General features: G+C 42.4%; 2 protein-coding genes, 1 non-coding gene and 1 pseudogene across 3 annotated transcripts; 3 read left to right on the top strand and 1 right to left on the bottom strand.

Annotated features, from left to right (window-relative positions):
- Window positions 1–19,475: 19,475 nt before the first annotated feature.
- Window positions 19,476–83,491, bottom strand: LOC124545356 (polymerase delta-interacting protein 2). Its single transcript, XM_047124259.1, has 7 exons — window positions 83,242–83,491; window positions 80,175–80,336; window positions 68,536–68,632; window positions 40,720–40,897; window positions 32,434–32,597; window positions 27,311–27,516; window positions 19,476–19,734 (listed from the first exon to the last, which is right to left on the bottom strand). The coding sequence occupies exons 1-7, from the start codon at window positions 83,334–83,336 to the stop codon at window positions 19,611–19,613; spliced, it is 1,026 nt and encodes a 341-aa protein (XP_046980215.1). The 5' UTR covers window positions 83,337–83,491; the 3' UTR covers window positions 19,476–19,610.
- Window positions 83,492–228,532: 145,041 nt separating this feature from the next.
- On the top strand, window positions 228,533–228,607 carry Trnas-cga. Its single transcript has one exon. It is a non-coding gene; the product is annotated as a tRNA-Ser (tRNA).
- Window positions 228,608–257,711: 29,104 nt separating this feature from the next.
- Window positions 257,712–842,868, top strand: LOC124545878 (solute carrier family 35 member G1). The gene is made up of 8 exons (XM_047124838.1): window positions 257,712–258,071; window positions 433,230–433,305; window positions 751,058–751,151; window positions 751,209–751,486; window positions 775,889–776,088; window positions 789,555–789,744; window positions 803,607–803,783; window positions 839,744–842,868. The coding sequence occupies exons 3-8, from the start codon at window positions 751,089–751,091 to the stop codon at window positions 839,865–839,867; spliced, it is 1,032 nt and encodes a 343-aa protein (XP_046980794.1). The 5' UTR covers window positions 257,712–258,071; window positions 433,230–433,305; window positions 751,058–751,088; the 3' UTR covers window positions 839,868–842,868.
- LOC124546277 lies at window positions 715,884–715,943 on the top strand (annotated as a pseudogene).
- Window positions 842,869–974,181: the final 131,313 nt, after the last annotated feature.

Genomic DNA, 974,181 nt, shown 5'->3' with positions numbered 1-974,181 from the left:
TTACATACGATCCCTTAAAACTCAAAGTCAAGAACAAGGCTGGAACAGTGGTATATGAGAACATTGAAAACAGCCCAACCAAGTCCAATTGCTTTCAAGAGCTCCTAAATTGTGAAGAACCAAATAAAACACTCAATATGATTAGAAAGAAGCAATCCAGCAGAAACTGTAGAAAAGGTTAGGACCATTACAGTATAAATATTTTGTAGACCAATAAAGCTCCTGGAAAAGCTGGAAACCTTGCAGAACTCTTGAAATACATTATTGAGAAAGCAGATGTTGAACTAACATTATTATGTAAAGTTTGGGGAAGAAGAACAGATACCAGGAAGATGGATATCAGTAACAATCCATCCTGTACATAAAGAAGTACAGTACATAAGTTGTAGTCTCAGAGATGAAGAGGAATATCATTAATACCAGTAACCTGTAAGATATTCTCAAGAACAATGCTGGACAGAATGGAAAAGCAATGAAGACCATAAACTGATGAGTACCAGGCAGACTTCAGAAATGGCAGCTCATGTGTGAAACAAAATATTCAATCTGAAACTGGTAATGACACATCAAAAAGGAAAAAGCAAGAATTTCATTGATTTCAATAAAGCCTATGGCTCAGTATATAGACACTGTTCCAAATTTTGGAGGACATGAATTTATATAAAAGATTACAGTGAACTGATTAAATAAGCCTAAGAAACCTTCCAAGGTCAAGTTCAGAGGAACATTTTTATAGTCCTTCAAGATCAAAACTGGAGCTAGATAGGGAGACAAACTCACCCTTTGTTCTTTAACTTTGTTCCTGATGAGCTCATCAGGGAGCGGCTATAGGAAAAGAAAGGACTAAGTGGAATAAAGAAAAAAGGACTGCAGGCAGAAGTTTGGCATTTACAGATGATTTATAACATTGTCAGAATCATTAGATGAGGTAACTAGTCAAATTACCCAGTTCCAGAGAATATTGTCTAAACTAGGTTTGCAGATCACTACTGAGAAGACACAGAATATGACAAACACCAGGAGAGATTTGATAGGTATGACTTTAGGAAGGTGGTTGTTGTAGTTTTTGTTGCTGTTGTTGTTTTTGTTGTTGTAGTGGTCTTCAGCCCAGAGACTGGTTTGCTACTCTATTCAGTGCAAGCTTCCTCATCTCCAAGTAACTACTGCAATCTACGTCTTTCTGTATCTGCTTAGGGTATTCATCTCTTGGCCACCCTCTACGATTTTTATCCTCCAGCTTCCCTCTAAAACTAAATTGGTGATCTCTTGATGCCTCAGAATGTGTCGTACCAACCGATCCCTTCCTCTAGTCAAGTTGTCCCACAAATTCCTCTTCATCCCAGTTCCATTCAGTACCTCCCAATTAGTTACATGATCTACCCATCTAATCTTCAGCATTCTTCTGTAGCACCACCTTTCAAAAGCTTCTATTCTCTTCTTGTCTAAACTATTTATCATTAAGGTTTCACTTCTATACATGGCTACATTCCATACAAATACTTTCAGAAAAGACTTCCTGACACTTAAATCTATACTTGATGTTAACAAATTTCTCTTCTTCAGAAACGCTTTCCTTGCCATTGCCAGTCTACATTTTATATCCTCTCTACTTCAACCATCAACAATTATTTTGTTCCCTAAATAGCAAAACTCATCTACTACTTTAAGTGTCTTATTTCCTAATATAATTCTCTCAGCATCACCTGATTTAATTCGACTACATGCCATTATCCTCATTTTGCTTTCATTGATTTTCATCTTATATCCTCCTTTCAAGACACTGTCCATTCCGTTCAACTCTTCTTCCAATTCCTTTGCAGTCTCTGACAGAATTACAATGTCATTGGCAAACCTCAAGGTTTTTATTTCTTCTCCATGGATTTTAATACCTACTCCAATTTTTTCTTTACTGCTTGCTCAATATACAAATTGAATAACAGCAGGGATAGGCTACAACGCTGTCTCACTCCCTACTCAACCACTGCCACCGTTCTTATAACTGCCATCTGGTTTCTGTACAAATTGTAAATAGCCCTTCACTCCCTGTATTTTACACCTGCCACCTTCAGAATTTGAAAGAGAGCATTCTAGTCAACATTGTCAAAAGCTTTCTCTTAAGTCTACAAATGCTAGAAACATAGGTTTGCCTTTCCTTAATCTATCTTCTAAAATAAATCGTCGGGTCAGTATTGGCTCAAGTGTTCCAACATTTCTACAGAATCCAAACTGATCTTCCCTAAGGTCAGCTTCTACCAGTTTTTCCATTCGTCTTCAGAGAATTCGTCTCAGTATTTTGCAGCCATGACTTATTAAACTGATAGTTCGGTAATTTTCACATCTGTCAACACTTGCTTTCTGTGGGACTGCAATTATTATATTCTTCTTGAAGTCTGAGGGTATTTCGCCTGTCTCATACATCTTGCTCACCAGATGGTAGAGTTTTGTCAGGACTGGCTCTCCCAAGGCTATCAGTAGCTCTAATGGAATGTTGTCTACTCACAAGGCCTTGTTTCGTCTCAGGTCTTTTCAGTGCACTGTCAAATTCTTCATGCAGTATTGTATCTCCCATTTCATCTTTATCTTCATCCTCTTCCATTTCTATAATATTGCCCTCAGATACATAACCCATATATTGACCCTGTTTATTCTCTTCCACCTTTCTGCTTTTCCTCCTTTGCTTTGAACTGGTATTCCATCTGAGCTTTTGATATTCATACAATTGGTTCTCTTTTTCTCCAAAGATCTCTCTAATTTTCCTGTAGGCAGTATCTGTCTTACCCCTAGTGATATATGCCTCCACATCCTTACACTTGTCCTCTAGCATCCTTGCTTAGCCATTTTGCACTTCCTGCCGATATCATTTTTAAGAAGTTGCATGCATTTTCGCCTGTTTAATTTACTGAATTTTTATGTTTTCTCCGTTCATCAGTTAAATTCAGTATCTGCTCTGTTATGTGAGGATTTCTACTCACCCTTGTCTTTTTACCTACTTGATCCTCTGCTGCCTTCACTATTTCATCTCTCAAAGCTAACCATTCTTCTTCAACTGTTTTTCTTTCCCCCATTCTTGTCAGTTGTTCCCTAATGCTTTTTTTGAAACCTTCTACACCCTTTTTTTAATCCAGGTCCCATCTCCTTAAATCCCCACCTTTTTGCAGTTTCTTCAGTCTTAATCTACAGTCCATAACCAGTAAATTGTGGTCAGAGTCCACATCTGACCCTGGAAAAAATCTTACAATTTAAAACCTGGTTCCTAAATTTCTGCCTTACCATTACATAATCTATCTAAAACCTTCCAGTGTCTCCAGGCCTCTTAAACATATACAACCTTCTTTCATGATTCTTAAACCAAGTGTTAGCTATGATTAAGTTATGCTCTGTGCAAAATTCTGCTAGGCAGCTAACTGTTTCATTCCTTACCCCCCATTCCATATTCACCTACTACTTTTCTGTCTCTTCCTTGTCTTACTATCGAATTCCAGTGCCCCATGATTATTAAATTTTCATCTCCCTTCACTAGCTGAATAATTTCTTTTATCACATCATATATTTCTCCAATCTCTTCATCGGCAAGGTTCAGAGGGTAGAAAGACTTAAATACCTAAGGGAGTGGATAGAAACTGGCCAGACAGAAAAAGAACCTACAAGATCACAAACAAACAAGATGGCTTTAACACAGACTCACTATTAACATATACAATAATAAGAATGTTTCGGTCAATGAAAAACTGAGACATTACTAGGTCAACAGCCCATAAGTCTTATATGCAGCAGGAAGTCTGGAACTAATAAGAATATAGTAGGTTTGCTATTGAGACTAGAACTTATAGACTGAAGAAAGCTCAGAATGATATTAGGAACACAAACAGGAGACGATCACTATAGAAGGCAAGTAAACCAACAACTTTGAAACTTGAGTTTCTCCCAGCGTATAAAATGTTCAAACAACTTACAGGAATGCAACTGGGTGAAAACTTAGACAGCTGCTGATATTTCAAAAGGTGATCACACTCACACTTTCAAGGAACAAATGCAATGAGATAGCACTGTATAAGTAAATTTAAACTCGAGAGAGTGATACAACCAGTGTCCCACTCAACCAAAGATGACCTGTAAATTAATTACCAGGTGGAAAAGTAGCATCAATGCTGCCCCTCTGTTATTTGACCATAGACACAGCAGGACTACAAGCACAATTTAAGCCAAAGCTTATCCCTCTACTAATAAGGTAACTTGCTAATGTAATCTCAGCTGCTTCCTTAATAAACGATCCCAATAGCTGGAAATACACCCCAGAATCTCTGTGTTGCTATACTCCATAAGATGAACAGCACCAGCAAAGTGTTCTGCATTAGCAGATTTGCTTGGTTGTGGTAAGCATGTATAATGCTTATGCTCTATACACCAGCCCTCCATAGTCTGACAAATTATATGCCATAACTACAAGAGATACAGCAGATGTGGGCTTTACACGAACCGAGATCATCCTTTACAGATCCTGATCTTAGATGATGATCAAAAAATGCACTTCACAACGCATTTCCACAAAATTTGACCAAGCTTGCTGGAAATTCTAACTGTGTAAGACTAAAAGGCCATGGGCTTAGATGTCACTTCATTATTTTCATCATTCGCCTGTTGCATGGAAGGTTGCTACTGCAACACGCAAGTAATCTATCTTTCACTGTAACTATTCTGTGGAAATGTTTCTTTGAGGTGGGCTACCTCAGCTGTCAAACTTTTGAAATCAGAGATGATGTGAGCCCTATGAACCAAGGTAGAAAGTACTCCTTCACACTGAGCTCAATGATGACAACTATCAGCTTGAAGTTACATATCAGTGTGAGTTGGCTCCCTTTAAATGGCATGTCCCGACATACCATCAAGCTTCCACCTGACCAATATGTTATGGAAGGGAAGGCAGCCACTCTTTTTCCATCCCCACAGAAGAGCGAGTATTTGGATGGACTGAATTCAAATGTTCTAAAAAGCTGTTTAAAATCTCACTTCCATGCAGGCAAACAACACAAGTATCATCCCCATATGAAAAAAAAAAAAAAAAAAAAAAAAAAAAAAAAAAAAAACAACAATGCAGGCTTCAATGCTGTAGACCGCAGAGCACATTCCTCAAAATCTTCAATAAACAGATTGGTAATAATACGTGACAAAGGGCTCCCTGACATAGAGCCATCTTTGTCTTCATAGAATTGTTCATTGAATAAAAAGTGCAAGTCAACACTTGTTGAAATAGGATAATTAGTTCAACCCCAATCCTATCCTCAATTAATTATAATGAATCAGACAGGAATGCAAGTGAAGAAACAGACCACAGAAAACTTACTAAAATGTACGATGTATTCACATGCAACTCATCTAACTGAGGTAAGAAGTTCTTAATGTGATGTACACACTGACCTACTAGTGAGATGAACTGAGTAGTGAGATATTTTGCTGCATAGTATATCAGAGCAACAATGTTACTTGCGATAGATGAAAGAGGAACCTGTTCATGTGGATCTTTGGGAGGCAATATAATCTAGAAAAGACAGCATAATAAGAGTTACGACTCTTGATAGTCTCTTGTGTCAAGAACACTTTCTTCTTTCATTTGTTAGTCTTCCTCTAAACCCCACTTTTGTCAGCACTGAGTTTGTGATATGCTGGATCATATAGTAAACATACTGGGATACACCCCAAGTGAATGCAATGTACTTCTATCAGCTGCTGTTCAACAAATCTTACTAAATCAACAACTGGAAAATGCCTGCTTGTTAGTGCGAAGTTCAATCTTTTCCTTAGCATAGACAAAATTGTATCATCACAGATTTCTCCAAGATGTAATATCCTCCAAGCAAAGGAAATGTTCAAACTTAGCCAAATGCTGGGCAGTGACAGAACAAATTTCTCAGTCACATTGCAACAAAGAAGCACCATATAGCCAACCCCAAGAAAATACTGAAATTTTCAAAGCACTCATGAAACGAAGCTGAAATAATTCCTCGGAAACAAAATGCAACTTTCAGTGTGCATAACAGACCCTTCCACAAAAAAGTGTCAAACTAGTCCATTGCTCAATGTGATTGGTGGCAGCAGAATTAATATGATATGCAACTTTGGTAAACATTGGAACAACATTATGGTCTCAACACCACAACAAAAATGATAGTGTACATAGCAGTTGCACTCATCTACTGCACAGTTTATCTAACTTACACATGCAATGTCCATTTCCTCCCTGTAAAGGTAAACAATGTGCAATGTGTGTTTCTCCTGAAATGTAAAATGTTCAATCAATGTGAAGGAATGCAACTAGGTGATTTCTTCATCAACTGCCAATACTTCAACAGGTGAACACCTTGTCATTTTCAAGGAACAATACATAAGGAAGGCGGTCTTCTTAGACCTATTGTCAGTAACATTGGTGCTCTGACATATCATGGAATAAGACACCTCACTAATCTGTTGAGCCCACTAGTAGGTTGGTGTGTTCATCCAGTAAGAACTCGGTGGGTTTCTTACACTGATTTAAGGGACTGCACTTGAATGAGTCTAATATTATAGTGAGTTTTGATGAGGTCTCTCTCTTCATTTACTTTCCTCTGTCTGATTCATTATAGTTAACTGAGGTTTGATTTGATATTTATGTAATTAGTGGCGAAGCTTTTGAGATTTAACCTAAGCAAAAATTTGAAGAAAACTTACAATTAGAGATTATAACAATGCACTGGATACAGTGTAAGTTTGTTTTGTAAGTTACTACAGTTCCATTCGATCCATCAATGAGTTGAGAGTTCACTGCATCATGTGTGCTGTTCAGTTTAACATTTCATTTTCTAGAAATAGTCTCATTTCCATGCAGCAGCCAGGAGGGCAGCAATCAGTCAAGTGTCTCATAGGAGTGTGGCACTGAGGCTTGCCACAGCTGTGGAATTGTGTGTTATTTCACGTACTGTCCAGTCCTGATTTAACAAAACATCATGAATGCGCGTGATTAACTGATTATATTATGGCTTGTGCAGAGGGAACACTTGTGTCTTCATTTTGTGAATTAGATGACAAACTATTTTTAAGCTGCACATATGAACAAAGCAGTCTTATAAAGATAAGTTATTCACACCACATTTCAACATTAAAATAGCTGATTGGAAACAAAACAGAAAAATTCAGTTTCCTTAGTATAAAAAGTATCTTTGGCTTACAGGTTGTTCTGAGAAACTAATAAATTTTATTGTTGCCCTTGTATTTTGTTTGGTGAGTCTGGGATTGAAAAAGAATGGACATCAGCTTCTTTTGGAATAGTCTTAACAAAAAATTTGGACAGAATAGCTGAGAAACACCAGAATTCAAGAAGGCACTTTCATAATCAAGAGAGTTTTCAGTTGTTGGGTCATGGATGACTTGAATATTCAATTTCTGAATGAACCAAACTTCTAAGTGTAAAACATAATGCAGCTGCAAAACAGAATAGACTTGTAATCAAGATACTAAAGTTTTTTTCTTGGGCAAGCAAGAGCTTGCATTCAGAGGACACTTTAAAGATGAAGGTTCTGACAACAAAGGGAATTACCTTGAATTATTGGAACTTTTGTCTAGACAGGAACAGTTTATTTGTTATCACTTTCAGAGCACTTCTGGGTTCAACGGAACATCAAACACAATTAATAATGAATTAATTGAATCAGTAACCAATTTCATTAATGATCTTATTAAAGAAGAGTTACAGTCATGTGAGTTCATTGGAGTACATTCATATGAAACCCTGGATGTTTCTTGTAAGTCACAGATGAGGATTTTGCTCAGATTTTGTACACAAGATGGTCCTACAGAAAGATTTATTGGTTTTTATAATGTTTCTAGTGAAAAAGTTGCTCAGAAATTGTACTTGATGTTTGGGGAGTTGCCAACAAAACACTGAGGCAAACAGATTATGGAGCCTCAGTTATAGCAGGTAAACACCGAGTGTCCAAAACTTTGTTAAACAAAAATGTCCGTGAGCTGTATTTTTGCATTTTTGTGCTCATAAACTTAATCTACTGCTGTTACATTGTCCTAAAAAATCAAAGCAGTTGTGGTTTTATTTACAATCTTGTAGTACTCCAAGCATTTTCCAGCAAGTCAAAAATGGCTCTGAGCACTATGGGACTCAACTTCTGAGGTCATCAGTCCCCTAGAACTTAGAACTACTTAAAACTAACTAACCTAAGGACATCACACACATCCATGCCCGAGGCAGGATTCGAACCTGCGACCGTAGCGGCCTCGCGGTTCCAGACTGCAGCGCCTATAACCGCACGGCCACTTCGGCCGGCTCCAGCAAGTCCTCAAAGAGAACACAAGTCATAGCAAATAAAGGATTCAGATTGCCTCAAACATGTACTAGATGCTAAATTTCAATTCAAAGCTGTTCAGACAGTATAAGAGGGGCGTTCAATAAGTAATGCAACCCTTTTTTCTGAAAGCAGGTTGGTTTTTTTCAGGATTCTAATACACCTTATTATTCCCCACTCTTTTGTGTACAAAACCCTATTTTTCAACATAATCACCATTCAATGTGACAGCCTTATGTCACCTTGCTAGGAGGGCATGTATGCTCGCTTGGTACCATTCTACTGGTTGACATTGGAGCCTATGTCTTGCTGTATCAATAGTCTCCCCATCATCCACGTATTGCTTCCCACAGCGTGCATCCTTCATTAGACCAAACAGATAGGGATCAGAAGGTGCTAGATCCAGGCAATAGGGTGGATGAGAATGAACAGTCCAATGAAGTTTTGTAAGCTCCTCTTGGGTGCACAGATGCGAGTGAGGCTTTGCATTGTCACGGAGAAGGAGAAGTTCATTCACATTTTTGTGGCGATGAATATGCTAAAGTTGTTTCTTGAATTTCCTGAGGGCAGTACAACACACTTCAAAGTTGATCGTTGCACCATGAGGGATGATATCAAAGAGAATAACCCCTTCAGAGTCCAAGAAGACATCAATATGATGTTACCAGCCGAGGGAGTGGCTTTGAACTTTTGCTTCAAACGAGAAGTGATGTGGTGCCGCTCCAAGCACTGCCATTTTGTTTCCAGTTGGATGGAATGAACCCACGTTTCATTGCCTGTGACGATGTTCACCAAAAAAATTGTCACAATCAGCCTCATAACATGCAAGAAATTCTGCACATATAGTCCTTTGCTGCTCTTTATGATCTTCTGTTAGTTGGTGAGGAACCCAGCATGCTCACACTGGTGGACGAATGTGTCAGCAGTACCGACAGAGATATCCAGTTGTGCACTGAGGTGTTTGATTGCGATCCATCAATCACTACAAATGAGACTGTCCACATACTCCAACATTGCAGGAGCCACAGCTGTGTGCACCCCGCCAGCACACAGGAGATGAGAAAGGTTTGCATGTTTGCTGCAATGATGACAGAGGCCTTGCCCAAAGACTCGTTGTGCTTTTGCTCACTGCCAGGTCTCCAGACACATTTTGCAGGTGCTTATGAACATCTGCAATGCTCTTTTCTCTTCCAAAAGAAACTATGTGCTTGGGACACACCTCCGTTACAGATGCCATTTTGAGGGCTACTTATAGTGCTGCCACCTATTGAAACTTCACGAAACTGAAGTGGCTGAAGCAGGAATATTCCACGATGTTCCCAATAAGATCTACCTTTTTTCAACCAAAACTGGCTGCATTACTTATTGAACACTTTTTGTTTCTTAAATACTATAAGTTTAAAGACATTTTCCAAAATATCACCACAGATGATGAAAACTGAGATGTAGAGTCATTCAGCAGTGCTTCTTGCTTGCTTGGCATTTTTAATAAAACTCAGTTCCTTTTCCTGCTTTGCCTTTAAAAAGAAATATTTGTGTATGGTCACCATCTCTAAGCACTTCAACACAAAATGACATACGATATTAGTATGTGCTATACTGGAATCCCCCCCCCCATGAACCATGGACCTTGCTGTTGGTGGGGAGGCTTGCGTGCCTCAGCGATACAGATAGCCGTACCGTAGGTGCAACCACAACGGAGGGGTATCTGTTGAGAGGCCAGACAAACGTGTGGTTCCTGAAGAGGGGCAGCAGCCTTTTCAGTAGTTGCAAGGGCAACAGTCTGGATGATTGACTGATCTGGCCTTGTAACAATAACCAAAACGGCCTTGCTGTGCTGGTACTGCGAACGGCTGAAAGCAAGGGGAAACTACAGCCGTAATTTTTCCCGAGGGCATGCAGCTTTACTGTAGGATCGGTTGGTAGGACATGTTCTGAGGCATCAAGGGATCACCAATTTAGTATTGGAGGGCAGCGTGGAGGGTAAAAATCGTAGAGGGAGACCAAGGGATGAATACACTAAGCAGATTCAGAAGGATGTAGGTTGCAGTAGGTACTGGGAGATGAAGAAGCTTGCACAGGATAGAGTAGCATGGAGAGCTGCATCAAACCAGTCTCAGGACTGAAGACCACAACAACAACAACAACATACTGGAATCAAGAGGACCATCAGTTTGTTACAGGATATGAGATCAGCAAAAATTGTGATCTCACATGTTGAAAGCTGTAACAAGAAATTTCTCAGTGAAATAAGTTTTAGTGACTATGACCGTCAATCCCTTAAGATATTATCTTATGAGATTTTAGATAACATTATAGTGCAAATAGAAATGTTCAGACTATTTAGTTTGTAGAACTGCTTGATAAGAATCAGTTTGGAAATTACAATTCAAATTTCCCAACAACGAAACTGAACAGCCTTCTTACAGCTTATCCATTCTCCAACAAAGAACAAATGGAAAATGAGTTAGGAAACATTTGTATTGATAAACACAAATATCTACAGCCTGCAGATCATCTTAAATTTGTAATGAAAAATGTTCTTCAAAATATTCATAAAGAGGTAACAAAGCTCACCAAATTGATTCTTACATTTCCTATCATTACAGCTTCTTCTGAAAGAAGTACAAGCATCCTTAAAAGAACTAAAAATTGCCTTCACAATTGAATCACAAATGACAGGTTACATTCTCTCTGCACAATTACCATAAAAGCCTGTTCAAACAACTTACAAATGGGTTTTGGTGTTGCTGAGTAACAGTCATACAATAATTTTTAAATGAACAAACCACCATTTGACAACATTGTTGTCTATTTAATTATAACCCAGGTTTTGTCCTTTTATGCCACCTTTAAGTGGTTGAGTTAATGTCATTAACATGAGCTCGATGTCCTGCAATATATGTTAATGACATAAACCCAATCTCTTGAAAATAACATGAAAAGGGCTGAAACCTGGGTCATAATTAAATGAACAACAATACAGTCAAATGGCGACGTGCTCATTTGAAAACTTACAAATGATTAATTTAAAGATAATGTCATTGACAACTCTGCTACCAAGAAGAATTGATGCATAGATCTCCTTATAAAAAGAAATAAGGTAAGCCTACCCACAATTACTTCATTAGCTTCATCACTTGATTTAACTAACATATTTTGACATGTGTTGACTTCCACTTACTTTTTCTTCAATGACCAATTCTACGAACACAACATTGGATTTGTGATGAGGAGCTCTTTGTCACCTATTATTGCCAATATGTTTATGGAAGATTTTGAGGACTGTGTCCTGGAGTATGCACCATTGAAACTTGCATTTTTTTTAGATATGCAGATGATACTTTTATTGTTTGGCTTTATTGTAGTGAGAACTGAAGCAGTTTTTTGGAACATCTGAATTCAATCTACATGAATATTTATTTTACTGTAAAGGCGGTAAGGATGTGTTGATCAGAAGGAAGCTTGATGATATGCTGGAATATCCTGCTTGTAGGAAACCATCTCCCATTGGTTTGAATTTTCAGTCTGATAATTTTCACTGTCAGACTTACAAGGGGTACTTCTTACCTTGGTTCACATGGCCCACATCAACAACAAGCTACCTTTTGGTAGAAAATTGTAGTGAAAGACAGATTAGATGCACATTGTGCTATCAACAGCCTGTGAACCTCGTGAGTAATGAAAATTAATGAGGTGACACCTAAGTCTACAAGTCTACATAATTTCTAACAGGATGGGTTGTGTTCTGTGAAAACATGGTGTAACGCATGTTTTTCAGCCACAATTTAAGATTAGGCTCTTTCAGGTCTGTAAAGGATGAACTTTGTTTGGGTAAGGCATCTGTCTACCACATCTCTTGCAGTTGTGGGATGTCATACATAGGCCAGACCATCAAGACAGTGGAAGAACAGTGTAGAGAACATACATGCAAAAGTCAAGGAAATCTGCTATTGCAGAAAACTACTTTGGTACCAATCATTCTACAGAATATAAAAACTCAGAGCTTCTGGCATGCACTTCCAGTCATTGGGATAGTTTTATTAAGGAAATGGTCAAAATTAAAGTAGCAAGTTACCTTCTTACTTACGCCTGAAATCCTACTCTCCCTGTGGTTGTACAACAGTGTTTATGCTACTTCCTCACTCGGTAATTAATATTCACTATCAACAACTTCTCACTTTGTCACCCTTCAGTCAGTGTGAGTGGTTCTTTTTTTAATATTTCATGGTTGGCATAGCACTATCCAACAAGTGTTTAAATTAATTACAAGAAGAAGAGGAAGAAGAAGAAGAAGAAGAAGAAGAAGAAGACCAAGGCTGGCATAACTTTGGAGGACAGAATTACATTCAAAGCAATAACATCACTGACAAAAAGAGTTCGAGGAGAAAATAACACTGCATAAGAATAAAGACCACGAGAAAAGAAGCTGATCCAAATAAATGTGGGCCTAAAGTGGCTAAAACAAAACTAAGAGGAAGAAATAAAATATTGACACACCTCAACGCCCATTGAAAATTAGTGGTACACTAAGCAAAAGTGTAGTTGTACAAAAAAGTATAGTGAGATAACAGATGAAATGAATTTTATCTAATCCTGTGGTATTACATGGTGGGCAATAACTGTACATGTAATATAGGCCATGTGAAAAATAGAAAACATTCATTATTATGGATTTTCTAACCTCTTCAACATTCTAAAATTCCTTTTCCACCTCATAGTCTGAAGTTTGTAGGAAAGTTAGTGTCACGTTCACTGTCATGCAGGTTTTTATTTAGACTTGCTAGTGATCTGATACCTGATGTCCATTTTTTCAAGCATTGTCAGTCAGTGGGGTTTCATTCGTACTTTCTCCGGTGTTGTGGGTACGTACACTTGCGTTTGTAATCCACTCTGTACTATATTTTGTGATGTGTATTATTGTTTTATATTTGTACAAAGATGTAGGAGTTAAGATGCCTAGATTTTTTTTCTGCGTGGTTCCAAAATCATTCTTCTTAAAATTATCCTAATTACTTTTTTTCTATAATGTGAATACCATTTTTGTTTCTTGACTGTTTGAGTTTCCCCACAATGTCACTCCATAGTGCAGCAAGATTCATAGGGCCCAAGGCATACCGTGCACAGAACCAATTTGTCTGCAAACTGCAAAGGTGCTTCATTATTAATATGACAGAGCTGAGTTTCTTACAGACAGAATTAATATGCTGTTTCCAAACAGCTTGTTATGTCACTGTAATATCTAAGAATCTAGTGGATTCTACTTTTTCCAGCTTTGTTTCATCCACCTCCAAACCCTTGTGCACAGCCTTCTCTCTATTTCTAAACACTGCATAAATAGTGTTTTTTAGGTTAATAACCAGTCCGTTTTCCAAGCATCACTGATCTGTGATATTTGTACTTCAGTTTCTGTACAGATTTTCTTAGTTTGTTTTCTGTGACAGGTTTCAGAAACATTGATTTTTTTGGTATGTTAGTAACCTTTTTGGACTATTTATTTCCAATTTTAAGTTCTCTACCACATTTGTATAGTTATCATTGAATGTGTGAGCTGTTTCTCTGCCCTCTTTAACCACTATGTTGTCTTTTTTTATTGACCTGATCTGTTTTGTATTTGATCCATTCTTTTCTTTTCTTTTCTTTCAGCATAGATTATATTCCACGTTGCATTAATTCGTTTTTGAGTTCATTATGGTGTTAGTAGTTCTTGCGTTTGCCCCCTCTATGATTTTTCTGTACCTCTCTTGTAATGTGTTACAGTTTTCAGCTTTGTCCATCTGTCTGTGCCTGCAGCTTCCTATGCAGATCTATTATTTCACTGGTAATCCACTGTGTGTAATCAACAGTGTTTCTCACCTCTTTACTTTGGGGAATGCTACATTAAAATTATACTTAATTGTTGTAAGAAATGCCTCATATTTTCCATTTATGTTCTATACTTGTAGCAATTCAGTCCAGGTTTCTCTACTTAATATTGTTCTAAATATGTTACTATTTTGCTTACTGATGATCCTGATTTCTTTGTATGTTCATTTTGATTCTGATACAATGTCACTATGTCTGCAGAAGCAGATCATGTGTCCATGATGATCAGATATTTCTGTTTGAACTACATTTGAGTCATAGTTCTAAGAATGTTGGTAGAAATACAGAGTTTGTATGAGAGAAAAATGAACAAGAGGTGGGACATGATTAGCTACATGAATGCAGAAACTGCATAAAATCACAGGTATTAACATGACTTTCTCACAACTTAACAAGTCAAAGTGTTTACAGTCTTAGAAAGGTAAGAAATGTATACGATAATGAGTAGAACTACAGATTGTCCACAGCTGGAAGTGTAATTTCAAGCTATTTATAATGCTTTCTGGAAGCACAAGTTACACTCCTGTCATGTAAACTGACTGCTTATTTCACTTCATACCACATGTGCAGAGAAGCCAGGTGAATAAGCTGGGACACTATAGAAGACTATATGTTCAGATTATAGTAAAATGATGATGTAATTTGAGTACTTGAATCATGAAGAAACAAACAGATTAGAATATCAAAGTATTTGGGAATACAGTGTACAATTATATGTAGAGATAAGATGTTTACTGACAGAAGCATCTGTTGCTTACATTCTCACTGATCACTCCAGAACATTTCCTTCAAGAAGTATTGCATGTTACAAATTCTGTTTACACTGCCTGCTGAAGAGCAGACAGACAGATGCGAGAGAGAGAGAGAGAGAGAGAGAGAGAGAGAGAGAGAGAGAGAGAGATGTATGAAAAACTATAAAACTAAAAGAAAAAGCAATAGGAGAATCCGTCGGAGTTATATCATAATTTAAAGTGGAGAGGAGTGCAGTTAACAGAAAATTACCTTTGGAATTTTTTTTGCTTCATCTTGTCTTCTAACTGGTCTGATGTAGCCCAACATGAATTCCTCTCCTGTGCCACCCTTATCATCTCAGAGTAGCACTTGCAACTCATGTCCTCAATTATTTGCTGGATATATCCCAATCTCTGTCTTCCCCTACAGTTTTTAACCTCTACGGCTCCCTCTAATACGATGAAAGTTATTCCTCGATGTCTTAGCAGATGTCCCTGTCATCCCGACTCTTCTTCTTGTCAGTGTTTACCATATATTCCTTCCATCACCAACTCTGTGGGGAACCACCTCATTCCTTACAAGTACTGCAACACAAGGTGTTTGATGTTTTTGTGGTAACAGTCATCACACCAAAGACCAGTTTGTTACCAATCTCCATTGTAGTCTATCTTGTACAAGTCTCTTCACATTGTGTAACTACTGCCTACTGCATCTATTTGAACCACTGTGCTATATTCCAGACTTGTTCTCCCTCTTCAATCCCCCCCTCCCTCAGTGCCTCTGGATGTGTCCTGCCCACCTATCCCTTTGTTTAGTCAAGCTGTGTTATAAAGCTCTTTTTCTCCCCAGTTTGATTTGGTACATCTATTCATTAGTCTACCTGTCTAATTTCCAGCATTATTGTGACACCACAATTTGAAAGCTACTAGTCTCTTCTTGTCTGTGCTGTTTACTGTAAATGTTGTACTTCCATATAATGCTTCGCTCATTCTGTGCACACCTATGAATATCAGTGGTGCTCCGGTTTTCTGACAAAAGAAACTCTATGACACCTTAGTGCTTGGAATGCACCTCTGTTATAGATGCCATTTTGAAGGCTACGTGTACTGCCACCATGTATTGGAACTTCATTAAACTATAGAGGCTGAATGTTCCACCATGCCCTACAGCAAATCCACTTTTTTCCCAACCAAAATTGGCAGCAAGAGGAAAAAATGTGTTGCTTTACTTATTGAAGGCCCGTTAAACACCACTGATGGTCCTTTTTTTCCATAATTCAAACTGATCTTCACAGCAGTGGCTTCTACAAGTCCTTCTGTTCTTGTATAAATAGTTCATGTTAGCGTTTTGCAACCATGACCTGTTAAACAGATGGGGCAGTTAATATTAATTCCGTCAGCACCTGCCTTCTTTGGCGTTAGGATGACAACATCAGTCTTCAATTTCAAGGGTATTTCATCTCCAGGCATTCCTTACTTTTCCCCTAAGTGCCTTCTGGATACCTATAGTCATCCATGCTTTTGCAGTTTTGCATTTATCTTCGAAGCCATTCCTATCCCTTCCTATCAGTTTCATTTTACAGGCATCTACACTCCTTTGTCAGTTAATTTACTGCATTTTCTCCTGCCATCAACTAAATGTAATCTATCATATATTACTAAAGAATTTCTGGAGGGCCTTGTCTTGCCTAGTTTTTTTCCTCTACTGCCTTCACAATTTCATCTCTCAAAGCTACCAATTTGTCTTCTGTTTTATTCCATTCATGTTTCAGCCCAATGTTCCCTCAAACTCTCAACCTCTAGTTCATTTAGCTTATCCAGGTCCAATCTAATAATTTACTATCTTTCTGTAATTACTTCAGTCTTAGTCTGACCTTATCATTAGATTGCAGTGTCTACATATCCTCCTAGAATGTTTTACAATTTAAAATCTGGTTTCTAAAGCTGTCTTTCCATTATGAAATCAACCTCAGATGCTCTGTTGTCATCCACACATATAAATCACTTTCATGGTTCTTAGACCACGTGATTACAATGGTTAAACAGTGTTTTGTGTGAAATTCTCGGAGGCAGGGGGGTTACCCTCTTTTGTTACAGCCCTATGTTCCATGTTCTATTTTTTCTTCTCTTCCTTTTCCCACTATCATATTCCAGCTTCCCATTACAAAGTTTTGTATCCCTTGACATAGTGAATAATTTCTTTTATCTCATCATACTTTTTTGTCTCTTCCTGATTTGTGGAGTTAGTAGGGATTTATACTTTTACTACTGTGTAGGACTGTATCTTCACATCTAAATGTTTGTTATCTCTTGCAAAATGGCACTACCTGGAGACTGGGGCAAGGAATGATCTGATCTGGGGCAGCTGAGAGGGAGAAGCATTTGATGGGGACGAGAATCGGGGCATGAAGTGGTTAGGAAAGATTGTGTAAATGAGGAACACCTGAGTTTGCCCTGTTCTTTTCTTAAATACAGTTGGAAAATCTTCCTGCAACACACCCCTCATTCCTGCAGCATCCCTGGCCATGGTCTATGCTAAGCCCTGTTTAAAGAATAAGATTTAATATTACTTCTCAGTATATTTATCCCTTATTGAAATTTGTTTTAAACAATACATCCCTTTTTCCAAGCAACAGCTCAGTTAAACCCATTTACATTAAAACTTAAAGGCACTAACTTGGGTCCAAAAATGTGGACTTAATTTAGGAATACACAATACCTCAAGTTGGCAGAGTCAGTAAATAGTACAATAAAAATACAGTACAGTTAAGGAAAATCTGAAATACTTACTAGTGACAAACTCTCTCTTCATCCATTGATGACTTTATTAGTGGGAAAAAAAGTGTATTATGTCACCACCACCACCACCACCACCACCACAAAATGTTACTGCAGTAGCCCGGGAATTATTTTACATACTTTAGTATGTATATGCTTACTTGTCAATTACAATTTACTATTGTTATTCTGTAACTCAAAATTGAGTTTTTGTACTTGTTCCATATACTTGAGGATGATGTCAGTTTGATTTGTGGAACAAACATCAAGTTTAACCGCTTAAGTTCCTGTGTAAAATATACATTCTCAAAATTTTAACAACCATCTAAACGATTCCTGCAAGATGTGGCCAGTCTTCCTCAAGCAGCAAATACATTTTTCTTGAGGCACTGAGTTGCTCTTTGTACTGGAAAAAAAAAAAAAAAAAAAAAAAAAAAAAAAACCAGCACCACACAACTGATCATCCCCTCTCCTTTCTTCCATTGTGACAACCCATGACATAGCTAATCAACATCTGCAGCAAAACCAACTGAAAGGAGTTGCGTGCATGTGTGCGCATGTCCTCTGTAAATATGCAACCTTCGTTAATAGGGTACAAACATTCGTTGAGCCTGAGACACACACTCTCTCTCTCTCTCTCTCTCTCTCTCTCTCTCTCTCTCTCTCTGTGTGTGTGTGTGTGTGTGTGTGTGTGTGTGTGTGCCATAAGCTCACTTTCTCACAATCTCTTTTTTGTCCCTATTTGCAACTCCACATCTCTGCTGTATGGTGAGTAGCAACTACCCTTTTCATAATACTGTTACATTGATATGAGCAGTAATATTTAAAAAACTGATGGTAAATACATTAAATATACTGGCTACAGAGTATCAATAATACTCTATTTCATCACCTTGACAAAAATAATAAATGATAAATGAATGTTTCCACCTTCAATGAAAGTTGAACTGGATATAAGATTAAGCAATGCCGACAGCATAATTAGTTCATGATATAACACCTGTCACAAATGTTATGTGATAACTGAACGCAATGTGTGTCAGGTTTCAAAGGATAAAACTGTACTCCTCAAAACAAGGCATGTATGAGTAAGTGAATGCTGAGGTCATTAAAATTCAGTACAATTTTATTTACAAGAAAAAGTACAAAACATTACCATGATATGAACTTACATAAAATGTCACACTGCTTTTCTCATACCGTAATTACATTCGATGAGCAATTTATTCCAACTATGCTGGAAATATTAAAAATGTTACCTATCAGGAACTGTGTACACTTTCATACTAATTATTAGTTGTAAATGTCTATAGCAGTCTCCACATTTATTTCTTAAAACAGAATAACAGTCACAAGAATTTCTGTAAAACTTAGGACATAAGCCTCTAGTTTCAGAAAAGCAGTTGTTTAAATGAATAAATTGGTGCAATCAAATTTTGCAGTTTTGAGAAACTGTAAAACATTTGACTCATCATTACCACTGGCATAAGAATTGTCACATTTTGAGAAATGGGTCAAAGCCATTGAGGATATCCACCATCAGTCCTCCAATATCCTTCTATATATCCTATCCATTCAGCTCTTCATTTCTCCAGTTTCTTTTCTGATCTTTACTCCGTGATTTGAATCTCTCTCTCTCTCTAGTACCTTCTTCATTCTTCTTGCATCTCCAGAAGAATAAAATTACTTCCCCTTATTCTCCGGTAGAAAATGTTTCTTTTTCAGATTTCAGACGATAAGGTTTTGTATTGTAGAATCAATAAAAGAGACCAACTTTCACAGGCTATCCACAGTTTCAATTCTTTAATTCACTTGCATCAGCAAGGACAGTTGAGAAATTACAACTTGCACAATTGTTTTTTCAAATAAATTACTGAAATCTGTACAATAAATACAATTAGTCTCTAATTCATTCTGCTCCCTGTGTAGGTGATGAGGCTGGTGGCTGCTCTTCTATTTTGCTCTCAAGTGGGAAGGGCGGGATGCGACAGTCGAATGAAAATCCATCTTCACGCTCCATACGGAAGGTGCCCCTAATAAAGAAAATTGCAGTATTCAATGCTTACACAGGTATTCAACTTTCTTTTAAAAATTAACAGTATATAAGCCAAGCTCATGAATTTAATAACAAAGTCCCACAAAAGAGACAGTAAATTTCATTGCGCTTTAATGCAAGTGGATTTTTTTTTGCCTAGTTATGCACACAAATTGCTTGGTAGGCGACCTGTTTAGCAATGCAATTAGTAATCCAAACATCTGGCATTTCATTCCAACTTTGTACGAAAAGACACTCCTTCCCCTCATCGGGTACTAAATGTGGTTTTCCGGCAGAATTCTCTGCATGCACACTGATATGTACATACATGTGTAATTCACCACATAGGGTCTTCATAAATCAACAGGCTGCGACTGTCCAGAGGTCGGTAGAAGAATGTATGGGCACACAAACTCATCCCCAAGTACCTCCCTGCCCATTAAATCAATGTGATGCTGAAACCTTTCTTCATATTGATTATTTCCTTACTTTATTTTATTCACAAGAAATTAGCATATTCTACATAATAAATGTCAGAAGTAATCAGATGATAAAGGAAACAGTGCGACGGAAATAGTGAACAACGGGGACAGGCAACTACACACGCACGCACGCACGCACGCACACACACACACACACACACAAAGACGCACACAACCACCAACTCCAGCATATTGGGCCGGTATGCAACATCGCATGTGAAGCAAGCAGAAATCTGGTGGTGGTGGGGAAGGGCAATGGGAAGGGGTATTAGTGTACAGGTGGGGAGAGAGAAGAATGCTGCCTGGTGAATTGTTCAGGGACTAGGAGTCAAACAGGGACAGTGTCCGGAGGTTGTGGGGCAGGGAAGTGTGGGGAAAAAATAAACAAAATATCAGAGGAGTGGGGAAATACGGCTGGATGTGTTGGCAGAGGGCTGCAAATAAACTGTCATCTCACCATTCTCATCTCCCGAGTTGGCGGCGTGTGTGTGTGTGTGTGTGTGTGTGTGTGTGTGTGTGTGTGTGTGTGTGTGTGTGTGTGTGTGTGTCTCCGATGGAGTCTGTGGCCAAAAGCTACATATGAGTGAGTTCTCCTCCATCCAGTAAGTATAGAAGGATGGCAACACAGAATCTTGATACAATTTATTATATCAAGTATAAGTGGAAGAGTCTAAAATATATATCAGAATAAGGAAGATACGAGTGTAATTTTTCTATTTTTCTGCATTGGATACAAACTCTCCCATCCCCTTGTTCCATGATCTTTACCGAGTAGTGCCACTTCTGCCCGACATGGTTGAATAAGTAAACTCTGCTTGTGTGAGTGGTGAATATATGGAAGGGGGTGTGTGGAGTGGGATGAGGCAGGAATAACTAGCAGCCTCCAGGGTAATAGAGGACTGCTACAGGTATAAGCTCATTGAGAAAATACAGTAGGAGTATGAAGGAAGGTGGAAGTAACAAGAAGACAAAGAGGTAAGAGAATATTCCACTTATGGAACTGAGAGTAGTACAGAAGTGTACTAAAACTCTTGTTGTTATTCTCTTACTGCTCTTATTTCTACCAAACCTGGCCTTGCTGACCTACAACACTTGCCACATAGCCAGATACATCATGCAACATTCAAAGGAACACAAAATTATATAAAAGATCTGTAAAAAATATGTCAACCTGTTCGCTAAAACCATAGGTCCTGCAGAAATTTCAGTTACCTCCAAGTATATCACCACTGATCACAGGTGTGGAAGGCAAAGTTCAGAAAAACAGAAAGAATTTCTGTGTAACATGTATGTAGAATAAGACATGATTGGAAACTGTATAAGCAGTCACTAGCAAATGTTCAGCACCAGAAATATCTTGCACAAATCCTGAAGTATTGCAGTCCATATAAAGCCCATATTCTAAACTGTAGTATGGAGATACAAAGTATTTCTTTTTTGTGTGGGATATTGGGATAGCAGTGCAAAACAGTCTTCTGATAAAGCATTTAGTACAGCTTTGCAAGAATGTTTGCCCTTACCACTAATAAAAAAATGCACAGTTTTCACAGACAATAAAAGGTTAATAAAAGTCACCCCCTGACACTATCACGCGACTGGGTATCTCTGCACCGTCTCATTTAGGTGACACTATTATGAGAGTGTTACATGAATATCTGAATACTGACTGAAGTCCACCACAGCTGCTTATTCTCTTACCTACATATCATTTACATTCTGCAAGCAGCCTTCAGAGTGTGGTTGATTGTACTTTTGGTACCACCACGATATACTTTCTTCCCAATTGCAATCACTAAAGATTTAGGGATCAAATGACTGTTTATGAGCCTCTGCAAAAGCTTAAATCTCTCCGATTTTCCCACAATACTCACTCAAAAGAGATGTACAAATTTGCAGTTAAAATTCATTTTGGGGCTCACTAGACCTAATGTTTCCATTCAATGCTATAAAGACACCATCTTTTAGGAAATATAAACTCTTTTTCCAATGTCCATTCTACTCATGAACATTTTATAACTTTCCACTTAATGTTTCAATCAACTCTCAATTCCTAATATAGTATGGAGTGATTGCTTTCTAGCAGACACCTGAGACCGAGGACTATGTCGCAAACATTATGACAGTTTAAACTTCCTGGCAGATTAAAACTGTGTGGCAGACCAAGACTCGAACTCAGGACCTTTGCTTTTCGCGGGTAAGTGCTCTACCAACTGAGCTACCCAAGCACGACTCACGCCCCGTCCTCACAGCTTTACTTCTGCCAGTACCTCGTCTCCTACCTTCCAAACTTTACAGAAGCTCTCCTGCGAGTTCTGCAAGGTTCACAGGAGAGGTCCTGTAAAGTTTGGAAGGTAGGAGACGAGATACTGGCAGAAGTAAAGCTGTGAGGACGGGGCGTGAGTTGTGCTTGGGTAGCTCGGTTAGAGTACTTGCCCGCGAAAGGCAAAGGTCCCAAGTTTGAGTCTCGGTCCGGCACACAGTTTTAATCTGCCAGGAAGTTTCATATCAGCGCACACTCCACTGCAGAGTGAAATTCTCATTCTGGATTATGACAGTTGACAAGCAGTATTTTAATTTACTCTATAAACTGAGAGACTATTTCTGGCATATACTGAATATGTGACTTGTCAGGAGAGACTGTTACAAGTCTTCACAATGCACTGCAGATCAAGATATATCTATTGTCAAGACCATTGCAGAACTTATGAAGTGTCTGATTTAAACCCTCCATTCCAACTGTGCTGAGATTCCCATGAATGAAGCTAGCTATCCTTACCACTTCTAGCGATTTCCAAAATGAACTAATAATTGTCTCACACCCCAGGAAGCAGACAACACTGTCACTGTCATAAGCAATAATTTCCAGACGACTATAACCCACTTGCAACTCTGTCAAACAGTGATCCTCCCTACTCCAACCTAAGGGTATCCTGACAACCTTCAAAGAACTTCTATTCTCCAATCTCACCCCACCTTTCTTCCTCGAATCCCTGGCTTGATATTATGAACTCCACAACCACATAGAGAAGTGCCATCCCTTACCACAAAAACTGATCCTTACTTGATCATCATCTCTATAGACTACAACTTGACCACTGCTACAGTGCTTGAGTTGCAGATTAAATTTGCCAACAGCGACACATATCTGTCCTTAAAGTCTGCTGCAGTGTCCGCATCACAGCAGTATGTCATCTCATCTCATATCACTGTCTTTTCCAAAATTGTCCTCTACAACTTCTCTCCTCATTCCTCGAGTATTCAGTATATGGGCATCTCAAGATCTGTACGCCGGAACATATGGGATTCAACACTGTGGCTGGTTAATGGGTCCACTGAAAGTGGCTACACTTCAGAAGACCAACATCTTCAACCTAATGCCTGCAGCCTACCCTTGTATATTGAAGGCACTAACCACTTCCCCTCCACAGTTCCTATCCATTTCTAACCAGTGCTTTGTTTCTCACTGTCTGTGGCAGCTCTCCTTAGATCAACATCCCAATCATTCTTAGTCTGACCACCTTAGAACACATCTCTCCCAACATCTTGCCGATTGCAAATGCACAGCACCATTCCTGTTAACCATGGTTAATTACATCCTCATCCACAATTATTTCTCTTTTGAAAACAATGCCATAGACACTGAGATGAATGCATCATGTAACAACCTGTTGATAAACTACTTGGTAAAATCATTTCAAGCCACTTACAATTCTAAATCTCTTACTGTTTAAGATTCACTGAGGACATACACTGAAGGAAAAAACCAAAACACCAAAATATAATTAATGCACAGTAATGAAAATTCATGAATACATTTGTCTAGGCAATATATTTAAATTATTAACACTGCATGATCACAAGTTACACATGTTAATGTGTGGTTTCAGCTCTGAGACTGCAGACGTGTATGCAAGTTGCATTTACATGAAGAGAGAGTGAGTGTGTGTGTGTGTGTGTGTGTGTGTGTGTGTGTGTGTGTGTGTGTGTCCTAAAAAATACATGGCCATCACGGGCACTGAGGCAGAACCAGCTTTTACCAGGAAACAAAACAGACTTCCACCCCAACATCCAACGAGCTCTCACTCGACACCACTGATGGCAGCGGTTTGGAATCAGTTGAATGTGTGCTACAGGGCATCTGGTGCAGAGTTGTCCTTGAAGTAACCTGATTTTTTAATAATTCTTTGTGTCACTGCGGTGCTAATTGCTGCTGCAAATGCGGTACAATGTGCAAGAGCCACACAACAAACATGATGGGCGTGATCTCAGCAATGCCACATGGCCCTCTGGAGTCCTCTTTCAACCACACATTCTTATGACCACTGTTGCCGCCAACCATGTATTGTGGCTACATTCCTGCCACGTCTTTCTGCAATATCACACAAGCAACATCCAGCTTTTCGTAGCCCTATTACACGACCTTGTTCAACCTAAGAGAGGTGTTAATAGTTACATCTCTGTCACCTTATGAAGGCATTTTTGACTATCAACAACTCACTAAATCCAATCACAACTAACACAACTATTACAGCATGTATTTAAACCAAACCTGATTGCATCCTCATAGTGTCACTATTAGCACAATTCTTATGAGACTGGTGTGAAATTTGAATAGACATCATCTTTCAGATGTAGAAAGATGCCTAGCAACTTTTGTACATGTTGCATAGCTGCTTCTTGGTGCTGCCATTTTTTTGTGTCAGTGTATTAATGATCTGAACACATGAGTACTTCCTATTTCTTTCTTCTAGAATCTCAGCGTCTTTGACCCCAAACAATTGAAAATCCAGGATAGAATAGTGACAATATTATGACTGCTACTCACCATATAATGGAAATGTTGAGTGGAAGACAGGCCCAACAAACACACTGCTATTTCAGTCAAAAAGTCTTCTTCTGAATTAGAAAAACACAAACATAAAACACATTCATGCAAATGTAACCCTCACACACATGACCACTGTCGAGAGACTGGCCTCAGCAGCCAGAGACAGCTTTGCCTAGGCAACGGTCCAAGAGTTCGAGACTCAGTCTGGCACACAGTTTTAATCTGCCAGAATATTTTTTGGTCGAGAGCTTACTTATTCGGCAGTCTTTTTGTTGTGCCTGTCTGCAACTCAACATTTCCACTATACAGTGAGTAGCAATCTATCCTTTCTGTAATGTTGTCATCTTTGACCTCATTCATTTCAAATGAGCTTGTTCGTTACGTTCTGTGCTGAGGCTTCTTTTGTTGTGGCTGTATTGCTCTTCAAATGTTGGTGCCTGTGCTGAGAGAGAGCATTCCAGCCGATATTAAATACTGTGCATACAATTTTCTGAAAACTATTTGGTGAAAAAAAAAAAATTGATTTTGCACATCTTACAGCCCAATATTTTCACTCGAAGAAGAACTGAATTTCTTTTCATTATCCACCATACTTACTGTGCTGCATCAAATTAAATAAATGACTGCACTAAATTTTAAAGAGGTGAAAATGCATTGGCCAAACTTTGGGCTTGGTTGATTTTAGTTCATACATTGCAGTAAATGAGATGCAGGTAAGATTTCAAAATTTTACTTAAAATTGAAAGCAGAATAATATTTGATTTCATTCTTGAGTTATTGGGTTTTATATCTGAAGGGTGTTCGTGCACGATATGCCCATTCATGCCCTTGAACATCATGGATCAAGTGGTCATAAAAACTGTCATATCTCAAATGATTCAAGATGTCAAAACAAGGTTTTCTGCAAATGACAGCACATGATGAGACAACATGTTCTATGATAAATACTCCAAACTTTTTTTATTCACTGAGATATGCAAGTTATTCAACTGCAGCAGTGAGAGGTCTGAAGCTCAGGATGCATTTCGACATCTATAGCACTGTCAGAAAATCCAAGCAGTCATGCATATACACATCCACAACACCTGGGGAACAGTGGGGCAAGATGTATAAACATGCCCACAGCATTCAAAGGGTTAAACTAGTCACCTCAGTTCAGTAAGCCACTTCTCTGGGTGTTCACTTTCTCTTTGCTACTGGATCCCTATGAATCTCTGTTCACATCAAACCTTCCAATTACCAATATCATCTCAACATTGACATCTGCAACCCACTGCATATCAGGAAGTTCCTACCATAAAACTGAGGCACCTACAGATGCCTCATTTGTAGCAGCTAAAGGTTTTGCCAAAATCTTTCCAAACCAGAATTCTTCTCTCAACCTTGTCTTGTGCCCTAAGGGCAAGGTCCTTATGGAAGATCATGGCGCGCGCGCACACACTTTGTTCGAGTGACACACCTGTAATCTCCCCCCCCCCCCCCCCCCCCCACTTTTTCCCCAATCCCAGACGCCATTAGATCCCGTCTTACACTTATTTCTTCTTACCCTTCTGTCCTCTCCCCCCCCCCTCCTCCTCCCACATTTCACAACCCATGCCAGATTCTCCCCCATCAGTTTAATGTTTTCTCCACTTGAGATGCCACAAGTGAAACCATCGTACTCCCTCTCCCACTTTGAATATTTCACCTTCTCCCTCATGCTCTTTCTTTTTCTTCCAATGTTCCTCTGGACAAACACCTGATCTGCCTCCACACAAAACAACTTTTGCATGGTAGCATAATTTTCTTCAACATCCTCTTAACTTTCACTTCATCACCCATTTTACATTCCTTCCATTTCTCTACCTACCACCCCGGCCATGACTGTATGTATTAGACATGTTTTAGTGTCATGGGGCAACAGAGACTGGTTTAAGAATATTTTTGGGGAGCAGAAGCCAAATAATTTTCAGCCTTTTCTAGGTGCATGTCTACTGCTTAGTGTCTGTCTGGTATGTAGTGACCTAGTGTAATATATACTGTATTTAATCCTCGATTTTCTGTTAATGGAAAGTTACCAACCCTGTCCATATTTATCATTTTCTTCAGAGGATGGATATTGCGTTTTCTGAACTATGAAAGTAAAAGAAATAAAATTTTAAATTTTGTAAGTTATCCTATGTTAACACTTCAAAATGGAGTACTTCCATCCCAAGCTTTAACTTATTGGAACTGGGTCTATGAAGCATTTCTTTAAAATGTTATGTTTTACTGCATAAACCTACCACATGTGGCCTGATGGTGCCTGCAAACTGACATGGCTGCTGTACTGGAAAGCTGGCGAAGTCCGAGAGAGGACAGGTTCCTGGCCAACCACTCCACGTCCACGCACTGTCTCCAGTGTACCGGACAGGCTGAAGATTCGCCAGTGCCGCTCCCGCAGCTGAACTGATAATTTTCCAAGATTCTCAAGACGTATGCAGTATCGCCACTGTGACAAGTAAGTAAAATAATCAGTTGACTCTTAACTCATATACTAGAGGAAGATATTTCCACCTTAAAAATCCTTAGAAGCCTAGATACAATTTGCCACTAGAAAATGGTTATTATTTTACATTCAAATCAGGTTTTCAATGTACTAAGAATTTCCCAGTGTCAAATTCTGGCTCTTACTTATAATTTATATAAAATTCAAGATATGAATATTCATGCTACATATCACAAAACCAACCAATCTGAATCAACGTTTAAAGCTATACATGTAATTCCTGTACTCCCCCAATATATCACTTCAGAGCAACACTCTGAAGGATCTTTGAAATCTGAAACTAGCTCCTCCATCAGTGTCCTCACTTATTGCAGTTTTGCCTTCAAACAGTACACCTCCAAAACAGACACTGGTATTTATGGGTCAGCTGTAGATGTCCTTACTTTTGTACCTATCAAACCTCACCCACTTTCTGGATAATGTGAACACTTACCAAGCTGTTTCTTCTGTTCTATGAGACATTCATTCCTGCCTACCTGCTGGAAGATTTATCATGCCATATCCTGAAAATATTGGGGGGGGGGGGGGGGGGGGGCACAGTATAAATATCACTTTGCCATGCAAACTCTTACAGGTACCCCACCCTATTTGTTTTTGTACCACTCCTGTCAGTAACATAATTTGTTTTCCTTTATTTTATCTCATCTAGTGAAGAGCATATGCGCGACCGTAGTACAAAACAGCTTATTTTTATTCGTCCCCTATTTCAATTGATTTTATTATAATAGTACATTTGATTTTCCTGGAAATATTTTATCTACAAGAATGTTCTTAACAAATGAAGAGTAAACACATTGATGTGAATTTTGCAGTTAGCAAATAGATGTCTGTCTTTAAATGAGGTTTTTCTTTTATTATTTGAAAGTTCTAATGCTCCTTCTCAACAAACACATTTTTCTCAAAACTTTTTAAATAATAAAGTTACTCATATTCAGATTTTTTTCCTGATTCCAAGTATGTCCACTTTCACTGGAATAAGTTGTTGGTTTGTTAATTATTCAATTCGTAAAATTTTGGCAAGCTTTGGGATTCCCCACAGAGGTCATTTTGATGAAATAGTGCTTATAATTTTACATTTTTCTGGGCATTCAACTCTCAGTTCAATACATTTGGCCTTTTGCCAATTTTAATTTTATGGCCTCTAAATTGGCTGTCTTGTGTTAATATTACGAAGTAATAATAAAACAATGAAAACAATCAATTTTTGACAGAATAATTTAATTGGATAGATAAAAGATCTACCGTATTTACTCAAATCTAAGCTGCACTCGAATCTAAGCCGCACCTGAAATTTGAGACTCGAAATTCAAGGGGAGAGAAAAGTTTTAGGCCGCACCTCCAAATTGAAACAAATTTGGTCCATTCTAATATGAGACACAATTTAGGTCGAATGAATAACGATACAGTACAGTAGTTTGGTTCGAGTCTTAAGCTTAGCAGTTAAGCTTTATCAGGTAGCCATTGCTATGCGCCAGGCACTCCGTCCGTATTTATTCGGGTACCCTTCCTTTTTCACGTGCTTTGTCTGGTTTGAATAGATTGCTTATTTTTCTTTGATCTGACAAGTGGTGTTTTCTTTGTTATAGGTGTTTACGTCACTCTAAGCTGAAAATGCATTATTGTACTGTGTTATGCATTGTTTGTCGCATTCTGATACTGTGTGTTTACGAACTGTCGCCGCTCGCGGCATGGCTTGCTTCTGTGCGTGCTACCGCCACTTACAATAAAAAAAAAGAGAGGAATTGTCTCATTAACGAAACAATGGCAAGAGACTGCTATTTGTTGTTACTTACACTGCTGCTTTCTTTAATAATAATCAACAAGAACCAAATAATAGACTGCGTATGATAGAAGATGTTCTGAACCAGAGTTTAGCTAAAATTTTTCTCTGTTTGAAAATCTTTGTGCACAGAAATAAGTCATCTTAGATTTAAAAATTTTAGTCATTTGCCGTGCTTCATTTCTGACTGTATCACTATTAGGCATAAGAATAATACGAATATAAACATGACATGATATGTACATTCTTCCACGTTTGCAGTTGTCTCACACTATTTTCGTAGTTTATTAGGCAGACAGGATTTAAATGAAATAGCAGCAAACGCGAAAGAATACATGGCAAAATGTTTATATTCATATTATTCTTATGGTGAAGAGAATACTGCATGTAATTTACAGTTCATAAAAGTTCCTATTAGCAACCATCTCTTCTCACAGGTAGGAAAAAATTCAGAACGTAGAGTTGGTCATATTGACAAACATCCCAAACAGTCTTTCCAGTCGGATTTTCGTAGTACATTGAAATGCTGCTACATTCGAAGATGAACAATACGGAATTTGTATTTACTTCGTTGGATAATTTATGAAAATGCAGTGGTCGTAACTCGAGGTGGGGAAAAAAAAGCTTGTCTTCCACCTTTTTTTTAATTTATTTACTGACACACAGGTTTTGGCACCAGTATTTATCTTTGTGCCTGCAAAGCATGCCTGTGTAGCGCTACATATATTCGACGGCAGAAGTTAGTTGTGGCGGCACCTACCAACATTTTTCAGAACTTCTGCTTACTTTGCACTCGATCCTAAGCCGCAGGCGGTTTTTTGGATTACAAAAACTGGAAAAAAAGTGTGGCTTAGATTCGAGTAAATACGGTACTCATCAAGCGGTGGCAGTACACACACATAAAAGAAGGTTATAATTAGACAAACTTTCGGAGCTAGTGGCTCCTCCTTCAGGCAGAAGGGTTGAAGGGGAAGGAAGAAGGGTGAAGGCAAAGGGCTGGAGAGGTCTAGGAAAATGCGTAAATTTAGGGAAAATCACCCAGAAACATGGGTCAGGGGAGACATACTGCAGGCTGAGAAGGAAAGACTGATTGTTGTGGACTGCATCAGATGAGATTTAAAAATCTGAGATCTTAAAGGTGGAAGACAGGGTAATATGCAGGACAGAGATTACTGCTTAATCATCATGCACAAATTAATAAGAGTGACAAAGTGACAAGCTAAATGCATTGTATGTAACAGATATGGGAGAGAGAGAGAGAGAGAGAGAAGAGAGAGAGAGAGAGAGGAGAGAGAGAGAGAGAGAGAGGAGAGGGGGGGGGGGGGGAGGGGGGGGAGGGGGGTTGAAAAATAGATGGGAAAGACACTGAAAGATGTAAAGAATTAAAACAGAGTGAAGAGAAGAGTACTTATTGTGAAGAAATGCTGAGATGGAAGAAATTAACATAACAGAATGTATTAATCAGCTACTTCGACAGGTCCGTGACTTCCTAAAATCATGCCCTAAAACAAGATCCATCCTGTCTGAAACTTTGCCCACCACACCTAGAATAGTTTTTCATCGCCCTCCCAATCTCCGCAGTATTTTTGTCAGATCCTATGCTGCTTCTGCACCCATCTCCCAACCCTATGGGTCCTACCCCTGAAACCGTCCTCACTGCAAGACTTGCCCTATGCACCCTCCTACCACCACCTATAGCAGTCCTGTAGCTGGCCTGTGAAATGACACGTCATACACCAACTGTTATGTAAACACTGTTTGGCCTTTTAGATTGGCATGACTACCACCAAATTATCAATTAGGACGAATGGGCATAGGTAGAGGGTGTATACAAGCAACACGCAATATTCTGTAGCAGAGCATGCTCTACAACATGACAATTGTGACCTTAGTGCCTGTTCCACCACACACACCACCTGGATCCTTCCCCCAGACACCAGTTTCTCAGAACTACACAGGTGGGAACTAGCGTTACAACATTTCCTTGGTTCTTGCTACCCACCTGGCCTTAATTTACATTAATTTCTTCGATATCAGCATTTCTGCTCTTCACTCCATTTTAGTTTTCTACGTCTTTCATTGTTTTACCCGTCTATTTTTCACCCCCCCCCCCCCCCCCCCCCTTCCACCTCTGTCATGTACAATGCACTCAGCTTGTCACTCTTATTACCTCATGCAAGATGTTTAAGCAGTAATCTCTGTTCTGCATATTACCCTGTCTTTCATGTTTAAGCTCTCAGGTTTTCAAATTTTGTCCGATGCAGTTTCCAACACTCAGTCTTTCCTTCTCATCCCGTGTGGTAAGTCTTCCCTGACCTGAGGTTCTGGGCGACTTTTCCAAAATCTACCCCTTTTCCTAAACCTCTCCAGTCCTTTTCCTTCACCCTCTTCCTCCCCCTTCGACCCCTCTGCCTGAAGGAGGAGCCACTGGCTCCTAAAGCTTGCCTAGTTACAATCTTCTTTTATGCTTGTGTTCTGCCACTGCCTGGTGAGTAGATTTTATATCTGTCCAATTGAAGGTAATAATAAAATTGATTTTTAATCTTACAGGGATCTATAAGCAGGTGTGAAGGACAATGATTGAGCCCGTTGGAGGCTAGCATTCATTTAGCCACCATCATGTATACAGTATTTAAGATAGCCCATGTTAAGTGGCTTCTCTCCATTGCTGTTTGTTAGTTCTCACTTAACTATCAAAATGTGCATTATTCACTTTGTGTAAGTCAGTCAATTCATTAACATCTTGTAATCACACCATCTATTGATGTGCCCCAACCAGCCAGTCAAATCTTACTACACTACCACTAGTAAACTCTGTCATACTGTAACAGCCCACTTGTTTTATGTGCTAAAATTAATGCTTGTAACAAAACTGATTATCATACAATGGGATTTATTATAAATAAACAAGTAGAAATCTAAAGTTAATTACTGCAGTGTGGCATACATTATTTGGTAAACGTCTAAATTGTTTTCACTGTGAGTGTCAGTGCAGCTACCAAATGCAGTCTACCAGGTGGAGCATTGCTATGGCGTCTTATTGAACTTTGTTATCAACAATGTCATTTACAGTTACTTACCCAATAAACAGAAGCAGTCTGAAATTCTCTAGAACCCATATAGAAAGGTATGACTGTCACACGAACATTTTCTGTTGTTTCCTTGTGAACATCCGACAATTCAAGCCATGGATGATTTTTTCTTTGCCATGCATCTAAAGTTTCTAGTCCTACAAATGGAGGATCTGAAACATGACCAGCAATAACCCTGTAACATCATTCATCAATATACTATTATAAAAATTTCATTACAGAAAGTGCACACTGTCCCTGAATTATCATTCACCTTTGAATTAATCAAAGCAAAGAACACAAACTACTGTTGTTAGCTACATAAACTGCAAAATAAATAATCCTTTTTATTGAAACCCAACCTACAGCCTCTAATTTTTAATATGAAAACAGGATAACAGGGTAAGTAATATGCAAGTTCATAAAGTATTGTTAGAATAATGTCTCAATAATAATGACCCAAACAACAAAAATTATTGAATTTTACTCCTTAGTTGTATTTGTTGCTAAAGATAAATTTACCAGGACATGAGTACAGAAATTCCATCTTTCAAGTGGCTTCAACCAAATGTATAGTTATCTACTTTATACAAGTATTTTCACACTGATCTAGAAGATAATTCTACTTCTATAAAGCAACGAGTATTGAAAGTATAAAATGCACTACAGTAGGGAATGGTGAAAGTGATGGCTGAATGGGCAAGTAATGAAGGTTACACACACAATTTCCTGACTGTTCATAGGAACACAAGTGAACAGAGTGACTGCACAGTAACATACTAATACCATAGATTAGGACTGCTACTGCAATCCAGTACTCATGACGTAGAGGCATCCCCTAGTCATGGCATATATCTAGAGACAATATCTGGGTTGGGTTGTTTCGGGAAGGAGACCAGACAGCGAGGTCATCAGTCTCATCGGATTAGGGAAGGACGGAGAAGGAAGTCGGCCGTGCCCTTTCAAAGGAACCATCCTGGCATTTGTCTGGAGCGATTTAGGGAAATCATAGAAAACTGAAATCAGGATGGTCGGATGCATGATTGAACCGTCGTCCTCCCGAATGAGAGTCCAGTGTGCTAGCCACTGCGCCACCTCGCACAGTGAACAATATCTGACTGATGTTTACACAATTCACTTATTCTGTACACTTATCGCAATGGAAAATTCTATATATTTATAAAACTGCAGATAAAAGGTGGAAAAAATAACAAAAATTCTTAGAATGTAGCAACATTAACCCAAAACAACAAAAAAGCACATAATATGTACATATGCACAAAAAACTAAATATCTATATTTTTAAAAAGATAACAATTGAAAATGGTCACTGCAGAAAAGGCAAATAGGTTACACGAGTGGCAAAAAAGTGCAGTTAGCAGCTTTGTGAATCAAATACATAATGGTACATACACCAAGGCATTTTATATGAATCTATGTGCCAGCTGCTTCCTTCAAATACTACCTGGGCAGCAGCCACAGTAGAAATGACACTGTGGCAGCTGTTTCACGGATGAGCTACAGAGTTCTGATTCGCAATTCCAAGAGAAGGGAATATGAGAGGTAGGTGGACCAATCTTCTTCTGGGCACCTCTTCTGCTGCTTCCAAATAATGAACATGTCTCCTCATGACGACACAATGTGTAATACAAATCCATCTGTGAAAACTGTCTGATTACACTGTTTAAACAATGGAAAATCAGTGATTAGAATTTTATGGCCCGCCTATTCAAAGGCATTGCTGAAGTCATAAATTATATGAACAGGGTGAATTTTGCAGCTTAGTTCCACTACTAACCTTTATCAAAATAATATATGTCGACTTTCTCTGTAAAGTATACTTAATGAAAATCGAAATAAGGGGCAGCTAACTCTTTATGCTGTCAAAAATGAATAACATTTTGCACACCATCACCTTCCCAAAATGTAAGATCTGAAGTAGTGAAAATTATCTATGATTAGATATGTATACACTGAAAATATCACAAATTCAGTGAAGAATTGTCAGAAGACAATGCCTAATGTGATTAACAATTTATGGGAACTGAAAAATGTTCACGTAGGCAATTTACAATGCAAGTCTAATGGTGACATTTCACGAACAATGCAGGCCTGTGGGCATGATGTCCCTCAGACAAGCATTGTTAAAGTTTTGAAAAGTACCTATTTCTGAGCATACTAGTAACTTCACCAAACTGACAAATTGCAAAAGTTGGTAGATTTAATTCATCTGAAGTGCATGTACAATCCATTTGGGGAAAATTATGAATCAAATAAACAGTTATTTCATTACATCTAATGTTCATTATCTAGTGTGAAAAGAACATGAGCGTTGATCAGACATGCACAGGACACTATATGGATGTCACATTAAATAGCAATGAAGAGGTATGAATTATGATTATCTATAAATGGTGAATCACAGCTCATCGAAAAGAGACTGTGAGGAGCAGTATACAGGCATGAAGAACTTGCCAAGTAACAACCTATACAGGTATCTGCAGTCTTACAGGTACTTATGACACCTCACCTCAGATGAAGGCTGAATGAGCCTACAAGTGGTTCACAGCTAAAGTTTATGCAGTTACAAACAAGGAATAATGACCCGGCATCAGAAGTAGATATAGTCATATATTGAATGACACACAGTTTCTGTAATTCCTCTGGGTCCAGCTGGATAACAAGTTTAAATCATGGCAAAACATGGGAAAACTAATCAAAATGTTCAGCTTTGCCTGTTGTCCCCTAAGAGGCCTCTGTCATTGTGTCAATCTGAAGACAACAATGGTGGCTAATTTCGTATATTTTCACTCCCTGTGTGGGAGTGAATTCTGTGGAATTATCTTTCAGGACACTGCACCTGAAGTAAAAGTGCTTAGTCAGCACAAGTGAACAGTAAGAATATTGTGTAAAGCAGATAACCATACATCTTGCTGAAGCCTTTTAAAGGATCTTCGATTTCTTACATTTACTTCTCAATAAATTTACTCCTTAATGGGTTTTGTAACTGACAAAAAAACCTTTTCAGCTGAACTTATATGTACACAATCACAATAAAAGACACAAAAAAGTCTTCATATAGACTTTGCCTCCTTGTCTACAGTTCACTTAAGAACTGAATTATATGATCGGGTGCAACTGTGTTCAAAATTCTCCCTCCAACCTATATAACAGAATTAATGACCTCACTAGTCACTCCTCCTACAAAGTAACTGAATATTTAGATATAAGTCATTCTGAAGATGCCTGCAAAGGATAGACTAGCATGGGGAGTTATCTCAAACTAGTCTTTGGTCTGAAGATCAGCAGCACATTAAAAAAAAATTGGATACTTTCTGTTGTTGTTTAAAGTAGTACAACTAGATAATTCTGCCCACAAGTCTAATAAGTAAAACTGTGGATTTCCATTAAACATGCCAGATATTTTTTTCATAACTTCTATATAACTCATCTCTGTCATTTGATGTTCTGTGTAAGGAAGACGATAGATACCAGTTCTTTTACAAAAACTATACACATCATCTTGAAACAGAAGGACACAAATATTGCTATAATGTGTGTTGATTACAATGAAAGGGCAGTACATTCTAAGATAGCAGACATCAGCATCAAATGAGATGCAAGCCACTGTCATTAGCATCATTAGTGTCAACAGGACAGCGTGGAACTACATTATAGTTACCTGTGATAACACGGACATTCTTTTTATGCAGCAGAGAATCATTTTTCAAACAATGGAAAATCCAGGATGAAGTAATGATGATCTTATGGAAAGAATAGATTACTATTCACCATACAGAGAAGACGTTTAATTGCACACCAGCAAAACAAAAAGACTGCTACACATTTGAGCTTTGGACCACAAGGCCTTCTTCTAAGGTAGAAGAGGCGCGCACACGCATGCGCGCGCGCACACACAACCAATGTGTCCAGTGGCTGACGCGACAGTGTATAGAGCAACTGCACCTGATGCGAAAGTAATCTGTGGTGGTGGGGGTATGGAGGAGGCTGGGGTGGGGAGGGGGAGGGATAACAGGATAGGAATGGAGAAGGTGTAGAGCTGCTTGTGGGAGCATGCCGGCACATGATGGGGGCAGGGTAGGGCCCCTAAGTGCAGTCGGGAACTTTGAGGGAAGGAGAGAAGTGAGGGTGGAGGCTAGTGGGTGTGTTGGTGGTGTAGAAGGCTGTGATGTTGGAATGGGAGCAGGGAGGGAACAGCACTTGAGGGACACAGACTAGTGAACGTCCAGGCCGGGGGTGTTACAAGAGCATAGAATATACTGCAGGGAAAGTTCCCACCTGCACAATTCAGAAAAGATTGTGTCAGTAGGAAGGATTCATATAACACATGCTGTGAAGCAGTCACTGATGTGAAGACTTCTGTGTTAGGCAGCATGCTCAGCAACTCGGTGGTGCAGCTGTCTCTTAGCCACAGTTTGGCAGTGGCCACTCATGTGGACGGACAGATTGTCTGTTGTCATGCCTACACAGAAAGCAGCACAATGGTTGCAGCTTTTGTAGATCACCTGATTGCTTTCAAAGGTGGCCCTGCGTTTGATGGGATACGAGGTGCCTGTGACAAGACTGGAATAGCTAGTGAGGGGAGGTTGTATGGCACAGCTGGTACATCTATATCTATTGCAGGGATATGAGCCATGAGGCAAGGAGTTGGAAGCAGGGGTGAAATAAGGGTTGACGAGGATCAAGAATATTGCACAGGTTCAGTGGACAGCGGAATACCACTGTGGGAGGGATGGGTGGATGTTTTTGTTGTGGTCTTCAGTCCTGAGACTGGTTTGATGCAGCTCTCCATGCTAGTCTATCTTGTGCAAGCTGCTTCATCTCCCAGTACCTACTGCAACCTACATCCTTCTGAATCTGCTTGGTGTATTCATCTCTTGGTCTCCCTCTACGATTTTTACACTCCACACTGACCTCCAATACTAAACTGGTGATCCCTTGATACCTCAGAACATGTCCTACCAATCGATCCCTTCTTCTAGTCAAGTTGTGCCACAAACTTCTCTTCTCCCCAATCCTATTCAATACATCCTCATTAGTTATGTGATCTACCCACCTAATCCTCAACATTCTTCTGTAGCACCACATTTCGAAAGCTCCTATTCTGTTCTTGTCCAAACTATTTATTGTCCATGTTTCACTTCCATACATGGCTACACTCCATACAAATAGTTTCAGAAACGACTTCCTGTCACTTAAATCTATACTCGATGTTAACAAATTTCTCTTCTTCAGAAACGCTTTCCTTGCCATTGCCAGTCTACATTTTATACCCTCTCTACTTCGACCATCATCAGTTATTTTGCTCCCCAAATAACAAAACTCTTTTACTACTTTAAGCGTCTCATTTCCTAATCTAACTCCCTCAGCACCACCTGACTTAATTCGACTACATTCCATTATCCTTGATTTGCTTTTGTTGATGTTCATCTTATGTCCTCCTTTCAAGACACTGTCCATTCTGTTCAACTGCTCTTCCAAGTACTTTGCTGTCTCTGACAGAATTACAATGTCATCGGCGAACCTCAAAGTTTTTATTTCGTCTCACTGGATTTTAATACCTACTCCGAATTTTTCTTTTGTTTCCTTTACTGCTTGCTCAATATACAGATTGAATAACATCGGGGATAGGCTACAACCCTGCCTCAGTCCCTTCCCAACCACTGCTACCCTTTCATGTCCCTCGACTTTTATAACTGCCATCTGGTTTCTGTACAAATTGTAAATAGCCTTTCGCCCCCTGTATTTTACCCCTGCCACCTTCAGAATTTGAAAGAGAGTATCCAAGTCAACATTGTCAATAGCTTTCTCTAAGTCTACAAATGCTAGAAACATAGGTTTGCCTTTCCTTAATCTATTTTCTAAGATAAGTCATAGGGTCAGTGTTGCCTCACGTGTTCCAATATTTCTACAGAATCCAAACTGATCTTCCCCGAGGTCGGCTTCTACCAGTCTTTCCATTCGTCTGTAAAGAATTTGCGTTAGTATTTTGCAGCTGTGACTTATTAAACTGATAGTTTGGTAATTTTCACATCTGTCAACACCTGCTTTCTTTGGGATTGGAATTATTATATTCTTCTTGAAATCTGAGGGTATTTCGCCTATCTCTTACATCTTGCTCACCAGATGGTAGAGTTTTGTCAGGACTGGCTCTCCCAAGGCTGTCAGTAGTTCTAATGGAATGTTGTCTACTCCCGGGGCCTTGTTTCGACTCAGGTCTTTCAGTACTCCGTCAAACTCTTCACGCAGTATCGTATCTCCCATTTCATCTTCATCTACATCCTCTTCCATTTCCATAATATCGTCCTCAAGAACATCACCCCTGTATAGACCCTCTATATACTCCTTCCACCTTTCTGCTTTCCCTTCTTTGCTTAGAACTGGGTTTCCATCTGAGCTCTTGATATTCATACAAGTCGTTCTCTTCTCTCCAAAGGTCTCTTTAATTTTCCTGTAGGCAGTATCTACCTTACCCCTTGTGAGATGAGCCTCTACATCTTTTCATTTGTCCTCTAGCCATCCCTGCATAGCCATTTTGCACTTCCTGTCGATCTCATTTTTGAGACGTTTGTATTCCTTTTTGCCTGCTTCATTTACTACATTTTTAAATTTTCTCCTTTCATCAATTAAATTCAATATTTCTTCTTTTACCCAAGGATTTCTACTAGCCCTTGTCTTTTTACCTACTTGATCCTCTGCTGCCTTCACTACTTCATCTCTCAAAGCTACCCATTCTTCTTCTACTGCATTTCTTTCCACCATTCTTGTCAATTGTTCCCTAATGCTCTCCCTGGCAGTTTCTTCAACTTTAATCTACAGTTCATAACCAACAGATTGTGGTCAGAGTCCATGTGCCCTTGGAAATGTCTTACAATTTAAAACCTGGCTCCTAAATCTATCTCTAACCATTATATAATCTATCTGATACCTTCTAGTATCTCCAGGCTGCTTCGATGTATACAACCTTCTTTCATGATTCTTGAACCAAGTTGAGTGGATAGTAGCCCTTATTTCGGGACATGACAAGATGTAGTTGAAACCCTGACAGACAATGTGATTCAGTTGTTCCAGTCCTGGTCAGTGCTGAGTTATGAGGTGAGTGCTCCTTTGTGGCTGAACACTGAGTATGTGGGAGGTGGCAAATGAGTAGAGTGACAAGGCACAGAAGATCTGTTTTTGTACAAAGCTGGGAGGGTAATTTCAGTCTGTGAAGGTCTCAGTGAAACCCTTGGTATATTTGGCTAGGCTGTATGGAAGGGGCTTCTTGGTGTGAAATGGGACGCAGCCGAAAAAGTGGAGGTACTGCTGATAGTTTGTAGGTTTGATATGGATGGAGGTACTAATGTAGCCATCCTTAAGGTGGAGGTCAACGTTGAGGAGGTGGCTTGTTGGGCTGAGGAGGACCACATGAAGGGAATGGGGGAGAAGGTTTAGAGGTTCTGGAGGCATGTAGATAGCGTTCCCTTACCTTAAGTCAAGAACACAAAGTGTTATCAATGAATCTGAATCAGGAGAGGAGTTTGGCATTCTGAGTGGTTAAGAAGAATTCCTCCAGATGGCATTATTTCCATTTATCTCCAGTGTCAGTAACCTAAAAACTGAAAATAAAAATAAATGATTTCCACATAGGAACTCACGTTACCGTTCGGTACTCTTTCCATTGCCTGGAAGCTATGCTAACCTAAACGGCTCAAGCTTCAACCGAGCTGTCAAAAATGCTATTTTTTTCTAAACTCTGTGCCCTCTGGAGCTCCCACTTCTGTCATTTTCATTTCTGGTCAACCCCTGTTTCGAAATCTGTGAAGAGTAGATATGGTCCCCTTGTAAGTTAAAAAAAAGAAACAACAGATTAATGTTCTCTAGCACGTTCTCAATGAAATTTGATTTATATATAAAACTGGAATGATCTAAGTGTTCATGTAGTCTGATGGTATCAGCTTAACCAGAACACAGTAACTCACAACTCAAACAACAAATAAAATAATAATATATAGTGTGTCACATGTCACTTTTGTAAAAACAGCAAGCTTACACGAGTTTAATCATTGGTTGCAAAATTTAACACGATCTTAATTTATAATAAAGGCAAGTTGCAGTTGCTTTTAAGAGTCAAGAAAGGTATTATTTTAAACCATTATTGTTTACCATAATGGAACAGTGCATTTAAAAAACTAGCATTCCATCTCAATGCCAGAACCTGTACAAGTGCAACCAGAAACAATGTAATACTTCAAACAGACCTTCAAACTTATTCACATAATTAATATAATTTACCTCTGTCTGGCACATGAGACAAGAATTTGTCCACCAGTTCATGATGCAGTGGCTGCTTTTCAGTAGTTGTATATGGCAGTACATCCTCATGGGCTACATAGTCCAAGCCTGGTATAGCATACAAGCTACGACTGCTGTCTTGGTTACCAAGAAACGTAACTGCCTCTGTTTGTGCTCGCTGAAACAAACCAGTGACATATTATTAAACTGAAAATAAACCATGTCTGTGAACTCAAATGACAATCTGTTACCAATTCACAATCATAACCAACTAAACAGTGAGCCAACTGTATCTGCAAACATTGCTCCACTATAATGACAATAAAGCCTTAATAAAAACACATTAACTGACACCTGTGGGCTAGATCATAAAGTACTGGGGCTTTCTTGACCTTGGAATTTCTTCCTTTGGGACTAGTAAGCCTTACAGAGAAAAGCAAGCACAGGGAAGTAATGCATAATGGAAAGTTTCAGATGTGTGACAGCAGTTAATGGGACCATTTGGTGCACCATGTGTCACCCTGTTTACAATAACCAAAACTGATTAAGTCTATCAAAAATCTGTTGTTATAACCAAAATGCTGAAATACAGAAGCATTGAAAAAAGTAGAGGCATTAGACCTGCAGCTGTCAAAAGATAGTAATATAGCTTAAGTATAAAGAAGCAAATTATGTCATTTTTGTGATTTTACAAAGCTCAACAAATTGGAAACCTTGTAGATGATCAGACTGTGTGATTATTATTTGTATCATGGTCAGACTGTGTGATTATTATTTGTATTTATCATGTGAAACAGCCATAAACATCAATTTACTTGACAGGCTAAATGTACACAGCAAATTTCCTATACCAATCTGCAAGAATTATTTTTAAATTAACACATTTTAAAAAATCCTTACTTTTAGTGAATTAGTATGTCTTCTTATCTAACTTCTGAGAAGATACTAAATACTGCATCATCACTAATTGTTATATGGCATAGGTTACAAGCAAATTTTAAGGATGGGGAAATTGCACTCATTCACATAATAATTGAGATCAATGAGACCCAAAACAAATATCAAAATGGTGAACAAATTTGCAATTTGAAGTTAAATTATATACACCCAAGTTTTACATGTGCAAGTTCAGTTTTGAGAGCCATGTGACTCCAAATTGGGGATGCCTGTACACATCGTCACATACATTTTACAGCTGTGGATTTTGTGTGGTCAGGGAGCTATTTCTTAAATGTTTGCCTCTATAGATGCTGCATGCTGCTATGCTTAGAAGTACAGAATGACACTTGGAAAAACACAGGCACTGGGAACCTGCTAGAGATTATTCAGTGAGAAAAATAATCACATGCAAGAGGTTTTGTTGTCTGTTGTTCAACATAATCCTCAATGATCCCAATACATGGGAATTTGCATAGGAGAGCAAAAGCTGTCACATTGCTTTATGAATGCTGAATTTTAACAGAAAACAGAATTATATTAACACCAATCACCCTCAATAATCAAGTCACTGGTCTCCACAACATACAGTTTTAGACTATAATGAATCTTCCTTGGATACGTCAGATGGATTTAAGAGAAAGTATGGTATAAATGCTCCGTGTGGCACTTCATCAGTTCCAGTTGCTTTCACAGGCTCTTGCACACACTTGTAGCATACATTCCTACCATAGCTGGAAACTGTGTCACTGCAGAATGTGACTACAACATGACAGAGCCTATCGCATTTGGCAGTGGCAATTTGCAGTAATCCGCATGCTGCATTTTCTGGCAAATGGATAAAGAGAGAAAATTTTCTCTGGATCTTGTTGGAGGTGCCAGATGTTGCATACTTTTAATCATCTGTGTTGCGTTCCACATCACTACCCCACCCAGGTAGCCTGCCGCTCTGGTATGGGGGTGTATCAGTGTAGCCTAAATCTAGGTGAAGCCAAGAGTGGTGAGCATTACAGCAGGGATCCACAGATATCACCAGTGCCAGTCCCACTGTTTTTCCATGCCTTCTCATGGGCACCAATCGGGCAATGTACCCCCTGGAGCGACCAACAAGCAAGTCGTAGGTTATCAACATCGGTCTCAGCCATCGAGCAGATTAGTTGTAACAATCCATGTGGCTTTGTAACTGATGGCCCAGCAAGTCAGCTGCAGCAACAGTGTTCATCAAGGATGTATCAACTAAGCAGTCCAGAGTCAGCACTTAGCAGCAGTCTGAAGCAAGAAATCACCATTCTAGAAGCAGCGGTCTATAGTAAACATCTCACAAGGATAGGAAATGCCACCGCTCTTAGTGGTAATTGGTAATGGACATAGTCTCTGGACAGGTTTTTATTTCTGGAAGTGATTGTAATGTTCTGCCAGTTATCAGCATGGACAGATTCATGTACATGTCTAACCTGGAACATATGTTTTGGTTTACATGTGTGTTGCAATGAATAAGCATTCAATTACACTATATTAATTATGTACTGGTGTTCCAGAATCCAGTCACAACTGAGGTTATCACTGACATAAGTGATGGGATGCCGTTTACCATGCCCCTTAATTGCATATCGTAGTATTTGTGGCCTACTGTCCCAGCTCCACAACATATGACATGACAAAAATGACCCTTCTCAGGGCCAAATAAACAAATCAGCCTTTGGAAATGAATATGCAACCTAACCTCAGGCTAGGTAACGTGCAATGATGACGATTAATGATGTCAGAAAGCCTATAACCCCAGTCCCTTTTTTGTCAGCTACTTTGTTTCTTATTATCCTTCACTCTGCCCCCCCCCCCCCCCCCCCCCCACACACACACACACACAAAAAGCGTGTAATAAAATCATCCTTCAATTACTGTCAGTTTTACTGAGAGAAAGAGGGGATATTACATTCAATGGAAACATCAGCTGATACCAAAACAACATTTACTGTTAACTGAGTGTTTCTATAAGAATTACAAAATTTGAAAACAGTTACCTGCCAATCATTTCAAAGCACGATATTTACAATGTACACCCACAATGCCCAAGATATAATAGAAGCTGTGTGATTTATCATTACAAATCCTATTCATTCAGTTCTGCATTATCCTACTATGTTGGAAGGAATGCCGGTGACTCATTTATTCCATTAACACATGTATCCTTTCAAAGCATTAGAATTTAAGTTCTGTGATAATAAATGGAGTCTTGTTTGGCCAAATTATGTACTGTCATTCAACAAAAGAAAAAAACAGAAAACAAGGAAACAATTTGAGATAGCTAAATTCTTTATGGATGTCACTTTGTTAAAATAGCATGAGTTTTCAATTTTAACAGACACTTTTAATACACACTACCAGAGACAGATCATTACCATAAAATAATATAAGCAGACTGCGTTTTTCAGATAACGCTGACTGACACTCTATTAAAACATTAGTTTAGTGTTCTAACAATGGAAAATCTGGGATGGAATAACAACATACAAAAGATTGTCGAACAGTCCACCGGTGTACTGCTGGCACGCAGTGTCCATGGGCACCATATGTCAGCGATTACAACATGTCACTGTCATCAGGTGTGCTGATGAACTGAGCTCCTGAGGACGTGCAGCCAACTAATATCCCCTGCCCTCAGGAACCTTTTACTCCACAGTCCACACCCACAGCCACGGTGACTTTAGCATTCTATGTCTAAATCTACATACATACTCCGCAATCCACCATACGGTGCGTGGCGGAGGGTACCTCGTACCACAACTAGCATCTTCTCTCCCTGTTCCACTCCCAAACAGAACGAGGGAAAAATGACTGCCTATACGCCTCTGTACGAGCCCTAATCTCTCTTATCTTATCTTATCTTTGTGGTCTTTCCGCGAAATGTAAGTTGGTGGCAGTAAAATTGTACTGCAGTCAGCCTCAAATGCTGGTTCTCTAAATTTCCTCAGTAGCAATTCAAGTAAAGAACACCTCCTTTCCTCTAGAGACTCCCACGCGAGTTCCTGAAGCATTTGCCATAACATTCGCGTGGTGATCAAACCTACCAGTAACAAATCTAGCAGCCTGCCTCTGAATTGCTTCTATGTCCTCCCTTCATCCGACCTGATAGGGATCCCAAACGCTCGAGCAGTACTCAAGAATAGGTCATATTAGAGTTTTATAAGCGGTCTCCTCTACAGATGAACCACATCTTCCCAAAATTCTACCAATGAACTGAAGACGACTATCCACTTTCCACACAACTACCATTACATGCTTGTCCCACTTCATATTGCTCTGCAATGTTACGCCCAAATATTTAATCGACGGGACTGTGTCAAGCACTACACTACTAATGGAGTATTCAAACATTACAGGATTCTTTTTCCTATTCATCTGCATTAATTTACATTTATCTATATTTAGAGTTAGCTGCCATTCTTTACACCAATCACAAATCCTGTACAAGTCATCTTGTATCCTCCTACAGTCACTCAACGACGACACCTTCCCGTATACCACAGCATTATCAGCAAACATCTGCACATTGCTATCCACCCTATCCAAAACATAATTTATGTAGATAGAAAACAACAGCGGACCTACCACACTTCCCTGGGGCACTCCAGATGATACCCTCACCTCCGATGAACACTCACCATCAAGGACAACGTACTGGATTCTATTACTTAAGAAGTCTTCGAGCCATTCACATACTTGGGAACCAATCCCATATGCCCGTACCTTAGTTAGGAGTCTGCAGTGGGGCACCGAGTCAAACGCTTTCCGAAAGTCAAGGAATATGGCACCCGTCTGATACCCTTCATCCACGGTTCGCAAGATATAATGTGAAAAAGGACGAGTTGCGTTTCACAGGAGCGATGCTTTCTAAAGCCGTGCTGATGATCGGACAGCAACTTCTCTGTCTCAAGGAAATTCATTTCATTCAAACTGAGAATATGTTCGAGAATCCTGCAACAAACCGATGTTAAGGATATTTATCTGTAATTTTGAGGATCCGTACTTCTACCCTTCTTATATACAGGCGTCCCCTGCGCTTTTTTCCAGTCGTTCGGGACTTTAAGTTGGGCAAGAGATTCACGATAAATGCAAGCTAAGCCAATGCAGTAAATTAGTCTCTGTAAAACCGAGTTGGAATCCCATCAGGGCCTGGTGATTTATTTATTTTCAACCCATTCAGCTGCTTCACAACCCCAGGGATGTCTATCACTAAGTCCTCCATACGGGAATCTGTACGAGACTCAAACGGCGGTATGTTTGCACGATCCTCCTGCGTGAAAGATTTCTCAAATGCTAAATTTAAAATTTCAGCTTTCATTTTGCTGTCTTCCGTTGCCAGGCCAGATTGATCAGTGAGTGACTGGATGGAAGCCTTCGACCCGCTTACCGATTTTACGTAAGACCAGAATTTCCTTGGGTTTTCAGCAAGATCTTTTGCTAAGGTATGACGGTGGTAGTGGTTGAATGCTTTATGCATCGCTCCTTTTACAGCAGCACGAATCTCTACTAACTTTTGCCTGTCCTCATTCTCCCAATCTTTCTTGTACCGCGAATGCAACTGCCTTTGCTTCCTAAGAATTCTCCAAATTGCGCTGTTAAATCACGGTAGGTCTTTTCCGTCCGTAACCCATTTTTTCGGCACATTTTTGTCCAATGCGTAATTTACAATGTGTTTAAAATTTGCCCATAATTCTTCCACGACCATTGTACCAGAAGTAAATGAAGTCGATTCATTTACTAAGTGGGATGCTAAAAACTGCTTATCTGCTCTTTCTAGTAAGAATACTCTCCTAGCCTTCTTGACTGACTTTTTAACTTTCGCAACCATAGTCATAATGACAACATCATGATCACTAATCCCTGTCTCAATACTGACACCGTCGATGAGGTCTGGTCTGTTCGTGGCTACCAGATCTAAAATATTTCCATTACGCGTTGGCTGTCGATTTAGCTGCTCAAGACAGTTTTCGGATAATGTGTTCAAAAGTAATTCACACGATAGTTTGTCTGTACCACCTGTAATGAATCCATAGACATCCCAGTCTATACTAGGTAGGTTGAAGTCGCCTCCGACTAATATAGCATGATCCGGGTACTTCTGCGATACAGAGTGTAGACTGCCTTTGAATGATTCTAGAACTGTCACGGTGGAACCTGGTGGCTGGTAATAACACCCCACAATTAACTTAATTTCTCCTAGTCCTCTTAAACGTGTCCAGATAACTTCACAATCACACACTACTTCGACCTCAGTAGACACAATATTTTTGTCAACTGCAATGAAGACACCACCTCCTACAGTGTCTAATCTGTCTTTCCGATACATATTCCAACCCTCACTAAATATTTCAGAACTTCCGATCTCAGGGTTCAGCCAGGCCTCAGTCCCGAGAATAATTTGTGCGCCACTCGCTTCCTGGAGGGCAGTAAATTCAGGAACTTTATTCCGAACACTCTGAGAATTTACTGCTAATATCTTGATAGCTGAAGAGCCTTTACACTGAGCGCATCCTGATTCCCTGCCTGCACGTCGACTGGTGAGTGTTCATCAGGACACCTCGCACTACTGCCTAGCCTAAAAAAAAAAACCATGTGCAGGCCACAAGTACTCTGCTACCCGAGTAGCCGCTTCCTTTGTGTAGTGTACCCATGACCTGTCTAGGGGCGTCCTACAATTCCCCACCCAATAGTGTAAGTCTAGAAATCTGCAGCCAAGACCGTCACAGAGTCGACGAAGCCTCTGGTTGAGACCCTCCACTCGGCTCCACACCAAAGGACCCCGATCCACGCTGGGAACAATGCTGCAAATAGAGAGCTCTGCTTGCACCCCGCGTGCGAGGCCAGCAGTCTTCACCAAATCTGCGAGCTGCCTGTACGAACTGAGGATCGCCTCAGAACCCAAGCGACAGGCATCACTGGTGCTGACATGAGCAACTACTTGCAGACGACTGCACCCCGTACGCTCAATAGCCGCAGGCAAGGCCGCCTCCACATCTAAGATGAGGCCCCCCTGGCAAACAAACCGAGTGCATGTTTGATTTCTTTCCAGCCTGAACGCTATTTCCCTAAGGGGCTCCATCACCCGCCTAACGTTGGAGCTCCCAATAACCAGCAAGCCTTTGCCCCCGTGTGCCTGCTCGGGCCCTGCTGAAGGAGCGGTCACCTGCCCACTGACAGGGCGAACGGGCGAGGCCAGCCGGACAGCCTCCACATTGACCCTCCGCCTCGAGTGACGCGAACGCGTTGCAGTCCGCCACTCACCCTGAGGTGAGGGCGGCCCCAACGCGCCGGGTACATTAGAAGGTGCCTCGGCAGCTGAGTCAGCGGACGCAGCAAGTGACACCTGGGGTGTTGCTAGCGACGCGCCAGACCCTCCGCCGTCGCTGCACCTCGAGGAAGCAGCCTGAAGGTGGCCAACCGCACGCTGAGCTGCTTGCGAACCGCGGCCAGCTCCTCCTGCGCCCGCACACAGCATGCACACACCCTATCCATCCTACTGCTAATATCTAACGACTCCGCGAATTTATACTCTACAGCTATCAATAAGCAATATTACTCCTCTGAAATACGAGAATACGCAAGGATTTTATGTAGTTAAATATGCAAGCGCACAAACACTCGGAAAGAATTTAAGAATCAAACTACAAAACAAATATGAAAGCTAAATACGCAACTCGCTACTGCACTGATATTTCACCAGCAGCTGCTCAAGGCTCACTCATTGGTGTCGGTGGTAGCATTGATGAAGGTGCTCTGTTTGCCCTGTTCACCAGATCATTTTGTTTACTGAGAGTCTTCTTAATTAAACTCAGTGCTGGTTCCCAAACCTTACTAACATTATAGCTGGAATCTCCGTTGATGAGATAGTCTCTGGTACGAGTTCCTATGGCCTCTCTAATGACACTGTTAAAGTACATGGAAGTCTGTGCTAAGAGCCTGGCCCATTCATACTTCATCACATAATTCTCGAATAAACAGTGCTCTGCAACTGCTGACTTGTTGGGATACATCAGTCGAGTGTGACTCTTGTGTTCTCAGCAACGATCTTCATTGGTGTGCACTGTCTGCCCTCTATGTCTTTCCACACTGACATGCAATATGGTATATGCCAGCCTTCTGCAAACCAAGATCATCTTTGAAGCTTCCTATTAACGCTCATGTTTTATTGGGCAGGCAAAACACTTTTACTTGGTGGTTTTTCAATAGGTGTCCAATTTTTCAAGATGGTGCACCACTGTATGGTATAAAGGCTGTGTCTGCATTTTTCTTCATGACTTCTATTGTTTGCACAGGTAGTACTGTTGTGGTTGGGTGGAGAGCGTGCGAATGTGCCATTCTGGGTACCCACTGTGTTTTTATTTTATTTTATTTTATTTATTTATTTATTTATGTTTTTTATTTTTTTACTACAATTCCAAGGCGTTCCCGCTCCTGGGGCAGGCTCTTTGCATCTGAAATGGTGCGCACCCTGTGTACTAATGTTTTTGGTACCCCATTCCTCTCCAATGTTGGACTTCATAGGCTTGGTTCTTGTCAGAACACAGCAGGTTTCACAACATATTTCTTCATCTGCCTCAGGAGGTAGTCATGCCACAACCCGGTCAGAGCAAACTTAAGTCCCTTCTCCAGAATTGAAACTGCATCATGAACCAGTTCTATGTCAGTCAGATTAATACCATATTGTGTGGTGCCTCCAGCGATGGTTTGTCAAAGAGACGTGAGAATTTTGATATCTGATGTCCTGTGGCCTTCCTAAGGGCAGAATTGGCTGCATGCAGGTACCACCATCAATCTGGTTCCAGTTCCAGGAATTAAAATGATTGGCCAGTTGTGAAGGTAGTCTAAAAGTAGTTCCTGGGAGTTTTTCTTGAGCCTTGTATTGGTATGTGAGAGTGTGCGCTTTATGGGCTGGAGCGTTGAGTACAACTCCTAGGAACTACTGAGACTACACTTTTACACTTGGGCCCCAGGGAAGTGTATGAGATCTCTTATATTCTTAACGTACATAAATTAATTATCAAATAATATCAAGTATACTGATCGTTGGGAACTGAGGAAGAGAACTACATATTTACACTGACAGCCCAAGTATGTACAAAAGGGAAGAGTGGAAAATATTTGAATAATGGAATCCAGCATTAACTAGCCAATCATTTTAATTCCTGCCGTGCTCTGACGAGAACTAAGCCCACAAAGTCAACCATTACAAGCAGAGAGTGCCCCAGGCGTCTTTCCTGCTGACAAAGCCAATGCTACAGTTATTCTTTCCCACAAGGACTACGATGAAGATGCAGAGCATGTCAGATAATGAATCCTATAGGAAGATCAAAGCTGATAACCACAAAGAAGGTGGAGAGAAAGACTAGGGCTCTTCTCAAGGATGCAGATTTACCAGAGGGGGTTGCCAAGAAACTGTATCCTCAAGGATCTGTACTACCAAAACTTTATTGACTTCCTAGAGTGCAACAAAGATGGGATGCTGTTACACCCCATTGTCAGCAACATTAGGGCACATATGTATTTGCTGGCATAATATCTGATGGATATACTAAGCCCTCATGCAGGTAAATACATTCATCACATCCGTAATTCTGTGGATTTGTAAAATGCCTCGACAACTTGAAGGTGAAAGACTCAGATATCTTGGTGAGCTTTAATGTTGTCTTGTTACTCATCAGTGTACTTCTGAAATAATTACTAGAGGTTATGGGTCAGAAATTTGTCGAGAAGACCACCGATTTTTTCATGCATGTCCTGAGCTCCATCTACATTCTGTTCAATGGAGAATACTATGAACAAACAGACGGAATCACAAATGGCAGCCCACTCTTGCTTGTGGTCATGAATTTGTATATGAGTACTTTGAAGAGGAAGCCCTGTTACCAGAATGGAAACCTAACTTTTCCATTATATGGATTACCCATTCATCATCTGGCCCTATGAAAGGGACAAATTCCTTGCCTCCCTTACCCATTTGAACTCCATAAATTCCAAAATCAAATTCACTATGGAGACTGGAGCAGAAGGAAGATTACCATTCCTGGATGTCACGATGAAGAGAAGAGCTAATGGCGCCCTGGGCCACAATGTGAACTGGAAGAAAACTCACACTTACCTGTACTTGCCTGCAGAAGAAAGGGTTACTAAAAACACTAGTACCCAGGGTGCACTCCATTTCAGACACACAAACTGCTCCAGGAGTTGGAACAACTAAGAACTGTATTCCAAAAAAAAAAAAATTGGTACCCAGAATGGCAGATTAGGCATGTGTTATGCCCCATCACAACAATACAACCTGTGGAGACCAAAGAAGTCACGGACATAGTATTAGCCACTGTCTTTATACTGTACATTGGCGCAACATCAGGAAAAATTGGACAAATAATTGAAGAAGCACCGAGTAAAAACTGTCTTTTTCCTGTCCAATAAAACATGGGCGTTATTGGGAAGCATCAAAGATGATCTCGGTTTGTGGAAGGTAGGTATATACCAGGTTCCATGTCAATGTGGAAAAAAATACTGGACAGACAGCGCACACCGTCTAAGATCATTGCTGAAGACACCAGAGGCACACACTCGACTGATGTATCCCAACAATTCAGCGGTTACTGAGCACTGTTTATCTGAGAATTATGGGGTGGAGAATGAATGGACCAGGGTCTTGGCACAGACTTCCATATACTGGGGCAGTGTCATTAGAGAAGCTGTAGAAATTCATACCAGGGATGGTCTCAAGCTGCGATTGCAGCTATAATCTTAGCAAGACTTGGGAACCAGCACTGAGTTCAATTACGAAAACTCTCAGCAAACAAAACAATCTGGTGACCAAGTCAAACAGAGCTCCTATATCAACACTGTCACAGCCTCTTCGCCCGGAATTTTTAATTAATGAAGACACCAGCCCTGAAAGCCGACACGTTATGACTACTATAGAAGCCAACACTAGCAACTCCTCAAACACCTATATGCAGCCACGAATGTGGACTGTGGATGGAACAGCTTGTGGGATCGCGGGATAATAGATGGCTGCGCGGCCTCTGAAGCTCAGTTTGTCAGCTCACGTTCGATCAAAAAATACGCCAAGAGAAATTGAAGAATAACATCATACAAAAGATTGACACGGAGGATGCATTCAGTGGCAGACAGGCATACAGTGATACATGCATACACACATGTACACTGGAGACAACAAGTGTGTGTGTGTGTGTGTGTGTGTGTGTGTGTGTGTGTGTGTGTGTGTGTGTGCACAGGGTCTGATGAAGGGCTTAGACTCTTTGTCTGACAGATTATAATACCTAGCAATTCTTTTTTTATGTGCCTGTCTGCCACTCAACACCTGAACTATGTGGTGAGTTGCAATCTATCATTTTTCTTCAGCTGAACGTTGGGAATACAATTTTTTTTTATTTTTATTTATTTATTTATTTTTGCTTTGTTGTGATGAAGCCATGAAAAACCTTATGGTCTAATAATCACACACACTAAGCTCGGCCCTCCTTATGGAAATATCCACTTGGCTGACAGCTATGACAGTTTGTTGCGAGGCATTTGTTTGTTGTTACTTTAGGGCACTAAACAGCTGAGCTCATAAGTGCCCGTGTAATAATTTAAAACGGTCAATTTTTTTTTTTTTTGTCATTAGTCTTCTGACTGGTTTGATGCGGTCCACCACGATTTCCTCTCCACCTGCAACCTACGTTCTCAATTATATGCTGGATGTATTCCAATCCCTGTCTTGCTCTACAGGTTTTGCCCTCTACAGCTCCCTCTAGTACCATGGGAGTCATTGCCTCATGTCTTAACAGATGTCCTATCCTCCTGTCCCTTCTGCTTATCAGTGTTTTCCCCATGTTCCTTTCCTCTCTGATTCTGCACAAAACCCCCTCATTCCTTGTTATCAGTCCATCTAATTTTCAACATTTGTCTGTAGCGCCACATCTCAAATGCTTCGATTCTCTTTTGGTCAATTATCGAATGAATTTGAAGTCAATAATACTCAGAGCCTAACTGAGTGAAGTAGAGGGCTAGCTAAAGTTGATTACTTCCCCTTTGAGAAGGTTCCTCAAACAGTTGAGAATTAAATTTCCTTCATCATATCACTACAATGAATAAAAAGTAAAACTTGATCTACAACCTGTGCTGTATCTGCTAAAATATCTTATAACTCAGATGGGAAACATATTAAAATGTAAACAGTTATAAAATCGGCATTGGGTCAGAAAATGGCACACTGTCAATAGTTGTTTGCAGTAAGCAGAGTGGCATGGAGTCTCCACACAGAGGCTCTGGAGGGCATTAAGTGAACTGGATCATAACACACAACTGAGAAGCCTATATTGTCAGATGTACTGGGTGGTCTGATAGAAGATGTAAAGTTCTGCAGTAAAGATCAAGCACTGTTCTAGAAGCCAATATTGAAAATGCTTATTGCCAATGACAAAGGCACATCCGACATCGTGGTTGGACTCAGATGTATCAGTAGATGAAGGAAATGTATCCAAGTTGCATGCAAAGCTCAAGAAACTTACAATGATAGGTTGAACCTACAGTTGCGTCTTTGGGAAGTGAACTAAATCCAAGACGAATGTCAATCTCTACACAAAGCCCAGGTGCTGAAGCGCTTTCATCCATCGGGAACGTTGCAGGCAACTTAAAGTTAAGCTTCTGTAGCAGTATACAAAAGCGAACTCTGGGAGGCAACAAAGAAGTTGCACTTATCCCAAATTGGTGGTCAAGGGAGTCATCAAAAGGACCCATAGGATGAATAGTTGGGCATAGAGGACAGATGGCACACATATCTGCTGAGGAGAACAAACATCACGTTGATCTGACAGTGGTAGTTCCACAGAGTCTGCACAGAGACAGAGTCATAACTGGGCTAGTGTAGAAAGCTCCAGTGGCCAAACTTATGCCTCAGAAGTGGATTGTGTTGTGATGGCATAAAAGAGACTGTCAAACAGATGAGTAAACGAGACACCCATAGTCCATTTTTGATCTGACAAGGGAGAGGTATAAGCAGAGGATGATTTTCTGATCTGCTCCCCATGAATAACCATTTAAAATACATTGGATATTTAGAGATCAAGTACAGTGTACTACCAAGTAAAAGATGTGGGAGAACCAACAGAGCTTCCTATTGAGCTTAAGCCCCAAAGATTTTGTGGTTTCAATGAAGAGCAACAGGACTGAGATGTAAGAATGATGGAAGAAACTCCTTGTGCCACCAGAAGTTCAGACAGACAGTTTTCTCAGTGGAAAAGTGGCAGCCATTGTCAATGCTCCACAAATAAAGACAACCGAGACATCACTGAATTTGTCGTTCAAGTAAACAGGTTCACTGAGAGCTGCTAGATCACAAAGTCATCTATTTCTTTATTTATTTATTATGCCATCCATAGACATTTTAAAATGTGTGGATGTTGTCAGTTTGTGTACATTTACATACTTACACAATTTTTCATTACATGTAGTTAATCATTGTGAGATAAGTTATTTACAATCATTTTAGTAAGGAATTCAAGTATAGTGTGAAAACAGTGTTCCAGCAAATAAAATTTAAGATTTTTCCTAAAGCAGTACATGTTATCTGTTTCTTTTATTTTCTGCAGCAGTTTATTATGCAGTTTTACATCTCCATACAAGAAACTATTTTGAGTCTTTATGTTTATCTTTCCTGTCTAGGTGAAGACCGACTTTTACTATCGTTATGAAAACTGCTATTTGTACTATAATTTTCTATATTCCTCTTGATATACACTATGGTTTGGCATATAAATCACAAGACACAGCTACAAATTCTAACATTTTGAAAATTTCTCTGCAATGGGCCCACTTACTGATTTCCACTATAATTCTTACTGCTCTCTTTTGCATTTTAAATACTGTTCGTAAATTCCGAGCACTGTTTCCCCAGAACATTATACCACAACTGAATACTGAACGAACAACTAAAGTATACGGTTCTCAGACATTCATCACTGCATGCTGATGCAAGGACTCTTAAGTGCATAACATGTTGTTGATATCTTTTTTGAGAGTTTCACAACATGTTCATTCCACTTCATTTGGCTGTCAATGTGCAACCCTAACAATTTTGTTGTAGGTACATCATCTGCGAATATGTTATCTAGGTTTATATTTAAGAGACTGTTTCCTATTCATCCTAAAGCATACTGTATTTGTTTCTTTATGTTGAGGGTTACTTTGTTTTCCTGTGACCATTTGTAGACATCCCTCAGCACTTCAGTAGAACTTTCCAGCATTTGTGCTGGTGTCTTACTGGTGATTAATATGCTGCTGTCATCAGCAAACAATATCTTCTCTCCATGGCTGATACATCGTGGGAAATCTTTTATATATACCAGAAACAATACTGCGGCTGGCACTGTTCCTTGAGGGGCCCAATATATTTTTCTTAATGTACTTTGATCCACTAAAGACACGTGTGATATCTACTGACTGTACTTTTCTAAATATGAATGAAACCATTTGTTAACCAATCCCCTTATTCCTTGAGCCTCTAACTTGCGCAACAGTTTCTGGTGACTGACTGTCAAACACCTTCAACAGGTCTAGGAAAAGGTCAGTTACATAGCTGTTCACATCTAATGCTTCTCAAACTGTTTCTGTGAATTGTGCTATTGCAGATTCTGTGCCTCTGCCAGGCCTGAAACCATACTGGTCTTTGCAGAGGAGGTTGAATTAGCTTAGATAGCTATAAGTCTGCTTTTCATTATTGTCTCTATCACTTTGGAAAAGGACGACAATAGGACTATTGGTATGTAGTTTTCAATGTTTTCTGCATTATCTTTCTTGTGAACTGGTAAAATTTTTGCATGCTTCAGATAGTCAGGAAAGCAACCAGTTTTGAAGTATTCATTTATGATTTCTGTTAGTGGAACTTTGATACCATTTATGCATTTTTTCAGCACACACACTGGGATTTCATCTAAACCTGTTGAGTTTTAGGTCTTTAATTGCCTTAAAACATTCCTTACTTCCTCCTCAGTGGTTGGAAGCAATACCATTGAGTTAGCTTTATGCTTCTTTGTTGGTTGATTAACACTTTTTGGAAAATTTTTCTGTAACTTTGTTGCAATGCTGCTGTCTGAATTAAGACTGAACCGCTTCCCATACTTCCTCATACTTATCCTCAACATGTTCAACAACAAACTGATGCTTCGTAGGTAGAAAGGAATCCCCGTCCATTCTGCTACAGACTAAATACCGAGGCGAATATGGCTCTCTTCTTTCTGTAGCCCTACATTCCTCTCATAGCGTAGCAGGGGAGGGAAACAATTTAGGGTCATATCTGTCAGCATTGTACTCGATCTTGCCCTTTTTAGAGGCTGCTGGCACAGTATGGTCACCAGCAAGACATGACCTAGTCCACTTCAATGGGGATCATCCACCCTGATGCCACCCACTCCGATCAGGGGCTGTTCACACATGTGCCACCCAGCCACACCAAAAGCCACCTGGCATGATGGCCGTTGCCTGGAGTCCTGATGCCCCAGGAAGACAGGCATCTACTCCTTGGCATCAGCAGTGTGATTGCTGTGTTGTCAGAGGTCTACCACCAAACAGGTACACGACAGCCCCACCACAATGGACTGGCTGCCGTACTGGATATTGGGCACAGAGAAATCCAATATTGAAATGGGGGTGAAAGAGGACAGGGGACGATGGAAGAAGACGACATACCCTGGAAAGTGTCCTTGCCCAAATACTTGAATTGCAGGTGGAGATGCATAGCCATGACAAGAGGCTCAGGAAATCAAATATAAGGGCACTATGGATAACTCGTGTACCTCGATGGATAACTCGTGTGCCTCTTACGACAGGCAGGGATACCTCGGACCTATCCTAACCCCCGGAACCGCAGATGGAGGGGTGGGAAGGGGGTAGGAAGGAACAAGAGTGGCCCCAACACTGATCCCTGGGGCACTTCCATTTGACCGTACGCCACTCAAACCCCACATCACAGCCATTCTCAACACTGTGAATAATGACCTTCTGCTGTCTGTTGCTAAAGTGAGCTACTCCCCATACTCCGTAATGGTCCAACTTCTTGAGTAATATTTTGTGGTTAACACAATCAAACACCTTAGTGTGATCAAAAAAATGTATCTAGCATTCGAAACTTTTTATTTAACCCATACAGTACCTCACAGAAAAAAGAGAATATAGTATTTTCAGATTTTAAACGACTTCTAAAACCGAAGCATACATTTGATAGCAAATTATGTGATATAAAATGATCAATTATCCTTACATACACAGCCTTTTCAATAACTTTAGTGAATGCTGATGGTATAGAAATACATCTAAAATTGTCTACATTATCCTTCTCTTCCTTTTTATAAAGCAGCTTTACTATTGACTACTTTAATCGTTCAGATGGGGTTGTCAGGTTCGGTAGATGCTGCTATGGATTACCTTAGACCAGACATTTCAAGTAACTTCCATAATATGAATTTGACCCTCACTACCCCAACAGAAATAATGTCCATCATAAAATCTTTAAAATCAAAAACATCTAGTGGGTATGATGAAATATCAACAAAGTTAAGGGGATACGGAATCGGATTTTGGGTTAAAAAATCGAATTTTTTTTTATTGGCGTATTATATTCTGCCATGTTTCCTCTTTAAAATGACGTATCGTACATAACTCTACTACAATTATAACTATTTTATTTTTATATATTTGTGAGATCGGGTATTGCGCTTTAGTTATACACGTCTCTCGTGGCTGACCATGAACTTTTTGGCAGTACCTTTAAAGTGACATGAATTCAAATATCCCGGTTTCCAGCGACTATTTATACACTAGTTGCCCGAAAATGTTTCTCTCTGGTTTCCTCAAGTTACTCTTTGACTTTGTGGCGGGACTGTTTTGTAAACAGTGTGATATAAGAAAGTAGTTGTTGTTGAGTTATTTCGTATTTAGTGCTTCATTTTTCGCAGTGAAAATGCCTAGAGCTAAAGCAAAAGTATTTAAAAAGCGTGTGAACTGGCAAAAGAAAAGAAATAATGATTCATTAGCAAAGCAAAGCAGTTCATCATCATCACTGTTGGAAAATGTGAATCCACTTATTACTGATTTGCCGAACGAACTTACACCAAATGAAAACAGTGCTTCTCATAAAAAACTAAGAGATTTGGAAGAGAAATATAATTTACTTGATAGAGGGAATGAAGTTTTTGAACTCATTGATACGAATATATTGTGTGAAGCTCTTGAAAACAGTTTGTGCTGCAAAAAATGTCATGGAAACGTTTCTCTGAAAGTAGAATCCCATGTTGGCCTAGCTGCCCAGTTTAATTTAATATGCAGTGTTTGTAAATACAGCTGTAAGTTTCCAAGTTCGGTTTCAGTAACTGTAAATAATGGATACAAGAAAACTGAACTTTATAGTGTAAATATTAGGTTAGTTTATGGATTGCGAGCAATTGGTAAGGGCAAAGCAGCTGGTGATATGCTATGTGGTGTTCTAAATCTTCCAAGTGCACCTTCAAAGTTTGAAGCTTACAATTATGTACTAGGATCTGCAGTTGAAGATGTAGCACAGAAGTCAATGCAGGTTGCTGTGGAAGAAGCAGTGGAAGAAAATGACGGCAGTCGTGACCTCACAGTGGCGTTTGATAGCACGTGGCAGAAAAGGGGCCACACCTCCAACAATGGTGTTGTAACAGCAACTAGTGTTGATACTGGCAAGGTTATTGATGTTGCAATAATGTCTAAATACTGTAGGTGCACAGGCAGGCTGAAAAATGAACACAGTGATGACTGTATTGCTAATTATTATGGTAGTAGTGGTGGCATGGAGGTTGCTGGGGTGAAGAAAATTTTTCATCGCTCTTCACAGTGGTATAATGTTCGCTATGTCAAATATCTGGGAGATGGTGACTCTAAAGCATTCAAAGAAGTTTTGGAAAGCAAACCATATGGGAACAGTGTAAATATAAGCAAACTTGAATGTATAGGACATGTGCAGAAGAGAATGGGTGCCAGGCTGAGAAGGTTAAAATCAGTTATGAAAGGGAAAAAACTAGATGATGGGAAAACCTTGGATGGCAGAGGAAGATTGACTGATTCCATAATAGACCACATTCAGAACTGCTATGGCCTTGCAATCAGGCAAAATATAGGCAATCTTGAAGAAATGAGGAGAGCTATATGGGCTTTATATTTCCACACCGCATCCACTTATGAGCATCCACAACATGGTTTGTGCCCCAAAGGTGAAAACAGCTGGTGTAAATACAATAGGGGACTAACAACAGGAGAGAAATACATTCACCACCACAGTCTACCATCAGCCATCATGGCAGAAATAAAGCCCATTTTCAGAGATCTGGCTGACAGAAGTCTTCTGATGAAATGTCTTCACGGAAAAACGCAGAACCCCAACGAGTGCTTGAATAGTGTGATATGGCATCGTCTCCCAAAAACAGTGTTTGTCGGAATTAATACACTACATTTTGGTGTGTATGATGCTGTGGCAACCTACAATCTTGGAAATATAACTAAATGCCAGGTCCTTCAAAAGTTGGGTATGTGTGTTGGTTCCCGTACGGTACGTGCTATGTTCTTTTTAGATCAGCACAGACTAAGGCATGCTGATAATATAATCAAGACATTAGTGAAAAAAGCAAGACAGGTGCAGAGGGGTGCCAAAAGAAGACTTGAAGATGATTATGAAGACTGTGAAGGGGGTATTAGCTACGGATCAGGAATGTTTTAATCTTCTTTCTCCGTTTCCCGTAAGTTTACTTTTTACTTCATCTAGGAACATTATCTCAGGTACTGGTCAACCTAGAAGTCTGAAATTTTTATGACGTAGTGACATAGGTCCCTATTACATACTGAAACAACGATTTTTTAATTACTTGATTTACAAAAGACTTAGGGGTGATAGTCTAGTAAAAAGCGATGGAAAAAATTTACTTAAAAATAAATGTACAATATCTCTGTAAGAAAATACTTTGACAATAAACTGTTGTTTCAGTATTGTTGTAACATATGAATGCACATACAGTAAAATTTTTACCTCTCTGTCTCCAGTAGTTTGTGAGAAAATGTTCCCTATAGTAGGCATATATTAACATTGCGGGGATAGGTGATTCCGTATCCCCTTAATTAAAGAATGTGATTCTGAGCTAAGTAACATATTAAGCTATCTGTGTAACCAGTCGTTTATCAGTGGAATATTTCCCGAATGGCTGAAATATGCTGAAGTTAAGCCACTGTTTAAGAAGGGAGATAAAGAAATAGCATCAAATTTCCGTCCAATTTCACTGTTGCCAGCATTCTCAAAAATTTTCGAAAAAGTAATGTACAGTCGTCTTTATAACCATCTTATCTCAAATAACATACTGTCAAAGTCACAGTTTGGATTTCTAAAAGGTTCTGATATTGAGAAGGCTATCTACACTTACAGTGAAAATGTACTTAATTCATTAGACAAAAAATTGCAGGCAACTGGTATATTTTGTGATCTGTCAAAGGCATTTGACTGTGTAAATCACAATATCCTTTTAAGTAAACTAGAATATTATAGTGTAACAGGAAATGCTGCAAAATGGTTCAAATCTTATATCACTGGCAGGAAACAAAGGGTGTTATTAGGAAAGAGACATGTATCAAGCTATCAGGCATCATCCAACTGGGAACTAATTACATGTGGGGTCCCACAAGGTTCCATTTTGGGGCCCTTACTTTTTCTTGTGTATATCAATGACCTTTCATCAGTAACATTACCAGATGCCAAGTTTGTTTTGTTTGCTGATGATACAAACATTGCAATAAATAGCAAATCAAGTGTAGTCTTAGAAAGATCAGCCAATAAAATATTCGTAGACATTAATCACTGGTTCCTAGCCAATTCTTTGTCACTAAACTTTGAAAAAACACACTACATGCAGTTCAGAACTTGTAAGGGGTGTCCCAAGAGTATATGTCTAACATATGATGACAAGAAGATAGAAGAAGTGGACGGTGTTAAATTCTTGGGATTACAGCTTGATAATAAATTCAACTGGGAGGAGCACACCACAGAACTGCTGAAGCGTCTTAACAAATCTCTGTTTGCAATGCGAATTTTGTCAGACATAGGGGATATAAAAATGAAAAAGCTGGCATACTATGCTTACTTTCATTCCATAATGTCATATGGGATTATTTTCTGGGGTAATTCATCAAGCCAAGCTAAAGTTTTCCAGGCACAAAAACGTGCAGTAAGAATTATATGTGGTGTGAACTCAAGAACATCCTGCAGAAGCCTGTTTAGGGAACTAGGGATACTAACTACAGCTTCCCAATATATTTATTCCTTAATGAAATTTGTCATTAAAAATATATCACTTTTTCAAACCAACAGCTCAATTCATGGAATCAATACTAGAAATAAGAATAATCTTCACAAGGATTTAAAGTCACTTAGTCTCGTACAAAAAGGTGTGCATTATTCAGGAACACACATTTTCAATAACTTGCCAGCAGCCATAAAAAGCTTAACAACCAATGAAATTCAGTTTAAGAGAAGCCTAAAGGATTTATTGGTGGCCAACTCCTTCTACTCCATTGATGAATTTCTGAGGAAAACCAACTGATTTGTATATAAGTACAACATAACTTCTGCACAATTTCAGTGCAGTAATGTGTTCACTGAAAATTTGTTTGTGTGTGTGTGTGTGTGTGTGTGTGTGTGTAAGTATAATCTAACTTCTGCACCATTTCAGTGCAGTAATGTGTTCATTGTAAATAAGTATTACAGTAGTTGTATTACATGTTTCTTACCTTATAAATAAATATAAAACTTTTTTATTTTAAATTCAGTGCAATAGTATTTGTAAAATGACTCTTAGTGTTCATTAAAAAATGACGATCATTCCACTTGGGACCTGTGGAATGGTACATTAGCTTATTTGTTTTAGTTTAAATATTTGTCATGTATTGTTGTTTTTCTGACATGTTCCACATCCTGGAGAACCTCCTCACTACGGATCAATTGGAATGAAAGTAAATCTAATCTAATCTAATCTAAGGAAACTGACCATTCCTAAAGGAAAAATTACAAATATGGCTAAGTGCAGGGTTAAGACATGCAGCACACTACTTTAATATTCTGCTAGGCAATCCATTATATCAATTAGTCGTTATCCTTCAGTGATTTAATTACTGACCCACTCTCCCCCTTGTCTGTATCACAGAGGAGTATATCAGATATCAATCTCAGAAATGGATTTGGCAAGACAGTTATATGATTCCCTGTAGAAACTAAATTTATATTTAATTCACCAGCAATGCTCAGAAAATAATTGTTAAATACTGTACATGTATCTGATTTATCAGTGACATAAATATTTTTACTATGAACTGACTTTATATCGTCGACCTTGTGCTGCTGACTAGACACTTCCTTCACAACTGACCATATGGTTTTAATTTTATCCTGTGAATAAGCTATTTTATTTGCATACCACATACTCTTTGCCTTCCTAATAACATTTTTAAGCACCTTACAATACTGTTTGTAATGGGCTACAGTAGCTTGATTGTGACTACTTCTAACATCCTGATCTAATTCCTGCTCCGTTCTACATGATACTCCTATCCCACTTGCAGCCACCTAGGCTGCCTATTACTGCTAGTATCCCGTTCAGGATGTTCTAATGGAAAGCAATTCTCAAAGAGCATGAGAAATGTGTTAAGGAAAGTATTATATTTATCATCTATGTTGTTGCACTATAAACATCCTGACATTCTTGTTCCTTGACGAGGTTTAAAAAACTATAGTGCTGTTGGATTAACTTTACTAATTAGTTTGTAATTATATGTTACATTTGTTTGAGTCCAAAACCTTTTAGTGTCAAAATTTGTGCATCATGGTCTGAAAGGCCATTCACCCTTGTACTAACAGAATGCCCATCTAGTAATGAAGAATGAATAAAAATATTATCTGCAGCTGTGCTACTGTTCCCCTGCACCCTAGTTGGAAAAAATGCATCAGATCATATGAATTTAGGAGATCCACCAACATCCTTTTTCTTGCACCATCATGCACAAAATTTATATTGAAGTCACCACATATAACTAATTTCTGGTACTTCCTACAAAGTGAATTAAGAACCCTGTCTAGCTTGAGCAGAAATATGCTGAAGTTAGAGATGGGGGACCTATAAACAACAATAATTAAAAGTTTAGTTTCACTAAATTCGACTGCTCCTGCACAACATTCAAATATCTGTTCAGTGCAGTGCCACGATACGTCTATGGACTCTAAAGGAATACTGCTTTTTATGCACATTGCCATTCCCCCACTCCGCAAGGAACTCCTTGAAAAACAGCATGCGATGAATCAAAATGCCACCATCATTTTCGAACAAACAGAAGCTGGATTCACCTGAAAACACTATCTGATGCCATTCCTGTCCCCAGTGACATTGTTCCATACACTACTGCCGTCTAGCACATTTCTGCACATTTGTCAAAGGTAGACGGAGAAGTGGATGACGCGCATGTAACCCATGCCGTAGTAAATGGCTACGGAATGTCACCTGTGATAGTGTATGATATGTTCCACTGTTCTACTATTGCACTAGAGCCAAGGAGGACACACATCTGTCCTGCAATGCCATTTGGATGTGGTGTCTATCTTTTTTGGGGGAGGGAGGAGGGGGGGGGGGACTGGTGTCGTGGCCTGATTGATCTCGTCTTTTTTCTATGGCCTTCCGTGAACCATTCTGCACACATCCATTGCACTGCTGCAACACTTCACCACACATGAGCAGCAATGTCCCAGAAGGATGCATCACATTCTCTCATGCCAGTAACATGTTCTCTTTCAAACACACTGATCTGACAGTACAGTTCGCAAATACATCTGCAAAGCACCCAGCACATCTGCTCAAGTCACAATGATCCATTACCTTTGGTTTATAGTGACAACAAGAGCCGCAGACACATTTTAACAGTAGGTTGTGTTGCACTGTGATATTAATGTCGATCTTGAACCTGCCAGTTGACGGTTCAAATGCTAATCATTTCTGCAGAACATATTAATGTACACGTTCTGCGAATATGAACGTCTGGTTGTTCAAGATATTCTTGTTTCTTCTGAACATGTGTGTATTATCCACACACAAAGTGTGTCCTTTACTTAGTCCTGACTTCGATAACTCCATCTCAACAGCTTCAGACACATTGCAATCAAAATCTGTTTTGTTGTTTTGTGAATGTATTTCAAAGTTATAGCAACACTCCAATGCTAACTCGTATATTTTATAGAAGTTTAGGTCTGTATCAAATCTCCCCTTAAATTTCATCAAAGACTCATAAATCACAGTGCTCTCTTTCATTACATACACTACTTTGAATCATCTGTCTTGTCAGACATATCGTTATTTGTAGAACATAAAAACCTAGTCATTTGCAAATATTTTCAGTGGCATAGCTTTCCTAAATATTGGTGATGCTATGATGGCTGTTGCATATCAGTAAATTTGAATTTTTTGTGTTTTTACTGAGCCATTATTATGCATAACGCAAAAGTACATTTTAATTTCATTACAATTTACAGGGATCCATGTTTTATCTGTTTTCTTTTGGGCCTTTTTCACTGATTATTGTTCTGTGCACCAATTCATTTTCAAGACAATATTCCAAAACACACTGCCTAACAGTATGTAAAAAATCTAACTGTCTTGTACTTCTGCCTAACAACTCTAAAACCGGTGCTCTTGTGCCAGGAGTCTGCGTATACGCTCATATTTTTGGCTAGTTATTTTCTTCTTTCAAAACAAACTGCTTCAGTGACTGATAATGTCTTCATCATTGGTGTCATTTTCAATGATTTAATCTTCTGGAATGTTTTCATACAGGAAACACAATACTGCTCCCATTATTATCGACAGGAGCTACTGAACAATTGTCTACAATAACGACATACTTTTCACCATCATCAATGTTCTTTTTAACTGATATGACAGGTGTATGGGTTGTTTAATTCTTTTGAGGAATTTCAACCAATACATGTGAATACAATGAAGGAGCACACATTACTGGAGTGAGAGAATACTGAGAACTGTTTAACCACGAGTTCAATTCATGTTGCTGTCGTTTGTCTCTCTTGTTTATGTGTGGTCCACACAAAATATCACAAGGCATATTCATGCTCCTTAGTTATGGCCCAAGTCCCTTCCCATAAGTCTCACACATTGTTGTAGGCCAAGGGGTTAACCCTTAACAGTTTACAGCTTTTTGCGTTTTTCTTTCTTTCTTCTTTTTTTTTATTTATTTATACACTTAATTAGACCTCAAGACCAGGAAAGAAACTTTCAGCAAACCTGTTCTACCTAGCCATACCTTAGGTGCAACCACAACGGAAGAGTATTGTTGTGAGGCCAGACAAACATACGGTTCCTAAAGGGGGCAGCAGCCTTTTCAGTAGTTGTAGGGCCTACAGTCTGGACAGTAGACTGATCTGGCCTTTTAGTATCAATGAAACAGCCTTGCTGTGCTGGTATTGTGAACGGCTGAAAGCAAGGGGAAACTGTAGCCGTAATTTTTCCTGAGGGCATGCAGCTCAACTATATGGTTAAATGACAATGGGATCCTATTGGGTAAAATATTCTGGAGGTAAAATAGTACCCCATTCAGGTCTCCAGGCAGGGACTACTCAGGAGGGTGTGTTCAGGAGAAAAAACTGGTGTTCTACTCATCAGAGTGTGGAACGTTAGCTCCCTTAATCGGGCAGAAGGTTAGAAAATTTAAAAAGGGAAATGGGCAGGTTCCTGTTAGATATTCTGGGAGTTAGTAAAGTTCAGTGGCAGGTGGAACAGAACTTCTGGTCAGTGGAATACAGGGTTATAAACGCAAAATCAAATAAGGGTAATGCAGGAGTAGGGTTAATAATGAATAAGAAAATAGGAATGCAGGTAAGTTGTTATGAACAGCATAGTAAACGCATTATTGTGGCCAAGATAGACATGAAGCCCCACACCCACCACAACAGTACGAGTTTCTAAGCCAATAAGCCCTTCCAATGATTGAAAGATGGAAGAAATGTATGATGAGATAAAAGAAATTATTCAGATAGTTACAAAAGATGAAAACTTAATAGTGATGGGAATTCGACAGCATGAAAAGGAAGATAAGGGAAAATAGTAGATGAATATGGACTGGGAGAAATGAATGAAAGAGGAAGCCACCTGGTAGAGTTTTGCACAGAGCAGAGTTTGATTATTGCTAACACCTGGTTTAAGAATAAAGACAGACATGTGGAAGAGACCCAGAGACACCGGAAGGTTTCAGATTGATTTATATAATGCTAGGACAGAAATTTAGGAACCAGATTTTAAATTTTAAAACATTTCCAAGGGCAGATGTGGACTGACTTATTTGTTATGAACTCTACATTACAACTGCAGAAATTTCAAAAAGCTAGGATATATTGACAGAAATAGTTGTTGGTGAGAATTTCAGAGGGACCATTAGGCAACGTTTGACAAGAACGGGGGAAGCAATGCAGTAGAAGATGAATTGGTAGCTTTAAGAGATGAAGTAGAAAGGGCCACTGAGGATCAAATAGGTAAAAAGACAAGGCCAAGTAGAAATCCTTGAATAACACATAAGATACATAAGATGTTGAATTTAACTGACAAAAGGAGAAAATATAAACACGCAGTAAAGGAATCAAGCAAAAGGGAATACAAATGTCTAAAAAAGGGTGTGACAGGAAGTGCAAAATGGCTAAACAGGAGTAGCTAGAGGACAAATTTAAGGATTTAGAAGCATATTTCACTATGGGAAAGATAGATACTGCTTACAGGAAAATTAAACAGGCCTTTGGAGAAAAGAAGAAGCTATATGAACAACAAGAACTCAAACGAAAAACTAGTCATGAGAAAAGACAAGAAAGATGGAAGGTGGAAGGAATACATAGAGGTCTATATATGGGAGCTGAACTTGCATGCAACATTATAGGAACAGGAAAGGACATAGATGAAGATAAGATGGGAGACACAATACTGCAAGTAGAATTTGACAACACACTGCAACACCCAAGTCTAAACAAGGCCCAGGAGTAGCCGACGTTCCGTCAGAAATACTGTTCAGTTTGTGTTCCAGAGAAATGTAGGAACACATGAGGCAATATTGGCCCTATGACTTCTCTTAGAAGATAGGTTATAGTATTTATAGCCTTTGAGAAAGCTTTTGGCAATGACGACTGGAAAACTCTTTGAAACTCTGAAGGAAGCAGAGATAAAATACAGGGAGCAAAGGTTATTTACAACTTGTACAGAAATCCGACAGTAGTAGCAAGGCTCAAGAGGCATGAAAGGGAAGCAGTATTTGAGATGGAGTGACACGGGGTTGTAGCTTATCCCCTATGTTATTCAATATGTACACTGAACAAGCAGAAAAGGAAACCAAAGAAAAATCTGAAATAGGAATTAAAGTCCAGGGAGGAGAAACACATACTTTGAGGTTTGCTGATGACATAATTCTGTCACAGACAGCAAAGAACTTAGAATAGTTTAACGGAATGGGCTTTGTCTTGAAAGGAGTATATAAGATGAACATCAACAAAAGAAAAACCAGGATAATGGTTGAATTAAATAAGGTGATGCTGTATAAATTAGATTAGGAATGAGACACTGAAAGTAGTAGACAAGTTTTGTTATTTCGGCAGCAAAATAACTAGTGATGGCTGTTGTAGACAGGATATAAAATATAGACTGGCAATGGCAAGAGCAGCATTTCTGAATAAGAAAAATTTATTAAAACTGAATATAGATTTAAGTGTCAGGAATTTTTTCCTGAAAGTATTTGTAAGGGCTGTAGCTATGTATGGAAGTGAAACAGGGACGATAAATAGTTTAGACAAGAAGAGAATAGAAGCTTTTGAAGTGTTGTGCTACAGAAGTATGCTGAAGATTAGATAGGTAGCTCATGTAACTAACAAGGAGGTACTGAGGAGAAAAGAAATTTGTGGAACAACATAATTAGGAGAAAGGATAGGACACATTCTGAGACACCTTAGGATAACCAATTTAGCACTGGATGGGAGTGTGGGGAGTAAAAATCAGAGGGAGAGGGGGGGTTGGGTTGTTTTGGGGAAGGAGACCAGACAGCGTGGTCATCGGTCTCATCGGATTAGGGAAGGACGGGGAAGGAAGTCGGCCGTGCCCTTTGGAAGGAACCATCCCGGCATTTGCCTGGAGCGATTTAGGGAAATCACGGAAAACCTAAATAAGGATGGCCGGACGCGGGATTGAACCGTCGTCCTCCCGAATGCGAGTCCAGTGTCTAACCACTGCGCCATCTCGCTCGGTCAGAGGGAGACCAGGAGATGCATACAGTATGTGAATTCAGAAGGATATAGGTTTTAGTAGTCATTCGGAGATGAAGATGCTTGTACAGAGTAGAGTAGCATGGACAATTGCATCAAACCAACCCTAGAACTGAAAATCACAACTAGCAGTTACAGAATCAAAAGCTACATTAAACAAGTGATTGTATGCAAACCGTAGCGTTAAAGATGACATCCTAAACTGAATTTTAACAAAAAATGAAGAATGGAAAGGTTGAAACTGAAATGGCCAAAGTTTTATTTTGTCAAGATATGGATTCACACACATTAAACTGTGAATAAATGCTAGAAAAAATGACAGTGTGAAAGTGTTGTTGAACAAATACACTGATCAGTGGCACCTGTTGCTAAGTGTTTAATGCATATCCATGTTCCATTTCTACAAGTGAATCTTCTATTTTTTTAAATAGTTATACTGAAAAATCAAAAAAGCCAAACAATAGTTATCTTTCACGTACTATCTGTTATGTACTCACAATGAATGGGCAATCCCTGGAGTCAATTAGAACTTGATAGAAGGTCTGTGTCTGACCTTTTACATCTGAAGATGGCGATCCAGGAGATGGCACACTCCTGTATAGACAAAAAATTACTTTATTACATAAGCGCCCATGAAATTATTTCTTGAACTATATTAACCCACTAAAGAAGAGTGTAATGGATACATCACAGCAAACATGTGCTGGCTTACTGCTGCATGTGGATATTTCACTGATTTCTATTGTTGCCTTTAGTGGAAGGTTCTGCTTGTTCAGTTCAGCAATATTTGATCCACAAAAGATAGACTTACAATTTTATGCATGCTTCTAAAAGCAAATAATACTGTCAATGAAACCTTAATATGAAACAGATCTAAAAGCCATTGAAGTATTTTAAATAATGATATAGTTGATTTTTCCTACAGGCTGCACATCATACTTTAAGATGGCCTAGCGGTAGGGGAAATAGTCCACTTATTTAAGGAGGGCATTGAGTGGTACTAGTCATTAATGACACTTTCTGCATGTTGTGGTAAGTAGTGCCTGGCAGGCTTGTAAGATGATGGATAGGAAAATGAAAAAAACTTGACTACAGGAGAGAAATAGTTCTGAAATACCTCACTATGTACAATACTTGTGTAAAATCTGTGAGACCGATGATGATGATGATGAAATGATGCAGACAACACACACATCCAGTCCCCGAGCGGAGAAAATACCCGACCCGGCCGGGAATCGAACCCGAGACCCCATGATCCAGAGGCAGCAACACTAGCCACTAGACCATGAGCTACGGACAGTGAAACCAATGGTGCTGTGACAAATAGATCAAAGACTCAGGATGGCATGCACTGTGATCAAAGTGGTAAGCTCCTCACAGAGGTTAAAAATAAGAAGAGAAGGGGATTGCAAATGAAGGTTGTGAAAGCACTGATGTATGCTCCTGATGGAGACTTGTGTATGAAAAGTAATATTCCTTCAAAAACAATAATTATTTATTATCATGTAACTACAATTGTCATGTTTCAACTTTCATATCTACTGTGCTGTAAAAGTGTGTTGTTGTTGTTGTTGAAGTGTGTTATTGAATACTTATATTCACATACTAGCCATAAATTTACACTTGATCATACAAAAGTGTTTATGGTTGAAATTTAAGTTGTGATTCTTGAGTTTCTCCCGGCGTATTTGATAATCAAAATATCCACGGGTGCACTGCCGGTCTACAGTGTCCAACGGGCACAATATTTCGACAATCATACATGTCGCCATCATCAGGTGAACTGACGGATTCTTGAGTTTCTCCCAGCGTATTTGATAATCAAAATATCCACGGGTGTACTGCCGGTCTACAGTGTCCAACGGGCACAATATTTCGGCGATCATACATGTCGCCATCATCGGTTCACCTGATGATGATGGCAACATGTATGATCGCCGAAATATTGTGCCCGTTGGACACTGTAGACCGGCAGTACACCCATGGATATTTTGATTATGAAATTTAAGTTGTCCACCATGTTACACTGGAGTCAATCGTATTACTGCTCACAAAAATAAAGGACACTTTCAGTGTGAGTGTAACTGAGCAACGTACATCTTACTAACACTCAGTACATGCCTAAAACCACACAAGAAAATGTGCTCTATGTTATTCCTAGGATTTCAGATGTGGAAGAGGCACTCTAAGCTATGATGTGGAGTTAAGGGCAGACCACCAGTAAGAAATACCTAAATATTGCAGTTCTTTGTATAGTGACTTCATAGTATAGTGGCTCAAGCAACTGCATGATGGCTTTTTTGTTTTAGTATTTTTATTTGCTTAATCTATCCATTTAATATCTGCCTATGTATCTGCAAAGGAGCTGAGGTCTCATACAGAATGAGGTCAGCTGAAAAGAGAAATCTCACTCTGTTCTGTATACCACTCGTGCATCATAAATGATGTGTACTGGAAACTGATCCTGCTAGAAACATTGATCCCTCAGGACGTGAATGCTGCACTGATGGGATCATAATGTTACCCAGGATATAAGTATGCAGGGCAGCATCAAGTCATCCATCTATCCTGTGAAGCAACCTGAGTCCCCAGGAACACACGCAGCCCAAACTGACAGACACATGGCCAATACATGGCCAATGTGAGATGACTTGCAGAAAAATTTGGGTTTGAAATGGACACTGTGCAGCCTATACACTCCTACTGGACAATTATTCACTAAGGAAAAATGTTTATTTGTTAACAAATATTACATTACACTAGTCATGATAGTTATTTTCTTCAGAAAATGCTGATCAGTAGAGTCTATAATCATCATCACTGTGGAGTTTCCTCTATGATGGCCACATGTTTTCTTTGTAGTCTAGTCTCCTGACGCAGACGCTAAACATTGTCAACTGACCCGTTAACTGGAGCAGGCTTTCAAGTGCGCCACATTTAAAAAAGGTTCTGCTGCAAAGCGTTTACAAATTCGTTAGACTGGACTAGTGGCTTTACATGGCCAAATCCAGTTTACTCATGTCCATTGTATTCACTAGGCTCACAGTGCACTTGGTAAAACTATACTGTGCCTCTGTCTCTAACACTACCACATTTCCTTACTTCACTAGAGCAAAGACACACTCACAAAAAGCCTGCTGGCAAGGCACAGCTCGTGAATAAAGCAGCTGTGTTCAAAGCGAGACAGTTTAGGCATCTAATCTGGAACTGAGTACTATCAATGGCTATTGCAGAACAAATGATGTGATGACAGACATAATTCACTACATCTGACTGTTATTCAGTGCAGTCATGTGATAAATTACTCCATAATGACACCACCCTACAGGTAATTTAATCCTATGAAGCAGTTACGCAGTCTAGTCTCTAAATGTGTCCCTATATAGGGAACATATAACTGGGCACTGGTGTTTTTAAAATTTGAGCACTATTACCTTCAACTGGTGAATTGGCACAGCAACTAGAACAATAACTTATTTACTAGGATGTCAAGGGTTCGACTGCCTCCACTCTTGTTTTTTATTTGGATAATTACAATTATTTATTAAAACTGAAGATTGACTTTACCATGTGTAATAATTACAGGATTGGTTGGTTGGATTAAAAGAGGGGGAAAGGGACCAAATTACGAGGTCATCAGTTCCTTGTTCCAAATAAAACAATGACAAGTGTGAGAATAAAACAATGACAAGTGTGACAATAAAACAAACGAGACTGACAACTCGAAACGGAACGAAAAGAACGACGAAGGACAACAAACATGTAAATGGACAAAAGGAGACAAGAAAACCACAGAAACAGGATGAAGAGATTAAAACAACAAAGCAGATTATCATGGTTGGGTGACCGTGAGAATAAAAAAAGGAGAAGACTGTCACTCTACAACACATTAAAACCTCCACCCTAGAAGCACTGGGGTAGAGGACACAGAGGGACAAAGGACATGGGCTAAAACTTAGATCAAATCATAAAACTCACCCTCACGAATAAAACGTAAAACTAAATAAGCGACGAGGTGGTGTCAGATAAAATTAGCGGCAACGAGTACAGTAACCCAAGATTTCGTCGCTGGGCAGTCTAAGTGGGACAGTGCACTAGAATATGGGCCACTGTCAACCGTGCTGCACTGACACTCAGGCGGGTCTTCATGGCGCAGGAGGTAACCGTAGGTCGCCCAAGCGCGACCAATGTGGAGCTGGCAGAGGACAACTGATTCCCTACATGAAGCCCGCATGGAAGTCCTCCACACATTCATTGTCTCCTTAATAACAAGCAGTTTGTTGTGTGTACTATTATGCCATTCCATTTCCCAAAGCAGAAAAACCCTACAGCATAAGTCACTACGCAGGTGATGTTCAGAGATTCCCATCTCCAGAAGCGGTTTCAACGTAGCCTGCTTGGCCATCCTGTCAGCAAGTTCGTTGCCTGTGATGCTGACGTGCCTGAGTTCCACGCAAACACCACCAAATGACGGGACTGGTCCAGGGCAGAGATGGACTCCTGGATGGGTGCCAACAAAAGGTGGCGAGTGTAGTGCTAGTCAATAGCTTGTAGGCTGCTCAAGGAGTCAGTACACAGAAGAAATGATTTCCCAGGGCATGAACTGATAAATTGAAGTGCACGAGAGATGGCCACCAGCTCTGCAGTTAATAGACTGCAGCCATCGGGCAAGGAATGCTGTTCAAGACAGCCTCTGTGGACGTGGGCGAAGCCAACATGACCATCAGCCACCGAGCCGTCGGTATAAACCACTTCAGAGCCCCAGAACACGTCAGGAATCGAGAGGAAGTGACAGCAGAGAGCAGCATGAGTAACTGAGTCCTTTGGGTCATGTGGAAGGTCCAGACGAATCTGCGGCCTAGGTGAACACCAAGGAGGTGTATGTGGACAGACCTGGATGAGAGGTGATAAAGGGAAGGACTCCAGCTCAGACAGAAGGGATCACACGCAAATTGCAATTGTTAGACTCGATCTGAGCCACCGATGCAGGAGATTAACTGCCACGGGTAGAAAAAGGAGACGGTAATTCGGATCCTCAGAAGAACTACGAATGTGTGCAACATAACTGGCCAGCAGTTGTGCACGTCTGATCTGCAATGGAGGGACTCTGGCCTCCACCGGGACACTGGTCACTGGATTCATTCTAAAAGCTCCCATCACTAGGCAAACGCCACAGTGGTGCACTGGGTTGAGTACACGCACTGCTGAGGGCACTGCCGAAGCATAAACCAGACTCCCATAGTCAAGGCGGGATTGAACAAGGGTTTTGTAGAGCTGCAGCAGAGCAGAGCGATCTGCACGCCAGTTGGTGTTGCTCAGGCAGCGGAGGGCATTGAGGTGCTGCCAGCACTTCTGCTTAAGCTGACGAAGGTGAGGAAGCCTAAGCAATCGGGCATCGGAAACCAGTCCTAAGAATCGATATGTCTCCACTACAGTGAGTGGATCATCATTAAGGACTTAGCGGCCGAAAACTGGAAGCCATGGGAGAGAGCCCATGAATGCATGTTGTGGATGGCTCCCTGTAGGTGCCGCTCAGTAACACCAATACTGGTGGGGCAGTACGAAATGCAGAAGTCGTCTGCATACAGTGAGGGGAGACGTATGACCCTACAGCTGCTGCTAGACTGTTAACGGCCACTAAAAATAGTGATACACTCAATACAGAGCCCTGTGGGACCCCATTCTCCTGGATATGGCGGGAACTGCAGGTGGTCGCTCATGTCGGCACCAATGATGTGTGTCGCTATGGATCGGAGGAAATCCTCTCTGGCTTCCGGCGGCTATCTGATTTGGTGAAGACTGCCAGTCTCGCTAGCGGGATGAAAGCAGAGCTCACCATCTGCAGCATCGTCGACAGGACTGACTGCGGACCTTTGGTACAGAGCCGAGTTGAGGGTCTGAATCAGAGGCTGAGACGGTTCTGCGACCGTGTGGGCTGCAGATTCCTCGACTTGCGCCATAGGGTGGTGGGGTTTCGGGTTCCGCTGGATAGATCAGGAGTCCACTACACGCAACAAGCGGCTACACGGGTAGCAGGGGTTGTGTGGCGTGGGCTGGGCGGTTTTTTAGGTTAGATGGCCTTGGGCAAGTACAGAAAGGGCAACAGCCTCAACGGGAGCGGGGCAAAGTCAGGACATGCGGGGACCAAGCAGCAATCGGTATTGTAATTGTCAACTGTCGAAGCTGCGTTGGTAAAGTACCGGAACTTCAAGCGCTGATAGAAAGCACCGAAGCTGAAATCGTTATAGGTACAGAAAGCTGGCTTAAGCCAGAGATAAATTCTGCCGAAATTTTTACAAAGGTACAGACGGTGTTTAGAAAGGATAGATTGCATGCAACCGGTGGTGGAGTGTTCGTCGCTGTTAGTAGTAGTTTATCCTGTAGTGAAGTAGAAGTGGATAGTTCCTGTGAATTATTATGGGTGGAGGTTACACTAAACAACCGAACTAGGTTAATAATTGGCTCCTTTTACCGACCTCCCGACTCAGCAGCATTAGTGGCAGAACAACTGAGAGAAAATTTGGAATACATTTCACATAAATTTTCCCAGCATGTTATAGTCTTAGGTGGAGATTTCAATTTACCAGATATAGACTGGGACACTCAGATGTTTAGGACGGGTGGTAGGGACAGAGCATCGAGTGACATTATACTGAGTGCACTATCCGAAAATTACCTCGAGCAATTAAACAGAGAACCGACTCGTGGAGATAACATCTTGGACCTACTGATAACAAACAGACCTGAACTTTTCGACTCTGTATGTACAGAACAGGGAATCAGTGATCATAAGGCCGTTGCAGCATCCCTGAATATGGAAGTTAATAGGAATATAAAAAACGGGAGGAAGGTTTATCTGTTTAGCAAGAGTAATAGAAGGCAGATTTCAGACTACCTAACAGATCAAAACGAAAATTTCTGTTCCGACACTGACAATGTTGAGTGTTTATGGAAAAAGTTCAAGGCAATCGTAAAATGCGTTTTAGACAGGTACGTGCCGAGTAAAACTGTGAGGGACGGGAAAAACCCACCGTGGTACAACAACAATGTTAGGAAACTACTGCGAAAGCAAAGAGAGCTCCACTCCAAGTTTAAACGCAGCCAAAACCTCTCAGACAAACAGAAGCTAAACGATGTCAAAGTTAGCGTAAGGAGGGCTATGCGTGAAGCGTTCATTGAATTCGAAAGTAAAATTCTATGTACCGACTTGACAGAAAATACTAGGAAGTTCTGGTCTTACGTTAAATCAGTAAGTGGCTCGAAACAGCATATCCAGACACTACGGGATGATGATGGCATTGAAACAGAGGATGACACGCGTAAAGCTGAAATACTAAACACCTTTTTCCAAAGCTGTTTCACAGAGGAAGACCGCACTGCAGTTCCTTCTCTAAATCCTCGCACAAACGAAAAAATGGCTGACATCGAAATAAGTGTCCAAGGAATAGAAAAGCAACTGGAATCACTCAATAGAGGAAAGTCCACTGGACCTGACGGGATACCAATTCGATTCTACACAGAGTACGCGAAAGAACTTGCCCCCCTTCTAACAGCCGTGTACCGCAAGTCTCTAGAGGAACGGAGAGTTCCAAATGATTGGAAAAGAGCACAGATAGTCCCAGTCTCCAAGAAGGGTCGTCGAGCAGATGCGCAAAACTATAGACCTATATCTCTTACGTCGATCTCTTGTAGAATTTTAGAACATGTTTTTAGCTCGCGTATCATGTCATTTCTGGAAACCCAGAATCTACTATGTAGGAATCAACATGGATTCCGGAAACAGCGATCGTGTGAGACCCAACTCGCCTTATTTGCTCATGAGACCCAGAAAATATTAGATACAGGCTCCCAGGTAGATGCTATTTTTCTTGACTTCCGGAAGGCGTTCGATACAGTTCCGCACTGTCGCCTGATAAACAAAGTAAGAGCCTACGGAATATCAGACCAGCTGTGTGGCTGGATTGAAGAGTTTTTAGCAAACAGAACACAGCATGTTGTTATCAATGGAGAGACGTCTACAGACGTTAAAGTAACCTCTGGCGTGCCACAGGGGAGTGTTATGGGACCATTGCTTTTCACAATATATATAAATGACCTAGTAGATAGTGTCGGAAGTTCCATGCGGCTTTTCGCGGATGATGCTGTAGTATACAGAGAAGTTACAGCATTAGAAAATTGTAGCGAAATGCAGGAAGATCTGCAGCGGATAGGCACTTGGTGCAGGGAGTGGCAACTGACCCTTAACATAGACAAATGTAATGTATTGCGAATACATAGAAAGAAGGATCCTTTATTGTATGATTATATGATAGCGGAACAAACACTGGTAGCAGTTACTTCTGTAAAATATCTGGGAGTATGCGTGCGGAACGATTTGAAGTGGAATGATCATATAAAATTAATTGTTGGTAAGGCGGGTACCAGGTTGAGATTCATTGGGAGAGTGCTTAGAAAATGTAGTCCATCAACAAAGGAGGTGGCTTACAAAACACTCGTTCGACCTATACTTGAGTATTGCTCATCAGTGTGGGATCCATACCAGATCGGTCTGACGGAGGAGATAGAGAAGATCCAAAGAAGAGCGGCGCGTTTCGTCACAGGGTTATTTGGTAACCGTGATAGCGTTACGGAGATGTTTAATAAACTCAAGTGGCAGACTCTGCAAGAGAGGCGCTCTGCATCGCGGTGTAGCTTGCTCGCCAGGTTTCGAGAGGGTGCGTTTCTGGATGAGGTATCGAATATATTGCTTCCCCCTACTTATACCTCCCGAGCAGATCACGAATGTAAAATTAGAGAGATTAGAGCGCACACGGAGGCTTTCAGACAGTCGTTCTTCCCGCGAACCATACGCGACTGGAACAGGAAAGGGAGGTAATGACAGTGGCACCTAAAGTGCCCTCCGCCACACACCGTTGGGTGGCTTGCGGAGTATCGATGTAGATGTAGAACTATGGGAGGCACCAACTTGGACACGGAAAGTACGGAGCAACAGGAAATTCTGGATAAAAATCTGGAGCGGGCCACAGAGACCCCATCCGCATAATGTGGCATGGATATGATGTTGCCAGGTGGTGTTACACGCTTTGCGGGGATTTTTTTTAAAAAAAAAAAAAAAAAAAAAAAAAATGGACAGCAACAAGGTGATGGCATCTGGAAAAGGCTGTTCGGATGGCAGACTCAAGGGACACAACATTATCAGTGGTAGAGCGCCCCTGGCAGAAGCCGCCCTGACATGGAGCCAGTAGGCCACGTGACTCCAGGACCCAATCCAACCGCCGACACACCATACGTTCCAGCAGCTTACAAACACCGTTGGCGAGGCTGATGGGCTGATAGCTATCCACATCAAGTGGGTTTTTACCAGGTTTGAGCACCGGAATGATGGTGCTCTCCTGCCATTGCGATGGAAAGAAGCCATTGCACCAGATCTGGTGGATGATGACGAGGAGATGGTGCTTGTAGTCAGACAAGAGATGTTTAATCATCTGACTGTGGATCCGTTTCGGCCCATGAGATGTGTCGGGTCAATGTGCAAGTGCCCTGAGGAGCTCCCACCTCGTAAATGGGGCGTTATAGGATTCACTGTCGTATGTAGTGAACAAGAGAACCTTCCTTTCCATCTGCCGTTGAGGGTACGAAAGGCTGGAGGGTAGTTCTCCGACGCAGAGGCTCAAGCATAGTGCTCAGCAATCGCTTTTGTATCAGTACATAGCACACCATTGATGGTAACGCCAGGGACACATGTTGGTGTCTGGTACCCAAAAAGACGTCTGATCTTTGTCCAGACTTGGGAAGGTGACGTATGGCACCCAATGGCTGACACGTACCTCTCCCAACACTCCTGTTTCCATCATTTTATAAAGCTGGCATCATGGGCACGGAGCCACTTCAAGGCTATCAGATGGTCTAGGGAAGGGTGCCACTTATGTCCTGTAGAGCTCGCAGACGATCTGTAATTACCTCAGTGCTTTCTGGCGACCACCAAGGGACTGTCTTTTGCCAGGGGCACCCTAAAGAGTGAGAGATCGTGTTTTATGCTGCAGAAACGATTGTGGTAGTCACCTGCTCAACCATTACATCAATGTTACCATGTGGGGGACAGTGAGCGGTGACATCACAGGTGAAAGTTTCCCAGTCTGCCTTGTTTAAAGGCCATCTGGGCAGGCGTCTTTGGGCCTGATGCTGCGGCAGTGACAGAAAGATGGGGAAGTGGTCACTATCATACAGATCATCATGTGCTCTTCAGTGGATAGATGGGAGAAGTCCTGGGCTGCAAATTGATAAATCAAGGCCGAGTAACTACCTCGAGCCACAATGAAATGTGTGGCGACCCCAGTATTTAAGAGGCAGACGTCGAACCGAGACAGTAGAGTTTCGACATTTCTGCCAGTAAGCACAGTGTCAACCCACAAGGGGGGTTATGGACGTTAAAATCTCCCAAAAGTAGGAAAGGTTTAGGGAGTTCATCAATCAGTGCAGCTAATACATTCAGTGGTACTGCACTATCTGGAGGAAGATATACATTGCAGACAGTTATTTCCTATGTCATCCATATTCTGACAACCACAGCTTCAAGATGGGTTTGAAGGGGCACAGTTTCACTACAGACAGTTTAGGGCATAAAAGCAAACTCCACCTGACAGTAGTATAGTTGCTACGGTTCCTGTGATATCCCTTATAGCCATGGAGGACAGAGGTCTGCATTGATGGGAACCAGGTTTCCTGGAGGGCAATGCAGAAAGCAGGTGTAAAGCTTAACAGTTGCCGTAGCTCAGCCAGGTGGTGGAAAGAACCGCCACAATTCCACTGGAAGACATCATCATGAGACTGGGAAGGTATGGAACATTCACTGAGGCAGTTTACACCATAGGGTCACCTGCTGCTGACCTTTTGCCTGAGCAATCTATATCCATTGAATCTGAGGGTCCCACGAGATCCAGGTCCTCAGCGGACGCCAGAATCTCCACCCCATCCTCAGACGCAGAGCTTGTAGGTAACAGTGGTGTGGGTGCCACCGCAAGTTCGTTTTTAGGGAGTCTTCTTTTTCAATTTCTCACACTGTTCCTTGGGTTTCCCTGACTGGGAGGCCTTCACTGAATCAGTCTCCGGGACTGAGAATGAGCATGAAGCCCTACGACCAGTTGCTTTTGGGCTCTTCAGCCACTGGCAGGTGTCATTTTTCCCACTAGTAGAAACCTGGGAAGGGAGTGACTCAAGAGACCCCTTCCTAGTGAGAGGAGCTGAAGAATACTTACGCTTCTCTGGTTCAGAAGTGGGGACTTTTCATTTATTATTTAAGTTAAAAGTATCATCAAAGATAAAAGTGTCATCATCAGTATTAACAAATCCTAACGTCGTCTGATAATCTGAGAATTTCTCATTCTAATTATTTGGAATTTAAGCCAAACAAACCCTTCTTCAACTAACAAAGTATCTGCGCCATCGTTGAATTCATCAAGATGACTGACTTAGATCTCCTCCTGTAGATTACTGTATGGAAATGCTAGTTTTACATCACAGGTAGTTGTTTGCATATTTGTAGGGCAAGAATAAGAATCAGTCCAATTGATTTATAACATGCTACAGAACTAAAAGTTTCTGAATAGTCTTGTCATTCTTCTTGTTCAAATCCTGTTGCAACTGGTCTGGCTTTTAAAAAGCCAGACTAGTTGCCTGGTGACAAGTTACAAAGGTTTTACATTCTTTGGAAGTTCTACAAGACTCTTGAGTGTTCAATTTTACTAGCAATTTGTATTTCTCTACAGTTATTGTCTTTCAAGGCATCTCAAAGAAAAACGTCTTATCACCACCTACTATGCCAAAGTTTGCATCATTACTATGTTTCACAGGATCCATGTCTTTGTAAATCCGACAGGCTGCCTAAGGTTTCATTATCACATAGTTTTGGAGGCATTTTTTTGTACTCTTATGAGGCAAACGGATGTTGTATGACCAAAGATAGTCGACTGTATGGTATCTCATCGTGTGTATTGTAGACTCCCTAAACCAAAAGATATGAGAAAACGGGGGCATGTGAAGTTTAAAATCACTGGGAATTGTGCAACACTGCAATTATACCACACATTGCCAATATTACATCTACATACTTTTTATTGACAAAACCACATGAACAAACCTGTTTCCTCTCTTCCTGACAGACTCATCTCTATCATATACTCTGGCAAGCCATGGAAAAAGAACGACGCCACGGTAGCCAAATACTCTGTGAAGAAACAGTTGTCCTGTGTCATATTTTCCATCAGACTTTGGTTCTTCTAAGCGGCCAACCTCAGCTAGCCTGCAAAATTAATTAAATGATTATTACACCTCAACTCTCTGGTTTAAGATAAATAGGCATGTCACTACAACAAAAAAACCAACCAAGGTAGCAAATTTAACTGTTTTTATTTTCTCAACCACTAGTTCAAGCCGGCACCCATTTTACAAACATTATAATAGATAGTCGAAAAAGTCTATACAAAACTGTAAAAACTCCGTCAAAAATATTTACATATTATGAATTGCAAATGAACAGTTACAGTGCATACATACATACATACATTTGCATTTTTGGATCATTTTGACTACCTGCTACGATGATTTGAAAATGGATCCCAGTATGAAACTGGTCATTGAGTAAATAAAACAGTGAGGTTTGCAACGTGTGTGTGTGTGTGTGTGTGTGTGTGTGTGTGTGTGTGTGCGCGCGCGCGCGCGCCTATAACTTCAGAATTTTTAAATTTCTTACTGAAGAATTTCTAAACTCGATGTACACATGACGTGTCCAATACCACTGTACAGAGTAGGTCCATGGAGAAATAAAAATATTACTATTCCTACCTGAATGGTCCCACTGTTGTTTATCATAGAAAGTTACAGTATTTATAACACCACTGGCCTGTTAACAGTTAACATTTCTCGTATCCTGTAGCTTACTGAATGCTACTATGACACTTGAATTTAGATAACACAATAATTTACAGACGTACTGGTTAACTGAGTATGTTTCCAAATTTCTTTTCAGCTTATAGAATTGCCAATGTCTTTAGGTCTGCAGGGAGTCACTGAATATTTTTACAACAGATTACTGGACCCCATCTGAACCCTGGCAAGACACCTGAATTTTTTGTGTTTTATAGTGGTTGGGAAAAGAAAGAAAATTCAACTGGAACATTTTTCCCCCCATCACACACACCATCAACAAATAAATGCAATGAGCACATAAGTACTGTAAATATTTTGAAAATGCTTCAGCAAGATACACAGTTATTTACTTTGCAAAATATTCTCACTATTCCCTTTCACTACATGAATACTTTTCAGTTAAGGAGACTGTTTTCTAAACACTTGTATGAATCATCCCATAGGTTTTTGGGACTCATACCAAATATGACCGATATGGAATAATGAACACATAAATGAAGAACAGCAAAAATGGCCTCAGGTTTATCTGCTCACAACAGAGCCTCAATGAAATGCTCAACAACCAAAACTGGCAGATGCTTGAAGACATATATCAACTATCCTGCAAAAAAACGATGTGCTAAGTTGGCTGATTGATTTGTATCTTTATTCATCCGTAGAATGATACAAATTGTTTGGATGTCATCAACTGCTGTTTATCATCACATAAATGTACATAGATTCTTACAGTTTTTGCAGTTATTATAATTAGCCTTACAACATTTACAATTGTGCCATACAGTGTTAGTTAATACATGAAGTATTCATGAACATTAAGTAGCTATCTATAATTATATTAAATATTCATTTACAGTGCAACAGCTTTTACTTAACAGATATGTTTTTAGCTTTCGGATAAAGATATGAAGTGCATTTACACCATTAATTGCCTACAGCAGCCTGTTATACAGTTTTAGGCCATTGTCTACCATACTACTCGGGATTTTTTATTTTTTCTTGTTTATGTATAAGTCTTAACAATATCTAGTTCCATGGTCATGTAGTGAACTGTATGTTGTATACTTATGTAAATTTGCTAAAGCTTCAGGATCAATATTACAAGAAGAATCTAGAAACACACTACAGCCGTCTTCTTATAACACCCACAGCGACCGCAAAAACCAGATCAGATTAATCGCAATGTGCATTTAAGCAGCCACTTATTCCATGTTCTATGAATGAAGCAGGAAGAAACCCTAATACAAGGTATCATGGGAAGCACTACCTGCCATGCACTTTCTAGTTGTTTGCAGAGTATCACTGTATGCATAGAGTAATATTTAAGACAACACAGAATGAAAGTACGCCTATACTAATAACACACGTCTCGAAGACAAAATAAGAGAGAGGTAAACCTCAATGAAAAATATGGCAAACTGATCTTACTGATTGGTTTATCTATGCGTTTCTGCTTCTTATACCTCTAAATCTCAAGAAACTTCGACATACTATGTTTCACTTAGTGTATGACCATTTAAATATGTTTGTGGTTCCAGATCGTTAGTTTTATTTGATTCAACCTGTATCTGTGAGTGATTCCAGTCTAGGCAGCAGAATTACTGGCAGAATGCAGTAAAGTGGTCAGAAACATTAATATTAAAATTTAACAAAATGAGCCTTCAAAATAAGCGCCAGATCATGTGGAGCTCTTGTGTTATTAATTACATAGCAGTCACCATAATCGAAATAGGAAAGTATGAATACTCTTTGAGCTCTAGAAGAAGCAAAAGTTATTTGTGTATGGCTACGTATTGGAATCTGAAATTCTCTGGGAACTGGGGGCCATTTCGTACTCTATGAGCAATAAAAATTCACGGCGTTTTACACGTATTGTTTTTCAGACCTAAGATATTTCTGTGCCGTATAAACGCGAAAAAATAAGGGTTCGCATAGGTTATAAGTGTCCTCCAGTTAATCACTCACATGAAATGTATTTTATTACATAAAAGAGTATGTTTTCTTCAGTCTTCGGTATCTCATGGTAAAAGGTCTTACCATCCAAATTTATATATAACACGAAGTTATTTTACTGCTGATTTACGTAAAAGCTTTTAACCAAAATAATAATATCAACAGAAAGCGAAGAAGCCGATAATCTTTTGAGGTTATTTTAAACCGCCTTTACGTCGCTCGCATTTTTTTAGTCATAAAGCAACAGCAACACTACTGCGCAATTGTGGCAAAGTCGAATCTCTATAATTACCAGCAAAAATATAAATTAAACAATTGCGTTCACGTACCTTGTGTAGTTCACGCAATGTAAAGTTACAACACGTACAGGAACTTCTAAAACCTTTCGCCGCAAATACCTTGACAGCCCTACCATTACTTCCATTATGCTCTTTAGTGTTTGCGCTGCCAACTACACGTACTAAATCACATTTTTTGCAGTTAATTTACTTGGAAAAGTCATATTTTCACTGGAATTTTGATGAAGGTTGATCAAAACATTACATTAAAAATTTACTCTTTGGGCTTCATGCCAATTTTGTCAGCTTTCCGAAATTGCCCTCACACGTCATTAATTTACCTGTTACATGTACAGTGTTGGTTAAAAATTGCAGAACTTTTCTGTAATAAATTGCTGCTAATTTCAGTTACTCATTAACGATATTTTCACTCAATGAGCGTACCATTTATTTTGGTGTAATACAGCACCCTTTCACATAGATTCTAGAGTTTCCGTGCACTCTTATAAATTAATTACGAAGTAATGAAGACATTTCTAATTTCTCCGTACTGAAGGCTTCAGAGTCTCATGATTAAATCATTGTAGTGGTAATATTTAAGGGTTCTCAACATTAGCATGAGAAATAGATTTTTTAATCCCGCATTTTGGTGGGCTCCCACATCGTGAATCAGAATGTGGTAAAACTGCAGAAGGTTTCGGGTAGGGTTAACCGTAATGGTTCAAGACATTGCGCATGCTGCAGAAACTCTGCGTGAAACAAATACTCCAGAAATCAATTTCCAGCAGTCAAAATTGTACACAAGTATCGTATGTTATTGAAATGTTTGTGGGGGTGCAAGGAAGCACAAAGTTGTTCATGTGATGTCCAAATTGGCTATGAATTAACAGATGGGATGAGAGAAACCAGATCAAGAGAATGATTTATTGCAGGAATACCAATAGTAGTACAAAAAAAGATCAATGTATATTAAATACGGTGTGGTTCATTATATTTCCATGGCATTGTACCTTGTCTGTACAGTACGTTTAATTGCCAGATTTTGGTCTAAATCGTGTTGACAATACGCCATCATGCACAGGTATTTCTGTTTGATATTTTTATTTGTCTCACAATAGCCGTTGACATGACTGATTACAGCATTTTGCTGCAAGTGATTTATTCCCATGGAATAAGAGTACTGCTCATGGCTGGTTTAAAATTTATCTCAAAGACCGAGAACAATATGTTCAAACAAATGAGATCAAGCCTTCAGGAAGTGCCAGTACTAAACATTCTTCCATAAATATCATTTAAAAAATATGAATGTCTCAAGCCTTAGTCTTGATTTCCATATTGTTCTTATTTCACACAAATGAAATTGTTTTAAGCCTATTCAACAACAAAACCTTCCTTTTCGCTGATGACGCCACAATTCTAATATATGACACACAAAAACAGTCTTGACAACGGTGGCCTAAAAATCAAATAGACAGTTCGTTAACGCAAATAAAACAGTCGGGTAGACTTCTTGCATTCGCAGAATAAAACTCCACTGGTCACCACTGTATCACTGAGTAATGCTAATGGCGATGCTGAATCTGTTAATGAAACCATGTTCCTGGGGTTTTCAGCACTCACGCAGTTGCGTGGAAATGTCATATTGACATAATAAACGCTAAACAGGATAAAGCACATGAACACACGCGTTCAATATTTGTAGAAGAGGAATCAAGCATGCAACTTCTAAAACTATCAGTTGACTGCGAGACACAATAAATAATATACACATCTGAGCAAAAGTATCCAGACAGCTATTATTCAGAAATTTTGAAGACATATATAATTGACTGAATATATATGGAGTATATAGAGGGTCTGTACAAGGGCGATGTTCTTGAGGATAATATTATAGAAATGGAAGAAAATGTAGATGAAGATGAAATAAGAGATATGATAGTGAAGAATTTAACAGAGCACTGAAAGACCAAAGTCGAAACTAGACCCTGGGAGTAGGCAACATTCCATTAGAACTACTGACAGCCTTGGTAGAGCCAGGCCTAACAAAACTCTACCATCTTGTGAGCAAAATGTATGAACAGGCGAAAAACCCTCCGACTTCAAGAAGAATATAAAAATTCCAATCCCAAAGAAAGCAGGTGTTGACAGATGTGAAAATTACCGAACTATCAGTTTAAGAAGCCACGGCTGCAAAATACTAACACGAATTCTTAACAGACGAAAGGAAAAACTGGTAGAAGCCGACCTCGGGGAAGATCAGTTTGAATTCCGTAGAAATGTTGGAACACGTGAGGCAATACTGACCCTATGACTTATCTTAGAAAATAGATTATGAAAAGGCAACCCCACGTTTCTAGCGTTTGTAGACAGAGAAAGCGTTTGACAATGTTCACTGGAATACTCTCTTTCAAATTCTGAAGGTAGCAGGGGTAAAATACAGGGAGCGACAGGCTACTTACAATTTGTACAGAAACCAGATGGCAGTTACAAGAATCGAGGGACATGAAAGAGAAGCAGTGGTTGGGAAGGCAGTGAGACAAGGTTGTAGTCTATCTCCGATGTTATTCAATCTGCATATTGAGCAAGCAGTAAAGGCAACAAAAGAAACACGTGGAGTAGGAATTAAAATCCAAGGAGAAGAAATAAAAACTTTGAGGTTCGCCGATGACATTGTAATTGCGTCAGAGACAGCAAAGGACTTGGAAGAGCAACTGAACGGAATGGACAGTGTCTTGAAAGGAGGATATAAGATGAATATCAACAAAAGCAAAACGAGGATAATGGAATGTAGTCGAATTAAATCGGATGATGCTGAGGGAATTAGATTAGGAAATAAGGCACTTAAAGTAGTAAAGGAGGTTTGCTATTTGGGGAGCAAAATAACTGATGATGGTCGAAGTAGAGAGGATATCAAATGTAGACTGGCAATGGCAAGGAAGGCGTTTCTGAAGATGAGAAATTTGTTAACATCGAGTATAGATTTAAGTGTCAGGAAGTCGTTTCAAAAGTATTTGTATGGAGTGTAGCCATGTATGGAAGTGAAACGATAAATAGTTTAGACAAGAAGAGAATAGAAGCCGTCGAAATGTTGTGCTACTGAAGAATGCTGAAGATTAGATGGTTAGATCACATAATTAATGAGGAGGTATTGAATAGAATTGGAGAGACGAGAAGTTTGCGGCAGAACTTCACTAGAAGACCGGATCGGTTGGTAGGGCATATTCTGAGGCTTCAAGGGATCACCAATTTAGTATTGGAGGGCAGCGTGGAGGGTAAACATCGTAGAGGAAGACCAGGAGATGGATACACTAAACAGATTCAGAATGATGTAGGTTGCAGTAGGTACTGGGAGATGAAGTAGCTTGCACAGGATAGAGTAGCATGGAGAGCTGCATCAAACCAGTCTCAGGACTGAAGACCACAACACATATATTGAAAGCTTTTTTTTTTTTTAGACATCAGTCTTCTGGCCGAATTGATGCCGCCTGTCATGAATTACTCTCCTGGGCCAACTTCTTGATTTCTTGATCTCGGACAAGCACTTGCACTGCACCCTATATCCTCTGTTATTTGTTGGATGTATCCCAATCTTTGAATCTTTGACTTCCCCTTTAGCTTTTACCTCTGTAGCTCCCTTTAGTACTATGGTGGTTATTCCATTTTCTATCATCCTGTCCCTTGTTCTTGTTAGTGTTTTCCACGAATTCCTTTCTTCGTCGATTCTGCAGAGAATCCTCATATTGCTTATCAGTCCACCTAATTCTCAATACTGCTAAGTAGCACGACTTTCAAACACTTTAATTCCCTTCTGTTCCAATTTTCCACTGTCGGTGAATCACTACCATACAGTGCTGTGTTCCAAATGTACATTACCAGAAATGTCTTCCTCCAATTAATTCCTAAATTTGATACCATTACACTTCTCTTGGCCAGGAATGCCCCCTTTGCCTATGCTATTTTGCTTTTTATGTCCTCCTTGCTTCGTCTGCCATAGATTATTTTGCTTCCAAGGTAACAGAATTCCTCAGCTTTGTCTAAATTCATGATCACCAATTACAATGTTAGGTTTCTCGCTGTTATCATTTCTGTTACTTCTCAATCCTTTTGTCATTTTCGTTGCAGGATGTGCAAAATGACAGCGATAGCGGCATATGATTTACCCTGTATGTGTTTAAGGTTTCTTGTGGTACATTTCTTTTAGCCATCTTTTCTTTGCACCATTCTGCTTTTCGACACTGACTTTTGCGTACCATACCAGTACCGAAAATACAAGACTTCTACAAGTATGAGAAAAAGTTCAAGCAGTTGACAAATTCGATAAGTATTTACAACCAGATGCCAGAAGCTGCTTCCATTAACTTGTAGAAGGTACTTCTGCAAGCTGACAAAACTTGCACACGACGACTTGCCGAGGGTGCTTCCATATGAAACAACTCGCAGAAATTTACTTTCTAGTGGGCATTCGCCTTAATGTCCAATTGAGGAATATTGAAATTCGTATGTCAATTTTTTTAGATTTGTTTTTGGAACTAAAGAAAAATATCAAAGTCCACGCTCCAGTTGTTTACCCGAATATTCTATCCGAATTTTCTAAACACATGCACACATTCTTCAACAGCAGACGCTCCTTCACTAACAAGTATCTCTACATGCTGAGTGTCATGCTGCAGTAGGTCTACGATGTTTACACAATTTTCTGCATCTTCAAAGAATGAGATGTAAAGAAAAACGTAGCGAATTTAAATTAATTTTCCTCTCTTAATTTCAGTTCCAACCTCCTACAAAGTTGTTTATTACCCTAGTTGATTTTCTGACTCACTTTACATATGTTTTATACCATTTTTACGTTGTTTTATCGTTGTTTTCAGGTAGTTCTAGTGATAATTTCTTAGTTATGTTGTTTTATAAAAATCCAGACCTTGTGGTTAAATGTTCTGTTTCGTTCTCGTAAACTAAAATACGAGTAATTCTCACTAGGGACAACTGATCTCACAAGACATGTCCGAAAGAACAGACACCACTCATATCTATAATTCTATGTTGCGACGGCTTTTGATGAAAAAGTTTCAGTGTGGTTGCACAATCAACATCCGGAGTCCTCCGGGAATCAGAAATCTGTGAGAAGGGGGTTAATAGGCGGAGGTCATTACGGTGCGGCGAGTGGGGAGCTGGGAATTTGGGACTGATGAAAGTGTGTTCAGATGGCCTAGGCGGTTAAGGAAAATGTTAGAGAGAAGCAAACCATCTTGGTTCGATTCTTGATCTGGCACAAATTTTCAACTCTCTCTGTCGGATTGTTGCAATGCTGTGTGCGGCTGGAAGTCATTATTTCCTTCGTATAATTTTCCCATCCCATTTACTTTCCGTCCCTTTCACCTGAGTTATTCATTTCAGGCACACTATGTGATCAAAAGTATCCGGACACCCCCCAAAACAAACGTTTTGCCAGGCACTCGATATCAGCGACTTCAATAGTTGTTAGACATCGTGACAGAGCAGAATGGGGCGCTCTTCGAACACACGGACGTCGAACATGGTCAGGTGCTTGGGTGTCACTTGTGTCATCATACGTCTGTGCGGAGATTTCCACACTCCTAAACGTCCCTAGGTCCACTGTTTCCGATGTGATAGTGAAGTGGAAACGTGAGGGACACGTACAGAACAAAAGCGTACAGGCCGACCTCGTCTGTTGACTAACAGAGACCGCCGACAGTTGAAGAGGGTCGTAATGTGTAATAGGCAGACGCCTATCCGGACCATCACACAGGAATTCCAAACTACATCAGGATCCACTGCAAATACTATGAAACTTATGTGGGAGATGAGAAAACTTGACTTTCATGGTCGAACTGCTGCTCATAAGCCACACATCACGCCGGTAAATGCCAAACGACGCATCGCTTGGTGTAATAAGCGTAAACACTGGACGATTAAACAGTGGAAAAACGTTGTGTGGGGTGACGAATCACGGTACACAATTAGCGATCCGATGGCAGGGTGTGGGTATGACGAATGCCCGGTAAAAGTCATCTGCCAGCGTGTATACTGCCAACAGTAAAATTCGGAGGCGGTGTAGTTATGGTGTGGTCGTGTTTTCCATGGAGGGGACTTGCACCCCTTGTTGTTTAGCGTGGCACTATCACAGCACAGGTCTACATTGATGTTTTAAGCACCTTGTTGCTTCCCACTGCTGAAGAGGAATTCGAGGATGGTGACTGGATCTTTCAATATGATCGATCACCTGTTCATAATGCACGGCCTGTGGCGGAGTGGTTACACGACAATAACATCCCCGTAATGAATTGGCTCGCACATAATAAGAGGGCTAGACCCTAACAGCAAAAAAAAAAAAAAAAAAAAAAAAAAAAAAAAAAAAAAAAAAAAAAAAATCCATACACCTCCTCCTCCGTAACTACAGTTGTCAGTCGCTACCGTAATATATTGATTATTCCTTGCTACTGTAGTGTTATCTTGAAGCTGTGAGAAAGGAGGATAGGCGTTACAAAGCGCGGATGCACAGACGATGCTGAGGGCAGACGAAACTAGGAGAGATATTGTTACTTGAAGTAAACAGTAAGGGGAGAGCCTTGCGAAAATGCAGACGCCCCCAGACGCGTTCCCAGGCCGTTAGTTACTCTTCGAGGAATTAACGTGTAACTTCATATGTCGTCTAGACGCTGTAGTAGGTTGTCACCGTAGAACTTTGTAACCAACAGGCACGTACTTGTGTATAAAGCCAGCTTGATACCAGCCCTGAGAACAGCAACGTTAGTAGACTTACAAGGGTTAGAAAGAGAGCAGTCCCTACTCCGGAGAGCCCGAGGGGCGGGGCTAAATGACGTATAACCATAATGTTGCAAGCCTTATTTGACAGAGCAGTTACGTTCAGCTTTAGCTGAACAAAGCTGATACCAAATACGGCCTTTGTGCAACTGCACCAACATCCCCACCTTAGGAGCAGTAGAGGGGACCTAAGTAAACCATGATTGGCAGGCACCTGCAAGAGACCTACGGGATTGACTGGGTGGCTTTAAGTGAGAAATACAGTTCCCCCACTCGACTCTTTAAAACCCCTAGATTCCGCATTTTGGCAGAGTTCTCAGTCAGACGATCAGGACGTCGAATCCGCGTCCGTCGACTCCAGCCTCGGTCCAGCTCCGCGCAAGTCTGCTCTCCCTCTTGGAGCGCCTCAGTGAACAGTGTCACATTCATTATGTTTTGTTTTGCAACTAAGTTGTTGCCTTACGAAGCTGCTAGTGTTTGCTACTGTGGTTAGGATCCACTCCTGGGACTTCTGCACTGGCTTCTGTTGTAACAGCGTTATTCATGCTTTTTCTAACCCCAGAACTAGCCTGCAGTGTATTAGTCAGTCCTGTCTGGAATAAACAACTATTTCAAAACCCTGCTTATCCAAGAGTCTCCACAACGAGTTCCCTGCCGAGTCTCACCACCTGCATTTTTAGTAAATGCCTGTACCAGTGTTGGCTCAGAAAGAAGAAAACAATGAAATGCCTTCACTGTGAATAGGCCTACTGCCATCTGCTCTGAACAGTAAGCCCTTTTTCCCTCTCCCACCTATGTCAGGACACGACACTACATATTACGGCAGGTAACATTCTCCATGCATCCAACAAACCCAAATCCTTCCATCTGGTTGACACAGGGTATAGCTTGATCATCACTCCAAATCGTTCGTTACTGGTCGTCTACTGTACCTTTAGCGTCCCTTAATACTGACTACAGAGATATGTGGCTTATGAGGAGCTGCTTGACTATTGTACCCCATTATTTTTAACTTCCTACGCACAGGAAGTCTGCCGCTCGTGGTCTCGCGGTAGCGTTCTCGCTTCCCGAGCATGAACTCCCGGGCTCGATTCCCGGCAGGGTCAGGGATTTTCATATGCCCTGAGATGACTGACTGTTGTTGTGTCGTCTTCATCATGATCATTCATCCCATTACGGTCGGAGGAAGGCAACGGCAAACCATCTCCATTAGGACCTTGCCTAATACTGCGGTGCGGGTCTCCTGCATCGTTCCCTTATGCTCTGTCAAGAAGCATACTTCATTTCCATTCACAGTAACTGTGCAAGCTTGACTGCTGGTAGCATTTGGGAACTTACAAGTGATTGCTCCAGCTTATGTCATGGAATTTATTATAGCCACCCTCAGCAATACTGGATGGTCCCTGTGTAGCAATAAATGATGTCTGTCTGGTCTTGGTTTAGCTTTGATTGTTCCTTTGAATTTCCAATTCCTAATCACATCACTAACAGTTGATTTCTGCAGCTCTCTACCATTCTGGTAGAAATGTTCTTGAGAGATGTGTTAATCGGGTGGCAGCCAATGACTGGCCCACGTTCGAAGTTACTGAGTCCTCCTTGACGGACCTATTCTGTTGCTACTGCTCTGTAACTGATAACACAGCTCCCTCCACCTCCTTTTTTACTGGTGAGTCTATTTCTTGTGACATCTGCTGCTCAATTCCTCATTACATAGGGGTGTCTATATACTTTTGATCAAACAGTGTACCTTTACTTGAAACTAATGTAAAAATGTACTGGTTTCCACTTAACACCCATCTCGTACAATGGGAGAACTTTTACTGGTAGTAAATAAAACCTTTTATATGATGCTCTCTTGTAATCCACTTAATTGAAAATTCCTGTTAATTATGGTCCATTATATATCTATTTTAATGTTAAGTAACATATAAAAAATACTGAAGAACACACAAATGTTCATTAACTTTTTTCACCACTGTTGCATTGTTATTATCATTGCATTCTTTGTCCATATTTATATTTATATGCCATTCATTACGTTGTGTGGATTGATATTGATAATTCATGCATTGATTCGTTTCACATCAAAGTGACTTACTCACATGTATGAAGCTATAGAACAAGTGTAGCACAAATAAAATAATTACAGAATAAAAATATGTTTTATGATTAAATCAATAGGAAATCTAGTAAATATCAATACCGAGACATCAATGGCGTTTGATCTCTTTCATTCAATACTTTGAGCCCAAAATTGAGTACATTTACGCTCATATGCCAGTATTTACTGGAATTACTGTTTTACAAAGAAAAAGTCATCAAACAGATTGTGACCACTATGACAAAAACAGCAAACCATTACAGCTGTTTTAAATATAATGGAATAAAATTGTACAATGATCTCCCAACACAAATAAAGAACACAGCACTTCAGAATAAATCTGTCACTTCTAAAAGGTTACTGTATTTACAGTATACAAAAATTCCTGTACCCTGACCTGTCAAGTCTGAACAACATGAGTCATATGTCCAAGCTGTGGATTTTGTGGATAGTGGTAGTGTTTTTACGACAAAAAACTGTTTCATTCTGTTTTTCTGTCTACCGTAAGGGTGTGTTGTTCTCCCCAATAGTAGGTCCTGTTGTCACTATCATTTCAGTCATAGGACAGTTTCGTTGTTTCACCAGTGATGCAGGATTTCAGGTACATTTATTGATGCAGGATTGCAGGTACATTTATAGATGCAGGCTTTTGTGATCTGTTCAGCTGTCAACGACTGCGTGCCAGCAAGTCTTTTGTTAAGCTAGCTTAAATTCTGAGGTGAATGATTTCATGAAAGTAGGTGGCTTTGTGGGGTTACTCATGCCTCATCTCAGAGTTTGAGATATGTGGTGTAGCTTTTACCTCTTGTATTTCCTTCTCTTTCTGAAATATTGCACATTCGTTACCAGTACTTGTAGATGGATAGTTTTTGGAGCAATTGAAACACATGAGTGAGGCAGTGCATTGAGTACTAGCTTCATAGGAAGATGTGCTATTTCTTCCCCACGTAGCCTGACCTCTGCAAACAATTTTGGTGAAACCGAAGCATTCAAGGGAGCACATTGATATACGTGTATAGAGTCTAACTTTAAGTCGGATAAAGCCTGCTGCAATTTGTTCAGGTTTAATTATTAACTTACAACACGTCTCTCTGGTGGACAGGCATGTTGGTAGCTCTAACCAACTTCTGCCTCTCCGAATCTCTAAGACACAGAACCATCACTTCAGTGACATTACTGTGAAAATTATACGCAATAAACTGCTCCTATTATTTCTCACTAAAGTAAGTGATACAATTAAAGGTGAACAAGATCTGTTGTCTACTTGAATAACAGATAGAAACCAATATCACGACAGATTTATTCATAAAAAACCCGAGTTAAATGGAATATACGCTAACTTTACAAAATGATTATATTTCCCCTTGTGCTCGTAAAGTAAGCTGTTCTAATAGAGAGATGCCAGAGTTGAGCCACAGGTAGTGGCTCGACTTTAATTGTGACTATAATAAATTGATAACATGACCTGACGGTAGTTAATAAGTATGGCAGTGATTGTGAACTGAACTGTGAAACAAACTACCACAATGCGCTTCAATTGGACATGAACTCCTGCTGCAGGGGGCACTCAGTAAAGTAAGAGAAATTCACTCAAAAACGGTGGTTGTCAACCTGGTCTCACTTTTCATGGTGATCGGTAGGCAGTAAAGTTTTTAAAAAAATTCCATTATGTTTTCATAAGACTTTGACACAAAATATTTGGTACGCAGTTATCATTGTATGTTTTAATCTGGTACAACTCTGCTTTAGAAATTTTATAAATTAAAATTACTTCCCTACTTTGTAAATAACCAGTACTATGGAGCCGGTGAAGAGTTAGAAAATTTTGTATTAACAACATTCAAAAATGGGCGATAAATAAAAAAGACTGACGACACCTTGTCTAAAAATACGTAGTGCCAGTGCTGTGAAATTCTCAGCATAAGCATGTAGAAAATTCGAGATGCAGTGCCCATTGCGCCTCGGCTTCATTCACAGTTCATTGAATTGAGTATTCAATGAACTGTGGATGAAACCCGACCAACAGACATTACATGCACTGGGCATAAATAATAGTGCATTGAGAACGGCTAGCTTCTAGCTGAAATCTAGACCTGCCAATGAAATTTAAAAAGGACGACTGATTGCTGAAATTTATAATTTACAAGTCAATATAACAGTCGATGAGTGCAACAGCTTTCCCATTGGAAGGTAACCTGATGAGTTCAGTGTTGTCTCATCCAGGAAAATAACTTAGGAAGAACACTTCCAACGATCATTATGTTCTCCAATTCAGATATCAATCTGTCTACAAAGTCAAAATGGCTCTGAGCACTATGGGACTCAACTGCTGTGGTCATCAGTCCCCTAGAACTTAGAACTACTTAAACCTAACTAACCTAAGGACACAAAATTGTTAAGGCTTTTGTGGCCACTGTTGACAAACTGCCTATTGGCTTCTGTCTCGGGTTCTTCGGCCGACGTTCATCTAATGATTTTTCTGATGTTTCGCCAGCACGAGTGGCTGGCATTGCCATGCTTCACCCTCCATTGCCGGTGGTGAACTGGAGCCGAGCTCGCGGCCGCAGACTATATGTACCTGGCGCGCCAACGTCCGAGGGCTTCTCCGCGGTCATTTCCGGTGCGGTTCTCCTCTTGCTACCTGCGACGGTCGTTCACTGCAGTACGGGAAGCCAGGATCCGTTTACCTTAAGGCTTTCCTCTTTCTTGTTGAAACTGTTCGCGTGTTTTTGTATTTCTACAGCTTCTCTAAACAAGTGCGTGTGATAGTGCTTCTCTACAGCCATAACTTCCGTGTCGGCGAATTTTATTACGTGGTCGGTCTCATTCAGTGCGTGCTCTGCCACGGCCGGTTTCTCCACCTGCCCCAACCTGCAATGTCGCTTATGCTCTTTGATCCTGGTGTTAATGGATAGTCCAGTCATTCCGACACAAACTTTACCGCATGTGCATGGTATACGTTATATTCCCGACATTGCAAGTGGGTCTCTTTTCTCCTTCGCCGATCTAAGACACTCTTTGATCTTCCTTGTCGGTTTGAAAATCGTCTTTACGCCATGTTTGCGCAATATACGGCCAATTCTGTCCGTCACTCTGGGAATGTATGGCAGAAAGCCCGTACCCGACATTTCTTCTTCTGGTTCCTTACTTCGCCGAGTGTTTGGCTCTGTTACACTTGTGGAGTACCCATTGCTCCTCAGAACAGTTTCCAGGTGTTGCATTTCTCGTTTCAGGTGTTGCGGCTCACATATTCGTCCTGCTCTCGTTACGAGCGTACTAATCATGCCTCTTTTCTGGCTCGGGTGGTGGTTTGACAGTTTGTGCAGGTATCGGTCCGTATGTGTCGGTTTTCGATACACGCTGAAGGGTAGAGCCACGGGTCGTAACACATCTGAAATGTAACGTCCACTGTTCAAAGCGCCGTCAATGCGAACAAGAGGTGACCGAGACGTGTAACCAATGGCACCCCATACCATCACGCCGGGATATACGCCAGTATGGCAATGACGAATACACGTTTCCAATGTGCATTCACTGCGATGTTGCCAAACACGGATGCGACCATCATGATGCTGTAAACAGAACCTGGATTCATCCGAAAAAGTGACCTTTTGCCATTCGTGCACGCAGGTTCGTCGTTGAGTTCATCATCGCAGGCGCTCCTGTCTGTGATGCAGCGTCAAGGGTAACCGCAGCCATTGTCTCCGAGCTGATAGTCCATGCTGCTGCAAACGTCGTCGAACTGTTCGTGCAGATTGTTGTTGTCTTGCAAACGTGTCCCCATCTGTTGACTCATGGATCGAGACGTGGTTGCACGATCCGTTACAGCCATGCGGATAAGATGCCTGTCATCTCGACTGTAAGTGATACGAGGCCCTTGGGATCCAGCACGGCGTTCCGTATTACCCTCCTGAACCCACCGATTCCATATTCTGCAGTCATTGAGTCATTGGATCTCGACCAACGTGAGCAGCAATGTCGCGATACGATAAACCGCAATCGCGATAGGCTATAATCCGACCTTTATCAAAGTCGGAAACGTGATGGTACGCATTTCTACTCTTTACACGAGGCATCATCACAACGTTTCACCAGGCAACGCCGGTCAATGTATGTATGTTGTATGTGTATGAGAAATCGGTTGGAAACTTTCCTCATGTCAGCACGTTGTAGGTGTCGCCTCCGGCGCCAGCCTTGTGTGAATGCTCTGAAAAACTAATCATTTGCATATCACAGCATCTTCTTCCTGTCGGTTAAATTTCACGTCTGTAGCACGCCATCTTCGTGATGTAGCAATTTTAATGGCCAGTAGTGTAAATGGTGGGAAATTAGTAGCTATTCCATGTGGGCCAGAGTCAACAACTAAAAGGGACCTTAGCAAGGAGTTACGACAGACAAAATGTCAGTGAGGACATTTGGCGTAGGTGGAAGGCCGAATACCTCTTGCTGCTAAGACAATACCATGAGGTGAAGGGATACCCTTCGCAAAGGAAACCGAGAATTGGAGAGGTTGTTCTGCTCCAAGCAGCCAGCAAACCACGGCACTTGTGGAAGAGGGCTGTAGTGGAAGAAGTGCGACATGGCAGTGACAATAAAATACGGTGCGTTGTCCTCCGTCAGCCAGATGGTATGAAGATATGTCGACTGGTCCAGATGGTTATTCCCTTCGAGATGACACAGCGGATGGTCGACGTCGCGTGGTTTTATAGAGTTTAGTTTTCAGACGTCATTTTCAAGATTTTACTTCATTTTTAATACGTTTGTTTTTGACATCCATTTAGGGCACAGCAGTTCATTCACTTAATTTTGGCAAAAAAGAGCGGTGTACCCACCACTAGGGAAAACGGAACACTGTTTCTCAAGAATGTATTTCTACGTGTTGAAAACAAAGTGATGGTCCATATGCTTGCAGTAATTGTCGCTTTGCTTACTGTAGCTGGCTTGTACCAGGTTTGGATGTTGAGAGAGAAATATAGATACTGTGCGAAATGTAGTGTTCATTCGTTTTTGAAACTAAAGGAAAATATTGTAGCGTACGCGCTAGTCGTTTGAACATACGTTGAAGAAGATTTTGTAGCTGTAAGCACAAATTGTGGAATAACAGATGTTCCCTCACTTTGGAGAGACTATGCATGCTGTCATTCGCTAGAATAGCTCTAAAATGGTTGTAAAACATTTTTAGTATATCTTCAAAGAGTGAGATTCCTTAAAGTGAAACAATGCAATTTTAAGGTAATTAATCTTTCTGCAGTTTCAGTTCCTATAAAGATTTTCATTATTTTAATTCATTTTATAACTCACTTTCATGCGTTTTATATGACTTTTACGTAGTATTATCGATATCTTCAGGTCATTTAAGTGAAAATTTTTCCAGGTTTTTAGCTCATAAAAATCTAGGCCCTGACCTTACAGACGCATTTTCATATTCGTTATTCGTAAACTAAATGCATTCCCACTGGAGGCAGTTGCCCCCACCGGCCACCCTCTTTGGGCACTCCTGTTTCCACCACAACAAACACAGCACTCACGTCTCGATACGCCTTTAGCAAGCTTAGAAGTTTTTAAACTGTCGCAGTTTGTTCAGAATTGGGGAATTCAGTGACCCATCTGAGTGAGATGACGTTTCGGAACGCTCCTCTGGTGCCGCTGTCTATCACATGGCGATGAAACCAACAGTATGTTCGCGAGAGGATACACAAATTAATACTACACCAACATGATCCGGCTCGGACACTCAGTGTAGACACAAAAAAATAGGAGGCACTCTAGTTTCGAAGTGATCCTCTCTTTGTGGAGGAGCGTTCGGAAAGAGGGATCAGTACTTTACATTTTCCTTACAGTCAGGCTAACGGAAGCCTCAACATCCCAAACGTCTCATATTCTATTCTCGCCAGCTAAAAAAAGCCATCTTTAGCGTCCAGTGTTTTCCTCAGGGACTCACACCTAGTGAGTACATGGCTGGCGACCACAGGTCCCTGAGCTCAGTCCTGGCATTGCTTCCACTTACTTATGCCAGGCTCCTCACTTTTATCTTTCCTATCTGGCCACCCTCGGCCAACTCTTGTTCTTTTCCGACCCTGACGCTATTAGGTTTCGAGGGCTAGAGGTCTTTCTTTTTCCAACCTCTACTTCTCATGTGGCGTCTGAACCGAAGCGGACAGCTGCGAAAGGCGTCTGTATCCCACGTTAGGGCGGCCTGTAGAACTGCGGAAGGCAACGGAATATCACCGCATATTATCTTCCCTGCACAATGCAGTCTCCATTTTATGCACAAAATGGAGACTGGACGCCATTGTGGGAAAGGGAAAGAGGGAAACACAGTAGGCAGTCATGGTCTTGGAACGAGAAATGATAGAAGTGAATGGCTAATTGACTTCTGCAGGGAAAGGCAGCTGATAGTGGCAAATACATGGTTCAAGAACCACACGAGGTGGCTCTACACTTGGAAATCACCAGAGGATAAATACAGAAACCAAATCGATTTTATACTAGTAGAAGAAAGATATAGGAATCGAATCAAGAAGGTTCACACATTACCAAGTGCAGATATTAATAGCGCCCACAACTTACTTATGGCAGAAATAGAAACAAGAATGAAAAAACTGAAGACGACGACCATGGTGAAGAAGTGGCATCTGGAGAAGATAAGATCCAACAAAGAACAAATTACAGATATGCTGTCACGTGAGTTTCTAAACACATTACGAGACAAAGAACCATCTGATAATGCCAACGAGTACTGGAATATGCTGAACGAGGGAATCATTAAAGCAGGATATGCAAAAGGGAAAAGGGCAAAAAAACCATGGGTCACACAAGAAATGATTTCCAAGGTGGAGGAGAGAAGAAAATTTAAAAACAAGAACACTCAAGATGCAAGAAAGATGTACCAAAGGTTAAATAATGAACTGCGAAGAGAAACAAAGCAGGCTAGGAAAAAATGGCTAAAAGAGGAATGTGACGCAATTGAGGAACTGGACACGAAGGGGAGATAAGACTTACTTTACAAAAGATTAAAGACAATGACATGGGATCAAAACAGAGCAGGAAGTGCTACTGTGGAAATTTTGAATAAAGACGAAGAGATAGTGTATAAAGATCGTGACGATGTCCTCCAGAGACGGGAAGAACATCTAAAAGAGCAATGTGACACAGATCGCAAACCAGAAACTCTGGAACTTGAATCACTCAACAGTGTAAGTGATGAAGAGAAAGGACCGACCATCATAATGGAGGAAGTAAAGTCTGCCATAGCTGCAATGAAAAATGGCAAAGCGGTAGGTACAGTGCAATACCGGGAGAAATATTAAAATGCTTGAACCAAGATGGAATAAGAGAAATACTGAGGTTATGTAACAAAATATCGGACAGTGGTGAATGGCCTGAGGACTTTCCGACAACAGGAATGATTCCATTATCGAAAAAACAAGGAACCAAGAAATGCAGTGAGCACAGGACCATCAGCCTCATTTTACATGCAGCCAAAGTGATGTTAAGAATAATTAATAAGAGACTTGAAAAAGTAATGGAGGAGAAGCTTGGCGAGGAGCAGTTTGGCTTTAGACGGAATACGGGCACCAGAGATGCAATAGGGCTCCTACGAATCTTGGGAGAAAGGTTTACTGAAAAGGGAAGATACCTCTATATGTGCTTCATCGATCTAGAAAAGGCATTCGACAATGTGGCTTGGGGCAAGCTGGCGACTATAATGAGGGAAAAGAGGGTGGACTGGAAAAGCAGAAGACTTGTAAACCCACTATATCTTAATCAAAAAGCCTCAGTTAAAGTGAGAGGAGAAAGTACGAACTGGATCGGACTAGGAAAAAGAGTATGACAGGGATGCTGTCTATCACCTACACTTTTCAACCTCTACTTGGGTAATATGATTGACCAATCAACGTTCATTAGATGACAAAGGAGTAGAAATTGGAGGAAGAAGAGTAGGGTGTTTGAGGTTTGCTGATGACATGGTCCTTCTCGCCACAGGATAAAAAGAATTACAGGATTTAGTGAACACCATTGAAGCTAACGGAAAAGAATATGGAATGAAAATTAACACAAAGGGAAACGTCCCCTTAGAAAAATTATACATGACTGTGTTTAAACTGACACACAATATTTTTAGCGCAACGCAGGCTGACTTTCAAAAATCCCTACAAAAGAATGGCCCTGACTAACATTAACCTATACCTTTCACAAATCACTTACCTCACAAAAATCTTCGTTACTCGAACTACTGCAATACAGCGAGCGCCACTACTGCCAGCTAAATAAAAGATTCAAACTACTGAAGGCACTAACTACTGATAGGCATAGTTAGCAAATGAAAGATTTTGTTAGAGAACAAACAATGTATTTACCTTAATAGTGTTCAAAAGTCATAATATATATAGCAGTTCATGACATCCAGTCATACAAATTTCAAAACTCCGCCATTTCTCTCCCCACATCCACCACTGCTGGCGGCTCACCTCCAACTGCGCAACGCTACGCGCTGTTAACATCCAGTTGCCCAACACTACAATGGCAGACAACAATGCAAACTAGCCACAGACTGCACACAGCACAGCTAGTGATTTTCATACAGAGCGCTACGTGTCGTTACCAATATAAGAACCTAAACAGCCTACTTACATAGCCGCCGTGCTCCCCACAAAAATTTTTACAAATTGTTTTGGGCAGTGGCCAATAATGATTTGATAAAATTTTTCGTAATTACAATAACAAAGAAATCAAATGCACACACTTATTGATACAATGTTGGTCAAAAGCTAAAATTTTCTCACAGTCCATAAAGACAGTCCTGATCGTTCATCACAGTAAAATAGCAGTGTTTTCCTCAAAGTCTGAGCAGTAGAAGAAAATGCACACGGAAGTGGTGGATTTCCATGCAGTCTTGAAGAAGTAGTGTTGTCCTTCCAACAGAAAGACAGTGCTGACTCTTGACATGCAGACAGGTAATGGGCCACAACAGAGCAAACCCACCGCAGAGTCAGTCGCAGTTTTGAAGAATATTGTTAGGTAGCTCATCGCAGAGTAGACCCACTGTAGTCGTGGTAGAGATTACGGTATTGGGGGGCCACCAGAGGTGCAGACCCACTGCAGTCCTTGTAGAGATAATGATACTGGTGAGTCAGCAAAGGTGTAGACCCACTGTAGTCCTTGTAGAAATAATGGTATTGGTGGGTCATCAAAGATGCAGACCCACTGTAGGCCTTGTAGAGATGGCCAGCAGCCATCTGTTATGACTGTGCTGGTGCACAATCACCATTGAAGAGTCTTGCGGATAATGTAGCAAGGCCATAACCACCACTTGTGCACTCACAAAGTTTTTGGAATTGTCCTTAGAACCAGCAATGCTGTTATCCAGTCCCTTGATGAATTATTAACACATGTGCAAACACTAACAGTCCCTACTTCTCACATATTGTCCATATATTATGACCAACAGAAATGTGTGCAGTGAAATGTAACTTACAAGTTACTAAATTTGATGAACTGGTGTCAATTACAATTTTATAACATGATAATACAATAACAAAGGTACAAAATACATCATTAAAGAACATAACAATGTAGATAACATTTGTAATAGTACAGGCTTTACAAAAGAATAGAAATAAACATTTACATCAGTGTTACAAGAATTATGACATAAGTGCATACATAAAAGAACAGAATAACTTTTGAACCATCAACTTCACAAATGAACATTAAAACAAAACAGAATAATTAATGTCTAAACATCTTTAAAAAGTAAATAACATATTATCAGAAAAATTATACAGCACAACTCTCATCAGATAAACACATAAAGACAGGAAGAACACAAATACCCAAGGGTACACAAACACATAGTGTGATAATAGAAAAGGAAAGGGCAGGGTTTGTTTTCAGTGTAACATTTGGTACTGCAGTCCAACCCAAAACTTCATTCCATAGATCTTTCGTCTTATTTCAACATTTGTTTCCCTAAAAAAAAATCCTATCCAAGCATGCTTTCTGTATTTATATGTTCACATATTTCTTACCTCATTATTTATTTTCCATTATCTTACCTCATCATTTATTTCAAAGAAATTTCCTACCTAAACCTGTTGTCTCTAAACCCTACTTTTTTGTTCACATCCTCTTTCAAAATACTTTTTTTTGGCCAAACCATTTTCTTATAGCTTCTCAATGCATTTCTTCCAATTCATCACAACTCGTTCTCTCATATAGCCTACCCCATCTTAAGCTAACTTAAATCTATTGAGCTCAGATGCTAAACTAAGGGACGAGGCAATGCAGCAGCACAAAACAATTAACACAAACAGCAATGACAAAAAATGCAGATTTGTAAAGCAAGCAGCATTATAGAAATTAGCAAAGCAATTGCAATATTACAACTAATATAAAGCAATGTGCAGCAAACAAGAAAAATAAATCAGTAGTAAACTGGCTTAGGAGAGTAAGACAAATTAAAATTCAGTAGCACTATGCCTGGCAAACAGCAGCAGCAAATGCAATAACTTATATCTAAACATGACAAAGCTCAAGCAGAAAAAATATTACAGTAAAAATGGCCATGTTTAATACCTATTTCACATCTCAACACTAGAGTGATGCATCACAACAACTTAATCTAGCAGACAAGTTACCAAACCGTTAAAAAAATTATTTTTGCAATTCCTGTGAAGGGAAATGTCTATATTTGTGCTCTCTTTTCTACGAAAGTACATCAGAAAATTATTCTTTACTGGGTCTGTAGACAGAAAATAGTGATATTAGTATATCTATTAAATTTTATTATAACCAATGCTGCAGTGCAACTAGAAACTAGATATTAAACGAAATGAGCATATATATATATATATATATATATATATATATATATATATATATATATAGCAACATATGAAACGTCATTCACTAGGCAATTGGCGTCTCCAAAGGCAAAAAAATTCTCTCAACTAGGAAGACAATAGATGTAAAATGTTTCTCATCATTTCATTAGGCATTTTAGTAAATATCATAAATTAAGCGCTCCACAGTGTAATCATATGTTTTAAAGTTTGAGCGTGTCGTATTTGGGATGCCTTCTACAAAGGATGTCAATAGCGAGGATAATGGCCTCTTTTTTTTTTGCTTCACCTGTGCCTCTGAAAGGCACACACTAATGGCTTTTTCCAGGTGTCTGTCGCGCAGCTGGGTGCTCATGACACATTACGTGAAGGTGGTCACTTAACTTTCTTACCAAAATATCTACGACACCAGTTTGTACTACAGTGACAGTATCATAAAAAAATTTCACAGGTCGAGAATTTGCGTTGCAAATGTGTAGAAACAAAATCCTATGAATATGACAGTGTCCAAAAAATTTTCGGCGGCATTGTGATACATTCACGCTTATACACACATTTCAAAACTCTTAAAGTATGGTTCTTGGTTTCCAACATCCTTTTCATAAATCAGAGTCCCTAACTACTATTCCTTATTCCTTACCTTATTACACATGTACGGTCGTGGACAAAACGAGCGAGACCCCTCGCCTTTTCGTTATGCTGATCCGCACGGCTTTAAAGTCTGCTACACTGCATAACAGGCAAGGCGACGAAGTGCTACCAACATATTATGCACAGGCGTGAAATTGACAAACTATCCGAACTTTTTTAGACTGTTTTCAATAATTTGTAAGACTATATTAATGATGATTAGTGTGTTAAATACAACACGTAAATATAAGACAGAACTGAAAGAAGAAACGCTAATTGGTATGAACTGTATCAATAAAAATGAATTTCAACTTATCAAGATAACATAACTGTTTTAGTAAGACAACGAACCCCAGATTGTTACGAATTAGCAAAATATTATCCGCATTCGGCCGCGAAACGGTCTGTGTCAACGTTCAGACCAGTCATACTGGATTACCGTTGCTGACCTACCATGAAAGTGTGCAAATTTAGCAATGTGTGAAGATTCGTAAGGAAATTCAGTTAAAAATCATTCAATGCCACACTTAAGTCAATTCCGTTATTGACAGAAGCGGAAAAAGTAGACAGTAACATGTATGAAATTCTACAAGAGTGTCATATTGACATCCACAGGGCGCCAGTACAGAATAAAGGCAGCGATAAAACGAATTGGGGGCGCGAGAATTTCTTAAAATTGCTTTGCTGATATTCTACCTGCCTCCATCGAGATTAGAACCGAAAACAAACCAGACCTTCCTTTCACTACACTAGCAGACAACCCAGGCAAACAGCTCTCTATTATTACCCCAGACATGAATAAGCCGGCAATTTCGCAATAAAAATGCAAAATGATCTGCAGTTTCTGTTGCATAGTTTTCTGGACTCAAAAACATGAATTTTCTTCCTTTATGTCACCGCTTATGTGACAATCATTCGGGATGTTTATCGAAATAACAAAATACTGTTATTAGTGAGTAAATTTACTAGGATAATTCTCCACCACCCCAGGAAATAAACGGCTACATAGCTGCCAAACGTATTCTACACTGTTTCGAATTCTTCACTAGACTCGCCACAGCCAGAAAACGTTCATTAGCCGAAGTGTTTCTTAAGCTAGCTAGAAATGGGAATGTTCGCACTTCTAAAACGCGGTAGCATTAATACTGGGATGTGAATTACCATGTGTATAGGCAAATGGATTCTATTTGCATTCCTGTAAACGTGATTTAGATCGAAAGCGACTGCAACTAGAACATTTCGAATAAAGAGTAGGGGGTGTTATTTATGCGGCCCTCATCTTCAGTAGCTGTCGTAGCTGCTTTCGTTGTTAGGATTTCGACACCTAAACCGGTAAAAGCGGGACCCTACTAGTCTCACTTTCTTGACCGTCTATCGGTCTACCCAACCCTTAAAACCTGTTTACCTCCAGAACGGGTAGACATAATAAGCGGAAATGTATCGCACTTCTTGCGGTAACCCGTCCCATGGCAGTGTAAAAAAGTGAGCTTCTATGTCAACGCAATCTAAAGATACGGCCGTTTATGTCAAGAAAATTTACGCGAAAGGTCAAAAATGGCTTCAAGAACTGTGCGACCAAACTGCTTAGGTCATCAGCCCCTAGACTTAGAAGTACTTAAACCAACCTAACCTAACACACATCGATGCCCGGGGAAGAATTCGAACCGACGGCGCAAGCAGCCGTGCGATACGCGATATGACGCACGGCTAACCCGCGCCGGCAAGCTGTTAATATCATCTGATGTTGCTAACAAGTTATTTACTTCTGGTGAATGATTTTCTCCGCAGTTCATTTAAGATAGAATAACTAAAATATATTAGATATTACGGAAGACGAAGGACACCTAATTCATTTCCCTCTCTTTATTTATGATGTTAGATTCGCAATCTGAGCACACCTATTATCCATAACCACACTTTAGCGCTACACATATATGTGAATGAAACACATTGGCGTACAGTTTTAGACATAAAAACTGGCCGCCGGTCGGCCGCCACAAAGTCCGAGTCGTTCACTTAACGTGGCCAATAAAACACAATCTGGCAACAGTGTTAGATGCGGAAGTGTTAGGAGGAAGTGTTGTCTACTTCCGAGATGTTCTCGAATTGTGTGACCTCGTGGTCTAGTGGAGCCGGCACGGTAGCTCAGTGTGTTCGGTCAGAGGGCTAGCTGCCCTCTGTAATAAAGAAAAAAAAAACTGAGTTAATGGATCAACAACGAACTGAAACGGGTGTCTTTCGACGTCCGCACCGAGCAGATACAATGAACGAAAACGAACAAAGTAATATAAACTTCGTGCATTCTAAACTTATGGTCGCCTGTTCGCGTCCAACTGTTTTTTTTTTTTTTTTTTTTTTTTTTTTTTTACCACATTTCGGTCTAAAGTTATGTGTCTGATCGAGCATCGAAGATAATTCACTTAACATTCTACCTACCAGAAATAACAAGTATTCCAGAAACAACTCCGCAGGACAGCTCGTGGCTGCGTCGCGATCATAACAGCTTACGCTCGAGCGTTTCCTCGCGCTGCAGCGGCTACCGGCCACCGGCCAGACGCCACCCGCCACCTGAAATCCGGCGCCGCCCATGTGAACGCGGCGCCACGCTCTCAGTGTATATATCAACTGTCATTTTCGAATTTGAAGTTCTAGTTATCATCTTGCAGCTAAGCATTGGATTTTGCATACTTGAAAATCATGAACTACAGTTAAGCATTGTAAAATTGAGTCGCAAGTGGAAAAAGGTGTAACATCTGCAACACAACGTTTACTTTTGGTATAGCAGAGGGGTGAATGCAGAGGAGGCAGCTAGAAAGATTTGAACTGTGTTTGGAGCGAGTGCTTTTGGGAAAAATATTCGTGTTTCAAAAAAGATCGTTCTGGCATGAATGATTTTCCACATTAAGGAAGTCTCGACTACTGATATATGTGATAGAATACCATTTTACCATCATGCGACATTTGCATTCAACAGGCAAAGTTCAGAAGTCTGGTGTAGCAGTACTGCATGCTCTAATTCTAAATAACAGAAATCAACGGAGTGACTATTATTGAACGTCATCAGGTCTCTCAACGAGCATTCTTATGCAGTACTGTTAGTGGTGACGTGTTGTGATGCCTTTATCGTTAACTTCCTAAAAAGAAAGGAAAGGCTGAGCCCCACCAAAATACGTAAACTCGCGGAAAGAGTAGTGTGAACATAATATTTTACATCTGATAAATCCAAAAGTGTGTTTTGGGCTACGCATTCTACTCCCAGGGTGTGTGCAACACAGCTGGAATTTGTTGCCAACATCTGAGACACCTTTCGGACGCAGTGTAGGAAAATCGAGCAACAAAACTACATCACCTGTGCTACTGCATGATAACGCACTATGTTGATTTGAGAAACAAAACTATCCAGGAGATTGATAGGAAAGTCGTCTCTCAGGCACTTGTATTGATAGGGAAGTCCTATCTCAAGCACTTGTCCCTCTCGTCATATATTTGTAAAATTTTACCTTTGCCGCTCTTGATCGATCAATCGTCAAGGCAACTCATTTCTAGACGAAAATACTCTTAAAACTACTCTGGTTTAATGACATCGTTAGAACCAGTAGGTTTCTACAGGCGTAGAATTTGTAAACAACTTTAGCATTGTCAGATCGTTTTAGATATCGTGAAAGAAAATTCTGCTGCTGATTAATTTCTCTTTGATAATTACTGTTGCGTGTAGTAAACTAATGGAAAATGCAATTAAAATATTCACTGTACTAATACAAATTAAATTCAGCTTACTACAGAAACATCACGAAGGCAGTCTATCTTAATAAAGCATTAAGTGTCTGTGAGACGATTGAGCCTATTTTAACGCGAATTAGTAGGATATTACCGACTTTTGACTTCGAAAAGATCTGTATTTATTTCATTTCCTGTACCATTCGTAAGTATTATGAAAATGTGACATTTCATGGATAAAATTATGTATTCACAACAACAAAAAATATGGCGGCAGAAAACAAAAGTGGCATTATGAATTTGGCAGTACCGTAAGGTTTTCGCTCTGACACTAAGGGTTACTGAAAGTAGCAAGACCAATTTTGCTCGAGCGTTGTCTTACGATTCCCTTATTGAGTTTTTATCTGCCTGCTTGTAGCTGTGCTACAAAAGAATTAAAAATCTGGCTTTCAGCGAGTCTCGAAAGGCGAGCGAAAGCAGCTTGCACCTGGTAGCTAAGCATGTTACCTGGGAACTGGTTTTTTCCTAAAGTGGGAAGACATCCTTTTGTGGTTGAATTGTTGGCAAATCGTCAGTCAGACGTGTGTCGTTGGTCTAAGCCTTTCGGTGTGTTGATTTTGTACCAATGATTTTTCTACAGGTTTTTTCTGTCCCAAATAGAGAGTTGAAGTCTCCCATTAGTATTTTCACGTCATCTTGGTGAATTTTGCTCATAGTATTTTCGAGTGTGTTCCAGAATGTTTCGACATTTTCGGTGTTTTTCTTATTTTAGATGTTGGTGGGGACACGTGCATTGATGAGTGTATATTTTTTACCGGGGCTCTGAATGAGCATAGTCATAAGTCGCTTGTTGATGGGCCGGCCGCGGTGGCCGAGCGGTTCTAGGCGCTTCAGTCCGGAACCGCGCGACTGCTACGGTCGCCGGTCCGAATCCAGCCTCGGGCATTGATGTGTGTGATGTCCTTAGGTTAGTTAGGTTTAAGTAGATCTAAGTTCTAGGGGACTAATGACCTCCGCTAATAATCCCATAGTGCTCAGAGCCATTTGAACCTTTTGATTGTTGATGGGTGTGATTTCTTTGACAGAGTTGATGATAGATCTGTGTTCGAGAAATGCAATGCCGAAGATTGGTACGCCTTTCGTTACCTTTTGTTGTATTTTGCTCTTGAGGATGCAATGGTTTCCCTAATGCAAGGTTTCATTGTCAGTTAGTCGTGGTTGTTGAAGAGCAAGGATGAGAATTTCTTGTCGGTCGATTTCTTTTGTGAGATTATTTAGTTTTCGTGTTTGGATCAATGTATCGATGTTTACTTTTAAATGCATGTTTTTTGCTTGTAGGGAAATTTACCAGAGATCTTTGATATTCTCTGCCGTGCTAACCTGGACTCCCCAGAATCCGAAAAACAACTGCCGCCTGTCGACAGCCGGGTTGTGTACCACCTGGGGTAAAGTTGACTTTGCTTGCATAGGTCATGTTTGCTTGTGTTTCATTGGTTTGGCTTGGGCGATTACAGGACCAGACAGGACCAGAGGGTGTTGAAGCCTTTGAAAGCAAATATTTTCAGCCAAGCTCATTGAGCTAACAGACGGTGACCAGAGTAGCGGTGATTTTCACTTAGACGTGTCTGGATTTTGGGTTCAACGGATTGAGTAGCCGTTCAGGATTGTGTTAGTATTTGGTTGACCCCTTGTATTTGATTTCCTCGGTACCACCCATTTGGGGGAAGGGTTCACTTATCCGCCACACGCGATTATTATTATTATTATTGTCATTATGTCATCTGCAAATCCGATATAGTGTATCCTCCCACCACTGAAATAGATGTGCATTCTTCGATTCAGTATTTCCATCACATAAATGTGGGTTATAATTACGTTACATTGCTGCTAGTAGACATATTTCTCACTTTTTCTTAGACAGTTTCTACCTGTTACTCCATCATAGGAATTTATGTGCGCAGCATTGTTGCAATGCAGACGTTCAAATTATCCGATTTCTGTAATTTCATTTCGATACCAGATCGTTCTAATCGGATTCAGCCAGGCAGTCTTAATGTGGATATCCGACTACGACTCCCATCATATGATAGACTGGGTAAACCAGATTCTTAATCGGACTGTTGAATATAGATCACTTATCTATGACAGGGCCTGAATTCTTAAACACTGTAGAAAATAATAATCCAATGTGCTTATTACAAATACGTTATTTAAATATAAATATATGAACTAACTAGATAACAGTTTATTTACAGGAGTAGAGCCCCATCCATCATAGCAGAGCAGTGCGAGATTGGTTTCAGGGCCAAGAGAGGATAAAGTTGTTGCCGTTTGTTCCACGATCACCAAACATCAACCAGATAGAGAATATGTGGGCAGAGGTAACAAGGCCATTGCCACGTGGATCTACAAAAGCAAGCGACCTTTGGACAAATATAGAAAACATATGTTGGGAAGTAAATCATCACGCTACGCTGTCGACGACTTAATGAAATCAGTGCCCCTACGCCTTCGAGAAATCTTACGTAATGATCGTGGGTGGGTTGGTTACTGAAAGTATAAAAAAAATGTTCAAATGTGTGTGAAATCTTATGGGTCTTAACTGCTAAGGTAATCAGTACCTAAGCTTACACACTACTTAACCTAAATTATCGTAAGGACAAACACACACACCCATGCCCGAGGAAGACTCGAACCTCCGCCTGGATCAGCCACGCAGCACATGACTGCAGCACCCGAGACCGCTCGGCTAATCCCGCGCGGCTACTAAAAGTATACTCGTCCACAAAACCCATGTGGACAATTATCTGATAATCGGTCAAGCTTTGCTTTTTCGCAGCTCTTTAGCATACAAGTCCATTTACTTTCAGGCTCCTCCTTACAATTTTTGCAATGCAAGGTAATTGAAAAAACTCATCCACTCAACGCCAACTGAGGAACTGAATGGTGCATGTGTTGTTGAAGACACAGTAGTTGTCACCCTCACTGGAATCAATGACTGTGTGTGTGTGTGTGTGTGTGTGTGTGTGTGTGCTTTCGTGTTCATGCACAATCTGAATCAATACTATTAACATTAGAGAGACAACCAACAATAAATACTGCATCAAATATGACTCTAAAGTATATTAGTGCGATGGGAAGCTACAAACTGAATTTTCACCCAACCCACATCCTGCATATTACGTTAAGTAAGATGTATTAACTCCATAGTATCGTTAGCAGAGACAGTGCGCTCTTGTTGTCGAGGCTCGCGACAAGCGCAGCGATCAGCAGTGCCCAATGCCGCCGCGATTTGTTTATGTTGGCTGAGCGTGGACACTGCTGCAGCTGCTTCGCCATAAACAGAAAGAAATCACCTTGGCTCTGACTGCAGTGCGTGTTCTTATAGTACCCAACGTGAAACTCTATTCACAGGTGCCATGGAGCAATTGCAACGGGCCTTCAGCAAGGTTCCGATGACATTAAGTTTCCGCTCCCAATTGTTCGTGGCCACGCGCTTGAGATTCGCCCTTAATCACAATCCGAGTTGGAGTCTCTCTTCAGTTACATCTAAGCAGTGCTCACCTATTGCACTATTGTAAGAACCGAGATGCAGTATTATGGATTTAAAATTTTGTAAATTTGTGTTAAGAAATGAGACCAAGACCCCCGGCCATTATTCCACTCGCTCGCCCCCACACTGTATTCCCGCGTGGGTTCGGACGATATCGTGCGTATATCACTGAAAACTTTAGATGAGCCCCCGAGACCCAAATAATTATACAGGATGTTTCAGGAGGAATAGCAAATATTGTAGTAGGTGGTAGTATAGACAAATTGCAGAAGAAATGCCATATAACACGTGTCCAATTTTTATTTCGTACATACAGCTGGGTTCAATGCATTTCCGTTTCATATGTTGGTCCTTACAGGACCCAGTTGTCTACACTTCCTTGAAAATGACCTACAACGTTATTGGAAGAGGTTCATTTGGCTACAGGAATGCCTATGTTCCTCCAGCATGACTGGGCTCCTGCAAATTCTAGTCGTCAGGTGACACATTTTCTGGAAGATGGATCATTAGATATGGGCACTTTCCTTGGCCTTCATTGTCCCTGGACGTTCTCTCTTTGGATTTTTGCCTGCGGGGATGGTTAAAGGCGAAGTCTACAAAGAAAAAGTAAACCCAAGAGCCGATTTGATCGTTCGGATTGTGAATAGCGCAGCCCTCATTAAAGAACGCAAAGTCGACCTCAGAAGAGCTACACGTGGTGTTATCAAGAGAAGTCAAATGTGCATTGAAGTTGGTGGGGGAATTTTTGAAAATAAACTTTGAACGTCCTCATTTGCCTTTGATTTGAGTTTGTTAGGGTTATGTACTAACAGATGTATCTCCGTCCTCAATAAAATGTGTACGCATTTATATGGAATTTTTTAATACAATTCGTCTGTACTACCACCTGCTAAAATATCTACTATTCCACCTGAAACACCCTGTATATGGATATATGTGTGGTGTCTGTTCTTTCGGACATGTCCGAAAGAAAATGCTTCATGGCATTCTGCAACGACCTTCGATCTAGTTGTATGGGCTGATAGAGATTTCAGAGCTGCTTGGCTGTCTGAATAAAAGTAGATGCTACGATTTTTGTAGGGTCTACTCAAATTCTCCTCCGTGCACATGCTGATAGAAGATGTCATGTAATACTGTGGCCATCTTCCCTAAAGAGATTCTAGGCAGTACACCAGATCCGGTACTTTCATCTGTTTTCGACCTGTCAGTAAACCACTATATTATGTCTCCTGCACGGTGCGGTGGTTCGTTCTTCCACTGCTCCACGCCTCCAACTGTTACATGGCACCAACTGTTACATGGCAAGGTTTATTGAAACAGCTAGAAGTTATTGTATAGTTAGTCGGCATTTCCCGAGCCATCGCCATACTGATTTGGGATTCCGTATATTCTAACTATATCCAGCTATTTCCAATTTTTAGCCTTTATGTCCCTGCCGCTGCCTCCATTTTAAGCCACAGGTGTAAGGCGGGCATGTCTAGCGTAATATCAATCCCAAGAGTAAATGTCCTGCTAATTCCATCTGTTTGTGAAAGCGCAGATCAGTCTCTGCACTTTGCCAGACTCCCTAGCAACCACCTTCTGTTCGACTTTGTTCATATTATAGGCCTATAAATTATCAATGGTCTTTTTGCAGAGGTGTATATCCAGTAAGTACTGGGTTTAGACCCCAGTTTACCCTACATCAGCTTCTACTGCTTATAAGATTGTCTTTCGCAGTGTAACACATTCTTTATGTGAGCTGTTCATAATATTTTTCCATCCAGGGCTACCTCTAGATACACTACAACCCAGCTATATGTATGTTCAATAAAAATTGGACACATGTTATATGTCATTGATTCTGCAATTTCTCTATACTACCATCTCCTACAATATTAACTATTTCTCCTGAAACATTCTGTATAATTATTTGGGTCTCGGCGGCTCATCTGAAGTTTTCAGCGCTAGACGCACGACGTCGTCCGAACCCACGCAGGAATACAGTGTGGGGGCGAGCGGGTGGAATAATGGCCGGGGGGGAGGGGGGGGGGGGGAGTGGGGGTACCGCCTACGTGGTATGCGGCAAAGATGGGAATTCGCGTCTGATGAGGAGCGTGTGTAGATAGGTGCTGCAGAGAGGTTGGTTGCTGTGTCCCGACAGTGCCCACCGTCCGGGCTTCGAGTCCTCCCTCCGGCATGGGTGTGTGTGTTGTCCGTAGTTTAAGTTAGATTAAGTAGTGTGTAAGCTTAGGGACCGATGACCTAAGCAACTTGGTCCCATAAGTTCTTACCACAAATTTACAAAATTTTAAATCCAAAATACTGCATCTCGGTTCCTACAATAGTGCAATAGGTGCGCACTGGTTAGATGTAACTGAAGAGAGTCTCCATCTCGGATTGTGGTTAAGGGCGAATCCCAAGCGCATGGCCACCAACAATTGGGAGCAGAAACTTAATGTCATCGGAACCTTGTTGAAGGACCATGACTTGCGATCGCTAGACTGACTTCAGAAAGTTCAGTTTATAAATACATACTTAGCAAAACTTATCATGTCGCAGCAGTCGACCGATACTGAGGTCACTGCACATAAAATATTAGCTGTAGCCTCTTGGTATGCGTGGAAACAAAATATCTTCAAAGTGTCCTTCCACACGGCGACTTTGCAGAGGCAAAACAGAGGACTTGGAATTAAAGACGTGCTTTTAAACTAATACACGCCACTAAGACAGGCATCACAAAACTTCTGTTCCTCTCGTTAGATCCTGGGGATAGGAACGCTGCTGTTAATGTAGCACGCCAGCCTAGATTACGTCCGAAAGTACTATGGTGATTGGAGCTGTATAAGACTTCCACCAGCACAAACCAACACTAGAACCGTCTATGATTATACTACCAGACATCGTCTACACAAACCAATTCCGGTAAATTAACCTACAAAAAAGTGGAGGAACGTCTGGAAAAATATCAACAATAAAATTATACCAACTAGAGTCAGTGCCGTATGGTGCGACGTTGTAAACGAAACCATACCCTCAGCGGAACGATTATGAAAAATCAAATTGAGACCATCTCCATACTGCGACAAAAGTGGGCTTGTAGAAACTGTAGCGCACACATTCTTATGTGAAAATAGAATTTGGAACTAGACTAGGAAGAAATTAGCACTATCAACAGAACCGCAGAAAGTCATATACCGATAACTGAAGCTTTACAACCCGACTGGGAATGTTACCCGTCCGCAAAGAATAACAGTTATTCGTGGCTTCTGGGACAGTTTGTGTTTTACGTCGTAATAAACAAAACTTAGAACTTAGAAGAGTGCATGTTTTATATTGCAGAAGAACATTCTAAGCTGAAGAAGAATAACAAATATAAGGAATGGTTTAAATTTATTTTTCTATTGCTTTATGTGGGCTACAAAGTGGTGGACAGTTTTATTGATTAGAAGCAGAATACTATTCTTTCATTTTTTTAATCGTGGAATATTCTTTTACGTTGGTTCTAAAATCAGAACTGTTCTAATTTGGCAAAACCCCTCCGGCTCCGAAACTTCTTCCATTTGTTGAAAAATATATGGCTTCCTTACAGACCTCATATGCATCCAGTGCATAATAACTTAAATTGTGAATATATTTCTGAATGAATGTTTGTGATTTATTTTTCCGTCACCCTGTTCACTGTTATAAGTTATGTTCCACAAGGAACGCACGCCATTGGAGGCGACAATCTGTAATTTATTTTACCTTAATTACTACTTCAATTTTGTTCAACAATTTAAAGGAATATATGAGTGCAAACATGGAATACATGTGAATAATGCAGCTGCTCAGTGACAGGTATGGGGGAGGCATTGAGGCCAGGCCTCGGATTTTCGACCCCTGCCCTCTTTGCCTCCGCCTACCTGGTGCTGAAAGTCTTCTCAAACTTTTTAAAAAAATGATAGTGCAGTGGTCAGCACGTCTGTCTAGTAAGCAGGAGGTCTAGGTTCGAAGCTCAGTCGGTCACAAATTTTCATCTGCCGTCGTTACTGTATTTCAATGCGCTGTGACAGTGTGGACGTTGGTCCTTCGATATTTACGATGCAATTGTTTTTTGAGGCAATAGAGGTGATTTGCGAACATTTGTCTTGCCATCAAAATAACGGGACTCCAATGGCATCCAATCCTTAGTCATACCTTCGTGCCGGAGCTAACCCATGTCATATACATGCAAATTAGATTGTAGTTCATATTTAGTCAAATAACTAATGGTCAGTATACAAGTATGCCGGCCCGGGTGGACGAGCGGTTCTAGGCGCTACAGTCTGGAACTGCGCGACAGCTACGGTCTCAGGTTCGACTCCAGTCTCGGGCATGGATGTGTCTGATGTCCTTAGGTTAGTTAGGTTTAAGTAGTTCTAAGTTCTAGCCGACTGATGACCTCAGACGTTAAGTCCCATAGCGCTCAGAGCCATTTGAACCATTTTTGAAGTATACAAGTATTTACAAACAGTAGAAGCAGGATTGCAGCGAACTTATCACTTAACCAAGTGCAAAAAATGGTTCAAATGGCTCTGAGCACTATGGGACTGAACTTCTGTGGTCATCAGTCCCCTAGAACTTAGAACTACTTAAACCTAACTAACTTAAGGACATCACACACATCCATGCCCGAGGCAGGATTCGAACCTGTGACCGTAGCAGTCCCGCGGTTCCGGACTGCGCGCCTAGAACCACTAGACCACCGCGGCCGGCTAACCAAGTGCAACATAGAGTGCCTGTGTAATGAGTCATTCCAGCTGCATAGCTGAGGGTAATATTTTTTAAGCAATTCATTGCAGAATTAATGTAATACCCGCACGATGATCTCTGTAGTCATACTGTATCATTAGCAGCCCGCGAATGTAGTACTATGTTCGTTAAATCGAATTACTCAAGCTGAGGCCAAATAAAGACAAGCGACGACGCCACAACACTATCTTTACTTAAGTAGGTAGTCAGCGCTAAATTATGTGCGCCACCATTAACGTTGCTGTAAGCAATTTGACAGCATAGCACCACCACAACTACTGGCAACCTGAACCATTATCATCACGCAGTTGTAACTCGCAGTGATTACAAGTTTCTCATGTTTGTCAAGAATAGCGGAAAGCGACTCTGAAGTTCCATTTCCATTACGCCTAGGACGGAGAGAATCCTAAATATCAGTAATAGGTCACCTAGCGAAGAGAAGAGTCGACGTATTGTCTCAAGTTCTTGCAATTTGATGTTAATGCAGTTCCAGATGGTTTCACATCAACGGGTTCTTTTGGCTATCGGAATACTCATATGGGAATTATAGAAGTGTAATTGCTAGAACGTTCAACTACCTTAATAACACCTCATTATGGATTGACTCGGAAAGCAACGTTAATTTGACGTTTCCATCCATCTCCTGACGTATTACTGAATGAAGTCTGAAGTGCACGCACAGTTGTGTTGCCTGCCGCAAGGATTCTGTGAAGTGTTGTGGCAGCTGGCAGTCATTGCTGAATACAGACATGTGCAAATATCCTCACTGCTCTAGGGGAACTCGTGTTTGTTACATTTTTTCCATACCGTAATTAGCACAATAACATAAGGCTTGTTCTGTTGAAGAACTTGATGCCCACAAGTCCTTAAATAAGAATCTCGTAGCGTGAGTAATGCATGAAAGGAAACAGACTTTTGGACAAAAGAATGGACAGCTCCCTGCTTTTTTGCGTTTCCGATAGCGCCTACGAAAAGAATCTGGTGTCATATTATGTTTCAGAACCCTAAACTGTTTACCTTTTTACCTCATACTAAAACAAAAGTTATGATATGAGAAGAGGAAATGACTTATATGCATCTCTGGAACTTAAGTTTTTCGTGTTTATTTTCTCACTTCATTCTAAAACAAGGGCGTTAATGTGAGAAGAGGAAATGAAATATACGCTTCCAAGACATAATATTTTCTTGTGTGCTACTACTGCATACATGAAAACCCTTCAGTTAATTTTTGTATGTTGGATAAATTTTGATATCACCTCACATTCCTTTGTGAGAAGGTTCCTATCTTCTTGGGTCTCAAATAGATTGGACATTTCATCACTGGTTAATATTCTGATGACTAATGACATGATACCCGTTGCAATTGCTCCATGGCACCTGTGAATAGAGTCTCACGTTGGGTACTATAAGAACACGCAGGCAGTGATATCCGCTCACTGCAGTCAGAGCCAAGGTGATTTCTTTCTCTTCATGGCGAAGCGTCTGCTGCAGTGTCCACGCTCAAACAACATAAACAAATCGCGGCGGCATTGGGCACTGCTAATCGCTGCGCTTGTCGCGAGCCTCGACAACAAGAGCGCACTGTCTCTGCTAACGATATTATGGAGTTAATACATCTTACTTAACGTAATATGCAGGATGTTTGTTGGGTGAAAATTCAGTTTGTAACTTCCCATCCCATTAAAATACTTTAGAGTCATATTTGATGCTGTATTTATTGTTGGTTGTCTCTCTAATGTTAATAGTATTGATTCAGATTGTGCATGAACACGAAAGCACGCACACACACAGACATAAACACACACACACACACACACACACACACACACACACACACAGAGTCATTGATTTCAGTGAGGGTGATAACTACTGTGTCTTGAACAACACATGCACCATTCAGTTCCTCAGTTGGCGTTGAGTGGATGAGTTTTTTCAATTACCTTGCATTGCAAGAATTGTAAGGAGAAGCCTGAAAGTAAATGGACTTGTATACTAAAGAGCTGCGACAAAGCAAAGCTTGACCGATTATCAGATAATTGTCCACATGGGTTTTGTGGACGAGTATACTTTTAGTAGCCGCGCGGGATTAGCCGAGTGGTCTCGGGTGCTGCAGTCATGGGCTGCGTGGCTGATCCCGGCGGAGGTTCGAGTCCCCCTCGGGCATGGGTGTGTGTGTTTGTCCTTGGGATAATTTAGGTTAAGCAGTGTGTCAGCTTTGGTACTGATGACCTTAGCAGTTAAGTCCCATAAGATTTCACACACATTTGAACATTTTTTAATACTTTCAGTAACCAACCCACCCACGATCATTACGTAAGATTTCTCGAAGGCGTAGGGGCACTGATTTCATTAAGTCGTCGACAGCGTAGCGTGATGATTTACTTCCCAACATATTTCTATATTTGTCCAAAGGTCGCTCGCTTTTGTAGATCCACGTGGCAATGGCCTTGTTACCTCTGCCCACATATTCTCTATCTGGTTGATGTTTGGTGATCGTGGAACAAACGGCAACAACTTTATCCTCTCTTGGCCCTGAAACCAATCTCGCACTGCTCTGCTATGATGGATGCGGCTCTGCTCCTGTAAATAAACTGTTATCTAGTTAGTTCATATATTTATATTTAAATAACATACACTCCTGGAAATTGAAATAAGAACACCGTGAATTCATTGTCCCAGGAAGGGGAAACTTTATTGACACATTCCTGGGGTCAGATACATCACATGATCACACTGACAGAACCACAGGCACATAGACACAGGCAACAGAGCATGCACAATGTCGGCACTAGTACAGTGTATATCCACCTTTCGCAGCAATGCAGGCTGCTATTCTCCCATGGAGACGATTGTAGAGATGCTGGATGTAGTCCTGTGGAACGGCTTGCCATGCCATTTCCACCTGGCGCCTCAGTTGGACCAGCGTTCGTGCTGGACGTGCAGACCGCGTGAGACGACGCTTCATCCAGTCCCAAACATGTTCAATGGGGGACAGATCCGGAGATCTTGCTGGCCAGGGTAGTTGACTTACACCTTCTAGAGCACGTTGGGTGGCACGGGATACATGCGGACGTGCATTGTCCTGTTGGAACAGCAAGTTCCCTTGCCGGTCTAGGAAGGTAGAACGATGTGTTCGATGACGGTTTGGATGTACCGTGCACTATTCAGTGTCCCCTCGATGATCACCAGTGGTGTACGGCCAGTGTAGGAGATCGCTCCCCACACCATGATGCCGGGTGTTGGCCCTGTGTGCCTCGGTCGTATGCAGTCCTGATTGTGGCGCTCACCTGCACTGCGCCAAACACGCATACGACCATCATTGGCACCAAGGCAGAAGCGATTCTCATCGCTGAAGACGACACGTCTCTATTCGTCCCTCCATTCACGCCTGTCGCGACACCACTGGAGGCGGGCTGCACGATGTTGGAGCGTGATCGGAAGACGGCCTAACGGTGTGCGGGACCGTAGCCCAGCTTCATGGAGACGGTTGCGAATGGTCCTCGCCGATACCCCAGGAGCAACAGTGTCCCTAATTTGCTGGGAAGTGGCGGTGCGGTCCCCTACGGCACTGCGTAGGATCCTACGGTCTTGGCGTGCATCCGTGCGTCGCTGCGGTCCGGTCCCAGGCCGACGGGCACGTGCACCTTCCGCCGACCACTGGCGACAACATCGATGTACTGTGGAGACCTCACGCCCCACGTGTTGAGCAATTCGGCGGTACGTCCACCCGGCCTCCCGAATGCCCACTATACGCCCTCGCTCAAAGTCCGTCAACTGCACATACGGTTCACGTCCACGCTGTCGCGGCACGCTACCAGTGTTAAAGACTGCGATGGAGCTCCGTATGCCACGGCAAACTGGCTGACACTGACGGCGGCGGTGCACAAATGCTGCGCAGCTAGCGCCATTCGACGGCCAACACCGCGGTTCCTGGTGTGTCCGCTGTGCCGTGCGTGTGATCATTGATTGTACAGCCCTCTCGCAGTGTCCGGAGCAAGTATGGTGGGTCTGACACACCGGTGTCAATGTGTTCTTTTTTCCATTTGCAGGAGTGTATTTGTAATAATCACACTGGATTATTATTTTCTACAGTGTTTAAGAATTCAGGCCCTGTCATAGATAAGTGATCTATATTCAACAGTCCGATTAAGAATCTGGTTTACCCAGTCTATCATATAATGAGAGTCGTAGTCGGATATCCACATTAAGACTGCCTGGCTGAATCCGATTAGAACGATCTGGTATCGAAATGAAATTACAGAAATCAGATAATTTGAACGTCTGTATTGCAACAATGCTGCGCACATAAATTCCTATGATGGAGTAACAGGAAGAAACTGTCTAAGAAAAAGTGAGAAATATGTCTACTAGCAGCAATGTAACGTATTTATAACCCACATTTATGTGATGGAAATACTGAATCGAACAATACACATCTTCTATTTCAGTGGTGGGAGGATACACCATATCGGATTTGCAGATGACATAATGACAATAATAATAATAATAATAATCGCGTGTGGCGGATAAGTGAACCCCTCCCCCATATGGATGGTACCGAGGAAATCAAATACTAGGGGTGAACCAAATACTAACACAATCCTGAACGGCTACTCAATCCGTTGAACCCAAAATCCAGACACGTCTGAGTGAAAATCACCGCTACTCTGGTCACCGTCTGTTAGCTCAATGAGCTTGGCTGAAAATATTTGCTTTCAAAGGCTTCAACATCCTCTGGTCCTGTCTGGTCCTGTAATTACCCAAGCCAAACCAATGAAACACAAGCAAACATTACCTATGCAAGCAAAATTAGCTTTACCCCAGGTGGTACACAACCCAGTTGACGACAAGCGGCAGTTGGATTTTCGGATTCTGGGGAGTCCAGGTTAGCACGGCAGAGAATATCAAAGATCTCTGGTAAATTTCCCTACAAGCAAAAAACATGCATTCAAAAGTAAACATCGATACATTGATCCAAACACGAAAACTAAATAATCTCACAAAAGAAATCGACCGACAAAAAATTCTCATCCTTGCTCTTCAACAACCACGACTAACTGACAATGAAACCTTGCATTAGGGAAACCATTGCATCCTCAAGAGCAAAATACAACAAAAGGCAGCGAAAGGCGTACCAATTTTCGGCATTGCATTTCTCGAACACAGATCTATCATCAACTCTGTCAAAGAAATCACACCCATCAACAATCAAAAGGTTCAAATGGCTCTGAGCACTATGGGACTTAACAGCGCAGGTCATCAGTCCCCTAGAACTTAGAACTACTTAAACCTAACTAACCTAAGGACATCACACACATCCATGCCCGAGGCTGGATTCGGACCTGCGACCGTAGCAGTCGCGCGGTTCCGGACTGAAGCGCCTAGAACCGCTCGGCCACCGCGGCCGGCCCATCAACAAGCGACTTATGACTATGCTCATTCAGAGCCCCGGTAAAAAATATACACTCATCAATGCACGTGTCCCCACCAACATCTAAAATAAGAAAAACACCGAAAATGTCGAAACATTCTGGAACACACTCGAAAATACTATGAGCAAAATTCACCAAGATGACGTGAAAATACTAATGGGAGACTTCAACTTTCTATTTGGGACAGAAAAAACCTGTAGAAAAATCATTGGTACAAATTCAACACACCGAAAGGCTTAGACCAACGATACACGTCTGACTGACAATTTGCCAACAATTCAACCACAAAAGGATGTCTTCCCACTTTAGGAAAAAACCAGTTCCCAGGTAACATGCTTAGCTACCAGGTGCAAGGTGCTTTCGCTCGCCTTTCGAGACTCGCTGAAAGCCAGATTTTTAATTCTTTTGTAGCACAGCTACAAGCAGGCAGATAAAAACTCAATAAGGGAATCGTAAGACAACGCTCGAGCAAAATTCGTCTTGCTACTTTCAGTAACCTTTGGTGTCAGAGCGAAAACCTTACGATACTGCCAAATTCATAATGCCACTTTTGTTTTCTGCCGACATATTTTTTGTTGTTGTGAATACATAATTTTATCTATGAAATGTCACATTTTCATAATACTTACGAATGGTACAGGAAATGAAATAAATACAGATCTTTTCGAAGTCAAAAGTCGGTAATATCCTACTAATTCGCGTTAAAATAGGCTCAATCGTCTCACAGACACTTATTGTATTAGTAAAGTGAATATTTTAATTGCATTTTCTATTAGTTTACTAAACGCAACAGTAATTATCAAAGAGAAATTAATCAGCAGCAGAATTTTCTTTCATGATATCTAAAACGATCTGACAGTGCTAAATTTGTTTACAAGTTCTACGCCTGTAGAAACCTACTGGTTCTAACGATGTCATTAAACCAGAGTAGTTTTAAGAGTATTTTCGTCTAGAAATGAGTTGCCTTGACGATTGATCGATCAAGAGCGGCAAAGGTAAAATTTTACAAATATATGACGAGAGGGACAAGTGCTTGAGATAGGACTTCCCTATCAATACAAGTGCCTGAGAGACGACTTTCCTATCAATCTCCTGGATAGTTTTGTTTCTCAAATCAACATAGTGCGTTATCATGCAGTAGCACAGGTGATGTAGTTTTGTTGCTCGATTTTCCTACACTGCGTCCGAAAGGTGTCTCAGATGTTGGCAACAAATTCCAGCTGTGTTGCACACACCCTGGGAGTAGAATGCGTAGTCCAAAACACACTTTTGGATTTATCAGATGTAAAATATTATGTTCACACTACTCTTTCCGCGAGTTTACGTCTTTTGGTGGGGCTCAGCCTTTCCTTTCTTCTTAGGAAGTTAACGATAAAGGCATCACAACACGTCACCACTAACAGTACTGCGTAGGAAAGCTCGTTGAGAGACCTGATGACGTTCAATAATAGTCACTCCGTTGATTTCTGTTATTTAGAATTAGAGCATGCAGTACTGCTACACCAGACTTCTGAACTTTGCCTGTTGAATGCAAATGTCGCATGATGGTAAAATGGTATTCTATCACATATATCAGTAGTCGAGACTTCCTTAATGTGGAAAATCATTCATGCCAGAACGATCTTTTTTGAAACACGAATATTTTTCCCAAAAGCACTCGCTCCAAACACAGTTCAAATCTTTCTAGCTGCCTCCTCTGCATTCACCCCTCTGCTATACCAAAAGTAAACGTTGTGTTGCAGATGTTACACCTTTTTCCACTTGCGACTCAATTTTACAATGCTTAACTGTAGTTCATGATTTTCAAGTATGCAAAATCCAATGCTTAGCTGCAAGATGATAACTAGAACTTCAAATTCGAAAATGACAGTTGATATATACACTGAGAGCGTGGCGCCGCGTTCACATGGGCGGCGCCGGATTTCAGGTGGCGGGTGGCGTCTGGCCGGTGGCCGGTAGCCGCTGCAGCGCGAGGAAACGCTCGAGCGTAAGCTGTTATGATCGCGACGCAGCCACGAGCTGTCCTGCGGAGTTGTTTCTGGAATACTTGTTATTGCTGGTAGGTAGAATGTTAAGTGAATTATCTTCGATGCTCCATCAGACTCATAACTTTAGACCGAAATGTGGTAAAAAAAAAAAAAAAAAAAAAAAACATTTGGACGCGAACAGGCGACCATAAGTTTAGAATGCACGAAGTTTATATTACTTTGTTCGTTTTCGTTCGTTGTATCTACTCGGTGCGGACATCGAAAGACACCCGTTTCAGTTCGTTTGTGATCCATTAACTCAGTGTTTTTTTCTTTATTACAGATGGCAGCTAGCCCTCTGACCGAACACGCTGAGCTACCGTGCCGGCTCCACTAGACCACGAGCTCACACAATCCGAGAACATCTCGGAAGTAGACAACACTTCCTCCTAACACTTCCGCATCTAACAGTGTTGCCAGATTGTGTTTTATTGGCCACGTTAAGTGAACGACTCGGACTTAGTGTCTGTGGCGGCCGGCCGGCGGTCAGTTTTTATGTCTAAGACTGTATACTTGAGATATTTCGTTTCCCATGAAATGGTGGCAGACGATGCTGTGGCGTCTTCGAAGCTCGAGCTTCGTCAGTGCAAGATATCTCAGCATAGCTGAGCGAACGTTTTCTTCCTGCTGCTAGTCTAATGGACAATGGTAATACTGTAGAATACTTTTGACAACTATGTAACCATCGATTTATGTTCGTGAGTGGTTCATAATTATGTTAATAAATTCACTCGAAATTTTTGTGTCCTTCAAATTACATTTGCTACATGATTCGCATTGAAGGCGTAGGAAATGTATGTTATTTGGTCCAGTAAGCACGTTCCAACAGAAATTGATGCTTACATTGACATTTATGTTGAGAATTAGTCGTCTTATCCATCACATGGATAACGAAGATGCTCCGTTTTGCTACTGTTGGTTCATAGCTAACAAGGGAACCTCCCCATCGCACCCTCCTCAGATTTAGTTATAAGTTGGCACAATGGATAGGCCTTGAAAAACTGAACAAAGATCAATCGAGAAAACAGGAAGAAGTTGTGTGGAACTACGAAAAAAAAAAATAAGCAAAATATACAAACTGAGTAGTCCATGTGCAAGATAATCAACATCAAGGAGAGTGTGAGTTCGGTAGCGCCGTTGTCGCGTGGTTAGCGTGAGCAGCTGCGGAACGAGGGGTCCTTGGTTCAAGTCTTCCCTCGAGTGAAGAGTTTAATTTTTTATTTTCAAACAATCATCACCACACGTACTGTTTATCAACAAATGTAGGAAGTAATCATACAAATGTTCGACAATCGTTCGATCCCTTAAGGAACACTCCGATGCCTTACATTTCGGAAAATATTCAATGACATTGTTATTGAAGTCGCGAGCTATATTTGCTGGATTCATATTGCCCACGGAATGCATCTCACGTATTTAATGCACTCTCGTCCAAAGTAGCGAACAGTCAACTGCCAGCCAGGGAGCCTCGTTAGCAGGAATACTCTCTCTTCCGCGCGCTGTAGTCGACTGACGTCATGTGTTTCGATGTTTGTTTATGTGTAGCGTCATCATACTACGGCGCAGTTACCTCGCATCGGACGGACAGATAATAGTTGTCTGAAAATAAAAAATTAAACTTTTCACTCGAGGGAAGACTTGAACCAAGGACCTTTCGTTCCGCAGCTGCCCACGCTAACCACGGGATCAGGGCGCTGCTGAGCTCACCCTATCCTTGTTGTTGCCTATCTTGCGCATTGACTACTCAGTTTGTATAATTTGCTTATTTTTATCATAGTTCCACACAACTTCTTCCTGTTTTCTCGATTGATCTGTGTTCAGTTTTTCAAGGCCTATCCACTGTGCCAACTTATAACTAAATCTGAGGGGGGTGCGATGGGGATGTTCCCTTGTTAGTGGTATTGTGTGTTGGTGGCGTTGCCAGTTTACATACTGTGCATGTAACTCACAATAAATGCGTTGGATGCCTCCTGTTATCAGTTTACTTGAAAAACGTTTGTTGTCATCGTAATTTATGTAACTGGCTCTCCGACTTCCAATTTGGGAATTTGTGGAAAAATTGTTTACCTTGCTAGTCCTAGTTTAAAACATTGTCTGGCAGAAAACGCAGGCATGAAGGAGTCAGTAAAAGCAATTATTCGCTAATACAGCAAACTTATGAATGCACTGGACACTTGAATTCTCTATATTGATTCTGAGAGTTTTGTTATTTCTCTTTATTTACTGTCTCAATGTCATCCGTGAGAATAAAATTAAATGCAGTTGAATTAGGTTCCTGATCTATAAACTATGATTTAATATTCTGCGTTGCTAAATAAATTTTGAAGGTTATATTCTTTACGTAAAACAGAGTATCGGTTTCAGTCCTAGGATTGACGATAAACTTCAGAAATACAATTACAGAGTAGTGGCATATCGATTATGGCTCCTCACCATTAACAATATTTGTTACCCATAGTTTCGTATTTGCTATTTTACCGTCGTTACCCTTTAGAGACCAACCTGATCTTTCCACAATGCCATTTTTGACTTGCTTCTTAATATGTCCTGTAACTACAGATTTGTTGAAAATATTAACTGTTAAATACGCTATTCCACAAATTAAAAACTTCCAGTTATTCTTCATATCTTGAAACTTACTACCGTTGACTTTCACTGAAGAAAAGATACATAATAGTAAAATGAAATCAAAGATTAGACTGTCAAAGCATAGTGTGAATGGTTAAAATGAAATGAACTAAAAATCATCTTCTTGTCTAAAACACGTTACTCTTCCAGAGAACTTCGCAACCTCTCAAAATTTTTTACACCTCTGATGGTTAGCCACATGTGGACAAATTGTGGGTCTCATGATGCAGCACTGTTTAGCCGTCACAAAATAAAGCCTCAAAAATCAGTAAATAAAACTATTCTTCTACTGTTGCTCCGAACTGCATATACCAACCGCCCTCTGCTGCGACAACGACTCAAAGTCTATTGGGTATTTGATTTTTCTCTGCTTTCTCGGGCCTCCTTACCTCTCCTTCTAGCCTAACCTTTGTTCTCCAATTACGCCTTCATCGGCGAGCTTCTCCTCAATATTTTTCATTTGTGCTGAATTGTTTTGTACCCTTCTTGCATATACACGTGTGTCATGTATTTTTTAGAGAGTGCATGAATACATAAGGTGAGTATTTCTTCTCTTATCAAATTAAATATTACATATCTTGTAATTTGTTTGTCCACATTCCACTTACTGCGTAAAAAAAAAAAAAGTTGAAACAGCTGTTGCAGCTGATTGGTTGGTTCAAAATGGTTCAAATGGCTCTGAGCACTATTGGACTCAACATCTTAGGTCATAAGTCCCCTAGAACTTAGAACTACTTAAACCTAACTAACCTAAGGACATCAGACACACCCATGCCCGAGGCAGGATTCGAACCTGCGACCGTAGCAGTCCCGCGGTTCCGGACTGCAGCGCCAGAACCGCTAGACCACCGCGGCCGGCAGCTGATTGGTGAAGGGCTGAAAAAAAAAAAAAAAAAAAAAAAAAAACACCTCTGCTGATGCTGCTTAGTATCGCGTATAGCCTCCTTCGGCTTCCACAACAGCTCGAAGTCTGTTGGGAATTGAACCCATAACTCGAGCCACATAACTAGGAATTCAAGTAACTCATTCCAAGCGTCGTGTATCACATCAGAAAGCTGTCGGCGAGTCGACGGTGACTGCCCCTTTTCTCGTATTACTCTGACCATTTCTGCCCAAATATTCTCAATGGGATTCATGTCAGCTCCTTTAGGTGGCCATTCCATTACACTAATATTACTATGATCGTCGAACCACCTCTTAACCACACGTGCCATATGAATAGGCGAGCGATCTTGTTGGAACATGATCTGATCATCGCCAAATCTTGCTGTCACAGAAGGCAACATCAAGTTCTCCAGAATTGAGATGTAATTGCGCGCATCGAATCTTCCTTCCACTTCTCACAGGAGCCCACACCCTTCGGCCGATATCCATGCCCATACCGTTACCGACTACCTGCCTCTCCTTCGGCAACTGTAAATATATTTTCGATTATACCTAGCACCTTTAGGCCGGTAAACAAGTACTTTTCCGGTTGATGCCATAGAGAAAACTTTTTCGTCCGTGAAACTCACTCGCCTCCAAAACTGGAGAGGTTTGTCGACATTTTCAGCAGCAAAAGCAAGGCAAGCTTCTCTGTGGGAAACAGTTAATGTCTCTTCCACAGCAGCGCTTCTTGCTCTCAGTCCACCTTCCCTTAGACGACGAGTGACGGTCTTACTGCTAACATTGAGACCCGAAGTTTGCTGAAATTGTCGTGCGTTGACATATGGGTGGTTTTCAATGAAACGGCGTATCTGCTGATCCTGAGCTGCTGTTGTTTTGCGGCGACGGCCATGAGGCCTCCCATTCAGGTTACCACTCTCTTCCTTTCGTCTGTTCCACCTGGCTACCGTCAACTTGTGAAGACCCATAGTTCTTGCTATATAGCCATTTGAAGATCCCTCTGCATGGAGTGGTATTATAGCGCCCTTGTCTGCCTCAGCTAGATGGACCATTTAGTGTTGACTGAATGATTCGTCGCGGTTAATATCTGCTGCGGAAACAGCGCTAGCAGGAAATAGACTGCCTCCTCCACGATGGCAGCCACAACGCAGTGGCCAAGTATGTGTAACACGGAAATCAATGGCATAAGCGAGATATCGCAAGCCCGTACGCGTGTCATTACATAGTGGAGCAACTTAAAGTCTGTAATTTTTCTGAGAAGGGACTGGTCCATTCTTGTCATGTCTTATACTGATAAATATTAGGTGAAATGAAATGTTTACGTTTTGCATATGCGGCAGGCCTAACGCAAGAAACATTCCTGAAATATCTGAGGCAACCTGAAGAACACTTCGTGAATTTTAGCTGTAGAAGGTTGCCTTATAAGAAGGAAAACGTGTTTATCCTCGCTCGCCGTGTTTCTAAGTGGCGCAGTTTACTCTGAGGCATACATAGTTCTCGCCGGGCGTAAGAAGCGACTCGACTAACGAGGGGAACTCGCCAGGTGTCATAGGCTGATTGTCCGGAAACTTTGCTCAGTGGAGGAGAGGACAAAATAAGCCAACGTGTGTTTCGGCTAATCTGCAGACACTCGACCGTTTCCGAGAAAACGACTGTCAAAGTTATCAACGCGCTGTTGCTCTAGTGTAGATACCTTCTGCAGCCGAGAACGCAATTGAAGCAGTGGCTCAGTGGCTACCGTCGTTCCTTCTTAACTGTGATTCCCGTGTTCGAGTCCATATTGGTTTTTTTATTATTATTATTTTCCTGCCTCTCTATCAGAATTATCTACGAATGTTTTTTTTTCTAATTTATGTTGAAATAATGTTGTCATTATTCGCCAATTAACTTATGTGTAATTGATGAATTTAAAAAATAATAAACGAATGAGACAAGCTGATCTAAAATCATCTGGTCTGCCTCATGTATCGTTATATCCAAAAGGTTTATAAATGTTAATCTAGATTCAGATCCGATGATGGCACCTTTAGTGTGTTGAAACCGGTTATCTAGTAAACAATATTTGAGCGATCTTGGCTTCTGAATTATTTCTACAACAGAGTGATCGCCCCGCTACGCACTGTGTGTTCCCTTTTTAACTTATTTCTTTACTCAGTAAATTAACTGACGAATAACGACAACAGTGTTTCAACATCAATTGGAATAAACATTCGTAGATAATTCAGAGAGTGAGGGGGAAAAAAAGGAAAAACCGGGTTTCGAACTCGCAGCGCAAAGTTCCGAAGTCGCTATGGTAGCCGCAGAGCCACCGCTTGAGTTGAATCCTTACCCCTCTAAGAGGCATCTACACTATAGCAACAGCGCATTGAAAACTGTGACCGTCGTTTTCTCAGAAGCGGTAGAGTGTAAGCACATAAGCCGAGACACGTGTTCGCTTATTTTGTCCCCTCTTTCACTGAGCGAAGTTTCAGCAAGATCGGAGTATGACATTTGGCGTGTCCCCTCGTAAGTGGCGTGCGTTGGAATTCAGTAGACAGAATGCGTCCACTTTCCTCGACTACTCATTGACATGTTTGGAAATTTTCTTTCTTGTAGTGGCACTTTGCATTATGAGGGCTGGTTTTCCTGATAACGATCTACTAATGGACTTTGCTCCTAATTTACGTTACTGTGTAGTAGACCTACTGCAACTACTTAAACCGGAAATGTTTGTTTATTGGGATACTCCGCTTCTTAGTTGCTACATTTCGCTATAATATTTTCCTTTGTTTCAAAACGGCAAGTTAAGATGACTACTGCAACTTGGTAACATCAGTAACAATTTAATACTGTGAAACAGTTATGTGTGGTGTACGAGGAGTGTACTCTGTTGAATGAGGAATACATTAAACACGAAAGCTACGTCCAATAACAATAATTAACTTTCGGTTACATGACAAAACACAAGTCGAAGCACTGTCAGTTCATCTCAGTACCCAGTAAAACTTAACTGGAACGATCGAAAACACACTTTTGTGGGGAAGGCAAACGAATGACTGCGTTTTATTGGCCGCACACTAACAATACGCAACAGGCCAACTGAAAACACTGCCTACACTACGTTTGTCCGTCCACTGCTATAATCCCTGACAGACGTGATTGACTGTGCACGCAAAAACGTCCAAGGAACGGTAGCACGATTTGTAATGTCACGAAATAGGGGAGAGAGGGTCCCAGAGTTGATAATCGAGTTGAGGTAACATTCATGAAAACAAAAGCGTTTTTCGTTGCCGCGAGATCTTTTCACGAAATTTCAATCACCAACATCTGTTCTGAATGCCAAAACATTATTTCCTAGGGATCTTACACAGGAAGAAACCATAGTAATAATGTAATTCAAGGCTCGCAAGAAAAGATTTAAGTGGTCCTTTTTCCCGCACACTGTTAATGAGTGGGACGGTAGAGAAATAGTCCGAACCTTCAGCCAGGCACGTAAGTCTGGATTGCAAAGAAATCCTGTTGATGTAGTCATGTAGATGTAACAACGAAATTATGTTGTAATTGCGACATGTGACTTTCATTTGATTTGAACATCGAAGTTGCTTGCTGTTTATTTACTATTTGTTCATTAGCTTCAGCCAAATACGAACACCTAGGCGCGTTAAATTGATACTGAAATAAAGTGTCATGCATGGACCAATAACAATAAATTCTTACCTACTTGTTATGGTACTGCAGTATCTGCCAGCGTCTTCAGAAGTGGATATCGCATACGACGTTCCTAGGGTGTTTATAAATGGATATTGCAGACGACTTCGAACAAAGTTTGAATGTAGCTTGGTACAAGTTCCGTGATCAAACGATCTGAGTTGCTGGCGAATACAGTTTATCCTCACTAGACAGTATATATTATCATTATACATGAGGTGAATAGGGTTTCGCCGGGTGCGGTGGCCGAGCGGTTCCAGGCGCTTCAGTCACGAACCGCACGGCTGCTTCAGTCGCAGGTTGGAATCCTACCTCGGGCATAGATGTCTGTGATGTCCTTAGGCTAGCTAGGTTTAAGTAGTTCTAGGTCTAGGGGCTGATGACCTAAGCAGTTTGGTCGCACAGTTCTTGAAGCCATTTTTTGACCTTTCGCGTTAATTTTCCTTACATAAACGGCCGTATCTTTAGATTGCGTTGACATAGAAGCTCACTTTTTTACACCACCAAGGAACCGGTTACCGCAAGAAGTGCGATACATTTCCGCTTATTATGTTCACCCGTTCTGGAGGTAAACGGGTTTTAAGGGTTGGGTTGACCGATAGACGGTCAAGAAAGTGAGACTAGTAGGATTCCGTTTTTACCGGTTTAGGTGACGAAATCATAACAACGAAAGCTGCTACGACAGCTACTGAAGATGAGGGCCGCATAAATAACACCCCCTACTCTTTATTCGAAATGTTCTAGTTGCAGTCGCTTTCGATCTAAATCACGTTTACAGGAATGCAAATAGAATCTATTTGCCTATACACATGGTAATTCACATCCCAGTATTAATGCCACCGCGTTTTAGAAGTGCGAACATTCCCATTGCTAGCTAGCTTAAGAAACACTTCGGCTAATGAACGTTTTCTGGCTGTGGCGAGTCTAGTGGAGAATTCGAAACAGTGTAGAATACGTTTGGCAGCTATGTAGCCGTTTATTTCCTGGGGTGGTGCAGAATTATCCTACTAAATTTACTCACTAATAACAGTATTTTGTTATTTCGATAAACGTCCCGAATGATTGTCACATAAGCGATGACATAAAGGAAGAAAATTCATGTTTTTGAGTCCAGAAAACTATGCAACAGAAACTGCAGATCATTTTGCCATTTCCATTGCGAAATTGCCGGCTTATTCATGTCTGGGGTAATAATACAGGGCTGTTTGCCTGGGTTGTCTGCTAGCGTAGTGAAAGGAAGGTCTGGTTTATTTTCGGTTCTTATCTCGATGGAGGCAGGTAGAATATCAGCAAAGCAATTTTAAGAAATTCTCGCGCCCCCAATTCGTTTTATCGCTACCTTTATTCTGTACTGGCGCCCTGTGGATGTCAATATGACACTCTTGTAGAATTTCATACATGTTACTGCCTACTTTTTCCGCTTCTGTCAATAATGGAATTGACTTAAGTGTGGCACTGAATGATTTTTAACTGAATTTCGTTATGAATCTTCACGCATTGCTAAATTTGCACACTTTCATGGTAGGTCAGCAACGGTAATCCAGTATGACTGGTCTGAACGTTGACACAGACCGTTTCGCGGCCGAATGCGGATAATATTTTGCTAATTCGCAACAATCTGGTTCTTTGTCTTACTACAACAGGTATGTTATCTCGATAAGTTGAAATTCATTATTTTTGGTACAGGTCATACCAATTAGCGTTTCTTCTCTCAGTTCTGTCTTATATTTACGTGTTGTATTGAACGCACTAATCATCATTAATATAGTCTTACAAATTATTGAAAACAGCCTAAAAAAGTTCAGATAGTTTGTCAATTTCACGCCTGTGCATAGTATGTTGGTAGACTTCGTCGCCTAGCCTGTTATGCTGTGTAGCAGACTTTAAAGCCGTGCGGGTCAGCATAACGAAAAGGCGAGGGGTCTCGCTGGTTTTGTCCACGACTGTACATATTCGTCGACACGTAAATCTTGCGGCGACACTTCAATATTTCATCATAATAAATACATAGCATAATCAAATTCCTCATATAGCATCAGCTTATTGATCATAAACATACCTCAAAAGCATAATACACATTGTCGTCGTAATAATAGCAACATAACAGATCAATCACATCTCAAAATCGTCGTAGCTTCCTCCAGTAATTTCAAAACCTAAAAAAATTCTCTGCTCATTTAAATAGTGTCATCTACCTCAAACGTACTATAAAAATCATGATCCCATCTCAAATATACACTCCTGGAAATTGAAATAAGAACACCGTGAATTCATTGTCCCAGGAAGGGGAAACTTTATTGACACATTCCTGGGGTCAGATACATCACATGATCACACTGACAGAACCACAGGCACATAGACACAGGCAACAGAGCATGCACAATGTCGGCACTAGTACAGTGTATATCCACCTTTTGCAGCAATGCAGGCTGCTATTCTCCCATGGAGACGATCGTAGAGATGCTGGATGTAGTCCTGTGGAACGGCTTGCCATGCCATTTCCACCTGGCGCCTCAGTTGGACCAGCGTTCGTGCTGGACGTGCAGACCGCGTGAGACGACGCTTCATCCAGTCCCAAACATGCTCAATTGGGGACAGATCCGGAGATCTTGCCGGCCAGGGTAGTTGACTTACACCTTCTAGAGCACGTTGGGTGGCACGGGATACATGCGGACGTGCATTGTCCTGTTGGAACAGCAAGTTCCCTTGCCGGTCTAGGAATGGTAGAACGATGGGTTCGATGACGGTTTGGATGTACCGTGCACTATTCAGTGTCCCCTCGACGATCACCAATGGTGTACGGCCAGTGTAGGAGATCGCTCCCCACACCATGATGCCGGGTGTTGGCCCTGTGTGCCTCGGTCGTATGCAGTCCTGATTGTGGCGCTCACCTGCACGGCGCCAAACACGCATACGACCATCATTGGCACCAAGGCAGAAGCGACTCTCATCGCTGAAGACGACACGTCTCCATTCGTCCCTCCATTCACGCCTGTCGCGACACCACTGGAGGCGGGCTGCACGATGTTGGGGCGTGAGCGGAAGACGGCCTAACGGTGTTCGGGACCGTAGCCCAGCTTCATGGAGACGGTTGCGAATGGTCCTCGCCGATATCCCAGGAGCAACAGTGTCCCTAATTTGCTGGGAAGTGGCGGTGCGGTCCCCTACGGCACTGCGTAGGATCCTACGGTCTTGGCGTGCATCCGTGCGTCGCTGCGGTCTGGTCCCAGGTCGACGGGCACGTGCACCTTCCGCCGATCACTGGCGACAACATCGATGTACTGTGGAGACCTCACGCCCCACGTGTTGAGCAATTCGGCGGTACGTCCACCCGGCCTCCCGCATGCCCACTATACGCCCTCGCTCAAAGTCCGTCAACTGCACATACGGTTCACGTCCACGCTGTCGCGGCATGCTACCAGTGTTAAAGACTGCGATGGAGCTCCGTATGGCACGGCAAACTGGCTGACACTGACGGCGGCGGTGCACAAATGCTGCGCAGCTAGCGCCATTCGACGGCCAACACCGCGGTTCCTGGTGTGTCCGCTGTGCCGTGCGTGTGATCATTGCTTGTACAGCCCTCTCGCAGTGTCCGGAGCAAGTATGGTGGGTCTGACACACCGGTGTCAATGTGTTCTTTTTTCCATTTCCAGGAGTGTATGATTCAAAGCTCTCATAGTATCACAATGGTTCCGAAAAAATATGAACAGTTCACAAAGTACAGACAAAATACAATTTAATAAGTGTGAAGTTATCCAACTGTGTAATTGGGTAAACATGTGTCACTGATGTAGTAAAAAAAAGTTTATCTCTCAGTTAAATGATCAGATAGCTGTGTAATTTGTGTGTTAGAGAAATATGGTACCGATGTGTAAAGTTGTATAAGCAAATACCATATTAGCTAGGGCTCCTTGTGCTTGCCAAACACATGGTACACAAAGTAAGCGTGTACCCCCCTGAGGATTAATGTAATTATACCCTCAGGTGTTACAGATTACAGCAATGGAATGAAATGTATCACGGAAAACCTTTGTATCATTGTACTTCAAATATCTTGAAAAATAAATGATTTAAGTGCAAAATTAGTCACTCAAATACGTGTCCTGCAGCGCTAAATGTGCGTCTTGTTGTAAGATAATCTCTGTGGAAATGTTGTAGTTATTGTCCTCCGAAAGCTAAGTTCTGCAGAAGCCAATGTACTTACCTCATGATAAACAAAAGTGAAATGCTTTGCTTATAGATATCTTAGTTACTACGCTTATTGCCGTGATGAAGAAAGTACTGTGCTGTAACGTATTGTTGTGCTACGGAAAAGGTAGTCTCATTGTAGCTATACCACAAAAGTTACTACTAAAACATGTTTTACTTTCCAGAATAATGCAGAAAAACTGTGCAGATATAAAACAGAAACACCGCAAAAGCAACATTGTAAATTGTCACTCATTAGTAGCGTCGTGATAAAACCGTGTAGTTGTCACATAAACTAACCACTTTGTCATCTGGTATCTCACAGAAAGTACTTTAAATCCAGAATGTATTTTCAAGTAAACCAAAATGTTGCATTAAAATTTCATTAGCAGTACCGGTATATGTTCTAAGTATGTAAGCCTTATAGTCGTTACGTAATCGTGCAACTAACAAGCAAGAATTTACACACACAATAACACTGTGTCGTCTGTTCACAATAACAATGCATTCGTAATTTCTGTTTAAAAATGTTCCCTAGGTTCTAGGGTGGATAGTTAACTTCAAAACATTGTTGCACGTTAACAGTTTTTCAGTGTGACAAATTGTACTAGTTTTATGGCAAAGACTAAGTTAGAAAGCAGATTATCTTTCAATAAACGGTTTTACATGTGAAATGTGGTGTAAGCCTTTACTCTTCCCAGTACGCAGAGTTTCAACTACAACGCAATTATCATGTGGTATACGTCGGATTCTGTGAGGTCCATTGTAAACTAGAAAGATATTGGTACTCAAGTGTTTCTTCTTATGTGACAATGAATGAGCTTTAATGAGAACTTTCTGACCAATATATAATTTCTTTGCATTTGCTTTACCGTGTAGTTTTCTCCTTTTGCCTGCTGCAGATTTTGTATTTTTAATAGCCAAATCAATTATGTCTTTGTGTCGAAGTTTACGTGTATTCGGGAAAGGTACAAGCTCTCTGATTCTGTTCGGTGGTTCTTCATTCTTCAGTACAAGAGTAGGTGGTAAAGCAGTGGGGTCATGAGGCATTTCATTCAGCACGTTTTGAAATAAGTGTAAATATCTGTCCCAATGCTGATGCTTTCTGTGACAATAAAGTCTGCAAAGCTTATTGATTTCTTTCATAATCCGTTTGGAGGGGTTACAATGTGGTGAGTACAATGAAATAAAATCAGGTTTGATTTTATGGTTCCGAAGTATGCGTGACCAAACACCAGATCTGAATTGAGGTCCGTTATCTGAAATGACTTCACTAACGTGTCCAACATCACGTAAAATATTTTTAACAAAGGCGTTGGATACAGACCGTCCAGTGGCTTTAAGTAACGGTGTGAAAGAAACAAATTTTGAAGTAAGTTCAACAGCGACTAGAACGTACGAAAATCCATTAGATGTTCTGACAAGCGGTCCCAAGAGATCAACAGCAGCAAATTATGAAAGAAATCAATAAGCTTTGCAGACTTTATTGTCACAGAAAGCATCAGCATTGGGACAGATATTTACACTTATTAAAAGGAATGATAGGAAACAACGGAGCACGATGTGAGATAGTAGATGGTTTCGCCTTTTGACAAAGTTTATAAACAGACAAGACTCTTCGAATTCTCTTTTCCATATTGTTAAAATAACAAGTCGTCCGAAGAATATGATAACATTTTCGTGGACCAAAATGTGCATAGCTGAAATGAATGTACCACATGAGCTTATTAACAAAATCGTCAGGAATGCAAAGTACCCATAGTATGTCATCAACAGTGCAGCGTTTGAAGAGTATGTTGTTTCTAACCAGATAATAATGCCGAATCTGAGTGTGCGGCTTTTCATGCCATTTACTTTTGATGTCTTTCCAAATCGGATCTTTATCTTGTTCATGAGCAATGCCCTTTAAAGATGTGGTGATGAAGTTTTCAAAGGCGACTTTCTGAATGTAAAGAATACTGAAATTTTTTTCGAGGTTGCCTTCTGTGTTACTTTTCTCAAGCCCAGCCGGTACGCGTGACAGTGCGTCCGCAACAATGTTCTCCTTGCCGGGAATGTAGACTATTGTGAAGTGGAATTCTTGCAGAAACAATGCACAACGTTTTAACCTGTCATGATTTAATTTTGAAGACATAAGAAATCGTAATGAACGATGATCACTGTATACTTTTACGTGCTTACCAGAAAGAAAGAAACGGAATTTGTTAAATGCCCAAACGATAGCTGAAGCTTCTAATTCAGTAACGGAATAATTTTTTTCAGATTTTGTTAGCACTCGGCTAGCAAAAGCAATGGTTTTCTGAACAATAGTGTCATTTTCTGTGGCTTCTTGAAATAAATGGACACCAAGACCGACTTCAGAAGAATCCGTGCTAAGGCAGAAATCTTGTGACAGATCTGGATGAGCTAGTATTGGTGCGTTAAGTAGCGATTCTTTCAAAGAATTGAATTCCAACTGTGCTTGTTCGTCCCAGTTCCAAATAGTATTTTTTTCCAGTGAGAGAACAAAGTTTTGGTGTAACTAGAATTTGCATATTCAGAAAACGACGGTAAAAATTTACGAGACCTAGAAAACTGCGGACTTGTCTTTTTGTGGATGGAACTGGAATGGCTCTGATTGCTTCTAACTTTTCAGGATCCGGCTGAATGCCTTCAGAACAAATAATATGTCCCAAAAACCTCACCTTTGACCTACCGAATTCAGACTTTTCCAAGTTAACTGCAACTCCAGATTCTGCAAAAATACGTAACAAACTGTTGAGGATGCGATTATGTTGTTTCCATGAAGCTTCTTCTATTAGAATATCATCTACATATAAGGTGATGTGACGTTTTAAGAACTCAGGTAATATGAAATTTAGCCCGCGAATGAATGCTGCCGAAGAAATGTTCAAACCAAAAGGAAGTTTCCGAAATTGATAACAAATGCCGAAACAAAGAAAAGCTGTGTATTTTCTACATTCTGGATGAAGTTCGATCTGATAAAAGCTGGATCTGAGATCAATAGAAGACAACACGTTTACAGCATTAAAATTTTGAAGAAGTTCTTCCAACGTTTGCGGCCTGTCTGTTTCAGCAATAATGATATTATTGATTTGTCTCGAATCTAAGACAAGCCTGATCGATCCATTTTTCTTCTCAACAACATGTAATGGATTGTTGTATGAGCTTACTGCAGGCTCAATAATGCCCTCGTGAAGCATAGATTGTATTTCTGTTCTAACACGGTCCCTATAATGCGCCGGAATTACGCATGGTCTAACACAAAATTTAGTATGCTCACGAACACGAAATTGGTATTGAAATCCCTTGATTGTTCGTGTTTTGTGAGTAAGAACTGTGGAATGTGCTTGTAAAATCTCAAAAAGGTCCTGCCTATCAGTGTCATTACAATTCTCAATTGTTTGAATTTTACTCTGAATTAACTCATCTGTATCAAATATGCCGTCGATATCATCCCTGTCAGTACTTGCAGAGTGATTGTTAGTGTCAAGTTTCGTCGAAAATTCCGAACTGTTGTCTAGCAGAAGGTAAAGCCGATTAATTTCCTCGTCATGGTTTGAGAGCCAATCTTCAAATTTCAAACCTTCTTTCTCTATAATTATTTTCAGCGTCGTGAAAGTTTAAGATTGGTTTTTATTTATTCAAAAAGTCTACTCCCAATATAATTTCCGTCGACAATAATGGAACAATAAGAAAGTTCATGGAGAAGCTTTGGCTTTGACAAAAGAATTCTAAGTTGGTTTGTTGGCGTACATCTGCACTTTTTCGAAAGATTGCACCTTGTAATTTAATCTTATGTAACGGAAGTGTGGGACAATCGTTCGATTTGTTGCATTTGCTAAAGGCTGTTTCACTAATTACTGAAATGGGACTGCCAGAGTCAAGTACTGCCGTAAATTTTACGTCATTTACTGTAATGTGAATCACAGGATATGCAATGTTGTTATGTTTTATGTCGTGTTCCTGGAGTAAGATGTCCCTAATGTCTTCCATTTTTACGTAGTTACTAGCTACGGCAGCTGCGTCGTTAGTTTCATAAGTACGTTTTGTGACTGCCACCGGTATGAGTCATTGCCTATTGTCTCTTTGTTGGCGCGCGTCGTTATTGGGGTTTGAAGACCTAACTTCTACAAATTCACCTTGTCGAGAGGGCCCTGCTCTGTTTGAATCCCGCCAGTTCTGATGCAATTCAGGTCTGTCGTTACGATCATATCGTCTGTCGTCATGTCGGTAGATTCCATAGTTACTTTCTTGTCGGTCACGTGGTGGAGAACTTCTCCCTGAATCGTAACTGCGCGCTGGACCGTTGCGTCTAAAGTTATTCTGTCTCCCTTGATAATATTTATTTTGGTTCCCATATTGTCTGTTTCTCTGATTGTCTCTGTGATAGTCATTACCACGGAGAGGTGATCTTTCCCTGTAATTATTACTACTCTGCCAACGGTTGTCATGTGGGTGGTGTCTGTTTTGGTCACGATTTGTGTTGTGAGAATAGCCTTGTCGTGTCCAGTTATTATTTCTTTCATCGCGGAATTGCGACGGATATGATCTGTAATTGTTGTGTTCCTGTTTTCGCATTCCGCGATTGTCAGTGTCAATTTCCAATTCTTGTAACAGTCCCTGAAAAGCTTCAATGGTATCTTTGCAACGTTCTGCCAAAATAATATGTCGTAAATGTTCAGGTAGTTTGATTAAGCAAATGCGGATGAGTTCTGAGGGGCTGTATGGGTTTGACAGGTACTGATTCTTGTGCAACATATCTTCAAAATATTTCACAAGACTGGAAAATTCAGATTGTTCGAAATGTTTCATCATTATGATGCTACGTTTTACTCGGTCTCGTGTAGCTTGAGACCAATATGCTGAGAGGAAGGCATGATAAAATTCTCCTTCACTGTGACAATCGTGAATGACCGATCGCATTCTTTCAGCTGGTTCATTCTCTAAGTAGCCACACATAAATTCTAATCTGTGCTCTAATGACCAGTTGGGAGGAAAACAATGAGAGAATTGATGGAGCCACGCTTGTGGATGAATGTCGTTGCCAGAATTCTTAAATGTCTTAAATTTACGTGTGGTAATGAACAGCTTATAGTCAAAATCATCATGTCGGCGAGTCGCATATCGGTCATTGTTACGTCGTTTCGGCAGTTCCATTTCAAAATTCGTTGCACCTTGCCAATTTCTTTCATAATTTCCGAAATGCGCTGTGTTATTATTTTGTGGCAGTTGCGTATTTCTACGTCCCTCTTCCCGTACTGGAGCACGAGTGTCCTCTGAAATATGTAATTCTTGTATTACTTGTGCCAACTGATCTTGTACTTCCCGGATTTCTCTTTTGTACAGTGTATTGATTTGATTTTGATTTTGTTTGAATTTTCTAATTTGTTCATACTCTTCAGTGTCAGTGAAGGTTACAGGTCGTGTGTCATTCAGATCATCATCTACCTTTGTAGATAAGTTAGTGAACTGATCTGAAAGTTCGGCTACTTTATCCGATAGTGAAATTATTTCCTCTCTGTGTTTTTCTGAACCAAGTTTCAGAGTGTCCATTTGTGTTGAAATCGTATCTACTGTGTCCTTTAAGTTTTCCTGAGTTTTTGCAAGTTGCGTAACTGTATCGGTACATGCAACTGAGTCAATTTTAGCTTGCATGGTCTCATGATTTTCATGAACAATAATTTGCAGTTCTTTTATGGCTGCTTCGTGATTCTGTTATGCATTTTCATGCCGCGAAAAAATAGGTTGAAAATGCTCACAAATTTGTGTTTTTACGTCATTACAGGCTTTTTGACATTTCGATTCAATGTTATGTAACTCAGTAGTTAAATCTTCACGTGTTTGTTCAAGAGTATGTTCCAAAGAGTCTAACTTTTGAAGCTGTTGCTGTGTTCGTCTCTGATTTTGTTCCATCGTGTCTAACTGTTGCTGTGTTTGTCTCTGGTTTTGTTTCATTTGCTGCATTAATTGCAATAATAATGTATTAGTGTCTGGACTCTGTTCCTCTATGCTTTTCGGCAGTGCATTTTCACCGGCAACATTTACATTTTGACGAGCAGAAAATGTGTGTTGACCTATTTGAGAAAACGGTGAGGACCCAAAACCTGAGTCTACAGTATTTGCAATATTGTATTCTGTCATTTCGGATTCCTGAGGCGAGCTGTTGCCGACCGATCGATCGATAATGCTTCCCTGTTCACTACTTGTTTCACTGTCTACACCATTATTTACCACCCGCTCCATTTCCCTATGCACTATTACCAAATTACTACTTTGAATGTCTGTTACTTCATTACACAGTGGTGCTGATAAGCTACGCTCGTTGTCACTATTATTTCTCAGTTTACTTTGGAGCCTAGTGTTACGTTTTTCACACGCCATTATTGTCACAATATTTCACACGATAACACAGAAAAGCACAATCTGAAGAGCAAAAATAAGAGAACACATTAACATAGCACTGAAAATAATATCTAGTAATTGCAAGCGTAGCTGCGAAATACTTGGTGCAAATCTTCATGCATGCCACAACTACAATGAAAGACTGCAACTACAAAGGAAATTCTCTCTACAATTGTGCACTAGCAATAAACAATAGCTACACTAATTACACAAACTACAAGAAAAAATTCAGAAGATTCCAGTGAGGTATCCTCGGCTAAGGGTCGACATATGAAATGTCCCCCCTGTGTTTAAACTGACACACAATATTTTTAGCGCAACGCAATCTGACTTTCAAAAATCCCTACAAAAGAATGGCCCTGACTAACATTAACCTATAGCTTTCACAAATCACTTACCTCACAAAAATCTTCGTTACTCGAACTACTGTAATACAGCGAGCGCCACTACTGCCAGCTAAATAAAAGATTCAAACTACTGAAGGCACTAACTACTGATAGGCATAGTTAGCAAATGAAAGATTTTGATAGAGAACAAACAATGTATTTACCTTAATAGTGTTCAAAAGTCATAATATATATAGCAGTTCATGACATCCAGTCTTACAAATTTCAAAACTCCGCCATTTCTCTCCCCACATTCACCACTGCTGGAGGCTCACCTCCAACTGCGCAACGCTACGCGCTGTTAACATCCAGTTGCCCAACACTACAATGGCAGACAACAATGCAAACTAGCCACAGACTGCACACAGCACAGGCAGTGATTTTCATACAGAGCGCTACGTGGCGTTACCAATATAAGAACCTAAACAGCCTACTTACAAAAGAAAACAAAAGTATTGGCACTAGGAGGAAATAAAGAAATAAAAATTATGCTGAATGGAGAAATATTAGAACAGGTGCAAAATTTAAGTATCTTGGAAGCAGGATAGACACCTACTGGAAGTGCAGCATAGAAATTAAAACAAGGAAAGCAATGGCAAAAGAGGCATTTTATAAGAAAAGGAGAATTTTCTGCAGCAGTCTGGACAGAGAACTCAGGAAAAGACTCATAAAATGTCTTGTCAGGAGGGTATGGCGCTGAAACATGGACTTTGAGGAAGAAAGACAGATAAATACTGAGGGCTTTTGAGATGTGGACATGGCAGAGGCTGGAAAGAATAAGTTGGATGGACAGAGTAAAAAATGAAGAGATACTGAGAAGAGTGGGAGAGAAAATACAGTTACTAGATTAATAAAAAGAAGAAAAAGAAATTGAATTGGGCATATATTAAGAGAGAATGACGGACTGATAAAAACAGAAGGTTATGTAGAAGGGAAGGAAGCGAGGAAAGAAGAGATTTCAGATACTGGATGACGTGATGGACGGTACAACATACAGCAGCCTTAAGAAGGAAGCAATCGATCGCAGAAAATGGAAAGGCAAAGGACCTGCTAGTGTAGCAGAAAACTGATGATGATGATGATGCCCTGATGACCTAGCTTTTATTACAAGTTCGTAGGGGAGAGTTTTGCATCTGGGGGATAGTGTGCTGAGGAACACATGCCATCCTGGTCGGTGTTTCAATCTAGCGACCGATTTTAGAATCACGTGAAGGAACAGGCACAAGACACCGCCATAAGCAGTCTCCGCCATTTTGTACTGTTTCTGTTGTTGTGAGACACTAGATTGTGTTTTGTGCAGCGTTTGTAAATGTTATGACTTCTACATATTTGAGTGCTGTAAAGTATATTAAACCTATATGGAGAATATTGTTAATTTTTCAGTTGCAGAGTTTTATGGTGAGTAAAATGTATATTTTTAAAATTAGTTATATAAAGTTTGAACAGTTACGCCACACTTCCACAGTCGTACACCATCTTGTATCTTGAAACGAAAGGTTTTTAACAATGTAGAGTATATTAAATCTGTTTGGAGAATATTGTTAATTTTTCAGTTGCAGAGTTTTATGGTGAGTAAAATGTAAATTTTTAAGACTAGTTATATAACATTTGAACAGCTAAGCCACACTTCCACAGTCGTACACCATCTTGTATCTTGAAACGAAAGGTTTTTAACCATGTAAAACGTGATATTCCCAAATGAATTGAGGTCCTTAATGTCTTAATGATTTCCCTGTCTTGAAAACGGAATTTGTGCTAGTTGCCAATAGCTTTTAAACTTGTAAACTTGTAACTAGTTTTTAGAAATAATTCTTCTTAATTTTATTTCATTTACTGTCTGTTTGTGTGTGTGTGTGTGTGTGTGTGTGTGTGTGTGTGTGTGTGTGTAGCAGAGTAATAATGTAGCGCATAGACTATTAAATATAGTGTTGATAAGCTTTCCTCTACTGCAACACATTTTAATCTGAACAGAATTCTCTCTAAGACAAGAAAAACAACACACCTCGAAGGAACTATCCGAGTGGGACGTAAATCGGCAGATATGATGTACGAGGGCAGTTCAATAAGTAATGCAACACATTTTTTTTCTGAAACGGGGGTTGTTTTATTCAGCATTGAAATACACCAGGTTATTCCCCAATCTTTTAGCTACACAACACTATTTTTCAACGTAATCTCCATTCAATGCTACGGCCTTACGCCACCTTGAAATGAGGGCCTGTATGCCTGCACGGTACCATTCCGCTGGTCGATGTCGGAGCCAACGTCGTACTGCATCAATAACTTCTTCATCATCCGCGTAGTGCCTCCCACGGATTGCGTCCTTCATTGGGCCAAACATATGGAAATCCGACGGTGCGAGATCGGGGCTGTAGGGTGCATGAGGAAGAACAGTCCACTGAAGTTTTGTGAGCTCCTCTTGGGTGCGAAGACTTGTGTGAGGTCTTGCGTTGTCATGAAGAAGGAGAAGTTCGTTCAGATTTTTGTGCCTACGAACACGCTGAAGTCGTTTCTTCAGTTTCTGAAGAGTAGCACAATACACTTCAGAGTTGATCGTTTGACCATGGGGAAGGACATCGAACAGAATAACCCCTTCAGCGTCCCAGAAGACTGTAACCATGACTTTACCGGCTGAGGGTATGGCTTTAAACTTGTTCTTGGTAGGGGAATGGGTGTGGCGCCACTCCATTGATTGCCGTTTTGTTTCAGGTTCGAAGTGATGAACCCATGTTTCATCGCCTGTAACAATCTTTGACAAGAAATTCTCACCCTCAGCCACATGACGAGCAAGCAATTCCGCACAGATGGTTCTCCTTTGCTCTTTATGGTGTTCGGTTAGACAATGAGGGACCCAGCGGGAACAAACCTTTGAATATCCCAACTGGTGAACAATTGTGACAGCACTACCAACAGAGATGTCAAGTTGAGCACTGAGTTGTTTGATGGTGATCCGTCGATCATCTCGAACGAATGTGTTCGCACGCTCCGCCATTGCAGGAGTCACAGCTGTGCACGGCCGGCCCGCACGCGGGAGATCAGACAGTCTTGCTTGACCTTGCGGCGATGATGACACACGCTTTGCCCAACGACTCACAGTGCTTTTGTCCACTGCCAGATCACCGTAGACATTCTGCAAGCGCCTATGAATATCTGAGATGCCCTGGTTTTCCGCCAAAAGAAACTCGATCACTGCCCGTTGTTTGCAACGCACATCCGTTACAGACGCCGTTTTAACAGCTCCGTACAGCGCTGCCACCTGTCGGAAGTCAATGAAACTATACGAGACGAAGCGGGAATGTTTGAAAATATTCCACAAGAAATTTCCAGTTTTTTCAACCAAAATTGGCCGAGAAAAAAAATGTGTTACATTACTTATTGAACTGCCCTCGTACATACAAAGATAAGCAAATGATTACAGTTTCAGAAACATTGGACGATGATTTATTCAAGTGAAAGAGCTTCACAGTTTGAGCAAGTCAGTAACGCGTTGGTCCACCTCTGGTCCTTATGCAAGCAGTTATTCGTGTTGGACTTGACTGATGGAGTTGTTGGATACTCCCCTGAGGAATATCATGCCTAATTCTGCCCAATTGGCACGTCAGATCGTCAAAATCTCGAGATGATTGGAGGGCCCTGCTCTTAATGCTCCAAATGTTCTTAGTTGTGGAGAGGTCCGGCGACCTTCGTGGCCATCGTAGAGTTTGACAAACATGACAACAAGCAGTAGAAACTCTCACCGTGTGCGGGTGTGCATTATCTTGCTGAAGTGTAAGCCCAAGGTGGCTTGCCATGAACGGCAACAAAACAGGCCACTGTGCTATAACGGTGCCGCGGGTGGCAACCAGAGGGATCGGCGATGAAAATAAATGGCATCTCAGATTATTACTCCTGGTTGGCGGGCTATAAGACGAGCGACAATCAGGTTGGTATCCTCCTCTAACGCGCCAATTGGACAGAGGGTTAGCTTGGGTTGTTTTGGGGGAAGAGACCAAACAGCGAGGTCACCGGTCTCATCTGATTGGCGAAGGATGGGGAAGGAAGTCGGCCGTGCCCTTTCAAAGGAACCATCCCGGCGTTTGCCTAGAGCGATTTAGGGAAATCACGGTAAACCTAAATTAGGATGGCCGGACGCGGGATCGAACCGTCGTCCTCCCGAATGCGAGTCCAGTGTGCTAAAATTGGACAGAATTCGTTACGATATCCTCAGGAGGATATACAACAACTCTGCCAATCAATGCCAAGCCGGGGCGTATCCAGACATATATTTTGCCTAGAGTCTCACTGCCTGGAGTAGAACTGTCCTTAGTGACGAATCCTGCTTCGAGCTTAGCCTCGTTGACCAGCGAAGACGTATCTGGAGACACCCCGCACAGCGGAGTGGGATACAAAGCTGACTGCACACGGCCAGAGAACCTGGAGTGATGGGTTGGGGTGCCTATCTTGACCAGCAAGGTCGTCGAATCTTTCCCCAGTTGAGAACGTTTAAAGCATTATTGGCAGGGTCCTCCAACCATTTCGGTATTTTTACAATCTAACGCACCAATTGGACAGAATTCGTTACGATATCCCAAGGAGGATATCCAACAACTCTGCCCGTCAATGCCAAGCCGAATAACTGCTACCATAAGGGCCCTACGTGAACCAACGCTTTATTGACTTGCTCGATTTGTGAAGCTCTCTCTCGAAAAAAGAATCCAGTTTTCCCGAAATTTTAATCATTTATTTATCTGCACATGCACATCTGTCGATTTCCGTCTCATTCAGATAATTGCTTTTTTTTTGTCTTAGTGTGTATACGACCGTGCTATACCTCGGAACAATTTTCCACGTACTTTTCCGGGGTAATTTTTGCAATTTCAGAAGACGAGTGAATGATTTTATTTCACAATGGGATGTGAAAATATGTTAAATTCTAAGTACAGGAAGGGGTAGAGGCGGAAATCTGAAAGGGGTTCCCAGGCACAATACCCTGATCAAAATGTCAGGCGTTCAGGTTTTCTTATGGAGTGGACACAATTTTTCAGGCACCCACGTATGGATCGAAATTCAGTGTGCACTGAAGATCCTTTATGACCATAGCCTCTGCCGATACTTAAATAAACGATATTTCGATTCCTAAAGTGACATTTGTGCATCAATACCGTTTCAGTGTGAAGTTTCATAAAAACAACACAAGACGGGCAGAAACTGACATCAACGGATATCTGTAGAATAAGTGAGACAGTATCCAAGTTTTAAAATTTAACTTATATTGTGGAAAAGAAATGCAGCATAAACGTTTCAGTTTGTGATTCAGCATACAAAAAGCTGTTTGAGAGTCCCTGCCTGATAGGCAAAGACACTCACTAATTCTCAAAAACACGTAAATCGTTAAATTATCAGTAAAATAACAAAAATGAAGAAAATAATGTGACGATGTATAAACAGAAGGTAACAACAAACTAAAGAACTGCACAGATAAGTAATGTATCAAAAACATTGAAGATATCGTATGATAAATATGTTTCAAAAGATCTGCCTAGAGCAAAACAGAATTTCTTTGTCCTCAAGGCAGAATCTTACAGATCATTTTTATTGTTAAAGCTAGCACGGACACAAAAAGTGAGATTTCATAAAAAAATACAACTGAAGATGAAAAGTTCGTACGTTCTCAAATCAGTCTGAAAACTTAAGGAGGGAAACAGAACAATCTGGAACCAGCATATTGCAATCTATCAAACTAAATTTGCTAATCAGTCCCTTCTGTTCATACAATACGCCACGAGACATTTTAATATTTCGTCGTTGTTTTGCTGAATTTTGCGTAAAATTTAAGTAATCTAATGGAAATGAACACTTTTCTATGTTTTGATTGAGGACAATTATCGATAAAATGACTGTCAGTAAAAGAACATCTCGTTTCGAGGGACAGGACACAATATACATTGTTATATAATCATGGAGGTAAAAGTAGAAGGGAGATGGCACTATAGACTTCGCTGCGGGTTATTTTGAAGTCCAGAGTGAATGGGGCCTGCCGCAATCTTAAATAGCCCAAAACATTGGGAGACTAAGATTTACAACTGCAACTTGTTCATTTCTGCCCTACGCTAAATACTACAAATTACTGTGCTTACATGAATAACGTAGTGTCAGGAAGGTAAATTTGAAAGTTTTTCTGTTCTTAAATGCGTGTACGTTTAAGTAATACGACAAATTTGGCCTCATTGACGTAACTTTGTTTTTGTTGATATGTTTCGAATAACCAAGTAGAGAAGGAAGTGACGTGAAAACATGATTTCCTAATCCACTTAATTCCACTTTTACTATATTTGTATCGATAGCAAATGGAGCTGGAACTCCGAAACCGGCGCATGTTTGCGTACTGGCACTGCTTCTTGTTCGTTACATTTTCAGCTTTCAGCTCGTACGCACAACAGTTTTAATGTTCATTTTTGCAGAAAATTTAGCTACTTGCTCTTTGCTAGCCCATAAACGTGTGCAATTAGGAAAAACTGAAGGCAACAAAGTGAACAATTACTGAAATGTCAAAGAAAGAGAACAGGTGTACCTCCACGCAGAACAGAGTTCTTGTTTTATTAGATTTTTCGGTGCTACAGTTCCACTGTAGTTTACACATCTGCTTACTTTTAAATCTTACCTATGACGCATCATTCTGACCAATAACAGTATTTTACAGGGTAAAAAATGATGTAATCTTTTTAAAGATGTTGCAGTATTGTGCGATACTATAAATACGTATAGACCCCGTAAAATGGATATATTGCTTTAACATGTATGTAAGGCATTTTTTTAGTTGAGATTGCCTAATTTGTGTAACATATAGGCTTACCTTCCCAATAGCAGCCTATTTGCTTCTTTTCCCAGAATATTTCTCGTCAGTAACTGTCAGTTTTTCATGAATAAACAAACATATAACAATAGGAATATACGTCTATTTTGATCATCTACTTCGTTTTGCTTTTGAATTTCGTTTTGAGGTTTTCAAAATGTAGAAGTCTGTACCAAGCTTTGTGATATACCAGTAGTTAGTTAATATCATCTTCCACATATCATTTGTACGATAAATCTTAATGATGTGGAACGAGTTATTTTACGTATGCACAAATTTTTCATATGTGTCTCCATGCATATCATTTACTAGTTTTTCGTTTTCTAACTAAGGACAGAGAGAGATGCTAGTTAGTAATTCCTAGTCATCACCATTTACACATTAAAATAATAGATAATCTTCTGTGGAATAAGAGGAGTTGTCAAAGAGAAACGTTTCCATAATTTCAAATTTTACATTGCTGTCTGTCAAGCATTTTATATTACTGGGTAAGTGAAAAAACTTTTGTTGCAGAATTGTGCTACAGACAACCTTAATGTGGCGCAATGAATGTCCTTTTTCTCTTCATCATTGATCCTGTTGAAGTCAATGGATTATTTACAACAAACTTCACTAGAGAATAACTATAATGTGATGCGGTTAGATTGCTACGCACACGCACACACACACACACACACACACACACACACACACACACACACATACACACTCCGAACAGTAGGCAGGCATGGCGAAAAGTGTGTTCACAGCCAAAGCCGTCTTCAGAAGCAAACAACGCACACACGCGCACACACACACACGCACACACACACACATTCCTATGTCAGAATCACAAGTGTCACTAATATATCCAATGTATAATTCTTACGGCTTAGATACCTGAAAATGGCCTAATACCGAAATTGTATAACCGTACATGAAATAAATATAATGGCAGCTGTAGGCATCACGAGGTTATTCAAAAAATCAGTCATACACGCAAAGTCACACACACATGGACGCTATCTCCGGCCGTTCAGACAGAATCTTTTTTAAAGTGGAAGGAAACGTGAACAATGAATAATTATCGGCGGGAAGAATTTAAGGCGTGAGATACTGCACTAACAATCAGCTCGGTCACTTACCTGTGTTTTGCGCAGGGACGAGGCCGCTAATAGGAGTGTGACTCAGATGTCTGGGCGTTTGCAGTTTGGAAGACAATGAAGAGCACAGCTAAGAATAAAAATAAACAGTGCAACCATAATTCATGTATACAAAAGAAAATATTGCTTGAACGGCTCCACTTATGAATGAAATGTGGTTCCTTTTAACATTAGATTACGATCGGATTAATTAGTACACCAGTAAGCGATGCAAGCTGGCATTTTTGATGAAACAACTACGTCTCCACACAATCAAAGTGCCGGATGCTTTTTGGGATACGACCGCGAAAGTCAACAGACACAGGAAAGTATCATCACGGTGAACCATCGAGGTACCAATGAGGTGAACCTAAGGTTTTGGGCTATGTAAGATGGTGGACTTCGGCTTCAAGTTTGTGACGTAATGACAACTCCCTTCTTTTTTTACCTCCATGTATATAATCTGTGAAAGATAGGCTTTGAATACTCTGTTTACAGAATCGTAGGTGACAAAACAACTGACATGTGTTCGGTAAAGTTCTGCGTTACTCAGTAGAATATGATTAAATGATGTTTTACTTACAATATTTTCATGTTTTCGGGATATTGGCTGTTTGATAACAGTGCAATCGTATTTCCGTTTCTACGTTTTCATGTTAATCTTCCCCTTGCGTTAAAGTGGTATTAGTTTTTTTTACCATGCTGTTGTTATGGAGGAAGCACTGTTCTTTCTTCCTGTTTATTCTCGTGAAACATTTTTTTCCTGTGACAGCAAGTAAAGTATCTTTTACTATTTATTTGTTTCTGTTTTCTTAGTTGTTTATCGTAAGTTTTACTAATAATGACTTACCAAATTAATGTAAAACTATTGTTTTAGCAAGCTATTGCTACAATGGAACAGATTACTTCAGATGCGAGTTTTACCAAAGGTGTTGTGTCAACAACACCAGTTGCTGTGTGAAGTGAGTATTTAGACAGTACATACTTAGAATGATTTCGAGTTTTTCGCTGTTGTTAGTTGAATTTAAGCAGTAGTTGCTGATAAAAGAGCCTTCCCTTCGCTAGCTACTGTTGATAACGGTTCCCGTGGTTCACCACGGGAAGTGCACACGACGAATCATTAATCGGAAGTGGATAGCCAGTCACATTGTTCTTCGTAATTTTCTGTGCTTCGTAAGCATGATAGATTGTGTTTTAGTTCATTCGCAGCAATTTAAGCTATGCTTTACGTCCCATACTAACCACAACCTCGAAAATCGCTACGCATTCGGAAAAAAATTCGGTTAGATTGAGCGACTCTCATTGGATACCGTATACTACCCCCTATTGGCTACGACGAACGACAACGAGTTGTTAACAGCAACATGTAAAAGATGAGGTGCTGACACCTTTAAATGCACTTTAGGTTTAACTTTCGTTTCAGAAGTTCATGTTATTACTTTCAGCTATATGTACATTGTGTACTTAGATTACGTTAGATTTCGTGAGTTAATTTTCAGACCTTATTAACATGAATTACTTAAAATAAGCCTCATTCAAGTCTTGATATTTTGTTTAGTGTACAGCGTGCGCGAGCCATTGTTGCTATCTATAACTGCACCTACTTCAACTAAATGGTGTCTAAAAGATAACTATTCCAAAGTTACTGACGTAGACGTAGTAACAGATTTGAAAATGTGTGCAGACTAATATAAAAAAATGTTCTTGAAATTAATTAGGGTTTGTACTAAGAACCACTACACGTTTTTAAGCTTACATGTGTAATTTAAACTGTTAAATAAAATTTGGAACAAAGATGAGTAGACAGCGGAAGTAGTCATTACGTGAAAACCAATATCCCGATCAGCTTACGGATAATTTCAGCAGCAAACTGCGTATGGAAAACAATAATTTTCCTTGTTAGTGGTGTTTCCAGTCAAGATATTTTTGATCAAATTGTGAATTCGAGTGCAGTTTTTGTTTACAAAGAAAAATATGCGAAATTTTGTGTTAAAAATACTAGAATTTGCCTAACACGTGCCTATCCAACGTACGATAGCATCACTAAGTAGATGCGAATGGTCTCTGTTTAAGATTTCGATTTTATTTGTGTTAAATTTGTATTTATAAAAATCGTTTCATGTTTCTCTCATAAATACACGCCCAGAAATTTATGAAATATTAATTACATTACCTCGCCTTCTACTGTTCATGATACGAACTTCGGAAGTTCTTCTTACGTTATCATTCATACCGATGACAGTTTTTTCTCTGATGAAGTGCCAAGGAATCTTAAAATCTATGCCTTGAAAAGGAAGAATTTTTAGATGACGTCGACAGAAAACTAAATAGCCAACATTTTTTGACACTGGGGCCTTTGGTGTAGGAAGGAAAGTAAAGGTAGATGTCAGAGAAATACGCAGGACTTGTTCCCTGCAGGAGAAATGAGATAAAAAATTAGTTTTATCCGTGCTGTTATCGATGATTTCAGCTTCTATTGCGACCGTACACGAATGGTTTGTCTCAGTTTGTCAACAGCTCCTCATGAGGCTAAAAGTTATTTCTTGTGAGACGAATTAAGGGTTATAGTTTGCATGGCAGCGAAAAAGCGCTATTCACTTCCCACCACACTCTAGCTTAAAAAGCCCCGGGTTCTTCCTTGAGAAAAATACTGAACTGCAGACGCTCTTCGAGCACCCAATCTTCATCGAGCCAAGTTTTTTGGAGAAGTAACTTTTAAGAATTCTAGGGCTGAGCACTGTTTCTTTGTGAATGAAAATGGTTTGATAGCTTGGTACACGTTTTCTTCAAACTGAAAACGGTAGTCAAATAGCACGTTGCCGAGTGACAGGTCGCTTCTCGTCTGAATGACTTAACATAGTCACGTGATCATCATTTACTAATCTCAAGGCGACCGGGGGTGCCACAGAACTATAAAAATGGGTTGTACAGTTCCAGACCGTTGAGTGCACATTTCTCAACTTAGCTCTCATCTGAATAAAAGCTGATTTCTAACTTCAGTTACGTTCACTCGACTGCCTCTTAAAACTCATGTAATGAGCAGACTGTATTATCTGAAATATTAGTTGTTTTAGAGTTTATTGAACTTTTACTTATCCCAATATGGGTTAATCGTGAGTCGGATATTCAATAGGAAAATCCTGCTAAAATAAGGATACGCGGCGACCCTGAAAAATAATTATAAACATAATATTTCATAATTTGATTATTACGCTTCTACCCGAGCGAATATTGAAAACGATAACATCTACATCTATCTACGTTTATAGTCAACAAACCAGCCTGAGGTGAAAGGCAGAGGTTACATCTCGTTGTACCAATTATTAGGGTTTCTTCCTGTTCAGTTCACGTATGGAGTGCGGGAAGAATGATTGTTCGAATGCTTCTTGCGTGCACTAAGTATTCTACTCTTATTCTCACGATCCCTATGTGAGCGATACCTAGGCGATTGTAGTATATTCTTAGAGTCGCCATTTAAAGCCTTTTCTTGAAACTTTGTTAATAGACTTTCTCAGGACAGTTTACGTCTATCTTCAAGAGTTTTCCAGTTCGGTTCCTTCAGTACCTCTGTGACACTACCCCACAGAATAAACAATCCTGTGACCATTCGTGCTGTCTTTCTCTGTATACGTTCAATATCCCCTGTTAGTCCTATTTGGTACGGCTTCCATGCATTTGAGCAATACTCTAGAATGGGCTGCAAAGAAATCTTATTTTTAGACTGATTGTACTTCCCCAATATACTACCAACAAACCGAAGTCTACCACCTTACAAACCATGACTGAGCCTACGTGATCATTCCATTTCATATCACTACAGAGTGCTATACACAGTTATTTGTATGAGTTGGCCGGTTGCAGCAGTGACTCATTGATATTATAGTCATAGGATAGTATGGTTTTCGTTTTGTGAAGCGCACAGTGTTACATTTCTGATCATTTAAAGCAAGTTGCCAATCTTTGCATCACTTTGAAATCTTATCAAGAGCTGATTGAATATTTATGCAGCTTGTTTCAGATAGTACTTCATTATGCACAACTGCATCATCTGCAAAAAGCCTGATGTTAATATTAATACTGTCTGCAAGGTCATTTATCCCATCACACTTCCCTGGAGTACACCCGAAGCTGCTACTACATCTGGCAAAGAATCTCCATCCAAAATAACGTGCTATGTCCTCCCTATCCATTCACAAATTTCACTTGATACGCCATATGATGGAACTTTTGACAATAAGCGTAGATGAGGTACTGAGCCAAATGCTTTTCGGAAATCAAGAAATAATGCATCTACCTGATTGCCTTCATTCCAAGCTTTCAGTATGTCATGGGAGAAAAGTGCAAGTTGGGTTTCATATGATCGATGTTTCTGGAATTCATTCTGGTTGGCATTGGGGAGGTCGATCTGTTCAAAATACCTCATTACGTTCAAGTTTAGAATATGTTCTAAGATTCCGCAACAAATCGATGTCAAGGATATTGGACGGTAGTTCTGCGAATCGCTTCTACTATCCATCTTATAGACAGGTATGACCTGAACTTTTTTCCAGGGACTGCGTACGGTTTTTTGTTCAAGGGATGTAAGATAGACTATCCATCACGTTACTATCGTTGTGAATTTCCAAAAATTCTGTCAGTTTTAATGCTATACAAATATTTTACCGATTCTTTAAAGATTCGAACTCCCATGCGTAAAACAGCTTCCAACTACTGATTACTTTAGAAACGAGTTAATTTGTTAATTATGTAAGTAAGATAAAGTTTAGGAAAGGTTTGAAATTATACTTAAAGATTGCTGGAAGTTGCTAAGTGGTCATATTATGAAACACTGGATGGGTAATTTGCTCTCAGTTTTAACCAAAACCAAGTCTTCCATGCATCTCAATGTTTATGACGTTATCTCAGCTCAGCTGTGTATCGTACAATGATATAATTTTGCAAGTACATTTTGCGATGTATGCAGATACTGTCTGCAAAGTGTGTTGCTAACAAAGTTAGTAGTAAATAAGTAAAAAATTAAAATGTCGTGCCTGATGTAGAAGTTCAGCTACGCGCCATTTTAAACAGAAGGTAGTTTTTCACGTATCTAAATATCTATGACGTCATAATTCCTGAACTACAGCTCGCAAAATGGTATAATTTTGCAGGTACATTCAGTGGTATATGTAGATATTGTCTGCAGACTATGTTCCGAACAGTAAAGAAGTAATAAATGAAAAAGTTATGTCTGATGCTGAAGTTTTACTGCATGAACAGCGAAAATGTAGTAAGCGATATTCTTTTTTTCTTTCATCGTTTTTTGGAGGTGTCAGCGAGAAAAAGTTCTGTAGAGATTTGAAATTGTATATAAGGTTTGCTAGAAGTAAGAACGTAGGCTTCCGCGACCGGTGTCATAGTGATTAAAATTCTTCTGGCTATTATGCCGCGTCATTGCAAAAAAGTAACAACAATAATAAACTAAAACCTATGTTTCGGCCGAATTGCAATGGCTTTCCTCAGGGCACGACTGGTTTTGCATGGGGATGGGTGCTTCTATTTATTACAGACTATCGATGTCTGACGTCACTGTTGTAAAACTTTTAATTGGCCCTCTAATATGATTGGCTAGTCATGACGTAAGGGAAGATGGGAGGAGAGAGGCTATTCGTGGATATCCATGTCGTCAACGATTGGTAGCTGCCCGCCAATCAGCGTTCGGCTCCTGGTCGGCAAGTTTTCCTCCTGGTATGCGCGGAAGTGGACTGACAGTTGCTCTACAGCTACACAACAAGTAGAAGCACCCATCTCCATGTTAAACCAGTCGTGTCCTGAGGAAGGCCGTTGCAATTCGGCCGAAACGTCGGGTTTAGTTTATTATTGTTGTTAGTTTTTAGCAATGACGCGGCATAATACCCAGAAGAATTTTAATCACTTTGCTAGAAGTCTTCAAGAGCTCTCATTCTCAAATACTAGATGAATGAAGCCAGGTTATTTGTGTGCCGTCAGTTACACAGCGTCACCGAGCGAGGTGGCGCAGTGGTTAGACACTGGACTCGCATTCGGGAGGACGACGGTTCAATCCCGCGTCCGGCCATCCTGATTTAGGTTTTCCGTGATTTCCCTAAATCACTGCAGGCAAATGCCGGGATGGTTCCTCTGAAAGGGCACGGCCGACTTCCTTCCCCATCATTCCCTAATCCGATGAGACCGATGACCACGCTGTCTGGTCTCCTTCCCCAAAAACAACCAACAACCAACAACACAGCGTCAAGACAAACACACAGTTTCTAAATATTATACCTGTCTTTTGTGTATCTTTTAACATAAGATAAGTATATTATTACATTTTAAATTCAGCCAATAATTACTCAAAATACTGAAAATCCAATTTTTGTTGACTCTGGAAGCGCTTATGAAGGCAAGCTGCAGCTCGCCTCGAGCTCCAGGGCAGTCGCTTAATAATGTAGTTATGTTTAGAGATATGCCATAATAATAGAAGAGACCGCTTCGTTGTTAAAATGAATGCTTGATTTCGGCTATGAATAATACAGCGGTTGTCATCAGCAGGTGCGGGTCCTGGGAGAGGGGGGAGGGTAGGGAGGTCGCATTTATATTTTTGCCAGGTCGGTATTACTGTGGATTGTATGGTACAACAACAATGAAAATTACGTCAAATGTAGTTGGGAGCTTGAGGAAGAAGCATGTGTTTTTGTTTTTTCGCTATATGCTCTAACATAAAGTTCCAAAGAGGAGAAATGGACTCTGCAGGGGTGTCGTGTACTGTGACTGTTTAAGACCAGAAATCGTACATCAAGATCGAAACTTAACGCGGCAAAAACCCGACAGAAAGCCACAGTGCATTAAGTGAAGTTTGTAGTGAGTTTACAGTGGACCGTACTATAATTTCACGTTGGGGTTATCGTTTTCGTGGTGATCGTATGAGCATGGACGATAATCCAAGACCCGGAAGGCCAGAACGTCCACAGATGAACGAAGTGTGAAACTTGTGGCACATTCCCTTCAAGAATATCGCTGTGTGACTCGTGGGGAACTCTCTGAAGCGAAGGGAATTGCCCCAACATCAGTTCAAATGGTTCAAATGGCTCTGAGCACTATGTGACTTAACTTCTGAGGTCATCAGTCGCCTAGAACTTAGAACTAATTAAACCTAACTAACCTAAGGACATCACACACATCCATGGCCGAGGCAGGATTCGAACCTGCGACCGTAGCGGTCACGCGGTTCCAGACTGAAGCGCCTTTAACCGCATGGCCACACCGGCCGGCCGCAACATCAGTATTCCCTATTCTGACAAATGGTATGTAAAAGAGAAAAAATCTGTGAGATGGGTCCCACACTGTTTGACTGCTGAAGAGAAACAGAAGCGCCTGGACATGGCAACCATACTCAGATAACGATTCGACCGTGAAGGTCAGGGATTCTTGTGTCGGATTGTCGCTATTGGTGAAACGTGAATTAGAGACTCTGGACCCGAGTTAAAATCACAGTCCCGTGAGTGGAGAGCTTCAGATTCTCCAGGTCAAAAAAACGCCCTCACTCAAAGTGCAATCAAATGATGATTTTCGCTTATGAGCACCAAGGAATCATCATGAGAAATAGAGTAACATGTGTCAAAACAATGTATATCGTAACTTCGTGCAAAAGCTGCGAAGTAAAATGCACGAAACCCGACCTGTTGCTCGATGCAGGGCCACTTATTCTCTCCGGCAATGCTCACTCTCATATTGGCAATGCTGTAGCCCACAAACTGCGCGAATGAGGATGGGTGGATGGGAAGGGGTTGCCGCATCCTACCTACAGCTCGGACGTGAGTCTACCAGTCTTCGACTTGTTCCAGAAGTTAAAAAAAAAACATGCTTGTACGTCGTTATCTTCCTCTGGAAGAGGTTTCTACCACAGTTGGCCGAGCCATTCGACAGATAAACGCAAGTGGTGTCATGGATGGAATAATAGGGCTTCCAAGACGTTGGGATTCAGCCATAGAGAAGCAGGGAGACTATACTGAAGGACTGTAAGAGATACGGAAAAAAAGTGTAAGAAAAAATTTGTGTGCATTATTTATGAGATGTCCCTCGTACATATTTAAATCTCCAAATTTCACGACTAACTTTCGGAATAAAGTAGCGTAAAAGCTAAGAGTTTTAGAAATAACAAGGAATTCTAGAACTTAAAGCTACTTTTAGCACAGGTTTCTTTTCAATTCCATGTATGAAGGCCTGTTCACATGGATGGGCTCGTGGCCTGACCGGTAACATTCCAGCCACGTAATGGTGCGTTTGTGTAGGCTCACCTACATACCGTCAACAGCAACACCATACCTTGTTGAGCACGGAAAGACAGGAAGCCAAAGCCCCTCCACCTTCTTTTTTAAAAATTTGTGCCTTCAAAACCTTATTAATGATCACTTCGATTTTATACTGTTTAAATCATGACGTTATCAGGGTTGTGAAAGATTTTTGCTATAAAGGGTGACCAAAAAGTTTCCGTTCAACGGCCGTATAGCCCGAATCGGTATGCCAATCAGGCAAAACTGCCATGAGCTTTTAGGCAATCATCCCACCGACGCACCCAGGTTGAAGATAATGCTTTCATAAAACACCGTATCGTGCTGTGTCAAAAGTCCGTAACTGCCTGCTGCATATCGTCGTCCGACAGGAATCGTCGACACCTCAGAGCCTTTTTTTAAGGGACCGAACGCTTGATAATCGCATGGGGAGAAATCAGGAGATAGGATGGGTGCTCGAATGTCTCCCACTTAAGTTGGCGTAACTTCTGCGTCACATTATTTGTGATATGGGGGCGTGCGTTATCATGAACTGAGCAGCACCCCTTGTCGCAGTTTTCCAGGACGTCTTAATTGCACTCCGTAATTTCTCCAGCGTTCCGCAGTACCATTCCCCAGTGACTGTGGCACCATGTTCCTTGAAATCAATAAGCAATGGGCTCCGGTAATCAAAGAACAGGATCAGCGTCACCTTTCCAGCACATGGCTGGCTCTTGATCTTCTTGGGGCGAGGGGACGATGGATGACTCTACTGGTGGTACCAGCTTTAGTCGCTAGCGACAATGCGCTCAAGAAACGTGTTGCTTTTAACATTAAAACGCGTCATGTGCTTCTGGAGAACAGCCATACGGTTGCTTTTTGTTCAGAATTCAACATCTTAGGGTTTCCCCTGGCTGTAGACCTTATGGTAGCCTGACTCCTGCCAGATACTAAGCTGCACGCTACCAAAGCTGATGTCGAGATTCTTTGCTAGCCCACGAATGGTTGTGCGCTGGTCCACGCTAATCACATCATTACCTGCGCGCTTATTGTTATCCATAATGGGTGGAGCCGGCCTCCCAGATCGACCGGCATCTTGTGTCGAATTGCGATCAGCACGGGACTTGACGCACCATTCCACAACGGTGCTTTTCGACAGACATGCTGCCACATACACATTTTTCATTCTCCAACAGATGACTTCCAGTGTTTTTGGTCTTTGGCTGCCACGAACAGCACGTTGGTCCTGTTTGGACAAATTTGGTAATAATGTCGCCATAGTTCACGTTTCCACACTTAGGTCAGAAAGACATGAGTGCCACAGTATTCCCTTGCGTACATGTACTGGCATCGCAGTCGCGCTGTGTTACATATACGTTCAGCAACACCCTCAAACAGAAACTTTTTGATCGGTTCTTATATTCTAGTTCTCAAATTTTCGGATGTTTGCTTCCAAAAGACTATTTTTTCTGAAATTCATTTTCATGGGGCCTATGCTGAAGCAGTGCTAAGCCGCCAAGTTAGCCGAGAGCGCTAATGCACTGCTTCCTGGACTCGGGTAGGCGCACCGGCCCCGGATCGAATCTGCCCGGCGGATTACCGTCGTCGGTCGCTGTGCCGGCCAGCCTGGATGTGGTATTTAGGCGGTTTTCCACATCCCGTTAGGTGAACACCGGGCTGGTCCCCACGTTCCGTCTCAGTTACACGACTCGCAGACATCTGAACACGCTCGCACTATTCCATTAATTACACTCGACACAAACAGCAGGGGTGTACTAATTCCGTCCCGGGGGGTACGGGGTGGCGGCAGGAAGGGCATCCGGCCACCCTTTTCCACTAACCTTGCCAAATCCGTTCCTAACAATGCCGACCCTGTGTCAGCGCGGGACATGGCAACAGTGAAAGAAACAAAGAAAGAAAGAAATGCTAAGCAGTGCTAGTCAACCTGGTCCCTACCGCCCACTAATGGGCTTTCCAGCTTTCATGGTGGGCAGTAGGAGATAGGGGTTTCAAAAACATTTTCATTAGGTTTTCATAAAATTTTGACAACATTTGAAAATATTTGGTTTGTAATTATTATTATCTGTATTAACTTGCTATAATTCTGCTTTATAAATATCATAAACTTACTTCCCTACTTTATGAATCACCTTTGCTGTGGAACTGATGGGCGATTTCAGAATTTTACTACAACAGAGATACATAAAGCGGGTGGTAGGTAAAAAGGGTTGACTACACCTGTGCTAAAGCAATGTCCTATACACTGATGTAAATAAATTACTATTGTTACATTCGTATAATTTATAAGTCCACTGACTCCGCTGACAATTAAAGGTGTGGCTTAGTGGCAAGGTGCAAGGCTTCAAATCCCCAAATCTTGGGTTCGATCCCCGGTCAATTCTGTTACTTATCACTTCTTTCATCTAAGGCAATGGTTCTCGTTGTGAAAATTGCCCAGTCGCACCGTGGTTTGGAATCGACGTTAAACTGTTGGTCCACCTATAACAGGCTGAGTAATTCAGTTCAGTGGTTGGAGGACGGCAATGGCATACCACTTCCAACAAGGATCGTGCCTAAAGCACGTTCAAAACAATCTTCTGACTGATTACTGTTTTTACTTAAACATTTAACTATTAATATATTACAACATATTACATATTTTATTCTTATTATAATTAAAATAGTACACATCTCTGGCATGTTAAAAGAGGGACCCCCGCCCCCCCCCAGCACCGAACCCTGGATCTGCCCCTGACATAATCTTTCCCACGTCATGAGATTTTGAGAGAACATTCTTTCAGAGATCAGTACAGCAGAAATAGGGACATAAACGATCTGTATGCATCTGTGGTTATAATTAAACTTATGCTACTTGCGCCAGTATAGACGGAAAAATAGTTACCATGTGGTTAGACACTTTGCAAGAATGACGTTCATACTGTGCGTTGCAGGATTTACGTTGTCAGTAGTGTTAGTGTTATGACTTAATGTTAGGCACCGATACTGGCACGGTGATGTAGGGTAGAAACACAAGCACCACTATGCGTTACAGTTGCAGACAGTCAACATGGATCTGGACAAGGTCAGCAGGGCTTTACTCATAAAGCTGTCTTATTAAAACAACAACAATAGCGATGCTGCCATTCGTGAGTATTGGCGCATTGAAGGAATACGAAGAGGTCCTCTTTCCACACCAGTGTTGGTTGGTTTTGGGGAAGGAGACCAGACAGCGTGGTCATCGGTCTCATCGGATTAGGGAAGGATGGGGAAGGAAGTCGGCCGTGCCCTTTCAGAGGAACCATCCCGGCATTTGCCTGGAGTGATTTAGGGAAATCACGGAAAACCTAAATCAGGATGGCCGCACGCGGGATTGAACCGTCGTCCTTCCGAATGCGAGTCCAGTGTCTAACCACTGCGCCACCTCGCTCGGTCACCAGTGTTGAAGAACATGATTTGGATATTCGCATTAACTGGCGGTTTGGGATTTGCTTCTGGGGGGAGACTGACGGCCAATTGCGCTACGAATTGTTCAAGAAGTTATTGTTTGCCCTGGCCTAATATACTGGACGCAGTGTAAGACCTTCAAGCAATGCTCGAGCTGTGACGCGACAATTGAACTTCCATTGTCCACCGTTCGGAAAGTACTGCGAGCTGTTGTGAAATTATATCTCTAGTGCTGTTACACGCTGACTTTGAAGCAGATTGACTCATTTTTTCTTGTGAGTACCATATTTTTCATGTTATGCTTGTCATATGAAGTTCATAACGGCTGAAAGTAAGGGGAAACTACAGCCGTAATTTTTCTCGAGAACATGCAGCTTTACTGTATGGTTTAATGATGATTGCGTCCTCTTGGGTAAAATATTTCGGATGTAAAATAGTCCCCCATTCGTATCTCCGGGCAGGGACTACTCAAAAGGACGTTGTTATCTGGAGAAAGAAAACTGGCGTTCTACGGATCGGAGCATGGAATATCAGATACCTTAATCGGGCAGGTAGGCTAGAAAATTTAAAAAGGGAAATGGGTAGGTTAAAGTTAGATATAGCGGGAATCAGTGAAGTTCGGTGGCAGGAGGAACAAGATTTCTGGTCAGGTGAATACAGGGTTATAAATACAAAATCAAATAGGGGTAATGCAGGACTAGGTTTAATAATGAGATAAAAAATAGGAATGCGGCTAAGCTACTACAAACAGCATAGTGAACGCATTATTGTGGCCAAGATAGATACGAAGCCCACGCCTACCACAGCAGTACAAGTTTATATGCCGACTAGCTCCGCAGATGACGAAGAGATTGATGAAATGTATGATGAGATCAAAGAAATTATTCAGATAGTGAAGGGAGCCGAAAATCTAATAGTCATGGGTGACTGGAATTCGATAGTAGGAAAAGGAAGAGAAGGAAACGTAGTAGGTGAATACGGAATGGGGGCAGAGAATGAAAGAGGAAGCCGCCTGGTAGATTTTTGCACAGAGCATAACTTAATCATAGCTAATACTTGGTTCAAGAATCATAAAAGAAGGTTGTATACATGGAAGAAGCCTGGAGATACTGACAGGTTTCAGATATATTATATAATGGTAAGAAAGATATTTAGGAAACAAGTTTTAAATTGTAATACATTTCCAGGGGCATATGTGGATTCTGATCACAATCTATTGGTTATGAACTGTAGATTAAAACTAAAGAAACTGCAAAAAGGTGGGAATGTAAGGAGGTGGGACCTGGATAAACTGAAAGAACCAGAGGTTGTAGAGAGTTTCAGAGAGAGCATTAGGGAACGATTGACAGGAATGGGGGAAATAAATACAGTAGAAGAAGAATGCGCAGCTGTAAGAGATGAAATAGTGAAGGCAGCAGAGGATCAAGTAGGTAAAAAGACGAGGGTTATAGAAATCCTTGGGTAACAGCAGAGATACTGAATTTAATTGATGAAAGGAGAAAATACAAAAATGCAGTAAATGAAGCAGGCTAAAAAGAATAAAAACGTCTCAAAAATGAGATCGACAGGAAGTGCAAAATAGCTAAGCAGGGATGGCTAGAGGACAAATGTAAGGATGTAGAGGCGCATATTACTAGGGGTAAGATAGATACTGCCTACAGGAAAATTAAAGAGACCTTTGGAGAAAAGAGAACCACTTGCATGAATATCAAGAGCTCAGATGGAAACCTAGTTCTAAGCAAAGAAGGGAAAGTGGAAAGGTGGAAGGAGTAAATAGAGGGTCTATACAAGGGCGATGTACTTGAGGACAATATTATGGAAATGGAAGAGGATGTAGATGAAGATGAAATGGGAGATATGATACTGCGTGAAGAGTTTCACAGAGCACTGAAAGACGTAAGTCGAAACAAGGCCCCAGGAGTAGAGAACATTCCACTAGAACCGTGACAGCCTTGGAAGAGCGAGCCCTGATAAAACTCTACCATCTGGTGAGCAAGATGAATGAGACAGGCGAAATACCCTCAGACTTAAAGAAGAATATAATAATCCCAATCACAAAGAAAGCAGGTGTTGACAGATATGAAAATTACCGAACTATCAGTTTAAAAACCACGGCTGCAAAATTCTAACACGAATTCTTTACAGACGAATGGAAAAACTGGTAGAAGCCGACCTCAGGGAAGATCAGTTTGGATTCCGTAGAAATGCTGGAACACGTGAGGCAATGCTGACCTTACGACTTATCTTAGAAAATACATTAAGAAAAGGTAAACCTACGTTTCTAGCATTTGTAGACTTAGAGAAAACTTTTGACAATGTTGACTGGAATACTCTCTTTCAAATTCTAAATGTGGCAGGGGTAAAATACAGGGAGCGAAAGGCTATTTACAATATGTACAGAAACCAGATGGCAGTTATAAGAGTCGAGGGGCATGAAAGGGAAGCAGTGGTTGGGAAGGGAGTGAGACAGAGTTGTAGTCTATCCCCGATGTTATTCAATCTGTATATTGAGCAAGCAGTAAAGGAAACAAAAGAAAAATTTGGAGTAGGTATTAAACTCCATGGAGAAGAAACAAAAACTTTGAGGTTCACCGATGACATTGTAATTCTGTCAGAGACAGCAAAGGACTTGGAAAAGGGTGAAGTCGCCATTGGAGCCATAAGCCAGTAATTACGACATGCGAATCACTCGCACACCACGCAGCTGTTCGATAATGCTCGTACGTGGGCCCGCTTAGCTCAGTTGGTAGATCGTTAGGTTTTCAACCAAAGGGTCCTGGGTTCAAGTCCCTCTCTGGGGGAAAATTAATACACTTTCGTGTGGACAGGGTAGTGAAAAGAGGATATAAGATGAACATCAACAAAAGCAAAACTAGAAAAATGGAATGTAGTCGAATTAAGTTGGGTGATGCTGCGGAAATGAGATTAGGAAATGAGACGCTTAAAGTAGTAAATAAGTTTTGCTACTTGAGGAGCAAAATAACTGATGATGGTCGAAGTAGAGAGGATATAAAATGTAAATTGGCAATGGCAAGGAAAGCGTCTCTGAAGAAGAGAAATTTGTTAACATCGAGTATAGATTTTAGTGTCAGGAAGTCATTTCTGAAAGTGTTTGTATGGAGTGTGGCCATGTATGGAAGTGAAACATGGACGATAAATAGTTTGGACAAGAAGAGAACAGAAGCTTTCGAAATGTGGAGCTACAGAAGGATGCTGAAGATTAGATGGGTAGATCACATAACTAATGAGGAGGTATTGAATAGAATTGGGGAGAAGAGAAATTTGTGGCACAACTTGACTAGAAGAAGGGATAGGTTGGTAGGACATGTTCTGAGGCATCAAGGGATAACCAATTTAGTATTGGAGGGGAGCACGGAGGGTAAAAATCGTAGAGGGAGACCAAGAGATGAATACACTAAACAGATTCAGAAGGATGTAGGTTGCAGTAGGCACTGGTAGGTGAAGAAGCTTGCACAGGATAGAGTAGCATGGAGAGCTGCATCAAACCAATCTCTGGACTGAAGACCACAACAACAACAACAACAACAACAACAATGAAGTCAACAATTCCCTCTTGGGAACGATGAGTAAAGTTTATTGATTTAGGTTCGATGGTGACTAATTCTTCAGTCAACCCGTTGGACTTTATCATATGGCTAAGCATATTTCAGCTGGTATTTTTTATTCCTTTCTGCGCTACCAGATCCGTAAACTTAGTTGCGTAGGGTTGCTGAATTCTACAGGGTGTTTCCGTAAAAGCGTGCAAAAATGTAACGGGACAGGGAGAATACTCCGCTGACCAATTTGAGGTAGAGAACCTGGGGCTGGAGAAGCCAGCTTAAGGAGATATGGAAATAAAAAATGGTGCAAATGGCTCTGAGCACTATGGGACTCAACTGCTGAGGTCATTAGTCCCCTAGAACTTAGAACTAGTTAAACCTAACTAACCTAAGAACATCACAAACATCCATGCCCGAGGCAGGATTCGAACCTGCGACCGTAGCGGTCTTGCGGTTCCAGACTGCAACGCCTTTAACCGCACGGCCACTTCGGCCGGCTATGGAAGTAAACTTATCGACCACTTTGTCTAGCATTACTGTTTTCCTGCTTATTTACAACTAACATCCGCACAAGTTTAACCTACTCTTCTGTTTATTTACATATTTACATCTAAATTCTTAATTTCCTGCAGGGAAACAAAGACGACTAGCCTGATTACTAGGAAGTCATGATGCAGGTTTTTTTTTTTTTTTTTTTTTTTTTTTATTACTGCCCGCATCTCGTGGTCGTGCGGTAGCGTTCTCGCTTCCCACGCCCGGGTTCCCGGGTTCGATTCCCGGCGGGGTCAGGGATTTTCTCTGCCTCGTGATGGCTGGGTGTTGTGTGCTGTCCTTAGGTTAGTTAGATTTAAGTAGTTCTAAGTTCTAGGGGACTGATGACCATAGATGTTAAGTCCCATAGTGCTCAGAGCCATTTGAACCATTTTTTTTTTTACTTCTCTTGTCCATAAGGTGAGTTGGTTGGCTGTAAGCACTATGGGACTTAACATCTGAGGCCATCAGTCCCTCAGACTTAGAACTACTTAAGCCTAACTAACCTAAGGACATCACACACATCCATGCCCGAGGCTGGATTCGAACCCGCGACCGTAGCAGCAGCGCGGTTCCGGACTGAAGCGCCTAGAACCGCTCGGCCACAACGGCCGGCCATAAGGTGAGTATCGTTGTATCATGTTTACATTGTCCTATGACAGAACATGATGTGAGTCAACGGCAGATCCATTCATTACTCAGTGCTATTCAGAGACTTACAGTACAATGCAATGGAGCAGTACCTGTACAGTGTCGCCGAACTCACTGACATGCACCTTGTGTACGGGAAAGTACGTTGCAATGCTCTCGCTGTTGAAAGGCTGTACAGGGAACGATTTCCTAACAGGCATTATCCGTCACGACGAGTGTTTATTTCTCTCGATCGACGAGGCCGGCAGACTGGTTCATTGGAGAGAACAAACGGGGGACCTGGCAACATGAGGACCACTCGCGCACCCGATTTTGAAGAGGATGTGATGGAACGTGTTGCAGCGGACTCCACTACTAGTACTCGTCGTATTGCACTGCAATGGGCGCTACACATGCTAGCGTGTGGCGACTACTCCACAAACAATTACGCCTATATCACTCACAATGAGTCCATGCAGAGCTTGTGACTTGACCAAGGGTCGCACTGTGTCAGTGGTTGCTCCAACAATGGACTGATCGACCAGATTTCTTCCAAATCGTGCTGTTTACTGACGAGGCCTCATTTGATCGTGATGGTATTTTGAACAGCAGGAATTGCCATGTGTGGGATGAGGAAAACCCTCACGCTTTAGTAGAGTCACACCGCAAGTATTTTTCGCTGTGAATATCTGGGCCCAGGCCGTCTGGATGACCACCTATACTGGAGGTTTGTGCGAAGAGTTCTACCTGATTTGGAGAACGCACCCTTGGCTGTTCGTGAGTAGATGTGGATACATCATGACGGTGCACCGCCTCACTTCAGTGTGGATGTCCGCAACCATCTCAGTGCCGAATCTTCTGGTCGTTGGATTGCAACGGGAGGTCCTATTCCATGGCCTACGAGTTCACCTGACCTGCATCCTCTTGATTATTTCCTGTGGGGATATCTAAAGTCACTTGTGTATGTGACCTCAGTGGATACGGAGATAGAATTAGTTGCCAGAATTGTAGCTGCTCGTGATGTGATTCGGAAAACACCAGAGATATTTGTCAGGGTGCGTCAGTATCTTGTACGCCGATGTCATGCCTGCATTGAGATTGATGGCAGTCAGTTTCAGCACACTTTGTAAGATACAGTACAAATGGTACGTTCATTGTGTGAATGATGGTATTTGAAGTTAACTAACTAATGTAAATAAAGAAGTATACAGTAATATGATGTTATTTCTCTTGCCGGTCGGAGTGGCCGAGCGGTTCTAGGCGCTTCAGTCTGGAACCGCGCGACCGCTACGGTCGCAGGTTCGAATCCTGCCTCGGGCATGGATGTGTGTGATGTCCTTATGTTAGTTAGGTTTAAGTAGTTCTAAGTTCTAGGGGACTAATGACCTCAGAAGTTAAGTCCCATAGTGCTCAGAGCCATTTTTTTGTTATTTCTCTTATCTCCGTAAGCTGGCTTCTCCAATCCCAGGTTCTCTACCTCAAATTGTTTAGTGGAGCGTCCTCTATGTCCTGTTAAATTTTTGCACGCTCTTACAGAAACGTCGTGTATAACACTAGTCCACGAACTTAATACTTGATTAAATGTGCTTTAGATTATATTTTTCCCCCGTTAAAATGCTCAGATTTGCCGTGGCTGTCTGGTTAACTGAAGTGGTTGACTAAATACATCACTGTTTATTTTATTTTTGTGCTTTTTTCCATGTGTAATTATGTTCTTATAAAAAACGCCATCATTCGGGCACTTGAACAGCGTAAATGACGCACCTTTTGCGTTGTGCGCCAAGTCCGATTCTTGAGTGAGGTGACAAAACTATATCATGTGTATGATGTCATCTTTTTATGTTCTAAAATTTCGCTGGCGTCTTTGGCCAGCGTAGAATCTCCGCTCCTTATAAATCGCCACACTTATTTGTCTCTTTCTCTGTTTGCTTTTCTCGGATTTGTCAAAAAAGACACACATATAGTTTAATTTTATCAACATTTTGGAGCAGCTCCTTCATAGTGTTGTTTCTTGTACCACGCCCTAAAGTATTTCGACGTAAATGTAAATGGCTACTAGAGCTGAAAGAGCATTGCTTGCATTACCTGTGGCACTGTTTGTAAAGGCGAGTGTCTTCTAGCAAGTAAACTTCCGCAAGTCGCTTCGTAAAGCTACTTCTGCAAGTTCTTTCACGAATAAGGGCCAGCAGCAAATCAGCTCCCGCAAGTTTCGTCAAGTTGCAGAAGTAGTGGAAACAGTTTCTTCCAGCGTTCTGCAAGTAGTAGCCCAGTTTGCCAGTTGTTGGAACTTTTTTCAAACTTGCAGAAATTTTGCTTGTTTATTACCAGTACGAAAATAAAGGTGGTGAAAAATAGAATGGCGCAAAGGCAAATGGGCCGAAACAAATATACAACCTGAACCCTCAAACATATACGAGGGTCACTCCAAAAGAAATGCACACTATTTTTTTTAAAAATCCATCTTTTATTCTACAAGTTTGAAAGTTTAACAGTGTGTAGACACATCCTTTAGGAACAATATTTTCATTTCTCCACATAATTAAAATCCCTCTCAACTGCCTTACGCCATCTTGGAACCAGCGCCTGTATACCCACACGGTAAAATTCTGGACCAACCTGTTGGAGCCACTGTTTGGCAGCGTGCACAAGGGAGTCATCATCTTCAAAGCTTGTTCTACGAAGAGAGTCTTTCAGTTTCCCAAAGAGATGATAGTCACATGGAGTCAGGTCAGGACTGTAAGGCGGGTGTTTCAGTGTTGTCCATCCGAGTTTTGTGATCGCTTCCATGGTTTTTTGACTGACATGTGGCCGTGCATTGTCGCGCAACAGCCAAACATCCTACTTTTGCCGATGAGGTCGAACACGACTTAGTCGAGCTTGAAGTTTCTTCAGTGTCGTTACATATGCATCAGAATTTCTGGTGGTTCCACTTGGCATGATGTCCACAAGCAAGAGTCCTTTGGAATCGAAAAACACCGTAGTCATAACTTTTCCAGTAGAAGGTGTGGTTTTGATTTTTTTTTATTGGGTGAATTTGCATGATGCCATTCCATTGATTGCCTCTTCGTCTCTGGTGAAAAATGATGGAGCCGTGTTTCATCACCTGTCACAATTCTTCCAAGAAATTCATCTCCACCATTCTCGTACTGTTCTAAAAGTTCGCTGCATACCGTTTTTCTTGTTTCTTTGTGAGTCACTTTCAACATCCTGGGAACACTCCTGGCACAAACCGTTTTTTAACGCCAACTCTTTCAGTATTCTGCTAACACTTTCTTCCCCTATCCCAACGTAGAGTGACAATTCGTTCACTGTGATGCGTCTGTCAGCAGTCACCAATTCGTTAACTCTCTGCACATTGTCTGGAGTGTGAGCAGTACGAGGTCTGCCGCTGCGAGGAAAATCCTCAATACTGCCGTGCTCGCTTTCATCACGTGACCTGCTTGCCCACCTACTAACTGTACTGCGATCGACAGCAGCATCTCCATACACCTTTTTCAATTTCTTGTGGATGTTTCCCACTGTTTCGTTTTCACAGCACAGGAATTCTATGACAGCACGTTGCTTCTGACGAACGTCAAGTGTAGCAGCCATCTTGAAGACATGCTATGATGGCGCCATTCACAGGAACAGGTTGAACTAAGTTTGGAAACAAGCGGGAAGGATGTATCTACACACCGTAAAACTTTCACACATGCAAAATGGAAAACTGTGTTTTTACAAAAATAGTGTGCATTTCTTTTGGAGTGATCCTCGTATAATCGGCCACCAAAGCCAAGAAAAAGCGAAATGAATTTATCGATTACTTTATTTCAGCAGAACAGCAAGTAGGACGGCAGTGTAGACGTGATTGTAGCCGATTTTTTAATGTTAGCATAAGCATAAATGCATTGCACTTGTATTAAAATTAGTAAATATCTTTGCAAAACCAAAGAGTAATTAAAAGGGTCATCTCTCGGTGAAAAAGCTTGCACATTTTTGTATCTTCTTTCCCAATATTTTAGTCTACAACAGATAAAGACATGTTTGAGACTAGCATACGACATCCTCAGAAGGCTGATAAGTTTATCAAAGTCTTCTTATTTCACGAGGGCATGCTGAAAAGAAATGGCTCCGAATTTTTCACGTGTTGACTCTTAAACCTTTTAAAATAAAACAAGCGTTTTTAACATTCTACATCTTTATTCTTGATGTCTACATACTCTACTGCCGATTAAAACTGCTACATCAAGAAGAAATGCAGATGATAAACGGGTATTCATTGGACAAATATATTATACTAGAACTGACATGCGATTACATTTTCACGCAATTTGGATTCATAAATCCTGAGAAGTCAGTACCCAGAACAACCACCTATAGCCGTAATAACGGCCTTGATACTCATGGGCCTTGAGTCAGACAGAGCTTGGATGGCGTGTACAGGTACAGCTGCCCATGCAGCTTCAACCCAATACCACAGTTCATCAAGAGTAGTGACTGGTGCATTGTGACGAGCCAGTTGCTCGGCCACCATTGATCAGATGTTTTCAATTGGTGAGAAATCTGGAGAATGTGCTGGCCAGGGCAGCAGTCGAACATTTTCTGTATCCAGAAAAGCCCGTACAGGACCTGCAATATGCGGTCGTGCATTATCCTACTGAAATGTAGGGTTTCGCAGGGATCGAATGAAGGGTAGGGCCACGGGTCGTAACACATCTGAAATGTAACGTCCACTGTTCAAAGTGCCGTCGTGCGAACAAGAGGTCACCGAGACGTGTAACCAATGGCACCCCATACCATCACGCCGGGTGATACGCCAGTATGGCGATGACGAACACACGCTTCCAATGTGCGTTCACCGCGATGTCGTCAAACACGGACCGCGATGTCGCCAAACACGGATGCGACCATCATGATGCTGTAAACAGAACCTGGATTCATCCTAAAAAAAGACGTTTTGCCATTCGTGCACCCAGGTTCGTCGTTGAGTACACCATTGCAGGCGCTACTGTCTGTGATGCAGTGTCAAAGGTAACCGCAGAGATGGACTCCGAGCTGATAGTCCATGCTGCAAACGTCGTCGAACTGTCCGTGCAGATGGTTGTTGTCTTGCAAACGTCCCCATCTGCTGACTCAGGGATCGAGAGGGGGCTGCACGATCTGTTACAGCCTTGCGGATAAGATGCCTGTCATCTCGACTGCTAGTGATACGAGGCCGTTGGGATCCAGCACGACGTTCCGTATTACCCTCCTGAACCCACCGATTCCATAGTCTGCTAACAGTCATTGGATCTCGACCAACGCGAGCAGCAATGTCGCGATACGATAAACCGCAATCGCGACAGGCTACAATCCGACCTTTATCAAAGTCGGAAACGTGATGGTACACATTTCTCCTCCTTACACGCGGCGTCACAACAACGTTTCACCAGGCAACGCCGGTCAACTGCTGTTTGTGTATGAGAAATCGGTTGGAAACATTGTAACCTCCCCACAATAATTTAAAATAAATATTATTTGGTTAATGATTCTAATTTAGTGTAACCTCAAAACAAAATTCGTTCACAGTGTAACCTTCCCACAAAATTCGTTCTGATTTAATCCAAGCTCAAAATTCATTCACATTTAGCGCAACCTCACAACAGAAAAATTCCTAAGCCTGTCAACAGTAAAAATTATAATTATGTCGTTCACTTATGACTTTTCAATAATTCACTGTGAATTTAACCTGGTAAATTTTGGACGACAGCAGTGCTGCGTCATGGACCTGAAAGATGATTCTGAATAAAAAAAGGAAAAATTCTTACCTCAATGAAGTCGCCGGATATATCTGCTCCTACAATAAATTTTTCCGGCACAGCTCTGTGCAATGCTGGCCGACCTATCTGTCTTTTATGAAAGAAAGCAACTGATTTTTCTATTGCAATAATCGGGATGATCATGGATGGGAGAAATTAGTAAATTCTTTAAATTGAAATGAATGGTTGTTAAAAGTTACTTTTTGTGAGCAAGATTATTATTACGAGATTTTTAAAACATTTACATGGGACTTGAGATAACATTACTACATATGCGCGAGGCTGCTTTTTACCTTATACAATAATACTCAGGCTCCGGCATCGCTGCACCGCGACCGGGCCAGCCAACACGATACACCAGACCAGACCAGAGCAGACTCCAGACCAGACTAGTAACAACTTACTGCTACAGCTACACAGTTCCTACTGCAGTCAACACTGCTCTCTGGGCAGAGATTCTCTTATACCTTGCCTATTGCAGGCAGCGCATGAGCAATACATCGAAATTCCATCTGCTTGGACCTCTTACATAACCCTCCCCTGGGGGGGAGGGGGGGCAAAAATTTGGCAGCGATGGTGAGTCAATTGGACTTGCCATGAGCAACAAATTTTTGTAAAATCTACTTAATTAACTAAGTTTACAGTCACAGAGTATATATATATATATATATATATATATATATATATATATATATATATATAAGTGCAGAACATGAAATGACATAGAGTGCACATGCACTGAGTACAGAACATATCAAGCAATGACAAAATGTATATGCAATGAGTACAAAACACTTTAACAAGTGACATAAAGTGCACATGCACTGTATATATATTACCATTTTACAAGAACTCAGATACGCAATGAGTACAAAACATATTAATAAATGACATAAAGTGCACACGCACTGTATATGTCTCTACTATTTTACAAGAACTAGGAAAGGAAAGGGAAGGATTGCATCATGGTTGTAGCACAGTAGGTTGTAAGTAGCTGCACTGAAAGTCCATATCTTTCTACAGAAGCACAACACCAAGTGAGACAATCTGAAATTCTCTTCCCTGAAGTATTAATCAGTGTAGCCAAGACACTGAAATGTCGTATTAATGTTCAATGTTATCATTTTGGTAGTATATTACGTACACCAAACAGTAGGACCATAATAACATCTCTATCGTTAAAGGTGGTGGACAGCATGATGTGTCAACACCACACTCCTGCAGAATTGATACTTTTTCACCAACGTAGAATTAGTGCAAAATCCAAATATAGTGCTCCAAGATCATGAGGATGGACAGGACAAACGGATATTGCAACAATTTCTGGTAATTAGGTCAGAAGGTGAAGGACATTAAGTTCTATCCTAGTCATCATAGAGAATTACACTAGTCTATCAACCGATTTGAGTAATTGTTGGCACTCATTGCCTAGTTACTAAACATTTCTGTACTATGTATGGAGTATTACAGAACATTATTCATAAGTCATCTGATTACACTAAATATTAGCACTCATTGGCCAGTTACAAACCATATTTATGCATTGTTCAGAAGTCATCATTCAAAACAAGAGTTAATTAATGGCATAGCATTAACATAATTCATCTAGTTGTAGTAATCATTGGCACTCATTGGCCAGTTACAAACCATTTTTATGCATTATTCAGAAGTCATCATTCAAAACAGGAGCTAATGAGTGTAGCATCAAGCTACTGGTATTCATATATAATAGGATGTAAGTGACATAACACAAATTTAAAATATAAGAAACAGTGGCATTCATTGGCCAGTTACAAACCATTTTTATGCATTATTCAGAAGTCATCATTCAAAACAAGAGTTAATGAGTGTAGCATTAAGCTACTGGTATTCATATATGATATCATGTAAGTGATATAAGACAAATTTAAAATATAAAAAACAGTGGCATTTATTGGCCAGTTACAAAGTATTCATATACTTTTATAAAACATTATTCAGTATTATCCAGAAGTCATCATTCAAAATGAGAGTTAATTATTGGCATAGCCTATTATAGAGTATAACAAAAATATTATTTACAGAAATTATTGGCATAGCATTTATGTATTATTACAAAACATCATTCAGTGTTACTCAGAACTCATCATTCAAGTGACATAAGACATATTTAAAATGTAACACACTGTAACTATTACTCAAGGTCTGTGGTCCAATGATACATAGATATAATACGTCTGAGAAATTTGCATTATATTTAGTACTATAAATAGCTCTTAAACTAGTAGCATTATTTGGGGCTGGTAATACATTTTTTTTGTGTGTGCTAGCAATGCATTGCATTGGGATCGATAATTAATTGCTGGGGCATGAAAATATTTGCTTTTGACTTATTGCTGCAAATAAGGATTAGTAATGTCATTCGTCATGAGTCAGCTGTAGCAAGGGTATGAAACAAGCAGAGTATATGTGATCACATTCATGAATGACACACACAAATGGGTAAAAAAAATGCAAGTACCAGAACAGGTTTAATAACTAACTGCTTATAGCACATTAATTTCATGAATAGCTTCTCCTGGAAAAAATACAAAATGGATTATTAAGCTGAAAGAAGAAATGCATAATATGCTGAAAAGTAGTGAACTTCGAATTAACATGTAATGAAACGTGTACTCAATATGTATGTACTCTAGCTGTCCTTTCCAAAACATTCAGTCATTATACCATGCGACATAAGACATACTGTCAAAACGAACTGCAACAAATACTTAAATAACTACATAGCATTTCTTAACTACCAGTAAATATATAAACTTCATCATTATTCTCATCTGCAAAGAAAAACTTAAAAGTGTTGCGTTAAGTGGCCATATAAAATTCATCACTATCATCACCTGGAAAGAAAAACTTCATTATTCATATTAGCATATTCTTCATATAACTATTCATCATCATTCATTATCATCTGCAAAAAAGACACTTCATTATTCATTATTCATATTACCATTTACTTCATACAACTATTCATAGTATAGAGTTTCTTATTTCTAGCATATTTCATCACTAAAACTAAGATGTGTAGTTCTTTCTGACAGCCTGCATCAATTGCCTCGTATTCTGAAAGGAAAAATTAGTTAAGAGTGCTATCATACGATGTGTATAGTATATTCTTGTTAATGCTTATTAATTCTGATCCATTTACTCTTCATGACGAGGTATTCCATTTTCTTTCGTTCATTCCGAAGGTGAAATTCCCATTTCATAGTAATCCACTGTGGTTTGTTTAATTTATTTCTTTTACACGTTATTGATTTCTGAAAATGATGAATAAGGATTAATATCTTGCATTTAAATCACATACCCATTAAATAAAAACTGGTTTCTAGTGATATAATTAAGCATACAGCATAGCATGACAGAAAACGTATTATGTCAAAAACATAGAGAGTGTTTAAGTGCAAAAAATGTACACACAGTCCAAAAGTGTAGAATAGTCAAGATATTGAGATATCATAAGGAAAAATGTCAAACTCAACTGGTGTTTGTTATATCTTAAAGATTTCGAAGTGCATACAAACAAAACAGGAAAACAATCATACATACACGGAAAATGGAAAATGTGCACGGTCTGATATATAACGACAAGGAAAGCGACCTGCTAACCTTACCTTGCCGGGTACTTGCCAAGAAAAAATATGATAATCATCAGTACGTAATCACATACATAGAATTGCATACGTGGTCATAAAATATGTAAGTTTATCTGGAAAAAATGTGCACTGTCTGATGTGTAACGACAAGAAAAGCGACCTGCTAAGCTTACCTTGCCGGGCACTTGCCAAGAAAAAATATGATAATCATCAGTAAGTGTTCATATAAATATCTGCAAATGGCATTACAGTGTGATAAATCATAAAGTATGTCCATTCAATAAAGGGTTTAATATTGGAGACGTGGTGATTGCCTTTATTGCCTTTACTTTTTCTGGTTCTCAGGGTTTCGACGTGTACTACATTGGGGTGAGGAATGCTGCGAATTTTGTATGGACCTGCGTATAGAAGCTCAAATTTACTGCATCTACTCTTTCCTCTGTTGGATAAATAATGTGTGCGTACTAATATCTTCTGTCCAATGTGAAAGTCACCGCGTGTACAAACCTGTATTTGCTGTCTTCTCCGGCGCTCTGCGGCATGTTTGATGTTGTTCAGCGCAATGTCAATTATTTCATGGTGTCGCAGTCGACGAGATGTAGGAAAGGATACTAATTCTTTAATTTTGTTAGGTGGTTCAACATTTTTCAGTATAACAGTCGGAGATAGCATAGTAGATTCATTTGGTATCGAGTTAATTACATCCTGGAATGACAGTGTGTGTATCCCAATCGATATGTTTTTTTATGGGAGTATATTGTACATAGTTTACTAATTTCTTTCATTAGACGTTCACAAGGGTTCGAAGAAGCGTGATACTTGGATATATAAATCGGAGAAATGTTTCTTGCTCGTAACATACGTGTCTATATAGCAGATCGAAATTGTAGTCCATTGTCGGAAATTACTTACAATACATGCCCTACATGAAATAAAAAATATTTTACAAATGCATTCGAAATCGATTTAGCAGTAGCTTTGCGTAACGGAGTGAAGGTAACAAATTTCGAAGTGAGTTCAACAGCGACAAAGATGTAACAAAAACCTCTATTAGTTCTAGGAATCGGACCAAAAATGTCTACAGCGGCCATGTGTCTCAATTTAACAGGTACAATGGGATGTAACGGAGGAATATGTGAAGTCGTATCTGACTTAGCTTTCTGGCAGATTTTACATGACGCTAAAACTCGTCGAATACGCTTCTCCATGTTGGCAAAATAACAGTTTTGTCTCAGTATAAGAAAACATTTTCTGGCTCCGTAATGTGCGTAACTTAAATGAGTATACCAAATTAATTTGTTAACAAGCTCGTCAGGAATTGATAGTAACCAATTGTTGCTGTCAGGGAGAGAGCGGCGAAACAGAATATTATTGCGTACAGTGTAATGATTTCTGATGGTAACATTATTCCTATCTTGCCAAAGGTGTTTAATTTCTTTCCATACGTTGTCTTTACTCTGCTCTTGTGCTATGTCTCGTAATGACGACGAAATGAAACTTTCGAATGCAACTTGTTGAATATACATGACGCTGAAATTTGCTTGGCAGAAGTTGGTTGCGATGTCTTGCTGATTGTTGCTGAGAGAACGGGATAGTGCGTCTGCTACAATATTTTGCGTACCGGGAATGTGAACAATTGTAAAATTAAATTTCTGTAAATAAAGTTTCCATCTGCTTAACCTGTCGTGTGTAAATTTTGCTGAAAGTAAAAACTGTATCGCTCTATGATCTGTGTAAACGGTCGTATGTCTTCCATAAAGAAAATGCCGAAATCTCGTAAATGCCCATACAACACATAATGTTTCAAGTTCTGTGACAGAATAATTGCGTTCAGCAGGTGACAGGATGCGACTCGCAAAGGCGATGTAGTGCCGTCTTCTTCAATTTCCTGAAAAATGTGTACGCCTAAAGCGGTGTTAGAACTGTCGGTGGCAATGGAAAAATTTCTAGTAAGATCTGGATGTGATAAAAGTAGTGCATTCAACAAAGCTTGTTTCAGATTGACAAATTCAGACTGCGCTTGGCTATCCTAGGACCAAATAGTGTTTTTATCCGTCAATTTACATAATCTATGGGTGTCTAAAGCAGTGTAATGAATAAATTTACGAAAAAAGTTAATTAAACCCAAAAAGCTGCGTACTTGTTTCTTCGTCGTAGGTACATTAATGTCACGTAAAGCTTGACGTTTTTCCGGGTCAGGCGCAATGCCTTCTGCTGAAATTACATGTCCAAGAAATTTTATAGAAGTTTTGCCAAAGTGCGATTTACTGAGATTAACTGTGAGTCCTTGTGCACGGAAAGTTCGTAACAGTTGTTCAAGAATCAAATTGTGTTCAGACCAGTTAGCTTCTGCAATAAGAATGTCGTCTACATACGTTGTGATTCTGTCTTTTAATTCTGTCGGAAGTATAGTATTCAAACCGCGAATAAATGGTGCTGAAGAAATAGTTAAGCCGAACGGTAATTTACAAAATTGATAACAGTCACCAAAACAGAGAAAATCTGTGTACTTTCTGCAGTTCGGATGGAGCTGAATTTGCCAAAATCCCGATTTCAAATCTGATGTGGAATAAATAGCAGTACCATGAAATTTCTGTAGAAGTTCTTCTAGTGTCTGTGGGCGATCTGTTTCATTAATAATAATGTCATTGATGTGACGCGAATCAAGTACGAGGCGAAGTGAACCATCCTTTTTCTTAACAATATGGAGCGGGTTTATGTACGGACTAACTGCCGGTTCAATAATTCCTTGGTCAAGCATAGCTTGCAATTCTTTCTTAACTTGATCTCTGTGAATATAAGGAATGGGATAATGTTTGGCTTTAAATGTGTCGTGCTGTTTAACTTGAAATTCATACATAAAATTGGACATAGTACCAGGGACGTTGTCAAAAACTGGAGCTTGCTGTAAAAGAATTTTGTGTAGTTGAGTACGTTCGTCGTCTGTATTTACAGTACTCTGTTTAACTTTATCAGAAATCATTTGTATAACGTCATAGTCGGCTTCGTCTGGAGTATTATAGTTGTGTACGTACGTATCTGTGAACAATGTGGAATGACAGTCTATGTTACGTGATGCAGAAATGACCTCTGTACGATTAATTGTTTGTTCTTCTGCAGATAAAGAGTGCTGAAATTCTAATGCCAGTTGTACATTTTCATCCTTTAACATTAAATAGGAATTTTGAAAGTCAATAATTGCGTCGTCTTGTACCAGAAAATTCGTACCTAAAATAACGTCTGTTGTCAATAAGGGAACAATCCAAAAATTTGAGTGAAACGTATGACCTGCAAAACAAAATAATAAGTGTGTCTGTAATTTTACATCCACTTCTTGACCAGGTACTGCTCCTTTTACTGTAGTTCTGCCTAATGGTAACGTGGGATAGGTATTCTTTTTGTTACATTCGTTGAAAGTTTCCTCATTTATAACTGACATAGGTGATCCAGAATCGGTTGCTGCTGAAAATTTGGATGATCTAATCTTTACTTCAATGACAGGGTGTGAAATGGTTTTTTGAATAACTGGTTTTTCCTGCAAAAGAGTGTCTCGGATATCGTCAAAAGTAATAATACTCGTATTTTCGTGAACAAGATTCTGTGTGTCAAAGTATTGCTTGCGTTGCTGGAAGATGCAACCTGTACTGTATCTAGTCAAATTCTATCTGACGTGCTGTTATTTGCGGGAGGATGCTGTGGCATTTCGACTATTTGTACTGTTCTGTTATTTCGTCCTGGCGCATTAGGTTCGGGATGATACCGACTGTCTGGTTCATTCATGATAATCTGTTGTTGCGGATGATTTTGCTGCTGGTAAGACCGACTGTTATTAAACGTACGCTGAAAATTGTGCTCATTACTTTTATGTCTGTCATGATAGTCATTTCTATACGGTGCATTGCGATAAGAGTTGAAATGGTGTGTTTTCTGTACGTACTGATTTCCTTGTTGCTGTGCGTTACTATTTGGTGGAGCCGACGCTATACGTGTAGGCGGCGAAACATTAAAGCTTACTTGACCTTGCAGACTACATTGTTGGTTAGGTATGCTAATCGACTGGTTTTGTTGCTGTTGTAAGGAAAAGCCTGTATTGTTACCAAAATGTGGTTGCTGATAATTTTGACGATACTGATAATTAAACTTTTGTCTGGTATCAAAGTTCTTGTGGTTGTCATTTCTGGAGCGTATAATAGCTGTCACTTTCAGGTAAAACTTGTCGTATCAGGTTTTCTTTACTCATTTCTAATCCTAGATAGATCGATAATTGAAGAGCTGTTTTGATAGATATAAAGGATAGTAGAAGAGAAGGCAGCAGTGCAGAAAACTAAAGATGAAATAGCACTACTACAGCTCGAGGCCCTGTGCACGCTACGGCACATATTCATCGAAGTGTAATGAATCCCCTGAGGTCAATTACGCGCTACAAATAAATTTTAGTTTCTGCATTACAGGCAATGCCGGTGAAAATTCAAAAACAAGTTGTTGTATCCAATCCAATTCTAGTTTCTGCGTTACAGGCCAAGCTGATAAAAATACAAAAGCAAATTGTCGTATCCAGTCCAAAGCGTGTACCTGTGCTCTGTCATTTTTAAATACCTTAAATTTTCTCACGGATAGAAAGTGTTTGTAACAAAAATTATCGTCTCTGTATGTCTTAGCAGGTTCAGGATTGCATGAGAATCTGTCTGTCTGTGTCTCTTCGGATTCTAAGTCGCGTAGTCTCTGTAAATTACCTAAATTATACTGGCTGTGTGAGTGTGAGAAATATTCAGAATTTGGCGTATGCTTCGACGTGTTAGTGACTGAAACATTTTTCATTTCTGTCACATTAAAACGTTCGTCAATTTGGCTGATCTGTTGTTCAAATTTCTCATCGACTTCCGTATCCAGAGTGCGTGAAACTTCTGCTGACATTAATTTAAACTCGTCGCGTATCTGTGTTGCGTTTTCTGAACATTGTTCAGTGACTGCACTAATTTCATCTCTAAGTAATTTCGTTGTGGCTACACGTGTACTACTTAATTCTTGTGCAACAGATCTAATTTCTTCACTACTGTCCCTAGCACAAGTCTTAGTATCCTCACGTAATTGTTCTTCAGTATCATGACGTTGCACGGTAACGGCTGTAATCTGTTCACTAAGTTGTTTGTTCTGTTCGTTAAGGTTGTCGTGTTTTTCATTCGACTGTTTGAAACTCTCATTAAGTTGTTTGCGTGATTCAGTAAGTTGTTTGAAATGGTTGTCGAAATTTTCATTAAATTGTTTGAAATGGTTGTCTAGTTTTTCATTAAGTTGTTGTTTGAGATTTTCATTATTTTCATTAATTTGTAGCAATAATGCCATAACTTGTTCCCAGCCAAAATTAGCGACTCTTTTCTCTGAGCTGTGTGGTGGTGTATCTGCATGTGTCACGTTTTGTGTAAACATTTGACCATTATTTGATTCACGAAAAGGTTTGCTACTCGGATGAGCACTGTTGGTCACTACATCGGAATCAAATAAATCTGACGTACTTTGAGTACATTGTTCACCTTCATTAGAAACAATTATCTGTTCGTTACGTAAATTTTGCAAGTCGGGTGTGTCAAGCTGAGCAGCGTTCATTGTAACGGAACGTGCCGCGTCATCAATTGTTACATTTACTCTGGACATAATTGAGTTTGTTTGCTCATCATTAGGATCAAAATCAATACTAGTGACCGGCAGGCACTGATTATCTGTAATTGGGGGATTACCACTATTACACTGAGTGTCGCTAGTATTATCGGTCAAATTATTCGAGTTGTCTATTTCACTCATCGCACATCGAGATGTACTGTTAACAGTTTTTCGCGGCATTTTTCACAAATCAAAATTAAGCGCAAAATGAAACAAAGACAAAGCGAAATGGAACAAACACAATTACAACAAAGAGCAATAAATTGCCGATGATCTGTGAAAGAAAATGTGACAAATTAGTAAATACGTTGCGCCAGATTCAAACTACATTTAAGTAAATAAGAGCAGATATATGACTGCTTCTCAGAGATTCACAAAGAAATACGATCCTGGCCGGTTTTCGCCAAGTGTAACCTCCCCACAATAATTTAAAATAAATATTACTTGGTTAATGATTCTAATTTAGTGTAACCTCAAAACAAAATTCTTTCACAGTGTAACCTTCCCACAAAATTCGTTCTGATTTAGTCCAAGCTCAAAATTCATTCACATTTAGCGTAACCTCACAACAGAAAAATTCCTAAGCCTCTCAACAGTAAAAATTATAATTATGTCGTTCACTTATGACTTTTCAATAATTCACTGTGAATTTAACCTGGTAAATTTTGGACGACAGCAGTGCTGCGTCATGGACCTGAAAGATGATTCTGAATAAAAAAAGGAAAAATTCTTACCTCAATGAAGTCGCTGGATATATCTGCTCTTACAATAAATTTTTCCGGCACAGCTCTGTGCAATGCTGGCCGACCTATCTGTCATTTATGAAAGAAAGCAACTGATTTTTCTATTGCAATAATCGGGATGATCATGGATGGGAGAAATTAGTAAATTCTTTAAATTGAAATGAATGGTTGTTAAAAGTTACTTTTTGTGAGCAAGATTATTATTACGAGATTTTTAAAACATTTACATGGGACTTGAGATAACATTACTACATATGCGCGAGGCTGCTTTTTACCTTATACAATAATACTCAGGCTCCGGCATCGCTGCACCGCGACCGGGCCAGCCAACACGATACACCAGACCAGACCAGAGCAGACTCCAGACCAGACTAGTAACAACTTACTGCTACAGCTACACAGTTCCTACTGTAGTCAACACTGCTCTCTGGGCAGAGATTCTCTTATACCTTGCCTATTGCAGGCAGCGCATGAGCAATACATCGAAATTACATCTGCTCGGACCTATTACAACTTTCCTCATGTCAGCACGTTGTACGTGTCGCTAACCTTGTGTGAATGCTCTGAAAAGCTAATCATTTGCATATCACCGCAACTTCTTCCTGTCAGATAAATTTCGCTGCGTCTGTAGCCCGTCACTTTCTTGGTGTAGCAATTTTAATGGCCAGTAGTGTATTAAGTTTAGTAAATATTTTTGCAAAACCGAAGAGCAATTAAAAGGGTCATCTCTCGGTAACATAGCTTGCACATTTTTGTATCTTGTTTTCTAATGTTTTAGTCTACAACATATAAAGAGATATTCGAGACTAGCATACGACATCCTCAGAAGGTTGATAATGTTAGCGATATCTTTTTATTTTGCGAGAGCATGCAGAAAAGTAATGGCTCCGAATTCTTTATGTAATGACTCTTAAACCTTTTAAAATAAAACGACCGTTGTTAACATTCTACATCTTTATTCTTGATGTGTACATATTTATCTCTCAACGTAGTCATCCTGGCGACTAATACATTTCTGCTAACGTTCAGTTTGTTTGTATTATCATTGTGAAATGTTTGTCTTTGTTGACCAAGCCACAGCCTCACCTCTGACTGCACTTCATCGCTTCAAAGTGTATTCCTCGAAGGTATTGTTTAAGTTTTGGAGACAGGTGGAAATCGGATCAGGCAAAGTTGGGACATATGAAGAATGATGGGTAATATTGAACCCAAGGCGTCGAATTCTTACAGATGTCGCAGAGCTCGCTTGTGATTTGGCACTGTCATGCTGAAAGATAAGTGCTCTCTGTATGGACAAAGTCTTCGAATTGGAAATTCGATTAGAACACGCTGTTTGTCAAGCACCGACATGTTGCACGCTACAATTCGGTGTCCTCCATTGGCAGAGGGCTGCCAGTGTCTAGACAATGAGACTAAAGATGTAGAATGTTAATAATGTTTGTTTTATTTCAAAAGCTTCAGGAGTTTTGACATAAAAAATTCGGAAGCATTACTTTTCGACACGCCCTCGTGTTTCAATTAATAGTGTTTCTTGATAACTTACTCATTTCTTCACCAAAACATTTCTTTCTTTTCTTAACTTTGTTCCTCGTAACGATTATTCTCTAGTATTAATGATAATACTGGAAAAATGGTGGCGGCTGCTCTGTTTTTAACCACGACACTGTAAACTTCCGATGGCCCATCTCACGACGCATTCTAGTGGCATCAATTCCGCTAGTACTTACAGGCGAGATCGTGAAATTAACTTGCAGAACTAAACTTGTGCAAAAGGATGTTGATGCTTCTCTTGGAAATATCATACCGCAGGGACATAGACATTATTCGTCGAGAAATCAGTACCCTTATTCGTATTATGTTGTCTCTCTCATGCTTATTCGTCATGAGTAGAACATCAGTTTTTTCGTAATATCTTTCTCGGTATACTTAGATGAGAGAGTTCTTACAAACGTATATACTGAAGGCTTGTTTCAGCATCAGACCTAGGGCGAAGCACTAACAGTTAACACTAAAATCCAAATCATACAGAGAAACCTATAGAATAAAAAAATAGTCTTTCCTAAATAAAATTGTGACTATTAACTCCAGTAAAGCGCGATTGTTACTTATAATGCAGATCAAAGCAACATTTAATTCATTCCGAACCTGAAATCTATGATAAAGCGTGCTTCGAGGATCACGAATACTCACGCCGGTTCCCCGGGAAGAGAGTGACCAATAAACTACATTACTGGCCATTAAAATTGCTACACCACGAAGATGACGTGCTACAGACGCGAAATTTAACCCACAGGAAGAAGATGCTATGTTACGCAAATGATTAGTTTTTCAGACCATTCACACAAGGTTGGCGCCGGTAGCGACACCTACAACGTGCTGACATGAGGAAAGTTTCCAACCGAATTCTGATACACAAACAGCAGTTGACCGGCGTTGCCTGGTGAAACGTTGTTGTGATGCCTCGTGTAAGGAGGAGAAATGTGTACCATCAAATGGTTCAAATGTCTCACTATGGGACTTAACATCTGAGGTCATCAGTCCCCTAGAACTAACCCAAGGACATGACACACAGCCATGCCCGAGGCAGGATTCGAACCTGCGACCGTAGCGGTCGCGCGGTTCCAGACTGAAGCGCCTAAAACCGCTCGGCCACACCGGCCGGCCGCACCATTACGTTTCCGACTTTGATAAAGGTCGGATTGTAGCCTGTCGCGAATGCGGTTTATTGTATGGCGACATTGTTGCTCGCATTGGTCGAGATCCAATAACTGTTAGCAGAATATGGAATCGGTGGGTTCAGGAGGGTGATACGGAACGCCGTGCTGGATCTCAACGGCCTCGCATCACTAGCAGTCGAGATGACAGGCATCTCATCCGTAACGGATCGTACAGCCACGTCTCAATCCCTGAGTCGACAGATGGGGACGTTTGCAAGACAACAACCATCTCCACGAACAGTTCGACGACGTTTGTAGCATGGACTATCAGCTCGGACACCATGGCTGAAGTTAACCTTGACGCTGCATCACACAAAGGAGCGCCTGCGATGGTGTACTCAACGACGAACCTGGGTGCACGAATGGCAAAACGTAATTTTTTCGGATGAATCCAGGTTCTGTTTACAGCATCATGAGGGTCGCATCCGTGTTTGGCGACATCGTGGTGAACGCACATTGGAAGCGTGTATTCGTCATCGCCATACTGGCGTATCACCCGGCGTGATGGTATGAGGTGCCATTGGTTACACGTCTCGGTCACCTCTTGGTCGCATTGACGGCACCTTGAACAGTGGACCTTACATTTCACATGTGTTACGACCCGTGCCTCTACCCTTCATCCGATCCCTACTAAACCCTACAATTCAGCAGGATTATGCACGACCGCATGTTGCAGGTCCTTTTCGGGCCTTTCTGCATACAGAAAATGTTCGACTGCTGCCCTGACCAGCGCATTCTCTAGATCTCTCACCAATTGAAAACGTCTGGTCAATGGTGGCCGAGCAACTGGCTCGTCACAATACGCCAGTCACTAGTCTTGATGAATTGTCGTATCGTGTTGAAGCTGCATGGGCAGCTGTACCTGTACACGTCATCCAAGCTCTGTTTAACTCAATACCCAGGCGTATCAAGGCCGCTATTACGGCCATAGGTGGTTGTTCTGGGTACTGATTTCTCAGGATATATGCACCCAAATTGCGTGAAAATGTAATCACATGTCAGTTCTAGTATAATATATTTGTCTAACGAATACCGGTTTATCATCTGCATTTCTTCTTAGTGTAGCAATTTTAATGGCCGGTAGTGTAACTAACCTCCGGCCGTCGGTGTCGCGGTTTAGCAGGTAGGAGAGTGGTAGGTCAATCGAAAACGCTAGAAAGAGCGGGAGCGTCCTTAAACAATCTAAAAACGCCAAAAGGGACGGGAGTCCCGCGGCTCTACTACACGCAGTTACAGGACACGTTTGGACAAGACTCAGGGAAAATTTTCTGGACTGTACACAGAAAAAGGAAATTACTCTGAAATTCTGCAGGTAATTATGAACATTCAGCCACTTACACATTCACACAGTACAGAGATTAATCACGACGTGGATTAAGAAAAGGAAGAGGTTGCTGATGTGAGACACAAATAAAACAAATTTGTCTCTATGAATTTTCTTCCTAAGCACAATATAATAGCACAATAAAAGATGCTAGGATGATTTCAAAGCAAAACAAGTATAATAAATGATATTTATATGAAAAGAAATTTAAACAGTGTAACCTCCCCACCGTATTTTTAAAGATAATGGATGACAATATTTAATACAAATGGGAGCCGAGTATAACCTTGCCACCGAAATTTTAAAGTAAAGACAATATTATTTAGGAATGCTAATGCACACTGCTCTAAGCGTAACCTGCCCACAATGAAATGTACTGACAATGGCAACAAAAAAGTGAAATACGCAATCTGACTCAAATGTAAATCCTTCAAAAAAAATTAAAGTCCATTCAGTGATAAGGAAATTCAATTAAACCGAAACATCGGTCTTTGGCCCTGTGTAAAACAATCAGAGTTAAAGTCTTACCTCAGAATAAATGGATGTCACATTTCTGCTCTTGTTGTTGCGCACCGCTTGGAGGAACTGCATTGCAAATAATAATATTCTCTTTTTTTGTGATTTTACTAAAAATTTTCTTTTAAAGAAGTGGAGTGAAATGGGAAGTGCAACGAAATCTTTAGTTCAATAAAAATTAAATTTTTGAAAAAAAATGCTTTTGAAATAAAAATTATTATTGGGGACTTGTTGGAGAATAGTTACAATAAATAAAATTTTTCATTATCTAATGATTATATTAATTAACAGTATACCTTATTCACCATCTTGACCAGTGTTGCCTACCGCTCTCCATGACGACTATTGGCGTACTGCACTGCACGACTACTACTAGAGTACTGCTCTCAACTAGACAGAGCTACAGACTCGCAACGACTACTGACAGACTGAGAACCGCTCGCAACACTCGCGCGGTCAAGTGCATACTCTCTGGTCACAGATGCTACAATGCCTCGCCATCGCTGCTGCGTTACATACGTGTTTCATAACCCTCCACTGGGGGGGCAAAAATTTGGCAGCGATGGTGAGTCATTTGGACTTGCCAATCGCGGCAAAATTTTTAATTAACTAATAAACTTCTACAATTTACAGAATAATTAGATGTAGTACATAAAGTAAATGTTGTGCACACGCATTAAGTACAAGATATATCAGACAAAGACAAAATGTGAGTACAAAACATAGTAACAAATCAGAAAAATGTATATACAAATTATTTGACAGATAACAAAGTGCACAGGCACTGAAAAAATTCATTGGCATATTTAGAACAAATAAACAGACTGGCAAAAAATATTATGTTGACAAGTGACATGAGTGCACATGCACTGCAGTTGAGAACATATCAGTAATTGATGAAATGTATGTACAATTAGTAACAAATGACATAAGTGCATACGCATTGAAGTATTGAATATACAGAATAGTAGAAAACATATTGAAAAATGAGAAAAGTGCACAGGCACTGAAGTTCAGTAGAAAACATATTAACGCCTAACATAAGTGCACATGTACTGTAGTTCAGAACATATCATTAAAATAAAAATGTATATACAATATAAAAGACAAGAGTGTACATATACTGTACTTCAGAACAAATCGAAAAATGTCTTTAGCATTTTCGCAAAAAAAAAAAAAATCATGTCCAAAGTGCACACGCACTGAAAAAATGTCTTTAGCATTTTCACAACAAATAAACATAATGGCAAAACATCATGTCGACCAGTGCCATAAGTGTACTCGCACTGGAATTCAACCCTTTTTTTTTATGTGACAAGAATCAGGATAGGAAAAGGAAGGATTGCATCATGGTTGTAGCACTTTAGATTGCACACAGCTGCTCTGAAAGTCCATATCTTTCCACAGAAGTACAACACCAAGTGACACAACTTGAAGTTCTTTTCCCATCAGAATTTATCAGCGTAGCCAAGACACTGAATTGTCGTAGTAATGTTCCATGTTTTCATTTTGGCAGTACATTAGGTACACCAAACAGTGGGACCATAATAACGTCTTCATCGCTCACGGTGGTGGACAGCATGTCGTGTCAACACCACGCTCTTACAAGGCACACCAACGTAGAATTAGTGCAAAACCAAAGATAGTGCTCCATGATCACTAGGATAAACAGGACAAATGGACATTGCAGTAATTCAGGGTAGTCAGCTTATGAGGTGAAGGACATCAAGTCACATAATATTGACAATTACAGTCTTCATGAGTAGTTTGTGGCATTCATAGCCTAGTTATTGAACATTTCTGTACCAAGTATGTAGTATTACAGAAAAATGTTCATTAATTGTTTTACATAGAATCAGTAGCCTTCTTTTCCTGGTTACAAAGCATTATGAAATAATCGCATTCTTTTCAGTTACAGAGTGTAATTAAGAATCATTAACCTTCTCCTAATTACAGTTAATTAATCATTTGTCATTCCAATAGTAAGAATTATTAGTCTTCTCCTAATTACAAAGCATTATTAAACAGTACCATAGTTAATTAATTATGTGTCATTCCAATCTATTAAGGATCACTAGCTGGCATCATGGGTAATCGTATTACAATAAACAGTGGCGGTCCTTGGCCAGTTACAAAGTATATTTAGTATGACAGAATAATGTTCATCAGAAGTCTTAGTTGAAAAGGAGAGTCAATTATTGGCCTAGCATTAACATAATACATTGAGTGATACAAATTATTGGCACTCATTGGCCATTAACCAAAACATGAAAACTCAACATGGGAAAAAAAGGGCTAATTAATGGCATAATTAATAACAATTCTTCAAGTGACATTAATTATTGGCACTCAGTGGCCAGCAAGTATTGAATAGAATCATCATTCAGTATTATTCAGATTATTACGAAGTCATTATTAAAAATCAGTTAATTGCAGTCATAGCATTAATAATCATAGGCATTATAAGTAGTCTCATTACAATAAACAGTGTTTCTCCTTCAGTAGTATTCAGATCATTACAAAGTCATTATTAAAATCAGTTAATTACAGTCAAAGCATTAATAATCACAGGCATTATAAGTAGTCTCATTACAATAAACAGTGTTTCTCCTTCAGTAGTATTCAGATCATTACAAAGTCATTATTAAAATCAGTTAATTAGTCATAGCATTAGTAATCGTGTGCATTATAAGTAGTCTCATTACAATAAACAGTGGCAGTTATTAACTAGTGACAAAGCATTATTTTAAATATATACTTTTTTTTTGTCTCATTAAGAAGTCATTACTCAAGTGACATACTATTCAGAGCTAATCAGTATTATTCAGAATTTTCTCAAACTGGTATCACTATTTGGGACTGGTGTTAGCAATGCATTGCGTTGGGATCGATAATTAATTGCTCAGACATAACACTATTTGCTTTTGACCTGTTGCTGCAAATGAAGATAGGTAACGTCATTCGTCATGAGTCAGCTGTAGCAAGATTATGTAACAAGGCAGTATATGTGATCACACAAATAAAAATGCAAGTACTAGAACAGGTATAATAAGTAACTGGTTTAGTAAGTGTCATGAAAAGCCTCTCCTGGAAAAAATACAAAATGGATTATTGACCTCAAAGAAGAAACGCACACTATGCTGAAAAGTAGTGAACTTCGAATTAACAGGTAGTGAAATGTGTATAAAATGTGTTCCATAGCTGTCCTTTCCAAAACTTTCCGTCATCCTACTATGCAATGTAACACCTGCTGTCAAAGCAAACTGCAACAATACTTAAATAACTACGTAGCATAAATACATAACTTCAACATTATCCTCATCTGTAAAGAAAACTTCATTATCCATATCATCATAACTTCATTATCATCATCACCTGTAAAGAAAAACTTCATTATTCATAATACCATATCCCTCATCATCATTCATCAGTATTCATTATCATCTGCAAAAAAATCACTTCATTCCTCATTATACAACTATTCCTTATCTCTAGCATATTTCATCACTAAAACTAAGATGTGTAGTTCAGTCTGACAGCCTGCATCAATCACCTTGTATTCTGAAAGAAAAAAATTAGTTAAGACTGCTATTCTGTGATGAGTATTGTATATTCTTGTTAATGCCTGCCAATCCTGATCCATTTACTCTTCCTCATAAAGTTATTGCATCTTCTATCGTTTATTCCGTAGGTGAAATTCCCATTTATATTAAATTTATTTCTTAGAATCATCATTCCTTTCTGAAATTCATGAACAAAGATTAATGTCTTGCATTTAAATCATATACCCACTAAATAATGACTGGTTTATGGTAACATACTTAAGCATACAGCATAACATGACAGAAAACGTAATATGTCAAAGACATTGACAGTGTTCAGATGCGAAAATGTACAGAGAATATCACAAAGCAGCAGCAAAAAAAATGTAAAACAGTCACAATGTTGAGATGTCATAAGGCAAAAAAAATGTCAAAGTCAACTGGTGTGTGTTATATCCTAACTATTTCACAGTGCATACTAACAAAACTGGAATACAATCGTACATAAAAAGACAAATTTGACGTTCGTTGTGTTCAGCTTGTATGTAGTGTAGTTAATAGAGGCGAGAATTAAAGACTTTAATGGAGAGAGAATTTGATAAAATTAATACGTCATTACATACAATTGCATAATTATTCATAAAATACGTAAGTTCGTCTGGAAAAATATGCACGGTCTGATGTGTAACGACAAGAAAAGCGACCTGCTAACCTTACCTTGCCGGGCACTTGCCAAGAAAAAATACGATAATCATCAGTAATTAGTCAGGTGAAATAATTGCATTAGTAAATGACATCATAGTGTGTTGAATCATACAGTGGTTTCACTCAATAAACGGTTTAATGTTTGAGATATGGTGATTGCCTTTCGATTTTCTGGTTCTCAAAGTTTCGACGTGTACAACATTGGGGTGAGGGATGCTGCGAATCCGATATGGACCTGCGTATAGAAGTTCAAATTTACTGCACTTACCTTTTAATTTGCTGGATAAATAGTGTGTACGTACTAGTATCTTCTGTCCAACGTGAAAGACGCGGCGTGTACAAACCTGTTTTTGCTGTCTTCTCCGGCGCTCTGCGGCACGTTTGATGTTGTTCAGCGCAATGTTAATTATTTCATGGTGTCGTAATCGATGAGATGTAGGAAATGTTATTAATTCTTTAATTTTGTTAGGTGGTTCAGCATTTTTCAGTATAACAGACGGAGATAGCATACTGGATTCATTTGGAATGGAATTAATTACATCTTGGAATGAGAATATGTGTGTGTCCCAATCAATATGTCTTTTGTGGCAGTATATTCTACACAATTTACCAATTTCTTTCATCAATCTTTCACAAGGGTTCGAAGAAGCGTGGTACTTGGATATATAGATCGGAGAAATGTTTCTGGCTCGTAACATGCGTGTCCATACGGTACTACGAAATTGAGATCCATTGTCAGAAATTACTCTCATCACATGCCCTACATGAGATAGAAAATGTTTTACAAAAGCTTTTGAAACAGTTTTAGCAGTAGCTTTGCGTAACGGAGTGAAAGTAACAAATTTTGAAGTGAGCTCAACAGCGACAAAGATGTAGCAAAAACCTCTGTTAGTTCTCGGAATCGGACCAAAAATATCTACTGCGGCCATGTGTCTTAATTTAACAGGTATAATGGGATATAAAGGAGGAATATGTGAAGTGGTGTCAGATTTAGCTTTCTGGCAAATTTTACAAGACGCTAAAACTCGTCGTATACGTTTCTCCATGTTGGTAAAATAACAGTTCTGTCTCAGTATAAGAAAACATTTTCTTGCTCCGTAATGTGCGTAACTTAAATGAGTGTACCAAATTAGTTTGTTAACCAGTTCGTCAGGAATGCATAATAACCAATTGTTGCTGTCAGGATGAGAGCGGCGAAACAGAATGTCATTGCGTACAGTGTAGTGGTTTCTAATCGTAACATTATTCCTATCTTGCCATAGGTGTTTAATTTCTTTCCACACATTGTCTTTATTTTGCTCCTGTGCTATGTCCTGTAATGACGATGAAATAAAATTTTCAAATGCAACTTGCTGAATGTACATGACACTGAAATTTGTTTTGCAGAAGTTGGTTGCTACGTCTTGCTGATTGTTGCTCAGAGAACGCGATAGTGCGTCTGCTATAACATTTTGTGTGCCGGGAATGTGGACAATCGTAAAATTAAATTCTTGTAAATAAAGTTTCCATCTGCTTAATCTATCGTGCGTGAATTTGGCCGAAAGTAAAAATTGTATTGCTCTGTGGTCTGTGTAAACTGTGGTATGTCTGCCATAAAGAAAATGCCTAAATCTCGTAAAAGCCCATACAACACATAATGTTTCAAGTTCTGTAACGGAGTAATTTCGCTCAGCAGGTGACAAAATGCGGCTTGCAAATGCGATGTTTTTAATTACTATTGAACCATCTTCTTCAATTTCCTGGAAAATATGTACGCCTAAAGCGGTGTTGGAACTGTTGGTGGCAATGGAAAAATTTCTGGTAAGATCTGGGTGCGATAAAAGTGGAGCATTCAACAAAGCATGTTTCAAATAACATTCTCGTGAACAAATTTCTGCGTGTCAAAATTATTGCTTACGTTACTGGAATATGAAACCTGTGCTGTATCTGGTTAAAATCTATCGTATGTGTTATTATTTACGGGAGAATGTTGTGGCATATCCACTATATGAACTGTTCTGTTATTTCTTACTGACGTGTTACGCTATGGATGACACTTATTGTTTATTCCATTCATGATTATTTGTTGTTGCTGATGTTGTTGTTGCTCATAAGATCGACTGTTATTAAATGTACGCTGAAAATTGTGCTCATTATTTTTACGTCTGTCATGATAGTAATTTCTATACGGTGCATTGCGATGCGAGTTGAAATAGTGTGTTGTCTGTACGTAGTTATTTCTTTGCTGCCATGCGTTACTATTTGTTGGAGCTGGGACTATACGTGCACGCGGCGAAACATTAAAGTTTGGTTGACCTTGTAGACTGCATTGTTGGTTAGGTATGCTAAGCGGCTGACTTTCATGCTGTTGCGGTGAAAAACATCTATTGTTACAAAAATGTGGTTCCGATTGCTCAAAATTTTATACATACTGATGATTACGATTTTATCTGTAATTAAAATTACGGCGGTAGTTGTCATTACGGGAGTGCCTACTGAATATTGTCACATTCGGTAAAAGATTTGTCATATCCGGTTTTCTTTGTCATTTTTCTTAATTCTAGGTAGAGCAATAGTTAAAGAGCAGTTTTGATAGATATAAAGGATAGTAGAAGAAAAGGCAGCAGTGCAGAAAATTAAAGATGAAACAGCACTACTACAGCTCGGGGCCCTATGCTCGCTACGGCACATATTCATTAAAGCGTAATGAATCCCCTGAGGTCTATTACGCACTGTAAATAAATTTAAACTTTTGCGTTGCAGGCAATAGCGGTAAAATTCCAAAAGCAAATAGTTGTATCCAAGTTAATTCTGGTTTCTTCATTATAGGCAATGCTGTTGTAAATACAAAAATAAATTGTCGCATCTGGTTCAAAGCTAGCTTCTGCATTACAGATAATAGCGGTGAAGGTACAAAAATAAATTGACGTATACAATGCAAAGCGTGTACCTGTGTTCTGTCATTATTAAATTCTTTACATTTTCTGGCTGATAAAAATTGCTCGTAATCTACGTTCTCGTCATTGAATTTGAAAACACGTTCGGGTTTGTGTGTGAATCTGTTTGTCTGTGTCGTTTCGTACTTCAAGTTGCGTAGCTTTTCAGATTTTAAGTCGCGTGGCTTTTCGGATTTTACGTCTCGTAGTCTCTGTAAATTGCTCACATTATACGCGCTGCGTAAGTCTGACAAATATTCGCAAAGTGGCGTCTGCTGTGATGTGTTATTAACTGAAATGTTTTTCATCTCTGTTACTTCTTGTTGTAAATTTGACAACTTCCTACGTAACGTGTTGTTAGACGAATCGATCTCATTAATTGCCTGCTGTAAATTTTGAAATTCAGGTGTTTGGTTAAATGAAACCGGTGCAGTATCGTCTGATTTATTGTCATTAGTATTTTCGATAACTTCAATACGACTGGCCAATTCATCACATTTTTCAGTCAGTATTTTAACCTGATCGTCGGTTTTAGAATCAGACGCATTAATCTGTTTTTGCAACTTACGCGTAGTTTCGCTCAGTTTTTTAACATCAGCTTTGATACCATCACAATCCTGTGTTAGATCTAATTGTTCGAATCTATCTGTCACTGTTTGAATATTTACTGTGTGTGTATCTGTTTTTGATTTAAGATCAGAAATTTCATCCCTTAATTCCGCGTTCAATTGTTCTATGGTATTAATTTTGTCGGACACTGTAGTAATATTATTATCTACATACGTCTTCGCTTTCGCAAACATTTTACGTTTGTCCTCTTGTCTTTGTGCAGTGATTGTTTCCATGACTTGTCGTTTTACTTTGTTTTGATCTTGAATAAATCTGCGGAAACGCGTATCACTGTTCTGTATGTGCTGATTAAAGCGCTCGTTAATCTGAGTGTTTTGCTGTTCGAATTTCGCATCTATCTTTGCGTCCACTGTGCGCGAAAGTTCTACCGTCATTGCTTTAAACTCGTCCCGTAATTGTGCAGCTTTTTCAGAGCATTATTTAGCGACTCCGCTAATTTCGTCTCTGAGTGTTTCTGTTGCGGCTGTTTGCATTTCCCTTAATTCTTGCGCAACAGACTTAATTTCTTCGCTATTTTTTTGAGAACAAGCCTCAATTTCCACGCGCAACTGTTCCTTAGTGTCATGGCACTGCGCGGCAACGTCTCTAATTTGTTCACTAAGCTGTCTGTTCTGTTCCCTAAGTTGTTTGAAATTTTCACTCTGTTGTCGGACCTGTTCACTAAGTTTGTCTTGTTTTTTGTCATTATTGTCAAGTTTTTCATTTAAGCGTTTGTTATCTTCCCTAAGTTGTTTGAAATTTTCATCATTTTTATCAAATTTTTCATTAAACTGTTTGAAATTTTGCCGCAAAAATGCCATAATTGGATCCGATTCAAAATTAGCATTTCTATTCTCTGTGCTGTTCAATAGTGGATCTGGAGCTTTCTCGCTTACTGTAACCATTTGGTTATTCTGAGATTTAGAAAAAAGTTTGTCAGTCGAATGTACACTGTCAGACATTATTTCGGAATTAAATAAATCCGTCGTACTTTCAGTATCCTGTTCATTTTCATTAGACAAATTTGTCTGTACGTTACTTGAGTTTTCCAAATCGGGTGTGTTAAGCTGGGTAGCGCTCATTACAATGGAGCGTCCCACGTCATCAACTGTCGTCAAATTAACAGAAGAGACAATTGAGTTCGTTTGTTCATCATTAAGATAAAAGTCATCATTAATGGTTGTAATGCACTGATTGTTAGTGGACGCAGGATTGTCATCATTACACTGCGTGTCACATGTCCTATCGGTAAAGTCGTTTGAGCCGGTAATTTCGCTCGTAATACCTCGCGATACACTATTCACAGTCTTTCGCGGCATTTTTTTTACAGTAGTCACAATTATTCACAAAACAAATAAGCACTATGCAAAAGCAACACACAAATACAACAGAGCAAACGAATTGTCGTTGATCTGTGGAAAGAGAGTCACAAAATTAGTAAAAGCGTAGCGCCAAATCCTAATTATAGTTAAGCAAACAAGAGCAGATATCTGACTGTTGTTCAAAAGACTCTCAACGAAATACGATCCTGGACTGGGTGTCGCCAAGTGTACCCTCCCCACCGTAATTTTAAAGATAATGGATGACAATATTTAATACAAATGGGAGCCGAGTATAACCTTGCCACCGAAATTTTAAAGTAAAGACAATATTATTTAGGAATGCTAATGCACACTGCTCTAAGCGTAACCTGCCCACAATGAAATGTACTGACAATGGCAACAAAAATGTGAAATACGCAATCTGACTCGAATGTAAATCCTTCAAAAAAAATTAAAGTCCATTCAGTGATAAGGAAATTCAATTAAACCGAAACATCGGTCTTTGGCCCTGTGTAAAACAATCAGAGTTAAAGTCTTACCTCAGAATAAATGGATGTCACATTTCTGCTCTTGTTGTTGCGCACCGCTTGGAGGAACTGCATTGCAAATAATAATATTCTCTTTTTTTGTGATTTTACTAAAAATTTTCTTTTAAAGAAGTGGAGTGAAATGGGAAGTGCAACGAAATCTTTAGTTCAATAAAAATTAAATTTTTGAAAAAAAATGCTTTTGAAATAAAAATTATTATTGGGGACTTGTTGGAGAATAGTTACAATAAATAAAATTTTTCATTATCTAATGATTATATTAATTAACAGTATACCTTATTCACCATCTTGACCAGTGTTGCCTACCGCTCTCCATGACGACTATTGGCGTACTGCACTGCACGACTACTACTAGAGTACTGCTCTCAACTAGACAGAGCTACAGACTCGCAACGACTACTGACAGACTGAGAACCGCTCGCAACACTCGCGCGGTCAAGCGCATACTCTCTGGTCACAGATGCTACAATGCCTCGCCATCGCTGCTGCGTTACATAGTGTTTCAACAGGACCCATTAAACATGCCCCGAAGTTTTACGTGTAGCTTTCTCTTCCAGTTTCGAATCCCGTTTATACTGCATATTGAATAACTTATTTGCATGGAATAATTGCTTCATATACGGTAATTTAACTAATTTTATATGTGACTGCTTCCTGTGCCAGGACCGTTTCCATATTTGTCACGTAAAGGTAATGTTTGAAAACATCTCACTTTCGTCTCCGATCGTATTCTATTTATTATGACACTTGTTATTTCATAATCTAGCTTGATTAGTTATACAGTTTAGAATTTTCTTCAGGTTCGTGTGTCTAATATCCTGTTTTCACTGGTGCGTCTCTGTTCATGTTTCCATTAATTCTGGATCTTACCTTTCATTTCCATTTCTTCGTCCCTGTTGGACATTCCCGATTTTTTTCACTCGTGAAGAGTTGTTCCATGTTCTTCATTGCTCAGTAGTTTCTTGGTTCCGTTTAACTGAACGTACAAGTCGTGTATTCTCCCTTGTCTGTCAGACTCCTTGCTTTCTTCTTGAAAATTGCTGGTTTGAGTTGTGGTTGTGAAGAAATCATTATCGGTGACCACTGGATGTCCCGTGATCTGTATTCGGTCATTCTTTGCGTATTATTCAGGGCTCCTTTTAGCTGTTTGTGCTCGTGTAGTCTTTCAGGTTCGGAGTATTTTTAGTTTGCGTCGTTTCTCCCCGTCAGTCAGCTCCAGTAATAAATTGTTGTTCCGTGTTGTTCTCTCCGTGGTTGGTTCCTCTGTTTACTTAATTGGGAATACCCTGATCTTGGTCATCAGTCGTGATATGGTTCGGCTCCGTATCATTGTCCGTTTCCTGACGGTTAGTTCATCTTGATTATTAGATTTTCCCTCAGTTTTGATGCATTTGTTGTATGTCCAACGAATCATGTCGCTATGTCCATCTTCTGCAACCCCACTCCTGAGCTGAATGGCGCTACATCGCCGAACTACCCCGTGCTGGCACCATGTATACGAAATCAAAGGGATGTCGAAAGGGATGTATGTCACGCCGGCGCGCAGAAATCGATAGCGGTCTTTCTGTAAAGGAAAATTTTTAAAGTGACCAACAAAGAGGCGCGGGTGGCACCAAAATTGTTGCCGAAATGGGGGACTTGGAGGAAACCTTCGTCATTTTATTGACGCTTGTTTCCATGTCGCCCTCTCCCTCCCACCCGTGCTCACGCAACAGGAAGACGCGAAACAGGAGGGATGAAAAGCCATAAGCACCCTTTGCCACTTCGTATCACGTTCAAATTTCGTCGATAGGTTTTGAACGGCCCTTAGTGGTTTCACCCTGTAAACCACTGCAAAAATTGCTGTTGTGCTACGTTCAAAAGGGTTTCGATCACATTCAGTGGGGTTACAGATGCACGATGCCCTTTGAGAAGGGATGAGTCATCCGGAGGCGTCAGTAGTGTCAAAGTTTGTCAAGAACGTTGTTCTGTCTCTCACTGTACAGAGAAATATTGGTTTCGATCGGAAAATCTGTAGGAATCAACGCCACAGGGGAGGAATGGTTTCAGTGACACCCTTCTGGTATTCAGAAGGCTATCAACATTTCCAGTGAAAATGTACTTAATTCATTAGATAAAAAACTGCAGCCAACTGGTATATTTTGTGATCTGTCATAGGCATTTGACTGTGTAAATCCTTTTAAGTAAATTAGAATATTATAGTGTAACAGGAAATGCTGCAAAATGGTTCAAATCTTATATCTCTGGCAGGAAACAAAGGGTGTTATTAGGAAAGAGACATGTATCGAGCTATCAGGCATCATCCAACTGGGAACTAATTACATGTGGGGTCGTACAAGGTTCCATTTTAGCGCCCTTACTTTTTCTTGTGTATATCAATGACCTTACATCAGTAACATTACCAGATGCCAAGTTCATTTTGTTTGCCGATGATACAAACATGGCAATAAATAGCAAATCAAGTGTAGTCTTAGAAAGATCAGCTAATAAAATATTTGTGGATATTAATTAGTGGTTCCTAGCCCATTCCTTGTCACTAAACTTTGAAAAAATACAATACATTGCATGGGGGCTTAATTAAATAAATTTGAAAATACTTTTAATTTTAGTAGCTGTAGCTGTATGTCCGATTACGCAGTGTCTCGTAATCGGTTGGCCCTGACTAGTATATTTACGCTATCTGACTGCAAAGAACAATGTAAGAAAATTTCCGTAAACACAGTTAATTAATTAAGACCCCAGCAACTATAAAAATCTACGAAACCAATGAGCACAAGAGTAACTGTTCTGTATGTGGGAGTGTGACTCAACGCCCACATCTGGCACGGTTCTTTTCCAACAAGACAAGAATTTTGATACCAATTATACTGACGTGACAAAAGAAATTTAGAAAAACTATAATTACGCAAGAAAACCAAAATTCACTCTAATACAAGAACACGAGCCAGATGCTTTGTTGACTGAACCTGTAGTGACACATTATTTCAGATACACAACTAATAAAGGAACATTATAAATTTTACCTTCATATATATTGACGAAATGCACTCATTACAATAACATCTGCTATCTCTCCCATCAAATAACTGCATAAAACATGGAACACTCTTTACTACAACATCTTACTCCAACTTCACGACAACCACGAGCTCTTAACACACACTGTCCTCTACGAGCTCTCTGCTAGCACTGACTGCTATGAACTCTCGACAACCACTGACTGCCACAATCTCTTAACACGCACTGTGGAGGCGGCTTAATAGTACTCTTTGGCGCAATCTCTGGCGCAGTGGCACAGTGTAGCCACCTTTCATATGCCCCTCCTCCACAGGCCAGAATTTGATGGTATTTTTGCCAGCATTGGTGGTGAAAATACCACCAAATTCGTCCAGAAAAATACAGACAAAAATAAAAGATAATATTAATACCTAAACATCACATAATTAGTTAAAAATTTTGGCTTTGCACTGACCTTTTACTAACCTAATATATAAAATACAGTAAGCAATACAACTTCTTTTCATACATGTGACTTTACATAATAGTTTACACAATATACAAAAAATCAGTTTATACAAATGTTCACATAAAATGCTTTGAATGATTAGTTTATACAAACAAAAGAAAGACACTAACAGGTGACATCTTTTCAGTAGAAGCAGTCCATCAGTTGCACCCAGTAAAGTTTAGCAGGTACACCCAGCAACAAGTCACATTAGTTCAGTAGAACCAGTCCATCAGAGGTGCCCAGCAATGTTGAGTAGGTGCAGACAGCAACAAGTGATATCATTTCAGTAGAAGCAGTCCATTAGTTGCACCCAGCAATGTTGAGAGCAGGTGCAGACAGCAACAAGTGACTTCATTTCAGTAGGAGTAGTCCATCAGTTGCACCCAGTAAAGTTTAGTAGGTGCAGACAGCAAAAAGTAACATCATTTCAGTAGAAACAGTTCTAACAGTGGCACTCAGTAAAGTTCAAGAGGTACACACAGCAACAAGTCACATTAGTTCAGTAGAAGCAGTCCATCAGTGGCACCCAGTAAAGTTGAGTAGGTGCAGACACCAACAAGTGACATCATTTCAGTAGAAGCAGTCCATCAGAGGCACCCAGCAATGTTGAGTAGGTGCAGACAGCAACAAGTGACTTCATTTCAGTAAAAACAGTTCAGTTCATCAGTTGCACCCAGCAATGTTGAGCAGGTGCAAACAGCAACAAGTGACTTCATTTCAGTAGAAACAGTTCATCAGTTGCACCCAGCAATGTTGAGTGCAGGTGCAGACACCAACAAGTGACACCATTTCAGTAGGAGTAGTCCATCAGTTGCACCCAGCAATGTTGAGCAGGTGCAGACAGCAACAAGTGACACCATTTCAGTAGAAGCAGTCCATCAGAGGCACCCAGCAATGTTGAGTAGGTGCAGACAGCAACCAGTGACTTCATTTCAGTAAAAACAGTTCATCAGTTGCATCCAGCAATGTTGAGTAGGTGCAAACACCAACAAGTGACATCATTTCAGTAGAAGCAGTCCATCAGTGGCATCAGCAATGTTGATCAGGTGCACACAGCAACAGGGGACATCTTTTCAGTAGAAGCAGTCCATCAGAGGCACCCAGCAATGTTGAGCAGGTGCAGACAGCAACAAGTGACATTATTTCAGTAAAAACAGTTCATCAGTTGCACCCAGCAATGTTGATCAGGTGCACACAGCAACAGGGGACATCTCTTCAGTAGACGCAGTCTATCAGTGGCACCCAGCAATATTGAGTAGGTGCAGACAGCAAAAAGTCACATCTCTCAGCAGAAGCAGTTCCATCAAACTCACTAGCACTGATCACACAGTTCATCAGCAGAAATTAAACACGACCAAATGTCACACATCATGTTGAAAAGTGCAGGTAACAGTTCAGAATATTTATCTTCACTAATCAGACAGTTCAGGCATGAACAATAGTTTGAATGCACATACAGATGCTTTTACAGTAACATACAAATCATAACAAACACACAAATGATATCAGATAATTGTCCTATTAACTATTACAATACACAAATACCAGTAAACCTATAATATTCATGGGTGTCAGTGCAAGCCACTACCAACAAATAAAATAATATTTAGGAGATAGGTGGGTAGGATTAGTAAAGGAAAACACACAGAACACACTCACTCATCCTTCATCCACATTAAGTACTACTGTGTAATTGAATAGTGTTAATTGTGTGAATGTAATTCTGTCAAAATCTGATGTTCATCATGTGTATCAAGTAGTACTGGCAGCAATGTGTAATAGTCAATAATAGTTAGTCAACGTCATAGTCATCATGTCAAGACCAATGTTTGCCAAGCCAGATCAAAATGTACTGTTGTTGAACAACTGTCAGTGAGCCAAGATATGCAATTACCTCCTTTCTCCAAAAAAAAGTATATACTGCTTAGTTATTTAACAAAGTGTGTGTATAGACTGTCTTCCTTCTATTTTAGTGTTCTAGTCTGCTCTCTTCATCCTCTTGTTCCATAAGACCAACAAAAAAAATATGCTCCTCACTTACTTTACCTCTTATCCACCAAAACTCCAATAATTATCAGCATCACATAATCTCAATAATACCTCAATAATACGTCGATAAATGTAAACCTCAGCACCAATATCACCTTACCTCTTGTCCACAAACAACTTCATATACTCTCAATACCTATAATAATACATCGATAAATATAAACCTCAGCACCAATAGCATTTCACTTCCATAACAACTCTTTCCTCTCGTCAGTCTCCTCGAACAAGTACAGATAAAATCCTAATGCAACTTCAATTCAGCATCCCATACAATCCGAAGACACATTGCCAACACACAACCTCTGTGTAATCCATCTGACCCAAATTTTCTACTCATTATAAATTATAAGATACATTTTGGTTCCTTGTCCATTATTAAATAAAAGAAATGCATACCTGACCTCTAACAGACTTAGTTTGAATAACTCTCAGTAACTAAGTACGATTACGGAGTGTGAATGATCATAATATTTCACAGTGTGTACACCACTTCAAGAATCATAGCAGAAGCAAACATGTGGAGTATTTTTTTGTGTCAAGTGTCACTTCCTATTTCAATTGCTCACGAAAAATGCAGTCTAATAATTGTTAATGGTCTAAACCTAGTTTCGGTCTGTCATGTCGTTAGCCTCCTTCCTATTTGCATAAATTTATACAGCTTCCATAAAACCTCAGCTCATGTGACTTCAATGACTTTCTTGTACTAATGTCGTTCGTCGAATTATAGCAGTGAATTTTCTTATCTTAAAAATATAAGGCACTGAGCGTAAGCAAAACAAGCAATAGCGAGTAAACAGACCAGTAAAGAACAGAATGTCAACAAGTGGATGCAGCACAATTCCTACAACGAGGCTCTGCCAAGCGAACAATCTATAATTAATACCACAGTGTAACCTAAACTCTATGTTTATACACAGTATATCAGCATTTCTATACACCAAATTAAAGAGCAGTTATGGCAACAAAACAGAAATGTGTAAATATGTAATCCATACGCATAGCAGTAAACATATATCTTACGTAATAAACAGGTCATTAGCATCATATCAGCATAAGCAAATAAATATTCATATGTCATCTTAATAAGCAAACATGAAGGCACAAGCAGATAAATCACAAAGTATAACTTACATAACTAAACTCATCAGCACAATAAATCAGGTTACAATTATAATTCAAATAAATAAGCACAGCAGGCACATAATAAAAAAATATGACATCAGTGAAAAAGCATAGCACCCAAGCGATGCATAATCTATACAAGTCACAACCCAGTTCATTAATCAATAATTGTCAAAATCAGTCAGTGAAAAAGCATAGCAGCCAAGCGATGCATAATATACACAAGGTACAACCCAGTTCATTAATCAATAATTGTCAAAATCAGTAAATGTACACAAGCACGTCGCTTCACAAGTAAATCTATAGAACATAAAATTAGCACAAAGTATGAATCACGTAATCGCGAGCAGCAAATTACGTCTAAAGTACGTACCTAAGTGAAATATGTTACCTGAAAAATAAACTCAATTACTAGTTACCCTTTTTTAGTTAATTAGTTTCTTCTTGGAAATTACATTCTTCCTGAAAATTTCTCGATAGCAGGTCGTCTTAACGTCGGAGACACACAGAGTTTACCTGAAGTTCTTAAATATTTTATAGAACCGTATCCTGCAAAATACTGAATGTTAATAACAGAATTCATCAAGTCACTATAGCTTTATACTGAATTTAGTCGGAGAAATTAAACTGTGTGTTTGTTTACGGCTGTCAGTGCATTCGCACTGAGCGCTCGATCAGCTGTGGGCGCGTGACGTAGGAAGCTATTGTTCGCGGTCAACGACTGCCTTGTGCGGCGCGCAGACTTGACTGTTGCTTTGAGTATGTGCCGCCGCCAAAACACAGCGCGGTATCCTTGTACTCTCTGCGTGTTTACATGTAGCTGTTGGTTCCTCAAAAGTTGTCATTCCACAAAAATTTTTACGTTAGATATGTGATGTATTCCCTTAGAGCGTCGAGATTTAAGAGTTTCTACTTCGATAGTGTTATCATGAATAATTTTGCGAACCCTATATGGACCGTTATAAAGCAGAAAAAATTTGCGACACAAGCCTTTTCCTTTATGAGACAAACGGTGGGACTTAATTAATACCTTTTGACCAACTGAAAAAGTTTTTAAACGACCAGGACGTTTCGCTGATTTCTCTCTTCTCGCAGCCGCAGATGCAATATTTCGTAGAGCCATGTTCACAACTTCAGAATGCCGTAGTTTCCGTGAAGGCGGAAAAGGAACGATTTCAGATATGCGATTTGTCGGTGCTTTATTTTTTAATGTCAATAGAGGCGGTAAAGAAGTTGAGTCATTAGGAAGTTCATTCAGAATGTTTTGAAAAATATGAAGATACTGATCCCAAGTTCTGTGATTCTGATGACAATAAAGACGGCACAATTTATTGATTTCCTTCATCCATCTCTCTGAAGCGTTAGATTGAGGGTGAAAAAGTGAGATGAAGATTGGTTTAATTTTACGACGCTGTAGAGTACGAAGCCAAATTTTAGAACGAAACTGTGATCCATTATCTGATATAACCTTATCAACGTGACCGACTTCTTTAAGAAAATGTTTGATGAAAGCATTAGATACTGAATGAGCTGTTGCTTTGCGTAACGGTGTAAAACACACATATTTTGATGTCAGTTCCACTGCTACGAAAATGTACGCAAAACCATTAGTAGAACGAACCACTGGACCAAACAAATCGACTGCAGCCATCTCCTTTAATTTCGCTGGAATGATGGGAAACAACGGTGCTCTGTGAGAAATCGTTGGAGGCTTAGCCATTTGACATAATTTGCATTTGGCAAGAACAGATCGAATACGTTTTTCCATATTACTGAAGTAACAATTTTCTCGTAATTTATGAAAGCATTTTCGGGGACCAAAGTGTGCATAACTGAGATGCGTATACCAAATCAATTTATTGACCCACTCATCAGGAATACAAACTAGCCAAACAGAGCTGTCGACCGATTTTCGTTTAAAAAGAATGTCATTGCGAACTAAATAATGCTGTCTAATCGCTACGCTTTCCTTTCTCCTCCACTTCTCCTTAATGTCCTTCCAGATTGGATCCTTATTTTGCTCCTTAGCGATGTCCTGGAGCGAAGACGAAATAAAGTTCTCAAAAGCAACACCTTGAATATACATCAAACAATAATTGTTTTCCTTGCAGTCCTCTTCAGCACTTTGTTTCAAACCCATAGGTGCACGTGATAAAGCATCGGCAACAATATTTGCAGAACCCTGTATGTAAACAATACTAAAGTCAAATTCCTGTAGGTACAACGCCCATCGTGACAATCTGCCATGAGTTAATTTTGTTGACATAAGAAATTCCAGAGCTCGATGATCGGTGTAAACCTTAGTATGTCTGCCAAACAAAAATGTCCGAAATTTTGTAAAAGCCCAAACAACAGCCAAAGCTTCAAGTTCCGTAATCGAATAGTTCTTTTCTGATTTAGAGAGAACACGACTTCCAAATGCAATAGTCTTCTGTACTACAACGCCGTTTTCTTCTATCTCTTGAAATAAGTGTGCCCCTAGGCCCTTGTATGATGAGTCCGTCGCCAAACAAAATTCTTTAGATAAATCCGGATGTGAAAGAAGTGGAGCAGCAACTAAAGCATCACGAAGCTGTTCAAATTCTGACTGAGCTTCCTCATCCCAACACCAATTAGATTTCTTTCCGGATAGTTCACATAAACGAGGTGTGGCCAAATCGTCCAATTTAACAAAGCGTCGAAGAAAATTACAGACACCAAGGAAACTACGAACATCACGTTTTGTAGTAGGAACAGCATAATTACGAATAGCATCTAATTTCTCTGGATCAGGGAGAATACCTTCTGTAGAAATAATGTGGCCGAGAAATTTCACCTGAGAACGACCAAATTCAGATTTTTCCAAGTTCACTGTCATGCCAACTTTTGCAAAGATACGTAATAATGAGTCCAAAATTTTGTTATGCTCACTCCAAGAACGTTTAGCAATAAGAATGTCGTCAACATAAGAAGTAATATTGTCACGAAGATAAACAGGTAAAATTTCATTTAAGCTACGAATGAATGCTGCTGAAGATACAGTAAGTCCAAACGGTAATTTCCGAAATTGGTAACAGTTACCAAAAGCTAAAAAGGCAGTATATTTTCTACAATCAGGGTGGAGTTCTATTTGCCAAAAACTTGCGCGCATGTCAATCGTGGACAAAACTTTAATTCCATGGAAATGTTGAAGAAGTTCATCTAAATTTTGTGGGCGGTCAGTTTCAGGAATAATGATATTGTTTATCTGTCTGGAATCCAGAACCAGACGAATTGATCCATCCTTTTTAAGAACAACGTGTAATGGGCTAGTATAAGGACTGACTGCAGGCTCAATAATGCCCTGATCTAACATGTACTGAAGTTCATTCTTAACCTTGTCTCTGTAAGCCAAAGGAATAGCGTACGTTTTCCCGCGAAATGGTGTGTGTTCTTTCACTTTAAATAAATATTGTGGGCCTTGTATAGTTCCTGTGTGATGACTAAACACTGTGGCATGTGAAGTCAAAATGTGGTGCAGCTCTTCTCTTGCAACGTCATCTGGCACTTCAGCTTTCTTAACCTTCTCTTTAATTAACTCTTCGCTATTAATTATCTCATCCATTGCGTCTCTGTATCTATTGTCATTATCATGAATAAACACATTGTCGTCATAATGCTCAACGAAAACATCAGAAGTAAGAAACCTTAAACATTTTGTATCTGACTCAGATCTTGTTAAACACTCGAAGAATTTTAGACATTTCGGCATTCCAGCAACAGTCAAATTTACACTTCCTTCTTTAAAGTTCAAAATTGCCTTATGTGCGTTAAGAAACTCCATACCTAAAATAATTTGTGTACTGAGTAATGGAACAATAATAAAATTAGCAGAAAATTCGTATCCTTGACAAATGAAATTTAAATTGGTCTGTTGTCTGACCTCCACACTTTTTCCAGAAATCGCACCTCGAATTGTAGTTTTAGAAATAGGTAACACAGTACAGGCAACAGTTCTTTCACATATACGAAAAACTGATTCACTAATGACATTCAGTGGGCTCCCAGAATCTAATACTGCAGTGAACTTATTCTTACCCACACATACTTCAATAACAGGGTGTAAAAATGCGTCTACATTATTTTCCTTTTCGTCTAATAAAATGTCTCTCATGTCTTCCAGGCGTACGTAGTGTAAAGTCGTAGTGTCATTACTTTCTGAACCGTCTATATTGCTGCCAGAAGCCGAAGCTGCAAGTCATTGTCGATTGTTTGCGTCACGTCTTTGATTATTCGCGTCATTTCGCGGATCAATTTCAACGATTTGTACTTGTCTCTCAGACGTTCTGTCACGTGGAGGATGCCAATTAGGTCCCTCCTGTCTGCTAGATGCAAATTCTGGGTTGTGTCTGTTATTAAAATTTCTATTTTCCTGTCTGTCTGCATAACTACTTCTTGTATAATTTCGACTGTCACTTCTGAAATTATTATTGTACCTACTACCCTGGTTATTTCTGTAGTAAGAATTTCTATTACTGTATGAATGATTTCTGTCCTGATGATACCGATTGCTGTTTCCGTATGATTGATCATTCCGATACGAATTACCGTTGTTATAGTTGTCTGTGTAATTTCTGTTAGAACGTCTGTTATTGTCATAGGGCTGGTATCTATTGTCGTGTCTGTTACGTCTGTCATTCTCAAAATTACCCATATAACGCCCGTTCCGACCACTATCACTTTTCTCTGAAAGTCTATTGTAATTACTGTTACTGAAAAAGTGACAAGAGGTCCCGTCGTCGTTGTCATACTCCAGTTCTTGCAACAAAGTCTTAAAAGTCTCAAAGTCATCTTTACATCTTCCGGCCAAAGCAATTTGTCTTATGGATTGTGGCAACTTAGTTAAACAAATGCGAATTAATTCAGTCGGGCTATAAGGGCTGGACAGGAACTGATTCTTTCGAATCATGTCTTCAAAGTACCCTGCCGGCGTGCGGAACTCAGACTGTTTGAAATTACGCTGCATAATAAGACTGTGTTTGACTCTGTCTTGCGTGTTTTCGGACCAATATGCCGATAGAAATGCATGATAAAAATCATTTAGATTATTACAATCTCTAATGAGTGCGCGCATCCGCGTCGCTGGTTCGTTTTCTAAATATCCACACATAAATTCCAGTTTGTGACTTAGTGGCCAATTTGGTGGAAGTGCGTACATAAATTGATCTAACCATGCACATGGATGTATGTCATTCTTAGAATTGCGGAAGATCTTAAATTTCCGGACAGTCAAAAAGTGTTTATAATCAAAGTTTTCGCCTCGTGGCGACAAAGACCTACCGCGTCTGTCCCGGTCCGAATGTCGATTATTGTAAAGTTCGCGCGCCTGGCGCTCTCTTGTTGCATCCCGTAAATGAAACAAATTATTTTCTTCAAACCCCTCTGCTACCTGTGATTCCAAATTTCTTCTGCTATCTTTTCCTACAATTTCCCCTTCGATCTGCTTGACTTGCTTTCGTAATGCCTCAAATTCCCTTTTCACGCGTTCATTAAATTTTCCCTGATTCTCAACATGCTTATTTATGTTCTGATACTCTTCGGTTTCTGCAAATGGTAATGGGGCTGTATCATCCGAATCTCTGTCCCCATGTAAACTAAGATTTGTCAGTTTATCTGAAATTTCCTCAACTCTTTCCGATAAGTCACCTAATTGTTCTTTCTGTTTATTTACGTCTTCCGTAAGTGTCGCGACTCGGGTTTCAGTATTGTCACATTTGGTAGCTAGCTGTTCATATTGTTGTGTTAGGTTATTTAATCTGTCATTTGGTACGGATTCCTCGATTCTTTCAAATATTTCTTTCTTATCGTTTGCACGTTGTAAATTTAACTCTGAAAATTTTTGTACTATCACGCGATCTCTTTCTTCCTGTTCTCTATCCTGTTCCCTTTGTCTGATTTCTACTGCAATTAATCTATTATTGTGAGAATTCAGAATCGGTTGTACTTCTTCCCTGATTTCTTTCTTTAATTCATCTTTCATATTTTTGAAACATGTCCCTATTCGTGAATCTATCCGTGTTTCCAAAGTTCCCATCTCTGTTTTAAATTCAGATCCTAACCGAGTTTCCATTGTTCCTATCTCTGTTTTAAATTCAGATCGAAACTGCTCCATTATTCCCCTATCTGTTTTTATTTCAGATCCCAAAGTTTCCATTCGTGTTTCCATTGTCCCTATTCTTGATCCCACTGTTTTCAATTCAGATCCAAACCGTGTTTCCATTTTTAATATAGCACTCATCAACTGCCCCATGGTAACTGATTCGAAACTCCTTTCGCCCCTAACATTTTCCGCAAAACCAGTTTCCCTCGTCATAGCTGTAAAGCTATCTGTGTTCGATACTATTTCAGAATCTTCAATTGTTAATCTCGTATCCTGTGAATTTTCTGATTGAGAAAAATTTTGAAATGGTTCCGGACTATTTTCCCGACTTATTACATTGTTTTCAACTCCATTATTCATCATACTGTTTTCCTGTGTTGGCGAGTTCGCCATGTCAACAATTTCGTTATTCTCACTATTCATCATTTTTGCCTTTTTCATTGATCGCGTAATCATTTACAAAATACACAAAAAATTCGTCACTGTTCGAAAATCACACACAATGACTCCTTATCTCCAACAGTACTATTCACACGAGATGTTTCCCTCAAGCACGATTAACGAACAATTGAAATAATTGCACAAAATTGTCAAACGCGTATACAAGGCAATAAAAATTAAATTTTCAAAAATACCATTAGAAGAATGCCAATTACCAAATCTACACACTCAATACAGACTACAATCACTAAACTCAAAATTACTACAACAATACTACAGTCTACAATTTTCACAATCAGAAAAATTCCAAGGGACGATCCGAAGCAGCGGTCGCCACGTGCATGGGGGCTTATTTAAATTTATTGATTGAAAATAATTTTTTTGTTTTAGTATGTCTGTCCGATTACGCAGTGTCTCGTAATCGGTTGGCCCTGACTAGTATATTTACGCTATCTGACTGCAAAGAACAATGTAAGAAAATTTCCGTAAACACAGTTAATTAATTAAGACCCCAGCAACTATAAAAATCTACGAAACCAATGAGCACAAGAGTAACTGTTCTGTATGTGGGAGTGTGACTCAACGCCCACATCTGGCACGGTTCTTTTCCAACAAGACAAGAATTTTGATACCAATTATACTGACGTGACAAAAGAAATTTAGAAAAACTATAATTACGCAAGAAAACCAAAATTCACTCTAATACAAGAACACGAGCCAGATGCTTTGTTGACTGAACCTGTAGTGACACATTATTTCAGATACACAACTAATAAAGGAACATTATAAATTTTACCTTCATATATATTGACGAAATGCACTCATTACAATAACATCTGCTATCTCTCCCATCAAATAACTGCATAAAACATGGAACACTCTTTACTACAACATCTTACTCCAACTTCACGACAACCACGAGCTCTTAACACACACTGTCCTCTACGAGCTCTCTGCTAGCACTGACTGCTATGAACTCTCGACAACCACTGACTGCCACAATCTCTTAACACGCACTGTGGAGGCGGCTTAATAGTACTCTTTGGCGCAATCTCTGGCGCAGTGGCACAGTGTAGCCACCTTTCAACATGCAGTTCAGAACTTGTAAGGGGTGTCCCACGAGTATATGCCTAACATATGATGACAAGCAGATAGAAGAAGTGGACAGTGTTAAATTCTTGGGATTACAGCTTGATAATAAATTCAACTGGGAAAAGCACACCACAGAACTGCTGAAGCGTCTTAACAAATCTCTATTTGCAATGCAAATTGTGTCAGACATAGGGGATATAAAAATGAAAAAACTGGCATACCATGCTTACTTTCATTCCATAATGTCATATGGGATTATTTTTTGGAGTAATTCATCAAGCCAAGCAAAAGTTTTCCGGGCGCAAAAACGTGCAGTAAGAGTTATATGTAATATGAACTCAAGAACATCCTGCAGAAGCCTGTTTAGGGAACTAGGGATACTAACTACTGCTTCCCAATAGATTTTATCTTTAATGAAATTTGTCATTAAAAATATATCACTTTTTCAAACCAACAGCTCAATTCATGGAATTAATACTAGAAATAAGAATAATCTTCACAAGGATTTAAAGTCACTTAGTCTTGTACAAAAAGGTGTGCATTATTCAGGAACACACATTTTCAATAACTTGCCAGCAGCCATAAAAAGCTTAACAACCAATGAAATTCAGTTTAACCGAAGCCTAAAGGATTTATTGGTGGCCAACTCCTTGTACTCCATTGATGAATTTCTCAGTAGAACCAACTGATTTGTGTGTGTGTATATATATATATATATATAAGTACAATGTAACTTCTGCACAATTTCAATGCAGTAATGTGTTCATTGTAAATAAGTGTGTGTGTGTGTGTGTGTGTGTGTGTGTGTTTAAGTACAATCTAACTTCTGCACCATTTCAGTGCAGTAATGTGTTCATTGTAAATAAGTATTATAGTAGTTGTATTCACGGTTATTACCTTCTAAATAAATAAAAAACTTTTTTATTTTTAAATTCAGTGCATTAGTATTTGTAAAATGATTCTTTCATATAGTGTTCATTAAAAAATGACGATCATTCCATTTGGGACCTGTGGAATGGTACATTAGCTTATTTGTTTGACTTGTAAATATTTGTCGTGCATTGTTGTGTTTCTGACATGTTCTACATCCTGGAGGACCTCCTCACTACGGATCAATTGGAATGAAAGTAAATGTAATGTAATCTAATCTAATCTTTATGCTACCAACTGCTGCCTTTCAGGGTCGATTCTGAGCGGCGGTGTGTCTGAAATGTTTCCTCGGCAACACATAAGAAAACCGCGTGATTTAAACGCTGGGGGTCGCTGTTCTGTCCTCCACCGCAGAGGCGTCGAAAGAAGAGGTGAAATGTGGATAAGAAGGGGCGTGCCTACCTTCCAATCTCCCGGTGACGTTGGGCAGAATTGTGGTGAAATTTGGTCTCAATGTGACATCATTAACACCCCTTATATCTCACAATAACTTCTGACCTCTTGAATTTATTTCTGCCTGTGTCGACACTTTGCTATTTGAAGCGTCGCCTAGCCCGACGGTGACGTCACACGGTGCCGCGCTTTTGCATCATTACAGAGGGAAGTTTTAGGCGTCTTTGATCCAAATTTTAAACTTCTGCGTCCATTGGGAGACAATCATGGTGTTTCGAGAAAGCGGCTCTTTAATTGTGTGCGCAGTGTACACTGATAAGACAAAACATTATGACTCCTGACCTACGCGAGAGGCGTTCAATGAATTCGAAAGTAAAGTTCTATGTACTGACTTGGCAGAAAACCCTAAGAAATTTTGGTCTTATGTCAAAGCGGTAGGTGGATCAAAACAAAATGTCAAGACACTCTGTGACCAAAATGGTACTGAAACAGAGGATGACAGACTAAAGGCCGAAATGCTAAATGTCTTTTTCCAAAGCTGTTCCACAGAGGAAGACTGCACTGTAGTTCCTTCTCTAGATTGTCGCGCAGATGACAAAATGGTAGATATCGAAATAGACGACTAAGGGATAGAGAAACAATTAAAATCGCTCAAAAGAGGAAAGGTCGCTGGACTGATGGGATACCAGTTCGATTTTACACAGAGTACGCGAGGAACTTGCCCCCCTTCTTGCAGCGGTGTACCGTGGGTCTCTAGAAGAGGGTAGCGTTCCAAAGGATTGGAAAAGGGAACAGGTCATCCCCGTTTTCAAGAAGGGACGTCGAACAGATGTGCAGAACTATAGACCTGTATCTCTAACGTCGATCAGTTGTAGAATTTTGGAACACGTATTATGTTCGAGTATAATGACTTTTCTGGAGACTAGAAATCTACTCTGTAGGAATCAGCATGGGTTTCGAAAAAGACGATCGTGTGAAACACAGCTCGCGCTATTCGTCCACGAGACTCAGAGGGCCATAGACACGGGTCCCTAGGTAGATGCCGTGTTTCTTGACTTCCGCAAGGCGTTCGTTACAGTTCTCCACAGTCGTTTAATGAACAAAGTAAGAGCATATCGACTATCAGACCAATTGTGTGATTGCATTGAAGAGTTCCTAGATAACAGCACGCAGCATGTCATTCTCAATGGAGAGAAGTCTTCCGAAGTAAGAGTGATTTCAGGTGTGCCGCAGGGGAGTGTCGTAGGACCGTTGCTATTCACAATATACATAAATGTCCTTGTGGATGACATCGGAAGTTCACTGAGGCTTTTTGCGGATGATGCTGTGGTATATCGAGAGGTTGTAACAATGGAAAATTGTACTGAAATGCAGGAGTATCTGCAACGAATTGACGCATGGTGCAGGGAATGGCAATTGAATCTCAATGTAGACAAGTGTAATGTTCTGCGAATACGTAGAAAGAAAGAGCTACAATATAGCAGGTCAGCAACTGGAAGCAGTTAATTCTATAAATTATCTGGGAGTACGCATTAGGAGTGATTTAAAATGGAATGATCATATAAAGTTGATCGTCGGTAAAGCAGATGCCAGACTGAGATTCATTGGAAGAATCCTAAGGAAAAGCAATCCGAAAACAATGGAAGTAGGTTACAGTACGCTTGTACTCCCACTGCTTGAATACTGCTCAGCAGTGTGGGATCCGTACCAGATAGGGTTGATAGAAGAGATAGAGAAGATCCAATGGAGAGCAGCGCGCTTCGTTACAGGATCATTTAGTAATCGCGAAAGCGTTACGGAGATGATAGATAAACTCCAGTGGAAGACTGCAGGAGAGACGCTCAGTAGCTCGGTACGGGCTTTTGTTAAAGTTTCGAGAACATACCTTCACCGAGGAGTCAAGCAGTATACAGGGTGTTACAAAAAGGTACGGCCAAACTTTCAGGAAACATTCCTCACACACCAATAAAGAAAACGTGTTATGTGGACATGTGTCCGGAAACGCTTAATTTCCATGTTAGAGCTCATTTTAGTTTCGTCAGTATGTACTGTACTTCCTCGATTCACCGCCATGATTTCATACGGGATACTCTACCTGTGTTGCTAGAAGATGTGCCTTTACAAGTACGACACAATATGTGGTTCATGCACGATGGAGCTCCTGCACATTTCAGTCGAAGTGTTCGTACGCTTCTCAACAACAGATTCGGTGACCGATGGATTGGTGGAGGCGGACCAATTCCATGGCCTCCACGCTCTCCTGACCTCAAACCTCATGACTTTCATTTATGGGGGCATTTGAAAGCTCTTGTCTACGCAACCCCGGTACCAAATGTAGTGACTCTTCGTGCTCGTATTGTGGCCGGCTGTGATACAATACGCCATTCTCCAGGGCTGCATCAGCACATCAGGGATTCCATGCGACGGAGGATGGATGCATGTATCCTCGCTAACGGAGGACATTTTGAACATTTCCTGTAACAAAGTGTTTGAAGTCACGCTGGTACGTTCTGTTGCTGTGTGTTTCCATTCCATGATTAATGTGATTTGAAGAGAAGTAATAAAATGAGCTCTAACATGGAAAGTAAGCGTTTCCGGACACATGTCCACGTAACATATTTTCTTTCTTTGTGTGTGAGGAATGTTTCCTGAAAGTTTGGCCGTACCTTTTTGTAACACCCTGTATTGCTCCCTCCTACGTATATCTCGCGAAGAGGCCATGAGGATAAAATCAGAGAGATTAGAGCCCACACAGAGGCATACGGACAATCCTTCTTTCCACGAACAATACAAGACTGGAATAGAAGGGAGAACCGATAGAGGTACTTAAGGTACCGTCCGCCACACACCGTCAGGTGGCTTGCGGAGTATGGATGTAGATGTAGTAGATGTAGACCTACTATCGGTACAAACCCGTCCAGGTGATAACTGCGCCAGCTGGCGAGGAATGACTGCTAGTGAGACACACGCAAGGTCCATGTGATATCAGTGAGAGTGCAGTCCGTGTGTAGAAAGGGGGAAAGCGCGCGATATATCTGAGTTCGACTGAGGGCAGATTGTGATGGCCCAGAGGCTCGGTACGAGCTTTTCGGAAACTGCGCGATTTGTCGGGTGTTCGAGGAATTCTGTGGTGAGTGTCTTCAACACGTGGCGAAACCAAGGTGAAACCACGTCCAGACGTCGTGGGACTGGGCGGCCATCCCTCATTACAGATGTCGGAAGTTGTAGAGAGGGCAGGCTGGTAAAATAGGACAGGTGGAGAACTGTGGCGGAACTAACATCAGACTTTAATGCTGGACAGAATACAAGCGTGTCCGAACACACAATGCACCGAATTCTCCTAACGATGGGCCTCCGCAGCCGGCGACCCATGCATGTACCAATGTTACCACCATGGCATCGGCAACTACGACTGAAATGGGCACGTGGCCATAGGCACTGGACATTGGCGCTGTGGCAGAGCTTTGCATGATCTGATGAACCCCTTACCTTCTTCATCATGCTGATGGTAGGGCGCGAATCCGTCGTCTTCCAGGGGAACAGCTCCTTGACACCTGTACAGTGGAACGGAGATAAGCTGTTGGCCGCTCCATTATGCTCTGGGGAACATTCACGTAGGCATCCAAGGGTCCAGGGAGCTCGTACAAGGCACCGTCACGGCCAAGGAATATCGTCACTGGTTGCGGACTACGTATATCCCTTCATGACGATCATGTTTACCGGCGGCAGTGGCATTTTTCAGCAAGATAACGCGCCATGTCACAAGGCCAGGAGTGTGATGGAGTGGTTCGAGGAACACAGTGGCGGGTTCCAGTTGATGTGCTGGCCCTCAGCTTGCCAGATCCGAGCCCGATCGAACAGGACTGGGATGGGATTCGACGTGGCGTCAGAGCTCACCTTCCATGCCACGACGCGTCGCCACTGCTACTCGTGCCAAAACTGGACATGCCGGGTATTAGGTAGGTGGTCGTAATGTTCTGGCTCATCAGTGTATATTGCTTTAGCATCACTTGCAAAGAAACTGCAAGTTCGGAGACGTACAGCTTGGGGAAAGCGTTCGTCCAAACATTTTAGAAGCACATGTTCCTTGCAGTTATTTTGAGAGAATTACGACAGCAATATTTTGACAGTATTAAATTTTGCACGATATAAAAGCGATGTGCGCATTCACGGTTATCAGTATTTCACTTAGCACTTCGCTTTTGAACAGTGGTGTGCTGACTATAGCTGTACGAGCGTGTAAGTGAGGGGGAATTCTGTTTCATTCGTTCCTTCCTGCGTGCGCCCGGGGGAGCCAGTCTTTCTGTGTTTTTTTGTGGATGATTTTTTCCGTTGTTTTCTTGGATTACTCAACTTCTTGTGGTTTGTTGATACTACTCTCGAATCGTGTCAGATTTGTTGTTGACGCCTCTGCATGGGGCATCGTTTTCTGGATGGAATGTTCTCCACAGGCGGTAAGGACACAAGCTAATAGACGTAGACAAGAAACTGAAAAGTACTCTGTCTTAGAAATACCTAGTAACTTCTTTGAATGGAAAACAGTTATCATTGTTTGCACCAAAGCTGATAATTATTTATCGGCTGACTAGTTTCGGGTGCTGCCCATTTTCACAAGCCCCTGTTACATGAGTGGATGCGTTGCATGTGGATCATGTAATAACACGAATTTTTTATTTGGGATATACTTGGTGTCAAAGTTATATTTAAATCATCATACTTTAGATGTAGCTCAGATCTGCGTAAAATATGTCGCAACTGTAGTTACACCTTACTGTAGTTATGACAAATTTGTTTTTATTATCCATCATAATCCGATCCATGTAACAACGATATATTCTATATGCAGGGTGGTCGGAAACAGTGTGAAAAGCTTGTGAGGGTGTTGCAAGATGGATGTGCTGAGAAACAGTCGTTAAGAAAAAATTCGATAACTTGCGCCGTTTCCGACTTATTTTGCTTTGAAGTTAGCCAATCAGGATGTCGCGTGCACAAATTATGCAGCTTGGCAGATGCAGTGTCACCGATAAAGTGTTTCTCGCTTGTTTCAAAAAATGTTCTAATGTGTGTGAAATCTTATGGGACTTAACTGCTAAGGTCATCAGTCCCTAAGCTTACACACTACTTAACCTAAATTATCCTAAGGACAAACACACACACCCATGCCCAAGGGAGGACTCGAACCTCCGCCGGGAACAGCCGCACAGTCCTCGCTTGTTTCACTCTAACCGAAAGCACGTAGCTTTTGCTCACCTAGCTTAAATGTGTCACTTCGGAAAAAGTGGTAATGAAGATTGGAACAAGTGGTTACTAATGGGCCGACAAATAACTGAGCATATCGCATTTTAGCGCGGGGAGTTGCTTGAATTTGCGCGTGCAGCCACCTAATTGTCTAACTTTTATGCTAATTAACTCGGAGACGATGCAACGTATCGAATTTTTTTCTCAACAATTATTTTTGAGCACAACCTCTTCAGAAATATCCTTACAAGCTTTTCAGACTGTCTCTGACTACCCCGTAAATGGAGAGTTTATTCTCGTTCGAGTTCACTGTGAGCATGCTGACTGATTTTTGTAGGTGTTACCGCAATTTTAACAGATCGATGTACATAAAAATGTAAACAGTTTTGATATAACAATCCACAGAACACCTCCACCCCCTCCCCCCCACCCCTTAACCCTGTCTTGGAAGCGCATCTGATAATAATGTAAAGCAGGGTTAGCCACAGTGTGCAAAACTGCCCGCACGCACAACGTGCTGTTCGATGTTCGGCCTCTTTTAGTTTTGCTTTGCTTTCTTGGAAGTACGCGGAACAGTGTGACCTTTCATTTGGCAGTGCGGTGCAGCATTTTTCAGTCGGTACGACATTCATCACTTAGGCGGAATCGCGTTGTCGGTGTTGCTTGTCGTTCGCTGTTTGTTTGTGATCTAAGGGACATTCACAGGTTCAGTGGCTGTTTGCACAAAAATTGACAATCTAGTGATCTATGGTTGCAAACCATAAAAATGAATGGGAATGGAAAAATAAGGATGAGACTTATCAGTATCTATTACGCAGTCGCATGTCGACGGCCGACCGGAGTGGCCGAGCGGTTCTAGCCGCTACAGTCTGGAACAGCGCGACCTCTACGGTCGCAGGTTCGAATTCTGTCTCGTGCATGGATGTGTGTGATGCCCTTAGGTTAGTTAGGTTTAAGTAGTTCTAAGTTCTAGGGGACTGATGACCTCAGCAGTTAAGTCCCATAGTGCTCAGAGCCATTTGAACCATTTAAACCATGTTGACGGGTATCCCAAATTTGCCGTGGAATGACATTACAACACAACGAAGAAAGAATTTAAGGATTTAGTTGACAATGACAGGGCAAAAAATTATAATGATCGATAGACAGGAGTCATCCGGAAGGACCCGTTCCACGTCTGGAATGACTCCACCCGGTATACCCACGGAGTGCACATTGGCTTTCTTCCCCTTCTGGCCATCCATGTCCCTAAGGGGTCCCATAGCACGCTTTACATTGGAGCTCCCAACTACCAACAATCCCACCCTCTGTGATTGCCCGGATCTTGCAGGCTGAGAGGTTTCCTCTGAAACAGGACATGCGACTGCATCTGGCTGAGCGACAGTGTCAGCCACAGACAGCAACTGGAACCTGTTTGTCAGACTAATCGGGGAGGCCTTACGTGCGGCCCCTGGGAAGCCATTCGCTGCCTGCCACGCCCCGAAGCGACCTCCCACTCGACCACAGGTGAGGGGTCAACCTCAGTGCGAGCAGTAACTGGGCTGGCCACCGGCGAGGACCGATCGGAGGACTCGGACGTGCTGTACGTCCGTTGGATCCCCACGGTGATGTCCGTTGGATCCCCACGGTGATGCCCATCCACTGCAGCTTCAAGCTGTGTAACCTGGAACTGAGAGCGAAATGTCACCAACTCGGCTCACAATTATAGTCCCTATCCATACTAAAGATCGTCGAAAACTAATCTACTCAGACGAACGGACTATCGACACATGCTGCGAAACTCTATGTAGACCCTGAAGAAAACGCAAGAACTGCGTCTAATAAATTAAATTAATATGCAGAGATTAAAAAACTAAAGTACTGAAGGACTCAGGTGAGACTAAATAATTCGCTCTTGATTTGGAACTTACAATATGTCACAAAACCGGTTTACTTTCCGACGTAAACGACCAGTTCAAATACTTTTGATATTGATTTACTAGCAACAACAACATAGAAATGGGCGTCAAGAAAAGAATAGCAATGGGAATGAAATGCATGTATATCCTTAGGGAGACGCTTAGCTCAGATACCCGTATCAGCAAACACTAAGATGAGAATACATGATGCAGTGACACGCCCAGCAATCAACTACGGTTCAGAAAACTGGAGCATTAAAAAACACAAAGTAGCAAAACTATTAATAATTGGAAGTAAAGTAATGAAGAAGATATGAGGACAAATCTTAGATAAAGGAGAATGGAGGAGGGGCAATGAGGAGATCTACCTTTTGACGCAGCACCCAACATTACTACAGATGAAGGACAAAAGCAACCAGTAGGGAGGAAGTGCAGCCCGTATGCCAGAAGAAAGAAAGGCGAAGTAAGCATCTGAGGGGAAACGTAACATCGGGCGCCCCCTAGGACGATCAAGGCAGCTCTGAATGGGCGACCTGGCGAACGAACTGGCAGCCCTGGAGATTGAAGACACCTGGAGGAACCCTGCACAAGACTAGCAGCGCATAGTCAGCAGGGCCTTTGACCAGTGGATGTAACATTATACCCTACTGACCATTAAAATTGCCACACCAAGAAGAAATGCAGATGATAAACGGGTATTCATTGGACAAATATATTTTACTAGAACTGATAAGTGATTACATTTTCACGCAATTTGGGAGCATAGATCCTGAGAAATCAGTACCCAGAACAACCACCTATGGCCGTAATAACGGCCTTGATACGCCTGGACATTGAGTCAAACAGAGCTTGGATGGCGTGTACAGGTACAGCTGCCCATGCAGCTTCAACACGATACCACAGCTCATCAAGAGTAGTGACTGGCGTATTGTGACGAACCAGTTGCTCGGCCACCATTGACCAGACGTTTTCAATTGGGGAGAGATCTGGAGAATGCGCAGTCCAGGGCAGCAGTCGAACATTTTCTGTATCCAGAAAGACCCGCACAGGATCTGCAACATGTGGTCGTGCATTATCGTGCTGAAATGTAGGGTTTCGCAGGGATCGAATGAAGGGTAGAGCCGCGGGTAGTAACACATCTGAAATGTAAGGTCCACTATTCAAAGTGTCGTCAATGCGAACAAGAGGTGAACGAGATGTTCAACCAATGGCACCCCCATACCATCTCGCCTGGTGATACGCCAGTATGGCGATGACGAATACACGTTTCCAATGTGCGTCCACCGCGATGTCGCCAAACACGGATGCGACCATCATGATGCTGTAAACAGAACCTGGATTCATCCGAAAAAATGATGTTTTGCTATTCCTGCACCCTGGTTCGTCGTTGAGTACACCATCGCAGGCGCTCCTGTCTGTGATGCAGCGTCAAAGATAACCGCAGCCATGGTCTCTGAGCTGATAGTCCTTGCTACTGCAAACGTCGTCGAACTTTTCGTGCAGATGGTTGTTGTCTTGCAAATGTCCCCATCTGCTGACTCAGGGATTGAGACGTGGCTGCAAGATCCGTTACAGCCATGCGGATAAGATGCCTGTCACCTCGACTGCTAGTGATACGAGGCCGTTGGGGTCCTGCTCGGCGTTCCGTATTACCCTGCTGAACCCACCGATTCCATATTCTGCTAACAGTCATTGGATCTCGCCCAACGCGAGCAGTAATGTTGCGACACGATAATCCGCAATCTCGATAGGCTATAATCTGACCTTCATCAAAGTCGGAAACGTGATGGTATGCATTTCTCCTCCTTACACGAGGCATCACAACAACGTTTCACCAGGCAACGCCGGTCAACTGCTGTTTGTGTATGAGAAATCGGTTGGAAACTTTCCTCATGTCAGCACGTTGCAGGTGTCGCCACCGGCGCCAACCTTGTGTGAATGCTCTGAAAAGCTAATCATTTGCATATCACAGCTTATTCTTCCTGTCGGTTAAATTTCGCGTCTGTAGCACGTCATCTTCGTGGTGTAGCAATTTTTATGGCCAGTAGTGTGTAAATCGAAAATATGTAGCTGTTGTCTTATTTATTTGTTTCACATTTTCTGTCTGTTTGCAGCCTTTGACTGCTCCGAGAAATTTCATCTCAGCTGACCTAATTCTCCTTCTGTCTTTTCACTAGAATACCCACGACTGCCTTTCATATAATACTACAAGAACCGAAATTGTTTTACAAAGCTTCAGTTTAGTTTCTTTTCATGTTTTATATTTCATAAATCTATGAACTGTTCCAGTTTGAAAATTATTATTTCCTTGTGCTATTTTACAACGTTCACTGCACAAATCACATTTGGGTTCTCTGTTTTCCCGCAACGCATCGACGTATTCCCACACTACTTCACTCCACGAAAGCATGAATTGAATGAACAATGCAAGACATGTCTCCACGCTTGCTACAACAATAGTCAATATTCCTGCCCAATGTGTTCAAAAAACATAAATGTGTTGCACTCGTGTCATTATGAGACATATTCAGAAAAAAATTCGTTTAAATGATGAAGGAAATATTAACAGTGGTAAGAACTGACAAACCAATATCTTTAACACTAGTTTGCTGCAGAATTCTTCAGCATATTGTAAGATCGAATGTACTTGAGACAGAAAAGATTCTCTCCACAAATCAGCACCGAATTTGAAAAGATAGCTCGCGTGGAAGTCAGCTTGCTCTTTTCTCGCACGATACTCTGCGAACCATGGATGAAGTCCAACAGGCAGATTCGATGTTTCTAGATTTCCAGAAAGCGTTTGACACAGTGCCACGCTGCAGACTGTTAACGAAGGTGCGAGCTTATGAGACAGGTTCCCTGAAATGTGAGTGGCTCGAAGACTTCTTAAGTGATATGTATGTTGTCCTGGGCGGCAAGAGCCGTTAAGAGGCACTGTATCATTAGGAGTGTCCCAGCGAAATGTTTTTTTTTTTACTTCTACATCTACGTGATTACTCTGCTATTCACATTAAAGTACCTGGCAGAGGGTTCAAAGAACAACCTTCAAGCTGTCTCTCTACCATTCCACTCTCGAATGGCGCGCGGGAAAACGAGCACTTCAATTATTCCGTTCGAGCCTTGATTTCTCTTATTTTATCGTGATAATCATTTCTCCCTGTGTAGGTGGGTGCCAACAGAATGTTTTCGCAATCGGAGGAGAAAACTGATGATTGTAATTTCACGAGAAGATCCCGTCGCAACGATAAACGCCTTTGTTTTAATGGTTGCCACTCCAATTGACGTATCTTGTCTGCGGCATTATTTACCCTACTTTGCGATAATACAAAACGAGCTGCCCTTCTTTGTACGTTTTCGATGTCATCCGTCAGTCCCATCTGATGCGGATCCACACCGCATAGCAGTACTCCAGAATAGGGCGGACAAGCGTGGTGTAAGCAGTCTCTTTAGTAGACCTGTTGCACCTTCTAAGTGTTCTACCAGTGAATCGCAGTCTTTGGTTGGCTCTACCCACAACATTTATCTATGTGATAGTTCCAGTTTAGGGTATTTGTAATTGTAATCGCTAAGTATTTAGTTGAATTTACAGCCTTCAGCTTTGTCTGAGTTATCGCGCAATCGAAATTTAGCTGATTTCTTTTAGTACGCATGTGAATAACTTCACACTTTTCTTTATTCTCGTGACACATCCCCTGGTCACGACAGGATCCATTACAGTATTCTATGGCACCTCACAATGCGCAACAGAGAACTCCTCCTCGCACTTTTTAATGACATTTGGGCGTCGGGTCGCTTTCCTGACGCGTGGCGTGAGGCAGTTTTAATCCCTTTTTTAAAACCTGGGAAAGACCGCACGAGCCCAAGTAGCTACCGTAGTATTGCCCTCACTAGTCGCATAGGGAAGACCTTGGAGCGGACGGTCAACCGCCGCCTTGTCTGGATGTTAGAATCCCGGCAACTCCTTAGTCGCTTTCAGTGTGGGTTCAGGAGGTTTCGTTCCACCTTCGATAACCTTGCCCTCCTGGAGGCGGCTATACAACAAGCTTTCCTCCGCCGTCATCACCTTCTAGGTGTATTTTTCGACATCGAGAAGGCCTACGATACCACTTGGAGGCGTCTCATCCTGGAGCAGCTTCACGAATGGGGTTTTCGTGGTTGTCTTCCTCTTTTTATTCAGTCTTTCCTCTCGCCACGATATTTTAGATACCGAATTGGTGACGTCCTGTCTGATCGCTTTGAGCAGGAGAATGTTGTCCCTCAGGGTAGCGTTTTAAGTGTGACTCTCTTTGTCATCGCTATTAATAGCATTACGTCCATAGTGAAAAGTCCTGTCCAGTGTTCTTTGTTTGTGGATGATTTCTCTTTGTTCTGCTCTTCTTCAAGCCTTGCAACGACAACTAGTCAGTTGCAACTTACGATTAGGCGTTTGGGTGACTGGGCGCAGAAGTGTGGTTTTAAGTTTTCCACCGAGAAGTCTGTATGTGTTCTTTTTAACCGTTCTCGTTCGATTTTAACCTTTACTGAGTTGCGGTTGAGGGACACTATTCTTACTTTTAAAGACACGGTAAGATTTCTGGGGCTCATTTTTGACTCGAGGCTCAGGTGGTTACCTCATCTTAAAGACCTGAAACGGCGGTCACTTCAGGCTTTAAGTATTTTAAAATGTCTTAGCCACAGTACATGGGGAGCTGACAGGACGTGTCTGCTCCAGTTTTACAGGGCGTTTGTGCGATCTCGGCTCGATTATGGGTGCACGGTGTATGGGTCTGCGAGGCCTTCTTATTTAGAGCTTTTGGACGTTGTCCACCATGAAGGGCTTCGGTTGGCTACTGGGGCATTCCGAACTAGTCCCATACCAAGCCTCTGTGCAGAGGCAGGTGAACCGCCACTTCATATGCGGCGACGGCTACTTACGGTACGCCAGGCGTATAAAACTTTGTCCACGCCATACACACCTGCGTACCATAAAGTTGCTCAGCCTCCTCTGGCACGGTTATTTCATAACCGGCAACGTGCGACGCAGCCCTATGGGATTCGCGCAATTGCCGCGCTGCGATGTCTATGACTGGTCTTCGTGTTTTACGTCGCGGTTGGAGCAGATCTCCACCTTGGCTCCTCCGGAGACCCAAACTTATTTTAGATTTGACTCATTTTAAGAAGGATGGCACGCCAGATTTTACATTCCAGTCACTGTTTTTTAACATTTTAGATGTGCATCACGGTTTCACTGTCGTTTACACTGATGGCTCCAAACAGGAGAATTTCCTTGGCTGTTCTGTGGTGTTCCCTGACAATGTTACCCGGATTCGCCTCCCTGCTGAATATACCGTTTTCGCAGCGGAGCTCCACGCGATCCTGAAGGCACTGGAGCTGATGCATCGCGTTCCGGGCGATCGATTTCTTCTCTGCTCCGATTCTCTTAGTGCCTTACAATCACTGCAGAACCTATACCCGACTGAAGAGATGGGGCCGGCCGAAGTGGCCGTGCGGTTAAAGGCGCTGCAGTCTGGAACCGCAAGACCGCTACGGTCGCAGGTTCGAATCCTGCCTCGGGCATGGATGTTTGTGATGTCCTTAGGTTAGTTAGGTTTCACTAGTTCTAAGTTCTAGGGGACTAATGACCTCAGCAGTTGAGTCCCATAGTGCTCAGAGCCATTTGAACCATTTGAAGAGATGGTCCAGCTAATTATGGCGAACTGTACTTGCTCCAACGGCGGGGTAAAGAGGTATCCTTCTGATGGGTGCCTGGTCATGTCGGCATATGGGGCAATGAACAGGCCGATCGGGCTGCCAAGGAGGCCTGCAGAGAGCAGGATGTGGTCCAGTGTCCTATCCCCTTGCAGTCGGTCATTGCTGCACTCCACAGGAAGTGCATGGAGTTGTGGGAGGACGAATGGCTGGCGGTGACGGCCAATAAACTGCGGTTGGTAAAGTCAACCACTCGGCCGTGGCGTTCCTCCGGCCGGTTGCTCAGGCGGGAAGAGGTGGCCCTCACACGTCTTCGGATCGGGCACTGTCCTCTCACACATAGCTTTTTATTACGGCGGGAGGATCCTCCGTTTTGTGATGCTTGTGGTGTGCACATCTCTGTCCGGCACATTTTAAAAGACTGCATTTTATACCGTGATGCACGGGCAGAAGCACAAGTTGATGGGGATCTGCCTTCTGTTTTAGCTAATGATGAGACGTGTGTGTCTAGGGTTTTTAAGTTTTGTGACGTGTCTGGACTCTGGCCTAAACCTTTAGGCTGGAGGTTTTAGTGTATTGCAGAGTGGCTGACTCCTCCCCTTTTTTCCTTGTGGTCACCCAGCCACTTCCATCTGCTACATTGTTTTAGCTCCCTCTATCATTTTCTTCCTGTGTTGTCCATGTTTTACTGTTGACACCCTGCTTCATCCCACACTTCGGTGTGGATGAGCACATATTTTTCAACGATTGTTACCTGTGTTTTATGTTCCGTTTTATATTCCTGTTCTGGGATTTTTCTTGACACCCGTCTCCCTATGTTACTGAACGGACGCTGAAGACCTTGCTGTCGTGCGCACAAAAACCCCTCTACTACTACTACTACTTTATTCAGGGTCAATTGCCACTTTTCGCACCATACAGATATCTTATCTAAATCATTTTGCAAGTCATTTTGGTCATGTGATGACTTTACAAGACGGTAAATGACAGCATCATCTGCAACAATCTAAGACGACTACTCAAATTGTCTCCCATGTCTTTAATATGTATCAGGGACAATCTAGGGCCTATAACGCTTCCTTGGGGAACGCTGGATATTATTTCTATTTCACTCGATGACTTTCCGTCTATTACTACCAACTGTGACCTTTCTGGCAGGAAATCACGAATCGCCAGCCAGGGTGGCCGAATGGTTCTAGGCGCTACAGACTGGAACCGCGCGACCGAACGATCGCAGGTTCGAATCCTGCCTCGGGCATGGATGTGTGTGATGTCCTTAGGTTAGTTAGGTTTAAGTAGTTTTAAGTTCTAGGGGACTGATGACCACAGATGTTAAGCCCCATAGTGCTCAGAGCCGTTTGAACCATTTTTGATACCTATTTCAGTTTCTCTTCTTGGCTGTTGTTCTTGATTGGAATTCAGGAATATTTACGTCGTCTTCTTTGGTGAAGGAGTTTCGGAAAATCTTGTTGAATAACTCTGCTTTAGTGGCTCTGTCATTAGTGACTTCACCGTAATTAAATTTGTGGTAAGTTTTTATGGGACGAAACTGCTGAGGTCATCGGGCACTAGGCTTACACACTACTATATCTAAATTAAACTAACCTACACTAAGGACAACACACACACCCATGCCCAAGAGAGGACTCGAATCTCCGATGGGGGCAGCTGCGCGAACCGTGGCAAGGGCCTTACACCACGCGGCTACCCCGCGTGGCCAGCGAAATGTGATAGGACCGTTGCAGTTGAGCAGGAAAAACAGCCCCGTATTGTTCGAATTCAGAATTAGTAGTCTGTTGCTTGACCAGGCACGTCGATTAAACATCTATACGTAACGTTGCAAAGCGACATGGAAAGGATCGAGCACATAAGGACAATAGTAGGAAAGGCGGATGGTCGGATTCGGTTTATTGGTAGAATTTTAGAAAAGATCTAGAAGGGAGACCGCTAGTAGAACACTAGTGCGGGCAGCTCTTGAATACCGCTTTAGTGTTTTGGACTCCCAACAAGTCGGATTAAAGCAAGAAATGGTGTTATCCGGAGGTTCGATCAACACGTGAGTATTACGTTAATGCTTCGTGAACTCGACTCCCTGGAGGGAAGACTGCGGTCCTTTCACGAAAGCTATATTGAGATAATTTAGAGAACCGGCATTTGTAGATGACTGTAGAAAGATTTTATTGTGGTCAACGTACATTCCATGCAAATACCTCGAAGTCAAGATAAGAGAAATTAACAGTCGTTTCTCACTTGGTCCATTTGCGAGGGGTTCAAATTGTTCAAATGGGTCTGAGCACTATGGGACTTACCATCTGGAGTCATCAGTCCCCTAGACTTAGAACTACTTAAACCTAATTAACCTAAGGACATCACACTCATCCATGCCCGAGGCAGGATTTGAACCTGCGACCGCAGCGGTCGCGTGGTTCCAGACTGAAGCGCCTAGAACCGCTTGGCCACACCGGCCGGCTTTGCGAGGGGAGTGACTGATAGTGAATAAGGTACCCCCTCCGTGTGAACCCTCTGGTGGCTTGCGGAGTATGTATGACGGTAATTCAATAAATATCTGCAATTTTGCTCTGATTGTCTTTAGTTAGTCTCTTCGGCTTTGTGTGCCCACCAGCCGGTAAACTGCATCGTTGTCTTTTGTCTGTGGTGGGCTGCAACGTTATCACATCAGTGCGCCTTCCACTGTTGCGACGTTAAGTTGGCCGCGCCACTCACTGATTGAGCCATAAAAGAACAGCGTTCTGTAAATTGTTTTTTTGTGGCCTGAGAGTATACCAGGAATTGTCAATTCATAGAAGACTTTAAGCACAATACGGAGACAACGTTTGGTCACAGGGAAGTGTTTACCAGTGTACTGAACAGTTCAAAAGTGGCCCAACGATCGTGTAGGATGAGGAAAGAGAGATGCGGCCAACTACAGCCACAACTGATCCCAATATTGAACAAGTCCGGCAAACTATATGCAGATTAGGCGCAGTTCTGCATATGAAAACTTGCGTAACAGGCTCAACTTTCACAAACTCTGTGCGAGATGTATTCCAAAAAATGGTTCAAATGGCTCTAAGCACTATGGGACTTAATATCTGAAGTCATCAGTCCCCCATACTTAGAACTACTTAAACCTAACTAACCTAAGGACATCACACACATCCATGCCCGAGGCAATATTCGATCCTCCGATCGTAGCAGCAGCGCGGTTCCGGACTGAGGCGCCTAGAACTGCTCAGCCACAGCGGCCGTTGAGATGGATTCCAAAACAACTCATCGAAGAGCACGAGAGCAAATATCAGGGACTGGAATGGAAACCTCGAAATCTCCAGTCAAACAGCAATGCAAAAGTCAGGAAATGTGATGTTAACTTTTTTTTGGAACATTACCTAGAAATGGGGCCAACAGTAACCAGTGAATGTTGCTGTGAAATGCTGTTGAATCCTGCATTGCCAATAAATTCAGAGGTCGATTGTCGGAAGGCGTTCTTTCTTTGCATGACAGCGCGCGTTCACGTACCGCCGCTCACACTCTTCAGACGCTGTTCTTCGAGGTGTTGAAGCATCGCGCATACAGTCCAGATCTCTCCCGTCGGGTTACCATCTATTTCGCCCGCTTAAAGATGCTTTAAGAGACTGTCGACTCAACTCCGATCTACAAGTGAAGGAAGGGGTGCTTACGTGGCTTACTACGCGACCAATAACCTTTTTATCCAGACTGTATTGGAAAGCTTGTGCAACGCTAGACTAAATGCATTGAAAAGTAGGGTGACCACGTTCATATATGGTATCAATAAAAATTTTGTACTCTTGTTACGACCAATACACTTTATGGAAGTGAATGTAAGTATGTGCGAGGGCGTGCTGAATAGTAATCCGTCCGAATTTATTACAGGAAAACTCTTAAAACTTTTTAAACAATACATTCTACAAACCCTCATATGTACGTATATATCTATGTATGTTCCACATCTCCTCCTAAACAACTCTACGGATTCCAACCAAACTTATTACACATAACACTTGCTTTCTGGAAAGAACCACTGTGGGGGTAATAACCACATACCTCTCAAGGGGGTGTGGGGATGGGGGGGGGGGGGGGGGCGTGCAAAAGTAGTGTAGCTCACGACATTCGAATTGCCAGACTTTATCCATCCAGTTTTTTAGAATGAGAGCACATAATGACTTACAACCAACTTTACACAAAATTTCAAACGTTTACGAGATTTTCTCTTGCTGACATCTCCCACCACCCCACGCCTCCACAACACACACACACACAGAATAACGAAAAAAAGTTTGTAACTTACTACAGTTTTGAAACTTTCTGGCAGATTAAAACTGTGTGCCCGACCGAGACTCGAACTCGGGACCTTTGCCTTTCGCGGGCAAGTGCTCTACCATCCGAGCTACCGAAGCACGACTCACACCCGGTCTCACAGTGAGACCGGGCGTGAGTCGTGCTTCGGTAGCTCAGATGGTAGAGCACTTGCCCTCGAAAGGCAAAGGTCCCGAGTTCGAGTCTCGGTCGGGCACACAGTTTTAATCTGCCAGGAAGTTTCATACCAGCGCACACTCCGCTGCAGAGTGAAAATATCATTCTACTACAGTTTTACTGTTCACGTAGTAAAATTGCTACATCAGGAAGAATTTTTAGTTTATTACTTCTTTGCTACTAATTCAATTCGCAACGAATTTTGCAGATAATATCCATATGTCCTGGATCCATATATCCGGGATGTAACTGCAACATTATATCACTATACGACACACATTTCTGGAGATATGACGTCATAAATATTGAGCCGCGTGAAAACGAAACTGCAGGGCAAAATTCGTTAGAGTTGCGGCTCAAATACGTATAGAAATACGTGTTAAATATAATAAATAGCTGTGACATGTACATATGCGGCCATAGTGATGTGCAAAAAGCTCTTCCTAAATCTTTTGGATCGATTTCAACCAAACCTAGTACACTTGTTGCTTACTGTCTGGAATGAAATACTGTGGGATAAGAATCAGCAGCCTTTTGCTGGAGAGGAGATCATACCATGAAGAGAGAAGCAGATGGAGGAGATGTACATAGAGGGGCTGGAGGAGATAGACACAGATAAGGTGGAGGTGGACAAATGGAGGGTAAGAGGGGAATGGACAGAAAGGTAAGAGGAGGGGATAGACAGAGAGAGGAGGAGAGAAGAGATTGACAGAAAGAAGGGGAGGAGATGGAGAGAGGGGGGAGGAGGGAGTGGACAGAAGAAAGGTAGGGGAGGTGATGGAGAGAGATTGTGAGGAGGAGATGGACAGAAAGTGACGAACAGTGAGAGGGGGAGGAGGAGATGGATACAGATAGGAGGGCAGAAGAGATGGCAGAGAGAAGGGGAGGAGAAGATGGAGAGAAAGGGAAGAGGAGAAGATGGACAGAGAGAGGGGAGCAAGAGAGGAGAGGAAAGAGGGAAAGGAAGAGATGGACAGAGAGAGAGTGTGGTAACTGCGACCAGGACGGTCGCGGGGTAGCAATGACGGAAGGCGCGGGGGGACCCGCGGAGAGGCCCGAGAACAACACAACGGAGGAGGATGGACACGACCAACGTAGGACGGGACGAATACAACAAGACCGAACAACAGAGTCACAAGGAAACAAACGCATACACGAACCAGGAAGTAAGCAGTCTAGCGCAGAGCGATGTGTAAACCGACGTAAGCGAGGTTAGACTGACTGGCTGAGCGTTTTTTTTTTCTTTATTGTGATTTAAAACCCGTAGAACAAAATGGCTCTGAGCACTATGGGACTTAACATCTGTGGTCATCAGTCCCCTAGAACTTAGACCTACTTAAACCTAACTAACCTAAGGACATCACACACATCCATGCCCGAGGCAGGATTCGAACCTGCGACCGTAGCAGTCCAGCGGTTCCGGACTGAGCGCCTGAACCGCTAGACCACCGCGGCCGGCTCCCGTAGAACAGGTAGACTGGCAGCAGCATAATACGCCGCTCTTCAGCCAAAGATAGTACAATGATAAAAACAGAGAAGATACATGACTTGGAACAAAACGGCGGAAAAAAACAGTAGACACATGAACATAAAAAAACATGAAGCCGTTCACACTCGATGACAATCCACACTACAAACTGTTGACACGAAGCACAAACACTGAAGATGACGATGGCACTGGTGAACGATGGAGTGTGACGGTGTACACTGAACACTAAACACGACGGCACACACGAGACACTGATGGCGATGATCTCTGGCGCGCGAATGTCCACTTAGCGTGTGCGAGTCCGGCGACCTGCCAAGAGGGGAATAAGGGTGAGGTGGGGGAGAGAGGAGAACAAGGATGCCAATGGGTGAGGAGATGGGGGGAGGAGGAGAGGAACAGGGGAGGGGAAGCCCGGGGGAGGAGTGGAGAGAAATGGAGGAGGGAGGGAAGAGGGAGAGATGGGAGGGAGGGTGCCCAGAGGAGCAAACACAGGAGGAGGGTGGGAGGATCAAAGTTGGTAGGAGGGGTAGATGGAGGGGAGGAGGGCATCATCAGGGAGAGGGAACTGGCGGAAGCCACCTTGGGAGAGGGTAAGGAGGGTGGAGAGATGGAGACCGGGTGGGACGTGGGAATACAGGCGCGGCAGTGGGTGGAGGTGGGAGAGGATGGGGGAGACCAACGGGTGAGGAGGATCGAGTTTGCAGGAGGTGTACAGGATCCGTATCCTTTCAAGGAAAAGGAGGAGGTGGGGGAAGGGGATGAGATCGTACAGGATCTGCGTGGGGGAGGGGAGATGGATGCGATATGCGAGACGGAGAGCATGGCGTTCAAGGATTTGGAGGGATTTATAAAAGGTAAGGGGGGGGGGGCGGAGATCCAAGCCAGATGGGCGTAACAAAGGATAGGGCGGATGAGGGATTTATAGGTGTGGAGGATGGTGGAGGGGGCCAGACCCCACCTACGGCCGGAAAGGAGCTTGAGGAGACAGAGTCGGGAGCGTGCCTTGGCTTGGATTGTCCGGAGATGGGGAGTCCAGGAGAGGCGACGGTCGAGGGTGACGCCAAGGTACTTAAGGGTGGGAGTGAGGGCGATAGGATGGCCATAGATGGTGAGATAGAAATCAAGGAGGCGGAAGGAAGGGGTGGTTTTGCCTACAATGATCGCCTGCTGGCTGAGCGAGTGGCTGGCGTTTAAGTACGCTCTCGGGGGCGCTTCTATTGGCCGCTGGGACCATGTGTTCCACTGTGGCGCCCCCACACTAAAAGCAGGCCAGGAGGCGCGCGTCGCCACAGCTTAAGGTGCGCTGGTGCAGAGACCTCTATGGGTCTTCGACGTCCATGACGTCTGGCGCGGATTCAAATCCCGCGCCACGAGGTACCAGAGAGAGGGAGAGGAGTAGATGGGTAGAGAGATGAGGGAGGACAAGATAGTCTTATAGGGAGTGAGGAGGAGATAGAGGGAAAGAAGGAGATAAAGGAGAAGATGGGCAGAGGGTGAAGGAGCAGATGGACAGAGTGCAGAGAATCAGATGGACAGAGAAAGGGACAGAAGCAGATGAACAGAGAGTGGAGAAGCTGTGCAGAGAGAGGAGGGAGGAGGAGATTGACGGAGAGAGGGGGAAGGAGGATATGGCTTAACAGAAAATAGGAATGAATACATAAGCAGGCAACGCCGGGTTCTCTGGTAGTAGCTTGCAAATACTTATTCTCTTACCCTCGTTTGTAGACTTAGATGTAGAAGTACCTTGTTCTTTTGCCAACAATGAATGTGACGATTTATCTTTAATATCGATGTTGCAATGTGTGGTGTGCGTACTGTAAGACCTTCAGTACACACACCATCACATTATTTGACCTGTCGCTCTAACGAAGTAGGCGAGTGTCAGCAATATGTCTTGGGGTCTTATCGTGGCGTGTTTATCTTCTGCCGTTAGGTCAGACGATTGAAATGCCACTTGCACGCTTAGAGTAGCAGATTGACGATGACCAACTTTAAACAGAAATTGATTAATTTTCACACACATTTATTAAAATAATAACAAGCATATAAATTACTTAATTGGGTTCTGGATGCTATTTACAATTGACAATCTGAAGTTCCTTTGGTATTGGTACGTTAATCTTATTGTCACATATATCTCTGATACTTGACGAAAGTGTCTATACATTTATCTTCATGGCTATGTACAGGAATATGGTAATCTTATCAGGCACAGACTGAAACTTGACTATAGACTGGTATAGACAAATGTAGAACTCGTACAGACTGGTACAGACTAATGCAGACTGGTACAGACAAATGCAGACTGACTAATCGGAGGTTTGTACACTCGTTATAATACCTCGCGCGTTCATGTATCACTACGTGAGTGTGATTCGCGAGGAGAAAAGGTTCTACGTTAGTAGCAATCTCATTGGCTGCGTTACATATTAATACGCAGATCGGCAGAAGCAGAATTTGGTCCGTCTCTTTGGCAGCGCCATCTCGTAGTGCGGAGACGGACGAGTGCTGCGCCTGCGTTGTTGTGCTTAGTGGGGCGCGCTTTAGTGGGAAAGTTGTGTACGCGCTGACTACACGGAACTATGTACACAGTACAATGTTTCAAAGCTATCAGCATAGATGTAGCAACTTCGATAATTAAATTCGCAACATCTACGTTTTGTAAATAACTGCGGTCAACAAACACCCGTAACCAGAAGCACCTCTGTAGACCAAAGAGTAGCGCGAGAGCTGTCACTTTCCGGGCTGGCATGTGCGCAGGGTCGGGACGGTGGCGTGGTGCGTGGGCGGCATGACGGCGCTGCTGGTGGTGCTGACGGTGTGGTGCCGGCGGCAGCACCAGGCGGCGCTGCAGGGGCAGCTGAAGCGCGCCCAGCCCGCCATCCAGCGCCACGAGCGCTGCTGCCCGCTGCGCGCCAAGGACCCCTCCATAGACGCCGAATGCTGTTGCCGCCGGCGGAGGGAGGCACAGGCGTGGCTGGCCGCCCGACGGCCCACCGCCGTGCTCCCTTGAAGCTCCACGCAATAAAGCTGTACACCTTTTCATCGTCTATTCATTTCTGTCCCGCTGGACCTCTACATCTGTGTCAACTGATCACAGAACACGACATTACTCAGCGACACCTTTTTCTAAAGGAAATACACTGCCGGGAAAAAATTAGTACACCTGCAAAGACGTCGTATGGCATAGCTACCAGAGCGTCAGATGTGTCTACCCTTTAATAGGGACTGCTTACAGCTAGATGGCTCAGTGCGGTGCAAACGTGTGAAGCAAGCAGTCATCCAGGCCACAGAGATGTACTCGTGCTTCCTACAACCAACTGAGTGAGTTTGAAAGTGGTAGAACTGTTGTTGTTATCAATGGAGAGACGTCTACAGACGTTAAAGTAACCTCTGGCGTGCCACAGGGGAGTGTTATGGGACCATTGCTTTTCACAATATATATAAATGACCTAGTAGATAGTGTCGGAAGTTCCATGCAGCTTTTCGCGGATGATGCTGTAGTATACAGAGAAGTTGCAGCATTAGAAAATTGTAGCGAAATGCAGGAAGGTCTGCAGCGGATAGGCACTTGGTGCAGGGAGTGCCAACTGACCCTTAACATAGACAAATGTAATGTATTGCGAATACATAGAAAGAAGGATCCTTTATTGTATGATTATATGATAGCGGAACAAACACTGGTAGCAGTTACTTTAGTAAAATATCTGGGAGTATGCGTGCGGAACGATTTGAAGTGGAATGATCATATAAAATTAATTGTTGGTAAGGCGGGTACCAGGTTGAGATTCATTGGGAGAGTCCTTAGAAATTGTAGTCCATCAACAAAGGAGGTGGCTTACAAAACACTCGTTCGACCTATACTTGAGTATTCCTCAACAGTGTGGGATCCGTACCAGATCGGGTTGACGGAGGAGATAGAGAAGATCCAAAGAAGAGCGGCGCGTTTCGTCACAGGGTTATTTGGTAACCGTGATAGCGTTACGGAGATGTTTAGCAAACTCAAGTGGCAGACTCTGCAAGAGAGGCGCTCTGCATCGCGGTGTAGCTTGCTCGCCAGGTTTCGAGAGGGTGCGTTTCTGGATGAGATATCGAATATATTGCTTCCCCCTACTTATACCTCCCGAGGAGATCACGAATGTAAAATTCGAGAGATTCGATCGCGCACGGAGGCTTTCAGACTGTCGTTCTTCACGCGAACCATACGCGACTGGAACAGAAAAGGGAGGTAATGACAGTGGCACGTAAAGTGCCTCCCGCCACACACCGTTGGGTGGCTTGCGGAGTATAAATGTAGATGTAGATGTAGAACTGTGGCCCTCCGACTGGTGAGATGGTCCTTTTTGAGAATTGCCTCACAAGTTAAACATGCTGTGTCAGTTGTGCAACGATGGTGGTGTCAGTGGCCGCGTGGACATTCTCACACCCGTAGACGAGGTTCTGGACATCCACGCACCACAGACACCTGTCATGATCGTCGTACGGTAAGGCCAGCAACGACAGATCATATGGCCACCACAACACAGATATGAGGGCTTGTGAACCCGGACATGTCAACACTAACTGTTGCGATCGGTTATTATCAGTGGGACTACGATGAATGCAGATACCTCCTGCATCCTGTTGATGGTCGTTTGCGCATACGACGTGGACTTGGTGAACATGTCTCGTACAGTGCATTTGTCCAAGGCCTACTGGCCCCTCCTCGGGCCTTACGAACGGAGTGCGATAAGCTACAACTCTCATTTACTTTTGGTGTTTCTGGAGGGGACTCTAACCGGTGCTCAGTATATGCAGAATGTTGTTAGAGTCGTTCACAAGGGACACACACTGCCTGTGAAACTCGACGCGCTCTGCAAGATGGATAGGAATTTTCCTGACCAGCACAGTTTCCAGACTGTCTCCATTCAAGCACGTGTGGGATATGATGAGACACACAAAGTATCCCAGGACAGTACCACCATCTGTATGATCGACTGGATGCTGGAGTCAGCGCCTGCATTGCAGCCGGTGGTGGCTACACCATGTACTAGCATGGGAATTACACTATAGGTCGATATTTGGAACCTCAGAGCCGCTTGTGTTATTGATCTGTAAATGTAATCATTTCATGCACTCCGCATGCACAGTTGCAACAATAAAACTTCAGTGAACTGGAAACCCCAGTGTAAAGGCGCGTACTAATTTTTCCGGCAGTGTAATTCAAAATATCAGACTATAGAACAATAAAACGTCAAAACGAAAATGAAAGTGACGATAACAATAGTACACTCGTGCCCACAAGCATGCGGTCGCAGTCGCACTGGCATTGGGAGATTCCTCTTACTGCCGAACTTTTCAAATCAGTACACCAGTATGTACTGCAGATCCCAGTGCAATCGATACCAACACCTAAACACACAGACTTTAGGCGACAATCGATGGACTTCAAATCAATACTTGTTTTGTAAATAAAACTGCTTTTTCCTGCTGCTGCCAGTTACTTTATTTATCCCAAGTCAAGTCAAGTAACTAGCAGCAGGAAAAAGGAGTTTTATTTACAAAACAAGTATTTATATGGCCACACAAAAAAACTTGACTTCAAATCAGTTCGTTTTAATCAGTCGAATTGGTCGACGTCCCCACACGCAAAAGGTGGATTGTGAGAAATATGTAAGTTTAGTACAAGAAGGAGGAGCTAGTGGCGCCCTGAGGGTGAGAAAGATAATAACAGGAATATGCCTCGGAATCTATGGTCTGAAATAGCTGATTTATTGGAAACCACAAATTTAGAACAACCTAAAAATATAATAATAAATTGTCTAAATGATGGAACCATTTTAAATATCACAGGCTGTTACTTTTATTCCTGAATACATCAAGCATATAAATTACATTACTGGTAGGTTTCGGCGTTAGGCCATTTTCAAATGTATGATTTTGGTGATGTTCTTGTCACAGTTGTGCTTTAAGCTGATTAGTATGTGCAAGACTGTAATTGTAACATTCGACATAAACATGTCGAATATTACAATTATAGTCTTGTATGTAGCAATCAGCTTAAAGCACAACTTCCAGAACACTTCATGTAGGCAAAAAGCTTACCACAAGATAGCTTACTAATCGTTGGACATTTGTTTGACAACATACCATCTACTTTTCCGCACTCATACATAAACGTAACTGTTACAAACCGCAGGAAGAGAGATACGTGTTTCCCGCAATATGATACATCTACTACCTTCTGTGCGGATGCACATTCACGTTCGACCTCTAGCGGCAACCTAAAATTAGCGAGTATGGAGGACACGGACGTGGAATGCCGATAGGTGGCGGTAGGTGGGAATGTGTCGGCCGGTGAGTGTGCCGTGATAGATCGGGAATTTCAGATTGACATCGTATCCCGCTGGCGCAGTGGTTAACGCAGCTGCATAGTAAGTAACAGGTCACAGGTTCGAGTCCTTGTCAGGCACACGTTTTCACTCGTCGCTGCTGATTCCTCACAAACTCCTTTTGCCGCTGATATCATTAGTTCCATCCCTTTCCTTTACTTTTCCCCCTCCCCTTAAATTTACATAGTATTTAAGGGGCTCCGGAAAGGCTCAAAATCATGAAAAGTTCAATTTTTACTTTTTTGCGTTTTCTGAATCTGCAGACTATTACCTTTTAATAGATATATAATTTATTCAATTCCGAAGACTACAACTATTTTTAAATTTTTTTTGAAATGTGTTCTACATGGGCGTGACCCACTGTGGCGCTGTTAAACTGCTGTCAAACGGTGTTATTATTAACGTCCGTGTTCATCAGGTACATTTTAGTGATGTGAGATAAAGTATGTGTTGTGTCTAACCTGTGATGGTTCAATATATATCGCTGGTGTGATTGTCGATTGTTTCTTGTTTATTTACTCTGTCGTTATCTCGAAAATATTCGTAATTAATTCTGTTTCTTGAGTCTCTGTTTTGTTGAAGTATAATAATGAGTAAAAGTAAAGTTATTAGAAATCCTCTGAAGGCTTTTAAGAAAAGGAGAAATGTTGGAAAGCCAAAGGTATGTGTTATTACTGTAAACAATAAAGACGATAACCAAGTGATTGAACCTAACCTCTCAAGTACACCTGCCCATAGCAGTCAAAGTGGGAAAGAAAATACTTCACAGAAGAAGCTTGGTTCAATGAGTGAAAACTATGAATGTTTTATGGGCGAATCGGATGTGAATGAAAGATTTGATATGTCGGTTCTCAAAGGAATTTTTTCAAACTGCGTAAGATGTATTCATTGTAGTGAAGTTGGTCTGGAACTCTCCATAATAAAGCACGTAGGACTTGCTAGTGAAATACAACTGAAACGTGATAAGTGTTCATACATGACCACCTTTTGGAACAGTGTTGCAGTAACTGCAACTGAAGAAAATGGTAGCAAAATCTGCGAACACAACAACGAGCGATGCTTGCTTTAGACAAGGAACGCCTTCGGGCTGCAGACAGGGCTGTAAAGAGTCTAGAAATACAAGCAAGAGTAAACAGGAGGAGGAACAAGAGGAAGCTGGAGGAGGAGTTTGCAGAGGATGAAGATAATCCATCCTATGGACCTGGAATGCACTAAAAAGTTAATCCAATCTTTGTCGCTCGATTCCCAAAACTTTTATTTTCTCATACTAATTACGTGTTAGGATCTTCCAAACATATTTGTTTCAAACTTTCAGTAAATGTTACACAGTACCTTCTGCATAATTTAACACAGCCTTTTTCCAAAAAACTGTATATTTTTGAATATATAAATAAAAAATTGCAAAAAAATGTTGTGAATTTTTATTACAATTGAAAAAAAATCATCTTTAATAACTGAACTAAAATTTTGTAAAATCCCTGTGTTAAGTTGTAGCCCATATTCCAATAAATAATCTGTAAAAAGTTCAACATCCTACCTCAAATACTTTGTGAGGAAAGATGTAATTTATAAGCGTTATTTTAACATTGCAAGTATAGGGCGTTCCGGAGCCCCTTAATAACAGACGCATTACACTTTTCAAGACGGCGACCACAATATAGACCATTCAAATGTAAAAACAGGGCTTGTTTTTCAGCCAGCAAATGAAATGAATTTAATGGGACAACTGCGGGAATGAGAGGGTTTTGGGTGGAGAAAACTTAAAAAAAAACAAAAAACATTAGTGAACGTAAGATCATTCTAGAGCAATCAAAAAACCGAAAAAATTGGACACCCGAATTCAACTAGGAAGAACAATACGAAACTATGTGGAAAAAACATAATTGGAAACGAATAATTTGCTTGACATTAAGAAGTAAGTTTGGGTTAAGGTGTTATGAGATGTGTTGAGAAAAAAATTGATTCAAAGATCTTTTCCACCGTCACGCTGATGAAGGAGTGGGAAAAGGTCTCCCTACTTCATTTGTTGAATTCAAGGGAGGGTAGAAATCAGGTTTTTCACAGCTGCAGAAGAATCCTACTGATGTTCAAGATATAAAGAAAAGTACATTTTAAGTGTCCGGTATTGTTGTAGGCACTCTCGACGTCTATGTACGTACGTAGCAGTTCAGGTGATAGAGAATGTCGTCTCGCCCCCTCCCAGAAAATAGTGGTTCATGGATTGGACATTCAGTAGAGAACATGTAACACCCACCGTAAGAATGCGCTTCCATCATAGAAATATAAACCCAATATCTCTAAAGATAGGCATCAGAGACACCACAACTTATTTCTATTGCTAAACATCAGAAGGTTATATAAATATACTACGAGTAATTCACAAAACGAGAAGAAACACTATTTCCTACTGCTGTCAGCACTATCAGAACGCCAGAAAATACAATAACTTACAAATTCAACATAAACTTTTTAAAGGCCGATTGTATAAAACAGGGGTGGCCAACTGGTCGATCGCGATTGACTGGTCGATAACTGCTGTTAGTCCAGTCGATCGTTGCAAGGCCAAGAACATGGAAGTTTAATGTATCTAATGAAAAACTGAAATGATCGTATGGCAATGCGGTTTAGCCGTAGTATTGCAAGTCTGTTTAGTTGATTTGCGTGTCAATGATGATGAAGGACACACAACACCCACTCCACTTCACGGGAATCGAACTCGCATCCCCTTGCGTGAGGAGCAGTAACGCTACCGCTGCGATACGGAGGCGTGTTACGTATAACAACCTGCGCTACGTAATTAGCAACTGCTTTGCGCATAATCTTGTATCATTTTTCAATCGCCGTTCCGTCACGTGATTTATGCTCTCTTCTACGCAGTAGCTCTCTTTCGTTCTCGGCACAGGGTGGAAATACGCTAGAAGCGTGTGGGAGGCGGAGGTGGGGCTTGTTTCAATCCGTCAGTTGACAACAGGGACTAACGGAGTTACGTCATCTAAGGTTAGATAGTATTTTTAATATTATCTGACCCGGTGGATCAAGTGAAGTGCCTACCTACTAAGTCAAAAATGGTGATTTCGTACGGTTTTGAGATTATTTTCACCATAACTTTCGCATTTATTGTTGGACTGCATTGTTTGTTACAGAAGTAATAGCGCATAATGAAATCACCCCACACGGTACACAATTTTGTAAATGTTGTTGTTGTGGTCTTCAGTCCTGAGACTGGTTTGATGCAGCTCTCCATGCTACTCTATCCTGTGGAAGCTTCTTCATCTCCCAGTACCTATTGCAACCTACATCCTTCTGAATCTGCTTAGTGTATTGATCTCTTGGTCTCCCTCTACGATTTTTACCCCCCACGCTGCCCTCCAATGCTAAATTTGTGATCCCTTGATGCCTCAAAACATGTCCTACCAACCGATCCCTCCTTCTAGTCAAGTTGTGCCACAAACTTCTCTTCTCCCCAATCCTATTCAATACCTCCTCATTAGTTACGTGATCTACCCACCTTATCTTCAGCATTCTTCTGTAGCACCACATTTCGAAAGCTTCTATTCTCTTCTTGTCCAAACTGGTTATCGTCCATGTTTCACTTCCATACATGGCTACACCCCATACAAATACTTTCAGAAACGACTTCCTGACACTTAAATCTATACTCGATGTTAACAAATTTCTCTTCTTCAGAAACGATTTCCTTGCCATTGCCAGTCTACATTTTATATCCTCTCTACTTCGACCATCATCAGTTATTTTACTCCCTAAATAGCAAAACTCTTTTACTACTTTAAGTGTCTCATTTCCTAATCTAATCCCCTCAGCGTCACCCGATTTAATTTGACTACATTCCATTATCCTCGTTTTGCTTTTGTTGACGTTCATCTTATATCCTCCTTTCAAGACACTGTCCATTCCGTTCAACTGCTCTTCCAAGTCCTTTGCTGTCTCTGACAGAATTACAATGTCATCGGCGAACCTCAAAGTTTTTACTTCTTCTCCATGACTTTTAATACCTACTCCAAATTTTGACTGAATTTTGATTGAATAACATCGGGGGGAGGCTACAACCCTGTCTCACTCCTTTCCCAACCACTGCTTCCCTTTCATGCCCCTCGACTCTTATAACTGCCATCTGGTTTCTGTACAAATTGTAAATAGCCTTTCGCTCCCTGTATTTTACCCCTGCCACCTTCAGAATTTGAAAGAGAGTATTCCAGTTAACGTTGTCAAAAGCTTTCTCTAAGTCTACAAATGCTAGAAACGTAGGTTTGCCTTTTCTTAATCTTTCTTCTAAGATAAGTCGTAACGTTAGTATTGCCTCACGTGTTCCAACATTTCTACGGAATCCAAACTGATCTTCCCCGAGGTCGGCTTCTACCAGTTTTTCCATTCGTCTGTAAAGAATTCGCGTTAGTATTTTGCAGCTGTGACTTATTAAACTGATAGTTCGGTAATTTTCACATCTGTCAACACCTGCTTTCTTTGGGATTGGAATTATTATATTCTTCTTGAAGTCTGTGGGTATTTCGCCTGTCTCATACATCTTGCTCACCAGATGGTAGAGTTTTGTCATGACTGGCTCTCCCAAGGCCATCAGTAGTTCTAATGTAATGTTGTCTACTCCCGGGGCCTTGTTTCGACTCAGGTCTTTCAGTGCTCTGTCAAACTCTTCACGCAGTATCTTATCTCCCATTTCATCTTCATCTACATCCTCTTCCATTTCCATAATATTGTCCTCAAGTACATCGCCCTTGTATAAACCCTCTATATACTCCTTCCACCTTTCTGCCTTTCCTTCTTTGCTTAGAACTGGGTTGCCATCTGAGCTCTTGATATTCATACAAGTGGTTCTCTTCTCTCCAAAGGTCTCTTTAATTTTCCTGTCGGCAGTATCTATCTTACCCCTAGTGAGACAAGCCTCTACATCCTTACATTTGTCCTCTAGCCATCCCTGCTTAGCCATTTTGCACTTCCTGTCGATCTCATTTTTGAGACGTTTGTATTCCTTTTTGCCTGCTTCATTTAAAGCATTTTTATATTTTCTCCTTTCATCAATTAAATTCAATACTTCTTCTGTTACCCAAGGATTTCTATTAGCCCTCGTCTTTTTACCTACCTGATCCTCTGATGCGTTCACTACTTCATCCCTCAGAACTACCCATTCTTCTTCTACTGTATTTCTTTCCCCCATTCCTGTCAATTGTTCCCTTATGCTCTCCCTGAAACTCTGTACATTTTGTAAATACCTTAGTTATTTTATAACTTTACATGAAAATCTTGAAAAACTTGTACAGCAGTTGTCACAATGTCGCTGGCTACTGACCTAGTTGACAACTGCAGCTACTCTTCCACCGGCTGAACTATAGAAAGCTTCAGCTTCATAATACTGCGTGAACTCTCAACAGTCAGACTGTTCGTCAGATAAATACGAAGTGCCGGCCGGGGTGGCCGAGCGGTTAAAGGCGCTACAGTCTGGAACCGCACGACCGCTACGGTCGCAGGTTCGAATCCTGCCCTGGGCATGGATGTGTGTGATGTCCTTAGGTTAGTTAGGTTTAAGTAGTTCTAAGTTCTAGGGGACTTATGACCACAGCAGTTGAGTCCCATAGTGCTCAGAGCCATAAATACGAAGTAAACAATCGAGCCAACATACAACACGCTTCAAATAAGTAGCGCGCGGAGGCGACAGAGCGACAATTCGCTGCTATACAGCGGGAGAGAGGAGACAAACCATACTGTCCGAAATTCTCCCCCCCCCCCCCCCCACCCCTCTCCCGCCGGTGTCCGAAATTATCCCGGTTGACCAAAAGTCTAAATAAATGAAAACTTAGAAATAATGTTCACCTCCGAATTTTTTGTCATCATTAATAAAATAAATTTAATGCATATTTAGTGGTAGGATATCTCTACTTTTATTATTGAAAGAATTATGTTCCTGACATTTTGATTTTAATTTTGTAGATCCTCGAAAACAGTGCTCCAAAGAAACCAAAAACTTATCACTTTCATCAAGAATGGGAACGTGACTACTTCTTTACTGCGGTGAAAGAGAACTGTTGCTGCTTAATATGCAATACATCCGTGGTAATACAGAAAAAAGGAAAATCAGGGCGACGTTTTAACACAATTCATAGTACATATCAGACAGACTTTCCACCAACAGTGAAATAAGAAAGAGTAAACTGCAGGCATTGAAATCGCAACTAACAGTCCAAGAAAAACTCGTATAGGTCTATTGAGAAAAGTAAGGCTGCAACAGAAGCTTCTTTCCCAGTAAGTTACAAAATTGCACTAAAGTGCAAACCATTTTACCATGGAGAATAAATCAAGGAAATTTTCGAAGAAGTGTCAGATTCGCTGTTGGTCAATTTAAAAAATAAAAATGTAATCAAAAAAGCTATTCATGGTTTACAGCTGTCTCGAAATACGTGATACGCCGCATCGAAACGATGAGTGAAAACATAAGCGAACAACTACAAAGGATATCGTCCGCTGTATTGCTTGTTAGCTACAGCTTGACGAGTCAACAGGTATCACAATTATTTATTTTTATTCGGATGGTCTTTGAAGGTTTGATGACGAAAGAAGAGCTGCTAAGTATGATTTCCTTAAAAGAAAAAACTTGTGGCTCTGATCTATTCACGGAATTCAAAGCATATGTTAGCAAAATTGAGGTATCTTTTACAAACTCATATCAGTGACAACTGATGGAGCTGCTGCAATGACAGATATTCATAATGGTGTTATTGTTCTTTGTCACAAATCGTTATAGGTACAGAAAGCTGGCTTAAGCCAGAGATAAATTCTGCCGAAATTTTTACAAAGGTACAGACGGTGTTTAGAAAGGATAGATTGCATGCAACCGGTGGTGGAGTGTTCGTCGCTGTTAGTAGTAGTTTATCCTGTAGTGAAGTAGAAGTGGATAGTTCCTGTGAATTATTATGGGTGGAGGTTACACTAAACAACCGAACTAGGTTAATAATTGGCTCCTTTTACCGACCTCCCGACTCAGCAGCATTAGTGGCAGAACAACTGAGAGAAAATTTGGAATACATTTCACATAAATTTTCTCAGCATGTTATAGTCTTAGGTGGAGATTTCAATTTACCAGATATAGACTGGGACACTCAGATGTTTAGGACGGGTGGTAGGGACAGAGCATCGAGTGACATTATACTGAGTGCACTATCCGAAAATTACCTCGAGCAATTAAACAGAGAACCGACTCGTGGAGATAACATATTGGACCTACTGATAACAAACAAACCCGAACTTTTCGAATCTGTATGTACAGAACAGGGAATCAGTGATCATAAGGCCGTTGCAGCATCCCTGAATATGAAAGTTAATAGGAATATAAAAAAAGGGAGGAAGGTTTATCTGTTAGCAAGAGTAATAGAAGGCAGATTTCAGACTAACTAACAGATCAAAACGAAAATTTCTGTTCCGACACTGACAATGTTGAGTGTTTATGGAAAAAGTTCAAGGCAATCGTAAAATGCGTTTTAATCAGGTACGTGCCGAGTAAAACTGTGAGGGACGGGAAAAACCCACCGTGCTACAACAACAAAGTTAGGAAACTACTGCGAAAGCAAAGAGAGCTCCACTCCAAGTTTAAACGCAGCCAAAACCTCTCAGACAAACAGAAGCTAAACGATGTCAAAGTTAGCGTAAGGAGGGCTATGCGTGAAGCGTTCATTGAATTCGAAAGTGAAATTCTATGTACCTAGGAAGTTCTGGTCTTACGTTAAATCAGTAAGTGGCTCGAAACAGCATATCCAGACACTACGGGATGATGATGGCATTGAAACAGAGGATGACACGCGTAAAGCTGAAATACTAAACACCTTTTTCCAAAGCTGTTTCACAGAGGAAGACCGCACTGCAGTTCCTTCTCTAAATCCTCACACAAACGAAAAAATGCCTGACATCGAAATAAGTGTCCAAGGAATAGAAAAGCAACTGGAATCACTCAATAGAGGAAAGTCCACTGGACCTGACGGGATACCAATTCGATTCTACACAGAGTACGCGAAAGAACTTGCCCCCCTTCTAACAGCCGTGTACCGCAAGTCTCTAGAGGAACGGTAGGTTCCAAAAGATTGGAATAGAGCACAGATAGTCCCAGTCTTCAAGAAGGGTCGTCGAGCAGATGCGCAAAACTATAGACCTATATCTCTTACGTCGATCTCTTTTAGAATTTTAGAACATGTTTTTTGCTCGCGTATCATGTCATTTCTGGAAACCCAGAATCTACTCTGTAGGAATCAACATGGATTCCGGAAACAGCGATCGTGTGAGACCCAACTCGCCTTATTTGTTCATGAGACCCAGAAAATATTAGATACAGGCTCCCAGGTAGATGCTATTTTTCTTGACTTCCGGAAGGCGTTCGATACAGTTCCGCACTGTCGCCTGATAAACAAAGTAAGAGCCTACGGAATATCAGACCAGCTGTGTGGGTGGATTGAAGAGTTTTTAGCAAACAGAACACAGCATGTTGTTATCAATGGAGAGACGTCTACAGACGTTAAAGTAACCTCTGGCGTGCCACAGGGGAGTGTTATGGGACCATTGCTTTTCACAATATATATAAATGACTTAGTAGATAGTGTCGGAAGTTCCATGCGGCTTTTCGCGGATGATGCTGCAGTATACAGAGAAGTTGCAGGATTAGAAAATTGTAGCGAAATGCAGGAAGATCTGCAGCGGATAGGCACTTGGTGCAGGGAGTGGCAACTGACCCTTAACATAGACAAATGTAATGTATTGCGAATACATAGAAAGAAGGATCCTTTATTGTATGATTATATGATAGCGGAACAAACACTGGTAGCAGTTACTTCTGTAAAATATCTGGGAGTATGCGTGCGGAACGATTTGAAGTGGAATGATCATATAAAATTAATTGTTGGTAAGGCGGGTACCAGGTTGAGATTCATTGGGAGAGTCCTTAGAAAATGTAGTCCATCAACAAAGGAGGTGGCTTACAAAACACTCATTCGACCTATACTTGAGTATTGCTCATCAGTGTGGGATCCGTACCAGACCGGTCTGACGGAGGAGATAGAGAAGATCCAAAGAAGAGCGGCGCGTTTCGTCACAGGGTTATTTGGTAACCGTGATAGCGTTACGGAGATGTTTAATAAACTCAAGTGGCAGACTCTGCAAGAGAGGCGCTCTGCATCGCGGTGTAGCTTGCTCGCCAGGTTTCGAGAGGGTGCGTTTCTGGATGAGGTATCGAATATATTGCTTCCCCCTACTTATACCTCCCGAGGAGATCACGAATGTAAAATTAGAGAGATTAGAGCGCGCACGGAGGCTTTCAGACAGTCGTTCTTCACGCGAACCATGCGCGACTGGAACAGGAAAGGGAGGTAATGACAGTGGCACGTAAAGTGCCCTCCGCCACACACCGTTGGGTGGCTTGCGGAGTATCAATGTAGATGTAGATGTAGACTTTCCAGACTTCATTAGCTATCACTGCATAATTAATCAATAATTAGTGGCTAGTAAGAGACTAAACACAAAACATGTAATCGACATTTGTTTCAAGACTGTAAATTACATAAAAGGAAAATCTCTCCAAAGGCGGCTCTTTAAGCAGAAATGAGATGAGAAGGAACCAGATTTGGCATTGCGCACTGCCGTGACGTGGGTTGAGTGGAAGCAAGTTTTGCAAAGATTTCGAGATATACTGGACAAAATAATAAAATTTCTTGAAGAGAGAAGTGATGATTATCAGCAACTGTGTGATCTAGACTGGTGATGTGATTTAGCATTTTTTGCAGATTTTACCGGAAAACTGAGTACATTAAATCTGACGTTACAGGGCAAGAATAAAACAGTAACAGAAGTGATGAGTTCTATTGCAGCATTACAAAGTCAAACAGCGCCTATGATACTTGAGATTGAAAAGAAAAAACTTCAGAAATTTGTGAACATCAAGGATCGTATGGAAAACCTTCCTATCTACAATTTCATTCCCGCCAAGTACATGGCAGAAATTAAGGCAGTTGTATCAGACTTCTAAATGCGCTTTAGTGATTTGAAAAACAAATTGAGAAGTTGGTGGAAGTCATCATTTATCCGTTTAGTAGTTCCATTAATAATGTGTCATCTGTGAAAGGTCTGAAAAATTTGCAAATACATTTCTAATGGACCACGTGACACTGCAAAACGAAATCATTACTCTGCGCTGCGATATATTTCTAAGGGCAAGGACATCTTTTGGTCTAGATTTCTGAGCATTAGTTTCCAACGAGGAATATCCAAATTTGAAGAAATCTGTTGAACAACTGCATTCAAGTTTTGGTTCAACTTACTTATATGAATCGGCATTTTCCTACTCAAAATAAACAAAAAGTAAACACCGTTCTCAACTGACTAACTCTCATACATTGGATTCTCTAAGGCTGGCAATTTCCAACTACTAACCTGACTTTGCTAATCTAGCAAAAGGTGCTCAAAAATGGTTCAATGGCTCTGAGCACTATGCGACTTAACTTCTGAGGTCATCAGTCGCCTAGAACTTAAAACTAATTAAACCTAACTAACCTAAGGACATTACACACACCCATGCCAGAGGCAGGATTCGAACCTGCGACCGTAGCGATCACGCGGTTCCAGACTGTAGCGCCTAGAACCGCACGGCCACTCCGGCCGGCAAAAGGTGCTCAGACACAGAAAGTTTCTACTTCCTCTTCGTCATTGGTCGTAAAGATAATCATAACAGCATTACCATGCCATTCTATACCACTGAAACCACACCATACCCTCCATTTTCCGAGCGTTCTGTACCACTATTGGGCAAAATTCTGTGTGCAGTAACCCTACACGATGTGAATGACATGCATTCAGATGTATCCACAGAGGAAGACAATGACGAGATCCAACGAGCTCCCCACTCATTCTGTGAAAGGGTGAATTCACCCTTAGAGTTAAATAACACGTCATATAACTTGAATTTCGTTTGGAGAATACTGGAGAGCAGTTGGGACTGAGGCTCAGAATCGGTCTGATGAAACCAATCAAAAGAAACCAACCACTATCTGCAATGTGCATGTTGCTATTAAGCTTAAGATTTTAGGCCACAGGGACCTTCCAAATAGTGGTTGGTGATCTGTTTAAAGCAGACATAAGAACAGCTTGTGACGTCACATGTTATTACAGGATAACATTTATTGCAATAAGATACCTATTTGTGGAGCTCGGTGAACGTACAAGAGGTTGCAAACTTGTGTTTTAGCCATGACTCATAGAATATCTGTGGCTACTAGCCAGCGTGAGAACGGGCTTCTGTGTCACTTACAAGGGAACCTCCCCATCGCACCCCCCTCAGATTTAGTTATAAGTTGGCACAGTAGATAGGCCTTGATAAACTGAACACAGATCAATTGAGAAAACAGGAAGAAGTTGTGTGGAACTGTGAAAAAATAAGCATAATATACAAACTGAGTAGTCCATGGGCCATCATGGACGAAGTGTGCTTAGAAGCGCCGTGGTCCCGTGGTAGCGTGAGCAGCTGCTGAACGAAAGATCCTTGGTTCAAGTCTTCTCTCGACTGAAAATTTTACTTTCTTTATTTTTGCATAGTTATTATCTGTCCGTTCGTTCATTGGCATCTCTGTTCACTGTAATAAGTTTAGTGTCTGTGTTTTGCGACCACACTGCAAAACCGTACGATTAGTAGGCGAAAGGACGTGCCTCTCCAATGGGAACAGAAAACATTTGATCGTGAAGTCATAGGTCAACCGATTCCTCCACAGGAAAACACATCTGATATATTCTATACGACACTGGTGACGGTATGTGCGTCACATGACAGGAATATGTTGTCGACCCACCTAACTTGTACACTTGGCGAATGGGTAAAAAGATTCTTCTACCTTGCCCGATTTAGGTTTTCTTGTGGATGTGATAATCACTCCCAAAAAAGTGATGAAAACATAAGAGTTTGTCACATAAACTGAAAATAAAAAATTCAAATTTGCACTTGTTGGAAAATTTGAACCTAGGACCTTTCGTTCCGCAGCTGCTCACGTTACCACGAGCCCACGGCACTCATGCGTTCCTATTGTTTTTATTGTTGCTTATCTTCCATTGAACTACTCAGTTTGTATATTTTGTTTATTTTTTCACAGTTCTACACAACTTCTTCCTGTTTTCTCAATTGATCTGTGTTCAGTTTTTCAAGGCCTATCCACTGTGCCAACTTATAACTAAATCTGAGGGGGATGCGATGGGGAGGTTCCCCTGTTAGAATGACCATATATTCATACCCCATATGAATCTAAATAAAAAAATAAATATTAACCGATTATTTTCCAACTTGGTATACTATTTTTTTTGTTATTCAGAAGAAGATCTCCTCCAAATTTCAAAGCTGTACATATTCAGAAAATTACCTAAAACCCACCAAACCAACCTCGGGTGAAAAATTCAGTTAGGAGCGATTACAGTTTGTCTTTTGTTACCATTTGAAATCATTCACAGAGGTCTCAATATATCAAATCAATTAGTTTGGATTTTTATTTTTAAAACTTTAATTATTCTTCATTTTGTAGTACAAAAATTCAGAAAAAAATAGTATCTGTTTATTATGTTGTTGTGTGAATAAACGAGAATGAGTGAGTGTGTGTGTGTGTGGGACACACGAAAAAGTTCAATATTGTATTATGTACAACATTACGTAATTGAAATGTGGGAAAGATGTAATTTACCTACATTGCTGATAACGTATGTCTAGGGGTGATTACTTTTGTAAAAAGGCACCCAGAATATTAGTTTAAAATGCAATTTGCATTTTGGGATGATGTAAATTACTTTCTGAACAGTGATTGGCTTAGGCGAATTTTGCCGCGAGAATGATCTTGAAGGATTATTGTGATTGGTCCGTCAGACTGATCAGTCAATAAGAATTAAGTAGTTCCTGCACAGCTAGTTAGACATGCTGTGAGTGAGGCAGTATCGGGAGAGTCGCTCCCCAGCTTCGGACGCGTATGGACATGTTAAATGTGATGATTCTCATTATGTTTAAAATGAAGGAATATTGAGTTCTTCGCGTTTAATACGTGTCGTGACTAACTCTGATGTAGTTACGAACAGTTTGATGAAAGTTTGAAGTTTCGGGAGGGTTTTGTTGGAAAGTTGATCGCCTGTGAACTTTCGGCCTTTATGAAAATTCCACGTGGCTTATTCTGTATTCAGTTATGGAATATTTGGCGGGCAGTTTCTTTCAAAGAAACCCACTGAAAAGGACCGAATGTGAAACTCATTTATAGTAGCGGATCTGTGAGTGTGAGATCGCGTCATCAATCGGATCGGACTTGGCTGAAATTGGTTGTATGAACTGTGAACAGAGAATATAGACACATTAGTTAGGTAAATGCGGACATGATAGCCGATTTTCATATGAGCTAGAAGCAATAAAAAGTCTTATCTACAAATTTTTTGAACATTTACTGTGAGAAAAAAATGCACCGTATCACTCCCCTAAATCTTGAGATATGTCAGATTGCAGGAAGTGAAATACTACTAGAGTTTAGGCGGACTTTGCAGGTCAGATATTGGGCGGCATGTTCTTCAACACTGCGTTTTTCGCAGCCTGGTAAGTAGCCAGGCTTGCAGAGTGAAGGGACGTCGAGCAGAAAACCCTACTGAGGTAGGTGGACGTTTATTTTGAACAGTACGACGAACGATATTTTTTTTAACCTGCCCCTCCTCAAGTTTGCAGAGCTGCCCATAAGGTATTGGCCTTCCGAGAGAATTAAAGTCAACAGCAACTTCTCTCCATGCCTTTACCGTGTTGGTCACAGTTACTTTATCTGTTTCCTTTTTTTTTTTTCAAAATGGCTCTGAGCACTATGGGACTTAACATCAGTCCCCTAGAACTTAGAACTACTTAAACCTAACTAACCTAAGGACACCACACACATCCATGCCCGAGGCACGATTCGAACCTGCGACGTAGCGGTTGCACGATTCCAGACTGAAGCGCCTAGAACCGCTCGGTCACAAGGCCGGCTTTTTTTTCACCCAATTATATCTTTATATTAGTCCTACACAGTTTCAAGCACCAAACCTTTCTCGTATTGAAAAAAGTTTGGCGATACTTCCTTTTCCTGCTTACTTGCTCCCATGGTTCGATAGTAAATACCGCGTATCCACTATGTACGATAAATATCTGTGGTGGAAAGCGCAATAATCGTGTCGATAGCCGTTTTTAGCCTTGATGACAAGCATGAACCTGCTTCGGAGGATCCAAGTTTAGCGTTATACAATGGAGCTCAGTTCTGAACTTGCCCGCGAAAGGCAAAGGTCCCGAGTTCGAGTCTCGGTCCAGTACACAGTTTTAATCTGTCAGGAAGTTTCATATCAGCGCACACTCCACTGCAGAGTGCAAATCTCGTTCTGGAAACATCCCCCAGGCTGTGGCCAAGCCATCTCTCCACAATATCCTTTCTTCCAGGAGAGCTAGTTCTGCAAGTTTCACAGAAGAGCTTCTGTGAAGTTTGGGAGGTAGGAGACGAGGTACTGGCAGAATTGAAGCTGTGGGGACGGGTCGTGAGTCGTGCGTGGGTAGATCAGTTGGTAGAGCACTTGCCCGCAAAAGGAAAAGGTCCCGAGTTCGAGTGTTGGTCCGGCACACAGTTTTAATGTGTCAGGAAGTTTCATATCAGCGCACACTCCGCTGCAGAGTGAAAACCTCATTCTGGAAACATACCCCAGGCTGTGGCTAAGCCATGTCTCCATAATATCCTTTCTTCCAGGAGAGTTAGTTCTGCAAGTTTCGCAGAAGACTTCTTTGACGTTTGAAAGGTAAGAGACGAGGTACTGGCAGAATTGAAACTGTGGGGACGGGTCGTGAGTCGTGCTTGGGTAGCTCAGTTGGGAGAGCACTTGCTCGCGAAAGGCAAAGGTCCCGAGTTCGAGCCTCGGTCCGTCACACAGTTTTAATGTCAGGAAATTTCATAGTTCACGTTTCTGATCTAATGTCAAATTTGAACTCCAGTCAGCGATGTTTATACAATTGGCCCTAAGATTTAAAATTGCTCAAGTAACTGAGTGTATTTCTTCGGATAGCTTCTGTATCAGTCCTAGTATTGCCAGGCGGTATTGCTGTGTCTACGTACTGCATGATCTTTACCTTACGGAAGCCATCATATTACCTGGGTTTCAGTATTACAACATACACACTAGCTGCTGTGAAAATTGCTACCTTCTGACAGTGGGAACGATGCTAGCGCCCCTAGTGACGAGGAAGCCGGCTACAAGATTAATGTTGGTTTTCAATTACTTTTCTAGTTAATCAATGAAATAGTTATTACATTTTTGGTTCCAAGCATTAGTAAATTATCATGAGACGTGAATGATCGTGAAATAAATGAAAAAAAAATGCTGTATCTCAGTGATTCAGTGACGTAAATTATGACATACTCATGAAGTAATACATCAGAATATGTGAATAACTGCAATTTAACCCGCTGAAAGCAAGAGTATATAAACACAAATTTTATCAAGGAATCGTATACTACTATTGTCTGTTCTCATTATGATAACCACTTCCCTTGACAAGTAACAATTTTCTGTGAAGTCTAATGATTCGCACACACTAACACTTCACTCAACTTTATAATGTAATTACATTTGCATCAGAAGCGAATATGCTGGAAGATTCTTGCAGTTGGTGGGTCTGATGTAGCATTTTGCTTTTAACGTTTAATGTTACGTCTGTGTGGTTTTCCTTTCGGCTATAGTTGTGGTGGATTGTTTGATACATTATATAATGTAGATATTGCATTCCACACAAGTTTTCTAGGTTCCAGATTTACAGATTTGACTGGAAGTGTGCTGAAGGAAACTTCACTTTGTTGAGTAGGTAGACTACACCTTTCTGCAAAAGGTCAGGTCTTCTGCTGTTTACTACAAATTTTTGTCTGAAAAGAAAACAACTTTCTTCAGTAAATAACGATAAATTACAAGAAAACCGTAGATAAGCCGTCCTATAATGTACGGTTTCATGCCTCCCTCCCCCCCCCCCCCCCCCCAGTATCCTTCGGAAATTAACGACAGACAAACATGGTGTCATTTTTTGGTTAGTGAAAATGTTTGTGACGATACGTACGGTCCCTATTGTAAAAACTGTGTTACAAACCAACGTAAACGATCCTAATCGCAGCTATCCGGTTTTGTATTCACAAGTGTACCTTTCTGTCCGCTCACAGCGTTGCTGTCTCAGTGTATGACTTACATGAGGAAAAAGAGAGAGAGAGAGAGAGAGAGAGAGAGAGAGAGAGGGAGGGAGAGAGAGGTGATACGGTGATACATGTGTTAGGGTGTGGTATTACTTTGGAACAAATTAGTGCTTTTGTTTTGTTCTCTACCTTTTTCCCACTATGTAATCTAAAATAATTGTAGATATTTCTTGCCAGTTATCACGATCTGATATGATTGTTATCAACTAGAATAAATGTCCTCTGTCAGTCGTTATACAATTATTTTTGGTCAAGAAGAATTTTCGATACTAGCTCTCAGCTTAGGGCAGTGATGTAATGATGATGGTTGTTATGATGTAACTTCTTGGTGCATATTTTGAGTTTATTTTATGTACAGCGTTATTAGTCGCCATTTATTGGGAATGTTTTTTTTTTACTCTCGACTGTGTATGAGAGAAAATGTTAATTCTTCTTTGGTTTCAAGGAAAGTTATTTTGTACTCTCTACAGTGTAAGAAAGAAAAAAAAAATTGGTCACGAATTTCAATATTCATCAACTAATCAGTCTTTTTTTCTTTACGATAATTATATTCTTTCATTCGTGCTGTATATTTGGTCTACAGCTGGAGAGCTTGTGTTAATGATACTTGATCCCTTTTATTTTTGATAAATAAGTACCCAATGTACACCTCTTCTGATAACCAAATCGATGTACTCCTGATACATACATAATTCATAACTGCTTATTCCTGTTTCCAGTTGAGCTTTAACTTTTTGCGATACTAGCTTCGAATTCATGACAATAAATGTGTTTTTTATTTTTCTACGGTGTGTCGTGATATCTATTACAACTGTCCGGCTTTAATGATAGTCGATTTGTTTTTTTTTTTTCAATAAAAGCTTTCTTTATTAATCTATGGCTGAACATTTTAGTTGTCACTCGAAATATTTCTTTCCTCGCTGCAGCAAATACTTCTGACCAAACTGGTTTTTATTTACGTTCTAAAAATGTCCAAAGATATGGCACTGAGGCCACCGAATACGAACAAACTTGTTTGTCATATTCGCTCTTTCCTGTGCACGTACGAGAAATGTTTGTCAATTGAACCTCAAATTTTCTAGAAGACACTGCATCAAGAGGTATTCTGACACAATTGGGAATGTCTACCAATGCAGACAAAGCATTTCATGCATTCATGCATTCAGGACTGTGTATGAAGAAATATGGAAAACAGGACACTGGTCCAGGGAATGGTTGTAATCGAGAAAGAAATACGAGGGAATTCTGAAAAGTAACGCTTCCGAATTGTTTATGTGTAAACTCTTCATGATTTTTAAATAAAACAAACGTTACTAGCATTATACATTGTATTCTTCATGTCAATATACACTACTGGCCATTAAAATTGCTACACCAAGAAGAAATGCAGATGATAAACGGGTATTCATTGGATAAATATATTATACTAGAACTCACATGTGATTACATTTTCACGCAATTTGGGTGCATAGATCCTGAGAAATCAGTACCCAGAACAACCACCTCTGGCCGTAATAACGGCCTGGATACGCCTGGGCATTGAGTCAAAGAGAGCTTGGATGGCGTGTACAGGTACAGCTGCCCACAGAGCTTCAACACGATACCACAATTCATCAAGAGTAGTGATTGGCGTATTGTGACGAGCCAGTTGCTCGCCCACCATTGACCAGACGTTTTCAATTGGGGGGAGATCTGGAGAACGTGCTGGCCAGGGAAGCAGTCGAACATTTTCTGTATCCAGAAAGGCACGTGCAGGACCTGGAACATGCATTCGTGCATTATCCTGCTGAAATGTAGGGTTTCGCAGGGATCGAATGAAGGGTAGAGCCAAGGGTCGTAACACATCTGAAACGTAACGTCCACTGTTCAAAGTACCGTCAATGCGAACAAGAGGTGACCGAGACGTGTAACCAGTGGCACCCCATACCATCACGCCAGATGATACGCCAGTATGGCGATGACGAATACACGCTTCCAAAGTGCGTTCACCGCGATGTCGCCAAACACGGATGCTGTAAACAGAACCTGGATTCATCCGAAAAAATGACGTTTTGCCATTCGTGCACCCAGGTTCGTCATTGAGTACACCACCGTTGGCGCTCCTGTCTGTGATGCAGCGTTAAGGGTAACCGTAGCCATGATCTCCGAGCTGATAGTCCATGCTGCTGCAAACGTCGTCGAACTGTTCGTGCAGATGGTTGTTATCTTGCAAACGTCCCCATCTGTTGACTCAGGGATCGAGACGTGGCTGCACGATCCGTTACAGCCATGCGGATAAGATGCCTGTCATCTGGACTGCTAGTGATACGAGGCCGTTGGGATCCAGCACGGCGTTCCGTATTACCCTCCTGAACCCACTGATTCCATATTCTGCTAACAGTCATTGGATCTCGAAGAACGCGAGCAGCAATGTCGCGATACGATAAACCGCAATCGCGATGGGCTGCAATCTGACCTATATCAAAGTCGGAAACGTGATGGTACGCATTTCTCCTCCTTACACGAGGCATCACAACAACGTTTCACCAGGCAACGCCGGTCAGCTGCTGTTTGAGTATGAGAAATCGGTTGGAGACTTTCGTCATGTCAGTACGTTGTAGGTGTCGCCACCGGCGCCAACCTTGTGTGAATGATCTGAAAAGCTAACCGTTTGCATATCACAGCATCTTCTTCCTGTCGGTTAGATTTCGCGTCTGTAGCACGTCATCTTCGTGGTGCAGCAATTTTAATGGCCAGTAGTGTATTTACAGCCCTCTGCCGCTAAAGGGCTCCGAAGCGTGTAACATGGCAGTGTGTAACGTAACTATGTCGGCGCGTGAGAAACAGTGCTGTAGTCGAATTCTGATTTTGAAAAGTTCGGCCACGCAATGTGGAATCTCTTCTTCAACTTGTCAATGCCAGAGCACGCTCACGAGCCCAGCGACATGTGCGACAATCCAACGTCTTTGGTTCGCTGTCATCAATAATCCTCCATACAGTCCCGACTTGATCTCATTCGATTTTCATCTGTTCCCAAAACTTAAAGAACACTTTTTAGCGCTTAACTTTGATAGAGATGACACGGTGGAAGCAAATGTGAGGTTGTGGCTCCGTCAAGACGTCAAACATTCTACGGTGATGGTATCAAGAATCTGTCCTCTAATTGGGAGCAATGTGTTCATCTCCAAGTTGACTGTGTTCAGTAATAAAAGTTAGACACGAAGAATAAAGTTGTTGAATCTTAACGAGGATTGTTTTACTGAAGGGGGTTAGGACGGCAACCGGGCCGACTTGGAGCAGGAGAGCCACCACAGGCCATTTAAGTTTCACTGTCTATACTTTTACAAATAAATTCATAAAAGTCGTCAGCATGGCCAGGAAGGATTCAGGATTCACACTAACAACAGTGGAAGTTCAAAAACATAACAAAATAATTTTTTTGCATGTGTAATTTCATCATTTTTACGCGTACTATTGTCTGCATTTGTTGCTATAGATACACTTTTCTTCATAAGTAAGAGAGATTCTTTGATGAATTTTGCACAGCATGCGAACCGTACTTACAGGTGTATGAACTTTAGTATTTTCCATATCTATTAAGAACTGTGGTAATAATTGAGATAATTAACTATAAAATTTGAGTTTTTTCTAAACATGAAGTTTAAAATGTAACAGCTCATCCATTTTTTCATAAATTAAATAAATTCTACAGTTTCATACACCCATAAGTGTGGTTTGTATGACGTGCAAAATTCATCGAAGAATCTCTCTTACTTATGAAGAAAAGTGTACCTACAGCTAACAAATGCAGCCAATAGTAAGTGAAAAAATGATGAAATTTCACGTGTAAAAAAAATTAATTTTGTTATGTTTTCGAACTTCCACTGCAATGAGTGTGAATCCTGAGGCCTTCCTGGTCATGCTCAGAAAGTTTTATGAATTTATTTGTTAAGGTATAGACAGTTGTAATTAAAATGTCCTGTGGTGCCTCTCGTGCTCCAAGTCAGCTCGTTTGACGTCCTACCCCACTTAAAAAGCTTTAAGAGTTTTCAGATAAAAAATACTTTTCAGCACGCCCTTAGCCAAGATAATCTGCTAAAGGAAATATTAAACCCAGAACCTGATGATTATATCAACTTTCTCAGAATGCACAGTCAGACTTTTAATAGCAGTTACTTCGCACTCACATTGAAAAAGAAGATATTAGTACAGGAAAATTTATTCTCTTCTGCTTGGTCCCATAATAGCAGTTAAATAAAATTTCAGAACGTGGGAATACATTCGTGGTCTAAGGAAGAACCGGAGAGCTTCGTGTTTTTTAATTTTATTGCACTCCTGCTTGTACATTGTGCGCAGAACACCGATTTTCTTCTTGACGTCTTCCTTCCTATTGGTAATATACAGCTGGGAATTGTGGCATACCTCTACCGTTTTCAGTGCTATTTTGTTTTAATCCTTGATCGTAGTTGCGTAGTTGTGCAAACTCACGATACAATGAGATAAATTGTAATGAAACTTTTTTTTTTACTAAATATGTGCAGAGAAAAATCAAAGCAAACAATGTCCATCAGTTTGCCAAATTTCTCTCAAAAATGCTCTAAATTTGATTTAACAATGAGTCAAACAGCGCCATACGTGGTTTAATATTTGACAAACATTGTAAAGTTTGCCAAATTGCTTGTTCGTGTACAACGGCCTATATAGTCGCTATGTAGTTTACGTCCTCTGATACATTTCTGTCACTGGTCAAAGCCGATAGCCAGTATCGCTATTTGTACCTTACAAAACAGTTGCACAACAAAATACTGGCTATATAGTGCGACACTGGACACCAATAAAAAGAATCAGAACAAACGTCGCTGTGGTCTATGGATGCTAAAAAGCTTTTGATTGCTAATAGTGGGCGCTTATCTTTTGTTTGAAAATAAGTCTCGCTGTAGAGGCGGCGGTGAATCGCAGAGGGCTCACTGGCGCTGCCGCCTGCTGGGCATTCAGCGAACTACGGTCATAGAGATGCGGCAGTCACTGCTTCGTCTGCGGTGATCGATACAGCCCGCAGCTGGCCATGTGACGGCCGACAAAAGCAGGCGAGCCGCAGTCTCCGGTTTTCAGCGTCCGCGGGGAGGCGGCGGTAAACACACGACTGACAACCTGATCGAAATAACGCTTGATTCCGTAATACACGTGAGTAGGGCGCTAGCGCGTCTGTCGTGACGAAGGTAACGGTCTTTTGAAGTATTCGATCGTACGAGGTGGGCAGAGATATGAGGAGCTGTTTTTAACCTACAAAAGTAGTGTCGTGAAGTTTCATTTACCGACCGACGTCTGCTATATGTGATTAGGAACAAACAAACACTGGGCTCTGACAGCTCCAATTTTTTATTGGCTCCCTGCAGTTGTCTGTCCTGAGGTAAGTAACGTAGCTGCGGGAAGGAGCCTGTTTCTGTAGTTAACTGCGTGCGGCAATGTTGCTGTTAGAGCAATGCAGACTTGCACAGAAACTTAGATCAATGTTTGGGTGGTGCTTCACAAAATTCGCAGTAAACACCGAGCTCAGACATAGTCGGAGCTGAAAAAGTGATAGTCAGAGCTGAAAAAGTGCTGTGCGTTGTCAATGCTGTGAATGTATTATTGGTAAGGTATGCTGATGCCCGTGTTTCACGCCATACATAGCTGGAGCGCAGTTGACTTCTGATATTCTGTTTTATTAACTCGTGTTCTAGACAAAAAATTTCGCCATTGCCTTACAAAGGGAATTGCCGTACCATTCTGTCACTGAGGTGGGGACAAATAACAGAACACGTTAAGGTCTGGTCTTGGATTTGAACTCACTTCCCCCGCCTTCAGCTGTGTATCAAGTTCGATACGTATACGTCGACGTCAGTATTGAAAGACCGTATTGCAGGACACATGTAATTATCCTTATCCTGGTGAGAAATGAGTGTGTACGCGTGTCATTCACCGCACTATTTAGTATCAAAATAGTGAACATTTATGGTATTTAGACGACTAAATGTATACTAATACGCTACAAGCTGTTGTCGGAGGATGACTGCTACAGCGTTATTTGCTTTCCTTGCATTCCACTCGCATGTGCCCCGATGGAAGGATCGAATTCACAAGCTCGTGGCATCTTCTGTTAGCTAATTGTCTCGTTGTTTGCCACGTAAGGTTGCTAAAGAGACAACGTGACACGTGAGTAAAAATAAATGTTACTTTATTTTAGTTTACTAATGTAATACAAACTTCGTTTCATATAGTGAAGTGCCCAAGAATGTTGACTGCAACCTGTCAACAATATAGTAAATTACAGAAAACCACATTACCGGTTACCGCATTTAAAAAGTAGGAAACAGTAATATTTGATTCAGTGCGAAACTTCTTGAAAGAATGTTTACCCGAATTAACGCAAACAGAACACGCCTTACGTTGGGAACGCAAATGTAAGGCTCCAGCAAGCCAGTCCTCTGCACCTCGACCTGATCTTATTTTAGCACAAGCCGTTTCTGGCACTTGGGAAGCGCGTACACGGCGGCTGTTTATATTCCGCTAGACTTTCCCCTTGCGGTTGATATAGACGACACTCAGCAACTATTTTGACTTGTATGATTCTTGCCAAGTTTCGATAGAGGAATCATTATTGTCGCGTTTCGAGTGTTAGGATACTGTCTGTGAGTCCAGAATTTAAACAGTCTAAGGCTACAAAACTCAGTTATATATTTTGACCAGTGGGGTTTTAGTTGATTTAGTTTTGCTTTTCTGTTGTTCTTTTCTTTCATCCTATTCCTCTACTTCACTTTCCGAATTTACTGTGATGGTGATTCTTTTTCCAGAATGAAACAAAATATTATTGGAAATATAGGTTTGGCCTAAACTGGCTGTCCGTTGTTTATACACGGTTACAATTGTTGAACTATACGAAAAAAACGTAAATTAGTTACAAACTACGGCGTGCATTCAACATGTAAATGTTACTTCGGATATTCGGATTTAGGTTATGACATGTTCGATATGCCTGCTATCATTGGCGACGATGTGGCGCGCAGACGAATAGCGAAATTCTGCATGACTCACCGAAGTGTCGGGATATCGATGTTGTCGATGACCTTCTGAATGGCTGTTTTCAGCTCAGCAATGGTTTTGAGTTTACTGTTGTACACGTTGTCTTTATTATAGCCCCACAAAAAAGGGGTCGCACGAGTTCAGAGCCGGAGAATACGGCGGCCAATCCAGGCCTATGCCAGTGGCCTCTGGGTACCCAAGAGTCTGAATGCGGTCCCCAAAGTTCTCCTCCAGGGCATCTAACACTTTCCTGCTTCGAAGGGGTCGAGCTCCGTCTTGCATGAGCCACATCTTGTCGAAATGAGGGTCACTTTGGATAATGGAGATGAAGTTATCTTCCAAAACCTTCACGTACCGTTCGGTAGTCACCGTGCCATCAAGGAAAATCGCATCGATTATTCCGTGACTGTCCGCCCCCGGTAGCTGAGTGGTCAGCGCGACAAAATGTCAATCCTAAGGACTCGGGTTCGATTTCCGGCTGGGTCGGAGGTATTCTCCGCTCAGGGACTGGGTGTTGTGTTGTCCTAATCATCATCATTTCATCCCCATTGACGCGCAAGTCGCCAACGTGGCGTCAAATCGAAAGACTTGCAACCGGCGAACGGTCTACCCGACGGGAGGCCCTAGTCACACGACATTTACATTTTATTCGGTGACTGTACACTGCACACCACACAGTCACCCGTAGAGGGTGAAGAGATTTCTTGATCGCGAAATGCGGATTCTCAGTCCCCCAAATTCGCCAGTTTTGCTTATTGACGAACCCATCCAAATGAAAGTAGGCTTCGTCGCTAAACCAGACCATGTATGCGTATACTAATTCTCATCACGCCCCTCCACCAACAGTTCAGTTTGAACGTTCAGTTGTTACGATGATTTTATTTCATACAGTTCAATAATTGTCGCCCTGTAGGTCTGTGAAATGTGGTAGCTGAGATCCAATGCGTCAAACATTATACATACATGAAACTTCCTGGCAGATAAAACTGTGTGACGGACCGAAACTCGAACTCGGGACCTTTGCCTTTCGCGGGCAAGTGCTCTACCAGAGTGAAAATCTCATTCTCCATTATACAACCAGTAATACGGAGTGCTGAGGGAGTAATATAAAAATTCACTTGATTTACTTTGGTGGAATTGGGCTCAAGGAAGAGTTAACATTTTAGAATTCTTTCAGAAGAAAACCTTTACTGCACAGCTCAGAAACCGATTGTTACTAGTTGCTCCTGAGAACTGTCGGTTGTTCTGAGAATGAAAACAACTGCGATGGTCGTTCTTCGTCGTGTAGTCGGCATTCATATGATGTACGGCCCATGGATAAAAATCGACTATAAATGAGAGAAACTGCGCAAGAGACGGGCAAACCTATTTCCGTGCACAGTTCCTTACACTTCGGATTGGCTGAAAACTTGCCAGTTGTGAATGTTACCGTCTACATCACTGCCAATAAATTTTAAATGAATAGCTAACAGTTTTGAGCAATACTCGCCCAGTTTAATTTTCAGTGTTAAAGTGTTGACAGAGATTGTTTAAGAAAATGTTCCCTATTCCTACAGAAGACAATACATGTCAAAATGAAATAAAATCTCTGAATAATAAATTTCCGCTTATTTCCAATGTGTTGTGTCCGCACTTTGTCTTTTTACAATGATACTGTTCTCAAACGTACAACAGTATGCTCAAGCTTCCATTCATTGCGCATTCACAAATCTCTATTTTTGTGGATAATGAACGAAACTCTCTGCTTTTCCGCGATTCGAAACGTAAAATGAATTAGCACGAGGACAAGCGATAATATATCACAGCTGTATGTGTGTTTATGAGTCTATCTAATTACATGTCACTCATGAATGTAAACAAATACTGATAGCTCGTGCAATGTCAGTCCAAAGTTCGGAATAATAGGAGAGAGGAAATAAATATCAATGCAGTGCCGGAGGCGTTTAGCCTCAACAAGCAAGACTACCACGTATCGTCCACAGCAGGCAAAATTGTAAATAAGTGAAGCTTCAAATGGTTCAAATGGCTCTGAGCACTATGCGACTTAACTTCTGAGGTCATCAGTCGCCTAGAACTTAGAACTAATTAAACCTAACTAACCTAAGGACATCACACACATCCATGCCCGAGGCAGGATTCGAACCTGCGACCGCAGCGGTCGCTCGGCTCCAGACTGCAGCGCCTAGAACCGCTCGGCCACTCCGGCCGGCTATGTGAAACTAATGTGCAGATCTCGATGTCTGATCGCACTTTGCTAGTGTACGTAATGATGCCCCATTCACGTTGCTAATTGATTGGTAAAAAATGGTTCAAATGGCTCAGCACTATGGGATTTAACATCTGAGGTCATCAGTCCCCTAGAACTTAGAACTAGGTAAACCTAAATAACGTAAGGATATCACACACATCCATGCCCGAGGCAGGATTCGAACCTGCGACCGTAGCGGTCGCGCGGTTCCAGACTGAAGCGCCTGGAACCGCTCGGCCACATCGGCCGGCGATTGGTACATTCATTGTAAATTTAAATATTCAGTATGATGTGAATGTCTTCGCAATTCGTCTTAACTGTCGAAGTTTTGCTTTAGGGCTACAGTCGGCATAAATGACTGAACATTGTCCACAAAAGACAATGTTTTTATTAATAATAAAATTATAAAATTTCAGAAGCGTATTCCTACAGCAATGATAGTATTTCAACGGCAGTGAGTTAATTTCTTTACGACTTGCACCTTGTGTAACGAATCGAGACTGCGTGTTAACAGCGCCATGGACTTTGTATTAATGAATAAACTTTACGAAAGCACAGTCGAGTATCGATCTGAAATTCTGACAGGGAGTAGTGATGGAGTTTTTCGTCTTACAATTTAAGTTTTCAGTCGAAATTTGTTGTTCGTCTTACTAACTACTTCAATTTATGAACGATCTTTTGAATAATTCTAATGGGTGGGCTTTCATATATGCCAGTGTTTTTCGGCTTCGAACATTAAATAAATACTTTTCCTTTATTGTGAAGACACGTTATACAAAAATGGAAATGAACGGCTTGAAACAGTGATGTTGCATGAATGAAATTTTATTCGCTGGCATGCAGGTACAATTGCGCATTTTCACATAGCCAGTTAATGAAGAAGATATCGAGAATGTCAGGAATTAACTCAGCTCCAATTTGTGAAATATACAATCGCATGTAGTTAATAATAAGTAATCAAGTATGTCTGAATTAATGGAATTTACCTGGAATACAATACAAGAAATTCATGTACAGAGATTAAAAACTGGCGATGCAGGAAATGGAGATTTTAACAGAAAACAGAGTTAAATTTACGGAAAAGTGCAGTGCTTCCTGAAGTGTTGGCAGAAGAGCCAACACTGTGTTGCTAGAGGAGGCCGAAATGCACGCGTTTAATTACACGCTGACTGGCGCGAGGTCTGGAACAGTTAAGGGAATTAATAGTAGCAAATAAAGTACGTAGTTGATATAATACTTAACTTTAATCCACAATTGGTGTACATCGCTCTTGACGGTACATGTTATAATCTCAATATCAAATGCTATGGCGCCTTGCTAGGTCGTAGCAAATGACGTAGCTGAAGGCTATGCTAACTATCGTCTCGGCAAATGAGACCGTAGTTGTCAGTGATCCATCTCTGGCTAAGTCGGCTGTACAACTGGGGCGAGTGCTAGTAAGTCTCTTTAGACCTGCCGTGTGGTGGCGCTCGGTCTGCAATCACTGACAGTGGCGACACGCGGGTCCGGCGTATACTAATGGACCGCGGGCGATTTAAAGGCTACCACCTAGCAAGTGTAGTGTCTGGCGGTGACACTACACTTCCTTTACGTTTTAGTTTTTATTTGTGTCACAGAATCTGGCAGAGAAGGATAAGAACTACATTCACAATGTACGTATCGTTGCATATATGGCTGCTTTATGAGCTCATGACCAAGTAATAATTACTGATAATGTGCAATAATCACAAAGCCGCTGATGGGCCCCAGGACACATCCCTAGTATTGGTTGGACATAAGCAAATAGAGTAAATTCGTTCACCTTCCTAGGATGCGCCTTAGGATTCCGAGAAGAAAATGACTCTGTAAGTAATGTAGAAAGATTTACTTACATTAATGTTTCACTTTGCAGAAATTATAAAAAAGAAGAAGTATGGAGGGAGACCACGAAATTTTACAATAATATATAGCTATCTCAACATAACTGTAAAAAAGCGTATCGATTTTAACATAAGAGAGAGAAGATTATAGGCAACAGAAATGAACTTTATTGAGACGGGCAGGGAGTTATACAGGAAGAAAATAGTGCAGCCCAACTGTCAGCGCAGCGAGAATCAAACTTTGTAACAAGGGTTCAACACAAAACATATGCAGCATCCACACCCCCACCCCTCCTCTTCATGGGACTCAAAATTGTTTTGTGGTTACGTGCCTGGAGGGCAAGGGACCACTGTAGAATTTCTCCCCTTTCCGTTGTTGCAATTTAACACTCTGACTATATGTTTTCTCAGATTTATTCTCCAGGACAGATTCCCTGTTGATAGGACGTCGAGTATGGATTTTCCTACTTCGTTGCCTTTATTTTATGAAACCATATTTCGGTTAATTATGTTCTGTGCCACGTGTGGGTTTGACTTCCACCATTTCAAAATTTGTTTACAGAATTTGCGTACGATGCGGGGAATGTCGCCCAATAACTAGCACGGTAGCCAGTCCATGTAGGTGGACGTCAGATACCCGTCCGTTTGTAGCCCTCTGACCACTCAGGGATCACATTATTGTTGTCCGAGATGTCACCGCCCCACGTGTGCCGGGGAGTTGGTACCTGCCTCTTTGGGGGCGCCCGAAACTCAGGGCACTGGCCAAGACGCCAGGTGGCCTTCACTCTGGCTGCGTGTCCCCTCTCGGGAGAAGCCTCGTTCGGAGCAGGGGTACCGTGGCGGATATCTGGCACCATGAAACGACATCAAGCTCTTCAGAAGGATCACAATTCAGTGCAGATCGTTACGACCCAAGGAACTTCCCTCCATTGGTCGCACCATAGGAAGAAAACAACAGCATGAGACTTCCAGACACTTATCCCCTCAATTTCTGATTTGTGCCCGAAAAGATAGAGGATCCTTTCTCTCTTCTAAGTCAAAGTTCTTTGTAGTCTCTACAAAGAAACTTTGGCGAACTCTCTTCCCTTAGTAAATGAAGAATTGGTTCCATCTTAATTAAGACAGCAAATCCTACCCAGTCCAGGTGCTACTCTCTCATACACAACTTGTTGATGTACTTGTAACTGTAACACCCTATAAGATCTTCCACATGGTTCAGCAATTAATTTTTGACCGAGGCCTAAGGTTGCAGATGGATGAAGAACCACGCGAACACACAGAGAGGACGGGTCCTCTTCACACATTGTGTACATCGCGACCAACCAGACAACAAGGTTGACGCTGGCGCATTCATCCTTGCTTTTGAGGGGCATTCGCTTCTAGAGCATAGTTTATCACTACGAGCTGCAACTACTACTTTGCCTATTGTTCTGGGATCTGTGTTGCTCTCCAAGAAACTCACGTCACTGATAACCATTTTCCAACTCTTTGAGGTTACCGTGCATTCCTTCAGAATCATGCTGACTCCAAGGGAGTGTCTGGAGGGATGTGTGCATTTTAGCACAGTTGTCGTCACTGAGCGGACATACTTGGAAGCAATAGCAGTGCGAGTGCAAACGACCCCGCCAATAACCATTTTTAATATTTATTTACTTCCAGGCAGTGCATTTACTTATCTTGAGGTAACCACTTTAATCCAAACATCTTCTCCACCCCCATCTTCCTTACTTGGGAATTTCATTGTGCGCTAAGCCCTGTGGGTATGTACCATTTCATGTGGTATGGGTCTTCTGACTGCCCAGCTTGTTTCTGATCTTGATCTGTGTCTCCTCAGTTACATCGATGCTACAGACTTTTGTGCCGCCCTGGCACCTTTTCGGTTATCAGCCATGTGATCTTTTCCCCCAGTCTCGTGGCTTTATTACTCGTACAATGGCCACTGCACGACAATATTTGTGACAGTGTCCTCTTTCTGGTGACCCTACCATTTCCTTGTCACCATCCAGCAGACCATTTACTACGATGGGCTCTTCGAAGAGCTGACATGCAGTTGTATACCTCTGCCATCACCGCCATCCCCTGTCTGTCAGACGCCATCGACAACGTAATGGGAGACGTTTCCAACGCAATCATCCACGCTGTTGGAACTGCTATCCCTCTTTCTATGGGACCACTCTGTTTCTGGCCAGTGCCATGGTGGACCAAAGACATTGTAACAGTTATTTAGGATCGACGAAGTGCCCTGCAAAGTCTCAAGCGATACCTTTTAGAGACCACACTCATCATTTTTAAGCGATCCGAGCAAAGGCTCACTTTTAACTGAACGCGGTAAGGAGTGCTGGGAGCACTACGTCTACCTCTTCGGTATGTGTGCTTCTTGATCCCGGGTGGGGGCTAAGCTCCATAGTCTACTGAACTGGCAAAGATCAACAACTGCCTCAGGTCTCCACCTTCATGGTGGTGCATCTACCAATGTGTACATTCTTGCTAAACAACGCGTATGTCACTACGTGACAGCATCAGTAGCCTCCTCTTACCTGGCTACCTTAAAGACTACGTATATGCAATGGCGGGAAGAAATCGCAACACCAAGAAGGAGTTGTGCGACATAAAAAGAAAGTTGGTGTGATTGTTTTTACATCTGAAACATGGTGTCAATTCCAGTTTAGCGCCAGTCGCACAAGTGTGCGGCTACTAGCATCACAAGAGGATGTAGATCAAGTTTGCTTTAAATACACGATGTAACAGTCAAAAGCGGTAATTACCTTTGATACTGGACGTGGTGAGTTGGTGTTAATCAGGAATGCCCTTAAAGTGACAAAGACGCCATTATCACTACATCACTGAATTTGAACGAGGTCGTGTCACTGGCTACGAGAAGCTGGATGTTCCTTCTGCAGTACTGCAGAGAGACTTGGCAGGAATGTAACCACTATACATGACTGGTGGCAGCGGTGGTCACGAGAATGTGTGGTCTCAAGAAGACCGGGCTTTAGACGACCATGTGGCACTACCGAGAGGGAAGACCACCGTGTTCGATATATGACTCAGGCGCATAGTACTGCATCCGCAGCAGGAATTTGAGCAGCAGTTGGCATCACAGTGACAAAAACTGTTAAAACTCGGTTACTTCAAGGACAGCTCTGAGCCAGACGCCCTGTAAAGTGTATTCCATTGACCCAAACCACCGCCGTGCCAAGGGAGAGCTCTCTGTAGCGCAGGGTGAAGGTCTGTTGCGTTTTCTGATGAAAACTGGTTCTGTCTTGGCACCAATGATGGCCGTGTGTTGGTTAGAAGGAGGCCAATTGAGGGCACCCAAAAAACCTCTCTGCATACTAGATACACTATATCTACACCTTGAGAAATGGTCTGGGGTGCGATATGGTGTGATAGGAGGAGTACTCGCGTGCTAATCCCACGTACTCTGACTGCAAATTTCTACTTCAGTCTGGTATTCGACCTGTTGTGCTACCATTCAGGAAGAGCATTCCAGGGGATGTTTTCCAACAGGATAATATTCTCTATATACCGCTTCTGTATCCCAGCAAGATCAGTCACCAGATTTGTCTCCAATTAAGCACATGTGGGACATCATCGGGCGACAACTCCAGCATCATCCACAAACAGCATAACCATCCCTGTATCAACGGATAAATTGCAACAGGCATGAAACTCCATCCCACAAAATGACATCCGATACCTGTACAACGCAATGAATGCACGTTTGCATGCTTGCATGCACATGTGGGACATCATTGGGCGACAATCCAGCATCATCCACAAACAGCATAACCATCCCTGTATCAACGGATAAATTGCAACAGGCATGAAACTCCATCCCACAAAATGACATCCAATACCTGTACAACGCAATGAATGCACGTTTGCATGCTTGCATGCACATGTGGGACATCATTGGGCGACAATCCAGCATCATCCACAAACAGCATAACCATCCCTGTATCAACGGATCAATTGCAACAGGCATGGAACTCCATCCCACAAAATGACATCCGATACCTGTACAACGCAATGAATGCACGTTTGCATGCTTGCATGCACATGTGGGACATCATCGGGCGACAACTCCAGCATCATCCACAAACAGCATAACCATCCGTGTATCAACGGATAAATTGCAACAGGCATGAAACTCCATCCCACAAAATGACATCCGATACCTGTACAACGCAATGAATGCACGTTTGCATGCTTGCATGCACATGTGGGACATCATTGGGCGACAATCCAGCATCATCCACAAACAGCATAACCATCCCTGTATCAACGGATCAATTGCAACAGGCATGGAACTCCATCCCACAAAATGACATCCGATACCTGTACAACGCAATGAATGCACGTTTGCATGCTTGCATGCATGTGTAGGACATCATCAGGTGACAACTCCAGCATCATCCACAAACAGCATAACCATCCCTGTATCAACAGATCAGTTGCAACAGGCATGAAACTCCATCCCACAAAATGACATCCGATACCTGTACAACGCAATGAATGCACGTTTGCATGCTTGCATGCACATGTGGGACATCTTCGGGCGACAACTCCAGCATCATCCACAAACAGCATAACCATCCCTGTATTGACGGATCAGTTGCAACAGGCAAGGAACTCCATCCCACAAAATGACATCCGATACCTGTACAACACAATGAATGCACGTTTGCATGCTTGCACGCATATGTGGGACATCATTGGGCGACAATCCAGCATCATCCACAAACAGCATAACCATCCCTGTATCAACGGATCAATTGCAACAGGCATGGAACTCCATCCCACAAAATGACATCCGATACCTGTACAACGCAATGAATGCACGTTTGCATGCTTGCATGCACATGTGGGACATCATCGGGCGACAACTCCAGCATCATCCACAAACAGCATAACCATCCGTGTATCAACGGATAAATTGCAACAGGCATGAAACTCCATCCCACAAAATGACATCCGATACCTGTACAACGCAATGAATGCACGTTTGCATGCTTGCATGCACATGTGGGACATCATTGGGCGACAATCCAGCATCATCCACAAACAGCATAACCATCCCTGTATCAACGGATAAATTGCAACAGGCATGAAACTCCATCCCACAAAATGACATCCGATACCTGTACAACGCAATGAATGCACGTTTGCATGCTTGCATGCACATGTGGGACATCTTCGGGCGACAACTCCAGCATCATCCACAAACAGCATAACCATCCCTGTATTGACGGATCAGTTGCAACAGGCAAGGAACTCCATCCCACAAAATGACATCCGATACCTGTACAACACAATGAATGCACGTTTGCATGCTTGCACGCATATGTGGGACATCATTGGGCGACAATCCAGCATCATCCACAAACAGCATAACCATCCCTGTATCAACGGATCAATTGCAACAGGCATGGAACTCCATCCCACAAAATGACATCCGATACCTGTACAACGCAATGAATGCACGTTTGCATGCTTGCATGCACATGTGGGACATCATCGGGCGACAACTCCAGCATCATCCACAAACAGCATAACCATCCGTGTATCAACGGATAAATTGCAACAGGCATGAAACTCCATCCCACAAAATGACATCCGATACCTGTACAACGCAATGAATGCACGTTTGCATGCTTGCATGCACATGTGGGACATCATTGGGCGACAATCCAGCATCATCCACAAACAGCATAACCATCCCTGTATCAACGGATAAATTGCAACAGGCATGAAACTCCATCCCACAAAATGACATCCGATACCTGTACAACGCAATGAATGCACGTTTGCATGCTTGCATGCACATGTGGGACATCATTAGGCGACAATCCAGCATCATCCACAAACAGCATAACCATCCCTGTATCAACGGATCAATTGCAACAGGCATGGAACTCCATCCCACAAAATGACATCCGATACCTGTACAACGCAATGAATGCACGTTTGCATGCTTGCATGCACATGTGGGACATCATCGGGCGACAACTCCAGCATCATCCACAAACAGCATAACCATCCGTGTATCAACGGATAAATTGCAACAGGCATGAAACTCCATCCCACAAAATGACATCCGATACCTGTACAACGCAATGAATGCACGTTTGCATGCTTGCATGCACATGTGGGACATCATTGGGCGACAATCCAGCATCATCCACAAACAGCATAACCATCCCTGTATCAACGGATCAATTGCAACAGGCATGGAACTCCATCCCACAAAATGACATCCGATACCTGTACAACGCAATGAATGCACGTTTGCATGCTTGCATGCACGTGTAGGACATCATCAGGTGACAACTCCAGCATCATCCACAAACAGCATAACCATCCCTGTATCAACAGATCAGTTGCAACAGGCATGAAACTCCATCCCACAAAATGACATCCGATACCTGTACAACGCAATGAATGCACGTTTGCATGCTTGCATGCACATGTGGGACATCTTCGGGCGACAACTCCAGCATCATCCACAAACAGCATAACCATCCCTGTATTGACGGATCAGTTGCAACAGGCAAGGAACTCCATCCCACAAAATGACATCCGATACCTGTACAACACAATGAATGCACGTTTGCATGCTTGCACGCATATGTGGGACATCATTGGGCGACAATCCAGCATCATCCACAAACAGCATAACCATCCCTGTATCAACGGATCAATTGCAACAGGCATGGAACTCCATCCCACAAAATGACATCCGATACCTGTACAACGCAATGAATGCACGTTTGCATGCTTGCATGCACGTGTAGGACATCATCAGGTGACAACTCCAGCATCATCCACAAACAGCATAACCATCCCTGTATCAACAGATCAGTTGCAACAGGCATGAAACTCCATCCCACAAAATGACATCCGATACCTGTACAACGCAATGAATGCACGTTTGCATGCTTGCATGCACATGTGGGACATCTTCGGGCGACAACTCCAGCATCATCCACAAACAGCATAACCATCCCTGTATTGACGGATCAGTTGCAACAGGCAAGGAACTCCATCCCACAAAATGACATCCGATACCTGTACAACACAATGAATGCACGTTTGCATGCTTGCACGCATATGTGGGACATCATTGGGCGACAATCCAGCATCATCCACAAACAGCATAACCATCCCTGTATCAACGGATCAATTGCAACAGGCATGGAACTCCATCCCACAAAATGACATCCGATACCTGTACAACGCAATGAATGCACGTTTGCATGCTTGCATGCACATGTGGGACATCATTGGGCGACAATCCAGCATCATCCACAAACAGCATAACCATCCCTGTATCAACGGATAAATTGCAACAGGCATGAAACTCCATCCCACAAAATGACATCCGATACCTGTACAACGCAATGAATGCACGTTTGCATGCTTGCATGCACATGTGGGACATCATTAGGCGACAATCCAGCATCATCCACAAACAGCATAACCATCCCTGTATCAACGGATCAATTGCAACAGGCATGGAACTCCATCCCACAAAATGACATCCGATACCTGTACAACGCAATGAATGCACGTTTGCATGCTTGCATGCACATGTGGGACATCATCGGGCGACAACTCCAGCATCATCCACAAACAGCATAACCATCCCTGTATCAACAGATCAGTTGCAACAGGCATGAAACTCCATCCCACAAAATGACATCCGATACCTGTACAACGCAATGAATGCACGTTTGCATGCTTGCATGCACATGTGGGACATCATTGGGCGACAATCCAGCATCATCCACAAACAGCATAACCATCCCTGTATCAACGGATCAATTGCAACAGGCATGGAACTCCATCCCACAAAATGACATCCGATACCTGTACAACGCAATGAATGCACGTTTGCATGCTTGCATGCACGTGTAGGACATCATCAGGTGACAACTCCAGCATCATCCACAAACAGCATAACCATCCCTGTATCAACAGATCAGTTGCAACAGGCATGAAACTCCATCCCACAAAATGACATCCGATACCTGTACAACGCAATGAATGCACGTTTGCATGCTTGCATGCACATGTGGGACATCTTCGGGCGACAACTCCAGCATCATCCACAAACAGCATAACCATCCCTGTATTGACGGATCAGTTGCAACAGGCAAGGAACTCCATCCCACAAAATGACATCCGATACCTGTACAACACAATGAATGCACGTTTGCATGCTTGCACGCATATGTGGGACATCATTGGGCGACAATCCAGCATCATCCACAAACAGCATAACCATCCCTGTATCAACGGATCAATTGCAACAGGCATGGAACTCCATCCCACAAAATGACATCCGATACCTGTACAACGCAATGAATGCACGTTTGCATGCTTGCATGCACGTGTAGGACATCATCAGGTGACAACTCCAGCATCATCCACAAACAGCATAACCATCCCTGTATCAACAGATCAGTTGCAACAGGCATGAAACTCCATCCCACAAAATGACATCCGATACCTGTACAACGCAATGAATGCACGTTTGCATGCTTGCATGCACATGTGGGACATCATCGGGCGACAACTCCAGCATCATCCACAAACAGCGTAACCATCCGTGTATCAACGGATAAATTGCAACAGGCATGAAACTCCATCCCACAAAATGACATCCGATACCTGTACAACGCAATGAATGCACGTTTGCATGCTTGCATGCACATGTGGGACATCATTGGGCGACAATCCAGCATCATCCACAAACAGCATAACCATCCCTGTATCAACGGATCAATTGCAACAGGCATGGAACTCCATCCCACAAAATGACATCCGATACCTGTACAACGCAATGAATGCACGTTTGCATGCTTGCATGCACGTGTAGGACATCATCAGGTGACAACTCCAGCATCATCCACAAACAGCATAACCATCCCTGTATCAACAGATCAGTTGCAACAGGCATGAAACTCCATCCCACAAAATGACATCCGATACCTGTACAACGCAATGAATGCACGTTTGCATGCTTGCATGCACATGTGGGACATCATTGGGCGACAATCCAGCATCATCCACAAACAGCATAACCATCCCTGTATCAACGGATCAATTGCAACAGGCATGGAACTCCATCCCACAAAATGACATCCGATACCTGTACAACGCAATGAATGCACGTTTGCATGCTTGCATGCACGTGTAGGACATCATCAGGTGACAACTCCAGCATCATCCACAAACAGCATAACCATCCCTGTATCAACAGATCAGTTGCAACAGGCATGAAACTCCATCCCACAAAATGACATCCGATACCTGTACAACGCAATGAATGCACGTTTGCATGCTTGCATGCACATGTGGGACATCTTCGGGCGACAACTCCAGCATCATCCACAAACAGCATAACCATCCCTGTATTGACGGATCAGTTGCAACAGGCAAGGAACTCCATCCCACAAAATGACATCCGATACCTGTACAACACAATGAATGCACGTTTGCATGCTTGCACGCATATGTGGGACATCATTGGGCGACAATCCAGCATCATCCACAAACAGCATAAACATCCATGTATCAACGGATCAATTGCAACAGGCATGGAACTCCATCCCACAACATGACATCCGATACCTGTACAACGCAATGAATGCACGTTTGCATGCTTGCATGCACATGTGGGACATCTTCGGGCGACAACTCCAGCATCATCCACAAACAGCATAACCATCCCTGTATTGACGGATCAGTTGCAACAGGCAAGGAACTCCATCCCACAAAATGACATCCCATACCTGTACAACGCAATGAATGCACGTTTGCATGCTTGCTTTCAACATTCTCGCAGTTACATCTGTTTTTATTGTACCACCATTTTACATTTGCAATTGGTTGTCTCGCGCTTATATTACCCTGTGTGTTTGCAATGTTAATCGCTTAAATATGTTACCAAGACATTTGTACTCCTGAAATTTCATTAGTTTACATCTTTACGTTAATTATTTATTGCATTTTTTCCGTCAGTGTATTTGAGTGGTGTCTGACACGTACGACGTGTTCGACAGAAGACATCACCCAAATATACAGCTATACATCTAGCTACTTGACGTTTGTTTCAGTGCGGATGCACCAATATCCGAACACCTACAGGAATCAATTATTTGAGAGTAGGGGGTCAATGGACAAGGGGCGCTGCATTGCACTGGGGGATAAGTTGGAAATTTGAGACGGATCATGTCCGGACGGCCGAAGCAGTTGATGCAACCTCTCATGAGCAGCAGTAAATCTGGTTTCGGGTCCGGGTCCAGCACAAATTTTCAACTTTCGCCATTGTATTAGCACAATGGCCTGTGTGCTGGAGGTCACAAATTTCCACCCATCCCTTCCATTTCTTTCTTCATTCTCTGTTGCTTATAAAGATAAGAGACAAGTCGAAGACGTCCCCCTATCCTTTAAACCCCTTCACACCGAATTTTATAATGACTGTTAACTGTTTCAGGCTCTTGACTCGTCACACGGTTCTGCCTCAGGCCCTGACTCGATTCATGATCGGATTATCCAGTGTCTAGTCAAAGACTCCGTCTACTCAGGGTATTCAACTGTAGTTGACTAGAAGGTGTTTTTCCTTCGCAGAGGCAGAAAGTATCATAGACGCAGTCCTTAAACCAGACAAGACGCAACGTCCATCGACAGCTACCGATCAATTAGCCTCACCACCGTGCTCGTCAAGGAAAAAGTATGCACTGCACAAAAGCGAGTAATTAGAACTGTGTGCGTTTACACTCACAAATCTTGCAGATGTGAGATTTAAAACTTTCCCGGCGTACAGTTCGTTCCATAAAACTCCGGGCGAACTGCCAGATGTCTGCAACTTATTGCCGTGATATTTCGGCGCAGAGGCTTCTGGCCATCTTCAGGTGAATACTGACAGGAAAGGCGCCAAATCCACGTATTTAAGACCCCGCCGGCACATGCGTGGTGTAGAGTTGGCGTTGCGCATGCACTGTTTGTCTGCAAGTGTGTGCGCTGCGCCGCGCGCCATCCGTGGTGAAAGCTGGCTTCATCGATATCAGATCGATTGCCTTCGCATGGCAAACGGCGTCGGCTACGCAGGGCACGAAGTTTTTCTATGACGGAATTCTGTGCAGAATTTAACTGGAAACCGCCGACTCGATTAATAAAGGACTCAGACATTCGTATTTCCACTGATTCATTGACGATGGAGCTCCAAAGGTTTGACGTATGGGCCACAATTTTCGTTTGGTCGTGTTTCATCAAGTGACCAGTGATAATACAATGTTCGGCGATAGCTTCCTTCTTGGGTTGGAGGAGGCGAGTATGCCGCTGATGTTCTATGATGCATTTTTGCTCTGTACATAACGTTGTCCTATGCAGGATTTGCCGTATTCGCAGGGAATTCTGTAAACATCTGCCTTGAGCAACTCTAAGTCGTCTGTAACAGATCCCAATAGCGCCGAGATTTTAAAAGAAGAATAAGCAGTCGTTTTGAAGGCCTCATCCTCTTGTTTGTCCTTTCGTTCGTACGTCTGTAGCGCTCTCTGTGCTTGCTGGGAGAAATATCCATTGTTCTGGAACAGCTTGCAGGTGGTCCAGTTCCGTTTGCAGAGTTTCGGCATCCGAAATGCTATGAGCTCGTTAGGTTAAGGTCACAAACGCCCATCATTTTTAGCGGATGGTGACAACTAGTAGCTTGCAGATACAATTTTGTTTGAGTGGACTTTCGAAACACCGAATACCCAGGTGTGCCAACGCTCTTCCGTCGCACCAAGACGTCTAAAAATGGAAGAAACCATCTTTCTCCATCTCCATAGTAAATCTTATGTTTTCATGTAAGGAACTCAAATGTTGCAGAAACTCTCAGAGACTGTTCAAACCATGTCTGACAGATAACAGAAGTGTTTTCTTATGCACTTCCTTAGCAACTCTTTCTATTCCTTAGAGGAACTCTTGATCAGAGAAAATTAGTCATAATGAACCTGTAAATGACCGGCATGGAGCAACAGACACTGAGGTGACAGAAGTCACGAGATATCTCCTAATATCGTGTCGGATACCCTTTTTTCCGGCATAGTGCAGCAACTCAACCTAGTATGGACTCAGGGAGTTGTCGGAAGACCATTGGAGAAATATTGGGCCGTGCTGCCTCTATAATTGCGAAAGTGTTGACGGTGCAAGATTTTGTGCACGAATTGACCTCTTGATTATGTCTCATAAATGTTCGATGGGATTGACATCGGGCGATTTGGGTGGTCAAATCATTTGCTCGAATGGCCCAGAATGTTCTTCAAACCTATCGCGAACAATTGTAGCTCGGTGACATGGCGCATTGTCACCGATAAAAATTCCGTGGTTGTATAGGAACATGAAGCCCATGAATGGCTGCAGAGCGTCTCTAACAAGGGAACCTCCCCATCGCACCCCCCTCAGATTTAGTTATAAGTTGGCACAGTGGATAGGCCTTGAAAAACTGAACACAGATCAATTGAGAAAACGGGAAGAAGTTGTGTGGAACTGTGAAAAAATAAGCAAAATATACAAACTGAGTAGTTCATGGTAAGATATGCAACATTAAGGACACTGGGACTGCAGCAGCGCCGTGGTCTCGTGGTAACGTGAGCAGATGCGGAACGAAAGGTCCTTGGTTCAAATCTTCCATCGAGTAAAAACTTTAATTTTTTATTTTCAGTTTATGTGACATACTCTTATGTTTTCATCACTTTTTTGGGAATGATTATCACATCCACAAGAAAACCTAAATCGGGCAAGGTAGAAGAATCTTTTTACCCATTCGCCAAGTGTACAAGTTAGGTGGGTCGACAACATATTCCTGTCATATGACGCACATGCCGTCACCAGTGACGTATAGAATATATCAGATGTGTTTTCCTGTGGAGGAATCGGTTAACCTATGACCTTGCGATCAAATGTTTTCGGTTCCGATTGGAGAGGCACGTCCTTTCGTCTACTAATCGCACGGTTTTGCGATGCGGTCGCAAAACACAGACACTAAACTTATTACAGTGAACAGAGACGTCAATGAACGAACGGACAGATAATAACTATGCAAAAACAAAGAAAGTAAAATTTTCGCTCGTGGGAAGACTTGAACCAAGGACCTCTCTTTCTGCAGCTGCTCACTCTACCACGGGACCACGGCGCTCCTTAGCTCATGTTCTCCTTCGTGTTGCTTATGTGGCCAAGACTGATGACCAGTTTGTATATTTTGCTTATTTTTTCACAGTTCCACACAACTTCTTCCTGTTTTCTCAATTGGTCTGTGTTCAGTTTATCAAGGCCTATCCACTGTGCCAAGTTATAACTAAATCTGAGGGGGGTGCGATGGGGAGGTTCCCTTGTAAGTAGCCAAACATAACCATTTCCAATCTGTGATGACCAGAGGACCTAGTCCATTTCATGTAAACGCAGCCCACGCCATTACAGAGGCACCACCAGCTGGCACACAACTCGCGTCCATGACTTCTTGGGATCTGCGCCACACTCTAACCCCACCATCAGCTCTTACCAACAGAAATCGGGACTCATCTGACCAGGCCACGGTTTCCCAGTCGTTTAGGGTCCAGCCGATATCGTCACGAGCTCAGAATAGTGGCTAGAGGCGAGGTGTGCTGTTAGCAAAGACACTCGCGTCGGTCGTCAGCTGCCACAGCCAACTGACGCCAAATTTCACCGCAGTTTCCGAACGGATACGTTCGTCGTACGTCCTACATTGATTTCTGCAGTTATTTCACTCAGTGTTGCTTGTCTGTTAGCGCTGACTACTCTATGCAAACGCCGCTCCTCTCGGCCGCTAAGTGAAGGCCGTCGGCCACAGCTTTGTGTGTGGTGAGAGGTAATGCCTGAGATTCGGTATTCTCGGCACATTCTTGACACTGTGGATCTCTGAATATTGAATTCCCTAACGATTTCCGAAATGGAATGTCCCATGCGTCTAGCTCCTACTGCAATTCCGCACTGCCTGTCAATTCCCGTGGTGCGGCCTTAAGAATATCGGAAACCTTCTCACATGGATCATCAGAGTACAAAATGACAGCTCGGCCATTGCACTGCCCTTTTCTACCTTCTGTGGACGATACTACCACCATCTGTGTATGTGCATATCGTTATGCCCTAACTGTTGGCTCCTTAGTATAACAGATACTAAAACAGTCTAAAAGAGGATTGGGCAAGGCAGCTGGCAGAGTTAGGGGCGGAGGTCCCCCAGACTCAGCATGCGGCAGGAGATGCCCCACTCCTGTCCTCTCCCCGAAACTAGTTTAAAACGTTATATCTGAGAACAAAGGAGAAGGAGAGGTCAATCTACAAGAATATGAGCTATTGTGTGTAAGGCGTCACAACTACAACGTACCGAGCGAGATTGGCCAGTGGTTAGCACACTAGACTCGCATTCGGGAGGACGACGGTTCAAACCCACGTCCAGCCATCCTGATTTAAGTTTTCTGTAATTTTGCTAAATCGCTTCACGCAAACGTCGGGATGGTTCCTTTGAAATGGAATGGCCGACTTGCTTCACCATCCATCCCTAAATCGATGGGATTCATAACCTCGCTGTTTGTTCCCCTCCCCCAAATCAACCTACCAACTACAACATGGGGATAGCTCATTACTTAAGATAAAACTATTGGATAATCTGGTATGACTGTAGCGGAGGCGACACGGGACATTGGCTTCATTCTGAGAGAAATTGGAGCAGCACTATGCAAAATAGTCTCCTTGATAGCGTGGAGTTTATTAGACGGGACAGTGGCCTATCAAATGCTGTTCCAAATAAGGAGAGTATTGTAATCGGGATCTGACACGACAGGGAGTTGCTGGCCGTCCGGGCGAGGGCGTCGGTGGTGAGTCGCTAAGAAACACCAAAGACAACAGCGATGAACGAACAGCAAGACAACACGGCAGAAAGACAAGTCCAGAGCGTAAACCAAATCGAGAGCCTAGACTTAGGAATACGTGAAACCGAGCAATGCTGCATACGAGGAACGATACGAGAGTGCAGTTGGAACACGACTGAGGTCCAGACCACTGCCCTGCTAGCTTTCTAGCGCGGCCGCGTGCGCCAATAGGCTGATGCTTCGGACGTGGCTGAGGCGGCGACAGCTGCGATGTCAATTCTTAGGAGCGCCCCTTGGCGGCTCTCATCTAGGTCTATGCTTTCTGATGGACATTCGAACTCGTCTGGCTCGGATACCAGAGACAGGTCTTATTTGTGTCCGCAAACCTGCATCTGGGTTCATGAAAACGAAGGTCGTGGGACGTACAACGAACGTATCCTTCAGGCCAGTGCAGCGAAATCTGGTGTCAGTTGGCTATGGCAGCAGGGATCAATGCGAATGCCTATGGTAACAGCACGACATCGCCTGCAGCGCCTTTCATGAGCTCGTGACCGTATCGGTTGGACCGTAGACGACTAGAAAGCAGTGGCCTGTTCAAACGGGGCCCGATTTCAGTTGGTAAAAGCTGATGGTAGGGTTCGAGTGTGGCGCAGACCCACGAAGGCATGAATTCAGGTTGTCAACAAGGCACTGTGCAAGCTGGTGTTGGCTCCATTGTGGAGTGAACTGGGTTCTCTCGTCCAACTGAACCGATCATTTACTGGAAATGATTATGTTCGGTTACTTGGAGACCATTTGCAGCCATTCGCAGACTTCATGTTTCCAAACGACGATGGAATTTTCGTAGATGACAATGCGCCATGTTACTGGGCCATAATCCTGCGCCATAGAATTGAAGAACATTCTGGACAATTCGAACGAATGATTTTGCCACCCACCAAAAATTTATGCGACATTATCGAGAGGTCAGCTCGGGCACAAAATCCTGCGCCGTCAACACTTTCGTAATTGTGGACGGCTATACAGGTACATGGCTCAAATGTTTCTGCAGGGGACCTCCAACGACTTGTTGAGTTCATGTAAGGTCGAGTTGCTGCACTACGCCGGGCAAAGGAGGTCCGACAGATATTTGGAGGTATCCCGTCACTTTCGCCACATCAGTACAGATGCAGGTAGCCTCTTTTACGGCCACATTCTATTTTACCTTTCAGAAGTAGCAGTCTAATAAAGCCAAGTGCTTAAGGATTCATTATCCTTGATAGTAGTTGATGACGAAAGGACAGTTGAACAGGTTTTTATACTTCATCTTAGGTAGTGGATGCTGTTCCCATCGTTAACACTTTGACTGTAATGGATTGGGAACGGGATCGTTTGGGGGTAGGGCTGAGCCTTCAACACACCGCTATGGCTGTCAGAATGACCAATATCAGTTGGACTGACAGACAGTTAGATCGCTCGCCGTGGGCTCACATGCGTTTAATAAAAAGGGTGTTGCACAGCGGATAAGTTACGGGACAGGGGTAGCCCTAGCGAGCACGAGACATGGATACTGTACCTCACAAAAGATTAGAAACAGAGTGTTCATCTAACTATGAGATGAAACAGTTGTTTCTGTTTGTTATAAAGTTCTCTGATGACATACATGAATAACAGTTTATTACAGAATCATTTCGATCACAAGCTGTGCACGGAATAACAAAACAATTCTTAAATGAGTGAATATAAATGTAACGCAGGAATACCTAGGTAAAGTCTGTATAATTTAGGTGGATGGGAAAAGAGTATAATACATGATCTATGGAGATGTAAGTCTGTGGTGATCACGCAATGATTGCCTGTGTTCCACCAGAATAATGAAAAACTCTACATGGAACTAACATTTCCAATCGATTCGTAATAGTCTGCAGACACTCGCTGAATTATGGGATTCCGAAATGTGACTAGCCTAACAGCGTGCTGATAACTGCAGTTGAATTCTTATACCATGCTCGTCAATGTTGTAGTCTCTCATCATACTTAGTTCTCAGATGCGAGAACCGAGCCGGCCATTGTGGCCGAGCGGTTCTAGGAGCTTCAGTCCGGAACCGCGCTGCTGCTACGGCCGCAGGTTCGAATCCTGCCTCGGGCATGGATGTGTGTCATGTCCTTAGGTTAGTTAGGTTTAAGTAGTTCTAAGTCTAGGGGACTGATGACCTCAAATGATAAGTCCCATAGTGCTCAGAATATCGTACAAAAAGTCCTCTCTCCCATGCCTCCAACAGAAGTGCGGAAGTTTTCTCTCTATGGAGAAATGAGTTCTTTCTACACTCTGGCTGTCTGTGCAATTCTCGTTCACCAATGGTTTCCCAACATTAACCAGTCTTTACATAGACTCAGGCTCGCAGCTCTTAATCAGTTCTCAGGTACCGTTTTACTCTTCGACCAGTTTGAATGTTTGATCCAATAAGGTCACCTATACGCACGCACTTCTTGCAAGTTGGCGTCTTGACTTCCCCTTGTTTGCTATTAGTTTAGGTTAGCCAATAGGAAGGCGTCTTACAGCTTTTTAGGTCACCCACCTCGCGTAAAATGACGACAGAGAATGGGCTCTGTGCTCTACAAAAGAAAAGTAATTTCTGTTCACAAACCAGGCCAGCTGCTTCTCACAGCACACTAAGGTCTTCACACGAGGGACGTACAAGTAATGCAACACATTTTTTTTCTGAAAGCTGGCTGATTTTATTCAGAATTCCAATACACCATATTATGCCCCACCCTTTTTGGTACAACAATATATTTTTCAACGCAAACTCCGTTCAATGAGACGGCCTTACGCCACCTTACTAGAAGGTTCTGTGTTCCCGCTTGGTATCACTCTACTGGTCGCTTTCGGAGCCAGCGTCCTGCTGCATCGATAACCTTCCTATCATCCGCACACTGCTTCCCACGATGTGCGTTCTTCATGGGCCAAAGAGATGAAAGTAGGGAAGTGCAGGATCCGGGCTGTGAGGTGGATGAGTTACACTACTGGCCATTAAAACTGCTACACCACGAAGATGGCGTGCTACAGACGCGAAATTTAACCGACAGGAAGAAGATGCTCTGATGTGCAAATGATTAGCTTTTCAGATCATTCACACAAGGTTGGGGCTGGTGGCGATACCTACGACCTGACATGAGGAAAGTTTCCAACCGATTTCTCATACACAAACAGCAGTTGACCGGCGTTGCCTGGTGAAGCGTTGTTGTGATGCCTCGTGTAAGGAGGAGTAATGTGTACCATCACTTTTTCCGACTTTGATAATGGTCGGATTGTAGCCTATCGCGATTGCGGTTTATGAGATCGCGACATTGCTGTTCGCGTTGGTCGAGATCCAATGACTGTTAGGATAATATGAAATCGGTGGGTTCAGGAGGGTACTACGGAACGCCATGCTGGATCGCAACGACGTCGTATCACTAGCAGTCGAGATGACAGGCATCTTATCCACATGGCTGCAACGGATCGTGCAGCCACGTCTCGATCTCTGAGTCAACAGATGGGGACGTTTGCAAGACAACAATCATCTGCACGAACAGTTCGACAGCGTTTGCAGCAGCATGGACTGTCAGCTGGGAGACCATGGCTGCGGTTACCCTTGACGCTGCATCACAGACAGGAGCGCCTGCGATGGTGTACTCAACGACGAACGTGGGTGCACGAATGGCAAAATGTCATTTTTTCGGATGAATCCAAGTTCTGTTTACAGCATCGTGATGGTCGCATCCGTGTTTGGCGACATCGCGGTGAACGCACATTGGAAGCGTGTATTCGTCATCGCCATACTGGCGTATCACCCGAGTGAAGGTATGGGGTGCCATTGGTTACACGTCTGGGTCACCTCTTGTTCGCATTGACGGCACTTTGAACAGTGGACGTTACATTTCAGATGTGTTACGACCCGTAGCTCTACCCTTCATTCGTGCCCTGCGAAACCCTACATTTCAGCAGGATAATGCACGACCGCATGTTGCAGGTCCTGTATGGACCTTTCTGGATACAGAAAATGTGCGACTGCTTCCCTGGCCAGCACATTCTCCAGATATCTCACAATTGAAAACGTCTGGTCAATGGTGGCCGAGCAACTGGCTTGTCAGAATACGCCAGTCAATACTCTTGATGAACTGTGGTATCGTGTTGAAGCTACATGGGCAGCTGTACCTGAACACGCCATCTAAGCCCTGACTCAATGCCCAGGCGCATCAAGGCCGTTATTACCGCCAGAGGTGGTTGTTCTGGGTACTGATTTCTCAGGATCTGTGCACCCAAATTGCTTGCAAATGTAATCACATGTGAGTTCTAGTATAATACATTTGTCCAATGAATACCCTTTTATCATCTGCATTTCTTATTGGTGTAGTAGTTTTAATGGCCAGTAGTGTAGAATCGTCCAGAGAAGTTTTATGAGCTCCTCTCTCGTGCGCAGACTTGTGTGAAGCCTTATTGTCTTGGAGAAGGAGAAGTTCGTTTGCATTATCGTGCGACGAACACGCTGAAATCATTTTTTTCCTATTTCCTCGGGGTAGAAGCGTCGTGGAGAGGCCGCGCGGTTTAAGGCGTCATGTCACGGACTGCGCGGCCCCTCCCGCCGGAGCTTCGAGTCCTCCCTCGGGCATGGGTGTGTGTGTTGTTCTGAGCATAGGTTAGTTTAAGGAGTGTGTAAGTCTAGGGACCGATGACCTAAGTAGTTTGGTCCCTTAGGAACTCACACACTTTTGAACGTTTTTTGAGGGTTGCACAATGCACCTCGGACTGGATAGTTTCACCATGAGAAAGGGCATCAAATAGAATAACGCCTTCAGAGTCCCAGGTGACCGTCGCCATGCATTTACCAGCTGAGGACGCGTCTCTGAACAGGAGAGGTGTGTGTGGCGCCACTCCATGGACTGCCATTCTGTTTCTGGTTCGATGTCATGGGCCAGTGTTTCATCACCTGCGACGACGTTCGACAAAAAATTGATACATGTACATCTACATCTACGGATACTCTGCAAATCACATTTAAGTGCCTGGTTCATCGAACCATCTTCACACTTCTCTGTTATTCCAATCTCGTATAGCGCGCGGAAAGAATGAACACCTCTATCTTTCCGTATGAGCTCTGATTTCCCTTATTTTATCGTGGTGATCGTTCCTCCCTATGTAGGTCTGTGTCAACAAAATATTTTTGCATTTGGGGGAGAAATTTGGTGATTTTAATTTCGTGAGAAGATTCCGTCGCAACTAAAAACGCCTTTCTTTTAATCATGTCCAGCTCAAATCCTGTATCATTTCTGTGACACTCTCCCCAATATTTCGCGATAATACAAAACGTGCTGCCCTTCTTTGAACTTTTTCGATGTACTCCGTCAGTCCCATCTGGTAAGGATCCCACACCGCGCAGCAATATCCTAAAAGAGGACGGACAAGCGTAGTGTAGGCAGTCTCCTTACTAGGTCTGTTACATTTTCTAAGTGTCCTGCCAATAAACCGCAGCCTTTGTTTAGCCTTCCCCACAACATTTTCTGTGTGTTTCTTCCAATTTAAGTTGTTCGTAAATGTAATACCTAGGTATTTAATTGAATTTACGGATTTTAGATTAGACCCATTTATCGTGTAACCAAAGTTTAACGAGTTCCTTTCACGACTCATGTGGATGACCTCACACTTTTCGGTTTTTAGGGTCAACTGCCACTTTTCTCACCATTCAGATATCTTTTCTAAATCGTTTTGCAGCTTGTTTTGGTCTTCTGATGACTTTATTAGTCGATAAAAGACAGCGTCATCTGCAAACAACCGAAGACGGCTGCTCAGATTGTCTCCCAAATCGTTTATATACATAAGGAACAGCAAAGGGCCTATAACACTACCCTGGGGAACGCCAGAAATCACTTCTGTTTTACTCGATGACTTTCGGTCAGTTACTACGAGCTGTGACCTCTCTGACAGGAAATCACAAATCCAGTCACATAACTGAGACGATATTCCATAAGCACGCAATTTCACTACGAGCCGCTTGTGTCGTACGGTGTCAAAAGCCTTCCGGAAATCCAGAAATACGGAATCGATCTGAAGTCCCTTGTCAATAGCACAACACTTCATGCGAATAGAGAGCTAGTTGTGTTCCACAGGAACGATGTTTTCTAAACCAATGTTGACTGTGTGTCAATAGACCGTTTCCTTCGAGGTAATACATAATGTTCGAACACAATATATGTTCTAAAATCCTGCTGCATATCGACGTTAACGATATGGGCCTGTAATTTAGTGGATGACTCCTACTACCTTTCTTGAATATTGGTGTGACCTGTGCAACTTTCCAGTCTTTGGATACGGATCTTTCGTCGAGCGAACGGTTGTATATGATTGTTAAGTATGCAGCTAATGCATCAGCATACTCCGAAAGGAACCTAATTGGTAAACAGTCTGGACCAGAAGGCTTCCTTTTATTAAGTGATTTAAGTTGCTTCACCACTCCTAGGATATCTACTTCTACGTTACTCATACGATCAGCCTCGTAAAGCGCAAGGAATTTCTCAGTGATTTCGTTGCTCTTTATGGTTTACTGTTATGCGGTGAGCAACCCAGCGGGGACACACCTCTGAGTACCTCAACTGATGGACTAATTTGTCAGCACTATCAACAGAGACGACCAGTTGAGCAGCGAGACGTTTGAGTGTGATCTGTCGAGCACCTCGAATGACAGTGTTCGCTCGTTTAAATAGTTGCAGGAGTCACAGCTGTGTGCGGCCGTCTGCCACGCGGGAGATCAGACAAGTTTGTGCGAACTTGTTGTGATTATGACAGACGCCCCGCCCAACGACTCACCGTGCTTTTGTTCACTACCAGGTCTCCATAGTCATTCTTGCAAGCGCCTGTGTATATCTGCGATGCTCTCAGCTCAATGACAGTTCTGTGCTTGACACGCACCTCCGTTATAGACGCCATTTTGAAGAGTACGTATAGCCATCTTGGGGTTGAAGCTCTTTTCTTCTGTGTTTGCTTTAACAATACGTATGTTTTTACACCATCAACTGTTCTACTGTCCGCATGTTTGTTTTACAGCTGGTAAACAGTGAAACAGTGACTGACAGTGACAGTGGCAACTCTTTCTCTCTTTCTCTCTCTCTCTCTCTCTCTCTCACACACACACACACACACACACACACACATATATATATATATATATATATTTTAGGCATAGAAATAACAAGTTTTCAAATCGTAATTTTGGCTTAAAAAATTTATCTACTTTGAGGTATAAGTGGTTGCAGATGACAAAAAATGGCTCAAATGGCTCTGAACACTATGTGACTTAAATTCTGAGGTCATTAGTCCCCTAGAACTTAGAACTACTTAAACCTAACTTACCTAAGGACATCACACACATCCATGCCCGAGGCAGGATTTGAACCTGCGACCGTAGCGGTCGCGCGGTTCCAGACTGTAGCGCCTAGAACCGCTCGGCCACATCGGCCGGCTTGAAGATGACAAACTGTGGAACAAAACGTTCACTGTAGAAACACAACACATCAGAAAAACCACACCATTTGGTAAAAAGGTATGAATTCATAATTTATGTGTTTTTTCAAATATCTGTAATTGCGATTTAAAAATTAATAGCTACATGTATACAAACAGCAAAGAACACTCTTTATCTTTAACAGATGAAAAATAAAAGCCCACTGAAGATGCTGCAACTGCAATGAAACATGTTTGGGTTAAAAAACAAAATTGTGTTTTGCTAAAGGCGGACCCTATCCAAAAACAAGTACATATAGCGCCGCCAGCCATCGGAACTTTATAAAACTATAGGAGCTGAAGTGGGAATATTCCACGATGTCTCACAACAAATTCCGCAGTTTTTCAATCGAAACTTCCCGAGAAAATAGAAGTGTTGCCTTACTTACTGAACGCCCGTCGCATATCACTGATTGTTCCTCGCACAACATTCCCAGAAAGCGAGTTTGTCGTGCGAAACAAAGTTCTTTCGAAGTGTGTTTGGCTCGGATGTCCCTGCTTGTAAAAATTGCAACTCTCTCCTGAGTGAAGAAGTTCATCACGTCGCGTTAACTATTTCTGTAAACACAGCCCTAGACCCATATCACATAGTGCAAAGCGTTATGCAAATCTGGGAGGAAGGCGACTGTCTGTGGCCAGCACTGACAATAGCATGTCAGCAGCCAGTACCAGCATGTTGCAGTCGCTGCGGCTTGGGCTGTCCACTGAAAAGGCAGCTGGCAGCCCCCAAAAGAGGTCGTTCCTGACACTGGGTCACTGGCCTCACCTGCCTAGTTTGGCTCATCACAAACCCAACTGAGCTACAGAACAGAGAACTACATGTAAAACCCCCACCTGGAAAATAAGGAATTGGTGTAGAGGTGTCCGCCCCGATAGCTGAGTGGGCAGCATGACGGATTGGCGTCCTTCGGGCCCGGGTTCGATTCCCGGCTGGGTCGGAGGTTTTCTCCACTCAGGGACTGGGTGTTGTGTTGTCTTCATCATCATTTCATCCCCATCCGGTGCGCAGGTCTCCCAATGTGGCGTCGAATGTAATAAGACCTGCACCAAGGCGGCCGGACCTGCCCCGCAAGGAGCCTCCCGGCCAATGACGCCAAACGTTCATTTCCATTCAGTGCAGAGGTAGAAACGGCTTCTTGTGACCACTATTGGCGTTGATCACAACAACCGTTAATTCCTTTCTTAACTGACTGGAACTGAATTCAGATATTAATGATTATAAATCAGGTTATGATTAGCACGTGACACAGTCGAGCAATAGACTGCTGCGTGTCACTGGCTGTGGGCTGGTCAGCCACGGACATATGCTGAGTCCTGGTAGACATGTGCCTGGCCCACCCCACCTGCTAACATTTCTCTCACCTCATTTTATTGTTGTCTATCCAACTGATGTTACATGCTTTAGTCCATAACTGTCTTAGCTCTTGATCGGTTTGGTGGGAGACAAATGCAGGTGAGATTTCTCACACCACATATGAGACCTGGGGCAACCCTAATGAGTCTGTGCCCTGCATTGTATACTTCTCCTTCACGTAATTATTTATCATCTCTGGCTTCAATATTTCTTTCAATGCCCCGATTCGACCACTCCTACATACAGTACTGGCCATTAAAATAACTACACCAAGAAGAAATGCAGATGATAAACGGGTATTCATTGGACAAATATATTATAATAGAACTCACATGTGATTACCTTTACACGCAATTTGCGTCCATAGATCCTGAGAAATCAGTATCCGGAACAAACCACCTCTGCCCGTAATAACGGCCTTGATACGCATGGGCATTGAGTCAAACAGAGCTTGGATGGCGTGTACAGGTACAGCTACCCATGCAGCTTCAACACGATACCACAGTTCATCAAGAGTAGTGACTGACGTATTGTGACGAGCCAGTTGCTCGACCACCATTGACCAGACGTTTTCAATTGGTGAGAGATCTGGAGAATATGCTGGCCAGGGCAGCAGTCGAACATTTTCTTTGTCCAGAAAGGCCCGTAAAGGACCTGCAACATGCGGTCGTTCATTATCCTGCTGAAAAGTAGGATTTCGCTGGGATCGAATGAAGGGTAGAGCCACGGGTCGTAACACATCGGAAATGTAACGTCGACTGTTCAAAGTGCTGTCAATGAGAACAAGAGGTGACCGAGACGTGTAGCCAATGGCACCCCATACCATCACGCTGGGTGATACGCCAGTATGGCGATGACGAATACACGCTTCCAATGTGCGTTCACCGCGATGTCGCCAAACATGGATGCGACCATCATGATGCGGTAAACAGAACACGGATTCATCATAAAAAGTCATTGTAGCAAGTCATCTTCGTGATGTAGCAATTTTAATGGGCAGTAGTGTACATTTCGCACAAGGACTACGAAGGTAAGAGGATTATGGCTCGTACAGAGGCATATAGGCAGTCTTCTTTTCCCCCACTCTGTGAGTTGCACAAGATACCCACCACCACGCAACACACGATAACCTGCGGAGTATATACCTAGAAGTGTTCTAAAAATTTAAGAGAGATTATCAGAGGAGATGTGCGGGATTAGCAAGCATCTGTCTCCTTCACGATTCAGTCCGATAGTTGTTCGGACATACATAGGTCAGTCAGAACATTATGACCACCTGCATAATAGCCGGCATGTCCACCTCTCGCTCGTACAACAGCGGCGGAGCGTCGTGGCATGGAAGCAGTGAGGTGTCGGTAGGTCGCTGTAGGGAGCTGCCACGAAATTTGCACACGCAGTTCATCTTATACCCGTAATTTCTGGCAAGGGGGCGATAAGCTCTGACGCTTAATTCCATCGCATCCCAGATGTGTTCCATCGGATTCAGATCTGACGAGTTGGGGGAGCAGCAAATCAACTGTAACTCGCCACTGTGTTCCTCGAATCACTCCATCACATTCCTGCCCTTGTGACTTGGCACATTATTTTTTTGAAAAATGCCACTGCCATTGGGGAACATGATCGTCACTAAGGGGTATACATCGTCTGCAACCAGTGTACCATACACCTTGGCCGTCAGTGTGTCTCGTACGTGCTGCATTGGACCCACGGATGTCTACGTGAATGTTCCCAAGAGCATAATGGAGCCGCCGCCAGCTTATCTCCGTTCCGCAGTACAGGCGTCAAAGAGCTGCTCCCCTGGAAGACGACGGCGTCGCGTCCTCCCATTAACCTGATGAAGAAGGTATAGGGATTCATCAGACCGTGCGACGCTCTGCACGTGCACTAACGTCCTGTGTCGATGATCGCGTGCCCATTTCAGTCGTAGTTGCCAATGTCGTGGTGTTAACATTGCTACATGCATGGATCGTCGGCTGCTATCATTAGGAGTCTTCGTCCGCCCCGATAGCTGAGTGGTCAGCGTGACGGATTGCCATCCTACGGGCCCGGGTTCCATTCCCGGCTGGGTCGGAGACTCTCTCCGCTCAGGTACTGGGTGTTGTGTTGTCTTCTTCATCATTTCATCCCCATCCGGCGCGCAGGTCGCCGAATGTGGCTTCGAATGTAGTAAGACCGGCACCAAGGCGGCCGGACCTGCCCCACAAGGGGCCTCACGACCAGTGACCCCAAACGCTCATTTCCACTTTTCATTAGGAGTCTTCGGTTCACTGTGTGCTGGCCGAGCGGTTAAAGGCGCTACAGTCTGGAACCGCACGACCGCTACGGTCGCAGGTTCGAATCCTGCCTCGGGCATGGCTGTGTGTGATGTCCTTAGGTTAGTTAGGTTTAAGTAGTTCTAAGTTCTAGGGGACTTATGACCACAGCAGTTGAGTCCCATAGTGCTCAGAGCCATTTGAACCATTTCACTGTGTGCTGAGGTACACTTTTACTCTGCCTGGCATTAAAATCTGATGTCAGTTCCGCCACAGTTCGTTGCCCGTCCTGTTTTACCAGTCTGCCCAGTCTACAACGTCCGACATCTGTAATGGAGGGTGATCACCCAACCCCACAACGTCTGTACGTGGTTTCACCTTGGTTTCGCCACTTGTTGAAGACATTCATCACGGCACTCCTCGTATACACGACAAATTGTGCAGTTTCCGAAATGCTCCCTCCGAGCCTCCGGGCCGTCACAATCTGCCCTCGGCCAAACTCAGAGAGATCGCGGGCCTTCCCCATTCTTGACACAGGCAACACGCTCACTGATACTACATTACTGGCCATTAAAGCTGCTACACCACGAAGATTTAGTTTCCAAAGTGCAGATTGTAGACGGACGCCAGAGTGACCTTAGCAACCATAAATTAACATAAACATCAGAAAGTTTATTATTGTCAACGAGGGTAAACGAAATAAAAACAAGAAAATAAGGGTTTCCAGCCTCCTGGATGACATCATTTTCATGGCTCTTCTAGACCTAGAAAGATAAAGAACAAAGAATGTTTAATACAGCTTTAATTTTACTATGCTACAGCATTCTTCGGTTGGAGGTGTACAGGCGTCCTTGTCAAGTCTCTGCTTCCGATGATCAAAGGTGTTGGTGGTGTTTGGGCGTTCTTTGCCATCTTAACAAAAGTACAATGCCTTGTGGAAACCTCAAAGATTTTATTTATTCTATTTCAACTATAATTCCCTTTCGAAAATTCTCCTTGATCTCCTCTACCGGCCGGCCGGGGAGGCCGAGCGGTTCTAGGCGCTTCAGTCTGGAACCGTCGACCGCTACGGTCGCAGGTTCGAACCCTGCCTCGGGCATGGATGTGTGTGTTGTCTTTAGGTTAATTAGGTTTAAGTAGTTCTAAGTTCTAGGGGACTGATGACCACAGGTGTTAAGTCCCATAGTGTTCAGAGCCATTTTACTCCCTTACCGCTTGCTCAATGTACAGATTGAAAAGCCTCGGAGATATGCTAACCTAGTTTCACTTCCTTCTCAACTACTGCTTCCGTTTCACGTTCTTTGACTTTCATAACTGCAGTCTGTTTTCTGTGCAAGTTAAAGATAACCTTCGCTCCTCATATTTTATCCTTGCTAGCTTCAGAATTTCGAAGAGAATATTCCACTCAAAACATTTCTCTAAATCTAGAAATACTATAAACTGAGGTTTGTTTTCTCTAATTACCTTCTAAGATTAGTCGTAGGGTCAGTATTGCCTCGCATTTTCCTCAGTTCTCCCAGGTATCAAGCAGGTCTTCCAGGAGGTCGCCTCCTACCACTTCTTCTATTCTCTTGAAAATAATTTGTGTCAGTATTTTGCAACCAAGAAGTATTAACGAATGGTTCTGTAATATCATCATTTGTCATCACCTGTGGTGCATCCTCCCTCCCCCCCCCCCCCACTCACACAATATTCGTAATTTAATTGGACCGAGGAACGACGTGAATTACAGGGCTATCAGAAGCAACTTTCGTTACAACGAACAACAATGTTTCGTGATGTTTTTCTGAGACATGTGATAATTTTACAGATGCACTGCAGTGCTGGTTATTTACATGTGGATGTGAGGGACTCTGCTGCACCCTCTGGCTGCTTGGCCGTGACCTTGTAGCGCCGGCGCATTTCACCCCCTCTCCCTGCCCCCTTGCTCTCCCAGCCTGGCACGCCCTGCAGACTGCTCCGCCACCCCCACCTCCCGTCTGTATTGATTCACCGGCTCCACCCCCGCCACCTGTGTGCCCGTACACCAGCCCCTGTGCAGCGTGAGTCCAGCTTCCACGTCTGCCGCTGCAGGCTATGGACGGGAAAAACCGACCAGTTAAAACCGATACCGGTATTTTAGTTCGGAATAATCCGTATTTTTCGGTATTTGTTTGGTCTCGGTTATAACAGATTTTTTTCTTTCTACTAATTTTTACTAATAACCGGGAAAAAAATATGTATCAGCCATAGCAGCAGCGCTAAAATTTTTCCTTTTTAAATAAACAATTTTTAAAGAACGAATAAATTTTAATCGTAAAATTTGCATTGCTTTGAAATGTTGCGTTATTACAGAAAACGGGTGAAGCGATCACTACTGTTTTAATAACAATGCCGACAGAAACGAGCAACAAACACATAAGAACTTGTAACCTTCCCGTATAAATAAGAAATATATAAATAATGATGTGTAATCTCCCCCCCCCCCCCTCCCCCCGTCCGCAGCTCGTGGTCGTGCGGTAGCGTTCTCGCTTCCCACGCCCGGGTTCCCGGGTTCGATTCCCGGCGGGGTCAGGGATTTAGGAATTTTCTCTGCCTCGTGATGACTGGGTGTTGTGTGATGTCCTTAGGTTGGTTAGGTTTAAGTAGTTCTAAGTTCTAGGGGGATGATGACCATAGATGTTAAGTCCCATAGTGCTCAGAGCCATTTGAACCATTTTTTGTAATCTTCCCCATATAAATAAAAAATATAAAATAATGAAATTTGGATAATTAAGTTCTGACATATGAAAAATTATAAATCTTAATTCATGAAAAACTGATAAATTTTGACTTAAACAGCGCTGTGCCATGGCCCTGTGAAATCAATCCGAAACTGTCCGTGAGAATGGAACTGAAAAATTCTTACCTCGTGATGGTATCGCCGGGTAACGCTGTCTATATACCTGCTCGTAAATGGCACAGCTTAGTGCAATGCTGGCCTATCTACTAATACTGGACAACATTTGTCTGAGATGTGAATTACTAGAAAAACTGACATTTACTTAGTGACACAGCTACACAGCTGGTCGTCGGATTACTAAAGAGCACATGACTATGATCTGACAAAAATTCTGGAATATTTTAACTTAAATAAATGACTGGATCGGGACCGGCAATGACTTAAGGAGAAATTATACTGTTATAGTTGACTGGTGAGAACAATTATATTCTGAAATTTTTTTACGTTATTGATAAAGATCTACAATCCGTTGTTGTTGTTGTTGTGGTCTTCAGTCCTGAGACTGGTCTGATGCAGCTCTCCATGCTACTCTATCCTGTGCAAGCTTTTTCATCTCCCAGTACCTACTGCAACCTACATCCTTCTGAATCATCTCTTGGTCTCCCTCTACGATTTTTACCCTCCACGCTGCCCTCCAATACTAAATTGGTGATAATCCGTTACATAGGAAAATTTAATACATTACGAACCTGTGTCAACTAGTGTTGACGAATCACAAAAGAAAAGATTGAAACAAATTCATATTAACATCTCAGACAAGGGACTTAACTACGCGCATGACAATAAAAATAATAAAATTTACCTTACAATAGATGGTTGACTTAATCACACTGCTGATTTTTCATTATATTAACAATTATTCATTTGTTCATCATCATCTCATTCCATGGTATCATTTAGCTCTGCGGCTGATCGCAATTATTATTCAGTTCAATATTAAAAAAATTTATAATTTGTTCTGCACTGTGACTTTAACAACTACTAACTATAAACTGCGCTGTACGAGCGACAGACTACAACTAAACCGTAGCAGCGAGCGACTGCAACTACGGTGATGATTAGTGTTTTAGGGCGCACAACAACAAGGTTATCAGCGACCTTTCCCAAAAGATCAATTCAGAGCCGATCTTTGCAAGAATTGGTAATGTTCAAATTGCAAGATTGGACACAGCACATCAAAACAGGTAGATAAAACTAAAAATAAAATAGCAGTACAAAACAGGTAAAAATAAGTAACGGCGGCTGAGTGACCACTTACAAATTATTGGTGACCAAACCACTGTACAGCACATTAAGACCTCAATCCCAATATTTTGGGAAGAAGTCCAGACAGCACACAAAAGCGTAAAACTCTAGCGACACTCGCCTCATTATTAGTTAAAAGAGAGGGCAGGTCTGGTGGAAAACTGAAATCTTCCCTCAAACCCGCATATAAAACACACTCAGTTAAAATATGTCGTATCGACAGCTGTGTCCCACATGTCTGACACGTTGGTGGCTCCTCACGACGCAACAGAAAACCATGTGTCAAAGGACAATGTCCTATTCTAAGCCGTATAAGGGCTACTTCCTCAGCTCGTCGTTGACGGAAGGAGGTGAGCCACGGTCGGACAGAATCCTTCACCGCTCGCAACTTATTATCCCTCACGTCCAGCCACTGAGCCTCCCACCAACGCATGACCTATCGAGTCACGAAAGATGTTAGTGCCTGAAGGGGGACGGAACAGCGAGCAGGAGGTGGGATGGAGCAAGCCTCCTTGGCAGCCGCGTCTGCTAGTTCATTTCCAGGAATCCCTATGTGCCCTGGAACCCAGCAGAAAATTACATCCTTACCCTGCTGTTGCAAGAGAAGGAGTGCGTCCTGCACTTCTTGCACCATCCGATCTGCTGGGTACATCTGTTCAAGAGCGTGTAGAGCACTTTGGGAATCGGAGCAGATGATGAATTTCGTGCCATAATGACGGCGCATATGCTCTAATGCTTGCAGAATGGCAAACAGTTCTGCATAGTAAACTGAGAACTGCTCTGGGAGCCCTATCCTACGGAGAGTATCGGGAAACACAGCAGAGCAGCCCATAAAATCCCCCTGTTTAGACCCATCCGTGTAAACAGTAATAAAATCTGAATGGCGTTCTAAAATCTCAGTAAGTTTAATTTTAAAAAGGTGGTCCGGGGTACAATACTTCTTGTAAGCAGCCAGATCAAGAAATAATCTTGGCCTTTGTAGTAGCCAGGGAGATCCCCTGCTCCATCCCTGGTGGAGAACCTTAATGCCCTACAGGTGTACTGACTCGAGACTCTCCTTTGCACGGATGCCAAACGGCTTTGTTGCCTTCGGACGGTGGCGGAAGAGACGTTCCAGTGCCGGCTGGGAAAAAGTGCTGGACGCCAATGAAAGAGGAGTGGGCTTGGCCCTGTACGCGTGCCGTACCATGACGAGAAGACGCCGAATGGACAGGGGAGGCTCTCCCGCCTCGACACACAGACTAGCAACTGGACTCGTGCGATAAGCCCCCGTTGAAAGCCTAATACCCTCGTGGTGAATCACATCCAACATTTTGAGGTAGGAAGGTCTTGCAGAGCCATAAGCTAGACATCCGTATTCCAGTCGAGGTCGCACAAAGGCCTTATAAAGTTGGAGCAGACGTGCCCTGTCAGCGCCCCAGGATCTATGACTGACGCATTTAAGGACGTTTAAAGCCTTGAAACAGCGGACTTTTAGATCCTTTAAGTGTGGCAATCATGTGAGCTTCTCATCAAAAATAAGCCCGAGATATTTCACTTTTTCCATAAAGGGGAGAACAGTGTCTCCTAGTTTTAAAACAGGGAGATTAAAAAGAGAATGGGAACGGTTAAAATCTACGCAAACAGTCCTCTCCAAAGAGAATTTAAAGCCTGTGGTCTTAGACCATTCCTCCAATCGCACGAGTGTCAGCTGTAATTGGCGGGTAGCAGCTGTGAGGGAGGAAGACGCACAGAAAATGGAGAAATCGTCCACAAACAAGGAGCACTGCACGGGCCGTCGTATTGTGGACGCAATACTATTGATGGCAATTGCGAATGCTCTCACACTGAGGACACTTCCTTGAGGGACACCGTTCTCCTGCTTAAAACGGTCAGACAGGACATTCCCAACCTTATACTTAAAATACATGTCCGACAGAAAGGATCTGATGATTGTGGGTAAACGCCCACGGAAACCCCACTCATAAACCTGCCGCAAAATGTTATGCCTCCAGGTAGTATCGTACGCCTTCTCCAGGTCGAAGAAAACCCCGATAAAGTGCTGCTTACGTAGGAAAGCATCTTGTATCGCTGTTTCGAGTAGGATCAGGTTATCTAGGGTCGAATGATACCTCCTGAGCCCACACTGGCAGCGGGTAAATAAGGATCTGGATTCGAGAACCCACACCAGGCGCCTATTGACCATACGCTCAAATGTCTTTCCTACGCAGCTCGTGAGACTAATGCTACGATAGCTACTGGGTTCGGTCCGATCGCACAGGCGAACAAATAGAGAGGTCTATGGCAGAAGACGAACCTGAAGCGGTGCTAAAATGCGTGGCCTGACCTGTGTTCAGCAGTATGATGTCGGAAGTCCTGATCAACTGCTCAATCATCTGGCCTCTGGGGCAGGTTTTGTTTGAACCCCATAATGCATTATGAGCATTAAAATCTCCTAAAATGAGAAAGGGACGGGGTAGCTGATCAATGAGCTGTGCGAGGGCTTCACTGTCAATGAGCTCAGCGGGTGGTAAATAGAAGGAGCACACTGTGACATTAACCTGGGCCAGGATCCGAGCTGCAACCGCTTGTAGCGTTGTGGTTAAGGGCACAGGTGAGGAGTGGAATGTGTCCTTAATGAACACTGCCACACTACCCTGAGCCCTATTACCAGTTAGGTCGTCTTTCCTGTACATGTGATATCCTGTAAGTACACTTTAAAATGTGTCTCTTGCAAAGAGATGCAAAAGGGGTTTTCCTGTACTAACAGCCGCAATTCTTCAAAGCGAGGTCTGACTCCATTCAGATTCCACTGAAGTATGGGAGCCATATCAGCGTTTCGGTTTAGATTTCCCCCTGTCTTTGCGCCGCGCTGGTGAGGCACTTGTGGAGCGAGTGGCAGCAGAGGGGCTGCCAGGTTCTGGGGAAGAGGTATCAAAATCCATGACGATTTCCTCCTCATCAGTCAGGAATGCCATGACGACATCCGATGGTGCCTTTGGTAGGTTTGACGTCAAACGCCGTTCCCCTTTCCCTGGTCCCGTTTTCTTTGTGGAAGTCGGGGATGGGGGAAGTGGAGAGACACACTGTTTCTGGAGGGCCTTCGAAGGCTTCACTGTAGCTTTCTCTACAATAGCGTTTGGTGCAGTCGGAGCAGCCTGAATAGCTATATCATTATTGGTAGTGCTCTGGCAGGTACAAACGCAGGTACAGGTATTGGTGGAGGATACTGCTACGCTGGACATGGTCTGCGTCGAAGCGTCTACTTTTGACGCACGGTTGTGCACCAAGGAGGCATAGGGTGCGGCAAAGACAGGGGATTTTGTCGCCCTATACTCTTTTTTGGCTTCCACATAAGGTAGCCTCTTTGTCACCTTGATCTCTTGAATTTTTCTTTCCTCTGAAAAGACGGGGCAGTCTCTGCTCCAGACGGGATGGCTCCCAGAGCAGTTGATACACAGCGCTGGAGATGTGCAGTTGGTCCCAGCTTCATGAGCTGCCTTGCCACATATACCGCAGGTCGGTTAACCCCCCAACTCATTGTCGTATGGCCAAATCGCTGACATTTGAAACATCGCATAGGGTTAGGTATATAAGGCCTCACCCTAAGTCGGAGGAAACCAGCCAGAACGTATTCAGGTAAGACAGGCGAATTGAAAGTCATAATGAAGGTGGCAGATTTCTCAATAACTCCATTATTCCTACGTGTCCGTTGTTCCACGTCTACAATCCCCTGTGTTGCCCATTCTTGCTTCAGCTCTTCTACCTCGATATCCATTAAATCACGGCAGGTGACAACGCCTTTTCTGGAGTTGAGGGAATTGTGCAACTCGACAGTAATATCATACTCGCCTAACTTGGTTGACTTTCGAAGCAGTTCCACTTGCTTTGCCCAAGTAGTCTCAACTAACAGGGTACCATTCCTCAGGCGTTTGATAGATTTCAGTGTACCTGCGAGTCCTTCTAAACCTTTATTTATGTAGAAAGAAGACACTTCTTCAAATGAGCCCTCCTTCCTCTTAATCACGATGAAAACATTGTCATTTATGACTCCATGAGCCCTGTTACTCTTTTCTATCTGCATATCTGGAGGACTAGCCTCCCTCATGCGCTTGACTGATTGCGAAGGTGGTGAAGGGAAATACGTGGTTGCCATGTGCGTCCCACGAGCAGCTAGGGAACTAAACGTCAGCCCAGACAGAGCCCCGCATGCCTGGGTAAGCCTTATACAACTGAGGTGCGGCAGGTTCCTCAGAGGTCGCCCGCTAGCGACTGGTCCACCTCAACAGCCATGCATCTTATCGGCGCGCAGCACACCTTAAGATTGAAGGTTTTTTTTTATAGAGGTATGTACCATCCTCGCGATCCAGGCAATCAAGCCAAGATCCCCGGTCCCTGCGACACACAACGTTCCACCGTTGCGCCCCACGGTGGTCGCTGAAGCATGCCTAGAGCTTACGGTGTCAGAGGACTGGTGGCGCACACCAGTCCACAGCTCGGGAACCCCGGGTTCGCCAAGCCCGTACCCAGCAAATAAATGCTGAGTCCCCTGAGGGGTGCAACTACGGAAGAGACTGCTCTCGCCGGTCACTGTGGCCGAGCGGTTCTAGGCGCGGCAGCTACGGTCGCAGGTTCGAATCCTGCCTCGGGCATGGGTGTGTGTCATTTCCTTAGGTTAGTTAGGTTTACGTAGTTCTAAGTCTAAGGGACTGATGACCTCAGATGTTAAGTCCCATAGTGCTTAGAGCCATTTGAACCATTTGAAGACTGCTCTCACCTGCGACACAATTGCAGCTCTCTTTTAACAGGGGCAAAGATATTTTATGTCTTAGGCAGCGCCTGTGAATTGTCGTTCTAGCAAGTGAGCAATACATTGAGATTACGTTTGCTCCAGCAGGGTGGTGAACCCCTTACAAACTGGTACAGCAATGCTGAGACAATATTTTACCTGTTACCACGTGGCGTGGCCTATTAGATGGCACGCGTATACATGCAGGGTACAAGACTTGCCCCTTCTGCTGTATACTGATGAGCCAAAACATTATGACCCGTGCTCATCGCGAGGCCTCTTAGTGGTGTTGCGGGCAGCTGAAGGAGCAAGCAAAGAATGTGAGACGAATGAGTAGTCATTATAGCGACGATACGGGCCGCAAATGAGGAAATCCACTGATATAAGCGGTTTTGACAAAGGGCACATTGTTGTGGCGCTGCGGCTGGAAACGAGAATCTGTGGAATGGAGAAGTTGGTCGCCTGTTGGCGTACTACTGCGGTGAGAATGTAAGAAAAGTGGTTGAGGGATGGTGAAATAACAAATAGGCCGTATGGTATTGGACGAAGACGTCTCGTCACAAAACGTAGAGGTTGGAGGATCCCCCACTGTGTCATCCAGGATAGAAAACAATCCTGGTGCAGGCACAAGTGTTTCGAGGCACACAATTCAAAGGAATTTGTTGAACAGGGAGCTCCCCATCACACGACCCCTACGTGTTTCTGTGTTGACCCACCGACATCGTGAGATATGATTGCACTGAGTTTGAAACCTTCCCGCCTCCTCTACATCTCTTTTGCTACGCAACCTTCCCTTCTACAATAACCTATGAAATCTTCCCTTAGGATTTCTATCTCTTGTTTAATCATAACAAATGAAATCTTCCCTTTGAAATTAATTCTCTTTCTGAATCTTCGCATACAAATTTAAATGCTGCTTATTAAAAGTGATTTTCTGATTATTTCGACGAAACATAGAATGTGTCGTCGTCGTGGCCCTCAGTCATTACCTGCAATAACGCAAAACTGTTCCTTACCTTTTTTAGTTACTGGATCGCCATCTGACTGCTACATCGAACTGCGACATGAATATACTTACTCTGTTCTACTATACTCTATTAGCTGCTGGTGGGCTGTCATAATAAGTGGCTGTATTTATTACCAAATCTGACGTTAATCTTTAATAGCAAAGCTGACGTTATTCTTTAATTAATTTGACTGATTTTACGTACTTTATAGTTAAACTTTTTCTTGACAACAATAAAGGTTTGCAAAGTTTTACGTTGATGGTTTTTGGAATGGATTATAATCAGTAATGCAATATTGCTGGTAAAAATTAATTATATTCTGAATGAAATGATTTTACAAACTTTCAAATGGGACTTACTTTTTACAATAATCTTACAACTAGCATTGCGCAAACATACCTTCAGTAGCCTTGAGTTTCCCAAAAAAAAAAGAAAAATCTATAATATTAGCTCCTCTTATGATAATAGTTAGCTGATGTCTCTGTGCATCCGCTTATAATCTCTTGTAAATCATAGCTAGTGGCTGGCAGGCACACCGCTCCTCTCAGCCTCTCGCTTCAGACCTGCTACCGACTCGCTTCAGTTCTCTTATACTACTGACTTCCTACGAACGCTAAAGTGCTGTCTCTCCAGTCAATAATGCTTTCTGGTGCAGACAATCCCTGCTACCATTACAAAATGTATCAATGTGCGGTCTTTCCTGCTCTTTTCTTAAAATGTATCCATACGCGGTCTCTCCCGCCCTTTTTAAAATTATGTCAATGTGTAGTCTCTCCTGCCAAGAATACTTTGGTGCAGACATTCCCTGCTACCACAATTATTTCCAACATGACAAATATTAATTATTCCTATTTAATCCTATCAATAAAATATTAACATCTTTCATAAATTGTGGTTTGACAATAGACGTCTTACAAGTTTTCACCGTGGATTAATAGAAACTTGTCGCCTGTGGGACGAATCGGATTTCTTGTCAGACCAGGTCGATGAGTCGGTCCTTAAAAAGCCGTCATCCAGGGGAATGGCTGCACGAAACAGGCATCGCGCCACAGATTCATGTCAATGAGTGCAGAGCTATGATGTGGGGTACACTGGGTGGGGCTTTCGTGGGATCTGTCGTCGTAATTGAGGGCATCATGACAGCAATGAACCACGTGAACATCATTGCAGACCACCTGCATTGCTTCATCTTGAAGTCTCCTCATATTTCGCCGCTCGGAGTGACCGCGCGGTTTGAAGTGTTATGTCACGGACTGCGCGACCCCTCCCGTCGGAGATTCGAGTCCTCCCTCGGGCATGGGTGTGTGTGTTTTCTTAGCATAGGTTTAGTTTAAGTAGTGTGTAAGTCTAGGGACCGCTGACCTAAGCAGTTTGGTCCCTTAGGAATTCACATACATTTGAACATTCTCCTCCTATTTCGAAGACATCTTCCAGCAGGATAACTGTCCGTGTTGCAAGACCAGAATCGTGCTATAGTGGTTTGAGGGGCATTATAGTGACCTCACATTGATGTGTTGGTCAGAAAATGTGCCCGATCTGTACCCGTTGGCCGGCCGGGGTGGCCGAGCGGTTCTAGGCGCTTCAGTCTGGAACCGCGTGACTGTTACGGTCGCAGGTTCGAATCCTGCCTCGGGCATGGATGTATGTAATGTCCTAAGGTTGGTTAGGTTTAGGTAGTTCTAAGTTCTAAGGGACTGATGACCTCAGAAGTCAAGTCCCATAGTGCTCAGAGCCATTTGAACCAATCAGCACGTTGTGTGAATGCTCTGAAAAGCTATCATTTGCATATCAGAGCATCTTCTTCCTGTCGGTTAAATTTCACGTGTCTAGCACATCATCTTCGTGGTGTAGCAATTTTAATGGCCAGTAGTGTATATTACACTGATGTAGCAAATGTCATGGGATAGTGACATGCAGTTATAGAGATAACAGGTGTATCACTTACATAAGATATAAAACGGCAGTGCGTTCATGGAGCTGTCATTCATACACAGGTGATATATGTGAAAAGGCTTCCGACGTGTTTATGGCCGCACGACGATAATTAACACACATTGAAGTGGGAGGGTAGTTGCAGACATTCCATTTTGGGAATCGTTAAGGGAATTCTGTATTCCGAGACTCACAGTGTCAAGAGTGTGCCGAGAATACCAAATTTCAGGCATTACCTCTCACCACGGACAACGCAGTGGCCGACGGCATTCACTTAACGACCGAGAGCAGCAGCGTAAGCCTAGAGTTGTCAGTGCTAATAGGCGGGCAACACTGCATGAAATAGCCGCAGAAATCAGTATAAAACGTGCGATGAACGTATCTGTTAGGTCAGTGCGGCGAAGTTTGTCGTTAATGGGCTATGGCAGCAGACAACCGACGCGAGTGCCTTTACTAACAGAATCACATCACCAGCAGCGCCTCTCCTGGGGTCGTGACCGTATCAGTTTGGTCCTAGACACCTGGAAAACCGTGGCCTGGTCAGATGAGCCCTGATTTCAGTTGGTATGAGCTGATGGAAAGGTTCGAGTGTGCAGCAGACCTTACGAAGCCATTGACCCAAGTTACCACCAAGGCCCCATAATGATGTGGACTATGTTTACATGGAATGGATTGGGTTCTCTGGTCCAACTGAATCAGTTATTGACTCGAAATGGTTATGTTCGGCTACTCGGAGACCATTTTCAGCAATTGATGGACTTCGTGAGCTCAAACAACATATCGATGGACCACATCTGTTCGCAGTTGGTTTGAATAAAGTTCTGGAGAGTTCGCGCGAATTATCTGGCCACCCAGATGGCCCGACATGAATTCCATCGAACATTTATGGGACATAATTGAGAGGTCAGATCGTGCACAAAATCCTTTACCGGCAAAACTTTTGCTATTACGGACGGCTATAGAGGCAGCATGGCTCAATATTTCAGCAGGAGACTTTCAACGAGTTGTTGAGTCTATGACTTTTGTCACTTCATTGTAAAACTTCATCCATGATGGGGCATTTTTTTACGCATCTCGGTGTCTAAGACATTTACCTCTACATATATACTCCGCTAGCCACCAAGCGGTGTGTGGCGGAGGGCACAATTCGCGCCAAAGTCATATTTCCCCCCCTCTGTTCCACTCGCGGATCGCGCGAGGGAAAAACGACTGTCTGAACGCTTCAGTACGAGCTCTAATTTCCCTTATCTTTGAATGGTGATCATTGCGCGATTTGAAAGTTGGTGGTAATAATATATGCTCTACATCCTCGGCGAAGATCGGATTTCGGAATTTAGTGAGCAGCCCCTTACGTTTAGCGCACAGTCTGTGCACGTGTGTCCCACTTCAAACATTCTATGAGATTTGTAACGCTTTCGCCATGGCTAAATGTACCAGTCACGAATCTTGCCGCTCTTCTTTGGACCTTCTCAATCTCTTGAATCAGACCCAAGTGGTAAGGGTCCCATACAGACGAACAGTACTCTCAGACTGGACGAACTATTGTAAGCAATTAACTTTCTTGAAGGACTGCATCGCTTCGGGACTCTGCCAATAAACCGCAATCTAGAGTTCGCATTGCCCGTTACTTGTGTAATCTGATCATTCCATTTGAGATCATTTCGAATAGTCACACCCTTCCAAAGACTGGGCATCTATTTTGTACTCTTTGTTATACGCAGTAGGTTACACTTACTAATATTGAGAGATAACTGCCAGTCATTACACCACGAATTTATTTTCTGCAAATCCTCATTGACTTGTTCACAACTTTCGTGTGATACTACTTTCCTGTAGACAACAGCATCATCGGAAAACAGTCTAATGCCGCCGTCGATACCATCAACCAGATGTTTTATGTAAATCGTAAAAAGCAGCGGACCTATTACACTGTCCTGGGGCACACCTGAAGCTACGCTTTTTTCTGTTGAAGTCACCCCATTCAGGACGACATACTGCTCTCCGTCTGTTAGAAAATTTCTATCCAACCGCATATGTCATCGGATAGACCGTAAGCGCGCACTTTTAGGAGCAAGCGACAGTGCGGAACTGATTTGAACACCTTTCGAAAGTCGAGAAATATGGCATCAACCTGGGAGCCGGAATCTAGAGCCTGTTGCATATCATGTACAAAGAGGGCCAGCTGTGTCTGGCACGATCGCTGTTTCCTAAAACCGTGCTGGTTTCTGCGAGTGAGTTTTCTCTGTTAAGATTATAATGGAATTCATGAGTAGGTGAGAGCCAGTGTAATGGGATATTCGTAGCCATCAAGATAGTTAGCCAATGTTCCACTTCGATCTCCATGCTTCCTCCGAATTAAAGGGACTGACACTTCAACAGATCATAATCTCTCGTGGGTTGTGACACTTCTGGTCAGACTGCACACGGTACTGTTCTTTGACATGAGGTATAAATGAAAGTGGGAAAGGCTAATCGTGACCCAGAAGGCTATGGGTAAGATGTCTCGATGGACAGAGCATTTGCCACTTAAGACAAGGGATCGACAGGCCTGCCCGTTCCCCCGACTTAAATCCCATCTAGGACGTGTGGGGTGCGTTGTGGAGACCCATTGCAGCAAGCCCACATGCACCCACGACCATCTAGCTGTAGCTTACCAGCACAACAACTGCTCATCAACCTTGTGGTCGGCATGGGAGCACATTGCAGAACATATATTGCCTCCTGTGGTGAGCACACACTACATTAAGAACCGAGTCCCGACTTTTGTAATGTCCTGAATCGCGGTGACTACAGTTTAATTATTGAATTTAAATAAAATTGTCATTTAGGTTCGTCTCATTGCGTATTTCTCTCAATTACTTTCTGTACTATACTGTAGCTGTTCTTTCTATGTATGGTGGAACTTCATCGAGATATGTTACTTGGCAGTAACACATCGTGCGGAAGTTACTTCGTCCTTAAGTTTTTCACACACTGAATATTGAGAATATTAGAGGCCCTATTACTATTTCTTGAGGAACCTCCGATGTTACTTTCGTTTCTGTTGCACATTCGCCGTCCAGAATAACAAAATTGGTTGTGTAAGTCACATACCTTCTGGGTTCTCCGTTCTATGGTATCACGGTTAGCAGTGCACGACGTGGTACGGCATTAAACGTTCTCGGAGATCTAGCTGTAAACTGTTCAGCGGCTGGCCGGTGGGGTGGCTACAGTCTGGAACCGCGCGACCGCTACGGTCGCAGGTTCGAATCCTGCCTCGGGCAGGGCGTGATACTCGTCTCTGATTAGAATCATTTTACGATGACCGTTCTTTCCCTGCGCGTGATACACAATTCCTCGTAGATGCGTTGAACAGCCCACGTGGATTGTTGTTGTTGTGGTCTTCGGTCCAGAGACTGGTTTGATGCAGCTCTTCATGCTACTCCATCCTGTGCAAGCTTCTTCATCTCCCAGTACCTACTGGAACCTACATCCTTCTGAATCTGCTTAGTGTATTCATCTCTTGGTCTCCCTCCACGATTTTTACCCTCCATTCTGTCCTAAATTGGTGATCCCTTGATGCCTCAGAACATTTCCTACCAACCCTCTCCCTTCTTCTAGTCAAGTTGTGCCACAAATTACTCTTCTCCCCAATTCTGTTCAGTACATATTCATTAGTTATGTGATCTACCCATCTAATCTTCAGCACTATTCTGTAGCACCACATTTCGAAAACTTCTATTCTCTTCTTGTCCAAACTATTTATCGTCCATGTTTCACTTCCATATAAGGCTACTCTCCATACAAATACTTTCAGAAATGACTTCCTGCCACTTAAATCTATACTCGATGTTATCAAATTTCTCTTCTTCAGAAGAGGTCTGAAAATTAGTGAATGCCTAAGATCAAGAAAAGACGCTCGTCACCCCATAGCCACCCCAGGGGTATATAAAATTCCGTGTAGTTGTGGCAGGGTTTACAAAGGAACTACAAAAAGAAGCATCAATACACGGTTGACGGAGCACAAAAGAAACTGTCGCTTGGGACATATCGACAAATCGGCAGTAGCGGAACATGTTTTTAAGGATGGAGATCACGAAATAAAATTTGGTGAGACAAGCGTGCTAGCGAGGACGTCGCATTATTATACACGTATGTATAGAGAGGCAATTGAAATCCACAAACATCAAAACAATTTTAATCGTAAAGAAGAAGGATTAAAATTGGACAAGATATGGCGGTCGACGTTGCATCAATCACGTGACAATAGCTTGCCTGCAATCGAGAGAACAGACGATAGCCAGAGATAGCTACACATCGACGCCACGTGACGTGCGGTGGCGCCCTCTACGATCTCCATATAAGCGGCGGCGCCAGCTCCTAGCAAAAAATGGTTCAAATGGCTCTGAGCACTATGGGACTTAACAGCTGTGGTCATCAGTCCCCTAGAAGTTAGAACTACTTAAACCTAACGACATCACACACATCCATGCCCGAGGCAGGATTCGAACCTGCGACCGTAGCAGTCACACGGTTCCGGACTGCGCGCCTAGAACCCCGAGACCAACGCCCAGCTCCTAGCAGCCAGTCGTCGACTCACCTCGGAAGATGTTCTCCGTAGTTGAGAACGAAACGTCAGGGAGAAGAAGTTCTACAGATCGACCATGGCAACTTAGCCCGGAAGTGTTTACTGATGAAGACGCCGGCCGTGAAAGCCTACACGGGATGACTCAAAGTTTTTATTTCTTCTCCATGGATTTTAATTCCTACTCCGAATTTTTCTTTTGTTTCCTGTATTGCTTGCTCAGTATACAGATTGAATAACATTGGTGAGAGGCTACAACCCTGTCTCACTCCCTTCTTAACCACTGCTTCCCTTTCATGTCCCTCGACTCTTATAACTGCCATCTGGTTTCTGTACAAATTGTAAATAGCCTTTCGCTCCCTGTATTTTACCCCAGCCACTTTCAGAATTTGAAAGGGAGTATTCCAGTCAACATTGTCAAAAGATTTCTCTAAGCCTACAAATGCTAGAAACGTAGGTTTGCCTTTCATTAATCTATCTTCTAAGATAAGTCGTAGGGTCAGTACTGTCTCACGTGTTCTAATATTTCTACAGAATCCAAACTGATCTTCCCCGAGGTCGGCTTCCCACGTTGATACGCAATCAAATAGGGTAAATTCACTCACGGCGTGGTTATAGTCAGTCCAAAAACCGTAGCGTCTTTCCGACATTCTGCCGGGTCTCCACGTCGTTCCATATTACTGAACTGGCTCCGTACAACCGACTGCCACATACATACTACTTCACTGCCATAAGCGGAGGGTCCACGTGACAGCGTAGTACCGGCTCTATAGAGCTCCGTAGCAGCCAGTTTGGTCTCTTAAGAGGATGACTAGTAAAATCTCACAATCGTGCCCGATGCCTTGTATCTGCGTATGGTTCTAAGTCTCATTTTTTTTCTTTTTTTCTATGTGCTTATCGGCCTCCGCTTGCCCCCATACAGCCAGTCCTAACATATAACATCTTAGCGCAATACTGAAATAAATGCATCTGACCTATGGTGTATCGTCTCAGTCGCGCAGCTGGATCCGTGAGTCCATGTCAGAATGGTCAAAGTTCGTAATAACTGATGAAAAGTCATCGAGTAAAACTCTCAACCGCACAACTGGATTCGTGAGTTCCTGTCAGAAAGATCAAAGTTCGAAATAACTCACGGAAAGTAGTCTAGTAAAACTGAAGAAATTTCTGCCGTTCCCCGAGGAAATGTTATAGGCTCTCTGCTGTTGCTGATCGACATAAACGATTTAGGAATCCATCTGAGTAGCACTCTTAGACTGATTGTAGATGATGCTGTCGTTTACCGTCTTACAAAATCATCAGATGACAAAATCAACTGCAAAACTTATAGATATCTGCATGATGCGAAAAGTGCCAACTGACTGATTTATCACGAATGGTGTGTAGTCATCCACATGAGCTCTAGAAAGAATTTGTTAAATTTCTGTTACACGATAAATCGTACAGATCTGAAGTCTGTCAGTTCAGTTAAATACTTAGGGATTAGAGCTACGGATAACTTAAACTGGAACTATCACATAGATAATGTGGAGAAAGCAAACCGAAGACTCTGACTTATAGGTAGACCACTCAGAAAATGCAACAGATCTTCTAAAGAGACTGCTTAGACTACGCTTGTCTGCCCTCTTATGGAGGGAGTATTGCTATGCGGTGTGGGATGCCCATCAGATGGAATTCGCTAAGGATATCGAAAAAGTTCAAAGAAAGCTCGTTTTCTAGTCTCTCGAAACAGGGGAGTGAGTGACACGGATATGATACGACAATTCGTGTGGCAACCAATAAAACAAAGGCGTTTTCCGGTGCAGCAGGATCTTATCATGAAATCACCAATTTCATCCTCAGAGAGTGAAAATATTTTATTGGCGCCAACCTACATAGCGAGGAATGATCATCATAATAAAACAAGAGAAATCAGAGCTCACACGTAAATACTGAAGTGTTCGTTTTTTCCCGCTCGCTGTTCGACAGTGGAACGATAGAAAAATACACTACTGGTCATTAAAATTGCTACACCAAGAAGAAATGCAGATGACAAACAGGTATTCATTGGACAAATGTATTATACTAGAACTGACATGTGATTACATTTTCACGTAATTTGGATGCATAGATCCTGAGAAATCAGTACCCAGAACAACCACCTTTGGCCGTAATAACGGCCTTGATACGCCTGGGCATTGAGTCAAACACAGCTTGGATGGCGTGTACACATAGAATTGCCCATGCAGCTTCAACACGATACCACAGTTCATCAAGAGTAGTGATTGACGTATTGTGACGAGCCAGTTGCTCGGCCATCATTGGCCAGACGTTTTCAATTGGTGAGAGATCTGGAGAATGTGCTGGCCAGGGCAGCAGTCGAACATTTTCTGTATCCATAAAGGCACATACAGGACCTGCAACATGCGGTCGTGCATTATACTGCAGAAATGTAGGGTTTCGCAGGTATCGAATGAAGGGTAGAGCCACGGGTCGTAACACATCTGAAATGTAACGTCCATTGTTCAAACTGCCGTCAACGCGAACAAGAGGTGATCTAGACGTGTAACCAATGGCGCCCCATACCATCACGCCGGGTGATACGCCAGTATGGCGATGACGAATACACGCTTCCAATGTGCGTTCACCGCGATGTCGCCAAACACGGATGCGACCATCATGAAGCTGTAAACAGAACCTGGGTTCATCCAAAAAATTACGTTCTGCCATTTGTGCACCCAGGTTCGTCGTTGAGTACACCATCGCAGGCGCTCCTGTCTCTGATGCAGCGTCAAGAGTAACCGCAGCCATGGTCTCCGAGCTGATAGTCCATACTGCTGCAAACGTCGTCGAACTGCTCATGCAGATGGTTGTTGTCTTGCGAACGACCCCATCTGTTGACTCAGGGATCGACACGTGGCTGCACGATCCGTTGCAGCCATGCGGATAAGACGCCTGTCATTTCGACTGCTAGTGATACGAGGCCGTTGGTATCCAGCACGGCGTTCCGTATTACCCTCCTGAACCCACCGATTTCATATTCTGGAAATAGTCATTGGATCTCGACCAACGCGAGCAGCAATGTCGCGATACGGTAAACCGCAATCGCGATAGGCTACAATCCGACCTTTATCACAGTCGGCTACTCCTTACACGAGGCATCACAACAACTTTTCAACAGGCAAAGGCGGTCAACTGCTGTTTGTGTATGAGAAATCGGTTGGTAACTTTCCTCATGTCAGCACGTTGTAGGTGTCGCCACCGGCGCCAACCTTGTGTGAATGCTCTGAAAAGCTAATCAGTTGCATATCACAGCAGCTTCTTCCTGTCGGTTAAATTTCGGATCTGTAGCACGTCATCTTCGTGGTGTAGCAAATTTAATGGCCAGTAGTGTAGCTTGAAGGTCATTCGATGCACCATTTACCATGTTCTTAATTGTGAAATACAGAGAAATCATGTAGATGTACAATTAAGTGAACAATCAGATTTCAAATGGGGCGAAAGAACGCCTTTATCGGCGCACACACACACACACACACACACACACACACACACACACACACACACACGCGCGCGACACAAGCCAAAACTCAACGGTTATAATTTGATTCCAACTTTGAAAGCAGATTCCACTAATAATTTGTATATATCTTAAGTCTTCTGGAGGAGAAGATTAACACACGGGAAGGAAGTGGTCGACGCATGCGAATCAGCTCTGTAATGCGCCAGGCGGATTCCCTTCTGCATTGAGGGCAGCCGGAGAAGATGTGATTAATGTCCTGGAGCTCCGCACAGCCGCCATATGGTGAACACTATAGAGATGTTGGCGGTGGCGGCCGCGGTTAAATTTAATGCTGGCAGTGGACCTCACAAACTGTATCGCTATATCTCCACCCCCATGAACCATGGACCTTGCCGTGGGTGGGGAGGCTTGGGTGCCTCAGTGATACAGATAGCCGTACCGTAGGTGCAACCACAACGGAGGGGTATCTGTTGAGAGGCCAGACAAACGTGTGGCTCCTGAAGAGGGGCAGCAGCCTTTTCAGTAGTTGCAAGGGCAACACTCTGGATGGTTGACTGATCTGGCCTTGTAACAATAACCAAAACGGCCTTGCTGTGCTGGTACTGCGAAGGGCTGAAAGAAAGGGGAAACTACGGTCGTAATTTTTCCCGAGGGCATGCAGCTTTACTGTATGATTAAATGATGATGGCGTCCTCTTGGGTAAAATACTCCGGAGGTAAAATAGTCCCCCATTCGGATCTCCGGGCGGGGACTACTCAAGAGGATGTCGTTATCAGGAGAAAGAAAACTGGCGTTCTACGGATCGGAGCGTGGAATGTCAGATCACTTGATCGGGCAGGTAGGTTAGAAAATTTAAAAAGGGAAATGGATAGGTTAAAATCAGATATAGTGGGAATTAGTGAAGTTCGGTGGCAGGAGGAACAAGACTTCTGGTCAGGTGACTACAGGGTTGTAAACACAAAATCAAATAGGGGTAATGCAGGAGTAGGTTTAATAATGAATAGGTAAATAGGAATGCGGGTAAGCTACTACAAACAGTATAGTGAACGCATTATTGTGGCCAAGATAGATACGAAGCCCTCACCTACTACATTAGTACAAGTTTATATGCCAACTAGCTCTGCAGATGACGAAGAAATTGAAGAAATGTATGATGAAATAAAAGAAATTATTCAGATAGTGAAGGGTGACGAAAATTTAATAGTCATGGGTGACTGGAATTCGGTAGTAGGAAAAGGGAGAGAAGGAAACGTAGTAGGTGAATATGGATTGGGGGTAAGAAATGAAAGAGGAAACCGTCTAGTAGAATTTTGCGCAGAGCATAACTTAATCATAGCTAACACATGGTTTAAGAATCATGAAAGAAGGTTGTATACATGGAAGAACCCTGGAGATACTAAAAGGTATCAGATAGATTATATAATGGTAAGACAAGAGATTTAGGAACCAGGTTTTAAATTGGAAGACATATCCAGGGGCAGATGTGGACTCTGAACACAATTTATTGGTTATGACCTGTAGATTAAAACTGAAGAAACTGCAAAAAGGTGGGAATTTAAGGAGATGGGACCTGGATAAACTGAAAGAACCAGAGGTTGTACAGAGTTTCAGGGAGAGCGTAAGGAAACAATTGACAGGAATGGGGGAAAGAAATACAGTAGAAGAAGAATGGGTCGCTTTGAGGGATGAAGTAGTGAAGGCAGCAGAGGATCTAGTAGGTAAAAAGACGAGGGCTGGTAGAAATCCTTGGGTAACAGAAGAAATATTGAATTTAATTGATGAAAGGAGAAAATATAAAAATGCAGTAAATGAAGCCGGTAAAAAGGAATACAAATGTCTCAAAAATGAGATCGACAGGAAGTGCAAAAAGGCTAAGCAGGGATGGCTAGAGGACAAATGTAAGGATGTAGAGGGTAATCTCACTAGGGGTAAGATAGATACTGCCTACAGGTAAATTAAAGAGACCTTTGGAGAAAGGAGAACCACACGTACGAACATCAAGAGCTCAGATGGAAACCCAGTTCTAAACAAGGAAGGGAAAGCACAAAGGTGGAAGGAGTATATAGAGGGTCTATACAAGGGCGATGTACTTGAGGACAATATTATGGAAATAGAAGAGGATGTAGATGAAGATGAAATGGGAGATACAATACTGCGTGAAGAGTTTGACAGAGCACTGAAAGACCAGAGTCGAAACATGGCCCCTGGAGTAGACAATATTCAATTGGAACTACTGACGGCATTTGGAGAGCCAGTCCTGACAAAACTCTAGCATTTGGTGAGCGAGATGTATGAAACAGCCGAAATACCCTCAGACTTAAACAAGAATATAATAATTCCAATCCCAAAGAAAGCAGGTGTTGACAGATGTGAAAATTACCGAACAATCAGTTTAATAAGCCACAGCTGCAAAATACTAACGCGAATTCTTTACAGACGAATGGAAGAACTAGTAGAAGCCGACCTCGGGGAAGATCAGTTTGGATTCCGTAGAAATACTGGAACACGTGAGGCAATACTGACCTTACGACTTATCTTAGAAGAAAGATTAAGGAAAGGCAAACCTACGTTTCTAGCATTTGTAAACTTAGAGAAAGCTTTTGACAATGTTGACTGCAATACTCTCTTTCAAATTCTAAAGGTGGCAGGGGTAAAATACATGGAGCGAAAGGCTATTTACAATTTGCACAGAAACCAGATGGCAATTATAAGACTCGAGGGGCATGAAAGGGAAGCAGTGGTTGGGAAGGGAGTAAGACAGGGCTGTAGCCTCTCCCCGATCTTATTCAATCTGTATATTGAGCAAGCAGTAAAGGAAACAAAAGAAAAATTCGGAGTAGGTATTAAAATCCATGGAGAAGAAATAAAAACTTTGAGGTTCGCCGATGACATTGTAATTCAGAGACAGCAATGGACTTGGAAGAGCAGTTGAATGGAATGGACAGTGTCTTGAAAGGAGGATATAAGATGAACATCAACAAAAGCAAAACGAGGATAATGGAATGCAGTCGAATTAAGTCGGGTGATGCTGAGGGAATTAGATTAGGAAATGAGACACTTAAAGTAGTAAAGGGGTTTTGCTATTTGGGGAGCAAAATAACTGATGATGGTCGAAGTAGAGAGGATATAAAATGTAGACTGGCAATGGCAAGGAAAGCGTTTCTGAAGAAGAGAAATTTGTTAATATCGAATATAGATTTAAGTGTCAGGAAGTCATTTCTGAAAGTATTTGTATGGAGTGTAGGCATGTATGGAAGTGAAACATGGACGATAAATAGTTTGGACAAGAAGAGAATAGAAACTTCCGAAATGTGGTGCTACAGAAGAATGCTGAAGATTAGATGGGTAGATCACATAACTATTGAGGAAGTATTGAAGAGGATTGGGGAGATGAGAAGTTTGTGGCACAACTTGACCAGAAGAAGGGATCGGTTGGTAGGACATGTTGTGAGGCATCAAGGGATCACCAATTTAGTATTGGAGGGCAACGTGGAGGGTAAAAATCGTAGAGGGAGACCAAGAGATGAATACGCTAAGCAGATTCAGAAGGATGTAGGTTGCAGTAGGTACTGGGAGATGAAGAAGCTAGCACAGGATAGAGTAGCATGGAGAGCTGCATCAAACCAGTCTCAGGACTGAAGACCACAACAACAACAACATATCTAGTCCAGGTTAAGATGCAGTTCAGGCCCATCTTTGCAGCATACCATTGGGCTTTCGATAAATGCGGAAGGAATCGCTTGCCCCAGGTGCCTTTGGGTAGATGTTCAGTCTCCTATGCCTCGTTCCAGTCACTGTTAGTCGAGCCTCTAACCGCAGCAATGAGGCTTCTACGGAAATACTTAGATCTTGTACGCCAGTCGTCTTCGGGTCCTTAGCCAATTGGTCGTCATTTCGTTCCCCACAATCCCGGCATGGCCTTTCATTCACACAAATGAAATCCCGTTACCGGTTCGGTACAACTGCGATACAGCAGCAGTTTTTCGATACGTAAAACCCGACTTGGTCGCTACAAGGTCATCTCACCGTGGAGAAAGCGAGTCCGTTAGATAAAATATAGACAGCTGCTACCGTCATACCATAACTTAGTGTTCTGTCAACTGCTGGGAGCTCTGATGAGTAAATTGACGCCTCTTTCGGAAGACGAAATAGTTCACTATTGTTATTTTTAATTTCAAAATGGGCAAAGCCGATGAAGTCCTTGTATTTAGACCCGTCGGTATATACACCCATGGCAACTGGCTATTTCTCGAGAAGGCTTTTTAAATTTCTGTTAATGATTAATGGTTTCTCAGAGTAGTCTAGATTACAGTGTACGTCGAGTATTTGGTTGGTAAGTTTGTAGTCTAGTTCGAAATAGCGTAGCAGTTGCGTTCTCTGAATGTAATGTTCGTATTTGTTTAGCGATGAAATGCCTCCACAAGTGGTTGTGTTGATTTATGCATTCAATAACGATCTGTGTAGCATCTTACTGTAAGGCCGCAGATTTTTTTGTTAACAAGCTTATTTTTGCCAATTTCCTTGCCTCGTTGTTCGTGATATTTAGTTTTGAACATCTGGCACTAAGTAACAACTACACAAACTGTGTGCTGTACGCGCGGTCTGAAGGCGTATAAATTTGGAGCCAAGCCTCGTATTTTGAGGCAGCGGTTCTCAGCCGTGCTGTTAATGAGGCGGGGTCACGGCGAGTAGGCGGGGCTTAGCACTGTGGCAGCTGGTAGGGCCCTGTTGCTCCTGGATGAGGGTTGAGGGAAGAGGGCTGAGAACTGAGGGCTGAGGGCTACCACAGAACCCAGAGCGCCCCGGGCCCGCTCATAACGAGCCACTTTGCAGCAGTCAGCCTTTGCAAGAGGACACGCCATTTTGTGAGATACTAGGGGCGTGCCTCCTGGACGTGTGATGTTAGAGAGCGTGCACTGTAAAGCATTAAACACTCTCACAGTGAAAGAGCAGGGCAGACTATTACGAGATATACCATATGCTTACTTTCACAATGACGCAAACTGTAGAGGATGCTGTTGTAAGCTCTCGACTACCTGTTTATTACATCTGTATTACTAAACGGCTAAAACGTCACCTGGTCTCAGTTGCAGGTTGCCTCTCTAACGGCGTCTGGATGCAACAAAAACTTGATTTTCAATATTTCGTATAATTATTGACTGAATTTAAAAATTCAAACTTCTGTCGTAATCTGGTCATTAAGAGGTGTCATTGAGCCGTGGCTGGATCATACTATTCGTTGGATTAAACCTTGGTTGCTATTGTGTGTTTAGTCTCTCACGGTTATCGCGATTTTGCTGTTATCCTCTTTCTCCGCGGGTGGCAGCAGCGGTGTGTATCGATATTCGCACCTTGGACTATCTTTTCCCTGGCTCTTACAGTTTCCGGCTGGGCTGTGTGCGGGCAGTTGGTCGGTTGGCGTGGAGCAGCGAGGAAACCTCTGCAGTGCGTATTTTGGCCAGGCCCGCTGGCAGTCTCTATGCGGTGTCGGAGTGTGTGGTGCTGTTCCCATTGGTACGAGGTTCACGGCTCACCGATCCTGGACATGAAAGTTGAGTTTTGACTTAATCTACCAGCAAGTCACGAATGTTCACATTGTGTCGTTTGGAGTTTGTTGTCGGCTGTTGAGATATTCCCGCGAGCAACAACATGTGTTTTCAAGTTGGCAAATTTTAGCCACCCTCCAGTGGAGTTTAACTGTACTTGGTTATTTGAGTTGAAGTGCACCAGCGGAATCTTCTGCCTTGTGGCCGTTAAAGTTCGGGTTACCTGCCCTGGCCGTTGACGTAAATTCAGGTAGTGTAATTTTCTCATCTTGTTGTCGCTGTCCAGCACAGTGTGTAATTTGACAGCTCAATGTATAATTGTTTGTGGGCGCCAATACCTTCTACATTGTTCGATTGAACTCCCTGTTGTGTGCTGGTCGGGTGAAACGGAGGTTATCTTATCTTGTCGGTGGGTCCGTTGACAGTCTGCCGGTTGGGTTGTCGTCGGATCGACAATGGTTGGGCCGACTGCCTGTCTCACCTAAGCGAGCGTTAGTGTTTGAATTCCAGGCCGACCCTCGGAACTTCTGTTCGCCCTTTGGTGTATTGCCTTTTCTTGTTTATTCTTGTTGTTTGTACTTGTATGTCTTCTAGCCGATTTTTAGATTAAGGTTGTTTTGCGCTTAAGGCGTCAGATGGTTTGGGCCTTCAGCCTAATTTAAGAACTGTAGTACGTAAAGCCTCTGGCATTTTTAAAATTAATGTTATTGAGTCTTAAGTGTTTGGCGTTCAGCCGATTTTGAATTTAAGTTGTTTTGCTCTTCAGCCGGTTCTGAATTAAAGCTGTTCTGCTCTTAAGGTGTTAGATGGTTTGGGCCTTCAGCCTAATTTAAGAATGGTTTTATGTAAAGCCTTTGGCGTTTTTTTTAAAAAGAAATAATGTTATTGAGTCTTAAGTGTTGGGCGTTCAGCGGATTTTGAATTTAAGTTGTTTGCTCTTAAAGTGTCAGATTCTTTGGGCCTTCAACCTAATGAAGGAACTGTTTTAAGATAAAGCTGTGCCTTTTAAATTTCTGATTTTGGTTGAGCTTTAAGTTATTGGCTTTCAGCCATTTTCAAATTAAAGTGGTCTTGGCCTTAAGGCATGAGATTGTAAGGCGCGTTCAGCCGCTAATTAAGTTTCAAAACTAAAGCTGTGTTTTTTTTAATTTCTTGGCTCTTGTAATGTTTGATCAAATAAAAGGTTGTATGTTCGAGTGTAATTGACAGCCGCTTATTTTGGCCCCTTTCCACAACTTGAGAGGTGGCATGAGCCCCCTCTCATATTTCTATCTTACGATTCTCCTCTCTAATTGCATGCGGTGGAAAGTTGCTATTCCTTCACACGCGGACTTCCCACGCAGCGTCTCTCGTCACCCGGGTGGTCCGGTGACAGGCGGGCTCTGCTGATCTGGAAAGCTTTAAGCCGACGGGTGTGAGGAAGTCGAGTGAACGCTTTGCAGACACCGACATTGTCAAGAGGCACGCCCGCAGAGCTTGAAGTAGCAGCTGGGCTAGAGGTTCCGTTACTTCGCAGAAACTTAGCGAAAACACTTTCTGGCGGGCTACCAGCGAGGCGTGGGAATGACTTGTGTACCCAGGCAGCTGTGGCGGGAAAATTCCCGCACTTTCTGCAAAATAGTAACTGTGATTGGCTTGCTCAGGGCATAGCTCCGTGACGTAGAAAGATCGGCGCAGAAATTGGCGCCAAGGATCTCCATTGGTGGAATGGTAGCGTTCCGGCAATGGAGTGGAATTTTCCGCCGGTTTTCGAGTTGCTGATTGGAACGTTTAACCACGGCCACTGTCGTGGGGGCGGGAATGTTCTGTGTTCGGTTTTTGGTACGGGTGCTCTTGTGAGTAGTTGGCTCTCGCCTTTTCGGTCGAGGACGTCGAAGCAACCAGCCAACGGCTCCGGTACGGCAGATCGTGTCCTGGGAGTCAAGAAGTCGGTTTGGTAATGTATGTCCGCAGCACCGGCAGATAGGGATTTTCCTAGGTGACAATCAGAGCTCATCAGAGCGCGCCTGTTCGTCTTTTTTCTAACTTTGTTCTGTCTTGGGTAGCAGCAATTAATGTTGGGTTGGCTATGTGTTTTCTCTAAGAATTGAGTTGCTAGGAATTGGCTGCACATACCACTTCGTCATAATCCTCACAATCTAGTTTAGGGACAACTTCACATTCACAGCGTTTGTTTAAGTATCCAATTAGAGCCAATTTGATGTATTGTTAATGTTTCATGTGTTGTTGTTTATTATTTTGTGATTAGTCTTAATAAATCATATTGTTATTTTGGACAGAACTTTCATTCTGTTAATAGGTAGAGCAACCCCATCATTTCTCACTATGTTAATGAAACCTTCGTTTAATTAACTTATTTATCAAATTAAATTATTGCAGGTGCCAAACTCTCTTCTACTCCACTGGCAGGATTGATTAGAGTCAGTTCGCGTATTTTTTTTTATCCTTGTGCAACAGGAAAAGATGGAGTTAGAATAGGGGGGGGGGGGCTTAGAGCATCATGTACATATGTAATTTCTCTAAGAATTGAGTGTTAAAAAACACTGCTAGCCCCGGCACCTCGCAAACTTAAACTAACTGTCCTGTCCTGTGGATTTAGCAGGGCATCTCAATAATCTTGCGTAAGAGATTGAACACAATAAACCAGTGTTGAAGTTAGAAGTCTGTATTCATCCAGTGTGTTGGAAGGCAGTTTTCATGTGACTGTCACATTGGTCTACGATTACTTAATTTTAAAAAATTAACATTAGATACTATTGATACATTTATCAACGTTATAGTACTGCCTTGACAAAGCCTAAAATAAATTATTTGACGCTAGGCACTATTTTCCAAAAAGTTCTTACATGAACATGTATTGTCCAGTCACATCCACGTGGCCACCTGTCAAGCGCCTGAATAACCACCTTTCGCAGTGCGAGAAGTGCATGTAAAGAGTCAGTGAAGTTGTGGAAGGTACTCACAGGGATGTGGAGCCATGCCGATTCCAGTCCCGTGACCAGCTGTGCGACGTTCCTCGGTTGAGGATCCATGGTGCGAACGGCTCGATCGAGATCGTCCCACGGATTCTCAATTACGTTTGGTCGTTTGGGGTCTGTGGAGTACGGTAAAGTGATTGTGGTGCTCTTCGAACTACGCACGTACAGGGCGACCTGCTAGATGCCAATTTGCCAACGAAAGACAAACTGCTTGTAGGGGTGGACATGGGCCCCAAGGATAGATGCACACTTGTGTTGATTCTTTGTGCCTTCCAGAATGACGCCATCACGCAGGGAATGACACGAAAGCATTCCTCAGACCATAACACTCCCATCTCCCGCCTTGGCCCTTCCGACGACTGTTGCAGGGCCTTACACGCCAAGGACCATCTGTCTGATGGAACATAGAACGTGATTCATTTGAGAAGTCCTCCTGTCGCCACTAGTGGACGTCCAGTTGTGTCATTGGTACGCAAATTCCAGTCTTCGTCGCCAATGAACAGTAGTTAGCATGGGCGCATGAACCACACGCCATATGCGAAGACCCAAATGTTCGCTGAACGGTCGTTGAGGAGACGCTGTTGGTAGCCGCTTGGTTCATCTGGGCGGTCAGCTGCTCAACAGTTGCACATCTGTTCGCCCGTACGCCGGCCGGGATGGGCGAGCGGTTCTAGGCGCTACAGTCTGGAACCGCGCGAGCGCTGCGGTCGCAGGTTTGAATCCTGCCTCGGGCACGGATGTGTGTGATATCCTTAGGTTAGTTGGGTTTAAGTACTTCTAATTTCTAGGGGACTGATGACCTCAGATGTTAAGTCCCATAGTGCTTAGAGCCATTTTTTGAAACATTCAGATCCTCGTAACCCTATTACACGATCTCGTTCAAACTCAGTGAGGTGCTGGTAATGGCGTCTATGTCGCCGTACGCTGAACGCTATGGTCTTCTCTCTCGGTAGTATCACGCGGCCACTCGGAGCCAGGTCTTCTTTCTTCCGAACATCCCGTGAGCACTGCTGCAAGCTATCACGTACAGCGGCTACAATCCTGCCAAGTCTCTCAGCAATATCACAGAAGAAACATCCAGCTTCTCGTAACCCTACTACACAACTTCGTTCAAAATCAGTGAGGTGTTAATAACGGCATCTTTGTTGCCTCATAAACATTCCTGACTAACAATCAACTCACCAAGTCCAGTCTCAAAAGTAACTAACGCTCACGACCGTATTGGCGTCACTCTCATGTGAATGAATAGGCTTCATCTTTCAGGTGTAGAAACACCCCTACCAGCTTTCGTTTATGTCGCACAACTCCTTCTTCCTGTTGCAATTTTTTTTTTGTCTGTCAATGTATTATCGGATCGATTTTTATCTACCATCGGTTTTTAGACGTCGATGATGACATCAAAATTAGTGATTTCAGTGATGATGATCCGCAGATCCCATGGAATCAAAGGTGAATGTCTCCCACAGTAAAATACTGCCCCCACCGGCCTGCGTCCGTGGCGGGTCCATCCGACCTGGAGACACGTTTCCATTGATCCACGGACCATTCCCGACCATCAAGTGGCCCCTGCAATCGTAACTGACGACATCTTTAGGTTAACATGAGACCACATAGGGGTTGCCTCTTATGGAGTCCCATGTCCTCCCAACAGTGCTCTCCGAAACACTTGTACCTACAACCGTAGACTTCCGGAAGGGGTGCAGGAGGGGACACTTGCTCGCTCCTGGAACCTGGGTGCAGCTTGTTAGCCGGCAGTATGACCGAGCGGCTCTCGGCGCTTCAGTCTGGAACCGCGCGACCGCTATGGTCGCAGGTTCGAATCCTGCCTCGAGCATGGATGTGTGTGATGTCCTTAGGTTAGTTAGGTTTAAGTAGTTCTAAGTTCTAGGGGACTGATGACCTGAGCAGTTAAGTCCCATAGTGCTCAGAGCCATTTGAACCATTTTGTTCGCCCGTACGCATCCCCGCAGCTGTCGTTCCCCCTTGTCACCTACGACTCGTGGTGGACCACAGTTGCTTCGTCACTGATTTTAGATAGCTTCATTTTCTCACGCACGGAATATTTTAACCTCGGCGGCATGCGAATAGTGTACAAACTTATGCGTTTTTGAAATTTTTCCACTTTTGGTCCGAAAATCAATGATCGTGCCCTTTTGGACACCAGATAAATCGCTCCATTTCCGCTTTTCGAAAAGGAGTGCTGTATTTTCCACGTCCCCCTGACTATGTACGCTCCACTGCTAATGACGTCACTTGCCGTCTGCAAATGGTTATTGCACGTTGACGTCTAACATAGGCGGTGGTCACATTAGTGCCACTGGATCTTGTACAAAGAACTTAGCACTTCCCTGGTATAGCAGTTATGATTTTCACTTCTTCATTATTCTATGGGTTAATAATACGAAGGTAATAAAACCAACATAATTACGATTTTGCATCTTCAACTTTAAAGGTTTTAAATGCTTAATGTAAGATATTAAACACATTAACTCGTTTGTAGAGTAATCAGACGTTTGAAGTTCATGCATGGGAGTTCAGTTCTTTAAAGAATCTAGTTTATTTAAGTTCGCCCAGGTCCCACCAGACTAAAAATGGTTCAAATGGCTCTGAGCACTATGGGACTTAGCATATGAGGTCATCAGTCCCCTAGAACTTGGAACTACTTAAACCTAAATAACCTAAGAACATCACGCACATCCATGCCCGAGGCAGGATTCGAACCTGCAACCGTAGCGGTCACGCGGTTCCAACTGAAGCGCCTAGAACCGCAAGGCCACACCGGCCGGCCCACCAGACTAAATCTGGAGTATGGAGGCTTACCATAGTTTATGTGCAGCACTAATCAATACACGAGGTTTGCTTCTATTGCACACCCCTGTACCGTTGCTTTGCTTCAGTGTAGATACAGGACTAAGATAGTGAAAGAAACTTGATAAATGAAACTGCGTCATTTAAAACATTTGTAGTGGTAGCATGCCTAAAAACACTATTCATAATTGAACATTAATTTAAATATCAGTTTCTATTTTACATCAAACCACAAAGACAGTAGTCACTGCACTGAAACGATGTAACACCGTTACGAGATTACAGATTAAGAAATATTCGTTCTTTTTTCCTAACCTCTATCCTGTACACCTCTATCCTGTATACCCTCAGACTTCAAGAAGAATATAATAATTCCATTCCCAAAGAAAGCAGGTGTTGACAGATGTGAAAATTACTGAACTGTCAGTTTAATAAGTCACAGCTGCAAAATACTAACGCGAATTCTTTACAGACGAATGGAAAAACTGGTAGAAGCCTCATGCTCGGGGAAGATCAGTTTGGATTCCGTAGAAATATTGGAACATATGAGGCAATACTGACCTTACGACTTATCTTACAAGGGGAGGCCGCCAATTGTGAAATTCAGATTCGATTCATACTGCGCATAATAAAAGCTCATGGCCAGAGGTGTAATGTGGCAAAGCACCAAGATGCACTTCTCAGCCGTTGTCGAGAAAATCGACAGTTAAAAGAAACCGTTGCGGTGAAATACTCTCCACGATTAATAATTTTCCACATCGTCGTGGCGCAGAGGTAAGCGCTCGGTTTCATAATCCAAAGGTTGCCGGATCGAATCTCGCGCCATGCAATTTTTTTATTATTAGTTTTTGTAATTCAAATATATATATATATATATATATATATATATATATATATATATATATATAAAACTATTAATAAATTGCTTATGCATGTTGGTGAAGGCTGATCGCTCTCCAATTGTACCGCCTCCATTTTTCCGTTTTTTTAACAGGGTGTACCAAAGCTCTCCCGTCCGCACTGATTTTCGACGATGTTATAAGTTGCGCTAAGGACCGCATCTACCTTCTTTCGAAGTTAGCAGGCAACTACGCTGTTATGCGGTGGCTCGTTTCGGCCCATTCAACATCTGTCCTTCAAGTGTAACGATCGAGTAACGGAGTTTATATTTCATACCTGCCACAGCAAATTTGTGTTCGTGGGGTCTCTATTCTAATTCGAACGTTTGACTTACGCTATACGTATTCGTTTCGGAATATCGTTTCTACGTCTTCCGTAAACTATACGTGGTTAACATTATGAAGACAATTAATAACATTTGTGAAATACAGCTTTGTTTGCGGAAAACATAATGATGTTCGAAGTCGTCAGTTTTTCCACTACAAACGACTTTCAACAACTTATTATATGCATAATTGTTGCAACTGATTGCCGGGAATTATATATATATTTGAATTACAAAAAACAAATACTAAAAAAAAAAAAATTCGCATGGCGCGAGAGTCGATCCGGCGACCTTCGGATTACGAACCCGAGCGCTTACCGCTGCACCACGACGGTGTAGAAAATTAGTAATCGTAGAGAGTATTTCACCGCAACGGTTTCTTTCAACTGTCGATTTTCTCGACAACGGCTGAGAAGTGCATCTTGGTGCTTTGCCACATTACACCTCTGGCCATGAGCTTTTATTATGCGCAGTATGAATCTAATCTGAATTTCACAATTGGCGGCCTCCCCTTGTTAGAAGAAAGATTAAGGAAAGGCAAACCTACATTTCTAGTATTTGTAGACTTAGAGAAAGCTTTTGACAATGTTGACTGCAATACTCTCTTTCAAATTCTTAAGGTGGCAGGGGTAAAATACAGGGAGCGAAAGGCTATTTACAATTTGTACAGAAACCAGATGGCCGTTATAAGAGTCGAGGGGCATGAAAGGGAAGCAGTGGTTGGGAAGGGAGTGAGACAGGGTTGTAGCCTATCCCCGATGTTATTCAATCTGTATATTGAGCAAGCAGTAAGGGAAACAAAAGAAAAATTCGGAGTAGATATTAAAATCCATGGAGAGGAAAAAAAATCTTTGAGGTTCGCCGATGACATTGTAATTCTATCAGAGACACCAAAGGACTTGGAAGAGCAGTTGAACGGAATGGACAGTGCTTGAAAGGAGGCTATAAGATGAACATCAACAAAAGCAAAACGAGGATAATGGAATGTAGTCGAATTAAGTCGGGTGATGCTGAGGGAATTAGATTAGGAAATGAGACACTTAAAGTAGTAAAGGAGTTTTGCTATTTGGGGAGCAAAATAACTGATGATGGTCGAAGTAGAGAAGATATAAAATGTAGACTGGCAATGGCAAGGAAAGCGTTTCTGTAGAAGAGAAGTTTGTTAACATAGAGTATAGATTTAAGTGTCAGGAAGTCGTTTTTGAAAGTATTTGTATGGAGTGTAGCCATGTATGGAAGTGAAACATGGACAATAAATAGTTTGGACAAGAAGAGAATAGAAGCTTTCGAAATGTGGTGCTACAGAAGAACGCTGAAGATTAGATGGGTAGATCACATAACTAATGATGAAGTATTGAATAGAATTGGGGAGAAGAGGAGTATGTGGCACAACTTGACAAAAATAAGGGACCGGTTAGTAGGACATGTTCTGAGGCATCAAGGGATCACAAATTTAGCATTGGAGGGCAGCGTGGAGGGTAAAAATCGTAGAGGGAGACCAAGAGATGAATACACTAAGCAGATTCAGAAGGATATGGGTTGCAGTAAGTACTGGGAGATGAAGAAGCTTGCACAGGATAGGGTAGCATGGAGAGCTGCATCAAACCAGTCTCAGGACTGAAGACCACAACAACAACAACATCCTGTATATTCACTACGTCAGCAATTTAATTTTTGGATTTGGCAATGTAAGTACTAGAGGGTGACGAGATTCAAACTCGGAGATGAGAGTTTATTCAGTGGCGTAGTTAGGCAGCCTATTACCTGGTGCGGAGACTTTTAACCTGTGTCCCCTACCCTCCAACCGTCTCTTCTCCACCACCATGACGAAGACCAGTAACGCATAAAGATATCGAACTATTTTTTTCAGAGACACATTTTCTTATATAAGCAGTTAAATAAGCAATTTATATTGTTATAATAGTATATGCAAAGATCTTGATGGGAATTACGAATTATTTAAGAATAAAGGAGATGTCTAACAAAAAGACATAAGCACTGCATTATCGATAGGCACACAAAAAAACGGTATAGATCTTGGCTAGCTTTCGGAATGCACTTCCTTCTTCAATCTTGTAGGGATAACATTGCTCACAAACACACACACACACATACACACACACACACACACACACACACACACACACACACACACACATTTACACTCACTTGCGCGCACACACACACACACACACACACACACACACTCTCTCTCACTCACTCACATGCACACACCTGTCTCCCTACGTTGTGCTCAGGTCTGGCTGGCTCTGAGCACTATGCGACTGAACTTCTGAGGTCATCAGTCGCCTAGAACTGAGAACTAATTAAACCTAACTAACCTAAGGACATCACACACATCCATGCCCGAGGCAGGATTCGAACCTGCGACCATAGCGGTCATGCGGTTCCAGACTGAAGCGCCTTTAACCGCACAGCCACACCGGCCGGCTGCTCAGCTCTTTCATAACCCACGGTGAGTGTACTGGGGTAAGGTGGGAGTGTGTGGTGGGGTGCACGGGGGGGGGGGGGAGGTGAGAGGCAGGGAAGGGTTGGGGGAAGCTTCTAGCGGCTCTTGGGAGAGTGGGGAGCCGTATGTAGGCTAGTTAGGGGTGCAGTTAGAGGGGCAGGTGGCAGATGGCCGAGCACGCGATTTCATAGACTACAATGTGAGATAACAGCAGACAGATGGCTGATGTGGAGAAAAAAATTGGGTGGGTGCATGTGATTGTGTGTGTGTGTGTGTGTGTGTGTGTGTGTGTGTGTGTGTGTGTGTGTGTGTGTGTATACACTATCCCCTGCCCACACAAGGGTAGGGGGGAGGGTCAGCGAGTTACCTTAGGTTTAGGGCAGGTTGGTTATGGGAGCCCAATATATGCTCTAAATACAGCTCCCATCTGTTCAGCTCAGAAAAGCTGGTGGTGATGGGCAGAACGCAGATGGCACAGGTTGTGAAGCAGCCATTGAAATCTTAAATGCTGTGCTCTGTTGCATGTTGTGCCACTGGGTGGTCCACCTTGCTTTTGGCAACATTTTGGTGGTGACTATTCATTCCAGTTGACAGTCGGTTGGTCGTCATACCAATGTAAAACACTGTGCGGTGGTTGCAGCAGAGCTGGTATATAACATGGTTGCTTTCACGGGTGTCATAGTCTCTGATGGAGTAGGATAAGTCTGTGATGGGACTGGAGTAGGTTGTGCTCAGTGGGTGAATTGGGCTGGTCTTGCATCTGGGTCTTCCACAGGGGTATGATCCCTGTGGCAGGGGACTGGGTATGGGAGTGGCGTAGGGGATGGGCTAGGATGTTGTGGAGGTTGGGTGGGTGGCAGAATACCACTCTGAGAGGGATTGAAAGTATCTTGGCGTGTGAGTGTGAACGAGTTTAATGAAGCAGTGCAATTAACAAAAGATCTTCTTAGTGGTAGGTGATTTTAACTTGCAGCTTAGAATTTCTTCGTTCTAGTTTCTGCTGCAACTGTTGAAATTTCATCACGAAAATAGATACCCTTAACTACACTATTTTCGACTGACAAAAGTGCCAAACTTGAGCCTCGTGAAGAGATGTAAGATAATTATGAATTAGTCTGAGTTTTGGAAAATAACTCTCATGTGATGCTTCCAAAACGTCCAAAAAGAAGATAAATCTTAAAGTCAAAAAGAAGTTTGGAACAGATTCAGTAAATTCTAGTATCTTAATCATGTTCAAGCACTAGACTCTTCATTTGGACTTTGCCTGCTTGCAGAAATCTTGTTAGGCTTCTGCAAGGACATTATCATCAGAAACCTCATCACAATTGTCAAATAAAATTTCGGTCGTGAGAAGTTCCGTTACTGAGATTTTAACTAGATTGCTGGGCTCTAAAACAACAAATTGGTCTCATATAAATTCCATGTTTTTACTGTGTGTATCGATTTTTGTAGAAACAACTCAATGCACTTCTACATTGACCTTCTCAGTTCCTGGTGTAAGGTCAGCGTCTCGTCTGTAGCCTTCTCTCCAGACTCATTTTGTCGCTCCCGATGACTCTAGTTTTCCCACAGCAATGCCCACCTCGTGAGTTGTACCATCGGAAATCGAAGTGCTTCGTCTACAAGGTAATTTTGCTTTTCTTTAAGAAAAAGTTTTAGACTTCCCATCTCAGTAACACACAGTCCAAAGTTGACTCCAACAATCTGTAAATACTTTTGATCGTGGCTGACTTCTTCTAAGATGATAAAAACAAAAACGAGAAATCGCACTCTAGGCAACAGAATTTGAACGTCTTCCCTCATTCCTGTATTTTCTGAAGAATCAGCAGTTCCCCAGTGGCATCGATAACCGTTTTTAAAACACTGAAACACGGGCTTAATAGCTTCGTAGTGAGCGCTTCATCGTGTATCTGAAACCCTCTTAACTGTAACTAACTTTTTTCAGAAGGTTCGTCTATCTGTGAGTAAAAGCTGAGTAAAACTACACTCATACTCATAAATTAACGATAATTGCAGACTGTGGTGCCACACAACGTGGCACTACAAAATACTGGAGCTAATAGCATAGGGACATAGGGAACACACACGACACAGATCTGTAAGTCCACAGTTTTGGTGATAAGTTGAGAAAACCGTCCCGAAACACATGCGCTACAAAACGCCACTGTTTCCTGCGCATCTACCCTGACATCAGTATGGGATATGATCACCATGCACACGCACACAGGCCACACAACGGGTTGGCATACTCTGGATCAGGTGGTCGATCAGCTGCTGGGGTATAGCCTCCCATTCTTGCCTAGTGCCTGTCGGAGCTCCTGAAGTGTCGTAGTGGTTTGAAGACGTTCAGCGATACGTCGACCGAGAGCATTCCAGACGTGCTCGATAGGGTATAGGTCTGGAGAACAGGCAGGCTCCACGATGGCAGCTCGGTGGGACCGTGCGTTATCAGCCATCAGGAGGAAGGTGGGACCCACTGCACCCCTGAAAAGGCGGACATACTGTTGCAAAATGATGTCCCAATACACCTGACCTCTTATAGTTCCTCTGTCAAAGACATGCAGGGGTGTACGTGCACCAATCTTAATCCCAAGCCACGACCTTTATACAGGTCCCTTTCAAAAACATTAAGTGGTTGGTATCTGGCTCCTCGTTCAAGCCACATGAAAACACGGTGAGAATCACTGTTCAGACTATAACTGGATTCGTCCGTGAACATAACCTGCGACCACTGTTCAAATGACCATGTACTGTGTTCTTGACACCGGGCTTTATGGGCTCTCCTGTGACCAGGGGTCAATAGAAAGCACCTTGCAGGTTTCCGGGGAATAAACCATATCTGTTCAGTCGTCTGTAGACTGTGTGTCTGGAGACAACTGTTCCAGTGGCTGCGGTAAGGTCCCGATAAAGGCTACCTGCAGTACTCCGAGGCAGTCTGCGGGCACTTATGGTGAGATATCGGTCTTATTGTGGTGTTGAACACTATGGACGTCCCGTATTGTAGCGCCTAGACACGTTTCCTGTCTGCTGGAATCGTTGCCATAATCTTGAGATCACACTTTGTGGCACACGGAGGGCCTGTGCTACGACCTGCTGCGTTTGACAAGCTTCCAGTCGCCCTAATATTCTACCCCTCATAACGTCATCAATATGTGTTATCTGAGCCACTTGCAACACACAGTCACCATTAGCAGGTCTGAAAACGCCTGCACACTTACTCGCTGCACCTTACTCTGACATGCACCAGCACACCTCTGCGTATGTGGCCTGCTGCCAGCGCCACCGTGCGTCGACCGTAGGTCAAATGCACTGCATGGTCATACCTCGAGGTGATTTAAACCCGCAAACCGCCCACAAGAGCGTTGTTTCACCATGTAAAAGCATATCCTTAATTTATGAACATGGGTGTATATCTTAAAGTCCGAAAAAGTCACACATAAAGGAACTGTGGCAGATGCAAAGATTGAGAGAGAGTTTTTCATAGGAAAGATTGAGAGAGTGGTATAACAATGCCTTACGATTAATTCAAAAATTCTATCTTGAACTCCTGATGCACTCCAGCCATTGTAGAAGCATTGCCTTATCCGTATCCTCGTTATATTTTTACGTCCAGACTATAGGGTATTAAAAATACATTCAAAGAGAAAAAAAGTGCACCACTAACGAATTATGTGAATGGGGTGGAAATCGGTAGATGTAATGTACATCTACAGACAAATGATTACAGTTTCAGAAGAACTGGATGATTTACTAAAAAATAAAAATAAAAAAGAGTTCACAAAATGAGCAAGTCAATAACGCGTTGGTCCAACTCTGGACCCTACGCAAGCAGTGCTGAATTCTGTCCAGATGGTACGGTAGACCGTCAATATCCAGAGCTGGTTGCAGAGCCGTGGCCGTAATGCTCCAAGTCTTCTCAGTTGGGGAGGGATCCGGCGAACTTGCTGTCCATGGCAGGTTTCGACAACCAAGAAGACAAGCAGAACACACTCTCCTCGTGTGAGTCGGTGTTATCTTGCCCAGGATGGCTTACCATGAAATGTAACAAAATGGGTCGTCGAATATCGTCGACGCAATGGTGTGCTGTAAGGGTGCTACGGGCAACAACTGAAGGGTTCCTGCTATGAAATTAAGTGGCACCCCAGACAATCACTCCTGGTTGTTGGTCTGTATGGCGAGCGACATTCGGGTTGGTTGCCCATCACAGTCCACTGAGCTGGCCGGAATGGCCGAGCGGTTCTCGGCGCTACAGTCTGGAACCGCGCGACCGCTACGTTCGCAGGTTCGAATCCTGCCTCGGGAATGGATGTGTGTGATGTCCTTAGGTTAGTTAGGTTTAAGTAGTTCTAAGTTCTAGGGGACTGATGACCTCAGACGTTAAGTCCCATAGTGCTCAGAGCCATTTGAACCATTTTTTGTAATCATTTGTTTGTCTATACATGTACATCACATGTACCGATTTCAGCCCCATTCCTATTATTCCTTCGTGGTGCATCGTACTTTTTTTTTGTCTTACAGTGTATTTTTACAACTCGTGCCGTGGAACTAGCAACCGTTGTCAGCTCCCGGAGATGGAGTCCGGTGTGGACTGCACCCCTGTAGCTAAGCCACTGGGTTTAATTTATGAAAAATTGAAGACTGTGGCCTAACGTGCTGTCGACGACGAGGTCATCGGCGACAGACCACGAGCTCGGATTGACAAGAATATGGAAGGAATTGATCTGGCCCGTTTTCAAAGGAATCGTCCTCTCATTTGCTTAAACGGTATAGGAAAACCACAGAATACTTAAATCTGGATGGATCGACCGAGATTTGAACCGCCGGCCTCTCGAATATAACGGCTGTATGTCGCGATATACCGAACACATACGGTACATAATTTAGGCGTTATATGTACCACAAGGCGGACGTGATACCATCCTTACCTAGAGACCTGAGAAAAGTGATACTTCGTGGTATCGAGGGAGTACTTTCATTTTGATAGGTTATTTTTGTACTCGAAAATTTTCAAGTGACACTTTAACTCACGTCTGTACTTTATAGAATTTTTCGTGTCGAGTGTTTCTACTGTGGATTTATTACATTTTTGTAAGTTATCAAGGAAGTGATTTTCATTTAATGGTCAACAAGGTAAGACTGTCACACATTTCAAGTCAAGTGTCGTTCATAGTGAGTGCTGTGACATAATTTTGTTCTTAGACGCAGATACTCGTTTGAATTCCGTTAATGCATGCTTGAGAGGTACACTGAACTGTCTTTCGTCGTACACCATCTTTGATGCTACATACAAAGTCACAACCTACCCTCTCACTTTTAGAAATACAGAATATTAAACTGTTGGTTGATATTTTGAAGCCATTAGAACGTGTCACCAAAGGGATATAAGGTATGTAGAAATCTCACCAACGGAACTACAGGCTACTAAAGTGGTTCATCGTGTATAACGACGTGGCTCATAGACTCGACTTACGCGGGACAAATGTGCTTGCCATTTTAACCTATAATGAATGGAAAGATCTACTGGTCTGTAAGTTGCTATGGTAGAGGAATTGATATTCGGCGATGCTGTTTCTGCAACTATATGAGTGATAGAGCTGGACGGTCACGAAACACAAACATAATGCTAGTATGGCGTCGGGATCCCATGGTTGTGGAATCCAAGCATCAAGACGAACGTTTTGTAGAGTAAAAATGCAAACTTGGTGAGTTTACGGTCTTATTCATGCGTCAATCGTATTTGTACACGTCATAATTTGGAAATTATAGAGCTCTCAAAACGTGCTGTAATCACTGAAGCGGAGAAAATGGGGAACTTCCTTTGATGGCTCGCTGAAAAACCCTACAAGCTGAGGAACACGATTGAAAAACTGTGAATGAGAATCGCACACGACCGAGTGCCGTTTGAAGACGGTGCCTGGCGCTGGTACCAGAGAGAACTATCGTTTTACAAGAAGTCAATTCCAGTAGCTCCAATATAATCTTTATTTGCTTGTATTTCCAAATTTCTGCATAAAAACGCATTTTTTGGTTTACAGTGCCATTTTCAAGTGGAGATCTAGGTGTTGTGAACAATGAATCTTATTTACGTCTTACTTATGATCAATAACGTTATTTTGGTAATTTACATTTTTATCTACGTCCAGACCGAGTTGACGATCATACGGCATCCAGGGGCCAGCTGTGAGTTGCCCGCTATCAGATAATATTATTATAATCCCTCAGTTTTTCGTGATAATTGATAGACAGCTATTTGACAGTTCGGATATTTCGATGTTGTTATGTTTACAGATTTTTCATATTTGGGAGTCAGTGATGGGGTGTTTGTAGCACAGATATTACTTGATTAAAATTGTTTTGTACGTGTTAGCTGTTGTTTCATATGTTCATCCTTTCTCGTGATCGAAAATTTCAGTAAAATTTTCTAAATAGGGCTTGTGCTTCAAGTTTGTTTATTAAGTCGTTCGGGAAATACCTCGTAAGTGTGTAAATCTCTAATTCTTCCAAAATATTCATAGCACTTCCTTTATATAATTTGTGTACCATTTATACAGTATTTTCATTGTGTTCTGCTTTTTGGTTTTCATTTTTAAGATGTAGGTAGAAAGGTGACTGCTTTCACGTGCTCGCGTACCTTCTTTGACTCTAATGTTGATATTTCTTGCCGTTTGTCTAATGTAAAATTTCGTACAATTTTTGAAACAAATTTTGCGGACTCCTGGGTTCGAATATTTTGAGTTTTTCGCTTTTCCTATCGAATTCGTGTTCTCAGGTTGCACTACTCAAAAACCACTTTGCATGTGGGATGTGATATACACACATAAAAAAAGTTTCGCATCACCTCGGTTTCGAGAGTTCCGGAACCTGTACAGAAAATTGGAATAGAGATCAACATAAACATCATTTCCACCCTTTTTATTCCTCATGAAAACCACACATTTCTTGCTTGTACCACCATACAGCGAGACCTTCAGAGGTGGTGGTCCAGTTTGCTGTACACACCGGTACCTCTAATACCCAGTAGCACGTTCTCTTGCACTGATGCAAGCCTGTTTTCGTGGTGGAATACTATCGACAAGTTCATCAAGGCACTGTTGGTCCAGATTGTCCCACTCCTCAACGGCGATTCGGCGTAGATCCCTCAGAGTGTTTGGTGGGTCACGTCGTCCATAAACAGCCCTTTTCTATCTATTTCAGACATGTTCGATAGGGTTCAAGTTTGGAGAATATGCTGACCACTCTAGTCAAGCGATGTCGTTATCCTGAAGGAAGTCATTCACAAGATGTGCACGATAGGGGCGCGAATTGTCCGCCATGAAGACTAATGCCTCGCCAATATGCTGCCAATATGGCTGCACTATCCGTCGGAGGATGGCATTCACAGCGCCTTCCATGACCACCAGCGGCTTACGTCGGCACTACATAATGCAACCCCAAAACAGCAGGGAACCTCCACCTGAGACTCGAACTCGGGACCTTTGCCTTCCGCGGGCTAGTGCTCCACCAACTGAGCTACCCAAGCACGACTCACACACCGTCCTCACAGCTTTACTTCTGCCAGTACCTCGTCTCCTACCTTCCAGACTTTACAGAAGCTCTCCTGCGAACCTTGCAGAACTAGCACTCCTGAAAGAAAGGCTATTGCGGAGACATGGCTTAGCCACAGCCTGGAGGATGTTTCTAGAATGAGATTTTCACTCTGCAGCGGAGTGTGCGCTGATATGAAACTTCCTTTAGTGAAAATCTCATTCTGGGAACATCCCCCAGGCTGTGGCTAAACCATGTCTCCGCAATAGCCTTTCTTTCAGGAGTGTTAGTTCTGCAAGGTTCGCAGGAGGGCTTCTGTAAAGTTTGGAAGGTAGGAGACGAGGTACTGGCAGAAGTAAAGCTATGAGGACGGGGTGTGAGTCGTGCTTGGGTAGCTCAGTTGGTAGAGCACTTGCCCGCGAAAGGCAAAGGTCCCGAGCTCGAGTCTCGGTCCGGCACACAGTTTTAATCTGCCAGGAAGTTTCAACCTCCACCTCGCTGTACTCGCTGGACAGTGTGTGTAAGGCGTTCACCCTGGCCGGGTTGCCTGCAAACACGTCTCCGACGATTGTCTGGTTGAAGGCATATGCGACACTCATCGGTGAAGAGAACGTGATGCCAATTCTGCGCGGTTCATTCGGCATATTGTTGGGCCCATCCGTACCGCGATGCATGGTGTCGTGGTTGCAATGATGGATCTCGCCATGGACGTCGGGACTGAAGTTGCGCATTATTCAGACTATTGCGCACAGTTTGAGTCGTAACACGACGTCCTGTGGATGCACGAAAATGATTATTCAACATGGTGGCGTTTCTATCAAGGTTCCTCCGAGCCATTATCCGTAGGTAGCGGTCATCGACTACAGTAGTAGCCCTTGGGCGGCCTGAGGGAGGGCATGTCATCGACAGTTCCTGTATCTCTGAATCTCCTCCGTGTCCGAACAACATCGCTTTGGTTCGCTCCGAGACGCCCTTCCTGACACAAAGCAACTATGCGGACGCGTTCGAACCGCGGTATTGACCGTCTAGGCATGGTTAAAGTACAGACAACATGAGCCGTGTATCTCATTCCACAGTCAACGTCTATCTTCAGGAGTTCCGGGAACCAGGGTGATGCAAAACTTGTTTTGGTGTCTGTATTGATTAGTACGTATTCTGGTCCATAGAGTCCGAATATATCTTTCAAAATGTTCTATCACGTAAGATTTTTGAATTTTTAAGGTATTGTATTGTTTATTTTCCGTATTTAGATGTTTACCGTTGTTTTGTTTAGATTGTCTGATTTTTTATTTATATTTATTTATTTATACAGGAGTGCTAGTAGATCTACTGGTCGTCACTATATGGCAAACACACTTTTTGAATACCAAAGAGGAATTGAGTGGAAAATATGTTCTGAGCTAATTTAGACGTTCTAATGGCGTCATTTCCTCATACATGAAATAGTGTTGATTTCTAAAGTTGTGAATGTGTATTTGTTGTTTGTTTTAATACCGTCAAAGTTCGCCAGTACTGTTTTTGATTGCCGGCCGTTGTGGCCGAGCGGTTCTAGGCGCTTCAGTCCGGAAGCGCACTGCTGCTACTGTCGCAGGTTCGAATCCTACCTCGGACATGGATGTGTGTGCTGCCCTTAGGTTAGTTAGGTTTAAGTAGTTCTAAGTCTAGAGGACTGATGACCTTAGATGTTACCTCCCATAGTGCTCAGAGCCATCTGAACCATTTTGTTTTTGATTCTGATGTGTATTTAGGAAATATGGCGTGATAGAGAAAATCTGATTTTACCAATGAATTCAGCACCACAAATTACGCAAATCCACCCATTTACAAACTGCACACAGAAAAAAAGTTTAAACATGTTTGCTAGTGTTATTAGTAGTCCGAAATGCTAATTTTAGATTTGTCGTATATGTAAACTTCGGTTCATTTTATTCGTTATGCGGCCCACACAATTTCTTGCTGTATATGTTGTTGTTTTAGTTGTCGGTTCTTTTTTCAGTGTTAAATCCTCATGTGTGGTCTCTATTTTAGGTTCAGTTTGATGGTTGTACATACTGAGCACTATACAGGGTGTTACAAAAAGGTACGGCCAAACTTTCAGGAAACATTCCTAACACAGAAATAAAGAAAAGATGTCATGTGGAGATGTGTCCGGAAACGCTTAATTTTCATGTTAGAGCTCATTTTAGTTTCGTCAGTATGTACTGTACTTCCTCGATTCACCACCAGTTGGCCCAATTGAAGGAAGGTAATGTTGACTTCGGTGCTTGTGTTGACATGCGACTCATTGCTCTACAGTACTAGCATCAAGCACATCAGTAGGTAGCATCAACAGGTTAGTGTTCATCACGAACGTGGTTTTGCTGTCAGTACAATGTTTACAAATGCGGAGTTGGCAGATGCCCATTTGATGTATGGATTAGCACGGGGCAATAGCCGTGGCGCGGTACGTCTGTATCGAGACAGATTTCCAGAACGAAGGTGTCCCGACAGGAAGACGCTCGAAGCAATTGATCGGCGTCTTAGGGAGCACGGAACATTCCAGCCTATGACTCGCGACTGGGGAAGACCTAGAACGATTAGGACACCTGCAATGGACGAGGCAATTCTTCGTGCAGTTGACGATAACCCTAATGTCAGCGTCAGAGAAGTTGCTGCTGTACAAGGTAACGTTGACCACGTCACTGTATGGAGAGTGCTACGGGAGAACCAGTTGTTTCCGTACCACGTACAGCGTGTGCAGGCACTATCAGCAGCTGATTGGCCTCCACGGGTACACTTCTGCCAATGGTTCATCCAACAATGTGCCAATCCTCATTTCAGTGCAAATGTTCTCTTTACGGATGAGCCTTCATTCCAACGTGATCAAATTGTAAATTTTTACAATTAACACGCGTGGGCTGACGAGAATCCGCACGCAATTGTGCAATCACGTCATCAACACAGATTTTCTGTGAGCGTTTGGCAGGCATTGTTGGTGATGTCTTGATTAGGCCCCATGTTCTTCCACCTGCGCTCAATGGAGCACGTTATCATGATTTCATACAGGATACTCTACCTGTGCTGCGAGAACATGTGCCTTTACAAGTACGACACAACATGTGGTTCATGCACGATAGAGCTCCTGCACATTTCAGTCGAAGTGTTCGTACGCTTCTCAACAACAGATTCGGTGACCGATGGATTGGTAGAGGCGGACCAATTCCATGGCCTCCACGCTCTCCTGACCTCAACGCTCTCGACTTTCATTTATGGGGGCATTTGAAAGCTCTTGTCTACGGAACCCCGGTACCAAATGTAGAGACTCTTCGTGCTCGTATTGTGGACGGCTGTGATATAATACGCCATTCTCCAGGGCTGCATCAGCGCATCAGGGATTCCGTGCGACGGAGGGTGGATGAATGTATCCTCGCTAACGGAGGACAGGTTGAACATTTCCTGTAACAAAGTGTTTGAAGTCACGCTGGTAGGTTCTGTTGCTGTGTGTTTCCATTCCATGATTAATGTGATTTGAAGAGAAGCAATAAAATGAGCTCTAACATGGAAAGTAAGCGTTTCCGGACACATGTCCACATAACATATTTTCTTTCTTTGTGTGTGAGGAATGTTTCCTGAAATTTTGGCCGTACCTTTTTGTAACATCCTGTATACGAGCGGAAATTATTTTTCTGTGCTATGTATTGTAGTGGTTTTTTTCGTATTGGATGCTGCTCTATGAGCAGATTTACAATTCTGTTGATTACTGTTGCGCATTCGCTTGTGTTCACGTCGGTGCAAAAGGGGCTTAATATGAATGAAACAAAGGCTGCGGGAGAAAAGACGTGTTTCAAGACAAGGTATTGATAATTCTCTTTCGGTGGTTTGAGTACCGTACTTTTTTTACAATACTATTCACGAGAAAAAGTATCGACACTTTTCGTTTGATACTGTGCCGTACACCCACGGCCAGCTACTTTCTACAAGTGTGTAGATGTAGGACGGAGCCGGCGCGGTGCGACCGCTGGCACGGAGCGGTGGTCGACCGCGCTGTCCTATCGACGCTGCGGACCTGACCTAGGCAGCAGGCCGGGCCGCGCGCTGTCTGGCGCAGCGTCGCGCCGGCGCGCCACCGCGACGCCGGCGGGCGTCCTGTTGCGTGGCCGCCCTGGAACTGCCCCCTGGCGTGACCGCTTAGCCGCAGGGCACCGTCCACTCCGACAGGCACTCGCAGGGCTTCCATCACCTCCAAAAGAGGGCATCTGTTCTGCGTTACCAAAACTCTCCACACACCGGACGGAACATGTGCTGTGACTTCAAGCAGGCCACGATGTACGGGACGAAGAGTCTATAACGCCTTCACCTCAGATAACATCAATTTTATGACCGTGTTACACAATTCTGCTATGATGTTCTCGACAGCAGAACGCGGCGTTTTGGCTAACATACACTACTGGCCATTAAAATAGCTACACCACGACGATGACGTGCTACAGACGCGAAATTTAACCGACAGGAAGAAGATGCATGCAAATTTCAGAGCATTCACACGAGGTTGGCGCCGGTGCGCGACACCTATAACGTGCTGACACGAGAAAAGTTTCCAACCGATTTCTCATATACAAACAGCAGTTGACCGGCGTTGCCTGGTGAAACGTTGTTGTGATGCCTCGTGTAAGGAGGAGAAATGCGTACCATCACGTTTCCGACTTAAAGGTCGGATTGTAGCCTATCGCGATTGCGGTTTATCGTATCGCGACATTGCTGCTCGCGTTGGTCGACATCCAATGACTGTTAACAGAATGTGGAATCAGTGGGTTCAGGAGGGTAATACGGAACGCCGTGCTGGATCCCAACGGCCTCGTATCACTAGCAGTCGAGATGACAGGTATCTTATCCGCATGGCTGTAACGGATCGTGCAGCCGCGTCTCGATCCCTGTGTCAATAGACGGGGACGTTCGCAAGACAACAACCATCTGCACGAACAATTCGACGAAGTTTGCAGCAGCATGGTCTATCAGCTCGGAGACCATGGCTGCGGTTACCCTTGACGCTGCATCACAGACGGGAGAGCCTGCGATGGTGTATTCAACGACGAACCTGGGTGCACGAATGGCGAAGCGTCATTTTTTCGGATGAACCCAGGTTCTGTTTGCAGCATCACGATGGTCGCATACGTGATTGGCGACATCTCACCTCTTCTTCGCATTGAAGGCACTTTGAACAGTGGACGTTACATTTCAGATGTGTTACGACCCGTGGCTCTACCCTTCATTCGATCCCTGCGATACCCTACATTTCAGCAGGATAATGCACGACCGCATGTTGCAGGTCCTGTACGGGCCTTTCTGGTTACAGAAAATGTTCGACATCTGCCCTGGCTAGCACATTCTCCAGATCTCTCACCAATTGAAAACGTCTGGTCAATGGTGGCCGAGCAACTGGCTCGTCACAATACCCCAGTCACTAGTCTTGATGAACTGTGGTATCGTGTTGAAGCTGCACGGACAAATGTACCTGTACACGCCAACTAAGCTCTGTTTGACTCTATGCCCAGGCGTATCAAGGCCGTTATTACGGCCAGAGGCGGTTGTTGTGGGTACCGATTTCTCAGGATCTATGCACCCAAACTGCGTGAAAATGTAATCACATGTCAGTTCTAGTATAATATATTTATCCAATGAATACCCGTTTATCATCTGCATTTCTTCTTGATGTAGCAATTTTAATGCCCAGTACTGTATCTTGTAAACCAGATCATTAGAGGAAGTCGAGAGCCAATACATTTTCAGCGCTAGATGACTTCACATGAAAGACAAGAAAACGGTGTGTGGAATATGGCACACGTACCGCTGTGCCGTAAGAATGTCTCGGATGACAACCAAAGGGTTCCTGCTATGAAAGGAATTGACACCCCTGAACCATCACAACCGTCTGTCGGGCCGCAGGGCTGGCGACAGTCAGGTTGGTATACCACCACAGTCTGGGGTGTCTCCAGACAAGTCTTCTTCCTGGAATCTCATTGCCTGGAGTAGAATTGTCTTCAGTGATGAGTTCCGCTTTGAAATGAGCCCCGATGTCCAGCGAAGTCGCATCTGGAGTCAACCCTGTCAGTGGTGGTGTAACTATGCTTAGATCTTGCACAGAGTCTGCACTATCAACTTGACCTAGGGCCCGTGAATCGGTATGCTGCTTTTAGTACATTGGGGCATTCAGATTTACAATTACGAGTAACATGATAGAATTTCAGGGTCGCCACCAACCTAAGCCGACACTTAAGACAAGAGAGTCGACCGAGCTGGAAATTGTTTATAAAAAAGGGATCTACAATTGTTTACCCCTTTTTCCTTGATCATTTAATTAAATTGTTCTGATGATTTTCACCTTCACTTTTATTACTGCCCTTATGCAATGACTCGTCGAAAGATATAAAAATGAACAGAGCACTCATATTGATTTTACAATTGCTGCCTGGTGTCAACCTAACGATCGTGAAATAATACGCTGGATTGATGGTGTACGGCTTATCACTGGTTTATTCAATTAATAGTGCTCAATAATGGAGGGAATCAATTACATTTTAAGAGAAAAACGGTTGCCTGACCTTGGAACAAAATAACCTTCTTCTCTTTAATGGGAAGATCGTAGCACTTGTAAAATTCAACGGAAGGACAAGGACATGTAGAAATAAGGAAATGGCCACACACTCAGTGACTCAGTTCAGACTCAGAAGATGGACTCAAGCAAGAAACCACCACCAGCACTCGCATGCAAAGGAGGAAAAGTGGACAGAGAGAGTGCATTTCCACCACAGAATAGCAGGCGTATAAATGAAATGGATAAGGAATGATCTGGTCCGGCTGAAGGCCTCCACCTATTCCACACCCACGACGTTCTCACCCAATAGATTTGTTCCGCCAGATTTCCGCACTTGCATGAAAACTCCGAGAATTCACAAATAATATCATAAACTTAATTACTTAAAGTCACACCGAAATAAATTTATTGTACATGAAAGGTTGAGCAGGTGACTCTTCAAATAACGACAGCCATTACAATTGGAATAAAAGGTACGACGATCAGTTTAAAAATCAAAGGTGTAAAGAAATTGAAAAACGCATACGCATGAAGAAATAATCACCCTTACTTTTCACACGAAGCACGGGCAAGTTATCCTGACTTAAGCACGCTGGAAAGTTCTGCGGTGTGTGAATTGCCCCACGTTGTTCTACTGGAACAAAGCCAAGTCCGATGAGTGCAAAAACTGCTCATAATCGTCAGATATTACTGCTACCTCATAGCACAAAGGCACTGGGAGATCCATATTCACATGAAGCGAACTTAAATATTTAAGGCTATTTACAACGGATAAAACGCAAACTTCGTAAGTTCCTAGCAGAGCAACATAGGACTACGTCTGTAATCATCAGTAACCAGTAGCAGATTGCCTTCCTCTCCACAAAGGTTTCCCCAGCTACCACGTAAGAACGGAAATCAGAGAGAGCGTCTGTCACCAACCTGACAAACCAACAATACCACCTCCAGAAAGAATAGACCTCTATGCCCAGGTACTGGGATCCTTAGTTGGTCACCCTGCTCTCCCCTCCAAGCAGCGAGCACCCAGCCATCGCTCTAGCAGACGACGACCAACTTCCACCACAAATTGATAGAAAAGACATTCAAATGCTCATTTGTTCACATTCACACACACAAGACGAAACAGGGAAAGGAATAGGGTGGTCCTTTGATAGCGACTGGGCCAAATATCTCACGAAATAAGCATAAAAAGAAAAAAATACAAAGAACGAAACTCGTCTAGCTTGAAGGGAGAAACCAGATGGTGCTATGGTTGGCCCGCTAGATGGCGCTGCCATAGGTCAAACGGATATCAACTGCGTTTTTTTAAAGTAGGAACCCCCATTTTTTATTACATAGTCGTATAGTACGTAAAGAAATATGAATGTTTTAGTTGGACCACTTTTTTCGCTTTGTGACAGATGGCACTGTAATAGTCACAAACGTATAAGTACGTGGTACCACGTAACATTCCGCAGGTGCGGACGGTATTTGCTTCGTGATACATTACCCGTGTTAAAGTGGACAGTTTACCAATCGCGGAAAAGATCGATATCGTGTTAATGTGGCTACCGTGATCAAAATGCCCAACGGGTGTGTGCTATGTATGCTGCTCGGTATCATCGACGACATCATCCAAGTTTCCGGACCGTTCGCCGGATAGTTACGTTATTTAAGGAAACAGGAAGTGTTCAGCCACATGTGAAACGTCAACCACGACCTGTAACAAATGATGATGCCCAAGTAGGTGTTTTAGCTGCTGTCGCGGCAAATCCGCACATCAGTAGTAGACAAATTGCGCGAGAATCGGGAATCTCAAAAACGTCGGTGTTGAGAATGCTACATCAACATCGATTGCACCCGTACCATATTTCTTTGCACCAAGGATTGCATGGCGACGACTTTGAACGTCGTGTACAGTTCTGCCACTGGGCACAAGAGAAATTACGGGACGATGACAGACTTTCTGCACGCGTTCTATTTAGCGACGAAGCGTCATTCACCAACAGAGGTGCCGGCCGAAGTGGCCGTGCGGTTAAAGGCGCTGCAGTCTGGAACCGCAAGACCGCTACGGTCGCAGGTTCGAATTCTGCCTCGGGCATGGATGTTTGTGATGTCCTTAGGTTAGTTTGGTTTAACTAGTTCTAAGTTCTAGGGGACTAATGACCTCAGCAGTTGAGTACCATAGTGCTCAGAGCCATTTGAACCATTTGAACCAACAGAGGTAACGTAAACCGGCATAATATGCACTATTTGGCAACGAAAAATCGACGATGACTTCGACAAGTGGAACATCAGTGACCTTGGCGGGTTAATGTATGGTGCGGCATTATGGGAGGAAGGATAATTGGCCCCCATTTTATCGATGGCAATCTAAATGGTGCAATTTATGCTGATTTCCTACGTAATGTTCTACCGATGTTACTACAAGATGTTTCATTGCATGACAGAATGGCGGTGTACATCCAACATGATGGATGACCGGCACATAGCTCGCGTGCGGTTGAAGCGGTATTGAATAGCACATTTCATGACAGATGGATTGGTCGTCGAAGCACCATACCATGGCCCGCACGTTCACCTCATCTGACGTCCCCGGATTTCTTTCTGTAGGGAAAGTTGAAGGATATTTCCTATCGTGATCCACCGACAACGCCTGACAACATGCGTCAGCGCATTGTCAATGCATGTGCGAACATTACGCAAGGCGAACTACTCGCTGTTGAGAGGAATGTCGTTACACGTATTGCCAAATGGATTGAGGTTGACGGACATCATTTTGAGCATTTATTGCATTAATGTGGTATTTACAAGTGATTGCCGGCCGAAGTGGCCGTGCGGTTCTAGGCGCTGCAGTCTGGAACAGTGAGACCGCTACGGTCGCAGGTTCGAATCCTGCCTCGGGCATGGATGTGTGTGACGTCCTTAGGTTAGTTAGGTTTAACTAGTTCTAAGTTCTAGGGGACTAATGACCTCAGAAGTTGAGTCCCATAGTGCTCAGAGCCATTTGAATCATTTGAACAAGTGATCACGCTGTAACAGCATGCGTTCTCAGAAATGATAAATTCACAGAGGTACATGTATCGCATTGGAACAATCGAAATAAAATGTTCAAACATACCTACGTTCTACATTTTGATTTAAAAAACCTACCTGTTACTAAATGTTCGTCTAAAATTGTGCGACATATGTTTGTGAGACTATTACAGGGCCATCTATCACAAAGCGAAAAAAGTGATCCAACTAAATCATTCATATTTCTTTACGTAGTACACGAATATGTAATAAAAATGGGGGTTCCTATTTAAAGAAACGCAGTTGATATCCGTTTGACCTATGGCAGCGCCATCTAGCGGGCCAACCATAGCGCCATCTAGTTTCCCCCTTCAAGCTAGACAAATTTCTTGAGATATTTGGCCCGGTCACGATCAATGGACCACCCTGTATATGTGGAAACCTGGAACATAATAAATTACATAATATAATCAAACACTGATGACCTTTTGCAAAATACTTGCTTTTGTGGCAAGAAAAACCACTTTTCTGCCGTCAGTCCACCTACTCAGACCTTCTGGGGCGGTTCATAAGCTCAATCACAGTTACACGGTGGGCCACATAATACATAATCGGAAGTTCTTATGGAACGGCTCTGTTGAAACGTTTCAGTGGGTTGCCAACCTAACTGCCGCCCGCCATACGGTCCTGCAACCAGGGGTGCCACTCCATTTCATAGCAAGATCCGTTTGGTTGTCCCCCTTGACACCCTTGCAGCACAGCGGTACGTCGACGATATTCTACGCCCTGCTTTGTTGTCCTGCATGGTAAACCATCCTGGGCTTATATTTCAGTAAGATAACGCCCGCCCGCGAGAGTTTCTACAGCCTGCCTTTGTGCTCGCCAAACCCTACCTTGGACAGCAACGTCGCCGGATCTCTCCTCAATGGAGAACGTTTGGAGCATTATGGGTAGGCCCGTCTGACCATCTCGAGGCTTGGACGATGTAACTCACCAGTTGGACAGAATTTGACACGATATCCCGCAAGAGGACCTCCAACAACTGTATCAATCAGTGCCCAAGCTGAATAACTGCTTGCTTAAGGGATAGAGGTGGACCAAGAAATTCAGCACTAACTCTGAAATCTGTCGCTATTCAGTTCTTTCTGTTATAGGCATTATTTTGTATTTATCTACCTTTAAAAGTACCTACCATTCATTATAACAAATGGAAGTGTCCAAGTCTATCTGAAATTCCTTACGAAAGTTGAATGACGATACTTTCTTGTAGACAACAGCATCCAGAGAGAACCTTTATACATTATTGTTGAATTTATTTGATAAACCGTGTACATATATTGAAAATGTTAGGTATACTGTTATGCCTGTTTGAGGCACAGCCGATGTTACCTTTCATTCCGTACAATATTCGCTGTCCAGTACAACGTACTGGGTTCTATTAACCAAGTGCTAATCCATCCAATTAAATGACTATGATCCTGTACACTAATAAGTAGTTCGTGCTTCACACGAGTGGTATTTCCTGAAACCGTTCTGGTTCTTTAAGAGAAGTTTGTTTTCCTTCGAAAACATCAAAATATTGCTCTTAGAATGCGCCCTTGGATCTTGCAACAGACGTATGTCAGCAGTTTTGGTGTGTAATTTTACGCATCCTGTATCTTACCTTTTTTTTTTGTGACATCAGTGACTATCTATTTTGCCGTCACGTGGGACTATTCATTGCGCCAGACATTCTCGATAAATACGAGCAACTACATGTAACAGGTCATAACCACGAGAAAGTGATTTAATGAGTCGGAAGATCCCAGTTTTATACTAGATTCAAACGAGATACACGATTCACGAAGCTATTTTCAAAATTACGTAAATTTCAGGTTTGTTTATGAATTCCGACAACAGTACATAAATTGAAAAGCCATCCTAATAATTATGTTTATTTCCAAAGAAACTCAGCAATATTTTATAATTCATTAGTTAACATTTGATTACTTAATTGTAAAACTGTACGTAACTTCACTGAAAATTTAGTCACATGCATAAAAATTACAATTTGGTAAAACATAAACAACGTTTCCGAATCAAATATTTTGTCTATAAATGTCATAAGAATTCTAATTTGTTTTTTTACTGTTATGATGTGACAGTATGCTTTATTTCTAATTATCATCGACAAGTACCATTGCTTTTAATGCCATCAAACGACCGCATCGTGTTATTTAAGGCAGGCTGCCTGACTGAACACGTGTAACTGACGAGGTACAGTGTATCGAGTTTTTAAACAACGTGTTGTTGTAAATTGATCTAGAAATATTACTTTCCAATCGTTCTGTTTATCTGACAGATTCTGATGATGGTTCTGGTCGAAAGGCAACAAGGTGTAATTCTTTAAACAAATAAACATATAATAGCGATCAAGGCGAACAATTATTTGGCTCAAATATTTTACAACTATTTATTCTTGTTATGGTATTATTTAAACTTTTTACCATCACAAGCATGATTTGTAGACTTTTTAAGAAGCAGTAGTGCCTTGGTTCATGTATTTTCACAGTTTGGAAGTACTGGATATTAAATATGTAAATTAGTTTGATAGGGCCGGCCGCGGTGGTCTCGCTGTTCTAGGCGCTCAGTCCGGAACCGCGCGACTGCTACGGTCGCAGGTTCGAATCCTGCCTCGGGCATGGATGTGTGTGATGTCCTTAGGTTAGTTAGGTTTAAGTAGTTCTAAGTTCTAGGGGACTGATGACCACAGATGTTAAGTCCCATAGTGCTCAGAGCCATTTGAACCAATTAATTTGATAGGGCTACTGCAGAATGTTCTGAAGCAATGCAAATTATTATAAATACTAACGCTTGGCGCCAAAGGTATCTTTGTCGTATTCCTCGTTTCTCCGAGTGACAAAATATGCGCTATACTGTGTTGTTATTGACTTTTTGTTATGCAATTGTTTTCGAGAGTGAAAAGCTTTCAAATTGCAACGGAAAGAGGTTCTGTAAAATGGTGGACGAAGAAATGCTGTTTAACTATGTTTTCATCTGCGTACCTCAATAAATTCTGAAAAAGATCAATTACCAGTTTTCTTATTCTCTATAAAAACAATCCAGGACCCCAAGAATCACCCTGAAGGCGACGAGTGCCACAAACGGATTCGAAAGGTGAGTATTTCATTTCCTACATTGATATGATGCTCTTCTCCGTATCAAAAAATGGTTCAAATGGCTCTAAGCGCTATGGGACTTAACATCTGAGGTCATCACTCCCCTAGACTTAGAACTACTTAAACCTGACTAACTTAAGGACATCACACACATTCATGCCGGAGGCAGGATTCGAACCTGCGACCGTAGTAGCAGCTCGGTTCCAGACTGAAGCGCCTAGAACCACTCGGTCATAGCTGCCGGCTGTTCTCCGTGTCCATAAGTGTGTGTGTGTGTGTGTGTGTGTGTGTGTGTGTGTGTGTGTGTGTGTGTGTGTGTGTGTGTCTGTGTGAGGAAGGACTCGAACCTACGCCGGGATCAGCGGCAAAATGTCCATAAGTGTACACAATCTTACATGATATACTGAGGGAGTGTATAAGAGTCAGCGATTTAACTGACTTAATTTAAACTACTGGTTAAGGGCCCATTTCACACATGAGATACAGGTGGCAGACGACCAGAATGCTTGGCTCTTCAGTACCGTTCCGCATTTAAGGAACATGGAAACCAATCTGAACTGAAAACCGTTTCATACGCTCCGTGCCATCTTCGTATAATATATCTTTTCATGAACAAGTCACGCTATGGATATTGCCATTTTTGTAAATGACAGTGGCGGATCACAAGATTCTCCGCATGTATCACTGATATCATTATCGAGTGAAGGTTACACAAATTTGCATATAGGTATTTAATATCTAGAGGAATAACATTCTATTTGAAAATCACTCCAAGCAGTGTTACTCTCATTTCCATAACTCCACAATTTTTTTCCAAAAGATTACAGTATGTTTTATACGCCACTTGCATATAGACCCGCTATCTCTCTGGAATATCCTTTCACAGTTGTCTATCGAAGCACACGTGGTTTACACTCTACATTAATTTTGGGGATATGAGATGTTGAATAATTAGCGTCTATCCACCCAGTCACGGTGTCAGGCCCAGTGCTACAGAATAGCATTGCTAAGTCCTGCAAGAGTTTGATGTATTAAAACAACGAGTCTATTCCATGAAATGCGTGCATGTCCAGCCTAGACGACCATGAGACACGCCAAGTACTCAAAATATTCTCTCCTCGCGTGCAGTGAAATGCACCGACAATTTCCTGACGAACTGATACCGTCTGGCGATATGTGGGAATACCCAGCTTACGTCATTCAGTAATCAGACAAGTCACGGACAGCTACCAGATGTTTGCAAGGGAAGCAAGAGTTAATCATGATACCCTTCAGGGTCGCGTTTTTTGTCGACTTACCAATTCGTAAAAACATTGCAGTCCCTTTTTGCTGGAGCTCTCATCTTCACTCTCGTTTGATAAGTCGTAATCGTTGCAACAAAGCTTGTTTTTGTTGACCACTGCTAAATTAAAACATAAATTTCCGTCAGTAGGCCTATATAGATATTTATGCTTTGCTTATGTACTGATTCGTGTTAATTTTTTTGGCTCTTAAAAAAGTTGTTATAAGTAACTTTCCGATTTGCATCATTAGCATAAATCTACGTATATAATTTCCAGACCACTGCAAAATGCGCGGCAGAGTGTACGTCGAACCAATATTATCAGTTTTCTAGCCTAAACCGCTTACCGAGCGGGGGAGTAATGACAGGGTGAACTAGAGCTCCACCGACAAACTTTCGGAGGTTGTTCAAGGATACCACCTGATTATTTTGTTGTATATTATAAATGATTGAAGAGATTTCACAACTTTGCTGTGGCTATATTATTTGACATATTTTCACAGGACTTTTCACAAACTCCAAAAGGTTATGTAAGCATATTACAAGTAATGTATTCATAACGTGAGGTTCAGCAGCCGTAAAATAATTTATAAAATGCATTTTAACTGTCACCTGTTTCTTTGTCCCATTAATCATCCGCTACCGGTATCGATTATTAACTATCATCCAGGGCGTACGGTACAACGGACTAGTTAAAAGCATCTCATGTTCCTTTGAATTTCGATATTGCTCAGCTTCAAAGGAATATGATATGCTTTTAACTAATCTGTTGTACCCTACATCCTGGATGATGGTTAATAACCGAAACCATTAAATGACTAATAGAACGAATAAACAGCTAATGGTTAAGATGCATTTTATAAAACACATTGCAAGTGTTCCATTCGACCAGCCGGAGTGGCCGAACGGTTCTAGGCGCTACAGTCTGGAACTGCGCGACCGCTATGGTCGCAGGTTCGAATCCTGCCTCCGGCATGGATGTGTGTGATGTCTTTAGGTTATTTAGGTTAAAGTAGTTCTAAGTTTTAGGGGACTGATGACCAAAGAAGTTAAGTCCCATAGTGCTCAGAACCATTTGAATTTGTTCTGTTCGTGCCCGCTGCTCATTCTGCAGATATCAAGTCGATAACCAAGTTCTTCCCACGTTCGGCGCAGCAGGTTCCTATCAGGATATTCAAAAGCACTGTTGATGCGAGCCCGCAGTTCTGGTCCGCCTATTAGTGGAGGAGGCATAAACACTGAATCTTTCACATAACTCCGCACAAAAAAACTCGCATGGTGTTAGTTCGGGAGAGCGTGAAGACTGTGAGATGAATTGCTGATCATCAACCTCGCTACGACCGGTTCATCGTTTTCTTAGTTTCCTGTTTAAGAATTTACGAACATCATGATGGAAGTGGGGATGGAGAACTATCTTACTGGTAGACGAAGTCCACGGTGTCGGTCTCTAGTTGAGGTCTTCTCGTAGAAGAAAACTGGACCGTAAACTTTAAATCGTCGGACTGCACAGAGCACATAAGCTTTTGGTGTTCTGGATTGTGCTGTATGATAATGTGGGGACACTCTGTCCCCCAAAATTCCTACACTGTGCCTGTTCACTGTGCCATTTACAAAAAGATGTTGCTTCATCCCTGAAGATGAGTTTCTCACAAACCCATCCCCTTCCATAAGCTGTTACAACGGTGGCGAAAATTCAAAGCGGCCGACTTCGTCATTGGCAGTCAAGGCTTATAGCGACAACAAGCGGAAAGGCTTTTGTTTCAGTCGTTTCCTTAACCTCTTCAGTCCCACGTAATGTATTTGGTACATCGAAATTATATTTTTTCTAGCTCAGGGAATAAAACAAACTTTCTGTGCCTAATTGTAACACATACTTTACACCACGTAATTTCACTACGTCACCTGTTTTCGGTCTCTACATGTTCACAGTAGGTTGCATCATATGCCTGACAAAGCTGTTCATAGCAGTGTCTGCACGGTTTCGAAAAGCAAAGGTAACCTCCGTTCGTTTTTAGTAATTTTGCAGTAGAATGCATTTAGACCCTGCTGGTAATATGCTAACAGACTCTATAGTACCGAATAAGCGATGGTTTGTTTCGTCACAACAATATAGCAACCGAGCGCGGTGGCGCAGAGGTTTGCACACCGGACTCGAATTCAGGAAGACGACGTTTAAACACGCGTCCGGACATCCTGATTTAGGTTTTCCGTGATTTCCATAAATCGCTTCAGGCGAACGCCGGAATGGTTATTTTGAAACGGGACGGCCGATTTCCTTCCCCATCCTTCCCTCATCCGATAGGACCGATGACCTCGCTGTTTGGTCCCTCTCCCAAATCAGTCAACCAACCAACAATGTAGCGAGATATTGTTTCCGTTGTATCTCTGGGACTACAATGGGCAACTACTTATATTTTCGTATTCCAGTGACGCTGTTTTCGTAACTTTCAGTCGTTTATTATAGAATTTTCCGGATACTGCACAGGTTTTAATTATTTTCTGACATATTTGTGAAGCAGACTAATTTTTTAGTTTGAATATTTCAATCTTATTTTTAAGTGTCAGGAAGTCGTTTCTGAGAGTATTTGTATGGAGTGTAGCCATGTATGGAAGTGAAATATGGACGATAAATAGTTTGGACAAGAAGAGAATAGAAGCTTTCGAAATGTGGTGCTACAGAAGAATGCTGAAGATTAGATGGGTAGATCACATAACTAATGAGGAGGTATTGAACAGAATTGGGGAGAAGAGGAGTTTGTGGCACTGCTTGACAAGAAGAAGGGACCGGTTGGTAGGACATGTTCTGAGGCATCAGGGGATCACAAATTTAGCATTGGAGGGCAGTGTGGAGGGTAAAAATCGTAGAGGGAGACCAAGAGATGAATACACTAAGCATATTCAGAAGGATGTAGGTTGCAGTAAGTACTGGGAGATGAGGAAGCTTGCACAGGATAGAGTAGCATGGAGAGCTGCATCAAACCAGTCTCAGGACTGAAGACCACAACAACAACATTTTGTCCAAGAACGATGGAGTGAACAACAATATAAACTTTTGTTCACAAAGTCTAAGCTCAGGACTGAAGAGGTTAAGATCTTCCGAGCGGTCGATTGTCGTAGTTCACCTCTCTGCTTTCTCTGTTCGTCGACTTCTGTGGGCTACGGGAGAAACCAGCCCCCACGCGGTCAACCGTGTCTTCATTCACTGCAGCCGATCCGTTGATTTTCTGTTGCGGAAACATCATGAAGCTTTAAACTACACAGACCATCACTGAATGGATTTTGTATTTGGTGGATCTTTGTTGAACTTGGTTCTGAAGTGTCGTTGCGCTGAAGAAATGAAATGATCGCATGACACTGATGGCCGGGAATCCGTACCTGGGGAAGTTCGGCAGCCGAGTTTCACGTCTTTTCAGGTGACGCCACACTGTGGCTTACGTGTCGATGATGATGATATAATAATCAGGACAACACAACACCCAGTCACCGAGCGGAAAAGATCTCTACGTCGGCCGGGAATCGACCCCAGGCCCAGTGCACGGCAGTCAGACGCCCTAACCACTTTTTTGTGTGTGTTTGGTCGTAGCGGACGTTACATGACATCCGTTGAAGTTCGTTGTTCATCCCTTCACTCAGTTTTTTTACTACAGAGAGCAGCCAGCAATGTGTCAGTTATTGTAACTACAGTAGGTTTATGAAATCGCTTCAATCGTTTATAATGAGCTTGTAACGTTCACACAGTCCTCCACTGGTTCGTTACACAGTTATTGCACTTCGTTTGGCTTCTCGCCCCAGTTAGCTTTGTATCTGTATTGTACTGAAAATAGTGCGCAGCAATGCAAATGTCGACGGTTTGCGTTGTGGGTCTTGTTTCCATTCGCTCATGGTTTCTGTTGTTGACAACCTCATTGTCCTCACATTTGCATTTATTATTGCTCGGTTCAGCTTAGGGTTTCGTTTTCTGGCAGTGTTAGTTGTGGGTTTACGGTGATACACAGGAGAACTATGGATAAGTTTATTGATGAATAGTTGATCGATATGCACCTTGTGCACAAATAGTCCTACCAACAATTGATTGAGAGGAGGTCAGTAATAGGGTAGAATGCTCCAAATTTGTGAATGTCCATATTGGTGAAAACTTGAACCGGATGGATCATGTTACTGATCTTCTTAAACATTTAAGTTCAGATATTTTTGCTCTTCGTATAAGTGCTAATCTTGGAAACAAGGAATCAACCTCCTGACATATTTTGCATATTTCCACTCAATAACGTCGTGTGGAATAATTTTCTAGGGTAACTCATCACTCAGAAACAAAATACTGTACTGATAGCATAAAAGAGAACAGTAAGAATAATATGTAGTGTTCAGCCATGGACGTCAGGTAGGCATGCGCCGCCGCAATACATATATTCGCAAACGAAATTCGTCGTAAACAATCCATCATGACTGGAGAAGAACAGTGAAAAAAAATGGTTCAGATGGCTCTGAGCACTATGGGACTTAACTGCTCAGGTCATCAGTCCCATATAACTTAGAACTACTTAAACCTAACTAACCTAAGGACATCACACACATCCATGCCCGAGGCAGGATTCGAACCTGCGACCGTAGCGGCCGCGCGGTTCCAGACTGAAGCGCCTAGAACCGCGTGGCCACCCCGGCCGGCGCTAATTAAGGGGTAATACGTAGAGTACTCTCTTGAACCGAATTGGGATTTCATCCGAACCTAGCGACCTATTCGTTTTCAGTTCTTTCAGCTGCTTCTCTGCGCCAGGGATGTCTATTACTATGTCCTACGTGAGGGAACTTATGCGATGATCAAATGACGTTATCTTTGTACAGCCGTCTTGCGTGAATGATTTCTAAATGCGAATTTTAAAAATTCAGCATTCCTTTTGTTGCCTTCTATTGCCACACTGGGCTGGTGAACGAGTAACTGCACAGAAGCCTTCGACCAGCTTAGCGATTTTACGTAGGACCAGAATTTTCTAACGTTTTCGGCAATAGCTTTTGCTAAGGTACGACGGCAGATAGCGAAAAGTAATTTACTGGATTGGAGTTCCGTTCCAGCACACAGTTTTAAACTGCCAGGAAGCGTCCAAAAATTGTGTGTCTGTTCCCATTTCATGTAAGAATGCAGAGTGCCTGTATCGTAGCGCTGGACATACTGTCAGTGTCCGTGTGTTATCGGGTAAGACACGGATGACTCGGAGCATTTGCCGGTACCACGCGTAATTCGCAGCGGACTGGAGTTTCTGCGACTGTTCGAAGCCAAGGGCGTCGCGACGCGGCAATCGATGTCAATAAATAGTTAACGAGCCGGCGGTGGCGGCGGCGGGTGTCGCTCGATACGGAGGCTGCGGCTGCGGTGTGCCCTGCGGCTGCGTGGGCGGCTGCCAGTCTGTGGGGCGGCTCTGCGAGACAATCTGGGCACGGGGACAAGTGGCTCTCGCCTGGGCACGTCCCATGCTGGATCATCATCACTGAAATCGCTGATTTTTCCTCTTTCTGAGCTGAATTATGGAGGGATTCCATAATGATATATAATAAGAGGTTCTCAAGGTACCCTCCGCCACCCACCGTCAGGTGGCTTGCTTAGTATGGATGTAGATGTAGATAGGGATGCTGACTCAGCTTTTCAGGATAGCAGATGGGAAGTTGCGGTACAGAAAATGGCCCAGAGATCACCTGTGTGTGTGTGTGTGTGTGTGTGTGTGTGTGTGTGTGTGTGTAATGAGTGAAGAGTTATGAAACAATGTCTGTATAGTGTGTGCAGTGACTGATAGTGAGAGATGAGTGAACAGTGTGGCATTACATTATTTAATAAGTTATTTTTAAAAATAAGTATTGTATACCACGAGTTAATCTAATGATCGTCTCTAACCAGAAGTCTGTAAATATATGTGTAAACGACAAAGCTTATTTGAAATTGATCTGAACTTGTAAATACTTTGACATGTCCTATATCCTTGTAAAAAGAGATCTACGGATTAATAAAGCTACTACTATTACTACTACTGCTGTCGTCGACGTCGAAAAACCGATGGTAATTAAAAATTAATCCGAAAATACACTGACATGCAAAAAATTGCAACACGAAGAAGTAGCTGTGCGGCATAAAGCGAAAGTCGGTAGGGGAGTTTCTACACCTGAAAGATGACGCCTATTCCTTCGCATGAGAGTGACGGCAATACCGCCACTACGAGAATGCAAATCAGGTCTGCTTTAAATCCGGTCGTGAGCGTTAGTTACTCTTGAGATTGGACGTGGTGAGTTGATTGTTAGACAGGAATGCTTATAAGGCAACAAAGATGCCGTTATCAACACCTCACTGATTTTGAATGAGGTCGTGTAGTAGGATTACGAGAATCTGGATGTTTCAAAAAATGGTTCAAATGGCTCTAAGCACTATGGGACTTAACATCTGAGGTCATCAGTCCCCTAGACTTAGAACTACTTAAACCTAACTAAGCTAAGGACATTACACACATCCATGCCCGAGGCAGGATTCCAACCTGCGACCGTAGCAGCAGCGCGGTTCCAGACTGAAGCGCCTAGAACCGCTCGGCCAAAGCGACCGGTTCTGGATGTTTCTTCTGCAATATTGTTGAAAGACATTGCAGGAATGTAACCGCTGTGCATGACTGCTCGCAGCGGTGGTCACGGGCATGCTCGGCCGAAAGAATACCTGGCTCCGAATGGCCACGTCATACTGCCGAGAGAAGACCATAGTCTACATCTACATCTACATCTACATTTATACTCCGCAAGCCACCCAACGGTGTGTGGCGGAGGGCACTTTACGTGCCACTGTCATTACCTCCCTTTCCTGTTCCAGTCGCGTATGGTTCGCGGGAAGAACGACTGTCTGAAAGCCTCCGTGCGCGCTCTAATCTCTCTGATTTTACATTCGTGATATCCTCGGGAGGTATAAGTAGGGGGAAGCAATATATTCGATACCTCATCCACAAACGCACCCTCTCGAAACCTGGCGAGCAAGCTACACCGCGATGCAGAGCGCCTCTCTTGCAGAGTCTGCCACTTGAGTTTGTTAAACATCTCCGTAACGCTATCACGGTTACCAAATAACCCTGTGACGAAACGCGCCGCTCTTCTTTGGATCTTCTCTATATCCTCCGTCAACCCGATCTGGTACGGATCCCACACTGATGAGCAATACTCAAGTATAGGTCGAACGAGTGTTTTGTAAGCCACCTCCTTTGTTGATGGACTACAATTTCTAAGGACTCTCCCAATGAATCTCAACCTGGTACCCGCCTTACCAACAATTAATTTTATATGATCATTCCACTTCAAATCGTTCCGCACGCATACTCCCAGATATTTTACAGAAGTAACTGCTACCAGTGTTTGTTCCGCTATCATATAATCATACAATAAAGGAGCCTTCTTTCTATGTATACGCAATACATTACATTTGTCTATGTTAAGGGTCAGTTGCCACTCCCTGCGCCAAGTGCCTATCCGCTGCAGATCTTCCTGCATTTCGCTACAATTTTCCAATGCTGCAACTTCTCTGTATAGTACAGCATCATCCGCGAAAAGCCGCATGGAACTTCCGACACTATCTACTAGGTCATTTATATATATTGTGAAAAGCAATGGTCCCATAACACTCCCCTGTGGCACGCCAGAGGTTACTTTAACGTCTGTAGACGTCTCTCCATTGATAACAACATGCTGTGTTATGTTTGCTAAAAACTCTTCAATCCAGCCACTCAGCTGGTCTGATATTCCGTAGGCTCTTATTTTGTTTATCAGGCGACAGTGCGGAACTGTATCGAACGCCTTCCGGAAGTCAAGAAATATAGCATCTACCTGGGAGCCTGTATCTAATATTTTCTGGGTCTCATGAACAAATAAGGCGAGTTGGGTCTCACACGATCGCTGTTTCCGGAATCCATGTTGATTCCTACATAGTAGATTGTGGGTTTCCAAAAACGACATGATACTCGAGCAAAAAACATGTTCTAAAATTCTACAACAGATCGACGTCAGAGATATATGTCTATAGTTTTGCGCATCTGCTCGACGACCCTTCTTGAAGACTGGGACTACCTGTGCTCTTTTCCAATCATTTGGAACCTTCCGTCCTCTAGAGACTTGCGGTACACGGCTGTTAGAAGGGGGGCAAGTTCTTTCGCGTACTCTGTGTAGAATCGAAATGGTATCCCGTCAGGTCCAGTGGACTTTCCTCTGTTGAGTGATTCCAGTTGCTTTTCTATTCCTTGGACACTTATTTCGATGTCAGCCATTTTTTCGTTTGTGCGAGGATTTAGAGAAGGAACTGCAGTGCGGTCTTCCTCTGTGAAACAGCTTTGGAAAAAGGTGTTTAGTATTTCAGCTTTACGCGTGTCATCCTCTGTTTCAATGCCATCATCACCCCGGAGTGTCTGGATATGCTGTTTCGAGCCACTTACTGATTTAACGTAAGACCAGAACTTCCGAGGATTTTCTGTCAAGTCGGTACATAGAATTTTACTTTCGAATTCACTGAACGCTTCACGCATAGCCCTCCTTACGCTAACTTTAACATCGTTTAGCTTCTGTTTGTCTGAGAGGTTTTGGCTGCGTTTAAACTTGCAGTGAAGCTCTCTTTGCTTTCGCAGTAGTTTCCTAACTTTGTTGTTGTACCACGGTGGATTTTTCCCGTCCCTCACAGTTTTACTCGGCACATACCTGTCTAAAACGCATTTTACGATTGCCTTGAACTTTTTCCATAGTGTTCGGCGTATCGATCTAGAGCATCGTCCTAACATCTTCCGAAGTAATTTGAGCCGCAGTTGCCACCACAGTGACACAACGAACTGTTACAAATCGATTACTTCAAGGACAGCTCCGACCCAGATCCCTGTAGGGCGGATTCTACTGACCCCAAACCAACGCCATTTGCTACTTCGGTGGTGTCAAGAAGGGTGAAGGACTGTTGTGTTTTCTGATGAAAGCTGGTTCTGCCACTGTGCCAGTAATGGCCGTGTGTTGATTAGAAGGTGGACAGTTGAGGGTCTGCAATCAACCTGCCTCTGTGCTAGACATACTGGACCTACACGTCGAGTCACGGTCTGGGATACAGTGTCGTATGACAGTAGCACTCTCGCGGTTATCCCACTCACCCTGACTCCAAAATTCTACGTCAATTTGCTATTCGACCTGTTGTGCTGCCATTCAAAAATTGCATTCCAGGGGATATTTTCCAATAGACTAACGGCCGTCCACATACCGCTGTTGTAACACAACGCGCTCTACGGAGTGTCGACATGTTGCCTTGGCCTGCTCGATCACCAGATCTGTCTCCAATCGAGCACATATGGGACTTCATCGGACGGCAACTCCGGCGTCATCCAGAAAGAGCATTAACCATCCCTCTACTGACAGACCAATTGCAACAGGCATAGAGCTCCATCCACAAAGTGGCATCCATCACCTGTACAACACAATTAATACACGTTTACATGCTTGCATTCAATATGCTGGCTGTTACACTGGTTATTAATGTACCAGCATTCCACATTTGCAATGAATTGTATCACGCTTAAATTAACCTGTTACCTTGCAATGTTATTCACTTAAATATGTTACCTAGACAACTGCGTGAAGAGTTTGACAGAGCACGGAAAGACCTGAGTCGAAACAAGGCCCCCGGAGTAGACAACATTCCATTGGAACTACTGACGGCCTTGGGAGAGCCAGTCCTGACAAAACTCTACCATCTGGTGAGCAAGATGTATGAAACAGGCGAAATACCCTCCGACTTCAAGAAGAATATAATAATTCCAATCCCAAAGAAAGCAGGTGTTGACAGATGCGAGAATTACCGAACAATCAGTTTAATAAGCCACAGCTGCAAAATACTAACACGAATTCTTTACAGACGAATGAAAAAACTAGTAGAAGCCGACCTCGGGTAAGATCAGTTTGGATTCCGTAGAAATTCTGGAACACGTGAGGCAATACTGACCTTACGACTTATCTTAGAAGAAAGATTAAGGAAAGGCAAATCTACGTTTCTAGCATTTGTAGACTTAGAGAAATGGTTCAAATGGCTCTGAGCACTATGGGACTTAACATCTTAGGTCATCAGTCCCCTAGAACTTAGAACTACTTAAACCTAACTAACCTAAGGACATCACACAACACCCAGCCATCACGAGGCAGAGAAAATCCCTGACCCCGCCGGGAATCGAACCCGGGAACCCGGGCGTGGGAAGCGAGAACGCTACCGCACGACCACGAGATGCGAGCACTTAGAGAAAGCTTTTGACAATGTTGACTGGAATACTCTCTTTCAAATTCTAAAGGTGGCAGGGGTAAAATACAGGGAGCGAAAGGCTATTTACAATTTGTACAGAAACCAGATGGCAGTTATAAGAGTCGAGGGACATGAAAGGGAAGCATTGGTTGGGAAGGGAGTAAGACAGGGTTGTAGCCTCTCCCCGATGTTGTTCAATCTGTATATTGAGCAAGCAGTAAAGGAAACAAAAGAAAAATTCAGAGTAGGTATTAAAATCCATGGAGAAGAAATAAAAACTTTGAGGTTCGCCGATGACATTGTAATTCTGTCAGAGACAGCAAAGGACTTGGAAGAGCAGTTGAACGGAATGGATGGTGTCTTGAAGGGAGGATATAAGATGAACATCAACAAAAGCAAAACGAGGATAATGGAATGTAGTCGCATGAAGTCGGGTGATGTTGAGGGTATTAGATTAGGAAATGAGACACTTACAGTAGTAAAGGAGTTTTGCTATTTGGGGAGCAAAATAACTGATGATGGTCGAAGTAGAGAGGATATAAAATGTAGACTGGCAATGGCAAGGAAAGCGTTTCTGAAGAAGAGATATTTGTTAACATCGAGTATAGATTTAAGTGTCAGGAAGTGATTTCTGAAAGTATTTGTATGGAGTGTAGCCATGTATGGAAGTGAAACATGGACGGTAAATAGTTTGGACAAGAAGAGAATAGAAGCTTTCGAAATGTGGTGCTACAGAAGAATGCTGAAGATTAGATGGGTAGATCACATAACTAATGAGGAGGTACTGAATACGATTGGGGAGGAGTTTGTGGCACAACTTGAGCAGAAGAAGGGATCGGTTGGTAGGACATGTTCTGAGGCATCAAGGGATCACCAATTTAGTATTGGAGGGCAGCGTGGAGGGTAAAAATCGTAGGGGGAGACCAAGAGATGAATACACTAAGCAGATTCAGAAGGATGCAGGTTGCAGTAGGTACTGGGAGATGAAGAAGCTTGCACAGGATAGAGTAGCATGGAGAGCTGCATCAAACCAGTCTCAGGACTGAAGACCACATCAACAACAGACAAATGTACTCCCGAAATGATTGATCTACACTAATTACTTTTTGGTGTTGGGTTTTTTGCTTCAGTGTATAAAATATCTGCTCAAAAGTATTCGAACACCCTATTTAATGCGTATTTGACCACTAACGCCACTATCGGGCATTAGTAGCGCCACTCGTGGAGTCACAAAGCGCTTATGCAACAGTTTGCCAGCTTAGCTGGATGGTAACGTCCCATGCAAGTGGGTCCGGGTTCGATTTTCTCCGTTCGGGGACTGGGTGTTGTGTTGTCTTCATCATCATTTCATCCGCATCACCGGCGCACAAGTCGCCCAATGTGGCGTCGAATGAAATAAGACTTGCACTTGGCGGCCAAACTTCCCCGAAACGGGGCCTACCGGCCGACAATACCATACGCTCATTTCCATTTTTTTCTTATGAAACTTGCAACTTGTGGCGCCACTTTTTAATTGCAGCTCAATTCTCATCGGGAAATAATCAGATGAGAGAATGACGTCGTAAACAGAACTACTCCTCACTATTCTATCAGAAAGGAAAAGCCGAGAGGGTAGGAAAATGAGAAAATATTCAATGTATGTTGGTTGCTCGATTGACCAGAGTATTGTATTACACATTTGAGATTTAAGTGCGGAAGACACGAAATTTTTCAGCTGTCTTCGAACGTCTAAATAGTCGTTTAACTAGTTGTTTGGCTATATAAAAGATGATATAACTGGAATCGATACAGAAATAAACACGTGTTTTCCAGCAGATGGGGAATTGGACCTCACAGTGAGGAAAGTAATGCTGTAGTCTTTACTTTGTTTCTCATGATATACCATCAGAAATTTTCTGTAATTCTAAAAAACAATTTCTGTCACCAGTAACAGTAGTAAACTTGTGGTAAATAAGGAAGGCAGAAGCAAACAACTAAATAAATCTTTGAGCATGTGAATTTATTTATAAATCAAGAAACAGTTAACATTTATGTGGTAACAGTATCACTGAAACTGAACATAGTTACTTGTCACAGAAGTCAAAACTTTTGAGAAACAAAAGTCAATACTGAAAGATTTTTCCTTAAATTTAATATTCTTATTCTCTTGTAAAAATTTAAAAAGATATAAGAAATGGTTTTCATGGTCTACAATTCAAATAATTAAAACATTACTGCTGTATTTCTGTACTCGCATTGTTAGAAATAAAACATAGTGCCTCAGTGTTAATGGCACATGAAACAAACAGTTTCTTATTGGCGCTTAGAAGTAATCAGTTTCCTGATATGGCACTTATAACGTTCTTCATAAATAATCTATTTCGAAATTTGCCTTTCTTGCGGTTATGAAGAGAACAGCATAATTCTGTGATATCAGGATACTTTTCAATTTCTAGATACAAATAAGTCAGGTACTTTACTTTACTTTACTTTTCCGTGTCCAGATCAAATTTTATTTTTCCAATAGTTAGCCACCACAACGGCTTTGTCGTTGGTTTTTAGCAGGTCACTAAAACTGCAGGGCTCCGGCAGTAGTCGGCACATGAGCAGATGTGCCTCGTCTTGTACCTCTCCGCATCCGCAAAGAACGTCGTCATCGTTAGTGAGCAGTCCCCACTTACACAGATTAGTTTTGCATCTGGGTACACCAGCCCTCAGCCTATTTAGTGTTCTCCACACTGTATAAGGAAGTTTGTTTCCAGGTGCCATTTGCTCTTTTGGTATTATCTGCAGTGCGGTTTGTTCATTCTCCCATTTACGGACTCTATTATCTTTCTGTGAACCGCCAAGGATCTTGGTTCTTGCAATAAAGCTATTTCTAGACTTAAGCCTCCGAGCCTGAGTGACGTGCCCATTGAGTGGGTGTCGAGAATCTGTTTCTTTCTTTGTTCTCTCAGCGTCTGCTGCCACCTGCCTTCTGATCTTGGATGGGGCAATTCCAGGAAGTAGGTACAAATTACCCGTTGGTGTGGGTCTGATACAGCCTGTAACAGGTACTAAAAGAGATACATCGTTTTTGATTCTCGTGGCCAACGTAATTTTTGGCATTTAGAACTTTTGACACTTCCACTCTTCAGTCATCCTCATTGCCGATAAGTAAAAGGATACGGAAAACGTCGTCAGAACACTTCAAAACATCAACATTCATTTGCTCGAGAAGAAATATATCAGTACAAAGACATGAAACGATATTCAGAAGGCAATGCGTAGGGCGTTGCTAATGATTAATTATTTAAACCAGTATATACAGGCACACAGATATATGCCGTGTTCCTTGACTTCCTTAAGGTGTTCCATACAGTTTTGCACTGGCACCTGATGAACAAAATACGAGCGTACGAAAGACAGACCAACTGCATAATTGGACTGAAGAGTCGCTAACAAAAAGAATCCAGCATGCCATTCTCAACGGGGAGAAGTCTTCAGACGTAAAAGTGACTTCGGGCGAACCTCAAGAGAGTGTTAAAGGGCCTTTGCTTTTCACAATATGTACAAAATGCCTTGTAGGTATGTTGAAAGTCCCGTGAGGCTTTTCGCGGATGAATTTGTTATACTACAAGTTGATTCCAAAAGAAGGAACAGATTTTAATTGTTTATTACAGACAAACTATGAAAGATAGAAGCACATTGCGCATGTTACTGGATAGAGAAAGGGTCAAAGTCTTATGTTCGGACAGACACTGTACCATACGCTAAACATGAGCACCATGCTTTGCTCGAGAAATATGGAAACGGTAGTCCATTTCATTCCACACACGAGTCAACAGGTCCCTGTTTAGTGAATAGACAGCTTCAACGATTTCTCAACTCTTGAAGAGTAGCTGCCATAGGTGGGGCAAAGACTCTGTCTTTTATGTATCTTCACATAAAAAAAATTGTAAGGTGTGACGTCTGATGACCTGTGAAGCCAAAAGCAGTGAACAAGATCCTTTTTTCCACCTCTTGCAGTCCAGCGCTTTTGGATGGTGTTGTTAAGATGTCGCATCTCCAGGTGAAAATCAGGCGGGGCGCCGTCGTGAATAAAAATGAAATTATTGGAATCTTCGTGAAGTTGAGGAGACAAGCAATTTTTCAGCATGTCCATGTATGACAGTCATGTCATGTCACAGTTTCCTCTGCAAAAAACGGCAGAAAACACATTCAGCTTCAGCGAGTCTCTTTCATGTTCGTAGACAACGCAACGAGTTTGTGACCCTCCAATTTTTGTATTACGGCGGTTTACTTTACACGTTGGATGAAACGTCGATTCCTCCGAAAAGATAAGTCGTTCGGAAAAAGTGTCCTCTGCCATATCCTGGAGAATTGACATGAAAAATTCGTATCTTCTTTTCTGGTTCCCAGGATGAAATTGCTGCAACGACTGCAATTTGTAAGGCATCATATGCAGGCGTCGTTTCAGAACACGCCACGCCGTTGTTTGAGGAAGTTGAAGTTCCTGGCCTGTCCACCTTGACCAGTGCTCTTCCCTTTGCATGTGCAACCAATTTCGAGGAATTTTGTATGCCAGTCATAAATCTTCTTTTGCAGAAGCGGCTTCTTGCTGAATCGACGGCGGAATGGATCGCTTGAACAATGGGCTGACTTCGCACGGATTCCAACAAACAGAACGCTCTCTCTTGTGATGTAGTCGTCATGTTGCTACAAACATGCTGTCTTTTCTAGTTTATCTGTAATAAACAACTGAAAAGATGTTCTTCCATATTGTGTCAGCCGGTGCAGAGAAGTCGCAGTGATGGAGGACTGTAGCGAAATGCGGGAGGACCTGCAGAGGATCGACGTAATGTGCAGCAGGTGGCAACTGTCCCTCAATATAAATAAATGTATTGCGTATACATAGACGTTAAGACCCATTACCGTATGATTACTCAACTGCAGACCAATCGTAGGAAGCAGATACTTCCATAAAATATGTAGCAGCATGCGCACGGAGCAGCAAACATACGCTAATGATGCACAACCCCGTGCAACAGTGTTTAGGTGGTTGAAGGACTTCAAAAAAGGTCGACTTGTCTGTGTGAAGCAAGGTGGGCTTGGTGTTTCTGATTCTGCTGAGAATGAAGTCAGCTGCTCTGATTGTCCGTGAGGATCGTCGGATAACATTACGTAACCTCATTGAAGTGTTGAGAATTTCACGTGCCAGCGTCTTTACGGTTATGTGTGATCACCTCCACATGACCAGTGTTTGCACCAGTTGAGTACCATGTGCGAATGGAGACAAGCCGTGGGCTCCTGCGTGTCTTTGCTAATGAAGGGGATGCGTCTCTGGAATAGATTATCACCGGTGACGAGTTATGGGTGCTCCATTACATCTTGAAGGAAAACGAGGCAGTACAGTGTGGAAATCGCCATGTTGTACAGCATAAAAAAAAAGACGAAAGTTGTACCATCTGCAAGGAAATTGGTGGTGATCACGTTTTTCAACTCTCATGCAATGATTTACCAGCACATAGTTCCCCCTCACACCAATGTTACAGCAGCATACTGCACCTCGGTATTGGCTCAGCACATTATAAGGAAACGACCAGAACTTCATCGGACTGTGTGGCAACTTCATCATGACAATGCGCGGCCTCTCGTCGCAAATCAAATCATGTAGTTTCTGGCTCAGTTCAACATTACCTGTTCACCGCATCTGCTCTATAGACCCGATCTTGCACCCTGTGAGTTTTTTATTCCCATAACTAAAGCAAAGATAGGGGGCGTTCGATTTGAGAACTCTGAAGCAGTGCTCAGGAAAAGTGGGAGCATTCTCAAGGACCTGACGAAGAACGGCCTGCGCCATGTGTTCTTGGGCTGACAAAGACGATATAAAAATTGCTTTGAACTAGGAGGGGCGTACTCCGATAAAGATTGTGTAAAGACTGAAATAGAGTAATAAACATCTTTGTTGACCAGCCCCCGAAGTAAGTGCGGAAGGGTCACCGAGATGATCTATCAACTCCAATGGTAGGCCGTTCAAGAAACGCGTTCTGCTTCGCGTCGTGGTTTACTGTTAAAGTTCCGAGAGCGAACATTCGTAGAATAATCAAACAAGATATTCTGGCGAAAACACTATCAAGATAAAATCTGAAAGATTCGAGTCCATAGGGAAGCTTGCGAGCAAACGCCCTTCCCGCGAACCGTTGCATCTGGAATAGGAAAAGGGGGAAGAGGCATTGGCAGGTACACAAAGTAGCCTCCATCACACACAGTGAGGTGGCTTTCGAAGTACAGATGTAGATGCAGATGTTTTGATTTCTTTCTCGGAACTAAATAACGTCCAAACCAATCGCATTTTCCTTCTTCAGTAGGCGCATTCGGCAGGACTTCGAATAAAATCCCCGTCGAGCCATCCAGATTTAGGTTTTATGTGATTACCCTAAATCGCTTAAAGCAAATGCTGGGACGGTTCCTTTGAAAGGGCTCGGCCGCTTTCCCTCGCTATCCTGCCGTAGCCCGAGCCTGTGCTCCGTCTCTAATGACTTCGTCGTCGACAGGACGTTAAACTCTAATCTTCCTTCCTTCTTTCCTTCGTTTCTTCCTTCCCTCCTTCTTTCCTTCAATCGAAATGACGTTTACCTTGTTTAAAAAAAGTTATTTTATTGAAAACTGTTTCGTTTAGTGGTCCTTACCTCTATCATTGTTTCTAGCTGCGTGATCGGGCCCTGTGCAGCACAGAGCTGCAAGTATTGTGTTTAAGTTGGCTCAATGGAGGAGAAAATAAAGAACAGCTGGTCGATTCGTCACGGATTTGTTTAGTGGGCGCGAGAGCGCCGCATAAATACTCGGCAAATTGCAGGAAGAAATGTTGCTACAAAGGCGCTGTGCATCGCGCAGAACCTGACAAAGTTCTGAGAGCCATCCCGCATTATGAAAAATACTACTACCTCCAGATTACGTCTCTCTATAAGACCACACGGGTAAAATTACAAAAATACTGGTTTATAGAGAGGAGCAACGATAGTCTGCCTGCTCACCGTCCTCGAATGAAGCAGGAAGGAGAGAAAATAATTCTGATCTAAAGTGAACCCTCCGCTACACATCGTACTTGTAGGTTAGCCTGCAGGAATGCAGATCCAGAGCAACACTTAAAACATTAATATCATAGCCATAGTTCATAACAAATGCTAGCAACAATACGTTATTGTCTTCTGTGGTTTTCATTCCGAAGACCAGTTTGATACAGCTCTCCATGCTAGTCTGCATGTCTCTTCACCTCTGAATAACTGCTGCAACCAACATCCACATTAACCTGCATACTATATTCATTCCCTTGGTCTCCCTCCACAGCTTTATCTCCCCCACCCTACCCAACCCACACTTCTTCCATTGCCAAACTGACGATTCCTTGATACCACAGGATGTGTCCTGTCAAGCTATCTCTTCTATTACACAAATTACGCCACAAAGTTTTTTTCAATCCCAGTTTGATTCAATACCTCCTCATTAATTACTCGCTCTACTCATCCAATCTTCAGCGTTCTTCTGTAATGTCAGCATTATCCAAGACTTTAGAGTGGGTAATTCACGAACAGCTTACTAATTATTTAACATCAAATAACCTTTTAGAAGAATACCAATCCGGTTTCCGGCAAGATCGCAGCACGACGACTGCTCTTATAAAAATGTCTGACGTCCTTAAACAAGCAAAGGATCAACAACAGGCGACTATTATGTCCTTCCCGTATTTCAGCGAAGCTTTCGGCTTCGACATTCTACTTGCAAAATTCTCAAGTAAAATTTGTTTTTCATGCGCTGTGCTGTGGTTCCACTCATACCTTACATCTCGCCAACAGAGTGTAATTATTGGAATAAAAAGTTCATAATGAGGGGATGTAATTTCAGGGGTCCCACAAGGATCAGCGTTGGGCCCATTAATCGCATTGTATGTAAAGGCGTGTCAAATATTTTATCCCACTGCAAATATCACATATACACTGGCGACAATCAGTTACATCTAAGTGCAAGTCTAATAAACGTGTACACAGTCATCCTGCATGTAAATGCCGATTTACTTGCCCCATCAGTGTGAGCTTGGAACGTAGGTTTGAAACTTAACCATCTAAAACGCAAGCAATCGTAGTCGCTCACATAATACTTATTACTTCTCAATCCAAAGAATTTCTTCCACCTTTTAGGCACAGAAATAACCTTTTCTTGTTCCGCAAATAACTGGGGATATTTCTAGACCATCATTTAGACTGGAATAAACACACCACTGCAATCTGTAAGAAAGTGTCACCCACTACAGAAATATGAAAAAAGTATTTCCTTTCGAGACTAAAAAGAAGCTCCCCATACTAGACTATGGTAATGCTACTCTCCAAGGAATTTCGTATGAGAGCTCACGTCTGCTGGAACTGGCGATGAATGCCTGTGTACGATACATTTGTTAGTTCGCTTTTTCGACCACATCACACTAACCCACGGACAATTATCATGGCTACGTACCAATAATCGTAGAGATTGTCATACTGATTGTACTCCTTAGTATTCGTCTTCAATTCTTACTATAGTATCTGAACAGCACTGCAGCAATGCTCTTTCTCAAGAAAATAAAATTCTCTCTGTACAATAACGTAGGACTGGCATGTTCTCTAAATCATTTTCCGAATAAGGAATCCGAATTTGGAACAATCTTCCTTAAAATATTAGAGAAATTAAATTCCTTCGAAACTTCAAAATACAGCTAATGGTCCATCTTCTATCACAACAGCCGCTTTAAGACCCTAATCTGGTCAGGCTAAATAAGCAATAAGTAAATACTTTCTAAAGCTTCTTTTCTCTTCTTGTATGAATTGCTTACAGTCCACGCTTCGCTTCCGTACACGGCTGCACTGCATTAAAGTACCTTCGAAGAAGGCTTTCTAACAATTAAATTTATATTCTATGATAAAAACTTTTTTTCACGAATACCTATCTTGCTATGCCCAATATATCCTCATCATAACATATCCTCTCTTTTTCGGCCATCGTCAATTATTTTCTGCCCAAATACCTAGACACATTTACCACTTCTATCGTACCATTTCCTAATCTAATCCTCTTAGTATAGCCTGATTTAATTTGACTGCATTCCACTATCCTTATTTTCTTTTTATTAATCTTCATCATATAAGCTTTTTTCTCAAGACGCCATCCTTTAGTTTCCTCTCTCTGAACTTTATTTCCCTTTCCAAATTTACCCTTTGTTTCCTTTCCTGCTTGCTCAATGTACAACATGAATAACATCGGGTTTAGGCTACAAAGCTAACTCCCTTCTCAACCACTGCTTCTTCTCCACTGCTCTTCGACTACAATTACTACAGCAAGGATTCTTTGTTTTATCCATGTTACCTTCAGAATTAAAAGAGTGTATTCCAGTCAGCATTGTGAAAGAAGCTATAGACGTAGGTTTGCTTTTCTTTTAACACTTTTTAAAATGCGTATTTAGTAGTTCTGCGCAGATAGCGAACAAATAACTGTATTATGTCACTTTTATATAATGACACCTGTGTTTGACAGATGATTCTTGAACCTCAGTGATCTATGCCGGGTGACAGCCAAATGTTTTCGATGTCGATCGTGCGACAGTAGTTTGTTTTCGAACTAAATACTGAGTTCTTTGTTGGGTAAGTTATCGTTGAAGAGAAATATAGAGACCTCAGTCTTTGTGGTGCTTAGAACTTGCAACAATATCTGGCTGTAGATTGCTGGCATTTCATGGGGATCTTCAGGCCTCATGCAACGGACTTAGCTTTAGATCTGGCGTATCCGGTAGCGGAATACTGTGCTCTAATTTGGGCCAACAGCACTCACACACTAGTCGCGTCGATATACAACTATATCACACTCAACACATTACGATAAGAACACTAAAGGTGACTCGAATCTACTGACTACACACACTAAGCAATATCGATCTTCCTGTCTGCGACGTCACTCGTTAGAGAACTCAAAAAGACCGAGAACAACGCTCTTCTACAAATCCATCAGATATTATCGACAGTGGGGGGACCAGATTGCGCTCTAGAGATCCACCCTAAGTAGAGCAAGAATTTTGGATGAAAATGGATTCAGCCTAGTGGATCGCTGGAAACAGGTACCTCCTGCCTTTCATAATATGCTTTGCCTCACAACCACATCACCTAACTTCATCAAGCCTCGTAACATCATGTCTACCCCAAATAGAACACGAACAAAGTGTGATAGAAATGCTGATTCGTTGTCAAATGGGGAAAACAGCTTCTCGCAGATTGCGATTATGGAGCTGCTAGGCGAACTGTTAAACGTGTAGTTGAAGATCGCCCATTGATAGCCTTCACTGGTGGCCACCCAGCATTTTTGCAATCTACCGCAAAGGCGGCAGAATACATCAGCATTATGGGCATTCGGCTGTAGTTGTGTTCCCGTAAACAAGAGGTGGACGAAAATATGGAAACGTCAAAAAATGCAACACTGTACCCTGACTACTGAGTTGTAGGATAACCGTTGTCTTCAAAGAGAGCTTCCATTCGTCTCGGAATGGGTAAATACAGGTCCTGTATAGTTTTCATGGGAATCCTATACCATTCTTCCTGCGAAATAGTGGCAAGTTCAGGTAACGGTGATGGAAGTGAATAGTGATCACCACCCTTCTCTCCAAAGTAGACTTCATCGGTTCAATAATATTGAGTTCTGTTGACTCTGGTGACCAGGGTAGATGCGACAATTCACCCTGGTGCTCACAAAACAGGTCCTGGGCGATGCGAACTGTGTGAAGAGGGAGCTCTATCGTCTTGGAACACAGCATCGCCTTTGAGGAACAAACATTGTGCCATGATATGGACCTGATCAGTCAAAATGGTCACGCAATCCTTGGCAGTAATGCGACCTTGTACAGTTAACATGAGTCCTATGGAATACCACTGTATGACTGTCCAAATCAACACCGAACTTGCAACGTACTGAGTACATTGCACAGGTGCTGCCCGTGGTCAAATACAAAAGCGCACCTGCGGGCTTGACTAGCATCTACGGACATTTTCCGCGGCGTTTCCATATTTTTCCCAATCCCTGTGTTCTGTGGTTTTATATATATTTATACAGGTGAGTCATGCAAGACGTAACACCCCTTTTATTTTGTGAACGGTTACACATAACGAAACGCCGTTTTCGGAGAATACTAGAGCGTCGAGGAGCACCTTTCGTTTCTTTTTTTTTTCTTTTTGCTTGGTTACTTTCTTAGCACTGGAATCAACGAATATATTGAAGAAAGTACGTTTTTTTTAAAATCGAAACGTATAATTTTTATAACTACATTCAATCGCACTTGAAAAGACGATTACAGTGATACAGCGTTCGTTTAGTATGGACGTTGAAACCTGTGGTAAAAAAAAAATTCGAGAAATGTCGTAGGATGTGAGAGCACAGTGGCTGGTAACGGTTTCTGCGGTGCAGACACTGCCATGCAGGCGTCAAGGACCAGGCTGCGTAGTTGTATACCGGTAAGGTAGGCCTCCGCTGCGAGAATAAAGCTTTATTACCCCTTGAACCAACTTACGACCTAGACGCAGGTTCACCTACGAGTGTTGTATATGGAAACACGACACAGGCTAGAATCTAGCGTATCACAAAGGGCTTAGGAAAACTACTTCACGTTTGTTTATCCTCCCAGATTTACGTGAGCTGAGACAGAGAAACCAGCTGTTCATTCTTCAAAAATAAAGAAGTCTTATACGCAGCAAAAAGCGAGTACTGTATTAAATATCTAAATGTTAGAAGGAAGATTAGACCTATCTTTTCCTGTACGTGGTTGTGTGTGCTTCATAGAGGTCAAATACATGCTGTTGGACAACTGTCTCTATCTACATTCCTCTAAATTATATTACATTAGATACATTCGTTGAACTAAACATTCTATTATAGATACTTCGGTGACCACCTGTACAACGCAAAGTAAATATTCTTCTTAACGAAACGTTGTTTCCTGCTGAACGTCAGCGCGTAATGGCAGTGTACCAGCATCGTGCAATACACGATGTCGACTTATTTGAGATTGGAATTCAATTCTGTACACACGTATAGGAAATAAACAATTTACTAACAATGATTTGGTAACAACCTAAATCATATAGCATACAATATGTCTTTCAAAAAATAACTTCATCCTTTATTGAAGCATGTGTTCCAACTGTTGACCGTGGACTGACAGGCATATTTGGCTCAAATGGTTCAAATGGCTCTGAGCACTATGGGACTTAACTTCTGAGGTCATCAGTACCCTACACTTAGAACTACATAAGCCTAACTAACCTAAGAACATCACACACATCCATGCCCGAGGCAGGATTCAAACCTGCGACCGTAGTGGTCGCGCGGTTTCAGAACGTAGCGCCTACAACCGCTCGGCCACCCCGGCCGGCCAGCATATTTGCAATTGCCGTTCGAAAGAACGATGAACAGATCTAATTACTGTGGATGATATGGTACAACATGCACTGGCGATTCGACGAGGCATATCGTCTGGCGTATTTGGGGCTTCGTCAAATACTATGTGATCAAAAGTATCCGGACACCCTCAAAAACATACGTCTTTCATATTAGGTGCATTGTGCTGCCACCTACTGACAGGTACTCCATATCAGCGACCTCAGTAGTCATTAGACATCGTGAGAGGGCAGAATGGGGCTCTCCGCGGAACTCACGGACTTCGAACGTGGTCAGGTGATTGGGTGTCACTTGTGTCATACGTCTGTTCGTGAGATTTCCACATTCCTAAACATCCCTAGGTCCACTGTTTCCGATGTGATAGTGAAGTGGAAACGTGAAGCGACACGTACAGCACAAAAGCGTACAGGCCGACCTCGCCTGTTGACTGACAGAGACCGCCGACAGTTGAAGAGGGTCGTAATATGTAATAGGCAGACATCTATCCACACAATCACACAAGATTTCCAAACTGCATCAGCATCCACTGCAAGTACTATGACTCTTAGGCAGGAGGTGAGAAAACTTGGATTTCATGGTCGAGTGGCTATTCATAAGTCACACATCACGCCGGTAAATGCCAAACGACGCTTCGCTTGGTGTAGGGAGCGTAATCATTGGACGTTTGAACACTGAAAAACGTTGTGTGGAGTGACGAGTCACGGTACACAATATGTCGATCAGATGGCAGTGTGTGGGAATGGCGTATGCACACTGGACGTCATCTGCCAGCGTGTGTAATGCCAACAGTAAAATTCGGAGGCGGTGGTGTTATGGTGTGGTCGTGTTTTTCATGGAGGGGGCTTGTACCTCTTGTTGTTTTGTGTGGCACTATCACAGCACAAGCCTACGTTGATGTTTTAAGCACTTTCTTGTTTCACACTGTTAAAGATCAATTCGGGGGTGGCGTTTGCATCTTTCAACACGGTCGAGCACCTGTTCATAATGCACTACCTGTGGCGGAGTGGTTACACGTCGATAACATCCCCGTAATGGACAAGCTTGCATTGAGTCCTGACCTGAATCCTACAGAACGCTTTTGGGATTTTTTGGAACACAGACTTCGAGGCAGGCCTCACCGACCGACATCGATACCTCTCCTCAGTGCAACACTCCGTGAAGAATGGGCTGCCATTCCCCAAGAAACCTTCCAGCATCTGACTGAACGGATGCCTGCGAGAGTGGAAGCTGTCATCAAGGCTAAGGGTGGGCCAACACCGTATTGAATTCCAGCATTACCGGTAGAGGGCACCACGAACTTGTAAGTCATTTTCAGCCAGGTGTCCGGATACTTTTGATCACATAGTGTAAACTGCATCTTTGAGTGCTATCCAAAGAAAGGAATCATGAGGTGTCAAATCGAGGGATTCGCAAGCTAGGCCATTTGACAACAGAATTTCTTCCTATCCATCGTCCATGAAAGTTCTCATTCAGTATTTGCTTGGAACACGGGACGAGTGAGCTGGTCAACCGTCTTGTTGCAGCCACATACACTGTCGAATATCCTCTAGGCGCTCAGTCCGGAACCGCGCGACTGCTACGGTCGCAGGTTCGAATCCTGCCTTGGGCATGGATGTGTGTGATGTCCTTAGGTTAGTTAGGTTTAAGTAGTTCTAAGTTCTAGGGGACTGATGACCGCAGATGTTAAGTCCCATAGTGCTCAGAGCCATTTGAACCATTTGTCGAATATCCAGTGGTACGTCTTCTAGAAGAACCGGTAGAAAGTTCGTCAGAAAGTGTGCGTACGAATTTCCATTTAGGACACTTGAGATGAAGTAAGGCCCAACAGTGTAATTTCCTATGATGCCGCACCATAAGATTACGCTTGAGGGCCATTGATATTCCACCTGACGAAGCCAGTGTGGACTTTTGGCTGCCCGGTAGTGCATGTTATGCAAATTTACATTATCGTGGTTAGTAAATGCTGCTTTATCGGTAAAGAGCACACGCTGGTAAAACGTAGGGTCGTCACTCAGTTGCTGAAGGACAAACGAACAATACTCTGTGCGGCGTTCGAAATCGATGTCGTCGAGTGCCTGATGTAGTGACAAATGATAGGGGTGGAAATTCTGTCGACGTGGGATGCGAATGACACTCGTCTGGTTGATTCCGTATTTCTTGGCAACATGTTTAAAAAACTGGCTCTAAGCACTATGGGACTTAACATCTGAGGTCGTCAGTTCAGTAGTTCTAAGTCAGACTAACCTAAGGACATCACACACATCCATGCCCGAGGCAGGATTCGAACCTGCGACCGTAGCAGCAGCGCGGTTCCGGACTGAAGTGCCTAGAACCGCTCGGCCACAGGGGCCGTCCGATATGTTTCCTACCACTGTGTGGATTCATTATCGTCCTAGCCAGAACAGCTTTTTCGTGATCTCTGCCAGCTGCAGTCTTCTTTCCCGCCCTCTTTTTGACGTTCAAGCAGCCTGTACGCACTAGCGCCTTAGTAATTCGTGCATTTGCCTGGCGCGTCGAACACTGGCGATCCGGATAGGTAACTGTACTATTTTTGTGACATTTCTTTCACATTCTCCATACAAAAACTAGTATATCCAACTTCTCCTCATTTGTGTACATGTCTGGACGCAACGAATGTTGAAGCAGAAACGTGTGGCCTGCAGAGCAAATAAGTAAACACGCAAATGTGTTGACATTCTGACACAGCGCAGCACTAGAGCTCTGTTTGGCGGTGTTTACACCACTAATGACGATTCCGGGAAAAAATGCTCTCAAATTCTAGGACATTTCTCGAATTTCGTACGACAGGTTTCAACGTAAACATTAACTTACGCTATATCACTGTAATTGTCTTCAAAAGAGCAATCGAATGCAGTTATAAAAAGTACACAGTTCCATTAAAAAAACGTACTTGCTTCAATGTCTCCGTTGACACTAGCGCAAAAATCATTAAACAAACAGAAAAATACGTGCCCCTCGACGGTCTAACATTGCTCGAAAACTGCATTTCCATAAGTGTATTCGTTCACGAGATAAAAGCGGTGTCACATCTTGCATGTCTCACTCTGTATATTTTTGTACGTATTCTTTTCTCTCTTTAAATGACCTATACGTTTCATATGCATATTTAATGTTTGTATTGTAGACTATTTATATGTTATTAATTCATGTGATGTACTGCACCATACGCTAAATAAATGAGTATAGACGGTGTTCAGAAACAGACAGAAGAGCTGATAAGGGGATCGGAGGGTAGGTTGTGCTGTGAAATAGTCGTTAAAAATTGGGTTCCTTACACTATTTCCGAGTTAATTAGCATTGAAGTTGGCCCGGCAGAGACAGTGTCGCCAAACGTGTTCTTCGTTTGGTTCCCAAATCAAAAACAAGATATCGATATCAAAATTGGTCTTGGGACGGTAGTAAGAATCGAATCCGAGACAAAGGCTGAGCAATCTCTTGCTCTGTTGTGTACGCTATGAGAACAACTGACACTTAATGTATCTGGTGGGTCGCTTGAATTAGCACACTCAGCTGCCAGATTGTCTAACTTCAATGCTAATTAACTTGGAAACGGCGCAACGTATGGAATTTTTTTCTTGAAAGTTGCTTCTCAGCACAAACTACCGTTACAAGCTTTTCAGACTGTTTCTGACCACCCTGTATAATGACCTAATAAAAAATCTGTGATTACATTTTGTAATAGTCTCCAGTGTCAACAGGGGGACTTACTACCATGTTGACGAGTAGACTTGGGGAGCCTCATTCGAAGCCGTTTGAGACTGTGTGTGCAGGAATGTTTTGGCAGCTGCTGTTGGTGGAACCGGGTCAGCACATACAGTAGTAACCAAGTACACTAATTAGAGTGCTGCAGACGCCATTCGAAATGTACGTAGGACTGACAGAGATCTGCTGTCAGTATACATGCAAGCAGTGTTGAAATCCGCTTTGTAAGCACGCGCCTCCGTCCCTGTAGTTATTGCCTTATATTTACCTGGATGATATGTGTGTGCTCTGAGTACTCATTTGTAACGTGTAAACCACCGTGCGCTGTTTGGCGACTGGTGCCCGACAGGAGAACAGACTGATTCTGTGCATGTTCCACTTCTGAACTGGAACGCACGCTTCACTGATGAAGCAAAGCACTATGACCTCTGTGTAGTGCGAGACTGGATACCGCCTCATGCCTTTTACGGTCGCGTAACGCGATAAGGAAAGTATGTAAACGGAGCAGAAGCGAATCGTGAATCATTACAACGACGAAACGAGCCGTAAATCGGGAACTCCAGTGGCATAAGGGCAGAGAGCTACGGGCCGTCGCGGCTGTTTGCGCGCTGCTGTCGTCAGTATCTTTGGAAAGTGGTTGGAGGACGGCGAAACTACGAGAAGCCACGACTCATCACAAAACTTCAATGTCGGAGACTTTCCCGCTCTGTAAAGCAGGATAAGCGGCGATCTATTTCAGATTTGAAGACAGAGTACGAACCTGTTATAGCCACAGGGGTCCACAGTAATTTTTCCAAGAAAGGACAATATTCCGAAACCGCCATTTATTATGTAACTAATGCGGAGAGTTCGAAAACGTGTCGTGTCCTTGAAACTAAATTTGGCAAGGGCTACAAAAAGTTACGAGGACCTGCTGAAATATAATGCCTCAGAATCCTTTATGTGAAAACTCTTACAGCTTTTTAAATAAAACAAACTGTATTAACGTTTTACAGCTTTATTCTTCCTGTTTACATATTTATTTCTCAATATCATCACCCTGGCGACGAATACATTTCTCCCAACGACAGACCAGTTTGTTGATACCGTCGCTATTGAATGTTTGAGTTTGTTGACGGATCCACAACCACACTTCCGTTAACACCGCTTGATCGCTATCGAAACGATCGCAGAAGCTGTTCTTTAAGTTTTGTAAACAGATAAAAATCGGATGGGGACCAAGTCGGGACTGCATGGAGGACGATCGACGACAGTGAACCCAAGGCGTCGGTTTCTTGCAGATACCGCTGCACTCGTGTGTGTTCTGGCATCGTGATGCTGAAGGACGTGCTCCGGGTGTGGACGAACTGTTCGAATTTTTCTAATGGTCTCGCAATAACCTAAAGCGTTTATGGAGGTGCGTTTAAGCATGAATTCCAAATGCACCACACTTTGGACACCCCAGAACACTGTGAATATGACTTTGCCTGCTGTTGGCGTGGTCTGTAACTTTTTTACATACATACTTACATACAGTAACCCTTGTTCCACAGATCATGAATTCGACATTTCGTAATGATGTGGAACGTGTCACTTTAACATAAGTTTTCTTTACACAGAATAATTAATTTATTAATTAATTTTTTTACAGTTACTACTTCATATCTAAGAATTCATCTATTGAGTACAAGGTGTTATCATTCAGAACTTCTTTTAATTTGCTTTTAAATATCTGTCAGACTTTTAATACTATTTGGCAAATGACCAAATATTTTTGTGGCAGCATAATTCACTCCTTTCTGTGCCAAAGTGAGATTTAATCCAGAATAGTGAATATCATCCTTTCTTCTACTGTTGTAGCTATGCACTTCGCTGTTGTTTTTGAATTGGGATGGGTTATTAATAACAAATTTCATAAGTGAATGTATGTGTTGCGAAGGTACTGTGAATATCCCAAGTTCCTCAAATACGTGTCTGCAAGGTGATCTTAGGTGGGCTCCAGCTATTATTCTGATTACACGCTTTTGTGCAATGAATACTTTCTCTCTTAATGATGAATTGCCCCAAAATATGATGCCATATTAAAGCAGTGAATGAAACAAGGCAGAGTAGGCTAATTTACTGATATGTTTATCACCAAAATTTGCAATAACCCAAATAGCATAAGTAGCTGAACCTAACCGTTTCAGCAGATCATCGATGTGTTTCTTCCAATTCAATTTCTCATCAATGCACACACCCAGAAATTTTGAGTATTCCGCCTTAGCAACACACTTCCATTCATAGTCGATATTTATCAATGGTGTTATGCCATTTACTATACAGAATTGTAAAAGCTACGTTTTTTCGAAATTTAGTGAGAGTCCATTTGCAGAGAACCACTTAAGAATTTTCTGAAAGACATTATTTGCAATTTTCTCAGCTGATTCTTGATTCTTGGATGTGACTGCTATCCTTGTATCATCAGCAAAAAGGACTAGCTTTGCATCTTCATGAATATAGAGTGGTAAGTCGTTAATATATATTAAGAACAATAAGGGGCCCAAGACTGAACCCTGTGGGACACCATTCTATATACCTCCCCAGTTAGAGGACTCTGCTGGTTTTTGCAGACTATCTGTACTGTTAATTCCAACCTTCTGAATTCTTCCAGTTAAGTTATTTTGGCGTCAGTGTTCCTTTGTGGTGGAACTCCATTGATGATCACTTGTTTTCTGGGTCAAGATGGTGAAACGAGTTTTCACCACCTGTTACAATGTTGTTAAGAAACCCATCACCCTCACGCCGAAAACGCAAAAGGAATTGTTGACAGATCTCCCCCGTTTCAAGTCAGGATTGGGCATTCGAGACACCCCACCTCAAGCACCGACATAGTTGCGTTACACGCCGCCATGTTGCATGGCGCACATCGGAGTCCTCCAGTGGCAGAGGGCTGCATCTTGCCTTAGCGAAACGGGGAAAAAATGGTTCAAATGGCTCTGAGCACTATGGGACTTAACGTCTGAGGTCGTCTGTCCCCAAGACTTAGAACTACTGAAACTTAACTAACCTAAGGTCATCACACACATCCATGCTCAAGGCAAGGTTTCAACCTGAGACCGTTGCAGCAGTGCGGTTCCGGACTGAAGCGCCTAGGACCACTCGGCCACAGCGGCCGGTTGAAACGGGAAAGTCGACTGAGTAATATGCGTGACATGTAATACATCAACTGATGATGAAAACAGAATAAAAAATTCGGTGGCAATACTTTTCAGCATACCCTCAAACGATTGATGGCTACCCTCTCAATATTTTTGAGATTATTATTGTAATACCTATATGGTAAGCATATTCACTTTTATCTGCAAAGCATGTCTTTTTATGTCATTAATATAAATGCGAAAGCCATCTTTTCGGATCCAGTGATCTAAAATTTCATCCTCATATGAGTAAATCGAGCGTTTGCACCGAGCTACGAAATAAAGCTAGAAATTATTTATAAAAAATTATGTATAGCCTCATTTACATGATATGAAATTAAAATTAAAAATCTCGAACAGAAAAAAAGTCAGAAACGTTTAGAAAATTCTGTTGCATATCAAAAAAGGTAATCAACATTAATAACAGGATTTAAAACTTGAAAAATGTTAGATTTTAAGCCATCTACAATACTTCCTTTGCTTACAAGATACATCTGACCGTGTTAATGGATTTTTTTTTTAATTTCGTTGTTAGCTGAATGGTAAGCGCGACGGAATGTCATACTTAACGGCCCGGGTTCGATTCTCGTCTGGGTCGGAGATTTTCTCCGCTCAGGGACTGGGTGTTGTGTTGTCCCTATCATCATCATTTCATCCCCATCGACACGCAAGTCGCGGAAGTGTCGTCAACTCGAAAGACTTGCACCAGGCGTCTACGTGACGGGAAGCCCTAGCCACACGGCATTTCCATCACTTTCGTTCCTTTTATTATTTTTTGTTCACGAGCGTAATTAAAATTATTGCGTATAATCCAAACGAGTAGATAAATGTACGAAATCTCAAATTTTCCGGTAGAACAGACTTTTGACAGCCTAAGACTGAACCAGGTCAATCCTTGTCTCTGCAGTTTGTCACATTATTGTTGAGCCATACTAACGCGACTGCTGAATTCGTAGCCCTATGACTGCATGTGGTGGTGTTTACACCGCATGAAGTTGAGAAGGTTCCAATCCCTGGCGCGGACATCTTTCGGACCTTGAAAATTTCACACACAGTCTTGCTTTATTCTAGAGCTATAATGAGACTTTTCTGTTTCGACTGAAGCTTCTGGACTCATAGGTTAAGTACAGACGGCTGTGTTATTGAGAATCTAATGCTTAAAGCTCTGCCATGTAAATCTCGATGCGGAATTTGCAGGCCGTCGTGGATCTTCTTTGTCCACATATAAACGGTAAATTACTATTGAGATTGCGTCAGGTTAGTTTAAATAGTGTGTAAGTCTAGGGACCGGTGACCTCAGCAGTTTGGTCCCTTAGGGATTCACACACATTTGAACATTTTTTGAGACTGCGTTGTGCAGCAAGGGGACGGGGCCTTCTTGAAGAAATTGGGAACGGTCGAAGGGCACCTGAATACTGCTGCCACGTTGATGTGCCAGGAATCCGCGCGCCAGGCTGTTGGACCGGTCCCTTTCTGCAGCCTTGTAAAGGCTGTACGAGGAAGACATAGAGAAAAGATTGAGTACACTATACCAGCACTATTCTGTAAATGTTCACGTCCATCTTGACTGCAAAATAGCACTGAAAGTGTCACAGCGCCACGGATCAGTATAATTTCTCGTGAATGGCACGAAAACCAAAAAAATCCCGAGACAGGCAATCATCGCTAAGGTCTTAGTATTACCCGTCGCACAAGCCAATGTTTATCTGTAGTTTAGTAGCGTCAGAGGAAATCATTGCTAGAAATTCGAGAGAATTCTGTAATGAATAACAAGCTACACCCAGGTTCCAGGAGCAGGCAAGTGTCCCCTCCTGCACCCATTCCGGACGTCTGCTGTTGTAGGTACAAGTGTTTCGGAGACCACTGAAGAGAGGACATGGGACTCCGTAAAAGACAACCCGTATGTGGTCTCATGTTAACCTAAAAATGTCGTCAGTTACGTTGCTGGGACTGGTCCGTGGATCAATGAAAACATGTCTCCAGGTCGAATGGATCCGCCACGGACGCAGGCCGGTGGGGGCAGTATTTTGCTGTGGGAGACATTCACCTTTCATTCCATGACATCTGCGGCAGTAGTCAATGGCACCATGACAGCCGAGGAGTTTGTGAACATTATTATGGACCACATTGTAACACTAAACGGCCCTGCTCACTGCGAAAATCTCGTCGATGTATGCAGTTGTTAGCTTTCTAGGGGTTATCACTTAGTTCCTTGACAGTTAAAAGCGGTGGCTCGTTTTATTTTACGGGTTACTGTCCCTTGCGGTAGGGGCTGTAATTTTGATACTTTTTCTAAACAAGTAAGGTAAAACAAAGGCCACTACTTCCACAACGCCGGCCGGTGTGGCCGAGCGGATCTAGGCGCTTCAGTCTGGAACCGCGCGACTATACGGTCGCAGGTTCGAATCCTGCCCCGGGCATGGATGTGTGTGATGTCCTTAGGTTAGTTAGATTTAAGTAGTTCTAAGTTCTAGGGGACTGATGACCTCAGATGTTAAGTCCCATAGTGCTCAGAGCCATTTTTCTTTTTAACTTCCACCACATGAAGTGGATTTAGTGCTCACGTACTCACACTGAGCCGTGAACACTCCCCAGTTTATCAATGGGGGATGATTCAAAATTATTATTACTATTATCGGTATCATGCATGCAATGGTCGTGCCAGGCTTGCGATATTGACTCTTTATCCTATCATTCAAGGCGCGAGACCTGCACGACCTTATAGCAACCGTTGTAGTTCTGCATTATTCTACTGTGACACTAAGGGTGATTTCACGTAATGAAAGGGAGAATGTAAAGATTAAAGCACTCATTTATTTAACAATTGAAAATTGAATAATAATACAATCAAATGGGGGTAGGGGAAGAAAGAAATGAGTTCAGCAGCCTGCCCCAACGTACGTTCATAATAAGTCACGATGGCAGGAGAAAAGGAAGGAACGATGGCCGTATTATCAAATGGAGTTCAATTTACTAAAGGAAGGAGTTGCAGGTATGCAACGAACACCACCATGAATCACCCTAAGACTAAGAAAGATGCTACTGGGGATGAATCGCTAGGTAGCCTCCTGTACTAAAGGAATAAAACCAGCAAGACGCGAAACTATTCATACAGGCGATACTATATAGCTTTGGCTCGCGGTCCGACTACGTTAACGAACATGAAGGGGCGCCAGACACCACTTAGCGTAGGACAAAGGGCACAAGTTTTCAAGTTAGGAAGACCTAAATTCTGAGTCAAATTTTGCACGGGAGAACTGAAAGAGCTACGGCCAGACATTGAGGAGAAGTGAACATGAAAGTATACACTTTAATGCCGAACTGCAAGCTACTGTGACTAACCAACACATCGCGCACATTATGCCCAACTGTGCAAGAAAAACCTACAGTCTTATAACCCGGAAAAATTGCGTAAACCGTAATTTAAGGAACGCACATCAGTAAAATGACCTATAAGGGTCCCTCTGGGCCGCGGAGCTCGAAACTACAGCGCACATCGGCGTTCATGCTTACCGAAACTTCATCTCCTGGAAGCAGCACCTCCGGTCTCCGGCACGGTCACACTAGAACTGACTTACTGCCCCTTTGTCCAGTATCCACCCGCGGAGGGCGGTTGCCGCCCACCCGCGAAAAACGGGCGCGCACCTGAACTGGCCAATCAGAGGGCCGGAATCTCACCGGGAGGCGACCTCGCGACATTAAAATCGAGCAGAAACAGAAGTTACAAGGTTGGTAAGGCAGGTTGGGGAACTGAGAACAGGAGAAACTTTGGCCAGTACCGAACGTTCAAACGACACCACATGCTACCCTGGCGATCGGAAAAAGGATGGGAAACAGGAAGCCATCATGGCTGCTAGGAAGACTGCTGCCCTCGCCCATAAATAAAGAAAATTCCTAGCGCCAAGCACTTCTCACAGATCAGTATGAGACAAACTGTAAACGTAGTCAAATAAATTAGGCAACCCATAGAAATTATTAACAGGGCCTGAATTATTATATTACCGAATACCGGAATGCTGGGATTAGACATATGAAATACGAGCGCTGAATGGTGAATGAAGTGCACGTCTTTCACAGTATTAGCGTTATTTAACTATTTTTTTAATGACTGCAGCTGGTTGAGCCGAATAAAATCACAGTTTAAGGACACATATTTCTTTATTCCAGTCAGGGTTCACATCCACGCTACAGCACTGTCGCAACGGGAAAGACCCCTACCCACTTTCGTTGCTTCCTCCACGTTGCCGTTGTACAAAGTAGTCTCTCCAAAGTAACAACAGTAACCACAACTTTCGCACATTCTGGCATTCTGAGATTATTGTTTTATGCTAAATTTCACTGTTCTTAAGAAAATATCCTTACTTTGTCTTACTTCTATTCAAAATCTCTTCAAGGCATGTGGCGCATAGTTACAGCATCTGAGAGTACAGATTGCCGCCGAATACAACCGACTTGTGGAAATAATATTTCTGAATTATTTACAAAAACTTTCGAGGATGTCGTCTGCCACTAACCATCGATGTTATTGTAATGTTATACCGTCTACATCTACGTCTACATGACATGCAATTCACACTTAAGGGGAGGTTCTAGTCAAGAGACACCACAACGGATCGGGCTCAGAACTTTTGTCATAAAATGATTGTTTTTGTTAAAATAGAGATCATCACTTCATTATACACTGAAGCGACAAAGAAACTGGTATCAGCATGCGTTTTGAAATACAGAGATATGTAAAAAGGCAGAATACGGCGCTGCTGTCGGCAACGCTTATATGAGACAAGTCTATGGCGCACTTGTTAGATCGGTTACCGCTGCTACAATGGCAGGTTATCAAGATTTAAGTAAGTTTGAACGTGATGTTACAGTCGGCGCACGAGCGATGGGACACAGCATCTCCGAGGTAGCGATGAAGTCCGGATTTTCCCGTACGGACATTTCACGGGTGTACCGTGAATATCAGGAATCCAATAAAACATCAAATCTCCGACATCGCTGCTGCCGGAAAAAGATCCAGCAAGAACAGTACCAACGACGACTGAAGAGAATCATTCAACGTGACAGAAGTGCAACCCTTCCGCAAATCGCTGCAGATTTCAAACTGGGCCATCAACAAGTGTCAGCGAGCGAACCATTCAACGAAATATCGTCGATATGGACTTTCGGAGCCGAAGTCCCACTCATGTACTCTTTGATGACTGCATGACACAAAGCTTTACGCCTCGCCTGGGCGCGTCATCATCGACATTGTACTGTTGATGACTGGAAACATGTTGCCTGGTCGGACGAGTCTCGTTTAAAATTGTATCAAGTGGATGGATGTGTACGGGTATGGAAACAACCTCATGAATCCATGGACCCTGCATATCAGCAGAGGACTATTGAAGCTGGTGAAGGCTCTGTAATGGTGTGGGGCGTACGCAGTTGGAGTGCTATGGGACACCTGACAAGTCTAGCTACGACTCTGACAGGTGACACGTACGTAAGCATCCTGTATGGTCGCCTTCATCCGTTAATGTCCATTGTCCATTCCGACGGACTTGGGGAAGTCCAGCAGCACAATGCGACACACCACACGACCTGAATAGCTACAGAGTGGCTCCAGGAACAGTGTTCTGAGTTTAAAAACTTCCGCTGGCCACCAAAGTCTCCAGACATGAACATCATTGAGCATATCAGAGATGCCCTGCAATGTGCTTTTCAGAAGAGATCTCTGTCTGCTCGTACTCTTACGGATTTATGGACAGTCCAGCAGGATTCATTGTGTTAATTTCCTCTAGCCCTTTTTCAAACATTAGTCGAGTCCGTGTCACGTCGAGCTGCGGCACTATTGCGTGCTCGCGGAGGCCCTGCCAATATTAGGCAGATGTACCAGTTTCTTTGGCTCTTCGGTGTACACGCATCCGTGCATGAAAAAAATCGTCTCATAACAAAAACAGTGGCTGCATGCCTTCTCAAAGTAGGCATGGAGCGGCACGTACTGGTTCGCCGAAGCGTTGTTCTGAAACCCATAAAAATAGGAAATTCTTAAATTGGAACGAATTTTGGGGGCCATCACGATGGGGTTTTGAAAAATACTTCCAAGAAAAACGGGAGCTGCTTGAAAGATACGTCATTTCTTGGCATGTTTTTCTAAGTTCAGATGTTTAAAAAATATTTAAAATTCGAATTAAAAAAAAAGCTTTCGCTAAGGCCCCCTATGTTTAACTGTCTTTCATTTAAAAGAACGCAAACAAATCGATGCGATGTCGAGGCTCTAGTGCGCTTCGCGCGCTGAAAAATTTTGTTTCGAGAAAAATGCGTTTAAAGTTTCGAGTCACAGAAAAAACATTGTTTCAAAACTTACGGTTAATCTGCGATCCAAGAACCATAGAGGCATCCTTCTTCTTCCTCAGATATACTCTGGTTCTGAATTAGGTACCCTATTTTTTCAATCCTGGCCCTTTTAAGGTAATGAGACATTCGTTGCTCCGCGGTAGCCATACGAAGTTTTCGCTGTTCGTCCCTATGACGATCCCTAACACGTTCAGAGTAGATAAATAACCTTCGTTACGTATACCTGCAGCTACATATACTTCTATTTTACCAGTTTTTGTATCACAATGAAGATGTTCCCGTATCAGTGTACAAATTCACTCGTTGAAGCTCTGATTGTCATTTTGCGTGTTTCCACCGGTACATCTTTTAAGCAATCCTTCATTGGACATAAATTCGTATACTGGTAGAATCGTTTATTGAAATAATTCGTTGAGCGCGTACAGCCTTATATTTCTGTCGGCGCACGGTCCCATTTAACACACTGTAGCTCCTAAAAATACTTTCACAACCGAAAAATCCTTTACGGGCATAATCTATATATTTCAGGAATGCTAATTATGTAAAAAAATCTATTCGTTGGTCTGGACCAGGACCTCCCATTAAGCGCTTGGCAGACGGTTCATCAAGCCACCTTCAGACTGAAACTTCCTGCCAGATTAAAACTCGAACTCGAACTCGGGACCATTGCCTTTCGCGGGCAACTGGTCTACCATCTGAGTTACCCAAGCACGACTCGCACCCCGTCGTCACAGCTTCTATTCTGCCAGTACCTGGTCTCCTACTAGCCAAACTTCACAGACGCTCTCATGCGAAACTGTGAAGTTTGAAAAGCAGGAGACCAGGTACTGGCAGAATAGAAGCTGTGAGGACGGGGTGCGAGTCCTGCTTGGGTAGCTCAGATGGTAGAGAGAGCACATGCCCGCGAAAGGCAAAGGTCCCGAGTTCGAGTCTCGGTCCGGCACACAGTTTCAATCTGCCAGGAAGTTTCATAAGAGCGCACACTCCGCTGCATAGTGAAAATCTCATTCTGGCACGTTCAGACTCTTTCTCTACTGTTCCATCCTCGAACAGCACGCGGGAAAAACAAAGTCAAAATTTCCGTGCGAGTTCTGTTTCTCTTATGTTATTACGATGATCATTTCTCTCCATGAGTCTCTTCAAGACGGCGATGACATCTTTAAGCAGGACGGTTGTTGGTGTCTCAAGACTAGAATCGTGCCACAGTGGTTTGAGGGACACCATAGTGAACTCACATTAATTTTTTGGCCGTCAAATTCGACTGATCTGAACTCGATGGTCAGGTCTGGGACGCAGTCTGGAAGCTGCTGTACGTCCGCGAACCTCCGACTCGTAATTTACGGGTATTGTGTGGCCTGTGCGTTGATAGTTGGCGCTACATACCTGCGGAAACTAGCTAAGGACTTGATGAATACATGCCGCGCAGAGCTGCAGTGTACTGCGTTTCAAAGGGGACCCACGTGGCATTTAGCGGGTGCTGATAACGTTTTGGCTCATCCAGCAGGGTAGCCGCGCCTGCTAACGTGATACCTTCCGAGACGGTGGGGTAAACCGGCTCCCCGTCTAATTTGCCCGGCAGGTTAACGACAAAGGCTCCCAGTGCCGGAGGACGTCGGTTCAATCCCGCCTCCGGCCATCCTGATTTAGCTTATCCGTGATTTCCCTAAATCGCTCCAGGCAAATGCCGGGATGGATCCTTTGAAAGGGCACTGCCGACTTCCTTCCCTGTCCTTCCCTAATCCGATGAGACCGGTGACCTCGCTGTCTCTCCTCCCTCAACCCAATCCAATCCGAGTGCCGGCCGGACTGGACGCGGGTTTTAGGCGGTTTAGATGAATACCGGGCTGGTTCCCATGTTCCAGCTCAAGCACAGGCTACGCAATCATTTAGTACACTTTCTCACATTTCCACGCAGAATTTGCTCCGCACACACATATGTTGAGGTTTACTGTTTTTGTCCAGGGGGTGAATAGGAGACTGTTGACCTTCGTTGTTTGGTCTCCTCAAATACTTACTCAGAATCCGCTTGTTCGGCTCATCACTCTAGCTGACGCCTGTAATATTCGCATAACATATGAGCAAGAGACGGACATGGTCGACACGACAATTTTGTAGAGGTGGACGAATTTCACTATTTCGAAAACAAACTTATAAAAAAGGCTACATGCCAAACATAATAACAGTTATTGTGATGGTATAATACAGTTACCTGCTAACATTCAAAAATATAAACCGACAAGAAACAAATTCATAAAACGGAGCCTTATGCAGTACAGGTCAGCAGGGTGTCAAAGGAGGATAAACTGATCCAAGAATGGACCCCATAATATTTGGACAAGCCATTTTGATGTCGTAGTTCTTCGTACCGACATAGATTACAAAGAAAGTTGTGCCGTATAGATCAGTGTGAAGTTATTTAGATATGCATTTCCGACTGGAGTTTATGAAATGTTTATCGAACAGTTTCGTGATAACTAATAAGCTAATTACTGATCCCTCAGCTTTCTGGACAGGAATTCTGAAAAGAGGTTTCTTCCTCTGGAAGCTGAAACTTCTCCTTCAAAAATTAAGAATGACTGTGCTGGTAAACTTCTACGTTATTTGATTTTCAAACAGCTGAGCAAAACTGAACGTACCCAGACAGTTCTCTCTCTACTTATTCTGATCATGAGTAAACTGACAGACAATATTTTTTAGCGCAACGCTATCTGACTTTCAATAATCTCTACAAATAATGGTCCTCACTAACAATAATCTATACCTTTCATGAATCGCTTACCTCACAGAAATCTTCGTTACTCGAACTACTGCAGTACAGCGAGCGCCAATACTGCCAGCTAAATAAAAGATTCCAATTACTAAAGGCACTAACTACTGGTAGACAGAGAACAAACAATGTATTTAACTTAATAGCGGTCAAAATTCATCATATATATATATATCAGTTCATGACATCCATCTTTATAAAATTCCTTTTTCTGACGGACACACGTCCAGGTCGTCCGCTATAGATACTCTGGCATCTCTCTCCCCACATCCACCACTGCTGGCGGCTCAACTCCAACTGCCCAACGCTACGCGCTGTTCACCTCCAACTGCCCAACACTAAACAAGCGAATATTTCAGTGCAGTCTGTGATTTTCATACAGAGCACTACGTGGCATTAACAACGTAGAAACCTAAACAGTCTGCTTACAAATTCTCAGGATAAATCGCATCCCATTACAGTATTCATGTGTTTGCCACGTGTCACATATAAAATGGTTCAAATGGCTCTGAGCACTATGGGACTTAACTACTGTGGTCATCAGTCCCCTAGAACTTAGAACTACTTAAACCTAACCAACCTAAGGACATCACACACATCCATGCCCGAGGCAGGATTCGAACCTGCGACCGTAGCGGTCACGCGGTTCCAGACTGTAGCGCCTATAACCGCACGGCCACTCCGGCCGGCTGTCACATATAAAACTCGTCTCTAGATTAATAGTGGTTTGACTAACCCTATCAAACTTATAGGCAATGGTGTACTCGGACGACATTGTCATTTCTTGAATAATTATACTTGTTATGGAATCAGTGCAAACGTTAGTTGGGGATAACAGACAATAATCAGAGAGAATGGAAATTTGCATTATTGCAGGAAATGGGAAGGATAATAACCTGTAGAGCCTGCTTTAAAGGACTTCTGCTGAAACTACTGTAGCAAGACATCAAATAGCATTTTACTATAGTCATGTTTTACTATATGTCACAAGCATTTGATTTAAGCATATCAGCCGGCTGGTGTGGCCGATTGGTTCTAGGCGCTTCAGTCTGGAACCGCACGACCGCTACGGTCGCAGGTTCTAATCCTGCCTCGGGCATGGATGTGTGTGATGTCCTAAGGTTAGTTAGGTTTAAGTAGTCCTAAGTTCTAGGGGACTGATGACCTCAGATGTTAAGTCCCATACTGCTCAGAGCCATTTGAACCATTTGATTAAGCATATCATGATATTTCCTCAGAAAAGTCTTTAACTTTTATGTAAGTATTGGCTCCTAAAAAATTCATTAATAGTTCATAAAAAGACTCTAAAAAGTGGCGACAACTCGTGTAAACAATGCAGGAAGGAGAAAAAATTTTGTGATTAGTGAGCAGCCGTCACTCGAGTAGCACCTCGTGTTTCTTTGTTTCTTCAGTCAGTGGTTTCGATAAACTAAGTCGAAACGCTTATGACAAAACATGGGTGCATTTATTCAGATGCTCACACAAATAGTTGGTGTATTTACTAGCAATTGAGGACAGGCTGTTTCTTTCGTAGATGATACAAGTGTCACAATGAATGCTGTTGAAGGGGCAGTAACAGAACAAACTGTCAATAATGTTTCCAAAGAATAATTAAAGGATTCTCTGCGAATGGATCCTGCCTTATCTGTGTCTAAGAAAACGTAGCACATGATGAGCAGAGGTCGGTGAATAGGGTACTACATTATTAGGCGTACTAATTCTTGAAAATTGGAAGAAAACTGTTATTAAAGTTCTCGAACAGCTCAGTTTCGAAACATTTGCTCTTTTTATTCCTGGAACTCTCGGATACAAACAAATCGATATCCTGATGTATTTTGCATATTTGGCTCATTAATGCTTTAAATACAATCTTTGGGGGCATCGCAACACTGTTAGAAGAAAAATATTTCTCGGACAAAGGAGATCAATGAAATCAATATGCACTTTTCGCTCACCGTCGTCGTATAGACATCTCTTCACTGACTCAAACGCTGTCTTCATACAGAATAAATCAATTGAAACGTGTTGTAATTCTCACAGTACAATATTACAAGAGTAAGATCTGCGTTTCATGTAACATGCAGCTACAAAAATATTTGGCCATTTACCTAATAAACTACACGACAAATAGTAAAGCAAATAGAAAATACTAGTAAACACTTGATTCCTTAAAGAATCGAACACCCATGTAAAAAAAAAAAAAAAAAAAAAAAAAAAAAAAAAAAAAAAAAAAAAAGAGCTTCAAAAATTTGTTGCTTTACGGGTGAGTGAGTTAATGTAATTTATGCAAACGATTTAGGAGACAATCTGAGCATCTCTCTGAGATTATGATGCTGTCATTTACAGTCTAGTAAACTCGTCGGAAGATGAAAACCAATTGCAAAATTACTCAGACACGAAATAGGTATGGTGTGAAAAGTGACAATTGACTCTACAGAAAGAAAAGTGTGAAATCGTCCACATGGGTACTAAAAGAAATCCGCAAAATTTTGCTTACACGATAAATCACGCAAATGTAATGGCTGTAAATTACAGTTACGAATATCTTAAATTGTTACGGTTACGTAGATAATGAGGAAGGCAAACAAAAGACCGTTTTATTCGCGAACATTTAGAGGATGCAACAGGTCTACGAAAAACGCTGTTTTAGTTATTGCCACCCCGATTCGATTATCACATCCGTGGCACTGTATCTTAATAAAATAAGAGAAATCAGAGCTAGGCCGAGGCTAGAACTTTTCGCGAAATTTCAATCACCAACTTTCTCCTCCGAATGCGACTATATTTCACAGTCGCCAACCAACATAGGAAGAAACGTTAATCGTAATAAAATAAGAGAAAATAAGAGAAATCAGAGCTCTGATATAAACATTCAAGTATTCATTTTTCCCACACGCTGTTGAAGAGTGGAACGGTAGAGAAATAGTCTGAACGTCTGCCAGGCATTTAAATGTGAATTACAGAGTAGTCATATAGATGTGTTAAATACTTGCCTTTAAGCATCTAAGATTGAAAAAGTTTAAAAAAGATTTGAAACTGCGCTTCAACGTTGTTGGAAGTCGCGAAGTGTTGTCATTATGAAACTCTGAATGAATGTAGTCTGGGAAGTCGTGTTCCATTTTTAGCTTTTCACCCATCATAGTGTTTATGAAAACATATCTCCAGAATTATGTATCGTACAATGACATAACTTTGCTGGTACATTCAGTGATATATATGCAGGTACTGTCTCAAAATGCGTTCCGAACAGTTAGTTGTAAAGAAGTAATAAATAAAAACGTCGTGCCTGATGTAGAAGATTTACTGTGTACCATTTTAAGTGAAAGCTAGTTTTTCACGCATCTAAAAGTTTACAACGATATATAATTGACTGAACAGTATGGTTAGGCACAGATTTGCGAATCAAATACTGTACGGCACACAAATAGGCGCGGTGGTGTATTCAAATATTAAGATTGGCAGGTACTGGCAGAATTGAAACTGTGAGGACGTGTGGTGAGTCGCGCTCCGATGATGCCGGCACGGTAGCTCAGCGTGTTCGGTCAGAGGGTTAACGGCCGTCTCTAATAAGAAAACTGATTGAACGGATCAACTACAAACTTGAACAGGTGTCATGGAACGTCCCCTCCCCCCCCCCCCTCCCACCGAACAAATGCAACGAACAATAACGAACAAAACGAAATCAGCACAAAAAAGATGGTAGAGCATTTAACCCGCGAAAGGCAAAGGTTCCGAGTTCGAGACTCGATCCGGCACACAGTTTTAATCTGTCAGGAAGTTTCAGGTAATTCATGTTTCACGGATATCTTTCACGTTTTCTATTTTAATGATGAGAGCTAGTCATTTTAAAGACTACGCGTGCGTGTCTTGGTAGTGCTTTCGGCTACCCTCTGACCATTTACATGTTATCGACTACCAAAATGGCTTATATTTAATAACACAAATGACTACACTATTTATCGTCATTACACAGACTATTAATGAAACATGCGTAAGAACAAATATAAATTTATTGCTTTGTTACATTACATAAATTAGTAGATTTTACATCGTGTGTAGGAAAGGAGCATTTGACCAGAAGATATGACTTTAGTTAATGATTTCCTTTGTTACGAAATGATATAGTTTGTTTTGGTTTGTTACTTGTCGGACGGTTTATATTGCAAATGAGCGAAGTTTTCTTGTTGGCGCAGTTTTGCTCCCATTACTGAGCCATAGCCAGCTTTAGTGATACGTAATTGAGGAATTCTCTCTTGCAATGTTATAGCCATATACAGTACAGCTTTTTCGAGTACAGAATGGTTGTTTATTATAGCCTAACTTTTTGAAGACGCATTCTCGAGGTATCTGTGAGTGAACAATAGTTATCGTTTTGACTGTTTACGTAGAAACGGTCTTTGCAGCTTTTCTAGAGGGACACGACCTGTTACAGCCGTTTCCCATTCTTTTTATTCGCTTTTCTTTGGAAGCTACCTGGATGACTATAATTCGTCAACATCTAGTCAGTATTGGAATTTGTCTAGCTTGACAGACGCTCTTCAAGAAATATCTGTGGCTTGAAATCTCCATGTGACGGGATGGTTGGCAAGTTCCTCAGTGGAGCATCTGCTTCTGCTCTCGGCCGTGCTCTCTTCTGTCCTGGGGTCAGCTACTTGGCAACACGCCGTCCCCTCCCCTCCCTCCCCACCCCCATCCATCCTCACGAACCTCTCCTCCCCCACACCACGCAGTATTTCTGAGAGATGCTCTATTTTGGGACAGGCTTTCTAACGGCCAGCCAATATTTACAGGTTGTCTCTCTTGCTACAAGTGAACAAATTTTACTGAGCCTGCCACTGCGTGCAGCGTAATCGGTACACGTTATTCCGGCATCTAGAAGCAGCTACAAGGCACTCTCAAAACTTCCGTTCCGGTCAAAAAGACAATTTAGTCCTGACGTTTCAGTCGGTCTCAAGACCTTTCAGTGCTTGTTCCTTTCAGTACTTTGTTCCTTTCAGTTGGTGTTATAGTCATCTATATTGACGGCTCTAAAACCATGGCTAAGTCGAGATATCGTTTTCTCTTTCCTGCGGGTCACGTGTGGTGTTTTCATGCCGGGAACGCCAGGGAAACGCCACATGTCACATGTAACCGGTTGTGTTTTCACGGAGAACCTGACAGCGATTAACGAAGCCCTAAATTTTATCTAACAGACCTCCTACGAACAATTCGTAGTGACTCAGTGGGCAGTCTCCACGCCATTGATCGATGTTACTCTTGTCCCCTGTGACATCTGCTGATCATAATTTCTCTTACCTTATACGCTGCCAAGCAACATTGTCAAAAACAGGCGGACCGCTGCGAGAAGAGAATCAGTGAGGTTCTGGAAGGCACCGACAGGAATGTGAATCCAGCCGACTCCAGCGCCGTGGCCAACAGCACTAGGTTTCTCCGGTGAGGATCCATGGCGATAAATGCCCGATAGAGGTGGTCTCACAGATTCTCGATTGGGTTAAAATCCGTGTACTTTGGTGGCCGCAGGAGTGTGGTAAACTCAACCCGGTACTCTTCGAACTACGCACATAGACTGAGGGCTATACGACATGTTTCATCGTCCTTCTGGTACATGAAATCGTGTTGAGGAAAAAGAAACTGCATGTAGTGGGTGGTGACGCTGACGGTGCCCAAGGACAAATGCCTACTTGTGTTGATCTACTGTACCTTCCAGAATGACGAAATCATCAATGCAATGCCACGAAAACACTCCCCAGGCCATAACATTCCCTCCTTCGGCTTTCGTGTTTACATCTACATGGATACTCTGCAAATCACATTCAAGTACCTGGCAGAGGGTTCATCGAACCACCTTCACAATTCTCTATTATTCCAATCTCGTATAGTGCGCGGAAAGAACGAACACGTATATCTTTCCGTTCAAGCTCTGATTTTCCTTATTTTATCGTGGTGATCGTTCCTCCCTATGTAGGTTGGTGTCAATAAAATATTTCGAATTCGGAGGAGAAAGTTGGTGATTGGAATTCCGTGATAAGATTCCGTGGCAACGAAAAACGCCTTTCTTTTAATGATGTCCAGCCCAAACCCTGTATCATTTCTGTGACGCTCTCTCCCATATTTAGCGATAATACAAAACGTGCTGCCTTTCTGTGAACTTTTTCGATGTATTCCTATCTGGTAAGGATCCCACACTGCGCAGCAGTATTCTAAAAGGGACGGACAAGCGTAGTGTAGACAGTCTCCTTAGTAGGCATGTTACACTTTTCTAAGTGTCCTGCCAATAAAACGCAGTCTTTGGTTAGCCGTCCCCTCAACATTTTCCATGTGTTCCTTCCAATTTAAGTTGTTCTAATTCTAGTACCTAGGTATTTAGTTGAATTTACGGCTTTTAGATTAGACTGATTCATCGTGTAACCGAAGTTTAACGAGTTCCTTTTAGCAGTCATGTGGATGACCTCACACTTTTCGTTATTTAGGGTCAACTGCCAGTTTTCACACCATTCAGGTATCTTTTCTAAATTATTTTGCAGTTTGTTTTGATCTTCTGATGGCTTTCCTAGACGATAAACGACAGCGTCATCTGCAAACAACCGAAGACGGCTGCTCAGATTGTCTCCCAAATCGTTGATATAGATAAGGAACAGCAAAGGGCCAGTAACACTACCTTGGGGAACGCCAGAAATCAGTTTCGTTTTACTCTATGACTTTCCGTCAATTACTACGAACAGTGACCTCTGACAGGAAGTCGCAAATCCGGTCACATAACTGAGACGATATTCCATAATCACGCAATTTCACTACGAGCCGCTTGTGTGGCACGTGTCAAAAGCCTTCCGGAAATCCAGAAATGCGGAATCGATCTGAAATCCCTTGTCAATAGCACTCAGCACTTCATGTGAATAAAGAGCTAGTTGTGTTTCACAGGACGATGTTTTCTAAACCCCTGTTGACTGTGTGTCAGTAGACAGTTATCTTTGAGGTAATTAATAATGTTTGAACACAATATATGTTCTAGAATCCTGCTGCATATCGACGTTAACGATATGGGCCTGTAATTTAGTGGATTACTCCTACTACCTTTCTAGAATATTGGTGTGACCTGTGCAACTTTCCAGTCTTTGGGTACGGATCTTTCGTCGAGCGAACGGTTGCATATGATTGTTAAGTATCGGGCTACTGCATCAGCATACTCCATAGAAGTAAATATCCTCGGAGTAGTGAAGCAACTTAATTCACTTAACAAAAGCCAGTCTTCTGGTCCAGACTGTATACCAATTAGGTTCCTTTCGGAGTATGGTTCAAATGACTCTGAGCACTGTGGGACTTAACTTCTAAGGTCATCAGTCCCCTAGAACTTAGAACTACTTAAACCTAACTAACCTAAGGACATCACACACATCTGTGACCGAGGCAGGATTCGAACCTGCGACCGTAGCAGCAGCGCGGTTCCAGACTGAAGCGCCTAGAGAAGAGATTGCTCGCACAGCATTCATTTTGACGACCCGAGGTGCGGAACTGCAGGGCACAATAAGACCTCTCTTCACTCGGAGATGTAACAACGTTTGGTGGGCTGCTGCGCCCTCTAATAAACTCCACACTGTCGAGAAGACTACGGCTGCACGTCTCTCCTTCCGTTCTTTCCGGAAGGAATCCACCGAGTTTTGTCGCCTCCCCATCGTCATACTAGACTACTACTACTACTACGTGATCAGGCCCAGTGGACCGCACGCATCTACAAGTTTCGTCCTCCACTGTTTTCTGTCCATTGCTGCTATCCGCCATCCGATCACATCTATTGACACTTGGTTTAAATCTTCATGGAGTCCACCCGTCCAACGCTCCTTGGGTCTCCCTGGTGGTCTCTTTCCTGTAGGTGTGAAATCCAGGAGTTTCCGAGACCATCTGTGAACCTCCATCCGGCCACATGGGCGGCCCACTGCATTCGTTTGCCTTTGACAGTTCCTGCTATGTTGGGCTGCTGGTATAGTTCCTCCAGCTCTTGGTTGTATCTGATCCTCCATTCCCCTGTATCTGCATCCAGAACCGGACCGGAAATCTTCCGAAGCACTTTTCTCTCAAAAACAGGGGGCTTATGGAAGTCGTGTTTCCGGATACTCCATGTCTCACAGCTATATAGAACAACAGGCTGGATCAGGGTTTTGTACAGTCGAATGTTGAACTGTCTGGAGAGATATCTGGACGGAAGCAGTTGTGCTAGGCTGTGCGGTTTCCTGCTTGTATTCTGGCATTGATCTCTGCTTCTAGACTAACCTTTATTTTTATTTTATGTAACGAGTCATCCCCACATTATCGTTGCGAAACCTTACAGACAATGTCTACTATCCTGGTGCAATACCTACATATAACTACATACTCCGCAAGCCACTGTGCGGCGTGCAGCGGAGGGTACCATCCTTCTGGTTCCCCGCAGTAAGCAAGGTCTTTTGTTTGCTCCGTGAAAGTGGTTTTTACTCTCAGCTATAACATTTTAAACCACCTTCGGGACGGGGGTGGGGTAGTTGGGTTTGGGGCGACTTCCTTCTCATACTGGGTCTGGGAAACCCTCGACCCTACCTCTTTCACCAGTTGCTTCTGTCTTCCCTCGTTTGCTCTGTTTTAATCGCTTTTCGATGTAATAGGACCCTTTTTCTTCCGCGTCCTGTTTTCTGTCTTAGGAGTAACATTTTGTTGAAAAGTGGTTGCTGTTCCCCTCTTCAACGTTTTCATTATAACAGAACGAGTCTGACACGGCTGTGGGATGGGCAGCCCTCGTCGCATGCGGAGCCACTGGGGACAAAATTGTTCAAATGGTTCTGAGCACTATGGGACTTAACATCAGAGGTTATCAGTGCCCTACAACTTAGAACTACTTAAACCTAACTAAGGACATCACACACATCCATGCCCGAATCAGGATTCGAACCTGCTACCGTAGCGGTCGCGGACTAAAGCGTCTAGAACCGCTCGGCCACAACGGCCGACACTGGGGACACTGGAAAAGATGCAAGGCTGGTTCTTTATTTAAATGGTTTTTAATTTTTTAAGATACTTATATGCTTTTTAACATTATTGCTTTTCTGCTTTAGAGTTCTAAAACTTACTGATTTTTATTCCATCTGTGTAAAAATGATCGGAGCAGCCTGTTGGGACCGATGTCAAATGTAAAAAACAGTTTCTGGAGAAAGGCTGTCAGGTCGAGGCCTTTCTGTTTATCAGTTACTCCCAGAGGATTTTGGAATAAATCAAACGTTCTAATTTAACTTGTCAGTGGAAGCCTCTTGGAATTAAGTTCTTCCTTGAGCCTTTTGAGATTTCAATGTTAAACTATTCTGAATTATCATTGACACCTTTAAATTTTTTTTAATGCACCAAGGTATCTTTGAACTATGTAGATACTTAATTTAACTACTGGTATTTTTAAAGTTGTGATGTTCAGTGTCTTTTAATTTAATGCTTGGCACCTTTCAATTATTTTTCAATCATTTTTGGAAGTGCATTGTCTCTGACTTACTTTTGATGGCGCTTTTATATGCCTTTTGATGTGACTTTGTTTAATTAAATCCTTAACGCTCTTAATCTATTTTGGAAATTCATGACTTTCATTTATCTCCGTAGCGCTTTCGATTAATATTTTGTGACCTTATGTAATTGTAGTATGAGTTTTTGACTTGGAGATTAAATGTGTTCAAATTATCAGCGTGTGCCTTGTGTAAACTGTTTTGTGAGGCAATAAAGTTCTCAGTGCTGAGTATGGGTTCGCTTGTTTACAACTCCCAGATCCCCGCATCCTGTACCATTACAGTGACTGATTTTTCAGAATATCTTAGTGTGAGGGGTTGTATAATGAGAGGTGGGCAATCAGAGTTGTTGTGCGTCAAGTTACGTAGCCAGATCATAAACTGCTACATATGCTGCAGTTGACAAGACAATTGAGCAAACGTCGGTGGAAGACGTGAGATGTGTGGAGAGGGGGAGGGTGCTTATTAGAGGTGGGAATACGTAACATTGACGAATGCGGTACACTCACCGACTGATTTTATTTCCTCCTCATGTCCGTCTTTTGAGGAGTGCATTCTGTCCTGACTTCATTTCTATGGAATTTTCGTGGATTGCGCGACCACATTGATCACCACAGGCGGAGGAGATGTTGGAACGAAAGAATATTCGACCAATGGGCTGGTCTGCCCGTTCTCCCGATTTACGTCCCACCGAACACGTGTGGGAGGCGTTGAGAAGAGGTACTGCTGCGTGGCATCCAGCAGTGGTCATCCGCACTGCCGGAGGAATGGAAAGCCCTACCACTTGAACTCCTCACCATCCTCGTTGGAGCACGTTACAGAGCATTCACTGGCGTCCGTAGTGATCACACATCCTATTAAGAAATATACTCTTCTTTTATGATGTCCAGAGGACCACCAAACAGCGCGGTGCCTGCAAGTTAGTTACGTGTTTGGCTAAAAGTGTCATTTATCTTCGTCTCATTGCGTATTTCTTTCAGTTACCTTCAGTACTGTATTCTGCTGTAGCAGTTCACTCCATGTACGGTGCAGGTTTCATCGAGTTATTTTACTTGGCAGTGACACATCATGCAAATGTATTAATCTACATTGGTCAGTAAATATATGCTCACGGAAAAGACGAATTCGCAGGTGTAACGAAACAATTGAGCATTAACGAACAATAACATCAATACCACTGATCCTCCTAGAGTGCAGAACGAGCTGGATATGGGAACGGACGGGCGGGGTGGCCGAGCGGTTCTAGGCGCTACAGTCTGGAACCGCGCGACCGCTACGGTCGCAGTTTCGAATCCTGCCTCGGCCATGGATGTGTGTGATGTCCTTAGGTTATTTAGGTTTAAGTAGTTCTAAGTTCTAGGGGACTGATGACCTCAGAAGTTAAGTCCCATCGTGCTCAGAGCCATTTTTGTGGGAAGGAAATATTCCTAAACGGTGCTAAAGATAGTGCGCTAAAGACGTCTATTATTGTTTGTACATGTCGCTATAACGCTTCACGGATACAAATTAAATGACATATCTAAGTTGGTAAGTAAATTTCTTGTTGTTTTGCTCTCTAGTCTGGTCTGATTCCGTTCTCTACGCTAATCTCTCCTATCCAGACTTCTTCAACTTTGCACAAATACCGCAAACGATATCCATTTGAATGTGCTTCCGGTAGTCAAGCCTAGGTTTTCCCCCCGACCCCTCTCCCCTCCCACCCCCTCCCGCCTCAAACAATACTTCGCGCAGTTGCCAAACTGACGATTACGTGAAGCACTCTGTTAATTGACTCGTTCTTTATTTTCTATTCTCCCTAATTATTTTTAGCACATCTTTATTAACTACTCGATCTAGCTACAAAATCCTCAATAGTCTTTTTTTCTTGTCTGCACTGTTTATCGTCCACATACCACTTCCGTACATAGCCTTTCACAAAATACATGAAAATGCTTAAATTTTCCTTTATATTAGATTTGCGAGGATATAAGCACTAAGTGTTAATACCTACGGTCGGACGATACGTCTGGCAGTAATGAATTACATACACAAACCTTCCTCCTGAATCAGTCGAACTATTGATGAAAACCATATCAAAATCCCTACAGTAGTTCCCGATATTAGCCTTCTCATGCAGACAAAGAAACGCGGCGGGGAATTTTATAATATACGTGTACAGACATTGCAGGATGTATAAGACAGGCGAAATACCATTAGACTTCAAGAAGAATGTAATAATTCCCATTCCAAAGAAGATAGATGCTGAAATTACGTATCAGTTGAAAGTCATGGCTATTAAACAACGACACGAATTCCATACAGAAGGATGGAAAAACTGGTAGAAGCCGATCTCGGGCAAGATCAGTTTGGATTCCAGGGAATTGTGGAAAACGCTAAGCAATAATGACCCTACGATTTCTCTTAGAAGATGTCTAATCTACGTTTATACAATCTTATAGACTTAGAAAAAACTTTCGACAATGTAACTGGAATACTGTCTTTGACGTTCTCAAGGTATCAGGGGTAAAATACAGGGAGCGAAGGCTATTTAAAACAGAAGCCAGGCGGCAGTGATAAGAGTCGAGGAGCACGGAAGGGAAGCAGTGGTTCAGAAGTGAGTGAGACAGAATTATAGCCTATCCCCGATTTTACTCAATCTGCACATTGAGCAAGCAGTAAAGGAAACGAAAGAAAAATTTGAAGTAGGAATTAGAATTGTGAGAGAAGAAATAAAAACTTTGAGGTTTGCCGACGACATTGTAATTCTGTTAGAGATACCAAAGGACGTGAAAGAGCAGTTGAACGGGATGGACAATGTCTTGAAATGAGTTTATGAGATGAACATCAACAACAGCAAAAGAAAGATACTGGAATGTAATCGAATTATATAAGATGATGCTGATGGAACTACATTGGAAAACGATACACTAAAAGTAGTAGACGAGTTTTGCTACTTGGGCAGCAAAACAACTGATGATGGCCGAAACAGAGAAGATATAAAATGTAGGCTGGCATTGGCAAGAAAAGCGTTTCTGGAAAAGAGAAATTTATTAATTGGATTATAAATGTAAGTTTTAGGGAGTCTTCGCTGAAGAGATTTGTTTGGTTTGTAGCCTTCTGCCGACGTGAATCGTGGACGGTAAGCAGTTCAGACAAGAAGAGAATAAATGTTTTTGAAATATGGTGCTTCAGAAGAAATCTGAAGATTAGATTGGTAGATCACGTAACTAATGAGGAGGTACTGAATAGAATTGGGGAGACAAGAAATTTGTAACACAACTTGACTAAAAGAATGTAACGGTTGATGGGACACGTTCTGAGAAACAGATCACCAATTTAGTACTGGAGCGAGGTGTGAGAGCTAAAAGTTGTAGAGGGAGACCAAGAGATGTATACAGTAAACGGATGCAGGAGGATGTAAATTATTCGAAGATGAAGAGGCTGGCACAGGATAGAGTAGCATGGAGAGCTACTTTGGGCAACGTTTGCTAATTTTTCTGCCTAGATGGCAAAACTCATCTACTACTTTTGATTCGTATTTGACTAAAAAAAGTAATTCCCTCAGCGTCGACTGAATAATTTCGCCTACACCCCATCACTGTTGTTTTACTTCAATGATTTATGTCATCTTATGTTAGGGGCGATCAAAAATATCCGTTTGAGGGCGTTGCTGTAGTGTATATGCAACGTAGTGCGAATGCAGGTTATAAGCACTAACATGTAGGCAAGGAATTAGCGTGGCATTCGTGTCTCTCTGATGGGCGTGTGGTAAATGCGGAAGCGTAAACTATGGGGCTGTTATTACCAAATGCATCCAAACAGGACTGACGTGCTGTTATTCTTTTCTTGGCTGCCGAAGCACACGCACCTGTAGACATCATTTGGAGAATGAAGAATGTTTGTAGGTTGCATGTCTGTCGAAATCGCCGTTGTGGAATGGTGCGCCAAGTTCCGTGCTGGTCGAGAATCGACATAAGACGCCAGTCGATATGGTACGCCAGCCAACTCAAGTGAGATACTACACTCGAGCACCCACCCTTAAGTGCTGATCTCTCCCCATGCGATTATCACGCCTTCGGTCCCTTGAAAAAGGCCTTGAAGGGCCGAAAAATCCTGTTGGACGAGTAAGTGCAGCAGACAGTTCTGATCTATATCACACAGCAGGACACGGTGTTCTATCAAATGGGTATGTTCAACCTGGTGCATCGGTGGGATGTTTGCCTCAGTGTTCAAGGCGATTCTGCCTCATTGGCATACCGATTCTGGACTGCACGGCCTTCGAACGGAAGCTTTTTGATCGCCCTTTATAAATTGTTTTCAAGAGGCATTGATTCCTTTTCTTCAAGTCGTTTCCCATCTCTGACACTATTGCAGTGTCGCCAACAAACCTTAAACTTTTATTTCTTCTTCCTGAAATTTAATTCCATTTCAAAATTCTCCGTGGTTTCCTTTACTGCTTGCTCGATACACAGAATGAATAATTTATGGGGTAGGGTCCAACACTGTCACTTCGTTCTCAATTACCGCTTCCCTTTCAGGTCGTTCGACTCTTATAAACGCAGTCTATTTTCTTTACTAGTTGTAGATAATCCTTCACTTCCTGAATTTTACCTCTGCTACTTTCCCCAAACTCTAGTCTAGTTAACATTGTCAAAAGCCTTCTCCAAATCTACAAATACAAACATTACCGTTACCATGTCGATGTTGTTATTATTTACAGGATAACAACAGCAGATGCTATCGACCCTCGAACAAGTTTTTGCTACAAGAAATACCGTATCATAACAAATAATTAATATTATTACGCCCTCTTTCTTAGATGGGCAAGCATGTTCAAGGCGAGGATGAAGTTGTCAATTTGCCTGCTCTAGCTTGTGCGTAACTTAATGTTCGAATCAATTGCAAACGTGCTGGATCCCTTGATACATGGGCTCCCACGAACTTCAGCACTTACTAAAAGTCTGTGCGCATTAGGGAAACGATAGTAAGAGGTTAATTGGAATTTTATCGGGAATTAATAATGGCCCTAATTCTAAGTAGTTGCTACAGGCTCATACTTGAAGACAATAAATATAATGACTTTGGGAAGTATTAAACGAGACATGTCATCCAGTGAGTAACATTTTATTGATTAAGAAACAAACACAAAATTTGGCTAGCCACAAGCTGCTTACAAGCGTGAAAAGGATTCTGCCTCGGACGATCTGCAATGCAAAACGGAATAAGAGTACAGGGTTATTCTAAATGATGGACCCATTTTCAAAACTTCATACTTGTTCAAATACAAATCCAAAATGAATAAACTTTATACCACTGAAAAGAGGAAGTTTCAAAGTATGTTTTTCATAATGTTTGATGGCAATTTAATAAATTTCATAATTTGTGATTAATTAGTTTGACACTGGGGTTGAGAGTCTGCACGAGTTGTAATCGGTAGGGCCTGTATAGCAAATGCCGCATCAGAGCTTTCTATGCAGTTGGTTGGGGTATCCCAAGTTCTCAACTGACTCTGCTGATAGACTTGCTGGGACTGTGCACAAAACTTTCTCGAATCCATCGGACATCATCCTCTGACACACGTGGTCGACCTGTGCCTTTTCCTTTGCACACACTCCCAGTCTGTATAAATTGCTGTAACCAACGGCTAATGCTTTTGTGAGTTGATGGTTGAACACCGAATTTGGTACAAAATGTCCGCTGCACTGCAATTTGGGACTCACTTTTCGTGAACTCGAGAATGCAGAAAACCTTGTGCTCCACAGTTACCATCTCACTCGCAACTGACAATGAAATGGAGTGTCTGCCCTATTTCCACGTGAACTCTACCTGTCGCTCCTGAAACCATCACTCCCCATCTGCCAAAAACTTAGAACCTTCCTCTTTTCATTGGTATAAAACTTGTTCATTTTGGATTTGTACTTGAATACATACAAAGTTTCGAAAATGGGTGCATCATTTAGAATAACCCTGTACATTAAAAAAAAGGTAAATCTGAGAAAAACTCTAAGACATAATATATAATTGAAAATGGAGAGACAAGACCGGTAGATTTTAAGCAGAGGGAATAAGTGCTATAACTTTTCGTGTCATATGTTAACGAAAATTACATTAATTCTAACTGAGAAATGAGCGACCATTTGACTCGAAACAGCTTAAGTCAAGAATAAGTTTATCACGAAAGGATCGAGTACTGTTTTGCATTAGAGACATCTTACTGCTTACTGAACCCGGTGTTAACTATTCTGAAATTCACCTGTCTCTCCCAAACCCACACTCGATGCTTCGCACAGCACAGCGTTGTTACCGCGGCTGTACCTGCGGCTGATGCAGCGGACGGTGTACTGAAACTGCAAACTGCACCCACGGATGGTCAACGAGCAACATACGGAAATCGCTCGCTAGTGTGTCTATCTCCAGGTGTCCTCGGTGCTGCAATGTGGAGTCGGTAGCTCTTCCCAACGAAAACGACAAACTATGGCTCTAAACATGACAAGTTACGGTTCACTCAAAACTCCTATCAAGCAAAGAAATGCTCGAACATGAAGTGTTCGAGACAAGTGTTAACTTGCAGAAGCCCAACTGGAGAGATCTCTCTGCAAACTGAGGCAAAAGTGACCTTTAAAAAGTTCGAAAGCAAAGGGATCTACAATGAAACATTGCCTATCCTCGTAATCTCGGGGCACAGCCTTAAGCCTCAAGTGGTGTCCTATTTCCGCGAGGCTGGGAATGCATTTATTTCGGCCGAGAGTTCTACACTACTGGTCATTAAAATTGCTACACCAAGAAGAATTGCAGATGACAAACGGGTTTCCTTGGACAAATGTATTATACTAGAACTGACATGTGATTACATTTTCACGCAATTTGGGTGCATATATCTTGAGAAATCAGTGCCCAGAACAACTACCTCTGGCCGTAATAACGGCCTTGATACGCCTGGGCATTGAGTCAAACAGAGCTTGGATGGCGTGTACAGATACAGCTTGACTGTGCAGCTTCAACACGATACCACAGTTCTTCAAGAGTAGTGGTTGGCGTATTGTGACGAGCCAGTTGTTCGGCCACCATTGACCAGACGTTTTCAGTTGGTGAGAGATCTGGAGAATGCGCTGGCCAGGGCAACAGTCGAACACTTTCTGTATCCAGAAAGGCCCGTACAGGACCTGCAACATGCGGTCGTGCATTATCCTGTTGAAATGTAGGGTTTCGCAGGGATCGAATGAAGGGTAGAGCCACGGGTCGTAGCACATCTTAAATGTAACGTCCACTGTTCAAAGTGCCATCAGTGGGAACAAGAGGTGACCGAGACGTGTAACCAATGGCACCCCATACCATCACGCCGGCTGACGAATAAACGATTCCGATGTGCGTTCACCGTGATGTCGCCAAACACGGACGCGACCATCATGATGCTGTAAATAGAACCTGGATTCATCCGAAAAAATGACGTTTTGCCATTCGTGCACTCAGGTTCGTCGTTGAGTACACCATCGCAGGCGCTCCTGTCTGTGATGCAACGTCATGGTTAACCGCAGCCACTGTCTCCGAGCTGTTGTCTTGCAAACGTCCGCATCTGTTGACTCAGGGATCGAGACGTGGCTGCACGATCCGTTACAGCCATGCGGATAAGATGCCTGTCACCTCGACTGCTAGTGATACGAGGCCGTTGGGATCCAGCACGGCGTTCCGTGTTTCCGTCCTGAACCCACCGATTCCATATTGTCCTAACAGTCATTGGATCTCGACCAACTGGAGCAGCAATGTCGCGATACGATAAACTGCAATCGCGATAGGCTACAATCCGACCTTTATCAGAGTCGGAAACGTGATGGTACGCATTTCAACGTTTCACCAGGCAACACGGTCAACTGCTATTTGTGTAAGAGAAATCGGTTGGAAACTTTCCTCATGTCAGTACGTTGCAGGTGTCGCCACCGGCGCCAACTTTGTGTGAATGCTCTGAAAAGTTATTCATTTGCATATCACAGCATCTTCTTCCTGTCGGTTAAATTTCGCGTCTGTAGCACGCTATCTTCGTGGTGTAGCAATTTTAATGGCCAGTAGTGTATTTTCTGATTCTTTTGCGAGACGGCACCCACTGGCGCCAGGGTGCCGAAAGTCCCAAGTGACGAACCCAGTCTGATTACATGCTGGCCAGCATAGCACTGTCCTCCGCTATCTCCCGAACACAGGAGCGCAAGCAAAGCGACTGGACCAGTCAGATAAGGTCCTATCGCAGAGAGAGAAAATTGTCTTCGCCTCCTTCGTTCTACCAAAGCTACCTGCCTGTCCTACGTCCTTTCCTCGCCGGACAGCCCACCCACAAGGGGCTTCGTCACGTTCTCCATTTACTCCAGCCCAAGAGAGGAACTGAACTTCTACCCAGAATACCAGGAACTCATACTACGCAGTAAATTCCAAACATCTAGGGAAATAAGAAATGAAAAATCACCCTAACGATTCACTACCTGAGAATCTTTGACACTCATTGTGGGATAAGTAAGCAATTTTATATCAAAAATTAGCATGAAGATAACGCATAAATCGAATACAATTTATGCAGCACTTGATATAAAACTGGGAGGAGGAAGTCTCAAATGGATCGATACCTCACAAAGTCACGATAAAGATGATATGTATCTGACTACGTTACCTTACCATTTCTCAAAGAGACGGGTACCAACCGTGTTTGGGAAGGAAAACAGAGTGCATCTGATGCTCTGAGTAACCACCGACAAATTAGGAACAAACTGCGATTGGCGAAGAACACATCTAACAATATACCTTGTCTTGCTCGTGAGGGAGTGGTTGAGTTCCGACACATCGATACTCCAGAGTTCATCCGCAGCTGTTGACTGCATGTTTGTAAAATATAATGTTGTAATTGCTCATTATTTTCGTTTAATTCACCTGAAGGTTTCGAATCATTTCCAAGTGTGTGGTATATCCATTTAACACAGATTACTGGCAGCTGTAGCGCTTTATTTTAAGAAAAGTGTTAGGAATTGCTGATTCGATAATTACACCCAGTGGAACAGCACTACTTATTAACGGCAGCTGTACGTGTCTGCTGACTGTTTTGATGCAGCCTGCCACGAATTTCTCTCCCGCGCCAACGACTTCATCTCAGAATAGCACTTGCACCTGACGTCCTCAGTTATTTGCTGGATGTATTCCGGTCTCTGCCTCCCCCTGCACTTTCTGTCCTCTTCAGCTCTCTATAGTACCGTGGAGATCATTACCTGATGTCTCAACACATATCCCATCAACTTGCCCCTTCTACCTGTCAGTGTTTTCTATATGTTTCCTTGTTCGCCTATTCTACTGAGAACCTCCTCATTCCATATCTTATCAGTCCAACTAATTTTCAACATTCATCTGTAGCACCATATCTCAAACGCTTCGATCCTCTTCTGTTCCGGTTTTTCTACTTTCCTTGATTCACTGCCACACTATACTGTACTCCAACGTACAGAAGTATCTTCCTCAGACGGCCGGAGTGGCGCTTCAGTCTGGAACGGCGCGACCGCTACGGTCGCAGGTTCGAATCCTGCCTCGGGCACGGATGTGTGTGATGTCCTTAGGTTAGTTAGGTTTAAGTAGTTCTAAGTTCTAGGGGACTGATGACCTCCGATGCTAAGTCCCATAGTGCTCAGAGCCATTTGAACCATTTTTTTTTCTTCCTCAAATTAGCGTCTATATTTGACATTAGTACATTGACGGCTGCTGTGGAAGAGTACAAATGTAAGTGAACACCCTAACTTTTGACATCTTGCGGATTTTCTGGTTGTTTTTCTTTGAATGCTGTTAAACATAACGTAGCTGCAGTAGCCTGAAATACACGGCACTTAATCTACTATGCTACCCTACATTGCTACTCAGTTCGTCATCATTAGTCGTTTTACTCATTGCTCAGTCTCGTGACCTCATTTCATCATTCATTCTTACGTAGTTGAAACTTCAGACAGATGCTCCATCCACAGCGATCTTCGGCCTTTCTTAATATGACGTGAACCGGCAGGCTGGTAATCTTCTTCGCTTGATCCAACCATCTGTTTGCTACTCTCCCACGTGGTCCTCTGCCCTCAATTTTTCCCTGCATAGTGGTCTTCTCTAAATTATCCCCTTTCCTTCTCAAGATGTGCCCAAGGAACTGAAGGTATCTTTGGCTGACACGAGAAGATAACCTTCTTGTGATTTTAAGTTCTTCTATTATTGAAACATTTGTTCCTATTTGTGTCCACGGTACACGTAGCATCCTCCGCCAACACCACATCTCGAAGGCATCAATGCGGCTCTTATCATTTCCTTTCACAGTGCAGGTCTCGCATCCGTATAAGAATACAGGAAACACCAATGCTTCAACCAAGAGCATTTTCGTTGCCTTGGATATTGCCCGATTCTGCCATATCTTTGTGAGTTTGACCATTGCGGCTCGGCCAAGAATGATTCGTCGTCTTATCTCTTTATCACACTTCCCTTTGCAATTTTATCAGAGAGTCTAGATATACATAATCACTCACTATCTCCAGATTCCTTAAGCATCCTGTAAGTTGGTTTTGATCGATGCCTTGGCAATTTATAACCATTAGTTTTTTTTCATGTTTATCTCTAAAAAAAATGGTTCAAATGGCTCTGAGCACTATGGGACTTAACATCTGTGGTCATCAGTCCCCTAGAACTTAGAACTACTTAAACCTAACTAACCTAAGGACATCACACACATCCATACCCGAGGCAGGATTCGAACCTGCGACCGTAGCAGTCGCGCGGTTCCGGACTGAGCGCCTAGAACCGCGAGACCACCGCGGCCGGCGTTTATCTCTAGGCCAATGTTTAGACTAATATCTTTCAGTGTTGAGAACAGATTACCAAGTTCTTCCTCACTTCCTGCTATGAGTGTAGTATCATCTGCGAAGCGTAAATTGTTGATTTTCCTGCCGCCAATTGAAATCCCACCGTCCCAGCCATCCAGCGCTTTCCTGGTTACACACTCTGCCTAGATATTATAGAGCTGACGTGACAGTATGCAACCTTGTCTGACGCCATTTGTCACATCGAAAAATTCCGAGTATTCACCATCTACTTTCATGGTTGCAGTATGGCTATTATAAAGACCTTTTAGTAAGGACACCAGGTGTTTTGGAAACCCAGACTCGTTGAGCGCATGCCACAACTTGTCCCACATGACACAATCAAAGGCCTTTTTATAATTTAGGAATCAGATGTAGGCGGGGACACAGTTCTCATAACATTATCTGCCTTAAGTACAAGACTGCCTCTCGAGTGCCTTTACCTGACACGAAACCCGCTTATTCTGCGGAAATATGAGACTTAGTGAAATTTGGCATCAGGGTCGTGACCACAACTACAGTTGTGCACGTTTTAAGCAGCTTTTGCGCATGCGCGACTGGCGATACGTAATAGCCTTATGGGCCAAATACCTAAGAGCTTTAATAAACAACGTGCATGGTTCACGGCGTTCACAGCTAGCCCTTACCACTCAACTACAATTTACGTCAATGCCACCAGGTGGTAACACAGTATAGCAGGCTTGTATCATGGTTCACTTGGCATAAACTCCGCTAGACGGTAGCACACTTCTCAGATACGCCAATTTACTCACTATGTGGTAAAAATTAGTTCGGACAGAAAAACCTGTTTTGTGGGTTTCTGAATGAGTTATAGAATATTAAGTTTCGACTTTTATCATACAGTAATTAAGTTGAGGCGCTGAGAACTATAAAGCATATCGTCGATTGTGAGATTGTAGCATTTATTCGTGGTTCTGAAATCTCTTTTATCTTATGGCGAGTTAGGTTTATCTGTGCTGTGGGCCCACACTGTATATATAAACATTCACGAAAAGCAGTCTCACTCGTTCGTCAGATATTCACTTAAATGTTTGATCGACGACGGGTCCATTTGATCCTTACGGTTTTCAGCGCCTCATTTTTATATTAGTAAAGAGACCAGGGTGTTAGACATTACATTTAATCATTTCCACAAATGCAAGTTTGTTTGAAATTGGTTGTTTACTGTGCTGGAATCAGCTTTCGTGTGCAGTGTCAACGTGAACTCCGCTGAATCTGTTTTAAAGAAAGGAGAAAATTGCGAGGATAAATTAGTTGCAAAGGAACTAAGGTCTTCCAGACCAGATACATTGACTCACAAAGTGGCGAAATCAAATAAGCGTGCCGATAAGCGAACATTTAACAAAGAAGTGTACAATAAGTATTAGTTGTTGTGTAGGTGCAACGGAAGAATGTTCCAGAGGTTAATGCGTGGACTAATACGCGTGTGAAGGATCTTGTACATTTGTCCGAAAAAATAAAAAAGCAAAAAATCTTTCTTTACACAAAAATGCGAAATGGGGAGTACGGGGAGCTTCGACAATATTTCTTTCTTGCCCTAAACTGTATTTATTTATGTACAACACATCAAAGTTCCACAAAAACAGCCGGCCGCTGTGGCCAAACGGCTCTAGGCACTTCAGTCCGGAACCACGCGGCTGCTACGGTCGTAGGTTCGAATCCTGCCCCGAGCATGGATTTGTGTGATGTCCTTAGGTTAGTTAGGTTTAAGTAGTTCTAAGTCTAGACGACTGATGACGTCAGATGTTATGTCCCATAGTGCTTAGAGCCATTTGAACCACTTTTGAACCACAAAAACAATTTTTTCTTTTTCAGGAAAGTTATGCACATAAAAATTATTATTATTATTTTTTTTCCTTTCTCAGACGTTATGACTGGTTCAAAATGGAAAGTGACGCGGACCTTGATCAAGCGTGACTTCCTTTTAACTGTACGGTATATGTTACACTGCATTTAGGAACTTTCGGGTAATTGAACATGTATCAATAATTACAGATTTCTGTAGTTGTATATACAAGTTTGGATGTAGCTGTATTGCGTTGATGTACTGGTGGATATTGTGTGGTATGACTCCTGTAGTTGATAGTGTAATTGGTATAAAGTCAACTTTATCCTGATGTCACATGTCCTTGACGTCCTCCGCCAGTTGGATGTATTTTTCAATTTTTTCTCCTGTTTTTTTCTGTATATTTGTTGTATCGGGTATGGATATTTATATCAGTTGTGTTAATTTCTTCTTTTTATTGGTGAGTATGATGTCAGGTTTGTTATGTGGTGTTGTTTTATCTGTTATAACGGTTCTGTTCCAGTATAATTTGTATTCATCATTCTCCAGTACATTTTGTGGTGCATACTTGTATGTGGGAACGTGTTGTTTTATTAGTTTATGTTGTATGGCAAGTTGTTGATGTATTATTTTTGCTACATTGTCATGTCTTCTGATGTATTCTGTATTTGCTAGTATTGTACATCCGCTTATGATGTGATCTACTGTTTCTATTTGTAGTTTGCAAAGTCTGCATTTATCTGTTGTGGTATTGGGATCTTTAATAATATGCTTGCTGTAATATTGTGCTGTTTGATCCTGTATTGCAATCATGAATTCTTCTCTCTCACTGTATATATTGCCTTTTCTTAGCTATGTGTTGGATGCGTCGTGATCGATGTGTGGCTGTGTTAGATGATACGGGTGCTTGCCATGTACAAAATGTACTAGAGAATGATGAATACAAATTATACTGGAACAGAACCGTTATAACAGATAAAACAACACCACATAACAAACCTGACATCATACTCACCAATAAAAAGAAGAAATTAACACACCTAATATAAATATCCATACCCAATACAACAAATATACAGAAGAAAACAGGAGAAAAAATTCTTTTTCCAATTTACTTTCTTCGTATCTGTTGATGTTATGTGATCTAAAGGGTTGTAGAAGTGATTATGAAATTGCAGTGGTGTAGCCGATGCATTTATATGAGTGATTGCTTTGTGTATTTTGCTAGTTTCTGCTCGTTTTAGAAAGAATTTTCTTAAATTGTCTACCTGTCCATAATGTAGGTTTTTTATCTCGATAAATCCGCTTCCTCCTTCCTTTCTGCTTAATGTGAATCTTTCTGTTGCTGAATGTATGTGATGTATTCTATATTTGTGGCATTATGATTGTGTAAGTGTATTGAGTGTTTCTATGTCTGTGTTACTCCATTTCACTACTCCAAATGGGTAGGTCAATATTGGTATAGCATAAGTATTTATAGCTTTTGTCTTGTTTCTTGTTGTCAATTCTGTTTTCAGTATTTTCGTTAGTCTTTGTCTATATTTTTCTTTTAGTTCTTCTTTAATATTTGTATTATCTATTCCCATTTTTTGTTTGTATCCTAGATATTTATAGGCATCTGCTTTTTCCATCGCTTCTATGCAGTCGCTGTGGTTATGCAATATGTAATCTTCTTGTTAAGTGTGTTCTCCCTTGACTATGCTATTTTTCTTACATTTGTCTGTTCCAAAAGCCATGTTTATATCATTATTGCTGAATACTTCTGTTATCTTCAGTAACTGGTTGAGTTGTTGATTTGTTGCTGCCAGTAGTTTTAGATCATCCATGTATAGCAAATGTGTGATTTTGTGTTGGTATGTTCCAGTAATATTATATCCATAATTTGTATTATTTCGCATGTTGGATAGTGGGTTCAGAGCAAGGCACAACCAGAAAGGACTTAATGAGTCTCCTTGGTATATTCCACGCTTAATCTGTAATGGCTGTGACGTGATATTATTTGAATTTGTTTGGATATTAAGTGTGGTTTTCCAATTTTTCATTACTATATTTAGGAACTGTATCAATTTAGGGTCTACTTTGTATATTTCCAATATTTGTAGTAACTGTGAGTGGGGTACACTATCAAAAGCTTTTTGGTAATCAATGTATGTGTAGTGTAGCGACCTTTGTTTAGTTTTAGCTTGATATGTCACCTCTGCATCTATTATCAGTTGCTCTTTACATCCTCGTGCTCTTTTGCAGCAGCCTTTTTGATCTTCATTTACAATTTTGTTCTGTGTTGTATGTGTCATTAATTTCTGTGTAATGACTGAAGTTAGTATTTTGCATATTGTTGGTGGGCATGTTATGGAGCGATATTTTGCTGGGTTTGCCGTGTCTGCTTGATCTTTAGGTTTCAGGTAAGTTATTCCTTGTGTAAGTGTATCATGGACTGTGTATAGGTCTGCAATGTAACTGTTAAATAATGTAGTTAGATGTGAATGTGTTGAGGTGAACTTCTTTAGCCAGAAATTTGCTATTTTATCTTTTCCAGGGGGTTTCCAATTGTGCATAGAATTAATTGCTCATGTGACTTCATGTTGAAAAATTATCACTTCAGGTATTTGTGGTATCATCTTGTATGTGTCTGTTTCTGCTTGTATCCACCGTGCATGTCTGTTATGTTGTACCGGGTTTGACCATATGTTGCTCCAGAAGTGTTCCATCACTGTTATGTTTGGTGGATTGTCTATTTTAATGTGTGTGTTATCTATTGTCTCGTAAAATTTATTTTGGTTAGTGTTGAATGTTTGGTTTTGTTTCCTTCTATTTTCACTTTTTTTTGTATCTTCTAAGTCGTTTGGCCAATGCTTGTAATTTCTGCTTCTTTTCATCTAAGTGCTCTCTCGCTTCTTGTTGTGAGATTTTACCTAACCTTTTTCGTTTTTTGTCTGATATTTCATTTCTTATAAATTGTGTTAGCTGTCTGATGTCTTTTCTCAGTTTTTTCTATTCTGATCTGTAGCCTGTGTTGCCATGCTGGTTTTATGGGTTTCTTCTGTGTGTTGGTTGGTTCTGATGTCTGCCTAGTGTGTATATTTAGTGTAGTGAGTGCTCCTATATAAATCAGTAGTTGTAACTCTTCCATAGTTGTATGTTCATTTATTTTGTTGTGTATGATTGTGTTGATAGTTGTTATTGTTGTTTCGACTTGTGGGTTATTTGGTGGTCTATGCAAGAAAGGTCTAATGTCTGTATTTGTGTCTTTGTATTCTTTAGATGTCAGCTGAAATTTTTCCTCTATATCTAACATGGGTGTCACTTCGTGTTCTATTTGTGCTTGTTCTGGTGGCTGTCTTAAGATTTCGTTTTCCTCTTATTGTTTAATTGGTGCGTGTTGTTCTTTGTTTGTTTGCTCTGGGATGTTTGACTCCATTACTGTATTTTCTTCTTCTTCTGATTGCACATTATTTTTTTCCAGTGTTTGTTGTACTTGTTGTTTGATGTTTTCTAATTCTGACTGGGGTATCCTGTTATTTTTGATTATTACACGGATCTGATCAGCTAGTCGTTGTTCTGTTAAAAATTTTAATTCTGGGTATCTGGCAATAAATGTTGTGTATACTTGTGATCTGTATCCAGTTGTGCTGGTTCCTAAGTTTGTTGCTTGGTAATAACAGAAAATGAGGTGTCGGTTAACTTCATCTGACCATCTCATCCTCTGTCTTTGTTCTCCTTCTAGAGTGGTTGCAGGAAGTATATCCTGCAAAACACCTCTATTTGGTTTTAAATCATTTTCCGTGTGGCTAGCAGTGTCATTAACATTGTGGGCGTGCATAGGGTTCAAGCGTCGTCCGCGACCATGACAGCCCTTGTCCGAGGCTTCATTAGTTCTGTCCTGAACCAACTAATCACACTAAAAGGGGAGTTAGCCCTATTAGTGGTTTGTTCTTTTCGTCGCCTTTTACGAGTGGCAGAACATACCGGAGGCCTATGCTTTTCCCGGGCCTCCACGGTCTTATTATTATTATTATTTTTATTATTATTATTAATGGCAGTGGCTGTAGTTATATAAACGTGTTGGTAAGCATAACTGTTACATAGCAGATGTTTATTGATTTCAACTCTCAAATTTATCCGAATCTAAAAATTTGTGAACACTCACAATGTACTCTGAAGAGCCAAAAAAACCGGTACAACTGCCTAATATCGTGACGGGCCCGCGCGTGGTAGAAGTGCCGCCACACGATGTCGTATGGACACGGCTAATGTCTGAAGTAGTGCTGGAGGCAACTGACACCATGAATCCTGAATGGTTGTCCATAAATCCGTAAGAGTTCTTGGGGATGGAGATCTCTTCTGTACAGCACGTTGCAAGGAATCCCATATATGCTCAATAATGTTCATGTCAGGGTACTTTGGTGGCCAGCGGAAATGTTTAAACTCAGAAGAGGGCTCCTGGAGCGACTTTGTAACAATTTTGGACGTGTGGGGGTGTCGTATTGTCCTGCTAGAACTGTCCAAGTCCGTCGGAATGCAGAATGGACACGATGGATGCAGGTGATCAGTCCGGAAGCTTACGTACGTGACACCTGTCAGAGTCGTATCTAGACGTATCAGGGGTCCCATATCACTCCAACTGCACACGCCCCACACCTTTACAGACCCTCCACCAGTTTGAACAGTCCCTTGCTGACATGCAGGGTCCATGGACTCATTAGATTGTCTCCATACACGTCCATACGCTGGATACAATTTGAAACAAGGCTCGTCCGACCAGGCAACATGTTTCTCGTCATGAACAGTCCAATGTCGGTGTTGACAGGCCCAGGCGAGACTTAAGGCTTTGTGTCGTGCAGTCATAAAGGGTACACGAGTGGGCCTTCGGCTTCGAAACCCATATCGATCATGTTTCGTTGAATTGTTCGCACGCTGACACTTGTCGATGACCCAGCATTAAATCTGCAGCAGTTTGCGGAACGGTTGCCGTTCTGTGACCCTGAACGATTCTCTTGGGTTGTCGTTGGTCCTGTTCTTACAGGATCTTTCTCCGGCCGCAGCGATGTCGGTGATTTGATGTTTGACCGAATTCCTGATATTGACGGTACACTCATGAAATGGTCGTACGGGAAAATCTCCACTTCATCGCTAACTCGGAAATGCTGTCCCCCATCGCTCGTGCGCCGACTATAACACCACGTTCAAACTCTTCAAAATCTTGATAACCTGCAGTTGTAGCAGCAGTAAACGATCTAAAAACGGCGCCAGACACTTGTTGTCTAATATAGGCATTGTCTACCGCAGCGCCGCTTTATGCCTGTTTACATATCTCTGTATTTGTATACGCATGCCGATACCAGTTTCTTTGGCGCTTCAGTGTATAGTCACGAGTCGCCACTGCACTAGTAGGCTTCTCTTGGCCAGCAACACCTTCTTTGTCAGTGGTAGTCTGCTTCTTATATCTTTCTTGCTTCGTTCGTCGCGGGTTACTTTCCTTCCAAGGTAGCAGAAGTCCTCGACTTCGTCTATTTCATGATCACCAATTTGATGTTAAATTTCATGCTAATCTCATTTCTGCTGCTTCTCAATATCTTCGTCTTTATCCAGTCTACTCTCTATCCATATTCTGTATTCATTAGACTGTTCTTCCATTCAACAGATGCTGTATTTTTTTTTTTCACTTTCAGTGACGACAGCAATGTCATCAGTGGATATTATCATTGGTGTCCTTTCACCCTAAATTTTATTCCCACCATTGAGTCTTTCTTTTATTTCCTTCACTGCTTCTTCGATGTATAGGTTGAACAATAGAGGCGAAAGGCTGTATTCCTGCCTTACACCCTTTTTAATACGAGCACTACGTTCTTGGTCATCCAATGTTATTGTACCTTTTTGGTTCTTGTACATGCTGTACGTTACTCGTCTTTCTCTGTGCCTTACTTCTTTTCTTCTCAGACGTTTGACCATCTTGCGCTACTGTACACTGTCGAACGCTTTTTCTAAGTCGACAAATCCTATGAGCGTGATTTGATTTTTCTTCTGTATGCTTCAGTTATGAAAGAAAACGTCAGAACAGTCCCTGGTCCCTTTACCTTTCCTGAAGCCAAACTGATCGTCAACTAACAGATCCTCAATTTGCTTGTCCATTCTCCTCTATATTATTCTTGTCAGCAACTTGGCTGCATGATCTTTTAAGCTGATTGTGCGATATTTCTCACTCTTATTAGCCCTTGCTATCTTCGAAGTTGTGCGGATGACGTTTTTACGAAAGTGTGATGACATGTTGCCTCTCACATGGGCTCCACACACCAACTTGAATAGTCGTTTGGTTGTCATTTTCCCAGTGATTCTTCCCGAATCACTATGAAATGTTATACATCCCTTCTGCTTTATTTGATCTCAAGTCTTCCAGGGTCTTTTAAATTCTGACTCTAGTACTGAACCCACCTTGTCTTCCACATCGACTCCAATTTCTTCTTTTATCACATCGCAGATAGGTCCCCTCCCTCATACAGACCTTCAATGTAATCTTTCCACCTACCCGCTCTCTCCTCTGCGATTAACAGTGGAATTCCCATCGCGTTCTTAATGTTACCAACCTTCTATTTAATTTCACAGAATATTATTTTGACTTTTCTATATGCTGACTCAATCCTTCCGACGATCATTTCATTTTCGATTTCTTCACGTTTTTCCTGCAGCCATACAGCTTTGGCTTCCCTGTGCTTCCTATTTATTTCATTGCAAGTGATTTATGTGCTGTATACCTGTCTTTCCCTGAACGTTTTTGTACTTCCTTCCTTCATCAATCAGTTGAAGTATTTCTTCTGTTGCCCTAGGTTTCTTCGCAGTTGCCTTCTTTGTTCCTATGTTTCTCTGTCCATCACCTGTGATTTTCTTTTTAGAGATGTCCACTCCACTTCAGCTGAGGTGCCTACTCTGGTGTTTCTTATCGCATTATCCGCAGCCTTAGTGAACTTCAAATGCGCCTCATTCTTCGTCAGTACCTCAGTACCTACTTCCTTCCACACCGATTGTTCCTTACGATTCTGTTAAACTTCAATTTACTCTTCATCATTGCTAATTTGTGATCTGAATCTGTATCTGCACCTGGAGATGCCTTACAGTCCAGTATCTGATTTCGGAATCTCTATCTAACCATGATGTAATTCGTCTGGAATCTTCCTTTGTCTCCAGATCTTTTCCAGGTATATCTTCTCCTCTTGCGATTCTTGAACAGAGTATTCGCTATTACGCTCTGGAATTTATTGCAGAACTCAGTCGGTCTTTCTCCTCTCACATTACTAGAGCCTGTCCGCCCCGGTGGCTGAGTGGTCAGCGCGACGGCATGTCATGCCAAGGGACCCGGGTTTGATTCCCGAGTGGGTCGGAGATCTTCTCCGCTCAGGGTCTGGGTGTTGTGCTGTCATCATCATCTCATCCCCATCGACACGCGAGTCGCCGAAGTGGCGTCAACTCAAAAGACTTGCACCAGGCGAACAGTCTACCCGACTGGAGGCCCTAGCCACACGATATTACATTCATTTCACTAGAGCCAAGCCCATATTCTTCTGTAACCCTATCATCTACTCCTTCCGCTACAAAGGCGATCCAACCCGTCATGGTTATCAATGTTTCATCTCCCTTCACATGCTGAGTTACCAGTTCAGTTCCGTCATATACTTTATCTCATCATCCTCGGCTTGCGATATCGGCAACTATACCTCAACTATCGTCGGCGTAAGTTTGGTATCGAATCTGATGAGAACGACCCTGTCGCTGAACTACTCACAGTAGCTCACTCTCTGCCCTACTTTTTCTATTTATAACGAATCTCATTCCCTTATACTATTTTCTGCTGCTGTTGATATTACCCTACACTCGTCTGACCAAAAATCCTTATTTACTTTTCATTTCATTTCACTGACCCCCGCTGAGCTTTTGCATTTTACCAAGACATGTGGCGCAGTGGCTAGCACACTGGACTCGCATTCGTGAGGATGACAGTTCAGACCCGCTTCCGGCCATCCTGATTTAGATTTTCCGTAATTTCCCTAAGTCATTTCAGGCAAATGACGGGAATGTTTCCTTTGAAGGGGTACGGCCGATTTCCTTCCAAATATTCCCTAATCCGATGGGACCGATGACCTCGCTTTTTGGTCCCCTTCCAGAAATCAACCAACCAACATTTGTGATTTTTTTCAGATTTTCTAGCTTTCCTACTACCATTTACAGACTTCTAATCCTGCCATAATGATTAATGAACTTACATTTAGGCTCAGCGTATCATGGGAACAGCGAGTACACTTGCAGTTACACTGCTGCTATTAAAATTCCAACGCCATGAAGAAGACTTGAAACAAACGTCAGATACGCGTGCTAGAATATGCAAATGATTAGAATTTCAGCTTAAGAAGGGAAGATCGCGTTGTCTCATATAACAAGAAGCAACTTATACGACCACATGATGGAATTGAATAGCGGTTCGTCTTTCCGTAATACTGCTGCTCACATTCGTCAGGATCCCAAGACTGTATGCCAATATGATATCAGTTGTTCCAGGATGGTCATTGTTAACACGATGTAGTATCTCGATGGCCCCGATGTGTGAGAAGTGGGAAACGTCCGCAGACTTGACACCGAGTAGTTATTCTCTCAGCAGCGAAAGATCGTACAGCCAGTTGAGATACCTTGAAAATTTTCGGGTGCATGGCCTCTTTCTATTCCGGCGATACATTATTATGCTAATTGGCCACATTTTAGATGGAAATTAGTGTCAATCTGGTATGCAAATTAATTGCATTAAAACTGATTACAGTCGAAATCGGGGAGATTGTGGAAGCGCACGTTTGTTTTCAATTGCAATACAACAGCCGCGCGGTCCAGGGCGCCTTATCACGGTCCGTGCGTTCCCCCCCCCCACCACCCCCACCCCCCCGCCCCCGTCGGAGGTTCGAGTCCTCCCTCGGGCATAGGTGTTTGTGTTGTCCATAGCGTAAGTTAGTTTTAGTTAGATTAAGCAGTGTGTAGGCTTAGGGACCGATGACCTCAGCAGTTTGGTCCCATAAGACCTTACCACAAAATTAAATGCAGTACAACAACAGTGATTGCGTAGGTGATTTCTTCCTTTTCTTCCGTCTGGACACTTGTAGATGTTCCACTTTACATACTGGATGCAGGTTAAGACGATTTCTGCGACCTGTGCCAGCCACGGAGCAACAAGGATACTTCAACAGAACAATAGTTCCAACCCCCAAGCTGCTGGCAGGGAGGTAGGCGGCAGTCACTGGTGGCGAACTCAGGGGTAGAGAGGATGGATGCTAGAGGTAGCTGTGCATTGTGCTCTGTCTGCTTTCTTGAGAGACTTTGTCAGCCAGGTGCACTCTGCAACATTTTCGTGCTAAGAACACCTGCGAAGAGTTGCCCTATCGGAAAGAGGATTTGTTCAATAATATGACCAGTTTTTTGTGCCATTCTTAAGAGAAAACTTTCTAGGAGGATGCCGATCTCGAAACTTTTATAAGAGATACGGGCAATCCCTGGAAATGATGGTCACATGCTTCGGCCACCTGTTCGGCATCTAGCCCAACATTTTTAGCTTTTCTTTTCTTTTTCTCTTTTTGTGTTCCAACGTTAGAAAACGGCGCTCAAAGGGCAACATATATAAGACATCTGGATTAGCTGCAGCACCGTGACGAAAAAATTTTAGACAGAAGTTTTCGGAAGAGGGTTTTTAGTACACTTGATTGGAAGGGCCGAATTTTTGGTTATGGTGGTGGGAGAATAATGGCGTCTGCTTAATATTTTCATTGCCGGAACGAAAATGTTAATTTCTTATTGCCAGTTGATGTGTGAGAAGCGGGAACCGTCGCAGACTTGACACGCTCGTCACTTTTAATTTCGTTTCGCGCTGTGCTCTGACAAGGGAAGGGTCTGGCATGTGGGTCACCAATTTGGATCAAGTTATGCAAGAACGTTCTATATTGAAAACAAATAGGCATGTGTTACAGCTTTTTGCTAGACGGTCCCTACTTTTTGAAAAAATCAATATCAATGTTGATGACAGGAAATCATATTTACAATGCTGTACATCAGAGATCGTATAAAACCAAACGTTTTTTTATCAGCATAATATGGCGTCCAAAGCTGATAATGTTCGATTTATTAACGTGTTTGTGTTTTCATGCTATAGCTTGAATATCTGTCATTCTAGGCGTCTAATAAAGTGAGGTCGGTGCACGAGCAGTTCAGTCGGCTCACAGCCGTGACACGAGGCGCACGTGCTCGGAGCTCCGCGGGTGTGATGTTAGATGCACAGGAAATCAATATCTGAATTCTCTGTCCACGAACCGCATCTGTTACTCGCTCCTGTATCCAATAAAGAACCGCAAAGTGTGCAAAGGAAGTTACAACACTAACAAGCGTCCTTTCACACTCTCATTAATAGGGAAAGGGGGCGAGGGGGGGGGGCGGGGGGGGGGGGGGGGGGTACGCAACCTTGAATCAGGAAATAGGTTTGTTTATAGCAAGACATCCGCAAGGGATGTCCATGATGTCTGGAAGACCACAGACAGTCAGCCCAACAATCATTAGTGTGGCTTCCCTTAACACACAGAGGGAGATGCGACGACAGTGTTGGGCCCAATGATAACATTTCATACAAGAGAGGAGTCACATTTTCTTTCCGGGTGTGTCTGGGCTCTGCTTTCAGCGTCACAATGGCGTTGCCATATGTGGAGGCTCCGAAGAGAATGCACAGTGTGAGATTCCATTAGCCATTGTAGTACGTGTTTAGCACCTGATATGGTGGTGTAGGATGCCATTGCAGCACAACATGATCACTTCTAGTTCTCATAGCCGGTAATTGGGACAGCAGACGCTGTGTTTCCGACGTTTCAAGGCTTGCGACATTATGTTTCAATACGTAACGCAAGACGACAAGTCCCAATGCTTTTCTAATCTACCTGTATATACGAGGGTCGTCCACAAAGTAAGTTCCGTTTGGTTATATAAAACAAACGTGTATAGATACAGAAAAAATATTTATTGTACAAAAATCTTCAATTGTTAAACTACTTTTCTACTTAGCTTCCGAAATTTTGTAGACACTTGTCATAGCGTGGCACAAGCTTTTGTATGACTTCTTCTTAGAAGGTTGGCGCCTGTGTATTCAATCATGTGGTAACACATTCTTTCAGCTCGTTATCATCGTTGAAGTGTTGACCGTCAAGGACAGATTTTAGATGTAAGAAGAGATGAAAGTCGCTAGGAGCAAGGTCCGGGCTGTACGGAGGATGATCAAACGCGTCCCAGTGAAATTCCCGTGAGAGTTGTTTGGTCACATTCGTCGTGTGAGGTCGGGAAATATCATGGAGAAAAACAACACCTTTTGACAGTAATCCTCGGCGCTTGTTCTGTATTGCGCGGCGCAATTTCTTCATGGTGTCGCAGTAACCATGTGCATTGATTGTTTGGCCTCGTGGTAAGAAATCAATCAGCAAAATGCCTTTTCTGTCACAAAAAACGGTGCACATGACTTTTCGAGGTGTTAAGATTTGCTTAGGCTTAACCTTCGTTGGGGATGAAGTGTGTCTACATTCAATTGATTGCCGTTTTGTTTCAGGGGTGTCGTACAATACCCAAGTGTCATCCCCCGTGATTATCCGAGAAAGAAAACCATCGCCTTCTTCAAGGTAGCGTGTCAAAAACTGAAGTGCACTGCCCATCCGTTGTTTTTCGTGTTGTAAGCATTTTGGGTACCCAACGTGAGCAAAGTTTTCAGTTTTTCAGTAACAATTTCATGAATTAGTGATCGTGAGATTTGCGGAACTTCCATAGCAAGGGCAATAAGTGTAAACTTAGGGTTGTGCTTAATCTTCTCTTCAATTGTGTGAACCAGTTCATCAGTAACCACAGATGGGCGTCCACTTCGTTCTTCATCGTGCACTTGATCACGTCCTTCATTGAACAGTCTGACCCATCTTATAACCATTGAATCACTCATAGCATTTTGTCCGTAAACCTCGCAGATTTGCCGATGAATTTCCTTTGGTTTAACTTTCTTTGCATTTAGAAAACGAATCACAGGTCTGATTTCAACTACGGCTGACATTATAAAGAAGCACTACGAAGCACACGTCGGCAGCAGCGACCTGAAAATGGCGTACATGTCTTCTCTTTGAGTCAGAGTAACTGCCGCGCATGGTCGGAACTGCGATCGTAGCGCTGCAGCAGATAGAAAGAGAAACGGAACTTAATTTCGTGGACGACCCTCGTAGAATGTATTCGACTGGTGGTATTCCCACCACGATCTCCAGATCAGTCAACCGCTGAAAACAGCTATTCATAGGGCGCCGAGAGAGACGCTTCTCATCACACGCAAGTGTTACGGTCGATCATCTCAGGTATTGAGTTGAAGTAACATAGACTAACATTCCCGTATCTGTCATTCAAGCTCAGTTTGACTCAGTTCCCAGCTGAGTGAGGGCCATTGTTGCTTCCACACCAGACCTATTTCTGAACCAGATTTCGTTCCCTGTATAACTCCCATATCACCAATTACTTTAATCATGCATACGAACAATAGGTAAAGTTACATTATTAACTATCCTTACTGGTGTTATAACTTTAATGCCCATTTGAATACATTCCTCGTGCTTTAATAACCTGGCCTGAGATGATCAGAAAAGACTTCTGCTCACTGATCATTGTGCTGGGGTGTTTAACGATCCCGTAAAGCACAGTAATATTTAATTGCAGAATTTTGTTATTATTTTTATTATCTTGTATTACTGTATTGTTGTGTATTTTTATTATTTTGTGTTCAAAATGGCTCTGAGCACTATGGGACTTAACATCTGTGGTCATCAGTCCCCTAGAACTTAGAACTACTTAAACCTAAATAACCTAAGGACATCACACACATCCATGCCCGAGGCAGGATTCGAAACTGCGACCGTAGCAGTCGCGCGGTTCCGGACTGCGCGCCTAGAACCGTTAGACCACCGCGGCTGGCTATTATTTTGTGTGATATAAGTTCTGAACATGTAAAATAAATAAATAAGGAGAGCTTAATACGTGTAAAAAATTGGCTCTGAAGCTCTCAGATCTGCCTGTTTCTGAAAGAAAGGGCCTGGTTAGGTAGAGGAGAAGGAGGGATGGAGGGAGGGAGGGAGATGGGGAGGGAGAGGGAGAGAGAGAGAGAGAGAGAGAGAGAGAGAGAGAGAGAGAGAGAGAGAGGCGTGGTTTAGGAAGAGAGTGTGGCTTATGAGAGCGGTGAGATATGATGATGTCATGTGCTTGCGCTGCTTCTGCTTGTAGGCAACCTGACGGTCGGAGATGAAATTTTATTCCTACTACTACTCCACAAACTTAAATAACTCCTTCATATGTATCTAAGCAGTTCACTAAATTTCAAAATAGATGTAACTGAAATTATCTTCTTCTGTGGTGTATAAGGTGGTAGGCATCGTTCAAACAATATCAGTTATTTTTTATGTAACTCTTCCACATGTTTTATTTCTATCATCGATATACAAAGGTTTGTTATGTAATAAAATATCATAATTCACTCCAAAAAAACAACTTGATTCGTGAGTGGCTAGGCTGTCGTGACTTAACTCATGCGCAGCTCGAAGATCGCGCATTGCGTCCAGTATTCTCAGCCATGGCAACAGCAACTTCTCCAATCTGTGGTCAGTTGGCCGTTGGCCTCTCCCAGGAGCAATTCCCAAATCGCCAGGTAATTCGAACTTCCAAATCAAGTTCTTCAACCCCGGTGCGGAAAGAGGACCTCTTCGTAGTCCTTTAATGAAACTGTTCCCAACCTCTGTTAGACCACTACCACTGAGTGCAATCAGCCATTAGCTAGTTTCCCCGCCCATCCTCCGCTCTCTGTTGCCCCCCCCCCCCCCACCCCAACATTATCACCAACTTAAGCACCTAACTAAAATGTAGAATACAAGACTTTTATTGGAATACTTTTACTTTCAAAACTGTGGAAGATGAATGATATTTACTTTGTGTGTGTGTGTGTGTGTGTGCGTGTGTGTGTGAGTGAGTGAGTGAGTGAGTTAGAATTGAGGATGAAGGAAACTTCCTGTCAGGTTAAAACTGTGTTCCAGATGGAGACTCGAACTCCAGGCTTTTTCCTATCGCGGGCAAGTGCTCTACCAGCTGACCTACCCAAGCACGACTCACGATCCGTGCTCTCAGCTTCAATTTCGTTAGTACAAGCCAGAATTGAAGCGGTGAGGAAGGGTCGTGAGTCGTGCTTGGGTAGCTCAGTTGGTAGAGCACTTGCCCGCGAAAGGTAAAGGTTCCGAGTTCGAGTCTCGGTCGAGCACACAGTTTTAACCTGCTAGGAAGATTCATATCCCACACACTTCGCTGCAGAGCGAAAATTTCATTCCGGAAGGATGAAGGAATTCGTGGTGCATCCTATGTGCTGCCCATAATTCCTTTTCAGGTAAGGAAGCTAACTGTCTACAGTGAGGGTAGACACTCGTTACAAAACATACTTATCCTTCATTGCTCCTCTCTATTGCGGCATTTTCTCGACCTGCCACTGCAACCCCATTTAAAACCAAACAAGTTCAGATGTGTGCACTGTACCGCCTGTTCGTAAATCACTTGATTGCTGCGCTCCTTAATTCTGAACTGGCAGAAATTGGAAGACTTCAGGCTGTTAATGCTTTGTGTCTAAACACTCTAATAACAATAGCAATAATAATAATAATAATAATAATAATACTATTTGTTACGTATATGCCTCACTTTTATCATGAGTGTTGTATAGGATAAAGCACAAGACATGTATGTAGTGGGAGGACTATGTGAGGAACCTGTAACCTCCACTGCATTAATGCTAGTAATTGAGAAAAAGTAATTATTGATAACTTGTATTATCAATATTAGAGTCTTACAAAATTTTGATAATAGTAAGGATCCCTTGAAAATAATTGACAGAACCGGTTACTTTTCACCCCTCAGAAAATTTCATTTTACCCCTCACGGGGTAGTTAACCCCCGGTTGGGTACCACTGCTTTAATGCATCGATAGTCGCGAAGAGTAGCAACGCTATTCTGTTGTTCTGATAAGACAGCTTTAGGTCTAAAGCCCTGCCTACGTTGTCCAGGCCCCCATATGGACTGCTAATGACTGCACTGACGCTTGTGTTTCAACCGTACGCCGGCCGAAGTGGCCGCGCGGTTCTGGCGCTGCAGTCTGGAGCCGCGAGACCGCTACGGTCGCAGGTTCGAATCCTGCCTCGGGCATGGATGTGTGTGATGTCCTTAGGTTAGTTAGGTTTAACTAGTTCTAAGTTCTAGGGGACTAATGACCTCAGCAGTTGAGTCCCATAGTGCTCAGAGCCATTTGAACCATTTTTTTTTCAACCGTACGTCGCAGTAGCAGTGCCGGTGCGTAAAAATAAGTCAAAACAGTAAACTACTAAAAGAGCAAATCTGTCCGCGGCTCGTGGTCTTGCGGTAGCGTTCCCGCTTCCCGCGCACGGGGTCCCGGGTTCTAACAGTGTAAACTAGAGGAAGAGATCAAACCAGAATACACAATGTGCCTGTGGCATCACAAGTGCATCACATACAGAAACATGAACTCAAAATCAATGCATCGATGCTAAATAGCCGGCCGGTGTGGCCGAGCGGTTCTAGGCGCTTCAGTCTGGAACCGCGCGACCGCTACGGTCGCAGGTTCGAATCCTGCCTCGGGCATGGATGTGTGTGGTGTCCTTAGTTTAGTTAGGTTTAAGTAGTTCTATGTTCTAGGGAACTGATGACCTCAGACGTTAAGTCCCATAGTGCTCAGAGCCATTTGAATTTGATGCTAAATATAAACTGTTATGCCTGTTCTGCAATGTGTACCCCCCCCCCCCCCCCAAAAAAAAAAAAAAAGATGACAAATGGCCATGTAAAAGGGTTTAAGGAACAATAAGAGAAAAACGAAAAAGGAAAAATATAAAAACGAAAACTTATAAAATGACAGTAATATTAACCAACACTAGGAATATAATAGGTTAATAGAATAAAATGTCTTTTTTTTAAATGTGTCGTTGTTAATATATTTAAATAAATATATATGGTTACAAAAAAAAAGGTTCGATTCCCGGCGGGGTCAGGGATTTTCTCTACCTCGAGATGACTGGGTGTTGCGTGTCTTTCATCCTCATTCACTCGCAAGTCGCCGTAGTGGCGTTAAAGAACTTCTGGAGCGGCGGCCGAACCGCCCCGCGAGGGGTCTCCCGGCCACCAATGCCATACGCTCATTATTATTACGAACGCAAATCTAACAACGCTCAATCTGAACATCATCCCGATGAAGTCTAACTAGCTCAAGAAGTGAAAGTTTAATTATAACCGTCCTGTATAACCATTAGCTCTCGTCAAATCTCTGCGACGTACAAAACAATTCTTAGGTTACATTAAACAATAATATTATTATAATAAACTCATTAGCTTAATTATATACAGAATCATACACCGTGTACGCTGCACAACTTCGGTATCACTACATTCGACATCACCTAGGCTTATGGACTCAATTTCATAACAGAGCTGCCTGACCCTTATAAATATTTAATTTTAGTTACATACATGATTCAGTAAAGCTCTTTCTCTCCACAAATCGTGTTAGTGCATCACAACATATGTCAGTAAATCTCTCAGAATTTTCGTGCATGAAATATGAAGTACGTAATTTTCAGTGAATTAATTATTGTAATTCTTAAACTGCTTCATAAAAATTGTTTTAAAGCTGGTTTAATAATAAAAAAAATCCTGCTAATTAACAGTTTAATTATTTCGTGTTATGTCATAACTAAAATCTTTATTGAAAGAATTAGGTTGTCTTGGCATTTTTGTAAGGTAATGTAACAGTAACGTACTTTATTATTTTTATTCAGTGAACTAATCGGTTAAGAGAAATACAACAGAAAATCTGGGCATTGCTCCTAGACTTTCCGTAGGTGTTAGAGCCTCTGTCTTACTGCTTTCACTATCTTCCCATTTAGTTTCCAACTTTTCTCCTCTGGGTTTAAATTCCACTATCCTTCCTGTTTCATCGGTTAGCGAGTGACGCTGTCTCGTCGCTTACTGCCATAACGAGTAGGAATAGCTATATAGTACGCCTAAATGAGAGTGTCACAAAAACATCGAGTTTGGAGCTATGAAATGCAAATTAGCGATTTATCATAGCCTACACTGAAATATTTTTATAGGAGAATTTTTTCCGTTTGTACTATGTGGTACCATATGTTGAATATTCGTTCATCCTTGGAGATATACAAGAGAGAACTGAAAAGTAATGCCTCCGAATTTTCAATGTGAAGATTATTAAAGCTCTTAGAAAAAACTTTATTAACATCCTAAATTTTTATTCTACATGTCTACATACTTACAGCCGCTGCCGCAAGAGGGGTCCGAATTGTAGCGTTTAACATGGCGGTGTGTAACGACCCATGTCGGGCGTGAGAAGCAGCGTGCTGTAATGGAGTTTAAAACTGGAAGAGTTGGTTCACACATGTAGTCCCCTCTTCTTCAACATGACAATGCCAGACCACACGACGAGAGCTGCGACATGTGCAAACAATCCGACGCCTTCTGTTGACTGTCATCGATCATCCTTGATATAGTCCCTACTTGGCCCCACCTGACTTTCGTCTGTTTGCAAAACTTAAAGAACACCAGCAAGGACTCCACTATGATAGTGATGGAGCGGCGCAAGCAGGGACGAAGTTTTGGAACCGTCAATAAAGTCAGACATTCTACAGGGAAGGTATCAACAAACTGCTCCCTCGTTGAGAGAAATGTGCGCGACTATGCTGAGAAAGAAATATGTAGAATGAGATTTTCACTCTGCAGCGGAGTGTGCGCTGATATGAAACTTCCTGGCAGATTAAAACTGTTTGCCCGACCGAGACTCGAACTCTGAGTTCGAGTCTCGGTCGGGCAAACAGTTTTAATCAGCCAGGAAGTTTCAAGAAATATGTAGTAATGAAGAATAAAGAAGTAGAATGTTAATAACGTTTGTTTTATTTAAAAAGCCTTCTTAACAGTTTTCACCTAAAAAATTCAGAGGCTTAATTAATACCACATATCTATTCTCCGCATTATAGGTGTTAATAATACAGCTTTCAATTGTGGCTATTTAAAAATAAGTAGTAAGGTTTGGATATTTTTGTATAATCGAGGGGTAATGACTGTTACTGACATATATAAACCTCGTCTGCTAAGGAACATTGCTCTAAATACGTGTACATTCAGAGTTCTGAGTGGCAGCACAATTTATCTACTGCATATCTCGTAAATATTTTCATGTTCAAGGACATAAATCAGCCCTACGATTTTATACCTTCATTTAACTGTTTATCGATATTAATCAACACTTGCAGTGCCTCTTGCTGCCTTAATGTTTCTGAAAACTGCACGTCCAGCCATTAGTGTTTCTGATACCTAAATGTGTGAAAATAGGGCAAACACGTGTAACACAGTGGTTAAAATAAATGGAAATACACTGAAGAGCCAAATAAACTGTTACACCTGCCTAATATTATGTGGACCCCGGTTAACACGCAGAAGTGCCGCTACACGACGTGACATGGACTCCACTAATGTCTGAAGTAGTGCTCGACGGAATTCACTCCATGAATCCTGCAGGAAGGACACATATAGTATATGGTGGTGCCCGCAGGATGTGCATTGCTTCGGGTGCCAAAACCTCCTGATACAACGATGGCAGTAAAGACTGTATTCCATACATAGGTAGCGAGATTGCGGATTATAGGCAATGGCGCCCTAAATGATCTCACTTGGCGTTTGTTCGCCATCACTTTAAATAATGCACTCTGCTGATTGCATCCAACACGGTAACGTCTAAAATGTACGCAGTCAGCACTGTAGGACAAGCTGGAGCGGAACTCGTCCAAAGTCTTAACATTTTGCCACCCATCTAGCCAGTGACGGCGTTCACATATGCATTGCAGTATGAGGCGTTGGTGATTTCTTATCAATAGAGACCGACGCAGTGGTGTACGTGTCACCAGTACAACTACCAACAGATTGAATCGAACCGTCGGTGCATACATGTTCGCACCCATTACGGGGCCACGCGGAATGGCCGCGCGGTTAGAGGCGCTATGTCACGGATTGCGCGGCCGCTCCCGCCGGAGGTTCGAGTCCCCCCTCGGGCATGGGTGAGTGTGTTGTTCTTAGCATAAGTTATTTTGTGTAAATCTAGGGACCGGTAAACTCAGCAGTTTGGTCCCTTAGGAATTCACACACATTTGAACCCCCTTGCCGTGCATGGATGCAACCCTCTGGACGAAGCTGTTCTGTCAATTACAGCCTTGTGAGCAAGATGGAAGTCGTTGCGGCCTGTTGCGTTGTGTGGCCCATTATCCGCAAGTCGCTCTGTTCAACACTGTCGGCTCTACACACACACCACTTCTGTAGCGGGAAGTCCTGTATGAACCGCAACGTCACAACTCGACAAACCTGTTTCCCGGAGACCAATCATTCTGCGCCATTCGAACTGACTCACATACTGCTGTTGTGCTCTGTAACATCGACGAGGCATTCTGGTGCTTCCTGACACGTTTCCACCTTGTTTGACGGATCTGCACGTGGCGTAACACACATCTGTCCAGACACACAAAACTGGGCACTGCTGAATCCGTGTGTACACCACCTCTCTGCAAACTGTACCAATTAATATGGTTCCACTGCTCTACAAATCCTCTGATTTTGGAGTGATTCAGACCATTCCTTCTGGATGTTGTAATTTTCACAAACAGTAACCTAGTATTATAACTGTACTTCGACCATTTTTCATATGTATCCATGAAAAATAAAATTTCTTCCTTTGACGAATATCGATTTGCATCGTAGGAGCAACACTTCCGAGCCATTGCTGTTTCTTATGCCTAAATGTGTGAAAACAGGGCAAACACGTGTAACACAGTGGTTAAAATAAATGGGAAAACACTGAAGAGCCAAATCAACTGGTACACCTGCCTAATATTGTGTGGGTTCAAAATGGTTCAAATGGCTCTGAGCACTATGGGACTTAACATTTGTGGTCATCAGTCCCCTAGGACTTAGAACTACTTAAACCTAACTAACCTAAGGACGTCACACACAACCATGCCCGAGGCAGGATTCGAACCTGCGACCGTAGCGGTCACGCGGTTCCAGACTGAAGCCCCTAGAACCGCACGGCCACACGGCCGGCAATATTGTGTGGGCCCCGGTGAACACGCAGAAGTGCCGCAACACGACGTGCGATGGACTCCACTAATTTCTGCAGTAGTGCTCGACGGAATTCACTTCATGAATCCTGCAGGGCCGTCCATAAATCCGTAAGAGTACGAGGGGGCAGATACCTCTTCTGAACAGCACGTTGCAAGGTATCGCTGATACGCTCAATAATGTTCATGTCTGGGGAGTTTGGACGCCAGCGGAAGTATTTAAACTTAGAAGAGCGTTCCTAGAGCGACTCTGTAGCAATTCTGGATGTGTGGGATGTCGCATAGTCCTCCTGGAATTGCCCACGTCCATCGGAATGCATATTGGACATGAATGGATGCAGGTGATTAGACAGGATGCTTACGTACGTGTCACCTATCAGAGTCCTATCCATACGTATTAGGGGTCCCATATCACTCCAGCTGCAAACGCCCCACACCATTACAGAACCTCCACCAGCTTGAATAGTCCTCTGCTGACATGCAAGGTCCATGGATTCATGAGGTTGTCTCCATACCCAGGCATACCAGGCAATGTTTCCAGTCATCAACAGTCCAGTGTCGGTGCTGAAGGGCCAAGGCGAGGCGTAAAGCTTTGTATCATGCAGTCATCAAGGGTACACGAGTGGGACAGGCTGCGAAAGCCCATATCGATGATGTTCCGTTGAATGGTTCGCACACTGACACTTGTTGATGGCCCAGTACTGAAATCTGCAGCAGGGTTGCACTTCTGCCACGCTGAAGGATTTTCTTCAGTCTTCGTCGGTCCCGTTCTTGAAGGATCTTTTCCCACCCGCAGCTATGTCGGAAATTTGATGTTTTATCGGCTTCCTGATATTCACGGTGCACTAGTGACATGGTCGTGCGGGAGAATCCCCACTCCTTCGCTACCTCGGAGGTGTTGTGTCCCATCGCTCGTCCTCCGACTATAACACCACGTTCAGACTCACTTAAATCTTGATAACCTGCCACTTAGCAACATTAACCGATCCAACAACTGCGCCAGGCACTTGTCATATATAGGCGTTGCGACCGCAGCGCCGTGTTCTAACTGTTTACACATCTCTGTATTTGAATACGCATGCCTATACCAGTTTCTTTGCCGCTTCAGTGTAATAGGAAATAAAACTGATTTTGTTCTATCTGCACTCATGTTCATAAATTGAGGATAATGCTGATACATGGTGAAACAACTCTCTGGTGGGCGGTTTGCGTGTTTAAGTCACCTCACGGTATGACCATGCGGTGCATTTGACCTGCGGTCGTCGTACAGTGGCGCTGGCAGCAGTCCACATACGCAGAGGTGTGTTAGTGCATGTCAGAGAACGGTGCAGCGAGTAAGTGTGCAGACGTTTTCAGAAGTGCTAACGGTGACTTTGTTTTGAAACTGGCTCAAAGAACACATATTAATGACGTTTTGAGCTGTAGAATATTAGGGCGACTGGAGGCTGGTCAAACACAGCAGATCGTAGCACGGGCCATCCGTGTGCCACGAAGTGTGATCTCAAGATTATGGCAACGATTCCAGCAGACAGTAAACGTGTCCATGCGCTACAGTTCGGGAAGTCCACAGTGTACAACACCACAAGGAGACCGACATCTCACCATCAGGACCCACAGATGGCCGCCGAGTACTGCACATAACCTTGCTTGGGACCTTACAGCAGCCACTGGAACAGTTGTCTCCAGACACACAGTCTACAGACGACTGAACAGACATGGTTTATTAACCCGGAGACCTGCAGGGTGCGTTCCACTGACCCATGGTCACAGGAGAGCCCGTAAAGCCTGATGTTAAGAACACAGTACATGGTCATTGGAACAGTGGTCCCAGGTTATGTTCACGGACGAGTCCAGGTGTAGTCTGAACAGTGATTCTCGCTGGGTTTTCATTTGGCGTGAACCAGGAATCAGACACCAACCCCTTAATGTCCTTGAAAGGAACGTGTATGGAGGTCGCGGTTTGATGGTGTGGGGTGGGATTATAATTGGTGCACGTACACCCCTGCATGTCTTTGACAGAGGAACTGTAACAGGTCAGGTGTATCGGGACGTCATTTTGCACCAGTACGTCCGCCTTCTCAGGGGTGCAGTGGGCCCCACCTTCCTCCTGATGGACGATAACGCACGGCCGCACCGAGCTGCCATCGTGAAGGAGTACCTTGAAACAGAAGGTATCAGGCGATCGGAGTGGCCTGCCTATTCTCCAGACCTAAACCACATCCAGCACGTTTGAGATGCTCTCGGTCGACGTATCGCTGCACGTCTTCAAACCACTACGACACTTCAGGAGCTCCGACAGGCACTGGTGCAACAATGGGAGGTAGTACCCCAGCAGCTGCTCGACCACCTGATCTAGAGTATACCAACCCGTTGTGCGGCCTGTGTGCGTGTGCGTGGTGATCATATCCCGTGATGATGTTGGGGTACATGCGCAGGAAACAGTGGCGTTTTGTAGCACATGTGTTTCGGGACCGTTTTCTCAACTTATCACCAATACCGTGGACTTACAGATCTGTGTCGTGTGTGTTCCCTATGTGCCTATACTATTAGCACCAGTTTTGTGCAGTGCCACGTTGTGTGGCACCACATTATGCAATTACCGTTGATTGACGAGCGTTGGTGTATTACAGCCTTGTAAAAACAAAAATAAAAGATATAAATACAAAAATAACGAAAATAAATCACACAAAAGATTCCACTGCAAACACTATAGTTTCTTCTCACAGTTATTTTGCATAACACATCCTTTGTGAACCAACTGGTCTTCCGCATAACTGGATATACTTTTAAATGTGGATTGGTATGCTACTTACCAGATTATTTAGATAAGAGATAAGCCTGTGAGATACTGTCCCATTCCCCTGCAGCGGCCTCTATTTTGCCCTGTAAAGTGTCTGGTGAGACATAACGATTGAAAACTGCTGGTTTTAGCATGGTCCATGCGTTGACAATGCAGCTGAGGTATGGAGAATATGGAGGCCATTCCATCCAACTGATTCTATGCTCCACTTGGAAGATGTACAGAAGATTGTGACGATGGGGGCGTGAATTGACATCCATCAGCGTGAATCCCACTCCAATATGTTCAAGAAATACTGCCACAATGCCACACATGATTCCATCTGGAAACGTGACTGAACCGTCTTGACAAGGGTGGCAGTCGACAATACAGTTAAGATGTAGACTTTACCTCCACACACGAATGTCAGTAATGTCAGGCTGGAGACTGATAACGCTCTCATCAGAATAGAGGACTGTGTCCAGCTGCTGTCTATTCCACAAAGAGTGGTTTTGTACCCATGCGACATGAGTACCACGTCGAACATGATTTAGAGCGGGTGCCTTGAAAGGTGTTCTGGTACGCAATCCCTGCTCATGGAACTACTTCGTATCGTTTGTGTTGACACCTGCACTCTTGTAGATGTTCGTAACTTACGCCTTAGACGTGTAGTATTGTGTTGAAGCTTTCTGCTTGGTGTTATACGCAGATATCGGTACTCCACACATGTTGTTTTTCTCCTGTGGCAACTTCTGTGACGGTTATCAAGTGATACTGTCGCTAGGACCTTGCTACAGATTCTAGAGACATTGAAAATCGCTAATTAGTTTTTGTTGTATGGTAATGTATAGTTATATTTACTGGTATTTTGTCTGTATGGTAATGTGAAGCTGAACTCGTGATTAAAGAAACACCTAAGCTCGTATTTAAATTCTTAAGTACTCTCGTAATTCTTCAAAAGTGATCAGCAATGCAAAAGTTAATCAGAAATGCAACATTAAACCGTGTACTGCATCGCTCGTGTCGAGACTACAGTCTATTCTGTTAATTTTAAAAGAACTGTCCTGTTGGCAATAACACAAGCAATCTGACTGCGAGAAAATTATGAATATAAATAACTGTGAAACATGTTTTGTCTAAAAAGTATGCCACTGCTGAAACGCTAATTGTATGAAATGTAAATTATAAATGGCCTACCTGTTGGCGCAGTGAATAATTGCTGTGCTGCTGCGGCTGCTGCTGCTGCTGTGCTGGTTAAAAAATAAAAATTCAAACTACTAGCAACGCGACATGCACTGCAAGCTTTAAACTATAGAAACATCCACAAAACGTCTGTGCTAATAAATCTCATTACTGCAATGATCATTGTCAATTAAAATTCTGTTACTGAGAAACTTGGGAAAGCAATATTATATATGTGAAACTAGAAATAAAGAGACGAAAGGTGTTTGATGGGAAAACAATAAAGCAACTTTATTAACAAAACTTTACATGACTAAGACAAAATATTTTAACACTTGAAATATAATAATTCACTCTATATTAATAGTGGAAAAAACTGAAGAAATTCTCTTTACTTTCTTACAAAGACGTATGCTATCCATCTTTGAAGAAAGATCAGTAAGTCACACAACGTTACGTTATCATAAAAATCTCCAATTCCAAATCCCTGACCAAATTAATTATTATTCTTGGATGTCTCAGCAAATGCGCTATTACAGTACCTTTTGAAGTCTTCTGAATGAATTTACAAAACATCTCTCCATAAATGAAAAATGATATAAGAAAATTATTGCCGGCAAACTGCACGACGTAAACACGTTACTCCATCACGAGACACACCTCAACTCCTCTCTCTTCACAAACAAAGGATCTACTAACAGTCTCTCGCACAGCAACCACTTTGGCAGAGAGACTGCCGACTATTACTGAGATGCTATTGTAACGTTTCTTTTATGCGCTTGCGTAGCGTAGCGGTAGCATTTCCGCCTACCACGTAGGGGGCCCGGATTCGATTCCCGGCAGGGGACTGGGTGTTGTGTGTCCATCATCATTTTCATCATTGACCCTCAAGTCGCCGAAGTAGCGTCAACTATAAAGGACTTGCAATACGGCGGCCGAACTCCCCCGCATGGGGCCTCCCGGCCAACAATGCCATACTATCATTTCCATTTTTGTTACCAAAATAACAATTTTCTGTATAAAATAAAACTGTTATAACATCACTTTCACTAACAGCGACATTCGTTGCGACGTCCACCTGTCTTATTCCCCGCTCCATTAGAGTGACTACACGGAGTCTCTGATCGTACGTTATTGTCGTCCGAACTATCCTACAGCACATGACTCTTGCAGTGACACCTAACGTACGTACTCCAGTGTTTACATGTGACACGACTCCATAGACTTCACATACTGCCCCCTCAAGGTAAAAGCATGGACTGTTTCCGCTACAGTTACGTTACAAACAAACCAGAGTATTAATATAACGTACTTCTGGATCACAATGTTCAATATTAAAGTTTCTGCAGTGTGCAACATTTATTGTGACCAATGTATTAAAGTATCGGTCTTAGCTTAAAATTTGAACGACATCGTCGTCCCAGCGTCAAGTGACAACTTCGATTTGACGTTGGCAACATGCGTAGTACGGCGAGCACCCGCTGTGGATATTGCTTCGCTGTGGCCGCCGTGATATTCGAGTTACGAATTTCTGACACGCCTCTGTCAATTCTTGGCGCGCCATTGTGAAGTATTGTCCCGTAAGCATTCTTTATTCTTAATTAGTGTAATTGAAATTTTGCTACCATCTTCGGTCACCTTTGCGTGCGATGATGACGATTTAGTCACCTGCCCCTGTACTGCACATTCTCATCTCAGATTGTAAACCTACGCATTACTTGTAATACTTGTGCAGCACGGTTACCCCGCCGGCCGCGGTGGTCTAGCGGTTCTAGGCGCTCAGTCCGGAACCGCGCGACTGCTACGGTCGCAGGTTCGAATCCTGCCTCGGGCATGGATGTGTGTGATGTCCTTAGGTTAGTTAGGTTTAATTAGTTCTAAGTACTAGGGGACTGATGACCACAGATGTTTAGTCCCATAGTGCTCAGAGCCATATTTTTTGAACGGTTACCCCTTTATTTGTGAATGTTTATAATGTAATAATTGATACTGGAATTTGGAGCAGGAAGTAAGAAAAATGGTGGACTGTTGCAGGTATCTGACGATGCACGGGCACTAGGACCGGAGTCTCGTCCGTGGAGCGCTGTGTCGGTATCGGCCGTCTCACGAGGTGAGTATTGTTTTCGACTGTCGTCACGACGACGACATTAATGTAGTTTTATTTTTTCCACGACGCGTTTCGAAGGTTTAAACCTCCATCATCGGGTGGATTTACATTAGTTAGTATTACATATGTGTGTATGTTGTGTTACGACATTTGGAGGAACTTGTGGCACTGCCTAGTGGAGAAACAAGACACTATTTCAGAATATGGTTTTGGATAACTTTTGACAAAAAATTAAACTGATATTTAATGGTAAACTTTAATAAGTAAACTAGAGTACCTCCATTGGTCACAGGTTCCTTTTTCTTGTCGTAACACTTCACATGTATACTGCCACATTTGTAAACAAATATGGCGTCTGGAATCAGCTGGGTGCAAGGTTCGTACAGCAGAAGAGAAGACATAATCGCAAAGTAAACTTGTTGTTTCATTTAATGTCAGTAACAGTCACGGTAAAGCCTAACCTCAAAATGTTCGCTTTTAAAGTTAAAGTAGTTCTTAATAACGAGGAGCCCGTACCGTCACAGTGAATCTGTTCCCGTTTATCGTGTATGCTTTCGTAACGGAAAGGCGCAGCTTCTCAATTCTTCATCCAAAGAATAGCCTACGACAGATATAATACTTGACTAACCAAGCGATTACTGCCTATAGCAGTTCATAAGTTTTATCAAATTCAATGAATGTTGGTACAGAAGCACTCTGTCTGTTCTTGGGTCACTACGCACTGACCAGCCAGCAGATAGCCGACCAGTATCACTTGAAACCCGGTCAGTCGGGCGTCGGCAGGATTACAGAAACCTAATGTGCCGGACGATAAGAAGGTCGTGACATATGTTCACGGGCTAGTCACGCACCTGGGGGTACTACAAAAGACCGGTCCGAAATCATCAGGGACTCCAGCGGTCCTATGATTTTTTACAAGCGACAGAAAGTACATCAAATGAAGACATAAAAACTGTGAACGAGTCCGCAATCGTTTGGCAATTTATTCATAAACGTCAGTCTTCATCGGATATAAATATGTAATTTACAGTGATTACTATCTAGTTATTACCATCGTTAGATCTTTAAAAGTATTTGATAAAAGTCTCACAGTGACATAATTTGTAAACACAGGTACTTAAATACTCTTTATTCACCTGCGGTACAGATTACCTGATGTTGATATTGTATCAGAATGATGCTAATCGTCTGATGATGGGTTCAAATGGTTCGAGATTTTAAACATGGCTGAAACAACAACTGTTGAAATTCTTCACGGTAAATGATGACAGCCAAAACAGTTGCAGGATAAAGATTTATTAAAATTCTTGATCAAGGTTTCGGTATATATAAATATACCTTCATCAGAAGTAAAAAATCCTGAACAGGAAGACACTTTCATTAGCAAAAGCTTAGCATCGGGAATGAGAAAGCACTAGGGCAGATGGTATCGCCGAGAGAGACCACTTGTGGTATGTGCCAGACACTCGCGCATATTAAAATCTATGGATACATACACAAGCGCATCAAAATTATTAAGAGTTGTGCTAATTCAAACCTTCTGTCTTAATAAGTAAAACATATCAGACCATTTAAAAACATCTATGTGAAATAGAAAATATGGAACCAATTTACCTGTGTCCTAGTGTCAAACAGATGAAGCTTTCTTTCTCATTTCCGATGCTAAGTTTTTGCTAATGAAGGTGTCTTCCTGTTCAGGATTTTTTACTTCTGTTGAAGGTATATTGTAAGGTGTCAGGAAAATCCAACACCTTCCATGAAAACCCTGACATGATAAGCAAATCCGGCAGTATGTCACATAGCTCCGAATAAATCCTGACATTAAATTAACCAAAGTAATACGATCAGCGAGTGAGCAAATGGAATACCACAGACTAACACAAGAACGCCTAAATGCATGTCACACCTTCCCACCGTGAAACAGACGCAGTTCCTAGGGAAGAAACGAGAACAGAAGCCGAGAGCAGAACCATGTTAAGCTATAAGGCCCTACGATAAGGGACGGACACCCACATCGCAGGCTGACCGCCAAGACCACCCCCCAGCCCATGTTAAAAGATAGAGCCCTCCAGAAGAACAGTATAGATCTTACGATAACACTAAAAGGGCCACACCAGCTGCAAGTTTTAGCGTGAGACTTTTTCGCGTCTCTGTTACGTTGCAAACGTTAAAAACAGTGCCCCATCACGAAAATTATAACGTTTCTCATTGGATAGACAGAATTTTTGTAGGCAGAGCTTAAGGTTAACATTGAGACCCTGATTGGTCAGTTGAAAGCACAGACAGATAGCTTTTTTTAAACCAACTTTGGTAAATTGTAGTAAGGAGAGGTTAGAGAGAGTTGCTTCCGAGATGGCGAGGTGCGTGGAGCTGTGCCACCCGCCGCCCCCTGACGCTGCCTAAACACCGACAAGGTAATGAACGCACATGATGCCGCATTTTTGAGCGCATAAGGTTTCACTCAGAACTGCAGAGTTACATCCCCTTTTTACGTAATACTAGTGTCGATCGTCAATTAAATCTCATGGTATTCACATTTGCTACTTGAAGTTAAAATCTGAAACGCGATGAATTTTCTGTTATATAATTATTGAGAAGCCACATCAGCCACTGTAATTTACGACAAGTTAGATAAGTAATTAAAGATAACTGAGGGTCACTGTAGACCATTTTGATACTTTTCTCTTTTATGAAACTTAACTTAAATCTAGATTATAGATGTGATATGGCATAGGTCATCCTTTGATCCATTGTAGAACTTGGAAACCCATTCAGGGAATATTCGTTCACATTTTTGTTGAACGCAGTTGGTTTTTATCATCCTGTATTAAAATATTTCCTTTTATCAATAGTGCAATTTATAAACAATGTTTTGTGGGTAGAATAAAAATTCCAATTGTAAACTTAACTACTTTTTCGACGTTATTTTACCAGCTAACTAAAAATTGGAAAGCCATGAACCCCTTCCACTAAATTTAGTTAGTATTAAGATTCTTTTACAGGGAGCGCAGTGGAGCTGACGCTGAAATCATTAAGTATTTGATTATATCATCGCTAGTCTCACTGAACTCTTCTGAACTCTTCATGTCACGTGTGGTCTGGCGTCTCGTTACCAGCAACAGGTCCCAGGTTCAAACTAGTCAATTCCCTCAAAAACACGCTCAGAGCGTCATTGCGCGAAAGTGGTAGGGAGACACGACTTAGAACAGACACCACGCAGAATGTTAGAATATTTATATATACCGAAACCTTGGTCAAGAATTTTAATAAATCTTTATCCTGCAACTGTTCTGGCTGTCATCATTTACTGTGTCAAATGGTTCAAATGGCTCTGAGCACTATGGGACTTAACATCTGAGGTCATCAGTCCCCTAGAACTTAGAACTACTTAAACCTAGCTAACCCAAGGACATCACACACATACATACCCGAGGCAAGATTCGAACCTGCGACCTTAGCGGTCGCGCGGTTCCGGACTGAAGCGCCTAGAACCACTCGGTCACCACCGCCGGCGCTCTGATGATGGGAGTTAGCCGAAATCGGCTACTCTGAATTGCATCTACATCTACATCCATACACCATAAATCACTGCCAAGTGTATGGCAGAGGGCACATCCCGCTGAATCAATTATTAGGGCTTTCTCCTGTTCCATTCACGTACGGATTGCAAGAAGGAAGATTGCTTAAATACCTCTGCACATTATACATGGTCCAGTCACATTAATGTAACCACAGGGTGTGTTCGACATCAATGTGCAGTCACTACTCACAGACGGCAGTTGGCAGAACTAACAGTGGAGGGTATATAAAGCGTGTTGTGGGACGCGAAAAACAATGCAGGCGTTTTTGTAGCGCCGAAACGGAGCGATTTATCTGACGTCCAAAAAGAAAAATCATTGAATTCAGGCCAAGGGTGGAAGCATTTCCGAAACGACTAAGTCTGTAAACTGTTTGCATGCCTCCATGGTTAAAGTATACCGTGCAAGGCGAAATGGCGCTCTCCATAACCGGCGCCGAGACAACTGCGGGCAACACGGGCCATAGATGATTGTGGTGAACGACGGCTTCGGAGATGTATCTGTAGAGCAACTGACAGCCCTAATGAACCAATGGGCTACCAACAGTGTCTCCTCAACGACCGTTGAGCGAACGGTGCTGTGTATAAGGCTCCGCAGCAGGTGCACGGTTCATGCACCCACGCTGACTGCTGTTCATCGGCGTCGAAGGCTGGAATTTGCACTCCAGTACCATAATTGGACTTCCACTTTTGGCGACAGGTGGCCTTTTCAGATTTATCACTGTGGTGTGGGTACTGTAAGACCTTCAGTACACACACCATCAGATTATTTGACTTGTCGCTCTAACGAAGTAGGCGAGTGTCAGCAATATGTCTCGTGATCGTATCGTGGCGTGTTCATCTTCTGCCGTTCGGTCAGATGATAGAAATGCCACTTGCACGCTTAGAGTAACAGATTGACGGTGACCAACTTTAAACAGAACTTGATTAATTTTCACACACATTTATTAGAATAATAACAAGCATAAATATTACTTAACTTGGTTCAGGATGCTATTGGCGATTGACAATCTGAAGTTCCTTTGGTATTGGTACATTAATCTTATTCTCACATATATCTCTGATACTTGACAAAAGTGTCTATACATTTATCTTCATGGCGATGTACAGAAATATGGTAATCTTATTAGGCACAGACTGAAACTTGACTATAGACTGGTACAGACTAATGCAGACTGGTACAGACTGGTGCAGACGAATCCAGACTGACTAATAGGAGGTCTGTACACTCGTTATAATACCTCGCACGTTCATGTATCCTGTGCGAGTGTGATCCGCTAGGAGAAAAGGTTCTATGTTAGCAGCAATCTCATTGGCTGCGTTACATATTAATACGCGGATAGGTGGAAGCAGAATTTGGTCCGTCTCTATGGCAGCGCCATCTCGTAGTGGGGAGACAGGCGAGCGCTGCGCCTGCGCTGTTGTGCTTAGCGGGGCGCGTTCTAGTGGGAAAGTGGTGTACGCACTGACTACGCGGAACTATGTACACAACAATCACATTATGTGCTCCGTGAAACGTCTGAAAGCAAACACCCTGCAACAATCGAGAGAGCTTTATGGTTGGGGGATTATTTTTGCGGCTTTCCCTGGGTGATCTCGTCATTCTGGAAGCCACAATGGATCAACACAAATATGCATATATCGATGGGGGCATATTCCGGCCCCACTGCATGTAGTTATTTTTTCCTCGCCACGATGGCATCTACCACCAGGACAATGCAACATGTCACACAGTTAGCAGCGTACGTGTGTGGTTCAAAGAGCACCAGGATGAGATTACAGTGCTTATCTGGCCACCAAACTCCCTGGATTTAAACTCAATTGAGAATCTGTGGGATCACCTCGATCGGGCTGTTGGCACCATGGATCCTCAACCGAGAAACCTAGGGCAGCTAGTCACGGAACGCAAGTCAGCTTGGCTCGACTTCCCTGTCACAACCTTCCAGAACATCACTGACTCTCTTCCTGCGCTTCTGGCAGTGGTCTGCGCTTCGAAAGATGGTTACTCAGGCTTTTAAAAGGTGGTCACATTAATGTGATAGGACAGTGTAGTTCTACTGGATCAAGACGAATATTTTGGATAAAGTGGAAAGACAATCCCAAGGCGCAATTCTTTAGTATCCGTCTTGTTGTGGATTGGCAAGAGAGCCAACCCGGTTTTGAGAGGAAGCCGAAAGGCACGCGTTTTAGCTCACGCAGGCTGACGTGAGGTCTGGAACAGGACAAGGAAATTAGACTAGCAAAAAAGGACGTAGCTGTGGAATACTTAACTTTAATCCATAAATAGTGAACATCGCTCTTGACGGTACATGTTTTTTACAGCATCAATAGTAACTGGTAATGGCGCCTTGATAGGTCGTAGCAAATGACGTAGCTGAAGGCTATGCTAAACTATCGTCTCTGCAAATGAGAGCGTATTTTGTCAGTGAACCATCGCTAGCAAAGTCGGTTGTACAACTGGGGCGAGTCCTAGGAAGTCTCTCTAGACCTGCCGTGTGGCGGCACTCGGTCTGCAATCACTGATAGTGGCGACACGCGGGTCCGACGTATACTAACGGACCGCGGCCGATTTAAAGGCTACCACCTAGCAAGTGTGGTGTCTGGCGGTGACACCACACGTCTGATTGTAACGGAGATGAACACAAATATGAATGGAAAAAGTTTATGTACTTCCCGCCATTTTAATAAAATCTTGGTTTTCATGACATTGTGAAGCTAGCGATATTATTGATCTTGCAGTTGATAGTTCAGCAATTCAAAATTGTAACAATATGAGTAATTACACTCTGCACTAAAGAAAGCATAGGCAAATTTGAATTTTCAGATTGAGAAATAATGTTCCAGTTTAGAATAAAATGTTGACAACAAAAGTGAAGTAACCGGAAGACATGATCGGATGTCAGCGTAACTTCGTACATGTACACACCATCGGCGAGTATTTAAATGATCTCTACATCTACATCTACATCCATACTCCGCAAGCCACCTGACGGTGTGTGGCGGAGGGTACCCTGAGTACCTCTATCGGTTCTCCCTTCTATTCCAGTCTCGTATTGTTCGTGGAAAGAAGGATTGTCGGTATACTTCTGTGTGGGCTCTGTTCTCTCTGATTTTATCCTCATGGTCTTTTCGCGAGATATACGTAGGAGGGAGCAATATATTGCTTGACTCTTCGGTGAAGGTATGTTCTCGAAACTTTAACAAAAGCCCGTACCGAGTTACTGAACGTCTCTCCTGCAGAGTCTTCCACTGGAGTTTATCTATCATCTCCGTAGCGCTTTCGCGATTACTAAATGATCTTGTAACGAAGCGCGCTGCTCTCCGTTGGATCTTCTCTATCTCTTCTATCAACCCTATCTGGTACGGATCCCACACTGCTGAGCAGTATTCAAGCAGTGGGCGACAAGCGTACTGTAACCTACTTCCTTTGTTTTCGGATTGCATTTCCTTAGGAAATGGTCTCCTGTTTGAGAGGCAGAACGATCACCAAAGTGCGTTACTGTTGTTCGTATTTAACGTTTCTAGGATTGATAGGATATATGATTCGCCTGAGCAGCGTCAGATGTAGAGTGATCACTGTGAAGTATACGGAGATACCGCATACGGGGACATACTGTTTAGTACAGCAGTCTCGACAAGTTTTAAAATGTGGGAACTGATACACTTGCAAGACGTAAGTGAGTGTGCCCCTATGCACGCTGTCATTAGCTTCTTTGAAGCCAACAAAAATCCAAGTGTATGTCAATATTACGTTTCCAATCTTTCCCGGTTGTCTGCCTGAGCGTAAGAAACTGATCTATTGTTGATCGCCGGCCGCGGTGGCCGTGCGGTTCTAGGCGCTCCAGTCCGGAGCCGCGCTGTTGCTACGGTCGCAGGTTCGAATCCTGCCTTGGGCATGGGTGTATGTGATGTCCTTAGGTTAGTTAGGTTTAAGTAGTTCTAAGTTCTAGGGGACTGATGACCACAGCAGTCGAGTCCCATAGTGCTCAGAACCAATTTTTTTTATTGTTGATCGGTTGCTTCTGAAACCACGTTGATAGTCCCCTACACGTCCTTCTGCATTTGAGATGATTCTGTTCAGTAGCCTCTGAAAGAGAATTTTGGAACTTACATTAAGGAGTTTAATCCCTCTACGACTGTAACACACATCTTTTTGTGCACGGCAAGTAACAGATATTTTCCAGTCGTCAGACAATCTCTCTTATTCCCAGACATTCGTTAACAGTTTCGTAATTATTTTGATGATTAACGGTTCTCCATTCCTTATTGGCTGTCTTGCATATTGGGTCTCTTGCAATTTGTTCTGTTTTTTTAGGTTTTTATTGTTTATAGTAATTCTTTTTCTTATTAGGAAATTGAAAGTGGATGGGTGAGAAAGGAAAGGACAGGGAAGGAACTCATGACGGCAGTTGCATCTGGACTTTATGTGGATTCAGCGGCGCCGAGTGAAAATGTGTCCCGGACCGGGATTCGAACCCGGGATCTCCTGCGTACCGAGATAGTTTGCGAAATTACGACAAACACTGCGTCCAGGTGGCGCACTGGTTAACGGAACTGTCTAGTGAGCAGGAGATCCCGGGTTCGCATCCCGGTCCGGCACACATTTTCACTCGTCATCGGTGATTTCGTATGATGCAGCTGACTCGTTCCATGACCATGGAGACTTCTCCTAAATGTGGTCCCACGGAACAATAAATAAATAAATAAATAAATAAAATAAATAAATCAATAATCCCTTCCCTCTCCTTTCTCTCCCCTCCACTTTCAGTTTACGTAATATGTATCACAGCTGCGGATTTCGCGTGGTGTCTCTTGAATGTAAAATTAGAGAGATTAGAGCGCGCACGGAGGCTTTCAGACAGTCGTTCTTCCCGCGAACCATACGCGACTGGAACAGGAAAGGGAGGTAATGACAGTGGCACGTAAGGTGCCCTCCGCCATACACCGTTGGGTGGCTTGCGGAGTATCAATGTAGATGTAGATGTAGATGTACTGGACATGTCACAAAGAACAGACACCACGCATTCATACATTTCCTTTTCATTGGGAGTCTCTACTTTGCTGTCTACGGTGCCTGGTACCTCACATGGAAGAGACACAATGGAGTCATCACAGTTCAGTAATTCTGCTAAATAAATACTGGCAGCCTGGGGAAAAAACCTTGTTTGTAAGTGTAGTTGCATGAGTACGACTATAAAATAATGTGATCAGTAATATACACGCTATTCATGTGTATATGCCCTGTTAACTGACTCATTCCACATCATTTCGTAAAAGGAATCGTTCAAATGATGCGTGGAACATGTAACTAACTAACTCTTCCCTTAACCGTTAATCGTGAGAATCTTCCCATGTGCGTCTTTAATAAATGTCTCCCTTTCCTTATATTTCTGTGTTACTTGTTTTATTTTTTCAGTACATTCGTCTTCTCCTGTGATCGATACAGAGCTCTTCGGTTTTTTCTGTTAGGTGCTTGTAATACTTCTGTTTCTCCTCCCGTAACATAGTTACCGTTTCCTTTCTTATTCAGACATACTTGTCTTTTAACACCAGAGCCCTCATATTTTATAACCACCTCTTCCTAGCCAGCCTTCTCTCTTCAGTTTTTGGCTGGCACACTTGATTTAGTCACGCCTTACTTTAATTCTTCCGTCTGTCTAGAATTTCGGATGCTATTCTGTTTACAGTTTCCTTAATTTGAGACCAGCCTTAGTTGATATCACAGTCTCCTACCTTTTCCTCACATTTGTTTAGGTTTTCTGCTAGTGTTGACTCGTATTTTCTATTAATCTCTGACCCTTTTTGTATTTTATAACATAAAATGTGGTCTGTTTAACTTTTCCACACGCCTTCTTACATTTAATATTCATCTTACTTATCACCAATAAGTGATGAAGGTCACGGCCTGCTCTTCTATAGGCCCCCGTATCTTTGAAGCTGTTTGCATACTACTTCTGGATACATACATGGTCTATATGGTTTGCGGTTTGCCTTCTGGTGCGATCCCTGCTCCTTTGTACTCATGTTGTAGATATTATTATCAACTGTGAAATTGCTCAAATGAGTGCAATTATCACTGCTCCCTTGACACAGACTTGCATCACCAGTCACCAATTTATAGATGTCTTCTTGACCCCTTTGGTGTTAAAATCATCCAATACTATTTTAACATTATGGTTTGGCAACGAGCTACACACACAGTCCAATTCAGTGTAAAATTACCCCTTTAGAAATTCCTCCTTATCCTCGCAGGGTGTTTGTGCATTAAACAAGGATACGTCACTATTAGGGAAAGATACTGTAGTGAAGAAGATTTTGTTGTTAATGGATTTAAACTGCTTTTATTACTGAGTCATGTACAGAAAAGCAGTACCTAATTCACGGTTGGTGATGAGGAACACTGAAGGAAATGGCTGTTAGTCTGCTAAACGCCACACTGGCAAAGAACTGAGTCCACAGAGAAACACCAACTCCGCAGATTGGTCTTTCATCTCGATGTGTTTGATCGTAATCTATTGAGAGACCTCCATATTGACCACTTCTCCGAATGTCCAGGGGAAAGTTCTTCCTTTGGAGCCATCCATTCTCCCAAACACCGACATTTCTCACGCCATCGCGAGATCCTTGCCGCGTGTAGATTCTCGATGAGAGCCTCAGTAGTTGTCAAGAAACTCTTTCTTGGTTTCAGCCTAGGATGTGGGGGCTGACGACCATATAGTGGATGGGCTTCCTTCGTTGTGGCCATACTTTTCTCATATCTCGCAGCTACCTCACGTCTGATTTGAGGAGGAGCTATGCCAGCGAGGCATCGAAGTTCGTCCACAGGAGTAGGTCTTTACCAACCCGTGATAATCCGGCAAAACTTATTTAGAGCCACCTCTACGTTCCTGGCAAGACACGACTTGTACCATACAGAACATGCATATTCAGCAGTGAAATAACATAGAGCATGCACGCTTGAGCGCACAGTGCATGGATTAGCACCCCATGATGTACCTGTCAATTTCCGCACTATGCTATTTCTGGCTGCCATTTTCTGTTTGGTGTTTAGGCAATGCTTTTATATGTTAGCGCGCGATCCAGAGTTACTCCAAGATATTTAGGAGTAGGATTACGTTCGAGTACGATGCCTCCCCAGGATATATTTAAGGATATATTTGCCAGTTTATTCTTCAGGTGGAAAGCGCGGGTCTGAGTCTTGGCAGGATTAGGTTTAAAGTAATTCCCATGATAGTAAACAGTTGCTATTATTAAAGAGTTACGATTCAGTATTTGCTAGCTACCATTTCCGTTTAATAATAAATATAGATGTCACATGAAAATTTAAAAAAAGTTGGTGTTAGCAAGATTCAAGCCAGCAACATCTTGATCACGAGAGTTGTACGTTACGCACTCAGCTGACGACAGCTCTGTTAATGACACTGAAATGTTTCCTTACTTAACAGCGCTCGGAAGCCTTCAGATCTTGAGATGTGATTTTTTTGATATTTCTGAGAATTGCATGGTAGGGGACAGTGATGTACCCGGAGGACAGTGTACCTAGGTGTTTCTTGGTCGCTGTTTCGATCTAGTGACACCGATTTCGGAGTCGATTGAAGGAACACGCGCTAGAGACTGCGAAGCTCCATATTCAGCAATGTACGCTGAAGCAACAGCGGAAGCTTCTCGCTCCTAGATCGCTATCGTGATCCACGAACACACACTGTGTTCTTTCAGTTACGACCGAACGTCTGCTATGAATGATCTCTACAGATAATTCCTGAACCAGAACACTGCTTGCTCTGTTTGTTCATAAGATCCAGGAGACGGTAAAGAGCAAAGATCGGATTGGTGCTGAGTTCCCTGACTTCAAGCAAACGTTCGAGCAGTTCCGCACAAACTATATACGTATTCGATTGGCAACGAAGCCTGTCGTGACAGAGTCCCAATACTGGAGACATCACCGGAGGCTAGGAAGACTCAAACAGCAGCTTCAAACTTAAACGAACTCAGGATGCCGAACTGTTTATACTCATATGAATCCGTACAACGCTTGGGTTATGATGTCATCAGACCGCAGCCTAAAATTTGAAGTCGCGCTGACGTGTGTTATGAAGCTTGTAGTGAGGAAGAGTTGGCACTGTTTGTTTTATTTAGCACTAAGATCCACAACTTGGCTAATTTCAAACCTCTTCCTTTTCTGTTAGAGTTGTTTGAGTGCTTTTAAAGGATTTTTTTTCTGCTAGAGGATTTTACTGTTCAGTTTTGTTTTCGTGGTGTTGGGGGGACCGAATTTAGGTAAGCTGTGGGCGTTAGAGCTACATAAAGCAAACAGCACTAACCATTCACCAGTACGAACTGTGTAACACGCGTTGGTGAGACTGTGCGAGCTTAAACAGTACGCTTGTTGAGCTTGTTTCAGTTTGAAACTGGAATCTGAATCTTTATAGTCTCTGATGATGTCTCCAGCACTAGGACTGGAAACGTCCGTCACAGAAAACACGATCTAAATAAAATCAATAATTCATACTCTTTCATTTTCCAATATTCTGCATATTTAATTTGCGAATCGCTATAAACTTCGTAGCAGAGTGTACGGTGTAAAAATAGTCTGTTTCCGTTCCATTCGAGAATGGAGCTTGTGAAGTATACTGTCCAGTCACAGTAATATGATCAACAGCCAGAAGCCTGAATAACCACCTCTCACAGCTTGGACCACTGCGAGACGTGCAGGAAGAGTCAGTGAAGCACTGGAAGGTACCAATAGGTATCTGGAACCATGGCGACTTCAGTGCCGTGGCCAGCTTACGCTAGGTTTGTCGGTTGCGAGTCCATGGCGTGAACAGCCCGATCGAGGTGGTCCCACAGATTATTGGGTTTAAATCTGGGAAGTCTGGTGGTCAGGGGAGTATTGTAAACTCATCATGGTGTTCTTCGAACCACGCACGTACACTGCGATCTGTGTGACACGTTGCAGTGTCCAGCTCATAGATTCCATTGTGCGGAAGAAAAATAAACTGCAGGTAGTGGTGGACATAGCCCCACAGATAGGTTCATATTTGTGTTGAACCATTGTACCTTCCAGAATGACGAGATTAACCAGTGAATGCCACGGAAACAATCCCCAGACCATAACGCTCCATCCTCCAGCTTGGACCCTATGCTTTCAGAAGTTTCACGCCGTACACGCCAACGGCCATGTGTCCGAGAGAGCATAAAAAGTGATTTATCTGAAAACCCCACCTATGGACGATATTGGCGTGCAAATTCCAGCCTTCGTCACCGCTGACAGCAGTCAACAAGGATGCATGAACCAGACGCCTGTTGCAGAGGCCTATACGCAGCGACGTTCGCTCAACGCTGGAGAAACTGGCAGCCCCTTGGTTCATCTGGGCGGTCAGTTGTTCAACATTGCACGTCTATTCGCCCGTACGCATCCCCGCAGTCGTGGTTCATCCATCTCATCTGTGGCCCATGGTGCTACATAGTTGCCTCGCCACCGGTTTTGGGTAGCGCCATTTTGCCGTGCGCGATATACGAGGCGTCTTTTTTTAAGTACCGTTTTGCCACACAGCGGACGCAGCGCTGCGGTCGGCGTTCTGAGCATCCGCACTGGGTACCTACGTCTGTTGTCTACGCACTGACGCCATTACAGTCTGATTCTTCCTTGTTTACGTTGTGTATTGAGTGTTTAAGATGCCTCCGATAATCGTGAGCCCCGCCGACTGTGAAGTACGGGCTGTTAAAAGATTTCTTAGTGCTAAAGGCCTAAAAGCGATCGATATTCATCGTGAGATCTGTGCAGTTTACGGAGGAAACATTATGAGTGATGGAATGGTAAGAAAGTGGGTGAGAGCATTTAAAAATGTCCGAACAAATGTGTATGATGAACAACGGAGTGGGCATCTTTCGGTCGTTAATGAAAGTTTGGTGCAGGAAGTGGATAATAAGGTGAGAGAAAACAGACGCTTTACGATTTCCTCCTTGTGAGATGACTTTCCTAATGTTTCTTGTAGTGTTTTGTATGGCATTGTGACCAAACACTTGAATTACCGAAAATTGTGTGCTTGTTGGGTACCGAAAATGTTGACGGATGTGCACAAAACCAAACGTTTAGATAGTGCATTGACTTTCCTTGAGCGGTACCACAACGACGGTGATGATTTCTTAAGCCAAATTGTTATGGGCGATGAAACATAGGGGCCTGTCACACCAGAATCAAAGCAACAGTCCATGGAATGGTGGCATCCAGATTCACCCAGAAAAGTTAAGTTCAAGGAAACAATTTTGCCCGGAAAACTGTGTGCACAGTTTTTTGGGACAGAAAAGGAGTACTGCTTGTGGAATTTCTGCCTCGTAATGAGACAATCAATGCAGCAGCTTACTGTAAGACATTGCACAATGTGCACCGTTCAATTCAGAACAAAAGACGTGGCAAGTTGAGCAAGGGCATCGTTTTGCTGCACAACAATTCCTGTCCGCATGGGGCGAATCAGACCAAAGATCTCATCACATATTTTCGATGGGAAGCTCTAGATCATCCTCCATACAGCCCTGATCTTGCGCCCAGTGACTACCATCTGTTCCTGCACTTGAAGAAACACCTGGGCGGTAGGCGTCTTCAAGACGATTTCGTAGTCAAAACAGTGGTGATGCAGTGGTTAACATGTCAGGTAGCAGACTTCTATGAGGAGGGTATTCAAAAACTGGTACAACGTTATGACAAGTGCCTCAATATTTACTGAAATTGTGTAGAAAAGTAGATTAAGGTATAGGCTTTCATGTAAAAATAAAATTATTGAGACATCTTAGCACATATTTTTTTAATTTCAAAACGGTACTTACTTGAAAAACACGCCTCGTACTTTAACAAAGGCTGCTCACGAACAGTTTACAAAGTTAGCCATGGCCCGAAAACCATCGATCATGTCCTTTGGGATGTCAGATAAAATGCTCTGTTTCCGCATTATGACAACGATTGCACTGTTAACCGCTTCCTTCAACGTGCTTTATATACCCTCCTCTGGCAGTGCTGCCACCTGTCGTCTGTGAGTGGTTATTCCACGTTGACGTCTTTTGGCAGTGCTCACTTTAATGTGACTGGACCGTGTATGACCGCTTCTACGACTCTGCGAGAGCTTAATTTCATCTGCACAGTCTCTACGACACAGATATATAGGTACTGACCATTCATGGTTTCTGCGCTGAATGATGGTTCTTCGGGTTTTCCAAGCATCTACCTGAGAGACGCATGGCGCCTCACTTCGAGCTCTGCCAGTTAAGATTGTTCATTATTTCCGTTACACTCTGTCACCAGTCAAACAAGCCTGCGATCATTCGCGCCGCCCTTCTCCTATTGATAGTACTGCGAAACCGGATAATCATGCCTGATTCCTTGAAGAACATAGATATACAGGGTGAGCACAAAGTATTGCCCTGATTATTACAGAATAACCGTTTGACATAATAATTTACATTTGATGCCGTTACATAGGCTAGTGTTACTAGTTTTTTTAAGACCACTTACGTTAGTAAACCTCAACGTGTGCTCCCTTGGTAGCTCGGAGAATGTCGAGGCGGTATTCCAGTTCACGCCAGGTGTTTCTTAACATGTGTTCTGTCACAGTACCCACAGCAGCTTGTATGCTAGCCTTCAGTTCGTCGACGTCAGCAACTGGTGTCACGAAGACTCTGTCCTTGATGTAGCCCCAGAAGCAAAAGTCAAGGGGCGTAATGTCTGGAGAGCGGGGTGGCCAGGACGTTGGACCGTTCCTTCCAATCCACCGATCCGGAAATGTTTCATCCAGGAAATCACGCACTATCAAAGCCCAGTGGGAGGGGGGAGTTGCTCCATCTTGCTGGAAAAGTATCCATGGTTGATAATCTTCTAACTGTGGGGCAATGAACTGTTGCAAAACGTCTAAGTAAATGTTAGCGGTAATGGATTTTTCCGCGAAGAAAAACTGTCCAAAAACCTCGTTATGCATGAGGCCGCACCAAACATTCACTTTTTCGCTGTCTCGCTGTTAACTGTACAGTAGCATGTGGAGACTCCGAACCCCATATACGTACATTATGCCTACAGCGTTATTACAAATGATTGAAGCGATTTCACAGCTCTACAATAACTTTATTATTTGAGATATTTTCACAATGCTTTGCACACGCATACAAAAACTCAAAAAGTTTTTTTAGGCATTCACAAATGTTCGATATGTACCCCTTTAGTGATTCGGCAGACATCAAGCCGATAATCAAGTTCCTCCCACACTCGGCGCAGCATGTCCCCATCAATGAGTTCGAAAGCATTGTTGATGCGAGCTCGCAGTTCTGGCACGTTTCTTGGTAGAGGAGGTTTAAACACTGAATCTTTCACATAACCCCACAGAAAGAAATCGCATGGGGTTAAGTCGGTAGAGCGTGGAGGCCATGACATGAATTGCTGATCATGATCTCCACCACGACCGATCCATCGGTTTTCCAATCTCCTGTTTAAGAAATGCCGAACATCATGATGGAAGTGCGATGGAGCACCATCCTATTGAAAGATGAAGTCGGCGCTGTCGGTCTCCAGTTGTGGCATGAGCTAATTTTCCAGCATGTCCAGATACACGTGTGCTGTAACGTTTTTTTCGCAGAAGAAAAAGGGGCCGTAAACTTTAAACCGTGAGATTGCACAAGACACGTTAACTTTTGGTGAATTGCGAATTTGCTGCACGAATGCCTGAGGATTCTCTATCGCCCAGATTCGCACATTGTGTCTGTTCACTCCACCATTAAGAAAAAATGTTGCTTCATCACTGAAAACAAGTTTCGCACTGAAAGCATCCTCTTCCATGAGCTGTTGCAACCGCGCCGAAAATTCAAAGCGTTTGACTTTGTCATCGGGTGTCAGGGCTTGTAGCAATTGTAAACGGTAAGGCTTCTGCTTTAGCCTTTTCCGTAACATTTTCCAAATCGTCGGCTGTGGTACGTTTAGCTCCCTGCTTGCTTTATTCGTCGACTTCCGCGGGCTACGCGTGAAACTTGCCCGCACGCGTTCAACCGTTTCTGCGCTCACTGCAGGCCGACCCGTTGATTTCCCCTTACAGAGGCATCCAGAAGCTTTAAACTGCGCATACCATCGCCGAATGGAGTTAGCAGTTGTTGGATCTTTGTTGAACTTCGTCCTGAAGTGTCGTTGCACTGTTATGACTGACTGATGTGAGTGCATTTCAAGCACGACATACGCTTGCTCGGCTCCTGTCGCCATTTTGTCTCACTGCGCTCTCGAGCGCTCTGTCGGCAGAAACCTGAAGTGCGGCTTCAGCCGAACAAAACTTTATGAGTTTTTCTACGTATCTGCAGTGTGTCGTGACCATATGTCAATGAATGGAGCTACAGTGAATTTATGAAATCGCTTCAATTATTTGTAATAGCCCTGTATTTATCATTCCACTGACATTAAAGGTGGAGTCATCGGTAAAGCATATGCGATTTAAGTAATCGTTAGCGCCATCAGTCCTGTTGAGAATCTCAGTTGCAAATTCAGTACGTGTCAACAAATCATTCGGTTGCAAGGCTTGTACGATTTGCACTTTGTGAGCATGCAACCTAACCATTTCATGAAGAATCTTCACCACACTTGCTTGCGGTATTTGAAGCTCACGTGATGCTTGACGAGTTGATTTAGACGGACTCCGTTGTAACGATTGCCGAACGCGATGAACAGTTGCATCACTCACACGAGGCCTGGCACTTCGAGCGCGATCTTCAACGCTGCCTGTTTCGTTACACTTTGCATACCATCGCTTTATTGACTTAACGTCCATAAGAAGCCCGAAATTTATGCTGGCCGTTGATCGGCGATTTAGTTTCGTGAAACCAACGCACACATTGCGCTTTCTGCTGCTTCTACGCCATTTCGCCAGCAACTAACGTGACCTCAGAGACCACGTCGGTGTTGTGGAACACTAGCGCCATCTGTTTGTCACAACGACTAGTAACACTAACCTGTGTAACGGCATCAAATGAAACTTATTATGTCAAGCGGTTATTCTGTTATAAATTTTTATAATCAGGGCAAGACTTTGTACTCACCCTGTATTTTAAAAATATTTTTGGCGTAGAAAAAGGACTCTCAGTTTTATCAATAGCCGTATCTTCTGTTAGCTACATTAGGATGGCTGTGCTTACGTCTAGGTAATTGAACATCAGCAGTGTTCAGTCTTGTACACCGTACGTCTTTTATATATGTACTTTAGATAAAGTTCCTATCAAGAGTAACTATGTTCGAAGCAGAAGAGAAAGGTCATGAGGAAATCTCATTGAAAAAATTAAGTACTTGTTTTTTACGACCTTCGTCAGAAGCAGTAGATATAGTTAAGATAACTGCTACATATGTGCCTATAAAATACATCATTCCTAAAATCCAAGACTCCAGTTGCCAGTAAATGTTGTCAACCATTGTATAAAAAGTGTTACTTTAAGCTCTGTCAGCCTCTAGCCCTCGAAAACGTCGTCGAAATGCTTCTATACTGCTTCATTTCATTTCTTACACAACTTACACATACGATATGTTGAAAGTTTCGTCAAGTAGTTTCCCCAATATCCTCTGATGCCAGCTATTTCCTAGAGTAACCGAGCGATATGTCGCAGTGTTAAGACACTGGACTCGCTTTCTTCAGGACGGTGATTCAAATCCCCGTCCGCCAGTCCAGAGTGAGGTTTTCCGTAATTTCCCTCCAGATCGCTTGAGAAAGATGTTGCGATGATTCCTTTAAAAAAGAAGCGACCGATTTTCTTACCCACCACTCCCCTATCCGAATCTGCGTCCGTCTCTCATCACCTCGTGGTCGAAGGGTCGTTAAACCATCATTTTCCACCTCGTAGGACATCGTCCATACTCTCAGACAGTAAGGTGCTACGTATTGTATTAATTATTTATATTGGTTTACATTATAATCTTAAGAAGGTAAGATTATGTTTTCAAGACTTACTGCTACACTTTGTTCGTTGCATTTATTAGTCTTACCAATTACGTTTGTCATAGCCTTGAGAACATGAATGAATCTGTGATTATGAATAGATAGTTTCTTCCCGGCCAGCGCAACATTTGGTGTTTCTAGCGTTACCTTGGAAGCACTCACAGAATGAGTTTTTAAATCCTACCACCGTAACATGCAGTGACCAAAACATTTATAGATGTCCTCAGTTGTTTCGAAATACGGAGCTGTTTCTTGATTAGCCTTTTCAGCACCTTTAAAGACTGAATTAAAATTATGGCTTGATTCTGTTTACGGGTATTGATTGGACAAATATATGATACTAGAACTGAAATGAGATTACATTTTCACGCAGTTTGGGTGCATAGATCCTGAGAAAGCAGTACCCAGAACAACCACCACTGACCGTAATAACGGCCTTGATACGCCTGAGCATTGAGTCAAACAGAGCTTGGATGGCGTGTACAGGTACAGCTGCCCATGCAGCTTCAACACGATACCACAGTTCATCAAGAGTTGTGACTGGCGTATTGTGACGATCCAGTTGCGCGGCCACCATTGACCAGACGTTTTCAGTTGGTGAGAGATCTGGAGACTGTGCTGGCCAGGGCAGCAGTCGAACATTTTCTGTATTCAGAAAGGCCCGTGCAGGACCTGCAACATGCGGTCGTGCATTATCCTTTTGAAATGTAGGGTTTCGCAGGGATCGAATGAAGGGTAGAGCCACGGGTCGTAACACATCTGAAATGTAACGTCCACTGTTCAAAGTGCCGTCAATGCGAACAAGAGGTAACCAAGACGTGTAACCAATGGCGCCCCACACCATCACGCCGGGTGATACGCCAGTATGGCGATGACGAATATACGCTTCCAATGTGCGTTCACCGCGATGTCGCCAAACACGGATGCGACCATCATGATGCTGTAAACAGAACCTGGATTCATCCGAAAAAATGACATTTTGCTTTTCGTGCACCCAGCTTCGTCCTTGAGTACACCATCGCAGGCGCTCCTGACTGTGACACAGCGTCAAGGGTAACCGCAGAGATGGTCTCCGAGCTGATAGTCCATGCTGCAAACGTCGTGGAACTGTTCGTGCAGATGGTTGTTGTCTTGCAAACGTCCCCATCTGCTGACTCAGGGATCGAGAGGGGGCTGCACGATCCGTTACAGCCATGCGGATAAGATGCCTGTCATCTCGACTGCTAGTGATACGAGGCCGTTGGGATCCACCACGGCGTTCCGTATTACCCTCGTGAAACCATCGATTCCATATTCTGCTAACAGTCATTGGATCTCGACCAACGCGAGCAGTAATGTCGCGATACGATAAACCGCAATCGCGATAGGCTCCCTTCCGACCTTTATCAAAGTCGGAAACGTGATGGTAGGAATTTCTCCTTCTTACACGAGGCATCACAACAATGTTTCACCAGGCAACGCCGGTCAACTGCTGTTTGTGTATTAGAAATCGGTTGGAAACTTTCCTCATGTCAGCACGTTGTAGGTGTCGCCACCGGCGCCAACCTTGTGTGAATGCTCTGAAAAGCTAATCATTTTCACAACACAGCATCTTCTTCCTGTCGGTTAAATTTCGCGTCTGCAGCACGTCATCTTCGTGGTGCAGCAATTTTAATGCCCATTGGTGTATTTTACGTGTAAGAAAGCAATACATTGTTCTACTAATCCACGATGAAGAAAAACAAGATATGCAAAAACGTTGACTTTTTTAAACGCAGGGAACTAAGTGTGCATGCTACTTAACTTCGTAATAGCACACATAACTTTATGATAATATGCTTAATTCTGTGATAATCATCCTTTGCAATGTTTCAGTTCCCTTAACAAACTTTTCACTCACTTTCATCATCAGTATCATTGTAACTAACATATGAACAAATATTGCACTTTTATTCAGTAGCATCAGGTAATCGAAACCTGACAACTTTCGTGGAACCATCGCAGACAAAAACAACATAAAATCCAAGTACCTTTATTCTTTCTACAGCTATAGTTGTCGTTACTCGTTACAGGTGGAGCTGATGTGACCGCTTATCTTTTACTTAGGTTTTTCTCTTTTCTGTTCATCAGCAGGTGAGGGCGTTATCTTCTCAGGGAAATTTAAAAGTTGCACCTTATAAAATGACTTTTAACTTAATAATATGAATATTTATATATGTGTTTGGAGAGAGAGAGGAAGATTGATTTTTGATTGAGATTTTTACTTTAAGTCGTAACTGGTACCTGAATTTTGGTTGCTGCCTCCTTGAATGATCAGCTTCTGCACCAGTTGGTGACATATTACAATTTGGAGGAAGTTACTTTTCTTTAAGGTTTAAAATACGACTCTGTCAGTTACTTGGCCGTATTGCAGATAGCTTTGAGCCCAAGTTTTCGTAGCTTTTCATACCTAAGGGATCACTGTTGTAAGTAAACAAGATCAAACAGCAATCTGCTTTTCGTGAGATTGGTCAGTGGAGTTCAGCAACATACTATTGTACAAGAACATAATCCAATTACTGTAATTAATAAATTATGAGAGGTTGTTACTTATTGAATGAAAACTATAGAGAATGCATTTCTTTTTCCGTAATTTAGTGCACTTTGGACGCTTACAATTCTGTCGATTGATAGTCGGCGACGACAATGAAGTTCACCTCCTTTCCCAAAAACAAGTTATTTCTATTCTTCACTTCCAGAAAATTTGTAGACAAAAATGTTTGGCAACTCTTACACTTACCTTACTCGGTTTTATCACTAAAATATCAATTTTCATTAAATGTAACAATACGTTCTGAGCGACGGCCTAGCAACACGTCCTCTTTCCACAAGATACAGATTAACAGATCTCTTTTTTTAATAAATCAATTGTCTTTTTTTTAGAGTCCATACTCAAAGATTAACAAGTACTATCGCTGCGGGGATTGCGCGCTTAAGAGTTTGTTGCTGTTCACCTGCGCTTCACTTCTCTTCAATTACTTTTTGAATAAAATTTACAATTACGGTATTTACATACGTTACTGAGCTTCTCAGAATAAAATGAGACACAAATTAGTTAAAAAAAGGGGGCAGTGAGGCTCACATAACATTACAACCTATCAAACACTATAAGGATATAGCGTGAAGCTTCTTGGTGTAACGGACAGCTTATTCCTATCATCCATAGACCTATACGCCTGTTCCACAGAAGAATTGTGATATTTTGGAGTTATTGTGTGAGATGCGGCGGGCACTTGGTACTCAGGAAAAACTAGCATTTAATTGAATCCGGGTATGATGTTCCCCAACAAAACTGGCTTCAGAAAATCTGTGCTGAGTAATGAACGAAAATCATGTGGACCACATCTGAGGAAGGGATTACTTTCCTGAACGTACTTCACTTTTTCTTGCTACGCCTGTTTCGGAGACTGAAACATACAGTGTAGCAGAATACAGTTGTTATGTGGTGGTTGGTATTGTAGCATTGATAACGTCACATAAGGGAATCCATTAGTAAAATAAATGTTCTTTCTGCACAAAACCCTGAACAAATCCATTGAACCAAATTTCAAAAAGTTCAGTGTTAATCCATTCGTTCTACTACAGGGCCATTGTGAAGTTAAAAGAGGGTACCACGATCACAAAACCCCCTTTTTTTCTGCTGCTTGGTGTGCTGAAATGGTCGCAAAACGTAAGAGTCGTTGTCGTTTCCCTCAGCGGTTATATCAGTAATAATATATTTAAATCCTACTCTGATGACTAAGATTATAAGAGTGATCCTTTGTTAAAAAACAACTGCGTACAAGTGTCGGTATAATTACTTGAGCAGCTTAACTCATAACCTTACTTTACAAGATGAGACCAGCAAACAGCGTGTTCCACTCCACACAACACACAATGAACTACGTGTCCTGCACCTAGCGACCATTACCGCTCGGAATGTCTTACCTGTGTGAAGACATTCGTAACATTTGTCGAGTGCCGCTGGAAGTCAGTGTAGAGCACCACCTATCTTACGAATATGTGTGATATCACGAAGTATGCCACGGAGTTAGATACGTTTCCCGTAAATCTAGTAACAGTTACGACGATTACTTTTGAAGTAATAAACAGTTTACTTCCTTTATTTTCATCTGTCTCGTTTTCTTTTCACTACCTTTTATATTTATTTCAGAATGATTTTAAAAAAAACTTTCATTATTTTAACATGTTGAAAAACTTCTCTTGAGTTATTTTTAAATTAGAGAAGCGCCTAATACCCAGGGGCATTACTCCCCTACTATTATCGCCCAATAGTTTCCTTAGTTATGTTGTGATTAATTTCCGCGTATCCTCTACGAGTAAACAACACATCGCGACATGACTGACGCAGTTTCCAACAATACAGAGATCCCTGCAGCGGACCAGGCCGTTGCTTAGCATCAGTTTGAGACGAGGCAACTGGGGGGCGACGTGAGCGTGTCCGTATGCAGTCAGCAAAATTTTAAGAAAACCATGAAATGCCGTATGAGCACGGAACGTCGATAGCAGCCAGAAGGTAAGTCATCAGCAAACATCTGAGTTCCGTCAATAGCCGGCCGAAGTGGCCGTGCGGTTAAAGGCGCTGCAGTCTGGAACCGCAAGACCGCTACGGTCGCAGGTTCGAATCCTGCCTCGGGCATGGATGTTTGTGATGTCCTTAGGTTAGTTAGGTTTAACTAGTTCTAAGTTCTAGGGGACTAATGACCTTAGCAGTTGAGTCCCATAGTGCTCAGAGCCATTTGAACCATTTTTGAGTTCCGTCAATAACTGGTAACCAAAACGTAGGCATGAAATCGATTGCATCTTTCTGAGGACACATAACACAGGCGTGTATGTATATTTAATAAACATGGATATCTTCGAGACTGAAGAAATATACAGGGTAATTCAATTTTACGAACCTGTCATCCAGTTTTTTTTCCAATGCATGTCTGAGGCAGTTTGTGTTGCAAAAGCATGAAATTTTATGAACTCTTTAATCACAAGAAAATCTAAAATATTCATACTAATTATGCATGCACTTGTGAAGCTTGCTGGCAAAGTGATCTCCGTATTCACTAGTACAGACAATGGTTGACAAGTCGAATGTGTCTCCGTAATGTCCTGAAACACACGTTTCCCATGCATATATCGTAAGAGATTACAGATTTTTATAAGAATTTCTAAAATTTATAGTCGAATTTCTAGTCTTAATACGTATGAGGATCATTTGGAGCCGGCCGCTGTGGCCGAGTGGTTCTGGGCGCTTCAGTCTGGAACCGCGCTGCCGCTACAGTCGCAGGTTCGAATCCTGCCAAGGGCATGGATGTGTGTGATGTCCTTAGGTTAGTTATGTTTAAGTAGTTCTAAGTCTAGGGGATTAATGACCTCAGATGTTAAGTCCCATAGAGCCACTTGAACCATTTGATCATTCGGAAAGTAAAGAACATTTTTTTAATACAGAAGTTTTTATTTGTGTAGTAAACGGAACTGTATTTCACATACAATTTGATACCCAAGCTACTTATCACCGTAGCCACTGTTCAAATTTAGGCACTTGTAGTTCCCATTTACCAGCTTTTCTATGCTTTCTATATACTCAATTGCCGCCAAGTTCTTGAACCACTGATTAACGGTAACTGTAAGTTCATCATCATTTCCGTAGCGTTGTCCACTCAAAAAAAAAAAAAATCCATTTGAGGAATAAGTAATAATCACTTGAGACGAAGTGCGGACTGTTCAGTGGATGTTGAAACATTTCCCAATGAAACCGCTGAAACAAGTCCGGCGTCACTCCCGCTGCATGCTGTTGTGCATTCCATTATTTGTGAAACGACCATCTTCTTTTTTTTTTTTTTTTTTTTTTTTTTTTTTTTCAAAGCTTTCTTTGAGTCTGTCAGTCGCAACTGAGGGCCGGCCCGAGCTATCTTCGTCGTGAACATTCTTCCTTCTGCCATTAAACATGATACATCCCTTCCGAACTGACGCTTCTATCATCACATTACCGTAAACCTCAGTTATCTGTCTATCAGTTGCCGCGCGGGATTAGCCGAGCGGTCAGGAGCGCTGCAGTCATGGACTGTGCGGCTGGTCCCAGCGGAGGTTCGAGTCCTCCCTCGGGCATGGGTGTGTGTGTTTGTCCTTAGGATAATTTAGGTTAAGTAGTGTGTAAGCTTAGGGACTGATGACCTTAGCAGTTAAGTCCCATAAGATTTCACACCCATTTGTCTATCAGTTCGAAGAGTCGGACATTGTGCGCGTTTAAGAAGCGGTTAACGCAACGCACCTCACACTTGGCAGGATCGTCAGTTTTGTCACACATTTTAAAGTCGCACAACTGAGCAGTAATCAACCAATCGCAGCTGCCGCAAAAATGAATAGGATGAGTACCAAGGTTAGTGGTCGGTCGGTGGTGGTGGTGGGGGGCACGCCGTCACGTGTCAGAACAAAACGTTATTTACTTTCCGAATGACCCTCGTATTTTTCTCAGTAAATAATTTGCAGGTGTTTCATAAACGGAATGAAATTCGATTTGAAGTGGTTGCTTCTGCTTAGATGTGATTAAATAAGGTGGGTCAGCTTCGTCTTTGTGCCAGTGCAGTGCGTATCGTCTACATGCGCCCACATTTTCTTGCCCTCTCGTCTCGATATTAATGAATTGATATAATATCTCACTGTAATTCGAGCTGTTAATTTGTTGATTCTTCTCGCTCTCATCTTTTATGGTGAAATGATGCCGTGCGAATACTTCATTCATCACTGTTTAATGCTGTGTTTCATTACAGTCATAAGTAATTTGCAACAGTGAGTATTATTTTTACGTGACTACTTAAGGGGGGTAGGACGTCAAACTGGCCGACTTGGAGCAGGAGAGGCACCACCGACATTTTAATTTCCACTGTCTATACTTTTACAAATAAATTCATAAAACTTTGTCAGCATGACCAGGAAGGGTTCAGAATTCACGCTCATAGTAGTGGAAGTTCAAAAATATAACAAAATATATTTTTTTTTACATGTGGAATGTCATCATTTTTTCACTCACTATTGGCTGCATTCGTTGCTATAGGTACACTTTTCTTCATAAGTAAGGGAGATTCTTCGATGAATTTTGCACAGCATACAAACCATACTTACAGGTGTATGAAACTCTAGAATTTATTTAATGAATGAAAAAATGAATGAGCTGTTACATGTTAAACTTCATGTTTAGAAAAAAACTCAAATTTTATGGTTAATTATCTCAATTTTTAGCACAGTTTTTAATAGATTTGGAACATTCTAGAGTTTCATACACCTGTAAATATGGTTTGTATGCTGTGCAAAATTCATCGAAGAATCTCCCTTACTTATGAAGAAAAGTGTACCTATAGCAACGAATGCAGCCAATAGTAAGTGAAAAAATGATGAAATTTCACACGTAAAAAAATTATTTTGTTATACTTTTGAACTTACATTGCTATGAGTTTGAATCCTGAATCCTCCCTGGTCGTGTTGACAAAGTTTTATCAATTTATTTGTAAAAGTATAGATAGTGGAAATTAAAATGTCGCGTAGTGCCTCTCCTGCTCCAAGTCGGCCCGTTTGACGTCCTACCCCCGCTCAAAGCCACATGTACCCATGGTCTGACACAAGAATTAAGCAATCGCTATGTGAACACACTCGGAGGAGTCATTAATGGGAGTAGCTGTTTGAACAGAAGTCAGAAGACTGTGTGTGACTTGGGACTGGTATTCACTCTTTTACTGTCACTACAACCTTAGCTATCAATATTGTGTGCAAAGAGTGTCTTCACTGACAGTTTCAATAAATTTAAACCATTTCAAATTCAATTACTTAAAACATTCGGTGAACTTTAACTACAGTGCAACGTCTGATTCCGTTTACGGGTACATCGTTACTAAATGATTTCCTTGTATTTACGTCAGGTGATTTCCAAAACAGAGTGCAATTACTTTAATACAGTGAAAGATTTCATTTGACGATCGATTGTACGAATTGTTACATTCTTTTTTTCATTTGGACTCCTCGGGAAGGGTAGGGGCCTCAATACCCTGCTTGCCCCAGCCTAATTAGGCCTACGCGCCCGCTAAAAATGTGAACATAGACAGTATTTACATGTCTCTGAACGTTATCAGCCTTCCAGAAAAATAACATGAACAGATTTTGTATAAACTATATTCTCACCGTTAAGTACGTCGTAGCTTGTAAGCCCCTGTTACAAAGTAGTAGCGTTAGTGTGCTTGGTGACTAGTGCGCTTAGGTTTAAGTATTATTTTGTAAGAAATAGTGCTTTGTTCATTTAACTCTCCTTCTTCCACGAAACTAATATAATGTCTCCCCTCCCAGCCAAATCCGGGTTCCACGCCTGTAGCTACTATTTCGCAATGATGCAGTAGTAGAGAAAGGACAGAAGACAGAGTTAGGGGTCCAGTCACAGATATGTGGACAGTGTCCGTCCCAAGACACATCTGAGTATCGGCCGTCACCCGGAGGACTAAATGTACCATTAAAATAAATGCAGTCCAGACGACTGGGCCAAGCTCGAGGCAAGGCAGTGAGCTGAGAGCATGCATGGCGGAATTGGTTCTGTTTTAATTTTTCACATCACGGGCGGATGGACGGCGCGGCGGTAGAATTGTTATGCAGGCTGTGCGACTCTGCTAGACGAGGAAAGACTAACAGAAATTCGTAATTTTTTCGCAACTTCTTCTTTGTTTACCTTATGTTTACTCTTTTTTGAGCCCACCTTAAAAAAAAAAAAGAAGCCAGGAGTTCTATGGGTGAAACTCATAGTCTCCAGAAAGTGTCGTTTTTTCTGAATTGCGGTTCCAGTTTGTTTAAATGTACTGTGTCGTCTTAAAATATTCATGACGCTTCGTCTCAGCGACCATGAGACAAGGAAATAATGTTCGAAACTCTCCCTGTACTGATCTTGTTTTCCAGACACTGTGGACCCACAAATTTCTTCTTTTATTTTGCCTTACTTCACACGTGCGACGGTCGGTCGTGACACGGCCTGGACGTGTGTGACCGGACCTTGATAGGAGAGTACGGCTCAGCAGCAGCAGCAGTGAGAGAGGAGTAATACGCCTTGAGTTCACCAATAAATTTCAGATAATAACAGCAGATACACTATTCAAGAATCACAAGAGGGAAAGGTAAATTTGGAAAACGCTTGGAGACACGGAAAGATACCAACTGGATAACATTATGTTGATTCAAAAATCAGATGACGCTGATGTAGAGGCTCAGGCGTATTGAAGTTCAAGAGAATCATCAGAAAGGATTAATGTGTAAAAAAGAGTGACACTGATATACTGAGGAATGATGATATGCGTTTGAAATTCTCCGAGGTTGTAATTACTGCGATAATGCATACCGCGCTTGACAGTTCATTTACAGGGGAATTGATATTTCTAAATGGACAATCAGAGACGTTGGGCAGGTAAATATAGGTACAAGGGAGGCATCAGCGAAGAGATCTTAGATAACAGAAGAAATACATCAACTGATCGATGAAAGAAGGAAATACAAAATTGTTTAGGAAACGACATGAATACATGTGAACCATTTCGTATTTTAAGTCACTTATGTTTCGATCTAATTTCCAGTAAAGAATACATCTATCTCGTCTCATTTCTGCCTTTCTTAAGCAACCTGATATCCATTCTTCATTATCAAGTGCGAGCTTCTTTCATCCTTACTTTGTAATGCTGTAAAATATTGTGCCACGGCTCTGAGCCAAACGACAAAAAACAAAAAAGATATTGTGAGAACCAATTGGATCGCCTGAATCAAAGTTTTATTTTTTGAGTACTGATTAGAAGTCCTTCTTTCGTTTCTAAGCTACAGTGGTTTTCATTGTCGCAGAGCTCACTGCAGTCTACAGCGACAATGAGTAGAAAGTTATCTCACATAAAGTTAACATAGTAATGTTATGTCCATAGAGGTAAAAAAAACATGAGAGTTCTCGTTACGTCATAAACTGGAAGCCGACGTCCGTCATCTTGTGTAGCCGAAAACCATTAGGTTAACTACATTTATACCTCCATGGTTCACCGCGGTGATACTTGCCTGCGACGTCACTCTGACGTGCAAATGCTCAGTTTCGACCGTTCGGTATACCTACTAACGTTCGTGGTTGTATCTCAAATAGCATCTGATGCTCTGATTGTATGGAGATGTAGTTGTCTCGTCAAAAATGCCAGATTGCGACGTTTACGGGTGTACTAATCGATCCCATCGTAATCATTCGTAAGTGGAGCTGTTCGAGCAATATTTTATTTCGTATACATGAATTATGGTTGCGCTGTTTACTTTTATTCTAGTGGTTTTATTTCTGTCACTTGACGTTATATTTCCTGTCAACAGCAATGCAGTTCTGTTTCGTTGACATTTCAGTAATAGTTCGCTTTGTTGATATGCATTAAGATACGATCGCATATCTTGCTTCTTTCATCATTGTACACGTTTATGAGCTAACAAAGAACACGTAGGTGAGCTTTTTTTGCAAACGTGAACATTTAAATTGTTGTGGATACGAGTATGATGAACAAGAAGCTGTACCAGTAAGAAAATAAGCATTAGTTCAGCTTCATTTGCTATCAATACAGATAAAGCAGATACGCAACTAAAAGGATTAGGAAAGCATCCTTTTCACATCACACCCTTCTCTTCTTCATTTTTCGGAATATATCAATGAAAAACAAGTTGCATTAATGAGGCGAAATGTGTTGTATTTCTAGAACAGACACACATTCAAGAACAGAGGAAGTTCGAAATTGCCTTCGAGATACTGTATTATTCACGTAATCACTGTAATTCTTAGTATTTAAAACAGCTGTTGTGTGCACACAACCGTAAACAGTAGTCTGCTAATGTTTGGGGCTACTTAAAATGGCGGCAGGCCCCGCCCACTCTGAATTCAGAATTTCAGCGGAACTCTACAGCGCCATCTCCCTTCTTTTTTTTACCTCCATGGCTACATTAGTCGCATATGAAATACTACTCCTAAAATAGTGACCAAAGAGTCAGTTTAAAGCTGATGACAGGCACGGCAATTTATAATCAGTCTAGCACCTATGGTCGCGACACACTGATGAGAAAGTTGCCACTGCTTGGCAACTGTAGCTACATTAGCGCTCCAAGCGGTGAGAAAGCAGGCAGTCACATGCGTCGTAAGGATAATGTTCGTTTTTAGTTATTTTCTACTTAATTATCGTAACAGTTATTATATCTCTGCATTGCATGTATTAGTAAATTACCAAGAGACGTGAATTATCCTGAAACACATGTAAAAACAGGCGAATCATACTGACTCAATGACAAAAGTTACAACTTATTCATGAAGTAATATTGTCAAATATATGTATATTTTCAGGTTTCTCCACTGAAAGAAAGTTAATAAAACACTTATTGCATGCTTGAGAATCATATATTTCTGTAGTTTTCTGTTATTACCATACACTTTCCTTGCCACTTAAAAAAAATTATGAAGACTAATGATTCGCCAATTTTTACACTTCACTCGACTTTCTAATACACGAATATCTTATTAAATGTTATTAACTTTGCTTCGGGCCGAGCGAGGTGACGCAGTGACTAGAACACTGGACTCGCGTTCCGAAGGACGACGGTTCAATACCGCGTCCGGCCATCCTGATTTAGGTTTTCCGTGATTTCCCTAAATCGCTCCAGGCAAATGCCGGGATGGTTCCTCTGAAAGGGCACGGCCGACTTCCTTCCCCGTCCTTCCCTAATCCGATGAGACCGATGACTTCGCTGTCAGGTCTCCTCCCCCAAACGACCTAACTCCCAACCCCTTTGCTTCGGAAGCGAATGTGTTGGAGAACATTCTTGCCATTTGTGGCTCAGATTTGCTAAGAATTGTAAATCTTATTTCCTCTGTGTTGGGAACCAGTTTTATCGCTTTTGACGATTCATTATCAAGTCTGTGTTGTTTTTTCTTGAGCTACAGGTGTGGTGGCTTATTTGGTACGTTAAATAATGTTGGTATTATATTCTATACAGGTTTCTACTTAATTAACGTAACAGTTATTATATCTCTGCATTCCATGTATTAGTAAATTACCAAGAGACGTGAATTATCCTGACCAAGAGATGAATACACTAAGCAGATTCAGAAGGATGTAGGTTGCAGTAGGTACTGGGAGATGAAGAAGCTTGCACAGGATAGAGTAGCATGGAAAGCTGCATCAAACCAGTCTCAGGACTGAAAACCACAACAACAACAACAACAACAACAACAGGTTTCCTACGTTCCACATTCACTGATTTGGCTGAAAGTGGAGCAAACATATCTCCACTTTGTTGGGTAGGTATACGACGTCTTTCCTCAAAAGATCAGGTCTTCTGGTGTTTATTTCCAATTTTTCTTAATAAAGAAAAAGGACATTATTTCGTAAATATGTGTACATTACGAGAGATTTACTGTGATGCACAGTTTCGTACCTCCCAGGGTCCTTAGGACGATAAAGAATGACAAATGTAGTAATTTTACGGTAATTGGCGATTTTTATGGCGCTATGTACACCCCCTACTGTAAAAACAGTTACAAATCGATATAAACGTTGGTATTCGCACTCATTCGATATTGTATTTAGAAGTGTTGCTTGACGACCTCTTGGGGCACTGCTGTCGTGGGCAACAAAAACGAGACGGAGTGTCGCGACTGTTATGGTGGAATGTGTCATAATCTCCTTCGATGTGCTTTCACTGTTCCACGACTTTTTTAATTCTTTGCTATAATGCTTTTTCAAATTTATAGTGTCTTCGTAAGCACGTCTACAGTCATTGCAGCACTGACTACCTATTTCCATTTGTAGTGTTTACTGATACACATAAAGTACATAACAGCGAATTTGTGAGGTCGAAATATTGTGGAAATATCGAAAAAAATTAATGAACCATGAAATCAGTGTGCGACACCTTGGTTTGGCCAGAATTCCTTTAGCATTTATTGAATAGATCAGTAACGTCTCAAGGGAAAAAAATGTTTTTGGTTACTCATATGATATGGTGCGGTATTCGATTCAGTGTTTAGTCACAGTCTAATGTAACAGTCGAGACACTCCGTCTCGTTTTCCCCACCTCCAGTAACAGCAGAGCCCCAAGCGGCAAGCAAGCGACACTTCGGAATACGCTATTGGATGAATGCGAATACTAACGTTTATATTGATTTGTGACGTAGTTTTCACAATAGGGAGTGTATGTAGGGCCATAAAAATCGACCACAACCAAAACAATTACACCACATTTGTGATTATTTAGTTTCCTAAGGATCCTGGGAGATAGGAAACGGTGCATTACAAGGGAATTTATATACGATTATCTTGTAAAGTACAGACATTTACTGAACAATGTCATTTTCCTTTAATAACAAAAAATAGGTTGTAAACACGGAAGACCTGTCGCATATCTGTCCAACAAAGCAGCGTTTTGTTCTCTACACTCTCAGCCAAATCAGTGAATGTGGAACGTTGGAAACCTATATGGAATGCAATACCTACCTACATTCTTTAACGTATCAAATAAGCCACCACAACTGTAGCACAAGACAAAACCTCAGGGACGTGATAGTAAATCGTCAAAACAAACAAAACTGTTTCCCAACGCAGCAGGAACCAATTCCACAATTGTTGCTAAATCTGAGCCACAAATGGCAAGAATCTTCAACACATTTGCTTTGAAGCAAAAGCAATTATATGCACAAAAATATTTGTGTATTTGAAAGTCGAGTAAGTGTAAGAAAGGGAGAATCAATGGACGCCATAAAATTTTTTTAAGTTAACGGGAAGTGCCTATGATAATAACAGAAATATATGCTTTTCGTGCATGAAATGTGTTTATATTCTGTTGATGTCAGAGGAATAAGCTCCAAACACAGACATACACTAAGTGATCAAAAGTATGCGGATACCCCCAAAAACATACGTCTTTCATATCAGGTGCGTTGTGCTGCCACCAATTGCCAGGTACTCCATATCAGTTACCTCAGTAGTCATTAGACATCGTGAGAATGGGGCACTCCGCGGAACTCGCGGACTTCGAAAGTGGTCCGGTGATTGGATGTCACTTGTCTCATAACGTCTATACGCGAGATTTCCGCAGTCCTAAACATGCCTGGGTCGACTGCTTCCGATGTGATAGTGAAGTGGAAGAACACGTACAGCACAAAAGCGTACAGGCCGACCTCGTCTCTTGACTGGCAGAGACCGCTGACAGTTGAAGAGGGTCGTAATGTGTGATAGGCAGACATCTATCCAAACCATCACACAGGAATTCCAAATTGCATAAGGGTCCACTGCAAGTACTATGCTGTCATAGGTGGGAAGTGAGAAAACTTGGCTTTCATGGTCGAGCGGTTGCTCGTAAGTCACCCATCACGCCGGCAAATGCCAAACGACGCCTCGCTTCGTGTAAATAGCGTAAACAATGGACGATTGAACAGTAGAAAAACGTTGTGTGAAGTGACGAATCACGGTACACAATGTGGCGATCCGATGGCAGGGTGTGGGTATGGCGAATGCCCGGTGAACGTCATCTGCCAACGTTTGTAGTGCCATCATTAAAATTCGGAGACTGTGGTGTTTGGTGCGGTCGTGTTTTGTTGTGTTGTTTGGCACTGATACAACACAAGCCTACATTGATGTTTAAAGCACTTTCTTGCTTTCCACTATTGAAGAGCAATCCGGGGATGGCGATTGCATCTTTCAACACGATCGATCATCTGTTCATAATGCACGGCCTGTGTCGGAGTGGTTACACGAGAATAACATCCCTGTAATAGACGGGCCTGCACAGAGTCTTGATCTGAATCCTATAGAACACCTTTGGGATGTTTTGGAACGCCGACTTCGTGCCAGGCCTTATCGATCGACATCGATAGTTCTCCTCACTGCAGCACTCTTTGAAGAATGGGCTGCCACTACCCAAGAAACCTTCCAGTACCTGATTGAACGTATGCCTGCGAGCGTGAAAGCTGTCATCAGGGTTAAGGGTGGGCCAACACCATATTGAATTCCAGAATAAGCATTACCGATGGAGGGCGCCACGAACTGGAAGTCATTTTCAGCCAGGTGTCCGGATAGTTTTGATCATATAGTATACTAAAAGTATATCTTCATGAATGAGTTGTAGCTTATGTCTTTGAATCATGTGAGCCGGTTATTTGTACATGTATTTCACGATAATTCATGTCTCTTGGTAACTTACTAATGCATGAAACGCTAAAGTATAACAATTATTTCGTTAATTAAGCAGAAAATAATTAAAATATACATTATCCTTACGACGCATGTGACCTCTTTCTCACCACTTGGAGCGCTAGTGTCGCTCCAACTGTCAAACGGTAACAACTTCCGCACCTGAGAGTGTCGTGACTGTATTTATTAGACTACCGCTTAGTTTTGATAATGAAGAACAAACAAAAGAAAAGCTGAATCTTGCTGAGATGGAAACTGAATTCTGACATATCTAAATTCTTTGGAATTCAAAGAACTGATTATGTGTTTTCTGAATAAACTGCAAATCACACACATACATTTATCAGTAAGTAAACAGCGTTTACACGTCTTTGCGCTCGCTGCCCTGTTGTGATTCTGAAGTCCTTGCTTCAGTGACACCAGTGATGGTGTATATCGTTCAGCAATGTACGTCTATGCTACAAATACCCTACTGTCGTAATATTTTAAATAGTTTTACAAGCAATTTCTTTTAGAATTTTGTGTAAAATGGAATACTGAATCATGATCGAAAAATATTTGGAGTACTTACTTTACGGAAAACTTGATTTTGGAATTATCCTTTTAGTCTTTTGCAAGTGCTCTTATTATATCACCTTTTATAACAGACTTCAGGAACGATTCCACATTGCGTTTTGATAATAGTTTCACAAAATTTGCATTTTTAAGTATACTGTCGGAAAAAATTCATCACCCTCAAGGACGGTGTTCACTGGCACCAGGGTGTGGTATTGTATACTGAGAGGGTGCAGTGTTGTTGATTTATTTGTTACAGTCATCGGCGATCAGACTGCACTCAGGAGGCCTGTGTATGCATCCTGTTTTGACTCTGCAGAGAGTAACTGTATTGAGTTTAGAGGTAAACAGTGTTTGCAAAATTCATTGTAGAATATAACCACGACCCACCGACGAGTACGTACCCCTTTCGAACAGCTTCAGCCATTTGACCGTGGTTGTATTTTAGGCCTGCGAGAAGTTGGATAAACTTATCGACGGATAGCGTATCGGCGATGTGTGGCGGCTGTCAACGACGGTTTGTAGGCCACTCCCAAGCCTATAACAACAGGCTCTGGACGTCCGCATAGCACAGATCTCCATCAAGGTGGACGTATTGTACAAGCAGCTGCGGTCAATCGAATATCATCCAGGGACGTTAACAAAGGTACGAGCATATTGAATAAGTTCACAGATACGTGAGTGGATCGAAGACTTCTTAAATAACAGAATCCAGCACGTAGTCCTCGACGGCGAGTATTGTTCAGAGACAAGGAGTGCCCCAGGGAAGTGTGTCGTTGTGGGTAACAAAAACGAGGCGGAGTGTCGCCACTGTTATGGTGGACTGTGTTATATGGTTCAAATGGTTCTGAGCACTATGGGACTTAACTTCTGAGGTTATCAGTCCCCTATAACTTATAACTACTTAAACCTAGCTAACCTAAGGACATCACATCCATGCCCGAGACAGGATTCGAACCTGCGACTGTAGCGGTCGCGTGGTTCCAGACTGAAGCGCCTAGAACCGCTCGGCCACACCGGCCGGCAGTGCTGTAGAACAATCCCTTGAAAAATACAGTGCTGCGATGGAGACATACGATGTCCTGGTGAACGCCTAGGTATATCGGCGACGGTTTCAAACACTCGTATCTCCCCCACCACAATAGCTACCACGGCACAACTATAATAGGACACAAAAGGGTAGCCAAGAGTAACACCATACACAAAAACAAGTGATTGACAGAGACTGATTTTGGAGCTACCGTCAACTTCCTTTCAAGTTAACACATTTAACCATTTCCAGTCACTATATATTTATGTTTTCAGTGTTGGATGCGAGTCACGACAGGTACTGCCACATCGATATCGTTTTGTGTCTTAATCACTTCGTTGAAAGCAAAAGAAAAAGAGCTCAAGGCCGTCATATTCAGCTACAGAGTTCTCTGTTTCTTCTACCAACGACTACACAGCATTTTTCGTTTCTGGACGTACGAAATAACTGCGTCTGCGTGTCGGCTACTCTCGCAAATGAAGGAACGCATCGCTTTTATTGGGACCTTTTCTTTTATATATACCGAATCTATTTAGCGGAATTGTTAGAAAGATTAATTGTTGCTGTGAGAACATTTCGCTGTTAGTTGTTTGTGTTTTCGCGACTCATGGGTTAAACAGACTGGAGCCACTGGCCAAGGCGAACAACACTCGTTGAAACAGCAGTCGGGCGGCGATATGAACCTGTCTAGTTTCGATAACTCGCGTAGTATCGATAGTCGACTGCGCGCTGCTGGTAGTTGCGCCAAGTGGCCGCAGTACGTCGCTGCCGTCACTCGAGACAACATGCGACGGAACTACAAGTACTTCAGGTGAGTCAGCGCGAGGCGAATGTGGTGCTTCATGTAGTGGTGACGAAGTCGTGAACTACAAAATGTAACACTTGCTGCTGCATTTTCGTGCTATGGTATCTTGTCGCTGTAATATTCAATTTCTTTGCATTTTTTACTACGGACTGCGATTATTCACATTGTTGCAGTCAATTGGGCGCCGAAGCTGATAAAATTGTAGAGGATACAGCGCGTTTTCGGACACAGTGGATCTGACAAGAATGTAGATTGTTGTTTGGATCGGCAAATGGTATATATATCCTTCTGCGCCTACAGAAAAGCACTGTCTACTGCTGAAACATTGTGAGTTCTCGTAGGCCTTTCGATTGTTTGATCTGTGAATTCTGAGTGTTTCTCAAATAGGCTGCTGAACGAATAACGAGATAACCAACCTCGTTCGCTGTTCTGAAGAGGCAAGGCTGCATCCGTTCAAATATGTTTTTTGAATTCGAAATTTTACGCAACGTTTACAGTACATAAATGTACATGTAACCTTTCAAGGACTAAGACAAAACTATTTTGAGTGTAGATTACTAATGTGCACACGTATTTAACATTTCACTATATTTCAGGCAAAGTAAGCGAGAGAAATATAGTTTCTTTGAATTATAAAGTTTTCTGACAATGATCTCAATAACGAGCTATTTTTTTACTGGCCGAAGGGGCTTGTCTTCGTTTATTGGGTTGACGGTAGTGTGACATTTCCTGACGCTTGTTAGCACACGCTATCAGTGTAAATTTATCTTTTAATTAGCTCTGCATTACTCTACCAAGCAAACATTTCTTATTTACTTTCTAGGTAAATAAAATCGGAGAGAACAAAAAGAAATTCTGGTAATAAATAAATTACCTCAAGTTGCTAAACTTATTTTGAAGGTTACTGAAACAAAAATGGTAAGAGTGAAATTAAGGTTTTGAACTTCCCCCGCCTGAAGCCTGATCTTCCCAGTTCTACATTGTAAAGACAAGGATATTCACCTATCCGTGTGTGTGCAAACATTTGCGCCATGCGTCTCTTTGAATAAACTCTTACCAACGGTCATGCAGCTTAAGAAAATTTCTCGTCCTTTCGTAGAAATCTGCGAAGCTTATCGATGCTAGTGGATTTTGTGTACTAAGTACATGATGTATCACAGATTTATGGGATTCAAAAAGGCTGCCACAACTCCATTCATTAATCAGCTGATAACATTTTGTCACAGTGTGTGTAACCGGAGGAAGTAAATAATACTCCCCTTTGGTTGTGCCCCCCCCCCCCCCCTTCCCCTGTTTGCGGTGCCAGACTGACAAGTGAGATAAGGGATAGGCCGAGATGTAGGTTAGGTTGAGTACGAGAGTTGGCGAACCCAACGAATGCGAATGCCAAATTGAGATTGTGATAACAGATTGGCCTGTGACGTAGCCTAATGTTTACGTTCACGCGTTATTTAAATGCACTTGGCCATATTTAAAGTCAGTCTTTTTCATCATAAAAAGTAAGCCTAAAAGGTAAATTCAAGAAACAGAAATCAGTTAATGGGCAAATATACGGGTATGTAGGTGCATATTATTTCTGTGTACGCAAATTGCGAAACATATAAGGGAAGGGAGCTACTACGTATCTTTTACCTCACTTCATACTTAAAGCAGTTTTCAAATGTAGGCGTAAGTACAATACACTTCATCAGAATCTTATGAGGGTAGAAAATAAAGTAAGGATCACGGTAGTTGGAAATTTATTGATGTCATTTGCTTGGGCACCATTAAACCGCCAGGACAGCAGATATTATTTAACTGCATATTCGCGTAGATCCAATATGGATAAGAGAGTTTTCACGTTCATAAAATTTAATACAATTTCAAAAATATAAAAAAAAAAAGTAAAAGCTGTGTTTGATGCCACATATGACCGTCAGTCGTGTTACACAACTTAATTACATGTAGTCTGTAAACACTGATAAAAATGAGGAAGATTAATGGCAAATCAACGGAAGCTTGTAGAAAAGGCTTAAAAACCATTGACTGGGCTTAAGTCCTTAATGAGACTTACGCCATCTCTAAATTCAACAAATGTCGTGGTAAGTTTGTATCTACTAGTACTTTGAAAACAGCTTTCCCAAAACTTGATTAACTGCAAAAAAAAAATGCAGAGAATAGAGTAATCAATAACTAGTTCAAACAACTGGATAATACTGTGTTACAGCAAGTTGTTGGCATGTCTTTGACTGTGTGTCAGATAATGTGGTTAGACTCCTAGCATTACATTATTTGAACAGAGTTTTTGGACTTGGGCCCAAGTATGGCTACTCTGGTGGACTGTTTTAGGCATTCATTTGAAAATTGTTTCAAAATGGAAATCGTACAATAATGGAAACAAAACAAAGGGAAGTTTTACTTCACTCAGTGTGACAGATTCTATTTATTTTGTTAGTCGGTCATCAAAAAATCACTACAAACTTAACAACGATTGGAACAGTATAGTCTCCTTTTTTGTGGCATTATACTCTTTTTTGTTATCCTTATTTATTTATTCATCCATCCATCTGCCCAGGGATCATATTACAATAATGTACAAGTTGCCCCGGGAGGACTGGTCAGTAGCCAGTGATGTGACAGGAACGATCATTCAGAGCAAAAGACTCTAATAAACATAGGTTCTAACAATAAATACCTTTAAGTGCTGTGAGCATTTGCTCAGTAGATGACCTGTTTCACACTAGCAAAGATCAAAAAGGAGTCATAGCTCTTAAGGTACGCACTTTGGAGCTCATGTTTACTGGACTTTTATTGTTTTGGTCCATAGTAACACCTCTCAAAATATGGGAAGTACAGAGCGGCTTACAATAGAAGAGGTTTGTTTCACAGTATTGACGACGAAGACGCGCTCATGGATCTTAAGATACGCGTTTCAGAGTCCACCATTACTAGACTTTTTTGCTCCAATTGCTCGTTCCTGTCATACCTCTGTATACTGAACATTCCTCCTGGGATACCCTGTGGTAACTAACATCATAATAACGTGAAAGTAAATAGTTCAAAATGTAAGTACACACAGAATTTGTTAGTAAGCTTTTATGAGTATAGGACAGGTGGTCATCCGTGACCTTGATGAAGAAATCATACCGGAATTTTAACTCCATCCTCCCGAGTATGGGGTCAGTGTCTTTAACAACTGCACTGTCTCTTTTTACGTGGTCGTAAACCGAGCGGTTGATCATTATGCCCGGTGCTTCTTTTATGGTATATTATTGTTTCGTTTCTTTGTGTGGAACCCGTTTTTATAATTTGGGCCTAGTGTATTAAGATCTCTATTCCGTCCACTTCTCGCCGCGCAGGATTAGCAGGGCGGTCTTGGGCGCTGCAGTCATGGACTGTGCGGCTGGTCCCGGCGGAGGTTCGAATCCTCCCTCGGGCATGGGTGTGTGTGTTTGTCCTTAGGATAATTTAGGTTAGTATGTAAGCTTAGGGACTGATGACCTTAGCAGTTAAGTCCCATAAGATTACACACACATTTGAACATTTTTCTGTCTACTTCAGCTAGCTATATAAACATCTATAAAAAGGGAAAGGCTTCAGACACGGACAAAGAATTCAGTTCAAGTTTGGCAGGTTGCTTGTGTACCACCTAAACTGAAGGATTCTTAAAATATTTTGGCTCACTACCCCTCCCAGTTTTTTTGAAAACCACCACCCCAAATGGCTCTGAGCACTATGAGACTTAACATCTGAGGTCATCAGTCCCCTAGAACTTAGAACTACTCTAAACTAAGGACATCACATATATCCATGCCCTTGGCAGGGTTCGAACCTGCGACCGTAGCAGCAGCGCGGTTCCGGACTGAAGCGCCTTGTACCGCTCGGCCACAGCGGCCCGCAAATAAATGACAGAACGCATGTAGGAATCGAGCACAGATCCTCTGCTCCCCAGTTTCCTTGGCATTTGACACCGCCGCTTTCCTTGAAGGGTGTTAGCTATAGCTACAAAGCATCAGTCGTAACGTTTCTTTTCCGGATTTTTTCCGAAAAATAAGCGTTTGTGGCGACAATATGTGATTGTGGCAAAAATGCTCTCTCTTTAAATTATCTGTCGATCCCGTCAATTTTGATTCTATTGTGCGTCACGAACTTTAGAGGTGTTTCTCAAAAACTGGTTGGGGTAGGAATATTGCTGCCAAACAAACTCGGATCTCTTCGGGACACTCTGAGATGGGCGTGTAGAAACGAAGTAAAAAATTTATTTAATATAATTACTTTTTACTTAGAACTCAATTACATGGAACTTGTTACGGCAGAAGTAGTTGATACACCACTTTTTTCGGAAGGTTTCATATTTTTTTAGCAAGACTTTTTACCCTTTTATGTGTTTATAAAACTCCATGTAAGTTGTTCAGCCGCGTGGTTCGGGGCGCTATGTCACGGATTGCGCGGCCCCTCCCGCCGGAGGTTCACGCGCTCGCGCGCGTGTGTGTGTGTGTGTGTGTGTGTGTGTGTGTGTGTGTGTGTGTGTGTGTGTGTGTGTGTGTGTGTATATGTGTGTATGTGTGTTGTTCTTAGCATAAGTTAGTTTACGTAATGTGTAAGTCTAGGGACCGATGACGTCAGCAGTTTGGTCCCGTAGAAATTCACACACACCCGCACACGCCAGTCAGCCTGTAGTTAAACTGGCCCTGTAAGACTGATCCCACAGTCCGTAGCAGCAGTCAGATTTCTTTCATCAGCCCCTGGGACGACAGCGAAAATACTCTTTCCACAGTGGCGTTGAGTGCGGGAATATAAAACAGAGACTCGCATAATTTTAGCAGGTGGCATTTGCGTTCAGGATTTTCGGTTTCCTTAAAGTAAATCCGCCTCTCTTCAACAGAGTGTTCAGCCTTCCATTCTTCCGAGTCACGCTTGGTTTCTAAAAAACTCTTCAGATACATATTTTCCTGAAAACTATTGTCGCCTGAAATGTTCACACCAATTTTTAGTCAGGTATAAGTGGTTTTGGTCATCACCCAATTTGGGGTTTCAGACTTTGTCATCAAATACTTCATATTTATTAAAAGAAATAGCCCATTTTTGTAGGTAATCAAATACAATGGTGCAGAAAGCCATTGTCTCTTCCTCAAATTTCGAAATCAAATTGTCTCTTGGTTAGGATTCCGATTCTTTAATTTATTCAGATTCATCTTGGTTTGCACGCCAATGAGATTAGCCATCTTCCTTTCATTCAAACATCTCTGAGTATCGCTTAATATATTTCTTATTTCAAATATCGAGACTTTATTCTCCTCCGCGCCTTTTATATTTTTTTTCAAACAGAGCCAAGTTTGACTGTAGAAAAATGAAGTAAATTTCACTTACCAGACAACTGAAAAAAATCTGAAAATATTTTAAGTGGCCTGTCTTCAGCGTCAAAAAATTGTTTTTATAGGATCCAAAGCTTAAGAATCCCTTCAACTGCGGTCATTAATGACAGCTGTCTTGTTTTTGAGTGACACAGAAGTGTCTGATGAATGATATCAACGTATAAGCACAACTCTTTCAGCTTCTCTGTCCATACCATGTATGTTGAAAAATAATTGAATATTTTCATGGCGATTATTTCAATGTCGACAGCTAAGACTCCAGCAGTGATTGATATAGTATTGGGCGTGGAATTTCTTCTACATTATTTACTGGTTCTTCTTTAATTTGGAGAAACACATTCCGCTAGCCGCGTAGATGAAGTCCTCCGCAGTTGGTATTGGTATTGTCTCCACAAAAAGCGATTAATTTATCTAAAGGAATATGTAGTTGTATTTAAAGTGTCTAGACAAAATTTTGCAATTGTTTCTTTACTTAGCGACTCCACCTTCAGCAGTTTCTGTTGGACTCCATCAGTTCCAGTAAAGTATTGAACAATTAAAGGAAACATCTTTCCAGCCTTGTGGTTCGATGCGTCGGTGCCTATGCCGTAAAGGCCGGTTCATACGCAACGATCTGTTGCGCAGATATCAGCGCAGATGTCTGTACATGCAAAAGATCGCTGCCAATGTGTTGTGTTCACACGACACAAACTCCAATGTACTACTCGCCTGCCATCTGTCGGTGTAGAAAAGAAATATCAGTGGCAAGCGACTACGCTCGCCGAAAACGTCAGAAGTTTAATTAATTTATTTTGAAATTTAGGAATTGAACAAATTCTGTTGTGGTCTGTGTTCGCAACTTGTGTTGCAAAAAACATTCAGACAAAACGCAGGGAACAGAGGGAGCGGTCAAAATGGATAAACTGTCTAGAACACTGATGAGCGTCAGCCATTTTAATGCTCCGTGCGCACAAACACTAGATTGAACAAGCAGCTGTTTCGCGCCAGATTTGCGGTGATCTCCTGTCCACACGCTCCAACTTGTCTGCGCAGATGTGGTTTGAACCCACAGATTTGAGACGATTCGCTCAAACCTCCAACTCCAACTTCCAGTTTTGCACACACCTCATGTCGGTGCAAATCTCCTGTCCACACGCAACCATCTGTCTGCGCAGATGTGATGTGCACAGACATTTGCGCAGACGGATCGTTGCGTGCGGACGGGCCTTAAAATGAAACTTCTTGCAATTGTTTTATGCGTTCGGACACGGAGTGTGATTCGAGTATATCTTTAACAGTCGCTGTAGTTTTGGTCCTGGCTACATGCTGCGACTTTGTAGTCAGGATACATTGCGGCATTCAGTTTTACGGTATAGTCAAGAGAACTGAAGGGCTGATGATGCTGGACAACCTTATAAGCTTTCGTTAATTCTGCAGCAGCAACAAGCAGTTCTTCGTGGGCATCGTTTTTAATCATGAATGTAATAAATAGGCTTTAATGTCGATGTTACCATGAATTTATTTGTGTGGTTATTAGTAGAAATGCGACGCCTCACGTCTGCCTTTATCTCCGTGAGTTATTGAGATGAAATCACAACGTTTCCTGATCCGTCCGTCCTTTCTTGATAAAAGACCACTGCTTTGTGTAATCAGCCGAAAAGTGCTACTTTCTCTTTCCACCTTAGCCGTTTTAGTAAGCTATGATCAGATAAAAATATAAATGTCGTGTGACTAGGGCCTCCCGTCGGGTAGAACGTTCGCCGGGTGCAAGTCTTTAGATTTGACGCCACTTCGGCGACTTGCTAGTCGATGGGGATGAAATGATGATGATTAGGACAACACAACACTCAGTCCCCGGGCGGAGAAAATCTCCGACCCAGCCGGGAATCGAACCATGGCCCTTTAGGACTGACATTCTGTCGCGCTGACCACTCTGCTAGCAGGGGCAGACTATGACAAGTTTATTAGATGGTAAACAGTCGACAATAACACTTAAGTCATTTAAATACACTTCAAGCCCTATATACCCTCAGTAAACACTTAAAATATTACTAACGTTGTTCGTATTACATTCAGAAAGAATCGTCTTATCAGATTGCTATTCAAATGGGAACTGTCCAATTATTCCGCGTGACGCTTCTAAAATGGTTCCAGCAACATATTACTGGTGAAGTCTGGTATTTTCTCGAATGATTGCGCGCAATCCAGCAGGTGCTTGTGTCATCGATACGGGATACGCAACATGAGACGACGTTGTCAACATAAACTTGTAAATAAAACTGAGGCAGCATTTACATGTTGCGGTAACAGATGGCGTTACTTCAGTACTTGAGCCAAGCTCGTAACAGTATTTTGCAAAATCGGGACAAAACTGGGCCTCGTCAGGATGTCTGGACAAGAAGGTCCATAATGGTAAGAACCTTCAACATCGCAGCGCGTCAGCAATCGTTGGTTTATATACAGGGTGTTACAAAAAGGTACGGCCAAACTTTCAGGAAACATTCCTCACACGCAAATAAAGAAAAGATGTTATGTGGACATGTGTCCGGAAACGCATAATTTCTATGTTAGAGCTCATTTTAGTTTCGTCCACCTACGCTCAATGGAGCACGTTATCATGATTTCATACGGGATACTCTACCTGTGCTGCTAGAACATGTGCCTTTACAAGTACGACACAACATGTGGTTCATGCGCGATGAAGCTCCTGCACATTTCAGTCGAAGTGTTCGTACGCTTCTCAACAACAGATTCGGTGACCGATGGATTGGTAGAAGCGGACCAATTCCATGGCCTCCACGCTCTCCTGACCTCAACCCTCTTGGCTTTCATTTATGGGGGCATTTGAAAGCTCTTGTCTACGCAACCCCGGTATCAAATGTAGAGACTCTTCGTGCTCGTATTGTGGACGGCTGTGATACAATACGCCATTCTCCAGGGCTGCATCAGCGCATCAGGGATTCCATGCGACGGAGGGTGGATGCATGTATCCTCGCTAACGGAGGACATTTTGAACATTTCCTGTAACAAAGTGTTTGAAGTCAACGATGGTACGTTCTGTTGCTGTGTGTTTCCATTCCATGATTAATGTGATTTGAAAAAAAAAAAAAAATGGCTCTGAGCACTATGGGACTTAACAGCTATGGTCATCAGTCCCCTAGAACTTAGAACTGCTTAAACCTAACTAACCTAAGGACAGCACACAACACCCGTGATTTGAAGAGAAGTAGTAAAATGAGCTCTAACAGTGTTTCCGGACACATGTCCACATAACATATTTTCTTTCTTTGTGTGTGAGGAATGTTTCCTGAAAGTTTGGCCGTACCTTTTTGTAACACCCTGTCTACAAAAAAAACTAAAAAAAAGCACCTAGTGTTAAGTGTTAACCCAGGTTTCGGCGTAGATAACTACACCTTCTTCAGAACAACAATAAAACCCACAAGTGCCTAAGAAGACCTTTGTCAATGATTAAAAGAACACCATAGCTATACATTTATAAACAAATAAGAAAAGGAAAACACAAACAGTACATATGTACAAAGACATATGTATAATCTATAGCTATGGTGTTCTTTTAATCATTGACAAATGTCTTCTTAGGCCCTTATGCGTTTTATTGTTGTTCTGAAGAAGGTTTAGTTATCTAAACCGAAACCTGGGTTAACACTTAAAACTAGGTGCTTTTTTCGCAATCGAGGCGGGTTTTTAGTTTTTTTTAGTTCATGGTGACGGTTCCTATATTTTGGGACGAATGGTAAGTCTAAGTAAGGGGGGGGGGGGAGGGGAAGGTGTACTTAGTCCACCATTTTAGTGGTACACAAGCAATCTGCCAATTATTAACCGAATCGGTTTCCCGTACCCGAGGCCTTCCCCTTGTAAGAGACGATAAGATTTTCAAATGCACTCTAGTTCTTGGAGTTTTTACGAGGTTGTAATGATGCATTTTGGTGTTTACGGAATGCACGTTTTGTTGCTAATGTTCCGTGTGGTCTGGAATGCTATATCCACATTTCAGAACTTGCGTTCAAGGCTGCTTTATCTACCTCATTGGCTGTAATACCTTTGGCCAGATATTTAGTTATTCACATGTTGTATATCTTGTGGTTAGCAAGTTTGTCCTTCATATATGCCAATACTTCCTTTATTTTCCTGCGTGAGTAGTGTCGCTCAAAAAGCTGGTGGTTGCTGTCGACTCTACTGCGATCTTAATCAGTAAGTTAATATTACTCGTAGACGTTAATTTATCTGTTTTTATTTTTGATTGTTGTATAAGGTGGCCCTCATAAGAATCGTCAGCCGAATCTTCTCTGGTGTTTCCGTAGATATTTGCAGGTCGTTTTTCCAATGTCTAGATGGAGCCCGCCCACACAATTACTGCTAGTCACATCTTTCATGCGACGCCTATTTTAGTCGGGTATCTCTCAAAGAACAGAGAAAATGTGCCAGACGAGTCTTAGAAGAGACAGCCTATACTTCTCTGCCTTAAGGTCGTTCATATGGTATTATTTCGACTTATCACCGAGTCGTCATCAGACGATATGAAGATATAAAAGTGTAATAAAATACTAAGAAACTAAATTTCAAGTCAATTTTCTGCAGACAACTAGACGCATTTGGATAAATGACGTAATAACGCGCCAACAGAACATGCATGCAGAGGATTTTAACTATGTAAACATATCTCCGCTGTGACTGTTGCAATAGAAGGCTACAAGTACCTACGTAATAAAAAGCGGGTGACTCTTGAATCACAAATGTAATTTAAAGTGACTCTCAACGTAAAATTGATTTTGAGAGAAAACCGCCTCAGAGTGAAAACTAAACAAAAAATACTTAACTGCTGGAGCAAGTAAGTTAGACGTGTACTACAAACATAAGACAACCATTTTTCCATGAAAATACGGGACACCTGGAAAGGTTTTGATCAACTGATAAATGATTTCTGAATTACGGTGTTGATAGAACATTAAGAAGGCAGAAACATGATACTGAATTAGTGGACTTGCCATCAGAATGTTTATTAATACTCTATATATTTTTCACCTGACTGAATTTGCTCACATAATTGCTTATTGCCTACCAATACGTCGTAGAAATCTGCACATGAAATGCTTAGATTGCATTTCAGAATCATTGGACTGGCAGTTGCACTATCTTAAAACATCTCAATTACTGCGTTAGATCCTTGGACGCACAGAGCAAGTTCTGCAATTTTAGGCAGGACTTACAGTTTCAGGCACTTTTTCTTTACAATTTTAAACATTCCAGCCCACGCATTTCTTTTTTTTGGAATCGTTCCAGTCGTTTTGACAATACAATATTCATCAGACAGTTCTGCATATCAGTTTCTACACCTGTGCGCTTTCTGAATCAGTGGTATACTTGAGTCTTGTATCACTTCATTGTAGCTCCTTTTTCAAATTGGCCCAACAAAGTGAACTACAATCTGAAAACTGCTTCCCCATGAAACCAAATATTGAAGTGCTACGTTATAGACTGAATTTACACAGGAATAAAACCTACTGTTGCAGCTTCGCCACCTTCATACAATTTCGTCAACACAGATTTAATATTAAAAACTCGAAAAATTATTTTGTTTCCTTTTTATCTTGTTATAAGTACTTCAGTCATTCTCTTCGACTTCTCGAATGCTTGTTTCAAAAAGACCGTTCTATGAGCAAACAACAACGATTATTCAGATTTCTCATTGTTGAAAACTAATTGCAACGATGAAGGACATCCTGATGCAGAGGGGAAAATAGATTTTAGAGCAGGACATACATTCAAAATTCTTTCAAGAGCAGGAAGCAATGCCAACCATCTTGTACTGTTGTAAGCTAGCAATTGACGGTAACTGACACTTGCAAAATCACAGAACACTGTATTTTTCATCCCTACAGCATAAACGTGAAAATACTTGTAAAGTTTGCAAGCGATATTCTCCGTTTCAATTTGCAAAGCATGCATGTAATTTCGCAAAAATGTTTTCTCTGCCACTTCTGTTTACTCCACCACACATACTGCCCGCACAGGAAGCAAAGTTGTTTATTTGTGATTACTAGTATCAGTGTATATAAACTTAACGAAGTTTACGAAGCCAATATATTCAAGAATTTGTTTCACTGAGCAATTAATACATTGCTGACAATGCCTTCATCTTTGGTTCGCTCACCATTAAACTTGACATCAGAGAGTTCGCTAATGACATTTGTTATGCAGTCCATGGAGCTGTAGCTATGACTATGAAACACGGTATAGTATGCAAAAGTTCCATCAGCTGCAGCCAATGTACCCCCTTCATTTCCTGGAATCTCACAAATCACACCTTTAATTACCTTTGCTATCATTATGCACATTGAAGCTCATAATTGTAAATTGTGTGCTTCAGGAGCGCCTAGTAAACCTTCAACTATAATATATCTTTCCTTATTGTAATTAATGTTAAAGCTCTGTGATCCTTAATATCAAGGATTTAATTTCATGATACGCTTTTGATAAAGCATGTTTATGCCTGTAACATTTTTAACGAAAGAAGCATTTCTTAGAATGTGTGAAACAAACTTACCTATTATTTTTTAGTTGAAGTCATTGATTGTTTTCTAGAAGTTCTAGCAGCAACAGCAGCAGAAGAAACCAACTTATGTTTGTTTGATTTATCGTGCTGAATAATATAAAAGTTCCCACCAAGAACATTGCAAATTTAAGAGTGAACTTCATAGCGAAGCTTTGTCTCTACTAGGAAATAATATTTTTCCTTTAAGTTGGAAGAAAAGCTGCATTTGCATGAAAGTATAATTGCTTAGTTCACGAAAATCACAGCACTACACATCAGCTGCCAACAGTAGACTAAGCAAACAACGTCTGTCATGGTTGTTCAGCGAACGCGTTAAACAATTAAAACAGTAAGTGAGGTAAGCACCGATTCAACATTTCTCACAACAAGAAACGGCAAAAAATAATTCGGTTTTTAATTTAGGAAGACAACGTCAAGAGAGTACGAGACCCATTCGCGTCCCAAAAACAAGGCCGTTAATTCGGGACAAAAGCAAAAAAGGGCAACTGTCCCTTTTACGCGACGAATGGCAGCAGGCTTATACAAGCAGGATAAAGGACTCCCACCGGTAGACGAGATCATCAGGTGTATAACTATTTGCCGGTGGCCGCAAGTGTACACTTAACAGACAGTATGAAAGAACTGATGAAACAAGTTGTTATTATTTCTTTCCTTTCTCAGACGTTATGTCTGGTTAAAAATGGAAAGTGACGCGGACCTTGATCAAGCGTGACTTCCTTATAACTGTACGGTATATGTTACATTGCATTTAGGAACTTTCGGGTAATTGAACATGTATAAATAATTACAGATTTCTGTAGTTGTATATTTACGTTTGGATGTAGCTGTGTTGCGTTGATGTACTGGTGGATATTGTGTGGTATGACTCCTGTAGTTGATAGTGTAATTGGTATAATGTCAACTTTATACTGATGCTACATGTCCTTGACTTCCTCAGCCAGTTGGATGTATTTTTCAATTTTTTCTCCTGTTTTCTTCTGTATATTTGTTGTTTGGGTATGGATATTTCGATTACTTGTGTTAATTTCTTTTTTTTATTGGTGAGTATGATGTCAGGTTTGTTATGTGGTGTTGTTTTATCTGTTATAATGGTTCTGTTCCAGTATAATTTGTATTCATCATCCTCCAGTACATTTTGTGGTGCATACTTGTATGTGGGAACGTGTTGTTTTATTAGTTTATGTTGTATGGCAAGTTGTTGATGTATTATTTTTGCTACATTGTCATTTCTTCTGGGGTATTCTGTATTTGCTAGTATTGTACATCTGCTTGTGATGTGATCTACTGTTTCTATTTGTAGTTTGCAAAGTCGGAAATACGGAAGCGTCCGATCCCACCCGTCTGCTTTGACCCATGACGTCACAAATATGGCGGAGACACACACACACACACACACACACACACACACACACACACACACTTTCCACAAGAAGCCTAATGACACTAACGGGACAAGCGCGGGAAATGGGGTGTTTTGGGTGGGGGGCAAACTAAATATAAACAAATTTAGACGCCTTGCGTAGCTACAACGTGTAAGTGAAGACAGCCATGCATGAATACCCACCCACCCCCCCAGGGGTCGTAACCCCTGCAACCCATAGAAGATAAAGATGCTTCAGTAGCTGTTTAGTGTTTTTTGTCTTTTTTAAAAAAAAATCTCACGGGATAGAACGAACAGATCAGAAAGATAAATATAATAAACTAAAACAGAAATTCGAGCAAACAGATGATTAAAATAAGTAATAAGTGTTTTTAAATTTAAAAAAAATTCTCACGAGATAGAACGAACAGATCAGAAAAGTAAATAAAATAAAACAGAACTGGAGACAGCCACACTCAAACCAAACTCCGCGCCGTCATGACGTCACACACGACAACACCCTTACGTCACGGGTCAAAGCCGACGCGTTGGATCGGACGCTTCTGTCGACCCGCAAAGTCTGCATTTATTCTGTTGTGGTATTGGAATCTTTAATAATATGCTTGCTGTAATATCTGGTGTTTATTGTTTGATCCTGTGTTGCAATCATGAATCCTTCCGTCTCACTGTATATATTGCCTTTTCTTAGCCATGTGTTGGATGCATCTTGATCGATGTGTGGCTGTGTTAGATTATATGGGTGCTTGCCATGTAGTGTTTTCCTTTTCCAATTTACTTTCTTTATGTCTGTTGATGTTATGTGATCTTAAGGGTTGTAGCAGTGGTTATGAAATTGCAATGGTGTAGCCGATGTATTTATATGAGTGATTGCTTTGTGTATTTTGCTAGTTTCTGCTCGTTCTATAAAGAATTTTCGTAAATTGTCTACCTGTCCATAATGTAGGTTTTTTATCTCGATAAATCCCCTTCCTCCTTCCTTTCTGCTTAATGTGAATCTTTCTGTTGCTGAATGTATGTGATGTATTCTATATTTGTGGCATTGTGATCGTGTAAGTGTATTGAGTGCTTCTAGGTCTGTGTTACTCCATTTCACTACTCCAAATGAGTAGGTCAATATCGGTATAGCATAAGTATTTATAGCTTTTGTCTTGTTTCTTGCTGTCAATTCTGTTTTCAGTATTTTTGTTAGTCTTTGTCTATATTTTTCTTCTTTAACGTTTATATTATCTATTCCTATTGTTTGTCTGTATCCTAGATATTTATAGGCATCTGTTTTTTCCACCGCTTCTATGCAGTCACTGTGGTTATCCAATACGTAATCTTCTTGTTTAGTGTGCTTTCCCTTGACTATGCTATTTTTCTTACATTTGTCTGTTCCAAAAGCCATATCTATATATCTTTGCTGAATACTTCTGTTATCTTTAGTAATTGGTTGAGTTGTTGGTTTGTTGCTGCCAGTAGTTTTAGATCATCCATGTATAGCAAATGTGTGATTTTGTGTGGGTATGTTCCAGTAATATTGTATCCATAATTTGTATTATTTAGCATGTTGGTTAGTGGGTTCAGAGCAAGGCAGAACCAGAAAGGACTTAATGAGTCTCCTTGGTATATTCCACGCTTAATCTGTATTGGCTTTGATGTGATATTATTTGAATTTGTTTGGATATTAAGTGTGGTTTTCCAATTTTTCATTACTATGTTTAGGAACTGTATTAATTTAGGATCTACTTTGTATATTTCCAATATCTGTAGTAACCATGAATGGGGTACACTATCAAAAGCTTTTTGGTAATCAATGTATGCGTAGTGCATCGACCTTTGTTTAGTTTTAGCTTGATTTGTCACCTCTGTATCTATTATCAGTTGTTCTTCATTTATAATTTTGTTCTGTGTTGTATGTGTCATTAATTTCTGTGTAATGACTGAAGTTAATATTTTGTATATTGTTGGTAGGCATGTTATGGGGCGATGTTTTGCTGGATTTGCTGTGGCTGCTTGATCTTTAGGTTTCAGATAAGTTATTCCTTGTGTAAGTGTATCAGGGACTGTGTATGGGTCTGCAATGTAATTGTTAAATAATTTAGTTAGATGTGAATGTGTTGAAGTGAACTTTAGCCAGAAATTTGCTATTTTATCAATTTCAGGGGCTTTCCAATTGTGCGTAGAATAAATTGCTCGGGTGACTTCATGTTGCAAAATTATCACTTCAGGCTACCGGGTTTGACCATATGTTGCTCCAGAAGTGTTTCATGTCTGTTGTGCTTGGTGGATTGTCTATTTTAATGTGTGTGTTATCTATTGTCTGGTAAAATTTCTTTTGGTTTGTGTTGAATGTTTGGTTTTTTTTCCTTCTATTTTCACTTTTTTGTATCTTCTAAGTCGTTTGGCCAATGCTTGTAATTTCTACTTCTTTTCATCTAATTACTCTATCGCTTCTTGTTGTGATATTTTACCTAACCTTTTTCATTTTTGGCTGATATTTAATTTCTTATAAATTGTGTTAGCTGTCCGATGTCTTTTCTCAGTTTTTCTATTCTGATCTGTAGCCTGTGTTGCAATGCTGGTTTTGTGGGTTTCTTCTGTGTGTTGGTTGGTTCTGATCTCTGTCTAGTGTGTATATTTAGTGTACTGAGTGCTCCTACATAAACCAGTAGTTGTAACTCTTCCATAGTTGTATTTTCATTTATTTTGTTGTGTATGATTGTGTTGATAGTTGTTATTGTTGTTTCGACTTGTGGGTTATTTGGTGGTCTATGCAAGAATGGTCTAATGTCTGTATTTGTGTCTTTGTATTCTATATATGTCAACTGAAATTTTTCTTCTATATCTAACATGTGTGTCACTTCATGTTCTATTTGTGCTTGTTCTGGTGGCTGTCTTAAGATTTCGTTTTCCTCTGATTGTTTAATTGATGCGTGTTGTTCTTTGTTTGTTTGCTCTGGGATGTTTGAGTCCATTACTGTATTTTCTTCTTCTTCTGATTGCACATTATTTTGTTCCAGTATTTGTTGTACTTGTTGTTTGATGTTTTCATATTCTGACTGGGGTATCCTGTTATTTTTTATTACTATACGGATCTGATCAGCTAGTCGTTGTTCTGTTAAAAATTTTAATTCTGGGTATCTGGTAATAAATTTTGTGTATACTTGTGATCTGTATCTAGTTGTGTTGGTTCCTAAGTTTGTTGCTTGGTAATAACAGAACATGAGGTGTTAGTTAACTGCCTTTGTTTTCCTTCTAGAGTGGTTGCAGGAAGCATATCCTGCAAAACACCTCTATTTGGATTTAAATCATTTTCCGTGCGGCTAGCAGTGTCATTATCATTGTGGGCGGGCATAGGATTCAAGCGTTGTCCCCGACCATGACAGCGCTTGTCCGAGGCTTCATTAGTTCTGTCCTGAACCAACGATTCACACTAAAAGGGGGGGTTAGCCCTATTAGTGGTTTGTTCTTTTCATCGCCTTTTACGACTGGCAGAACATACCGATGGCCTATTCTTTTCCCGAGCCTCCACGGGTTATTATTATTATTATTGTTATTGTTATTATTATTATTATTATTATTAATATTAATAATTCGATTGGCCACATTGGACCCCTTTAGTCATTCCATGTTCTCTTTTTCTTTGAAAATTGGACTACTTGCTTCTTGCACTCAGTCCAGTGCTTTTTTTCTGAAATATCTACTGGTCTCCTGTGCATCCTTTCTGCTGAAAATTTGATTCGTAAGGCGAGTGTTAATCTTGTGTTCGTTATCTGCATCAGTGATTCTAAGTTGGACTGCTTCAAGATCTTGCCGAATTTCTTTGACCCACTCCTGTGTTCTTTCAAAGACTTCTCATCACTAGTTTATGTCGCAAGACATGAAAGAAATATGAGATTATTTTCTTCTTCATAGTAGTGCTGGTGATTGGGTCAATCTCTCAATAGACAGTTTCATTATGGAGGATTCTCAAGATTCCATCAGCCTGATATTTTTTATTGATGCATGTTCTGAAAATTCTTCGTTCAGTCTTGAGGAGTTGATCTGCTCTTCTTTCGTTTTTAATTTGGAACAAAGTTTCACAAGCATAAATTCCTGTCGGGAGGGTTACAGTTTTGTAATGTTGGATCTTAGTGTCTATTGACAGGCATTTCTTATTACACATTGACCAGGTTAGAAATTGTGCTTTTTTCATGTTATTGGTTCTATTTATCCATGTTACTTTCTCACCTAAGTTGTACAAACTAATTTCTCCAAGATATTTAAATTGTAGAACTATGTTAATTGCTTGATCATTTACGAAGATTTTATCTATGCAAAGAGGTTTCATGGGTGTGATTTCAGTTTTCTCAACGAATATTTGTAATTCTATGTTTGAAGCAACTTTCTGGATACTTGTGATCTGAGCATGAACGTCTCCCATTTCACGGGCTAAGAGTGTTAAATCGTCAGCAAACCCAAAGCAGTTTGCTCTTAATTCTGGTTTTCCTCCAATTTTGATTTTACATGGATTCTATTTTTGCCAGATTGTCATGATGTAATCGAGGGCCACATTGAAAAGCAAAGGGGACAATCCTTCACCCTGTTTGCGTCCTGTTTTTATTGTGAAAGCTTTTGACATTTCTACTCTAAACGTGAACTTTGAATTTGTGTTAGTTGAATTAATCTTACCAGTTTGGGTTGGGGGCCGTATGAGCTAAAGATTTTAGGAGTGTTGGTCTGTGAACACTATCATGTGCTTTTATAAAATCAATGAATGAGATGAATAACTGTTTGTTTCTATACTTGTAATTCTCCAGTATTAGTTGCAGGCTAAGAATTCGGTCTGAGCAGCTTGCGTACGGTCGAAATCCTCCTTGATGTTCTCCAAGTTGTGATTCCAGAATGTTTTTGATCCTATTGTAAATTATGTGGCAGAAAATTTTGTATTTGCAGTCCAGTATGGTTATTCCTCTGTAATTATCTGTGTTGATTCTATCTCCTTTTTTAAATAATGGATGGATTATTCCTGATGTCCAGTGCTCTGGAATTTCGTCTGTGATCAACCTTTCTATTAGATGCTGGTGGATATTTATGGCCGCAGGTTTTCCAGCATTCTTCCAGATTTCTGCAAATACATTGTCTTCACCACATGCCTTGCAATTTTTTAGTTCCTGAATTGCGACCTCTGCCTCACTGATAGCTGGAGGATCTATTACGTCTGTGGTGATTAAAATAGGTGCTTCAGTGTCTACTTGAAATGTTTCCAGTGGGTCATCACAATTTAAAAGTTTGTTGAAATTCTCTGCAAGGATCTCTGCATTTTCTTGATCACTCTGTGCCAACTTTCCTGACTTATCTCTCAGCATCAATGTTAGGGACTCATAGTTTTTAAAATATCTCCCAAATGTTTTGTAATAATCTCTTGACTGTTTCTTCTGGAAGTTCTCTATCTTTTCTAGGGTATTTTTTAAGATGTTTGCGTTTTGTCTGTCTGATGATTTTATGGGTTGACTTTCTTTGCTTGATTAGTTCTAGATGTGATTCTTCAGACTTTTGCGCTTGATGCTTTATCCAAGCTTGGTGTCTTCTTTCTAATGCCTGGTCACATTGTTCATTACACCACTCATGTTTCTTCCTGGGGTTTATTGGAGCCAACTCTCCGGATATGGATTTTAATTTGGTTGCTACTTCTTCTAGCGTATTATAGTTCATAGATCCTTCACCTGATTTCCTAGTGTATTCCTAATTTTTTGTTAAGATGGTATGGTCGAATTTTCTTCTAGTTTTTTCTGAAGTCTTTCCTTTATCATTGATATTAATTTTATTTTGTTCTTCACAACATAGTGGTCTGACCCTGAGTCTTCACCCTTTAAAACTTTGCCATTCTAGATTTCACGATGGTGAAATTTTCGATGCATACATGGTCTAGTTGACATTCACTCCTTTGGAAATCAGGGTGTTTCCAGGTTTTTAAAAAATGTTGATTTTGAGACCAGGTTATGGTTTCTACAAGTTTCAACTAACCTTTGACCATTTTTGTTGGTCCATTTATGTGCTGACCATTTTCCAGTGATACCCCTGTATCTTCTTTCTTGTCCCAGTTGAGAATTGAAGTCGCCAAGGAGAATTTTTATGTTTGCTGGAGGAATGTTGATTAAGATTTGATCAAGGAAATCCCAAAATTTCTGTGTCTCTTCTTTGTCCTTCAGAGTATTATTTTTCTAATTGGTGGGAGCATGTGCATCGATAATTGTGTATGTCTTATTTGCAAATTTCAAAGTTAGAGTTACATGTCTGGGTGACTGAGATTTGACTTCTATGATGGTCGATAATTTTGACATCTATAAGAAATCCATTGCCAAATTGCGCACAGTTTCTCATGACTCTCGTTCCAGGGATTCCTTTATAAAGTCGGTATCCCTGTGATTCCGTAGGGTCTTGATCACTGTTTCTGATTTCTTGAAGAGCCATGATTAAAATTTTGTGTTTCTTCGTGATATCAGTGACGATTTGTAATTTTCCAGCTTGGTACAAGCAGTTAGCGTTGTGTGTCGAGAAGAAAGATTACTACAAACGAGCGAGACAAAGTAAAGACACAAAACAGGCAGTGGAGACATAAAAAAATAAGAAAATACTTAGAAAAGGGCTTTGGACATAAATTTGTTAGACAACTATTGCTAATTTTTTCTTTATTAGTATAAATTTCAGGTTCTCTGTGTATGTATATCCAGGAACATAATGACATGAGATGTTGATCTAAGCGTTCTATTTTGCACAGAGCAACACCTTGATATCCGTTATTATGTATCCTAAAGGATGCCATTTGGGCACACCTGAAGAGCTTCAAATTTTTGTCAACTTTTAAAAAGGTTACCCATATCAGTTGGTAAAGGAGCGAAGCGATATCTGTAACAAATCTCACTTCGAAGTAATTTGTGACTTCTGACGTCTCTTATCCTTGTTTTTCGTCTTTTTATTATGGTAGGTTCCATTCTCTGGTGGCTCACTCTTGTGTAGTAGTAGCTTGATTTCTCAGTTCTTTCATACTGGCTGTTCGGTGTACACTTGCGACTGCTGGAAATAAGTTTCCTCTTTGGGGATGGCCTCTGCAGGTGAAAGTTCTATAGCTTGCTTGTAGAACACGTCTAGCATTTCTACACCAGTACTTAATTTTTACTAGTTTTCGCTTTGAGAAACTTTTTCCCTCTCGATCAGTATTAAATTTTTAATATTGTTAAGCCCATATTTGCAATTTAAGAGTTACCAACCATATACTGTATCGTTACTATGTAATTGTAGTTTTCATTTCCAACGCTCAGAGGGCAGATACACTATCTGATCAAAAGTGTCCAGTTACCCCTATGTAATGAGGAACTGGCCGGTAGATTTCACCAGAGACGGACACAGAAGCAGTAACAGCAAAATGGAACGGTCGAGAGAGCTATGTGACTTGGGTTAAGGACCAGTTACTGGCTGTCACCTAAGTAGCAAATCCACCCAGGCCAATTTCAGTTCTTCTAGAGCTGCTCAAATCGACTGTCGGTGGTGTGATTGTGAAGTGGAAATGTGTGTAAGCAACCACAGCTGTACCAAGATCATCTAGACATCATGTACTGAGGGACGGGGGCTGTATGACACTGCGTTAAGATGGTCTTAAAAGTGGCAGGATGGTCATAAAAATGGCATGAAATCAGCGTAAGGAATCACTTAGGAGTTCCAAAATACTACCAGGAGGCCAGCTAGCATAGTGACGGTACGTAGGCAATTAAAAAGATTGGGGACAATGGTCTAGCAGCTACTCACAAGCTACACAATTCCGTAGTCAGCGCTAAGCAGAGTTTGAGGCGGTGTTAATGATCCATGTTACACGACACTGGAAGACTGGAAACGAATGATCTGCAATGATGAATCACGCTATCCCTGTGGCAATCCGACGCAAGGGTTTGGATGTGGTAAATGTCCGGCGAACGTTACCTGCCACTATGTTATCTTTTACTTCCAATGGTTCGTGTTTGCATGAAAACAACAAAAACAAGTGTTTTGCATCAAGGCGGTTTCTCAATCCCATATTGTTGTTACACAATAAACACGAAAAGCACCTTCATACCGTAACACCGCCTTCACCGTATTTCACTGTAGGCACTACACATTATTGCAGCAGTGATGTGTAGTGTCAACAGTGAAATACGATGGAGGCGGTGTTACGGTATGGAGGTGCTTTTCGTGTTTATTGAGTAAAACGCTACGTGCAGAAGGATATGAGCACATTTTTACAGTTTGGAAATGATGATTGTTCGTATGAGCATGAAACTGGATCTTGTCATAAAGCAGCGTCTGAGGCAATGGTTTGTGGACAGTAACATTCCTGAAATGGACTGGCATACCCAAAGTTACGATCTGAACCCAACGGGAGACGTTTGAGTTAGAACGTCGACGTCCCTTCAGACGCCAGTGTCCAACATCACTACATATTCTGGTTTGTGCTCTTGAGGAAGGAAGTGCTTCCATTCATCTACAGACATTCAGACACGTCACACTGAAAGTGGCCCCAGCAGAGTAAAAGCCGTCATTAGACCGGAGTGTGGACACAGGCCATATTAATGTCCACTAAGAGAGATCTGGGTACTGTTGATCAGATAATGTGTAGACCTTCCGACCTTCATGTATTGTTCTAGTACGTACAATTATGTAGAGAAATTTGATTTGTAATTTAGTTTTATGGTATTTGGATGTCCCCCTATTTACTTCCTTTTAAACAGCTCATCTGATGATGACTTGTTGTTGTTGTGGTCTTCAGTCCTGAGACTGGTTTGATGCAGCTCTCCATGCTACTCTATCCTGTGCAAGCTTTTTCATCTCCCAGTACCTACTGCAACCTACATCCTTCTGAATCTGCTTAGTGTATTCATCTCTTGGTCTCCCTCTACGATTTTTACCCTCCACGCTGCCCTCCAATACTAAATTGGTGATCCCTTGATGCCTCAGAACATGTCCTACCAACCGATCCCTTCTTCTGGTCAAGTTGTGCCACAAACTTCTCTTCTCCCCAATCCTATTCAATACTTCCTCATTAGTTATGTGATCTACCCATCTAATCTACAGCATTCTTCTGTAGCACCACATTTCGAAAGCTTCTATTCTCTTCTTGTCCAAACTATTTATCGTCCATGTTTCACTTCCATACATGGCTACACTCCATACGAATACTTTCAGAAATGATTTCCTGACACTTAAATCAATACTGGATGTTAACAAATTTCTCGTCTTTAGAAACGCTTTCCTTTCCATTGCCAGCCTACATTTTATATCCTCTCTACTTCGACCATCATCAGTTATTTTGCTCCCCAAATAGCAAAACTCCTTTACTACTGTAAGTGTCTCATTTCCTAATCTAATTCCCTCAGCATCACCCGACTTAATTAGACTACATTCCATTATCCTTGTTTTGCTTTTGTTGATATTCATCTTATATCCTCCTTTCAAGACACTGTCCATTCCATTCAACTGCTCTTCCAAGTCCTTTGCTGTCTCTGACAGAATTACAATGTCATCGGCGAACCTCAAAGTTTTTATTTCTTCTCCATGAATTTTAATACCTACTCCAAATTTTTCTTTTGTTTCCTTTACTGCTTGCTCAATATACAGATTGAACAACATCGGGGAGAGACTACAACCCTGTCTTACTCCCTTCCCAACCACTGCTTCCCTTTCATGTCCCTCGACTCTTATAACTGCCATCTGGTTTCTGTACAAATTGTAAATAGCCTTTCGCTCCCTGTATTTTACCCCTGCCACCTTTAGAATTTGAAAGAGAGTATTCCAGTCAACATTGTCAAAAGCTTTCTCTAAGTCTACAAATGCTAGAAACGTAGGTTTGCCTATCCTTAATCTTTCTTCTAAGATAAGTCGTAAGGTCAGTATTGCCTCACGTGTTCCAGTGTTTCTACGGAATCCAAACTGATCTTCCCCGAGGTTGGCTTCTTCTAGTTTTTCCATTCGTCTGTAAAGAATTCGTGTTAGTATTTTGCAGCTGTGACTTATTAAGCTGATAGTTCGGTAATTTCCACATCTGTCAACACCTGCTTTCTTTGGGATTGGAATTATTATATTATTCTTGAAGTCCGAGGGTATTTCGCTGATGATGAATTAGTAACAAATAAAGATTTGGAGATCAGTACGTCCGTACAACAATAGCCCCCCCCCCCCCCCCCCCCCAACACCGTGACACCTGGACCACCAAAACGCCCGTGTTCGGCAATGTTTCGTTGTGCATTACGTGTACCCACTTCTCGCCGTATGAGGATACGTCCAGAATCACTGCTCAGGCTCAGTTTGCGTCTCAGCCGAGAAGAGCTCGCGATCCCAATCCTCACTAGACCAGCCCCTATGCTCTTGGTACCACTGCAAACGGCGCCGCCGATGTGCGGCTGTCAACAGAACACAACGTACTGGCCGTCTGGCAAAGATACTACCATCATCTAGTCTCCGTGCCACTGTGAGAGCGACATTGCGTGCCCTTGCAGTCCTCCTAAATGTGATTGCAATTGCAGCCGCTGTACGATATGGGTCCCTTCTTGCCTGCTGTACAGTGTAGGGTCATCTACTGCTGTAGTTGTCTAGTCGGCCGCCTCCTCTCTAGGCAGCAGCGCCTGTGGTTCGGAGTGCTCCCCATGCACGTTAGCTAATGCTGTGTACCATACCAAACTCCTGGGCTACAAACACTTTGCCCTTTCTTCCAGTTTCCCGATGGTTCTTCCTCGTGTGGAGTCATTCGTATGTTGTCTCTGGACCATGTTTTAATGAAGATCACCATAGTGCACCGTAACTGCTCGTTTATTGACACACCCTGTCTTTTCCCATTACTTCAAATACTTCGTGTTGCGGGGCCAGCCCCATTCGGCGCTATAATCACGCTGATCTGATACCATGAGACGTTCAGCTTTCTGCGTAAGACTGGGAGACTTCTGGCAACATGCTCTTGTACTTCCATTCATTTCCACCGAGTTATTAATATGTTACGTTACTTTATCCGTCTCACTTAAGTTACGCAGAGCAAAGTGTGTATTAAAACATTTTTTTGCACAACAGCCAATTTGTTTCCTTAAAGTAGTATGCCTAGTCTATGAAACTCTCTCCTTTTTCCTGTCTTTACGACTCTGTCTCTACACTCACACACAGTCCTGATTTTTAGTGCACCTAGATTTTTTAAGCTACTGTTCCGTCTGTGACACACTGCCCTATTTGTCCTTACCCACATACGTTAAATTAATATGGTCACGTAACACAAACGCCTGGTTTCCCACAGCCAGCGGTGGTACTGTGGTTCCCTTTACGGCGAGCTACGCTATGGCAGCACTTCTGTTTACTGGGGTTGTTTGCCAGCGACTGAGAAAAGCCCGCAGACCCCGCCTAGCCACATGGGCCGGGAGAGGTCGTAAAAAAAGGACGTCAACGTGATTGTGGCGGCTCTGCCTTCCGACTGCGCCTCGCTGGCTGTACCAGTCTCCAGCGCTACTCTAGAAACCAGCGTGCAACTCCGTTACTCAGTTAGAAGTTCAATAGGTCATTTGTACGATTCGGTTGTCGAAATGATGTGGAACGAGTCAGTTTACAGGACGTGTGTACATAATTATAGTTATCAGTAAAGAATAATTATTATTTTAGTTCCTCTAGAATTTAAAAAAAAAGTTTATTTCTGGCTGCCAGTTTTTAAGTAGAAAATCGTCAGTGAAATCGGAATTGTCCAGGAGAAACGATTTTAGGTTAAATTTGTAATTTGGTTTGCTACCTGTCAGACATTTTGTGTTATTTGGAGTCAATCATATCTGTTAAGGATCGCACACTGCACACCAATACTCTAGCAGAGGGCGGACAAGCATATTATAGTCCCTTCATATACTAGATCTGGTACATATTCTAAGTGTTGTGCCAATAAAATGCAGTCTTTGGTTCGCCTTCCTCACAACATTTTCTGTGCGATTGTTCCAATTTGTTTCGCAGTTGTAATTGCTAGGTTCAAAAACGGTTCAAATGGCTCTGAGCACTATGGGACTTAACATCTGGGGCCATAAGTCCCCTAGAACTCAGAACTACTTAAACCTAACAAACCTAAGGACATCACACACATACATGCCCGAGGCAGGATTCGAACCTGCAACCGTAGCGGTCGCGCGGTTCCAGACTGAAGCGCCTAGAACAGCTCGGTCACACCGGCCGGCAATTGCTAGGTATTTGTGTGATTTATCTTGTAACCGAAATTTAACACATTCTTTTTAGTATTCAGGTGTACAACCTCACACTTTTTATTGGTTATAGTCAATTATCACTTTTTGCACCATACAGATATCTTGCCTGTGCCATTCTGTAAATGGCTTTGATGTTCTGATGACGTTATTAGGCGGTAAACGACAGCATCATCTCCGAACAATCTAAGAAGGCTGTTTAGATTGTATCATAAATGGTTTATATAGATTAGGAACAGCAGACAGCTCGTAACGCTTCGTAGAACCACCCCGATTATCATTTCTAGATGACTTTCCATCAGTTACTACGAACTGAAACTTGCATAACAGGAAGTAACGAATCCAGTTACGCATCTGTCGAGTAGAACACAACAAGTGTCATGACCTGATTCCTCAGAAACTTTGCTCAGTACTTCACGTAAATCAGCGGCGATGAGTGAAAATGTGTGCCGGACCAGGATTCGAACCCAGGATCTCCTGCTTACTAGGCAGTTGCGATAACCACCTGGACTGTGTTTAACGCAACTGTGCAGACTATCTCGGCACACCACTCGGCTGATCCACATTCCCACTTCGCGCTACCGATCCACAGCCCCTGATCGTGTCCTCAATGCTATAATCCGTTCATCATAAGAATAAACCTGATGTAAACATTGCACTATGTATTCTTCCGCGTTTCCTGGTACCTCATTGGATTTCAGTTCCACGTGGGACTGCAGCCAAGCTGTCTCGAGTACTGTCAAGTAAGATGATAAGTGTACGTTTTGTGCTGTGCGTTACGCGCACATCGATTATACGTGACAACAGCTTTACCGGCGCATTTAATTGGACAGCACTGGCCGCTCAGCTGGTACAGCTGACCTGCAATGACATGGCGAGCTGCAGTCCATGCGTAGAGACGAGCAGAGGAGCAATACAGCTTCGGATGGCATTTAATTTTTAAGTAGAATGAAATAATACAGTGCAAATCTCCCACAATACACACCTTAGGCGACTAGACGAAAACCACAACACATTATCCTTTTTGGCTAATGTACTATTTATTGTAGTTAAAAACAAGAATGATAGGATAATTTTTCTGCATAAGCTGTGTGTAACGTAAGAGAGTATTGAAGGACTTCACCGTGTAGTTAAATATTGAAGTCACTGAATGTATTTCTTAGTCGTCTGGAAATCTTTTAGCTCCTTTCTCACCCGAATCCGAGACACATATTTCAGTTCTGGAAGTGTCATCTACTACGTGGATAACGAGCCTATCAACAGAATCCACGAAGCCAACCAGGTGCAGCATTTTCGATTCTTCTTTTATGTCGAGCCTTTCTGCATCCCGCCAGTGTTTGGCAGAGACGTGTGAAAAAGCTGCACGCGTTAGTTCCAGTACGTCTGGCAGCTTAACAGTCTTGTTACTTCTCGCGCCAAATCCCGCAGCTTGGCTCCGGATCAGTTTAGTTGGGGTCATATTGTAATGGTACAGTAGCAAATGTAAAAATACAGCATTTGTATGGTGTGCTTGAAGCTGCGCAAATTGTTTTTTCAAGTTTCTACAATACTTATCTACCTCTGTGGTATAAAACTATGGACATAGTCCAAATAAAGAGGATTTGGTTTTTCATTTTTGCCTTAAAAATTAAATTGTTGTGTTTTCTTAAACAACTTTTATGGACAGTCTTTCATAAAACATCGGCGATTAGGAATTTGTATTTGAAATGGAAACAGAAATTCCGCGTCCAATATGTAATTAGAAACAAGAAGACTTGCATTATTCATAAAAAATTTTGTAATTACGAGATGTAGGTATTTCAAACTGAACGAGAAAAAAAGTGATACTGGGTAGATTCCAACCAAAGGTTGGATAACCGCTTTAGGATCACACTCCATTGCGCTACCGACTGCGCTACACGTTCAAAGTGGGTTCATCTGTCAAACACAGTGTATACATCGCTGGGGACACTTCAGTGCCGATTATCTCCGTAAATTTATGAAAAACATTCAGAACAGCCTATTTCTCGGCACTTTTTAACCGTGTTGCACGCACGTGTTTCACTACGGAACAGAAAACAGCCTGAGCCATTTTCACACTGGGCATTAACAGCGCGACAATCAGAGCACAACGCTGCAGAGGCTGTGACTGTACACGATTTTGAAATAAAAACTCCATAGCTAAAGCGTGATTAAGAAAAACGTTGATGACTGTTAATACATTTGACTATCTTAAAGTTTCATTTAACCTACTTAGTAATAAGGTATCTAACACATATAAATAAGTAGGATCTACTTCCAAGAGCGTAATAACACCAGTGTCCATGTGCTACGGCTTACCAATCATCGCGTTTGTGTTTGTTTCTACATCGGGTTTATTCTTATGATGAACGGATTATAGCTATTGTGAATTTCCGCAGAGGTCTGACGTAATAGTGTGTCTGCACTGAAGACGGTGGATTCGTTGATCATTGAGGCGAATCATTTATATGAATGTGTGGTCATCACACGAAGTAAGGTTTGGCACAGCGACATTTCTTCGTATGATTCTCACTTGGGAAAGAAACGTTGTTAACATTGCTGAAGATTTCACCTGTTGGCAAGAATTACGCAGCAAACCGAATCAAAGTGGATCACTTTTTTAAAAACTGGCGCTTGGAATAGATTATGAATCACAGGAAACAATTTCAAATAATTTATCGATTCCTTAATAGTTTTTCTTTTTAAAAAATTATACGCTAAGCATACGATTAGTATAGGAATAAAGACAACGCTGTTTAAATATACAGGGTGACAATTATTGAACTATATGAAATAAAATCGTCATAAATTCTGAACGGTTTGCATTAGGACGTTCAAACTGCACCGTTGGCCGCGGGACATGATTGGAATTAGTATGCACTGAACCGTTTGGTGTAGCGACAAGCCCACTTTCATTTGGATTGGTTCACCAATAAGCAAAATTGGGGCGCTAGGGGGACTGAGAATCCGCATTTCGCGAACGAGAAGTCTCTTCACCCTCAACAGGTGACTGTGTGGTGTGCAATGTCCAGTCACGGAATAATAGGTGCGATATTCCTTGATGGCACGGTGATCACCAAACGGTACGTGAAGGTTTCGGAGGATGATTTCATCCCCATTATCAAATGTGACCTTCATTTCGACAAGATGTGGTTCATGCAAGACGAAGCTCGACTCCATAGAAGCAGGAGAGTGTTTGATGTCCTGGAGAAGCACTTCCAGGACTGTCCCAGAGGACAGTGGCATGGGCCTCGATTGGCCCCCATATTCTACGCATCTCAACACATAAGATTCCTTTTCGTGGGGCCATATTAAAGACAAGGTGTACAGCGATAACCACAAAACCATTGTTGAGCTGAAAACAGCCATGCGGGAAGTCATCGACAGCATCGATATTCCGACACGTCAGCGGGTCATGCAGAATTTCGCTATTCGTCTGCGCCACATCATCGCCAATGATGGGAGGCATATCGAACTTGTGATCACCTACGTCCGAATATCTATAGTAACGTTTGCATGTTGAATAAAGTGTGTGCGCACTATAGTTTGTAACTAATTTCCGTTTTTTTTCGTGTAGCTAAATAATTGTCACCCTATATATGGACATAGGTAGATAAATGAAAAACAAAAATAAAAAAATAATGAGTTTCGAACACGGGGTGCAAAAGTGTGAAGCTGGGACGCTAGCCACCGTGCCATCGCTTTCATCGAACTATTTATTCGCCAAAAGACACATAAAGTGTTTCGAAAACTTGACCGTCCTTTTCCTCAGAAGAGGTAAGGTATCTACACATAAGCCGATACACATGTTCGCTAATTTTGACCTCTCTGTTGTTGACCGAAGTTCATGGGAGTGCGGGTTGTGGCACTTGCCGTGCTCTCTTCGTGAGGGGATGGACCACAGTCATACAGTTCGATTACAATCTGATTCTAGATGAACTGTACATCTCAGTTCCAGAAAGCCACCTTACTGCGTGAGGTGGAAGGTACTTGTGGTACCTCTATGAGATCCCCCTACCCTGTTCCATTGGCGAAAGGGGTTTGGGAATAAATGATTAGCGAGACTGACTTGTATTGGATTGTAAGATCTAGTAATAATTTCAATAGTAAACCTCTCCGTAATGCGGAACACCTCTCTTCAAGCGTTTGCCACTGGAGTTTGTTCAGCTTTCCTTCCGAGTAAACAATTCTGCCAGTGTTTTGTAAGCCACTTCTTCCATGGATGCATTACATTTCCTTAAGAAAAAAAATGGAAATGGCTCTGAGCACTATGGGACTTAACATCTATGGTCATCAGTCCCCTAGAACTTAGAACTACTTAAACCTAACTAACCTAAGGACAGCACACAACACCCAGCCATCACGAGGCAGAGAAAATCCTGGACCCCGCCGGGAATCGAACCCGGGAACCCAGGCGTGGGAAGCGAGAACGCTACCGCACGACCACGAGATGCGGGCTTTCCTTAAGATTCTGCCAGTGAATCGCAAAGTGATTTTTACTGTATTGTTATGAGTGTTACGTGACCATTCCTCTTAAGGTATCTGCAGATGTTTCCTCCTAGATATTTTAAGGTAATTACTGTTTCGAGTGATTTGTCTTCATTAGTGTAATGGGACGTGAGTGGATCTCTTCGCCTGTTTATGCGCACTACGTTACCTTTATTTACATTCAGTGTCATCAGCCATTCCCAGCACCGATCATCGATCTTGTGCTTGTGTTCCTGCATTTCTCTAGTCTTCTGGCGTCTTCCTGTACAGGGTGTTCCAAAATACACTGTTGTGTTTCAAGGCGAAGTTCAGCACATGTAGAAAATATAAAAACAATTCATATGAGCATGGGCCCAGAAATGGATATTTATTGAGCTATCGGACGTGAAAATCCGTTACCTAGTGGGCTTCATGAGAAACTCCAGTTTATTTTCGCAGTTACGCTCCCATTTTACTACCTTATAAGATGTGTTCGAAATGTCCGCCACCTGTCAGTATACTGGCTTTTGCTCGTCTTTCCGGTCAGGCACGAACACGTTCAAAAATGCCCGAGATTGTGCATTTCTTTGGCTACCTGCCTGAATTCCTGCAAGAAGCGATGCTTCGTCCTCCACCGGTGTGGCATACACCAACGCCTTTAAATGGCCCCACAGGAAAAAGTGCAACGGACATAAGTCAGGTGAGGGTGGAGGCAAAGCAATTCGTCCACTTCTACATGTTCAGCGACTAGCATAACGGCCAGTCGGTTGTTGGCCGATAAGAACACTAAATTGGGCAGGGGCACCATCGCGCATGAAGTACGTCTGTTGCTGGAGTTGTACTGAAATTTCTTACAGCATAGAAGGCAATCATCTGCGCAGGAAGGTCTGTACCTACGCCCATTCGGTAATGGAAGCACGTGCATTAGTTTTGTCAAGTGGTTCTCGGTAATTCTCGCCCAAGCGTTGATGGCGAATCTTTGTTGATGGACCATTTCAACTGTTGCATGTGGATTAATGTATGCCTGCCCAAGCTGATTATGAAAATTTTGGCTCCCATTGAATGTTGGCTCATCCATCCATAACATCATTGCTTGAAAAGCAGGTCTCATGCCGTATTGTTGAATAAATCGCTGACAAAACATAAGTCTGGCAGGAAAATCCGCAGGGACCAATGCCTGAACCTGCTGTAGGTGGTACGAATACAGGCAGTGTTCACGCAGACGTTGCCATCCAGCTGATGACCAAAATGACGAGTGCTGTTGTGCGGATTTTAATCTGCAGTGTCAACAATAGCGTCTTCAGCTGCAGGCGTGGTGCGTCGTGGCTGTCTTGCTACAGGTGAAGGTGTGAAACTACCGTGCTCAGGTAACCGGCGGTGGTCCTCTTGGAATCTGTTACTTTCAGAGCACTGACGGCCTGGATATCGTTGGTGGTACAGCCGACGAGCTCCTGCAGCATTGCTATTCGCCAACCCATACATGAAGTGCGTGGATTTATGCTCAGCATTTGCCTAAAACGTTAAAAGCAGAAGGATCGGCGACCACAGTCCAACATTACTGCACAGCATAACCTAACCTGTACAACAACCGTACAGCCGTACCGCTAAACGTGCTCACAGGATTGTACCATGTTGTCCGCCAGAGCAGTCTTAGCCCAGAAGATAGCCCCAAAAAACAGGTTGGACTGCAAAAGTGAAGTAATTTTGATTTTCAGGCATGTTGAATGTATTACCCGTCATGTGAAAACTCCGAAGTTTGAGACTTTCTCCCCAGTGTGCATGTTCCCCAATTTTGAAAAATCGGTTAATAAATGGCATCTTTTTCAGTTTTTCCTCAGTAACTCGCTTCAAGTGAATTTTAGACAAAAATACGCCCTTGTCAATGTTAAAGAGCGTTAAATTTCCCTAAGTTTCATACATAATATGTTGGAAAAATCAAAACAGCTACTGAAATACGAGGTTGAGAAAATCTGCAAAAATTTCAAGAAATCACAAAAAGTTAGGTATGTGAGACGTTTCGCCTTAATAACTTATTTTTAGTAAAGTTTTGTGCACGATGCATAATAATCATTGTTCTAGAGGATTTAATTTTCATCAGCACTCACGCAAAATATTTGTAATTACTTCCTATATACTCGGCGAAATGTTGCATTAACAATTCGAAACTAAAAATACCACCCTCAGTCAGAATTAGTATTCCTGAATTTGATATCATCTTTAGGCCATTACATATGCAGTATATGCACGTAGTTCATGAGATTCATGAAATTTCTGGGGAATGATTTACGGTAGTGAGAGGTGTGTTATCCTATCCGCACAAGACAACCCGCATTTCCACAATGCCAGTTCAAAGAACTGGAAAAGACTAGAGAAAACTGGCAGCAAAACGGAACCTTGGATTCAGTATTTCCAGGTGGTTAAATTGATAATACTTCGTTGAAGCGAAAATTGGCACCTTCATCTTGACACGGTTCAGAAAATGATTCCATATATGCGTGCTAGTGGACACTTCCACTACGCCTAATGTGCTCCTACACACGAGAATGTGCAAGATATTCTGACACTTGAAGATAAAACGGATCTCGTAGAAGTTCAAAAATTCACTACTGGTGACTATTTCACAATCAGACGACCTGACAAGTTGTGGTCAGGGACATGGTCAGATATGACAGTTGAGCAGACTGTCTTGAGAACAATGAAGAGTTTTTGTCAGCTGCATTAAAAAGTTTCTTACGAAATTGAGAACTTCTGCAGTTGTGAATCTGCTACTACGGAACAGCGCACAAATTAGACATCCATTTATCGCTAAGGATAATATCGACGTTAATAAACTAACTCAGCCATTTTCCAGTCACTTTCCTTTTCTAGCTGTTAAATATTTAACGTCAGTAAGGAATGGACTGATTGGAGGTGAAGACGTAAAGTGCCATCTGTCCTGGGAGGTTGGCTCTAGAGGAATGGATAGAATTGCGAAGAGCAGTTTTGAGATCACGCATTTCCAACGAAACCTGCAGGTGACAGTAGTTACTAATCATGTAAACACGAAGGAAAATTAGCTCTGGATCCTCTCGTGCTTTTACATTAGATGATCGTCTCTAAGCAGTCTGATGATGACCGGAAAAAATACTTCGAGAACGGATCTCTCGTTACATCGCCACTTTTTTCTAAGACAGGCCTTCGCAAAGGAACAAACTCCACATTTTACTCTGCCTTCACGCCGTTACAGAGTGGCATAGAAATGGGGGAGAATAAAGTTGATATAGTAGATCGTGGTTACCTCATACACAGAGTTCACTGGAATCGAAGCGAATATTTTTCTGCTATTTTTAAAAGATTTGTGACCTACGTACAGCGTCATAATAGTTAAAATACAGTGATTGTCTTCGACGGGTACCCCACAGAAGGAAATAAAAGGCGCATAAAAAACAGTCGAAAGAGCTCGTTGTTCGAGGCTGCAATCTTGCGCAGTAGTTCTTTTTGATGGTACCATGTTTCTGTGTATGCTAAAGGGTGTATTGTTATCGAATGGCAGGCCGTGGTGGCCAAGCGGTTCTAGGCGCTTCAGTCCGGAATCGCGCGACTGCTACGGTCGCAGGTTCGAATCCTAACTCGGGCATGGATGTGTGTGATGTCCTTAGGTTAGTTAGGTTCAAGTAGTTGTAAGTTCTAGGGGACTGATGACCACAGATGTTAAGTCCCATAGTGCTGAGAGCCATTTGAACCATTTTGTTATCGAATGAAGAAAACAAATCCCGCTTCATCGCATTGCCTCATAAGGAATTTCAGCGAGAAGAAATACTCATCAAGGAGGCAATATAGGGTGCAGAAGGTTAGTTGTGAAAACTGCCATTTCCTTGTTTTCCGAACGGTGACATTTGTCTTTCCATTTTGGTGACGGCTTTGACGCCAGAAAATGTGTTCTTTTGCACATCTGGAAGGGTTACCATGTATGATGCGCTGCGTTCCAAAACATCTTTCAAATGTAAAGATATTGTGGAAAACATTCTATTTCTTCATACAATAAATGGTTGCGATACCATCTCCGCTTTGTTTGGGCGGGGAAAAACAAATTTTGCACCACACTTGAGAGTGATGCTTTCCACAGTAAAAGTGTTTCTATTTTCAAAGATCCAGTTGAAGAAAATTGAAGATCGTGGAAGCAGCTGAAAATGAGGTGCCTCGAACACTTCTATAGATGAGTTGCGGTATCTTCGCTTTTCTAAAGTTAGTAAAATCACTAAATTCGATTTGGCACGCCTGCCTCCAACAAAAGATGCAGTTCAGTATTATGCATATACAGAGTTATTACAAATGATTGAAGCGATTTCACAGCTCTACAATAACTTTATTATTTGAGATATTTTCACACACATACAAAAACTCAAAAAGTTTTTTTAGGCATTCACAAATGTTCGATATGTGCCCCTTTAGTGATTCGGCAGACATCAAGCCGATAATCAAGTTCCTCCCATACTCGGCGCAGCATGTCCCCATCAATGAGTTCGAAAGCATCGTTGATGCGAGCTCGCAGTTCTGGCACGTTTCTTGGTAGAGGAGGTTTAAACACTGAATCTTTCACATAACCTCACAGAAAGAAATCGCATGGGGTTAAGTTGGGAGAGTGTGGAGGCCATGACATGAATTGCTGATCATGATCTCCACCACGACTGATCTATCGGTTTTCCAATCTTCTGTTTAAGAAATGCCGAACATCATGATGGAAGTGCGGTGGAGCACCATCCTGTTGAAAGATGAAGTCGGCGCTGTCGGTCTCCAGTTGTGGCATGAGCTAATTTTCCAGCATGTCCAGATACACGTGTCCTGTAACGTTTTTTTCGCAGAAGAAAAAGGGGCCGTAAACTTTAAACCGTGAGATTGCACAAAACACGTTAACTTTTGGTGTATTATGAATTTGCTGCACGAATGCGTGAGGATTCTCTATCGCCCAGATTCGCACATTGTGTCTGTTCACTCCACCGTTAAGAAAAAATGTTGCTTCATCACTGAAAGCAAGTTTCGCACTGAACGCATCCTGTTCCATGAGCTGTTGCAACCGCGCCGAAAATTCAAAGCGTTTGACTTTGTCATCGGGTGTCAGGGCTTGTAGCAATTATAAACTGTAAGGCTTCTGCTTTAGCCTTTTCCGTAACATTTTCCAAATCGTCGGCTGTGGTACGTTTAGCTCCCTGCTTGCTTTATTCGTCGACTTCCGCGGGCTACGCGTGAAACTTGCCCGCACGCGTTCAACCGTTTCTTCGCTCACTGCAGGCCGACCCGTTGATTTCCCCTTACAGAGGCATCCAGAAGCTTTAAACTGCGCATACCATCGCCGAATGGAGTTAGCAGTTGGTGGATCTTTGTTGAACTTCGTCCTGAAGTGTCGTTGCACTGTTATGACTGACTGATGTGAGTGCATTTCAAGCACGACATACGCTTTATTGGCTCCTGTCGCCATTTTGTCTCACTGCGCTCTCAAGCGCTCTGACGGCAGAAACCTGAAGTGAGGCTTCAGCCGAACAAAACTTTATGAGTTTTTCTACGTATCTGTAGTGTGTCGTGACCATATGTCAATGAATGGAGCTACAGTGAATTTATGAAATCGCTTCAATCATTTGTAATAGCCGTGTAGAACTAAAAGTTGTAACGGCCTTAAGTGGTGCTGGAAGGAGGATATTGGTGGTCTGACTCCAGTGACAATGCATAAAGAACCGGCTCCACCGGCACTGCTGAGCTTGATTTCACGCCAGTGCAAAGAGACTCTTGGCAATAAATGCAGCTGCAAAAAATCAAGACATCGATGCTCCATTGTATGTGTTCATTGTGCATTCGAATCATATAGCAATGCACAAAGGCGTGGATTCACAGTGGAAGAAGACGAGTTGGATCACCCACTGCCAGTTGGTCGGTGTGAGGAATTGGGCACATCGACTATATATGAGCGAAAACAACAGAAATTCATGAATTAAAATTTGTATATATAGCATCATAAAAATAAAATTTAAGATCTATATTTAAACAGTTCACAAGTATATGTTAAAAAACTTGATAATTTGTGTTTTTCCTTTTTCCTTCGAAATCACAGTAACCTCATGAACTACCTGTCTATACTGCATGCATAATGGCTTAAAGATATTACATTAGGGAATACTATATTTGACTGTGAATGATATTTTCAGTTTCGAGTCCACCTTCACTGAAATTATTAATGTACCATTGCTCCGCGTTTATAGGGAGTAATAATAAATATTTTGTATGAATTTTGAAGGAAATTAAATGCTTTACAACAATGGTTACTACGCATTGTGCACAAAACTGCACTAAAAAGTTATTAAGGCGAAATTACTGATATATCTTTTTGGGATTTATTGACATTTTTGCACATTTTCACAGCTTCGTATCTCAGTAGCTGTCTAGAATGTTCAAACCTGTTATGTTCGGAACTTGCAGGAAATTTAACGCTGTTTAAAATTGATAAGGGCGTATTTTTGCCTAAAATACACTGCAAGCGAGTTACTGAAGAATAACTGAAAAAAGTGCCATTTGCTAGCGGAATTTTCAAGATGGCGCATTACGCATAAGTGGGAGAAGGTCTAAAACTTGTATTTTTCACGAGAGGGGTAATACATACGACTTAGCTGCAAATCAAATTTACACCATCTATTGCAATCCAAAATGCTATCTATACTGGGTTATTGCAGGTCTCACTAAGAAGTAAAGTAATTCCAACCCGGCCACGAAGTGCAACGGGGTCCACGAGAAATACATGCTCCGAAATGAACTCGTGACGTCAGACTAGTCGCCTTGCTTATAATCGCGAATGCTCGTCTTTGTGCATAGCCCACAGGAACTCACTATGTCAATAAAAAAGCACCGACCAAATGTTTTAACTGTGTCGTGTGTTATCGAGAGCTTGCACGTACGAGATTCATTCAGAAAGTAAATTTCCTTTTTTTAATTTTTTTAGCAACGACAATATGGTTAATTAGCAACGACAATATAGTTATATGAAAAAGTCACAAAAACATTGGCAACAGTCACATTAATGTTTGATCTATTTTACGACATAGTCACCAAAAGAATTGACACTTTTCATATCTTGGGATCAGCTTTTGTATTCCTGTGTCGTAAGAGTGTGCCAGCTGTGAATGGAACCAGTGTGTAACAGTCGTTTTCTGCTCTTCGTCGTTGTCAAAAACGCTGGCCGGAGGACAGGAATTTCTTGACGCATAAGAAAAGATGGAAATCACTAGGAGCAAGATCAGGACTGGATGCCGGATGAACAAACAGCTCCCAGCTGAACTTCTGAAAAACATTTGCGGTGCGCAGAACCATATGGGGACGAGCATCGATAAAGCAGCACAACACCTGCATTGAACATTCAACGCCTCGTGCTCTGAATGGCACGTCACCGTTTCCACATTGTTTCACAGTAACGGTCAGCGTTCACTGTTTCATCTCTGGGCAGGAAGTCAATTAGCAGAATGCCCTCCCTGTCCCAGAACACCGTGAACATCACTTTCTGCCCTGACACAGTCTGTTTGAATTTCATATTGACCAGAGATCCATTGTGACGCCAATGCATTGACTGCTGCTCGGTTTCTGTGGTCAAGTGAGAAATCCACGTTTCCTCGGCCATGATGATCCTGTCGAGGAACTATAATCCGTTCATTGTAAGAATAAACCTGATGTAAGCATTGCACTATGTATTCATCCGCGTTTGCTGGAACCTCATTGGATTTCCGTTTCACGCGGGACTGCAGCCAAGCTGTCTCGAGTAAGATCAAGTACGATAATAAGGATACGCTTTGTGCTGTGCGTTACGCGCACATCGACTTGGCGATAATACGGGACAACAGTTTTACCGGCGCATTTAACTTTGAGAACACTGGCCAGTCAGCTGGCACAGCTAGCCTGCGGTGACGTGGCCAGCTGCAGTTGACACGTAAAAAGAGACGAGCAGAGGAGCAATACAGCTTCGAACGTCATTTAATTTTTAAGCAGAATGAAATGATACATTTACCACAATACGCTCCTTAGATGACTAGACGAAATCCGCAACAGGTTATGGTTTTTAGCTAACGTACTATTGTAGTTAGAAACAAGAATGATGAGAATTCCTGACTTAACCAAAGGGTAATTTTTCTGCATAAGCTGTGTGTAACGTAAGTAAAGTAAAATATTGAAGCCACTGAAGGTATTACTTACAGTCAGTCGTCAGGTAATCCCTTAGCTCCTTACTTATCCCAATCTGAGAAATACGTTTTAGTTCTGGAAGTTCACCTGCTACATAGATAGCTAACGTACTATTGTAGTTAGAAACAAGAATGATGAGAATTCCTGACTTAACCAAAGGGTAATTTTTCTGCATAAGCTGTGTGTAACGTAAGTAAAGTAAAATATTGAAGCCACTGAAGGTATTACTTAACAGTCAGTCGTCAGGTAATCCCTTAGCTCCTTACTTATCCCAATCTGAGAAATACGTTTTAGTTCTGGAAGTTCACCTGCTACATACGTAGATAACGAGTGTATCAAGAGCAGAATCCACAAAGCTAATCAGAAGCAACATTTTCTCTTCTTCTTTTATGACTAGCCGTTCCTGCCAGCGTTCGTCAGTGACGTGTGACAAAGCTGCGTGCGTTAGTTCCATTACGTTTGGCAGACTGTCTCGGGATCAGTTCTGTTGGGTTCATAATGCTAGTAAAAATGCAACATTTGTATGATGTGCTCGATGCTGTGAAAATGATTGTTTTTCATCTTTCTACAAATGGTTCAAATGGCTCTGAGCACTATGGGACTCAACATCTTAGGTCATAAGTCCCCTAGAACTTAGAACTACTTAAACCTAACTAACCTAAGGACATCACACACACCCATGCCCGAGGCAGGATTCGAACCTGCGACCGTAGCATCATCTTTCTACGATACTTACCTACCTCTGTGGTATAAAACGATGGACTTAGTCCAAATAAAGAGGATTTAGTTTTTCATTATTGCCTTAAAAATTAAATTCTTAATTTGAACAACTTTTATTCACAATTTTCCATAAAACATCGATAATTAAGAATTTGTGTTTGAAATGGAAACAGGAATTTGGCGTCCAATATGTAATTAGGAACAAGAAAACGTGCTTTATTCATAAAAATGGCGAATTTTATAATTTCAAGATATAGGTATTGCAAATTGAACGAGGAAAAAAAAGATGGTGGAAAGATCTGAACCAACGCACGAAGTACCGCATACATATCACATTCCATTATGCTACCGACTGCGTTCAGCATCGTATGGTTTTCCATACTGAAGTATATACAACACTGGTAAAACCAAAGCTGAATATCTCCGTAAATTTATGAAAAACATTAAGAACAGCTTATTTCTCGGCACTTTTTAACCGTGTTCCACGCGCGTGTTTCACTAAACAACAGAAAGCAGCCTCAGCCACTTTCATACTGCATATTAACAGCGCGACAATCACAGCAGCCGGCATGGTGACCGAGCGGTTCTAGGCGCTAGAGTCTGGAACCGCGCAACCGCTACGGTCGCAGGTTCGAATCCTGCCTCGGGCATGGATGTGTGTGATGTCCTTAGGTTAGTTAGGTTTAAATAGTTCTAAGTTCTAGGGGACTGATGACTTCAGCAGTACTGCCTCAGCGTCAACTCTCGCAAGGGAGATTAAATTTTCGTACAGAGGCATACAACTTTTCCCTCGCTGCGTTTGCAACTGGAATGGAAAACGGATTACTAGCAGTAGTACTAAGTGCCCTCCAATACGCGCTGTGCAGTAGCTTGCGGACCTCACATACACACGATGTTCAAAAAAGTATTTCATATTTTCAGAGGTGGTAGTGTGGACCAAAATAAGAACAAAATACCCAGGGGTCATGCGCACTAAAATTCACAGTTCAGGAGCTATGAGCACTTGTTCATCTTCATTACTGTGAAACACATCTCCTCTATATCTACGTGATTACTCTGCTATTCATAGTAAAGTGCCTGGCAGAGTGTTCAATGAACCACCTTGAAACTGTCTCCCTACTGTTCCACTCTCGACGGGCGGCGGGCAAAGCGAGCACTTAATTTTTTCTGTTCGAGCTCTGATTTCTCTTATTTTATCGTTATGATCACTTCTCCCTATGTTGGTGGGTGCCAACAGAATGTTTTCGCAATCGGAGGAGAAAACTGGTGATTGAAATTTCATGAGAAGATCCCGTCGCAACGAAAACCGCCTTTGTTTTAATGATTGCTACTCCAATTCACGTATCATGTCTGTGTCACTATCTCCCCTATTTTGCGATAATACAAAACGAGCTGCCCTTCTTTGTACTTTTTCGATGTCATCCGTCAGTACCATCTGATGCGGACCCCTCACCACACAGCAAAACCCCAGAATAGGGCGGATTTGCTCTACCAACAAACATTATCTATGTGATCGTTCTAATTTAGGTTATTTGTAATTGTAATCCCTAAGTATTTAGTTGAATTTACAGCATTCAGATTTGTGTGACTTACCGCGTAATCGAAATTTAGCGGATTTCTTTTAGTGCTCATGTGAGTAACTTCACACAATTCTTTATTCAGGGCCAGTTGCCACTTTCCGCACCATACAGATATTTAAATTATTTTGCAATTCGTTTTAGTCATCTGATGACTTTACAAGACTGTAAATGACAGCATCAGCTGCAAACAATCTAAGGCGACTACTAAGATTGTCTCCTGTATCATTAATATAGATCAGCAACAATAGAGGGCCTATAACACTTCCTTGGGTAACGCCTGATATTACTTCTGTTTTACTCGATCACTTAACATCTGTTAAGAAGAACTGTGACATTTCTGACAGGAAATCACGAATCTAGTCGCACAACTGAGGCAATATTGCATAGGCACGGCAGTTTGGTTAGAAGACGCTAATGAGGAACGGTGTCGAAAGTCTTCTGGAAATCTAAATTGACATCCCCTGTCGGTAGCACTCATTACTTCATGAGTATAAAGAGCTAGTTGTGTTTCGCAAGAACGATATTTTCTGAACCCGTGCTGATTATGTGTCAATAAATCGTTTTCTTCGAGGTCCTTCATAATGTTCGTATACAGTGTATGTTCGAAAACGCTACTGCAAATCGGCTTTAGTGACATGGGCCTGAAATTCAACGGATTGCTCCCACTTCCCTTTTTGGGTATTGGTGTGACTTGAGCAATTTTCCATCCAGTCTTTAAGTACGGATCTTTCTGCGAGCGAGCTGTTTTATATAATTGCTAAATATGGAGCTATTGTTCAAAATGGTTCAAATGGCTCTGAGCACTATGGGACTTAACATCTGTGGTCATCAGCCCCCTAGAACTTAGAACTACTTAAACCTAACTAACCTAAGGACATCACACACATCCATGCCCGAGGCAGGATTCGAACCTGCGACCGTAGCAGTCGCGCGGTTCCGGATTGAGCGCGTAGAGGAGCTATTGTATCAGCATACTCTGAGAGGAACCTCACTGGTATACAATCTGGACCGGGAGCCTTGCCTTTATTAAATGATTTAAGCTGCTTTGCGACACCTAGGATATTTACTTCTGTATTTCTCATCTTGGCTGTTGTTCTTGAATGGAATTCAGGAATATTTACGTCGTCGTCTTTGATGAAGGAGTTTCGGAAAACCGTGTTTAATAACTCCGCTTTAGTGGCACTGTCATCAGTGACTTCACCGTTGCTATCCCGCAGTTAAGGTATTGATTGTGTCTTGCCACTGGTGTGCTTTATGTATGACCAGAATCTCTTTGGGTTTTCTGCCATTTCGAGACAGAGTTTCGTTATGGAAAATATTAAAAGCATTTCGCATTGAAGTACGCGCTATATTTAGAACTTCTGTAAAATTTTGCCAGTCTTGGGAATTTTGAGTTCTTTGTCATGCTTTTTACGCTGTTCCTGAAACAGCGATCTGACCCGTTTTGTGTACCATGGGGGATCAGTTCCATCACTTATTAATTTATGTGGTATATATCTCTCAATTGCTATCGATACTCTCTCTTTGAAATCATTCGTCAACTTTTGTACGCTTCATGATCAGGTGGGAAGAAGTGAAGACTGCCTCTTAAAACGGCGTTAAGAGCATTTTTATCAGCTTCTTTAAATAGATATACTCTGCGTTTCTTTTTGATGGTTGTTGGTGTTACGGTATTCAGCCTAGCAGCAACTGCCTTGTGGGCGCTAATCCCTGTGTTCGTCCCGATACTCACTATTTGTCCAGGATTATTTGTTGCTAAGAGGTCAAGTATGCTTTCGCAACCATTTACGCTTCGAGTGGAGTCATGAACTAACTGTCCAAAACAATTTTGTGAGAAAGCATTCAGTACAATTTCGGATGACGTTTGATGCCTGCCGCTAGCTTTAAACGTATAATTTTTCCAGCATATCGAGGGTAGATTGAAGTCACTACCGACTATAATTGTGTGAGTGGGGTACCTATTTGAAATGAGACTCAAGTTTTCTTTGAAGTGTTCTGCTACTATATCTTCTGAGTCGGGGGTCGGCAAAACGATCCAATTAATAGTTAAGTCAGATTGTCAAGTAGGCCTATAACCTCTACCCATACTATTTCGCAGGAACTATCTACTTCAATTTCACTACAAGGCAAACTACTTCTGACAGCAATAAATACTCCACCATCAACTGTATTATTTATTCTATCCTTTCTGAACACTGTTAGATCGTTTGGAAAAATTTCGGCTGAACTTATTTCCGGTTTTAGCCAGCTTTCTGTACCTATAAGTATTTGAGCTTCAGTGCTTACTCTAATGCTAGCTCCTTGCAAATAAGAACTATCTACGTAAGGAGGTAAACAGATGAGGACACAGAAGTCTGTATTGTCCATGGATACAGCATGCAGTAAACATCTTTTAGTGGTGCCATGGTACCCAGTATTCACAGTTCTGGGTAAGTGCATCGCATACGTCAATTCTAATGGAACCTGCATGTGTTCTTGGAGCTACAGCGCCAGAATCTGCTAACCGCTGGAAGCGATGACTGAACAATTATGCAGTAGATAGTATATTTTTCAGCATGCAGGACACTGTCTCAGCCGTTGCTTCCGTTTGCGAAACCACAACACAAGATCACGTGCGCTACTTCCTGTGTGGAATAATTAGCTCATATTATTCTGATACGTGCAAAGATAAACCTACAATATAAAAGGATTTCACAAAATTATCACAAGACGACCTGGATCCTCTAGAAATAATGTATGCGCTGCATACACGCAGAACTAGGAATTCGGTTTACAGCAACAGACGCTTACAGCATGCTGTATCGTGGGCAGCTAGAGAGGAATGTGCCCTGATTTGTTTACTGCAATCTGTAGGTCGTCCGTAAAGACAAAGAGCTTGGAGTAGAAGATATGTTCCACAGTAGCGAAGGTGAACAAGTACCCATAGCTGTTATGGTACGTATTTTAGAGCCCATGTTAGCTAGACTTATTGTCTTGTTTTGGTCCATATTAAGGCCTCTCAAAATATTTTTTAATGCCCTGTAGATGTGTCCATTAAAAAGCATCACATTTTACTCGACATGCGAACCTTTTTGGCGAGAGCTTTTCTCTGTATCAAGATTTTTACTCTGCCTTGAAATATTGATATCAAAGAATGTAAGTGGAATCTTTTGAAAAGAAGATCGTCAGTATTTTAAGTTAACTGGACACAGATAAGAAATACGCTTTTGAAGCGTCAAGACAGAGGGCTAGTTCCTTCGATTGGTGGGAACAGTGAACCATTTAGCTGTTAACGTAGAACATTCTTCTTGACACGTGAATGTTCCCGACTGCAACATCCTGTCGATCTGTTTGTTCGGTGCGCCCTTCCCGGAAAATTCAAGTACTTGTCCAGTGCTATTGTTCTTTCGTCTGAACCCTAAGCTTCTCAGTACGCCTCACATGTTATTGGAATGGATGGACCCTGTAACTATCAACTCAAGGTGAACTTTGTGCGGCAGTTGAGCCGTCATTGACCTTCATGGCTTCTGATGCATTGTGAAGGCATCCACTACGCGTGGATGTCGTTTATTTATCTGTGTGTTCCATGGTTCATAGCTGCTGTCGCTCGTTAGGACATGGAACGACTCAGTTTTAAAATTACATCTACTCAACGGAAAATATGGCAACATACTGACCATTTACATGATTTGTTAGATCTTTTCTTTCTTTAGTATACAGGGTGGTCCATTAATCGTGACTGGGCCAAATATCTCATGAAATAAGCATCAAACAAAAAAACTACAAAAACGAAACCAGATGGCGGTATGGTTGGCCCGCTAGATGGCGCTGCCATAGGTCAAACGGATATCAACTGCGTTTTTTTAAAATGGGAACCCCAATTTTTTATTACATATTCGTGTAGTACGTAAAGAAATATAAATGTTTTATTTGGACCACGTTTTTCGATTTGTGATTGATGGCGCTGTAATAGTCACAAACGTGTAAGTACGTGGTATCACGTAACATTCCGCCAGTGCGGACGGTATTTGCTTCGTGATACACTACCCGTGTTAAAATGGGCCGTTTACCAGCTGCGGGAAAGGTCGATATTCTGTTGATGTATGGCTATTGTGATCAAAATGCCCAACGGGCGTGTGCTATGTATGCTGCTCGGTATCCTGTACGACACCATCCAAGTGTACGGACCGTTCGCCGGATAGTTACGTTATTTAAGGAAACAAAAGTGTTCAGCCACATGTGAAACGTCAACCACGACCTGCAACAAATGATGATGCCCAAGTAGGTGTTTTAGGTGCCGTCGCGGCTAATCCGAACATCAGTAGCAGACAAATTGCGCGAGGATCGGGAATTTCAAAAACGTCGGTGTTGAGAATGCTACATCAACATCGCTTGCACCCGCACCATATTTCTATGCACCAGGAATTGCATGGCGACGACTCTGAACGTCGTGTACAGTTCTGCCACTGGGCACAAGAGAAATTACGGGACGATGACAGATTTTTTGCACACTTTCTGTTTAGCGACGAAGCGTCATTCACCAACAGCGGTAACGTAAACGGGCATAATATGCACTATTGGGCAACGGAAAATCCACGATGGCTGCGACAAGGGGAACATCAGCGATCTTGGAGGGTTAACATATGGTGCGGCATTATGGAAGGAAGGATAATTGGCCCCTATTTTATCGATGGCAATCTAAATGGTGCAGTGTATGCTGACTTCCTACGTAATGTTCTACCGATGTTACTACAAGATGTTTGACTCCACGACAGAATGGCGATGTACTTCCAACATTATGGATGTCCGGCACATAGCTCGCATGCGGTTGAAGCGGTGTTGAATAGCACATTTCATGACAAGCGGATTGGTTGTCGAAGCACCATACCATGGCTCGCACATTCACCGGATCTGACGTCCCCGGATTTCTTTCTGTGGGGAAAGTTGAAGGATATTTGGTATCGTGATCCACCGACAACACCTGACAACATGCGTCAGCGCATTGCCAATGCTTGTGTGAACATTACGGAAGGCGAACTACTCGCTGTTGAGAGGAATGTCGTTACATGAATTGCCAAATGCATTGAGGTTGACGGACATCATTTTGAGCATTTATTGCATTAATGTGGTATTTACAGGTAATCACGCTGCAACAGCATGCGTTCTCAGAAATAAGTTCACAAAGGTACATGTATCACATTGGAACAACCTAAATAAAGTGTTCAAACTTTAAGAAACCATTTGCACTCGAGCACAGACAATATTTAATTTACTGCACTTAGAGTATATGAATCGATTTTTTAAGACAAGAGAAAGCAAAATAAACGAATTAACACCGCTCTCTTGTCACAGCCAGTAGGCATCTACACTCTCATGTCATTCGTTGTCTTAGAAGGACATAATATTTTGTGCAGCTCCACGGTTAGCCATATTGATATTTATTAGCAGAAAAGAGGCGCAGAATTAATAAGTCGCTTTCATTTGTGAATGATCTGCAATTATTTACCTATAATTTTACGTAAGTGTCAGTTATATCGTAATGTATATGTTAAAATGAATATATGTTTTATTTAATCGTATGCTTTTCTTTGTTTTAGTAGTTTTAGTCACTCCATTTTCATGATTGAAGCTGAGGTCAGATAGCAGACTTTGTCTACAAAAAAATATATACATAATGAGCCCTGGCTACGTTCCGTACATCTTCGGACGTGCGAAGCTCGATAAATTCACGGCGTAAATTTTAATCTCTCAATTACTTATCCAAAACAAACTAACAGACAATTATTATTATTATTATTATTATTATTATTATTATTACATATTATATTTTATTTATATTTTTATTTGTTAAGAAACGGACCTACGTTCTGTATTTTAATTTAAAAAACCTACCTGTTACAAACTGTTCGTCTAAAATTGTTTGTGACTATTACAGCGCCATCTATCACAAAGCGAGAATGTGGTCCAACTAAAACATTCATCTTTCGTTACGTACTACACGAATATGTAATAAAAAATGGGGGTTCTATTTTAAAAAAACGCAGTTGATATCTGTTTGACCTATGGTAGCGCCATATAGCGGGCCAACCTTGGCGCCATCTGGTTTCCCCCTTAAAGCTAGAAGAGTTTCGTTCTTTGTAGTTTCTTCGTTTGACGCTTATTTTGTGAGATATTTGGCCCGGTCACGATCAGTGGACCACTCTGTATCCATACACCTGTTAGTGGACATTAATAGAGGGAGCCGATCTTTCGGCTTTATGGCGGCTTGAATTCTTCTTGGGATAGGTTCAATGAGGTGCCTGAATGTATGTGCAGGAATGGCAACCCATTCTTCCTGAAAAGCCGAAAGCAGAGAAGGTAATGATACTGGACGTTGGGGTCTGGAGCGAACTTGACGTCCTAACTCACCCCAGAGGTGTTCCGTTGGGTTCAGGCCGGGACTCTGGACAGGCCAGTCCATTTCAGGAATGTTACTGTCCACAAACCACGCTACTTTATGACAAATTGCATTCTCATGCTAATACATGCAGCCATCGTCTACAAACTGTTCTTTTGCTGTAAAATGTGCTCATATCCTTCCGCATGTAACGTTTTCTTAAGCGCAATTAGGGATCCACACTCTAACCACGGAAAAGAACTACACCTCCTCCGTACTTCATTGTTGGCACTACACATTGTGGCAAGTAACATTCTCCAAGCATTTGCCAAACCCAAACCTTTCCATTGGTTTGCCTCAAGATATAGCGTGATCCATCACTCCAAATACCTGTTTTCAGTCATCCACTGTCGAGGGGAATCGCTCTTTATATCATCTGAAGCGCTGTGTATTGAAATGTGTGGGCCATGAGGAGTTGCTCGACCTTTGTATCCCATTGTTTTTTACTCCCTACGTACAGCCATTGCGCTAACTGAACTGGACTGCTGATAGCTCTTTCGAACTCATGACGGATTCCTTTCAGTGATTTCACGTGACGTTTTACAAACCCCGCTCGCCTCCTTCCCGCCGCAATGATCGCCCCCCCCCCCACCCCCCTCTCACCAACCACGCCTCAGTGCTCGACGGTTCTCCGTCAGTCCATGAGGTATGCTTGGTCTTGCAATAGCTGTGGTTGTTTCTTCGCGTTTCCAGTTCATTTCTCACGTGACATCGAATGATTGGTTCATGTTCGAAGCCACTGAGTTCTGCTTACCGATCCATTCTGCTGGTACTGTTCTCTACTGACAACACAACACTACCTGCCTACTTTGCTTCTGGCGAGCTCGCGTCTCGTGAGATGTAGTGGTCAGTTCCGCTTTACGTAGGGGTATCCGGATACTAAACTATATTTAGTCTCTCTCTCTGTCTGTCTGTCTGTCTGTCTCTCTCTCTCTCTCTCTCTCTCTCTCTCTCTCTCTCTCTCTCTCTCTCTCTCTCTCTGTCACACACACACACACACACACACACACACACACTGCATACTGCTACACATTCAGATTCAAATGGCTCTGAGCACTATGGGACTTCACATCTATGGTCATCAGTCCCCTAGAACTTAGAACTACTTAAACCTAACTAACCTAAGGACAGCACACAACACCCAGCCATCACGAGGCAGAGAAAATCCCTGACCCCGCCGGGAATCGAACCTGGGAACCCGGGAGTGGGAAGCGAGAACGCTACCGCACGACCACGAGATGCGGGCTACACATTCAGAAACACGTTTTTGGAGTAAGTGGGTTTGTTAAGCATGTATAATATCCGTTTGTGCATGAACTTAATTTTAACAAGCCAAAACATTATGACCACTGCGGCGACATTGGTTACCACCTGGTGGCGTTGCGGGCACGTGACGCAGTAACAAACATATGCAAGCGTTGCAGACACGGACGGAGGATCATCCTAGCGAAGATACGAGGAAATTCATTGAGGTGAGCGACTTCGATAAAAGTGTAGGTTATTACTGCGTAGAGTCTGTGGACGAGTATCTCGAAAACGGCGAAGCTGGTCGAATGTTCACGTGCTACTGTCGTCAACATCTACGGAAGGATGTAGAAGAACATTCAAACTACTACTAATGTTAAATGGTTGGACTTCCACGACTCTTCACAGGACGTGGGTTTGGAGGCTCGTCAGCTCTGTAAAGTAGGATAGAGAAGTGATCTGTGTCATCCCTGCCGAAAGAGCACAATCCTGGTGCACGCAGAAGTGTTTCGGAACACACCGTTCGTCTTACATTGTTGAATACGATGTTCCGCAGCAGACCAGCCATATGTTGATCCAACGACATCTTCAGTTTGGAATGCAGTGGGGACGGGACCACTGGGACCGATCGGCTGCCAATGGAAACGCGCCATCTCTTCGCGTGAATCACATTTCTGCTACACTATGTCGATGGTCGTCTCCACAAACGCCGTCATCGAGGTGAACGGCGGCTCGAAACGTGCAGCGCGCCACGGACACAAGCTGGTGGGAGCAGTATTATGCCACGGGAGAAATTCTGCTGCGCTTGCATGGGACCTGTGGTAGCAGTCGAAGACACGCTGGCAGCTGCGAACCACCTCCATTCCTTCATCCCTTCACGCTTGATGTCTTCCCCGACGGCGATGTCATCTTTCAGCAGTATAGTTAAACGTGTCTCGGAGCCAGAACCGTGCCACAGTGGTTTGAGGAGCATTACAGTGAACTGTCGTTCATGTTCCGGCGACCAAATTCGCCCTATGTAAATCTTACGGAGCCCATCTGGTTTGCTATCGGGCGCCATCACCGCGTAGGCAAGTCAGAGGCCTGTTATTTACGCGAATTATGTGACCTGTGCGTAGCTACCTAGCGGCACATCCTTCCACGAATCTACCAACAATTTGTCGGATCCCTGATGTATTTAATTCCAAAGACGGACAAACAAGCTGTTGCTTCGACAGTCCAAGTAATATACAGGGTGGTCGGGAATTCCCGTTACAAACGTCTAGGACATGTAGAGGGTAGTGTGTACAGAACATTTTGAATAGGAATCCATGTCCTGAATCGTATTGTTTCCGTTCTATAACAGTTTTCAGTTGAGATGTGTACCTCGTCAACGTCTGCTTGGGGCAAGAGAAACGTTTCAGAGTTCCCTACCCTGGTATGCAACAGGGTAGACAAGATGACGTGTACTACGTCAAACGATCCCCAGATGTCACTTATTGTCTGCTTTGGTGTGAGACCGAGTCAATACCTGTGCATCACCGATAGAGGAAACATGGTGCAGTACACGTTTGCGGAATACACAGACATGCTCCTTGTGTATGGCGAAGCTGGAGGTAACGGAAGACCTGCTAGTCGGCTGTATCACGAACGTTTTCCACACCGTCACACTCCATCGCACAAATTGTTTGCCCAAGTTAAACAAGGGCTACGAGAAATGGGTACCTTCACCGTGGTGCGCCACGGCGACGCCGCACTCCCGAATCTGAAGAAAGTGTACTTCGTTGCATTGAAGATAGCCCGTCAACGAGTTCGCGAACAATTGTGCGTGCAATGGCTGTTAGTCACAGTACCGTCTTGGACGTCCTGTAGGAGCAACAGTTACATCCGTACCACTTACAAAGGGTACACGCTACGGGCCCAGCAGACTTTCCACAACACGTCGCCTTCTGCACATGGTTCCTGCACCGTTGCATCGACGCGCCCCTGTTTCCACGTCGAGTTCTCTTCACACATGCATGTAGGTTCACAAGCGATTGTTTTCTGAATGCTCGAAGTAGCCACGTCTGCGCGGACTTTCCAGAATATTTCTGTAGGTACGATTTCATAATGAGATTAAGAGGGCTCTTGGCCTGCTTTGCTCTTTCCACATGCGGGAGAGCGCGATTTCGTTGGTACTTTTTATCAACTGCGACTACAAATGCTGCTCGTTACAACAGATCCGACACACTGTCGCACAGTAATAACTGTTTTACTCAATATTTGCTTAGTTCAGTTTATTTAAAAGTGTATCCCATGTGAATGTGACTGGAAAAAAAGGTCTGTGAACGTTGACAGCGTTACATGGTACACAATAGAAAACACAGCCATGCCTTATTGCCATGGTGGACGTACAACCCTTCAAAACGCGCAATGGAAAGTTTAATGTAATAAATGCGACTTGTTACAAAAACTTGTCGATTCAATTGATTAGAAACATTTTAATCTTTATTGGCTGGAAAGACGTAACTCATTTGTCAAAATCGAACAGATTGTAACAACCCTATATTCTGCACAGTTGGCTAATTTGTAACTGCTTCACTCACAATCACCCTTTTACTGGCGAAGATTTTCTTATACAACGAATGACGGGTGCAACACAGTCGCTAATCACGAGCACACGAATTGGAACATGACTAAACACATTCAGACGTTTTCTAGCAATTCACAATCTCAAAAATTTTGGAAACGGTAATGTGCGGCGACTGATCACTTCATATCCTTTCCATGACGTGCGTGATTTAGGTGAATGCGATGACACACTTTCATAGCATTGACTGAAGTGGTTAAGATTTTTAAATGTCTCTTATTGGACCGTCTTCTCCTTAGCGAGTTTTCTGACAGCTTTAACAAATGACTCTCTCGTTTCTTAATGAAAAACAGTACTAAGGTGGTGATAAATTCGCTTCATCGATCAGAACAGCTTATTTAGAGACACAATTCGTGTAAAGCAAGTTACGATGGGAAAATCGATATTTCATCGGCTTAACAAAATCGACTCAGACCCTCGCTGTTCACGCGACGGCGGTAATCGGTTTCCGAAGTTCAAATTTCGTCTTTTACAGATTTTGTGAGCGCCGTAAACGACCCACTTTGGATTCTCAGCAGCGGGTCTGATAATGAAGTTCGACTTGACCAGATTTCATTTGCCTACCTGTGCAGCAACCGAGGCCTCTCGTTCGCCACAGTGACAGTGAGAATCATTTTGCTCTGTACTGGGCCCTTGTCCACGTGTGTGTGTGTGTGTGTGTGTGTGTGTGTGTGTGTGTGTGTGTGTGTGCCCCTTTGCTGCGGCCACTAACCAGACGTGGGCAGAGTTAATGAGACCGCAGACCACTTCTGGCAGAACCACCGCCGGAGGGCGCAGCCTTCCCTCCGCTGTTCGCAGTTCTCATCAGGCCCCTGGCGTGGAGATGGGACATGGCGTGTGTGGGCATCAAAGGCCGCAGCGGGGCTGCCGCTAGCCGCACCCAGGTGAAGGGCGTCAGTGAAAGCACCAGAGTGGACACAGAACTACACTGGTTCTAAAGGAAAGTAATATTGTGTTGGGTCTTTTTACGAATCCTGCCTTAATCGTTTTGCTTGATCTGGAAGGTGGCACACAATTTGATCGATTAAAGGTATTGATATTTCCAGTGACATAGGAATTTGAAATTTCGTCTTTGCTCAAGTGGCGAGTGCATAAATGAGAGAAGTGAGTGTATGATTCTTTGTTTTACTTTTTTACTCACTCATATATTGGATCAGTGCTGGTAGTGGCATAAGATATACACATTCTACTGTGCTGGTAAGCGCCCTGAGAGCTTACGTCAGTCCTGCCATGGTCGCCAAACATACACTGTCTGATCAAAGTACACTACTGGCCATTAAAATTGCTACACCAAGAAGAAATGCAGATGATAAACGGGTATTCATTGGACAGATATATTATACTAGAACTGACATGTGATTACATTTTCACGTAATTTGGGTGCATAGATCCTGAGAAATCAGTATCCAGAACAACCACCTCTGGCCGTAATAACGGCCTTGATACACATGGGCATTGAGTCAAACAGAGCTTGGATGGCGTGTAGAGGTACAACTGCCCATGCAGCTTCAACACGATACCATAGTTCATCAAGTATAGTGACTGGCGTATTGTGACGAGCCAGTTGCTCGGCCACCATTGACCAGACGTTTTCAGTTGGTGAGAGATCTGGAGAATGCTTGCCACGGCAGCAGTCGATCGTTTTCTGTATCCAGAAAGGCCAGTACAGGACCTGCAACATGCAGTCGCGCATTACCCTGCTGAAATGTAGGGTTTCGCAGGGATCGAATGAAGGGTAGACCCACGTCTCGAAACACATCTGAAATGTAACGTCCACTGTTCACAGTGGAGTCAATGCGAACAAGAGGTGACCGAGATGTGTAAGCAATGGCACCCCATACCATCACGCCAGGTGATACGCCTGTATGGCGATGACGAATACGCGCTTCCAATGTGCGTTCACCGCAATGTCGCCAAACACGGATGCGACCATCATGATGCTGTAAACAGAACCTGGATTCATCCGAAAAAATGACGTTCTCCCATTCGTGCACTCAGGTTCGTCGCTGAGTACATCATCGCAGGCGCTCCTGTCTGTGATGCAGCGTCAAGGGTAGCCACAGCCATAGTCTCCGAGCTGATTGATAGTCCATGCTGCTGAAAACGTCGTCGAACTGTTGGTGCAGATGGTTGTTGTCTTGCAAACGTCCCTTTCTGTTGACTCAGGGATCGAGACGTTGCTGCACGATCCGTTACAGCCATGCGGGTAAGATGCCTGTCATCTCGACTGCTAGTGATACGAGGCCGTTGGGATCCAGCACGGCGTTGCGTATTACCCTCCTGAACCCATCGATTCCATATTCTGCTGACAGTCATTGGATCTCGACCAACGCGAACAGCAAAGTCGCGATACGATAAACCGCAATCGCGATAGGCTACAATCCGACCTTTATCTAAGTGGGATACATGATGGTACGCATTTCTCCTCCTTACACGAGGCATCACAACAACGTTTCACCAGGCAACGCCGGTCAACTGCTGTTTGTGTATGAGAAATCGGTTGGAAACTTTCCTTGTGTCAGCACGTTTGTAGGTGTCGCCACTGGCGCCAACCTTGTGTGAATCCTCTGAAAAGCTAATCAGTTGCATATCACAACATCTTCTTCCTGTCGGTTAAATTTCGCGTCTGTAGCACATCTTCGTGGTGTAGCAATTTTAATGGCCTGTAGTGTGTCTGGACCCCTATTAGTGGAGATTAATGTTGTGTGTGTTTCTATCTTTCGCCTTTATGACAGCTTGAACTTTGCTGAAGACCCTTTCAATGAGTTGTCTGAATGTCTGGAGGAATGGCAGGCCATCTTCCTCAAGAGCCATAACCAGAAAGAAGTGATGTTGAACGATGAGATCTATAGCGAAGTTGACTTTCAACTCATCCCAAAGATGATCCATTGGGTTCAAGTCGGGACTATGGATAGGTCAGGCATTTCAGGAATGTTGTTGTTCACAAACCATTACCTCAAAGATGCTGCTTTACGACAGGGTGCATTCTCATGCTGATAATGACAATCATTGTCTCCGAACTGTAATCACGAAAAACACTCCCATACTGTAACACCACCAACGGTTCTCCTCCGGGCTACACACACGACGATTGTTCCAGGGTTTTTGCTTTGACATATTTCACACCGTACACGCAAACGGCCATGTCTTCGATGGAGCATAAAACTTGCTTAATCTGAGAAGGCCACCTGTCGTCACGCGGTGGACATCCAGCTGCGGTATTTGCGTGGAAATTCCAGCATTCGTCGCCGATCAAAAGCAGTCAACATGGGTGCATGAACCAGACGTCTGTTGCGGAGGCCCATAGGCAGCAACGTTCGCTGAAAGGTCGCTGAACAGATGCTTTTGGTAGTTAGTTGGTTTTTCTCGGCTGTCAGTTGCTCAACAGTTGCAGGGCTATTAGCCCGTTCATACCTCCTGGTATCTATGGCTCGTGGAGCAACACAGATGCTTTGGTGCTGGGTTTGAGTAGTGCCGTTTTGCCATGCACGGTATACTATAAGGGTGGCAGCACGCAAACGGCTTACAACCTTAGCCGTTTCGGAAATGCTTCTTTCCCCCCTTGCCCCGAAAGCCAATGATGATGCCCTTTTGGCCGTCAGACGCTCTGTTTTTACATTACGACGACGACTGCACAGATTTCCGCGTCCAGCCGACACGCTTTTTATACCCTCCACTGCTAGTGTTGTCACCTACCGTGTGTGAGTGGTTAATGCACGTTGGTGAACATAGGCGGTGGTCAAATTAATGTGAGTGATAACTAATATCAACAATTTGACAGACACTCCTGGATAAAGGTCCTCTCTAGACCTACCATGCCTTAATGTTTGCCCGCATCTCGTGGTAGTGCGGTAGTGTTCTCGCTTCCCACGCCCGGGTTCCCGGGTTCGATTCCCGGCGGGGTCAGGGAGTTTCTCTGCCTCGTGATGGCTGGGTGTTGTGTGATGTCTTTAGGTTAGTTAGGTTTAAATAGTTCTAAGTTCTAGGGGACTGATGACCATAGATGTTAAGTCCCATAGTGCTCAGAGCCATTTGAACCATTTTGAACCTTAATGTTTTATCTATAGGCAACCAATTTGTCCCTGCATGATGTCTTATGTCATCTAGCCTGCATCCGCTTCTTCGTCGTTTCAGTCTTGTCTCACTTCTTGGAATCCAGCGAAAAGCTTCTTGATCTATAGACCACTTTCCCTCTGTCTTCACATCCAGCCCACCTCCGTTTCGTGTTCATTACTGTCATAACCACATCTTCCATTCCACCTCATTGTAATGTCTGATCCAATGCTTTCGTTTGCTTCTGTAATGGTTTTGCTACATTTTGACGTATTTTTTTCTGAATGTTATCAAATATAGCATAATGTTCTTCGAGGTTAAAACATGGATCCCTTCGAGTCTTTTATGCAGCAAAATAAGAGATAGTTCTGTGACCGTCACTAAGATCAAGCAACAAGCCTCTCATAGGCGGAAAATCTGAGAAGAAAATTCGGGGCCGGCCGGTGTGGCCGAGCGGTTCTAGGCGCTTCAGTCTGGAACCGCGCGACCGCTACGACCGCAGGTTCGAATCCTGCCTCGGGCATGGATGTGTGTGATGTCCTTAGGTTAGTTAGGTTTAAGTAGTTCTAAGTTCTAGGGGACTGATGACCTCACCAGTTAAGTCCCATAGTGCTCAGAGCCAAGAAAATTCAAAGACCTTTCCTTATATTAGTTAACTCTTGTACTGACACATTTATTACTAAATAACATTCTGATATTTTAGTTCAGATAAAAAACAAATACTGAATTTTCGTTTTTTTCTTTTAATTTAACAAAGTAGGGTGAAGTGTGGGGCCACCAGAGTGAGGGAGAGAGACGAGAGAGGGTTCTTTGTGACAGGACCAGGCAGAAGGTTCCACGGTGTGTGGACGAGATATGGAACGGCATTAGCAGACGGCAAGGGGTCATTGCCACGGTCCGGCAAAAGGACCTTGCACCCAGTACCAATTAACGTTGCCATCGTAAGCGACACATCCGCTGTTGTTCTGGAGACTCCATCCAGAATTACGGTCTAGCACAGTTCATAGTCCCTAGGCTGTAAAGATTGGGTGGATACTAACCTCGAAAGTGAAGATTTCTGCAGTTTGCTGTGCCTCATAGAGGAAGCTACCGTCACTGGGTGTATCAAAAGGTGTGTTACAAGGCGTCACTGTTGGTATATGAGTACCATCTGAGCATAATGTGCTAATAAACTTGCGTTCGAAAACGCTTCGTTTGCGTGCCTGAAATGTAAAGGACGATGTAAGCAGTTTGGACCACACAAACAAGGCAAGGAGTAAAGGAGACAGTATGAATTGCTGTTAGAAAACACTAGTTTAATTCATTTACATAATGTACTCAGTATGACCACCACCAACTCTCACACATTTTGTGTATACCCTGATGCTGTCTTGTCGAACCCTTGGAAGGATTTCTGACATATCACGGATGACTCCAGCTGTTACTTGTTATCGTACCGCCGGCCGAAGTGGCCGTGCGGTTAAAGGCGCTACAGTCTGGAACCGCAAGACCGCTACGGTCGCAGGTTGGAATCCTGCCTTGGGCATGGATGTTTGTGATGTCCTTAGGTTAGTTAGGTTTAACTAGTTCTAAGTTATAGGGGACTAATGACCTCAGCAGTAGAGTCCCATAGTGCTCAGAGCCATTTGAACCATTTGTTATCGTACCACATGATCTTGTGGTGACTCCACGGGCGTATCATACATCAGGATTCTCATGTAATCCCAGAAATGAAAATGCAGTGGTGTCACGTCCTTTGAGTGAGGCGGCGGGGCCTCCACGTCCATCCAATCTATTACCAATGGTGTCATTCAAGTGGCCACATACATTTTCACAGTGTCCTTGAACGCCGTCCTGCTGGAACCACATGGCATGATGAATGTCCAAAGACACATCGTCCAACCCAGGCTACACCTGTCGCAGAAACATGAGGTAACTGGGTCTGTCAACATGCACGGGTCATGGTCATCAATGAGATCTGCCCACACATTGACAGCAAAGCGACGTTGGTAGCCTCTGATGTGATGTGTAGCCTGTGAGGATTTTTTTCCCCGTCCAAACATGGCTGTTTCTAGTGTTGAATGTGCCGTCCATAGCAAACGTAGGAAGTGAGGATCCTATCTGCTTTGTTCCAGCAGCCATGGACAAAAGTTGACACGACGAGGAAAGTCAGTCTGAGTCATCACATTAACATTCTGGAGTTTGTAGAAATGGAGGTGCGCATCGTGCAGAGCGTGCCACAGAGTCATGTGGTTACCGTGCATGGTGTGTGCTACAAAAATGGTTCAAATGGCTCTGAGCACTACGGGACTTAACTTCTGAGGTCATCAGTCCCCTAGAACTTTGAACTACTTAAACCTAACTAACCTAAGTGTTGTGGGTTGGCAGGAGAGCCAACACCGTCTTACTAGAGGAAGCCGAAAGGCACGCGTTTTAGCTGACGCAGGCTGGCGTGAGGTCTGGAACAGGACAAGAAAATTAGAATTTAGAAAAAACGGACGTAGCTGGTGGAATACTTAACTTTAATCCATTAATGGTGAACGTCGCTCTTGACGGTACATGATTCAGTATCAATAGTAACTGGTAATGGCGCCTTGCTAGGTCGTAGCAAATGACGTAGCTGAAGGCTATGCTAACTATCGTCTCGGCAAATGAGAGCGTATTTTGTCAGTGAACCATCGCTAGCAAAGTCGGTTGTACAACTGGGGCGAGTGCTAGGAAGTCTCTCTAGAACTGCCGTGTGGCGGCGCTCGGTCTGCATTTGATAGTGGCGACACGCGGGTCCGACGTATACTAACGGACCGCGGCCGATTTAAAGGCTACCACCTAGCAAGTGTGGTGTCTGGCGATGACACCACACTAAGGACATCACACACATCCACGCCCGAGGCAGGATTCGAACCTGCGACTGTAGCTGTCGCTCGGTTCCAGATTGTAGCGTCTAGAACCGCTCGGTCACTCTGGCCGGCCGGTGTGTGCTACAGCTCCGCTGATCGTGAAAGGCTGCTCCACAAAACGCTGACGTACAGTTTCTTCAAACTCTGGTTTACGGCGTGTCCGCGGCGACTAATGTGGTGACCGCTAGGAAGCAAACTGCCCGTTTCACGCTTCTTTAGTCCTGCAAACGTGGGGTGGGTTGGATGACGACTGTTGGGGCAACGTTCTTCATAGAGGCAGCAAGCGTGGCTTGCATTCCTTGGAGCTTCTTCTTAGATGAGAAGCATGTCGGTGTACTCTTCAATTGTGTAAAAGACGGCCATTGTTTATTCCCGCATTACTATTGGCAGAGGAATGACTGAAAACTATGTATAGTATTAAACTATAGAACACAAGACATTACTGTGCTCTACCGTTCTCTACGTAACACTGTGGAGTGCTGTGTGTGTTATGTCAGAAATGAAGCAGTATAACTAGTAAACACCCCGACCTCACAACACATACAGTACTGTTGCTCGTGTGTGTTGGTTTGTTTACCTCTAGTTGCGTTTACGAGACAATAACACGTCAAGTCTCAGAGCGACTGCAGTTTACCTTGTCTCCTTTACTTCTTGCCTAGCTTCTGTGGCCCAAACTGCCTACATCCTACTCTACGCTACAGAAATGCTATCACCCAAACAAAGCGTTATCGAACATACGTTTATTAGGAAAATACGCTCACATGCTACCCGTCTACCAACCACCACGCCTTGTAAATTCCCTCTTGATATACCCTGTATATCTACCTAAGTCGTATATTGCTGTTCATGTCTCCACTGCAAACTTCCTTCAGGAAAATTTAGCGGGGAGTAATATCAGAGGAGGTAGGGAGCTACCTGGTATCATCTTGCTGAACTCAGTGCCATGAAAACTTCGTAAGTAAATGACCATGCCGACTACATAGAGCTATGACCAGCATATTTCAACAATATACACGATGAGTCAGGAGAGGAGGTACATTCTTGAAGGGGTGGTAATGTTAGTGATAGTGATCAAGAAACGTCATGTGGACATATGCCCTGTTCCGAATGGTTTCCGAGATGAACACATTTGATGTGTATTGTTATTTATTTTCCATATTATCAAACACTGTCATTGTTTACAATGTATCACAGTAGTGTAGAGGAACTTCGCAAGTAAATAACCTTCCCTACTACATAGAACTATGACCAGCATATTTCAACGATATACACGATGAGTCAGGAGAAGAGGCACATTCTTGAAGGGGTGGTAATGTTAGTGATACTGGTCACAAAAACGTCATGTGGACGTAGGCCCTATTCCAAATGGTTTACGAGATGATGTGTATTGTTATTTATTTTCCATATTATCAAACATTGTCATTGTTTACAACGTATCACAGTAGTGTAGAGGAAGTTGAGACGAAGAGTTTGATACAGGACACTAGTGATCTATCAAGTCGGGAAAGTACCTCAAATTCGCCTACAAAAGCTACCTAAGCTACAGCGCACGCGCGTTGCGAAAATTTTTCAATATTCTCGTGCACTCTTCTCGGAAACTAATAGTCCTAGAGAAAAAAAATGGATAGGACATCTTTTGTAGGATATTTAATTTTGTTAACTTTTATAGTGCAACACAAAGTGATGTTACATGTTTTCTGTCACGAAAACCATTCGGAATAGGGCATACTTCCATATAAAATGTTTTGTTCAGAATCTCTGATATTATTATCCCTCAAAGTATGTACCTTACTTTCTAACTCACCCTGTATTTAACTGTTTCGATTATATTTTGTCTGATTAACTCTGTCACTGTTTCAACTTTCTACTGGAATGCGTGCTTAATTGTCTTTCATATTATTTCGGTACTAAAATTAGTAGGAAATATTTCTTTTCCATTTTATCTATGTATATCTTGGGGTCGGCTGCTTCCATGAAATTCAGAGTTGCTTTTCAGTATTGTTGGCCAAACCATTGTATTCAGAGTTAAGGTTAATTTGGAGTAGTGGCACTGATGTAGCAGATTTTACTTTGCGATAAGACAGCTCCTTCCGCTACGACAAATGTGAGGAAGGGCTGGGGAGGCCGAAGAGCCGGAAAGAGAACGTGGCTGCTGGCCTACCTGATGCCAGGGGCGGAAAGTTCTTTTGTACGGGCTTTTACGACACCGGAGTAACATGAACAGTGTATGCCAGCTGTCTACGTAGGACGTGCATTTCTATCGCCAGTATCTTCTGTTTGACCCTGCAGATATTGTATTATTGACTCTGACTCAATACTGTAGCCAAAACGAAGTGTGCTAGCAGAAAAATTGTTGCAATCTGAAGGTAAAGGCAATTTTGTGACAATTAACGCTTGGGGCATTATACAGGGTGTTTCAAAAATGACCAGTATATTTGAAACGGCAATAAAAACTAAACGAGCAGCGATAGAAATACACCGTTTGTTGCAATATGCTTGGGACAACAGTACATTTTCAGGCGGACAAACTTTCGAAATTACAGTAGTTACAATTTTCAACAACAGATGGCGCTGCAAGTGATGTGAAAGATATAGAAGACAACGCAGTCTGTGGGTGCGCCATTCTGTACGTTGTCTTTCTGCTGTAAGCGTGTGCTGTTCACAACGTGCAAGTGTGCTGTAGACAACATGGTTTATTCCTTAGAACAGAGGATTTTTCTGGTGTTGGAATTCCACCGCCTAGAACACAGTGTTGTTGCAACAAGACGAAGTTTTCAACGGAGGTTTAATGTAACCAAAGGACCGAAAAGCGATACAATAAAGGATCTGTTTGAAAAATTTCAATGGACTGGGAACGTGACAGATGAACGTGCTGGAAAGGTAGGGCGACCGCGTACGGCAACCACAGAGGGCAACGCGCAGCTAGTGCAGCAGGTGATCCAACAGCAGCCTCGGGTTTCCGTTCGTCGTGTTGCAGCTGCGGTCCAAATGACGCCAACGTTCACGTATCGTCTCATGCGCCAGAGTTTACACCTCTATCCATACAAAATTCAAACGCGGCAGCCCCTCAGCGCCGCTACCATTGCTGCACGAGAGACATTCGCTAACGATATAGTGCACAGGATTGATGACGGCGATATGCATGTGGGCAGCATTTGGTTTACTGACGAAGCTTATTTTTACCTGGACGGCTTCGTCAATAAACAGAACTGGCGCATATGGGGAACCGAAAAGCCCCATGTTGCAGTCCCATCGTCCCTGCATCCTCAAAAAGTACTGGTCTGGGCCGCCATTTGTTCCAAAGGAATCATTGGCCCATTTTTCAGATCCGAAACGATTACTGCATCACGCTATCTGGACATTCTTCGTGAATTTGTGGCGGTACAAACTGCCTTAGACGACACTGCGAACACCTCGTGGTTTATGCAAGATGGTGCCCGGCCACATCGCACGGCCGACGTCTTTAATTTCCTGAATGAATATTTCGATGATCGTGTGATTGCTTTGGGCTATCCGAAACATACAGGAGGCGGCGTGGATTGGCCTCCCTATTCGCCAGACATGAACCCCTGTGACTTCTTTCTGTGGGGACACTTGAAAGACCAGGTGTACCGCCAGAATCCAGAAACAATTGAACAGCTGAAGCAGTACATCTCATCTGCATGTGAAGCCATTCCGCCAGACACGTTGACAAAGGTTTCGGGTAATTTCATTCAGAGACTACGCCATATTATTGCTACGCATGGTGGATATGTGGACAATATCGTACTATAGAGTTTCCCAGACCGCAGCGCCATCTGTTGTTGAAAATTGTAACTACTGTAATTTCGAAAGTTTGTCTGCCTGAAAATGTACTGTTGTCCCAAGCATATTGCAACAAACGGTGTATTTCTATCGCTGCTCGTTTAGTTTTTATTGCCGTTTCAAATATACCGGTCATTTTTGAAACACCCTGTAGGATCGTGATTTAAGTATCCCAAGCTTTAGCGAACGTTACGCGGTCTCTTGTTGTAATTCACAACGTACGTCACACTGTTCCTCGCTAATAGATCCTCAGCCTGTGAATGAATTCGCATTGAAAGTCCGTATCTCACTAGGTACGTCGAAACTGGTAATAATTTATGAGGAGGTTGGCATTCTCAGTGATTTGCCCGTACCATTCCACATTGATAAAAAAAATTGGAAAAATTACTTTTGACTCTTGACTCCTTAAAGCCATTGCAATTCTGAAGTGTTCACAGAATCTCTCGACGCCATCCGCTGCAAGAAAAATGTGCCAGTGTTTGCTGGAAACATTCGCAGGCTCACCCCGTCGTCTTGTTTTGTTGCATTGCGTGCTGCGCCTTCCTCTCCCACGTAATCTCTTTGTTTCATCTCTGGTTCCATCTGATAAGTGTTCCACATGACGGAGATTGCGTTCGGTCATTCCAGGCTCTTGGCTAAAAACTTACATCGTCTACTTGCGACTTTCCTTTCTCCATATCATTTCTGAGTCTGTTCTTCCGGTTACAGATAAACAGTAGTGACAAGGGGGAGGTCTCAGACATGGCGAACCGATTCGGCTCATATTTGGAAGGTCGCTGGTGTACAAACTAAAATGATTGATTATATGAATGCGTCGTGTCTATTCTTTCAGACATGTCAGAAAGAACAGACACCACGTATTGATAAGCCTAGCTAGGCAATGGATCCACCTTCATTTCGAATGCACACATACGTCCGACCGCCTATGGGAATCTCTGAATAGCGAGTGGGAGAACAATGGACGCGGACTGCGAATAGGTGGCGCTTGGCGGTAATGTGGATCGGCCGTGAGGCGTGACAAGATGATCCGCGCAGTTGCGATTACCCTGTGTCCCGGATTGCGCAGTGTTACCGCGGGTTCGATCCTGGCGCAGTACACATTTTCGCTCGTCGCCGCTGATTCCGCTTAACGTCCTGCTGCAGCTGACACCAGTTATTCCCCCTCAATTTACATGAAATGAAAGTCTCTAAAGTATTTCGGCCCAACACTCTCCCGTTTTTGAGAAAACCACCACTGAAGCTCGTGAAGTGAAATGGACACAAAATTGACGTGATCGATAAGGCAATTGGAAACGACTTTTTTTCATCATCAAGTATGAGAGACGTCCAGAAAGTAACGCAGCACATTTTCTTTCTCGGCCAATTACAGTTAAAATAATGTGGAATTTGTTGTTGGACGTCGTCAATATACCCGCTTCAGCTCTACAGCTTCATGAAGTTCCGGTAGGTGGCGGCGCTCTACGTAGCCTTCAATGTGTGTGTGTGTGTGGGGGGGGGGGGGGGGCTAGGCCTCAAAATGGCGTCTGTAACGGAGGTGCATTCCAAGCCGAGTGCTGTCACTGGGTTTCTTTTGGAGGAAAACCGGAGCATGGCAGATATTGGTAGGCGCTTGCGGAATGTCTACGGGGACATGGAAGTGAACAAAAGCACGGTGAGTCGTGGGGCGGTGAGTCTGTCATCACCGCAACATGGTCGCGCAAACCTGTCCGATCTCCCGCGTGCCGCCCGGCTCTCAAGAAATTGAAGAAATGACTTGAGCGTCTTTGTCGCCACGGAAGTGGAAACGAACTTCTACTTCTACATGACAACGCAACACCTCACACAACTCTTTATAACCGAGAGGAGCTCACAAAACTTCTCTGGACTGTTCTCACTCAACCATCCTTCCGCCCGGATCTCGCACATTCCGACTTCCATCTGTCTGGCTCAATGAAGGATGCACTACGTGGGAAGCAGTACGTGGATGAAGTGGAGGTTGCTGATACGAGGGGCGTTTGAAAATCCGTGCGAAGTCCGAGAGATGGACCACCGGCGCGTATCGAGGTCATGTTTAGTTAGTAGCATCTTTGGAAAGAACGCACACCAAGTTTCAGCCATATTGGTCTATGTCTTTGTGTTTGGCATTCGTGTGAATCAAGGAAGTCGAGTGATTGTCAAAATATGGACGAAGAATAATTTCGTGTGGCAATCAAACATTACTTTATGAAAGTCAAAACGCCTCAGGAGACTAAAGAGAAGCTTGATAAACATGACAGTGACTCTGCACCTTCGGTTAGAACAGTTTATAAGTGGTTTCAAAATTTTCGGAGTGGCCATATGGGCACAAGTGATGCTCAACGTTCTGGGTGCCCTGTGGAGGTTACAACTCCATAAATCATTGATAAAATCAATGATATGGTGATGGATGACAGAACAGTTAAGGTGCGTGAGATTGCTAGTGCTGTGGGCATCTCGAATGAACGGTTACATAATATTTTGCATAAACATTTGGACATGAGAAAGCTATCCGCGAGATGGGTTCCGCGATTGCTCACGCGTGACCAAAAACGGAATCGTGTGAAGTGTTGCAAAGATGGTTTGCAGCTGTTCAGGAAGAATTCGCAGGTCTTTAAGCGTCGTTTCGTCACTGGGGGTGGAACATGGATACAATACTATACTCCTGAGACCAAACAACAATCTAAACAATGAGTTACCAAGGGAGAATCTGCACCAAAAAAGGCGAAGACAAGTCCTTCGGCCAGAAAGGTTATGGCGACTGTCTCTTGGGATTCACAAGGGATAATCCTCATCCACTATCTGAAAAAGGGCAAAACTATTACAAGTGCATATTATTCATCGTTATTGGACTGTTTGAAAACCGAGCTGCAAGGAAAACGCCGGCGATTGGACCGCAAAGAAGTCCTTTTCCATCACGACAATGCACCAGCACACACCTCAGCAGTTGTGGTCACAAAATTAATGGAATTAGGATTCCAACTCGCTTCACATCCCCCCTGTTCTCCAGACTTGGCTCCCTCGGACTACTATTTGTTCCCCAATTTGAAGAAATGGCTGGCGGGACAAAGATTTTATTCAAACGAGGAGATGATTGCAGCAACTAATAGCTATTTTGCAGACTTGGGCAATTCCTATTATTCGGAAGGAATCAGCAAATTAGAACGGCGTTGAACGAAGTGTATAAGTCTAAAAGACTATGTCGAAAAATAAAAAAGGTTTACCCCAAACACGTCAGAAGTTTTATTTTTGCACGGACTTTTCAAACGCCCTTCGTACAGCAAGACAAGTAGAGAGGTACCATGCTGGTATACAGGTTCTCCCAATAAGGTGGCGTAAAGCCGTCGCATTGAACGGAGATTATGTTGAGAAGTAGTGTTTTTTGGCCAAGAACGTGTGGAATAATATGATGTACTGGAATCGTGGATAAACCAGCCTTCTTTCAGAAAAAAATGTGTTGCATTACGAATTGAACGCCTCTTGTATATGTCCGCAAACTAATCTTTTCCTGGAAATCGAGAACACAAACATTTACGACTGCTCCTTGTGTACCCATAAGGCAAACGCTGCTCAACGAAAGCACCACTGATGTAGCGACCGAGATCTGACTGTGGAGTGGAGGACACGCGTTCCATTCGCAGATGAAATTTGCGATTTTTTTTTTCATTTGTATTTTTTTCTGATTTAAAACTGGAAGCTTCTGATATCATGTTTGGTCTGATATTGGATTTCTGGCGTGCACAAACCAATACCGTCATATTGTAGATTTACGTATTGCAGCAAATATTTAACTTAATGTCAGATGTTTATTACATGCCCCCTTCATGGTGTTGCAATGTTAAATACTAATAGTGTACATGAGAGTAGTCTTCCTTACGTTTGTCTTCAAGGCAGCCAAAGCGCGCGAGCACACTCACACACACACACACACACACACACACACACACACACACACACACACACACACACACAGAGAGAGAGAGAGAGAGAGAGAGAGAGAGAGAGAGAGAGAGAGAGAGAGAGAGAGAGAGAGACGGAAAATAGTCTGTCAGACGGACGCACGCGACCATGGAGAAACTCGCGTCGTATGACGACAGCAACCGGATATCACCTGTCCGGGCGAATATCCGGGCCGCGTGAAAAAGCACACGCCGTCCCCAGCGGAGCCTCACCGCCTTTTCTAGCGCTCAGTCCCCTGCGTGTACTCTGTATACCAGCGTCCAAAAACTAAACACGATCGAGAAAACACAGAAGTGGAAAGAAGGAAGATGAAGAGCAAGTGTTGAAAATCGCGACCAGTATTTTCGCACCTGCGCAGGAGATGAGTTCTCCCTACTTCACATGGGCACAAAATTAAAATACCATGAAAAGCTGAACATGAGACCAACATTGTTTCTGTGGAACTTCCACCATTGTTGTGCGCAGTGTCTCTCATGTTGGAGACTACAACATACAGTCGCAGAATGTGAGTTTACACCCTGTTTTGTTTGTCGAATCGGACGCCTTGCTGCCGCAGTCTTGTCAACGTTGAATGCGCCACAAACTGTCATTGCACGGCTGTCGTGACGGATCAAAGCAAAAAAAATGCCGACTCTAGAACAGAGTGGAATCGCGTCAAAGACTCGATGCAATTTGGAAGGTTTCGTATCCTGTCCTTGACAGTGGCGAGTAACCATCCTTCACTATCTTAATTTTATTCTGTCCTAAATAGCTAACATATTTACTTAACACCTTCCGTTTCCTTTAAATAATTTGCAACCTATATTTTGCTTAACAAAGTACCTCAGGGGTTTCAGGAGACGACTGTGCGAAATCGCGAATGGCTTACGTACGGTTCATTTCACGTGGTCAGTCCCCTTTAAATCGCTCCCTGCGCTCACTCCCAGATATTTAATTGGTGTGGCTGTTTGCAGTCATTCTTCGGCAATCATGTAATCTCCCAATAAATGTTCTTTCCATCTAATTAACCATATGTTACATTTCTTTATGCTGAGGGGCATCTGCCAATTGCTACCCGAAGTGTCTGTCCTCTTCATGTCTTCCCGCATTATGCTAATTATTTATCGTTGTGACTGTTGTGACTTGGCAAGACAGCCAAGTCACTATGCGAGGAAGCCGAAATGCACGCGTTTACGCTCACGCAGACTGGCGTGAGGTCTGGAACATTACAAGGAATTAGAGTAGCCAAAAATAGTACATAGCTTCTGGAATACTTAACTTTAATTCATAATTGTAGAACATCGTTCTTGATGATACGGAAGTATAATAGCAATAATAACAAAGGATAATGGCGCCTTGCTAGGTCGTAGCAAATGACTTAGCTGAAGGCTATGCTAACTATCGTCTCGGCTAATGAGAGCTTATTTGTCCGACATCCATCTCTGGCAAAGTCGGCTGTACAACTGGGGCAAGTGCCAGGACGTCTCTCTAGACCTGCCGTGTGGTGGCGCTCGGTCTGCAATTACTGACAGTGGCGACACGCGGGTCCGACGTATACTAGCGGACCGCGGCCGATTTAAAAGCTACCACCTAGCAAGTGTGGTGTCTGGCGGTGACACCACAGTGACTTCTCTGTGCACGGTGATTCACCTGCGCTACCGACGTCGTTCTATGCAACCCACAATGTTGTCTCTGGACTTCAAAACCACGCGCAAGATTTTCGTATTCTCTCGCTCGTCATGCGCCAACAGAAAAACGAACTTGACCATTTCGTAGGAAATTTAATGTAAGTTAGTTTTGTCGTGGGATACGTTTTCGCCAGACGCCATACTTCTCAATTTGTTAAAAAATATGTACAAAAGTGACCTTGAAACGCATCTCCACTCCCACAGTCAGCACCCACCGGTCAGGATTTCCAGTATTTTCTTCGCAGCACTCTCTCTTACCACTGTACAAGAGTTTGCAACTGCACGAATTATTTCCCAAATTCGAATTTTTTGGACCTCATTGGCCGGCTTTATTACGCCATCGGCTTAGTCGAGCACTTACAAATTGTAAAATTGACTTTTGTGTGAATTTTATCCAACAATTTAATAAATTTTAACAGCATAAAATAAACAATTACACCGTTGTATTCGTCAGGCCGTCAGACCATTAAACTTCTGTGCTTGTAAGGGCTAAGTTAGGATCGAATAGTCAACGTGATTAGTTTGAGTGCAACTTTTAGGAAAGTCGTTTTTCTTTCGTTAGCCTCACGGACACGTTTAAATTAATAATGCTAACAAAATAGCCGACTATCTTGGAGGCGAAATAGCCGAATCAATAGAGATCTAAAAAGGTCGAATACCGAGAATAGTTAGTTTAGTTGGAAATTTTTGAAGTGGTTGGAGGGAGTGCTGCGAAAAACATACCAGAAATCTTGACCGTTGAGGGATGAGTGTGGTGGTGGAGTTGCGTTTGGAGGTCACTTTTGTACGTTTTTCTTGCACAATTCGAAAACTGTGGCCTCCAGCAAAAACGTATCCTGATACAAGATTTAACTAAATTAAATTTTCTACAAAAACGTCCTCTTCATTTTTTTCTGTAGAACTAATAGCTTGCGCGCAGCGAGCGAGAGAATATGAAAATCTCGCTTGTGGTTTTTGCAAGTCAGGTACAACATTGCGGGTTGCATAAAACGACGTCGGCAGGGGCAGCTGAATCATCTTGTATTCAATAGTGTCATCTACGGAAAGCCTAGCGAAGATTCTTTCGTTATGCACCACGTTATTTATGCATTCGCGTATCAGAGTGACTGTACAGTTGCATTTGACGCAGAATGTCAAACTACCTCCGTGCAGACAATCTATTTGGACAATAGGCGATATTTTAATTAGTATAGACACTAAAACAATAAATACTTCATAATGATACGTCACAACAAGGTTTAAATCCCAACAGTCATTACTCACAAAATGCAAGTTAGCGGCAGACATCATCAAATTCTTCTTCTTCTTCTTTAGTACTTTCTTTCTTTTCTTCTTTCTTTCTTTCTTTCTTTCTTTGTTCAAGGAGTAAGTGATTTATCTGTTCTGGTCACAGAGGCAGTTGCTTTCAAAGTTTCCTTGGTCTTCCAATCTCTCTTTTTCCGTTCTGTCTGTGTAACAAAACTTTTTCGGAAAATCAACTTTAGCTGAGCACGCTGTCGTGGCTCGCACTGTCGGCTTCTGGGCCTGTTTGATTAAAGAAGCCACCGAAATAAAAACTACGGACAACACCGTTATTGAAGATGGCTACCTGCAGCTCAGCGCAGCGTAGGATCCGGAAACAGCGAAGTTGAAGCGGAAGCATCCAACGTCTCTCATTATACGAGTATGGCGATTCCGTAAGCACCAGTGATACCATAGCCGGGGGATAGAATAAGTAACGGCGTACCAACAGCCCATCAGGAGTCATTCAACTTGGTACTGACCAAGGAGTGCTTGGTCGAGAGTTCAAAAAGGGCCATTTTAACCACTTCTAGAAGCCCGAGAACGTTTTGTTCACTGGCTATTTGTTGGTTAGTAGGAGCCTTGAGGATGTATTCACCCCTACCTCACTTTGACGGAGCCATCGGTCCAGAAACGTTATGGCTGAAAAGTCGGAACAGATATATATAGTAAATAGAACTTGTGTGAGAATTGACTCATATAAATTTTACGAGGGTAAGTCGATTATTATCCGCGATTTAGTTATATTTTTGTTTAATTTGGCAGTACTGTCTTTTTACGTTGATGACGCATGATTTGTTTATTTGTTGTTATATATTTGCAATTTTCAAGCTGATAGGTTAGTTTCGTTATCGCAGCCGTGCCGTTAATCATGGCTGCTCCGCTGTCTATTGGTCGGAAGGCGTGTCAGGGGCCGAAATCCATCGAAGACAGTGCTTTGTAACTACAGAGTGTCTACGAATGGATCGAAAAATTCAGAATGGTCGCACAAGTGTTGCGCACGATGAAGGTGCCGGACGACAATTTACTGCCACAAATGAAGAAACCATTGAGCGTTCAAGTGAAATGATTCTCTTAGACAGGCGATTAATTGTTGACGAAGTGGCACATCGTCTGAAAATTAGTCACGGTTCTGCCTACGAAATCATCCACAACAGACTTGGGTTTCATAAAGTTTGTACAAGATGGGTCCCAAAACAACTCACACAGCTGCATTAACAAATGCGCTTGGACATCTGCAAAAAAACATTTGGATCGCTATGGTAACGAAGGGGACAACATCTGAGACAGGATCATTACTGGTGACGAAAAATGGATTCATTATTACGAATCAGAGAGTAAACGGCAGAGTATAGAATGGAAACATCCAAATTCGCAGTGCAAGAAAGAGGTAAAGAGCCAACCGTCTGCAGGAATACTGATTCTTACGGATTTTTTGGGACGCAAAAGGTCCAGTACTGGAACATTATGGGGAAAGGGGCACAACAATAAAAAGTGTACGTTACAGTGAGATGCAGTGTTGCCAACTCTAAAAAACCCAAGTCGCTAGATTCAATATCAAAAGTCGCTAGAAAGTCGCTAAAACTGATTTTACTAGGGGTGTACTGAAAATTTGCAGCAACATACATATGAAATACGCTAACGTTTAGTGAAACATGTTATCATAATTGACGCAACACATAAATTGTTGTTTCAATCACAGTAGTCAAATATACTAGAAATATACAACTACATTTGTAACAAAAGAAAGCAAGAACTCAAATTAGGCTGCAAAATATATACATCCCGGTATGTGAGCTATTCATCGTCGTCACTCAGAAGATCGAATAACTCTTTTGTTTCATGCTCTGACAGAACTGTAGTTGATGTAGAGGGTTGAACGTCGCTCAAAAGATGATGTTGCAGTTCGACTGGTTTTGTCGCAAAAGAATAACTTTCGTTCGATCCAATAAGCTCCGATACGTCTGACGGTATGTCAAAAGATGCACAGTCCTTATTTTGTTTCTTCAGCTGGTCTCTCAATATGATCAAAGCATTAATTGTCATTAACGATAATCTGTTACATTGTTTAGTTTTTATAATGTTCATAGAACTGAATATTATTTCCACGTCTGCATTTGAATGTGGTAGGCATAGAACAGTCATTTCTAGCTGTGAAATCAAAGAAAAAGGATTCTCCCCTGTGGCATTTTTATACAGCAAAACCTCACTCCAAAATCGAACAGTGTTAATAGTGTTATTCCACCTAATGAAGTTGATATTATGCCATTCTTGCAGCATACCGTCTATGAAATCGCCACTAAAACCCAATTCTTTGGCTACATCCGCTACAGCATCATTTTTATTCACTTTTAGTGTTTCTTCAACATTCAGCATTGACATTTTTTTCAGGATCGTAACGTTACTTGGCAGTCTTTGTTCAATTTCTTTTATGAGTTTCAGACTAAACTGAATGTATCTCTTCTTCAAATAAACTTTATTTTCTTCAGACAAACTTGACTCAGACAATTTCTGTTCAAACATAAAGCCAAGGTTCGGATTTGCGTACATACATTCGCTTGCAACTGGTGTTGTCAACAAATCAACAGTTGGAAAAACTATGTTTTGTCTGAGTGACTGCAAGAGAAATACAAGTGTAACTAGTAATTCAGTGAGGTCATTGTCTTCTCCTTCAAAAGCTTTTATTGCTATTTGTTCGTCTTTTAAAGCATGTTTCAGGCAAAACATGTAAAGATGATCTGAGTCGTCACAATACGTCTTGTACAAAAAATCGGCAGTGTAACAATTGTCTTGAACCATGGCAAGTGAAAAATGTAGCTTTAGTTCTTACCACTGCTCCAGAATTCTTCGTATTGCTGGTTCAATTGAAAGCCAACGTGTTGCACAGCACCTTCAGAACTTTTAGTGGCTGTTTTCCACAATTTATTGTCTCATAAACCTTCTTATATTCCTCTTGTCTTTTGGGTGAAACGGAGAACCAATTGTAGGTTTCCCGTACAAGAATCTCTATGTTTCTAGGTATGGTATTCACTGAGGCGTGCGAAACTGCAAGCTGAAGAGAGTGACAAATGCAACGGATCAATACCAAATGCTTCAAACCATATTCTCTCCTGAGTTGTTCGAAAAGCCCATTGTTTATTCCAATCATTGCAGAAGCATTATCTGTGCCAATTCCTACCATATTAGCGATTGGAAATTTGAGATCTTTCAAAGAATTCACAAGAACAGCAGCCAGATTTCTTGCATCTGCAGTTTCTACTACAGCGAGTTTGAGAAATGCTGATCTAATGGTTTGGTTGTTTACACTATAGAACCGTATAATGATACCTAGCATTTTAGATATTGATACATCTGTGGATTCATCTATTAGTACACTGTATTTTTGGTTACCTATATCTTCAACCAATGATTGTGTAAAATATGAAGCCAAAACTTCAGTTATAATGTTAGTGCACTTTATACCATGTAATTGCATGCTTTTAGCGCCCTCGTCACCGGAAAACACCTTCTTGCACAGTATTCCTAAATGATCTACAGCTAAAATAGAACAATGTTCAGCAATAAATAAAGAAATGGCGCCTTCCTCTCTGCTTGCTATTCTATCTGTAGTTTTCGGAACAATTTTCACAGGTAAGGTGGTTTGTGTTTTTTTTTAATCAATTTTTTGTTTATGCTTAATAGTTTTCGAATGATTTCTAATATCACACAATTTAGCATAAAACTCTGTTGCACGTACTTGACATCTTGCCTTGGGTAAGTCTCCAACGATTGGTTTCAGCCACCCATTGAATTCAGGTTCTGCTTCCCACGCATCCCGATGTTTTTGGTGTACTGCTTCTTCTTCTGTGGTAAATCCATTATGTTTCACCAATTTATAGTCACTGAAAATACATTAAAACTCAGACAAACTAGAGGTCATGAAACAATCTACTCACTCGGTAACTCGATATCAGTCCTATTGTTCATTGTTTAAAACGTAATAATACCCCCACCGAATTGTTCTTGCGTTACCACTGTGCACGTGGTAATAATTTGACTGCGAGTTAACATTTCGAAAAATTAGAGGTTGCTTGACAGAAATGTATTGTATTATACGTAATATTACGTATGTTTTTTGTCAATTCGAAAAATAAAGGGAGTTCAAAACTTGAAGAATTATAGATCGATACGCTATCGACGATAACAGGTTAGTGGGTCATGAATAATGAATTTTTCTTTAGTCACGGTTTTCTTACTCCGTAGGCGATCCCCACATTCAGGTTTACTAAATGCTGAACAATGCTACATAATCTGCTAAGAACTTAATTTAACTTAGTAAATCTAGAACAAAGTTGGTGTAGTACCCATTCTATAGTTAAAATATTAGTTTTGTTAATGAAAATACTGGCCCAGAAGAGTTTTGATTTGTACTTCAAAAGTCGCCAGATAAGTCGCTAAATAATTTTTGTCGCTAAAAAGTTTTTTTTGTCGCTAAGACGAAGGCAAAAGTCGCCATTTCTAGCGACAAAGTCGCTAAATTGGCAACACTGGTGAGATGCTTACTGCCAGGCTAAAGCCCGCAATTCGAAGCCAACGCCGAGGATTGCTGTCAAAAGGTGTTGTGTTGTTGCTGTAATGTCCATGAAGTGATAGTGGCAGGCGCACTGCCAATGGTGAGAGGCAATTTCGAACATTAATATTAACCGTTCGAACACAAAAGCTTACATTTACATCGTAAAGGAAATGTAGAATCAAATGTGTCAGTTCTTAATTACAAAAACATGCACACTTGATATGTTTCAGTTACTGCGCCATCTATCACGATTGTAATTCTTCTGTCTTTGCTTGCGTTATCTACAATCCATGAATGACAAGCCTCTTTAAAGTAGGACTTCAGCGGCTTGAAAAATGATCGGTCTAGTGCCTGTAAAAACTGTGTCGTGTGGCTAGGCAAACAAATTATCGACACTTAAATTTTAACAGCTATATCAAAAAGGGTAACACAATTCATTTGAGAGGCATGACCACCTAACAGAAGCAGAGCAGGGCCAGGCGCCTTTCTAGGAAGGAAATGGTTTTTCAACCAATCCGTGAAAATATCACTCTTGACAAAAGCGGATTCTCTCCTCATAACAACAACTGATCCTGGAGACATATTGTCTTCAGCGTCTTGTTTCTTATTCACTCCTTTGTAAATGCAGTAAGGTGGTAAGAAATTTCCCTCGCGTTTACGGCGTGCAATAACTGTTATTGTCTCTCTTCTTTTATAAGAAGTAATGACATGGACATCCCTGCTTCCTTTTGCCGCAACATCCTTCCCATGCTCATTGTTTAACTGTAGAACAGTTTCGTCTACGTTGTAGACACTACCTGGTTTATCCAAAAGCCCATTTTCGGTCAACGTTTGTGTTAACAGATCAAAGTAAGAATTGACTTCGTCTCTGTTCATTCCAATCGCTCTGGCAACAGAAAGCCCTTGCGCTTTTCTGATGCTTAAGCCCTCATTGCGTTCTAAAAATGAGAGGAACCAATCTTTCCCGGCAAGTTTCTTTCCTTGCTGAATTTGTTTTTCAGTCCCATCTAATCAGCTAAACTGAAAGCTATTTGCCTGACGTCTGACGGTTTGGGAACAAAGCCACATGATTGCAATTTCTTTATATGGGCAACTAATTTCCTCCACACCCTGCTTTCTTGAAATTGTGCGTAGCAAGTCTTCGCCTTAATACTCGTTCCGGTATATTTTTCATTCGAGCTGCTTTCCTTTTAGCATAACCTTGCTCTTCGACTAGTTTCACTGCCTCTAATAAATCTTATGCAGTCCATTTTCCCCCGTCTCTTGTCCTAATGCGTTTTCTCGGCATTTTTCTGTAAAATAAAAACGTATGGACTCCTGTTAGCGTTGCAAGCATTGCGGCATCTGTCCCACAGTAATGGTGCGTCATCTGTCCGTTTTCGTAGGGACAGATGCTGCACCCCAATTTTCACCAAAGATGTTATCGGAAGAAGCCATTACTCGACCGACATAACCTACAATATTTCTACTGCACAATCTAAGTACAAGTTATAAGCTACTAGCCGCATATCTGCTAGTACATACTATTAAAAAGGAATCGTGCAAAATTACCTTGACTTACCTTGGTCTCGAAATGCTATTTTCTGAAATTTCTCCTCTATTTTCCGCTCCTGAAGTACAAAAACTTGGGAGTAAACTGATCTCGCCAGCGGTTACAACAACAATGAGCGTCGCCCGCGCTCAGCAATGTCTGCTGACGAATTTTTGCAGATGCGGCGTCTGTCCTCTCGCGTCATCTGTCCCGCTTTTGCCTTAAGCTGCTCCGCATGTGGGGATAACCTTCGTCCCCGTCCATGAGATTGGCATGTTGACTTTTCTTCAGGACGCTGATGAGCATGACGTTGAACGCGCGTCTTCTAAAATCATCATCATCGTGTGAACTTCGTGCATGTCTGTGAACACACGTGGGTGACTGGTTTTACAATACGATCCCTATAATTACTACGAATTTATTTTTTTAATGAAGTAGCTTTACCTCCGGCTTTGCTCGTACATTGGTAGTTTAGTTATGTTGAGTGAAGGTGAATAAGTAAGCTATTGTAGAGCAATAATGTTAGCTGTCCTGGCGACGCCGATACCCTCCCCTGTACACACACACACACACACACACACACACACACACACACACACACACACACACACACACACACAAAGCCGGCCGGGTGTGGCCGAGCGGTTCTAGGCGATTCAGTCTGGAACCATTCGACCGCTAAGGTCGCTGGTTCGAATCCTGCCTCGGGCGTGGATGTGTGTGATGTCCTTAGGTTAGTTAGGTTTAAGTAGTTCTAAGTTCTAGGGGACTGATGACCTCAGATGTTAAGTCTCATAGTGCTCAGAGCCATTTTGAACACACACACACACACACACACACACACACACACACACACAGAGGCGGGAGGGCGTGGCCAGGAGCGCGTATCCATGCATCGTGCAATACATTATACAACGTGTACATTATGCAACGATTTAATAAATTTAGAATGTGGTTTATGTTCACTGTGCCGACTAAAAAGTGGGTAAAACGGTTGAGGGAACGGTGTTCTGACCACATGCCCCTCCACACTTTATCTGCGGACCCCGCAGGGCAGAGGATGACGGGGTGGCTGGTCGACATCCCTTAACCATTCAAGGCCGGGACGAGGAAGTTACACTACTGGCCGTTAAAATTGCTACACCAAGAAGAAATGCAGATGGTAAACGGCTATTCATTGGACAAATATATTATACTAGAACTGACATGTGATTACATTTTCACGTAATTTGGGTGCATAGATCCTGAGAAATCAGTACCCAGAACAACCACCTCTGGCCGGTGGGCATTGAGTCAAACAGAGCTTGGATGGCGTGTAGGTACAGCTGACTATGCAGCTTCAACAACAGTTCATCAAGAATAGTGACTGGCGTATTGTGACGAGCCAGTTGCTCGGCCACCATTGACCAATTGGTGAGAGATCTCGAGAATGTGCCGCCCAGGGCAGCAATCGAACATTTTCTGTATCCAGAAACGCCCGTACAGGACCTGCAACATGCGGTCGTGCATTATCCTGAAAATGAAGGGTTTCGCAGGAATCGAATGAAGGGTAGAGCCACGGGTCGTAACACATCTGAAATGTAACGTCCACTGTTCAAAGTACCGTCAATGCGAACAAAAGGTGACCGAGACGTGTAACCAATGGCACCCCATATCGTCACGCCTGGTGATACGCCAGTATGGCCATGACAAATACACGGTTCCAATGTGTGTTCACCACGATGTCACCAAACACGGATGCGACCATCATGATGCTGTAAACAGAACCTGGATTCATCCGATAAAATGATATTTTGCCATTCGTGCACCCAGGTTCGTCGTTGAGTACACGATCGCAGGCGCTCCTGTCTGTGATGCAGCATCAAGGGTAACCGCAGTAATGGTCTCCGAGCTGATAGTCCATGCTGCTGCAAACGCCGTCGAACTGTTCGCGCAGATGGTTGTTGAATCGCAAACGTCCCCATCTGTTGACTCAGGGATCGAGACGTGGCTGCACGATCCGTTAGAGCCATGAGGATAAGATGCCTGTCATCTCGACTGCTAGTGATACGAGGCCGTTTGGATTCAGCACGGCGTTCCGTATTACCCTCCTGAACCCACCGGTTCCATATTCTGCTAACAGTTATTGGATCTCGACCAACGCGAGCAGTTGTCGCGATACGATAAACCGCAATCGCGATAGGCTACTATCCGACCATTATCAAAGTGGGAAACGCGATGGTACGCATTTCTCCTCCTTACACGAGGCATTACAACAACGTTTCACCAGGCAAAGGCGGTCAACTGCTGTGTGTGTATGAGAAATTGGTTGGAAACTTTCCCTATGTCAGCACGTTGTAGGTGTCGCCACCGGCGCCAACCTTGTGTGAATGCTCTGAAAAACTAATCATTTGCATATCACAGCATTTTTCTTCCTGTCGGTTAAATTTCGCGTCTGCAGCACGTCATCTTTGTGGGGTAGCAATTTTAATGGCTAGTAGTGTAGAAGCATTGTCTTGATTACGTTGAATAGTATTATTCACCAATAAAAGCATATTCGCAAATGGCTTTTTCAAAGAGCAGTCACATAGAGTAAAACATAAATGATGAAGTATGCACATAGTACTATAATATTATGTCGCTACACAAAACAGATTATTCATGAAAGATCAAGAATATGATATAGAAAAAACGGCTCAGTTGTCAAGAAAGAAACTGAAACATAAATCTAATGTATGAAGAGAAACAAAATTTTAATTACGTACGACGGTGTCTTACTAAAGTGAGTGGCGTAATAAGTGGCGCAGTGGCAAGTAGCCTTCCCCGAAACGCTTCACAGTGGTTTGCATTTACGAGGACGTGCTGGAAACTGTAGCCTCCGAACTTTTTATGTGAAAACTCCTAAAGCCTTTTAAATACAACAAATTTTATTAACATTCTGCATCTTTATTCCCCATGTCTACATACTGTATTTATTTCCCAACATAGTCATCCTGGCGGCGAGCACATTTCTCCCCTATGAGAGATCAGTTTTTGATACCGTCACTATAGAATGTTTGACTTTGTTGATGGAGCCACAACCTCACATCTGCTTGCACCGCCTAATCACTATCAGAGTCCTCGAAGTAGTTCTTTAAGTTTCGGGAACATATGAAAATCGGATGGGGCCAGTTGGGCATTGTGTGGAGGATGATCGAGGACAGCGAACCCAAGGCGTCGGATTGTTGGAGATATCGCAGCGCTCGTGTGTGGTCCGGCATTGTCATGCTAAAGGAGAGAATGCTCCATATGTGGACGATTAGAAACTCGATTACAGCGCACTGTAGTTCACGCACCGACGTAGTTGCGTTACACTCAGCCTAGTTACACGCTACAACTCAGAACTCACTAGCAGTAGAGGGTTGCAACTTCCGTCAGCGACTCGGGAAAGTCGACCGAGTGATATGCATGACATGTAATGCCTCAACCGATATCGAGAACAGGACTTTAAAGAAATTGAGGCAACGCTTTTCAGCACACCGTCGTAGACATATACAGTGTGTCCCATTTATCTTGACCACCCTAAATAACTGTTTGACCAGATACAAATTACAAAATGTTTCAAGCAAATGTTTTTAGCCCGTCAGGGGGACATCAATCACCACGATTGCCTTCTTTGTAGCTTTGTTTTTTTTTTTACAGAGATATGAACAGCAGTATGACTTCTTAAATGGCACCCTGTATTTTTTATTCGTTAATTCATTTCTTCTCCTGAAGACCTATTCAAAAATGTATCACAGTGTACCATTCACTGAAACACAACGTTATTGATTACGTAACACAACATTGACTTTCAACCCAGGATCACAAACTCGTCCACTTACTGCAGTTGTCAGAAAACAAATGAAAATAAAGTAAAAACATAACACAAAATTGACTTTGACTCTTCTGTACCATTGCCCAGGAATAGAACAATCAAAGGTGCTCAAGTTGTGACCCTGGACACCGATACGCTGGTGCACTCGTTGAATGAAAGAATTATTTACTGGTTCAAGTGTTGCCTGCTGAAGAGAATACGTTTTCTGCATGTCCTCTGGAGGTGTTGGAATATCACGATAGACAACGTCTTTAATACATCCCCAAAGAAAAAAGTCCAGAGGATTTAAATCAAGAGACATAGCAGGCCAAGTATCTGTTCCTCCTCGACCTTCTAGGCGCGCAGTCCGGAACCGCGCGACTGCTACGGTCGCAGGTTCGAATCCTGCCTCGGGCATGGATGTGTGTGATGTCCTTAGGTTAGTTAGGTTTAAGTAGTTCTAAGTTCTAGGGGACTGATGACCACAGCTGTTAAGTCCCACAGTGCTCAGAGCCATTTGAATCCTCCTCGACCAATCCATCTGGCAGGATGCCTTCGGTTCAGAACACGACGTGCACGCAAGGCATTATATGCTGGAAATCACCGTGTTGATGCCACATAAGCATTCTGGTTCTTAGCGGCACTTCAGAAGAGGTGGAAGAATTCGTCTGAGGAAGTTGGCATACGCTGTGCCGTTTAGACTACAATTGATGAACTCAGGGCCAATATTTGTAGTACCAAGCATCCCACAGCAGACGTTAACTCTCCATTGATGCTAACTTTCCACCTGTCTAAGCCATCGTGGGTTGTCGCTGGACAAATAATACGTGTTCCTTGTATTTACCTGTCCTTTGTTTGAGAAGGAACATTCATCGATTAATAGAACATTGGAGAAGTAGTTCGGGTTGGCGACGATTTGCTGCTGTGCCCACTGACAGAACTGTACACGATTCTGGAAATCATTCCCATGCAAATCTTGATGTAGGTGTATATGGTAAGGATGGAACCAGTGACGTGTACGAATATGATGTACACTGGTTTTACGAATGCCAATCTCGTGTTCAAGCTGTTCAAGCTCACATGTGGATTCATAGCAACTGAAGCGAGGACAGTAACTTCGGCAGCTTCATCTGTGCGAGTGCTACGACGATTGCGTTGTCGTGGGTTGAAACTTCCCGTTTCCTGAAGCATCGCAACAAGACGAGAAAACATCCGTCGGGAAGGTGGGTTCTTGTCAGGATATCGCTCTCTTTACAGTTCTGCTTCTTGCGTAGCATTTCGCCTATCTTCAGCAACAATAACATTAAAAGAAACGTTATGTCGATGCAGTTTGTAGGAAGGACAGCCTTTACTGTATGCCTCGTCTACACAACAGCACTTAAAAGCACTAAACTACTGTACTGAATGTACCCGTACAAAAGAAAACGGTATTGCAATTACTGTTCTGCTAAGTAAAATTCTCATAGATGAGTAGCATTTGTACCTGCTCTTCGTTGGTGTACATTCTACTCACACAACTCTTCAACTGACGATGGTTGACGGAATGACGGGTGTGAATTCTACTTATGTTTACATTTGTCCTCTGTCTACGTCAGCACGTGGATGTGTTCCATTACCCCGCGTACCTGTGCTAAGCGCTGGGAGCGTCAACGTCAATGTTGTGTTATGTACGAGGGCAGTTCAATAAGTAATGCAACACATTTTTTTTCTGAAACAGGGGTTGTTTTATTCAGCATTGAAATACACCAGGTTCTTCCCCAATCTTTTAGCTACACAACACTATTTTTCAACATAATCTCCATTCAATGCTACGGCCTGACGCCACCTTGAAATGAGGGCCTGTATGCCTGCACGGTACCATTCCATTGGTCGATGTCGGAGCCAACGTCGTACTGCATCAATAACTTCTTCATCATCCGCGTAGTGCCTCCCACGGATTGCGTCCTTCATTGGGCCAAACATATGGAAATCCGACGGTGCGAGATCGGGGCTGTAGGGTGCATGAGGAAGAACAGTCCACTGAAGTTTTGTGAGCTCCTCTCGGGTGCGAAGACTTATGTGAGGTCTTGCGTTGTCATGAAGAAGGAGGTTCGTTCAGATTTTTGTGCCTAAGAACACGCTGAAGTCGTTTCTTCAATTTCTGAAGAGTAGCACAATACACTTCAGAGTTGATCGTTTGACCATGGGGAAGGACATCGAACAGAATAACCCCTTCAGCGTCCCAGAAGACTGTAACCATGTCTTTACCGGCTGAGGGTATGGCTTTAAACTTTTTCTTGGTAGGGGAGTGGGTTTGGCGCCACTCCATTGATTGCCGTTTTGTTTCAGGTTCGAAGTGATGAACCCATGTTTCATCGCCTGTAACAATCTTTGACAAGAAATTGTCACCCTCAGCCACATGACGAGCAAGCAATTCTGCACAGATGGTTCCCCTTTGCTCTTTATGGTGTTCGGTTAGACAACGAGGGACCCAGCGGGAACAAACCTTTGAATATCCCAACTGGTGAACAATTGTGACAGCACTACCAACAGAGATGTCAAGTTGAGCACTGAGTTGTTTGATGGTGATCCGTCGATCATCTCGAACGAGTGTGTTCGCACGCTCCGCCATTGCAGGAGTCACAGCTGTGCACGGCCGGCCCGCACGCGGGAGATCAGACAGTCTTGCTTGACCTTGCGGCGATGATGACACACGCTTTGCCCAACGACTCACCGTGCTTTTGTCCACTGCCAGATCACCGTAGACATTCTGCAAGCGCCTATGAATATCTGAGATGCCCTGGTTTTCCGCCAAAAGAAACTCGATCACTGCCCGTTGTTTGCAACGCACGTCCGTTACAGACGCCATTTTAACAGCTCCGCACAGCGCTGCCACCTGTCGGAAGTCAATGAAACTATACGAGACGAAGCGGGAATGTTTGAAAATGTTCCACAAGAAATTTCCGGTTTTTTCAACCAAAATTGGCCGAGAAAAAAAATGTGTTGCATTATTTATTGAACTGCCCTCGTAATTAATGACCTTGTGTTTCAGTGAATGGTGCACTGTGATACTTTTTGAATAAGTCTTTAGGAGAGGAAATGAATTACCGAATAAAAAATACAGGGTGCCATTTAAAAAAGTCATACCACTGTTCATATCTTTGTAAAAGAAACAAAGCTACAACGAAGACAGTAGCGCTAATTGATGTCCCCCTGACGGCTAAAGAATATTCGCTTGAAACATTTTGTAATTTGCATCTGGACAAACAGCTTTTTGGGGTGGTCAAGATAAATGGGACACCCTGTGCTGTATACAGGGTGCTTCGCTCCGGAGATTCAGTTCACGCAACATTTCCGCAATACAGAGCGTTTCTAAATGAATATATGAGTTTTAAGGCTTAGTAGCACATATTACATTCACCTTACAATTGTAAATAATACACAGAATGAAAGACCAACTCAAACAGTTTTGATTTGTATACCTGTGCGCGATGGGAAGAGCATGGAATGACAAAGTGTGACTGAAAAACGTGTTGAACGAGTGCGATTCTTTCGCGCTTAGCCCCAAGATATATCCTCGCGGAAAGTTTATTGGCCTTTCTTTTTCGGTGAATCAATTGTAACTGATGTTTCTTATCTTGATGTGCTACAGCTATGGCCCGTGCTGCAATGGGAAGAAGCAGAACAACACAACTTTATTTTGGAGCAATATGGTGCGCCCCCTCACTGGCATAACTCAGTACGCGACTGGTTAAACGACGTTGTATCCGACCGGCGGATTTTGGGCGCAAGGGGCTGGTTGACACAGCATTTTATGCACGACCTCCACGTTCACACACGATGTGACGCGGTCATGTGTATGTGCCTCTGATACCAGATTATCTATCCGACTTTAGAGACAGTGTTATTGCAACAGTTACTCGTGACACACTGATCAAGGTTTCGGAACAACTCCCCGCTGGCGCTTGTGGCCTAGCGGTTCTAGGCGCTTCAGTCCGGAACCGCGCTGCTACTACGGTCTCAGGTTCAAATCCTGCCTCGGGCATGGATGTGTGCGATGTCCTTAGGTTAGTTAGGTTTAAGTAGTTCTAAGTTCTAGGGGACTGATGACTTCAGATGTTAAGTCCCAAAGTGCTCAGAGCCATTTGAACCATTTGAATACCTCGACTATCGACTCGATGTGTGATCGGTGTTCACACTGAATAATTGTAAGAAAAACTGTTTGTGTTTCTCTTTCATTTGGTGTATTTTTTATAATTGTAAGGTGAATGTAATATGTGCTACAAAGCCTTAAAACCCATATATTCATTTTGAAACACCGTACATTACGGAACTGCTGCGTGAATTCAATCTCTGGAGCGAAGAAGACATCCTATTCACGAAACGCTTATGATAAAGTTTAGAGAACCGGCATTTGCGACGAATTGCTGAAAGATTCTACTGCCAACAACATACATCTCGTACAATGACCGCGGAGGCAATATACGAGAAAGCATGGCCGCGTGGAGGCATACAAACAGCAGTTTTCCCTCGGTCCATTTACAGATGGGACAGCAAGCGGATTTACTAGCAGTCCACTACTAGCAGTAGTGGAAAGTATTCTCTGCCATGAACCGCCTGATGGCTTGCTGAGTATGTATGTGCATGTATGTGCACATCGTAACGCTTGGAAAAGTCCAGAGGAGGCTTTGTCTATCACCGCATGACAAACGCTAGGCAGTGACGACATTGAGGTACATTTTTCGTAATGTAACGTCTCGTTCAACTGGGAATAATGATTCATTATCTGAAAGACCTGCTCACATTGCATAAATAACCCAAATATAGGCAGCGAAAGGCTATTTACAATTTGTACAACAACCAGATGGCAGTTAGCAGAATTGAGGGGCATGAAAGGGAAGCAGCGGGTGGGAAGGGAGTGAGACAGGGTTGTAGCCTATCCCCGATGTTATTCAATCTGTATATTGAGCAAGCAGCAAAAGGAAACAAAAGAAAAATTTGGAGTAGGAATTAAAATCCATGGAGAAGAAATAAAAACTATGAGGTTCTCCGATGACATTGTAATTCTGTCAGAGACAGCAAAGGACCTGGAAGAGCAGTTGAACGGAATGGAAAGTGTCTTGAAAGGCAGATATCAGATGAACATCAACAAAAGGAAAACGAGGATAATGGAATGTAGTCGAATTAAATCGGGTGATGCTGAGGACATTAGATTAGGAAGTGAGATACTTAAAGTAATAGATGAGTGTTTCTATTTGGGGAGCAAAATAACTGATGATGGTCAAAGTAGAAACGATATAAAATGTAGACTGGCAATGGCAAGGAAAGCCTTTTTGAAGAAGATAAATTTGTTAACATCGAGTATAGATTTAAGTATCAGGAGGTCTTTTCTAAAAGTATCTGTATTGAGTGTAGTCATGGATGGATGTCAAACATGGACGATAAATAGTTTAGACAAGAAGAGAAAAGAAGCTTTCGAAATGTGGTGCTGAATAGAATCGGGGAGATGAGGAAATTGTGGCACAACCTGTCTAAAATAAGAGACCGGTTGGTAGGACACGTTCTGAGGCATCAAGGGATCATCAATTTAGTATTGTAGGGCATCGTGAAGGGTAAAAATAGTAGAGGTAGACCAGGAGATGAATCTACTACGCAGATTCAGAAGGATGTAGGTTGCAGTAGGTACTGGGGGATGAAGAAGCTTGCACAGGATGGAGTAGCATGGAGAGCTGCATCAAACCAGTGTCTGAACTGAAGATAACAACAACAACAACAACATATAGAAGGTAAGAGTATCCCTTTGCAGTACGTACGCACCGTCGCACGCTGTAAGCCTGCTTGCCAGTGAGTGCACATAGAATGTCGGTAAGGTAACAAAAGTTGTTCTGGTAGCGTGTATAAATAATTCAGCAAACGTGTAACTAACAATAAGAGAGGAAGTGCTGTTCTATTCTCAGAGATGGTCGATTAACGCCTGCGGGAAATGCTGCAGAGTTACGCTTACGCAATACCGGCGTGCACATTTTTTGGTCTTCGTTTAACACAGCAGCTGCCCAACTTTTATCCAGCTTTGTGATAATTTCTGTGTAACTTCCAAGTGAACTTTTTCTAGCGCGCAGGCAGCGTGGAATATTTCTGTCTCTCGCCGAGGCGGCAACTTCCGCGGCCGTGGAACTACGTCCGCCTCCAACTCGTGTCGTTTCGTGCAGCAACTGCGCCGGCATCCAGTGCGCGCAGAGAACTCGGCAGTTAATCGTCCCACACGGCGCTCACTTCGTCAGGCTCCGGCGACCGTCACGGTTTGCGAGTCCGCTACGGTGGCGCATCTACTAAGGTGTGAGGCAGGACGTGTTGGCCAGTGGGAAAACACCAGAATTATAGTGCAAGGACGTTCCCACCCATTGTGGTGTTTCCACTTTTTTCCGGATTTATTTATTAGCTTCACTCGAAAACGACACAGTAGAGTTGCATCACATTCCACATCCTGGAAACAAATATACAGGGTGTTTGTAACTGAATGTCGGGGTTTTAACGCTTTATAATACACTCCTGGAAATGGAAAAAAGAACACATTGACACCGGTGTGTCAGACCCACCATACTTGCTCCGGACACTGCGAGAGGGCCGTACAAGCAATGATCACACGCACGACACAGCGGACACACCAGGAACCGCGGTGTTGGCCGTCGAATGGCGCTAGCTGCGCAGCATTTGTGCACCGCCGCCGTCAGTGTCAGCCAGTTTGCCGTGGCATACGGAGCTCCATCGCAGTCTTTAACACTGGTAGCATGCCGCGACAGCGTGAACGTGAACCGTATGTGCAGTTGACGGACTTTGAGCGAGGGCGTATAGTGGGCATGCGAGAGGCCGGGTGGTTGTACCGCCGAATTGCTCAACACGTGGGTCGTGAGGTCTCCACAGTACATCGATGTTGTCGCCAGTGGTCGGCGGAAGGTGCACATGCCCGTCGACCTGGGAACGGACCGCAGCGACGCAAGGATGCACGCCAAGACCATAGGATCCTACGCAGTGCCGTAGGGGACCGCACCGCCACTTCCCAGCAAATTAGGGACACTGTTGCTCCTGGGGTATCGGCGAGGACCATTCGCAACCGTCTCCATGAAGCTGGGCTACGGTCCCGCACACCGTTAGGCCGTCTTCCGCTCACGCCCCAACATCGTGCAGCCCGCCTCCTGTGGTGTCGCGACAGGCGTGAATGGAGGGACGAATGGAGACGTGTCGTCTTCAGCGATGAGAGTCGCTTCTGCCTTAGTGCCAATGATGGTCGTATGCGTGTTTGGTGCCGTGCAGGTGAGCGCCACAATCAGGACTGCATACGACCAAGGCACACAGGGCCAACACCCGGCATCATGGTGTGGGGAGCGATCTCCTACACTGGCCGTACACCACTGGTGATCGTCGAGGGGACACTGAATAGTGCACGGTACATCCAAACCGTCATCGAACCCATCGTTCTACCATTCCTAGACAGGCAAGGGAACTTGCTGTTCCAACAGGACAGTGCACGTCCGCATGTATCCCGTGCCACCCAACGTGCTCTAGAAGGTGTAAGTCAACTACCCTGGCCAGCAAGATCTCCGGATCTGTCCCCCATTGAGCATGTTTGGGACTGGATGAAGCGTCGTCTCACGCGGTCTGCACGTCCAGCACGAACGCTGGTCCAACTGAGGCGGCAGGTGGAAATGGCATGGCAAGCCGTTCCACAGGACTACATCCAGCATCTCTACGATCGTCTCCATGGGAGAATAGCAGCCTGCATTGCTGCGAAAGGTGGATATACACTGTACTAGTGCCGACATTGTGCATGCTCTGTTGCCTGTGTCTATGTGCCTGTGGTTCTGTCAGTGTGATCATGTGATGTACCTGACCCCAGGAATGTGTCAATAAAGTTTCCCCTTCCTGGGACAATGAATTCACGGTGTTCTTATTTCAATTTCCAGGAGTGTATTTATTATATTAAACTTACAGTTATAAATGATATGTCAAATTAAAGAGCAACTCAAACAGTTTTGGTGAACCTTATCAATGTTCAATGTGAGCACCATTTGTCACAAGGCACACATCAGGTCTATTGCCGAGTTCTTCCCAAACATTGATCAGTGTGTCTTCAGTGATTGTAGCAACAGCTGCTTCATTCCGGTTTCTTAATTCAGGGTAGCGGAGGCACGTACACACGATCCTTGATGAAGTCCCAAAAGAAAAAAGTCGCATGCATGGCGTTAGGTCGGGTGAACGTGGAGGCCGTGCAAAGCAAGCCTATCACTGGCCCCTTTTGGACTATCCAGCACTTGGGTACAGTTCGCTATGCCAGTGAGGTGGCGCACCACCTTGCTGGAAAATGAAGTTCTCTGGCTCATCTTCTTCCAACTGAGGGCAGAGCCATTGCTCTAGTGTATCAAGGTAAGAAGTGTCAGTTACAGTGCAGGGTGTTTCAAAAATGACCGGTATATTTGAAACGGCAATAAAAACTAAACGAGCAGCGATAGAAATACACCGTTTGTTGCAATATGCTTGAGACAACAGTACATTTTCAGGCAGACAAACTTTCGAAATTACAGTAGTTACAATTTTCAACAACAGATGGCGCTGCGGTCTGGGAAACTCTATAGGACGATATTTTCCACATATCCACCATGCGTAGCAATAATATGGCGTAGTCTCTGAATGAAATTACCCGAAACCTTTGACAACGTGTCTGGCGGAATGGCTTCACATGCAGATGAGATGTACTGCTTCAGCTGTTCAATTGTTTCTGGATTCTGGCGGTACATCTGGTCTTTCAAGTGTCCCCACAGAAAGAAGTCACAGGGGTTCATGTCTGGCGAATAGGGAGGCCAATCCACGCCGCCTCCTGTATGTTTCGGATAGCCCAAAGCAATCACACGATCATCGAAATATTCATTCAGGAAATTAAAGACGTCGGCCGTGCGATGTGGCCGGGCACCATCTTGCATAAACCACGAGGTGTTCGCAGTGTCGTCTAAGGCAGTTTGTACCGCCACAAATTCACGAAGAATGTCCAGATAGCGTGATGCAGTAATCGTTTCGGATCTGAAAAATGGGCCAATGATTCCTTTGGAAGAAATGGCGGCCCAGACCAGTACTTTTTGAGGATGCAGGGACGATGGGACTGCAACATGGGGCTTTTCGGTTCCCCATATGCGCCAGTTCTGTTTATTGACGAAGCCGTCCAGGTAAAAAATAAGCTTCGTCAGTAAACCAAATGCTGCCCACATGCATATCGTCGTCATCAATCCTGTGCACTATATCGTTAGCGAATGTCTCTCGTGCAGCAATGGTAGCGGCGCTGAGGGGTTGCCGCGTTTGAATTTTGTATGGATAGAGGTGTAAACTCTGGCGCATGAGACGATACGTGGACGTTGGCGTCATTTGGACCGCAGCTGCAACATGGCGAACGGAAACCCGAGGCCGCTGTTGGATCACCTGCTGCAATAGCTGCGCGTTGCCCTCTGTGGTTGCCGTACGCGGTCGCCCTACCTTTCCAGCACGTTCATCCGTCACGTTCCCAGTCCGTTGAAATTTTTCAAACAGATCCTTTATTGTATCGCTTTTCGGTCCTTTGGTTACATTAAACCTCCGTTGAAAACTTCGTCTTGTTGCAACAACACTGTGTTCTAGGCGGTGGGATTCCAACACCAGAAAAATCCTCTGTTCTAAGGAATAAACCATGTTGTCTACAGCACACTTGCACGTTGTGAACAGCACAAGCTTACAGCAGAAAGACGACGTACAGAATGGCGCACCCACAGACTGCGTTGTCTTCTATATCTTTCACATCACTTGCAGCGCCATCTGTTGTTGAAAATTGTAACTACTGTAATTTCGAAAGTTTGTCCGGCTGAAAATGTACTGTTGTCCCAAGCATATTGCAACAAACGGTGTATTTCTACCGCTGCTCGTTTAGTTTTTATTGCCGTTTCAAATATACCGGTCATTTTTGAAACACCCTGTAGGTTCACCAAAAAAGAAAGGCCCATAAACTTTCCGCCGGGATCCGGCACAAAAAACTGTCACTTTAGGGGAATCTCGTTTCATTTGTACCAACTCGAGAGGATTTTCTGAGCCCCAGATGCGCACATTGTGAAAAATCTTCATCGTCATGAAACAACATTTCGTTTGCGAAGTTGGCATGTAATCCAAGGTCTGCCGGCTTTAGAGCCTGTAATAACCGTTAGTGGTAAGGACGTAGTTGTACACGTTTTCTTAAAACTTTCCAAACAGTCGACACGGGAGTTTGTAATTCAAAACTAGCCTGCCGGACTGATTTCTTTGGGCTAAAAGTGAACGACTCTCTCACTCGCTCAACAGTCTCGAACGCACGTTGCATCGTAACTACAGATACGGTCTTTTCAAACTGCAAAACACAAAACGCTTTCTGTTCAATAGTCGCCATCTTTCGCTACGGGGAGAAACACTGCGCACTGCGCATCCACACTGGTGCCAAGCACAACTGTTTGAGTTGCTCTTTTCATTTGACATACCATTTATAACTGTAAGTTTAATGTAATAAATATTATACAGCGTTAAAACCCCGAAATTCATTTGTAAACACCCTGTACTTAACTTTCGCACGTTCGGTTAGCTTGAAAATGATCATGAGATTCTCTTGAATGTTTTAGGGATATGATATCAATAAATGCAACAGATAAAATCTAAACGAGTCATTTTGACGTAGACTATTATTTCACGTGCGCACACTTCACTAGTTTCAGTACGGTACATGTGACAGTCAATATGGCTGCCAGGATGGCATTCGTCAACCCGTCTACACGAGGACAAAATCACAAATAGACGTGAGGCATCCGTGATACATTACTTTTCAGTTCCTGCAACATACTGGCCCTGATGCAGTCTGTGCTGATTGTCTGTAAGCAAGCCCATCTACATCACGAATTGTAAGTTGGTTGGTTGGTTGATTTTGGGGGAGGGGACCAAATCGCGAATCATAGGTCCCTTCAGATTAGGGAAGGATGGGGAAGGAAGTCGGCCGTGCCTTTTCAAAGGAACCACACCGGCATTTACTCCAATTCGATTTCGGGAAATCACGGAAAACCTAACCAGGATAGTCGGACGCGGGTTTGAACCATCGACCTTCCGAATGCGAGTCCAGTGTGATAAGCACTGCGCCACCTCGCTCTGTAATTGTGAGTCAAGCCAATGTTTTAAATAAAGTAAATGTATGATGATGCCCAATTTAGAACGTAAATCCAACTGGTATAATGAAGGAAATCCGTCGTAGAGTGCTGTTTGTTCACGAGTTCAATAATCGTTACAGTAACTTCACATGCAGGCTCCCGCGTTTACTCGTGTTTCGCGCACCATCCGTTACTGACAGACCTCCAGTTAACTCGCGTTCTCTACATCCTGTCTGTAGATGCTATTTGTTGTGATATATATTAACCACCTCATCCATTTACGTGTTTTACACCAGTAGTCTATGTATCACACTTGATTGCCTTCATGTGCTTTTTAATTTCGTAGCATTTTGACTGTATTGTGAAATTTCAAATAGTTACTATTTTCGACTTGAAGTTGCTCTTGCTTCTAGAGATGGGTCTACTCTGAAAACGGAAAGAAATGAACGAATCTGAAATACTTTCGGAGGGTTTTTTAATTATTCGTTTATTCGCAGTGTGAATGAAGAGCCGGATGACCGTGCGAATGAATGTTTTTATGATTCTGAGGACGATTACAGTGACTGTGACATCATTGGACCTGCGAAGAAGCGTAAGATGCTAGTGTTTCGAAATGATTCCGACAGTACGACAAAGATGATTCAGTTCTTCGGGATGATTCGTTTAACTCTTTTGAGAAGGCGCTCGAGTCTACGCCAGTGCCCGCGTGATACTCGAGTGCGGTGTCGGATGTATTAATTGATTCAGGATATTTCGAGAAGACGCTGTAGAAAACACTTAAGCATACACATAGCTAAAATATATCCAACTTCGTCAAATGCATGTGAAACAATTTATAATTTCTGGGCATTAAATGTGAATATTTCGTTCCTGACCTTTAAAGTGCCTAGAATAAAATGTATTTTAAGTTACTGGTGTCATCATCCAGTTATGTTGATTTAGTATGCAACAGAGCAATTTACTCTCCTGTATGAGAGACACAGTTTTCGAAGATAGAAGTAAAAGTTTGGAGCAGCATCGCATAACTGAATGGATATTTTAGTTATTGAAAGACGATAAATAACTTACATTTTAGACAATCACTACAGTTATTTTTTTAAGTGTTTCTAACTGCTCTGTGCAAAAACTAATAAGATAGTCTTTTGTTTCTCCAGGTTTAAATTAAATAGGGAAATTAGTATTATCGGTGATGGAAACGAAAGATATGAGAATGATTGGACAATTAGCATGGTTGCACACGGGATTGTGCCCTAGATTGTCGCCCACGAATACAATACGTATAACTATTTACTGACATGAAATGCTAACAGTTTTTTTTAAACACTGAATCTGCATACGTAAACAGGTTGGAAGCTCTGAGAGAGGAAGTGATTGGTAGGAATCAATTGTAAAATCATCTTAGCTACACTCGGTATTCTTTTCCTGAGAGCAGATGCACAAAATATGAACACAGTTTTCAAACTTCAGAAAAGTGCCATAAGAATAATAACCAAAAATAATATTCCAGCTCACTGTAAACATCTGTACAAAACACTGGGGATTTTTAACTCCATCGTATGAATACATTTACCATACAGTTATACACATCAAAACTAACATTGGCAACTACTGCAGAAACATTTCTGTCCATGATGATAGAACAAGATCTTGACTGTATTTAAATTTATCAAGACAGAGTACACGTAATATTCAAAAAAGAATTTTCTATCAAGAAATAAAACTGTAAAGTAAATTACCAAAAGAGGTTAAAGAACCAGCTAAAAAAACATTTAGGTGGGAAGTCACACGGTACTCGTTAAACGAAACAGTCTATACATTGAATCATTTCTCACTTTTCTTTTTCCTGAATGAAAAAATTTACTCTAAAAGCTATGCAATGTTTAATGCGAACACGTTATCCCCTTTCTGAGCTCAACGTCTTACTCGTTATAGACGGATGCTGGCTCAGTTTTTCAGGCACAAAACGGTCCTGACATCGATGGTATTGTGTGTAGTGGCCGGAAAGGGAAAGGAATGAAGTGTAGCTAATTTAGGTTTCCCGTGGATTGCTTAAATTATTTCAGGAAAACCCCAGGATGGTTCCAACTATAAGGCCAAGGCCGATTATCTGTCCCATCCTTGTTATTCTAGACCCACAAGTATGTAAATGTGTATACATCTCATTCACTTTAATGTTGATGTTCTTAAATTGTAATACCAAAACATGTTCAATATCCTTGTGAAAGAGATCTACACATAAATATCGGGTGGTTAAAATTAAAGTGCAGTATTAACGGAGGTCTAGTGTGGGCTGTAATTGTCGTATGGCGGCGAAACTTCGTAGACATGCTACGGAACTGATTTATGCTGGAAATAAAAAATTACTTCTGATTTTGTCCACCAGGTGCAAATCTGGCTGTGTACAGCATCTTATTGACGTCTCCGGCGCTCATATTGACAGATGCTGTAAGAGGTGGTTAATAATAAAATCAACATTATGCCTTTATCACTTGTTTGACCTTTTCTGCTCACATCCCCTTCATAATTCATTACATATGGGAACATTTATGTACGTCTTTGTTGCCTTCACAGCACCAGATCGGCACCTTGTAGTCAGATTCGCAACTAATTTTTTCGAGCGTAAGTCAGTTGCACATAAAAGCGCTAGAATATCTACAAAGTTTCGGTGCCGTACGATAATTACAGCCCACACTGTACCTCTATGAGTAACTGCACTTTAATTATATCTACATGCTAAAACTATGACTACTAGTAATAGTAATACATGTTTGTTTTTACGTTTGTGGCACAACTTGTGCAGCTTGTGCCTTATTCTGTCACATTCGTTAGCCTTATGGGTCGCTATTCACACAATTTACACTGTAGAGCTCACGCAAAATAATGTAGCACCGAGGGACACACACACACACACACACACACACACACACACACACACACACACACACACACACACATGCTCGAGAGAGAACTCGAACATCCGACGGGGAGAGCCGCGCGGACCGTGACCAGACGCCCTAGACTACACGGCTAACCTGCGCGGCTCACAGAGAGAGGAGAAAGACTAATGTTCTGTAATAAATTTCAGCTAGTAATAGCGAATACTCCGTTCAAGAATCGCAACAGGAGGAGGTATACTTGGAAAAGGCCGGATGGTACAGGAAGGTATCAGTTAGATTACATCATGGTTAGACAGAGATTCCGAAGTCAGATTGTGGATTGTAAGGCGTGCCCAGGAGCAGATATAAACACAGATGACAATATAGTAGCGATGAATAGTAGGGTGCAGTTTGACATTAATCAGAAAGAATCAACACGCAAAGAAGTGGGATACGGAAGTACTAAGGCATGATGAGATACCCTTGAAGTTCTCTAAGGCTATAGATACAACAAATAGCTCAGTAGGCAGTACAGTTGAAGAGTAATGGACATCTCTAAAAACGACATCACAGATGTTGGAAAATAAATTATAGGTACAAAGGAGGTAAATGCGAAGAAACGATGGGTAACAGAAAAATACTTCAGTTGATCGATGAAAGGAGGAAGTACAAAAATGTTTCGGGAAACTCTGGAATACAGAAATACAAGTCTCTGAGGAATGAAATAAATAGGAAGTTCAGAGAAGCTATGACGAAATGGCTACATGAAAAATGTGAAGAAATCGAAAAAGAAATTATCATCGGAAGGACAGACTCAGCATACAGAATAATGAAAACAATCTTTGGTGACATTAAATGAAAGGGTGGTAACATTAAGAGTGCTACGGGAATTCCACTGTTAAATCCGGCGGGAGAGCGGGTAGGTGGAAAGAATGCACTGAAAGCCTCTATGAGGGAGATTTGTCTGATGTGATAGAAGAAGAATAGGAGTATATTTACAAGAGATAGGGGATCCAGTATTAAAAACAGAATGTAAAAGAGCTTTGGAAGACTTGAGATTAAATAAGACAGAAGGGATAGACAACATTCCATCAGAATTTCTAAAATCGTTGGGGGAAGTGTCCACCGGGGGCCGAACCGCACAATAAACGTGGGTTCGGTGTGGGGCGGCGGAGGGGTGAAGTGGACTGCGGCAGTCGTCGTGGGGTTGTGGACCACTGCGGCTGCGGCGGAGACGGAGCCTCTCCATCGTTTCTAAGTCCCCGGTTAACATGCAACATGTAATAATGTTATTAGTGTACCGAAGTTATACTGTACTACTCGTCGCAATGAATAACATACAGCAAATGTTAATTACGTAGGATTAATATGACAAAGTCTGAGCTGAGAAACCAAAGGGTCATGTTTACTAAAAAGTCAAAAGAAAGTGCAGCAACAGCGCTGTGTGTCCAAATTTCATAGCTGAACATACGGAATCTTATACTGAAAGTGAAAATATTGGCAATTGTAATGAAAACGAGAGATTATTGTCCTGAAAAGTGGTTACTGCTCAATATCTTTGACTCGAAATAAAGTTGCGGAATGAATTACTGGTTTGGCTGAAAATTTGAGCATTCAGATGACAGCTGTATAATCAAGTCTCGAAAATTTTTGCTACGACTGTGACATGTGTACAGACATTGGGGTCGTAGTTCAATTGACTGAGTTTCTTCATGGTCATGATAAAGATTCTTACAGTACTGAAGGATTATAAAAGATCTACATCTTGATACATTGCAAACCACTGTTAAAAAGATGGCAAAGGGTATTAGCATTGCATTACATGTTAGCGTTTCTCTCCATCCCAGCAGCGTGCGGGCCACGGGATGAATGACGACTCAAATGCAACTGTGAGCGCTTTGATCAGTCTTCGTGGTCGCTATGAGATCATTCCGCAGGAGACGGAGAAAATCTCTTCAGTTGATACTGTTTCTCGAAACGCTTTAAGAAAGCTTTCGCGGGATAATTTGCGTCTATCTTCAAACGTCTGCCAGTTCAAGATTTTGAACATTGTGAAACGCTCTCCTGTGAGTCAAACAAATTGTGGCTATTCATGCCGTCCTCCTTTGTACATGTTCAGTATCCCCTGTTCTTCCTATGTGGTGTGGGTCCCAGACACTTCAGCAATATTCTAGGATGGATCACACGAATGTTCTGCTTTGTAGATCATTGTATTTTCGCAGTAGCTTGCCAATTAAAGAAAGCCTGCCACGTGCTTCACCTATGACTAAGACTACATGATCATTCAGTGTGATATCGCTGCAGATTAGTGCACTAAGTTATTTGGATGAAGTTGTCAGTCTTTGCACGAGTTTGAAATCTCACCAATATCTGACTCAATATCTGTGCAGCTTTCTCCAGGTGGTACTTCATTGTAGATAATTGCATCAGTTGAAAAATTCTGAGATGGCATCTGATATTGGCTGTGAAACCTTAGGCACCAATGTCTTCCTTTAAAAAGAATTGTTCCCTAATTTAAGTTTGTATTTACATGAAAAAGTGTAGTTTTGAGTTTTTTCGGAGGCCTCCATAAGTTGCGCATAACATATACTACAGTCAATTGTGACCTACAGTATGTGCTCTGTAAACTTCTACAGCAGTATTATTGTAGAAAATCCTTTTCTCAGTGTTGCAGTGAAGGTACTTGGTTAAATAGTACAATGTATCTTCTTTTTGAATTCATTGACGTCTTTCTTTTAACCATAAGTCAATATTGGAAATTTTACAATCGCAACATGTACTGAGCTATTACGAATTCAGCCTGTGTTAAGTTTTGCGCTCTTCGTAACTATCGAACTGTGCTTCATTTAGTTTCCCACGTCAAGAGCAATTAAGATTGTCAGTGTTTGTTTTAGATTAACACTGTTTTCGACAGTGTTACATGAGTTTCTTAGTTAGTATGACGCCAACTAATGTTCGAGAAACAAAGTTATCTTCGAGAAATCTTGGAATTTTTATCCCAAGTTTTTATTTTGTTATTTAGGCGAACCAGTTTTTCGGGCGTTGTAGCCCCAGATCTTAAAGGGAACCTCCAGTACATGAAACTTAAGATTCTGAAATGAATACAAATAAATTTTCTAAAAGGCAAGAGTCAAGTTCTACAAGGTTGGTTTCTCTCTCTCTCTCTCTCTCTCTCTCTCTCTCTCTCTCTCTCTCTCTCTCTCTCTCTCTCTCTCTCTCTCTCCCTCCCTCTCTCTCACACACACACACACACACACACTCCCTCCCTCCCTATACGCACAGTATCATAGACAATAATTTGAAATTAATTATTTAGTGTTTAGATAAACATTTCACCATTAAGAAAGCAGCCCCAGCAGCCCCATGATATGAAGAATCAGAAATTACAGCTCGTACTGAGGCTTACTGACAGTTATGCTTCCTGCACACCATTCGTGAATCTAACAAAACAGTGAGATATAATAATGATGTCCGAAGTGCCCTCTGGTGCACTTTGGAGTATCAATGTAGGTTTAAACACCATTGTACGCATTATCTTACGTTTATCCGCATTTAAAGAGCTGCTGTCTATTACACCAAATTGGCAATCTCGCCTAGCTCTCTCTGCATTTCCTTACTATTGTCCAAGCGCAATATCTTCTTGTAGACAACAGCATTGTCAGTGAGGATTATGATGATGCTGCTAACTTCATCTCATAAATCATTAATGTGTATTGAGGACATGAGTGGTGCTGTTACTGTTCCTTGAGACACATCCGGTGTTACTTTTTGGTGCTCTTCATTACCAGACCTGCGACAGGCAGGCGAAATGCTGAAGAAGAACAGTATCGTCATCGTGTTCGTCGTCATGCTCAATCAAGTACTAAGTTATTTAACCTCTCCTGGTTCCCGCCGTTCCCTCTGTCTTCTATGATGATGGTCTCTCCTTCCTGTAGGTCGGTATTATTACACACAGCTGGTTGAGGGACATGCGTGTTGGATGACTGACTAGAACGTTTGTTGCAGTCCATAACTTTACTCAATAGACAGTATATTTTTAAATCCTTGAATATGACCTCGTTTATAGCTGTGTCAGCTCTTTACAACTTCAGGGAAACTCATTTCAGTAGGATATACCTTGAATGCCACCTGTTTTGTAAATTCTTACGTCTCATTGCCCTTTGTCATGGTCAGAATTACTATTGTTTTGTAAGATGTTATCTTTCTTTTCTTTTTTGTCCAGGTGGTCAGTAATTTTTGTATCGTACCTGATATTTACCTGAACTGGGTGACTTTCATTTTTTGTCAGTAACTTTGTTAACGAAGTACATCTTACATTTTTAAAAACCTGAGACTTGCTCGAACGTATAGTGTTCTAGCACTGTTTTCAGTCGCAGAAACTTTTCCCCAGATAGATTTGTTTCGCCTTATGGTACTAATAGTTCATTGCCTTGATAAGTTAATTTCACTTTCCTGTTTCAACAGCTTATCGTCGGCTTTGAAAGGTAAGTTAAGATCGTTTCAGCGTTCAAATATAATTTGGAAGATTAGATATGAAATAACGTAAGAATCAAGACGCACATCACTGAGGAGTCAACGGGAGATGAGCCATGGCGACCATAGGGGCACACTGGCCTTTGCAGAAGAGTGGGAGAAGAAATAGCAGGAAGGGCCCCCACCTGCTTGCGAGGGTGTGGAAGTAGCTTTGCCACACGTAGAGCGTACAGACAGGCCATTGTCCATTTATGGGATGGCCTGTTGGTGGCCAAGATAAAAAGCCTTCATTCTATAAGGCGAAACTATGTCAGTGGGTGGTAGGCGCTAGGAATTTGTGTTAGGTGATATACTTACGCAGATAAACGTCTCCTGGCTTTCATAAAAGGTTGACAAAACAGCGACATACTAAACGGACGAATGCTGGAGCAGTTGGCCAATAGCCTCATAGCAAGCTTTTTAACATTGTATGAGACCTTTAATATGAGGCTAGCTGGTGGCTGAATGAGCGCCGATTGGAATATTAGTAGTGTCGTCAAGAAGATATTAACTCTTGGCTGGAAGCTTTTTAGAAGAGAAGGGAAGAAATTCGATTCGTTGATTTGTTGACGTTTCACCTTGTCTGGGCACAAAATATTATCCACCATTGACTACCTTTTATGAGGATAGGTGATCGATCGTGTTTTGTTGGTGGGAAGACAGGCGAAAGCTGCTGCAAGGAGACTTGAAAAAAGATGCATATTTATCATGGAGAACAAAAGAAAATTGGTGCTTTTCATTTAGTACATATTTATAGTCAATCACAGATGCTCAAGTGACGTGGAAGCTGGAGAAGTTCTGGGTCAGAAGTCATGAACAGTGGACAGTTGCAGCTGCACTCTTAAGTAGCGGAGTCGCTGTCTTTCCACTCTACTCACAGTACATTGAAGATTGTGAGAAGCATTGCTTACATATCTGGCATATTATGACAAGCGAGAGTATTGCAGTTCGACTGCAAGATAGCTCTCGTTGGCTCATACTTGTCAGCACTTCCTCAGATCTTTAGTGTTCTTGGGTGTCGGTTCTAGACAAACAGTTACTAAGGTAATTTTAGTCGGGTTACTGTACGTACTTCACGTAATTAGATCCGAGTTTTTATGCAACTCCCTCTCTTTCAGTAACTTTGCCAGTTCAGAGCTCAAGTATGTAGTTCTCATAATAAAGTAGACCTTTGTGAAGTTTTGCCCATGTCATTATGTTTTGTTGCATTGTTATTCATGTGCTTTTTAGGACAAAACCATAGAGTTATTTAAATTTTGAGTCTATCATCAGAAGCATTTCCTTCAAGTGATAAATAGTCAGTCAGTTCCTCACATTCAGATTCTCTGCTACGGCTAACAAATTAAAGCATTAGTAATGCCATTGCCTACATTAGATTCGGCACTTTATCTCAAGGCTGTGTCTGATTCTTGATTAATTTCAGATTATGTTAGTCAACTTTCTCACACATTGCAGGTTTGCATGACAATCATTGCAGGCAGTTCTCTTCACTGTGGTGGAGATCCATGTGCCATTCCTGTCAGGTTTGAACCCAATTGTCATTGATAAGATCCGGCACCTGTTTCTGGCCTGTCATTCAGGATATTTTTACAGGCACTGCCCTTAACGCCATGTCACGTTTCTTGTAGACACTTGGGCAGTCCGTGTTGCGGGCTTTCAAAAAAAAAAATTAATGGTGGCCCTCAACTACGTATCCTGAGACTCAGAGTTGAAATGTTAAAAGTTTTGGCTGGTTTTGTTGTCTAGGGGCTGGGATACATAGTTGCCGTATTACATGTCAAATACTGCTGAGTCTACTGTATACAATATGAGTACACACATGAATCGAATGGTTGAAGGTTCCTATCATTCGGCAATTACGAATTTTGAATGTAACATAGAAATTTATAAATGAATGATTACAATTAAATAAAATGTGGAGGTATTATTTTAACGAACTTTAAATGATGAGTACGATAGCAGAAGTACCCTTAAGACTGCCATTTATTACTGCAAAACACTTACTTGTGCGATGGTTCAGCAATTAGATAAAATATAAGTTGAATAACAGGGAAAGAATAGATTCCTACTTCACGTAATTAGTTATGAGCAACAACATAGCTCGCGAGATATTCATTTCTAAACGCATACTATGTCTTCACTGCAGAAGCCACGGAAATCTTACAAGTGCACAAATCTGCACTACGAAATATTTCTATATCCCGCGACCACGCGCAAACTGCTCAGCACTCTCCAAGTATTTCCCGCGACCGTCTGTCGCGCCTTCCCATCCAGCACTCCCCTTGTGTCCTGTGCGACCCGATGCTCCTCCCCCACTTCCAAACAGGCTCTCCATTGATTTCGGTAGTCGCCTACCTTAGTAACGAGCGCTGTGATTGGCTAGAGCGCTCCCGCCATGTCTCCAAGCCAACGCACATTCACAAAAATATTGAAACACACATGAAATACTGGATTTACATTTAAATAACTTGAAATTAAATAAATATTCCTTCTGCTGGACCATAAACACGCTATAACCCACATTATTAAATACATAAACAGATTAAATAAACATATATTAAAGGAATAAAATCAGAAGTAGGCCATTAGCCTAATGCCTCTGTGCTTTCTAAAACACAGTAAATGTTTGACCAATTTCTTCATGAATAGTATATATGGGATATAAACAAAGATATAAACGAATAAATATATTTATAAGCATGCTGCTACCGTTTTTTCGTGTAGCTGTGGAGTACTTTATGGCCTGATGCGATCGATAGTAATCAGCCACTTTGACCTCCAATAACTCATGTACTATTCAAGTTGCATGCCTGTAATTCATACCAATTTAGGTTTACACTAATAGCTTTCTAAAGACACGTTGATCGATAAAATCGGATGAACCGTTTAGAATTTGGAAATTCGTTGCTGAGTGTTAATTGTATAATTTACATTCAGATACTAAACTTTAAACTAATAAAGATATTGAAAATCTGGTTACACCATCAGAATCGTCGTGCAAATAATGGTAATGTACTACATGTACCACATTTAATGTACTACATTTAATTGCAATCTTTCTACATGTACCACATGTTTCTTTTTAAGGTATCACGATTCCTCTGGCTATTATTAATTTCTACATGAACTGTGAAAAGTCTGCCATTATGGTTTCACAAAGTCCACCATCCTTGGCACTCCTGGCATACAAATCCCCTTCATCGACACAAAGCACAGTCCTCGACACAGCGTCAACGTGGAATTCCCAGCCACGCGGCCGGCCTGGACCACGCGCTGGGGCTACCCCTCTTGCTCCGGCTAATGTTCGGTACCATGTGGTTGCTGACGCGCCCCGGCTTGCCGAGCGGCCCGTGCGGCTACGCCAACTCCGAACTTACAAGGGAACCTCCCCATCGCACCCCCCTCAGATTTAATTATAAGTTGGCACAGTGGATAGACCTTGAAAAACCGAACACAGATCAATTGAGAAAACAGGAAGACTGTGAAAAAAATAAGCAAAATACACAAACTGAGTAGTTCATGGGAAGATAGGTTACACCATGACGCTGGGATAGTGGGAGCTCCGTGGTCTCGTGGTAACGTGAGCAGCTGCGGAACGAAAGGTCCTTGGTACAAATCTTCAATCGAGTGAAAATTTTAATTTTTTTATTTCCAGTTTATGTGACAAACTCTTATGTTTTCATCACTTTTTTGGGAGTAATTATCACATCCACAAGAAAACCTAAATCGGGCAAGGTAGAAGAGTCTTTTTACCCATTCGCCAAGTGTACAAGTTAGGTCGGTCGACAACATATTCCTGTCATGTGACGTACATGCCGTCACCAGTGTCGTATAGAATATATCAGATGTGTTTTTCTGTGGAGGAATCGGTTGACCTATGACCTTGCGATCAAATGTTTTCCGTTCCCATTGGAGAGGCACGCCCTTTCGTCTACTAATCGCACGGTTTTGCGATGCGGTCGCAAAACACAGACACTAAACTTATTACAGTGAACAGAGACGTCAATGAACGAACGGACAGATAATAACTATGCAAAAATAAAGAAAGTAAAATCTTCACTTGTGGGAAGACTTGAACCAAGGACCTCTGACCTCTGCACCCGTAGCTGCTCACGCTGCCACGAGACCACGGCACTCCTGAACCCACGAATTCCGTAATGTTGCATATGTGACCCATGGGCTACTCCGTTTGTATATTTTGCTTATTTTTTCACAGTTCCACACAACTTCTTCCTGTTTTCTCAATTGATCTGTGTTCGGTTTATCAAGGCCTATCCACTGTGCCAAGTTATAACTAAATCTGAGGGGGGTGCGATGGGGAGGTTCCCTTGTTAGAATGTTTTCAGGGCGCCGCAACTCGCCCGTTACCTTACAGTGTTGACACGCCAACAAATAGGGCAACTTCATTCGTGGTATAGTCATTAGGACGTCCAGACGCAGTTGTTCCTTTCTGCAATTCTGTCAGGTCTCCATATAACACTGTGCTGATTCCATACAATCGATAGGTGCGCATGCATGTCTGATTCGACGTACCTCAGTGGGGGAGGAGTGTATGATCAGCAGGTACCAATTCTATACCACCTACAACAGTGGTAGTCAACTTGCTCTCTAATGCTCATTGGCCGCCCGAAGTGGCCGTGCGGTTCTAGGCGCTGCAGTCTGGAACCGCGAGACCGCTACGGTCGCAGGTTCGAATCCTGCCTCGGGCATGGATGTGTGTGATGTCCGTAGGTTAGTTCGGTTTAAGTAGTTCTAAGTTCTAGGGGACTGATGACCACAGAAGTTGACATAGTGCTCAGAGCCATTCTAATGCTCATTAGTGGGCATTCCAGCAGTCATGATGAGCGGTAAGCAGTAGGGGTTTTAAAAACATTTTCATTGGATTTTCGTAAAATTCGGCGTGACGATTTACATTGAAGAAAAAATACAATTTTTATCGCCGAGGCATAAATTTAGTAGACATTACATAAGTGAAACTAAATGACGCTATAGTTTGACCACAAACAAAAAAAGACTCGTCGCGAAATAGCTACATCTACATGGATACTCTGCAAATCACATTTAAGTGCCTGGTAGAGGGTTCATCGAACCACCTTCACAATTCTCTATTATTCCAATCTCGTATAGCGCGCGGGAAGAACGAACACCTATATCTCTCCGTACGAGCTCTGATTCCCCTTATTTTATCATGGTGATCGTTCCTCCCTATGTAAGTCGGTGTTAACAAAACATTTTCGCATACGGAGGAGAAAGATGGTGATTGGAATTTCGTGAGAAGATTCCGTCGCAACGATAAACGCCTTTCTTTTAATGCTGTCCATCCCAAATCCTGTATCATTTCTGTGACACTCTGTCCCATATTTCGCGATAATACAAAACATGCTGCCTTTCTTTGAACTTTTTCGATGTACTCAGTCAGTCCTATCTGTTAAGGATCCCACATAGCGCAACAGTATTCTAAAAGAGGACGGACAAGCGTAGTGTAGGCAGTCTCCTTACTAGGTCTGTTACATTTTCTAAGTGTCCTGTCAATGAAACGCAGTCTTTGGTTACCCTTCCCCACAACATTTATGTGTGGTCCTTCCAATTTAAATTGTTCGTAATTGTAATTCCTATGTATTTAGTTGAATTTACGGTTTTTAGATTAGACTGATTTATCGTGTAATCGAAGTTTAACGCGTTCTTTTTAGCACTCATGTGGATGACCTCACAGTTTTCGTTATTTAAGGTCAACTGACACTTATCGGACCATTTCGATATTTCTTCTAAATCGTTTTGCAGTTTGTTTTGACCTTTTGATGATTTTATTAGTCGATAAACGACAGCGTCATATGCAAACAACCGAAGACGGCTGCTCAGATTGTCTCCCAAATCGTTTATATAGATAAGGAACAGCAAAGGGCCTATAACACTACCTTGGGGAACGCCAGAAATCACTTCTGTTTTACTCGATGACTTTCCGTCAATTACAACGAACTGTGACTTCTCTGACAGGAAATCACAGATCCAGTCACGTAACTGAGACGATATTCCCTAAGCTCGCAATTTCACTATGAGCCGCTTGTGTGGTACAGTGTCAAAAGCCTTCCGGAAATCCAGAAACACGGAATCGATCTGAAATCCCTTGTCAATAGCACTCAGCACTTCATGTGAATAAAGAGCTAGTTGTGTTTCACAAGAACGATGTTTTCTAAACCCGTGTTGACTGTGTGTCAATAGACCATTTTCTTCGAGGTAACTAATTACGTTCGAACAGACTATATGTTCTAAAATCCTGCTGCATATCGACGATAACGATATGGGCCTGTAATTTAGTGGATTAAACCTACTACCTTTCTTGAATATTGGTGTGATCTGTGTAACTTTCCAGTCTTTGGATACGGATCTTTCGTCGAGCGAACGGTTGTATATGATTGTTAAGTATGGGGCTATTGCATCAGCATACTCTGAAAGGAACCTAATTGGTATACAGTCTGGACCAGAAGACTTGCTTTTATTAAGTGATTTAAGTTGCTTCACTACTCGGAGGATATTTACTTTTACGTTACTCATGTTGGCGGCTTTTCTCGATTCGAATTCTGGAATATTTACTTCGTCTTCTTTTGTGAAGGCATTTCGGAAGGCTGTGTTCAGTAACTCTGCTTTGGCAGCACTGTCTTCGATAGTATCTCCATTGCTATCGCGGAGAGAAGGCATTGATTGTTTCTTGCCGATAACGTACTTCACATATGACCAGAATCTCTTTGGATTTTCTGCCAGGTTTCGAGACACTGTTTCGTTTTGGAAACTGTTATAGGCATCTCGCATTGAAGTCCGCGCTAAATTTCGAGCTTCTGTAAAAGATAGCCAATCTTGGGGATTTTGTGTCTGTTTAAATTTGGCATGTTTGTTTCGTTGTTTCTGCAACAGTGTTCTAACCGGTTTTGTGTTCCAAGGAGGATCAACTCCGTCGTTTGTTAATTTGTTGTTGTTGTTGTGGTCTTCAGTCCTGAGACTGGTTTGATGCAGCTCTCCATGCTACTCTATCCTGTGCAAGCTTTTTCATCTCCCAGTACTTACTGCAACCTACATCCTTCTGAATCTGCTTAGTGTATTCATCTCTTGGTCTCCCCCTACGATTTTTACCCTCCACGCTGCCCTCCAATACTAAATTGGTGATCCCTTGATGCCTCAGAACATGTCCTACCAACCGATCCCTTCTTCTGGTCAAGTTGTGCCACAAACTTCTCTTCTCCCCAATCCTATTCAATACTTCCTCATTAGTTATGTGATCCACCCATCTAATCTTCAGCATTCTTCTGTAGCACCACATTTCGAAAGCTTCTATTCTCTTCTTGTCCAAACTATTTATCGTCCATGTTTCACTTCCATACATGGCTACACTCCATACGAATATTTTCAGAAATGACTTCCTGACACTTAAATCAATACTGGATGTTAACAAATTTCTCTTCTTCAGAAACGCTTTCCTCGCCATTGCCAGCCTACATTTTATATCCTCTCTACTTCGACCATCATCAGTTATTTTGCTCCCCAAATAGCAAAACTCCTTTACTACTTTAAGTGTCTCACTTCCTAATCTAATTCCCTCAGCATCACCCGACTTAATTAGACTACATTCCATTATCCTTGTTTTGCTTTTGTTGATCTTCATCTTATATCCTCCTTTCAAGACACTGTCCATTCCATTCAACTGCTCTTCCAAGTCTTTTGCTGTCTCTGACAGAATTACAATGTCATCGGCGAACCTCAAAGTTTTTATTTCTTCTCCATGAATTTTAATACCCACTCCGAATTTTTCTTTTGTTTCCTTTACTGCTTGCTCAATATACAGATTGAACAACATCGGGGACAGGCTACAACCCTGTCTTACTCCCTTCCCAACCACTGCTTCCCTTTCATGTCCCTCGACTCTTATAACTGCCATCTGGTTTCTGTACAAATTGTAAATAGCCTTTCGCTCCCTGTATTTTACCCCTGCCACCTTTAGAATTTGAAAGAGAGTATTCCAGTCAACATTGTCAAAAGCTTTCTCTAAGTCTACAAATGCTAGAAACGTAGGTTTGCCTTTCCTTAATCTTTCTTCTAAGATAAGTCGTAAGGTCAGTATTGCCTCACGTGTTCCAGTATTTCTACGGAATCCAAACTGATCTTCCCCGAGGTTGGCTTCTACTAGTTTTTCCATTCGTCTGTAAAGAATTCGTGTTAGTATTTTGCAGCTGTGACTTATTAAGCTGATAGTTCGGTAATTTTCACATCTGTCAACACCTGCTTTCTTTGGGATTGGAATTATTATATTCTTCTTGAAGTCTGAGGGTATTTCGCCTGTTTCATACATCTTGCTCACCAGATGGTAGAGTTTTGTCAGGACTGGCTCTCCCACGGCCGTCAGTAGTTCCAATGGAATATTGTCTACTCCGGGGGCCTTGTTTCGACTCAGGTCTTTCAGTGCTCTGTCAAACTCTTCACGCAGTATCGTATCTCCCATTTCATCTTCATCTACATCCTTTTCCATTTCCATAATATTGTCCTCAAGTACATCGCCCTTGTATAGACCCTCTATATACTCCTTCCACCTTTCTGCTTTCCCTTCTTTGCTTAGAACTGGGTTACCCTCTGAGCTCTTGATATTCATACAAGTCGTTCTCTTATCTCCAAAGGTCTCTTTAATTTTCCTGTAGGCGGTATCTATCTTACCCCTAGTGAGATAGGCCTCTACATCCTTACATTTGTCCTCTAGCCATCCCTGCTTAGCCATTTTGCACTTCCTGTCGATATCATTTTTGAGACGTTTGTATTCCTTTTTGCCTGTTTCACTTACTGCATTTTTATATTTTCTCCTTTCATCAATTAAATTCAATATTTCTTCTGTTACCCAAGGATTTCTACTAGCCCTCGTCTTTTTACCTACTTGATCCTCCGCTGCCTTCACTACTTCATCCCTCAAAGCTACCCATTCTTCTTCTACTGTATTTATTTCCCCCATTCCTGTCAATTGCTCCCTTATGCTCTCCCTGAATCTCTGTACAACCTCTGGTTCTTTTAGTTTATCCAGGTCCCATCTCCTTAAATTCCCACCTTTTTGCAGTTTCTTCAGTTTTAATCTACAGGTCATAACCAATAGATTGTGATCAGAGTCCACATCTGCCCCTGGAAATGTCTTACAATTTAAAACCTGGTTCCTAAATCTCTGTCTTACCATTATATAATCTATCTGAAACCTTTTAGTATCTCCAGGGTTCTTCCATGTATACAACCTTCTTTCATGATTCTTAAACCAAGTGTTAGTTATGATTAAGTTGTGCTCTGTGCAAAATTCTACCAGGCGGCTTCCTCTTTCATTTCTGTCCCCCAATCCATATTCACCTACTATGTTTCCTTCTCTCCCTTTTCCTACACTCGAATTCCAGTCACCCATGACTATTAAATTTTCGTCTCCCTTCACTACCTGAATAATTTCTTTTATTTCATCATACATTTCTTCAATTTCTTCGTCATCTGCAGAGCTAGTTGGCATATAAACTTGTACTACTGTAGTAGGTGTGGGCTTCGTATCTATCTTGGCCACAATAATGCGTTCACTATGCTGTTTGTAGTAGCTTACCCGCATTCCTATTTTCCTATTCATTATTAAACCTACTCCTGCATTACCCCTATTTGATTTTGTGTTTATAACCCTGTAGTCACCTGACCAGAAGTCTTGTTCCTCCTGCCACCGAACTTCACTAATTCCCACTATATCTAACTTCAACCTATCCATTTCCCTTTTTAAATTTTCTAACCTACCTGCCCGATTAAGGGATCTGACATTCCACGCTCCGATCCGTAGAACGCCAGTTTTCTTTCTCCTGATAACGACATCCTCTTGAGTAGTCCCCGCCCGGAGATCCGAATGGGGGACTATTTTACCTCCGGAATATTTTACCCAAGAGGACACCATCATCATGTAATCATACAGTAAAGCTGCATGCCCTCGGGAAAAATTACGGCTGTAGTTTCCCCTTGCTTTCAGCCGTTCGCAGTACCAGCACAGCAAGGCCGTTTTGGTTATTGTTACAAGGCCAGATCAGTCAATCATCCAGACTGTTGCCCTTGCAACTACTGAAAAGGCTGCTGCCCCTCTTCAGGAACCACACGTTTGTCTGGCCTCTCAACAGATACCCCTCCGTTGTGGTTGCACCTACGGTACGGCTATCTGTATCGCTGAGGCACGCAAGCCTCCCCACCAACGGCAAGGTCCATGGTTCATGGGGGGTTAATTTATTTGGTATAAATCTCTCAATTGCTGCCGATACTATTGCTTTGAATTTAAGTCACATCTGGTCTACACTTATACACTCCTGGAAATTGAAATAAGAACACCGTGAATTCATTGTCCCAGGAAGAGGAAACTTTATTGACACATTCCTGGGGTCAGATACATCACATGATCACACTGACAGAACCACAGGCACATAGACACAGGCAACAGAGCATGCACAATGTCGGCACTAGTACAGTGTATATCCACCTTTCGCAGCAATGCAGGCTGCTATTCTCCCATGGAGACGATCGTAGAGATGCTGGATGTAGTCCTGTGGAACGGCTTGCCATGCCATTTCCACCTGGCGCCTCAGTTGGACCAGCGTTCGTGCTGGACGTGCAGACCGCGTGAGACGACGCTTCATCCAGTCCCAAACATGCTCAATGGGGGACAGATCCGGAGATCTTGCTGGCCAGGGTAGTTGACTTACACCTTCTGGAGCACGTTGGGTGGCACGGGATACATGCGGACGTGCATTGTCCTGTTGGAACAGCAAGTTCCCTTGCCAGTCTAGGAATGGTAGAACGATGGGTTCGATGACGGTTTGGATGTACCGTGCACTATTCAGTGTCCCCTCGACGATGACCAGTGGTGTACGGCCAGTGTAGGAGATCGCTCCCCACACCATGATGCCGGGTGTTGGCCCTGTGTGCCTCGGTCGTATGCAGTCCTGATTGTGGCGCTCACCTGCACGGCGCCAAACACGCATACGACCATCATTGGCACCAAGGCAGAAGCGACTCTCATCGCTGAAGACGACACATCTCCATTCGTCCCTCCATTCACGCCTGTCGCGACACCGCTGGAGGCGGGCTGCACGATGTTGGGGCGTGAGCGGAAGACGGCCTAACGGTGTGCGGGACCGTAGCCCAGCTTCATTGAGACGGTTGCGAATGGTCCTCGCCGATACCCCAGGAGCAACAGTGTCCCTAATTTGCTGGGAAGTGGCGGTGCGCTCCCCTACGGCACTGCGTAGGATCCTACGGTCTTGGCGTGCATCCGTGCGTCGCTGCGGTCCGGTCCCAGGTCGACGGGCACGTGCACCTTCCGCCGACCACTGGCGACAACATCCATGTACTGTGGAGACCTCACGCCCCACGTGTTGAACAATTCGGCGGTACGTCCACCCGGCCTCCCGCATGCCCACTATACGCCCTCGCTCAGAGTCCGTCAACTGCACATACGGTTCACGTCCACGCTGTCGCGGCATGCTACCAGTGTTAAAGACTGCGATGGAGCTCCGTATACCACGGCAAACTGGGTGACACTGACGGCGGCGGTGCACAAATGCTGCGCAGCTAGCGCCATTCGACGGCCAACACCGCGGTTCCTGGTGTGTCCGCTGTGCCGTGCGTGTGATCATTGCTTGTACAGCCCTCTCGCAGTGTCCGGAGCAAGTATGGTGGGTCTGACACATCGGTTTCAATGTGTTCTTTTTTCCATTTCCAGGAGTGTATTATTAATTTGGAATAAGTGGTGATCGTCTTTCAGGAAGGCGTCAAGTGAATTTTTATCTGCTTTTTTGAATAGGAATATTTTTCGCTTATTTTTCGAGGATTTGAGGATTACAATATTCAATCCTGCTACGGCAGCCCTGTATTCACTAATTCCTGAATCGGTTTTGATGCTCGTTATTAACTCAGGATTATTTGTTGCTAAGAGGTCAAGTGTGTTTTCACAACCGTTTATTATTCGCGTGGGGCTCATGAACTAATTGGTCGAGATAATTTTCAGAGACTAGCACAATCTCGGATGATATTTTATGTGTCCCTCCGGAATTAAACATGTATTTTCGGCAACATATCGAGGGTAAATTAAAGTCACCACCAAATATTATCGTATGCTTCGGATACGTGTTTGAAATCAGACTCAAATTTTCTTTGAACCTTTCAGCAACTGTATCATCTGAATTGGGAGGACAGTAAAAGGATTCAATTATTATCTTATTCCGGTTGCCAACAATGACCTCTGCCCATACTAACTCATAGGAAGTATCTACTTCAATTTTGCGACAAGTTAAACTACTTCTGACAGTAACAAAGACGCCTCCGCCAACCGTGTTTAGCCTATCCTTTCGGAACACCGTTAGGTTCTTCGCAAAAATTTCGGCTGATCTTATATCCGGCTTTAGCCAGCTTTCAGTGCCTATAAAGATTTGGGCATCAGTGCTTTCTATTAGCGCTTGGAGCTCTGGTACTTTCCCAACACAGCTACGACAATTTACAACTGTTATACCAATGGTTGCTGTATCTACGTTCCTCCTGTGTTCAGCCTGCACCCTTTGTGACTGAAGCCCTTCTTGTGTTTTCCCAAGACCCTCTAACCTAAAACACCGCCCAGTCCACGTCACACAGCCCCTGCTACCCGTGTAGCCGGCTCCTGCGTATAGTGGATACCAGACATATTCAGTGGAATCCGAAACCCAACCACCCTTTGGTGCAAGTCGAAGAATCTGCAGCCTACATGGTCGCATAACGGTCTGAGCCTCTAATTCAGGCCCTCCACTCGGTTCTGTACCAGAGGTCCACAATCGGTCCTGTGTACTATGCTGCAAATGGTCAGCTCTGCTTTCATCTTGCAAGCAAGACTGGGAGCCTTTACCACTTCCGTTAGCCGCTCGATACCAAAGGGAATCTCTTTAATCCAAAGTGACACACATCATTGGTACCAACGTGAGCAGCCACCTGCAGTTGGCTGCACCCTGTGCTCCTCATGACATCTGCGAGGACCCTTTCCACATCTGGAATGACTCCACCCGGTATGCACACGGAGTGCACATTGGATTCTTACCCTTCTTGTCAGCCAAGTCCCTAAGGGGTCCCATAACGTGCCTAACATTGGAGCTCCCAACTACCAATAATCCCACCCTCTGCGATTGCCCGGATCTTTCAGGCTGAGTGGTTTCCTCTGAAACAGGACAGGCGACAGCATCTGGCTCAGCGACAGTGTCAGCCATAGACAGCACCTTGAACCTGTTTGTCAGACAAACCGGGGAGGCCTTACGTGCAGCCGCCTGGGAAGTCTTTCGCCACCTACTTCGCCACGGGGCGACCCCCCACTCAACCACAGGTGAGGCGTCAGCCTCAGTGTGAGCAGTAACTGAGTTGGCCACCGGTGAGGACCGATTAGAGGACTCTGACGTGCTGGACGTCCATTGGATCCCCACGGCTGGCCCACAACAGTGGTGCCCATCCACTGCAGCCTCAAGCTGTGTAACTGAAGCTATCACAGCCTGAAGCTGAGAGCGAAGTGTCACCAACTCGGCTCGCATCTGCACACAACAATCGCAGTCCCTGTCCATACTAAAGACCTTGGAAAACTAAACTATGCAAATAAACGGACTATCAGCCCCTGCTGCGCAACTCTACTGTGGAACCTGACGAAAACGCACGAACTGTGTCTAGTAATACGCAGATATTCAAAAACCTAACTACCGAAGCGCACAGGTGAAACTAAATAATTTGACCCTGATTTGGAACTTGTAATATGTCACAAAATCGGTTTACTTTCCGACGTAAACGGAAACGGGAGAACTGTGCCTATTCGATGTTAAATTTACGCGCAGAAACTCAAGAAACTAAACTATTAAAGCACACAGATGATATAATAAAATTCGCTCCTGGTTAGGAACTCGTAAACGACAAATTCGGTTACTAATCTGTTGCTGCGTCTGTCGCGGTCGGCTACTGCTGCCTGACAGCTCTTGCATCCCTCCCCCATACCACCAATATGTAACAGACTAGCAGAGCTGCTAGCCGCAATATGTGAGAAGCAATCACAGGCAGTGGTATATGGCACAGGCTCTTTTGTTTATGGTCACACTAGTCAGTAAGCTGTTAGATTTGTGACAGAGAGCACATGCTCATAGTATTGTGAACCCACATTTCTAAATATTTCTGAATATGTTCTTAGCTATTTGCCAGAATATCCGAACGTGGGCTTCATAGAATCAATTGTAAATAAAAAAACATTCACTGTGTTTATTGTGTCATAAAACATTATCGCATCTCTCACCACACCATCCAGCTGTAATAGAAAAGCAGAGGTGGTAGCTTGCGCTTTGCCCACCCCAAACCCAATTCACATTGTGCGAGACGTATGTGCAGACAACAAGATAAAGCAAAGGCTCTTTTGTCTACAGTTACATTGGTCAGTACGCTGTTAGATTTGTGGCAGTGGGCACATGTTTACAGTTTTGTGAGCCCACGTTTCTAAAAGTGAAATATGTTCGTGGCTATCTGACAGTGAATGTGAAGGTGGGTTTCATACAATCTGTTGTAAATAAAAAACATTCTGTGTGTTTATTGTGTCAGAAAACATCCAATGAGGCAATGATACCAAGTCAGTTGCAACATATTTTAACAAATCATCCAAATGATTAGGACAACCTCTTTGAATGTTTGCAGGAAATATATAAAAAATTTCATAATCTTCCAGAAATATTGTTCCATCATTTAAGAAAAGATATGCAGTGAACGAAGATGGAGTAATTGCCATTTATTGCATATTACAATTAACTGCAAATTCGAGAAACTTTAATAATACCCTCTATAAAAGAATTTATCTCAACAGTAACAGAGTAGGATGCAGCTGAAATTATAATAACGTTGCTCCTAACTGATATTACAGTAAAGGAATGAATTGAAGAAATGGCAGTTAATGTTGGAATAAAAAAGAAACTTGTAAGAGTTCTTCAGAATTCTTTATTTTCTACCCAACTGGACAAAACGACGATTACAGATAAAAATGTTTTATTTATGGCACATGTATGACGAAAACAGTACATTTCAAGAAGAAACGCTATTCGTAATAAATCTCATCAGAGACACAAAATGATTTTTTAATACTGTGAAATCATACTTTACGAAAAAAATGATATTGCTTTGAATAATATTGTTGCATCCACCATCAATGGTAGGTTGCTATCATGGATTTGTTGCTTTTTTTTTTTTAAGGAAGAAGTGCCAAATATTTTATGTATTCATCTTGTAATGTACAGACATCTTGTAGGAAAACATCGAATTACAAGTCTCCATTTTTCATTAATTATAATAATTCGAGCAGTGAACAAGATGAAATCTAGTTTAAAAATGATAGTATGTTTCAACAGGTTTGCCAGACACCAATGAAGATCTTATTAGGCTACTTTCAGACACAAGTTCGTAAGCTGTCAAACGGTACATCTTTGGCCCGTTTTGTGGGATTATATGACAATGTCAGTCCAATTTTTTTTATCAGTATTGAGACCAGTCAGTTTCCACAACAGAGAACAATGGTTTTTGTTCGGTAGATATTTTTCAAGGTGATTCAAGTTCGCAGCTTTAAGGTGCTTATAAAACTCTTACAGCTTGCCAAATTATTGTGTCATTATATATTGACAACTTGAACTACTTCGTTATAATCTACTGAGAAGTGAATTTTATCACTTTCCTGAATTATTACATATAAAAGATGATATAACTCGAGAGGATATTGACAAATTCAGTAGCCCCCTCAACGAACTTCGACAGGGAAAAATGATTTGAAGATATTTTAAAATTGAAGGAATGTGTATGACTGGTTGAACAAAACCCTTTGCTGCAAATATCTAAGAAGCTGGTACAACTTGTCAAAAACAACTGTTAAAGAAAGTAAACATATTTTTTTTTAGTGGAGGATATGAAAACTTATAGCAAAAATAAAAGGATGCCTGCTTTATATTCAAAAAATTGTGTTCATTTTATTGAGACCTTCCCTATTTTATATCATCGTCAGAGTTTATTGTTGTTAATCATGTTATGACCAAAGAAACACTTTGCCTGTTTCCAAAACATAAATATTTCATTTGCTTCTTACAGAAATTGGTGCAGGCAGGTAGTATTTAGTTCCGTAGATCAGCCTAAAGGATATCATTTGTTATATAATTTCCTTAATGTAATTTCATCAGACTTCATGCATCTATGTATGAAAAGTAAAAACAGAAAGATAGATTTAACTACAGTAAGCGTTCTATTATGCCAAACTTAGCGCAAGTTCGGCATAAAGTATTTGGTAAGTAATTATTATTCTATGCTTTGACTGTCTGTAAGCCTCCTCAATATATTTTACAACGTAAATTTACTTCCTTATTCTATAAATCGCCATTACTACGGAACCAGTTGCAGTTACCAAATTTTACCACTAACATATACAAATGTGAGCAGTAAGTATAAAAAGCTTGACTGCACCTGATGTACAGCGTTCCATGGCGACCAGTGTGTTCTTTAATAGAGAGCTCACCGGTCACAGGCTGTGCAGTTATTAACTGGCGCAATGGAAGGTGTACACAGTAACAAAACGCACGTAGCAATTTGCTCTCATGAGAAACTGAGGTATTAGGGAGAGTTCCGACGTGCAGCGAAGCCTCGTCTTCAGGTGAGACGCTCGGGCGCGCATTGTCTGCTGGCGCTTTGTGCTTTTTATGGCGCCAGCTGCTTCAGCCGCCCCGCTTGAGGAAATCCTTTGTCTGCCGGAGCCGGCAAATTCCCAGCAGCGTATCGTGCCGCCACAGTTGTCCTGCTGAAGGAAGGAAAAGGCCCTCACTAGGCAAGAAGGGGCGACCACACCAGTCTCCAAGGCGCTGTCGCCATAGCGGATTGTACACGACTACGAAAGTCAGGGGGAGCAGCATTTATAAAACTTACAGAGTGCAGTCCCCCTGACGCTACTTTAATAGCACGCCGTTGTCGGTATTAGGACTGCATAAATACCTTTATTGACTACTGGACGTCACACGTCAAAAAAATTCCACAGTGCTGATTTGTCGATGAGGTCGTTGAACTCTAAGGGGGTGGATTACATTACTTGACGTAGTACCGTAAACCAGCCACTTTTTATAATTTGAAGAAATTAATTAGACGGACCACTTTTTATCCTTGTTTCACAAACCTCATTATTACTGAACGACCTAGGTTTCGTGTTATAAGCCCATTTTCTAGTACAAGCGTGATCCCAAAGAAGAGAAGTAAGCAGAGATAAACGTGCCCACTTTTCAAATCTACCGATTCTTTACTTAAATTGTAAATTTTGACAAATTACATATGGATTTGTAAAATTCACTAGGACACCATTTACAGATTTAATTAGTATGGCATTTACGTTAATAGTGATTAAATATACAATGGGGTAGAGCTATGCGGAGGACTGGGGTTTATTTGAGTGAAGGCACCAAGACACTCTTCTACATAGGAGTTGCAGTACTGTCTGAAAGGGGTGAACAGATAAATTGAGTTTGTTAATTCAGTAATAAATGTGAGGATGCGCACACCTCTTTGTTAATTTCTAAGATTTCTAACTGAGTGGGCTTTGCACCCTTTCCTTCTATGTGTAGGACTTGTATACCTGTTATGTATTTGCGGTTTTTCAGTTACTCAATAATGTATTCTTTAATCCCCAACTTTGATGATGATCTCTGGGTCTAGTGCAGATTGGCCTCTCAGCCTGCCCAGTATAGCAACACTGACGCTCTCACAGATGATCTTACAAGCCACTGTTTTCATGTGTGCTTATTTATCTTTTGAATTGAAGAGATATGTACCTTCTTTCTGGGGACTAGAAAAGCACAGAGAAACACTCTGCTTTTAAAACGTAGTTTATTCCATTTGAAGTTTTACCTATAAAAGGTAAACTGGATTTCTTTTTCGGTCTGTCTATATTGTTCACTGAGTGCAGTATAAATATGGTTTCCTTGTTCAGTTTTTTGAGAAGTTTATCAATGGGCTCATCCGTATCCCCCTTACTAGCAGAAATGTTCATGGACAAGTGGGAGACTGATTTTTGTGGTTGTGAACGATTGGAAGAATATGTTGTGTATTGGTACACACACTTTGTTGATATTCTCTGTATGTGGATAGGTTCTAATGCACAGCTTCACAAGTCCATGGAAAATATGAATTAGCGGTACACTAGCATAAAGGTCAGTATGGAGTTTGGGAGTTCTAGCGTTAATTTTCTAGATATCAGCTTGCAGGCAGAAAAAAGCAATCATAAATTTAAAATCTGATAAAAAGACTCCTTTACTGACACTCATCAAAGCTTCCTCTCGATATGCTACAGCCTCCAATCAAGCAGCATTTCACCACATGATCCACCATCTCCTCTCCAGCCCAACGTCCCAAGAAGACCATGACCAGAAAGTCAATATAATAGAAAAATAGCCACAAGTAATGAATTTAATTGCAACATTATTGACGAAATACTACATAAAATACAGAAGAATCAAGCCAGATCTGTCCTGTGGTCAATAAACAACACAGATAGACCGAAGAAGAAATGGCGCAGTTTACCTCTTACGGGTATAGCTTCTAGTAGTGTAATCAACACTTCAAAAGCAAAGGTTTTGTCTGTGCTTTTCCATGCCCCGCAGGTAGTAGGTAGAAGTCTCTTCAGTTCAAAAGATAAACAACAACTCATCATGAAAAATGGAGTTTATAAGATGGTCTGCCAAGAGAATCAGTGTTGCTATATTGGACAGGCTAGGATGTGAAGGCTCATAGCACACCGTGGAAACTGATCTGAAGATTAAAAAAGCCAGATCCATCCTTGCTGAAAACTGCATAAATGAAAACTACAAATCTCTAACAAATATAGAAGTCCTATAATTAGAAGGAAAGGGTGCAAAGCTCACTCAGTTAGAAATTAAGAAACAGATGCGCGCCTCCTCACATTTATTGCAGAATGAACAAACTCATTTGAATTATTCGCCCTTTTTAGACAATACTGCAACTCCTTCATAGAAGAACCACCTTGATGCCTTCATTCACATAAAAAAATCTATTCCTGTGCACAGGTCTACTCCAATGTATGTTTGGTCTTAGATATCGTAAGTGCTGTATTACTGATTTCTGTAAATTCTATCCCAATTAATTTTGTAAATCCATAAGTAATTGGTCAAAATTTTCAAGGAAGTTAAATTTAACAGTTTAAGTCAAGAATCGATAGAATTTAAAAGTGTACATGGTTATCTTTCCTTGTTTCTCATCTTTGGGGCTAGTAATGTACTAGAAAATGGACTTATAACCCAAAACCTAGGTCGTGCAGCAATAATAAAGTTTGTGAAACAGGACTAAAATATGTTTCTTTTAGTTAATGCAATATACAGTGTTTCGCCAAGAATCCATAGCTGAATCAATTAAAATGTTTAAAGAAATTATTGAATGGCATCTTGGCGGAAACTCTTCGCCAGCTACATCTGTTTAGCAGCCTGGATCATTAATGCTTTTTATGTTTCGTGTTAACTTTGAGTGCCCAATTCAGATTATGTTCGTGTGATATTAATTTAAAAATTTTCTCCACAATGTCCTATTGCTTTCGTCGTCATGCGACATAAAACGCGCTGGAATGCTCCAAAATTATGTCTGACATCTATGTGCGCATAAAGCAGAGATATGTTATTGAATTCCGCAGTGCCGAACAAATTGTGCCAGCTGTCGGGAGTGACACTCGAGTACCAGGCGTCGCTTCCCCAGTGTAAAACTCCATCCACATTGATCGGACGTTCGCCATGAGGAGTGCTTGGCTCTTCACTGCATTGAGTGGCAACGTCCATTTTGCTGCAGGCACTGGGTCGCCGCAGGTGACCTGCATTCTGCACTTCATCAGCTGAGCGTTTTTGCTGCTCGTCATTACTCGGGCATATGGCACGGACGATCATCTGGAGCAAAATAAACTTCACATCGACATATCCTTTATTCCGAATGGTTTCCGAGATAGAACACGCCACAGAAACCATCAACAACATCAAACAACAATTAGAAGAACAAGCCAAAATTCCGAAACCCCACATAAAGAAGTAGCTAGCATTCTAAAACTAATCACAGAGCAAAACTATTTCTCATTTGACAATCAGTTCTACTCACAAGAAGATGGGCCCCAATGGGGTCACCAGTCTGTGGACTCCTAGCCAACATTTTTCTCAATCACATTGAAAACAAAATATTTGAAACAATGGTAAGATCCAAACAGTACCAGATAATATATTGGTACCGTTATGTAGATTACATCATATGCCTTACAGATGAAACACCAAGTCGCATCCAACAACTCCACAGTGATATAAACAAAGTACACCCAAAAATAAAATTCCCCATAGAAATAGAACACGACAAAAGATTAAACTTCCTTGACCTCACAATATACAGACACAACAACCAACACCAATTCTCTATATTCAGGAAAGTGATCACCACCAGCACAGTCATTCACAAAGAGTCTAATCATCCTATTACACACAAACTAGCCAGCTTCCAATATGTGCTACACAGACTGAACAAAACCCCACTCACTGAAAACAACTACAAGAATGAATTGCAGACAATCAGACAAACAGCAGCAGAGAATGGATATGACACAAACACTATAGATAAACTGAACCATAAAATTAAAAAGGACACCCAACACACAAGATCAAAAGCCACCTTATCAACTTACAAACACACAGAACCCACTCATGAGCACACATGAGCAGGAAACACCCACAATGACATACAGATGGTGCACTCTCACCTACAACAACAAAGCAGTCGACAGAGTAGCCAACATACTCAAAAAACAAGGGGTAAAAATAGCCTACAGGACAGAGAACTCAACACAGAGAAAACTAAGGACAACCAACACAAGCACAGACAAACATAACACATCTGGTGTTTACCAACTAACATACCAGGACTGCAAAGCAGTTTATATAGGGCAGACAAGCAGAAACTTTAATACCAGATGCACAGAACACAGAAGAGCATTAAAAAGTAACAGCTGTCATTCCACATTTGCTGAACACCTCATGGACATGAAACATAACCCAACAAACATCAGTACAGATTTGAAAATTGTCAAATGCAGCAACAGCCCCCCACAAAACTAATAATTGAAGAAAATTATCAGATACAAAAAGCCATACTGCAAGGCAAGCAAGTGATAAATGAATACACAGTTCTCTGCAATGGCACTCTGCCCTCAAGGAATTATTATACAAGACCAGCCAATAGAGCTCTCCCCCCCCTCGCCCCCCCCCACCATCCCACCCCCTTGTGTGTACACACACACACACACACACACACACACACACACACACACACAAAAGAAAAAAGAATCACTAACACCTCTGAAAGATTCAAAACAAACTGCCAGGAACACCTTCAACTGTTCCACTGTCAGCCATCGTGTTTTTACACCTTCAATTGTTCCACTGCCCACCATGTTTGTTTTTACAGCTGGTAAACCAGTGAAACAGTTACAGTGACAGTGACAACTCAATGTATACTGTTAGACAGTGATGAAGATGATTAAAAGGAAAACGTAAGTGAAACATTATGTAAATAGACATACACATAGAATTAAATAGTTTCAGACATAGAAAAACGAGTTTTTCAAATCGTAATTTTGGATTAAACAATTTGTCTACTTTAAGTTATAAGTGGTTGCAGATAAAAAAGCGGACACTGTAAAAACACAGCACATCAGAAAAACTACACCTTGTGGTAAAAAGGTATGAATTCGTAATTTATGTTTTTTTCAAATATCTATAATTACGATTTAAAAACTAATATCTACATCTATACAAACAGCAAAGAACACGCTTTATCTTTAACAGCTGGAAAATAAAAGCCCACTGAAGATGCTGCAACTGCAGTGAACCATGTTTGGGTTAAAAAACAAAAAATATGTTTTGCTAAAGGTGGACCCTATCAAAAAACATCCATAGAACACATTTAACTGCATATGTTTCTGGCTAGTGGCACTCTCATATGTCTCTTACCTTTGACGCCTTATTCTACATCAATTTACTTCTTCACCTTCAAGCTCTTTGCTCAGGATGTTTTTCTCCCATCAAACCGTACCCCTTCTATACACTGATACGCTGTTATCCCTGGTGTGTTGTGAGTGAAGTAATGCAAGGGGTTGAGAGTGTATCGGAGAGAAGTATAGGTTAACAGTGTTCGTATGTGCGCTGGCTAAAATGCCACACATCTACACTAATGAACAATATGTAGACATAGTGTATGCTTACGGCTCCTGCGACGGTAGTGTCCTACCACTCCAGTAAAATACTATCGGCGCTATCCGACACGTCGAATTCCTGATCATACGAATTCATATTGTGTTCTATCTCAGAAACCATCTGGGATAGAGAATATGCCCTTATGGAGGTTTTGCTTCAACCGATCGTTCCTGCCATATTGCTGAATTTTGACAATTCCTCCTGGGACACCCTGCATAACTCAAAGTCGTCCACATAGAGCGTGATCTGAATGCGTTGTCCTGTTGACATACCCTCTGTGTGCTGAGTATTGAAGAAGGAACCGACTATTGAAACTTCTGCGATTCCCACTGGGATCCGACGCTGTTTGGACAGGTCATTTTATGTCTTGAGTTAACAAAATTATTCCCTCATGGTGGGATTTCGGGAAATGTATGTGAATGCATGTCAGTCGTCTAAGAGCACCACCCAAAAGTACTAGACTCTGAGGCCTAGCCACCGGTGGAGGCTATACACCGCGATTCAGCCCATGGCTCTAATGCAATCTGCAGCACCTTCAAAAACCACACGCGAGATTTTCGTATTCTCTCGCTAACTGCTCATACAGAAAAAATGCGCAGTACCTTTTTATAGGAAACTTAACGTACACTACTGGCCATTAAAATTGCTACACGAAGAAGAAATGCAGATGATAAACGGGTATTCATTGGACAAATATATTATACTAGAACTGACATGTGATTGCATTTTCACGCAATTTGAGTGCATAGATCCTGAGAAATCAGTACCCAGAACAACCACCTCTGGCCGTAATAACGGCCTTGATACGCCTGGGCGTTGAGTCGAGCAGAGCTTGGATGGCGTGTACAGGTACAGCTGCCCATTCAGCTTCAACACGATACCACAGTTCATCAAGAGTAGTGACTGGCGTATTGTGATGAGCCAGTTGCTCGGCCACCACTGAACAGACGGTTTCAATTGGTGAGAGATCTGGAGAATGTGCTATCCAGGGCAGCAGTCGAACATTTTCTGTATCCAGGAAGGCCCGTACGAGACCTGCAACATGCAGTCGTGCATTATCCTGCTGAAATGTGGGGTTTCGCAGAGGACCTGCAACATGCAGTCGTGCATTATCCTGCTGAAATGTGGGGTTTCGCGGGGATCGAATGAAGGGTAGAGCCACGGGTCGTAACACATCTCAAATGTAACGTCCACTGTTCAAAGTGCCGTCAATGCGAACAAGAGGTGACCGAGACGTGTAACCAATGGCACCACATACCATCACACTGGGTGATACGCCAGTATGGCAATGACGAATACACGCTTACAATGTGGGTTCACCGCGATGTCGCCAAACACTGATGCGACCATCATGATGGTGTAAACAGAACCTGGATTCATCCGAAAAAATGTTTTGCCATTCGTGCACCCAGGTTTGTCGTTGAGTACACCATCGCAGCCGCTCCTGTCTGTGATGCAGCGTCAGGGGAACTGCAGCCATGGTCTCCGAGCTGATAGTCCATGCTGCTGCAAACGCCGTCGAACTGTTCGAAATGGTTCAAATGGCTCTCAGCACTATGGGACTTAACTGCAGAGGTCATCAGTCCCCTAGAACTTAGAACTACTTAAACCTAACTAACCTTAGGACATCACACACATCCATGCCCGAGGCAGGATTCGAACCTGCGACCGTAGCAGTCACGCGGTTCCAAACTGAAGCGCTTAGAACCGCACGGCCACACCGGCCGGCCGAACTGTTCGTGCAGATGGTTGTTATGTCGCAAACGTCCCCATATGCTGACTCAGGGATCGAGACGTGGCTGCACGATCCGTTACAGCCATGCGGATAAGATGCCTGTCATCTTGACTGCTAGTGATACGAGGCCGTTGGGATCCAGCACGGCGTTCCTTATTGCCCTTCTGAACCCACCGATTCCATATTCTTCTAACAGTCATTGTAACTCGACCAACGCGAGCAGCAATGTCGCGATACGATAAACCGCAATCGCGATAGGCTACAATTCCACGTTTATCAAAGTCGGAAATGTGATGGTACGTATTTCTCCTACTTACACGAGGCATCACAACAACGTTTCACCAGGCAACGTCGGTCAGCTGCTGTTTGTGTATGAGAAATCGGTTGGAAACTTTCCTCATGTCAGCACGTTGTAGGTGTCAGCACGTTGTAGGTGTCGCCACCAGCGCCAAACTTGTGTGAATGCTCTGAAAAGCTAATCGTTTACATATCATAGCATCTTCTTTCTGTCAGTTAAATTTCGCGTCTGTAGCACGTCATCTTTGTGGTGTAGCAATTGTAATGGCCAGTAGTGTAGTTAAATAGTCTACATTTTCTTTTTGGTGGAACTCACTGTCTTCGAGTTATTCAAGAAAATCGCGTTTGGAGGCCATGTGTACTCGTTTTTCGTGAATATTTCGAAAATTACTGCCTTTAGACAAAACGTATCCCAGTACAAAATTCAACTAAGCTAAATTTCTTGCAAAGAGATGGTGTTCTTTTTCTGTAGGACTCACAGTTTGCGCTAGCGAGTTACATAAAACCCATAGTGAGGGGCAGCTGAATCGTGCTGTATATATACTATCTGACAAAAGCATCCGGACACTTCTATGGAACATGGAACTGACCACTACATGTCACAAGAGGCAGGCTTGCCAGTATAAAAGGAAGTGGGGAATATTGTGCTGTCAGTAGAAAAGCAGTAACAGGACAGCGGTTCACACAGTAGATCTAGTGAATTCGAACATGGACTAGTCATTGGATGTTACCTGAATAACAGATCCATTAAGGACATTTCAACCTTTCTAAAGCTGTCCAAGTCGACTAAAGGTGGTGAAACTGTGAAGTGGAAACACGAAGCCACAACCACAGCTGAACCAAAACCGAGCAGACCTCACGTACTGCCGGACACGGACAATCGAGTATTGCATTAGGTAGCCATGAAAAGTCTTCTGAAATCAATGGAAGGAATCCCTCGTGAGTTACAAAGAGCTTCCAGTATTCTTGGTAGCACAACTAATGGCCGTAGGGAGTTCGGTTGTACATAGAAGAAATCCACAACTGTAGAACTACACGTTTCTTTCTTTCTCGTGCCTGTGTCACACTCCGGGGTCGACTTTGTTATGACAGATTTGCCAGTGTTAATTGGAGAGGGTGGCCGGATGCCCTTCCTGCCGCCACCCTGAACCCCCCAGGGATGGAAGTAGTGTACCCCAGCTGTCTGCGTCTAGTTAAGTCATGAAATAGTGTGAACGTTTTCAAATGTCTGTGAGTCGTGTAACTGAGGCGGAACTTGGGGACCAGCCCGGTATTCCCCTAGCGGGATGTGGAAAACCGCCTAAAAACCACATCCAGGCTGGCCGGCATACTGGCCCTCGTTGTTAATCCACCGGGCGGATTCGATCCAGGGCAGGCGCACCTACCCGAGTCCAGGAAGCAGTGCATTAGCGCTCTTGGCTACCCTGGTGGGTCAACTGTAGAACTAAACCATTGATGACAAATTGCTTGAAACAGTTTCTACCGTAGAAAACCTGGAAGTAACTGTTGTAACCGTGACAGGAACGGTCGCGGGGTGACCGTTAATGAACACGTGGCGGGACCAAACAGGAGCGGCCCGCGAACAAACTAGACGGACGAATGGGAATGGAAGGACAAGCACGATGACAGAAAACCGAGCAAGACACAAAGATCAACGACAAAGTATTAAGTAATGGGTTCACATGAAGCCAGGTCAGGACTGTAAGGCGGGTGTTTCAGTGTTGTCCATCCGATTTTGTGATCGCTTCCATGGTTTTTTGACTGACATGTGGCCGTGCAATGTCGTGCAACAGCAAAACATCCTGCTTTTGCCGATGTGGTCGAACACGACTCAGTCGAGCTTGAAGTTTCTTCAGTGTCGTCAGATATGCATCAGAAATTATGGTGGTTCCGCTTGGCATGATGTCCACAAGCGAGAGACCTTCGGAAACGAAAAACACCGTAGCCATAACTTTTCCAGCAGAAGGTGTGGTTTTGTTTGAATTTTTTTTTCTTGGATGATGGAGCCGTGTTTCATCACCTGTCACAATTCTTCCAAGAAATTCTTCTCCACCATTCTCGTACTGTTCCAAAAGTTCGCTGCATACCGTTTTTCTTGTTTCTTTGTGAGCCACTGTCAACATCCTGGGAACTCATCTGGCATAAAGCTTTTCTTAACGCCAACACTTTCAGTATTCTGCAAACACTTCCTTTCCCTGTCCCAACGTAGTGTGACAATTCGTTCACTGTGATGCGTCTGTCAGCAGTCACCAATGCGTTAACTCCCTGGACATTGTCTGGAGTGTGTGTAGTACGGGGCCTGCCGCTGCGAGGACAATCCTCAATTTTGCCGTGCCCGCTTTCATCACGTAACCTGCTTGCCCACCGACTAACTGTACTGCGATCGACAGCAGCATCTCCATACACCTTTTCAACCTCTTGTGGATGTTTCCCACTGTCTCGTTTTCACAGCACAGGAATTCTGTGACAGCACGTTGCTTCTGGCGAACGTCAAGTGTAGCAGCCATCTTGAAGACATGCTGTGACGGCGCCACTCACGGGAACAGGTTGAACTAAGTTTGAAAACAAGCGGGTAGGATGTATCTACACACTTTAAAACTTTCACACATACAGAATGAAAACTGTATTTTTACAAAAATAGTGTGCATTTATTTTGGTGTGACTCTCGTAGTAGGCTGAAAATCTGGTTGTAAGCCAGTCGGTCATCAGTACTTCTAGTTTTATTGTTCGTCACTACCTGTCTACTGATGCATTGTCGTGATAATAACAAGTCATTATATACGGGGTGGTCAGAAACAGGGTGTTGCAGGGTAGGCTGTGCTAGGAAATAATTGTAAAGGAAAATACTGTGTACGTTGCGTCGTTGCCGAGCTGATTAACAATGAAGTAAGCCAATCACGCCGTTGCACGTGCAGATTCAAGCGACCCTCCGGATACAATTAGTGTCAGATGTTCTCAGTAGAAGACAGCGCGCGAGACTGCTCAACCTTTGGTTCGGATTCGATCTTTGCTACCGTCCCATATCCAATTTTTTTATCGCTCTCTTGTTCGGTTTTAAGAAACCAAACGAAAAACACGTTTGACAATATCGTCTCTGGCAGGCCGCTTGAATTTGCGCGCACAGTGGCCTGATTGGCTTACTTCAGTACTAGTTAACTCAGAAATGACACAACGTATCGAATTCTTTTCTTAACAATTATTTCTCACTGCAAGCTTTCCACAGTGTTCGTGACCACCCTGTATAAAGCTGTCAAAACACAAGCCTGGGCCGAAATCCTTTCTTCTCATTGTCCTACCTGAGAGGATAGAGGAAGTGGTGGCGCTGGAGTCGAGAGGTGTGTATAACAACATTTCGCAAACAACCAACCAATTTTTACTAAACAACACAAAAACCCATGCGTTAAAATGAATACCGAATCAACATGAGCTAAAAAATTACAATTTTGCTTAGACCATATAGAGCAGCCCTCACAATGTAGAATCATTTAAAACGATACAAACAGCATCCGTTAGGAATTTTATAATGACCATATACGTGGCGTGTTTTTTAAGTAAGTACCGTTTTGAAATTAAAAAAAGATGTGCTAAGATATCTCAATAATTTTGTTTTTACATGAAAGCCTGTACCTTAATCTAATTTTCTACATAATTTCCGTCAATATTGAGGCACTTTTCTTAACGTTGAACCAGTTTTTGAATACCCTCCTCATAGAAGTCGGGGCTGTGCGGAGGATGAGCTAGAGTTTCCCATCGAAAAGATGTGAAGAGATCTTTGATCTGATTCGCCACATGCGGACGGGCATTGTCTTGCAAAACGATGCCCTTGCGTAACTTCCATGGACTGTTGCTTTGATTCTGGTGTGACGTATGCCATCCATGTTTCATCGCCCGTAACAATTTGGCTTAAGAAATCATCACCGTCGTTGTGGTACCGCTCAAGGAAAGTCAATGCACTGTCTAAACGTTTGGTTTTGTGCACATTCGTCAACATTTTCGGTACCCAACGTGCGCACAATTTTCGGTAGTTCAGGTGCTCGGTCACAATGGCATACAAAACACTACGAGAAACTTTAGGAAAGTCATCCCGCAAGGAGGAAATCTTAAAGCGTCCGTTTTCTCTCACCTTATCGTCCACTTCCTGCACCAAACTTTCATTAACCACCGAACGACGCCCACTCCGTTGTTCATCATGCACATTTGTGCGGCCACCTATAAATGCTCTCACCCACTTTCTTACCATTCCATCACTCATAATGGTTTCTCCGTAAACTGCACAGATCTCACGATGAATATCGATCGCTTTTAGGCCTTTAGCACTAAGAAATCTTATAACAGCCCGTACTTCACAGTCGATGAGACTCAAGATTATCGGAGGCATCTTCAACACTTAGTACACAGCGTAAACAAGGAAGAATCAGACTGTAATGGCGTCAGTGCGTAGATTAAGGTAAGGCTTTCATGTAAAAATAAAATTATTGAGATATCTTAGCACGTCTTTTTTTCATTTCAAATCGGTACTTATTTAAAAAATACGCCTCGTATAATGACCCCCCCCCCAGATTGAAAAATAATTTACACAATACATAATATAATTATTTAAGAAGTTGAGCAACCTTTTCAAAATTTATTAAACGAGAGCAAGGTTAGAACCTGACGTCCCTTCTCTCTTATAACAGCAACAGTACGTAACACACCCACACAGTTTAAATATCAATTAATAATTACACCAATCATTTAAAATCGGCCCCACGCTAAGTGTGACACAAACACCGTTTAAATAAAACGTGTGTCTTAGATGGATTTGGTTTGAGGGAGTCCTCTTTATAGTCTGAATACTATAAAGAGAACTCCCTCAAACCAAATCCATCCAAGACACAGGTTAGCGCTTTCCACCTCCGCACAAAACAGGCAAACAGGAAGCTGGACGTCACCTGGAATGGCAACAAACTGGACCATTCGGACAAACCAACATACCTTGGTGTCATGCTGGATAGATCACTGACGTACAGATATCTCTGTGAAAAACCTGCCAAAAAGTTGCTGCCAGGAACAATATTTTAAGAAAACTGACGAATAGTAAATGGGGAGCTAGTCCGACTGTATTACGAACAACTGCTCAAGCACTTTGCTTCTCCACGGCAGAATATGCATGCCCTGTATGGTCCCGATCCACACACGCCAAAAAAGTCACTACAGTCCTTAATGAAACATGCAGGCTAACAACAGGATGCATGAAACCCACTCCACTTGGGAAAATATACAAAGAAGCTGGATTCTCATCTCCTGAATCCCGAAGAATTGCGCACAAACATACAGAAAAATTTAAACAGATTTTCGACGAGCGCCACCCGCCGCATGGCTCTTCATGTGGACGTAGCAGACTTAAATCCCGCAAGAGATTTCTCACTAGTGAATTGAACGAGCCTCCGAAGGACTACCCTGCCTCACGAAAAGTACATCAAGCTGGAAGATTTGGAGAACACTGAACCGCATCAGAACAGGCGTAGCACCAGTTAAAGCAAACCTAGTGAAATGGGGTTTCAAGGACGAAGGAGACAACAAATGCGATTGTGGTGAAGTTCAGGATATGGAACACCTACAGTGTTCCATCTGCCCCACAAGGTGTACCCTTGAAGAAATATGGCTTGAGAAGAGAGAAACATTGGACTTGGCCCGACATTGGGCTGAAAGGCTTTGAAACAAATCTCCGGACACGAAAAAGTAAAGTAAATAAAACGTCACAGCAAAATATACAGCGGTCAGAATGAATCTTAGAAGTAACAGATACTACTGAATGTTCTTGAATTAACGCACACTGATGGCCATCCAACAGTCCATGCAAAATAACACGTCTTCTTCCCGTAAGTTAATGATAAATGGCCACTGTCTGTAATGTATATCTTTCACCTCGTATAATTAAATGACGGCACCAATAACACTGTGCAGATTGCCACTGTACAACCTTCCAGGAAGCCAAACATTGCACATAGACAAGAGAAACAGAACAGACCAATGCCGCGACGTCTTATGCTGGCTGAAGGATCCGTTAGCGATTCTCACTTCACGTCTGGTCGGCGCAGCCAGGGAGACGTGGCTATGCAGTCAAAGTTGTGTCTCGGTGTTCTCTTGACGGCCGACAAACAGGAACTGAGAGCACACGGGAAGGCAGCAGCGCCGAAGCGGCCGCGGAGCGCCCTCTCCACGGGTGCGGCCTCGCGCACAGCTCCGTGGCAGCGCGCGCTGACCGCGACGGCGCGCTTGGACGGACGTTCAGATCTGCTCGCGCCAGACCGTGGCGGAGGTGAACCGTCACACTATCCCTTGACTTTTCATTGGTTTTAGGATAGACATACATTCCCTGGGAGCAGCCAGTACGCCATATCTTCTTCAACGTCTGATTCTTTTTGATTGTATATTTCCTTCAATGATTGACCCGTCAGCGTAGCCGAGAGAGCTAATGCACTGCTTCCTGGACTCGGGTAGGCGCGCCAGCCCCGGATCGAATCCGCCCGGCGGGTTAACGACGAGGGCCGGTATGCCGGCCAGCCTGGATGTGGTTTTTAGGCGGTTTTCCACATCCTGCTAGGTGATTACCGGGCTGTTCCCCCCTGTTCCGCCTCAGTTACACGACTCACAGACATTTGAACGCCTTCGCACTATTTCCTTTGTTACACTACACACAGACAGCTGGGGTATACTACTTACGTCCTGGGGGGTTCGGCGTGGCGGCAGGAAGGGCCTCTGGCCGCCCTCTGCAACTAACACTGCCAAATCCGTACTGACACGGCCAACCTCGTGTTGAAGCGGGACAAAAGCCGAAAGAAATTTCCTTCAATGATATTTTTTTGCAGACTGTTTCTCCTTTGAGTGTGTGTTTCCCAATGTCTTCTCCCCTTTCTGATGTACAGGATGGGAAAATAAAACTAGCCCGAAAAATACACACTCAGACAAGGAAAAATAGAAAACGAGATGACGACGCACTTCTACAGAATTGTCAAAATAGGACGGAAATCGGTAGATGTGATGTACACGCGCCGGTAAACAAATGATTACAGTTTCATAAAACGTGGATGATTTATTCAAGAGAAAGAGCTTCACAAATTGAGCAAATCAATAACGCATCGATCCACCTCTCGCCCTTACGCAAGCAGTTATTCGTCGCCGCACTGATTTGTAGAATACAGCTGTTGAATGGAATGACGACTCGAAACCAGATTTCCCCGTTATCGCGAGCGGTCGCCTTACGATTTGGCTATCCGTGCACAACTCATGGCCGGGCTCAAACTTCCACATGTCTACAACCTGTGCATTAATTATGATACTCCCGTACAGGCGAGACATCGTACTTTGAAGTGGCTTCCCCGGTGTTGACAGATAAATACGGTATTTCATTGCCTGTGTTATTCCACACTACGATGCAAAGTTCCTTTGGACACACACACACACACACACACACACACACACACACAGCAATTATCGGATTTAAAGAGCTGTTGGATGTCCTCCTGACGGATACTGTTCCAAACTCTGTCCAATTGGCGCGTCAGATCATCAGAGTTACGAGCTGTTTGGAGGGCATTGTCCACAAGGTTCCCAAAGTTGTCGGTTGGGGAGAGATCCGGTGATCTTGATGGCCAAGGTGGGGTTTGGCAAGCACGATGACAAACAGTGGAAATCCTCGCCGTGTGCGGGCGGGCATTATCTTGCCGAAATGTAAGGCCAGGTTGGCTTACCATGAAAGGCAACAAAATATTGATGGCTTACCGCTGTACTCTAAAGGTGCCACGGATGATAATCAAACGGGTCCTCCTGTGAAAAGGAATGCGACCCTAGAATAACACTCATGGTTGTCGGGCCGTTTGGTGGGCGACAGTCATACTGATATCCCAGCGCAGTTCGGGGCGTCTTCATACACATCGTGGGGCTGACATCTCATTGACCAGAGTGCAGATGTCTTCAATGATGAGTCCTGCTTCGAATTTGGTCTCGATGACCAGCGAAGACGTGTCTGGAGATGCCTGGGACAGCTGTAGCACACTAACATGACTGTCGCCCGTTATACTGCCCGCCTACCAGGAGTGTTGGTCTGGGGTGCCATTACTACATCTACATCTACATGGATACTCTGCAAATCACACTTAAGTGCCTGGCAGAGGGTTCATCGAACCACCTTCACCATTCTCTATTACTCCAATCTCGTACGGCGCGCGGAAAGAACGAACACATATATCTTTCCCTACGAGCTCTGGTTTCCCTAATTTTATCGTGGTGATCGTTTCTCCCTATGTAGGTCGGTGTCAACAAAATGTTTTCGCATTTGGAGGAGAAAGTTGGTGATTGGAATTTCGTGAGAAGATTCCGTCGCAACGAAAAACGCCTTTCTTTTAATGATGTCCAGCCCAAATCCTGTATCATTTCAGTGACACACTCTCCCATATTTCGCGATAATACAAAACGTGCTGCCCTTCTTTGAACTTTTTCGAGGTACTCCGTCAGTCCTATCTGGTAAGGATCCCACACCGCGCAGCAGTATTCTGAGAGAGGACGGACAAGCGTAATGTAGGCAGTCTCCTTAGTAGGTCTGTTACATTTTCTATGTGTTCCTTCAAATTTAGGTTGTTCATAATTGTAATTCCTAGGTATTTAGTTGAATTTACGGCCTTTATATTTGACTGATTTATTGTGTTACCGAACTTTAACGGATTCCTTTTAGAACTCATGTGGATGACCTCACACTTTTCGTTATTTAGGGTCAACTGCCAATTTTCGCACCTTTCAGATATCTTTTCTAAATCATTTTGCAGTTTTTTTGATTTCTGATGACTTTATTAGTCGATAAATGACAGCGTCATCTGCAAACAATCAAAGACGGCTGCTCAGATTGTCTCTCAAATCGTTTATATAAATAAGGAACAGCAAAGGGCCTATAACACTACCTTGGGGAACGCCTGAAATCACTTCTCTTTTACTCGATGACTTTCCGTCAATTACTACGAACTGTGACCTCTGTGACAGGAAATCGCAAATCCAGTCACATAACTGAGACGAACTTCCATAAGCACGCAATTTTACTACGAGCCGCTTGTGTGGTACAGTGTCAAAAGCCTTCCGGAAATCCAGAAATACGGAATCGATCTGAAATCCCTTGTCAGTAGCACTCAGCACTTCATGTGAATAAAGAGCTAGTTGTGTTTCACAAGAACGATGTTTTCTAAACCCATGTTGACTGTGTGGCGATAGACCGTTTTCTTAGAGGTAATTCATGATGTTCGAACACAATATATGTTCCAAAATCCTGCTGCATATCGACGTTAATGAGATGGGCCTGTAATTTAGTGGATTACTCCTACTACCTTTCTTGAGTATTGGTGTGACCTGTGCAACTTTCCAGTCTTTGGGTACAGATCTTTCGTTGATTGTTAAGTATGGGGCTATTGCATCAGCATACTCTGAAATGAACCTAATTGGTATACAATCTGGACCACAAGGCTTGCTTTTATTAAGTGATTTAAGTTGCTTCACTACTCCGAGGATATTTACTTCTACCTTACTCATGTTGGCAGCTGTTCTCGACCCGAACTCTGGAATATTTACTTCGTCTTCTTTTGGGAAGGCATTTCGGAAGGTTGTGTTCAGTAACTCTGCTTTGGCAGCACTGTCTTCGATTGTATCTCCATTGCTATCGCGCATTTATTTTCAAAGCGGAATTCCTTTGGTTATCGTTCGCAGCACCCCTGCAACACAGCAGTGCGTCGACGACATTCTACGCCACGTTTTGTTGCCCTGCATGGCAAGCCATTCTGGGCTTTCATTTCAGCAAGACAAAGCCCGCCCGCACACGGCGAGAGTTTCTACTGCTTGTCTTCGTGCATTTCAAACCCTACCTTGACCACCCAGGTTGCCGGATCTCTCCCCAATGGAGAACGTTTGTAGCATCTTGGTCAGGGCCCGCCAACCATCTCGGGATTTTGATGATCTAACGCGCCAGGTGGACAGAATTTGGCACGATACCTCTCAGGAGGACATACAACAACTCTATCAATCAGTGCCAAGACGAATAACTGCTTCCATAAGAGCGTTACTGACTTGATCAAACTGTGGAGTTCTTTCCCTTGAATAAATAATCCTCGTTTTCTGAAGTTGTAATCCTTTGGGTTTTTGTACTGTACGTGTACATCTCATCTACCGATTTTCGTCTCTTTCGGATAATTCCTTTGTGGTACATCGATTTTTTAAAGCCACGTAGAGGCAGCGGCATGCTCGTTTTGTCAAACTTTGAGAGACGAGAAACAGCTCTGATTGAAGGATACCAGCAATACTGGATTCGAATTTCTGCTGTAGCTCTTCCAGTGTGTGAGGGTTCTTTGAGTACATCTGACCCTTGCCCCACAGGTAAAACGCCGGGGAGAGAGACTAGGCGATCGAGGTGGCCAGGAGACTACACTGCCTCTGCTGATCGTTGTCTACTCGCCGAACACCTCATGCGCTTGTGACAACGTTGTCGAGACGGTGTATGCTGTTGTCCTGTCTTGTTGATAATACACACACCGTCGGTCATATTCATTGAGCTGATCCACATTGGGATTAAACAGTTTCTGGACATATCACTTAGCATTAAGAGTTTGGTGAAAGAATCCATTTCACGATTCGGAGGCCAAACATTGTGCCCCAAACACCAAACTTGAGATTATGCAATGACTCTTCAAAGTACTGATGGCGATTTTCTGATGCATAATGGCGCATGTGCTGTGACCTCACGTACCCTGACTGGCTGAACCAGGCTTCATCTGAAGGAATTAAAAACTGTGGACCCCAAAGTTCTGATTCTACTCTTCATTGGAAAACTACCAGCAGAACTCAACACGCGCAGAACTCAATATGCGAAAGTTGGCCTTGACGCTTTAATCAGTGTATTACAGTAAATTTGTATGGATACAAATGCGGCTTCTTTTTGACAAAGTTTCGACACGACGATCTCTCACTTCCTACCTGCACAGATAAACGTCGCTGACATTTCGTTGGACTGTGTTCCAGGCTTTCCTTCGCTCGAGCAATGTTTTCTGGTGTTCGAAAACCCTTTTTCGATAGTTACGATTTATATTAGCAGCAGGACCCGCTTCGCGCCATTCTGCCACTAAGTTCTACATTGTAGACTGAAGGTTTTCTCCAAAACATTTGTAGTCTTAAGCGCTTGTACGAACAGTTCCGCGCACGCTTTCCACGAATTGTGCCTCGCTTAAAACACGAAAATTAGCATGTGCTGTTGTATCGGGAGCGTAATCTAGTGTCGTATTCAACTTGTCCCTAAACACGTCTACTCCTCTCAATCACTTAAACGTAGTGACACAGCGAAATACTCGGGACAAAGCGTGTAACAGACGCGTACGCGCGGGCAGCTGACAGCAACCGATTGGTGCATCGAAATCAGACTTCCAGCTTTTTCTGTGATTTTCAGTTCTCCTAGTCATTAAGGGGAGGCTTACTATCTTTTGGTTCAAGAAATCTTTTTGGATCTATGGAAGTGTTTAGAATCCACCCCTGAAACGGTTTTTCCGAATACGGAACGGCAATGTTTGTTATTCGCGGTTGAACAAAAAATGCACCTTCCTGAAATCGGCCATTTTCACGCACCAGTTTTTTTCTTTCGGAGGACGAGTTATTTTACCGGTGCTTGGGAGGAAACACACAAAATTCAAATGAAAGTTTGAACGCGCGTGTTTGGAAGTTAGCCCCCAAGCATTTGCATTCTGGTGCGAAGACTGTGGAGATAGCCACTTCCTGGCACTGAGCAGCTTCAACGGAGGGTATTCATCAATTCTAAAGACCGTGACAACGATGGACGTCACACTGGGACTCTATTCGACGCAGTTCGCCAAGCATTCGGACGACCACCGGATTCAAACGGCCGAAAACCGCTTGTCACCGGCCGTACGAGCGGCTCTGGAGCAGCGCAGGATGGCTCAGATCGAGCAGAACGCCCTCTATAAGGAAGAGGAGGGACTAGTTTATGGACCAGGAATAGCTGATTGAATGTACGTTGCATAATATTGCATTTATATGTAGTCAATACTTCAAACGCATTATTCTCGAAATTACGTTTTCTTTATCGCGCGGTATGGTAATTTCGAATCTACCTAACCGTTTGGCATGAGTCTTTGTTTCCGTCGAATCTAACTAAATTATCTAGGAGTTGTACCACTTTTACTCCGATCCATCAACTATAAAGATTTTTACTTGGCCGACGAAGTCGAAACATCGATGAAAAAAAAAACATTTTTTCGAATGGCCGCCATTTTGTTTCCTTTGGTCCAAATAACGTAAGCGATGTACAGCTCCTAAAGAATCCTATATACTTCGCTAACGTCAACTCATTTGATTTCAGACGAGACGGCTGACCTGTGACATACCGCGCGTGGAGGTCTACATCGAAATTTTGTTTCGTTCCGGCGGCACCTCTCCCTCTGCTCTGCGACACTTCCGGTCGAAAAAATTCCAGTTTGTAGAGGAAATATCAACAAATATTTTGACCAAATTTGACAACGATATCCATAACACATTCCGAGAAAAAAATTCTCGAAGAACATGCTTTTTTCGAGCCAAAGATAGTAAACCTCCCCTTAACAAGGATCAGTTCCACATCACTCTCACAAATATTTGTTGTAGCTGATTTTAGTTTTCTCGCCTTGTACTTCAGGAGAATTACTGTTTTCTTTACTCTTTCGAACTTTGCCTCGTTCCTTATACTGTTTACCCATTTCACAGTTCTCATTCTCTTCAATTTCAAAGCTTCCAAATATTGCTCTTCTGTCTTCTTTAAATGTTCAAGTTTGTGAGCCACATTTAACAACACTTCAAATAAATAATTTTGCAAATACTTGGGGCATTCAATAAGTAATATAACACATTACTTCTCTGAAAGCTGGTTGGTTTTATTCAGGATTTCTAACACCATATTATTCCCCACTATTTTGGCTACAAAATCCTATTATTCAACACGATCTACGATCAATGCAACGGATTTTCGCCACCTTATTGAGAGGGCCTGTATACGAGCGTGGTAACTGTCTACGGGTCGACGTCGGAGCCACAGTGTTGCCGCATCACTAATCTCTCCATCATCCACCTACTACCTCACACGGAGGTCGTCCTTCATTGGGTCAGGCAGATGGAAATCGAAAGTTGTGAGATCCGGGCTGCAGGGTGGATGAGGAACAACACTTAGAAGACGCAACAGTTCTACTAAAGAGACTGCATACACCACGCTTGTCCGCCCTATTCTGGAATATTGCTGTGCGGTGTGGGATCCGCATCAGATGGTACTGACGGATGACATCGAAAAAGAACAAAGAAGGGCAGCTCGTTTTGTATTATCGCGAAGTGGAGGAGATAGTGCCACAGACATGATACGTTAATTCGAGTGGCAATCATTAAAAAAAATTGTTTTTCGTTGCGACGGGATTTTCTCATGAAATTTCAATCACCAGTTTTCTCCTCCGATTGCGAAAACATTCTGTTAGCACCCACCTACACAGGGAGAAATGATCATTACGATAAAATAAGGGAAATCAGGGCTCGCACAGAATAATTTAAGAGCTCGTTTTTCCCGCGCGCCGTTCGAGAGTGGAACGATAGAGAGACAGCTTGAAGGTAGTTCGTTGAACCGTCTGCCAGGCACTTTATTGTGAATATTAGAGTAATCACGTAGCTGTAGACGTAGACAGTCCAGTGACGTTCTGTGAGCTTCTCCCGACTGCGCCGACTTGTGTGAAGCCTTGGATTGTGGTGGAGAAGGAAAAGTTGGTTTGCAGTTTAGTGACTACGAACACGCTGAAGTCGTATCTTCAATTTCCTTTGGGTAGCACAACACACAGATTATGATTGAACCATGAGGGAGGACATAAAACAGAATAACCCCTTCAGAACTACAGGAGACAATCGCCATGAGTATTCCGGCTAAGGGCGCGGCTTTGAACTTTTTCTTCGGAGGAGAGGTGGTGTAGCGCCACTCCATGGATTGCCGGTTCGAAGTGATGAACCATGTGACAGTGTTGTCACTATCAGCCTGCATCAGCGAGCATGCATGTCCGCAGGATCATTGCTTCGTAATTCAGAATACCAGAGACACTTCAGTATACACTACTGGCCATTAAAATTGCTACACGAAGAAGAAATGCAGATGATAAACGGGTATTCATTGGACAAATATATTACACTAGAACTGACATGTGATAACATTTTCACGCAATTTGGGTGCATAGATCCTGAGAAATCAGTACCCAGAACAACCACCTCTGGCAGTAATAACGGCCTTGATACGTCTGGGCTTTGAGTCAAACAGAGCTTGGATGGCGTGTACAGGTACAGCTGTTCATGCAGCTTCAACACAATACCGCAGTTCATCAAGATTAGTGACTGGCGTATTGTGACGAGCCAGTTGCTCGGCCACCATTGACCAGACGTTTTCAATTGGTGAGAGATCTGGAGAATGTGCTGGCCAGGGCAGCAGTCGAACATTTTCTGTATCCAGAAAGGCTCTTACAGGACCTGCAACATGCAGTCGTGCATTATCCTGCTGAAATGTAGGGTTTCGCAGGGATCGAATGAAGGGTAGAGCCACGGGTCGTAAAAGATCTTAAATGTAACGTCCACTGTTCAAAGTGCCGACAATGCGAACAAGAGGTGACAGACACAAGTAACCAGCGGCACCCCATACCATCACGCCGGGTGATACATCAGTATGGCGCTGACGAATACATGCTTACAATGTGCGTTCACCGCAATGTCGCCGAACACGGATGCGACCATCATGATGCTGTAAACAGAACCTGGATTCATCCGAAAAAATGTTTTGCCATTCGTACACCCAGGTTTGTCGTTGAGTACACCATCTCAGGCACTCCTGTCTGTGAAGCAGCGTCAAGGGTAACCGCAGCCACTGTCTCCGAGCTGATAGTCCATGCTACTGCAAATGTCGTCGAACTGTTCGTGCAAGTGGTTGTTGTCTTGCAAACGTCCCCAACTGTTGACTAAGGGGTCGAGACGTGGCTGCACGATCCGTTACAGCCATGCGGATAAGATGCCTGTCATCTCGACTGCTAGTGATACGAGGCCGTTGGGATCCAGGACGGCGTTCCGTATTACCCTCTTGAACCCACCGATTCCATATTCTGCTAACAGTCAGTGGATCTCGACCAACGCGAGCAGCATTGTCGCGATACGATAAACCGCAATCGCGATAGGCTACAATCCGACCTCTATCAAAGTCGGAAACGTGGTGGTACGCAAATCTCTTTTCCTTACACGAGGCATCACAACAACGTTTCACCAGGCAACGCCGGACAACTGCTGTTTGTGTATGAGAAATCGGTTGGAAGCGTTCCTCATGTCAGTTAGTGTACTACTTACCCGCCGATACAGGACAATCGACTTTCAAGTTAAATGCCTCCCCTGTACGGGAATACACATAATGGATGTACGAGGGCAGGTTGTAGACACATGGTTGACGTGGTATGGAAGCTTGGGTCCGGACGTGAGTTGTGCTCGGATAGCCTAATTTTAGTGCGACCGCTCGCGGCAAACGGGAAATCCGTATTCTGTTATACGGCTGGAGGTGGTCCATATTCGCAACTGCGAATACTGTGCACGTATCGAAGGAGAGTGTACGCACGTTCCAACACTGCAGGAGTCACGGCCGTGTGCGGCCGGCGTATATGCTGGAGACCGGGCAGGTCTGCGCGACCTTGTTGCGATAATGACAGACGCCCCGCCCAAGGGCTCACCGTGCTTTCGTTCTCTGCCAGGTCTCCGTAGACATTCTGCAAGCGCCTCTGAATCTCTGCGGTGCTCTGGTTTACTGCCAAAGGAAAGTCGGTGTCAGCTCTCTGCTTGGAACGCACTTCCGTTACGGACGCCATTTTGAAGGATACGTATAGCGCCGCCACATGTTAGAACATCATGAAATTATAGACGCTGATGTGGGAATATTCCTCGATATCCCACAACATATTCCGAATTTTTTCGAGTGAAATTGGCCGAGAAAAACATTTACTGAACGCTCGTCGTATCTTTCTGAGATCAGTTACTATTGCTCCTGTTATCAGTATTTCTTGTACGAGGGCAGTTCAGTAAGTAATGCAACACATTTTTTTTCTGAAACAGGGGTTGTTTTATTCAGCATTGTAATACACCAGGTTATTCCCCAATCTTTTAGCTACACAACACTATTTTTCAACGTAATGTCCATTCAATGCTACGGCCTTACGCCACCTTGAAATGAGGGCCTGTATGCCTGCACGGTACCATTCCACTGGTCGATGTCGCAGCCAACACCGTACTGCATCAATAACTTCTTCATCATCCGCGTAGTGCCTCCCACGGATTGCGTCCTTCATTGGGCCAAACATATGGAAATCCGACGGTGCGAGATCGGGGCTGTAGGGTGCATGAGGAAGAACAGTCCACTGAAGTTTTGTGAGCTCCTCTCGGGTGCGAAGACTTGTGTGAGGTCTTGCGTTGTCATGAAGGAGAAGTTCGTTCAGATTTTTGTGCCTACGAACACGCTGAAGTCGTTTCTTCAATTTCTGAAGAGTAGCACAATACACTTCAGAGTTGATCGTTTGACCATGGGGAAGGACATCGAACAGAATAACCCCTTCAGCGTCCCAGAAGACTGTAGCCATGACTTTACCGGCTGAGGGTATGGCTTTAAACTTTTTCTTGGTAGGGGAGTGGGTGTGGCGCCACTCCATTGATTGCCGTTTTGTTTCAGGTTCGAAGTGATGAACCCATGTTTCATCGCCTGTAACAATCTTTGACAAGAAATTGTCACCCTCAGCCACATGACGAGCAAGCAATTCCGCACAGATGGTTCTCCTTTGCTCTTTATGGTGTTCGGTTAGACAACGAGGGACCCAGCGGGAACAAACCTTTGAATATCCCAACTGGTGAACAATTGTGACAGCACTACCAACAGAGATGTCAAGTTGAGCACTGAGTTGTTTGATGGTGATCCGTCGATCATTTCGAACGAGTGTGTTCGCACGCTCCGCCATTGCAGGAGTCACAGCTGTGCACGACCGGCCCGCACGCGGGAGATCAGACAGTCTTGCTTGACCTTGCGGCGATGATGACACACGCTTTGCCCAACGACTCACCGTGCTTTTGTCCACTGCCAGATCACCGTAGACATTCTGCAAGCGCCTATGAATATCTGAGATGCCCTGGTTTTCCGCCAAAAGAAACTCGATCACTGCCCATTGTTTGCAACGCACATTCGTTACAGACGCCATTTTAACAGCTCCGTACAGCGCTGCCACCTGTCGGAAGTCAATGAAACTATACGAGACGAAGCGGGAATGTTTGAAAATATTCCACAAGAAATTTCCGGTTTTTTCAACCAAAATTGGCTGAGAAAAAAAATGTGTTGCATTACTTATTGAACTGCCCTCGTATTTGTCTAAATTCTTCCTGTCCGTATTCCAGCATTTTATTCAAATTTTCCGGTATTGCCTCAACTGCGTTAATCAGCCTCCGTAAGTATGTGAAGGACTTAATTTGTTTTAGTTGCTTTCTCTTTTCGTACTATATACTGGACTGTGTGTCTCTCAAACGTTTATTAATTTTTCGTTTCCATTATGTTGATACACATTTCCAAATTGTCCTGTGTTTTTGTTTTTGCCTCCATTATTACCCGAGGAGCTACTTCACTTTCTATCGGAACTCCTTAGTCGTCTGCATATTAAATAATTTTTGGCTCGTCTCGTACTTTTGTTCCGCCCAAAAGCCACCCAGCAATCTAGTCTCACAATCCTCTTAACAGCTAATTAATTCGTTCCCTCCTCCTGACCTCTCACAACAGCTCTTACATATTCGCCTCGGCAGGGACAGTGAGACAACTGAAAACTGCAATACCTGGGAAAAATCAACTTAAAGAATTATATACAACTCCTATTGAAATACTATTAGCTTCCTTTTAATTTCAAGTAAATATTTTTGGCGCCAGATTGCATTACCTTCTTTACAACAGTAATATGGACTTGTAGTCCTGTTCTCGTAGTCGATTTTTCTCAAGTATTGCATTTTTGAGTTGTGTCATTGTTCTTGCCAGGGTGCGAATTGTGTCAGTCAGAGAAAACTTTTGGATGCACATTTCAGTTTGATGTTCCACAGTACACGCCAACTGTAACTGTCCACCACATGTTCCACAAAATCAAACAAAGAACGCCCTTCTCGTCCTAAAAAACGATACCTATCACTTTTAATTGCGTATACGAAGACTCCTTGGAATATTTTGGCTTTGGCGAAGTAGAATGGCGCTACTCCGTTGACTGTTGTTTTGATTTTAGCTGGGTGAAGGATATCCTTGTCCTGTATTCTATAACATCATGGGGAAACAAGTCATCTCTGTATTGTCGATAGTCGTCTAAAAGGGTTCGTCCGCTTAACATTCTTCGCCCATTGTATACGTCGGTAAGTATTTTCAGTACCCACCTTGCACACAGTTTACAGTATAACGATGCATTTCCATGGTAGTCGTGTAAATAGCGGTGCTATTACGCTAGGTAATTCATCACTCAGAATAAAAATCATCAGTCGTCGATATATCGCAATTTTTGGTCCGCTTGTTGCACGATTTCTCTGGTCTGTATACTGGCCCTGTCACACCGGTCTTCACAAGCATATTTGTGCCCCCACATTTTCAGTCTCAAATCCTTTTCTTCACTCATTGCTGTAGATCCATAAACTAAGCACAACTTGTGATGTTCCATTGGCACACACAATCCGAAGTACTGCACATGTTTTGCAACTGACAGAAGGAACCATATTCATAGTTTGATCCACATTCGAACGACTACTAAATCAAAAACTAACTTACGTGGAACTTTGAACATAGCTGCTAAGGTTCAGTGAACGTGTCAGAATTATATTAGAACAAATAAGCCCTCGGTCGCAAATATTAAGTCAAAATTGACCAGGTTTCGACGCTACTATGAGCGTCGTCTTCAGAATTAAACTAACTGTTCTAAAACATATTAGGTATGTAATACATTAATAAAATATACATTAAAAACGTTTATCTATTCCTTTCGTAGGACCCATTTCCTATCAGATTCAGCGCATGTTCCGCAACAAATGCAACTGCAATGTTGCCTTCTCTACTAATAATAATCTGAAGAGAAACTTCATTCATAATTTGAAATCCATTCGCTCCCGTATAGAAAGTTCTGGCTTTTATAAGATCATCTGTGATACATGCTCCTCCTATTATATAGGGCAAACTGAACGTGCTTTCACCTTCAGATATAAAGAACATCTTTTGAGAAAGAACGGCACCAGTCCCCTAAATTCATCATTTGCCGATCATCCTCTAATTACGTGACAAGTGCGTAAAGCCACAGGCGACAGCAATATTCTGCATACCGAAAAGAAGGGGCGTAGGTTAGATGTTTTAGAGGAATTGGAGATTTTCAAACATCTCTCTCGTCATGATGGCCTCATTCTCGACGAACAGTTGCAGCTGCGAAATAAAAAAACTTTTTCGACTGTATAAAGTCATTGCTTGATCTTTGATTCGGATTTACTCGTGCAGTTTGCCGAAATGTTCTTTTCCTGTTACATCTTTGCCCGCCGGCCGAAGTAGCCGTGCGGTTAAAGGCGCTGCAGTCTGGAACCGCAAGACCGCTACGGTCGCAGGTTCGAATCCTGCCTCGGGCATGGATGTTTGTGATGTCCTTAGGTTAGTTAGGTTTAACTAGCTCTAAGTTCTAGGGGACTACTGACCTCAGCAGTTGAGTCCCATAGTGCTCAGAGCCATTTGAACCATTTTGAACATCTTTGCCGTTTTCTTGTGTGTGATAACGACGTTTTTTTACGTTACAAATTGTATCTCTGTTTAAAGCAGATAAATATGTAACTTCATCCTATTATTTATTAGTGCTTACGTTATGCCTGAATCAGCTTCATCACAATTTCATGTGTCTCATTTTGAATGTACAGTATCCTAGTTGTTTCTGCGGCTACTAGATGGCGCTCGTAGCAACATCATGTTTACTTGCCCACACTTTCTAACGTGGGCACCTCAGTCTTTTTGCAACCCTTGTTCACTCAAGTACGAGCAGCCCTTAGCGGCTCGCCATCTTATTTACAACTGTTCATGACGTCGCCTTTCCGGCTTAGATTTTTTAAAATGTGACTTGTAAGTACTGCATCTCTTTCCAGTCAGTACAAACTTTAATTTTATTAATGTATTATATACTTAATATGTTTTAGAACAGTTAGTTTAATTCTGAAGACGACGCTCATAGTAGCGTCGAAACCTGGTCAATTTTGACTTAATATTTGTGACCGAGGGCTTATTTGTTCTAATAACTTACGTGGCTTCGTAACAATCAACATATGGCGCTGCATCGTGCGACTTTGTTCCGAGCTGCCAAGATTTTAATATAAGCAAACTGTCCCAACTTTTCGAACATGCCTCGTAGCTCTCTAATCAGTACCCTGTCCTTCCACTGTATTCCTATGTATGTCAGTATTTCAAATATTATTTTCCATTTTACTTGCTCAAAAGATTTTTCGCAGTCTATATTAAATCATGGTAAGAGAAGCCCACTGTAGCGTTCCACTTGCCTACCAGGTCCCCACTCTGAACGGCAGAATCTAATATTTTGGAGAGATTTTGCGTACAGGCTGAATGTAGCCTAAGATTTTTATAGCGACGGCTCTACAAACAAGCAGAAAAAGAAATTTGCAAGTGGAGTCAGCGTAAAGCGTTGGAGGTGTAGCGATTCCGCAGGCGACAGAGTCGCACAAGTGTGTGTGTGTGTGTGTGTGTGTGTGTGTGTGTGTGTGTGCAGCACCAGATTGGCTTCGGCCGGTTGAGCAGTTAATTGCGTGCAAAGTCGTGTTTGTCGCCTAATTGCGCCCTAGCAGAGCCGTGACTAGCTTTACTCACGAGCTTTCGGGACGCACGAAGCATCTACCCGTGTCGGGTCACTGCTCCGGAAAATTACGACGTTCATTTTACTTTAAGCGCGCACGTCATTTGCAGTTGTACTAGGATTGATCTTTACGTAATGCCTGCTTTGTTCTCAGTGGTGCAATATGCTATCCCCCCACTCACCTCTGAGCATTTGTTGCTATTACGCTTTATGAAAAACAAACCTTCTCATGATTTCAGTTTTAGATCTGTTTGTTGGAGTAATTAATATTTTTTTCTGGCTCTTCCTGGAACGTACGCTCTCGGAATATTGCGGGTGAACCTCTTCTTCGTGCATAACGCCTCTGTTGGAGCTTGTGCTACTGAAAGTTGTCGAGTTGACCTCGCGCAAAATAACACAGCACCCTAGTCGTGAGCGCTGGACTATTCCATCCTGTTATTCTAAAGAGGCGGCAGCTTGAGTTGACTGTCGCTTACTGCCCTGCGTACTTCGAGCGTTCTCGTTACTACTTGTACCGTGCATAGTACGGCATCGCAGTCTACGTGTACCATAGCCCCAGGGAAAATTCGTCGCAGTTTAGTACGTGGGATTATATGCAGAGCTCTTTAAAGACGGTCTGAGTTGGTTGCAGCAACCGTTAGCTATTCCAATAGCTTAATAAAGTGGACAACGGCAAAGAGGGAACACAGCTAAATGGCTCTGACCACTATGGGACTTAACTTCTGAGGTCATCAGTCCCCTAGAACTTAGAACTACATAAATCTAACTAACCTAAGGACATAACACACATCCATGCACGAGGCAGGATTCGAACCTTCGACCGCAGCGGTCGCGCGGTTCCAGACTGTACCGCCTAGAACCGCTCGTCCACTCCGGCAGGCGGAACACAGCTACAAGTACAAGATTTCACTACTTCGGTGAGATCGCGGAAAAAGGCAAAGAAAATTTTATTTTTAGGCAAGACTAGCCTTTTATCCAAGGCTTCGGCTGCGAACATGTACTCCACATGCACCGATACCCCAAACCATTATGACCACTGCCCACCGCGACGTTGCAAGCCGCTTGGTGGCGTTGCGGGCACTTCACACGGCAACAAAAGTACACTGCTGGCCATTAAAATTGCTACACCACGAAGATGACGAGCTACAGACGCCAAATTTAACCGACAGGAAGAATGATTAGCAAATGATTAGCAAATGATTAGCTTTTCAGGGCGTTCACACAAGGTTGGCGCCGGTGTCGACACCTACAACCTGCTGACATGAGGAAAGTTTTCAACCGATTTGTCATACACAAACAGCAGTTGACCGGCGTTGCCTGGTGAAACGTTGTTGTGATGCCTCGTGTAAAGAGGAGAAATGCGTACCATCACGTTTCCGATTTTGAAAAAGGTCGGATTGTAGGCTATCGCGATTGCGGTTTATCGTTTCCCGACATTGCTGCTCGCGTTGGTCGAGATCCAATGACTGTTAGCAGAATATGGAATCGGTGGGTTTAGGAGGGTAATACGGAACGCCGAGCTGGATCCCAATTGCCTCGTATCACTAACTGTCGAACCGGCCGGAGTAGGCCGAGGGGTTCTAGGCGCTACAGTCTGGAAACGCGCGACCGCCACGGTCGCAGGTTCGAATCCTGCCTCGGGCATGGATGTGTGTGATGTCCTTAGGTTAGTTAGGTTTAAGTAGTTCTAAGTTCTAGGGGACTGATTACCTCAGCAGTTAAGTCCCATAGTGCTCAGAGCCATTACAACTAGCAGTCGAGATGACAGGCATCTTATCTGCATGGCTGTACGGATAGTGCAGCCACGTCTCGATCCATGCGTCGCAGATGGGGACGTTTGCAAGACAACAACCATCTGCACGAACAGTTCGACGACATTTGTAGCAGCACGGACTATCAGCTCGGAGACCATGGCTGCGGTTACCCTTGACGCTGCATTACAGACAGGAGCGCCTGCGATGGTGCACTCAACGACGAACCTGGGTGTACGAATGGCAAAAAATTTTTCGGATGAATCCAGGTTCTGTTTACACCATCATGATGGTCGCATTCGTGTCTGGCGACATCGCGGTGAACGCACATTGTAAGCATGTATTCGTCAGCGCCATACTGATGTATCACCCGGCGTGATGGTATGGGGTGCCGCTGGTTACTTGTCTCTGTCACCTCTTGTTCGCATTGTCGGCACTTTGAACAGTGGACGTTACATTTAAGATCTTTTACGACCCGTGGCTCTACCCTTCATTCGATCCCTGCGAAACCCTACATTTCAGCAAGATAATGCACGACCGCATGTTGCAGGTTCTGTAAGAGCCTTTCTGGATACAGAAAATGTCGGACTGCTGCCCTGGCCAGCACATTCACCAGATCTCTCACCAATTGAAAACGTCTGGTCAATGGTGGCCGAGCAACTGGCTCGTCACAATACGCGAGTCACTACTCTTGATGAACTGCGGTATGGTGTTGAAGCTGTATGGGCAGCTGTACATGTACGCGCCATCCAAGCTCTGTTTGACTCAATGCCCAGGCGTATCAAGGCCATTATTACGGCCAGAGGTGGTTGTTCTGGGTACTGATTTCTCAGGATCTATGCACTCAAATTGCGTGAAAATGTAATCAGATGTCAGTTCTAGTATAATATATTTGTCCAATGAATACCCGTTTATGAAATGCATTTCTTCTTGGTGTAACAGTTTTAATGGCCAGTAGTGTATGTAAGAGGAGCAGACACGGACAGGGCATCACTCAAGCGAAGATATGGGCTGGAAATGAGGAAGTCCATTGAGATAAGCGACTTTGACAAAGGGCAGATTATTTTTACGCAGCGCCTGTGAACGAGTATCTCGAAAATGGCGAAGCTGGTCGAATGTTCACATGCTACTGTCGTATCTACGGAAAGAGGTAGAGGATAGTGAAACTTCCGCTGGACGATAAATGGTTGGACGTCCACGACTCTTCACAGAACGTGGGGTTCGGAGGCTTGTCTCCTCTGTAAAGTAGGATAGATGGTAGCCTGTGGCAACTCTGACGAAGGAGCACAATGCTGGTGCGCGCACGAGTGTTTTGAAGCATACCGTTAATCATATATTGTTGAACGGGTAGTTGTGCAGCAGACCACCCCTACCTGTTCATATGTTGATTCAACGACATCGTCAGTTACGGTTGCAGTGGGCCCGGGACCATCGGGATTCGGACATCGATCAATGGAAACGTCGGCTCTTAGGGTGAATCACATTTTTGCTAAGTAGGTCGATGGTCGTCTCCGCAACGCCATCATCGAGGTGAACGGCGGCTCGAAAAAGTGCTGTGCGCCACGGACGCAGGCGGGTGGGAGCAGTAGTAGGCTATGGAAGATATTTTTCTCCGCTTTCATGGGATCTGTGGTGGTAATCGTAGACACGCTGACAGCTGCGAACCACTTGCATCCGTTCTTGCTTGATGTCTTCCCTGACTGCGATGTCATCTTTTTGCCGGCCGAAGTGGCCGTGCGGTTCTAGGCGCTGCAGTCTGGATCCGCGAGACCGCTACCGTCGCAGGTTCGAATCCTGCCTCGGGCATGGATGTTTGTGATGTCCTTAGGTTAGTTAGGTTTAACTAGTTCTAAGTTCTAGGGAACTAATGACCTCAGAAGTTAAGTCCCATAGTGCTCAGAGCCATTTGAACCATTTTTGATGTCATCTTTCAGCAGAGCAATTGTCTATGTCTCGGAGCCAGAACCGTGCTAAAGTGGTTTGGGGAGCATTATAGTGAACTCACGTTGATGTTTCGGGCACCAAATTCCCCTGATGTAAATCCTGTGGAACCCATCCGGGTCGCTATCGGGCGCCATACCGCATACGCAAATAAGCGGCCCGTTATTTACGCGAATTACATGACCTGTGGGTAGACACTCAATGCCACATACCTTCACAAAACTACTAATACATTGTCGGATCTCTGATACGCAGAATCTGTGGTGAATTTCATTCGAAAGACGGACAGACGAACTATTAAGCAAGTGGTCATAATGTTACGGCTCATCAGTTTATATTATACGCATTTCCTCCTCCCCCCCCCCCTCTCTGTCGATCTTCTACCTCCTCTCACACAAACCATCTCTTCCTCTCGCATCTCTCTGTCAACCTTCTCCTGCCCCCTCTCTCTATCCATCCACTCGTCCTCCCTCTCTCTGCTCAGGCAAGCACATCCACAGATATACACCCTAGAACACATTCCTAGACTACACGCACAACGCAACAGTCATGCAGGACAGCGTAGATGTCAGGTCTTACCAACTGTTCTCAGGCCCACCCCCATGGGAGCCATGTGGTTTTAACTCCACAGTACTTCTTTTCAGAGAAGTTAGCTTGAAATCACACGGCTCTGCACCTATGTTCAGCTTCAAAAACTGGGAAACAACCTGAAATACGATTATAAGGAAAAACGAAGCAAGAAAAAAACTGGTTGGACATAGAGAAATTGTCTAATTTGGCAGTAACCTTCAGAATACAATCATGGAAATATTATAGGCACGTTCGAAGAGTGCAAATACGAGACTTACACGTAAGATCACAAGATACACTGGAGAACTAAAGAATATACCTCGGATCCAATGATTTAAAGAGGACGTGGCGAAAGCCCAGATGAAAGCAGTGCAATAACAGAAAGTAACATATTCAGTCAAAAGGCAAACTGCTGGGTGATACCAGGAACCAGAGGACTAGAAAAAGAGTAATAGTCCCCAGAGAGAAAATGAGAGCTATATGGATTATGAGAAACAAAAATAAAAAAGGCACACTGCGTGATCCAATAAGATCAAGACACCAACAATGGTGTAAAGCATTAATATTGGTAGTAACCTAGTAAACGCCTAGCAGTGGATTTTTTGGTGTATTTAGAGCGTATCTTGCAAGCAGGTACATTCCACCTTCGTATATTTCCGAAAAGCCTTCGAAACTTTAAAAATAGACCCCACTTTCGATAAAAGAGCATCACTTCGCCTTATAACAAACATTTTGGGTAGGTGAGCGTAAACTGTGCACAAACACTGTACTTAACATTTATTCGACCCTGAGGGCCAAGCTGCCAGAAGTTTTATTAAAATTTAATCTGTTATCAGCTCTACTCCCTATCCTAAAGATACAACTGCTCAACGGAATTTTAATTACTGAAGTGCAGAACGACCGTCGAGGGATCACACTTTGCTAACACGTTAAGTAGTTTTCTCTCACAAGGTACAGGACGCTGAACAGTACAGGTCATGGGGAAGGGTGCTGGCGGCCACTTCGAGGAGGAGTGTAACGAACTTAGTAGTTGCTGATTAATATTTATTTCACAAATGGATCACACTCCTGAGACTACATCTACATGGAATACACTTAAAAATACCAAACCCATTATTCAATACGAGTGGCCAGTACTAAGGTTCCCGATCATTCACAGCGAAAAGAACCACAGTAGCCGGCCGTTGTGGCCGTGCGGTTCAAGGCACTTCAGTCTGGAACCGCGTGACCGCTACGGTCGCAGGTTCGAATCCTGCCTCGGGCATGAATGTGTGTGATGTTCTTAAGTTAGTTAGGTTTAAGTAGTTCTAAGTTCGAGGGGACTGATGACCACAGATGTTAAGTTCCATAGTGCTCAGAGCCATTTGCAACATTTTTTTGAACCACAGTAATCAACTGGGCGTGCATTGATGGAGTGCTTCGTGACCGATCAGACATCTAATCTGGTTCCTTCTGAATTTACGTAAAAATGATTTTGAAATCACCACTCGTGAGAATTCCGCACTGTTCCTAACGATGAACTTGCTTCGTTACGGAGAAACCTAATTCCAAATCGATATAATTACCATCCAGAAATAACTAGTTAATGATAACGGAGCAGTGATTCCTTGCTGCGACTGTTCTCGCCCACGTGCCGGCAACTTCTCTCTAAAATTTTATCTTCCTCGCCTCTGCATACAGAAAGCGACAAAACTTGGGGAGGGGGGGGGGGGGGGATGGGGGGCATATTGACCAATCTGCAAACTGATTCTTCTAAAAAGAGAAGGTGTTTCCTCCAGTCAGACAGGAGAGCAAACATCATCTTCTCTTGGCCTAAAATTTTCCATCTCGTTCAACGGATGAAATTTGAGGACGGCGTCCCAACGTCCGGATACTAACGACTATATATGGACGCGCGGCCGCTTCTGCGACAAAGAGTCGCGCCGACCCGTCCCCACCGGAGCTGACGTCGAAAATAACATTCATCTGCCTGCCCAGGCTGCTGCTGCAAAGCTAAACCGAGCACCTCAACCTGAATTTGCCCAGTCGCATGCACTTGTTATTACGCCAACAAATTACTCGAAGTGAACAAGCATCCATGTTTGGGACAAGTGGTAAATGCCACATTTTGTGATGACTGTCAACTGCAATTAAGGTGAGAATAAAGACACATAAATAAAGGTTTCCAGTGTGATCGTCCTCGCTGCTAAGGGAAGTATGACCGAACTTGATTAGGCAAATCCACCAGACTTGTATCAGAGGCGGAATGACTGACGTCGTTGCACTCTACCGTACAGTCTACTAATAACCAAGGTGGATCATATGGAATATCTTCTCCAGTATTGCGACTGGTCGGTGAATATTCGACTAATAGAGTGCATTACGTTTTACTGGACAGTGAATGTTACACAGAAGTGAAAGCAACATCGTACGTGGCACAAGGAAACGTAACAGGGTCTTTAGTTTTCTCATTATGCATTAGAAATTTACAGCACAAGTTCAGCATCACTGATGTTTGCGGAAGATGTTGTTCTCCATAGGAAAGTATCGTTTTTTGACGATCGTAAGAAAATGTAGATGACTTTGGGAAAAATTGTCAGGTGGCGTAATGAATATCAGCTATATTTAAATGTGGACAAATACTAGTTAATGCCTATAACAGAGAAAGAACCTGATTACAGGATTAGTGATGAACATCTGGTGCACATCGTATAAGCGTTTAGAGGTAATAGCACTAGTGTGCAAAAATGGAGGACATAAATAATTTTCACAGTAACACAGCTCGGTGAAACTTGTACGATACATAGAAAGTACTGCTACAGTATCGAACAGAAGGTAGCTGAAAGAAATACGCAATGAGGCGAACGTAAATGACACCTTCATTCAAAGATTCAATTACATTGAAGTCACCGCGATTTATGATGGTCACCTGGTCATGGTTCCTAATAAGCTGTGTGATCTCCTCACACCATAACACCTGGACCATCGAAAGAGCCATGTTCGACAAGGTTTCGAGGTGCATTGCCTGTTGTCACCTTTCTTCATATGAGGGTACATCCAATATTGTCGAATATGATCGTTTTGATGGTCCAGACATTATAATGTGGGGAAGCATAACGTTCCATGGGCGTACTGAACTCCAAATTTTTGTACACACATCAAAAAAGTTTTGCATCACCTCGGTTCCGAGAGTTCCGGAACTTGTACAGAAAATTGCAATATAGATCAACATAAACATAATTTCTGCTCTTTTTATTGATCATGAAAACCACACATTGCATGTTGTACCACCATACAGCGAAACCTTCAGAGGTGGTGGACCAGATTTCTGTACACATCGGTACCTGTTAATACCCAGTAGCACGTCCTCTTGCATTGTTGCATGCCTGCATTCGTCGTGGCATACTATTCAAGTTCATCAAGAAACTGTTGGTGCAAATTGTCCCACTCCTCAACGGCGATTCGACTCTGATTCCTCAGAGTGAGTGGGGGGTCACGTCGTCCATAAACAGCTCTTTTCAATATATCCTAGGCATGTTAGATAGGGTTCATGTCTGGAGAACATGCTGGCACTCTGAAACTTCCTGGAAGATTAAAACTGTGTTCCGGGCCGAGACTCGAACTCGGGACCTTTGCCTTTCGCGGGCAAGTGCTCTACCAGGTGAGCTACCCCAGCACGACTCACGCCCCGTCCTCACAGCTTTACTTCTGCCACTCTGGCACTCTATTCAAGGGATGTCGTTATGCCGAAGGAAGTCATTCACAAGATGTGCACGATGGGGGCGCTAATTGTCGGTCCATGAAGACGAATGCCTCGCCATTATGCTACCTTTATGGTTGCACTATCGGTCGGAGGATGGCATTCGCGTATCCGCGTATCGTACAACCGTTACGTCGCCTTCCCTGACTATCAGCGGCTTACGTAGGCCCCACATAATGCCACCGCAAAACAGCAGGGAAACTCCACCCTGCTGCACTCGCTGCACGGTGGGTCTAAGGTGATCAGCCTGACCGGGTCGCCTCCGAACACGTCTCCGACGATTATCTGGTTGAAGGAATATGCGACACTCATCGGTGACGCGAACTTGACGCCAATCCTGAGCGGTCCATTCAGCATGTTGTTGGGCCCATCTGTACCACGCTGCATGGTGTCGTGGTTGCAAAGATGGACCTCGCCATGGACATTAGGAGTGAAGTTGCGCATCATGCAGCCTATTGCACACAGTCTGAGTCATGACACGACGTCCCGTGGCTGCACGAAAAGCGTTATTCATGTGGTGGCGTTGCTGTCCGTAGGAAGCGGTCATCCACTGCAGTAGTAACCCTTGGGCGGCCTGAGCGAAGCATATCATCGATAGTTCCTGTCTCTCTGTCCGAAGAACATTGCTTTGGTTCACTCCGAGATGCCTGGTCACTAAGCCGGCCGCGGTGGTCTAGCGGTTCTAGGCGCGCAGTCCGGAACCGCGCGGCTGCTACGGTCGCAGGTTCGAATCCTGCCTCGGGCATGGATGTGTGTGATGTCCTTAGGTTAGTTAGGTTTAAGTAGTTCTAAGTTCTAGGGGAGTGATGACCACAGATGTTAAGTCCCATAGTGCTCAGAGCCATTTGAACCATTTTGATTTGCCTGGACACTTCTTTTATTGAGAGCCCTTCCTGGCACAAAGTAACAATGCAGACGAGATCGAACCGCGGTAATGACCGTGTAGGCATGGCTGAACTACTGACAACAAGAGCCGTGTACTTCCTTCCTGGTGGAATGACTGGAACTAATAGTCTGTCAGACCCCGTTCGCCTAATAGGCGCTGCTTTACATGGTTGTTTACATCTTTGAGCGGGTTTAGTGACATCTCTGAACAGTCAAAGGGATTGTGTCTGTGATGCAATATCCAAAGACAACGTCTATCTTCAGGAGTTCTAGGAACCGGGGTGATGCAAAACTTTTTTTGATGTGTGTATATGGTACACTCACCAGTCAATGTTTTGACACTGTGTCCCTTCTCCATGAGCGTCTTTTGAGGGTTGCCCTGGACCCAGACGTCATTTTTGTGGCTGACAATGCTTGACCGCTTCGAACTATGCAGGTGGAGAAGGTCTTGCAACGAGAGGATATTCGGCAAATGAAGTGTCCCGCCCGTTCTGCCGACTTAAATCCCATGGAGCAGACCTGGGATTCTTTAGGGAGGCGCCTTGCAGCACGTCCACATACACCAGCGACCATCCACCAGCTGTCAACAGCGCCCCCATCGTGCAAATCTTGTGAATGACTTCCTTCGGCATAACAACATCCTGCTGTAAGACCTCCGTACCAGTCCAGTGAGCCATCCGTGGTGATCGCACGCCCTATTCAGAACTACGTCCCGCCTTTCGTAGTATCCAGGGGATCACCATAAATCGCTGTGACTTAAGTGTAATTATTGTCTTTGAGTAGAAGTGCAATTTCTGTTAGTCTCATTGCTCATTTCTTTCGGTTATCTTCGGTACTATACTGCAGCAGTAATTTATACGTGTGGTCTACGTTTCATTGAGCTAGAACTAGAAAAGAGAGGTAAGGCAGCATAAAGTACTGTACAGACCGTTATTTCTCACTCGCTCGATACACAAATAGAAAAGGATAGCTAACCGCTAATATTGGTACGATATACCCTCCTCCACGAGGAGAATATATTCTTATGTACATTACTTTAATTTTTGATGGTATTTAAAATTATTTTCCATTTCTGTTTTACGTATATCGACCTTTAAATACATGTACGATTGTTGGGTACGCTGAAGATGTGCTTGATGTAGATTACATACTGTTAATTACATACAAAATCAGTTTAACCGATATTAAGCCAAGCAGCTTGTATATAGCGTGTTACTGGTACAACTGAATTGTGTAATTATGCTTGTACACTATACGCATTCCGCGCAGTTTGCAGCGGGAATGCCATTGCGACCGCTGGACAATGGAAATGTGTTTCAGCACAAAGCGCATTGCAGAGTAATCAATGGTTTAATGTGATTTAATAACAGCGAAGCGTCACATAATTTCACTGGAGATTACTTGTTTGTTCTGTCAGTGGACTCGCAACACCGCGCGGGGTGAACTGCGTTCATCTATCTTATGTTATTGAGCTCTTGCCATCACAAATAATTAGACAACTACGAGGAAACCACTGTTCATTTAAAATATGAGTGCATCTCAGGAACTGGATCCGAAGTGTTCCTCAAAACATATTTGGAGTGGTACGTAAAGGCAGTGATCCATTATCTATAAAAGTATAGTGCCTAGCTATTGTACGCACTTTCCACGTCTCGAGGGTTCGTTTCTCTTGGGGCGTTCCGTAGTTCGCACCTGCTTGTACATAGGTTGTTTACTATTATAAGTACAAACGAAAGGGACAAATAGAGGACAATGAAACAAACAACCTTAATAAATATACACTATGTGATCAAAAGTATCCGGACACCTGATTAAAAATGACTTAACCTTGATGACAGCTTCCACTCTCGCAGACATACGTTCAATCAGGTGCTGGAAGGTTTCTTCGGGAATGGCAGCCCATTCTTCACGGAGTGCTGCACTGAGAAGTAGTATCGACGTCGGTCGGTGAGGCCTGGCACGAAGTCGGCGTTCCAAAACATCCCAAAGGTGTTCTATAGGATTCAGGCCAGGACTGCACAGGTCAGTCCATTACAGAGATGTTATTGTCGTGTAACCATTGCGCCGCAGGCCGTGCATTATGAACAGGTGCTCGATCGTGTTGAAAGATGCAATCGCCATCCCCGAATTGCTCTTCATCAGTGGCAAGCAAGAAGGTGCTTAAAACATCAATGTAGGCCTGTGCGGTAATAGTGTCACGCAAAAAAACGAGGGATGCAAGCCCCCTCTATGAAAAACACGACCACATCACAACATAACCGTCTCCGAATTTTACTGTTGGCACTACACACGCTCGCAGATGACGTTCACCGAGCACCTTACACCAAGCGAGGCGTCGTTTGGCATTTATCGGCGTGATGTGTGCCTTATGAGCAAGTTTTCTCACCTCCCGCCTAACTGTCATAGTACTTGCAGTGGATCCTGATGCAGTTTGGAATTCCTGTGTGATGCTCTGGATAGATGTCTGCCTATTACACATTATGACCCTCCTGTACGCTTTTGTACTGTACGTGTCGCTTCACGTTTCCACTTCACTATCACATCAGAAACAGTAGACCTAAGGATGTATAGGAGTGTGGAAATCTCGCGTAGAGACGTATGACACAAGTGACACCCAATCACCTGACCACGCTCGAAGTCCGTTGAGTTCTGCGGAGCCCCATTCTGATCTCTCACGATGTCTAATGACTACAGAGGTCGCTGATATGGATTACCTGGAAGTTGGTGGCACACAATGCAGCTAATATGAAAAAGTATGTTTTTGGCTGTGTCCGGATACTTTTGATGACGTAGTGTAGGTCCTGAAACCAATGGTTTCCCCGATTCGACATATTAGGACCGAGTACATGTATATTTTCACTGGACAACAAATGAGTCACCCCTAGAGGAACAATTACATGCATCATTTAACACTGTATAATTCCCCCAGTGGACTTGTTAACCGCCTGGATTAGGTCAGGAAGTGAGTCCACGCGGTTGTGTAGGTACGCCGCACGCAGCTTAAGCCACTCGCTGAGCATCTGATCACGCCGTTCCAGCAAACTGTGAGGATGCTGATGTCCGTGTTTTACGCGATGTCGCGTAAATTTTATATGGGGATCAAATCAGGTGCTTTTACAGACCAGTCGAGATGTAATAGGGTGGGGAGTGTCCAGAAAAACGGTCACGAATTCTTTCAGTCCGATGAACTTTGCTATTGTGTTCTTTATGTTCCTATATGAGCAATGGCCTCTTGCGATGTGACCAACTCCTAATGTTCATTACATGTAATTCCAGTCGCAATGTTCCCTCGCTAACAGGTTAGGCTGGATCTCCTTTCACTGCCTGCGGCAATACCCGTCGGGTGTCGAAGCGATTTTGATTCGTAAGCCGTAAGAAACTCATCTCGGTCTGTCCTAGTCACGATGCTTATTTCGACGACAGTTCCGACTTCATGCTTCGTAGGCACGTGGTTACAACATTGCTTGTAGACACGCTGAACAGTCGACCACGAAACACCAACAACTCCAGGAACGTCACACACCACATGACTATGGGCACAGCTAAATAGGATTGATTCTTTTTGACAGTGTGTTACATGTACATGATACACCGTAAGCTATCGTACGGTTCGCGGCTGAGAGTACGGTGTTACACTAACAGTCATTTCCTTTCATGTTCCACTCGCAAATAGAGCGAGGGGAGAAACGCTATGTATATGCCTCCTTTCAAAAAAAAAAAAAAAAAAGGTTCAAATGGCTCTGAGCACTATGGGACTTAACTTCTAAGGTCATCAGTCCCCTAGAACTACTTAAACCTAACTAACCTAAGGACGTCACACACATCCATGCCCGAGGCAGGATTCGAACCTGCGACCGTAGCGGTCGCGTGGTTCGAGACTGTAGCGCCTAGAACCGCTCGGCCATCCCGGCCGGCTATGCCTCCGTATGAGCCCTAATTTCTCGTTGTTTCATCTTTGTTATCCTTGCGCGAAATGTATGTTTGCGGAAGTAGAATCGTGCAGCAGTCAGCTTCAAATGCCGGTTCTCTAAATTTTCTCAATAACGTTCCTTGAAAAGAACGTTGCCTTCCTTCCAGGGATTCCCATTACTCATGTTTACGTACCGTGCCCGCGTGAAACATAAATGTCTCACAGATAGCTACTGTGTCACCCTCAGTTCGTGCGCGATTGAGCAGAGGACAAAGACACTGCAACAAGTGTTTCCCACGGCCACAGTTCATGTGAAGACAAGCTTCAGCACGTCTCCTCATAAATGACCGTACAAACCCGAAAACAGCAGGCGTGTACCGAATGCTTTAATAACCATCCAAATGCGTTTCCGGACTTCATCAAGACTGTCAACAGGGCTGGGATACACCGAAGCTGTTAACCATTACCACACAAAAAAATTCTAACGAGTTCAAGTCAGAGACTGGGAGGTCATGCTGCTAGCTAGTCATGACCGACACACTTGTCGAAGATTCATCTTCCGTGCACTCTAAGGAAGAAAGGGGGGGAAAACTGACGCACCACGAAGGAATAATCCAAGTGGGACGGAAATTGGTAGATGTGATCTACGTGTAAATCCAAACGTGTGATTACAATTTGAGAAAAAAGGGTGATGTATTCCAGAGAAAGATCTTTACAAATTGAGCAAATCAGTGACACATTGGTCCACCTCTGGTCCTTACGCAAGTACGAGGGTAATCCCAAAAGTAAGGTGTCCTATTTTTTTATAAGTACATAGACCTGTTTATTTCTACAATGGTTTACATCAGTTTACAGCTTGAACATTTAGCTATTTTTCGACATAATCACCATTTCTGTGGATGTATTTTCGTAGACGCTGTGGTAGTTTTTGTATGCCCATGTCATATCAGCTCGCCGCCATGCTGTTCACCAAGTTATGAACCTCTTCTTTAATCTCGTCGTCGGAGCTGAATTGCTTTCCCGCCAAATGTTCTTTTAACCTAAGAAACAGGTTATAGTCACTGGGCGTCAAGTCAGGACTGTAGGCTGGGTGGGTGATTATGTTCCACTGTAACTGTTGCAGGAGAGTAACGGTTTGCCGAGCGATTTGTGGGCGGGTGTTATCATGGAGAATGTGTACGCACTTGCTCAACATTCCTCTTTCCCGGTTCTGAATTGCGCGTTTGAGTTTTTTCAGGTCTCGCAGTACCTGTTAGCGTTAATTGTAGTCCCAGTGGGCATAAAGTCGACCAACGATACCCCTTTCCGTTCCCAAAACACGGTTGTCATAACTTTAGTGGCAGACTGTGTTTGTTTGAATTTCCTCGGCTTTGGCGAAGAAGGATGCTGCCTCTGGCGTGATTATTGCTTGGTCTCAGGTGTAAAGTGGTATGCACAGGTTTCGTCACCCGTGACAATTGAGTCCAGAAAGTTGTCCTGTTCCGCTGCAAGGCGGTGAAAAATGCGCGGGAAGCATCAACTTGTTACCGCATGTGGTCCTCAGTCAGCATGCGTAGCACCCATCTTGCGCACACCTTCCGGAGTTCCATGTTTCCGTTAAAATTCTGTGAGCGGTGCTTCGGGAAACCACAGGAACCAACGTGCAGAGATCATCCAGGGTGATCCGCCGATCTTCATGCATGTTTTACTCAATCTTCAACACTGTCTCCTCAGAAATTGACAGTCCCCCGCTCCTTTGTTCGTCGTGAATTTCGGTCCGACCACTTGCAAACTCTATACACCACTTACGATCGTCAAAATTCCGAAATGGTTGGAGGACCCTGACCATAATGCTCCAAACAATCGGAATTGGAGAGATCTGGCGACTTTGCTGGCCACGGTAGGGTCTGACAAGTACGACAGACAAGCAGTGTTTTATCTTGTTGAAATTTATAATTTAATCCCAGGATGAAGGGGGGGGGGGGGGGCGGTACGTAAGATATCATCGACATACCGCTGTAATGTAAGAGTGCCGCGGATGACAAACAGAGGTGTCCTGCTATGAATAGATATGCCTCCACAGACCATTTCTCGTGGTTGTTGGACCGCATGGCGGGCGACAGTCGGGTTGGTATTCCACCGCTGTCCAGGGCATCTCCAGTCACGGCTTTGTCCTGGAATCTTATTCACTGGAGTAGAACTGTCTTCAGTGACGAGTTCAGATTGGGATTGGGCCCCGATGAACTTACTTAAACATCCAATTTCTCTGGAATTGTAATCTTTTGTTTATCTGTAAATGTACATCACATCTACCGACATCCGTTCCATTTGGATAATACCTTCGTGGTGCATCCGTTTTTTCTTTTCTTTTGTCTTAGAATCCATTTCCGAACATGAAAGTGTGCCATTACACCATATCCATATACAACACACTCTTCGTTTCACGATAGGGAAGCCGGCCGGGATGGCCGATCGGTTCTAGGCGCTACAGTCTGGAACCGCACCACCACTACGGTCGCATGTTCGAATCCTGCCTCGGGCATGAATGTGTGTGATGTCCTTAGGTTAGGTTTAAGTAGTTCTAAGTTCTAAGGGACTAATGACCTCAGAAGTTAAGTCCCACAGTGCTCAGAACCATTTTCACCGTAGGGAACATCATCCAGGTTGTCGACTAGCATTTTTATTTTTATTTGTTCCTCACTTTTTGTCTTTGGGCAGCAGTGACCAGACAGCCAGCAATAGTTACAACATTGCCATGTTAACGTAATTGCAAATTCACAATAGAACAACAGTGTGAGTTTGATGTACAAACACGAGTTCTTAATGTAAAATTAAAACAGAAAATGACGAACATCATACGGCCAATAGGGGAGAGTTAACATAATTGTAAATTTCACAGTGGGATAATCACCAATAAGAGAAATCGAGGAGCGTGAAAAGGCAATCAAAACTTGGTAGTAAAAATGAAATGTCAGTGATACTATTATGGACGAAAGAAGGGAAGCCAACCGTAAACGAAATTGTTACTAAAATCAGTCCGCACATTTACCATCCGTTATGATTGTCTTTTTCTGTGGGGGATTATCTCAAGCACCTCTAAATTACTACATTAAATTATTACATTAGTATCAAGTGTATTTAAGTTAAATGTTTCGTACAGCCATTTTTGCCTGCTGATGACTTTATACCTCGAAACATGCTACAGTATCGACGTAATTTAAGCAAAGTAACAAACAGTTGCGACCGCTAGCGGTATCTCTATAACCTATTTAAAACATCAATTAACAGTTCTGTTCAAATAACTGCCAATGTGGCTCTAATTTATTGTAAATTTTGCTTGATAATATTATTCCGTTGCCTGAAATATGGGAGTCCGCTTAGGATTGAGAACAGTCATGTATAGTTAAATTGCGTGCCCTTTTGGGAATTTTTCATGACGAAAGAAATTTCCAGGTTTACTGCATTAGGGCGTTGATAAGACTTAGTGGCGAGAGACGAAAATCTGTGGCGGACCGGGTTCGAACTCCGATTTACCGTTTTAAGCGAGTAGTCACCTTAACCGCTTGAGCGGTCCGAGAGCGATTCCCGTCCGATCCAAATCTCCATTTGACGCGCACTTAGGAGTCCTGTCTCCTGTTCAATATACATCTTTGCTCGCAGCGCTACTTTTCATGACTTTTAAAACTTCTGTCACAGGGCCCGGCATATTATATGCTTCCATTTGAAAAGACGATTTGTGGTACCTTAAAAATACAGCCCAATATGTGCCGCAGAAACTGATGCTGACGCGTCGTCTGAATCACGTATGTGCGAGTGGGCAGCGTGGTACAGGAACAGAGAGGTGGTGGCCCTATGAAGAATTGATGCGGGGCTAAAAGCATTCCCCGATTCTGCTGCCAGCACTCTGGGCCACTGGGGGTCCTGCTACAAATCTTTCTACGGACTGCAGTCAAGCGTGACAGACGCGTAGGAGCTGAATCCCCACACAACTACCTTTCTTTGCGTAATCAGTATTGACAAGTGTCATGAGTTTACTTCATCCAACATCCTGAATAATCTATTTCTGAAACAAATTCTAATTACTGTGGTCCCCGCAATTCTGTACTTTCTACTGTTTCTTCTAGACCCAAGGACAGATGTCAAAGCAATTTTTTTCCTATAACCAGCCTTTTGTTCTGAGGGTAGTTTTCCATAAACGTTAAAGAATGCAAGAACATATAGGAAAAACGATGTGGTTCGCAGTCTGTGCTGACCAGTTGCCCGAACTTCGTTGGAGCCGCTGACAGCAGACATGTCGTTGTGATGATGTTCTGCTAACTGAAGACTGGTTTGACGCAGCTCTCCGCTCCAGTCTTATCTTATGCATGACTCTTCATAATTCCACAACTACTGCAAACAACAATTATTTGAAGCCTTGTTCTCCCTCCACAATTTTTATCCTCCCCCACCCCAAATCGCGCGCGCGCGCGCACGCACACACACACACACACACACACACACACACACACACAGACACACACTTTATCCACCATCAGCAAATTACCTATTTTCATTGATCGCTCAGGTGTGTCCTCTCGACCGATCCCTTCTTTTAGTCAAGATATCCGTAAATTTCTTTCCTTCCCATTTCGATTCAGTACCTTCTCATTAATTACTCGGCCTATCCAGCTAATCTTCAACGTTCTTCTGTAGTTTTTTTGCAGTGAACACATAGTGTGTAGTGGGGCGATTACTCTGTTGTAGAAATAATTTAAAAGCCATGATCGCTTAAGTACTGTTTACCGGATAACCGTTTTCAACACAGTAAAGGTCCCATCATTGGATCTGATTGTAGATTAACATTTATAGACCATTTGGATATAACGATACATGAGGCAGACCAGCTCTTATAAAATCATTGTGACAAAAACTAAAAACAACTGCTCTCCTGGTCATTCTTTTCCATGAGATATGTAAAACCGAAGTCACAAGATAAAACTATTTGGTACATTAAGAAACAATTGTTCTCTTGGTCTCATGGAAAAGAATGACCAGGAGAGCAGTTGTTTCTTAATTTTTGTGACAATGATTTTATATCAGCTGGTCTGCCTCGTGTATCGTTATATCCAAATGGTCTATAAATGTTAATCTACTACCAGATCCGATGATGGCACCTTTACTGTGTTGAAACTGGTTGTCCAGTAAAGAGTATTTAGGCGATCTTGGCTTTTAAATTATTTCTACAACAGTGTGATCGCGCCACTACACACTGTGTGTTCACTGCAAAAAACTGCAGAAGAGAACGTTGAAGATTAGCTGGATAGACCGAGTAAATAATGAACTCCAAAAAATACTGCGAATGTTGTGTTGAAGACATTGTGTCGAGTGTGTCGACCACAGTGTACTTCTACTAAAATGAAGCATTATGGGATTAAAATTGAACAGTGGTTCATCTCATATCCAGAAACTGTGGAACATGAGGTTGTCCTGCAGTGTCAAGAAACAACGAATGTCAAGAAACAAGGATAGGATTTGAAGCTAACGGCAGTACCGTCAAATGGGGGTTGCCACAGCGTCCTGTTCTGGGTTCAATTGTTTTTGTTGATAATTACTGATGACACAAAACGACTACCCACAGCAACATTGAATGCCGCCTGGTGGGAGTGTGTTCACTCAGCACGGAAAGAAAACCATACAGCGTGTTTCAGCTGCCCCTACCGCTGTTGTTTTATGCAACTCACAATTCTATATCCGACCTTCAAAAGCCACGCCTGAGATTTTCATGTACACTCGTACGCTACGAGCAAACTATGTAGGCCTAAAAAAATGAACAGGATCTTTTTGTTCGAAATTTAATGTAGCAAAATTTTTTACTGGGATACGCTTTCGCTGGAGTCCACTGTTTTCCAGTTATTCAAGAGAAACGTTAGCAAAGAGACCTTCAAACGCACTCCCACCCCTATCTCCACACTCATCCCTCACCAGTCAGGATTTCTAGTATGTTGTTCGTGGGACTCCCTCCCGCTATTGTACGAAATTTTCCGACTACATGAATTGTTCCGATATTCGAACTTTTTTCGTCTCTATTGATTGGGCTATTATGCCTCCCGTATAGTCGGCTATTTCGTTCACATTATTAACTTAAACGTGTCAATGAGGTTCAAATTAAAATGGCTGTAAGCACTATGGGACTTAACATCTGAGGTCATCAGTCCCCTAGACTTAGAACTATTTAAACCGAACTAGCCTGAGGACATCACACATCCATGCCCGAGGCAGGATTCGAACCTGCGACCGAAGCAGCAGTGCGGTTCCGGACTGAAGCGGCTAGAACCGCTCGGGCACAGCGACCGGCTGCCCATGAGGATAATGAAAAAAAAGACTCGTAAATGTTACCCTAAAACTAATTAGGTTTGCAGTTCGATCCAAACTTAACCCTTACAAGGACAGTTTCGTAATCAGAATACCTGCCGAACACAACGACGTAATTTTTTAATCAAAATATCCACGGGTGTACTGCCGGTCTACAGTGTCCAACGGGCACAATATTTCGGCAATCATACATGTCGCCATCATCAGGTGAACTGACGGACTGAGCTCGGCACGGAAAGAAAACCATACAGCGTAAACATCTAAACTCCATACACCCCAACATCAAATTCACTGTGGAGACTGAAACGGAGGGTAAATTACCTTTCCTTGACGTCTTGTTCAAGAGAAGGGCTGACGGCACCCTAGGTCATGGGGTGTATCGGAAGACAACGCACACTGATCTGTATTTGCACGCAGACAGCTGCCACCACCCTTCACAGAGGAATGGGGTACTTAAAACTCCAGTACATAGGGCGCGCACTATCTCTGATGCAGAGAGTCTACCCCAGGAATTGGAACATCTGAGAACAGTATTTCGAAAAAAAATAGGTACTCAGAGTGGCAGATTGAACGTGCTCTCCGCCCAACCACTACAGCACAACCTGTGGAGATGGATGAAATCACGAGGGAGGAGGTAGGCACTGCGTTTATTCCATATACAGGCGCACTCTCGGGGAAAATCGCCCGCATTTTGAAGAAACACCGGGTCGGAACTGTGTTTTGTCCTCCGAATAAAACTCGTGCACTGGTGGGGAGCGCCAAAGATGACCTCGGTTTGAGGAAGGCCGGCGTGTACCAGATTCCGTGTCAATGTGGCAAGTCGTATATTGGTCAGACGGTGCGTACCATCGAGGATCGATGCCGTTAACATCAGAGGCACACTCTACTGATGTATCCGAGCAAGTCGGCGGTCGCTGAACATTGTTTGTCGGAAAATCACGCTATGGAGTATGAACGCACGAGGATTCTGGTACAGACGTCGAGATACTGGAACAGCGTTGTTAGAGAGGCCATCGAAATTCGCACCAATGACGACCTCATAAACCGTGACTGTGGCTATAATCTTAGCAAGGCTTGGGAACCAGCGATTGGGTTAATCAAGAGTAAATCGAGGAAACGTATAGTTGTGACGACCACGACGGACAGAGCCATCACTCCGACGTCATCTCAGACGCCGTCGCAATCTGTTCCACCGCGTGACCGTGGCGCGGGGCGCGGACAGCGGAGGGAGCGCGCCGCGGGCGGAGGGTATTTAAATCGGCCGCCGCCGTGACCGAACCCAGTTCCCTCTGAGCAGCCATAGCGTACGGATCTCCGTGCCGGCACGTTCACAGGAGCTCAGTCCGTCAGTTCACCTGATGATGGCGACATGTATGATCGCCGAAATATTGTGCCCGTTGGACACTGTAGACCGGCAGTACACCCGTGGATATTTTGATTATCAAATATACCGGGAGAAACTCAAGAATCACATGTAATTTTTTGTTTTATGCTGCTGAAATCCACAAAGTTGTTTGACAAAATTTATACAAACGTGAATTTTACAGTTTGTAAGTGCTCGATTAAGCCGGTGGCGTAATGAGGCCAGTCATTGAAGACCAAAAAGGATCGAATGTGAGTTGGAGATTTTTGTACGGTGGTAGGAGAGAGTGCCATCAACCACGTACTAGAAACACCGACATCGTATCTCGGCCACAAAATTTAACTGCTTTAAAATTTTCTAGGAAAAGGCCCTGTCCATTTTTTCTGCAGGATGAGTAGTTTACGCGTAGCAAGCGAGGGGATATGAAAATCTCACACATGGTTTTTGCAGACCAGATATAGAATTGAGGATTGCATAAAACGACATCGGTAGGAACAGCTGAATATCCCTGTACAAACAGAGCAGAGACGAATGACAGTGTAGCGTGTGTACGGGCTGAAAGTGGGGGAATCCTCTGACATAAGCGACTTTGACAAAGAGCATATTGTTATAGCCTGGCAACTGGCAATAAGCTTATCAGAAACGGCGAATCTGATGCTTGTTCGCGTGCTACTGTCATGAGCATCCACGGAAATTAGTTGAAGGACTGTGAAACCACGAGTAGGAGTCAAGGTTTCGGACGTCAGCGCCTCGTCACAGCACGTGAAGATAGGAGACTTACCTTCCCTGTGTCTCGGAGCACACCCACACTGTCTAACGCACATTGTTGAACATGGGGCTTCTCAGCAGACGAGATTTTTGTGTGACCTTCTGTTACGACTGCAGTGGGCACGAGACCATGGATCAATGAAAATATATGGCCTTGTTGAATGAATCACTTCATGCAACCCCAGTGTCGTGAAAAACAATCTCTGTCGGAACTAACTGTGAGATAGATTCACCCTTAATCCATTCGTAACCAGCGAGACATATGCTCCCACAAAGAATTTCTTTTCCCCTGAATTTACAGGGATATGAAAGCCCCATATCTGTGTGGTGTGCGATTTAGCGTTGAATGTGTCAACTGTTTGGCGCGAACAAGCTCGTTGTTTGCCACCTAATGCGTGAGAGATCCCTTAAATGTATCGAGTGCGTAATGTGCCCTGCGGCGGCTTTATGTAATTTTTTTCCTCTCTGCAATAGATAAGCTCAGTAAAGGTATTTATTATCTTTCTCACATTGTTCGCTAGTAATATCAGATTTCTAAACTCATTCATTGATGATACACTTTTAAATTAGTTAAACGGTTTTGTCTTATGGCTAGTGTGAGTGGAGAATTTCTGTGTGTACTTTTCCTAATGTTTAATTTTTTTCTTTCATGTACAGGGTTATTCTAAATGATGGACCCATTTTCAATCGGAATTATTCAAGTACAAATCCAAAATGAACAAGATTTATATCAATGAAAAGAGGAAGTTTCAAAGTTTTTTATCGTAATGTTTGATATCAATTTAATAATCTGTAATAATTTATAATTAATTAGTTTTAATAATTATTTAATAATTACAAATGTGATAAATGTTCAATATGGCCACCGTTGGCTGCACAGTAAACAAGGACGCGGTATCCAAACTCGTCCCACACACGCGAAAGTATATCTGCTGTTACTTGAGTGCACGGCAGCAGAGATTCGGTTCCGCAGATCGTTCAGAGTAGTTGGTAGAAGCGGAACGTAAACAACTTCCTTCACAAAACCCCATAAGAAATAGCCGCAGGGTATGAGATCAGGAGATCTCGGTGGCCAGAAGTGCAGAGCCAGGTCCTCAAGTCCCCTGCGACCGATCCAGCACTGAGGAAGGGAGTCATTCAAAAAGCTTCACACATTACGGTGCCAATGCGGCGGAGCTCCATCCTGTTGAAAAATGAAGTGCTGGGAAACTTCCATAACGTGAGGGAACAGCCATTGTTCCAACATGTCCAGGTATGAGAGTCCCGTTACAGTTCTTTCTGCAACGAAAAATGGTACATAAAGCTTTATAAAGGATATGACACAGAACACGTTGACCTTCAGTGAGTCTTTCGTGTTGGAATGGTGAATGTGGGTTTTCCAAACCCCATATACGAACATTGTGTCTGTTGACTTTTCCACTTAAAAGTGGAACATCGCTTCATCGCTAAAAATTGTACGCTGTAGAAATGCATCATCCTCAATCTTGCTAGCACATAACCACAAAATGCGAGACGCTTCCCTTTGTCAATGGGATTGAGAGCCTGCACAAGTTGTAATCGGTGTGACTTGTATAGCAAACGCAGCCTCAGAACTTTCCATACACTTGGTTGAGGTATTCCAAGTTCTCGACTTGCTCTATTTGTAGACTTACTGGGACTACGCAAAAGCCAGCTGGAGTGGCCGTGCGGTTCTAGGCGCTACAGTCTGGAGCCGAGCGACCGCTACGGTTGCAGGTTCGAATCCTGCCTCGGGCATGGATGTGTGTGATGTCCTTAGGTTAGTTAGGTTTAATTAGTTCTAAGTTCTAGGCGACTGATGACCTCAGAAGTTAAGTCGCATAGTGCTCAGAGCCATTTGAACCATTTTTGAACTACGGAAAAAACTTTCTCGAAGCCGTCGGACATCATCCTCTGACCCATGCAGTCGGCCTGTTCTTTTTCCTTTGTACACACTCCCAGTCTGTTTAAATTGCGTAAACCAACGGCTAATGTTTTAGCGGGTTGGTGGTTGAATACCTGGTTTGGTACGAAATGTCCGCTACTCTGCAATTTGCGATTCACTTTTCGCGAACCTTGCGCTCCACAGTCGCCGTCTCACTCACAGCTGACAGTGAAGACAGTGAAACGGAATGATGGCCCTGTTTCCGCGCGAACTCTACCGGCTGCTTTTGAAACCATCACCTCTGCCCTCCGCCACTCGCCAAAAACTTTGAAACTTCCTCTTTTCATTGGCATAGAGCTTGTTCATTTTGGGTTTGGACTTAAAAACAAACGAAGTTTTGAAATTGGGTCCATCATATATAATAACCCTATATTTCATTCTGTGCTGTAATCTTCTTTTATCTCCCTTGATTTGATATGAAACGCAAAATCTTCCAAACGTCTGGTTTGTTTTCTGTTATGCATGCTTGATTTCCACTTCTCTTTATATTTCTCCAAGTTGAAAGTTGCATTACAAATGCATGGCAAAAAGAAATTGGTAGCGTTTTCATCCATTAGTGTTGTTCCACATGATGTAACTGTTTACAATTGCAACGTACAAAGGTAAATAAAGAAGATGATTCCACCATTTGAGTGATCTGCTGCACCATTAGTGCTGTTCCACATGATGTAACCGTTTACTATTTCAACGTACAAAAGTAAATAAAGAAGATGATTCCACTGTTTTAGTGATCTACTGCCAACAGCATATCTTTCTCTCCGCTGTTCGAACCGCTCTACAGCTCCCATTACAGTTGTCTACTGTGGTATGGATGCATGGCCGGATATAGCTGATGTTGTACCATCTCTGTTTCTTTTCTAGTGATCAGTCTTATATCTTCTGGGTAGTGAGAAGTTGATCAAACTGCAACTGTTTTATTATCTTGCCATTTTATAGGAGATACGCACCCTTTTGTACGTATGATAATCTGCGATTATGAGCAGTTGGAAAACATCTTGCAGCAATGAGCACAAGGAGGCGATGCAGACAATGCAGCACATGGAAGCAAGAAATAAGGAATAAAGTCATATGTACTGATGCAAAGTACTACAATGTATTCAGAAATACTTTGAAAAATTTCATAAAAGTGTTAAGCAGTGAATAAATACACTTTTTGTCATAATAATGGTACTTGCTTTCTGCTTTTTGAAGTTCCTAATCCCTTGTAAAAAAAATTATTTTGTGTCCCGCTGGACTCGATGAGGAATAAATTTAGGGAACCATTTATTCCTGTTCGAGTCCAGGGGATTGCAAACAAGTCCCACAGAAAATCATTAAAAACAAGAAACAACAATCGAAATTAAGAAATATGGGCTGATTCAGAATCCATTTCAAGAGCAGGGAACGAATTTCATAAGTAATACGGGAATTTTAGTGTTGGATTAAACGTGCAGAACGGATTAAATCAACGCTTCAGAAGTTTTTCGCCCTAGCAGTTAAGTTGGTGTATTCATAATTCTTTTATTCAAAAACATAGATGATGATAGAGGGTTTGCTAACTACGTTATTCAAAAGCATTAATTGCGTGACTGAAAGTTGAAATGCACAAAAAATGAAAAAGACATAACACGAAATTACACAGTGCACAGTCAAATATTCATTATGATGAAACAGATAATTCAAATAACAGTTGGTAAAGAATTGGTGAGGGACTGGAATTTGCTAAACACCATCTCCCTTCCATAATGAATTTACCGCAGCCGGCCTGCACGTTAGTAACATTGATTGTGTGGGTCGAAAGAGAAAATGAAGTTGTCCTTGCAACTGTGACTATACTGGATGGGAAGGCTAAACCGAAAATGATGGCGAGTTCGGTTTATTGCGAAAATTTTAGGAAAATGTGGTTCCTCTGTAATGGAGATCGCATATTGGGCTCTAGTGAACCCATTGTTGAGTGCAGTTTGAGTGCGTGTATCCGCCCCAGGTCGGTTAAAGGAAGATATTGAAGCAATTCAGAGGCCGGCTGCTACATTTTTTTACCGGTAGGTTCGAACAATAGCAAATATTACGGAGATCCTTCGCGAACTTAAATGGGAGTCGCTAGCGGGAAGATGACGTCCTTTTCGAGGAGCACTATTAAGAAAATTTTGATAATCGGAATTTGAGGCTGACAGCAGGGTGATTGTACTGTCGCCAGCGTACATTTCACGTAAAGACCACGAAGATACGATATAGAGATTTGGGCTCGTACGAAGGCGTATAGAGTGTCCTTTTTCCCTCGCTCTATTTGAGAGTGGAAAAGGAAAGGAATTGACTAGTAGTGGTACAGGGTACACTTCTCCACGCACCTCACGGTGGCTTGCGGAGTATGTATTATGTAGATGTAGACGTTGATTCGCTAAGTTCCGTTCGTCCAAATATACCAGTGCTGCAAGTTGTTCTCACCATACTAACCGATGTAACGGGAGCAGACCAACTAAACGCACACCTGGAAGAGTTTTGCTGTGAATTCGAACACTGGACTTCGTCACTCTCCACTGCGGAGAAGAGTAGCTTCCGAAGTCTGCCGTTCCATCTGAGAGGAAAGCCAGCCGTCTTGTATCACCTCAGAAGCCAGAGTCCTCTTCTCGTTCCGTGTCCCAGGCCTAACACCTTTCCTAGAACGAAGATTTTATGCATTTTGTGCCTAAAAAATTTCGTCTACCAGTCGTTCAGTAGTTACATTTCCTCCACCAATGACGTAAGTTTTTTGTTGTTAAAATCTCCCACCAGAAAATGGCACAAACATGAAGTCCAATAAACTCGCTTTGTGCCCCTCCCCCCCTGTTCTGGAACAAAACAACCCAGAAACTACATCATATTACCGTCTCACTACAGACATCAATCAGTGGTCTTTTCAGCTGCTAGGGCAGTTTTCTCTAGCCGTGAGTAAAGAATTAAATGAAAAAAGTAACTTCGTTCCCTTGCCACCCCCTGCCAGCTAGGTGCAAACTACAGTTTTTTTAGAGTGCTCATTTTAAGATGGTTAAGCAATGTTTACCTCACAGAATGTATCTTTGACACTCAAAATGTCGCTCCCTGCTTCACCGAATACCTCACTGTAGTACTAAAGCTTCCAGGATACTTTCCTCTAACATGACACAGGCCGTTCATTTTCCCAGCTGGACTTTGACCTTTTTTAATGTGTGCCGCCTTGGCTCATTGTTCGAGAACGGCATGTGGCATGTTAGAGAAAGGTGCCCTGAAAGCTTTAGTACTACAGAGAGGTACTCGGTGATGCAGGGAGCGACAGTTTTGGTGTCAAAAGATGCATTCTATGAGGTAGACATCTCAGCCATTTTAAAATATATGGTAACAGGACTCTAAAAGAAATTGTAGTTTGCACTTGGCTCGCAGGGGGTCACCACAATTCACAGAAAGCTGATAAGAGAATTTCAAAACAGAAAAATATTTACATTAATACAGATAATAAATTATGCGGAAATGTAAACCATAATACTACTGCAGAATAGGAATGCGCAAAATGCAGTCTTTCAACTTAGATTCGAAAATGTGACATTTAACACTCAATTTTTGTTCGAGCTGTAACTGATGCATATTGATAATCAAAAACCCTTTCGATTAGTGGCCACCTCTCTGAGGCCGGCCGGGGTGGCCGAGCGGTTCTAGGCACTACAGTCTGGAACCGCGCGGCCGCTACTGTCGCAGGTTCGAATCCTGCCTCGGGCATGGATGTGTGTGATGTCCTTAGGTTAGTTAGGTTTAAGTAGTTCTAAGTTCTAGGGGACTGATGACGTTACAAGTTAAGTCCCATAGTGCTCAGAGCCATTTGAACCACCTTTCCGTAAGGTGGTTAAAGAAATTTTATCCGTATGTGAATTGTTTTTACCATCTAGTGTTCACTCAATTACTGCATCAGTTCATTTTGAATGATTTCGTATTACTGATCACAAAACCGACGGAGCAGTAGAAGCTTTTGCATTTAATTAGTAGAGACAGCGAAAATTATTCTTAAAATAAAGATAGTAACATTTAGTTTCTGCAGAGGATCCTCAGCGTAATACTTCTAAAAGCGCTTCTCATCTCCGTCCAAACAGGCCTCGAACGGTACCAACGGTACCAACCTACCGCCCGTCTAACTGAACTCGGCATACGTCTTGTCCTCTTTCATGCAGACGATGCGTAGGAGTCCAACCTCTTATATGTTTGCCGGCCACTTGCTGATTCTCAGAACATCTTGTCCATATTAGTGTATATCAGTTAATTGCCACTAAATATGGTTGCCGCGCGGGGTAGCCGCGCGGTCTATGGGCGCCTTGTCACGGTCCGTGCGGCTCCTCCCGTCGGAGGTTCGAGTCCTCCCTCGGGCATGGGTGTGTGTGTTGTCCATAGCGTATGTTAGATTAAATAGTGTGTAGGTTTTAGGGACCCATGACCTCACCAAAAAAAAAAAGTGTGTGAAATCTTATGGGACTTAACTGCTAAGGTCATTAGCCCCTAAGCTTACACACTACTTAACCTAAATTATCCTAAGGACAAACACACACACCCATGCCCGAGGGAGGTCTCGAACATCCGCCGGGACCAGCTGCACAGTCCATGACTGTAGCTCCTGAGACCCGCTGGCTAATCCCGCGCGGCCGATGACCTCTCAGCAGTTTGGTCCCATAAGACCTTATCACAAATTTCCGAAAACATTTCCACTAAATATTGCAGGTGATTTTGTTTCTAATTGCAGACGTCAGAAATATCACTGTGGAAGACATAGTGAGGAATATAAATAATTTGGAAAATGTTATAGTGGGTATTATTGGGTAGCTTTTTAACAGATAGTATTCATTGTTCACTACAACGTGTGAGTTAACGAGCGTTGCGCTCTCGTTTAAGTATATGGCCGAAAGAGTGAGCCTTCAGGAATTGTGAAACGAAACCTCTCGTCCAGGACGGTATGCCACAAAAGGCGCAGATTCACCACGAGATGGGGAAACTCACAGTTGTCTATTGCCTATTGAGTTCTAAGCGCCGTAGTGTGCGAGTGGACGAGAACCTACATCATAGTGAAACCCAGTAGAAGGCTTTTTTGTGGCCGAGGAGACGTAGCAGTGTTGAATATTGTGGACCTAAGTACGGCCATAAAGGGAGACATTTATAGAAACTATTTAATTCTGTAGTAATGTGAGGAATCACGTCACAGTAATCTTAATCTGCCATCCTCCATAAATGTTCATGGTGATTCCAATAAAACTTGGATATTGATCATATCTATAATAGTTTAGGATTTGCTGTTAAAGTGAAATTAACAACTTTTATTACAAAGACCTGAATTCTAAAACCTGAACGCTTTGGTCGCTCTTAACGATCGACATTTCATATAGAAGCGCATCATTAAAATGACAAACGTTGTAAACATCAACTCTGTAACTTTGTTTAAAAGATATAGTAAATTTAAATTATAGTATTTTCAATTAAGCATCAGATCATCATTTCCTCCACACAAAACGCATTGAACGATGACAGCATGACACCGTATAGAATCATTAGGTAATATAATATTTCTCGTAAAGTTTGGTGCATAATAGTTACTTTTGTTCTTTATTTATTTATCAGAAAGCACATTGGTGCAAGGCTACTTGCCGTGACATTCAAAGTTAAGAAGGAAATTGTATTGGTTTTCTGTAAAATAATTTAACATTTATTATGTCATGGATATTATTGTTTCTTTATTAAGAACGTGAAGGTGGGCTAGCTTTGATTATTTTAACATGTCAAAAATGTAAAATAACGTAGAGTAAGCTGCAGCCAATCAGATGGACGGCTTTAGGGAAGGGAACTGCCCTAGTCAGTTGAGCGAAGATGCTCGGAACGCGAGAGACGCGCCCGGAGACAGGCAGAGGGGGACAGCTCTGGTCTAGACACCAAAGAGGACAGTTCGGCTGGAGGCACCGAAGGGTACAGTTCGGATTGAGACGCGAAAGCGGACAGTTGGTCTTAGGCAGCCAGGAAACGAAACGACTTAGAAAATTTTGCGGGACTTAGTCTATAAGCGGTGAGCAGCCGCGCGCCTGGTGTGAACTCTAACTTTTCTCATAGTTAACGATGTGGAGTAGTGAACTTGTATTTCGCGATGAGATTGTAAATGATCGAACTGCGACAGATGGATATGCGCTCGACTGTAACAGTAACTCTAAATACGACCACTCTCGCGACTAGTTTGCTTTGTGAATAAACATTATCCTCACCAAATCTCAACTGTGTAGCTTACATCGTTGATATAGTTCCCATATTACTATTACTGTTATTATATGTCATATTAACTTCATACAATTTCGCAAACTTGCCATCAGCCAGACAGTTTAACCAAAGGGTCACATATGTCTAATTTAAGGCGTGTGATGCGACACGTGCGGTTCAACCCTAGACCAGTTTGAGCCAAGACATTTCGACGAAGAACAGCAGCATGTGAGCCCGAACATCGTTGGGATGTTAGCTCGGAAACGAAATGCAGTGCCTACTGTTTTTGAGACGGAACTGTCATAGAAACGAAATTTTACTGTCACCATATGATGAACTAATCTGTAAAGTCAAACATTTTAAATTACTGATCGTGAAGACAGATGAAAAGCCCGCCAGCGGCCTTGCCGCACTGGTATCGCTGGTCCCGTCGGATCACCGAAGTTAAGCTCTGTCGGGCTTGGCTAGCACTTGGATGGATGACCGTCCGAGTATAGACCTACCGAGCACTGTTGGCAAGTAGACTGTACTCAGCCCTTGTGAGGTCAATTGAGGAGCTACCTGATTGGTAAGCAGCGACTCCACTTACGAAAAGTGGGAACGGACAGGAGGGTTGTGTGCTGACCACATGCCCTTCTACTGTATGTCCGCATCCTGTGACGCCTGTCGGCTGAGGTTGACAAGGTGGTTGGTCGGTACCGTTGGGCCTTTCGAGGCCTGTTGGGACGGAAATGAAAAGCGCTCTTTGAGGTATTACTTTCAGGACCCTCAAAACTAAATGTTCCTATCTCTATTTTAAGAGTAATTTTCTCTGTATCGAGTAATTAAATGCAAAAGCTTAAACTCATCCATGGGTCTTGTGATCAGTAATGCGAAATCATTCAAAATGAACTGATGCAGTAATTCAGTGAACAATAGATGGTGACAACGATTCACATACGGATAACATTTCTTTAATCACCTTACAGAGAGGTGGCCACTTCGATAGGTTTTTTGATTATCAGTGTGCATCAGTTATGTTGTTGTTGTTGTTGTTGTTGTGGTCTTCAGTCCTGAGACTGGTTTGATGCAGGCGCAGTAAAGCTGCATGCCCTCGGGAAAAATTACGGCTGTAGTTTCCCCTTGCTTTCAGTCGTTCCCAGTACCAGCACAGCAAGGCCGTTTTGGTTAGCGTTACAAGGCCAGATCAGTCAATCATCCAGGCTGTTGCCCCTGCAACTACTGAAAAGGCTGCTGCCCCTCTTCAGGAACCACACGTTTGTCTGGCCTCTCAACAGATACCCCTCCATTGTGATTGCACATACGGTACGGCTATCTGTATCGTTGCGGCACGCAAGCGGACCACCAACGGCATGGTCCATGGTTCATGGGGGAGGGCATCAGATATAGCTGAAACAAAATTTGAGTGTTATATGTCAATTTTCAAATTTACTTGAAAGGCTGCATTTTGCACATTCCTATTCTGTCGATTTGTCTGCAATAGTATTGTGGCTTACACTTCGCATTATTTATTGTATGTACTAATGTAAATATTTTTCTGTTTTTAAATTCTCTTGTCAGCTTTCTATGAAATGTGGTGTAATATGCTCCGTGACCAAGAAGCTGTGACTCACATTGTCCAGCGGAACGTTATAAATTAAATTAAATTCTAATTAAGATGAAGGAGCGATGCAAAATAAGCATTCCATAAAGTAGGTCTAGGAAGAGGTACAACAAAACAGCTAAACTGCAACTTGTGGATCATTAACATCAGCAAACATAGATTCTCATATTGAAGCCCTTTACGGAGAGTACTTCACTTATCGATCATAAGTATGGGCTGTCAGTACTAAATTCAGTGAAGAATGAGAAGTATAGAAAATGGCTTTTTGGGACGTTGTTGAAGGGTGACTTTACGAAATGAAATTACGAGCAGAGAAAGAAAAGTGTACTGAAAAAACCTTTGTGAGGCTATAGAGAAGAAACATTTGTCAAATCTCATATGAGAGAGATGGAAAAAGATCACAGAGAAGAGAAAGAAATGCGGTGTACCAAAGAAAAGATGACAATTTGATGCTGAAAAAAAATGTCACTCCATAGGTAGAAAGATACAAAACTAAGGTGCTGAAGGATTTGCGGTGTATTCTAGACAATATCGAATTTACTACCTGTAGACGAAAATTCCTCAACATGCCACGTTTTTAAGATCAGCACTAATAGGAATGATTTAAGTATACCCATGTGAATTTCCTGTTCGAGGATCGCCTTGTACCCAGGTGAATTTTCTGTTCGAGCATCACCTTCCTTCCTAGAAGCTTATATTTAGGACGAGTGTTCTCTGTAACCAGGACGCAGTGGTATGTCGTTTGCAGAGCTGTTGGAATCCAGGGCTGTACCCTGAACTACTTGGCAGTAATCCACAGAAAGCTTGCCCCACTCCAGAACAGCCTGGCTTATTCCAGAGTCCCTGAACTGACTGTAGGCTCACAAGTTGGTTGCAACGAAGTTTGTGTGGACAAGAGGGGCCAATGCGCACTTCTGCTTCTGCGCAGAACTTTTGGCCTTAGCGCGCTTTCCGGCGTACCGCTCTACCCAGGGCTGCCAGCCAACGATCGTGGGGACATACGCAGACAGACTTAGGGATTTTAGTGTGCATTCAACATTAATTTATTCATTGATCCATTCACACATCGAATCTTGTAAACCTTAACATGGGGAACCTTCAAGGATGTTGAAGAAATCAAGTTAAGACAGACGCAGCAACTGCTGGCCTTTTCTCTAAAGTACATTGACAACAAATTGTGGCTAGTGTTAATCTGCTCACGTTGAAAACCGTGGTAATTAATTACACACTGAGTTCTTACATTCTTTAGGAGGAAAGCAATTGTAAAAATAACTATCGATCCCGGCAATGCGTCGCAGTTGCCAGATATCTATGGGAATTGGATATACGTCCTCCTCCACCTCTCTCTGCCTGTCATCTGCTCCCCTTCTGCCTCTCCATCTTCTCTTCCCTCCTGGTTCTCTCCACCTCCTCCCACCTTTCTCTGTTCATCTCCACTTTCCCTCTCGCTATGTCCATGTGCTCCCCGCCCCCCACCCCCTCTCTGTCTACCTCCCCTTCACCCCCATCTGTGACCTTAGCCTTATTTACTTTTTTTGCCAACAAAACGTTGAATGGTAACTGAAATCACTTAAGTATTCTAATCATAAGCCTACACAATTGTTCTGTTCAAAACCAACTGCGAGGAAGCAAACAGAACAGCACATAGTTGTGTATACAGTTTTTGTTGAAAATTATAAGGAGAAAGAACATATACAGGTGAAACAGTTTATCTAATGACTTAAATGCCCTTCTATCATAATTAGAACTGACTCCGAGAAAGAAAACGAAACCACACATTTTCACACCTCAGCATAGCATAGCATTTTCTTTCTTGTAGTCGGATTTTACAGAAAACCTGTACATTGTTGATTAAAAATACAGCCTATTCCGTCCGAATGTATCGCGTAAAAAACTGAAGTAAATCGGTCAAATGTTTTTCCATGTTCTTGATAATAATGTCAAACAATAACTTGTCTTTATAATTACAGTACTATACATTATTTAAACAAAATTTAATGTTAATATAACAACTTCTTACAACGGGCTAGAAAGGATAAAATAATTTCTCCTAGCCCTGTACAGATTTATAGCCCCATATGGAAAAACCTGAAATTTTGTGAGTGTGAATTCTTAATAGTTGTGACAATGTTTGTAAAATTTAAAACGAAGGTCTTGGTACACATGCAATATATAACTGTTGATTGAATATTTCACCTTCTTACTGTTATCTGTTGCATGTTCCCCACGTTTGTCGATTTAGATATTGCAAAAGTATCGTCATAGCTATTAAAAATGCACTGTCACATGTTTTCAGCACTGTCTCTATGGAGGTAGGAACCTATATTGGGCTAGGAGAAATTATTGTATACTTATGAGTCTCATTTAAAAGTTCATTTTCATTTAAACAATTATTTTCTGCTTTTTAGTCTTAAGTGCATGAAATTTGTCAATCGATTGCAGACATTTTGATAAGATTACAGCAAACACATGTGGTAAATTTTAGCTTTATTTCAGTTCCTCTCAACGTGACTCAACCATTATGTAGCTCCATGCTATGTACAGGGTAATTACACTCCTGGAAATTGAAATAAGAACACCGTGAATTTATTGTCCCAGGAAGGGGAAACTTTATTGACACATTCCTGGGGTCGGATACATCACATGATCACACTGACAGAACCACAGGCACATAGACACAGGCAACAGAGCAAGCACAATGTCGGCACTAGTACAGTGTATATCCACCTTTCGCAGCAATGCAGGCTGCTATTCTCCCATGGAGACGATCGTAGAGATGCTGGATGTAGTCCTGTGGAACGGCTTGCCATGCCATTTCCACCTGGCGCCTCAGTTGGACCAGCGTTCGTGCTGGACGTGCAGACCGACGACGCTTCATCCAGTCCCAAACATGCTCAATGGGGGACAGATCCGGAGATCTTGCTGGCCATGGTAGTTGACTTACACCTTCTAGAGCACGTTGGGTGGCACGGGATACATGCGGACGTGCATTGTCCTGTTGGAACAGCAAGTTCCCTTGCCGGTCTAGGAATGGTAGAACGATGGGTTCGATGACGGTTTGGATGTACCGTGCACTATTCAGTGTCCCCTCGACGATCACCAGTGGTGTACGGCCAGTGTAGGAGATCGCTCCCCACACCATGATGCCGGGTGTTGGCCTTGTGTGCCTCGGTCGTATGCAGTCCTGATTGTGGCGCTCACCTGCACGGCGCCAAACACGCATACGACCATCATTGGCACCAAGGCAGAAGCGACTCTCATCGCTGAAGACGACACGTCTCCATTCGTCCCTCCATTCACGCCTGTCGCGACACCACTGGAGGCGGGCTGCACGATGTTGGGGCGTGAGCGGAAGACGGCCTAACGGTGTGCGGGACCGTAGCCCAGCTTCATGGAGACGGTTGCGAATGGTCCTCGCCGATACCCCAGGAGCAACAGTGTCCCTATTTTGCTGGGAAGTGGCGGTGCGGTCCCCTACGGCACTGCGTAGGATCCTACGGTCTTGGCGTGCATCCGTGCGTCGCTGCGGTCCGGTCCCAGGTCGACGGGCACGTGCACCTTCCGCCGACCACTGGCGACAACATCGATGTACTGTGGAGACCTCACGCCCCACGTGTTGAGCAATTCGGCGGTACGTCCACCCGGCCTCCCGCATGCCCACTATACGCCCTCGCTCAAAGTCCGTCAACTGCACATACGGTTCACGTCCACGCTGTTGCGGCATGCTACCAGTGTTAAAGACTGCGATGGAGCTCCGTATGCCACGGCAAACTGGCTGACACTGACGGCGGCGGTGCACAAATGCTGCGCAACTAGCGCCATTCGACGGCCAACACCGCGGTTCCTGGTGTGTCCGCTGTGCCGTGCGTGTGATCATTGGTTGTACAGCCCTCTCGCAGTGTCCGGAGCAAGTATGGTGGGTCTGACACACCGGTGTCAATGTGTTCTTTTTTCCATTTCCAGGAGTGTATAATTAAAGCTAAACTTTCAAACCGCTTTGGAAACAACACCACTGGTCAGAACGACGTCAAATAGCAACGGAATATCATCGGAGAAGGGGGAAAACGTATGGGAGAAGAAAAATAAATAATTACAAAATGTAGAAATAGATGACGCTGTAAGCATCATAATTTAATAGTGGTCGACTACAATGCATGGGTGTACAGATGCGATGCTGTTAGTTACGTAAGCCCATCCACCACGGCAAGGTCATATCACACCGGATGGGTAAAATCGTTTTTTAAAATGTCCTGAAGCCAAAAACTGCATAAAAAGCATCAATAAAAATCAAATCGGATTATTAATTTCCGTGTGACTGGTGCAAAACATGTTCAATGTGCTGTCCACCGTTTTCTGCAACAAGTTGAAGTGGAGAAACAGCATGTTCCACAACTGATCAAAGCGTTTCCGAGGTCTCGTTCAGAATGTGTTGCGCAATGCTTGCCTTCAATGCAGCTAAGTTTGGAATCGGAATACTGAACACAACATCTTTCAGGCCTCCGTCCACACGGATTAAGATTAGGTGATCGGGACGGCCAGGATGTAGGGAAATGGCAGCCGACAATTCTAGCATTTCCGAAATGGTGCTTCATCAATGTGCGGAGGTGCGCCATCTTGCATAAAAATGATTCCATCTACACATCCACGCTGTTGGAGATCTGGAATGACGTGGTTGCGCAAAACACACTCATAGCGCTTACTAATGACGGTACAGAACCGGAAGCACAGTGTCGCTACGGGTAACAGAACCGGAAGCACCTATCTCTTCGAAAAAAAGCACAGTACCCTCCGCCACAAACCAAACAAGATGGTCCGTTAATACTGCATTGTCATCCAGTTCTGAATTTTATTTCAACTCTGTAGTTAATCGGGAAGTTAGTTTAAAATCAATATGCAGCATATATTATGTGATAGGATATTATGCAGAGAATTGCTGCTCGATATTATATTTTAGTCTATAAGGTTGTTTAGATTTTATTGCCTTGATTGGTGCATGTCCTGACGTTGTAGCTGGACATTTGGCAACACCGAGTAAACCATTATTGCTGTCTTTAATTGTTGATTGCAATATTATTTTCATCAACGTTTCATAGTTGTTCGATAATTTGTTGCTGCACGTATATTATAAAACGTTTTTCACTATCTGACAGCTGTAAATTCAAGTTTTGTAGCTGGCTGTTTATTCAAAGATGTAATATTACAACCAACAACTTGCAAGAAGACCAAATTTTTAGGCCTCACAAAAAATTGAAAATGTTCAATCTGTAATTAAATTTACGTAAACGGTATTTTATGGAATTTTTTTCCCCAATCGTGTGATACATGCTCGCTTCTTAGGCCGCATTAATTCTTGCTTCGGGTCGCGTGCGGCCCACGTGCTACTGATTGGACATCTCTGATCTACACAGTTACCACAGAGGGACTCAAGGATTTCTGTGAATTTGTTTGTATTACTTACCAACAGCTTTTGAGTTCCTGATGAGTGGGCTTATTTCATGATCTAGAGGGTGACTAAAAATATTCCCTGCTGGAAAGTATTTTCTGTGCCAACCATTTAACGTCATTCTTTGAAATGAGAAGTTGAAAAGAACAACCAATTCTCTTGTGGAAGTACGTAATACAGGTTTGAATGTCGTTGTTTCTCTGAATGATAAACTGAAAAATTAACTCTTACCACTAAAAGTAAAAAAAATGTGCACAAATTCCATGATACTTGGATTGTTTATCAAAAAAATAAAGCAAATTGAAAACGTAACAAACATTAAGTTTGACAAAGTTTTGCCTTGTATAGAATATCTGAAATCTGATGATAGTAGTATTGTTGAGTCTAAGGTTTCGAGCAGTTCTGCAGTTTACATCGTTACTTCGTCCAGGCAATTTTGGCGCAGAAACAGATATAACTTAAGATAAAAGAAAATGGTGTAAATATTTCAGCTCCCAGAAGTCTGCATCCACCGGTTGCATTCTTCAAGTCCAAACCACAATGCGAACGTTGAAAGATCCGTTTGCTTAATAAGATGTCATTGGACTAAGGAAACAAACCGCATCATGCCTCAAATTGTTACGGGGATCATAATGGCGAAATCCCGAAGAAAGCGGGGGTTGACAGATGTGAAAATTACCTATCAGTTTAATAAGTCACAGCTGCAAAATACTAACGCGAATTCTTTACAGACGAATGGAAAAACTGGTAGAAGCGGACCTCGGGGAAGATCAGTTTGGATTCCGTAGAAATATTGAAAGACGTGAGGCAATACTGACCTTACGACTCACCTTAGAAGAAAGATTAAGGAAAGGCAAACTTACGTTCCTAGCATTTGTAGACTTAGAGAAATCTTTTGACGATGTTGACTGGAATACTCTCTTTCAAATTCTAAAGGTGACAGGGGTAAAATACCAGGAGCGAAAGGCTATTTACAATTTTTACAGAAACCAGATGGCAGTTACAAGAATCGAGGGGCATGAAAGGGAAGCAGTGGTTGGGAAGGGAGTGAGACAGGGTTGTAGCCTCTCCCTGATGTTATTCAATCTGTATGTTGAGCAAGCAGTAAAGGAAACAAAAGAAAAATTCGGAGTAGGTATTAAAATCCATGGAGAAGAAATAAAAACTTTGAGGTTCGCCGTTGACATTGTAATTCTGTCAGAGACAGCAAAGGACTTGGAAGAGCAGTTGAACGGAATGGACAGTGTCTTGAAAGGAGGATATAGGATGAACATCAACAAAAGCAAAACGAGGATAATGGAATGTAGTCGAATTAAATCGGGTGATGCTGAGGGTGTTAGATTAGGAAATAAGATGCTTAAAGTAGTAAAGGAGTTTTGCTGTTTGGGGAGCAAAATAACTGATGATGGTCGAAGTAGAGAGGATATATAATGTAGACTGGCAATGGCAAGGAAAACGTTTCTGAAGAAGAGGAATTTGTTAACATCGAGTATAGATTTAAGTGTCAGGAAGTCGTTTCTGAAAGTATTTGTATGGAGTGTAGCCATGTATGGAAGTGAAATGTGGACGATAAATACTTTGGACAAGAAGAGAATAGAAGCTTTCGAAATGTGGTGCTACAGAAGAATGCTGAAGATTATATGGGTAGATCACATAACTAATGAGGAAGTATTGAATAGGATTGGGGAGAAGAGGAGTTTGTGGCACAACTTGACTAGAAGAAGGGATCAGTTGGTAGGACATGTTCTGAGGCATCAAGGGATCACCAATTTAGTATTGGAGGGCAGCGTGGAGGGTAAAAATCGTAGAGGGAGACCAAGAGATGAATACACTAAACAGATTCAGAAGGATGTAGGTTGCAGTAGGTACTGGGAGATGAAGAAGCTTGCACAGGATAGGGTAGTATGGAGAGCTGCATCAAACCAGTCTCAGGACTGAAGACCACAACAACAACAACCGTGGCGAAATACAATTTCAAAAAGCCACTTCAACTATCATTGAGTGTCTCGGCTAAAAGCAGATAAGCGTTTTTTTTTCTTTTAAGCTGATATGCTAATAATGGGCTGATGGGCTTGCATCTATTTTCAAAAGCCTCTTCCTGTTTTAAAATTCCCCTTTCCATTATTAAATATCCTCTTTTAAAATTTTTCACCTTTTAACCTTAAGAATAAGTAATACATAAAACACAAAATAAAGATCACGTCTAAATATCACGTGTAAGGATACACGGCCTTTATAACCTAAACAGATTTGAACCAGCGACATACCGGTCCTACTTTTTCCCCCTCAGAAAGCAAATGGGTTTCCAACTCAATAATCACAGAAGTGGCATTTTCATCTGACGAAAATTTCTTCTTTCCATGGTAATTTATGAGAATAGAAAGTAGGAAAAAATTCAGTTGAGAGTGGACTGGCGAGGAGCGGTTCTCCAGTCCAATTTGTTTTCATCGTAACAGCCAATGTGAGCAGGCACGTTTTCCCTTTGGCAAACGGACGCGTTAAACCTGGTTGCTACTGCTCCAGCTCCGTGCAGACGGTCTAGTGACGTTGAGTTAGGAGAGACTTTCAACGTCTTACCCTGTTCAGTAATCACGTCTTGAAGATAACCTTTGAGGGAAAAAAAGACGTCATTGCTACACCAGCCTACAAAACGATTGTCACTTTCTTTCGGCGCACGTTCCCGTTCCCTCGTCCACTCTTTTGACTGCAGTTGGTCTCCAAGGTATCATGGAGAGGCCATGTTTTAGTATGACGTCGATATAAGTCCTTCGGACTATGCATTAACTTTTCCAAATTCGATTTTGATATGGGAACGAATGGGATTGGAATAACTGGAGGTTGCTGAGCACGTACAAATATCTTGTCCCACGCCTCAACCCAGTGGTACTCTGGGATATCAGAATGTGCAACAATAATTTTATAGCCAGGACAGAGACTTCACTCTTAATGGTGCGTGAAAGCGGGCAAAAATTCGCAGAGTTTTTTTACAGTAATAGCGGTGGCGCTACTAACTTTCCCCTATAGCGAATATCGACACGATTCCTTTTTACATAACGTCACGCTGACGCAGTTTGACCAATGAAAAGTCGATTATTGATTAGGAAAGGGCACCTAGGCACCAATCACTACTACATTTTTCTGTCCTTACTCATTCTTACAGTTCTGTCATTTGCCCCATCCCAACTATGCCAATGTTATCTTTCTCTCCACTCTTCCCAATAATCTACAAATTCCTCCACCTCGCCTTCCGCATCTGCTTGTCTTCCCCAACTCGCACCTTGTATTACTTCATCCATTTTCCACACCTGTTCCTGCAGCCATTCGAACCCAGTTCATTAACAGAGAAACCTAATCCCAGCACCCAATATCGGATACTCAAGCCACACCGATATTTCACCTTATACAACTTCATTGCTTGTCCATCCTCCTCCGCCAGAATATTTACCTTAACAATAAAATCTGTCCCGCCATGTATCCTTCTTGTCAGCTATAGCTAAAATGAAGTCGACCCCTACACTCACATCACTCTGTTCCTTCGCTGCTTCGTTGGATCTTCTCTCTCTCTCTCTCTTCTATCAATCCTAACTGGTAAGCGTTCCCGATTAGCCAACAACGCTCAACAATCGCTCAAACAAGCCCCTTGTAAACCTGTTCTTTCGTGGATGAGTTACATTTCTTTAAGATCTTCCTATGAATCTAAGTCTGCCAGCTGCTTTTCCTATTGCGTATTTGCTTGTGTGGCCATTCCACTTGATGTCACTCTGGTAGTTACTCCTAGATATTTCACTGTTGTTACTGTTTCCAGTAATTTGTCATCAGTAGCTTGACTGTCCAATAGTGGATTTCTTTTCCTATGTATGCGCAATATACGACGTGCATTCAAGTTCTAAGGCCTCCGATTTTTTTTTCTCCGGACTGGAAAGAGATAGAAACATGCGCATTGTTTTAAAATGAGGCCGCGTTCATTGTCAATACGTCCCAGAGATGACAGCACCATACGGCAGATGGAATTTTACCGCCAGCGGCGAGAATGAGAACTGTTTTAAATACTTAATATGGCGACGTTTTCCTTACTTGAACAGCGTGCAATCATTCGTTTTCTGAATTTGCGTGGTGTGAAACCAATTGAAATTCATCGACAGTTGAAGGAGACATGTGGTGATGGAGTTATGGATGTGTTGAAAGGGCGTTCTTGGGTGCGACAGTTTAATGAAGGCAGAACATCGTGTGACAACAAACCGAAACAACCTCAGGCTCACACAAGCCGGTCTGACGACATGATCGAGAAAGTGGAGAGAATTGTTTTGGGGGATCGCCGAATGACTGTTGAACAGATCGCCTCCAGAGTTGGCATTTCTGTGGGTTCTGTGCACACAATCCTGCATGACGACCTGAAAATGCGAAAAGCGTTATCCAGGTGGATGCCACGAATGCTGACGGACGACCACATGGCTGCCCGTGTGGCATGTTGCCAAGCAATGTTGACGCGCAACGACAGCATGAATGGGACTTTCTTTTCGTCGGTTGTGACAATGGATGAGACGTGGATGCCATTTTTCAATCCAGAAACAAAGCGCCAGTCAGCTCAGTGGATGCACACAGATTCACCGCCACCAAAAAAATTTCGGGTAACCGCCAGTGCTGAAAAAATGATGGTGTCCATGTTCTGGGACGGCGAGGGCGTAATCCTTACCCATTGCGTTCCAAAGGGCACTACGGTAACAGGTGCATCCTACGAAAATGTTTTGAAGAACAAATTCCTTCCTGCACTGCAACAAAAACGTCCGGGGAGGGCTGCGCGTGTGCTGTTTCACCAAGACAATGCACCCGCACATCGAGCTAACGTTACGCAACAGTTTCTTCGTGATAACAACTTTGAAGTGATTCCTCATGCTCCCTACTCACCTGACCTGGCTCCTAGTGACTTTTGGCTTTTTCCAACAATGAAAGACACTTTCCGTGGCCGCACATTCACCAGCCGTGCTGCTATTGCCTCAGCGATTTTCCAGTGGTCAAAACAGACTCCTAAAGAAGCCTTCGCCGCTGCCATGGAATCATGGTGTCAGCGTTGTGAAAAATGTGTACGTCTGCAGGGCGATTACGTCGAGAAGTAACGCCAGTTTCATCGATTTCGGGTGAATAGTTAATTAGAAAAAAAATCGGAGGCCTTAGAACTTGAATGCACCTCGTATTATATTTATTTACGTTCAGCGCCATCTGCCAGTCCATGCACCACCAGTCCTCTGCAGGTCATTTTGAAATCGATACTGTCTTCTGGCGTTGCTACTTCCTTATAGATAACCACATCATGTACGAACAGTCTTGAAGAGATACCATTGCTTTCTACTAGATCATTTGTATACATTGTAAACAGTAACGGTCCCATCGTACTTCCTTGGGGTACTCCAGAAATTACCTTTACATCTGATGATTTCGTTCCGTTAAGACTGATGTGGAGTGTTCAGTCTGCACAGAAGTCCTGATCCAGTCGCGAATCTTCTCCGATACTCGGTAAGCTCGCTTTTTTTAAAATACTAAACGGTAGTGCGTGACGGTGTCAAATTGCTTCCTGAAATCAAGAAACGTATTATCAACCTGAGCGGCGTTATTTACAGCGCTGTGGATCTCATGGGGGAAGAGAGCGGGATGAGTTGTACAAAATCTCAGATTGCAGAATCCACGTTGATTTTTATAGAGGAGACTTTTGTTCTCTAGAAACGGCGCATAAAACATGTTCCGTAACTCTGCAACAGACCGACGTCAACTATGTAGGCCTATAGTTATGCGCATCTGTCCTACAACTCTTCTTAGAAACGGTAGCTAGGTACACTTCGTTGCTCCAGCGAACTACGATAAATTGCTTGTTAGAAGGGGAGCAAGTTCTTCCCTCATCATCTTTGTAGAATCTTTCTGGTAACTCATCAGGTCCAGATGTCTTTCCACTGCTAAGTGACCGTGCTTGCTTTTCCATTCCGCGATCGGTTATCTCAGCGTCTGCCATTTGAACGTTTGTGCATTGTTTGAAAGGAAGGACGGTATTGTGATCTTCCGCGATGAAACAATTTCGGAAGATCGAATTCAGTATTTCGGCCTTCACTCTGTTACATTTCGTTTCGGTGCCTGTATGATTATTGAAAGAATGAATAGAGGATTTCAAACCTCTTACTGATATTACTGAAGCCCAAAACCTCTTAGGGTATTTAGTCAGATCGATTGACAAAATTTTCCTTTCAAAATCAATGAACATTTTTCTCATTGTTCTCCTTATGCTCATTTTCGCTTCGTTCAGATTTTGTTTGTCAGCTAGGTTTTGACTTCCCTTGAATCTGTGATGAAGCTCTCTTCGATTACGTAGAAATTTTCTAACACGTCTATCAAACCATGGTGAGTCTTTCCCATCCCTCGCTCGGATCACACTTGTCTAACTCATCTTGAACGATGCTTTTGAATTTTTACCATTTGTGCTCGGCGTATTTGTCTTCAGCACTCAATATTTGATTTTGACTAAACATATACTCTGTAATTTGTATACTGTCACTCTTGCTAAGAAAAAATATTGCCCTACATCTCTTAACGTTCCTTGTAATACCCGTAATCATAGTTGCTATCACAGCCTTATGATCACTACCTGCCACTACATTAACTGATTCGATAATTTCAGCTCTGTCTGTTGCAAAGAGACCTAAGACGTTACCTTCACGACTTACTTCTCCAGTTATGGGCTCGAAGTAATTTTTGGATAAGACATTCAGTGTCACACGAATCCCTTTCTCTGGCGCCAATTTTGATAGCATGACTCTCCCAGTCTAAACCTGGTATGCTGAAGTCACCCCTTTTACGTCATGGTAAGGGAATTACTAAAGATATTGTGCAAGTTCTCTCTGATTCGCTCTGCCACTGCAGAGACGATCATTCGAAGCAAAAAAGTCTAGTAAACGTGGATTCTAAAATGCATAGCTTAAGAACTATCGCGCACTTGTTCAGTGAAAGAGATGTAGATGAAGTGCTAATAGCTCTTAAGACACGTACATTAGAGCCCATATTTATAGGCGTTTTTGCTTCGAATGATCGTTTCTCTCCTATTCCTTAATTGCGACCATGGATCCTGCGGCAGCCTATATTTGCAGCATTCTTAAATTTGACGTTATTATTAATACGAGGGGCGTTCAATACGGAACGCAACACTTACTTTTTTGAAAGCAGTCACATTTATTAAGGATTCCAGTACACCATAATTACACTGCTGGCCGTTAAAATTGCTGCACCACGAAGATGACGTGTTACAGACACGAAATTTAACCGGGAGGAAGAAGATGGAAATAATTAGCTTTTCAGAGCATTCACACAAGGCTGGCGCCGGTGGCGACACCTACAACGTGCTGACATGAGGAAAGTTTCCAACCCATTTCTCATACACAAACAGCAGTTGACCCGCGTTGCCCGGTGAAACGTTGTTGTGATGCCTCGTGTAAGGAGGAGAAATGCGTACCATCACGTTTCCGACTTTGATAAAGGTCGGATTGTAGCCTATCGCGATTGCAGTTTATCGTATCGCGACATTGCTGCTCGCGTTGGTCGAGATCCAATGACTGTTAGCAGAATATGGAATCTGTGGGTTCAGGAGGGTATTACGGAACGCCGTTCTGGATCCCAACGGCCTGTATCACTAGTAGTCGACATGATAGGCATTTTATCCGCATGGCTGTAACGGATCGTGCAACCACGTCTCGATCCCCGATTCAACAGATGGGGACGTTTGCAAGACAACAACCATCTGCACGAACAGTTCGATGACGTTTGCAGCAGCATGGACTATCAGCTCGGAGACCATGGTTACGGTTACCCTTGACGCTGCATCACAAACAGGAGTGCCTGCGATGGTGTACTCAACGACGAACCTGGCTGCACGAATGGCAAAACGTCATTTTTTCGGATGAATCCAGGTTCTGTTTACAGCATCATGGTGGTCGCAACCGTGTTTGGCGACATCGCGGTGAACGCACATTGGAAGCGTGTATTCGTCACCGCCATACTGGCGTATCACCGGGCGTGATGGTATGGGGTGCCATTGGTTACGCGTCTCGATCACCTCTTGTTAGCATAGACGGCACTTTGAACAGTGGACGTTACATTTCAGATGTGTTACGACCCGTGGCTCTACCCTTCATTCGATCCCTGCGAAACCCTACATTTCGGCAGAATAATGCACGACCGCATGTTGCAGGTCCTGTACGGGCCTTTCTGGATACAGAAAATGTTCGACTGCTGCTCTGGTCAGCACATTCTCCAGATCTCTCACCAATTGAAAACGTCTGGTCAATGGTGGCCGAGCAACTGGCTCGTCACAATACGCCAGTCACTACTCTTTATGAACTGTGATATCGTGTTGAAGCTGCATGGGCAGCTGTACCTGTACACGCCATCCAAGCTCTGTTTGACTCAATGCCCAGGCGTATCAAGGCCGTTATTACGGCCAGTGGTGGTTGTTCTGGGTGCTGATTTCTCAGGTTCTATGCACCCAAACTGCGTGAAAGTGTAATCACAAGCCAGTTCTAGTATAATACATTTGTCCAATGAATACCCGTTTATCATCTGCATTTCTTCTTGGTGTAGCAATTTTAATGGCCAGTAGTGTATTATTCCCCATTCTTTTGGCTAAAAACTCGTTTTCTGTGAAGGACTGGGAGGGCCTGTATACCCACATGGAAGCAATCCATTGGTCGACGCCTTGCTGCACCAATAACCTCCTTATCATGTACGTACTGCTGGCCGCGGAGTGCATCCTTCATCGGTCCAAACAGATACGAGATACGGGCAGTAGGTTGGAGGAGGAAGATCAGTCCAATGAAGTTTTGTGATTGCTCTGGGGTGTGCGAACTTGTCCGACGCCTTGCGTTGTCATGGATAAGTTCATTTGCATTCTGGTGACGGCGAACACGCTGAAGTCTTATCTTCAATTTCCTGAGGGTGTGTGCCGCCAGCCGGCACGCGGGAGTCCGGATAGGTTTCAAATGTTCAAATGTGTGTGAAATCTCATGGGACTTAACTGCTAAGGTCATCAGTCCTCAACCTTACATACTACTTAACCTAAATTATCCTGAGGACAAACGCACATACCCATGCCCGAGGGAGGACTCGAACCTCCGCCGGGACCAGCCGCACAGTCCATGACTGCAGCCGGACAGGTTTACGCGACGTTTTTGTGACGATGTAAGACGCCTCGCTCAGCGACTCACTGTGCTGTGCTGTGGCAGGTCTCTGTGGACGTTCTACAAACGCCTATTAGTATCTGCGATGCTCTGGTTTTCCGCCAAAAGAAACTCAATGACAGCTCTATAGTTTGAATGCACCTCCGGTGCAGACGCCATTTTGAAGGCTACGTACAGCGCCACCACCTTTCGGAATGTAATATCTTTTTATATTCGATGAATTATTCTGATACAATTCTATCCTTGAATGACGTTTACTAATTTTCTATCTTCATACTCGCAGAATCCATGCGCAAAGTGCCGGTCGGAGTGGCCGAGCGGTTCTGGGCGCTACAGTCTGGAACCGCGCGACCGCTAAGGTCGCAGGTTCGAATCCTGCCTCGGGCATGGATGTGTGTGATGTCCTTAGGTTAGATAGGCTTAAGTAGTTCTAAGTTCTAGGGGACTGATGACCTCAGAAGTTACGTCCCATAGTGTTCAGAACCATTTGAACATGCGCAAAGTAGTTTCATACAATAGCTGTGCCATGAGCGCATAATTATTGTAGTACTCTCTCTGGTGGTTGTTAGAAAAAAAAGCTTCCGAGATTGTCTTCGTGCCGATTAGCCTGAGCATTGTTTGAAGATTTGTAATCTGGATATTGAGATTTATGACAAAAGATAACTGATGCGAAATTGTACGATTAAAAGGGAAATATATATATTGCTCCTTCATACAAAAGGTGTGTATCTGACATTTGAGAATTACTGATATTCATCGATATATTGCGTAGTTGTTAATCAGAAGGGAATTTCTGAAAGACTGGATACGAACCTGCATTTAATAATCCAAGAGCTCCATTACTTCTTCGGAAGGTTAAACTTCATTAAAGCCAAATATCCGCTTGATCTGAGGTTTCCCGACTGATTATGCAACGCTCCCAAAATTACGAGGCATTTTATTTGTACAAATTAGCAGACTGCCGCAAAGCACGAGCCTGCAGAGAAGGAGAATCATCGCCTTATTTCATTCTGACAAGTAAAATTTCTGAATCATTTTGAGTGACTGAGTTATGATTGTGTTTCCTATTATGAATGATTGATTGCTCGAACGAATTGAGAACTACATAGATAGGAGGAAAAATTACAGGAACTTCATCAAACTGTAGGGTCTGAAGCGGGAATATTCTGCGATGTCCAACAACAAATTCTGCAGTTTTCAACCGAAACTGGTAGTGAAAAAGACGCTTTGCAGTATTTATTGAATGCCCTTCGTACATCACTGTCCAGTTTTCGCCTCAGGTAAATGCAAGGTTGAAATTTTCTTGTTCTCCCTCGTAACTTAAAAATATGAGATAGAAATATCCTCTTTATTTCGTTTAATACGTTTGAAGACAAAAAGTCTGGCATGCTGGTGCAGCTGCACGCTTAGCGAAGCCCATTCGCCTGTAACATCCCTGCGCCCGCATTTCTGCTGACTGCTTCTGCTGCTGCTGTTGCAGGTATTATCAAATCCTACGTCAGCAGGCACCGTATGATGGAGTGCCGCGTTGCTGTAACGAAGAGTCTGCTGCGGACTGCATTTACATTTTTGTTTATCTACGGAACAATGGACCTGAGGTGTGCCCAGAGGGAATTTTACGGTGCAGCCAACCACATGGTTTTCACATATGACCCGATCTCTTTCTTTAGCGAACAGTGTTCTACAAAGTAAAATAAATAAAAGCAGATAACACACGCTGGATTTAAACTTTGCTTTTTAGATTTAACAGAAACACAATTTCAAGAACGCTGTTTAGTTTACCAAAAAAACTTCAAACTGTACAATCTTTCCATTTCAGTTTGTTTCGTTAGCCGTATGTCCAGGCACTTCTAACGCCATATGCAGGCTGAGGAAGCTAGGGCAGGCACCCAAAATATGTCAAGAACGAGTGAATATATCGAGTGCAGTTTTCCTTGGATTTTAGCGGACGGTGTATCGAATTATCTGACGTACACGAGGAATTTTTCACGGTTTAGAGCTGCAGAATTGTGATAGCTACTTTTTCTAATGGCACTATAGAACTTCCTCCGCGGCATTGGAAAGAACTTATAAACAGGACTTTAACGACCCGACATGTGTGTAACTTGATAAAAAAAGAACAAAAACTGAAACATCCCCTTAGAAAAATCAGTGAATTACTGTGCTGATAAACCTCTTACGTTATTTGATTTTCAAACAGATGAGCAAACTGAACCTACTCAGACATTTCTCTCTTTACTTATTCTGATCATCCCTAAACTGACACCCAATATTTTTAGCACAACGCAATTTGACTTTCAATAATCCCTACAAAAGAATAGCCCTCACTAACAATAACCTATACCTTTCATGAATCACCTCAGAAAAATCTTCGTTACTCGAACTACTGCAATACAGCGAGCGCCAATACTGCCAGCTAAATAAAAGATTCTAACTACTGAAGGCACTAACTACTGACAGGCATAGTTAGCAAGTGAAAGATTTTGATAGAGAACAAACAATGTATTTACCTTTAAAATATTCAAAAGTCATCATATATATATATATATATATATATATATATATATATATATATAATCAGTTCATGATATACAGTATTACAAATTTACTCTTTCTGATGGACACACGTCCAGATCGTCCGCTCTCAAAACTCTGCCATCTCTCTCCCCACAACCGCCACTGCTGGCGCCTCACCTCCAACTGCGCAACGCTACGCGCTGTTCACATCCAATTGCCCAACACTACAATAGCAAAAATTCCAACAATGCAAACCAGCCACAGACTGCACACAGCAGTCAGTGATTTTCATACAGAGCGCTACGTGGCGTTACCAACAAAAAAACCTAAACGGCGTACCTACAAAACAACAGCGCCTCATGCCACTGTACCGTCGTCAGGATTCGACATTCCACAAACATCTGCCCAACTGTACCAAATGTAAATAAACACATACCCCTCGTAGGTTCAAATTGGCTCTAAGCTCTATGGGACTTTACATCTGAGGTCATCTGTCCCCTAGACTTAGAACTACTTAAACCTAACTAACCTAAGGACATCACGCACATACATGCCCGACGCAGGATTCGAACCTGCGACCGTAGCAGCAGTGCGGTTCCGGACTGAAGCGCCTAGAACCGCTCGGCCCTCATGAAGGGTTAGTGTCTTTACCTATACACTACATTCACTATAAAAAATTGGAAAAGTAAGAATAAAATGTTGTTGTGGTCTTCCGAAAACAGATTTCGTGCAGCTCTTCATCACTTCTTTTAGTAAAGTTCTTCCACAATTTGTTCCCCACTACGATTCAGTACTTCCTATTTGTTATTCAATCTAACCATGCAATCTTCATCATTATTATGTAGTATAATGTTTCAAAGGCTTGTAGTCTCAACTTGCCTGAACTATTTATCGTTCACGTTTCACTTTCCGACAAGGCTACGCTTCAGACGAGTACCTTCAGAAAAGACTTCCAAACACTTTAATATATTAGATGCTAACAAAGTCCTCCTTTTCAGGAATAGTTTCCGTCCTATAGTCAGTCCACATCTTACATCCTCTCTGCTTCGGCCCTCAGCAGTTATTTTGCTGCCCAAATAGCAAAAGTCTTCTATTAAATTTAGTGTCTCATTTCTTAATGTAATTCCTTAAGCATCGTCTAGCTTAATTAGATTACATTCCGTTACCATTATTTTACATTTGTTTAATTTTCGTCTGTAACCTATATTCAAGACATTGTCATTCCGTTCCGCTGAATTTCTATGTCCTTCGCAATCTCTGACAGAATTGCATTGTCATCCGCAAGCCTCCAATTTCTTATATTTCTTCCTGAATTTTAATTCTCTTTCCAAATTTCTCCTTGTTATCCTCTTCTCCCTGCTCAGTGTACAGATTGAATAACGTAGGTGGTAGACTACCCTGTTTCACTCATTTCTGAACCACTGCTCCCTTCTGATGTCCTTCGACTTGTGCAACTGCGTTCTAGTCTACGCAAGTTTTAAAGAAACTTTCGATCCCTGTACTTTAACCAAGCTATCTTCAAAATTTAAACGAGTGTAGTCCAGTCAACGCTGTCAAAATGTTTCGTTCAGTCTAAAAATGCTATAAATGTGGATTTTTTTTTCCTTCTTCAGCCTATCTTCTAATATAAGACGTAGGGTCAGTAATGCCTCTCCATAACCCAAATTGATCTTCCCCAATGCCTGATTCTGTTTCACTATCCTTTTGTAAATAATTCGTGTCAATATTTTGAAACCAAGACTACCTAAACTGTTGTTTCTATGGTATTCATACCAGTCAGCACCTGCCATCCTTGGAACTGGAGTTATCACATTCTTAATTTTCCTCATATATCTTACAGCCCAGATGGAGTAGTTTTGTCGAGACTGCCTCTTCTGAGGATCTCAGTAATACTAATGGAAGTCGTCTGTTCCAGGGGTTTTCATAAAACTGGGAAGCGGGGATGAAAATACTCTATATTGTTAATGATATTTCTATCGTGGAGGGACCACAATCTTGTAGACGTTTTGAAGGAAATCTCCGCCATTTGACTGTTAATCGTTCATTCGTCTCACAGTCTTCATTTCGGCTTTATAACAGTTCTCAAGTGCACGTTGGAACTTAATAATGTACCTAACAGTCTGCGTGATATTCAGACTGTATGATCAATCAGTGGATGGGAAATCCTAGCAACCTCTTGAAATGTGGAATGTTTTTATCCATCGACAGAGGACCATGAATGCTGTCGAAAGTTGGCATAGGAAACCAAGCGCCTCAATAAAACATCCGAACATACACTTTCTGATAAATAAGCTGAAGGAGGAAGCAGCAAATGCTATATTTAAAATTTAAAAATATTCCATTGTTCAGTCCCTTGAAAAAAAGAAGAAAAAGATATAGATTTTGGCAAAAGTTTAAAAGCTGTTTTAAGAATATGCAACGACTCGAGGGATTTAAGAAGATATTTGAAATTTCTAGCTTTCTTACAAAAAATTAAGTGAGAAATTAAAATTCATAAAATACGATAAGCAGTTTACAGATGCTGCAGTAATACTGTGAAAGAGAAAAAGGTAAAAATAAAAACAATCAAAAATAGCCGTCCTAAGCCTCAATGATATGTGAAGGGATGTACTTGTTACAAAACGGCCTTCCCACTGTTGGGGTTCCCTTTAACGGTCGGAAAACTCGCGGCTAAAGTATTTGCTGTTGGAAACATCACGTTTACGTCGCTGATCGCAAAACCCACATCATCATATACCATAAAGTGTTACCATTGCCTCCGAAGGATGTTCTCCAGGTATAATATGTAAAGTTTTGTTTTTTTTTGCGACCATTCCGGGTGTTGCAGTTTCAGTGGCCAGCAGTGTACGCAGCAGACCGTTGGAATGCAGCATGCGTTAACACTGTCTCAGCCGGAAGTGCGTTATCGAAGTGCGGGCACCGTGTCTTGCCCCACTGCTGCTCGCACATATGCTTTTTTAAGTTTCTTCAATCAGTTTCATTCTTGCTTTTCGACATGGTTGCTGTGCAGTTAAAAAGCCACCACCCATATTCCATGATCCTCTATCTATTCTTAATTCATTACTGGATGAAGACTTCTTACAGACTTTTCATCCAGCTTTTTTCTCCGTGTTGCTATACTCAACCTCCATCCATTAGGTCGACGTCTGCGTAGTTTATAACAAAGACCTCTGGAAAAAAGCTACTTGTGAGTCCGCAGGAACTTGATTGGCTGGTTTAGCGAGTGAAGTGGCATTGTAAAAAAAAAAAAAATGGTTCAAATGGCTCTGAGCACTATGGGACTTAACATCTACGGTCATCAGTCCCTCAGAACTTAGAACTACTTAAACCTAACTAACCTAAGGACATCACACAACACCCAGTCATCACGAGGCAGAGACACATTGTATTAAGACAGCGGCCGCTTATTCGGAAGGACACTCGTCCTAACCCACCTATGCTCACCCAGATATAGATTTTTGAGATTTCCTTAAATCGCTTAAAGAAAATATCAGCTACTTTCCTTCCCCAGTCCGAACTAGTGTTCCGTCTTCTAATGAACTGTCTCCAATGGGATTTTTAATCCGAATCTTCTTTTCTTCGTGTGTATATGAGCGTCACCCATTTCCGTAATAATTTGGTAAGACTCGCTACGCTATCCATACACCTAACTTTTAGTACATACTTACAGTAGAAACCCTCTAATCCGTCACCTTCGGGACCGAGACCATGGTCGGAACGAAAAAAAGGTCGGATTATCCGAAAAATCTAATATTTATTGCAAAAAATATAAAAAGACATTTAGTACAAAAAATTAAACGATTTAAGAACTAAACGACTTCTGCGGTAATATAAAAAGATGCTTTTTACACAGTGTTAAACAATATACTAACAAAAAACGTCTACACACACTATAATATGTGTTGGTTTTAAAAGGAAAAACAACAAACAAATTACAGTATTGTACTGTACTTCATAACGTATGAACGATATATACTGTAAACTAAAAAATGTTTATAGCACTGTATATAAAAAAGAATTTTTTTGCAAAGAAATAAACTACTGTACGTACAAACTAAGAAATGATTATACTGTATGCATTGTTTTTACAGTAAAAACTAAAACAAATTACTTGGAAAAAATAGTCAGTGATACATTTTTGTTTAGCAGATGTTATTCTAGATTTACCTGCAGTGTCCCTCCATTTTTTTTTTATCCACCAAACGTCCATTGGAGTTGAAGTTGGTTTCTGATCGGTGTCAAAAGGGTTTTTTGCATTGTTGTGTGAAATCTGGGTGGGGGGTTCGTCTTCGCCGTCAGAGTCCTCATTCACAGTTTCCTGGCTAACAGCGGCAACAATCAGGTCGTCAGTGAGCTCTTCAAAAGTGTCACAGGCTTTGTCACATTCGTTGATCCACTCTTCAACTTCATTGGCAGGGACGTTCGGCTCCAGAGTTTGTAGATGTTTAACGATTTCCAGTGCATCGTTGTTTTTCTCATCTTCGGTATGCTCATTTTCAGTCATAACTTGTGGCCAAAGCTTACGCCACAATTTCCGCAATATGTCACGTTTCAGTTCATCCCATGCTGTAGCGATTGTGTAGATAGCATCTTTGACGTTCAGGGATTTCATTGCCTCAAATAAGTTACGACCTCTTTCAGATTGAGCTGATACACTTCCTGCGAAATCTCCTTTTTAACCATTGGAGAACGCCCTGATCCATTGGTTGGATGGGTGAGAGCACATTAGGAGTCAGAAAGAGAGCATTTATGTCCCCTTTCACCAAATCTTCCTCAGATGGATGTGATGGTGCGTTATCCAACAGCAGTAGAGCACGAACACGCAGATTTTTTTTGCTGCAAGTCTTTTTCGACCGATGGCACAAACTCGTCGAAAAACCAGGATTTAAAAAGATTGCAGTCCATCCAATTAGATTTTTGATTGCGGTAATAAACCGGCAAGCAAGATAAGTTTATATTTTTGAATGCCCTTGGCTTCTTAGATTTGCCAATTACGAACAAAGGGAGTTTGTGGGTATCATCTGCGATGCTACAAGGAATGACTGTTATTCTGTCTTTTATAAGTTTCCTTCCTACCACGGATTCATTTGAAGCTGCGAGCGTTTTTGTTGGCAACATTTTAAAGTTCAGCCCTGTTTCGTCGATGTTATACACTTGGCAGGGTAACAGATCGTTTTCTTCTACAATTTCTTGAAACTTAACAGAAAACTCCATAGCAACTGCGGCATCGGCAGATAGTTTTTCACCGGAAATAGAAACAAATCGGACACCATGACTAGTTTTCCAACGATCAATTCAGCCTTCAGTGGCAGCAAATTTACTTTCGGCTTCCAGTGTTTTGTGCAAAACTATCGCTTTTTCTTTAAGAATTGGCCCGGATATTGGAGCACCTTTCCTTCTTTCTTGACAAAACCACATCCACAATGCGTTATCAAAATGTTCAAATGTGTGTGAAATCTTATGGGACTTAACTGCTAAGGTCATCAGTCCCTAAGCTTACACACTACTTAACCTAAATTATCCTAAGGACAAACACACCCAACCATGCCCGAGGGAGGACTCGAACCTCCGCCGGTACCAGCCGCACAGTCCATGACTGCAGCGCCATAGACCGCTCGGCTAATCTCGCGCGGCAATTCGTTATAAAGCAGTTCAAGTTTAGGCTTTTTTAATGTTTTGCGATTCTTCAGTGTGTTTTCACCACCAGTCGTAACTGTATAGGATTCAATGTCTTTCCGATTCTTCCTCCAATCCTTAATTGTCGTAACACCTACATTCAGTTCCTTTGCAATTTTTTGGAGCGATTCTCCTTCGTCCAGTCTTTGTGGCACTGCTAATTTTTCATTTAGTGAAAGAGTTACGTGTTTACGTTTGAATACAGACATGTTGAAAAACAGATAACTCTACACACTGCACAATAACGTACAGTACAACAATATGCACAGCGATAGACACCGCAACAATGGCCCGACAGCCGGCCGAAGTGGCCGTGCGGTTAAAGGCGCTGCAGTCTGGAACCGCGAGACCGCTACGGTCGCAGGTTCGAATCCTGCCTCGGGCATGGATGTTTGTGATGTCCTTAGGTTAGTTAGGTTTAACTATTTCTAATTTCTAGGGGACTAATGACCTCAGCAGTTGAGTCCCATAGTACTCAGAGCCGTTTGAACCATTTGAATGGCCCGACATGCGTCCAGACAGTGACAAGTCGGCACAGGCTCGCGAGCCTCAGCATGGTCGGACTAACCGGAGTGACGGACCATCCAAGGTCGGATTAGAGGGGTCCTACTGTATTGCTGTTTCACCGGCCGCTGTGGCCGAACGGTTCTAGGCGATTCGGTCCGGAACCGCGCTGCTGCTACGGTCGCAGGTTCGAATCCTGCCACGGGCATGCATGTGTGTGCTGTCTTTAGATTAGTTAGGTTTAAGTAGTTCTAAGTTTAGGGGACTGATGACCTCAGATGCCAAGTCCCGTGGTGCTTAGAGCCATTTGAACCATTTTTTTAGTTGCTGTTTCTGTCACTACTCGTTACTCTAACATGAACCTTTCCATTAGCCGATGACCCACTCAGTTCATGGACACGTTGTGGATTTGATATTGAACATGCGTAAAATATAGATGTCCATTGCTGATTGGTTCTAAGTAAATAGTTTACCAGTTAACTTCAGGGAAAAACCCAGCTCATTCAGTTCTGTACGAGACAGGATATGTAATCATAAATGGAAATGGGAAAAGGAAAAATGTAAAACTGTATGTTTAAATTTAGTACGCAAGCATACTGATCAGAATTTGAACTGGAAATCAGGTCTAACAGAGCATCTTAAATGCTTGACCTCAGCAGCGTTCGCTTTGTGTGTGTGATTGCTGGTTGTTCTAGTGAAACCATTAGGAAGGACTAGCTAAGCATACTTTTATTCATTGTCATATGGAATACCTTGCCTCGTCACATAGCATTCGTTGCAAGGGAACCTGCCGTAAGGATGATTGCGATTTCCATCTTCGATCTTAATCTAGGCAATTATTACAATAAGGTTTAGGGTAACTAAAAAATACTTCACACAACATTTACTGTTAAGAGTCTGTCACATTCTGAAAATATTAGCGTTCGTAAATGTAGAACTAATAAGTCAAATTGCCCAATTAATCTACAATCTAACCCAATTCTTGCACAGAATAAAGCAAGATGTGCAATCATGAAAATATTTTACCAACTCCTTTGCCAGTCGAAGTTGCTGGCACATAATGAAACATATTTAAAAATAAAATTAAACCATCTCTGCATGACAATTCCTTCTATCCCAAAGGAGAATTTATGCATAGGCAACATCTGTGTGCGGCTGGATTAGGTTTAATTAAATGTTGTTGTAAATTATGACCAAATCAAAAATCCAGTTACGAAAATGGTGAGCATGTAGACACGTTTTTACCGTGTAAACGTGTAATACTTGTACACTTATTGACACGTGTCTGTATTATTGAACAGAAAATTGAATTTCGCGTATGTAATCCAATTTATCGTAGGACATTTAATGAAAATAGCCGTATTTACTTTTTATACTATCTGGCTGTACAGTGCGTAGCGAGGTATTTCGGGTGAAAAAAACCTGCCATCTGGTTAAGATGCTGCACAAATTATTTCTACACGCATGTACTTCACATTAGAGACGCTCCTATTGAGCAGGTGGACAATAGTGTCACGGCAGACTAAAATGGTCAATTTATAATTACATTTAATTTTTTTTATGACTGCGTCAAATAATTAACCGCTTGCTATGTCAGACGGAACATAAACACAATTGTTCTGTTCCTTACAATGACGTCTCTGCTGTTAAAATACTTGCCGCTTCATTCTACCTTGTCGTGGTTAACTACTAAAAATTCAGTTTTAACTGTGAATTTGCTTTCAAATCGTTCCATTGAGACATTTATTTTACGGAACAAAAACAAGTTTCACTGCATTCGATCACACCAACAAACTTGTTAAGCCTCTGTGTGTTTAGTAACCGTATTATTGCAAACGTACTGACGAAAAATCTGCATCCTATTATAAATACATTGAACGGTTTGTCGAAAAGTAACACACCATATACTGCAATCGTAAAAACGACGCATATGAGAATTTATAGTTACACCCATTGTGCTACAACTTAACCTATAGCATTGTTTTTGTTTCCTACTGTTTCAGGTAAGCCACATGATGAATGGTGCAGTTTCTCCACAATCCGCAGCATCAGCATCGAGTAATAGTAAGTTGTTGGTAGTTTACGAGGATAACACAGTGAACTGATGTAATGTGTAACATTCTAGCAGATTAAAACTGTGTGCCTAGCCGAGACTCGAACTCGAGACCTTGTCTTTTGCGAGCCGGTGCTCTACCGACCGAGCTGCCCACGCGCGACTCACGACCACTCCTCACAGCTGTGCTTCCGCCACTGCCTCACCTCCTACTTTCCAAAATTCACAGAAGTCCTCCCGCGTAACTTCCGTGATTAGCACTCCTGGAAGAAGGGATGTCGCGAAGACATGGCTTAGCCATAGCTTGGGAGAATGACGGAAGGTCACGAGTTCGAATCTCGGTTGAGAACACAGTTTTAATCTGCCATGAACTTTGATATTAGCGCACACTCTGCCGTAAAGTGAAAAATTCATCCTAATGTAATTTTTTTTCCTGAAGGATGCAGAAACAGCCACGTTAAAAGCAGACAGTCGAGTGTGACAATCGCTGAAAAGATCAGTTGATTACGAATTAATCAAAATGAGATATGATCACCAGGAAACCAATTATGGACAACAAACGTCTGGCTGAAGGAACTGTGTTAACTCTAGACAAACGATTGAGACACAGGAAAATCTGTACTCGCTTGAAAAGGTGATCGTAAAATCTGGAGGAACCTATGCCATATTCTGAAGAAATGCTTTGGCGATTACAGAGATTCTTTTTTTCGATACGGTATCAGTAAAAGTGGACACCCAAAAGAAACGAGAATTTTTTCGTTTCAAATTTAGTGTTTCAGAAAACGTTTGTAGAACAGCCCATCGAACTTAATACTCCCATCCCAGCGTTTCAGCCTCTGATTTCAGCATTTCCTAAAGTCATTTGAAGCTGTGCTTAATTTTGTTTCACCTGTCTGCACTGTCAAAAAAATGGCTCTGAGCACTATGGGACTCAACTGCTGAGGTCATTAGTCCCCTAGAACTTAGAACTAGTTAAACCTAACTAACCTAAGGACATCACAAACATCCATGCCCGAGGCAGGATTCGAACCTGCGACCGTAGCGGTCTTGCGGTTCCAGACTGCAGCGCCTTTAACTGCACGGCCACTTCTGTCGGCTCTGCACTGTCCAGTCGCATTGTGACCACCTATCAAAAGCCTGAATAGCTACCATTTGCTGCGCGGATCGGAGAATCAGTGAGGTTTTTTTTTATTTTTTTTATTTTTTTTTTAAATAGAGGTGGAGCCCCTCCACGCCCACACAGGCATGATGGCCAACACAATAGGTCTACTGCCATCTCTGTATAAGGGTTAGTATTCACTAAAGTGAGGTGTCGCAGGATGTGGGTACTGCGATGTTTGCGTACGTCTGGTTAAGGCAAGAGCCAAGGGAAAAAAAACCTCTGCGATGGTTAGGTCGGGTGGTAAGAGCGGTAGCGGATGTCTTGCAGCCTGCGATAGGTTATGCAAGGATAAGCTTTGTTAGTAGTGGGGATCATGCAAGTCAATACCTTGACGTCGTGCGGTTGTGTTGCTCGGAGGCTGGCGCTGGGTGCTGGTGTAGAGTCCTCGTTCAGCGTCAGCAACCTGCAACAGTTAGGTTTATTATCGTATGTGTGTCCGATGGCTCATAAGTCGGAAGCACAGTGTAAGGTAATGTTGGCGGTTTGTTTGTGCGTCAATGGGCGAGCTCGTCGGTGTCCCTGTTGTGGCCTGTTGGTCGGCTCTAATAGCAGCTGGTAATTACCAGTCGGTGTTGCTGATATGCAGGGGTTTGCCGACGTTTGTCGCTTGTTTGCGTATGTTAGTTTACCATAGGTGGCTATGCCCTAGCTAGCAGTGTCTTTGGCCGCTTGTGCTTCCACCTATGGTTGTGATCGTAGTTTCCCAGAGTGAGGATGAAAGGATTGTTCGAGTGTCTCGAGTTCCTGTATAGTCGTGTGGCGTGTTTTTTGAATACTTCCTTGAGGGTATCAAGGCGGTATTCATGGTGAAGATCCACGGTGCGTGTGTAGCGTGGAGCGTTGCTAATGATTCGTAGCACTTTGTTCTGTATGATCTGCAGGCGGCGCAGTCGTGTAGGAGCTGCATATCCCCAGACGGGAGCTGCGTACGTCATCAGAGGCCTAATCAGTGTCATGTATATGGACCTCGACACCCTCCTATTCAGTGTGCTTTCCCTGTTGAGCAGTTGGGTAGAGCTGTTTGAGCCTCGCGTGCGCTCGGTTGGCAACGTACTCAGTGTAGTCCCCCCATGTAAGTTTCCGATCCAGCCAACCACCTAGGAATGTGACTTTCTCTCGGAAACGTAGTGTTATCGTTCTACAGTGTTGATGTTTGCGCAGTAGTTTCGGTCTGCGTGTGAACAGAACTGCTTCGCACTTGTCGACGTTTACTTTAATACGCCATCGCTCCAACCAAGGCTCAGCTATTTGGAGTGCTGTCTGTATTCGTGAATTGATGTTCGACAGTTTCCAATCTTGCGCAAGGATGACGGTGTCATCCGCGTAGATGGCTAACGTCGTGTTTTGTGTTGCTGGGGAAGTCATTAATGTAAAGGTTAAACAAGATGGGCCCTAGGATGCTTCCTTGGGGTACTCCAGCTTGGATACCATGTTGTGTTGATTGTTTATCCTGCACGTTAGTGTTGAAACACCTGTTCCTGAGATATGAATCTATGAGACGTACGAGTCCGTCCGGGAAACCAGCTTCGCTTAGTTTGCGTATGAGTCCATTGTGCCAGAGACGGTCGAAAGCCTTTTCGATGTCCAGGAACACGGCCCCTGTGGCTTTGTTCATGTTATAGCCGTGTGTTCGACTACGAGTTGTTGTGTTGTCGAGTGGTGATTCCTAAAGCCGAATTGCTCCGGTCTTAGGGTGTCAGGGAAGTGGAGACATACCGACTCCCAGTGCCGTGGCTAGCTGCGCTCGGTTTCTCGGTTGAAGATCCATGGCGCCGAGGTGGCCCCTCAGATAGTCGACTGGGTTTAAATTCGGAATGTTTCGTAGCCAGGGAGTCCGGTAAACTCGTCGTGGTGCTTCGTGAACCACGCGTGTACATTGCAAGCTGTGTGACATGTTGAATCGCCCTGCTGGTCGATGCTATCGTGTCGAGGAAAAATAAAAGGCGTGTGGGTGGATATGGTCCCCAAGGATAGAGGCATCCTTGTTATTCTGGAGGACACAGCGAATCAGCACGAGATCATCCAGGAAATGCCACGAAAACGTGCTCAAGAATACGAGGTATGACAATAAAGTAATGAGATTGATGTGAAAAAAAATAATGTTGCTTACCCTTTTAGTCAAGTTTAGTGTTGTCTCCTTCATAGTAGTTCCCTTCTGATCGCACACACTTTTTCCAGCGCTTCTGCCATTGATGGTAACATTTCTGGAACTCATCTTCTGTAATATCCTCCAAGACACTCGTCACAGCTTTTTGGATATCTCGTGTTGTTTGAAAATGGTGTCCCTTGACCGCCATTTTGACTCTTGGAAATAGAAAAAAGTCGCACGGAGCGATATCTGGTGAATAAGGTGGCTGTGGTAGTACTGAAATTTGTTTTGAGGTTAAAAATTGCGGTACTGACAGAGCAGTATGGGATGGCGCATTATCGTGATGCAGAATCCAATTATCAGCAATGTCGGCACGGACACGAAGAACTCTTTTTATGAAGTCTTTCTGAAATTGCTTTGTAGTAATATCGGTTAACTCTTTGTCCAGGAGGCACCCACTCTTTATGAACAATTCTCTTGGAATCAAAGAAGCACACAAGCACGTATTTCACTTTTGACTTCGACATGTGAGCTTTTTTTGGTCTGGGTGATCCCTTTGAGCACCATTGCGAACTTTGGCGTTTTGTCTCTGGATCGTACTGAAAAAACCAACTTTCATCACCAGTGATAACACAGCTGAACAATTCTAGATTGATTTCTGTTTGCTCCAACAAATCGGCTGCCACATTTCTGTGACGAGAGACACAAACACATGTTAACTTATTACAGCACAACTCACAACTGAGCAGTTGCATCGATGTGCCGCGTGGACTAGAAGCAGCTTATAGACTGAGGTCAAAGATGTTGTGCCTACGCAGGCCTGCAGGGTTGCCACATCTAGCAAAGGAAATCAGTCTCGTTACTTTATTGTCGCACCTCGTATTTCTCCGACGATTGTTGCAGGGCGTCTGCTTTCAGACGTTTCATGCCGTATGCGTCGAATGGCCAACTGTCCGAGGGAGCACAAAATGTCATGCGTCTGTAGTCCACCTGTCGGACGTCCAGTTGCAGTACTGGCTTGTAAATTCCAGCCTTCGTTGCCGATGAACAGCAGTTTGTATGAGTGCAAGAACGGGCGCCTGCTGTGGAGGCCCATACGCAGCTACGTTCGCTGAACCGTCGTTGGGGGAAACACTGTTTTTCATGTGGGCAGTACGTTGCCCAGCACTTGCTCGTCTATTCGCCTATACACACCTCCGCAGCCGTCGTTCCCCGGTCATCTACGGCCCGCGGTGCACCCAAACCCCTACCACGGCGTAGCGGAGAAGCGAGGCAACTGTCCCCCAATTGAAGCAGCTGATCGCCGCCATTTGCAGGGATGAATCCTAGTGCTGGGGTTGTGATTTGAATTATATGCGACGCAACAAGAGCAAATTGAAGCACAAATTAAACACATGTCTGTTTAAAAAAATACTGAGTATCCGAGTCTATTTTAAAAGTATACTTAAATGAATGAAGTTTCCTAATTTCCGAAATACGTCTGCATAGAGACGCGAAATTTAACAATGTAAGGCTCTTTCCTGACAAGGTGGAGCGAGTTTACATCGAATTATTTGCATTACATAATTACATGAAACTTTTAAAGTAGCAGCCAGTACGATTATTATTTAATTTACATAATTTTCCTGTCAGGTCCTGTTTGCTTTTTGCCGACTACTGTGTACATTTTGCACGCGTACTTTTGCTTAGCACAGTATTGTCTAAAGTTATAGCAAAAGCTTTTAACCTATCCGAATATTGCTGTGATCTGTTTTTGCTTCTATCTAGGACCTCCAATAACATGTCACTGTGAGTAGCGTTAATAAGCGAGATTACTTTATCGTTTACTAAGTTTTTAGGTTTTAGTTCTTCTAAAATATTTGCTAATTTGCAAATCTTCTGCGTCTGTCTTTTGCACTTTTTTTCGTTGTATTCAACTTAGTCTTATATTGCACAATTTTTACTTCCTTCCTGTCTTCAATTTTTTCGAACTTTTCCTTCAGCTTACTTGGACTTGATGGAAATTAATAATTGTGGTCTCCAGGGTAACCAGAAACGTGCACATCCACACACACGTTTTCTGCTGTCTCAACATTTCTTGGCTTTGGCGGTTTCCTTGCCTTGGTAACTTGGAAAAGGAACATTAAAAATTACAGACACTGACAGTATTTCCACACTATTTAACCTAGGCCTATATTGCACGATTTCCAGGACACTACGCCTTTTTCAAATGAGTTGGAAATCCAAATACTGTCGGTATAGCATTGTCCTTCAGTTGACATCTATTTACATAATTTTCCATGTAACAATTCTCTTCAAAATGAAGAGAGCACAGCAAATGATTTGCAGTCGGTTAGAAGTTCTCTCCAGTAGCAACCAACCATTTCCGATTTAGAAAATCATTTCTAAGGGGAAACCTAAATAAAAACAAACGCTCATGGTGTATTATTTCTCCATGAAAATACTATACATAAGTAATAGAAAGTAACAAACAACCAGAAATGACTGACCTGTGAAATTTAACATTGTTTCCGTCTTCGTCTTTGCTTCCATTCTTATTGTTACAATTAAAAGCAGCACACGAACGAATCATGTTTACGCACTGTTTCCCTGCAAATGGCGGCTTCTGTCACGTTCAATGTGGGGACGCGACACTAGCGCCAATGCGCGGTCTAGTTTTTATTTAGTAAGTCTATGGGTGCACCACAGTTGCTTCGGCGCTGGTTTTGGATAGCGCCATTTTTATCCATTCGCGGTATACTCTAACCCCGGCAACACGCGAACAGTTTACGGACATAGGTGTCCCCATTACAACAACGAGTACATTCTTTTTCGTGTTCTCCCGGCACGGTTTATGTACCTTCTACTGCCAGTGCTGCCACCTACCATCTGTTAGTGGTTACTGCGTGTCGACGTCGAACGTAGGCGGTGGTGACATTAATGTGACTGGATGTCCTGGAAGAGATTCCACTTTCGCTTTCTTTCACTGTAGCGAACAGGAAAATACACTACTGGCCATTAAAATTGCTACACCAAGAAGAAATACAGATGATAAATGGGTATTCATTGGACAAATATATTATACTAGAACTGACATGTGATTACATCTTCACGCAATTTGGGTGCATAGATCCTGAGAAATCAGTACCCAGAACAACCACATCTGGCCGTAATAACGGCATTGATACGCCTGGGCATTGAGTCGTGTACAGGTACAGCTGCCCATGCAGCTTCAACACGATACCACAGTTCATCAAGAGTAGTGACTGGCTTATTGTGACGAGCCAGTTGCTCGGCCACATTTGACCAGACGTTTTCAATTGTTGAGAGATCAGGAGAATGTGCTGGCCAGGGCATCAGTTGAACATTTTCTGTATCCAGAAAGGCCAGTACAGGATCTGCAACATGCGGTCGTGCATTATCCTGCTGAAATGTAGGGTTTCGCAAGGATCGACTGAAGGGTAGAGCCACGGGTGGTAACACATCTAAAATGTAACGTCCACTGTTCAAAGTGCCGTCAATGAGAACAAGAGGTGACCGAGACGTGTCACCAATGGCACCACATACCATCACTCCGGGTGATACGCCAGTATGGTGATGACGAATACACGCTTCCAATGTGCGTTCACCGCGATGTCGCCAAACACGGATGCGACCATCATGATGCTGTAAACAGAACCTGGATTCATCCGAAAAAATGAGGTTTTGCCATTCGTGCACCCAGGTTCGTCGTTGAGTACACCATCGCAGGCACTCGTGTCTGTGATGCAGCGTCAAGGGTAACCGCACCCACGGTCTCCGGGCTGATAGTTCATGCTGCTGCAGACGTCGTCGAACTGTTCGTGCAGATGGTTGTTGTCTTGCAAACACCCCCATCTGTTGACTCAGGGATCGACACGTGGCTGCGCTATACGTTACAGCCATGCGGATAAGATGCCTGTCATCTCGACTGCTAGTGATACGAGGCCGTTGGGATCCAACACGGCGTTCCGTATTACCTTTCTGAACCCACCGATTCGATATTCACTAACAGTGACTGGATCTCGACCAACGCGAGCAGCAATGGCGCGATACGATAAACCGCAATAGGCTGCAATCCGACCTTTATCAAAGTCGGAAACGTGATGGTATGCATTTCTCCTCCTTACACGAGGCACCACAACAACGTTTCACCAGGCAACGCCGGTCAACTGCTGTTTGTGTATGAGAAATCGGTTGGAAACTTTCCTCATATCAGCACATTGTAGGTGTCGCCACCGGCGCCAACCTTGTTTGAATGATCTGAAAAGCTAGTCATTTGCTTATCACAGCATCTTCTTCCTGTCGGTTAAATTTCGCGCCTGTAGCACGTCATCTTCGTGGTGAAGCAGTTTTAATGGCCAGTAATGTACCTCATGCTGCCGGTGATGCCACCTGCCATCTGTTAGTGGTTACTTCGCGTCGACGTCGAACGTAGGCGGTGGTCACATTAATGTGACTGGACCGTGTATGTCCTGAAAGAGCTTCCGCTTTCGCTTTCTTTCATTGTAGCGAACAGGAAAATATATCTGCGGACGGAGTGGACGCAAAATCCGCTGTAATCATTTTCATTTTACTTTGTTTTTGGCCAAAAATGGACTTGTGTTTCTCCGCGCAGTCTGACCGAAAACTTGGTTGCGGAGAAGACGCTTGCTGCAGTGCAGGCTCTCTGTTTTCTACAGAACAGCACTCAGCCGTTCTTGCGCTTGCAGGTAGTAATGCTACTTAACAGCCGCAGCTTGAGGAACAAATTTGTAGCAGAATATCCCTTCCAAGTTAAAAAAAGAGCATTGTCTGCCCGTTAGTTCTTACCTGTTTTGCTTTCTTTAGTCGCGGCGGTAGAGAACTCAACATTTCCGCTTCGTACGTCTGTCGAAGCAGCTTGACGGTTTTTGCTGCCAGTTTTCCTGACCGGAAGCACAATGTGATGGCAGTTCTTGGTTCGCATTCATCCGTAACTGTAAAATCGCAAAACACTTGAAACAGCTGATACAAAAACAAGCACTATGATGTGACTGATGCTCGACACGATGACGGTTGGTTAACCGATCTACAGAAACGGACAGACAAATGCGAGTAGGTCTCGCGCTTTGAGGTTTCCGTACAAACTTAATTATGTATATAGGCGGCTCAACAGTAGGTTTCGATGAGTGAGTTTGCGAGTATCAAAATATATGACATTAATGGCTGTATCTTTTGACTGTATTGATTTAGATGCTTAGTCGTACAATGAGGTGACAAAAGTCATATGATACCTCGTAATATCGTGTCGGACCTCCTTTTGACAGAAGTCCTCTGCAGAAATATTGAGCTTTGCTGTCTCTATAGCTGTCCATAATTGCGAACGTATTGCCGGTGCAGGATTTTCTGCATGAACTGACCTCCCGATTGTGTCCCATAAATGTTCGATGGAATTAATGTCGGACGATCGGGGGGCGGATGCTCTGGGGGGGGGGGGGGGGGCAAAGTATTCGCTCGAATTGTCTGTGACGTTCTCCAAACCAATTACGAACAGCTGTGCCCCGGTGACATGGTGCATTGTATCCATAAGAATGCCATCGTTGATTGGAAACATGAAGTCCATGAATGGCTGTAAGTAGTCTCCAAGCAGCCGAACATGACCCTTTCCAGTCAACGATTGGTTCTGTTGGACCAGAGGACCCAGTCTGTTCGATGTAAACACAGCCCACACGATTAGGGGCCACTACCAGCTTGCAAAGTGCCTTGTTGAGAATTGGGTCCATGGCTTCGTGGGCTCTGCGCCACACTCGAACGGTACCATCAGCTCTTAACAATTAAGATCGGGACTCAAGTGGCCAGGCTACAGTTTTCCAGTCATCTAGGGTCCACGTACTGTCGTAACGGATACGTTCGTCGTACGTCCCACTTTGATTTCTGCGGTTATTTCACGCAGTGTTGCTCGTCTGTTAGCACTGATAACTGTACGCAAATCCAGCTGCTCCGTGGTGAGAGGTAATGCCTGAAATTTGGTTTCTCGGCACACTCTTGACACTGTTGGTCTCGGAATATTGAACTCCCTAACGATTTCCGAAATGGAATGTCCAATGCGTCTAGGTCCAACTACCATTCCGCATTCAGGGTCTGTTAATTCCCATCGTGCGGACCTGCCTCGAGATGAGCGGGTGTTTGTGTTGTCTTCATCATCATTCCTGCAAGTGGCGACATTGGACTGAGCACTGGTTGGGAATTTGTACGGGCGCTGATAGCGGCGCAGTTGAGCGCCACACAAACCAAACATCATCACCGTCGTGCGGCCATAATCACGTAGGAAACTTCTTCACGTGAATCACCTCAGTATAGAAGCCAGCTCCGCCAATGCACTGCCCTTTTATACGTTGTGTACCCCATACTACAGCCATATGTATATTTGCATATCGCTGTCCCATGACTTTTTGCCACGTCAGTGTAAAATTCAACTGGATACCTCTACCAGTCCCTGAGAAGAAGGGGTCTTAACCGAAGGACAACAAAGTGATGCGATAAGGGTTCCGTTTCTACCGATAGAGCTACTGAACCCTAAAATTGTACAAGAGAGATACTTAGAGGCAGAAACGGACGTTACTGCCACACCACCCACAGAAAAGAACTTCCAACTATTTGTGGGTCCCCTCCTCTGAACGTAACACACACATCCACGATCTCCATATTGTAGAAAACCACAGGTGCCAGGTCGCGCGACACGTTGGTGGGCACATTCTTCTGGGATAATGGAGGAATAGGCTGATGTAATATTTTCACGAAAATAGAATGACCTGAACAAAAATTTAAAATAATAGTATTGTTCATCCTCGAACAAGTTACATCGCTGCATTAGCCCATCGCTCGCAGTGCTGTCCTTGTAAATTGTCTTCTTAAGCCCCACTACTTCCTCCTTCTTGCTGCCGACACAGGGGCTCCTCATCTACATGCTACTTACACTTTTAACCTCATTGTCCATTGATCTGTCTTTTTTTTTATCCGCTTCTTATCGCAGTTTCCGGATACAGACCTCTAGATATACTGCAATAGGAAAAGCAACTTCATAGAGGAGAGTATCAGAAGTGCATAAATAACAATGCAGATCTAATAAGATTTCAATATGTGGTAAAGACGGTCAACTTTCTTTAAATATTCAGAGATTTAAAATTGCGTGCTTCACAAAACGGAGAAAAGTTTTCTGGCCTTTATCCCGTATCCACCGGGGGCCGAACCGCACAATAACCATGTGTTCGGTGTGGGGCGGCGGAGCGGTGAAGTGGACTGCGGTATTCGTCGTGGGGTTGTGGACCACTGCGGCTGTGGCGGGGACGGATCCTTTCCATCGTTTCTAGGTCCCCAGTTAACATACAATGCAATGCAATACAATACTATACCACTCATTTCTATCAGAAGCGAGTAAATTGTCAACAAGGGACGATCAAAAAGTTCCAGTTCGAAGGCCTTACAGTCCAGGAAAAGTGTGCCAACCCCAAGCAAAATCGCATGAGTATCGAGGCAGTCATCCCATCGACGCACCAGGTCGAAGATACTAGGCGCTTCAGTCCGGAACCGCGCCGCTGCTACGGTCGCAGGTTCGAATCCTGCCTCGGGCATGGATGTGTGTGATGTCCTTAGGTTAGTTAGGTTTACGTAGTTCTAAGTCTAGGGGACTGACGACCTCAGATGTTGAGTCCCATAGTGCTTAGAGCCATTTGAACCATTTTGAAGATACACACCGTGTCCTGTTGCGTGAAGAAGTCCATAGCTGCCTGCTCCACAAGCTCATCCGACAGGAATCATCGAATCTTCGAGGCCTTGTATATGGGGCCGAAGACGTGATAATCGCACGGACAGAGATCAAGACTATGAGGCGGGTGCTCTAGCGCCTCGTCCGCAGCTCGTGGTCTAGGGGCTACCGTTGGTGCCTTTGGATCACGCGATCTCGGGTTCAATTCGCGGGCTGGTCGGTGACTTTCTCCGCTTGAGGACTGGTTGTTTGTGTTGTTCTCCTCATTTCATCATCATTCAGGAAAGTGGCGACACTGGACAGTGAAAAGATTGGGAATTTATACTGAGTGCCCCACGCACCAAATATCACCATCACTGAGTGTGTCTCAGTACGACATTTGCGGTACGGGAACATTCGTTATCATGAAGCAGCAGCATCCTTTGTCTCAGTTTTCCACAACTGTCGTTTTCGACAGACATGCTGCTCATACAAATTCTCCACTCTGCGATTTATGTCTACCAGTGTTTGTCCTTCGACAGCCAAAAAAAGAATAACACCACCTTGGTCCTTTTTGGAAACATTTCGCAATAACGTCGCCATACTTCACGTTTCCGCATTTACTGCAGGCACCTCGGAAAGACATGAATGCCTCACTAATCACTTCCCTCCGCCCGCATCGAGGTCGCGCTACATTGCAGCGAAACCCTTAACCGCAATCTTTTTGATCGCCTCTTATATCGTCAGTGCTTTTGCGAACAGTATACAATTCATTTCATCATCGCCAGCGATTTAGAATCGACTGCTAGGTAAAGGCATCCTATAGGTAGACTTCCACATGTTTCTCGGTGATTAAGCTATTCGCATCCATGCTACTTGTGCATGTTTTATGACGTCACCTGTTCAGCTTCCATTTGGTAGATGTATCAGTGTTTTCTTACCTCATGAAATCCAACAAAGAACTCCCTTGATCCATCTACCATCCCGTCACCATCTCGCTCACCGCCATGACGGTCATAATATCTCCGAGACGTTTTGTTTGTTTTCTTGTCTCTCCATTGTTTGCCGAGCAATCCTCAGCAATCCTTTCGCGTTAAAAGTCCATACATCACTGTCATAAGACGAAACTGAATAGGGAAGTTTACAATCATTTTGTACTAGCAGACACATTGGAAAATCTGTTTGAAAATCCAGTTTTTACGCTGGAGGTGTGGAGCAGATACTGATGTGAAATACTCAAACGGATAAACTAAATCGCATGAGTATTTTTGAAAGATGGGTTTGTCATATCTGCCGATTTGCAGACTTAATAGAGAGAGAGCTTTCTCTCCACAATAGTGGGCAATAAATATTTAACTTCAAATGATGTGCACGTGCAGCGTCACCCATCATGAGGCAACCACTTCCATTAATATACAGATTTCAGCAAAGCGAACGGATGTTCTGTTTTGACACGAAACACCCAACAAGCCCCCTATAATAGTACTTGAAGGACTTTTATGCTACTACTGGCACAAGAAAAGAAACCCGAATTCATACGGACGTCGGAATTTTAAAGCAGTTCTGAACACTTACGTGCAGTGTGGTTGTGCGACACAATTAGATGTGTGTTCTTTCACAGTCTCAGCCATAAACGCATTTCTCATTATAGCGAAGTTTCTCGTTGCATTAGTACTGTTCAGGGCCTTTATACTGAAAAACGCCATTTGAACGTCCACCAACACAAATTTCAGTCACGCCAAACAAAATTCTGTACATACTTCCAGAAAAACAGTTCGTTAAATAGTGAAAATAGTTTTGAATCTGGAGGAATAAACAGGCAAATCGCTGGAAATAACATTACAATACATCGTTGAATAGAATTCCAATGAAAAATTTGTCCCTCGCTAAATAATAACAAGATCGTTCTCACAACAATTTCTTCCTATTTAATAACGAAAGTTTGACAAACCTTACTTGATGAACCTTACAGTGAATTATAGAAAGGCCAATAACGACAGTACGTCACTTAAACATTGAAGTAACAATTTCACCTAATTACAATTTCATCTGCCGGCCGGGGTGGCCGAGCGGTTCTAGGCGCTACAGTCTGGAACCGCGCGACTGCTACGGTCGCAGGTTGGAATCCTGCCTCGGGCATGGATGTGTGTGATGCCCTTAGGTTAGTTAGGTTTAAGTAGTTCTAAGTTCTAGGGGACTGATGACCTCAGAAGTTAAGTCCCATAGTGCTCAGAGCCTTTTGAACCATTTGACCCAATTTCATCTAATTAGGAAAATAAATAATGTTCAACGAACTCATTTCTTAGCTTGTACAGTGACAAAGTATTTCATTTCATAAAGAGACACTTCAGTTACAGACTTCACGTATTCAGTATCTGACCAGAGAGAGAGAGAGAGAGAGAGAAGAGAAAAGAAGAGAGAGGGGGTGGGGGTGGGGGTGAAGTTAATTTCTGCAGCAGTTTTGTATGTTTCCACAGATGAAACTACATATCACTCTGCCTCTGGGATTCCAGAAGGCGTGCCGCCCGGCGGCTTAACAAGATGGGCCGGTGTGGTTTTTAGGCTGTTTCCCACATCTGAGTAGGTGAATACCGGGCTGGCAGTAATGTCCACCCTCAGCTATACGATTCACAAACATTTAGAAGCCGTTCTCACATTTTCACGTGGAGTAACGTTTGTCTGGAACACAGTTTAACATTAGATAAGAAAAATTAACATACTTAATTTTAAATTGACAAATGTTTGAAATACTTGTTAATGTTCATGTAAGTGAAAAATCACGTGGTTGCTACGTTTTCAACTAAACACAGTAATAATGGGTCAGTGCGGTGTCTGGTTATGCTTATTTCTGATGATTCTGTTTTGTATTTGGTTTGGTGTCCTCCATTGCACGCAATAAATCACGTGCAAAGTTCATTTAGTTTACCACTTTTGTTTTCATTGCTACCATAGCCGAAGGTCTACTGCTGCAAGTGTAGGTTGTGGAGAATAGAACAGGTATTCTTAAGAGTTCTTCCAATAATAATAGCACCAAATCTTTCACTAAAAAGTTCCATTTCTGTTTAATGATTATCTGTTTATTACTGTATAACCTTTGGAGGTCCGCCAAATTGTACTTTCGCTCGAATTTCATTATCTGAAGATGTTACCATTTACAAAAACTGGTTTTAGAACCCGTGTACTAACTTGTCAATTTTCCAAGCCGGGAAAGTATTTGCTATTGAAATTTGTTATTGATGACAAGTGATAACTACTAGCACTGAAGGAACAGCAAAAGAAATTAATAGAAAAGTAAAAATAGCCTCGAGTGCTCTAGATAAATAAATAAAGTTTCGGAATGAAGCTTTTGTTGTGCATGAATCTGAACATTTAGAAACAGTTCTTAAATGGTTCAAATGGCTCTGAGCACTATGGGACTCAACTGCTGAGGTCATTAGTCCCCTAGAACTTAGAACTAGTTAAACCTAACTAACCTAAGGACATCACACACATCCATGCCCGAGGCAGGATTCGAACCTGCGACGTAGCGGTCTCGCGGTTCTAGACTGCAGCGCCAGAACCGCGCGGCCACTTCGGCCGGCGAAACAGTTCTTATCACCAGTGTCTAGTCACGACAGTAGTTGGGTGTTTTAACATGAAGACCATTCAAAATTTGAGGGCGGCTGAACGACCAGTGGAGAGATGCGATGTTGCAAACTACTGCCAGAGACAAGAGAGCAAATTAATGGACTATAATAGGAGACGCAACTATGATAGTGATGATCTTAGCGTAGGTGAGTTTGACAATAGGCAGCTGCATGGATGGTGAATCGCCTGAAGAATTTTTTTTTCTGGATCCAAAGAAATAACATAAGACTGAGAAACTATCTAGTGGAATGTAGGTAGGTGACGTTAAAAAATATTCAGGAAGAGCAGGGTTTAGTATCGCTGAAGATATCAATGCATGAAAATATCTAGAGGCCACTTTTATCCAGCAGTGGATGTCAAATAACTGGTTAATATGAATCTACAGAATTAGTGATAACAGTGATTGTTTAAAAAATATAATTTAGAGTAGTCACTGATTCGTTATATAGCCCATTTGGTTTTTACCCCCAAGAAAATTTCATTTTACCACTCAGAAAATAATTACCCTCATTACCTCCAGGTTCGAAACTACTGAATTAAACGCGGGCAATTGGGGTACAGAAATTATGTCCCTTGTAGGGGGAGGGGGCCGATCCCGTGAAGATACGAGATGAAGGCCATGAAAAAGAAAATTTTCTTCCTTCGTACCTCGAATGTTGCATTTACTAACAGTCATGTCACTTGACACCGGCCTACTGTCGCCACTTTTAACGGCTTGGGAGATAGTCGAGTCGGGCCATGTTGCCAGTGTCAAAAGCGAAAGCAACTTCCGGTGTTCTCCAAGGAAGTATGATAGGGCCGTTACCTCTCACGATGCATACAAGCGAACGGGCGGTGTTTATCTCTCTCAGGCTGTCCACAAACAACGTACTTGTTCCACAACCAGCTTCCAATTTTTTACAAACGGCGAGAAGAGGGCGCTGTTGAGGTGTGGCGTTACTGTTGTATTAAAATTTGTCGTTTGTAAGTGACACGAGGAATGGCAGTTCAAAAATTGTGGGCGTACATTAATTGCAGTGAATGTCTATAGAAACAGAGTTGTGAAAAAATAGAAATTTGACTTCAAAGTTTTAGAATGAAACATTAAGGTTACTGTTGCGAGTTACAGTTTAGCTCCACACCGCGTTTCGTAGGTTTCAACCTCCAACATCAGGTGGATTTATGTGGGTTTATATGGCACGTAAATGTGTGGTGTTACGACTTTGGAGTAACCAGTGGTACTGTCTAGTAGAGAAAAACAAAACACTTTTTCAAAAAATGACTCGTAGTTTTGGGGAAGACTCTGACAGGAACCAAGAAAATATAAATGCGAAATAAAAATGCTTCCAGCAGTCATAGATTCCATTCCCCGTCGTGTTACATCACATATACCAATACGCTTTGTAAACACTGGGGGAACAAATTGTAAAGAACATTAAAGCAAAACAAAGCCCAGTGCAAATCTTATTGCTTACTTAAACACAAATGTAAGAGTTAATATCTTCAGTGTTCACAAAGTAGCATGGTACGTGTGATGTAACACGGTAGAGACAGTAGCCTGTGACCAGTGGAAGTATTTTATCTCCTTTATTTTAATTTCACCTTTATATCTTCTTTCGTTCTTCCTTCCAGTTAAAGACATGCAGTCATAACTCAGCACATGATGCCACATAAATCCACCTGATTATGGAGGCATACCTTCGATATCCTTTATGGAAATAAACAAACAGTGATTGGTCACAGTAAACTTGTTAATTCATTCGGTAACGGGAAAGCCTAATGGAAAAAGTTCGCATTTGAAGGTTTTCGTTAGATGAACTTCTTTACGATTTTTGTGAATGCCTAACTCGGTAACAGTATCTGGAAGCACTCCGTCCGACTTCTGATAATCAAGCACATTCAGAAGAGACTGTTTACAGCTGGCTTACAGACTTTTGTTGTTGTCGTTCGTCCGTCAGTAATCAGTGTCGAAAAAGTCAACAAAACTCCCTTGTTGTTCCAAAACAATCAGTGCTGTGTGAGACGAGATGGAAATGTGACTTATTGTGATACACAGAGAAGCATTCTCAGGCTTATCGAAGACTGCAGTACTCGAAAGTACTGAAAGTTCTCGAAAGTACTGAAAGACGTTTTGCATCATGATGTAGATGTGGAAAAGATGGCCGCCCCAATCGCTGAGTGGTCAGCGTGACGGATTGCCGTCCTACGAGCCCGGGTTCCATTCCCGGCTGGGTCGGGGATTTTCTCCGCTCAGGGACTGGGTGTTGTGCTGTCTCCATCATCATTTCATCCCCATCCGGCGCGCAGGTCGCCCAATGTGGCGTCGAATGTAATGAGAACTGCACCAAGGCGGCCGGACCTGCCCCGCAAGGGGCCTCCCGGCCAATGACGCCAAACGCTCATTTCCATTTGTGGAAAAGATCTGTTTCCGATGGAATTTGCAATGCGCGATCAAAGTTCAAAAACAAACTCGTGTCGGTTGGTGTACGTGAAATGTTCAAAAAAATCGACCGAGGGAATGCAAAACCCGTATAAATGAGACGAAAGCTTGGAAACTAAGCAGCATGCAACAGTTGGGGTAATTCGAGACCAGCCCAAACCAATAAAAGGGGATCGTTAGCTAAGCGATTTCTACCAAAATGATCACTTACATCTTTCAATATATCGAACGTGTCCTGATACGCTGAAAACGTCCTGACCATTATTTTATAGGCTCGAAAAACAGATAATGCTGAATGATATACAGCAACGCTTACTACAAGTCATCGGTTAAAGAAGGGTTGACAACCGAAAACGTCGTATCATCATTCATCGTGACAATGTCAGCTGTCACACAGCACACCAGACAGTTGATTAACTGGGAAAAAGGTCATCTCATTAATTTATAACGTCCCGTCTACAACTAATTTATGCGTAAAGCTTTCGTTTTATTCCATTGTGTCAATAAAAAGCGCAGAGAGATGATTTTTATCCTCCCAAAAGTTGCTGTCTTATTCCAAAACAATGTTTTTGAGATGCCAGCTTAAAAAGAAAACTTCTAGAAGGCATACAATTGGTATGTGTTTTAGAGGCGATTGTTTTGAGAAATAGTAAAACTACTACTTCTTTCTTCTTCTTCTTCGCCTTTCCCGTTTCTTTGCGGTAGGTGTTCTCAAACTTTTTCTCTGGCCAAACACTGTGAAAATCCTGGTCCTTGTTTACTTTGAAGGTTCATAAAATTGAAAAAAAATTAGAAAACTTGTTTTAGTCAGTGAATAGTCCGATTTTAATTAATAACTAATATCACAAAACTCATAATTGGATTTTAATTATAATTTGTATCGTCAAAATGTCGAACAAAACGCCGTATTAATAACAATTTGCCACGCAGCACTTATTCTCCCACCACGGTACCCAGTTTGGGAAACCTTGCTGTACGGCGTCGGCGTTGTTAAATGGAATATGACAACGACAGTGGCAGTTCGTGGACGGATGCTCTTCCTGACACTGACACTTTCTCCTCGAACGGAATCTGTGCACCCCATCTGCCTGCGTATAACGTACGTTTCATGTTCCAAGTATGAAACGGTTTTGTAAAAGTCTGCGCGTCTACTTACTGCCTAGTTGTTTTGTTGGTTGTTCGTTGTTGTGAGTTTTTTGTGTATAGCAATAGAGAAGTGGACAAACGAGAGAACTACCAATTCCATAAATGCGCTTGTGCAAGAGCTATGACTCGTCTAAAGTAATGTACAAGGGGCACTTAAACGGAAACAAAACAGGTGGAAAAAGTATGTAGACTGTTCAGAAATTCAAAAATATCGTCATAACTGTTAATATATTTATCGCACTGTGAGACAAAAGGACGGAAAGCGCTTACACATCCTTCATATGCTATTGAATGCTATTTCCGTTATTTTGCTTTTAATCCCTATAGAAAGACATTCGTGACAGTCAATTTGCTTCGGTGTAAGAGTTGGTTGCTTGGGTACAATCATGATCCCATAGGCAACATCAAACTGTTGCCGGTGAAGGCATTGACTGTATTGGCTCACTGTGGGATAAATGTATTAACAGTTATGGCGATTACTTTTCAAATAATAAACTGCTTACTCTCTTCTTCTCGTCTATCTCGTTCTTATTTGACTGCCCCTTATAGAGAAAGGCCGCATCTCAAGAAGCACAGTTGGGAGCGGTGTCGGCTGCATTCCAGTCGGACATATTTTCAAATACGCGCGGCCCCAGTTTTTTTTCCTTTATTGTAATTCTCTGGGCTGGCATTTTAACCAATTGAATGATATTCTTCACTAGTTCTACTCGAGCATTGCTTACCTCTGGTACTGTGAGGCTCATTGCAGATTTTTTGAGTCATCGGTATTCTGACTCGTTTGATGCGGTGCGCCACAAATCCCTCTCCTGTGGCAGCCTCTTCATCTCCGAGTAGCACTTGCACCTACGTCCTCAATTACTTGCTGGATGTATTACAATCTCTGTCTTCGTCTACACTTTTTTGTCCCTACAGCTCCCTCCAGTGTCACGGAAGTCATTCCCTGATATCTTAACAAATGTCCTATCATCCTCTCCCTTCTCTAGTCAGTGTTTTCCACATATTCCTTTCCTCTCAGATTCTGCGCAGAAACCACCTCATTCCTTAGTTATCAGTCCACAAAATTTTCAACATTAGTTAGTAGCACTACATCTCACTATTTTCAACATTAGTTAGTAGCACTACATCTCTGCACTGGAATACATAATGAGAGAATGGTACAAGGACAATCCAAAGATGATAAGAATTGGAAGTGCAAAAGATGATATTAGCTTAAACTGCTTGGGATTCGCTGATGATCTTGCTCTCCTAGGCAAGAAGCTAGGCAACAAGTGAAATCACTACAAGAAATAGCAGAGAAAGTAGGCCTTAGAATATCATTTGAAAAAAACGGAGATTATGCTAACTGATCCACCACTTGCAAACAAAATTACAATAGGACAACAGGAAATCAAAATTGTTGATAAATTTAAATATTTAGGCGAAATAATAACATACAATCTAAATGAGAAGCCATCATGGCAGAATAGAATAAAAAAATGGACTACGCAAATTACATTACCAAAACTACATACATAAAAAAAGCCTATCTATAGATGCAAAATTAAAACACTATAAAACAGATACACAACCAGAAATGACGTATGCAGCCGAAACTATCTTCAAAACAACTAATACAGCAGAAATTGACAGAATACTAAAAATAGAAAGAAGAATAATTAGGACATGTATAAATAAACAGTATAAAATAAATGAACATTGGAGAATAGCATCAAATGAAACAGTATATAAGAAAATAGAACCAGTCATGAGCACAATCAGGAAGAAACGCATCTCATTCTTTGGACATCTGATGAGAACTCCAGAAAACCGAATTAGTAAATAAATAATACAAAAATTGTGGAATAGCAAGAACGACTTTAAATGGATCACAGAAATTAAGGAAGATATAAAAGAACTTCAAATTACAGTAGATGACCCAAAGAACAAGACAGAGAAAACCCGAATACTGCAAGACCTGCAAACCAGACTACAAATGAAATTCAATAAAAGGAGTACAGGAAGAGTGGTCTCAGATGAAGAAAGAAAGAAAATATCTGAAAGAATGAAGAAATATTGGGCAGACAGAAGAGCAAAACACCTTTCATATAAGAATAGACTCTAATAATTATATTACCTAAATATCATATTAAGTTATTGTTGAACCAAATTGTATCCCTGTGTAACAACTTGTTTACAACTTTGTATTTTTGACTAGAGTGGTCCAATGAAGGCCATAAAATAAATAAATAATAATGATAATAAAAAAGCACTACATCTCAAATGCTTTGATTCTCTTCTGTTCCGGTTTTCCCACAGTCTACGTTTCACTACCATACAATACTGTACTCCAGACGTACATTCTCAGAAATACCTTCCGCAAATTAAGGCCGATGTTTGATACTAGTAGACTTCTCTTGGTCAGGAATATCCTTTTTGCCATTACTAGTCTGCTTTTGACGTCGTCCTTGCTCCGCCCGTCATTTTACTGCCTAGGTAGCACAATTCCTTAATTTCATCTACTTCGTGATCATCAATCCTTATGTTAAGTTTTTCGCTGTTCTCATTTCTGCTACTTCTCATTACTTTCATCTTTCTTCGATTTACTCTCAATCCATAATCTGAACTCATTGGCTTGTTCATTCCATTCAGCAGATCATGTAATTCTTCTTCACTTTCACTCAAGATAGCAATGTCATCAGCGAATCGTATTATTGATATCTTTTCACCTGTCTTACACTCTTATTAGTCCTAGCACGTCGACCTTGATCGTCCACTCTTATTATTCCCCCTTGGCTCTTGTGCATATTGTATATTACCCATCTGTCACTATAGCTTACCCCTATTTTCTTCAGAATTTCGAACGTCTTGCACCATTTTACATTGTCGAACGCCATTTTCAGGTCGACAAATCCAATGAATTTGTCTCGATTTTTCTTTAGTTTTGCTTCCATGATCAACCGCAACGTCTGAATTGCCTCTCTCGTGCCTTTACCTTTTCTAAAGCCAAACTGATCGTTATCTAGCACATCCTCAGTTTTCTTTTCCATTTTTGTACATTATTCTTGTAGCAACGTCGATGCGTGAGCTGTTAAGATGATTGTGTGATAATACTAGCACTTGTCAGCTCTTCCAGTCTTCGGAATTGTGTGGGTGATATTTTTCCGAAAGTCAGATGGTATGTCGCCAGACTCGTACATTCTACACTCCAACTTGAATTTGCCCCAATGATTTTAGAAATTCTGATAGTATATTGTCTATTCTTCCGCCTTATTTGATCATAAGTCCTCCAAAACTCTCTTAAATTCTGATTCTAATACTGGATCCCCTATCTCTCCCCTGTCGACTCCTTTTTCTTCTATCACATCACTCAAATCTTTTCCCTCATAGAGTTCTTCAGTGTACTCTTTTCATCTATCCGCTCTCTCCTCTGCATTTAACAGAGGAATTCCCGTTGCACTCTTAATGTTACTACCCTTGCTTTTAATTTCACCGAAGGTTGCTTTGACTTTCCTACATGCTGAGTCAGTCCTACCGACAATCAATTCTTTTTAGATTTCTTCTCATTTTTCATGCAGCCATTTCGTCTTAACTTCCCTAACTTTCATTCCTCAGCGACTTGTATTTCTGTATTCCTGAATTTCCCTGAGCGTTTTTGTACTTCCTTCTTTCGTCGATCAACTGAAATATTTCTTCTGTTACCCATGGTTTCTTCACAGTTACTTCCTTTGTACCTATGTTTTTCTTTCCAACTTCTCTGACTGCCGTTTTTAGATATGTCCATTCCTCTTCAACTGTACTGGCTGCATATGTATTACTTATTGCTGTATCTATAGCCTTAGAGAGCTTGCAGAGTATCTGGTCCTTCCTTATTACTTCCGCATCCCACTTCTTTGCGTAGTGATTCTTCCTGACTAATATCTTAAACTTCAGCCCACTCTTCATCACTACTGCATTGTGATCTGAGTCTATATCTGCTCCTGGGGAAGCCTTACAATCCGGTATCTGATTTCGAAATCTCTGTCTCACTGTGATGTAATCTAATTGAAATCTTCCCGTGTCAGTAGCGCACTTTAAAGAGAGGTACATTAAACTTCTCTACGAATCACCAATATCTGAAAACCGGAGTGTGGTCGCCAATCAGGTTGTAACAACTGGCACACACTCTCTTATATTTGTATGGGACTCAGCAGTTCTCGGACCAGTTACTGATAGTAGATATTCGAAATCGTTTTCCGACATTCTGGTAAAATTCTGGAAAAGTTATGTATGGAGCATCCGTTCACGAGTTAAATTTTCTGATGCTTTCCGCTTACTTATCCATAAAGCCCGAATTCTCTTTTTCTTTTTTGATTCCTTGTGTGATGTAAAAGCGGACAAGGCCCTCTCACGTCCATTAGCTCGCGTTCGCCCTTTTTGTGGCAATACGTGACACAACGTAAAAACTTCTGGTCCAAGAATGTATCGCCGCAAGCGTTGCCAGGCAACAGTGCCGGTAATGTAGTACATGAGGGTGCAATTCGTGCTAGCCTCATTGTTGCCACCCAACATTTTCAGGATACGTTGTCGGCAATATGCAGCTTTTATGTCGTACCTTTAGCACCCTCATGTGGTCTGCGTGGAGTCTTGCGCAGTCCGAGCACGTACCACGTACCACTCTCTCTGTCCTGCCTTCTCAGCAAGCGTGGACATCTGCTGCACCAGCTGCGGCTCAGCGTAATCTGAGTTCGTGCATTCCGCATTAGGAAGCTGAGCACAACTCAGTCGCTCTCCTCATGGAATACATCGATATTGTACAAAGTTGTGTCTAAAAAGTTCAGAGAAAGAGTGCATCACACAGTAAAATAGATTTATTCTGCTTACGACCACTGGCCTCGGAGCTCTTTCAGCGACATTCATACAGCTACCAGAGGCTGTGTAAGTAAAGATTTATGGCGGTCCGCGTTTCCTGCATACTACTTCTAACTTATAGGACCCATGGAAAACGTAAGTTCCTACAGATTTAGTCCAAAGGCGTTGTGCACGATCCTACTTCAATGTTTGGCGACCTTACTTACGGGCGTGAATGGAACAATGGATTCATAATTAATAAGTGTTAATAATTGGGATTTGAAGGGACAGGAAAGAAAGGTACCAAAAACAAGTCGAGGGTTTGAATAGATAGTTTAGCGTAACTGATAAATATTTTGTGCTGAAATCAGGGGAGAATAGTGAACTGATAATGATCATGTAGCCTGATAGATTAAATAATACATCAGTTTAGAAAAGATACGAAATTAATTTCTGAGGATACTGGAAGGTTTCCATTGTCTTATTCAACCATCTATACTTTGCTTCATCGCGTCACCTTCCTTGTCAGGTGCGTTACTGATTAGGATGAAAGAACAAATAAACAAGGCCAAAAGAATCGTTTATCTAATGTCCCACACATTCAAACCCATGGTGTTTGGGTCCTAACAGAGCTCACACAATATTTGAACGTACTCAACATAATTTCGACTTGCCGGCCGGAGTGGCCGTGCGGTTCTAGGCGCTACAGTCTGGAGCCGAGCGACCGCTACGGTCGCAGGTTCGAATCCTGCCTCGGGCATGGCTGTGTGTGATGTCCTTAGGTTAGTTAGGTTTAATTACTTCTAAGTTCTGGGCGACTGATGACCTCAGAAGTTAAGTCGCATAGTGCTCAGAGCCATATTTAATTTCGACGTGGTTGGACACCGAGAGGCCATTTCCACGCAGCCCGTTAACTTTTTCTAATTAGGAAAGTTCAGGTTTCGGTAAAATTTTCGGAATGCTCGGGATACATTTACATAAACAGTGAAATGCATCTGTAATTTTCAACTACTTTTTATTTCCCTTTCTTACAGAAAGGATATTGGGTTCAACGCGCTTTTACATTAAAAATCAGAACATTTAAAATAAACACCAGCTGTTCCTCTAAATCAAAATGGTTCGAATTTACTTGCACAGTAATTTAAAATGATAGTATATGCGCTCATCGCCAAGGTAATCGTTCCAGATGATGGGCAGGAGTCTTATTCTCTCGCATTCATTTAAGGAAGCATGTTTATTATATTACATTATGTACTGCTCGTCGTCTTGCAGTAGCGTTCTCGTTTCCCGCGCACGGGGTCCCGGATTCGATTCCCGGCAGGGTCAGGGATATTCCCTGCCTCGAGATGAATGGGTGTTGTGTCGTCTTCATCACCATCACTCATCCCCATTACTGTTGCAGGATGGCAATGGCAAACCACCTCCGCTAGTACCTTGCCTAGTCAGCGGTACGTGTCTCCCGCATCGTCCCCTTCGCTCCTCGGAGTATGGGACCTCATCATCATGTACTGTTCACTACAGTAATACAATAACAAGAGTTGCAATTTAACATACCCGACAAGAGGAACTAGAGTTCCACGAAACTCCTAAAAATTCCGAAAATCACTGTTACGCCGAAATATTTGCAGCACACACGTACTCAGTCTGTTCGACATCCTACGAGCCATGAACTGCATTGTGATAATAACTATAATCCGTTCATCGTAAGAATAAACCTGATGTAAACATTGCACTATGTATTCTTCCGCGTTTGCTGGAACCTCATTGGATTTCTGTTTCACTTGGGACTGCAGCCAAGCTGTCTCGAGTACGGTCAAGTACGATTATAAGGGTACGTTTTTTGCTGTGCGTTACGCGCACATCGACTTAGCGATAATACGGGACAACAGCCTTACCGGCGCATTTAACTTGGACAGGACTGGCCGGTCAGCTGGTACAGCTAGTCTGCAGCTACGTGGCTAGCTGCAATACACACGTAAAAAAGAGAAGAGCAGAGGAGCAATACAGTCTCGAACGTCATTTAATTTTTAAACAGAATGAAATGATACACTGCAAATATCCCACAATACGCTCCTTAGACGACTAGATGAAAACCGCAACACGTTATCATTTTTAGCTAACGTACTATTGCAATTAAAAATAAGAATGATGAAAATTCCTGACTTAACTACAGGGTAATTTTTACGCATAAGCTGAGTGTAACGTAAGAGAATATTGAAGGATTTCACTGTATACTTAAAGATTGAAGCCACTGAAACTATTAGTTACAGTCAGTCGTCTGGTAATATCTTAGCTCGTTCCTTATCCGAATCGGAGAAATACATTTCAATTCTGTCACCTGCTACGTGGATAACGAGCCTATCAACAACAGGATCCACGAAGCCAACCAGGCGCAGCATTTTCGCTTCTTCTTTTATGACGAGCCTTTCTATATCCCGTCAGCGTTCGGCAGTGACGTGTAAAAAAGCTGCTTGCGTTAGTTCCAGTACGTCTGGCAGCTTAACACTCTTGTTACTTCTCGGGCCAAATCCCGCACCTTGGCTCCAGATCAGTTCTGTTGGGTTCATATTGTAATGGTACAGTAGGAAATGTAAAAATGCAACATTTCTATGATGTGCTCGATGCTGTGAAAATGATAGTTTTTCGTCTTTCTACGATACTTACCTACTTCTGTGGTATAAAACAATGGACATAGTCCAAATAAAAAGGATTTGGTTTTTCATTTTTGCCTTAAAAATTAAATTGTTATGTTTTCTAAGTTTAAACAACTTTTCTGAACAGTCTTTTATAAAACATCCTTAATTAAGAATTAGTATTTGAAACGGAAACAGGAATTCGCGTCCAGTATGTAATTAGAAACAAGAAGACGTACATTATTTAGAAAGGATGATGAGTTTTATATTACGAGATGTAGGTATTTTAAATTGAACGAGAAAAAAAAATGATTGTGGGGAGATTTGATCATACGCACGAATAACTGCATTTCATTCCCCTTCCGTTACGCTACCGACTGCACTACACGTTCCATGTAGTTCAAGTTTTTAACTGCACTGTGTACAACGCTGGGAACATTTCAAAGCCGCTTATCTCCGTCAATTTATGAAAAACATTACCAACATCGTTTTTCTCGGCACTTTTGTAACCGTGTTCCACGCGCGTGTTTCACTACGGAACAGAAAGCAGCCTCAGCCATTTTCATACTGCGCATTAACAGCGCGACAATCAGAGCACAACGTTGCAGAAGCTGTGACTGTACACGATTTTCAAATAAAAACTATGTAGCTAAAGCGTAATTAAGAACAACGTTGATGGCTGTTAATACATATGAATATCTTAAGGTTTTATTTAACGTTAACTTGGTAATATGTAGGACCTGTTTCCAAGAGCGCAACAACACCAGTGTACGTGTGCTACAGCTTCTGACCAATCATCGCGTTTGTGTCTGTTTTCATCAGGTTTATTCTTAGGATGAACGGATTAGAGTACCACGAGAATCCCCTACAACAACGATTAATGGCGCCAACGCAGAAACTCGTTACAGTGATCAACAGAAAACACATCGAAAGGAAATCAGCCTAAGCGTTTTCACACTCACGATGCTTAATTTTAACAGAAGTTGGCATAAGGAATCTCATGCAATAATCAACTACAAGAGAGGTACCCACCTGCATCTGGCTACTGCGATGATCAAAGTTCACCTCATTACATCTTCCAACACACGTAGAAATACCGCAAAAATGTATTATCATTCCATTTCATAGTTAGGCACAAAAGGAACTGAAAACAATAAATAACAAAATTAACGCATTATGATACCTTTCTCCCAAGATCAGACAGAACTGTGCCAGAAAGGACGTGTGTCCGCTTACCGAGCAAGCCAAGAAGTGTCTGAAAACGACCCCCACTAGCCAACTGGCTCCTGCGCTTAAAAAAAGGTGGTGGGGGAAAGATACGTTGAGTTTGAAATGTCCAACCAGCTTTCTCGTGCCGATCTTAGTTTTTATGGCCTTGTCATGGCCCATCGCCTTCTCTGTCTCATATATTTTCTTGTTTCAACACCCACACAGTTGGCCAACGACACTCATGGAATATAGGATAAAGGAAAAATTTTATCCACTAGGACAAGTGATTCGAAACAAATTGCTTGGTCCATCATTTCTACGGAGATTTGGTACAGTGTTGCCAGGATGAAGGGTAGCATGTTAGACTCGTCAAAGGCGCGACTAATTTAATTTTAATCGCATGAAGTATGTTTAGTTATAGCTTTCTCTGTAATGGCGCCTGCGTGAAAAAACAGCGTACTCGACATCAGTGGCCCAGTAAGGCAAGATTTGCATCAGAAAATGAATATAATGACTGAGATACTTTATTGCTTTCATAAAGGCATAAACTAAACACGTTATCAGATATGCAAGAGTCCTAATCACCAAAAATAGTTGTACCGACCGTAATGACGGACAAGTAGAGGGTAAGATTGCAACTGATAACACTTTTATTAACTGCAGGGAAGGAAACAGTCCTTCTACAAATAAAAGATGGTTTCAGTAGTAACAAATAACATTTTAGATAAATTAACAATTATTACGCTCATCACAGACCTGTTAGTATGGAACGTAGAGTGCGTCCTGCTAGGTCAGCGGTGCTACTCCAAAAGGTCCAATGTCTTCTCTTTCATCAGATAAATGAAAATTACCAGAGTATATATTGTCTCCTGTAGTCATTGTCTACACAGATAATAAATCATACTTATTGTCTTTGGCCTTTTCACTCGATGCACGTCACATGAAAAAATGTCAATGTTTTTTCACATATTACAGAAAAATATTAAAGCATTTTTTCAAGTATATTCACAGGGAAAAATACGCCAGGAGACGGTACAGGGCCAAAGGGCTCGTTTCAATATTTACAAAGGAGCCATGTGGTCGGGTCGAGACAAGCTATGTACACATAGGGTGGTCAGAAACAGTTTGAAAAACTTGTAAGAGCGTTGCAGGTGAGGTTGTGCTAAGAAATAATTGTCAAAGAATATTTGATACGTTGCGCCGTTTCCGAGTTATTTAGCACTGAAGTTAGCCAATCAGGTCGTCGCATGCTTAAATTCAATCAGCCTTTGAGAGACATTCTCGCCAACGTGCTCTTCATTTGGTTTCCTCAAACCGAACAAATGTAGCTTTTGCTCATCCAGCTTAAATTTGTCACTTCCAAAAAAATGACACATTGTAACTGACAATGAGAGTTTCAACAGGTGGCAACGCACAGACCCACAGATGTCTTTGCGCTGCTGTATTTTAATGCGTGCTAATGCTTGACTTTGCGCACACAACGACGTGACGGCTAACTTCAGTGCTAAAAACGACGTGACGGCTAACTTTAGTGCTAAATAATTCGGAAACGGCGCAACGTATGAAATATTTTCTTATTTCTCAGCACAACCTCCCCGGCAACACCCTTAGAAGCTTTTCAGACTGTTCCTGACCATCCTGCCGGCTGCGGTGGTCTCGCGGTTCTAGGCGCGCAGTCCGGAACCGTGCGACTGCTGCGGTCGCAGGTTCGAATCCTGCCTCGGGTATGGATGTATGTGCTGTCCTTGGGTTAGTTAAGTTTAAGTAGTTCTAAGTTCTAGGGGACTGATGACCACAGCAGTTGAGTCCCATAGTGCTCAGAGGCCTGACCATCCTGTATGAGGCACAGTCATATGAAAACAAGACAGACGGAAAGAAGTAAGTCACCTGTTTATTATTTCCAAAGTAATCGTCACGACTGTCAACACATTTATCGCACTGTGAAACAGGACGGTCAGTGGCTTCATGGAAAAATGTTTTCGGTTGCCTAAGGAACCATGACTGCACCTCTTCGCCCGAAGCAAATCGACGGGCACGAATGTCTTTTTTCAGGGCTCCAAAAATATGGAAATCGCACGGGGAGAGATAAAGACTGTGTGGAGGATGTGTAAGGGTTTCCCAGCGAATGTTCTGCAGCATAGTCGAAACAACCTTGGCAACATGTGGTCCGCTTGGGTACAATCGTGGTTTCGTAGGCAACCGCAAACATTTTTTGGTGAGGGCATTGACCGTCTTGTCTCACAGTGGAATAATGTGTTACCATTCATGGCAATTACGTTTGAAACAATAAACAGTTTCAAGGTAGCATTTTTTCGCGTGTATGTTTGCACGCGAATTTCGTTGACAATGTTCTTTCTGTACCTCGTTAAATTCACGTAATTTCTTGCATCACACAAATGGAGTATAAATTAAGTAAAATGTTTTAAATTATGTAGACAAAGGCGACGTAGTAGTTAAAATGAAAGTATTTATATGTGTTGTTTTTGTTCTTATCCAAGAGAAGAGACATAATTTAAATAATCAGCAGCCATATATATATATATATATATATATATATATATAGAAAAATATATATATAGAAAAAAATATATATATAGAAAAAAAAAATTTTCAGACCTCAGCTGCATACGGGCATTGCATTACATCATTACATGCGACGGCAATATGTGAAGATTTGCGCCGGACCAGAACTGGGACCTGGATGCTCCGCATGTCTAGAACAGTTGCCTTAACCGCCTAGGTCATCCGAACACGTTATTAGAGTGGCGCAAGGCTTGGGAAGAGTGAGTGCATCTGCTCAGCGAATATCATTTCGCCGTCAAGGCGCATATACACTCGTCAGCTCCATTACGCTACTGGCCATTAAATTGCTACACCAAGAAGAAATGCAGATGATAAACGGGTATTCGTTGGACAAATATATTATACTAGAACAGACATGTGACTACATTTTCAAGCAATTTGGGTGCATAGATCATGAGAAATCAGTACCCAGAACAACCATCTCTGGCCGTAATAACGGCCTTGATATGCCTGGGCATTGAGTCAAAGAGAGCTTGGATGGCGTGTACAAGTACAGCTGCCCATGCAGCTTCAACACGATACCACAGTTCATCAAGAATAGTGACTGGCGTACTGTGACGAGCCAGTTGCTCGGCCACCATTGACCAGACGTTTCCAGTTGGTGAGAAATCTGGAGAATGTGCTGGCCAGGGCAGCAGTCGAACATTATCTGTATCCAGAAAGGCCCGTACAGGACCTGCAACATGCGGTCGTGCATTATCGTACTGAAATGTAGGGTTTCACAGGGATCGAATGAAGGGTAGAGCCACGGGTCGTAACACATCTGAAATGTAACGTCCACTGTTCAAAGTGCCGTCAGTGCAAACAAGAGGCGACCGAGACGTGTAACCAATACCACCCCATACCATCAACGCCGGGTGATACGCCAGTATGGCGATGACGAATACACGCTTCCAATGTGCGTTCACCGCGATGTCGCCAAACACGTATGCGACCATCATGATGCTGTAAAAAGAACCTGGATTCATCCGAAAAAATGACTTTTTGCCATTCGTGCACCCAGGTTCGTCGTTGAGTACACCATCGCAGGCGCTCCTATCTGTGATGCAGCGTCAAGGGTAACCGGAGCCATGGTCTCCAGGCTGATAGTCCATGCTGCTGCAAACGTCGTCGAACTGTTGGTGCAGATGGTTGTTGTCTTGCAAACGTCCGAATCTGTTGACTCAGGGATCGAGACGTGACTGCACGATCAGCTACAGCCATGCGGATAAGATGCCTGTCATCTCGACTGCTGGCGATACGAGGCCGTTGGTATGCACCAAGGCGTTCCTTATTACCCTCCTGAACCCACCGATTCCATATTCTGCTAACAGTCATTGGATCTCGACCAACGCGAGCAGCAATGTCGCCATACGATAAACCGCAATCGCGATAGGCTACAATCCGACCTTTACCAAAGTCGGAAACGTGATGGTACGCATTTCTCCTCCTTACACGAGGCATCACAACAACGTTTCACTAGGCGACGCCGGTCAACTGCTGTTTGCGTATGAGAAATCGGTTGGAAACTTTCCTCACGTCAGCACCTTGTGTGAATGCTCTGAAAAGCTAAACATTTGCACATCACAGCAACTTCTTCCTGTCGGTTAAATTTCGCGTCTGTATCTCGTCATCTTCGTGGTGTAGCAATTTTAATGGGCAGTAGTGTATTATAACCATCAACCTAATAGCTGTTATGTCCACCTTTGGCACGGATAACAGCTGCGACGTGCAGTGGCACACAGAAGCAATGAGGCCTTAGTACGTGTCTGGAGAGAGCTGGCTCAATGTCTGCACACACAAGTCACCATTGCCGTAATTTCCGGGGACGGGGGCGATGAGCTCTGACGCCACGTTCAATCAGATCCCAGATGTGTTCGATCGGGTTCAGATCTGGCGAGCTGGTGAGTCGATAGGAACTCGCCACTTTGTTCCTCTAACTACTCCATCACACTCCTGGCCTTGTGACATGAAGCATTATCTTGTTGAAAAATGCCACTGGCGTCGAGAAACATGCTCGTCATGAAGGGGTGTACGTGGTCTGTAGCCAGCGTACTATACTCCTTGGTCGTCATGGTGTCTTGCTCGAGCTCCACTGGACCTGTGGATTCCCACGTGAATGTTCCCCAGAGCATAATGGAGCTGCCACCAGCTTGTCTCCGTCCCGTAGTAGAGGTGTTAAGGAGTCCTGGAAGACGACGGATCTGCGCCCTCCCATGGACACTATGAAGAAGGTGTTGGGGTCCATCAGACCATGCAACCCTCTGCCACTGCACCAATGTCCAGTGCCGATTGTCACCTGCCCATCTGAATCGTAGTTTCCGATGTCGTGGTGTGAACGTTGGTACATGCATGGGTCGTTGGCTGCGGATGCTCGTCGATAGAAGTATTCGGTACACTGTGTGTTCAGACACACTTCTACTCAGCCCAGCATTAAAATCTGATGTTAGTTCTGCCACAGTTCGCCACCTGTCCAGTTTTACCATTCTGCTCAGCCTGCGACGTCCAACGGGTGTAGTGATGGGTGGCCGCCCGACCCCAAGACTTCTGTATGTGGTTCCGTCACGTGTTGAAGACTCTCACCACAGCACTCCTCGAACACACAACCAGCCTTGCATTTTCCGAAAGCTCGGCCGGCCGCGGTGGCCGTGCAGTTTTAGGCACTTCAGTCTGGAACCGCGTGACTGCTACGGTCGCAGGTTCGAATCCTGCCTCGGGCATGGGTGTGTGTGATGTCCTTAGGTTAGCTAGGTTTAAGTGTTTCTAAGTTCTTGGGGACTGATGACCTCAGATGTTGAGTCCCATAGTGCTCAGAGCCATTTGAACCATTTGAACCGAAAGCTCGTGCCGAGCCTCCGGGCCATCACAATCCATCCTCGGTTAAACTCAGACAGATCGCGCACCCTCCCTAGCCTACACACCAACAGGACGCTCACTGATACTACATATACCGTGCGTGTGTCTGACATTCCTCGCCAGGTGACGCTGCTGTTTCCTTGTCGGATTTATATCGATAGTAGGCCGGTGGTCATAATGTTCTGGGATCAGTGTAAATACATATTATGATGTGTAATGTCTGTTCTTGTGGATGGAATGGAAGGCCAAGAGGGAGATGCTCTGATAAAAAGGGTGCAAGGCAGGTATGCTTTTCTCTCCCTTACTGTTGAACCTCTACATCGAAGAAGCAGTGACGAAAATAGAAGAAACGTTTAGGAGTAGAATTAAAATCCAGAGTGAGAGGATATAAATGTCATGATTCGATGATGACAGTCCTATCTTAAGTGGGAGGAGGAAAAATCACAGGACCCTTTGAATGGAATGGATAGTCTAATGAGCCCATTATGATAATCTATGGATCGAGAGTAAATCGAAGAAAGACGAAAGTAATAAGGAGCAGCGGAAATGAGATTAGCAGTAAATTTAACACCTAATTTTGGGTGAACGATGTAGACGATGTGATGGAATTCTGCAGTCTTGGAAACAAAATTACGCATGGCGAACGAAAGCAGGGCAGTCTAAAATGCAGAGCAGCACAGGTAACGATGGCATTCCTTATTTTAATAAGTCTACTAGTATCAAATATATGCCAAAGGCCTCGCCGCAGTAGTAACAGCGGTTCCCGTCAGATTACCGAAGTTACACGCTGTCGGGCTGGGCTAGCACTTGAATGGGTGACCATACGGTTAGCCGAGCGCTGCAGTCCTTATGAGGCAAACTGAGGAGCTACTTGACTGAGAAGTAGCGGGTCCGGTCTCGTAATCTGACATACGGCCGGGAGAGCGGTGTGCTGACCACATGTCCCTCCGTATCCAGTGAGGCCTTTGGGGTGATGATGACACGGCGGCCGGTCTGTACCGTTTGGCCTTCATGGCTTTTTCAGGCGGAGATTAGTTTCAGTATCAAATATATACCTTAATTTCTGGGAGAAATGTACGTTTGGAGCACAGCATCGTATGGAAGTGAATCCTGGAAAACAAAGAAGAGAATCGAAGCTTTTGAAATGTGGTGCCATATACGGAAACTCAAAATTACGTGGTCTGAGAATATAGAAAATGACGAGGTTCTCTGCAGAAGTGGAGAGGAGAGGAACGTGTGGAGAACATTGACAAGAAGAAAGAAAAGGATGGTAGGATGTGCGTTCAGACATCAAGGAATAACTTCCAAGGTACTTGAGGGAGCTGTAGTGGCTAAAAACTTTAGGGAAGGACAGAGGTTGGAATATATCCAACTAATAGCTGAGGACGTCGTGTGCAAGAGCTACCTGAGGTAAAGAGGTCCGCACGGGAGAGGACCCTTGACTGCATCCTGGATCTGCTTTACGCGACAGAGCTATTGCAGTAGACTTTGAAGAACACTTCCGCCATGAACTTTACATGTGTTCACCTATGTATCTAAAGAAATCAGTCGCAAGGTGAGGAATAAAAGCGTGAAATTCCATAGTCGAGAAGATATCATTTACAGGAACTGACCGTCTCCAACGCTGTAGCGTGCAACACAGGGTAATATGTAATCATAGAGTTACGAGTCCTATGGCTGCACAATCATGTGTCAACCTGTACAGAAAAAGACCGCCTCGATTTAGTCCTAGCCTATTAAAAGTAGATTCTGCAGCCCAGTTTGAGGGTGGCTTTGGGTTTCCTTCATGTACCTAATCGAGTACTGGCTCTTGGTTACACTTGACCTAAACAAATCTACGATAACCATAGATGGTATGAAAAGTTTTGTAAGCAAACAGATTGTTATAGATAATATCACAGCTGAGAAACTTTTTTTAAAACTGGTTTTTCGTTTCTCCAGTTCGTGGAGATTAATGGGGAATTTTTGCTGGTTTCTTTTGTTGCCACTCAATTGGATTTTCTCAGTCATACTGATTTTTTTCGGGTTTTTAATTTTCAATGTAAACGTAACGTTACTGGTATCCGACTGAACATATTTTTCTTAGTTACTCATTGGATAGCGTGAATATAATCATAAAAGTATTGGACTTTTCCATTAATTGAATCAAAATACTTCACAGATATTAATAAAATAAAACCATCGAATTAGGATATACTACTGAAATAGTAGGTATCAGAGTAATCTAACTTATGGGTGACTTCGGTTTACTAGGACAATTTTATGATCATGTGGTTTATCTGTAAATGGGATCGCGTATGGAACGCTAGTGACTCGTTCTTGTGTACTGCTGGAGTGTTTTGGATACCCACCAGGCTGCGTTAAAGCAAGACATCGGAGCAATTCAGAGACGGGCTGTTCGATTTGTTATTGGTATCTTTGTCCAACACTGGAGTGTTACGGAGATGCTTTGTGAATTCAAATGGGAATCCCTGGAGGGAAGATGACTTTCTTTTCGCGAAACACTGTTGAGCAAATTTAGAGAACCGGCATCTGAAGCCGAGTAACGATTCTACTGCTGCTAATATACATTTCCCGTAAGAACCACGAAGATATGAGAAATTAGGGCTCGTGCAGAAGCATACATAGTTTTTTTTTCGTCGCTTCATTTGCGAGTGAAACGGGAAAAGGAATGAGTAGTTGTACAAGGAATCCTCCGACACTCACCATACGGTGGGCTGCGGAGTATTGATGCAGATGTATAAACATTTAGTGGATACCTGTTAGACAAAGTTTTTTGAACTTCCCGTCGAATTTAGTTTTTCGAAGATGCGATGCGTTCTCAAACGCATCGAAACAGTTACACACTGAAGAGCCAAAAAAAGTGGTTAATATCATGTAAGGCCCCCGCGAGCACGCAGAAGTGCCGAAAAACGACGTGGCATGCTCTCGACTAATGTCTGAAGTAGTGCTGGAGGGAACTGACACCAAGAATCCTGCAGGGCTGTCCATAAATCCGTTAGAGTACGAGAGGGTGGAGATCTCTTCTCAACAGCACGTTGCAAGGCATCCCAGACATGCTCAATAATGTTCATGTCTGAGGAGTTTGGTAGCCAGCGGGAGTGTTTAAACGCAGAAGAGTGTTCCTGGAGCCACTCTGTAGAAATTGTGGACGTGTGGGGTGTCGGCTTGTTCTGCTGGAATTGCCCAAGTCCGTCGGATTGCACAATGGACATGAATGGATACAGGTGATCAGACAGGATGCTTACGTACCTGTCACTTGTCAGAGTCGTGTCGGGGGTCCCAGATCACTGCATCTGCACACTTCCCACACCATTGCAGAGCCTCCATCAATTTGAACAGTCCAGTGCTAACATGCAGGGTCCATGAATTCATAAGTTTGTCTCCCTACTCGTACACGTCCATCCACTCGATACAATTTGAAACAATACTCGTACGACCAGGCAACATATTTCCCGTCATCGACAGACCATTGTCGGTGTTGACGAGCCCAGGAGAGGCGTAAAGCTTTGTGTCGTGCAGTCATCAAGGGTACACAAGTGGGCCTTCGGCTCCGAAAGCTCTTATCGATGACGCTTAGTTGAATGGTTCGCACGCTGACACTTGTTGATGACCCAGCATTAAAATCTGCAGCAGTTTGCGGAAGGGGTGCACTTCTGTCTCATTGAACGATTCTCTTCAGTCGTCGTTGGTTCTGTTCTTGCAGGATCTTTTTCCGGCCTTAACGATATCGGGGATTTGATGTTTCACCGGATTCCTGATATTAGAATTTGTGGACGTGTGGGGTGTCGGCTTGTTCTGCTGGAATTGCCCAAGTCCGTCGGATTGCACAATGGACATAAACAGATGCAAGCGATCAGACAGGATGCTTACGTACGTGTCACTTGTCAGAGTCGTGTACATTCGTGAAATGGTCGTACGGGAAAATTCCCACTTCATCGCTGCCTCGGAGATGCTGTGTCCCATCGCTCGTGCGCCGTCTATAACACCACGTTCAAACTCACTTAAATCTTGATAACAACTGCGCGAGACACTTGTCTTAGATAGGCGTTGCCGGGTGCAGCGCAGTATTTTACCTGTTTACATATCTGTATTTGAATGCTCTTGCCTGTATCAGTTTCTTTGCGCGCTTCAGTGTACACAAATGGCAATTTTGAAACCTTGCCCTCTCATGGATAAATTTCTGCTTACACTCATGCTTGATAGCAATTAAACAGCACTTATTTCATGATTTCCAGTTTTCTAACGGTATAAAATTTTGTTTAGGAATTTAACTGTGATCTTATTTGCTTAGGGTACGTGATGATTGTTAAGATCAAGCGTGATCTATTAATGTGAAGCCCAGCTACAAAGCCAATCAGTCCGGCTCCCGTAGCACAGCCGGTGAAGCCATGGGCCATACGGCACCCACCCTCGTGGTCCGCTCATCTCTCTTACACCCTCCCTCGTTCCCTCCCCCCCTCCCCCTGCTTACCGAGATAAGACGCCGCTGGGCCCTCTCAACGCCTACGTCACCCCCCTCCCCCTTCTACTTCAATCCTCTTCTGGCGCCGAAGTGCAAAGGTTGGCGCACGTATTCGATGACGTCGCTTCACTCACCAAATTCAAAAGGCTACTCTGGCCTTACGTCGACATTTTAGCGACTTGGAGCACAAGCAAAGATCTCGTGCCGGAATTTTTCTTAAATTTCGTGACAAATCGTCCAGTGAATCCTAAAAGGATGTGCCCGTTAACCAGTATATTCTAGTTTTCGAGGCACCAAGTTTGGCGATTATTTCATCTGGTCACGTTTTGAAATGGGTATTTGTGGAAGATATCGATAGCTGAAAACTTTTTCTTCTTCTCGGATTTGCCAACGAGGACGATTTGCCGGTTTCAGTTCAGTATTTGTTATTCTGTTCTTCCAGTATTTCCATCTGCTCACTATGTTTCTTTTTTCCTGTCTTCTGACCACTTCAGACCAGTTTCTCTCTCTCTCTCTCTCTCTCTCGTACCTTGGAGTCTTCTTTATTGAGTAGTTTTTACCTAAACGCTTCTGTGACAGTAGTTTCTTGAGCCATTATATTATTTTTTTCCAAACTAAATGTTGCTAACTCCTCATCCCCACAGATACTTGAAGACCATTGTGGTTAATATATGGTCCTGCACGGACGATTTGGCTACCCTGGAAATAGCACGTTACGTTAGGATGAGGAAACGGGAGTGTTGCCATCTGGACAACAAACCTTTGTCATTGACCCTGATATCGATGTTCAATCGAAAGACGTTGTGGACCACTCAAGAACGTGTTGCTGCCGTGGAGGCAGCACAGCGTGTGTTTGGTGTTCATTACAATTTCGCACGTCATGCCCCAGTTCCATCTGCACATCCTATCAAAGTGCGAGTACGGAACTTTGAGGAAACGGGTGATTTGGTGCGTAAGAGGTGTGGAAACAGGAAATGCGTGGCAATGTTAAATGTGTGGAAGAAGCCTTCAGCCGAATTCCCAGGCATTCTACGTTCAGGCATGCGCTACAGCTTGACATGTCGGATCGCAGTGTACGGCGTATATTGCCCAAGCAACTGCAATACCATCCACACAGAATACACACAGGCAGTGCAAAAACTGAATGCAGACGTCCTGCCAAAGAGACTATGCTTTTCCCAGGAATTGTTGGAACTCATGAATGAACATGAGCGATGACACTAATTTTTGTGCCGGCCGCTCTGGACGAACGGTTCTAGGCGGTTCAGTCCGGAACTGCGCTGCTGCTGCGGTCGCAGGTTCGAATCCTGCCTCGGCCATGGATGTGTGTGATGTCCTTAGGTTAGTTAGGTTTAAGTAGTTCTAAGTGTAGGGGACTGATGACCTCAGATGTTAAGTCCCATAGTGCTTAGAGCCATTTGAACCATTTGAACTAATTTTTGTGTGTCAGGTTTTGTAAGCAACCAGAACTTTAGATACTGGTCACGTGAAAAATCCTGAAATGCCTCTTCAGAGCCCCAGAAGAGGGTCGCCATGATTGGACGGGCTGAGGGTGCGGCTTTGAACTTTTTCTTCGGAGGAGAAGTGATGTGGCGCTTACTTCAAATGGTTCCAATGGCTCTGAGCACTATGGGACTTAACATCTTTGGTCATCAGTCCCCTAGAACTTAGAACTACTTAAACCTAACTAACCTAAAGACATCACACACATCCATGCCCGAGGCAGGATTCGAACCTGCGACCGTAGCGGTCGCGCGGCTCCGGACTGAGCGCATAGAACCGCGAGACCACTGCGGCCGGCTGTGGCGCTTACTGTTTCGTTTCCGGTTCGAAGTTATGAATCCATGTTTCACTGCCTGTGACGATATTCGACAAAAATTGTCACCATCAGCTTCGTAACGCGCAAACAATTCCGCAGAGATGGTATTTCGTTGCTCTTCATTATCCTTTTTTTATTTTTTTATTTTATTTTATTATATTTTTTTTTTTTCGGCGACGAATCCAGCAGCACATACCTTTGAGTATCCCAACTGGTGGACACGCGGCAGCACTACCAAATAGAGACGCCCACTTGCACAGAGGAAGGATTTGATTGTGATTTGTCAATCACCAATGAGAGTGTCCGCACGTTCCAACATTGCAGTTGCTCTCGCATGTCGGCCGGCCGCACACAGCTATGACTTAGCTTTCTGTGGCCGGCAGACAAACGGGAGATCGGACAGGTTTGCGCGACGCTGTTTCGATGATGATAGACACCTCACCCAACGACTCGCGGCGCTTTTATTCACAGCCAGGTCCCCGTAGACTTTCTGAAAGCGCCTACGAATATCTACGATGTTATGTTTTTACCTCAGAAGAAACGTAATGATAGCTCTCTGCTGTGAGGTCACCTCAGTTAAGGTCGAGCGGTTCTAGGCGCTTCAGTCCGGAGTCGCGCTGCTGCTACAGTCGCAGGTTCGAATCCTGCCTCGGGCATGGATGTGTGTGATGATCTTAGGTTAGTTAGGTTTAAGTAGTTCTAAGTCTAGGGGACTGATGACCTCAGATGTTAAGTCCCATTGTGCTCAGAGCCATTTGAACCATCACCTCAGTTACAGACGCCACTTTGAAGGCTACATATAGAACGGCCTCCTTTCTGAACTTCATGAAACAATAGTGACCTAAGCGGAAATACACCATGTCCTACAATAAATTCCGCATCGTGAAAAAAAAAAGTGTTGCCCTACTTATTAAACACCCTTCGTAAAATACGGCGTACCTCACTCGTTATGGTCAGACGTGGTCGAGCGAAACCTTTGCGGTATGTGTGCCTGCCCTCACGTAGCCATGCAGTCGAAAACTGGGCCTTGCCACATCCGAATGCCCCTCAAATGTGCGGACTGCACGATTCGAGAAATCGGCCAAATCTGTACCAGCAGTGAGGCCCGTTTCCGACTCTGTCAGGCACTGATAAATCTGTCGCACACTGGTTCGCCTCTTCGTGTCCTTCTCAGTAATCACTCAACATATGACGCCGTTACAACACTTACACGACCTATCAGGTCTGCTAACTACACTAGACAGTGTGCGATTTGCAGGTGGATGATTTCTCTTCTTCTGTATCAAATCATCCACCCTCTGATTTTACACTACTGGCCATTAAAATTGCTACACCAAGAAGAAATGCAGATGGTAAACGGGTATTCATTGGACAAATATATTATACTAGAACTGACATCTGATTACATTTTCACGCAATTTGGGTGCACAGATCCTGAGAAATCAGTACCCAGAACAACCACCTCTGGTCATAATAACGGCCTTGATACGCCTGGGCATTGAGTCAAACAGAGCTTGGATGGCGTGTACAAGTACAACTGCCCATGCAGCTTCAACACGATACCACAGTTCATCAAGAGTAGCGACTGGCGTATTGTGACGAGCCAGTTGCTCGGCCACTATTGACCAGACGTTTTCAGTTGGTGAGAGATCTGGAGAATATGCTGGCCAGGGCAGCAGTCGAACATTTTCTGTATCCAGAAAGGCCCGTACAGGACCTGCAACATGTGGTCGTGCATTATTCTGCTGAAATGTAGGGTTTCGCAGGGATCGAATGAAGGGTAGAGCCACGGGTCATAACACATCTAAAATGTAACGTCCACTGTTCAAAGTGCCGTCTGTGCGAATAAGAGGTGACTGAGACGTGTAACCAATGGCACCCCATACCATCAAGCTGGGTGATACGCCAGTATGGCGATGACAAATACACGCTTCCAATGTGCGTTCACCGCGATATCGCCAAACACGGATGCGACCATCATGTTGCTGTACACAGAACCGGGATTCATCCGAAAAATGACGTTTTGCCATTCGTGTACCCAGGTTCGTCGTTGAGTACATCATCACAGGCGCTCCTGTCTGTGATGCAGTGTCAAGGGTAACCGGAGCCATGGTCTCCGAGCTGATAGTCCATGCTACTGCAAACGTCGTCGAACTGTTGGTGCAGATGGTTGTCGTCTTGCAAACGTCCCCATCTGTTGTCTCAGGGATCGAGACGTGACTGCAGCCGGCCGCGGCGGTCTAGTGGTTCTAGGCGCGCAGTCCGGAACCGCGAGACTGCTACGGTCGCAGGTTCGAATCCTGCCTCGGGCATGGATGTGTGTGATGTCCTTAGGTTAGTTCGGTTTAATTAGTTCTAAGTTCTAGGCGACTGATGACCTTAGCAGTTAAGTCGCATAGTGCTCAGAGCCATTTGAACCATTTTTTGAACGTGACTGCACGATCCGTTACAGCCGTGCGGATAAGATGCCTATCATCTCGACTGCTAGTGATACGAGGCCGTTGGGATCCACCACGGCGTTCCGTATTACCCTCGTGAACCCGTCGATTCCATATTCTGCTAACAGTCATTGGATATCGACCAACGCGAGCAGCCATGTCGCGATACGATAAACCACAATCGCGATAGGCTACATCCGACCTTTATCGAAGTCGGAAACGTGATGGTACGCCTCCTTACACGAGGCATCACAACAACGTTTCACCAGGCAACGCCGGTCAATTGATGTTTGCGTATGATTTGTGTATGAGAAATCGGTTGGAAACTTTCCTCATGTCAGCACGTTGTAGGTGTCGCCACCGGCGGCAATGTTGTGTGGATGCTCTGAAAAGCTAATCATTTGCATATCACAGCATCTTCTTCCTGTCGGTTAAATTTCGCGTCTGTAGCACGTCATCTTCGTGGTGTAGCAATTGTAATGGCCAGTAGTGTAAATTACCCATCCTAAGTGGGGATGTTCGTTTTACGCTCACTGGTTACGTGAAACTCAACGTTTATTTAAATTTGTGGAGCCGTACTCAGGAAGTACTAATCTACTTTTACTATATTAGAAATAGCGTTATGTATTTAAACATTTAAAGCTGAGTCGCCATTCTCGTGCTGTAGTTGTTGCTTTAATCTGAGCTGCAACATCTATTACTTGTGAGCTTGCGAGGCAAGTAGCATTGTTAGTGAGCTTAGTGCGTGCAGGCCTTCAGAAAATACGGAATTTCAGCATATGTTTCAAACAAAGCAAAATTTCGCTATTCCTTAAGAGCAGTGCATTACGGGATACGTGGGCAAACATTGTCAGGATACTAACAGTAGTTCTGCAAGAGTTAAAATAGGCTGTGACTCTAAAAAACCAAACGATAAATGTGGTGGTAACAAAGTGAAAGATTCCGAAACGTCGGTCACGGAAATCTGCGAGAAGTCTCAAGGTATGAATTGGAGTAACTGTAGGCTTGAAATTATCGTGGGAAATTGTGATACTTTATTATGGAAAAAGATAAGCTGCGCCTACTTGCAAATAAAAAAAATAAATAAAGCATGGATCGTGTGTGTATGGATAACGCGGTTTTTAGCTCGTGTTTCTGTTAATTATTCCAAAAAAATAAATGATAAAATCGATGATCATTCAAAGTGCAAATCACATGAGAAATGCGTAGAAATAATACGTAGCAAAGAAAAACGAAGTATGGAAAAATCAGTGAGTGAAAGTGAGAAGTTGTGCGGAAAGTAGCATCAAGGAAAAAATAATCAAAACTGCTTTGCTGTTCAGATCTACATATGTAATAGCTAAACAGATACTATCATTCAAATCATATCCCGTAGTAATCGAACTACAAATCTTTAATGATTTATCGGTCGCCAAATGCTTCATTCTGGCCATGCATGCCGAAATATCATTATGTTTGTAGGGGAAGAAATAAAAAAGAATGGTGCTTACTTCCTTATAATATCGGGTACATGTTGGTCGAAAGTATAACTATTTCTTAAAATCTGTTTAATAATGTATGTACTGTACGTTTGCCCGTCGAGGTAGTTGCTTGCAATTATTTTTTTCGATGTTTTAGAATTAGGAAGTGGGACAAGAGCAGGTATTTTCAGTATACAGTGTTACCAGCTCTTGAAAAGTATAACATTAAACACGATGTACGAAAAACCATCTTGTAGGTATCGTAACAGATGTTGCATCATCAATGCTTGCACCTTACAAAGATTTAGCTCATGTCTTGCGTACTCTTTGACATGAGGACTTGATTGTCGTGCATTGTATGACCCACAAAATGGAACTAGCTATCCATGATGTTAAGAATGTTGTGGCAGATATGTACAGCATACAGACTTTTTAGATTCCTTATAATTTGTGTTTTATCACACTCCCAAACGTCAGAGACTACTACAGGCCGTGCTTTTTCACGTACGTTGGATTGCTTCGTCATTTAACGCTGTTCCAGTTCTTCCTGAAAGTCACAGTTCTCTTGTCCATCTTTTTGAAAAACTGAGTCGTGATGGTTATCCATCAGTTTGTGAGAAATCTAAATCTGAAGGATTGTTAAATGCCTCACAAAGTGGTTGCTTGTATTAGAGTTAGTTGCTCTTTATGAGGCCGTAAAAGTTCTGCAAGTAATATCATTCCCTATGCGAAACAGAAATTCTTCAGTCCTTCAAACGAAAGAAGAAACTGACGTGGCTATAAAAACCCTTGAAAAACTGAAAACATACGACTCACCTTGAATTACGATGATAGCGCAAGAGTTGGAGGAAAAGCGCATATTGAATGGAGTCATATCAAGGAAGTATCTTTCGATGAATATCACAATCTTCAAACATTTCGGAAGATTTTTTCAATCTGTGATAGACAATATGAAAAAACGCCTTGAAGACTTGGATTTCTTTTCGGATGCAGCCGTATTAAATTCAGACACATGGCCTTCAGGCGAATATGAACGTGTATTTGATGGTGACATGTCAATTCCTCGTTTATTTAACACGGTGGGTTTTTAAGAAGTCAGAGCATGTGCGTGCCACTGGTTAAAAGGTTTTCCCGCTTCAGTGAAAGAACTTGAATGTGAACGCAGATTTAGTGTCACCAATCTAAAACTGGCTGATAAAAGGAATCGTTTACAAGTTCCGACACACTCAGATCTCAATATTTGGCCCTCCACTGCATTGCTTTAATGCAGAAAAATTTGCAGCAACATGTTGTGAATGTTCTGACAGATGTATAGCTTATAGACCCTACAGACTTTTTAGATTCCTTGTGTTCTGTTCTTTCTCAAAGTCCTAAAAGGGTTAAAATGATGTGCTAGACCTACTAGCACTCTCTTGCTTTTTCAAACGGGAATAGCTGTTCTTTCTCGGAGCTTTCTGCAACGAATTGTGTCTCGCCTGTATTGACATCTGGCACCAAAGAAAGACACTCGAGCCTGAATAGAAGTTGGAATAAGGAGGTGAGGGGTTGGGGGAGGCTGTCGCCTTTTGTCTCTGGCTGCCCCCTTGCGGGTGGTGTGCTGTTATAAGTCTCACAGGACGGTCGTATCTCCTTCGCTGTGAAGCACGGTTCCCTTGGGATGGCGACTTACTGCCTCCTCGTATCTCTGTGTTAGACCGATGTGTCGAGAGAAACGTTCTCTCAGCTCTCAACGGAACGTTTCATTCGGGATGTATAGCTGGCCTTTCCCCAAACTCGTTCTTATCTTTCTTTTTATATTACCCTGTCCGGAAAAGTACCAACTACTTCTCATGCGGCAACGAAAAGTCTTAGCCACCGACCGACCGACCAATTGAACAACATGGAGGGTCCAAGATCCGATTGCGGTTAATTTTCCGCACAGGCCCAAAGTAAGCCAGATGTGGCCCTGAGGTAGATCTCGTCAGGCCCTTTGCACTGTTGAAATAGGCTCAGAAACATTAATTCTGCCAAACGAATCTTCGTTTCTTTCATAGTGTGCCATTTGAATATAACAATGCGATTGACACAACATGCCTGATCGTTAATAATATTAGAGGAGAGGAAGGGTTGAAGACAGAACCCTGAAGAACCTCAGTGCTAAGTTTAACTGATAGGGAAAGACTATTTGTGATTGAGACATGCTCTCTTTTGTTATCTAAATAGGAAGCAGTTACTAACAGCGTGGAATTGTGTGTGCGCCAGTTCTCTCAGCATCCTCAGAGGTTATCACTCAGCACCGAGAAAGATCCCTTCTTTTTGGACCTTAAAAGATCATTGGTTGTGCATTCTCAGATGGTCACATAGACCATTTCTGGAGCCACAAGCTTGACAGATATTTACATGACATGCAGCTTGCTGAGAGCTGCTTAATCGAGTGGCCATGCGTTCCTTCATTGCCTCCCAATTATTCACTTCAGGTTTTCGGCAGCAGTGTAAGAAGTTTCGCAGGCCTTCACTAGCAATTCTACGCCATGCTAGTCGATTACATACTGTAACCCCCAGTTTTCAACAGTGATCAGAGTTTAACATTTCCGCATAGAGAATCTCAGGGCGTCTTTATACCATTTGTGCTGTCCTTCATGTGTACGTTCTCCACCCGCAAAAGGAGCGTACGTGACTTACTGAGGGAGACGGGTGTATAGCATAATGGACCACATGATCAGTCACCGAAATTTATGATTGATAGTTGTTGCCTCAGTGCTACTAGCATTTTCTTCTTAGAGGATAGTGATGTTGATATGCCAGCCTTGATATTTTAGGTATTTCCCTCAGGCAGCTCTGGTGAAGGCCAAGTTTCACAACCGTAAGCTAGCCTCAGAATTACCGTAGGCGAATACTCGTACACTATTTGATCAAAAGTGTCAGTACACCTATTATGTGCATTAATATGGGCTGTGTCTACACTTCCCCTTTATGACGGCTTGAACTCTGCTATGGACACTTGTAGATAAAGTGTTCGAATGTCGATAGAGGAGTGGCTGTCCATTCTTCCTCAAGAGCTGAAATCAGATGAGGTAGTGATGCTGGACGCCGAGACCTGGAGCGAAGTCGATATTGTAACTCATCCCAAAGATGTTCCATTCAGTTCAGATCGGGACTCTGGGCAGTCCAGTAAATTTCGGGAATGTTATTATCCACAAACAGTTGCCTCACGTATACTGCTGTTTGACAGGGTACGTTGTCATGCAAATACAGTCTGTCATCGTCTCCGAACTGTTTGTCAGTGCCGGGGTTCCCAACCGGGGGATAATTACACCCTTACGGGTATAACGAAATTTTCTGAGGGGTAAAAACCAAACGATTCGATTCGATTCTGTTTCAGTCACAAAACTAATTATTTACAGAAGTTCGTTACTATTGTTACAATTTTGTAAGACTCAAATACTGATTATATAAGTTATCAAGGATTACCTTTTCTGGATCAGTAGCATTAATGCAGCGGAGGTTACAGGTTCCTAACATAGTCCACTCGCTACACACATATGTTGTGCTATGTCCCATACATCGCTGATGATAAAAGTGAGACGTATACGTAATAGATAGTATCTGCAGTAGTCCTGAAATTGCTTCATACTCGCTTCGAAATAGATAAATGAATTACTTGACAGCACGACACATCAATAACTGCATAAGGGCTACTATAGTGCTGTACACAGATTTATTACTATTATTATTATTATTATTCTTTCCTTTCTCAGACGTTATGTCTGGTGAAGAATGGAAAGTGACGCGGACTTTGATCAAGCGTGACTTCCTTTTAACTGTACGGTATATGTTACACTGCATTTAGGAACTTTCGGGCAATTGAACATGTATCAATAACTACAGATTTCTTTAGTTGTACATACACGTTTGGATGTAGCTGTATTGCGTTGATGTACTGGTGGATATTGTGTGGTATGACTCCTGTAGTTGATAGTGTAATTAGTATAATGTCAACTTTATCCTGATGCCACATGTCCTTGACTTCCTCAGCCAGTTGGATGTATTTTTCAATTTTTTCTCCTGTTTTCTTCTGTATATTTGTTGTATTGGGTATGTATATTTCGATTAGTTGTGTTAATTTCTTTTTTTTATTGGTGAGTATGATGTCAGGTTTGTTACGTGTTGTTGTTTTATCTGTTATAATGGTTCTGTTCCGGTAATATTTGTATTCATCATTCTCCAGTAGATTTTGTGGTGCATGCTTGTATGTGGGAACGTGTTGTTTTATTAGTTTATGTTGTATGGCAAGTTGTTGATGTATTATTTTTGCTACATTGTCATGTCTTCTGGGGTGTTCTGTATTTGCTAGTATTCTACATCCGCTTGTGATGTGATCTACTGTGTCTATTTGTTGTTTGCAAAGTCTGCATTTATCTGTTGTGGTATTGGGATCTTTAATAATATGCTTGCTGTAATATCTGGTGTTCATTGTTTGATCCCTGTATTGCAATCATGAATCCTTCCGTCTCACTGTATATATTGCCTTTTCTTAGCCATGTGTTGGATGCGTCTTGATCGATGTGTGGCTGTGTTAGATGATATGGGTGCCTGCCCTGTAGTGTTTTCTTTTTCCAATTTACTTTCTTCGTATCTGTTGATGTCATGTGATCTAAAGGGTTGTAGAAGTGGTTATGAAATTGCAATGGTGAAGCTGATGTATTTATATGAGTGATTGCTTTGTGTATTTTGCTAATTACTGCTCGTTCTAGAAAGAATTTTCTTAAATTGTCTACCTATCCATAATGTAGGTTTTTTATGTCGATAAATGCCCTTCCTCCGTCCTTTCTGCTTAATGTGAATCTTTCTGTTGCTGAATGTGTGTGATGTATTCTATATTTGTGGCATTGTGATCGTGTAAGTGTATTGAGTGCTTCTAGGTCTGTGTTACTCCATTTCACTACTCCAAATGAGTAGGTCAATATTGGTATAGCATAAGTATTTATAGCTTTTGTCTTGTTTCTTGGTGTCAATTCTGTTTTCAGTATTTTTGTTAGTCTTTGCCTATATTTTTCTTTCAGGTCTTCTTTAATATTTGTATTATCTATTCCTATTTTTTGTCTGTATCCTAGATATTTATAGGCATCTGTTTTTTCCATCGCTTCTATGCAGTCGCTATGGTTATCCAGTATGTAATCTTCTTGTTTAGTGTGTTTTCCCTTGACTACGCTATTTTTCTTACATTTGTCTGTTCCAAAAGCCATATTTATATCATTGCTGAATACTTCTGCTACCTTTAGTAATTGGTTGAGTTGTTGATTTGTTGCTGCCAGTAGTTTTAGATCATCCATGTATAGCAAATGTGTGATTTTGTGTTGGTATGTTCCAGTAATATTGTATCCATAATTTGTATTATTTAGCATGTTGGATAGTGGGTTTAGAGCAAGGCAGAACCAGAAAGGACTTAATGAGTCTCCTTGGTATATTCCGCGCTTAATTTGTATTGGCTGTGATGTGATGTTATTTGAATTTGTTTGGATATTAAGTGTGGTTTTCCAATTTTTCATTACTATGTTTAGGAACTGTATCAATTTAGTACTCGCTTCGGCGGTACGTATACTAAAATTGGAACGATACAGAGAAGATTAGCATGGCATGTATCAATTTAGGCACTACTTTGTATATTTCTAATATTTGTAGTAACCATGAGTGGGTTACACTATCAAAAGCTTTTTGGTAATCAATGTATGCGTAGTGTAGCGACCTTTGTTTAGTTTTAGCTTGATGTGTCACCTCTGAATCTATTATCGGTTGCTCTTTACATCCTCGTGCTCCTTTGCAACAGCCTTTTTGTTCTTCGTTTATAATTTTGTTCTGTGTTGTATGTGTCATTAATTTCTGTGTAATGACTTAAGTTAATATTTTGTATATTGTTGGTAGGCATGTTATGGGGCGATATTTAGCTGAGTTTGCTGTGTCTGCTTGATCTTAAGGTTTCAGATAAGTTATTCCTTGCGTAAGTGTATCAGGGAATGTGTATGGGTCTGCAATGTAACTGTTAAATAATTTTGTTAGATGTGAATGTGTTGAGGTGAACTTCTTTAGCCAGAAAATTTGCTATTTTATCTTTTTCAGGGGCTTTCCAATTGTGAGTAGAACTAATTGCTCGGGTGACTTCATGTTGCAAAATTATGACTTCAGGCATTTGTGGTATCATCTTGTATGTGTCTGTTTCTTCTTGTATCCACCGTGCATGCCTGTTATGTTGTACCGGGTTTGACCATATATTGCTCCAGAAGTGTTCCATGTCTGTTATGTTTTGTGGATTGTCTATTTTAATGTGTGTGTTATCTATTGTCTGGTAACATTTATTTTGGTTTGTGTTGAATGTTTGGTTTTGTTTCTTTCTATTTTCACTTTTTTTGTAATTTGTACTTCTTTTCAACTAATTGCTCTATCGCTTGCTTCTTGTTGTGAGATTGTACCTATCTTTTTCGTTTTTCGTCTGATATTTCATTTCTTATAAATTGTGTTAGCTGTCCGATGTCTTTTCTCAGTTTTTCTATTCTGATCTGTAGCCTGTGTTGCCATGCTGGTTTTGTGGGTTTCTTCTGTGTGTTGGTTGGTTCTGATCTCTGCCTTGTGTGTATGTTTAGTGTAGTGAGTGCTCCTATATAAACCAGTAGTTGTAACTCTTCCATAGTTGTATTTTCATTTATTTTGTTGTGTATGATTGTGTTGATAGTTGTTATTGTTGCTTCGACTTGTGGATTGTTTGGGGGTCTATGCAAGAATGGTCTAATGTCTGTATTTGTGTCTTTTTATTCTATATATGTCAGCTGAAATTTTTCTTCTATATCTAACGTGTGTTATTATTATTATTATTATTACTATTATTCTTATTAATGGCTGTGGTCAGAGACAAAGCGGCAGACGTTACAAGAGAGGCGTTTTACTTCAAGAAGAAGTCTGGTATTTAAATTTGCGGGAAGAGTCGGACAAGATTCCTCCCACATACATCCCGCGTAATAACCCCGACGAGGAAATTCGAGAAATTAGAGCCAATACAGAAGCTTACCGACAATTATTCTTCTTTCGCGCATTTCGCGAGTCGAACAGGGTACGGGGAGATAAGTTAGCGGTACAGAAGTACCCCCCCCCCCCCCCCCCCCCCGCCACACAACATTAGGTGGCTTCCGGAGTATGATGTAGACGAAGATGAAGAAATACCAAACACGCACAAAATACGTCTGGTCGCGACGGAAAAGCGCCATCAGCTGCACAGCATGCGGGTGTCACCTACCTTTCTGACCGCGTGGATATTTTCTTTCTGTGAACACTGCGTCGACGCGCGTTCGCATGATCCGTTGTAAGTTGGACGTTATGTGTTTAAATGCGTGGTCTGAAAATATGCGTCAGATCTGCATCGTATGAACTTACCCACCGTCTCGCGGTGGACAATGTTCAGTATGTTTTGACACATCATAGTAGACTTAGGGGACTGCTTGTAGCTGACGCGTTACGGCGATTCGTCATGACCAAAGTAGGCTATGCATTCTACTCGCTTCGTTAGTATGTTTGTGCAGAACATTGAGAATTCTGGACGTACAAATAAATCTGCTAATTCGTATTTCTATTTTTGTGGGCCTGTTTTCCTTACCTTTTCTTTCAAATCCTTTTTGGCGGTTGATTCCGTTCACTTTTTTTAAATCCTTATATCCGTTTTACGCATCTCTGTCGGTTTCCGGGTTTCAGGGTATTTAGTGGCGTTCAAAAGAATCCGATATTAAAGTACTGCACAATTACGGCTTTTTCATCTCGCAGAATTCAGCCGCTAACGATAACATCCAATCGAGTGAGAATAGCTTTCTGTGCGTAATGACCCACTCACCCACCGGTTCCATCGGATTGACTCTTTGCTGTGCAATTTAATGCAGAGTTTTCATTACGGAATGGAATAAACGGAACAGGCTGGGTTTTAATTAATATTTTATAACTGTCAGTTGGCGGGAAGTGCCGCACTCGACTGTTCAGGATAATAACTTTGCTGCTGACGTAACCATGAGTGTAACAAAGAGAATGACACACACACACACACACACACACACACACACACACACACACACACACACACACACACGGCCGGCCGTAGTGGCCGTGCGGTTCTAGGCGCTACAGTCTGGAGCCGAGCGACCGCTACGGTCGCAGGTTCGAATCCTGCCTCGGGCATGGATGTGTGTGATGTCCTTAGGTTAGTTAGGTTTAATTAGTTCTAAGTTCTAGGCGACTGATGACCTCAGAAGTTAAGTCGCATAGTGCTCAGAGCCATTTTGAGCCACACACGCACGCACACACACACACACACACACACACACACACACACACACACCATGAATCAGTCATGAGGGGGGCGGGGGAAACTGTATAGGCAAATATGTGTCATTTTTGTTACAGCTTTAATTATGGCGTTTTTCTGCCTAGTTGTTTTCAGGAGAAATATTTTAGAAGTAGAGAGGATATGAAATTCTGACTGACAATGCCAAGAAAAAGCTAATTGAAAAAGGGAAATTTGTTAACATCAAGTATAGATTTAACTGTGTGGAAGTCTTTTCCCAAAGTATTTGTATGGAGTGTGAAACATGAACGATAAACAGTTTAGACAAGGGGAGAAGAGAAGATTTTGAAAAGTGGTGCTACAGAAGAATGCTGAAGATTAAATGCATAGATCACGTAACTAATGAGGAGGTACTGAACAGAATTAGGGAAACAAAAAATTGTGGCACAGCTTGACCAAAACAAGGGATCGGTTGGTAGGACAAGTTCTGACACATCAAAGGATCACCAATTTGATACTGGAAGGAAATGTGAGTGGTGAGAGTCGTAGAGGGAGACCAAGGAATGAATTGAGTAAGCAGACTCAGAAAGACGTAGGTTGCCTGTAGTTCCCTCTGAGATGAAAGAGGCTCGCGCAGGATAGAGGAGCATGGAGACCTGCATCAAAACAGTCTTCAGACTGAAGACCTCAACAACAAAGTTATAGAATAGTCGTAGGGTCTAGGATAGGAATCCGCTTTTAGTCTTTCGTGTCTCCTAACATGAATCTAAGACTGTACAAGTATTCTATAAGCATCAGACAAACGTCGTAATGAGCAATTTATTGAATGTTCTGGAGATATTTATAGGACTGCCATCATGACAAAAAATTGAAATTTGGAAATTTGTGGTAGGATCTTATGGTACCAAACTGCTGAGGTCATCGGTCCCAAAGCTTACATACTACTTAACGTAACTTAAACTAACTTACGCTAAGAACAACACACACACCCACGCCCGAGGAGGGACTCGAACCTCCGACGGGGTGAGCTGTGAGCACCGTGAAAAGACGCCCTAGACCGCGTGGCTGCCCGCGCGGCGTTGACAGAACAAGCGTGATACACTACTGGCCATTAAAATTGCTACGCCAAGAATAAATGCAGATGATAGAAGGCGATTTATTGGACAAATATATTACTAGAACGGACATGTGATTACATTTTCACGCAATTTCGATGCATAGATCCTGAGAAATCAGTACCCAGAACAACCACTTCTGGCCGTAATAACGGCCTTGATACGCCTGGGCGTTGAGTCAAACATTGCTTGGATGGCGTGTACAGGTACAGCTGCCCATGCAGCTTCAACACGATACCACAGTTCTTCAAGAGTAGTGACTGGCGTATTGTGACGAGCCAGTTGCTCGCCCACCATTTACCAGAAGTTTGAACATTTTCTGTATCCAGAAAGGCCCGTACAGGACCTGCAACATGCGGTCGTGCATTATCCTGCCGAAATGTAGGGTTCCGCAGGGATCGAATGAAGGGTAAAGCCACGGGTCGTAACACATCTGAAATGTAACGTCCACTGTTCAAAGTGCCGTCAATGCGAACAAGAGGTGACCGAGACGTGTAACCAATGACCCCCCATACCATCAAGCTGGGTGATACGCCAGTATGGCGATGACGAATACACGCTTCCAATATGCGTTCACCGCGATGTCGCCAAACACGTATGCGACCATCATGATGCTTTAAACAGAACCTGGATTCATCCGAAAAAATGACGTTTTGCCATTCGTGCACCCAGGTTCGTCGTTGAGTACACCATCGCAGGCGCTCCTGTCTTTGATGCGGCGTCCAAGGTAACCGCGGCCACGGTCTCCGAGCTGATAGCCCATGCTGCTGCCAACGTCGTCGAACTGTTCGTGCAGATGGTTGTTGTCTTGCAAAGTCCCCATCTGTTGACTCAGGGATCGAGATGTGGCTGCACGATCCGTTACAGCCATGCGGATAAGATGCCTGTCATCTCGACTGCTAGTGATACGAGGTCGTTGGGATTCAGCACGGCGTTCCGTATACCCTCCTGAACCCACCGATTCCATATTCTGCTAGCAGTCATTGGATCTCGACCAACGCGAGTAGCAATGTCGCGATACGATACACCGCAATCGTGATAGGCCACAATCCGACCTTTATCAAAGTCGGAAACGTGATGGTACGCATGTCTGCTCCTTACACGAGGCATCACAACAACGTTTCACCAGGCAACGCTAGTCAACTGCTGTTTGTGTATGAGAAATCGGTTGGAAACTCTGCTCATGTCAGCACGTTGCAGGTGTCGCCACTGGCGTCAACATTGTGCGAATGCTCTGAAAAGCTAATCATTTGCATATCGCAGCATCTTCTTCCTGTCGGTTAAATTTCGCGTCTGTAACACGACAACTTCGTGGTGTAGCAATTTTAATGGCCAGTAGTGTATATTGGCTGTAGAATACCCTGATATATTCTCACACATTCAACGGTACCATATCGTTTAGGTCCCGTACACATATTTCTATTAAGGGATCGTGTCTTCCAAATTCTTTTTCATGGGAAAGATTTGGTATATATCCATAGGTATTGACTGTGAGATAAATATATTGAATTAAATATTCAAATTATGAATAAAATATGTATTGAATTAAATAGATAAGAACCAAAAAATATTCCATGGGACAGCAATCTGTGGCATATAAAGGTACTCCTAATAATAATAATAATAATAATAATGTGTGGTACACCAGCCTCGTGAACTCCACTTCGGCGTGTTGCGTGTGCGTTAGCCGACGGCACCCGCATTTCCCTGGACGGTCACCCATCCAACAACTAACCGAGCCCAACGTTGTGTAACGTCGGTGAGCGGCAGGTAACCGGTGTTACCAACGCGGCAAGGCCGTTGGCTTAGGTCCGTTGGTGTGTCAAATTGGCGTTGTTTGCGCAGTTCTTTGACCAAAATTAAACCAGAGCCGTCAATTTTCAATTCCTAACAAAACTTCCATATTTAAAACAGGATATCGCCACTAGAGCAGCATTATTTTCGGGAGGTATACATGAGATATGAATCTGTTAACTGAATCAAATAGTTTATTACAGAAAATCCAAAGAGCAATTGAAAAATAAACTATCATGTAGCGGACGTTGTACGAGTATATGATACAGTGAAAAATAACGGTAGGGAAATAACGTCAGCTTTTTTTGGATTTGATGCTCATGCAGGATTATAGTTTTTATTCAGCAAGTCGACCATTTGGCAGAATACGGCTTAAGTGTAGTTTTTTGAGTTGAAAAATAAAGTTAGGTAACGTTGGAAAAATTAAAAAATAGGACGGACTCTAGTGCTATTTTGCAAGTGGTATGCTACTGTCCAGCGAGAGATCCCTCTAAAACCGAGATTTTCCTATCACAGTAGTAATGAGATAAATTGTTACAAGCGTAACAAAAATATTTTATTCGACCACGGTAGTTACATATCCACCATCGGTGTTGTTAACAGCCCTTGATGCAACCCCAAATCTACTGGAGAGCTAAACCAGAGTGCACCACGGCGTGCCAAACTTCACGCAGCTCGATGTGTGGGCCTCTTGCGGACGGAGGCTCGGCGAGAGGTGGTGAAATTGGTGGTATGAATAGTAAATTTCTGAAGTTTCACGCTACATTGCACGGGCAGTTGCAGCAGTTTCGGATTAAATTGAACGAAGAGTGGCCGGCCGGTGTGGCCGTGCGGTTCTAAGCGCGTCAGTTTGGAACCGCGTGACCGCTACGGTCGTAGGTTCGAATCCTGCCTTGGGCATGGATGTGTGTGATGTCCTTAGGTTAGTTAGGTTTACGTAGTTCTAAGTTCTAGGGGACTGATGACCTCAGTAGTTAAGTCCCATAGTGCTCAGAGCCATTTGAACCATTTTTGAACGAAGAGTGTGGAGACATTACGTATTACTGAAAAATACATTGGTTAAGTCAGGGGGTAGATTTGGAACAATTTTTCCTTTTAAATCCGTTATTGTTGAATTTATGAAGAAAGAAGGAAGGCGGGAACACAAATTAGAACATCCGGAATGGATTGCAGACTTCGCATTTTAAACTGACTTGACTGCATACTGCCCACAGTAACACATTGCAAGGTGAGCAACAGTTTATTTCTGATTTGATGTGGATACATTTAAAAAGAAAATCGTCTGACAAAAAACACCGTCCATTTATCTAATGACGTTGAAGAAAATGCCAGCCTTGAAGAATTAATTGTAGCGTTGAAAGAATTACAAGAATAATGTAGAATATCAATCTTACATCTGTTTTCGTGATTTTTACGAGACCATTTGCCATTCAGCTGAAAGTGCACCTGTGCTTGTGCAGATTGAACACAGTGGTCTGCAGAGTAATTCCCGTTTAAAATACAAAAACTCTTACGTTGAAACTGTCTAGGACAACTACATAGTTCTTCTCGGGAATAGAAAAGATGTTGCAAACGTATGTGTAGGAAAGGCTTTTTTCGATTATGAAAGTAAGTACTTCACGATCACATGGCAACCTAAGTGCGCAAATCTGTGAATTGTCTGCATCTATCCTTCGGCCGACAGTTGGTACGAGATTAAAAATAAAAAAAAAAATAATAAAAAAAAAAACTGGATCACGTCTTCAGCGTGCCAAAAATAAAAAAATACTGTAAAATTGTTTTGTACGTGATATATGTTGTTGCTAACTAAAAAAACCCAAGTCATATGCAGTTCGACTGCGTTACCATCTAAATGCGGCACGTTTGCAGTTCCCCTCCACGTTCAGACAGCACGGTGCGCAAGTGGGGGGATGTGCGCAGCCAGGCAAGAGATCTGTGGCACTTGTGCCAGTGCAACGCTCATGTGCCAAAATATTTGACATCACTGTCCTAAACCGTATATTATTTGCATGTTTAAATATGAAGATCAAAGGGAAAAAAACCTAATGCACCATTTGATGCAATCAGGAATCCATAACTTTGTGGCCCGTCGCGGTTGTTACTCGGAAACAATGAGTATACACAAAATATTATGCACGTTTATCACACTATGTCAATGGAAGTACAGCTCTTTTTGTACTCTGAATGTGCTACCCAATGAATTACAAACGCAGTCAGAAATTACAGAGGCATGTGGAATATGGGATCCGTACCAGGTAGGACTGAGAGAAAATATCAGCTGAAAATTTAGTTTTCACCAGAGGATCAGAATTCGTCATAAGGTTTTAGGGTTACAAGAAGGTTGTAGACGACCAGAAAATGTTAGTTTTGAAAGGCGATTCACAATTTGGAGATTTGCAAAGAAGATGGTAGAGACGGAAGAATTCCAAACATCGAGAGCATATGAACTTACAAGAATGATCTACAGCGCAAGAGAAAAATAAGCAATCAAAAAATGTTTAAAATGACTCCTCGCAAAATCAGGAAATCTTGGCTCGAGTCTCACTGTGGTACAGATTTAAAATGTCACCACCTTTTTTATTACATTGAGTGTTCAGCTTATCATAACGGTTTGCGCTGATATCATGTCATGTCATGCCCAACATTCTTTGACGTAATTAGCAAATCACTGTTGTACTTATATTTAATGCTGCACAACACGATTCATGCTTCTAGAATGACCAGATTCAGAAGTGAATAAAAGAGGACAACAACTTCAAAAAGGAGGATAAAGTTACAAAGAAAGAAGACACACGGAAACATACGTTCAAATTTAATAAGTAAATTAATTAATGCACATCACATACACTCCTTAACTTCTTTCCTTTATTAGCCGCTGAGACGGAAGTTCCATCTCCTCATATTTAACGTTCTACTTCGGATTCACTTCTCCCCATCCTGAAAACAGGGTATTTGTAAGAAAGAACATCTGAAAAGGTACACTTACGTTTAGGCATTGCCAGATATTTTATAAAACTCACACGGTTACAATAGACACCAAATCACACTCACACATGAGTAAAGAGTACACGACATGAAACCTGTAATGCGAAGCCGAGAAAGTATCAATCCGAAACGGAAAATACAGAACGGAAATTTTAAATAATCGATATTTACACACGCTTGTGGATCGATCTATGATCACAAGTGAAAACTTGATAAAATCGATGATCTTGCTGCCATCTATACACGAGGTATAAGAAAAGAGCAATAGAACTGGAATAATGGGCTCAAAAATGGCTGTGAGCACTACGGAACTTAACATCTGAGGTCATCAGTTCCCCTCAACTTAAAACTACTTAAACCTAATTAACCTAAGGACATCACACACATCCATGCTAGAGGCAGGATTCGAACCTGCGACCGTAGCAGTCGCGCGGTTCCGGACTGAAGTGCCTAGAACCGCTCGGTCACAGCGGCAGGCGAACGGGAATAATTGGAAATATTGTTTTATTATGGTCAACTGTGCGAAAAAGGAGGACAGTGTAAAAATCAGACCCAAATCCGGACAAAGAGAGAAAAGGAGGGACATTTCCAGATTTATCTAGATGTCCGCTCACCCTCCCTGCATATCGTGCTGGTTGACGGGACGCTTATTTGTAGGCGGAGCGTTGCTGATAATACTCACGTTGTTATCCGGCACAGGACAGCAGCGTCTCTCTTGTAGACTGACAGGTCGACACTTGCGGTAATTCTCTATCATGTTGAGCAACTGTGGATTCTAGTCGTTTTCACGTTGCCGTTTATTTGGTTGACCTTTGGCCACTTCCCTAGGATGGTGGCCAACAGGATTTCCGGATCGGCGCATCCATGTTGGTATAGTCTGCGGTACAACACACGCCACGTGGTGCTACTCAGTGTACAGTCCTCGCCCATCCCTGACACGAAAAAAAGTTTACAGACTTATAAGACTGATCAGGTAAGTCTGTCACCAGGAAAATATAAAATATCAAGCATAAAACGTTGTGATAGCGGACCATACCAGTGAACGATACGCATTATACCACTTCTCGAACATGAACATGACAGAACTGAGAAAAAGGTATCTGGATTGAGTAAAATGATTCAAAGCTATACGAGCGCAAACTGAGAGATCATCTTTTATAGAACGTCCGTTGCCCGGGAACTGCTAAGAAAATTTAGCTGCCAAACAATGCTGCAAATCAGAGTGGTCACTTCGTACTTGAAATTTAGAAACTTATTGTTCATATTTACTGTAATTCCCTGAAACTAGGAACACTCAAAGTTCCTGTACTTCACACACCAGCATGATAAGTTATTCCACAAAAAAGAAGCAACCTTTTTCAGGGTGGTGTTCTAGTCCTCAGCTATGTTTTAAGGCCTATGGGGTGTGACGTTTAGATGCAGAGAAAACTTATTAAATAATACAGAGAAAAGAACTTGCGTTTGGAGCATAAGAAACAAAGGATGCAAGTATGGGAAAATACGAAATGGTAAGAAATAAAACATAACTTCCTACTGATGCTACTGTAGACACGCACAAGAACTACAATGAATGTTCAATAACAATAAATCTGAAGAGTAAAGAATTTGTTGTTAAGCTTGACAGCGTTATTTGCTCTCAGTTTTCTTAAATATCTGTTCTGTCGTTTATAAACAAGCTAAAGTTATTTTCAGTTCCGTTATTCCAATACAAGAACAAGTCGCGACCTTTTAATGTTTTGTGGAGTACGTTAATTTCTGATCAGCTTATTTTATTTCGTTTTTTATTCTTGTTCACTAGTCTTCTGTATGCACCTACTCCTAATCATTGTCGTTCGAGCATCTTTCTGATAATCTTTTGTTCCACAAATTTCCAGTCTGCTAACTAATCCTGTCCTTAAAAGGTTCAGACTTCCTGCTGCGGAAAAATGGGGTGGATCATATACTGGTAATGTTTTTCTTTTTAATAAGTCATATACATTATATATAGCTAATTGGGGCGTAAACAATCGTTGATTTATCCGATCATTAAATGCAAATGGAGCATCAAAATTTTTTATCTGCATTTATTTGCATGCAATATTAATTTTACTGATTTTTGAAGTCAAACCTTGTTGTTTCTCCCGGCGGGGTCAGGGATTTTCTCTGCCTCGTGATGGCTGGGTGTTGTGTGATGTCCTTAGGTTAGTTAGGTTTCAGTAGTTCTAAGTTCTAGGGGACTGATGACCATCGATGTTAAGTCCCATAGTGCTCAGAGCCAGCCTTGTTGTTTCTCTGGGTGTTTCCTCTGTATCACATCATCCATTCATGAGGCGTACTGGTGTTCCTCAAATACTGTGCCCTCTGGATGGTGATCTTTTATAGTTCTGTAGCCACTAGCGTCTTGAGTGTCAAGTTGATTTAGTTGCATCTTGTGACGATTCCATCAAGATCACAACGTCGTCTGCAAATGCTGAGCAGTCCATCTGTGTTTCTTTCCGCTTTCCATATTGAATTTCAAGACAGAAAAAGGATAAGTTAATGCAACTTGTTCTTCATTTTATTTCAGTTTTAGCAGCACATGTATTAAAATTCTTGAAATCTCCATTACCTGGCGTCTTACTGACCTGCTCACTATTAACGGTAATACACAGTATAGGTACGAGAGCTGAATTACGGGAAGAGTCGGGCAATATACACTACTGGCCATTAAAATTGCTACACCAATGAGAAATGCATATAATAAACGTGTATTCATTGGACAAATATATTATACTAGAACTGACATATGATTACATTTTCACGCAATTTGGGTGCATAGATCCTCAGAAATCAGTACCCAGAACAACCACCTCTGGCCGTAATAACGGCCTTCATACGCCTGGGCATTGAGTGAAACAGAGCTTGGATGGCGTGTACAGGTACAGCTGCCCATGCAGCTTCAACACGATACCACAGTTCATCAAGAGTAACGACTGTTGTATTGTGATTGGCCAGTTGCTCGCCTACCGTTGACCAGACGTTTTCAATTGGTGAGAGATATGGAGAATGTGCTGGCCTGGGCAGCAGTCGAACGTTTACTGTATCCAGAAAGGCCCGTACAGGACCTGCAACATGCGGTCGTGCATTATCCTGCTGAAATGTAGGGTTCCGCAGGGATCGAATGAAGGGTAAAGCCACGGGTCGTAACACATCTGAAATGTAACGTCCACTGTTCAAAGTGCCGTCAATGCGAACAAGAGGTGATCGAGACGTGTAACCAATGGCCCCCCATACCATCACGCTGGCTGATACGCCAGTATGGCGTTTGACGATTACACGCTTCCAATGTGCATTCACCGCGATGTCGCCAAACACGGGTACGACTATCATGATGCTGCAAACAGAACCTGGATTCATCCGAAAATATGACGTTTTGCCATTCGTGCACCCAGGTTCGTCGTTGAGTACACCATCGCAGGCGCTCCTGTCTGCGATGCAGCGTCAAGGGTAAGTGCAGCCATGGTCTCCGAGCTGATAGTCCATGCTGCTGCAAACGTCGTCGAACTGTTCGTGCAGATGGTTATTGTCTTGAAAACGTCCCCATCTGGTGGCTCAGGGATCGAGACGTGGCTGCACGATCCGTTACAGCCATGCGGATAAGATGCCTGTCATCTCGACTGCTAGTGATACGAGGCCGTTGGGATCCAGCACGGCGTTCCGTATTACCCTCCTGAACCCACCGATTCCATATTCTGCTAGCAGTCATTGGATCTCGATCAACGCGAGCAGCAACGTCACGATACGATAAACCGCAAACGCTATAGGCTACAATCTGACCTTTATCAAATTCGGAAACGTGATGGTACGCATTTCTCCTCCTTACACGAGGCATCGCAAGAACGTTTCACCAGGCAACGCCGGTCAACTGCTGTTTATGAGAAATCGGTTGAAAATCTTCCTCATGTCAGCACGTTGTAGGTGTCGCCACCGACGTCAACCTTATGTGAATGCTCTGAGAAGCTAATCATTTGCATATCACAGTATCTTCTTCCTGTCGGTTAAATTTTGCGTGCGTAGCACGTCATCTTCGTGGTGTAGCAATTTTAATGGCCAGTAGTGTATTATGAGCGGCCGGTGTGACCGTGCGGTTCTTGGCGTTGCAGTTTGGAGCTGGGTGACCGCTACGGTCGCAGGTTCGAATCCAGCGTTGGGCATGGATGTGTGTGATGTCCTTACGTTAGTTAGGTTTAATTACTTCTAAGGTCTAGGTGACTGATGACCTCAGAAGTCAAGTCGCATAGTGAGCCATTTGAACCATTTGTATTATGTGCCTAACACTTATTCCATCGGATAAGAAGTATCCGGGCCTCCCTATGTATTCATAATCGACCACCAGATGTACTATCAATATAAAAGGAGGCGCGGAGTATTGTGTTGTCAGTAGGGGAGTAGTAACAGCAGAATGGATCGCTGAGGGGAGCTCAGTAACGTCTAACGTGGATTAGTCTCCTGAATAACAGATTCATCAGGCACTAGTCAGCCCTTCCATGTCGACTGTTGGTGACGTGATTGTGAAGGGCAGACGAGAAGAAACGCCCACAGCTGAAATAAACCAGGCAGACCTCATGTACTGACGGGAAACGATCACTGAGCAGTCCGAAGCGCGGTTGTGGAAAATCGCGTGGAATCAGCAGAGGAAATCACTCGTGAGTTCCAAATAGCTACCAGCATCCCAGCTAGGTCAGTGACTATACGTAACGTCTAAAAAATAATGGGGTACAATTAGTCTAACAGCTGGTCGCAAGCCACAAATTAAACGGTGCTTGAGGTGGCCCAAAGAGCAATCCGAGCAGACAGTGAATGATTGGAAACGGGCGATTTGGAATGATGGATCACGCTACGCCTTGTGACAGTCCGATGGCAGGTTTTGGCTTTGAAGTATTCCTGGACAACTCTGTCTGCCATCATGTGGTGGTGGTGGTTAGTGTTTAACGTCCCGTCGACAACGAGGTCATTAGAGACGGAGCGCAAGCTCGGGTTAGGGAAGGATTGGGAAGGAAATCGGCCGTGCCCTTTCAAAGGAACCATCTCGGCATTCGCCTGAAACGATTTAGGGAAATCACGGAAAACCTAAATCAGGATGGCCGGAGACGGGATTGAACCGTCGTCCTCCCGAATGGGAGTCCAGTGTGCTAACCACTGCGCCACCTCGCTCGGTGCCATCATGTGTGGTGCAGGCAGTGAAGTACGAAGGATCTTGTGTTACGGTATTGGGGTATTTTTAGTGGTAAGGGTGTGGTCCCTTTATTACGCTTAAGAAAACGGTAAATGCGTAAGCTTTTGAATGCTGTGTACACTAGAGGAACCGTTCAGAGAAGATGATTGATGGTATTAGCACGGCTGTGCACCCTGTCATAAAACAGCATATTTGAGGCAATGGTTTGTGGACCGTTACATTCCTGATATGGACTGGTCCCCCTGAGTCCAAACCGGCACCCAGTGGAACAACTTTGGCGTGAGTTAGAACTTTGAATTCTCTTCAGACGCCAGTGTCTAACATCACGGACATTGACACCTCGCTGAATGTGTACCTGACAGAGTTCAGGACGTCATGGACGCGAAGAATTGACACGTCCCATATTAATATCCACTTGTAGTAGTCCGCATACTTTTGACCAGATAGTGTAGCTGCAGTAATGAATGAGGTGGCGCATTGCCAAATGCACTAGACCGAATTCAAGAGGACAGGGTTTCATATCTCCGACCAACCTTAGAGCGTTATCGTCTGAGTGGTTTCTATAAATCGATGAAGACCAACACCCGGATAGTTCCTTTGAAAAGGGCACAGCAGGTTTTAATCCCTATTCTTTGCAACTGAGCAGATGTTGCGTCTCTAATAGCATTGTGGTCGACAGGCCTTTAAGCCTTAATCTCTTTTATGTATTTTCTAATCGCGGATAGTGTTTAGTGGTAAAACTTTTGTAATGGATACAGTTAGATAGAATGATTTTTCAGAGATAAAAATACATATGGGAAACAATTTAATGCGTTGTAAACCTGCATGCGTTTGTAATATATTCGATAAACAACGTACGCCCTGGAGGAAGTAAGAGACACATCACTAAATTCAGCACCGTACTTTAGAATAGCTTCGGCGACAGCGCTATCGTACACGGTAAACACCAACCCAACGACAAAAATGCGGACCTTTTTCAGAGATACTTTCTGAATATTTAATCGTAAGGGATCCGTGGCCTTCGAGTGCTCCTTGCGGAGTAATTGCGTTTCTTCCACAAGATTTCGGGATTGCAGCCGGATCTCGTCGACTTCTTTCCACGATATTTCGGCTGACAACCTTACAGCCATCTTCAGGCGAGTGTTTGACACTGGATATTGCTAGTTTTTTTTCCTTTATTGATTTTCAATTCCCCCCGAAGGGGGCGGGCTGGCAGCAGCTTAGTACGCTGCTCTACAGCCTACAGACTTTTTAAAGAAAGCGGAAGAAGAAAAGAAACAAGAAAAACAGGCGATAAAACGGCGATTTAAAGTGTAAACATGGCGGAAAAATGCGGAAAGTTAAAACAGAAAGCAAAAGGGGTTAGCAATGTTAATAAAAGACACAGGAATCAGACAAGTAACATAGTAGACACACAATTAAAAAACATGGCGACAGTCTGGTTTCTGTTCGCAAGAGATAAAACAATCACACCCAGCGACAGTATGATGGCCGTTCGCAACACTTCCCAAAAGACACAACACAGAACACCCACTGTAAAGCACTCACTGTAAAACACTGCACGAAGATGGCGGCACAAAGATGACACCCCCGAGCCAAGGAAGATGGGGGGGGGGGGGGGTGGACCTGGAGGAGGGGGAAAAACAAGGAGAGGAAAAAACGAAAAGGGGGGGGGGGAACCAAGGAAGGAGAGGACTCATAAGGTGGGAGAGGGGCAGGGCAGACACGAGAGGAAATGAGAAGAGGCAGAGGAGGGAAATGCAAAAGGACTCAGGGGAGAGAAGGGGACAGAGAGAGGGGAGGTGGGGAAGAAAGAGGATGGAAGGGGGGAGAGTGAGCCCGGAAAAGGACAGAGGAAAGGAGGGGGAGTGAGGATCAGAGTTGATAGGAGGGATAAATGGAGGGAGAGAGGGCATCATCCGGGAGGGGGAGTTGATGGAAGCCACCTTGGGAAAGGAGATGAAGGGTGTAGAGATGGACGGTAGGGGGGACACACCACTGAAGACGTGGCAGGGAGTGGGGATGGGAGAGGAGAGGAGCAACCAGGGGGTGAGGGGGTTCAAGGCGGCGGGAGGTGTAGAGGCTGCGGATATGTTTGAGGAATAGGAGCAGATGGGGGAAAGGAACGAGATCATAGAGGATCCGCGTGGGGGACGGAAGGCATATACGGAAGGCGAGGCCGAGTGCATGACGCTCCAGGATCTGGAGGGACTTATAGAATTTGGGGGGGGGGGCAGATATCCAGGCAGGACTGGCATAACAGAGGATGGGACGGATTAAGGATTTGTAGGTGTGGAGGATGGTAGAGGGGTGCAACCCCCATGTCCGGGCAGAGAGGAGTTTGAGGAGTCGGAGGTGGTTGTGGGCTTTGGATTGGATGGAGCGGAGATGAGGGATCTAGGTGAGGTGATGGTCAATGGTGAGGCCAAGGTAGGTGAGGATGGGGGTGAGGCAGACAGGATGGGCGCAGACAGTGAGGGAGAAATCCAGGAGCCGGAAGGAGCGAGTGGTAGGACCTACGATGATTGCTTGGGTCTTGGAAGGATTGATTTTCAGGAGCCACTGGTTACACCATGCAGCAAAAAGGTCAAGGTGATTCTCGAGAAGGCATTGGGACCGTTGGAGGGTAGGAGCGAGGGCGAGGAATGCGGTGTCATCAGCATATTGCAAGAGGTGTACTGGAGGGGGGGGGGGGGGGTTGGGGCATATCTGCAGTGTACAGGAGGTAGAGGAGAGGGGAGAGGACAGAGCCCTGGGGCACACCTGCAGAGGGGTAGAAGGTGTGGGAATTGGCATTATGGATGGTAACATAGGAGGGGCGGTGGGAGAGTAAGGAGGCCATCAGATGGATGTAGTTGATAGGAAGGGCGTAGGTTTGGAGTTTAAACAGGAGACCGGGATGCCAGACACGGTCGTAGGCCTTTTCGAGGTCAAGGGAGACAAAAATGGCGGGGCGACGGGAGTTAAGCTGGAGTGAGAGGAGATGAGTGAGGCGGAGGAGTTGGTCATCAGCAGAGAATGAAGGTCGAAAAGCACATTGGGTGTTTGGAAGGAGGTGGTTTTGACGGAGGTGGTGATGGATGCGCCGGTAAAGGATGGATTCCAAGAGCTCACCGATGTGAGACAGATAGGACGATAGGAAGAGGCATCGGATGGAGGCTTGTTGGGTTTGGAGAACATCAGGTTACGGGAGGTTTTTCACAGGTCGGGATAGAAGCCAGTGGCAAGGATGACATTGTAGAGGGTGGCAAGGATTGAAAGGAAGGAGGGAGGGCAGTGTTTGAGGTGGCGGTAAGTAATGCAGTCATGGCTGGGAGCAGTGCTGCGTTTAGTGCGGAGTGTAAGGCTGATGTCCTGTGTAGTGATGGGAGTGTTAAGTTCAGATGGTGGTGTGTGGCCCAAGTACTGGAAGCTACGAGCAAGGGGAGGAACAGAGGTATTCGTACGGTCCATGACATCAGGGAAGAGAGAATAATCAAAGTGGGGATCATCGGGGATGGAAAAAACATCGGAGAGGTGAGAAGCAAAGTGGTTGGCCTTACTGAGGTTGTCAGGAAAGGGACGGTCATTAAGGAGGAGAGGGTCCTGGGGGGTGGGGCGGTTCCCAGTAAGACGGTGGAAAGCAGACCAATACTTGGAAGAGTTTATGGGGAGTGTGGTGTTGAGTTGTGTACATGTCTGGCGCCAGGCACGGCGTTTCTTCGCAGTAAGCAGGTTGCGGATGTGTCGTTGTAATTGCCGGTGGCGGGTAAGTGTATCCCGGTCACGAGTGCGGAGAAAAGAGCGGTAGAGGCGGCGGGACTCTCGAAGGAGAAGGACGGCCTGTGGAGGCAAGGTGGGGCGGTGAGGGTGGATGGCTTTGGTGGGGATATGGGTGGCGACGGCGTCAGTCAAGGTCTGGTACAGGAAGGCAGCAGTGCGAGAGACGTCATCAGGAGATAGGAGGGTAAGGTCGTGGTCTGACCAATGTAGGCTTTCCCACACTCGCAAGGTATTTTATAAATTCCAGCCTTTCGTAATCCCAGATCATCCTTGGCTGAGCCCAGAAGAGCACGAGTCTTTGTAGGTGGCTGGAAGATTGCTTTCACACGATGTTTCTTTAAAATTCTGCCTACTTTCGATGAAATGTTACCGACATATGGTAGAAATGCTCTGGACTTAAACACCTCCTTATCCTCTTGATCTTGTGGATGGTCACGTTTTTTCATCCTTAAAGCAGTACTGACCTGATGTGCAGAATATCCATTATGTTGAAATACAGATTTCAAGTGCTCTAATTCGTCTGCAAGGCTGTCTTTATCAGACACGACATGTGCCCTATGCACCAACGTTCGAAGGACGCCCATAGTTTGTGACGGGTGATGAAAGCCAGACGCCTGCAGGTACAGGTCCGTATGCGTGGGTTTTCGATAGACAGAATGCCCCAATGACCCATCCACCTTGCGATTAACCATGACGTCCAGAAATGATAGGCAACCATCCTTTTCAACTTCCATCGTAAACTGAATGTTTGTGTGGATGGAATTCAGATGTTGTAAAAACCGTGGCAGCTCATTAATCGTGATGGCGGCTTTCAATTGAACAAGGCCTGGGACCCGTTGATTTCTTTAATATCAACCAAAAGAAAACTTTTTATGGCTTCTGACATGTCGAGGGACAAGTAATTTTAATATTGAAATTTTGCATTTTATTGTTTTGGACACGTCTGCATGCATGTTTTGCTTTTATCACGCATTCGTTTGCGCTCCATAGATGCAGTAATATTGTAGAGGGCCTTGGAATCGACAGGTGGCGCGCATGCAACGGTAACTTGCGCATGCGCGTCTTGCGGCACTTCTACGTATAAATAGAGCGACTTGCACTAGCAATCTCCAGTGTCAAACACTCGCCTGAAGATGGCTGTAAGGTTGTCAGCCGAAATATCGTGGAAAGAAGTTGACGAGATCCGGCTGCAATCCCGAAATCTAGTGGAATATTCGATACGCCGGGAAAACTTCAAGAGTCACATTAACTGCGTTTCGTTTGAATTCCTACCGCCAGTTATTTTTGTATCTGATTTGTCCAAAAATAATCTGCTCAACAGTGCAAATGTCTACGGTATGAGCTGTATATCTTGTATGCAAACAAACTTGTTCCATTCACTCACAGTACCTACAGCAGTGCGTCCTTCAGTGTTCGCATTCAAGCTTGCGTGCAATACTGCTGGTTTTTTTCCCGGCAGGGTTAGTTCCACGTTAACCCTTAACAGACTGAGCGGGGTCCTCTAGGGACCACAGAGACTGATTTTTGGTGATACTGCAGCAACAATAAGAACCAATTTATACTTGCTTTTTTATGTGTATCCTGCATCTGTTTAATATCTATATTACGTCACTAGATTTATGATACTTTCCTTAAAAAGTTTAAAACTTACTTGGCATGATGCCACTTGGTATATTACGTCACATATTTTGATGGATTTTTTTTTGTTATGTTTCATAATGTGAACGTCATAAATTTTCAAAAGTGGCCCGCAAGCGAATTTCAGACGATGACATTCCTCGGATGGATGTGATCTCAGTACCCGCAAGACGTCTTGTGCGAAGCAGATGAGGACTTTATTTCAGAACGAAATGCGTTAGAATTGCAAAATAACCTTGAAGTGAATTCAGAAAAAAGTTGCATTGCCGGCGAAAATTCTGATGTTGATTCCGATGAAGGAGATTCGTTTATTGCAAAGTCAGGACTAAAGTGAAAAAGTTCAGTGTCGCTGCTAACTCGTTTTCATAAATACAGCATTGTCAAATCATCTCCCGGACCACGCACGCAAGCGGTCTTGCACACACAATGTCTAAAGTTTTCAAAATGTTCTTATAAAAGGACACTACATTGGCGGAGCTATCATTTGTACTCAGGTAATTCATGTGAAAAGGTTTCCGAGCCGGCCAAGGTGGCCGAGCGGTTCTAGGCGCTTCAGTCCTGAACCGCGAGACTGCTACGGTCGCAGGTTCGAATCATGCCTCGGGCATGGATGTGTGTGATGTCCTTAGGTTAGTTAGGTTTAAGTAGTTCTAAGTTCTAGGGGACTTATGACCTCAGCTGTTGAGTCCCATAGTGCTCAGAGCCATTTTTTTTAAAGGTTACCGGCATGATTTTGCCGCACGCCGGGAATTAAGACTTCGAACGTGGAGCTGAACGCATGGGACGTTCCATTTCGGAAGACGTTAGGGAATTCTGTATTCCGAGATCCACAGTGTCAATAGTGTGCCGAGAACACCGAGTTTCAGGCTTTACCTCTCACGACGGACAGAGCAATGGCCGACGGCCTTCATTTAAAGGCCAAGAGCAGTGGCGTTTGCGTAGAATTGTCAGTGCTAACAGACAAGCAACACTGCGTGACATAGCCGGAGAAGTTAATGTGGGACGTAGGACGAAGGTATCCGTTATTACAGCGAGGCGAAACGTGGCGCTATGGGCTTTGGCAGCAGACGACCGACGCGAGTGCGTTTGGTAACAGCACGTCTCCGTCTGCAGCGCATCACTTGGGCTCGTAACCATATCGATTGGACCCTAGACGGCTGGAAAAGTGTCTCTTGGTTGGGTGAGTCCCGATTTGAGTCGATAAGAGCTGATAGAAGGGTTCGAATGTGGCGCTGATCCCACGAAGCCATAGACCCAAGTTGCCAACAAGGCGCAGTGCAAGCTGACGGTGGTTCCATAATAGTGTGGTCTGCGTTTACGTATATCATTGACTGGATATGGTTATGTTCTGCTACTTGGAGAACATTTGTAGCCATGGAATTTTTATGGTTGACAATGCGCCATGTCACCGGGTCACAATTGTTCGTGGTTGCTTTGAAGAACATTCTGGACAAGTCGAACGAATGATTTTTGCCACCTTGATCGCAAGACATGAATCCGATTGAAGAGTTGTGGGACATAATCAGGAGGTCAGTTCGTGCACCGGCAGCGCTTTCGCAATTACGGACGGCTATAGAGGCGCATGGCTGAATATTTCTGCAGGGAACTTCGAACGACTTGTCGAGTACATGCCTTGTGCTGCTGCACTGTGCCGGGCAAAAGAAGCTCCGATACGATATTTGGAAGCGTCGCACGACTTTTGTCACCTGGCTGTATATTACTCAACAGTTAACCCGGCACATAGTATCAGACGGAGGTTGCGCATCTGACGGCTTCCAGGACAACAAAAATTTGATTTTCAGTACTTCACGTAGTTATTGACCGAATTTAAAGATTCAAAATGGTGTTATCATCTACTCATTATGACGTATAACTTTGTTACAAGTTTTACACAACAGGAAAACTGTTATAGTTAGAAACTGTAATACGGCGCGCCAACACCTCTCCTATATGCATCCAGTATTTGAGAGTGGTAGCGCTTATCGGCATCCAGTAACCTTTCCACATAACCCCCTACAGGTCCGGGGGTTTGAATAGGCCCGAGGTATTCCTGCCTGTCATATGAGGCGACTAAAAGGAGTCTCTCACGTTTCGACCTTTATGTGATGGTCCCCTGTAGGGATTGAACCCAATTTTTCCAAATTTTCCCTAAGAGCGAGCCAATTGGGGAAGGATGATACATGGTGTATCATGTCCATCGTGCGTTGAGATCTTTAGCCCACTTTCTCGTTGTCGCATTGCTATCCCGCCCACTCTCCATATCTTGGGCGAGGACACCTTCCTGGGTGCGTTTTCCACCATGCACTGTGCAGTGTCACTTCCTGTGCTGACAATGACCATGGACTTCTTTGCACCTCATATCCCGCACGGTAGCCAGTCCGTTATGGTGGGGCCGCCATGTACCATGTTGGTTGTAGCCCCCTGACAACACAGGGATCGCTCTGCTGATGCTTGTGCTGTTAACTCCCTATGTATGCCAAGGAGTAGATGCCTGTCACCCTGGGGCATCGGGACTCCTGGCAGTGGCCATCCTGCCAGGTGGCCTTGGCTGCGGCTGGGTGGCGCCCGTGGGAAGGGCCCCTGGTCAGAGTGGGTGGTATCAGGGCAGATGACATGCCATGAAGCGTAGTACGTCATCTCTTGCTGGTGGCCTGCCGCCAGGCTAAGAGTGGCAGTGAAGCTTATTTGCCCCATTACCTCGTATGTACAAAAGTTGATGGGGAATCTTTCATGTCCATGAAGCCTCAGTTTTTTTGAACATTTGGAGGACAAGTTTGTGGAGGTGGAGGTCTTCTCCAAAATACGCTCTGGGTCATGGTCCAGGGTATTATATTCCATAGGGACCTTCTTTTGCAGTCTGACGACGAGCTGCGCGTCAATTTAGAGCAGCAAGGTGCTAATTTTGTCTGGCGTGTCCATTTGGGTCCTAAGGATAACCAGGTTGCCACCGGTGTCCATTTGGGTCCTAGGGATAACCAGGTTGGCCTTCGAGGGTGATACGTTGCCCAAGAAGGTCAAGGTGATTGTCTGCCGCTGAGATCTACCGCTGAGATGTCAAGCCATATATCCCTCCCAGAATGCGGTGCTTTAAGTGCTGAAAGTTTGGCCATATGTATTCCCTCTGTACTTCCAGCCCACCCTGTCGAGATTATGGGCGTCCATCGCATCCCAATACTCCATGTGCCCCGCCTCCCACCCATGTCAACTGTGGAGAGCATCATTCACCTTGCTCGCCAGACTGCAGGATTTTACACAAAGAGAGGAAAATCGTGGAATTTAATACCCTGGACCGACTGACCTACACTGAGGCTGAGAGGGAATTTGAGCGTCTACATCCTGTGGCTATGACCTCCTCATATGCTGTCGCTACGAGGACAGTTGTAGCCCTATCAGTTCCTTGAATTCCTGTCGCCTCTTAGAACCGGGAGACTACGCCTGCTCCCATGATGGTGGGGGTCACTTCCCTTTCTGTTACTCCCACACCATCTACTTTGGGAGCAACCCCCCCCCCCCCCCCCCCCAACCATTCGGGATTTCAGTCCCCACTTCTGCGCTGGAGAAATGTAAGTCTTCTTCGGCTCCTCTCGCTATGATGGGGTCTCTTGGGTCACTCCCTTCCCAGGTTTCTGCAAGTGGGGAAGATGACACCCGCCAGTGGCTGAAGAGCCCAAAAGCAGCTGGTAGCTGGTTGTAGGGCGTCAAGCTCATCCTCAGTCCTGGAGGCTGATTCAGCGAAGTCCTCCCAGCCAGGGAAACCCTAGGAACAGTGCGAGAAATTCAAAAAGAAGACTCCCAAGAACAAGGAACTTAATGTGGCAACCACACCACCACTACCTAAAAGCTCTGCATCTGAGGATGGGTTGGAGATTCTGGCATCTGCTGAGGACCTGGATCTCGCTGGTCTCTCAGACATAATGGATATAGACTGCTCAGGCCAAAAGTCGGTGGCAGCAGGCGACCCTGAGGTGTAAACTGCCTCATTGAACATTCCATGCCTTTCCAGTCTCACGATGATGTCATCCTCCAGCGGAATTGCGGCGGTTTTTTCCACCACCTAGCTGAGCTATGACAGTTGTTAACCTTTACACCTGCTTTCTGCATTGCCCTCCAGGAAACCTGGTTCCAGGCAATGCGGACCCTTGCCCTCCGCAGATATAAAGGATATTACAGGAACCATAGCAACTTTGAGTGTCAGATGGAGTTTGTGTTTATGTCATAAACTCAGTCTATAGTGAAACTGTGCCCCTTCAAACCCCTCTGGAAGCTGTGGCTGTCAGAATGTGGATGATGCAGGAAATAACAGTCTGCAATGTATATCTTCCTCCAGATGGTGCAGTACCCCAGAATGTATTGGCTGCACTGACTGATCAACTCTGTAAACCTTTCCTACTTTTGGGAGATTTTAATGCCCATAACCCCTTGTGGGATGACACCATGCTTACTGGCCGAGGCAGAGATGTCGGCACTTCACTGTCTCAGATCAACCTCTGCCTCTTAAATCCTGGGGCCACCACACATTTCAGTGTAGCTCATGGTAGTTACTTGGCCACTGATATATCAATTTGCAGCCCAGGACTTCTCCCATCTATCCACAGCGGAGCACATGATGACTTATGTGATAGTGACATTTCCCCATCTTCCTGTCACTGCCCCGACGTCAGACCCATGGACGTCTGCCCAGATGGGCTTTAAAAAAGGTGGACTGTTAAACTTTCACCTCCGATGTCACCATTGACCCTCCCCAACATGGTAACGTCGATGTGATGGTTGAGCAGGTGACTACCACAATTGTTTCTGCGGCAGAAAACGCTCTTTAGGGTGCCCCTGACGAAAGACAGTCCCTTGGTGGTCGCTGGAAGTCGCTGAGGCAATTACAGAGCGTCGGCGAGCTCTACAGTGACATAAGTGGCACCTGTCCCTAGAGCATCTGATAGCCTTTAAGCAGCTCTGTGCCTGTGTGCGCCAGCTTATAAAACGACGGAAACAGGAGTGTTGGGAAAGGTACGTGTCAACCATTGGGTGCCATACGTCACCTTCGTAAGTCTGGACGAAGATCAGACGTGTTTTTGGGTACCAGAACCCAACAGGTGTCCCTGGTGCTACCATCAATGGCGTGTACCGACGCAAACTGGATTGCCGAGCACTTTGCTGAGCACAATGCTTGAGCCTCTGCGTCGGAGAACTAGCATTTCACACCCTCAAACAGCGGATGGAAACGAAAGTCCTCCCGTTCACTACATGCCACAGTGAACCGTATAACGCCCCATTTACGGAGTGGGAGCTCCTCAGCACACTTGCACATTGCTTCGACACAACTCCTGAGCCGGATCGGATCCAAAGTCAGATGATTAAATATATCTCGTCTGACTAAAAGCACCATCTCCTCGTCATCTTCAACCGTATCTGGTGCGATGACGTCTTTCATCGCAATGGTGGGAGAGCACCATCGTTCCGGTGCTCAAACCCGGTAAAAACCCGCTTTATGTGGATAGCTATCGGCCCATCAGCCTCAGCAACGTTGTTTGTAAGCTGCTGGAACATATGGTGAGTCAGTGGTTGGGTTGGGTCCTGGAGTCACGTGGTGTACTGGCTCCATGTTAGAGCGGCTTCCGCCAGGGTCGCTCTACCACTGATGATCTTGTGTCCCTCAAGTCTGCCATCCGAACAACCTTTTCCAGGCGCCAACACCTTGTATCCGTCTTTTTTCACCTACAAAAAGTGTATACCACCACCTGGCGACATCATGTCCTTGCCACATTATACAGGTGGGGTCTCTGAGGCCCACTCCTGATTTTTATCCAAAATTTCTTGTCGCTCCGTACTTTCCGTGTCTGAGTTGGTGCCTCCCATGGTTCCCCCAATAGCCAGGATAATGGGGCCCCACAGGGCTCTGTATTGAGTGTATCACTATTTTTAGTGGCCATTAACGGTCTAGCAGCAGCCGTAGGGCCGTCCGTCTCACCCTCTCTGTATACAGACGACTTCTGCATTTCATACTGCTCCACCAGTACTGGTGTTGCTGAGTGGCGCGTACAGGGAGCGATCTACAAGTTGCAGTCATGGGCTCTGGCCCATGGCTTCCAGTTTTCGGCTGCTAAGTCGTGTGTGATGCACTTCTGTTGGCGTCATACTGTTTATCCGGAACCAGAACTTTACCTTCATGACGATGCACTAACTGTGGTGTAGACATATCGATTCTTAGGACTGGTTTTCGACGCCTGATTGACGGCTACCTCACCTTCGTCAGCTTAAGCGGAAATGCTGGCACCACCTCAATGCTCTGCACTGCCTGAGTAGCGGTGCAGATCGCTCTACTCTGCTGCAGCTCTACAAAGTCCTTGTTCAATGCCGCCTTGACTATGGGAGTCTGGTTTAAGGTTCGGCGATATCCTCAGTATTGCTTGTACTCGACCCAGTACACCAATGTGTCGTTGGCCTAGCAAAGGGAGCTTTTAAAACGAGTCTGGTGACCAGTATCCTGGTGGAGGCGGGAGTCCCTCCATTGCGGATCCGACGTGCACAACTGCTCGCCAGTTATGTTGCACACAATAGTAGTTTTCCTGAGCATCCGAATTACCGTCTCCTTTTTCACCCACGGCAGTTCATCTCCCGCATCGGCGGCCCACGTCAGGGCTAACGATTGCGGTTCACATGCGACCCCTTCTGTCTGAACTGGAGTTCTTCCCTTTACCACTTCCCATCCAGGTCCGTCCGCATACACTACCATGGTGTACACCAAGGCCGCAGATTTGTCTGGACCTTTCGCATGACCCTAAGGACTCGGTTACTCCTGCCGTTCTCTGCTGTCACTTCCTCTCGATTCTTGACGTTTTCTGGGGCTCTGAAGTGGTTTACACCGACAACCCGATGGCTGATGATCATGCTGCCCTCGCCTATGTCCACAGAGGCCATTTTGAACAGCATTCCCTGCCCAATGGCTGCAGTGAATTCACTGCAGAGCTGGTGGCCATCTCTCGTGCACTTCAGTAGATCCGTTCATGCCCTGGGGAATCGTTTCTTCTGTGTACTGACTCCTTGAGCAGCCTTCAAGCTATCGATCAGTGATACCCTCGCCGTCCTTAGGTAGCGTCCATCCAGGAGTCCATCTATGCTCTGGACCAGTCCCATCCTTCAGTGGTGTTTGTGTGGACCCTAGGACACATCAGCATCCCAGGCAATGAACTTGGTGACAGGCTGGCCAAACAGGCCACGTGGAAACTGCTTCCTTGGCTGATTTAGTTTTATGTTTTATTCGTGAGGGTGGGTTTTGTCATTTGATCTAAGTTTCAGTGCATGTCCTTTGTCCCTCGCCGGCTGGAGTGGCCGAGCGGTTCTAGGCGCTACAGTCTGGAACCGCGCGACCGCTACGGTCGCAGGTTCGAATCCTGCCTCGGGCATGGATGTGTGTGATGCCGATCACGTCCAGTCATTCCACCAGGAAGGAGGTACACGACTCATGTGGTCTGTAGTTCAACCTTGCCTAGACGGTCAATCCCGTGGTTCGATCGCATCCGCATTGTTACTTTGTGCCAGGAAGGGCTCTTAACAAGGGAAGTTTCCAGGCGTCTCGGAGTGAACCAAAACGATGTTGTTCGGACATGGAGGAGATACAGAGAGACCGGAACTGTCGATTACATGCTTCTCTCAGACCGCCCGAGGGCTACCACTGCAGTGGATGACCGCTGCCTACGGATTATGGCACGGAGGAACCCTGAGAGCAACGACACCATGTTGAATAATGCTTTTCGTGCAGCCACAGGACGTCGTGGTATGACGCAGTCTATGCGCAGTAGGCTGGATGATGCGCAACTTCACTCCCGACGTCCATGGCGAGGTCCATCTTTGCAACCACGACGCCATGCAGCGCGGTACAGATGGACCCAGCAACATGCCGAATGGACCGCTCAGAATTGACATCACGTTCTCTTCACCGATGAGTGTCGCATATGCCTTCAACCAGACAATCGTCGGAGACGTGTTTGGAGGCAACCCAGTCAACGAGTGCAGCGAGGTGGAGGTCCTCTGATCTTTTGGGGTGACATTATGTGGGGCTGACGTACGCCGCTGGTAGTCATGGAAGGCGTCGTAACGGTTATGCGATACGTGAATGCCGTCCTCCGACCAATAGTGCAACCATATCGGCAACATACTGGCGTGGCAATCGTCTTCATGGGCGATAGATTGCGCCACCATCGTGCACATCTTGTGAATGACTTCCTGCAGGATAACACTCGACTAGCGTGGCCACCATGTTCTCCAGACATTAACCCAATCGAACATGTCTGCGATAGATTGAAAAGGGCTGTTTATGGACGACGTGACCCACCAACCACTGTGATGGATCTACGCCGATTCGCTGTTGAGAAGTGGGACAATCTGGACCTACAGATCTTTTATGAACTTGTGGATTGTATGCCAGGACGAATACAGGCGTGTATCAATGCAAGAGGACGTGCTACTATTAGAGGTACCAGTGTTTAGAGCAATCTGTACCACCACCTCTGAGGGTCTCGCTTTATGATGGTACAACATGCAATGTGAGGTTTTCATGAGCAATAAAAGGGCGGAAATGATGTTTATGTTGATTTCTATTCCAGTTTTCTGTACAGGTTCCGGAACTCTCGGAACCGAGGTGATGCAAAACTTTTTTTGATGTGTGTACTACTGTCACTTTTAGCAGCGTAATGAAGGAGTTAGTAATCGCCAACGACATCCTTAGCGTGGGTGATGTCACGTAAGGTGTGGGCAGCTGGGAGCATCCCATTCTTTCCGTATCCGGGGGCAAACTCATGAAATGTCTCTTAATATAGGGAGAGTGTCACTTGGATGGGATTTTCCTGATAGTCGTAAATTATGAAAATACAGCTGTTGGAAAATGTATAGTTCATCTGTCTCCTCCAGTTGGCCCTCTCTCTTAAAAAGTGATTTTAATGATTTCCACAATAGCTCAGTTTTTTGGCTGTGGACGGATGGATCGTCTGAAGATACAAAGTCTATTGAGCGATTCTCAAACTCGTAATCGACTGCCTCATTCTTCAATTTTTGATACTATTTGAAGCCGTCAGTTATCATAGTTGTACCTAGAAGAACGAAATGCTTACCAAATGGCAGTATCGTTGTCTTACCTCGAGAGCAAACTCGAAGTATAAAACACTTTCTTGCTTCCCTTTCGACCTCACCGAACACCCACACATGTTCTGCCTCATTTTTAAGGCTATTTACGAATAGCTATGTGCGACGCGTCATTTCCTACAATCTTGTTGACCGTGTCGACGGGAACATTTTTGTTATTTACAGTTACTTACAAGGGAACCTCCCCATCGCACCCCCCTCAGATTTAGTTATAAGTTGGCAGAGTGGATAGGCCTTGAAAAACTGAACACAAATCAATCGAGAAAACAGGAAGAAGTTATGTGTAACTATGGAAAAAATAAGCAAAATACACAAACTGAGTAGTCCATGTGAAATAAGCAATATGTAGGAGAAAATGAACGCAGGAGCGCCGTAGTCCCGTGGTTAGCGTGAGCAGCTATGACACGGAAGGTCCTTGGTTCAAGTCTTCCCTCGAGTGAAAATTTTAATTTTTTGTTTTCAGACAATTATATCTGTCCGTCCGATGCGATCACTTTTTTGGGAGTGATAATCACATCTACAAGAAAACCTAAATCGGGCAAGGTAGAAGAATCTTTTTACCCATTCGCCAAGTGTACAAGTTAGGTGGGTCGACAACATATTACTGTCATATGACGCACATGCCGTCACCAGTATCGTATAGGATATATCAGACGTGTTTTCCTGTGGAGGAATCGGTTGACCTATGAACCTGCGATCAAATGTTTTCGGTTCCCATTGGAGAGGCACGTCCTTTCGTCTACTAATCGCACGGTTTTGCGGTGCGGTCGCAAAAAACAGACACTAAACTTATTACAGAGAACAGAGACGTCAGTGAACGAACGGACAGATCATAACTTTGCGAAAATAAAGCAAGTATATTTTTCACTCGAGGGAGGACTTGAACCAAGGACCTCTACAGCCGCAGCTGCTCACGCTAACCACGGGACCACGGCGCTCCTGAACTTCTGTCGTCCATGTTGTTGCCTATGTTGCGCAAGGACTGCTCAGTTTGTACATTTTGCTTATTTTTTTCGTAGTTCCACACAACTTCCTCCTGTTTTCTCGATTGATCTGTGTTCAGTTTTTCAAGGCCTATCCACTGTGCCAACTTATAACTAAATCTGAGGGGGGTGTGATGGGGAGGTTCCCGTGTTAGAACAGTCCCCTATAAGATACATAATGGTCATAGACGGTATTCGCTGACAGTTCACTTTGTGAAGCAGTTCTTGCAACGTATAATCTGTTATCCAGCGTGAGACGATAATTACGGTTTTATCAATGCTGAAATTAGTGTTTTCGAGCAGAGTATTTCTTCCAATCGAGGTCCATTTTTAGCGTTTCGTGCAGTACAGCTCGAATGGGAAGTCTACGGTGTATTAGAGTTTCGCACATTATTCACTGCAACAATCCACGTAATTTCTCTGATCTTGGTTCGGCAGTAAACCATATTTCCAACAGAGCAGTAAGTTTTTATCTACTCTACATAAACTGGGATTAAATTGCTCCACGTAAGAGTGTTGGAGCTCGCTGTTACAAAAGATTCGCTCGTGGTTCTTCACAGCATTCCCTTGTCAACAAGCAAAACAGTGCCCAAACCTGCCGCTACGAGAGTCGAACGGTCGACATACACTGAGGTGACAAAGTCATGGGACACCTCTCATTATCGTGTCGGACCTCATTTTGTCCGGCACAGTGCAGCAGCTCGACGTCGTATGAACCCTACAAGTCGTAGCAAGTTCCCTGCGGAAGTACTGAGCCATGCTGCCTCTATAACCTCCACAGTTGCGATAGTGTTACCGGAGCACAATTTTGTGCACGAATTGATCTGTCGATTATGTTCCGTAAATGTTCGACGGGATTCATGTCGGACTATCTGGGTGGCCAAATCATTCGGTTAAAATGTCCGCCGGCCGCGGTGGCCGTGCGGTTCTAGGCGCTTCAGTCCGGAACTGCGCGACTGCTACGGTCGCAGGTTCGAATCCTGCCTCGGGCATGGATGTGTGTGATGTCCTTAGGTTAGTTAGGTTTAAGTAGTTCTAAGTTCTAGGGGACTGATGACCTAAGATGTTAAGTCCCATAGTGCTCAGAGCCATTTGAACCATTTTTAAAATGTCCAGAATGTTGTTCAAAGAAGTAGCGAACAACTGTGGCCCGGTGACAGTTCCATCTTTCTTTGGGAACATGAAGTCCATGAATGACTGCAGACGGTCACCAAGTAGCCGAACGCAACCATTTCCTGTCAGTGATCGGCTCAGTTGGACGGGAGGACTCAGTCCATTCGACGTAAAAACAGCCTACATCATCAGGCTAGCGTCCAACCGATATGATCGCAAGCCCAGGAGAGGCGCTGCAGGCGATTTTGTGCTGTTAGCAAAGGCACTTGCTCGGTCGTCTGCTGCCATAGTCCATTAACGAGAAATTTTGCCCCGTTCATCGTATGTCCCGCATTGATCTCTGCGGTCATTTCACGCTGTGTTGCTTGTATGTTAGCACTGAGAGCTCTACGCCGCTGCTCTCGGTCGTTAAGTGAAGGCCTTCGGCCACTGCGTCGTTTGTGATGAGAAGTAACACCTAAAATTAGTATTCGCAGCACACTTTTGACACTGTGGATCTGGGAATATTGAATTCCCTAACGATATCCGAAACGGAATATCCCATGCTTCTAGCTCCAACTACCATTCCGCGTTCAGAGTCTGTTAGTTCCCATCGTGCGACGGTAATCTCGTCGGAAACCTTTTCGCATGACTCACCGGAGTACGAATGACAGCTCCGCCAATTATTTGCCCTTTTATATCTTGTGTACGCGTAGGTACCGCTATCTGCATCAACATCTACATGGTTACTCTGTACTTCACACTTAAGTGCCTGGCAGAGGATGCATCGAACCATTATCATACTACTTCTCCACCATTCCACTCACGAATGGCGCGTGGGAAAAAAGAACACCTAAATCTTTCCGTTCGAGCTCTGATTTCTCTTATTTTATCATGTTGATCATTTCTCCCTACATAGGTGGCTGTCAGCAAAATATTTTCGCATTCGGAAGAGAAAGTTGGTGATAGAAATTTCGTAAATACACTCCTGGAAATGGAAAAAAGAACACATTGACGCCGGTGTGTCAGACCCACCATACTTGCTCCGGACACTGCGAGAGGGCTGCACAAGCAATGATCACACGCACGGCACAGCGGACATACCAGGAACCGCGGTGTTGGCCGTCGAATGGCGCTAGCTGCGCAGCATTTGTGCACCGTCGCCGTCAGTGTCAGCCAGTTTGCCGTGACATACGGAGCTCCATCGCAGTCTTTAACACTGGTAGCATGCCGCGACAGCGTGGACGTGAACCGCATGTGCAGTTGACGGACTTTGAGCGAGGGCGTATAGTGGGCATGCGGGAGGCCGGGTGGACGTACCGCCGAATTGCTCAACACGTGGGGCGTGAGATCTCCACAGTACATCGATGTTGTCGCCAGTGGTCGGCGGAAGGTGCACGTGCCCGTCGACCTGGGACCGGACCGCAGCGACGCACGGATGCACGCCAAGACCGTAGGATCCTACGCAGTGCCGTAGGGGACCGCACCGCCACTTACCAGCAAATTAAGGACACTGTTGCTCCTGGGGTATCGGCGAGGACCATTCGCAACCGTCTCCATGAAGCTGGGCTACGGTCCCGCACACCGTTAGGCCGTCTTCCGCTCACGCCCCAACATCGTGCAGCCCGCCTCCAGTGGTGTCGCGACAGGCGTGAATGGAGGGACGAATGGAGACGTGTCGTCTTCAGCGATGAGAGTCGCTTCTGCCTTGGTGCCAACGATGGTCGTATGCGTGTTTGGCGCCGTGCAGGTGAGCGCCACAATCAGGACTGCATACGACCGAGGCACACAGGGCCAACACCCGGCATCATGGTGTGGGGAGCAATCTCCTACACTGGCCGTACACCACTGGTGATCGTCGAGGGGACACTGAATAGTGCACGGTACATCCAAACCGTCATCGAACCCATCGTTCTACCATTCCTAGACCGGCAAGGGAACTTGCTGTTCCAACAGGACAATGCACGTCCGCATGTATCCCGTGCCACCCAACGTGCTCTAGAAGGTGTAAGTCAACTACCCTGGCCAGCAAGATCTCCGGATCTGTCCCCCATTGAGCATGTTTGGGACTGGATGAAGCGTCGTCTCACGCGGTCTGCACGTCCAGCACGAACGCTGGTCCAACTGAGGCGCCAGGTGGAAATGGCATGGCAAGCCGTTCCACAGGACTACATCCAGCATCTCTACGATCGTCTCCATGGGAGAATAGCAGCCTGCATTGCTGCGAAAGGTGGATATACACTGTACTAGTGCCGACATTGTGCATGCTCTGTTGCCTGTGTCTATGTGCCTGTGGTTCTGTCAGTGTGATCATGTGATGTATCTGACCCCAGGAATGTGTCAATAAAGTTTCCCCTTCCTGGGACAATGAATTCACGGTGTTCTTATTTCAATTTCCAGGAGTGTAGATCTCGTCGCAAAGAAAACCGCCTTTGTTTCAATGAATGCCACCTCAACTCGCGTGTCATCCAAGTGACACTCTCACCCCTATTCCGCGATAACACGAAACGAACTGCCCTTCCTTGCACTTTTTCGATGTCTTCCGTCAATCCTACCTGGTAAGGATCCCATACCGCGTAGCAGTATTCCAGCAGAGGACTACCAAGTGTAATGTAGGTTGTCTCTTTAGTGGGTTTGTCCCATGTAAGTGTACTGCCAACAAAGTTCAGTCTTTGTTTCCTCTTCCCCACAATATTGTCTATGTGGTCTTTCCAATTTAAGTTGCTCGTAATTGTAAGCCCAAGGTATTTTGTCGAATTGACAGCCGTTAGGTTTGTGCGATATATCGTATACTCAAAATTTGTCGGATTTCTTTTAGTACCCATGTGGATGACCTCACATTTTTCTCTGTTTAGTGCCAATTGCCACTTTTAGCACCATACAGAAATTCTCTCTAGATCATTTTGTTATTGGAATTGATCGTCTGATGATTTTACTAGACGGTAAATTACAGTGTCATCTGCAAACAATCCAGATTATCACCTAGATCATTTATGTAAATCAGGAACAGCAGAGGGACAATGACACTACCTTGCGGAACGCCAGATATCACTTCTGTTCTACTCGGTGATTTACCGTCTATCACTACGAACTGTGACCTCTCTGAGAGATGCATGTGCGTATTGTTATCCCATGAGTTTTATCACATCAGTATCGCTGGTGTGGGCGCAACTCCGATACACAACGCCGCAGCTTTGAGACTCAAGGTTTCTTCGAAATTATGCGTTATTTTATAGCCGAACCTGGTATATACACTACTGGCCATTAAAATTGCTACACCACGAAGATGACACGCTACAGACGCGAGATTTAACCTACAGGAAGAAGATGCTGTGTTATGCAAATGATTAGCTTTTCAGAGCGTTCACACAAGGTTGGCGCCGGTGGCGACACCTACAGCGTGCTGACATGAGGAAAGTTTCCAACCGATTTCTCATACACCAACAGCAGTTGACCGGCGTTGCTGGTGAAACGCTATTGTGATACCTCGTGTAAGGAGGAGAAATGCGTTCCACCACGTTTCCGACTTTGGTAAATGTCCGATTGTAGCCTATCGCGATTGGGGTTTATCGTATCGCGACAATGCTGCTCGCGTTGGTCGAAATCCAGTGACTGTTAGCAGAATATGGAATCGGTGAGTTCAGGAGGGTAATACGGAACGCCGTGCTGGATCCCAACGGCATCGTATCACTAGGAGCCGAGATGACAGGCATCCTATCCGCATGGCTGTAACGGATCGTGCAGCCTCGTCTCGATCCCTGAGTCAACAGATGGGGACGTTTGCAAGACAACAACCATCTGCACGAACAGTTCGACGACGTTTGCAGCAGCATGGACTATCAGCTGGGGAACCATGGCTGCGGTTACCCTTGACGCTGCATCACAGACAGGAGCGCCTGCGATGGTGTGCTCAACGACGAACCTGGGTGCACACGAATGGCAAAACGTCATTTTTTCGGCTGAATCCAGGTTCTGTTTACAGCATCATGATGGTCGTATCCGTGTTTGGCGACATCGCGGTGAACGCACATTGGAAGCGTGTATTCGTCATCGCCATACTGTCGTATCACCCGGCGTGATCGTATGGGGTGCTATTGGTTACAAGTCTCGGTCACCTCTTGTTCTCATTGACGGCACTTTGAACAGTGGACGTTACATTTTAGATGTGTTACGACCCGTGGCTCTACCCTTCATTCTATCCCTGCAAAACCCTACATTTCAGCAGGACAGTGCACGGCCGCATGTTGCAGATCCTGTACGGGCCTTTCTGGATACAGAAAATATTCAAATGCTGTCCTGGCCAGCACATTCTCCAGATCTCTCACCAATTGAAAACGTCTGGTCAATGGTGACCAAGCAACTGGTTCGTCAGAATACGCCAGTCACTACTCTTGATGAACTGTGGTATCGTGTTGAAACTGCATGGGCAGCAGTACCAGTACACGCCGTCCAAGCTCTTTTTGACTCAATGCCCAGGCGTATCAAGGCCGCTAATACGGTCAGAGGTGGTTGTTCTGGGTCCTGATTTCTCAGGATCTATGCACCCAAATTGCGTGAAAATGTAATCATATGTCAGTTCCAGTATAATATATTTGTCCAATGAATACCCGTTTATCATCTGCATTTCTTCTTGGCGTAGCAATTTTAATGGCCAGTAGTGTATAGCGCTTGAGAGAACACGCCGATTCGCTGCCGCATTGCTGACAGTACTGAGAGGTGCCCCCCTTGTCGGTGCGCAGGCTGAGGGCGCGGCCTCAGGAGTGCGCCGGCATGCCCGAGCAGCTGGAGCTGCAGCAGCTGGTGGAGGCGGACGACGAGGCGGGCGGGCGCGGCGCGGGGGCGGGCGGGCAGACGCCGCCCTCGCCGTCGCCGTCGGCGTCGGCGTCGCAGTCGTCGGGGCCGGGCGCGGCGCGCTGCCCCTACCTGGGGCTGGTGCTGGCCACGCTCTCGTCGCTGCTGTTCTCGCTGTGCAGCGTGATCGTCAAGTGGCTGGTCGAGGTGCACCCCATGCAGCTGGCCGCGTGCCGCTTCGCCGGCGTGCTGCTGCCCGCGCTGCCCATTGTGCTGTGGCGCGCGGAGCCCGTGTTCCCGCGCGGCCGCCGCCTCATGCTGCTGCTGCGCTCCTTCGTCGGCACCACCGGCCTCATGCTCAGCTTCTACGCCTTCAGGTAGGCCCGCACCGCAGGTAACACCACCCTTCAAATTGGCTACTATAGTTCAATTCTTTTATCTTGGCGGCTCGCGCGCGCCCGCCAAGACTGACACCGAGTCAAAGGAACTCGCGGCGCTTGTTCGTGACGTCACGTCAGCTAGGCACGGCGAACGCCAGGTCTGCCGCAGGAATACTCATAATGGTGACGTCTCCTTCTCCGACACAGGAAAATGTGAAACTATTGGCGGTAGCTGACCAACACATTTTTCTGACAAGGGAACCTCCCCATCGCACCCCCCTCAGATTTAATTATAAGTTCGCACAGTGGATAGGCCTTGAAAAACTGAACACAGACAATCGAGAAAACAGAAAGAAGTTGTGTGGCCGGCCGAAGTGGCCGAGCGGTTCTAGGAGCTACAGTCTGGAACCGCGTGACCGCTACGGTCGCAGGTTCGAATCCTGCCTCGGGCATGGATGTGTGTGATGTCCTTACGTTAGTTAGGTTTAAGTAGTTCTAAGTTCTAGGGGACTGATGACCTCAGAAGTTAAGTCCCATAGTGCTCAGAGCCATTTGAACCATTTTTTGAAGTTGTGTGGAACTATGAAAAAAATAAGCAAAATATACAAACTGGGTAGTCCATGGCAACATATGCAACATCAAGGAGAGTGTGAGCTCAGGAGCGCCGCGGTCCCGTGGTTAACGTGAGCAGCTGCGGAACGAGAGGTTCTAGCTTCAAGTCTTCCCTCGAGTGAAAAGTTTATTTTCAGACAATTATTATCTGACGAACTCTTCTGTTTTCATCACTTTTTTTGGAGTGATTAGCACATCCACAAGAAAACCTAAATCGAGCGAGGTAGAAGAATCTTTTTACTCATTCACCAACTGTACCAGTTAGGTGGGTCGACAACATATTCCTGTCACGTGACGCACATGCCGTCACCAGAGTCGTATAGAATATATCAGACGTGTTTAACTGTGGAGGAATCGGTTGACCTATGACCTTGCGATCAAATGTTTTCGGTTCCCATTGGAGAGGCACGTCCTTTCGTCTACTAATCGCACGGTTTTGCGGTGCGGTCGTAAAACACAGACACTAAACTTGTTACAGTGGACAGGGACGTCAATGAACGACCGAACAGATCATAACATTGCGAAAATAAAAAAAGTAAACTTTTCACTCGAGGGAACACTTGAACCTAGGACCTCTCGTTGCGCAGCTGCTCACGCTAACCACGGGACCACAGCGGTCCTGAGCTCACACTATCCTTGATGTTGCATATCTTCCGCATGGACTACTCAGTTTGTATATTTTGCTTATTTTTTTCATAGTTCCACACAACTTCTTCCTGTTTTTTCGATTGATCTGTGTTCAGTTTTTCAAGGCCTATCCACTGTGCCAACTTATAACTAAATCTGAGGGGGGTGCGATGGGAAGGTTCCCTCGTGAGAGATTTCTGCACTCAATTAATTGTGCAATTCATTACACTTCTTAACAAATAGTGTACTCCTGAACTTAAATTTCCACCTGTTTTAAGGATTGATATACAAAAACAACTTCATGGTCCAGCAGCAACAGAATTCGTGCTTCTTTACCTTATTTGTAAATCTGAGGAAGTTACGTTTGTACTGGGTTGCTTTTACAAGAAACTGTGAACATATTGGTGCTCTTCTTTAGGTATCTTGGTTGACTATGCAGTGAGGAGCACTGAATGTTAATGAAATATCTTGCGATTGTACACGTTAGGGGAGGGGGTAGGGGACAGAAGAAGAGGCAAAAGAGAGAGACTTGTTTTATCAAATGAAATTTTTTTATCTTATAAAGTTTCTCCTTTCAGTTGCAAGAGGGGAATATTTATCTTTTCGAATGTGCATGTTTAAAAAATTTTAAGCTCAGCAGTATTTTCTATGTATGAAGCTATTTTGTTTCCTGTTTAGAATTCCTTTTGTTGAAAACGAATGTAATCTAATGACTGGCAACAGTTGGATATTTACACATGTAAATTAGTTCACATTTCCAGTGACGATATCAAACGAAAATAAATAAATAAGTAAAAGAAACGAGTTAATTGTAAGCGGGTTGGGGTAAGTTTCGATAACAAAATGGTCAAGTAAATATAGTTACCTCAATGTAAAATTTTCGAATCTTGCAATGGGGCAAAGCATCTTGATCTACGTTTGTTTCGACAGGATTCAGTAATACAGAACTATGATCTTCATTTGTTGCTTTACGATAGTAAGAAAATCTTTCATCTAAATAGAACTGCAGAATCCAAAGCAGTACCAAACATTTTGTCCAAAAATAAGAAATTTATAGTGATAAGCACGCCCAGGCGTTTCTGCCTGCAACAGACCTGGCGTTCGCCGCGCCTAGCTGACGTGACGTCACCGACAAGCGCCGAGGCCTTCCTTTGAATCGGTGCTGCCCAGACGCGGGAGATTGCTGCGTTATCAGTTGCAAACGACGCACGCGCCAAGCGAAGCAGCGCCATAGCATAGTATAGTTCGCAAACTTACCCGCAGTTTATGAAGTAAAGCCACCACGGCCGCATTAACCCTTTCGTTGCTACGGAGACGTCCTCCCAGCCTGTGCAGACATATTGTGTTCCGACTGCTTTGACACACTTATCATTCGATTTCACAAAAACTGTTTGGCCCAAAAATTTGATTTTTACACATCTTCTTGACTGATACCTTCCGCCCACAAATGACTTACTTTTGTTTCGATGTTCAACGCAGTTATTGTGCAGCATTAAATGTAGTAAACCATTGAACGAAATTTTGAAGAGTTTGCAGAGGTAAAAGTCCATAGTGTATATTTTCCGTTTGGTCGATTTTAGTTGCCACAATTTTGAGAATGAAATGTGGAGAAGATACCTAAATTTCATATAAAATTTACTGTATAACAATATCCCATTTAATTTAAGTACCAGATAGGTGTCGTATCTAATACTGAGAAATATTCCGTCTTTCGCCACTGTAATAAAACTTTTATTTATACCAGAGTCATTTCGCTTTTTTCTAAAAAAAAAAAATGGTTCAAATGGCTCTGAGCACTATGGGACTCAACTGCTGAGGTCATTAGTCCCCTAGAACTTAGAACTAGTTAAACCTAACTAACCTAAGGACATCACAAACATCCATGCCCGAGGCAGGATTCGAACCTGCGACCGTAGCGGTCTTGCGGTTCCAGACTGCAGCGCCTTTAACCGCACGGCCACTTCGGCCGGCTTTTTTTTTTTCTAAAACGTTCTGATTAAAACACAGTTGGCGAAGTACGCAAAACTGAATTGTGGACGTAATAAAACATAGAAACTAAACTATATTGTCAGTGAGGCGCAGTGCGGAAACAATTTGTGTTTGTCACAACGGACAGCAAATACTTGCCAAAACATAGGTCGACGAAAACATTGAATATGATGTTGCCAAAGCAGGGAAGCAAAGAATTGCGTCAAACAATGAAGTATCTCGGCAGCGAACGAGCCGAAATTCTGCTCTAAATAATACTTTTAATTCTGTCGCAAAAGAATATATCTCAATATGAATAGTAAAACAGCGACTGCGGAAGAGAAGATATACAAACAAAACAGATAACATGAATATTGTATGTGTGCCTTTTCATTGTTTTTAACTGCTGTGAAAAAAAATATTGGAGGACAAAATCAGAAAAACCGGAAACTTATTATGATTATAATGAAGAGAGAAAGCACTACAAACTTCAAAAAATTACATTCGAACGAATAAAATTCATGATGTAAGACATTTCGACATTGCTTTAAAATAAAGAAAATATTAAGCAGCACCGAACAAGGTTTGAACTCTGTACCTTACACTTTATTTTTATTTTTTTATTTATTTTTTTATTTTTAGGGCCTCGCACTTGACAGCCAAACACCTTAACTATTACGCTGACGCAGTTCGTTAGTCAGTGAACTCCAGGAGGACTATAACACATCACGCAAAATGCCCACAAACACTGTTCGTACGACTATGAATTACTGAAGTTTCCTCAAAGTACAATTAGAAATAAACAGTTACCGCTGTTCCTTATTGTGAAAAAGCGACTTGTGAGAATGATAGAAACACCTTTCCATGCTATCGCCTGAATTAGGAGGCTTATTGTGTGTTTGGTTTAATTAATTAATAGAATATGATGCAACTGGTACAAAGAATGCTTTTTCCAAACTTTCTATAAAAGAAAGTCTGCTATCAAGACATTGCTTTTGTTCAATTACTTTATTTATGACTGAACGTTTCTAAAACTGAAGACACTCGTCCGTACTCTGCACTGCAATCGAGCTCTGGCAACGTCGTCCTCTGTTCATTGGCTGACTGTGTTTTGTGACGTCAGATGCGCAGAACGAACCTAAACTCGGCCGCCGTCGTAAATCACGCGCGCTATAACAGGCCATTTCTTGCTATTGGCATTCCGGAAATAGACCTTTGCTCGGCATTACGTCATCAGGTTTTGGGCCTTTGGGATGCAGAATGGCACACTCTTTCTTCGCCAAACAAGCTCGGGGCGATTGAGGATTCTACAACTCCGTGGCGGTTCTCCTTACGGCCGCTCTTAAGGCCTCTGTCGTCCTTTGGCGGCTCCGCTTCAGCCCTACTTGGCTGACCACGGTTATCTCCTCCGTTGTGAGGACCCTCCTCTCTGTCGTTGTGGATCGATGTTGACTGTGGCTCATAAAAATGGCTCTGAGCACTACGGGACTTAACTTCTGAGGTCATCATCCTCTAGAACTTAGAACTACTTAAACCTAACTAACCTAACGACATCACACACATCGATGCCCGAGGCAGGATTCGAACCTGCGACCGTAGCGGTTGCGCGGTTCCAGACTGAAGCGCCTAGAACCGCTCGGCCACACCGGCCGGCTGTGGCTCACATCTTACTGGACTGTCCATTTCAGCTGCCCTGACTTGCTACCCCTGGTGTTGGCTGACAGTACCTCAGCGGCGAATCTCGTTTTACGTTTTATTCGTGATGGGGGTTTCTGTCGCTTTATTTAAGGGAGCGACCTTCCACCTTATCGGTGAGTGGAGGGGATGGCAGGCCCTCTTGCTCCCCACTTCGCCCCGATTGGATTGGCTCCAATTGGGCTCGGTGGTCCACCCCAGCCCTCTGCCTTCCCACTCCTTTCCTTACTGCGTCTGTCATTTCTTGAGCGTCTCTCGTGTCTACCTGTGCTCCTTCCTACACGCCCCTGTCATTAGTCACTTTCTTTCCTTCCCCTCTTCTTCCGCCCTTTTTTTCCCTTCCCTGTCTAACAATACCACCACTCGCAAAGTAGATTAGAAATCAGAATAATAATATTGCTCACGCAGCATATGTTCGCTTTATCGGGCAACAACAAAGTTATTGACTGTGGGTGGTTCGTCAGAATGGAAGAAATGAAGTCACTGTGAAAAAAGTCATTAATTTTGGCACTTGTCTTGAATGGATTCCCACGTAGATTTCGTCGAAGTTGTTATGGCTCATCTTGTTGATTCTAGGGTGATTCCACTTTGACTGCTAGAAGGTCCAGATCTGTATTTTAGCAATATTTGAAGACCTAACAAATGCGTTTTTCAGGAAATTCTTAATGATAAAACAATCCCAGATCAGAACAATGCTATGGTAGAAATAATATTTGACTTGGTGTTCACGATCCACATTGTTATTAAACTTCTTGTAAATTCACATATACTTCTTCTTAATTGTCACATCATCAAGAAAACAGTTTTGTATCAATCTTCATATATTTAATTTCCACTTTAACCAAATGCAAGACTTGACTGTTCTTTTATAAAGCGAAAAAAACAACTTAACTTATGCAAAGTGAAACAAAGATTACTCTGTGCGCATTCGCGCCAAAACGGTTACAAGTAAGTCAAAGATTATGACAGCCTCAGAGAAATGAATACACGCAAGAACCATATCAATGTAATATATCGATAAATCGGAGTACCTATACATTAATAAAACCAAATGTGAATATTGTCACAAAAATATGTCTGTTACTTCGCAGAAAAGTAGTACGATATTACTGGTATCGAGAACTGCGGTTGGAGTGCCGTAATGGTCACATAAATAAAGAACCATTACAGCTGTCAATAATTTGTCATTTATGGCCATTCTAGTTCCCTCTTCTAATATGGTATTTTTATCGGTTTTAGTTATTCCAAGGTCGGACGGACTGATGACCGCGTAGTCTGGTCCCTTCTCCACCCAACCAACCAACAACATCCTTAACACCATCATCATCAGTGCTCTGTGTTGCGGCAGGTCTTCACGTATAGCTTTCCAAGCAGTCGTCTCATTTGATGTCCTCTTCGTTTTCTTCTAATCGTTGTTATCCTTATGCAGGATGAGTCGAAACGACTTTACCACTTTGTAATGATACAGAATCGGTAGGTGTGTCATTTTGTAGCAAACAACCGCAAGTTTGATTCACGTAGTATATCAGTACCCCAATGCGCCACCATTAGCGCCAGATTAGTGCACGGTTAAAATGGCTACTTTCACTGATGCGGAGCATGCACGCTATGTGTTTTGGTTCCATGAAACGAACTCTGCAACAGCTGTTCGGCATAAATTTCACACTGGCATTCCACAAAAGTGTGTTTGGCGAGTAATGCATGTTATGTTATGTTATGTTATGTTAACCTGGGACCTAGAAACGATGGAGAGGCTCCATCCCCGCCGCAGCCGCAGTGGTCCACAACCCCACGACGACTACCGCAGTCCACTTCACCTCTCCTCCGCCCCACACCGAACCCAGAGTTATTGTGCGGTTTGGCCCCCAGTGGACCCCCAGGGAACGTCTCACACCAGACGAGTGTAACCCCTATGTTTGCGTGGTAGAGTAATGGTGGTGTACGCGTACGTGGAGAACTTGTTTGCGCAGCAATCGCGGACATAGTGTAGCTGAGGCGGAATAAGGGGAACCAGCCCGCATTTGCCGAGGCAGATGGAAAACCGCCAGGTGGATTCGTGCCGGAGACCGGCGCTCCTTCCCTCCCGGAAAGCCGTGCGTTAGACCGCACGAAAAGGGCTCTGAGCACTATGGGACTTAGCATCTTAGGTCATCAGTCCCCTAGAACTTAAAACTACTTAAACCTAACTAACCTAAGGACATCACACACATCCATGCCCGAGGCAGGATTCGAACCTGCGACCGTAGCAGTCCCGCGGTTCCGGACTGCAGCGCCTAGAACCGCACAGCCACAGCGGCCGGCTAGACCGCACGGCCAACCTGGCGGGCTTAAGAGTAATCCATAGACATGTACACTTTAAACCATACTGATTCACAATGGCACAGCGCTTTTGTGATACAGATAGGTTGCTCGTGGGAAATTCTATGCAGAAATCCTCCATCGAACAGAGGCCGACAAGACATTCCTGAACACAATAATCTTCACCAACGAGTGAACATTTCATAACAGTGGCATGGTGAACACCTACAACTGCAGAATATGGGTCAGCGAAAATCCACATGCAACCCTGGGGCCCGTTCATGACAGCCCCAAAGTTAATGTGTTTTGTGCCTTAGCTATGGCCCTTTCTTCTTCACCGAGAAAAACTGTCGCTGGTATTGTGTATGTAGATGTATTTGAAAACTTTTTAACTAGCCAAATCGGTGAAGATATCCGAGATGGGATGGGTTACTACCAGCAAGATGGTGCACCACCTTATTTCCTTACAGAAGTACGAGGTTTCCTTGCTAACCATTTCCCAAGTCGATGAACTGGCCGTGAAGCGCCAATTGCATGGCCGCCCCGTTCCTCAGACTTGATACCACTGCATTTCTTTCTCTGCGGTTTCATTCAAGACTGTGTGTATGTTCCTCCCCAACCAAACAATTTAGCCGACCTGAAAAATAGAATATAGGCTGCCATTGCACAATTTAAGCCCGATTTTCTGCAACAAGTGTGGGAAAAAACTTATTACTGGTGAGATGTTTAGCGCATCACAAATGGTAGTCACATCGAACTAAAAAGACACTTGACACTTTTATATGAAACATGAGGGTGTTTGCTACAAAATAACGCATCTACCGATTCTGTAAGTTATCTGAATAAATTTCTACATCACTCCAAATGTGTAAAGCCCTTTTTGACTCACCCTGTACTCTCCATCATCTTGTACCTTATGTGTCTACTCCTTCCTCCGTTCACCGTTCCTTCCACAGCATCTGCCAATAAACAATTTCTTCTCATCCAGTGTCCGAGCCAATTGTGTTTCCTCATTACCTTTAAAACTTTTCTCTCTTACTCCGCTCTTCTCATCACCACCTCATTTCTCACTCTGTCCACCCAATTTATCCCTTCCATCTTCCTCCAAATCCACACCCCAAATGCTTTTATTTCTCTTTTCTCAATGCCCATGTCTCAGCTTGTGGTGTACTGAGATACCATATAAGAAGAGTTTGTGACAGTTCGTAGCAGAAGTACTGTGGACGCCCGTTCGCTGCACGAACAATGCTACGTGCAAACCAATCACGCTGCCCACGACAATCACGCCCCTTTGAGCGCCAGTTTTACCAGGAAGCCACACGGGCATTTAAGTGACGTGCACGGGCAGAAGTTGTGAGTTGCAAGGTGCAAGTTGTAAGTCAATCCGAGTTTGGCTAGGGAATTCCTGCAGAACGTTCGTCGTGTCTTCAAGTTTTCAACTCGTCGAGTGTGTCGTAAACAGTGACCGATAGATGGACAGTAGTTGGTTTTGAGTAGAAACAGAACAGTGAATAGAATTATCGTGTCTGGACGGAGACCGCCTGCCTAGAAATTTAACTGAGTACTGTTACTTTGGAATTGTTCTTCAACTAGTATGTCAAAACAGAAAATTAGTTTTCTTCCGACTTTATTTCATAGATCATTATTTAGTTTGTGTTAACGGAACTGTGGTTAGTGCAGGATAGACAAAATTTGCATTCTACAATTGCTGTAACCAGCGCTAGCACAGTTGAATAATTTGTTTTGCTATGCACTGTTCTGTGTTACTTTCATTGTGTATGCTGCTCTAGAACCGATACATCCGTTATACCAGGAAATCTTTATTAGTCTTTTTCAGCGGGAGTGAGATTTTAACCAAAGAGAACGCCTCCAGTCCACAACACAGCTCTGTATAATGCAGCGCCCCATATGAAAAACTGCACTAGTCTCTTCCCCAGGTCTCTGTCCATGCACCAATATAGAACCGATACATCAGTCATACCAGGAAATCTTTATTAGTCTTTTTCAGCGGGAGTGAGATTTTAACCAAAGAGAACGCCTCCAGTCCACAACACATCTCTGTATAATGCAGCGCTCCATATGAAAAACTGCACTAGTCTCTTCCTCAGGTCGCTGTCCATGCACCAATATAGAAGCCTCCTCCTCTTGTTAAATGCGTCCTTGGCAACTGCTATATGTGTTTTCACCTCATTATTGCATCTCGTGTCGTCTTTCGCCCTCTGCCAGTAACACCATGTCATCCGCAAATTGAATAAATTCTATCCTCCTGACACCAACCAACACGCCTCTCTTTTATTTCATGCATTACTTAATAACATGCTTCAAATTTAGCCTATGTTCAACAGTATTGGGGAGAGGCAGCAGCCGTGCCTCACCCCAATTCCAGTTGTGCTTTCCTCTGTAATCTTATTCCCAGTTTGTACTCATATTTTCTGTTGTAGGTAGCATACTTAAGACTTATTAAACTACGCTTTTAAGCTGAATATGTTACCTGAGTCGTGGAAGATAGCTATTACTGTAATAGTTAAAAAATCGACCTACGAACTCTCTTCAGAACCGAAATACTACAGGCCAGCATGTCTTTTCTCTAGTTAGGGTGCAGGAATAGCTTCTGTACAACCGCCTACGGGCGCACAGAGCTCTACGGCCTTAGCCCACGGCAGTACGGATTCAGAGGAGGTAAATCAATCGACGACACAAGAAAGAAAATCTTCCAGATTACAGGGCACACCCCATGCAATTAGGCATATTAATTGACATTATAGGCGCCTTCTGGTATTGTACAAACAGGGTAGCAGATTGGCAGGTGGGCTTCGGCAGAGTAGTCAAAAGGATTACAAAGGATTGTCCCCAAGGCTTGCGTTGGGATCACATCTTCTGGGATATCACATTCAAACTACTCCTACATCTAACTGAGGGGACGAGCCCACAGGTGGAGTCGTAGGCTATGCTGATGACTTGCTCGTAGAGGTATCAGCAGACACAAGATCGGCATTAGAGAGCAAAGCCAGTGATGTCCTGAACACAATATAACGTTGGTTCAATAAAAACAAATTAACAATCGCAGCACACAAAATAGCTTACGTGCTAACGACAGGCACACTACAAAGACATCCAACGATAAAAATAAACAGCAGTACCGAAGCACACACTCGCTCAAAGAGCAAACACTTTCACCAACACGTACCACAAACAACCTTACACAACAGCTAAAATAATTAAACTATATCAGAATAAACGGTGTAATGCAATCAACCCTGTAAACCTGTTCTAGCTTAAGTGTACACAACAGGCATATTCATCTCGCGATCATTACACCGCTTTTGGGATGTAACATTCGTAATTGAACACTTAATACATAAGCAACGTAACAGATAAAATTCAAGACACATAATATAGGAAATGGAGGTTAATTAATAACCCTAAGAAATAACATACTTTACCTCAGACATCACTGCGCTTTCCACAATGTATATAGTAGTTAGTGTTTTTGTAAATAGTGTTTAGAAATATTAGTCCGTAAATTAAACTGTAGCGAACAGGGACTGCAAGGCTCGACGTAGTTCCGAGGCTTTCGGACCAGGCTGGCTCAGATAGGGTAACATTTCCCCCCTCCCCTCCCTCTCTCTCTCACTATCTAAGTCTTTCCTATCATCATATCTTATTCAAATATGAATATTTTTGTGTTTTTTCCTTTCAATTCCTTGTGTATTTTTAATTTATTATTACTTCCACCGTAGTTACTGAAAACAATAATTGCTGTTTGTAATATGGAATACATTTTGTAACCTACATGAAAAGCTTGAAAATGAACGACCTGTTATAAAATGTAAGGCAGCAAGTCTCTGAATGAGAAATAAATCAAATCAAATCCACATAACAGGAGGCTAATTCCATATGTATGGTAAGCCTAACTATAAAGGATTGTCGAACATAAACGAGACAGATGGGCAAAAGTAAGTAAACTGTTATGTTAAAAGTAATCGCTATGACTGTTAATATATTTATTCCACTGTGAGATAAGACGGTCAAAGCCTTCATGGAAAAAATTTTGTGGTTGCCTACAGAACCAAGATCGCACCCAGGCGTACACTTCTTCGTCCGAAGTAAAACAAAGGCGGTGAATGTCTTTCTTCACTGCTCCAAAAATATGTAGAGGAGAGAGATCGGGACTATATGGACACTATTTAAGGGCTTCCCAGCGAAATTTCTGCATCGCAGTCGAAACAACCTTGGCAACATGTGGGCGGCCATTATCCTGCAACAGAATGATACCGTCCGTCAACATACATGGGCGTTTGGACCTGATCGCGCTCTTCAGTTTTTGTAAAGTGGCCACGTACCGCTGTTCGTTAATTGTGGCGACGTATTCCATAAAGTAAATGAGCAGTGAGCCCTTTCAGCCAACGAAAAAGATCATCGTGACTTTCCCGGAGATGGCGTGGCAGTTGTTTTAACTGCGCTGCAGAAGTTTCGCTGGGAAACCCTTATACAGCGTCCATACGGTCCCGATCTCTCCCCATACGATTTCCAAAGTTTTGGAGATCTGAAAAAGACATTCGTGGCAATCCATGTACTTCGGACGAAGAGGAGCTGGCCTGAGTACAATCATGGTTCCGTAGGCAACCGCAAACATTGTCCCATAAAGCCACTGACGGTTTCGTCTCACGTTCGAAAAAAGGTATCAACAGTTATTGCGATTACTTTTGAAACAATAGTCTTTCTTTCTGCCTCGTTTTCATTTGATTGCCTCTTATACACTGTGTGATCAAAAGTATCCGGACACCTGGCTGAAAATGTCTTAAAAATGCGTGGCACCCTCTATCAGTAATGCTGGATTTCAGTATGGTGTCGGCCCGACCTTTGCCTTGATGACAGCTTCCACTCTCGCAGGCATACGTTCAATCAGGTGCTGGAAGGTTTCTTGGGGAATGGCAGCCCATTCTTCACGGAGTTCTGCACTGAGGAGATGTATCGATGTGTATCGGTGAGGCCTGGCACGAAGTCGGCGTTCCATCTCAAAGGTGTTCTGTAGGATTCAGGTCAGGACTCTGTGCAGGCCAGTCCATTACAGGGATGTTATTGACGTGTAACCACTCCGCCACAGGCCGTGCATTATGAACAGGTGCTCGATCCTGTTGAAAGATGCAATCGCCATCCCATAATTGCTCTTCAACAGTGGGAAGCAAGAAGGTGCTTAAAACATCAATGTAGGCCTGTGCTGTGATAGTACCACGCAAAACAACTAGGGCTGCAACCCCCCTCCTTGGAAAACACGACCACACCATAGCACCACAGTCTCCGATTTTTACTGTTGGCACTACACACACTGGCAGATGACGTTCACCGGGTATTCGCCATACCCACACCCGGCCATCAGATTGCCACATTGTGTATCGTGATTCTTCACTCCACACAACGTTTTTCCACTGTTCAATCGTCCCTATACCAAGCGAGGCGTCGTTTGGCATTTACCTGCGTGATTTTTGGCTTATGAGCAGCCGCTCGACCATGAAATCCAAGTTTTCTACCTCCCGCATAACTGTTATAGTACTTGCAGTGGATACTGATGCAATTTGGAATTCCTGTGTGATGGTCTGGATAGGCGTCTGCCTATTGCACATTATAACTCTCTTCAACTGTCGGCGATTTCTGTCAGTCAACAGACGAGGTCGGGCTGTACGCTTTTGTGCTGTACGTGTCCCTCCACGTTTCCACTTCACTATCACATCGGAAACAGTGGACCTAGGGATGTTTAGGACTGTCGAAATCTCACGTACAGACGTATGACACAAGTGACACCCAATCACCTGCCCACGTTCGAAGTCCGTGAGTTCCGTGGAGCGCCCCATTCTGCTCTCTCACGATGTGTAATGACTACTGAGGTCGCTGATATGGAGTACCTGGTAGTAGGTGGCAGCACAATGCACCTAATATGAAAAACGTATGTTTTGGGGGTGTCCGGATGACTTTGATCGCATAGTGTGTAAAGGAAGCAAACATAACCAAAATTAATATTTTTCAGGTGTTTGTGTTTTGCCAGCACTCGAACAATTTACTGTTTTTGTTTGGCACTTTGATAGAAAATTGTCACGAATGACAAACAGTAACTCTTTCACTTTCACTCCGTCTGTGTTGATATTAAAGATGGGTAAGAAATTACATGGCGGTGTCGTATTTGCCGAGGAGTGATTCAGCGAGTTGCTGATACCTAATTTTTTTACCCTTACGCTGTTACAAAACGCACTACAATACTAGATAATAACTCTGTGTTAGATTTTTGTGAAACCTCGAACTAGTAGTAAAAAAGCATTACACCCAGTAAATCTATTTGTTCTGCATTTCTTGATGAATGTACGTGAATTAGATATATTTTTGTACATTGCTGTTTACGCCAAGCTTTATATTCGTAATTTAACATCGTCGTTAGAAACAGTGATATTTTGGTGTCGGCTGTTATTGTCCATCGATGTTTAGAGTTCGAGGATGAGTCTAAATCAGCATCGATGATTTACCAACCTTGCACATCCTTACCTCTGTACGTTTCCGTAAGGACCTGATTTCTCTAGTCTTCGCGGATTTTAAGCGAATTGTACGTTGATGGTGGGGGCAGCATTATTTAGTGTGTCGCAAATATGTCTGCCTTCGTAGAGTAGCGGCACCGTTACCGCCTACCACGCAGAGGTCCCCGCGTTCGCTTCCCGGCAGGGTACTGGGCGCTGTGCGTCCTTCATCATCATTTTCTTCATCATTGACTTGCAAGTCGCCGAAGTGGCGTCAACTAAAAAGGACTTGCAATACGGCGGCCGAACTCCCCGAATGCGGCCTCCCGCCCAGCAATGCCATACGAGCATTTCATTTACCTGTTCTCCAAACTTTGTCGACAGTGTTCCGCGAAAAGTACGACGTCTTCCCTCCAGGGAACCTCATTTCTTGGATCAATTCCGTAATACTCGGTAGTCGAACGAACCTACAGGTGAGAAATTTAGCAGCAGGCTTCTGAATTGGTTCGATATGTTCCGTCAATATGACACGTTGTGAACCCTAGAAACTCGAGCGTCGACAACACAAATCGACCATTCGTCTTCACTACGATCGACTGTAAGTGTTCGTTCGATTTCATGTCACTTTGAAGTGTCACGCGTAGCAATTTAATCAACGTGATAGTATCAAGCAGCACACCACTAATAGTATATTAGAACATCACAGTACTGTTTTTCCAACTCATCTGCACTGAGTTACATTTTTCCACATTTAGAGCAACCCAACATTCGTCAAACCAAATAGAGATTTGAATCTAATCCTATAGTCATCCAGCGTCGACATTTTCGAGTATACTACGGAAGATCGTGAGGCCGTCAGGTTGGTAATGGATGAAAGTGTGGAGAGTAAATATCGTAGAGGAGACCAATGCATGAATGCAGTAAGTCAGACCAAATGGATGTAGGTTGCAGTCGTTATGCAGAGAGGAAAAGATGTGCACAGGATAGACTTGAGTGGAGACCTGCATCAAATGAGTGTTCGGAATGAAGGCCATAACAACAAAATCGAGAATTTGGTTTGTTTCTATGTAAATAATTGTGTTCTACGATTATGACGTAATCCAGGTGGAAAGGAAGTCAGCATCGGTCGTAATATAATCTGTATCTTATTGCAGATATAGATTTCAGCTAACAGCGTAGCAATGGCAAGTATCTTATAGGTAGTCATGGAGACTCAGCATAGTTATAACGACACATATTACAATACAACTTTGGCATGTACAAGCATCAGTCATCTAGATCTGCAGTGACATGCAGATGATATTATAACCGATGCTGACCTTCTTTTCGTACTAGAACATAGAGAGTGTTTGTTCAAGTCAACGTCTGCCAAGGCGGACAACTTCCGTTCCTGCTGGCAAGTAATTCGAGAGACGACGAAGCCCGGAACAGTGATTATCTCACCCTTCCAAGTAGGTGAACACGAGAGGAATAACAGTGTGGTCAGTTGGTCAGTTTTAGTACATACTCGGGCTAAACAGGTAGTGGACCAGTTATTTTATTTTGACTTTACGAGGGGGAGTTGGAAAATAAGTTTCCCCTGCCAACTGTGGGCAGAGTTGTGTGACATGGGCGAAAGACGACACGGCAGGTGAACGCGCGCGTGCAGGACACCGATACACCATTGGGTAGAGGTCGACCGCGATCAAGGAGATGGCGCGGTTGCAGTGCCTGCACAAAGCGGAGGCCAGCCGCTCAGTCTTTTCCCGGAGCTATGGAGAGAAGGTGCGTTTTGGAGTTGTGGTCAGAGGCGGAATTCAGAGCTGTTATCCGCTATGAATGGGAACGTGGAGTATCAGGCACAGAAATTCATAACCGCCTTGTTGAGGTGTATGGGTCAGGTGTGATGTCGAGGCAAATAGTGCGGAGATGGTGCCAGTGATTCAGTGATGGACGTCAGCAGGTGCAGGACCTGGACGGACGCGCTCGGCCGCTACAGATGCAAATGTCAGGAAGGTGGATGAAATGATTAAAGCGAAGCGGCGTGTCGCCATTGATGGAGTAGCGGCAGAACTTGGAATCGGACATGAGCGAGTTCACAAGATAATCCACGACATTCTTCGATACAGAAAGGCGTCCTCACGATGGGTGCCCCACCAACTGACCCCGACGCACATGGAACAACGCACGGCGTTCAGCTTGGAACAGCTCGTGTGTTACCATGAATCTGGAAATGACCTTCTGTTTCGGATTGTGACGGGGCACGAAACGTGGGTCCGCCATTACACGCCCGAATCGAAGACCGCATGTATGGAGTGGAAACATCCGTCATCACTGTGCGTCTGCAGGTAAAGTGCTACTCACCGTTTTCTGGGACGCCAAAGGAGTTTTGCTTCTGGTCTTTCTGGAGGATGCAACCATCAATGTTGCGCGGTGCAGTGCCACTCTGTAGAAATTGAAAGAGGTGATTCGGAAAACGCGGCCTGGCCTTCTCAGATCTGGCATTCTGCTGTTGGATGACAATGCGAGATCACACACGGCGACGGCAACGGAAAACAATATTGCAACTGTTGGTTGGGAGCGCCTACACCATCCGCCTTACAGTCCGTATCTCGCACCAAGTGAATTCCATCTGTTTCCTGCTTTGAAGAAGACTCTCGGCGGAAGGCGCTTTGGCAGCAATGCTGGCATCAAACAAGCTGTTCAACGATTCTTCTGTATGCAACGCTCTGATTTTTTTCCTGGAAGGCTTTTTGAAGCTTATAAAGCGGTATGACAAATGTCTCAATGTACCGGTACTTGGAAATTATGTAGAAAAATAAATATATGTCTTATCTTTAATGCCTCATTCTCTTTTTTTTTTCTTTCACACACAACTCTGACCACAGACCATAGAGGAAACTTATTTTCCAACTCCCCCACGTAATAGGTAGGCTGGTACTTAAATTTGCGAAATAAAATTTTATTGAACGTTCTCATCACATTTTACGACGGGCGTTCAGTAAGTACTGTAACACTTTTTTTCTGAAAACAGGTCAGTTGTATTTAAGATTCCAAGACACAATATTATTCCCCACTTTTTTGGCTACAAAACCCTATATTTCAACATAATCTCCGCTCAGAACGACGGCCTTACATCACCTCACTGGATGGGCGTGTATGACTGTACGGTACTACCCTACTTGTCGACGACGGAGTGAGCGTCTTACTGCATCAGTAACCCCATCATCCACGTCCTGCTTCCCGCGGAGAGCATCCTCCACTGGGCCAAACAGATGGAAGTCGGAGGGTGCGATATCCGGGCTTTAGGATGGATGAGGAAGAACAGGCCAGTGCAGTTTTGTGAGCGCCTCTTGGGTCTGCCGTCTTGTGTAAGGCCGTGCTTTGTTATGTAGAAAACGGAGTTCGTTCGAATTTTTGTGGCGCTGAATTCGTTTTTCAGTTCCGTGAGGGTTCAAATGGGTCAAATAGCTCTAAGCACTATGGGACGTAACATCTGAGGTCATCAGTCCCCTATACTTGCACTACTGGCCATTAAAATTGCTGTACCAAGAAGAAATGCAGATGATAAACGGGTATTCATTGGACAAATTTATTATACTAGAACTGACACGTGATTACATTTCCACGCAATTTGGGTGCATAGATCCTGAGAAATCAGTACCCAGAACAATCACCTCTGTCCGTAATAACGGCCTTGATACGCCTGGGCGTTGAATCAAACAGAGTTTGGATGGCGTGTACAGGTACAGCTGCCCATGCAGCTTCAACACGATACCACAGTTCATCAAGAGTAGTGACTGGCGTATTATGACGAGCCAGTTGCTGGGCCACCATTGACTAGAAATTTTCAGTTGGTGAGAGATCTGGAAAATGTGCTGGCCAGGGCATCAGTAGAACATTTTCTGTATCCAGAAAGGCCTGTACAGGACCTGCAACATGCAGTCGTGCATTATCCTACTGAAATGTAGGGTTTCCAGGGATCGAATGAAGGGTGGAGCCACGCGTGGTAACACATTTGAAATGTAACGTCCACTGTTCAAAGTGCCGTCAATGAGCACAAGAGGTGTAACCAACGGCACCCCATACCATCACACCGGGTGATACGCTGCCAATGTGCGTTCACCGCGATGTCGCCAAACACGGATGCAACCATCATGATACTGTAAACAGAAGCTGGATTCATCCGAAAAAATGACGTTTTGCCATTCGTGCAGCCAGGTTCGTCGTTGAGTACACCATCGCAGGCGCTCTTGTCTGTGATGCAGCATTAATGGTAACCGGAGCCATGGTCTCCGAGCTTATGGTCCATGCTGCTGCAAACGGCGTTGAACTGTTGTTGCAGATGGTGGTTGTCTTGCAAACGTCCCCATCTGTTGACTCAGGAATCTAGACGTGGCTTCACGATCCGTTACAGCCATGCGGATAGGACGCCTGTCATTTCGACTGCTAGTGATACGAGGCCGTTGGGATCCAGCCCGACATTCCGTATTACCCTCCCGAACCCACCGATTCCATATTCTGCTAACAGTCATTTGATCTCGACCAACGCGAGCAACAATGTCGCGTTACGATAAAACGCAGTCGCGATAGGCTACAATCCGACCTTTACCAAAGTCGGAAACATGATGGTACGCATTTCTCCTCCTTACACGAGGCATCACAACAACGTTTCACCTGGCAACGCCGGTCAACTGCTGTTTGTGTATGAGAAATCGATTGGAAACTTTCCTCATATCAGCACGTTGTAGGTGTCGCCACCGGCGCCAACGTTGTGTGAATGCTCTGAAAAGCTAATCATTTACGTATCACAGCATTTTCTTTCCGTCTGTTAAATTTCGCGTCTGTAGCACGTCATCTTCGTGGTGTAGCAATTTTAATGGCCAGTAGTGTAGAACTACTTAAACCTAACTAACCTAAGGACATCACACACATCATGCTCAAGGCAGGATTCGTACCTGCGATCGTAGCAGCAGCGCGGTTCCGGACTGAAGCGCCTAGAACTGCTCGGCCACAGCGGCCGGCTTCCGTGATGGCAGGGCAATACATGTCAGAGTTGAGGGCTGCGCTATGATGTAAGACAATCAACTCTTCAGATATCCAGAAGGCCGTCGCCTTGACTTTACCGCCTGAGGTGCTGCTTTGAACGTTTTCTACGGAGGAGAGGCGGTGGCGCCACTCCACGAATTGCCGTTTCGTTTGCAGTTTGAAGCGGTGAACCCAAGTTCCATCATCTGTGACGATGTCCGAGGAAAACTTGTCACGTTGAGCCTCGTAACGCTCAAGCAATTCGGCAGATATGGCCCTCTGTTGCTCTTTATAGTTTTCTGTTAGGCGACGATGAACTCGCGGGACACACGCCATCCCACCGGATACACGTCGCTGAGTACCACAAAATGGTGGGCGAGTGTGCCAGCACTAACTAAAGAGACGTCGAGTGTGCAGCGAGGTGTTAACTTGTGATCAGTCGATCACAGTGGCTGCACGTTCCAACACTCCAGGAGCCACAGCTGTGCGCGGCCGGCCGCCACGCGGGTGAGCGCACAGGTTTACGCGACCTTGTTGCGATGATGACAGACGCCTCTCCCGACAACTCGCCGTGCTTTTGTTGACTACGAGTTCTCCGTAGACGTTCCCCAAGCGCCTATGAGTACCTGTGATAAAAAATATGCAATGACAAATCACTGCTTGGAAAGCACCTCCGTTAAGCCGTCGGCACACGGACCGTGCTGTCGAACGTTAACGTTGAGTGTGCCAAGTTCAACGTGCTGCTGAGCGCTCAGGAGCGATGCGACTTGTGCGTACGGTACGTGGGCCCCAACTTGGTATACGCGATCGCAACGCACTCCAGTGGCAGTTGAGGGATGTTTCTAGTTCGTAAATCACACTGTTTACTGAACGGGCGCGCGTAAAATTTCCCACGTTAGCTCTATTAAAACGCACGTTTCCTCTATCGTCCATGAAAGGGAAAGTACCATGTCCAATCCGTAAGGACATAGGCTTATAAAAGTTCCATTGCAAACAATGCGGTACAAATTTGTAATATTTCTCCGCATAAGATAAACATTATTTCGTCATTCCCACATTTTAGTGAAACCCCAAGGTCAGTCTTACTTGATCACTGTTCCTACCCAGTAGCATAATCTTTGCAACATGTGAATTACGAAGCGTAAAAGAAAAACGAGCAAAATATCTTTATACAAGTAGCGCAAGCTGTCCTGTAGATTAAGCCAGTCGAACGAAGTCACCCCTAAAAAAACAAAAAAACAAAAAACAAAAAAACAAAAAAAAACTTATATTTACGCAACATCAAATATTGTAGTATTTACTTATATCAAACTAATAATAAAGTGTGAGAACCTAATAAAAACGTGAATGTTAGGGAAAAAAGTTAGAAGTGTCAAGACGCGAGCCAACGCCCCAACAAACAATTCTATATAGGACAGTGACACTATTGCTTACGCTTTTTTTTTTTTTTTTTTTTTTTTTTTTATCGTTGCATCTACTCGGGGCGGACGTCGTAAGACATCCATTTAATTTCGTTGTTGATCGATTAACTCAGTTTTTTTATTACAGAGGGAGCTAACCCTCTGACCGAACACGCTGAGCTACCATGCCGGCTGACTAAAGCAACAACACAGTCTTTACATTTAATCATACTATGGTACCACGTGCTGAAAATCTTAATCGTAGATATATACTGAAATTTAATCGTAGATATAGATTGAAATTTCATTATAACAAATTGTACCAAGAACAATGCGTTTTGGGTGGATCTTCAGTGTGTCGCTGCCTTCAAATAGCCTAATCTCGTAATACGCAAGTTACAATTATTCTTTTGCCAAGAAAATGATGTTTCTCATTATTTTATTGGAACGAATCACAAAGTTAACAACGGGTTTTCCAGTGATTCTCAATTTGCTGGTGCTCAGAAACGGCATATGTACATATAGGCTTAAAATGAAAGCCAATATGGCGCCTCACAACTTTGTACTGAAGGGAGACGGCGTGCGTGTGACGTAGGTGGCGTTCTGCCATCTCATTGGTCAACGCTCAGACGCACGCTCAGAATATCTGAGATGCCAGATATTGCTCTGCACGTTCGGAAAGACTCCCGAGCGTGCTATTCCACGCTATGACGTCAGAAACTCGGCACGCTCAACGCTCAACATTCGGATTCACGGTCCGTGTGCCGACAGCTTTACAGACGCCATGATGAAGGCTACGAAACAGCATATCCAGACACTCTGGGATGATGATGGCATTGAAACAGAGGATGACACGCGGAAAGCTGAAATACTAAACACCTTTTTCCAAAGCTGTTTCACAGAGGAAGACCGCACTGCAGTTCCTTCTCTAAATCCTCGCACAAACGAAAAAATGGCTGACATCGAAAGAAGTGTCCAAGGAATAGAAAAGCAACTGACATCACTCAACAGAAGAAAGTCCACTGGACCTGACGGGATACCAATTCGGTTCTACACAGAGTACGCGAAAGAACTTGCCCCCCTTCAAACAGCCGTGTACCGCAAGTCTCTAGAGGTACAGAAGGTTCCAAATGATTGGAAAAGAGCACAGGTAGTCCCAGTCTTCAAGAAGGGTCTTCGAGCAGATGCGCAAAACTATAGGCCTATATCTCTGACATCGATCTGTTGTAGAATTTTAGAACATGTTTTTTGCTCGCGTTTTATGTCATTTCTGGAAACCCAGAATCTACTCTGTAGGAATCAACATGGATTCCGGAAAAAGCGATCGTGTGAGACCCAACTCGCTTTTTGTTCATGAGACCCAGAAAATATTAGATACAGGCTCCCAGGTAGATGCCATTTTCCTTGACTTCCGGAAGGCGTTCGATACAGTTCCGCACTGTCGCCTGATAAACAAAGTAAGAGCCTACGGAATATCAGACCAGCTGTGTGGCTGGATTGAAGAGTTTTTAGCAAACAGAACACAGCATGTTGCTCTCAATGGACAGACGTCTACAGACGTTGAAGTAACCTCTGGCGTGCTTTTCACAATATATGTAAATGACCTAGTAGATAGTGTCGGAAGTTCCAAGCGGCTTTTCGCGGATGATGCTGTAGTATACAGAGAAGTTGCAGCATTAGAAAATTGCAGCGAAATTCAGGAAGATCTGCTGCGGAGAGGCACTTAGTGCAAGGAGTGGCAACTGACCCTTAACACAGACAAATGTAATGTATTGCGAATACGTAGAAAGAAGGATCCTTTATTGTATGATTATATGATAGCGGAACAAACACTGGTAGCAGTTACTTCTGTAAAATATCTGGGAGTATGCGTACGGTACGATTTGAAGTTGAATGATCATATAAAATTAATTGTTGGTAGGGTGGGTGCCAGATTGAGATTCATTGGGAGAGTCCTTAGAAAATGTAGTCCATCAACAAAGGAGGTGGCTTACAAAACACTCGTTCGACCTATACTTGAGTATTGCTCATCAGTGTGGGATCCATACCAGGTCGGGTTGACAGGGGAGATAGAGAAGATCCAAAGAAGAGCGGCGCGTTTCGTCACACGGTTATTTGGTAAGCGTGATAGCGTTACAGAGATGTTTAGCAAACTCAAGTGGCAGACTCTGCAAGAGAGGCGCTCTGCATCGCGGTGTAGCTTGCTGTCCAGGTTTCGAGAGGGTGCGTTTCTGGATGAGGAATCGAATACAGGGTGTTACAAAAAGGTACGGCCTAACTTTCAGGAAACATTCCTCACACACAACGAAAGAAAATATGTTATGTGGACATGTGTCCGGAAACGCTTACTTTCAATGTTAGAGCTCATTTTATTACTTCTCTTGAAATCACATTAATCATAGAATGGAAACACACAGCAACAGATCGTACCAGCGTGACTTCAAACACTTTGTTACAGGAAATGTTCAAAACTTCCTACGTTAGCGAGGATACATGCATCCACCCTCCGTCGCATGGAATCCCTGATGCGCTGATGCATTCCTGGAGAATGACGTATTGTATCATAGCCATCCACAATACGAGCACGAAGAGTCTCTACATTTGGTACTGGGATTGCGTAGACAAGAGCTTTCAAATGCCCCCATAAATGAAAGTCAAGAGGGTTGAGGTCAGGAGAGCGTGGAGGACATGGAACTGGTCCGCCTCTACCAATACATCGGTCACCGAATCTGTTGTTGAGAAGTGTACGAACACTTCGACTGAAATGTGCAGGAGCTCCATCGTGCATGAACCACATGTTATGTCGTACTTGTAAAGGCACAAGTTCTAGCAGCACAGGTAGACTATCCCGTATGAAATCATGGCGGTGAATCGAGGAAGTACAGTACATACTGATGAAACTAAAACGAGCTCTAACATGGAAATTAAGCGTTTCCGGACACATGTCCAGATAACATTTTTTCTTTATTTGTATGTGAGGAATGTTTCCTGAACGTTTGACCATACCTTTTTGTAACACCTTGTATATTGCTTCCCCCTACTTATACCTCCCAAGGAGATCACGAATGTAAAATTAGAGAGATTGGAGCGCGCACGGAGGCTTTCCGGCAGTCGTTCTTCCCCCGAACCATACGTGACTGGAACAGGAAAGGGAGGTAATGACAATGGCACGTAAAGTGCCCTTCGCCACACACCGATGGGTGGCTTGCGGAGTATAGATGTAGATGTATGTATGGTGCCGCCATCTATAGGAGCTACATGAAACTATAGGAACAGAAGCGGAATATTTCACGAAATCCTACAAAAAATTCTGCATTTTGTCAATATACCAAGGAAAAAAATGTGTTATATGACTCATCGAATGTCACTTGTATATGAAATTAAATAAAGTGTTTACTATGGGTACGATTCCTGGATAGAGACCTAGCAGTTCTGTGGTGTGCATACTGTAAGACCTTCGGTACACACACCATCAGATTATTTGACTTGTCGCTCTAACGAAGTAGGCGAGTGTCAGCAATATGTCTCGTGGTCTTATCATGGTGTGTTTGTCTTGTGCCATTAGGTCATACAATAGAAACGCCACTTGCACGCTTAGAGTAGCAGATTGACGGTGACCACCTTTAAACGGAACCTGATTAATTTTCACACACATTTATTAAAATAATAAAAAGCATAGACATTACGTAACTTGATTCTGCATGCTGTTTACAACTGACAACTGTGAAGTTCCTTTGGTCTTGGTACGTTAATCTTATTCTCACATATCTCTGATACTTGACAAAGTGTCTATTCATTTCTCTTCATGACTATGTACAGGAATATGATAACGTTATTAGGCGCAGACTGAAACTTGACTACAGACTGTTGCAGACTGAGTAATCGGAGGTCTGTACACTCGTTATAATACCTCGCGTGTTCAGGTATCACTGCGCGAGTGTGATCCGCGAGGAGAAAAGGTTCTACGTTAGCAGCGATCTCATTGGCTGCATTACATATTAATACGCGGATCGGCGGAAGCAGAATTTTGTCCCGTCTCTAAGGCAGCGCCATCTCGTAGTGCGGAGACGGACAGGCGCTGCGCCTGCGCTGTTGTGCTTAGCGGGGCACGCTCTAGTGGGAAAGATGTGTACGCACTGACTACACGGAACTATGTACACAACAAGTTCATTCTCGTTGTGGACCCTGCTGGTATTATGGAAGAGCTCGCAGCAGTGGTTTATGCATGTGGATGAATTGAGGTGAGGTGCTGTGCTGTGACGTGACTTGGTACGGTGCTGTGTTGGCAGGCACATGCCGCTGGCGGACGCTTCGGTGGTGGTGTTCAGCGTGCCGGTGTTCGTCGCCATCTTCGCGCGGCTCTTCCTGAAGGAGCCGTGCGGCCCGTTCCACGCGCTCACGATCGCGCTCACGCTTGTGGGCGTGGTGCTCATCACGCGGCCGCCGCTGCTCTTCGGCCACGCAGCCACGCCGCCGCTGGGCGCCGGAGGTGGGTACTGCGCGCCGAATCTCAGCTGCCATACCCGGCGGTAAAATCTCCTCCCAAGGGAACCTCCGCATCGCACCCCCCTCAGATTTAGTTATAAGTTGGCACAGTGGATACGCCTTGTAAAACTGAACACAGATCAATCGAGAAAACAGGAAGAAGTTGTGTGGAACTATGAAAAAATAAGCAAAATACACAAACTGAGTAGTCCATGCGAAACATAGGCAACATCAAAGATAGTGTAAGCTCACGAGCGCTGTGGTCCAATGTTATGACTAATAAATTGGAAAAAAAAGAAGTGGTTAGCGTGAGCAGCTGCGGAACGAGAGGTACTTGGTTCAAGTCTTCCCTCGAGTGAAAAGTTTAATTTTTTATTTTCAGTTTATGTGACGAACTCTTATGTTTTCATCACTTTTGGGAGTGATTATCACATCCACAAGAAAACCTAAATCGGGCAAGGTAGAAGAATCTTTTTACTCATTCACCAAGTGTACAAGTTAGGTGGGTCGACAACATATTCCTGTTATGTGACGCACATGCCGTCACCAGTGTCGTATAGAATATATCAGACGTGTTGTCCTGTGGAGGAATCGGTTGACCTATGACCTAGGGATCAAATGTTTTCGGTTCCCATTGGAGAGGCACGTCCTTTCGTTTACTAATCGCACGGTTTTGCGGTGCAGTCCCAAAACACGGACACTAAACTTATTATAGTGAACAGAGACGTCAATGAACGAACGGACAGATCATAACTTTACGAAAAGAAGGAAAGTAAACTTTTGACTCGAGGGAAGACTTGAACCAAGGACCTCTTGTTCCGCAGCTGCTCACGCTAACCACGGGACTACGGCGCTCCTGAGCTCACACTCTCCTTGATGTTGCATATGTTACACATAGACTACTCAGTGTATATTTTGCTTATTTTTTTCATAGTTCCACACAACTTCTTCCTGTTTTCTCGATTGATCTGTGTTCAGTTCAGTTTTTCAAGGCCTATCCACTGTGCCAACTTATAACTAAATCTGAGGGGGTGCGATGGGGAGGTTCCCTTGTCAGTCGTTAGGCGGCGTCATGCAATAGTCTTCAAACTTTTTCAGTGCTCAACGTATCAATCCCTCCGCTGCGATTTTCTTCAGGACACCTCTGGATCTAGGGTAGCGTGTCCATTCGTCCCGTTTTTCCCGGGACAGACCCGTTTTTTACCAAAATGTCCCACAGTCTCGAAAGTTTTTTGGGGACGCTCAAATGTCCCGTTTTTTTATGATTCCGCGCAGGTAGAGTATTTTACGCTACTGGTTGTTTGACTTGCTATTAACTGCGCAATCATTTACTCTAGGAAGCGTGTGATGACTTTCAGCATACCCCAAACATGTACCGAACTGTCAAAAATCGCAAGTAATTTTAAACGCACTATAGGTGAATTTAATTGTTGAAAGGAGAAAATATAAAAATGCAGTAAATGAAGCAGGCAAAATGGAATACAAACGTCTCAAAAATGAGATCGACAGGAAGTGCAAAATGGCTAAGCAGGGATGGCTAGAGGACAAATGTAAGGATGTAGAGGCTTATCTCACTAGGGGTAAGATAGATATTGCCTACAGGAAAATTAAAGAGACCTTTGGAGATAAGAGAACCACTTGTATGAACATCAAGAGCTCAGATGGAAACCCAGTTCTAAGCAAAGAAGGGAAAGCAGAAAGGTGGAAGGAGTATATAGAGGGTCTATACAAGGGCGATGTACTTGAGGACAATATTATGGAAATGGAAGAGGATGTAGATGAAGATGAAATGGGAGATATGATACTGCGTGAAGAGTTTGACAGAGCACTGAAAGACCTGAGTCGAAACAAGGCCCCCGGAGTAGACAACATTCCATTGGAACTACTGACGGCCTTGGGACAGCCAGTCCTGACAAAACTCTACCATCTGGTGAGCAAGATGTATGAAACAGGCGAAATACCCTCAGACTTCAAGAAGAATATAATAATTCCAATCCCAAAGAAAGCAGGTGTTGACAGATGTGAAAATTACCGAACAATCAGTTTAATAAGTCACAGCTGCTAAATACTAACACGAATTCTTTACAGATGAATGGAAAAACTAGTAGAAGCCGACCTCGGGGAAGATCAGTTTGGATTCCGTAGAAATACTGGAACACGTGACGCAGTACTGACCTTACGACTTATCTTAGAAGAAAGATTAAGGAAAGGCAAACCTACATTTCTAGCATTTGTAGACTTAGAGAAAGCATTTGACAGTGTTGACTGGAATACTCTCTTTCAAATTCTGAAGGTGGCAGGGGTAAAATACAGGGAGCGAAAGGCTATTTACAATTTGTACAGAAACCAGATGGCAGTTATAAGAGTCGAGGGACATGAAAGGGAAGCAGTGGTTGGGAAGGGAGTAAGACAGGGTTGTAGCCTCTCCACGATGTTATTCAATCTGTATATTGAGCAAGCAGTAAAGGAAACAAAAGAAAAATTCGGAGTAGGTATTAAAATCCATGGAGAAGAAATAAAAACTTTGAGGTTCGCCGATGACATTGTAATTCTGTCAGAGCCAGCAAAGGACTTGGAAGAGTAGTTGAACGGAATGGATGGTGTCTTGAAGGGAGGATATAAGATGAACATCAACAAAAGCAAAACTAGGATAATGGAATGTAGTCGAATTAAGTCGGGTGATGTTGAGGGTATTAGATTAGGAAATGAGACACTTAAAGTAGTAAAGGAGTTTTGCTATTTGGGGAGCAAAATAACTGATGATGGTCGAAGTAGAGAGGATATAAAATGTAGACTGGCAATGGCAAAGAAAGCGTTTCTGAAGAAGAGAAATTTGTTAACATCCAGTATTGATTTAAGTGTCAGGAAGTCATTTCTGAAGGTATTTGTATGGAGTGTAGCCATGTATGGAAGTGAAACATGGACGGTAAATAGTTTGGACAAGAAGAGAATATAAGCTTTCGAAATGTGGTGCTACAGAAGAATGCTGAAGATTAGATGGGTAGATCACATAACTAATGAGGAAGTATTGAATAGGATTGGGGAGAAGAGAAGTTTGTGGCACAACTTGACCAGAAGAAGGGATCGGTTGATAGGACATGTTCTGAGGCATCAAGGGATCACCAATTTAGTATTGGAGGGCAGCGTGGAGGGTAAAAATCGTAGAGGGAGACCAAGAGATGAATACACTAAGCAGATTCAGAAGGATGTAGGTTGCAGTAGGTACTGGGAGATGAAGAAGCTTGCACAGGATAGAGTAGCATCGAGAGCTGCATCAAACCAGTCTCAGGACTGAAGTCCACAACAACAACAACATATAGGTTACAAATAACAACGAAGATTCTTCTCTTCTAAATCGATCCACTGAATCCGTCCTTTCGGTCCAGAGATACTCTACACCACTGACACTTGCTCTCTGGTTTTCGTCACCACACTGTTAATGTTTTGCACTGTGCAATCACTGTTTCATTATGCCAAAACGAAAGTGTAATTTTAACAGCAATATAAAAAACGAGTTTCCTTGTATCACTGGTAGTGGAGAAACTGTAGAATGTACGTTGCGCAGATTAAAATTTGCTATTGGTCATGGTAGAAGGTCTGACATTGTGAATCACACTAAGACGAAGAAACATCGCATGAGTGATCAAACGAAAAGAGCAAATAAATGCGTGACTACTATGTAAACTTAAAATCAGTAACAGAAATGGATAGGCAGTTGGCAGCACAAGAAGCTACATTTGCATACCACAGCGCAATGCATAACCATAGCTTTAAGTCAATGGATTGTACTACAGCAGTTTTTAAAAAAAACTTTTCAGTCCAAAATTCATATGTGGACACGCAAAATGTAATGCAATCATTTCAAATGTTATTGCACCGTATGCAGCTCAGCAGATTTTAAATGAACTGAAAAGTGCTCGATTCATTTCTGTAATGAATGGTACATCGAATCATCTGGATTTGAATTTGGTTCCTCTCCTCATCAGGTATTTTCACCCTGAAAATGACATCTCGGTGAAAGTGGCTCTGAGCACTATGGGACTTAACATCTAAGGTCATCAGTCCCCTAAAACTTAGAACTACTTAAACGTAACTAACCTAAGGACATCACACAACACCCAGTCATCACGAGGCAGAGAAAATCCCTGACCCCGCCGGGAATCGAACCCGGGAACCCGGGCGTGGGAAGCGAGAACGCTACCGCACGACCACGAGCTGCGGACTCGGTGATAGTGCTCGAATTGGTTAATTTAGCAGGAGAAACTTCAGATTTACTTCAGAATTATGTGCTGGAGGTTTTAAAGAAATATGATCTTGAGGGAAAGATGATTGCAGTTTCTGCAGACAACACTGACTCCAATTTTGGTGGTAAGCAGAGGAAGGGAAAAAGCAATTTGTTCTATAAACTGCAACAGAGCACAGTGAATAATATAGTAGGTGTTGGCTGTCCAGCACATGTGGTGCACAATTCCTTACAAACTGGGTCAGACTGCCTACCCATCGAACGCCAATTAATTGTAAACAAAATCTACCAGCATTTACACATATATACAGCAAGGGTTGAATCTCTGAAGTCATTCTGTAAATTTACTGAAACTGAATACAAAACTGTACTTGGCCACAGCAAGACAAGGTGGCTATCTCTGCTACCAGCATTGGAAAGAATTGTAGAGATATTTCCTGCTTTGAAATCATATTTAATTTCCCTTGATAAGCGTCCTGTTATCCTTAAACAATTCTTTGATAACCCTGTGTCTATTGTTCTTCTACATTTTCCTGTTAGCCAGCTAAAACCTTTCTCCACAACAATTAAATGTATTGAGAAACAAGAAATCACAATAGTGGAAGTTTATCAAGAAATAAATTATTGGGCAAATTACAATGTAGAAAATCTGAAAGATTTCTCACATCCTTTGTACATGAAACTCTAAGAAAGCCGGAAGAAGAGCGTGAAATTACTGTAGAACAATTTCATATTTATGCTGACATCCTCTATGACTCCTGCATTGAGTATATTAAAGAATGGTGTTTACCATTTCTCACACCTTTTAAAGCATTTGACTGGGTTAATACTGAAAAGGAGCAGCTAAAGTGGAAGGATATTCAGGACTGTTGTGTTTTTGTTAAAAGTATTTTACCAAATTTTCCTGTTGATGAAGACGAACTGTTCGATGAGTTTTCATGTGCAAAAAGAGTCATAAAAAGTGAAGGAGGAGGCAAAGAAAGGGTTAGTGCAACGTGGTGTAAAATATTTGCTTATTTCAAAAGTAAAAACATTAACATGAAAAACATGATTCATTTGGTGGAGTTTTGTCTCACAATTCCTGGGTCAAATGCTGCTGTGTTTTCGTTAGTGAACTCTTTGTGGTCAGATGAAAAAAACAGAATGAAAGTTGAAACAGTGAGGGCCTTGCTCATTGTCAAAACACACTTTAATGGTATATCGTGTACTGACTTTTATGATACAGTTTCGAACGAAAATACACTTCTTGATTAAGTATATAATAGTGAAAAGTACGGTGATAGTGTGTCAGAATAATTGTAAAAAGTGATTTGGGATCATCTGAGTGCACGTTGTAAAGGTAAACTTGTATGTGTATTAAATTTAGTCAATACAATATTTATGTCCCGTTTTTTTTTTTCTTCATTGTCCCAGTTTTTTTCTAATTTATTTTAAATGTCCACTTTTTCAATGAAAGTGAAATGGACACCCTAATCTAGGGACGCAGTATCGAATGAAACATATCAATACTTTACTCTATAGTAGCATCGCGTGACAAATGTCGTTCTCATAAAAGTAAGCTAAGGGACCTAATAGCGTTCCCGCTCCTAATTTCGCCCCCCCTAGAAATTTCCGTTGCCCACAATTGGTAAAAAATGCTTAGATGCGCGTACATGACTGACCTCTGTCCATTGTTTTCTTGAGAGAGTTTGTTGTGTGGAGCATGTGTGGCTTGCGTGCACGAAGGAATTCATTTTTTAATGCTGAGGTGAATTAGTGTAGCAGTCAAGTTAACAGACAGCAATTCCTAGTCTGAGCACTGTCTCGTCTTCACATATTGGGCCTTATTTCAGTGTGTAATCGTTATAGTCGAGGGTTTGATCTATATTGCTGTAGCGGCCGACATAGTAATTCTGTCGAAGTTCGTAATTTCGTCCCCCGTGTAGTTCCTACTTTCGCCCCGCGCACGAAGTTGGGAACTGTTATTAAGCAGTGATTTTATTACCTATTTGTAAAGATTACAGTTTTGATACAGGAAAACTCGAGGGAAGAGAGATGGATGTGTTGCATGAAATGCTTAGTTTGTTACCAAGAAACATGCTGTTTGTCTGTCAACACATACGTACAAATTCATGTGGTATACATCTTTGGAATGCTGGAAAAAAAAGGTTCAAATGGCTCTGATCACTATGTGACTTAACAGCTGTGGTCATCAGTCCCCTAGAACTTAGAACTACTTAAACCTAACTAACCTAAGGACATCACACACATCCATGCCCGAGGCAGGATTCGAACCTGCGACCGTAGCGGTAACGCGGTTCCAGACTGAAGCGCCTAGAACCGCACGGCCACACCGGCCGGCTGCTGAAAAAACTTGAAAAGATTGTTCGTTCGTGACGGTAAAGTGATTCACAGTAGTAAATTAAATGTACTATCGAGAATTTCTGTGGAGGTCGAAATTACGAACACTCTTTTTGATTTATGTTTTTGCAGTGTTGACTCCTATGGCTTTAGCATGTTACAACATTTTAGTTGTAACTTGGTTTCAATTGAAGCATAATTTCAGGGATATTATCAACCTGTAGCTTTTTCCGTACCCTTTCAGGACTTATGCAAGTCCTAACGAACTAAGGTGGGGAAAAAAAAATGGTTCAAATGGCTCTGAGCACTATGGGACTCAACTGCTGTGGTCATAAGTCCCCTAGAACTTAGAACTACTTAAACCTAACTAACCTAAGGACAGCACACAACACCCAGCCATCACGAGGCAGAGAAAATCCCTGACCCCGCCGGGAAGCGAACCCGGGAACCCGGGCGTGGGAAGCGAGAACGCTACCGCACGACCACGAGATGCGGGCTAAGGTGGGGAAATTTGGGACCCCTACCTTATCGGGTTTTGGGGAATCGATACTTATCTCTGATAATAATTATTTCAGCAAAAAACTTTTAAATGTAACCTATTTTTAAAACAGATTAAAAAGTATAAAAAATGTCTTCTAGCCCCATACTAATTTCCAACCATTAAGATAGTCCTGAAAATGTGTGCTTGTGAATTTTTAGTAGCTGTGAGAATACTTGTAAAACTTTAAAACGAAACACGTGAGATGCATGCTATGGGTAACTGATGTATGAATAGTCAACGTAACTTACTAACACTTTCATTGCAGTGCACGTGATATTAATTGTTGTGTGATTTTTCTCGACAACAGCTACTCCCCTCGTTACTATTAGCTACAAGGTCTGTTCGAAAAAATACGGAACATTCGTAATTTTGCGCCAGTTGTATTTTGGAACGAAATGCGGTTGGCATCCCTGCACAAGTCTGGGTTTAAGGTGTAAGTGCCGGAAGTTTCGTTGTTGTACGTCAGTTCTGATTGAGTAGAACGTCGTGTCACACAGTTTGCGAATTTCGAGATGGCGAGAGTTGGAGCAACAGCGCGTCTGCATCTCTTTTTGCCTGAAACTCAAGAAAACTTTTACAGACACACACCTAATGATGCATGAAGTGTATGGTGATGAGTGCTTAAGGGGGGTAGGACGTCAAACGGGCCCACTTGGAGCAGAAGAGTCACCACAGGACATTTTAATTTCTACTGCCTAAAAAACTTTGTCACCATGACCAGGAAGGATTGAGGACTCCTACTTATCGCAGTGGAAGTTCAAAAACGTAGCAAAATACCTTTTTTTTACATGTGAAATTTCATCATTTTTTTTACACTTATTACTGGCTGCATTTGTTGCTATAGGTGCACTTTCCTCCCTAAGTAAGAAAATTCTTCGATGAATTTTTCATAGCATACAAACAGTAGTTACAGGTGTATGAAGCTCTAGAATTTTCCAAATATATTCCAAAACTGTGGAAAAAATTGAGATAATTAACTATAAAACTTGAGTTTTTTCTAAATATGAAGTTTAAAATGTAGCAGTTCATTCATTTGTTCATAAATTAAATAACTTCTAGAGTTCCATACAACTGTAACTATGGTTTGTATGCTGTGCAAAAGTCATCGAAGAATCTCTCTTACTTAGGAAGAAATGTGTACCTATAGCAACAAATGCAGCCAGTAGTAAGCGAAAAAATGATGAAATTTCACACGTAAAAAAATGTGTTTTGTTACGTTTTTGAGCTTCCACTGCTATGAGTATGAATCCTGAATCCTTCCTGGTCATGGTGACAAAGTTTTATGAATTTATTTGTAAAAGTATACACAGTGGAAATTAAAATGTCCTGTGGCGCCTCTCCTGCTCCAAGTCGGCCCGTTTGACGTCCTACCCCCCTTAATCCGTACTCGTGTGATACGAATGGTTCACACAGTTTTAAAATGGCCGGATGGAGGCTAAGGGGACCGTCGTTCAGGACGCCCTCCAACGTGTACCGACGACGCTCGAGTCAGGAACGTCAAAGATATTTTGCGTGCCAATCGAAGACTGACTGAGAGAGATTGCAGAAGAATATTACATTTCAGTATAATCGTGTCATGAAATCCTGACACAGCTTGTTGGAATGCATCACGCTGCCGATAAGTTCGTCCCACGTAATCTGTGAATAGCTTTTCGATCGCGCTGATGAGAACTACATGTTCATTAAGAGAATCATAATTAATGATGAGACGTGGGTCTACGGTTATGATGTTGCGATCAAAGCTCGATCTTCACAATGAGGCGGGGAAGGTTCTCCAAGTCCAAAAACAGCTCGTCAGGTCATTTGTCAGAGCCTTGCTGATAGTTTTCTTTGAGGTTGAAGAATTAGTTCATCATGAATTCGTGCCACAAGGACAAAGTGTTAATCGATGGTACTACCGGAACGTGTTGCGACGCCTGCGAGAAAATGTGAGAAGGAAACGGTCTGAAATGTGGCGAGACAATTCATGGCTCTTGCATCACTATAACGTACCCACGCATTAATCCCTGTTGGTGAGTGACCATTGCACAGAAAAACGAAATCACTGTGCTGCCTCATCTTCTGTACTTCCCAGATCTGGTCCACGCGGACCTTTTTTTATTTCCAAAGTTGAAAATCCCGTTGAAAGGACGAAGATTTGCAACGATAGACGAAACAAAAGAAAATTCGTAGACGGTGCTTCGCGCGATCCAACAAGAGTACAGAACATTTGTGGATAAAGTTCCGGAATTTTTTTGAACAGACCTCGTATTCCATGCACCCCGCGTTTTAACTTTTTGTAACTACTGTCATAGCTATTAACAATTCATACTCAAAAATTGTCACTTTTACTACCTCTAATAGAAGTTGAAACTGTTGGAACTGAGTCTTGCAGCCAAAATTTCGAGTAAATAATAAAATAGATTAAGGAAAGGCAAACCTACGTTTCTAGCATTTGGAGACTTAGAGAAAGCTTTTGACAATGTTGACTGGAATACTCTCTTTCAAATTCTGAAGGTGGCAGGGGTCAAATAAAGAGAGCGAAAGGCTATTTACAATTTGTACAGAAACCAGATGGCAGTTATAAGAGTCGAGGGGCATGAAAGGGAAGCAGTGGTTGGGAAGGGAGTGAGACAGGGTTGTAGTCTATACCCGATGTTATTCAAATGGTTCAAATGGCTCTGAGCACTATGGGACTCAACTGCTGAGGTCATTAGTCCCCTAGAACTTAGAACTAGTTAAACCTAACTAACCTAAGGACATCACCAACATCCATGCCCGAGGCAGGATTCGAACCTGCGACCGTAGCGGTCTTGCGGTTCCAGACTGCAGCGCCTTTAACCGCACGGCCACTTCGGCCGGCCGATGTTATTCAATCTGTATATTGAGCAAGCAGTAAAGGAAACAAAAGGAAAATTCGGAGTAGGAATTAAAATCCATGGAGAAGAAATAAAAACTTTGAGGTTTGCCGATGACATTGTAATTCTGTCAGAGACAGCAAAGGACTTGGAAGAGCAGTTGAACGGAATGGACAGTGTCTTGAAAGGAAGATATAAGATGAACATCAACAAAAGCAAAACGAGGATAATGGAATGTAATCGAATTAAGTCGGGTGATGGAGAAAAAGTAATTCCAGTTTTTGCTGGTAGGTGCAAATCTGGCGCTGTACAGCTACTCATGGTAAAGCTCTGCAGAGGAAAAGTATGGCCAACATGCCAATAGCCGCCATTTTAGGCCCACTGCGCCGCTAGTTATACAGTGGTAGTTTTATCCTTAAGATCTCTTTTTGCAATTAAATTACCATTAAACCATCCTATTAGCTCTTCTGACTTTTTTGCTGTTCGAATGGATTGGAAACCAACAGAAATGTAAAAAGGAGACAAAGACAAAAGGCCAAAAATTAATGAAATTAACCAATTGGTTAAATCGAGTTCCTGCAACCTTTCTGCCATATTTTCCTCCTTGTTGCATCTCTCCCTTCGGAAGGAATTCTGTACTGTTTTCCTTCCTTTTCGCCTCGAAATGAACAGCCAATAGCTCAGCACTGAGGCATTATTCTACTTAAAACTTCGAAAATACACCACACTTCCTATTCTTCACATGTAACACGTGAAAAGGTAAGGCTTTAAGTGTAAGGTCTTAAATACGGAACGATAAGACGTACGTTTAACACTTTATCTGTTGCAAAAGCCTCTATCTACCAGCAGTAGTTTTCTGCAAAATGTTGGCAACCGCTTCCCGAATTTCGCTTACGCTCTGAATTGAAGACTTCGCCATTGTACCGCCATTTTGTTATAAACTTATGAACACTACTTTTTGCAGGAATACTAGAGTTCGGGGATTGTTCACGAAACTTTTCACGGTTCTTCTTAAATGAACGGAAACATATGCACGCATCAAGAACACACAGCCTGTCACTCATTCAATACGACGCACGTAGCATTCTCAAGCAACAACTGATCCTGGAACATATTAAACATGCTTGGAAGATCTGGCGAGCGTAAAACAGTAAAAATCGCATGTTGTTTGTATAGTAGGGCTGCTTTCATAATGGGCAGCCAAATGAAAACGAGACATGGAAAAAAGTAACTAAACGATTGATTATTTCAAAACTAATCGGTATAGCTTTTAATTCGTTTATTCCACTGTGAGACAAAGTGGTCAATGGTTTCATGAAAATATATTCGCGGTTGCCTACGGAATCATGATTGTACCCCGGCCTGCACCTCTTCGTCAGAAGCGAGTCAACTGCCACGAATAGCTTTCTTCAGGGTGGAGAAAATATGGAAATCGCGTGGGTGACATGTGGAGGGCACCTGGCTTTCGCTGGGAAGCCCTTACACATCCTCTATATTCAACAATTTATTTACTTTTTGCCATCTGTGTCGTTTTCATTTGACTGTCACTTTTATCTTGCACATATTTTATAAGAATAATAACTACACTACTGACCATTAAAACTGCTACACAAAGAAGATGACGTGCTACAGACGCGAAATTTAACTGACAGGAAGAAGATGCTGTGATATGGTTGGTTGGTTTGGGGAAGGAGACCAGACAGCGTGGTCATCGGTCTCATCGGATTAGGGAAGGATGGGGAAGCAAGTCGGCCGTGCCCTTTCAGAGGAACCATCCCGGCATTTGACTGGAATGATTTAGGGAAATCACGGAAAACCTAAATCAGGATGGCCGGACGCGGGATTGAACCGTCGTCCTCCCGAATGCGAGTCCAGTGTCTAACCACTGCGCCACCTCGTGCTGTGATATGCAAATGATTAGCTTTTCAGAGTATTCACACAAGGTGGCGCCGGTGGCGACACCTACAACGTGCTGACATGAGGAAAGTTCCCAACCGATTTCCCATACACAAGCCGGCCGCGGTGGTCTAGCGGTTCTAGGCGCGCAGTTCGGAACCGCGCGACTGCTACGGTCGCAGGTTCGAATCCTGCCTCGGGCATAGATGTGTGTGATGTCATTAGGTTAGTTAGGTTTAAGTAGTTCGAAGTTCTAGGGGACTGATGACCACAGATGTTAAGTCCCATAGAGCTCAGAGCCATTTTTTTTTCATACACAAACAGCAGTTGACCGGCGTTGTCTGGTGAAACGTTGTTGTGATGCCTCGTGTAAGGAGGAGAAATGCGTACCATCGCGCTTCCGACTTTGATAAAAGTCGGATTGTAGCCTATGGCGGTTGCGGTTTATCGTAACGCGACCTTGCTGCTCGCGTTGGTCGAGGTCCAATGACTGTTAGCAGAATATGGAATCCGTGCTGGATCCCAACGGCCTCGTATCACTAGCAGTCGAGATGACAGGCATCTTACCCGCAAGGCTGTAACGGATCGTGCAGCCTCGTCTCGATCCCTGAGTCAACAGATGGGGACGTTTGCAACACAACAACCATCTGCACGAACAGTTCGACGACGTTTGCAGCAGCATGGACTATCAGCTCGGAGACCGTGGCTGCGGTTACCACTGACGCTGCATCACAGAGAGGAGCACCTGCGATGGTGTACTCAACGACGAACCTGGGTGCACGAATGGCAAAACGTCATTTTTTCTGATGAATGCAGGTTCTGTTTATAGCATCATGATGGTTGCATCCGTGTATGGCGACATCGCGGTCAACGCACATTGGAAGCGTGTATTCGTCATCGCCATACTGGCGTATCACCCGGCGTGATGTTATGGGGTGCCATTGGTTACACGTCTCGTTCACCTCTTGTTCGCAATGACGGCACTTTGAGCAGTGGACGTTAAATTTCAGATTCGTTACGACCCGTGGCTCTACCCTTCATTCGATGCTTGCGAAACCCCACATTTCAGCAGGATAATGCACGACTGCATGTTGCAGGTCCCGTACGGTCCTTTCTGGATACAGAGAATGTTCAACTGCTGCCCTGGCCAGCACATTCTCCAGATCTCTCACCAATTGAAAACGTCTGGTCAGTGGTGGCCGAGCAACTGGCTCGTCCCAATACGATACTGTGGTATCGTGTTGAAACTGCATGGGCAGCTGTACCGGTACACGCCATCCAAGCTCTGTTTGACTCAATGCCCAGGCGTATCAAGGCCGTTATTACGGCCAGAGGTGGTTGTTCTGGGTACTTATTTCTCAGGATCTATGCATCCAGATTGCGTGAAAATGTCAGTTCTAGTATAATATATTTGTCCAATGAATACCTGTTTATCATCTGCATTTCTTCTTGGTGTAGCAATTTTAATGGCCAGTAGTGTATGTGTACGGCTCTAGGTAGGTATGTGAAATTCATCTGCTCCCGAGTGTGGATCTGAATGGCCAAGCAGCGTGGTGAGGAGTTCCCGCGGCAGTGCTCCGTGACGTCATCGTTTGCGGGCTGCTTTTTTGCAGGGCCCGTTGAGAGCGACGCGTGGGGAGCGGCGGCGGCATTTGCAGCGACGCTGTTCGGCGCGAACGCGTACGTGCTGCTGCGCGCGCTCAAGGGGCTGCACTTCGCCGTCGTCATGTGCAACTTCGGCGCCTTCGCACTCGTGCAGACCACGCTGGTCGCTGCCGCGCTCGGCGCCCTCTGCATGCCCAGGTCAGTGAGGTGTGCCCAGTGTTTACTTCCGCCAAGTTAACGAGCCCCATGAATGTACATTGGCAAATTCTGAAATCTGCAACTCTTGTCGACATACTTACATTTTTGATGTTTTGCGCAGTGGAACTGTGTAAGGCTTCTTGTTTTACACCGGAGGATTCTTTTAATCGGTATGCATGCGGCAGCATGTGTACCTAATATGTTCCAAAGCGCCAGGTGCTCGTATCTCGCATTCTGTTGGTGATTGTTAGGGTCAAGTGAAGCTGAGGCGTAGTGCCGTAAAACGATCCTGCCTTGGAGGCGGTTGAGTGGCAGATGTATCTCAGAGCTGAATAGTGACAGATGGCGACGCGAGACTGGACGCGCACGTAGTTTATGTATCAGCCGATAGAGGACAATATTGGATAGAGGGACTGTGATTTTAGTTTCGATTGTGCCCACTAGAGTGCACTAAAGTAATAGAATGTTTTTCATAAACTGTTATAGTATTTTCATAAAGTGTTAATATGTCTTTTTGTGTATATACAATGTGTTTTAGCAGTATGAATGATGCGTGAGTGTGGTTTAAGGTTAATATGAAGATAATTGTTTAACGAGTTATGTACTGGGAGTTAGTGTGGGAACATTTCGAAGAAGTATGAATATGGACAAAGGGATTTTTGTAGAATAGATTTGTAAAGTAAGTTTATGGTAAAGGGAAAGTAAATTCAGGTATAAATAGCAATAGTAAATAACTTTATGCATAAGCAAAACTTCAGCATATTAGGTAATTACGTCGGTAAGAAGTGCAGTCGTTAGTTTTACTATTTTGCGATTGGTTACTGATGAAAAGCGCGGATTGACGCGGCAGAATGTTTTTTTGCTATTGGCTGTTGAGTAAACTGACCAATGTATTCGTCGCGCATCTTTCTCTGCTGGTAGAGAAGACTTAAGAGTATTCTAGAGAGGAGTCGGAGCCTAGCCATGACACAGCTCGGACGTGTGTGTAGTTCCAATGGAAATGAGAAGTTGCCGGATCTAGCAGTGTTTCATACATCAAAAGTGTTGTAAAGTGACGGCATAATAATTCCGATAGGTGTTTAGAAATTTCGGAATTTTTAAGTGAATTTTGTGACGAGAAAAGACATAAATTCCGCGTGGCGTATTGAGCAGGTCGGTGGCTAAAAACTGTGACTGCATTTGGTACCGACAGACATAATATTTGGCGAGCATTCTCAATCAAAAACAATACGTATTTTTGTTGCTATTACGTTTTTGGGAAATGCAACACCATAAACTTGCCAACGTGAGTGAAAGGGATTGTGAGTGACTGTGTTAAGACTAGCACGGGCTTGGCAGTGATACTTGTTCACCTAAGTTTAAGAATATATTAATTAAGGACAAAATTTCCAACCTTTCATTTCGTGTGAAAACTTTCTCCCGAAACGTAGATTTAGTGACTTAATTGCAGCCTGGTTGACGTCGAAGTACAGTAGGTTTCGTTCGGCTTTCCCCACTGATGACCTGCTGAGACAATGTCCACAGGTAGGTGCAGGTTCGTCGTAAAGGGACGGAAAGAACCGCGCCGCTGCAAAGCGTCCGATTCCTTCAGTCTGCTTTGACCCAAGACGTCATCAATATGACATAAACGCCTACTTATAACGTATACAAAACGGTAATGGTGTCACTACATGCACATGCCAACAAAGGCGAACAAAAATGAAATCGACACAAGGCCCAACAATAAAATGACACTAACAGGGCAACCACGGGAAATAGGAGGTTTAGGGTGGGGACCAGCTAAATACTATAATAATACAAAATATCAAATCAACCGAAAACAAATATAAAAAAATTTAATTTACGACATGGCACTACAGCCACAAAACCAACAGGAACCGTACACTTCACTAGACCTCTATAGCTAAATGAACATCACGATACAAAAAAACATCTGCAGTTCCAAAAAGAGGAATCGGACATTTCTCTTGACGTATATATCTCAAACGAAGCACTCAATACCAAAAGACCAACACCTACAATGCTGAAAAGTGGAATCGGACATTTCCCTTGACCTACATAGCTCAAACGCAGCTCTCAGTACCAACTAGCAGACAACTAATAAAAAAATCACAATCACAAACATCACACACACATAAATAACTCACAAAACACCACTTAAACCGAAACCCCAACACCTCGGAAAACCTAAAGCCCCACTATTTACTAGGTAAATTAAAACAAAGTACCATAAATATAAAGCAGACAGAACAACAGAATTACTAAAATAGAATTACTACAGAATGAAACCAAAGTAAAAACTACTTACCAACAAAAGCCTCTGACAAAATAACCTAGGTTGCCTCCCCCCCCCCCCCCCCCCCCCCACACACACACACACGATGACGACCACCAGTCACATAATCAAAAGAAAAACAACCATAATAATTTGCTGTAAACAAAGCAAACACTTTAAACAGCACTGACTACCCAGACTCAAATAAACCCAAGTGATAACCAAGACAGAAATGAAACCAATAACACACGCTAAACTCAACACATCAACATCCACCACCAGAGGTTCCCATCGAATACAAAAACACAACATCTCCAGACACAAAACAACTCGAAAACACTCTGATGTACTTACGTTAAACACCATTACATCACAGGTCAAAGCAGAAGGGTGGAATCGGACATTTCCAGCGATCCGTGTTTTGGATTGCGCTTGAGCAAGGGACCATTTGTATACCCAACAGAAGGATCAATGGATCATCTGAGTGTCACTATCCTACGGTACAGGGTCAAAGAATGAATATTACAGATATCCTCCTGTTTAGGCGTATTGAGAAAATTGGTTGTTTCTTTTTGCATTTGATTGGGTCTAAGGTGGAGTTGATGGGACTTATGGAGGTACCATTAGTTCATGGGCTGTTCCTCGTAAAACCTACAAAAAGGATTTTTTTATACTATATTTTCGCTGTCACCAGAGGACGAAAACCCAGCCGAGGATTCCAAGAGGGCTATGCACAGCTAATAGCTGAAATTTTTACGGCATATTCCTAAGACCTCGATCCTGAAAAACTTTGAAAATTTTCTTGATATCTTTATATGATTCTGTGATACAGTGGTTCAAAGTTGTCCTACTTGTAAATGTAAAATCCGGTGTGAGACGAAAATGTACTTTATAAAGTGACGAACCACGGAGAGATATGCTGTTAAATGTCTCAATTATTGTCTGGTAACCCCAAGTTGTAGTACCAAAGAACATGCAAAAATTTTTTGCGTATAAATCCAATATGAGGTATAAAATTAGTTCTGTATTATTTGAGTTTCACATAAGTAGACTATCCAAATTTTACAAAAAGGTAACCAGCAGAAAAATGTTCATATCAGAGAACAAGAAATGTGAAAGCGTACCTATTTATTTAAAAGACACTCGACTAAAAGTGGTGTACAAGCTGCCTCATTTGACCTCCCTCAGCTCTGTTAAACATTTTCCCAAAACTTTTGACACACATTTTCATGCTTGTTTGTGCTGAAAGAGAAAACAGTGGCAGTGGAAAAGAGGCAGAAAAGTTATAAATACTGGAAGATAGTAGATAGTATCTGTGTTATAGAAGGGCAAAGGAGACAATGGCAGTGTGAGAGAAAGAGAGGGAAACAGTGGCAGTGGAACATAGTTGAAGGTGACAGAACAGGGATAGGAAAGGAGTGAAGGAGACAGCGCCAGGGGACATGGGAAGGAATAAAGAAAAAGAGAAAGTGGGATTGTGTGAGTGCCAGTGATAATGAGAGACAGTATATGTCATTGACAATGAGGAAGAGAGAGACAGTGACAGTGAAAAGAGACAACAACAGTTGGAAGGAAGGAATGAGGTATTAGCAGTAAGAGAGATAGAGCAAGGGGGAGAAAGTGACAATGAGAGGAAACTGTAGTAGTAGAACAGAATGAGGGGGACTGCAGTGGTAATGTGGGAGACAATGACAGAGAGAGACACAAAAAGATAATGACAATGAGTTGGACTGAATGAGTGAGTGAGAAAGGGCAACTGGAGGTGGATGGGGATAAGTTACTGAATGTCCAGGGTCTATATGTGAGCCAGCTGAGTGGCAAAGAGGCAAAAAAAGTCAGTCCTGGTGATGAGGTGTTTCATGTAGTCATCCTGAGTACCATCTGGTTGGAATGTGAACAGTGTATTCATTGTCGTTTCAGCCTTGTGGCTGTAAAGCAGAAAGAACAGTGTGAAGCTTGTAGTGTCTTGCTTTGCTGTGATGGATGTGAACATAATGATGAGCAATATTGTATCCCGATTCTTTGTTTAGTGTAAACATATATTGAGAGCATATCTGCCCATGTCTTATTAAAGCATTCTGTGGGGCAGTTCATTTGTGAGTGGTAAGCAGTTGTCATCCTGTGGGTGATAGAACACGAAATTCCCTCTGACTGCAAAACTTTTCCATGATTGGAGATCATCACTCAGGGCGCTCCATTCCTCAAAATTTTGTCTTCTACAAGGAACTTTGCAATTTCTGGAGTTCTGGCAGTTGTCACAGCTTTAGTGTTAGTATTGCAGATGAGGTAGTCAATGCAGATCATTTAACCATTGATTTGCCATTTGTTGACTTTGGAAACCTTCCAAAGAAGTCGATCCAAGTTATGTGGAAACGTTCTGTTGCTGGTGGAATTGACACCACCCGATCCAGAGATAATTTGTGGCAAGTGATTCTGTCGCTGTCAACATAGTGTCGAATGGAGCAATAGAGACTTGGCCAGTGATACCTGTGTCTGATTCTGTCTAGGGTCTTCATGAATTCTGAGTGATCAGATTGTGCAGCTTCTTGGAAATACTTCAGGTGTAGGTGAGAAGTGATGATCAGCAACATTTCTGCCGCATTGGATTGTAGATATTTGTGTACAATGTTCTGTTTATTAATTGAAATTCTGCATATGTAAGTTGCTCCTCCTTCAAGGTTTGTATGATTTTCAGCAGTGCTGGACCTTCCCTCTGTTCAGTAGCAATGCCATTAAATGCATTGATGAGTGAGTTTTCATCTACACTGCTGTGTTCTACCAATGAATTTCTTGAAAGGCAGTCAACATCCATGTATTCAAGCTCACTATGAAGCCTCTGTTCCCCCCCCCCCCACCCCCCACCGAGCGAGGTGGCGCAGTGGTTAGACACTGGACTCGCATTCGGGAGGACGACGGTTCAATCCCGCGTCCGGCCATCCTGATTTAGGTTTTCCGTGATTTCCCTAAATTGCTCCAGGCAAATGCCGGGATGGTTCCTTTGAAAGGGCACGGCCGACTTCCTTCCCCATCCTTCCCTAATCCGATGAGACCAATGACCTCGCTGTCTGGTCTCCTTCCTCCTTCCGAAAACAACCCAACCCCCCTCCCCCCCCTCCCCCCCCCCACCATGTTGCTAGTTGACTTGGTCCTTCAGGTTAGTCATCAAGCATAGAAAATAGTGGGGTGTACAATAGTGAATGGTTTGCCAAATAAATCTGGCTGGAACCTGAAAATGTCCCATACTACTGCAAGACACTCTTTCTTGGTTGGAGAGTACTTCGTAAACATAAGCTATAATTTTTTCAGTATTTTCCTGAATGTGCACTTGAACTGCACCTATACCATAGCTGCTAGTGTTGGTGAGAAGTTCTATCTCAACGTTCTCATTATAAAGTGATAGGATTGAAGATGATGTTAGCAACTATTTAAGACGAAGGAAAGATCTTTACTGCACCTCATTCCAGGAAAATTAGGCATGTCATTTTAATAGTTGTTTCCTTGTGGTAGTTATTGCAAGGGATGTGCCTTGGTACAGAAGTCCTTATGATCCACTAGTAGTATGAGCACATTTTGAGAAAATTCTCACATCATGAAAGTGTTAAGGAATTGGAAAATCTGTGACTGCTCCTCTTTTCTCTGGGGACAGACTCAATCACCATTCATTAGGTGCCCCAAGACTTTTGCTTCTTGTGTGGCAAATAACCACTTTTTTGGATTTAGGTGGAGGTCTGCATCCTGAACATACTTCAGAACAGTTTTCATGTGGCTTAGAAGTTTTTCAAATATCTTCTTCAGAATAATGACAATGTCATCAAGATAACAAAGACACATGGTCTTTGCAAGGTGTCCATCAAATGCTCCAAGGTGATTGGAGCATTACATAGTCCACATTGTATATTTATTTATTTATTAATTTTTTTATTTGGAGTCACACTTGTCAAATTTGATTTGCCAGTAACCTGTGTACATGTCCATACTTGAGAAATACTTTGGTACTTTTAAGTAGTAGCCAACAGCATCATCAGTGTGCAAAAATGGATAGAAATCTTTTTTCATAGTTTTTAAAATTTTGTTCAGCTGTCAGTAATCAACACAAAAACACCGTCTACCATCCTTCTTCTCAAGGATCACACATTTTATAACTGTTACTGAAAAGATGGGGTTGTCAGGTTCGGTAGATGCTGCTATGGATTACCTTAGACCAGACATTTCAAGTAACTTCCATAATATGAATTTGACCCTCACTACCCCATCAGAAATAATGTCCATCATAAAATCTTTAAAATCAAAAACATCTAGTGGGTATGATGAAATATCAACAAAGTTAATTAAAGAATGTGATTCTGAGCTAAGTAACATATTAAGCTATCTGTGTAACCAGTCGTTTATCAGTGGAATATTTCCCGAATGGCTGAAATATGCTGAAGTTAAGCCACTGTTTAAGAAGGGAGATAAAGAAATAGCATCAAATTTCCGTCCAATTTCACTGTTGCCAGCATTCTCAAAAATTTTCGAAAAAGTAATGTACAGTCGTCTTTATAACCATCTTATCTCAAATAACATACTGTCAAAGTCACAGTTTGGATTTCTAAAAGGTTCTGATATTGAGAAGGCTATCTACACTTACAGTGAAAATGTACTTAATTCATTAGACAAAAAATTGCAGGCAACTGGTATATTTTGTGATCTGTCAAAGGCATTTGACTGTGTAAATCACAATATCCTTTTAAGTAAACTAGAATATTATAGTGTAACAGGAAATGCTGCAAAATGGTTCAAATCTTATATCTCTGGCAGGAAACAAAGGGTGTTATTAGGAAAGAGACATGTATCAAGCTATCAGGCATCATCCAACTGGGAACTAATTACATGTGGGGTCCCACAAGGTTCCATTTTGGGGCCCTTACTTTTTCTTGTGTATATCAATGACCTTTCATCAGTAACATTACCAGATGCCAAGTTTGTTTTGTTTGCTGATGATACAAACATTGCAATAAATAGCAAATCAAGTGTAGTCTTAGAAAGATCAGCCAATAAAATATTTGTAGACATTAATCACTGGTTCCTAGCCAATTCTTTGTCACTAAACTTTGAAAAAACACACTACATGCAGTTCAGAACTTGTAAGGGGTGTCCCAAGAGTATATGTCTAACATATGATGACAAGAAGATAGAAGAAGTGGACGGTGTTAAATTCTTGGGATTACAGCTTGATAATAAATTCAACTGGGAGGAGCACACCACAGAACTGCTGAAGCGTCTTAACAAATCTCTGTTTGCAATGCGAATTTTGTCAGACATAGGGGATATAAAAATGAAAAAGCTGGCATACTATGCTTACTTTCATTCCATAATGTCATATGGGATTATTTTCTGGGGTAATTCATCAAGCCAAGCTAAAGTTTTCCGGGCACAAAAACGTGCAGTAAGAATTATATGTGGTGTGAACTCAAGAACATCCTGCAGAAGCCTGTTTAGGGAACTAGGGATACTAACTACAGCTTCCCAATATATTTATTCCTTAATGAAATTTGTCATTAAAAATATATCACTTTTTCAAACCAATAGCTCAATTCATGGAATCAATACTAGAAATAAGAATAATCTTCACAAGGATTTAAAGTCACTTAGTCTTGTACAAAAAGGTGTGCATTATTCAGGAACACACATTTTCAATAACTTGCCAGCAGCCATAAAAAGCTTAACAACCAATGAAATTCAGTTTAAGAGAAGCCTAAAGGATTTATTGGTGGCCAACTCCTTCTACTCCATTGATGAATTTCTGAGGAAAACCAACTGATTTGTATATAAGTACAACATATCTTCTGCACAATTTCAGTGCAGTAATGTGTTCACTGAAAATTTGTGTGTGTGTGTGTGTGTGTGTGGTGTGTGTGTGTGTAATCTAACTTCTGCACCATTTCAGTGCAGTAATGTGTTCATTGTAAATAAGTATTACAGTAGTTGTATTACATGTTTCTTACCTTATAAATAAATAAAAAACTTTTTTATTTTAAATTCAGTGCAATAGTATTTGTAAAATGACTCTTAGTGTTCATTAAAAAATGACGATCATTCCACTTGGGACCTGTGGAATGGTACATTAGCTTATTTGTTTTAGTTTAAATATTTGTCATGTATTGTTGTTTTTCTGACATGTTCCACATCCTGGAGGACCTCCTCACTACGGATCAATTGGAATGAAAGTAAATCTAATCTAAAAAAAGAGGACGAAAGGTTCTCGGAAGGTTCAATGATGTCATCTAGCACCATCATTTCTTATACTGACACAGTGCATTGCCATGGTGATTTCTGCCTGCGCATCTGCATTTGTTCCTTCCACTGTTCAAACCATTTCTGTATGTCACTGTCTGTGAAGCTAAACAGGAGCTCTGTCTTTTTGCCATCCAAGATTGTGGAAAATTGTGTCTGTAGCAAACTGCCCATTTACTGGAACCAGAGGGATATGTTTCGATTACACTTGTTAGAGCATAAGCAAATTGCCTCATTTCCAAAGATGTTTATGCAGTTATATATCATGACAAACAGTTTCTTTTGATTACACTTGCAATAGCATAAGCAAATTGTCTTGTTTCCAAATATGTTTATGCAGTTATATACCATGACAATCAGTTTCTTAGTAATGTCAATAGTCCTTTTTTCTTTTTGTTGTGTACATAGTTCTGCGTAGTCAGCGCGTACACAACTTTCCCACTAGAGCGCGCCCTGTTAAGCACAACATGCACTAAGCACAACATGGTATTTCTATCATCTGACCTAACGGCAGAAGATAAACATGCCACGATAAGACCACGAGACATATTGCTGACACTCGCCTACTTCGCTAGAGCAACAAGTCAAATAATCTGATGGTGTGTGTACCAAAGGTCTTACAGTACGCACACCACACTTTTCTTTTTGTGTTGAAGTTGAATGCTTATGGTCATTAGATGCACTTAAATGTATGAAAACACAAGTGCATTACATCATAATATCTGTGAGCAAATGGTTTGAAAGAAAGACATCAGTTTATGTATAGCTACTGTAAATTTTTAAGTCTTATTATTATTATTATTATTGTAATATTTTCATTAGATCATTACAGCAATGGACAATGTCAAAGTTCTCAAACTGGGCACTCAGTGGTGGTGTGGTGCACTAGAGTGCACAGATGGCACTGTGCAATGGTAATTTTCCCTTAGTCTCTCATCCCAGCTAGAGACAGTTAATGGCACTGACTGTAAGCACAATTATAGTTGTTGTTATTGTTATGATGGTGATTTCACTGTGTGCATTGGAGCTTGAGTGTATTGCAGTTGGAACAATAGGCCATCATCAAATTCTGCCAGAAATTAGACAAAACTATTACCAAAACATTTCAGATGATGAAGTAAATTTGTGGTGTTGCTGCATTGAATTGTAGTGTTTTGTGTAGATGGCACCAACATTTTTGACAAGGGAGAGACAGTTTGGAGGATGATGTGAATACTGGTCAGCCAAAAATGGTTTTAACTGAGTGGAAGAGTGAAGAAGTTGCAATATTGTTGCACTTAAGCAGCTCCCAAATGGTAGATGAGCTTGCAGCAGCAGGAGCCAACCATTTATGTGCTACAAAGTTCTGACTGACGACCTGAACATGTCATCTGTTACCCAGCACAGCATGCCACACATCCACACACAAGACCAGTGTGATAATCACATGACAATTTGTGGGGACCTGTTAGGCAGTACTGATGATGATGTGATATTTTACAACCGGATAGTAACTGCAGATGAAACATGGTGTTTCCTGTATGATCTGCAACTGAAGTGACAATCTGCCACCAGGAAAACACCAGCATTGTCACAGCAGAAAAACCATGCCAAGACAGGTTAAAAGGCAACTGTGTTTTGATTTAACTGGAATTGTTCACATGGAATTCATCACTATCTACAAGGAGATCTTTGCAGTTTATATGATTCAGTTCATCACAAGATTACTCACCTTTTGTGTGGGAAGAACTGGCTGTTGCATCATGACAGTGCCCCTGCACATAGCTCTTTCCTCATCAAAGAGGAACTTGCAATGCAACAGGTCACTGTTTTGCCACACCCTGTGTACTCATCTGATTTCACATATGTGATTTCTGTATCTTTTCTTGCACGAAAGCACGCCTACATGAGTGTAAACTTCATTAAGCTGAAGAGGTCATGACTGCACAAGAGAAATTGTATGGAACATTCCTGGAAAAGTGTTTCAGCAGTGCTTCCAGCAGCTATATGGACATTGGTGGAAGTGAATAGTGGCCAACAGCGACTATTTTGGTAGAGGATATGGATATGTTTAAGTGTACACCTCGGCCATATGGCTTTCAGCCCAAAAGCCATTCATACAAAAAGTACACCATGTTACACAGTGTCGAGACATAAAGGTTCTTATTGGTGTCTACTGTCCAGCCATCTCTCACAAAAGTTAATGAGTGTAATATTATACACATTGAAACACTGGATTAGCTACTGAAATTACCTCACTGTATGTTACAATTAATGAATTCCTTAATGTCAAAAAATGGTTGGCCAACTAAGCAGTCATATATTGTATTCCATCATCTTTCAGCCATCCACCCAGGATAGTGTTATTTTTTCATTAAATGCAAAACATTTTTTGTTAGTTTTTATTGTAACTGTTATTGATATCAAATGAAACAATAGGGTTACTGTTATCAGTAGCTATACGTGACTAGTGATATATAACAGTGTACTTCATGTTTATTTTATTTATTTTGAATGATACCCATACAACCATCTTCAGGGTGAGTCAGTGACAGGGTTAAAACAACTTGACTCCATTTCTGTTGAGTGTATACACATGTTAGAGATAACAACTAGAGGATCAGTCATAGATAAAACTGTGCCTCTAAGAATAAAAAATTGCAAGTGCCCAGATAAGAAATGTGCAGTGCTTACAAATTATGTAGGGAATTATTAGAATGGATGTCATGAAGACCACTCATTTCACATTTGCGCTCTCAGAGGATGTATTGTTCTGAGTCTTAGCTAGCCGTCATTCAGATGCATGCCATCCATTATAATAATTAATCATGTAATTCATAAACACCATAGAAGCTGACTCAGTTTTTGCTATGTTTTGTTCTTAGACATATTGCTTAATCTACAACTGATGTTCTCATTGCTGGCAGTATTGTCCCTGTAACATGTGCAATTTCTTCACATATTGTGTCAAGTGGGTTTGATTCTGTCACTGACTCACCATGAAGATGGCTGTATGATTATCAACTGAAATATCAAAATAAGAAGTAATGCTATTCCTTATTCATAACCAAAAGATGATAAAATATTGTATCTGCTGGAAAAACTTCAAGATGTCTGTTCGATTTTGTATTTTAACAATTCGTGTTTTCTTCCAGCATTGTACTTCTGGAAACTTCTTCTTTGTACAAGTTACACATAAACATATATTAGTGTATTACAAGCATGATCTTGTGTTGAGGAAGTAAAAGTTTATGGGGTACTGTATAGGAAGATCCAGTAATACTGTAATGGCCTTCTCTACAATAACAAAATAACATGGACATAATTAGATTCGTCCCATCAGATAATAGCACATGACATAATGTTCTGATAAAATGTAAGGTAACATGTTGTAACACAGACTTCTGGTGCATAGTTAATAAGATTACTTGACAATAAATTACACTAGACAGCTTACCAGTAATGAATTTTACATTCTATCCCCATGACAATTTATCATCTAAATACACACCAAAGAACTTGCCACAACTGAGGGCATCAAAAAGAAATTCATTTTTTAAACCAAAAATCATCAGTTTTGTTTACATTAAAGCATCTATTAACTCTAAACCAACAAAAGGCTTGGATAATTTTATTATCAACAAACTTTTTCAGCCATAGAGATCAGAATTACAGCAGAGAACAGTATTTTATCTGCATCCAGCATTATAAGTTATGTCAGATTTTATAAATCATTGTTGAAAATGGAAAATCCCAACACAGATCCCTGTTGAATGCCTATATTGATTTGGTCTATGCTAGGTCTTTCTGTGCCTACATAGACAATTTGTTTATAGTTCTCTAAATAAGGTTTTAAAATTTTAGGCTTATGTTTCTACAAACATAGAAGTTTTGACTAGGAGCCATATATTTTAAGCACAATCAAAGACTGTACTTAGATCATAAAAAAGTTGCCTGACTGAAGCCTTTGTCCTTGATAACCAATAGTATGTATGAAAAACTCTGTGGAAAGAACTGTTGATAATTTTTTACTAAAATTCTATTGTACTCTAGTAATTATACCTGGGTTTTAAATATAAACATATCACAAATTGTGAGTGCTGCCTTCCAAATTTCGGAAAATTCTTGATGTATGGAACTATTCTGGGAAAAAGAGTTTGAAGGAGAATCTTTACCTCCTTTTTTGTATCTGAGATTTAGTCTAGATGATTTGTTTTCAGCAAGTGCATCTAGCAGTTAGAAAAGGTACATGGAAAATTACTAAGTTTTAGTGCAAAGTCCATATTTAAAGCTAACAACAATACAAAATTTACACTCACATAGCCATAAATTACAGTGATTTGTGATCAGTCCTCATGTATATAGTTCCATTTTAGGTCTTCCACCAATGTATCTCTGAAATGTCATATGCAACTGACTTTTAGTAAGCATGTGGTAATATATTTGTGGAGCATACATATGCAATGTCTTTTGTAATATCTGTAAATAATAATCACTTAATGGGAATTTTTGTCCTTGTAGATGCAATACCAGATAGAAAACAGAGAAAATGCATAGCATAAAATATAACAATACTAGAGAAGGAAAGTTGTTACTCATCATCTAGCAGAGATGCTAAGTCGCGATAGGCGCAACAAAAAAATTCACGCAATTATAGCTTTTGGCCATTAAGGCCTTTGCCAGCTGTACACACACACACACACACACACACACACACACACACACACACACAAATGCAGCTAGCACATGCATCTGCAGTCTCAGAAAACTGAGTGTGGTTTCAGTTCTCTGAGACTACATACGTGTGTGTGTGTGTGTGTGTGTGTGTGTGTGTGTGTGTACAGCTGACAAAGGCCTTAATGGCCGAAAGCTATAATTGTGTGAATCTTTTTGTTGTACCTATTGGGACCAGCATCTCCGCTATATGGTGAGTAGCAACTTTCCTTCTCTGGTATTGTTACATCCCATCCTGGATTTTCCATTGTGTGATAGCATAAAATATTATAGCCATTAGCATGGGTCATAAGAAGGATACCGGATAATCAACTAGAAGGAAGATTAAATGTATAGTAATATCAAAATAGGCAAAGATAACACAATATTTTTTAAAAAATAGTCTATTCCAAATCATTAACTTGAAGGACATCTATAGTTTGTAAGCCACTTTACTGTGTCTGTAGGAGAGTACTTCTTACATATATGATGTTTGAGAGGGTAAAGAAACATGTTCTGGTTATGGTGCACTTTGCAGTATGCAATGCACTTATTCTAACTATGTATATTCACCATTGTTTGGGGCTTGTAGAACTAAATCTATACACGTTTGTCTTCACAGGTGTGGCTTCGACAGGTTCCTGGTTGTGGCCCTGGCACTGCTCAGCTTTGGAGGACAGATCCTGCTCACAATGTCTCTACAACTGGAGCAGGCTGGCCCTGTAGCCATTGCTCGCTCAGCAGATATTGTTTTTGCTTTCATATGGCAGCTCCTTTTCTTCAAAGAAGTGCCAAACAGGTACAGACAGTTACAGTTATTTCATTTCCATCTTCCAGAACTATTAGCTGCATATATTACTCAGAGTTAGTTTTATGGAAGCAAGAAAGCATAGTGACAAATGCTTCTCACAAAGTTGTTTGTTGCTATGAAGTTTGACATGCAGTATATTTTCAAAATTTTTGTGTAACATTTTTAAGCAGGGTGAATGAAATGGAAAAACATTATAGAATGTTTTGACAGGGCTGACTATTAGTACATATTACATTACACACTGAAAGAAGGATGGCCATATTGTTTGCAGACAAGCGGATTACTAGTCAGTGAGCAGCTATTCCTGAAGCATACACTCTGAGTTTTAACAGTGATACTCTCGGTGGTGCACAAATGCTCTTGTATAGTGTCTGGCATAGGCATTGGGCAAATAACTCCATAATACCCTTGTACAAGAGCTGTGCCTGCTCTCTCTTCTAACAATTCCTTCTGGAGTCTTAAGGCTTTCACGACCACTTATTGACAAACTACCTGTTGGCTTCTGTCTCGGGTTCTTTGATCGATGTTTGTTTGATGACTTTCCTGACATTTCATCAACAAAAGTGGCTGTCATTGTCAAAGATTCGCTGGCATGCCAACATCTGAGGGCTTTTCCGTGGTCATTACCAGTGTTCCACTGCAGTGTGGAAATCCAGGATCCATTCACCTTGAGGCTTTTCTCTTTCTAGTTGACGCTATTGTCATGTTTACAGATTTATATATCTTTGCTGAACAAGTGGTGTGATAGCTCGTCTCTTCAACAAGAACTTTCACGTAGGCCAATTTTATAACGTTGTTGGTCATACAGAGTCACATCTGCAGCTCGTGGTCTAATGGCTAGTGTTGCTGCCTCTGGTGGATCACAGGGTCCTGGGTTTGATTCCCGGCTGGGTTGGGGATTTTATCTGCCCAAGAACTGGGTGTTTGTGTTGTCCTCACCATTTCATCATCATCATCATTCATGACAGTGGCTAGATTGGACTGTTTAAAAAAATGGGACTTTGTGTGGGTGCTGATGACTGCGCAGTTGAGTGCCCCACAAACCAAATATCATCATCATCATCATCATCATCATCATCATCATCATCACAGAGTCACACAGCATATGCTACACCATGGTTGCTTTCTCCAGTAGTCCCAACCTGCAATGCTGCTTGTGTTCAGTGATACTGATGTTGATTGATTGTCCAGTCATTCCAGCATACACTTTTACACGTGTACATGGTATGTGGAATATTCCTTACATTGAAAGTGGGTCTCTTTGATCTTCTTTGTTGGTTTATAAGCAGCCTTTATGCTGCATTAACACAATCACATACCACTGCACTCAACAACAGAAGAAAAAGTTTGCAAGAGGTGGGAAGCATATTGATAGCTAAAATCGTGATGCGTCACGCACAGTGGTCAACCTCAATGAATGACCATTCATCAAAGAGGAACAGTCTAGGAGGGAATTTCATCATCATCTTGAGAACCATACCTATGGAAGATATAACTGCTAATACTGAAGTGGCCATGTGGACCCTTTCTTGTGAAAGTGGTGAGCAAATATGCACGGAAACTGCCAGGATACTGTGCCGAGCAAAACTACCAGCTCACAATCTGGAGAAAGAGTTACTGCCTGATGACACAGGAAACGTGAATGTTGTACTGTAGAATGAAGATCATTAGTGGAAGATTCAGGATCTATTAGCTCTGACAGTCTGCCAGAAGCAAAGCAGTTCCAATGCAGTAGATCACATGGAGTACCAATCAGTTAATCAAAGTATCTTCTTTCTCAGTGGTCATACAGAGGAACCTGTGTGCAAAACAGAAGCCTTACCATCTCTGCTGTATGAATTACCAAAAGGCAATAAAGATAATGTTCCATTAAGACTGTTTGTAAGTGCTCGTGGCTCACTGATGTACAAACTGGTGAAACACTTGACCTCTTTGCATCAGCTGCACATGGGAAAGACCAACACATACATAAAGGACTTGGGACATTCTATTGAGAAGTTGAGAAAACTAAAACTTGAACCAAATGACAGCCTGGTGAGCTTTAATGTTCTTTCTTTGTTTAATAAAGTGCCACTCAATGATTCTCTGGAGTATATCACTTCCATTTTCCTGCAAGACATCAGCAGGCTCTTTCATACATGTCTAACCATGAGGCATTTCATGTGGAATGGCAACTTCTGTAATGCATCACCACAGATAATCTACTTAGTCCAGTGGTATCCAATTTCTTCATGAAACATTTCAAAGTATAAGTGCTGGACTTGGTATCTTTTAAATTTAAGGTGTGGTACGGACACACAAACAATACCTTTTTTGTGTGGAGCCATGGTGAGAAACAGCCTGGTGATCCCCTAGGACACCTCAGCAAGCTCCATGACAACATAAAATTTACCATAGAGATAGAAAAGTACCGACAGTTACTCTAGATTGATGTTCTAGTTATGAGGGATGGTAAATTCCTGGGACACAGCACGTATCGAAAACCAAAACACACCAACCAATACCTACAGAAACAGTCAAATCACCACCTGAACCAGAAAAGAGGCATAATAAATACATGTGTAATGGATGCAAGACAAATATGTGAACTGCAGCACCTCGGACATGAGATGGAACACCTAGAAAGCATTGTGAGAAGCAATGGGTAAACCACCAGTTACATAAGAAGTGTCACAGAATCAAGCATTGTCGGGTGTGGCCTTTCTGCCATATGTTCCCAGAGTGACAGACAGAATTGGATGTGTATTGTGCAGACAGAGTGTAAAGACTATTTATAAGCCAACAAAGATTATCAAAGAACATCTCAGATTGGCAAAGGTGAAAAGGAACCCACTTGAAATGTCGGAAATATCCTGTACACCATGTACATGTGGAAAAGCCTATGTTGGAATGACTGGACCATCAGTCAACACCAGGATCACCAAACATAAGTGGAATTGCAGGTTGGGACAAGTGGAGAAATCTGCCTTGGTGGAGCGTGCACATCTGAGATTGACCACATAATAAAATTTGCTGACATGGAAAATCTTGCTGTAGAGAAGAGCTGTCACTATTGCTTGTTCAGAAACGCTATAGAAATCCACAAATGTGAAAATAGCTTCAGGAAGAAAGAGGAAAGTCTCAAGGTAAACAGATCTTGGATTCCTGTGCTGCTCCAAATCACCATTGCGGGGAGCAATGGAAGAACCACAGTGGTAATGTCCACAGAAATGCCTTCAGACATTGGTGTGCCAGGTGCATATAATCTGTGGCCACGAGGTAAACTTCAGTCTGCCACCATCAATGGAATGTGAAGCTTTGACAGTGCCACACGCTCATGCTGGTGAAATGTCAGAAAAATCATCAAGTGAACAGCAGTTGAAGAACCAGAGACAGAAGCCAACAGGCAATTTGTCAGTTCCTTCTTGATCTCTTTGCTAAACAAACCCATGTCAAAATGTGCTGTAATTCTTTGAATCTTCTCTGTTAATCCTACATAGTAAGTGTCCCAAATTCATCAACAATACCTGAGAATCAGTTGAACAGGTGTTTTGTGAGACATTTGTTTTGTGAATGAGCTACATTGACCTACATTTCTTCAACTGAACTGCACCTTAGGTCTCACCAGATGGTTAATGTCAAACCTTTTTGGTTACTGTCAAATGTTTTATGGTAGTTACTGTCTGGTGCATTAACAGATTTTTCCATACATGCATGAGAAATACATTACTTTTACTTGTAACGGGAGTCAACTCAAACTCTGCTCCATGTGATGATCCTTTGCAGGTTTTCCTGGACTTTGCTACTGTTTTCTGTATGCAACAACACTGTCCACCAACAGAGCTGTTATGTTATCAAACAGATAAATTATGCATGTCTTTAACATTAATGGCCCTATAACTCTTTTTTTGTGTGCTCTTGAAGTTACTTTCACATTGTTGTTGTGGTCTTCATGATGCAGCTCTCCATGCTACTCTATCCTTTGCAAGCATCTTCATCCCTGAGTAACTACTGCAACCTACACCCTTCTAAATCTGCTTAGTGTATTAATCGCTTGGTCTCCCTCTATGATTTTTACCCACCACGCTTCACTCCAGTACTAAATTGGATTCCTTGATGCCTCAGAACAAGTCCTACCAAATGTGTCCTCCTTCTAGTCAAGTTGTGCAACAAATTCTTCTACTCCCCAATTCTGTTCAGTACCTCATCGTTAGTTACATGGTCTACCCACTTAATCTTCAGAATTCTTCTCTAGCTCAACATTTTGAAAGCTTCTATTCCCTTTTTGTGTAAACTATTTTTCGTCCATGTTTCGCTTCCATACATAGCTACGCTCCATACAAATACTTTCAGAAAGGACTTCCTGACATGTAAATCTATACTAGATGTTAACAAATTTCTCTTCTTCAGAAACACTTCCTTGGTATAGCCAGTCTCCATTTTATATCTTCTCTACTTTGACCATCATCACTTATTTTGCTTCCCAGGCAGAAAAACTCATGTACTACTTTAAGTGTGTTATTTCCTAATCTAATTCCTTCAGCATCACCTGATTTAATTTACCTACATTCCATTGCTTTTGTTGATGTTCATCTTATATTGTCCTTTCAGGACACTGTCCATTATGTTCAATTGCTCTTCCAGGTCCTTGATTATCTCTGACAGAATTACAATGTTGTTGGCAAACCTCAAAGTTTTATTTCTTCTCCATGGATTTTAATTCCTACTCCAAATTTTTCTTTTATTTTCTTCACTGCTTGCGCAATATAATTTCTTTCACATCTGACAATGTTGTTCTGTTAAAAACAATGGATTTAATTCTACATGTTAGAAATTCTTGCATCCACTCAGGAAACTAGTTCAACTTACAATAATCTCATGTTTTGTATACTAAGTGACAATACAGAACTGCACTGAACACCTTCTAGAAGGTGAGGAACACTTCATTAACCAGGGTGCCATTATAAGTTAAGAGGAGCTATCTGCTTTGTTTGTCATGTGATACCTTGCTTATTCCTTGATCTTCACAAAATTATTTTGCTTCTTAATCAGTATGTGGTATCTTACGGAGGCAACATCATTTATTCGTAGGGTATTACTCTTATCATTCTTGTGTGTGCTTTTCAGTTGTTTCATTTACTGGAGAGAGTTATAGTTCATTATGTCTTATTTGGTCTGAATGTTTCCAGCCTGCTACAGCCTTTACTTTCTCTCACAAACTTTCTTCCTGCAGTTGGAGTTGATCACTTCAAGGACTGTGGCTCCCACCCTTACAGAACAACTGTGCATTCATTTGCTTCAAACAGCTCCTCCTGGGTCTGTGTGGCAATATGTTGACAAGTGTTTGCTACATTTTTGTACACTTTTGAGAATTTATGTAACTTAATTAAACCATCTATAAAATGTAATCTTTTAGAGATTTAAAACTAAACTTTCTTAAAGACGTGTTTCATGTTAACCTATTTAAAACTCAAGTTTGCTTCTCATTAGAGGAATACTCAGCTGCAGAATAGCAGGCGAATAGGACAGCCAACCAGTTGCAATAAATGGTGGTTTTAAGTTAACCTTAACCATGGTTTCAACAGATTTAAACCCATATTCTTCAGAAGGACAAGAAGTAAATTTCACATTAGCGAATAGTCAGTTAGTAAAGTGATCTAACATCTCCACATAAAATGTGTCAGCAATGATGTGTACATCCATTTGTAAAAACTGAGGCCCCTAAAATCAAAGGCTTGCCACATCAGTAAAATCAGTCTCATAAAATGCAAGACCATGTTAAGAGCTACATGGTCTTAGAGCTTAACATGCTCTGGCATTTTGTGTGATTGATTTTACTGATGTGACAAGACCTTGATTTTAGGGGCCTTAACTTTTACAGATGGGTGTACAGATCATTTCCTACACATCTCATGTGACTAACTGACTATTTACTAATGTGAAATTTGTTTCTTGCCCTTCTGAAGAATATGGGTTTAAATCTGTTGAAACCATGGTTAAGATTAACTGAAGACCATCATTTATTGCAACTGGTTGGCTGTCTTATTCACCTGCTAACAATACTTTAGTTCTCCTTTTGATTGCTTACATCTTCTTTTCTCACATTTTTAGTAGATATGGCACCGATGAAGACTAATATTTTGATAATTTTGTTCTAACAGACTTAATGTTTGGGTATCACACCTGATGAGGTAGGATCACTGAACAACCAAGAGAGTAGTTACAAATAATGGTTGAACAATTAGTAAAAATATATGTGGAGTATCATCGTGCAGGTAGCAGAAGACTTGGGAATATTTAGAGCAATATGTTTCCACAAAACACATGAAACAGATGTTGGTAAAGCCTGAGTTGTTGCTCTTTCTGAAGAATATAATATGACTTAATGAGATGTCTTCAATAAGCATAATACTATTCCAGACAACAGGGAATGTTTGCATATTAAGAACATGAAATTATCATATGCACCACTCTGAGCAGTACTGAAGACAGTTTCTGACAACGTATTTGTGTTTCATGTTGTACTGGTCCTATTATTTCTATTTGGTTGGATAGTAATTGGGGGGTGGCATAGGGGGGAGGGGGAGGGGCAGAGGAATTATTGCTGCTGTTTTTACATACAGGGTGGTCCATTGATCGTGACTGGGCCAAATATCTCACGAAATATGCATCAAATGAAAAAACTACAAGGAACGAAACTTGTATAGCTTGAAGTGGGAAAGCAGATGGCGCTATGGTTGGCCTGCTAGATGGTGCTGCCATAGGTAAAACAGATATCAACTGCGTTTTTTTTAAAGAGGAACCCCCATTTTTTATTACATATTTGTGTAATACGTAAAGAAATATGAATGTTTTAGTTGGACCATTTTTTTTGCTTTGTGATAGATGGCGCTGTTGTAGTCACAAACATATGGCTCACAATTTGAGACGAACAGTTGGTAACAGGTAGGTTTTTTAAATTAAAATACAGAACGTAGGTATGTTTGAACATTTTATTTTGGTTGTTCCAATGTGATACATGTACCTCTGTGAACTTATCATTTCTGAGAACCGATGCTGTTACAGCGTGGTTACATGTAAATACCACATTAATGCAATAAATGCTCAAAATGATGTCCGTCAACATCAATGCATTTGGCAATACGTGTAATGACATTCCTCTCAACAGCGAGTAGTTCGCCTTCCATAATGTTCGCACATGCATTGGCAATGCGCTGACGCATGTTGTCAGGTGTTGTCGGTGGATCATGATAGCAAATATCCTTCAACTTTCCCCACACAAAGAAATCCGGGGACGTCACCATGGTATGGTGCTTCGACAACCAATCCACTTGTCATGAAATATGCTATTCAATACCGCTTCAACCACACGCGAGCTATGTGCCAGACATCCATCATGTTGGAAGCATCGCCATTCTGTCATGCAGTGAAACATCTTGTAGTAACATTGGTAGAACATTACATAGGAAATCAGCATACACTGCACCATTTACATTGCCATTGATAAAATGAGGGCCATTTATCCTTCCTCCCATAATGCCGCACCATACATTAGCCCGCCAAGGTCGCTGATGTTCTACTTGTCGCAGCCATCGTGGATTTTCTGTTGCCCAATAGCGCATATTATGCCGGTTTATGTTACTGCTGCTGGTGAATGACGCTTCATCGCTAAATAGAATGTGTGCAAAAAATGTGACATCATCCCGTAATTTCTCTTGTTCCCAGTGGCAGAACTGTACATGACGTTCAAAGTCGTTGCCATGCAATTCCTGGTGCATAGAAATATGGTACGGATGCAATCGATGTTGATGTAGCATTCTCAACACCAACGTTTTTGAGATTCCCGATTCTCACACTGTTTGTCTGCTACTGATGTGTGGATTAGCCACGACAGCAGCTAAAACACGTACCTGGGCATCATCATTTGTTGCACGTCGTGGTTGACATTTCACATGTGGCTGAACACTTCCTTTTTCCTTAAGTAACATAAGTATCCCGCAAATGTTCCGGACACTTGGATGACCTCGTCCAGGATACCGAGCAGCATACATAGCACATGCCCGTTGAGCATTTTGATCACAATAGCCATACATCAACAGAATATCGACCTTTTCTGCATTTGGTAAACGGTCCATTTTAACACGGGTAATGTATCACGAAGCAAATATCGTCCACACTGGCGGAATGTTATGTGATACCACGTACTACATTTGTGACTATTACAGTGCCATCTATCACAAAGCGAAAAAAATGGTCCAACTAGAACATCCATATTTCTTTACATACTACAAGAATATGTAATAAAAATGGGGGTTCCTATTAAAAAATAACGCAGTTGATATCCGTTTGGCCTATGGCAGTGCCATCTAGCGGGCCAACCATAGGGCCATCTGGTTTCCCCCTTCAACCTAGATGAGTTTCGTTCTTTGTAGTTTTTTTCATTTGATGCTTATTTCATGAGATATTTGGCCCGATCACTATCAATGGACCACCCTGTATATGAAGGGCACAATGGCAAAAACAGAAGAAAAGAATGCTCATCAAGGATCTTTGGAAAAATTTATATCCAGTATAGAAAATTATGTGCATGTTTGACAAGAAGTGGCCATTAAACTCACTTAAAAAATTGACAATCAAGAAAAAGGTGCTGCAAGAATAAATATCATAGAAAATGGGACTTGGATTAAACACTATGAAGAACTATGGACTAAAGATGATGAAAAAGGGGAAGAAATAATGGCTACACAGGATGAAGGGGGCCAACTTGTGAATCAAGAAGATAACGTTACACCAGACGAGATGCAAGAGGCCATAAAACAGATGGAAAACTTGGAGACTCGGGGTGCTTCCATTGCGACAACTCTCATTTTGTTTCTGGGTCATACCCATACACCCATGACTCATCTCCAGTTATTACGGTGTTCAGAAATCCACATTCAGTGTTGGTGGTGTCCAGGAGGTCCTGTCTAACATCAAAACAGAGTTTATTTTGTTCCAGCGACAACAACTTGGGCACAAATTTCTCAGCCACTCAATGCATGTTCAAATCATCACAAAAAATTGCATGTGCAGAATCTTTACTTACTCCAACCTCTTGGGCAATCTCCCATATGGTCAATCGATGATGTGCCATCACCAAATTTAGCACCCTATCAACGACAGCTGCACTCACAGTTGTTTGGGTCCTGCCAGAACGCTGGTCACTTTCCGCTGACTTGTGGCCAGTTTTGAATCGGTTGAACCACTCCTCAATTTGTGTTACACCTGTTGCATCTTCTCCAAACACCTGTTGAATCTTACGAATTGTTTTGCTTTGAGAATCACCATAATCCAACGAACACGTTGTGTAGCACCTCACTCAGCAACCAACAAGCAGCGATTGATGTGCTGGAAGGCAGGGACAAAATTCATGCATGCGCACAAAGGTCTCATCCTTTACTGTGTACAGTGGCTCCATGCTATCATCTCTATTTTGTGGGTAAAGTTTAAGTTCAGGTACTTTTTAGACAAACCTCATGTCTGTTCTGAGATGCAATGACTGGCCTCATTTAAACTCTTCTGTTAGGAGAGTTAATTTAGAGATGGATTGGCTGCTCGGATCAAGTATGGGGTCTCCTGTTGATTCTATCAGTAGGTGGGACTATACTAGGCATGATCTTCACTGTAACTGGAAAAGGAAGGGAAAACTGTATGTGCAAATAACAAATAACTTGGGGGGGGGGGGCACTTTCACATATGATAAAGTACCAGTGGTTATGAGAGACAGAACAGCAGTTTTTTAAGGCAGGGAAGTAGAAACAAAAGATTTATAGTCGGGTTGAAAATGAATTCACACTCATAAAAGAGGCAGCCAGAAAGCAAATTTTAATGTACATAATTCTTCCAAAGAGCCTCTGATTGAAACTGAAGATATTCAAAAATTTACAGAGAAATTAATTTCATCCAGTTGTAATTCAGCCAATGCACAAAATCAGTAATCCTTATTGCATCAGAATAGCTGAGGCTTAAGGGATAAGCTTAAAGAGTGTATCACCTGTGTAGAAGAATTACAGTTCAGCAAATCAGCTGATATAATTTGCCTCTCTGAGCATCATATGAGCATTCATATATATATGTTAAATTTTACAGGGTTCAAGTTAGCTTCTTACTTCTGTAGAGAAAATATGGAGAAAGTAGGAGTTACCACATTTGTCAGAAACTCTCTTAATTTCAAGAATATTGATATTAATAAAGTTTACTCTGAGTAGCACATACAAGCTTGTGCAACAGAAGTCCTTTATAATAGTAAGTACACAAAGAGCACCTTCAGGAAACTTTATCCTCTTCATAAAATATCTGGAAACTCTGTTGTCCAATCTTACAGTAAAAAATAGGGAAAGGTTGCTGGTGATTTTAATGCAGACAGTTATTGCAATTGGTCACACTGTCATTCAGTTTAATTCTTTGTGTGAACTTTGCAACCAAGGTATGTAAATGCTCTGAGACTGCTTCTGATAATACGTTTGTAGACAAATCTAGGGAAAAAAGTCATATCACAAAACCAATAGTAAATGGGTTATCTGATCATAACATGCAGCATGTTAAATGTTGAAACTTGTCAGGATATAAAATCTGTTAAGCCTGAGTACAGGAGAGTAATAAGTTAGTCAAAAATTGAGACTTTTAAGAAACTGCTGAAAGATGTGAAGTGGATAGATGCTAACAGCACTTCTGACTCAAATGAAAAATACAAAATATTCATTACTTAAGTTACTTACTCTTTTGAAAGTTGTTTTCCCCCAAAGGTAAATCAAATAAAACAGAAGTGTAAAAATAAACCATGGATTGCACAAGGAATAAAGTATCATTTGGCACAAAAAGAGACTGTATCTACTATTTAGGAATACTGCAAAATATCGAAGCAAATAATCAAGAAACCTAAGCAGCTTTATTATGAGAAAAAGATAATTGCATCAGACAACAAAATACAAACTATATGGGATATAGTGAAGAGAGAGACAGGTGAAGGCAAAAAGGAAGAGCAACAGATAGCTCTAAAAATGAATGAGACATTGGTAACAAGTGCATGTAGTTTTGGAAACCTCTTAAACAAGTACTTTATTTTTCATACTGATGGGTTTGGGTTATCAGGTTCAGCAAACAGTGCAATGAAATATCTGAGACCAGTCTTGACAAATAACTTCAGTGAAATGGAAATGACAGTCATGACACCCAAAGAAGTAGCACCCATCATAAAATCCTTAAAATCAAAGTATTCTGGTGGTTAAAATAACATATCAATGAAGTTAATCAAAGAATGCTCTTGTGAGTTGAGCTCCATCTTAAGTTATTTGTGTAATCAATCTCCTACCCACTGACCATTTCCAGACTGGCTAAAATATGCTGAATTTACAGGAAAGTGGGGAGGGGGTAAAAAGATATCATCAAACTATTGACCAGTTTTACTTTTCCCAATTTTTCAAAAATATTTGAAAAGGTTGTGTTCAGGTGTCTTCTGAAGCATCTGACTGTAAATAATATACTGCCCAAGTCACAGTTTGGGTTCCTTAAAGGTTCCTTTATAGAGAAGGCTATTTACACATACAATGATAATGTACTTAATTCATGAGATAACAAATTAGAGGGTACTGGCATTTTCTGTGACCTGTCCGAAGATGTTGACTGTCTCAATTACAGCATTCTCTTAAGTAAATTAGAATATTATGGAGTCACTGGCAGTGCTGCGAAATGGTTCTAGTCTTACCAACTAACAGGAAAAAAAGGGTCTCATGAAATACCTGTGGACCAAGGAGTCAGTCTTCATCTGATTGAGAACTAATTACATGTGGTGTTCCTCAAGGTTCCATCTTGGGTCACTTGCTTTTTCTTGGTACATTAATGATCTCTTGTTTGTTATACTGCCAGATGCTAAGATTGTTTTGTTTGCAGATGATGCAAACATTGCAATAAATAGCAAGTCAAGTATAGATTTAGAAATGGCTGCTAATCAAATTTTCACTGACTAATAAATAGTTTAAGGGTAGTTCACTGTCATTAACCTTTGAAATTGAGAAGTTCAGAACCTGTAAAAGATTTCCTTCCAGCATGTGCATGACGTATGAAGACATACAGATCAAAGAAGTTGACAGTGTTACAACTCAATAATATATTCAGTTGGGAAGGGCTTACCACTATATGCAGTGCGAATGACGTCAGATGTAGGATGTATAAGTATAAAAAAGTGCAGAAGTGTGTAATAAGACTCATTTCTGGTGTAAATTCAAGAACATCACGTAGAAACCTGTTCAAGGAACTATACTACCCAGTGCTTCTCAGTATATTTATTCCTGAATGAAATGTGTTGCAAGTAACATGTCTGTATTGCCAACCAATAGCTTGATACATAGATTCAGTACTAGGAATTAGAACAGTCTGCATAAAGACCTAAAATCACTTACCTTATTGCAAAAAGGTGTCAAATACAAATAATATATATAAATAATATATAAATAAATAAATTGACAGTAACCATTAAAAACTTGGTTTCAGATGAAGCACAGTTTAAACAGAGTTTGGAAGACCTTTTGATAGGAAATTACTTCTACTCTATAGATGGTTATCTTAACAGGGACTCTCAGACAAGCTTAAGTAAAAATGCCCTTTAGATTGCAGTTTTGACAGCACTTGGTTGCAACAGTCAAAATTAGCAATTTTGTGGATGACAAATTTATTAAAAATGCATAACTGTGTTTCATTCTGACAGTGTATTAACTCTTTAAATATTAGCAATTCCAGTTTACAGTTATGTATTCACATATTTTGACAGTTTCCTGACAAATGATCAGGGAAGTGGCTATTATATTTAAATGTTTTATGTTTATGTTACACTTTCTGACATGTTCCAAACGCACAAGAATAATCTCATTTTTGGGACTATGGAACGAAAACTGAATATAATCTAAACTAATCTAACTGGTACACATAATCTGTCCACAGGTTATATTTTTTGCCATTTATGTGCATTTTACAAGATTCCCTTATAAGTAAAAAATGATTTTATTTATGAACACTGTTTTAGAACTAGTACTGAAACTTACAGTTCCATTTTTACTATGAAGGGGTCACCAGAATAAAGTGCTAACCCTCAAACTAGAAAGGAGTAGTCTGACCAAGCTGACTGTCATTTTGTCTAATGCTGATAATATTGTCACATAGAAGAAGGTGTAATGAGATGAATGACGAACAGTAACTTCACTTAACGAAGGTTTATTCAGCACTTGCACATACAAGAGTGTGGAGTGAACTGCCTTCAGCCAGAACACATACGGTATACATACAGTTACAGAACATTCCAGTACCTTGATTCTTGAGATTTGTGGAGACTTCCAGAATGTACTCAAACTGAATGCAGAAATTAAAATTTTACAGTTCGGGTGAGTTTTGAACTCGCAACCCTCCATGCAACAGTCTAGTATCATAACCACTACCGGTACACTACAGTGACTGTTCTACTCAGCTTCTTCTGCAACATCACTCCCTCCATAAGAGAACAGCATCTCGGTGTTACGTCCTCCTAGTTCAGGAATGAGTCATCGGTCCTCCATACTTTGACTCTCGATGAACGATGTTCACCCTGGCAGTGATCTTCTTAGAACTTCCCTTGCCACTACTCCCTTCATCACCTTTCTGCTTGTTTCCTGTCACTGGAGCTTCGAATTTACCCTGGGTTGCAGGATCCTTATAGGGCGTCATTCGTAGGATGTAGACCGTATCTCTAATCTTTCATCGTTTTGTGCCGGGGTCAAAATCTTTATAAGTAATGTCAAACAATTGTCTTACAACCTTACAAGGTCCAATGTAGTGCTTGAGGAGCTTCTCAGAGAGCAACCTTCCGAACAGGAGTGAAGATCCAAACGAGGTCACCAGGCTGGTAGACAACAGGATGGTGGCTTGCGCCATAGCTTCAGCGATCGTTTTCTTGAGCCTGCAGTGTGCGGAGTTGAGCTAACAGACAACAGGGTGGTGGCTCGCATCATACCTTCAGCAATCATTTTCTTGAGCCTGCAGCATGCAGAGTCAAGCTAACTGCCGAGCTTCCTCAGCTCTGATTAACAACTGGATGATGTAGTCATTGTCCATGTCATCATGATGTAATGGAAACACAGTGTCCAATGTCATCATTGCCTCACTCCCATGCACCAAGAAAAGAGGCGTAAATCTTGTGGTGTCTTGTTTGGCGGTGTTGTAGGCAAACGTCATGAAAGCTAGCACCTCATCTCAGTTGTTCTGCTCAACATTAATGAACATTGATAGCATGTCGGCCAAGGTATTATTAAGGCGTTCAGTAAGCCTGGTAGTTGGCAGATGGTAGGCAGTCATCGTGTGATGAGTAATGTTGCACTTGCGGTTTATCTCTGTCGCAAGATTCAATTGAAAAACTTTCCCTCAATCTGTAATTAACGACCTTGGGGCACCGTGTCTTAATACAATGTTTTCTATGATGAATTTAGGTATGTCGAATGATTCAGCTGTTTTCATGGCTTTTGTAATGGCATAGTGTGTCACATAATCAGTGCAAACAATAATCCATCTATTGCCACTAGCAGACATTGGGAATCATCCGAAGAGGTCAATACCAACATGTAGGAAAGGTTTCTGAGGAACTGCCTTTTCCCTCTGACACTCTCGGCAGTGTGACACTCCTAAATAAACCTGGCCAGAAAAATCTCTTGCAGATCCTATCGTATGTCTTAATAAATTCTAAATGTCCGGCCTCAGGTGTGTCATGGAATTTTTTGTAGAACATCTAAGCGCGTGTGTTTAGGAATCACTGGTAGCCCCCTTTTTCCAAACAGATCAAAGTTTTTCTTGCAAAGTAATCCATTAACTATCTTAAATTTCCTTTCACATCCTCTGACCAATTTAAGGCAAGCATAATTTGAGTTATCTTGACAGCCTTCTTCTGTTCAGCAGAGAGATCCTGGAGTGCAGCAAGACAGTCACTATCTTCATCAAAGTCTTGATGGTCTTGCACAGGTTTTCTTGAGAGACAGTCGGCATCTTGGTGTTTTCTTCCACTTTTGTACACTGTGGTAATGTCATACTCTTGAAGACGTAGTGCCCACCTGGCGAGTTGTCCTGTTGGATCCTTAAGACCTGTCAGCCAACAAAGTGAATGATGGTCTGTAACAACGGTGAATGGCCTTCCATAGAGATACTGTTGAAATCTGCACGTGGCCCAGATCACAGCAAGACATTCTCTTTCTGTAATTGAGTAGTTTCTCTCGGCTTTTGTAAGTGTCCTAGAAGCATAGGCTACAACTTTCTCTTTTCCATCCAAAATTTGCACCAGAACAGCACCGATCCCATACCCACTGTCATCTGTGTGTATTTCTGTAGGTGCTCTCTCGTCATACAGACCAAGTACAGGGCCAGTCGTGAGAGCGTTTTGCAGCACATCGAAAGAATCTTGTTGAGCACCACCGCAGACAAATTTAGATCAGCTTTTAACGACTCTTGGAGTGGTCTGGCTTTGATACAAAAGTCTTTGATAAAACGACAGTAATAAGAACATAATCTGAGGAAGCTTCTCACATCTCTAATACTTTTAGGAATTGGAAATTCCCTTATAGATCTCACCTTTTTCTGGGTCTGGCCGCACACCTTCATTTGACATAAGTTGTCCATGTATTTTGATTTCTTTTGCTCCAAGGAGACACTTTCTTGGATTAAGTTTTAGTCTGCCTTGGTGGAGACACTTAAGAATGGCCCTCAGTCTTTTTGTGTGTTCATCAAATGTCTCTGAGAACACTATAATGGCATCTAAATAACAAAGACACATCATCCACTTCAGGTGACTTAGAATATTATCCATCAACCACTCAAAAGTGGCTGGTGCATTACACAAACCAAACGGCATTTCCTTAAACTCATACAGGCCCTCAGGGGTAATGAATGCAGTTTTCTCACGATCAGCCTCATCTACTTTGATTTGCCAATATACCGAGTACATGTCCATGGTTGAGAAAAATTTAGCCCCCTTCATACAATCTAGTGTATCGTCAATTCGTGGAAGAGGTTAAACATCCTTTTTATTATCTTATTAAGCTTCCTGTCATCAACACAAAAGCACCAACTGCCATCCTTCTTCCTGACGAGAACCACTGATGATGACCATGGGCTCTGCGAAGGCTGAATGATGTAATTCTTCATCATTTTCTCTACCTCATCATGAATGGTTCAGTGTTCCATTGCTGACACATGGTATGCTCTCTGGCTTATTGACTGATTGTCTCCAGTGCTAATCCAGTGCTTTACCGTCCATTTGTCTAATTTGCTCTTCGCCTGTGGATTGAAGCATTAAGAGAACTCTTGTAGAACAGCAAGTAGCTTCTTCTGTTCTTCCTTAGTGAGATCTGGTGATAGTCAAGCTAGAAGATCTTATCTCGTAGTGGTAGCGCTAATTGCGCCCACAGACTTGGCATGGGAGGTTTCTCTGGCGCTCACCTGCTCTGCAATTAATGGCTCAGTGTTTGCTATGCACATGCGTCTTGGAAAGATCTGTGGTTCTTGGCGACAGTTAACTATCCACAATTCACCAAATCCATTCTTAAATGAGATGACAGAGGCTGGGATGACCAAGTTATTCTTCAGTGGTATGCTTCTCTTACATTCCACTACAAGATCCATGGGTTGATGCATGGCATGACACATGACAGTTACCTGCTGACTGCAGGAATGATCACTTCATCCAGCACACATAGTCTTCACACACTCGGATGCGCATCTTCCTGTCCACTGTATTTCATCTCGTCTAGCGTAATCTTCGAGCGATCTCAATCTATAATTGGCTGAGAAGCTTTCAAAAGGTCCCATCTGAGAATGACGTCATGACTACACTCTTGTAAGACAATGAATTCTAAGGGCTGTGTATGGCCACTTATACCCACGCGAATGACACATCTTCCTGTTGGTTTTACATATTTCCCATTAGCCATCTTCAGCAGAGATGTTTTGTTGTTGATGAATACGGTTTTCTGCAACTGGCAACAGTACTTCTCCGAAATGACTGAATATGTTGCTCCAGAGTCCACAAGAGCCTGGGCTGGTTGGCCATCTATGAGGATATCGACATAGTTTCCTATCATTTTTGTAGTGATTGATGGCAGAGGATTTTTCTCTTCGGCAGCCTCACCTCCAAGGAAGGTTGCACCTTTAGTTTTCCAGGTTGCGGCGGCTGGTTGATCAGCAGGAGCTTCTAAACGGCGATGGAGACCTTGATTGGCATGTTGGGGAGCGTCCTCTCTAGTGGTTAGCTTGTTCACCTTTGTCATCCCAGAGTTGGAATTGGCTAAGATTGGTCTCCTGTTTTCTGGTGCGGGCATCATCAAATATCCGCTGCCTTTCTCGACAACAGTGCACCACATGTCCTGGTCGTCTGCAGTGGAAACATTCTGGTTGGTTATCCTGGGTCCACCAGGCGTCAGTCTTCCTTGGTGCCCAAACAAGTTCCTCATGCGGCATTGTAGGAAAGTAACTTCACCTGTGTCTTGGCTTTCTGCCATTTTAAAGGGGAATCAAGGACAAGAGATTGGGTTCAATGTCTGTTCCACTTCCTCCATTATGACCTCTTGAAGTATCTCGGTTTTTTGCTCACCATGCAATCCAAGTGCCTTCTGAACTTCCTCTCTCACTATCTGATGAAGAACGCTTGTGAAATCAGTTTCTTCCTCCATCACAGACGTCAATACAATGTTTGGAAGCTGTTCAAACTTCTTGCATGTATTTCTTTTTTGATCCTTTGTCTCAATATACTGGCACTATTTTATGAAGTCATCTGCTGTCGAAACCTTCTTCAGGAGTAGGGCTTGATACATGCCCTCAGCAACACCCTTCATGAGATGTGCAACCTTATCTTCCTCCTTCATTCTAAGATCCACTATTTTACACAATTCCAAGATGTCTTGAATGTAGGATGCTGTCATTTCTCCTGGATGCTGTGCCCTGCACTTTAGTTTATCTTCAGCTGAGCACTTCTGTCATTGTGTATCCCTAAAATACTTGCCAGGTTCTGCCTGCAATACTTCCAGCTCGTGAACTTCATCTCGTTGTTCTCATACCATTGTTTGGCAGTGCTCTCCAAGCAGAAATATACGTTAGCCAAACACATGGTGTCATCCCATTTGTTAAATTTGGCTGTTCTTTCATATACCTTCAGTCACTTGTTTGGCTCTTGTCCATCATCACCAGAGAACCCAGAAGGATGTCTCATGTGGTGGTACACAGTTGCTGTCATTGTAACATCCTCTTCTTCTTCTGTCTGTGATAGATTGCGATTGGTCAAATACGGCTCGAACTCAGGTTTCTCGCCATGTAAACGGTGGCTCTGTCGTGGCCTGATGGGAGCCACTGTGTCGTCGATAATGCTCGCTATCACAAGTTCCAATACCCAGTGTCTCCACCAGAATAATGTCACATAGAAGAAGGTGTAATGAGATGAATGACGAACACTAACTTCACTTAACAAAGGTTTATTCAGCACTTGCACATACAAGAGCATGGAGCAAACTGCCTCCAGCCAGAACACATATGGTATATATACACTTACAGAACATTCCAGTGCAATGATTCTTGACATTTGTGGATACTACCAGAATGTACTCAAACTGAATATAGAAATTAAAATTTTACAGTCCAGGTGAGTTTTGAATTCGCAACTCTCCATGCAGCAGTCTAGTATCATAACCACTACACTATAGTGACTGTGCTACTCAGTTCCTTCTGTGACAATATATGTATCACTAGAAATCACTGTCTATTACACAATTATTTGATTTATGTTCTTGTCTTTGTATTTAAGCAAACATATAACATGCAGTAACTCAAAATATGCTGTTATGGATTAGTACTGAATGTTCTTCTACTGATCCCTTCCTATCAAGTTGTGACTAGCATAATATTCATAGAGGTATCCTTCTATTTTATCTGTACCTTGAAACATTAATGGAATATGAAAATGAGAATATGACATTACAAGTTCATGGAATTGTTACAGTTTATGATTTGAACAAACAGTATTTTACAGTTTCTGTGAGCAATATTTCAACACCTTATATTCTATTCATGTGACTGCTGTTTATTGTTCATATTTCATTCCCATAGAAGGTAACATTTCAAACAAATAGTTTCAGAGAAGATATACTTTTTCATGTGTGGCTCACAGTTGCATTACATTTCTGAAAAAGGAAGTCATTTTACTGTGCCAAGCTGTTCTTTATTTGAAACAAACACTTCATTTCAATGATTGTTAGCTAATTTGGGGCTTTTCAAGCAATGTTGCAAATGCATTTTATTCTCAGTCCTCTCATACATGTCAGCAACTGAATGCATCAACCTCTGGACAAGTGTCATGTTACCGGCACATGAAGTTCCATTCACGCTATCAAATCTTACCCTGGAAGCAATGTCAAGTTTCCACATACTGAATGCTGTTGGCTGGTGGCCATCCACATTTTTCAGTCAGATTACATCAATTCTGACACTGATATCATGGCACCTGTGACTGGTGACTGGTCATTTTCCATCACTTTCAACCAGGTGTGCCTCATGGTTTACACATGAAGGAATTATCTGAATAGCACTTAAATTGGCAGATGTGACATACACATACAGAAAAACAAATGATTACAATTTCATGAAAAAAATTAATGAGTTACTCAGGAGAAAGTGCTACTCAAATTTAGTCATAATGCTCTGGTCAACCACTGGCCCTATCCAAGCAGTTATTCAGTTTGGCATTGAATAGTAGAGTTGTTGAATGTCCTCCTGATGGATATCATGCCAAATTCTGTCAAATCAGTACGGTGGCCAAAATCCTGAGCTAGTTGTAGAGCCCTCCACATAATGCTCCAAACATTCTTAATTAGAGAGAAATCTGGCAATGTTGGTGGCCAAGGTAGAGTCTAGCAAGCATGAAGACGAGCAGTAGAGACTCTCGCTATGTGCAGAGAGGGTTTATCTTGCCGAGTTGGAAGCCCAGGATGGTTTGCCATGAAAGACAACAAAACAGGGCATAGAATATCATTGACATACAGCTGTTTTGTAAGGCTGCCGTAGATAACAATTAAACGTGTCCTGCTATGGATTAAAATGGCACTGCAAACCATCACTCCTGGTTGTTGAGTTGTATGACAGGTGACAGTCAGGTTGGTATCTCACTGCTGTCCAGGGTGTCTCCAGACATGTTTTCACTGGTCATTGGGGCTTGGTTTAAAGTGGAACTCATCATTGAAGACAATTCTATTCCAATCAGTGAGATTCCAGGCTGAATGTTCTTGACACCACTGAAAATGGGCTTATTGGTGTTCAGAGATCAATCGTAATCAGTGCAGGTGGCACTGTGAGCTCAGTCCCATTTCTGTGAGCTACTTATTAGTGGTCCTTTTACAGTCACTGTAACAGCAGTTGCATGTCAGATCGATGATGATGATGATGATGATTATGATGATGACTCCAGGTCTCTAAATGCCCCTCTGATGATAGGTCAGTCCTTGTGTTCTGTCATCTCTGAGGGTCAACTGCTTCCTTCTTGACAATGTGTTCAGCCATGGTTCACTGATTCCTGCCAACATCATCAAATAGTGGCCTCGCTCCTATTCAAATGTCGATTAATTCACTGATTACTCCAACCTGCTTCTTTGAGCCCAACTATATGTCCTTTCTCAAATGCTGATGTCTGCATGTATTGTTCACAAGCCTACCTATGAGGTATAGTTACTGTCCAACTGAGTACAAGGAATGAAATTTGCAAAGACTTTATTCCCTGGTATTGATATGTTCCCTGTTTACTATCCTTGCCAGCTGCATGGTGATATTGTGATGCAGCGTCAGACATTCATCCATCAGTCACCAAAGTTTACAATTTTGCATTTTACATTGAAACTTTTATGAATATCAGTTTCTAACCAGTTTGCATAACTCCATCATGGTGTTTGATGGTTCTTTTTTTTTAGAGCATGCTAGGGACATCAGAAAAGTTTACCAATTGGAATTGTGGTGCCAAAACTCTCTAAAATGTTTGCAGAGTGTACTTCCTTTCCTTTTCGTAATCAATTACTAAATAACACCAAAAATGAATTCCAAGGCAAGTTCTATAGGCAGAATGTACTAAAAATGACACATTTAGGAGAGATCTTTAATGTAACAAATGTTAGCTTTGCTACACACTTAGTGTTTTCCATATTTTCATTTCTGCTCTTAGACCATTCAATGTTTTTTGTGTGTGTTTGGTCCATGGCATTTAGGAGTTTATGTGATGAAATAGTGACATTTCTGTCACAGGTCCTGAGCTGTGATTGGTGACGAAGGCAGCCTGAACAGCCTCATGTTGATTTAAGTGTTTGTGAGGCTTACATGCCATGTTGTTATTTTTTGTATTTATAGTTGCATATTTCAAAATGTCATTTTTTGTATGGTTTGTTGTGCTGAAGTTTTAAGAAATATGATGTCAATGGGTAAATGGGTTACCATGCAGGTACATTGCTCTGTTGAAATTATGTATTTACTCATCCCTGGATTTTCACTGTTTTTGTTCCTGATTGATGTTTAGATTGGTTCTGGACATAGTAAATTGCACATTGAATTTATGTTATGCTGTTTTCAGACTTGCAGAACATATCTCATGCACTTATTCCCTTTAATCATTCATGAAACCTTTGCTAGGTAGTGCCACTTATGTTACCATATTCTAGTGCACTCTAGAGAGTTATTTACAGACTTAACAAGCCTTTCCTGCAATTATAGAACTGACAATGCCACAAAAAAAAAAAAAAAAAAAAAAAAAAAAAATAATGGACAAGTGCAAGTAGGGCTCACACACTCAGGGAAGGTTCCATAAAAACTTAATTGTGTATATGGGTAGTTCATCCATACCAGGAATCAAGAATCTCATAGTTTTTTGCCCATTAGCATTATAAATACTGGCAGGATATTGGTCCTGAGAATTCAAAGTCATTGTCAAAATCTTTATAGAAGTTCCTGGGACTAGCATGGACATACAAAATGAAGTGACCAAGGGCTTCAGTTTATACACTCCTGGAAATGGAAAAAAGAACACATTGACACCGGTGTGTCAGACCCACCATACTTGCTCCGGACACTGCGAGAGGGCTGTACAAGCAATGATCACACGCACGGCACAGCGGACACACCAGGAACCGCGGTGTTGGCCGTCGAATGGCGCTAGCTGCGCAGCATTTGTGCACCGCCGCCGTCAGTGTCAGCCAGTTTGCCGTGGCATACGGAGCTCCATCGCAGTCTTTAACACTGGTAGCATGCCGCGACAGCGTGGACGTGAACCGTATGTGCAGTTGACGGACTTTGAGCGAGGGCGTATAGTGGGCATGCGGGAGGCCGGGTGGACGTACCGCCGAATTGCTCAACACGTGGGGCGTGAGGTCTCTACAGTACATCGATGTTGTCGCCAGTGGTCGGCGGAAGGTGGACGTGCCCGTCGACCTGGGACCGGACCGCAGCGACGCACGGATGCATGCCAAGACCGTAGGATCCTACGCAGTGCCGTAGGGGACTGCACCGCCACTTCCCAGCAAATTAGGGACACTGTTGCTCCTGGGGTATCGGCGAGGACCATTCGCAACCGTCTCCATGAAGCTGGGCTACGGTCCCGCACACCGTTAGGCCGTCTTCCGCTCACGCCCCAACATCGTGCAGCCCGCCTCCAGTGGTGTCGCGACAGGCGTGAATGGAGGGACGAATGGAGACGTGTCGTCTTCAGCGATGAGAGTCGCTTCTGCCTTGGTGCCAATGATGGTCGTATGCGTGTTTGGCGCCGTGCAGGTGAGCGCCACAATCAGGACTGCATACGACCGAGGCACACAGGGCCAACACCCGGCATCATGGTGTGGGGAGCGATCTCCTACACTGGCCGTACACCACTGGTGATCGTCGAGGGGACACTGAATAGTGCACGGTACATCCAAACCGTTATCGAACCCATCGTTCTACCATTCCTAGACCGGCAAGGGAACTTGCTGTTCCAACAGGACAATGCGCGTCCGCATGTATCCCGTGCCACCCAACGTGCTCTAGAAGGTGTAAGTCAACTACCCTGGCCAGCAAGATCTCCGGATCTGTCCCCCATTGAGCATGTTTGGGACTGGATGAAGCGTCGTCTCACGCGGTCTGCACGTCCAGCACGAACGCTGGTCCAACTGAGGCGCCAGGTGGAAATGGCATGGCAAGCCGTTCCACAGGACTACATCCAGCATCTCTACGATCGTCTCCATGGAAGAATAGCAGCCTGCATTGCTGCGAAAGGTGGATATACACTGTACTAGTGCCGACATTGTGCATGCTCTGTTGCCTGTGTCTATGTGCCTGTGGTTCTGTCAGTGTGATCATGTGATGTATCTGACCCCAGGAATGTGTCAATTTCCAGGAGTGTATATATAGAGAAAGGCGATTTAATAAAACATTTTTATTTACTTACTGAAACATGACTACAACTTAGATTTTGTGTTTCCTGCAGTAATATTTTTCGATTATGCTGTTGATGGGTTTAGACTGGAGTATAAGTTCTAATGTTAAAAAGATATTTTTTATGTGATGTAATAACAGATTTTTTTTCCCTTTACTTGTACTGTGAAACCTGGCTTCTTACCAAATTTCATGATTCTAGGTCAATGGGAAGTAGCCTACACATTTTGATGAATGAGTTTGCAAGTATTAAAATATGCAACATAATGCAGTAACTTAGAAGGTTACATTTATTACACTACCATGAGATCTTTGAATGTAGTATGTGACATAAATTTCAACTTATGCCTACCCACTCCTGAGAAAAAGGATTTTTAACAACTGGACAGACAGACAGGTGGAAGGCAATGTGTTCCTATAAGACTTATGCTTTTGCCAATTGAGGTATGGATCCCTAAAAACAAAACAACTATTTTCAACACTATCAAAATACTAATATTGAATGTTGATTAATGATGCATCAAAGCATAATAAAGATCTAAACATCTACAGAGACAAGGATTCAATAGTGAAGGTTCAGCCACTCAGATGATTCCCTTTCATTGTGAGAACCGTATTTACTTGAATCTAAGCCGCACCTGAAAAATGAGACTCGAAATAAAGGAAAAAAAAAATTCCCGAATCTAAGCCGCACCTGAAATTTGTGACTCGAAATTCAAGGGGAGAGAAAAGTTTCAGGCCGCACCTCCAAATCGAAACAAAGTTGGTCCATTGTAATATGAGACACAATTTAGGTCGAATGAATGACGATACAGCTACAGTAGTTTGGTTCGAGTCGTAAGCTTAGCAGTTAAGCTTTACCACGTAGCCATTGCTATGTGTCAGCCGCTCCGTCCGTATTTATACGGGTACCCTTCCTTTTTCACGTGCTTCGTCTGGTTTGAATCGATTGCTTATTTTGCTTTGATCTGATAAGTGCCGTTTTCTTTGTTATAGGTGTTTGCGTCACTCTTAAGCTGAAAATGCATTACTGCACTGTGTCATGCATTGTTTGTCGCATTCTGATAGTGCGTGTTTTCTGCTATTTGTTGTTACTTACACTGCTGCTTTCTTTGACAATGATCAACAAGAATCAAATAATAGACTACGTATGATAGAACATGTTCTGAAAGAGAGTTAGGCGAAAATTTTTCTCCGTTTGAAAATCTTTGCGGCCGCTTCTTTATTACATCAAATTCTGCACAGAAATTAGAGTCATCTTAGATTTAAAAATCTAGTCCCTTGCCGTGCTTCATTTCTGACTGTATCACTATTAGGCATAAGAATAATACGAATATAAACATGACACGATACGTATATTGTTCCGCGTTTGCTTTGTCTCACTCTAGTTTCGTAGTTTATTAGGCAGACAGGATTTAAATGAGATAGCAGCAAACACGGAAGAATACATGGCAAAATGTTTATATTCGTATTATTCTTATGGTGAAGAGAATACTGTGTGTGATTCAAATTTCATCAGGTTCCTATTAGCAACCATCTCTTCTCACAGAAAAATTCAGAACGTAGAGTTGGCCATATTGACAAACTTCCCCGAACAGTCTTGCCAGTCAGATTTTCGTAGTACACTGAAATTGTGCTACATTCGAAGATGAACAATACGGAATTTGTATTTACTTCGTTGGATAATGTATGAAAATGCAGTGGTCGAAACTCGCGGCGGAGAAAAAAAGCTCGTCTTCCACTTTTTTTAAAAAAATTTATTTACTGACGCAGAGGTTTTGGCGCCAGTATTTATCTTTGTACCTACAAAGCATGACTGCGTAGCGCTACATATATTCGACAGCAGAAGTTAGTTGTGGCGGCACGTACCAACATTTTTCATAACTTCCGCTTGCTTTGCACTCGATTCTAAGCCGCAGGCGGTTTTTGGATTACGGAAACTGGAAAAAAAGTGCGGCTTTGATTCGAGTAAATATGGTAGTGAAATGTGAAAATCATGTGGAGATTTGTAGGACACCCTTTGGCTGAACAAGCTGAGTCTTTTAGGAGGTCCATAAGAGCTGTCCTCCATAGAAATCATGCACTGAAACTTCTGCTACATGAAGCTAACTGGCATTTGAAGCTAGTTACTACCTGTTTGAAATATGTCACTCAGTATCAACAGTTCCAGAAAGTAATTATGTAAATCTGTTTGCAAAAGATTGGGAATGTGTCCTGATAATTTAACTTCTGTAAACCATTATTAAGAAATATGTTTCAATAGGCTTCCAAGGTCCTTGATTGTACTGCCATATCCAGTCATTGAAGGCCAACGATATTTTGATGAATAACCATTCTGCCATCATCAGGTGGTGCTGAGTTGATGATGAGTCTGCTGCTTGCTGGTGGTATTTATGCCTGCCAGTCCCAAGGTCTGGCTTCACCGGCCCCATGCTGTGCTCAGTGGTGGGAGCAGGGGGTCTCAGTTGCTTTCTGACCAGATTCTGCTTAGTTGGAAGTCCATGTCCCTGTTGATTAAATTATCATAAATTTCAATTGCTTATTTGAAAATGGAGCCCCAGTGGACATCGCTAAAAGCAGACTGATGCCTAGCCAAGGGCAGCCTCCTCTCACCAATTCTAGCAAATTTGTTCATGGGATACTTTGAGGACAGAATGCTGGAAACTACCAAATTAAAACTTATTTATTTCTTTCACTGTGTTGATGATACTTTTGTTGTCTGGCCACTTGGACCTGAAAACTTCAGAAAATTTTAGGATATCTGAATTCCATCCATGAAAACATTCAGTTGACCCTAGAAATAGAAAAAAATCTATCAAACTTCCTTTTCTTGACATCATAGCCCATTGTAGGCCCAACAGCTTGCTTGCCCACAGCGTACACCATAAGCCTACACCTACAGATTCATATCTCCTTGCCTCCAGCTGCCATCGACCCTTCCGGAAGAACAGCATATTTAACTCTCTAGTACACAGGGCATACTCCATTTCAGATGAGCGAAGTCCGATGGGAGAGGTGTGACACCCGGAATCTGTCTTCCAGCAATTGACAGACTGACATGGCCCTGCAATGCACGAGCACCAAAGAACAACATAGAGGCCAAAAACATGGAAGAAGACGATAATAAGATGGCTTTCATATCATTTGCTGGCATCAAAAATTGACAAACTGCTGCAAAAACACCACATAACACCAGTTTTCCACTCGCGAGCCAAAATAAGAGCTCTGTTAGGGACAAGGAAGACATCCTAGCTCTCAAAATATGGGAGTGTAGCAAGTTCTATGCGAATTCAGAAAAATTAACATTGGACAAATATCCACACAATCAAAGCTCAGTGTGCAGAACATGAGCACTACACCTGCTTAATGCAGCCCAAAATGTCTACAGTAGCAGAACACTGCATTGAAAATGTACATAAAATGAATTACCCACAAAAAAAGTCTTGGCTATCACTGACAGATTTTGGGACTCAACTTTCAAAGAAGCTATTGAAATCCAAATGGCTGATAATTTAATTGAAAACATCTGGATGTGAGATGTGAGTGGGGTGGAAGAGAGAACTGATACTCTTCTTCCCAACATGCAGCCGCATCCCCTCCCTCCTTCCCCCTCCAAACACAAACATGCGCATGCACACACACTCACAGCACAGTACAGGGCCAGCAAAGCCTAAACTCTGGATAGGCAAGCATAAATGCACCAGTACGCAGCAGACACATCATTCTATCTGCACCACCTGTTGACAATGGAACGGATATTCACCAAAATACCATTCGCCCTTGATGATTGGATCCGTTAGTACACTTGAGAACCTTGTAAGCAGTGTATATGCCAGGAAAGCTTCAGGTCCCGTGTTTTAGTATATATTTTGGGATGGCTTTGTGACAGGGGTTTCAACTACAAGATGTATGTACATTCACTGCAAAAAAGCTCACTTGTACTTGTTATGTGCAAGTTTTGTCTAGCTCAGAAATAAACGTAGTCAAGATACTTCACATATAACGTGTAGACAACCTCCAAGATGGTGCTCCCCGGGCAACGCTGCAGTAAAATGCAACGGCAAAAAGTCTACACAATTCCGGCGACCGGACGCTCAAATGCCTCCTGGCCCACAAGAAGGCAAACGATTCAGAAGCGGAATTACTCCACGAAGATGGTGAGAGTGTGCCACTTCAATATAGAAGGCTACACAAGGACGAAAGGAGAAATCCTTGAAAAAATTGTAACAAGAGAAAGAGTAAGTGTCGTACTCTTGCAGGAGACACACCTGACAGATGAAAACATCGAACAATTATGCATACCAGGATTCACCAATGTGGGATACTCAGGACACGACAAACATGGTATGGCGACCCTGGTGAAAAATGAGCTTCTAGGAAACCTCGAGAACAATGTGGAATCGGTTCCACAAGCAATAGGCATTAAACTGGGAGAGATGACAATCTACAATGTCTACAAACCACCTTCGCAGCAATGGCCTATAGGAATCTTACCGCAGGCTAATCATGCAGCAATCTATGCCGGTGACTTTAATTCCCAGTAAACCAGATGGGGATATCAGAGATCCACTCCGGAAGGCGTTGGTCTAAGTGACTGGGCTGACAACCAGGACCTACACCTCCTGTTTGATCCCAAGGACAGAGCGTCCTTCAATTCAAAAGTATGGGGCACAAAGACGACACCTGACCTGACCTTTGTCACACGCGGCAGAACAGGTGTACCAATGCAAGCTACAAGAAGAGTCCTCGAAGCTTTCCCACGGAGCCAACACCTCCCGATTATTGTGGAGATCGGCCTTTCCATCCCGATCATAAAGAGCCCCCCGATTCCATGGTGGAACCTGAAAAAAGCAGACTGGGGGAAATATAAATCTTTTATTGGCAAGACAATAAATCGAATACCACCAAGTCCAGAGAACTACCAAAGGTTTGTAAACTTGATATATAAAACGCCCTAAAGGCTATCCCCCGAGGGGCCTGGAGGGAATACATTCCTTGCTGGTCAGAGGAGTGCGAGTCATTGTTAGAGCAGTATGAGAGGAGTGGGGAGGACGAGACTGCAGAACGACTGATCAGCACTATGAACGAGGAACGTAGGAACAGGTGGAAGATGGCAATGGAGAATCTGGACTTACCCATTCTAGTAGGAAGAGCTGGGGTCTACTACGGAAACTGGGTGGTTCCACAACACCACGAAGATCGACCGCGGGTGTGGGACCATCCGAAATAGCGACTGCCATGAAACAGACCTCCAAAATACGCCTGAAGACTGAGGAGAAGAAAAGGATCTCCAGGAACCTAACCAAGGAATTAGCCAATAATCCAACTAATCTAGATATTGTCAAAGCAGTAGACGTCGAGGAGATTACCCAGGCCCTAACACTAATGAAAACAAGGAAAGCAGCCGGACTTGATGAAATCCTCCCAGAATTTCTGAGGGAGCTGGTACCCATTGGGAGGAAATGGATGGCCAAGCTCTTCACGGAATGCATTAAATCAGGTGCACTCCCGAAGTTATGGAAAGAAGCTAAGGTAATAGCGGTACTGAAACCAGGGAAGGATGGAGATAATCCAAAGAACTATAGACCGATCTCACTGCTTTGTACCTCTTACAAACTATTTGAGAGAATATTACTGACCAGACTAGCACCATACATTGAGGCAAACCTCCCGGACTATCAAGCAGGGTTCCGTGTGGGAAGGAACTGCTGTGAAGAAGTTTTGTCCCTTACAACATATATAGAGAAAGGCTATCAGAACAAGCTGAAAACGGGCCTGGTATTAATAGATCTTACATCAGCCTATGACACTGTCTGAACCGAAGGACTACTGCTCAAGCTTACTCGAATTATCAAATGCAATCAGACATACACATTACTAAAAAATATGCTGACAGGCAGGAAGATCAAGGTCTATCTCCATGGAAAGATCAGCAAAAGCATGGTCATAAACAATGGCCTGCCGTAGGGGTCAGCCCTGGCGCCGACCCTTTTTAATTTATACATATCTGATATGCCGAGCACCAGGTCGCGTAAATTTGCGTATGCGGATGATCTGGCCATCGCATACCAAAGCAAAAATTTCGAAGATCTTGAAAAAACATTGAATGCGGACCTTGAAGCACTGAACACCTACTACCTTAAGTGGCATTTGCATCCCAACCCCAATAAAACGACCAGTACCATAATGCACCTTAAGAACAGAGCTTCAAGCAGGAAACTACAGCTTGCCCTGAATGACCGGCATATCAGACATGAAGATAAGCCCAAATATCTGGGAGTAAAATTAGACTGCACGCTAACGTTTAGCTCCCATCTGGAAGACACCAAACAGAAATTAAAATCTCGAAATGCCATTATGTCTAAACTGGTCGGAACATCGTGGGGGTGTGGAGCTAATACACTAAGGACGTCAGCATTAGCCCTCGTGTACAGCGTGGCTGAATATTGTTCACCAGTCTGGGCGAAAAGTGCACATGTAAATAAAGTAGACACGCAATTGAAAGAGACGATGAAAATTATCTCAGGCACACTTAGGGCTACCCCATGTGACTGGCTCCCAGTCCTTGCCAACATAGAACCCCCTGATATAAGGTGCTCCATGGCGACCTCAAGAATATATAGGAAGATCGTACACAATCCAGAACTCCCTATACACCAAGACTTATCACCCATCAACAGGCTAAAATCTAGGTCCCCCTTTTGGAAGATTGGCAGGGAATTACAGGACTTCGACCCAAAGCTAGCCTGGGGAGAATCATGGCGCAAAGGGACACACAAGAACAAAAAGCTTATCAATGACCCCAGCAAGAAGATAAATGGTTTTGATTTCCCTCAGAAGCTCTGGGTTGCCTTAAATCGCCTTACAACAAGCGTGGGAAGATGCAAACGTCTAATGAATAAGTGGGGACTTGCGGAGAGTCCCGTGTGTGAATGTGGTGAAATCCAGACAATGGACCACCTACTGGTGTGTGAAGTGGTAGGATATAGTGGTGAACTGAAGGACATACATTACCTGCCTGACCTAGCCATAGATTGGCTCAAAACTATAAGTAGCATTGTGTAGTGTTGTAATTTCCTGGTGGATTGTAATGACACTGTAATATTTGCCTTGTATATGCCGAACAAATAAATAAATAAACATATAACTAGTCTGTGCCCTTCTCAGTCATCATAAGCATTTACCAGCAGGGTGCACATCAGATCCCAAGGTGCAAAGAAATGCTTTTTCATATCTCACTGAGAAGAAAATGCTGAAACATCTGATGATTGACTCTAAAAAATCAGTCAATTGTATGATGTAGATGGGAAGAGGATTATGTCAGATCACAGAACAACTCTAAAACTTTTGCCCATTATTAAGAAAAACATTTGGTTCTTTCAATATGATAATATTAAAGGTTAGTGATTTTAAAAGTTTGGGGTTTCTCTTGCTTCTGTAAGTGATGACATGGATTTATTTCTACAGAAAAGATTTATGGCATGAATGTTATGATGAAGTCATTCATTCATTCACACAGTGTGCTCTGTAACTCCTGTAATCTCTTCAAGGATGCGGAATGGATCAAGTTATGTATGCTAGCAATAACTGCAAGGTAATATTTTAAGCAATTCAACAATGAATTATGGCCAACGCTAATGGTAATGATCTCAAATTAATAACTGTGGGAACCACCATCTAGATTGCTTTGTGAATGTGTGTGTATATTAGAAGAAAAACAGCTGCCTTGAAGAAAGACACCAGGGGGGCTGGTGCAGTGGTTAGCTCACTGGACTTGCATTTGGGAGGACAAGCTCAAATCCCCGTCCAGCCACCCAGATTTAGGTTTCCCGTGATTTCCCTAAGTCACTCCAGGCAAATGCTGAGATGGTTCCTTGGAAAAGGGCACACTATTTTCTCATTCTCTTGAACTTGCACACCGTCTCTAATGACATGGCTATTGATGGGATGTTAAACTCTAATCTGCTCTTTTGTAGAAAGGCGCTACTCCTCCTGTTACAATACTTAGCTGCTGTTTTTATCTGCTATTTCATACTAAGTAGTTATGTAACTTCACTGATTTCAGAGATCATTACCAGCTGTCTATGTACAGGGAAAGTTAAAAACCTATTTAATGTGACCAGTATTGTTAAGCAGTATTGACTCCAGAATGCAAATATTATGTTGTATGGTGGGAGTGGGTAATAAGGTACTTTTTGTTTTTGTTTTGAATGTACAGAGTTTTTCAATTTTCTGCTTGATATCTACAAGAAACCAGTTACAGACTTTTGCACCAGAATATAAAACAACATTCTTAGCCCTTGACAGGGATACATAGTATGCATCAAAACAATTTTTATTTCTTCTGTTGTGGTAATGAATTTTACATTTAATCTTTGGTGCACTCTTAATTTTAATCATTACTGTAATACCATTATGGAGTAAATGTATTGCCATTTAAGTGTAAGAAACCCAAGGCATCTGAAAATACTTCTGCACAGTATTTGATTATTTACTTTACATAATATTCTCAGTGCAGACTTCTGCAGGAAGATACACACATCAAAAAAAGTTTTGCATTACCTCGGTTCCGAGAGTTGCAGAACCTGTACAGAAAATTGGAATAGAGATCAATGTAAACATCATTTTGCCCTTTTTATTGCTCATGAAAACCACACATTGCATATTCTACTGCCAAATAGCGAGACCTTCAGAGGTGGTGGTGCAGAGTGCTGAACACACTGTTACCTCTAATACCCAGTAGTATGTTCTCTTGCCTGTATTTGTTGTGGCATACTATCCACAAGTTCATCAAGGCACTGCCAGTCAAGATTGTCCCATTCCTCAAAGGTGATTCCGCATAGATCCCTCAGAGTGGTTGGTGGGTCATGTCATCCATAAACAGCACTATTCAATCTATCCCAGGCATGTTCGAAATGGTTCATGTCTGGAGAACATGTTGGCCATTCTAGTCGAGCGCTATCATTATCCTGAAGGAAGTCATTCACAAGATGTGCATGATGGGGTGCAAATTGTCATCCATGAAGACGAATGCCTCACCAATATGCTGCCGATATGGTGGCACTATAGGTTGAAGGATGGCATTCACGTATTGTACAGCTGTTACGGCGCCTTCCATGACATCAGCCCCACATAATGCCACCCCAAAACATCAGAGGACCTCCACCTTGCTGCACTCACTGACCGGGTTGCCTCCAAACAAGCGTCTGACGATTGTCTGGTTGAAGGCATATGTGACACTCATTGGTGAAGAGAACATTATGCCAATCCTGAGCTGTCCATTCAGGGCCCATCTGTACCATGCTGCATGGTGTCATGGCTGCAAAGATGGACCTCACCATTGATGTCGGGATTGAAGTTGCACATCATGCAGCCTGTTGCACACAGTTTGAGTTGTAACATGACGTCCTGCGGCTGCCTGAAAAGCATTATTCAACATGGTGGCCTTTCTGTCAGGGTTACTCCGAGCCATAATCCATAGTTAGCAATCATTCACTGCAGTAGTAGCCCCTGGGCCGCCTGAGCAAGGCATGTCATTGACAGTTCCTGTCTCTCTGTATCTCCTCCATGTCCAAACAACATGGCTTTGGTTCACTCCGAGGTGCCTGAACACTTCCCTTGTTTAGAGCCCTTCCAAGTACAAAGTAATAATGTGGACATGATCAAAGTGTGGTATGGACCATCTAGGCATGGTTGAACTACAGACAACTCGAGCCGTGTACCTCCTTCCTGGTGGAATGACTGGAACTGATCGGCTGTCGGACCCCCTCTGTCTAATTGATACTGCTCATGCATGGTTGTTTACATCATTGTGTGGGTTTAGTGACATCTCTGAACAGTCTAAGGGATTGTGTCTGTTGCACAATATCCACAGTCAATGTCTATCTTCAGGAGTTCTGGGAACTGGGCTGATGCAAAACTTTTTTTGATGTGTGTATTTTCTTCAGCATTTGAGTATTTGCCCAAGAACATTGTAACATGAGACAGGACTGAGTGAAAGTACGCTAAATATGCCAGAAATCTCATCTATAGAATCACCACAATCAGAGATTCTTAGTTCTTAGAAGATGGAACTGTGCCTTTCAGTTGTCTTAGCCACTTGGTGGGTGCCACCATCATCTGAATGCCTAGAAATGTAATGCCAGAAGTTCCTTTAGTGAATGCATATTGATCTCTGCTTTGCTCTCTGTAAGATTGTGTTTTTGTAACTGCATAATATATGACTGTCTAACATTAATAGTTAAGCTTTTAGGGTGTTCAGCCAAGTTGATGATCCCATTATACACACAATGTTTTGATGACTGACCCACTAATCTTCTCCAGGTCTACAGTTTGTGCTGTTATGTATAATCACTGTCTGAAGTCAAACAAAATTGCACAGTCTAGTTGTAGTCTGTCTCTTCCACATACAAGTGAACAGCAGTTGAAAACATACCAGATACCAACCCAGATACCAACACAAGCAGTTGCTATAATAACTAAGAAGACAGTATGACAGTGAATGCCTGCTGCATAGTGCTTATCAGGAGGAGGTCTCTGGTAGATGGTGCAGTGGATGCTGTGCTGTGTGCACAAGTCATGAGGCCCACCACAGGCAGCCTCTGGTGGCTGGCCCATGCAGATGCCATTGGCAAAATTTTCAAAGTGGAGCATGCTGGTGGCCTGGTGCTGCAGCATGTATCAAAATATTATGTACAAGGTTACAGACCCCCTCCTCTTTGGATAGAAGCATTGGGACACCTGTTGCTACACCCATGGCCTCTGTGGCAGACATTGCAGGTGATGGCAGTGGCAGAAGAAGATTCTGGGCTGGGACTGATGAACAGTGGTGGAAGTGATGCAGCTGTGGGCACATGCGGCAGCCACTCCCCCATGAAGTACCATAAGAGAGGACTGTTGACAAGGGGTTTGGCTGCACATCAATGTCCCATTCCTCAACATGTTGGAACTATGCTGATAGTGAAGGCATTAGCCACTCAGTCTGGGGCACTGGGGGTGCCAGTGTGGAAGTATGTGCAGGCACTGGCCCAGCTAGTGGTGGAACTGCCAATGGCAGTGAAGCATTGTGAGAAGGCCTGGCTGCAGGAGTAAGGGCTGGACCCCAGAGGAGAGTCAGGATGTGGCAACATCTACAAGGAGAGTGGATTTGCCCTCACAGAAGGGAAGTCCTGTGAGGTGGAACCAGTGCTGAGAGAGGAGGTGGAGGCGGAGTTGGAGATGGTATCAACAGTTTCAGTGTCAGATATGCAGCCCTCACTGTGGCATGAGGATGCAGCTGGTCATGGTAGCATGCCACCAACCTATCACTGGTGCACACCATACAGAAGTGGCGATCTCAGTAACTGTGGACCATGGTCAGAATCTTCTTCATTGGTGGCTGAACCTCTGAGCCCAGACCACAGAGCTAGGAATGATCCATAAGGAGAGCCATGTCATTGTGCATTGGTGGGATGGCATGAGCAGATGCAAGAGGGAGCATGGCTGGCCATCTTGGAGCATCTCAGCTGAATTCAGATCTTCCACTGGCATAAACCTATAGGAACTTGAGAAATGTGTTAAGAGTCATCCATGGAGGAGTTTGCGACGTATTTCTTCATTTGAACCTTGAACATGCGGATGTGATGTTCTGCCTTACCATTAGATCGGGGGTGAAAAGGAGGTGCAGTAACATGGTAAATGCCTTGAGAGGGTGCAGAAATCATGGCATGTCTGACACAAACTGTCTACCATTATCTATCACAAGCAAATATGGCAGTCCTTCACTCAATGTAATAGACTGTATGACCATGAATGATGTCAACCTGTCCAGGTGTACTTTCAGTTGATCATACCCAGCCACTGGAATAGAGCACTCATGGAAAAATTGCTGCTGTGCTTTGTATCTCAATGTGTGTGTCACTGCAGGCAGTCTGTGGTGGCCAGATTGCACATATGCCCTTGGCAGAATATTCAAAGTGTAGTGCACAAGCAGCCTAGTGCTGTGGTGCACATCAAAGTATTACATACAGGGTCATAGCAGAGTCCAGGCAGTGAGTACACATAACAGCACAACTCTGAAGATGACGACTGGGTTGGTCAGCAAAGTATTTTGCTAATATTGAGAATAACTGGGAATTAACAATTTGGCTGAACAGTCAAAAGCACACCACTGAACAAACCTGCTGAGAAAACCTGAGAGATCGCAGGAGATACTATGATAGACTTGCACCAGTTACAGGTCTATTTCACTGCTCTCTCTTTGGGGTCAGTGCTATAGATGTATTTGTGTCCTTTATTGTTATATTTGTACCATCCACAAACCTTACTGATCTTGAAGAGTTCCCGTAACGTCTTTGGTGAACAACTTTTGTAGTCAACAACAGGTGAGATATGAATGTGGAACCCCACACAATGAACCATTTACATTAATCTTACGGATAATTCAAATGCAGTTATAAGAAAATGGACAATGTAGTCACATGAGCATAAATGGTAGGACCTTGTGCTACTTGTTGCAGATATAGTGTGATGGGTGCTGTGCTTGTAACATGCTCTGTGTTGCTCACTGGCTTACGCCGTTGGGCGCTGGCATTACCGGAAGCGTCACCTCTGCGACGGCGCCTTGGGCTCCTTGCTAGGTGAGGCGAGTGCAGCTCACAAGCACAATAGAAGACTGGATTCGTGATGGATGTTAAAACGAGGGCATCAGTGTAACATTACACTGATGGCTGTTGATGAATTAGTGACATTTATAGTTGTGACACAAACAAACTATTCTACTATCCAGGATGTGATAGATGGTGATTGTGACTATCAGATGAACTATTCAAAGTGTGGCTGTTGTTGCACTCATCTACATTTATACTGGATTGTTGCTATGTTTTAAGACTCCTGATAAAGTGATTACACTTTACTAAGTGTGCACAGTGTTCAGGCATTACCTATCTCTGTGTGCATGTTTAAAATAATAGTAACTTGTTCTGTATTGTAGCCTAAATAACCATGTTATTGTATTGTTGTACCATGAATGCATATTGATTTTTGGTGCTATTGTTTGGGAAACTACTTTCCAGCTTTTCATGAAAATACTATTAATACTTTACCCTCAAGTGTGTTTCAACTTTTTTGACACATTTGCTATTGATGGGCAACATTTTATATGGAAGCTGGCATAACAAAGATATAAACTATTCATTATACTGCTTCACAGTGCTGTGTGATTACATCTTCTGTTAACAGTTTTCGGGAAGCAATAAGTTTAATGACTGATGTTGAGATAGTTTATAAGCTCAAGAAGCTGAATCATATTGTTTTAAATCTTTACCTGGTAAAATCATCTGACATTCAACAATTTGTACAATGGCTATAAATAAACAATACTCAGTTCTCGTGATGAAACCTGAAGACTGAATGTAGAGACAATTAGGATGTCATATTAGGGTTATGCTGTTGGCTTTTCCCTGCAAATGAGGCATTTAATTGCCTTTAGAGTGTCTACTACAGTTCTTTGAAGGTATTATTTTGCAAGAAGGTCATTAAGAGATGGAATTAAGTGTTATGTCTAGTTTATTATTTTGTGGCAGCATCTATGCAAATATTTTTAATGGTTAAAAAGACTGATTTATTTCCTGTCTATTTTGGTGGTAGGTGAGACCAGAGATAGTAATCAGGAACTGGTCTTGCATATGAATTGATGATGAGAACTGCAGTTTGCTATAACTTTTTAAGTATATGGGCTCCTTCCAAACAAAAATGTACTCTTCCACATAGCACTATATTTGGTGGCAAACCATGGGAAGTATGAAGCATTGGATATATTTGGTTCAATTGTAAAAGAAAAAAAGGTAGTTAATACACTATATCTGTAAGACTAGATACTCTGAATAATTAAACTTGTTTGCAGCTTGCCTGATACATCTGAAAACTGCATGTGATTCTTCAATACTGGTAACCTGTTTTTGAAACAAAAACTGATTAAAATAAGTCAAAAGAAAGGACAAAATAAGTAACAAATATTTTATGGAGTATGCATCTATTAAAATCTCATAGGGAGTGCGACATTATTTCACAGTTTCAAATACTAGCTGAACAATGAGATTTGATTGCTCTATTATTTTTTAAATCATTAGATCTGAATCCTAGTATTGTCCCTTTCAAAAGGCTGTGACCAGTTTCAGCTATCATTGTTCACTTTATGATTGTGCCCCATCTGTTGTGACCTCTGTCAATGGGATATTAAACTTTAATCTTATTGTCTTCCTCTTTAGTATGTACTCTTATAAAAGAGAATGGTGGAATGAAAACACTTCATCAGCCTCTGACTGCTCTGTTACCAAACTATATATGAGAAATCAGCAGATAAACATCAAGATGCTGTAAGCAGTATTGGTGCACATTCCTTTTGCGATAGAGACAGATAAAACTCTTGAGTTAATAACTGCATGATACCACTACGTAATACCTGTTTGATGAGCTCAGGATCCACCAGCAGACATAAAACTACTATGTGTTGCCATCATCTTCATAGAGGATGATGAATACATTTTATTCCTCCCTATTTTTATATTTCTTTAGCCACGTAGCTTTATTTATAGATTATTTATGTGCAGTATATTTCTATATCATATGGTTCTATTGTCTTGATCTGCTTTATGAGAATGCAAAAATTGATCCAAGTCTGGAAGTTACGTCATCTTATGATAAATAACATAGCAGTCTTATATAAATGAAGTCCAAAGTACACCTCAACTTCTCAGTGAAACTGAACTAGTTCCTTGATGAAGTCTTCATTAGATGACATCCGAACCATCTTCCCGTAGCAGGGAAGCTACAAGATTATCATTCAATATAATTATTATGTTGAAAATATCTTATCAAAGGCAATGTATGCTTACAGAAGGGGACCATTGCATACATTTATAAGTGTATTATTGCGGTAAGGATACTGACTGAATTTATTGACAGTGAATAAGTCTCCAATCACTGATGTAATTCCTGTCAGATATTGTCAAGTTTATGGAACATGAACAAGCAGTAGGTTCCACCTACAAAAAAGAAAGATAAGTGAGAAGTTGCACTCACTACAGAGATGAAGGGGTAGTACTGTGGCCTAAAAAGGTGCTTAGAAATAAATATTGACTGTCAGTTTAATGCAGTAAGCAGTTTCTTTGAGATAGAGAAGAGACCAACCAGGTGCATGGCAAAATAGACAGCAAATAAGAATATGGGAATAGGCAAACTTCTGATTTCATAGGGATTAATAATCTTATTTTGTAAGGAATGGGTGCAGGAAAGATGAGAGACCATAAAAAGAACCATTGGATGAAAATGACTGAAACATAAGAATGAATACACAGAGACATGATATTAATGTTAGAAATAATAAACATCATCTCATGTGGATGGAAGTGACAGGGGTCATTTGTATTGAAAATAAAGAATACACAGAGAAAGATACTAAGAAATATGCTCATTTAAATGACACTGAGAAAAATGAAACAAAGGAAAATCTAGGCTGGAATAACAATAATGCGAAAAGGATAGATTGCTATTGACCACATAGAGGCGGTGTTGAGTGGCAATCAGACAACTTGAAAAAAGACTCCTAGATATTATTATTATTAGTGATCAGACTAAGCCCTTCATGCAGCAGACACACACACACACACACACACACACACTCTCTCTCTCTCTCTCTCTCTCTCTCTCTCTCTCTCTCTCTCTAGCATATACGACACCAATATGTGTCTAGTATTTATTATGATTACTTTGCTTCATTACAATATTTATTCTTAGGTTCTTAAGATCCCATTGCCTCTTGATTCTTCTCCCCATTTTTGTCAGTTTTATCATGAGGCCTATTGCTTCACTACTTTTTTGTTTCATACTCTGTACTGAGTAGCTGACAATTATGTTGTGGATGGTTGAGTGTGACTTGAAAGTTGACAGTAAAGACTTGTTTCATAGGACTAGCCCAAGATCACTGCTTCAGGATTCCAAAGTTCGATACTTTCTCTGAAGTATATACCTCTGTTTCCTCTGACTTAAAGCAATATTAACAACTTTGCTATTCTCAGATTGCTATCCCATATTCTATTCACATCCAATTTTCCATTAATATTCTTTACATATTTGAATGAGTGTCTGTGTGAGTTATTGATACTGTTTGATTACTTTTATTTACTGACTTGCACTTCTGCTTGATTCACACTTCTATTTGTTTTTAGTCATCTCTGTCACCGTACATTATATTTTCATATTTTTTGAGCTCCTCTCTATCAGTCTGTACCTTGTATTACCACCTATCCTGTCTTTATTTATCTTTTTTCAACTGTGATTTATATTTGAGCTGTTACTTTCTTCCCTTATTTGTTGATTACCTGTTGCTCATTTGAGTACTACAGAACTTGAGTATAAAGTACTGTAACCCACTGTTATTTCAAATTCCTTTGTTGCACTTGTGTCCCTATATGATCTGAGCAATTGTTCCTATCCTTTTGCACTTTTACTTTTTTTCTTCCAGTTTTTGATGTTTCTTATCTGCTTCTGGCTGATTTCTGCAAATAAAAGAAATAGTAATTTTGGTTTTAGCAGTTCAATGGTACAAAGTCATTTTATGTTTTATTTCATTTAACTTACTGCTCATAATGTGTATTACTATGCATATTTTTGAGCTGTTGGAGGATATTTACACATATCTTGTTTGCACATAAAAGGTATAAAAACATTTTCATACTTTGAAGTGAAGATTTTGTTGGCTAACCATGTGAATGTACATTGAAAATGTAATCCATGAAGGTGACTTGTGTCTGATTATGTAGGAATTCTATTTTCAAGACAAATAAGCCAGCTATCCTGGCTGTGATAACTGTTAACTGATTTAGTCACTACTACAGCACTTCATTGCTATTAAAATCAGATCATATTAGGAAAGAGTGCTACAACTATGAGTAATTTGCCTAAAATTTGGCTTACCTCACAGACAGAATCTTGTAGTATCTGATGAAACTCATGTACATAAGTCTTAATGGTTTCAGTTAACACCATGCATAAAATTTACGACATTAAAACTCTGTATCAAGCTCTGCAAATGCAAGTTGCTTCTCAGACTACTTCTTCGAAAGAAGGCTTAACGTACTCCACATAAATTTTGCTACTATTATCAATTCAGGTGAATAACTGGCTTTCTTACATGGCTTTTCCCCATTGAAAATTTCTCAAGTTTTATTAAATGCCAGTTTACTCGTATTTGGCAGTGAGCAGTAAGCAATGCATTATTGATTATTGTGTGTTTGTTTTTCTTATCATTATTTCTGAAAGCTCTACATTGTAAAGGTATTTCCTTCAAACTAGAAAATGGATATTAACAAAAACATATATTTTAAGGCTTCAATGAAAATCACATACAAAAAGAACAGTTTTTAATGTATACAGGTAAGAAGTATATAGTGGCCTGTAATGTTGAAAGTATTTTAATCTAAGGGAAATGTATTTTATAAATCATGTGATGCTGAAGGTGCTCATACATTATAGTAATAAAATAGCTTTTTAATATTTGTGTAATGCAGGGTGAATTTTTTGATGCTCAGCCAATTTGTTACCTACATACCATCTAACTTGTTACCACTTGAACTCAATCATTTTGTAACATCTATAGTACATAAGAAACAGTGGTGTTGCATAAATTACAATCTCTCATTTAATTGTTATGTAGTTCACCAGTGTTGAATGACTAAGAGTACTTAAAATTGTGTGATGCTAACTTGCACAGTCATGCCACATTCTTAAAAAATCATTTCATGATGCAGCATTTTTGAATACTTCGGTGTAATTTTTGATGGTCACAGTTGTATTCTTCATGGCTATTCCATTTACTGCTGTGATTTTGTAGTTGTACTAATAACACAAATTATGGCAACTGAAGTTCATACTTTCAATGCAAAGAATTTGCACATGTGTGCAGAATCAAATCTGTGATGGTAAGCATTTATCATTTTTGTAAGAACATTGTTACAGATATTGTAATTTAGTATTTTTTTATTCTTGCTTATGTGCAAATAAATAGGGAGACAATAATAACTAATAAATAAGAGAAAATGTTCTTATCTTAAAAGAGATGGTACTTTGTTTTGTACATTGTCAGCGGTGTTTCTGCAGAGTCCTGAAGCATTGAATCAGGTGACTGAAGTCTCTACAGTGTGTACAATTGTGGTTGTACTGAAACAAGTGCCAAAGGTGAGATCTCAGTTCAAGAACAGTATTTGTTGGTCTTCAGAGTTATGTTAATATTATGTTCATTATTTATTTTACTCAGTTAAAAGGAAATTTTATTGTTACATTTCAAGAACTCATTTTGTAAATTTCTTTCAGTAGCACTGGTAACTATGCAACAGCAACTGGACATGAAGCATGAGATAAAGTATTTGAAATTGCAAAATTTTTATTTCTTTGTTCTAAGATTGCAAAAAAACTTGTTTATGAATACTTAAGAGTATTTTAATACAGTATGTAATAATTTTATATTCCTTCACAAAATATCTTTGAAAGATATTTTCCATTTTTTGTGACAACTAGGTAAAATCGGCCCAAGGAAAGGTGGCTCATAGGTTTTTTCATGCAACTCTCAGTCTAACTGTGAAAGCATTTTGCTTATCACTACAAACAAGATGTTGATCAAAGTATAGTTTTATGTACCGGATGAACAAAACAATTTCATATTAGCTTGGCACAATATTTAGTTCAGTCTAATGAAATGTAAATGGTCTCCCAACTCATGCAGATTTTTTCAAGTACCATTATTAAATCCTCCAAACATAAATTAGCAGAAGGACTGATAAATGAAATTTTCACTAAAACAAATTGGTTACCTGAAGCTGGGTTGTCATTTAACTTAAAAAGATCTGTTGTTATAATTCTGTCGAAGACAGGGTATTACTTTAACAGTAATAGTTCAACACAGAAAAGTTCCAACATTTCTGGGTTTTAACATGAATAAGAACATTATAATCAAAATCTTCTTACATGCTTAACTTGATCCCATTTTATTTTACAAGTAATTGCTTGTTTTGGTGATAAAGAGGCAAGGAACCTGATACTTTTTGGTTTTTCATTAATTGATGTTACAAAGAAGAATGTTCTAAACAATTTTATTCCTACATGTATTCAATGAAAAAAAATTTACAATGAGGATCACACATCCTCAAGCCTAATATTAACTATTGTTCCATTGACTATTCATACTAACAATAGCTTTGCAGTAAGTTCCTCATTTATGAAGTTTAAAATAACTATTAAAATACTGTTATGTTTACTGATAATACAAGTGTAATGATTAAGTACTTCAATTCAAACAAACAAGACACAGCCCAAATTATAATTGTGGGTAAACTAGCTCACAGGAGGTGTCACAGCAATGTATTATCATTTTTTAACAGACAATAAAATCCTGTTGGTATTGTTAACAGCCAGTAATGAGCATGCAATGACTGAGACACTACGTGGAAAATTTTTCAGAACACAGCTGGATGACAAGCTGTGATAGAGCCAAAGCAGATCAATGCTGATGAAGAAAGTCATCTTAGCATATTTACAACTTAAGTTATTTTTAATTGTGTTGATTTGAAGACAAGAGTGCTAATGAATTTTGCATTCTATTTCTCTTTGACGTCCTATGGAATTGTCTCTGAAGTAATAAAAGGATATAAGCAGTCAAAGTACTGGATACAATGGATAACTGCATGCCTGCAGAGACCTCTTCAAAGCTCCTGGAATTCTAACCCTATGTTAGTAACACTTTTTCTTTACAGTGGAATTTTTGACTCACTATAAAGCAGTTTCTGATAACCTGTGATTAATGTAACCACAACACAAGACACTAAAACAGAATTTCAGTGTAGACCTTGTCCCCTTGTTGAGTGCTCTGTAACTGTGGGACGTATCCCAGTGATCAGTACACTGGACTCGCCTTCAGGAAGATGACAGTTCATATTGGCATCTGGCAAACCTGATTTGGGTTTCGTATGGTTTACTTAAAAGCCAGGGCAGTTCATTTTTAAAGGGCATGGCCAATTTACTTCCCCAACCTTCCTAAATCTGAGCTCATGTTCATCTTTAATGATCTAATAGGCAATGAGAAGTAAAACACTAAGCTAAGCTCTTCAATAAGCCCTCATAAGGTGTGAAGTAGAAAACTGAGATTCACTATAAAATAAACATAACATATTCAAAAAATATATTTTACTATCTTCATGTACAAATTAGTTCCCTAGACTCGTTCAAAGACCGAAAATTCTTGTTAGCTGTTTGTTTGTTAACAGTTCTCTATATTTCCATTTATACTTTCTAAATCGTTATGAAGTGTCTGGCACTGTATAGTTTTTAGTGTACATTATATTTCTTCATATTGTATTGCAGTACTGCAGACACACAAAAATAGATCACATTGCATCTAGATTTCCCTTGAGTTCGATACTCTTTCGGCTGGCTTTTGAGTGACCTAGTCCTACCCCCAACCTCGTCCTCAACTCTAAATCAACCTCTCTCTCTCTCTCTCTCTCTCTCTCTGAAAGACAAGAGTGCTAAGATCCATTTTTATATGTTTAAACTCCACTCCTGTCCTCATTCTTCCCCACTTCACTCTGTCTACATTCTCACTTTCTTCTCTGCCATCTTCCTATTCCATTCTTCTGTCTCCAAGTTTCCAGGCCTATTCTCCATGCCATAGTGAACCATGCACAACTCCGTCTGCCTCCACCAGAGTGAGCTCAATGTACCAAATTCTTATTACATGAACTTACTGCTATTCCCTCCCATCCACCAGTTACCTTTGCCTCCAGTCTACCTCTCTTTCTGCACCTACTTATCCCTTTGCTCTCTGAACATGACAACTGCTCATCCCTATCAAGATGTTCCATGGATCATTTGCACAATTAATTGTAATCATGTGGAATGAGTCATTTTGCATTCACATTACATAGTTATATGTAAATAGACTACTTGATGATCATTAATTAGTTACTTCATTCTTTCTTTTTTAAAAATACAGATATGAGTTAGTATTTCACATCAACCACACATTATAAAAATATAAATTCTTCTAGGTAATAGGAGAAGTTGTCAATGAAAAACACTTTTGACTTTGCTGCCTACCATACATTTTATATAATGTGTATGTGGTCAACAATTTTTGCAGCAGTATTGTACATCCATTTTAGTGGTAAAGACTACCTTAATACCGAGCGAGGTGGCGCAGTGGTTAGACACTGGACTCGCATTCGGGAGGACGACGGTTCAATCCCATGTCCGGCCATCCTGATTTAGGTTTTCCGTGATTTCCCTAAATCGCTCCAGGCAAATGCCGGGATGGTTCCTTTCAAAGGGCACGGCCGACTTCCTTCCCTGTCCTTCCCTGACCCGATAAGACCGATGACCTCGCTGTCTGGTCTCCTTCCCCGACACAACCAACCAACCAACTACCTTAATGTAGAGTAATTAATGTCATTTCTCCTTCTGGAATTGTGATTATGTATGTCATTGCCCCTACTGAACTGCAGTGGATTAGTTACAACAACTTTCTTAAGAGAATAAATATATTATGAACTTGTAGTCAATATGTCTAACTCCTTAAATGGATGTCTACAAGATGATTGTAGATGAGTGTCACATATTATTCTTACAGAAAGTTTTTGAGCCTTGTAGACTTTCTGTATTAATGAAGACTTAATTCAGAACATTATTCAGTATGACATTATTGATTGAAAATACACAAGAATGACAACTTCCTGATTTGTTTCTACCCAAGATTTGCAATGACTCAAAGTGGATTGGCTGGTTGGTTGATTTGGGGAGGGGACCAAACTGTGAGGTCATTGGTACCATCATACTAGGGAAGGATGGGGAAGGAAATCGGCCATGCCCTTTCTAAGGAACCATCCCGGCATTTGCCTGAAGCAGTTTAGGGAAATCATGGAAAACCTAAATCAGGATGGCTGAACCATTGTCCTGAATGCGAGTTCAAAATGCTAACCATTGTGCCACTTCACTCGGTGACCCAAAGTGGAAATGCAGCTGAACTATAAGGGGTATTCAATAAACAATGCAACACATTTATTTTTCTGAGGGTGTGTTGGTTTTATTCAGGATTCCAATACACCATTCATTTGGCCAGAAAACCCTATTTTTCAACATAATCTCTGTTCAATGTGATGGCCTTATGCCACCTTACTGGGAGGGCCTGAATGCCCACGTGGTTTTAATGGTCAATGTTGGAGTCAACATCTTGCTGCTTTAATGACCTTCCCATCATCCATATACTGCTTCGCATGCAGTGCATCCTTCATTGGGCTAAACAGATGGAAGTCAGAAGATGCAATATTCGGGCTGTAGGGTGGATGAGGAAGAACACGCCAATGAAGTTTCATGAGCTGCTCTCGAGAGCGCAGATCTGTGTGAGGCCTTGTGCTGTCATAGAGGAGGAGAAGTTCATTTCCATTTTTGTGGTGACAAACACACTTATTTCTTCAGTTTCCCGAGGGTAGCACAATATACTTCAGAGTGGATCATTGCATAACAATAGAGGATGTCAAACAGAATAACCTCTTTAGAATCTTAGGAGGCCATTGCCATGACTTTGCCAGCTAAAGATGTGGCTTTTAACTTTTTCTTTGTCGGAGAGGTGGTGCAGCACAACTCCATGGATTGGAGTTATATTTTCAGTTTGAAGTGATGAATCCATGTTTCATCACCTGTGATCGGCAAAAAATTGTCATGATCAGCCTTGTAACATGCAAGCAGTTCTACAACAGATGGTCCTTCATTGCTCTTTATGGTCTTCTGTTAGGTGACAAAGAACCTAGCAGGCATACACCTTTGAGTACCCCAACTGGCAGACAAATGTATCAGCACTACCAACATAGATGTCTAGTTGTGCAGTGAAGTGTTTGATTGTGATTCACTGACCACCTTGAATGAGAGTGTCCACTCATTCCAACACAGCAGGAGTCACAGCTGGGTTTGGGTGGCTGACATACGGGAGGTCAGACAGGTTTGTGCAACCTTGTTGTGATGATGACAGAAGTCTCACTGAATGACTCACCATGCTTTTGTTCACTGCCAGGTCTCCATAGACATTCTGCAAGATTCTATGGATATCTATGATGCTCTGACTTTCTGCCAAAAACAAGTCCATGACAGCTCTTTGCTTTGAATGCATCTCTGTTACAGAAGCCATTTCGAAGGATATGTTTGGTGCCACCACGTATTATAACTTCATGAAACTATCGGGCTGAGTGGGAATATTCCACAATGTCCCACAACAAATTCTGCATTTTTTCAGCTGAAACTGGCTGAGAGAAAAAAAAGTGTTGCATTAGTTAATGAATGCCTCTTGTAATTTGATTTAGGAGTTCCAAACAGGTTAAATTCTCATCAAAATGGACACCTAAGTTTCCACCTTAGTTATAATTTCCTCACCTTGTGTTACACTTACCATTAGTGTAGTTCCACTAGATGTGCAGAACTGAATATGTTGTTTCTTTTTGGATTTCCAGAAAACCTCTGAATAATAATTTTAAGAACAGTATTTACTGTTTCTTCTGTTGCTGTATGTATGTTTATACTGATTACAACACTTGCATCATCCACAAGAAGAACTAATTCTTCTTGTTGTATATTAGACAGAAGGTCATTTACATATATGTCTGAGTAAGTGGAGCTAAGACAGAGCCTTATGGAACCTCCTAAGTGATTTCCCCCCAGTTGGAATACTCTCCCCTGCTTCTACTGGTTGAATTATCAAGTACAGCTATCTGCATTATTTTGGTTAGATATTACATTATACGTTAGTTGGCTATACCAGCAGTTCCATGAAGCCTCAGTTCATGTAGGAGAATGTTGTGACTCACAGTGAAATTTCTTTTGTAGGCCACAGAAAATATCAACAGTTTCTATTTTGTTATTTAATGTTTGCAAAATGCAGTGAATCAGTGAATGTGTAGCTGGCATTCTCAGTTGAATGTTCTGGTATAATTTACTTGGCCTGGTCAGTGGTGTACGTGTGACCCTCTTAGCCCAAAAAGAATTGCCAGAAAGCTTAGCAGTGGTTTCAGTCTTATTTATATGCCTATCAACTGCCTGACACCTTAACTATATGATGAGCTGTTTCCTTTACTCCTGCTGGCATACTGTTTTCCACTTAGAACTTTCCATTATCTCTGTAATTTATATTGGACGAAAGGTTTTGAGTTTGCAGCTAATACCATCTACTGGCTCAATATTGTATAGTGAGAAAGTAATGACACTATAATACTTCCAGGGGCACAGCAGATATTGTTTCTGCTGACTGCAATTACCTCTTATACCAAGTCTGGCAGAAAAGCTTCAATCAATACACAGACTTACTCATATATCTCATGTGAATGTATTTTCTTTAAAAGATGACATTTTGATACAGAAACAAAAGCGTTGTGCAAGCCTGGAAACATTAAATTCACGTAGACCATTGTACCTTCTCGCGTCCGTCGGCCGTCATAATTTAATATATTATTATTGTTATTATTATTTTTTTGATTGTTGCCGACTTATGTGGTGGGCCTTAATAAAATTGATATTTCATTTAATTTTGGTTTTGCGATCAAATGCTTTCCTGAAGTTATCCTTTTTAACAATATTAATCTCAAATTATTTGTTACGTTAATGAATGTTAGACTCGCTGCATCTTAAAACATGAGCATACAAGCTGAACAATGTAGTAAACTTTTCATATTCATTTCCTCGGCTAGTCAGTTCACTTTAAAGCAAAAGCTCTTTAGTTATTAATTACAATTGCGGGCCACACACGCGTGAGAGTATTTTTCTTACCTCCGTTAACCATTGTATTGTAGTCCGAGTCCTGGCTCTGGGTCTCGGCTATGGTACTGAAAATAAGAATCTTAAAGCTACGTATTTCTGCAACTTCGTGCGGCTGTGGAGAAAAATTAATATTATGTTAATAGCGGGCGAGTTTTCTGCTTCCGCTATTTTTTTCGTAAGTTAATATCGCCACGTAATGGCGTCATTGGCTGCATCGGCCGCTGCGATTGTTGAACTGTAAATTACTTGAATGTAGGTTAATTCAAGGAAGGCGGACATGAAATCGGGATCACCTCTTACAAATTAAAAGTGCACAATAATATTCAATTAATATATTATCTGCTTAACTCATACATATATGCTTACATTTGTCAGCACTCGAAAGATGTCCGTCTATACACACTCAAGACAAAAGAGGAAGTGAAGTCGACTAAAAAATTAACAAAAGAGCGTATCTTGTCGTCTCTTTAGATCATTTTGTCATAAATTATTTCTTTGCAATCTAAACCTACACAGAGAAATTATTATTTTACGGCTACATGATAAAAATATATTATTCAATTTTTTAATGTCTCTTCTTTATAAATACTGTTTTTTAAATCTTTTAGTAATATAGCACTGGGGACGCTATATTGCCCCCTGAAATGTTTATGTCATAAAAAATGTTCGTGTTTTTTTGACATAAATATTTCCTCTTTCATGTCCACAGTGTCTTCACGCAGATTTTTCTTTCACAGTTTACATATGTCACATTGTATGTTTACACCGTTGTAATTACTGAGGTGTGTTGCACACAAGGTGTAATACAGATTAAGTTATCTACATAACAATGTAATATACAATTGGTTACGTGTACAGTCATGTACAAAAGAAAAGGACATAGAATACAATTAGTTTCATTTTGGCTGCTTCTTTTTAGGGTTGCAACTTTTGCGGTGTTCAAAGGTATACAATCACGAGTTAGTCTGTAAACTTGAAGTCCCAGGGGTGTCAACTGTTCGCTCCCCATTTGGCGCGGCCGTAGGGAAACCCTGGGAAAAACCTCGGCGGAGCGACAGACTAACTGCTTTGGTCACTTTCACTTAATTGTTTGTGGGATGTCATTGGAGTACAAGATGTGCATACATTACAAATATTTTTTTGTTGCACTATGCAAAGAAATGAGGTCATTATAACAATTGATTGCAGCGTTGATGATCTACACCGCGACGTTTAGCTCGCGACGGCGTCGGTTGGTGTGTTCGGTGGTCGGCGTTCGCGGCGGCTGCGGAGAGGTCAACGCCCGCTCGACGCCAGGGTGTCTCTCTCTGTCGCGGAACGTCAGAATCAACTTCTGTCTCGCCCGGGCGTGGCGGAGTGGGATGATATCCGCCCCCCGCGCTTGTTGGCAGGAGTCAGCTCTGCTATGCATCTCCGACGTAGTACATGAAACATACACAAAACCAACGTAATATTTGTTTCCCGCTGCAGATGGTTACGCTAGTGGGAAAGAAGCATTTATTAGTGCGGCAGTTGTTGTTAAGTTTTCGCCAGTTTCCGAGTGTCAAGCTAGCACTGTCTTGCAGAATACATGAATCTTCTCCCGTGAATGAAGTTTTGATGCGCCACTGTTTCCATTACACATCAGTTTTTGTCTTGATAAAATTATTTATGTTTTCGCCGCACTCGCAGGCACTGGTGAGTGTCCCAGTACGAGCTTAGCACAAACATTCGCCGTTTCTGCGTTCGCTGTTTTGCAACAGTCCACGCATCGCATTCCAATGTCGCATTATTGTACTCACTGAAATTACAGTCTGTCCCAAAAATATTGACTGTGGGTTCACTTCACGTTAACAGTTCACATTTATAAGCAAATTCACAGTTTTTCATGCGTAATATTGGCATTTGGCGTCCTTACCGCTGTTGAACATTCAATACTAGCACTTCACTGTCCGTATCACAGTTTCACCTTCACAGTTTTTCACACTGCTTAAAATAACTGTTTCGATTAGTTCACAAACACTAATGTATTTCATTGTCTGAACTGGATTTTGGCTCGTGCTGGATTTTACCAGTCTCTCGCACTTGCACTGATTATCTCTTTTCATTTTCCACTTAGAGTTGTACTTGCCTGCAGATTTTTTGACTATACAATTGTATTTCCGTCTCATCTGAGGTAAGTCCCCATGTCACGTCTGCCCACTCATTGCGTACTTGCCCTCCAGAGCCAGGTTCGACTTTACAAAACTTTGCCTCTCGCATTATTGTAGACATTTTATAATCTAGGCCTAGCGTGCAAGTTCCTAGATTAATGTTAGATTTGTGACTTTTGTTTACACTACAAATTCGTGCAAATCTCTGCCTTAGCAGATGGCAATATATTTTTAACAGTGCTTAGCGGTAGTCACGTTTACTGATTTGCTTTGTACCTTGTCCACAACACATGAGGTACCTTGGGTGATGTACACCCTGCACTCATATTGTTAAGTAAATTATGATTGAGCATATTTCAGGATCGGTATAGACATAAATACATGGAACAACATATACACTATAATACTGAATTTCATAAGTTGCATTACTACTACAGTTCAAAAATATTCATGACACACTAATGAAAAATCCTTCCATCATTACATGCTGTTGAATTTTTTTTAAAAATATTTTTTAAAGCATTTTTAAACATGAAATTTGTGAAATATTCTTAAACCTACGTTCATTTTTTTTTTTCAAAATGCAATTGCTTAAAAATACTATTATTCCTTAACATCTACAGAATTGAATCGCACTAATCTTGTGCGCCTCATTGTCTTTTATTGTCACACTAAAATCCGAACATTTACACACAGAAAAAAAATACGCTCTAAACTTAACCTACTATTCACATATGTAAAAGTTGCTCTACTGAGCGAACGTCTTTAAGTCTTTGTAAGTATTTTTCTTGTTTCCTTCGTAATTGCCTCCTTATTCGACCACGGATGGTGTAGTTTGCGCGACAGAAGGTATTGTGAGGTACCACTTCGATATTATAGGTGTAGCCCTCGATAACACCGGGTTTTTTCCGAAAACACATTCTCATAATCTGTAAGTAGCTGAGTCAGTTCGTTTTGTTGTGCTTCAGTCAAATGTTATGACTCCCTGACTTTCATGGCTATCAGTTTCCTTTTTTCCTCTTTGTCTTCAGTAATAAACTCTTTATGACATGCTTGTCTTGTACTTAAGTCAGAATATAAATTCATTACCGGTATTACTTCGAATCTCGACTGAAAGCTCCGGCAATATTTACCGTGCACTTCCCGTGTCCTAAACAACGGCAAAATTACCCGTCTACCCTCATTCATAAGGCTTACTTCCCCGCACAAGAGGTCGATTTTTGCGTCCCTCTGACGTAAAAATTCCATCCCCAGGATGCAAGCAACACCTAATCCTTTAACTACTAGGAACGAGCTTTTCATTGCTTCATTTCCTACCGTAAACTTGACTTGCACCTGCTGCTTTATGATATGAGATTGTGCACCTATTGCACCTGTTACATGACAATTATTCACTGGCAATACTGGTATTCTATTATTTTGACTCAAGTACTTGTAAAAATTAGCACTCATGACATTGGATGAAGCACCGGTATCGACTATTATCTGTATTGGTGCTCCGTACATATCTGCTTGCAATATAGCCTGCACAACACTTTTGTGGGTTCGGTTACATTTTTGCGGTATGTCTACAAGTTCCTTTTCTATTTTTGTTCCCTCATTGTATCTCAGCATACAAAGTTTATGGCTGTCATCCGTGGATGTGCCCTCACTACACCATCCTGCAGCCAACAACGGAGAGCGTATTGTGGCTGTCTTTAGTTTAACGGATGAGCATTAGTGGGTTGACAGTTGTCTGTCACTTCCACTAACCTCACATTGTGGTTCTGGTTGTTGTTGTTGCTACTGTTGGGTTGGCCGCCCTGCCTCCCCGATGGTGTATTTTGATATTGTGTATGGCTCTGGTTTTGCGGTGGTCGGTTGTAACTCCCTGACATGTTCTGTGATGGACCTGGGTTGGCGTTCCATTGTGGCGCTGTGTTTTGTTGCCACTGTGGTGTCGGTTCATTACTACCACGCCACTGGTTACGGTTGTTCCGCCATAGTGGATTGCCGTTACCATTATATCCTTTACTCATGCGTCCATCATGATGTCTCTTTCGATTTTGACGATTACAACCGTTGCCGTTATAACCATTGCCATTGTTTGTGCCTCGATTCTGTTGCCGGTGCTCTTGCCTATTCCCGTTACCATTTGGTACTAAGTTACTACCGTTACTGTGGCTGCTATTGTAATTGGCTTTTTGTTGATTACAGCCTGCATGGTTCCACTTGTTTTTGGTTTTCATATCTTCGATCAATAAGTCAACAGAATCCACTATTTCCATGAATTGTTCTATATCGTATTCTGGCACATTGATGAAATATCTTTTAATTTCACTGGGCAACTTCATTTTTATCAATCTGATTATGTCACGATTGGACATTGGCTCGTCCCAGTACCTGGTTTTGTTTATATACTTTTCGAAATATTTGCGTAACATACCCATCTTAGGATTGTACATTTCTGGACTGTACAACTCCTTTCGTAGTCTTTCTTGGACGCTATCGGACCAGAATTTTTGCAAGAATGCACCTTCAAACTGTTGCATCGTTAGACATTTTTCGGACACGTCGGTGGCCCACAGTGCCGCGGCACCTTGAATAAAGGAGACCACGAACTGTGTTCTTTGTCTTTCCGTCCATGTCCTGGGAAACACATTCCTGAAGCTCTTAATAAATACCACAGGGTGGACATTTCGTTTTTCGCTATTGAAGGGTTGGAATGTTCTGTGTTTTATTACATTGTCCTCTTTTTTGCACATCTGATTGCTACATTCTGTGACATTCATTACTTCGTGATGTGCGCTGCACGGTATCACATGTTGTTCGTGCCCGTAATTCACATTAGGTTGCGGTTGCGCACTCGCACCCTGCCTACAGTCTGCGTTATTACAGTAATCAGTACGCGGAGTCGGATTCATGATCTGTCTGCCACTGTTTACATTGCTTTCCAACACAGAAAGTCTCCGCGCGACCTCCTGTTGCCAATTTGGCGACTCTGCTGTCACACGGGATTTGATCTGTGTTAATTCGGCACATAGTGCGGCAGCGCTAGTGTCAATATTTACACTCACGGCCGCAGTCGCTTGTTCTACAGCTGTTTTTATGTCACTTTCAATCTTTGCAGGTATCTCACGATCCTTTACTTCTAGCCATTCATTGAATTCTTTGTCGACTTTTTGAGCTTGCGTTTCCAAATATGTATCAATACTTTTCCGTGCATCTATCTCCACATTATCCACGCGGTTGGTTAAAGTCTGGACATTGTCTTCTAGCCTAGCCTGCGATATCTGTAGTTTTTGCATCTCGCCGGCTAAGCTTTGCACAAGATCGGGGATTTCTTTGCAAGCGTCCCGCATCTCGGCAAGTTCACTTTGGATACTGTCTAGCTTCGCTTCAGTGTGCTGCTCTTGCTCACTGAGCTTTTGCATAAATTCTTTCCCTTGCTCATGTAGCATTTGCGTTAATTTTTTCTCCTGCTCATGTAGCATCTGAGCCAGTTTTTCGTCTTTGTTTTTCCTTCTGTTCTGACATTCTTTCTTTTTCCCTTTCTTTCTGTTCTCTTTGTTGCTCTTGCTCATAGAGCATCTGAGCCAGTTTCTGATCTCTCTCCCTATCTCTTTCTTCTAACCTGCGCAGAAATTCTGCAAATGGGTCTGCAATTGGTGAGAATACTGGTGCCCCGCTTAATCTAGCACTCGATTGGTCCCCTTGCCCAGACAGTGGAGTTGTAACTCTATTCCCATTCTGCTGTGGAGCGTCATTCACCGTCCACAGATCCTCGCCACCCGCTCCAGAAATTATGTTATCCGAGGCGGTGGCTTGGGATTCGTTTACGTTTTGCAACTGACCCTCACTTTCCATATTAACAAAATTTTGTTCATCTGGTACAGATGCTTTAGCTTGTCCTATCTTACCCATAATAAATTCACTTTAAGCCACTGACGAATCTTTAACACTGATACACAAACGAATAATTATCCCCTCCAAAAATAAACATATAAATAAACAAAACGAATAATTATCCCCTCCAAAAATAAACACATAAGTACACAAAACACCGAAGGTATCTCATGTGCATATGGGTTCGATATTCCGCACAGAGCTACACAGGATGCTTGCACAATAGGCCTTACCTTACTTATTTTTCTTTCTCGCAATCCTTTTTCTTTTCTACACTTTTTCTTCTCCAGATCTCCTCAGTGTGTGGTTTTGTTGTTGTACATGTAAAAGAATTCATATAGGCATTAATATTTTACAACAATTAGACACATACATAATTCCATTCCTTACAATAGTAAGTATTATATTAATAAATCACGAATTTTCTTTGATTTGGCCCCAAAGTTGCGGCGCCAATCTCGCGTCCGTCGGCCGTCGTAATTTAATATATTATTATTGTTATTATTATTTTTTTGATTGTTGCCGACTTATGTGGTGGGCCTTAATAAAATTGATATTTCATTTAATTTTGGTTTTGTGATCAAATGCTTTCCTGGAGTTATCCTTTTTAACAATATTAATCTCAAATTATTTGTTACGTTAATGAATGTTAGACTCACTGCATCTTAAAACATGAGCATACAAGCTGAACAATGTAGTAAACTTTTCATATTCATTTCCTCGGCTAGTCAGTTCACTTTAAAGCAAAAGCTCTTTAGTTATTAATTACAATTGCGGGCCACACACGCGTGAGAGTATTTTTCTTACCTCCGTTAACCATTGTATTGTAGTCGGAGTCCTGGCTCTGGGTCTCGGCTATGGTACTGAAAATAAGAATCTTAAAGCTACGTATTTCTGCAACTTCGTGCGGCTGTGGAGAAAAATTAATATTATGTTAATAGCGGGCGAGTTTTCCGCTTCCGCTATTTTTTTCGTAAGTTAATATCGCCACGTAATGGCGTCGTTGGCTGCATCGGCCGCTGCGATTGTTGAACTGTAAATTACTTGAATGTAGGTTAATTCAAGGAAGGCGGACATGAAATCGGGATCACCTCTTACAAATTAAAAGTGCACGATAATATTCAATTAATATATTATCTGCTTAACTCATACAAATATGCTTACAATTGTCAGCACTCGAAAGATGTCCGTCTATACACACTCAAGACAAAAGAGGAAGTGAAGTCGACTAAAAAATTAACAAAAGAGCGTATCTTGTCGTCTCTTTAGATCATTTTGTCATAAATTATTTCTTTGCAATCTAAACCTGCGCAGAGAAATTATTATTTTACGGCTACATGATAAAAATATATTATTCAATTTTTTAATGTCTCTTCTTTATAAATACTGTGTTTTAAATCTTTTCGTAATATAGCACTGGGGACGCTATATTGCCCCCTGAAATGTTTATGTCATAAAAAATGTTCGTGTTTTTTGACATAAATATTTCCTCTTTCATGTCTACAGTGTCCACACGCAGATTTTTCTTTCACAGTTTACGTATGTCACATCGTATGTTTACACCGTTGTAATTACTGAGGTGTGTTGCACACAAGGTGTAATACAGATTAAGTTATCTACATAACAATGTAATATACAATTGGTTACGTGTACAGTCATGTACAAAAGAAAAGGACATAGAATACAATTAGTTTCATTTTGGCTGCTTCTTTTTAGGGTTGCAACTTTTGCGGTGTTCAAAGGTATACAATCGCGAGTTAGTCTGTAAACTTGAAGTCCCAGGGGTGTCAACTGTTCGCTCCCCATTTGGCGCGGCCGTAGGGAAACCCTGGGAAAAACCTCGGCGGAGCGACAGACTAACTGCTTTGGTCACTTTCACTTAATTGTTTGTGGGATGTCATTGGAGTACAAGATGTGCATACATTACAAATATTTTTTTGTTGCACTATGCAAAGAAATGAGGTCATTATAACAATTGATTGCGGTGTCGATGATCTACACCGCGACGTTGTAGCTCGCGATGGCGTCGGTTGGTGTGTTCGGTGGTCGGCGTTCGCGGCGGCTGCGGAGAGGTCAACGCCCGCTCGACGCCAGCGAGTCTCTCGCCGTCATTATCGAATTGGCATGAGTGCAGAAATCAAAGAATTTAGAATTGTCCTGCTAAAAGTGTAACAGGACGGGATAGATGGTAGGAAAGTGTAACAGAGATTTCAGAAAATTTAAATGGGAATCTTTGGTAGAAATGTGATGTCATTCTCAAGAACATCTTCTGGGTAAATTGACAGATAGAATATATGAGTATAACTGTGTGAGAAGTCTGCTGCCATCATCTTATTAATTATGTAGGGCTAATGAAAATAAATCGAGAGAGATTAGCGTGCATGCAGAGCAACATAGATTGTCTTTTTCCCATTGGTCAATATATGAATGGAATATGACAGAATTTCACAAATTTATTAGAAATGACCCTCTGTTGTGCATTGAATGGTGGTTTATGGTGTTGACACAATGCCTGACAAAAAAGTGAAGGACACAGAGGGGAGGAGAAATGAAATATCACAGGCTGTGATGTTGTTTCAGTGATTACAAAATCGAGTCAACTTTAAAAAAAATCTTTGCAGAGTGAGCTCACTTATCAGTACGATGTTAGCCTCTCTCTGTCCTGGATGCATCTGCTGATTCAGTTGGGAATTGTGTCATAAAACTGTTGTGATTGGTTCATGGTATCCTTGATACTGGGTCTGGGGTGAAGCTGATGTCTGAGGTGGGCCCCACAAATGTTTCATCAGGGACAGGGCTGAGGATATTGTTGGTACGTCAACATCACCCTGACAGTTCACAGAGACAAGTGCTTCGTTTTGATGGGCATTTTCTTGTTGAAAAATGGGAACAAAATACTATCGCATGAAAGATAACGCATGAGGGTGCAGAGTATCAATGGCATACAGCTGTGCTGCCAGAGTTCACTCTGTCACTATTGGCCAAGATTAGATGTCAGACACAATGACTCCTCACACCATGATGCTAGGACTAACATCACTGCTCCTATCCAGAACACTAGGAGAATCGGATCTCTCCAAGGTCACCATTATACCCACTAACGATGGTTATCCAAGGTAGCACAGACCCGCAATTCATCACTGAATACAGTGTGATGCCGTTCATCAGCAGCCCATACATCCTGTTCTTGGCACCACTCCAAATACAGCCATTTGTGTTGTGGTGTCACTGGCGGCCTATGCATTAGACGCTAATTCTCTAGTCCAGCTGCTGATAGTCTCTGACCATCAGTGCAGGTGACACTGAATGTTGCAGGAAGTCCATTACTTGTTCTCAGATGGCATACACAAATGTGTAGGGGTTATGATGTGCTTGGTGCACAATATGGTAATCCTCCCTTGTGGTGGTCAGACGTGGTTGATTAGAACATTGATGATGAGTATGCCAGCCCTTACATTCCCATGCAGTCCAACATTGAGCCACTTTGATATCCAAAAGTTTCACTAACCAGGAAACTACAGAATTCAACAAACCAGCCCAATGGAAGGCCACAATAATGTCCCTCCCAAACTCTTGCAGGTGCTGCTAATACTGTATCAGATAACAACTCTGCATCTCCAAGTCATTCACAGTGACCATTCAACATCTGATACTGTTGGTGCCACTTATATACACTACTAGGACTAGTAACAACACTACATTAATTAGTTACATGTTCCATGTAACATTTGAATAGTTCTTTTTTTGAAATGCTGTGCAATAAATCAGTTTACAGGATATGTATAGATGATTAGTGTTAACATTAATGAACAAATTTTTAATACCACCCAAGGAACTACATTTAAAAACTACTTTTTTTTTTACAGGCTATCATTTTTTTGAATAGACATTCAAATAAAAGGTATTGTCCATGAGAAATAATTTCAGGTTAGATTTAAAATTTGCTTCAGGACATGTCAGATATTTTATGCTATTGGAAAAATGATCAAAGAATTTTGTTGCTGCATATTGAACACCTTTCTGAGTCACTGAAATCTTTCATTATGCATAATAAAGGTCATATTTCCCTTTAGTGGTGTGGGTATGGACCTCACTGATATTAAGTTCTGATGGATTATTTGATGAATTTTGCTCGCAATAAAAATACCCAGTGGTTTGAAGAGGTATGACATTTGTGGATGAATATCACATATTATTCTTACTGCTTGCTTTTGTGCAATCAGTATCTCCTGTCTAAGTGGTGAGTTTCCCCAGGAAATTATTCCATAAGACATTATTGTGTGGAAATTGGCAAAATATGTCAGGAGTTTAATTCATTTATTTGCATTATAATGTATATACAAAGAGAAAAAGTGGTTGAACTTAATCATTTGAGAAGCTCAGTAATATGCTTCTTCCATTCAAGTTTTCATCAATATGTATACCCAAAAATTCTACACTATTTATCGACTCCTACTCATGTGCTACATCAGTTGTTGGTTGATCCTGATTTACAGAACTGAATAGAGTGTCTTTTTAAAAATTTAGGAAGTTCCAAAAACCACTTTATGATTCTTTGGAAAATAGTGGTTACAGTCTCTTTTGTTGCTCTCTCTCTCTCTCTCTCTCTCTCTCTCTCTCTCTCTCTCTCTCTCTCTCTCTCTAATGGGATTTATTATAACATTAATACCATCTGCAAGCAATAACAATTCTGCTTGTTGAAGGTTAAGTGGAAGGTCATTCACTGCCCAGTCACTAAAATTTTCTACTCTTTCAACATTGTTTAAATTATTCAGCACAGCTTTTTGCCTTCTGTTTGTGAATTATGATTCAAGTCAGCTGTGTGTAATTCCATAAAACTTGCGTTTTTCTAAAAGGGTAACATGCTGTACACAATCAAACACCATGGAAAGATCACAGAAAATACCAACGGGCAATATTTTTTATTTAATGCTTGTACTGGAATCCAAACTGTAAATTGTTTCTACTTAAGTGTAAGACTACTCTTGAATACACATCTTCTTCAAATATTCTGGTAAAAATGTCACTATGGAAATTGGAAGATAATTGTTTAAGTCTGCCATGTCACTTTCCTTATGAAGAGCTTTAACAATTTGCTATTTTAACCTGTCAGGGAATATTCCTTGTGCTAGTGACGCATTACATATATCACTAAGGACATTACTTATTAATTTGGAACAACTTTTCATAATTGTGTTGAAATACCATCAACACCACATGAGCTTTTGTTTTTTAGGGTAGTTGGAAGTTTATTAATTTCAGTGAAGGATGCTGATACTACTTCCGGTTGCTAAAAATTTTGTGGAATGGCATCTGTAATATATTCTGTTGCTTCTTTAACTGAACAGTCCTATTTTTAATGCAACATTTAGATAGTGATTGTTAAAAACTACTTACTACTTGTGAACTACAACATTGTATTTCAGTTAAATTGTTATGAATGATTGTAAACTGTCTGGCTGTCCTCTTTCCTATTTCACAATATCCCATATAGTTTCAGTTTTATTATTTGCATTATTAAGTGCTGCCAGAATGTACATACTTCTTGATATTTTAAAGATTTTCCTAAAAATATTACAGTGTTTTTTGTAGCACACAAGTAATGCGGAATCTTGACTTATTCTGGTCATCATATAAATGTGTCTCTTCCTATAAAGTGAGATTTTAATTTCCTTAGTTATCCATAGCTTATTTGTTGTTTTAATGGATCCTCTGTGTACCACTTTAGGAAAGCAACTTTCAAATATTGACACAAATTTACCGCAGAATAAATGGAATCCAACATTAGCATTCTTTCTAAATGTAACTCAGCCCATACCAACTCTTTTCATTTATTTATTTATTTATTTATTTATTCATCCGTAGACAACTTGTGTTGTATGGATGTCATCAACTGTATACATGGAATGAGTATATACATAATAGTACTTCTGGTAGCACATATTTCTATGGTGCAACTTAATCGTTTGTACACAAAACAAATACAGACCAATCTTAGTTACAAATAAATATAAATTTACAAATGTATTCTTGCATGAATTACACAAAACAAATACATACCAATCTTAATTAAAGATAAATATAAATTTACAAAGGTACTCTTGCATGAATTGAGGTGAACACATGTCATTTACAGTATTCTTTGACAGTATAGTAACATTTATCTGCTAAATAATTTTTTGCAGCTTTCCTAAAGGCATGTATTCCAGTTTCAGTTTTGATCTCCTCTGGAAGTCTATTATACATTTTTAATCCATTAAATAATAAACTATTTTGGGTTTTTGTTTTGTTTTTTCATATGAGATGCAAATGGCGGCAGGATCTAGTCCAGTGTTGGTGTATAGATCTGTTTTGTGTGTACTGGTCAATGTGTTTCTTTATATATATCACAGTCTGAGAGATGTATTCACATAGTACTGTCAAGATTCCCATGGTTTTGAATAAATCAGTACAGTGAGCTCTCTTGCTGCTTTTTGTTATTATTCGTACTGCCCTCTTTTGGAGCTTGAAAATTGCTTGTATGTTCTGCACATTTGTACCCCAGAAGGTTATGCCACAGTGTATCTTGTTCTCATTAATAAGCCTCACTGCTTTTTATGAACCTGCATCAGGGTTGTAAGGCACTATATATTTTTTTCACTTCCATCAATTTTGCAGCATGATCAGCTAGCCCAATAACAATTTTATACATGTTTAATAGTTTTAGCCTGAGCGGTGTCTATAAAAATGTCATCAATAAGGGTCCTCCTATCTTGTTGCATTTGAGTTGGAAAATTTACTAAAGAAATTAGATCAAATAATGGTTCTGGTTCTTTTTTTCTTGCCCATATCTTTTAAGAAACCTACATGGAATTGTGATTCTTCAGTTTCTCCTGGTGTATTTCTTGCTTGAGCAGTCCACAGGTGTCATGCCAGTCCATAGTGTCCAATGGACTGTTGGACACTATGGACCGGCAGTACACCCGTGGACTGTTCGAGCTATATGGAATTGTCCACTAACTATTGCACACTAGTGGCCATTCCAGTCAGAGCAAATTGCAACTCTAATCACTCACATATTCAGCAGTACTATGTGTGTGTGTAGAAAGTTACTTATATCTAGTTCTGTATGTTTCACTTTTCCTGTCAGGTAGTGTATGTATGTGCCATAAACCAGGGCTATTTTGCACCTACAGTGGTAATTTTGTGCCAACTTTGGAAAAAAAATTCAATCCTGCCTACCATCTTTTCTAATAAACATTTAAAAACAGTTCCAAAACTAACTGACAGTTGACAGCACCTATCAGCTTATATGTTTCAGTTACTCTGCCAACCACTATCTTGCATATTGTCTGCTACTAAATGTGTGCTGCTGTATTTTTGAGGTAAATTTTGTCAAGAAAAAGTGGTATTTTGCAACAATAAAGTACTTAAACAGAAGTGAATGCATTTATATGTGTGTAGAAACTAGCTGTTGTCTAAACTGCAACCACAAAATCATAATCAACACAGTATTTACCACTGTATGATCAGTAGCAGCTGTGAAGGTTATTTTTCAGGGAAAAAAGGGCAACTTTATGCCCCAGAGCAAAGTAGTGCAGTAGTATTTTCATTACTTTGTTTCAGACTTAGTTAGCTTGGCATGAACCTTATTATGATGAAATTGAATGTCACTAATAGATTAATACTGTAGTATTTGGTACAAGCGCAAATGAAAGCTAGGAGCTCACAGATGCTGATTATAGCAATAGGTATATGGGAGATTACCTCGAATCCATATAAAGTGGAACATTTTGCTTGAAACATCACAAAAGCTTTTGAACTAGTACTTGGAACAAGAAAACAATGCAAGAAGAGAAAAATCCATACATTGCTTGATAATTTCAGTAATGAGAACCTGTCAGATGAACAAACCCTTGAGAAAAGTTTATAAGACTGAGAATTGTGCAGGGAAAATCAAATGGAAGAGTTAGCAGGATCTACTCAGAAGGAAGAAGCCCCAAACAAAACTACAGGAAGAAGTCAAAACCAGTCGGCAAGCCGATTGATGAATTTGTAGTTACATTGTATGAGAAAACATTACCATAGGTCACTGACAGCTTTAATGGTGTCACTGCAGATACCATGTACCATCTGTTAAAAACTGGAAATGGCCTGAAAATAAAAACACATACGTCTGTACAAATGGAAGTACACAATTAGAGGTATAACCCTCACCCTTCACCATACTATTGAGCAAATTTTTTGTACAATTAAACCATTTTGATAACAGTATAACAGCAGAATTTTCAATGTTTGCATCATAGCAACTGATGAATAAATTTAATCGATAGTTTCTTTTTGTGAAAGCCCTATGCTGCTAATTTTGCTTTACAAGTGCTATCTGATTCTCTTGTAAAACCAATTTTATGTGAAGAAAATTTACATTCCCTGGTTTAATTACTAGTTTCCAAGTTTCGTATTTATTCAAATATTCAATTTCCTTATCCACTTCTTGTTTACAAACTTTTGACTCTTTGCTATTCATCACATCCTCAAATTTTCTGTGCTCTCATCACAACACCAGTTTATGTAAATGAAGTTACTCATAACATAACCATTAACTCTATCAGGCTTTCTGTGTTCTCATATTGTCATCTCAACTCGCGTTCTTGATCTATAAGAATATTATGAAAAGGATAGTTGCTTCTCACCATATAGTGGAGATGCTGAATCGCAGATAGACATAACAAGAAGACAGTCACAAAGTAAGCCTTTGCCCAACCAGACTTTTGTAAAAAAAAAAAAAACACGCAAATGCTTGTGTGTGTGTTTTTGGCAAAGGCCTTGTTGGGCAAAAGCTTATTTCATGACAAGTCTTTTTGTTATGCCCACCTGCGACTCAGTGTGTCTGCACGTGGTGAGTAGCAACTATCCTTTTCATAACATTGTTACATTCCATCCTAAATTTCCCACTGTTTGATCTTGTTTATGATTGCTTGCATTTCCTTCAAGACCCTTTTCTTGTATTTGCTCATTTACCGGTTCATTTTCTGTGGTTCTATATTCAGAATTGCTGAAATGTTGACCCCCTGAGTCTTTTAGATTGATATACCTGACATTGTCTTCCACAAAATCAACATATATCGAAACAAAATCTTATTCTTAATCAATAGTCTGTATCCAACTTTACTGTAGCCCTTATTCACAGGTCTGCTTTATGATCTCTTTTACTTTCTCATTTATTCTGGTAGACATACAACTTTTAAGTGTTTAACAGTAGATCCCTTCCAGAAAATCTCATAAGGAGTTTTCCTTTCAATAGTATTAGTTAACCTTATGTTTTTGAGGTACGCTGCTGTAAAAGTGATTCTGCACAAACTCTTCCTTATACTCTCGCTTCAGCTGGCAGGCATAGCAACATATTTGTAACTGATCTGTTGTAATTTTCAGCAGTGCCATTTAATTCATGTTTATAGGGAGGTCTTGCATTTAAAATGATTTTCTTATGTTTTATAAGTGATAAATATCTGAATTTTAATATTCTTCCATGTTGTCACATGTCAATGTCTTAATAGTTTTACCAGTCAAATTTCAATTTCATTAATGTAGTCCACAAAACAACCATACAATTACATTTTTGATTTGATAGTGTAGACTCTAGCTGCTTCACTATAATCATCGATAAAAGTAAGAAAGTATCTTTCTCCATGCAAATCATGAGCTGAGTCTACAAAAATCAGCAGAGTCCTCTAACTGGAGAAGTGTAAAAAAATAGTGTCCCACAGGGTTTATACTTGGGTCACTTATTGTTCTGAATCTGTGTTAATGACTTATCACTCTATGTTCATGAAGATACAAAGCTAGTTCTTTTTGCTGTTGATACAAATACAGTAATCACACCAAACAAACAAAAATTTGCAGAGGAAATTGTAAATAATATCTTTCAGAAAATTAGTAAGTGGCCTTCTGCAAATGGACTCTCACTAAATTTTGAGAAAACACATACAGATCTGTACAGTAATGGAATAACACCATTAATAGAGACTTTGGACAGAAGTCTGTTGCTAAAGCAGAATATTCAAGATTTCTGGATGTGCGCATTGTTATTACAAAAACAACCAACCCAGTTTTATTCAAATACAGTAGTTCAAAATCCTTTTTTTAATAAAATGGGAAATTGAACTAGGAGAAACACATTGATGATCTGATAAAATGTTTACATTCAGCTGTTTATGCTCTTGCAGTTATTGCAAATTTTGTTGACAAACATATCAGTAAATTAACTTACCATCACTATTTCCATTCACTGCTTTCACATGGCATCATGTTTTGGGGTAATTCATCATTAAAAGAAAACCGTATTCATTGCTCAAAAAGGTGCAATCAGAATAATAGCTGGAGCCCACCAAAGATCACCTTGCAGAACTTGCTTAAGTAACTCAGGATATTCATAGTACCTCCGCAATACATATATTCACTTACGAAATTTGTTATTAATAACCTATCCCAGTTCAAAAATAACAGTAATGTGCATAGCTACAACACTAGAAGAAAGGATGATCTTTACTATTGTGTGTTAAATCTGACTTTGGCACAGAAAGTGGTGAATTATGCTGCCACAAAAATATTTGGTCATTTACCAAATAGCATTAAGAGTCTGACTGTTAGCCAATCAGCATTTAAAAACAAATTAAAAGAATTTCTGAATGACATATCCTTCTGCTCAATAGATGAATTTTTAGATACGAACTATTTATTTATTTTATTTTGAACCAACATCAACTGATTACAAAAAAGTTTTTTTTTGTTCCTGTCTTCTAGATAAGTCAGAGCCTTAGTTACTAGAGTTACATATTATTGCCTGGCACTTTTATCTACACAACTTTTCCTAAATTTAGTTGAGTGAACAATGTTACATACATGGACTATACATAAAAACAATTTGTTATTGTAGTACTTAGATGAAGGAATCTATAGTTTGTGACACAGTATTCAGATCTGAGATTCAAATATTTACAGTCGGTAACACAGTCTAAGATCTGAGATTACATATATCTTTCTATAGATGGTCTTCCATCATACAAGTGTACTAAATCTAGAAACTCATCTATTGAATATACAGGATTTGTAAAAAAAAATCATTTTGTGTAAAGAAAACTTACGTTAAATTGACATGTTCCACATCATTGTAAAACGTTAAATTCATGATCTACGGAACATATACAAATTAATGTTTGTAGGCCGCGGCTCGTGGTCTTGCGGTAGCATTCTCGCTTCCCGCACACGGGGTCCCGGGTTCGATTCCCAGCGGGGCCAGGGATTTTCTCCGCCTCGAGATGACTGGGTGTCGTGTGTCTTTCGTCATCATTTCATCCTCATTCACTCGCAAGTCGCCGTAGAGGTGTCGAAGAACTTGTGGAGCGGTGGCCGAACCGCACCGCGAGGGGTCCCCGGCTACCGATGCCGTACACTCATTAAATGTTATGTAGGGAGGCCACTTAAATCAGTATCATCAATCAGACAATGGAAAATCCAGGATGGAATAGCAACATTATTATGAAAAGGACAGATTGTTACTCATCATTTACAGGAAGCATTGAGTTAAAACAGTCATAACAGAAAGAATGCTAAAATTTAAGCTTTCAGCCAAAAGGCCTTCTTTGAAAATAGAGAACATACACACATTTACAAAAGCACAACTCAAACATACATGGCCAGTGTAGTGACAGGTGTGGTGTGTGATGAGGCTTCTTGGCCAAAACCTTAAATGGATATTAGTCTTCTCACTGTGTCTGTCTGCGATGCAATGCTTCCTCTGTGTGGTGAGTTGCAATCTATACTTCATAATATGAATGATATCTAGTATTTCTTTTGATTAGCCTATATTATTTTCAAAACACAAATTGCACTTTTTATTTTCAATACACATATTGCACTTCATAAATTCTGATTCTAAATTTGTTGATAATCTACGAGGGTTGTTTTTTAAGTAAGGGCCTTTCGCGCGTATAGTCCCGTAGTTCGCGCGGACGCCGCAACGAGCCACCGCGCCACTTGCCGGCATCCTTCCCGTTCACACTGATGCAAGTTGCAGCTCTGTAGCTGACGTGCACGCTTCGCTGTGCTACTTTATAATGCTTACGATTATTGAGTCGCCCGCCGCGTGTGAGATACGGTCAGTGATTCGTTTTTTGACCGCGAGAAGCCTATCAGCTGCAGAAATTCATCGTCAGTTAACAGAAGTTTATGGCTTGACTGCAATGAGTGAAGGTAAAGTGCGTCAGTGGGTTAGAGAGTTTAAAAATGGCCGTCAAAACGTCCGTGATGAAGAACGCTCGGGCCGGCCCTCTGTGATCACTGATGATTTGGTGGCTGCAGTTGAAACAGAGATTCGTGACGACAGAAGATTCACAATTTCCACTCTTTCTTTGGAATGTCCACAAGTTTCAAGATCGGTTTTGTACAAAATTGTGTCTGAAAACCTGAACTTTAAGAAACTGTGTTCTCGGTGGGTACCCAGATTCCTCACAGAGGACCACAAAGGGAAGAGATTTGCCACTTCGTTGGACTTTTTGATTCGTTACGAGGAAGAAGGGGATGACATGTTGAGTCAAATTGTCACTGGAGATGAAACGTGGGTATCCCATATCACTCCCGAAAGCAAGCGACAGTCGATGGAATGGCGACACACAACCTCACCCATCAAGGTCAAAGCCAAACAGACGGTCAAAGCGCAAGATTATGGCAACTGTGTTCTGGGACCGACGCGGTGTTTTGCTAGTGGACTTTATGCCACGAGGAACAACAGTCGACTCAGATGCCTACTGTGCAACTCTAAAGAAGCTCCACAGAGCAATTCAAAACAAAAGGCGCGGCATGCTGACAAAAGGAGTTTTGCTCCTGCACGATAACACTAGGCCTCACACCTCTCAAAAGACTCGGGATTTGATTAATTCTTTTGGCTGGGATGTTTTGGACCGTGCACCATACAGCCCAGACCTTGCTCCTAGCGATTTTCACCTTTTCCGGTACCTGAAGCACCATCTTGGCGGGCAGCGCTTCAGTGAGGATGACGAAGTGAAAGTGGCCGTGAACTCTTGGCTGTCGGAGCAGGCGGCCAAATTCTGTGAAGAGGGAATTAAAAACTTAGTTGTACAGTATGACAAGTGCTTGAATAAACAAGGCAACTATGTAGAAAAATAGGTAAAAGTGTGTAGAATCAGAAAATAAAAGTTTTTTTACAAAAGTATTTGTGTCTTTTTTAAAAAATAAAAACGGCCCTTACTTAAAAAACAACCCTCGTATTTGTTAACTGATGTTTACACAACATATTCAGATGATTAAAATTTACATGTACCAGTGTCAGTGTACAATGCAGTTTCTACTTTACTGACATACTGTCCTTACTACTCACACTGTTTAAATTAATCTCTTTCTTATAAATTCTTTCAAACCAATCACAATTAAGATATTGTCTTTATTAAAAGCTTTTGACATATTATCTACAGATACAATTTTTTGTTTTTATGTTAATCAAGTTTACATTCATTCCTTTTACATAAAATACATTTTTCATATCAGTTGAAATCATGTCATCATAATGTCAAAAATAACTACTTATAGTTCCTATTTTTAAAGTTATACAATCAGAAAAATAATTTTCATTATTAACAATATGAACCCTGCAAACACCATCAAGTAACCAATGTGACTCAAAATTATTACACATCTTCATGGATTGTAGTTCTATTATAAAGCTGAGCATGCTGTTTCAATTCTGTTGCTAATCTTATCACTACAAATAATGTTTTCCTCTTGAACCATACTGCTCACTTTCACCACGTGCCCAGTTGTTATTACCCCTACTACACTGATCATTTTGTCTTTGTTGCCAACTGCTGTGATGACCTCCTCATTGATGTCTGCCATGTGTCCACGAATCTGTGCTTGTTCCTGACTGGTAACTGCCCCTCTTGAAATATCCTGGTTTGTCACACCTGTAACACAAGTGCTCCTGGTAGCTCATAATTTTTTTCTCTGGATGAAATACATTGGGTTTTACACTTCCATTAATTTCACTTCCATCCTTACATTTTAAATCCACCATTTGAATTTTACTTTTAAAATATTCTAGTGTTTGATCTTCTTTCCAATTATCGATGAAGTCCCCAATATAGCTCAGAGGCTCTGGCATGGTTCTCACCATGTAGTTCTCCTTTTCTGTGACTTTCATGCCTGCTAATTTTAATTCATTCACCCTTTTTCCATAAATGTTGAGGAATGAATGCATATATACACTCATTTTTGAGAATCCTCTTGACACAGTACCGATGCTCTTGACGTAACTGTACCTTGTTCTATTAACTATCACACAGTGTGAGAGAATTGTATAATGAGACTCACTGCTTGTAACTAGTCTAACTGAACACTCTCCAGAACAGTCAACAACTTCCCAGATTCAGCTGGAGGGGCTTATTTTTATTTATGCCATCTTGTGACAGTATAATACGAAGCCCTCTTTCAGAATTACTAAGTGTCTTATGAACCAAATCAATATTTTTACAATATACAATGACACTGAAGGTCAATTTTCAGCATGAGTCACTGGATCGTAATAATATTCAGGAACCTCCACAGGTTGCCAGTTCTGTTTTCATGCAAACCTTTTTTATGAAATATTGATTGAACCAGGCTGACATGGGATAGGAGGGCTAAATCCCACATAAACAGAAATCGCTATATATGTGGTCTTGGGTTGTATTTCAAAAGTTATTGAAGCATTAGCATTGTTTTAATTAATTGGGATGAAAATCACCTGTATCAAAGTATTTCAGTCTTATTGTGTTGGCTGTGATACATATTTCAGTTACTTCAGAATGCTTTTCAAAGAAGCAGTCAAAAAGTCAGTTTCAGGCTTTCCAGGATTAGTTCACTAAAGATATCCCCCACATTACCTGTTATATCACTGTGAGTAGAGGTGGTTCTGACTTCCTATACATGTTCCAGATGCAGAGGATAAACTAAATATGAAAACTTGAATTACGTGAAGAAACTGATAAAATAAATGCAGGTAAAGTTATCAGTATGGAAAGAGATGGGTAGTAGAGATGTATATTCACAAATGCCTGTTAACTTACATCGGAACCAACTTTCTCTATGTGCAAATTATAGCTATGATGAATAAAGCAGCTTCCTTCTGAAGAAATAGATTACAAATAGATTGAGTGGTTGCAATCAATCTTTAGTTACAAAAAGAGTAGTGAATTTAATATAATTATATCAAACTATGGAAAATGTTTCTGTTATCAGTAAACAAACTTCAGATGCCTGTAAATTACCTGTTTGCATCATTATCATGAATCAGGGATTTTGCCTCAGTGATGCAGATAGGTGAGCCATCGATGCAAGCATGATGGAAGTGTAAGTGCAGATATGTGGATATCGTTTCTGAAAAGGGGAAACAATGTTTTCAATGACTGCAGAGGCAACAACTTGGATGACTGACTGATTTGTGTGTGTAACACTAGCCAATATGGCCTTGCTGTTTTGGTACTGCAGCATGGCTTGAGGTAAGGGGATACCTACAGCCATTCTACACCATGAGGACATCCATATCTGTCATATGAGTAAATGATTATGAATTTCTCTGGATGAAACATTATGGAGATAAAATAGTCTCCCATTCAGATCTCCAGGCAGGAAGTACTCAGGGAATGTCATCACAAGGATAATGAATCTGATGTTTCACTGACTGGCATATAGAATGTTAAATTTATTAATCTGGTGCCTAAGTTAGGGAGCTTGAAAAGAGAAATGACTAGTTTAAAGTTAGATAAAGTGGCAGTTGGTGAAGTACTCTACCAGGACAAGCAATAGTTTCTGGTTAGGTGAGTACAAGATTACTAAAGATAAATTCAAATAATGGTTCTACAAAAGCAACTCTAATGATGAAAGAGAAAATAAGAACGCAAGGGGGAAGGAAATTTAATTGTGATGGAAAACTAAAATTATATGGTGGGAAAATAAGAGAACTGAAAAGGAGAGGTGCCTAGCAGAACTTTGAACAGTGTTCTGTTGAATGATTATGAGCATTTGATTCAAGAATAGTGAAAGATTATATGTCGCAGAGAAAAAGAACACTAGAAAATTTCAAGAAGATTATATAATGATAGGACAGAGACATAGAAAGCAGACAACTGCAAAACCTCCCAGAAGCAGGCTGAACCTGAAAAGTGAGAGCTAAAAAGTGAAAACAAGGGTGGAACAGCTGGGCCTAAGATAAACATCAACAGAACCCTTCAGATTGATTTTTAACTTATAAAATGATAAAATATAAAATACAGTAAATGAAACAGGAATAATGGATACAGAGAAAAAAATGAAATTAGCAGAAGGTACAAGCTGAAGACTGTATGTGTAGAGATATATGAAAAGCTGGGGAAGCATACTTGACTATAGTAAGAAATAAATGTTGCATGTTTTTGGAAAATGAAAGAAATCTGTGGAGAAAAGAGAAGCAGCTTTATGAATATCAAGAACTCAGATGGTAAGTCAGTACTTAAGAAAGGGGGCAAGGCAAAAAGATGGAAGGATATTACAGAAAGATTCAATGTCTCACTAAAACAAATAGATAACAGAAGGTATTAAGAAGTCCTTCCAAACCACTAAGTACCTCAGTACTCAGTAGTGAGAGGGAACAGGATGAAATGGGCAGAGAAAGGGAGGAGGAGGAGGACACTGATAGAGAGGTGGGAGTAGGAGATAGACATGGAGAGAGGGGGAGGAAGGGATGGGGAGACAGAGGGAGTGGGGAGGAGGACAGAAAGCAATGGGAGGAGGAGATGTTCACATAGAGCAGGGGACAGAACAGTTGAACAGAGGCAGGTGAGAGCAGGAAATGGACAGAACGAGTGGGGAAGAGATGGACAGAGAGGGGTTTTGATGAGATGGCTGTAGAGAGGTATGGTGAGATAGAGGAAGGTAGGGGAGAAGGGCATAGACATAGAGATGATAGAGGGGGAGATGGACAGGGGTGGAGGAGATGTTCAGATACATGGTACGCATCTTAAATGGATCATGGGTACATGTAGTGTGGCACCAAGACACTCCAGTAGTACCGGGAAAGTTCTTACAGTTGGAACAATGTTGGAAAACTGTCAACAGTGAACCACTATTGACAGAAAAATCAAAGTGATAGCATAAACATCATATCAGCAACATTGAGGCATTTGCATAGAAATCTTCACAAATTCATAAATTTAGGCAACATAGTCTTTGGAGAACAGCAACCTGATTCTATATTTAAGTTAAAATGAACAGTAAAGATTGCAATAATATTTGTTTATTTACTGGTTTTGGATGATGTAAAAGCCACCTTCAGAATTTGTGGCCACCTATGGCTGATCCTGTTGGCTCCTCGGTTGTCTTGTGATAGCACGACTGTGGGGCCACAAATTCTGAAGATGGCTTTTACATAAGCCAAAACCAGTAAATATTATTGTGATCTTGACTGCAATAAGGCACTGAACTACTCAAACAAAAGGAGGCAGTGCTCGACTTTTTCTTAGGGAAAAGTAAATGGGTTGCTAGTGAGGCATTCAAAAATAATAGACAGCATCCTGAAATTAATGCCCTTCCTCACACGAGGGAGTACGTACAATTAAAAGTCTCAGTGAGAAGCTCTTTAACAGAATAATGCAGTCAGCTAATGCTCAAGTAGGCCAAATAGTGGAATGTTTTATAGAGTTTTTTGACAAGTTTTCTATGTTTTTGAGGTACAAAATCAGAATTTTGAAAGTCCCACCAACATTTTGCCCCACAAAGGGGTCAAAAATAGAGATGAATCAATTAAAGATGAGAACAGCGGTGCACAGAGTGGGAAGAGGGTGAAACTTCATTGAAATTTCTTTTAAATTATTATACTAATAATTTAATATTATAATAATTATTATTATTTCCATGATTTACATGAATTTAATATTATGGTAATAATTATTATTATTTACATGAATGCAATGTGGGCAATATTATGGAAATGGAAGAGGACATAGATGAAGATGAAATGGGAGATATGATAGTGCATGAAGAGTTTGACAGAGCACCGAGAGACCTAAGTCAAAATAGAGCCCCAGGAGTAGACAACATCCCATTAGAACTACCGATAGCCTTGGGAGAGCCAGCCCTGACAAAACTCTACCATCTGGTGAGCAAGATGTATGAGACAGGCGAAATACCATCAGACTTCAGGAAGAAATTAATAATTCCAATGCCAAAGAAAGCAGTGTTGACTGGTGTGGAAATTACCAAACTATCAGTTTAATAAGTTACAGCTGCAAAATACTAACACAAATTCTTTACAGATGAATGGAAAAACTGGTAGAAGCTGACCTCGAGGAAGATCAGTTTGGATTTCGTGGAAATGTTGGAACACATAAGGCAATACTGACTGTACGACTTATCTTTGAAGATAGATTAAGGAAAGGCAAACCTATGTTTCTACCATTTGTAGACTTAGAGAAAACTTATGATAATGTTGCCTGGAATACTCGCTTTCAAATTCTGAAGGTGCTAGGGGTAAAATACAAGGAGCGTAAGGCCATTTACAATTTGTACAGAAACTAGATGGCAGTTACAAGAGTCTAGGGACACAAAAGGGAAGCAGTGGTTGAGAAGGGAGTGGGACAGGGTTGTAGCCTATCCCCAATGCTATTCAATCTGTATATTGAGCAAGCAGTAAAGGAAAGAAAAGAAAAATTCAGAGTAGGTATTAAAATCCATGGAGAAGAAATAAAAACGTTGAGGTTCACCGATGACATTGTAATTCTGTCAGAGACAGCAAAGGACCTGGAAGAGCAGTTGACCGGAATGGACAGTGTCTAGAAAGGAGGATATAAGATGAACATCAACAAAAGCGAAACGAGGATAACGGAATGAATTCAAATTAAATTGGGTGATGCTGAGGGAATTAGATTAGGACATGAGACATTTAAAGTAGCAGATGAGTGTTGCTATTTGGGGAGCAAAATAACTGATGGTGGTCGAAATATAGAGGATATAAAATGTAGACTGGCAGTGGCAAGGAAAGAGTTTTTGAAGAAGAGAAAATTGTTAACATTGAGTATAGATTTAAGCGTCAGGAAGTATTTGTATGGAGTGTAACCATGTATGGAGGTGAAATATGGATGAGAAATAGTTTAGACAAGAAGAGAATAGAAGCTTTCAAAATGTGGTGCTGCTGAAGAATGTTGAAGATTAGATGGGTATATCATGTAACTATTAAGGAGGGTTTTTTGAATGATTTCTTGAAGCCTTCAGCTGCCATTTTCTTTATTTCGTGTACGGTTATACAATTTCGACCTTAGGCCATTTTCAAGTATTTTACAGATGATTTTTTGGTAACAGATTATGTCATATATGTCGTTGCTCCTATGACACGAGGAGGTACTGAATAGAATTGGGGAGAAGAGAAATTTGTGGGACAACTTGATTAGAAGAAGGGATCAGTTGGTAGGACATGTTCTGATTCATCGAGGGATCACCAATTTAGTATTGGAGGGCAGCATGGTAGGGAAAAATTGTAGAGGGAGACGAAGAGATGAACAACAACAACACATGAACTGTCCAAAACAACAGACACTGTGCATTGATATAATTAATTTGCCTCAATGGATAATGAATCCGTAAGTTTTAGTGTGGTTAGACAATTACATTCAACCTTCTGTGGGAATCTCAAAGTTGCTATCAAGGAGGACATTATTGTGGACTGTGGGTAGGTGGCACTAGTTGGAATGTGGGTTGCCTCGGGGGCATACTGAGGTAGTGGAATAAACGCTGTGTCCAAGTGGCACAATGGTCAACCCAACTGCCTAGTAAGCAGGGGATGCTAGATTCGAATCCCGGTTTGGAACACATTTTCAGTCATCGCCTCTGATTGCGCATGAAGTACTGATGCAGATGACATCACTAGTTCCTTACCTTTCTTTCTTTTCTCCCTCCTTCGCTTCAGATTTACATAATAATTATTATTAGTACCTGTGGTGTCACCACCAGACACCACACTTGCTAGGTGGTAGCCTTTAAATCGGCCGCGGTCCGTTAGTATACATCGGACCCGCGTGTCGCCACTATCAGTGATTGCAGACTGAGCGCCGCCACACGGCAGGTCTAGACAGACTTCCTAGCACTCGCCCCAGTTGTACAGCCGACTTTGTTAGCGATGGTTCACTGACAAATTATGCTCTCATTTGCCGAGACGATAGTTAGCATAGCCTTCAGCTACGTCATTTGCTACGACCTAGCAAGGCGCCTTTATCATTTGCTATTTATCTTGTGATGCATGTACCGTCAAGAGCGATGTTCACCAATTATGGATTAAAGTTAAGTATTCCAGAAGCTATGTACCTTTTTTGCTGGTCTCAAGACATTGTCCTGTTCCAGACCTCACGCCAGCCTGCGTGAGCTTAACGCGTGCCTTTCGGCTACCGCTCATAGTGGATTGGCTGTCTGGCCAGTCCACAACATTACCAAATGCAAAATAAAGTGTAATTATTAAGTGATTTACATAAGTTATTTGAACTGCTTTTAATTATAGGGGTGATGAAATATTTCATTTTGTCATGTGAATGAACATCATAGCATACTGAGAGATGAGGAGTTGGGTTTAGGTGGTGATACTAACTTCAACATGCGTTGCACACCATACAGCTGTTCTGACAAATTTCATCCTCTTTGTTTTCATAAATAGTTAAGTTTGTTGAAAATTGTGTCATTTCCAATTTACAAGCAAAAAACCCTAAAAAAAAGTCCTCTTTTTTGTTGTTTTTTCCAATTTTGAGCATTTCCAGTCCGAAAATTTTGTGGGACTTTGAAAAATTGGGTTCAGCGCTCTCAAAGACATGTAGAAAGCTTGCCAAAGAAAAAAAAAAAAAATTCTGCAGAGCTTTCCACTAAGAATGGACTAAAAAAATGAGTGCTCTGAATTACTAGAGCTACTAGTGGAATATACCAATGTAGCTGAGAAAAAGTCTGGAGCCATCTGTGGCTATGTGCATGAATGTCCAGCCATATTAAACTTTCTGTCACCATTCCTATTCTGTTCCATGATAAAAAAAAGGCCAGCAGTTGACAAAGAAATCAGAGAGAAGTTTAGGTGGGACAGTACAGGACCATCTGTCAGTGATTATAGCAGTATGCCTGCTGAAGTATTTACCTAGAAGCAAATGTTATTGAATAGATGTTTCAATAATGTGGTTAGTTCACAAGGACAGACTAAAGGAGGAAACAGATGCCTTGGGTGTTTCAGAAGGTAATGGAAAACTAGTGGCTGAGCCTACTCCCAAGAAGTCCCAGGAAATTTGATTCTTAAGATGAAAAGGTTCAAGAGCTGGACATTACTTTGACAGAAAGAGTTTGTCCAAGGAAAAAACATTTTGACAGAAACTCTCTAAGGTACAAAAGTTTGAGGCACAGATACTAGAATACCAGTGGTTTAAGGTTGGTGTTAAAGTGTTAATCGCAAACTATCTTAGATTCTCTCTGTTAAATAAGAAAAATAAAATATTGCATTTGATGTAGACAGGTCCATTTACTATTACAAGAATTCCTCTTGAAGGAACTTATTTCTTCTGATATTCTGGTAGTCTCAAGATTAAAGTGCTGTATCCACACCAGGACCTGAAAAGAGATTTCCAGAGTGAGTGCCAAATATATCAGTGAACTGTCATGTATGGGAAAAACTTGTGTAGAAATGTACAAGGGTAAGTCAATTATTATCCGCAATTTAGTTATATTTTTGTTTCTTTTGGTAACACTGTTGTTTTACATTCATGATGCATGCTTTGTTTATTTGTTGTTATATCTTTGCAGTTTTCAAGCTGCTAGGTTAGTTTCATTATCTCTGCTGTGCTGTTAATCATGGCTGCTCCGCTGTCTATTTGCACCAAAGAAAAGCAGTGTTCAGTGATCCATTTTTTGTGGTCAGAAGGCGTATCAGGGGCTGAAATTCATTGAAGACTGTTGGTATGGTATGGGAACAGTGTTTTGCCACAACAGAGTGTCTATGAATGGATTGAAAAATTCCGAAATGGTCGCACAAGTGTTATGCACGATGAAGGAGCCAAATGACCGTTTACCGCCACAAATGTAGAAGCCGTCGAGTATTCACATGAAATGATTCTCTTAGGCGGACGATTAACTTTTGAGAAAGTAGCACATTGTCTGTGAATTAGTCACAGTTCTGCCTACGAAATCATACATAACAGACTTGGGTTTCATAAAGTTTGTGCAAGATGGGTCCCAAAACAACTCACACAATTGTATAAACAAACACGCTTGGACATCTGCAAAAACCATGTAGATTGCTATGGTGACAAAGGGGCAACTTCTTAGATAGGATCATTACTGGTGACGACGTGGATCCATCATTATGAGCTGGAGAGTAAATGGCAGAGTATGGAATGGAAACATCCAAATTCAATGTGCAAGAGGAAGGCCAAGACACAACCGTCCACAGGAAAACCGATGCTTATGATTTTTTGGGACGCAGAAGATCCAGTACTGGAACACTGTGGGGAACGGGGCACAGCAATAAACAATGTGCATTACAGTGAGATGCTTACTGCCAGGCTGAAGCCTGCAATTCGAAGCAAATGCCAAGGATTGCTGTCAAAAGGTGTTGTGTTGTTGCACAACAAAGCCCGTCCACATACTACTGCTCACACTGTTGAAATGCCCAGAATTTCAAATCTGAAGTACTGGATCATCCTTGATATAGTCCTGACCTTGCCGCTTCTGATTATCACTTGTTTGGTCAACTCAAACAGGCATTAAGGGGCTGTTGATTTGCCTGGGACGAAGCACTGAAAGGAGCGGTGCATTTCTGACTCGCAGTTCAACCGAGAACCTTCTTTTATGAGGGCATCAGGAAGCTTGTACAATGATGTACCAAGTGCATTGAAATGCAAGGAGACTATGTCGAAAAATGATGTTCTAAAAGTTTCCTATTTGATTACAATAAAATTTTATAACTACTTTGCGGATAATAATTGACTTACCCTCGTGTAACTGATGGTGTTAAGTTACTGAAAGAGAAGAAAGCTTTACATAGTCTCTGGACAAACAAATTTTCATTGGGTTGTGTATGTAATGTAAAATTTATGCACTTAAATATGTGAGGAGATTAATTTTGTAATTGTATAAATAATGTGTTTTTCCAACAGATAGTTATCAAGGAATATTTCTGTGAGATCAAGGAATATTTCTGTGAGATCAACAGCAAGTTATTAATTCGTGGCTATAGTGTGCCTTATATTATGATTTTGGTCTTTTCTGTGTATTAATAAGATAAAATCTCTTATTCGAAAGTTAGGATTTGTATATGCCTTGCTAATGGGTTAATTTATATGTTTAGCTGCATTGCAAGAAGAATGATATTAGCTGGAAATGGTTGGGTAAATAAACTCATAAGTCAGTGAGTACCAGGAAAAATTAATTCTCACCAGTAATGACTGAATTTTTAACAGTGAAATTCTTAGACTGTGTCCCTTCAGATAGTTTCTGTTCAGATGAGTTTGTGAGTCTGTTTATATGGTGATTGTGTTCGGTTTAATGTTATGTGCTTTTGTTGTCCAATAGGTGGAACTTGGTACCAGCATCTGCAGCGTCCTTGGGGATAAGTAGAGCTAAATGGTTACACTATGCCTCTGCATATTTTATTGCAAGAGTATGCTGAGCAGGAATGTCAGGCATGGGTGTGAATTGAAAGGTTTTTGGTTTTTGTATTTGACAACATTTTAACATCTCTATGGCATCAGATTTCCCTAGTACTAAGGTTTATTAAGTGGAGCTGAATTCGTGAGTGATTCTGGGGCAGTTTGGCCTGTTGTAAAAAATATGAGCAAGATAAACCAAATTTGCTCTGTATGTACAAAGACAATCACATGTGTGCAAAAATGAACTGAAGCAATTATGCAGGTATGGTAGACTGAATGGACCAAACTGTGGTGGTCAGTCAATTCGAACTGGAAATCTAGTACGAGTGAAGTGGCTGTGATGAGTGTATAGTTCTTGCAGGTGAGGTATGATGTTGAACTATGAACACAGATAATGAAGTGACATGGAAAGACAGAAAGGTCTTTGTGCATATGGACTTCTGTCTGTGAGCCGACATATCCAGAGGATCCACCAGTCAACAATATGCGATACGCAAAGCTGCTCATTGGCCGCACATGTGGAAGCATGAACAGTTTTTCAGGAACTCGTTGGATGGGGCTTGTTCTGTATCTTTGTACAAACATGAGTCATCTGTTCATGAATGATACATAATATTTGCCAGTGATAATGTCACATTTCATTAACCTCAGAATTTTCAATCCCTAATTCTTCCCGATTCCAGTAATAGCAAAACTGATATTAACACACTACTCCTCCTCAAATCTATTCATATAATGTGCATAACCTAGTTTCTTTTATGAAGTTTTTCCATGATTTTATCTCATATTTTTGTTTGAATGTTTGATGTTGCTCTGCCACTGCTCTTGCTGTATGGCACTATCTGAGACATGTTTGCTGGCACTTGCTAGGCACTTCAGTCCAGAACCGCGCTGCTGCTATGGTTGCAGGTTCGAATCCTGCCTCAAGCATGGATGTGTGTGATGTCCTTAGGTTAGTTAGGTTTAAGTAGTTCTAAATCTAGGGGACTGATGACCTCAGATGTTAAGTCCCATAGTGCTTAGAGACATTTGAACCATTTTTGAGAGATGTTTCCAGTAATCTGATCAGTGTAGAAAAACAATAATCTTGTTTAACTTTCATGCAAACCAAATTGCTAACATTGATGATATACTACCATACCCCATCCATATATATACCCACACAACTACTATCTGAAATATTTATGGCATACAAAACTCTTACTTGAAATGTTCCTGACATGAAGATTTAGGAATTTCACATCAGATGAACTTTATTACAAACTCTTTGTGCGCACTCGCAGTGTCAGCCAAGATTTCAGCTCGCAGGCCAGGCCTGGGGCTGTGTCCAAACCATGAGTCTCACTTCACATTTCCCCCACCGCCACACCTAGCTGCCTGAGCGTGGGGAGGGGGAAAAGGGTAAAACAGCGAAAGTGCCGCATTGAAATGGCAATGCAGTCACACAAAATACTACTTAGTTATATATTTTTACATTTCTCAAGAACATAAGTCACAAACAATACAAATTTTCAGTAACCATCTTGTGGAGCAGTTCTTCATCCCAAATTTTCAGTATTACTTAATTATTTTTGGCTCACTGAAAACATAATATGTATAATTTTTAGCTGATAGAAACTGTCGACCTGTGGACAGATGCAGACAGCTCAAAGTTTCACTCTCAAGCTGCCATGTAATCGCCACTTATTTAGTTTCGTAATCGAAAAAAGGTCTTTCACACAACTATGTCAATCGAAAAATTGCAACATTTTTGCAACCTTGTTATGGAGTCTTGGAAACTCTTGTTGAGGAAAGCATTGTAGACATCCTGGACAGTTTGAACATAAAATGATTTGTCATTAATTACCTTCCAGGTCAATCAGTTACATCTGCACAAGCACACTGCACTTTCAACTGAAATGGTAAATGGTCTCAAAAACAGCTCGGAATTTGCTCTTTAATTGTCAACTAAATCTTTCAATTCTTTCTGCTTGGTTTCGTAATGTTTCATAGCAAATATGCAGTACGGTTACCTGTTGCTTATGCAAGTTGAGCATTCTCACCCCTCTCTTCTGTCATTCCCGTTAATTTTAAAGGATTGCAAACAGATACTGGACCTGTAAAAGTCTTTCACATCACGAAGAAATAGCGCAGGTTAAACAGTGCTGAGCCAACGGCCGTGCTGCAGTGATAACACTGGTTCCCGTCAGGCCACAGAAGTAAATTGCTGTCGGGCTGGGTTAGCACTTGGATGGGTGATCATCCACTCTGCCGAGTGCTGTTGGCACCGGGGGTTCACGCAGCCCTTGTGAGTGAAACTGGGGAGTTAGGAGCTACTTGATTGAGAAGTAGCGGCTCCGATCTCATAAACTAACATACGGCCGGAGAGCGGTGTGCTGACCACATGCCCCTCCATATCAGCATCCAGTGACGCCTGTGGGCACGTGCCCTTAGCGCTAGGACTTCACCCGAAACAAGTTCCACCCATTCACCCCCCTCCATGCCTATCCTTAATGCGAGGCCCTCCCCTTAACAGCCGCCGGTTCTGCTAACTGGAAGCTACATCAAAGTTGCTATCGTCACAATCCAACACATATTAGACTGTGATGAATTTCAATAATGATAAGAAGTTTTTCTGGATAGTAATATAATATGAATGTGTATTATTAAAGAAATAAAAATATTTATAGAGAATTGAAAGCATTGCCAGTAATAGAAAACAAAAAAAATAATGTGAGGTTTTTTAAGGGCTATAATGACAAATTTTCATTAACTAATTCACTTATTATAATACGTTCATTTGAGGGAAACAGCAAAGCAAACATACAATGTGAAGACAATAGTCTTGAATCTGTTATGTCGGTAGTAAAGCCACGGATGTAGTCGAATAACTCTACTGTCTAAAATCAAGTCATTTTGTTTAGGTAGGCCCACATAGTGGCTCACAAAAGTTAAAGAGTATAAGAATGCCGTAAAGTAGATATGCCTAATGAAAGCAGTAAGATATTTGCTTATATGACATATTTTGTTAGTATTTGCATGGGTAATGGGTGAATTTTAACTTCTAAATTCTTCCAATGCCATCCCTGCACATTATAAACGAGGTTATAAAGAATTGTGGCTGTTTCTGTGTGATTAGTGTCCTATATGCCATTGCAAACGTTTCAGGAACATAATCTGTCGTTATTCTCTGTCCTGTCTGGTTTTAACCAACAGATTTATTAATTTCATAAATGTCATTCAAACAATTTTTTGAAAATAATAATGATGATGTGTATGTTTCTCACAGAGAAGTTATGGAGGAAATAAATGCTGTAGTGTTTCATGGCTGTAAAACGTCCTTCATGCTATGCTAGTTCTTCTTCCACCCCTAAAACTTTTCAGCAAAACTGTTCAGTGAATAACACGCAAAAGCAGCTTGGATCGATCTGGCAAGAACAAAGTAATTTTGATGTCCTTTGGCAGTATAGTGAACATTGGTGCTTGTTCCACATATATTGTCTGAGTTCTGAAACTGAAGTGTCAACTATACTGTGATTCCACTTTCTCCAAGCATGTTATTCTTTGAGGGTAGATTTTTCCAGTTTTAGTTTTGGGTGCTTTTTCTTGCATAGAAGCATGCTTCTTCATAGACTGTTCATCCTAATACTGAGTTCTCATGTTTAAAGAATTCCATGCTAAATTGTTTTCTCTTATGTTTGCTGTGGAGGTACCTGGCACAGCTGAAACCAATTGTGCACGTTTTTTGTAACACGTCTTCTAATTATCTGGCAAAATTTAACACCTAACAAAATATTAATTTAACATTCACTCCAAAAAGTCTGAAAGTTATGTCTGTTTGCATAAGCTTTAAATCTATTGTAATTTCACAGTTGTGTCTTGAAATCAATTTTTAATGTGCTGGAAAAACTTTTGAACTGTACATGTATACTTCACCACAATATGAGTAAAGAAGCACTTCCGTTTTTTAATTGTTTGTTATTATATGTTAACCAGTACCAGTGTCATTGTATATTCTACAACTTAAATTAATTTCACTGGCAAAGTCCTGATAATAGGGTGTGAGGGAGAGGGGTCAATGGAAACATCCGATGCCCTCGCTTGTGGTTTGTGACGTCATTATGGCGCGGAGTTTATGATGTTTGACTTTTGAATTATTGAGGTGTTGTGATTTGTGGTTTTGTTTTTCGTAGTTGTAGGCGTTGGTTTTTTCTTATCAATAGTTGTGGTTGACCAATACAGGTCAAGGGAAATGACTGATTAAAATTTTGTAGTTTTATATGTAGATATTGGTGTTTTGGTATTGTCAGGTGTGGTCAAGCGAAATGTCTGATTCCAATTTCCGTTACTTTTTGCTGTTGGCGTTGTTTTGGTATCGTCAGCTGTGGGTGACCTCTTATTTATACGTATTTCCATGTTTGTTGCTGTGTGTATGAAGTCGCATCATAGGCACCATTATGGAGATGCTTAGAATAGCCATTTCCGTCATATTGATGACGTCATGGGTCAAAGCAGATGGGTGGAATTGGACACTTCCATAATCCCAGGGAGAGATAGGTGGTATACTATAAATTTTTTAAAACATCTGTGCAAAGTTCCATCCTTATTGACATAACATTTGTACAATTGAAAGTGAAGGAATAACATGAAAATAAAATCCATAAGCTACTTAGTTTTGTATGGAGATACCTTAATATGAGCAACATACAACCAAGATCTTATGAAGCACTCTGTACACATTTTCTCCTAAAAAAAATAAAAAGTTAATGTTAATATAGAATGAGGCAATTAAATAATACTATTGGCTCTGTTTTTGGCTTGTGGAACTCAGTATATGAAATGATAAAGATGTAACATGTTTAGTATAACTTATTGCGAAAGACTGGATTATATACTTGAAATGTTAAAATAATTGTGCAGTTTCATATTTATGACCAAATGAAGAGCATTGAGATAACAGATTTAATGTGAAAGATTTAATTTTGGTACTGAAAAATTTAATCTTTCCCAGTATTCTGTGATAGGTTCTTGTGAACTTGTATCATCCTCTTTTGGCGATACAAATTTATTCCCCTTTCTGACAAGCGATTTAACTACATTTTTTTCGCATTGTTCCCTGGCATATTGTTCACCAAATTAGTGCTAATGTCCTCATTCAGAATCTGGTTTAATATTAACCCACTGCACATTAAATAATGAAAAGTTTTCACTAATGCAACAGGCAATGAAAGAATTTATGAATGTTTCTTCTTGAACAGTCTGGTTGCTGTTAGGTATAAACTGGAAGTCTGTGCCATTTCCAATCAACAATCTCATTTACTGTATATTTCCTGATGCTACAGAGACTGTGCACTTGAGTGTTTGGGAGAGACCTGGTATTATTCCAATGCAGCTGTACCTGGTCAGCGTAGGTTTTCACCTTCACCACTGGAACTTACATTATCATCAGTCCTCTAGAACTTAGAACTACTTAAACTTAACTAACCTAAGGACATCACACACATCCACGCCCGAGGCAGGATTCAAACCTGCGACCATAGAGGTTGCGTGGTTCCAGACTGAAACGCCTAGAACCGCTCGGCACACCGGTTGGCTATTTATTTTACTGATGAAAATGGAAGTGAAAGACATCATACACTCCTGTATGTTCTTCTATTAAAGGAAACCACAGGAGAACAAACTGAAATTAACAGAGGTTGCACTGCACCCCTGGCCATCCTTATTCTTAGCCGATAAAAATCTGTAGTAGGGAGGGACACAGTAAAGGGTAACTGGAGTAAGTGAATCCATGTATAAAACCCTGCAAATTTATTTTTCAGTAATAGAAGTTCCATTGCTGCAAATGGGTTAGAATAATAATTATAGTCATTTATTTTGAGATGTGTTAATTTGGAAACAAACTTGTAACTTTCCACAGAGTTGCCATATACTTCTACAGATTGTTAGTTTTTCATCACTAACCATGATCATTGAATGCAGCAACTGTGAAAGAAATCAGATATTTTAGTTGAAAATGTTTACCTTTTGTGTTGTTCTCATCAAGTGAACCATTAATCAATGTGTTCATTACATTTGTAAGGGAATTGACCAAATACACAGTTCCAACCCATCTAATATAAAATGATCCTCTGGAAGTGAAATATGTTGTCAATATATGCTCTCATAGAAGCTGCCACTTTTGGAACAACTGCAGTCAAGGTATTAATGAGTTATTGGAAGATGCTCTAGGTTGATATACAATATACATATACCAGTAAATGCACGAGTAGGTACATACAAAAGAAATTCACTCTTCCTCTGATATTTACATAGTAACTCAGGATTAACATAGTCTTCTACAGATTGATAACTTTAAATGGTGGTTATTGAGTTATGCAGTTAGCTTGGTTTTAAATTATGTTGGCTCAAAACTGTAACTTTCAAGTGTGTTGAAAGTTTATTGTGACACAACAAAAGCACTTCCCCAGAATTTGAATATGGGTGGGAAGTCTTATGTGTATCGCATATTGTAACTTGTAATGATTATATATTACATGATGTATCTGAAATTTGTTGTAACTAACAGAGACAAACATCACAAGTATTGCCGCTTCCCTTCAAAGGCCTTCTGCATAAATGCTCAAAGAGCCAAAACATTTTTGCTTGTTTGTGCCAAAGAAAAGGTTTGGATATCATAGTACATATTAAAGTATTTTCAGCTAGTAAAATATTTTGAGAATATGAAAATTTATGATGTTCCAGATTACATCCAGTCCCACCTAGACCAAATAAACAGGCTCTTGTGTAGCACTTTCATTTCTCTGTAGCTAATGAGACTATTTTCTATACTTTAGGTGCACAGGAGCAAACACATCTGATAATTTAGTAATTTATAACTATGCTCTGAACATTAATTTCTCATCAATTTAATTTTTTTATATGACTGCACCTTGTGTTACAAAGATCATGTGAAAAAGTCTGCTAGTAAGAAATGGTTATGAAATTACTTGTCATCCAGAATAACAATACTGATCAAAATGAAAGTATCTTCAACTACTAGTGTCTTTTATGCAGAACAAAATCACAAAGCTATTACATTACTGTGATGTTTCAGCAGCACCACTTCAGATCTCCCACACAATTACTAGTTTGCAGCTATGTAAAATGAGCAAGGAAATAAATAAAAAAAACACACACACAAATTCTAAAATGACATACTTTTATTGACTCAGTAAAATTTGTATAACAACTTAACACATCAGAACCAAACAAATGTGGGAACAAATTGTAAGTGGCATACAAGTGGACATCTGATAGGTCAAATAGTCAGTTGGCTTTGGTATTGTGATGTGCACAACAGTAATGCTGAAGTTCAACAGTCAGAAATAACTCCAGTATAAATAATTAAAAGATTTTCAGTGCTTACTACAATGAAACAACTCTGAATATTTCCAAAGGGACAGAAGCATGTGTCTCAGCTTCACCCAAAATAATAATCTTTCTTGAGTGTTTTGAAATAACTCAGAACTCCACTTAAATTATGATTACTGTTGATTGAGGGACCCAAACATCATTACTGGCTCACTTCCCATTTTCCAAAAATACTGTGAGGCTTACGCAATGAAGACAATACTCTTGAGTAAAATTATATAAAAGGACAAATAACTCCCAAAGGTCATTTAAAAAAAAAGTAACAGACACAATTACAAATAAATTAGTGGGGTCTAGTGTAGCAGGGGATACAACCCGTCGGCTTTAGACAATGACGTCACAAGTTGCCAGATAGCAGTTTACCATTGTCGCTTTTGCTGTTATCTTTCAGTTTCGTTTTTTTACTGATTGCTTAATAAAGTGGATCTGTTTATTCCATCTCGTGAGATTTTTTTTTTTTAAAAGCCAAAAAACACTTATCAGCCACTGAAGGGAGCTACAACACTAGGAAGAATCGCTTCTCGATTGGCGACTTGTGACGTCAATGTCCAAAGCCGACGGGTTGTATCCCCTGCTACACTAGTCCCAATTAGTGTATACATTAAATCATACCCTACAGTGTGCCAAAATGTAGTAAATTAGGATAGGTCCTTATATGGACATAACACAATCAAACAAAAATGCTGGGCACCAATAAAATAGCAAATCTAGAATGAGACTTGCAAATTACGCTGATCAAAATGTGAGAACTGAGAGATGACATTATATTTTTTTCATTTACACGGAAACATACATACATACATACTAGCTCACAGTGAGATCATACATGATACATCTATTTACAAAACAATAAATATGCTAACACATCATCCACAGATTCTGTGTGAAGTGGTTTTCATGGACGTGAAGTAAATAAAGAAGTCTTAAACATATCTTCATTTAAGAAATAATAATAAACTTTAAATACAATATGTAAATCCACAATATACTGGAGTATAAAAAATTCATAACTTTTTGTAGCCACACACCATCAAACAGAAAATCAGTTTACCACACTTATTTACACAGAACATATTACTCATTTGAACATGCACAGAGGTAAAATTTTCCATAAAATTTATGTTATTTGGTACACCAGTTAGTTCTACAAATAAATTTGTGAATGGTGTAGAGGAAGTTGGCCACCAGTTAACCATTTAACCTTCTCTTAAATTGAATGTATTACTAGTAACACATTTTGAAGAGACAAGTTATTTAAATGGTGTGTTCTTGAACAATGAACACCTTCTACACCAAAGTAACTACATTTACATCTTTACTGTAGATTAATCTTATTTCTAGTATTGAAACGTGAGCTAAGCTGTTGATTTAAAGAGATACTGTACAGTGTGGCTATTTTTACCACTTGTAGCTGTATGTTGTAATAGTGTTTTAAAATGACAGCTTTTAAATGTGAAGTTTGCGGAAACGAGTACAGTTACAGCAAGACTCTGAAGAGGTATATAGCCACAGTCCACTTACAGAAACTGAGGAAATGGTGCCTCCTGTTACAAATAATTATTGTTCGTGTACCTACCACTGTTATTTATGCGACAAGGATTTTACTTGTTAAGGTAGTTTAAAATGGCATCAACAAAGTATTCATGGCGAACCACAACAGAAAAGGTTTAAGTTGATGATGTGTGCATTTGAAACCGATTCTAAAAAGTGCTGGATGGATCTTTCCAGTCTGCACAAGCGTTATGTGACTTTCTCCAAATTAGAACTCTGCACCATTTCTTGAATTTTTTGGACAGTAGAAAATGAGATTCCTGTAGCAGTGTCTTCAGCTATCTTCATCCGTTCTTTTTCCGTCAGGTTGAGACGACTTGGGTCCAGATCATGACCAACATTAGTGGACACAAAAGTAACGTGGCATTTTCCTTCTTTGTATTGAACTTTAATCTCTTCAGGCACTTTCCATTGATTTTTGTTGCTTCCTGTTTAATTTAGATGTCGTCTTCCATCACCTTTGGAGGTAAACTGACCTGAGCGATGGCAAACATATTAACATGTGGGGCCGTCATCCTAAAATTTAGTGCCACAGCTTTTAATGAATGAATGAATTTGGAATGTGTAGCACATTCCAATACTTCTCTCCATTTTAAAAATACTTCTTCAGGGCTTCTGGTTTCACACATAATGCACGTGCAGACTGGAAATGATCCATCCAGCACTTTTTATAATCGGTTTCAAATGCACACATCGTAACTTAAACCTTTTCTGATATGGTTCGCCATGAATATTTTGTTGGTGGCGTTTTAAACTACCTTTACAAGTAAAATCCTTGTCGCATAAGTAGCAATGGTATGTACACGAACATTCCTTACCTGTAACAGGAGGCATCATTTCGGTCAGCTTCCGTGGATGAGCTGTGGACATATGGCTCTTCAGAGTTTTGCGGTAACTGTACTCATTTCCGCAAACTTTACATTTAAAAGAACTCATTATAAAACACTATTACAACACACGAAACGCTTTTCACACGCAAATAGTTCACGCACAAATGGTACACGACAAAACACTTTTCACACGCAAATAGTTCATGCACAAATGGTACTGCAGTGTATTAAACCGAACGGGTAAAAAGACAATGCTAAACCGCAGCGGGCAGCCGAACGCGGAAACCACGTGGGTCAACTGAAACGATGCTTAGGCGACGAACAAAGACAGGGAAAACTGGGGGTAAGCCGCGGGTGAATGGGCGGGACTAGTTCCGGAGGGGGTCGCATGTGTGACGAGGTTGAGTGAGTGGGACTTGTTCCGGGTGAAATCCTAGCGCTAACGATTCCTCCTGTGGTCTGAGGATGACACGGCGGCCGGTCGATACGGTTGGGTCTTCATGGCCTGTTATGACGGAGTTTAGTTTGAACAGGGCTCATAGCTTGATTCTGCCGAACTGAGGACAGTTGCGGCGACCGAAAAATGCCACATCGCAGTGCTGAATGAACTGTCGCGCTCCTCCTGGTACTTCCGAGAAGGACTGAGCAAAGCCGAGTGACAGCCTCGCCTTGGCCTCCCCGCGGTCCGCACAGGCTGCACGTGTGAAGTTAGGCCTACTGTGGCTCTCACTGGTAGCCTATGCAACAAACTTTGAATTTCAATCATTTTGTCTTGAGGTACAACGTTAATCTGAATGTACAAAACCTTAAATACAAGGTTGAAAGCTCTTCTTGTAGTTTTGCCCCAACTCTCCTAAAGATCTTGAACGGAGGAGCGTAAAAATGATAAACCAGGGATTTCAAAATTTTTAAACGTTGAACGTATTAATAGCGGTAGCACTAATAATGTTAATGTAGATGAAACGTGTGTACTATGGGCACAGAAAGTAATAACACTAAGAATTGAAAACTTGAACTGAAAAACACAATCATCTCTCAATTGTGTGATGATAAAAAATGGTACTTCGAAAGCAAAATATTGAACAATGACATAAGTGTGAAGTTCGCACTACTGCTTTTATACAAATATTGATAATGTTACACACACACATATATACAGGGTGTTTCAAAAATGACCGGTATATTTGAAACGGCAATACAAACTAAACGAGCAGCGATAGAAATACACCGTTTGTTGCAATATGCTTGGGACAACAGTACATTTTCAGGCAGACAAACTTTCGAAATTACAGTAGTTACAATTTTCAACAACAGATGGCGCTGCGGTCTGGGGAAAACTATAGTACAATATTTTCCACATATCCACCATGCGTAGCAATAATATGGCATAGTCTCTGAATGAAATTACCCGAAACCTTTGACATCGTGTCTGGCGGAATGGCTTCACATGCAGATGAGATGTACTGCTTCAGCTGTTCAATTGTTTCTGGATTCTGGCGGTACACCTGGTCTTTCAAGTGTCCCCACAGAAAGAAGTCACAGGGGTTCATGTCTGGCGAATAGGGAGGCCAATCCACGCCGCCTCCTGTATGTTTCGGATAGCCCAAAGCAATCACACGATCATCGAAATATTCATTCAGGAAATTAAAGACGTCGGCCGTGCGATGTGGCCGGGCACCATCTTGCATAAACCATGAGGTGTTCGCAGTGTCGTCTAAGGCAGTTTGTACCGCCACAAATTCACGAAGAATGTCCAGATAGCGTGATGCAGTAATCGTTTCGGATCTGAAAAATGGGCCAATGATTCCTTTGGAAGAAATGGCGGCCCAGACCAGTACTTTTTGAGGATGCAGGGACGATGGGACTGCAACATGGGGCTTTTCGGTTCCCCATATGCGCCAGTTCTGTTTATTGACGAAGCCGTCCAGGTAAAAATAAGCTTCGTCAGTAAACCAAATGCTGCCCACATGCATATCGCCGCCATCAATCCTGTGCACTATATCGTTAGCGAATGTCTCTCGTGCAGCAATGGTAGTGGCGCTGAGGGGTTGCCGCGTTTGAATTTTGTATGGATAGAGGTGTAAACTCTGGCGCATGAGACGATACGTGGACGTTGGCGTCATTTGGACCGCAGCTGCAACACGGCGAACGGAAACCCGAGGCCGCTGTTGGATCACCTGCTGCACTAGCTGCGCAATGCCCTCTGTGGTTGCCGTACGTGGTCGCCCTACCTTTCCAGCACGTTCATCCGTCACGTTCCCAGTCCGTTGAAATTTTTCAAACAGATCCTTTATTGTATCGCTTTTCGGTCCTTTGGTTACATTAAACCTCCGTTGAAAACTTCGTCTTGTTGCAACAACACTGTGTTCTAGGCGGTGGAATTCCAACACCAGAAAAATCCTCTGTTCTAAGGAATAAACCATGTTGTCCACAGCACACTTGCACGTTGTGAACAGCACATGCTTACAGCAGAAAGACGACGTACAGAATGGCGCACCCACAGACTGCGTTGTCTTCTATATCTTTCACATCACTTGCAGCGCTATGTGTTGTTGAAAATTGTAACTACTGTAATTTCGAAAGTTTGTCCGCCTGAAAATGTCCTGTTGTCCCAAGCATATTGCAACAAACGGTGTATTTCTATCGCTGCTCGTTTAGTTTTTAATGCCGTTTCAAATATACCGGTCATTTTTGAAACACCTTGTATAAATGTAACAAATGTGCAGACCCATAAACACTTCCCTGTCTTTATAACAAAAATAAAAAATAAAATTTAGGGAAAAATGGCCGTCAGCCACAAAAGTTGTCTAACTACTACAGCAGCAATAATATTTACTAGATAAGGATTTATGCTCCCATTGGGGGCTTTGTGATAAACCTAGACAGTAATTACCTATGTGCAAACAATCAAAAGTGCTCGCACACAAATACACACATCAAAGAAAGATTTGCATCACCTCTGTTCCGAGAGTTCCGGAACCTGTACAGAAAATTGGAATAGAGATCAACATAAACATCATTTTCGCTATTTTATTGTTCATGAAAACCACACATTGCTTGTTGCACCACAATACAGCGAGACCTTCAGAGCTGGTGGTCCAAATGGCTGTACACACCAGTACCTCTAATACTCACTAGCATGTCCTCTTGCAATGATGCATGCCTGTATTCGTCGTGGCATACTATTCACAAGTTCATCAAGGCACTGTTAGTCCAGATTGTCCCACTCCTCAATGGCGATTCGGGGTAGATCCCTCAGAGTGGTTGGTGGATCACATCGTCCATAAATAGCACTTTTCAATCCATCCCAGTCATGTTCGATAGGGTTCATGTCTGGAGAAGATGTTGGCTACTCTAGTCGAGAGATGTTGTTATCCTGAAGGAAGTCATTCACAAGATGTGCACGATGGGGGCGCGAATTTTCGTCCATGAAGACGAATGCCTCGCCACTACGCTGCCGATATGGTTGCACTACCGGTCAGAGGATGGCATTCACATACCGTACAGCCAGTACGACACCTTCCATGACCACCAGCAGCATACGTCGGTGCCACATAATGACACCCCAAAACAGCAGGGAACGTCCACCTTGCTCCACTCGCTGTGTACAGTGTCTAAGGCGTTCAGCCCCAGTCTGGCGGGGTTGCCTCCAAACAAGTCTCCGACGATTGTCTGGTTGAAGGCATATGCGACACTCAATGGCGAAGAGAACGTGATGCCAATCCTGAGTAGTCCATTCGGCATGTTGTTGGGCCCATCCGTACAGCGCTGCATGGTGTCGTGGTTGCAAAGGTGGACCTCGCCATGGAAGTCGAGAGTGAAGTTGCGCATTATACAGCTTATTGCACACAGTTTGAGGCGTAACACGACGTCCTGTGGCTGCACGAAAAGCATTATTGAACATGATGTCGTTGCTGTCAGGGTTTCTCCGAGCCATAATCCGTAGGTAGCAATCATCCACTGCAGTAGTAGCCCTTGGGTGGCCTGAGCGAGGCATGTCATCGACAGTTCTTGTCTCTCTGTATCTCCTCCATGTCCGAACAACATCGCTTCCCTTGTTGACAGCCCTTCCTGGTACGAAGTAACAATGCAGACGCGATCGAACCGCGGTATTGACCATCTAGGCATGGCTGAACTACAGACAACACGAGCTGTCTACCTCCTTCCTGATGAAATGATTGGAACTGATCGGCTGTCGGAACCCCTCCGTCTAATAGGCTCTGGTCATGCATGATTGTTTACATCTGTGGGTGGGTTTAGTGACCTCTCTGAACAGTCAGAGGGACTGTGTCTGTGATACAATATCCACAGTCAATGTCTATCTTCAGGAGTTCTGGGAACCGGGGTGATGCAAAACTTTTTTTGATGTGTGTATTAGCGCTGCTGCCCTTCGATTATTTAACAAATTATTGCCCAAAATGATATATTGTACATGATCTTGTAGCTATTGTCTTCCATAGGAAAAGGATGTAATTCGTTTTTAGTATCGAATATGGCTATCCGTGTTCTGATAAATGTATTAGAATAATTAAAATTGATGTGCTCTGTTAAGTGTCATCAAGATATTATCGTGCATTAAATTAATATTAAACATTAATACAATCTTACGTACTAATTTGTAGGTTATAATGTACCCTGAATTAATCTCATTTACATTTCATGTAGCTCTTTTTTCTGGAAGCAATGTTATCATTGTCACACATTGTCAAGTGTAACAAAGCCCTTGGAACTTCTGAAATTTTCAGCTGCTCAGTGAAATTAAATAAAAAAAAAAATCTTGAGGTGACCGTTACCAAACAACATATACGTACACCCCTTGTACTGGGCGTGACACTACACCGACCACGGGATTAAGAGGCAGCTCAAGGATAACAAATAAAAATCAATAAGTGTGAAAATATTAAGTTGCCTTCACATAAAAAACGGAAATGTTAATCTCTTGTTAATGTGCATTACTTCATGTTATCATAGAACGTGATTGCAAAGATATAATAATTTCAAACCATTTACAAAGAGCATTGATTTAAATTCAGTTTATATTCAGCAAACAAAAAAGGCGTATTCATTTAAAAATCTAATAGGCTTAGTCAATAAACTGTATAAAAAGTGTAGAAGAAAATATTTTGTCAAGATAAAAGTAAGTGAATGAAGTTTAAGTGATGCAACACCGCAAGTAGAATTTGACAAACCACTGAAATAGTACAGTAAGTGAAAATAACACACTTAGAGTAGATGACATTCGCTCGCAGTTATTAAGATCCTTGAGATAATCAAGCATGAAAAAAATTTGTGCCTGTTACACAGTTTATATGAAAGAGGTGAAATATTCCTAGGCTTAAAGAAGAACATAATAGTTCAGGAACCAAAGAAGACAGGGACTTGTACTGACTTTTCCATCAGAACCAACTCTTTCTTTTTATCAGAAGCTCTTGCATTGGGTCAAGGCACCTCCACAGTACTCGTTGTATTCCCCTTCCGGAGATCCAATTGAGAGGAAGCTTTACCTCCAGAATATTTTACAAAGAGGTCCATCCCATGAACGTTTATGGAAGTAATTCCAGTACTGGTTTTCCGTTGCCTTCCACTGTCCTACACATCCTGTCGGCTCGCTGACCTTCCACTGGGTTGTTCAGCTTAAAAAGGGCACCACATGTAAGTAGGACTGTGGAGAAATGAAGTGAGAGAGGCTAAGAGAACTCCCTTGTTGAGCTCTTATATTCGCGTTTCACTCCCATTTTTTAGCCCGAGTCGCAAGGTTGTAGCAGCAACTCTCCCCGGGCTTCACCAGAGAGTGATAAAAAATTCGCGTTCGAAGATCAGGAGATTTTCGAGTGCCGTTAAGCACAAAACATTTCTAACATATTAACTGAGTCTCTCGTAGGTCCGTGCATGGCATATGTCTCATAATTATAAAGTCGCCTGTTTGATTCTCACAATTTTTTTGCTTTCATTTAAATCTTTTATTTGTTATCAAATGCAACTGTTAACCAACCGGTATCATATTTTTAAGTAAAAACAACGTATTTTTATTTTTAGTTAAAAATCACATAAAAATAAATAAAAAATAAGTATGGGCATATCGATACAAAACGCCTACCCTTTAAATTAAAGTTGTTGTTGTTGTTGTTGTTGTCCTGGGACTGGTTTGATGCAGCTCTCCATGCTAATCTATCCTGTGCAAGCTCCTTCATCTCCCAGTACCTACTGCAACCTACATCCTTCTGAATCTGCTTAGTGTATTCATCTCTTGGTCTCCCTCTACGATTTTTACCCTCCACGCTGCCCTCCAATGCTAAATTTGTGATCCCTTGATGCCTCAGAACATGTCCTACCAACCGGTCCCTTCTTCTTGTCAAGTTGTGCCACAAACGCCTCTTCTCCCCAATTCTATTCAATACCTCCTACCAACCGGTCCCTTCTTCTTGTCAAGTTGTGCCACAAACATCTCTTCTCCCCAATTCTATTCAATACCTCCTCATTAGTTATGTGATCTACCCATCTAATCTTCAGCATTCTTCTGTAGCACCACATTTCGAAAGCTTCTATTCTCTTCTTGTCCAAACTATTTATTGTCCATGTTTCACTTCCATACATGGCTACACTCCATACAAATACTTTCAGAAACGACTTCCCCACACTTAAATCTATACCCGATGTTAACAAATTTCTCTTCTTCAGAAACGCTTTCCTTGCCATTGCCAGTTTACATTTTATATTCTCTCTACTTCGACCATCGTCAGTTATTTTGCTTCCCAAATAGCAAAACCCCTTCACTACTTTAAGTGTCTCATTTCCTAATCTAATTCCCTCAGCATCACCCGACTTAATTCGACTACGTTCCATTATCCTCGTTTTGCTTTTGTTGATGTTCATCTTATATCCTCCTTTCAAGACACTGCCCATTCCATTCAACATCTCTTCCAAGTCCTTTGCTGTCTCTGACAGAATTACAATGTCATCGGCGAACCTCAACGTTTTTATTTTTTCTCCATGGACTTTAATACCCACTCCAAATTTTTCTTTTGTTTCCTTTACTGCTTGCTGAATATACAGATTGAATAACATCGGGGACAGGCTACAACCCTGTCTCAATCCCTTCCCAATCGCTGCTTCCCTTTCATGCCCCTCGACTCTTATAACTGCCATCTGGTTTCTGTACAAATTGTAAATAGCCTTTCGCTCCCTGTATTTTACCCCTGCCACCTTCAAAATTTGAAAGAGAGTATTCCAGTCAACATTGTCAAAAGCTTTCACTAAGTCTACAAATGCCAGAAATGTGGGTTTGCCTTTCCTTAATCTATTTTCTAAGATAAGTCGTAGGGTCAGTATTGCCTCACGTGTTCCAACATTTCTGTGGAATCCAAACTGATCTTCGCCGAGGTCGGCTTCTACCAGTTTTTCCATTCGTCTGTAAAGAATTTGAGTTAGTATTTTGCAGCTGTGACTTATTAAACTGATAGTTCGGTAATTTTCACATCTGTCAACACCTGCTTTCTTTGTGATTAGAATTATTATATTCTTCTTGAAGTCTGAGGGTATTTCGCCTGTCTCATACATCTTGCTCACCAGATGGTAGAGTTTTGTCAGGGCTGGCGCTCCCAAGGCCGTCAGTAGTTCCAATGGAATATTGTCTACTCCGGGGGCCTTGTTTCGACTCAGGTCTTTCAGTGCTCTGTCAAACTCTTCACGCAGTAACGTATCTCCCATTTCATCTTCATCTACATCCCCTTCCATTTCCATAATATAGTCCTCAAGTACATCGCCCTTGTATAGACACTCTATATACTCCTTCCACCTTTCTGCTTTCCTTTCTTTGCTTAGAACTGGGTTTCCATCTGAGATCTTGATATTCATCCAAGTGGTTCTCTTTAATTTTCCTGTAGGCAGTATCTATCTTACCCCTAGTGTGATAAGCCTCTACATCCTTACATTTGTCCTCTAGCCATCCCTGCTTAGCCGTTTTGCACTTCCTGTCGATCCCCTTTTTTGAGACGTTTGTATTCCTTTTTTCCTGCTTCATTTACTGCGTTTTTATATTTTCTCCTTTCATCAATTAAATTCAATATTTCTTCTGTTACCCAAGGATTTCTACTAGCCCTCGTCTTTTTACCTACTTGATCCTCTGCTGCCTTCTCTACTTCATCCCTGAGAGCTACCCATTCATCTTCTACTGTATTTCTTTCCCCCATTCCTGTCAGTTGCTCCCTTATGCTCTCCCTGAAACTCTGCACAACCTCTGGTTTAGTCAGTTTATCCAGGTCCCATCTCCTTAAATTCCCACCTTTTTGCAGTTTCTTCAGTTTTAATCTACAGTTCATAACCAATAGATTGTGGTCAGAGTCCACATCTGCCCCTGGAAATGTCTTACAATTTAAAACCTAGTTGCTAATTCTCTGTCTTACCATTATATAATCTATCTGATACCTTTTAGTATCTCCGGGATTCTTCCACGTATAAAACCTTCTTTAATGATTCTTGAACCAAGTGTTAGCTATGATTAAGTTATGCTCTGTGCAAAATTCTACCAGGCGGCTTTCTCTTTCATTTCTTAGCCCCAATCCATATTCACCTAGTATGTTTCCTTCTCTCTGTTTTCCTACTCTCGAATTCCAGTCACCCATAACTATTAAATTTTCGTCCCCCTTCACTACCCGAATAATTTCTTTTATCTCATCATACATTTCATCAATTTCTTCATCATCTGCAGAGCTAGTTGGCATATAAACTTGTACTACTGTAGTAGGCATGGGCTTCGTGTCTTGTCTTGGCCACAATGATACGTTCACTATGCTGTTGGTAGTAGCTTACCCGCACTCCTATTTTTTTTATTCATTATTAAACCTACTCCTGCATTACCCGTATTTGATTCTGTATTTATAACCCTGTATTCACCTGACCAGAAGTCTTGTCAAATAAGGAATTTGAATAAAGTGAACATAAATAATAATAAAACCAGCGACACCGTGGTTACGAGACTTTTACGCAACGCACTCGGCTACCAGCGATTCTGTTACTATACTTCTAATGTTTTATTGAAAGCTCTAGAACTTTGCAACCTTTACAGCTGGTTTTTTCAATTTAATTATTTTTTCTGTATTTGCACCATTCTGTTTTAGGAAACTGATGCCCAGGCACTGACTTTTGAAACCTGGTAAGTATGAATAAATTCGAATATATCCGGTCTTGAGTTTGCTTTTTACGATCCCTCTCAACTGGGAATTCATAGGAGTACCTCCTGCATTGTTCTTCTATTACCGGAGAGTTCCTTGATGGTTCAGAAAATATTACATATGGTAGTAACACAACAACTTGTTCACATCACCTGGAGATGGTAAGTGAACTTTTTAGTTTGTGCTGATAGCGTCCTTGTGAACATCTGTCTCAGAGTATTTTAGTTTTACCATCAGTTATACTTTAGCAGCTTCTCGCTTTCCTCGATAGTGTTAGTTGTTGGCTTCTATATTCCTTAAATAAAGGTACGATATACGAATTCGCCAGTGGTGTAGATTTGTTAGTGTTTGATATGTTGGCAAATAAACACATTGTCTTAAAAGTAAAAGACGCTACAAATAGTAACAAAAATTATCACAACGCCAACAACAACAGACCGCACTGTTCAACTTCTCACGTGCATAAATGAAACTGAGAGCTCCAGATCTGAAATCTGCACAAACGATTCACACACGATCCAAAGTGGACAGCTGCTCAGTCAGAGCAAAACCGAATTCCGATTCTCCACCAGTCTTGTAAATTCTCACTTCTTGGCTATACGTAACGTAACGTAACGTAATTTTGCTAGAAATTACGAATTTGCACATTGCATATCCTGCAATTGGCACAACATACTACGAGATTTCAAAAAAGTTGGAAATAAAACATTAGCTAATAAATAGTGCATTCATCTTTAGTTCGACCTGACATCATCTGGAGACGGAGAAAAGTGATCTGACGTGTTTCTAAAACTATTATAAAATTTTAAATTTTCTCGATCGCAATAATACACTACTCTCAATCGATATCTAGTTTAGGTTGTCAAACAACCATCTCCAGATCTGTAAAAATAACAATAAATTACCTGTCGGTTAAAATGAATTTTACAGCCTTCAAGGAAACAGATAATTTCAACTTAACAAACAGTAGATAGTGAAACGTACAACTCCTGCTAGAGATTCTGTGCTTACATACACTATACGCTGCAACGCCGCCGCCTGAAAATGTTTCTGGGAACTACGAAAGTAAATTTAAAATTCCTATCAGCTAATGTAAACAGTTAACAATTAAGATAAACATTACTTACATAGGTGTAAGAGCCGCAAAAATAAAAGTAATAAAAAATGTGTACCATGCTCAATTATGAGACAAGCTTTCAACACGACTTACAAAGAGCAGTACTGAAATGTTTGGAGACAAATGGAAAATTATCATTTATCAAAAGTAACACACTACACCAACTTGAAACACAAATTTTTCTTACAAAACACTAGAAAATTAAAAATGTAAAATATAATAAAAATATACCATGCTTATAACAAGTGTACCTGAGTGCAATGTTGACGTACCCTGGTTTGAAATGTAACACGCCAATGATACTAACATAAAAGTTAAAAGTTGGTCAAAGAATTGTAAAGACCGTTTTCTCTTTATTATTTTTTACAGATTTGAAGATGATTGTTTAACATCCAAAACCAGTTATCAGTTGCCAAGTAATGTATTATGGCCATCATGAAACTTGAAAAGTTTTGTAATTTTTTTTACAATAATTTTAGAAGTACGTCAGACTGCTTATCTTCATCATCCGATGATGTCAGCTCTTACTAACAATATGCCTCGTCAGGCAGGTGGAGATGTGAACAAAATTGTTAAAAATTAAGCAGAAAGTTGCAAAAGAGCATACAAAAAAACTGTTTTCAACAAAAAGTGGATAGAACTAGGCATTATTCTCAAGTATTCTAAAGTTAAGTTTTCTTATAAGTTCCCATTAGCCAGGGTGTCAGCGCTAAAATGAACTGCTGTGGTCGAAAATGCAGATACACGAATCGTATAAAACTGGAGACTTACTCTACAGAGGAGGTTCACGAATGGAGGCGCAACTAAATAATGTTTCGACTCAATCTCAACTTAACCGTATTCTGAAACATATACAATGGTGTGTGGCGAGTTTTCTTGAACGTGTGAAACATACATGTACAGTATGAGATTTTCTTTTTTGCAGAGAGCCGCGCGGTATTAGCCGAGCTGTCTTGGGCGCTGCAGTCATGGACTGTGCGGATGGTCCCGGCGGAGGTTCGAATCGTCCCTCGGGCATGTGTGTGTGTGTGTGTGTGTGTGTGTGTGTGTGTGTGCGTGTGTGTGTGTGTGTGTGTGTTTGTTTGTCCTTAGGATAATTTAGGTAGTGTGTAAGCTTAGGGACTGATGACCTTAGCAGTTGAGTCCCATGATATTTCACACACATCTAAACATTTTCTCTCTGCAGCGGAGTGTGCGCTGATATGAAACTTCCTGCGCTACCATCTGAGTTACCCAAGCTCGACTCACGCCCCGTCCTTACAGTTTGGAAGGTAGGAGACGAGGTACTGGCAGAAGTAAAGCTGTGAGGTCGGGGCGTGAGTCGTGCTTGGGTAGCTGAGTTGTGTGCCGGCACGGTACCTCAGCGTGTTCGGTCAGAGGGTTAGCAGCCCTCTGTAATAAAAGAAAAAAACTGAGTTAATTGATCAACAACGAACTTAAACGGATGTCATACGACGTCCGCCCCGAACAGATGCAACGAACGAAAGCGTACAAAATGAGATAAAAAAAAAGCCCGCGAAAGGCAAAGGTCCCGAGTTCGAGTCTCGGTCCGGCACACAGTTTTAATCTGCCAGGAAGTTTCATAGCAGCGCAGACTCCGCTGCAGAGTGAAAATCTCATTCTCGAGACATCCGTCAGGCTGTGGCTAAGCAATGTCTCCGCAATATCCTTTCTTTCAGGAGTGCTAGTTCTGCAAGGTTCGCAGGAGAGCTTCTGTAAAGTTTGGAAGGTAGGAGACGAGGTACTGGCAGAAGTAAAGCTGTGAGGAGGGGGCGTGAGTCATGCTTGGATAGCTCAGATGGTAGAGCACTTACCCGCGAAAGGCAAAGTTCCCGAGTTCGAGTCTCGGTTTGGCACACAGTTTTAATCTGCCAGGAAGTTTCATACATGTACAGTGTGCTGGGAAAGTAGCGAAACGTTTGAAAAAGAAGTCCAGAAATTACATAAGTTCTAAGATACAGTAGTTAATCTTAAGTAGATTGCATTAACTAACGAGGAACAAGAAATGTTAGATAAAGGCCTTCAATACAGTGTTAGCCCTGAGATTAAGCCGAGTCAAATTACTGACGAAACAAAAATAGCAACTGGGGAAGATAAGAAGAATAAATTCAACACAACTACAGGGGTAGGATAAATATGGAAACGCAGCGAGAAACACATACTTGAAAATAAATGCAGATGTTAGCCACGCTCACAGGTTGCGCTGTTATATCTCATCACGAACAGCATCTGTGGAATGTTCTCAAAACGATGGAAGTGACAGCCGCGGACGGAGCTAAGTGAATTCGAACGTGGGCAAATTGTTGGTACTCGTGGGAGGAGCGCTTCCGTAAACAAGGTGGCCAAAGTGTTTGGTATTTCGTGGCACACCGTATCAAAGATTTATGCCGCATGCAGGGAAAGCGAAGAAACATCATCCGCTAGAGTGTGTCGAATATTGAAGGAGGGTTGTTGAAGAGGACTGTGAGGAAGAATCAGAGGAGACAGCTACAAGAGTCACTGCAGAAGGGAATGTTGCACTCGCGAAGCCTTGTCAGCACCAAAACAACACGAATGGAGCTCTGTAAACAGGGGCCTGCAGGGCGAGCTGCACTTCTAAAACAACTCATCGGCAATGAAAATGCCTTTTGCACGAAGCCGTGGTGTCAGAGCCATAATACCTGGCCTATGGAGCAATGGAAGAAAGTCAGTGTTGTTTCACACAGTTTCATATTTCTGACCGAGTTTACGTCCAAAGAGTGAGACATGTCTCGGATTCGGTTGTGATTTGTGCAGTCATATTGTGGTATTTCATGGGCCAGATGGGTCGTGTGCAAAGCCACATTACTGTCAAGGATTGCGTGACCATTTTGGCTGATCTTATCTATTCCGTGGTATAATCAGTGCTGTTTTTCTGGAGGAACGCTGCTGGATTCGTACCCCTAACCTTTTTCGTCGACAAAATAATTTTTTTACGATGTTGAGAAGTTGGAAGAGTGGCAAAGATTTATTTCACGGGCGTAAATTTTTTATTTCATTTTTTCGTGTATTTAATTGCAATACGAACGATACCAGTGCAGTTTTTGGTGGGAAAAGTGATGTCATTGACTGTTTCAAGCACTTCGAAGCTGCGGCAGCCGTTCTTGACAATTGAATCTTTGGCAGCCAGTTCAACAAGTATGTAGTGCCCTCGCCTCCTAATAGTGGGCGATGGTAGTGCTAAACGGATATGCATACGCTCAAACACCGAGCTACCGATAGATGTCTCTACGGTCCCGCTACGTGATGATGTTGATGACGTCATGGCTAAAAGCAGACGGGTGGTATCCCATGCTTCAGTTAAAAGTAATTTTCGCTGCATTTTATCCAATATCGGAGTACGCTCAAACATTTTTTTTTTAGAAACACAGCACTGGGTATAATAATATTTGTTCCACAACAGGGATTCTAACAAGGGAACTTCCCCATCGCACCCCGCTCAGATTTAGTTATAAGTCGGCACAGTGGATAGGCCTTGAAAAACTAACCACAGATCAATCGAGAAAACAGGAAGAAGTTATGTGGAACTATGAAAAAAATTAGCAAAATATACAAACTGAGTAGTCCATGTGCAACATAGGCAACATCAAGGAGAAGTGTGGGCCCAGGAGCACCGTGGTCCTGTGGTCAGCGTGAGCACCTGCGGAACGAGAGGTCCTTGGTTCAAGTCTTCCCTCGAGTGAAAAGTTTATTTTTTAGTTTTCAGTTTATGTGACGAACTCTTATGTTTTCATCACTTTCTTCGGAGTGATTATCACATCCACAAGAAAACCTAAATCGGGCAAGGTAGAAGAATCTTTTTACCCATTCGCCAAGTGTACAAGTTAGGTGGGTCGACAACATATTCCTGTCATGTGACGCACATGCTGTCACCAGTGTCGTATAGAATATATCAGACGTGTTTTCCTGTGGAGGAATCGGTTGACCTGTGACCTTGCGATCAAATGTTTTCGGTTCCCATTGGAGAGGCACGTCCTTTTGTCTACCAATCGCACGGATTTGCGGTGCGGTCGCAAAACACAGACACTAAACTTATTACAGTGAACAGAGACGTCAATGAACGAACGGACAGATCATAACTTTACGAAAATAAAGAAAGTAAACTTTTGACTCGAGGGAAGACTTGAACCAAGGACCTCTTGTTCCGCAGCTGCTCACGCTAACCATGGGACCACGGCACTCCTGAGCTTACATTATCCTTGACGTTGCCTATGTTGCGCATGGACTACTCAGTTTGTATATTTTGCTTATATTTTCATAGTTCCACACAACTTCTTCCTGTTTGCTCTATTGATCCGCGTTCAGTTTTTCAAGGCCTATCCACTGTGCCGACTTATAACTAAATCTGATGGGGGTACGATGGGGAGGTTCCCTTGTAAGATCCGAGACGAAAGGCCCCAAGATCAACAGCTCGTATCCTCCAGGACTAGTTTTGTGAGCACTAGGATGAATTGTTGCACCTCCCCTCATAACAACGCACTCACCAGATCTCAGTAATACTGAGCCATCGTGGTCTATTTTGCAAACAAGAGTTCGTGACCGCTATCCATCTCTATCATCATTGCCTGAACTACCTACTGTTTTGGAGGAAAAAGGCATAAGATTCCCTTGAAAACTGTACAGAACCTTTATTTAACCATTCCGAGACTACTGAAAACAGTTTCTAACGCCAACGGCTTTGCAGCATGGTATTAGGCGTGGTAATGTGTCGTGTTTGTGAAGTTTCCAAATTGTTGTCCAACCGTCGTAGATAAACCGTCTGTGGCAAGCAGAGGGACTCGTACGGCAGGAGGATTTAAATTCGGGCCATTAAGAGACAGCACACGAGAGGCTGGGAGGCAGTTAAGCGCGCGGTGCGCGGTGCAGCATCTGCGGCGTCGTTCGCCGTCAGTGTGCGACGGGCAGCGGAAGCGGCAACAGCGTTTGGGTATGACGGCCGCCCAGCTCCTGCTGCTTGTAATCCTGCAAACCGCCACAGGAAAAGGTAAGGCTACGCTTAGTGCCACCCTAGTGGCCCTCCTGAGGCCTGTGTATGTCCTGGGCGCTGCCTGCAGCACACGTGCAGCACACGTGCTGTATCGCGCGACCTTCTAAACCGGTCGTGGTCACACCCCTCTACTCAAGAACCAATACTGACATTGTGGATCGCACCTCGGGTCGCATAAGTAACCGTTCTTATTATAAACAGGTAACCTGTATAAATTACACTACTGGCCACTAAAATTGCTACACCAAGAAGAAATGGAGATGATAAACGGGTATTTGGACAAATCTATTATACTAGAACTGACATGTGATTATATTTTCACGGAATTTGGGTGCATAGATCCTGAGAAATCAGTACCCAGAACAACCACCTCTAGCCGTAATAACGGCCTTGATACGCCTGGACATTGAGTCCAACAGAGCTTGGATGCCGTGTACAGGTACAGCTCCCCATGCAGCTTCAACACGATACCACAGTTCATCAAGATTAGTGACAGGAGTATTGCGACGAGCCAGTTGCTCGGCCACCATTGACCAGACGTTTTCAGTTGGTGAGGGATCTGGAGAATGTGCTGGCCAGGGCAGCAGTCGAACATTTTCTGTATCCAGAAAGACCCGCACAGGACCTGCAACATGCGGTTGTGCATTATCCTGCAGAACTGTAGGGTTTCGCAGGATTCGAATGTAGGGTAGAGCCACGGGTCGTAACACATCTGAAATGTGACATCCACTGTTCAAAGTGCCGTCAATACGAACAAGAGGTGATCGAGACGTGTAACCAATGTCACCCCATACCATCACACCGGGTGAAATGCCAGTATGGCGATGACGAATACACGCTTCCAATTTGCGTTCACCGCGATGTCGTCAAAGACGGATGCGACCGTCATGATGCTGTAAACAGAACCTGGATTCATCCGAAAAAAATGACGTTTTGCCATTCGTGCACCCAGATTCGTCGTTGAGTACACCATCGCAGGCGCTCCTGTCTGTGATGCAGGTCAAGGGCAACCGCAGGCATGGTCTCCGAACTGATAGTCCATGTTGCTGCAAACGTCGAACTGTTCGTGCAGATGGTTGTTGTCTTGGAAACGTCCCCATCTGTTGACTCAGAGATCGAGACGTGGCTGCACGATCCGTTACTGCCATGCTGATAAGATGCCTGTCATCTCGACTGCTAGTGATACGAGGCCGTTGGTATCCAGCACTGCTTTCCGTATTACCCTCCTGAACCCACCGATTCTATATTCTACGAACAGTCATTGGATCTCGACGAACGCGAGCAGCAATGTCGTGATACGATAAACCGCAATCGCGATAGTCTACAATCCGACCTTTATCAAAGTCGGAAACGTGATGGAACGCATTTCTCCTCCTTACACGGGGCTTTACAACTACGTTCCACCAGGCAACGCCGGTCAGCTGCTGTTTGTGTATGAGAAATCGGTTGGAAACTTTCCTCATGTCAGCACGATGTAGGTGTCGCCACCGGCGCCAACCTTGTGTGAATGCTCTGAAAAGCTAATCATTTGCATATCACAGCATCTTCTTCCTGTCGATTAAATTTCGCGTCTGTAGCACGTCATCTTCGTGGGTGTAGCAATTTTAATGGCCAGTAGTGTATTATTAACAGGGAACCTGTATAAATTAGCATGTTATGAGCTCCCTATAGTTGTAATGTTTTTTCCATCCAAGTTCCGATGCTCCGCTTTAAATTCTCGAGCCTTCTCTAGGAATTGAAAGATTTAGATATGCATGACCATTCTTCACAGATTACAATTAAAATGTACAAAGATAATAAGATACAGATCAAACGATGCTAAAGTATCAGAACTGTTACTGTCACAAAAGGTCTGAGACGATGTTGCAGTAACACCTGTCTTGTTCGATGTATATGTAGAAGTGATTCTCTGAAGGTGGAAGAACAGCCGTGGAGGAATGGAAATTATTGTTAACGATGAACAACTATTTTCGTTTAGTTTTGCTGACGATCAAGCTGTTCCCGCAAAAGACTAATTCGATCTTTATTTCATGATACGGCATTTATATCATGAATATGATAAATGGGGACTGCAAATGAGTCTGACAAAAACCGAATATCTGGTAGTGAATAGTGACTCTAAATTTGAAGATCCCATCAATGACGGAGCAGTTAAGAAACAGTTTGAAAAATTTATGTATCTGGGGGCATATGCGAGGGTAATCCCAAAAGTAAGTCTCCTATTTTTTTTATAAGTACGAAGACCTGTTTATTTCTACAATGGTTTACATCAGTTTACAGCTTGAACATTTAGCTACTTTTCGACATAATCACCATTTCTGTCGATGCATTTTTGTAGACGTTGGGGCAGTTTTTGTTGCCCATGTCATATCAGCTCGCCGCCATCCTGTTCACAAAGTTATGAACCTCTTCTTTCACCTCGTCGTCAGAGCTGAATCGCTTTCCGGCCAATTGTTCTTTTAACCTAGGGAACAAGAGATCGTCAGTGGGCGCCAAGTCAGGACTATAGGATGGGAGGGGGGGGTTAAGTTCCACTGAAACTGTTGCAGGAGAGCAACGGTTTGCCGAGCGATGTGTGGGCGAGCGTTCTCATGGAGAACGTGTACGCCCTTGCTCAACATTCCTCTTCTCCGGTTCTGAATTGCCCGTTTAAGTTTTTTCAGAGTCTCGCAGTACCTGCCAGCGTTAATTGTGGTCCCAGTGGGCATAAAGTCGACCAACAATACCCCTTTCCGACCCCAAAAAAGGGTTGTCTTGACTTTACCGGCAGACTGTGTTTGTTTGAATTTCCACGGCTTTGGCGAAGAAGGTGTGATTGTTACTTGGTCTCAAGTGTAAAGTGGTATACCCAGGTTTCGTCACCCGTGACAACTGAGTCCAGAAAGTTGTCCTATTCAGCTCTAAGGCTCTGAAGAAATGAACGGGAAGCATCAACTCGTTGCCGCATGTGGTCTTCAGTCAGCATGCGTGGCACCCATCTTGCGCACACCTTCCGGCAGATCAATGTTCTCGTTAAAATTCTGTGAGCGGTACTTCGGGAAACCTCAGGAACCAACGTGCAGAGACCATCCAGGGTGATCCGCCGATCTTTACGTATGCTTTGCTCAACCTTCAACGCTGTCTTCTCAGAAATTGACGGTCTCTCGCTCTTTTGTTCGTCGTGAATTTCGGTCCGACCAGCCGCAAACTCTCGACACCAATTACGAACTTTTTGACTTACATCCACGACTCACCATACACTTCCGTCAATTGGCGATGGATTTCAATCGGCGCAGTGCCCTTTGCGTTCAAAACCCGAATAACTGCGCGCAATTCGCACTTGGCGGTAACATCCAACGGGAGCTCCACTCTCAACCGCTGCCAAGCCAAGACTAAGCGCCTCAGCGCGGCGTCAGTATGTTTGCACATTGTGCGTGAACCACTCTTCATAAAACAGAGTTCTGTGTTTATAAAAATATAGGAGACCTTACTTTTGGTATTATCCTCATACTGACAAAAATGGACTGGGTGGAACAGAAATAAAATTCAGAATACAAGAAAGGAGAAAAGTAATAGGGTTTACGAATTCTTTTTGGTGGGACAAGAACACCTCTAATAACAATAAGAAAAGATTGGTTAGGCTAATGGTTGAATCTGTTCTATGTTATGGGTCAGAACTATGGATTTTAAATGCTGACCTGAAAAGAAGAATAACAGCTGTGGAAATTGATTATTTACGAAGGAATGCCAGAATATCACGAATCGAAAAGAAAACTAAAGACGAAGTGAGAGCTCGAGTGAAGGCAGACGAAACACTGAGAGACAGAATTGAAAGAAAATCGCCAAAGTGATATGGACATCTGTTGATAATGACAGATCATCGACGGCCAAAGAAAATTTTTGAATGGGAACCACCTGGCAGACGTAAACGCGGGAGATCAGAACGTTCTAGGAATGACCACATCAATGGAATAACGGAGAATCGCGGGATACTCGAGCAGGAGGCACTGAATAGAGGGTCTTGGCAGAAGATAACAGGAGTACAACAAAGTGTTGTTATTAATTGATTTTCGCATTATTTAATCCTGTAGTAATAATGAGCCCCCAATTAACTAGCGGCAGTATGGACGCGATAAATTAGCCTCCGGTCCCCAAGTACCGATCGGAAAAAGTCGGTACTCTTCGGGACACATCATGTCGATTGTTCTGTTTGCGATTGCTGGCACCCCCAGCGACCACAAACACGTGACACTGTGACTGCCTGACGAAGATTTGTTCCATTGTCTGACTGGGGCGAGTGATTAGCTGATAAGCACTTTGAGTGCCGGACACATTAACCTTGCCGTTTCTTAGAGAGCCGGCGATTTTAATGGTTTTTCAGTATTTGCTTAAAAACGATAATTAACATTTAACTGCGATATTAACCTTTTCTGAAAACCTGAAAGTACTTCTTCTGGATCAAATACGTAAATTGTTACAAATGTTAACTAAATGTTTTGAATGTTATTTACACCCAATGAGTCGTCTGTGCTGGAAGGGAAACAAAAAATGACCGCTCTCTCACATCCTCTAACCTCGCAGTGGTCGGCTGCTTACCGCTCTGCCCCTGTGATAACCGCCCAACTTTATCTAACTCACGGCCGAATTCACTTCTATGTCATTAAAATGAAGCACATCATAAAATATTACTGTCTCCGCAGGCCACTACACTCTTCAGAAACTCTTAACGTTAGTTTACCTTTTTAATTCGATTGTTAATTGCTAGGCGAATAGTATTATGAAATACGGCTGAGATCATGGGGCCTCACGAATAGGGGCGGCAAGCAGACCTCGGACCGCACTTTGACGACCACTGTTGTAAGCCCAGCGCCTTATCTATGTACTGCCTGTGCAAACGAAACTAACAACGTTGCCGTGGCTGGTGGGAGCATGCGTAGAGGCCTGTCCCATTTACGGTCGCTCCCACCAGCCAATGCGCTGTGAATTGGAAATGCCTCTAGGGGTGCTCCCATCAGCTACTGCACCGAGTGTCAACTTCGTTTGTGCGGATGGTAGCCGTTCTTTGCTGTCTCTGCAAAGACGTTTAATCTACATCATTTTTTCTTAAACTGTATCCCATGGAACAGCGGAACTCTCAAGGATTATACGAAGCTTAAGTGCCTTTTTATACATTAAAAAAATTACTAAATTAAAGGAAAAAAATGGAGTAACAACTAACTGCTGCTTCCACTTACTAATTTGGATACTCACTACGAAAGTGACACGAGAGCGATAGAACAGATATGACGGCACAAGGTGCGGTCAGAACCAGAAACACAAAATCATGAGAACTTCAAAGAATCGATAACTCCGGTCTCCAGAATCCAACAGAATCGTGTACCGAGTACATCCTTCTTTTCTAAAATTTTGTGCTCCACTTACGCCCCTTTGTGAAGGATGTCAGGGCCGGCCGGTGTGGCCGAGCGGTTCTAGGCGCTTCAGTCTGGCACCGCGCGACCGCTACGGTCGCAGGTTCGAATCCTGCCTCGGGCATGGATGTGTGTGATGTCCTTAGGTTAGTTAGGTTTAAGCAGTTCTAAGTTCTAGGGGACTGATGACCTCAGATGTTAAGTCCCATAGTGCTCAGAGCCATTTGAACCATTTTGTGAGGGATGTCAGGGTGTGTGCCTTCCACATACTAACTAGCCACTGTAGTGCTAAATGGAAATTATAATGCTGCTAGATCAGAAAAGAGTGTTCAGTGAAACATAAATCGAATTTTCTGTACCAACAGTAATGAGAAACAATTCTGAAATCGACATGCTTCACATTCCTAGCAAGCTGAAGAATCCAACCAATCTTCACTGTATTGTCACAAATGAACGAGTAATTGTAAGTTGACTTCTTCCTCCTAGCTGCGGGAAGAAATCGACACTACTCCTCACGCTGTTCTTCTACAATGAGGCGACAACAGCCGTAGGATACCTCCTAATATCGTGTTGGACCTCGTTTCGCCTGGCGCAGAGCAGTAACTCGTCATGACATGGACCCAACAAGTTGTTGGAAGTCTCCTGCAGAGATACTGAGCCATGCTACCTCTATAGCCGTCCACAGTTGCGAAAGTCAAAACGTTGTGACCACTGGATGCCACCTGGTGGCATTACAGGTACGTGACTTGGTAACAAAAATATTTAAGCAGAGCAGACACTGAGGGGTATCACCCTAGTGAAGATATGGGCTACAAACAGGGAAATCCACTGAGATAAGAGACTTTTTCAAAGGACGATTATTATTACACAGAGCCTGTAAACTAGTGCCTGGAAAACGGCGAAGCTAGTCGAATGTTGACGTACTACTCACTTGAGCGTCTACAAAAGAGGTAGAAGGGCAGTGAAACCGCCACTGGACGTCTATGACTCTTCACAGAATGTGGGGTCTGGATGCTTGTCTGCTCTCTAAAGTAGGACAGACGGTGATCTGCAGCAACTCTGCTGAATGAGCACAATGCTGGTGCACGCGCAAGTGTTTTGAAGAACACCGTTCATAGTACATTGTTGAACATGGAGCTGTGTGGCAGACAAACCCTATTCGCTTACATGTTGACCCAACGACATCGTCCATTACGATTGCTGTGGGCATGAGACCATCGGGATTGGACTGTCGATCAATGGAACCATGTCAGCTCTTTGGTTGAATCACATATTTGCTACACTATGTCAATGTAGACTATGTAGCATTTGTAAACTTAGAGAAAGCTTTTGACAATGTTGATTGGAATACTCTCTTTCAAATTCTGAAGGTGGCAGGGGTAAAATACAGAGAGCGAAAGGCTATTTACAATTTGTGCAGAAAGCAGATGGCAGTTATAAGAGTTGATGAAGGGGAAGCAGTGGTTGGGAAGGGAGTGAGACAGGGTTGTAGCCTCTCCCCGATGTTATTCAATCTGTATATTGAGCAAGCAGTAAAGGAAACAAAAGAAAAATTTGGAGTGGGTATTAAAGTCCATGGAGAAGAAATAAAAACGTTGAGGTTCGCCGATGACATTGTAATTCTGTCAGAGACAGCAAAGGACTTGGAAGAGCTGTTCAACGGAATGGACAGTGTCTTGAAAGGAGGATATAAGATGAACATCAACAAAAGCAAAACGAGGATAATGGAATGTAGTCGAATTAAGTCGGGTGATGCTGAGAGAATTAGATTAGGAAATGAGACACTTAAAGTAGTAAAGGAGTTTTGTTATTTGGGGAGCAAAATAACTGATGATGGTCGAAGTAGAGAGGATATAAAATGTGGACTGGCAATGGCAACGAAAGCGTTTCTTAAGAAGAGAAATTTGTTAACATCGAGTATTGATTTTAGTGTCAGGAAGTCGTTTCTCAAAGTATTTGTATGGAGTGTAGCCATGTATGGAAGTGAAACGTGGACGATAAATAGCTTAGACAAGAAGAGGATAGAAGCTTTCGAAATGTGGTGCTACAGAAGAATGCTGAAGATTAGATGAGTTGATCACATAACTAATGAGGAGGTATTGAATAGAATTGGGGAGAAGAGGAGCTTGTGGCACAACTTGACTAGAAGAAGGGATCGTTTGGTAGGACATGTTCTGAGACATCGAGGAATCACCAATTTAGTACTGGAGGGCAGCGTGGAGGGTAAAAATCGTAGAGGGAGACATGAATACACTAAACAGATTCAGAAGGATGTAGGTTGCAGCAGGTACTGGGAGATGAAGAAGCTTGCACAGGATAGAGTAGCATGGAGAGCTGCATCAAACCAGTCTCAGGACTGAAGACAACAACAACAACAACATGTCAATGGTCATCATCGAGGTGAATGGCAACTAAAACATGAAGCACACAATGGATGCACGCTGACGGGAGCAATATTATGCTATGTAAGACATTCTCCTGGGACCTGTGATAGTAATCGAAGACACGCTGACAGCTGTGAACCACCTGCACCCCTTCATACTTGATGTGTTCCCAGAAGGCACGTCATCCTTCAGCAGTATAATTGTCCTTCTCTAGGAGCCAGAACCATGCCACAGTCGTTTGAGGAGCTTTATAGTAAACTCACATTGATGTCTCGGTTACCAAATTTGCCTGATGTAAATTCTATGGGACTCATCTGGGTAGCTATTAGGCGCCATCATCACATACGCTAATCAGCGGCCCATTACTTAAACGGATTACACAATCTGTGCGTAAACGTACAGTGCCACATGTTATATACACTGATCAACACCCACGTGATAATGAAATTTGCTTTATTGCGTGTAGCCAGGACACCACTTAATTTTGCAACAGATAACCTTTCGTAAATAAAAGGGCTTTTCTCCTGCCCAAAAATTTACTATCAAAACACGAATATACAATCTTAATAAACTTGACTTTTATAACTGAACTGATTTTACGTTTCTTGGTAGTACTCTCTCGATGCTCTCCCACGGATGCCGAGGAGTTAGACGGGAGCCGCTTCCGGATCGAAGACTGGCGTATTGAAGACGGGCACCTGGTCGATCCGGCTGCGACGATGTTTCCTCCTAGCGGCGGCCCGCGGCGGGTCGAAAGACGCCGGTTTGCTTTCCTGCCGGCTATTTAACCCGGCGGCTCTAGTCTTCCTCCGTGGATTCTGTCGTGAGGATTGGCTGCCGTTGGCGGTACCCTATTGGCGGATGGTGATGTCATCGTATTACCATCCGCGTCGGAAAAAGGGTTCACGCGCGTGCGTATTCCGCGGCTGCTTCCATGTTTGGCGGAATAGAGAGCCCGTATACAGAGAGAGTGGCCATAGCTGAAGTTGCCCGTAATTGATTAGCTTTGGCGCCATTTTTCTGCCAAACGTCTCTCGGGCTTCCTATGTCCGCAGTGCTTTTGAGTTGAAGTTCAGAGGACTTTTGGAAACGATTAAAGCGTGTTTGAATTATTGAGAGACTTGTTATGCGTTGTGCATGCATGTTCGATTTAGTTGTATATCGTTTTTAGTACGTAATTAGCGTTTGCGATCTTAAATACGAGTTGAAATAATGAAGCGTTTTGTGATGAAGTCTCTGATTTTAAGGTGTCTGCTTTTTTTAAAATATTTTTAGCCACCCAAAACTGGTAGGCCTATTACAATTTACTGCATTTTTAAGCTCATATTTCTTTAACAGTTCGTGCATAGTGGTAGCATCACAAGCTTTCCTGAAGCCAATATCTGACAGTCCTTGCTGGAAACGGAAAGTTCCTGCAATTGTTGTGCCATGCTCATTCGACTTTATAGCGTCAAACTTTATTTCGTTCCGAATCAGAACACTAGGCATTATTTTGGTTTCAGTATTATTGGCTGTTTGTTGACGCAGGCAAGTTGTAAGCACGTTTTCCGCAGTTGTCGTGGTTGCTGAAATATTGTTCGTAGTAAAGAATTGTAGGTACTCTTGAAGACAGTTTTTAATAGGCCTACTTACTGTAGGGTAGAAGGGATACGGTAGTTTTCGTGTTACATTTCGTCGTTATTACAGTAGCCTACATTTAACATTACCTGATTTTTGCAATCTTTTTCGTTTATTATCTACGAGAGGTATTCAGGATATATATATATATATATATATATATATATATATATATATATTAGTACTTCTTGTCACGTCTTCAACTTTTTGCATGTCACAAGTAAACAACTGCTTACGACTTTCTTTCATATATATATATATATATATATATGTTCATACGAACATATGTCTTCTTCCTAACAGTTTCTGAGACAACTTAGGAAAATAATGGGAACAGGAGAAATGCAGGTGACGGTAAATCATGCAACGTTTGTAGACAGCTGCTGTGTTGCTGATCTGGACTCATTCATTCGGTCCTTTACCCAAGCTCACACATATTAAATAAGAGCGAGAGGTTCAACCTTTGTGTCCACTCTCTATGATCGGGTGGCCAAGAAATGACGCCATGGTGACTGATCTATTGTCCAGGATAGGCTTCAGTGAGCTTCGTGTTACTGGTTGTACAGAATGGGCATACAGGATTAAATAGTTTTCATAAACGTTTCCCTTTATGGGCGATCTTAGGTCCGCCATACTTAACACTGCTATGTCTCCTTGGCCACAAAAGTCTTCTACTGGGTTTCCCTCTGACGTGGGTTCTCGTCTGTCTCACTCGCACACCATAGCACTTAGGCCTCAATAGACAATAGACGCCTGTGAGTTTCCCCATCTTGTGGTTAATCTGCACCCTTTGTGGCACATGGACCTGGATGACAGGGTTGGCTTCACAATTCCTGTAGGCTGTCTCTTTCGGCCATATATTTGAACGAGAGCGCAATGCTCGTTAACATACAACGTGTTCAGAATGAGTTCTGCAAGGTTCGCAGGAGAGCTTCTGTAAAGTTTGGAAGGTAGGAGACGAGGTACTGGCAGAAGTAAAGCTGTGAGTACTGGGCGTTAGTCGTTCTTCGGTAGCTCAGTTGGTAGAGCACTTGCCCGCGAAAGGCAAAGGTCCCGAGTTCGAGTCTCGGTCGGGCACACAGTTTTAATCTGTCAGGAAGTTTCACAACGTGTTGTTGCCAAAGGAGTATCCTCCAAGTGTTCTGGTAACACATTTTGAAGGAAATCGAGTAACGTACTTCATTAAGAGGGTTATCTAAAACAAGTGTACTGATGAGTTGGTCACCGCATTGAAATGACTGGGACAGACAACACCAGATATCCTAATATCTCTTTGTTGTAATCGCATGTGAGTGCTATGGAAGAAGGACATGTGACTGACACCCATTATTTTCAAACAGCTGTGTGCCAGATATGTTCATTTAAAGTTTTTTGTTCAGAGTCACCAATACTATCACCCATCAAACCATGTTTCTTCCTCCCTGACTCATCCTGTATTTGGGATTACCTAGCACATCGCAAGTACTTCTACCTACTTGGATGTTTCTACTCTTCGCAGTTGTTTCATTTTCTTAAAATCTTCGCCCCCTCCAGTTACCGTATTTAAATAACATGTTATGTATAGTTGGTAAATGATTATGGTGTCTTGCATTTTACTTCCCCATACAGGATTCTATAGGATTCAATTCATTTCTAAAATTTGCACCATGTTCTACAGAGTCTTGTTTCACTTAACTTTGAGATAAATGTCATCTGGTACGTTATAAGTCGTCTTAAAGACTCCGAAAACTGTTTATTTGACACGAATATAGACGTTTTCGATACACATTCTAAGACAAAAAAAAAAAAAAGGAAAACAGTACACCACGACGGAATTATTCGAATGGACAAACAAATGATTGCAGTTTCAGAAAAATTGGACGATTTGTTCAAGAGCAAGGACTTCACAAACCGAGCAGGTCAATAATGCGTTTGTCCGCCTTTGGCAAACAGTCATTCGTCTTGCTAAAGATAGAGTTGTTGGATGTGCCTCTGAGGGACATCGTGCCAAATTCTGTTTTACTGACGCGTAACGTTGTCAAAAATCCCAAGATGGTTGCTGGGCCCTGCCCATAATGCTCCAGACGTTCTTACCTGGGGAGAGATCTAGCACGAAGACAAGCATCAGAATTATCTCGCTGCGTGCCGGTGGGCATTATCTTGCAGAAACGTCAGCCTAGGATATCTTGCCATGAAGGGCAACAATACGGGACATAGAATACCGTCAATGTACTGCTGTGCTGCAGACGACAACCAAAGGTCTCCTGCTGCGAAAAGAAATGACACCCCAGACCACGGGCGTCTGTCAGCTTGGTATCCGGTTGAAGTGCAGCCATCTCCAGAGACGCCTCCGGCCTGGTACCTCATTGACTGTGGTAGAAATGTCTCCAGTTATGAGTCCCACTTCGAAATGAACCTGAAGTCTCCTTGACGTGAGTAAAATTATCTTCAATGATGAGTCCCACTTCAGATTGAGCCCCAGTGGCCAATGAAGACGTGTCTGTAGACAGTCCAGGCAGCAGTGGCGTACCAACGTGAATGTCACCCACCATGCAGCCAGGAGTGATGGTCTGGGGTGCCGTTTATTTTTATTGCAGGAGCCCTTCGATTGCTATCTGCAGCACACTCACAGCACAGCGGTACGTCAACGATATTCTACCCCCTGTTTTGTTGCCCTCATGGCAAGCCATTCTGGGTTTACATTCAAGCAAGATAATGCCCGCCTGCACGCAGCAAGTTTTTCTGCTGATTGTCTTCATGCTTGCCAAGCACTACCTTGGCCAACAAGGCTGCTGGATCCCTCCCCAGTTGACAACGTTTGGAGCATTATTGGCAGGGCCCTGCAACCATCTCAGGATTTTGATGATTTAACGAGCCAATTGGACTGAGTTTGGCATAATATCCCCTAGGAGGACCTTCAAAAACTCTATCAATCGATGCCAAGCCGAGTAACTTCTTGCACAGCTGCCAGAGATGGACCAATGTGTTATTGACTTGCTCAATTAGTGAAACTCTTTCTCTTGAATAAATCATCCAATTTTTCTGAAATTGTAGTCATTTGTTTGTCTGTACAAGTACATCACATCTACCATTTTCCATCCCATTCGGATAATTCTTTCCTGGTCGTTTGTTTTCGATTCAGAGAGTTTATAACCGTTTTCCTGAGTCAACCCTACATAAAGCATGTCAGGGTAGTCTTATCCTCACAGTATTTTTCGACATTTCAATTTTTTCTTCTTCTAAAGGCTAGTATTAACAATACCTGTGAAAATACGAACTGCTACCACTCACCTCATTAAAATGTAAATCTACTGTATTTTAAACTGAAGTCACTTTATGAATTTTTGGGTTAATTTTGAAATTACTTTTCGAGGTAAATAAATATTATTTGAAATAATTTGTGATTTTTGTTGCAAATATTCAACTAACACAGTGCTGTATTAAAAAGATACTATAGAAACTAACCTAGGGCTCCACAGCAAAAGTGGACATTAAAAATGGATCCACTTACCGAAAGGACTAAGGAAAGCTGCTATATGTCAATATTTACGACGGCAAGTCAATAGAGAAAAGAAACTGTTCTCAGCTACACACGTTGCCAGCGCTGACTCAACTATCACATACCTTAACCTCACTACTGTCTTCGTGCGTTGGTTTAACTTAGCCTTTTTGCATGTTCTGCGGTTGATATTCACAACAACGCACCAAGGTGAGAGGCGTTGTAGAGTTCCCGTTTCGTTTAAGAAAATAATCTATAGTTTTTTTCTGTATAACACGACAATTAGAAGTGAAAATAGATGGGAAACTGGTAAAGTGCTTTGTTTCGTGCACATCGTGATGCTCCAATACAGGGTTGATTGTGAAAACGCATTTTCCTCGTTTTGGTTTGAATTCATCAATGATGGGACACAGCATGTATGGAAACTTTATTCTAGCATTGTAGTACTATCCCCGAAAGTAACTCAAAAACCCACTGTCTGTAAACTGCATATTAGGAGCCTTGCCCTATGGAGAAGAAATTCAATGGAGATATTGAGATAGCATTAGAAAAGATGAGGTAAGGAATCCTCCACCTCTTTCTTTAGGGAAGATTCAATGCATTTTACTTGTGTGATTAGTGGCTGACGTAGTAATGCGTTGGGGCAGGAACTTCTTCGTAGCACTCAGGATCTATACATGTTCATATTCTGGATGGCCCCCAGTGTGGAGTTAAACTTTGACTCACTTTCAATCAATTAGTTCACTTTGAAACAACAACTTAAATTGCATACTTGTTACCTATACAAAGGCTAGCGTTAGACTCCGAAGACAGTGTCTGTAACAACAGCGACTCTGTAATATTGTACATATAAGTAATTCTTCCCATTTGATTTTCGATAAACTTGTGTAATTGATGGTCTGATTTCAATTTCTTTTTCATGCCATTGCGTTAAGAAAACTGTAAACAAGTTTCAATGTGAATATTAATGTTTATGTCAAATGTCAAGTCATATTGTAATAGAATTGAAATGTAACAAATGTTGAAACTGTTGTAAGATGTTTAAAATTGTAACTGCACGTCTGGTCCATACGTAGGCAATGTGTTAGGATATGTAGAATGCAAAATCTCGGGTGAATACCCGGTCTGTCAGGGAGCGGTAAAAGGTGGATGGCAGGCGAGCGCGGGAAAATGCGCGCGGGCTCTGCACGGCGCAACGGGCACAGTAGTAGTTGGAGTTTGGCACTGGTTTGAGCAACACTTATGGAGCGAGGAGGCTCTCCTGGAAGACGTAGCTTCATTGAGCCTCGGGTATGCCGTTCCAACGCCCACACAGCATGGCAAAATTACATAGGCACTAAATGGAAAATTATTGCGACGCTAAGAAGAATTAAAGTGCCGATTCATCAAGAGCCATAGCTGTGGTTGTATGTGTGCTCTGTGCCTCGCCGTCTTGCCGCTCGCCAACCGCCGCATCGATACTAGCAGGTTGAAACCTTTAGTGCTGTATTCGTATGGATCAGAGAGTGAATTGTGTTTGTTTGGTGCAATAATAACCTAAATTTTACCACAACTTTTCCATCATTTAATTGTCCTTACAACTAACCTAGACAGGGTCCTTTCCAAACGTTGTGCAATCCGAGTGTCCCGAAATGAAAATTAAAATTTGTGTTAATAATAATTATTTGCAGAACTAGGTATATTAGAATGATGTTTAAAGAAATGTTTTGTTAATGAACCAGTAAATGAATAACGAAGGTCTAACGAAGTTGAAAAATAACTTTAGTATTGATGTAGTAATGAAGTTTATTATTTCGAGATAGATTTAAAGGCATTTAAATGAGCAGTAAATTAGATGAAAAAAGTAGTGGCTTATATACTGAAAATCTTGAACGCATAATAAATTCAGTAATCATTTTTTTAAAATACAGCGATCATAATAGTTTCGGGGTCTCCCCCCCCCCCCCCCCCCCCCCCCCGTCCCCTCATTCATTTGAATTCTGAACTGTTCTAAATTGGTTTGACCAGCAAGAGTTAAAGTCAATATAAAAATCAAAATTTATCAGTGTTTTATCTTTATAAAAATTGACATTTTGTGTGTAGCACGAAAGTGCAATTTCTAGGGTAACCTATGCCCGATTTTAATCAGATCAGTAGACAGTATAAAGTTTTGTAGTATACATTATAGTGTAGTGTTATGCATTCATGGGTTTCCATATCAGTACAGAACGTGAAACTATCAGTTCAATAGATTTTCTGGTTCTAAAATTCTACTGTATTATGCAGTGTTACAACTTGTTGTTTTGCATGAATATATACCAACTTGTATAGGGGAAGGAACTAAGTTAACGCCTAATTAGGCTGGCGACCGTATTACTATCACATTAGTAGCATCTTCTGGGTTGCTTTTGATCCATCCTGACGTGTAATTGCATTTCGAACTTGCTTGACGGATCATTGTTATTACAGAGTGGATGTAAGTCTGATTTGCCACCATTCAGGTACTCGCGGTCGATATCTATACGAAAATCCTTTCTCATAAGGTGAATCCCGCTCACTCACCATAGCACAGGCTTTAACGAGTTCTGTGTCACAGGGGTTACATGTCTTGCTGTTGGGTTGGTTCACAAGTTCGTTGCGTATTTCCGTAAATTTAATAAACACAACAATTACGCAAACAGTGACTTAAGGGGACATTGTACGTGAAATTCGTTGAAATTTGACATTTTCTCTTTCCTACTCCATAATGTACTTTGGACTTTCCTGAACATTTTGTTATACAATACATTAAAATCAGACAATTGTGAGGCCTTCAAATAATATTTTGAATGTTGACGTGTGACTGTGAAATTTCGCAGCTACGCATATACTGCCACAGTTGAGCAGTCATATCTTGCGAACTACACAGTCTACAAGACTGTGAATTGCTTTGTTTTGTGCCTACTGCAACGTCTCGGAAGTTGGCGTTACGAATAAACAAATCAGTCCTTTGTTTCTTATATTAGTTTTCGTTGAAAGTAGTGTGATTATCGTCTATTTTAGTAGTAAGCTAACTTCTATTGCTTTTTATACGTAAATAAAATGACTAAGCGTAAAAGTAACTTCAAGAAACGCAAATTTAGAGTAGATGAAAAGAGCTGTGTGGAGAATTTTCTTTCATCGAATATCAACCGATGAAAAGTCATGTCATGCTTTGTGCCCACCTCCAGCAAACACTTGGTGAAAATATAGGCAAACTGAATTTTCTGGCACCCTCCATAAATTTACACTTAAACATTCTCTTCCTTTGGCAGTAATGGAGGCAATCAAACCTATTTACAGATTTGACAAATCCTGAGCTACTAATGAAGTATTTACATGGGAAGACCCAGAATGTGAATGAGTCCTTCAGTAACGTTGTGTGGTGCCGTATGCCTAAAAATGTATTCGTTGGCCTCATGTCTCTAAAGTTAGCAGTGTCTGATGCTGTAATAACTTTTAATGGCGAAAATTGTGAAAGACTTAAGATTTGAACAGAACACAGCTAAAGGACTGCGGGAACTGGATGAGCTTCGTGTACGTGATGCAGAGTTAGCTCGTCAGGAAATGACAAAAGAAGCAAGAAAGAAAAGGAGGAGGCAAGCACTGGGCTGTTGTGACCAGTGCTGTTTTTCTGGGGGAACGCTGGAGGATGCGAACCCCTAAACTTTTTCGTCGACAAAGTAATGTTTTTACGATGTTGAGAACTTGGAAGAGTGCCAAAGATTTATTTCACAGACGTAAATTTTTATTTCATTTTTTCGTGTTGTTAATTGCAATACGAATGATACTAGTGCAGTTTTTGGTGGGAAAATCGATGTCATTGACTGTTTCAAGCATTTCGAAGCTGCAGTAACCGTTCTCGACAACTGAATCGCTGCCGGCCGCGGTGGTCTAGCGGTTCAGGCGCTCAGTCCGGAACCGCGCGACTGCTACGGTCGCAGGTTCGAATCCTGCCTCGGGCATGGATGTGTGTGATGTCCTTAGGTTAGTTAGGTTTAAGTAGTTCTAAGTACTAGGGGACTGATGACCACAGATGTTAAGTCCCGTAGCGCTCAGAGCCATTTGAACCATTTTGAACTGAATCGCTGACAGCCAGTTCGACAAGCATGTAGTGCCCTCGCCCACTAATAGTGGCCGATGGTAGTGTTAAACGGATATGCGTACGCTCAAATAGCATGCTTCATTTGAGGTGACGTAAACTGAAGTGTTCGATACCACTTTCTCTTGTATGTTTGTTTTTCTCGGTATCGCCTGCTTCGTTTGATCTGTAAAGTCAACTGAAGAGTCCGATACCATTTTTTTTTTTTTTTTTTTTTTTTTTTTTTTTTTGTAGTTCGACATGTTGATGATTTCATGGCTAAAAGCAGACGGGTGGTATCCCATGCTTCAATTATAACTAATTTTCGCTGCATTGTATCCCATGTCGGAGTACCCTCAAACTTTTTTTAGAAAAAAGCACTGGTTGTGACACTGAAGAAGACACAGACTATGGATCAGGGCAATTCTAGTGCATAAAAGACGCATAAATGTAAATCTGTATAAGAATTTTTAATAAAATTTTTTTAAAGCTGAATATCTGTGAACAACAGTTTTTGCAATAAATGACCAGTTTTCTAAAAAAGTAGAGACATGAAATTTACACAGCATGTCAAGTGTGAGATTCAACACATGTGGAACTAGAATAATTAATAGAGCATGAATTGTTTTGTTTTTATGTTTATTTATTTACAAAATTAGGTCAAGAAACTGAGTGTTTGACAAAAAAAAAGCATAACATGCCCCACAATACAATTTTAGTGCTGATTGTAGTTGAGTGTATCTGGAAAGATGCATTCAATAATTATGGAAAAATTGTAAGTTGGTGTCTTAAAAAGTTTCCAAGATAATAGGTCACAAAATTCGATAATTTAACATTGTCAGCACAGGACATACAATGTCCCCTTAAGTCTTCAATAATATATTCTCCTTCACTATTTACAGCAGTCTGCCAAAGCTAGGGTAACTTTTCAATTCCTCACTGCAGAAATCACGTGGTTTTGAGGCAAGGTACTCGTCGAGTCATGTTTCATGAGCATTTTCATTTGGAAAGAAAGTTCCTTGAATTCTGTTTAATAGAGAGCGGAAAACGTGAAAATCTGGGTGCGCAAGATTATGTGAATCAAGTGGGTGCAGAATGAGTTCCCAACACAACTCCTGTGTAGTGCTTTTTGTCTGTCTAGCAGAATGTGGACAGGTGTTAACGTGGAGTAGCATCACTTCACACAATCTTCCTGGTCGTTGTTGTTGGACTGCGTCTGAAAGAGGTGTCAGTTGTTGATAATAAATGTCAGCAGTGATGGTTAGACCTCGGGGAAGCAATTTGCAGTACATCACACTGTCGTTGTTCCACTAGATGCTATACATTACATTTTGTGGATGCACGAAGGGCTTTGTAAGGGGAGTTGCTGCTTTTAAATAAAATAGAATTCTATGGTGTCACAGGCAGTGCTGCAAAATGGTTCAAGTCATACCTCGCTAACAGGAAACAAAGGGTGTCAGTGCAAGGGACTAGTGAATTAAGTCATCAGTCTTCATCAGAATGGGAAGAAATTACATTTGGTGTCCCACAAGGATCCATTTTAGGGCCATTGCTTTTTCTTGTGTACATTAATGATCTCTCATCAGTTACACTGCCAGAAACAGAGTTCGTTTTGTTTGCAGATGACACAAGTATTGCAATAAATAGTATGTCGAGTGTAGTTCTAGAAAGATTTGCTAATGATATTTTCATGGATATTAATAAATGGTTTAGAGCCAACTCACTGACATTAAACTTCGAAAAGACTCACTATATGCAATTCAGAACCTGTAAGAGGTTTCCACCCAGCATATGCATAAAGTATGAAGAAGAGCAGATAGAAGAGGTTGATAGTCTTAAATTCCTCGGATTACAATTCAGTTGGGAGGAGCACACCACAGAACTGCAGAAACACCTTAACAAATCTGTATTTGCAATTCGCTTGTTAGCAGACATAGGCGACATAAAAATGAAAGAGCTTGCATACTTTGCCTACTTTCACTCCATAATATCATATGATATAATATTTTGGGGTAACTCTTCAAGTCAAACAAAAGTTTTCAGAGTCCAAAAGCGTGTAATACGTATTATTTGTGGAGTAAATTCGCGGACGTCCTGTAGAAACCTCTTCAAAGAACTGGGTATACTAACTGCTGCCTCTCAGTATATTTCTCCTTAATGAAATTTGCCCTAAATAATATATCTCTTTTTCCAACAAACAGCTCAGTTCATACCTACAATACCAGGAACAAAAATGATCTGCAAAAGGACTTTAAAACACTTACTTTAGTTCAAAAAGGGGTCCACTACTCAGGAACACTCATCTTCAATAATTTGCCAGCAAACATAAAAAAATTAGTTACAAATAAAGATCAGTTTGAAAGAAGCTTGAAAGACTTACTAGTGGCCAACTCCTTCTACTCCATTGACGAATTTTTTAATAGAAACAAATGATGAATTGCATATACTCATACTATAGTATTGTTATTTCAGCTTAAAAAATGATGTATTGTATACACTCATACTATTAGTATTGTTATTTCAGCTTAAAAAAAAGTGACATGTTCCACATCAACGAGGATCTCCTCAGTACGGATCTATGTAACGAAAAACTAATCTAGTCATCTAATCTAATCTTTGTTTGGGCTTACCCACTCCTCTCTTTTGCTTAAGTTATCATAAAGACATCATTTTTCGTCACCTGTAACGATACAGAATATGAACGGTCGGTATTGTTCACGAGTCGGTTGATGATGAGCAAACAGAGATGCACATGAGACCACCCACAAATTTTTGTAATTTTGACTTAGAGAATGCAAATGTAGCTCATTTGTGGAATGATCACAGTTGACCACATTTGCAGTTCTCGAATACACTGACGTGGATCATTGCGGATTGATGCATTTAAACGATTAAATGATCTTCATGAAAATCCAAATGTCTTCCTGAAGGTGGAGAGTCACTAATGTCAAAACGATTCTCTTTAAAACAAAATAAAATCATATTCTTGTCGTTCTGTGTTCAATGGTATTATCCCCACACACGACGCAAATGTTTCTGGTTGCCTCCGCTGCTGTCAACTACCCATTGAACTCAAAGAGAAGAATATGTTGGCAACGTTCAGACTGCTACACTTAGCACTCCATTTTCTAGCGTCCACAGCTCACTCACTATCACCAAATCACAAAATGTCTCTATGTGAAGTCAAATAACAACAGTAAATTCGAAATAAAAAAAATCTCAATCAATAAATAAGTCCATAGCAACCGGATTACCGACATGCGAAAAAAAACCGCTACCAACTAATGCACCAATCTAATACACTGATGAAATGAAGTCCCATGCTTCTTTACAGAGCGTAGGGGAACGATACCGGAGACCCGCACCGCCTCACTAGGCAAGGTCCTAATGGAGGTGGTTTGCCGTTGCCTTCCTCCGACCGTAATGGGGATGAATGATGATGATGAAGACGACACGACAACAGTCACTCATCTCGAGGCAGGAAAAATCACTGATCCCGCCGGGATTCGAACCCGGGCCCCCTTGCTCGGGAAGCGAGAACGCTACCGCGAGACCAAGAGGGGCGGACAACCTAATACACTACTGGCCATTAAAATTGTTACACCAAGAAGAAATTCAGATGATAAACGGGTATTCATTGGACAAATGTATTATACTAGAACTGACATGTGATTACATTTTCACGTAATTTGGGTGCATAGATCCTGAGAAATCAGTACCCAGGACAACCACCTCTGGCCGTAATAAAGGCCTTGATACGCCTGGGCATTGAGTCAAACAGAGCTTGGATGGCGTGTACAGGTACAGCTGCCCATGCAGCTTCAACACGATACCACAGTTCATTAAGAGTAGTGACTGGCATATTGTGACGAGCCAGTTGCTCGGCCACCATTGACCAGACGTTTTCAAGTGGTGAGAGATCTGGAGAATGTGCTGGCCAGGGCAGCAGTCGAACATTTTCTGTATTCAGAAAGGCCCGTACAGGGCCTGCAACATGCGGTCGTGCATTATCCTGCTGAAATGTAGGGTTTCGCAGGGATCGAATGAAGGGTAGAGCCACGGGTCGTAACACATCTGAAATGTAACGTCCACTTTTCAAAGTGCCTTCAATGCGAACAAGAGGTGACGGAGACGTGTAACCAATGGCAGCCCATACCATCATGCCGGGTGATACGCCAGTATGGCGATGACGAATACACGCTTGCAATGTGCGTTCACCGCGATGACGCCAAACACGGATGCGACCATCATGATGCTGTAAACAGAACCTGGATTCATCCGAAAAAAAGACGTTTTGCCATTCGTGCACCCAGGTTCGTCGTTGAGTACACCATCGCAGGCCTTCGTATCTGTGATGCAGCGTCAAGGGTAACCGCGGCCATGGTCTCCGAGCTGATACTCCATGCTGCTGCAAACATCGTCGAACTGTTCGTGCAGATGGTTGTTGTCTTGCAAACGTCCCCATCTGTTTACTCAGGGATCGAGACATGGCTGCACGATACGTTTCAGCCATGCGGATAAGATGCCTGTCATCTCGACTGCTAGTGATACGAGGCCGTTGGGATCCAGCACGGGGTTCCGTATTACCCTCCTGATCCCACCGATTCCATATTCTGCTAACAGTCATTGGATCTCGACGAACGCGAGCAGCAATGTCGCGATACGATAAACCGCAATCGCGATAGTCTACAATCCGACCTTTATCAAAGTCGGGAACGTGATGGAACGCATTTCTCCACCCTGCACGTGGCATCACAACAAGGTTTCACCAGTTTGTGTGTGAGAAATCGATTGGAAACTTTCCTCATGTCAGCACGTTGTAGGTGTCTCCACCGGCGCCAGCCTTGTGTGAATGCTCTGAAAAGCTAATCATTTGCATATCACACCATCTTCTTCCTTTCGGTTAAATTTCGCGTCTGTAGCACGTCACCTTCGTGGTGTAGCAATTTTAATGGCCAGTCGTGTTTTCCTGTCTGCCATGCAGGGCACACTTCCATGATCGGTCAACTCTGTCTGTGAGTAATTCAAAACATAAATTCTTTCGGTAATCTTTGCAGGTCAGTTTTTAAGATCTGCGTAGTTATATAAACATCAATGTGGGTTAATTCTAAGCATTGCCAGATTTTTGTCTTAATGATTTAAACGTTAAATATTAATACTAGAAATTATGAGTTTGGTGCCAAGCCTAACTTGGAACCTGCTGCTATCTGTCGTTGCTTTCCAACACAGCCTACTCTCATTGCTTTCCAACATTCCCTATCTATGTGGCACGACCATCTCTCACTTGTGGAGTGGCTAACTATCTTTTCTACCCGATCGCATAGCTATACAATCATATGAAATTACAAAAAAAAAAAAAAAAAAAAAAAAAAAAATGGTTGAAATGGCTCTGAGCACTATGGGGCCTTAACTTCTGAGGTCATCAGTCCCCGAGAACTTAGAACTACTTAAACCTAACTAACCCAAGGACATCACGCACATCCATGCCCGAGGCAGGATTCGAACCTGCGACCGTAGCGGTCGCGCGGTGCCAGACTGTAGCGCCTAGAACCGTTCGGCCAACCCGGCCGGCTATGAAATTACACTGAAGAGCCAAAAGAAACTGGTACACCTGCCTAATATCGTGTAGGGCTCCCGCGAGCACGCAGAAGTACAGCAACACGACGCGGCACGGACTCGACTAATGTCTGGAGTAATGCAGCCCTGAATCTTGCAGGGCTGTCCATAAATCCGTAAGAATACGAAGGTGTAGAGGTCTCATCTGAACAGCACGTTGCAAGGCATCCCAGATATGCTCAATAATGTTCACGTCTGGGGAATTTGGTGGTCACCGGAAGAGTTTAAACTCAGAAGAGTGTCCCTGGAGCCACTCTGTAGCAATTATGGACGTGTGGGGTGGCACATTGTCCTGCTGAAATTGGCCAAGTCCGTCGGAATGCACATTGGACATGAATGGATGCAAGTGACCGGATAGGATGCTTACGTACGTGTCAACTGTGAGAGTCGTATGTAGACGTATCAGGGGTCCCATTTCACTCCAACTGCACACACCCTACACCATTACAGAGCCTCCACTAACTTGAACAGTCCCCTGCTGACATGAACGGACCAAGGATTCATGAGGTTGTCTCCATATCTGTACACGTTCACCCGCTCGGTACAATTTGATACGAGACTCGTCAGACCAGGCAACACTTTCCCAGTCATCAACAGTCCAATGTCGGTGTTGACAGTCGCAGGCGAGGCGTAAAGCTTTGTGTCTTGCAGTAATCAGGCATACACGAGTAGGTCTTCGGGTTCCAAACCCCATATCGATGACGTTTCGTTGAATGGTTCGTACGCTGACACTTGTTGATGGCCCAGCATTGAAATCCGCAGCAATCTGCAGAAGGGTTGCACTTCTGTCACGGTGAGCGATTCTCTTCAATTGTCGTTGGTTCCGTTCTTGCAGTATCTTTTGCCGGCCTCAGCGATGTCGGATATTTGATGTTTTACCGGATTCTTGATATTCACAGTACACTCGTGAAATGGTCGTACGGAAAAATCCCCACTTCATAGCTGTCTTGGAGATGCTGTTCCCATCGATCGTGTGCCGACTACGGCACTACGTTCAAACTCACTTAGATCCTGATAACATGCCATTGTAGCAAAAGTAACCGATCTATCAACTGCGCCAGACACTTGTTGTCTTACGAGGTGCATTCAAGTTCTAAGGCCTGCGATTTTTTTTCTAATTAACTACTCACCCGAAATCGATGAAACTGGCGTTACTTCTCTACGTAATCGCCCTGCAGACGTACACGTATTTCACAACGCTGACGCCATGATTCCATGGCAGCGGTGAAGGCTTCTTTAGGAGTCCGTTTTGACCACTGGAAAATCGCTGAGGCAATAGCAGCACGGCTGGTGAATGTGCGGCCACGGAGAATGTCTTTCATTGTTGGAAAAAGCCAAAAGTCACTAGGAGCCAGGTCAGGTGAGTAGGGAGCATGAGGAATCACTTCAAAGTTGTTATCACGAAGAAACTGTTGTGTAACGTTAGCTCGATGTGCGGGTGCGTTGTCTTATTGAAACAGCACACGCGGAGCCCTTTCCGGACGTTTTTGTTGCAGTGCAGGAAGGAATTTGGTCTTCAAAACATTTTTGTAGGATGCACCTGTTACCGTAGTGCCCTTTGGCACACAATGGGTAAGGATTACGCCCTCGCTGTCCCAGAACATGGACACCATCATTTTTTCAGCACTGGCGGTTACCCGAAATTTTTTTGGTGGCGGTGAAACTGTGTGCTTCCATTGAGCTGACTGGTGCTTTGTTTCTGGATTGAAAAATGGCATCCACGTCTCATCCATTGTCACAACCGACGAAAAGAAAGTCCCATTCATGCTGTCGTTGCGCGTCAACATTGCTTGGCAACATGCCACACAGGTAGCCATGTGGTCGTCCGTCAGCAGTCGTGGCACCCACCTGGATGACACTTTTCGCATTTTCAGGTCGTCATGCAGGACTGTGTGCACAGAACCCACAGAAATGCCAACTCTGGAGGCGATCTGTTCAACAGTCATTCGGCGATCCTCCAAAACAATTCTCTCCACTTTCTCGATCATGTCGTCAGACCGGCTTGTGCGAGCCCGAGGTTGTTTCGGTTTGTTGTCACATGATGTTCTGCCTTCATTAAACTGTCGCACCCACGAACGCACTTTCGACACATCCATAACTCCATCACCACATGTGTCCTTCAACTGTCAATGAATTTCAATTGGTTTCACACCACGCAAATTCAGAAAACGAATGATTGCACACTGTTCAAGTAAGGAAAAGTCAGCATTTTAAGTATTTAAAACAGTTCTCATTCTCGCCGCTGGCGGTAAATTCCATCTGCCGTACGGCGCTGCCATCTCTGGGACGTATTAACAATGAACGCGGCCTCATTTTAGAACAATCCGCATGTTTCTATCTCTTTCCAGTCCGGAGAAAAAAAATCGGAGGCCTTAGAACTTGAATGCACCTCGTATATAGGCGTTGCCGACCACAGGGCCGTATTCTGCCTGTTAACGTGTCTCTGTATTTTAATACGCATGCCTATACCAGTTTCTATGGCGCTTCAGTGTATAATAAATCATGGTCCACAGTGTGGCATAAACGCCACATCGTTTCAGTAAGTTTGCAGGTGAAGACCATGGCTGGAATCAATGGCAAGAGTCAAGTTGATAATTTTGAGAAACTGAGAAGTAAAGTGTCGATAAAATCCAATAATTGAAATGGTCCAAGTATATACAACGCGAACACTGTTTTCGAATTTACTACACTCTCGCTAATACGGCATACACTAGTCTGACCTCTCAGTAACCAGGCCCACATCTGGCTTCTAATCTGTGAGGTGAAGCAGAAATGACGCACACGACAATGAATTACTGTGTGCAACAATGTTGTTAGTTAATTACAGTCTGAAACAATACTATAGATTCCAGGAGGAGGGGAAATGAAGAATACGTTGCTAAGTAACAGAGTGAGGAAATCTGTGAGAGGGACCAAATGCACAAAGAAATAACACTTCTTTTTTTCTTTTTTAAAAAAAATTAGTTTTTCTGGGGATATTAGTTGTTATTATTATGGAAATCAGTAAGATAAAGTCAAATCTAATTTAGATTATTTTGTCAGGCACAGTTTTTGAGTACTTGGGATTTTAGCTTCTTCTAGCTTTTTTTTTGCTACATTAAAAATGTGAAACTCTAGTGTTTCTAAACGTTGATAAACATATATTTCAACCAGTAAAGGAACTACTCAATACATCCACCTTTGAACACAGAGGGTCAAAATTGAGAAATAATAAAAAAATGACTATTTTCCCACCATTATACTTTATACGTTACACCATTTATACTTTTATTACTTTCTTTTATGCTGACTATCCTTGGAATATCGAATTATATTCCAGCAGTAGTCAGCCAGCATAGCTGTAGTTGTTGTTGTGGTCTTGAGTCCTGAGACTGGTTTGATGCAGCTCTCCATGCTACTCTATCCTGTGCAAGCTTCTTCATCTCCCAGTACCTACTGCAGCCTACATCCTTCTGAATCTGCTAAGTGTATTCATCTCTTGGTCTCCCTCTACGATTTTTACCCTCCACGCTGCCCTCCAGTACTTAATTGGTGATCCCTCGATGTCTCAGAACATGTCCTACCAACCGATCCCTTCTTCTAGTCAAGTTGTGCCACAAGCTCCTCTTCTCCCCAATTCTATTCAATACCTCCTCATTAGTTATTTGATCTACCCATCTAATCTTCAGCACTCTTCTGTTGCACCACATTTCGAAAGCTTCTATTCTATTCTTGTCCAAACTATTTATCGTCCACGTTTCACTTCCGTACATGGCTACACTCCATACAAATACATTCAGAAACGACTTCCTGACATTTAAATCTATACACGATGTTAGCAAATTTTTCTTCTTCAGAAACGCTTTCCTTGCCATCGCCAGTCTACATTTTATATCTTCTCTACTTTGACCATCATCAGTTATTTTGCTCCCCAATTGCAAAACTCCTTTACTACTTTAAGTGCCTCATTTCCTAATCTAATTCCCTCAGCATCGCCCGATTTAATTCGACTACATTCCATTATCCTCGTTTTGCTTTTGTTGATGTTCATATTATACCCTCCTTTCAATACGCTGTCCATTCCGTTCAGCTGCTCTTCCAAGTCCTTTGCTGTCTCTGACAGAATTACAATGTCATCGGCGAACCTCAAAGTTTTTATTTCTTCTCCATGGATTTTAATACCTACTCCGAACTTTGTTTTGTTTCCTGTATTGCTTGCCCAATATATAGTATTGAATAACATCGGGGAGAGGCTACAACCCTGTCTCACACCCTTCCCAACCACTGCTTCCCATTCATACCCCTCGACTCTTATAACTGCCATCTGGTTTCTTTACAAATTGTAAATAGCCTTTCACTCCCTGTGTTTTACCCCCGCCACCTTCAGAATTTGAAAGGGAGTATTCCAATCAACACTGTCAAAAAATTTCTCTAAGTCTACAAATGCTAGAAACGTAGGTTTGCCTTTCCTTAATCTTTCTTCTAAGATAAGTCGTAGGGTCAGTGTTGCCTCACGTGTTCCAACATTTCTACGGAATCAAAACTGATCCTCCCCGAGGTCGGCTTCTGTCAGTTTTTCCATTCGTCTGCAAAGAATTCGCGTTAGTATTTTACAGCTGTGACTTATTAAACTGATAGTTCGGTAATTTTCACATCTGTCAATACCTGCTTTCTTTGGGATTGGAATTATTATATTCTTCTTGAAGTCTGTGGGTATTTCGCGTGTCTCACACATCTTACTCACCAGGTGGTAAAGTTTTGTCAGGACTGGCTCTCCCAAGGCTGTCAGTAGTTCTAATGGAATGTTGTCTACTCCGGGGGCCTTGCTTCGACTCAGGTCTTTCAGTGCTCTGTCAAACTCTTCACGCAGTATCGTATCTCCCATTTCATCTTCATCTACGTCCTCTTCCATTTCCATAATATTGTCCTCAAGTACATCGCCCTTGTATAGACCCTCTATATACTCCTTCCACCTTTCTGCTTTCCCTTCTTTGCTTAGAACTGGTTTCCATCAAAGCTCTTGATGTTCATGCAAGTGGTTCTTCTTTCTCCAAAGGTCTCTTTAATTTTCCTGTAGGCAGTATCTATCTCACCCCTCATGAGATAAGCCTCTACATCCTTACATTTGTCCTCTAGCCATCCCTGCTTATCCATTTTGCACTTCCTGTCGATATCATTTTTGAGACGTTTGTTTTCCTTTTTGCCTGCTTCATTACTGCGTTTTTATATTTTCTCCTTTCATCAATTAAATTTAATATTTCTTCTGTTACCCAAGGATTTCTACTAGCCCTCGTCTTTTTACCTACTTGATCGTCTGCTGCCTTCACTACTTCATCCCTGAGAGCTACCCATTCATGTTCTACTGTATTTCTTTCCCCCATTCCTGTCAATTGTTCCTTTATGCTCTCCCTGAAACTCTGCACAACCTCTGGTTTAGTCAGTTTATCCAGGTCCCATCTCCTTAAATTCCCACCATTTTGCAGTTTCTTCAGTTTTAATCTACAGTTCATAACCAATAGATTGTGGTCAGAGACCACATCTGCCCCTGGAAATGTCTTACAATTTAAAACCTGGTTCCTAAATCTCTGTCTTACCATTATATAATCTATCTGATACCTTTTAGTATCTCCTGGGTTCCTCCATGTATACAACCTTCTTTCATGATTCTTGAACCAAGTGTTAGCTATGATTAAGTTATGATCTGCGCAAAATTGGACCAGGCGGCTTCCTCTTTCATTTCTTAGCCCCAATCCATATTAACCTACTATGTTTCCTTCTCTCCCTTTTCCAACTCTTGAATTTCAGTCATCCATGACTATTAAATTTTCGTCTCCCTTCAGTACCTGAATAATTTCTTTTATCTCATCATACATTTCATCAATATCTTCGTCTCCTGCAGAGCTAGTTGGCATATAAACTTGTACTACTGTAGGAGGCGGGGGCTTCGTGTCTATCTTGGCCACAATAATGCGTTCACTGTGCTGTTTGTAGTAGCTTACCCGTATTCCAGCATAGTAGATATCCATTTCCCTTCGTGCCGTTCTTCTAAGGTCGTGATGTCCTCATGGAACTTCCTCCATGTCCATCAGACACGTCGCTGCAGCTTTCTGGGAAGTGATCCAAATCAGAGTGCATGAAATGCACTTTTGGTATGCAACAAGCACATCATTTACCAAATCTTGGCAGTGCAAAGGTGGTGCAAATGGCTCTAAGCACAATGGGACTTAACAGCTGAGGTCATCAGTTCCCTAGACTTAGAACCACTTAAACCTGACTAACCTAAGGACGTCACACACAACCATGCCCGAGTCAGGATTCGAACCTACGACCGTAGCAGCAGCGTGGTTCCGGACTGAAGCGCGTAGAACCGCTCGGAAACAACGGCCGGCAATCTTTGTAGTTATCCGCTCTTCGTTTTCCCAGGAAGTCATTTGTGACATTCTTAATACGTATCCATACTTGCTTTTCTTCTGTCGTCAGGGTTTCTTCAAAATTTTGGTCTTGGTTTGTCTAATCTGGTGGCCAACATACGCACCTTCCTTTATCTTTCCTGGTATAAGTCGAGGAAATTTTTTTGAGAGGAACACAAATCCTCGTCCACTTTTATCCATTGCCTTCAGAAATTGCTTCATTAAGCTTAGTTTGATGTAAAGTGGAGGAAGTACATCTTCACTTGTTACCAGTTTCTTACGCAGAAAATGTTTTCTCCCAGTTTTCGTTTTTGTAGAGGCCATATTTTTTTCATATAATGGGAATCTCTGTCTCGACTACCCTATTCATATATGGAACATCTACAGCTACAATGATACTCTGCAGATCACATTTAAGTGCCTGGCAGAGGGTTAGTTGGACCACCTTCACAATAATTCTCTATTATTCCACTCTCGAGCAGCGTGCGGAAGAAACGAACACCGCTATCTTTCCGTGCAAGCTCTGATTCCTTTATTTCATTATGATGATCGTTTCTCGCTGTGTAGGTCGGCGTCAAGAAAATATTTTCGTACTCGGAGAAGAAAGTTGGTGATTGAAATTTCGTGAAGAAATTCTACTGCAACGATAAACGCCTTTGTTTTAATGACGTCCACTCTCTTATTTCTCGACAATACAAAACGTGCTTACCTTCATTGAACTTCCTCGACGTACTCTGTCAATCCTATCTAGTAAGGATCCCACACCCCGCGGCAGTACTCCAAAAGAGATTGGACAAGCATAGTGTAGGCAGTCTCTTTAGCAGATCTGTTACATTTTCAAAGTGTTCTGCCAATAAAATGCAGCGTTTGGTTCGCCTTTCCCATAACATTTTCTGCATGTTCTTACCGATTTAAGTTGTTCGAAATTGCAATTCCTAGGTATTTAGTTGAATTTACGACCTTTAGATTTGAGTGAATGACCGTGTAACCGAAGTGTAACGGATTCTTTTTAGTACTCACGTGGATGACCTCACACTTTTCATTGTTTAGGGTCAACTGTCAATTTTTACATTATACAGATATCTTTTTTAAATCGCTTTGCAATTTGTTTTGATCTTCTGATGACTTTACTAGACGATAAAAGATAGCATCATCTGCAAACAACCTAAGATGTCTGCTAGATTGTCTCCTAATATGTAGGAACAGCAGAGGGCCTGTAACACTACCTTTGGGAACATCAGAAATCACTTGTGTTTTACTCGATGATTTTCCGCCAGTTCACGAATCCAGTCACATATTCCATAAGCATGCAATTTGACTACAATCAGCTTGTGGGGTAAAGTGTCAAAAGCCTACTGGAAATCTAGAAATATGGAATTAATTTGAAATCCCTTGTCAACAGCACTCAGCACTTCGTGTGAGTAAAGAGCTAGTAGTGTTTCACAAGAGCGATGTTTTCTAAATCCGTGTTGACTGTGTGCCAATAGACCGTTCTCTTCGAGGTAAACCAAAATCCTGCTGCATATCGACGTTAATGCTATGGGCCTGTAATTTAGTGGATTACTCCTACTGCCTTTCTTGAATATTGGTGTGACCTATGCAACTTTTCAGTCCTTGGATACGGATCTTTCATCGAGCGACCGGTTGTATATGATCGTTAATTATGGAGTTATTGCATGAGCGTACTCTGAAAACAACCTAATTGGTGTACAGTCTGGACCGGAGGACTTATTTTGTTAAGTGATTAAGTTGCTTCACTACTCCGAGGATATCTACTTCTAAGTTGTCACTTGTTCTTGATTCGAATTCTGGAATATTTACGTCTTCTTCGGTGAAGGAATTTCGAAAGGCTGTGTTTACTAACTCTGCTTTAACAGCACTATCATCGCTAGTATTGTAATGTCTACGCTCGGGCGTACGTTAACTCTTTAAAGCCTGTACTATGATAAGTTGACGGGCTTCACATTATAAGAAAGGATTTTAGTAAATATGTTGACCGCGTGTACCTGAATGGAGGCAAATTCAGACTTACGCCCACTCAGTAACAACAATGATACGTCAAGCACGTCTAAAGTGCAACTACACGTTAGGACGGGCAAGAAACATACACAGCAGATGCTACCAATTGTTAATAATACGGTCGTCAGCCTAATTAGGCATTACGTGAGTTTTTTCCTTGTACAAGTGGATGTACGTACAAGCATAACAACACGTAGTAATACTGCATTATATGGTAAATTTTAGAACCAGAAAAATCTACTGAACTAATATTTTCCCTTTCTGTACTAATTTGGACAAGCTATGAATACACAACATTACACTATAATGATTACTGCAAACTGCGTTTTGTCTATTGATCTGACTGAAATCGGGCATAGGTTACCCTAGAAATAGCACTTTTGAAACACACAAACAATGTCAATTTTAATAAGGGTAAAACACTGATAAATTTAGGTTTTATATTGACTTTAACTTTGCAGGTCAAATCAGTTCAGTAAACTCCTGAATTTAAATGAATAGAAAAGAAAAGAGTGGAGGGGGGGGGGGGGGGGGACCCTAAAACTGTTATGATCACTGTGTTGCAACTATTAACTATTGGAAACATTAATCACTCAAGATTTACAAAATATGAGTTACTACTCTTTTTGTCTTATTACTTCCTCATTTAACTACCATTATTTTTGTCTGAAATTAATTAAGCTTCATTACTAAACCAGTTCCAAAATTAACTTCCAACTTTGTCAGACCTTTGTCCTTTGCTTATATTTTCATTAACAATAAAGCTCCTTAAAATTCATTCTAGCATAAAAAGATCTGCAGGAAATTCTTATTAACATAAACTTTAAATCTTCATTTCGGGGTACTCGGATTGCACAACATGTGGAAAGGACCCTGTCTAGGTTAGTGATAAGGATAATTAATTGATAGGACAATTCTGGTAAAAGTTAAGTTGTTATTGAACAGTCAGGAACAAAATTAACACTGGTCCACACGAATACAATTCTAAAGATTCAACCTGTTCGTGTCGATGCGGCGGTTGGCGGGCGGCGAGATGGCGAGGCGCACAGCACACATACAATCACAGCTATGGCTCTTAGTGTATCGGCACTTTGCTTCTTCTTAGCGTCGCAATCCTTTTCAATTCAGTGCCTATATAAGATAGCCATGCTGTGTAGTCGTCGGAAACGGCACATCCGAGGCTCAATGAAACCACTTTTTCCAGGATAGCCTCCTCGATCCGGAACGTGTTCCTCAGACCGATGCCCAACTCCGACTGTATTGCTGAGCCCGTTATGCCGTGCCGCGCCCGTGTGCATTTTCCCGCGCTCGCCTGCCATCCACCCTTTACCGCTCCCCTACAGATAGGGTATTCACCAATGGTTTTACATTCCACATATCCTAATACATTGCCTACGTATGGACCAGACGCATAATTACAATTTTAAACATATTACAATAGATTCAACATGGGTTACACTTCTATTCTGTTATAGCATAGCTTGAAATTTGACATAAACATTAATATTCACCTCGAAAGTTGCTTACAGTTTCTTTAACATAATGACACGAAAAGAAAAAGAAATGAAATCAAAACATTGCTTACACTAATTTATCGAAAATCAGAAGAAAAAAATTATTATATGTACAGTTGTTGTTACAGTATCTCCATTGCTATAGCGCAGGGAAGGCATTGATTGTCTATTGCCGGTAGCATAGTTCACATACGGCGAGAATGCCTTTGAAGTTTCTGCCGGGTTTCGAGACAAAGTTTTGTTGTGGAAACTATTATAAGCATCTCTCATTGAAGTCCACGAAAAATTTCGAGCTTCTGTAAAAAATCATCTATCTTGGCGATTTTTCGTTCATTTAAATTTGGCATACTTTTTTTGTTGTTTCTGCAACAGTTTTATGACCCGTTTTGTGTCAAGGGAGATCAGCTCCGTTGTTTGTTAATTTATTTGGTATAAATCTTTCATTTGTTGTCAGTACTATTTCTTTGAATTTAAGCCACCTTTGGTCTACTCTTACCGGTACGTTGTTAATTTGCAAGGAGTGGAGATTGTCTCTCAGGAAGGCGTCAAGTAAATACATTTATTTTTGTGGGACTTGGGAATAACAATATTCAGTCTCGCTACTACAACACAGTGCTTAATAATCCCTGTATCTGTTTTGATGCTCGTTAGCAGCTCAGGATTATTTGTTGCCAAGAGGCCAAGTGTGTTTTTGCACAATAGTTTACTAATAGAGTGGGCTCATGAACTAACTGCTCCAAACAATTTTCAGAGAACGCGTTTAGCACAATTTAGGACGATGTTTTATGCGTACCTCGCCATTTAAACACGTATTTTCGCCAACGTGTCAAGGGTAAAGTGAAGCCGCGACCAACTATAATAAATTGTATGATTCGGGTACGTGTCTGAAATTAAACTAAAGTTTTCTTTGAACCTTTCAGCAATTGTATCATCTGAGTAGGGGAGTCGGTAAAGGGATCCAATTATTGTTTTATTCCGGTTGACAGTGACTTCCACCCATACTAACTCATAGGAATTATCTACTTCAATTTCGCTACAAGATAAACTACTTCTAACAGCAACAAACACGGCATCGCCAACTATGTTTAGCCTGTCCTTTCTGAACACCGTTAGGTCCTACCCAAAATTTCGGCTGAACTTATCTGAGGCTTTAGTCAGCTTTCAGTGCCTATAAGAATTTGAGAACCAGTGATTTCTTGGCACTTGGAAATCTGGTACTATCCCAACACAACTTCTTCAGATCTTTTGATCTGGAACCTAGCAGTTCTGCCTTTTGTTTGCTTAGGCCCAAGTGACGGACTAGATCATTTAAGTATGACTGACTTAAGAAACATGTATCTACATCACTTATTTCCTGATATGTTGGATCATTTCTTTCAGAAGAAGATGGCAAATCCTAACCGAACTTTCTTCTTTACCACCTGCGTCCAAAACATTAGGTGGTCTTGAAGGCAGAGGATGGCTGTTAGAGTGTGTCGCTGGGATGATTTGGGTGAACTACGAGTATGTGTCTCTTTGACTTTCTGCTTGTAAAGCGTAAAACATTAATGAGACGAAAGTAACAATCGGTTACGTTATCTTTTTGGTCCCCCCAAGACATGGGTGCTGCATACAACGTGGAATTTTTACTCTTCCACCGATTTGTTAGTTTTACGTTACAACTCGCGCAAACCATATGTGGTGCTTAGTCCTTGTCCTGGACCCTAAGTTCCATTCTAAACGAAGAAGTTCCTCACGAGGTATCAGGGGCCATACCAAGTTGTTGACACCACATATCCCGTTAATGTTAAGCTTAGGCTGCCAACTAGAACGACGATAGTTCACACTGTGCGGTTACGGCCATTTAAGGGTTGCCCGGATGTGATTCCAGGCGTGTCACAGGAAGGAAAGAGGAAGAGAGGGAGAGTGAAGAGAGGTGTTCACCGCAGAGAAAATCAGGATGGTAGAGTACAGCATGACGTACCGTATGCTTTGCGATTTAGAAAGTAGTAGAGTATTTGTAGCTTTTTTTGTTTTATGTCATGTATCATTGGGTTGGCGTAGAGTAATTAGGCATTGTATTTTCGTATATGTGTTTTCAAGTATTGGGAGTCTGCTGGGGCAGCAGTCTTTTTGAAGAGGGAGGAAGGGTGATGGTGATCTCTGTCCTCAGGTGACTGAAAAGGGAAGTGTAGCGTCTGACGTATGTGGAGTGTTGTTGGAGGAGAGATCAAACGCAGTTCTGTAGACATAAATACGTCGGAGTAAATTTTGCGGCAAAGCCGTAATAAATATGTGCTGAACGATACCAGAGTCGTACGATTTCCTGTTTAAATTTTTTGTTATCGACAGTCAGGAAAGTCGTGTTTATTGCATCAGTTCATATAATGTAATTTAAGGATGAAAGTAGTCACACAATCGGTGTTGAGTTTGAATAAAAAATAGTGAATGTTGGAGGAAAATCTGTGATGCCACAAATATGGGACACGTGGACAGTGCAGTTATTTTTAACTAGGGGAAAAGGAGACATCGTGGAACCAAAATTGAGCAACAGATCGTGATGCAATAGATCTTCTCCACCTACGAGAATTTGGTAGTAGTAGCAAGTTGTTTTGAGCTAAGCGTATAGAACTCGAGGGGAGCGGAATTTTAATCAATGGAACTAAGTGTAACATAATAGGACCAACCTTCCATCTGCCAACGCCAATTTCAGGAGTCACGCAATTGAATGTTACGCAGCCACAGCTGTACTGGTCAGAAACCACTTTAAAGTTTTGCCAAGGCAGAATCTGACCTTGTTAAATCAAACTCTGGAGCCAGGTCTGTTGGGATCCATAAATCAGTTCATTTTAGAGCAAGAGAGGCGCATAACAGCCGAACAGCTAGTGCAACATGTCGCGCAGTATAGGAAAGGCAACGGTAAATAACGATCATTTTGAGCACCACTGTTCCAAGTGTCATCGCAGCCTTAACTTTGTTATGTGATGTTTTCTTTCTGATCAGGCGGAGAGCCAATTCCCAGAGGGATCCAGGGGTAGTCCAAGTCCCAGTAGATTGGATAACGAGCGAATGAGACTGTAACCTCCCCCTCACTTATCGACCTTATTGACAGTAGAAATTAAACCGCGTGTACCTAATGGAAATTTGGGAAAAGCAATCGTCACCGAAGTTAATCTGTCGGTAAAGAGGGAGGAAAGGGTGTAGTGTAACGACGTAAGTTTTTTATAAATGATTTTCTTTTGACGTATGACCATGTGTAGACTTCGTCACGTACGTCAGTTGCAACACACTTCAAAATTATTTATATTCTTTTTAAATTGTCTCAGAATGGTTCTTGAACGAAACTGTAAAACATCATTTGAGTCGTATGCGCCGAATTACGTCACTCAGTCCAATTGGTTTGCGTAAAATTTTTCAATTTTAGACGTCGTTTGTTTCTCCTCAGAAATTATATTGATATACGTTATCTGATTTAATCGATATTAGAACCACATTGAATAAACTTTTGAGATTCAAAGTCGCGATGGACGCTGTCAAAATTCAATAATCTTGTCAAATATATTATTAGTTCATTCACATAATTCTTCATAAATAAATCCTCGGAACACGTATTTCAACTTTAGTAGCATCCACTAGTTTATTATCTTCCTACATACAAACGTGAACCTGAGCCTTGACAAGATAGGACTGACATTTTCAATAAGATTAAACTTTCTATGACGTCATTGTTGTACAAAACATTACAAATTATTCATTTTCAATTTTTAGAAGCACGACGCAACAACTCGGTTTCAGAATCTTCTGTTGCTCTTTGGCTGTCGACCCGCGACGTATAGTGGCCAGCAATTTTCTCTCTGGTCCCGGCAGCGAAGATGCTGTCTCCGTTCGTTGCGCCGCCCTCTCCGTACATGAAACATAAAAAATAAATACAAAAACTTCAGGCAATTCACAACCATTACAAATATTACAAAAATACATAAACAAAACTAAATTAAACTTATATTCACCTGCAAACTGGGCTGACACTGGTGGATGCGTGACGCTTCAATTTCGCGTCCCACTACATACCCCACCCACAAGCTCAGTTTGTCAGGTATTAACCGAAAATAAAACTTTTTCTATACACAATATTTAACTGTTAATACATTTTCCTCACATTTTACGTAATCTAGATTCCTTGCTCTTAAATAGATTTAATCCTTTTACTACAATATTGTTGTGACTATTTGTCATTTACTTTTAATTGTGCTATTATGGTAATTCACAACCGAATATATGGAGATTACTCCTTTTCATTTAATAGTTGCTAGTGAATAATAATTTAGTACGTTCTTTAACGTTGTTACATTAGGACAGAGCGTTCAAATTGTGATAGGTTAGTTTCAGTTTCATTCATTTACTACAGTTATTCTTTCCAAAATATACATTACTAATAAGTTTCTCACAATAACTAATAGTACTATTTACTTTACGTAGTTTTTTTCCTCAAAGCTTTATTTATGCCTGAGGTCAAGAAGAAATCAAGCAAAACTTTCTTTAGAATCTCGGCACGGCTTTCTTTACCTTCGGACACCTTGTTGGGTAATAGAAATTTATTTAGGAGAAACAAGCGAGAGAGCCGCGTTTGGTGTGTTCTATATTAACACTATTACGAATCTCTATTAAAGGCACTCTGCTTTGTTCTCGTGAGCCATATATCTCTGGACGCCCATGGTCCTTAAAATTATTAACCATCCCCTTTGGTTCCTACTATCCGAGTAAATATAAAATACACAAAATTCCTTCTGACCTAATAACAAAATTTCTTCCATATAAATCCCCTTTTGGTTATCCTTCTCTTTTTGAAGTACCGGTAGATTATTGTAAAACACTTGTTTAAACTTCCTGTCATTTCTTTACAAATAACATGTAACTATCACGAAAAACTTCACATGAATAAACTATGAACGCTCTTCCGTATGTAACATATACTAAATATTAACTTATTTAGGAATGAAGGGTTTCATTTGATCAACACTATGTAATCCTTTAATTACACCTGATGAAGGTTCCATAAGAAGTAACGCATTGGGATGTACAGTCTTATGTACAACATATGGACCTTCAAAGATAAAGAAGAATTTCCTACATTCCTTATTGATCTTCGAACTTTTAGGATGAGATCGTACTAATACACGATCTCCTTTTCTCGTTCGGATGGATAATTCGTAGAATAACATTTTTCTTTCCTTTACATAATACGGTAACCTACTAATTTCAACTCATATTAGATGACTTTCAATAATTGGTTCTCCAATTAATTTAGCACGTTTTAAATGCCATTCGAAATAATTCCTATAGCCTCCCCAGCGTTCAGAATATGGAGGAGGGTCTAGCAACTCTAAAATTATGTGTTGTTGTTTTCCTCTTGACCAATAATTTTGTTTAAACTGCTTAACAAAATCATCCCAGTCCCTAAATTCAGTTCTATGCAGTACTGCCCATTCAGCTTCTGCTTCTAAATGTCCTATTACAAATTGAATCCGTTTTTCATTACTCCATTTAGGAGATAATGAAGTTTCAAAAGCTTTTATAAAGATTATAGGATGAAGTTCGCCTCCTGGTTTGAATACAGGAAATCGACTTGCTACATTTGAATTTGTCGTTATATCATCCCAACATTCTGCGAGAGACATAGTTGGATTTTGTTTAGATTGCAGAGACGGAGTTGCATCGGATTGGCTTGCCGTGATTTCTTTATTTATATTGTTGTCGTCCGAGCTAGCAAACACGATGCGACTGTTGTCTCTGATTACGTTATTACTTCTACTACTTGAAATGTTTTCATTATTATCTAATTCCGATAACCGTTTAGTAATTTCCTGTATTCGCATTTCTGTATTGGATACACGATTAGCTAATATCGATTCTTCACTGTGTTCCCGATGTGAACGCTCTGTACCTTCATCAATGTTATTACCATTGGAAGTCTCAAGGTTACTGCATATTTCGGTAATTAAATATTTCATGTTTTCTATTTCAGTATGATCTTTTTCCACTCGATGAGTTAGTATCTCTAATTCTACATTATCTATTGAAGAAATCTCTGCAGGTTTGGTAGAAACCTCTTTAATAGATTCTAATAATTCTCTACGAACAATTTCTGTTTGCATAGAAAATTCATCTCGCAACTTATCGTTATTTTTCTCTATTTCATTTACAACTAAGACATTGACATTATCTAGTCTCTTGGTTAAGTCAGTAATATCATTTCGCATGCGAGCTTTTTCCTCACGCGATTCCTGGATATGTTCTTCTAACCTTTTACAATTATCAGCAATCTTATTACTAAGTCCTACTAGTTTTTCCTGCATTTCAACTTTAGAAGCCTCTATTTTATCACTTAATTCTCGACTGGTTTCATTAAGATGTTCCTGTAACCTGTCTGTCGATTTTGTTAGCTCCCCTTTAAGTTCCTCTTTTAATCTAGCCGTAGATTCTTCGTTAGATTGTTTCAATTTAGCGGTAGATTCTTCGTTAGACTGTTTTAGTGTGTGTGGTTTGAGGTTTTCGGGCACTAAACAGCGTGGTCATCAGCGCCCAAACGCATAGAAACAGGAACACATGTAGTGAAGGGACGAAGACGGACAGCGAACAAGGAGAACGGCTAAAAGACACAGACCTGACGCAGTTACAAATCCTCACATACAGAGGCAAAACAAGAGGAGAAGAAACGCACTAAAAAAGGAAAGGAAACACAAGGAAAAGAGAACAGAAATCGAAGTGAAACAAGTAGGTAATCGTGACTGGCGGACCTCTTACCTAAAGCCTGGGTGAGCTGGTCAGCCAGCAGCACATTAAAATCCTCTCCCTAAAATCCGAGGCAACAAATTGGACAGGACACAAAACCGTAAGACCTTAACCGCAGTCGTTGCGTCGTCTTGCAAAATAGAAGGCAAATCCGGTGGCAAGGAAACCACCGCCCTCTGGTCAGAGAATAAAGGACAGTCAAGTAAAATGTGGCGGACAGTAATCTGGACGCCACAAGCACTGCAGATTGGGGGGTCCTCCCGCCGGAGTAAAAAACCGTGCGCTAAGGGACTGTGCCCGATGCGGAGGCGAATGAGGAGAACCTCATCCCGCCTGCATGAGTGGTAGGACGTACGCCATGGCCGCGTGGTGGCCTTGACCAGACGCAGCTTATTTTCACCGACTGCCAGCCACTCCTCTTCCCATTGACGCATAACACGAAAACGCAAAAGGGAGGTAACAGCATGGAGGGGGACGGCACATCCAACAACGTGAGGGAGGGAACATGCATCTTTGGCAGCCACATCCGCCAGCTCGTTTCCCCTAATACCCACGTGCCCCGGCACCCAGCAGAAAGAAACCTCCTTCCCCTGCCGTTGCAGGTGGAGTAGGGCATCATGGATGTTCTGGACGACCGTATCCGCTGGGTACAAGTGTTGCATGGTCTGAAGGGCACTCAGGGAGTCAGAACAGATGAGAAACTTAAGACTGGGAACACATCTCATCTGCTCCAATGCCCGCAAGATCGCAAACAATTCGGCATCAAAGATGGTAAACGCTGCAGGAAGCCGTAACTTGACGACTCGATCAGGGAAAACAACAGCACAACCAACAGAGTCCCCCTGTTTAGAGCCACCCGTAAATACTGGTACATGGTCGGCATGCTGGTTTAAAATATCGTAAAATAAGGAGGTAAAAACAAACGCAGGAGTGCAGCTCCTCCGGTACTCTGACAAGTCTAAAAGGACGCTGGGCCTCTGGAGCAACCAGGGAGGCAGCCAGGTAAAACCCTGAAGTTGGGGTGCCACACGCTCCACACTAAGGGACTCAAGCAAATGCTTGGCACGAATCCCAAATGGTCTCGTTGCCCTTGGAAGACTGGAAAAGAGACGTTCCATAGGCGGTCGGGCAACAGTAGGGTATGCAGGGGAGGTAGGACAGGCAAGGAATTGACACACCCGTCGCACCATGAGGAGTTTCCGCCGGATGGCGAGCGGCGGTTCCCCTGCCTCAGCACACAGGCTGGGGATGGAACTGGTACGGAAGGCACCAGTAGCCAGCCTGATACCCTCATGGTGTACTGCGTCAAGAATCTTCAGATACGAAGGCCTCGCTGACCCATACACAGTGCATCCATAGTCAAGACGCGACCGGACGAAAGCCCTATAAAACTGCAGCAGACGCGCCCGATCTGCTCCCCAGGACCGATGGCTCAGACACTTCAAAATATTCAGCGCCTTCAGGGCTCGCACCTTGAGGTCTTTAAGGTGCGGCAACCACGACAACTTGGAATCAAAAGTGAGGCCCAGGAACCTCACAGTGTCTCTAAAAGGTAGAATGGTGTCCCTCAGACGCAATTCAGGGGAGGTAAAAGCACATCGAGAACGATTAAAATGAACACACACACATTTGTCTGCAGAAAAGGTAAAACCCGTCTTCGCAGTCAATGCCTCTAATCGCTTTATCGTAAGCTGCAGCTGCCGACTAGCAGTGACAAGACTGGAGGAAGAACAGAAAACAGCAAAATCGTCCACAAACAAGGAGCACTGGGCAGGACTCCGGATAGTGGACGTGATACTGTTAATGGCGACGGCAAAGAGGGTGACACTTAAAACGCTTCCCTGAGGAACACCATTCTCCTGCACGTACAAATCAGATAGCACATTACCAACCCGATATCGAAAGAGGCGGCGGGAAAGAAAGGACCGAATGAAGATGGGGAGATGGCCACGAAAGCCCCACTGATGGAGTTGATTGAGGATAAGGCGGCGCCAAGTAGTGTCATACGCCTTATTAATGTCAAAGAATACACCTAGACAATGCTGGTTACGTAGGAAGGCCCGCTGGATGGCCGCCTCAAGGAGGGTCAAGTTGTCTATAGTTGAACGACATCTCCGAAAGCCACACTGAGAGCGGCTAAGGAGCTGCCTGGTCTCGAGCAGCCAAACCAGGCGACGGTTGACCATGCGTTCCAATGTCTTCCCGACACAGCTCGTCAAAGCAATTATCCGATAACTACTGGGATGCATTCGGTCTTTTCCCGGTTTGATGAGGGGAATCAAAATCGCCTCCCTCCACGAGTCGGGAACGTGCCGGATGACCATATCATATTAAAACAATTCAGGAGAACTTCCTTGGATGGCAGCAACAAGTGCTGCAGCATGCTGTACAGGATTTGATCATCACCTGGCGCAGTATCATGAGCCACAGACAGCGCCGAATCCAGTTCCCACATTGTGAAGGGGCAGTTGTAGGGTTCAGAATTTGGAGACCGGAAGTCCAAGTGATCCCTCTCGATGGCAGTGCGGTAGTGGCAGAAATCTGGATCACAGTTAATGGTGGCAGTAGATTCGGCAAAATACATGGCCAGTGTCTGGGCAATGTCTCTCGGCGCCGTGAGTAGACAACCCTGATGCAGCAATGCCGTGACAGGTAGTTGGCTGCGGTTACCGGAAATCCTCCTGATGGCTTCCCACACTTTTGTAGAACTAGTGGAGCGGGAGATGGAGTTCAGGAACGATTGCCATGACCGTCGTTTGCTCTCTTTAATCACTCGCCGCGCCTTGGCCCTTGCCACCCGAAAGGCCGCAAGATTGTCAGCTGAGGGACGGCACTTGAAGCGGCGCAGAGCTGCACGGCGGGCTCGGATGGCTGAGCGGCACTCAGTGGTCCACCAAGGGACAGGGCGCCTCTTGGGATGACTTGAGGACCGTGGGATCGACAATTCAGCAGCATGGGAGATCACGGCTGTAACATGGTCGACCCATTCGTAGACGCTGGCAAGGTGTTCCAAAACAGCTAAATTGCTGAAAAGTGTCCAGTCAGCTCTGCAGAGGTGCCACCTGGGCGGCACTGGTAATGCCACAGTCTCATCCAGGAGGCGAATCCAAAGGGGGAAATGGTCACTAGAATGGAGGTCAGCGGCAACCTCCCACAGAGCAGAATCCGCGAGTGCTGGAGAGCAAAAGGAAAGGTCAATAGCTGACGACGACCCAGAAGCAGTACAGAAATGAGTAGGAGCACCAGAGTTGAGGATGCACAGTTCTTCGGATGCCATGAGGCTTTCCAGAATGCGACCCCTGGGGCAAGTAGTCGTAGAGCCCCATAAGACATTATGAGCATTGAAGTCCCCCAGAAGGAGAAATGGGCGGGGGAGTTGGGTAATAAGGTCTGTAAGAGCCTCAGAGTCTATTGCATCCTGAGGCGGTAAGTAAACGGAACAGATTGTGAGCCTCCGCCCCACAAGAAGGTCAACTGCAACTGCTTGCAAGTCCGTAACGAGAGGGAGCTCAGATGAGTGGTGCATGTCATGGACAAAAACCGCAACACCACCCTTTGCCCTTTCCCCCATCAGATCATCTTTTCCATACACGGTATAGCCCCGTAAAGAAGGAGCATCAGTGTCCCGGAAATGTGTCTCTTGGAGACATAAGCACAAGGGGCGCTCTCGTACAAGGAGTTGTAATTCGGCCACATGCTTCCTGAACCCATTCGGGTTCCACTGTAATATGGGAGCCAGTGATCAGGGTGGCTGAATTTTCACCCTGCCCCTGTGCTTTGGAGGAGAGCCCGTACTGGCCAGAGATTTATTCCTGGGGCGAGAATATCGCCCCCGGTCGACATCAATGTCCATCAGCTCCGATGGCGACCCAAGGGAGATGTCAGATAGTACGATGGCATCGTCATCGGACTGACCCTGACTAGTCTCCTCAGGTGACAAAACCTTCACCTTCGGCGTCTTCGTCTTGGGGGGCTTAGAATGCAGAACCTTGTCAACAGTTGGAGCTTTACTCGCCTGGGCAGAAGGTGCCATATGGGGAGGGGCAGGAAGTACCCCAATGTCAGCAACCACGGCCTTGTCCGACGTTGTGGGGAGAGCTGCAGGTTGCAAAACAACCGCAGCAGCACAAGTGCACTGGCAAACGCAGGTATTAGTGCTGACACTAGCAACCTCCGTTTGTGTAGCAACAGTGGCCAACTCTACCGGTTTCTGCAGAGTGGAAGCGAAAGATGTTGTAAACACAGGAGGCTGCATGGCCTTAAAGAGCTTCTTGGCCTCACCATAGGGGATGCGCTTAGATGTTTTGATCCCCTGTATCTTCCGTTCCTCGAGATAGATGGGGCAGACTCGGCTCCAGACAGGGTGACTCCCAGAGCAATTCACGCACTTCACAGGCGATGAACAATCGGCTCCTTCATGGGCAGGCTGACCACATTTACCACAAGTGACTATCCCATTGCACCCCAACGTAGTATGCCCAAAGCGCTGACATTTAAAACAGTGCATTGGGTTGGGGAAATATGGACGTACTGGCAAACGTAAGAAACCCGCTTTAACATGCTCTGGGAGTCTCGGGCAATTGAACGTGAGAATAAACGAGTCGGATTTGACTAGGTCCCCATCGACTCGTTTCATAATATGCTGCACATCGACAATACCTTAGTCAGCCCACTCAGATTTCAACTCGTCCTTGGGGATATCCACCAAGTCCCTACATGTCACATCATCCTTACTATAGTTCAAAGTGGAGTGGAGCTCGGTCTCGATAGCGTACTCTCCGAGACAGGTTGCTTTCCTAAGAGAAGTGACTTGACGGGAGCTAGAAGTTTCAACTAACAGAGTCCCATTGCGCAGTCGCTTCACAGATTTCAGTGTTTCTGCAATTCCCTCAAGACCCTTGTGGATGTAAAAGGGAGAAACTCTCTCAAAGCTACCTTCCTTCCGTTTGACAATCAAAAACACATTCTGATTATCAGCATGTGCTCTGTTATGACAGTCTGATAAATCTCTAGTAACACCAGGCGCTGGAGGACTCCCAGCACGAAGTCGCTTTTTCGATTGGGTGTGTTTCCCTACCAGTGGCCCACCCAATCCACTGGTAGGGGGAAACGTAGAGGTCGAAGGGTCCATTGTGGTCCCACGAGCAGCTAGGGAACTAAAGGTCCGCTCAGACAGAGCCCCGCGTGCCTGAGTAAGCCTTATACAACTGGGGTGCGGCAGGTGCCCCAGAGGTTGCCCGCTTGCGACTGTTCCACCCCAACAGCCATGCATCTTATAGGCGCGCGGCACACCGTAAGATTGAGGAGTTTTTATAGAGGTTTACCTTCCTCGCAATCCAGGCGGTCAAGCCAAGATTACCATTCCCCGCAGCACACAACATTCCACCGCCGCGCCATGCGGCGGTCGCTGAAGCATGTCCGGGGGTTACGGTGACAGGAGACTGGCGGCGCTGACCAGTCCCCAGCTCAGGACCCCGGGGTCGCCAAGCGCGTACTCAGCAAATGAATGCTGAGCCCCTGGGGGGGACTGTTTTAATTCCTGTTTTAGTTCCTCTTTTAATCTAGCAGCAGATTCTTCGTTAGACTGTTTTAATCTAGCAGTAGATTCTTCGTTACACTGTTTTAATTCCTGTTTTAGTTCCTCTTTTAATCTAGCAGCAGATTCTTCGTTAGACGGTTTTAATTCAGCTAAAAAATTCCCGTTAGATTGTTTTAATTTAGCGATCGCCCTAAAAAGGGATCTCATGCTTCTATCGGACATAGATTGCTCTTCGTCTGACATTTCACTTCCCGACATTATTGTAAGATATTAACTAGTTACACACGCAGATTTGTAATCAACAATCCTGTAAATGCACACTCCCTATGTACAACACTCCACTTCCAACTTAAAACAGACTCACCGGACACTAATATTGTAATTTGTAGTTCTCGGTGATCAGTGTGCTGCTATGGGCTGCAGAAGTAACAGCCGTCGATGCAGCCGCTGAGATGCTGCGACCCCGCTTCCGCAACCGGCAGGACGCCGAGTCGAACACCGGAGACGTCACTGGCTGCAACCACGCCCGGCCCACCGTAGACAGGCGAAGCCCTCAGCAACACCTCTAATACCAGCCGGAGGAACGCCCCCCAGCTGACGTACTGGGCCTGTTAGTTTAGGGACGAAAAAGGTTGTCGGGGTTTGCAGCGTTCAGCTGCTGCCCAACAGGTGCGCCTTCTCGTGGAATAACTGCGTGACCGTACTGCTTGGCTGCGCTCAGTCAGAACCCACACCCGCGAAGTCGCCGCTGGCTGGTGAAGGCTCCACGAAAACTCGCGTTGACTTCCGAAGGACTCTTGATGTTTTAATTGTTTCGTACCTGTGCGTCTTGGTTGCACACGTCCTGTCACTGTCGCCACGGTGTAGTGTAACGACGTAAGTTTTTTATAAATGATTTTATTTTGACATATGACCATGTGTAGATTTCGTCACGTACGTCAGTTACAACACACTTCAAAATTATTTATATTCTTTTTAAATTGTCTCAGAATGGTTCTTGAACGAAACTGTAAAACATCATTTGAGTCGTATGCGCCGAATTACGTCACTCAGTCCAATTGGTTTGCGTAAACTTTTTCAATTTTAGACGTCGTTTGTTTCTCCTCAGAAATTATATTGATATACGTTATCTGATTTAATCGATATTAGAACCACATCGAATAAACTTTTGAGATTCAAAGTCGCGATGAACGCTGTCAAAATTCAATAATCTTGTCTAATATATTATTAATTTATTCACATAATTCTTCATAAATAAATCCTCGGAGCACGTATTTCAACTTTAGTAGCATCCACTAGTTTATAATCTTCCTACATACAAACGTGAACCTGAGCCTTGACAAGATAGGACTGACATTTTCAATAAGATTAATAAGATTAAACTTTCTATGACGTCATTGTTGTACAAAACATTACAAATTATTCATTTTCAATTTTTAGAAGCACGACGCAACAACTCGGTTTCAGAATCTTCTGTTGCTCTTTGGCTGTCGACCCGCGACGTGTAGTGGCCAGCAATTTTCTCTCTGGTCCCGGCAGCGAAGATGCTGTCTCCGTTCGTTGCGCCGCCCTCTCCGTACATGAAACATAAAAAATAAATACAAAAACTTTAGACAATTCACAACCATTACAAATATTACAAAAATACATAAACAAAACTAAATTAAACTTATATTCACCTGCAAACTGGGCTGACACTGGTGGATGGGTGACGCTTCAATTTCGCGTCCCACTATAAGGGTTACATCTAAATGAAAGAAAATTGAAAATGAAACTGGTGGAAATTAATTTTGAAAAGGGGTAGAGTTAATGAAGAGAGTAAATGTGCGGTCGTTACGTTAACAATTAACTGGCGTTATTAGATATTTGAGATTTGGGGAAAATTACGGTCGCCAGTCATACGGACAACTACTATAATAACTGAAAAAGAAAGGTTATTGCACATATAATTAGCACTAAAAGCGTGGCAAATGAAGGTTGACACGTGTTGTGTGAAAACTGAATGTTTGTCAGAAATAATAAATTTCGCTACACTCTGACTTAATTTAACAAAAGAATTAATAAAACCGGAAAATTGAAAGTTAATTTTATGACTGAAATTAATAGTGAACTTTGTTTCTGAAGCACTATGAAATTCAATAAAATAAGGTTAGTCTTGGGCCACATCAACAATAATTTCAAAAGCTACTTGAATCTACGCAATTTAGAAATAAGAGATTTAACTTTGAACGTGAATTAAACGATTCTGAACAATTAACAATAGTAAAATTTAGTATGTACCCAGCTGAGCTGCAGTCTCAGGTAAGCAAAAATATGGTAACAAAACTCGCACTCTTAATTTGTGCTTGTGTAATCAATATATTGTAGCCAGCTATGAATATCTTAATTGAACTTTGAAATTAAAGCAGTGAAATGGAATGATATTACTTTAATGCTGGCGTTTGAATTTCAACGACACTCGAGTTCATTTCGGAAAAGGAAGGGACCCTGCTTGGTAATACAGTTGGGACAATGAGCAACAAAGGTTCATGCTAAGTTGCTGTATTTTTGTGAGGCAAATAGAACAGTTTGAAAAGCTGAGGTCTGCCATACAGTTCTAAAACTTTACGTGCTTTCAGTCTTCCTTGATGGGTGATTGAAGGTTTGAAGTCGTCGATCGAGGAGGTGGCGACAATCACTAATTGTTGGCTGTCGCTGTAGCAGAAGCTGGATTTTGGTGCGCCTTCTTCTCGACACGGTCACCAGGCGAAATGGGCTCTTGATGTGCGCCAGCTAATGGTTCCCGTCCGCGACACCGTGTCAGAAACCATCATAGCAAGTCGAGCGCAATTACATGCTGCCAAATCCCGAAAGCGCGGCAACTCGCTGGGGCGTCACACAACACACCTGCTCCATCGCCCTACTCTCGCCAGACTCCCGCTCTGCCCGCGCTCCACACTACCAAAGATCCTACACACTTTGGTTCTCCACACGACCTATCGATGTAATCGTTCGATAGCATAGTTTTCCCTAGGCCAGACCCAGTGTAAAAATACAAATAATATTTACAAAACAAACCAGTTATACATCGACATAAATGCACACACACACATATATATATATATATATATATATATATATATATATATATATATATATATATATATATTGTAAAACAATCACAATATATAAAGACACAGAAATGTAATACCTTCACGTAACAAAATAAGGAAAAAATTTATAGTACAATAGATGGAAATAGGATGATATGTATTTCCGGAGTAGGTAAGAGTTTGATCTAGCAGTGGTCGTCCAGTAAGGAATTTTTAGGTTTTGTTTCATGTCATGATTTTAAGAGGGCACTAGACCACATTTAAGTTTTCTAGTAGTAAGGAAATATGCCATAGGTGCCGACCCAAACAAGTTAAGAGTTGAAACTTCCTGGCAGATTAAAACTGTTTGCCTGACCGAGACTCGAACTTGGGACCTTTGCCTTTCGCGGGCAAGTGCTCTATCATCTGAGCTACCCAAGCACAACTCACGCCCCCTCCTCACCACTTTATTTCTGCCAGTACCTCGTCTCCTACCTTCCAAACTTTACAGAAGCTCTCCTGCGCAAGTAAAGCTGTGAAGACAGGGCGTGAGTCGTACTTGGGTAGCTCAGATGGTAGAGGACTTTCCCGCAAAAGGCAAAGGTACCGAGTTCGAGTCTAGGTCCGGCACACAGTTTTAATCTACAAGGAAGTTTCATATCAGCGCACACTCTGCTGCAGAGTGAGAATCTCATTCTGGAAGTTAAGAGTTAGTTAAGGGTCGACCCGGGGACCGGGTTTTTCCGAAGAGGGGAACAATGTAGTTGCACCACAGTTTAGGTTAGGGAAAGCTAATTTTGTGCGATATTCTGAGCACGAGTTACAGCCAGGTGCAGGCCAGATTGTAGTGAGTTACGCATACCAGGAGTTGCGAGGGCAAATACAGACCAAAGGGGCATAGACCCGCCAGAGAGGGCACACACAGCAGTTTACATGGCGCAAGTCACAGGCAAAAGAGGGCCACTGACCAACCTAAGTGTTATGCATATGTGATGAGAAGCGGTGCTCTTCGCAATACAGAGGCACACAGCCAAGTATAAATAGGTGCCGTTTTCTAACAAGATTCATTGAAGTGTGATAGCTTTCCTGGACGGCGAGGCATGTCGCACCACTGGCTTCATGCAGAGCAGACGGGACGCCAGCATTCCAGTCCATAGCGGGTCACTGGTTCGATCCTCTGAGGCCAACGTGCGGCATTCAAGTGTGGCAGCTCCCCTGGACTGCGGGGTGTATCACAACACCGGGCTACATGCAGCAACACATGGGGAGCCAGCATCCCAGTCCATGGAGGGTTGTTGGTTCGACCCTCTGATGCTGTCGCAGGGTCTGCAGCCAGCCACTGGTGGGCCACTCTTCAGCTCGCTACCGCGGGCAGTCGTCTTGGCTCCCGACACATGTCAGAGACTTCCCGAGGCTAGGGCTGCAGATTCAGACGCTGGATAGCGGGCGCTTGTTCCTAGCCACGATCTCAGCCATGCTGTGAGGAGAAGGTCGCATCTGGCCACCTGCAGCTCACACTGAGCAGCTCTTAGTCGGCTGCTGGCGCAGCCATGCTGACATCATCGGAACTCAGCGGGCTGGCCAAGGCTGGCACGACACAGCATTGCTTTGCACAGGCCTCTGGGGTGCTGCCTCAGCATTGCGGGGCCCTGTGATGCAGACTGAGGTGAACAGAGCCCTGTAGTGGAAACAAATAAATCATTTGGAAAGTTCTCACTGAGTTTTAATACGGCACCTCCTGGCCCCATCCACTACAGGTAAAATATTTTAGTTGGTCTGACACAAACTCATTTCTGAATCTCTAACGATGACTTGTAGATTACAAAACATAGCAGAGGTTCAGAAACAGTGATGCCAACTGTGGGGACATCATAACGGCAAAGACATAACCAGAAAGTGGCTAAATCGTAAGTTTGCAACTAAAGGAGGAGGAGACTAGCGTTAACATCCAGTAGAGGTCATTAGAGATGGCCGCAATTAAATTACAATTGCTGAATCACTGTATCCTCAATGTTAAATGTAGAATTTCTTATGGTGAAATTAACACTCAAAAAGGCTAGAAGTGATCCAACAAGGCAATACTGTACAGAGATTGGTACAAAAATTTGGATAGTAAAGCAAGTTAAATGCAGAAGTTGATGTTGCCAACTATTCTTAGTAAATTACCCTTGTTTAGAAACAATATTATTTATGGAAGTTAAATTGTATATCTTTTCATATAACTAAAAAAACTGTGCACCATGCAAAAATGATTTTGAAACACTTATTTCCATAGTAGAAAATTTTCCTTGCTAGAACAGAGTAATCAAAAGTATGAGAAAAGTTATGATGAAGAGAAGGACATAGGAGGAGCGAGCATGAAGATTTCTCACACTGTTGGTTATGAAGCAGTAGACATCTTCCTGGAGTACATTATGCAACAAGCAGACACAAGCAGTACTGATGTAATCCTTGTAAAGCGGTTACTTGCCAGCATCAAGTATCATCATTGCGAAAACTGAAAATTTGGGATGTATTTCGTAGTAAGTGATACTGTTACATTTGCACACACTCAAGAACCAAGTTTTCTATGAGAATGAATAGTCCCTATCTTGTACACTCAATAACTCGACACTTGCGTTTATCTGGCACACACATGTGCAAGGAATTGCTGGATTAACTAGAGTCTAGTTTATATCTATAGTAACGACATATTTTTAAAACAGTCCTAATTGATTCAGTGTTTGATACTGATAGTTACACAAACAATTTTTGCAATAATAATGTCGGCTATAACAATCTCTAAAATTAATCTGTGACTTAACCTAATATAAAATCAATTTTTACAAGCATCTTACTAAAATATGCAAACAGCATTAAAGATGGCCCTTTACATTTATAACTTCACCCTATCACGTAAATTCATGTAAACCATGGTAAGAGCACAACTTTAAACGGTGTACTTTCTGAAATAAATATTCACATTTACCTGATTAACGATACTGTTTGAAGTGCATTTGCTTTCATGAACATATTAAGGACCTTATCTGAGCTATAATTACGCACATCAACTTCAGATTTGTACAAATAGGTCCTGGTATGAACACGGCACACTGTACTATATGTAGCAGCCACGTTTATATCACTTGCGGCTGTTAAATGCACACATCCCGACAAAGCTGCCTTTAGCGAAATTAGCCTTTGTGAATTATGATAAGCAATATGCTTGCGTTTTGTATACATACCATTACTCACCACCCTAAAACACCTATTAGGTAATAAATTTTTCGGTGGATATGTGTTAAAGTGCCACTCATACCGTAACTTGACAGCTATATTGCATCATTGTACTGAAAAGCAATACATACTGCAAAACTCGAATCTATTGGCAACGTTTCCGATGATTGCGGTCCCATACAAGTATCAATGACTGACAAAGTGTCCTGTTGGCTGCTTAGAGAAGTACACTTCTATTTAATTCAAGCTTACACTCCCTCTATTGTTTACAATAGATAAAATTGTATATAAGCTCCTTAAAGTTTTTACGAGACGTTGATAACGCGGAATGTACCGAAAATCAGATATGTAGCACTTGATTGCCGCTATTAAGAAGTCTAGCGGAGAGTAGTTTCATCATTTAATCCTCGCTATACGTGCATATTGCAATAAGCGACTTGCATTCGCAATCCTCATGTGAGTGTAGGAATGCTTTTACTTGTCCATCAGAGCACAGACGTGATGCTGTCACCGCAATCCAAAACGAGAGTGATAGCTACTTCTATACCATATAATAGCCGCAATGCGCAACATATTCGAATTCCAGTACTGTGACCAACGTTCTGCGAAAGCTGTGGGGCAGGTCTACATCAGTTCTGCAGCGCTGGCATACGGATCGTACTGATATGTGATTTGTAATAGCTTCTGCCCACAGTAGCGCAGACAACTGGGCCGAGAAATCCTTGACTATGGATCGGTAGGTCGCAGTTTTCAATCCCATATCAGTCAGTCGTAGAATCTGTTTCTGTCACTTCTTTCAACTATTGTAATGTTTCTTTGTGTAGGCTCAAATACAGTATTATAAATCGAAGCCTAATAGTCAGGGCACATTATAAATTCGGTATGTTGGCTATTAAATCGTAAATAGTGTCGTCGGAGTCAAACTTGGCAAATTGGTTTCCAGCTTTAGATGAGTAATATGGTATTCTTATAACCCCAGTTGTCACACTGTAGAACATTACACAAAATACTTGTTAGTATGAAAAATACCTAGCAACATCATAAAATTATAAACTACGGCTTAATACCATGCTATTTGGTCAGCAAGACTTGTATAGGTATGTTTGATACACCTAAGATTGGTAAGCTGGTTACCTAAATCCAAACTCTAGAATTGTCATGTGAAGTAATGTGTATGGCTATACGTCCCAATAGTGCTATGTTTTATTGCCAGAACACTTAGAAGATGTACTAAATCTGCCAAAGACACTGCACACAAGTAGAATTACCATTGTATGCATGCTGACGCTGAATGACGCAGCAGTGGCCATTTATGAGCCATGCGTATTTCTCTACTGCTGTAGAACAACTGAATTCTAATTGCAGTGCTATATATGTGTCTCATGCTCGAAATTTTTAGTAGGGAATGGTATAAATCTGTTCAAACCATTGTGTTTTCGTAGGACCTGCAGGATACAATTTTTTGTAGGAACAAATCGCAGTATATATATGTAATATGTATATTTGACAGTATTGTGGAGAAGAACTGAGAAAAGTATGTTACTGCAAGTTTTAATATCTTCTTCTTTCTTTTACTTGTGCCTTGTTCCCGCAATGACGCAGGGTCAGCATGTTTAATCGGAATTGGCAAGGTTAATTTAAGGGGTGGCTGGATGTCCTTCCTGCCGCCACCCCGTAACCCCTGGGAGAAGTAGTGTACGGCAACTGTCTGTGTCTAGTGTAATCCATGGAATAGTGCGAATGTGTTCAGATGTCTGCGAGCTGTGTAACTGAGGCGGAACGTGGGGACCAGCCCGGTATTCACCTAGCGGGATGTGGAAAACCGCCTAAAAACCACATCCAAGCTGGCCGGCACGCCGGCCTCCGTCGTTAAGCCGCTGGGCGGATTCGATCCGAGGTCGGCGCGCCTACCCGAATCCAGGAAGCAGCGCGTTGGCGCTCTCGGCTAGCCTGGCGGGTCAAGTTTTAATATCTCACATCTCTATAGTACTTACATCACCTTTGTTGGAGTCTATGGTAACTATCTCCACGTAGTTTACAGGTAAATAATTAAAACTATATAGGCTGGCAGAACATAGTTTACAAACTTTGTTAGTTTATAATTTTGTTAGAACTGGCTGGGATGACATTGAGTGGAATATACGTGCCGGCTATATAAAGGTGAAATATCCAATGTCAACACTCAGAAGAACTGAAGTACGCACAGACAGGGAGATTATTGCGTCATGGTGTGTGAGAGTGGACGCCAGGAACCCCTGACTCACGCAACAGTGCAGACCATACACAATGCTCCTCTACAAAGAGGCTACACGTAGTATCTCCTCTTAGGGATGACATAGGAACGCCTCTCAGACTGCAAACTTTGCATAAAGGAACGCTCTGAAGCTCTGAAGTTACTGGGCCAACCAAGAGCGCTGACAGGCTCAGAAAACGGGAGCAGATCTGGTCACCCGTGCTGGGGGAATCACACCATCGACTGCTATGAAACCTTCGATTTCTATCCATTCACACTCAGAGTTAGGCTACTCCATCTGCATCACGGAAACCGATGGAAGGTCAGCTCTACTAGTTGCAGGATGCTCTGGTGAATAAGACGCTGCTGCCACCTTGGAGTCTAGTGTTATGAGTCCGCAGCCATCTGCTGTAGAGAGAACATCGACTCTGTGAGCTGCTCTCCTGTCGGTCGCCATGGTGACTGATGGAAGATGAGGGCTGGGCTGATCTTCCGTGAATGAAGAATCGATCTGCCCGAGTTGTTAAACATGTGAGCAGGGAGCCTATCCCGCCACACCTGGCATTACTGGCTATGTGCCGAAATCACTTCTCGAGCTGCCTTCCATGTCAGTTTTGGGTCTTCCATCTACTCGCCAGTTCGACAACTGACAATAGAGGCATGCAGATTTCTGGGGCTGAGCCTAAGCACAGCTTTACGGAGCAATATCGGTGAGGCTCGAACAGACGTACAGTGCTGATCTGTAGTGATGTGCTGTCAAATGGACCATTCTACTGCAGCACGAGGCCGCAGCTCTGACCGCCAACAACGACCGTGCCTGCACCTGCAAATTCCTCACCAGGTGCTGACGTGATATTCTGAATATTTGTGGAATGAGGGCTCTGCGTGTCTGGTGCTAGGCAGCGCCAGAAAGAAGACGGAGTGAATGTAAAACACTTGCTAATAAATGGTTGTTAATTGAAAGGTGTCTCATTAGTGCTCAGATGCTTAAAAGGACTCCACCACCGGACCGCTGCTAATCTATTCTAGAGCAAAGTAGGAGGCCGCATCTGGTGGTCTCCTACAGTATTAATAATGTGGTGTCACCGCCAGACACCACACTTGCTAGGTGGTAGCCTTTAAATCGGCCGCGGTCCGTCAGTATATGTCGGACCCGCGTGTCGCCACTATCAGTGATTACAGACCGAGCGCCGCCACACGGCAGGTCTAGTCTAGAGAGACTCCCTAGCACTCGCCCCAGTTGTACAGCCGACTTTGCTAGCGATGGTTCACTGGCTACAGACGCTCTCAATTGCAGAGACGACAGTTTAGCATAGCCTTCACCTACGTCATTTGCTACGACCTAGCAAGGAGCCACATTCTTCAAGAATGTATTCTGAACAGATAATATTGAGAATCATGTACCGTCAAGAGCGACGTTCATGATTAATGGATTAAAGTTAATTATGAAACTAATTACTTCCGCTTTCTGAATTCTCATTCCTTGTCATGTACCAGACCTCACGTCAGTATAGTTCTTCCCTCTTCACGCCAGTCTGCGTGAGCTAAACGCGTGCATTTCGGCCTCCTCTAGTAACACGGTGTTGGCTCTTCTGCCAACACAACACATAAAGCCAACGAAAGTGCAAAGAATCTTCTGGTGAATGAAGAACGGATTTAAACACATCGTTTACGAATCAAATAAAGAATTCTGGCCTAAATGGCTCAGTACAGGCGTCAACATCTTGCATCAAAACTGTACGATAACCAGCGCATTTGCAGGAAATATTTCCTTACATCTGGCTGTTCGTGCACAGAAAAATTCAGGTCGCCGTTCTCATTAAAAGTTTACACAAGCAGGTTGTAATCACCAACCAATCTCTTTCACTGTCAATATGCCTCAGAGCAGCCATGCTTCCTCCTTACAAACCACACCACAGAATCAACAAAAAAAAGTAAAAAAAAAAAGCCTAGTTCCTCTTTCAAACACACAGGTGCACAAAATTCTCACTGGTATCTCCTATTATGCCCCGAAATTAGATTCGACGTAGGAAAATTGATGCCCAGGTAGACTTATTAACAAATTTACTAACGAAAACGAAAAGCTTGTTATCTCCTTCTTCACAGCTTAATCCAGAAACATAGGAAGTACTCTACGCACCAGAATTAAAGTATCACTTTTTCAAACTCCCATGAGTCTCACCCATTGAGACACTTCAGTTTGAAATTTGCCTCGATGTACATACAACGTTCTTCTGAAACGTTGCAACTGCGCGGGATTAGCCGAGCGGTCTGGCCCCGCAGTCATGGACTGTGCGGCTGGTCCCGGCGGAGGTTCGAGTCCTCACTCGGGCATGGGTGTGTGTGTTTGCCCTTAGGACAATTTAGGTTAAGTAGTGTGTAAGCTTAGGGACTGCTGACCTTAGCAGTTAAGTCCCATAAGATTTCACACACATTTGAACATTTTGAAACGTTGCAGAAGCGTAGCGCCCTACGACGTCAGCCTCCGGCTCGATGACGTTACACACAGCAAGGCGTCGACATATGCGGAAAAAAGGTCACAGTTCAAAAGTTCAAATGACGTGTAAAATGGATTAGTGATGTCACATTCCCAACATACTTCATTACAATTCTGTCTAATGCCACCTTGGACGTGTGACTCATCGTAAGGTCGTTACATCCTCACTTACCAACGTTTAACCTATTTTTTTGGCGCCTCTGCGACAGAGGTCAGAACAGCGACGCCCAGCGTTGAAATCAAGCGGTTTTCTGTGAGGAGTCAGGAAAACGTTCCAGACAGACCACCCCTCAGAATCGGCACTAAAAAGCCGCAGAGGGTGGCAATGAAACAACCTCTTGATTCCCACACATTTAGCGGTCAAAAACGACAATTCACAATGCGTTGAGTAACAGGAAGACGTCCTTCACAATCTTTGATACTGTCGACACCTTCGGACGTTACACTCTCTAAGGATATTGTGAGCCTGCAGATTAGATTAGATTAGATTAGTTTTTCGTTCCATAAATCCGTGCTGAGGAGATCCTCGTGGATGTGGACCATGTCAATATTTTTTAAGCTGAAATATCAACACTAATAGTATGAATATATACAATACATCATTTGTTTCTATTGAAAAATTCGTCAATGGAGTAGAAGGAGTTGGCCATTAGTAAGTCTTTCAGGCTCTTTTTAAACTGATGTTTATTTGTAACTAAATTTTTTATGTTTGCTGGCAAATTATTGAAGATGAGTGTTCCTGAGTAGTGGATCCCTTTTTGAACTAAAGTAAGTGCTTTTAAGTCCTTGTGCAGATCATTTCTGTTCCTGGTATTGTATGTATGAACTGAGCTGTTTATTGGAAAAACAGATATATTAATTACAACAAATTTCATTAAGGAGTAAATATACTGAGAGGCAGTAGTTAGTATACCCAGTTCTTTGAAGAGGTTTCTACAGGACATCCGTGAATTTACTCCACAAATAATACGTATTACACGATTTTGGACTCTGAAAACTTTTATTTGAGTTAACCCAAAATATTATACCAAATGACATTATGGAATGAAAGTAGGCAAAGTATGCAAGCTTTTTCATTTTTATGTCACCTATGTCAGCTAACACTTGAATTGCAAATACAGATTTGTTAAGGCGTTTCTGCAGTTCTGTGGTGTGCTCCTCCCAACTGAATTGTAATCCGAGGAATTTAAGACTATCAACCTCTTCTATCTGCTCTTCTTCATACTTTAAGCATATGCTGGGTGGGAAACCTCTTACAGGTTCTGAATTGCATATAGTGAGTCTTTCCGAAGTTTAATGTCAGTGAGTTGGCTTTAAACCACTTATTAATATCCATGAAAATATCATTAGCAGATCTTTCTAGAACTACACTCCACATACTATTTATTGCAATACTTGTGTCATCTGCAAATAAAACGAACTCTGCTTCTGGTAGTGTAACTAATGAGAGATCATTAATGTACAGAAAAAAACAATGGCCCTGAGATGGATCCTTGTGAGACACCACATGTAATTTCTTCCCATTCTGATGATGACTGATGACTTAAATCACTAGTCCCTTGCACTGACACCCTTTGTTTCCTGTTAGCGAGGTATGACTTGAACCATTTTGAAGCACTGCCCATGACACCATAGAATTCTAATTCATTTAAAAGGATGTTGTGGTTCACACAATCAAATGCTTTTGACAAATCACAGAAAATACTTGCTGCTTGTAATTTGTTATTTAATGAATTAAGTACATTTTCACTGTAGGTGTAAATAACCTTCTCGATATCAGAACCCTTCAGAAATCCAAACTGTGTTCTTGATAATATGTTATTTGTCGTCAGATGGTTGAGAAGTTGCCTGTACGTTACTTTTTCTAAAATTTTTGAGAATGCTGGCAAAGGTGAAATCGGTCTGCAGTTTGATGGTATCTCTTTATATCCTTTCTTCAATAGAGGCTTAACATCTGCATATTTTAGCCAGTCAGGAAATGTCCCAGTTATAAGTGACTGGTTACACAAGTAGTTTAGAACTGGACTAAACTCACAAGAACACGCCTTAATTAACTTTGTTGATATTTCATCTTAACCACTAAAATGCTTTGTTTTTATAGATTTTATCATGGAAGTTATTTCTTTTGGTGAAGTGAGTGACATATTCATGTACCTGAAGCTATTTGTAAAGGCATTACCATTGAAAGTGATCGCTCCGGTTTGGAGCGAAGCGAAACCGCTGTTTTTGCTGTCGTGTACAGATTGGAACCAATAGGGGCTGTGCAACACCATTCAGCGAAATTGGAACATGATCTTAAGCAGACGCCTTTTCAGCCCTTCTACTTTGTGCCATTCTGTGGCGTGATACTGGGGGGATAAAACAATGCAACATGCATGAATACAACTGCGAAAGGCCCTTCTATAAGATTCTCCCCCCTACCCCCTGTTCGGTAAACCTTTTGTGGAATCTTGCGAACCATGGACGAAGGGTATCAGACGGATGCCATATTCCTTGACTTCCGGAAAGCGTTTGACTCGGTGCCCCACTGCAGACTCCTAACTAAGGTACGAGCATATGGGATTGGTTCCCAAATATGTGAGTGGCTCGAAGACTTCTTTAGTAATAGAACCCTGTATGTTGTCCTCGGAGGTGAGGGTATCATCTGGAGTGCCCCAGGGAAATGTGGCAGGTCCGCTGTTATTTTCTATCTACATAAATGATCTTTTGGATAGGGTAGATAGCAATGTGCGGCTGTTTGCTGATGATGCTCTGCTGTACGGGAAGGTGTCATCGTTGAGTGACTGTAGGAGAATACAAGATGACTTGGATAGGATTTGTGATTGGTGTAAAGAATGGCAGCTAACTCTAAATATAGATAAACGTAAATTAATGCAGATGAATAGGAAATAGAATCCCGTAATGTTTGAATACTCCATTAGTAGTGTAGCGCTTGACACAGTCACGTCGATTAAATATTTGGGAGTAACATTGCAGAGCGATATGAAGTGGGACAAGCATATAATGGCAGTTGTGAGGAAGGCTGATAGCCGTCTTCGGTTCATTGGTAGAATTTTGGGAAGATGTGGTTCATCTGTAAAGGAGACCGCTTATAAAACACTAATACGACCTATTCTTGAGTACTGCTCGAGCGTTTTGGATCCCTATCAGGTCGGATTGAGGGAGGACATAGAAGCAATTCAGAGGCGGGTTGCTGGATTTGTTACTGGTAGGTTTGATCATCACGCGAGTGTTACGGAGACGCTTCAGGAACTCGGGTGGGAGTCTCTGGAGGAAAGGAGACGTTCTTTTCGTGAATGGCTACTGAGGAAATTTAGAGAAACAGTATTTGAGGCTGACTGCAGTAAAATTTACTGCCGCCAACTTATATTTTGCGGAAAGACCACAAAGATAAGATGAGAGAAATTAAGGCTCGTACAGAGGCGTATAGGCAGTCATTTTTCGCTCGTTCTGTTTGGGAGTGGAACAGGGAGAGAAGATGCTAGTTGTGGTACGAGGTACCCTCCGCCACGCACCGTATGGTGGATTGCAGAGCATGTATGTAGATGTAGATGTAGATCTTTATTGAGAATTTTAAAAATGTACCTGTAGAGACAGAAACCGTGATGAAGTCCTAGGCGCTTGCTGACCAGCAAGCCTTTCGACATTAGCCGGTTCCGGATGGCCTATTTTCAGGCGCAAGAGCTTCAGTGTAGTGACGAAAGACTATCACCATATCCCGCTTGCAGGGGCCTGGGATTCTCGTCACAGAGTCCGTCTGAACAACTACATTTTTAAGATGGTCAAGAAAGGGGTTTGGTTGGCCCCGAGGGTTTTGCCGAAAGAAGGGGGGTTCTTGGAAGGAACCTTTGTTGTTATATTCATGGATGTGGCAATGCCGCACCTAAAGGATGACGCGAAATAGGACGAATGTAAAACTGTAAGCTATCTTTGCTGCTTCGAATCACGCTCAAATTTCATTGAATGGTATTGAACGGTGCCTAGTTGTGCCAACCTGTGTACAAAAGCAAAAACTGCCGTCACGCTATGCTCCAAAGACCACGTTTAATAAGGATGCAGCCCCACAATGTCATTATAGAAGCGTTGAAGGGTCAGAGGGCGTCAGTAGTCTTGTGAGAATCAACGCTCCAGGGAAATGAGAGGCTCCATTGAGGTCTTTTCCACCTCCTGCGCCCCTTTCGTACCAAGTTTGAGCGACGGTGTGTCTGGAGTGTTTTACTGGCCACTCATTGGAAAGAGAATGATCTCAACTCTGGACGTCGTGGCTCTAACCTCCAGCGCAGAAGCGTCAGAAGAAGGTATGGCATGTTGCTAAGAAGTACTGTGACGACCTTCTCGTCGCGTGACACATCTACGACGACGTTAGGAAGAATTGTGGTAAAGTTTGGTGCGAATGTGACATCGTTCACCCACCCTACAAGTCATATGAAATTTCAAGCTGTAGCGTTTTTTGGCATCATTGTAGAGGAAGACTTTATGCATCTTTGAGGCAAATTTAAAACTTAAACGTCGCATGGGTGGGAATTATGTGGTTTAGAAGAAGGGATCCGTTGTAGAACAGTTTATTTCTCAATTAAGCCTCGGTCTTAAAGTGCGTGAGATCCAATAAGTCCAGTAAACCATCTACCACGAAAGACTCAATTCCATTTACTATCACTGCGCACTAATTGTCTCTGATGGCACAATCACCACGATGATCCATAACACTAAAGTCCGGAAGAGCCGCTGCGGAGGCCAAGTCTCAGTGTAGCATGGTCACGGCTGTTGAGAGTTCCACGAGGGGTTGACAGACTGACTGGCGCTAGGGAGCAGTCCACAGGACATTCCAGCTGACACGCACAGTTGACCCACGGCAGCAACTGGCATGTAGTCCACAAAACGTGTCTGTAAAGGGCTTGTTGTGAACTTCGTTCCGTATCTGTGTACCAGCATAAACCTCGTCGTAGCACATAGGTATGGTGTGACCTACTTCCAAGCCCCTGACACACTGTAATACCGCAGTGCTCATGAACATGCGCCCTGCTGTCGGTGAGCCTGGAGCCTCCTATGGCGGCTACCGAAGATTCTGTGGATGACAAAACAGTCTCTTGGGTTCCTGTCCGAGATATTTACTAATTACTGATATGTAAGCTGGCTGCAGAGGGTGACACATGACACTTGGTACATAGCCACAACAGGGATGGCCCCCTCCCCCATCCAGGTAAGAGCGATCGAAGTCATTTTGGAGGAGACCAACAACCCAGTTTTCTTGCTAGCTGCAGAAAACGATGGCGGCGCCATCAGGAGACCGATGTCGAGGAACTATCGTGGCAGCTGACGGGAGAAAGCAGCTCAGCGAGACAGAGATCTCATCCAGCAGCCAGGTCTGCAGGCTGTGAGGCTGGTGTAGGCAGACTACAAGCGGCTGGGCCAGCCAGGGAGCGAACTGTCAGAGCGAATATGCAAGGATAAAAGAAGTAGTAACAAGTGTACTGCTCCCAGAGGCCTGACAGTGGTGTGCGAGAACCTTTGAAATATACATACACTACTGGCCATTAAAATTGCTACACCATGAAGATGACGTGCTACAGACGCGAAGTTTAACCGACAGGAAGAAGATACTGTGATACGCAAATGATTAGCTTTGCAGACATTCCCTGGTGGCACCAACTACAACGTGCTGACATGAGGAAAGTTTCCAACTGATTTCTCATACACAAACAGCAGCTGACCGGCGTTACCTGGTGAAACGTTGTTGTGATGACTCGTGTAAGGAGGAGAAATGCGTACCATCACATTTCCGACTTTGATAAAGGTCGGATTGTAGCCTATCGCGATTGAGGTTTATCGTATCGCGACATTGCTGCTCGCGTTGGTCGAGATCCAATGACTGTTAGCAGAATATGAAATCGGTGGGTTCAGGAGGGTAATGCGGAACGCCGTGCTGGATCCCAACGGCCTCGTATCACTAGCAGTCGAGATGACAGGCATCTTATCCTCATGGCTCTAACGGATCGTGCAGCCACGTCTCGATCCCTGAGTCAACAGATGGATCGTTTGCAAGGCAACAACCATCTGCACGAACAGTTCGACGACGTTTGCAGCAGCATGGACTATCAGCTCGGAGACCATGGCTGCGGTTACCCTTGACGCTGCATCACAGACAGGGGCGCCTGCGATTATGTACTCAACGACGAACCTGGGTGCACGATCGGCAAAACGTCATTTTTTCGGATGAATCCAGGTTCTGTTTACAGAATCATGATGGACGCATCCGTGTTTGGCGACATCGCGGTGAACGCACATTGGAAGCGTGTAATCGTCATCGCCATGCTGGCGTATCACCCGGCGTGATGTTATGGGGTGCCACTGGTTACACGTCTCGGTCACCTCTTGTTCGCATTGACGGCACTTTGAACAGCGGACGTTACATTTCAGATGTGTTACGACCCGTGTGTCTACCCTTCATTCATTGTGTCCAGAGTGCATATATGAATGCGTGGGCATTTGGGATGGGAAATTTGATAAAGAGTGCGGATTAGTAGGGAGTCCTGGCATATCGGTAGTGACGCCTGTACTGACTGGGCAGAGCACGAAACAGTGAGGCTCCAGGAAGAGGGTTGACTGCTGAGGTCTCTTGATGACAGTTATCAGGAACATCGGGCGTAACAGCATCAATGACTAAAGGCCATTGATGGATGTCACTCGAAGGTCCATACGTGATAAACTGCAGGAAGAAGCTCGGAGCAGAGGAGTACCATGGAGATAATGCTGCAACAAAATACACTACTGGCCATTAAAATTATTACACCAAGCAGAAATGCAGATGATAAACGGGTATTCATTGGACAAATATATTATACTAGAACTGACATCTAATTAAATTTTCGCGCAATTTGGATGCTTAGATCCTGAGAAATCACTACCCAGAACAACCACCTCTGGCCGTAATAACGGCCTTGATACGCCTGGGCATTGAGTCAAACAAAGCTTGGATGGCGTGTATAGGTGCAGCTGCCCATGCAGCTTCAACACGATACCACAGTTCATCATGAGTAGCGACTGGCGTATTATGACGAGCCAGTTGCTCGGCCACCGTTGACCAGACGTTTTCAATTGGTGAGAGATCTGGAGAATGTGCTGGCCAGGGCAACAGTCGAACATTTTCTGTATCCAGAAAGGCACGTACAGGACCTGCAACATGCAGTCGTGCATTATCCTGCTGAAATGTAGGGTTTCGCAGGGATAGAATGAAGGGTAGAGCCACGGGTCGTAAGACATCTGAAATGTAACGTCCACTGTTCAAAGTGCCGTCAATGCGAACAAGAGGTGACCGAGACCTGTAACCAATGGAATCCCATACCATCACGCCGGGTGATACGTCAGTATGGCGATGACGAATACACGCTTCCAGTGGGCGTTCACCGCGATGTCGCCAAACACGGATGCGACCATCATGATTCTGTAAACAGAACCTGGATTCATCCGAATAAATGACGTTTTGCCGTTCGTGCACCCAGGTTCGTCGTTGAGTACACCATCGCAGTCGGTCCTGTCTGTGATGCAGTGTCAAGGGTAACCGCAGACATGGTCTCCGAGCTGATAGTCCATGCTGCTGCAAACGTCGTCGAACTGTTCGTGCAGATGGTTGTTGCCTTGCAAACGACCCATCTGTTGACTCAGGGATCGAGACGTGGCTGCACGATCCGTTACAGCCAAGAGGATAAGATGCCTGTCATCTCGACTGCTAGTGATACGTGGCAGTTGGGATCCAGCACGGCGTTCCGTATTACCCTCCTGAACCCACCGATTCCATATTCTGCTAACAGTCACTGGATCTCGACCAATGCGAGCAGCAATGTCGCGATACGATAAACCGCAATCGCGATAGGCTACAATCCGACCTTTATCAAAGACGGAAACGTGATGGTATGCATTTCTGCTCCTTACACGAGGCATCACAACAACGTTTCACCAGGCAACGCCGGTCAATTGCTGTTTGTGTATGAGAAATGGGTTGGAAACTTTCCTCATGTCAGCACATTGTACGTGTCTCCACTGGCGCCAGGCTTGTGTGAATGCTCTGAAAAGCTAATCATTTGCATATCACAGCATCTTCTTCCTGTCGGTTAAATTTCGCGTCTGTAGCACGTCGCCTTCGTGGTGTAGCAATTTTAATGGCCAGTAGTGCAGGTAGGTTCCCGTGGAACCACCCGGCGTCTACGGACCGAGGAGGCTCTTTACAGGACGTGGTTAGGTCCCTTTGGATCTGTGGAGATCACCACCGATCACAGTACTTACGTGTGGTGCTGCGTTGATATAAAGCCTAGAGAAGTCGTCCATGCAGTTCTCTGTATGAATGGCTTTCTGTGCTTGTGGTCTGGCATAGACATGATCGCAGCACATCGATATGGTGCGACCTATTTGCAGGCACGTGACACCCGTAGGTGAAATATGGCCTGTGATGGCAGTGCCATGGTTGTGAATGCACGTGCAGCTGTCAGCTAGACTGGCTCACTCGTGAACGCTGCTGAAGATTTTGTGGACTTGAGGCATGCAATGGTCGGTGGTGGATTTGCTGACGTGTAAGCTGGCTAAAGAGGATGACGCCTGATGTTTGGTACCTGAGGGAGACGAGTGTGTGACTGGTTGCTGATGGTAGGCATGTAGTTGCAGGTACAGTTGAGCCAGCGCTCACCCCAAAGAACTCCATCGGATCAAATCACCACAGCTGAGTGACGAATTACTACTCCACGGATATATCCCAGTGGACACAAATTATCATAGTAAAACTGCTCGCGAGTAAAACACGAGATACTGGAAGTTAACAGTTGTGACATGAAACTTTCTACTTCATTAAATATTGGACTTTGCGAGTGACTAATATCCTAATGTATCTGATCTTTGAGGCGGAGAATATGTGTGTTTTAATCGTGATTTCTTTTTACGTCTTTCAAATTATATGTTACATGATATTTGCAGGTCAAGTGAAAGTGAAGTGCTTCTAATTTACATCTGTATTCTTTATCGAAAGTTGTAAATAACACACTATTCGGTATTTCTTTGCACGGGTAATATCTTTTCTATTTAAATAGATGTACTAAAACACAGAAACACAGAATTTATCAAACGCTTGTCCTTGAGAATGCATGTAACTCATTGTATAGAACAAGAGCATTCTTATACTCGAACAGCTGAATGAGCAAGTCTATTACAAGTTTGTCCACTGCAGTAAGAGATAATTTAGCTTTTGGCTATGGATGACAAAAACTAAGAGCTGGATGTTATTGTGTAGTTATTTTATAGGTTATTTACCGCAATTCTAGACCGTGCGTATTCGATTCGACTTACTAGAACCAGGATAAGGGTGGACACCATTATTCACTATTGCAGCAGTGTAGTGTCTCCATGGTGTTCTATCTCTTTGAGTAAAACATTGTGACTTCGTGTAAAGAGAGACTGCTGAGCGACGCAGTAAGACAATGTAGGATTTACAGTGTTTGTTCTCTTTATAGGAGACATGGGCCCCACGAGTGGACCTCATCACGGTAGCTTCGTCAACGGCATGCTCGATGGCGGTGATGGCGAATATGGTGTCACTGATGGGGCTGCTGACGATGGTGATTTTGATGTTACAGGTGAGTGTTCACTTGTTTATGTAGCACTTTATGAAAATGGTCCAGGGAAAACTTGAGGCGCTGCATCTTGTGAAATAACTGACAAGGGAACAGTCTCAACCAACTTGGAAACCTGCCCTGAAATATTTTATGCGTGTCGAACACACCGAACGAAACACAATGCGAAAAATTTAAGCTCGAAAGACATGCTGCGTATGTTTTTAAAAAATGTTGAAAAATATCAACTTCAGGCAGCTGGAGAAATGTTCACCGCTGCTGTAGCTGTAGCAGATGGTGCATGTGGAACACTGGAGGCACGTATCCTTGGTTGACGGACACCGGTAAGCGGATAACACGACACAATGCGATCATAATTTGTAGAGCGGCTGAAGGCCCATTGGTGGATGTCACTCAAAGGTCCATATGTGATAAACTGCAAGTAAAAGCACGGTGTAGAGGAATGCCAGGGAGCCAATGCTGCGCCGGAAGAGGCAGGCTCCAGAGCAACCACCCGGGGGCTGTGGACCGGGCAGGCACTTCATGGGAGCTGTGGAGATCCAGTATGTCGTCCCAAATGACAGTATTTGTGTGTGGTGCTGCATGATGCATGTTGTGCGCGAGAGACAGGAGTAGAACGCATGGTGGTGTCAATGATGAACGTACTCCAAAGAAAACAGGAAGTTATCACACAAAGTTATAGAAAAAGTAGGTCTTTTCTGTGTGGTGAGTAGCGTAGAAGTCAGAGCAAGTTGACAAACTACTTTGCTACTAACTGAAGTGGGCCGAGATAATTGGAAAGTAACCACTGCTAGGGATGAAACTTTGAAACCCGCGAAGGCGTCGCCAATGGTGTGACGGAGCTTGAAGTCTTTGAAACCGTCTTCAGTGATAGGCTCAAATTTGAATAGTTACTCTGAAGAGAGCTGTAGTGCTTTAGCCAGTGAATTTATTTACCCTCATCGCCAATTGTTCTGGGACGAACGTTAAATCGTAGCACTGGAACCAGCGGCGGCGCTGGAGCTGGTGAAAATAATCGTCCTCACCGGCAGTTGTTGTAGCCAAACAACATGTTCGACATGGAAAATTGATGGACAGTAGACTATGGATAAAATGTTTTGTTCACGAAAACATAAAATCTTCTTTTCTCCTTCTTTAGAGCTTAATTACACAAACACAAGAAATAACGCTCAATCGAGTCTCTATATTAATGTGCTTGAGAGCCAAAAACATGGCGGATTGTCAGCCATGAAAAAGTGAATCACAATTACTGAAATCGCTTTTAATGTCTCACATGGTGCACTGTCTCTGATTGCGTGGACATTACGACATGCGAATGTTCTCGAAGTCGGCACTAGCGGCTGTCTTGGTGTCGCAGACTCCTGCAGCTCCAATTAGTGACGTAGGCGAAGATCCAGCCAAACTCAGTAGACTGGCGGGCTTCAGAGAGCAAGTAGCAAGAGGTTCCACGAGAGACTGGTAGACGGACCGAGGCAGCGGTTGACATAAAGCCCAGAGAAATCGTCCTTGGAATTCTCGGTGTGAATTGGCATTTTGTGGTTGTGCCCTGGCATAAACATGGTCGCAGCACATGGATATGGTGCGACCTGTTTGCAGGCACGGGACACCCGGAGGTCCCATGGTTGTGAATGCACGTGTAACTGTCGGCGAGACTGTCGCATCTCGCGAAGAGTTAGTGTACTTGAGGCAAGCACTGGTCGGTGGTGGAAATGCTGACGTGTAAGCTGGCTACAGAGGATGATGCCTGATGTTTGGCCAGCTGTGGAACGCTAGTGTGTTGCTGGTTGCTATTTGTAGGCACGTAGTTGGTGCCAACGCTAACCCAAAGAACGCCATCGGATCAAAGCACCACAGCTGAGTCAGGACTTACTACTCCACACATACAGTCAAGTGGGCACAAATTACCGTAGCAAAACCGCTCGCATGTCCACAGAAGAGTAAA

This window comes from Schistocerca americana, chromosome 8, assembly GCF_021461395.2.
Source record: "Schistocerca americana isolate TAMUIC-IGC-003095 chromosome 8, iqSchAmer2.1, whole genome shotgun sequence".
In the NCBI taxonomy this organism is placed as follows: Eukaryota; Metazoa; Arthropoda; class Insecta; order Orthoptera; family Acrididae; genus Schistocerca; species Schistocerca americana.
The sequence above is the reverse complement of the archived record's forward strand: the minus strand, read 5'-3'. Positions and strand labels throughout refer to the sequence as shown.

What these genes read in the sequence shown, in the direction of transcription:
- LOC124545878 (XM_047124838.1), top strand. Translation starts at nt 751,089, where the DNA reads ATGCCCGAGCAGCTGGAGCTGCAGCAGCTGGTGGAGGCGGACGACGAG. An exon ending in ACGAGGCGGGCGGGCGCGGC is followed by an intron (nt 751,152 to 751,208) that starts GCGGGGGCGGGC and finishes TCGGCGTCGCAG; the next exon opens with TCGTCGGGGCCGGGCGCGGC. An exon ending in GCCGCCGCTGGGCGCCGGAG is followed by an intron (nt 776,089 to 789,554) that starts GTGGGTACTGCG and finishes GCTTTTTTGCAG; the next exon opens with GGCCCGTTGAGAGCGACGCG.
- LOC124545356 (XM_047124259.1), bottom strand. Translation starts at nt 83,336, where the DNA reads ATGGAAGTAATGGTAGGGCTGTCAAGGTATTTGCGGCGAAAGGTTTTA. An exon ending in CATTGCGTGAACTACACAAG is followed by an intron (nt 80,337 to 83,241) that starts GTACGTGAACGC and finishes TTAATTTTGCAG; the next exon opens with GCTAGCTGAGGTTGGCCGCT. An exon ending in CCAGGGATTGCCCATTCATT is followed by an intron (nt 40,898 to 68,535) that starts GTGAGTACATAA and finishes GGTTTGTTTCAG; the next exon opens with CGAGCACAAACAGAGGCAGT.